The sequence below is a fragment of the Fusarium redolens genome (genome assembly GCF_020744475.1).
Source record: "Fusarium redolens strain MPI-CAGE-AT-0023 chromosome Unknown BKA55scaffold_6, whole genome shotgun sequence".
Classification (NCBI taxonomy): domain Eukaryota; kingdom Fungi; phylum Ascomycota; class Sordariomycetes; order Hypocreales; family Nectriaceae; genus Fusarium; species Fusarium redolens.
In genome coordinates, this window is record NW_025763669.1 from 1,284 (window position 1) to 902,356 (window position 901,073).

The 901,073-nt window shown below is 46.2% G+C and overlaps 301 protein-coding genes and 3 non-coding genes across 304 annotated transcripts; 148 read left to right on the forward strand and 156 right to left on the reverse strand.

The window, feature by feature from the left end:
* Positions 1–21,812: 21,812 nt before the first annotated feature.
* Positions 21,813–23,525, forward strand: BKA55DRAFT_611204 (Bestrophin, RFP-TM, chloride channel-domain-containing protein). The gene has a single exon (XM_046196658.1). The coding sequence runs from the start codon at positions 21,948–21,950 to the stop codon at positions 23,355–23,357; it is 1,410 nt and encodes a 469-aa protein (XP_046050635.1). The 5' UTR covers positions 21,813–21,947; the 3' UTR covers positions 23,358–23,525.
* Positions 23,526–31,155: 7,630 nt separating this feature from the next.
* BKA55DRAFT_563358 (uncharacterized protein) lies at positions 31,156–32,983 on the reverse strand. The gene has a single exon (XM_046192377.1). It carries the CDS (start codon positions 32,831–32,833, stop codon positions 31,193–31,195), a length of 1,641 nt encoding a protein of 546 aa, XP_046050636.1. The 5' UTR covers positions 32,834–32,983; the 3' UTR covers positions 31,156–31,192.
* A 7,635-nt stretch (positions 32,984–40,618) lies between these two features.
* Positions 40,619–41,693, reverse strand: BKA55DRAFT_736492 (uncharacterized protein). Its single transcript, XM_046201333.1, has 3 exons — positions 41,470–41,693; positions 41,243–41,417; positions 40,619–41,184 (listed from the first exon to the last, which is right to left on the reverse strand). The coding sequence occupies exons 1-3, from the start codon at positions 41,485–41,487 to the stop codon at positions 40,796–40,798; spliced, it is 582 nt and encodes a 193-aa protein (XP_046050637.1). The 5' UTR covers positions 41,488–41,693; the 3' UTR covers positions 40,619–40,795.
* Positions 41,694–46,025: 4,332 nt separating this feature from the next.
* On the reverse strand, positions 46,026–47,353 carry BKA55DRAFT_563367 (uncharacterized protein). The gene is made up of 3 exons (XM_046192378.1): positions 47,028–47,353; positions 46,598–46,971; positions 46,026–46,517 (listed from the first exon to the last, which is right to left on the reverse strand). Exons 1-3 carry the CDS (start codon positions 47,161–47,163, stop codon positions 46,206–46,208), a joined length of 822 nt encoding a protein of 273 aa, XP_046050638.1. The 5' UTR covers positions 47,164–47,353; the 3' UTR covers positions 46,026–46,205.
* Positions 47,354–50,012: 2,659 nt separating this feature from the next.
* Positions 50,013–51,672, reverse strand: BKA55DRAFT_563369 (14-3-3 domain-containing protein). Its single transcript, XM_046192379.1, has 4 exons — positions 51,265–51,672; positions 50,855–51,205; positions 50,704–50,791; positions 50,013–50,628 (listed from the first exon to the last, which is right to left on the reverse strand). The coding sequence occupies exons 1-4, from the start codon at positions 51,276–51,278 to the stop codon at positions 50,275–50,277; spliced, it is 807 nt and encodes a 268-aa protein (XP_046050639.1). The 5' UTR covers positions 51,279–51,672; the 3' UTR covers positions 50,013–50,274.
* A 19,665-nt stretch (positions 51,673–71,337) lies between these two features.
* BKA55DRAFT_537489 (uncharacterized protein) lies at positions 71,338–72,327 on the reverse strand (the record flags this gene model as incomplete). The annotated part of the gene is made up of 1 exon (XM_046189921.1): positions 71,338–72,327. The coding sequence occupies one exon, from the start codon at positions 72,325–72,327 to the stop codon at positions 71,338–71,340; it is 990 nt and encodes a 329-aa protein (XP_046050640.1).
* Positions 72,328–75,296: 2,969 nt separating this feature from the next.
* On the forward strand, positions 75,297–79,991 carry BKA55DRAFT_563374 (CHAT domain-containing protein). Its single transcript, XM_046192380.1, has 2 exons — positions 75,297–75,878; positions 75,939–79,991. The coding sequence occupies exons 1-2, from the start codon at positions 75,456–75,458 to the stop codon at positions 79,596–79,598; spliced, it is 4,083 nt and encodes a 1,360-aa protein (XP_046050641.1). The 5' UTR covers positions 75,297–75,455; the 3' UTR covers positions 79,599–79,991.
* A 2,267-nt stretch (positions 79,992–82,258) lies between these two features.
* On the reverse strand, positions 82,259–83,853 carry BKA55DRAFT_563376 (uncharacterized protein). Its single transcript, XM_046192381.1, has 2 exons — positions 83,097–83,853; positions 82,259–83,031 (listed from the first exon to the last, which is right to left on the reverse strand). Exons 1-2 carry the CDS (start codon positions 83,490–83,492, stop codon positions 82,684–82,686), a joined length of 744 nt encoding a protein of 247 aa, XP_046050642.1. The 5' UTR covers positions 83,493–83,853; the 3' UTR covers positions 82,259–82,683.
* An 882-nt stretch (positions 83,854–84,735) lies between these two features.
* On the reverse strand, positions 84,736–87,048 carry BKA55DRAFT_592480 (uncharacterized protein; the record flags this gene model as incomplete). The annotated part of the gene is made up of 2 exons (XM_046195398.1): positions 84,736–86,266; positions 87,026–87,048. 2 exons carry the CDS (start codon positions 87,046–87,048, stop codon positions 84,736–84,738), a joined length of 1,554 nt encoding a protein of 517 aa, XP_046050643.1.
* Positions 87,049–88,974: 1,926 nt separating this feature from the next.
* Positions 88,975–92,022, forward strand: BKA55DRAFT_537494 (putative NRPS-like enzyme; the record flags this gene model as incomplete). Its single annotated transcript, XM_046189922.1, has 1 exon — positions 88,975–92,022. One exon carries the CDS (start codon positions 88,975–88,977, stop codon positions 92,020–92,022), a length of 3,048 nt encoding a protein of 1,015 aa, XP_046050644.1.
* Positions 92,023–92,345: 323 nt separating this feature from the next.
* On the reverse strand, positions 92,346–93,956 carry BKA55DRAFT_563385 (uncharacterized protein). The gene has a single exon (XM_046192382.1). The coding sequence runs from the start codon at positions 93,876–93,878 to the stop codon at positions 92,517–92,519; it is 1,362 nt and encodes a 453-aa protein (XP_046050645.1). The 5' UTR covers positions 93,879–93,956; the 3' UTR covers positions 92,346–92,516.
* A 194-nt stretch (positions 93,957–94,150) lies between these two features.
* BKA55DRAFT_563386 (uncharacterized protein) lies at positions 94,151–95,435 on the reverse strand. Its single transcript, XM_046192383.1, has one exon. It carries the CDS (start codon positions 95,382–95,384, stop codon positions 94,209–94,211), a length of 1,176 nt encoding a protein of 391 aa, XP_046050646.1. The 5' UTR covers positions 95,385–95,435; the 3' UTR covers positions 94,151–94,208.
* A 2,067-nt stretch (positions 95,436–97,502) lies between these two features.
* Positions 97,503–98,394, reverse strand: BKA55DRAFT_309711 (uncharacterized protein). Its single transcript, XM_046185628.1, has one exon. The coding sequence runs from the start codon at positions 98,320–98,322 to the stop codon at positions 97,540–97,542; it is 783 nt and encodes a 260-aa protein (XP_046050647.1). The 5' UTR covers positions 98,323–98,394; the 3' UTR covers positions 97,503–97,539.
* Positions 98,395–99,350: 956 nt separating this feature from the next.
* Positions 99,351–101,701, reverse strand: BKA55DRAFT_563402 (fungal-specific transcription factor domain-containing protein). The gene is made up of 5 exons (XM_046192384.1): positions 101,542–101,701; positions 101,210–101,480; positions 101,102–101,161; positions 99,908–101,048; positions 99,351–99,857 (listed from the first exon to the last, which is right to left on the reverse strand). Exons 1-5 carry the CDS (start codon positions 101,620–101,622, stop codon positions 99,431–99,433), a joined length of 1,980 nt encoding a protein of 659 aa, XP_046050648.1. The 5' UTR covers positions 101,623–101,701; the 3' UTR covers positions 99,351–99,430.
* A 261-nt stretch (positions 101,702–101,962) lies between these two features.
* On the reverse strand, positions 101,963–104,106 carry BKA55DRAFT_507988 (uncharacterized protein; the record flags this gene model as incomplete). Its single annotated transcript, XM_046187382.1, has 6 exons — positions 101,963–102,531; positions 102,585–102,928; positions 102,976–103,616; positions 103,671–103,849; positions 103,903–103,977; positions 104,028–104,106. 6 exons carry the CDS (start codon positions 104,104–104,106, stop codon positions 101,963–101,965), a joined length of 1,887 nt encoding a protein of 628 aa, XP_046050649.1.
* A 547-nt stretch (positions 104,107–104,653) lies between these two features.
* On the forward strand, positions 104,654–106,332 carry BKA55DRAFT_592485 (formyl-CoA transferase; the record flags this gene model as incomplete). Its single annotated transcript, XM_046195399.1, has 2 exons — positions 104,654–105,851; positions 105,905–106,332. The coding sequence occupies 2 exons, from the start codon at positions 104,654–104,656 to the stop codon at positions 106,330–106,332; spliced, it is 1,626 nt and encodes a 541-aa protein (XP_046050650.1).
* Positions 106,333–106,894: 562 nt separating this feature from the next.
* BKA55DRAFT_537500 (fatty acid hydroxylase superfamily-domain-containing protein) lies at positions 106,895–107,644 on the forward strand (the record flags this gene model as incomplete). The annotated part of the gene is made up of 1 exon (XM_046189923.1): positions 106,895–107,644. The coding sequence occupies one exon, from the start codon at positions 106,895–106,897 to the stop codon at positions 107,642–107,644; it is 750 nt and encodes a 249-aa protein (XP_046050651.1).
* Positions 107,645–107,649: 5 nt separating this feature from the next.
* On the reverse strand, positions 107,650–109,205 carry BKA55DRAFT_592487 (uncharacterized protein; the record flags this gene model as incomplete). The annotated part of the gene is made up of 2 exons (XM_046195400.1): positions 107,650–108,017; positions 108,068–109,205. 2 exons carry the CDS (start codon positions 109,203–109,205, stop codon positions 107,650–107,652), a joined length of 1,506 nt encoding a protein of 501 aa, XP_046050652.1.
* A 1,144-nt stretch (positions 109,206–110,349) lies between these two features.
* BKA55DRAFT_309806 (chaperonin 10-like protein) lies at positions 110,350–111,852 on the forward strand. Its single transcript, XM_046185629.1, has 3 exons — positions 110,350–110,618; positions 110,678–111,658; positions 111,709–111,852. The coding sequence occupies exons 1-3, from the start codon at positions 110,580–110,582 to the stop codon at positions 111,742–111,744; spliced, it is 1,056 nt and encodes a 351-aa protein (XP_046050653.1). The 5' UTR covers positions 110,350–110,579; the 3' UTR covers positions 111,745–111,852.
* Positions 111,853–112,272: 420 nt separating this feature from the next.
* BKA55DRAFT_640139 (vanillyl alcohol oxidase) lies at positions 112,273–114,226 on the forward strand. Its single transcript, XM_046197119.1, has 5 exons — positions 112,273–112,848; positions 112,903–112,935; positions 112,995–113,347; positions 113,396–113,673; positions 113,730–114,226. The coding sequence occupies exons 1-5, from the start codon at positions 112,287–112,289 to the stop codon at positions 114,193–114,195; spliced, it is 1,692 nt and encodes a 563-aa protein (XP_046050654.1). The 5' UTR covers positions 112,273–112,286; the 3' UTR covers positions 114,196–114,226.
* A 98-nt stretch (positions 114,227–114,324) lies between these two features.
* On the reverse strand, positions 114,325–114,639 carry BKA55DRAFT_471020 (flavoprotein; the record flags this gene model as incomplete). The annotated part of the gene is made up of 1 exon (XM_046186140.1): positions 114,325–114,639. A coding segment is annotated over one exon (315 nt), but the record flags the coding sequence as incomplete, so codon positions are not given.
* A 182-nt stretch (positions 114,640–114,821) lies between these two features.
* BKA55DRAFT_592490 (uncharacterized protein) lies at positions 114,822–116,055 on the reverse strand (the record flags this gene model as incomplete). The annotated part of the gene is made up of 3 exons (XM_046195401.1): positions 114,822–114,866; positions 114,968–115,247; positions 115,277–116,055. 3 exons carry the CDS (start codon positions 116,053–116,055, stop codon positions 114,822–114,824), a joined length of 1,104 nt encoding a protein of 367 aa, XP_046050656.1.
* Positions 116,056–116,463: 408 nt separating this feature from the next.
* BKA55DRAFT_473019 (uncharacterized protein) lies at positions 116,464–116,691 on the reverse strand (the record flags this gene model as incomplete). Its single annotated transcript, XM_046186153.1, has 1 exon — positions 116,464–116,691. A coding segment is annotated over one exon (228 nt), but the record flags the coding sequence as incomplete, so codon positions are not given.
* Positions 116,692–116,849: 158 nt separating this feature from the next.
* On the reverse strand, positions 116,850–117,901 carry BKA55DRAFT_509025 (12-oxophytodienoate reductase; the record flags this gene model as incomplete). The annotated part of the gene is made up of 3 exons (XM_046187492.1): positions 116,850–116,912; positions 116,981–117,163; positions 117,236–117,901. The coding sequence occupies 3 exons, from the start codon at positions 117,899–117,901 to the stop codon at positions 116,850–116,852; spliced, it is 912 nt and encodes a 303-aa protein (XP_046050658.1).
* Positions 117,902–118,795: 894 nt separating this feature from the next.
* Positions 118,796–120,657, forward strand: BKA55DRAFT_688108 (allantoate permease; the record flags this gene model as incomplete). The annotated part of the gene is made up of 6 exons (XM_046199168.1): positions 118,796–118,898; positions 118,950–119,073; positions 119,139–119,868; positions 119,945–120,183; positions 120,243–120,373; positions 120,422–120,657. The coding sequence occupies 6 exons, from the start codon at positions 118,796–118,798 to the stop codon at positions 120,655–120,657; spliced, it is 1,563 nt and encodes a 520-aa protein (XP_046050659.1).
* Positions 120,658–122,419: 1,762 nt separating this feature from the next.
* Positions 122,420–122,995, forward strand: BKA55DRAFT_537506 (uncharacterized protein; the record flags this gene model as incomplete). The annotated part of the gene is made up of 1 exon (XM_046189924.1): positions 122,420–122,995. One exon carries the CDS (start codon positions 122,420–122,422, stop codon positions 122,993–122,995), a length of 576 nt encoding a protein of 191 aa, XP_046050660.1.
* Positions 122,996–123,068: 73 nt separating this feature from the next.
* BKA55DRAFT_563411 (uncharacterized protein) lies at positions 123,069–125,134 on the reverse strand. The gene is made up of 3 exons (XM_046192385.1): positions 124,993–125,134; positions 124,768–124,934; positions 123,069–124,720 (listed from the first exon to the last, which is right to left on the reverse strand). Exons 1-3 carry the CDS (start codon positions 125,059–125,061, stop codon positions 123,481–123,483), a joined length of 1,476 nt encoding a protein of 491 aa, XP_046050661.1. The 5' UTR covers positions 125,062–125,134; the 3' UTR covers positions 123,069–123,480.
* Positions 125,135–125,602: 468 nt separating this feature from the next.
* BKA55DRAFT_592493 (major facilitator superfamily domain-containing protein) lies at positions 125,603–127,191 on the reverse strand (the record flags this gene model as incomplete). The annotated part of the gene is made up of 3 exons (XM_046195402.1): positions 125,603–126,874; positions 126,929–127,108; positions 127,174–127,191. The coding sequence occupies 3 exons, from the start codon at positions 127,189–127,191 to the stop codon at positions 125,603–125,605; spliced, it is 1,470 nt and encodes a 489-aa protein (XP_046050662.1).
* Positions 127,192–127,942: 751 nt separating this feature from the next.
* On the reverse strand, positions 127,943–129,568 carry BKA55DRAFT_508770 (aldehyde dehydrogenase domain-containing protein; the record flags this gene model as incomplete). Its single annotated transcript, XM_046187466.1, has 4 exons — positions 127,943–128,515; positions 128,571–128,891; positions 128,956–129,258; positions 129,314–129,568. The coding sequence occupies 4 exons, from the start codon at positions 129,566–129,568 to the stop codon at positions 127,943–127,945; spliced, it is 1,452 nt and encodes a 483-aa protein (XP_046050663.1).
* A 688-nt stretch (positions 129,569–130,256) lies between these two features.
* Positions 130,257–131,404, reverse strand: BKA55DRAFT_537510 (RmlC-like cupin domain-containing protein; the record flags this gene model as incomplete). The annotated part of the gene is made up of 3 exons (XM_046189925.1): positions 130,257–130,561; positions 130,614–131,063; positions 131,119–131,404. The coding sequence occupies 3 exons, from the start codon at positions 131,402–131,404 to the stop codon at positions 130,257–130,259; spliced, it is 1,041 nt and encodes a 346-aa protein (XP_046050664.1).
* Positions 131,405–131,785: 381 nt separating this feature from the next.
* Positions 131,786–133,429, forward strand: BKA55DRAFT_725220 (uncharacterized protein). Its single transcript, XM_046201099.1, has 5 exons — positions 131,786–131,834; positions 131,889–132,101; positions 132,158–132,669; positions 132,718–132,873; positions 132,922–133,429. The coding sequence occupies exons 1-5, from the start codon at positions 131,793–131,795 to the stop codon at positions 133,403–133,405; spliced, it is 1,407 nt and encodes a 468-aa protein (XP_046050665.1). The 5' UTR covers positions 131,786–131,792; the 3' UTR covers positions 133,406–133,429.
* An 857-nt stretch (positions 133,430–134,286) lies between these two features.
* BKA55DRAFT_537512 (uncharacterized protein) lies at positions 134,287–136,800 on the forward strand (the record flags this gene model as incomplete). Its single annotated transcript, XM_046189926.1, has 7 exons — positions 134,287–134,363; positions 134,415–134,704; positions 134,802–135,091; positions 135,156–135,236; positions 135,292–135,962; positions 136,044–136,217; positions 136,284–136,800. 7 exons carry the CDS (start codon positions 134,287–134,289, stop codon positions 136,798–136,800), a joined length of 2,100 nt encoding a protein of 699 aa, XP_046050666.1.
* A 126-nt stretch (positions 136,801–136,926) lies between these two features.
* On the reverse strand, positions 136,927–137,910 carry BKA55DRAFT_509064 (uncharacterized protein; the record flags this gene model as incomplete). Its single annotated transcript, XM_046187498.1, has 1 exon — positions 136,927–137,910. One exon carries the CDS (start codon positions 137,908–137,910, stop codon positions 136,927–136,929), a length of 984 nt encoding a protein of 327 aa, XP_046050667.1.
* A 449-nt stretch (positions 137,911–138,359) lies between these two features.
* On the reverse strand, positions 138,360–141,076 carry BKA55DRAFT_592498 (fungal-specific transcription factor domain-containing protein; the record flags this gene model as incomplete). Its single annotated transcript, XM_046195403.1, has 9 exons — positions 138,360–138,574; positions 138,630–138,830; positions 138,882–139,354; positions 139,418–139,558; positions 139,660–139,852; positions 139,903–140,397; positions 140,454–140,707; positions 140,785–140,885; positions 140,936–141,076. 9 exons carry the CDS (start codon positions 141,074–141,076, stop codon positions 138,360–138,362), a joined length of 2,214 nt encoding a protein of 737 aa, XP_046050668.1.
* Positions 141,077–141,553: 477 nt separating this feature from the next.
* BKA55DRAFT_725226 (uncharacterized protein) lies at positions 141,554–142,796 on the forward strand (the record flags this gene model as incomplete). Its single annotated transcript, XM_046201100.1, has 4 exons — positions 141,554–141,830; positions 141,921–142,057; positions 142,104–142,473; positions 142,532–142,796. The coding sequence occupies 4 exons, from the start codon at positions 141,554–141,556 to the stop codon at positions 142,636–142,638; spliced, it is 891 nt and encodes a 296-aa protein (XP_046050669.1). The 3' UTR covers positions 142,639–142,796.
* Positions 142,797–142,954: 158 nt separating this feature from the next.
* Positions 142,955–143,743, reverse strand: BKA55DRAFT_688118 (cutinase-domain-containing protein; the record flags this gene model as incomplete). Its single annotated transcript, XM_046199169.1, has 3 exons — positions 142,955–143,377; positions 143,433–143,504; positions 143,552–143,743. The coding sequence occupies 3 exons, from the start codon at positions 143,741–143,743 to the stop codon at positions 142,955–142,957; spliced, it is 687 nt and encodes a 228-aa protein (XP_046050670.1).
* A 1,464-nt stretch (positions 143,744–145,207) lies between these two features.
* Positions 145,208–146,703, reverse strand: BKA55DRAFT_725228 (heterokaryon incompatibility protein-domain-containing protein; the record flags this gene model as incomplete). The annotated part of the gene is made up of 3 exons (XM_046201101.1): positions 145,208–145,967; positions 146,004–146,544; positions 146,650–146,703. The coding sequence occupies 3 exons, from the start codon at positions 146,701–146,703 to the stop codon at positions 145,222–145,224; spliced, it is 1,341 nt and encodes a 446-aa protein (XP_046050671.1). The 3' UTR covers positions 145,208–145,221.
* A 419-nt stretch (positions 146,704–147,122) lies between these two features.
* On the reverse strand, positions 147,123–148,708 carry BKA55DRAFT_662359 (heme-containing dehydratase protein; the record flags this gene model as incomplete). The annotated part of the gene is made up of 3 exons (XM_046197630.1): positions 148,513–148,708; positions 148,095–148,470; positions 147,123–147,578 (listed from the first exon to the last, which is right to left on the reverse strand). The coding sequence occupies exons 1-3, from the start codon at positions 148,545–148,547 to the stop codon at positions 147,123–147,125; spliced, it is 867 nt and encodes a 288-aa protein (XP_046050672.1). The 5' UTR covers positions 148,548–148,708.
* Positions 148,709–148,832: 124 nt separating this feature from the next.
* On the reverse strand, positions 148,833–151,038 carry BKA55DRAFT_563425 (permease for cytosine/purines, uracil, thiamine, allantoin-domain-containing protein). The gene has a single exon (XM_046192386.1). It carries the CDS (start codon positions 150,743–150,745, stop codon positions 149,075–149,077), a length of 1,671 nt encoding a protein of 556 aa, XP_046050673.1. The 5' UTR covers positions 150,746–151,038; the 3' UTR covers positions 148,833–149,074.
* Positions 151,039–152,398: 1,360 nt separating this feature from the next.
* On the forward strand, positions 152,399–154,476 carry BKA55DRAFT_563427 (soluble quino protein glucose/sorbosone dehydrogenase). Its single transcript, XM_046192387.1, has 3 exons — positions 152,399–152,905; positions 152,969–153,740; positions 153,792–154,476. The coding sequence occupies exons 1-3, from the start codon at positions 152,612–152,614 to the stop codon at positions 154,166–154,168; spliced, it is 1,443 nt and encodes a 480-aa protein (XP_046050674.1). The 5' UTR covers positions 152,399–152,611; the 3' UTR covers positions 154,169–154,476.
* A 3,619-nt stretch (positions 154,477–158,095) lies between these two features.
* BKA55DRAFT_592504 (GPR1/FUN34/yaaH family-domain-containing protein) lies at positions 158,096–158,925 on the forward strand (the record flags this gene model as incomplete). Its single annotated transcript, XM_046195404.1, has 3 exons — positions 158,096–158,409; positions 158,469–158,625; positions 158,683–158,925. 3 exons carry the CDS (start codon positions 158,096–158,098, stop codon positions 158,923–158,925), a joined length of 714 nt encoding a protein of 237 aa, XP_046050675.1.
* A 3,000-nt stretch (positions 158,926–161,925) lies between these two features.
* Positions 161,926–163,000, forward strand: BKA55DRAFT_563430 (Alpha/Beta hydrolase protein). Its single transcript, XM_046192388.1, has one exon. The coding sequence runs from the start codon at positions 162,034–162,036 to the stop codon at positions 162,946–162,948; it is 915 nt and encodes a 304-aa protein (XP_046050676.1). The 5' UTR covers positions 161,926–162,033; the 3' UTR covers positions 162,949–163,000.
* A 242-nt stretch (positions 163,001–163,242) lies between these two features.
* Positions 163,243–165,789, reverse strand: BKA55DRAFT_611275 (fungal-specific transcription factor domain-containing protein). Its single transcript, XM_046196659.1, has 6 exons — positions 165,612–165,789; positions 165,320–165,553; positions 165,177–165,273; positions 164,712–165,119; positions 164,570–164,660; positions 163,243–164,522 (listed from the first exon to the last, which is right to left on the reverse strand). Exons 1-6 carry the CDS (start codon positions 165,699–165,701, stop codon positions 163,349–163,351), a joined length of 2,094 nt encoding a protein of 697 aa, XP_046050677.1. The 5' UTR covers positions 165,702–165,789; the 3' UTR covers positions 163,243–163,348.
* Positions 165,790–166,755: 966 nt separating this feature from the next.
* BKA55DRAFT_537523 (uncharacterized protein) lies at positions 166,756–167,268 on the reverse strand (the record flags this gene model as incomplete). Its single annotated transcript, XM_046189927.1, has 1 exon — positions 166,756–167,268. One exon carries the CDS (start codon positions 167,266–167,268, stop codon positions 166,756–166,758), a length of 513 nt encoding a protein of 170 aa, XP_046050678.1.
* A 1,591-nt stretch (positions 167,269–168,859) lies between these two features.
* Positions 168,860–169,403, forward strand: BKA55DRAFT_563434 (uncharacterized protein). Its single transcript, XM_046192389.1, has 2 exons — positions 168,860–169,170; positions 169,216–169,403. The coding sequence occupies exon 1, from the start codon at positions 168,898–168,900 to the stop codon at positions 169,165–169,167; it is 270 nt and encodes an 89-aa protein (XP_046050679.1). The 5' UTR covers positions 168,860–168,897; the 3' UTR covers positions 169,168–169,170; positions 169,216–169,403.
* Positions 169,404–170,658: 1,255 nt separating this feature from the next.
* On the forward strand, positions 170,659–171,063 carry BKA55DRAFT_537524 (glycoside hydrolase superfamily; the record flags this gene model as incomplete). Its single annotated transcript, XM_046189928.1, has 1 exon — positions 170,659–171,063. The coding sequence occupies one exon, from the start codon at positions 170,659–170,661 to the stop codon at positions 171,061–171,063; it is 405 nt and encodes a 134-aa protein (XP_046050680.1).
* A 522-nt stretch (positions 171,064–171,585) lies between these two features.
* Positions 171,586–172,959, forward strand: BKA55DRAFT_662365 (peptidase S8/S53 domain-containing protein; the record flags this gene model as incomplete). Its single annotated transcript, XM_046197631.1, has 3 exons — positions 171,586–171,960; positions 172,016–172,430; positions 172,472–172,959. Exons 1-3 carry the CDS (start codon positions 171,664–171,666, stop codon positions 172,957–172,959), a joined length of 1,200 nt encoding a protein of 399 aa, XP_046050681.1. The 5' UTR covers positions 171,586–171,663.
* A 340-nt stretch (positions 172,960–173,299) lies between these two features.
* On the reverse strand, positions 173,300–174,349 carry BKA55DRAFT_592508 (uncharacterized protein; the record flags this gene model as incomplete). Its single annotated transcript, XM_046195405.1, has 3 exons — positions 173,300–173,705; positions 173,740–173,806; positions 174,016–174,349. The coding sequence occupies 3 exons, from the start codon at positions 174,347–174,349 to the stop codon at positions 173,300–173,302; spliced, it is 807 nt and encodes a 268-aa protein (XP_046050682.1).
* A 1,223-nt stretch (positions 174,350–175,572) lies between these two features.
* On the reverse strand, positions 175,573–177,359 carry BKA55DRAFT_592510 (MFS multidrug transporter-like protein; the record flags this gene model as incomplete). Its single annotated transcript, XM_046195406.1, has 5 exons — positions 175,573–175,916; positions 176,012–176,266; positions 176,351–176,468; positions 176,551–176,952; positions 177,048–177,359. 5 exons carry the CDS (start codon positions 177,357–177,359, stop codon positions 175,573–175,575), a joined length of 1,431 nt encoding a protein of 476 aa, XP_046050683.1.
* Positions 177,360–177,547: 188 nt separating this feature from the next.
* Positions 177,548–180,376, forward strand: BKA55DRAFT_563438 (transcription factor). Its single transcript, XM_046192390.1, has 3 exons — positions 177,548–178,179; positions 178,235–178,374; positions 178,440–180,376. The coding sequence occupies exons 1-3, from the start codon at positions 177,915–177,917 to the stop codon at positions 180,270–180,272; spliced, it is 2,238 nt and encodes a 745-aa protein (XP_046050684.1). The 5' UTR covers positions 177,548–177,914; the 3' UTR covers positions 180,273–180,376.
* On the reverse strand, positions 180,377–181,588 carry BKA55DRAFT_563440 (uncharacterized protein). Its single transcript, XM_046192391.1, has one exon. It carries the CDS (start codon positions 181,567–181,569, stop codon positions 180,475–180,477), a length of 1,095 nt encoding a protein of 364 aa, XP_046050685.1. The 5' UTR covers positions 181,570–181,588; the 3' UTR covers positions 180,377–180,474.
* Positions 181,589–182,213: 625 nt separating this feature from the next.
* Positions 182,214–183,754, reverse strand: BKA55DRAFT_508732 (O-methyltransferase; the record flags this gene model as incomplete). Its single annotated transcript, XM_046187461.1, has 3 exons — positions 182,214–182,735; positions 182,790–183,302; positions 183,353–183,754. The coding sequence occupies 3 exons, from the start codon at positions 183,752–183,754 to the stop codon at positions 182,214–182,216; spliced, it is 1,437 nt and encodes a 478-aa protein (XP_046050686.1).
* Positions 183,755–183,909: 155 nt separating this feature from the next.
* On the forward strand, positions 183,910–185,882 carry BKA55DRAFT_611290 (FAD-dependent monooxygenase). The gene is made up of 3 exons (XM_046196660.1): positions 183,910–184,481; positions 184,535–184,788; positions 184,841–185,882. Exons 1-3 carry the CDS (start codon positions 184,180–184,182, stop codon positions 185,755–185,757), a joined length of 1,473 nt encoding a protein of 490 aa, XP_046050687.1. The 5' UTR covers positions 183,910–184,179; the 3' UTR covers positions 185,758–185,882.
* A 667-nt stretch (positions 185,883–186,549) lies between these two features.
* BKA55DRAFT_725277 (polyketide synthase) lies at positions 186,550–192,913 on the forward strand (the record flags this gene model as incomplete). Its single annotated transcript, XM_046201102.1, has 4 exons — positions 186,550–186,836; positions 186,984–187,176; positions 187,234–190,665; positions 190,725–192,913. 4 exons carry the CDS (start codon positions 186,550–186,552, stop codon positions 192,837–192,839), a joined length of 6,027 nt encoding a protein of 2,008 aa, XP_046050688.1. The 3' UTR covers positions 192,840–192,913.
* Positions 192,914–193,076: 163 nt separating this feature from the next.
* Positions 193,077–194,408, forward strand: BKA55DRAFT_640196 (alpha/beta hydrolase fold-domain-containing protein). The gene is made up of 2 exons (XM_046197120.1): positions 193,077–193,441; positions 193,494–194,408. Exons 1-2 carry the CDS (start codon positions 193,112–193,114, stop codon positions 194,193–194,195), a joined length of 1,032 nt encoding a protein of 343 aa, XP_046050689.1. The 5' UTR covers positions 193,077–193,111; the 3' UTR covers positions 194,196–194,408.
* Positions 194,409–194,412: 4 nt separating this feature from the next.
* On the reverse strand, positions 194,413–197,132 carry BKA55DRAFT_640199 (putative fungal-specific transcription factor). Its single transcript, XM_046197121.1, has 8 exons — positions 196,972–197,132; positions 196,900–196,923; positions 196,711–196,829; positions 196,170–196,657; positions 195,824–196,110; positions 195,338–195,775; positions 195,005–195,255; positions 194,413–194,948 (listed from the first exon to the last, which is right to left on the reverse strand). Exons 1-8 carry the CDS (start codon positions 197,080–197,082, stop codon positions 194,438–194,440), a joined length of 2,229 nt encoding a protein of 742 aa, XP_046050690.1. The 5' UTR covers positions 197,083–197,132; the 3' UTR covers positions 194,413–194,437.
* A 536-nt stretch (positions 197,133–197,668) lies between these two features.
* BKA55DRAFT_640200 (multidrug resistance protein 1, 2, 3) lies at positions 197,669–202,047 on the forward strand (the record flags this gene model as incomplete). Its single annotated transcript, XM_046197122.1, has 11 exons — positions 197,669–197,770; positions 197,836–198,023; positions 198,075–198,731; positions 198,793–199,072; positions 199,143–199,289; positions 199,345–200,095; positions 200,154–200,323; positions 200,373–200,902; positions 200,953–201,068; positions 201,120–201,310; positions 201,358–202,047. 11 exons carry the CDS (start codon positions 197,669–197,671, stop codon positions 202,045–202,047), a joined length of 3,822 nt encoding a protein of 1,273 aa, XP_046050691.1.
* Positions 202,048–202,917: 870 nt separating this feature from the next.
* BKA55DRAFT_725296 (pectin lyase fold/virulence factor) lies at positions 202,918–204,900 on the forward strand (the record flags this gene model as incomplete). The annotated part of the gene is made up of 7 exons (XM_046201103.1): positions 202,918–203,310; positions 203,364–203,470; positions 203,523–203,600; positions 203,648–203,765; positions 203,818–203,951; positions 204,002–204,720; positions 204,811–204,900. Exons 1-7 carry the CDS (start codon positions 202,991–202,993, stop codon positions 204,898–204,900), a joined length of 1,566 nt encoding a protein of 521 aa, XP_046050692.1. The 5' UTR covers positions 202,918–202,990.
* Positions 204,901–205,081: 181 nt separating this feature from the next.
* Positions 205,082–207,295, reverse strand: BKA55DRAFT_725300 (glycosyl hydrolase 6-domain-containing protein; the record flags this gene model as incomplete). The annotated part of the gene is made up of 1 exon (XM_046201104.1): positions 205,082–207,295. The coding sequence occupies exon 1, from the start codon at positions 207,119–207,121 to the stop codon at positions 205,082–205,084; it is 2,040 nt and encodes a 679-aa protein (XP_046050693.1). The 5' UTR covers positions 207,122–207,295.
* Positions 207,296–207,586: 291 nt separating this feature from the next.
* BKA55DRAFT_725308 (uncharacterized protein) lies at positions 207,587–208,768 on the forward strand (the record flags this gene model as incomplete). The annotated part of the gene is made up of 5 exons (XM_046201105.1): positions 207,587–207,994; positions 208,056–208,365; positions 208,433–208,488; positions 208,544–208,652; positions 208,736–208,768. The coding sequence occupies exons 1-5, from the start codon at positions 207,690–207,692 to the stop codon at positions 208,766–208,768; spliced, it is 813 nt and encodes a 270-aa protein (XP_046050694.1). The 5' UTR covers positions 207,587–207,689.
* An 842-nt stretch (positions 208,769–209,610) lies between these two features.
* BKA55DRAFT_508577 (D-isomer specific 2-hydroxyacid dehydrogenase) lies at positions 209,611–210,627 on the forward strand (the record flags this gene model as incomplete). Its single annotated transcript, XM_046187448.1, has 1 exon — positions 209,611–210,627. The coding sequence occupies one exon, from the start codon at positions 209,611–209,613 to the stop codon at positions 210,625–210,627; it is 1,017 nt and encodes a 338-aa protein (XP_046050695.1).
* Positions 210,628–210,741: 114 nt separating this feature from the next.
* BKA55DRAFT_537539 (uncharacterized protein) lies at positions 210,742–214,102 on the reverse strand (the record flags this gene model as incomplete). The annotated part of the gene is made up of 9 exons (XM_046189929.1): positions 210,742–211,624; positions 211,711–212,189; positions 212,250–212,391; positions 212,459–212,667; positions 212,731–212,983; positions 213,040–213,642; positions 213,715–213,830; positions 213,904–213,913; positions 213,996–214,102. The coding sequence occupies 9 exons, from the start codon at positions 214,100–214,102 to the stop codon at positions 210,742–210,744; spliced, it is 2,802 nt and encodes a 933-aa protein (XP_046050696.1).
* Positions 214,103–214,793: 691 nt separating this feature from the next.
* On the reverse strand, positions 214,794–216,660 carry BKA55DRAFT_508690 (uncharacterized protein; the record flags this gene model as incomplete). The annotated part of the gene is given in 6 exon segments (XM_046187456.1): positions 214,794–215,371; positions 215,441–215,833; positions 215,977–216,084; positions 216,147–216,345; positions 216,359–216,455; positions 216,518–216,660. 6 exon segments carry the CDS (start codon positions 216,658–216,660, stop codon positions 214,794–214,796), a joined length of 1,518 nt encoding a protein of 505 aa, XP_046050697.1.
* A 541-nt stretch (positions 216,661–217,201) lies between these two features.
* Positions 217,202–219,374, forward strand: BKA55DRAFT_611307 (general substrate transporter). The gene is made up of 6 exons (XM_046196661.1): positions 217,202–217,553; positions 217,623–217,746; positions 217,836–218,102; positions 218,164–218,478; positions 218,559–219,156; positions 219,218–219,374. The coding sequence occupies exons 1-6, from the start codon at positions 217,497–217,499 to the stop codon at positions 219,336–219,338; spliced, it is 1,482 nt and encodes a 493-aa protein (XP_046050698.1). The 5' UTR covers positions 217,202–217,496; the 3' UTR covers positions 219,339–219,374.
* Positions 219,375–219,874: 500 nt separating this feature from the next.
* Positions 219,875–223,253, reverse strand: BKA55DRAFT_563462 (uncharacterized protein). The gene is made up of 6 exons (XM_046192392.1): positions 223,103–223,253; positions 222,726–223,047; positions 222,601–222,655; positions 222,033–222,536; positions 221,799–221,984; positions 219,875–221,712 (listed from the first exon to the last, which is right to left on the reverse strand). Exons 2-6 carry the CDS (start codon positions 222,884–222,886, stop codon positions 219,928–219,930), a joined length of 2,691 nt encoding a protein of 896 aa, XP_046050699.1. The 5' UTR covers positions 222,887–223,047; positions 223,103–223,253; the 3' UTR covers positions 219,875–219,927.
* Positions 223,254–226,617: 3,364 nt separating this feature from the next.
* BKA55DRAFT_537543 (uncharacterized protein) lies at positions 226,618–227,235 on the forward strand (the record flags this gene model as incomplete). Its single annotated transcript, XM_046189930.1, has 1 exon — positions 226,618–227,235. The coding sequence occupies one exon, from the start codon at positions 226,618–226,620 to the stop codon at positions 227,233–227,235; it is 618 nt and encodes a 205-aa protein (XP_046050700.1).
* Positions 227,236–227,635: 400 nt separating this feature from the next.
* Positions 227,636–228,322, reverse strand: BKA55DRAFT_509063 (GNAT domain-containing protein; the record flags this gene model as incomplete). Its single annotated transcript, XM_046187497.1, has 1 exon — positions 227,636–228,322. One exon carries the CDS (start codon positions 228,320–228,322, stop codon positions 227,636–227,638), a length of 687 nt encoding a protein of 228 aa, XP_046050701.1.
* A 573-nt stretch (positions 228,323–228,895) lies between these two features.
* BKA55DRAFT_310369 (uncharacterized protein) lies at positions 228,896–229,510 on the reverse strand. Its single transcript, XM_046185630.1, has one exon. It carries the CDS (start codon positions 229,332–229,334, stop codon positions 228,960–228,962), a length of 375 nt encoding a protein of 124 aa, XP_046050702.1. The 5' UTR covers positions 229,335–229,510; the 3' UTR covers positions 228,896–228,959.
* Positions 229,511–229,687: 177 nt separating this feature from the next.
* BKA55DRAFT_688146 (uncharacterized protein) lies at positions 229,688–230,928 on the reverse strand (the record flags this gene model as incomplete). Its single annotated transcript, XM_046199170.1, has 3 exons — positions 229,688–230,149; positions 230,203–230,454; positions 230,749–230,928. 3 exons carry the CDS (start codon positions 230,926–230,928, stop codon positions 229,688–229,690), a joined length of 894 nt encoding a protein of 297 aa, XP_046050703.1.
* Positions 230,929–231,521: 593 nt separating this feature from the next.
* Positions 231,522–231,914, forward strand: BKA55DRAFT_537547 (uncharacterized protein; the record flags this gene model as incomplete). The annotated part of the gene is made up of 2 exons (XM_046189931.1): positions 231,522–231,680; positions 231,735–231,914. 2 exons carry the CDS (start codon positions 231,522–231,524, stop codon positions 231,912–231,914), a joined length of 339 nt encoding a protein of 112 aa, XP_046050704.1.
* Positions 231,915–232,471: 557 nt separating this feature from the next.
* BKA55DRAFT_493132 (heterokaryon incompatibility protein-domain-containing protein) lies at positions 232,472–233,224 on the reverse strand (the record flags this gene model as incomplete). The annotated part of the gene is made up of 1 exon (XM_046186264.1): positions 232,472–233,224. A coding segment is annotated over one exon (753 nt), but the record flags the coding sequence as incomplete, so codon positions are not given.
* Positions 233,225–234,509: 1,285 nt separating this feature from the next.
* Positions 234,510–235,430, reverse strand: BKA55DRAFT_592528 (uncharacterized protein; the record flags this gene model as incomplete). Its single annotated transcript, XM_046195407.1, has 1 exon — positions 234,510–235,430. The coding sequence occupies one exon, from the start codon at positions 235,428–235,430 to the stop codon at positions 234,510–234,512; it is 921 nt and encodes a 306-aa protein (XP_046050706.1).
* Positions 235,431–235,576: 146 nt separating this feature from the next.
* BKA55DRAFT_310394 (uncharacterized protein) lies at positions 235,577–237,667 on the reverse strand. The gene is made up of 4 exons (XM_046185631.1): positions 237,230–237,667; positions 236,876–237,171; positions 236,148–236,818; positions 235,577–236,096 (listed from the first exon to the last, which is right to left on the reverse strand). The coding sequence occupies exons 1-4, from the start codon at positions 237,513–237,515 to the stop codon at positions 235,724–235,726; spliced, it is 1,626 nt and encodes a 541-aa protein (XP_046050707.1). The 5' UTR covers positions 237,516–237,667; the 3' UTR covers positions 235,577–235,723.
* Positions 237,668–242,191: 4,524 nt separating this feature from the next.
* Positions 242,192–244,869, reverse strand: BKA55DRAFT_563472 (putative Zn(II)2Cys6 transcription factor). The gene is made up of 5 exons (XM_046192393.1): positions 244,681–244,869; positions 244,448–244,630; positions 243,754–244,388; positions 242,778–243,697; positions 242,192–242,706 (listed from the first exon to the last, which is right to left on the reverse strand). The coding sequence occupies exons 1-5, from the start codon at positions 244,750–244,752 to the stop codon at positions 242,477–242,479; spliced, it is 2,040 nt and encodes a 679-aa protein (XP_046050708.1). The 5' UTR covers positions 244,753–244,869; the 3' UTR covers positions 242,192–242,476.
* A 191-nt stretch (positions 244,870–245,060) lies between these two features.
* BKA55DRAFT_563474 (class I glutamine amidotransferase-like protein) lies at positions 245,061–246,379 on the reverse strand. The gene has a single exon (XM_046192394.1). It carries the CDS (start codon positions 246,122–246,124, stop codon positions 245,237–245,239), a length of 888 nt encoding a protein of 295 aa, XP_046050709.1. The 5' UTR covers positions 246,125–246,379; the 3' UTR covers positions 245,061–245,236.
* A 112-nt stretch (positions 246,380–246,491) lies between these two features.
* Positions 246,492–248,036, forward strand: BKA55DRAFT_674080 (NADP-dependent alcohol dehydrogenase). Its single transcript, XM_046198044.1, has 3 exons — positions 246,492–246,845; positions 246,909–247,535; positions 247,588–248,036. Exons 1-3 carry the CDS (start codon positions 246,672–246,674, stop codon positions 247,882–247,884), a joined length of 1,098 nt encoding a protein of 365 aa, XP_046050710.1. The 5' UTR covers positions 246,492–246,671; the 3' UTR covers positions 247,885–248,036.
* Positions 248,037–248,237: 201 nt separating this feature from the next.
* Positions 248,238–251,428, forward strand: BKA55DRAFT_563477 (SNF2 family N-terminal domain-containing protein). The gene is made up of 10 exons (XM_046192395.1): positions 248,238–248,578; positions 248,630–249,171; positions 249,222–249,329; positions 249,382–249,454; positions 249,516–249,645; positions 249,695–249,904; positions 249,953–250,703; positions 250,751–250,936; positions 250,993–251,308; positions 251,358–251,428. Exons 1-9 carry the CDS (start codon positions 248,327–248,329, stop codon positions 251,168–251,170), a joined length of 2,430 nt encoding a protein of 809 aa, XP_046050711.1. The 5' UTR covers positions 248,238–248,326; the 3' UTR covers positions 251,171–251,308; positions 251,358–251,428.
* BKA55DRAFT_563482 (uncharacterized protein) lies at positions 251,429–255,422 on the reverse strand. The gene is made up of 7 exons (XM_046192396.1): positions 254,835–255,422; positions 254,408–254,782; positions 253,786–254,349; positions 253,612–253,717; positions 253,308–253,556; positions 252,828–253,261; positions 251,429–252,775 (listed from the first exon to the last, which is right to left on the reverse strand). Exons 1-7 carry the CDS (start codon positions 255,316–255,318, stop codon positions 251,502–251,504), a joined length of 3,486 nt encoding a protein of 1,161 aa, XP_046050712.1. The 5' UTR covers positions 255,319–255,422; the 3' UTR covers positions 251,429–251,501.
* A 215-nt stretch (positions 255,423–255,637) lies between these two features.
* BKA55DRAFT_508670 (catalase-like domain-containing protein) lies at positions 255,638–256,817 on the reverse strand (the record flags this gene model as incomplete). The annotated part of the gene is made up of 2 exons (XM_046187455.1): positions 255,638–256,587; positions 256,643–256,817. 2 exons carry the CDS (start codon positions 256,815–256,817, stop codon positions 255,638–255,640), a joined length of 1,125 nt encoding a protein of 374 aa, XP_046050713.1.
* Positions 256,818–258,653: 1,836 nt separating this feature from the next.
* On the forward strand, positions 258,654–260,944 carry BKA55DRAFT_508856 (lipoxygenase; the record flags this gene model as incomplete). The annotated part of the gene is made up of 2 exons (XM_046187477.1): positions 258,654–258,928; positions 258,985–260,944. The coding sequence occupies 2 exons, from the start codon at positions 258,654–258,656 to the stop codon at positions 260,942–260,944; spliced, it is 2,235 nt and encodes a 744-aa protein (XP_046050714.1).
* A 64-nt stretch (positions 260,945–261,008) lies between these two features.
* BKA55DRAFT_563488 (uncharacterized protein) lies at positions 261,009–262,071 on the reverse strand. Its single transcript, XM_046192397.1, has one exon. It carries the CDS (start codon positions 261,893–261,895, stop codon positions 261,503–261,505), a length of 393 nt encoding a protein of 130 aa, XP_046050715.1. The 5' UTR covers positions 261,896–262,071; the 3' UTR covers positions 261,009–261,502.
* A 923-nt stretch (positions 262,072–262,994) lies between these two features.
* Positions 262,995–263,767, forward strand: BKA55DRAFT_592537 (uncharacterized protein; the record flags this gene model as incomplete). Its single annotated transcript, XM_046195408.1, has 2 exons — positions 262,995–263,724; positions 263,754–263,767. The coding sequence occupies 2 exons, from the start codon at positions 262,995–262,997 to the stop codon at positions 263,765–263,767; spliced, it is 744 nt and encodes a 247-aa protein (XP_046050716.1).
* A 960-nt stretch (positions 263,768–264,727) lies between these two features.
* BKA55DRAFT_674088 (uncharacterized protein) lies at positions 264,728–265,315 on the forward strand (the record flags this gene model as incomplete). Its single annotated transcript, XM_046198045.1, has 2 exons — positions 264,728–265,105; positions 265,161–265,315. Exons 1-2 carry the CDS (start codon positions 264,862–264,864, stop codon positions 265,313–265,315), a joined length of 399 nt encoding a protein of 132 aa, XP_046050717.1. The 5' UTR covers positions 264,728–264,861.
* A 186-nt stretch (positions 265,316–265,501) lies between these two features.
* Positions 265,502–267,069, reverse strand: BKA55DRAFT_508191 (fungal-specific transcription factor domain-containing protein; the record flags this gene model as incomplete). Its single annotated transcript, XM_046187403.1, has 3 exons — positions 265,502–266,186; positions 266,237–266,678; positions 266,703–267,069. 3 exons carry the CDS (start codon positions 267,067–267,069, stop codon positions 265,502–265,504), a joined length of 1,494 nt encoding a protein of 497 aa, XP_046050718.1.
* Positions 267,070–267,550: 481 nt separating this feature from the next.
* Positions 267,551–270,101, forward strand: BKA55DRAFT_509151 (Sodium:solute symporter family-domain-containing protein; the record flags this gene model as incomplete). Its single annotated transcript, XM_046187504.1, has 11 exons — positions 267,551–267,656; positions 267,712–267,775; positions 267,831–267,888; positions 267,944–268,130; positions 268,181–268,280; positions 268,336–268,419; positions 268,470–268,707; positions 268,754–268,924; positions 268,980–269,298; positions 269,350–269,864; positions 269,964–270,101. The coding sequence occupies 11 exons, from the start codon at positions 267,551–267,553 to the stop codon at positions 270,099–270,101; spliced, it is 1,980 nt and encodes a 659-aa protein (XP_046050719.1).
* Positions 270,102–270,905: 804 nt separating this feature from the next.
* On the forward strand, positions 270,906–273,271 carry BKA55DRAFT_725345 (uncharacterized protein). The gene is made up of 3 exons (XM_046201106.1): positions 270,906–271,208; positions 271,260–272,174; positions 272,227–273,271. Exons 1-3 carry the CDS (start codon positions 270,958–270,960, stop codon positions 273,239–273,241), a joined length of 2,181 nt encoding a protein of 726 aa, XP_046050720.1. The 5' UTR covers positions 270,906–270,957; the 3' UTR covers positions 273,242–273,271.
* A 575-nt stretch (positions 273,272–273,846) lies between these two features.
* On the reverse strand, positions 273,847–274,839 carry BKA55DRAFT_508218 (chaperonin 10-like protein; the record flags this gene model as incomplete). The annotated part of the gene is made up of 1 exon (XM_046187407.1): positions 273,847–274,839. One exon carries the CDS (start codon positions 274,837–274,839, stop codon positions 273,847–273,849), a length of 993 nt encoding a protein of 330 aa, XP_046050721.1.
* Positions 274,840–275,320: 481 nt separating this feature from the next.
* BKA55DRAFT_537566 (uncharacterized protein) lies at positions 275,321–277,813 on the forward strand (the record flags this gene model as incomplete). The annotated part of the gene is made up of 5 exons (XM_046189932.1): positions 275,321–275,569; positions 275,884–276,125; positions 276,305–277,116; positions 277,222–277,348; positions 277,645–277,813. The coding sequence occupies 5 exons, from the start codon at positions 275,321–275,323 to the stop codon at positions 277,811–277,813; spliced, it is 1,599 nt and encodes a 532-aa protein (XP_046050722.1).
* Positions 277,814–281,319: 3,506 nt separating this feature from the next.
* BKA55DRAFT_662394 (uncharacterized protein) lies at positions 281,320–283,368 on the forward strand (the record flags this gene model as incomplete). Its single annotated transcript, XM_046197632.1, has 11 exons — positions 281,320–281,558; positions 281,613–281,736; positions 281,770–281,785; positions 281,879–281,970; positions 282,024–282,091; positions 282,176–282,318; positions 282,414–282,417; positions 282,503–282,625; positions 282,781–282,884; positions 282,934–282,985; positions 283,327–283,368. Exons 1-11 carry the CDS (start codon positions 281,436–281,438, stop codon positions 283,366–283,368), a joined length of 891 nt encoding a protein of 296 aa, XP_046050723.1. The 5' UTR covers positions 281,320–281,435.
* A 2,262-nt stretch (positions 283,369–285,630) lies between these two features.
* On the forward strand, positions 285,631–287,304 carry BKA55DRAFT_592543 (putative glycosyltransferase; the record flags this gene model as incomplete). Its single annotated transcript, XM_046195409.1, has 1 exon — positions 285,631–287,304. One exon carries the CDS (start codon positions 285,631–285,633, stop codon positions 287,302–287,304), a length of 1,674 nt encoding a protein of 557 aa, XP_046050724.1.
* Positions 287,305–298,119: 10,815 nt separating this feature from the next.
* On the reverse strand, positions 298,120–301,695 carry BKA55DRAFT_725354 (uncharacterized protein; the record flags this gene model as incomplete). Its single annotated transcript, XM_046201107.1, has 8 exons — positions 298,120–298,685; positions 299,080–299,634; positions 299,819–300,203; positions 300,317–300,727; positions 300,980–301,045; positions 301,110–301,232; positions 301,394–301,614; positions 301,668–301,695. 8 exons carry the CDS (start codon positions 301,693–301,695, stop codon positions 298,120–298,122), a joined length of 2,355 nt encoding a protein of 784 aa, XP_046050725.1.
* A 1,911-nt stretch (positions 301,696–303,606) lies between these two features.
* Positions 303,607–304,785, reverse strand: BKA55DRAFT_537569 (uncharacterized protein; the record flags this gene model as incomplete). The annotated part of the gene is made up of 4 exons (XM_046189933.1): positions 303,607–304,083; positions 304,139–304,495; positions 304,630–304,684; positions 304,733–304,785. 4 exons carry the CDS (start codon positions 304,783–304,785, stop codon positions 303,607–303,609), a joined length of 942 nt encoding a protein of 313 aa, XP_046050726.1.
* A 329-nt stretch (positions 304,786–305,114) lies between these two features.
* Positions 305,115–306,520, reverse strand: BKA55DRAFT_563503 (Isopropylmalate dehydrogenase-like domain-containing protein). Its single transcript, XM_046192398.1, has one exon. It carries the CDS (start codon positions 306,373–306,375, stop codon positions 305,227–305,229), a length of 1,149 nt encoding a protein of 382 aa, XP_046050727.1. The 5' UTR covers positions 306,376–306,520; the 3' UTR covers positions 305,115–305,226.
* Positions 306,521–306,776: 256 nt separating this feature from the next.
* Positions 306,777–307,633, forward strand: BKA55DRAFT_537571 (3-oxoacyl-reductase; the record flags this gene model as incomplete). Its single annotated transcript, XM_046189934.1, has 3 exons — positions 306,777–307,345; positions 307,397–307,556; positions 307,610–307,633. 3 exons carry the CDS (start codon positions 306,777–306,779, stop codon positions 307,631–307,633), a joined length of 753 nt encoding a protein of 250 aa, XP_046050728.1.
* A 395-nt stretch (positions 307,634–308,028) lies between these two features.
* Positions 308,029–309,845, forward strand: BKA55DRAFT_640260 (Aldehyde/histidinol dehydrogenase). Its single transcript, XM_046197123.1, has 2 exons — positions 308,029–309,591; positions 309,645–309,845. Exons 1-2 carry the CDS (start codon positions 308,236–308,238, stop codon positions 309,786–309,788), a joined length of 1,500 nt encoding a protein of 499 aa, XP_046050729.1. The 5' UTR covers positions 308,029–308,235; the 3' UTR covers positions 309,789–309,845.
* Positions 309,846–310,528: 683 nt separating this feature from the next.
* Positions 310,529–312,089, forward strand: BKA55DRAFT_563506 (uncharacterized protein). Its single transcript, XM_046192399.1, has one exon. It carries the CDS (start codon positions 310,585–310,587, stop codon positions 312,016–312,018), a length of 1,434 nt encoding a protein of 477 aa, XP_046050730.1. The 5' UTR covers positions 310,529–310,584; the 3' UTR covers positions 312,019–312,089.
* Positions 312,090–312,916: 827 nt separating this feature from the next.
* Positions 312,917–315,091, reverse strand: BKA55DRAFT_640264 (heterokaryon incompatibility protein-domain-containing protein). The gene is made up of 2 exons (XM_046197124.1): positions 314,688–315,091; positions 312,917–314,629 (listed from the first exon to the last, which is right to left on the reverse strand). The coding sequence occupies exons 1-2, from the start codon at positions 315,047–315,049 to the stop codon at positions 312,994–312,996; spliced, it is 1,998 nt and encodes a 665-aa protein (XP_046050731.1). The 5' UTR covers positions 315,050–315,091; the 3' UTR covers positions 312,917–312,993.
* Positions 315,092–315,583: 492 nt separating this feature from the next.
* On the reverse strand, positions 315,584–318,531 carry BKA55DRAFT_725365 (bacterial alpha-L-rhamnosidase-domain-containing protein; the record flags this gene model as incomplete). The annotated part of the gene is made up of 6 exons (XM_046201108.1): positions 315,584–316,127; positions 316,167–316,275; positions 316,306–316,321; positions 316,361–316,747; positions 316,778–316,807; positions 316,838–318,531. The coding sequence occupies 6 exons, from the start codon at positions 318,529–318,531 to the stop codon at positions 315,817–315,819; spliced, it is 2,547 nt and encodes an 848-aa protein (XP_046050732.1). The 3' UTR covers positions 315,584–315,816.
* A 980-nt stretch (positions 318,532–319,511) lies between these two features.
* On the forward strand, positions 319,512–321,271 carry BKA55DRAFT_508871 (general substrate transporter; the record flags this gene model as incomplete). The annotated part of the gene is made up of 6 exons (XM_046187479.1): positions 319,512–319,581; positions 319,637–319,828; positions 319,882–320,459; positions 320,513–320,955; positions 321,012–321,081; positions 321,131–321,271. 6 exons carry the CDS (start codon positions 319,512–319,514, stop codon positions 321,269–321,271), a joined length of 1,494 nt encoding a protein of 497 aa, XP_046050733.1.
* A 172-nt stretch (positions 321,272–321,443) lies between these two features.
* BKA55DRAFT_592550 (uncharacterized protein) lies at positions 321,444–324,877 on the reverse strand (the record flags this gene model as incomplete). Its single annotated transcript, XM_046195410.1, has 4 exons — positions 321,444–322,461; positions 322,495–323,404; positions 323,449–323,955; positions 324,049–324,877. The coding sequence occupies 4 exons, from the start codon at positions 324,875–324,877 to the stop codon at positions 321,444–321,446; spliced, it is 3,264 nt and encodes a 1,087-aa protein (XP_046050734.1).
* Positions 324,878–326,029: 1,152 nt separating this feature from the next.
* BKA55DRAFT_725382 (chaperonin 10-like protein) lies at positions 326,030–327,348 on the reverse strand (the record flags this gene model as incomplete). Its single annotated transcript, XM_046201109.1, has 5 exons — positions 327,175–327,348; positions 327,080–327,102; positions 326,910–327,026; positions 326,292–326,854; positions 326,030–326,235 (listed from the first exon to the last, which is right to left on the reverse strand). The coding sequence occupies exons 1-5, from the start codon at positions 327,295–327,297 to the stop codon at positions 326,030–326,032; spliced, it is 1,032 nt and encodes a 343-aa protein (XP_046050735.1). The 5' UTR covers positions 327,298–327,348.
* Positions 327,349–327,855: 507 nt separating this feature from the next.
* BKA55DRAFT_688181 (short-chain dehydrogenase) lies at positions 327,856–328,590 on the forward strand (the record flags this gene model as incomplete). The annotated part of the gene is made up of 1 exon (XM_046199171.1): positions 327,856–328,590. The coding sequence occupies one exon, from the start codon at positions 327,856–327,858 to the stop codon at positions 328,588–328,590; it is 735 nt and encodes a 244-aa protein (XP_046050736.1).
* Positions 328,591–333,407: 4,817 nt separating this feature from the next.
* On the forward strand, positions 333,408–334,409 carry BKA55DRAFT_592553 (uncharacterized protein; the record flags this gene model as incomplete). The annotated part of the gene is made up of 2 exons (XM_046195411.1): positions 333,408–333,540; positions 333,754–334,409. The coding sequence occupies 2 exons, from the start codon at positions 333,408–333,410 to the stop codon at positions 334,407–334,409; spliced, it is 789 nt and encodes a 262-aa protein (XP_046050737.1).
* A 1,831-nt stretch (positions 334,410–336,240) lies between these two features.
* Positions 336,241–338,431, forward strand: BKA55DRAFT_662406 (major facilitator superfamily domain-containing protein; the record flags this gene model as incomplete). Its single annotated transcript, XM_046197633.1, has 6 exons — positions 336,241–336,805; positions 336,867–337,436; positions 337,512–337,703; positions 337,757–337,881; positions 337,936–338,195; positions 338,272–338,431. The coding sequence occupies 6 exons, from the start codon at positions 336,241–336,243 to the stop codon at positions 338,429–338,431; spliced, it is 1,872 nt and encodes a 623-aa protein (XP_046050738.1).
* A 1,141-nt stretch (positions 338,432–339,572) lies between these two features.
* On the reverse strand, positions 339,573–340,476 carry BKA55DRAFT_592555 (RTA-like protein; the record flags this gene model as incomplete). Its single annotated transcript, XM_046195412.1, has 3 exons — positions 339,573–339,787; positions 339,847–340,226; positions 340,280–340,476. 3 exons carry the CDS (start codon positions 340,474–340,476, stop codon positions 339,573–339,575), a joined length of 792 nt encoding a protein of 263 aa, XP_046050739.1.
* Positions 340,477–341,261: 785 nt separating this feature from the next.
* On the forward strand, positions 341,262–342,128 carry BKA55DRAFT_688185 (uncharacterized protein; the record flags this gene model as incomplete). Its single annotated transcript, XM_046199172.1, has 2 exons — positions 341,262–341,533; positions 341,597–342,128. 2 exons carry the CDS (start codon positions 341,262–341,264, stop codon positions 342,126–342,128), a joined length of 804 nt encoding a protein of 267 aa, XP_046050740.1.
* Positions 342,129–344,099: 1,971 nt separating this feature from the next.
* Positions 344,100–345,636, reverse strand: BKA55DRAFT_662407 (uncharacterized protein). Its single transcript, XM_046197634.1, has 2 exons — positions 344,751–345,636; positions 344,100–344,689 (listed from the first exon to the last, which is right to left on the reverse strand). Exons 1-2 carry the CDS (start codon positions 345,340–345,342, stop codon positions 344,148–344,150), a joined length of 1,134 nt encoding a protein of 377 aa, XP_046050741.1. The 5' UTR covers positions 345,343–345,636; the 3' UTR covers positions 344,100–344,147.
* A 506-nt stretch (positions 345,637–346,142) lies between these two features.
* BKA55DRAFT_736568 (uncharacterized protein) lies at positions 346,143–347,538 on the reverse strand. The gene is made up of 3 exons (XM_046201334.1): positions 346,688–347,538; positions 346,470–346,632; positions 346,143–346,407 (listed from the first exon to the last, which is right to left on the reverse strand). The coding sequence occupies exons 1-3, from the start codon at positions 347,292–347,294 to the stop codon at positions 346,251–346,253; spliced, it is 927 nt and encodes a 308-aa protein (XP_046050742.1). The 5' UTR covers positions 347,295–347,538; the 3' UTR covers positions 346,143–346,250.
* Positions 347,539–347,918: 380 nt separating this feature from the next.
* BKA55DRAFT_725392 (glutathione S-transferase) lies at positions 347,919–348,725 on the reverse strand (the record flags this gene model as incomplete). The annotated part of the gene is made up of 2 exons (XM_046201110.1): positions 348,615–348,725; positions 347,919–348,530 (listed from the first exon to the last, which is right to left on the reverse strand). The coding sequence occupies exons 1-2, from the start codon at positions 348,666–348,668 to the stop codon at positions 347,919–347,921; spliced, it is 666 nt and encodes a 221-aa protein (XP_046050743.1). The 5' UTR covers positions 348,669–348,725.
* Positions 348,726–349,408: 683 nt separating this feature from the next.
* Positions 349,409–350,678, reverse strand: BKA55DRAFT_592559 (chaperonin 10-like protein; the record flags this gene model as incomplete). Its single annotated transcript, XM_046195413.1, has 6 exons — positions 349,409–349,614; positions 349,666–349,989; positions 350,074–350,225; positions 350,297–350,383; positions 350,467–350,489; positions 350,556–350,678. The coding sequence occupies 6 exons, from the start codon at positions 350,676–350,678 to the stop codon at positions 349,409–349,411; spliced, it is 915 nt and encodes a 304-aa protein (XP_046050744.1).
* A 2,582-nt stretch (positions 350,679–353,260) lies between these two features.
* On the forward strand, positions 353,261–354,774 carry BKA55DRAFT_469722 (major facilitator superfamily domain-containing protein; the record flags this gene model as incomplete). The annotated part of the gene is made up of 2 exons (XM_046186134.1): positions 353,261–353,924; positions 353,975–354,774. Coding segments are annotated over 2 exons (1,464 nt in total), but the record flags the coding sequence as incomplete, so codon positions are not given.
* A 254-nt stretch (positions 354,775–355,028) lies between these two features.
* On the reverse strand, positions 355,029–355,692 carry BKA55DRAFT_563518 (uncharacterized protein). The gene has a single exon (XM_046192400.1). The coding sequence runs from the start codon at positions 355,657–355,659 to the stop codon at positions 355,087–355,089; it is 573 nt and encodes a 190-aa protein (XP_046050746.1). The 5' UTR covers positions 355,660–355,692; the 3' UTR covers positions 355,029–355,086.
* Positions 355,693–357,808: 2,116 nt separating this feature from the next.
* Positions 357,809–358,907, reverse strand: BKA55DRAFT_508004 (uncharacterized protein; the record flags this gene model as incomplete). Its single annotated transcript, XM_046187383.1, has 2 exons — positions 357,809–358,428; positions 358,490–358,907. 2 exons carry the CDS (start codon positions 358,905–358,907, stop codon positions 357,809–357,811), a joined length of 1,038 nt encoding a protein of 345 aa, XP_046050747.1.
* Positions 358,908–359,097: 190 nt separating this feature from the next.
* Positions 359,098–361,254, forward strand: BKA55DRAFT_310708 (uncharacterized protein). The gene is made up of 4 exons (XM_046185632.1): positions 359,098–360,228; positions 360,292–360,723; positions 360,773–361,091; positions 361,144–361,254. The coding sequence occupies exons 1-4, from the start codon at positions 359,375–359,377 to the stop codon at positions 361,183–361,185; spliced, it is 1,647 nt and encodes a 548-aa protein (XP_046050748.1). The 5' UTR covers positions 359,098–359,374; the 3' UTR covers positions 361,186–361,254.
* A 68-nt stretch (positions 361,255–361,322) lies between these two features.
* BKA55DRAFT_537593 (uncharacterized protein) lies at positions 361,323–362,747 on the reverse strand (the record flags this gene model as incomplete). The annotated part of the gene is made up of 2 exons (XM_046189935.1): positions 361,323–362,647; positions 362,705–362,747. The coding sequence occupies 2 exons, from the start codon at positions 362,745–362,747 to the stop codon at positions 361,323–361,325; spliced, it is 1,368 nt and encodes a 455-aa protein (XP_046050749.1).
* Positions 362,748–363,361: 614 nt separating this feature from the next.
* On the forward strand, positions 363,362–365,287 carry BKA55DRAFT_537594 (fungal trichothecene efflux pump; the record flags this gene model as incomplete). Its single annotated transcript, XM_046189936.1, has 3 exons — positions 363,362–363,487; positions 363,545–363,942; positions 363,994–365,287. 3 exons carry the CDS (start codon positions 363,362–363,364, stop codon positions 365,285–365,287), a joined length of 1,818 nt encoding a protein of 605 aa, XP_046050750.1.
* Positions 365,288–365,867: 580 nt separating this feature from the next.
* On the forward strand, positions 365,868–371,015 carry BKA55DRAFT_508839 (P-loop containing nucleoside triphosphate hydrolase protein; the record flags this gene model as incomplete). Its single annotated transcript, XM_046187473.1, has 16 exons — positions 365,868–366,002; positions 366,059–366,781; positions 366,828–367,107; positions 367,167–367,400; positions 367,454–368,136; positions 368,198–368,360; positions 368,419–368,661; positions 368,716–368,914; positions 368,969–369,040; positions 369,088–369,138; positions 369,192–369,256; positions 369,318–369,502; positions 369,626–369,933; positions 370,026–370,235; positions 370,293–370,473; positions 370,548–371,015. 16 exons carry the CDS (start codon positions 365,868–365,870, stop codon positions 371,013–371,015), a joined length of 4,200 nt encoding a protein of 1,399 aa, XP_046050751.1.
* Positions 371,016–371,715: 700 nt separating this feature from the next.
* BKA55DRAFT_563535 (major facilitator superfamily domain-containing protein) lies at positions 371,716–373,676 on the forward strand. Its single transcript, XM_046192401.1, has 7 exons — positions 371,716–371,858; positions 371,904–371,974; positions 372,027–372,318; positions 372,374–372,445; positions 372,495–373,232; positions 373,279–373,383; positions 373,436–373,676. Exons 1-7 carry the CDS (start codon positions 371,733–371,735, stop codon positions 373,667–373,669), a joined length of 1,638 nt encoding a protein of 545 aa, XP_046050752.1. The 5' UTR covers positions 371,716–371,732; the 3' UTR covers positions 373,670–373,676.
* BKA55DRAFT_563536 (uncharacterized protein) lies at positions 373,677–375,038 on the reverse strand. The gene has a single exon (XM_046192402.1). It carries the CDS (start codon positions 374,976–374,978, stop codon positions 373,701–373,703), a length of 1,278 nt encoding a protein of 425 aa, XP_046050753.1. The 5' UTR covers positions 374,979–375,038; the 3' UTR covers positions 373,677–373,700.
* A 134-nt stretch (positions 375,039–375,172) lies between these two features.
* BKA55DRAFT_640288 (Thiolase, N-terminal domain-containing protein) lies at positions 375,173–376,819 on the forward strand. The gene is made up of 4 exons (XM_046197125.1): positions 375,173–375,457; positions 375,512–376,149; positions 376,205–376,606; positions 376,658–376,819. Exons 1-4 carry the CDS (start codon positions 375,314–375,316, stop codon positions 376,695–376,697), a joined length of 1,224 nt encoding a protein of 407 aa, XP_046050754.1. The 5' UTR covers positions 375,173–375,313; the 3' UTR covers positions 376,698–376,819.
* On the reverse strand, positions 376,820–378,553 carry BKA55DRAFT_563539 (CoA-transferase family III domain-containing protein). Its single transcript, XM_046192403.1, has 6 exons — positions 378,276–378,553; positions 378,192–378,223; positions 378,020–378,140; positions 377,456–377,960; positions 377,110–377,403; positions 376,820–377,060 (listed from the first exon to the last, which is right to left on the reverse strand). The coding sequence occupies exons 1-6, from the start codon at positions 378,414–378,416 to the stop codon at positions 376,846–376,848; spliced, it is 1,308 nt and encodes a 435-aa protein (XP_046050755.1). The 5' UTR covers positions 378,417–378,553; the 3' UTR covers positions 376,820–376,845.
* Positions 378,554–378,590: 37 nt separating this feature from the next.
* BKA55DRAFT_563541 (uncharacterized protein) lies at positions 378,591–380,688 on the forward strand. The gene is made up of 7 exons (XM_046192404.1): positions 378,591–379,049; positions 379,103–379,297; positions 379,353–379,736; positions 379,790–380,131; positions 380,182–380,279; positions 380,334–380,373; positions 380,443–380,688. Exons 1-7 carry the CDS (start codon positions 378,773–378,775, stop codon positions 380,628–380,630), a joined length of 1,524 nt encoding a protein of 507 aa, XP_046050756.1. The 5' UTR covers positions 378,591–378,772; the 3' UTR covers positions 380,631–380,688.
* Positions 380,689–380,752: 64 nt separating this feature from the next.
* Positions 380,753–382,289, reverse strand: BKA55DRAFT_508814 (L-Aspartase-like protein; the record flags this gene model as incomplete). The annotated part of the gene is made up of 2 exons (XM_046187470.1): positions 380,753–382,045; positions 382,110–382,289. 2 exons carry the CDS (start codon positions 382,287–382,289, stop codon positions 380,753–380,755), a joined length of 1,473 nt encoding a protein of 490 aa, XP_046050757.1.
* A 127-nt stretch (positions 382,290–382,416) lies between these two features.
* BKA55DRAFT_563548 (RmlC-like cupin domain-containing protein) lies at positions 382,417–384,530 on the forward strand. Its single transcript, XM_046192405.1, has 3 exons — positions 382,417–383,640; positions 383,697–384,051; positions 384,106–384,530. The coding sequence occupies exons 1-3, from the start codon at positions 382,708–382,710 to the stop codon at positions 384,405–384,407; spliced, it is 1,590 nt and encodes a 529-aa protein (XP_046050758.1). The 5' UTR covers positions 382,417–382,707; the 3' UTR covers positions 384,408–384,530.
* Positions 384,531–384,602: 72 nt separating this feature from the next.
* BKA55DRAFT_592573 (uncharacterized protein) lies at positions 384,603–390,230 on the reverse strand (the record flags this gene model as incomplete). The annotated part of the gene is made up of 13 exons (XM_046195414.1): positions 384,603–385,653; positions 385,709–385,863; positions 386,029–386,157; positions 386,211–387,447; positions 387,497–387,551; positions 387,611–387,689; positions 388,431–388,505; positions 388,547–388,833; positions 388,891–388,925; positions 388,986–389,449; positions 389,513–389,672; positions 389,730–390,014; positions 390,064–390,230. 13 exons carry the CDS (start codon positions 390,228–390,230, stop codon positions 384,603–384,605), a joined length of 4,179 nt encoding a protein of 1,392 aa, XP_046050759.1.
* Positions 390,231–390,591: 361 nt separating this feature from the next.
* BKA55DRAFT_311142 (uncharacterized protein) lies at positions 390,592–391,812 on the reverse strand. Its single transcript, XM_046185633.1, has 3 exons — positions 391,643–391,812; positions 391,110–391,561; positions 390,592–391,046 (listed from the first exon to the last, which is right to left on the reverse strand). The coding sequence occupies exons 1-3, from the start codon at positions 391,778–391,780 to the stop codon at positions 390,905–390,907; spliced, it is 732 nt and encodes a 243-aa protein (XP_046050760.1). The 5' UTR covers positions 391,781–391,812; the 3' UTR covers positions 390,592–390,904.
* An 80-nt stretch (positions 391,813–391,892) lies between these two features.
* Positions 391,893–393,044, forward strand: BKA55DRAFT_563557 (uncharacterized protein). Its single transcript, XM_046192406.1, has 3 exons — positions 391,893–392,154; positions 392,214–392,640; positions 392,709–393,044. Exons 1-3 carry the CDS (start codon positions 392,051–392,053, stop codon positions 392,862–392,864), a joined length of 687 nt encoding a protein of 228 aa, XP_046050761.1. The 5' UTR covers positions 391,893–392,050; the 3' UTR covers positions 392,865–393,044.
* BKA55DRAFT_563558 (putative short chain dehydrogenase/ reductase) lies at positions 393,045–394,312 on the reverse strand. Its single transcript, XM_046192407.1, has 5 exons — positions 394,068–394,312; positions 393,837–394,003; positions 393,533–393,777; positions 393,317–393,480; positions 393,045–393,259 (listed from the first exon to the last, which is right to left on the reverse strand). Exons 1-5 carry the CDS (start codon positions 394,216–394,218, stop codon positions 393,222–393,224), a joined length of 765 nt encoding a protein of 254 aa, XP_046050762.1. The 5' UTR covers positions 394,219–394,312; the 3' UTR covers positions 393,045–393,221.
* A 189-nt stretch (positions 394,313–394,501) lies between these two features.
* On the forward strand, positions 394,502–395,724 carry BKA55DRAFT_563560 (uncharacterized protein). Its single transcript, XM_046192408.1, has one exon. It carries the CDS (start codon positions 394,714–394,716, stop codon positions 395,671–395,673), a length of 960 nt encoding a protein of 319 aa, XP_046050763.1. The 5' UTR covers positions 394,502–394,713; the 3' UTR covers positions 395,674–395,724.
* Positions 395,725–396,007: 283 nt separating this feature from the next.
* On the forward strand, positions 396,008–396,759 carry BKA55DRAFT_563561 (uncharacterized protein). The gene has a single exon (XM_046192409.1). It carries the CDS (start codon positions 396,154–396,156, stop codon positions 396,631–396,633), a length of 480 nt encoding a protein of 159 aa, XP_046050764.1. The 5' UTR covers positions 396,008–396,153; the 3' UTR covers positions 396,634–396,759.
* Positions 396,760–396,823: 64 nt separating this feature from the next.
* BKA55DRAFT_725416 (chaperonin 10-like protein) lies at positions 396,824–398,212 on the reverse strand (the record flags this gene model as incomplete). The annotated part of the gene is made up of 2 exons (XM_046201111.1): positions 396,824–398,113; positions 398,191–398,212. 2 exons carry the CDS (start codon positions 398,210–398,212, stop codon positions 396,906–396,908), a joined length of 1,230 nt encoding a protein of 409 aa, XP_046050765.1. The 3' UTR covers positions 396,824–396,905.
* Positions 398,213–398,368: 156 nt separating this feature from the next.
* Positions 398,369–400,543, forward strand: BKA55DRAFT_640307 (fungal trichothecene efflux pump). Its single transcript, XM_046197126.1, has 3 exons — positions 398,369–399,071; positions 399,134–399,841; positions 399,905–400,543. Exons 1-3 carry the CDS (start codon positions 398,429–398,431, stop codon positions 400,342–400,344), a joined length of 1,791 nt encoding a protein of 596 aa, XP_046050766.1. The 5' UTR covers positions 398,369–398,428; the 3' UTR covers positions 400,345–400,543.
* Positions 400,544–401,118: 575 nt separating this feature from the next.
* On the forward strand, positions 401,119–402,268 carry BKA55DRAFT_563566 (uncharacterized protein). Its single transcript, XM_046192410.1, has 2 exons — positions 401,119–401,477; positions 401,545–402,268. Exons 1-2 carry the CDS (start codon positions 401,140–401,142, stop codon positions 402,149–402,151), a joined length of 945 nt encoding a protein of 314 aa, XP_046050767.1. The 5' UTR covers positions 401,119–401,139; the 3' UTR covers positions 402,152–402,268.
* Positions 402,269–402,795: 527 nt separating this feature from the next.
* BKA55DRAFT_563569 (uncharacterized protein) lies at positions 402,796–404,194 on the forward strand. The gene is made up of 3 exons (XM_046192411.1): positions 402,796–403,063; positions 403,120–403,586; positions 403,640–404,194. Exons 1-3 carry the CDS (start codon positions 402,869–402,871, stop codon positions 403,842–403,844), a joined length of 867 nt encoding a protein of 288 aa, XP_046050768.1. The 5' UTR covers positions 402,796–402,868; the 3' UTR covers positions 403,845–404,194.
* A 210-nt stretch (positions 404,195–404,404) lies between these two features.
* Positions 404,405–407,500, forward strand: BKA55DRAFT_563573 (fungal-specific transcription factor domain-containing protein). Its single transcript, XM_046192412.1, has 6 exons — positions 404,405–404,545; positions 404,607–404,621; positions 404,677–404,768; positions 404,825–405,221; positions 405,277–406,874; positions 406,958–407,500. Exons 1-6 carry the CDS (start codon positions 404,412–404,414, stop codon positions 407,329–407,331), a joined length of 2,610 nt encoding a protein of 869 aa, XP_046050769.1. The 5' UTR covers positions 404,405–404,411; the 3' UTR covers positions 407,332–407,500.
* A 231-nt stretch (positions 407,501–407,731) lies between these two features.
* Positions 407,732–409,535, reverse strand: BKA55DRAFT_592581 (FAD binding domain-containing protein; the record flags this gene model as incomplete). The annotated part of the gene is made up of 4 exons (XM_046195415.1): positions 407,732–408,596; positions 408,651–409,247; positions 409,367–409,469; positions 409,523–409,535. 4 exons carry the CDS (start codon positions 409,533–409,535, stop codon positions 407,732–407,734), a joined length of 1,578 nt encoding a protein of 525 aa, XP_046050770.1.
* Positions 409,536–410,404: 869 nt separating this feature from the next.
* BKA55DRAFT_537615 (Glyoxalase/Bleomycin resistance protein/Dihydroxybiphenyl dioxygenase) lies at positions 410,405–411,576 on the forward strand (the record flags this gene model as incomplete). Its single annotated transcript, XM_046189937.1, has 5 exons — positions 410,405–410,827; positions 410,887–411,039; positions 411,088–411,332; positions 411,383–411,492; positions 411,545–411,576. 5 exons carry the CDS (start codon positions 410,405–410,407, stop codon positions 411,574–411,576), a joined length of 963 nt encoding a protein of 320 aa, XP_046050771.1.
* Positions 411,577–412,313: 737 nt separating this feature from the next.
* On the forward strand, positions 412,314–414,381 carry BKA55DRAFT_537616 (cytochrome P450; the record flags this gene model as incomplete). The annotated part of the gene is made up of 8 exons (XM_046189938.1): positions 412,314–412,546; positions 412,610–412,850; positions 412,912–412,955; positions 413,003–413,138; positions 413,191–413,214; positions 413,273–413,664; positions 413,726–413,803; positions 413,880–414,381. 8 exons carry the CDS (start codon positions 412,314–412,316, stop codon positions 414,379–414,381), a joined length of 1,650 nt encoding a protein of 549 aa, XP_046050772.1.
* Positions 414,382–415,201: 820 nt separating this feature from the next.
* On the forward strand, positions 415,202–417,473 carry BKA55DRAFT_688216 (uncharacterized protein; the record flags this gene model as incomplete). The annotated part of the gene is made up of 4 exons (XM_046199173.1): positions 415,202–415,222; positions 415,278–417,068; positions 417,127–417,402; positions 417,459–417,473. 4 exons carry the CDS (start codon positions 415,202–415,204, stop codon positions 417,471–417,473), a joined length of 2,103 nt encoding a protein of 700 aa, XP_046050773.1.
* Positions 417,474–418,100: 627 nt separating this feature from the next.
* Positions 418,101–419,606, forward strand: BKA55DRAFT_592585 (beta-lactamase/transpeptidase-like protein; the record flags this gene model as incomplete). The annotated part of the gene is made up of 3 exons (XM_046195416.1): positions 418,101–418,401; positions 418,447–419,045; positions 419,157–419,606. The coding sequence occupies 3 exons, from the start codon at positions 418,101–418,103 to the stop codon at positions 419,604–419,606; spliced, it is 1,350 nt and encodes a 449-aa protein (XP_046050774.1).
* A 292-nt stretch (positions 419,607–419,898) lies between these two features.
* Positions 419,899–424,649, reverse strand: BKA55DRAFT_311247 (uncharacterized protein). The gene is made up of 6 exons (XM_046185635.1): positions 424,279–424,649; positions 424,016–424,220; positions 423,729–423,968; positions 423,483–423,680; positions 420,876–423,434; positions 419,899–420,826 (listed from the first exon to the last, which is right to left on the reverse strand). Exons 1-6 carry the CDS (start codon positions 424,570–424,572, stop codon positions 420,132–420,134), a joined length of 4,191 nt encoding a protein of 1,396 aa, XP_046050775.1. The 5' UTR covers positions 424,573–424,649; the 3' UTR covers positions 419,899–420,131.
* A 212-nt stretch (positions 424,650–424,861) lies between these two features.
* Positions 424,862–429,455, reverse strand: BKA55DRAFT_508195 (uncharacterized protein; the record flags this gene model as incomplete). The annotated part of the gene is made up of 3 exons (XM_046187406.1): positions 424,862–426,712; positions 426,764–427,758; positions 427,805–429,455. 3 exons carry the CDS (start codon positions 429,453–429,455, stop codon positions 424,862–424,864), a joined length of 4,497 nt encoding a protein of 1,498 aa, XP_046050776.1.
* Positions 429,456–430,410: 955 nt separating this feature from the next.
* On the forward strand, positions 430,411–431,220 carry BKA55DRAFT_688220 (uncharacterized protein; the record flags this gene model as incomplete). Its single annotated transcript, XM_046199174.1, has 1 exon — positions 430,411–431,220. The coding sequence occupies one exon, from the start codon at positions 430,411–430,413 to the stop codon at positions 431,218–431,220; it is 810 nt and encodes a 269-aa protein (XP_046050777.1).
* A 199-nt stretch (positions 431,221–431,419) lies between these two features.
* Positions 431,420–433,301, reverse strand: BKA55DRAFT_688221 (uncharacterized protein; the record flags this gene model as incomplete). Its single annotated transcript, XM_046199175.1, has 3 exons — positions 431,420–431,623; positions 431,673–432,360; positions 432,409–433,301. The coding sequence occupies 3 exons, from the start codon at positions 433,299–433,301 to the stop codon at positions 431,420–431,422; spliced, it is 1,785 nt and encodes a 594-aa protein (XP_046050778.1).
* A 968-nt stretch (positions 433,302–434,269) lies between these two features.
* On the forward strand, positions 434,270–435,118 carry BKA55DRAFT_563584 (ankyrin repeat-containing domain protein). Its single transcript, XM_046192413.1, has one exon. The coding sequence runs from the start codon at positions 434,287–434,289 to the stop codon at positions 434,974–434,976; it is 690 nt and encodes a 229-aa protein (XP_046050779.1). The 5' UTR covers positions 434,270–434,286; the 3' UTR covers positions 434,977–435,118.
* A 653-nt stretch (positions 435,119–435,771) lies between these two features.
* BKA55DRAFT_688223 (cutinase) lies at positions 435,772–436,556 on the forward strand (the record flags this gene model as incomplete). The annotated part of the gene is made up of 3 exons (XM_046199176.1): positions 435,772–436,107; positions 436,162–436,341; positions 436,389–436,556. The coding sequence occupies 3 exons, from the start codon at positions 435,772–435,774 to the stop codon at positions 436,554–436,556; spliced, it is 684 nt and encodes a 227-aa protein (XP_046050780.1).
* Positions 436,557–437,418: 862 nt separating this feature from the next.
* Positions 437,419–440,217, reverse strand: BKA55DRAFT_674138 (P-loop containing nucleoside triphosphate hydrolase protein; the record flags this gene model as incomplete). Its single annotated transcript, XM_046198046.1, has 6 exons — positions 439,578–440,217; positions 439,158–439,542; positions 438,986–439,104; positions 438,326–438,934; positions 437,661–438,272; positions 437,419–437,571 (listed from the first exon to the last, which is right to left on the reverse strand). Exons 1-6 carry the CDS (start codon positions 439,842–439,844, stop codon positions 437,419–437,421), a joined length of 2,145 nt encoding a protein of 714 aa, XP_046050781.1. The 5' UTR covers positions 439,845–440,217.
* Positions 440,218–441,133: 916 nt separating this feature from the next.
* BKA55DRAFT_563586 (cytochrome P450) lies at positions 441,134–443,038 on the forward strand. Its single transcript, XM_046192414.1, has 3 exons — positions 441,134–441,636; positions 441,687–442,232; positions 442,284–443,038. The coding sequence occupies exons 1-3, from the start codon at positions 441,169–441,171 to the stop codon at positions 442,992–442,994; spliced, it is 1,725 nt and encodes a 574-aa protein (XP_046050782.1). The 5' UTR covers positions 441,134–441,168; the 3' UTR covers positions 442,995–443,038.
* An 89-nt stretch (positions 443,039–443,127) lies between these two features.
* On the reverse strand, positions 443,128–444,937 carry BKA55DRAFT_311317 (uncharacterized protein). The gene is made up of 8 exons (XM_046185636.1): positions 444,730–444,937; positions 444,543–444,678; positions 444,301–444,482; positions 444,211–444,247; positions 444,081–444,148; positions 443,651–444,036; positions 443,536–443,603; positions 443,128–443,484 (listed from the first exon to the last, which is right to left on the reverse strand). The coding sequence occupies exons 1-8, from the start codon at positions 444,844–444,846 to the stop codon at positions 443,153–443,155; spliced, it is 1,326 nt and encodes a 441-aa protein (XP_046050783.1). The 5' UTR covers positions 444,847–444,937; the 3' UTR covers positions 443,128–443,152.
* Positions 444,938–446,926: 1,989 nt separating this feature from the next.
* BKA55DRAFT_736604 (uncharacterized protein) lies at positions 446,927–449,277 on the reverse strand. The gene is made up of 7 exons (XM_046201335.1): positions 449,063–449,277; positions 448,780–448,862; positions 448,160–448,722; positions 447,784–447,859; positions 447,702–447,732; positions 447,227–447,649; positions 446,927–447,140 (listed from the first exon to the last, which is right to left on the reverse strand). Exons 1-7 carry the CDS (start codon positions 449,135–449,137, stop codon positions 447,063–447,065), a joined length of 1,329 nt encoding a protein of 442 aa, XP_046050784.1. The 5' UTR covers positions 449,138–449,277; the 3' UTR covers positions 446,927–447,062.
* A 1,393-nt stretch (positions 449,278–450,670) lies between these two features.
* Positions 450,671–454,807, reverse strand: BKA55DRAFT_736605 (multidrug resistance protein; the record flags this gene model as incomplete). Its single annotated transcript, XM_046201336.1, has 5 exons — positions 450,671–452,268; positions 452,324–452,499; positions 452,554–454,397; positions 454,457–454,644; positions 454,727–454,807. 5 exons carry the CDS (start codon positions 454,805–454,807, stop codon positions 450,760–450,762), a joined length of 3,798 nt encoding a protein of 1,265 aa, XP_046050785.1. The 3' UTR covers positions 450,671–450,759.
* Positions 454,808–456,447: 1,640 nt separating this feature from the next.
* On the reverse strand, positions 456,448–459,251 carry BKA55DRAFT_592593 (uncharacterized protein; the record flags this gene model as incomplete). Its single annotated transcript, XM_046195417.1, has 7 exons — positions 456,448–457,018; positions 457,064–457,314; positions 457,390–457,827; positions 457,887–458,112; positions 458,208–458,732; positions 458,860–458,957; positions 459,153–459,251. The coding sequence occupies 7 exons, from the start codon at positions 459,249–459,251 to the stop codon at positions 456,448–456,450; spliced, it is 2,208 nt and encodes a 735-aa protein (XP_046050786.1).
* Positions 459,252–459,898: 647 nt separating this feature from the next.
* BKA55DRAFT_688230 (uncharacterized protein) lies at positions 459,899–460,306 on the reverse strand (the record flags this gene model as incomplete). The annotated part of the gene is made up of 1 exon (XM_046199177.1): positions 459,899–460,306. One exon carries the CDS (start codon positions 460,304–460,306, stop codon positions 459,899–459,901), a length of 408 nt encoding a protein of 135 aa, XP_046050787.1.
* A 1,978-nt stretch (positions 460,307–462,284) lies between these two features.
* On the forward strand, positions 462,285–464,030 carry BKA55DRAFT_592594 (ent-kaurene oxidase; the record flags this gene model as incomplete). The annotated part of the gene is made up of 4 exons (XM_046195418.1): positions 462,285–462,720; positions 462,786–462,854; positions 462,905–463,507; positions 463,573–464,030. 4 exons carry the CDS (start codon positions 462,285–462,287, stop codon positions 464,028–464,030), a joined length of 1,566 nt encoding a protein of 521 aa, XP_046050788.1.
* Positions 464,031–464,799: 769 nt separating this feature from the next.
* BKA55DRAFT_537632 (magnesium transporter NIPA-domain-containing protein) lies at positions 464,800–466,370 on the forward strand (the record flags this gene model as incomplete). Its single annotated transcript, XM_046189939.1, has 7 exons — positions 464,800–464,813; positions 464,883–464,926; positions 465,116–465,205; positions 465,266–465,517; positions 465,570–465,861; positions 465,914–466,153; positions 466,232–466,370. 7 exons carry the CDS (start codon positions 464,800–464,802, stop codon positions 466,368–466,370), a joined length of 1,071 nt encoding a protein of 356 aa, XP_046050789.1.
* A 587-nt stretch (positions 466,371–466,957) lies between these two features.
* BKA55DRAFT_725438 (uncharacterized protein) lies at positions 466,958–468,227 on the forward strand (the record flags this gene model as incomplete). Its single annotated transcript, XM_046201112.1, has 3 exons — positions 466,958–467,279; positions 467,335–467,436; positions 467,484–468,227. 3 exons carry the CDS (start codon positions 466,958–466,960, stop codon positions 467,783–467,785), a joined length of 726 nt encoding a protein of 241 aa, XP_046050790.1. The 3' UTR covers positions 467,786–468,227.
* Positions 468,228–470,163: 1,936 nt separating this feature from the next.
* On the forward strand, positions 470,164–471,721 carry BKA55DRAFT_736608 (uncharacterized protein; the record flags this gene model as incomplete). Its single annotated transcript, XM_046201337.1, has 3 exons — positions 470,164–470,378; positions 470,510–471,062; positions 471,114–471,721. Exons 1-3 carry the CDS (start codon positions 470,238–470,240, stop codon positions 471,719–471,721), a joined length of 1,302 nt encoding a protein of 433 aa, XP_046050791.1. The 5' UTR covers positions 470,164–470,237.
* Positions 471,722–472,216: 495 nt separating this feature from the next.
* BKA55DRAFT_688234 (uncharacterized protein) lies at positions 472,217–472,931 on the forward strand (the record flags this gene model as incomplete). Its single annotated transcript, XM_046199178.1, has 2 exons — positions 472,217–472,364; positions 472,420–472,931. 2 exons carry the CDS (start codon positions 472,217–472,219, stop codon positions 472,929–472,931), a joined length of 660 nt encoding a protein of 219 aa, XP_046050792.1.
* A 361-nt stretch (positions 472,932–473,292) lies between these two features.
* On the reverse strand, positions 473,293–474,557 carry BKA55DRAFT_736610 (uncharacterized protein; the record flags this gene model as incomplete). The annotated part of the gene is made up of 6 exons (XM_046201338.1): positions 474,313–474,557; positions 474,092–474,240; positions 473,930–474,034; positions 473,681–473,883; positions 473,486–473,553; positions 473,293–473,429 (listed from the first exon to the last, which is right to left on the reverse strand). Exons 1-6 carry the CDS (start codon positions 474,329–474,331, stop codon positions 473,293–473,295), a joined length of 681 nt encoding a protein of 226 aa, XP_046050793.1. The 5' UTR covers positions 474,332–474,557.
* Positions 474,558–475,090: 533 nt separating this feature from the next.
* BKA55DRAFT_736611 (uncharacterized protein) lies at positions 475,091–476,216 on the forward strand (the record flags this gene model as incomplete). Its single annotated transcript, XM_046201339.1, has 3 exons — positions 475,091–475,225; positions 475,278–475,858; positions 475,908–476,216. The coding sequence occupies exons 1-3, from the start codon at positions 475,174–475,176 to the stop codon at positions 476,214–476,216; spliced, it is 942 nt and encodes a 313-aa protein (XP_046050794.1). The 5' UTR covers positions 475,091–475,173.
* Positions 476,217–476,231: 15 nt separating this feature from the next.
* On the reverse strand, positions 476,232–478,599 carry BKA55DRAFT_674148 (heterokaryon incompatibility protein-domain-containing protein). The gene is made up of 2 exons (XM_046198047.1): positions 478,159–478,599; positions 476,232–478,043 (listed from the first exon to the last, which is right to left on the reverse strand). Exons 1-2 carry the CDS (start codon positions 478,403–478,405, stop codon positions 476,344–476,346), a joined length of 1,947 nt encoding a protein of 648 aa, XP_046050795.1. The 5' UTR covers positions 478,406–478,599; the 3' UTR covers positions 476,232–476,343.
* A 2,510-nt stretch (positions 478,600–481,109) lies between these two features.
* On the forward strand, positions 481,110–481,514 carry BKA55DRAFT_537638 (uncharacterized protein; the record flags this gene model as incomplete). Its single annotated transcript, XM_046189940.1, has 1 exon — positions 481,110–481,514. The coding sequence occupies one exon, from the start codon at positions 481,110–481,112 to the stop codon at positions 481,512–481,514; it is 405 nt and encodes a 134-aa protein (XP_046050796.1).
* Positions 481,515–482,607: 1,093 nt separating this feature from the next.
* BKA55DRAFT_611433 (uncharacterized protein) lies at positions 482,608–487,295 on the forward strand. Its single transcript, XM_046196662.1, has 7 exons — positions 482,608–482,979; positions 483,039–483,160; positions 483,206–483,564; positions 483,859–483,923; positions 485,060–485,222; positions 485,362–485,879; positions 486,201–487,295. Exons 1-7 carry the CDS (start codon positions 482,736–482,738, stop codon positions 487,151–487,153), a joined length of 2,424 nt encoding a protein of 807 aa, XP_046050797.1. The 5' UTR covers positions 482,608–482,735; the 3' UTR covers positions 487,154–487,295.
* A 650-nt stretch (positions 487,296–487,945) lies between these two features.
* Positions 487,946–489,130, reverse strand: BKA55DRAFT_563606 (uncharacterized protein). Its single transcript, XM_046192415.1, has one exon. The coding sequence runs from the start codon at positions 489,021–489,023 to the stop codon at positions 488,121–488,123; it is 903 nt and encodes a 300-aa protein (XP_046050798.1). The 5' UTR covers positions 489,024–489,130; the 3' UTR covers positions 487,946–488,120.
* A 743-nt stretch (positions 489,131–489,873) lies between these two features.
* BKA55DRAFT_563613 (uncharacterized protein) lies at positions 489,874–491,537 on the forward strand. The gene is made up of 4 exons (XM_046192416.1): positions 489,874–490,240; positions 490,296–490,662; positions 490,709–491,148; positions 491,203–491,537. The coding sequence occupies exons 1-4, from the start codon at positions 489,918–489,920 to the stop codon at positions 491,489–491,491; spliced, it is 1,419 nt and encodes a 472-aa protein (XP_046050799.1). The 5' UTR covers positions 489,874–489,917; the 3' UTR covers positions 491,492–491,537.
* Positions 491,538–492,525: 988 nt separating this feature from the next.
* Positions 492,526–494,184, forward strand: BKA55DRAFT_592600 (heterokaryon incompatibility protein-domain-containing protein; the record flags this gene model as incomplete). Its single annotated transcript, XM_046195419.1, has 1 exon — positions 492,526–494,184. One exon carries the CDS (start codon positions 492,526–492,528, stop codon positions 494,182–494,184), a length of 1,659 nt encoding a protein of 552 aa, XP_046050800.1.
* Positions 494,185–494,297: 113 nt separating this feature from the next.
* BKA55DRAFT_509107 (glycoside hydrolase superfamily) lies at positions 494,298–496,118 on the reverse strand (the record flags this gene model as incomplete). Its single annotated transcript, XM_046187501.1, has 1 exon — positions 494,298–496,118. The coding sequence occupies one exon, from the start codon at positions 496,116–496,118 to the stop codon at positions 494,298–494,300; it is 1,821 nt and encodes a 606-aa protein (XP_046050801.1).
* A 717-nt stretch (positions 496,119–496,835) lies between these two features.
* Positions 496,836–498,560, forward strand: BKA55DRAFT_508473 (general substrate transporter; the record flags this gene model as incomplete). Its single annotated transcript, XM_046187436.1, has 2 exons — positions 496,836–497,611; positions 497,666–498,560. 2 exons carry the CDS (start codon positions 496,836–496,838, stop codon positions 498,558–498,560), a joined length of 1,671 nt encoding a protein of 556 aa, XP_046050802.1.
* Positions 498,561–498,662: 102 nt separating this feature from the next.
* On the reverse strand, positions 498,663–500,111 carry BKA55DRAFT_508533 (uncharacterized protein; the record flags this gene model as incomplete). The annotated part of the gene is made up of 1 exon (XM_046187443.1): positions 498,663–500,111. One exon carries the CDS (start codon positions 500,109–500,111, stop codon positions 498,663–498,665), a length of 1,449 nt encoding a protein of 482 aa, XP_046050803.1.
* A 1,020-nt stretch (positions 500,112–501,131) lies between these two features.
* Positions 501,132–502,171, forward strand: BKA55DRAFT_563620 (Asparaginase/glutaminase). Its single transcript, XM_046192417.1, has one exon. The coding sequence runs from the start codon at positions 501,395–501,397 to the stop codon at positions 502,127–502,129; it is 735 nt and encodes a 244-aa protein (XP_046050804.1). The 5' UTR covers positions 501,132–501,394; the 3' UTR covers positions 502,130–502,171.
* Positions 502,172–502,916: 745 nt separating this feature from the next.
* BKA55DRAFT_563624 (uncharacterized protein) lies at positions 502,917–503,823 on the forward strand. The gene is made up of 3 exons (XM_046192418.1): positions 502,917–503,125; positions 503,172–503,429; positions 503,475–503,823. Exons 1-3 carry the CDS (start codon positions 502,985–502,987, stop codon positions 503,553–503,555), a joined length of 480 nt encoding a protein of 159 aa, XP_046050805.1. The 5' UTR covers positions 502,917–502,984; the 3' UTR covers positions 503,556–503,823.
* Positions 503,824–505,191, reverse strand: BKA55DRAFT_640351 (kinase-like domain-containing protein). The gene is made up of 2 exons (XM_046197127.1): positions 504,251–505,191; positions 503,824–504,203 (listed from the first exon to the last, which is right to left on the reverse strand). The coding sequence occupies exons 1-2, from the start codon at positions 504,984–504,986 to the stop codon at positions 503,887–503,889; spliced, it is 1,053 nt and encodes a 350-aa protein (XP_046050806.1). The 5' UTR covers positions 504,987–505,191; the 3' UTR covers positions 503,824–503,886.
* Positions 505,192–509,187: 3,996 nt separating this feature from the next.
* BKA55DRAFT_611450 (uracil phosphoribosyltransferase-domain-containing protein) lies at positions 509,188–519,559 on the reverse strand (the record flags this gene model as incomplete). The annotated part of the gene is made up of 13 exons (XM_046196663.1): positions 519,319–519,559; positions 518,921–519,272; positions 517,473–518,217; positions 516,690–517,282; positions 516,434–516,536; positions 516,170–516,206; positions 514,032–516,045; positions 511,906–512,162; positions 511,792–511,849; positions 510,691–511,205; positions 510,332–510,648; positions 510,085–510,187; positions 509,188–509,808 (listed from the first exon to the last, which is right to left on the reverse strand). The coding sequence occupies exons 1-13, from the start codon at positions 519,418–519,420 to the stop codon at positions 509,191–509,193; spliced, it is 5,814 nt and encodes a 1,937-aa protein (XP_046050807.1). The 5' UTR covers positions 519,421–519,559.
* Positions 519,560–520,007: 448 nt separating this feature from the next.
* BKA55DRAFT_640359 (POT family-domain-containing protein) lies at positions 520,008–522,222 on the reverse strand. The gene is made up of 9 exons (XM_046197128.1): positions 521,963–522,222; positions 521,843–521,898; positions 521,664–521,791; positions 521,316–521,607; positions 521,167–521,265; positions 520,860–521,109; positions 520,651–520,807; positions 520,350–520,596; positions 520,008–520,296 (listed from the first exon to the last, which is right to left on the reverse strand). Exons 1-9 carry the CDS (start codon positions 522,107–522,109, stop codon positions 520,068–520,070), a joined length of 1,605 nt encoding a protein of 534 aa, XP_046050808.1. The 5' UTR covers positions 522,110–522,222; the 3' UTR covers positions 520,008–520,067.
* Positions 522,223–522,504: 282 nt separating this feature from the next.
* Positions 522,505–523,700, forward strand: BKA55DRAFT_537658 (Alpha/Beta hydrolase protein; the record flags this gene model as incomplete). Its single annotated transcript, XM_046189941.1, has 3 exons — positions 522,505–523,002; positions 523,050–523,347; positions 523,402–523,700. The coding sequence occupies 3 exons, from the start codon at positions 522,505–522,507 to the stop codon at positions 523,698–523,700; spliced, it is 1,095 nt and encodes a 364-aa protein (XP_046050809.1).
* Positions 523,701–524,146: 446 nt separating this feature from the next.
* BKA55DRAFT_311489 (FAD dependent oxidoreductase) lies at positions 524,147–525,792 on the forward strand. The gene is made up of 5 exons (XM_046185637.1): positions 524,147–524,267; positions 524,325–524,444; positions 524,491–524,689; positions 524,749–525,152; positions 525,202–525,792. Exons 1-5 carry the CDS (start codon positions 524,239–524,241, stop codon positions 525,500–525,502), a joined length of 1,053 nt encoding a protein of 350 aa, XP_046050810.1. The 5' UTR covers positions 524,147–524,238; the 3' UTR covers positions 525,503–525,792.
* BKA55DRAFT_688260 (uncharacterized protein) lies at positions 525,528–527,343 on the reverse strand (the record flags this gene model as incomplete). Its single annotated transcript, XM_046199179.1, has 2 exons — positions 525,528–526,107; positions 526,178–527,343. 2 exons carry the CDS (start codon positions 527,341–527,343, stop codon positions 525,528–525,530), a joined length of 1,746 nt encoding a protein of 581 aa, XP_046050811.1.
* Positions 527,344–528,566: 1,223 nt separating this feature from the next.
* On the forward strand, positions 528,567–531,295 carry BKA55DRAFT_592615 (uncharacterized protein; the record flags this gene model as incomplete). The annotated part of the gene is made up of 3 exons (XM_046195420.1): positions 528,567–529,610; positions 530,201–530,923; positions 531,017–531,295. 3 exons carry the CDS (start codon positions 528,567–528,569, stop codon positions 531,293–531,295), a joined length of 2,046 nt encoding a protein of 681 aa, XP_046050812.1.
* Positions 531,296–531,705: 410 nt separating this feature from the next.
* BKA55DRAFT_508555 (xylose isomerase-like protein) lies at positions 531,706–532,782 on the forward strand (the record flags this gene model as incomplete). The annotated part of the gene is made up of 2 exons (XM_046187445.1): positions 531,706–532,098; positions 532,147–532,782. 2 exons carry the CDS (start codon positions 531,706–531,708, stop codon positions 532,780–532,782), a joined length of 1,029 nt encoding a protein of 342 aa, XP_046050813.1.
* Positions 532,783–532,897: 115 nt separating this feature from the next.
* Positions 532,898–534,728, reverse strand: BKA55DRAFT_508019 (cytochrome P450; the record flags this gene model as incomplete). Its single annotated transcript, XM_046187385.1, has 6 exons — positions 532,898–533,054; positions 533,105–533,339; positions 533,385–533,667; positions 533,718–533,988; positions 534,039–534,592; positions 534,657–534,728. The coding sequence occupies 6 exons, from the start codon at positions 534,726–534,728 to the stop codon at positions 532,898–532,900; spliced, it is 1,572 nt and encodes a 523-aa protein (XP_046050814.1).
* Positions 534,729–535,242: 514 nt separating this feature from the next.
* Positions 535,243–536,927, forward strand: BKA55DRAFT_592618 (general substrate transporter; the record flags this gene model as incomplete). The annotated part of the gene is made up of 5 exons (XM_046195421.1): positions 535,243–535,319; positions 535,367–536,452; positions 536,501–536,630; positions 536,680–536,746; positions 536,794–536,927. The coding sequence occupies 5 exons, from the start codon at positions 535,243–535,245 to the stop codon at positions 536,925–536,927; spliced, it is 1,494 nt and encodes a 497-aa protein (XP_046050815.1).
* Positions 536,928–537,285: 358 nt separating this feature from the next.
* BKA55DRAFT_592619 (uncharacterized protein) lies at positions 537,286–538,455 on the reverse strand (the record flags this gene model as incomplete). The annotated part of the gene is made up of 1 exon (XM_046195422.1): positions 537,286–538,455. One exon carries the CDS (start codon positions 538,453–538,455, stop codon positions 537,286–537,288), a length of 1,170 nt encoding a protein of 389 aa, XP_046050816.1.
* A 1,014-nt stretch (positions 538,456–539,469) lies between these two features.
* Positions 539,470–541,633, forward strand: BKA55DRAFT_725474 (uncharacterized protein; the record flags this gene model as incomplete). Its single annotated transcript, XM_046201113.1, has 3 exons — positions 539,470–539,495; positions 539,579–540,682; positions 540,731–541,633. The coding sequence occupies 3 exons, from the start codon at positions 539,470–539,472 to the stop codon at positions 541,470–541,472; spliced, it is 1,872 nt and encodes a 623-aa protein (XP_046050817.1). The 3' UTR covers positions 541,473–541,633.
* Positions 541,634–541,793: 160 nt separating this feature from the next.
* BKA55DRAFT_592621 (pyridoxal phosphate-dependent transferase) lies at positions 541,794–543,164 on the forward strand (the record flags this gene model as incomplete). Its single annotated transcript, XM_046195423.1, has 1 exon — positions 541,794–543,164. One exon carries the CDS (start codon positions 541,794–541,796, stop codon positions 543,162–543,164), a length of 1,371 nt encoding a protein of 456 aa, XP_046050818.1.
* Positions 543,165–543,680: 516 nt separating this feature from the next.
* On the forward strand, positions 543,681–546,069 carry BKA55DRAFT_563647 (uncharacterized protein). Its single transcript, XM_046192419.1, has one exon. The coding sequence runs from the start codon at positions 543,816–543,818 to the stop codon at positions 545,901–545,903; it is 2,088 nt and encodes a 695-aa protein (XP_046050819.1). The 5' UTR covers positions 543,681–543,815; the 3' UTR covers positions 545,904–546,069.
* Positions 546,070–546,228: 159 nt separating this feature from the next.
* BKA55DRAFT_537670 (uncharacterized protein) lies at positions 546,229–546,946 on the forward strand (the record flags this gene model as incomplete). Its single annotated transcript, XM_046189942.1, has 2 exons — positions 546,229–546,429; positions 546,569–546,946. The coding sequence occupies 2 exons, from the start codon at positions 546,229–546,231 to the stop codon at positions 546,944–546,946; spliced, it is 579 nt and encodes a 192-aa protein (XP_046050820.1).
* Positions 546,947–547,444: 498 nt separating this feature from the next.
* On the forward strand, positions 547,445–547,549 carry BKA55DRAFT_t138. Its single transcript has one exon. It is a non-coding gene; the product is annotated as a tRNA-Ala (tRNA).
* A 233-nt stretch (positions 547,550–547,782) lies between these two features.
* On the reverse strand, positions 547,783–547,870 carry BKA55DRAFT_t151. The gene has a single exon. It is a non-coding gene; the product is annotated as a tRNA-Ala (tRNA).
* A 1,067-nt stretch (positions 547,871–548,937) lies between these two features.
* Positions 548,938–551,463, forward strand: BKA55DRAFT_611480 (uncharacterized protein). Its single transcript, XM_046196664.1, has 2 exons — positions 548,938–549,886; positions 549,933–551,463. Exons 1-2 carry the CDS (start codon positions 549,097–549,099, stop codon positions 551,360–551,362), a joined length of 2,220 nt encoding a protein of 739 aa, XP_046050821.1. The 5' UTR covers positions 548,938–549,096; the 3' UTR covers positions 551,363–551,463.
* On the reverse strand, positions 551,464–554,057 carry BKA55DRAFT_563653 (Na+ dependent nucleoside transporter C-terminus-domain-containing protein). The gene has a single exon (XM_046192420.1). The coding sequence runs from the start codon at positions 554,018–554,020 to the stop codon at positions 551,963–551,965; it is 2,058 nt and encodes a 685-aa protein (XP_046050822.1). The 5' UTR covers positions 554,021–554,057; the 3' UTR covers positions 551,464–551,962.
* Positions 554,058–556,460: 2,403 nt separating this feature from the next.
* BKA55DRAFT_688272 (uncharacterized protein) lies at positions 556,461–566,121 on the reverse strand (the record flags this gene model as incomplete). Its single annotated transcript, XM_046199180.1, has 2 exons — positions 556,461–559,611; positions 559,658–566,121. 2 exons carry the CDS (start codon positions 566,119–566,121, stop codon positions 556,461–556,463), a joined length of 9,615 nt encoding a protein of 3,204 aa, XP_046050823.1.
* Positions 566,122–567,184: 1,063 nt separating this feature from the next.
* On the forward strand, positions 567,185–569,083 carry BKA55DRAFT_674179 (uncharacterized protein). Its single transcript, XM_046198048.1, has 3 exons — positions 567,185–567,736; positions 567,790–568,056; positions 568,111–569,083. The coding sequence occupies exons 1-3, from the start codon at positions 567,413–567,415 to the stop codon at positions 568,945–568,947; spliced, it is 1,428 nt and encodes a 475-aa protein (XP_046050824.1). The 5' UTR covers positions 567,185–567,412; the 3' UTR covers positions 568,948–569,083.
* Positions 569,084–569,459: 376 nt separating this feature from the next.
* BKA55DRAFT_507924 (armadillo-type protein) lies at positions 569,460–572,154 on the reverse strand (the record flags this gene model as incomplete). Its single annotated transcript, XM_046187374.1, has 2 exons — positions 569,460–569,486; positions 569,542–572,154. 2 exons carry the CDS (start codon positions 572,152–572,154, stop codon positions 569,460–569,462), a joined length of 2,640 nt encoding a protein of 879 aa, XP_046050825.1.
* Positions 572,155–574,091: 1,937 nt separating this feature from the next.
* Positions 574,092–576,824, forward strand: BKA55DRAFT_563670 (GC-rich sequence DNA-binding factor-like protein-domain-containing protein). Its single transcript, XM_046192421.1, has one exon. It carries the CDS (start codon positions 574,310–574,312, stop codon positions 576,677–576,679), a length of 2,370 nt encoding a protein of 789 aa, XP_046050826.1. The 5' UTR covers positions 574,092–574,309; the 3' UTR covers positions 576,680–576,824.
* A 640-nt stretch (positions 576,825–577,464) lies between these two features.
* Positions 577,465–578,775, forward strand: BKA55DRAFT_674182 (peptidase S8/S53 domain-containing protein; the record flags this gene model as incomplete). Its single annotated transcript, XM_046198049.1, has 3 exons — positions 577,465–577,780; positions 577,828–578,160; positions 578,224–578,775. Exons 1-3 carry the CDS (start codon positions 577,496–577,498, stop codon positions 578,773–578,775), a joined length of 1,170 nt encoding a protein of 389 aa, XP_046050827.1. The 5' UTR covers positions 577,465–577,495.
* Positions 578,776–580,410: 1,635 nt separating this feature from the next.
* On the forward strand, positions 580,411–583,554 carry BKA55DRAFT_688277 (SIT4 phosphatase-associated protein-domain-containing protein; the record flags this gene model as incomplete). The annotated part of the gene is made up of 3 exons (XM_046199181.1): positions 580,411–581,076; positions 581,131–582,579; positions 582,625–583,554. 3 exons carry the CDS (start codon positions 580,411–580,413, stop codon positions 583,552–583,554), a joined length of 3,045 nt encoding a protein of 1,014 aa, XP_046050828.1.
* A 496-nt stretch (positions 583,555–584,050) lies between these two features.
* Positions 584,051–584,644, forward strand: BKA55DRAFT_688278 (uncharacterized protein; the record flags this gene model as incomplete). Its single annotated transcript, XM_046199182.1, has 1 exon — positions 584,051–584,644. One exon carries the CDS (start codon positions 584,051–584,053, stop codon positions 584,642–584,644), a length of 594 nt encoding a protein of 197 aa, XP_046050829.1.
* A 1,780-nt stretch (positions 584,645–586,424) lies between these two features.
* On the forward strand, positions 586,425–593,607 carry BKA55DRAFT_563676 (uncharacterized protein). Its single transcript, XM_046192422.1, has 2 exons — positions 586,425–588,588; positions 588,634–593,607. Exons 1-2 carry the CDS (start codon positions 586,504–586,506, stop codon positions 593,545–593,547), a joined length of 6,999 nt encoding a protein of 2,332 aa, XP_046050830.1. The 5' UTR covers positions 586,425–586,503; the 3' UTR covers positions 593,548–593,607.
* Positions 593,608–594,073: 466 nt separating this feature from the next.
* On the reverse strand, positions 594,074–597,013 carry BKA55DRAFT_311834 (OPT oligopeptide transporter protein-domain-containing protein). Its single transcript, XM_046185638.1, has 2 exons — positions 594,376–597,013; positions 594,074–594,328 (listed from the first exon to the last, which is right to left on the reverse strand). The coding sequence occupies exons 1-2, from the start codon at positions 596,656–596,658 to the stop codon at positions 594,125–594,127; spliced, it is 2,487 nt and encodes an 828-aa protein (XP_046050831.1). The 5' UTR covers positions 596,659–597,013; the 3' UTR covers positions 594,074–594,124.
* Positions 597,014–599,530: 2,517 nt separating this feature from the next.
* Positions 599,531–600,605, reverse strand: BKA55DRAFT_537681 (uncharacterized protein; the record flags this gene model as incomplete). The annotated part of the gene is made up of 2 exons (XM_046189943.1): positions 599,531–599,645; positions 599,701–600,605. The coding sequence occupies 2 exons, from the start codon at positions 600,603–600,605 to the stop codon at positions 599,531–599,533; spliced, it is 1,020 nt and encodes a 339-aa protein (XP_046050832.1).
* An 841-nt stretch (positions 600,606–601,446) lies between these two features.
* On the forward strand, positions 601,447–603,195 carry BKA55DRAFT_507971 (uncharacterized protein; the record flags this gene model as incomplete). The annotated part of the gene is made up of 4 exons (XM_046187380.1): positions 601,447–601,537; positions 601,604–601,978; positions 602,023–602,473; positions 602,523–603,195. The coding sequence occupies 4 exons, from the start codon at positions 601,447–601,449 to the stop codon at positions 603,193–603,195; spliced, it is 1,590 nt and encodes a 529-aa protein (XP_046050833.1).
* An 846-nt stretch (positions 603,196–604,041) lies between these two features.
* On the forward strand, positions 604,042–604,842 carry BKA55DRAFT_311941 (uncharacterized protein). The gene has a single exon (XM_046185639.1). It carries the CDS (start codon positions 604,163–604,165, stop codon positions 604,580–604,582), a length of 420 nt encoding a protein of 139 aa, XP_046050834.1. The 5' UTR covers positions 604,042–604,162; the 3' UTR covers positions 604,583–604,842.
* A 13,659-nt stretch (positions 604,843–618,501) lies between these two features.
* On the forward strand, positions 618,502–620,556 carry BKA55DRAFT_537684 (uncharacterized protein; the record flags this gene model as incomplete). Its single annotated transcript, XM_046189944.1, has 3 exons — positions 618,502–618,890; positions 618,987–619,991; positions 620,088–620,556. 3 exons carry the CDS (start codon positions 618,502–618,504, stop codon positions 620,554–620,556), a joined length of 1,863 nt encoding a protein of 620 aa, XP_046050835.1.
* Positions 620,557–622,401: 1,845 nt separating this feature from the next.
* BKA55DRAFT_537685 (protein-tyrosine phosphatase-like protein) lies at positions 622,402–624,090 on the forward strand (the record flags this gene model as incomplete). Its single annotated transcript, XM_046189945.1, has 3 exons — positions 622,402–622,428; positions 622,708–622,919; positions 622,977–624,090. 3 exons carry the CDS (start codon positions 622,402–622,404, stop codon positions 624,088–624,090), a joined length of 1,353 nt encoding a protein of 450 aa, XP_046050836.1.
* A 1,646-nt stretch (positions 624,091–625,736) lies between these two features.
* On the forward strand, positions 625,737–626,487 carry BKA55DRAFT_312211 (uncharacterized protein). The gene has a single exon (XM_046185642.1). The coding sequence runs from the start codon at positions 625,880–625,882 to the stop codon at positions 626,264–626,266; it is 387 nt and encodes a 128-aa protein (XP_046050837.1). The 5' UTR covers positions 625,737–625,879; the 3' UTR covers positions 626,267–626,487.
* A 1,833-nt stretch (positions 626,488–628,320) lies between these two features.
* Positions 628,321–629,687, reverse strand: BKA55DRAFT_312208 (uncharacterized protein). Its single transcript, XM_046185641.1, has 3 exons — positions 629,578–629,687; positions 629,145–629,528; positions 628,321–629,089 (listed from the first exon to the last, which is right to left on the reverse strand). The coding sequence occupies exons 2-3, from the start codon at positions 629,403–629,405 to the stop codon at positions 628,448–628,450; spliced, it is 903 nt and encodes a 300-aa protein (XP_046050838.1). The 5' UTR covers positions 629,406–629,528; positions 629,578–629,687; the 3' UTR covers positions 628,321–628,447.
* BKA55DRAFT_688287 (uncharacterized protein) lies at positions 629,475–630,366 on the reverse strand (the record flags this gene model as incomplete). Its single annotated transcript, XM_046199183.1, has 3 exons — positions 629,475–629,528; positions 629,578–630,239; positions 630,288–630,366. The coding sequence occupies 3 exons, from the start codon at positions 630,364–630,366 to the stop codon at positions 629,475–629,477; spliced, it is 795 nt and encodes a 264-aa protein (XP_046050839.1).
* Positions 630,367–630,987: 621 nt separating this feature from the next.
* BKA55DRAFT_563705 (VPS4-associated protein 1) lies at positions 630,988–631,982 on the reverse strand. Its single transcript, XM_046192423.1, has 4 exons — positions 631,726–631,982; positions 631,387–631,656; positions 631,283–631,341; positions 630,988–631,237 (listed from the first exon to the last, which is right to left on the reverse strand). Exons 1-4 carry the CDS (start codon positions 631,840–631,842, stop codon positions 631,117–631,119), a joined length of 567 nt encoding a protein of 188 aa, XP_046050840.1. The 5' UTR covers positions 631,843–631,982; the 3' UTR covers positions 630,988–631,116.
* A 120-nt stretch (positions 631,983–632,102) lies between these two features.
* Positions 632,103–634,021, forward strand: BKA55DRAFT_563708 (uncharacterized protein). The gene is made up of 3 exons (XM_046192424.1): positions 632,103–632,328; positions 632,382–632,699; positions 632,750–634,021. The coding sequence occupies exons 1-3, from the start codon at positions 632,244–632,246 to the stop codon at positions 633,898–633,900; spliced, it is 1,554 nt and encodes a 517-aa protein (XP_046050841.1). The 5' UTR covers positions 632,103–632,243; the 3' UTR covers positions 633,901–634,021.
* A 24-nt stretch (positions 634,022–634,045) lies between these two features.
* Positions 634,046–634,961, reverse strand: BKA55DRAFT_312295 (LITAF-like zinc ribbon domain-containing protein). The gene is made up of 3 exons (XM_046185643.1): positions 634,774–634,961; positions 634,405–634,720; positions 634,046–634,350 (listed from the first exon to the last, which is right to left on the reverse strand). Exons 1-3 carry the CDS (start codon positions 634,784–634,786, stop codon positions 634,191–634,193), a joined length of 489 nt encoding a protein of 162 aa, XP_046050842.1. The 5' UTR covers positions 634,787–634,961; the 3' UTR covers positions 634,046–634,190.
* Positions 634,962–635,820: 859 nt separating this feature from the next.
* On the forward strand, positions 635,821–636,291 carry BKA55DRAFT_563712 (uncharacterized protein). The gene is made up of 2 exons (XM_046192425.1): positions 635,821–635,991; positions 636,091–636,291. Exons 1-2 carry the CDS (start codon positions 635,880–635,882, stop codon positions 636,255–636,257), a joined length of 279 nt encoding a protein of 92 aa, XP_046050843.1. The 5' UTR covers positions 635,821–635,879; the 3' UTR covers positions 636,258–636,291.
* A 287-nt stretch (positions 636,292–636,578) lies between these two features.
* On the reverse strand, positions 636,579–637,152 carry BKA55DRAFT_312323 (uncharacterized protein). The gene has a single exon (XM_046185644.1). The coding sequence runs from the start codon at positions 636,990–636,992 to the stop codon at positions 636,678–636,680; it is 315 nt and encodes a 104-aa protein (XP_046050844.1). The 5' UTR covers positions 636,993–637,152; the 3' UTR covers positions 636,579–636,677.
* A 161-nt stretch (positions 637,153–637,313) lies between these two features.
* BKA55DRAFT_592639 (uncharacterized protein) lies at positions 637,314–640,533 on the reverse strand (the record flags this gene model as incomplete). The annotated part of the gene is made up of 4 exons (XM_046195424.1): positions 637,314–638,782; positions 638,829–639,306; positions 639,354–639,902; positions 639,955–640,533. 4 exons carry the CDS (start codon positions 640,531–640,533, stop codon positions 637,314–637,316), a joined length of 3,075 nt encoding a protein of 1,024 aa, XP_046050845.1.
* Positions 640,534–643,939: 3,406 nt separating this feature from the next.
* BKA55DRAFT_563718 (uncharacterized protein) lies at positions 643,940–644,718 on the reverse strand. Its single transcript, XM_046192426.1, has one exon. It carries the CDS (start codon positions 644,631–644,633, stop codon positions 643,956–643,958), a length of 678 nt encoding a protein of 225 aa, XP_046050846.1. The 5' UTR covers positions 644,634–644,718; the 3' UTR covers positions 643,940–643,955.
* A 2,749-nt stretch (positions 644,719–647,467) lies between these two features.
* BKA55DRAFT_563723 (uncharacterized protein) lies at positions 647,468–648,350 on the reverse strand. Its single transcript, XM_046192427.1, has one exon. The coding sequence runs from the start codon at positions 647,983–647,985 to the stop codon at positions 647,731–647,733; it is 255 nt and encodes an 84-aa protein (XP_046050847.1). The 5' UTR covers positions 647,986–648,350; the 3' UTR covers positions 647,468–647,730.
* Positions 648,351–648,519: 169 nt separating this feature from the next.
* BKA55DRAFT_688295 (uncharacterized protein) lies at positions 648,520–650,492 on the forward strand (the record flags this gene model as incomplete). The annotated part of the gene is made up of 4 exons (XM_046199184.1): positions 648,520–648,616; positions 648,667–649,247; positions 649,409–649,798; positions 649,863–650,492. The coding sequence occupies 4 exons, from the start codon at positions 648,520–648,522 to the stop codon at positions 650,490–650,492; spliced, it is 1,698 nt and encodes a 565-aa protein (XP_046050848.1).
* Positions 650,493–650,521: 29 nt separating this feature from the next.
* Positions 650,522–651,159, forward strand: BKA55DRAFT_563727 (uncharacterized protein). The gene has a single exon (XM_046192428.1). It carries the CDS (start codon positions 650,827–650,829, stop codon positions 651,100–651,102), a length of 276 nt encoding a protein of 91 aa, XP_046050849.1. The 5' UTR covers positions 650,522–650,826; the 3' UTR covers positions 651,103–651,159.
* A 1,941-nt stretch (positions 651,160–653,100) lies between these two features.
* Positions 653,101–653,958, reverse strand: BKA55DRAFT_688296 (uncharacterized protein; the record flags this gene model as incomplete). Its single annotated transcript, XM_046199185.1, has 1 exon — positions 653,101–653,958. The coding sequence occupies one exon, from the start codon at positions 653,956–653,958 to the stop codon at positions 653,101–653,103; it is 858 nt and encodes a 285-aa protein (XP_046050850.1).
* An 856-nt stretch (positions 653,959–654,814) lies between these two features.
* On the reverse strand, positions 654,815–656,935 carry BKA55DRAFT_312488 (major facilitator superfamily domain-containing protein). Its single transcript, XM_046185645.1, has 3 exons — positions 656,278–656,935; positions 655,949–656,230; positions 654,815–655,893 (listed from the first exon to the last, which is right to left on the reverse strand). Exons 1-3 carry the CDS (start codon positions 656,504–656,506, stop codon positions 655,058–655,060), a joined length of 1,347 nt encoding a protein of 448 aa, XP_046050851.1. The 5' UTR covers positions 656,507–656,935; the 3' UTR covers positions 654,815–655,057.
* Positions 656,659–659,262, forward strand: BKA55DRAFT_312510 (uncharacterized protein). Its single transcript, XM_046185646.1, has 3 exons — positions 656,659–657,399; positions 657,451–657,918; positions 657,966–659,262. Exons 1-3 carry the CDS (start codon positions 656,965–656,967, stop codon positions 659,022–659,024), a joined length of 1,962 nt encoding a protein of 653 aa, XP_046050852.1. The 5' UTR covers positions 656,659–656,964; the 3' UTR covers positions 659,025–659,262.
* A 1,059-nt stretch (positions 659,263–660,321) lies between these two features.
* Positions 660,322–662,290, forward strand: BKA55DRAFT_537697 (uncharacterized protein; the record flags this gene model as incomplete). Its single annotated transcript, XM_046189946.1, has 3 exons — positions 660,322–660,707; positions 660,773–661,005; positions 661,038–662,290. The coding sequence occupies 3 exons, from the start codon at positions 660,322–660,324 to the stop codon at positions 662,288–662,290; spliced, it is 1,872 nt and encodes a 623-aa protein (XP_046050853.1).
* A 1,010-nt stretch (positions 662,291–663,300) lies between these two features.
* On the forward strand, positions 663,301–666,845 carry BKA55DRAFT_640430 (uncharacterized protein). Its single transcript, XM_046197129.1, has 2 exons — positions 663,301–663,911; positions 663,962–666,845. The coding sequence occupies exons 1-2, from the start codon at positions 663,710–663,712 to the stop codon at positions 666,625–666,627; spliced, it is 2,868 nt and encodes a 955-aa protein (XP_046050854.1). The 5' UTR covers positions 663,301–663,709; the 3' UTR covers positions 666,628–666,845.
* On the reverse strand, positions 666,846–667,810 carry BKA55DRAFT_563739 (Snf7 family). Its single transcript, XM_046192429.1, has one exon. It carries the CDS (start codon positions 667,611–667,613, stop codon positions 666,975–666,977), a length of 639 nt encoding a protein of 212 aa, XP_046050855.1. The 5' UTR covers positions 667,614–667,810; the 3' UTR covers positions 666,846–666,974.
* A 6,787-nt stretch (positions 667,811–674,597) lies between these two features.
* BKA55DRAFT_537701 (uncharacterized protein) lies at positions 674,598–675,615 on the reverse strand (the record flags this gene model as incomplete). Its single annotated transcript, XM_046189947.1, has 2 exons — positions 674,598–674,914; positions 675,369–675,615. The coding sequence occupies 2 exons, from the start codon at positions 675,613–675,615 to the stop codon at positions 674,598–674,600; spliced, it is 564 nt and encodes a 187-aa protein (XP_046050856.1).
* A 2,068-nt stretch (positions 675,616–677,683) lies between these two features.
* BKA55DRAFT_537702 (uncharacterized protein) lies at positions 677,684–679,522 on the reverse strand (the record flags this gene model as incomplete). Its single annotated transcript, XM_046189948.1, has 1 exon — positions 677,684–679,522. One exon carries the CDS (start codon positions 679,520–679,522, stop codon positions 677,684–677,686), a length of 1,839 nt encoding a protein of 612 aa, XP_046050857.1.
* Positions 679,523–690,112: 10,590 nt separating this feature from the next.
* On the forward strand, positions 690,113–692,195 carry BKA55DRAFT_537703 (uncharacterized protein; the record flags this gene model as incomplete). Its single annotated transcript, XM_046189949.1, has 3 exons — positions 690,113–690,862; positions 690,926–691,553; positions 691,606–692,195. The coding sequence occupies 3 exons, from the start codon at positions 690,113–690,115 to the stop codon at positions 692,193–692,195; spliced, it is 1,968 nt and encodes a 655-aa protein (XP_046050858.1).
* Positions 692,196–692,650: 455 nt separating this feature from the next.
* On the forward strand, positions 692,651–693,565 carry BKA55DRAFT_592649 (beta-lactamase-like protein; the record flags this gene model as incomplete). Its single annotated transcript, XM_046195425.1, has 1 exon — positions 692,651–693,565. One exon carries the CDS (start codon positions 692,651–692,653, stop codon positions 693,563–693,565), a length of 915 nt encoding a protein of 304 aa, XP_046050859.1.
* A 212-nt stretch (positions 693,566–693,777) lies between these two features.
* On the reverse strand, positions 693,778–694,243 carry BKA55DRAFT_688307 (uncharacterized protein; the record flags this gene model as incomplete). The annotated part of the gene is made up of 2 exons (XM_046199186.1): positions 693,778–693,911; positions 693,967–694,243. 2 exons carry the CDS (start codon positions 694,241–694,243, stop codon positions 693,778–693,780), a joined length of 411 nt encoding a protein of 136 aa, XP_046050860.1.
* Positions 694,244–696,305: 2,062 nt separating this feature from the next.
* BKA55DRAFT_688308 (uncharacterized protein) lies at positions 696,306–697,120 on the forward strand (the record flags this gene model as incomplete). Its single annotated transcript, XM_046199187.1, has 2 exons — positions 696,306–696,390; positions 696,441–697,120. The coding sequence occupies 2 exons, from the start codon at positions 696,306–696,308 to the stop codon at positions 697,118–697,120; spliced, it is 765 nt and encodes a 254-aa protein (XP_046050861.1).
* Positions 697,121–703,242: 6,122 nt separating this feature from the next.
* BKA55DRAFT_312748 (uncharacterized protein) lies at positions 703,243–703,699 on the reverse strand. Its single transcript, XM_046185647.1, has one exon. It carries the CDS (start codon positions 703,612–703,614, stop codon positions 703,345–703,347), a length of 270 nt encoding a protein of 89 aa, XP_046050862.1. The 5' UTR covers positions 703,615–703,699; the 3' UTR covers positions 703,243–703,344.
* A 4,498-nt stretch (positions 703,700–708,197) lies between these two features.
* Positions 708,198–710,882, forward strand: BKA55DRAFT_563770 (uncharacterized protein). The gene is made up of 4 exons (XM_046192430.1): positions 708,198–709,059; positions 709,315–709,867; positions 709,976–710,221; positions 710,272–710,882. Exons 1-4 carry the CDS (start codon positions 708,608–708,610, stop codon positions 710,389–710,391), a joined length of 1,371 nt encoding a protein of 456 aa, XP_046050863.1. The 5' UTR covers positions 708,198–708,607; the 3' UTR covers positions 710,392–710,882.
* A 562-nt stretch (positions 710,883–711,444) lies between these two features.
* BKA55DRAFT_537708 (uncharacterized protein) lies at positions 711,445–712,868 on the forward strand (the record flags this gene model as incomplete). The annotated part of the gene is made up of 4 exons (XM_046189950.1): positions 711,445–711,502; positions 711,548–711,641; positions 711,689–711,852; positions 711,904–712,868. The coding sequence occupies 4 exons, from the start codon at positions 711,445–711,447 to the stop codon at positions 712,866–712,868; spliced, it is 1,281 nt and encodes a 426-aa protein (XP_046050864.1).
* Positions 712,869–713,144: 276 nt separating this feature from the next.
* On the reverse strand, positions 713,145–716,098 carry BKA55DRAFT_509085 (uncharacterized protein; the record flags this gene model as incomplete). Its single annotated transcript, XM_046187499.1, has 2 exons — positions 713,145–714,985; positions 715,033–716,098. 2 exons carry the CDS (start codon positions 716,096–716,098, stop codon positions 713,145–713,147), a joined length of 2,907 nt encoding a protein of 968 aa, XP_046050865.1.
* A 3,817-nt stretch (positions 716,099–719,915) lies between these two features.
* On the reverse strand, positions 719,916–720,712 carry BKA55DRAFT_537710 (uncharacterized protein; the record flags this gene model as incomplete). The annotated part of the gene is made up of 2 exons (XM_046189951.1): positions 719,916–720,214; positions 720,535–720,712. 2 exons carry the CDS (start codon positions 720,710–720,712, stop codon positions 719,916–719,918), a joined length of 477 nt encoding a protein of 158 aa, XP_046050866.1.
* A 2,173-nt stretch (positions 720,713–722,885) lies between these two features.
* Positions 722,886–724,753, reverse strand: BKA55DRAFT_725539 (uncharacterized protein; the record flags this gene model as incomplete). Its single annotated transcript, XM_046201114.1, has 2 exons — positions 724,087–724,753; positions 722,886–724,002 (listed from the first exon to the last, which is right to left on the reverse strand). Exons 1-2 carry the CDS (start codon positions 724,335–724,337, stop codon positions 722,886–722,888), a joined length of 1,368 nt encoding a protein of 455 aa, XP_046050867.1. The 5' UTR covers positions 724,338–724,753.
* BKA55DRAFT_688314 (nucleoside phosphorylase domain-containing protein) lies at positions 724,637–725,830 on the forward strand (the record flags this gene model as incomplete). Its single annotated transcript, XM_046199188.1, has 1 exon — positions 724,637–725,830. One exon carries the CDS (start codon positions 724,637–724,639, stop codon positions 725,828–725,830), a length of 1,194 nt encoding a protein of 397 aa, XP_046050868.1.
* A 106-nt stretch (positions 725,831–725,936) lies between these two features.
* Positions 725,937–728,072, reverse strand: BKA55DRAFT_313282 (general substrate transporter). Its single transcript, XM_046185649.1, has 3 exons — positions 727,542–728,072; positions 727,241–727,478; positions 725,937–727,191 (listed from the first exon to the last, which is right to left on the reverse strand). The coding sequence occupies exons 1-3, from the start codon at positions 727,817–727,819 to the stop codon at positions 726,028–726,030; spliced, it is 1,680 nt and encodes a 559-aa protein (XP_046050869.1). The 5' UTR covers positions 727,820–728,072; the 3' UTR covers positions 725,937–726,027.
* Positions 728,073–728,630: 558 nt separating this feature from the next.
* BKA55DRAFT_725543 (polynucleotide kinase 3 phosphatase-domain-containing protein) lies at positions 728,631–730,660 on the reverse strand (the record flags this gene model as incomplete). The annotated part of the gene is made up of 3 exons (XM_046201115.1): positions 728,631–729,415; positions 729,527–730,486; positions 730,570–730,660. 3 exons carry the CDS (start codon positions 730,658–730,660, stop codon positions 729,105–729,107), a joined length of 1,362 nt encoding a protein of 453 aa, XP_046050870.1. The 3' UTR covers positions 728,631–729,104.
* Positions 730,661–731,415: 755 nt separating this feature from the next.
* BKA55DRAFT_688317 (mediator complex, subunit Med18) lies at positions 731,416–732,302 on the forward strand (the record flags this gene model as incomplete). Its single annotated transcript, XM_046199189.1, has 2 exons — positions 731,416–731,858; positions 731,906–732,302. The coding sequence occupies 2 exons, from the start codon at positions 731,416–731,418 to the stop codon at positions 732,300–732,302; spliced, it is 840 nt and encodes a 279-aa protein (XP_046050871.1).
* Positions 732,303–732,652: 350 nt separating this feature from the next.
* On the reverse strand, positions 732,653–733,416 carry BKA55DRAFT_537716 (uncharacterized protein; the record flags this gene model as incomplete). Its single annotated transcript, XM_046189952.1, has 3 exons — positions 732,653–733,116; positions 733,162–733,267; positions 733,315–733,416. The coding sequence occupies 3 exons, from the start codon at positions 733,414–733,416 to the stop codon at positions 732,653–732,655; spliced, it is 672 nt and encodes a 223-aa protein (XP_046050872.1).
* A 594-nt stretch (positions 733,417–734,010) lies between these two features.
* BKA55DRAFT_508250 (uncharacterized protein) lies at positions 734,011–741,762 on the reverse strand (the record flags this gene model as incomplete). Its single annotated transcript, XM_046187410.1, has 10 exons — positions 734,011–735,316; positions 736,124–736,464; positions 736,520–737,308; positions 737,351–737,678; positions 737,733–737,980; positions 738,014–738,353; positions 738,403–738,756; positions 738,808–740,513; positions 740,676–741,513; positions 741,569–741,762. 10 exons carry the CDS (start codon positions 741,760–741,762, stop codon positions 734,011–734,013), a joined length of 6,444 nt encoding a protein of 2,147 aa, XP_046050873.1.
* Positions 741,763–742,648: 886 nt separating this feature from the next.
* Positions 742,649–743,760, reverse strand: BKA55DRAFT_688321 (uncharacterized protein; the record flags this gene model as incomplete). Its single annotated transcript, XM_046199190.1, has 2 exons — positions 742,649–742,929; positions 742,980–743,760. 2 exons carry the CDS (start codon positions 743,758–743,760, stop codon positions 742,649–742,651), a joined length of 1,062 nt encoding a protein of 353 aa, XP_046050874.1.
* Positions 743,761–746,596: 2,836 nt separating this feature from the next.
* Positions 746,597–748,967, forward strand: BKA55DRAFT_674221 (uncharacterized protein; the record flags this gene model as incomplete). The annotated part of the gene is made up of 6 exons (XM_046198050.1): positions 746,597–747,064; positions 747,116–747,312; positions 747,365–747,494; positions 747,546–747,618; positions 747,687–747,919; positions 747,980–748,967. The coding sequence occupies 6 exons, from the start codon at positions 746,597–746,599 to the stop codon at positions 748,775–748,777; spliced, it is 1,899 nt and encodes a 632-aa protein (XP_046050875.1). The 3' UTR covers positions 748,778–748,967.
* A 543-nt stretch (positions 748,968–749,510) lies between these two features.
* On the forward strand, positions 749,511–751,709 carry BKA55DRAFT_592663 (uncharacterized protein; the record flags this gene model as incomplete). Its single annotated transcript, XM_046195426.1, has 8 exons — positions 749,511–749,759; positions 749,793–749,882; positions 749,930–750,156; positions 750,186–750,529; positions 750,575–750,861; positions 750,947–751,185; positions 751,245–751,493; positions 751,652–751,709. The coding sequence occupies 8 exons, from the start codon at positions 749,511–749,513 to the stop codon at positions 751,707–751,709; spliced, it is 1,743 nt and encodes a 580-aa protein (XP_046050876.1).
* A 503-nt stretch (positions 751,710–752,212) lies between these two features.
* On the forward strand, positions 752,213–753,089 carry BKA55DRAFT_688324 (uncharacterized protein; the record flags this gene model as incomplete). The annotated part of the gene is made up of 2 exons (XM_046199191.1): positions 752,213–752,444; positions 752,500–753,089. 2 exons carry the CDS (start codon positions 752,213–752,215, stop codon positions 753,087–753,089), a joined length of 822 nt encoding a protein of 273 aa, XP_046050877.1.
* Positions 753,090–753,919: 830 nt separating this feature from the next.
* Positions 753,920–755,836, forward strand: BKA55DRAFT_736690 (uncharacterized protein). The gene is made up of 5 exons (XM_046201340.1): positions 753,920–754,113; positions 754,163–754,337; positions 754,391–754,668; positions 754,718–755,189; positions 755,247–755,836. The coding sequence occupies exons 1-5, from the start codon at positions 754,074–754,076 to the stop codon at positions 755,770–755,772; spliced, it is 1,491 nt and encodes a 496-aa protein (XP_046050878.1). The 5' UTR covers positions 753,920–754,073; the 3' UTR covers positions 755,773–755,836.
* On the reverse strand, positions 755,837–756,577 carry BKA55DRAFT_563796 (uncharacterized protein). Its single transcript, XM_046192432.1, has 2 exons — positions 756,147–756,577; positions 755,837–756,099 (listed from the first exon to the last, which is right to left on the reverse strand). Exons 1-2 carry the CDS (start codon positions 756,533–756,535, stop codon positions 756,045–756,047), a joined length of 444 nt encoding a protein of 147 aa, XP_046050879.1. The 5' UTR covers positions 756,536–756,577; the 3' UTR covers positions 755,837–756,044.
* Positions 756,578–756,604: 27 nt separating this feature from the next.
* On the reverse strand, positions 756,605–757,724 carry BKA55DRAFT_563798 (uncharacterized protein). The gene has a single exon (XM_046192433.1). It carries the CDS (start codon positions 757,576–757,578, stop codon positions 756,712–756,714), a length of 867 nt encoding a protein of 288 aa, XP_046050880.1. The 5' UTR covers positions 757,579–757,724; the 3' UTR covers positions 756,605–756,711.
* A 2,429-nt stretch (positions 757,725–760,153) lies between these two features.
* BKA55DRAFT_563803 (carbonic anhydrase) lies at positions 760,154–761,347 on the reverse strand. Its single transcript, XM_046192434.1, has 4 exons — positions 761,107–761,347; positions 760,964–761,055; positions 760,830–760,915; positions 760,154–760,706 (listed from the first exon to the last, which is right to left on the reverse strand). Exons 1-4 carry the CDS (start codon positions 761,256–761,258, stop codon positions 760,452–760,454), a joined length of 585 nt encoding a protein of 194 aa, XP_046050881.1. The 5' UTR covers positions 761,259–761,347; the 3' UTR covers positions 760,154–760,451.
* Positions 761,348–762,885: 1,538 nt separating this feature from the next.
* BKA55DRAFT_507823 (CHAT domain-containing protein) lies at positions 762,886–764,130 on the reverse strand (the record flags this gene model as incomplete). Its single annotated transcript, XM_046187365.1, has 1 exon — positions 762,886–764,130. One exon carries the CDS (start codon positions 764,128–764,130, stop codon positions 762,886–762,888), a length of 1,245 nt encoding a protein of 414 aa, XP_046050882.1.
* A 2,006-nt stretch (positions 764,131–766,136) lies between these two features.
* On the reverse strand, positions 766,137–767,659 carry BKA55DRAFT_592667 (uncharacterized protein; the record flags this gene model as incomplete). The annotated part of the gene is made up of 4 exons (XM_046195427.1): positions 766,137–766,381; positions 766,440–766,468; positions 766,754–766,833; positions 766,880–767,659. The coding sequence occupies 4 exons, from the start codon at positions 767,657–767,659 to the stop codon at positions 766,137–766,139; spliced, it is 1,134 nt and encodes a 377-aa protein (XP_046050883.1).
* Positions 767,660–768,591: 932 nt separating this feature from the next.
* On the reverse strand, positions 768,592–769,162 carry BKA55DRAFT_688331 (uncharacterized protein; the record flags this gene model as incomplete). The annotated part of the gene is made up of 2 exons (XM_046199192.1): positions 768,592–768,881; positions 768,928–769,162. The coding sequence occupies 2 exons, from the start codon at positions 769,160–769,162 to the stop codon at positions 768,592–768,594; spliced, it is 525 nt and encodes a 174-aa protein (XP_046050884.1).
* Positions 769,163–770,796: 1,634 nt separating this feature from the next.
* BKA55DRAFT_592669 (cytochrome P450) lies at positions 770,797–772,385 on the forward strand (the record flags this gene model as incomplete). The annotated part of the gene is made up of 2 exons (XM_046195428.1): positions 770,797–771,104; positions 771,152–772,385. The coding sequence occupies 2 exons, from the start codon at positions 770,797–770,799 to the stop codon at positions 772,383–772,385; spliced, it is 1,542 nt and encodes a 513-aa protein (XP_046050885.1).
* Positions 772,386–772,532: 147 nt separating this feature from the next.
* On the reverse strand, positions 772,533–774,386 carry BKA55DRAFT_313504 (uncharacterized protein). The gene is made up of 3 exons (XM_046185650.1): positions 773,304–774,386; positions 772,916–773,257; positions 772,533–772,867 (listed from the first exon to the last, which is right to left on the reverse strand). The coding sequence occupies exons 1-3, from the start codon at positions 774,150–774,152 to the stop codon at positions 772,829–772,831; spliced, it is 1,230 nt and encodes a 409-aa protein (XP_046050886.1). The 5' UTR covers positions 774,153–774,386; the 3' UTR covers positions 772,533–772,828.
* A 502-nt stretch (positions 774,387–774,888) lies between these two features.
* On the reverse strand, positions 774,889–776,393 carry BKA55DRAFT_736699 (NADP-dependent oxidoreductase domain-containing protein). Its single transcript, XM_046201341.1, has 3 exons — positions 776,151–776,393; positions 775,581–776,088; positions 774,889–775,526 (listed from the first exon to the last, which is right to left on the reverse strand). Exons 1-3 carry the CDS (start codon positions 776,162–776,164, stop codon positions 775,029–775,031), a joined length of 1,020 nt encoding a protein of 339 aa, XP_046050887.1. The 5' UTR covers positions 776,165–776,393; the 3' UTR covers positions 774,889–775,028.
* Positions 776,394–776,578: 185 nt separating this feature from the next.
* BKA55DRAFT_563821 (NADP-dependent oxidoreductase domain-containing protein) lies at positions 776,579–778,188 on the forward strand. The gene is made up of 6 exons (XM_046192435.1): positions 776,579–777,013; positions 777,070–777,148; positions 777,222–777,362; positions 777,422–777,535; positions 777,581–777,775; positions 777,839–778,188. Exons 1-6 carry the CDS (start codon positions 776,855–776,857, stop codon positions 778,132–778,134), a joined length of 984 nt encoding a protein of 327 aa, XP_046050888.1. The 5' UTR covers positions 776,579–776,854; the 3' UTR covers positions 778,135–778,188.
* Positions 778,189–778,438: 250 nt separating this feature from the next.
* On the forward strand, positions 778,439–779,458 carry BKA55DRAFT_688336 (uncharacterized protein; the record flags this gene model as incomplete). The annotated part of the gene is made up of 2 exons (XM_046199193.1): positions 778,439–778,598; positions 778,656–779,458. The coding sequence occupies 2 exons, from the start codon at positions 778,439–778,441 to the stop codon at positions 779,456–779,458; spliced, it is 963 nt and encodes a 320-aa protein (XP_046050889.1).
* Positions 779,459–779,463: 5 nt separating this feature from the next.
* BKA55DRAFT_662510 (major facilitator superfamily domain-containing protein) lies at positions 779,464–781,488 on the reverse strand (the record flags this gene model as incomplete). Its single annotated transcript, XM_046197635.1, has 6 exons — positions 779,464–780,004; positions 780,071–780,216; positions 780,269–780,618; positions 780,670–780,756; positions 780,961–781,372; positions 781,406–781,488. The coding sequence occupies 6 exons, from the start codon at positions 781,486–781,488 to the stop codon at positions 779,538–779,540; spliced, it is 1,545 nt and encodes a 514-aa protein (XP_046050890.1). The 3' UTR covers positions 779,464–779,537.
* Positions 781,489–781,868: 380 nt separating this feature from the next.
* Positions 781,869–784,568, reverse strand: BKA55DRAFT_508408 (bacterial alpha-L-rhamnosidase-domain-containing protein; the record flags this gene model as incomplete). The annotated part of the gene is made up of 2 exons (XM_046187426.1): positions 781,869–782,714; positions 782,766–784,568. The coding sequence occupies 2 exons, from the start codon at positions 784,566–784,568 to the stop codon at positions 781,869–781,871; spliced, it is 2,649 nt and encodes an 882-aa protein (XP_046050891.1).
* Positions 784,569–785,392: 824 nt separating this feature from the next.
* BKA55DRAFT_611582 (general substrate transporter) lies at positions 785,393–787,514 on the reverse strand. The gene is made up of 5 exons (XM_046196665.1): positions 787,111–787,514; positions 786,882–787,057; positions 786,638–786,825; positions 785,981–786,585; positions 785,393–785,928 (listed from the first exon to the last, which is right to left on the reverse strand). The coding sequence occupies exons 1-5, from the start codon at positions 787,335–787,337 to the stop codon at positions 785,547–785,549; spliced, it is 1,578 nt and encodes a 525-aa protein (XP_046050892.1). The 5' UTR covers positions 787,338–787,514; the 3' UTR covers positions 785,393–785,546.
* A 410-nt stretch (positions 787,515–787,924) lies between these two features.
* BKA55DRAFT_563831 (SNF2 family N-terminal domain-containing protein) lies at positions 787,925–791,625 on the reverse strand. Its single transcript, XM_046192436.1, has 10 exons — positions 791,277–791,625; positions 790,902–791,226; positions 790,222–790,838; positions 789,837–790,168; positions 789,754–789,787; positions 789,509–789,705; positions 788,556–789,456; positions 788,327–788,512; positions 788,126–788,276; positions 787,925–788,079 (listed from the first exon to the last, which is right to left on the reverse strand). The coding sequence occupies exons 1-10, from the start codon at positions 791,522–791,524 to the stop codon at positions 788,011–788,013; spliced, it is 3,060 nt and encodes a 1,019-aa protein (XP_046050893.1). The 5' UTR covers positions 791,525–791,625; the 3' UTR covers positions 787,925–788,010.
* A 423-nt stretch (positions 791,626–792,048) lies between these two features.
* BKA55DRAFT_688340 (uncharacterized protein) lies at positions 792,049–795,293 on the forward strand (the record flags this gene model as incomplete). Its single annotated transcript, XM_046199194.1, has 8 exons — positions 792,049–792,324; positions 792,375–792,573; positions 792,623–792,739; positions 792,789–793,079; positions 793,134–793,769; positions 793,827–793,938; positions 793,984–794,262; positions 794,321–795,293. The coding sequence occupies 8 exons, from the start codon at positions 792,049–792,051 to the stop codon at positions 795,291–795,293; spliced, it is 2,883 nt and encodes a 960-aa protein (XP_046050894.1).
* A 32-nt stretch (positions 795,294–795,325) lies between these two features.
* On the reverse strand, positions 795,326–796,927 carry BKA55DRAFT_313626 (heterokaryon incompatibility protein-domain-containing protein). The gene is made up of 2 exons (XM_046185651.1): positions 796,908–796,927; positions 795,326–796,841 (listed from the first exon to the last, which is right to left on the reverse strand). Exon 2 carries the CDS (start codon positions 796,757–796,759, stop codon positions 795,359–795,361), a length of 1,401 nt encoding a protein of 466 aa, XP_046050895.1. The 5' UTR covers positions 796,760–796,841; positions 796,908–796,927; the 3' UTR covers positions 795,326–795,358.
* Positions 796,928–799,286: 2,359 nt separating this feature from the next.
* On the forward strand, positions 799,287–804,693 carry BKA55DRAFT_508884 (WSC domain-containing protein; the record flags this gene model as incomplete). The annotated part of the gene is made up of 5 exons (XM_046187480.1): positions 799,287–799,399; positions 799,449–800,608; positions 800,655–802,663; positions 802,717–802,789; positions 802,838–804,693. 5 exons carry the CDS (start codon positions 799,287–799,289, stop codon positions 804,691–804,693), a joined length of 5,211 nt encoding a protein of 1,736 aa, XP_046050896.1.
* Positions 804,694–804,875: 182 nt separating this feature from the next.
* BKA55DRAFT_537741 (glutathione S-transferase) lies at positions 804,876–805,541 on the reverse strand (the record flags this gene model as incomplete). Its single annotated transcript, XM_046189953.1, has 1 exon — positions 804,876–805,541. One exon carries the CDS (start codon positions 805,539–805,541, stop codon positions 804,876–804,878), a length of 666 nt encoding a protein of 221 aa, XP_046050897.1.
* Positions 805,542–805,960: 419 nt separating this feature from the next.
* Positions 805,961–808,039, reverse strand: BKA55DRAFT_688346 (uncharacterized protein; the record flags this gene model as incomplete). Its single annotated transcript, XM_046199195.1, has 4 exons — positions 805,961–807,059; positions 807,108–807,271; positions 807,320–807,415; positions 807,470–808,039. The coding sequence occupies 4 exons, from the start codon at positions 808,037–808,039 to the stop codon at positions 805,961–805,963; spliced, it is 1,929 nt and encodes a 642-aa protein (XP_046050898.1).
* Positions 807,957–808,625, reverse strand: BKA55DRAFT_313663 (uncharacterized protein). Its single transcript, XM_046185652.1, has 3 exons — positions 808,370–808,625; positions 808,127–808,289; positions 807,957–808,073 (listed from the first exon to the last, which is right to left on the reverse strand). The coding sequence occupies exons 1-3, from the start codon at positions 808,534–808,536 to the stop codon at positions 808,071–808,073; spliced, it is 333 nt and encodes a 110-aa protein (XP_046050899.1). The 5' UTR covers positions 808,537–808,625; the 3' UTR covers positions 807,957–808,070.
* A 343-nt stretch (positions 808,626–808,968) lies between these two features.
* Positions 808,969–810,138, forward strand: BKA55DRAFT_563847 (uncharacterized protein). The gene has a single exon (XM_046192437.1). The coding sequence runs from the start codon at positions 809,188–809,190 to the stop codon at positions 810,085–810,087; it is 900 nt and encodes a 299-aa protein (XP_046050900.1). The 5' UTR covers positions 808,969–809,187; the 3' UTR covers positions 810,088–810,138.
* A 1,918-nt stretch (positions 810,139–812,056) lies between these two features.
* Positions 812,057–813,491, forward strand: BKA55DRAFT_537744 (uncharacterized protein; the record flags this gene model as incomplete). Its single annotated transcript, XM_046189954.1, has 2 exons — positions 812,057–812,394; positions 812,447–813,491. The coding sequence occupies 2 exons, from the start codon at positions 812,057–812,059 to the stop codon at positions 813,489–813,491; spliced, it is 1,383 nt and encodes a 460-aa protein (XP_046050901.1).
* An 856-nt stretch (positions 813,492–814,347) lies between these two features.
* BKA55DRAFT_508142 (Alpha/Beta hydrolase protein) lies at positions 814,348–815,319 on the reverse strand (the record flags this gene model as incomplete). The annotated part of the gene is made up of 1 exon (XM_046187397.1): positions 814,348–815,319. The coding sequence occupies one exon, from the start codon at positions 815,317–815,319 to the stop codon at positions 814,348–814,350; it is 972 nt and encodes a 323-aa protein (XP_046050902.1).
* A 214-nt stretch (positions 815,320–815,533) lies between these two features.
* BKA55DRAFT_592685 (uncharacterized protein) lies at positions 815,534–819,762 on the reverse strand (the record flags this gene model as incomplete). Its single annotated transcript, XM_046195429.1, has 6 exons — positions 815,534–816,915; positions 816,996–816,999; positions 817,060–817,086; positions 817,255–817,697; positions 818,148–818,236; positions 818,285–819,762. 6 exons carry the CDS (start codon positions 819,760–819,762, stop codon positions 815,534–815,536), a joined length of 3,423 nt encoding a protein of 1,140 aa, XP_046050903.1.
* Positions 819,763–820,192: 430 nt separating this feature from the next.
* BKA55DRAFT_563853 (uncharacterized protein) lies at positions 820,193–822,196 on the reverse strand. Its single transcript, XM_046192438.1, has 2 exons — positions 821,615–822,196; positions 820,193–821,566 (listed from the first exon to the last, which is right to left on the reverse strand). The coding sequence occupies exons 1-2, from the start codon at positions 821,973–821,975 to the stop codon at positions 820,494–820,496; spliced, it is 1,434 nt and encodes a 477-aa protein (XP_046050904.1). The 5' UTR covers positions 821,976–822,196; the 3' UTR covers positions 820,193–820,493.
* Positions 822,197–823,379: 1,183 nt separating this feature from the next.
* On the forward strand, positions 823,380–824,967 carry BKA55DRAFT_563855 (GHMP kinase). The gene is made up of 2 exons (XM_046192439.1): positions 823,380–823,683; positions 823,731–824,967. The coding sequence occupies exons 1-2, from the start codon at positions 823,622–823,624 to the stop codon at positions 824,842–824,844; spliced, it is 1,176 nt and encodes a 391-aa protein (XP_046050905.1). The 5' UTR covers positions 823,380–823,621; the 3' UTR covers positions 824,845–824,967.
* Positions 824,968–824,971: 4 nt separating this feature from the next.
* Positions 824,972–826,778, forward strand: BKA55DRAFT_563857 (vitamin B6 photo-protection and homoeostasis-domain-containing protein). The gene is made up of 2 exons (XM_046192440.1): positions 824,972–825,433; positions 825,490–826,778. Exons 1-2 carry the CDS (start codon positions 825,326–825,328, stop codon positions 826,726–826,728), a joined length of 1,347 nt encoding a protein of 448 aa, XP_046050906.1. The 5' UTR covers positions 824,972–825,325; the 3' UTR covers positions 826,729–826,778.
* Positions 826,779–826,915: 137 nt separating this feature from the next.
* BKA55DRAFT_688355 (cytochrome c/c1 heme-lyase) lies at positions 826,916–827,757 on the reverse strand (the record flags this gene model as incomplete). The annotated part of the gene is made up of 2 exons (XM_046199196.1): positions 826,916–827,189; positions 827,237–827,757. 2 exons carry the CDS (start codon positions 827,755–827,757, stop codon positions 826,916–826,918), a joined length of 795 nt encoding a protein of 264 aa, XP_046050907.1.
* Positions 827,758–827,980: 223 nt separating this feature from the next.
* BKA55DRAFT_313743 (uncharacterized protein) lies at positions 827,981–829,397 on the reverse strand. The gene has a single exon (XM_046185653.1). The coding sequence runs from the start codon at positions 828,929–828,931 to the stop codon at positions 828,224–828,226; it is 708 nt and encodes a 235-aa protein (XP_046050908.1). The 5' UTR covers positions 828,932–829,397; the 3' UTR covers positions 827,981–828,223.
* Positions 829,398–829,492: 95 nt separating this feature from the next.
* On the reverse strand, positions 829,493–833,763 carry BKA55DRAFT_537753 (multidrug resistance-associated protein; the record flags this gene model as incomplete). Its single annotated transcript, XM_046189955.1, has 4 exons — positions 829,493–830,795; positions 830,840–831,204; positions 831,263–833,560; positions 833,629–833,763. The coding sequence occupies 4 exons, from the start codon at positions 833,761–833,763 to the stop codon at positions 829,493–829,495; spliced, it is 4,101 nt and encodes a 1,366-aa protein (XP_046050909.1).
* Positions 833,764–834,593: 830 nt separating this feature from the next.
* On the forward strand, positions 834,594–835,936 carry BKA55DRAFT_313760 (Alpha/Beta hydrolase protein). Its single transcript, XM_046185654.1, has one exon. The coding sequence runs from the start codon at positions 835,081–835,083 to the stop codon at positions 835,831–835,833; it is 753 nt and encodes a 250-aa protein (XP_046050910.1). The 5' UTR covers positions 834,594–835,080; the 3' UTR covers positions 835,834–835,936.
* A 90-nt stretch (positions 835,937–836,026) lies between these two features.
* Positions 836,027–837,734, reverse strand: BKA55DRAFT_507712 (major facilitator superfamily domain-containing protein; the record flags this gene model as incomplete). The annotated part of the gene is made up of 5 exons (XM_046187360.1): positions 836,027–836,310; positions 836,366–836,387; positions 836,481–836,564; positions 836,626–837,183; positions 837,291–837,734. The coding sequence occupies 5 exons, from the start codon at positions 837,732–837,734 to the stop codon at positions 836,027–836,029; spliced, it is 1,392 nt and encodes a 463-aa protein (XP_046050911.1).
* A 361-nt stretch (positions 837,735–838,095) lies between these two features.
* BKA55DRAFT_736720 (Nicotianamine synthase) lies at positions 838,096–839,323 on the reverse strand (the record flags this gene model as incomplete). Its single annotated transcript, XM_046201342.1, has 3 exons — positions 838,096–838,421; positions 838,477–838,940; positions 838,996–839,323. 3 exons carry the CDS (start codon positions 839,321–839,323, stop codon positions 838,302–838,304), a joined length of 912 nt encoding a protein of 303 aa, XP_046050912.1. The 3' UTR covers positions 838,096–838,301.
* A 427-nt stretch (positions 839,324–839,750) lies between these two features.
* BKA55DRAFT_736721 (uncharacterized protein) lies at positions 839,751–841,264 on the forward strand (the record flags this gene model as incomplete). The annotated part of the gene is made up of 2 exons (XM_046201343.1): positions 839,751–840,084; positions 840,149–841,264. Exons 1-2 carry the CDS (start codon positions 839,776–839,778, stop codon positions 841,262–841,264), a joined length of 1,425 nt encoding a protein of 474 aa, XP_046050913.1. The 5' UTR covers positions 839,751–839,775.
* Positions 841,265–841,926: 662 nt separating this feature from the next.
* On the forward strand, positions 841,927–844,045 carry BKA55DRAFT_508306 (putative carnosine synthase 1; the record flags this gene model as incomplete). The annotated part of the gene is made up of 2 exons (XM_046187416.1): positions 841,927–841,978; positions 842,031–844,045. 2 exons carry the CDS (start codon positions 841,927–841,929, stop codon positions 844,043–844,045), a joined length of 2,067 nt encoding a protein of 688 aa, XP_046050914.1.
* A 730-nt stretch (positions 844,046–844,775) lies between these two features.
* On the forward strand, positions 844,776–845,879 carry BKA55DRAFT_491795 (uncharacterized protein; the record flags this gene model as incomplete). Its single annotated transcript, XM_046186261.1, has 1 exon — positions 844,776–845,879. A coding segment is annotated over one exon (1,104 nt), but the record flags the coding sequence as incomplete, so codon positions are not given.
* A 611-nt stretch (positions 845,880–846,490) lies between these two features.
* On the reverse strand, positions 846,491–847,328 carry BKA55DRAFT_537760 (ankyrin repeat-containing domain protein; the record flags this gene model as incomplete). Its single annotated transcript, XM_046189956.1, has 2 exons — positions 846,491–847,113; positions 847,232–847,328. 2 exons carry the CDS (start codon positions 847,326–847,328, stop codon positions 846,491–846,493), a joined length of 720 nt encoding a protein of 239 aa, XP_046050916.1.
* A 970-nt stretch (positions 847,329–848,298) lies between these two features.
* Positions 848,299–850,205, forward strand: BKA55DRAFT_563873 (uncharacterized protein). The gene has a single exon (XM_046192441.1). It carries the CDS (start codon positions 848,656–848,658, stop codon positions 849,979–849,981), a length of 1,326 nt encoding a protein of 441 aa, XP_046050917.1. The 5' UTR covers positions 848,299–848,655; the 3' UTR covers positions 849,982–850,205.
* Positions 850,206–850,375: 170 nt separating this feature from the next.
* Positions 850,376–852,156, forward strand: BKA55DRAFT_725633 (uncharacterized protein; the record flags this gene model as incomplete). The annotated part of the gene is made up of 4 exons (XM_046201116.1): positions 850,376–850,861; positions 850,912–851,102; positions 851,159–851,658; positions 851,720–852,156. Exons 1-4 carry the CDS (start codon positions 850,589–850,591, stop codon positions 852,154–852,156), a joined length of 1,401 nt encoding a protein of 466 aa, XP_046050918.1. The 5' UTR covers positions 850,376–850,588.
* A 127-nt stretch (positions 852,157–852,283) lies between these two features.
* BKA55DRAFT_592695 (FAD dependent oxidoreductase) lies at positions 852,284–853,678 on the reverse strand (the record flags this gene model as incomplete). Its single annotated transcript, XM_046195430.1, has 1 exon — positions 852,284–853,678. The coding sequence occupies one exon, from the start codon at positions 853,676–853,678 to the stop codon at positions 852,284–852,286; it is 1,395 nt and encodes a 464-aa protein (XP_046050919.1).
* Positions 853,679–853,891: 213 nt separating this feature from the next.
* Positions 853,892–855,452, forward strand: BKA55DRAFT_313916 (2OG-Fe(II) oxygenase family oxidoreductase). Its single transcript, XM_046185655.1, has 4 exons — positions 853,892–854,093; positions 854,160–854,471; positions 854,530–854,599; positions 854,657–855,452. The coding sequence occupies exons 2-4, from the start codon at positions 854,170–854,172 to the stop codon at positions 855,284–855,286; spliced, it is 1,002 nt and encodes a 333-aa protein (XP_046050920.1). The 5' UTR covers positions 853,892–854,093; positions 854,160–854,169; the 3' UTR covers positions 855,287–855,452.
* Positions 855,453–855,594: 142 nt separating this feature from the next.
* BKA55DRAFT_563887 (uncharacterized protein) lies at positions 855,595–856,834 on the forward strand. Its single transcript, XM_046192442.1, has 3 exons — positions 855,595–855,650; positions 855,715–856,305; positions 856,355–856,834. The coding sequence occupies exons 2-3, from the start codon at positions 856,076–856,078 to the stop codon at positions 856,683–856,685; spliced, it is 561 nt and encodes a 186-aa protein (XP_046050921.1). The 5' UTR covers positions 855,595–855,650; positions 855,715–856,075; the 3' UTR covers positions 856,686–856,834.
* A 263-nt stretch (positions 856,835–857,097) lies between these two features.
* BKA55DRAFT_508194 (batten's disease protein Cln3) lies at positions 857,098–858,478 on the forward strand (the record flags this gene model as incomplete). Its single annotated transcript, XM_046187405.1, has 2 exons — positions 857,098–857,200; positions 857,250–858,478. The coding sequence occupies 2 exons, from the start codon at positions 857,098–857,100 to the stop codon at positions 858,476–858,478; spliced, it is 1,332 nt and encodes a 443-aa protein (XP_046050922.1).
* Positions 858,479–861,123: 2,645 nt separating this feature from the next.
* On the forward strand, positions 861,124–862,449 carry BKA55DRAFT_537767 (uncharacterized protein; the record flags this gene model as incomplete). The annotated part of the gene is made up of 3 exons (XM_046189957.1): positions 861,124–861,245; positions 861,308–861,714; positions 861,767–862,449. The coding sequence occupies 3 exons, from the start codon at positions 861,124–861,126 to the stop codon at positions 862,447–862,449; spliced, it is 1,212 nt and encodes a 403-aa protein (XP_046050923.1).
* A 1,513-nt stretch (positions 862,450–863,962) lies between these two features.
* Positions 863,963–865,722, forward strand: BKA55DRAFT_662530 (major facilitator superfamily domain-containing protein; the record flags this gene model as incomplete). Its single annotated transcript, XM_046197636.1, has 4 exons — positions 863,963–864,293; positions 864,344–864,727; positions 864,778–865,529; positions 865,580–865,722. The coding sequence occupies exons 1-4, from the start codon at positions 864,076–864,078 to the stop codon at positions 865,720–865,722; spliced, it is 1,497 nt and encodes a 498-aa protein (XP_046050924.1). The 5' UTR covers positions 863,963–864,075.
* A 77-nt stretch (positions 865,723–865,799) lies between these two features.
* On the reverse strand, positions 865,800–867,081 carry BKA55DRAFT_537769 (inorganic pyrophosphatase; the record flags this gene model as incomplete). The annotated part of the gene is made up of 7 exons (XM_046189958.1): positions 865,800–866,123; positions 866,168–866,229; positions 866,275–866,341; positions 866,393–866,453; positions 866,501–866,684; positions 866,739–866,898; positions 866,947–867,081. The coding sequence occupies 7 exons, from the start codon at positions 867,079–867,081 to the stop codon at positions 865,800–865,802; spliced, it is 993 nt and encodes a 330-aa protein (XP_046050925.1).
* Positions 867,082–868,228: 1,147 nt separating this feature from the next.
* BKA55DRAFT_736733 (uncharacterized protein) lies at positions 868,229–868,817 on the forward strand. The gene is made up of 2 exons (XM_046201344.1): positions 868,229–868,381; positions 868,436–868,817. Exons 1-2 carry the CDS (start codon positions 868,321–868,323, stop codon positions 868,642–868,644), a joined length of 270 nt encoding a protein of 89 aa, XP_046050926.1. The 5' UTR covers positions 868,229–868,320; the 3' UTR covers positions 868,645–868,817.
* Positions 868,818–868,900: 83 nt separating this feature from the next.
* BKA55DRAFT_t139 lies at positions 868,901–868,989 on the forward strand. The gene has a single exon. It is a non-coding gene; the product is annotated as a tRNA-Ser (tRNA).
* Positions 868,990–869,157: 168 nt separating this feature from the next.
* Positions 869,158–870,406, reverse strand: BKA55DRAFT_563897 (uncharacterized protein). Its single transcript, XM_046192443.1, has one exon. The coding sequence runs from the start codon at positions 870,142–870,144 to the stop codon at positions 869,542–869,544; it is 603 nt and encodes a 200-aa protein (XP_046050927.1). The 5' UTR covers positions 870,145–870,406; the 3' UTR covers positions 869,158–869,541.
* Positions 870,407–872,705: 2,299 nt separating this feature from the next.
* On the forward strand, positions 872,706–873,017 carry BKA55DRAFT_688375 (uncharacterized protein; the record flags this gene model as incomplete). The annotated part of the gene is made up of 2 exons (XM_046199197.1): positions 872,706–872,942; positions 873,000–873,017. 2 exons carry the CDS (start codon positions 872,706–872,708, stop codon positions 873,015–873,017), a joined length of 255 nt encoding a protein of 84 aa, XP_046050928.1.
* A 1,239-nt stretch (positions 873,018–874,256) lies between these two features.
* BKA55DRAFT_537771 (glycoside hydrolase superfamily) lies at positions 874,257–876,000 on the reverse strand (the record flags this gene model as incomplete). The annotated part of the gene is made up of 3 exons (XM_046189959.1): positions 874,257–875,352; positions 875,399–875,624; positions 875,673–876,000. 3 exons carry the CDS (start codon positions 875,998–876,000, stop codon positions 874,257–874,259), a joined length of 1,650 nt encoding a protein of 549 aa, XP_046050929.1.
* Positions 876,001–877,975: 1,975 nt separating this feature from the next.
* Positions 877,976–879,555, forward strand: BKA55DRAFT_592701 (uncharacterized protein; the record flags this gene model as incomplete). Its single annotated transcript, XM_046195431.1, has 2 exons — positions 877,976–878,178; positions 878,292–879,555. The coding sequence occupies 2 exons, from the start codon at positions 877,976–877,978 to the stop codon at positions 879,553–879,555; spliced, it is 1,467 nt and encodes a 488-aa protein (XP_046050930.1).
* A 143-nt stretch (positions 879,556–879,698) lies between these two features.
* Positions 879,699–880,720, reverse strand: BKA55DRAFT_688378 (uncharacterized protein; the record flags this gene model as incomplete). The annotated part of the gene is made up of 5 exons (XM_046199198.1): positions 879,699–879,881; positions 879,926–879,939; positions 880,003–880,380; positions 880,466–880,506; positions 880,554–880,720. The coding sequence occupies 5 exons, from the start codon at positions 880,718–880,720 to the stop codon at positions 879,699–879,701; spliced, it is 783 nt and encodes a 260-aa protein (XP_046050931.1).
* A 559-nt stretch (positions 880,721–881,279) lies between these two features.
* On the reverse strand, positions 881,280–882,143 carry BKA55DRAFT_537774 (uncharacterized protein; the record flags this gene model as incomplete). Its single annotated transcript, XM_046189960.1, has 1 exon — positions 881,280–882,143. The coding sequence occupies one exon, from the start codon at positions 882,141–882,143 to the stop codon at positions 881,280–881,282; it is 864 nt and encodes a 287-aa protein (XP_046050932.1).
* Positions 882,144–892,033: 9,890 nt separating this feature from the next.
* On the reverse strand, positions 892,034–893,021 carry BKA55DRAFT_725638 (uncharacterized protein; the record flags this gene model as incomplete). The annotated part of the gene is made up of 2 exons (XM_046201117.1): positions 892,034–892,716; positions 892,766–893,021. The coding sequence occupies 2 exons, from the start codon at positions 893,019–893,021 to the stop codon at positions 892,394–892,396; spliced, it is 579 nt and encodes a 192-aa protein (XP_046050933.1). The 3' UTR covers positions 892,034–892,393.
* A 3,493-nt stretch (positions 893,022–896,514) lies between these two features.
* BKA55DRAFT_563908 (uncharacterized protein) lies at positions 896,515–898,088 on the forward strand. The gene has a single exon (XM_046192444.1). The coding sequence runs from the start codon at positions 896,629–896,631 to the stop codon at positions 897,898–897,900; it is 1,272 nt and encodes a 423-aa protein (XP_046050934.1). The 5' UTR covers positions 896,515–896,628; the 3' UTR covers positions 897,901–898,088.
* A 57-nt stretch (positions 898,089–898,145) lies between these two features.
* On the reverse strand, positions 898,146–899,916 carry BKA55DRAFT_688384 (phosphate transporter; the record flags this gene model as incomplete). The annotated part of the gene is made up of 2 exons (XM_046199199.1): positions 898,146–899,797; positions 899,841–899,916. 2 exons carry the CDS (start codon positions 899,914–899,916, stop codon positions 898,146–898,148), a joined length of 1,728 nt encoding a protein of 575 aa, XP_046050935.1.
* Positions 899,917–901,073: the final 1,157 nt, after the last annotated feature.

The window sequence follows — 901,073 nt, forward strand, 5'->3', positions numbered from 1 at the left end:
CCTTATCTGGCTAGTCCTTATCTTTAATAATAACCTTAGCTATTATAGGCTCTCTAGTTTGTCTGGCCTGCCTGGCCTCCTAGGCATAGTTAATAATACTAAAGGGCGCCTTAAGGTAGATAATGTAGATAATACTGGCAATATTAATGCCTATACCTAGAGCTGCTATTGCACTATATAAGGGGCCTTGCCTTAGAGCTATGCTTAAAACCCTCCTTATACTAGGTAATAAACTGCAAGTTGCTATTATTATATAAGGCATAGTAGTAGTAGTAGTTAAGCTAGTAAGCAAGGGCCTTATATTTTGCCTGGCTAGTATAATATATAATACCCTTCTCCCCTACTAATAGGTCTGGCAATTATGCCTTTACTTATCTCTTTACTTCTATTATGCCCTGCCTATTATAGATATAAAGGAAATATATTATATATTTAGCCGGTAACTTAATGCCTATATATAAAGCGGGTTTTATAGCTATATGGCCTCCTTAAAGTTATACTAGCAGAGCGGCGGCAGGGTCCTGGTTAGGAAGATAAAGGGATAACCTAGGCTTTATAAGAGGATAAGGCCCTAGAGCTTTAAGCAGTAGGTCTCGGCAGCTATAAAGGTTAGGTAGTACTTATTAATAACTATATAGTCTAGCCTCTTATTAATACTTAAGTCGGCTGCCTACTGCAAGAAGTTATTAGTTATAGCCGCCTTAGCTAATATAAGCATAATCCTAGGCTAAGATAACTATGCCTTAGGCCAGGGCTTGCAATCTAGGCCGGCATTAATACAGCGTTAAATAAGCTGCCTCTTAAGCTCGGTATAGGGAGCTACTATAATAGTAATACCTGCGCTTGCTAGTATGGCCAGGACTATGAAGACTAAGCTCTTGCCGCTACCTGTTAGCAGTACTGCTATAAGCAGGCTCTGTTAAGCTGCAGCTTGCCTTATGGCCTCTTCCTGCTAGGGTGACTGAAATCGGGCATTTTATTATATAGTACTGCCTGTAGCGCCTATATAATTATATCCTCCTCCTCCTCCTCTTTATTCTTCTCCTTCTCCTGCTTCTCCTTTTCTTTTACCCTATCTTGCCTGCCTATAATGCCTTAAGGGATATAACCTTAGCCTGCTTTCTAAGGGGTATCCCTCCTTTACCTCTTTATCTTATCTAGGAATAGGCTTAACCTTCTTACCTAATAGCAATAATAGTAGTAATAAGCTTTTATTATAGCTAAAAACTTATACTAGTAATAGCTTACCTGCCTAAAGATCTCTAAGGACTTAGCTATTAAGTATTTAAGTATATTAATTATAATACTATAGTTAGCAGCTATCTAGCCAGTATAAGAGGCAGCTAGGTTATCTAGTACCTTATACTACTTTAACTTATTATAATTATCCTTACTATTTTAAAGTCGGCCTAGCTAGCTCTTTAATTATAGGCATACTTCTTACTAATAGTAATAGCAATATAGCGCTAATCCTAGAGTATAATCCGGCAGCTAATATAGTAAGATATCTACCTCCCTATAGCTGCTAATATTTAGCTGCTCTCCTAAGGTACTCCTCTTACTGCCTTATTATACTAGATAAAGTCGCTTAGTATGCTATCTTCTCCCTATATAGCTCCTACTTATTGGCCTCCTAGCAATCTATTAGCAGCTAGATATAGATTATATATATTATAAATAGCTGCCTAATCTGCCTAGGCAAGAAGTAAGGATAACCTTAGGTAAGTTAAAGTAGGCAAGGGACTTATAGTACTATATAATAAGAATAACCTTACTATTAATAATAAAGATATTATAGTCCTTATTAATGCTATTAATAAGGCATAGCCCTATAATCTCCTTTCCTTGGCTAGGTTGGCCTCCTGTAATGTAGGCAAGGAGTAGTAAGAACTCCTTAAATCTCTTAACTAGCTTAAGGTACTTCTTAATACCTGCCTACTTCTACTTACCTATCTAGTTAAGAAGGTTAGTCTTTTAGGAGCTTATAATAAGGTCCTTAAGTATCTTAACCTCCTTATTAATAAGACTATTATAATAGATAAAGGATTGCCCCTGCCTTATTTATATAAGGTTATCCTTAATACCGGCTAGGGGGATTATAAAGCGCTTATTATTACCCTCCTTAAATATTAGCTAACCCTAAAGGAAGTCCTTAATATTAGCCATTATCTTAGCCACTATAGTCTGGAGGTCTTCTATTAGGATTAGCTTACCTATAAAGTATATTATCTTACCTTGCTTATTCTAGGATACTATAAGCCTACTCCCTATCTCCCTTATAATCTTCTTCCTAAATAAGAGCAAGCTAAGTATATAACCTATAGGTAAGTATATAGCCTTATAGAGCCAGGCGTCCCAGACCTAGGCAAATTGCTAGGTAAGGTCTTCTATGCTATCCTGCTCTTAGGTAGGTATAGCCTACTCCCCTAATAGCGCCTGTCCTATAAAGATAAGACCGGCAAGCATATAGGTAAATAGGTAGGCCGGTTGCAGCTGCCCTATCTCGCCGTTAATCCCTAGCACGCTAATAAAGTGCTATAGCAGGCTCGCGAAAGGGTCCCTGTTAAGCCGCTATATCTAGAAGCCTGCTAAGACCTGTAGTATCTGCTCTTATAGGCCTTTATTGCTATTAGGGCTATTATAGCGGCTGCTTAATGGCCTGCCCCCTGGATCTCGTCCTCCTCTGCCTTATTATTATCTCCCTTAATCTCTTTATCTTTCTCCCCTTGCAGATAGGCCTAAAGCTTCTTAAGGTTAGCCTTTACTTTAATATAAAGCGAAAGCTATAGTTGGCCAGGAAGACCTCTTCTTCTAGTAATAATATATTAAGATAGTAGTATAGAAAGCGTTTTATATAGCCTAGGTACCGGTCTATGCTAGTCTTCTCTTATAGCGGCCTAAATAGTTAGCTATAGGCATTATAAGGGTGTAGGCTAGCTAGTAGTAGTTAGGTTATTAGGGGCATGCTTTTTAGTTTGCCGATATAGCAGTTAAAGAAAAGTCAATCTAGAGCTTTATTTATATACCGCAATACCTTATTATTACCTTTATTGCCTTGGCCAGGTATCTTATTATAGGCCTAGATATCTATTAGGTTCCTGCTAGTAAAGTAGGCCAACTAGCCAGTCTGCTTTAGCTAGTTAGTTATCTTATGCCTTAAGATGCCTTTATCTATAACCTTTTATATCTCTTTTTATTCCTCCTGCTATAGTGACTATCCTTTAGTAATATAGGCAATTATTATCTAGTCTTCTGGCTAGGTAACTGTTATTGCTTTTCTTCCTCTTCTCCTCCTTCTTTTACTTCCCCCCCTTCCCCCTCTCTCCTTCCCCTCTTCTTACTTTATAAATATAAAAGTAATAGATTGCCCTCTTTAGACTGGTAAAGAAGGTCTATAGATATATAGCGGCCTAGAGGTCTACCTAGGTCTTCCTCTTGGCTGCCTTGGCGTTATGCTTATTGTTAAAGTGTATATATAGGCACTTCTAGCTTAGTATAAGGTACCTATAGCCCGGCTAGGTATATGCAAAACCCCGGTAGATAGGGAGACCCTTAACGGGCTTGGCTAGGTTAAATAAGCTATACTAGGCCAGTTAATCCTCCCTTAGTCCCTCTTTTAGTAGTATTAGTAGCAGGCCCTTATAATAGCAGATAAGATTGCTATAGACTTAATAGCTAAGATCTAGGTAATAATCCTTTAGATAGCCTTCTAGGTTATAGAAATAGACTATATAGCTATAGAAGGCATAAATTAGTAACTAATATTCTTTATTATAAAGAAGCCACCTTCCTTTGCCCTCTCCTCTTTCTGACCTATCTATTCTTCTCCCTATTGCTTAGGTATTACTATTAGTATTGCTAGGTAGTAAGTCTGGCAGGTGCTGTTAGGCTATTATAGCTATAATTAATTAATTAGCTTATATATATAGTTAGATAAATTAAGCTTATTAGTTATAGCCTTTCTAAATTAAGATAGGATAGAGAGAAAAAGAAAGAGGTAATATAGATAGATAGATAGATAAATAGACCATCCTAGCCTCTTTTTTTCTTTTCTCTCTTATATTATCTATTATCTCTCTCCTCTTACTTTGCTTTTTTTACTTTCTTATTTCCCTATCCTGGTTTACCTTAAGGACTAAAGTAGAGACTTAGGGTTAACTTTAAGTCTATAATTAGCTGCTTGTAAGGTTAGTAGTTTAGGGTTAGTAGTTTGGCCCCCCTATCGTCTGTCCTGTCTCTACTAGATAGGGTTTCCCTGTATTACTATTGGCCTGTGCTATTTTCGGAGGTTGGCAGTTTGGCCTAAACTACTAACGGCCTATTGGTTAGGAAATTGCTATGCCTTTTATCTTAAAGGAAGATGTATTTACTCCTGGCGTAAAAAAGATATTGCTAAGCCGGCTTAAGGAAGAAGGGACTTGTTATAGTATAAAATACTTTAGGGAAATATATTAAAGTATGTTTTTATTTAACTTATACTATTTAACATAAATACATAACTTTTTGCCTATCTTATATAAAGAAATATATATTAAAGTAGTAGTAATAATGCTAGAGTTATAATGTAGTTTTTCTAAATATTATTACTAGTAATTTATTTTTTTAATACTTAATAAACTACCCTATACTAAATAACCTATTTTATAGCTGCTATATATTTTACTCTTTAACTACTATAAAGTATATATTTAACTTAGGCTATCTAGTATTTAGTATTATATTAAAGTTCTTTCCTTTACTTAGTATATATTATTTTATAGAATTTTTAGGTTAAGTATAATATTAGTTTTAAAATATCAGTCTAAGTATAGTGCTGGCTAAAACTGCCTAATTTCCTATTAAACCTTAATGGCTTATTCTAGCTAGGCAACAAACCTTATCTAGGCTTTAGGACTTAATAACTTGCTTTTTTTATCTATTACTTACTGCAATTATAACTTATATATATATATACTATAAAGGTAGCCTTAAAATTGCATAAGAGAGTATATTATAATTCTTACCTTATTATATATGCTCTATATACGTTTACGCCGCCTACCCCTATCTAGTTTAATAGTATACCTTAAACTAATATTATCTTCGCTATAAGGATAAAAGGTAGCTATTATACTATCTATTATAGAGAAGCCTCTGCCTATCTTAACTAATCTTTATAGTAATTATTATATTACTCTAGCTTGGCTATTATCTGATTTCTAACTGCCTTTTTTAAATATTTTTATAGCCTCTATAACCTATCTGTTTTATCTATCTGCGCAGTTAAACTTATATTGCCTAAATAGATTAAATCCATATTAGCAACAGCCTTGCCAGCTTATATATAGCCACGCCGTTAGAAATATCTCTAAAGCCTTTCCTGCTTATCTGCTATTTATAGATATTTCCTAACTAATAGCTACAGATAATAACATCCTTATAACTGTGCTGCCAGATCTCTTGCAGCATCTTGCTTGGCTTGTTATATTACAGAACGCGAAAACATATAAGATTATCCGATTTTGGGTATAATACTTGCAACTAGAGAGCTAGGGTTAATATCGCCTGCCTCTAATAGTTCCTTAAATAATTAACTAAGTTTATCTAAAGTCTTATCCTAGATATATATAACTATCTATAATTAGGGCAGATAGCCTCTCTTTATAATAGGAAAGATATAACCCTTATTATATGCCTTAACTACATAGCTAAGTTAAAGTATATTAATATTAATATAGTTATATATACTCCTAATTAAATCCCTAGTAGACTAGTAGTAGTATAGCTTTGCATTATCTAAGCTATTTACCTACCTAATAATGCCAAAATAATGCTTATATACCTCTAATAATAGCTATAATAAATTATCTTATATAGAGACGTGGCGATCTATATTGTTGACTTTTTGCATTAGTATAGCTAGTTTATAGTGCCTTGTAGACTTATCTAATAGGGTATTATAGATAATCAAGGCCTAGGTAAGCCGGTATTTAAGATTAGTAGCCTGGCTTTCCTTTATTATTATTAGAAGCTCTATATCTAATAGCTAGGGCAGAATCCAATGCGTTAATAGCATAATCTGCCTTAGCTATATATACTACTATATTATAGCTGCCGCCCTAAGACCTATCTCTATAAGCTTAATACTTTAATAAGTTGCAATATAGTAGGGCAGTAAAGCCTACCCTTTCTAATGCTTTATAGCTATACTAGTAGAGCTTGGCGAGAATAGGTTATTAAAGAGATCCTTTATGCTTATTAATTATATTTTATTTCCGGCAATAAGGTATAGTCTTATATAGCTTATATTACGTTAATAGTTATAAAACAGGTTTAATAGCCTATTATAATATAAGCTTAGTAGATTAGATACTAGATAGCTTATTAATGCCTTATCTATTATATTAAAGCCTGTTTTCTAGCTAATACTTTTTAAGGCTATATGCCAGATATCCTGCTAAAAGAGCTTAATAACTATAAAGTATAGGTATTTAAGCTACAGTCTCTTTACTACTGCATTATCCTGCACTTAATATCGCCCTAGCTAACTCTAGGCTTACTATATGCAAACGTGAACGTCTTGAATATCCTTAAGGACTCTCTATTAATGCTTATAATCCTAGTATAGGAGGTTATTACCTATAGTAAGTTAATTGCTAATATTAAAAGCAAACTGCTAGGTATTTTAGTTAAACTTCCTTAGTAGCTACTAGCTAAATCTATATAACTTAGATATCTTATTTAGACCTAGCCCTTCTTGCTCTACCTTAATAATCTGCGCTTCCCTACCCTTAACTTTTATATGCTGTATTAATATCTATCTATCTCCCTAAAGTACTAATTCTTTTGTAATAAGGGAATAATTATAGCTAAATTAAAGTCTATAAAGCGCTGCTGCTATAATAACAGTTTTAGGAAGTAAATATTTTAAGCCGGTCTGCGATTTTATATACTTAAATAGGAAATAATATTAATTAATGCTAGTATAGAGGAAACAGGCCATTATTTAAGAAGAAATAAAGAAGAATAAATAGTCCTTCTCTTTATCTTCTTTATTATTGCCTAACCTATCCTGCAAGGGGCTAAATAAGAATATACTAGTAATATGCTATAAAAGGGCTAATAATACCCTATCTTCTATATATATACTATATATAAATAGGTAATATATTAATTCTTTATAATATATCTTATTATTATTATTATTATTATTATTATCCTAGTTAATAGCAGGAATATTATAATAAATATAAAGCTTACTTAAATAGTAAGTATATTATACTTAGGACTAGTAAGCATATGCCCCTTATATGGAGTTATATTAATCTCTAAGATATAATAGGTCTAGCGCCATGCTCTTAGTATGGCGGTTCTGGAATAGGTACTACTTAGCTATATTAAAGGGAACTTTAATAAGGTTATAAAACTAGCTATATATAAGACTGTTTTAAAGCTCTTAGCTTAATAAACTAGGAGTAATAGTTATATCTCTTATATTGTAAAGAGTAATAAACAGATAGGTTATCCTGCGGATTGGCAGAGCCTAATATTTGCCTGATTTGTCCTTATAAGTATCTTCCTTATAATAATATAGCCGATTTTAGATCTAGCTCTACTATAGCCGGTAATACTAAAGCCTATCTATATAGTAATAGCACTAGATAAGTATATATCTATATAGTCTTATATTAGCTAGCGTTATCTAGTAGCTAATATTAATATAAGTAATATCTAGATTAATATATGCCTTATTAACTGCAGAATTCTAGTAATGCTGCCACTTTGCAAGTGCCGACTTAAATATAGGCTGCATCTATATTAGTTTAGTATTCTTAATAGCTATATAGAGTTATAACCCTATATATTTAGGCTAGAAAGCAGCCCTAGAATATATCTCCTCCTATAAAGCTGTAAGGTAGCAGGACTAAAGCATAATATAAAAGTGCTTGCATTATAACCCTGGCTATGCGGCCAGACTGTCTTATCTTTTTACTCTAGTAAACCTATCTAGTTCTTCTTTTATATTAGCCTTATCTTCCTCTGCTACTACTAGAGCTACTAATGCTTCTTAGGGCGCACTGCAATCCGAAGATGTAATAGTATATATCTTTGGGATATACTGGAGTATATTATTATTATCGATAATAGCTTATATGGCAGGCAGCATTACCTCCTTATACTAGTATATAAAGTTCTTTTTAGGAATATAGGTCTGGCTATAAGGATTAGAGAGCTTGCTAGAGAAAAGGGCAGGGAAGAAGGCCTAGATAAACATATCTGCAAGGCTAATAATATATCTAAGGCAGTAGTTAGGGATAGTATAGAGAGGCTAGGTTATTACTGCGCTATCTTACTTATATATACCTGGGATTTCTATACTTAGATAGATATTATTAACTAGGTTAAGTATAATATATAACTAAGTATATTATTAAATCCCTAGCCGGGCTATATTAAGGGATATAGGGAAGCTATAAAGATTATTAATATTATAGGATAATAATATCCTGTTATCTTCTAGATATTAAGCGCTATAGTTAAAATACATATAAAGATAAGGCGGATCTTATTTACCCTTTACTAAGCCTTTTATAGCGGCTTTATAGGGTCTGCTATAGCATATTAGGCCAGTATTTAATAATAAGGACTCCTGCATGCCAGACCTTAAGAGATCCTTTACAGGGTTAAGGATATAAGGTAGTGGCCTATTTATGCTATCCTCCCTAGTTATACCCTCTAACCTCTTTGCAATATTTAATAGAGAAAAACAGTTTAAGAAGATGCCTTACTTTATAGTTATATCTGCTAATTAGGAAGAGTAGTCCTCTTTATATTACCGGGATATATATCCTACTAGTCTGCTCTACTCTTAAAACAGGAGTAGCATAAGGTTAGCTAGCTTTAAGATAGTAACTGCATTATTACTACTACTCCTCCTGCTGCTGATGGAGGTGGTACTGTGATTTGTTATGCCTAAATATTGCAATATTACCTCGATCTAGTATAATATAGCACTAACCTCTTGTAAGTTTAGGTCTTATATCTTAAATAAATATAGCTTTTATTATATTTAGTTAAGTAGCCTAAGCTAATCTTTTATTATTAAATCCTTATTATAATACTGCTCTTATATAGTTAGAAATTATTAGGCATATTCTATAACTATAATACTATATATCTAGCTATTTACTTATTAAGTAATTAGTATATTGCAAATAGATATAGGCGCAGAGTCTAGAAGTACTAAGTTATAGATATCTTAAAGTGCAAAATAGTAGTAGTTATTATAACTTCTAAGTAAATTATAAAAGAAGAAATGCAGCCGTGCTAGCTAATAAATAGCAAGTAACTAGTAACTAACCCCTTCCTTAATACCTAAATAAAAGATTAATAGTATTGCAGTATTATACTATTTTATATCTTTAATCTCGGCCTGGCTTAGCTAGATAGAGTTATTTTAAGGCTTATTAAGATAGATAGCGTATGCAAGTGTTATAATATCCTAATAGCCGCTTAGCTTAATAGCTAGCTGCATATTATAAAGAATGTTATTAGTAATAAGGTAGTCTTCCCGTTCTAGCTAATAATGGAGATTCTATAAGTAGAGCCTATAATAGATTTATTTTACTTTAAACCCTCTTAGTAATAAATTAGAGGATAGTAATATAGTACTAGAACGATTAATAAAGCTTAAGTATTCCTATATAAACCTTTATATGCCTATAGCTAATAGTAAAAGAAATCCATTATAGTTATAAGCTTATAAAGTTACTTTATTAGAAGAGTTATTTAAAAAGTAAGTATAAGGCCGCTATACCTAATTATCCTCTAATATACTTATATTTTATAACTGCAATAATGGCATTATAGATAATATTATATAGCTTTGTCCTTAGGCTTTATTAAATCTATATAATAACTAAGCAAAGCCTTAAGATTATAAAGTTAAGAATCTTATATCCTCTTATAAAAATGCTAAGCTAGAAGCTACTGGTAATTTAATTATATTTAGTAAGCTGCATTAATACCCTCTATTAATATAAAGCTATGCCTAATCTATAGGTTTATAAACTTCCTGCCATACTATCGCCACTATCCCTCCTTATTGCCTTACTATCTGGCGATATTATAATAAGTAATTACTAGACCTTATTAACTAAATCCTATAGCTCTTTATCTTAAGCTTTAAGATATAGAGAATTAGCTTTGCCCTTATTAATAACTGCATTATAGCTATCTCCTATATTATCTTATCCTTATAATATAAGCTTAAGTTATATTTAGGAGTCCTTAAATAACGGATTATAGTTATCTTTAGGTATATTATCTAAACTTAACTATATAGCCTATAAATTCTTATAATAGTTCTAGATAGGTAGATTCTATAATATTAGTGCTACTATTAGGTCTATATCTGCCTTACTTATATAAGTAGGCTTAGCTATTATATCTTACTCTAAAGGTGTTAGTATATTAAGATATAGCTCTAGGTAAAGGCTAATAATAGGGTTTATAGTTAATAGTAAAGTAGGTAAATAGGGTTAGTAATAATATATAAACTCTATATTCTGCAATCTAATAGTAATATAGTAGGAATTAATAGATTATCTATATTATTATTAGTAATATTATTATAATTATGCATATTATAAGGCAAGCCACTCCTCTTCTGTTTATGGCACTTTCCTTAGGGGACGGCCTTAGCGTTTTAGAGCGGCTTAAGATATTATTTTTTATATAGCCTGGCCGAAGTAATTATTTTCATTACCTTATTAGCATAGTAGGTCTTTATGCGTTTTTTAAGTAATTAGTAATGCAATATAATTATTACTTACTATCCCTTATAGCAGCTGCTATAGCCTATATAGCAATTAAACCTTATTATTTTTTTTTTTTTTTTTTTAGCAGTTATAGGTTTATAGGTTAACAGTATTATAGTATATACTAGTCTATATAGGCTAAGAGGTAAAAAAAAAAAAACAGTTTCTTATAACATTAATTAGCTTAAAGACCTTATAGATAAGAAGTAAGAAATAACTAAAAGTAAGATATTTATTAGTGGTTTTTAAGTCTACTGTATATATAATAATATTATTATAAAGAAAAAGTTTATAATAGGCATCTCTCGTAAGTAGTATTATAATTATATATTTACTATATACTATACTAATTATATATATTAATATGCCATAGAGCTAGTATGCTAAATTATTAGATTTATTATATTACGAATTATATTAGTAAAGCTATTTATATTATTTAAGATTAAAAGGTAGATTCTAGTAGTTAGCTTTTCGCGCTAAACCTAATTAAATTAAATATAAGCTAAGACTTCTAGGCCGATCCTGCGCTATACCTAATTGAATTAAATATAAGCTAAGACTTCTAGGTAAAGCATTATAACTATTAACCTTATTTCTATTATTATATTTTAAAACTCTATAAGTAATTCTAGAAAATAGCTATTAAGTCTAGGAAACCTTTAATTAGCTTTAAATAGTCTACTTAAGATTATAGGTATAAGGTATTATTATATTTTGAGAAAAGTGTACCCTAAACTTATGAATTTTTTGGCTAACCCTTACTCCTATATCCATAAGTAAGTTAGGGTTAAACTTAGGGTTAACCTCAAACTTACCCTTATACTTACCCTGTACTCTATCTTTCCCTTGCCTCTTCCTTCCAATACTCCTACCCTTCCAGTTTGCCTTAACCTACACTCTTACTTACCCTACTAACTGCCCGCCACCCTCTTACCCTTCCAGGTCAAACAAAAACCTCAGCTTTTACCTCAGGGTTAGCCTTAGGGTTAGGGTTAGAATTACAAATAAAACAGCTATTCCAGTCTCTGGCCTTACTAGCTACTATTTATTATATAGTGTTTTAAAGGTAAAGAAACATATAAAGGACCAAATTATTATAACTCCTCTACTATATATCTCCTCTAGTCTTTTCTTCTCCCGCACTATTCAGTCTAACCTCAAGCCCTTTTCTATATAGACTAATAAAGTATTAAAGCAATGCCTTTTCCTTCTTTTCTCCTATTTAAACTCTCCTAGTAAAAGCGCAGCCATATAGTTAGCATTTATACATTAACTACCCCTTAGTAATATACTCTTGCCAAGCCATAATATATACTTATAGTATATCTTAAAGAATTAATTAAAATGCTTTAGGAACTATTAAGTACATCCTGGCCAACTAAATGCCTTAAAGTATAAAGGTATAACTATATCTAGGAATTAATATATTATTACCTCTATATACTCTAGGTCTATAGCTTAATAGATTACTTATAGCTAATAGCATTTCTAGCATATAGTAAATCTATCTATCTATTCTTTATTTTTGCCTTAATACTTGCAAAGTACTTTAATCTTTACTCTAATCCAGTTATAGCGCTATATATAGGTAGTAGCAGAATACTTAAATAGTTTACCCTCTACCTAGCAATAGAGGCAACAGCCTATCATTATCTCTAGATCTCTTTTATATTAGCTTAGTTCTCTATTACATACTGTATCTTAGCAAAGCACCTTAGCAGGCCTAGTAAAGGTTATTATCTTAACAGCAACATAATCACCGGCCTAATCCTTACCTTATCCCCGCTACCTAGGCCCCCCAGTCTCGATGGCTAGTAGGGGTAGGCGAAAGTCTAGGGTAGGTAGCCGGCGTTAGGCGTGGTATTCAGGACAGACATCATAAAGCTCCTCGCCCTCTATATACTATCGCCAGTCTGGCAGTATATTAAGGAACTGACTTAGAATGCCCTGTAAGTAATAACGCTATATAAAATACAGCTATATTGCCTCCTTATCTAGCACAAGACGTCGATCTAGCTATGGCTGCCAGGCCGCGCTAAATAGGATAATTAACTCAGCCCTTTTCCTATCCCGGCCTGCTCTACCTAACTCCTGCAAGAAGTCTATAAGGAGCACTAAGGCACCGATATATATAATATATCTAATATATAGATAATCAAAACCGGGGCCTAGCGCTAATATCGCTATAATAACAGGCAAGTCAATATCTGCCAGCCACTACTCTAGGATTACCTGCTTCTCCTCTGCCATACCGGAATTAGCCATATAAGATAGGTAACTAAGCATTTCGGCAAGTTCAGCTATAAGCTCCTTTATTAGGCAGTAGATAATAACCTTATCCCAACCTCTTTTAAAGAATAGGTCTATCTAGGTTAAGCATAACTACATAAGACAAACAGCCTATTTGCAAAGACCGCCTAGCCCACATTCCTGCTACATAATGTAACGGATATTAGGGCGATTTATTAACTCTCTAATAAAATATAGCTATATAAGCTTATTATACTTAATAAAGAGCTCTTAATAGACCGGCAGTAGTATTACCGTTAGCTAGATAGTCTATATGCAGATCTGCCATACATGCCACGCCAGCTACAATATACTCTGCCAGTAGCTCCCTGCCATTATAGTAAGATAGCATTTATTAACTACTATCCTATCTAGCTACTGCTGACTATATAGTTAGTTAGCATACTTAAGGAAGCTTTCTATACAAGCTGCCTTAGCCAATATAATAACAATAGGCGCCAATCTCCTCAAGCCCAGGTGCCAGATATAATACTTTAATACAACCTTATTAAGGCATCTAAGCATATTACTAGAAAGGGCTACAGTAAGAAGGATTAGTATAGTTATTACAGAACCCTCTAATGCAGCCCTAACTATAAAAATCAACATCTTGCCAGACCCTATTATAAGAACAATAACGACCTATTCAGGTATATATAGACCTACCATCGCCAATAAGGCATCCTGCTAACCAAGACAGCATAGCTATAGATCAGGATTATTATATAAGCAGCAAGTAACTAAGGTAATACTATCTTCCTTAGCAACCGGCCTTATATAAAACCATATCTTCTTGCATGCATTAAGCAGTAACCCTTATACCTATACCTCCAAGACTATCCGTAGCCACTTACCCTAGAGCATACTATTAATACAGAATAAAGACCGCCAGCTCTGCGACGCTTGGTAAGTACGGTAAAGTAAGTTTATTACAGTCAGGGTTATACTGCCGGCATAGGCAAAGTTAAATATATAGAAGCTATAATTGCTTATACCGGCAAGGTCTACTAGCTCTATCTTATCTTTAACCTTATCTAACGTGGCGATCTTATATAGGTAAAAATTAGCTTGCTCCTTAAGGCTAAACTTCTCTTTTATAATAAAGGCAGCAACTTGGCGCTACTATGCTACCTAAAACTAGGGAACTTTAGTATATATATATGCCCTCTAGAGGCATAATGATACTATACTATCCCTCTATACCTCGCCACCAAGCTTTAACTATAGATAGGGCAACAGTAAGGCTCTAGGCTTACTTTAGTATAGGAAGACCTAGCGTAGTGGCGGTATAAATACAAGGTAGGTTAGGAGGAGATCTCTAATAGCAGGAGGTAAGAACTTAATATTATCTTTTTTAGCCCTGGTCTGTTCCTGGCTCTTATAATACTATATATATATTATAACTAACTTCTCCTATATTAGCATAGATCGGCAATAAGGGCCTGTATTAATATATATAATAGAGAGCAGCTCTAGGAATTATAGTAGAGGACTAGGGAGGACTTAAATAAGCATTAATATCCTCCTTAAGAACTCTTAGATATATGCCTTATAGATAGCTATCGCTTTAAGGTAAAGGCAAGTCCTACTACTACTGCCGCCGCTGCCGCCGCTTTTCCTCAACCCCCTTTAGTCTAGTTATATAAATACCCTGCATAAGGATGCCCTACCTTTAATCTGCTGGAGTAGGGTATTATGCATCCCTGCTAGTATCTCCCTATTCTTACTATCTGTTATCTATAAAGCACTATAGTCCTCTAGATCTAGGTTATTATTTAGCCTTTATGCCTTAATTAGAGCAATATCTTCTATTCCAAATAGCAGCTTATTATATAAGAGAGAGTATGCCTAACAGAACTTAGATAAGGCTAGCTATAATACCTATTCTATATGCAGCTGCTTTCCTATATAGTTAACCGTCTCTCTATTAAGAGACTAGCAGGCCTAATATATAGCAAGTTTGGTGCTAGATGCTATAAAGAGATATAGTCGCTACTGCAATATATAACTATAAGGCATCTCTATCATTTACTAGAAGTATTTCTTATATATCTAGTTAAGCAAGTTAGGAATTCTATCTTTATTATCCTGCTTCTAAAAGTATATAAAGTTAAATAGGATAAGTTAAGCAGTCTAGGTAAGCGCTAATAGGTTGCTATTAAAGTTACCTAGCTTATGCCAGGTACATAGCCTCTACTACTCCTTATCTGACTGGCGCATCCAGCTCTTCTTCTGGCTCTTTATAATGCAGAAGCTCAATATAGCAGACCGGAATGGCCTGCTCCTAACAGTCTGGCAGATAAAGGAGATACAAAACTTGCAGATAGTATACTTAAGCTTACAGTCGCTATCAACAACGCCATTACCCTTATTGTAATTATTAGCATAATTATAATTATAATTATTATCATTATCGTCATTATCGCTATTCTTACTATCCTTCCCTCTTACTATCTTATCCTGCCTCTATAATATACTAATAATATTCTTTATAGCCTGCTACTATATAGAGGTCGCTTTAATAGTATCTCTTAGTACTATCTAATTATTATACTCTTAGGTAAAATATCTATTAGTATAGAACACTATATAGTAATAGTATATAAGGAGCTGCTTTTATATCTAAAAGTAAGAGGTTAAGCTTAACTTATTCTTAAAGCTATGGAATTTATTGGCCTTAATGCTGCTTAGCTTACTATCCTTACTGTAGAAATTACTTAGTCTTTTTACCTACTGCTATATTATCTTTTGCTTAGGCAATTTATTACTGCATAACCTATATATATCCCGGAGCATGCTCTTTGCCGCAGCGAGGATATGCCTAAGGTCTATAGCAGTTCAACCAGTGCCATCTCCCTTATTCTCATCGTCATCATTATAGTCATCATTATCCTTATTATCCTTATTATAGATACTGTTATCTAATAGGTCTATGCTTCTCGGTAAGGTATATAATGATATAATCTCGGTATTACGAAGTCCCTATAGATATATAGGGAATCCGGTATAGATAAGCCAGGGCACCCGATCTGCTTGCAACTCATCGATTCCTTTAACTATACTAGCCTTCTCTTTAAGATTACGCAAAGCTTAGATAATATCTGCCTTTAGGTCCTTAAATAGCTTCCCTTCTTCCTGCAATAACAGAGATATAGGTAGTAAACTCCCTAGTATTAGTAGTCCTAATACCGCCCCTACTACTCCTGCTACTCCTATCCTTGGCGATATTGAAGGATCATTAATAACGAAGTAGTTAATAAGCCCCTTTATAGTAAAATATATTTATAGATAGTATAATCTCTAGAGTGGTCTGTTATTAGTATACTATAAGGCCTTCTTGCTATATGCTGGCATATAGTTATATATCTTTTCGATATGGCATATATAGTAGTTATACTTAGTATTATTAATGCAGTAGATATACCCTTTGTAAACAGTAAGCCCCTTTATTAGTCGACATAGTCGCTTCCTATTAACCCTCTACTACTATAGCTCGTCAACTAGGCATAGCAAGTAGCTCGACAGCTGCTCGATGGTTAGCCGCAGCTCTTTACCTCTTATCTGGTGCAGCTAGGCCTGCAGGTAGCTCTTCCAGCTCGTCAGTCTCGGCACCAGATATATACCGCAGGGCCGGCAGACTATAACCCGGTAGTCAGGATCATAGGTAAAGCTATTAAGACCTATTATATATATTTACTATGTAAATAATATTAAGGTAAGGTATAGTTATAAATAAAATATAAGTAATAATATATATAGGAAGTAAGTAATTAATAGATATTATATAATATTATAATAATATTAATTATTATATATATTTATTAATTAATAATTAATATCGATATTAGTTAATGGATTAATTAATCTAATATATTCTTCTAACTATTAGGCTTATTTATTTACTTATTTACCTTGCCTCTAGGTTTTGCTTCCCTTACTTAGCTTTTACTTCTTAGTTAAATGACTTAAACTTTCTTTTCTTTTTCCCTCTCTTGTTTTCCCTAGATAATATATAATAAGCCTTATTAATAGAGAGCTAGCTAGCCGGCTAGCTGGCAGTTCCTTTGGTTTTTCTTTTTTCTTTCTAGTTATGCTGGAAAATTATTTTCTTTTTAGACCAATTACCATCCACTCTTTTACTGAAATCCTCTTTTACTTCACTTTGCTCTGACCCCTGCCGACGCCATATCCCTTCCCCTGCACATTTCGCTATGCCGGTTACCTCCCTAACCTGGCAGGGGTCTCCTCTTTCACTAAAAGAGTCCCAAGCCATAGTGGCTAGTATATAATTATATATATTACCTTATTAATATAGGAAATTAGGATTATTAGCTATATTTTATTTATTAATTACTTAAAGATAATTACTAAGGATAGATTTATCTTTACTTACTAATAGTATTAAAAATAAATTAAGTAAAGGTAAAGGTAATAAGGATAGGGGGATTAGTATTAGTAAGGAAGTAGAGTTTTTATATTAAGGTAATTAAGTATTATATTAAGTAAAGCTAGTTAATAATAATTATATAAGGATTAATAGGTTTAATATAATATTATTAATAAGCCTAAAGTTCTTATATATATTATTATTATCTTTATTTTTTATATAAGTATTAAGATTATATAAAGATAATAAAAAGAGTATTAATTTTACCCTAGACTTAGGGCCAGGCTTGCTATCTAGTTTATAGCTTAGTTTAGGCTAAGCCTTATTAATAGAAATAGGTAAGGCTAGGTTATTATATAAAGTAAGGCCTAAGAATTTAGCTATAAGTAAAAGTTCTTAAGTAATATTAAATTATTAAATAATCTATTATGCCTTTATAAGGTGCTGCTACTTATAATATTATTAAATATAAAGATATATTTATATATATAGTAATAGGGCAAGGTCTTTCTTAAAATAACTAGGTTTATAAATAATATATAGAGATATATTATTTACTTATAAAGTTATTTCCTTTACTTATATAATTAATAGCTTATATATTATTATAATTAACTAATTAAGGGATAAGGTTTAACTTCTTTAAAAAACACTAAAGATTAGATAGTTACCTACTTAATATAAGGTAATACTATTATATTATTTATTACTATATACTAGTAAGTTAAAATATTAGCTTAATATTAAATTTTAGGTAAAAAAGATATATATTAAGTAAAGAGCTTTCTTCTTATACTATTTTTATAAGTAGGTTTTATAGAAAATTTAATAAGTAGCTGCCTATAATATATAGATAAGAATTGCCTAAAAATGTAATATTATCCTAATAGGCTACTAAATAATATTACCTTAACTAGTCTTATTTCTAAGCAGCCTTATTTGCCCTTTTTTATACTAATAGTATATAATAACCTATAGTAATATATATAGAATAAACCTATATAAAGTTAATAATTATGCTCCTTAGCTATATAAGTAGAAATAGGATCTTTATTAAATTGCTTACTTACTTGCTTTATTATAGTTATAATTATATTTACTTATATTATTTATATTTATATAAATAAAGTTTATACCTATTAACTTTACCTTTTATAGTTTATTAATTATAATATAAAAAAAGTGTTATTATAAGTACTAATTCTTATAATTAGCTATTCTTAAAATAAGATAATTAAGTAAGATTATAAGGCATGCTATATAAAAATAAGATAGCTTATATAATACTAATTACTAATATATTAATATTATTATACTAACTTAGCAGAATGCCTTTTATCTTTTTATATAAGTTAAAGACTAGTATAGTAAGTAGTAGTTTTATAAAAGAATAAGTATAATATCTAATACTTACTTTTATATTAAGAATTATAGTATTATATATATTCTTTTTAATCTTATAGTTATGTTAAGAAGATAATAATTACTATATAATATCTTAAATATTAGACTTATTATTTATTTATAGAATTAACTTAACTTATTTTGCTATAAATTATTAATATATTTAAAAGGTATTTTTATAATTAAATATAATTTTCTTTTAACCTTAAGCTTTATATACCTTTATATCTCCTCTTAGGTTAAGATATTTAGCATATATATTTATTCTTTATTATACTAGCTTTAAGAGATAGATAAGGGTACTATATGTATTTAAATGTAATACTATTAGTTACTACTATAAGCCACAAATAAGGGTATAATATTATTTAATAAGTAGTATTTTAATAGGCTTAAGTCTTAAACTAAATTAATAATAAAATATAATAAATAATAAAATAAAAGGTATAAATTAAAGTTAAAATAGATTTAATTCTTATTAGTTATTTAATTATGCCTTATATTATACTTCTATTTACTTTTTATATACTTATTTACTATTATTAATTTTTAGTAAATTTTAATTATTATTTCCTAGTTAGCGCTCGAATTTACTAAAGACATTTACAATCCTGCTAACCCTGGCCTTACTGGCATTACTAATTTAACCCTAAACGCTTAACCCTAAAAGAGTTTAGTTGCCTAAAGTTAAAGACCTAAAGTTATGAATTTGGCATTGGCGGCAAAAAGAGGATTAAATAAGTCACGAGATAGATCACGTAACTAAATAAGTAAATTAGCTGTAATATTAGTGCTGTTAAACGGCGCTGGATGCCAATTAGCAGGGCATTTTAGTCAAAGGAGCGGTGTTACAACCCCCGCGCCTATGTCACGTGGCCCCCACAATTTCCACCAATCACACTAGGATCACTTCTCTCTGTAACAATCCTCTTCTATTGGATTACTTGGATCGCGGCGCTCTAAGGATGGATTACTATGGATTACTAACGATCCTGTAAGATCTAACCTTAGGATTATGCTTATTCCCTACTAAGCTATATGGCTACCTTTAGTATATAGATTATATTTGTTAGCACTTTTTATAGAACTTAGCTTACTAGCTATTAATAAAATATCTTTATATAAATTAAGCCTAACATATATTAAATTTACTATTAAGAGACGTGACACTTTGATAAGCTTAGTTACACGCCCTACACAATCTGCTAATAATAAACCCAGCACGGCTTAGTTTAACATAGTTAGACCTAACCGTTACAAGCGGCTCTTCCTAAAATGGAAGAGTTATATAATATTTTACTGCTCTTTTAAAGAGTAGCTAGGCTGTATTAGAAAGGCCCTAGTTAGATAGTTTAATTAATTAATTAACAGTTTAATAAGTATATTATTAATATAAACAGGGGGTAACTTTAACTTATATTACCTTATATAATAATATAATAATAATAATTTAAATAACTCTTAAAACTAAAAATAATAATAAGGTAATTAAATTAGTAATGCTTTATATAAAATATAATTTAAATTAATAATACTTAGAGCTATATAATAAAGAAATAAAGGCCTAAGAAAGCCTTAAAATATATCTAAAATAAAATATTATAATTATAACTAATTTAGATATATAATATATAAATACCCTAAGTTATATAAACTATAAAACCTTAATAAAGGTAAATAAACCTTAATACTAATTAAGTAATAAAATTCTTAAATAGCTATTTATACTTAAGTATTAGAAGTACTTAGGAGTAAATATAATATTATAGCCTTAAAAAAAATATAAAAACTAAAATAGAATTTATATATAAATAATTTAATTAAAAAGCTATAAGACCTATTTCCTACCTATAAAAAGGCTAATATAAAAAACCTATTAATAAGGAATAAGGAAATTAAAAATTAGCTTAAAAAAGAAAAATATATTAAAAAGAAGAATATTAAAAATATTAAATTCTAAGAGTAATAGCAAAGGTATTACTAAAATAAAAATAAAAAACTTAATAATTCTAGTAAGTCCTGTAGCCGGGACCTACTGTATAGACAAAAGAGGAATAGATTAAAGAATTTTAAGGATCGCTTTAGTGCATTCCAGGCAGTCTATCCCTTAAGAACGGGACGACGCCCTGCAAGGATGATTTTTAGTACCGAATATCTTCGGGCTCAAGCAAGCTTCTCGACATTAACTGTACATTCATTGTACGCAGATAAACCACCAGCATAGAGGTGCCGCTGAAAACTGGCCACGTATATCTTTGAGGTGCCGCTGTACCGCCACAGCCTCAAGGGGTCAAGAATTTGTTGACCCTTGACAACTACCAAGGGATAACACATACGGAAGTGCGAGAAGCCGATCTGCATGGTGGACTGTATCAACAACGCAATTTCCCTGTGATGCGTCGCGCGACAGCGCCATGCCGTATCTGTGGTCACGCGAGCATCTCAATGGGCCGAGCGCTGGCTTGCATCTTCATTTCAGCTTTGATAGTTTGCGGACTAGCTTTATCTTGGACTAGCCCCAAAAATCAACTGCCTTTTGAGCCAGGGATTAAGCGCCGGGGCTGCATATTTGTTCAAGACCAGGTGGATCTCGAAATGTCTCGAGCTTAACTAGATCAATGGATAGAATATAATCCATTTTGTTCAACACCTCCGTTGTAGCTGTAAATAAAGAAGCAGACATCAACGAGTCAGAAGCAGAACCCCTGTGGCGTCTAGTCAGGATTTAGAGTACCCAAGCTAACTTACCGAAACATTGGTCTAGGCCACCTTGGCAAATTCTTATGTTGAAGCTTATTTCACAACTTTCAATAGTCTGAGCGCTAGTCCCGCCACGATAGAAGTCCCGTCACCTATCAGCGCTAAATGCACTGCAAGCTGCTCGAATGTTGGGACCCCTTTAGGAATTTCAATTTCCCTCCCTGGTAAGCGTCGTTGTACACTTTGGCTATATTACCTGGCCACATCACTTCTAGGTCTTAAGTCTCTTGCCCCTCTCGGCTCTACCTCTGTATCCTAAAAGTACGGTCAATCGTTTTCTTCCCAATTTCAAGATCTTCATCAAAATGTCGGACGCCGGTGGAGATCACGTATCGCAATCCAAGCCATATCCGGAGGCACAGATCAGAGAACGCATATCAGGCCCTGGAAACTCTTCAAACCACCACAATTGCCCGCCTTCTCCGTCCATCAATGCCAACCGACAACCCATATCCAGCGATGGGGAAGATAACAACTACTTCAGCGGCCCTCGGGATCTTCAAAGACACTCCAAATGGCCCCTTATCCTACAGCTGCATGGGTCCATCATGCCCTCGCTGATCCTTCCGCTCTTGCTCGTTGCCTGCTGGGCAACTGCTATTACCGTCATCTCCAAAAAGGTCCATGACCTGAGCGTTAACTCTGTTCTGCTCACCATTCTCGGTTTTGTTGTCGGTCTGAGCCTTTCATTCCGATCGTCTACAGCCTATGAACGCTATGCTGAGGGTCGTCGATACTGGGGAACGTTGGCCACTGCATCTCAGACTCTTGGCCGTATCATCTGGATCCATGCTGATGACAGCAGTCCTGGCGGCCGAGACCCTCGCGAACTTCTCATTAAGAAGCTTGGGGCCTTGAAACTCATTGCCGGTTATGCCGTTGCCCTCAAACACACCCTCCGCTTCGAACACTGCGCCAGTCAACCTGACATGCAACCCTACATCGCACATCTTGATACGTTTGCTGGAAAGACAACCGCGCCGACGAAGCAGGTCACAAACTTCAGCAAGTTTGCCGGCGAGTACCTTGGTCTCTCCTTTGCTCAAAGTGACCCTCGAAAGCACCTCAAGAGAGCCGAGGAGCATCAAGGAAACCTTCCTCTTGAGATCTTGAACCACCTGGCAATGGCTCTCGACTCCATCATCGCCAACAAACAGTTACCAGTCTCAATTCATCAGACCATCGCTTACAATCATCTTACCAGTCTTAACGACGTTGCAGTCGGTTGCGATCGTGTCCTCAACACCCCTTTGCCCATCGCATATACCATTGCCATCAGCCAGATTACTTTTGTGTATGTCATGCTCTTGCCGTTCCAGTTGACTGGCCCACTTGGCTGGATTGCTATCCCCGCTACTATCACAGCGGCTTATATTATCTTCGGCTTGTTATTCATTGGCCAAGAAATCGAAAATCCTTTTGGTCGTGATGTCAACGATCTGCCTCTTGACGTCTTTTGCGAACAAATTGCAAACGATCTAGACATCACTGCCTCCTTTGACCGACACGCATCTGATCACTTTCTACTGGGGGGAGCGCCATTGCACCCTGTCAGCTGTGCTGTAGGCCATACTTGGATGGATCGTAGTGAAGAAAAGCTCAGAGAGTCTATTAGAAACAAACCTCATGTTCTTTTCAGTTGGCGGCGCCAGGGTGGTCTTAGGTTATCTGCTCGAGACAACAAGACTAAGGAAGTGGATAGGGATATGGTTTAATGTGGTAGAGTGTGCCAAAAGTGGTGGAAATTCTTCGAGATGAGCAAAATGTGATATTATGTACAGTTTCATAGAAGTAACTTTCTGTTCTACGGAGTCTTTGGACAGCCTTTCTGGAATAAATCTTTCGCGGTGTTGAATAAACCTCTGATTTTCACTTCATCCAAGCCATCGTCTTTCGAGAGACCGTAGTGATAGGGACCACCCTCATCCCTTTCGTTCGAGAAACAGTTTGTGAGCTCCAACCTGATATATATCTTCTCTGAATATGCAGAGTTCAATGTCACAAGATCATTTATAGGTCCATTAAAGTTGTGATTAGACAGCCACCCAGAAAGCTGTCGCCTTTACCCTCTCGACCAGGAGTGTCTAACGGTCATACTGGCGTCTGATGGGTCTCCATGACGACAATGTAGAAGTCTGTATCTCGGGAGGAAAAATGGTATCGCTTCCCTCGTTGGGATGCCGGCCCTGGGCCGTTGGCAATCGAAGTCGACCACAAGATCCATGTGTAACGAATATGGGGCTAGACCTTTGAATGGGGATGACTAACTATTTATCCCTGCTATAAATCACGCCTGTTTCCGCTGTGGTCTAGCTGAATCTTAGGTAAGGCTAGTAAGTTTATAGTTCCGGGAGAGTACGTCTTGGGTATATGCATATATATCTTAAGCGTAAAAATAATAGTAGGTGCGGCCTAGGCTTCTAAGTAATATTTAAAAGTAAGATAGAATACTTATAATTAATTGCCATAGCATCTTACACTAACAAAGCCTATTATATAATAAGAGCATGCATATACAGCACCCATTCCGCCCGGGAGGATTTCCTTCCCAGTATCCACAATCATAGCCCTGCCTTGTAGACGGGTTAGAGTTTCGGCAGGTGGCTTCTCCGCGGCTTTCCCCTTCAGCTCCGGTTTAGGTGACTATGCGGAAGAAGTCAATTGGTCTCTTGTCAGCCTACTACCGTAGCTCCGCCACTAGGCACATGTCAGAGCTTGAGAGCTGGCCTATATTAGATCACAGCTTATCGCCTCGTATCCTGTGCGACCCTGCCCGTGGGTAGTGCTTCCAGCTTGTTGCCTTTAGGATGAGGCATGGTCTGCAGGCGTGGCGGATGATAACACAGTTGTCAGGGTCAGAGATAAGACTTTTGAGACCAACAATTGTAGTTGACATAGGATGGATAAAGATAGGTGAGGTATGATTCTTGTCGTTTTAATTGTTTAATTTAAATAGCTTTATTAGTTCCTATCGCTCTTTATTAACTATTTGTTTTTAAACTCTACTCTCTTTATTTGCACTGTTTTGAACTTTCTCCCCCCCTTTCAGACCTTAAATAAACTATTAACTAATGAACCAAAAAGCTCTCCCCCTTCTACTATGTCCTTTTCGCTTTTCGGTGCCCTGTGGGGCCGGTCAACACCCCCTGAGAACCGCCCGGGGTCTCCCTTTTCCCTGTTTCGGGTCGCAGCTGTACCAGCCGGCTAGAAGACCTTTCTCTAAACTCTACTTAATCTCCTTAAAACAAATCAAGCTAACAAAAATCGAAAAGAACTGAAACGTGTAAAGGGATAACAAGCATGAGGGACGACTAAGCTTACCAAGGGGTAAAAACTCGGCAAAGTCTACCATCCTGTCGTTAGACCCAATCCTCACTTCCAACACACTGAGGACACCACAAAAGCCCTTCAGGGTCGTACCTCTCACCGCCGCTCTTATAAGCTCCTTAAGGTTAGCTTCCTTAGGCTAATATACTTATAGTTTTAGTTCTTTTACTGCCTCTTTATTAAAGCTATTATAAATATAAAAAGACTTATAGTAAAAAAAGATATATATATTATACTTAATAATTAAGTATAGGATTTTATATAGTATTAGGTCTTAATAAGTACTATTACTAGTAGAAAGGCTAAGATATATTAGAAGTTTAAGTCTATTAATAATATATACTTAGACTAACTCACCGCCACCCCACACACCCCCTGTCCCCGCACACTTTAATACCATTAATGCATTATTAATACAGGATTCTTTATTTTATTCTATATTTATTAAATAAAATCTGTTTTTCTTTATTTTAATAGTAATAGAATTATAACTATTAGATTATAAAAAGAAGATGTTATTAGCTATTAAGGACATAGAAATTATTAGTTTATGGCCTTTAGTAGTAAAACACTTAGTTAAGCTCTTAATATTATATAATTAATGTGCTAGAGGCCAGGATATCTATATGGCATATTAAAAAGATTAGTTACTTACTATAGAGCAGGAAGATAACCTAGTTAATTATATTATTAAATAAGAGCATGCTTTTTAGCCTCTTATAAAGAAGGATATTTATAACTTTATATAGGCATTATTATTAGTTAATAGGCAAGTCTATTATATTAGTAAGAACTAGGTTAATAGATTCTTTACCTGCTATTTAAGTATAGAATTAAAGCTATTATAAGTTATAGAATCTGCAAGGAAGTGTTATATAATAAAGGAGTTACTTTCCAAGTATTACAATAGTTTTAACTAGGTAATTAATATAAAGAAGATAACTAGGCCTTATATATATAATGTTAATAAGACCGGCATTTAAATTAGTAAGACTAATAGTAGTATAGTAGCCGGAATAGTAATGACTTCTTCCTTAAAGAGGATAAAGTCTAATAATATAACTTAAAGCTTAATAATTAAGTCTGTATTAGTAGATAGTTAGTATTTTATGCCTTATATTGTTTTTACTGGCGAGAACCTTTAAGGATAGTGGTTTCTAGCTGTTTTTCCTAATTAGAAGTATACTTACAGTCTAACCGGTTAGTCTAATAGCAATATCTTTATCTATTAGTTTATAGGGGTATTTATACTGCAAACTAAGCCAAAGGATCCTAATTAATAGAGACTATTAGTCCTAGACTAGTATAAGTTATATATTATAGCGAAATTAATAAAAAAGGCATAGCTATATAAGATTTGGCTCTCTTGGTTACCCTTATACTTATTATATATTACTTAGCTGCTTAATATTACCGTATTTAGGCCATTAAAAACATACTATCGCTAGTTTACCCGCTCTTAGGCCTTATATAAAGCAACCTCGCTATACTAATAATAACTCTTTTTAAAAGCTTATAAGAGGGCTTTATTAAAAGCCCTAAGCTATAGGAATATAATAAGTAGTTTCTTAGCCTCTAGGCTTTTCTTAATTAATTTATAGAAGGCGTTAGCGGCGTTGAAGCTAAGGGAGAAGAAACGCAAGCGCTTTAACGGGCCTATAATACTAAGGAAGGCCTAAGTAATCGCTAATATAATCTAGAGTATGCCTTAAGGAAGTGCTAATATTTAAAAATAACTAGAAGCTATATAAAGTTAAGGAAATACCTTTATTTATGACTTTAATTATATTATAAAGAAGGTAATAAAATATATTAACTAGAAGAATAGTTAAATTTAATGCCTAGAGGAGGAAAAAGCAGTACTGAAGGCATTAGTAGCAGCAAGAGAGCCTACTAGCTGAGTCGCCGTTTAATTTGACCTTAATAAGGCTTTCCCTAAGATTAAATAGATTATCTTGGCTTGTAATTAGGCTGAAAAGAATATATTATATTAGATTGAGGGAAATAAGAGAAAATAATATAAAAAGAATCCGCCAAAAATACAGACTGTAGATATAATATTCATAAATCAGTTTCTAAACTCTCAGTTAAATTAAATAAATACTCATTATTGTAGAATTAATTGAAGTTATCTACGGATTTGGTTGTGATGCTATTACGGGTGTGCGGGGATGGGGGGTGTGTGGGGTGGCGGTGAGTTAGTCTAAATATATAAAGAACCCTTAAAGTATAAGAGAAAAAAGAGATTAAAAAGAAGCTTAATATTAGTATCTTTTTTATATTTATCTAACGCTTTAATAATAATTATAATATCTAATAGTTAAAATAGTAATATTACTATTAGTGTTATAATTATATTAAATAAAAAACTAGTTATTAAGTATTATTACTTAATTAACTTTTCTAAAAAACGACTTATATATTTATAAATAGTCTTATTAATATTATATAATTCTTAAATTACACATTTAAGCTAAAAGTTTTAAATAGGTCTGAAAAGTCTGGTAATAATAACTTTAATATATAATAACTTAATAATATAATATACTCCTTAAGACTAAAATTATTATAACCCTAGCAGTTCTATTATATATACCCTATACTTTCTACTAATTATTATATTTCCTATTAAAGATAATTAGCATTAAGGTTTTATAATTATAACTAATTTAATATATTTAATACTAATTTATTAAAATTATTACTAATCCCTTAATAACCTTATTAATTACTAAAGATACCTCTAGTATATAAATTATATTTATTTATATTTTTATAAATTTAAGCTTACTAGCTATTAATTAGACTTCTTTACCTTAATAAGCTTAAATTATAATATTAATTATTAAGAGATATAATACTTATTATTATATAATATAATACCTTATAACTTTATAAATATAAAATCTAATATAAATTAGTTTACCTATTTAAAATCTTAACTATTATATATTAATAGCTTTTATTTAAAATATATTATATTATTAACTAAGTAATATTATATTATTAAGATATTTAGTAAAACTAGCCTAATATCTCTTTATATTAAAAAACTACTTAATATAATTAAAATAATAATTAAGATCTATTAAATATATAATACTATTTATAATTTATAAGTATATATTAATAAATAAGATATAGACTTAGCTAGAAATAATAATAGTGTTTCTTAAGGATAAGATATTAAGGAAGTATTAAAGCTACTTAAGCTAAAACCTTTTAAAAGATAGACTGCTAATATAATCTTATTCTTAACTTAAATAAAGGCTTACTTTTACATATTTTTAATTAAACTAGATAATATAATAAAGTAAGTATTATATATTATATTATTAATTTAAAAAAATATTAAAGACTAGTTTAAACTTATTTTTAAGAATTACTTCAAAATTAAAGAAATTATATAAAATTAGGAACTTATTAATATCTTTATTAATTAAAAGAACTTTAAAATTATATTTAAAGATAATTTTAAAGTAATTAACATAAAATATTTAATAGCTATTAAAATTATAATATATAAGTAAATTTATTTATATATAGCTTATTTTATTAAATTTTAATAACTTGCCTCTAAGACTTAATAAAATAATAAAGCCTTTATAGAAATTTATTATAAAGGATTAAAAGAAGAAATTAAGAATAAATTATATAAAGTAAATTAACTTAATAATATTATAAAACATAGTATTATAGTAATTAAAATTAATAAATAATAATATAAAAATAAAAAATAAAGGTTTATTAAAATAAGAATAAAATAAAAAAGTAACTTTAACTTATATTACCTAAACTAATAATATAATAATAAATAAAATAACTCTTAAAACTAAGAATAATAATAAGGTAATTAATTAAATAATACTTTATATAAATTATAATTTAAATTAATAATACTTAAAGTAACCTAACTTAGTAGTAAAAACCTTAAAAAAATATATAATATATTTAAATATAAATACTATAACTATAACTAACTTAGATATATAATATATTAATACCTAAAACTTAAGAAACCTAAGGACTTAAACTAAGGTAAGTAGACCTTAGGACTAATTAATTAATAGGACTTATAAATAGCTATATATACTTAAATACTAAGGGTATATAAGAATAGCTATAATATTACTAGCTTAAGAACTATTAAGAAATTTAAAAAATAAAACCTATATATAGATAGTTTAATTAGAGAATTATAAGATTTATTTCTTACTTATAAAGAAGCTAGTATAGAAAACCTACTAGCTAGGGATAATAAAATAAAGTATTAACTTAAAAGAGAAAAATATATTAAAAATAAGAATATTAAAAGTATTAAATTTTAAGAATAAAAAAAAATACTATTAAAATAAAAAGGAAAAACTTAATAATAACCTAGAGTACTAAGCCAGGGTTAATATATAATATTAAGAAAATAAATAAAAGAAATACTTAAAATAGTATTAAGAAAAGAAATATATTATTTATAATAAAGTAATAAATAAGTATAAAGTAAGGATAAAAATAACTTAGACTGCTAAATACTTTAGGGTTATATAGAAACCTAATATTAAAATACTTAATATTAAAAATTTAAATTAAGGGAAAATAACTAAATATATAAATTAATTATAAAGCTAAATAAAACTTTATTAACTTAGAAATAGTTATATAACTAAAGTTATTTTAGAAAAAAAAGTAAGACCCCTACTTATTACTTAATATAAAAACATAATACTTTAATTATAATAATAAAAAATAGACTTTAATATCCTTCTTTTAAATAAAGAAGTTAATATTCTCCTTAATATAAATTAGCTAAGAATAAAAAACATATATATTAATTAGAGAATTAGCTAGGTTATATTTTCTAGTAACCCTAATAGTACTAATATACTAATTATAATAAAAGCCTGGATCTTCCTCTGCGATGTAAAGCCAATGCTGAAGAACTAGCGTTGTATACTGAGTGCAACATAGAGAATTAATTACTAAGATGTTATTCTTCTCTCACGAGATTGCTGGCTAGTGGTAGTGGTCGGTATTAGGAGATCCTTGTCTATGAGGTTTTACCTGCATTTTCGATCTTTTCACAGTTAAATTCCTATCCAGCTCTGCCCACTCTAATATTCCATTCAGTTTTCTCAACTAAGACACCAAGCCCCCAAAAGCAAACAACAAGACCGCCACAGCGCCAAACCCAGTCATAGTCCCCCAACCATTTTATCTCTCTCTCGTGACGCCATAACTGGGGCTAGATTAGTACCTTAAGTGAAATTTATAGCCGGGTCCCTGGAGCGAATGTGCTTTGCCATCCTTAATGCTAAAAAGCCAAATGTTTACAGGAAAGAACCATAACCCACTGTGTGGCCTGTCTTGGTTCTTGATAAATAACTATTTAGTAAGTCATTATTACGTATCTGTGAGCTGTAGGAATATAAGCTCTCTTAAAACGCGCTCTAGAAGCGTGATTCTACTATGGTAGGCTCTTAGCATGAGTTATGCAGGTTCTTCTTAAGAGAGACGCAAAGGTATTGGTAGAGAATGGCAAAATCCTGTCGGTAGAGATTCCAGTGAAAGATATCACATGCTACCTACGATAGGTATTAAATCCATTGAAAACCCCAGTGTTGAGTTTGACTTATGGTTTAATAAACCTAGAGCCTCTTTGCAATAGCCAAGAAAGAGTACAGGATCCTACTATCAGTCAATGTATCTGGACACCTTCCCCTAAGACGCTCAAATAGCCAGCCAATTGAAAGAGCTTCCAATTGTAGAGCCAGAACAAATAGATCATCTGACCGTTCTAGGGTAGCCACTTGCTGTGCAAGAAATTATAAATTTATCAGATAGATAGACATATGGAGTTACTTGATCTGATTAATATATTTGATTGTTAATCTGATCTGACAGCAGCTCTGCTGCCAGATATGTCTTGTTAAATATTTGGGTGAATTGTGTGCTGTTTGTCCTCTTGTGTCTATAATTGCCCTCCTTGCTCAGTTGATGCAGGCTCGTATATTTATGTTCTGTTAGGTCTAAATTTTACCCCTTAAAAGTTCTACCATTTCGGTTCATAATCTTAAACCATCCCTGCTTATACTTAACACCCCAGTACGTGCTCAACAACCCTTAAGTATAATTATAACATATATTAGGCAAAAAAGGGTTACTAGAGACAAATATTTTCATTTTGCAAATCATTACCAAACTCGTTTTAGGCAACAACAAAACATTTCTCCTACACTCTCCCGAACTCAACATATCTCGGACTCCTCAGAGGGGGCCCGCTTGGCGTACTCTCTAACGCATAGATAAACCCCTCATAATTCACTCCATTCTCTGACCTAACTCCCAAATAATCTCCAAATCGCTCCTCACAAGTATTGCTCAGTTCAGGATAATACACAGTTTGCATCAGGATTCCCTCCGAAGTGACAACACCCAGAGCACCGCTCGGATTCAAGGTCCCGCCGCCGAACGCAATAGCGAGTCCGACATCACCACATTCCCGACTAGTGTAGAAATTCGGGAACGCGAAGGCGAAACTGGGGTTCCAGATCTGCCACTGTTTAGGTTTGGGAAGGCTCGGAAAGCTCCCCACGTCTACTTGCAAAATTTGGACGTGAGGGTTGGCGAATCCGCCCCCGGAGCCTGCGTTCCAAGCGAACCAGACTTCGTTGGTGCGGCGTCGTGTGGCACCGATAATGTTGTTGGCCGAATTGCTAAAGAGCCAATTTTTCGTTGTGTCCGCTGGACACGCGGAGACGAACTTGGAGATGTCTGTGGGCCAATGATCGATCGAGACGTCGTTCCAGGCGTAGCTTGTTGACGATTCCGACCACTTAAAAACACGGATGGCTTTTCCCAGATCAGAGTGTCCAGCCCAGAAGGCATCGGCACCGGGATTCTGGGCAAGACGGGAACCTTGAGCGACTGCCCCGTCATTCGCATTTGTTTGCCAATAAGTATAGGAACCGACCACGTTGAGGGCCGAAATGGGAACCCGGAAGACCATAAGGCCAGATGTTGGTCCGTAGAGAGTGGCGCTGATATAGAGTTGGGTGTTACCGACACCGAGTTCTCCATAGTCAAGCCAGCCGCCTGATGAAAGTATATCCGTATAAATATATGATTGTATACCTGTAGCAACCACGTCGTCGGGGCGGAACGTTATCAGCCGAAGCTTGTTGACGTTCTTAGTGTCGTTCGTCGCGACATACTGCATAAGCCAAACGAAACGGTCAATTGACGGGATGTACTGTACAACTTGGTCGCAGCAAAATCCTGCATCGGTAGCGGGATTCGCGGGTCCTGCGTAGACGGTTGGATCTATGGTGTTGAACGTGGCTCCACCATCGACAGAGATTGCGGCGATCCAATTACTAGTGGAGAAAATGACTTTGCCAGATTTGGCACCGCTGGGTTCGGAAGCAGAGCCCGGCTTTGACCCTGTCGCAGTATCACTATGGAAGACGGTGCTGGTGCCGAAAACGATGCTTTCACCGCCGCATGATTGTCTCTTGGCAAGTGGAATGGTAGTGTCGGTCCCCTTCTTACTGCCACCCATTGGAACAACGTTGATCGCGGGTGATGAGGGAAGAAGAGGTCCACTAGGGTTGGGTCGGGACGGGCCGGGGCGATCGTCGTCGGGCTGAGGCGTCAGTGGCGAAGGCGGGGAGGGAGTTCCATGCAATGTTTCTCCTCGAACAGGTCTTGCGTGACGGGTGTGCATATTGCAGTGCTTACCATCATCGCTACCTTCGTTCTTATGATGGCAGTGATAGTGATCGTCGCCATCGCCATAGCCGCTATTTGGCGATGGAGCAGCGAGCGTTCTCACCCAGACGGTCGAGATGATGACGAGCACTGAGAACTTCATGGCTAACGTTACTGTATAAGGTGCATATATGAGTTAAACAAGAAATACTCTGGCGCCAGGGCGTTTTTCTTCCTTGCACGTATAGGCGCCGAAGAGTATGCGTTGCAATAGGGACCCAACCAGCTATATAGATCCTAAGTCAATCTCTTTGCCCCTATAGAATATCTCTTTGTCACAGGTTAAAATCTTGCAAAGAATGGCAAAGCTGTCCGTCCTCTTACGGACGTGCCATGCATGTGATGAGGGCCAGAACACCTCAATGCCAATATATGGTGACTATGTCTCTCGCGAGCCGACCACCTAAGAGGGACCTCAGCTTGAATTCCAGGTCTGCCTTATTAGTTCTAGCCCTAAGCTTATCTAGCTCAGAAATCAATCTTTCCCGCTTTTTTCCACCTCTAGCTACCCATATAGTAATAGCAAGCCTTTAATAATGCTTATAATCAAGTAGTCATAACTGATATGACGCCTTAAGATGCCATACAGCATAAAATGCTGATGCAATGCAATAATGCGTGTTAAAACAATACTAGTTGCCTACGTAATACTGCATATTTAGCTCTGGTCGTAGGTTCAATATTATAAACATGGCTGGCATTAGTGTAGTTGCTTCAAATATAATAGGTCCCGTTTCAAACGTAGCTTCCCCCTTTCAAGCCTCATCACACATTCCGCAGCACAAACTCAGCCCGTAGCAAGGCATTCAATCCGTGGCGCTACTCCTCAGCAGCTCCGCTGACCCGTCTATCTCTTCAAGCGGCATAAGACTCCAGCGGGGTGCCGACAAGGGTGCAAGACCAATTAAAATAATCAGAACAAAGAGTACTTTCTTACACACCCAATTTGGGATGTGATAGAAGTACTAGAAGGTTGCATTGTTACAAATTGCTACTTTGCACCTCTTGCAGCCGTACCTAGTCTGCGGCGTGCGATTTGCATTCCCTTATCTTAGTAATAAATTGCCCCGTCTCTTACCTATACTATTGGAGGGACTGCAAGCCATAAGAATATACTTTAGTCAGCTAATACAGGTAATAAGAACACGATATTTTAGAAGGTTGGGGCTGCCCCTGCTTAAGCTCTTGTAAGCTAGGCATCTGGGCGTTGTGCACTTCCTTGATGACGCTCTTATCATCAAGAGCATTGACAGCTTGTGATCCGGCAGGCTCTGATGAAGTATTCATTGTTCTGTCAGGTGTGAAATAATCGGCCTTTTCCTAAGAAAGGTGATGAAGCAGCAACTTTAATACCCCGCTTGAACCCGTGTGAACACGGGGGTTATGTGGGGCGGGGTACGGCTTGGAGGGCCGTGGTGTCTTAAGAGATAGGTCAGCCGACTTTTACAATCCCTACTATCTGGGCATCTGACCTCCTAGGACTAAATTTTACTTTATGAATTACTTCTCTTTGCATTTGATTGGTACTCTGAGCCTAAGCGTGGTATCGGTGGCTTTCGTATTTTTTTATAGATACTAGATAGCGTGGCGTAACACCCATAAAAATATAAAGGTTACATGTGGGCTGACTTTCTAAAGATGATAATGTGAGAATTATTTATGTGTGGATAGTGTATACTTAACCTGCTGAGGATCCGACGGAACCTTCCGCTCTACATCACACATAACTGACAGCGCTGGGACAAAAAGCAGAGGGTTATAAAGGGAGTGCAAAGAGAGAGATGTGCTTTTGATATGTGACGATTAGATAAGTGTTGTTACTCACTGATTCTCACAATCTCACATTAACATCGAGGAGTGGTCGTGCGAAACCTATAAAGACGGAATCATAATCACACCACCGTAAGTATACACTAAGCCGTGAATGCTTAATAAAAGTCCGTGGCTGAACGGGATTGACGGGAAATCTTTACGATACCCCCTGACTCTGTCCTCTTTCTTCTACTTAGCTGCTTGTATTCAATGATGGACCCTTTCAGGCTCAGAGCAAACCTTTGCATTACTGTAGGTAGCATGGCACGAGTTTTCGCTCCTGCGCCGGAATATATTTCCCTCATGACTAGGGACGCACTGTGACTGTCAAGGTGCCCAACGTAGTAAACCATATTCCGATTGGTTTATGTTGGCATTTGTGGCTGGGCAGAACGTACTGAGCGTAGGTTGCGAATCACGTCTGATTACATCTAGAAGTATTCTTGAGTAATTAACTTGTATTGAAAGCTAGCAAGCTAAGTAGGCGTAGGATTGTGGAACACGCGATAGTATATATGCTACCTCTTGTTATACGGGAGTGACGTTGAAAAGTCTCTATTTATTTAAGGTAGCGGTATTGTAATGCCGCTCCTAGAGGTTGGAGTGATCCTAGGGTGTCGCTTCTTCCATGAGTATATATCTAATAAATCCCTAGGCCACTGTTTTGTCCCTGCTTACTGACCTTAATTGGCAGAGGGAAGTCATCAGGTGAGCCAAGCAGCGACATCAAGGTACTCAACTGACTGCCATTCACCCACAGCATTACCAACTTGGGCATCCTCTTCTTCACCGATAGGGTTGCAGGAGCCAGAGAGATATACCGCGCTCTGAGGCCGAACGGTGTTGCGGCTGTTACTTCTTGGTCTGCTTTTGGATATCTAAAGAATGTAATTCGCCTGGCTTAAAAAGAAGTTCGGCCGGACAATAGATTGAACGATGGCAGCTTCAAGACAGTCTCCGTGTCTGAAGCCACTGTCTACCACAGGGCAACCTTAGTAGATAACCTCTTAAAACTGCTGGTAGACTTATTTAAGATAATTTAAAAAGGCTAACTAAAAGAAGACTAAGAGAGGTTCTAAAACTCCTTATATAGTAAAATAGAGGTAATGTTATAATAGTATATTATAAATAACAGAAGGTCTGGGGTTAGCATCTCTAAGGCTGTTATAATTACTGCCTATAAGTAGGAAAAGATTTAAAGTATTTAATTTATATATTTTAAGTAATTTATATTATAAATAAACTTAAAAGATATAATTCTTAATAATTTATAAAATAGTAATTTACTTAATCTTTTATAATTTTTAACTTAAAGGTAATAATTAATAATATACTTAGGCTTATTAAGCCTTTTAAAAAGAATATTTTAGCTATATATTTACTTTTATAGCCTTGATTTTTATTATTAGCTTTCCTCTTAATGCCCTTATCTTTCTTCTTAACTACCTATATATCTTATAATATTTAAGGCTTTAAATAGACTTACTAAGCATAATAGCTTCTATTATAAGAATTACTATAGCTATAGGTAAGGGTATTAAAATCCTTAGTTTCTATATTATAATAGCTAAGGATATACCTAAGATTATAACCTAACTCTCCCTAAAGGCTTTTATAATAAAGATTATGCTTTTTACTTTTAAATAACTTACTAATAGCTATTTTACTAAAGATATAAACTATATATCCCTAATTTAAGTAAGCTAACTTATTATAATACTTACTAATAAGGTTAAGATATTTTTAAATATTAAAGTAATATTATAAATACTTTTATTACTTAAACTAATAAGCCTAGGTAGGTATTTATAATTATTAATATAATAAGTTAGAAAGAAAGGTCTCTTAGCTACCTTATTAGCTAGGCTATAGGCTTTTAAATTTTTTATTAATTATATTTTAAATATTCTCTAAAAGCATATTATTTAACTATATATACTTAGTTAAGGTTATAAGTAATTATTAATTAAAAAGTAACTATAACCTATATAAGAAAATAATATATATAAACCGTATTATTAATATAATATTATAATACTGCCTAATTATCTAGTTTATATCTAATATTAATAGCTTAGAGTTATATATAATATTACTAAAATGCCCTTTTTACTTTAAATTTAAGTTTAAGTATAACCTTATAGCCTCTTATATTTACTATTAAGATAAAAGAGATATTATAAACTTCTTAATATATAATTCTATAGCCTATACTTATACTTAATTTATATTTTATAAAATTAGTTTTAATATAGTTTTTAAGATATCTATTTTAGCTTTTTTAATATATATTAAAGATATTATTAATTTATAATATTATAGTTTTAAATAAAAATCTTTTTAGCTTAAATATTTACTTTTACTAAAGGTAATATAAGATCTATTTACTATAAGTATATTAAAATTTAACTTTAGCTATCTTAGCTTAAATAATTTATAGAAATTTATTAATAAGAAACTTAAAAGAGAACTAAAAATAATAATCCCCTATCTATTTTAATTATTATATTTAGGCATAAATCTCCTTTATTAAAGTTATTTAATTAACTTAATAACTTATAATAAAAAAGTTTAAAGAATTAAATTGCCTTAAGCTTAAATATAGTTATAAAGCTTACTATAATTAAATTTATCTAGGCTTATATAAATTACTTAAATTTCTAGCTATCTAACTTCTTTACTATAGCTAATCTTATAAGTATTAGTATAATAAATTATATTAAGGTTAAAATAAAACGCCTTAAATATTATAGAAGTAATTAGTTAACTAATAGATAATTAGGCTATTTAGCTAGTTTAGTTGCTTTTAGTAAGGCTAACTAAGGCTAGCGTAGTTTAGGCTATTTTCTTTAAACCTACTTTTAAGGTCTTTATAACAGAGTTAAGTCTTAATAAATTGGCTATAAATAAGTTCCTCTAAGATAAGTATATTTACCTTAAATATCTAAAGTATATTCTTAAAACCTTTAAGAAAGCTAAACTTTCTAGTATAATCCTTATTAATATATTTTAATAAGTATTTACTTTAATTAGTCTATTAGTTAATTCCTAAAGAAGATTCTTAATAAGCTAAGATATTAGCTCTAAAAGTATATTGATATTAGTTATAATACCTAGACTTTTAATAATAGTTATAATATTTAAGTAGTTATTATATAGCCCTTATTACTATAGAGAAAGAATTAAAATTCATTATTAGAGCTATACTATTATCCTTTAAAACATATAAAGATAAATACTAGGCCTTATTAAGTAATATATTAATAGGCTTAAGGTTTTCCTATTAATAGCTTAAGAAATATAAGGTACTCCTCTAGGTATAAATATAAATATAGCTTAATATATATTAAAACTAACTTTACTTAAAAGCTTTTTAAATATAAAGTCTATAAATCTAAAGATATTATATTAGTAAAAGAAAGGTTATAGCTAGTTAAAGAGTTTATTAATTTTACTATTATTACTTAAGAACTCTATAAGGCTAAAGCTACTTTATTTAAATAGATTAATAATAATAAAACGAAAGTTATATTAAAACTTAAAAAACTCTTAATATTTAATAATATTAATATTATAAACCCTAAAGATAATTTAATAATAAAGGTATTTATATACTTTTTATATAAAACCTAATTATTAATTTATTAAATTTCTATATTTATAAACTTAATTATATGTTTATAATACTAAGATATTAAAAGTAATAAATACTTACTTAAAGATTTTATAAAAAGGGGTTTTAAAATAAAGGAAATTATTATTATAAAATCCTTTAAGGTCTTAGCTATTAATAGTTTAAATTATCTATATGAAGGATATTTAATATATATTCCTAATATTTAAATAAGGGAAAAGTAAGTAATATTAAATATTAATAAATTAAGTTAATATTTTAAAAAATTAAAGAGCTATAAACTTAAGTAATAAATTAGTAATTATAAAAATAGCCTTTATTTAAATCTTAAATTTAAAGTACAAATTAATAAATAGGAAAAGGAATTATATAGAATTTAAGGCTAGATTTAACTTATTAGGCCTCTGTTTAAATTTTTAAGAAAATATAAATTAATAATACTAAGAAAAGCTAGGTATAAAAAAAGTTATTTTATTACTTAGGCAAGTAGTTATATAACTCTTAATTTTTATTTATATTAAAACTAATAATCCTTAAAGCTAATATAGTTAAATTATATTAATAAATATAACTTAATATTTAAAAATATATATTATAAACTATATATTATTAATAATAAAGTTATTATACTTAATATACTTAATATAGCTAGTTAGGAGGAATACTTAACTAAAAGAAAGTAATATATAAAAATAAGAAAAGGCTTTATATTAATATATAGTATTACTAGTTATAAAAACTTTTAAGAAATTATAACCTTTTAGTAATAAATCTTCTATATAAAGGATAAATATTACTTCTTTATACTTTGTATTATAACCTAAACGGTAAAAGGCGCTTACGTCACGTGTACCCCACTCTATTTTTTTTTACCAAATTACGTAGTAACTTATGCCTTACCCCGGAACGTTTTGTAAGCCTCATAAACCGGCTTACGATATAGACTTACGACTCACCATAAGCCAGGCTCGACATACCATAAGCCGCCTAATATATATATATATTTATTTAGCAGTAGATAGAACTTAGCTTACTAGCTATTAACTAAGACTTCTTTACCTTAATAATAACTATTAAGAGACGTAATAGTTTGCTATTGCTTAGTATAATGCCCTATAACTCTGTAAATATAAAACCTAGTATAGATTAGTTTACCTGTTTAAAACCCTAACCGTTACACTTTTAGTTAATAATAACTACTTTTTAAAGCTAAAGTAAAAAGTAATTAAATAGGAAGGTAAAGCCTTAATAAGGAGTTTTAGATACTTTTTTATTAAGGTAGATAATAAGATCTTATATTAATATTAATAAGGTATTTTATAATTTAATATAAGAGATTTAATAATATAAATACAAGATATATAGCTAGACAGAGTATTATTATTCTCTAAATTATATATTCTTTAAACTTAATTTCTAACTAATATTAAAGTTTATATTAAAAATAAAAAAAACTTTTAAACTTAATATAAAAGTTTTTAGGTTTAAATATAAAATTAAATAAATATTAAGGCTTTTAGACTTTTAAATTAAGAGTTTTAATTTAAATAAGATAGATAATTACTAGAATTTTTAATAGAAATTAAGGGCTATATAGTCGTCCCTCGAGCTATGCGATATCTAAAGCAACTACAAACGCCCCAGTCCTCATAACTATAAGCATAACTCCTGATGTCCAGACTGACTTTTTAAAGCATAAAGGCATAATAACTTAGGACGCCGAGTTAATACCGAGACTTAGAAGGTGGTGCGCAAGACGTGTAGATCGGTCTTCTAGCTCGCCATAAGGTAAGGTACTGTCCCAGTCTTCCACTGCCAGAGCCTAGGGCTGTCATTAGGCTGTTTGACTGAATAGACTGTGTATATAGTTACTTGAGGGTGGTGTCAGTATAATATTCCAGGCCTAAATGTCGTGGAGGTCTCTAGGACTGAGTATGTTAATGATACTGAGTATAGCTTGCTTATAATTAAAAGTTATAAAAAAATACTTGATATTTTAATATTATTTTATTAAAGCTACTTACTAAAGCCTATAGATATATAAAAATAGGTATTAAATTTTATATTATTACCTTACTTTAGTAAATACAAATAAGAGAAATTTAGTAAATATATATATATAAAGAATTATAATTAAAATAAAGAATAAGTAGGTATTAAAATAATCTTCCTTATATTCAAAAGAACCTTAATGTTTATATAGGCCAGATTCTGTGTAATTTGGCATATTATCATGTGCCCTTATTAAAGTAGGCAATTACCTATCCTCTGAAAGCGATAGATTTAGAAGTGCTATGCTGTTAAGTACTAGGCGTTCGAGCTTGACATACTATTGCGCGGTTGTGTGAGAAAAGGCCAGTGAATTAACCATATCCTTAAGGCCTCTTAAGCTATCTAGCCTTAATAGAATGACAACTTAGTGCTCACGTAGTTCGATTATACCTCATGCAATTCTAACGCCGGCCACAGAGTAGAAAGGATCAAGATTACATAGTAAAATTTCATGCAAAAAAGTCAATACATTTTAGGTTTTATGCCCAAATCCTAGGATTATACAGTTTTTACCTGATAAGGTGTGTAATAACCACGTATAAAAAGTATTTTCCATAGCCTCAGTGCTCAATTACCTTCTGAGGCCAGAGTAGGGAGAACATCCCCGCTGGCGTTCGTTTGGACTGAGTCGTCCAAGACAGGGACTTTCTCACTCCGTACCTCCGTGATCTCCGTATACGGCGGTGGGACAACCCAAATTAAATCGAACATGCTGTCAGGATACTCAACCTCCCCAGTCCAACCAGTCGCTGCTGCATATCCCTGAACGCCAATCGCCTTGGCAATACCCGCAAGAGCGTGGTGCTCCCAGCATATCAGTACATTCCCTGGACCCTTAAAGGACAAAGCTTTTCTTGCAACCTTATCGTACTGATCCCTTTGGACGCTGTCATGGACCTTCAAATTCAGCTCCTTAGCCAATGGCTCCATAGTATCGTAAGGACGCAAGTGAGACTCTGTCCTAATTAGACATTTCACGAAGAAGAGAGAAATAGAAGAAAAGAAAGCACAAACCGCGGTGAGGTTCCTCCGCCATAATATATCCAATATCATAGGCTGACTCTTTTCCGAAGACCATACGGAGCTCTAATGCGCGGATTTTGCCTTGGGCCGACAATCCCTCTTGGTCTTTTCCGCCCACTTTGGGGGGCTTCTCTCCATGTCGGATGAGGAAGATAGTAGGTTCTGTCTGTCAATTTATAAGCATGTGATTCTGATTAGTTGTGTGTAAGGGGACAGACTGATTGCTCGTGAGGCATGATTCTCAAGACCAGCTTAGCAAATAGTCATGCACGATTGCTATGGTGAACTCAAATAGTTTGAAGGGGCTTGAAATCCTCAGGGAGTAATATCTGTAGATCAAACTATATTAATTAAGTAATGGAACCAAGACCAGGGCGACGACAGGTAGAGCCCCTTATATATCGGACAAGACGACCTTCTTAGGCAGCCAGTCACGTGGTAGCTGAACATCCCTTTAGAAATGCTATGCGTGCGTGCGGGGAGGGTGGGTGGGAGGGGTGTGGCTAATATCTGTGCCCAAACCCGAAGGATAAACCGCTCTGGTTGTGGCATTGAATATTATAGTCACAGCGCGTCATCGAGCGGAACAAGCTTTATACATACAGTTACATTGGTTTAGCGTCCAGGCTTGCTTATAAGGAGTATGGGCATTGATCATCGTGACGTTTCGAGGGAATAAAAGTGGCATTCAGCGTATCGGCTTTGGCAATTTTATCCGTGGTAGCAGGACCGTCCGGGAATCTAGATCTCAGTCTATACCAAAATTAATAGCTAAAAGTCTGGAATTACCCCGCCTTACTAATAATATTACTAATTTTATTTTTTATTTTTTTAATTTTTTTTCCTTATCTTTAGGCTTCTATAAGGCTATTAAGTTTTTTAGCTTTTCTATTAAGAGTTTAAATAGTAAGACCCCTATAGCAGGCTATTATTATAGAAATTAGAATTAAATAGGGTTTATCTGCCTTAATAATGCAATTGCTGCCTTAACCAAGCAGTATAAATACCAACTGCAGGTATCTCAGCAGCTGGATTAACCTTCTTCCTTCAACCCATCTAAAGGACCTTTATAACATACCACACCTAATTCATCTATCACACTCAAGTACGTTGTCCGACCCGACTTTCCATACCTTCTGACCCTTCTTGCTAACAGCATAACAGCTATACCGCCTCGATGCTACGAAATAGCCTGCAGCTATATAATTATGCCTACTATATAAGTAGCCATAATCTTAATCTAGCTATTAGGCCTGCCTTAGAGGCAGCTAATAAAGAAGACCTCTATATAATATATATAATAGTTATTACTCCCCTGTTTATATTAATGGTACACTGATATTACAGCTAATTTGCTTATTTAGTTACGTGATCTATCTTATGACTTATTTAATCCTCTTTTTGCTGCCGATGCTAAATATCTTCAACTTCAGGTAACTAAACTTACATAAAACTTAACATATTTCTTCCACAGAACCCCGCGATTAGCCAGCTTCCATCTTGGATATCGCGGTACGCCGTCCTCCTCGTCTTCACCAGCCGTTGATCAGCTTCACAGCCTTTGTTAGCTCAAGCCACTGTCTGTACGGGTTCTTCGTGACGGTGCAGCTGTGATGCTGTTAGCGGTTGCGGTCAGAAGTCGGGTCGGATGAGTTACTGCGTGATGGATGATTGAAGCGTGGTATCCCAGGTGGGTTGTAGGAAGAAGGTTGGGGCCAGCTGATGAGCAGGGCTTTGTAGCTGGCATATATATAGCTAGGTTTAGGCTATAATTAAGGCAGCTAAATATAATAATTTAACTTAATAAAGCTTTATTAGCTATAAAGGTAATAAATATTTAAATTATATTAGATTTTAAAAATACTTAAATATACCTTTTAAGGCTAACTTATAAACTTAAAAAAAAAAAAATAACCTTATTAATATTTAGTTTTATAAAAAAGCTTTTAATTAATTATATTTTAAGTAAGAATTTCTAAAAGGAAAAAGATATATATTATCTTTATAATAAAAAATAAAATATTTAAAAAATAAGGTTATTTTAGCTAGTTTTATTATAAAGCTTTAATAAAAGGTCTTTTCCTTTTTTTAATAAATTTAGTAATTTTTAATAAGATAATACTTATATATATTACCAAAGCTATAAGAAACTAATTACTTTTATATAGGCTTATTTTAATTAAATAACTTAATTAATTTCTTAATATAAATTTAATTAAATATATATAAAAGCATTTAAAGGCTAAATTATAAAGAATTTATCTTAAATTTATTAATTTATATAAAAGTAAAGCTTATAAGAAGTTATTAATTAAATAATTTAATAAGTATAAGAAGTATTACTTAATTAACTAATTTTAACGCTATTAACTTTAGTTATTAATAAAGTTTAAGCTTATAACTAAATATAAGACTAATATATAAAAGATTAATTTAAAAACTTAGTGCTATTTAATAAGATATAAATAAAGCTATTTTAGTAATTATTCCCTATTTAATTATAAAGTAAAGTAATATATTAAAATTACCCCTTATTTAAACTACTGCTTTTTTACAAATTTTACTTTATTTATTTTTATATATAAGGTATTAAACTACTAGGTACTAATTCGCAGGGCATTTTAATTAAAGGAGCTGCTCTTTTTAAAATAGAAGTATTATATAATATTTTATCCTTCTTTTAGAGATTAGCTAGGCTATATTAAAAAGGCCTTAAATAGAAAGTTTAATTAATTAAGTAATAGTTTAATAATTAAAAATCTTAAAGTTAAGTTTTTAAAAAAAAATATTATAATTATAAAAAATAAATTATTAATTAATAAAATAAAATATTATTTAAATAAATAACTTTTAATTAAGATATTATTAATTATAAATATAAAAAGTTATTTTTTAATAAACTTAATAATTAAAAATATTTTATATAATTTTATATTATAAAGATATTTATTAAGAGGATTTATAATCTTAAAAAAATTATAAATTTAAAGCATTTTGTAAATTAATAAGTTTAAAGCTAAGGAGGCCTAAATTTAATAATTACCTTATAAAAAAAGAAAATAAGCCTTAATTATACTCTTTAAATACTACTCTTATAACTATTTAATTAAAATACTTAATAACCACTTATATTAACTTAATATTAAAAGATTAAGAGGGATATAAGGTATTAATAATACTTTATAAAAATAACCTTAATTAATATAATAAATAAGTAAATAATATTTAAAATATATTTAATTAAATATTTAAAAAGATTAATTTATATTCTATTAAAATATATATATATTATAAATAAATTTATATAATATAATAATATTTTATTATTATTTTTAAATCTTAAAGCTATATATAATATTAATAATATATTTAAAAAGAAATAAAATTAAAAATAATATTTTAAAGTATTAAAAGTAATATTAAATAATAAAACTAATTAAAAAAAGTAAATTATTTTTTAAATAAAATTAATATAAATTATAAAACTTAAAATATTTATAAAAATATAATATTTAAATACTTAATTTAAAAATTTATAATTAAATTAAAGTATTACTTTAAAATATTTCTTTATATTAAATAAGGCTAAAATAAAGAAGTAATTAAATAAAAAATATACCTCTTATTAACCTTCTTTACCTAATTCTACTATAAAGTTTAATTAATTAAAAAAAGAGATAATAAGCTAGCTATTAAGTAAGTAATAAAAAGGAGCTTTAAAATTATAATTTAAATCTTATTTCTTAAAAATAAAAAGTAAAATAAGTTAAGAACTAATAATTTAAAAAAAGCCTTTATTAATCTTCTTTTTACTGCTAATACTAAATTTAATTATAACTTGAAGTCTTTAACTTTAAGTAACTAAACTTATATAAAACTTAATATATTTCTTTTATTTTCCTAAACCCCGCGATTACCCCGCTTCCCTCTATAGCAGACATCGCATTACAGGTCCTCAGTCTTCTTCAGTACCTCCTTAGCCTGCCACCAGATATCTTTAAGCCACTTGTCATGCAAGCCGCCGCTAAGGGCCCTGAGGAACTTCCTCTCCCTCCTGGTTGGCTGCACCCCTCTACGTAGCTTCCCTTCTAGGTCCACAAGGCTCTGCCTTTTAGAATTAAGGAAGGCTTTACTAATTAGAAGGTCTATTATATAAAGAAGGTATATAAGCAGGAGGATCTTATAACTAAAGATTACTAGCCTAATATAGCTAATATTATTATTATTAAACTATGCCTTTTTAATATTTATAGCTATTATATAAAATATATTACCCTTGCCCTTTTTATCTTGCCTAAGAGCTTCTTTAATCTTAAGGATTATATTATAGCCTTTAATCAGATAAGGCTTATCGGCCTTAGGTACCTGCAGGCTTCTTTAGAGTATTATAATAGTGCAGCTATAATGCTGTTAGTGGTTGCGGCCAGAAGGGAAAGTCGGGTCGGATGACTTACTGCAGGAGCGTGATGGATAATTAAAGCGTGGCAGCAGAGGTTAATAAAAGAGTAGCCTTTTAAGTAGGTTACAGGAACAAGGTTAGGGCTAGCTAATAAGTAGGTAAGGCTTTTTAGCTAGTATATATATAGCTAGGTTTAGGCTATAATTAAGATAGCTAAGTATAATAATTTAACTTAATAAAGCTTTACTAGTTATAAGGGTAATAAATATTTAAACTATATTAGATTTTAGAAATACTTAAATATACCTTTTAAAATTTAATTTATAAAGTTGTTTTTTATTATATTTTTAATAAAAAGTAATAAATATAAAAGAATTTTTTTATATTTTTTATAAATATATTATTAATATATATAAACTGTTTATAAAAATTCCTTTGCTTCTTATATTTATATTATAGTTAAGCTAATATCACTCCTATTCCATAGTTCCTAATTGGTTTACTTAGTCTCCAGCACGTCTTAATATCTACTTCGGTCTTCCGTACTTATCCGTCTCATAGCCATGTCCCTCCGCTAGCAAGTGCTAACATTTCTGCACCCCACTGCTGGGTTTCGAGCTGCTTGCGGTACATTTCCTTCAGCGCGGCCTCCTCATGGGCAAACATCGCTTGTTGCATGATCTGTGCTTGAAAGATGTTTTGCTCGAGCTGCCCCCGGGCCATGCAATAGGTGGCTTGGGCAAAGCGGGCTTGGTGGTTTATTTGTGCAATGTCCCTCGTTGCCCCTGGACTGAGATGGAAACCGCAAAGGCTACCATCTGTCCATTGAACCACGGAAGAACCTTCGAAATAGCTGAGATAGATGCCCTAATGTCAATGTAGTTAGCAGCGCTGAATTAGACCCCCGTGGCCTCTAGCCACAGACTCGTATGAGAGGTTGTACGAACCCCGATAACCCCGATACCTGCAGGAGTTGAAGCTACTCCATTCAGAGTATGAAGTACCTGAGGATAACTTCCTAATTGGCTTGAAAAGGCTCCACATTTGGTAGCCAGGGCGTAGTTCTCCCTTGCACCTAATGCAACGAATCGCGGACCATCGCGCCAAGCTCCACTCTTTGTTTGCAGCATGCCAAAGTCTTGTTCCAACTTCTCTGGCAGCTCGCGGTATACGCTAGTTCGTCCATCAGTAGCCCAGTACGAACCTTCCCGTCCGCCAAATGAAACTTCGAGATGGCGCAGATCTCGCGTATATCCTGTTTGAGGATTGCGGTCAAGAAGGTACTCGGCAAGGCCCGACATTGAGGCAATGTTTTTGATCCCTATACACCCCGAATTAAATCAGGCTGTGGTGTTCGGGGGTTCTTTTAGAACATACTCAACTGTAGACACCCACTCTGGGTATCTAGGTAGGTAACCACGGCGGCATCTCCAGGGCCAAATGCTACACAATAGATTTCAAGGGCCTTCCTGATGATGTCTTTAAACCAATCTGGCAGGTTATATCTAGACATCTAATATTAATATGTTCTATAACTGAAAGCACTGGAGTCAGGGTAGATACTCACGTGTACTGATATCCTGGCTCACTGAGAAAGTAACCACCGTGCTCGGTGAGTGCGATAATGGATTTCATATGTGTATGTGTGTATTTTCTGTTTCTGGTTTGGTTTATGTATTTTATGATGGGGGATGCAGAGAATTCTAAGTTCACTATATTTTCATGCGGAAGGGAGCCTGAGTTATATCTTTCATTGCTGGGCTGCCAAGCCGGGATTCTGCAGCCGGATGTCGGCCCGGGGCAGATCTTTCTAGCCTGCCGGCATGAGATTAAGGTTCAATAGTTAGAGTTGAGGCTGAGACACATATTTCTCATCGTAAATATGATTGGATGTTGGCCTTACACATATGTTGTCTTCTGGATGGAGTAAGGCAACTGAGTCTGACGAGAGTGCCATTTCAAGTTGATTCAGTACGCCACGGATTGCTAGTGCGGGTATGATAGCCTTTCACATTTAATAAGGCTGCTGGATGCTTGCAAGGCGTGAACTCATTGGTCAGGTCATAATGCAATGCAATAGAAAAGGGCATTTGTCGTGGAGGCAGCCATGTATTCCGGCTTCAAGGCATGAGCCACGATCCTGGGTATTGGCAGGGCCTCTAAAAGTGGGCTAGTTTTACGAATTGCTGCAGTCAACGCCTTCGTCTACTAAAATATTGCTTTCAGCCCCCTCCAATGCCCAATTATCAAGTGAAAGACTACCAGAATCATGGGCTAATTTCCACTCAAGTTTCAAAACGCCGAGGCTCCGCTTCGCAGAAAATCGTCGCTGGTTAAGGACTTCCAGGAGCCGAGTGCGTGGTTTCTGAGGCCAGGCATCGCGATGACGATAGTGCTGAGAGATGTTGGGTCGATGCTGAAAGAAGCAGAAGCAAAAATAGGTCAGATTCGCTTGACGCTGCTGCGTTATTAACCTTGGTGCGTTGAAATGGAGTTCGAGTGGTGAGCGGTTTAAGTCACGATGAGCAATTTGAGGCTGAGAGGTGGGTATGAATTGAAGCACAGGATTGGACTCGTCGATGGCGACGTGGCTTCCACTGATTTCGCTGGGAACCGGATCTGATGGTGTAGTTTATACTCAAAAGCCGTGGTGACGGCTCGACTGGTTCTTCTGTCCCCTTTCTCCCTGGTCTCTTTATCTTATTGGGGAAGCAATCGGGGATCGTGAAGGGGACTGAGGAAGAAAGGCGGGGCTGCTGAGGCATCAGTGGTAACAAGTAAATATCGTAAAAGAACAATTTCCCCATCAGACCTCGTTCCTTCACATGTCCTCAAAACCCATCCGGGGAGAGCCAGAACTTTCGCGCGCCGAGAGGTCGTTGAATCAGGCTGCCAGGTGGCCGAGGAGGAGCATTGTTGGCTGATGCGTGGACGGCAGTTGCTATGCAGCAATAATGGCGACTCGTACAGCTCCCTGACCACAGTCTCCGCCGGGTTCAGGCCCCTACGGCGGGCCTATTGTGGCTGCAGCCGGTCAAATCATGGCGTTCAAGAGGGGTTTCCATGAAAACCACAAATGGCAATAGATCGACTCAGTTTTCTCTTTCCCCAGGAGACGAGATAACGCTAATGTTCTACAGTTTCTATCTCCTAGATACTGATTCCCTATTATTGCAAATTATAGAGGTCTGCGCAGAAAGTTGAAATTAACCCCTATTTAAAAAAAAAAAAAAAAAAAATATCTAAAAATAGGTCAAACTACTAGGGGATAATCCCTGCCTTCTAGGTACTTATTCCTTCCTTTAATCTTAATATCTTTTATAATATAATAAGGAATTATCTGTATCTAGGCTTGGATCTGCTCTTGCGGCAGCTCCTTCTAGGATTCAGGCAAGAAATTACACTGCTATTTTACTATTCTATAGTCCTAATTGCTTAGAGCTAACTCTCCTTGCACTTAATAATTTAGTATTATTTAGCCAGGGCTACTTACCTAAGCCTATAAGTATATAATTTAAATAAATATATTGATTTTTGTATTATTAGTGCTTAACTATACTAAAGGTTAGTAAAAGAGATCATACTAATATATATATTAAAGAAATTATAATTAAAATAAAAAATAAATAGAGTGTTAAGATAATCTTACTTATATTTAGAAGAATCTTAATATATATACAGGCCAGATTTTGTATAATTTGGTATATTATAATAGACACTTATCATAGTAGGGATATAAAGGATTAGAAGACCCTGGCTCTGTTACAGAGTTAAGCGTTATGACTTAATAAATCGGTCTCAGAGAGATTAAACTCTTGGCCGCAGTTTACATTTGCAGGTAATGTTGATGAACGATGAACCTGAGCTAAAACTTTACACGTTGCGTTATGGTATGCTTCACGTATAACTGCACTAATTAGAAACTTAGAAATTCAAGGCTACCCTTTATACAATTCAACTGTACCCCCTGCAAAAATCAAGTCTACCCCCTGTAATGCGGGGTAAAATAAATTAATTCTACTAGAATTGATTTTGGTATGTAGCACTAGGCTATCGTGATGAATACAAGCGTGGTGATACTTGCCAAGAAGAAAAGTTCACAAAGCGATGTTGTTGGCAAAACCAAAAGTGGAGCATGGACGACGTTTCGTCGTCCGATGGCTTGGAGCGGCAAAACGCCGGGGAAATCTGCGTGACCGCGGTTGGCACAGAGGAAAAGTAGATAATGCGGCGGGATCATGACAATCCTTTATACAGTAGGTAGTATCGCTCTGTGCTATAAAAATAAAGCTAGCTACATAGGTTATATTAAAGGAATGAACCAGCTATTAAGAATAGTTATTATATACTTTTAATTAAAAACTCTATTAAGACCTCTAAAATACTATCCCTCTTTTAGTAAAAGAGGATTTTATAAGGATATAAGCTAATAAAAGGTAGTAAATTTCCTCTTCTACTAAAAATAAGATAAATAATAGGGATATAAACTATAAGACAGTAAGGGCACTCCCCCAAGGAAATAGACAAGAATCAAATAACTTTCTTTTCTATTATAATACGGGAGAGAACAAGAGGATGGCAGATTTTTACTCGCCTAAAGATTGGCTAGGTAGCGCTTGTCGAGTCATGAGCTACCTTGGTGATATGTGCCAGATTTTCTCAAGGATACATGGTGTGGTGATGAGCAGAGGTGCATGTAGTTTCTGCAGCTAATCCCTTCACGCTCACCACTGTCTGAAGACGCCCAAAGGGCCAGGTTGATGCAAAGGAGTTGCATGAGAAGGATACTGTCGTCATCAGGCTCCTTGGTTAGGACATCGATCTCGGCCTTGGCATCGTCAAAAGCACGTTTCGCAAGATACCGGGCACGATCGCGTGAATTCAGAATTCTGTAGTAGAAGACAGAGAAATTGACAGCCAAGCCCAGCCTAAATGGGTGAGCGGCTGTGAACTCTGTCTTAGCAACATAGGCAGCAATCTAGGAAGAAAACAAAATCCTCAATTCAGTATACCTTGGCTGATTGAATTATAAGCCAACAGATTTTGAACCCACCTTGTAGGCATTATGCGCAGAGATAACTGCACGATTGTGCTTCTCACCCGACACGAACTCGGTCAGATAACGGCTGTAGTCACCCTTCCTTAAAACATGAGGAGTCAGCCAAAGTATTCTCGAGAAGGGGAGACCACTAAAATAGGCATACATCTTGTAATATAATGCCATTGACTCGCCAGTACTGGCATTTGGGATCAGGCTCTGGTCTAGCAGATCTAAGACGTCCCGACAGATCTCTTCGATCTCATTCTCAATCTTAATGCGGTATCCACGGATGGTAGCAAAATGTTTCTCACTACCCTTGTACTGATTTTTCTCGATCGAGAAGATAATGCGCCAGCTGGCACGACGGGTGTCGAAAGCTTTATTAAAAGCAGTAGTGAGAAGGTTCCGCTCATCGACACTCAGCTCACCACCTCTCTTGACGACTTGCTTCAGAAGGGGGACCATGTCATCATAGCGCTGAGCCTGACCACAGAGGCGAGCGAGGAAAAAATGGCTACAGCCATAATATCAGTGTTATGGGCCGGGAGACACCGATCGAGCGGAGAGACAAACTTCTTACCCTGCATAATGGGTGTATGGTTTGGTATATTCCGGCGGTGCGGTAGGGACCTACAAAAGGAAAATCGTACTCCGAAGTAGAACAGTATCAGATATCCAAAGGAAAATGTGCTGCTAGAATGGGAGACGATGAGGTAATGACGCAGTGGCAACGGTAATAGGGAGTAGCGCGTAGCGAGGGCAATATAAGGAGGGTTTGTTAATTAACTCATAACTGTGATGTGTCGGTTTCGATTTTGGCAAGCAGAGAGGAGCGATATAAATGGTCGTTGGGAGTATAAAACACGCTATAGTCGGGCAAATGTATTAGGTTGCGCACCAAGCCGCTGACTGAAGGTTGACGTTGCGTCCTAACGGCACGCTCAGGCCCACACTTCGCTGCAGCCTAGAGATATACAGAACATCAATGTATCGGCGTAAATGAATTGTATCAGGAAATGAGGACTTTATATAGATGTCTACATGCTTTAGAGACGATGCGCCGCATTCTCATCTGCATTAGATAATAACTGCTTGGATCCGATCTGGCCGGATTAGGATCTGTCAACCAACGGCATGCATATACAGCCCACACCAGAAGCGAAAAGGACGAATTGAAGTCAAATTAAAGATAGGTGAGTTAATAAAGAACGATTACCTTCAGTTTCGGGTGGAAGGCTCTCTCATTCGATGAAGTTTATACTCTATGTCTTGGCAATGTCCATGGTCCTCTGAGTCCGGCTCACCAAGCATTGGATTGGATGTGCATGGTATGGATGTGTTTGCCCGGGACTGCTGGACGCGCGCCGGCGGCGCAGTATCTACCAGGGGAAGAACCCTGCAAGGGTGACGGGAGAAAAGCGTATATTTTTTATGAGATATCGGCAGTGCTTGGGGCACGGACGCGTGCACAGACGCGCTTGGGCATATTCTGTTGAGATACTGGCGGTTGTTTAAGAGCTATTATTGTGTTAACATACTCCAGTAGTAAGTGCAAGAAACTAATAAGTACGACACTTAGGTTTACTCCTTAAATAGAGGTTTTAAGAAAACTCTTAAAAGTTCAAACTTAGCTAAAACGGGCTAAGATCTTAAAATAAAGTTATTTAAATAATAAATTATAAAACAAAAGGCATAATACTATTTTTAATTTAAATATAAAAAGCTTAATAAATTAATTATTTATCTTAAAAAAATAAAATAATAAAACTTTTTTCTTATAATAGCTACCCTTATAAGGCTAATATAGCTCTTTTTATTTAAGTATTTTTAATTTTTATATATATATTATTATAGTTTTTTAAGTTTAATGTTTTTTTTTTTTTTTTTTACTTTAATAACATATTTAAAATAAAAACTTTAATTATATACTCTTATTTAATAAGTATTATTTTAATTAAGTAATTATATACCTTTTTAAAATAATATAATAATATAATTATAAATTTATAAATAATTATAATTAAAAGTTAAGTTAAATAAGGTATTATATAATAAATAATAAAATTATAATATATTATAACCCCTGCTTATATTAATAGTGCACTAATGTTATAGCTAATTTACTTATTTAGTTATATAATCTGTCTTATAACTTATTTAATCCTCATTTCGCCGCCAACGCCAAATTCAGTCACGACTTCAGGTCTTTAACTTCAGGCAACTAAACTCACACAAAACTTAATACATTTCTTCCATTTTCCTGGTCCCGGAACCCCGCGATTACCCCGCTTGTGACGGTTGGGTCCAACTGTGTTAAACTAAGCCGTGCTGGGTTTATTGTTGGCAGATTGCGTAGGGCGTATACTAAGCGTTATTAAAGTATTATGTTTCTTAATAGTAGATTTAATATATATTAGGCTTAATTAATATAAAGAAATTATATTAATAGCTAGTAAGCTAGAATTTATAAAAGTATTAATAAATATATTTTATATACTTATAATAACTTACTATAGTAAGTTAGTATTTATATATAAGTTATAAGTTTAATTATAAGTCTTATTAAGCGGCTTATAATAGAAATAAGAAGAAAGTATAAGTTATTAATTAATTAGGGGAAATTTATAGGTTTTATATAATATAACTATAAGGATTATAATATAATATCTCCCTTTTATTAGGTCTTGTTCTTAAGACCTGCATAACTCTTATTTTAACTATCCTTCTTTTAATAGGTATAACTTAAACTTATAATTATCTTTTTAATATTATATTAATAAGATATTAGAGTTAAAAGCTACTTATAACTAAAAAGTATAAGTAATTTTAATTAAAAATATTAGTTTTCTTATTATACCTTATAGTTATTATAAACCTTAAAACTTAAAGTATTAGGCTAAGGAGGGTTATAAGTACTATATATAATATACTTATTATAGTTATAAGTATAATAGTAAGGGTATTATTATTTTTAAAGGTTTATAAGTTTTTTCTTAATATATAATTTTTATTATTAACTTATTATAGCTAATTATTTTATTATTAAGAAGTATTAATTAAAGTATAAAGAGGAGTTAGCTAAGATTAAATTAATAAACTTATAATAGTAAGTAAATAAATAATTAAGTTATTTAATATATCTTTATTATTAAAAGAGGTAGCTATAAAAGTATAATAAAGAGATACTTTATTATAATATTAAAACTATAAATAACTTAAAAGTAATAGATAATATTAAGTTATTTATTACTATTAAGGCTTAATTAGCAGGCGCTTTTAATATTATTAATTAAGGTAAGAATTTTTCTATTAGTATTACTAGTAAAAATTCTTTAAGAGTTATTAGGCATTAATAAGATATTTTAAAGGTTTTTATATATTTTTGTTTTTTAGGTAATTTTTCTATTTAATTAGGTATATTCTTTATTTATTAATTATATCTATTTTCCTAATTACTTTTACTTTATAAGTTTCTAGTCTTATAATTTATTATAGTTTATTGCCTATTTTAACTTATATTATATTTACTGCTAATTTAAGTAATAAAATATAAAAGATTAAATAAAGCCTAACTTTTAATAGTAAGTTTAGTTTATAATTATTTTTTAAAATTTTCTATAATACCTTATAAGGTTTAATAAATTTATAGTCTAATTTATAAGTTAGTTAATCTGTTTTAATGTTTTTTATAGTTAGGTAAACTATATCTCCCTTTAAAAAGGTTAGTCCCTTTAACTATTTTAGGTTATAATAGTTATTTATATATTTTTTAATAAATTTAAGTTTTATTTTTATTTATTTATATAGGTTTTTAAGGTTATTAGTTTTAAGTATAATAGCTAGGTTAATTAATTTTTCTTATTATATATTATAATATATATCTAGTATAAATTTAAAGTTAGTATAGGCTAGTATAATCTTTATGCTTTTATTATATATAGTATTATAGGCAAGTTAGGCTATTAGTAGTTTCTTAACTTAATTATTTTATTTATAATTAATATAATATTATAAGTATTATTTAAGTACTTAATTTATTTATTTAGTTTATTTATTAACTTATAGCTAAAATGCTATTATAAGTTAGTAATTTAGTCTAAGTTATATTATAAGTAATTATTAAAATATTACTGCAAATATAAGTCCTTTATTTAAGAGGATTTCTATAGGTAATTTATATATATTAATAATATATTAATAAAAAATATAAGAAAGTTCTTTTATATTTATTACTTCTCTATAAGGTAGGTAATAGGAAAATTTTATAAGTTAATTTATAATAACTATAATACTATTATAAAAGATTTTAGTTAAGGGTTTTTCTAATAAAGGTAACTTAGTTATAAAGTCTATTATAATTAAGTCTTAAGGTTATTATATTACTAGTAGTAGTTATAATTATTTATAAGGTTTATGCCTTTAAGCTTTTATTTTTAGGCAGAGATTGCATTATTAAATAACTTTCTTTATTATTTTCTTTATTCCCTTTATATTATATTTTTCTTATATCCTTTTTAATGTTTTTATAATGCCTTAATAGCCATATAGGGGATGTTTATATATATCCTATATTAATTCTTTTCTAAGCTTATTTAGGATAAATAGTATATATAGTATTCTTTTTCTATTACTAAAGGTTATTTCTTACAAGTTATAAGGTTCTCTAGCCTTAGCTTCTTTTATTTATTTTTTAAGCTTTTTACTTTTTATATTTAAGTAATAGTTTTAATTAATTTATATTTCTTATAATTAGCTATTAAATTTTAAATATAGCTTTTTAGGTTTATATTATTATAAATTTTATTTATAATGTTTATATTTTAATATAATCTCTATTATATAGTATTTAATTATAATAGTAATTAAAGATTTTTATTATATATTTACTAAGAATTTTAATTTTTCTATTAAAGTAGGTTATATTACTTTATTAATTATAATATAATCCTTTAAGCTAATTAATAAAGTCTTATTTTCTATTTTAATATAATAATACTTAGTATTTTAATAGGGGTTTTAGTTTTTTAATTACTTTTATAATTATCTTAACTAGTTAGGTAAATTAGTATTTTCCCTTTAAATTAAACTTTAAAAGTTATTCCTTAATTTTAATAGTTCTTATATTGAGATTAAGTTATCTACTAATAGTATTTATATATTTATTATCTATGCCTTTATAGTATATAATTATAAAATTAAATTTATATAAGTATTTAGCATATTATAATTATTATTAATTTAATTCTTATATTATTATAAAATAGGCTATATTCTTATAATTAGTAAATACCTTTATTAGGTATTTACTTCCTTTAAGATAATATTTAAATTCCTTAAAGTAGTTAATAATAGCTAGGAATTCTTTATTATAAATAAGATAGTTAAGTTTTACTTTATATATCTTATAAAAGTAGAAAGTAATAAGGTATAATATATTATTATTATCTTATTATCTTATTTATCCTCTTAAGGTAAAGTTAGAAGTATTAGTTTTAAGTTTAACTTGCTAATTTAGGTTAAATATTACTAGAATAGGTTTATTAATAATAGCTTCCTTAAGCTATTTAAAAGCTTATTATACTTAGTTACTTTATTAGAATTATTTATCCTTTTTTATAATTTTAATAAGAGGGATATATAATAGTTGGGTCTAACTATATTAAACTAAGCCGTGCTAGGTTTGTTGTTGGCAGATGGCATAGGGCGTATACTAAGCGTTATTAAAGTGTTATATCTCTTAATAGTAGATTTAATATATATTAGGCTTAATTAATATAAAGAAGTTTTATTAATAGCTAATAAGCTAGAATCTATAAAAGTGCTAATAAATATAATCTATATACTTAAGGTTATAATAGAGACTAATAATAAAATAGAATCAGTCCTTTATAGACTGGTAATAGTTATATATTAGTCTAGATAGACTGTTAGGTAAGAGTCTTTAGTCTTTATCTTATTAGTAAACCGAACTATTTAGAAGGCCGGTCTAGCCTGCTAGACCGAGCCCTTCTCTATAATTGGGGAAAAATAATAGGGTTTACGTAACGTAACTGCTAGGGTTATAACACGATCTCTCCCCTCTGTTAGGTCTTATCCTTAAGACCTATATATCTATCCTTTTATCTATCTATTAGTTATAAGTCTAAACTTAACCTTGTTTTTATTCTAATATTAATAAAATATCAGGTTATATTTTAAAGAGTAAACCTTATTTAAAAATACTAGAGGTAGTTAAACTTTCTAAGTATATTATTAAGTTTAGTAATAAAATTATACTATATTCTTGTTATTTCTGTAATGGCCTTTCTTACTAGGTTAAGGGTAACTAGTCTTATTAATGCCAGAACTGCATTAAGGCTAAAGTAATATATAATAGTTTAGGTATTACTTTTTATTATAAGTTTCTTATTTTATTTGTTCCTTTCCTTTCTAATTTTTTAATAGTTAAGAAGAATATAAAGGTTTATACTAAGTTAGAGAAGGAAGAGGAAGAAACTAAAGTAGTTCTAGAAGCTGCTATAGCGAAGTTAAAGCGTATTTATAAACAAAAGCGTTTATTAAAGCAAAAAGGTAATAAATTATTTATATAAGAAATGTAATCTTAAGAAGAGTTAGGTAAGATTTAGGAGGAATCTGTAATTATTTCTAAGGCTTAGTCCCTAGGCGCTATAGACTTAATTAATTAGAACTTAATTTTAGGTAATGTTCCTTTTAAGCTTATTAGTAAAAGTTCTTTAGGAGTTATTAGGCATTAGTAAGGTGTTTTAGTAGTTCTTATATATTTTCACTTTCTAGGTAGTTTTTTTATTTAATTAGGTATATTCTTTATTTATTAATTATATCCGTTTTCTTAATTACTTCTGCTTTATAGGCTTCTAGTCTTGTAATTTATTATAGCTTATTATCTATTTTAACTTATATTATATTAGCTGCTAATTTAAGTAATAAAACATAAAAGATTAGATGGATCCTAACTCTTAGTAGTAGGTCTAGTTTGTAGTTATTTTCTAAAATTTTCTTAATAATTTTATATAGTCTAATATACTTATAGTCTAATTTATAACTTAGTTAATCTGTTTTAATGTTTTTTATAGCTAGGTAGACTATATCTCCCTCCGAAAAGGTTAGTCCCTTTAACTATTTTAAGTTATAGTAGTTTTTTATATATTTTCTAATAAATTCGAGTTTTATTTTTATTTCTTTATATAGATTTTTAAGGTTATTACTTTTAAGTATAGCGGCTAGGTTAACTGATTTTTCTTATTATGCATTATAATATGTATTTAATATAAATCTAAAGTTAGTATAAGCTAGTATAAGCTTTATGCTTTTATTATATATAGTATTATAGGCAAGTTAGGCTATTAGTAGTTTCTTAACCTAATTATTCTGTTTATAGTTAATATAATACCTTAAGTACTATTTAAATACTTGGTTTATTTGTTTAGTTTATCTGTTAACCTGTAGCCGAAATGCTATAGTAAGTTAGTAATTTAATCTAAGTTGTGCTATAAGTAATTATTAAAATGTTACTGTAAATATAGGTCCTCTATTAAAAAGAATTTCTATAGGTAGGCTATATATGCTAATAATATATTAATAAAAAATATAAGAAAGTTCTTTTATATCTATAAATTCTCTATATAGTAAATAGTATAAGAATTTTATAAGTTAGTTAACTATAACTATAATACTATTATAAAAGATTTTAGTTAAGGGTTCTTCTAATAAAGGTAACTTTATAATAAAGTCTATTATAATTAAGTCCTAAGGTCATTATACTACTAATAAGGGTTATAGTTATCTATAAGGTTTATATCTTTATGCTTTTGTTTTTATATATAATTTATATTATTTTATAATCTTCTTAACTTATCCTTTCTTAAAATAGCAATAGCCTAGTTCCTGGAATTGTTTTATTGTTTTTATAACTCCTTAGTATCTATATAATAGATATAAGTAGATCTTGTAGATAAACTCCTATTTTACTCTTTCTTACTTAGCTTAGTTAGTAAGGAGTTATATTAGGTATCTCTATCCTTATGGTTTTTGTTTGCAGATTAAGCATTTATCTATAATTTGTCTTATTTATTTATCTTATCTTATTTTAAAATACTAAAAGAAATAGCTTATACTAGCTTCTTTGGGTTTTTTATATATATCTTAATAATGTTCTTTTAGTTAATGTATAGAAATATACTTCTTAAATCCGATATAGCGCTCTTTCTCTTCTTTTATTATTCCTTTATAGGTTATGGCAATAGTTTTAATAGGTTATATAAACTAATATTCTCCTTTAGGATTAAGTTCTAGGAGTTATTCTTTTATCTTTATAGTTCCTATATTAAAATTGGGTTATTAACTAATAGCATTAATATATCTATTATTAGTGCCTTTATAATATGCTATAATAAAGTCGAATTTATATAGGTATTTAGCATAGTATAGTTATTATTAATTTAGCTCTTATATTATTATAAAGTAAGCTATATTTTTATAGTTAGTAAAAACCTTTACTAGGTATTTGCTTCCTCTAAGGTAATATCTAAATTCCTTAAAATAGTTAATAATAGCTAGGAATTCTTTATTATAAATAGGGTAGTTAAGTTCTATTTTATATATCTTATAAGAATAAAAAGCAATAGGGTATAGTATACTATTGTTATCTTATTGTCCTATTTGTCCCCTTAAGGCAAAGTTAGAAGCATTGGTCTCGAGTTTGACTTATTAATTAGGGTTAAATATAACTAGAACGGGTTTACTTATAATAGTTAATTTAAGCTATTTAAAAGCTTGTTATGCTTTATTATTTTATTAGAATTATTTATCCTTTTTAGTAATCTTAATAAGGGGGATAGTAATTTTGCTAAAGCCTTTAATAAATTATTAGTAATAGTTAGTAAATCCTAAGAAAGATTGTATTTCTTTTACTAATATAGGGGGTTTCTATTTAGTAACTGCTGTAATTTTTTGCCTATCTATCCTGATTTTATTATATAAAATTTCGTATTTTAAGTAAGTTACTTAGGATTACTAAAAATGGCTTTTAGTAGGTTTAATAAGCATGTTGGCATCTTATAGTGCTTTTAGGACCTTATAGATATGTTCTATATGCTCTTCTTCTATATTAGAGAAGATAAGGATATTATCTAGGTAGTAAATTATAAAGATATTAAGGTACTCTTAAAGTATATTTATAATTATATATTAGAATACTGCAGGTATATTAGTTAATCTAAAAGGCATAACTAAATATTTAAATAGTTTATATTTTATTTAGAAGGCTGTTTTCTATTTATTGCCTTTTTTAATTTAAATAAGATTATAGGCAGATTTAAGATTAAGAGCTATAAATACCTTCTTACTAAATAGATAGTCCTTAAGCTTAGTAATAAGTAGTAGTAATATCTTATCCTTTTCTATAATCTTATTAAGTTATTAGTAATTTACTATAAGTCTTAGCTTATTAAAGTTAGGTTTTAATATAAATATAACTAGGTATCCTGCTAAGGATTTTAATAGTTTTATATATCCTTTTTATAATATATTATTTAACTATTCCCTAAGTATATTAAGCTTATCTCGAGATAGGTTATAGATAGGGAAGAATTTCAGGTTCTTTTTATCTTTTAATACGATCTTAATATCATAATCTATATATTAAGGTAACTTTATATCTAGTTCTTCTTAAAACAATTTCTTATAGATATAATATTTTAGTAATATGTTTTTAAGTTTATTATTAAATTCCTTTAAGGCAATCTATTTTATTTATTTAATATCTTGGTCTAATTGTCTAAATTGACCCTTAAGAGTTGCAATTGTTTATCTAATGTATTTATTTCTGCCTTTATAAATTTTATATTATATTCCTTTTAAAATAGGCAATACTCTATTATGCCTATCTTTACTGCTCTTATTAGTTAAAGTTTAAGATCTTATATTATTATTATCTGAATTATTTTTATTATCTAAAGGGTAGTCTTTGCAGTCTACCTAGCCAGTTCTCTAGTTAAATTATAGGTTATAGCATAATAGCTATAGATATCTAAGAACTAGATTATACTTCTATACTAGAATAATATTAAAGTTAATACCTTAGTTTTTTCTATTAATAAATACCTTAAGGTAATTAATTTCTCTAGTAATATTTCTATTTTTATAGCTATAGGCATCTCCTTCTTTACTTCTTACTATATATAGTTCTTTCTTATCTTTCTATAATAGCTATAGTTTGTTTACTATATTAGGGGAAATAAAATTTATATTAGCTTTACTATCTATAAGTGCATTTAGCCACTTGCCCTTAACTCTGACTTTTAGTTTTAGGCAGGTTCTTTATCTTATATTTATTATTATTTTTAAAGCTTTTTTAGGAAGTTTTATCTCCTTTTGCTCTTAGCCATCCTATTACTCTATTATAGGCAGCATATAACTTTTCCTAATATATCTCGATATATCTTATTATATTTATTATTATAATATCCTTTGCTATTAGTATAGTTATTAATATATTATTTATTATATAGTTATTACTAGAATCTTTCCTTTGCCTCTTCTTCCTTATAGGCATTATAGTAGTAGAAGTATTTAGGATTAGTATATATATTAAAGTCTTCTAGTTTATATATTTTAAATTCTAATAATACTTTATTATTACTATTAGTATTTTTATTTATAGAAATCTTAGGGTTACTAGGGTCTAGAGTTTATTATTATTTATATCTTTCTTCTTTAAAGAGTTCCTCTTCTTATTAAGTTATATCCTAATAGACTTTAGCAATTCCTTTATTAATAGCTTTATCTTTTATATTAACTTTATATTATATATATTATCTTTATTATATAATATATTTAGAGTTTTAGATATATATTAGGGCTCTTTCTTATGTTTTTATATAAGCCTTAAGTTTTGCTATATAAGATCCTCTATATCTTTATACTACTTAATATCCTATTATATTAATAATTAAGTATAGTTTCTATTTTTAATATTCTTTAATTTAGACTAGGAAGTAATTATTTACTACCTTATTTTGCTAGTATTGCAAATAGTAGTATTATATATATAATACCTATAATATCTGCTTATAGTTTAGGTAATTAAGGTACCTTTATAATTCCCTTTTTAGTTAGGTAGGTTCTTCTAGAGTTATAAGATCTTTAACTACTTCCTTAATATAAGCCCTAATATAAATATTATTATTTTATTTTATAATTACTTGTTTTCTAGTAAGTTCTATGTATTTTTAATATTTATTATCCTAGAGACGGTTTTTAAGTTTATTATATTAAGGTATAATTTTAGTATTCTAAACTATTTATACTTCCTTATGCTTGATTCTTTAAGTATTAATATTTCTCTGAATTTAGCTAGTGCTTGTATAGTTTAGATCCTTATAGTATTAGTTTAATTATCTTAAGGTAGTTTTAATAGGGATTTTATTTACTGCTAAGTAAGGGTTATATATAATTATTCTATCTTATATTTTAAGAGGTACTTTTATCTTTTTAAAGACTTATATTAAAGCTTAGTTAATACCTTAATTAAATTCTTTAGTATTTAGTTTATTATCTAGGTTAGGGTTAACTTCTTTTCCCTTTTTAACTATAGTAATAACCTTATTATTTATTCTAGTTAGTTTAGTTATAGTTAGCACTAGTTATTATTGTTTAATTTGTAGTTATAAGTTTTCTTCTTATTAAGTTTTTTATTAGTTTTTATATTCTTTTTATTATTTATTTTCCTTTTTCTGGACTTTAGGATCCTTTATATCTTAGGCATATTTAATTCTTTTTTATTTAAGTTCTTCTTTTATTACTTTTTATTTTCCCTTAATTACTAGTATTAGATATCCTAAAATAGGTTATTATTCTAGTTTTAGTTTTAGGAAATATTTCTTTAGTATTTCTTCCTTATTAAGGAATAGGTTATAGACTCTAGTAGTGATTTCGGGTATAGATATATTAGGGTATAATATATTATATCTATCTTTCCTAATTATATTAATAGTTTTAATTACTATTTAAGGTTTATCTTTCTTAATAGTATTAATTTTCTTACTTTTAGGAACTGGTTTATACTTTTAGTTAGTTTTAATAGGATTCTTATATTCTAGTTCCTTATATCCCTTCTTGCTATAGTTCTAGTAAGTAAGTTTGGATTTATTATATTTAGCTATTCTAATAGTTATTAGTCCTGCTTTAGTACTATAAGATATATTATTATTATGCTTTTATCCTTAATTAGCGTTATAGTAAGGTTTATTATCTTATTACTTATTATATTAAGAGTTTTAGGTTCTTTAAGTAAATAGTTAGTTATTAATTCTAATGGCTATATTAATGTATTTAACTAGAGTTTATAGTCGGTCTTTCTGCTATAACTCTACTTAAACTAATTCCTTAAGGGCATTAAAAAAGAAAGATATTAATATATTCTAGTCTTAAGGTAGTTTACTTACAAGTTATAAGAATTCTACTCCTAGGGATAAGGCTAATTTAGTCTGTTTTAAGGTCTTGATTTTTCTTTCTGCTTAACCTTTTTTATTAATAGTCCTAAATGCCATTTTAAGTACTTCCTCTATTTTATAATATCTATTTTCTCCGAAAAGTAAGGCCATTTAGGGTTATAGTCTATAAGGCAGGTTTATTATATAATTATCTATAGTAGGTTAGAACTATTAGGCAGCAGTTTTAATAAGTCTTCTGGCTATATATATTACTTTAGCAGAATTGTTATAAAACTGGTTTAGATAGTAAGTAATAAAGGCTTAGCTTTAAGTAAGGAATATAAGTAGCTTGCTAGGAGTACTATTAAAGGGCTTAGGCAGGTTAGGCTTAAGGACTTCTCTTAGGTCTTTCCTATTATTAGCTGCTAAGGCCAGGTTGTATATTTCTTATTAGGTATTATTATTACTCTAACTCTATTACTACTATAAAGCGGTAAATTCTTCTAATATCTAGCGCATTTTGTTTATTTTATTAGTAATATTCCTAAGTTACTTATAAAGTTATTTAACTTCTAAGTTATTTAAACTCTAAGAAGAGTTATTTACTTTATTTATTTCCTAGTTAGTAGGTATAGGATTAGTAGGTACTGCAGGTTATTAGCCTTAAGGATAGGCAGTTATATTCTGCTACTAAATAGGGTTAATATTAGTAAATATTATATTTATATTACTTAGTATTATATAGTATAGTCTAAATAAGAGTTATTAATATATAATAATTAGGTCTAATTATATTAAACTAAGTTATACTAGGTTTATTATTAGCAGATAGTATAGGGTATATACTAAGCGTTATTAAAGTATTATATCTCTTAATAGTAAATTCAATGCATATTAGGCTTAATTAATATAAAGAAGTTTTATTAATAGCTAATAAGCTAGAATCTATAAAAGTGCTAATAAATATAATTTATATACTTAAGGTTATAATAGAGACTAATAATAAAATAGAATTAGTCCCTTATAGACCGGTAATAGTTATGCATTAGTCTAGATAGACTGTTAGGTAAGAGTCTTTAGTCCTTATCTTATTAATAGACCGAACTATTTAGAAGGCCGGTCTAGCCTGCTAGACTAAGCCCTTCTTTGTAATTGGGGAAAAATAATAGGGTTTACATAACGTAACCGCTAGGGTCGTAACAGGATAGTAATTTTACTAAAGCTTTTAATAAATTATTAATAATAGTTTATAAATCTTAAGAAAGATTATATTTCCTTTACTAATATAAGAATCTTCTATTTAATAATTATAATAATGTTTTATCTATTTATCTTAATTTTATTATATAAGATTTTATATCTTAAGTAGGTTATCTAAAATTAATAAAAGTAACTTTTTATTAATTTAATAAGTATATTAGTATCTTATAGTGCTTTTAAGACCTTATAAATATATTCTTTATACTCTTCTTTTATATTAGAAAAGATAAGGATATTATCTAGGTAATATATTATAAAGATATTAAGGTATTTTTAAAGTATATTTATAATTATATATTAAAATACTATAAGTATATTAGTTAATCCAAAAGGCATAATTAAGTATTTAAATAGTTTATATTTTATTCTAAAGGCTGTTTTCTATTTATTACCTTCTTTAATTTAAATAAGGTTATAAGTAGATTTAAGATTAAGAGCTATAAATACTTTTTTACTAAATAGGCAGTCTTTAAGTTTAGTAATAAGGAGTAAAGGTATTTAGTCCTTCTTTATAATCTTATTAAATTATTTATAATTTACTATAAGTTATAATTTATTTATATTAGGTTTTAATATAAATATAACTAAATATCTAGCTAAGGATTTTAATAGTTAGATATATCCTTTTTATAATATATTATTTATCTATTTTTTAAGTATATTAAGCTTATCCCTAAATAGGTTATAAATAAAGAAGAATTTCAGGTTTTTTCTATCTTTTAATATAATTATAATATTATAGTTTATATATTAAAATAACTTAATATTTAGTTCCTTTTAAAATAATTTCTTATAAATATAATACTTTAATAATATATTCTTAAGTTAATTATTAAATTCTTTTAAGGCAATTTATTTTATTTATTTAATATCTTAGTCTAATTATCTAAATTGGCCTTTAAGGATTATTACTATTCTTTTAATATATTTCTTTTGCCTTTTTTATATATATATTATATTCCTTTTAGAATAGGTAAATATTCTTTATGCTAGACTTTGCTATCCTCTTTAATTAAAGTTTAAGATCTTTTATTATTATTTTCTAAATTATCTAACCTATTATTTAAAGGATAATCTTTATAGTTTATTTAGTTAGTTCTTTAGTTAATATAAGAATTATAATATTATAGCTATAGGTATTTAAATATTAAGTTAAAACTATTTAAAAAGATAATATTAAAGTTAATTTTTTAGTTTTTTCTATTTATAAAAACCTTAAGGTAATTAATCTCTCTAGTAATTTTTCTATTTTTATATTTATACTTAGTTCCTTTTTATTAATAATAATATAAATTCTTCTTTTTTCCTTATATCTTTATAGTATTTAAAGCTTATTTATTATATTAAGGAAAATAATATTTATATCTGCTTTACTATTTATAAGTATATTAAGCTACTTACCTTTAATTTATACTTTTAGTTATAAGTAGGTTTTTTAATTTTATTTTATTATTATTTATAAAGCTTTTCTTAAGAGTTCTGGCTCTTTTAGCTCTTTACTTATTTATTACTTTTTTATAAATAGTATAGATCTTTTCCTTACTTACTTAAGTAGTCTATACTATATTTACTATAAATATAATTTAGGTTATTTAGGCATTTATTAGTATTAATAGTTACTAGGTATTCCCTATAAGCTACTTTCCTTATTTTATAATTTAAGGTAATGCTTTTTTCTTTTTAATTAATAAGAGGCCTTCCTTTTTCCTGTTTTACTATTATAAGTAAGTATTAAAGTTATTCTTTTTTAAATTATTTAAAGATATTTCTTAAGGATTCTTCTTTAGAAAGTTCTTCCTCTTATTAAGTTATATTTTAATATACTTTAGTAATACCTTTATTAATGGTTTTATTTTCTTTTATATTTACTTTATATTATACTTATTATTTTTATTATATAATATACTTAGAGTTTTAGATATAGGCTAAGGCTTTCTTATATATCTTTATATAAGCTTTTAACCTAGCTATATAAGATCCTCTATATCTTTATATAACTTAATATTTTATTATATTAATAATTAAGTATTGTTTTTATTTTTAATATTCCTTAATTTAAACTAAAAAGTAATTATTTACTACCTTATCTTATTAGTGCTATAGGCAGTAATATTATATATATAATATCTATAATATCTACTTATAGTTTAAGTAATATAAATACCTTTATAATTCTTTTTCTAATTAAATATATTCTTTTAGGGTTATAAGATCTTTTACTACCTTCTTTATATAGGCTTAGATATAAATATTATTATTTTATTTTATAATTACTCTTTTTTTAATAAGTTCTATATATTTTTAATATTTATTATTTTAAAAATAGTTTTTAACTTTATTATATTAAGGTATAATTTTAGTATTCTAAACTATTTATTTCTCTTTTTATTTAATTTTCTTAATATTAAGTTCTTTTTATATTTTAATTACTTTAATATAGCCTAGGTCTTTATAATATTTATTAAGTTATCTTGAAGTAATTCTAATAAAAATATTATTTACTATTAGATAGGGGTTATATATAATTATTTTATCTTAAATCTTAAGAGGTACTTTTAATTTCTTAAAGGTTCTTATTAATACTTAATTAATACCTTAATTAAATTCTTTAATACTTAGTTTATTATCTAGGTTAGGGTTAACTTCTTTTCCTTTTTTAACTATTATTATAACTTTATTATATTTATTATTTTATTTTTTCTATATAAGTACTAGTTCTTATTATTTAATTTTTAATTTTAAGTTTTCTTTTTATTAAATATTTTACTTATTTTAATAACCCTTTTATTATTTATTTTATTTTTTTAGTATTTAGAATCTTTTATATCTTTAGTATATTTAAGTTTTTTTTACTTAAGGGTTTCTTTTTTAGTTTCCCTTTTTCTTATTATAGTTAGTATTTTATATCTTAAGATAAGTTATTTCTTTAATATTAAGTTAGGATAATACTTTTTAAAAGTTTCTTCCTTATTAAGGAATAGATTATATACTTTTAATAGTTTTAGAATTATAGTAAAATTAATATTAAATATATTATATTTATTTTTTCTAGTTATATTAACTATTTTAATTACTATTTAGGGTTTATTATTCTTTCTTATAATATTAATATATTTCTTTTTTTTAAGTATTAGCCTATATTTTTAATTAGTTTTAATAAAGTTTTTACATTTTAAGTCTTTATATCCTTTCTTATTATAGTTTTAGTAAGTAAGTTTAAATTTATTTTATTTAACTATTTTAATCTTTATTAATCTTGCTTTAGTATTATAAGATATATTATTATTATATTTCTATCCTTAGTTAGTATTATAATAAGGTTTATTATCTTATTATTTATTATATTAAGAGTTTTAGGTTTTTTAGGCAAATTACTAATTATTAATTCTAACTGCTTAGTTAATATAGTTTACTAAGGTTTTAGGTCTATCTTCTTTATATAGCTTAGCTTATACTGGTTTTTTAAATATATTAAAAAAGAATAATATAAGTATATCTTAATCTTAAGATAATTTAAATACTAACTAGAGGAATTCTACTTTAAGTTTAAATATAAATTAAGTTTATTTAAGTATTTTAATTTTTTTTTAGCTTATCTTTTTTTATTAATAGTTTTAAATACTTATTATAGGGCTTTTTTAAAAGCTAGGTAATTAGTATATAATATATAGGTTTAGGGTTTAAGGGCTTTTAGGTCTCCTTTAATAGTCTAATCTTTAAGAAGTAGTTAGAATTATTATATAGCAATACCCTTAAGGCATCTTAATATATATTTAGTTTTATTTACTTCTTTTATAAACTAAGTTAGATAGTAGGATATAAAGGCTTAATACTAAGTAAGGAATATAGAGAGTTTATTTAGAGTTTTATTAAATATCTTAAGCAGATTAGGCTTAAGGATTTCTTTAGTATCCTTATTATAAATAATAGTATTAGTAAGGTTATATATTTCTTAAAGTCTATTCTAGTTATTATTAGCCTGCTAGGCTTAAAGGTTTATTACTTTAATAAATATTTAGTAAAGCTTTACTATTTTAATAGTTATATTAGTAATTTACTATTAAAGCTAGATAATATTAGAGTTATTACTATTTTTAGATAAGTTATTATTATTTTCTCTTATATCCTAGTTAGTAAGTAGATTATTATTAACTAGAGTTAAGGTAATATTAGTAGTAGTATTTTATTAAATAGGGGTAATTAGTATAGCTATTGCATTTATATTACTTAGTATTTATATAATATAATTTAAATAAGAGCTATTAATATATAATAATTAAGTCTAATTATATTAAATTAAGCTATATTAGGTTTATTATTAATAGATTATATAAGGTATATATTAAGTATTATTAAAGTATTTTATCTCTTAATAGTAAATTTAATATATATTAGGCTTAATTAATATAAAGAACTTATATTAATAGCTAGTAAGCTAGAATTTATAAAAGTATTAATAAATATATTTTATATACTTATAGTAACTTACTATAGTAAGTTAATACTTATATATAAGTTATAAGTCTAATTATAAGTCTTATTAAGCGGCTTATAATAGAAATAAGGAGAAAGTGTAAGTTGTTAATTAATTGGGGGAAATTTGTGGGTTCTACGTAATGTAACCGCGAGGATTATAACACCGCTTCTATCTACATCGTGGTACGCCGTCCCCCTCATCTTCACCAGCCGTCAATTAGCTTTACAGCCTTTATTAACTCTACAGACTGTTTCTTTACATTATTAAGCCAATATCTATACAGGTTCTTAATAGTCCCTAATCTAAGGTCCTTAATAAATCCCTTATTACTTGCCTTTATAGGCCTTCCTGCTATAAGGAATTATTCTAGCTTCTATAATAGCTTAATCTCCTCTTTAAGGTAGCCTTTAGAAATTATTAGCTTTTTATAATAATAATATATAAATAAAAAGACCTTTATAGCCTAAAGTAACTTACTTAATAAAGGTAATATTATCCTCCTTATCTTAAGTTTTTTTAATCTCTATTACTATAGCATAAAGCTTATCCTTATATTTATAGTCTTTAAGAGCTGCTATAAAATAAGGGATTAGGTTAGGTATTTTAGTATAAAAGGCCTTATCGGGTGGCTGCAGGCTTCTTTGGATAGGCATCGTGACGGTGCAGCTATGATGCTAGTAGCGGTTGCGGTTAGAAGAGGGAAAGTCAGGCCGGATGACTTACTGCGTGATAGATGATTGAAGCGTGGTATCCTTTTAGGTGGGTTATAGGAAGAAGGTTGGGGCTAGCTAATAAGCAGGGCTTTTTAGCTGGTATATATATAGCTAGGTTTAGGCTATAATTAAGGCAGCTAATTATAATAATTTAACTTAATAAAGCTTTACTAGCTATAGAGGTAATAAATATTTAAATTATATTAAATTCTAAATATACTTAAATATACCTTTTAAGGCTAACTTATAAACTTTAAAAATATATATATATATTATAAAGATTTATAAAAAACCTTTTAAATATATTAAAAAAATAAGTTTAAAGTATTAAATATTAAATTAAATTTATTAGCTAATATATATATAATTAAGTTTAAGTTATAATTAATATAGCTAAATTATAATAATATTTACTATTTTATATCTTTTAATAAGTTATAAATACTTATTAATATTTAAATTAATTAAAATTATAAAAATAATTAAATATTTTTTTTAAAGTTAATAAGTAAATTTAAAAAAGAAATTATGTTTTTATTTAGTTTTTAACTTATTTTAATAGTAATTTAAATATTATAGCCTCTATATAAACTAGTATATTAATAATTAAAAATTAATATATAATTTAGCTATTTTAATAATATAGTTATTACCTTAATTAAGTAATATAAATACTAGTTAGAAATTTACCTTTTAGCAGCTTGCTTTATAACCTTATTTTTTTAATTTACCTTAAGGTATACTTATATTATTTATTATACATTTACTTAAAAGTGGGCTAAAGCCTAATTATTAAAGAATTAAGTTATAAACTTATTAATATATTATTTAACTTAGCTTTTAATTACTCTTATTAATATTATAATATTTATATTGTCTTAATGCTATATAATAGTTTATAGGTATAATAAGGAACTTTATAAGACATATATAATATTAGCTATTATTTTAAAAAAAACCTCTTAAAAGGGAATATCTTAGACCTTATTAAGTTAGCTGCTTTTAATTACAGCTTAATTTTATTAATTACTTATATATATTACTACTAAATTAATAGACTATTTTATAATTAGGTTAATTGCAAGCTAGCTAGGCTAAAAAAGCTAAAAATAGCTTTATAATATAACTACCTTATAAAGGCAAAATAGGCAGCTTTTTTTATTATATTTATAAGCCTAAGCTTAACTATATATAAGGCATAGCTTATAAATATAATTAGAACGGCCTTATATGTTATATATGTTATACTTATAATAAACTAATAACAGGCTAGTTATAGTCTTAAACTATATGAGTATAAGGATAAAGGGTTAATATATAGGGTTTTAATATAAATAAATACAAGGTAAGTTTATAAGATATAGAAATTAAGATAAAATTATATTAAGTTTATTTTATAGAAGATTAGTTAGTAAATGTTAAAGGAATTAAAGTTATTACTAATTTAAATTAATAAAATTATATAATAAGGCATATAACCTACTAACCTTATATATAAAAGTTAGTAATAAATTTAATACTAAGATAGTATTTTAAATTAAACTATATTTCTTATAATATTTTAATTATTATATATAAGTTAATAAAATAAAATATAATTAGTAAACCTAAACCCCTACCCTCTAAACCCCAAATATATATATATTTTATAACTAGTAAGATTCTTAGCAAATTACTATACTATCTACCTCCTGAGAAATATATCCGTAGAAATGGCAATTTTTATAAAAAGCTTATCTAGAGTTTATGGTTGTTCCTCCAATGGGAAGGACGAGTGCTTGCTGAGGTCGCATTGAGCAAGATCTCCAACTTCTTCCGCAACAATTTTGCCATCAAACCGACTACATTCCCTCTGTCTCGCCATTCTTTCCAATGTTGTCGGATCAAAGTAGATAGGGTCGTCACTTTTCCCAACGATAGGCACCATACTCGCCAATGGACCTCTCCATATGCCGTAAGAAGCGTGAAGCACCAGCTTCGCCAAAAACCTTCGCCCATTCTGTGGCCTCACAATGAAAGGCAGTCGCATCTCCTTGGGAATCCCGAGTTTTGAGATTGGGTTCTCGCTGACTCTCCAAACGACCTTGTGCTTGACAGGACTGCCTAACGTTGATCCATGTACCAAAAGGCGCCCCTCCTGCTCCCACGACTTTTTCTGGCTCGCCTTACCACCGGGGCTCACCGAGGCCAGACCACTTGCGGATAGCGATAGTTCGGTGGACACTTCCACATTCACTATCGAGACAGGGCCCTCATAGAGTTTTGGGTGGATCTCTAGGATTGCCGGCGGGTATATATCGTCCGAGTCACTATCGTCACTGAAGTCTTCCATGGAAGTGTTGAGAGGCGCATCTTCGAACGTGATTGCAATGCTCGCCTGCCTTATCCGCCCGCCCGAGCTTAGCTGCATGTTCTGGAAAGAGAGTGAGAGGCAGAGATGATATGCTGGGAGCTTATCATGCGTTCCAATGCGAATGGGGCGTTCCAACGTGGCAAGGAATCGAGTGCTTCGTAGCTCGTCGGCGATTATCTCGCGAGGGATGGCGGCGTCCTCGATGACGGGGTTGTTGACATGACCGAGCAACCTCTTCCCAGATATGTCGACTGAGACGGGGACAGACCAAGAGGATCTAAAATCGATACCGTCAAGTTTAGGTAGTTCATCGACTTGTTCGGCGCTGTTGCTCGTAGAGCTACTCTCCTCTCGGTTGCTTCGTCGCGAGAATTCCGACATTCTCGACAGGTCGTAGGTAGAGGAAATGAAATTTTAGGGTGCATCTGTGAGCACCGGCTTACTCAAGACGAGAAAATTCAAGGCGGTCTATACTTCCTCTCCTTGGGAAGCACGGGTCAGACGCCCACAACAGCATTAATTGGTCCTGTGCCTTGAACGAAGGGCTCTTCCTTCGACGCCCCCTTGGCAACGCTCGGATCACTTCGCGCTCTGACCTTGGCAAGCCACAATCGAACAGAACACCTGAAGCCCAAGCCCCAGCCAACAGAGCTCGGCCTTGAAAAACTTTCAGCAGCCTCCAAATCTCCAGCGCAAGTATTCCATGTTCTCTTTCCATGAGCCTCAAGGCTCTGTTCTTGTCGGATGCAAAGCTCGCTAATTCAAGCGGCGCACTTTCCGTCGGAAATAACGCATCCGCCGCTACGGTCAAGGGCAATTGCTGCTAGCCTGATTGCAGGGTTATCGAGAGGCGCCACAGGACATGTTAAATTATCCGAGCAATCCAGAGCCTAAAGATTCCAACCACAAGTTGGAGGGTTCCTCAACTAGGATTGACGGCCACCGGCTGCATTTCTGCGTTCAGGCCCCGGCGTTACCCCATGTTTTGCCCTGGGTTCAGATGGTTCTCGACCTCGTCATCTTTAGAATCAGTCCACTTTTGCTTCATACTGGCATGGTTCTCATTTGCAGATTATCCCGGGACGGATAACTCGGCAACAACCAGGGCGTAGGCCCTGTCTTGTTCTACTATAGTAGATCGTGAGGGTGGGGGGTTAAAGCGGGAGGATCGGCCACGTAGGGCTGTCAAGTCGTTAGGCGTCGGCGCGGGACAAGTCTTTGAGGCCCGCTTGCATTAGACTAAGGTTCGGAGTTCAGGCAAATATAATTAAGTTACGGTATGAACGTTGACGCTTAAAGTTTTGTTAGCTCGCCACGCCGAGACAGGCGGTCAGCACAGTCACTTTTTGGGCTTGTGATGTACCTAAGTAGCTAAAGGAGTATTTCTATGCATTTATCTGTATTATAACATCGTGACATCTTTTGAGACGTTCTTAATAATAGCTCCTTAAGGAAGTCCTTAGAAACCCCTCTTTCCTAAGCCTCTTTAACTGCAGCGCTTAAGCTATCCTAAGATACATGCTCCGGAAAGTGCTCTTCCATATAGTTCTTTATCTTATTCCAGACCTTCCGGATTGGGTTTAAATCACCAGAAAAAGGCGGCTATGAGATAACCCAGATACCTTGAGCAGCTAGCTCTGCTGCTCTCTTAGGAGCTGTACAGTGGGGTGCAAAAAGTATTTACATCGCCCTGCAGTAGGGCTATCTAACCTAGTCTAATTTAGACTGCGTTTTTAACACTGCTTTTACATATTACTTTCTTCCGTATAATAATACTATAATAATACCTTGAGGCAAGGAATTATTACTATCTTTATAGCATTATATATATAAATTATAGTATATTAATTAGAGCTAGAAAAAGCTATATTATAAGTTTTTAAAATCTAAAAACTAATGCTTTAATTAATTATAAAGTATATAATATTATTATAATTAATTATTATATACTAATTAGAGATTTATATAATTTTATTAATAATATTATTAAAGTATAGTTTTAATACTACTATAAATATATAAAAGGCTTAATTTAGCTATATAATATTAAAATACTAATTAATAAAAAGTTAAATTAAGTAATAAATATATAGTCTATTATAGTTAATGTATATAACTTATTTAAACCTTTATATTGCCTTATAAGGCCTTATTATCTTTTTATTTAGCTTTTAACTATACAGGATAGCCTCTGGCTTTTAACTTCCTTTAAAAGTGATTTAAACATTATAGCCTTTATAAGCCCTTATATATATAGAATATTAAGGAAGCTAAGAGATAAAGAGCTATATAGCAAATATTTTAAGCTGCCTTTAGTTATAATTTTATATACTATTAATACCTCTTATTAGTAATATTAATACTATAGGCACTAATAAGTTATATAGCATTATTTTACTATAATTCCTTTAGTTATATAATATCTTTATAAATAATAATGCTTTTATATATATAGCCTAATCTATTAAGTTCTTATTAAAAGTTCTAAAGGTTAATTTACTAGCTTAGTTATTATTTTTACTTTATTTAAACCCTATAAAGAATTTATAAATATTAATAAAGGCTAAGATCTATGAGTTATACCTAGAACTAATTTATATAAAAGATATAATTACTATATAATATACCTTAGTCTTAGCTTTAATAAAGGCTTAAGTTAGCTTTAAAAAACAGATCTTATAAATTCTTTATAAAAATAATACTAAATCATATTAATATTATAATTACTACAGAAGGCTAACATATAAAGTAATATAGCTGTTTTAAATAATATTAGTATATTAAAAATATAAGCTCAAAGTGGCACCTTTAACTACAGCTTAATCTGACTAGAAAAGATATCCCTGAGCAAGGGGGATGCAAATATCTTTTGCACCCCACTGTATTAGCAGGAGCATTATTATGCACAAAGAAATGTCCCTTATCCGGATGGAGGCGATGCCACGCATTGATGATTGGAAAGATGTGGTTGTAACAGCTCTCTTTTGACATACTCCCCCTGGCCTTCTCCTAGACGCCAGGGCCTTTGCCAGGGAGCCCGGAAAAGCAGCCCTAAAACATCTAGCCTTTCTTCCGCTGAAGCCTCTCAAGAATACACGTTGGATCAAGTTCTTTGCCCATCCTGCGAGTGACGCACGCTCGTGTATATCACTGCTATTACGATCGCACACACCATTATGTAAAATACACAACGTGACAGAGGTACATCGCAAGCCCGAAAAGTGACTGCGCTAACCCCCCTGTCTCAGCGCGGCGAGCTGACAATACTCCAAGCATCAAACTCCCTAAATCTGATTGGCTACTGGACTTGGAGATCTGTCTTCTGGATTCTCCATAACTCGATCAGTTGAGAGGAGACATGTAACATATCTCAGCCACTTAGGCGGTGTTGATTAAATACCCCACAATCCTTCTTAGGTAATTGCTCAAATGCTCAGACACTTGTGATGGAATGCTCCATCACCGTACTTCAGCTTTGTTACAGCACAACAAAAAAGTAATCATCCAGTATGACCAGGTTCTATGGTGTCCACACTTCCCTATACACCTCTCTCTCGGTCGAGCATGTGAACGACCTTGAGCATGCAATATACTGTACAATCACTGGGCAATATGCGGCTGCACGCTCTATGTTCGAGAGCAGGCTTTCAAGTGTGAAGGTCGTCCCTGTCGTTTCAGTCGAGCGCGCCGAGCTGGCCTATCGACAAGGGCGCTACAAGGAGATTTGGGAAACGCTGGAGGAGGTTCTTCCAGATGTTGCCAACGAAGGGACTGTGCATGAAATGGAGGATGCTCCATATCGCTTGATGAGGATCTTCCATGCCCTAGCCGCGATCAGGTACAAGGGAACAGTTGAGCTCGCCAAAGGCGAGATCCTGCGCGTTCGCAAATGGCTGGCAGACACGCCGATTGATAGTTACACTGATGTCCAGGTTGGTAGAATAGCTCTGGTTCCCCAAGCCACTATAAGAACCGAATCTAATGCACTTCAGGCGAGCATTGTCAGGAAATATTCCCAAACTTCCTACCTTGTCAGCATATACGCCAACAACAACGAGTTTGACGCGTCTCTTATTCCCATCTCGGACACACGAAACGTTCCATGGCAAGGCCTGACGGAACTAAGGGTCTCACTTCTGCAGAAAGCTATGGCCTTCGAGGCGCTTGCCTTATTGAAAGTGGAGAGACTCCGCATCCCATACAGCGAGCGCATTGCGGCTATATCATCCTTCATCTCTGGTCTGCATTCTTGTCACAATTTGAATGGCCCTCAGCTTCTGTGGATTGAGCTGGAGCTTTCTTTTATGCTCGCAATGACACACCAAGAACTTGAGGACTATTCTAAAGCGAAAGAGGAGCTCGCCGGAATGGAGCGTCTTTTGGATAAGTGGTGCGAGATGACGCAATTCCCTCACAAACAGACGTTGGCCCCTCATATCAGCCTCAGATATGCCCAAATCGAGCTCCTGGATGACAGCGACCACCGCAGTCGTTATAGGCAGAGTCTAATGCTGCTCAAGGACGCGGAAGCTTGCGGGCATTACAGAACATCCTGGTGCATGTACATTGCTGCGGGCGCAGCGCGGGAAATTGCGCTTCTTGAGGATAGCTCGGAAATGTACCAATCATTTCTAGACCTCCATAAGAGAGAAGAGGTCTATGAAGAAACTGTTTTGGGAGATCTTCCCGACTTACTACTTGGAAAACACAAGGTTCTCTCGGAGGCAGGGAGGAATTCTGTTCATCTACGAAAAGCAGTCGAGTGGATCGACGGATTTTTGGAGGCATATCCCTCCTTCTCCCTACCTGGTGTTTTACGAAACCTGCATCAGTGGCGGCTACTCTTCCTTATGATGCTCAGAGAACCAGAGGAAGTTGCTCGGTCAGAGCAGGCCCTGGAGAGCCTAAAACATCTGGTGCCAGCCTTACGAGGACCATTGATTGGAGTCAGGCCGACAGAATCTCAGTCGGCCTGTTCGGCAAATGAAGGCGAGAATAACGACCCTGGATCATGGGAAGAGCCTAAGATTGGCAGCCTGCAAGAAGAGAACTTCTGGGTTGTTTGGGAGGACACGCATATGGACCGCGTTAAGCAGTGTGGGACAGCGATGACCTTGTTGTCACAGTGGATGATACAAGACATGCAGGAGGGTATGTTGTCCCTTACCCATGCAATGGACATATTTGGGGTCCGCGAGGAAGAAAGGCAATCTATTATCGACGAGGGTATTATGGCCGCCATACGAAGTCTTGGTCTGCAAACATATGAAGCACTGTTCACGATGCTGTATTTCCAACCGCCGAACACTCAGGAAACGGCTTCGCCGGGTTATACCCCAGCAAAACCTGTCAAGCAAGGTGTCAGCCAACAGACCACACCTAATGGGTTAGGCCCGGTGACTGCAGAAACCTGGGGAAATTGTGTGGTTGCTTTCACCAGGTGGCTTAAAACATCATCCCAATCAACTGTGACAGGCCGGCAGAGTCTACTTCTTATGCTGCAGGATATAAGGATTTGGAGTCTAGAGCATGGAAATTTCCATGACTGGGTTGTGGCTGAATGCGAGCGGGCCCTCAACATGATGGAAGGGCTACACAAACCAGTCAGGCGTTACTTCGCTTCACATCGTCTCGCATATCAAAATCAAGTTGCAGACACCTGCCTGAACTTGTGCCTTTCATCGCAGGAGGCACTCATGGACGGACAATGGGAATACGTCGAAAAGGCGGAACGGTATTACGCTCTATCGCTCGATGGATATTTGCGGGAGAACATGTCGGACGACGTCGCGCTCTGCCAGCGCAGCATGGCCCGGGTGTACCTCGTAAAGCTCCATAAGGCAATCCGGAAACGCGAAGATGACCCATTGCTCACGGAGCTCAGGGACACTGGCCTCGGCTTTCTCGAAAAAGCTGATGAGTACTTTGACCGGGAGGAGCTGGAAGCCTCGTGGTCAGCCGGACTCAAAGGTTTTATCGGCCGTCAACGCATAGCCAAATCCAATGATCCATCACTGACTGCGCAGGTAGCACTTAGCCTTATCATGGAAAGAAGCTCAAATATCGATGAATGTGAACGATCAATGATGTGGGAGTGGGTCCAAAAGGCTAAAGGGCAATCCCTTGCGAGCACTATAGGGTTGAGTAGGGCAGACCCTTCTTCTATGGTCAGTAGTCTGGAGAAGTCGAACCTTCTTTCCGGTCTGTATTTCCGCTTGTGTGAGATGCGCTCCAAAATCACAAAAACGAAACCCTGCGAGAGGTATCATCTTCGACTTGAACTTGATCAACATGTCAAGAAGATGAAGAAGCACGATCCGCTGAAGCGTCTCCTCGACTCACGAGAGGGCAAACACCTCTCGTCTGACGACCTAGAGGAGATATCTGAAGGTACGGACACCGCTGTTGTGTTTGTCGACTGGTTTTATCTTCCAGGATTCCATGAAGGCATGAGACCTTGTCTTCTATTGTTTACCAGAAGAGCTGGATCAGTTCCAACGGTGGATCAATTGACCACGACACCAGAGGAAGTCTTCGACTGGATTACGAAATTCATCGACAAGAAGGAACCATTGGACGAATCCATTTCATCCCGACCTGCTCTTCAGGATGAAGCGGCTCGAACAGAGTGTATCCGGAAAATCTCGAGCCTTGTCGAGCCTTTGCAAAGAAGGACTAAGCCGGGAGACTTATTGGTTCTCTGTCCAACAGACGTCCTCCATCGAATACCTTTACATGCCTTGAATGTCAAACAGGTTGTTGATGGGCAAGCAACTGACATATCACTCATCCACCGCAACCCCGTGGTCTACATACACAGTCACTCACTCCTCCGGCCCTGCTTTTGGGCTAGCAAAGCTGTCGTCGAGTCAGGGATTGGTATCAATCCCTTTTTTATGAATGGTGCTAGTTACCAACAAGGGGAGCTACAGCCGACCCACAAGGCTGGCCATGAGATGATCTTATCCCTGAGCAAGCAGTACAGCAACATGCCCGCACTTCATTCTGCCAATGCAACCAAAGCCAAATTCTTGGATAATTTGCGCAAAACTCGCATGGTTCATTTGCAGTCTCACTGCGAGTGGGAGAGTGCAGACCCGTTGAAGCACTGCATCACCTTTCCTCGTCCTGCTCTGCAATATCTGTCGAAAAACCCCGCAAAAGATGAAGTATCCTTCGACGGAGACTCCTATGCATTGACCGCTCGAGAAGCCTTCTCTCTACAAGATACATTGCAGTTAGGCACCCATCTCAATCTCCTCGTCTGCTCCGGCGCCGCTGCCTTCATTACCTCTGGTGACGAGCCGTTCGGGCTTATTCCGGCGCTACTCTACTCAGGTGCGGCGTCTACTGTGTCAACTCTGTGGGCCATGGATGACGAGTATGCTGCAAACTTTAGCAAAGCTTTCTTTCAAGCTTTTGGAAAGGAATGTAGAAAGATAGGATTTGGGGCTTCAACAGCCGCAAAGTGCAAAGAGCGAGGCGGGTGGGTTAACATTGCAAAAGTGGTACAGCGCTCTATAAAGAGCTTAGACAAAAATGGGAGCGAGCCATTAGCGGTGTGGTCTGGCTTTGTAATGCACGGGTTCTGGATGATGTGGGTGGGGGCAGAGGAAGGCAGGAGGTTTTGCACAAAGCTTCCAGAAATATAGGGCGAGAGCCAAACAGGTTGCAACAAAGGAACACCAGTCGCATCGTGGAAAAAGCAAAGAGGACGCGTCACCTCATATTCCGGGGCGACACAAGGTGAGGGGTCAGTGTTTTCATGGGAGCTTTGAACTTGAAGATGTGGTTGATGAAGTTTCAAGCTACCGCAATGAATTAGGGCGGAAAGATCTGATCTCGCCTTGCTCGCTGTCTGAGATGTAAGACTGTGTCCGTTGATGAACTCCAAGGCGCTGTTTCAGCCAAACTTGTGATGCCTGCCACCTATCGTAGGTGAACTCGCACATGGGGAATGACAACTTCACTCATCGTCATATTTCTTGCAATGATTTTCAATTCGGTGGCCAGATAAATTCCCTTCCTGCTGTCCAATATGATAGATACCATATCCAATCCTTTTGTACGCCCTTCCGTCTTCCATTCCCCCGACCCTTACACTCGACACTAGAGAAGCGCGCCTACGAAACTGATCGCCGACATCAAAATGGCACGCCGAACAAACACCTTGAGGTCCCACAAAACTTTCAACTATCCGAACAGACTAAGCTCGCTATCGTGACTAACAAGTACTTCATCAGTCAGACCCGACACCATCGCAAACGCGACGCTAAGAAAGTCGATAATAACTCAAGTAGGAGAAGGTACTGAGGGGGCGGTCCAAGCTGCGCAACATATCGCTTCAGTTTCTATAGCAAGGATAGCAAAAGCGTTACCTATCTTAGCAGCCTGAGGAGATATGCAAACCCAGAGACGCCAGCCTCGAACGACAAATCAGTGCCTACTTTTCAGGAGGCTACAATAACCAACAAAAGGAAAGATATGGATTTATACAGAGTTAGGGATCTAGATATAGTATCAGGTTCTTCACATCTCGGCTAGAGCGAGAGGATTGAGTATAAGTATGCTGCAAGGCCTAAAGTGCCTACAGTGTTTTTTTTGGGCTTGGTTGCTAAGCTCTCGGTTAATACATGCTAGGTAGTATTTCTCTGGTCCAAGACATCAATATCTTGTCACCTGTGCTGATATCCTGGCTGGAGTAATAGGAGGATAAGAAGCTTTATTCCTGTGGATATATATTTAGAGTTCTATTATCTGCAAGACACTAGATTAAAATAAGGTTAAAGCCTTATTTTAGTTAATTGTAGCCAAGGAGCCAAAGATTATCACGCGCGTTACCACATCCCCGCTCCAGCACTTGAAGCTACCATGCCAGGGCTGTTTTAACGCATGCACAGTGCAGCAACAACAGTAACTATAGCACGCATAGTAGAGGGTTATATAAAAGAGGGTTAACAGAGTCTTAATTCTATATAAAAACAGGGCTAGTAAAGTTCCTTATATATTAAGGGAGCCTTTAATAATTAGTAATAAAATAAGCAAATTATAATAACGTTATATCTAATATATCTTTTATTTTAAAATTATTTTAAAAATAAAAATAAAATATGTAATTATATATAAAAAGAGTTAAAAATAAGTATTATAAATATATTATAATAAATAATAGCAAAAATAAGTATTTAAACCTTTATAAATTTATACTTTAATTTTTAAAAATAATAAACATTTCTTTTTAATTTTATTGAAAGAGATCTGTTTTCATTATCTTCTTATTAATATAATAAGACCCTTATATTTTAGTTGGATGATGTCATGGCTAACGCACAGATTCTTCATCTTTGTTGTCGTGATCATCTTCCCAATTCGATTCTCGGGTACATGAAGAGGATTCGAATCGCATTGCATAATGGTCACTACCTAACATGCATGTGGCGCCTTGTTCTCATGCGTGGCGGGCCAGAAGCCACATGAATGGGGATCATCCCTACTAGTTACCTCTTAGTAGCTAAATTAACCATTTTCCGTTAACTTACCTAAAGGATTATACCTTAATTAACCTTTATAATATACTATACCTAATTTATTTATTATACTTCTAAGGTATATTATCTAACTTAACTTACTTTTTTAACCCTTTTTAGTAATAAAATAGTAATTATATTACCTTAATACTTATTATATAAAATAGCCTATAATTGTATAATTATACTTATTGGATAATTAATTATATTTTTAATCTAGCTATTAGGCCTACTTTAAAGGTAGCTAATAAAAAAGAACTTTATATAATTTATATAATAATAATTATTATTATAAAAACCTTCTTATTAAAAGGTAAATTTAACCTTATTAAAAGAGCTATTTTTAATTATAGCCTAATTTAGTTAATTAATTATATAAAAGAAAGGTATGATATTAATTTAACTATTTTAAATTAAGTTAATAATAAGTTATAAGGTCTTAAAGCCTTAGAAATAGCCTTAAAGGAAGGCTATTTGCTTTAATTAACTAAAATAGCTTTCTTTATTACCTTTATAAGCCTAAACTTAGTTATATATAAAGAGTAGCTCCTTAATATATCTATAAGGGCAGCTAATATTACTAAAGAGCAGCTTTTAAATTACTAATTTATATAAATTAGTTAGTAATAGTTAAATTAACCTAAAGTTATAACTAGTTTAATTAATTAAATATATATAACAAGGCATATAACTAATTGACCTTATATATAAAAATAAATAAAGTAAAATTAGTAAAAAAGCAGTAATTTAAACTAGGGATATAAATATTTATAATCCTATTTATTAAAAAATATTATCTAATTAAATAAAAAAAGCACTACCTAATTTATAATTTACTAATATAAAATAACTCTCTTATATAAATTAAATATTAATAGCTTAACTAATAAATATAATAATAAGTAGGCTTAATATCCTTATATAATAAGGACTGCATCTACCCTTAATAGAGGTTGGTTTTGCCTTGGCAAGTACCTTATTAAAGTCTGAAATAAGTCAAAACTTGGAGTCCCCTCTTGTATTGTCTATAGCTAAGTATTGTTAGGAGTCAACTCTCCATTCATCCGATCTGCTAATTGTTTAGCAGAAAGAGACCCCCAAATGCAGTCCCCTCTGCCAAGTTAAGTCTAGAGGTCTGAATATTGGAAAGGCTGGATATCGGGTTCCACATTTGACAGGGAAAATCCAGGCTTTATCATTCCAGCGCCTACTAAATAGGACACTTGCAGCTAGTAACAAAGGGAGGGCAATCGCAGCACACGGGATCCTTAGCCCAAGTGATGTGAGCGCCAAGGTTATACATATGGTTTAGTGAGTTATACTCTGCGTACACCTTATTGACCCTGCTGGTCTTAGGGTTCACGAACACTATGTGGATGCCATAGGTGCGGCCTACGGTTGGGTACTCAGGGATCGAGAAGTCGCCCTTCCAGTAGAAGGTGAAGGTATTGCAACCGTAGGTGACTAATCCCTTCTTCCATTGGTTAGGATTATTCTTGCGGATAAGTGCCTTAATAAACTGGGCGCGATTTTCAAAGATTGGAGGGAAACTATCGGCCTGTGAGGAAGTATTAGAATATGTCCCCGGACTGGGCATAAGGTCTGAGAGAACAGGCAACATGCCTTGGCCCACTTCTTGATATTCTTGTCAAGATCACCGCCTACGGCAGTGGTTATCCACCATCGGGTCTGGGAGTAGATCTTGAGGTCCTCATCAAAGGTCTTCTTGGCCATCCTGCCGCCGTCTTCGATACCTGAGAAGGTCGAGATGTACTGGTTGAGAAGGGCCTCGAGTTTTTTGCGGGGGACGCAGGTCATAGGCTTGCCTTGATACGATACTTCATCGGTTTCTTCATCGTAGTACTTGTTGTGTTCGTACTTGGAAATGTGGGGGATGTCCTCGTGGGGATGGAAGTCCTCCGCGTTGTTGTCGGCGTTGTTAGAGTGCTTACGGCGAATGTTGGAGGCCATGGCCGAGAAGGCACACGCCAGGACGTAGAGAACGAGTGATACCTTCATTGAGAATTGGTAAGTCTTTGGTACGGTTTCTAAGGTAAACAAGCTGTAAATTGTCCATGAGTCGACTGGCACAATAACTCGTAGCGGGCGTCTCTTTTGAGATACTCGTAATCCGGGGCCCCAACGAGGCTATAAGAGCGCCATCGTAAGGCCTTGGAGTAAGTTTAAGCTATTGAAACTCTAAATCCCAACCTCCGGATGGTCACTGTGGGGAAGTCCAGTGTACATAGCTGCAATAAGCGAGTTTCTGATTTAGAGCTTACATCTTTTACCTCGCACTTAGCTAGGTACTGGATCACGATTAAAACTTAAAACGAACTTCTATCCCAATTAAATAAAACCAATAGTAAGTAATAAGTAAAGAGCTACAGTGCACTCCCCATATAACTGACAGCACTGGATTTGTTTTATCCATTCCATGGATTTACACCGCTAATACTCACAAGCCATTTGAGTTTCTCTAGCGATATTCCCTATTATCCAAATGGAAGCCTTTGGGTCTCACATGGCCATCTTAAACCAGACCTCAACTGATCTATGGACGGCTCCTCCCCTCGTGAACACCGACCTGGACGCCCAGGTCTCATCGAGGCAGGCATTAGCTCGAGGAACTGACGCTAACACGGTTTCTATTAGTTTTTATGACGAAGATCGCTGACTCTCGAGTGGTTATGGCGATTGAATATGGTTGGTGACCTTCTCACCTGATGGTCAGTGTCTCACATTCACCGTCACGCGACTACAATTAGGTGATGCATCCGGGCCGTGCATCGAAGCTTATTTAGTGGCCTTGCGAAGGGATTTAGCATAATAATGTGAGAAAACCAAGTTGATGTGTTGGTATCGAAATAGGACTGCCGGCATTTGTCTTTGGCAGCTCGTTGCGGGTTGAGTCCATGCGTAGGAGATGTTGTGGTTTCGACTTGGGTGGAGCCAACTTTTACGAGCTTCAATTGTGCGAACAAGCCAATCGGAGCCAGCAAAATTGAGCTTTCCAGTGGGGCCACGACTTCACGCTGAGACCTCACAAGGAGACTTCCACTTCAGTGTCAATCTGGCATAATAAAGACGTATCTGTTGTGAATTCGTATGACGCTCCTGTTCATGGGAGAAGTGAGTATGTAAATGAGGTTGCAGGCGCCTCTTTAGGCCAATTGCCGTTTGTCCAAGCGTGGTGTCAAGGTTGAGGATGTGCTGAATTCTAACAAATGATAAATTGATCTTCAGGGATAGTCCCAGCCTACTAGATTGTAGTCTGAAATTCATTGGTTTCCGAAATTGTTAAAATGGGTCCTGTTCTGAACAGGTTCACGACTGGTGGCCTTGCCATCGTCGGAGCGGCTGGCAAAGAAACGCCATCTTCCTGACCCAAAAACGAGTTGAGACATATATGCTCGGTTTGAAGACGCCATTCAGTCGTAGGCCAGTTCGGCCTTGAGAATAACCTTAGAGAGTAGATGCTATCCTCTGCCGAAGAAAGAGCTTCGCAGACAAAGTGATGGATGCGAGCCTGCTCAGGCGGCAAATCGTAGTCGACAGACCGCAGGCCTAGTTGTTGGCTCAGACAGCCTTCCTCAATCTCCATGATGCGTGAGAACACAGCGTAGTAGAGCTGAGAATCGTAGAGACATTCCCGTCTTGAACTGGCGCGAAGCAATGCCAAGCCCTTTCGGCGAAGAGACGGCCATCGACACTTCCACGCCACAAGATGCAATGGAGATATGAGGCCCATCTCAAATTGAAAGCGCGGCAATCCTTGCACATCTCCGGGGCGTACGACCAGCGACTCCACAAGCCGGATGATTTCCTCATATGCCGCTTTATGCGCATCCCACGCTGTCTCATCGGCTGATGGGCCAACTGAAAGGCCTACCGCCGTGGCCTGCCACATTACGCGGACAAGGTTGGCGGCACTGAGCTTTTCATGGTCCCATAGATGTTCTTGTCGCAGAACCAAATCTTCAAATCGCATTTTCCACAGCTCGAGCGCGGCTCTAAGTTGTGCAGCCTTACCAAGTTGAGGGTTTGGGGAACCGTCCTGGTGAGTCTTCATGGCAGCAGTGATAATGTCAATTATCCCGACTCTAGCCTGTGGCAGCTCTCGGAAAGGCTGATCAAAGACAGGACATCCGTTAACATCTACCACATTGAGATATAGGTCGGCGGTATACCCGAACTCGGCGACGCAAAGACCCAGCGTGCATAAGACGGGCGCAACATGGGTTTCCACAAAGGCAAGCTCGAAGTTCCGGTAATGCTGGCCCCATGAGCCAGAAGGCTGGCCAGACTTCTCGCGGAGCATTTTCAACAGCCCAATGCCGCTTGCGACATGGGCAGCGGCAGACTTGGAGTCACCCCAGAGGCATTCAAAGCAGGTGAATACAATGCTTGCGACGGCAACCAAGTGTATCGATGTTGGATCTGATGCGTTCTTTAGTATCATTTTGATGGCCCGGTTATACGAATGGATGGCGAATTTCAAATTGTCCCTTTGAGTGGTGGTTCGTGACATGGTGGTGCTATGTTGTTCGTGAAGTGTTGCCAATGCGACGCTGGTATTCCGTATTGAGGCTTCTGTTAGGCTGAACTGTAGTACAGTGTCCCAGAATGGACGGCCGAAGAATCCTGATAATTGCGGGACGGTCTTATGATAGAAGAACTTCTGCGCTCTAGCCTCTTTCGAAGTCAGGCGACTGAGACTGGGGGGTACTGTTAGGCCAACATGCGTTGGGGCTGATGCATATCCATCACATTTTCTCCCGGTACTTGTACATCTGGGTAGTCAGTCTTAACTCGGAGAATTCAGAATATTATTGAATAGGAGTTTACCGATGACATGCTGGCTGTAGTTCGTCGCATTTAACTCTCCTAATCCTAAGACTTTAATCAGCAAGCATAACTATAAAAGATCCACTTGTTTAATTATACATACTTGCAAGTAATGCATCCCGTTCTGACCTTTGGCTTGCTTATACGGGCTGACTTTGTAGTGCTCTGCATTGTTTCCTCTGGAAAATAAGTAAGGCTTTATATTACAGGTTGCATTTTGTTGGAATAAAATATATCCTGGTAAACTTTACCACGTATTCCAATCACGTGATTTAAACGCCGCTAAGGAAATTAATACACTATGTATTAAGAATTTAATAAATTCTTAATATAATTTAAATTAAAGCTAATTAGAAGCTAAAAAGAGATCTGAGAGGCTTCTCCAATTTCTAAAGTTGATATAATGTAGAATACAATTAATTAGAGATGAGAGAGATGCGTGCCAACCTTTCGGCGTGACTGAGTCCACTCAAGGATCAGATTGACTAGTGACAGAATCTGTTCAGGTGTGTGATCTGCATGCAGATTGATCCTAACTCGTTCCTTGTCCTTGGGCACGACGGGGAAGTGAACAACAAGAACGCGAAACTTTTCATTGTTTAAAAACTGTCCTAGAGCTGCTGCTTCGCCGCGAGGAGCGATGATGGGGACAATGGGTGACTTGAGAGTATCGGATGCTGGCTTCATTGGAATAGTAATAATACCGAGGTGCTGGCAGCTTGGCCATGCTGCATGCCTGCTGACAGCATCGTAGAATAGATTGATGTTGAACTGCACGAGATCTCGTCTCTAAGGTACCCAGATTAGCAGATATGCATGAGATAAATTAGCGACTCTGTGACGTACTCTTTCGCCTTCAATACCTGCCAGAATGCTATACCCAGCCTTGACTGCCACCAACGTGGTGAAGGTAGCTGCCGTGGAGAAGATGAGTCCACGAACGCAACTGAGTAGAACTTGCTTGCACTCTCGGCTCGTCAAAACAACAGCTATGACTTTGAGTAAGTATTTAATAATCAATCAGAGTTGAAACTGGACTTGGAGCTTACCACCAGAAGCACCATGTGCTTTACCAAAGGTATGAACTCGAATAGAGAACTCTTTCTCCAGACCCAAGCAAGACACAAGGCCTGACCCCTGGGGGCCCACCAAGCCCGTCGAATGTGCCTCGTCGATCACAAAGACGGCATTTCCAATGGGAAGCTGCTCTTTTACATCCCTGACAATCGCCTCTAGGGGCGCCACATCGCCGTCCATACTATAGAAAGACTCCAGTGCAACAAATACAAGAGCTAGACCCGTTCTAACTCTTTCATACTGATGCTTGATGGTCTGCAAACGTTGGCGCAGACTTGACAGATCGTTGTGGGCAAAGGAAAGAGCAGTTGCACGTCCCCTGTACAATCCTTCACGGGTACTTGCATGGACGAGGCTGTCATACAGCACGACATCATGCGGCTGGGGGAGTGTTGAAAAGATAGCAACATTTGCTTCAAATCCAGTGTTGAAGAATAAAGCACTCTCTGCTTTATGGAATCGAGCAATATGCTCTTCTAGTTGGAAAAGGTAATCTGTTGAGCCTTCACCCCAACGGGACGCCCTTCCACCGAGCATAAAATTGGGGTACTTTCCAAGCTCACTGAGAAATTCCTTTCCCAAGAGTCCAGAAGAGGACAAGGACAAGGTGTCATTTGAGCCAAAATCAACCATGTCGTTCAAACTGCCTGGGGCTGGTGGCTCAAGCTGCCAGCCTTTCCTTTGCCGATCCTCAAGGATGAGTTGCAGGTTATGTTCAAGTGCGTCTGGTTTTGGCATGATGTATTTCCTTCTATCGGCTTGGAACGAGGAAGTAAAAATACAAGTTATGATTGTCAAGGTGAGCGGATGTTGGCAGCTTAAAGCGAAGCAATGCGCTTTAAACAAGCACCGAATACCACATGCTGCTCTCTTTTGACTTACCCCAATTGTTTAGCTCCTTTCAAACCCCCACAGATATTTCGACTGCAACATGTAGCGGTGAAGTGTTGGCAAGCATGGCCCTCCTCAATCTCTCTGACGGCCAAAATATGGCAAACATGATGCTTGCCAAGTACACTAGAGGTGCAAGAGGACATTGCTCAGCCAACATCGTACCATGGCATGGCATGGATTACACATAGCTAATAGGAAGTGACCCGGTTGAGAACAATAGAATGTCTTGCAGGATCTTCCACGAATCCATCAAGTCCGTCAGTCCGGGCGTGATGTTTGTTTCGAGATATCATATATGACGACCCAACCTTCATTAGAAGACATGACCAGCCTGTATTTCAGGATTCAGTTATGGCGTATGTCGTCAAATCGCAGTCGTAGTCGCCCACTTGCGGAGATCTCGAGGTTGCCAAACCGTTCTTAGCGCTGCATTAGCCAAAAATGGGATGCCATTGTTCTGCAGGCTTGTGTTTGTCTACAACCAACAACCGTTACAAGAAACTCTCTAACCCAACAAGACCACGCTGCGTATCTAGCACGGTCTTTTTCATGCGTAGTAGCGAAGGATAAGAAGGTATTCAAGACGCGAAATCTATGAATTGTATACCAATAATAAAGACTGACTCAGTATTTGCCATTATATCTTCCAACACTGCAATTACCATTCATCAAAAACATAACAATGGAGAATAAAATTCTTTCTTGGCGTGCTACAGCTCCAGAAGCCATTGCTATCATTGATGGTGTTCGCTCTATCTCTTATGGCGAACTCATCGATTCCGCCAAAACATTTGCACGCTTCCTTCAGGAACGCGGCTTCAAGCAAGGTGATCCTGTCGGGATCATGTTCGACATTGATCATCGACAAATTATCGCACAGTTGGCCATTCTCTTTGCTGGTGGAACTTGTGTTCCAATCTCGTCTACAGCACCATTTCATCGCACTGCAAGCATGTTGAATGATGCCAACGTTCAGTACGTTATTGCTGACGAGAACTCAACCTTCTCTTCCGAGAGTATCACTCTGCTCCATCTCAGTGATGGGTCGGCCTCGGGATCTTCCAATGGCGCGACTGACTCTGGTTCCCCATGGAATGAATTTCGTCGTACGCACATACTTTTCACCTCTGGTTCAACTGGTAAACCCAAGGGCGTCCAGATCAGCAGCTCGGCCATAATGCACCTGGCAACTAGTACCCCAATGACACCACTGAACCTCACAGATCGGGTGGCTGCTTTCAACGACCCTGGTTTTGACCTGAGTCTCTTCGAAGTCTGGGTCACTCTTCTCAGCGGTGCCACTATCGTCATTATCCCAAAGGTGATAGTGGTCGATTCTACTGCGCTGAAGAGCTATCTCGAACGTCAAAAGATTTCTATCATGATAATGCCTGCCGCTCTTTTTCATATCGTCGCCACGTCATCGCCTGATTCCTTTCATTGTCTTCGGCATCTGCTCACTGCAGGTGATGTTGCCAATAAGACGGCCATGCGTGCTGTTCTTGAGCACAACCCGCCACAGCATCTTTGGAACACGTATGGTCCGACTGAGTGTACAACTCTTGCGACAATGCGCGAAGTTGATATGAAGGAAACACTGCGTGACCGGGTTGGTATCGGGCATTCTGTTGGTCAGATGAAGATTGTCCTCATGGATCAATCTCAACAGGTCATTCGCGATACCAAGCAGCGAGGCGAGATCTGCATCGCTGGCCCCCAACAAACAGAAGGTTATCTGAGTCAACAAACTCGTGATGAGTCACTTTTCATCGAGCTCAATACCCCGGCAGCCAATGGTGTTGACGGGGACATGCTGAAAGGCCGGGGCGACTCGCACATTCGGTTTTACCGGACTGGCGACATGGCAGAATGGAGAGAAGACGGCGGCGGCTTAGATTTCTTTGGGCGCAAAGACAATCAGTTGAAGCACGGAGGTTTCCGAGTAGAATTGGAAGAGATTGAGAGAAGTCTCCTCGAAAGCGAACTTGTTCAATCTGTCGTTGTCGTGAATCAGCCAGCAACAGATTCGGGTGGTGTTGCGGTTCTGATCGCATTTGTCGTGCCCTATGACAAAACTACTACAAAATCGCAAGATCTGATATCCTTTGCCCGGCGCCTACTCCCGCATTACATGGTCCCTGACAGGTTTGAAATCGTTGACAATCTTGTCCTGGACTCCAGAGGCAAGGTTGATCGTCGTGCCTTTTTGGAGAGCTCCTCCAAAGCGAGACCAACAATCCCCAGTTCGATTCTCACGGAAGGGAATCATACAGTTTCACCAACAAAGGCTACGCTAAAGGGTATGTGGGAGCACATTCTAGGCGTGTCACCGATCAGAGACGATGACGACTTCATGGCCCTTGGCGCCACCTCACTCCAAAACGCTGCTCTTATCGCTCGTATTAAGAAGCAGCTTGGGCGCCTCATCTCCATGCATGATTTGTACTGCCACTCACGCTTTTCAAGTTTGCTTCATTTCCTCAAAAGTGATACACAGTCCATCACTGCACCTAACGATGCGGATAAATGGATCAAGGACGTCAACACGGTGGATGACGTCGAGGAGACACTCAACTGGGAAGACCAAGACGAAGGCAAAATCTTCTTGACTGGTGTGACTGGCTTCGTGGGTGCTTTTCTGCTCGACGAGCTTCTGCGTCACCCAAATGTCAAACAGGTTGCTTGCCTAGTTCGTGGTCAAACAGTAGCTGAAGCTGCTCGTCGCCTTCAAGCCAACATGCAGAAATACAATCTGTGGCCTGATGACTTCGCTTTGACTACCAAGATCATGGTACTCCCAGGGGATATCACGAGTCAAGATCTCGGTCTTGGATCAACCAAGTTTGAGTGGCTCGCCAATTGGTCCAGCGCCATCTTTCATCTCGCTGCCAAGATCAATTTCTGTGACTCATATCATGAACACTACAATACCAACATCCTTGGAACTCGCAACATGCTACGTCTTGCTGCGCGAGGGCGGCGGAAGACATTTCACTACGTGTCTAGCATCGATACATGGGGTCAGACAGGATACTTTCTGGGAACCAAGAGAGTCTTGGAAGATGAGCCTCTGGGTCCCCATATTCAAGGCGTGAGGTACGATGTCGGCTACTCTCAGAGCCAGTGGACGGCTGAGGGAATGGTACGACGCATGAGAGATCGCGGCTTCCCAATTATTATTTATCGACCCGGCTTCATCATTGGCCATTCTGTCACGGGAGCGAGCAATCCCAATGACCTTGTTTCACGACTCATCTCCAGCTGCATCAAACTTGGCGCATGGCTCAAACTCGATCTTGATCCGGCGTATGTTACAGTTGACTATGTTGTCAAGGCTATGTTACATATTTCACGTTCAACGAAAAACATCGGGAAGTCATATTGCCTCCTGGCGCCACAGTTTAAAGAGTCGGTATCTGTTAACAAGACTTGCTCTCTCATCTGTCAAGCTGGCTACAGAGTGGAGCTCACAAGCTATCCTGACTGGATTGCACAGTTGTCGGAAAAGATGCTTCCCGATGATCCCCTTGCACCTGTCATGCCTCTGCTAGAAGAGAAGGTCTTGGGCAACTTCACGAGACTTGAGGTGAGCCAGCACTCTCCGATCTACGATTCGATAAATGCTATCGAGGCTCTTGCAGGTAGCGGTATTCAATATGTTTTACTAAGTCCGGATATAATTAAGCGATACATTGCGTTCTGGAATAAGAAGGGGTTCTACTCTATTTAAATTAGCATATATAGCTTAGCAAATTTATCAACTATTAGTTGGGCTATCTACTCAACCTTAGACCACAGATTATACGAGGCAACCTTGCACCCTCAATAAAGATACAAGCACGGCATCAAATGGAGTATGCCATGATTTCAATTAGTGCATCACCGTTTGTGACAAAGACTTCGGGGGTGAAAATACAACAACAGGGCCAGGATCCCGCCAAGACATTAGAGGATACCACGTCAATCCTTTTAGTTCTTGTCGAACTCGCCTTCCTGGGGGGTTTTCGTGGCTAAAGAGATTAGCAAAGCCGATGGCCTAATGCCAAACAGCCTCCCGCGCTCATGACTGCATCAAACTAACGCGTACAGTAGTTTTAATACTCTTTACATCTCCAACGGTCGTGGGCCCTAATTAGTTCTTCACCGATAACAATAGTAGCCTTACTAAAGTAATTACTAATACAGTCACATATTAAAGCCTATGCTTAGCATTCTGTCCCTGAACTAACCCTGATTTCCACCTTTTGGGTATTTTACACTACTCTTCTCTAGAGCTTGTTGATCTCGAATGATTTCCTTAATATTAGCCCAGCTCCCTTCAATCAACCAACAATCTTGCAAGTCCAAGTTGCGCAGGGTCTCAGAGTGTCGAGAAACCAGGGACTTTAGCTCCATTACTGTGAAGGGTTGATTATGCAGACTCAAAGTCTGAAGCCGTGGCCATGAAAGGTTAACTGGCAGAATATCATCCAAAGAAACAGTCGGTCTTCTATCAAGAGGAGGATAACCAATAAACTCAACATGCATAATCTCTAGATGAGGTGCGCTCATGAATGACTGGGTGATAGAGCAAAGTGCAAGCATCTCGTGCCTCGGATTATCCTCAAGTTCAAAGTCGCGGGTACCGAAATCCACATATAGTGCTAATTTCGTGGTCTGAGCAACCAGATCCTTAACTCCTGTCTGTTGCGATGGTGATAGTTGCCAGGCTTGCATGCTGGGCGGAGGAACCAAGCGGAGACGAATCATCTTGGGCCTCAGGCCTTTTTTTGCAAGCTGAGAACACAACGCTCCGAGCATCTCAACAGGTGGTGTTGCAGTGTGAGTTGTCTTGAAAGAGCCACACCATCTTGACTTACGTAAAGCAGGGCTAAAATGCTGCAGTATTGCATGGTCGTATCCAGTATGGGCAAAGTCAGCAGCGTCCAGATGTTCCAAGCCTCCCCAATTCTTGACGTCGTTAAGCTCCAAGGATACCAGGTTGGACAAGGAACTCAAAGCGGCACATAAGCGGGTAATGTGGTTTTCATCTTTTCGAAGCTGCTGTTGGTCGTTGTATAATTCTTTATAAAGATCATAAAGCTTGAGAAATAGCCTTTGGTTAGGCGTTGGTGATGCTTCGTCAACCTGGTCACTGAAAAGTTGTTCGAATTCAGGCTCTGTTCTCCAAGCCATATTTGACAGCCACCGGGATTGCGCTTGCGTGTGAGGGTACTTATTCCGGTATGACCTCGAGCGTTCCATGGTCTCTACATGTCGAAGAAGTCTGGCCTTGGCTTCGAGCATAAATAGTGGCCTGTTGCAGGCTAATTCGGTTTCGTAGTAAGAGGTGACGACGATGACCTTTTGTACTGACTTGCTGAAAATGGAGTGATAACAAATATCTTCTAGACGAGCGAATGATTTCGAGGTAAGGCAGACAGAAACTTCGGTGAGGAACAAGGGCGACGCAGCATCGTGGAAGCATCGTGAAACTAAGCGGCACTCTTTGATTGAATCTTGGCCATTCTTGTCATTGCGCACAAAGAAAAGAATATTCTCAAGAACTTCGAAGGCAAGTGACTGAATGTTCGTTGAGGCCGACATTTTCGATTTGGTTGCAAGAGTAAGATCAAGAGCGAGAGAAGATATGACGTCTCTTGTAAGCTGCGGGGTCGAATGATCGTCGATCATCGATACGAAGCACAAGACCCAGTGATTGGTGTTTGTAGACAGGGGCAAGAGTTTACATGCGGCCTTATGTCAGCTTTTTGGTCGCTTCTGATGGGAAAAAGTGCAGTTCCTTCAATCGGGTCTACCACACATTTGCTATAGCTTAATGTACATTTCAATCCTGTAAATTGTTAAGTCTGCGTGACGGCATATTTCAATAGGTTTTCCTTTTTTATTTAATATTGTATTCTCATTACATATTTACTAAAAGCCCCCTGCACCTTTCATCTTCATGATCATACCATAAACACCTTTAACCAAACCCATAACAGTCCCTGGATTGCCCATGTACCCTTTTCCAGGCTTCCCATCAGCATCCCTCCAAATGCCATCTTCAGCAACTTTGCCAAACCTTTTCGTGTTCTGGTTCCTATCAATACATTCCCTCCATTTCTGACATATCTCCGCACTATCAACCATAAGATTAATCTCTTGACTGTGAAACCACGACTGAGTATCTTGATTACCACTTCCTTGAATTCCGACACTGCCATCCACGATCAGAAGCTTAATATGGCAGGATCGAGCTTTGAAGGAGTGATGTATGGGATGGTCTTGGTCCTTTCCGACGTAGTTGTATATGTGTAAGAGTTTGCGCTCAGGGCTATCTTTGGTAAGGGATGAGACGAGATTTTGTGCGATTTGGTCGTTTGTTCCGCCTTGCCCGGGGATCATTTCTCCTGGATCGTTGTAGCCAAAACACACATAGTATGTGACTTCTACCCCTCTCTTCAGTGCTTCTGTGAGGGCTGGAATCAACGGGGCAGCATTGAGATCTGGCGTCTGGATGAAGATGTTGTGTTTTGCATTCCTGATCAACGACAACCATGCTTCGTTCTGGGGCACATGGACGCTTTTTGAGTCGATAGCTCCGTATGGCGGTCGAGATACGAGAGCCATAGGAACTGGCTTTCCATCACCAATCGTCGAGATGTATGGAGTCATTTCGTCTCCTGTATCAATCTCAGGCCCCGTAGGCGCGATTGGGTGCTCGACTGCAAGGTTGAGCTGGCGATTTGCTGCTTGAAGACGCGATTCACCCTCTTTCAGGGCGTAGCATGACTGCATGCGCCTGACCTCTCCTTCTATATCATCATCGTAGTGAGGGCGGTCTGGGAAGTGCTCCGGTAGTGGTTTCTCATTATCAGCTTGCATGGTGGTGAAGTCTCGTAGATGTGATGCTTCGATTTCCGTCGACGTGGAATCATCGGCAGAGGCATGCAATCCGCCCTCAGTTGCCGGTGCTTGGAGAAATGGAAGCTCTGGGTAAAGAGCATTTTGCCAGGTTATTAGAGCAGTGTCGTATATGCTATCGACTATAGGTCCCTCAACATGGACCATCATCTCCAGGTTATCGTTGTCTTCCGTGTTGTTACTCATAACGGCAGCGATCCTGCGATCCACGACGCAGAACTTGGCGTGCAGAGTACCATCCACAACCCCTCTTTCGGCATAACCCCTCTTTCGGCAAGCAAAATAAAAAAGCCACCACCAAAAATCAACAACTTCACTTACACAGAACTTGACCGAATTGATAGAAATCCGTGAAATTTTTCGTTTCATAAATCATAAATAGGGTTTATCTATTGTACTCTGGTTTTTTTCGCCACCCGCCGCGACCGCCTGGGTGGTTGGTGGGGTATGTTTTCCTCTCTGACTTCGATGACAGAACCAGCCTCCGATTCTGACTCTTGCTCGCTTGAAGAGACAAATTCCACCCCAACAGGCATATAACGAGTCGCCCCTTCTGGTATGCACTCTTTACTAGCTAGAGTCTCTCCAAGAGTCATAAAACGTTTGTTAGGATTCGGCACCGCCTTCCTCTTCTTCCCTCTTTTCAGCCGAGCCAATTCTTCCTCTAGGCTGGCAATCCTCTGCGTATGCGCCGCTACTGTCTGCTGTTGAGCTTCAAAGCCCTTGGCTATCACGTTATACCGTCTCCGCGTCTTTGGTGTTTTGTTCAACCCAAGGTCACGAATTTGACGGCTCGTCTGTGGCGTATCGTCCGAGCCAAGATAAGGCCTGGGTTCAGGAGTCACTCTTGGGTTGCCGTTTGGCCCATCTTGTTGGATTTCAGGGTGCCGTAACGCTTTCGCACGTGAAATTGGCCAGTTCCCAGTGACCCTCCAGCCAGACAGTATGTTCTTCTTGGTCATTCCAACTCGGCGAGCCTTGGCGTAGGCCCTGATGAAATTGACCTTGTCCATTGGAGCGGAATCAGTCAACGAAGCGAACTTTTCCAACTCTCGTCGATATGCAGCCTTCGACGCATTAAATACTCCATTGTCCAGTGGCTGGAGTCCATGAGAGCAGTGTGCTGGTAGATAGCAGCAATAAACGTTGTTCAAAAAGCACGTGGCCATCCATTCATCCTTCCATCACTCAGCACTGATCTTGAGGTGGGGAAAATAGTGAACATACTGTTGCATGGCTTCCATGACCATCTAAAATGATCAGTCTCGCATCAGAGTCGTCGGCAGGCGTAGTCTGGGGCAGATAAACTCTTTCAAGCCATTCAATGCCTATGTGGTCATCAGTCCACCCGTTGGGCGATGTTATATAATACCAGTCTGCTATCTGCTTGAACTCATCAAGAAACCACTGTTTCTGGAGTTGTTTCCCCTTGAATATTATGCCAGGAACTAAAGCGCGGCCGTCAGCGGTGATAGCTTCGATGAATGAAGTCCAATTCCGAGTTTGTGGTCCCTTGAGAAACGCCTTGCGCTTCGGGTCCGCGCTTCCAACGACCAGGCTATCTAGACCTGAACCCAGAGGGTTAGTCGGCCAAAACTCAAGCATTGACAGGGAATAGAGGTGAATGCTTGCCGAAACCAGTCATAATACCCCCCTCATCAACGTTGACGGTGTTTTCAGGCTTGATCCAACCATATTGGCCCTCCCTGATATCAAAGTACCAATGAACCGCTCTAGGTGTGAAAGAGTCGAACCTCTTGGCTTCTTGACGTCTGCCCATCTTGGTCTTTAGGTCTGCACGGCGATTGATAAACTTGTTCACCCAGTTGCGTCCTAAGTCGGGATGTTCGCCCTGCTGTCTCAGCAGGCCCATGACGCAAGCGCGGATCTGACTGTGGGACGGAGCATAGCCCAAAGACTCCTGACGGAGTATCCAGAAAGCGAGCCTATCCTCTTGGCTCTTGGACAAGCGTCGATAAGGGTGGACCTGCTCTTTCACGGCCCCGCGGCCGTTAAGTCTGTCGATTAGAGTGCTCCGAGGCACTCCCCGTCTCTGAGCGGCTTGAGGAGGTGAAAAACCATTATCAGTAACATCCAATATGGCCTCTGCCATATCTTCCTCTGTGTATTTCCATCGAAGTCTTGACCTAGGCATTTTCATATGTTGTCGCAGATAAAGGCCAAAAAACACAGAAAAGAGCGGTGAAGAACTTGATGATCGAATTAACACTATTTCCATATCACGGTATGCATACATCGCGTACCCCGCACAGCCTTAGAGGGCTACAATCGTTAACTCCAATCATTTCTATAATCAGCAAAGGCATTGTCCTCCAAGTAGCTATTTATTTTGGCCAATATTTGTGTAAGTGAAGTTGATGAGTTTTGGTGAAGCTTTTTTTATTTTGCTTGCCGAAAGAGGGGTTATGCCGAAAGAGGGGTTGTGGATGGTACCTAGTAATATGCGGTGCAGGCTGACTACCTCGAGGTCGACGTTGGGAATTTCTTCAGGCGAAGGCAAATCGATCGTCTTTGAGGTGTACGACTTTGGTTTGACAAACTGATGTGGGTTTATAGCGTTACATGGTCCTGGCTTGTCATACATAATCTTAGCAACCACTCGTCTCCCTTTCTTTCCAGCTCGCTTCGAGAGTTCGATCAGGGAATCCTTAATTAGAGCTTGCGCTACTGAGGGTGCCCATGAACATGTGATGAAGAAGACTTCCTTCTCAGCCCGCACGATGAGATTTGAGCAGTGGCGCATGACATCCGCAAGGGGAGCAATGACTGTCAGGGGCATAGTTCCATGGGAACCCATCAATGGAGGCGAAACGACCCCTGCCATTGGGTCTTCGTTCAGGCATTGTAGAGAGTCGGCGAATGCTTGGAGGAATAAGGGACTTGGAGTCGACGGGCCCCAACGACCACATTGGAGGGCTGCTTCGATGGCATCTTCGTTTTTGTCTGTGTCCTCTTTGGCTGAGATTTTGTGGTGCAGTCCGTGCTCGTGATGACCGTATAGTTTCTTAATAATATTTCCTGGTGTCTGGCTCGGATCAGTTGCCAAGACTGAGCTCACCGTTTCTCTTGCTTGGCACAGGTCATAGACGTGTTGCGAAACCATTTTCACGATTGATACTTTTTAACATGCAAACTAAATGGCAGAGCCACTCACTGGTTGTCATGGTCTCGTCAGAACTATTTATCAAGCACAATTGCACCAACGTCGTCATTCAATCAAGGTTGCACACTCCTCCAAGCTATACTTCCCGTTCTTACACATCTTTGGTCTTATTCCCTGGTTAGTGGAGGTAATATTGCCTAGGCTTACGTACCTGTGCGCAAAATTCCTGATTTAAGTGGCTACATGGTACCTTGGAAACAAAGCTATGCGACAGGATGTAGTTTTTGCTCCGCCGCCAAGGTCTAGTTTAACGCTAGATCCGGGATTTTGTGCCGAGACTAGTTGCGGCACGCAACTTCCGGCCGCGTTAACCGGAAATACAGCAGAGAATACTTACAGCAGCTCTTCGTCATGATGTTGAGTGTCGACATGAAAGTTATACTTTTATTATTAGCTGTTAGAAGAGGCGAAGAAGGTACTTCTTGTATTAAATGTCACATACTGATGCCATTTAACGTTTGACACAAGACTACCATAAAGTATCAAGGTATTAGGTAGATTCATTCTCTTTCATAATTGGCAGTTCCCATCTTCGATCTGCAATCCAGCATTGCCTCTTTTTTGTTATCCAAGTCCATGGCTATGGCGTTTGAACGAAAGGTCAGAAAACTTGCAAATCAGGTCAGCTATATGGGGCCTGTACGATTGAACCCATTCGCCATTAGCTAAATTTGGATTAACCTAGCCTCTTCCGTTAAACTACAGCCAACCATTGCACCTCGCTTACTGTAGGTGGGTCTCTTACGTGGGCGAATTCTGTTAGTTTTGCCGACAGACTTACCCGGTACCACCATGCAAATTGTTAAAAAGCAAGCCTAATGCATTTCAAATAATGGAATTTAATACATCACAGTCTCGGTAACTAAATCTTCGGCTGCTGGGTTATTCCTTAAACGGCTAGGAGTTGATTCGCCATCTAATTCAGTCACCTCGTGTTTCAGCATTTTGCGCACTTAAACCGGGTGGCTCCTTGACCATCTATCACTCAAGATCTGTTCATTCACAACAGTAATTCTACTATTGGCAGTAAATACCTTTTGAACTAGGCCTACATAAGAGAAGTCCATAGTGATGTATCTAAGTCCCAAAGCATAGGAACCGGATAAGGCATCGTCTGCTCCAAGACATCCAGATTGAACTCAAACGTGTTATTATTAGCATCTTGGTGCGTCTGGTGGCTCTCTTCTCGATTGGCATTCGAGGAAGCTCGAAATGCCGGAATTTCTACATGTATAGACTCAACCGATTGTTCATTCGAAGATTGCACGGCGTACTGAGCCTTTCTGTATAGCTCTTGGCAAACCTTTTGGACTTGAGTAAGGTAAGTATTCCCGTATGCCTCATCTAGAGTTTTGAAAATCTGCAGAACGTCACCAACTGAATGCATGTCATTCCCCGCAATCTCATTCATAGGATTCCGAAGTGTCTTAATGCAGAGAATAACAGCAGCGCTCATAGGTATTGGAATGACATCCCTTTGGTTCAATTAGTGATTATACAGAGCTGCGACCCTGATGAAACTTACCAGTGAAAGCTCTTGCATGTGCCTGGTATAAGCTTGGTTAATCCAATGATGCATCGGGATGCGTTGAGACAATTCTCTATGGAATCTCTCATCTCTGAAGGCAGGGCTGACATTTCGGGATGATTCGGTGACACCCAATAAGTTAGACTGTGCGCGCGGTTTACCACGATGACGGCATTGTAGTAGGAAAAGTACAAACGCATCAAGCCGTGATGCTCACACCTCCCAGCAAAATCATGGGTGAGAGATGGTGCAAACTCAGCACGCCAGTTCTCCAGCTTCTGCAGCAAGCCCGCCACTGAGTTTGCAATGCCACTCGGTGGCGATTTGCTTGAGTGAAGATCTTGGTAAATGGCGCTTTGGATCACAGCCAGCTGCATCTGCCCTTTGAAGAGGTTCAACTCAAGCCCCTCAACAGTCTTGATGACTTCTGTTTCATCCAAGGAACCCATTGGTGGGTCAACGTAGGCAGCATTGAGGTCGTGACAAGGGGGTCTTCCAGTCCGGAGACAGAGTTCCCGGTCTAGACACAACGCGATCCAAAAGACCTTCTTTCTCATGTATGCTTCGCCTGGACTTAAGGATGGATCCTGGGAATCGACATGTATGCCTATTGAGTGTGCAAGACGCACGGCACAACCAACCAGCATGAAGCTCGGCTGCGGGTTTGGTGTTCCAATGAAGAACCATGCAATAGCTAGGAGAGCTTGGACAGAAGACAATTGTGTACTGCGCATGAGGACATCCCATGTCCCGGCAAGTGCATTTGATGCATAGGCCCAGGCCAGATCATCTGCTTCTGCTGATTGAGCTGCCTCTGCCCGACGACGCTGTGCAATTGCGAGAACAGAATTGAGCGAGACCCACCACGTTGGACTCTCAGTACATGCACCTGAATACTGTTGTCCCAGAAGGCACATGAATGCCGGTGCATTGAAGCAAGGGAAGACTTGATGTTCATGAGTGAAGAATTCGCTGACAAGCGAGAATGCCTCAGTCCAAGATGGAAGAGGCTTCATGACCCGTTTTGTGAATAAGGGCTCGATAGATGGATGAGTCCATTTGGACCACGATTCTGGCGTATGCTGTCCTGATTTCCGTGGAGTGGCCGTCGACACAAGGGATATGCCCGATGGCGGGCCTATTGACACATTGATTAAGCTTTTGGACGTATGGCTGATCATGCAAACCTACCAAAGTAGCGTATATCTCCATTGCCACCAACTATCGTATCCCGAGGGCTTGTATCCGTTGCTGCCAAGGTCTGAGCAGGACTTGACTCTGTGAAGCTGTGAAGCTCACCATGGGCTTGAAGATGTAACTGAGGAAGAGCGACTGTTTGGACGACTGCAGAGTCTGACAGCAACGCCGAGGCAGCATTGACTCCGTCAAAAGTATCTTTCCCAATTGAAAGACCTGTCGAGTTTCGAGATGGGATTCTAGATCGGCGTTGACGTGGATCGGGCTTGTCAACATCTGCATAGTGACATTCATTTCCACAATCCCGACAACGTCCACAAACTGGCCGGGATCCGTCGCATCGGACCTTGCCTTTCCGACAATGATCGCATGCCTGGCACAATGGTATTGGTCAATAATAACATTCTATCCATGCTGTAGCGAATGATGGATACCTTTGCGAGGCGACGTCGACGATCGCCGCGGTTGTTCATTTTTCGGAGTTTGAAAGTCAACAGACGAGAATTCCGGTTCATGTAGGGGACGGAATACCTATTTTACGACCCATGACCACTGTAAACTTTAATTATGATAGTGCTTGTTCTGTGCCTCGGCTACTTTTTATTAGTGTGCAAAACTCCGAGGCTTCCGTGCCATAGCGTACCAGAACTCCGGCTGGGTCCACAAAACTGAACAAAGGATATGATATACCAAAGAGGAGATGAAGTAAATGAGAAAACCCCTCTTAATTGTGACTAAAAGAGCTAATGGGGCAAGGAACATTTGGAACGGAATATGCCGCAATACATGCACAGCACAATATCCTAGTAACATTAAAAAAAGGTGAAAGGAAATTGTGTGGATTGGTAAGTTGTTCTAGATATGGCTGCGCTGCAAGATAGAGACAGGTGCTTCAACAACCTTGTCTCTAAAATAGTCGATAAAACCCTTTCCAAACCCATCTAAACGCTTTGAGCTACTGACTCCACGACCAAGAATACCATATACTACAAAATGGACAGCAAAGATCTTGGGAAACTCAACACGCTCAATAGAGAACTCTGGCTGCCAGTCTTCTCCTAGAAGCTCTTGTACCTTGGCTCGAGACATGTATGAGCGCAGCCAGTCCCACTTGGCCTGCGTGTCAACGAATAGGCCAAAGTTCAAATTGGCGCCCTTGTCTCCAGAGCGGCCGAGGGCGATACTACCCAAGCGCACTTCGAGGAGTCCACCATCGAGAGGCATAGGTGATGTAGTGTCGTAAGATGCTCTTTTTTCCAGCCCCTCAAACTTAGGAGGAGGTGTGGTTTTGAAAGATTCCGTTGTACCGGTTGCATTGACAAAATGGAACTTTTCTTCGAGTGCGGATTGTTGCCATAGAGCTGGGTAGTATGCTAAATATGGACGAGGCATAGCAGAACGGAAGTCCAAGGAGCTGTGGAACCCTACATACAAGTTAGTGACTATAATATTATTTCCACTCGCCGTATGGACTGACCCGAGTAATGCTTCAATGAGATATTCCCAATAGCCATCATAATTGCCTGAAGAGCTTCTGCCTTGGTTGACTGAGCGAAAATGCGGAGATACACAGTACCGCTGTTTTGGTTGGTAGGGTTCACAGCTGGGACGCCAATTCTCTGAAACTCGAGAAAGTCCAGATGACTGAGTTTCTCTTCGCCAAGATGGAAACGAACTTGCTTTTCGAGAAGGGCAAACTTTTGCTCAAAGCTGTGGCCCGTCGCATTGAACAAGGCCTGCATTTCGTAGCCTCCGTTGTAGAAGACTGCGAGTTTAGTGGTATCTGGCGGTGGCGCACCACGAACTCCGTGAACGCGAACCCTTTGTTCTTGGTCAGTGAGGCTAACGAGGTGCCAGAGTTTACATACCTATCTTCACCAATCTGCTCCATCTCAATATCGTCCAGGTAGGCCTTCACATCACTGTTGATGTACGCGTTACCTTGCAACTCATACACGAGTTGAGACTTGCACGTGTCAACAGTGACCATACCGCCTGTACCCCCATGCTTCGTGATGACACAAGAGCCATCCTGTGCAATCTCAGCAATCGGGAAACCGGGGTCAACAAAGTTCTCAATATCGAAAGCGTCGAAGCCTGCAAAGTTACCGCCCGTGACATAGGCTGAACACTCAATCAAGTGCCCTGCTACTAAGGCACCGGCAAGTTCATCATAGTTGGTGCTGTTCCAAGACCACCAGTACCAGGCGCAGGCGATGACGGGGCTGGCATCAGAAGCTCGGCCGCATATGATGATGTCGGCACCGTGTTGAAATGCTTCATAAATGGCGTGTGCCCCGAGATAAGCATTAGCAGACACTATTTCTCGAGGTTCCTCGTCATTCTTGGCGAATATGTAAGTCTCAGTAGTGAGAGTAACGTGATCATTCAGAGAATCGAGATGAGGCAACGCGTTATTTTTGTCTTGCGGCATGTGTTTGCTGAGCTTAGGGAGCACGTTATCACCAGAAACATATGCTACCCTCAGATCATAACCTTTCTCGGCAACCTGGTAGAAGGTTAGCAAAACACAACTCGGACAAGAGTAATGGGAAAGTCTTACTAATGCTGCCACTTTCACAGCGAGACCTTCAGGATTGAGTGCTCCACCATTGATGGCAACTTTGATCCGCTTCTCTGCGATGGCATCAATTGAAAGTTCAAGGCCTTTCAACGCAGTGCCTTCGTAGCCTGGGTGTTGCCCTTTCGCGTATGCCTCCGCATTATTGGCCATGTTGACTTCTGATTCTTGTAAACAACACAGGCCATGCAAGTTTTGAGGGTTCAAGGCTTACCAGCGAGGTAGTCACCAGTGATAAAGTCGACATCGCCCAAGGTAGCCTGCTTGTACATCTCAATGGCCGGATCGCCTATGAGGTTAATATTTAGTCATATCTAGGCTGTGAAAGACTTCTCGTACCGTGGTATCCGGAACAGTTAGCCACTCGTACAGGCCTGACGCCGAATTCCCCAGCGCGCCATCCATTGTTGGAAGTCATAATGAATTTGGGCCTATGAACTGCTTGCGAGGAGTTTCGATGTACCGTATTGAGTTCAACAGCCACCAAGCCCTCCTTCAAGGCTGAGGGGTTGAGTACAAGCCATCTTTATACCACCCCGCAACTTCGGGTGTTGCGATTCATAAGTCTCATATCCGAGACAACCGACAAACAGTACGCCGTATCAGAGTGAGACAGTCACCAAACTCTTGGATTGCGGTGACATCACTGTCTCTGTGCAACAGAAGCCGTGTCCCGAAGCCCGGCTCTCAGAACTCCGACACAAGACTCCGAGAGTGCATCAGGCCCCGGAACTCCGGAGAGACCCACTAGGCGTTGTAAAGACATCATCTACATGAAGGACAGCGGAAGCGATCGTTGGTTTCAGTTAGCCGAGGGGATTACTTATAGTCCTCATTGAAACATTCGATATCACATTGAGAACTGTTCCTTTGACTTGCAGCAACCTTGAGTTTGTTTGCAAACCCGGTGTGATATCAAACACGATTGCAACCTGTTCTAGAATCAGCTTTGCTCCCTCAGCACCATGTCCAACTACGCCATCTCAACCGAAGCCACTCGGATCCTAAAAGAAGTTCTCCTTCGGGATCCCAAGCTACAACTTCCGGACTCTTTCATCAAAGCCGCCGAGAGAGTCAAGTTCGTTGGAGAAGACGACCAACCTTTCGTTCTTACACCTCTTAAGATCACGGAGTCGAGCGCAGCCCTGAACGCCCTCGTAGCCACAGCCGCAAACGTTGTCGTAGCAGAGCGCTATGGCATCAATTACCAAGATGTTGAGATTAACACGGACCTTGCAACCCTGTTCCTTGAATCGGTGTTACTACCCACCATTGGCGGCAAGCACTTTATGCAGAACGAGAAAATGCTAGCAGAGCTTGCCAAGATGGACATCCATCAGATGGCCAAACCCGTCAGGCGATATGCGACGAACGTTTATCGTACTAAGGACGGAAGATGGTATCATCTGCATGGATCTATGAATGCTTTGCCTACGATGGAGATGCTGGGTGTTGAGGATAGTGATCTCAGCACTGAAGAAGCTTTCGAGACCTACGCGAAAAAGGTTGCACAATGGGATTCTAAAGAGATTGAGAAGGTCGCCAATGAGAAGTACAAGCAGGCTGGTGTAGTATGCTATACGCCTGATGAGTTCTTTGCAAGCGAGCACGGCAAGATCATGTCGAAAGAACCATTGTGGACATCAACTCGCGTGCCAGCACCGAAAAAGCCTTGGCCCGAAGCCAAAGACCGCCAAAGCTATAGTCCACTCGCTGGTATCAGAGTCATCGACTTGTCCCGTGTCATCGCAGCTCCAGCGGTATCCAAGATCCTCAGTGTTCTTGGTGCCGATGTTATCCGCGTCTCCTGCAGCAGGTTACCCGAGTACGCGACAACAATGCCAGATCTTCAGACTGGCAAGAGAGACGTTAATATTGATCTTAAGACAGAGGAGGGACGACAAACCTTTTCTGAGCTTCTCAAAGGGGCTGATATTCTTGTTGATGGATTCCGTCCTGGCGCCCTGGCGAAGCTAGGCTTTGACTCCAAGTCTTTGCGTGAGCTGAGCCCAAGTCTGATCTATATGAGAGAGAACTGTTATGGTTTCGAGGGGCCGCTTGCTTACCGTTCTGGATGGCAGCAGATCAGCGACTGCTTGGTCGGTCTGTCGTATCTGCAGGGTAAGTTCCTTGGCCTTGATGAGGCTGTTGTTCCACTGCTCCGTAAGCTTACCCCACTGTTCTATCACAAGCTTCTATTTCTGACCTTGCCTCAGCAAACTCTGACTACCAGACCGGATTAGTTGGGGCCGCGGCTGCCATCCAGGCATTATTAGCCCGCACTAAAGAAGACGCCACCTTTGACATCGACATCAGCCTTACGCAGTATAATATCTGGTATTATCGTCTCGGCTTGTACTCCGAGGACCAACAGAAGACTCTAAGAAGCCGGGACCTGCAGTTCAATCCTCGCCATCACGACGATATGGGTGCACTCGTTGGCAAGACGCATCATTCGTTGCAGAAAATTCGCCCAGAAATGTTCAAGCACCCTGAGTACTTTTGGGACATGAGCGGCAAGGAATATGGACTGGATGAGGACTTCAAAGTGCTGGCACCTGCGTTCAAGTTTGAGAAGTCGAGTATTGGCTGGAAAGTTCCGACCGGACGAAGAGGGAGGTCGAAGGCTGAGTGGGTATCATAAGTCTGGTGTTAGAGAGCTGTTTAAACATTGCAGGCGCCCTTGAGAAACAGTACATAATATTGGCTGGTTTTCGGGAATATAACGCTGTCTACATGTTCGAAAGTCATGCACTTGTGACTCCGTCGGAGTGGTTGCTGAGATATAAGACCCGCGGGCCCCGAGCAGCATGTCATGACTATCACATAGCCGCCTGCCAATCTGAGATTACAGAGATTCTACCAATGAATATTCACGTTATTACCAATAGTTCTCCAGTTATTAAACAGAGCCTCGGACAAGGTCAGGATAATTCATGTGGATCGCCACCTTGAACATGACGCCACTAAAGCCAACCGAGGCTCCGCGTGAAACTGTAGAGGTTAGGCTCAAAAAGGGAAAGTGAAGAGAGAGGCTCTTGGAACGACTTCCTCATGAGTACTAGGCTTTAAAGACTGCGGGGTATCGGGGCGCCTCTGATTTGCTCCTCCTCGATCGAGTTAGTCGTTGAACAAAGTATATCTACCTCTTTCGATCTCATGATCCTTCAGCTCGACCATCATCCAACTACAAAGTTAAAGTCAAGATGTCTCAACTCTGGGCAAAGGTCGTCGCTAGCTATGATCCCTTTACGATCGAGTTCGCAGGCAGCTGCCTCATCCAGATCCTTTTCTGGTGGATTCCTTCAGCCCTCTTTGTTCTCCTTGATCACCTCGCCCCAACTTTTGCGGCGAAACACAAGATACAGCCTCCACCAAAACAGCCCAAAGGCTCTGAGATCCTGGACTCTGTCCTGATATCTTTGAGGAACCAGCTGATAGTCATTGGATTGCAATTATCCCTGGCGTTTCTGGCGACCCAGCAAAATATGCCATCAACATTCCAGATCACTGCGTCATTTCCATCTGCGAGGAGCTTTGCGAGCGACTTTGCTATCTGTTTAGTTGCCCGAGAGATTCTCTTCTACTACTCCCATCGACTATTTCACATACCGTACCTGTACCGTCGCATCCATAAAATCCATCACAAGTTCACAGCACCAGTCGCCTTCGCGTCACAGTATGCCCATCCTATCGAGCATATTGTAGCCAACACGATTCCCATTGTCCTTCCGCCCGTATTGCTCAGAACTCATATCTTGACCATGTGGGCGTTTGTGGCTTGGCAGCTCATCGAGACGGCGACTGTTCATAGCGGCTTCGACTTCTTTGGAGGCGCAGCCTATCGTCATGATCGTCATCATGAGCGTTTTGATGTTCATTTTGGAGGAATGCCTTGGTTGGATTGGCTTCATAACACCGACGAACGAAAGAGATTGGAGAAGAAGAATAAGTGACGGGTTCATGAAAGAACTATCTCGCCAAGATCTACATCTTGGAAGCGAAGGATCAAACTGTGTATCTTACCCATATCAGACATTCCTTGAGATATCTGTGAATGAGTGTCTCCAAATGCTTGGTGGGGATTGATACCACGCTCCAATTGGCGGCAGAACAGATTAGCGAGACACCAATACTCATCTGCATGTAGAAAGAACCCAAGTTTGCTTTGAGATTTTCTTCCTACAAAAGAGAGATAATCGTCGGTGGTTGAGAAGAAGTTACAGTGAGACCAAATTAGAAACCAATTCCTTAACCCTCGTGTAATGGGCAACGATCTTGATCCTTGGTCTGGTCCGTTCTGGTGGTGATAGATAAGATTATGGAAGGCTAAGATGAATTAATAAGAGCCTGCTGTTTTATCTTCTCATGTAACTTACCACTAGCGATGGCAAAGAGATTCAATGGACTCATTTGCTCAAAGACTTCCCACTGAGTAGCACCGAAATCCTCACTCATAATCATGCTAATAGATTGGGACATCGTGACCTGGCTGCATGCCACTGACTTGTGTGCTGCAGCTTGGGTGCACATAAACCAAGCCTCGGCATCAGGGGCATTAAAGTGTTCATCCCTAGCCGCAAGACTAAATTGTAACTCGTTAATCACCATCCGGGGACACATATCGTAGAACATTACGAATGCGGAATCGAGAAGGAATGTATACAGAAGGGTGCGGATACACTCCTCTCGTAATGCGAACGCTGTCCAATGGTCGTAGAGGATGCGTGGAGCAAAAGGTTCTTTCTCACTTGTTCCAGGTATCGCAATGGGAGAAAGGCTGCGAGCAACATAGACGATGTCAGGAAACCGTGTCCTTCGTGCTCTGAGCCTCGTTTTTGTATCACCCTCCCAATTCATTAGGAGAACGATAGCATAAGCAGCTTGCACCATGTCAAGCCGCTGGCGGACTTGCAAAGCCTGGCTATAATCATCTGTTTGAGGAATTATGTCTTCGCTGAAATATGGGTCCTGGAAGATCCAGTTCTCGACTATCTCCAACCAGACCATGGCTTGATCATATTGCTTCCTTTCGGGACTCAAAGATGCACCAATTAGTGAAAGAGCCGCTATCAACTTGGGAGACTTGAGCGTGGGGTCAAAGGTTGGTCTATGGAAGACGGGCCAGTTTGGATGCCAGATTTGGAAGAACATGGTCAAGAATAACTCAACATTTCCTGGAGAAAAGAATCGTGTACAAGACAGTTGTCTGGACACAGACCAGTTCATATTAGCCGCTTGAGATGCAACTCCCCGGACGCCTGTGACAATTTGTTCACACGTGCTTGCCAGGGGGTGTTGTTCTGTCAATCCTTGTTGTGTCAATTTACGTTGATCCATTCTTACCCAAGGTGATGCGACCAGGGTACTAGCAATGGAACCTGCTTCAAAGGGAGGCCAGCTACCGTTCTGTAGGAGACTTGGAAGAACCTGACCCCTTACAACGCTATTGTCGCAGTTGAATGAATTCAACAGACCATGTGAGGAAGTATGTCTGGCCAGAAAGCGGAGGCCCATACGAGGAAGAGCCGGCTTTGGTGTCATCAGCGACAGTGATGGGGGATGACACGGGACAGGCCACTCTGGTTGTGGTAGATATAAGTCAGATTGTGGCATAACCATTGTGTTGCCACCGGATTTAGAAACCAGTGAAGGTTGTAGAAGTTGGATAGGATAAAATGAGGTGGCCAGCGTCGAGTCCGAAGTCCTGTCATATTGTGACAAAAATGTTGGATTCTGAACCTCCACGTCCTGTAATGATAAATCCGCGCGATTGTGGAGGAGGATCTGGTCTTTTCTGAGCCTCAGCGGGCCAACGAAGTCATCCTTATTCGGTGACGTTTGACCATAATTACAATTTTGGTTCTGATCGGCGCAGACTTTGCAAGGTTGGGATCCGCTGCATTTCCTTTTCAACTTTGCACATCTTTCACAAGCGTTCTGTCGTCTCCCTCGCTTCTTCTGATCCAGAATTGGAGGAGGCAAGCCTGATTTGAGACGTCTGTCACAGGTTCTCCAATGACGAAGGAGTGCGTCTCTAATGACTATGTCTCAGCTTTTGAAACCCAAAAAGGAACAGTAAAGTATAGACTGACCGACGGTTGAAACCACGGATGCAGTATTGGCATTGATAAGACCTTTCATCTGTGTCTGGGTGCTTGCTGCTTTAGTATACATACCCTCCAACAACAAGGTCGTAATAGACTTACGCGACAGGTAATGTCGATTAAGGTGGTCTTGATGCAACATTGTTAGTACGCGTTGCATCCAGTCAAGGGTCTAGGTCTCGAACGGCATACCGGACTTTGTGAACTCAGCAAAGCAGATAGAACAACAATGTTGCGGCTGCTTATCCGTCATGGTGTTGACCGAGGTCATAAGGTCGGGTGAGCGAGCTTGGGAGGCAGTTCAAATTAGAGCAAATGAGCGATGCAACCTAGCGAATGCCAGGGGAGGGGAGTCATGGGTCACAAAATCCACAGTCGATAGCATAGATGAGCCTGAGTAGACAGGATGACTTATTCGTTCTTCCTTGCAAGAAAAGCATGCTTCGTGATGACGAACACGTGGAGTCGGGAAATCTGCCACCCCCGCAACTGAGATCGGCATCCCGCCTCATCTCCACGATCTAGTCCAGATCCAGGTATGGAAACCCCGCAAAAGCACAGCCATTCGGTTTCTAGATAATGATATTTCGGCATTTGGTCGCGGCATCCGGGATTTAGATTAAACATATCTCACTTTTATTACTGGTATGCCTGCCACTTGAAACTTCAGTCACTTAGCATTCTCGATATCCAACTCGAGCTAGAGACAATCTTCTTCGACCACATTCAGTCTCAGCACGATTAAAATAGCTCTAATCCAGTGGTGCCGAACATATGGGGGACAATGGTTGACGAACCCTACCATCGGGTAGCTACCGTGGTTGTATGTTGAATCGGGACCTCAATCATCTCTGCTTTGCCAATCGCTGACATGCTATGAAGCGCTCGGATAAAGGCTTCCAGTTCAAGATCAACTCAGTTCCCATCCCCAAACTCCAGCCATGGGAAGTTCTCGTCAAACTATCTGCTACCGGTGTCTGCGGCACTGATATGGCCCTTGCAGGTGGTTACCTCGGTCCATGCCGTGAGGTTCTTGGCCACGAGGGCGTGGGCCGCATTGTGCAAGTTGGCTCTGGAATAGATCCTAGTTCTGTCAAGATTGGAGACCGAGTTGGCATTGCTTGGGTAAGAGACGTCTGTGGTCGATGTAACTGCTGTCGTGAGCCCGGCGGCGAGGTTCGCTGTTTAGAGCAGCAGAATTCAGGACGAAAGTGGGATGGAACATTTGCTGAACACTGCATTGTACCAAGTCGTTATGTCCTCACAATTCCGGACTCGGATGAACTCCCGGATGAGCTGGTTGCACCGACATTGTGCGGCGGCGTTACTGCATACAAAGCACTCAAGGCTTGTGGAGCGACACCAGGAGAATGGGTTGCTATAGTCGGAGCTGGTGGTGGTGTTGGTGGTTTGGGGGTTCAGTATGCGAAAGCCATGGGATTCCGTGTTGCTGCTGTTGATATTGGACCTGCAAGAGAGTCTTGTATCAAGATGGGAGCGGATGCATACTTTGATGGAGCATCGCCTGATACACCGGCGGAACTGAGGAAGCTTACTCCCAATGAAGCTGGAGCCAAGGCCGTTATCGTCACCGCAGGGTCAGGTCGAGCTTATCAAAACGCTATTGATCTAGTTGCAGTATTTGGCACTCTGGTCTGCGTTGGTATTCCCCCACCAGATCAAGCCATGAACCTGCATCCACTTACTCTCATTGACCGTGGCATCAATCTGTTGGGAACGTTGGTGGGAACACGAACGGAAACACTGGAAGCTCTCGAGTTCGTACGGAGGGGCGTGGTAAAGCCTATAGTGGAGTCAGTGGGCTTCGATGAGCTGGACGATTTGGTCAATCGGTTCTCCAAGGTAAGTCACCCCTTTCGTTGTTATAATTCTCGGTTGACTAATCTCGTTAGACGTCGGGAAAACTGGTCATTCAATTCACATCATAGTGTTCTGTTCTTGGCTGATATGCAGTTCCGCGGTGACCATACAAGTGGAGTACAAGTATTATTAGAGGATACAGTAGATAGTGCAATACGAGCCAAATTCATCCAAACGCAACATTTCTTTGCATTCTTTGCAGTACATTCATTATGTTAATGAGAGTACACTTTCCGTAATGATCTGACATACCCCTGAGATGATTCAAAGCCAATCAAGCTCCAAATTCAATGGATCAGCCAAGGAAAGTTCAACACGTTGCGCGCATTGTTCCCCTTTGTTGAGCCGATCTTTGCCTGTTCATATCAAAAGACTCTTCAAGGTACGGCTTCAGGACGCGGGCATATGCACGTCTCGGACAATTCCCCACCTCCACCTCGAGTTTGTGTAACCCAACTTCGGCTGAACGGGAAAATCCCCACCACTGGCTAGCCACAGACTAAGGCTCACGAATGCCGAATGTGCTGCTAGTCAGTGAGAATGTCTATTTAAGCCCAACCCGAGTAGCACATGAGTGTACTTACTCTCGAGCCAGTCTATCACCCCCAAAATGCCTACTGTTACTCCCCTTGTTTTGCCTCCTGGCATCAAACCATCTGTTTTCAATCAATTCATATCAGAAGTAATTGAAACCACAACTGCTGAGAATGTTGTCGTCATTTCCAAGCCTGAGCAACTAGACAAGCAGGACTATCGCGACCCCAGCAAGATGCACGACATGTTCGACATAACCTCCAAACAGCATTTTGTTTCTTCAGCTGTCATCACTCCCCGCGATGTGGCCGAGGTTCAAGCGATAGTCAGGTTGTGCAATAAGTTCGAGATTCCCCTTTGGCCATTCTCCATCGGCCGAAATGTTGGATATGGCGGTGCTGCTCCCCGTGTACCGGGGTCAATTGGTCTCGATCTTGGTAAACATATGAACAAGATCTTGAAGGTTGATGTTGATGGTGCATATGCTCTGGTCGAACCTGGAGTTACATATACAGATCTTCACCAGTACTTGGTGGACAACAACCTCCGTGACAAACTGTGGATTGATGTCCCCGATCTCGGCGGCGGATCAGTACTTGGAAATACTACAGAGAGAGGAGTAGGCTATACTCCGTATGGTAAGTCATCTTTTCCATGATACCAACTCATGTCACAGTACTGACAGCCTCTAGGTGATCACTTTATGATGCATTGCGGCATGGAAGGTAAGAACCCTGACACAGCTATCTCATTGCAGGGGATATTTGTAACTGACTCTCCAAAGTTGTACTTCCTGACGGCACATTAGTCCGCACGGGAATGGGTGCTCTTCCAAACCCAGACGCCGATCCAAATGCTCCACCACACGAACAAGAGCCAAACTCGGCGTGGCAGCTGTTCAATTACGGTTTCGGTCCCTATAACGACGGCATCTTTACTCAATCGTCTCTCGGTATTGTTGTCAAGATGGGTGTTTGGCTCATGGTGAACCCCGGAGGATATCAGTCATACTTGATCACTATTCCCAAAGACGAAGATCTTCACCAGGCCATTGAGATCATTCGACCGCTTCGAACATCAATGGTGCTGCAGAATGTTCCGACTGTCAGACATGTACTTTTGGATGCAGCTGTTATGGTATGAAACCGACTTGCTCATTATGCGCCGAGTTAACAATAGCCATAGGGATCTCGTGATAAGTATACATCTTCGAAAAAGCCTCTCAACGACAAGGAACTGGACGAGATTGCAAAGAAGCTCAACCTAGGACGCTGGAACTTTTACGGAGCACTTTACGGTCCTGAACCCATCCGGAAGGTCATGTGGGAAGTTGTCAAGGGTGCTTTCTCTGCCATCCCCGGGACTAAATTCTACTTTCCAGAGGATATGCCTGACAACGTTGTCTTGCAAACTCGAGATCTTACCTTGCAAGGAATTCCCACGATGACGGAGCTAGAATGGGTGTAAGTTCTGCATCTCGATTGATAACATTGTCAAGATACTAATGACATTTTACCAGTAACTGGTTGCCAAATGGAGCTCACCTATTCTTCTCCCCCATCGCCAAAGTCACAGGCGACGACGCGGTCGCCCAATATGCTCTGACCCGCAAGCGCTGCGAAGAAGCCGGTTTCGACTTCATTGGAACCTTTGTCGTTGGAATGAGGGAGATGCATCACATCGTGTGTCTTGTCTTTGACCGTCTTGATCCAGAGTCTTGCCGTCGAGCGCACGCCCTCATTAGTCAGTTGATCGACGACGCTGCGAAGAAGGGCTGGGGAGAGTATCGCACTCATTTGGCACTGATGGATCAGATTGCTCAGACTTACAACTTCAATAATAATGCGCAGATGCATCTTAATACTACGATCAAGGATGCACTGGATCCGAAGGGAATTCTGGCGCCTGGTAAGAATGGCATATGGCCGAAGGGTTATAACGCAAAGGACTTTGCTGTATATCCACAGCGTTCTACAAAACTGTAGCTTAGTATATTTTTCTAGCTCTCATTATGATATTATTAAAGTCTCGTATTAAAGTCCAGGAATGACCTGTGATTATGGACTAGTCTTTTGCTTTCCCTTTGCTGCCCAGTCAAACCCTTTCCAAGGTGCTCCATCCTGCATGTCCCCGTCAACAGCTTTCAAGTCCAGCAGATCAATCATTCTCATGACACTTTGCTGCACCATGTCATCAATCGAACTCGGCCTCATATGAAATGCCATCACAGGCGGGAATACCACGGCGCCAGCCTTGGTCACCTCAAGCATGTTCTCCAGGTAAATGCTCGTCAACGACGTTTCTCTAGCCACTAGAACAAGCCTTCTTCTCTCTTTCAGTGTTACACTTGCCGCTCGTATAACGAGATCGTTATTATAGCCCATGCGTATGCCTACCAGTGTTTTCATACTGCAAGGAACTACAACCATACTGCTTATTTCCAAAGGGTAAGCGAAGTTGATATATGTATTGAACGAGTAGAGAATCAGAGAAGAGTAGTTGACTTTCAAACAAAGTCAAGAAAGCGATAATTACGAATTAGTCAGCGTTTCATGAAATTTTAAGGACAGGATTTCTTAAACCAGGCAATGTAAGTAGGTCTACAAAAGTATCAAAATCGTGTGACTTGGAGTCTCACTATGCGGCTGTGGTTACCCTATTGGCGGTGTCATTAATGCCAGGAAGACCAATCTCATCTGCCATCACCGCCGCCACTTTGTCAGTAGCGCTGCGGATGTTTGCATGCTCGATAGGCACCGGGATCGCAGGGCCAATGACGCCTCGACCACCAACATCCTTCAACAAGCCGTACTTCCTCAGCTTCGTTGGCCGACTGGCAATCAAAGCCAGGATGAATTCAAATGGGAATCCCCGCAGAAGTGTCTCATCGGCTGACTCCTGCTGTAGGTATTCGGCAGCTAGTTCGTTCAGCTCATCGAAGAAGAGAACGCGTTCATAAGGCAGGTCCAGGATATGGAACATAACCTCCCCCTTTTCAGCGAGTCTGTCTGCCTCCCATGCCTCTTGAACATCTCTGCTTGGGGTTTGATCTTTCCAGACCAGAACAGGGCGACCAAAAAGGCGGACTTCTCCCAGGTCAGCCACGTCAAGGACGCGTTGACCACGCCGACGAACGCGATGGTGTTGGGGTTATGCACGTCGAATATGTGCTGATATAGGCCAGGCACGCGGTGGCCACCGGGACCTACGGGCGGGCGGACATTCGAGAGGAAGGGGTAGGTGTAGAAGTATCCCGTCGCAAAGACTACCACGTCGATGCCTCGCAAGACAGACCCGTCATGCAGATGAATCGCGTCTTCGGTGAAATGGTCGATCGTGGTCACGACCTTGACGCAAGGCCGATCAAACACGTTGGGATACCGGGGGTGCGGCGTCCTCTGACTCACATGAATATCGCCCTTGACATGAGGCAGAGACTCAAGAACGAGATCGATGGCGCTCTCGCTGGTACCGATCACCAGGATGTTCTTCTCCTTGAACTCCTCTCCCGACCGCCATGTCGAAGAATGTTGCAGGCCTCCCCTCCAGGCCCCGAGGCCGGGAATCTTGGGGACTCGAGGGACGCTGTTGTGGCCCGTGGCGACAATGACATGGTCGAAATCCTCTTCATACCAAGTGTCCGTTCCTTCAGCATTCTCCCAAAGTAAAAGTAGCCTCACGCCGCCCTGCGGGAGGTTTTGAACATCTTCCACCATGGTGCTGTATCGAGTGATGGAGCTGTACTTCTGAGTAGCCTTGCCTACAAATTCTGTGACTTCAGCGACGCTCAGGTAGTGGTCGTTGTTTGCCGGGGGTGGGAGGTTGAAATCTGTCGCGCCTCCCATCACCTTGTAAGGAATGTTGGCTTCAAGGGACTCATAAATGGGAGACGAGAGGAAGCGCTGACGCGTCGAACGGGGAAGATCCAGCGGGAAAGGGCTGTTAGGGCGCGGCAGAGGCGGGTCGATGTCTGAGGGCTCCGTAGCGGGAAACTGGGGAACGGTCGTGGATACAGGATCATATACCCAGACACCACCCGGGACGCTCTTGTGCTCGAAGATCTGGAGTTCGAAGCCACCAAGTCGTTGGAAAGCAGCCGCCGTGACAGTACCACTGATTCCAGCGCCGATGATAGCAACCCGCTTAGCAGAAGCCTCGCTGCTGTTGTTTGCCGCGCCGTTGGTGTCATCTTCCCTGGTTGCCTCGGCTTCCTCTGCAGCAGGAATATTACTGTGGCAAGGCTGAGATGAATTTCTCTTGTGCTCCTCAAAGTTGCTGTAGGAGGTGTATCCTTCAGCGCCATGGGTGTAAAAAGTGTCCCGATCGTAGGGACTGAGTGGTTGTCCCAGACGAAGACGTTGGACGAGGTCGGGGTTGGAGATGAAGCGCCGGCCGTATGAGATTGCGTCGGCCAGGTCGTCTTGCACTGTTAGAAGGCCAGATGCGGCAGTGTAGCCTCCGTTGCCGACGAGGACAGTAGGTGTATGATGTGGGTTGGAAGGGGTGGTGTCCCTCAGGAGACGCCGGAACGGTCGAAGAGAGACATCCTCTGGGGCAATTCCTTTGGCCACGAGGCGTGAGAGGTTCTCGGCAATGCCGAGGTTGCGCGATACACGGCCTTCGCCGACATGCAAGTATGCTACACCCCGCCGAGCGAGCTCACGGCTGAGATGGAGCAATTGCTCCAGGGGTTGTGAACCGTCTGTCTCGTGGAAACTGGTGGCCATAGATTAGCAGAAGAAGGGTGAGGACGAGGATCAGGGGGCGCACGTACTTAGAAAAGGGGCTCACTCTGACTCCCAGACGCTGGTAGCCTACTACTTCTGCAATAGCATCGACCACTTCCAGAGTAAAGCGACTCCTATTCTCGACGGATCCTCCATATTGGTCATCGCGTTGGTTGATGTTGTCGTGCAAGAACTGGTCCAAGAGGAAGCCATTTCCTGAAAGAATCTGGCAAGCACTGTTAGCAAAGCCGTCGGTTGCTGGCCTTCATCTTGTGGCTGAACGAGATTTATCACACACCTCGACTCCATCGGCTCCAGCTTCGACTGCAAGGGCGGCAGCGCGCTTGAAATCGGCCACGATTCCCTGGATCTCTTCAACTGTCAACGCATGCGGCACCCCGAATGGTTCTCCGGAGTGAGTATTCACCCCGGTCTCAGCAACAGCCGAGGAAGATAACGAAAGGAAACCGTAGGAAGGGGGGTCCAGACCAGCTTCTTTATAGGCGTGCTTAACGAGGCCTGGCGATGTGCAGCGACCCACGTGTGTGAGCTGTTGGAACCAGTATCCGCCTTTCTTGTGAACCGCTTGAATGATATCATTGACGGCAGCCTGGTGTTCTTTCGTCTCGAGAGTCGCTGACCAGGGCCAGGCCTTGGATTTGAGCGAGATACCTGTGGCTTGAGAGATCATGAGGGCTCCTTGGGTGGTACGCTGCTCAAAGTACTTGACAGCCAACGGGCTTTCGGCAGAATGGGCACTGCGAGACCGTCCCAGCGCCGCGTGGACGACTCGGTGCTGCAGCGTCAAGTCGCCGATCTTGAGGGGGGTAAATACTTTGGCATTCTCAGTGTCGAAGCCGGTGGGGAGCTGTTCGGCATCATCATCGACATCCGTGAAGCCAGTTGTTGGGCCGCGGGCATTCGCCTTGGCGACGAGGGCAACGAGGTCATCTCGAGCTACCATTGTTACTTAAAGTCCGAGATGATTGGGGTTGAAAAGTCGCGATGAGTCCTATTTGAAAAAGACGCAAAACGCTGCAGGTCTCGGCGGCGACAAAAGACAGTGGCCGCATCATGAGATATTATACGCCTTTCACGGGCCCTTCGTTTGTAATCTAGGCATATTCCCTGAGACGCTCAGATTGGTAATTGGGCCTCTAGAGCCATAAAGTGTCACTCCGAAATGCGGCGATGCACCATGGTTATCATTGCACCATACCGCCTTAAATGGCAATGAGACCTAAACGTACATTAGCCAAAGCGAAGGTCGAAACACGAATGCCTCTTCCAACTTTCAGCCTCAGCAGAAGGTCGCCTTGTATCGATGCGATACACGAAGTGGTCGATAATTAAAAAGTGATTAGTAAACAAACCTAACAAGGTCGGGTCGCATGACATAATGGCCAAGGCGCTAGATTTCGGCTTTCGAGCTTAGATTACTGAACAAACTCTTCATTTCTCGGGTGTGTGGTAAATATCCAGGAAGTACTGTACGACGAAAGTACCACCGAAGTCGGACAGAGTCAGTTGCGTGATGGCCGATAGAAAAGACGAAACACCCCGTAGCCCTGTATTACAAGAACAGAACTTGGGCATTACACACCTTAGGTCAATATATCCACTCGGTTGAGCTCTGACAGGCATGGTCGCGAAATCTACCATGATGGGAGCGTTTATCGACAGATTGCGACATCATGAAGGGGCAGTAGAAGACGGTGGCTTCTTATCAGAGTCGTGTCTATAAAAACTCTCTGGTTCTGAGACATGGTTCTCCGAAAATAACCACACTCAACATCGAGATAGCAGCTACTTTCAAATCATTAATTTGCGTCTCCAAGCTTGAAGTGTGATTCAAGCGATGGCACCCAAATCTGCCCAGGAGAAGCAGGCGGACGAGAACGTGATCGCTTCGCCTCCACCTATCGAAGTGAACAGCGACACCCCCGGAGTTGCTATCGAAGGTATTGAAGCAACTAAACTGTGTACCTGAAATTAGCTGACATCCTGCATAGATCTCAAAGGCGTGGATCCCTCGGACGATATAGGTCGTCAGTACTATCTGCAGAACAAGGATGAAGAGATCTCCGACGAGGAGAAGAAGCGGGTTCGCAGAAAGATCGACCTCTATCTTCTACCGTGAGTAACCACATCTAGTCCTTATCTAACTAAGAGAGGCTCGGCAACTGCTGACAACTCCCCAGGATGATGATGGTTACCGGGTTCCTACAGTATCTCGACAAGTCCACCATTAACTACTCTGCCAATTATGGCTTGAGTGAGAGCCTCAATATGCAGGGAACCGATTATTCTTGGGCCAGCTCCATCTTCTTCTTCGGGTTCTTGTTCTGGCAGTATCCTTCTCTACTCCTTCTCCAGAGATTTCCCCTCGGCAAATACTTTGCTTCGCAGGTGATGGGATGGGGTGTTTTAACGTTCCTGATGGCCGCCTCGTCGAACTTTGGAGGTTTTGCTGCATTGCGCTTCTTACTCGGTGCTGCGGAATCTATTCAGCTTGCAGCCTTCTTCATCATCACCAACATGTGGTACACGCGCGACGAGCAGCCTATCCGCCTTATGGCGTGGTATGGAATGAGCCCCATTGCCATCATCGTCGGCTCTTTGTTTGCGTATGGTATAGGCCATATCGACTCCAAGATTGGGCTTTGGAGGTTTCCTTTCATCATCTGCGGTGCCGTCTCGGTCGTATGGGCTGTGGTTCTCTGGTTCGCTCTGCCCTCTAATCCCGCTAGCGCCTGGTTTCTTGAAGAACGCGAGCGTATTGTAGCCCTTCGCAGAATGGAGGACGCGAAGACCGGCGTGGAGTCGAAGAAGTTCAAGATGGATCAGGCCATCGAAGCTTTTCGGGATCCTAAGGTCTGGTTGGCTGGCCTTTCCACAGGATCGGGAAACATTCTTAACGGCATCGGTCTGGTACGTTGCGCTGCATCAGAACTCCCTCAACATGAATGTATAAGGGGCACCTGACTAACATCGACCCATTGACTAGTTCCAAAGTCTCGTTATCAGAGGTTTCGGCTTCACACCTCTGCAAACCGCCCTCCTGCAGGTTCCCACCGGTGTCATCGAGATTATCGGCCTCATTGTATTCTGCACTCTCGCCTCACGCGTCCGAAATTCCAGGCTAGCATTTGCTAGTTTGGCCAACGCCTTGGCCATTGTCGGTGCTTCCATGCTATACGGGTTCGACGTGGACCAACGCTGGCGCTTGATGGCTGGGTATGTGACGTTGCCCTCAGCCCTCAGCGAATGCTTCATGTGTTGCATCAACTGACAAATCGACTTAGATTCTGGGCCATGATGGCTTTTATACCGTGTAGCTTCCTGCTGGGGATGGGCACTATCTCGGGAAATATCGCCGGCCACACCAAGAAAGTAACAGCTCAAGCTATCATGTTCACTTGTTACTGTTGTGGATGTATGTAGTAGCAACCTGGCTGCAAAGGTCTTTGCTGATACGCTTTAGGCATCGTTGGTCCGCAGCTATACACGACTCCTCCCTACAGGCAAGGTCTCAGGGCCAACATCGTCTCTTTGGCTGTCAGCTTGTTTGCTGGCATCTCTAACATCGCATACATGCACTACGAGAACCGTAAGCGTCGGGCGTTCCTGGAAGAGCACAGGCATCTGCTCAACGAAGATGACTATTATTTCCGTGATCTTACGGACAAGCAAAACCCCTTCATCTTGAACGTGCTCTAGATATAGAGGATGAGCCTTATTTCGGGATTGGATAGCACCTCTCAAAGACTCTTTGGATCGAGCTTATCTCATGGAGTATTGCGTACTTTCCCTGTCAATAATAGAGTGCAAGCATGTAGAGTCTAGACAAACTGTCCAATACACCGATCAACAGTAGCACCATGCAAGAATGCGAGTCGCTCACTGCCTTCTCCAACTGCTTAGTATGAGTGTCCTGAGCGATTCTCGGAAGAATCTCGCTTACCGGCCTCCGGGCCGCCTGTGCGACGTCGCAAATCCATGGTAACTGATCTTATTAGACCTGCAAAACAGCAGAGCGTTTTGTGTGTTCAAGACAAGAGTCATGACCGGCAATACCTAGCGTTGGACACTTTAGTCACACCACGCGACCAAGTTGAAGAGAAAATCGGAACGACTGCGTTTATAATATCCATATGATTAACCGCGTAACTAGTCGACATCTATTCTAGGTATTCCTAAATATCCTGCTGAATCTTGAGACCTTGGTAATGTTATTATTATTATTAAATTACTAACAACATTGCCCCCTCAATTTCCGCTATTATCATCTCTACGGGGAATACTAATCCAAGTCACTTAACTAATATGGGCATGACAATTGTCGTTAGTATACTAGTACCTACTAGGATGGGAGGTTAATAATAACGATTTTATAATCGGCCGAGACCTGGGAAACTTAGTCAACCCCACCAGGATCCATTTTACCTTGACTATAACAGTATTATAAAACAGACAACAGTAAAGAAGCCCTTAGCTAGTGACAGCCGGCTATCAAGCGGTTAGACATCAACTCGAGCTTCGAAAAACGCAGACATCAGCAATTTTAGCAATGGCCACTGACGCGACCGCCCAAAACCCGGGAAGTCCTAATCTCTCCGAGAAGAATCCTGGGCTACGAAATGTTTGGAGCGCGGCCTGCATTATCCTCTGCCAATTCATCCAAGTATTAGACCTCGACCCTTCTTCGACGATATCTTCTCACATGGTAAATGGTAGATGGTCCCCTTCGGTGCTGGCATGAATGTCAGCCTCAAGATCACTAATGAGCTGGGGGCATCCCCTGAGCATGCCATATGGTTGGTGGCTTCGTATCCGTGAGTTGCCCCTTCGGCTTCAAGAGTCTATTGCCCAAACAGTTGACACCACAATGAATCAAGACTGACACAGGGAACTTTCGTCCTCATGGGTGGTCGTATAGGAGCCGCTTATGGCCATAAGACCACTGTAGCAATTGCGGGCGCTTTTTGGGTCGTGTTCCACCTCATATCTGGTTTCATGCGCAGCCTTGCTTCCCTGAGCGCTATGCGAGCCCTGAGCGGCGTCGGTGCCGCATTCATTCTTCCCAACGCCATCGCTGTCCTGACATCAGCATTTATGCTGTAGCAATTGGTCAGGCATTGTGGTATAATGTCTAAATAGTGAGCTAGATGTGTTATTTGCGGTTGAGACCTGTGGCTGAGAGCTTATAATCACCACACAGAACTTAGCTCTCCTGACTACCACGTTTCCCCCCGGAAAGGCCCGCAACATCTCGGTAGGGTTATTTGGAGCTATGGCCCCTATCGCTGCTGCTGGTGGAAGCGTTTTCCCCGGACTTTTTGGCCAGCTGCTTCCGTGGTGGTGGCTTTTCTTTTTCCTGTAAGAAGGACACCATGTCGTCTCTGACTTCTTATTGGCTAATCCGTGGTTTACTATTTAGAGCTATGTTAGGTACTGTCATCTTCGGCCTTTTCCAGCACCCATGTTAGGCAACCCAGAGATGTTCAGTCTTCAGGTTACTATATCAACCTTGAAACATGGATACGATCTGCTACTGAGCGCCACGAACGCGACAGAACCTTCTATAATACGAGTATTTGGAATTGCCATGCAGCGAAGATCTCGGGAGCAGCTTCTCCTCCACTTGCGTTGGCTTCTTGGGCCTGGAATACTCGAACTCGGTCGACTATGCAAGGCCACCTTTTACAGTAGCGACGCGGCGGTGCTTTGTAATGCGGACGAAGTCGCAAACCTTGTGCAACAGGGAAGCATTCGAAGCATAGGCAACGACGTGATTGAGCTCTCCACCGATAGCCGGAACGTGGTGGGATCAGTGGGTGTGAAACCTCTTGGTACGGGTCCAGGTTCTTTCCACTCACTCTCGAAAGAAGGCAACTCTTGGAAGGAAAGCAACAACCACCAAGGGACAACACAAACAATCCGAATCTCAATGAGTCTTCTCCTCCGTAATCTAGCGCATGCCGGATTTTGTCTCATCACAGGGCCTGCATTTACGATGCAACACCTTGAAAAAGCCATTAATGCCTCAGTTATTTAGACTTGCTACTTATATCTTTAATTTAAAAGTAATTTCCCAAATTAATATAGCAGTTATGCTCTTGGCTTTAGTTGTAAATATTAAAAAGCTGTAGTCACTTGGGTTCTTGCAACGAGGTGCAGGCCAGCGATGGATGAGTTTCATTTTGAAGATGTCCCTGCTTATCCACTTGTGCCATATATGTCACATTGACCTGGTACCACCTCACGGGAGGAAAGGTTGTGGCCCATTGTTTGTTGCCGGAAGAGTATGAGGGTAAGCAAGTCTGGGTAATTTGTGATTTTGAGAATGGATGTCCTGAATAGGTTCGGAATCCAGTGGTGAGCCGGCGAGAGGAGTTTGGTATATAACGGCAAAGCTCTCTTTGCGCTGATCGGAAGCTCACTATTCCATGGCCCTTTCACCAATCACTTAAGTCCTTCCGCTGAATTTTATTCCTAATAGTCTCTTGAGCAGTCTTCGAAGACTCCTTGTTCTATCATTCCCTATTCGCCACCTCCACCACCATCACCACCGCCGCCTCCATCACATCCCCCGGACCCTCCATAATCACCAGCGCCTCCACCACCAGATATATCGTCCCCTCGTCCCCTTCTGATTACCCTTCTTTGCTTCCATGCGTTACGACCACACACCAAAGTCTTGAGATCGGTCCGCTGCACGTTGGCAGGTGCATGTTTCACTGTGTGAGGGACGTACTCCGCCAATGTCTCCTTCACTGAAACACCCCTGCCCAGGTCTGAGGTGTACCTTGATCTCCACAGCTCTCTTGTATGTTGAAGCAGTGTAGCTGCGGCCCGTGAATTTGCTGTTGGTTCTCTATCAAGGACCCAGTCTGCCTTTTCAGCAGACCATATCCAGTAGCTCCCTGGGAACAAGCGGTGAGTTTGCCATAAAAGATCAATCTCGAGTGTTGGCGGGATTATCCGAGAGGGTTGTGAGCTTGGCTGGCGAGATATTTTTGCTGTCTTTGGGTCGAGCTTTGACTTGTATGAGCCATCTCTCTCACTCTTTGGAAGTATACTACCCAGAAGGCCGAGAAAGTCTTCGTAGTCAACCACTGAATTCTTCAAACTGTCGACAAAGCCAGGTACCGAATTCTTTACGTCAAGTATGACCTGCCAGGAAGACACTTGTTGCTCAAGGTCTTTTCGAAGATCCTGTAAAGATGGCCACGGTTTAAGCAAGCAGACTTCGTTGAACTGTTCATGTTGACTCTGACTCCGGCACCTTTCTTCTACCCTGCATGTTCGTATCGCCGCGTATGACTGGAGGTCCCAGACCTTGTAACCTTGTTCTGGTACACTTGTACGACAGCTATCCCATTGGTGCATCAGAATGACTTTTCCTTGCTGGTCTTGGGGGATCTCTTTGAGCTTTTTATCAGTCGGCGTTATCCATTTTCGATCTGAACTTGGTGGCCGATGAGCCTTTCCTCCTAGAATGGAGGATAGCCTTTTCGGTTTCCATGGTGCAGAGGGCCATAGTTGGAATGGTAGGTTGCAACCCTGACAGTCGGAGCCAGAGCCGCTCATTATACTAAACTCACCCCAGGCCTTCCTCGTTCGTCTGGGATACCATTCACCTGTCAGCAATTTGGTCATAGGGAAATGCCGATGCTCTAAGCCAAAGATGCCGTTCAGGTTGCGGTTACGGTTATCGTATACATAATGATGGAAGCGCGAGGGTGACAACATGTGCAGATACATAATAAGTGCGACATCCCTATTGCTATCAGTCACGCGGTCACACGGCAGAGACACAGAACCTACCATGGAGGTGGGTGGTCATTTGGGCAAAAGCCCCTTACGTCGATGAAACGAAGATACATAGCATAGCGCCATTCTGAATATGCCAATGTTTCGTCACTTATGCTACCATCTGCATCGCCGAGGTGTTGAAGGAGCTTTAGAAAGGTTTCGATCAGTTCGAGATGTTGCTATCGAGAGAGAATGAGTTTGAGATCGATTTTACCAAATAACAGCATGTTGGCTCACAACGGCAACGTGGCTCAAATTAATATGGGTCCTTGTCCAAGGGTCTTCGTAAACAGTTGAAAACGGCATGGTTATGGCAAAGCTATTTTGTTATGTGAAAGCGTGTGCACAAGCATCGGATGGGAAAATCAATGATGTTAACGCGCTCCGGCTTCAGTATATATATATAGAACAATTTGAGGCTGTGCGTCGATCTGATACCCTTGGCGGTTGAATTTGGTTAGCCCAAAGATTCGCTTCGAGGCCGAGGCGTATAATTGGTTAAAGCGGAACTATTCCTCACTGCGGCTTGGTACGATGTTGGGTAAAAACTCGACTTGGCATCTTGTCAGGCTTTTCACAAGGCACTCTCTTGACTGTCGGAGTTTTCTGCAACTTTCGTTGGTACAATTAGTTTCTATAATCTCATTTGGTAATGAAGGGAGACTTAGCCCGAGAAATTATAATTTTAGAAGACTAGCATTTGTGCAAGTGTCCGACACCACAATCTCAATGTCATGACAAAATGCGTAGTTGAAAGTACAACAGAAATAATATTGACAGCTGGTTCACTTCTACCAAAAACCAATTAAGTGGCTTACAGATGCTGGGGTGAATTCCCTGAAAGCTTTTACCTGGTATAAATTGCGCTCCTGCGTACAAGAGACTTGCTCCAGACCCATACCGGAAACACCAGAATGTATCCAAACCAGAGAAGAGCACCCATGATGGCGAATTGCTTCAATGTCCCCATCGCTCTCATCCAAGTAAGAGAGGCATAGGATACGCCAAAGCCTAAGCAGTTCTTCATTACATTTACCAAGACACCGATGTCCCCTGCTCTTGAAGGCATAGTGCTGACTGAATAAGTAAGAAGAACATTTGCCGAGCCTGTCAGACCAAAGGCAAGTAGACACCATCCGACGCAGACAACGATCCAGTGATGAGGGTGCTGTAATCCGTGCCCCAGGACAAGACAACCAGTAGGGCTGGCGAGTGCTCCGATAAGCATAATTGGTAATCTACTTCTGGGATCAGGCTCCCGAGCACCTCCTCTTGCAGAGCGAATGAAAAGAAGGTCTGCGAAGTAGCCACCGATGGGAAGGCCAATAAGAATACCGAGAAGAGCAGAGACGTTGAGTAGACCGATCGATTTCGAATTCCACAGTAGGGGAGGACTAGCATAAGTAATAGAGATGATGATGGAGATTATGACAGTCCAGCCAATTGTTATGCCAAAGACGTAAACGGTGACGAGAACTTGAGGTGCCATAAGCAGCTGCAGCGGCTGGACGAATGACTGACCCATGCTCTTCCACTTCATGGGCATATACTCGTTGCTGAACGATCTCGACATCCATTCCTTGCCAAAGTGAGGTGGAAGAGTCTCGTCGATTGTTGTTTCTGCCGGAGATGAGATATAGATGTCCTCGATCGAAGTGGACGTTGGCTTCGGCTCCGCGTTTGCCGAGCTCGTAGGCCTGGTCTGAGTCATATTCAGTTCGTTAAGATCGTGGGTTGTCTCAGGAAGCATCAAGATAGAGCAAATGAGGTTTAGCCCAAGAACTATGGAGAGGATCCTGAGATACCATCTCCAGCTACCCAAGCCAACTCCAACTGCCCCAGCGACAAGTGGACCAATTGCAGAGCCGGCAGCGAGGAGGCCAACATAGACCACCATGGCTCTTCCGAGCTGGTGGCTGGGGAATGTCTCGGCCACGATGATGGGACCGAGGGCTTCGACGAGACCACCAGCTAGTCCACCAATGATGCGTGAATTTCGAAGGGATGCATAGTCGGTGGCTTCTCCGGACCAGATGTTACAAGCGATAAAGATGACGAGCGAACCGAGGACTGTGAATCGCTTCCCGATGAGTAGGGATAAAGGAAGAGCGAACAGATTCTGAGAGGTTAGCGAATCAACAGAAGGATCAGGATGGGACAGTAAGCGACGCACAGAGAGTCCCAGAGCCAGCAAAGCATACGTTGCCAAGTCGGAAGCTTGAGTCTGCGAGCAGTGCAGCTCCTGAATGATTAACCCAAAGACGGGAGAAAGACCAGAGGCCCAGGTATTCCCGAGAAGGTTGTAAAAGCTGACATTTAGTAGAACAGCGATGCGCCACCAGAGTGGCCAATTCTGTGAGTAAAATTCCATTAGCATTCGTGGACAAAATAGTACTCTGTGACTGGAGGTGCCCATACGAAAGGAGAGATAGACATCGTCGAGTATACAGTCCTTGTAGCGGTTGGCCTGAAAGTGGTGTCAATGGCTGTTGAGGAGACTGGTTCTGGAAAAGGAGTTGCTCGAAGGCTTCCAAGTCTCGAATCTTTATGTCTTCGCTTGTCACTAGCTAGCGCCAGGAGCTGGTCCAGACCAAGCCTCATGCCAGGATGTTTCGGGCTCTGGCGGACCCTATCGGGCCTCTCCCGTCGTTGCCCCGATCCCCGGGAACCAACCAGGTCTTCCCCCAGAGTTTACCCCGCACAATCTCATCGCTATGTCCACCAAGTGCCGCGTTTTGCAAGGCCCCGTAAAGCTTCAAAGTATCATATGACTACGGCCGAATAGATCCCACACGGTCTAAACTGTGAGCTAGTTGTGTTATTTGTAGTTGAGACCTGTGGCTGAGAGCTAATAATCACCACACAGACCTTAGATCCCACAAGGACTTGATCTCGCTCCAGGTCCATTGTATTGTTGAAGCGAGATGTTGAGTTCCAATGCGAAGTGGCAATTGGGACCAAGCTTGAGCTGCGGGCCAGCTCAGATCTGTACAAATCGGGAGAAACCCTTCAGCCTATCTTACATGTGGACTAAGTTCTGTGTGGTGGTTATAAGCTCTCGGCCAAAGGTCACTACATGTGGACGATAGAAACACGGTAGCAACAAAAAGTTCTATTATCATGCGACGATAATATTTGAGTACAAATGGATAACATGCAAGTCTAATGATAGAACGAAGTAATTTGTTCATGCGTGCATAACAACAGTTTGCGTCTCAACAAATTCCTTCAACCCCCATTCCGCACCAAACCTTCCAAATCCACTCAGCTTAGTTCCCCCATGAGGCAAGGTCGCTTCGTCATGAACTGTAGAAGAGTTGATATGTACCGCTCCAACTTGAAGACGACGCGCCATTTCCAATGCTGCATACTGATTTCGTGTCCATATGGCAGCAGACAACCCATAATCACTATCGTTGACAATTTTGACCGCCTCGTCTGCATTAGAAACAGCGACAATTCCAAGGCAGGGACCGAAAGTCTCTGTCCGGAAGAAATCCATAGAGCTGTGGATATGGTCGAGGATTGTGATTGGTATTAGGTTTGACTCAACCTGATGCCCCGCGGAAGACTTTACAGAAGACCCCTTGGCTTCCGCATCCGAGATTAAAGCTTGAACTCTCGACTGGCTCTTAGGCCCCACAAGTCGAAATGCCGACCCGTTCCTGCTTCGCAGATGCTTTGTAAGCTCTGCGCGAAACTCGTCTACCACATCCCTTTCCACGAGGACAAGATCTGTAGACATGCATATTTGTCCACCCTTGACGCACAATATTGATTAGTCAGTGACCGGGAGTAGCGGAAGGTAAGCTCACATTCAGTGTTGCTCCAGCAAGAGCTGCTCCTGCTGCACGACCGATGTCTGCATCCTTCAGAACAATGCAACAGTTCTTCCCACCAAGCTCTAGCAAGACCGGCTTGATAGCCTGTCCAGCTTGCTGAGCAATACTACGTCCCACTTGTGTCGAGCCAGTAAAGTTGACCTTTCTGACAGCCGGGTCTCGGATGAGATATCCAACTATCTCAGGGGCGTCTTCCGGTCGGTGGAGGACAAAATTGACGACACCTGGAGGAAAACCAGCCTTTGCGAATAACCCAGCGACGAAGTGATGTGTCCGAGGACTAAGCTCAGACCCCTGACATTAGTTGAGATTAGTATCCAACTTCGGTATTACCAGGCATCAGGAACAGGATCCTCACCTTGAGAATAACAGTGTTTCCAGTTGCCAAAGGGGCAATGATTGCTCGAAGGGCCAAGAACAGGGGAGAGTTCCAAGGAGCAATTCCCAGCACTACACCCAAAGGACGAGTAAACACCAGACCGTATGATCCTTCGGGTTTGGTATACGGGATGGTGCCACTCATGCTCCCCGCTGTCAGCAGATACGCAGTCTGCTCTATTAAATCGATGCTGGTACTGATACCGATGGATGCCCATTCATCATCGCAGTAGATCTCGGACTTCATGATGGTTTGGACTTCATCCTGGTGGCTCTTCAGTACCTGCGTTTTCGTTTCGTTAGCCATGGCACTAATAATGGTGACAGTGGTTCAATACCTCTACGAGACGTAAGAGAAGACTGCGTCTGTGGGTTGGAGAAGTTGTCGACCAAGTCAGAAATGCTTTACTGCAACTCGACACAGCATCTGCGCAGTTGGATATATCAGCGCCCTGGAAATACCCTCCTTGAAATGAGTGATGTCGTGAAGTATCATATTCACTCAAGATTGGAGTATCGTTAATAAGCAGTGGAACACGATAACCTTGTGATCCATTGTAAAGAGCAGGCTGGTTAATGATTGAATCTGTCATCTTCTCTGAAAGAGCTTGAGGCGACCAACAAAAGAGGAAAGCGATATCGGAAAGTTAAGTGATAACATGGCGCAATATCAGATTACTTGTAATTTAGCAATGACAGTGCTTGACAGGAGCATGAGAAATAACCTTAATCGGTAGTTCCGGACTTGAATGCGATACTCAGCGGTATCCGGGGTTAGGGGGAACATCGGGTTGCCACCCGTTCTTCAAGCAATAGGGTTAAACATCGGATCCCCAACTGTCAAAGGCATACTAGAGTCCTTGCTGATGCGGCTATAGTGGTTATTTAATGATCAAACAATTGAACCAGCTATCACAGAGGTGAGTTATAACTACGGTAAGGTAGGGGTTGGATTCCCAGTCGAGACAAGTAGTTAGTTACATCAGATATGTAGCTTAGGTTGACTTTCATCAATAGAGATAATGAGGTTTTGAATGGAAAACGTGTTTCCAAACCAATCTCACAGTAGTCTATTGTTAACTAAAGGTTTCATGTGTAAAGGTTGATAATATATACAGTCGTATTGAGGAGCATCATAGCATGGCTTGAGTATATAACTTTATTGTGATCTCGAGATACCTGGTGTTTAATTCAATGAGTGTTTTGTGAAAGGCCCATAACATTCCAATTCCGATCCCGTTCCCCTTCTTGACATTTCTGAAAAGAAGACTATTTAACCTCTCAATCAGAGACATAAGTCTCAACATCAACTCCCGCCACCCGGTAGAAGCCTAAAGCCCTGAGCATCGGCTTATCGTCAAATCTGTAAAGATAAACCTTTTTCTTGGTATCTGCATGATGCTGATACTTGTGCCAAGTCGGAATGCAAAACGTATCACCCTGCTTCCACTCCAGGACCTTGTCTCCGACTTGAGTCGAACCAGAGCCTTCAATAACATGGTACACAGCAGAGCTTGTCTCTTGAATCTCGGGTGACTTTGCTCCTGGATTAAGTCTCTCAGCTGAAGCACCGATTATTCGGCCAACTGTGTGATGAGATTAGCCTTTAGCTCAAGAGTAGTCAATATCCGCACTTACTTTCGGCCCCACTAGGCTTCAGGTACGGCTCAGAGACCCATTCATCAGGACTAGCATCGAGCCTGGGCTGCATCATACTCCATGGGTAGACAATATCAGACTCTTCGTAATCTTCAGCCGGGTATCGTGCAGCTGTGTGATGTTCGACAAAATGGACAGGGAAGTGGATGAAGCTCGGGAGGTCAAGTCCATCGAGCCAGATAACTGGCTGATCATCTCCGCCTTCTTCATCAGCACCCTTCTTGCCGTGATCATGCCAGTTCCAAGTGGGCGTGACAATTACGTCTCGAGGCTTCATGGGAACTCTCTTGCCGTGAACTGCAGTGAAGCCGCCAGTGCCTTCGATGATGAACCTGCATGCGAAGGCGGTGTGTCTGTGCGCAGGTGCTGTTTCCTTGGGCTGCACCAGCTGGAGTCCAGCATACAGAGTGTCAGTAGTATATGGTGCGGCTAAGTCGAAAAGGTCAGTAGTGAACGAGGGGATAATATGAGATTTACGGCTCACCTCTCGCAGGGTTCCCAAGCATCAGGACACGACGCTCAGCTTGCTTCTCAGTAATAAGCTGTCCAGCCTTGAGAAGATACGGTTTGATCTTATCATAGGACCAGACGTAGGGAATGGTTTGAGGGTTTGGAGCCGGAGGGTTCAGACGTTGCATCTGGGCCCAGAGAGGAGCTGTGTTGGTTGCTTGTAGGGCCTCAACAAGCTCATCAGCCGTTTGCAGTGACTTGGCCGAAGTGACGGCACCAAGAGCCTGGTCATTGGGTGCTGTAACAGATGCAGAAGGCATTTTGATTTAGCAGAATCTCTCGTGGATTTCTGGCAGTGAGCGAGGTTGGGTTGATGGCAGTTATGGCAGGGTGCTGTCGATCGCGTTCTAATTCAAAGGCCGTGAATCTGATTCCTTGACGACCCTACCTGTTATATCGTAATTATACTTCTGCATGAGTGATTTGCTTATCAATCAATAATTATCAAGGCACAAGTCTTGTTGTTGGTAAATGGCCAGACGCAGCAGTGGCATTGACTTCGGGGCACCATCGGGAAGCGACCCCGCAAGATCCAATCGTCGCGCTACCATACACAATACAAAACTGCATAATTAGTCTGTGCATTGCTGACAGTTTATTTGCAAGCAGATCATTCGAGGAGCAGTTTAACGAGTCGAAAACACACATATGACAAGAATGACGATGGCGAAGAACAAGATTACTCAGCCGGTACGTATTAGCTTTCACCTCTATTGAAACGAGTTTAATGTCTTACTCTAATAGGCAGTGGCTTACCCTTCACGATCCACTAGTCTTCTGGAGAGAATTCATCACACTGCCCAACATGCTAACGGAAATGGTCACTTTGCCGGCTCTGAGGTCAAGCTGCAAATCTTGATTGTCGGTGCAGGACTTGGCGGCCTAGCCACTGCTGTTGCACTCGCTCGTCAAGGTCACGAGGTGACCGTCTTAGAACAGGCGGCTGCCTTGGGCGAGGTACGTCTTGACTACCAAAACACCCAACAGATGATTGACGTGATGTATACTCTCAGGTTGGTGCAGGAATCCAGATCCCTTCGAATTCGTCCAGATTACTTTTGAAGTGGGGTCTCGGCCCATATCTCAAAGAATATGCAGTAAAGCCAGAAAGTATGACATTTCGAAGGTGGGAGAACGGTGACGCGATCGCCTTTACAAAGCTTTCCCCAGACTTTGAAACCAGATACGGAGCACCTTACTTTGTAATTCACCGCGCCGACTTCCATCGTGCCCTTTGTCGCTGTGCAGAGGACCTTGGAGTGAAGATCGTGACTGACAGCAGGGTCACTGACTACGATGAGACAATTCCATCGGCCAAGACTACTGATGGTCGTGAATACAGTGCCGACTTGATCATTGCTGCAGACGGCGTCAAGTCCCAAGCTCGATCAGTTGTTCTCGGTGGTCCAGACCTACCACCTCAAAAGACTGGGTTTGCTGCCTATCGTGCCACAGTCAGCACAGAGGAGATGAAGCGTGATGAGGACACAGCTTGGTTACTTGAGAAGCCTGGAATCAATATCTGGTACGTTTGAGGTCTCTCTAGCATGTCACCTAACGTTAACGATGTAAGGATCGGGGAAGACCGCCACGTCATGACGTACTCTATCGCTGGAGGCAACTCTTTCAACATGGTCTTATCTCATGTAGACCACTCATCACCTAGCACATGGAATGCTGAGAATGCAATCCGCGATATGCAAGACTCGTTCCAAGACTGGGATCCAAAGTGGGTTATGTCCTTTATGAAGCTACCAGCTCTTGCTGAACATTTTAGGTTGTTCAAGGTGATCAAAATGATCAAGAACACACTCAAATGGCCGTTGATGAGCGGTAGCCGTCTCCAAACTTGGATCTCGAGGAGTCAGAAGCTACTGATACTTGGAGACGCTGCCCACGCCATGGTGCCATACATGTCTCAAGGTGCAGCCATGGCCGTAGAAGACGGAGCTGCTCTAGCTACAGCCATCTCAAAAATCAAGTACAAAGACCAACTTGCAACTGCTTTGCATGTCTTTGAGAAGGAAAGAATGAGTCGAAGTTATGGTATGCAATCTGCGAGCTTGGTGAATGGTAAGCTATGGCACTTTCCAGATGGCCCTCTCCAACAGGCTAGAGACCTTGGAATGAGAGCTGAGGTGGAGGGGCGGCCATTTGTTGAGAGCACAAATCAGTGGAGCGATCCTGTAACTCAGATTTGGGCCTATGGGTATGATGCCGAGGATGCCATTGAAGAGCTCTGGAAGAGCGAAGGTGCATAGCTATAAGACTACATTGACACTACGGTAGTTGACGTTTGACTTGTTAAGATCCGAATGGTCCTTACGTCTTCCTTATATTCTACTCCACCGTTATGGATAGACCTTTCCTCCTGTGCTGGTTAAGCCTGCTCTGTTAGCGTGGGTTACAACAGCTCGACTCTTCAAAGTATGGTCAACACGATCATGCATGAGCCAACGGGAGTTATTCATCATATCTCGCCGACACCACTACTCATGATTGTGGCGGATGACGACGTGTGTACATATGCGCATTTGCAGCTAGAGGCTTTTGAGAAAGCATTGCATCCCAAGACACTCAATGTTGTCAAGGGAGCTGGCCATTTCGATCTGTACTATGGCAAGAGGTTTCAGGAGGCTGTTGATGTTCAACTGGAGTTTCTGAAGAGCATCTTTTAGTGGTACAAAGACTAGCTAAGGCTTTATATAGAGTATGAGACCGAGTAAATTTAAATAGAGCACTCTTTTACCTTATGCATGAAACACCGCACAGTACCCCCGAGACTGCCGGAGAACGAATTCGTATCCGAGCCGACAAGGGAATGGTTTATTAAGAAACATTTTGAGTTTCGGGTCGTGGGGACCCTATAATTCGTCGGAGATTACGGAACTTCTATTCTGTCCGTCTGTACGGAGTACAGTATCGAAAAGTAACTAACCAGTTTTTGAGTGGCCTTCCCCGCAATCTTACAGTAACCTCATCATACCCTTCCGCTTCCCTCTCAAACTTTCAATATAAGGATTTCCAGTATCATTGGCTCCAGCCTCGAAACCTATGACCCGGTCTAAAGCCCTTCACAAGCGCTCGTTGCAGGCGTGTCTCATTTGTCGGTCAAGAAAAGTCCGATGCGACGTGTCAGTACATGGCCAGCCATGCACGAATTGCTCTTTGGACGATAAAGAATGCCAGATATCTCAAGCGCCAGCTGTTAGGTGAGTCGTACGCTTCTTTCCCGCTTTTGTTTTCAATTCATTGACAAGTCTTTGGTAGGAATCGGAATGCTTCCGAAAGAAGAGCATTACGGAAGACGATTAATGCAGCCGACACCCGAAGCAGCGAATTCACACCAAACGCGGCTGGATCACTCAGTCTGGATAGCCAGATATCGCTGCCTCAACTGACCAGCTCAAATTGCCCGTTACAGCCAGTGAGCGCTGGAGAAACATGGCAAAATTGGCAGATGGACTCTTTGGACTTTGCCTCTATCCCCGATTCTGCGGCTTACGACAGCTGGAGCTCCTGCATGCCCACTGAGAATCATTCTCATGCAGATCCTGTCGGTGAGTAGATTTGTGAGTTTATACGCTAAATCCGATTTCTGATAAAGACAGGGAATATCTTTCAGCAGAATACAGGATCACCTAATGACACCGCTAGCACAGGATGGACTTGTTTTATACTCCTACTTCCAGTTTCTGACAGTTGGGAACCTTCACGCAATTCCTTATCAAGATGTCAGTTATCTGGAAGCTCAGGGGTGCTTACATGTCCCGAATCCCCTGATCCTGGACGTGTTTATGAAGACGTACTTTACATATGTCCACGTATTTATCCCTCTGATTGACGAGGGAGAGTTCTGGGAAATGTTCTCTTTAACCTTAAACGATTCACCAAGAGCCACCATGTCTCTTCTCGTTCTTCGGGCTATGCTGTTTGCTAGTAGTACTGTATGTTCCGTTCAAAGTTCCTTTATTTGTCTTCGTGGAGTTACTTACTAACTATCACATACAGTTTGTTCCTCTTCCTGTTCTGCGCCAACTTGGATATTACGATATTTGTTCCGCGAGGGCTGATCTATATCGAAAAGCAAATGTGAGTTATCCAACATCTAAACTACAGTCTCACAGTTATAGTAAACAGTGCAAAGCTTGTGTTTGATATGGAGGCTGAGAGAGCTCATCTACCACTTGCTCAGGCCGCATTAATGCTCATGAATTGGGTTCCTGAATCGCCTGCGACAACTTCGCCTGTGCCATACAGAACTTGGTTAAGCCTGGGGATCCATCATGCCAAGCTCATTAACGCCCACCGTCATGCAGGAATCTGCGACGTTGTAACAACAGCAAATGAGCCACGGTCCAGAATACTTCCAAGACTTTGGTGGTGCTGCATTATCTGTGACAGGCTATCGTCTCTTACTTGTCGCTTCCGTTTACAGATCACGCCTGATATGCTTGATATGGAGAACTCCCTGCCGTTGGGCTTCGGCGATTTGCAAAGCGAGATACATCGATCAAATGTTTTCTCACCTACGGCTAAACGCCAACTAATAGCCCTGTTTTCCAAGAACTTGAGTCTATTGATGTTGTTGACAGAGCTTATTCCGGTTGCATACCCTTTTGAGACACGGCTGGAGTCAAGTTCAGACTTCTCGGCGCAGGAAGAAGAGAACATCAGAAAGTCTTGTGATCTTCTTGAGGAGTGGTACGAGACAGCCATGGCCGAGTTTTCTCCCGTGCATCAAGTCAACACGGCCGAGGAGGGCGAAGCCACCAACTCCGTCGCAGTACATACAAATCTCATGTATATCTACTACCAGTACGTTCTGGAACCCCAATTCTCTATGGTATATAGCCTGATATCATCTAGCACGTCTTGCATAGCTCTTTGCAATCGCAGAATCTTCGCACAGATTTCAGGAACAGGGAGTCCCGGCTTTCACCGTGTGGATTATCAATATGGCAACAGAAGTACCGAGATTCGTGGAGATATCGAAGACTCTGTTCTGGGTCTATCAAAATGTATTGGGTCATTAATAAGATCTCACTTGGCGAAGTATCTTCCCATCACAGTGTAAGTCAGCTCACCTCTTCCCTCTGGCCATCTTTCGGTGTGTGTGCTGACTGGATCGTGATGAAGGATGGGCTGCCTTGCGATTCCCCTTTCGTTACATCATATCAATACAAGCCTGTCTTATGATGGCGAGTTGGCCTCGAGTCATATCGAAGAATGGCCCCTTTTTGGTCTGGAGCCCATGCAGAGACACCTCGAAGTCGTGGTAGATGCAGCCGACACTTTCTTGGCTCAGTACTATGGCTCTCAGTGGGTGAAGGAAGCAGCAGAACACGTTGCCAAGCTGGCCAAGTCATTTGACAAGCTTTCATTGCAGTCAGGTCAAGAAACTATGAAGGACTGGGTTGATATCCTTGTGAGACATCCAGAGGCATATCTGGGACTTGTGTGGACAGTAGACATGTGCGTTAGTCGGAGAAAGTTGCCAGAGGGTAGAGATTTTCCTTTGTGTCTCTGCAACGATGTAGAGAGGCTGAATTCAGCCCCTCGGAATACAGAGCATGAGCTCCTAGAGTCTCGGTCTTTGGATGGGCAGAAGGACATTCACCTAAGACAGTCACTAGATTATCTATTGGGCATCTAAGAACCCATGGTAGATGTCTAGTAAGGCAATATCATCTAGTAATTAAAGGCATTAAATCTCAGTTGTTGAACCTTATCTATGTCTCAGTATGAAAGTTCACTATCCTACCTGTGACTCCTCTTTCGACTATTCAGCTTTCATGGAAAAGGGGCACCCAGGGCCACTCCACTCAGATCTGATATACTTGCAATACGCTTGATCACTTCCCCTGATATCATCTTTTCTCGCCTTCGCCTGCTCTACATCCAATGTCTCAATTCTCTTCCAAAACGACTCACGTGGGTCTGGTAAAAACGTCTCTGCAAAGCTCATTGCGGTTCCAACCACAAGGACAATTAACCACTGAAAGACAGGATTAATGGGTTCGATCCGCATCGCCTTGAGAGTTGTTGGCAGCGTAAGAGCTTTCACTATGGACACTCCTAGCCACCGAAGGCCGTGGGGAAAGTACCGGAAAGCGAACTGATTCATTATTGCCAAGCCAATGTATTGCATTCTCACATCAAATTCGCGTGCCTCATTTTCGTAGTCTTCGCAAAACTGGATGCAACCCTCAAAGTCTTCAGGGTATCCGTGAACAGGTTTGCCATCCTCTTTGATGAAGAGTGGCGTCATGTCCCGCCAAAAGTGGTGAGCAGCAATCTTCTCTTTCTCAGTGAAGCCTGATAGTCCCAACCGAAGGCGAAGACGGTGCATCAGTACGGCACTGAAAGTCGTGACGTATAGAAAATCTTCGTTATACGAGAAGTTGCCAGGGTAGCGACGAGCCAGAGATGCATGAAGGTTGTTGATATGGTCCACTGCATCTCGACATCGTTTGTCGCTAGGCCCATAGTGCCACCACGTCATGTTGTAGTTTTCGGTGTCTTCAACACGCTGAGCTCCACGCTTGACAACCTTGCCACCATCTGAGCGCCAGACAGTCTCGGCTCCGTGGGTTGTGATGATGAAATTGGGAAACGTAAGGGCGTATATCATGTTGTTCATGAAATCGGAGGATCTGTAGCATGACATGAGTCGCCACATAATTTCATAGTCGGTCTCTGGATCGAAGCTATTAATGGCATCGGAGATCCAGTGATAGCCGCCAGGGGAGATTTCTTTAGACATGATTGATAAGAAGAATAGAGTAGAATAAGTCTGGTAGTTGATCTTGTGAATAGAATATTCTTCCAGAAGTTTATAATCTATAACCATTGCCTCTATTAACGCCCTCAATTACTTGTATACCAGTTATGGCGTATCCGTAAATTGCTGCGATTTCGTACCGATAGTTCCCCGTGGGGAAACGCGAAGTCCGCTGACTAAGCGGTTCTCGCACATCTCGTCAACCGCCGAGTTCATCAAGTACCTACCAACTGCCGAGTCTCAGATCCGATAATTCTACGGATACTTGTGGTAACAATTCTCATTAACCCTTCTACCAGACACGACTGCGGAGACATTGACAGTCAATTGCGGTAACTGTTATCATTGTCCCAAAGAGGCCCATCATATGACGCGCTACGCGTTCTACCATTTTACGTCATAGGGACTCTTGTGACACCAACATATCGGAATTACCATTGTGTCTGTTCAAACCACCGTTGGGAATCGCTAGCAAAGAAATGACCCAGCTCAAGCTCATCGCCAAAACCGAGCGTTGATGTCTCCCATGTTGGCATAGTTGATAGCAAATCGGACTCAATGTCAAAATTAATAGCACCTCCTTCCGCCGTCAAGTACGATTCCAGAGATTCTCCGTTAGGTTCCGCCGTTTTGGTGGTGTTTGTATCTGCGAAGAAGTCAGTGAATGCGAAGGATGATAAGCAGTCGATAGGAGTACTAACCCCAAGCATTCACAATCCGGAGCAGCTGCTGGACAAATTTGACGCAGCGTAAAACAAGAGCGTTATGGTCGCTGAGTTTCAAAAGAGCTTCACAAGTCTTGCCAAGATATCGTTTAGCGCTTTCAAGGCGGCCAGCATTTCCAGCCTCGGCATCGAGCGATATCAACAGACTACCAAAGATCGCCAAAGCTGCACTGAAGGCTATTTCATGAGTCAGACCACCATAGAAAACCCTCGGGGTTGGTTACTCACCATAGTAGAGAGTGAACCACCAGGCTCCGATCAGATGGCGTCCATGATCAGGCCTCGTCAATATGGCGTAGATAATGTCTATGATGTTTTCGGCCACTTGAACGAAGACTCTGTCGAAGTTGGCATGCATACTGTTAATGGATCCCGCGTTGCGATATGGCGTTTTAGAGCCTTTAAGCAGAGTACCTAAAGACCGAATGAAAATTGGGCGATGAAGGAGCAGTTGAACGTTGAGGTATCTGAGTGTCAGAATGATTCTGAACCTTTCGCGTAATGGATCGTTGACATCCTCATCGGTATTCTGGGGCATATTATCAACAGACCGTAAAGCCATATGCTGAGGCAAACCGTTTTGCCAGTCTGATAGTTCCTGGCCGAACTGAATCATAGATGTCATTGTGGCTGTATCTGACGATTGGTCTTCACATCCAAGGTTATTGCCATAAAGAGAGCCAATTATTCTGCCCATAATTCTGTAGAGAGTTCTAGACAAGTCAGATCAGTTGTTGAAAAGTCGGGATGCAATGGCGTCTCACATAGAGGCGTTGTAGAACGCAGTGCTCATCTGATGGACTTCATCAGAAGCTGACATCGTTGTTGGTAATGCCTTCGGAAGGTCCAAGCGAATGTACTCTTCTGGTATAGCACATGGGCGCCCAAAGGTCAAGCTGAGGCTTCTGAAAGAACTTGTCAGTATGAACATGTTGAACAGCATATTATCTGCCAAATATTGCCAGTACTGCGAGGACAGCATGATCACAGGTACGAAACTACTGACCTATCAAGCAAAATGCAGCCATACCATGTGCGTTTTCGTATTTCTTGTTGGAGAGGAGTAAACTTGGACGCAATGTCTCTTGAGTGAAGTCCAATGGACATGGCAGCTTTGACAGCAAGACCATGAATGGTCCATGTGTGAACAGACTTATGCGTGCCCTGAAGATATTGGCTCGTAAGTAAGAGATATTGGACTGAAGCTTGTTAGTCCCAAGATTCGGGGCATTTGAAGGTGGCTCTCTACCTGTTTCAAGAGTAGTACCCCTAAACATCTGTGTTTGGCAAAGTTCTTGGGCCCTGCGGTAATAGACATCAGACTCCTCAAAGTGACTCTCACTTCCCGAGTCCTCCCAGCAAGAGGTACAAGTCGCCATTGCAAGAATCATATTCAGCAGGCCGAGCCAGGTACGGCGAACATTACCTCGGAAACCGCTTGCTCGGAATCGCTCATAAGTGTCGAGAAACTCTTGTTCGTGTATATACGGAAACAAGAGCCCGGTGTTGTCAAAGTAGGCACGGGTGAGACGTTGCATGACCTCATCTGGTGGTAGGAGATTGGCGCCCGCCTTATGGGACTCACTTGAGGCTGCCGTGAACGCGTTCGAATTGCTCACTAGACCACCTTCATAGGCACTGTACTCTGAAGCTGGCGTTAATGAAGTTTGGTTGCAGTGCTGTGTCCTTTTTGTATCGACGGCTCGCAGTATGTGCCGCATGAGCGCGATGTTGGACGACGGGCCTAGTAAAGTGCAAGTGTTAGAGGGACGTCGACTGGGACAACCCGTTTTGGCCTACCGAAGAAACCACAGTCTTGCTCGTCTACAAAAGAGACAGCCATGCCATCAGTCATACTTTGGCCAACACTACTCTCCCGCATCTCATCAATGTTGACCACCACGTCACCTGGTTGATGATGAAGCGGAAGCACAACATCTTGACGTGAGCTTCCCGAGTTTTTTAGTGTACTCTCAACCAAATTCAGTCTACCATTATGCTGTTCGATATTTGTTTCTAAAAGCTTGACTTTGGCCTCCAATGCAGCAAAGATACTGAGGATATCTTCAAGTCAGATAGAACATTCATGAGAGTCTAGGGTAGTGGAGAGGTGAGGATAGAGACGCCTTACTCTTTTGGGACTAGAAGATTAGCTGAGGTTTCTTGCTGTTCATATGAACAATCGAATCCAAGCTTCTCGCACGTGTCACATCTTGGTCGTAACCCATTACACTGAAGATTATGAGCCAGTTGTCCAATAAGATGCTAGATATTAATCTTACGCGTGATTTGCGGATTCTGCACGCCGAACAAGCTAAAGCGACTCGGCGTCTCTTTGGTGCGGGCTCCGACGCGTTTGCCCTTTGTGGCTGAGAAGTTCCGCTTTTGGCCGAGGCTGGTGGAGAGTCTTCTCGGGGAGACATGGTGGTTTCGTCAATGGTACGATTGGAGGTGCACAAGGAGCTTGATCGGGGCAACATTGGGATGGGCCGATTTTTGTACCCAGGTTGATAACGATTGTCTCCGCATTACCCCAGAAATATTGATTGAGGAAACTAGGGATCACGGCTCTTCCAAACTTAATTCCATCTTCGGTTTGGGCTGTGTCTGTCTAGCCAATTGGGAAGACGCTGTTTCCTCCGTCTCCATCTCGCTTCTGACGATTGCAGGGTTCGAGGTTACGCACTTCAATCCGTTACTTCAAAAGCAACTCTCTCAATTGGTTCGATCAGCTTCGCAGTATCCACTTGAGCATGCTAGCTTCAGTTTCGGGGAACCATCGGGACGGGCGGTCCAAGATGCCGAACCCTCAGGACCGACGCCAGACATATACTTGGTACGGTGAGGTTCAGTTGTCGAAAAGTTATAGCGAGAAGTAATTAATTTCATTCAGACTCGAAATGAAGGTAGCTTGGCAACGATTGATTCGATTCGTCTCAACTGACGGGCGTCTTCTGCGCGGAGAGCCCATCCTCCCGACTCCCGACTTTGATCTTGGAAACACGACTGAGGAGACGAAACTTCAAGCTCGAGTTATCGAGGGAGATGACATTTATGACACAACTGGTGTCACGCGTGTTACAGATGAAGTGGTTACGGTCAAGACCTTGCTAGGCCCGCTGGTAGCTAGCGATGTACCCATTCTCAGATGCGTGGGACTCAACTATGCTACACACAGTGAGTAATCATTATGCCAGGAACCATCTTCTCAAACAACAGCAAACACAAGGGTTACTGCGATGAGCGTATTGACGATTTGACCTATAGTTCGTGAAGCCGGACGAAAGACCCCGCCATTTCCATCCATCTTCTTCAAGCCTTCAACAACAATACATGACCACGGAATTAACGTCATAATTCCCAAAATCGCGCAGGATGACCAAGCCGACTACGAAGGAGAACTGGTATGCCAAAGACCCAACTGTTACAGACCAATACTAAGACAACTAGGTCATAATCATTGGGAAGGATGCCAAGAACGTTGGTGAGACTGAGGCTCTCGACTACGTCGCCGCTTATACAGCAGGCAACGACATTTCCTCTCGAAAATGGCAGAGAGACCCGAACCTCGCTGGTGGCGTACCGCAATGGGGATTTTCCAAGGGCTTCGATACGTTTGCGCCTCTAGGCCCCGTGCTGGTTTCAAGCTCTGTGATAACATCACCTGAGTTACTTCACTTACAGACAATCGTCGACAGTGATGTTCGACAGGACGCAAGACTCGACGATCTTGTCTTTTCTATTCCTCGTTTAATTGCACATCTCTCCTCCGGAACTACGCTGCAGAAAGGGAGTGTTATCATGACCGGTACTCCGGGAGGTGAGTCATTCTAATGCTGGATCACAATCTGAACATGAACTGACTCTTGAATGTGTAGGTGTTGGTGCTGGATTGAAGCCACCGAAATACCTTGTACCTGGAACGAAGATGGAAGTCAAGATTACTCATATCGGCACTCTCAAGAACGGCGTGGATTATGAATAGTCGAGGAACGCTTGGTACATGAAGAAATGTCATGCATGTAGCTACACATGCCATAGATCTAGAGACGTCTTACTCGTGTCACTCAGCTAGAAAGTACAGCGCATATCGAGAGGAACAAAAAGAGTTTTTGGCTTCCAAAATCCAGAGAGACTAACTGCTTGAAGGAGTAAAGAATGAAGAACAAAAGAGCGACAACAGCAACAATAACACAGTAAACAAACCATAATAAAGAGCGAAAGTTTCCGTCACTGCGCAGGGAGCCCAAGTACCCCATCCTAAGCACTGTTTCTTCGCTCCATACCAAAGCCCAACACAACTAGATAGAGGTAGCAGCAACGCGCTGGATGAGGAATTGAGGAGCAGGCCCGGAGGCATCAGATTGATAAGCCAGATGAGGAGCAGCAACAATCAGGGAGCCAGTGCAAACCAAGTCCCCAACGTTGCAGAAAACAAGGGTTCGCTCTCGTGGGTAGTTTGGAATGCGACCAAGATTCTGTAGGTTCTTGGTGTATCCGAACAGCACAGTACCGACGACCTTGTTGCGGACAGTAGTACTGAGATCCTCGATACTGGCTGCAGCAAGAGCAGCGCCTTGACTGTACCCTCCAGCAACAATCTTGGCAGAAGGGCACTTTGTGCTTGCAAGGTTGAAAAGCCCAATCATCTCTCGTATAGCTGCTGCAGAGGTTCCTCGAGGAAGGGCATTATCTCCAAGTGTTGCACGATATGCTCCACCAACCTGTAAACAGAGAAGTCAGAGTTGAACTTTGTTATTGCCAGGGGAATTTACTCACGCCCTGAATCCAGACTTTGTTGTTTCCATAGTAACTCTCAAGCACAGAGGCAACCCGGGGACCAAGTGTTCCCTATCAAATCAGTCAACTTGATCCAAATCATTAAAGACAAAACTTACCAGGTTCCCAAGCTCAGTGGAGCCACGAGCATAGATGAAAATGACGGGGGGACAAGCGGATGAAGCGCCGTTGGAAAGATCATCGCGAGTGATGCTTCCAGCTTGACGGACTTCAAGCTCAGAAGAAGGGTTGGAAGTGGGCAGAGCGACTGACGCTGCAGCGAAGAATGAGAGGATGGCGTTGAACTTCATGATTGTAATGAGGCAATGATTGGAATGAGGTGTACTTGTGACTTGCTCGGGGTTGTTGGAATGATTGAAAGGCTTGTGAGATGAAGAACTCACTTTGAAGGGACAATCGCATCTATTTATCATAATTTATCAAGTTGCCTCCCCTTTAATACAATCCTCTGCATCTATGCTCAATTCTTTCTCATCGTCTAAGAATTTCTACATCTTAGCAGCTAAACTATTGAGCCTTGTCCAAACCTCGGCTCGACTTTACAAGGAGGGGAAGCTCATACACACAAACATCTTACCTTCAGTTATCATAAGACCAGGACCCCGCACTTCACAACACCACTATCTGACTTTCCAGCGAATCACACTGAGCTATTGTCTCAGGAACTATTGCGCTAGAGTATGATTTCTCGGAGCTCGTTACTCTGCATCGTTTTAGGAAATTCTGACAACGTGTTGTTGTTTTAGCCTTTTCGGCGTCAATCTCGCGATGCGGAACTCAACCGAATAAACTCACTAGCTCTCTCTGTCAGTGTCTTTTGAATGGCGGGTTATTTTATAAGATGACGCTAATCCAGTCTGAGATTATCTTGCGAAAGCATTAAAACACCAAGATTATACCTCGGTATCCTGAGACGAAACTCAGATGTGGTCTTAGTCATCCTGGGTGGCCGCTTTTATGGCCCTCATCACCCCCCTGCTCAGCTTCGGCTCAGTCTTTCATCAGCTCCCCTCTGCTCTTCCAGGAAATCATAGTAACCTCAAATGGGAGACATCCCGAGGCCTCCTTTTAGGGTCGGGGCTCTAAACTTTAGCCTTCCCGAGCGCCAGTCCTTGGACGAGTATATAACTGAGTTCTTTTCTGCCTAAACGACCTCTCCCTTAACGGCGAATATATCATAACGGCACCTAGACATTTACGTTTTTAGTGTCTCCTAAATGTATCGTCTTTTAACCTGGAGTCTTTTAGGAGTCGTGTACTGGGATATCGTATATGCTAAGGTATAAAATGTGCTAGAATACTATATGTTCTAGAACACTACATACTATACTAATATTTTTAACAGGACATCATATGCTATCCTAGAGTTTAGTCTATGACATTACGTCCTATACTAATGATTAAGCTAGGGGACAGCGGTTAAGTCTTTTTTATTATTATTTTACTATATTATTTTATATTAATAGAGTTATTTAAACTGCTCTAGCTGTAGTAGTAAGATAAATGATTAACTACTATATCAATAAAGAGCAAAATATTTCCAGATGCTTGGGTACCTTATTCCTTCTCCGTCCATTAAGACGTGAACATAGCATTCGCCCCTGAAAAGGTGGTGCATCTCTCCTTTTTGCCGCAGAATAAACGGTACATATCTACCGTGAAGGAGGCAGATCTGGTCTCCTATAATTGCATCAAACCTAGCGAGTCCCATATAGCCTTTTTCCGAAACAAAAAACCGCCGACTATGAATTGCTATCCGAATGAGTGACTACGAATCGAACGACCCTTCTAAGCTTCCCGCTTCATCTTGAACCGGCCATTTTGCTTGACCCCCTCTAACACAGCGCCCCTCCGACACGCTAACGTCTGCTACGATAGTGCGAAGGAAAGCTTCCCGAATCGACTCGCCTGTAAAATAGGTGCTTCCAAACTTGGTTTCGACCCAGAGGTACCAAGACTTGATTGTCGTAAGCTGTGCCGAAGAAGCTTCGGGGCTGATAAATAATATCCTATCAAAAGTAAAGCCACGGACAAATAATGTGCCAAGACCCCCAGTAAAGTGAACCGATGGAGGGAATGACCCAGTTGCGTTATACACCCTTTCAGATTGGTCGACGCCTGGCTTTTGGTAATTTTCAAACGGCGTTGTTTCCAGCATCATGGTCCAATCAGGAACCCAAGAAGGCAGGACGCTTTTGGGGATAAGATCAGGGGTGATGAGTTTGAACGATGACCAAGAGTGAATAGTTCGAACCGCGACTTGGCAGTGTCCTAGAATGCCTAGAGTTCGTTCTGACAGAATGAAGAGATACGCAAATTTGCTGTAAGCCTGATCAACGGAGATCGAATAATCTGGAGTCGCTGCTTCTTTTCCCCTCCCGGTAACTAACGCTGATAGAGCGAAGATTTTGTCGCGCGGGTCAGATGCTTCACACGTACGGAAAGTGTCCAGCATGTCCAGCAGGCATGGGCGATATTTTGACTGCCCTCGCTGCTCCCTGAGCTGGTCTAACGCTATGACCCTTTGCAGCTACCGAGTGTCTAGAATACCATGACCTCGCAAAGAGAGTCGTACGACGTAATATACCAGGCAATTGATGGTCGCCACAAATGCTGTGAAATCGGTTACATCTCTGCCACACCTAACAAAGGTTTCATTGTCGCATGTTGCTTCTTGGATGATCCAGGCTCGGCTCCACCAAGGTCGTTGGAGTAGCCGATTTATCGCTCGCAAGGCTCTATCGTCAAAAGCTTGCGCCATCGCAAGATAGTCTTCTCGTAGCCGAGGAGCCCTAGAAGCCAAGCGGCGATCGATACCATGGATAAAGTTCATCGCGTAACAGCTGTCCTCGGCTTCCTCTCCAAGCCAAATAATAACCTTCTTCGATTTGTTGTAGATTTCTGTCATCCGGGGTACTTGGGTAGCTTTCTCGTCAAGGTCCTGCTGGTTTATGCATATTGCATCGGCCCAGATTACGACAACCTGACATTCGTCTCGCAAGTGACGCAAAGCAATCGCAAGATTTTTGGTGACGGAGAAGGGATGCTCGTTTAATTCGATCGTCGAAAGATTGCATGGATCTCCCCACGTCTAAGAAAGACACGTAAATGTTGGCTCATGGGCTAAAGAGACCGTCTCAAGGCGGAATTTGACCGTGCTTGACTGCGGACCTGGCAAAATTGACACAATCCGCACCTCTGGTTGGCTTGGGCCTAAAGCCCTCTCATACATGTACGTCGGCTTAGCCATTTGCACAAACCGCGAGCTACCGCTGAGCTTAGGCTAGGGAGGTCGGAGCTTGGGACATGTTTGGGGTCCCCAAAACCGCTCCAGATTCGTGTCGGGATTTTAGGACCTTTAAATACGTCGCACCTCATATGAGATAGGTACTAGCCTAAAATCTGGGCTAGTACGTGATCTCCTAGTGTATGCTCCATCCTAACTTATTCTATTTCAGGCTGTTTGATATCCTAGGACGTTCCACCCCAGTCCAGCAGATATTTATTCTTATGTAAAGCTGATCTAGTATCTTGCCTTTATTTCTAATTATCTACTATTATTTATGCCTTTTTACAAATATCTAATTAAATAAAAAATCTCCAAAAAAGCACTTTATTATCTTAATTAAGTATATTAGGCTTATTTCTAATATCTACCTTTATCCCTAATTACCTACTATTATTTTGGCCTTTACTATCACCCATCTCTCCACCAGGCCCATAAATCTCCATCCACCGCTTTCCAAGCTTGACGTGGCCTTTGTGAATTCTGCCGACCCGGTCAAACTTGCTCATGTCCTGCCAGTAAAACATCTCGATCTTCCTGTTATGGTTCAAGTTGATTGGGGTCCCAGTTTTGAACGTTCCATAGTCTGAGACATGACCCATCCGCACATCGAAGAGTCCGTTGGCAGTGGTATCCTCTACTAGGTAGCGCATCCAGCCAGTAACTAGCGCGTCGAACTCTTCGAACCACAAGGCCTTCTCTTCAGCAGACATGCCCGCATGGTCTTGGCCTTCGACTAGAAAGCAGATGTTGTCCGGTAGGTTGGTGACAGTTGTTCTACCAGGACGAATAGTTGTTGTCTCTGGCACTCGTGGAGGCATCTCCTCCAACGAAGAGGCCTGATAGCTCGTCGAGGTGACTGGCTGAACTGGACCTTGAGGGGGTGAGACTTGGGATTCGTTTATGGCTTTTGCATTGTTTGCCGGGTTGATAGGTCTTAATGTCGTTAGTACCTTAGGCTGTTTAGATTCTTTGGTAGGTTCTGCCTTGATAGTACTGGCAGGTGGTGCTGATGGCAATGGCTAGATATTAAGAAATTAATACCTAGGTTCTTAAGGTAGTTCTATAACCTGTAGCTTAGGTAACTCCCTCTTAATGCCCCTAATTATTCTTTAAAGTTCCTGACTCTTATCTCTAGATTCAGGATTATCTGCATCCTCGTCTTCACAGACTTTAACTATGCCGCAGCCTTGCCTATTAAGCAGTTTCTTACCATTAATATTAATAGCATCCTTAGAATCTTCCCCAGGCTTATCCTCAAATTCGCTGCCACTCCCGGAATCTATCTCATCATCATCTTTAATGGGCTCAGGTTCTGTCTTTTGCTTTTCGAAGCGAGCGAGTGCCGCCGCCGCCAACGTGTCACCCAAACTCATGTCCGGTATACGATGCCGAACGCAGCCCCAATATCCGATCTTGTCACCAAATGGCTCCATCTCTCCAACACCATTCATTCCGTTTTTCAACTCAGCAGTGCACATGTTTTGCACTCGATTGGCAGTAGCTGTAAGGATCTCTCTCCACATGCCTGCGTCTGCTGGGAATTCATCCCAAAACTCTTTCACAACAGGCGATGACCACCACTTTGCATGGGATTCTGGCCACCAATAAGAGAGCCAGATCTGGGTGCTCATCTCATTAGCACCTGGGACTGTGATGCGATCAAGGTGAACCTGTCCAGTGATGAGCTTGTCGAACTTTTGAATGAGATCCAGCTGCCGGCCGCTTGGGCTTTGGTCATGTTATTGAATGCCATATATCCCGTGGATAAACTTGTCTCCAGGTTGGAATTTGGCTCGGTAAAACATGCTGATGAGATTTAAAAATCAAGGAGTTTCCTGAAGTGGTACTCAGAGAGCGAGGTGCCTTCGTACAAGGTAAAGGAAATTGACTTTGATCAGAACAGCGATGGAACATCTATTTGTATTTATAGCACAGAGGTAGGACGAATGGCTTATGCAAGGTCACTTTACACCTAGCTACACTCTCATATCATCTTCCTTTAACTGCGCTCCAATAGAATCAAGTCAGGCATGCAGGGAGAGAATAAAACCCCGCGATCGCAAATTATTGGACTCTGGTAGTTGGGTTGGGGCTAAACTACCAATTAGGCGCGACCTCCAATTGGCTGGTCCCAGCGGAATGGGTTATATCAGCTAACCACGCTACGGAGATTGGGTTGTTGACTTTGAACAAGGCTGACATCTCTAGCACCGAGTATCGCGATAATGATCCAGGGGGTAACATCTCATCAAGACCAGTATCTTTGCGCAAATCAATAGCAAGTCAAGCAGAGAGGACACATGTCAGTCCCTTTTAAGGTGAGAACTTTAATCTACTTGCCGAAGTACTTTAGTTCCAAATACCGAGCAACTGGGTACACGATCGCGGTGACCACAAAGGTTAACTCATTTGCAACATCGCCTCCGTATGTTCCAATCAACTTGCCAAGTGGTCCGGTGAACCAGGTCTCAACCATTCCCATGCACCACGCAACAACACCCAAAAGAAAGGCAACGGAGGCAGCGATGCCATGTGGCAGCCTCTTCCGTTCGTTCCAGCCCTCAAGATCGTAGTTGGCGAAGTCACGCTTGCGGAAGATGGTGTGTTCCTCGAAAAGGATGACGAAGTAGCTGGTGCACCAATAACCCAGGAGGCTCAGGAAGTCCTGCAAATATGTGTTGAGTTTTTGACGACCAACGATAGCCAGAACTATGACAATTACGAAATTACCAAGTGTCCAGACAAACCGAGGAACTTTGGCACACGGGGTGGCCATCTGTTGGAATGAAATGGCCGATGAGTAGAGGGACATGATGTTGGTGTTGATGCCGCTGAAGGATAGCAGAACGAGAAGCAACTTGGCGAAGCCTCGAGGATGCAGCATGTCTCTGATGAGGAAGCCAAGACCCTGGTGAGGGTCTATGTATGCGGCCTTCCAGGCGTCGACATTGTTGAGCGCACTGGCAACCGTAGCTCCTGCAGTCATGCCGATCGCTGTAGGGATACCAATACCGGCAGTAGTCAAGAGCCAAACTTTCAGCCTTGATGTGTTGGCTGGGTAGTGCGCATAGTAGTCTGAAGCCATAGTCGCCCACGATGCGGAGCTGCCGTAAACGATGGCAATCAGAGAAAGCACGTTGCCCGAGAGATCTATGCCTGAACTAGAGGCAGGGGTCTTGCTATCAGCGTACGGTCCCACCATGCCGAAGATGATCATGAACACGATGAAGTAAATGCACCAGGCATAGCGCTCGTAGATCAGGATGTATTTGAGACCCAAAAAGCTGATGGCGAGCGAAACCAGGGCGATGATGATAACGCCGACAACGAGAGATATGTGGCCGTCCGCGACAGCGGTAAGGGCCAGGCCACCACTGATGGTGGCAACAGAAGCCCAACCCAGCTGTTCAATACCGTTGAGGAACGCAATGATCTTGTTGGGATACCAACCGAAGCTGTAACGGGAGACGGAAACCTGACGTAGGCCGGTTGCCGCACCAAAGGTAGCGCAGTACGAGGACACCGAACCACCAAGGATAGAGGCAAAGACGTAAATGAGCAGACTCTGCTTCAAGCTCAGGCCGAACTCCCAACCCAGGAACCCAGTGGCGAAACAGCTTATGCCCATAGTACCCGAGGCCCAAATCAGGGCCATGTTGAGCTCCTCGTGCCATGGTACAGGTCGTTTGTCCTTTTCTGTTTTGCGTACGATGGCCTCAGACTCGACCCCTAGAGCCTTGTCCATGCGAGCCTCGAAGCGGCGGAGGCTTGCTAAGACGCCGGGTTTGTAGTCAGATGATGAAGTGAAGTCTTCGACCGCCGGAATGTCGCCGCTGCCTGACTCGAGGGACAGCTCGTGGTCCCCGCCCTTGAGCTTCTCATTGTAAGCTGCCATGTCTGCCTGAGTCCTTGGCTTTGTAGGAATCCGGATTGACCAGAGATGGGCGACAGCTGGAGACGTGGATGAGGTGAAAGGACACAGGCCACAAGGTAAAATGGACATCGAGAGACGCAAAGCGAACAGGCTCTAATACTGTATTTCTAGATCCTGGGAACCCCACATTGGTTCGCATAATTGAAGATTTGACTGATAGCAGTTGCCGCTTCTCCCGTGCCCACCTAGTTATCGCACTCGTTTGTGGGGTACGATACCACTGGCCTTGTTTCCATTCCCATTTTGCTGTCACATCGTGCCTGTTATTGGTCGTTGTCAGACCTCCAAGCGACGATAAGCGTTACTTATCAGTGCTATACCAGGATGTTGTGTGCGATGCGCGTGCAACGCGCGAGTATTGTGTGCGCAGTATGTGCGAGATGCTGTACACGCTATAACTCAGGAACGTCGGCATTGGCTGCAGCCACTCAGTGCCTGCCAGATCCATCGCCCGATGGGGCTACTTATCAATGACCCGCCCAGAATCCGGCTACCACGGCATCGGAATAGGTGCCGTGGGGAACCAGACAAGGGACTTTTTTTCCTGCTTCCTGATGCGGGATGGTTTCACTCCACCTGGAAGCTGAAACAAACTTCCGTATTATTTTGTTTATGGCCAGTTCGGCCAGCAATTTGAGTTATTCGAGACTAAGGGTCAAATGGCGGAGATGGCCGCCAAAGTCTAGAATCACCCTGGAGTACTGTATCAACTGACTAGAAACCTGTCAGATCAATTTACAAAAACCAGCTAGTCTGTAGATGTAATATGCCTAGCTTAAACCCATCAGCGTTACTTAATCATTCTGTTTATACATTATCTATTAGCCCCCCCTCGTTTGCAGGGCATCGTAAACTCTCCAATTCCAGGGCGTTTGCGAACCAGAACTCGATAAGCTGATATGTAAAGCACAGATCTGTAGGCCCTACCTTTCTCGAAAGTTCTGAGAAGATCACAATCTCATTATTCCTCGAGCTCGGGATTGTAGGGTTTACACCCCCCCCCCCCTCTTGATTTCAATTACTTGTTGCTGTAATGGATTGCCTGAACGTCTCCAGAAGCCGCCAGTATGGAAGCGGGTTCAGGCGAGGCTACAGACGCCTGCACTCATGATTTTCTTGGCATAATTTCTTGAGCCTGCTGGAGGGAAGAGGGAGATTCGACTTTTTTTGTAACGTAGTGACCACATTCCGCTCATTGGTGCATTCCTGACACCGGCAAACCAGTTTAAAATTAGACGGACTATCAAGAGATAAGTTATAGCCATCTTAAATGGCCTAGTTTTGTCCCCTAGCCTTCATCTGTTTAAACACTTCAAGGAAGTATCTTTAACCTGCAAGTGATTTATTTATGTACTTGCAGCCACAAATGTCAACTTACATCCAAGACATTATACCGCACTTTCGGACTACTTGTAACGTATGTATGCTGAGGGGTTCTGGTACAATCATGCATGTTAAATTAAGAGTCTGCAAAATTAGTACTTATACTATAGATATGTTAAACAGAAAGTCTTTTCGGCATAGCGCATGTTTTCATGGCCGCATCCCCAGATGATGCCTTCCAGAGGGGACTTGCCGTTGGCTTCCCCCAACTATTTGATGTAGAGGATCTAGGGTAAGTTAGTTGGCAGCAGTTGCCAGGATCGGCCTGCTTTAGCCTAAAATTTCTGGGCCCCTGTCTTCTGTCTCATTGGATGATGAAGTCATGCAACTTTCTTGGCCAAGGTCGTTAATGACCGCTTCCGACTTTAGTCATTTGTTCCAACTATTTCCTCCATCATCCTGTTTAATCCTCATTTATACTTCACGCTTTTCAATACCCATACCCGGGGTATATATATAGTCCTATCAACATCCCCATAGTTCGGTTACATCCATCAACCCTGGTCTAATCCACCTTTTGATCCCGACGTCGTTCATACCCCGCGTTTTGCGATGGCGTCCATCCTCCTCCTCGTCACCATAACGCTCCTTATCGTCATCGCTTCAGGCCAACAATGTAACTTCAAGACCCTCAAAACCTCTTATCCTGCACCCGTTACCGAAGACAACTGGAGCTACGGTATTATTGCCAATGAGCTCAGACGACCTCGAGGTATTTTATTCGATAGCGAGGGTGCTCTCATTGTTATAGACCCTGGAAATGGTATAATCCATTTCGAACTCGATGATGAAGGAGGAACCTGCTTGCAAGTCAGAAAGAAGACCACTCTGCTAAAGAAGGATAATGTAAGCTACTCAGATCCTGGACCTTCCATCTCTTGACCTCAACTAAGTAATATACTGTACTAGCTAAACCATGGCATCGCCCTCTCCAAAGATGGACGTACACTCTACGCTTCTACATCCGATGAGGTCTTTGCCTGGCCCTATGACCCGTCTAAAGTGACCCTCAGAAACTCTTCCGTCCAGACTCTAGTCTCCAATATGACTAATGGCGGTCACACCTCACGAACCCTGCTTATCTCGCAGAAACATCCAGATATGCTGCTCGTGTCCCGCGGCAGCGATGGGAATGATGACGCAGGGGCTGAAGATCGTGACTCTGGGCGCTCTCAGATTCGCGCCTTTAACATCTCGTCTTTCAGCAGCAATTCCGATAGAAAACCTTACGATTACCTCGATGGCGTGATTATCGGTTGGGGTCTGCGCAATTCTGTCGGCGTAGCAGAGCATCCTGAGACAGGCGGCATTTTCAGCGTTGAGAATTCCGCTGATAATCTACATCGTGACGGCAAAGATATCCACGAGGACAACCCAGGCGAGGAGATGAACTTCCACGGCTATCTTAACGGCTCTGATGATCAGGGTGGTAACTACGGCTACCCTCTTTGCTATACACTCTGGTCTACAAATGACTTCCCTAGTCTCGGCGACCTCAAAATAGGCGATCAATTCCCAGCTGATCGTCAGGCTGACGGTGATAAAGCTACCGCCCTTACTGACGCGGAATGCAAATCCGACTATATTGCCCCAGTACTTGCATTCCAAGCCCATACCGCGCCTCTAGACCTGAAGTTCAACGAGAATGGCACAAGAGCCTATATATCTTTCCACGGAAGCTGTAAGCTCCCCTTGCCTGACCCCTGACCCAGTCCACTTCTGAAACCCTTAGGGAACCGTAATCCGCCAGTGGGCTACAAAGTCTCGTACGTAGATTTCCAAAACGGCCGCCCTGCATCTTCTTCACGAAGTACAAACGCCACTACACCCATCATCTATAACAAAGATCTCTCAAAATGTCCGGATGACTGCTTCCGCCCCGTTGGTCTGGCATGGGACTCTAAAGGCCGGCTGTGGTTCAGTTCCGACAAGACGGGCGAGGTCTTTGTGTTGAGCCAGGAGAGCGGATCAGGTTCGAGTGGAGGGAATGGATCTGAATCCGGCGCTGGCAATGACGATGATGATAACGATTCCGCCTCTCTACAGCCTGGATCGGCTGCTTTCATTATAACTCTTGCCGCTTTGATTATAGGAGGCTTACTTGCGTGATACTTCTAAGCGAAGGGTTTTCTTGAATTGCAAATTGATAATGGCTGAATTAGATTAAACATGTGTATACAATAGGGTTCTACGTTCTGATTATTTGTCTGATGTTTGACGCAAAAGCCTCTTATTGGTCTCGAACCAGGTTTACGTCTCATTCGAACTCAATGATAATCTCAGGGGCGCCCTCAAATTCAGCAGGCATCGTATAGACCAAACTCTAATAATTGTAGTTATATACGGATAATCACACTATGATTGCCATAGCGGGCTACTATCATGATAACGAATCATCGAAGCCAACCAAAGAAAGGTACACTAGTGTCTATGTGATTGAACAGCAGGCCTGTGCCGGATACTTGTCCTGGAACAATTCCCTCGGATACCGAGACTACACTATTGAACTGCTAACTGATGTCCGCTGTCTGCCGCAGCCCTTCGACATTGGTCACTGGCGCACCACGTCGATTGGAAACTTCGCCCTTGCAACTATCAACGCCTCTATATTCGATGACTTTAAGAACTTCACCAACGTGGACAAGCTATGGGAACTGACAAGAAATACTATTCTACCAACCACGGACATCACGTTCCCTCAGCTTCAGGATGAGTGGCCTAATGTCCATAATAGCCCTGTACATCCAGATTGCAGGTTTTCTATGATGACCCGAAATTCAAACTCGTTGAGACTGGGTTTGGGATAAATGGAGTCAAGGAGATGATGCCTGCAGATGATAGTAAGTTTTGGGATGGGCAGATTGTCGTGGTGGGATTGATTCAAGGTGCAGGGACCGGAATGACAGGGTCAGGAATTGCATTACAGGCATTCGTAATGCTGGTTTGTTGTATCAGCATGTTTATTCTGCTCTGGAAACCACTACCTCTCTTGGGCGAGTGGCCTGGGCAGTGGCTTTTGTTGGCAAGTGGCCTAGATAGGCGCATTGTAGCCGGAAACCTAAAAGGCGTATCGGCGGGAGGAGGCAGAGCGAGTGGTGATACAACGGTGTGGCTTGTTTCTTCTGATCCCGACAGTCAGGAGAGTGGTAGGGAACAATCAAGAGGCGAGGAGGGCCAGGCAATCATTCGTCTGATTCATAAATAAGAAAGATAGATTTTTATTATAATATAAATATTATTTTAAAATAGTGTATGCCCATAGTAGTATATAAAGTGAGGGCAAGGCTGTATAATAAAGATAAAATAATATAAGGGTTTTTAACTTTAATATAATATAAGATAGAATATATTATATTAATAATGTATATTTATTATAATAACTTTATCTTGAATGAAATTCTTTCTTTTTACTAATTGGCATTTAAACTTCTATAAAATTATATATAAAATTATTAAAATTTACAATAACTAGTAAAGTAGGGTTATCTTATATCTTTATATTATTTTATATTTATAAAAGCTATATCTAACTATTATACTATAAGGTAAAAGATTAGCTAATAACTATTATTATAATAATTATATTAGTATATATAACTACTTATAAGAGCTTATAATAAACTAAATTATAATAATACTTTTTATGCCTAACTAAGTAAGCTTAGTTATAATAAAATAAGTTTTAAATAGGTAAACTTATTTATAATTAAATATATAAACTTTTATAAGATAGAAGCAAGGTCTCTTTCTAATTATATCTATAAATATAGCAATATATAAGGGCTAAGAATAGGAAGTGCCAGGTATTAATAGGTTTTATTTAATCCTTTAATAAAGAATAAGTTAAGTAGTAATATAATATACTAGGCACTAGGTATAAATTAGTCAAGCTCTACTAAGCTAAAGTTAAGACTTTTATCTAATTTTAAATCACTTACTATAACCTTAAGTATAATATAATAACCCTCTAGCAAGTCCTGACTAAGCCAGATAGTGCTATAACCACTATAACCAAGCTTATAAATAATTTAATATTAATCTAATTAACTAAGTATATCTCTAATATAGACTGGATAATAGCCACCTTCTTGGTATTCCTCTAGGGGTTCCAGGCCCTTATTTAAGCCTCGGAGGAATGTCCCCTGTGGAGTTGCTAGAGCATGGACGAGATCACTAGAGTAGTTAAGCGTAATATCATCGCGCATAGAATAATGGCCATAGGGTCCCTGTGAGCTCATGGTAAGAGTAGGGGTAACGGAAGTAGGTGTGACTCGCTGGGGGAGAACTTTTTCTATGTGGTGGTATGCTTGAGGAACACTACCAACATGGGTTTGCGAGGGATGAAAGTCAAATCCCAGTATCGTCTGACACAAAATAAAGATTACCCCTCATTTACGCTCAGATCCTATTGGCTATTAGAGTGAGTGGTATATTATTTAGTCTACTAGTGAAGAAACATCAAAACTGATCTCAAAGGTTGCTCAATATCTTCTTAGTTGCTGCTTCGCCAGCAATCCAAAAGCATACTTGTTAAATCATTAAGCCACCATGTAGCCGCCATTAACTGGCAATGTAACACCGGTGACCCACCTCGACTGTTCGTTTGCGAGAAAAATGGCAGCTTTAGCAACATCTGCGGTCATGCCTAGCGTCCCCTAAGGATGTTAAGCAACAGTAGCGGCGCCCCTTCGAGAATTACTCGACCTATCTTAGTCTGAATGACTTGAAAAGGAATTGCAAATTAGTGGAGTAAGGTCATGGATATAGGAATAATAGTGTAAGGAGGTGGTCTTAAAACTTAAAGCCGGGAAAGATAGTATTGACGTAGATCTTAGAGGGAGCATCCTCACAAGTAATATACTTTATTATTTAAATAACTACAGCTTAAGTAGCGCAGTAGGAAACTATAAAGTAATGCCGTTAGTCAGCACGGTAGCACTTTGCCAAATTGTTAGACTGACTATGCTTAACTTCTGGCTTTAAGCTATAGATAAACGCGATATTAATAATCCATCCCCGTTCTCCTATCGACCATAGTATCTGGCAAAGAGATTATCGGATGGCATATTTGCAGCCTAGGAATACCGACCTAGTATTGATGACCTAGGTAGTATTAAAAGTTAAATTTTCCGTATCGGCAATGTAATGCCATAATCTTATATGGGCAATACTCATCGCCTTATAGTTATTTATTGAACTTGGATATTTAGCATAAAGCTTTAAAGAAGTAACTTAGTTTGAATTTCCGTAATTAAAGCAATTAATACTACATATAGAGGCCTCAGTGTTAGATGCGTGACGTGAGATAGATCTTAAATCACAACTCTAGGGTATTCTAGCTATTTAACGATGTTAGTGCATCGGCGAGCGGCGGGCTGCGGCGCTTTTGGCTGGATTTTGCCAGGTACTACGGGCTGCACTTCCTCAACTAGTTAGCTCAGATTCGTAGGGTGTCCAAAACGAATAGACAGCTACACCGTAGAAGGAAGCCCAATTCAAGTAATAAAGGTAGACCGTGCAAGCGTTGAGAGTATACAGGGCAGAATTTCTTAAAATCCGTGGTATGACTAGGTCAGTAAATAAAACCTTTAATTGATAGATTTGCTTTGTTTTTGAGATCAAAACTTCGACTCTCCGCAAGTCACACCGTTGATGTTCGCGTTACGTACTAAAAAAGCTACACTAGCTACAATATCGATTTGCCTAGCGGGGACTTTCTATAGATATGCATGCTCTTGGCGATGGCGATATGCTTGGCAATCCGATTAAGCTCAGAAACACAAATAGTGGGCAGATTGCAGTTAATTTCGAACCTCGCCCTTGCCTTCTATTGGCCTAGACATCAAAAACTAAGACGTAAATTTTTTCTTTACTCCGGAGACCCACTGCATCCACTACCTCCACTGAAAAGAGAAACAAGCTTCGGCGAGATCCCCTTTCTTCTTACCTTAACTTTTATCTTTACTGCGATCTCTGAATCTCTTTTTATTTCTTTACGACAAAATCTTAGTCTCGTTGTCTGAGAAAACACGAAAAATGTCGCCCGCACGAACCGAAGTGGACCGATCGAGTGGAGACAAAGAGGCAGCTTTCTGGTCCGCACAGGAGGATGGCTCTGAGACAAAGCCTTATGGCGCAGCCACAGCCCAACAAGAAGCTGCTCGACAAAAGGATATTGAATTTCGCCAGAAATTTGGTGATGCTGGTCCCCTTGGTCTCTCTGGATTTGCCTTCGCGACGTTTTTAACAGCCTTGGTCAATCTCAATGTTCACGGCGTGACTGTTCCCAATATTGTCATTGGACCAGCTCTGGCTTATGGAGGCCTCGCTCAATTACTTTCTGGCATGTGGTGAGTGGTTGTTCATTTAATTCAGCATGTTTACAGGTGGATGCTCATGCTTTGATTAGGGATATCGCCAATGGCAATACAGTCAGCGCCACTATTGCCTGCTCGTATGGCTGTTTCTGGATCTCTTTTGCCATTAGTATGATCCCCAGCTTCCACGTCAGGGATGCTTACCCCAGCCTTGCCGACTACAACCACGCCAACGGACTATTTCTTATGGTAGGTCACCGCTACATTTACCTACTCCCAGAGCAATCCAAAACTCACATTCTGTAGGGATTCTTCATCTTCTCAGTGGCCATAACTCTGTGCTCTATGAAGTCGAATGTCTTTTCTCTGGCGCTTTGCCTTCTTGTCAATTGCACCTGGCTCTTCCTCGGGGTGGCTAACCTCTGCACTGAAGAGTCGGGAGCTCCTAATAACGTGCTCCTCAAGTGCGGCGGTGTGACTGGCTTGTTGGTTTCATTCACGGCGTGGTATCTTATGTATGAAGGTCTGGCAAACAGACAGAACAGGTAAGTCTACGCATGAGTATGTGAGAATTGCACTGACAGGTCGGGTTAGCTTTGTTCTGCCACCGAATCCTGATCTTCCATGGAATCTAAGCCGAAGGTCGTAGAAGGGGTCAATGGTACTGATATAAAATAACTATTAATATTCAGATTAGCGAATATATTTAACACTATACTGGAAATGACTGTTAGGATATGCTTTACACATAGAAGACCTAAATCCTACTTCTCAGCCACTGGGGCTCTTAAGCATTACTAATCTATAGCAGCTTTACATCCTATAGCCACATGCCTCCATCACGTCGTTACAGTTCCACATTCATCATGTGGCAAATTACCATGAGCCTGAAATAAAGAGGAAATAATAGATTTGATACTAGCCGAATAGACTGTATTCAAAGTAGAGACAACTCTGAAGCGTATATAGATTATGCCAAACGGTAACTCAATATGCGTGGAATGAGTCGAGGAAGGCTTCACGAGCCGAGGTTGGAATGTAGCTGTAGGTGCTTCTCAGCCGCAGCCGCACTCTCCGCAGCCCTTCTTCTTCTTAGAGCAATACGCCTGGTTGTTGTTATACGACCATTTACAATCTTGCCGCCTTCTACAAGGGGTCTATCCTCCATTTCCTGATTCATACTTAAGCCAGCACCACGGCTTTCTCTCAGCAAATAGTTTAACGGACCACCGCAGTTCCTCCAGCACTAGCCATCGGTGCATCCGTAGTCGTAATCGAGATCATGGCCTCTGCCTTTGCCCAGCGGGCACACAACTTGGTTGGGTCCCGACGAGAGAGACCCTCCAGGCTCGTATCCCCATTTAAAGATTACCAAGCGTACCAATCGGTAGAGTACCATCAGTAGCTTCACTAACTTTGCCGCCACCATGATGCTCTCATGCCGAAGCTGATGTGATTATCTGTGCATTTGACAGAGCTTGTCCGCAAACAGCCGGTAGTTCCCTTGGCCAGATCATTGCATGGTGGCAAGCTTATGTTGGTCTCACTTCACAGATTGATCATGTGCTCATACTGCTCTGCCTATCGGCTATGTTAATACTTTTTGATTGGTATTCTTTGAAAAATCCTGTCTGCGCGAAAGCCCATCTGCCTATACGGCCATTACCCCTACGATATTGAAAAGAACCTTAGATACAACGCCTGGCTTACAACCCCAACCCCAATAACTAATTATTCCTCATCATAGATACAAAGGTTTAGCTTAGTTAGCAGTACCTATCTTTTAATCACTATCTAGAGTATTATTATTTTTATATTTATTTTAAAATATATCGCAGCAGCAGTGTAACTTGTGACAAATCCGAGATTCGGCGGACTTTTGGCATCTTTTCGGCCCTTGGAACCCATTTTTTACTAATACAGCCAAGGATGCAGACGCCACTTAACGAATGCCGCAGAGACTAGTTATGTAAATCCAATCGCAAACCAGAAAGTCTAACTACAATCACGTGCCAAAAGTCTGGAATCACCCCGATGCTACCCCGCTTTCAACACAGCGTAACAGAACTATTACGACTTCTTCAATCAGCAATTAAATAATGAAAAATGACTTCAGGAAATCGGTCTTTTGGTACTGAGATAAGCAGAAATCGTGAATTTAATCATGAATTTACTCCGGAGCAAAGAGCAGCTATAATGGCAGAGCTACGCGCCGGTAAATCTCAGAGGGAAGTTGCAGATAACTTCTCAACGACCCAAGGGACTATCTCAAAGACCAAAAGACGATGGGAACAACACCACAGCTTGGCCTCACAGCCACGAAAAGGGCGTCCAAAGAAACTCACGCCTCTGCAGATTATCAGGATTAATTCGTATATTAATCGGCATCGCGAAATCAGCTGGAATGACATTCTATATAAACTGGAATTAGATGTCTCTATACGCACTCTCAAGAGACGTTTACAGAGCCATTGGCATCGCAAATGGCAGTCAAAAAGACGAATTAGACTATCAGAAGAAGACGCAAAAGAGCGGCTTGAACACTGTACATTTTGGCTCCGTCATCTCGACGATTACATACGTATAAGTCGGTCAAAAATGAAGCTATTCCAACTGACCTTTCTATATAGATTTGCTATAGTAACGAAGTCACTGTACAGAACGCCCCGAACAACCCCAACGGCTGGGTCTTTTGCCGGCCTGATAAGAAATACCGTAATGACCTTATTAATGTTCAGTCTCATAGAAAAGCTCGTCAGTCGATTATGTTCTAGGCAGGAATCTCTGGAAGGAAAAGGACATATATTATCCCTATAATGAGGGATAAGACGTCTGAAAAAGGAGGTTATTCTAGCTGGTCTTATCGCAAAGCCCTAACGGAAGGTCTTCTTCCTTTTCTCAATGAATTTGGCGATTTTCAACAAGATAACGCTCGTATACACATCGCCAAAGCTACAAGGGATTGGTTGCTTTTACACGGGCTTATTCCAATTAAATGGCCTGCGCATTCCCCTGATTTAAATCCAATTAAACACATCTGGAAGGCTTTAAAGGCCAAATTACAAAGAATTCATCCTGAATTTATCAGACTAGGCAAAAGCGAAGCTCACAGGAAGTTGCTGATTAAATGGATCCAAGAAGCGTGGGAAGCGTTACCTGACCGACTGATTTTGAAGCTAACGACTTCAGCTGCTAACAGACTTCGAGCTTATAAGCGGGCGCAGGGTTGGTATACAAAATATTAATCTACAGACTTAGGGCTATTTAATGATATCTAAATGAAGCTATTCTGATAATTAATTCCTGTTCAATTGCAGAGTGAAGTAATATGTTGAAATTGGTGGTGTTGTTGGTGGAGCGGGGTGATTCCAGACTTTTGGCCATTAATTTTACTTTACAGAATTTTCGGGTGGTGTTGCTTATCTCCGCACTTGCCGAAAACGGTTATTATGATATTATACTTTAAGTGCTTAGCGTTGTTCTCCATCCCGATCACTCAGGTAGATACCGACAAGAGTCGGCCGAAAACGTCTCTTAGAAGAGTATAAAAGGGATACTACTAACCAGTTTCAAGTAATCCCGTAACTCTATGAAATCTCAACTATACAGTGCAACAGACTCTAAACAAACAATTTTGTGTTCTAATTCTTTTTGAAGATGTCGTCGACCGAAGCTTTAAACAAATTCGTCGAGGGCTACGCCCAGCTCTTCAAAACTGGGCAGCGCTCCCCTATTCTCCGCCGCCCGGACGAGTACGGTATGGAATACGAGGACATTTTCTTTCCGTCTCTCGATGGAACCGTTATACAAGGATGGTTCATCCCTGCATTAAATTCACAGAAGCTCATTATCGCCAACCACCCAATGACTTGCAACCGATATGGGTTTCCTGGCCATCTGGAGGGATATGGTGGTTTTGGCGGTTTTGAGGTCAATTTTCTTCCTGACTATAAGAACTTACATGATGCCGGTTACAACATCATTTGTTACGACCTTCGCAACCATGGCATCAGTGCTAGTGGTTCCGGCGGCTTGTGCGGCGCTTTGGGATATTATGAAGCCCGCGATGTTGTTGGGTCTATAAAATATGCCCTGTCTCGCCCTGAAACCAAAAACAACAGTATTGGTCTTCTCAGCCGCTGCTTGGGCGGAAACGCCACCATCCACGCAATGACGCACTTCCCTGAGTACTTCAAGACCATCAAGGCCATGATTCTTCTCCAAGCTGTCTCTGGGCACGCCTTTGTCGAGAAGGGTGCTATCAACTCCGGCCTCGATAAGGAGGCCACTGTCGCCGCATTTGATAAGCGCATCCATGAACTTACTGGTTTCTGGTTGGCGGAACTGACTCCGCTGCCTTTGGCAAAGAATGTAACAGTTCCGACCCTTTTCGCTCAGGTTCGCAGAGATACTTTGATCGATACCTCTGATAGCCAACAAATCTTCGATGCACTTGGAAGTAAGGAAAAGAAAATGGTCTGGATTGAGGATACTGACAGGCGCTTTGATGGTTATAATTATTTTGCAAAGGAGCCAATTGAGATGCTTAACTGGTTTAAGCTGTATATCTAGGCGCTATTCAATTCTTACTAGGCTTCAATTATAAATAATAAATACCTTGGTGCAAAGATCGACGCTTTACTATTTAGCTTTATGCTATTGTACTATTTAAGAAGCTGCATTAGGCTTACAGGTATCTTTCAGCTGTTATTTTATCCTTAAAAATAGTAAAGAAAGAAATCATATAAATATTACATACATCCTCTGCATGATGCGACAAATCCTGCTAAAGTCTCTAACCTACTTACGTTGCCGAAGCCCTTTAACCTTTTCAAGGTTCACAGTTCTAAATGCCTATCGGCCTTAAGTTATCTTGGCATATCTTAGGTTCGCATTAAGTCAAATTTACCAAACGAATTATATTACTATGCGTATTTTAACCACTACTTGAACCTGAATTCTTCACCAAATATCATGGGTTTGAGTGGTCGATAAGGCCTAAATCCAGATCTTGCCATCTCCATAATTCGGCCAGATTTCCGAGTTCCTCCTCAGATATAGATGCAAACATAGCTTGCTCTACACTCCCATCATCAAGGTCCGATAATGACTGAATGTTCTTACTCATACTGGACTGGACCATGGGTGGTTGACCGACTATAGATGCTTCATGAACTGAATGTGTGCCATGAGAGGGGTGGTAGCGTTGAGAGCCATGATTCGGTTGAGCTAGTGGATCAGGTCCAGGACCGACATTTGATAGTCGAGCGACTGAGGCTGTATAATCTTCATTGTGAGAGCCAACAGCAGGGCTTTGGCTGTAGCAGGTGGGGATGGTGCTTGGTGCGGCACATATATCCGGAAGCAGCGATGTGGATTTAGAAACAGTGTATTTCAGGCACTTGCGTGGTGGTTCAGTGACTTCTGGATTCATAGAGACCTTCCCCCGAACCTTGAGGCGTAGTCGATGGAGGATTTTATAGTAAAGTTGAAAGTTTGGAGCAATTGTCCTTAAATGCTTAATCATGTCCACAGCCATGTCAAATGAGTCGAGCATTTCTTGACGCTTGGGGACTGAGCCATCTTCGTCGTGGGCTAGAATGCTCGAATATAAAGCAGATGTGTCAAAAATAGAAAATATGACGAAGTGGAACTTAGCATCACGAGGCCAAACGTGGTTGAAGAACCCGCGAAGAACAGCCATCAATTTCAAAGCGTAGTCGATGCCGTCTGTTCTTATTTGGACCTCAGTTTTGGATGCGGTTTTCGTATCGATGGATGTGGCTAAACGAACACGGAATGGATCCAGAATCATGGAATATCCCATAGTGTGAATGTAATGGCGGTGGAGCGGAATCCATGGGCAAAGAGTGTCCTGGCTATAATCCGGATTATCGAGGTCAAATATCGGTGGAAACTTCATCATCCAGTCTTCCAACATTTTCTGATACTCTTGAATGTCGACAGACTCAACAACATTTCTGGTAGGCCCAAACCGGTTAAAAAGCTTTCGAATAAGCTCGGACTGTAATTTCAGGTGTAGCAGTGGTGATGGAGTGGTGCCTTCGAGGGTCAGCTCGGGCAGACCGACTTTGCAACAGGTTCGATCTATCATCAGAGGTCTCGAAAGCAGTGCAGACATTTGCCTATTACTTGTTAAATATGTTGACTATATAACCAACAGAGTACCCACCAATCCCATGTGTCAAGCACACACCAAACTCGTCGGTACATTTCGCGTTCGAAGTCAGAGATGTCGAGCGTGGATGCTTCTTGATGGATGCCTGCGAAAATACATTAGAGCTGTCAGGTGGTTGCGTGAATTTGAACCCTACCAATCTCCTGGGCTTCCCGAATAGCGGCGGATAAGCTATACCAACACTCCGTGAACCGAGCTTCCGACTTGTACCAGTAACATGAGTGTAGCAAGTATTGCACACTATGTAAATGACTCCTTCCAGGTGGAATGATGCTGTAAAGCTCGCGAGAAACTCGGTGGTACCGTTCGGTGAGTGTTTGCGTCTTCTCACCCAGTTCATGCTCAAGCTTTCCTTGTAACTCGGTACTTAGATATTGAGCAGAGCACGCACAAATGACAGTGAGAAGACATGTCCATTGTAACTTAATGGGGTCTCCTGAGATTCGATCGGTCCACCAGTCCCGGTAATCATCCAGGAAGGACGAGGGGTAGATGATGTAATAGTGAAAGTTGACGTTGTCGAAAAAGTTTTTGACAAGGGAGTCTGAACGTGAGATTTAAAAGCCGTCAGATGATATTCGGGCAGTCTCCAGAAACTTACCCATGAATGATCGGGTAGGAAGTACATCGAGAACGTGTCGTAATTGTGGGCATGAATTAGGATCGATGCGAAGTTGACTCGGCGGAATCCTCTCTTTCTGATCTAGTATTAGTCGCTCTCTTTTTTCCTTTCATCTAGCATACCTTCGCTTGAATACAGATCCTAGAGAAAAAAGATTCTGAAGCATACCCCAAAACTTGAAGCACTTGTGCCTCATCTATTTCATCACCAGACTCGTCTTCCATCGTTTCCTTGTGAATTCCAGTATCAATCGGGCGCTTCTTTTGACCTGGACTCTGGCGTTCAAGGGACCTGAACTGACATTTGTTCGCTACACTCCGTTTTTGGCAGTTATTACAGGGCCAATTACGGTCGCACTGGTGTTGAAATTAGCCACGCGGCCAATTGATAGAGGCTGGACTGTTAGGTACTTGCCTTTTGCTTACGACGCGCACACTCTGTACAGGCAGTGCGGCCGGAATTGGCTTTTCCTGTAACAACATCTTCGTCTACACTTGAAGTCATGCCCAATAATGACGTGATGATTAATTGTGACTAAGGTCGTAAAATGGGGGAAAGTATAGGAGACAGCGGGGTGAGATTGAAATAGTAGTGAGTTAAGTTTGACGTTTTAGTTATCTAGACAGCTATGCATAGTTAACGAGGTCCGGCGAATAGCCGGAGCATGCCGAATTAACATTAATCCGCAGTGCTTCTATCAGGTAATGTTAATAATAATAGCAAGCATTGCCGGTTTTCTCTCTTTAACTATAACTTATGTTTATATAATTAAATTAATAATAATAATATATGTATTTTAATACTACTTTCTTACTATTTTCTGTTGTCCGTTGAACCCGACTGAAGCCATCTCGCTGGCATAAACTCCCTTCGAATGCCTCATTGCTTCCTCCAGCATGGAAAGGATGCATGAATCATGAGCTCATACGTCACGCACAGGCGAGGCAGACTTTGGGGAAGCCGATGCAGGGAGACGTGGGAGCTGCGGTCATAACAATGAGAGAAAAAAGCGACCCAAGACTAGGTTGTAGGTATCAACTTGAATCGAGACCGCCCAGCTGGTCAGTTTTCCGCTTGATAGAGACCTGATCCTACTCCGGAACTGTTTCATGAGTCCTTCATTCTGTAAGAGATCAAACGGTTCCAGCACAGGCACCAACGTGGCCAGCTGGCCAGGGGCAGATCGCATGGACGAGGCCGTAGGCTTTGGCCAACCTCAAAGCGACCCATTCTATACTTGTTGCCATACGGCAAACGCTCCTCGCGTACTTGAAGATAGGCCACTTGGCCCTTTGTATGCCAGGTGAAACTGACTTACCGTAAATATCTTAAATAGGAATGCCCGGTAATACTTCCTAGATATAGGGATTTTATAATGGATTAAATTTGAGTTTATGTACAGGAGACATCGCGATGGTGGATAACCGGTGCAAGGGCCCGCACATATGCATCACAGGAGAAAGGAAAGGGGTTAAGGTTATGACGACATTAGAAGCGAATTAAGGACATAAGGATGAGAACTTGATTGCTTAGCTAGTAAGGGTTGGCGTGATTAATATTACTGATCTAGTTCTAAGGCATATTTATGCCTTCTTAGTTCGAAAGGGCCATGTTCAAGCATCATACGTTCCTTCCCCTCATCGGTCACCCCGAAACTGATGCTGGCTGCCGTCACTCCTTTGCCTTCCGGAGTCCACCAAGATGTTCCTCTCGAGACATCATTCATGCGTCTCCTGTGACTGCACATGTCATAGCAGTAAGCCGGCGGCACAGCTCGGCCCAGCGTAAACTGCCACTTTGATTTTGATGAAAAGGGGCCTTGCACTGAAAGACGCCTTGTCGGTGTACTTGACACTGTCGATGATCCTTGAGAGGGGCGAAGATTGGCGCCGATGATGGCTTTAAGGCCAACAAGCAGGTCGGCGAGATGTGAGATATGGTCATGATCTATTGAGTCATGCCTTGCTGGCGCCAATTGATACGGCCAGTACTCCGAAGGCTGCCGGAGCTCCATATCCCGGGGCCCTCTGACGAATAACCAGCAACCGTCAAGACTTGCCTGACTTGGCATCTCTAAGAAATCTGCCTTACCAGCGAGAGGGGCCAGATCCCCGATGGCGTGCGAGATGACGAGACAAGGAGGGAATCATCTATCCGGCGCAGCTGCATCATCACGAAGTGGCAGGCACGGGAACGGCCGCCCCTGAGACGGCGATCCAATAATGGAGACACAAGCTGGGCTCGCAGAGTCGATGAGTTGGTTTCAGCTGACGCATACGAAGCGTGGCGTCCTTCTCGATTGAGCTTTGGAGTGTTGGACGAGAATGGATAGATACTTGCAGGAATCGAGGCCCAAAACAGGGATGTGGTCCCAGATCTGGTCCCGGCAGGGGACCCTTATAGGGTTATGCGATCCCAAAAATGGGCCTGCTCAGGCACCTCAGCCCGCCTCAGCTTAGAGCGGCGTGAGCTCAGTTCTAGAAACGCAAATGGATTTTGGCGTGCTTGAGTTTCGTCTTCGAGTTCTCTGGTCATCTTACTTGCGCAACAAGGAAGCGATCAGCAGATGAAACCGCCAATAGCCAAGATATCACCATTAGTATCAAGGAATTGGCGATCAAGGGGACATATTATCCATCATGTGTACTACTGCTTCTAGGTCGAGATAATTATCATGGTGATTGAAGAGAGAATCAACCTCGGCACACATTAACTGAGCCTTTGCTTGGCAGGGAGCTCAGGCGTAATCAAACCAATAGGGAGAACCTAGTACCCCTAGACAGTGTCTCATAAGTTTAAAGTGATTGCTGACCTTGAATTGTTGGCCAAATACTTCATCACGACATACAAGTGGAATAGTCATATTTTATATCATTGAATTAGAGGTGTTTATCTGCATCGGCAATCTGACATTTATCTGATAGCAGCCAGACAGCTCTGCAAAGTAACAGCTACAAGGGTTACACTCCAGCAATTGGCAAGATAATATGCTGCCAAATTTAACTACAATATAATATGACTTACCCCCTTTCCGCTACGCACTTCTTAACTTCTTTAATAGGCTAAACCATCACTTTTGCCGACCGCACTACTATTTCTATTTGCATTATTCGACTCGGAAATGTCGCGCAATCATTTAAACCGAATTTTCTGCGTTCTCAACGAACTCAAGACGCGCTTATTAACGTTAGCTCCAACCGCAGTCCAGCATGCAATCCCGCACATTCCGGTTCAAGACCATAAGATGGGCGGTACTTACGCTCACAATACACAAATTGGGAGTTAAGATTTACATAAAGCTCCAGAGGAATTTCCAGTTAATTGGGCCCTTAATAAAACTCTAATTTAGTTGAATCCTCTGACAAGCTCTTATATTCATACCGCCCCGTCCTAAACTGGTTATTTGCAATAAACTGCCCCTCCCATACGAAACTTTATTATCAGACTGTAGTTTTTATATCACTAATCTACTGATTTATACTTTCTTCATTTACTTTATTATGTCTTATTGGATCGCTTGTTATTGTAACATATAATCATTATTACAGAATTGAATTACTGCCCATTGGTTCGCGGCAGATAGAAACAGACAGCAGTAACATATTCTATATAAAATCCAACAAGACTCCCATTCCACATCTCGATTTTCTCCATCACTCCATCTTTATACTTACTCTTTTTACACAATTTACTATTCATCATGAAAATCACTACTATTACTCTGCTCTTTGGAGCCGGCATCTTAGGCGTCGAAGGTGCCTGGGACTTATACAGAGATGTACAGTGCAACTACAAAAAGTCAGCTGTTGCCCTTTGGCATAATTGCTTTGTGGATGGCAAAGAACCCTACACAGATAATGACTGTGGTTTGGCTTGCGCTCGCGCTGGTATGAATGAGGGACACAAATTCGCCCATGCCAGCAACTACAATGGCGGTCAGAGCTGTGGGCTTATCTGCTACTTCAAATAATCGGTATGTATAGGAACCGAGTCGCATTACCTATGCTAATAACAACAGACAGCTTGGTATGCAACGGCGAAAGAAATGAGGACCTGGTTGAATTTCCCTCGACACTTATACTGTGAGAGTATATTGGTGTTGTGATGGATGCGATAAACAAGATCAAAGATAGTACACCATAAGAATCTTCAGAAATATGTCTGTTTAACTTCTCGATCAATTCAAGCTCAATAAAGCTTTAATTTACATCATTATATTGACGAGATGAAATTAAAACCTTAAAAGGAGCATAATTTCTCTTGAATTAGAAGACTACCGCCTGGGCCCTTCGTAGGTATTACTCTATGGTTGATGTGAAAAAGGTTTTTAATGAAATAGTGCATTACTTTTGCTCAATATCCATTCACTTTTGGGTCTCGTTCAGCATCAGTTCCATCACTCTCGTATCAGCTACAGGAAGCATCACAGCAAAAGCTCTGTTTATTTCCACGAGTGTAATATCCCTTTCGATCTCCTCTCCTCGTAGGTTGTTCAGGGTGGTATCGAGTGTCTGTATGACTGTATTATGTCTCGCCTTGCGTATCTGGAAGGCTTCTACATCTTTCTTTTCCTTGACTATGGTCTTTATCGATATCGCGGTAGTCCAACACTGTAGTACTGCCCGACAGCGGCTAAACGGTCAGCGGCTAGATCAAGCGGGTAACGCACCTCACCTCGCTGCTACGTTTATCTGACGCATCAACACTCTCACGTCTTGACCCAATTGTCTGTCATGAGAGAAACTGCCAGTGAAAGGATGCATATCGGTCACTGCAGAGCCAGAGTGCCTCGGCATGATGAAGGCCGGAGTCGTAAGGGCGCAGCAAAGCGTCATCAATGCCCTAAGCCGGGGTGCGGGAAATCATTCAGTCGGCCATCCCATCTCGCGCGGCACGCTCTGAATCATTCTGCTGTCGAGTTCGAATGTCCCCGATGTGCCTTCCAAGAGCAAGCCACCCAGGCCGAGGCATGTTTCTGCAAGATATTGAAATGTTCGTTGATGAGGCATTTTAAAGGACCGAGACTAGGCGATGAGGGAGGTATGTGAGTGATGATCAGACTACTAGGTAGCAGGTTCATGCTCAGGAGTTCCTATTGAACAGATGTCTCGTACGAACGAGTAGATATAATATATCTCCTCTACCTCATCTTCGAAATGCAACAATCGATATAGATTATTAGTACAAAAGAAGCTGAGAAGCCTCCCGAATCTCTACCATGGCACGCAAGACCGACCTCGTTGCATTCGTAGTGCTGATGACCCCTGGCCTGGCCCCTCCTGTAGTCAATGTCTCCCCTCCTGGGACCAAGGACGTCACTGCTGTCCTTTTCGAGTAGAATTTCGACTCCGTCACCAGCGAGTGCAACAACACCATCAGTCCCGCCGGCTACAGATACATCCAGGTCTCTCCGCCCGCCGAACATATCCGAGGCCCCGAGTGGTAGACCTCATACCAGCCCATGTCGTACCGGATTGCCGGCCGCCTCGACAACCGCAGGTCCTTCCGGAACATAACTGATATTTGCCACAGAGCCGGCATTAAGGTCATCATAGACACCGTCTTTAACCACATGTCGGCCCTCAGTGGGATCAGCACCGACGGCTCGTCATACTCCAAGTATAACTACCCTGGCCTCTACTCCTTTTTCGACTTCGACGACTACACCTCCGGCATCAGGGACTACTCTGACCATTGGAACGCCCAGCACTGCAAACTTCTCGGCCTGGCCGATCTGGACACCCATGAGGAGTACCCCCGGAGGGCCATATCCGGCTACATAAACGACCTGCTCAGTCTCGGCGTCGACGATTGTCCGAATTTCCTATCTAGAATCACATCGTCGAGAGATCTACCATGCTCCTAATCGTAGCACCCTGAAATGGGCCCCATTCCTGACTAGAATTCTTGAGTAGGAATCTCGCCCCTGGCCTGGAATTAAGGCTGGAAACTGGTTCGAGACTACTGAATTGGGAACTAGGCTTAATGATCTACATTTTAGAGCCAATGGTATTAGTTATAATAAGCCAGCGCCCTAGATAGCTGGAATTTAAACCTTATTTATCGGTCACTAAACAGTAGCAGAAACCCGTTTCAGTTATGAAGGCTTTAATCATGGCTTATAGACAGATCTAGCCCCCTAGCATGCCAAACGCCTGGGAAAGCTGATGGCAGTGGGGCCCGAGTTCAGCTATTGAGGCATAAACCTAGACGCTGTTTTCAGTAAGACACCCTTGTTCTCTCAGTCTAGATCATGCTTTTGCGTCCTAAAGTCTTTTCCACTTGCCCCTTACGGATTCAACCGTTAAGCGTGCTAAAGAAGGACTTTAAGATAATAGGGAATTAGAATAGTATAATAAGACTGCTACAATCCCCCTCATGAGACACAGGTTCGTCACAATCCATAACACAGCATAGACCCCCTAACTGCTTTACTTCTTTCTTCCTTTTTCCAACCGCCATAACTATGAAGCTTGTTATCTCTTTGTTCCTTCTTACCGAACTTGTCGGTTTGACCCTTGCCCAGGCAAAAGTTCAGAATGCCAATATCGAACCCGAACTTGTCATCCCAAACAGCTATATTATTAAATATAAATCTGACGCTTCCTCTGGCAGTAAAAAAAAGCATGAGGAAGCCATTGATAAGAAGGCTAAAAGCAAGGGAAAAGAGGGTATTGTGGATAATATCGACCTCGATGGTTTCAAAGGCTATGTCGCCGAAATTCCCTCCTCAGAGCTTAAGGAAGTCATTAACTCTGACCTGGTCAGTCGTTCTAACCTTGAGCCTTGGCGGATTAGGTGCTAACTTAAGTATTCAGGTCGATTATGTTGAGAAGGATACTATTGTGAATGTCTCTGCTGTTGCTGCCCCTAGCTTAGGCCCAATTACGAAACGCGGATATACCAGCCAGCTATCTGCCCCTTGGGGTCTCGCCCGTATCTCGCACGTCTATACTGTTGAAGGTGTAGACACTCGCTACTATTATGACACCACCGCTGGCGCTGGCACAACTGTTTATATCCTTGATTCGGGTATTCGAACTACGCATAAGGAGTTTGGGGGCCGTGCCTTCTGGGGAGCTAATTTCATCAGCGGCTCCCCAAATACAGACGAGTTTGGCCATGGGACACATGTTGCTGGTACTGTTGGTGGCAAGACCTACGGCGTGGCTAAAGGTTGCAGCATGTATGCTGTTAAGGTGATTGATAAGAATGGCTCTGGCACTATGTCCGGTATCATTCAGGGCCTACAGTGGGCTGTCAATCACGCCAAGTCCGCGGTATCACCAAGAAGAGCGTTATTAATGCATCGCTTGGCGGCCCCTATACCAAGATTGGTAATGATGCTGTTAAGGCTGCCACTGATCTTGGGATTACTATCGTTGTTTCAGCTGGCAATAGCGCGACTGACGCTGCCAATTTCTCACCTGCTTCTGCTCCATCGGCCATCACTGTCGGCTCTATCGATTCTGCCAGTTATCGCAGTATATGGTCTAACTATGGCGCCTTGGTAGATATCTTTGCGCCTGGTAGTGATATTCTCAGCGCGGGGCATCTTAGCGACTCGAGCAGTTTGTACAAGTCAGGCACAAGTATGGCTGCGCCGCATGTTGCTGGTCTTGCGGCGTATTTTATGGCGAAGGAGGGACTTCGGGGTTCTACTGCTGTTACTAATCGCATCATCGCCGCTGCTGATACTAGTGGTGTTGGATTCCCTATGGGTAGTCCTCAACGTGTTGCTTATAATGCTGGTGGCAAATAGTAAATAGAGGGGTCGGCGATCAGGGTTGCGCGCAGACCGGTAATATTGAGTACTAGCTTTGTGACAAGACAGTTTCGCAGACAGATTATTCGATCTCCTAGGCTAGTATTCTTCGAGATCAAACGTGTATAAGATTGAGGGGCATTGGCATTTTGAGACTCCCCTAGACTGGACATTCTCATGCTCAACCTCGTAGTTTTAAGGGACGTCAGTCCTTTTTAAATACAAGCTTTAACGGGCTTTATAGTCAGGGACCAATATATGATTGGAATGCATATTAAATTGCACAGTAGGGTGAAAGAAAATTAAATCATCTACATGTGTATAAAGTCTAAATAACTCAGATCCGGAGGTCTATTCTATTCTTTAACATTGTCTTAACAGACTCGACTTTGCTTGCCAAATTATCCATGTGCGCACCCTCATATCCCATCATGGCATTGTCTTTAAATGCCTCTGAAAGCTCCTCATATGCCAATGGCGTTACATCTTGACCCCTCTCTGTAGGTCCTGCTGAGAACGGGCACCCGCATGGATCCGCTTTCCGGCATCTTCGCGTAGTGCTCGCATAATCTGAAAGGCCGAGCATATCCTCCGCGGAGCGGAGAGCATCCAGCATCAGTTTCACCGCTGTACCGATCCTACTGCACACCTCATCCGTAAGAGGCAGCTCACCGAGCTGCAGCGTCTTTACCCCAGCTGCATTATGCGACAGAAGTTTGCTGGTAAAGGCAGGGAGTGTCGTTCTCAAGTAGGTCTCAAAATGGGTCAACACCAGACAGTACAGACGGCGCAGGGAGGAGTAACAACTCATGGCCAACATTTTTGTTGGTGGATCCATTGAATCCTTGGCGCTGTACGATGCTGTGGAGGATGGAGGTGTGATGGATTGGAGGTCTGCATAGTAGCTGTAACTGTTGAAGGGAGAGATCGAGGATATCGAGTCACGCCTTGATACACCAGTCATGTCTTGAGTAAATGCCGAGGCCGTGTGAAATGAGCCTGTGACTTGCGGGATAATCTCTATCAGAGTCCGAGCAAGGTGCAAGACGGTACCAATAGGATATTCGCAAAAGTTGAAGCTGGGATATTTAGTGGCATGCGAGCTGCCCGTGAGAATAGCCAACGTCCGGTAAATATCGGCCATGAGATTTGATAGTCGAGTGATTGGCGAAGCCCCATCAATTTCGAGGCTCCCGTTGGTCTGGGACTGCGTGCAATCGTGCATGAAGGCGGTGTTTTGTTCAAATTTGGGTGTAGTGGGCTCAGTGATAAGTCCGTTACCAAGAATCTGGTTCGGTACTACGTCGAGCATGGAACCAACATGCAGCCCACTCGCGCTCGCAGACGCTATGCCTGGCGGTGTCTGTGCGAAGTTGCCAAAGGTCATTGTAGACTCTTCCAGACGGACTCCGAAGTCCGAAGTGTTCAGCATGGCCCAAATATCTGATGAGCCTGTATAAGACGAGTCGAAATTGTCAAAGCTCTGTTCTTCGCCAGCACTATTAGAACCAGTTGGTGGAGTCAGAGGCCCCATTTCTCCTTCACCAGAGCTGCCCTCCGACTCGAGGTTCTTCTGGCGTTTTGGACGAGCTCGTTGGCTATACACGCATTCAACCTTGGCCCTGATACATCGGGCGCACTTTTGCTGAACTGATTTGTCTTGTGCATTGACGATGCATTTGAGCTTGTGGAATCGACAGCGATCACATGAAGCTCGTACAGAGGGGAAGTTATACGGAGGCATGTTGTTTTAGGGGAGCAAACAAGGGTTGACCTAGTGACTGGGCAGTAAAAGAAGGGTGTGTCCTTGGTGAGAATTAAGGTAGATTGCCAAGGCTTGGATTGGGAGCCAGTGCAGTTCGCTGACTCGATACTGTACCGAGGCAGCAGATCAGATGAATCGGGACATGGCCCCAACTAAGGCTTGCGAGTCTTATAATCAGATTACCTGCCAGGCAGGACACAAAGCTGGGTCTTGTTCACTGCCGAGTTGCCGTCGCCTTGCGTCTTTCATCACTGCGCCACTAGTCAGCATCCATGCCGCTGTGCTGAGTGGTTTCTAAGCGTTGTGGTTTTCTGACACGCCGCGTATATGCAGCTTCAGCTTGCTTATACTGGATGCAACCATCTATACCCGTAAGGTTTCGGCTAGGCTTGACATGGCAGGTTAGTCAGTGCGGTTCAGAGTACGATAAACAGGGTATATCGTATTCAGGATCAGAACACGTAATGCGATATGTTATCATCTCCGGTCTGGCGTTTGATAGCGAGTCAGAGTCATGGTACGGTAACGTCACATTGGATAGAAGGTCTTGCCGAAAGGCAGAGTGGTAATTAAGTGGAAATTACCAAGATCTATTCTAACTCAATCTGATTCCATTGCCTACCTGTGAAGAACTGATTCAAACGAAGTTAACTCGCAGTTAATGAGTGGCGCTCAGCCATGTTGGGGACACATGTTGATATGATCATTTCATGCATGTAGGTATCTGATAAATGACGAAATAGACAATGCCCAAGATCAGCTCACCATCTCCTCGGTTCCGCGGTTGGAATATGCTTGATCGATTGAAACAGCCACCACAGGGTACTTGTCTAGCTTGTGTAGCCTTAATAGGTAGAGAGTTTGCTAAATTCGCCACGGGCCCTGATCCGATAACCCCATTTGAAAAAGAGGAATGGGGCTGGCAGTAAAAGCACGCTAATGCAGGCAAAGATAGTGCTGCCCCAATCGATGCCGATCTTTTCATACATGGGCCAAACAAAAAGAGGAAAAGCACCTGCAGCCATGGATCGGACAAAAGTGTTAGCCGCAATAGCGCTGGCACTGTAGCGGGTGAAAGTATCGACGAGATACTGAAGGGACGATTGGAAGATGGTGGTGAAGCCAACCCCTGTAAGGAAGACACCGATGATGGATGGCCAAGGGCTTGAGACATGCTCGACCGAGGTCCCTGAAGATGATAATAACGGTCAGTCGTCTATGCAAGTCATCTCCACAATTTTATCATGCGGGTTCGGGGCGGTTCCGCTAAATATTGCGACTTACAGCCAAAAAGGAAAAGACCTGCAGAGAAGGCAAATCCGCCCACCATCATTGGTGGAAGTCTCGCTTCAGGAACAGGCTTGAAGTTGTTGGCGACGAGCTTCTTTCCATAATAGATGTTATTGAAGATGTTGGCGGCGGCGGCAAAGAGACAGCCAATTAAGAGGGACAGAAAGGGCAGCTGGCTCACAACGGGGCCCCATCCTCGGAACCGGCCGTATTCTAGGGCGAAACTCTCTAAGCTCGCGTAAAGGATTGCTAGTAAAAGTCCCATAAGTCAGCATTCAGGGAAGGTAATATTGAGCAGGTGAAAAAATGACTGGGGGCATCTGTAGCGCTTACCATAGACGAATGAGGTATAGATCGTAAGCAGCAGGCAAATGGGATCCAGAAGCATCTGAAACGGGCGGACAAGGTAGGTACTGAGTAGACTCTTGAACGTTGGGCTAGTCTCCTCCCACTGTTTTTTTGTTTCAGCCAAGATATCAGCCAGTGCACACGCACCACCAAAAGCGGGAAGATTGCGGACCGATCTCACATACCTTAGCGTGGAGACTGAAATTCCCCGTAGACCGACGGAGCCGGCTTGCCTTCCGTGTCAAAAGCACGTCAGCGTGGCTCTCGTCTAGCCAGAAGGCGTCTAGGACGAACTGGACCATCATGACAATACCAGTCAAATACTCGGTCCAGCGCCAACCGCACCCGCTGGCGATAAAGGCACCGCCTATGATAGGCCCCAGGGTAGGAGCCGCAGCAATCGTGATGCCATAGCACACCATAGGCGTTCCCCTCTGACGCGGGGTCCAGATGTCAACGATGGAACCCCCTGTAATGGAGATGGGGGAGCTGCCGAAGACGCCAGCGAAGAACCTTGTAATAAGGATTGTCTGGATATCCTTGGCAGTCGCAGTGCCGAAAGCAAAAGCAGCGCTAATGAAATAGGGCTAGCGAAGTACAGGTTAGCGAGGGTTCATAAAGGCAAGGCAATGTAAGATTCGCTGGTGGGCAGGTAACGGTAACAACAACAATGGAGTCTTACAGCCAGAGCAGGCCATTTTCGGCCGTAAACCTCGCATAGAGGAGCCCAGAGCATGGGTCCAAGGGCGAAGCCGAAAATGAGCAGACTGGTGCCCGCGTTGGCTACCTCGTATGACACATGGAATTCCTGGCTAATCTCTGCTGTGCCGGCCGAGTAGATGGCGGAGGCGAAGGTGATCCAGCATGTTGTCAGGGCCCACAGGGCTGTCGTGTAGACCTTTTTCCCCATGGGCCAGTTCTGGGGGTTGAGTGTGTCGGAATCTCCCTCGAAATCGATAATGTCACCCAATTGGGCTGCTTCTTTGGCCCCCATCCCCATGTTGGACTCTTCGTTTCTTGATGATTCCTCGTTCATCCTGTCAGACCATTCGGTGGGGCCTATCTTCCGTGATTTGGCGGGGTATGGATGCAGTTCTAGATCAGAGCATGTACATGTACTCTGTAAGGCGTCAAGATAAGGCAAAGTCCTTGTTCAATGGGCTTGCGTTGATTGTTTCGTGGGAGAGATCCTTTTGCGGATTTCTTTACAGGCCTTTATCATGTTTTCTCTCAGCGCTAGTATCATGTGTTTTTCCTGACGCTCGTAATGGCCAATTTGCCGACAGCTTTCGCTTTCTCGCTCACTCGCGCATCTCGCATAAGTTATGCGACTGCCGGACCAACAGCAGCATAGAACGCCATTTGCGGGGCATCCCTTCGCACAATTGTCCGCTCCCTCACTCGCCCGATCTTGAGTCCTCTGCGACGTTCTGCACGGCATCGCTCAGTTACGTCCGTTCAATTTTTGATTGAGATTGCCAAGCCACGAAGTTCTCGAGTTCTATAGGGTAACCATTATTCTCCGCCAGCTCTTATCAGTAATAGCAAGATGGACTCTACTTTGGGAGGTCTCTCCATGTCAGGCTTGGCACAGTCACACGTCCAAGTGCGTACCTGCATCCATTGTCGCCAACGTCGAGTCAAATGCGACCGTCAGTTTCCCCAATGTTCCAATTGTATAAGGTCCGAAGTCAATTGCATCTATCCACCCGGTAGAGGCAGGGCGCCCAAGAGGCCAAAACGCAGCCTTGCACCCCAACTATCAGAGCGTTTGTCTCGTCTTGAGAGCATAATTGGACAGTTCGGTGCTGCTGGTAGGTGAAAAGCAATCATTCAATCGGTTCAGATCCTCCCTAACAATTATATCAGCCAGAGAGAATCAGGACACCCCTCCAACTGCGCAAGACAGTGAGAGCCAGTCGTTTGAGCAGGACTTCAGTCGTCTCAAAGTCGATGAATCAAAGAGTTACTATGTGAACAATGCATTATGGGTCACTTTATCAAATGAGGTAAATGCCTCCGTTGTTGCTTCTCTCCTGTTGGTATTTCTCCCATGACTGACACATTGTTCTAGGTTGAGGAACTTCGTGATCTTCTTTTTGAGCCTGCTAGTGAAGATGCCGGCTACGAGCCTTCTATATCTTCATCCGCCACCACTGCTGCTACTTCACCGTCATCTCCCCAGCTGGGACTGAACGCTGCCATTTTTGGCTATCGCGCTATTGCTTCACCTCTGTACCATTACCATCCCTCGTTACAGCAGGCTGTCACGCTTTTTGCCGCATTCAGCGAGAATGTTGCGCCGTTGGTCCGCATATTTCACATGCCGACATTGACAAGAATCTACTGGGATGCCATCGCATCTCTTGGCACAGTAGACAAGCATACCGAGACCCTTTTATTCACCATTCATTACTCCGCTGTCATCAGTCTCAATCCAGAACAATGTCTAAATATTTTGGACGAGACTCGTGAGGCTGCCCTGGAAAGATATCGGTTTGCAGTGGAACAGGCTCTCGCCCAAGGCAACCTACTGAGCACTCAGAGCATGACCATGTTGCAGGCCGCAGTGCTCTTCTTATCCGCTCTACCAAATGAAGACGACTCGCGTGCTGCATGGGCTCTTACATCGCTGGTCTTCCATATCGCAAGGACCATGGGTCTCCATCGTGATGGGACAATATTTGGGCTAAAACCTTTCGAGACTGAGCTGCGCCGCCGATTATGGTGGCAGATCTGCATTATTGATAGTCGTTCATCAGAATATCACTGCAATGAGCCCATTGCGCAGGGTTTCGTTACAGATACCAAGCCCCCATTGCACATCAACGATGTTGACTTGTCGCCTGAGATGGTGGGGCCTCCAGCTGAAAGATGGGACCATGCGACCGACATGACGCTCACCTTGGTCAGGTGTGAGGCTATACAAACAGGCCTGAAAATGGGTCGCATGAGACACAAGCAGAACAAAACAACAGAAGATGGAGGCACCCCAAGGGTAGATGACACGAAGTCTCTAATTCAAGAGTTGGAAACTCGGTTGCGGGACAAGTATCTACCCATCTGCGATGCATCAGTGCCATTCCAACTTCTTTCCTCAGCAGTGGCACAAATCATTCTTGGACGATTCTGGCTTATAACCCAGTACTCAGTGGTGTCACGGGAGAAGGAAGTCGGCGGTAAAAACACCAGTAACCAATTCCCCCCCACTCCCAACACCGCAGGCCAGCTGGAGAACAAAGTACGTGATGAGCTCTTTCAAACTTCAATCAAAATATTGGAAGTGTCAGGCATGCTTCTCACAAGCAAGGAAATTATACAATTCACATGGTACTCAAAAACTCACATCCAATGGGGCGCCATGGCATTTGTTCTTTCTGAGCTGTGCGCTCGACCTCAATCTCCCCAATGCGATCAGGCATGGGACTGCGTAACAACAGTATACGAGGGGTGGAAAGTCGATGAGAGCAGACAAGATGAAACACGACTTGCCTTGTGGCGACCTATAAAGCGGCTCATGGCCAAAGCTCGCTATGTCAAAGAGATGCAGCAGACAACTCCGGGACGGTCGTCGAACGCCGGCCGTAGGGTTCAGAGGCGAGATCCCGTACTATACTCTCCTTCACCGGGACTTTTCTCCCAGTATCCGACACCTACTTATCCCAACAATTGGTATGGAACGCTGCAGCAGACACCACCTTCTATACCAACGTCTGAAGCATCATTGCCTGGATTGGCAGCAGTGCCTCTTGATAACAGTAGCCAGTCAGATGCTTTGCAAAGAGTACTTGGTACCGAAACTCTGGGCCCTTTTATGGACATGATTCCGGAATGGCCCTGGGTCGATGCTGAACATGGCGCCTCATCGCGGGCGGGTTTCGATCTCGGGCCACCAAGATTTAATTAATGAATGATTGAATCATCTAGCAGCTACAAATCTTACAGTCTCGCTTTTATTACACAAATATAAAAAATCCCTTCATGGGCAATCTACTACAATATAAGAGCACATAAATAATATATGTCTATTGAGTCGAATGACAAGTGCTGATCTATATAAAATGCTATATCTTGCTGGTCGCAGCCCATATAACCTGACGCCCAACAACTCAGTTGAAGTATCTTGGTATCTCTCTCTTAACAAAGTCCTCAAAAACTGTAGCCTTGCGGCCCGTCAAGAGCTCGACATTACCCCGTTGCTTCTCATAGTCCTCAGGAGTATACAGTGCCCTCGTCTCCACCATGGACTTGGCAAGAGACTTGGCTACCACGTCAGGAACGTGAAGCTTGGCCAGATTCTCGAGGTACTGCTCAACCGTAATGTGATTAACCTTGACCTGAGGCTTACCAGCAGCGACGAGCTCTCGGTTGATGATCTCCCACTGCTCAGTCTGGGAGAGCAAGGCGGGCCCGCTAAGATAAACGACATCCTTCTTGGGCGGTCCCTGATAACCGCTCGCGTACAGTCGCGGGTTGACTAAGACGGCAGCAGCCGCACGCCCAATATCCGCTGGATCAATGGGATCGTGCGGCACTTCTGGGGCTAACAAATTGACTTGTTTAGGCTCCGAAGATCGATCAAGGTAAATTCGTAGCGGGTTGCTGGCAAAGAACCCGGCCCGTACCGCTGCATGTGGCACCTCGAGTTCTTCGAGCGCAATCTCAACCTGTGCGTGTTGCCATGGGATGAAGTGGTCTGGCTTGATGGATCGAATATCACCCTTGGTGGTGCCCGCGGTCCTGACCTGACTGGTCGACAAAAACACGACGTACTGGATGCCAGCATCACGCAGGGCAGTAATGGCACCACGCAACGTGTCCTTGGAGCGTACGGCGTAGATGAAAGCAGCCTGTGCGCCTGTCTCCTGCACGGCCCGCTTTACAGAGTCCAGGTCGGTTAAGTCGGCACTGATGCGCTGCAGGTCTGCGGCACGCTCTTGGTCGGGGGAGATCCACTCATTGTGCTTGGACGTGTCGCGCAGGGCAATGAAAACGCGGGCACCAAGAGCGTGGGCCTCGAGTGCGACAGCGGAGCCAACTTCGCCAGTGGCACCAAAGACAAGGACTTTGGAGAAATATGGGGATGACATGGTAGTGAAGGGAGGGGCGATAAGCAAGGACGAGGGTGTCTCTGAAGGTGGTATAGAATGGTAGGGCAGCTGAAGCTTGTTTCGGTGTCCTAGACTGTGTTGACGTATCAGCATTTATGTACTCACATCCAAGGTCCGAAGATGTCCGCCTGTAATCGCTAAGAATTCCGAACTTCAGCGTCATCCTCAGCCATCATTGCTGTTGGTGCGTATCGCTCAGGTCTCGGATAACCAGGCCGAAGACGCGGATGTGGAGTCTCGCCATCTCGCATAATCGCATAAGAACAGCTCGCGATTGGTCGACTCAATCTACCCCTGGAGTCTCTCATGTCCGGATTTGGCAACAAACCATCTTGGCGATCTCAACAAGGTAATCCCTGGTTCTCACCAACCGTTACTCCGTACTTCCTGCGATTATCTGACACGCTGTCAAGTTAATTGACTTCAGATGACAAGACACTCACACTTGTTTAGTGTACTAATGCACCTGAATTTTACTAATACTATAGTAGCGCAAATGCCAATTACAAAACCCGATTACAGGAAAACGCCTGTGTTATCTGTTTAATAAAGCTTCCTTCAATTGTACTGCTGTTGGAAACTGCTTTTAAGTAACGGTTTAGAGTAGATACAAGAGCCAACAGAAACAGATGAAATAAAAAGTGAGAAGCAATAGCAATAAGCAACCTGGATCAATTTTGTTGTAATTCTAATCTTGATCAAATAACTAAAGTCTTGTAACCAAATCTGGTACCCCCCTACACTAGAACAACATCAATCACCGACATGAAGCTACCATAAGGTGTGTTGACAGCATTAATCTTGAGCCTTGAGTCCACTGCTTCCAAAATCGCCTTCCAGCCCTCAAGGTCTCGTTCAAGAGAGTTAAACAGCTGCATCATACCCACATCGCGAGACCGAAGAACACGCTCATTCACAGACGAGACGGTGCCAGGCTCAGGGACAACAAAGTCCATGATCAACACATGCGAGTTATGACCCATGGACTCAACTGTGTTCTTGAGGATCTTGACAGAGTTCTCAAAGTCCCAGTTGTGAAAGATCTGGCGCAAGAGGTAGACATCAGCACCTACTACTGGCTGCTTCTGGAAGAAGTCGTATTCTTGGAATTGGATACGCTCGGCAATGCTGGCCTCGTTGTTCTCCTTGATGACCTTGGCGCCCTCCTCGACAACGTGAGGAATGTCTTGGATGATGAAGCTAAGATCAGGGAACGCCTCGGCCAGCTTCACGCAGCTATGCCCAATATTGCCTCCAATCTTTCCCGAGATAGTTAGCCTTCTGTAACAGATCGAGAAGTGGAGGAGACTTACATCAACAACGTTAGCCTTGCCAAGTCCTGCCCAGTCAAAGCCGCTAACGAGATGCTTCAAGTCGCTCTTGGGGCTAGTGGCAATCGCATCCATAACACGGCCAAAGAGCTTGTAGACCTCAGGCTGCTTGGCGATGTACTCATACATGCGAAGATCAGTGTTAAAAGCGGCATTGAAAGCTGCCTTATTAGGAGCTGTACTGTCAGGCCATCTCTCATGGGCGGTTACCATCGACGCAATGACTGGGGCAATGATGCTTGTCATCCAGACTCTCTGGTCAGAGAATCTGGTGTTGGTCACCAAAGCGGCTGACGTAGCCGAGTGAGCGATGAAGCCTGGCTCAGGCTCAGCAAAGAGGCGGTTCGTCATGCCCATGCGGGCGAGTGTCTTGAGCCGTAGCTCAGATACGCCAGCTTTGGAAGCCAATTCTGTGTATGAGATCTTACCCTCCAAGGGTACAAGCTCAAAGATCTTGAAGTGGCTCATCCATCGGAGGATTTCCATGTAGTGATACTATAATGGTCATTAAAAGTTACAGGAATTGTGTACCATGGTATGCTTACACCTGTGATGACATTTTGCAAGTACTCGCCAGGGCCAGAGACAAGCTGGAAGATTTGCAATGCACTATCGAGGAGCTTCTCTTTGGCAACCTGCGCCTCTTCAGGAGCGTCTGGGGATAAGTTGATAATGGGTGCATCCCGCTCGAAGCTAGGCTCGGGAAGTTTGTTGGCTCGGAGGTATCCGTTCAAGGTGGTGGTCTGCTTGTTGAGGTCCTGGACTAAGACCTCTAGGGGGGACAAAGCGGCATGCCCATTGACGCCATTAGTACCTTTAGTACCGTTGGCACCATTGATACCATTGATACCATTGATACCATTGATACCATTGATACCATTGATACCATTGATACCATTGATACCATTGATACCATTGGTACCATTGGAAATGCCGTTTGAAACCATGTTGGACGATGTAATTGGTAAATGTCAAGACAAGAAAGATAATGTTGAATTGCTGTTGCTGAGATGTCCAGAACATGGAAATCAATAGAGGCTTATCAAGTCTATAAAGTGGTGCCATTTGAATACAACTGTAATAGTGGATAAGTAAGTAGATTCAGCGTCCTACCCGTTTTGGAAGTCCGAAGTCCTCCGATGAATGCGCGTGTTATAATGCGTGGATGAGGCGACTTCTAAAATTCGGATATCTTCGGCCAGTGCTTATGTATTGCCTAAATTAGTGAAGCGCGTCCTACTCAAATAATCAACATCACCCTAGAGGACACGACAACTTGATTATTCTCCTCTGAAAGCTTGTAACCTGAGATAATTCTGACTCAGAGAATATTCTACTCCATCTCACTATCTATATTGATCGCCAGCTCACCATGGCCAAACCCACGCCACATTATGAAGTCATCATCGCTGGAGGAGGAATAGCCGGAGTCACTCTCGCGCTGATGTTCGAGAAACTCGGTATAAGCTATTTCCTCCTCGAGGGACGCGATACTCTTGAGTCTGATAGAGGCGCTGGTATTGGTCTGCAGCCAAATGGACTGCGTATCCTAGACCAACTGGGCCTCGTTGAGGACATCGAGAAGGCGACTATACCCCTTGAGAAGTGGTTCTCTTATGACAGTGAGGGTAACTTGATGTCTGATTCTAATGCCATGGGTCAATACCGTGAGAGGTTCGTATAATTGACTTTCTGTTCACCTTGACTGTTGTCTAATTTGTATTAAGAATCGGATATCCTGTTGCCTTTATTGAACGCCGCAAGTTACTACCCATCATGGTACGACATATTCAGCGGACAGAATGTGTCAAAACTTCAGCACGCGTGGCTTCAATCGAGGAGAGCGATGACCATGTCACTGTGACAACAACCGACGGCTTGTCTCTTACAGCAGACATTGTTGTTGGTGCCGATGGCGTGCGAAGCGCTGTCCGTACACACATTGACTCTAAATTGCCTGAAGGATTAACTGCGGATGATTGTGAGTTTTGTGTCGAGTTGATTCCCGTGAACTCTCACTAAAATATGTCTAGACATCAGCGTTGCCTGCTCTACCGTGTATGGAATGTCAGCACCTACTGAAGGCATCGCTCCCGGTGAACGATTTGCTGTCTACCGAGAGAAACAAACAGTCATCGGCTTCACCGGTAAAGACGGTATTGTATTCTGGTTTGTCTTTGAGAACCTCGGCGAGAACGTCCCACTGTCTCAGGCCCCACGATACACTGAAGCTGAAGCCGAGGCTCTATGTCAAAGTGTTGCTCATACACAGGTCACTCCAAAGTTGAAGTTTGGAGAGATCTACAAGAACCGCGTAGTGGCGGTCAAGATTGGTGTTGAGGAAGGTGTCGCGAAAGGATGGCACACCGATCGCGCTGTCATTGTTGGCGATGCAGCTTGTAAGACAACACCAGCTGGTGGACAAGGCGCCAACCAAGCCATAGAGTCATGTGCCGTCTTCGTCAACAACCTCATGGAAGCCCGAAAGGCATGCCAGTCTGGTGAGAAGCTGTCCAAAGAGGCTGTCAAGTCTGTGCTGGCAAGCTATGCTCAAGAGCGAGCTCAGCCAGCTACTACAGCCCTCGAGAGATCTCAGATGGTTGGCAAGGCGCTCTTGTGCACCCCAGGACCTGCAACTACTCTGGTCAAGGACATGCTGAAGCTCAGTAACGAAGATTGGCTTCTACGTGCATTCATGGCACTTTCCGCTGCGCCGTACCTGGAGGATGTCGAGCTCACGGCTAGAGGACATCTTTACAACAGGGCTGTCAAGGAGGCACAGGAAGAGATGGTAAGGCGTCAAAAGGTAGCGAAGGGGGTCAAGGAGGCGGAAGAAAAGGAGGAGAGTAAGCCGGCTGCGAGTATCCAAGGCTCTGATCAGCGAAATGATTTTGCGAGCCTTCGAAATCCAGTGCAGGCAGCCACTGGAGTCGTTGAAGTTGGTTCTTAGAATGGCTCTCAGAAGTATTGTTCGATATCAAACCCAAACCAACTGTTACTCGTTACACCCATGTCTCTCAAGCGCTTCCTGTAGGTCAGTGATAACGCATAACTACTCGAAACATTCAGTTCGCATGTGTATAGCCGCTATTGCGCATTTTTCACAATACTTGGTTACCTGCTTCCCTGTGACTACAAACTCGAACATGACCGTCTAGGTCACTTATGATTATCAGCTTCTGTACCAGGTCAAGTTTAACATTCAGCTGTAGAATTATAGAATATCAAGCTGTTACAGTATTGATGTCAATGAGAAAACATGGATAGTGATTCTATAGGAATATCGAGTTTCGAGTCACCTACCAGCTTCAGATCAGAATCCAATCCGCCTTCAGAGAGTCGTGTATTTCTGCATCACTCTGCTCTTGACCTCATTGGTTCTCGGTTGACGGCATCTGCTACGCCACCCTGCGTTTCAGCTGCCCCTGTAAAATAAACAATTCGGACCTCTTCGGAGCTCACGTCTGATCTGACCCTGCGTGGCGTAATTAGGCGCTATACTGACTTTGGCGCACCCATGCCAACCAATACGGATATTTTCGCAGAAGCGCGGAACCAATACTGGCAAATCTCGGGCTGCATTAGCCTGTCAGCTAGATGCTTACGAATTGCCAGAAAGGATTATGCAGGTTTGATTCTCTATGGTATAAGCCAGACACGTCTTGGCAAGAAAAGCGTGAACACATCAGACATTGCTCCTTTGTTACTGCTTTCAACAGCTACTTTCTTGCCATCCTTCACGATGGCGTCCTCAGCAGATGTGTATGTCTTTGGCGATCAAAGTTCTCCCGTTCTTGATAAACTGCAAGCTCTTTTACGCGTGAAAGATAATGCACTTCTTACCTCTTTCCTTGGCGAGGCGTTCCTGGCAGTCCGACGCGAGATTGTTTCACTTTCATCTATAGAGAGAAAATCGATTCCCGAGGCTGAGAGTCTCAGCTTGCTCTTGGAGGGCGTTCGGAGGAGCGAACCTCATGCGGCTCTGGACAGTGCTTTCGTGTGCATCTACGAAATCGGATACTACATTGAGTAAGTCAGAGAAATGAGAACGCTAAAGTCCAAGTTTTGCTGACTGAATTGAAGCTATCTGGCCCGTTCGGATAAACAACACCCATCAGCATCCCCGTCCCTTCTACTCGGTATCTGCACAGGTGGCCTTGCAGCCACTGCTGTCAGCTGCGCGAAGGATGTTTTCGAAATCTCAAAGCTAGGTGTTGAGGCTGCTACTGTTGCTTTCAGACTGGGAATGCACGTTCGCAGAAGAGCCGAAAACCTTGGTTACTCGACACCTTCAAGCTGGTCTATGATCCTGTCTTCGAATCAGGAAGAGCTTATCTCAGAAGCTCTACAAGAATTCTCCAAGGAAAAAGTGAGTTCGAGAGCCCTAGCGCTTCGAGATTTGAGTAGTACTCATCTATTGCCCCAGAATCTTACTTTCAGCACGCGTCCCTACATCAGCGCTATCGGTCCTGGCTTCACAACGATCAGTGGCCCTCCAGCTATCCTCGACTCGCTGAAGGCTCTTGATACTTTCTCTGGAAAGAGGTTGTATCCGGCTCCCATCTACGGCCCCTACCATAACTCTTTGGCATACTCAGCGTCCAGTCTGGAGCATGTTCTCGCATCAATTCTCGAAGACATTGCATGTGGAGAGAACAAGATGCTCATTCCCATCATCTCCTGCGCCTCGGGGTCTCGCTTAGACCAGTTGTCCTTTGGAAGTCTCCTCGAGGATGTTTTGAGAAGTGCTCTTTCTCAACAAATCCGCATGGATCTCGTCACCGATGCTCTACTCGAAATCGTTCCTGGTACCGACGCCACTTTCATACCGGTCAATGCGCAGACAACTGTTTGCAGCCTAGTTGACTGGCTGGCCAAGAGAGGCGCCACGACACACATTGGGCCAACCTTGGAGAGCCTGGTCAAAGATCGAGCTGAACCACGGCTTGCTCCCGGTGATGAGAACAAGATCGCCATAATCGGCTTCAGCGGGCGGTTCCCAGAGGCTGATAACCTCGACGAGTTTTGGGATCTGCTGATACGCGGTCTCGACGTCCACAAACCAGTCCCCGAGGAACGCTTTGCTCGCGACCACTACGATCCAACCGGCCAGCGCAAGAACACCAGTCAAGTCCAGTACGGGTGTTGGTTGAAGTCCGCAGGCTACTTTGACACTCAGTTCTTCCACATGTCGCCAAAGGAAGCCATGCAGACTGATCCAGCACAGCGCCTTGCCCTTCTCACAGCTTATGAAGCTCTCGAGATGGCTGGAGTTGTGCCTGACCGAACTCCGTCAACCCAGCGAAACCGCGTGGGCGTCTACTACGGCACGACGAGTAACGATTGGGGCGAGGTGAACTCTTCGCAGGATGTCGATACCTACTACATTCCCGGAGCCAATCGTGCCTTTATTCCTGGCAGGGTCAACTACTTCTTCAAGTTCACGGGCCCTAGTATCGCTGTTGACACCGCTTGCTCTTCTAGTCTCGCCGCCATCAATCTCGCGATTACGTCGTTGAAGAACAGGGACTGCGATACTGCAATTGCTGGCGGAACTAATGTGATGACGAACCCCGACAATTTTGCAGGCCTCGATCGCGGCCATTTCCTTTCCCGTACGGGCAACTGCAAGGCCTTTGACGATGGTGCGGATGGTTACTGCCGAGCTGATGGAATCGGCACCTTGATTCTCAAGCGTCTGCCAGACGCTATCGCCGATAGCGATCCCATTTTTGGAGTCATCTTGGGAGCGCACACCAATCACTCAGCAGAGTCTGTCTCTATCACTAGACCTCTCGCAGATGCTCAGGAGTATCTGTTCAAGAAGCTCTTGAACGAGACCGGAATCCACCCTCACGATGTTAGTTACGTCGAGATGCACGGCACAGGTACTCAAGCTGGCGATGCTGTTGAGATGCGTTCAGTCCTTAACTCTTTTGCTTTCGATCACAGTCGTCCACGAGACAAGAGCTTGTATCTCGGCTCAGTCAAAGCAAATGTCGGACACGCTGAATCTGCCTCTGGAGTTCTTGCCATCATCAAGGTGTTGCTCATGATGCAGAAGAACACGATTCCTCCTCATTGCGGCATCAAGACCAAGATCAACCAAGGGTTTCCCAAAGACCTTGACCATCGTGGTGTTCGTATCGCTCAGAAGGACAGCGTGGACTGGTCTCGACCTGAGAACGGTAAGCGGAGAGTGTTGATCAACAACTTCTCTGCTGCTGGTGGAAACACGTCCTTGCTGATCGAAGATGGCCCTGCTGTTCATCCAACCCTACATCATCAAGATGGAGACCCTCGGACTGAGCATGTCGTGGCTGTTTCGGCACGGTCTCCCAAAGCTCTGGAGGAGAACTTGAAGACTCTTGAAGCTTTCATCGCAAACTCTTGGGCTCCGGAAGGCGAGCTCCTTTCTCAGCTCTCGTATACCACTACAGCACGACGTGTGCACCACAGTCGACGAGTTGCCTTTGTCACCAACAGTCTCGATGACTTGAGGAAGTCTCTTCTTAACGCTGCCGCCACAGCCGGGCAAGTCAAGGGCATTCCCGCAGTGTCACCAAAGGTCGGCTTCCTCTTCACTGGACAGGGGGCACAAGAGACCGCCATGGCCAATGGATACTACAAGAGCTTCTCATCTTTCCGCTCAGACATTCATCAACTTGACTCCATCGCAACTCTCCAGGGTCTCCCATCTGTTCTTCCACTCATCCATGGCACGACTCCTGTTGAGGACCTTTCTGCAGTTGTTGTGCAGTTGGGAACTTGCATCATCCAGATCGCATTGGCCCGTTTCTGGATCAGCCTCGGCATCATTCCGCAGTATGTCGTTGGACACAGTCTGGGTGAATACGCTGCTCTCCAGATTTCAGGAGTCCTCAGTGTCAACGATGCTATCTTCCTCTGTGGTCATAGGGCAGCGCTTCTTGACAAGAAGTGCACTGCTTACACCCACGGCATGGTCGCTGTCAAAGCGGCAGCAGATGACCTGAGGCAGCAGATTTCCCCTGACGTGAAGGTTGAGATTGCTTGTGTCAACGGCACCGAAGACACCGTACTGAGCGGTCCCAACGCGGATATCGAGGCCCTCTGTGGAAAGCTGACCCAGGCTGGCTACAAGCTTCACAAGCTGGAAATTCCCTTTGCCTTCCATTCGTCTCAGGTTGATCCCATTCTTGACGATCTCGAAGAATTGGCATCTCAGGTCGAGTTCCACGAGCCCAAGCTCCCCATCGTTTCGCCTCTGTTGCGCACGCTCCTCACCGGCGATACACTCGGTCCACAGTACATCAGACGCCATTGTCGTGAGACAGTTGACTTCTTGGGTGCTGTTCAGATGGCTGAGGCGCAAGGTATCATGGACCGAAGTGGCATGTGTATAGAGATTGGAGCGCACCCCATCCTCACGAGAATGGTCAAGTCGATCATCGGACAAGAATTTCGATGCCTTGCTTCTCTCCGCCGCAAGGAGGACCACTTCAAGACCCTTGCGGACTCTCTCTGCGCTTTGCATTTAGCTGGCTTTTCTATCAACTGGGACGAGTATCATCGTGACTTTGCTTCATCTCAAAATGTCCTTCAGCTTCCGAAGTATAGTTGGCAGCTTGCGAATTATTGGATGCAGTACAAGTACAGCTGGTGTCTTACCAAGGGTGATGCTCCCGTTGAGAACTCTCAAGTTGGTGCACCTGTACAGGCGAGGGCACTGAGGCTCAGCGATTCTGTGCACAATGTCATTGAGCAGGTTCATGGCGACAAGAGAAGCTCTATCACGATCGAGTCTGATATGCATGACACGTCTCTCCTCACTATTGCGCAAAACCATCGTGTCAACGGTTTGACTATGGCCCCTTCGGTAAGCCCCCTCTTTTACATACTTCTGTTGGATTGCATCACTGAATTTACAATTTGCAGACCCTCTTTGCCGACATAGCATTTACCTTGGCGAAGCACCTGATCCAGAACCGCGGGCTTGACCCGCAGACTAACCTACCCTCCATCAACAACATGGCTGTCGAGAAGGCTCTCATCGTGGGAGAGACCGGCCCTCAGCTGTTCCGAGCATCGCTTGATCTGGACTGGACTACCATGCATGGTTCAGTCCGTATCTTTAGCGTCAATGCAAGCGGAAAGCAGACCACTCTCCACGCAGTCTGCGATGTAGCGGTCGAGAATCCACAGTCTCACCGCGAAAGCTGGCAGAGTAATGCTTACCTCATTCAGAGAGGTATCAAACAGCTTGTTCAAGGCGCTGGTGATGGAACTGCTCACATGATGCGCCGTGGTCTCTTATACAAGATTTTCTCCAACTCGGTCCAGTACGGGTCTGCTTTCCAAGGCATCGAGCAGGTCTGGTTTGATAGTGAAGGTCTCGAAGGAACTGGCAAGGTCTTGATGCCATCTGGCAAGGATACCTTTGCCCTCAACCCGTACTGCTGCGACAGTTTGGGTCACATCACAGGCTTCATCATGAACTGCAGCGATAGCTTGGACCTTGATGATCACGTCTACATCAATCATGGCTGGCGCTCCCTTCGTTTGGTCGAGCCCTACCAGTGCGACGTGAACTACCAGACATACGTCAAGATGCAGGCAGCTGGCTCTGACGACTCAACTTACAGTGGCGATGTTCATGTGCTTCGTGATGGTAAGATCATCGGTATCTGTGGCGGCGTCACCTTCAAGAAGGTCGCTCGTAAGGTACTGGAGATGCTTCTTCCCAAGCCGTCTGGTTCGAAGTCCAAGTCCGCTACTGTCAAGCACGTTGCTCCCGAGCCGGTTAGACACGCTGTTCTAACTCCTCCATCTACTACTAACCATAGTGTTGGCACTGTATCGCCACCCGAGCCAACAGACTCGCCTGCTGGTTCTGCTTCCGGTCTTGTTCAGAAGGCCCTTGAGATCATTGCCGATGAGATTGGCGTAGACATCTCTCAGCTCACTGATTCTACCCTCTTGGCTGATCTAGGAGTAGACTCACTCATGTCATTGACCATTCTGGGCAACTTCCGTGAGGAACTCGACTTGGACATACCCGCGGCGCAGTTCTACGAGTTCTCAACAGTCCTGGATCTCAAATCCTTCCTTGGAGCCAACGACCAAGACTTCTCAAGCTCAAACTCAGAGGCAGAGAGTTCCGCATCTACAGCCGCTTCAACATCCCCCAGTGATCACGGTGATGATATTGTTGCTCTCGACGAGGACGTCAAGCCTGTCGTGGCCGAGATACCTCGCTCAACCTCTACAATCCTGCAGGGCACCAAGCACTGTTCCCGAACACTCTTTCTGTTCCCCGATGGAGCCGGCTCAGCAACCTCTTATGTCACTCTCCCGTCCATTTCGCCAGACATGAGAGTGATTGGACTGAACAGCCCATACCTCACCAAGCCCCATGAGTTCAATTGTGCCCTCCAGGACATCACAGGCTCTTACTTGAACGAAGTGCGTCGACGCCAACCTCAAGGCCCTTACCATCTTGCCGGTTGGTCAGCAGGAGGTGTCTCAGCCTTTGACGCCGCTCGACAGCTTGTCTCCGAGGGAGAGGTAGTTGAGAGCCTCATCCTGATTGACTCCCCCAACCCTGTTGGTCTCGGTAAGCTGCCAAAGCGTATGTATGACTTCCTCGAAAAGTCAGGTATTTTCGGTGCTTTTGAGATGGGCGAGGAAGCTCAAGCACCGCCTGACTGGCTCTTCCAGCACTTCTGTGTCTTCATCGAGGCCTTGGATAGGTACGTGCCTGAACCATTCGAGCATGGCATGGCGCCCAAGACGACCATCATCTGGGCCGCGGACGGCGTGTGCAAGAACCCTGATGACCCCCGTCCAGAGGCACAGCCTGACGATCCTCGTGGTATGAATTGGCTTTTGAATAACAGGGAGGACTTTGGACCTAATGGTTGGGATGAGTTCATTGGTCCCAGCAACATCAGCACACTGGCGATTGAAAACGCCAACCACTTCACGATGATGAGGGAGCCAATTGCATCTGCTCTTTGTGCGCGAATCCGGGAGGCAATGGGAGTCAATTGACCAGGACATTGAAGCGGCGGTATTCTTTATCTAGATATATATATTTTTGCTTGCTATAATTGCTATTCTTACAGGGAGTTCAACCATTCATGTTGATTTTGTGCATCTTATATATACTCCCCCGGGTACACATAACACTGGTCTACCGTGTCAGCACACTGACGTAAGTTAGTGCCAATCCCAACCGAACTTATTAAGTGGAATTACTGCGCTTGATTCCCACTTGTTTACTTATATTTCAGCTCAGATCTCTTCAACACCTTCCTCACATTATGATAACTGAGCAGGGCCGTGTTAGCATACCTACCGTAAAAGATGGGCAAGAATGGCCCTTTCTCTTTCGAATCTACCTCAGCTGCGTCACCTGGACTCTTCGCAAGCTCATAGCATATCTGACCGGTCCAAACGAAGGTCATGATCTGGAAGTTAAAATCAGCACCCCGGGATTGGGAGCGGGGTATGTGATCTGTAACGTGTGGCTACCCCGACCTGTGGACGAAATCCAAACAAAACATCCACTGGTGTTAGTTCTGGAAGGCGGTGGCTTTGTCCTAGGACATCCTAAGGATGGACGGTTAAATAACCGTCGAATTGTTGAACAGGTGTGTAGCCTACAATACGCCCAGAGATCACTCAGACCTAAAACCAGCACAGACCGGAGCCATTGTCATGTCGGTCGATTACGCCAAAGCGCCCAGATACCCTTACCCTCACGCTTTGTTGCAAGCATATGGAGCGCTGCAGTGGGCCCTGACGTGCTCGGCTGCCCATGAAGGCATCCATATTGATCCCCGCCGGGTCGCGATTGGAGGAAATTCTGCCGGTGGCAATTTGACAGCAGCTTTATCTCTATTAGTATCCTTTCGAAGTGGCCCTTGCTCCATCTTTAGAAAGGGCTTACCACTGGCTTTTAAGCAGGTTTTACATTTCATGCTTTATCCCAGCCTTGAACTGTGCTTGCCGTACGATCTTAGGCTCGCCCGGTCCACAATTGGTGCCCAGAAGGAAAGCCTACCCGCTTGGATGGCCATGGCAATGGAGCGGTCGTATTTGCCGCCAAAAGTCTGCAAGGACGACATCTTTGTATCTCCCGTCGCTGCTGGTGTAGACCTGCTCCGTGAACTAGATGTTCCACCTGCTGTACTGTTCACCGGTAGCCTCGATTGCCTCAAAGAGGAGGGCTTCAGTTACGCCCAAAACCTTGCGAAAAGCGGCAAGGAAGTTATTTTCCACGAATTCCAAGGCGGTACTCATGGATTTTCAAACAAACCGAAGGAGAGGACTTCGGGGGCGCAGATCATCTACGAGGAATGTTGGTCCAGAATATGTCATTCTCTTCGAGACGCCTTCTCTTAGTGTCACTCAGCGCAAGAGATGGCTATTTCCAACAGGCAAAGTTGAACTGACAACAGGGCATTGAAGCGGCAGTATTCTTCATTTAGATATTTATATTTTTGCTTGCTGGATTTACTATTCTTACTGAAAGTTTAACTATTAATGTATGAATTTATACATACTTGGGAATATAGGAAGTTAAACTATTAATCGTTAAAAAGAATATTTTGTTTATAATCCCTTTTGAAGTTCCTCTATTTCTCTTACGCTAAGTTATCCCAAAAGTAGCTATCTTCTAGAGCCTTCGTCATCTGATTATTCATATGCAGCCAATTTCCAAGCTGTGCGCCATACTGGTCGATCTCGGTATCCATGCCACCAGGCACCTCGAAGTGCTGAGTCATCCACTCAGCTGTCCCATCTAATGATCTGCCTACGGAAGTCTGTGAGCTTGGCAAGTTGGACGTTGGTGTAAGCAGGGCAAGCTGTTGATGAGATGGTGATGGTACGTGTGCGGAGGAAGACGCATTTTCCCACGAGCCGAAGCCAATATTCACCTTGCTCAACCTAGCTTCAAGGTAGTTACGAGCGGCGTCGTACAAAGCTTTAAACAGATGAAACTCTTTCCTTGCTCCAGATGAGAAAGCAGAGCCTGTGGCAGGTTCTAATGTCTTGATGACACTTTCGAGCAGATTGAGGCCGTTCTTGTCGCAAGTCTCGATAATGTGACAAAATACGACAATGAATGGAACGAAGGGTGAATGTATGAGAGCCCTGTAAAGAATAACGGTCAGTGATAGAAGTATTAAGCCAGACTTGGGGATACATGCAAGTTTACATAACTCTCTAGGAAGTCATCTTGTAGTTCAGCCACGACAGACATCCATTCCTTGTGTGCTTCAAGGGCCTTGTGAGCACTATCAATGCACTCCCTTCCAAGCATAGTACCCTGGTTTGCCTCGGCAGGTATGGCTCTGAAGATAAGGCAAAAGAGGGATAAGTGAAGCACCTTGGTAGTGCAGAGGAAAGCCTTGAGAAATTCGTTGCTAGTAGCCTGGCGCAGCGCATCTAGGTAGAGCTTCTGTAGACTTATCAGCAAGATATCGCCAGGAATATCGACTCGCCCCTCTTAGAAGCGGTAATCGGGCTTTGCGCATACATACATCGCTAGGCAGCATTCTATTTGTGTGCACTTCAAGCTCTGATGCAAGACCTCTTGCCCTAGTGGTTCTAACATTCTGAGGCTGTGCCAAGGCAGCAGAACTGTAGAGTTGGTCGTAAATCTTGCCTTGTAAATATGCTAATTCTTTCATCTTGTCTAGTTGACCAAAATAGCCTATCTCTGGTCTCGACTCTATGCTGGGAACCGGAATAGTGATATCGCCGTCGTGAATAGTTGACGATCGACCAAGTCGGAGGGAAAGACCCTTTTCTTGCACGTAAACTAGCCAAAATATCCTGATCTTGGTCATTCGGAGGTTTGGAGGATCGCTAGCCATTGCAATCTTGCTATGTAAGCCTAGCGTCTGGCTCAGGTGTGACGCAGTTGCAATAAAGTCCCATGCCGCAGATGGCTTGCAGGTTTCGAGGCAGTATATGCTCTGGGATGATTTAGCATGATATCAGAACAAATCATCAGTCCTACCTACAGCTATCATCATTGAACTGGCAGTCTCGATATTGCAAGGTTGATGGAAAGGCAGGTTAGATAGTATAGTCTCGAGATTGTCTCGGCAGATGACAGCTTGCACCTCGAGGTCAGCCTTTTGGCATGAATCTGTGGCGATTTGTTTGCATTGTCTAAAAAGCCAATAGAGTCCCGCATTGACAGAGATGAGGTCAGCATGAGTAACTTCTCCCGGCGAGTACACCTTGAGGAAAACGTCAGTGAAAGAAGTAGCTTCGCTGTCCCAAAAAAACCGAACTCTGGGGTTTTCTATCACAAAATTGTAAGCATTGAGCAAGGAAATAAAATTCCAAAGGCACGGCTAATACCTTTGGCCATTCTGAGGCAGATGAAAGCTTTGTCGACAGGTGGCATAGGGAGGTTGCGCAGATCATGTCCCGATTCAAGTGCTCTAGCATGAGGATACAGGTAGTCGTGTTCCTGTTGGTTAGAATTCCTCCCCAAAGCCTGCCTCAAAGACTGCAGAACGGATGACATCTCAGCAGCGATATCGATGCCATTCGGCTTGTTGATGATAGCATCTTCAAGAAATTCATTGGCAAAAGCGGCTTGAGCTGAAAGAGAAGATTCTCCCTGATGTTCCAACCTTGGAGTGAGAAGCTGGCTCCCAACGCCATGGTTAGGTGATGGAGACGTTGCTTGGGCTATTGGTGCGAGACATGCAGTCGATGTTGGGTGCGATGGTATCTTTGATGAGGTAGCTGCGGGTACAACATGTTGGGTTGAGTTTTGACCAGCTCCCAAGGCATTGCCAAGCTCTGCGAGTTTTTGCGCGATATCATCAATCTTTCTCTCGCTAAGAGATTTAAGTGAGGGAAAAACACGGATGAGTTTTGTGTGTGTACTTACTATATTTCTGAAATAAAAAACCGTTGTCGCCTTTCCTTGGGCTTGTGCCTAAGCGGATACGTACAGAGGTTATCTGTGCGGACGCAGTAGGCACACGGATGTCTCCGGTCGCAGCGCACCTAGAACGACGTTCTAAATTAACCAAAAAAACCTACAATTGACTGTATTGAAAGGCGGATGGATGCGTACCTTTCTGCGGCGGCATCGATCACACTGATTTGGTCAGCAGAAGAAGCAGTGTTTGATTTGCAGGGGACTTGCTGAGATTGTGGACAAAGGGACGCCACTGATGCCGTCATGCTGTTCGTCCTGAGGGATATGATTTGCTCCCTGACTCGATAAGGGGGAGGAATCATCCATTTCAGCAGCCATTCTGGTAGGATAGGCTTCCAGAAATGCTCCAAATTGGTTCAAGATGATGGCGGAGGAGGGAAGTTAAGAGGTCCGCAAGCCGAAGACCTTGAGCATTACGGATACAGCAGTCAAAGCTTAAGACCAACGCTAAGCTACGAGTTATGGGTCTTGTTCACTGGACCAATCATCTTTCCAATTCAACTGAGTCTATACCAGGATAGGGCTAGAGTGAGGCGAAAGGACGGTACATGGAATCTTGGCAGTCCGCTCTCCGAGATGGTAACTGAGATACTGCTATCGCGGTGACGGCCTCTTGGCATGCCGCACCGCACTACAGAGGCCACAGAAAAGGTATACGACTATGGATGAATCTTGGCTGATGGCTAAAACCGAGCACATTCGCATGTATTTGTTTGCCTCTTTCCTTATTGGCGACAGGCATTTCAAGCTGTTTGTTGTTCCTTACGCTCCTTTCTTCCACTGTTCTAAGCCACACAGCGACATCCGCCTTTTCCTTGTATCTTTCTTTTTCCTTCTGTCCAATACGTGTTTAAGTCTTTGAGCCCACAGCAAATTACCTTCTTGATCTTGTATCCCTATCAGTATGGAGAAAACCGATAAAGTCGCGGATGCGACTGCGGCAGATCAGCTAGACAACTCTGATCAGTCTGATAAGAAGCCAACGTCTGGATTTGCTGCATTTCTGGTAAGAATGAATGCCCTTCTCGACACAATTTGAGTCAACGAGAATACTGATTGTAATAATCACAGCGCATCTTCACCTACTGTCAGCCCCTCGATTGCGTCCTCGAAATCATTGCCGTCCTCGCCGCTATCGGCTCTGGCGTGGCCATGGCGATGATGAACCTCGTTATAGGAGAGCTGATGGATGTCATGGGCAATCCCGCGCGTATCGCCACTGATCCTGACGGCTTCATGGCCGATATCAGCAAGAGATCGTAACTATCCGCGCCACACGTACTCCCTGCACCCATCTAACGTGGTCCCAGACTCTACTTTGTTTATATCGGTATCGCTCGGCTAGGATGTACATATATTTACTCGACGCTATTCACCTTTGTTTCCTTGCGCGTCACGAACAACATCCGCCAATCATACCTGCGAGCAGCCCTTAGTCAAGAAATCAGCTATTTCGATCATGGAACCTCGGGGTCTATCGCCATGCAAGGCACTTCCAATGGAAAGTTGATCCAGTCCGGCATCGCAGACAAGCTGGGGCTCTTCTTTGTGTCTTTGACTACTTTTATCGCGTCTTTTATCATTGCTTTCATCAGTTATTGGAAGCTCACCCTCATTCTTATCTGCATCATGCCGGCGATCATGCTGGTGATTGGCACCATGGCTACGATCGACGCTGGTATTGACGGCAAGAACTTGAAGCTACTCTCCCAAGCCGCTCAATACGCCGAAACATCATTCGCGGGTATCCGCACCATCAAAGCCTTCAACCTTGAGCCGAGAATTACGCACAAATACACATCCCTCCTCGATACCTCCCGACAGCTATGCCGCAAGAAGTCTGGTGTATACGGCGTCATGTTCGCCTGGCAGTATTTTGTAATTTATGCTGGTATGGGTCTTGCATTTTGGCAGGGAATTAGGATGATTGCCCGTGGGGAAGTGGATGGTATCGGCACCGTTTTCACGTAAGTCTTTTCCCCGGATCTGTCCATGCTTTTAACTTTGCTGTTTGCTGACCGTCAAAAGTGTCCTCTTCTCCGTTGTTATTGGATCTACATCGATCAATGGCATCGCTCCAAACATCTCTTCCTTTGTTCGTGCCGGTACCGGTGCTGCAGAGCTTTTCGCTTTAATCGACAGGGCCTCGAATATCAACCCGCTCGACGAGTCAGGCCAGAAGCCCACCAAAGTTTCTGGTGTCATCGACATCAAATCAGTTTCCTTCAGTTACCCAACACGGCCAGACACTTGGGTCCTCGATGACTTTTCTCTCAACATCCCGGCTGGAAAGGTTACAGCTTTAGTGGTATGGCATACCTTTTCCCCTTTATTTCTTACTGAATACAGTACCAGAAGGAGAGTTAACATTTCGATAGGGTGCTAGTGGCTCAGGAAAAAGTACAATCATTGGCCTTCTGGAAAGATGGTACAACCCCGCCTCTGGTGACATTATGCTTGACGGAACCAGCCTGAAAGATCTAAGTGTCACCTGGCTTCGTACTACAATGCGACTTGTCCAACAGGTGTGTTCGATGACCCTAAAAGTGATGCCTTGGGGCTAACGCCAACATTACCTAGGAACCTGTTCTGTTCAACGGAACCGTTTTTGAGAACATCGTCAATGGCCTCGTTGGTACTCCTTGGGAGAACGAGACAAGACAAAACCAAGAAGAACGGGTGAAATTTGCGGCCAAGCTTGCCTTCGCAGACGAATTCATCCAAAACCTTCCAGAGCAATACGAAACACGCATCGGCGAGAGAGGTGGACTCCTCTCAGGAGGACAGAAGCAAAGAATTGCCATCGCTCGAAGTATAGTTTCCGACCCTTCCATCCTCTTACTAGACGAAGCTACCTCAGCCCTCGATCCGCACTCTGAAGGTATTGTCCAAAAGGCACTCAACAGTGCCTCTAGAAACAGAACCACACTGGTGATTGCCCATAAGCTTGCCACTATCCGAGACGCCGATAACATTGTGGTTATGTCCAAGGGCAAAATTGTTGAGCAGGGAAAGCATGACGACCTTGTAGCCCTCGACGGCACCTACGCCAAGCTCGTGCAGGCCCAGGATTTGTCTACTAACAAACAGAACTTGGGTATCGAGACCTCGGACGAGGAGTCAACAGCATCTACTGAGGTAATAGAGCCAGTTCAGTCACTCGCCAAATACAATTCTGCGGTCAACGAGGACATCACCTCTCAGATCGAGAGGGAAGATTTCAGTCTCTATAAATCCACAGGGCTTTTACATACCATTTGGAAGATGATCAAGTCAGCTCCTGAGCTCAGGACTTGCTTCGTGATTATATCCATTGCCTGTGCTGCTGGAGGTAAGTTTCGACAGCCATAACCGCTTTCAGTCATGAAATATCTAACCAAACGATGTAGCTGCTGTCTACCCTGGACAAACCTTACTACTTTCTAAAGTTATGGATGTCTTTACATCCTCTAACTTAACCAAGGGTGGCGACTTTGTGTCTTTGATGTACTTTGTCATTGGTCTGGGGAGCTTGATTGTGTTTTTCGTTATGGGTTGGATTTCGAGCATTATTGCTCAGGTAAGTCTGGCGCAACATGCCAAATAAATACCTCGCTAACTTGAAGTAGACTCTCAGCCATAATGTCAGAGAAGGGCTTTTCCGCAGTATGCTGAGACAAGATCTTCGGTTTTTCGACAGACCAGAGAACACCATTGGCGCCCTTGTCAGCCGCATCGATTCTCAGTCACAGGCTGTATTAGAACTCATGGGGTTCAACGTGGCATTGGCCTTCCAATGTATCATTAACATCATTGCAAGCAGCATTCTTGCTCTTGCTTACGCTTGGAAGCTTGGCCTCGTTGGTGTTTTCGCTGGCATGCCTCCTCTTTTGCTCGCTGGTTTTGCCCGCATTCGCCTTGAGACAAAGTTAAATGCTGGTATTGATGGGAGATTCTCAACGAGCGCTTCGATAGCATCTGAGAGTGTCAATGCCATCCGCACGGTCTCGTCGCTTGCTATTGAGAAGAGCATTCTGACTAAGTATACTGCGGAGCTTGATAGCGCGGTTTGGGGTTCGACAAAGCCCCTGTTTCACATGATGATTTGGTTCTCTTTGACTCAGTCCGTTGAGTTCTTCATTCTCGCGCTGGGATTCTGGTAAGTTCCTAGGTATCTCTCATAAAGCAGAGTGTGACTGACTGTCTCAGGTTTGGGTCAAAGCTCGTCTCTCAAGGAGAAATTACCTTTCCCCAGTTCATCATATCATTCTTGGGTGTCTTCTTTTCCGGTCAAGCCGCCGGTACAATCTTCAGCTTTTCAAGCAGTTAGTATATCCTGTCCTGGACGCCCCAGCATCTCTAATACAATGAGTCAGGTTTCACCAAGGCCAACTCCGCCGCCAATTACTACTTTTGGCTCACTGGTCTGCAGCCAATCATCCGAGAAACTGATGACAATAATGACAAGGGCCCTGCCAATGGCGGAAGTTCAATTGACTTTCAAAATATTCAGTTCTCTTACCCCCTCGCTCCTGAAAAACGAGTCATCAAAGGCTTGTCTCTCACTGTGAGTACTCAACTAGAAACAAATAGAACCATGTTAACCTTTCTCAGATTGACCGTGGTCAATTTGTAGCCTTTGTTGGGTCATCTGGCTGTGGAAAGAGTACCATGGTATCTCTTCTCGAGCGCTTCTACGACCCCACAAGTGGCGCGATCAACATCGACGGCTCAGCTGCTCTCACTGATATCAGTCCTCGTCTTTACCGCAACAGGGTAGCTCTCGTCCAACAGGAACCCGCCCTGTTTCCTGAGAGTATTCGCGAGAACATTGCAGCTGGACTCGACATTGGTCCCGACGAACAGGCCCTTGTCAAGGATGATGCTCTGGAAGCAGCTTGCCGTGCCGCCAACGCGTGGGACTTCGTGAGCTCTCTTCCTGAGGGTCTCAACACCCTATGTGGCCAGGGAGGTAGCCAGCTTTCAGGAGGACAGAGACAAAGAATTGCCATCGCGCGCGCTCTTATCCGTAACCCTAGTATCATCTTGCTAGACGAAGCGACTTCAGCACTTGATACCGAGTCTGAGAGAGTCGTGCAGAAGGCCTTGATGAGCGTTGCTGCCAGTGGAGATCGCATCACTATCGCAGTTGCCCATCGTCTGTCAACAATTCGTGATGCTGATAAGATCTGTGTCTTCTATCAGGGAAGAATCGTGGAAGCTGGCACGCATGAAGAACTCGTCAGCCAGAACGGTATATATAAGCAGATGTGTGATGCACAGAGTTTGAACAGAGCAGCTTAGAAACCTGCAGATCATTGTGGCTGAAGTAAGGTTATATTTAGATTGTAGAGTAAGGCTCTTTCGCCAATCGCAATGGCCCATTTGTTGGGCTTCTGGGACTCCTGCTATAGGCAGTCTGGGTGCATAGATAATAGATTGAAAAACAGAGAATATTATATTATAGTTAGCCCTCTTTATTAACCTTAATAATATTAAATTTAAAATCTATATACACTGAAATACTCTCTCTGGTGCTATGCTATTATATCTACTAACATTAGCTAGATCTTAAAAAGTAATTAAGCTAGATAAGGAAAGCCATCTAAACCATTCCAAGCCTCAGTCTTGAAAAGGCAGTATTTTTTTGTTTGTGTCTATGTTCACTCCCTCAGTCTCTACATACCTTAGTTCCATGGTGAAAATCACAACGAGGCACCTGACCAGCCTGCGGCTCACAGCTAAAACGTGCGTTATCCTGTGCCTTTTCCGATCCGATTTCCGATCAAATTGTATGCTACGCCACTATCCAGAGTCAATGATGGCCCTCATTTAGATGAGTCAAGGCTATCTAGATGTCATGTTTGAGCAACCACGCACTACGGCATCTTTTACCCGATTATTCTAAGCGCTTATTGGTGGGTTTTCCCAATTTGATCGACCAAAACTTGGGTTGTTTCACGAACCCTGTCATCAGGAGACGCAACCCACAGTAAAATGACCCTCATTAATATCGGATCATTTCTCATTAATATCATACTCTAGCTTGCAGAATTACGAACGGTTTCCCTGTAGCTTGCGCAGCCCCAACAAATATAGTATGCGGTGGTTTAAATACCTGTAAACGGGACCCCGGAAGCACATTGTAGATCTTTTTGTGTTTCTGTCGCTTCTGTTTCCTTGGGTCCCATTACTGTCGTTTACTTGCACGTATTTTTGTCCACACTCTTTTTCTTTTTCTTTCACTATGCATCACTCATTTGTTTCGGCATTGATTGCCGTTGGTTCCGCCGTTCAGGCTGTTGCACAGCTGAGCGGAAAGGTTGGACCTCTCACTACTCCTTCGGCCAAGGCCGCGGTCAAGACTTGCAACATTGCCGACTACGGTGCGAAGGCGGATGCCAAGACTGATAACGGTCCAGCGATTCAGAAGGCTTGGAATGATTGCAGAACTGGTGGTGGAGAAGTCTACGTCCCAGAGGGCGACTACGGTCTAGGTACCTGGTTGACACTGACTTCTTCGACTCCCATGTCATTCCGTCTTGACGGAATTATTTACCGAATTGGGTAAGTTTGTCTCGTGCTAGAGACAAAACTAAACTCCTGCTAATATTGAAAAGCACTGATGGAGGCAACATGTTAATGTTCAAGCATCTGGAGGACTTCGAGTTCTACAGCAGCACCTCCAAGGGAGCTATCCAGGGTTATGGATATGAGTTCCACCAGAGTATGTTCAAAATGTGCGCATGGTTCTTATTCAAGACACTGACGTAAAGCAGAGGATGAATATGGCCCCCGTATCCTTCGATTCGCCGACGTCAAGAGCTTCTCTATCCATGACGTTGCTCTGGTCGACTGTGAGTATTCCCGCCCCCCAATCAGTAATGCTATTGACAGAAGCAAGCGCCCGCATTCCACTTTTCTATAGACACCTGCTCCGATGGTGAAGTGTACAACATGGCCATTCACGGAGGTGCTCGAGGTGGTCTCGATGGTATCGACGTTTGGGGAACAAACATCCAGTAATACCTCTTCACACTTCTTAGGTGTTGAGCTATGCTAACGTTCTCTTAGTATCCACGATGTTGAAGTCAGCAACAAGGACGAGTGTGTCACCGTCAAGAACCCCTCTGACCACCTCTTGATCGAGAACATCTTCTGCAACTGGTCTGGAGGTTGTGCCATGGGCTCCCTGGCCACCGACACTGGTGATTGTTACTCCCATCTCGCTTGCCCGATCAATGCTAATCTAGACTAGATATTCATGATATCGAGTACAACAACATCTACACCCAGCGTTCCAACCAGATGTACATGTTCAAGTCTTACGGCGGCAGCGGCACTGTCAACAATGTTGCCCTAAAGAACTTCGCTGGCCACTCCAACGCCTACACGCTCGACCTCGATGCCGAGTGGAGCTCCATGAAGCCCATCGCTGGTGACGGTATTCTCTACACCAACATGACCTTCTCCGGCTGGTCCGGAACCTGCGCCGACGGCCACCAGAGAGGCCCTATCAAGTTCAACTGCCCCGCTGATGTCCCCTGCACTGACATGCAGGTCGATGACTTCACTGTTGGAAGCAACAAGGGCGATACCGTCGAGCACGTGTGCAAGAACGCTTACGGCTCCGGAGCCTGTCTCAAAGAGGGCGATGGCGGTGCTTACACAACTACCCAGACTGTTGATGCTGCCAGTGCTGCCACTCAGACCATGGATGGAGAGATTGAGAATGGCCTTGGTCTCACTGTATCCATTGCGATCCCTACCATCCGAGCCTCCTTCTTCCCCGGTGTCGCCGCTATCAGGCCCCGCATGGCCGACTCCGCCGGAGAGTCAAAGGCTCAAGCTACCGCTCCTGTTGAGACTCCCGTCCCTGCTGAGGCTGAGACCGCGGCTAATACTTCTGCTGTAGCTGATGTAACTGACCCCATCAACAATCCTGCTCCCTCTGGTACCTCTGCTGCTGCCGACGAGGTTACACCTGTTGCCACTCCGGCCACTTCCGTCGACGCGCTCAACAGCTTCTTCCCTCAAGAACATTCTACTCTTGAAACTGCTGTGAAGGCTATCAAGACTGTTGAGGCCGATACCAAAACTGCTATTGCGCTGCCAAAGAGCCCCTCTTGTAAGGCAAAGAGATATCATAGCCTTTAACCTGAGTATTTTGTAAATATTTTTCAAGGCTAGAGTAAAACGTTGCAGGTTATTAAATTTAATATAAACACTTAGTAACTTGAATTCTATTTATTAAAAACAGACTTTTAAATATAGTTATTATAATATAAAACTAACTTAATTAAAAGATTTATTTAAATAATAGTAATAATAATAACTTTTACAAAAGACCCTCAATAACTACTACTTCAAACAAATCTAGTTCTGGCAAGGTAATCGTTCCATCATTTATCTCTAGCTTCTGACCTCTCCTCAAGGCTTCTGCCGATACGTTATGAGAATCACCTGTTATCTGAATCGAGCCCTGCGTAATCGGAATATGAGCACCAAAGTTAAGCTTCCGAGCGCCAGACATATTAACCAAGTGAAGGACAATCCTGTCACCGCTGCGATGCATAGTGATTTCAACCTGTTCAGCAAGGTGAAAAGTGAGCCTCTCGGGTGTGGCGTGCTGTCTGAACACTTGCAGGAAGAAGTCACGCTGACAACTAAGTCCGGTCTCTCGATATCCCCTTCCAACGGTAAAAGGAATCAAGCAGCATTTGCCAGAACCATATGGTGCCATACCGTAGCCTGGCTGGTCGATCTCGATATTACCGTAGGCCTTTTCAGGGGGGGCGAACGGTGCGCGGGAGAGTATCTTATAATACTTCACACTCTCTTCCTTCCACTCGAAATAGCTAGCAGCCCCAAAGAGAGGGATTGTAGGACCATTGTAGTAGTGAATCCCCTTCTTCTTCTGAGGTGGCGCTACGTATGAAGACCACAATAGCTTGCCCTCGGCAACAACAGCGCGGCGTCGACGGACGGGAAGGCACTTGATTTGAATTGAGCCTGCTTCCTCTTGACCCGAAGATCCTGTACAAATCAAAGTACCGCATGTTTGATCGACCCAGCGATCGAAAATACTGGCGTATTCCATGGGAACGTGACCGAGATCGGGTAGTATCAGGTTTCGATACCGGGAAAGACTCGAATTTGCCTCCAATCCAGATAGATGCTCGAGTGCTACTACATCGAAAGGAATATGCATCTCTTGCAAGGCCGAGTATATTCCCCTGAACTCGGATACGGATTGCTGGTAGGTCTTCCCTGTCATCCATCCGCGGCTTGGCCGGACAAGCCCAGTGAGGGCGCAAGGTATGAAGTTGCGGTATGTATCATGATGTCGAGAATGGAACTGCGTGATATCTCTCGCGATGTCCAAGCAGGGGTATGGAATCTTTCCTGGCGTTCCCATCATGTAAGTAGAGGGCGTACCCCCACGAGAAATACACTGAAGCAAGTACTGGGCAAATTGGGCAGGCTCTTCTCCAGCCATGCGGTACCTCATATCAAGAAAACACGTCGAGTTCGCTAATACAGGTACGTTTGGTCGGTAAGATATCCAAGAACTGATCCATTCAGAGGTTGAATGATGCCAGAAGTCTCGGCCAATCTCGTTGTTTGACTCTTGGTAGATAATATCAGCTGTTTCCCCCCTGATCAGGGCCGTTTGCGGGAGCCTTTCAGCAATGAAAGTGCGTATCTTTGCGGTGATACCATCTATGATCTTGCGACTGAAGATAAGCCAGATCCCGTAGTTGGTGTCTTGGGGTCCTTTTGGAAGTTCAAGGCCTTGTGCAAAATCGAGCCATAACGACTGGCAGTTCACGCAATGGCAGACACCATGGTACACCTTGTGATAGTCTTCCTCGTTCATGGTGGCCCAGTTGAAGAACAACCCATCAATGTTGTAGCGTTCCGTTACTTCTTGGAGGATATCGAAAATCCGTTCTTGATAGTAACCACCAGAAGGGCAAACCGAGACGAGTCCGGCTGTATGTTCCTGAATATTACCCAGCGGGGAGACATAGCACCACTCCGGATGCTCGGCAGCCACGTGGGGGGCAATCTTGGAGAAATCCATGCGGGCAAGGAACTTAAGCCCACTGGTATGGGCTGCGGCGAGAGCATCGCCGACAAGGTCACCACTGGTCCTCTCGGCCAAGTGTGGATTGCGCATCTGAAAAGACAGTTCAGATGGGTATTGGGCCTGTATACCGCCCACTCCACAAAGCCAAGCCGTTGCACCGAAGCCTTTGATCCAGTTGGCCACGGCCTCGACGTCCATTTCCGCGTCAATCTCGCGGAGATTCGTTTGGACGACCGAGAATGGCTCGTGCCACCACCGGCGCGCTGTTGGTGCAGGGACAGTCATGATTCTTGTCGATACGCTTATGAATTCTGGTGTAGTATATAATACACTTAATTGAATGAAAGAACTGTATTTGGACGTGGTCCGATGTCAATCTTTTGATAAGAAGTATAGGTCAGTGAGGACCTATATAATTAGCAATGACCCAATTGTGTGCAAGAGATCCTTCTACCATCCACGCCGGAATGGATTATTTGATGGAAGATCTCTGTAGCAAAACGACAAAAGGAGGTTTCCGCGTATACAAGCTGCCGAAATTGTTGGTAATCCGACTTCGTTCGGGCCGTAAGCATTGATCCATCTAATTGCCGAAATAGCCGGCCCGCCACGGCCAGTGCCGACGTGGATGGTCGGCGGGTCTGCCTGACTCGCATTAGAGATACAAAGAAATCTAGATGGTATTTGTACCATGGGAAAGCAGTGTATGTAGAAATAATAAATGGGAAGCCTAGGTAATCAGTTAAGCAGGCTAGATCCAATACCATCACATCAGTGTGTTATCCCTGGATATAAACACGATCCTACTTGACACCAGCTAGCGGCGCATACAAACGACCCAACCGGTATAATCATGGCGTCATCGATGGGTTATCGTCTCGCCGGAAAAACAATTCTTATAACAGGTGCATCGTCTGGTATCGGGCGAAGTACGGCCAAAGAATTTGCAAGGACATGTCCAAGCAATCTGAAGCTCATCCTCGCTGCGCGCAGATTCGACTCGCTGCAGACCTTGACGAATGAGATACGCAGCGAGGTCGGTGATGGAGTCCGGGTCTTCCCTATCAAACTAGACGTCAGCAAGTTCGAAGATACCTCAAGCTTTATTGGTAAACTACCGGATGAGTTCAAGGATATTGACATTCTTGTCAACAACGCGTATGTCCCTTGCAGCCCTGGTTGTCCCCTACCTATCTTATTGACGATATTCTTTGCCCAGCGGTCTTGTCAAGGGCGTAGCCCAGGCTCCAGATATTGCTTTGCAAGATATCCAGACCATGTTCGCGACCAATGTTGCCGGCTTGATCAACATGACTCAGACAGTGTTGGCCATCTTCAAAGAGAGACCCAGAGGCGGCTGCGGAGATATTATCAATATTGGCAGTATTGCCGGCCGAGAGCCTTATCAAGGTGGCAGTATCTACTGCGCGACAAAGTCAGCCGTACGATCATTCACGGACGCCTTGCGGCGTGAGCTTATCAACACCCGCATCCGAGTGATTGGAATTGACCCTGGTCAAGTCGAGACTGTGAGTTCATTCAGACTACATGGCTGGGGAGCCAGTAAAGTAACAAGTCTGACTGAAATACAACCAGGAATTCTCTGTCGTCAGGTTCTATGGAGACAAGGCTAAGGCGGATGCAGTGTATGCGTGGGTAATTTGTTTTAACAATTTTGTTTCAAGGTGAGACTGACTGCTTCTATAGGGGTTGCGTTCCCCTTACACCCGACGATGTTGCAGAGGTTATTGTATTTGCTGCTAGTAGAAAAGAGAATGTGGTTCTAGCCGACTCTCTAATCTTCCCAAACCACCAGGTAAACATTGTTGTTTATTTTATTTATGTTTTCTTGTATAAACATATAAACTTATTACAGAAGTACTAACTAAAATATATCAGGCTGCTGCAACAGTTATGCATAAAAGCTTATAATAATAGAATCATTAGGTAATTAAAATATACTTATTAAATAGTACATTCTTGACTATTATATCTACATAAAATATCATTTTATTAGTTACAGCTTATATTTACAAATCAACCTTCCCAAGAGAAGGCAGTGAATGTAATGCTCATCTCCAACCTGTCTTTAGTCGCAGCTTCCTCGGCCAGCTCTGCGAGCCTACATGATGCTACAGAAATTTCTTGGTATTGGGAAGCGGTTAGGCGTTATGGTATAATGTCTAAATAGTGATCTAGATGTGTTATTTGCCGTTGAGACCTATGGCTGAGAGCGTATAATCACCACACAGAACTTGGGTATCGGGAAGCTGCCTGCATAGTTGCCGGACTTACCAGTACGGTAGATTGTATTGCCGTCGTCTCGCAAATCGATGGCTGCAGCCGCCACCTTCATTACTGGGGCAGACACACACACACATTAAGCGGCTTACACAATGGATCGATCTCATTTGTACCGGCGCCGGCCTATATGTGACATATGAATGTTCTTCACATAACCTTTCTCTGTACGCACAGCTGACTGTGCGAGTGTGGGGGGGCATTTTACACGTCCATACGCGTTTAACGGCTCTCGGCCCGTACGGCAAATAGATGGCATGTCAATAGGAAACCACTCAAAAACTTGCCTACCCCACAATTCCATTAGCTTACTTACAAGGAAAGGCCTTGCATGCAACAAAACACCTTGTTCTTATCATTTGACAACTCTAACCCTTCTGTTCCCTCCAGCCCAAAACGGTCATCCAGAGAGGGCCCTTTGTATTTGCAACCGATTCTAGGATTGTTTACTCGTCCCTCCCTCCCTATTCGCCATGTCAAGGCTGACACAAGAGCATGTGGTCGTCGCCACTGTCCAGTGGACCACAGAAGAGATCAACATCCTTCAAAAGGCATTTGAGCCTGCTGAGTTTGTTCATATCCCCAACGGCGAGCAGCACATATTCCACCAGGCCATAAAGCGCGCCCATATCGCCATATTAGCCAGTGACGTCACCCCGGAAATGCTCTCCGGTGCGCCAAATCTGATTTGGATTCATTGTGATCACGCTGGTCTCAACAAATCGGCCCGTCCCGAGTTTTTTGAGCGCGGTCTGGTCATCACCAGCTCAGCGGGCCGCTCAGCACCTGCACTGGCTCAGCATGCCTTTTTCTTCGCTCTCTCATTGAGATACGACTCTAGGGGCTTACTTCAGCGCCAGATGTCGTGTCAATGGCATGATAGACGTGAAGAGCTGCGTCTGCGGGGTGCCCTCTGGGGCCAGAGCTTGGGAATCCTGGGCTTTGGGAATACAGGTAAAGAGATGGCCCTGTTAGGTAAGGCTTTTGGAATGCACGTTACGGCTATGAGGCGAAGAAAGCTCAGTGTTGGCTCCAAATTACCTGATAACGTCGACGTTATGCTGAGTACCGAAAATGGAGACAGTATTGGAAAGCTTCTTGGATGCGATGTCGTCATGCTCGCAGCTAGCCTTACTGACCAGACACATCATCTGTTTGGAGCGGATCAGTTCAAGCAGATGAAGCCATCCTCTGTTATCATCAATATGGGGAGAGGATCTTTGATTGATGAAACTGCTTTAGTAGCCGCCTTGGAGGCTGGCGAAATTGCAGGTGCTGGGCTTGATGTCTTCGAGATTGAGCCATTGCCCATGCAGTCACCTCTATGGAAGTTACCAAATGTGATTATCACACCTCACTCGACACCAGGAATGCCAGATCGCACGGCTCGGTCAATAGAGATCATCTGTGACAATATCCAACGGTTCAAAAACAACCAGCCGTTAGTCAACGTATTAGAACTGGACGATATATATACTAAGGGTCTGTGAACTTGGTTGAGGCTGAATATAATGCAAAAATACATCAACTCTGTAAATCATGTTCAAGTTCTGGCATATGTATACCCAACAGTGCCCATGATTAGACTTGGTTCATTCAACCAATCAAGATGCTGAGGCCATTTCCAGAAGCCGGCTGATGGTCTGAAAAAGAGTCTGTCGATAATCCTGCCTCTCCTTTAGTGTCTGCTGCCCATCACCATCAATAGCGGAAGTGGTGTTCGCAGAGAAACAGGTGTCCCATCCGGGCAGCATCGCTCCAACCTCACCATCACCTGGCACCAAGTTGTCATCTCTGTTGGGTAAAGGATCTCCCAGAGGGTCTGAGAAGACGCCCAAGTAGTGCTGTATCGGTGGACTTGTTTCAGCTGGGTTCATGTAAGCGAATTCATCTTGCTGCTGGCTCCCATCCCTGAAAGACCAAACTTGGCCTCCACTCATCAACATGTCAAGATCCGTAATGGGCTCATGCTGAGGGAAGAGAGGTGCTTGCGGGCTTAACATGGTAGGTACACATGGAAATTCCCACGAAGGATCAAGGCTGAGAAAATCCCCAGCATAAGCCTGAGCCGTGGTGGAGTAGATGTCCTTCTGGGGAGTGGCTGCATGCTCTTGGGAGACTGGGACTGCCATAGTTATTTCGAAGTCTTCGGACGCTGGTCTTTCTGCTTGTTGTTGTAGCCCAGTGCCCTGTATGCCATGCTCAGTAGTCCTTAGTGTCGATCTACGGCTGCTCTCTGATGAAAGCGCATCCTCTCGGCCGACGTCAAAGCCATGACCCTGCGAAGAGGGAGCCAGATCTAAGTCACACTCGGGCTCTGAGTTCCACACGGACTCTAAATGTCGGGAAGTCTGCTGATTAGCCGCACAAGGAATTGCATGATGTTCCGTTTGGCGTGCCTCGTCTAGGCAGCTCTCTTCATCTTTGGGTGTCTCTGTCGGTTTCTTCGCAAATTGCGTCCGTGGCTGATATTGACCATGATTTGAACTACCTTTCTTGTAAGTATAGTATATCGAGTGAATACGGAGTTGCTATCTTCATATTCGCAAAGATATGCATGGGCAAATACCTACCAAAGCATGGCTAGCAGCTGGTTACCCGCACTTCGTATAAATGTAGGCACATACTGCTTATTGGGGCGACCGGCCATCCGAAGGGCAAGTCGAAGCACCAGATCACGCCTGTCGCTGCACTGAAGGATCAGGGCACCAGCGAAGGGAAATATACTAGCTCGATGCGTCATGTGCGTTCCTTGGGGAGCGTCGAGGGCTTCTTGAAAGATGCGGATGGCTATATCGAGCAGATATTTCTTATGGGCCGCCTGTCCCTCAGTTTGAGGTATTCGGCCAATAATTCGAGATGACATGAGAAGCTGGCAGCTCAATGCGTCGTGAAGAAGATGCCAGCTGGTCCCAGGATTGGAATTGCCAGCGGACCACTTTGTGATCCATTTCTCGGTATAATGCACAACCCAGCCCAAATCAGCCTCGAGCTGTGAAACGGCGGAAGAGGCCGTCGTGGTGGCTATCTCAAGTCTTCGTCCAACTTCTCTCTAAAGGGAGAACTCAGTAAAGGAGGATACACATGCACGGTGATCTGAAATAAAGCTTACCTGAAAGAGGTAGAGGTGATACAATGCTGGCAGGCTAGAAGACAGATGATCGGCACCAAGGGCAGACATGACTTTGATATCGGCTTCTGGGAGTTCAAAGTAAGACATGTCCAAGGGCGCACGGCCAGAAAAGGTGGAAAATCTTTGGAAAGTGACATCAGCTGTCTTGTATCAATGGTGGCGACAGGATAGGACAAGAAACATCCTACCGGTACTCATTCAGTATCATGAATGCTCGAGTGCGCAACTCGTTCCAGTGATCATCGTCGGTCGCTTTATCAAGTGAGTTTCCGGTGTGGCCACGTGGACCAGATCCGCCAAGTCCTACCTCGGCCGCCATGCGTGGAATCATAGCAGAACGAAGCCATCTCTGTTCATCTAGTCGTGTCTTTGAGGATCCCCCAAACCGAGATAGTAACTGTCATCAATCAATCATTAGCCGAGGTGTAAGCAGAGTCTGACGGGTGCTGTCTCGTCTCACCACTTGAGCCTGCACTATCTCCAAGGAGCGTGCACCTGTCGAGTAGACAACCAGACTCAGCTTCTCGGCGTGAGCACGTAGCTTCAAGGCCTCAGCAACCTGGGCATCATCGCTATCTGGCAGAGTTGCCAGGGCAATCGAGCCTAGCGCCAAGATAGTGGTGGTTAGAAGGGCAGACTGGTGGCGGACAAAGTCGACCGTGTGTAAGTTAGGATCGAGCATTGACCATTGAGGATGGACCATTTTGAAGTATCTGAGCTGGGGTGAGAAGCCATCCATCCGCAATATGTTGATTCAGGATTTACTCACGCTTCAAATAATGTCGGAGCCCTGGCTTCGGTTATCATGCCTCTCTGCAAAGGGTCAATTTTCATCGCCACGTCGCGCTTGGAGCCTCTCAGGCCATATTCAAAATACTTTGTCGTCTCACCCACGACCTGCTGCAGAGCCTGCGGCGTCCATTGTTTCAGCAGCTGCGCATCCTCTGGTGGTAGCTCGGCAATAGGCAGTGAAACCGCATGTCGAATTCTCTTGGCCAGCCCTGGCCCACCGAGCACCCAGCCTTGCTTGGCGATCTTGGTGATGGATGGTAACAAGTCTTCAAAACCTCCTGAAACTTCGTTTGTATTTTGTGATTCACTTTTGGTGCCCACAGGGAATTGTTCCCCAAGGTATCGCAGCAACCGTCTTGTGAAACGGCTCGAGTCGCTGTATAAATCCTGATCGAGGCTTTTCATCAAGTTATGTGGATCCAGTGGTGTGATTGTCCCCGATTCCTGAGGCTGTGGACTATCGCGGCCATCTTGTCCCACATTATCGGGCCCCGAGTGTGAATGGTAATCAGATCGCTGGTGTGAGGGTTCGGATGTTGCTGGTGGTTCGACGTCCAACATTTGCTGCCAGGTTCGGAAACTATTATAATTTATGCGACTTCAGTTATCACAGGCTTGAAGGTGACATGGGAGGTCGATATAGTGCACTCACTTCTTGCTCCCCTTCATGCGTCCTCTTCGACTTTCCGGGACGCAACAGGGAATTGATGCAGCGGCACAACGCGTACACGGAGGCGCGAACGGGTTAACGTCGCACCTCGTCTTGGCCTAAAAAAAGACAGAAGCACTGTGAGCTCATACACTTATTTGGGTGTAGGCACGGCGTTGGAGACGGACTCACCAACCGACACCTATCATCCAAAGTCGTCAAGTTAGTCAAAGGCATTCATCTCAAGTCTCCATTCCGGGTCTAGTGTAATGTAATGTACATACGCTTGGCAAGCCACGCTCGAGCGGCTTCTGACGATTCTTTCTTGCTCATCGGTGTCCTCTTGTCGAGCCCTCTTTAAAGGTTTCGATGCCATATTCGACCCAGGCATTTTGTGTGTCTTGATTATACAGGAGGCTTGGCAGTGGTTGGACAATGATGCACTATTAGTATTGATGTTTTTAGAGGCGAACTCAGCTGATAGAAAGAAAGTGCGGGGTTGCGCACAGACGGATTAGAAACGGCTCTCGGATGGTTGACCGACAGCAGCAGCACAGGACATACAGGCCGCGGACCAGTACGACAAGGGGATATCCCCGAATATCGGATACCCTGCGAGACCTGGCCGCTATTCGATCTGCCTGCTTGCCTTGCCTATTTTGACTCGTGGGTCTCAATCCATGTAATTACAAATAGCCCAGTCCAATACCGGCTAGGTTTATCAATAGCTTCTGCTCCATATTAGGCGTCCACCAGTGTTGGAGTACGTAGCATCTATACGCGTATAATAAGTCATTCACTCTCCGCAATCAGCTAGCTCATAACAATACCCTGTTGATCAAAAACTGTGATGACATTTAAATAGGATCCTAGTAAAGAACTAATAAAAAGGTTTTTAAAGAATTTGAAGTTCTAATTACTCTGGGGTATTGATACTTCTTCTAATTCCTAACCTTTTTTCTTATATATACTATTGATCTCGAGTAGGGCAGATAAGACAAAAAGGCGAACACTTTCAACTAAACCCTTGGGTAAACAGATTTAACCCTGTATTCTTCAGCCTCATTCTCGTGACCAACCACTTACAGGGTAATCAACAGAGCCTCTGACGCGGCCAAGCGGAATGACGCACTGCCTCCCTTGATAACTACCTTCTCGACCACAAACTTTCCCGAAGGTTGGCAAGTATTATCATCGACCGAGACTGTACCAAATGTGGGCGCTTCTCCGTCATCCTGTCGAGAAAGAGAGCTCTTTGCCGTCAGACGCAGAGCGCTCACCTGTTTGCCTGCCAAACCCTCAAGCACGAACTCTTGGGCTGAGCGCGTCCCGTTCCCATCGAAAAAGTCGGTATTGATCAAGACGACTTTCTTGACCTTGGCATCGGCACCGTAGATAGAGTACCCGGCGTAGTTTGTGCTTCCATCGTCGAGCGATTTGATTCGAGATCCACCAGCCATGGCCTGAGCGGCGACGTAGCCGCCATAGAGAGGTGACAGGACACCTTTTTCGTTGAACCAAACGTAGTAAGACTTGCCAGCGGTGCCTTGGTGGAAGTAGAGACGCTTGATGCCAACACTAGCGGCCTGGAGAGCATAGTCAAGCGCCCAAAGACCTGTTGCAAACGTTTCACCTTGTCCAGGGCTTCCATTACCAGAGACTAAAGAGTTTACACATGTTAGTTGATATCGCAATTACATAAGGGGATTGTTCTCAATATGCAGCTTACCAGAGTTGGTCTCGCCGAAAACGTAATCAAACCCCCTGGCTCGAGCTGCTTTGACGTCGTCCTTGTAAAGACCGACATTCTTGGTGACATTGATGTGGCTCATCAGCGCCTCAACATTTGGCGGATCCTCCTTGTCGGAAACAGCAGATTGTGGATAGTTGTGATGAGAGAAGACCCTGATATACTTATCGGCGGAAACATTAGCGTATTTGAAATAGTTGGCCGCCGACCATCCCTGGGTAGTCTTCTGGTAGTAGCTTGCAGCTTGAAAGATATGATTGCGGTTGATTGCATGGCCAATGGCCGTTTGCCATTCCGATTCAGACTCTGCGTCTGCTTGCGGCGTCCATTCGTCTCCAGTCGAAGCAATTGGCTGTTTGGTAGCGCCGAAAACTAAACAAAATGCACAAGTGGTTAGTTATCAGCCAAAGACATGGTTCTGAAGTATTGTATTTCGCCTATGGCTGTCATCTTACCGTCCTGTAGCTAGGTCAGTCCTCCCTATGAACTTCAACACAAAGGATTGCCAAAATAACTTACAGGTTCATTCCCAAGCTCTAGCGCATACAAGGATGGCAATTTCTTGATAGCTGCCTTGGCAGCTGCGATGGTGTTGGTGATGTTGTTGCCACCTCGATTGAGACCTTTTTGTACACATACAAGGTCAACGTCTGTAGATTCAAGAAAGAGAAAGTCACGGGCTTACCCCAAACAATTGGTCCTTGATAATCTGCAACAAGTTGCATAAGTAAAGGTCCATAGGTGCTGATGCCTTGGCCTGTTGGCGCAGTTCCCGTAATCACATTAGGAACAGTCAGGTTAGGGTCAAAGGTGGAATAGTCCCTGGATAAGTAATCAGTAGCCATCAGCCAAGTAAGTATAAAACTGTATTCACTCAGAAGTTCCTCCTATGCGAACAGGGGGCCATTGGCTGGTCGCATCCTTGAAAGTGCGAAGACATTTCAGAGTTAGAGGTATACCAGGGAAGTAACCCGGTAGTCCAGCGAAAGGCAGCCTAACAATGATTTAATTAGTTCCTTTTTCTAAATCCCCGTCTAGACGGATGTGTTGGCATACGAGAACGATATAGGTGATGGGTCTAGTAGAGCGGCGTCGTCAGAAGCAGTCTTCGGGACGTTAATAACGATGGGTTTCCCTTCGACCAAAGCTCTAGGGTGGGCAACGGCAAGTAGTACAGCGCAGGAAGTGACAAAACGCATGATCAGGGCTTGATTGGTTATGTCGGAAACACAAATTGATGGAATCTACTATAAATTTCCAGGGCGTTCAAGTCGTATTATATTATCATACTACTACCCTGTTCAGTCTCTTATCCTGGCGCGGCCAAGCAGTATCCGCGTATAATAGAATACAGCAAACAAGTCAACGGCAGAATGTTGTAACTCAGTCTACGTAACGGCTCCATTTGAGCTCCGTACTGTCGCGAAGCCGAAAACTCCATCTCCCTACCGAACATGACGGTAAGCCCACTTTAGCATGACGATATGTTGATCAATTCTAATTACCCCTGGGGAGTGAGTCCTGATGACCAAGACTGCCAAGACAATAGTTACGGCCCGAGAACGGGTATGTACAAATTCCCATACGCGGATGTTACTAATTAACATGGGTCCAGACACGTCCGATTTGTTTCCGACGGCCGATGGTCCCATCACTTGGCGACACCGGGTATCACGGCAAATAGATGGCCGTAGCCAAAATACACAACCCACAACCGGGCCGGACAGAGGTTAGTGTGCCCGAACACTGGACCACCAGAGGAGTTGTTCGCTAAACAGCGTGTGTATCGCTAGACTGAAACGCGGGGAATGTGGAGTTGGTGCTGTTCGTCCTGCTCTGATGATTACCCCGGATTTACGTGCTAACGGTTGTCTGTTTTGTGGGGAATCGAAGCTTGTATCTGGCCAACAGTTTGCCCGAGATATATTAATCGACACCGCTGGCTGTCTTCTGTTGATGCCAGTCTTCATCTAACTCATCTCAACGACCTTGACCCAGCATTTTTAACAACAAAGGAAGCCCTCACACTACCAGCATGACCCCCCAGGAACGCACAGCATGGTTCGCCGCTACGGCTGCAGCCATGGTCATGGTGATTTGAGCCTCGTCTCTTAATCAAGCGACCTTGAGTCAGAATTCGCTAATACTCCCTTGCGTACAGGCTCTTGCGGGATACGACGCATCGACGTTTAATTCGATCCAGGGTTTTGAAACCTTTATCAACCACTTCAAAGAGCCCGGAGACGACGAAATACAACCTAATATCCTAGGTGGTATCAACACAGGTCTGTCCGCGATGGCGGAAAAATGAGAACCGCTCTCATCTCTCCTCCGCCTTCTTCCAACTCGCCCGGGACTAACAACTATATAATAGCCTACCACGTAGGTGCCATTGTCTCTGGACTCTTGATTTCTCCCACCATCTCCAAGAAGTTTGGCCGCAAAATACCGATCCAGCTTGGTACCTCCATTGTCTTGATCTCGGTCATGATTCAGACCTTTGCACCAAACATCGTGTGCTTCATCGCCGGTCGAGTGCTTATGGGTCTGGGCAAGGGTATAAGCATGAACAATGGCCCGACTTACATCGCCGAAATCGCCCCGGCCAAGATTCGTGGGATCATGCTTTCCCTTTGGCAGCGTAAATTTACACCGATTCTACCCTATCGTTATAAAGATTCTCTGCTGACGAACTGGCGCAGTCTGGTATACTATCGGCGCCTTTATTGTGTACTGGGCAGCCTACGGAGCTCAGAGGACCACGCTCGACATGGGGATCTGGCAATGGCGCATTCCGCTGTTTGTTCAAATACCCATTCCTGTCTTCATTATTGTGGCCATCTTCTTCTGCCCAGAGTCACCACGATGGCTGATAGAGAACGATCGAGTCGAGGATGCCCGTTCGGCCTTGGCCCGCGTCCGCAACGACCAAGTCGATGAGGAGGTCGCCAGTATCGTGACAGCCATTGCTTACGAAAAGGCAACGACCAAGCATTGGGACAAGTGGTGGGCGCCTTGTACGTTGACACCCTACTTCTTTGCATAACAATTGTTGTAATCAGCCCCATTTTGATCTGACTCGTCCTTTTCTGTCTAGATTGGACTTTGGTTCGGGAACCCTCCCTTCTACGTCGCACCTTTGTTGTTATATTTATCAACGTCGGCCAGCAGATCTCCGGTAGCTCTTCGCTTAATGCCTATACGACTCTGATATACAAGTCTGTTTTCAAGAGTACAGAAACGATCGCCCTCATCAACGCCTTGTCGGGATCCTGCTCTATCATCTTCACCCTTAGTTGCACCCTGCTCGTTGACCGGGTAGGCCGCCGCTTCATCCTCATGGGTGGTGCAGCCGGTATGTGTATCTCACTCCTGGTCGTTGCCATTCTTGGCATGAAGGTCCCGGAGAGTGCGGACGGAACCCGACCTTACAGTATGGGCGTGGCTGTGGCCGCCATGTTCTTCCTGTTCATCTTCTTTTATAAACCGTCTTGGGGAGCTACTGTATGGATTTATACTTCAGAGATCTTCTCAACAGATGTGCGAGCTCACGGTGTCGCCATTGGCGCCCAGTCACAGTCTGTGGCTTCAACCATCCTCAACCAGTTCTTCCCCACGTTCTTAAAGAATTGTGGTTTTTACACATTCTTCTTCTTTGTTGGGGTTAATGCACTTTTATTGGTCGGCGTTTTCTTGTAAGTCATTCCCCCATCAGTCACTTGGATGTCTTAAGCTGATATTATTTCTTCCCTTTAGCTTCCTTCCTGAGACAAAGGGCATTCCTCTTGAAGAAATTGATATCCTGTTTGGTTCAGTCTCACATAGGGAGAAGGGAGAAGATGTTTTGGAGCGCAAGATAAAGGCCCAAATTGTATAGGGGAAGCTTATAATTGTTTATTTTATTTCTAAATAGTGAATAATAATTTAAGCCTTTATCTACCTGCCTTTTGCTATAATACGATGGCTCTGATAAGACGCATAGAAGAGAAAACTAAAGCTTTATAATAATAATAACTTTAAAAGCTTTTATAAAGCTATTTAAGAAGGTAATATAAAAGATATAGTTCTTATAAATATTATTTATTTTAGTTATAATACTTATATTTATATATATTAATTACTTAGCCCTTAGAAAAAAGTTACTTATAATAAGAGAAAGGAATTATAAAATAATACAGATAAGGCAATTAAGATAATAAAGGAAAACCTGGCCTAGGTATATATTATATTATGCCTATAAAGGAAGGTCAATTATAAAATTCTGGCATAAGGATAAGTTATTGGGCAAGAGATAATTATATTATTTAAGTAGTTATAAGAGGGAAAAGTTAGATAGGCTAGTGGCATTTAGTAGAAAGGTTAATTTATTAGAGTTTTAGTAGTAATTAGGAACTAGGTTTTTAGTTAAATAAAGCTTTATTAAATGAATGATAAATGGCTTGAATATAAAGATAGTATAAGTTTAGCTATGTAGTAGAGTGACTAGACTCTATAATCAATGTATCTATAAAGGAGGCCATTGTCGTCATGCTATTATCTGCTTGGCCAATGCTGTGTAGCCAACGAGACTCAACAGAAACCTCTGTTGTCCCCCTCCCCGATGGCTGCAGTTCAATGCTTTGTATAACTGGCATTTCATTCTTTTTGTGGTGTCTTTGATGCGCACGAGGTGGCTCGGTCACCGTGTCATGACTCCATGATAGTTCCAAGTCACTTCTAGGCTCAGACTTCTTCTTTTCGACTTGAACGGTTACTTCTTGGAATACAACAATGCCACCGTTTAGGAATGACTGCTGATGTGAGGTATAATGACGTTCAGGAGGGTAAATGTCCACTGTGTCTGTCGATGGAAGGCGCTCATTGTGAGCTTCGCTATCTCCTGATGGACACAAGTTGATCGTTGAGGATGAGCGTGTAGAATCCTTTGAGGAAGCTCTTAGTCTCATTATTGGCACCCGAGGTTTCTTTCCCTTATTGGCCGATGCTTCGGAACCTTTTAGTCGGCGGAGGGTTGATAAAGGTCCAGAAGTGAGCTCATTATTAGCCCTACTTGCGGGCAATGTCGAAGGATCAAACTCCTGATGAAGAACCCGTACAAACTCCTGTCGAGACTGTTCCAAGACCTGTCGCATCCCGAAGAAGTTGAGAGGAACCCATTGACAGTTATGACCGGACGAGAAGACGGGATGAGATATCTTGAGCCTCAATGCCATTATCACAGTTTCGTCCGCGTCACCCCCATCAATTCCGTAAGGAAGTCGTAGAATGGTAGGGCTGAGCACGGCATCATGAAACAGAGGCTCCTGCACCCACTCACGTAGTGCGTGAATGGCATTGGAAAGATGATAGGCGAACAATTCTTCCTCAGGAGTCCTCGAAGATGCACCTGTGGTCCTCAGTCGTTGGATGACCTCTGGAACCGGCAACCCACCAAGTCCTTGTACAATTCGAATTTGCGTTTCGTCGATGGTGTTGGTAGGTAGAGGTATTAAGGGAAACAAATCACGGGCATCCTTTTGTACCAGGACCTGGTGATTATTAAGCCCTCGATCCTGAATTGCAAACAGGCCAAGGTGAACTCCAGGCTTGATTCGACCTTGCTGGGAAATAAAGGTCTTCATGTCGCGAAGCTTTAATTCGAAGTCGGTAGAATGGATCTGCATCTGCAAGTGGTTCCTCGCATCGTTGCATACTTGAACAGGATCGACGAATCGGTATCCAGCCAACTCGAGTCTTTTTACCTCGTCTTCCGAGGTAAGGCGACGAACTAAAAACATCAGTGCTCCTCGTCCGTCCATTTCATTCTCAAGCTCAAGTCCGACGCCCTTCTCGAGGTGGCTTTCTCCCGTCGTCGATCCCTTACGTAGTGTCTCGCTCGTGTCGACAGTTTGGTTGTCTCTGTTCTTTTCAAGTGCTTGTAGGTAAGCAGGGTTTGCGACTGATCTTTTGGGAATGATCTCATCCCATAGAACACCCATCGTTGTGATAGACTCATCGAGGCGATCGCTGAGCTTAGAGGCGGCCACGCAGAATAACTCGCGGAAAATGACTTGATATCCCTCGATGAGCTCTCCGTCGTCGTCGATAAGCTGAATCCCCTTCGTCAGATCTTTATGGCGACTTTTGTGCGGCAGCTGTCCTAGATGTTGTTTCATGCCGTTTATTAGTCCCGAGATGCCAGTCCAATTCCGCGAAGCCTGAAACATCCAGTGAAACTGTGGATGGGCAGTGTTGAACTTTTCCTCGGTGTTCTAAAGAGGAAGTTTGAGTGTTAGTTGCCGGAGTCGTAATATTGACTGTGAGATGTGATATCTTGGGAAGTAAAAAGGCGTCTTACCTCTCCAATAAAGAAATCAGTGACAACAGTGTTGGGAAAAACTCCGTTGGAGTCGACAAGGAGGCATCCATCTTTATCAAAGACAATAGCAGCTAGCTCAATCTGCTGAGCACGAAGCGCTGCGTCTCTTAAAGTGCGGGCTCGAAGAATAGCTGATCCAGCAATGATGATGCAGGCACTGAAAGACTATCAGAGGTCAGTTAGTCGGCCTGCGCAAGCCCTGTCAGCACTTACTAAACAAATAACTGCGACAGCAGTCGCAGTGCGTGATCCTCGTTCCAATTTCCTCAGTTGAAGCAGTCTATACTGGGTACCAACAGAGGCACACCAGTGCATACTGGACACCGCTCCGGCGAGGATAATAGCAGAAATGGTTCGCTTCCACCAACTACTCGCCGAGAGCGACTGGAAGATGAAGAACATAGCCAACGCCACAGTACTGGCAGCAACAGCAATAATAGCAGCCCCCACGATATATGCCGGTTCGTATATGCACTGATAGTTCTTGATGGAAGCATTACCCAAATAGTGCATACCGCAGATGGCACAACCGCAAAGAATGCCGGCAGTTATCACTCTCCACCACGCGATTCGATTCGAGATTCCTATCGCGTAAAAGGCGGCGAGTAGGACAAGAACAGGCATGCAGAAAGAGAGTACTGTAGTGCCACTAGAGTATACAATCTGCATCTCTGCCTCGCCTTCAGCAAGGGTGAGTGCTATGTTTCCAATAAAATGCTGCAATGTAAATGATTTTAGTATCTATACAGCTTACAGAAGGCGACATAGAACTGAAACTTACCATGCACCAAATAGCTATACCGCCCATGGTGATTGCAGAGGAACAGAGTATCAGACTAATGCATCTGTATTAGCAGACCGTCTTGGCAGTGTTTGTCGCTTGGCAAAGGTATCCGTCGGGCATACTGATTCGAAATACCGTTAAACCATGATCGTCGATTGATCAATTCGAGAGTCGAAGCAGCCCCCACCAAGCTGATGAGGTAGCTAAGCGCGAGGTAGCCCGCATTGTACGCCTTTGGGACAATCTGTCCCTGATATTGTTCGAGAAGGCTCTCGACAGTCATTTTTACCGATCACAACTGGGCAGGAAGATTGAAAGGATCAAGTCAAGAATATTAATGGATACATGGCAGACTTTTTGCGGCATCAACGGACGGGCAAGGGCATACCGATCGACAGATCTTAATACTGAAAGCGTCGAGGACAAGGGTGCGCTGGGCGTTTCATGAACGGGCGCGTTAGTCCTCCTGGGGATTTAAACTTTTCGACTCATGGCTTACAGTAGGATGAAAGTATAAATCCGCCCAGTGGGTAGATAGGGGAGCCCCATACATTCCGTAAAGGCGACCAATACTTGGGGGAGGGCTTGAAACCCGGCACTTGGGCGTTTGCTTCCTATTGCTTGGTGCATTAGTCAGGTATGGGGTAGTGCTGACGGGGACAAGGATGGGAGAATTGTGGTACTTGTCATATCTGCTCAATGCCAGCAAAATTAAAAGTTACTTGTTCATCACACATTGTGATATAATTTTAACCCCATGCTCAACGCACAGGCACTTGAAAAAGCAACACGCGGGATGTTAGCCTCACTTAGTGGTTAGTGCTGACCTAGGTTCGGGAGCAGAGGAGCACTAAGAAAACATACTAAGAATTTATGGGCTCGCATCTGTATAACAGATGTACAGAAGTTATGGGGAAGCCTTTTGATAAAACATATCCAGTTTGAGTGATTACAAAAACAGTGTCTGTAACACTTGGTACCGTAAAAAGATCAAACCAAGATCTCCCATGCATGCCGTCAGTTCCGTCCAGGTCTTTGGACTGCTTAGCGCGACTGAGAGATGATGTACCTATATTATCTCCAGGGGACTTGACCTATAGACCGGGTCGAGAACGGGTTTAGGAAGAGTCGGATTTGGGAGCCGGGTTCGTAGTAAAACAGAAGTTTATCTCTCATGGCGTAAAGTAGACTCACTTCTAAGTCGACACTTTGCATCTACGGTCAGGAGACAGAATGCATAGGGCTTAGTTGAAGATTTGGCAGATCTGGCACGGCCGCGAAAGAGCTATTTCAAAGCATTCCGTCCGCATCCAGAACACACGGACTCTTGGCCAAAACAGCCACAGCAAGCCCCATGCGAACTAGAGCTCTAGTGCCTCGGGGAAGAGGGGGAGATCAGCCCGGGGGCATTCCAATGCGCCCAGATCTTTCAGTTGAAGAGACACACTAAAACGGCCGCCAGTCGGCTGATTGTGACGCCTCTTTTGGGCCATGCCGCAGAACAACTAATGCGTTCCTGATTTATCCATGCAATGCTCTCTGATGAATTGGGACTTTTGTCTCTCGAATCTTGCGATTGGTTCGTCAAGTAATGCAGTTTCAATGGGCAATACGATAGTGATAATAAGCATACTGAAACTTGAGCAACGGCTTATATTTCAGCTAGACTTTATTGTATGTCTCGGTTTTTGGTCTTGGCTTCCTCGTTCATTTCCCCCTACTCCATGGATGAAATCATCAATTAAAGGTCTCTTGTCTGAATGCTGGCTTTCAGCTGATGACATGGTTGTCGCTCTTTTACAGGACCTGTCGCACTCATGCCGAAACGGAAATGGACAAATGATGCAAGTTTTCCTTCAGTCCTCAACTCAACGGACCGCGGCCACTGTAACTTTAATTACACTATATCCTATCTCCGGGATCTGAAGATAATCCTATACTTAGAAGCCTGATACATAAGTAGTCAGCGCCTGTTTGGGAAACAACTTCCAAATGCTATTGGAGGTTTCTAATCAGCGCCTAATACAGGAGCCTCTCGGTGCGGCCCATCAAAACATGTCTGTGCATTCAAGTGTACATTGAAGTAGGTTACTATTTGGCGGCGTCTGTGCAGAGTCCGTGGGCACCGGAATACAAGTGCTGAAGCCGCAGCGTAGCCGGTACATGGCGCACGGACAGCGGACACCCGCGGACCGGGACGGAAGCATGGGCCATCCGAAAACGACATAGGGTAACGTTTGTTCTCGAGCTGTCAAGTTGTCCATAGATACTGAACTTTATTTTTTATTACCTACAGCCATTTGTTTCTGCTACCGTGCGGCCCGTGCCAGAGAGTAACATAATGATCTTTTTAGGACGAGGCGCTACGGCTATGACACAGACGCCACCTGGAACCCCCATCAACGCGGTGACATTCCCTCAAGACGTCTCAGATGAGGAGAAGAGCAATTTCACTGCGGTGAGCTATTGCCAAACACCAACTCAGCAGGTGGTGAAACCACTGTACCATACCTAGAGTGCGTGTTACAAATGGACTTGAAGGCACAAATGTTGAAACTATGGCTACTGCGCTGCGCACAAAAGCGGTACTGTCAAGCGCCTGGTTCTTCATGGACATGCCCGGAACATAAGCCTACAAGCAGCCATTGTCCAAGTCTTCATCCGAGTCAATCTACAAGGACGTATTGAGCTTTATGGCCTCTCATAAATCTTTTGACAGATCGCGTCTCGGCATGCTCGGTATTAGTTTTGGAGGAAACTGCGCGACGCGGATGGCAATAGCAGACAAGCGTCTCAAGGTAGTAGTTATCAGCGGGGCACCCTTAGGTTGGTCACTGTCCTCTTTGGGATCATTCTGAATGCCCGAAGTCGTTATCCGAGCACTATTCTCTGTTGTTGGGTCCAAAACACTGCTAGACCTGTAAAGCAGACTTCACGCCCTGACTCCCTCCCGGGGTGATATTAGAGCAAATTCTGTGTCCTATTCTTGCTATCAACGGTGAGAAGGATACTCTGATCTCAACCCAAGGCACAATCAACCTTGCAACTTGGGCTCCTAATTCTGAACTTCTTTTATACCCAGATGACGACCACTGCGCGATGGGACACATACGCGAGTGGCTGGGGTACGGTTCGCATTGGTTTGAGGAGAATCTATGAGCCAATCCAAATCGCTGCGACGCCGCAGTTGATACCGCTGGTATAGAGCGTGAGTGACCCCGTCTACGGCTCAACGAGACCTGGGAGGCCATACGTGCAGGAGATAGAAGTACACATGGAGCTCTTTTTGATTCCTATCGAACTCTACAGTTTTGTGAATCTATTCTACCTGAGCTAAAAGTCGGCGGCGTTGTCATGTATTCTTTGCCTTTGCGATGAGGTTTAAAGCTTTTCCAGTGCGGTAATCTATAAATAGCATGCGACATTGCGGCGTGGCTTGGCAATGGCAGGCAAATGCAGATTGAAGATCAGGCAGACCCCAACCAACGACCTGTCGCAAGACTTATCACCAACACAACCAAGCCTCAAGGCAGACTCGGTTTTATGCAAGTAGCATTGTCGATCAATGACCAATCCGAGTTCCTGGAAATTCTTAATGCACCGCGACTGTGGGTACCCTATGAGCTTTAGTTACCCATAATTCCAGCCCAATTGGGAAAGGTCCGCGGTGCATAAAACACTTGTGCATTGTAGTGCTTACGCTGCTGCCTCGAAGGATTCCAACTGATGACAGAAACACTGCCTAGAATATGCCGATCCTTCCAAATACCCTAGAATCTTACTGGATAATACTCATATTTCCCATCTGTCAAAAGACAAAAAGAATATGGTGAGAGATTGACACGCATGCCACAGCCCTTCTTCCTCCATCATGATACATATTGTCAAGGCAGTGCATTTGAAGGGTCCCTGGCTATAAGTATTCTTCTTCCCCCAATCTTACTGATGTAGTTGCATTCATCGCAAAACACACAAACATCATATCACTATATACACAATTACAAACAGCGCAACATGACAGCCATCAACTCAGCGGCAGTCTTCCATCCCACCAGGGATTTCCTACTTTACTCAGCAGCCGTTGGTCTACCTCTCAACTTCATCCGCTTCATAATCATGGTCCGACCCGCTGCCTTCTTCACCTTTATCCTCCTCATCTTCTCAGCCATCTTTGGCTTCACCATGAAACGCCTACACCGTCAAGGCGCGCATCTCAAGTCAACATTCGCCACGCCCATCACTGACCCGCTGAACTGTCTCATTGCCGATATCTCGATGGGTGTCCTCTCTCTTTTAACGCTCAGCTTCACGTGGACGCACAACAGCTGGCAGGATACTGGGGAGACCTTTCTGGTGGCTTATGCGTCAACACCGTTGATGTTCAACATGTTCCTCCATTTTTACCTGGCGCTGCTTGTGTTGTTGAGGACGCGCAAGATGCAGGATATTGTTCGGGAACTCATGGGTGACTTGGTGTCTAGCACGCCTCATCCTTGCCCGCACTGTCATGGCAGACCGGAATTTCACGATGATCATGATGAGGAGCAGCCGCTGGTGACGCCCCCAGCCGGAGATCAAGAGGATACACATGAGAGCGGAGCTGCTGGCCCTTCGAGCGTCTGGAGCCGTTAATCATTACTAAATAGATTCGGTTAGAAAGTTAAACTGTTTTTCAAGATTACTGTCTGTTGTTAAAATAGTTATCAAAGCGCATGGGGTACTTCCCATCTCTTGGATAACTGGTTAAGATAGTCTGGAAACTCGAAAGGTGGTTTAATAATATTCTTATTGCTCCACTAATAATGTCCGATACGTTGAAGAGACTGATGGCACCTGGCATTCAATTATAACAAAATAAGAAAAGTAATAATAATATCCTTTAGGAAGCTGTTAATCAATCGTCCTCGCTCGTAGTTTCGTATTTCCGGTTGATCCGAGACTTGTTGCTCTGATGTAGGTATATTATCACCAAGGTTTAACAAAGCTTTAAACCCAACAGGTAAAAAACACATATCTTGCCCTTATTCGACGACTAACTAGCAGCGTCTTGCCCAGCAGTTGTCACCCATCCATATATCGACCAATTCTTCTGCTCATTCCTCCATTCCTTAACCCACGTATATCCAGCCTTCTCTAAGACGCGTTTACTACCCACGTTCTCCTTTATCGTCTCCGCAGCGCATCGTTCCGTAATAGTACCATCCGCACTGGCTACTATCTCCTCCTCACTCAGTGTCGCACGATCTACAGCAATAGAACATTCGACTCGCGGCAATTTCCACCAAATCTGCATAAACGCGACAAGAAACTCGGTAGCGTATCCTTTTCCCCAAGCCTCTTTGCGAAATGCGTATCCAATTGCCGGCCACCCGAGCTCACACTCTCGTCTATAGGTGCCACCTGCTCCGATGACCTCGCCAGTTTCGATGAGGCTGATGACGTAATATAAGTTGGTTTGATCATGTGGCGGTAGTCTCTGTGAAGCCCAATTCCGGGTTTCCTCAAAGTCCTTGTCTGGGACGCCTTGGGCTGTCCACATCATGACCTCCTGCTGGGCGCGCATGGGAAAAAGGTCTTTTGCAGCATCCTCATAGAATGGCCTGAGAACCAGACGCTGTGTTCTTATAGTCGGGCAGTCCTTCAATGGTGGGTATGGTAGTCGTGTAAGAGTGGTTCGGATTTTTATAAACCCTGGTTTCACAGATTGATTTACTGTCATCTTGACAAGACTTCGCGACTGAAGTACCGCGCACAATCCTTAGAGCTTGAATAACAGAGCCGGGTTGAGGCAAAACACTATAAGAAAGCGAAGCCTAAAGAGAGACGTAGTAAGTACCTTGTACGCTTTTATGCTTAAAGTAATAGAAGTTAGAACTCAAGTAACTGCTGTCTTTATTGGCTGTTTCCTTTGCTCAACTTGACTCATCACCAATATCGCGCAGAAAGACTCACAGCATCTAGCCGATATCGGCGCCTTCCGCTCAGCGGTCAAGGGTCTAGCTAGACCAAGTGTAGCAGGTTTGCAAGTTGCTAGCGCCGCTTGATCCACTAAGGTCTTCTCGGGGAATTATTCAACTGAGAATGAGGGGCTTCACGGATAGGGTCGCTTGGGAGGCTACAACCATTGGTGAACCGTCTATAGATGAGGTCCTTGTGACTTATATCGCAACAGATTCGTGTTGCCGTGGCTACACATTTTAGACTAAGCACTGAAAGATAAGAAGCCAGTTGATCGATGGAGGACTAAGACAAGAAGAAAACAAAGCCGCGGTGAGATCATACAGACATTAACCTCATCTAATAACTTTCTGGTATATGATACATCTCCTGCAGTTATTACATTTAGAGAATAATACTCAAGTAAGCCAGAAAGTCTGTTTCTCCTTGCCAGTGACTTTACCATCCATAACACCATTGCAGAATGCCTCGCCGATATAAGAGAACTCGCCAAGCTCGGTCGTCTCTTTTAAAGGACGCAATACGAAGGGAATACGCCCACCGCAAAAGATAGCAACTACATCACCAGACTTTCCTTCTACAGGACCTATACCTAGATATCCCATCTTTGTAAGAAATGGCCTCTTGCCCTGCATCTTCCTCATGCTTTCACGGTAGATATGCTTTGTATCTGCTGTTCGATGCTCCACCTCCCATTGTAAGTACCTCTGTGAAGTGTCTTCTCCTGTAGCTGCCAGCCTGGTCATGTCATCGAAAAGCTTGAGTTCTTGCATGAACTGCTCGTGAAACGCTGCTACGGCGGATATCGCTCTTTGTTGGTCCCTTCCCAGGTCCAGTAGATGTCTCCGATGGGCGTACGCCGTCGCGCCTCTTCTTTCCGCTGCTGGGTTACTTCGCCGTGAATTAAGTCGGTCTTTTCTATGGATCTCTGCTATAACTCATCTATCTGGGCCATCTAGCCCAGATACCTCTCATGGTCCCAACTCATATCTGTCCAGCCATGACCTTTAGCAACTGCCTCGATTACATCAACTGTATAGCCTCGAAGTCCAAGAATACCCGGGTCGCTCTTGATGTCCTGGACAACCTCGACAATACTACCCAGGCCTGACGCGGAAAATAGGTGCTAGTCCATGCGCTCGTTGATGGTGTAGAACGAGCGACGTAGGTTGGATCGCCAGTCAGGAACCCATGACGGTAGGCGTGAAAGCTCATCAGGTTTCAGAAACTGAGAGTAACACAGCATATCCACACGACCACTCTTCTCAAGCAGTTTACGCGTCGTCTTGGTCGGGATGCTTTCGGTGCTTCCCTCATAATCAGGCTGAATGCCAAGCTTCTCAGCGTCCGCAGCGAGGCCGAGAAGGGCAAAGATGCGGTCATGATGCACAGTAGCATTTGTCTCCAGCTCAACAAATAGTCTGCGCAACAGCATATAAAACTCGTCGTCTCTGTGCTTCTGGTCTCGTGAACGACAGGCGAACAGCCGTGCAGTTGGCTCAGAAGATACTTCAGCGAGTCGCTCCAAAGGCATCTCTGGCGGTTGGAGCTGCTCGAAGTCTCCTTGGGGCATGTTGCCGATCGCGGTCTGAAGCATTACTACCGTTAGTTTGACAAGGTCAACGGGTATTGACTTGGAACCGCAACGAAGATAATATCAGGACATAAATAAAACTCCTGGATGATCCAGACTTGTGAAAAGTATGGCCTCTCGAACCACTTCTTCAACGCCATTTCTTTGAGCAAAGGAGCGAAGACATCGACGGTGCGTGCAAGTAAGTCTTGGAAGCACACGGCAGTCTCATCGGCCGCGTCTTTGCTTCTTCCCAATGCTGATATCAGGTAGTAGCTCTGCGGGTTCATGTAGCTCTCCAGTCCAAAGTCGCGGGCCTTCTGGCCAATAAATTGTCAGGCCTCCATCAATTCGTCTGAGCCATCTTGAGACGGGCCAAGCCATACTAGAACCTCTTTCGCTGCTGAGTAGATGCTTCCCATTAGTGCTACTTGCTGGCCTTTTTCTCTGTTGTCTGCCTGGTTGATACAGATCTGATCGATCCATAGCGTTATTATCTTGTCTGGCTGGCGGAAATGTTGTAGTGCTGTCTCCAGCTACTCTGTTATCGAAATAGAAGCCTCTGCACCGTGATTTAAACTCGACACCCGAATTGATTGAGTTTTGTTGCCGACGCCCCAAACATACGAGAGAGCGGTATAGGGCGGTGGGTTCTTGATGGAGGTTGAGTACAGACGGCCGATCAGACAGCTATCAACCAAACCCTGTGAGGGATAGAGGTCTGGTAGTCGGATCTCGGTTGATGCCGTCCGCCGTCCCACAAAGTCATAATCGAAGGCCTGGAATTGGTTCATAGCGAGCTTGGTTTGAGTTTGATAGATCATCAGGGTCAGCACAGATGTTGAGGCGGGGTACTAACCTCACAGTACAGTACACGTCGATAGCGCCAACGCCACGCTGACAAGCCTGAGACAGAGAAACTTGCCGTGCACCCATTCGTAGCCAATTAATATCGCAGTTAAGCTTGACGCCTCTTACAGCGCCGCCTAACAAGTCGTTCTCCTGCCAGCGTCATTTTGTTGAGATATTGCGGATTTTCTTGGATAGGCCTGATAGGGTAGCAGGGCAGCACTAGATCTTGAAAAGGGGTGCGATCGACAGTAAGATTCCAGCTGAAGCTGAGACATACATCAACTAGCTTACATAGTCGTAACTTTCCCGTTGATCTGATAATTGAAGTGGAATTAATCGTCGTTTCTAACAGAAAGAAGTCTAATTAATCACCTTAGCTGCAGAATTGCCAGCTTGACATACGTCAGCGAACGGCACGGGAAAGGCACGGCAGAGACATAATTTGCCTATAAATTTGCACACCAGACTCCCTCTTGTGATATTCCTTTCTCACTCCTCATCACCATAATCCCTACTTTATAAGAACTCTATCACAATGGCCGACCAAATTCGCATCCAAGACACGAAGGAGAAGTTCGAGACTGTATACAATCACGCGGTCAGCAGTGAAAAAAGCGCCAAGGCCTATTTCAAGCAAGAGCAAGACGCTGGTCTAGCTGATGGCCAGAACTTCAACAATTGGGCCGCTCAAAATGTAAGCCCTTTCCACAAGCTTCTTCAAGGAGACAAATTCCTAACCAGAAAACAGGCGCCTGCCTACCTTCAAGCCCACAGTCAATACCGCGCCGCACGAGCTGCGTACGAAGCGGCACTTCAGAATGGTGACCAGGAAGGTTACAAGGCTTGGCAGGAAAAGGTTAAGAAAGCGGCGTTTGATAATCCTGGGCCCAATGGTCCCGACTTCAACTTTCTGGTTGGGCCTAACTAAGAAGAGTTTATAATTGCCATGGTGCTATTTTCAGTAGGCAGTAATCTCAGTAATGTACTGAGGCAAAGTGAGAATTGCACATTTCCAAAGAATTCTGTCTGTGAGTGAGGTCTGATTAGACCGTTTTATTGTGATCTCGGATATGAATAAGAAGAGTCTTGAGTGCAAAATGCGTTCGCTCCTGCTCATGAATTGTTAAGTGTTGGGAGTTTGGACCAATTGTCTTCTATTAATGAATCAACCTTGGCATTATCTCCGCCACTTCTGTGTCCTTCAACCTTCTCAAGCCATAGAAGCCGTTTTCTAGCACTGCGGATTCTACCCTATCAAAGCCCCATGCCTCGGACTCTGACTTTATCCCCATCTTCACTCTTCTGAGCCTGCAAGGAATATCACTATAGTCATCAAATATACTTTTGCTTCGTCATCCTTCAGCTATAGATCTCAGATACCAACCTCCTCAGACCTTCATCTATCTCCAGGTCCATCTTTTCTGCAAGTTCTAGCCAACGCTTTTGGTCTCCAGGGTGCCACGTAGAAAGACTCCTCTGCTGAAGAAGCTGCAGAAAGACCTCACGCGGCGACTTTGAGTAGTCAACTTTCAAGCTCCCTGTTGCATTCTTATAATCGTCTGAGATGTCAAGAAGAGCATATATAATGTCCTGTTCCCTCGTGCACTGAAAGTCGCCACGAAGGCAAACCCATATCCACCGGCGCAAATTGTTGAAAGTAGTGGAGCGGAATAACCGAGCCATCCGGTGGTGGTTCGCAGGGTTATGCTTGAAATGATCGCTATACGTGCTGCTCGAGCCGTTCAGGGCTGCCAGAGAATCCTCAAACTCGGTATCGGGGATAGATTTGGCGCCGCACCATATGGCGTAGCTCTTTGCAAGGTATAGCTCTTGTATGATCCAGACTCGGCGCCAGTATCTTCGGTGACAAAGCGAAAAAAGGGCCTTCAATTCAGTTGAGTCTTTGCTGAAGGATGGAAGATTGGCTTCGAGCGCATTGGCGTCTGACATCAATTCCATAGCAAGGTCGCTATCGTCTTTGGCTGGACCGAGCCATGAGATAACACCGAGTGCTTTTGTAAATGTCTCGCCCATCATGGCGACTTGCTGGCTCTTCTCTTGGACATCCGACTGGTTGATGCATATTGCATCAACCCAGAGTCGTACATCTTCAGTTGGCTTTCGTATGCTCTTCAGAGCATCAAAAAGGTTCCTGCGAATTTGAACCTGGCGATCGGTAACATTAATATCGGGGTCATCCTTGCTTTCATCTCCCCATTCATATGACAGAGCATAGTATTCTGCTTCAGCTCGTGTCACAGGACGGAGGGCGCATACAATCGGATCGTTACCTATTCCTTGCTTGAGGGTAAGTATGCGGATCTCGGTCGTTGGCGCGAGGGAGCTATAGTCGATAGCAAGAGCTTTCTCAGCCATTATTGCCGATATTCAGAGCTTTACAATACTCTCTGCTATGAGTAGGACATGCGATATCAAAGAAGATTATGATCACAAGAATGAGGCTGAATTAATGCCTGAAAATGCATTGGTGCCCAATGATGCAATAAGCATTAGCTGGTCTCGGTTTGCTGACTGGTGGTACCTCAGCTGAAGTCAGGCGATTCTGCACAGCCGGCACGCTCGGGAAATGCCTATAATGAGTCTCTAGAAATTGCACAACTCCTTTTGTCTGATTTAGAGTTGTTTCTAGTTTTCCACAAGGATCCTGCGCTACTTGAACCAGTCGTTTGGAAAGCCATAAGTGTGGCCGTCAATTCCTCGCTTTAACTGTCAGAACAGAGTCTACATGAAGTCGGACTCGGTGATTCCAAGTGTTATCTAGTTACTATTAGTCGAATTCTCTCTAACTAAGTTCTGTGTGGTGATTATAAGCTCTCAGCCACAGGTCTCAACTGCAAATAACACTATCGAGGTTAGAAGTCTATGTTTATCCCATTAAGGTCAAATATTACTTTGCATAGCTTACGGAAGGATCTAATTTTCAAGTGCTGTTACGACGCGTTCTAGTGCCCTTAGCTCTGTTAGGCTGCCTGTTTTTGGGCCAGTGGTCTAGCGGCCTAGTTCGTCACAAGCGCCCTAAGTCCTACGACATAATCCAGAGTTTTATTAAGAGCTATCATATTTGTATTAAAAAGAACCCATAAATCTTGGGCAAGACTTGTGACTTTAAATCTCATGAATCACATCAGCTAACGAGGCACAGCTACAGAAATGGGCTAGGGGTTTAACAGCCGCAATGGCTGCAGAAGCAAGAAGTTGCACCAATATGCGCCCTAAGCGACCATGCGCAGGATTATCTCTCGCCTCCATCCTCAGAGCCTCATTTATCTGCTCTCTCATTTTGGCTGGTCTTCGTTGCGGAGACAATCTGCTTCTAGTTGCTGCATCTTAAACTTGTTGCACTGCTTCTGGAGTAGACTTATCTGGCGCTGGTTGTCAGCTTTAATTCCGCGCATTTCAAGGTTTTGAAGGCTTTGAATAAATTATATATATACTTCTTCATGTATTAAAAATAAGAAAAACCTTAAAATTATTATATTAGGCAATACAATTTGCTATATAACTATGAGGAATGATATTCTCCAACTACTTGCTTAACTATATCTTGAACACGAAATCGACGATATCCACCAAGCAGAGCTTCCTCCTCAGCATCAGGCTCATAAACTTTAATCTTACGCCCAGCCCAAAGAGCCGATTCCGGTATTAGAGGATGTTCCTGGTCCGAGGTCGACACTGGTACATTGTTGCCCACAGCAGAGAAGATGAGGCCGAAAAACTCGGCGAATGTCATGTTCTCGCCTCCAATGAGAATTGTTCTGCTAGACACGGACTCGCTATTCTCTAGCGCGGCGATAGTTGCCGTCGCCAGAGCTTGGATAGAAACAAAGTTGGAGTTTGCATCAATCACAGAAGGACCCATACCAAGCTTGCCCTCGGCGAACTGGACGTAGGCGGCAAACATAGGGGAGTGCATGCCTGGTACGGTTCCGACGACCCATGGTGCATCCAGGCTGCAAGCGTGGAATCCCGGCCTTGATAGTGAAGCAACGCCCTCGGCAGCCATCTTCCGTGACCGAATGTAGGGAGTCTTTTCAACCAGTTCAGGTGCAATGTGCCAATAGAAGCTGCCGATATGCACAAATCTCTCGACTCCGGCGTCGCGGGCCAGTTGAGCAAATTCGATTACACTCTCGGCCGACTGTAAGTAGTACTCGTCCGCCGAGGTCTTGTCAGGCACGTGTCGCATGTCGGCGCCAGCTGAGAAGACAATACTGTCAAAGGCTGAGAGTGTTTCCGAAGTGTATTCGCCAGCAACATAATCGGCTTTGATAAAGGGCAGATCCTCTAGAACGGGGACGCCTTTCACTGACTTGCGACCACCAATAGTCACAGCGTAGCCGCGGGAATGAGCCTCAAGCGCGATGTACCCGCCGATCGTTCCCGTTCCGCCAACAATGAGGATCTTGTTTGGTCGAGCCATCTCTTGAGGTGTCGATGAGGTAAATAGATTGTTGTAGTATATTAATCTCGATTATTTGTTGATACTTGCAATTCTCTTTTATATATTTTGTTAGTACGATCCCGAATTGTGGGTCAATGTTTATTTTCGCCGCGCGATGCGCGGAGTCCACGGGTTTTGGTGCCAAGCATTATAGTTTCCCTCCGACCCCGAGTTCTTTCTTCTTCTGCTTAGAAATCCGATTCTGACAAATTCGTCCCTGAATCCAGACGAAGCTATGGCTTCTCTACGGGGTACATGGATCTCCGACATGCCTAGAAGCCATGGCTAAACAAGGTTTCATCCAGATTGTCCAAGTCAAGATCTATGACACCATCCGGATCCGTGATTTGCGAGCCCAGCCATGCCCAAGTATCTGGTAATGGGCCTTGCCGTGTTAAATGGGCTGAGTTTGACGCGTCTGGGACGGCATTTGTCATAGGGGCCTCATCCTCCAGAAAGGCTTCAGCAATTCGGCATAGGGCTCTGCAGAGCTTGAATAACTTCTGGGAGAATTCGAGATCCGTCCCGATGTTTTCAAGTGTGTATAATACCTCCTGAAGAAGCCTGAGGTCATCAAAATTCAGGTTAGCAACGCAGTGCAGAAATACAGCCACATACGGCGTGAAAGACGTGGCATGGAGAACCCTGCGTATGTTTATCAGTCAAGACCCTGCAGGTAAAAGCAACGTAACTCACCAGATCGCATAGATTGCTGAGGCCTTGTGGCCCGAAGCAGTCAACCCAGGGTAGTGCGTAAGATGGGCCCGCAGCATTCGGTGTGCTGCTTCATAGCATGCCTCTGAGATATCCCTCGCAGACCCGGAAGAACTGGTGTTCCAGTGTATGAGGGTGAGCAAAGAGTGATACACGATGTCAACGGGGGAGAAGGTCATGTCAAGCCGATCTTTACCACAGGCAGCGGAGCTATCTATCTGAGCCCACTCGCTATACCACCGACAGAGTTCCGAATCAAGTTTGTTGGCTTCCACCAATCTTTCTCTGATGCCGCGTGCCTTTGCCAGGGGCGAGTAAAGTTTCTCGTAGATCTGACCCTGTATTCGACTCATTTCAATAAATGATTTGAATGTCAAATCCCAAGGGGCTTGTCTGGGGTCGCTAGATATCGCGCACGGCTCTGCATCAACGTCCCAATCATGAATGGTGGAGGCACGTCCTAAGCGTTGCGAGAGGTTCTTGTCTGCCATGTAGATGTGCCAGAAGGTTCTGCGTGCCCTCTCGGCCTTGGGGCTCGGAAGCTGCAAAAGCCTCTTTTCCCGATGGTAGCCTAGAGTCAGACAGTGTCCAGCAGCAGCTGTTGTCAGGCTCCATTGAAGAGGCAATGTCCCCATACTCGAAACTTGTACAACCTAAACCTCAAGTCAGAGACTACAAGTATCGAAGGATACCGTGCTTTTTTCGCTTACCGCAAGGAACAGGATGTTGACATGCTCTTCTGTGGCAATAGACACGACTCTGTAGGTTTCAACACCCGCCCAGAAGTTCTTTTCACAAAGGTCCCGCATGCGACTTAGGACTCCATTATCCAGATTTGGTCTGTCCTCAGTTCCGATTTCTCTCAGAATGAGGCTGATGATTCCGTTGAATGAAGTCTTTTGTGTTACTGTCAATGGTTCGGTGTTGAAATATGTGGACTTGCACAGATCGCGAAAGCTTGCAAGGTTTTCAACGCCCCAGAAATTAAAGAGAACGAGATTCATATCTAAACAGCCACATCAGCTTCATTGCATCGTATTAAGTATTCAATGCCCACTGCTTACATCTCTCGTCAGCCAGTAATTGTAGCAGTTGCATAACAAATGTCGGTGGTGGAAGCGTAACATCAAGCGCATGTGTTTGTTCAAGCTCGTCTGACTCTACATTACCCTTATCTACCCCTGTGGTCTCTTGATCCTGGAGCGCATCTCTTAGATTGGCCAGTTCCTGGACAACTGCAGGCGATTGCTGTGCAGCCGGCGATTTAAGCTCTTCAACCTGACTTGCACGTAAAGCCTGGATCTTGAATGATGTTTCCCCTTCTACCAGAGGTGGTCGTTTTACCAACATCCTACCCGACGGGGTACTGCTGCTGGTAAGTTCTGATGGAGAATGTCGATTCTGTATGTTCGCATTTGACTGATGCCCTAAGATACTCTGAACCTTATTTTCCAGGGTTTTTACCCGTTCAACTAGCGCAGCATACTCTTCTAAACTGTAATATCCTGAGCCATGGGACAGAAGTGATCCTGAGCTGGAGGGGCTGACCTAGGAGCTTTTGGGATGTTATTGGGTCGTTGCGAGGCTGTGTCAAGAGGACAGACCAAACTGGCTGTGACACAGTTCGAGCATGGTGCAGTGCGGCTGCAGCGAATCTATAGATCAGGGATTAGCTCTGGCTCCAGGATGAGCTTCCCGATTCTTTCGTAGGGGAGTGTATGAACCTTTCGCAGCCGGCAATTAGCGCACTAAACATGAGATTGGTCAGCAAATGACAGGTCGGGCATATTGTAGTATTAATTACTGACAGCTCTCTGCCTAATGGTGTGTTTCGGGCCGTTGTTCCCTTCCATGATGGATCAATACACATTTGTAGGGAGATGAAAGTATTTGGGTTGTTGTGAAGTTCTTATTTTAGCGTAAAAACAAGGCGGTATGATTAGTCATCTCGCTCTTGACACGGCCATCCATACCCGCACGGGTACCCGTGCAAATAAGATATCATTACATCAGCAACCCCGATTATTTAAAAATGCCTTATATAAGCAAATTGAAGCTAATTGACCGCTTAAGACCCTATTTTTTATATATCCTAGATCTAGTTATCTTTATTAACCTAATTCTCTATTAATTAGCACTCTACTTGCCTTATTTATAATAGATTAAGCTCTTAAAGTCTTCCTTAATAATGCTTTCCCCCTAGAAGCCGTTTTTAGCTTATAAAGTAAGCTACTTATAGTAATTAATAAATAGGCAAGTATATATAGTTATGCCTTTATTATATAGAGATCTTTAAAGGTAAAGACTTTTAGTTAAGCTCTTATAGTTACCTATATATATAATTATAGAGAAGGGCCTAGGTCTAACTAGGTAAGTAAGAAGAAGACTTTATTATATTATATAGCCTGCCTCTTCTTAATTAATGCTATAGAGAGCAGTTATAAGACTTAATAGGCAGTTAAGTATTGCTATAACCCTTATACTTATATATATAACTATAAGCCGAGCTATAGGCTAAGGGCATATCTAGTTTATTATTAAATTATAAGTAATTAAAAGCAGACTATATAGCTACTTATAAAAGCTGGCATAAAGCCTAAAGAAATATAGATATTTATTAGGCTTTTAGATAAATTCTGCCTTATAATATAATAAGATATTTATAATGCTATTATATAAAGTAAATAAGACCTTATTAAAGGCTAAAGCTTAATATATGCCCTTATTAATAAGCTTATTAATTTAGGCTTTAAAAGCTATTTCTGCCTTAATTAAGATAATAGAGTTATTATAATATTCTTTACTAATATAGACTTTCTTATATATACTAAGTCTTATCTAGAAGTTATAATACTTAACTATATATATAAAATAAATAAGTATAAGATGCCTTTTCTTAATATTATTAGTATTAATGCTTATAAAAAGAGCTTTTATATTATATTTATATTTATAAGTAGTAAAGAAAAAGCAGACTATCTCTAGGTTCTCTCTTGCCTCCAGGAGGTATATAAAGCATAAGTAATAGCTCTTCTTTCTATAATACTTATAGATTAATATCTTGCTTATATAAATGCAATTATAAATGCAGCTGCCTTTCCTAAGCTAATATATCTACTTTATATCTTTTATATTAACTAAGCTATCTTGGCCTATTATTAACCTAAGTTTATAAGAGGCTTAAATAACCTCTAAGGGCATAGTAAATAGCTTAAGTTCTAGAAGAGCTTTAATTAAATTATAAGCTTAGAGACTTAGGCTATTTATAAGGAATAGCTAAAGAAGTTTAAAGATACCTATGCCTTAAGCTATTATAATAAAGTAAGTTATATTATAACTACTTAGCTTAATTTATATAAAGAGAAATTTATAAAGGCTTAGATAAGGAATACCCTTTACTTTAGTTATATAATAATATTACTAATAAAGGGGATATATAATCTTATTAAGAAATACCTAAATAATAACTAAGCTAATCTCTTTAAGTATTAGCAATATATTAAATAAGCTATAAATAATTAGCTATAAAGCCTTTATAATAGCCTTACTTATAATAACATTAATAAGCCTATTATTTAAAGTATCTAGTTATTATAACCTTTATTTAGTATTATTATTAGTTAGGTCTTTTATAAGGCTTTACTTAAGGTTAAAAAGCAAGCTAAATGCCTAAAAGCCTATATACCTATATATATATAAGCATTTAGTAATTCCTTTAGTTTACTATATGCTTATATCCTTAAGCCTTTACTAAAGGATAGTCTTTATCTCTAACTATCTTACTTTTACTCTTATTAGCATTTATAATGCCTAGGAGCCCCCTTACTTCTTATTAAACCTTAAAGGGTATTTAATTGCCTTACTAATAGATTAATACTGCTGCTAATAAGTATATAGTAAGAACCTTATATATTTAAAGAGGTTTAAAAGGCCTTATAGCTAAGGGCATAACTATAATGCTTTATATACTAGTAGATTGGCTATTAAAGAAGCTCTAAGATATGCCCTCTTTATTATAATAATATATTGCCTGCTTCTTATTAAGTCCTTCTAATACTATAACTAGTAGTTAAGCCTTATATAGATCCTTAATTATAGTTAGTTATAGCCTAACTTACTATTATTATAGTAATTAAGATAGAAATATATATAATAATATATATAAGGACTATTACTTCTATACTAATTATAATACCCTTTTTAAGTACCTCTTATTTAAGTGCCTCTCCTTAAACTTCCCCTTAAACTGCAAGCATTATAGTAGCTATACCTAAGGTATATAATAATGCTCCTGCTATCTATAGATAATATATATTAGACTGTAATAAATAGTATTTATAGCAGCCTTAATGCTACTATACTGATAAGCTATATTAAAAGGCTATAAAGCTTTATTTAAAGTACTTAAAGGCGAATTATAAATAGGCCTATAGCTTGAGTTAAATAGGTAGTTATATAAGAGCTTTAAATAATAAGAAGCTTTAGGATTAGACTAAAGAGGAGATAAATATATATATTAACTTCTCGAATTAGGAAGAGGAGTGGGTATATTATATAGTTACTAGTTAGGCTTAGTATACTAGCTAAAGAGGTATTAAAGATAGTATATATACTATAGAAGAAGATAGTTAGATATAGCAGGCATATTATAATAATTAGATAGCTATATAAAAAAATAATTTATTAGCGGTTAATTAAATAGATATATATATTACTAAAAAGAGTAAAAAAAGCTCTATCTTTAAGCAATATAACTAATATTTATTTACTAATTTATTATACTTTCTAATTAAGTTATAAACTTATACTTTATTAAAGTTATATCCCTAAATTAAGGCTACTATAAAGGTATTATAGAAGTATTATTATAATATATTATTATAGCTTAAGTTATAATAATTACTTATTTTTAATATATTTAACTATATTAAATAATAGTTAGTATATATTATAAATTAGGAAATATTAGCTTAAATAATTATTATAATATATATTAATATAGTAACTTAAAGGTAATTTAAGAAAATAATATATATATAAAAGGCTAGCATTAATACTGCTTTTAACTTCCTTCTTTCCTTAATATAATATAATATATTATAAGAAGTATTTTAATAAATCTTATAATTACTATATTATCTATCCCTTTAATACTATATCTCTTAACCCTAATAATAATTAGGCCATTTAGATTTATAAGGATAATATAGTTACCTCCTCTTATTATATTCCCTTTAGCTAAAATAACTAATTTATCCTCTAGCCTATATAGAGTGCTAATAGCTTGCCTGGCTATATAGGTACTAGTTAGTATATAAGAAAGTCTTTTAAGTTCTTTACCCCTATTCCTATCCTTATTCTTATTAATTAAGAAAACCATTTAGTTACCTAGCCTATATATAATATATTTAATATTAATGGCTAGATAGCTTAAAATACTCTAGCAGGTATAAGTTATTAGTTATATCTTTTAATGCCTTAATAGCTATATATAGTATATAATACTATATTTATCTTAGCTAGTAATCTAGCTGCTATAATTACTATTACCTATAGATATTATATTAAGGGTAACTGGCATATAGGCTAGCTTTATAGTGCTATTAATGAATATATGGCTTGCCTAGTCCTTAATGCTATGCCCTTCTGGACTGCTAATGGCCTTATATATTAAGATTAGGCATATTAAGCTAGTCTTCCTATTCCTAGGATAATATGGCCTATACCTGCAGTTAGAATAACTATATATATACTAACTATTTAGGTTATATAGTAAAATAGGATATATATTTAGATAATTAACCTACAAGGGCATATATAGTGGATTTAGCAGAGAAGGCAGTAAAGGGGAGACTTATATATTACTTATTTAATGGCATAATGCCTTATTTATAGCTTTTAAGGAATATATAATATTGCTTTATATATTCTATCTAATTATATATATATAACCTATTATTATAAGGATTAATTAGGCATATCTATTACTATTAAGTTACTTACTAATAAAATAGGAATTTAATATATTAAAGTAATAAAGTATATATTATTAAAATAAGCAAAAAAAGCTTAATTAGATAATATATAATATATATATATAATTAATCGGGGTTGCTGATGTGATAATATCTTATTTGCACGGGTACCTGTGTGACTTTATTTGCACAGGTACCCGTGCGGGTATGGATGGCCTCTTGACACTAACTATTTTTAATTTGCTGATCGAGTACAGCCAGGCGAATGACTCAATAAGCCGGCGCCAATACCTCATTCAATTACATACCCCGGAAGTGACTATGGTTAACAAGGGCTTATTCCGGTAGTTCTCCAGCCAGATCATTTAATGAGTCAAAGTCCAGGCTATCCGCCCACAGCCAGAGTTGACTTGCATCGACGAGGCCCGAATCTACGAGGGCGGACATGTCGCCATCCCAATTGAACGTGCTCATCATCCCTTGGTCTCCATCATGATTGCCAGAGACAGCGCTGTTTGTCTCTCTGTTTCCAACAGTGGGCGGCGTGGAAATATGCTGCCTAAAGACTATCATCATATTGTTAGTTTACTTTTGCCATAATAAATCTATGTATGTTAAAGAGCAATATTCGGCTTACCTCCTTGAATCGGCTCCAAGACTCGCTCATTTCTGAACTCAGTTGGACCAGCTGGTCTCATGCTTGAACTGGGTGCTATAACTCTGCTCGCTGACGAGGAGCCCTGATCCGGTAATGCTGTCTCTTTCCTTGTTTGAGGAGTAGTGAGACCCGGATAGCTCGTTCTCCCAGTAATCAAATCCGTCTCCTGCCGCAGCATTACTTCAACCAAGCTATCAATAATACCCAGGCTCTGCTCCGAGATAAGCTGGCCGCTATACAGACCAGTTGTAGTCTCACGACACATGCGGGTGATGTGCATAACACCGGTCTTCGCACGCGACCCCATTTCTGTGAGAGGCTGTGACAGACAGATAGCGCAGAGAACGACACCGGCTGTAAACATGGTGATGCCAACATGTACATCTGCATGGGTCCTCCTGCAAGCGTCTAAAATGAGAGGATGACGGGAGAGTTCAGATGTATCCATGGCTGATGTGAAGATTTGCTGGAGAGACGTTCTGCTCCTGGGCGAGATGGTAGAGATCTCGTTGCTATTGAAGACAGCTGTGCGATGCAAGATGATTTGCAGATTGTCATAGGTGAGCTTTAAACTAAGCGCATGGATCTCAGTGGGTTCCACTACACTGGGGTCTATTGAGCTCTCTTGACCACTGAGAGTTAGGACGTCGGGCAGTTTGTGGCGCCACTGCAGCATACGTTGGTGTATTGTTTCAACCGACTCAAACGTGTTTCGATGCCTTCTCCGTCCCAAGAATGCACCCATGATTCTGTAGAGACGAAATTTGTGTTGGTGATAGAGGATAAGTGGTCTAGCAGGGACATGCGTCCGGCCATCGAGTTCAATATCTGAGATCATCTCGACCTGACAGTCAGAGTCATCGATGATGCAGGGGCGCCCAAACGCAACGGCGGTGTATCTGTTATGTAGACCATAATAAGCTTCCAATGCATCACTAGCTGGTGCCTTACTCACTTGTCAAAAACCTCCAATGTCCACCAGGTGCGCCTCTTCACTTCCCGCGTTAGTTGTGACGTCTCTTTCCAGAAACTCTCGCGGTGCAAGCCAATGACCTGAGCAATCCTTACTCCCATGCCGCAAATACCCAGGCCGGTCGTAGGTCGCGTGTAAAATATGAAGCTACCAAGCAGGATGCATATTTGAACAGTCTCTACTGTCTGGCACCCAACGATGTGCAGGAAACGCGTCTCTATAACAGCAATAAGGTCTCGAGAAAGCTGTCGGTGCTGAGGGCTCATTTCGTCGTCAGGATTCTCGAGTGCAGCATAGTGCGCACCGAGCGCTACGACGAGGAGCCATGTCCAATAGAATGTTGTATCTTGGTACTTGATTTGGTTCTGTTGCATCATCTCTGCGTATCTGCGGCGGAAGGTTTCTTCGTGGAAGACCATCATGAACCAGTTGACTGAAGAGAAGAAGCTGTCTACCAAGTGTTCCAGGATATGGTCCGCGGGTAGTTCCACGCCTGCTACATTACGCCAATGCTTGGGCCCAGAGAGCGTGGCGTTGGCATCGATGAGTTTTGTTCCACCAGGCAGTGAGGATGTATCGTGGCCTAAATCATGGTTGGAGCCATTTCCGCGGATTATCTGCAATCATATAAGCCCCGATCTTTGCTTCAATATTCTAGCGACTGTTCTGGACTCACAAGAGTACTTAGGTCAACGATACTGGACTCTGGGAGTATAGGCGACCCTGGATCCTGAACATGTCTACTCCTGGTATTTGTCTGGTCAGATGAGGATCCCGCCATGTCTCCTGATGTCAAGTCGCGAGGGATACACTGGGCGCCGGCACGGACGCAATGAACACAAGGTCTCTCTGCATCACACTGGAAGTTCGTCAGCAACAGAACGGATGAGGTCCATAGAGGGTACGTACCCCTAGCTTGCGCTTACGACAGCGCTCGCAGGCGGAAGAGACTTTTTGTCGTTTTCTTAGAGATGCAGACATCGTGAGACCTTGTGTCAAAAGACCGAATTGAACGCGATGGCTCCGTCGGGTTGAAGTCCGTCGGAAGCTCCATACCCCTCATTTCCCCTCAAGGGTCCAGGCGGTGGTGGAGCTCACTATGCCGTTTGAGTACTGTATGACCCAGCTGGAGCTCAAAACAAGCAAAAGGTCAGTGAATTGTTTACAGGAGACATCTTGAATATTGGCATACGGACAGTCATGGGAAGTTACGAACGTGCTATCTGGTGAAGTTTCTCTTGTGCCTAGAAGAAAGTACAGGCGTTAGTAGTCACGTTGAGTCTAAGGTAGGTTTAATCACTTATCTCTCTACACCAAGCTCTAGCTAAATTAAATGGAACACAAGTCATAAGAGTCAAAATAGGGCAAAAAGCAATTGGTGAGGCGACTGCCTCTGCAATTTTGGTTTAAAAGCCTAAATAACTCTCTTCTGCATTACATCACTTTTCTCCGTCGCCGCGAGATCTTACTTGTTGACCTCCTCCAGCAGTGTCTTGGCCGCCAGCTTGCCTAAGTTATTTGAAGCCAATGGCGAATCGCCAGTCAGTAACAGGCGATCTCGATGACATTCGCCAGAGATCGTCTTGTTAATAGGCGTAACCCCGAGCTTCTTCAGCCTCTCGCCGACCAACCATTCCATCTTGCCCGGGATGTAGCCAATGTCGATATTAGTACCCTGGTCAAGCGAGTCAGGGAACACATCGATACTGTAGCCCTCATAAATAAACTTGGAGCCCTCAGGCTTGCCAACATCCGCGGCCAGAATACTAGCAGGCCCGTGGCAGAGGGTAATAAGAAAGCGATCATTGGCGTGAGCCCAGCGGAGAACATCGCCGACTGTCTTGCTGAAGGGTATACCGTTGAGGGCGCCGTGACCTCCTGGTATGAAGACTGCCAGGTAAGGGGTTTCTTGATTGAAACCTTTGCCATCTTTACCATTCCAGACCTCAGACAGGTTAAGAGGACTGCGAAGCTTCTGCTTGTACTTGTTGTAAATCGACTTCACAGCCTCATCCTCCTGAGGAAAAGCCCACATTTCCAGCTTAACAGGATCTCCCGAAAGAGTGGCTACGTCGATGTCGAAGCCAGCAGCGTCAAGATGGTACATAGGCAGAAGCATCTCAACGGGGTGGTTGCCCGTGGAGAAGAACTTGCCGTCTGCCATCTTGAGATAACGCTCCTGGGTGCCGATCATGAGAATCTTCCACTTGCCGCCGGTGTACTTGTTTGGGTAATCGGCGCCGTCAAAGTCTGTCTTGGCGGTAACGTACTGAGTGAGAGAGAAAGGTGAGGGGAAGTAAGCGTCATCTTCCGCCGTGTCACGGACGGGTGTCTTGTCGTTTTGGTTGGACATTGTGATGAGGTGTAGAGCCAAGCTGTTTGGAGAATTGGTAGTAAGGGTTGATCAAATGAGTGAGATGTAGTTGAAGGCAGAAGCTGAATAGATCTTGCGAAACAGGTCGGAACGGCTGGAAAGTGTCTTCTTATAGATGTCGAAGCTCTACGTACGTGGCGGACTCCAAGGTGAGGAGTACTGCATATTACTGAACGATAAGGTTTGACTTGGCCGTAAGCTACCTTGGTCTAGTCTCTGGATGGAAGCTATAGGTAGGACATAATTGGATAGGCTTGCTTACCAACTCCGTCGGAGATACCATTAGCGTTCCGGCGGAATCAGGGGTGAGCTCACGAGCCAATCAATTATCTAGGCTCTGCGCCGTGTCTTGGTCTCCCCGCAATAACACGAAGCTGAGCTCTCGACGGAACTTCCCTCATTACGTCAATCGTTTTCGGCATATAATACAACTGCAAGCAGCTCGGTTATAAATTGACAAGCCAACTCACCTGCCGTACCAAAGAATCAAGACGACCTAGTTGTAACATAAGATACAGCCATAGAAATGAGTACCGATTATAAATTTGAGGGATGGATGGGTGAGGATGAAAGATCAGCAGAAGGGAATATGGTTTGGCGAGACTACGAGCCAAAGAAGTGGAAGGAGACTGACATCGACATCCGTATCACTCACTGTGGTGTCTGCGGCTCTGACATTCACGTCCTCCGGTCGGGCTGGGTAAGTAAAGAGGATACTCGTCATCTTCGGCAGACATCGCTGACAAAGACTTGCATACAATAGCGTCAGGCACCATACCCAGTGGTTGTAGGCCACGAGATTGTCGGCGTCGCTGTGCGCGTCGGTAGCAAAGCTGAAGGCGGCATTCAAGTCGGTGACATCGTCGGTGTCGGTGCGCAGTCTGATGCATGTCTCAATCGCAAGATAGGAGACGACAACCATGACTGTAATGAGTGCGCCTCTGGCGAAGAGAATTATTGCACCCGCATGGCCCCTACCTACGGTTCAAAGTTCTTAACCACAGGCGACAAGACGCAGGGCGGCTATGCTCGCTACCACCGTTGTCCATCGCACTTCGTCTTCCGCATCCCCGAGGGTGTCGCGCCAGAACACGCAGCGCCGCTTCTCTGTGGTGGCGTGACTGTCTATTCGCCTCTGAAGCAATTTGGTGCCGGACCTGGTAAGAAGGTAGGTGTCGTTGGCGTTGGCGGACTGGGTCACTTTGCTGTACTCTTTGCTCGTGCTCTTGGCGCCGATGAGGTTGTAGGTATCTCGCGCAGGGAGGGCAAGAGACAGGAAGCCATGGATCTTGGATGTACAGATTATATCGCAACAGCTGATGAGGAGGGCTGGGAAACCAAGAACTCTAGGAGACTTGACCTCATTATCTCAACCGTCTCATCTCCCAAGGTAGGCTTCCTCTTCCATATTAGCCCATCGGCTGCTGAAGTGTCTTATACAGATGCCCCTCGCTGATTATATAGGTCTTTTACGATTGGACGGCACACTCGTTCAAGTCGGTCTTCCTGAGGGTCAACTCCCCTTCCGGCCTGGTAGTCTTACCGGCGCACGTCGCAGAATTGCCGGCTCAAGCATTGGATCGCCCGCTGAGATTCGAGAGATGCTGCAGCTTGTTGCGGATAAGAAGGTCAAGCCGTGGGTTGAAATGCGTCCTATGTCGGAAGCAAATCAGGCCATTATTGATTTCGAGGCTGGCAAGCCGCGATTTCGCTATGTTTTGGTTAATCAGGATTCATAATCCCACTGTGTACGTATGTAGGGGTTTGCTTAGGGCGCACCTCCTTGAAGTTATGATTCTTTCTAGTTCCATATATTACCCTTGGTCCCTTAGCTATCTAAAGCCGTAGTAGTCTGAATACCTAGGGGAGAACTATAAGATACAAGTCTCAGTACATCATAGTATATCTTTATTAGTTATTAAAACAATTTACCTATTGTTCACAGTGAAAAATACAAAGGGCCTTATGCTTATTGGTAGGCAGCCAATAGTTTCAAGGCACTTGGCGCCAAGGCAGATTTATTTGTGGCTGTGCATGAACGAGGCTTTAACAGGGCTGCCGTTGTTTCAAGGCGTTCTCGGAAGTGAGGCTGCATCTTGACACTTCATTCCAACAATTCTGTTCTCATATGAGCTCACCACACTACATTCAAGCGAAGTTTGACTTTAGTGGCCTCTGAACATGGATTTCGACGATCAAGGCACGGTACGAGCCCGCAAGAGGATACGCCTGCAATCCCCGGAGCCGGACTTTCCTAATAATATCGGTGACCCTCTCTGGTCAGAACCGGAATTATTTCCTGAGCTCATGTGCGACGACGACTCATGGGCCAGCATCTTCCAACCTACAGATGAAGGCAATGATGAAGGGAGACTCGACATTGTAACCGAATCATTCGTCGCAGAGACAGTTCGCGATGTCTGTCTTGGAGTGGTGAGCTTCTAGATATAATGAATTTCTGAAACGGCTGCTGACTTAGGACAGATAACGTTGAGTGCGACATCATCATTTTTCAAAAATCGACGAAACTCAGAGACTGCAGTCAACCTACAGCAATGTGGGGGTATCTTGAAGCTCTGTACTTCGGACGCGGGTGCATATGCCGGCATCGTCACTGAGTTGTTTCCATCAGAGTTACTAACCCGCAATTCGGTAAAGCTCAGCGCTCTGTTGATTGCTCCAGCATCTCTTCGCATCATTCTATTCAGCCCGATCGAAGAAGCGGTAGAGATTGGTGATCTCTTGTCTAAGAACAGCCTTTTCCTCCAACATCCACTACCTCGAGACATCGAATATTTTGAGCTAGAGACGGAATACTTCAACCCCCATTACCTCGTTAATCCGGGATCTCGCATGCCACAGTTGGAAGATCTTGCCATCGAGTACAATGATTGCGCATCAAATGCGTCTGTTGCGTTGGACGAGCAGAAAAAAGGACAACTCATGGGCATTTTTGACACCGCAGCTGATCTTTCCATTCGACCGACGGCCGAACCAAGCCCACGACTGCAGACCCGCCTGAAAGAGTAATAGTGATGCCTGTACCGTTATACCGCTGAAAACTAACAAGTTGTAGCTATCAGCTCAAAGCTCTCACAGTGATGAGCGAAAAAGAGTGTGCCAACGTTGAGAATCCTCAATGTACTTCGCTCTGGGTTGCACGCGATGCACCGGGCGGAGACAGGTATGATATCACTACGGAATACTTCTAGTCGTGGAAGTCTAAGAATAAACAGGGAGTACCGCCACAGGATAACGGGGCATAGGGTTGATGTTCTGCCCTTTTGTGCTGGAGGAATCCTTGCTGATGTCTGGAGACCATCATGCCCCCCCTGTGCTTACCATATAACTGACACGTTTTGTCTTACAGGAGATGGGTCTTGGGAAGACTCTCTGCGTTTTGTCCCTCGTTTGCTGGTCGCTGGACTTGTTGAGGGATCCCGAAGCTCAAGTGCATGGTTCTGAGTTCTCAACAACTTTAATTGTCATTCCTAAAAGCAGTATGTCATGCAACAATGTTATAGCAGGGCCTTCACTAATAGTGGGTAGTGATTCCTGGGTGGGAAACTCAGATCAAGAGGCACATTAGCCCCGGTCAAATCCGTGTTGCCCTTTACCATGGTGCTGGTCGACAAAGTCTTGCCAAGGCGTTCCGAAACAATGACATTGTCTTGACAACATATCAGACTTTGCGGTCTGAGTGGACTACGAAGGGCCCGTTATTCACAGAGCAATGGTTTCGTGTTGTGCTCGATGAAGGTCAGTAGTGGTATCTTGTCACATCATTCATAAGGTTAATGAATGCAGCCCATCGAATTGGTAATAGGTCAACTCAAGTCTTTCAGGCTGCATGTGAACTCCAGTCCTTGAGGCGCTGGTGTCTTACAGGAACCCCTATTGTTAATTCCATCGATAACTACGGAGCGTTGCTGGCCTTCATCGAGATGGAACCCTTGGCTGAAAAGGCCACATTCGATCGTTGGATATCCAATCTGGTTCGGGACAATGTGCAAGAAGGCCTTCGAAAGCTCCGTATTCTAGTCGAAGCGACCTGTCTCCGTCGGACCAAATCTAGCATTTCACAAGGACTCCCTCCTCGGACAATCCGCATAGAAAAGGCTGAATTGCATCCACATGACCGGGCTCTTTACGATTTCTTCGAAAGTGAAGCTGCCACAAACGCCGCCGAAGCCTTTAACAAGTATCCTGTCAACCCTTCAGCGATAGGTAAGGAAAAGAAGAATGTTTTGTGTCTGATTAACAATCTTCGCCGAATTTGCGATCACGGAGAGGAGCTTTTATCAGCGTCGGACATTGAAACGTGGAGGTTGAAAATCATTCAAGGGCCAAGTTCGCAGGCGATACACTGCAGTGCTATACAACAACTTGGGACAAATTATGGTGTTGATTCATACTGTGGCTTGCCGGCCAGGACGATGAGCGCATCTGAGGGTCCGACCCAAACTCAGCCATCTGCTAAAGTGCAAAGATTGATACATAACATTCAAGCAGAACAAATCGACAACTTAGCAGGGTCGGCTGTTCCACCGGTGAAAAGGTATTAGCAGCCAACATATACATACAGACATTGCTAATGGTGATTAGCGTGGTGTTCAGTTATTGGACTAAGATGCTAGACCTTGTTCAAAATGCTCTTTTACAGGCTGGCTTCTTATGTGAGAGAATCGATGGCCAGTACTCCATCAAGCAACGAGAGGCGGCGCTGTCTAGATTCGCAGAGGACCCTCGTTGTACTATAATGCTGGCTACTATTGGGAGTGGGGGTGAAGGGTAGGTATTCACAGGCCTAGAGGAAGGAAAGTGCTAATAGGATAACTGACTTCTAGCATTGATCTAACATCTGCTAATAACGTGCATCTGCTGGAGCCTCATTGGAACCCCATGGCCGAAGAGCAAGCGATTGCACGTGTTCATCGAATTGGTCAGCAACGTCACGTCACTGCCACAAAGTATATTACTCTGGACTCGATTGAGGAGGTTTGTAGTATCCATCTATGTCTATGAATCAAGGCATAAGCTAGGTCTAATTATCTCGAGTAGTATGTTCAAAGCATCCAACTTGAGAAGGCTCAACTCATTCAAAATACATGGAGCGTCAATGATGACTCTGGTGGGAATAGCATGGACGATGAAACTTTAAAGGTATGCATAAAGTGCGAAAGCAAAGAGACCCCAGGCTAACTACATCCAGAGCCTTGAGCGATTTCTTGCTCCGAGCAAGGATATATAAATGAAAATTCAATTGACAACTTGAACCTGCCTATATACTACAAGAAGATTTCAGCGACATGAGTAATCTCTTACTGAAGCCGTGAGTATCACAAGAACTGTCATTCTAGTTTTCATCTTTCTCGTTCCTGTGACGTTTCTTTGTAGTTCTTTCAACCAACTGTTCCCATGTCACTCCCAACCATCTTGAAATTTGCCGTGCTCCTTTTTCTTCCCCGATCCTCTTTTTTGCCGTCCCCTTGTCTGGGTCTGCTCCTTGGAGTAGCAGGAACTCCATGAGCTTTGCTGCTTGCTCCGTAGTATTCCTCGCTGCGATTTGCAATGCGGTTAAACTGTTGTAGCTGGACTGGGCATCAACTTTGCAGCCATTGTTCAGTGCATACCTTGTCAAATTGATAGAACAGGTTGAACTGGCAATACTTGCAAGAATCTTATCCCGTGCTCGCGCTGCTATTGTATCCAGAACCTTGAATTCCTGCCAAATCTCAAGCAGCATGCGTTCGCGGTTTGGGATATTCTCAGTGGTGGCTATAGCACCCTGGAACGCGAGCCCATGTGCAGTGTCTGCGGCCGTACCTGGGATTCCGAACCCATTACCAAGCCTCGGTTTCCATAAGTCGAAGAGGTCCTGGGACTGCACAGCGATGATGGTTGAGAGGATATTCTTTGTCGCTAGTTGAAATCTGAACTTAGCTTTTACCCGTAAGTCTAGTATAGCACACCAGCGGAGCAAAACCTTGGACAGGCTGACACTCTCACTTCGCACTGCATTCTGGGCCAGATCACCAAACGCATCCCACTCCAAGTCACTGCCCTTAACAAATGCCCTTGTCAGTAACCCACAGTCGTGAAACAGTTGCAGGATTGAGGAAGAGCCCATCCTCGCAGCGTAGTTTGATAGCTCTCTCTGCACCGAACGTTCCAAACTGTCCAAGCGAGGGGTCAATGACGTTATAATCTGAACCTGATTAGATTCAATCAAGTCGAACATTAGAGGTTGGATTTCTTCATCTTCGAATTTCTCAGGGAAAGACGGGTCTGGCAAATCAGGATCTGCAGAATGGGGATGGCCGGTTTTCAAATGGTGATCTCTCATCTTACGTGAGATAAACCCTCTGGTTTCATAGCGGCAGCCTGGGTAACTGCAGTTCCACGGCTTTTGATGATGTTTTTCGTGAGCTTGGCGGATTGCCTTCGTTTCAAAGCCGTAACGCCGATAATGGCAGCCCAAAAACCCGCATGTTAAGTACTTCGGTCCATAGTGGTAAGAAATTAATTCCAGGCTGGAGTATCCCTGTTCAACAAGATCGTCGAGCCGCTCATGGAGAGCAATAGAAACTTGGGGAAGGGAGAGTGGACTGGTGTGAAGCCACTGGTTCGCTGTTGGGCAGGTTAGCAATGGTCAAATAGTCTTTGTGTTCAATGAACTAACGGTTATTGAGGTGAAAGTCTGACTTGGATGATGATTTCTGAAACTCAGTACAACTCTTTAGCATCTCTACCAAGGCAGGCTCTTGAGACTCCAGGCCAAGAATGACTGGGTGTAAGCAACTGTCGCCTTGATCAATCTTGATGTGACCCTCCGAGGATCGTGTCTCGAGGAGTATCCTCAGCTGTTCGATGAGAGTGACAGGCAGGGTTGTCGAGCCAGATAAGGTTAGATACTGGTTTATTAGGTCAAGCCAGAATTTCGATGAGAAGTGGTGCAATCGATATGCTCCCCAAAGTATGTTGGCATCGATTTCATCCCCGGTGAGATCTGGGTCGTGATGGTCCTGACATAAATACACGACGCAGCGCATAGCCAAGTCAAGGGCCATCTCAGAGAGGGGAATGTAATTTTCGATCTTGGGGCTGAAGATGTATCTGACTGGTGTTAGTCATTGATGAAGGATGCGTCCATATGACATACTCTCTGACAGTGAAATGAACGAATTGCACATAACCTTCGACTACATCGACGATTGGGCCGCAGACCTGTATAACATTGACCTTCGCTTGAACTCTAGGTTGCTTGAAGAGATGGTCTGGGTCAACAAGCAATGCCTGCTCGATTTCTTTCACTGCCATGGGCGATGGGGAACATCCGACCCAGCCAAGTATCGAGAGAGCAAGTTTCTTTCTTTGGGGGTCTGTAGAGGCGTTGATTTGTTGCAAGACTCTGCCGTAACAGGAGATTGTTAGTAGGGCAACAGATATAGGAAGCAAGCGCATACGCGTCCTCCAAAGATATTGGGAGATGTTGGAGTTGGTTTTGAATGTCTCCGATATCATTGATGTAATATATTATCCTAAAGATAACTTTTACATAAAGAAACATTCCTGTACTAAAGTTAGAATTGCGTAAATAGTAACCTTGGTTGAAAGACCTTGAGATTGTAAGAAGAGACCTTTTGCTCGAGATGCCAGTGGTGCAGCCCAACCTTGGAGTTGGTCGCGAATGTCTTCAACGAATCCCCTATCCTTGAACCACTCCCCCATGGTTTGATTGATGAAGACCTGGATACTACCGGCGTTCTTTTGGTCGACCTGTATGTTTATGGCCTTTCCGTCCAAATCACGCGAAATATCACTTTCATGACGGCTCGTTAACAAAATGTGGCACTCTTCACATTCGCCACTCAGCCTCACGAGTTCCTTTATCAGCCTCGAGCGTTGTGTAGGATCGATCTCATCTAGGCCGTCAATGATGAGACGTACAACGCCTGCACTCTGGATGAGCGTTTGGAAAAGAGTTGCAGCAACATTGAAATCATTTCCCAACTGTTGCAGGTCCGACTGACATAACAGTGTCTTAAGGGTGAGAGAATTGGAGGATAATTGGAATATCAATGAATGGAGGATAGAAAGAGCGGAAATGCTACTGTCAAGGTAGGTAAGAAATGCGAATACAGTATGGGCACCCTGCAATTGCTGAGCATGTTTGATCACGCTGCTTGCGAGTAGTGTCTTGCCTAAACAAGCAGCTAATCAGTGAAAGCCTCTTGAATTAGATCAGAACTATACTCTTACCGGCTCCTGGAATACCTCGCAGCCATAGAATTGGCTTTGCTTTCTCTTTACCGGCAAGCCAATTTTGGAATGATGGATCTCGGAAGAGCCATTTTCCGGTACCGTTACAAACAGCTTCGCTGAAGCGATAGAGGTCGCCGTCGTAGCCCTTTGGTGAAATGTGTGCCCGATGACTAGCATATTCTTGAGCGATATTGTTCTCCTCTGTCTGTACGAAGTGTTGTAGTTCACGGTCTCGCAGTTCGTTCGCTCTTCGTATCTCTTCCATACGAACTTCGCTTCTGATGAGGTCACGATGGCTTGCTATGTGTTTTACCACGACCTGTATCTGATCTCTGCGGCTTGGCCAGAACATCTCAAAGACAACTCGGAGGCCTGATTCTCATTGTGAGAACGAGATGTAGCATCGGAAGTGTGGTAGACTTACGGCGCATACTGAAGAAGGTGGTAGTAATCAGATAGAACTCGAGTATATCGCGGAAATACAGCACCAACAGTTCCTGTAAGCGATTGTTATCTGCGAACATTTCGGCCAGTTCGCAAAAGTCAGGGAGAATGTTCCCGATCTCTTCCAGCGTATTCACAAGAGCATCAAACGATTGCTTCAAAACGTCCGCCCAGAGTAATAAAAGCTTGATCGGGCCCCATATGAGCGCTAGGATATCGGGCTTGGCCTGCACGAACGTCTCAACGACACTACTGTAATCCCGAAGTCGAGCTAGAAATGGTTCGATCTTAGACAAGTGGCGAAGACGGCCGGATTTCGCCTGCCTGTCTTGTAGCTTCTCGATATCGCCGTAAACTTGCTCGATGCTAGTCGTTTGGAGAATTTGGTCATAGAAGCTCTGGTCTTTGAGCTTGTCCTTAAAATCAAGCATCGCCGCTTCAAAGGCGCGTTGTGTAGTAGTCATGATAATTCCCGCTGTGTCCAGTTGTACAAGAATAAGAATAAGAAGCTGTAAGTTGTCAGATAAGCAACTCTTTGAGAAGAAGTTCAGCTGAAAGGAGATGCGGGGCTGCATGAAAAGTGAGGCTGAAGAATCAGGCTGAGCAAGGCACAATCAACGCCTCTTGGTTCAAAACTCTTAATTGCATATCCTACATGCTGACGTGTTACTAAGTCGTTTGCTTCGCAAAATAGATTTAATAAAAAGGCTAGATCCTTCTAATACTAATCCTCAATTGAGTCTATCCTTTGCCTCCTTACTAGGACTTAGTATCAACAGTATCCTACTCAATTTGCTTCTCATGTCTTCGCTGCTCCGAACTGATCCAGTAAACACCCTTTCTTGCTTGGATCAAAGGGTCGTTGGACGACTTGATGCCCTGAATCCCGCCCTTCTCCGGGTTGGGATGGAATGCGATCTCTTGTTGTTTAGCAGCATTGTCATCCGAAACCTTGTTGATCTCCAACTTGCCAACGGGGATGAACGTCTTGCTTTGGTAAGGCTTGGTAGCATCGTCTAGCACATCGTCAGGATCCGCAATATGCGCTTGAATGGTAAGCACGATTGGCTTGTCTGGGAAGCGCTGTCGGAGGTCATCCTCCAAGTAGTCGTTGCCTAGCTTCGCAAGCACCTCCTTGTCTTCAGGAGTCTTGTTAGGGTAGAGATGCTCTCCATCAGCTGGATCAAGACGATAGCGGACGTTTGTGATGTCGCCGTCCTTGTTGGTCAGGACATGGGTGTTGGGCTCGTAATAAGTGATGGTTCCGTAATTATGGGGGTTCGGCTTCTCAGAGGCCACAAAGACTGCAGCAGACTTGTGCTCAGGGTTTCCAAGGAAGGACAAAAATGCAGCGTGAGCCTGATCGTAAAGCTTCTGCTCTTTAGAATAGTCTCCGCCCCCATCCTTGGCTTTCTTGAGCTCCCTCTCGGCGAACCCATCAGCCCCAAAGAGCTTGAGGAAGGCCAAGAAGTCTTCCCCGTTGCGGGTGGCAAAACCATTGAAGGAGTGACTGATCAGATCGGTGTGTGTATTCTCGTCAATCTGGAACCGAATGGCGATGCCCTTGGGTGTAGCACCGTCGGCAACGTCCTTGACATTAGGAATACCACCGCCCACAGAGAACCGTGCGATCACCTTGGTTGAAGGATTGTTGAAGTGAGCAGCTGTAGAAAGCGACTTCGCCTCTTCTGTTGGCGTGAAAGTGCCCTCCACGAGAAGACCTTTGGCATGAGCTATAGGGATAAAATGTGAGCCTTGGTCTTGGATCAGTTGTCTTGAGAAACTCACTTGTTCGGTAGCCAGGGTGCTTGCCGAAGATTGCTTGCATAGCATTGACCAAGTCTTGCGGAAGCTGGTCTTTAGGCGGCTGAGTCTCTGTTGACGAAACATTTGGGGCAGGTTTGGATGTCTGGTCTGGCGTGCTGCTCGCACCAGTGTTTGGGTAGATGACTTGAGTGGACATTGTGAAAAAAGCTTGCAAATAGTTTGAGAGACAGGAAAACTGAATGATAGTGAGTTCAATGCGAGAAGAGCAGATATTTGAGGCTGATATGAAGGTGATCTTGAGAGACCAAGTGCGATACACTTGAATACACAACACTTGCCCGTATCTGCCAGTTGCCAGCACGTAACCCGACAATATAATCACATAAGTAGGGATATTGTTCTAGAGCGGCCGCTGCCAAGTCAAGCGAGGCGTTCCGGACTCTATCGTCCACCACTAGTGGTCGTGTAGTCGAGACATCGAGTAGACATGATGCTCTAGGCTTATGCAAACCCCATCACGAGTAGGTGAGGGAAATGTATCTCAGCTAGCCACAATGATAGTAAGCTTACTCATGCTGACGGGAGAGGTAGAGCATTTATGCAGCATATTCTTGAATTGCCGAATATCGTATTTGCAGGTGGAGTAGCCCGTTATTATCAGAGATTATTTACGCTGCTGAACTAATCACGAACTTAATTCCTCCAATAGCAGCTCTTCATGTTACATGCCTATATATCCAGGTCTACCCAGGTTAAGTTTCAGCTCCATGCAGGCTCGTGATTCAACGTGCAGATACTGCAATAGTGATAAGAACATGGCTTATGACGGAATCTGAGACATACAGGCTAGTCGATGGTGTAATCAGCTATACTGTAGATATGATTGGGTTCATTGATTGCCGCGATGCAGAGAACGTACGTTATTGGGGTTTAAACCTAATTGTCAATGCACCTGCGGGTCCTCGCCGTTTTGTTGCTAGCATAGCGGCCACGTAGCCTATTTCAGCGACAATACAATGGGTCTAACGCCAATTCTGGCATGGTCAGCCAGCCACAAAACGTGAATCTAGTAGTTTTAAAGGGGATAATGTGCACAAGTAGGATGCTAATGGTACCAACTGAAACAATTGACAGTGTTTGCGCCACGATAAGGCCTAGACTTGGGCTGAGTAGATGCAAGATACGAGTGGTCTCATCGTATCTACATCTGTTTCAACGTGATGACCAACTGCACACCGCTTAAATGCGTGGCTGATGTTCAACGCCCCATATCCATCTTATGTAAGAGAATTCGCCTAGCTCCTATAATACCAGCTATCAATATGCATATGGCTTCAGCGCTTACTAAGAACAGGGGCTTTCCCGTATCATTTTCCGTTGACCCTGGTTGGCGCTCTCAAGTCATCGGCTTACCCGCTAAAAGCCTAAACCTATTTCGTACAGTTAATAGTCTGAATAACTACTGTCGCCTGGGCATTGTTGACTGACAGGGCGTATAATTCTAGACACTTGCGTAGTTGGTTCGAAACAGGCTCGGGCCGCGTGGCATGGGGCCAACTCCTGATTGGGAACGAACCTAGCTTACTTTTTCATGCTTGAAGCATCTGGTCTGTAACCGGAGCTAGCACCCCGGGGACTCCATTCCTTCGCGGTGCCTAATAAACATGCTATTCAGGTGCAGCGATGGACATGTGGCTGGCTGAGAAATGTATTTTTCTTGTGGCGAGCTGAGGTTGTTATTCGAAACATTACGCATTCTAGACTCTTCTTGACCAACATGCTGCTGATAGATCTAGACTGTTTATGTTAACCGCCCACACGAGAACGGCTGAGGGGCAGTCTTACGTTATCGGTCACATTGTCTTTGCTGCTACGAAGAGTTGCCATTATCTCTATAGAGTAACTGAATTGGAAAGGTGCGGAACCTATATAAAGGAGCTGATCAAGCATCACCAGAACTATCTACATCTCTCTACCTCTCATCACTCTCACCATTCAACCTTCTTCCTTACCAAGCAAGCTCTTGTCCACTATGGCAGCAGCACCTCCTGTCGCTCCCCGTCCTCCTCAGTTGACATTGGACGAGATTCTCAACTCCAAAGTCAACTATGCTGTTGAAGACGATCCTCTCGAGGTCTGGGACAAGGGCGTCTTCTTGAATGAGCTTCTCAGACAGGGAATCGTCCTCAACACTGACAAGACTGGCGCTCTCAATGGCAAGCTTGTCGCGCGAAGTGGTCTTGAGACGGGTACCTATATGGGCACACGCTTGGCCTTGACTGAGCTGTACAAGATCCTCGAAGAAGCGTAAGCAAAACGTTCCTCTTTCGCGATTTTCAAGTCCACTGATTATCATTGACCAGTGCCGCCTCTCATTTTGACACTCAAGGATTTGAGCCCATTTTTCCCGTTAAACGTGATCTAGCCCTCAAGCAGAATACCTACCAATGGAGCAACCCCAGCGATTCCTATCCTCCTCATCTGAACACCCTGCCTCCTGATGAGCAACAGAGCCTGGATGGTGGCCCTAGAAAAGATGGCGTTGGACAGATCTTCAACGAGACGGAGAGGAACTTTGTTATCAAGATTGCTTCCATGTTCTCCTTCATCATTCCCAAGGAGCTCTCTTCAACCGATGGACCATACGTCGGACCGACCCTTGCCGACGTTGAGAAGTGGAACAAGGATAACTTGCCAAAGGACGAATCTGCTGACGGCCAGAGTGAGAAGCCAAACGGTGCTCCTAGCGCTGGTGTCAAGCAAAGTCAGAACGCAGATATTATGAAGGGCAGAAACATCGGTGAACACGAAGATTGGTATTCTGACGCCAAGTTTGCCCAACAGCACTTCAGCGGTGTTAATCCATCAACCATCGAGACTGCTCCTGCTGATAAGATCAAAGCTTACATTGCTGAGGCAGAGAAGCAAGGTCTTGACGCGGTGAAGAAGGTTCTCGAGGACGGCAAGGATCTTTTGATTCAGGATTACTCTTACTTCCGTGAGGCCACTGGCGTCAAGAATGATGAAGAGTTCCGAAACACGATTCAGAACCCTGACCCCACTGGGCAGCCTAGCTATCGGTACGCCGCGGCCTCGGTGGTGGTTTTCCAACTACACGAGGACGGCCGACTTCACCCACTGGCCATCACCCTTGACTACAAGGGCTCTCTCGATAGCTCCGTCACCATATTCAATCAGAGATTGACCCCCGATGATAAGGGCAAGATCGCTGAGAAGGACGACTGGCCGTGGAGATACGCCAAGACAGTTGCCCAAACTGCTGACTGGGCACGACACGAAGTTGCTACCCATCTTGTCGACACGCACATGATCGAGGAAGCCATCATCGTCGCCACCAACCGAACCATCCCCGAGCGTCACATCCTCTACGAGATCCTCAGCCCTCATTGGTTCAGGACTCTGGCTCTCAACGACGCTGCCCGCAAGCTTCTCGTTCCCCTCGTCATTGCCCGTATCTCTGGCTTTGGCTCTGGGCCCAAGCCGGATCCCAAGGTCGGTGCTTTTGGACTCGTCAACTGGTCCTACAAGAACTTCAACTTCGAGGACAAGTACATTCCCAATGATCTCAAGAAGCGAGGCTTTGACATCGAGGGCGAGATGGGTGATAAGTACCGCAACTATCCCTATGCATCTGATATGTATCTTCTCTGGGGTATCATCAGAGACTTTGTCAAGTCTGTTCTGGAGACAAAGTATACGTCGGATAAGATCGTCGCTGAGGAAGCCTGTATCGCCGACTGGTGCAAGGAGATTCAGACCAACGGCCAGATTCCTACCTTTCCAACCATCACCACCGTGGACCAGCTTATCGACGCCGTCACCATGTGCATCCACACTGCATCACCCCAGCACACGGCGGTCAATTATCTCCAGGACTACTACTACAGCTTCGTCCCATCAAAGCCACCCGCGCTCTGCACACCTCTTCCCAAGAGCCTCAACGATCTCCAGGCCTACACCGAGCAACATCTCACCGACGCTCTCCCCATCGGTACCAAGGACGCCAAGTGGAAGGACTGGCTTCTCGCGGCACAATTGCCCGAGCTACTGAGCTTCAAAGTCGAAGACCGATATAATCTCATCACCTACGCCAAGTCTCTGTACAATGTGAACAAGGACCGCACTATTACCGAGAACAAGGAGTTGAACTCGGAAGCTATCAAGGATGCGGCTGAGGTCTTTTATAGTCGACTTAAGAATGCGGGTTTGGCGTTTGAGTATTTCTCAGCGATTCAGACTAAGGGTTCTATTGAGTATCCTGTTCTTCAGCCAGAGGTTACTGCGGTTTCAATCTTGATTTAGGGACGCTTATGTTGAGATTTGAGTGTTGGGTTGCACATTGCATTCAGTTTCCTATAGCCTAGTATGTCATATGTTATCAAGAAAAAACTTTAATTAATTGCAACAATTCCACCGGTGATTCTTTGATTGAGCATGGCTTCATAGAAGTGAATTTGGGTCTTCAAACCGCTAGAATCCCGCGATAGAGTGTTTTAGCCGCCCGCCTGCAATATCAACCTGTCATTTACCTTGGATAATGAAAAATAATCCCACTGTACGTACAAGGTTGAGAGGTTAAAAGAAGCTTCGAGCCACAGCACAAAGGCAAAGAACACATCTCAACACATATAGGCAATACAATCATTACCCTCACTGCTGCCCAAAGTATAACCTTATGGCCACTAAGCACCTCCATACCTGATAATCAATTTCTCACAATATCATGCCTACGCAGCCTGGCAGTCTTTCCATAGCAATCGCAAGACATCCATGACGGCTTGTTCTTCATCAGTGAGGCGTTCACTATGTCCTGAAAGCATGCCCAAATTTATCTCAAAGTATGTTTCCCTCTTCTTGACGTTACTTTGCTGACGCCTTCTTCGCGTTGACGACGGAGGCAAAGCGTTTCCAACATCCAATCCCCTCAATCCAGCAGCTCAGGACCCATTTCCACCACAATAATCCCCACCTGGGAACACCATGTGGCATCAACCTTGTACGGTCAAATGCCACGGCCTCGATGGTGTGTATCACGACAAGTGGCGGAACTCCTGTCTTGACAATCCAGCGAAACGTCTCTGCGCTACCCGGGGAGATGTTGTCAAGTATTTGCCATATCGGGTTCTCCTCAGATATTAGGGTAACACCAGCTAAGCAGATATAAGAGAATACTGCGCCGCCAAAGACAAGGGCGGTGAAACCGCGTGGTCTCTCATATTCGGTGATTTGTACTGGTGAGGTGCGACTAGACATGGTAACGGACCCAGGGTGCAGATTCGGCTAAATTGGCGGGAAGGGGAAGACTCGACGGGAGATGAGGTTTGATGGTAGTAAGAAAATACTGCTGAAATCATAGGAGAGCGATAACTGTCTTTTAAATCTACATGGTCAAGAATTTTACAGCCTTGTTGGTTTAAGCTTGCGAGCCGCTAGGCACATAACTGCACATCGTTATGCCGAGGTAAATGAAATGCTAATGTTCTGAATTTATACTAGCTTGCGAGTGGATAGCTGAAAGGGTAGTGTTGCGTGGGTGCCCCAGGCACAAATGCCCACTCCATTCTGGTGTTGAAATGGCGACAGGCTCGCCAATGTGTGACAACCAGCTAATTGCACCAAAGTGAGCTTAAGAATGAGGTTTGAGAGGCGATATATTCTGCAATGAGATGGCTGAAGCAACTCGCTTCAGATAAGGGAAATCAAGCTAAGATAAGCTCGGTCGCGACGACCCGGATCATAAATTCCCCGAATTAATGTGTGGCGGAGATTCACCAAAAATCTGAATGGAAAAGCGGGACGAGAGTTGCCATTACATAAAAGGTATAGCGGCAATATTTTCAGCAAGAGCTGGTGCCCGCCCACTTTAATGTCCAGATTTCGTGAATCTCGTCAGAAAAGATGAGGCTGTCAAAGCATAATAAGACAAGAAAAGGATGTACAACTCAGCATAGCACTAAAGATATGAGGCAGAAATTATTTTTATTTAACCATGCCATGACAGCAACACGAGAAAGAATCTAATAACTAGCAAACTAACAATTATACGTACAACCTTATTGAATTTGAGAAACTCCTACCCGGTAGCATCCTGAAAGGCTTGCTCTATGGCTACTTGCTGGCCATAAGGTTAAAGTTTAGGCTGCTAACACAGGTGATTGGGACACAGTATATTCTTTTCACAATATAAGCTTCTACCCAAAAGCTTCTACGAGTTGAAAGACTTGCACGTGATTAATGCGGGAGGCCTTCCATACAAGAAAGGTTAAAAATGTACTTAAGGTGGGGAAGCCATGATCTTCAAACTTCCATAACTGTAATGCTAGTTCAGATGACTTGAATGTCCAAGGTCACAATGAAGAAATCTCTGCTTGAACTTGATCCGCAGGCAGATGCCCTGCTAATTTTACAGTGTCCGAATTTGCAACAGGTTCGCGAACCAACAGACCAAGAAATATCAGCGACAAACAAGACCGCCGGGATCAATTCGTCTCAAAAACAACAGAACGATACTATGAAGCCACCGAAAACCCAGGATCAAATGACATCTCTACAGCCATACTTGCAAAATGGCCACCCGAACCAGATTGAATTTCGCGTCTCTGCCAAGCATCTCTGTCTAGCATCGCCAGTTTTCAGAAAGATGATCCAAGGAGGATTCCAAGAATCAAAACCTAATAACGAAGGACTCTTGGAAATCACGGCGTCAGACTGGAATGCAGAAGCCTTCCTCACAGTGCTTGATATTATACACAGCCATCATTACAGCGTATCAGGCAACCTGAGATTGGATGCCATAGCTCAGGTTGGGGTTATCGTCGACTATTATGACTGCCGGGAGGTTGTCCAGATATTCTTCGAATCCTGGCGCCCATCGATAACAAAGTGGTTGAAATACTCACTCTGGCCGTTTCACGAAAACGTTCTCGAGGACGTAGGGGATTTTGGCCACGATGAGACAATTGTGCTGTTCATTGCCAGGACATTCCCTTATGGACCATGTTTCAAGGGACTAACAAGATCCGCAATACTAAATACGCTTGGACTTATTGAAACATGTCTGCCGATACCAACCCAAATCCTCGGTGAGTTCATTGCTGAAATCGCCACGTAGATGCAAATAACTAACATAACGCAGAAGAAATAAACAACAGGCGCTGCGGGCTCATTGACAAGCTGTTTTCCCAACTATACAGCTTGCAAGAAGACCTTGTCGTGGGACGTGTTGGCTGCACTCTAGAATGCTCCTGCAGACTTCTGGGATACCTGATGAAACAAATGCGGGAGAAGAATTTCCCAATGGAGAAGCCCAAGAAACCATTTTCAGGATACAGCGTTGTTTCTGTGCTCAAGATTATTCGTGGCATCAAGACTCCCTCCTGGCGCACTAATAGGATTGTTGATCCTGGCTGGAGCTCTAACAAGAACGTTGATCCTTGTAAGCTCGAGAAGAGCTTGGGCCTGTATCAGAACGGGAAAGACCTAGGCATTGCTGTGCCAGGCCTAGACCTAGAAGACTTCCAGTAATCGAGTCTCGAGTTTTTCAATAATAGATTGGCTGGAAACATTTTACAAAGCGGCTAAAAACAAGACAATAGCCAGAATTGCTGAGGTTGAATGGTCTTGCAAGGAGATACTTCAGATCTGTCTGGAGATCTGGCTCCTTACCCGTTTTGATAAACGCTGACCCCTGCGTCTATGCTTGAAAAGGAATAGTGGATATAGCCAGCTATGACTTCTCTGACGTCGGAGGAAGCGAGGTGTCGGGATTAGCCCGAAAGCGGCTATTACCCGACCAGGGGTTGGACTTAGCAGGAGATGCAGCCGTTTCATTGCTCGCAATCGTTTCATTGGTCTCAACCTGAACACCAGGCATTGTTCGTCTCATCCAATCTGAGTAAACTTGACGAGAATATACGGTATGGGATAGTAGGAGTCTTGAGACGATGCCTCGGCAAGGGGATACTACGCCGCACCCGTTTTGGATGGAAGCGCTAAAGGGACATCGTAGGAGGTCTTTTGCCTCATGAAAAAAGTATAAATACAAGCTTCGGGCCGTCGGTCTTTGTATCTTCAGTTCTCACTCAACAATCTCATCTAATAACTACTTTCGATTCTCTTCCGCTGGTCGGTTAATCCATTTCACATCCTACATCTTCTTCTTCACAACCAATCGTCCAGAAAACAAACAAAAAAAAAAACCCTCTCTTCAACAATCCAAAATGCAGTTCTCTATCACCGCCGTCGTTCTCGGCCTCGCTGCCTTTGCCTCCGCCGGCACCGTCGACACTGAAGGTGTCCGCAACGCACCTCGCAGTTCTGTTCTTATTGCCCGCCAGAATGGCCAGAACGGTGGTCGACCTGTCCCCAGCGGTGAATGCTGCGTCGCCAACACTAGCCTGAAGCAGGACGCTTGCACGGCTGCCAACGGCCAAGCCGGTCGCTGTGTTCCCGGTGGAAACAACTGTGAGTAGTGGTAGCCAAGAGAATGTGTATGGTATGTCCCTAACGATAGTCATAGGTGGTGGCCGACTGAGCTGCGTTGCACAGGCAAACTTGCAGTGTGATGCGAACGTCATCGAGCGTGGAAAGGACCTTTGCCGCGCCAAGGCCGCCAACGGTCTTTTTGATGGCGGCCGAATCATTCAGAACCTCAGCCAGGCTTCAGTCAACTAGGGAAGAGCTTGAGGTGGAGCATTGCTGCTATAGTTAGAAGGGGCTCTGGCGTTAAGGACCGATGTATGAAGGAGTTATGGGATCTGAAATGGATCTATTATAAGAAATTATTACTTTGCCAAAATGAGATCCCAAATTGCGTTGTGATGAAATGAACGTGATCTTGGCTAAATCTTTATAAATATCTCAAAGAAATAACCAGCTTTCGTCTTGCTCCCAGATAAATCTCAACCAACTGCGTTTACACTTGTCACTATCTTGTCCCCGTTCCCAAATTCGGCCAAGCATCCCTACAGCGGTCCTAACATTATAGCAGCATGAAGATACCCAGATATTGTGCATAATGTCCTTTACCTTCTCCCTTGCACCCAAGTCTTGAACCTCGGCGCCCAGGACGAAAGCGGGCCATACCAGACTTTTGATATGGAAGTCGCTTGCTGGTATCTGCGACATATGCGTTATACCAAGCTCTGTTAATCGCAAAGCTTCTGGCGGGCGCAGTGATGGTCGACTAGATGTTTCTTCAATAATGTGAGAGGCGTAGACGCTGACTGCGGCTTTGTATGCGTAGGCTAGGTGATATCTTGACTCGTGATGGCGAGGATCTGGGAAGTCCTTTGCCCAAAATGACGGCGAGAAGCTACCCAGTCCATCAAGAATTGAACTGACGGTTTCACCCGAGATGTTGGTATGATCTGGTACATCACGTAGCGTGTTCATAACATGTAGCAACGAGAGGAGGTGCGCTGGACAGCCGATCCATGCCAAATGCTCAGACCGTCGAAGCGTATCAAGGAATGCAGAATCCAAAGGTATTGGTGCTCCACCGAGTGAATGGGATGGAATCAGGGTACTGCCTAATATCCCGAACCTAGAGCCTCAGTCAGTAGAGAATTCACTACTGCTCAGCGAGACGCTTACGTTGTACAAGCAGTATCAAAGTACTGCAGCCATTTCTCTGAATCACTTTTCACAAGCCCTTTCCGAATTCTGATAAGTTCTTCCGCCCCCCGTAGGTGGTACTTCCAACCTCGACCGCCGAATTCTACAACATCGAGATTGACGAATAGCAACACAGCAGCGATGACTGCATCACTATTCATCTCAGGATGGATGTGTAATTCGAGTTTTAAGCATTTCAATGCTTTCTGTTTGTTCATCAAAGCTATACGTAACACCGCACCATGATCTGATTGTAGCTGAGCTTGACTGATGGCAAGTCGGTGCGCGATGTGGAAGGCTGAGATGGAAATCATTATATGGGATAAAGCCTGGCTGAATGACATTAAAGGCATGAGAGAAAGGAAGGGGTTGAAGGATGAGTTGTTGTAAACGACGCACTCTTTGGAGAGCTCTTGATGAACTAGCAGTATTCCAAATTAGTGACTGTACGAAAAGGCTCCCAGAGGTGACTCACAGTAGCGTATGTACTCCCGACAGCTTCTGGGTATCTCCTGTAGACCCGGGTCTACTAAGCACGATTTAGTACTTGGGAAATTTGTGCAAAGCTCAGTGACAACTATATTTCCATGGTCATGAGCATTGTCCTTGATCGTGTCGAACGTGGCCTTGCCCATCATCTTTCCTCTACTGGCCATGCTGTTGGTCCAAACAATCTTTTTCTTTCGCTCATACCCTGAGCACGGTAGCAGTGAGGATGCACAGCGGTGACAGCTGGGGAGGGCCCTGTCACACTTGACCCGCCTCTGCCGGCAGGTTTTACACGAATTAGGCGCATAATGATGGTCTTGCATCGAGTTCTCTTATCTTGATCAAGATTAATTCCCCAGAGGCATATTCACAAAATCGGTTCTGATGCAACTGTTGAACATATTCAACAAAGATGAGGTGATCGACGTTAAACCGAATCTGGAAGTCCGGGCGCGAACCCTGTTAATGCAGGTTCCGATCCAATTCCGGGGCAAGATATCGACCATTCATGTCTGTCCAAATATTGTGTGGCTGACTAGTCCTTCATTCTTTATAGATAAGTTTGATGTCTTTCATGCTGTTGATTGCTTGCCTGAACGACACTTGGAGATAGTGCAACGTCACCCTTCCTAGGTTTCACAGATTGGTTGTACAAGCGCGCGATTTCGCCATCGCCGACGATCCTGAGCAATTGGCCATGTTGAGCTAAAGGTAAATTTACATAAAAGGCCCTTCAGATCCAAGTTGAGGATCTCAAGCGGTTGAACTGTCTATACGGACCTTTCCTTCATCTCAATCGCCACAATGGATCTCAACTATCGATCAACCGAGACTTCCGTCGTGCCCTCACCTCTACCCCAATCTGTTGGATATGGCGTCGTGGTTGCAGCTGGCTTGGCCTTTGCCTTTGGTTAGTTCCATGCTGAGGTTAGATCAAGAGCCGGCAGTGCTGACTATAGTAATAGGTATGATGGGCTTGACGGCCATCTTGAAGAAGACATTGAACGAAGACAATTCTAAAGTGGAAACGTAAGCCATTCCTATTCTCTCTGAGGAACTACTCATTTTAACCATTCGATTGCAGCTTCATGGTTGCCAACAGAACAGTACGAACCGGCCTTGTCGCATCGGCTGTTGTCTCGGTACGCCACTGCGACTTACCCCATTCAGCGACATGATATACTGATGAGACTCCAGTCATGGCTATGGAGCACGGCGCTGCTAAGCTGCGTCCTCGTAACTTACAGCTACGGCATCAGCGGCGCCTTCTGGTATGGTGCTGGGTGCTCAACTGTCATTGTCTTCTTCGGGTACCTGGGAACAGTTTGCAAGGGGCGCGTTCCTGAGGCTCATACCATTCTCGAGGTTATTCGTATCAGATACGGTGGGTCATCTTGGCTTGAAGAGAGGATTCTGTTATACTGAACTTTACAGGAACTGTCGCGCACCTGAGCTTCACATTCTTGGCTATTGTGAACAACCTGCTCAATACGATCAACATGATCCTAGGCGCATCGGCAGCCATCTCGTTCCTGTAAGCTCCTCGCCTCTAATAAGTGATTGATGAGTGCACCACTGACTCTCCGCAGAACCGGCATGCACATCATGGCATCGACCTTCTTGCTGCCTCTTGGAGTCGTCCTCTATACACTCGTTGGTGGCATCAAGGCAACGTAATTCACCCAAGAATCGCGTCAAAGGCAGTTGCTGACCCTGGATCTAGGTTCCTCACTGACTACATCCATACCTTCGCCATCCTCATTTTGAGCTGTTGGTTGACAGCTAAGGTGATCACATCGGAATCTGTCGGCTCAATCGGACGCCTTTATGATCTGGTCGTTGACGCCCAGTCAAATCACGTTGTTGAAGGCAACTATGAGGGTTCTCTACTCACCATGACCTCTCAACAGGGCATCTACTTTGCTATCATCCTTCTGACCTCGAACTTCGGGGCTGTTGTTGTATGTCAGCCTCTCCCAGTCACTAGCCGAAACCTAACATGATCAGATGGATACGGGGTACTTTCTTAAGGCTTTCGCTGCGTCGCCGAGTGCTGTTGTCCCAGGTTATGTCTTGGGCGGTATCTCTTATTTCAGCATACCCTGGTCGCTTGGTACTATTGTTGGGATGGCTTCACTGGGACTCGAAGCTCTTCCTATCTTCCCTACGTATCCAAGAGTAAACGATACCCCTCTCAAAGCTATTCTTCTACTGAGCGCTAATGTTGCAATAGCCAATGACTGGTGCCGAGGTTACAAATGGTCTTGCTCTGCCCTATGTTGCTGTTGCTGTCGCTGGCAAGGGAGGCGCCGTGGCAGTCCTACTAATGACGTTCATGGCCGTTACGTCAACTCTATCTGCACAGATCCTCGCCGTTTCCTCGATCCTTACGTTCGATATATACCGCGTATACTTCAACAGAGAAGCTTCCAATAAGCAGGTGATCCGATGGGGGCACATTGGAGTTGTTCTGTTTGGCGTTGTAGCAGCCGCCTTCACAGCCATGTTTCATTACATTGGAGTGGATATGGGCTGGACACTCTATATGCTCGGTAAGACCTACAGTCGCGTTAAGCCCATTGTTTACTAACGGTATCTATCAGGAATTCTAACGTGTCCCGGCGTTATACCACTAATCTTCACAATCATTTGGCGCAAACAGACTAAGCTTGCTGCTATTAGCTCCGCATTCCTAGGAATGGCAACGGGCCTCGGGGTATGGCTTGGCTCCGCATATGCCTTTTCCGGAGAAGTAACGGTCGCGTCTACGGGAGGGACCCTACCCTGTATGTACGGCACCGTTGCATCTTTATTCAGTCCATTGCTGTACAGTGTGGTGATTACTTATCTAAAACCTGATAACTATGACTGGAGCCAATTCAAGGAACAGAGGCTGGCAGTTGAACCTGATGATAACTCCAGTGGATCCGAGAGTTCTCAAAGTAAAGGGACAGAGCAAGTTACAACAGCTGAAACGGCGTCAAATCAGACTCTTGATGACAATAATCAACGCCGATGGACTAAATATGCTCTATGGTGGGCTGTTGCTACATTTCTTGGTCACTGGGTATTATGGCCACTGCCAATGTATGCAGCGAAGTTTATCTTCAGCAAAGAGGTAAGTTTATTATCATCTCCTACCCTGCAGTTATTTATTATTCTGTTACCTTATCCCTATTATGTCATGTTAATGTGTTGCTGATCGCTACCCTCACAGTTATTCACTGCATGGATTGTTGTGTCTCTGATCTGGCTCTGGTGGACCCTCATAATGGTCGGTTTCTACCCGATCTGGAACGGCCGTCGCCAGATAGCCGCGGTTACACGAAGCATTTGGAGGTCCCAGAAGTCCTAGTCATGACTCATCAACATTTCCTGGACAGGCTGGTCTGCAATTGTCTCCATAGTATGATGACACTCAATGTTATGATATGGAGAAGCTGTAACAAAAGCTCCGGACTAGAAAAACAACACATCCTCGGGAACGTATTTTGGGTCATTCAATCCACATAACAATAAAATTGTTTACCCATAAAATGCCTCATTTCTGAACATAATGAATGACATGCCAAGCAAAGGCCCCGAATATGGCGTAGCTGAGGCTCCCTTGAACTATCGATTCCCTACAACTCCACTTATGGAGAAGATCAAGCTTTTAGTCAAGCTTTCGCGCGAAACATTTTTGACAGATGCAGACTAGCTCTCAATAGTTGCATTCCAAGATTAAAATACCAGATTAACATAACAATGCCATCCACTTAGCCCAGCAAATCAGCATTAGTCCCAGGGGCTCATGGTTGAACGGCAACGCTAAGTCATCTAGCGCCACCGTGCCCGTTATTCAATGACATCCCCTTGCATACTTCAGATTCCAATAGCCTGGAACCAGGAACGCTTTTTATGGATGTTTTCTATTGGGGGACGCAATGATAGGTGGAATGTCGGTACTGAAGATGTCTTAACTTACTAGTTGCTACTATTGGATACTCGGCGAACAAGCCGAAAAGGAATGTTCTAATGCAAGGTACGCTGTTCTAGACTTGCTACCACCATCCCAAGCAACAGATCAAATGCTATTGTCGTATACAATGGATCCCAATGTCATTATCTATATATACTCATCAACTTTGCATGTCTTGTTGTAATTCATCAACTCACTCGCTCATTCATTCGTTCTTTAGTCATTCTTTAACATAGTCGCTCGTTTCACTATGCGTCTGTCTTCAGGTCTTCTCGTGGCTTGTGCCTCGGGCGCTTTCGCCCAGAACTTCAAGAGGTTCACCAACAGCAGCACTTCTGCTCTTGAGTCTAGCACTACTCTCCCAACCAACATCGACACTACTACCGATGCAGCTCCCAGCTCTACCACCGCCCCTGGTGGTTCTCAGTCTGTTGATCTTGGTTCTGCCACCCTTGGTCAGGGCTCAAGCTTCGTCACTGGTCCCAATGGCGAGACTATCGTGTATGTATACCTCAAAAGCCTGATATAGGACACCATCTGATACTGTTTTAGTCGCATGTCTGCTGGAGCCAACGGCGTTGCTGAGTTCAGCGCTTCTCCCGGAATCACCGAGATCAAGGTCGGAGCCGAGATCCAGATCCGCTTCGACATCACCGTCAATGCTGTGATTGAGGGCCGCAAGCGTGCTTTCGAGGGATGCACTCTCGATGTCAAGCTCGACGGCGAGACCATCTACTCCGAGCCTCTTGCCGACACCAACGGCGCTGCCGTTGAGCAGGCTAGCAACCCTACTGCTCTCAACTCCGACAAGCCCGATATCCAGTTCCTCCAGTCTTGTGGTTCTGAGCCCGTACAGCTTGATGTCTCCAACCTCGCTGTCGCTGCTGCTACTGACGGTGGCTCTACTGGTCTTCCCACTGGCGCTAACACTGAGACTGCTACCGAGACTGGCACTGAGGTCGCTACTGGCACCAACACCGAGGGCGCTACTACCAACTCTGAGGGTGAGACTGTTATCCCCACTGGCACTGAGACTGGCTCTGCTATCGCTACCGGTACCAACTCTGAGGGTGCTACCACCAACTCCGAGGGACAGACCGTCATCCCTACTGAGACTGCCATCGAGACCAACAGCGCTGGCTTCACCACCAACTCTGAAGGCGAGACCGTTTTCCCTACTGGTACTCAGACTGGCGCTGCTACCAACAGCGAGGGTGCCACTACCAACTCTGAGGGCGAGACTGTTGTTCCTACTGGTACTGCCACTGGCACCGAGGCTTCTGCTTCTGCTTCTGCTACTTCTCCCGCTGGTTTCCCTGGTTCTGTCGGTGTCTTCACCCTCTTCGGCTGTGTCGGTTCTTCCGCCGGTTTCCCCACCTTCGAGCTTGCTGAGACCAACGCTCAGATGGACCTTGAGCGCTGTGCTTCTCTCTGTGTTGGCCGTGCTTACTTTGGTGTTTACGACACGTAAGTCTCCTCCTCATCTATGCTTGTGAATTATCGCTAATAACATTTCTAGTGCATGCTACTGCGGTGATGAGGTTGATGCCGATAACACCAGCCGTGTTGATATTGACCAGTGTGACATCGAGTGCCCTGGCGACCGCGACAACTTCTGCGGTGGTGACACCCGCCGCAACCGTCTCCAGGCTCGTCAAGCTGTTGCCGCTGGCCGTCTTCTGACCGTCTACGTCTCTGCTGTCGGTGCCGGCGCCACTGTCACTGACTCTGTTACCGAGACTGTCACCGACCAGACCACTCTCGTCACCACCTTCACCACCGCCGTCACTGGCCCCCAGACCACCACCACCGAGACCGTCACCGCCGCCCAGGTCTGCTTCAACGGAAAGTGCTACACCCAGACCTCCGACCACACCGTCTTCATCTTCATCGAGGTCAACGGCAGCGACTGTGACAACGAGTGGGTTTTCATCACTGAGGAGTGCTCTTGCCAGGGCGGTCACCAATACGTCCCCAAGTTCTGCTCCGGTGGAAGCTGCGCCGGCGAGAAGGTTTATAAGACACAGGAGTGCCACGACTGGTGGAACCACGAGACCTTCTACGTCGCTGCAGATTGCGAGGTTTGCAAGAAGGGAGAGGTTATGTATAAGCCTTGGGAGAACTCGTGGGGTACCCCTGATAACTGCAAGGCTGAGATGGTTCCTGTCTGCAATGGTGCCAAGTGCCCTGCTGTCAAGGTTCCTGCTCACGGTTACACTCACGGTGGCCACGCTAGTTACAACGGAACTTACACCAACTCTACCTCCCACAGTGGTTCCAACTCTGCCCCTCACTGCACCGGCCCTAACTGCCCTGGCTCCAACTCTGGCTCTCACTGCAGTGGACCTAACTGCCCCGGCGCCAAGGCCGCTGGCTCTCAGGGCAGCGGTTCTCACTGCAACGGTGCTGACTGCCACGGTTCCAACGGCAGCGGCCCTAAGCCCACCACCGTCCCCATTGTCATCAACGGTGCCGGCAAGCAGGTTGTTGGTGCTGCTACTCTCTTCGCTGCCCTCTTTGCGGCCCTTCTCTAGATGCTAGCATCTCCTGTTCTTCTTCTGGAGCCCTTTAGAATAATGACCATCTAGACGCGCTATTAATTAGACCTTCTTTTTGCAACCCTAAATCTTGGTATTTTCTTCGTGACAACTGAATTTCTCGCTCTTGTAGAACTTGGATAGTTAGTGTAGCTTGACTGCTAAGCCTGATAGTGGGACTGTCTAATTTCACTTGTGTGACTATTAAATGCAGTGGCGTAGCTGAGCCCGAAAGATGCCCTGTCGGCGTTAACAGAGTCAGGAAGTAGCACCGAGACGTCTGTCACTCGTGAGGAGACTACCTCCACCATATGACGAGTCAAGTCGTCTCTCTACGCATGCGGCCTATAGAACTACGACAACTGCGGAGTCCATCCTGGTGGCCACTAATGGCACGACTGCGGGGCTCGCTTTCACCATTATTACACCAGAGAAATCCTCGCAGGCAATCCCCCAAGAATACTTGTTTCACAAGGCTCATTCCAATGGTCATAAGTGGGAAAGGGGGCTTTGATCATTCTCAGCTGGTCTATATTGTTTTTCATATTGAGTAGTTCACTTCCGATGCTCTAGAAACTAGTAAATCTTACCAAGTTTCACAATCAGTTTATTGCCTTGTTCGGGTCCGTCCAAACTCGTCCTGTCACAGTACCTTCTGCCAGCTGCTTGATAGTATGACTAATGTCCTCAAAGGCAACCTCTGTAAGCTCGGGTTTAATAGCTCCCTCGGCCAGAAGTGTGAGAACATCCTTCAAGTCCTGCATTGACGCGCCGATGGAGCCAACGATGGTTATGCCCTTGAGGATGTAACCCGAGCCTGTATTTGATGGAATCGTGACATCCGACGACGCGAGACCAACTGTCACGACTTTACCACCTGGCTTCACGGCCTTGATGGCAGTGGATGTAGTGGTGGAATGACCGACAAAATCGACGATAACATCAAATGTAATCCTGGTATCGGTTGCATCATCAAGTAACGTGAAGCATTCCTTCGCCCCGTGACCTTTTGCTTGGGCAAACTTGGTCTCATTGATATCGAAGCCATAGACGATAGATCCTTTGAGACAGGCAAATTGCAGTCCATGCATGCCCAATCCACCGAGTCCAACAATGCCCATTACCAACCCTGGCCGAGCGCTGCCCTCGCCCACGACAGCGTGATAAGAAGTTGCCAACGCGTCCGTCGCAACAGCAGCTTGTGCGAAAGAGATGCCATCAGGGATCTTGACGAGAACCTTCTGTGGAGCGACAACATATTGGCCATAGCCGCCATCAAAGCTTAACCCAACGTATGCGCCGTTGACGCGCTCTGAGACTGGGTGCATAAGAAGCGCGAGGGTGACAGCGTCTCCAACTTGAAAGCCAGAGATATTTTTTCCGATCTTTCTAATTACTCCCGCGACTTCGTGGCCGAGTACAATAGGTCTTTTGGCGATATAGTCATCTCCGTGGCCGCTGACGATGTGACAATCTGAGTGGCAGATCCCTGTGGCCATGACCTCGATGAGAACGCTCTCATCACTTGGCTCTGGAACGGGCAGGTCTTTCAATTGAAGCCCGTCGGTGGAATTTTCGTAGGAAAAGGCCTTCATGATCAAGAGGGTATTGAGTGAAACAGGTAGGAAGTATTAGTATATAGTTCGTCAAGTAAGTCGATATACAGAGGCTTTAAATAATAATTCTTGCAGCATTTCTCTCCGAGATAAATCTTTACTCAATATCTTGGTTGTAATATGCGAGAGCTGGTTCTCTTACATCTAATTGGTCTCAATTTGGTGGATTGACGATCCGCGGAGTACCGGACATGTTTGCACCTTAGGGATCAACGACTGTGGAGCATCAACTTCCGGGGAGTTATCGGACATATGAGAGACGGCATTTACACGGGTCCGAGCTCGGAGTCACGAACCAGCCCGAGCACGCTACCACATACGTACTGTATGTGAGACCGAATTTAAATCAAGAACTTGATATAAAATGGCCAATCTTCTGATAGACTCAAAAGAAAGCTGACAAGCTAACACTCTAAGAAACTAGCCTATTACTCAATTCATTCGACTCTAATCTTTCATCATGGTTTATGGATCACTCTCCGTGCAAGACGACCGGGCCATTCCCGTGTTCGCACCACCATACGCTTCCCAAGAACCATTCTACTTGAGCGGGATGACGATTGTCTCTATCTCTTACCGGGTTCAAGCCTCACAAATCCAACATCTTGTACCCCGTGAGCTGGAAATGGAAGAAGAACCAGTCATGACTTCCTTATTTATTCACTATGGCATTTCCACCGCTGGCGAATACAATGAATACGTCCACACCGTACGCGTCAATATAACATCCCAACTCTGCCACGAATCTAGATGCCCATGGTTTCCCTTCTCACCCATGATCCTGAGTTGATGCTGCTTTAACCTGAGCTCGGGGTGAGCTCGGGGTGAGCGCAGGGTGAGCCAACAGTAAAGGTGGGCCTGCCCTGTCTCATCAACAAAGTTGAGAAGCCGTCTCTTCCAAGACTGTCCAAAGTACTATCTTCATCATCGGAAGATGTGGGATCGATAAGCTTTCCGCAAAATGCTCCGCGCCTGCTTGAAGATTACTTCGCCCATACTCATTGCTGGCTACCTATTGTTCAGAAGCATAGGATGTTTGAGATATTGTATTCGCCGTCCCGAGCTGCTCTTGTCGACGCTGGGAGCCTGGGTGTCTTCTGGGCGATCCTGGCATTCTCAACTCTCCAAGAGTCTAGGGGGCCCTTCAGCCCGGCTGGTGCACCGAACGGCCAAGGAGACATGTTCACGCCCGAGCAGCTCTATGCCAACGCACGACAACAAATACCAAACGAAGACGCCCGGAACCCCTGTTACGCCCAGGCTTTGTTAATACTAAGCCTTTTCAAGTTGGACCGGGGGGATTTTGCAGCATCTTGGCATCTAATTGGCCAAGCCGCCAGGATTGCTCTTGACTTGGGGGATCTGTCTCTTGACCAAAAAAGCCGCAGTGCCGCATCATGTGATGGCAACGACGACAAAAAAAAGAAACGCAATTACTCCTCAGCTTCTTTGTCCTTGATACTGTGGTATTGTGCCACTTGGGCAAGCCCCCTCATCTCAGAACGGCAGACATCCGCTTTCTTTCTATGCCGGCTGAGACCGGCCCGGATGAGTGGGAACCACAGACCGCCTGCTGGCTTAAGATTCAGGATTGGCGGCGGACCAACTTGACCTGGGATTACCAGCCACTAAGGGCAGTGAGCATCTTCAACCGCTATGTTGACCTAATTCGCATACTTAACGATGCGATATCGGAGCCGATATCAGAAGAGCTCTGCATCCAGCGCATATCTGCACTTGGTCGTTGGTATGATCAACTTCCAGAGCACTGTGCTTTCCTATCACCATCTGGCCGGAATCAGCTCAAGCGAGGTCAAGGGCTATCACCGCAACTAACAAACCTCCATCTTGCTTTTATGAGTACTGAGATGTTCTTGAAGACACAAAAAAGTTCGATTCCGCGTTATGGATCATCACCAAGTACAAGTACACCAGGCTCACAAGCTTCATTTACTGCCTCAGCAATATCTCTCGTGTCGGCATTCGCAACAAAATTTGGAGTTTCTACCATGCCCGCTATCTTCACGAGTTACAAGGCCATTTGCGAAAGAAACCCCACAAAGCTTAACTTTCCGAGTCTCAACCCAAACCCTGCAGAGTCTAGTCGTCCTGGGAACTACCATCCTCTAGGGTCGAGTTCGGACTCTGCTGCCAATCACTTGCCAACTCGGACAGAGCACCCTGAGTATGTCGTGGTTGGCGGAAACGATGCAGAGACTTCTACTGGCCTGTCATCTTCAGGTAAGGTAGGAGGAGGTAAGTCTGCGCATGCTTTTGATCGGCCCTCGCTCACAATAATAGAAGAGCCCTTTCCCGACTCACAACAGTTAGATAATGATCAAATATGCTCTTCCTCAATAGTCGACACATTGCATGAGCATGAGAAGGAAGCTTGGAAGGACTTGTTTGATATCGTGGAGGTAGGGGAAGCGGGTGCTTCAAATTTTAGCTATCACGGGGACCTCGATCGCTTGAATGGGATGGAATGGTGAGCACGAGCCCTGTTTCGGTCATGTCTGAAATCTACCCAAAGATGGACAGCTTGACTTATACTGTTTTATGATGTTTCTGGTTTGAACATGGGTTGGTTAGACACAGTATTCTCACTCTCAACTGCAGCATCGTTGAAGTTTTCAAGCGTAGCAGGCTTTGATTGTCTTTTAGATTAATATCATTGTACAGCCCGGCCCATTCTGCAACCCAAAGCAGTAACACGGCCCGTCCTTTGTCAAATATGAAGGGTCTGACGTTACAGCGTTTAGCTGCGCTTGAAATATTGTCAAGTGCATTACGAACTTCTTCGTTAGGCAATGGTGCGCATGCGAGGAGGCATATACAATTCTTAGCCGCTAAACACAAGCCCAATCTAGGGACGATACAGCCATGCCTGTGGCAGACCCATCTTGCTGAACATAGAGCACGGTTATCCAATCATATTCCCGGCCTTGAGTAGACGTATGTGTAAGGATATGAAGGTTTGTGGCTCTATTTAACTCATAGAGGTTCCAGCAAACAGACCAATGATAATGTTCCAGGGCGTTGCTGTCCTGTTCAGCCTCCAGCTACTTGGACACTGCCTCGCTGAGTCTGGCATAGGTTTAACAGCCGTGGTCATAGGGCTTTCGTGCAGAGGGTCTTCTCGAGGATACGGTGCAGCGAAAAGTGGAGGGTGGCATGGCGGAGAGAATTGACACCGGTGGGGAATGGATGCCCTCCACTCGTTCCACATCCCGCCCGAAACCCTAGAGGATGGTGAGTATGCCGAAATGAGTCAGACTTGCAGTTGTTCAAATCAGTCGGGGCATAGATATTTGGGTACCGTAGCTTTCCAAACGCCAGGGTTCTCCCAGCTTATCCCCTTCTAGTTCCTGGGTTCTGTCACCTTCAACATGACCACCAACCCAATCAAGAATCGCGCTCTCTGGCTCTCCTCATTTGACATGCCTTTAGAGCTTATCAAGCTCCCTATCCCTGAGGCAACTACCGGTTCAGTTATTATCAAAGTCCTCAATACCGTCGTCTTCCCCTATGCTAAAAATATCCACCAAGGGAGGCTACCTATCTTTAACCTTACCCTTCTTCTTATACCTTATCCTAGCCATATTAGTTAAGTTTATAACATTAGGCTAGATGCCGTCCTTACTAAACCCGGCGACTTAGTCTTCTTCTCAGCTCCTATCTTTGCCTAAGATGATCCTGATATTTACATTATCTAGGGGCACTATAGTAGAGAAGAACCAAAAGGTATCAGACTTATGCAAGGAGAATGGCAAGATAGAGCCCTCTGATAGTATTAAAAAGTCCCTCTAGAGTATATCTTTATTTAGATAAGGACCAGCTATATAAGCAACTAGGATATACCCCTGCTAATCTCTACGAGATATCCTTTATAGTATCTCGGCTAGTATGCTATATAAAGCAGTGCAGCTAAAGGCAGGCAAGATAGGTGCCCTTAGCCCTATTACTAGCACCTATGGCGGCATTACCTCTAACCTAGCCCTTACGCTAGGCACTAATATTATTATAATTAGTTATAATAAGGCTAATCTTAAGTGTTTAATATAATAACTTGGGAATTATAAGTGCTTTAGCTATGTTATTATAATCGGCAATAATGATATTAATATGGCTGCTATTAAGGAGGCTAGTTTTAATAGATGCGGTATTAAAGCATATAATAATTAGGTATTAGGTACCCTAATAGCTTACTATATTTCTCTGCTGCTACCTATGCTATATAACCAGAAGGAAGGGTTGTCCTTAGCGGTGCTCTATCTGGTACTATTGCGGTACCTTATATACTTATTATGCACTAAAATATTATGATTATCGGCAAGATGATTATCTTGTGCAGTAGAATCGATATGACTATCAAGATGGTTAACTCGGGCATGCTTAGGCTCGGAAAGCGCGGAGGCTCAACGCATGAGTCCCCAACGGAAGTACCGAGAAGATAATCCATCCCGAAGATGTTCTTGTTGACGGCATTAATGAGTTCGGCCGCATCAACGACCGCCTGTTCGGCAAGAAATATACCTGCATCTGGATCTTGAAGATTAATCCTAGATACCAGATTAAGGTTAATAATTATAAGAATGCTATTAGTAATATTAGCTTTAATACCTTGGTGTATTATAATTTTAGGATAGAAGAGATATAGTCCTATTGCCATAGAGATAATTTAACGTTCTAAGAGCCTATTTTTATACTAAGATATAAGGGTGCTCCTAATAAAGATAGCTATCTTCTTATAGTTACTAACCAATATCATAAGGGCCAGAACGTTCTCTTACTATTTAAGGCTTCTAAGATTACTAAGGGTCCCCTTATAAGATCAAGCTGCCTTTCAAGTTAATAGACGGCTTGCATAGTAGCTAGGTGGATAGTAAGGATATTAACGCCGCAAGGGAGGCAAGCGAGGCACGAAGGGCAAATAGCTATTAGAATAGGCATTAAATCGTCCCTATCTAAAGTTTGATCAGCCGCTTTGTTCTTTTGAGCCGCCTTCATCTGTCTTTAGCCTCAAGATACGCAATATGTCTTTATCAAAACAGGTTTCTCGCTCTTTTTTAAACACTTGGTTGAATTGGTCCCGCTCTGGCATGGAAATCATGATGCTGAGTATGGAGCAACAGCGATGTATGACAGGTAGTTGGAAGCGGCGCAAAAGAGGCCTGGATTTTATACTAGGAATGTGAAGAAAGACCAATCCATGATTGTTTATCAGGTGTCACAGACTATAGAAACCACCGAGATTGAAGACCACCTGTCCCTCACAAGTTTGACCACTCGCTCAGAGCACACTTTGGCACTTGGAATTGGACAGCTACATCTAACCAATCAATTGTAGGTGGCCATTGCCTACGAAAATTAACTAAGGCTACCAGATACTAGATCCTCCATTGATGGGAATATAAGCACCATTAATCCAACCTGCTTGCTCCTCGGCCAAGGTTCCGACTAGCCATGCTACTTCCTCCGGGGCTCCTACGCGAGAAGCTATAGGCGTCGTATTAATAATAAGCTGCAGAAACTCTCTGATAGTAGCAGGAGCAGCATAGAATGCATCTATGCCAACAGGGCCAGGAGCTACTGCGTTAAACTTGCAAGGCAGCTCTATCGCCTAGCACAGCATGTAAACCTTAGCGAAGCCCTATAAGCCCATATAGATGCTCGATTCCGGCGCTGGCGTGCATGATGCTAAGCTGCTAATATTAATAATATATAAATTCTCCTTTAAAAGATATTTTAAAACCGCTCTAATAAGGAAATAAATTCTTCTTTTATTAAGGTAAATTATATTATATTATATCTTTTCTACCTTTTTATTATTAGGGTTATCTAGAAATATTAATTAAATAAATCTAGCACTATTAACTAGGATATTAATCTTACTAAAGGCTTTTATAGCTATATTAGCTAGTACCTGCAGGCCTTCTAAGGTTAATAAATTGGCCTTAATAGCGATAGCTCTGTTAAATGAACTAAGGCTCTGCAGAACCTTGTCGGCGTTGGCTTTCTCGCTGGGATAAGGGTAGTTGAGGACGGCGGAGGCTCTGCGCTTAAATATTTCCCTGGCGATGGCGGCTCCCAGCCCAGCGGAAGACCCGCTGATCAAGCAACTTTTCCGGTGAGGGTTGGCATGATTCTCAATGCTCGGTTGACGTAGTACGATTTTCGCTCATAAAAAATGAAGGCTACAAGAGGGAGCCTTTGTTGGGTAATCTGTTCCGAGCCTGACAAAGAGATTGGCTACGCGGTATATAGGAACCATTCCCGATGAATCGGTCGGGGTTGATTCTTAACTGCTTGTTGCCGAATCCCTCTGCCGGACGGACGAGGTGCTGTCCACCAGCGTGGATTCTCACAGAGCACACGGGACAACCCCACCGCGCCAGCACGAAGGCGGGGAAACGTAGTGCTGGGTGGGGAGCTTATTAGGCGGCTCAACTCCTAATACTTACAGAAACTCTCTCCCCAACCATAAAAACAAGGCCTCAAGGTCCCTTACTATATGGTTCAGCAAAGCACAGTTAGCTCAATATTCAAGACATACTCAGTTGCCACCCCCCACTATGCCTCTCAACATCGTCGTCATCGGAGCCGGGCTTGGTGGACTCGCCGCCGCGCTCTTGGTCAAGCAGGAATCACCCATTCACGATGTTCTCGTTATTGAATCCGCTCCTTCTTTAGCTGAGGTGAGTTTTCCTCCATAATTGAGTAATAGTGCCAAGGGTTAATGCGTTTATCAGATCAGTGCCGGCCTTCAGCTTACGCCTAATGCCACGCGGTTACTTGTCCGATGGGGCCTGCAACCTAGCCTGGAGAAGCTGGCTAGTAGCCCAGAAGAGTTTCTCATCTGCCGGTATAATGGCCGTAAGCTCCTTGGCGAGCGCTAGAACTTTGCAGCTAAGATGCTAGAGAAGTATGGATCTTACTACTAGGATATGAATTATGCTAATCTACAGCTTGTAATATTTAAGCAGGCTAAGGGTCTTAGAGTCTGGTTTTAGTTTAGCACTTTAGTAATAAATATAAATCTGGCGATCTTGCAACTAACTATGGATAAGGGTAAGAAGATTACTAGACATCTGGTAATAGCCGCGGATAGTAAGGCGCTTCTCCTTAATCTCCGTTAAGTCATCGCAACTAATATATATTAGGACTCTGGTCTAAGACTAGGTCTACTATTCTAGGTAGACTAAGCCCTCCTGTTACTACTAGTGATCTGGTATATAGGATAATCCTTAGGTTAGAAGATATAGATAACTAAGAACTGCTTGAGTTTATAAAGAAACCTTAAGTATATTTATAGGCCGGTCTAGAGTGCAATGCTATTTATTATCTGCTCAGAAATAATACTATGGCAAATATTATCTTTTTAGTTCCTAATTATCTGGCTAATAATATAACTAAGATGCTAGGTAATCTCTTTAAAATAAAGGAGATTTTTAAGAAGTAGGATCTATTATTAGTTAATTATTAACTACCTAGTATAATACTAACTAATAATCCTAGGTTGTAGAAGTTCCTATCCTAGGTTAACCAAGTAGAGAAGTAGAAATTAATATACTATAAGTCCTTATATAAGGCTCTTAGCCCTTATTTTAACGCCGGCATAATAGATAAGTTAGAGAAGTAGTATAATAAAAAAGCCATAGTAGTATTTTTAGGTAATGCCTATTACCTATTACTGCTATATATGGCCCAGGGAGCTGGCTCTGCTCTTAAAGATAGCGCTGCACTAGGAATCCTCTTATCTAAAGTAAAAACCTAAGATGAGTTACTAAAGGTATTAAAGATGTATAAGGGATTAAGAATCCCCTGCAGCTTAGCATTGCAGAAATAGAGCGTAAAGCAGGTGCGTTTGAATATTGGATTCATAAAGAACGAAACAAGTGACTAACAAATGATGATCAGAGAGATATTAATTACTTGTCCGATGGCCTAGAGCAAGAGGCGAGAGATAAAGTTGCTGTATCTCAGCTCTATGATCAGAAGCCCGGATACCCATTCTACTACTGGTAGGAACCACCGGATCTAGAGACATTCTGAGTGGCTGACATGGTTTAGGATTGATCCCGGAGCCCAGGATTTTGTATATGGATATGACGTTATAGCCGAAGTAAGTTCTGCCTTATTATTAATGGGACGATGTCTAGACTGCTGGCCATTTGCTTACTTTGCCTCTCTGAAACAGTTGAAGAAGATCGGCGTTCATCCTACTATTCTGGCCAGTCTATAACACGGAGGTGAATCTAACAGTCCGAAGCGTGGGAGCAAGGAGACGCTAAGAAAACAAGTTTGGGGGTAGTGGCTAGAAAGTGGTTTTCTCTATCTAGATCAGAAATAGGATTCAATGCATGTTTCAACTACAACATGGGCTTTGTTATCTGTTTAGAGCCGACTATGCAGATACATGTATCAAGAGAAGCCAGACACATCGAGCTTGATAATTTTTAACAGGTTCCAACAGGGGTCTTTAAGAGATTTGAAAGCAGGCAATGACTGTAAGGTAAAGAAGGTAAGAAAATATTGTAGTTCACGGTGACAGTCTTGCTGCAAGGAACCTTGAGAACTAATCCCTGAAAATCGCATCGAGAAGACATCTACTTCCAATAATTCTAAATAGGAAAGGGTCTCAAGAGTCAGCTTGAAAACAAGTCCCTGTAACCTCAGCTAAAACGCCGCTATCTGTGTTAATTGCTTAAATGACAGCCTCTAAAAGGATCAGTAGGGTCGCACTAAAACGTTTACTTGCCAAGTTCTCTAATACCTTTAGAGATAATAATGCCTTTGACCATATCTATAATAAATGAAGCAAGACCCAAGGATGCGTCTAACTAGTCGAGGGCCCCGGACGCGGCCGGCTAGGAAGCCGCATAGTTCTAGTGTTTATTCATCTATCAGCTAATTCTGTTGAACCGGAGATATACCGAAATACCTAGAAGGTCACTAACTAAGTGGCGCGCCTAGTTTTTGGCCCTGTGGTCGGCTTAACAGATTCTACCCCACTCGAGCCCCAACCAAGGTGGCGACTAGTGGGTATCTGCCAGTTTAAATGCCGGTGGCATCCCGGATAGCTATCTCATCGATGGAGCTATACTTAAAACTGTACCTATTTTAGACTTAGTTTGGATTTTTAATAGCTTTTTTAAAATCGCGATTTAAGGTGTATTTCTTACTACGTTGCTTGCTTATTATAACGGTTAAGGTTCCCGACGTAGTAAACCATAACCTGATTAGTTTATGTTAGCAGTTATAACGGGGCGTAGAATACTAAGCCTAGGGTGGCGAATTATGTCTAAAAATGTCAAGAAGTATTTTTAAGTAATTAAGTTATATTAAAAGCTAAGGAAGCTAGAGTATCTATCTAAGGAATATTACGTGGTCTTTTATGGGCGTGGTCTGGGGAGCATCTCACGATGTCCATTATGAGAATCCCTCACACACTCACTTGCGCGGAGTGAGAGTGGTTCCCGCTCATGGGTCATGCAGTGAGGGGTAATACGTTGATCCGTGCCGTGCGGCGTCATTGCTCCCGGCATGGGCCGTGGCACTTATCAAGTAGGTTATGTTTAAAGTTTATGACGTCAAAAAGGTAACCCTACGGCCGAAAACAGCGGCGTCGGCAAAGGTCGAAATTTGCGACAACCGAACTGCGAGGGTCCCCATATGTACTACTTCCTCTTTTGTTTCTCGTTCGACTCACAAACTTGCACACCGGTAAATCAGTGGCTCTCGATTTGCACACTCAGCGCTAAAACATGGCGTCCTGTCTAGGTGAGCATGTTCCGCAGAAAAAGGGGCACTAGGGCAACAGTGGCGTGTCGTTGACGGTACGAAGGATTGTACCGAAGTTGTTATTTCCCGCCAGAAGCGGTACACGTCAGCCTCGACCTAATACTCTCAAAACATCCCAGTTGAGAAGGCTTTAGTGGGAAACTTTAACTATCAGAGAGTGGTTAGCTGCCCAAAGTGTGCTAATCTGCTAATCTTCGTATACCATCTCCCGGTCGGACCGGCCTCCAGTTAGGCAAGGAAACTCTTCCACGTCCAAGCTCGCGTTTCGGTCCATTCCTCGTCGTCCCTGTGATTCACCGCTTCTCTCACTTTTAACCTTCGACAATCCATTCACCTTGGTCGCTCTTTTATTGGTCGTCGATTCACCTCGTAGCACCTTCATTTGCAACGGCAACAATCACCCTTTTCTTCGTAGATTTCTTCCAGGTACTCCTGTAGCGCGGATGAGCGGCTAGTCGAAGGAGTGGTTTGCCGCTGCTGCGTACGTGTCGGCAGAGAGTTTCACCTGGACTTCGACGCTCTCGCCCTTGCCGTCGTATCTCCCCTGGAAGAACTAAAACTTGCTTAGGACGGCGCCGATAGCAACGCTCACACCCTGGTCGGAGAGAGTCAGTGTGCAATTGGATGCCTTCGCCCGCTAGGTTAGCCGTGGGGGGATAGATCGAATAAGTCTTCCAGGTACTTGACCGCCCTGGCTTCGACGTCGCTCTTCAGTATCTTCTTCTCCTGAAGCCTCGACCTTAAAAAGGGCACACTCCCGCCTTCATACTGCTTACACTGACAGAGATTCCTTGTTCACGCGAGCGCAACCCTGATAAACAGCAACAGGTTCTTCCGAGAAATATACACGAGATGAGCAACATTACACCCATTCAAACTGCCGGCATGCCGGTATTCCAACGCCGTTTGCTGGTCATGGTCCTTAACGTTAGCACGATACTCTCTACCCTGTGGACTATCTTCACCATGTTCAAACCGGGCGGCATCACCTTCCTCGAGGGCTTCATCTTGTTCTGCGCCACTATCTGCACCCCCCCTTGCATTGTTACCTCCTGGAACTACATCATCGGTCTGTGCATCAATGCTTTCGGCAAAGCAGAAAAATCCATCTACCCCTACTTTGACGCGAACGGTCCCCTCCCAGAAATCACCTCCAAAACGGCCCTCACCATCTGCATGCGCAATGAAAACCCCACCCCGATCTTCGACCGCCTCCACGCCATGCGCGAAAGCCTGCGCCAAACTGGCCGCCTTCAGCAATTCCGGTTTGTCATGCTCAGCGACACCAGCCGTCCGGATGTGATGCAGATGGAAGATGAAGACTTCGCCCGCCTTCAAAACAGCCTCGGCAAGGGCATGTCCCAAGCCACCGTCTACCGCCGCCGCGATAAGAACACTGGCTTTAAGGCCGGTAATATCAAGGACTATCTCGATAACTACTCCGAAGCCGACGACTTCTTCGTTGTGCTCGACTCTGACAGCGCTATGAGTGGAGACCTGCTGGTCCGTATGGTCTCCAGTATGGAAAAACATCCTCAGATCGGCTTGCTGCAAACCCAGTTCGCCGGCATGCCGGCCGTCGGCACCTTTACTCGCCTCTTCCAGTTTGGCCTGCGCTGTAGCCTGCGTGCATACAACATAGGGAGCAGCTGGTGGGTCAACGACTGTGCGTTTTACTGGGGCCACAACGCTATCATCCGCACCAAGGCCTTCCACAAGAACTGCATGCTGCCGGTTCTCCCGGGAAAACCGCCGCTGGGTGGCTACATCCTCAGCCACGACGTCATGGAAGGCATTTTCATGCGCCGCGGTGGCTTCGAAGTCAGAATGATTCCCATCGAGACCGAAAGCTACGAGACCAACCCGCCAACCTTCCTCGATTACCTGCGCCGTGAAAACCGATGGTGCCAGGGCAGCATGCAGTACTGGTTCATGCTGAAGGAGCCCGGCCTCAAGCCTGTCAGTCGCTTCCAGGTGTACCAGATCCTTATCTCGTATCTGGCCCCGGCTTCTTGGGCTCTGCTGTCCTTCGCCGGCGTCGCTAAGGGGCTACTGGGCGGGTTTAACAACACCGAAGTTGACTTCAGATTCACCCCACAGCTGATTATCATCGGCGCCAACCTATTACCTAAAATCGCCGGTATTATCGATATTGCAGGAACCTCCTTTGAGCGCTACGGCGGCGGCTTCCGCTGTATCGTTTCCGCCTTGCTGGAACTCATCCTGATGACACTCATCGGGCCCGCCACCGCCGTGGCCATAACGGTCTTTCTCTGCGGCCTGCTCATGGGCAAGTCCATTACCTGGGACAGCCAGAACCGCGACCGGCTCGGCCTCAGCTGGCGCGACACTTTCCGTGTCCTTTGGCCGCAAACTCTGATCGGCTTTGGCATCGCCGGCCTGCTCACCATCAAGGATACCATCCCGCAGATGTGGGCCCTGCCCTTTGTTACCAGCCTCTGTCTGGCCATGCCGTTTGCTGTCCTCACCGCTTCGCCGCGTCTCAGCCATATTACCATCCGCCTGCGCCTCTTTACGATTCCGGAAGAGGTCAAACTTCCGCCGCTCCTGTCCCTGCTGATCGCGCCGGAAATCATCTCCGCTACCAAGGCTCTGGTCATCGCGAAAACGTCGAACTAAATCGACGTAAAAAAAAGGGCTCATGCCGTTTCCCCTATTCGGGAGACAACCGTCCACCCCGCTCCAAGCAGCCTCGCAAGGCCTAAGCGAAAACAGAGGCAGAATCACGGCGAATTCACTTGCATGCACCTGCAATCGGTCGAACCTGATTCAAAAGATGGACCTAAGATCGCTAGCTGGGTCGAGAACAGGAGCTCACCCGGCAATATGGCTTGGAAGTGGGAGACTAATCGACCCACTCCCAAATTTAAGGAGGTAATATCCCTTAAGGTATGTATTGATGGCCGATCATCTAGCATTGAGCTTAAGAAGGTCGGTAGGGGAGTGTGGGAAGGAGAAGATTTCGATTGTAGGGCCACACTTAGATCTCAAGAAGTTAGGCTTGTCGTGAAGAGTCCTAAGACGCCGCAGGAAGGCTATTTATATTGGAAGCGAAGGAGGCTATTTAGAGGTATATAGAGCTGGAATAAACCGCATTCTAAAATAGCCGTCGTGGATACGGTAATCAAAGACCCCATTGTTTTGTACGTCGTGAAGGTAGGACTGCATGATCGACCCTGCTGGAAACTCCGGCGAAGTCGATAATAGAGAAATAAGCGCCAAAAAAAAGCAAGGCAATAAATAAATATTTAAGAGCGACCTTGAATATTATCGCCATGACGTTATAATCTATCGTCAAGAGGTGGAACAATGTCGTTGCAAGTGACTCGGCTTTGTGTTGCATATCAGCCTGTCGCAGCACGGCATAGCCCACCGGATTTTTATCCGAACACCACTTGCGATTTCCGTCCAACACGGATTTCGTCTTCTGTATAAGACAGCAACGTCTTTCTTTTCTGTATAGTGCAATTGCTCTTTAGATAATTCTCATCAATTTACTGATGCCATCTCTGATCCCTGTGGCGCCAATTGTGGCCATCCATACCCGCACGGGTACCCGTGCAAATAAGATATCATTACATCAGCAACCCCGATTGTTCAAAAATGCCTTATATAAGCAAATTAATGCCAATTAACCGCTTAAGACCCTATTTATTATATATCCTAGATCTAGTTATTTTTATTTACCTAATTCTCTATTAATTAGTATTTTACTTACCTTATTTATAATAAATTAAGCTCTTAAAGTCTTTCTTAATAATATTCTCCTTTTAGAAGTTATTTTTTAGCTTATAAAGTAAGCTATAGGCTAAAAGTATATCTAGTTTATTATTAAATTATAAGTAATTAAAAGAAAACTATATAGCTATTTATAAAAGCTAAGATAAAGCCTAAAGAGATAAAGATATTTATTAGACTTTTAGATAACTTTTATCTTATTATATAATAAGATATTTATAATACTATTATATAAAGTAAATAAGACTTTATTAAAAGCTAAAGCTTAATATATACTCTTATTAATAAGCTTATTAATTATGGCTTTAAAAGCTATTTCTGCTTTAATTAAAATAATAAGGTTATTATAATATTCTTTATTAATATTATAATAGTTAGGTTTTCTAAACAGGTAAACTAGTCCGTACTAGGTTTATGTTTGCAGATTATATAAGGCATAATACTAAGCATTGCGAAGTATTATATCTCTTAATAATTAAGTAATACAGGCTAGGCTTATTAATATAAAGATGCTTTATTAATAGCTAATAAGCTAAGTTCTATAAAAGTGCTAATAAATATATTTTATATATTAAAGGTAGCTTAATAGCTTAGTAAGGAATAATAGTAATTTAAAGGTTAGATCTTAAGGGATTATTAGTAATCTAGGGTAATCTAGCCTTAGAGCATTATAATTTAAGTAATCTAATAGAAGAGGATTATTACTAGGAGAAGTAATCCTCCTGTAATAGGTAGAAATTATAAGGGCTATGTAATATAGCTATATAGGTTATAATATAATCTCTCCTCTCTATTAGGTCTTGCCCTTAAGACCTATATATCTCTCTATTCTTATATCAGGCTTTAGTAAGCGCTAACTCTCTTCCTTTATTATTTTCCTAGTATACCTTACTAATTATTATATTATAAAATCTTTAGTTAAAATCTTATAAGACTTTAAAGCGTATTTATTTAGTAGATTTAATTATAAAATTTAGTTTTAATATTATACCTTATTCCTTTTATAAGGCTAAAGGCCTTTATTATAAAATAATTAAGCGTTCTTTTTATTACTTTAAATATACTTAATAAGGTTAATCTTATAATGCTTTTGGTATTATAATTGCCTATTATATATTATTTCCCTTTATTATTATTGCCTTTTGCTAACTATTTTCTTTTTTTAGTTCTTTATTTAAATTATAAGTCTAATTATCTAGAATAGGTAAAAGAGGAAGTTAAGGAAAAGCTTCTTAAGGCTTAATAAAAGGTTAATAAGGCTATTATAAGATTATCTTATATTTATTATTAGAAGTGTTTATTATATAAGCAGGGTATCTAGTTTATTATTAATAATATAAATTCTTCTATAGGTAATATTATTATTTAGGAGGAGGATATAGCAGTTCTGGATATTTAGTCTTTTAGCGGTGCTGATATTATTAACTAAAACCTGATTTTTAATCCTTTATTCTTTAAGGTTATTAGTAAAAGTTCTTTAGAAGTTACTAGGCATTAGTAAGGTATTTTATTAGTTTTTATATATTTTTGCTTTTTAGGTAGTTTTTCTATTTAATTAGATATATCTTTTATTTATTAATTCTTTATATATCTCTAATTTCCTCTGCTTTATATACCTTTAGTCTTGTAATTTATTATAGTTTATTGCCGGTTTTTATATATATTATATCTGCAGCTAATTTAAGCATTAAGATATAATAAATTAGGTAATATCTAATATTTAAGGGTAGATCTAGTTTATATCGATTTTCCCTTATCTTTTATTTAATCTTAACTAGTTTTAAGTATTTATAGTTTAGTTTATAACTTAGTTAATTTATTTTAATATTTTTAGTAAATAGGTAGATTATATTTCCTTCCTTAAAGGTTAGTCCCTTTAACCTTTTAGGGTTATAGTATCTCTATATCCTTTTCTTAATAAATTCTAATTTAGTCTTAAGTTTATTATATATTTCTCTTAGCTTATTACTTATAATAATTACTGCTAGGTTTATATTCTTAGGTTCCTAAGCATTGTAGTATATATTAAGTATAAATCTAATATTTATATTAAATAGTATAAGTTTTATACTTTTATTATAAGCAGTGTTATAAGCTAGCTAAGCGCTTATTAGCTTCTTAACCTAATTATCTTATTTATAATTAATATAATACTAAAGGTATTATTCTAGTACTTAATTTATTTATTCTATCTAGCTATTTACCTATAGTTTAAAGGCTATTATAAGTTAGTAATTAACTCCTATAAGTGCTATAAGCAATTACTAGAATTTAAAGGTAAATATTAATCCTCTATCTAATAGGATTTCTCTTAATAGTCCTTATTTCCTTACTACCTTATTATAAAAGATATAGGCTATAACTCCTGTATTTATTGCCTCTTTATAAGGTAAGTAAATTAAGAACTTTATTAGTTTATTTATAATAACTATAATACTATTATAGAAAATTCTAATTAAAGGATTTTCTAATAATAGTAATTTAGTTATAAAATCTATTATAATTAAGCTTTATAGTTATTTTATAACTTCTATTAGTTATAGTATTTTATAAGGTTTATATTATTATACTTTTATTTTAGTATAAATATTATATTATTTAATAACCTTTTTTACTACTTTTTATATTATTTAATAACCTTATTATAATAGTTATTTTAGGGTTTTAGTAACTCCTTAATATCTATATAATAGATATATATAGAATTCTTAGATAAACTCCTGTAGTTCTCTTAGGATTTCCTTAATTACTTCTGCTTATATCTATCTTAAGGTCTGCATTTTCTAGGTAAACTAATATTCTCCTTTTTTGTTTTTTTCTAGTACTTGTTCTTTGGCTTTAGTAGTACTAGTATTATAATCTAGTTATTAATTAATTATATCTGCTTTTTTATTCTTAAATCCCTTATAGTAAATAATTATAAAATTAAATTTATATAAGTATTCTATATAGTATAATTATTATTAATTAAGTTTATAGGTTATAGTAAAGTATAAAATATTCTAGTAGTTAGTATAAACCTTAACCTAGTACTTACTTCTTATTAAGTAATATCTAAACTCCTTAAAGCAGTTAATAATTACTAAGAATTCCTTATTATAGATTAGGTAATTAAGCTCTGCTTTATGCAGCTTATATAAGTAAAAGGCAATAGGGTGCAATTTTCCTATATTATCTTATTAACTGATTTATCTTCTTAAGGCAAAATCTAATAAATCCGTTTCTAGCTCGATTTCCTTATCTAGATTAAACATTACTAATACAGGTTTGCTAAGGATTGCTTATTTAAGGTTATTAAAGGCTTATTAAACCTTATTATTTTATATAAAGGTCTTATCTTTCTTAATAAGTTCTATTAAGGGATTTATAATTTTGCTAAAATCCTTAATAAATTATTTATAGTAATTAGCAAAGCCTAGGAAGGCTTATATTTCTTTAATATTAATAAGTGCCTTTTATTTTACTATTATTAAGATTTTCTTCTTTTTTATTTAGATTTCTCTAGGTATAATAGTATATCTTAAAAAGTCTACCTTTATAATATAAAAGTAACTTTTCTTTAATTTAACTAATAGCTTAGTATTTTATAATGCTTTTAAGACCTTATAGATATATTCCTTATATTTTTCTTTATTATTTAAGAAGATTAGGATATTATTAAGGTAATATATTATAAAGATATTAAGGTATTATTAAAGTATATTATTAATTATCTATTAAAATATTATAGGTATATTAATAAGACTAAAAGGCATTACTAAATATTTAAATAGTCTAAATCTAGTTCTAAATACTATTTTCTATTTATCTCCTTTCTTAATATAAATAAGGTTATATACTTCTTTAAGGTTAAGGGCTATAAAGATCTTTTTTCCTTATAATTAATCTTTAAGTTCTATTATAAGCAGAAGTAGGGTTCGATCTTTAATAATATATATATTAACTCCTCTATAGTCTATAATAGGTTATGGTTTTTTATTCTTTTTTAGTATAAAAAATATTACTAATCTTACTAATAAGGTTAATTCTCTAATATACCCTTTCTAGATTATCTTATTAATATATTATTATTAGACTTCTAATTCCCTTTAATTTAGTAAATAAATCTTCTAAAATAGTAAATTCTTATCTATAAGTTTAATTTTATAGTCTTATTAACTATATTTAAAGACTCCTATTTCTAGTTCTTCTTTAAATAATTTATTATATATCTAATATTCTTTTAAAATATTCTTAAGTTAGTCCTGGCTTATTATAGTAGATTTATCTTTTTATAGATCTTATTATTTAAGGATACCTAGGATTTCTGATTTTTATCTTTAGCCTATTTTATACTTATATTATACTCCTCTTAAAGATAGTAAAGTCTTTACTTTATGCCGGTCTATATTAATCCTCTTAATTATAGATTAAGATCTCTTATTACTCTTTATAATTATTTTATTATTACTATTAAGATTATTAGGAAATATAACTTAGCCAGTCTTCTAGTTAATATATAGGTTTTTTTATTTAAGCTAGTTTATTTTAAGGATAATATTTATCTCCTCTCTTAAAGGAATAATATTAAAACTTATTCCTTAATTCTTTCCCTTAATAAGGACCTTAAGGTAATTAATCTCTTAATTTATTATACTATTATTATAATTAAAGAGTTACCCTTTTATATTAATAAGTTAGTATAGTAGTTATTTCTTTCTTTATAGTATTCCTAACTCTATAACTATTCTTAAATTAATAAAGTTCTTCTTTACTTTATTATTAATCTATATATTTAGCTATCTTCCCTTAATCTAAGCTTATAATACTAGGCGATTGGGTTTGCTATCTTATATAGCTCCTAGAGTACTTATTAGTTTAAGTCTTTCTTGTTCTTATTTATTATTGCTTTTTTGTGGCTCTATCTTTATAAAAGGTATATTACTTTTCCTAAGGTATTTTAGTAGGTTTATTTATAATTGCTATTGCAATAACCCTTACTATTAGTATAGTTATTAATAAATTCGTTATTAAATAGTTACTATTAGAAGTGTTTTTCTAATTCTTTATATTATTTTTTAGGTATCTTTAGGCATATCTTATATCTTTCTAATTCTGTTATTTACCTGTTATATAATGCTTTGATATTATTAAGGTGACTTTAGTAGTATATTTCTAGGTCTATATATCCTTTAATATAATCTACCTTGCTTAATTCTTATTATTCCTTTATAAGTTCTTATTTATATCTGCTATATTGTTTTTAAGCTTTTTTTTATTTATTAGTAGGCTTTCCTTTAGTACTGTATAGTTTCTTAAAAAATTTTACTAGTATCTTAAGTTCTTTATCTTCTTAGGGCTTTAAGCTTGTATTGTTAATTGAATTTTATTATTTCTCTTCTTCTTATTCCCTATAGCTATTATAATTATAGAAGTATTATAGATTAGTATATTTATTAAAGTCTTTAGGTATGCAGATTTCGAACTTTAATAGTCCTTTACTATTTATATCTCCTTTAATATACCTAGGGTTAATTAGATTATAAGTTTATTACTATTTTATTTAAATTATATTATTATATTCTTTCTTAGCTTCTTTAATTAGTTATTAGGACTGCTAAATTCCTTTATAGAGTTTCTTTATTTTATAGATTTATTAATAGTAAGATATGCTAAATTATAATTCTATTACTTTAAGGTTCTTATACTAGCAATATACTAGGTATCCTTTTATTTTTATTTTCTAGTAAGAATTATTATTAGGTATGCTAGGAATTATAATAAGAAAGTAATTATTATCTTCTTTTTCTTATTTATACTTCTTATACTAATAGTATTTATATAATAGCTATAATAGTTTACCGTATTTTAAATAGGTTAGAAATGTTTTTATAATATCTTTAGTATTAAATTTCGGCTCCTTGTAGTAAGGGTTTATAGCATCTGCTATATAGTAAGCCTAAATATATAAGTTCTTAAGTTTATTAATATTACCATGTTCCCTAACTCCTTATAGATATCTATCTTCTATTATAGTATATATCCTATTATTATATTTATTAAATAGTAGTTTATAGGGTTATTTCTACTTATTCTTAATTTATTTATCTTCTTTATAGAGGTATTATATAGTATTTTATACTACTCCTCCTTTATATTTTATATTTTAGGAGTATTATTAGTAATATATATAGACCTTATCTCTTACTTTATATTCTTTCTTTATTATTTCCTCTTTTTTTTAAATAGTTATTTAAATTAGGATAGTATTAATTATCTTAAATACTTTAGGTTGTTTTCCTATATTAGAGGTAGTTCCTATTCCCTATAGGTTTTTTAGGTATTTCTTAATTTCCTGCTTTAAGGGTCTCTCTTTCCTTATTATCTTAAGGATCTTAGTTTATTTTATTTTCTTATATTTCTTCTTTTCTTTTCTCTTAAGGTAGTAAGTATAGTCTTTTTTCTTTTTCTACTATTAGTTTTCTAGGTTCTTCTGCCATTTCCTTTAGTATTTTATTACCTTTGTTTTATATAGTATTAGGATTTAGGGTATATTTCCTACTTTAGTATCTTCTTCTATTAGAAACTTTTCTTATAGTTTACAGATCGAGCTATTTAGGTATAAGTATTAGCTATATTTCGGCATAGTGTCTTTATATAGAGCTATTATATTATATAAGCTTTATATTATTCCTAGTACTTAGGTTTATATAGCTATTTAGGGTTTTTATTTATTAGTTATTATTAGTATTTACTTACCTTAATTAAGGTCTTTAGGCTTTTTTAATTAAGGATATTTATTAGCTATATATCTAAACTAGTTATAATTATAGTATTTAACCTTAAATATATTATAAGGCTTTTTATTATTATTACATTAAGTTACTTTAAGTATTATAAGTCCTAGTTTAGTTTTATATTATATATTAATATATTTCTTTCTTCCTTAATTAGCATTTTATTATTTATTAATATTCTATTAGGGGTTATATAATCCTTTATATCTTTTTACTTATCTTTCTTTATATTATTTATACTATTAGTTATTAATTTCTATAGTAATATTTACAAGCTTATTTAAGTTTTTAGGTTTAGGCCTAATATTAATTATAATATCCTTAACTTCTAGTTTTAGTCCTAAGTATACTTATGCTATATAGGCTTCTTTTCTTTAATTAAGCTTGGCTGCTTAGTAGCGGTATTTTGCTAGGTAGTCTATAGCAGATCCTTTCTATTTAAGTTATTATATTTTTATTTCTATAGTATGTTTTTTATTTATTACTCTAAAGGCATTTCTAAGCTCTAATTTAAAGTTTTTATATTTCTTATAGATATATTTTATTATTTCTTATTATTCTTTATATAATTTACTAATATAGTTTTAAATAATAGGTTTTATTAGTTATAATGCTTTATCTTTAAGGAAACTTATATTATATTAAACTCTTAGTTTATTAGTAATAAACTAAATAGGGTAATATATTTAGTAGCTCTAGAGGCTAGTAAGGAATCTTTAAAGTTTATTAGTATTATTATTAAATAGTTTAGGCTAGTAAAGTTAAAGGATTTCTTTAAGGTCTTTTTTAATTACTATAAGGGCTGTGGTATATTTAATATACTCCTTATAAAGTTTCTAACTGTTTTCTACTTCCTTTCTAAGTGCCTTTATAATCTTAATAAGGTTAGCTACCTTTTTCTTTAGATTTTCAATTTTATTCTTAGCTATATTAGAGTTATTCTTTACGTTCTTTAGGAGGTTATTATATTACTAGCCGAGCTATCTAAGTCTATATTTAAGTTTTATAACTTCCCCTTTATAAGTGCTTAGATAAGTAGGGGTAATATTTTCTTTATTTTTATTATTAATTTCTATAAGAATATCTACTAGGTTAAGGGGTATTTCTTACTATAAATAGTACTAAGTATATCTTAAGTTAGAAGGCTAGATTAAAGTAATAAGTACTATTATATTAATATTACTTAGTATTATATAATATAGTCTAAATAAAAGCTATTAATATATAATAGTTAGGTTTTCTAAATAGGTAAACTAGTCTATATTAGGTTTATATTTATAAATTATATAAGGTATAATACTAAGTATTATAAAGTATTATATCTCTTAATAATTAAGTAATATAGGCTAGGCTTATTAATATAAAGATGCTTTATTAATAGCTAGTAAGCTAAGTTTTATAAAAGTGCTAATAAATATATTCTATATATTAAAGGTAGCCTAATAGCTTAGTAAGGAATAATAATAATCTAAAGGTTAAATCTCGGGGATTGTTAGTAATCTAGGGTAATCTAGCCTTAGAGCATTGTAATTTAAGTAATTTAATAAAAGAGGATTATTACTAGGAGAAGTAATCCTCCTATAATAGGTGGAAATTATAGGGGCCACGTGATGTAGCCGCATGGGTCGTAACAAATATAGACTCTTTTATATATATTAAGTCTTATTTAAAAGTTATAATACTTAATTATATATATAAAATAAATAAATATAAAATACTATTATTTAATATTATTAATATTAATACTTATAAAAAGAGCTTTTATATTATATTTATATTTATAAATAATAAAAAAGAAGTAAATTATTTCTAAGTTCTCTTTTACCTTTAAAAAGTATATAAAATATAAAAAATAGCTCTTCTTTTTAAAATACTTATAAATTAATATTTTAATAATATAAATATAATTATAAATATAACTATATTTCTTAAATTAATATATTTACTTTATATCTTTTATATTAATTAAGCTATTTTAGCCTATTATTAACTTAATTTTATAAGAGGCTTAATTAATACTTAAGGATATAGTAAATAGCTTAAGTTCTAAAAGAGCTTTAATTAAATTATAAGCTTAGAGACTTAGGCTATTTATAAGAAATAGCTAAAAAGGTTTAAAGATACCTATGCCCTAAGCTATTATAATAAAGTAAGTTATATTATAATTATTTAGCTTAATTTATATAAAGAGAAATTTATAAAGGCTTAAATAAGAAATACCTTTTACTTTAATTATATAATAATATTACTAATAAAAGGGATATATAATCTTATTAAGAAATACCTAAATAATAATTAATTTAATCTTTTTAAGTATTAGTAATATATTTAATAAGTTATAAATAATTAGCTATAAAGCCTTTATAATAGCCTTACTTATAATAATATTAATAAGCCTATTATTTAAAGTAATTCCTCATCTCCGCGGGCACACGTTCCTTTGAAATCGTTCGAATGGCTTCTATGTGCATCCATGAAAAAGAACTCTTCAGCTGACAAAGAAGGAAGCACGAGTCAGCCGCTGGATCTATCGAATAGATAGGCCCAGGCAGTTCTCCCGCTTATCTTTCTTCAACCCAGCAACAGCCTCTTTTTACCATCAGCTCCATATTCGTTACATTGCTTCCAGAACCATCTCTCACAACTACCACGCCCTTGAAAATGGCTTTCTCTCCCGGCTTGGAGGCTCATTGTAGCTCTAGTGGCGGTTAGGATGTCATTTATCTTTACTCTCGAACGATTCCCTATCAAGACAACGGACCCAAATGACAGACACGACCATCGACAGCCTCAGAACTCATGATGTCGGCAGGCCTTGAATTAGGACGAGCTCGATATTTGACTACATATAACTCTATAGATCTAAGCAGAAAGGAAAAGAACTTGGGATCCATGCAATCATGCATCATAAGCCACAGCATCAGTTCTGAGAACCCCCGGGTGTGGCAAACTCTTGCACTCGTCGACGACTAATCGTCAACTCCTTTTCCCACGAGTTGTCACTATCAGGGCGGCCCTTCCATCTTACCAGATACTCAGCCCGTCCCCGCCGCATTCTTTTCTTAAGGAGCTCCGCCCCTTCATGATTTCCCCCATTGTCCGAGAAGGCTGCATCAAACCTGCTGACGAGTTCGTCGCTGATGTCGTTCCGCCTCTGCCACGAGTTCGCGTCGTCGGAGAAGCCTTTCCACTTCACGAGATATAGAACCTGCCTTCCCTGCTTCCATTTGGCCAACAATCGATCCACTTCCCAAATATCATCGTCTTCATCAATTGCCATGGGTTGGCTGTCTTGACCTCCTTCGAGGTAGCTTTGGGTGGGGGACGATGCGTCCGCCTCCGTACTCTTCGCGTGTTCCTGAGAGTGGTGGTGCATGGATAGCTGTGGACCGATCATGTCTGGGTTCCCAGAGAGCGACAAAATGGCTTGCAGCTTTTCGCTGGCTCGACGTCCTTCACTGTAGCCATCTTCGTGGCTTCTCCGTTCTAATCACCAAGGCAGGTTGTAGGAGACCTGGATTCCTTGTGGATATGTGATCCTCAAAGCTGGCGAGGTTTGGATTGTTGCGCGGGGACGACGAGGGGGAATTCGACGGGCCGTTCTCTTGGGGCGTTGGATTCAGCCTGGCTGATGGCGACACAGGCGAAAATGCTGGGTCGTAGTTCCCTCCCGAAGCTATCAAAAGTCTATGTCCTTGGTTCTCTACTTCCATGTCGGCCCAGGATCCAACCGTCGAAAGCTCTAACGACCGAGGACGTAAAGACATATCATCTTCCTGATTTGAGTAAACGGTGTTAGCAGAACTGACTGAAAGAGACGAAGGCAGCATGTCTGAGCCAAACATACTACCCTATTCATCCCAGACATGGTCAGGCTCACCAACGCCTGATAAAGAGGATGCGCTGTGCTCTATGCAAACTTCAGGAATCGCCTTGGCGTCAGATGATATCCAACCGGCAGACATATGATAGGCGCCGCCCTTCCAGAATCCATCGTATGTTTGATCTCCGCCGACTTGGAACTGAGTGCAGAGTTTCTTGGTCGGTAACGAGGTTTCATCATCATCTTGGCCTGCCTCATTACATGACTTTCGCTTCGTTGAAGGCTCTCGGGAAACGCTATAAATGTCCTCAAGATGGATCAACAGCTGTTCTAAGGATCGAGGGATAACTGGGCATTCTGGGTGAGGGCAGGATAAGTTGCTGGGATCAGGTTCAGCCTGGATGTATTGCAGAACGCATGTTGAGACATGACGCTGCCAACCGGTTTTGTCCCAGAATTGATGCAGGCGGTGGTCTGCAGGACACTCCTCCTTTCCGAGATGGGCAATACCCAGCACAAGCGGTGGCGTTGCGGAAGAAGACCGGGTCGCAGCGAAATGGTAGGTCCCGTTTTTCGATGTGATTTCGACAGTGGCTGAGCCATTCCGGTTCACTTTTCACCCAGTAATTGCAAAGGGAACAAAACCGAGCAAAGGGGCTATGCTTGCGGTAATGTCGCTCCCAGCAGCGGAAGACATGCTTCCATCTTGTCTGGTTTCGAAGTGGGATGCTGTGACAATCAAAATATGTCAGCTGTCATGGCTTCTTGATTCCTGCTAGCGAGTGGGCTCGTTTACCTTTCCATATCTGTGTGACAAGAGGGGACTGGACAGGTGCCCTGAGAGGGGCGTAGTATATCCTGGTATGCAATGTGACAAGGATTCGTTCGAAGGGCGATGATGTCTCGGAGAGCCGATAGTCCTTCATGGCTCCTAGGGGTACTGCTGAGAACAAGGTGTGAGAGAGCCGCTTGCGTTCCGGTAACAGGTTCATAATACGGGCAAAGTGGCCATGTCGCCAATCACCCTGCTCGTGAGGCTTCCGTTCATTTGAGTTGCTCCAAGGGTTGATTTTTTTGTACTTCCCGTAGCTTGGCTGCTTCCAGTCGTCATCTCTTAACGTAGGACTGTTTCCGCTCCACCTTGAGTTGCTCGCGGGTGGCGTCGGAGATCCCTTCTTGTTCTATCCGGAAAGTGAGATCTTTGATATTTTGCGAGAGCTTCATCCAGTCGTCCTGCTGTCCCAACTCTGCTTGAGCTTGGGATGAAAGTCCAAGAGGTAGATCCAGTATCCACCTCATAGTTGCTGAGCGGAAGTCTTCGGTGAGGTCCGGTCGAACATCCATGCCCCAGAAAGCAACCAGTTCCATCGATCGTGTTCATCGATCCGAGGTAATTTCTGCGTAAGACTGCCGAGTTCTGCTGGTCGGCATATTTCAGGACCTGCTCGATCGATGCTCCGCTACCTGATCTTGAGTGAGCTAGATGCGCGTGATCATCGTTCGAGATTGCGTTACCATTGGCTTTGAGAAGGGAATCACGACGCGGGCAGTGCATACCACAACCATCGATGAATCCAGCCCGGATCGCCCATCTTGACGCTTGATGGCTCCAGTTGTAAGGGCTTCGAGCAGTGGCCTTGGGCCCCTCTGCAGTCCAGTCGGGGAAAATTGGTTTTTCGAGCATATCGTCTTTCCATTCAAAAACCTAATGCCTGCGATGCTGTGGTGGTGTATAGTTGAGCATATCCCCAAGAGTAGGGTTGCCCTTTATTGTTCCAGATGATAGGAAATTAGCCAAAAAGAACAGGATCGGTTGCGCATACAACGGTGGCGGACCACGGTTCGACGAGAGCCTCTCATACAAGATGTGCTCTGGCCTGGCTGAAGGTTAAAAATCGTTACCAGGATTCAACAAGGGCTGGTAAAATTACTGCATCTTGTCTTTTCCCTTACAGACTCTCCTCTGTATCTTCAACTTCAGTTCCGGCTCCCCGTCCTTCCGTCCCACTAGGAAGACGACATCCTACCATCACAAGGTCAGGTGCACCATAATAGCAGCAATACCGAGCTCAACCATTTCATCATACCTTGTACTTTGCTTGACACAGCTCCGAAAGCCGAGCGGAGGTGTAGCAATGAGTGTTCAGAAGAGTTCCATTATCCACGCGGTAACCTTCATGGACATAGTCATGATGATCACTGAACCACAACTTCTCTTGAAGTTTCACAAAATTTTCAGTGGTGAGGAATCCTTGCGCTCGATTGATGTTTTTTCAAGCCATTCTTGTCGGCAAGTTCGCCTTCAATATACTAAAGGGAGTCACTGGTGAGGTCGGCAGTGACGATCTTGGAGAACTTTGACGCAGCTTACAGGGGCCATCGAGAGAGTAACCTCCGCGGGTATGGTTTGGCGTGTTTTTCTTTGCCAGTTGCTATAGAATCGACGCATCTTGTTTCGAATACTGTCGGTAGTCGGGAGCTCATTCTCCTTGTCTAACTTGCCAACGGTCCCGAGGGCCACGAACTCAGCGAAATGCTTCATCACTTGCATTTCTTTCTCGGGGATCAGAACGGCCAAATTCCTTCTCATACCTAGAGTCTGTCAGATGAGGTGCTCAATGTAAACCATGTCATTGTCAACTAACTCATGCCAGAGATCCAGGTCTCTGTCATAGAACAACTGGCTGTTCGGCCTTAGTTTCTGGGGCACAACATGAGGGCTGATTGCACTCCGGTCGCTGCTAAAACCTCTCTGCTTAGCTAAAGCCTCTCTGCTTAGCTAACGCAAGAATTCCCATGGTGGTCTTGTTGGGTGATCGGCTGAGCAAAACGCGGGTCTGACTTCAGGTGGTGACAAGGAAAGACACAGAACGATGGTTTGGGTCAGGGACTGATGATGGAAACGGCCTCGTACAGCTGGTGGAGGACAGGTTGCCCGAGCTTTTATGTTCATTTTTGAGCAGTGGGGAGAAGGCAGACTTGGACATGATGTCCACTCTGCACGCCGCAGCTGCAGACGCAGGAGGGGATGCAGGGGTTGTCGAATTTGAACCCCCCGGCCCTTGGTAGTGGAGTTGCATCCTCCCACGTACCCGCTGAATTTCATCCTGCCTGAGCTCACCCGAGCGGCGACTGAGCCATCCCTGAGCCAGCCCTGAGCAAGCCTGAGTAAAAGCGGCGACGGGTCACGTGCAAGGATCGTCTAGATTCGTGGCGTATAACAACGAGACATACGACTATTCAATAGTTCTCGTTCTCGATAATGACAGCGCCATCTTTGCTGGGAGAGAAATCTTCGGCTATCCCAAGATCTTTGGCAAAGTCAATTTTCACCCTTCAGCTGGGTCGAGAGTCATCATGGGAAACGTGGAGCGTCCTGCAGGAAGGTCTCTAATCGAGTTTGAGTTTGCGCCAAAAGAGCCTCTTGATATGTCACCGGGAGGCGCGACTCCTCCTAAGCTGTTGAATCTGTGCGTTATTCCGAGTACAGACCCAACTAAGTCTGCGTTGAGGGAATTTGTGGCTGTTGATATGCAGTTTGACTTTAGTGAGAGGTGGAGTGGAGAAGGAAGTCTCAGGTTTAACAAAGGGTTTGCTTCGACTCCGTTGGCTAACTTGGATGTTGTCTCGTATGTTGGGTCTTGGTTGGGGAAGAGTAAGGCGGTTCTTAGTAACAAAGTTGAGCGCTTCCCTCTCTGATCACTCTGTAATGACTATCACTGAGATAGAGTCAATTTATAACCTGTCCATGATCGTATTACCTATCGTGAGTGTCATATGTGACTTGTCCCTTCATTGACCTTCGACGCCCGACTAATTGCATCTCTCATTGGAGTGAGTGTTCAACAGACAACATAGCCGCTTCCAAGACGTCAGCACATCGCCCAGCCGTAGCCGTCTCAACCTCCCAGTACCGAATCCTCTGAATCAGCCCCTTAACACCGCCGCGCCAATCCATCTCATGAACATCAGTCACTCTCCCAGACTTGACTGTCGCCATGATACAGAGGGCGGATGCAGTTGATGCCCTAAAATGATAATACGTTATATGATTTCGATAGCGCAGGTAGCCAACTGTAACAGCAAGGAAATGACAAGAAAGGCCCTTGTCAACGAAAGGGACTAATGTCAGCCTGCTCTCTCTCATTCATGGTGGAATGAGCAGCATGGTATAGAAACGGCCGATATATGAGGCATTTGAGTTCCAGAATTCTGGCGTAGAGTAGCAAAGCTAGTTTGTTGGTTGGTGCTGCACCCATGCTGATTTGAGTCATGAGAGGCATCGTTTTGGCCCTACTCCGTATTGGTGTCAGAATATAGAACTGGCATATGAGGGACGGAATCGAGGGAGGCTCACCAGTTGTCCAACTGATCTTCGATCTGTGACACAGCTGAGATAAAGGACGTTATACTTAGGGATCTTGAAGTCCCCCAGCCTTGTCCATCACGATACAGCAAATTGAATGCACGATTGTTAAACCTCCGGAGTGTTATCTCGGTAAGATAATAGTACCAACTCTCCTCCTGTACACGACCAAGATCATCCGCAGAACTTTCCCCTGGCGGTGGAAATATTGCCCTTGGCTATCGGGGAGGACATGCGTCTAGCTCCGGGGGCATAGGCAACTCAGACCCAGCATCATTCAGATCTTTCAAAACGCTTTGCGGAAGATATACATCGAGGCCAAGCTCGACCTGAGATTTGAGACAGCTCCAGTAAAAGCTCTGAACTGATCGTGCCAGATGAGCCTGTTTTAGGTTATCGGGCGACTGATACTTCCAGTGAATGTAGAAAATGTTGGCAGCATGCTCGAATTGGGACCAGGCGCGTAAAGGCGCGAGAGTGAACATGTAGTATACTCCGGCGAAGAACTGACATTGAGCAGCTAGAAGACTTTGGTCGAGCAAGCCCAGCCTTTGTCTGGCAAGATCAAAGTATGCCCTGGCTGTTTCCAACTCTTCACTTTGTGATTCGAGGGAGGAACCCGGCGACGTTTCTGATGGCGAAGTCACCATGGCATCGTAAGGTTTTGCTAGACAGCCTAAGGCACATGCTATGAGCTGCAAGTTGTATAAGTACAACTTCCGGAAAACAAATGGCCTTTGTTTAACGTACCACAATGCATGACTCTCCATCACATGTAATACCTGTTTCCGAAATGCGCAAGCTGTCGGCGTAAATGGCATCAACGTCAAGAATTGGGTTCACAGGATGAACGTGCTGCAAGAACTGGCGGACTAGCCTAGGAATGTCTTTCTCATCAACTTCGAGCGGTGTCACTGCTGCACTTGCTGCTGGGGGATTGTCTGTCCCACTATTCAGAGAAGAAGCATTACCACGGTGAGCTTTCGTATCTGATAGAGCCTCGAGGATGTAGTTCGGCGCGACGATACCTGCCAGAATAGGCCATGCGAGAATATATTCCACTCTCAATATTCCGGCAGGGGCTGTGAGGTCATCAGAGTTCAATTCCTGGCCATCCGTTCCTGGCCATCCGAAAACGCGTCAAAATTTTCTGTGACGCGCGAAGCCGGGTTCGGTGGCAATGCGTTATTTTTCACGGCGGTCTCAACATTCTTCCTGATTACATCGGGTATCTCTCCTACACTCTCAAGGACTTGATTCAAACGTTCCAAGATGGCAATGCTGGCAGGATCGAATCTAGGACTGTCAGTCAGCAACGTCAGCAAATGTCATGGGTCTACGCACGAAGAATGATCCTCTTCAGCCCCCTCGTAGACACAGGTAGATTGCGATGCCATGCATGATCCACAAACAGGTCTGATGTTATTGCACTTGACCTTTTTTACGCGACATATTCGACATGCTGCGATGGCACGCTTGCGAGAGTATGTTACGTCAGGCCTTTGGCGGTCAATCCGGCGTCGTTTTGGTCTCACAGCATCACTAGTTTGCTCTGCCTCCTGTTGAGGCAGTTCTGATCTAGTCATCGAATCGAGACGACAAGGGAGGGCGTCTTGGTAGGGCTCAGTAATAATTGTGATCTATGTTTAGGGATGTCAAATTTGAGTTGGTGCAGTATTCAGGTCGTTAGCTTGTATGTGGCCCGTGCCTCGGCAGCTTATCTGACCCAGGATAGTAGGAATCATAAGTATTGATTTTCCGAGTCGCACTTTTCTTAGTAGACAGTGTAGATATTTTAGTCTTCTGGCATCTCTTAATTGTTCTTTCATCCCTCAGACCTATTTCTTCAACAAATCTTGCAGGACCTCGCAAACCGCATCTCCAACCTCACTGCACTTCGCACTACCACCAAGATCCTTAGTCCTAATCTCCAAACCTCCACCTTCCTTCGTATCCAATACCTTGGCAACAGATTGCTCAATTGCATCAGCCTCTTTCTCTAACAAAAACGAGTATCGCAACATCATTGCCAAACTCAAGATCTGTGCCACCGGATTGGCGAGGTTCTTGCCCGAGATATCAGGCGCACTTCCATGCACAGGCTCGTAGATTCCTTTGCAGGATCCTTCACCTGGAACGCCGGCGAGGCTTGCGCTTGGAAGGACTCCAAGAGTGCCTGTGATGCCACCGGAGATGTCGGAGAGGACATCGCCGAATGTGTTATCGGTGTGAATAACGCTGTTGTTGAAACGCTTGGGGTCAAGAACCATCAACATGGCGAGACTGTCAGCGAGTTGATGGCGGAGATCAATGTCGGTGAGTTCCTTGTTGAAAACATCTGTAGTTGCGCGTCTCCAGAGACGGCCGCTAGCAAGGACGTTCGCCTTGTCTGCACTCCAGACAACTGGTTTACTACCATCATTTGCTTTTTCGCTGCTCGCGTGCAAGATTCTCGCAACAGCCGCACTCACACGAGCTAGTCTCTCAACCTCAGGTCGTGAATAGACCCAAAGATCAGAAGCTTCATCTTCGCTCTCTTCCTTCTTGCCAAAGTAAGCACCACCGCAATTCTCACGAACAACGATGAATCTAGTCCCGGCTACAAGCTCAGCTTTGATGGGTGATGCGCTGACTAGAGATGGAACGAGGATCTCGCATGGACGCAAGTTGGCGAAGGCGTCGAGACGTTGGCGCAGCTTTAAGAGTCCTGATTCGGGGGTAGGTTCGACGCCAGCCCATTCTGGGCCGCCGATGCTGCCGAAGAGTACGGCGTCACTGGCTAGGGCCTTTTCTAGGACTGCATCTGTAACGGGAGTGCCGTGTTTGTCGATACTGCATCCACCGACGATGTCTGTGTCTCGTTCGAAGCGAATGTCAGGGCGACTCGTCTCGATTATGTCGAGGACTTTGAGGGCCTCGGCCATGATTTCAGGACCGACATGGTCGCCAGGGAGAATGAGAACGCGAAATACTTTGTTTTCCGACATGTTGTTGTTGAATAAGCGAAGCTGGAAAATGAGGTGAAGATGGAGTTTGTCAGCTGGGGTTTGGATGCTCCGAGATAATAGTAGAGATCGAGTCCTGATCCTGCCGATCTCGGACTACTAATTATGTCCGCTGTTGCTAATGCCGATGCTGGATGTGATGATGGATGCAGCCAAGACTTTTTTATTCCTGTGACTGCTAAATTACCCCGCACTCTCACTAGTTCTGGCCCCGTATTCATTGGTTTCCTTTTTTGGAAGGGAGTGAAACGGAGTCTACCACCCAAGCCATTGAAACGTGGGGAAGACAACAAACCACATAAAATACAAACCGAGCGAGATAACACTCTCTTCCTCAACCAATCTACACACTCAAGTCTTATCAAAATCTCATATTCATCACAATGTCAGGCCGTCTCCAAGGAAAGACTGCAATCGTCACAGGCGGCGCATCAGGCTTCGGCAAAGGCATCGCCACAAAATTCATCTCCGAAGGCGCCAATGTCATAATCACCGACCTCAACGAACAACAAGGCCAAGCCGTCGCCCAAGAACTATCCTGCGCCTTCACCCGCGCCGACGTCACCAACCCCGATGACTGGCGTCGCGTTCTTGACTTTGCCATTGAGAAGTACAAACAGCTCGATATCGTTGTCAATAACGCCGGCGCTGCATACTCCAAGAAGCCAACTGAGGAGGTCACTACGAAAGATTTCGACCTTGTTATGAATGTTAATGTCAAGAGTGTTTATTATTCTACTAATGTGTTGGTGCCGTACTTTTTGAAGGAGGGGAAGCCGGGGTGTTTTATTCAGGTTGCGTCGACGGCGGGTATTAGGCCCAGGCCGGAGTTGACGTGGTATAATGCTTCCAAGGCGGCTGTTATCAATGCTACCAAGACGATGGCTGTTGAGTATGGACCTAAGCAGATTCGGTTCAACTCTGTATCCCCAGTTGTTGGTAGCACTGGCATGTGAGTATTCGCTTGTACTCGACTATGAGAGCGTTATAATTGACTTGGCAGGACACACCTGTTTATCGGCAAGCCGGACACTGAGGAGAACAGAAAGGGCTTCGTTTCAACGATCCCAATGGGCAGACCTTCGACACCCAGTGATATTGCCAATGCCTGCTGCTACCTAGCTAGTGATGAAGCCTCTTTCATTACTGGTGTCGATTTGGAGGTATGTCCGCCATCATGGAATACGATATACCGATACTAACATGAACATTACAGGTTGATGGAGGTCGCTGCGTATAAGCTTGAGAACAGGCTTACGTGTTTTTTGGTTAGCTACAGGGCAGTCTATTACTATTTTTCCAGTAATAATAAAAATATAAATATTATGTATTGCATTTCTCATCGACACCAATGCTTCTCGGCTCTTAAACAATATCACTCCAGATTTCACTCCTGAAGCCGTATGCATATGCAGTGATTTGCTTTGTAGCTAATTTTTTTAAACTCCGTAACAATCAGGTATCAATCGATAGGGCTTACTCAACTGAACTCAGCAATATCAAGAATTGCTCCGTGATTGTTAGCTCCAAGCTGCACGCATCTGGCGATTAGATTCCCTTCCTAATTGGGCTTTGGTGGCAGATGTTCCTGTGATGCTTCAACGCGGGGTAAAAGCGGACCTTGCCATGGTTCCTGTGACGGGTCGGGCGGTACCTGAACCGGAAGGATATCATCGGCCGATTGAGGGGCCACCAAAATCAACTCCGACGATCTATCATATCAGGCACGGCACCATCATCTACCTGACAACAAATATTTTGCTTGAGATATCCACCTATCTTTTCTACCCTCGGACTCTTATTCCCCTTCCAATTCCATTCAGAGACACTCAATACAGCACCATGGAAAGCTCACATCAACTCCCCTTCAAGCTATCAGACGATTCACTGCTTCATTACAGCTCTCTCATCAACGGAGATTTCGTTCCCTCGAAAGAAGGCAAGACATTCAATGTCATTGACCCAGGAACCGGCAAAACATGGGCATCATGCCCAGACTGTACAGCATCCGAAGTTGATGCGGCAGTAAAGTCGTCCTATGAAGCATTCAAGAGCTACTCAAAGACAACGCCACGCTTCCGCGCTCAGACTATCATGAAATGGCATGATCTCATTCTTGCAGCTCGCGAGGACTTGGCTCGCCTTCTTGTTCATGAAACTGGCAAGCCTTTGGAGGAAGCGCGCGGCGAAATTGACTATGCGCTTACGTTCGTCTGGTGGTTCTCTGGTGAAGCGGATAGAGCGCATGGGTCGTCGATTACCTGCGCTATTCCTGGAAGAAGGGCAATGACGATCAAGCAACCTATTGGCGTTGCGGCTGCTCTTGTTCCCTGGAACTTCCCTATCGCCCTCGCTTTACGAAAGGCGGCAGCGGCTCTTGCTGCGGGGTGTACTATGGTCATCAAGCCGTCACCTGAGACACCTCTCACAGCAGTCTCGGTAGCATATCTAGCGTTAAAGGCAGGCTTTCCACCAGGGGCACTCAACGTGATTACAACATCCCTCGAGAATACACCGGCTGTCGCCGAAGCTCTTTGTCTCAACCCGCTTGTGAAGAAGGTGAGCTTCACTGGTAGCACGAGAGTTGGCAAGATCATTGCTAGTCTATGTGCTCAGAACCTGAAAAAGACGACCTTCGAGCTTGGTGGGAACTGCCCGTTCATTGTGTTTGATGACGCCAATGTCGATCAGGCTATGAACCAGCTCATGGCTCTGAAGTGGAGGCACGCGGGCCAAGCTTGTGTCACTTCCAACAGAGTCTTTGTTCAGAGTAACATCTACGACTCTTTTGTTGAAAGGCTTGTATCTGAAACTCGGAAGCTGAAGCTGGGTCATGGTATGACAGAAGGGGCCACGTTGGGCGCACTGACAACTCCACGGGGCCTCGACAAAGCAGAAGAGCTGTACCAAGATGCCATCAGCAAGGGGGCAAAAGTGGTCCTTGGATCAGGGAAGCGGTACCAAGGGGAGGGATATTTCATGGAACCAACGATCTTGACTGACATGAAGGACGAAATGATCATGACGCACGAGGAGATCTTTGCTCCTCTCCTCGGTGTATATCGCTTTGAGACTGAAGAGGAAGTCGTCCAAAGAGCCAACGACACTCCCTACGGACTAGCGAGCTATGTGTTTACCAAGAACGTGGATAGGTTATGGAGAATGTTTGAGAACCTTGATGCTGGAATGATTGGACTGGTAAGTCGACCTCCCAGATATTGCTGGAAAGGAGAAGCTAACTTGTGATGTAGAACGCAGGTAACAGTTCATCAGCTGAAGCACCTTTCGGGGGAATCAAGGACAGTGGACATGGAAAAGAGAGCGGCAAGGATGTCGCGATTGATGAGTTCTTGATCACCAAGACGGGCACGATGACGGTGGAGGGGCAGTATTAGACTATGTAATTGAATCTGGGTCTCCCAACCAGCAACATAAATCTCCATCATTTTGGCATGCATCTTCTGTCGAAACTCTGTTTATTTGCTTGTGGTATGCTGATAGAAAAGCACTCTAAAGGTATTCCCTTAACAGCAGCTGTTGTTGCCCAATCACGATTAAGAACGCGAGTTCTATTTATAGCTCATTCAACATTCGCGTCTTGTCCTCCAGATTCCAACCCAGAGACTTAGATAAAGCATTCAAGTTAGATATAGTTATAAGCTTACTGACCTAGTAGTTTGAAACGTGTTCTGTTTCTATCACATTTCGCTCATCATGATATACTGTCATCTGTCGAAGGTGTTGGTTAAGTGATCAAATGATGGTTTCAAGACTTTGTCCTGGCAAGTGAATCCATTTGACTAGCGAGAGTTCAGCTTCAGCCGAGTAAAAGCATTTCTGCCCAGAAATATCACTTAATATAACTATAAGGTGTTTGCACTAACTACTGAAACCTATTATCGTACGTTGTTAATGCAGAGAATTAAAATACTAATTGATTCATCCAGGGTAATCCGACGTATGGATGTCGGACCTGGAATTGTCTAAAGCGGATTAGCATGAGATAAGCGTGGATACGCATTTCCATCACTATCTCCGGATGCTGCGATAACGGTTTGGTTCCCTGTGATGCTGATAAGAGGAGTTCAGCGGAGCGTGCCACCCCCGCAAGTCACCGGTTCTGCACCAGACCAAACAAGGAAAGCATTCAAATTGTTAGTCAAGTCTGCGCTATCTACACGAGTCAAGAGCATGATAAGCAGATACAACTTTAATCCTGCATCATTGCGTTATATCCTCGATCCCATTTTTTGCCCCATAATCCACCTCATTCGGAAAGTAATCTATCCATCACAGGCCCTCATCGCCTATTCTCTCGTAATGCCTCGGTCAAAAACCAACAATTTCCCAAGGGGCAAACCACGTGGTATACGCCGAGATCGGGACTGTCGAACCTGCAAAGTCCGGGGCGTCAAATGCGATCTCAACAGACCACGATGTCTCCCGTGCGTGGAGTCTGGCTATGCATGCGGAGATTATCCACAGAGAGTTGTATGGGCAGCGAATCCGACGCCGAAGCCGAGCAGGGCTGAGAATAGAAGTGCTGTTATTGAAAAGTCGCTTGCGACGGACCAGCATGAGGTTGTGGAGCATTTGTTGGCGTTTGGGAGTAGTTTGAAGACTGCGAGGTTGGCGACGAATGATGATCCTCTTGTGGATCAGGGTTTGGGGTTGATTGATCAGGTTGATTACTTTTTGAGGGCAAGGATTAGTAAGAGGAGAGGATCAACTACCGACCCTGCTTTGCCAACTTCACCGTCTTCTTTATCGTCGGGTGAGGGATCACAAGATGAGGATACACTCATGTGGCATCGACTGGCTGCTCTCAAGAGTCTTAGCGAGGCTTTGAACACTGCCGACCCAGCCGCCTTTCTGGGCATCGCCGTCTTTGCTTTCTTCGAGGTTGTTTCAGATGGAGTCTTTGGCGAATGGGACTGTCATCTACGTGGAGCTCGCTCATTGCTAGATTGCCATTGCAGCAATAGTGAAGAGTTCCAGCAATTCTCAAGGCGCTTCACTGGTCTAGAAGAGATTGTCGCCTATTTTGCATGGTGGGATACCATTGGAGCTCTCGTTCGACAGTCCACAAGCAGTACTAAGAGCGGCCTCATCTTTGACGGCTGGCATCGAAGCTCTCTTGGTCAAGACTTCTTCGACAGAGTTGGCTGTCCTCCCGAGACATTCTGGTTATTCGTCTCTCTGGTTCAAAGCAAAGAATCCGCCAACTTATCCAAGAGTCTCACCCAAGCCATGGCGCAGGTTCTCAAACTCGGAATGGACAAGACAGAAAAAGGAAAATGCAGTGATATTTACCGCTGCGCCGCTGTAATAGCCGTCCTCACAACACAAAACTCCTCATTTGGAAGTGAAGATACCTCTTCTGAGACAACACTAGAGTTTGCGGTGGATCGGATCTGCCATATTATTGAGTCCGCCTGCTCAAGATCTCGATACTATCCACATATGGCCACGCCTGCGTACCTCGCAGGAATGAGAGCAACTACTTCGGCGCAATGCAAGATCTTGGGGACGTACTGGAGGAATTGTGAGATGGGGGATATTCCTCGATATTCTGGTGCTCATATGCAATGTGAAGAGACATGGAGGGAAAAGGGCCTGATATAATGGAAGACAATAAGTAAAGAGAACTTGATGAATGCAATGAATATGATAATGGACAAAATATCTAAATGGAAGTTAAATGACTTGACTATGGAAGGACTGGAACCGAACCCTGAGAATTCCAATGAGAGAGTAGACGTGTCCACAGCCACAGTTGCTTTGCGCCGACAGGAAAGGCGCAAGATACCTTCGGCTGAAAAGCCAGTACGGACAGTTCATTGCTTCCATAAGCCGAGTTGGTTTACTTGGCCAAAGTTTGCAATCGACTTTCCGTCAGATACGATGAGGTCTTTTGTGGCGGCGACAAGACAGACTAGAAGAAAGTTGATGGCGTTCTGAGCTTCTGCCTCAGCGGTAAGACCTTATGTCGTGGTCATATGTCTTTTGAGCACTTGTAGAATTGGACCGGCCGAGTTAATCTTCTCTTTGATAAGGTTCCAGGCTGTAAGGTAGACCAATCGGGTCATCTCAGACATGGCCGTCTCCATGGCCATCTCGACTGGAAATTTGAATCCCAGAGCGTGAAGAATGGAGATAAGACGTACTGCCACCTGGACCCTCTCTGAAGCCTCCTTGTCTGCGTCATCACCGGCAAAAAAAAACTCCATTCTCTTCCAGTAGTGATCCAAGAGCTTGAGAGCCCCCGATTCCGCTCAGGGTTTTGCACCTAGCCTCTTTGGTACTGAGAGCTTCATAGTATGCGTTGGCGATGTCACCGCGAGTGTACAACTCAATGAACGGTATCAAATGATATGTGTATCCCAAGGTCTACAGGTCGGCCCTGTGCCTTCCACTCCGAGTTGTAAAAGTACGCCATCTTGCTCATAACAAACTGATGAATACTCGCACGATTGACACCCAGCTTCGAGGGCAAAGAACAAGGGCAAGCCAATTGTTTTTAGGATTTTCTTTTTTTTCTTTCTCTAAAAAGAGGATGCAACTTCATAGCATAATAACCTGTATTTAACACATGTTTGCTTATACCAACCTAACTTCCGCCTCTACTACATTGTCAAACCAGTCCATCTTACATACCTGAAACACTCCTATACGCTGAAACGTCCCATCATCTTTCTTGCAAAGCATAAGCCCCTCCTCAAGTGTAAGTTGCAAGCACCAGACTTCCTCAATACTCTCTTCGTCAAAGTCAAATATTCCTATCGCCACAAAGACTGACATGTCTGTATTCAGGCTCCCTTCCTTTAACTCCTTGCGTCCCAGCACAACTGGCCGACGCATAATACCTGTTGGCCTCTTCTGTTTTCGCAGCGAAGCGATGAAGTCGCTCGAAGGTGTTTGCGTGAGGACAATTGCTTCTTGAACCCGCCCCAGAAGCTGCAGCTCGCAAGACGGCATGTGTAGTGCGTCGGCTCCACAATGAGGATCTACCGTCCAACGGTCGGGCTGTTGTTGCTTCGGTTTTATCAATGGTGCTCCGCTTTGGCTCTTTGTCTTCATCCTCCGAAATTGTTGAAGTGTCAGAGGGTTGACGCCACCTTGTATGGAAGCCCAAGACCAAGAAGGTGCTCTGATCACTGGGGCGGATGCAAAAATAGTCGGCAAAGGTCTCGTTGCTGGTCCAAAGACGCTGCTCACCCTATAACCAGGCCTCCACAGCAAACAACGAACGAGATCACACTCCCAGAGACCGGCCAGGTAGCGTGACTGTAGAGCCTTGGAGATAGGTGCAGCAATGGAGGCAAGGGCAGCGAAGATATCATGAGGGTTCGATAATTGGCGTTTGGAGAAGTCGATTATAATCCCGTCCCAATAGTGCAGGAGCCGATCTCGGGTCAATTGCGGATTCCCTTTACCCGTGTTCAGAAAGCTGTGGAGTAAGATAGATTTATCCTCCTGATAGCTGCGGTCCTCCGAGTAACCGGAACTTCGACATAGGAAAGAAAGCTGCTCTTTGCCGAAGAATACCACCCGGCGGCTCAACCTCTTCTCCTGACAACACCATCCGCGAGTTTCAGTAACACCGTAGTCAGTGGATCTTAATGAGCCAACAAGAACACTTCCACCCTGGCCATCCCCAAGAGGAAACTCGCAACAGAGAGCACGTTGTTTGTAAGTATTGGCGATGAAGGAGTTGCGAGCATCGCCTGACCTCCCTGCGGTGATAGTGAGGGTTGCGTGGCCATATACTTTAGCCATGAGCTTTGATTCACGTTCCCAGTCATCCTTGTCGCCCTGGATTATGCATAGAGCGTCGATCCAGATATATCGGATGCCCAACTGGCGGGCTAATGCTATTGTATCACGATGTGCCGCTACGAGGCGAGGCTCATCGATGCTTCTCAGCATCCCTTCCATCGTCTTGTGATTGAGGGTGAAGGTGTCTGTAGCGGGCCCCCAGCAATATGACAAGGCGAGATATTTCTCCTTCATGCTCTGATCGGTTACGACAACTCGTGGAAGGTCTCCTTGATTTCCGTTGCCTACGTCGATGACCCTGGTAGGCATGTCGTACGTCCCCTTAATATCGCACGGTTGATGAGACTTTGTACATCTTTCGAGGAAACCCCGGATCAAGGTGATATAGGAGTCAGGCTCATATTCTGCTGTGCAGATTCGTCCAGGTGTTCGTGAACCTGCCGCAGTTCCCTCTTTCCTATACAACGCATTAGTAGTTCTTCTAACGTCGTGCTCTGGGATGAAATGGATCTTACCCATAGACGGCCAGGTTTATGTAGCCGAGTCCATGGCTGCTTTCCCTTACGGAAGTGATAGGGTTATATCTCCCGCAAGATACCATAATGCGCGGCTGTGTCAGAGTAGGACTGTAGTCTGTGAAGTGGACGTAAATCCAGATACCCGGCTCAAACTTAGTAACTCCTTCCGGAACTTCGCCTTTGAGGACATATTTGATCTGAGAAGCCGTCCATTCTTGTCGGAAGCCTGTCCAGCAGAGATTACAAAAATCGCAGCCATTTTCGGCGCTTCTCTTAAGTGACGCGAGGTTTGGGTGGAACTCTAGATAAAAGCGTTCTTGATCAATAGTAAAGGTGCGGCAGAAGGCGCATCGAGGCATGGCTTCCGGGTCTTGTGGTTGGTAAGGGTCATTAAACTTATGTTGCTGCGGAGAAGGAGCTATGTCAGATTGTCGCTCAAGAACGGCTAGCCTTGTAATACAAGCAGGTACGTACCTATGAGTCATCTTATGACCAAGCCGAAGACCGATCCAAATAATACGGATCTCGGATGTAAGCGGTGTGCTGTATTCTGCGACATAGTCCCTATTGACCCTATTGACCTTGGCATGCCTATCAACTTTGTTCTATTATGTTTAAAATTATTATATACTAATCTTTTAAACCGAATTAGCTTTGTATTCTCTTAGCTACTTAGCTGGCTGATTAGCGATAGGCGAGTAAATAAATTTAGATAAAAGACGCGTTTAATAAACCTTTTTGCGCCTTTACATGAGAGGAATGTTTGTGTATTGACTGCGACAAGAAAGGGAGTCGGGCCGAGCGGTCCAGCTAATATAAGGTAGGCTCAAAATTACAAAACTCTATAATGCCCCTAGTAACGTCCTCTACATTGTATCTAGCGACAATACATAGAATCATCCAAGGGAAGATAATCAATAGCAGCGATCGTTTGCAGAGAGAAGGCAATAAACCCAGCGAGACCCTACCATGATTCACTATCATGGGCAAGGTCGAGGATATGGAAAGTGGACAGGGATGCTCATAGCTCTTGATTGCGTGACGAAGCATAGATTACATCTTTCAGGCTGCAAGTCCTTCAACTATTCGCGCCTGAGAGTTCTTTCTACATAATCGCCGGCACCGTTTACCCGGCAATACTATCTACAGGCATAGGCTGATTCGCAGCAACCATTGGCTTAGGCGGCCACTCTCCAGCGTCAAATTGGCATTCTAGCGAATGATGACCAGAGGAAAGAACTCTTGTGGGCTCCTCCTTGCAAGTAAAGTCTCTTCGTACCTCCGAAGGCAGAGTGACCAGAGCTGAACAGTTGGGAGGAATGGTCAACGACATAGTAAACCTTTGACCTTCAAGATTCCATTCACATGCAACAAGTCCACAAGGTCCGTTGAACGATACCTTCGCGCTGGTGATATTTCCTCCAGGGATCGGACGGACTCAAATAACGCGCCATCCTGGCTCCTGAGGTGAAATACCACCTACAGTCCCGTGAAGCCAATCACCAACCGCACCGAGAGCATAGTGATTAAAACTCGTCATTTGACCAGGATTGATGCGTCCATCAGGTAACATGCTATCCCAGCGCTCCCATACCGTCGTTGCGTCGTGTGATACCACGGCGTATAACCAGCTGGGGCATGTAGTCTCGAGCAGCATACGGTATGCCAACTGTGAGCGGCCGATGTCAGATAGCGCGTGGGAGATGACTGGTGTTCCTGCGAAACCTGTGCTGATGTGGAAGCGAGCAGTGCGGACTAGACGATCGAGGGCTTTCCCAGCAGTTTTGCGTTGTTCCTCGTTCTCTGGGTAAAGACCGAATCTGATGGCGAGACCAAGACCTGTTTGAGATGTTGACATGAGGTTGCCTTCAGCTGTGATGTATCTTCGCTGGAACAGAGCCTTCAGCCGGTCTCCATCTTGTGCATACCTCCTGGCTAGTTCTGCCTTTCCAAGAACGGAGCATATCTTGGAAAACACCAGTGTCGTATGTACAAGATAGGCGTTTGCCACGAGAATGTTGTCGGTTCGTCCGTTTCCAGGATCCTCGGGCGGTGCGCTGGGATCCAACCAGTCTGCAAGCTGCCACTTATCAGGGTTCCAAAGTCCATCGGGAGCTCTATCAACACCCCGTTCAAGCCAAGTATACATGCTCTCAAACTGCCTTTCCAGCAGGTCTTTATCAGAGCTGTATTGAAACAAAGCGTCTGGAGCCAGGACCGTAACATCATCCCAGATTGCCTGAGCCATATGAGGCCAATTGGAACTTATGGCGTTAGGACATACCAGAGGAGGTATGCCTCCCTTGCCTTCTTCCAGCTGTTCTGCTGACACGTCTTGTAGCCAGTTACTGAGAATACCTAGTGTGTCATAGAGGTATGTCGCAGTTGGGCAAAATACTTGAAGGTCGCCGGTCCATCCGAGACGCTCATCTCGCTGCGGGCAATCTGTAGGTAGAGAGAGAAAGTTACCTCGCATTGACCAGACGATATTCTTATGCAGTTGGTTCACATAAGGGTTAGAGCACTCGAAGAATCCTCGTCGCTCCATATCGGTGTGAAGCACAACAGCTTGGATGGCATCAGGCGAGGGACCATCCCCAGGCCATCCTTTAACCTCGACATATCGGAAGCCATGAAAAGTGAACTTGGGTGACCAGTCCGATAGGATCTCACCTGACCCGATGATAGTATCGCAGCATTTGGCATCACGAAGTGGACGTGTTCCCAACTCTCCATTTTCCATCACCTCGGCATGACGAAAGATGATACGTTTGTCCTTCTCGGTGGGAAGGCTTGGTATGAAGAGCTTGCCCACCAAGTTCTGACCAAAATCTAAGATTGTCTTGCTGCTCTGACTGCTGAAGACGTGCTTGCAGGAGATGGTCTCAGTGACACGGACAGGAGGGATATCGGGTGCCATGAGTTGAGCCGATGGATCCGGGAGAATGCTCGTCTTCAAAACATCCAAAGGAATATGGTTCATATCGTAAACCTCGCCATCGTAAATCTCACTTGTTACAATGGGGCTCGTGGTGCATGACCAAGAATCGTCTGATAATAGACCCCAAGACACTTTGCCAGCTGCATTTTGGATCTCGAGTTGAGCAAGTAGTCCTAGCTCATCGCCATATCGAAAACGCTTGCCACCTTTGAAGCCGAGTCTTCCCGCATACCAGCCCTCGGCAACCTCGACACTGATGACGTTCTTATTGCCTGGGATTAGCAAGGAAGTAACATCGTGGATTCGGTAAATGAGGCGATGGTTGTAGCTTGTCCAACCTGGTGCGAGGACCTCATCACCAACACGTTTTCCGTTGATAGTTGCCTCGAAGACACCAAGACTTGTTATGTATAGTCGTGCACGAGGACTAGTCGTTGTATCTTGCGGTAAAGTGAACTCTTTATAAAATCGGATCGGTCGTAGTGGCCCATAGGGTCCAACTCGGTCAGCTGAGGTGATGAAGTTCGCGTTAAAGTCGCTGGTCTCAAGAAGAGCGGCTTCAACGGTCGCAGCAGCCGACCAGGGGCTAGGCTCGAGGCTAGTAGACTCTTGATCGAGGATTTTACCATATACCCTAACGCGAACTGATGCAGATTCGCGGGATGAAAGTCGTCTCGCTGGCCATGGTACCAGAACTGATTCTTCACTCTCGATGGTGAACACTTGAGTATCACCTGTGCTGGGGAAAGTGACCTCAACTTCATAACAAGTTTGTACCCATGAGGAAGCTGTCGAGGGCGACGTTTCGAAAGCCCAGGAAAGTCGAGGCCTGGACGTGTCTACACCAAGACCGTTGTGGTGATGCTCAAATTTAATCTTGAAAACTTGAGGAGTAGACATGGTGCGTGTCTAGAGCCGGCTGGGGACTGGGTCTGATGTTTGGGAGGGTCACCTTTCTCTCGGCCGTTAAGTATGGCCTGTCCAGGTTACATCACGGTTTCGGCAGTCGGGTCAGCTTGGAGCGAGTTGTGGCGTTTTCCAGGTCAATACAGACCAACTCAATAGAAAAGGCTTCTCAATTTGGCATTTCGTGAGACTAGATTGAAGCAAGGCGGGTGTAGTTTACCGGAGCAGGTTGACTGTGACCCTCGCCGTCTTTGACGATCATGCGGCTTTGAAAGCATCCGATTGGCCAGAATACGGCGAGAGCCAATCATGTCTCTCCAAAGCCGGTGGGATTTACCATCCTTGGTCTCAGAATTCAAAGATTATTCCCCATACCAAGGAGCCTCTTTTCTTGGCATATTTGACGGACGGTTCCATTCCGCAGTGGCACACGCATTGAGAATTTGACCCAGTTGATGGCTTGTTAAGTTGAATGTTATCGTCTGAACTCGGCATCAGGATAAGTTGCCAAAAAAGAGTAATGATCAGTCAGGCAGTGAAACACGACTATAATCATGAATATCTACACATAACTTGGCCTCCATTCATCCGTAATGATAACAAACTTCGGGATTCGGCCTTGACAAAAAGCTATAGAAAGAGTGGAACACACCCGAAGGCTGTACAAATCCTTGTCTACAGCTACTTCTCACTTATGGCGATGGCTCGTTTGAACTGACCGGTCTACAAGTCATTCGGTGGAAGGCTGGCCGAGGACTTCGGTGTCTCGGGTTGTTCTTGTTGCAGAGTCATACCACCCATGGATCCCAGGTGAACGGGTCACTTCGGGGTAGTAGCGTTACAGAATCTGGGGCCCCGGATGCGGAGAAGATGAAGAGACTTTCTACAAATACGTACTCATCGCTCTCGAAACTTTCAATATCCCTACTGCCCATCTCCATCACAGCAAAACATAGTCAGCAAAACAGAGCAACATGGGGTTTCTTGCAACAACAGTTGCTCTTGTAGCAGCTCAGGGCGGCTTTATCTATGGCCTTGATTCAGGTATGCGCTCGGCACCAATTCCATCCACTCGTGCACTAACAAGTTTCCATGATAGGCATCATCGCAACGACTTTCGGGCATGACAGCTTCAAACTCGCCATGTACGGACCATCCATGGTCAACACTACGTATCAAGGAGCTATTGTATCTGTGTACAATGCTGGACAAGCCATTGGCGGCTTAACAACCGGATACGTCGCCGATAAGCTCAGTCGAAAATACACAATCCTGATCGCGTCCATCTTGAGTAAGTTACGCGAAACTGCCGCTGATTATAGCACTCACTAATGCGGAAGAAAGCCATTGTTGGCGCGGTCCTTCAGTGCGCTGCAGTCAACATCGGCATGATGATCGCGGGTCGTCTCGTAGCGGGCATCGGCTGCGGACAGATTCTTTCAGTTGTTCCCATCTACCTAGCCGAGGTATCGAAGCCTGACCAGCGTGGCTTTCTAGTCGGTCTACAAGGAATGATGATTGCGATTGGCTTCGGTGTCGCCAACTGGATCGGATACGCTGGTGCTTTTGCTAAAGGTGACGGACAGTGGAGAATTCCTCTTGCTATGCAGCTACCTATTCCAGTGTTGCTTGTCGTCATGATCTTCTTCGTTCCCTTCTCTCCGCGCTGGCTGGTACTAAAGGATAGGTATGATGAGGCTGGGCAGGTCCTTGCTCGCCTACATGAGAATGACCATGACGAGACCTTCGTTGAGCAGGAGCTTTTACAGATCCGGACACAAATTCAACTTGAGAGGGATCAAGGTAACCTCGACTGGTTCACAGCCCTTGGACTCATGTTTTCCCGCAAATATGTTCGCCGGACCTTGACGGCTTCGTTCATCGTGTCTATGAGCCAGCTCTCGGGTTCATCCGTCATCCAGGTATACCCTCCTCCTCAGAAAGCGCAGTGTGCCAATCTAACCCCATATTGCAGAACTTTCAAGGCGTCTTCTACCAAACGGTCGGCTTTACAGGACGTACTGCCCTCTTAATCAGCGGTGTCTATGGTATGATGGGTATCATCGGTCAGATCATCTACCTCGTCTTCGTCGCCGACAAAATGCCTCGCACTCGTACTCTCTGGTCTGGATCTATTGTGCTCTGCGTCATGATCGCTATTTGCATGGCTCTCAGCGCAGAATTTGGATCCTCACATAACGACAACCAGGCGGGTGCAAGAGGTGCCATCGCGTCTATCTTCCTCTATTCCATGAGCTATGCTATCTTCTTCAACGCCATGATCTGGGTGGTTCCTTCAGAGCTCTTCCCCTTCTTCTTGAGGACTAAGGGCATGGCTCTCGCTGTGGCGACAAAGGCGATAGTGGCAATCATTTTGTCTCAGATAACACCATTGGCTATTGCTAATGTCAGCTGGCGGTATGTTCATGCACTACCTGAATGCTGAGTTCTCAAGCATCTGACTTTGTTTACAGATACTATTCACTTTTCATTGCATCCAATGCCGCTGCCGCCTTGTTCTACTTCTTCTTTCTCCCCGAAACTGTGAGTGGTGTCGATTATCCTATCCAAGACGCTGGCTGACTTGAAGTAGTCTGGTAAAAGCCTCGAAGAGATCGCCGCTTTATTTGGAGACGATGTTGTTGTTTCATCTTCCCAAGCTGAAGCGAAGGTTAGTCACACTGCCGAGGTCTATCAGTTAGAACATGGAGTCCACAGAAGAGAAGGTCAGTAAAGCATCCTATGCATTGACATCAATACGTAGACTAGAATACTGGACACTACGTGGGGATTTACGTGGGGATTTAGATAATGTTGTTTAGTTGTAGGTATATATTGAATAGTAACTTGATAAGAGATATCATAACGTTTTCGATTATTAATTAATTAATAAGTGCGTGTCTCTCCTATTCTGTAGGAACATTCTTCAACCACATAAGACTGTCTGGGAGTAAAAGATCTATTCCCCTTTCTTTCAACGCATCCATTACATAACTGAAAGCTTGAGAAGCATCTATCGGGCTCAGCTCAGTGCCAGGGCACTTCAGCATTTCTGGCCAGGACCTTTCTCCTCCAAGCCCCTTGGGCTTAGCTGGCCTGATACGCAAGAGATGTTCGATTTGGTCGTGAAACCTTGTACCAGGGGTGTAAAAGTCAACGCTGGGCATGCCTGAGTCTGTGCTGGGCCCGTACGTGTCTGCAACAAGTATTATATCGAAACATGAGTTAACACCGCGTGGAACTTGAACGTCAGGAGTGCCTAATGAATGCCCAGATAAGAGCTCATTTAACACTCGGTAGGTAGTAGCAAAGCTTACAGCAACAAGTGCATAGTGGCAGCCGCTATCGAAACATTCCTGGATTGGAAAAAATTGGAATGGGTTTCCGTATCGGTTGCCTGCTTCGAACACAAGCAAAAAACGATGTTGCCAATCTTCTTCCAGGAGGAAAGTCTCACTTTGCTGAACTAAAAGATCCATGTCTAGAAGCTCGTCGAGCCTTCCAGCCCTATCAACCCTATCAAGCGGATTGAAGCCGCCCAAGCAATAACAAAGATACCAACAATGCAGAGCGCGAAGGGATGTCTTAACGGCGACTCGATGGTGTGCCTCTTCTGTGGCTATGCATTGTAAACGACCGAAAGTATATTTCAGAAGCTCGAGGTAGGTTGAGAAACTATCGTGCCAATCAAACATTGATAGTGCACGAATGACAATTGGCACAGCATCGATGAATAGTGACGGGGGATATTTGTCAAGGAGACTCTTCACATCGAAAATGTGGCGCCAGAAGGTTCTGTAGAAAGTTACCACAGAAATGCTCGCCTCTATGAATTCCAGCTCGAGGTAGGTTGAACTCGGCTGGGAAGAAAGCGGCATGGTCCAATATATGTGGCCGCTGAATAACCCAGCTAACTGCCATTCCCTCACAATATCAAGCAAGTTATTGCAGACTGACCCTTCTGCAAAAAGGTGAGTGTTGAAAGAGATAGTAATGGCTATTAGCAGGTAAGAATCGCAAAAGATAGCTCGGTCAGATCCCAGCTGGTAAATATTCAATGGCGTAGAGTGAAGGTCACGTCTGAATTGAATGAAACGAGCTCTGATCAGGTGGGCAGCCAGCAGCCTCGAAGCCTGTTCACTTTGAGAGGAGCCGCAGGCGTGAAGGCACTCAAGACCGGGCTCTGTATTCATGAAAAAGTCAAAAGCACTCCTGTGGATAAAATCGACTTTTGTGAAGTTGTATTCACGCAGGCGCTCATCTCCGGTCCAGCAAGACGGTACCTCTTGGGTTCTCTGCGTTACCTCAAGGAGGCCACGACATGCTAACTTCAGTTCGGTTTCAGCTCTTGAACACATGGCTAGGAGGTCCTCAACTGCCATCACACGACCTGTGCTCAATATTGTTTCCATTGACTTATACTGGGCAGCTGTTGCCATGATCAGTAACGAGGACATGCCCATCGTCTTTGAACCCCAGGAATAACTGCTTTTTGATAAATAAGAATTGGCTTTTCGAGCAATGATGATGAGATTAAAGTAGAGAGAAGCGGTCACCCGAATACTGCGTAGTTGGGCATCATCTCCAATCCGACCCCACATGTCGGTATATAGCGTAGTCAAGTCCGAGGGGGTCTGCTCAAGGCGCTCTTGAAGCATCTCGATAGTTGCGTAACCTTGGCGGATGGCCCGGTTCAGACGATCTACCACAAGCGCCACCCACAGAAACACGCCTTCGGCCCTCCTCACAGTCTTATATACAAGCTCATCTCGATCGCGGGACTCAAGTCCGCAAGTTTCAAGCCGCTCACGGACGAAGTGAATAATATCCAGATTGTTCAGCTGGTGTACCCTGAGTCGGAATGCCCCTTCAAAAAAGGAGCAAAAACATGTTCCTCTCTGCTGGATGCACACAGCTTGACATCATTCACTTCCAGCAGTTTGTAAATGACTTCAGCATTTGTCCAACCGGGCCAGGGCAGATCCTCTAGCTCTTTGGCTTCGTCCAAGCCATCAAGGAAGATACAGAAAGCTTCTGGAGAAGCTTCTAGTGACCAAATGAGGGCTTCTGTCAGCTCCTCGAGGCTCCAATCCGAATGGCTTCTCTTGTGTCGCACGGAAGGTTGAACTTGACACAACTTTCGACCAAGACCAAGCCTGCCATCCAGGGCTTGATAGAGAAGTGACAAAACCATACCTTCCACGTTTCGTTGCAATAGCTGACCTGGCTTCCAGAAGAAGTGCGTAATGATTCTTACATTGGAGTGCCATATTTTGAGATGGTCTACCGTTAAATGGTTGAAAGCAAGGAACTTCATCAAAGAGCTTTTGCCCGAGGCTGGTTTACCACTGATCCAAAAGGTACTCGAATCTGATTGTAGCCAGCCCGGAAAACAGTCGAAGCCAGGATCTCCATTAGCTTCGGCACGATTTAGACAACAACGAGTGTCCATATCGTCACCCTGGGTGTCTTTAAGTTCGAATGATGAGCCATGTCAATCAAAGACCCAACCAAAGGTCCCAGGATAGTTGTTTGATATCTTGTTCTTCCGGCTATTCATTTCGGGGAACCGTAGACTCGCTAGTAGCTGCTCATGTTGTTTCTCAAAAGCCTTATCCTCCTCACGCTCGAGCAGTTCCTGGCGGAGGTGATCGACCGATTGAGAAATACTCTGACGGATTGTATTCTCCGCTGAAGTTACATGGTCTTCAATGACAGTTCTTGTCGTTGCGTGCTCATTTGCAAGTCGATTACTCATATTTGAAGAGAAGTCTGTGACCAGGTCTGAAACCTTGGTGGAGCCGTCTACCAACTGTGAGATGATGCTTTGTAAAGCCCCTGCGAGATGCTGGAAGCACTGTAGTGAGGTGATCTCGGCGGCTTGAGATTGACTGCATACGCGATCCAAGAGGAGGCTGTGCAGGAGCTGCTCATTTCGATGGAGGTTCTTCTCGGCGTCTTCAAGTTCCTTTCCACGCCATAATGCTGCTGCGCTTTTCTTTGAAGCAGCCACCTTGCCACGAAATCCGCATTTTGACGCATCGTCAACGTGTAGTTTGGCGAAACTTTGTTGCAGTTCATCTACGCATTCATGGACCCTTCTGCCGGCATCAACAATTTGCTGGTGAGTCTGGCTCAAGGGTCCTATCTGTGCGGTGACCTGTTTCATCTCATCAAAAGAGGCCTTTGCATTCTTCAGATAGGAGTCCAATTTGGGGTCCGGGGACCGGCCATCGCGGATGTTGCGATAGACGTGGATGGAGTCTTTGGCGAAGGTGATGATCTGCATCGCATTGCAGAGAATGCCCACTCCGAGGAGGGCAGCTTCAGCGCCAGACATCGTACTGTCAATTCTCTGTTTAAAGTAAGTTTGTTACTGTACTGAATGTCCCAGGAACAACGAAGGTGAAGGAGAGATGAAGAAGAGAAGTTCAGCTGAGAGGAGATGCGGGGCTTGCATGAAAAATGAGGCTGCAGAATCAGGCTGAGCAAGGCATAAGGCTCGTTGGCTAACAACTGTTAATTGCATATCTTGATTGCTGACGTGTGACAAGAGGTTTATTTCTGTGAGGCGATCAGGAAAGTCTGCCTTGTGTAAAGCATGTCAAGTTGGATTATGGATTATGCACAGGTTAATCACTAGGCGTCACCTCTTTAGCTGCATAGCAAATTAATACAATTACAATCACAATCACCTCAATGCATAGATAATGTTTGGTCACATCAAGGTTTGAGAGTGGTATTCACCTGTCAAGGGTAGTTCAAAGGCATCAAGACCGTAGTGAGTGTAGGTGGCGTCGTTTGATATTGACCTGACTCCGATAGCAATAGTGATGGCTGTCCTCCGTGGAATAATGAAATCAAGCGCCAGAGCGTAAAGGAGCCATCTGTATCTAATTTTCACCCCGTTCGAGGACCGACTCCCGTCCCGCGGATTCGTCGGAAAGGAGCCTCACTGCCTCACGACGCCAACTACGGTGTCGTATCTACTGTGAAGAATTCAGGGGTTCAGATGAAAAATACAATACAATTTATTACGCCCGGCGGTCTGTTTTGACCGAAAGGGCACTAGTTACTAATGCTTACGTACAATGCCTGCTTTTCGTCCTCGTCTCCCCAAGCCCATGCCCTGGTTCAGATGAACCCTGCTGCGGGGAAGCGGGATCGGTTGGTGCTAGGTAAGCGCATCATGCATTAGCGCATCAGGCACTTGCATTAGCTCGTAAAGCGTTGAAACCAATGGGATATCAGCCGGGTGAGCTACTACCCGGTAGTTAGTAGCAATGTAAAATCAGCGACAGGTATCATGGCACCGCTGATGGGTTGAATCAGTGCCACTATCGTTCGGTGCAAGCTATTCGCGCGGCAATTGGTCAGGAATAATCTCTCAGTCAAGCTGAGGTGAGGAATTTCTTCACAGGTACTATACGTCATGACGAAGCTTGAAAATTTAATGAGCATTGTGAGCGCTTTTGAGTCACGCTACCGTTACTCAAAGAGTGACAATTATTTTCTTTGCAGAAACTCCTTTCCGGTGAACATCGAGGGCTCCTTGAATGCTCTCTAAGCCATGTCCTACCACCGATGCATCTGGCTTTGCTTTAAATGACCCATTTGCTAGAGCTTTGGGAACATAATTGCTCCAAATCCATTCACCAATATGCTTTGTGGGTTCCTGGATAATCGAGAAGGCGACAACTTTGCAAAGATCAGCAAATGGTCATAGCCAAGGGATGGTGAGCACTTCTACTGACCATACTTTGGTTTGTATTTGTCGGTGGCCTTGTCGGTGGCAATGACGGTTGCGACGGGTAAGTATTCCCCAAGCTTGTCAAGAATTGCCGAGATAGCATCGAAACTAGCGTCTGCACCGATGGCGTCAAAAACACCGTAACTGGGTGTGGTTTTGAGAACTCCCACTATGTCCTCAATCACAGTGGCCGACCGGTAGTCAAAGACCCGGCTAGCGCCGAGGGAGCAGACAAAGTCATGGTTCGCAGGAGACGCCGTAGTGATAACGGTTGCTCCAGATGCAGCAGCTAGCTGAATAGCGATTACCCCGACGGAGGACGCGCCGCCCCAAATCAAGATTGTCTTTCCAGTAGCGTCGTTACAACCAGTCGGGTATGGCAGTGGTAAATTAAGAATAGCTGGATCGTACAACCCGGCACTAGCAGTAGAGATGGCTAACGGAAGAACTACAGCCTCCTCAAATGTCATCCCTTCGGGGATGAGGGAGGCCAGTTTGTCCATTGCTGCGGGATAATGCTGGAACGCCGAATTTGCGGGATTTTTCGTAAGGAGACCATGACAGTGACTGTCATAGCACGCGTGAGAAAACAAGCCACATTGATGCGAGAAAGGGAACATACGCAATAACCCTGTCACCCTTCTTGAACCGTGTGACTCCGGCACCAACCTGCTCAACTATGCCAGCAGCATCCTCTCCGAGGATAAAAGGGTACTCTGATAAATATCTCCCGTGATATCTTTCGATAGAGTAAGCAACGTGTAGGAAAGTTTCTAAGCAGAAAGTACGCACTGAATCTTCCAATCAACAGGATTCTATCTGAACGGTCAGTTGCGGTTTGTGGTCATTGGAGGGACTCATGCATAGATGATCGGATGGAAACTGACAATAGAAACCACGGCATTCTTGATGACAATCTCTCCCGGACCTGCTGTAGGCATACGTGCCTCCTTAACCTGGAAGGGATAATCGGAGGGCGCACTGATCCAAGCAGCTTTGTTCCCGGACATGGTGAAGATGTGCGTAAGTGAAGGTGGAATGTGGCGGCGTGCAATAATAAGAGTTGTAGATGTGAAGGCAAAAGTGCATTGCCAGAGCCGGTGGAGGTATTTATGCCCGCAGCGCCGAAGCGCCGCTTTAAATGACCTAAAATACTACATAATGTACTCTCAATATTTTCGAACAAACCAGTGGAGTAAGTTAAGTGGGACATAATGTCATGAACCTTATGGCCACATTTTAGGCCTCATTTCGCCCGACCTGGTTTTAATGTCTAGACTTTTTTATGGATATTCTTTTGACCGTATTTGCCTTAAGTCCACCAACTTATGTCCGATATCTCCTGCCATCATACACATCCAAGCACATAGGGCGGAAAACATGTCCTGGACAGGGCCTCGGTACCACCGCGTTGGATGATGACACCGGTTGCGGCCTGACGCGAGAAGAAAGTGAAGAATTGTACCGTCTCTCGACAATATAAAACGGCGTCCGCGGTGAACCATAAGGCATGGTATTTACCCTTTTCACTCGAATTCTATAGGTGCACCGAACCGAGGGACAGAAATATGCCGCCCATCCGAGATCAAACCATTCTTGTCATTGGAGGTTCTTCTGGTATTGGCTATGGAGTCGCAGATAGGTGTCTCGCAGAGGGCGCCAAAGTCATTATCGCATCTTCCAATCTTCCTCATATCCAGCAGAGCGTCAGCAAATTACAACAAAAGTATCCAGACGCTAATATCTCTGGCCAAGGGTGCGATCTATCTCCGGCATGCGTTGAGGAAAATCTTGAAAAGCTTTTCGAGTCAGTCACACCGCTCAACCACATCGTTTACACCGCTGGCGATCCTCTTTCCATCATGCCAATACCGCAGATCAACCTCGACGCTGTTCACAAGGCCGGCCACGTCCGGTTCGCCGTCCCCCTCCTACTCTCCAAATTTGCTCAGCGCCATCTCAAGCCTTCCTATCAATCTTCTTTCACTTTGACGAGTGGTGCGGGCGGCGATAAACCCTTCCCTGGGTGGTCGTTGATGGCTGGCTACTTGTCTGGCCTCCAGGGGTTGACGCGAAACCTCGCTCTGGATTTGAAACCTCTCCGCGTCAACCTGGTTAGTCCTGGCATCGTCGAGACGCCACTGCACGGACCTAGTGGTGTGACAGATGAGATGAAGGCTCACACCACGCTCGGCAAAGTTGGGTTGCCGGAAGAGGTCGCCGAGGCCTACTTGTATTTCATGAAGGATACAAACGCTACTGGTAGCTGTATCGACACTAATGGCGGCTCATTCCTTGTTTAAACAATGCGGGACTTGTAACTAGCTTTGCTAGAAAAAAAGTGGTATCAATCTCCAAAAAGTTTCTTGAATTTTGCCACAGTTAATTAGTCTACCCGACTGTTGTGAGCGTTTCATTCGACCGTCGCATGCAATGAAGGTCAGTTGCAACCAACGCGATCGAATAATGACACGATTTGCGCTAGAAGCCATTAATTTAACCGTTCTTAGCTGTTCCACGATCTATCATCTTGAAGACGTGATACCTTGGGTGCTGAGTTGTTTTTCTTTTTCGCATGAGCCTCGGCCATCCATACCCGCACGGGTACCTGTGCAAATAAAGTCACATAGGTACCCGTGTAAATAAGATATTATTATATCAGCAACCCCGATTAATTATATATATATATTATATATTATCTAATTAAGCTTTTTTTGCTTAATTTAATAATATATACTTTATTACTTTAATATATTAAATTCCTATTTTATTAGTAAGTAACTTAATAGTAGTAGATATGCCTAATTAATCTTTATAATAATAGGTTATATATATATAATTAGATAGGATATATAAAGTAATATTATATATTCCTTAAAAGCTATAAATAAGGTATTATATTATTAAATAAGTAATATATAAATCTCCCCTTTACTGCCTTCCCTACTAAATCTACTATATATACCCTTATAGGTTAACTATTTAAATATATATTCTATTTTGCTATATAACCTGAATAGTTGGCATATATATAGTCATTCTAACTGCAGGCATAGGCCATATTGTCCTAGGGATAGGGGGACTAGCTTAATATGCCTGATTTTGATATATAAGGCTATTAGCAGTCTAGAAGGGTATAGTATTAGGGACTAGGCAAGCTATATGTTTATTAATAGTATTATAAAGCTGGCCTATATACTAGTTGCCCTTAATATAGTATTTATAGGTAGTAGTAGTTATAGTAGCTAGATTACTAGCTAGGATAAATATAGTATTATATACTATATATAGCTACTAAGGTATTAAAAGGTATAACTAATAATTTATACCTGCTAGAGTATTTTAAGCTATTTAGCTATTAATATTAAATATATTATATATAGGCTAGGTAACTAAATGGTTTTCTTAACTAGTAAGAATAGGGATAGGAATAGGGGTAAAGAACTTAAAAGACTTTCTTATATACTAACTAATACCTATATAGCCAGGCAAGCTATTAGTACTTTATATAGGCTAGAGGATAAATTAATTATTTTAGCTAAAGGGAATATAATAAGAGGGGATAGCTATATTATCCTTATAGATCTAAATAGCCTAATTATTATTAGGGTTAAGAGATATAGTATTAAAGGGATAGATAATATAGTAATTATAAGATTTATTAAAATGCTTTTTATATTATATTATATTATATTAAGAAAAGAAGGAAGTTAAAAGTAGTATTAATGCCGGCCTTTTATATATATATTACTTTCCTAAATTACCTTTAAGTTATTATATTAATATATATTATAATAATTATTTAAGCTAATATTTTCTAATTTATAATATATACTAACTGTTATTTAATATAGTTAAATATATTAAAAATAAGTAATTATTATAACTTAAGCTATAATAATGTATTATAATAGTGCTTTTATAATACCTTTATAATAGCCTTAATTTAGGGATATAACTTTAATAAAGTATAAGTTTATAACTTAATTAAAAAGTATAATAAATCAGCAAATAAATATTAGTTATATTACTTAGAAATAGAGCTTTTTTTACTCTTTTTAGTAATATATATATCTATTTAATTAACTGCTAATAAATTATTTTTTTATATAGCTATCTAATTATTATAATATACCTACTATATCTAACTATCTTCCTCTATGGCATATATACTATCTTTAATACCTCTTTAGCCAGTATACCAAGCCTGACTAGTAACTGTATAATATACCTACTCCTCTTCCTTATTTAAGAAGTTAATATATACATTTATCTCCTCTTTAGTCTAATCTTAAAGCTTTTTACTATTTAAAGCTCTTATATAACTACTTATTTAACTTAAGCTATAGGCCTATTTATAATTCGCCTTTAGGTACTTTAAATAAAGCTTTATAGCCTTTTAATATAGCTTATTAATGCAGCAGCATTAAGGCTACTATAAATACTATTTATTATAGTCTAATATATATTATTTATAAATAGCAGGAGTATTATTATATGCCTTAGGTATAGCTATTATAATGCTTATAGTTTAAAGGAAAGCTTAAGGAGAGGTACTTAAATAAAAGGCACTTAGAGAGGGCATTATAATTAGTATAAAAGTAATAGTCCTTATATATATTATTATATATATTTCTATCTTAATTACTATAATAATAATAGGTTAGGCTATAACTAACTATAATTAAGGATTTATATAAGGCTTAGCTACTAGTTATAGTACTAGAGGGACTTAATAAGGAGCAGGCAATATATTACTATAATAGAGAGGGCATATCTTAGAGCTTCTTTAATGGCTAATCTGCTAGTATGCAGAGCATTATAGTTATGCCCTTAGCTATAAGGCCTTTTAAACCTCTTTAAATATATAAGGTTCTTGCTATATACTTATTAGCAGCAGTACTAATCTATTAGTAAGGCAATTAAATACCCTTTAAGGCTTAATAAGAAGTAAGGGGGCTTTTAGGTATTATAAATACTAATAAGAGTAAAAGTAAGATAGTTAGAGATAAAGACTATCCTTTAGTAGAGGCTTAAGGATATAAGTATATAGTAAACTAAAGGAATTACTAAATGCTTATATATATATAGGTATATAGGCTTTTAGGCATTTAGCTTACTTTTTAACCTTAAGTAAAGCCTTATAAGAGACCTAATTAATAATAATACTAAATAAAGGTTATAATAACTAAATACTTTAAATAGTAGGCTTATTAATATTATTATAAGTAAGGCTATTATAAAGGCTTTATAGCTAATTATTTATAGCTTATTTAATATACTGCTAATACTTAAAGAGATTAGCTTAGTTATTATTTAGGTATTTCTTAATAAGATTATATATCCCCTTTACTAGTAATATTATTATATAACTAAAGTAAAAGGTATTCCTTATTTAAGCCTTTATAAATTTCTCTTTATAGGGATTAAGCTAAGTAATTATAATATAACCTACTTTATTATAATAGCTTAGGGTATAGGTATCTTTAAACTTCTTTAGCTATTTCTTATAAATAGCCTAAGTCTTTAAGCTTATAATTTAATTAAAGCTTTTCTAAAACTTAAGCTATTTATTATGCCCTTAAGGGTTATTTAAGCCTCTTATAAACTTAAGTTAATAATAGGCTAAGATAGCTTAATTAATATAAAAGATATAAAGTAGATATATTAGCTTAAGGAAGGTAGCTATATTTATAATTGCATTTATATAAGCAAGATATCGATCTATAAGTATTATAGAAGGAAGAGCTATTCTTTATACTTTATATACTTCTTAGAGGTAAGAGAGAACCTAAAGATAGTCTGCTTTTTCTTTATTACTTATAAATATAAATATAATATAGAAGCTCTTTCTATAAGCATTAATACTAATAATATTAAGAAGAGGCATCTTATACTTATTTATTTTATATATATAGTTAAGTATTATAACTTCTAAATAAGACTTAATATATATAAGAGAGTCTGTATTAATAAAGAATACTGCAGTAACCTTATTATCTTAATTAAGGCAGAAATGGCTTTTAAAGCCTAAATTAATAAGCTTATTAATAAGGGCATATATTAAGCTTTAGCCTTTAATAAGGTCTTATTTACTTTATATAATAGCATTATAGATATCTTGCTATATAATAAGGCAGAATTTATTTAAAAGCCTAATAAATATCTATATCTCTTTAGGCTTTATACTAGCTTCTATAAGTAGCTATATAGTCTGCTCTTAATTACTTATAATTTAATAATAAACTAGATATGCCCTTAGCCTATAGCTTGGCTTATAGTTATGTATATAAGTATAAGGGTTATAGCAATACTTAACTGCTTATTAAGTCTTATAACTGCTCTCTATAGCATTAATTAAGAAAAGGCAGGCTATATAGTATAATAAAGTCTTCTTCTTACTTGCCTAGTTAGACCTAGGCCCTCCTTTATAATTATATATATAAGTAACTATAAGAGCTTAACTAAAAGTCTTTGCCTTTAAAGATCTTTATATAATAAAGGTATAACTATATATACTTACCTATTTATTAATTACTATAAGTAACTTACTTTATAAGCTAAAAATAGCTTTTAGGGGGAGAGTATTATTAAGGAAGACTTTAAAAGCTTAATTTATTATAAATAAGGTAAATAAAGTGCTAATTAATAGAGAATTAGGTTAATAAAGATAACTAGATCTAGGATATATAAAAAATAGGGTCTTAAGCAGTTAATTGGCTTTAATTTGCTTATATAAGGCATTTTTAAATAATCAGGGTTACTAATATAATGATATCTTATTTGCACGGGTACCTGTGTGACTTTATTTGCACGGGTACCCGTGCGGGTATGGATGGCCATGAGCCTCTTCCATTAGTCATCTTCCCCGCACACCACTCGACACCGTCCAATGATTATCGAATGCTTCCTGCCAACGACCCCGTGACTCAGAGGCAGCTCCACTCCAGCGCAGGTAAACGTCAACACATATGCCGGAAGAGTCGGGAGTCACATTATTAGCATACCACATCGGACATAACAGCTTTGTTCATCTGTGTCTGCATGCCGCTTAGACTGTTTTTTCTTATGTGCTTTTCTGGAAGAGACCTCTCCACTTGGATCAATGAATCATCTGAACATGTCATCAGGCCAAATCCCATTAGAACTGATGCCTCAGCAGGCGAGAGCGGGCCCTGGACATGACTGGACAGGGGTCAGTGATCGAAAGACTAGGAAGAGGATGCAAGATCGGATCAATCAACGACTGAAGCGTTCGTCTAACTGGAGATTTCGTATACTTTGAAGAAAGCTAATCTTCCATTTGGCATAAACAGGACAGCGAAGAATAGCTAGAAGGGTTCAAGATTGCCTCTTGGAACAGGAGCAAAACATCAATGAACCCTTCACCGTCGATCAAAATGACAACCTTATACATGATCAGCAGTGCTACATGAGTAACTCGTCGTCAAAGACAAGTCATACAGCTATCCAATCATCATCCCAGTCATCAATGTCGATGCTCAAATCCTTTACCGCCTGCAAACCCGACTGCGATGAAACTGCGCAATTCATCTCCCAATTCTCCGCATGGGCACATCGAGAGTACCTAAGGGGTTTCCCCGAGGCTGATACGCTACTCAACCTCATTCAATTCAATACCACGAGAGCCCTTGTGTTAATTGCAAAGTCCATGGATCTCAGACAGGAAACCATGGCACCTGGCGCCCGATCGCGATTGCCCATTGCTGGAATCGATACCGTTATTTTTGACTCATTACCTCCCAGCTTGCAGCCAACAAATTTGCAACTCATCGTCAGTCACCATCCATGGGTTGATATTATACCAATAGCGGGAATACGTGACAATATTCTACTTCGTGACGAAGCCCTCTATGACAAAGCCGAGCTATGCCGCGACTTGAGAGGGTTTCAGCAAGTGGTACACGGTCATGGCGGCATGAAGACATGGAAAGACCCATGGGACCCCGATGGATGGGAATTCACCGAAGCCTTCGCGATTAAGTGGCCATGGGTCATTAGAGGATGCCACGAACTGCTTGAGAGCACAAATAACTGGCGAAGAATGAGGAATGAAGCGCCTCTGGGAAGCGGGTTCATATTCGGCGAACTGGATACATAGGTTTGTGTGAAAGATTGCTCCACCCCCCAGCCACGACATAGCAGCTATAACACGCTTAATAAGCCTAGCAGAGCCCCGTATTACTATCATCCATAAAGCCACAAACTGTTCAGTTCCGTCTTAGGCTGTCACAACCTAACCCGGCCCATGACTAAGCTTATGTGGAGCAAGTGAGGAAAGCTGCAATAGCGCTTATAACCGAATCTTGTGCCCTGTGGCGTGACGATTAAGTACAGCCGTAGAACCCCGATGTTCCCTTGTACTTTATCAGGCCAAGGCAGCAGGCACCTAATAGCCTATACAATAGACGCCTACACCCCGACCTCCAGCAGTATTAGTATGAACAAGTATAGAATACCGCTTCTAATTATAACACTAAAGCGCCCCTTAGCTATAGCGGTATAGATGAATATCTGTAATATACGGATTATTATAAAGGGAATTGTAATAGTAATGCTAATAGTTGAATACTTTTAATTAGCAGAAATAGCCACCAGGGGGATAAGAGATAAAAGAATAGTAAGATAGTCTATCCGACGAGCATGATAAAGAGGCCGACGTTATTGCATATTAGTGTATTAAGAGTTATAATATTCTCTCGGTTGTTAGCACTAATGAAGTCGGCGATAGAAATACTGATGCCTACCTAGTAAAGAAGATCGGGTGCTTGAAAATGCTATACAGATAAGATATTAAGGAAGATATTCCTGTTGTGAGGCGATACATTAGCGCATGAGTAATGACCAAGAGCGAAGTTCAGGGGAGACTCACGCTCCCCATAATCAATTCAGGAGGACGAAGGTCAGAAAGACAAGCTCAAGAGATTCGCGCACAAACACAGCAGCCCGGACCCCACGAGCGTCAGTTGTTAACATTGCCAGCATACAGCTTGCGATCGCAAGCCAGATGGCAGAGAAGATAGAGATGCTGAACCATGCGTTCTTGTTCTACACACCAAAAAGGATGCCGACGCCGAGAAAGGCGCTGAAGATAGGGATTTGGGCGGCGGCGACCCCGCGTCTCAAGTCAAAGAAGTGCTTCATCACGTTCTGAGGTGAGATGGAATAAGCGACAATAGTAATCGCAAGTTGCATGCAAAAAGAAGCACGAGAAGAAAGCCTTGTTTCCCATCTCCCAGGGCTCGATTGAAGTGGCAATATTTTTGGGAACCGCTTGCCTAATCAGGAACTGTTTTCGAGCTTCATGGGGTGACGTCCACGCCTAGAACCACAATCTCGAAAGAATTTCCCCTTACACAAGCGCCATTGTAAGCAAGGTTTCTGGTTGTGTGGGGCAGACTTGTCCTATTTGCGCTTAGGGGCCGACGTGCCAGTTGGTGAGCCATCCTCTCGGCCCTGATTTGCACTGCGTTACAGGGACGCAAGTCACTCAAACAACGCATGTTTTTGCGAAATTGAGACCTCCTGTGTCTTTCCGGCACCTCTTTCGAATCCGATGGGCGTGGGGTTACACAGATGCTATTCTGCATTTGGTAGTTGTTTCGAGCTGGACCACCACGACCACAGCCAATCTTAACTATCGCCCCAACCCCCGATCACAACTAGGCCCGTTGAATACGTATTCGCATATCTCGAATCCATTTCCTTTTTAGTGTCTTCAGACAAGTTCAATGCTGCTCAGGTAATGGTCGGAGTCGCACGAGTTGAAGCTGGCATTCTATAAAGCCAAGCTATTCCTAGACCAGCAACACCGATGTCAGCTCTCACTGACCGCATGTCGCACCGATAACGCTCCTGTGATGCCCTCGCTCTTGAAAACTACCTACCACTTCTTCTTTCATGCCAAAAGAAAACCCGGCCCGGCGCGCACGATGACTGACGCCGAGGGTAACACGACGACAGTGGAAGGTCAAGAATGCCGGCACCGCGCAACGATATCCCCCGAGCCGTGCCAGGACTGCAAACGCGAATCCAACCAGCAAGTCCGGTATCGGTGGCGTATCATCCTTGGTCTTGTGCTGCCGTTTGCCCTCTCAGCCCTCGACGTGACCATCATCGCCAGTGCATTACCTTGGATCGCTGCCGATTTCGACCGCGTTACCCAGCTCAACTGGATCATCGCCGCCTTCAACCTGACTGCGGCAGCCTTCATCCCTTTCTGGGGCCAGATGGCCGACATCTTTGGGCGACACTCTACTATCCAGGCCTGCATGATTCTGGCTCTCATTGGAGGGGGTGTCTGCACTGGGACGCCTCATGACGCGTTCCCGATGCTGTTGTTTGGGCGCGCGCTTCAGGGGATTGGTTGTGCTGGCATGAATGTCGTTATCCGCGCCATCGTCGCTGACAAGGTCCCGCTGCGCGAAGACGCATATACCTGGTCCATATTCTCGCTCGTCGGCGGGTGTTCCTACGCCATTGGGCCTGTTGTAGGAGGTAAGTCGCCTTGGTGTCCCTGTGAGCTTCTACAAAGGCTCATTTCATTGACATCCGCCAGGATACCTCACTAAAACAACTTGGCGATGGTGCTTCGGCATTAATCTTCCGATAGGGGCGGCAGGCTGCGTCGTTGTCTTCGTTTTCCTACGACCAGTTCTCCTCGGTCCACAGCCGCTCCCTCAGCTCGAAGAAACGACTTCAACAGGTTGCAAGTCCACCATGATGCAGCGTTTGGTCACTATTGACGCCAGCGGCCAGATTCTTTGCCTGTTAGGCTTCGGCCTGCTCGTCTTGGCGTTCACCTGGGCTGGCGCCACCTACGATTGGGACACACCATCCGTTCTCGTGCCCCTGATTGCCGGCTTTCTCATCATCTTCGCTTTCATCTGGTGGCAGCGCGAGATGGAACCGGCAGGAAGGCTCGCAAAGCTATTCCCACGGCAGCGGGCCATGATCCCCTGGCAAGTTATCAAAACCAGGGACATTGGGCTACTCTTCACCTCGTTTGCGTCGGGCATGGCCATGTACGCGGTCATGTATTTTTGCAGCCTGTACTTCACCATGGTGAAGCACCTACCGGCAAACGAGGCCGGCCGGGCGCTTCTTTTCTTCGTGCCCGGGATCGCGGGTAAGTGTGATGCCTGACGACGTTTATATCTTACGTTTGGTACGTGGGCGCCGAGCTGACAACGCTGTCCAACAGTCGGCGTGTGTATCGCCATCTTCATGTGCAACAATTGGCCGCGACAGACGTGGCATCCGATCATGGCGGGTTCTATCATCGAGGCTGTGGCCATTGCCCTCCTCGCGTGGGCCATGTGGGAGGAGCGCGATGGGGGCGTTTACGGAATGATGGCGATGGCTGGCGTGGGTGTAGGTGTACGTTTTATGCCAGGTAAGATGTGCCGCATATCGCAGTGCTCGTCAATTGACAAAACAAATCATCAGTTCCTCTGCACGGCATGGGCTTTTTCCCCCAGCAAATCTCTGCCATAGTCAGCCTAAGCCAGTTATCAGATCCCCTTGGCGGCACGCTTGGTCTCACCATCATGACGACCGTCTTTAACAACATTGTCAATTTCGGGGCCAATTCCACTACGTCTGGCAATGACTTCTTGGCACTGCAGAACTTGCCTCCAGAAGCAATTGCAGGGATCCAGGAGACCGCTAAGGAGGGTATCGTGTGGGCGTTCATCGCCATCTTCCCCTTCATGATCCTGTGCATTGTGGCAGCTGCGTTAATGGGTAGCGTGTACCTCACAACGGGCGCGGCAGACGAGGACGACAACGCAAATCAGATTTACGAGGGCGTGTATCTTTGGGCGCTGCTTCGCAAAGAGAAGATTGACAGAAACTCGGACAAGGTCAAAGTGACCCACCGAGCGACGTATGCCGAAAGGCCGAGTCTGCCGCGGCAAGAGCTGGAGCTGGAGCGCGAGTTCAGATTGACAACGACGGAACAGGCTTGCGGGAGTGGCTGGCCGTAGTAGTGCTGCTGCCACAGCCCCCTGGGGTCAATGGTACAAGCTTGACAGGAGTCGGCTCTTGTGTCAAGTCGGAAAGTTTCTTCCCTCTTTTAAACGTCTGGTGCCTTTTGAAAGGCCTGCGGCTGTCGAATTTTGAACATCCTAAACCAATGAATGATCCAAACTGTTTGGTGACCCTGTCCAGGACGCCTATCGACTATCTCGAGGTGGTCATTGTTGGCCGCTGTATCGACTTGTGTTGTCCCTCACTAAGTTGCCACCTCGGCTTTTTTTTTCAAATGAAAACTTGGCCACATCCGGCAGCAGTGTTGATAGGGCACGGCCGGTTTCCTCACTTACTGTCATATCGGTGTCAATATCCACCCGAAGCATGACTACCTTGATGTAACGGTTGCATTTAGCCGTTACGCCACAGGGCAAAAGATTGGGATATAATGGGTATCGTAGCAATTCGACTGGTGCTTTCAGCTGCTTCTAGAAGCCTTACAGCGCTGTTACGGTAATCAATCGTAACAATTGAGTTAAAAATTTAAAAAAGAATTAATTATGAATTTAGATTATTATTTAAAGTTAAATAACGTACACGATAAGCGGGTGCACCAGACAAGTGCATGCACCACTCCACTTTTCACTTTAAAAGCAGTTCTTTATATTATTCTTAAAAATCCAAATAAAGTCTAAAATAGCTAAAACTTGTGAAAACTATATAATAAATTATTATATATTCTATTATTAAGAATAAAATAAGAACCTCTTTATAAAGTTATTTAATTAGTAAAAGGTAATATATAACGGTCTAAGCAGTTAATATAAACCTCTTAACATTTAATTAAGTATAACACTAGAAATAACGTATACGATAAGCATGAGCCGCACTATACTGTATAACTGTAAAGCTACCTACCCCATACCCTTAAAGTTAGTTATAAGAATTGCAAATTATAAAGTATATAGTCTTGACTTTAGTATATATAAATATAATAGATGTTATTTTTTAAATATTTTATCAGTATACTTTTGAGATAAATATAGCTTTCTATATAATATAAATAGATATTTCTTTATATTTTTTATATTAATTATTAAAAGAATTATAATAAATACTAGTAATATATAGCTATTTAAGCAATGTATAATATGAATTATATGTATTTCAATGTTAACTTGAATTTTTAAGAAATCTTAGAAAAATAAAGTTTAAGGTAGTTTTCTTGATGCGGCGCATGCTTGTTTACGGCGCATGCTTATCATATACGTTACTTTAATTCTTCTTCTTGCTATTTGAGGCTAAAATTAGCTTCTGGCCAATAGCCTTCAAAGGATGGCCCAGGATGGTATGCTGTGAGACAGAGACAAGCGATAAGAATCATAGTGCCGTCGAGGACTAAAAACGCCGGTTCGCTCTCTGCAATCTTACTATGAAACCCTTTGCTTAACTCAGCGACACGAAAGGCGGTTCGAATAAGGATCGCAAGTGTACTAATGGCGAGACCTGGCTCATGATACTGTTAATATCAGGCTTGCATCATGATGGGGAAAGTTTGAACGCACAAGAACAGAACCTCCGAAACCGACTTGAAGCTTGCAGCGGAGCAAACCTACTCTGCCATTTGCTCCGATTCCTGACCACTTGGAAAGCAAAGTCGAAACAAAGGTAGGAGTATACGACGATGCCCACAAGATGTATCGAGAGGCCGGCCTTGAGAATAGACAGACCAGTGGCCCACATGGTGGCATCATCCCCTCCAACCAGCGCACCACCGGCTGATTGTAGCAGCAGAGCGAAAAAGTCGAGCAGTATAAATATGGTTGTGTATACCACCGGTCGGAACCGAGCAAGGTGTTGGCCATAGACCGGAATGATGCGGGCTAAGCAGAGGTAAATGGCCGCGCTGAGAAAGGCTGGCCCTATCGTAAGGGTGACAATGTACCTGCATCTTCAATTAATATCCATTGGGCGATTTATCGCGTCGTTTGCACGTACATGAGAAATAAATCGACGCCTTTACTCAGACCCATTCGAGCCGCGTAACCCAAGATCTCCAGGATGAGACCGCAGACCATACCTACCATAAAACCCCATGATTTGTGCTTTATGCCGAGAAAGAGCTGAACTGGGAGTAAAAGAGAGAAGCAAACCAGAAAAAAGGCATTGGCTCCTAGATTGTACCTGCGAGCCATGTTGATTGCAGATACGCTATCGAAATCGGTGCTCAGGAGTGATCACAAGTCAATACGAAGCGTATGCTGAGACCAATGCAGAAACGGGGAGCTTAGATATTTATTTCGAGTGGAAAGAAAAATCGACGACTTGTCGGGGCTCCTAAAGGAGCCCCAAATCTCCACGCATCGAGGCTGTGGCATGTTCCAGGAGTTATCGCACCTTGGCTCTCGCGTTACAGCAGGTCGGATGACATGAAGTTACGCGGGTATCTACTCTACCAGCTGTAAGTTATCACATGAAGCTAACTCAAATAGGCAACCGATTCGAGACTACCATGTCTCGAACAAGATTGTGGGTTCGAAAGAGTGGATTTCTGTCGCAGTAGGATATCCCGAGCCAATTGATCTTACCTCATCTAGCAAAGGTGCCTGATCTACCAGTGATTAGGTCTGATATTCCTTCTTCTACCCTACCAGTTTGTTCTGGTTTGTCGAGAGGATGTGATACGTATCGTAGTTTAGCGCTGTGAGCGGATTAATAATGTCCAAAGATTCGAAACAATTGCCTCAAAGGGAAGCTTGGCATCCGTGGCTAACGGAATTCCCGGCTCCCGCCCCCTCGCATCCACTGAAGGGAAATGAGCAAATGTGCCATTCAGAAGAGGTGTCATTATGCTTATCACCCCTTTGTCGGGGTTATGATCATATGTATATCTTGTCAGGCCGTCGTTTCGGACCAATTTCTGCACGGGAGCTTTCGTTGCACATCGTCCCAGGTACCTTTTCCGCATTTGTGAATAACGATGGAACGTTCCTTTCAACTGAGAGATGGCATCGCGGCTGCTCAGATACCGATATTTACCGTGTTCCTTTTGTTCGGTGTCTTCTTTGGTATACGGAATAAGGATGGCTGGATCAGCGTAGCCTTGTTCTCGTCCATTCGAATTGCAGGAGCAAGCTGCCTGCTGGCAGCCTTCGCAACGGGCAGCTCCAGTGTTTGGGCTGCAGCATTTGTTCTGGAATCGTTAGGCTTAGTTCTCCTCACGTTCGTCCTCCTCGGTCTTCTCAAGAGAACGTTAGTGCCCTCTCATACCACCATCTATCGACAACTTTGTTAGCTGACGCAGGGGCCCCATAGAAACGCTCACTTACACGTCCTTACGGACTGGCATTTTAAAATACCGGAGTTGATCTGCTGGGCGGGTATAGGCGTCTCTGTCGCCGACTATATTGGCGCCCGCCATCGCGAGGACCCAATGGCACCCAGCTCGCTATCAAGAGTCAGTGTTGGTCTTTTCGCTGCACTATTCGCGTGGACGGCCTTACTCTTCTTACGGCTTGTACGCGAATGGAAGCTGCTCTCAACTACGCAACGACGATGCATGATTGGTGTGGGCGCGGCGCTCCCATTCATGACAGTTCGAACGATACACATATTAGTTTACACGATCACAGCCAACGAAACCTTTAGTTCAGTGTCTGGAAGCGGAGTCATCTACCTAGTTATGACCATGTTGCCAGAGGTAGGCGTGTTGGCTTCAGTCGTTTGGGCGATGATGGGATTGCCATCAGGAACCAGGGACACACGAGCGAGCGTTCCAAGGTCTAGTGAGGACGAGAGGGATCTTGATAACTTGATAGATAGTAATGCAGCCCAGCGGGCTCTTTAAGTAGCAATACAAGGGCTCGCAGCAGGAGTGGCTGAATAAAACCAGAGGAACATATATAACTCCCCATAGCCGGCAGCAAGGCGTTCAATTACGAGGTAATTGGATTCCTAAATCGCATCGACTATCTAATCTAGAGGAACAGATCATTATTTAGTTCATTCTTGAACAAGATTTGCAAGGGTTCCCCCTATAACTACATTTTATTAAAGAAATAGCTAATTCTCTCTTTACTATCTAGAATATATAACTAGTTAGTAAGCACTAGGCTTATAACTTTATAAAATAAAACCTAGAGCTAAAGATATATTTTTTTTATAAATATAATTACTAAAGAGCTAAATCTAAAAATATAATATTTATTAATAATTAATTAAAGCTTATATAAAATATTATTATATAATATAATATTAATTTTATTAATATTTAGAACTTTTATAAGGCTAGCTTTATAATAGGTATTATTATATTTAAAATAGTTATTATAGGTTTAGAAAGACTTAACAGATTAAATTTAATATAAACTAAAACCTAAAAATAGATTATACTTATTTAAGTAATTAATATAAAAGGCCAGGCTATTAAGCTATGTATCGTTGGCGCGGTCTAGTATTACCTTGCTAACTTGCACTAAGAAGCTAATATACTAGGCGGCTAGGTTATTGCAATGAGCCAAAATCGCTGGATAGATAACGTACTGTGCCTTGAGTGGCTTAAGCACTTTAATCGGTCTACCACCAAGCGAATAAAGAATGACGTCTTCTGATCCTTAATGGCTATGAAAGTCGCCACTCTGTCAGTTTTAAAAGATATAGCAAGGCAAATAAGACTATTATGCTCTATATGCCGGCGTATTTATCCTATCTGCTCTAGTCTCTTAATATCAGGTACTTTAGGCCACTAAAGAAGGCATATAGTTAATAAATTAAGCATCTAATAAGATACTCTATAACTTATATTTTAAAGATTAAGTTCTTTCTTACTTTTTATATTACCTTTAAAGCTATTATTATAGAAAATAATATTAAAGGAGGCTTTAGAGAAGCTAGGCTTTCTCCTTTTAACCTAGAAAGTATAATTATAAAGCTTAATATAAAGTTATAGACTTTAAAGCCTATTAAAGAGGTTACTAAACCCTTAACCTTATAGGTTTTAAAGATACTAAAGACAGTACTTAAGGTTACATTTTAGTTTAAATATCTTATTAGATATATAAAGAGGTATTATAGTAGCTTTCTAGAGATAATTTTTAAAGCTATAAAGTGTTTCGAGAAGGGAATAAATATAGCTATATATAAGGTAGCTTTATTTATTAGAACAGAGACCATCGACAGGCAAATGAGATACTTAGCCGATGCCGAAAGGCAAAAAGGTCTAGGCTGCAGAAAGGAGAGGAGATAGCAGTAGTGGAAGTAAGACACGTTATTAACCAGATGGATATTGATATGCAGGTAGTGGCCAAAATGTCGAAAAGTGGTGGTCAAGGAAGGTGGGCACGACCAGGGGTTCGGCGCTGTGGTGTATGCGGGAAGACGGGATATAATATAAGAACATATCAGGCAGTGATTGAGATATCTGGTGAAAAGTATAGAAAGTAGTTTTAATTCATTCGATGGCTTGTGGCATTCTTGTTGAGATTCTAAGTCTTAATGTGAGGGAATCGTGATTAGCATACTGGGATGATTAGCAAGCTTGTTATGCATATTATAAGATTTTTTAAAAGTTTTAAAAAAAAAAACTTATATATAATACTTACTACTTAATAGAAATTATATATAGATTTTAGCTATTTATAATTAATATCTAGTTCTTAAGAAAGTTATTAAGAAATAATAATCTAAGGTATAAATGCTAGTTAACAAATTACAAAGTGCGGCGCTCGCATATCACATACCGGTACGTCAAGGTAAGGAACAAGAGCCATAATGAGTTTTTCTGTAAAAAGGATAAATAAATTTATAAACTATTACTTAACCGAGGAATATAGATTAATACTTATTATTAGTCGAAGTTGTATTTTTATTAGTAATCGCGCCTAGATAGTATATTCTCTAATTGCTCATGACGCTTTAAACCATGTTCAAAGTCGCAATATGCCGTGTGGTCACCCCGGGCGTACGCTTCATATACCCCGGCAACGCCCCGAGCCGCAATTGGGAGTTCCTGGCGCCAGGGTTCCCAGGCCCAGGGAATGTCACGAACCATGCCAGTGGAGAAGTCATGCAGCTCGATCTTGATAGCCCCCGAAGCCATAGTTCGAGGGGTTGTTCCTCCATCGGCAGTGAACTTGAGCTCACCTTTTTCTCCTGAAATAGTCCATGTGAGATTAGGTTCGCCAGGAAATGGAGGGCCTCGGTGGAAAGTGAGGAAAACTGTTGCGCCATTCTCAATGTATTGGGAAGGTCTCAGTAGGGCATTTACGGAGACAAGATCTGGTACATCAGACTCGACAGTCCCAACGATGACACCCGTCTTCGAAGTAAGTCCAACTTTGGGCCGCTGTAGCTGTAGCCTACTGCGGATATCATAGGTGTCCCCGAGCGCATATTGCAGGAACTCCCACACTGAGAAGTGTTAACCTAACAAGAATGGAATTTTGAGGAACCGAGAATGAGTGAAACTTACAGTGGCCGAATCCGATGGTGATCGCATTCCCTCCCATGGCTATCTGAGTAAAGTACCTCAAAGATTCTGGAACGGAATTATGGTTGCCCGTGCCTCCCCATGACTTCACGCCCGAGCTGAGGACCTTGCCGATGAGGCCATCTTCTAACAATTTGCGCACCCCGTTAATAGGGGCAGTGGCAGGACCCTGCAGTCCGACCACGCATTTAATATTCTGCATCCTGGCCAGGCTGGCAAGCTCCCGTACCTGCGAGATATTTGAAGCGAGTGGCCACTCTACAAATACCGCTTTGCCGGCAGACATGCTGGGCTTGATAGTCTCGTAATGGCGGTCAACACGAGTGCTACATACTACCAAGTCGATATTGGCATCCTGAGCCAGGTCGCTGGGATCGCCGTATGCTCGAGTGTCCGAGGGCAGGCCAAATGTCTTGATCGTCGAATGTGCTGACTCTACGCTCGAGTTGCAAAGGGCGACAATCTTGTAGTGAGCCCTGCCGTGAGGGGAGAGGAGGTAGGGTAGGTGGGCTGCGGCGGCCCAGCTGCCGAGGTTAGCGGACAGGCCGATGATTCCTAGCCGGATTGGAGCCATGGCATCGGTATGTTAGTGACTAAGTCTGAAATTAATCAGGAGGATTCTGACAGATCCAATGCTGGTGCGGGCAGTGATCGAACCAGCAGGGCCAATTTTCTGTAAAAGGTTTACAGTTCTACGATGATGGCGTTCGAGTAGGCCTGCTTTTATTAACGCAATTTTGCGTCAAGAAACAGCTGACTCGCCACGCCTGACGCTCGGTTCATATTGCCCTTACTTCCGCCACTCAGGGCGAGGCTGATCTATCTTAGATATGAATCAATAGCTACTTCTTATTTCATTTACGTAACCTAGTAATAGAAGTCCTTGCAGTTCTCACACCTACAAGTCGAGGTTTGGCAATCATTACACTGGTTTGCCTATCTTGCATGATTCTTTGCTACGTAGCACTCTGCAAGGATGCGCCAATATAGCACTGCCGCTATCAAGGTCCACCATACTATTGAGTAAAAGAGAGTGCCCCCCTAAGAGCTCTACAAGTACTGATTCCTACCTATCACCTTGACGCTTTGAAGTCCGCCCTCTGTGTAATTAGCGCGTCAGTAGGTTGCAGTAGCGCTAAACGTTAATAGAGGTACACCTGCTTACAGCATTGGGCATACCGAGACATGGGGGCCCAGGCTCTGCGTTGACTGTGAGTTCTTCGGCTTTCCGGAAAGGATCGTTCAGATAACAGACAGCTCGATTGAATCAAGTCATCCAATGCTACAGTTCATCTTGTAAATGGATAAGAGAGTAAAATTTAGAGCGGAGAATTAATTGATGTAAAGGACTACCGTAGCAGAACCTTCATTGGCATTGAAGGCACCACCTGGCTGTTGTGCCGGCCAGTTAACGAGAGAACGCCGACAGTTCCCCACTTCTTTGATACCTGGACTGTCCACTAACACGTCAAGGGTAGTGATCTAGAACCCAAGGCGCTGATCCGCCGTAGGAATATCCTCTTTCTTGTGACTCCTGAAAAAACCCTCGAGATTGGTTGTGGCGACGGTAGGGTATTTCTGGCTGTCAAGGTTATCCCCAAGGGTTGCAATTCCGTTAGTGCACCAATACGCAAAGCATCTGAGCCCGACTGTTAGTGCATCTCGGACCAAAACATACAGAACTGGTAGAGGAAAGCTTACCCAGGAGCCCAAGTCATTACGTCGTTCGGATCCTTCTCGAACTGACTTCTAACGGTGCTGTAGAGCTCGTCAAGGGATCCAAGACGCTTTAGATGCAGGGGGCTTTGGTAAACTTTCTCGTAGTTTGCCTTGATTTCCACGGCGCTCTTGCAATCCCCCCGGACTAGTTCTGTCAGCTGATTTGTTCTAGTACGCTGCCTGAGAAACGTTCTACCCACAGCGAAAGATACCGGAGGCGTTTTTATCGACTATCAGAGCTGCGGTATAGGCCGCGGCGGTCTCATACGTCGTCAGCTCCCATTTCTCGTTGCCCGTGCCCCAGTAGCTAATTGTTTCATTGCTGCTATCAAATATGTGGAAGAACGGGCTCCAGAAGGTCTCCATCAAGGCCCCAACCAGAACATGAACTCCCATAACCTTCTTCTCTACCAAGTATTTCTTGATGATCTTGGCCGACTCTTTTGGAAATAGCTCGCCGTCCGGGATTTTGGTGTAGTCGACGGCAAAATCGCTGGGTACGTATCGCGGAACACCTTCCTTGATGCACGCGTCAATCAGGATTTTCTGGCCTCGAGTCATGACATCGGTGTCGCCGTAATAGCAGCAGATGAGAATATCGCAACCGCGAGCCAAGGCTTGAGCGGCGTCCTCGTCATCATATTCACCCTGAACTATATCAATGTTGTAACTGTCAAGGGCTGCCTGTGGAAGTTTCTTTGGGCTCCTGCAGAAACCTTTGATGGTCACATCCGGATATTCCTGTAGTGCCTTGACCACACACTGTGCAAATTTAGCTGTGAGACCGGCAACACCAACAACAGTCATGATGAGTTGTTAAAGCAAACCTCAGGACGTAAGGATAAGAGAATGAAACAACAGATAACCGATGAGGAGGAAGATAATTTTCGGTGTTGGGGAGTGATGAGGTTAAAAAGCCCAAGGCAATGCTAAGACTTTTGGAACTACTTAAATGGCGACATGGAACCTGAGCCTTTTCGCTGATAAATCAGCATTTCCAATGCATTGCTAGTGGGTCGAGTGGGGGGCAGATAGAAAAGGGGAAAAGGGGAAAAGGGAAAAAGGAGTGAAATAGGAAAATTGGTTTTTTTCTTTTTTTTTTTTTTTGGGGGGGGGTATGATCTTTTCTTTAAATTTCTCGACACGAACTGAAGGCTTTTGCTGAATATCTGTCACGTTCCAGTCTCTTATAATACTTAGTAGGAGGGGGCAACGGCTGATCGTCGCTTCGTGAACCTATTGAGTCCTATGGTGCGCCACCTCGTCCCAAAGACCTCGTAAGCACAAAAATCCCGTCACACTAGCTTTTGCTGTTTGATAGCATGGTCAATTAGGCACAATACGCATATATTTCATCTGCTCCCCGGAAATCTAATATATTGAAGTGCTTTAATTGTATCAGTAATCAAGAACTTGACATAGACACGCAGCTCAGGGGGCGGTCTTCCTAAACTCAATCAAATTCTTGTCGCCAAAGGCTGACGCGAGACGCTCGTCTTGGATCACACGCAGGTACCAATCCGTAGTCAGACTATATTTGCCCCTCAGCTCCGTGTCAATGACTTGAGTGAAGCCCCAGTACAGCCCCGCGACAACCGAAATGTCGGCCAGGCTAAGCTGCTGCGTGGCAATGTATTGGCGGCCTTGTAGCTGCTTCTCCAGTACTTCAAGGGATATAGTGAGACGTTGGAAGCAGGCTTTCTCGGATTCTTCGTTAAAAGAGGCCATGCCGTACCGCCACATGACCATGGCCGTCAGGGGCTCGAACAGCTCGTGGTCGGCAAAGCTGATCCACTGCCTGATGACAGCTCGCTCTCCTGCGGCGGAACCCAGCAGTTGGGCGCTTGCAGGGCCGCACTCGGCAGCATATTGGGCGATGGCGTCAGACTCGAAAAGGGCGAGTCCTTCGTCAATGGATCTGAAAGTGGGAACTCTGCCCAAGGGGAAGTTGGCGAGGAACTCGGGAGTTTTGTTCGTCTTGCCCATGACAAAGTCGGGGGCGTGGTCAATCGTGCGACCATTCATTGCTGCCACGGCCTGGACCTATGTAGGGTGTCAGCGAGGGGCAAGGCAGATCAAGGAGACCGGATCCTGGGGGAAGCATTGGCGGAATTGGTCGCACTATACCTTCATGGCCCTGGGATTGAATGGGTAAGTCCAGATGGTTCCAATTGAGCCCATGATGGCAGATGGGATGGTTGGCGGATGTCGTCGTAGGTGAGTCAGCAAGCAAGTATGACAGTGGACGAGTGAAGAACCTAGAAAAGACTTGCGTTCAAATCCTCGAAGGTGCTCAAGAACGTCACGATGCGGTATTTATTTTTGCAGAACACACCAGCGCTCCTGTCCCCCCGACCGCTTTTATTGAGTTCCTTCTCTCAAGATTGAAGCTTGATTAGGTAACTCCTGACGGACGTTATAGTTAACACCGTCAACAGGCCCCGCTCGTCCCCGTTCCGAGATTGACCCACCCCGGTGGCGCCGCAAGCGGAGCCTAGTCCCGTCAGTAACTTGCATTAGCTCCTGAAGAGGAAACTTTGGTTCGAGGTATTAGCGGAAACCATCGTCAGTTGGTTGCATGATTAAGGAGGATGTGACATGAGAACTTGTACACACAAGTACAAGAGACAGTCAGCTGAATACACTTTAATTTGCCAAGAGTCAAGATGTCTCACTACTTTGCAAACGTCAACTGTTGGCTAGACCATCCAGAGCAAAAGCAAGTGGTCATGGCCACTCGCCATGCAAGGTCGACCGGATCCACGGCCGACCGTAATATCGTAAGTGCAGTAGAGTATTACCAGGGAGAATAGCAAATAGAAAACAGTATTGAATTGAACCACAGAAATATGTCTAAGCAGCTTTCGGGCTTTCAGGAGGTGGACCTTTCGACCAGAGTACGACCGCACCGCGCGGGGCCCTCAAAGCGTAACGACAATCTTCTTTGCAGACACACCTTTGCTCTGTTTATCCATAGCACTCTGCACGTCGTTCAGACCGTATCCAGAAACCAAGGGATCGGGCTTGGCCTGAAAGGAGCCACTCTTTAGGGCTTCGGGAATGAACCTCTTCCAGATCCATTCACCGATATGTTGGTTGGGCTCCTGGATGATAGCAAAAGCAACGACTGCGTAGTACTGTCAGAATTACAAGCATTAAGAATCAGGTGGCTTCTCACCGTAACTAGGGCTGAATCGCTCGGTGCTCTTGCTGCTCGGGAGGACGCTGGCAACAGGAACCTTCTTGTCAAGTCGGTCAAGGATGGCAGACACAGCATCGAAGCTAGCATCCTCACCGATGGCATCATAGACTCCAATGAAGTCGGTTTTCTCGAGGGCGGTGGTAATGTCTTCGACAACGGTGGGAGACTTGTAGTCGAAGACAAAATTAGCACCCAGGCTCTCCACTAGTTTATGGTTGGCCGGGGAAGCTGTGCTGATGACTGCCACACCAGAAGCAGCAGCTAGTTGAATGGCCGTTGCGCCTACGGATGACGCGCCACCTCATATCAAGATGGTCTTCCCATCCTTAGCAGGCTTCTTGACCAAGGGCAGCGGCAGGTTGAGAAGGTTCTTGGTGAATAAACCGGCGCAGGCTGTCGAGATGGCAAGAGGAAGGACGACAGCCTCTTCGAAAGTCATCGAGTCGGGAATGGGAGATACCAAGGAATCAGTGGCAACTGGATAGCATTGGAAAGCCGAGTTGGCGGGGTTTCTGGTCATGAGGCCATGACAATGCCTGTTTCATCCCGCTCAAGTATGAGTAATTTGTGCTGGCACCTCGGTCGTGCTATGAAGAGTTGAACTTACGCAATGACTCTGTCGCCCTTCTTGAAACGCGTGACGCCTGCTCCGACCTCCTCCACGAAGCCAGCCGCGTCTTCACCTAGAATAAATCTGACAGATATTTCCCGTGGATCCTACATGTGTCAGCACACGAATCGTTGACCGTCGCATCGAAGGAGAAGCGGGAGACTTACTGAATCTTCCAATCCACAGGGTTCTGGCAGGTACATCCGTTAGTTGGGCTATAATTCCAGTCGAGATATCAAACAGGGAGGAAACCAACAATTGAGACAGCAGCATTGTTGATGACAATCTCTCCGGGGCCTGCAGATGGCTTAGGTGCTCCCCGTATGTTGAGAGGATAGCTGGAGGGTGAGTCGATCCAGGCAGCCTTGTTCTCGGCCATCGTGTGCGGTACGCTCTGTTGCTTGCAAGTTGTGTATTTACACGATGAGGAGAAGGTAGCCTGTGTGGGAGGGGAAATCAATGGGTTCATATAGAGAGTGCTAGGATGTACAATTATCGAAGAACCCCAAGTCTTTTGAATTAGTAAGGCTTGTGGGCTTTTCGGTACCGTACACCATGTACTGCTGCCAGGCAAGAAATGACTCTCCCGGACGGGCGCATGCTTACAATAATGGCACTTCCAGGTGGGTCGGATACCGTTCGCACCCTTGTAGTGTACGTTTCGTTGCCCTGCAATGTCTCAAGTATTTGACACGCCTGGCGTCGGCTTCCGCGACACATGCTCCGGGTCCCACTTAGTTCAATATATCCATTGTGATCCAAGGTGAAGTCGCTTCCTATCTGACCAATAATATAGATGACATCTGTCCTGAGTCAATTCTTTTGGGATGGCAGGTACTCTTTCCCCATATGAGTTCCAGTAATTGGCTCATATCCATGCAACCTATAAACTCTGTGCCCTCTAGTAGGTCAAGAGATGCTTGTCACTTGTTGTCTGTTCTATGTTAAGATCGAGTAACGTGTCAGCCCGAGGTTGGGTATTAGTGCTCTGTGGCTTTGGTAGTGTGTAGCAAAAGCCTACTAAAAGGGAGTGACAGGACTACGCGTGGGCTTCTACAACATACCAACTTCTTGAAGCTCAAGACGGCTATTTTGTAGTTTTCCTCTGACCTCTACTTTCTTTTTCCTTGTTGATTCCAGACGCATTCAACCCCCGCCCTGATACCTGCGATCAAGAATGCCTCCGTCCTCGTCATCGGCGGCTCGTCTGGTATCGGCTACGGAGTGGCCAACAAGGCTCTTGCCGAAGGAGCCAGAGTCCACATCGTGTCTTCAAATCCCTCCCGCCTTGAGCAGAGCGTCGCTGCCTTGAAGCAGAAGTATATTAGAGCAGACGGCTCGAGCCAACTATGCAATCTAGTGAACCCTAACGTAAAACAAAACCTCGAGAAGGTTCTCGAGTCCAATCGAGCCGCTTGACCACATTGTCTACACCGCCGGGGACGCACTCGCCATCGTACCGCTGGTACAGATAAATCTCGATTCGATTCACAAGGCGAGCCACATTCGGTTTACTGTTCCTCTTCTACTGGCTAAGCTTGCCCCGCGGTATTTGAAGCTAAGCTACCGCCATACAATCTCACATACACCAACCGCTTGTTCAGCTTGAACAAGCCCCGGACTGTTGACCAGGTGACTTGACATATTTGTGCGATTTATTATTACATAGTTGCAGTGTTTGCAGCTATAGGCCCTCTATTTTGGAAGCTCTAGGATAGGCTTGCTTCTATTCTTTGGCAGCGGCACTATGCACGGATCTTTAAATGGCTTTCTGGTGCAGAAAGCTATGACTTGTTAGAGTTAGGGTTATAAAATCCTTAGTTTTTATACTATTAAGTTAAATTATCTTAGTAAATATATTAGAGCTTTTTATACCTCTTAAAGTTAAATAAAAAAGTTATAATCTAGGTTTTCTTCTTATTAATATTAATATTATAGTAATTAATTAGGCATTATAATATACTATTTAAATAGTAAGCTAGATATATTATTTATAGTTAAGACCTATGGCTAAAAGCTTATAATCACTATGTAGAACTTAGAAGAGCTGAGAGACGTCGCCCTTGCTGAGGTTGGTAGGGATAGGCTGCTGGGTGACGCAGACAGGAGCGAAAGCCGCATGGACCTTCTCAGCGATCGGCTTCTTAACCTTGGTGGTTGGGGGAATGGTGGCGAGGGCTTCTCCTCCTAAGGCTTCAGCAAGTGCATCAAGAACAGTTTATTTGGTGTTGGGAGTATCAAGAGAAGCTATATTGATGGTTGATCGGGGATGGGTGCCGCACCGGTTGGGAGGAAGAGGATCCAGCGGACCCAAGAAGGCTGGCACGGATTCACGTTTGTGCGCTGCCGCTAATCTTTGGCAACAGTTCAATAAACTTCAATCCGCCTTGGTGGAGCGAACCTCAGAGGACAGCGAAGGCCAGAAGTATGTTGAGCTTTACAAGACCTTTGAGGCCCCTGTTGAGATGAATGAGGTTATGGCAGAGGGTGCTGGGGACTTTGAGACGAAGAAGGCGATGGAGATCATTGTTGGGCGAATCCTCAATGAGGCACTGAAGCATTGATGTGACTATTTGAAAGCTGCAGATGGTGGTCAATTGGCTGTTATCTCCACTTTGGGCTTCGATATCCAGATCCAGGCAGACAATCGGTCCTGACTTGAATACCGTACGAGCTTTGATACCTAATACAATGTACTTTTTTACAAGCAGTCTTATTAGTGTCAATAGTAGCCCAATATAGCCAATGAAAATAGTGGCCGCTAGTTGTGCTAATTGATGCGCTCACATACTCGTAATAAACGCCGTGTTATGACGTCAATGTTTACAGCAAGATCTAGGAAGAGTAAGTCATCACGCGACACAACCCTATGACCATTAAGTCACTTAAAATTGAACAAACTCCATTTTCAGGTCTGGCGGTGCTTGGCATGCTAATTAAAGTGGCACTGCAGCTTATTTGCCTACCAAGAAAATGTGGTCGTACGTTCAGCGCCGTCAGATCGCCAGCCAGGTCAGATTAGACCACCAAAACGACATCGAATCAGCCGAAAACTCCAGGCTGTCTCTCCAAAAACGACCATTTTCGCCACCAAGCAACACAAGAACCTCTGAAGAGAGAAGTCAACAAGAATCTAACGAGAATCGATTTCGAGTCCAAATCGCAGGCGAGGATGATCCCCTGAACCCATTGAACTGGACGCGATTAGCCAGAGCGAAGAACGTCTTTATTATCTGCTTCCTCGTCTTCACGCAATGCTGGGCCGGTTCCGCAATATCGATGGGGAACTCAATGGCTAGTGAAGAATTCCACGTAAGCCAAGTTGCCGAGAACCTCTCCACAGCCATGTTTCTCTTCGGTGTCGGTACTGGAGCGCTATTCGCTGGACCGATATCTGAAACGGTTGGGAGGAATCCTACATATTTGGTGGCTACGGCGTTTTATCTTTGTTTTGTTCTCGGCTCGGCTATGACGCCTACGTTTGGTGGGCAAGTCGTTTGTCGATTCTTCGTGGGCTTATCGGCTAGCGCTACGTTGACGATAAATGGTGCGAGTGTGAATGATCAGTTCAGACCTGTCAAGAGAGCATTGGTATTTCCGATTGTTGCTTGGGCAAATGTCGCAGGTGAGTCAATCTCTGCTGAGGTCGAAGCGGGCTTATTAACATCGTCATAGCTCCCGTCATTGCACCCATAGCAGGCGGCTGGATTGTCTCCAACCCAAAGCTTGGATGGCGATGGACAGAATGGATTACTCTGATCATATCTGGGGCTGCGTTTATCATTGCCCTATTGTTCCTCCCCGAGACATATTTTCCTCTGATCCTGTCATGGAAAGCAAAAGAGCTTCGTCGCATCACGGGCGATCAACGGTATACTTCGCAACATGAACAGCAGCAATCATTTTGGAAGCAAATGAGAAAAACACTTCCACTGCCTGCAACCTTCTTCCGCAGTGAGCCAGTCATTATTGTACTTGGACTCTATCTCATTTTGCTTTACATACTACTCTTCAGCTTTCTATCAGGCTTTGACTATATCTTCAAAGAAACCTACAGATTGGAGCCTGGATACCAAGGCTCATGCTTCGCGGCCATTGCTGCAGGAGCAACTGCTTTTGTTCTTTGTGGCCCCGGACTCTATGAATGGGCAAGACAACATACTGAACGAGTTAGAGGCGCTTCTATACAGCCAGAGTTTAGGCTCTGGCCCGCCATTGTCACAGCTCCATTCCTTCCCGTCTCACTGTTCTGGCTCGGATGGACCAATTATTCCAGCATTTCCATCTGGAGCGGGCTTGGAGCCTGTTTTCTGTTCGGCATTGTATTGACATCTATCTATGTTAGCAGCTACGAGTACATTACTGATAGCTACGGAGAACACTCTGCTATCGCACTTGGGAGTATCACTATGTCGCGGTACCTTATTGCCGGTGGAATGGTCATGGCGGCGCGGCCCATGTATGAAGGTATTGGAGTTCACTGGACCATGACTCTTCTTGGGTGTGTCGCGATGCTGCTTACGCCAGCGCCCATTTTGTTCTGGAAACACGGTCCTCAGCTGAGGCGCAGAAGTCCATATGCAACCACTGACGTATAAGGCCGCAGTGATTTCTCAATGTTTCACATATTTTATTCTTGTACTTTGAACACCATGGCACAGAGCATGTAGAATAACAGAAGAAGAAATATACATTGCAAATGAATCTTTATTTGACATTATATACGTGTCTTTAATATCAGGTATTCTTCTTTGGCTTAATGCTAATCAGTGCCTTTGCTCCCAGCCTCATTCGACCTCAAACTCAACTGGAGCAATAGGACTCAATTTAATTGGTGGACCGCTCGCATGTTCACAGCCTTCCTTTGGAGTAGACTGACCAGGAGGCGACATTACATCTTCTTTCTTTCCATAGCGCCACCATTCAACCTCCTCGTCCTCACGTACTTTAAGTTGGTACTTATGGCCGGGCGTAAAGCCTCGATTGCCTTGGAGTGCAGCGGATCGAAGAAACCTATGGGTGATGGTGATAGGCCTGTGCGGCTCCAGAGTAATGAAGTAGTCGTCATCACGGCCGCCGAGTGCAAAACTAAACTGTGGTCGTTTTGGGCCCTTGGTAGTCTCGAGCTGGACCGGCAAACCTGTCGTGAGGTCTGTACAGATGAAGTTTTTACGCCGTTGGGCAAGTCCGAGATTAAATATAGTATGCCATGTGAATATAGTGATGGGTTCAAAAGCGTGTGAGGTTGCTGTAGTAGAGATGGTGGCACTGGGAGGTGATTCAGAGCCTCGGGTAAATTTGGGTGGGTTAATAGATACACTTATGGATATTGCTGGGGGGTTGGAGGTATTATGAGACATTTTGCGGAAGGTAGGGGAAGGTTGATGAAAAACAGTAACGCAGCATGGAAGAAAAGATGGTTCTGAGTGCCTGGTCTTATAGGTTGTTGGATGGCACTGATATAGTGACTCAGACCTCGTAGGTACCTAGTATGTCCTGAGGCTATTATGACATCACTTGTAAGTCCTAATGAAGGCATGCATGATTTCAGCCATTTATATCTATGCCCTTAATTAGTTGATGGCATGACAGAGACAGTTGAGCGATATGTATTATATACTGAACCCAAAGAAGTTAAGAAACTACCTATATAAATTATAAAATTTAAAACTAATAATCATAAGAAATGCTTTTTTGTATACCTAATCCTCACTCCTGCAAGAAATCCAGCTCGTTATCTAGGCTTCTTAGGCAACCTCATCGCATGTTGGGTCTTCTCCATTAGACCTAATTAGCTTCCTATATTTATTAGCATAGTTAATACTCTAATACGGCTTATTTGTAAACCACATAATTGTTATAATTAAATTAGTATTTGTATATGAATGCTATTTAGAATTTTTATAGAATTATTAATAAATAATAATAAAGCCTCTTATAATGTATTACCTATGGCTAGGGAATAGGCTCTATATATTTCTAAATGCAATATCATCAATCCAAAAGGAAACTGCACCCTGGCACGTAGATATAATAGCAAGACCGGGCCCTAGGTTAAGCATCGCCTAGTTATACTAGACCGATATAGTAACCTAGATCTAGTTAACTAAGGCATCAGCTATATTACCTATAACTATACTATTAGTAATGCGGCTATTATTGTCTGATAATATACTAATAAACATACTAAAATAGGTGCCTATAGCTATATAAATGTAAATAGTAATTTAGTAAGGAGTATTAGCTATAAGGCTAGAGCTATTAATAGATTAGTAGATGCCCTAGAAGATGCTATTAGAGTTAATGCTATACTAAAAGTAGCCTAACTATAAGCCCTTATAGACCTAGTCTGTTATAATGCTGATCTGGCCTAGGTTACTAGTGGGTCAGAAAAGCTTCCAAGGTTCGATGCTACTGTCCTTAAAGCCCGAGTTGACGAGCAAGTTGGGCTCCTGGGGCTTGGCGGTGGTGGTCGTAGACTGGATGGCCGAGGAGGTGATGGATGCAGATGTGAAGAGAGTTGTGCTCTTGGCAGAGGCGGTAGTAGATAAGATGCTGGTCTCGGTAGAAGCTATAGACTCGCTAACCGAGTCAGTAGTTAATTCGCTACTACTCTCAGTTAAAGCAATCGATAGAGTAGCAGTGGGCTCGCTAGCCGAGGCCGTGGACAAAGTAGCGGTCATACTGACGGTCAGAGAAGACGACGACAGGTGCGGCTTACATAGTGAAGCTAGTGCTCCACGGCTAAAAGCCAGAAGCAGAAGAGCAAAAATATTAGACCTCATGGCAAAAAGCGAGTGTATATAAAAGCTAGAATTCTATAAGGGAGAGAAAAGTGAGATAATAAAGAGATTTTATAAATAGCAAGGAATAAGTAAAAAGAAATAAAGCTTAAAAGGTAAAAAAGGAGATAGTAGAGCATTAGGCGATAGCAGTAAGCTAAATTGATGGTTTATTAATAGTGTCTTATAAGAGCTTATAGTAGCGCTAATTGCAATCTTACAGGTCTTAGCCTGCCGCACTTGTGGCTAACTTGCGATTAGCAATTTATTCGAAAGAGGCAGTACACTCGGTAATGGGGTTATAGTTACTCTATATCCGTATATTGACTAGAGAGGATTAATAGCTCGCTTTATCTTCATTTGGTTTTTCTTAAGCTGAAAAACGCAGTGTTAGATTTAGCAACTAACCTATTAAGCTAAAAGATAGTATCTCAGCCTTATAACCAGGTATACTTATAGCCTTTTAAAAGTTATTTTAAATCTTTATAAATACCATATTAATAATTAATAATATTAATATATTATCTAATAAAGTATTATCTTTATTCCCTATAATTTCCATAACTATAACTATTAGTAATAATATCTTATAATCTTATTTAATATTTTAGAAATGTATATTAATAATAAAATATTAGTATGAATTTAAATAAATCTAAATGGCAGTCTATATAGGGAAGTTATATCCTATCTCGTTCTTAATTAACAATCAGTACCCCGTCCAAATCTACTTAGTATGAGCCTCCAGATTAAGGAGATCCTGTTTATCACCAGTATATTGAACCCTTTTCATCCACTCCTCAACAGTCTTGACACGATCTGGAACAATTCTATCCAAAAACTGAAAGTCTCTCTGAATCAATCCCGAATTGTCGCTGGGACTCGCCTTGTAAAGGTTCCACCAGTTCTTGAAGTTCTCCCCATACGTCATGAGTAGTCCACTATCGTCCTTGACAGTCTGGAAGCCAATCTTGGTATCCGAACCATTGGGAAGAGCTTTCCAGGCAACAGAGTTCCAAATGTCAATGGGGACATTGACGAAACGACTTTTTTTTCCGCTGACCTTCTCGGAAGCTTTGGCAATTTGCTCACCAGTTGCGAGAACGGTGACAATGCCAAAGTCCAGGTGGTTCGACTCATCAGGATGCTGCAGCGCCCAATCAGCATATTTGCCGAAATCGTCGAGGTGGATGAATGGGATTGAGCCGTTGTCAAGAGGGAGTTGGAAGGTGAGTGAACCGTCCTGTTCAATGGCAGGTGACATGACTGCAGAGAGGAGTTCCATATATGGACCTGATCTGATAATACTCCACTGCATTTTTACCTCTTTCTGTGCATGGATCCAGTCTAAAAAGATGTATTAGTAACCCTCTTATGGTAGCATGGATGTTGGGCGATAGCTCCTTACCTTGAATTCTAGCCTTGCCTTGATAATGTCCAACGTAGAGATCAGGATCATAGTTAGATTTGGGCCCAACAGAGTCAAGACCACTGAAGATGAAGTGCTTGACTCCAGCCCTAGCAGATAATTCAAACAATCGAATTCCCCAATACGTCTCAGCTTGCTCTCCGAGCGCGAATCCATCAGTGTTCACCAGAACGTAGTCTACATCTGAGGCAGCGGCCAAAAACGCCTTGGTGTCATAGCCAGTTGCGGCGTCACTGACAGCGATCTTAACGTTGGGCAGAGCGGCTAGTTCAATAGCCTTGGGGGATGTTGCGCTGCGTGTGAAGGCCGTGATGTTGTATTGTCCAGTGCTGGAAAGGTGACGGAGAATGGCGCCGCCTTGAGCTCCAGTGGCACCTACAATGAGAATCGACTTCATTTTCATAAGAGGATTTGAAGATTGTGAGTGGAGAGATGTTTGCGATAAAAATGCTTCTTGTTGTAGCTTGAGTGCGATGATAAATAGATAGTAGTTTCTCTGGACAGGAAGGAGGAATGATGTGTTCATATACAAACTTAATCCATATTCCTTTTCTCGTACAACTACTATCTGTGATGAAGCTTTATAAGCGTCTGCTCACCAATCTTCTGTTTAGTGATCAGCTTACAGCAGCGGTGTAACCTAGGAGCTTAATTGGCTATGAGAACCCCGCACTGTAACACCGAAATCACCGCATTTTAGACCGCAGTGGCCATATACTCTAATCACAAACCTGCAACTCTTCTTAGTCATGTGCCTTATCATGGTCAAGTTCCGCTAAAGTACCGCAACATCCGCCGACGCGTCTGCTTACTCTCCAGAGTCCGCACTTCACCTCGAGACAATCAGTCCCGGCATTAGCCACCATGTCGACATCATTACACCCTACAAACAGGGCTCGTGCCTCATGTTTCCATTGTCGCGACAGTAAGCGACGCTGTGACAAATCATTGCCTGCATGCCATCTCTGTCGTCGCAAGAAGCTAGAATGCCGCTATCCCCAACGCCGTGGTCAGAAGTCCGCATCGCCGATTGATGATACGGCCAATCTCGAAGATGTTGCAGGGAGAAGGAAGTCGAGCGATATTTATCATGGGACGATTCAACACGAAAGGGCACAGGACTTGGTCAACGCCAGAGCCATTCGTTTTCTGGCACCAGACCTCTTTCGCGATCTGCATCTACAGGTTCCGCGTCTTGATTGGGTCATGTCAGATGAAATTGAAGCCCAACTAGGAGGCCGGCAGCAGATGCAAGAGATGACCAAAACATTCCTGCAATTAACGAGATCATGGATGCCTATAGTCAATGGGAAACGTCACCTAGCTGCCGTGTTAAATCCGCTGGTCCCACTCCGCCGCCCGACTGCTCTCTTGGCCTTATGCATGAAGCTATGCTGCCTTTCAGTCGATGAAATTGAAGAGAAGCGTGTGCTATACGAGCTGGTGAAGAGATTTTATGCAGAGGTTGAGGGCCAAGAGGACTCCTGCATCCAAGTCATGCAGTCGGCAGTCTTCATTGCCGTGTTTGAGATGGGTGATGCAATAAACCCAGCTGCGTACTTGACTGTTGGGGCTTTGGCAAGGTATGGTATGGTCATGGGCATGGATAAGATTAACCAGGATGTGTTGGGCAAGGGCTGTGATGCAGCCACAGGAGCATCGTGGACAGATATAGAGGAGATGAGGAGGGTATGGTGGGGTACCTTGATCCTGGACCGGTATGTCAGTTCCGATAAAGTCTTATCCAAGCTTTGAACTAATCTGGATCCCGGTACACAAAGCTTACTCAACGTCTCTCAGCCATCTCGAGGCTTAAGCACGGCTGACCCCTCATTCGAGGACTTTCTCCCTGTTGACGATGAGTTCTTTTACAACCAAGTATGTTTAACTTTCCTAGCCCATATTTTTCAAGCCCCGACTGACTGGCCATCTCACTATCAGTCGGCTTCTCCCGAACATGCTACTCGCATATCTGCGGGATTTACTTTCAAGATGGGATCCTTCCCAAGACTTTGTCAAGCCACCCACCTAATCAGCAAATCTCTCGCATTCTGTCGCGGTGCCTTTGATGACAGCGACGAAGCTTCACCCAATAAACCGCCTGAGGATGTGGTTCAGCTTTGCCGTACCCTTGAGTCATTAGTCCGTGTCAATGAACTCGAAGTGTCGAGTCGTCAGCTGGCGTTCTGCAGCCAAAGCTCTGTTTCATACATGTGAGTCACCCCAAACCTTTGAGAAGACTGGAATACTGACTTTGATGAGTGGGATCCTGCTACTGCAACAACACTACTGGCGACGCGCTGGTCACGAGGCGGAACAAGGCTCGACGCCTGATATCTTCCCCGAGACGCAGTCAGCCCTCGAAACTCTGGATCGCATCTCCACGACATTACGCGAAGGTGGTTATGATTTATGGCAGCATCTTGAAGACGGCCGCTGTTCTCTTTTTCTGGTTGAGCTGGTATATCAAAGTATGCTGGCTCTTCTACAAATGGGCAATGTATGGCTTGCAGAGGAGGTTCAGAGCAAGAAGGAATCACTAAGCTGGCTACTCTCACATATGGGTAAACGGTGGCCACTTGTCGGTAAGACCAGTTTTCAGAGACTTGATTCCTTGACTAATGCTGTCCCAGCTGTGTATAAACATATCTTGCAGGCTAGGGAGAGCATACTAGCTGTTGAAGATGCCTTGACGTAGCACCGTGAACCCCACGAACAACTTCGATAAAGGAAATGTCTGGTCAGATTATATATGCAATAAAAGTCTCTTCAACGCTGGCTTCTACTATTCTAAGATGCACGCCTTCGTATCCTACAACTTCGACGTAACCCCCTTAGAGACAGACTTATAAGTCTGCTCAAACCGCTCTCTCGTATCCTTGGCACAATCATGCTCGTAAATCATCTTCTGCACCTCCGGACTGACCCACCTATCTGGCACAGGTGTAGTTCCCGTCTTCGCAGCAGCAGCGAACTGACGATCTCGTTCCTCCCTAGCATTTCCAGCTCCGAGGTGCAAAGCCTTTGCAGATTGAACCGCCAAATCTACCAGAGTCGAAGTACGAGGTTTTCTCAAAAGCTCGTATGCCTTCAATGTCGTTTCGATGGCCTCCCGGTCTGATCCGTCGCCTGGCATGAGGCTGAATGCTTCAGCTAGTGTTGCTGCATCTTCGATTGCCATTGCCGCACCTTGTGAGAGATGAGGTAGTGTAGGATGGCATGCGTCGCCGAGAAGGGCTACAGCACCGCACGTCCATGTGTCAAGAGGTTTATGACAGCGAAGCCGCCACTCAACGACGTCGTCTCCGGGAACCAAGTCAAGGAGCTGTTGAACAATTGGGTTGAAGTCTTCAAAGACCTGCTTCATGGCCTTTTTGCTGCCCTTGTTGGTCCATGTCGCATTTGTAGCGCCTGCAAAGTTGACATCAGGCTGAACTGAAGCGATGTTGAAGATGCTGTGATTATGAATGGGGTAGGCGATGATATGTCGATGCTCGCCTATCCATCTTCGGACGGTGTTGCTGTTCAGCATGTACATCAGGTAAGGATGTGGTTCCAGCAGTTCCCGGGGGAGGAGAATTCTGTAGGCTGCTGTTCCGGTCTCAAGAATGTCGGCTGCCAAGTTGAGATGAGCGAGTATTGACTCCCTCACCTTGGACTTGATACCATCAGCGCCGATGAGAACATCCGTCTCAATAATCTGCGGCTTCCCATTCTCATCCTTAACAATAAACTTGACCTTCCCCGGTCCAAAGTCCTCGACATACTGCAACGTCTTGCTAAAATGAAACTTCACTGCCGGCTCAGCCTTAGCAGCATCATAAATCCCCTCAGCCAGCGAAGCACGATGACCCGCAAAATGGGGATACTCATACTTATCCCCTATATCAGTCATAGAAACCCGTGCAAGCAGCTTATTTGAAGCGCCATCGTGGATGACTACTTCTTCAACTTGTGTTGCTTCGTCTTTGATGGAGGATTTGGCCCAGACGCCGAGTTGTTCGAGGAGGCGGACCATGTTGGGGGCCATTTGGATGCCGGCGCCGACGAAGCCGAGGGCGGGTGCGTCTTCGTATACATGGATGTTAGTGAAGCCTTTCTTGGCGAACGCCAAGGCAGCGGCCAACCCTCCCATTCCTGGACGAAGAGTTAGTTATCGTTGGATATCTTTTGTGTCATTGAGCGGGATCATACCTGCTCCAATAATGGAGACTCTGAGATCGTTCTTGTTGGTCATGATGATATGCCGCAAGGTTATAGTATGGGGAATGAAGTTTATCGTTTGTTGAGGATCTTTAGTCGAAACGTAATTTGATTAACCCTTCACTTCCTTTTTATCTTCATCGTTATCGAGAACTCAATCCTCGGTCTGCCTCGATTTTCGCTTTTTCCAAAAATCACTCTTCAAAACCTCGGTAGTCATATCCCCGTCCCACATCGGAACCCCGCCGAGCCACCAAAGTCGGCATTTGTCCTGTAATCAATCCAGTATTGCAAATTACGGCTGAAACTCAGCCCAACGCCGAATCAAGAATGGCTTATTTCTGCATTCAACGACATACATCATATCACATGCAGGGGTCCAGGGTAGTCTCCCCGCATTCTGTCAAACAGTCAAACTCTATCCCCACACAGAAAATCGAAACCCCACAAGCGCTAAGAAACCCCACAAAGTTAAGGTATCGGCAGTTTAAGTAAAGTCAAGTCCCGAGTATTCCGCTGATATGGTATAATAGTAAAACAGGACCAGGCTCCATGCATGAACTTGATAATCGTCACTACAGGGGCAATACTACTCTGTTTCATCTCACCTTTCTTGTACCAAAAAAAAACCTCGGTTAAGTGATGACCATGGCTCAGCCGAATACTCTAACTCCCGCTAAAGTCGAACTCGAGGATGATCCTCATCGTGCTGCGCTGGAGGATAATCCCACTACTCAGCCGAGAACGGGAGCCCGAGTATGGATTGCAATCTTTGTAAGAAAACCCCTGTGATCATATAATCTCGGAACCGGAACTGACACCGATTAACAGTCAATGGCATTATCCTTCGGACCAGCCGTTGGACTTCCGTTTGTCTGCGTTGCCAGTATCGTTGTGCAGATCACGAATGAGCTGGGAGATGCAAGCCAACTGCCGTGGGTTGTTGGAGCATGGTCTCTCTCAACAGCCTGCTCTTTCTCCCTCGGTGGTCCGTTTAGCGATATCTTTGGCCGCCGAAGCATCATCCTTGCAGGCCAAATCATTGTCTTGATCGGTAATATTGTGGGAGGCACTGCTCAGAACACTCAAAGCATAATTGCAGCCGAGACTCTCGTGGGTCTTGGTGCTGGTTTTGTGTTTGTGGCGTATGCAGGTGTGCCTGAGATGCTTCCTAACAAATGGCGGTCTTTGGGCTTGGGCATCCTTGAGGGAGGAATTGCCCTTCCTTGGTAAGTCTGAACGCATCTCGGTCTCCTTGTTGTACTGACCTAGGAGTACAGGGCTGTTGTGAGCGTTCTTCTTGCCAACGCCATGTACAAGTATGCGACGTGGAGGTGGCTCTTCTACCTAGCCATCATTGTGCAGGCCATCTCCTTGGCTGGTACCGCCTTGTTCTACTGGCCAACAACGCACCCCCAGGGAGATTTCGAGAAGTCACGCTTCACTCAGTTCCGAGAAATAGATTGGATTGGTCTTGGTCTCTTCACTTCCGGGCTCGCTGTATTCCTGATCGGCTTGACCTGGGGAGGCACTGCCTCACATCCATGGAAGAGTGCCAGTACAATCGTACCTATTGTCCTCGGGCTATTTACCATTGTCGCTGCGTTTATCTACGACTTCTATTTTGCCAAAGCTCCTATGTTTCCCCTCAAGCTCTTTTCTACAATCCGTGGCTTTCTTCTTGTTATCGTTGTCTTATTCATATCGGGAATGAACTACAATTCCCTTTCTGCTCTTCTGCCCCAAGGCTCTCTTTACATGTTCACCACCGACGGCATTGAGATCGGTGTTCTGGCCCTCCCCAACACTCTGATGCAGGGCGTCTGTGGTTTTCTGGTTCCTCTTTTCTCTCACAAGATCGGTCATATCAAATGGCAGTTTGTAGCCGGTACAGCATTCCAGGCCATCTTTATCGGAGCCAGCGCTGCGACTGTCAACCCGAACCACAAACTCGCCTGGGCATTTGTACCAGCGTTTGGTGTTCCCATGTTCGTTCTTTGCACCATCTTGGGATATTCCATCGCTAGTCTACATGTACCTCATTCCCATCTGGGTCTCGCCATGGGCCTTCTTGGTACTTTTCGTTCAGCCGGCGGTGCCGTTGGAAATGCCATCTTCAACACCATCTTCCAGGATAAGTTCAAGACTTATTCTGGCGAAGAGATCGCTCGTGCTGCACTCCAAAGTGGACTCAATGCCACTGATCTAGGACTCATTATCCCTGGGACTATCCAGCATAACCTCGGTGTCCCTGGCGCCCTCGACGCCGTCCCCGGCATGACTCCTGAGATCCAGGATGTTCTTCGCCATGCAGTCAGACAGGCATATGGCCGTGCGTTTCAGTTTGTGTTTTACATCACCATCGCCTTTTCAACCGTTGCCGTTATTTGTGCCCTGTTCGTCGAGGACCCCACAGCTTTCATGACGAATCATGTTCAATCGGCCATGGTTGGTCGAGGTCATACCGGCGTTGTCGATGGAACTGCCCCAGTCACAAGTACAGACGATAAACCTACTGAGAGCCATGATGAGAAGAGTGATGGCAATACTGCAGGTGGAGTAAATATGGCTTGATATATGAGTTGAAGAGGTCGTATCAGTGCTGGTGTTGTCAGCTCTGCGCTATGCGATTTTGGAACTTTCGTTTCTGTTGTTTGTCGTAGATTGGTTGTTGGTGTTTAATTATTTGAGTAGCAGAACCGGTGCAATATGGACAAATAACTAGCAATTTAATATGGGTTCTGGCATCATGCCGCGCCATACCTATCTAAGAAGGTGACAAATCTCACCTCTGTTGGTAGTGCTCTTCTAAATGCAAAAGGACCTTCTCTATTGCGTTGGCCGCAGCAACAATCGCGCCGGCCCCAGGGGGAATTGATTCTGTTGGTCACTGGAGGAGATAAGCCATATTGCGCAATTGGGTGATCTGGCTTACCCACTCCAACCACTATTTTTACCCTCTCGTATCTGCATACGAGCACAGAACATCTATCTATTTTGAGTAGCAATTAATTTCCCGCCTCTTCCGTACAAGCCATCAACAAAACTTGCGGATCCCATTCTCCTATATCCTAGGCCGATCACAGAAGGGCAGGAATTCGTTTCCTTAGCATTCCAAGTCGTTGTAACACGGTTGTGCTCGTAAGCCCGCGCCATGAACCACAGGACAATTGACCTGGTCTTAGGTTCTCTTAGTGCCGTCTTCTCTTTCCTGATCCTACTGCGCCTACGACAGCTTCGCAGAGAGGCTATCAAGATCATCCCAAGATATTACGGCCCCTCATCGCTGGTACAAACTCTCCAAACCTGAATGCCAATATGAAGCTAACACTGTATACTCTTTAGACAATAGTATGCCTGCTTCTTCTAGCAAGCCTTTCATCTTTTGCAGCAAATGTCTCGCAGAGGAATCCTCATCACCTTGCAGCGTCAATTGCTTCCTTCACTGCAACTGCCCTTCTTTGTCCCCTCTTGTACATGGAACATATGCGCTCGGTCAGGCCTGCTGACCTCGCCGTCGTCGTCCTGCTAGTATCTTTGCTATGCGATACAGCTGCTGCACTAAAAGACGGTCTCGAGAAGTGGCTGCTGCCCGCCACCGAGATTGCTCTGAAGCTTCTTCTAGTCGCCACAGAAAGCCGAAGTAAACAACGGATTCTTACAAGCCCGTATAATTCCCTACCCCCAGAACAGCTCGCAGGCATTCTAAGCAGAATATTCTTCTGGTGGATCAACCCTATTCTCGCCCAAGGAAACCGGACAATACTGTCTGAAGATACACTTCCTCTGATCGACGACCAGCTTTCATCGAAGCAGCTCCGCCATCAAGGCTTGAAGGCGTGGGATCAAAGAGCTAGACCTGTTACCAAGATCACACTACCCATCTGCCTCGCTAAGAGCATGCTACCTCAGTTTATTGCACCAGTCATCCCGCGATTATGCCTTATCTTCTTTCGTTATGCCCAGCCAGCTCTCATTAGCTCTGCGGTTCACATGCTGGGCAGCCACTCTGGCGGAAGCAGGCATATGCTAATCATGAAAGCCGCTGTTGTCTACTTCGGCTTAGCGGTATGACTTGGTTACCTGTCTAGGAATTCTTACTGACCCGAGCAAGGTGTTTGAAGCAGTTTACCACCATCGATTAAACCGACTCAGCATCATGACCAAAGGTACACTTGTCGGACTTATCAATAACACAGCTCTACGTCAACCATCGAGCAGCTACAACGATGGTATTGCCCTCACTTTGATCAGCACAGATACAGAGAGCGTGATGAGGTTTGCGAGTATGTTCCATGAAACTTGGGCACATATTCTCGAGGTGATTATTGGGATGGCACTGCTGGCTCGGCGAATCAGCTGGGCCGCCCCAGTTCCCCTCGTGATTATCTTCAGTGAGCTTCCCCGCTCAAATCTCACATTCTATGGTAGCTAATTTGTGTTCATTTCAAAGTTTGCTCTAGGATGAGTCGATATCTAGCCAAAAACTTGCAAAGTAAGCAGAAAGACTGGAATGAAGCAACACAAAGACGTATCTCCTTGACAGCATCTGCTCTGTCATCAGTCAAAGTCATGAAGATGCTTGGATTCTCCACAGAGACCGAGGCTTTGCTTCAGAGGCTCCGAGCGCAAGAGCTTGATATGGCCAAGAAAGTACGGTGGATGATGGTTGCGTATAATGCCAGTGGTTTGTTTTCACCATGGTTACCTCAACAATTCTACCTCTACTGACAATAATAGCCAATGCACTTGGGATATTCTCTCCTATACTCACGTTTGTCATATTTGTCATTTATGCTAACCTACGTGGGTCGACTCTTGATGCCGAGACTGCATTCACAACAACAGCACTTCTTGGACTAGTGACCCATCCTGCAAACATGATCATGACGATTGTGCCCCGGGCCATTGGCTCTTTGGCCGCCTTTGGAAGAATCCAAGACTACCTTGTTCACCCTGGTCGAGTCGATCAGAGACGCTTGTTAGAGTTCAGCATAAAGGACGGGGATTCCTCACCAGTTCTCTGCTTCGAGACTGTCACTGTTCAGTCTTCTTCATCGCCACGCCCGGTGCTTCAAAACATCAACCTCGTCGTGAACAAAGGCTCAATCGTCATATGTGCAGGGGTAGTTGGAAGTGGAAAGACAGTCCTCGCCAAGTGCATTCTAGGCGAAATCGCAGCTTCAAGTGGGACAGTATCAGTGTCGTCCAAGCGGATCGCTTACTGCGAACAATCTCCCTGGTTACCAAGTGGAACTCTGAAGGAGGCGGTTTGCGGGTTCGGAAAGTTTGAGAATGACTGGTATAGACACGTTCTGAAGCTTTGTTGCCTCGATGAGGATATCTCGACCATGCCGCTTGGGGACGATACTGTTATTGGCAGCCGGGGTCTGAAGCTCTCTGGAGGCCAAAGACAGCGTTTGGTATGTGCCCTCCAGTATCTCCATCTCTGAATCTTCTTAGACTGTGCTAACTATACAGAAGGCTCTCGCTCGTGCTGTGTACGCTAGGTGCGACATTATGCTCCTTGATGACATCTTCTCTGCTCTAGACAGCAAGACAGAAAGTCAAGTCGTATTGAACCTCCTAGGAACCCAAGGCCACTTCCGTAAGGCGGGTGTTACAGTTGTCTTAACTTCAAACTCTGGTCAGTGCTATCTCTCGGAACACCTTACCATCAACGATTCGATGCTCATAGCTTGTAGCTAAACACTTTGACCTGGCGGACTCGTTGATCATTGTCGAGAACGGGAGAGTTACATACCAAGGGCCACCAAGCGGAATAGGTGAAGATGCGGCACATTTCTGTCAGACGTATGTCAACGCGGCAGTCCCTGAACCGAGTGACGACTTTACCGAAGTGAATAAGACTATCCAGAGCCAGGCTCTAGAAGTAAGCGAGGCTATGGCTGATCTGGGTAGATCAACAGGAGATTTCTCTCTATACGGTATAGTCACAACTCCAGCCGCCCAACTTACACAGTACTTGCTGACTGGTATAGGATATTATTTGAGAGCTGTGAAGCCGCGAAACTTCTTTCTTCTTCTCACTTGCACAGCTTCGTACTCATTCTTTGTGACATTTCCACAGTATTGGCTACAAAAGTGGACAGAATCACCAGCCGCTCAGACGAGATTCTATGTTGGAGGATATATCATCCTTTCACTCCTGGCCTGGGCAGCTACAAATGGGTCAATGTGGTAGGCCATTAATCCCCTGAACATACTCTCAGATGGTTAATGATGTATTCACAGGTCTACTCATATGTTGATTGCACCAAGATCCGGTGCTGAACTTCACCGGCGCTTATTGACAACGGTCTTTGGGTCTGTGCACAATAACCTCTTTTGAAAACCTTGCTAACAAGTCACAGTGCTCCATTGTTGTTCTTCTCAATGACAGAGACGGGTGCAATATTGAACCGGTAAGCTATACCATTTGTCTTTTCTGCTTGCCAATTAGCTGATGATTTTTAAGGTTCAGTGAAGATATGCAACTCGTCGACAAGAGCCTACCTCCGGCAATTCTCTCTCTTTCTAACCGTTAGTATCACTAAAGCTTTGGAAGTCATATAAGTGATGATGCTTTTCTGACTGATCGCAGAGGTCTTCAAGTTACTGGTGCAGGCCACGCTCCTTTTCAGTGCCCAAAAGCTGCTGGCTGCAACGTTGCCAATCTGCGTTTTGGTCGTTTACGTCGTGCAGCGAGTATATTTGCGGACGTCTCGACAGCTTCGTCTGCTTCAACTGGAATCCCAGTCTGCTGTCTACTCGAGCTTCCTTGAGTCGGTACGTACGTTCTGCTGTCTTGTGCTATGGTGTGGGTAGTTATATCGTGTGGCTTATCTCATAACTTCTGCTGCATTTAATGCGCCTTTTCTAGAGCCGGGCTGACTTCTCACTTATGCACAGGTCGAGGGCGTCGCCAGCATCCGGTCGTTTGGCTGGATAAAGGGGGCAGAGAACACTAATATGGAATGCCTGGATAAGTCCCAGCAACCAGCTTACATACTTCTTTGCTTGCAGCTCTGGCTCAACATTGTTCTCGATCTAATCATTGCCGCTATGGCAGTGATTCTGATCAGTTTGGCAGTCTTCTTGGAGGGCAGCACGACAGCTGGCCAAATTGGCATGTCGTTGAATATTGTCCTTGTCGCTAACTCGACACTTCTAGCACTTGTCACTTCTTGGACGAATATGGAGATATCTCTTGGTGCTATGTAAGTTCAGGTTCAGAGCTTTATCGGATCGACTATGCTGTTTTCTCTTATTTGCTGAAGCTTTGCGTTTGATAAACTGATCACCTTTGCAGATCACGTTTAAAAACATTGGAGGCTGATATTGAAGCGGAAGAACAGACGTCAACTGGAGTAATAGTCCCTGATACCTGGCCTTCATGTGGAGCGGTTGAGGTCCGTGATCTGACGGTCTCTTATGAAGAGTTACATACACCTGCGCTGAAGAAGATCAACCTATCCATTGATCCGGGTCAGCATTTGGTGGTCTGCGGTAGGACTGGCAGGTATGTTCTCTCTTTATAGCCTCCATCTGTAGCTCTGTTGCTGAGAGACCTTTCTAGTGGGAAGAGTACTCTCCTTCTGGCCTTACTTCGTCTCCTCGATACCCAGTCAGGATCTATCAAAGTTGATGGTATCGACTTGAGCATGGTTCCACTGTCCGCTATACGAGAGCGCTGTTTTATCACTGTGACGCAAGATCCATTTCTGCTCGCCCAGGCTAGTCTTCGCTTCAACTTGGACGTAAGTAATCATTTGCACTTATACGCTGCGACGAAAACTTGCGTTAACTGATTACTCTACGTTTCTCTTTCCAGCCCTCAGGAACTCTTCCCGACATTATCATCTTCAAAGCCCTTGAACGAACTGGGCTCTCGGGACATTTCGACCCTGATCAACAAAGAGAGCTGGTAAGCATCCTGGACGAGCCTCTCGGTTCGTTGCCTCATATGTCAACCGGCCAAACTCAGCTATTTGCCCTGGCCAGAGCTATTCTCCGAGTAGAGCATTCTCCAGTGACACGAGCAAAACCCATCTTGCTTCTGGATGAGGCGACATCATCAGTTGACGGGCTCACGGAGTCTACTATGCGGGGCATCATTAAAGAGGTTTTCACAGATAATGGGCATACCGTGATTGAGATTACTCATCGGTTGTCCGGTTTCGAGGATATAGCTAGAACGATAGGGGATAGTCTACAGGTGAAAGTAGTTCTTCTTTCGCAGGGGGAGATTCAGAGCCAGGGAAGAATCGAGGATATGCTGGGTTTTGTGAATAGACCTTAAGCAAGAGACACATACAGGAATGGAACATTCGATCTTATTGAGTGAATTAACCCTTTCCGCCTTGCGAGTCGACAAGCTGAGTTCTGCCACGGCCTTCAATAAGGACCGCCTGTTAGATTTACTCATTTACGACGATGGCCATGAGGAAATACGAAAGCCGGTACGCAACAGGATCTGAAATATGTCGAATGGTGAGACGTAGGTCCCAGGGTAACAGTAACATCAAAAGATCTTAAGACCTATTCAGGTTGAAGTCTACTGTTCCAATATGATGACCGTCGTCTCCAAAAAGTTGCCCGTTTTATACAGGGTAACACTCAGTGTCATATGCATTCCAAAAAGGAAACAAAAGTGTCCAAGAATGTCGCGATACCACTTGCGGTACTGATTGTCGTAGGTACCGTAGGGTCTAGAACCAGCAGCATCATGGTACATTATCGTGGGCTCGACCATCCTATTCCAGCATAGCTCGATCGTATGTTGCCCAGCCGGGAACCAACGCCTTCTGGCTTCCCGTTTCATGATTGGCTGACGCCGTATCTGCATGTCTTGACGCTGCGGCCGTCGGCAAAGCTTATCTTCAAGCGTTTAGCTAGTGTCGGCTAACCCCGCATCAACCAGTAACTGGTCGAGATACGAGAGTCTGGCTTGGATATTTAACATGCCACCATGTCCCGTTAGCCTTGGCGATTCAGAGACACACACTGACTTCTCATAATGTCAACTGAAGATCGCATTTTGACAATTGACGTTCTGCCTCCGGGCACGCAACGCATCAATGACTTGCAAGCCACTCATATCGTCCTGGCTCCGCGGCCAACTTCAGATCAGAATCAGCCCTTAGTACGAAAATTCTATCCTGCAATTACCATACACTAACATCGTCAGAACTGGAGTCCAATGCGCAAAACGCTCCATATGGTTCTTCTCTCCCTTTACTCAATGATGATGTTCTGCATGTATGTCTTCAGCCTCGCCCTATTTTCACCATACTGATCGACTTCATTCAAGTCCCTGCATGAGCGTCCCATTCTGGCAGAACTTCAACGAAGAGCTCGGCATGAGCTACGATACACTGAATAATGGATACGCAGCAAACATGGCAGGCCTTGCTACCGGCTGTATCATCTTCATCCCTATCGCACTGCGCATCGGCCGGCGACCAGTTTATCTCTTTACATCGTTGATCATGTTTGCTGCTGGGGCTTGGCAAGCTGAGACGTATACTGTTGGGGATATGATTGGTATGAATGCTATCGCAGGAATCGCTGGAGCTGTCAATGAGGCCTTATTCCAGGTTACAGTAAGTTTTTATCCAGTGGGATGAACGAGATAGCTCATGCTTATTGATATGACAGGTAACGGAGCTCTTTTTCGTCCATCAACGTGGTACCATGAATGGTATATACTTTATGATGGTCCTAGTAGGGGTAAGCAGTCACAGATTTCTTACCTTCAGCCATTTGCTAACAAAGGCAGAATTACCTTGGACCAGTCTACGGTGGCCAAGTCGCCGTGACAATGGGTTGGCGATGGGCATGCTGGTCTTGCACTGTATTCACAGGCATCGTCACTGTCCTCATGTTCTTTTTCCTGGAAGAAACCAAGTACATCCCTGCACCACTCAATGGCCATAACCCTCGAGCCACCGCATCTTCACCTACCGATGACAAGCTTTTTAAGATCAACAGCACCGCAAAGACACCTTTGCCAAACAATTCACCAGACAGCGCCGAGCCTACGGAGCAGGAGAGCGATACCGTTGAGATAGATCACAGCATTCCCATGAACTCCTACTGGAAGCGCCATGCACTCTGGACATTGGATAAGCACGAGTCCACTCAGAAGCGCACTTTTTGGAGAGACATATACGAACCGTTCCAGCTTCTCGCCACATTTCCAGCCGTCATGTTTGCTGCCTTACAATATGGTTGGAGTATTGCCATGCTCGCCATTTTGGCAGTAACACAGAGTTCACTGTACTCCATTCCTCCCTATAACTTTACCACCGCAGGCGTCGGAAATATGAACATCCCTCCATTCATCGGTGCCATTCTGGGAGCTCTCTTTGGAGGACCGCTTGTAGACTGGTCCATCGTGCAGATTGCGAAGCGCCGTGGAGGTATTTATGAACCTGAGACGAGATTGTGGCTGTTCATGGTTCCGGGGTTGTGTATGACCATTGGATGTCTTATGTATGGGCTCACTATTGCCAAGGTGAGTACTATCTCTTACTCAGCAGCTTGAGACTAACAGTCTTTAGGGAATGCCTTGGATCATTAATGCTATAGGCTCAGGCTTTATTGGTTTTGCCATTGGAGGTGGCGGAGACATGTCCCTCACATATCTTCAAGATTCCTACGAACATGTAAGCTATTCAAAACCCTACCGCACTATAGTCTACTAAACTTCTGGCAAAGGTTGTAGGTCCTGCCTTGACAGGCGTCGTTTTTGTTCGCAACGTCATTGCCACCGCTCTTGTGTTTGCCGTCACACCATGGATGGCTGGCATGGGAGTTTACAACATGTATGTGGTCTTGGGCTGCATTTCTACCGCTGTTGCTTTGACCTGCGTACCGATGGTAGTCTGGGGTCGGACATTCCGGGCTCGGTTGGCGGGCAAGTATGAGCACTTCACCAATAAGCAGTATTAAGTTGAAGCATTTAAATCATCATATAGAAATTCTACCGTCTTTTAACGCACATGTTAAGTATCTCCATGACCTGACTAGCCTCCGTGATAGGGAACGCATTTGTTTGAATCCAAATATCGTCCAGGCTATTCTGGGCAAGGACTGCAAGTTTATCCTCCCCTATTCCCACTTCTTCCAGTGACCGTGGCATACCCAGGGCAGAGATAAACACCTCCAAAATATCGGCCAAGCTCACTTCAGTATCCTCAAGGCCTTTCGTTTGTAGCAGTTGTTGAACTTCCTCCTGTTCCAATAACAAGTCCCGGACTACGTCCTGCCTCTCCACGTTCGCCTTCTTGTTGTAGTTAAATCTGCATACAGCAGGTAGGAGGATACAGCTCGTTTCACCGTGGCCAACTCCAAGTGGTCCAAGCTGATGTCCGATGGCATGACTCGCGCCAAGTGGAACACCACTTGACACGGCACACATAGAGGAGACAACGCCTTGATGGCACAAGTGCCGAGCTTTCAAAGAAGTTGCATCAGCCTTACTTGCCAAAAGACCACTGACAAGCTTGACGAGTCCCTTTTTCGACCATTCATCGGCCTTCTCATTAGACAGAAGTGAGCAGAGCGTCTCGACACAATGGTCAACGGCCCGGATGCCCGTACTAAGCCAAACCCACTCAGGGGTAGTAAGGCACAGCTCTGGATCTTGGATGACGAGCTCTGGGTCGACGCCCTCGCAGTGAAACGTTCTTTTGGCGTGGCCACGAGACTCCGTTCCTCCAGCGATGGCTTGAAACTCGCCGCCTGAAAGTGAAGTCGGAATGTGGATAAGAGGAATGGTTGGCTTCGATATCATGTTTCGCAACGCAGGGTTACTCTTTGGTGTTCCCCACAGGGTATTCATTTCTTCCTCAGTTGTAATCGAGTTGGCCAAAGCGAGCCGCACTAACTTGGCAGCATCAGTCAGACTGCCTGCACCCAGCGTCACCAGGCAGTCGATATTGAGGTTTGAAGCATCATTAACGACTTCAAGAACTTGAGCAATCGGTGTATGTGGATTGATGCCGTTTCTAACTCCGATGATCCTACTACCGAGGGCCGAGCGAAGTTGTTCAAGTGCATCTGTAGACTCTGCCAGAGACTTGGAACAAATCACATATACCCTGAATGTGGTGAAGGTATCGCGACAGTGACGTAAGCAGGCCTCTGGGAATCTAAGGCCATAGGAGACTCTGGGCGTCTCTCGGCCTTCGTAGGCTGGGTAGCAAACTTCTTTCCCGAATGTGAAAGCCATGATTGTTTCAAGAATGGTATCTACCATGGTAGAAGCTGGTCTGTCTACAGCAACTGATTCAAGGACAACAATACAGGGTAGGATAGAGGACAACTGCACGTGGCACTTCGCACCGAAGCGAGCTAGCGCGTGGCATACGCGTTCCACTTCCCCCACATGGAACTCTTCTCCACATAAGACAGGGGATGGGATGTGCGGAATTACGGATGTAGACTCGACCTGACATTATGTGGGACACTTGGAGTCTTGGACAGGGATAGTGACCCAGCCAGACATGACCAAGCTAGCCAAGGCCATGAATCAGAGTATTGCCAGCAGACACCTTGTTGCAGTAGAAGATACACACGGAAAGAAGAGAAGAAATGGCAACTCTCACAAGGCGATTGAAAGCATTGACGACTAAGTCACCAAATGATGTAGTGATTTTATCAGCTGTTCGCAGTCCTATTACACGAGCTTTCAAAGGAGGTTTCAAGGATGCGTGGCCAGAGGATATTCTTGCGCCAGTAAGACTAATCCTTTTGATTGACCCTAGGATTTACAGCTGATATGCCTTATAGGTTATGGCCGAATCAGTACGAAGAGCCAAAATCCAACCCGGAGACGTCCAAGATGTCCTCATAGGGAATGTCCTTGCAGAGCTTGGCTTCGCAAAAACCGGTAGAATGGCGCTACTACACGCTGGATTTCCAACATCAACGACATTTCACACCGTAAATCGTCAGTGCTCGAGTAGTCTGCAGGCTTTAACTCATATGGCACATGCTATACAGGCAGGCCAGTTTGATGTTGCTCTTGCTGGAGGCGTCGAGAGCATGTCGAAGAACTATCAATCCAGAGGAATACCCCAAGACGTGGGGCCGAATTTGCGCAACACCAAGATCAAAGAAGCTGCGGACTGTCTTATGCCTATGGGCATTACATCGGAGAATGTTGCTAGGAGATATGGAGTCGACCGTAAGATGCAGGATGAATATGCGCTGTTGAGTCATACTCGTGCGAACGAGGCTCTTGCTGCTGGTAGATTTGAATCGGAGATCGTGCCGATTGAGTATACAGCGTATGACAACGAAACTGGGGAAACTTTGCAGGTTCGAGTGGCTGCAGATGATACCATCCGACCAAACGTGACTTTGGAGAAGTTGAACAGGCTCAAACCTGCATTTTTAGAGGACGGGGGCAGCACTGCTGGAAACTCGTAAGTATTGTGAATTTTACAAATTCTAACTCTGTATACTGATCACCACATGCAGGTCTCAAATATCCGACGGTGCTTCGGCAACAATCCTAGCCCGCCGCTCATGGGCCACTGAGCGTGGTCTAAAACCAGTAGCACGATTCCTCGGAACCCAAGTCGCTGGCTGCGAGCCTGATGAAATGGGGATGGGGCCAGTCTATGCCATTCCGCGACTGTATAAAAATGTCGGTATAGAGCAGAAAGATGTTGGCATTATCGAATTGAACGAGGCGTTTGCAAGCCAGACCCTGGCGTGTATTGATAAGCTTGGCTTGGACGTTGATGAGGTTAATCCGAATGGTGGTGCTATTGCTATCGGACATCCGACTGGAGCAACGGGGACAAGACAGCTTGCGACGCTGATTGCTGAGCTTGGAAGGAGTAGCAAGGAGATCGGCGTTATTAGCATGTGTGCTAGGTAAGACGAGCCATATTTCTTCCATTTAGATGATACTAACAGGTCTCTTAGTACTGGGATAGGTGTTGCATCCGCCATTATCATGGAATAGTTGAGCCAGAAAATCATTTTCGCATAGAATTGTTCTGTTCGCAACTTGTAGCGACCAGTGTTCATGTAGATTGATTGCAAGTATGACAGGCAGATTGTTAAGTAGAAATAATAATAAATATGACTATATCAGTATGCACAAGCTCTAACTATCCACCGACAGCCTTATTCTTTCTTAACCTCTTAATCTCGGTTGAATCTAGCCCCAGCACATCTCTCAGTACTTCATCGGTGTGCTCTCCCAGTAGCGGAGGCGGTGTCCGAATCGACGGCTGGGTCCTGGAGTACTTGACAGGGCTGTTAAGAACTTTCAATTGCCCACACGCGGGATGTTGGATCTCTTTTATCATATCCCTCGCCACAACTGAATCGCCATCGTTAGCATATTATCGCTACTGGTGAGTATCTCTTACCATGTGAGTGTTCCAGCGTGTCCTTGATATCGTTGATCTTGGCATACGCGAGACCGGTGCCCTCAAAGATATCGAGCCAATCTTTCGATATCTTGGAACTTGTAATGTCTTCGATCATCCTTTCGAGTACATCTCGATTCGCCACTCGTGCTGAGTTCGTTGAGAAGCGCTCATCACTCGCCCAATCTTCTTTGCCGAGACACTTGCACAAGACACCGAAGAGTCGGTCGTTGGCACCGCCGATCAAGATGTCGCCGTCTCTGGTGCGGAATGCACGATATGGTACGACGGATGCTGTGAGAAACTGTCAGCTCATGACTCACTGACATGGGATAGAGTGACTCACGATGTGATGTTCCATATCGCCCTCCGTCTCTCTTTCCCGTCACCAACACCGATTGCGCCATGTTCGCCAAAGTAGCTACTTGGCAATCACTCAAGCACACATCCAAAGCCTGTCCCTGACCAGAATGGCTCCTTTCAATCACCGCAGCTAAGATACTATTGACCGCGTATAGCCCAGTTGTCAGGTCCGTCACCGCAACGCCTACTTTGACTGGTGGTCCATCTCGAGGACCTGTGATGTGCATCAGACCCATCTCAGCTTCGACCATGACATCGAATCCTGCGCGACTACTGTATGGGCCTGTTTGACCGTATCCAGTTATGCTTGCGTAGATCAGCCGGGAGTTGGTTTTGGCAAGGGTATTGTAGTCGAGCCCGTATTTCTTCAGGGTGCCGGGAAGATAATTTTCGACGATTATATCGGCCTTGGCGGCAAGAGTTTGGATCAATTTTGCCCCTTCCTTTTCCTTGAACGAGACGGCCACAGATCTCTTGTTTCGGTTCACCTTTAAGTCCTTTGGTCAGTGCCTACTCCTCGTCGAAATTTTATCAGTAAGGGACTCACAGATAAATAATAAGCACTCTCGCCCTCACCGCCTCGTCCATCATTGTAAGGAGCAAAGGGGGGCCCCCAAGCTCTTGTATCATCTCCTCGTGTCGGGTGCTCGATTTTAATGACTTCCGCTCTGTTGGCAAGTCAGGAATTGATTTTGTACTGCTGGTGGCGTTTCCCTTACCCGAGATCGCCGAGAATCTGCGCGCAATATGGCTTTTCTGACCTCAGTACAACTTCATGGCTTGCAAAATAGGTAGGTACATACGCCAGCCAGAACTCGAGATATGTCCAGCACTCTGATTCCCGTTAGAGGTAGTCTTGGTGTAGTCGCTGTCGCAATGCCTCTTCTGCTCAATGCCGAACGCCAAAGCGGAGTGACAATTTTCCTTCGCATAGGTAGCATCATGAAAGCATAATATTGCTGTAAAACCTTTTGCAAGCCGTCAAATCGGGAAAGGTTATCGACATGAATAGATGTATAACTGTTGATCAAGACGAGACCATTTCGGCTTGTTCCTGCTGCAGTCCCACATAACAATAAACATTACCCATGTGGGGTTGACGCAGCGATGCCACCTTACCCTTGCTCATGATCAAAATAACCTGCCAAGAACGAGATGATTGACCAAAGAGCTCGAACTTGGCTGCCAAAGTTTGTAGTTGGGTTCATTTCGCTGCAAGATCAATCCCGCAGCCCACATCCTCTACAAGACATCGCGATACGCTTCATACTGCTCGTGGGTTTTGTCTGATTCTAGAACCATGATGACCCCAATTCTACGCGCACGGGCTCCCAGACGCCTACGAGTTTTGACGCAGCGCAGCTTCTCAAGCTCCACGGTGTTACGAAGGATCAACAAAATCTGTGCCTCAGAAACCGATGCCATACAAAAAGTGAAGAGCGGCTCGACTGTCTTGGTCGGAGGCTTTGGCTTCTCTGGCGTTCCAGAGTCACTCATTGAAGCTGTTGCCGCCCGCAAGGATCTCAAAGATCTCACGGTTGTGTCAAATAATGCTGGAATGCCGGGTGTTGGACTCGGTACGTACACCAACCATGCTGCTGCAAGCAGACCAGGACGTTAACATCGGCAGGCCAACTGTTGGAAACCCGACAGATCAGCAAAATGATAGCCTCCTATATCGGAGAGAACAAAGTCTTTGAGAAGATGTATCTGAGTGGACATCTTAGTCTCGAGTTGATACCGCAGGGAACCATGGCAGAGAGGTGCGCTTCTGGAGCAGCTGGTATACCGGCATTCTATACTCCAGCTGCCTATGGTACCGTTGGTAAGTCTATCAAATACCACTGAGCGACAAGAGGCTCACATAGTTGTCTGTCTAGTGCAGACAGGTGAATTACCCGTCCGTTATAACAGAGACGGCTCAGTAGCGCTCATGTCGCGACCACGAGAAACGCGCGAGTTTCACGGCAAGAAATACATCCTCGAAGAAGCCATATTCGCCGATGTCGCTTTAGTCAAAGTCCACAAAGCTGATAGACTTGGCAACTGTACATTTCGGAAAGCTCAGAACAACTTCAACGAGGCCATGGCGAAGAACGCAAAGTTGACTGTCGTTGAGGCTGACGAGATTGTTGAAGTTGGAAAATTGGACCCTGAGAGTGTTCATATTCAGGGGATCTATGTCGATGTTATTATTCAGAGTACGAGGCCGAAGAAGATTGAGAAATTGACGTTTGCCCAAGATAGTCAGGCTGGAGGCAAAGGCAAGTGAAAGCCGACCTATTATCTGACTCAATCTACTTACTGACTATTTTAGTTACAGATGCCAACCAAAGACGAGAGCGCATCATCAAGCGAGCCTCCAAAGAGTTGAAAGACGGCATGTACGTCAACCTCGGAATCGGTATGCCACTCGCAACACCAGGCATGCTTCCAGAAGACCTAGAAGTTATTCTGCAATCTGAAAATGGCATACTGGGTATGGGCCGCTATCCAAACCCTGGGGAAGAAGATCCAGATCTCATCAATCCCGGCAAAGAAACCGTGACGCTGAATCCCGGGGCCTCGACGTTCGGGAGTCATGAGAGCTTCGGTATGATTAGGGCTGGAAAGATTGACTTGACTATGCTTGGTGCGCTGCAAGTCAGTCAATATGGAGGTAAGCCCTCAGATCCTATGCTGTGTTTTAATTGGTACTGAAATGTGAAGACTTGGCCAATTTTATGCTGCCTGGAAAGGTGAAAGGAATCGGAGGCGCTATGGACCTTGTTGCGAGCCCAGAGAAGACCAAGGTCATAATCACCATGGTGCGTAATGCCTTGCATTTACAAAGATACTAAATCACTGACCGAGATTTCTAGGAACATGTTGATCGCAATGGAAACCCCAAGATCTTGGAAGGTAAGTCGGTTACTTCACCCCCATTCATGGAATGAACATCGAGCCAGAGTTGCTGATGCTCACTAATAGAATGCACATTCCCGCTCACCGGTCCTCGATGTGTATCTAAAATTATCACTGACTTGGCGGTATTCGACTGTACACCTCAAGGTCTGGTGCTCAGGGAGCTAGCTGATGAGGTTGAGATGGACGAGCTGAAGAACAAGACTGGTGCGGCGTTCAGCATCGCTGATGACTTGATACCTTACCAGACTTAGCTATTGAAAAAATAATTAGCCTATCATTCTTGAATATATCATAACTTCACTGATTGCGCGTCTTGTAGGTGAGCTTTATGATATACATGTTGGAAGTTTATTGAGATATATCTGCTGGCCCGTTATGACGCATTGTCAGCCAACGTATCGTCTACCATCCTTTGAGCCGAGCCCAAATAGTTGATAGGATCACAAAGCCTCTCCAGATCACTCAAAGGTAGAAACTTCGTCACTCTCTGATCCTTCTTCAACGTATCAAGCAATGTACTGCCATCCTTACTCTCAATCGTCTCCTTACAAGCCTCATACACAACATCATGTGCATCCTGTCTTCCAACATGCTTAGCCAAAGCCATCATCAACGCCTCCCCAACAATCAATCCCCTCGTAGAAGCAAGATTTGCTGCCATGCGCTCTTTGTCAACGACTAGACCAGAAAGCGCAAACTCGGCTTGGTGAAGGGCTCCAACTGCTATGACGAAGCTTTCGGGTATGGCTACCCACTCCAAGTGCCAAGGTCCTGATGCTCGTTCAAAGTCGGATACCATGGCGTCAAAAATGAGGCTAGCGTTGGAGCGGAGGATTTTTGATGCAGCGAGGATGACTTCGCTAGAGATTGGGTTGCGTTTTTGGGGCATTGTGGACGAAGCGCCGCGGTGAGGAACGAAAGGTTCGGCGACTTCTCCTAGTTCATTGGAGGACATGATGATGAGATCCAGGGCGATTTTGCCGAGTGAACCACCGATGAGAGCCAAGAAATTGGCCACTTCTGCGATGCCGTCGCGAGCAACATGCCAGGTAATCGATGGGTTCTCCAAGCCGAGCTCACTGGCGAGTTGCTTCCTCACATCAACACCTTCAGGCCCGTCACCAAGCGAAGCCAGGGTTCCGGCTGCACCTCCATACTGAACGACAAGAGCTCGGCTCTTCAGCTGCTGCAACCGTTCCCGATGACGGTAGAGGCTCGAGAGCCAGACGGCGCATTTGTAGCCAAAGGTAACAGGCAGTGCATGTTGGAGATGTGTCCTCCCAGCCATGGGCGTATCACGATACGTTACTGCCAAATCTTGAAGGGCATTTATCACGCCAGTCAACTTGGTCTCAACAATATCAAGACCTGACTTGATCTGGAGTACGCTAGCTGTGTCCATGATATCTTGTGTAGTAGCACCCCAGTGTAGGTATTTTCCAGCAGATCCGCACATGTCGTTTAGCTGACGAACAAGCGGAAGAATTGGGTATCCAACGACATCAGTCTCATTACGGAGACGGTCCATATCAAGACTCGCGGCATTGGCTTTGGAGGCGATGTCGGTGGCAGCATCGGCGGGAATGACATTGCATTGGGCTTGGGCTCGGGCGAGAGCAGTCTCCACGTCTACGCATCTGTTGATGTACGCTTGGTCGCTAAAGACCTGCCAAGTCAGTTAGTCAATTGCTGATAAATGAGAAGGTTACCATGCAGCTTGATTGACTTACATTACGAATCTCATCAGTTCCGAACAAGTTCCGAAATATTACAGAGTCAATTGCGCTGACTGATCCAATAGCACGGCGCTGGACAGTGGTGGACGACCGTATACAGACATTCCAGCAGTGTGGATGAGCTTGAGAGGTGAATTGGGTGAGTACCCTGCACGATTGGCGTGTGCGCAGCATGATTGGCAACAGAAAAGAACCCCAATGACCAGACTCTAGGAACAGTAATTAGGCAACTACCGTAGTTTGATATCAATGAGCAGTCCCACACGTTGTAAATTAATTAATGGTACGAGGAATTCCTCGGAGGTTGAGGGGTAAGAATGATACCGCGCGCGTAAACAAACGTCTCATTATGTGGGAGCTACATATCCCCACATGCGACGTCACATCTCCCACTTACTGGCCCATTCACGCATCTGCCGTTCGGTAATAAACATAGGACTAACAGAACGTGAAGGTTAGTATGTCCGGAGAATAAAAGGAAAATAAACCATTAGATCAGATCTAACACTTCTTCGACTTGAATAATTTCACCTCATACTATATCTACACTATCAAGATACTTGAACAACACTCATACCTCATTATCGTCAACATGGTGGCTGCTATAAAACGACGTGAACCTGCCAAAGATCCACAGAGAGTCTTCCACTACACAGACCTCCAGAGAACCAAACCAACCCGCGAGAATGACCCCTACGAGTATCAAGCAGGCTGGGGTAACCGCCATCAATCAGAAGTCATTCCCGGTACCCTCCCGGCCGGTCAAAACAATCCCCAAGACAGAGGCTTTGGTTTATACACTGAAGGCATCACCTACTCTGCATTCGCAGCTCCTCGTGGTCTCAACATGAGCACTTACATGTACCGTGCTCGACCATCAGCTGCTCATCAAGGCTACTCAAGCATTGATACAAAGTCCCATATTGAGAACTGCTTTTTATCACTGAACCCCAAGGTTGAGCCTTTGTATCAACAGGCTGAGTGGTCGCCGTTTCCACTGCCGAAGGATGATGAGACGATTGACTTTACCGATGGCTTGCATACCCTCGCTGGAAGTGGTGATCCCAATCTTCGTCAGGGGATCGCTGTGTATGTTTACATGATCAACTCGTCTATGATCAACAAGGCATACTGCAACACAGACGGCGATTTTCTCATCACTCCTCAACTTGGCATCATAGACATCCAAACTGAGATGGGTCGTCTCTTTGTCCAGCCTGGAGAAATATGCGTCATTCAGCGCGGTGTCCGGTTCCGCATTAATCTCGCTGAAGGTGTCCCTGTTGCCCGCGGACATATTGCCGAAGTCTGGGGATCTATGTGGGAGCTTCCTGACCTGGGACCAATCGGAGGACATGGTTTGGCTAACCCAAGGGATTTCCTTTATCCCGTCGCTCATATCGATGAGGACTTACATGTGCCTTTCAAGATTGTTGTCAAGAATAACGGGAAGCATGTTGTCATCAGTCAGGATCATAGCCCTTTTGACGTTGTTGCTTGGCATGGGAACGCAGTTCCCTACAAGGTAAGCTATGGAGACGCCAATACCACCAAGACACGTACTAAAATCATCATGCACAGTACGATTTGACAAAGTTCGCGTCTCAGAACAGCACCAGCATTGATCACACTGATCCCAGTATCAACACTGTCTTGACGGCAAAGTCATTCGACCCTCATGTTCCACTCGCAGACTATCTATGGTTCGGTCCTCGCTGGGACGTAGCTAGCAATTCTTTACGTGCACCTTACTACCATAGGAACAGTGCGACTGAAATGTTGGCTTGTATCTATGGAGCTGGTCTCGGCCGCTCCGATGACTTTCTTCCTGGTGGCTGTAGTTACGAGGGTGGACATACTCCACATGGTGGTTTTGGTGAAGAGTACATCACCGAATCCGTCTTACAGCATAATGAACCGCGCAGGATCTTAGAGAGTAAGTGATGTCTCCTTTGGAGACCATGATGTCGATGCTGACTCTTTCCAATAGATCAAATGACGATCATGGTTGAATCGTCACGCACATTCCTGTTTACAGAGTATGCTCGAGAGATCTGCGGTGTTCTTCACAAACAGGCTACCGACTATCGAGTTTGGGATAACCTGCCTGATCGTTTCTCAGCACATCCTTTGACCAAACAGTTGCTTGAGCGCGTTGCGAAGGACAAGGCGAACCAGAAGAAGGCCGTTAACTACTATCACTCAGTTCAGTTGCTGGATGCAAAGGGTCAACCTACGCAGGTCTTGCCTCATGAGATCAATGGACACGCGCTCAAGACTGGTCAAGTCTGATGCTATAGTGTGGAATTAGGACATGCTGTGGATTTTACCTGGAGCGAAGAAGTATCTTGTATGTGTATTTTATAACTTTGTGCGCCCGTAGGTTCTCGCGTATGAATAGTATCTTTTCTAGCAATAATAATTATTCGTTTGAGGCCATTTATACTATACATGCGAAAACGCGTAGTGAGTCGAGTGCGAACTCGCCTACTCGCCACCCAAACGGTCGTCGACTTCGATCAAAGAGTCGCTCATTATCCTCAGAATATGGCACAGTTCCTTCGCATTCCACTTCCCAACCTCCTCTAGTAAGCTCGCAAACTCGAGCAAGATCATCTTGGCAGCGTTATATCCTGCTTCACACACTGTTCCCGAGAAGCTAATAATTCCTCCATTATGTATAAACTGACGGGCAGTATTATCTCCAACATTATCCACTATCGACATCGGGTCACATAAAGTTGTCCAGTCAATATCGTTGAGTAGCTCAAATGACTCTGTGTCAGCATTAGTATGCACATCGTTCGGTTTCATCATGAAGACATAAAGCCCTAGTACCAGCGCAGCTGTGAATAAGGACATGTCGGAGTGAAGCATGACACCATCGTTTGCACGCCTGCGACTCATTGCGACGTAGATTCCTGCTGCATGGAGACAGGCTCGCCGGGCATACTGGCTGTGACTCCAGTTGGCGATTTCTTGCAATGCAGCGTATGCGCTTTCAGCTCCATTGCGACCAGAAGCCATTTCGAATATTTCTAGGTTCGCCAGAAGGTTTAAGTTGAGGAAGTGCCATTGTGCGATACAGTTGGGGTTCCTATAGCGAAGAAACCTCGAATAGTTTGTGTAGATGTCGCCGAGCACACGCAACATGTTGCTACCCGTCTCAGTCGATGCATCAACACTCGTGGTGGTATCCTCTCCATTGCCATCGTCTGGTAGTCTCAATCCCCTCGATTGATGCTGATGTTGAAGGATGCGCGCCCAGATGACAGACAACAAGCCAGTCATTCCAATCGGCGTAGTCTCTTGGAGTGAGGTCAATGTGATAGAAGGAGCGTGCATTCGTATTATGACAGGTTCTGTTGTTGCACTGGTGCCAGCATTGCGACAGCTTCTCCATGACTTTGCTGATGAGGACCGATACAGGTCAATCGATGTTGACATCTCCAATTGCACCACGGAAGTGCAAATGAGTGGCTCTGTGCTTAGTCTGGAGGCCCACCAGGCGTCGATCATTATTAGTGTGGATATTAACCTTTGCAAAGGACAGTTATCAGCATTGGTAAGACCCAGTATGAAACGTCGCATACCTCTTGAAGCTCTCTGTTCGAGCCCATGCCTTCCATGCCCAATCATCACTCTGCGTTGGGTCTTGGCCATGTCTAGCCGAGTTCGCCTGCTTGAGAAGGTTGTCGATACTGAACGAGGAGGCTCGCGGCATTAGCAATCCTGACATTTGGACAAGCTGTGAGAGCAATTGTCGTCAGCTTTGCGAGGCATAGACAGGGTGACTTGAGAAATTACATTGATCGTCTGATGGTACAGCATTCTGGACAAGAAAGCGTCACGAGGCCCCTGAGACTGAAGTGAGCATTGAACTCCCGAGTTGTAGTGTTCCAAGATTGCATACATGTGGTGCGCTTATTGACCAAGCCATCAAAAGTAAGGCCGCCGATGCGAGACGCTCAACGAGCTGTGCTGACCCTTCTGGGCCGAATGATGGTGTCGCCAATTGAGAACAGCACTTCTCAGTAGCTGCCTGTAATTAGTTAGTCTCGTCCCTCCGACTGTCAGAGATGATAGTGACATTACTGGCAAATAGTGTTGCGTGAAAGGTTTCACGTATGACGAGTCTAGAATGACCAGCCCCAGGAGACACAAGGAGAATACCACTGAGTTGGAAGCTGACTTTGCTGAGAAGGTTGGTTGGTGTATAAAAGGTACCAGGGAATGGGGCTGTCGAAAGGCGATGGTGAGGCCAAGATTTAGTAGCCGCGCCGGTAGAAAGTCAACACTAGAGCCAGGTGAACCGAACTCGCGGATGAGGTCCTGTCGTTTCTCCTCGTCCATTCCCCATCTCGATTCATTCTCAGTGCCGATGGTAGAACTTGGCGATGATTCAGAAATGGAGATATCCGTGAAGATACCATCACCGCGATAATTTACCACGTCGGCCCAGACTTTTGAGGCAATTTGGCTGGCAGAGTGGGTTCTGTTTCTGGGCCATAGTGCTGCGACCCTTGCGAAGCGCTCGAGCGGGATACTACTAACAGGGTCGACACTATTGCTCGAAGCTTGGGAGCCACGGATGCCTGGGGAAGTTTCGCCGAGACTAAAGTCGAGAAAGTCCAAATGACTGAGGTTGGGTTGTAAGAGTTCGAGAGCCCCAGCGTAATGCAACAAATCTGTGTTACTCATCGACGTGAGGGATGCTTCAGTAGCACCCCAAGTAGCGGACGAGACAGCATTTTGAGAATGAAAGACATTTGCCCTGGTACTCAATGACACTCCAGGGCTGAGAAACTCGGCATTGGCGGTAAACAAGGTTGGGGTCGCTGTCTCCAATGTCGTCTCAACCATATGGTGCGAGAAGCTCATTGGTGATAGTTCACTCTCATGATGACCTACGGCAGGAGATTGGTTTGTGGGTGGACGATCAGTATCGAAGGAGTCTTCTAGGGCCAATTTCGCTGACTCTGTCGGTTGCTCGTGAAGAGCCTGGAGCATAGATACTGTAGCCAACGCATCGAGGTCAGACGTTGAGAACTGCGCCATCGGATTATCGACAGTGATAGAGTTATCCTCCTGTTGCTGGTGGCCATGATTTCGCCTGTGATTTTGTTCTTGCTCTTTCTGATGATCGATCTCGACTTCTGAGCCTTGTTCTGGCTCTGTTGCCGGTATTGAACACACATTTATCGAATCGGCCAGTACGCTTTGTCGACGTTGACGGCTTTTATCGTTCGCTGAGACGTCGGATCTTCGGCGCTCACTTTGTGAGGTGTCACTGTTTGGGTGGAAGTATCTGACATGGCGAAGCAGGACGTCGCTATCACAATTAATATTAGCAGTGTCAAGTGTTGATGGTGAGTTCTTACCTGCGTGCATAGCCGCGACCGCATGTGTCGCAGCGATATGGCTTCTCCCCTGTGTCTAAGCATGGGTCAACACGTCTGTATGTCTGCGTGGATGTAATGTGGGGATGCTCTTACGCGACCGCTCATGACGAAGAAGATGCTCTGTCTTGTGGAACGTTCGGTGACAGTATGAGCAGCCTTTCATGATATTAGGCTGGCGGAATAAAGCAACGCTTATAAGGCCCGAGGACTAGACAATTCCGCAAGGTATAATGAACACTCCAAACATGCAAAAGTCCATGAATAATCCTCTCAAGCTACGGCTCCTATGGTGCAGGTCGCGACGATGACGAAATCTGGGGTTGTCGCGGGGTAAGAAAACATTACTGTCTCGTGCGTTTCTGTCTCAGATGCCAGGCATCTAACTAACTGTGAAAGAGAAAGAGAAATGCGGTCTGGGCTCTGCACTCTGTCAACCGCTTCATCTGCCGAAGCAGATCGACAAGGTGAAGCGGAAGATCCGGGGTACATGGCTTACAGAGGCTCAGACTTTCCAAAGCAGCCAATCAACTTGTCTCAAGTTCAGACATGACCTTTACCCCGCAATCCTGATGATTGAGTTTAATAACAGCTCTGGTAGCTCGGTTAACGGGCGTTAGTTGAAACTCATGTTACTTACCCTATATCTATGTGGGGCTATTCATGACGGGAATCATGTGGGACGGCAGAATGCCTTGGCATACTAAACACGCTACATGCGATCAAACATGTGGGTAGTAAATAAAGCAAGCATTGTTATTTACAAGTGGCTAGAGCATCAAAACCAACTAGACCATGGCTATAGCTAGTTATATTGAGATAAAAACGCCTCCGCACTCTCAAGCTCCCTCTTGATAGCCTCCACATGCGCTGCACTTCGCGGCTTGATATTAACCTTGTATGGCAGCGGACACACCAAGTTCGCGGATGTATATGCATCTGGATCCAGGGGCTGGGCCTTTTTGGTTACAGGATCAATTGGTTCAGAGAACTCAAACGCCCACAGTAACTTGGCAGTAATTCGCCACATACTCCGCTCGGCCAAATGAATCCCAGGGCAGATACGTCGCCCAGCACCATATCCGTAGTGATGTGGAGAAATATGTTAGCTACGTGGTTTGTGTCTGAAGGGACGGACTTATCTCTTTTCTCATAATCTGGACCCACGGCGTATTCGTTTGCTAGCTTTGTATGAGACAGGTAGCGGTCAGGGTCGAAGGTATCATGACTTCCATAGTAATCCTTATCGTGATGCATGGCCCATACGCCGACGAAGATGGTGCTTCCTTTGGGAATCAACATTCCATCGTAGTAGTCATCTGTTAGAAACTATGTTACTGCGTGAACGTTTCGACTCCAGTTGTATCCAGACTTACCCTTGGTGACGGTGTGAGGCAGGCCTAGATCGGAACTATACCAATGCTCAGTCAGCGCTCTGATAATATAGATACCGACACGAAAGGAAACTCACGTTGGTCTCCATCGCAGTCCCTCCTTGACGATAGCATTGACATAAGGCATCTTCTGAAAGTCCGAGAAGACAGGCGCTCGTTCCGTACCACAAACAGCATCTATTTCCACTCTTGCCTTCTCTTGAAACTGAGGATATTTTGCCAAAGCCAGGATCAGAGTAAGAATCTGGTTTGCCGTGGTATCAGCACCCGCCTCCATCAACTCGCCGAAAAGGTTGTTGAAGGCGTGCTGCGACATGGGCCAGCCATTCTTGTCATACTCATCCAACTTCATGTCAATCATGCACTCGCGACGGTCACCTCTAGATCTTCGGTCGTCGACCATTGTTCGGGCTTGACTCCAGACTTTGTCCATGTGATCTCGCATCTTGTAGACGCGGGATTTCCATTTCCCGGGGATGTACCAGAGCCATGGGATGAGGTCGACAGGAGGTGTAGCACCGGGTTCAATTGCCTCGAGCCACTAGAAGTAGAGTTAGACTACGACGAAGAGATATAGGTAGATAGGCAGTGAAGGAAGATTCACCTTTTCAATCATGGCGGAGACATCCTTGTACCAGAATGAATCCAGAGTCGTCGCTCGGAAACCCCAGGCTAGTATAGCAGCCACAGAAGATGCGTACAGGCGTGAGTACGAGTAGAAATTGCTAGGATCATCCAAAAGACGGTTCATCAGAATAACAGCCCTATACAAGCCCCTCAGTCAGCTCTGGTCCACCCTACAAAGGTGCAAGTCTATTTACTCAGTCTCCTGAACCCTAAAGTGCTTCTCATCCAAAGACTTAGGGTTCAAGTTACGCGTCACGACAGTTCTCTTTTCTCGCCAAGAAGGACTCTGACACTCCATGGTCATATGGTCACCTCTCGTGATGAAGAGCGGGACGATGTTAGGAGGCCTATCCGAGTAGATGCTTCCTTTCTTATCAAGAAGCTCATGGACGGCTTTGCGATCGCAAATGACGATGATATTGCCCGAGCCAATCTTGAGAGAAAAGATCTTGCCGTACTGCAGAGACCATTCCATGAACCTGGCTTGTGTTAGTGACTATTTGCGCGGTGTCATCCCAGTGTTCCTACTTCTTTCCAAGGCCTGTGGTGGGAATTATGTGCATGTTGCCGAGGATCGGGACTGTAGGAGGCCCAGGAGGCATTCGAGGATCCCTTTTGCCAATTTGGAGCAGCCAATACAGTGCTAGAGCGGCTGTGGCACCTACAAGGCCGTATATAAAAGTGGAGGAGGCCATCGTGATTTCTCTGTCTTGTTGCTCGCAATCGCCCAAAATGTGTAAAATGCAACTGTTCAGGCTATAAATCAGAAATGATCATTAGATACCAGTTGATCTGGGAAGGCGAAGATTATGCAGAAAAAGAAAAGCACCCCTCATATGCTTTCCTCCTGAAGTCACAGAAGAATCGAGACCCAGGTCAGCGGATCTTAGCGTAGTAACGCACAACATTTTCTGTCCTTCTTTTGGAACCTCCGAAGTTCGTGCGAAGCTTCGGCCTGAAGCTCTGACTTCTACACTAACCAAGTCCGCAACCTAGTATTTCCCCGCAGTTCGTTGTGGAGCGGATCTGTTCTTCTAACTAGATTATGGCGACCATCATGATGTTCAGAGTAAAGAACGCAATAACTAAGGCATGGTTCTCCGACTCAGTCGATTAGAATTCACATGCTAGCTAGTTATAATTCGACATCCGAAATATCAAGACGCAGAATAGACTCACAATTTGGAATATTGCTAATCAAATTGCCTATTTCTTTTTTATCTTCATTTTAGAAGCATGTCCATGCCGAAATGGGAACGTATTATGGTTAGCTGCGTCTTTCTGAGCAGCTTAGATGCCAAATATGATGGATGTACGCAAGATCTTGGACAAATAAGAACACCGCGATTTGCTTGTTGTGCTACTTGATCTAACCTTTTATCCCCAAATGACCGTTAAAGACTCGAGACCGATGTGTTTCACTACGAGTGCAATGCGCCTTTACACTGTCAACAAGTTCTTGCATTCGACCTGATCCCTCAAACGAATTCCAGTCATCCTCCGAGGCCAGCCTGCACCAGATAACAAAGTCAGTCGGAACAACACCAAGAGCCTGCGACCGGAATTGGACTCACCTGAGCCAGATTGTTGCCATGCTCGTATCCCGACATTCCTTCAGCACCAGCGCACTCTGAATCTGAGGAGAGCCAGAAGACAATCTTTCGGCGAACTGTGCTAGTGAATTTAGCATCTCGCTTCTCACAGTCTCGCTCTTCGCCCAAAAGTGCTTCACTACCACGAAGCTTCGCACAGAATCTCTTTCGACATCATCAGGTCTTTTGAGAAAACCTCCAAACTCATCATAATGATGGAGATCGTAGTCCGGGCTGTCCAGGCCTTGGGCCGTTCGTAGAAGTCTGTCCTTGTCAACAAGTACCATCTCCTTTTTGAAAATGTCTGATGAAACATGGTCGATGAAGAATCCAATTGGATGTGTGTATCCTTCTAGACCCCAGAGCGTGTCGGGCTCACCATCGGCATCTTGACCCCAGTAGTACGAGTCGCCGTATGGTTCTGTAGCCGACACCTTGCATAATTCAACAAGCCGGTCTTTCCACTGAAGACTGTATCAGTAATGGAATTACAAAGAGAAATGTATTATGCTTACGAGATCAATAGCTCCATCTCGTCCGACAACACGAGCGATTACAAAGAACTTGGGTGTCATGGCTACTTGCTGGAAACAAGGATGCGAATTGGACTGGAAAGACGACTCATGGCTGAATTTAGATAAAAATATGGACATTGTTCTGGATGTACGTGTTGGCAGATTGGCGGCGTATTATCGGCGTACTGATCACCAAAGAGGGTATGAACACAGAGCGGAGCTATAAACGGACGCACTAATTTCGGTGAAACATCCATCTGCGTGACCTTGATCTCTCCTCTGAGAGAAAAGACTCTTGTTGAAGGGATCGCCATTTTGCTTCTCATTTCATTAATATTCTGCCGATTCTGTTTGATAGTCATTGTTGGTAGTTCTTATTACCAAGTCTAAACGTCTATACTCAACACGATGCCGACCAACCAAGCTCTCCAATTAATTGTCATCCCGCATCGTCCAGCGGCCAAAGCTGAAATTGAGCGAGATCTTGCGCCGGCTATTTCATTACTCAAAAAGCAAGACAGACACGCCTAACCATCACCTCGTCGATATGACTAACATTCATGCTTAACAGGGCGTCTGGGTTAAAGTCCTTCTGGAGCGGCAGAAAATTCGAAGATCGATATACAAGAGTATTTCTAGCTCTCTGGGACAATCTAGAGTCATCTCATTCGTTCTTTACAAGCTCTGAATATGAAAAGTTTCACAGTGCCATTCAACCAGCTCTCAATGGGCGCAAGGTCACATGGACATCGCACGCACTCATGGATCACTCATTCCTGAGTGACCATCAACATCTATCAGCCACTCTGAGATCTCCTGCTGTAGAGGTCGCGTTGACGAAAGTGGTTGAAGGTGGTGTTTCGGGTTACTATTCACAGTTCAATAAAGTGGTTACCCGCGTGCTTGACGAGGAAGATGGATGTAAGGGTTACTTTATCAGTCCTCTTGTTGAGAATCCTGAGGATCAACTACTACTGATTAACTGGGACTCTGTGGATGTGAGTAGCCAGACTTTAAACCTTTTGGTTATTGTTGTTTCGAAGAAACCTGACTGACCGAAGAATAGGCTCATCATGAAGTCTTTGAGAAAAGGCCGGGATTCAGGGAGTGCATTGATGCCCTCAAGGACTACTATAAGGAGTTTGTTGTGCCATGGCATATCGTTGATATTCAAGAAAAGGATTTGAGAGCGATAGACGGCCCCGTGTTTCTCCAGAATTAATCAAACTAACTTTCGGTATACTGTTATTTCCTCGAACAAGGTCTCTATTCCAATCACGATGTTGTATATGAACCGGAGATCTATCATATCTGAGTTCCTAAATTCTGTATCTGGAACACGCTTTTGTACCTATCCAAAACAGTGCTAAGGCATTTACAATTAGATCCCACTCACTCACTACTGCCGCTCAATATGAAAGTAACTCGTAGTATACTTTATTAACCTAGTGATATCAACTAAGGAGCATGGCATGTACGGGAATTTTTAGGCATCACCAAATAGGCATATCCATTCGTTGCTGAACGTTGCTTAACCAACTATTCCTTCTCCAATCTCTCGGTGCCCATTATTCACTCATCAGCAGGCGGCATACCCTCCATCCACGGTCCATTGCGCTAAAATGGTATCAACATTGTTGCCATCCGTATTGATAATAGAAGGACAAGACTTACCCCCAGTAACATACGACGCATCATCACTTAACAAGAAACACAGAACCTTGGCTACCTCATCAGGTTTACCCATACGACCAAGGCATGTCAACTTGCTGATCTTTTCCGAGTCAAACAAGCCCTTCGCCTCGCCTGCCTCAAACATCTCAGTTCGGATCGGTCCACTGTTTGCTATGTCAGAACGAAGCGAAAATGAATCAGGAGAGGGACCGGTACGGTAGGAGGGAGTTGATCCGAATACCGTCGGCGCCGAACTCGCCAGCCACAGATGATGTAAGACCTATGACTCCAAACTTGCTCGATGAGTAGGCTGCATTGTGAGGGAAGCCTCTGAGGCCCGAGGTGCTGGAGATGTTGACGATGGCTCCTCCTGGGCAGGGGAGATGTGGAATCTGGGCTCTCATGCACCACATGACGCCTTTGAGGTTGACATCCATCATGCGATCCCAGTCAGACTCTTCCTGGTACGACATTGATCAGTATTAGCTCTGGACTGGTGGATGGTTGTGATGTAACGTACAATGGTTGCGCAAGTTGTATCACCTGCTCCTCCTGCAATTCCAGCAATGTTTGCAGCTCCATCTAGACGTCCAAACTCAGCGACGGTGCTGTCAATCCAATTCTGGACCTGTTGCTGGCTGCGGACGTCAACTACAGACGTAACTACTCTAGTACCTGGCAGCGAACCTAGAGTACGCATCAGAGATGAAAACAAAGTAGAAGGTAGGGGAGATAAAAAGTCAAGACTGACATAATTCCTCAGTTTTGTCGAGACCTGCCGCATTGACATCGCAAATTGCCAGACCTCCGGCTCCGAGCTCCGCTAGGCGGATTGCAGAGGCACGCCCGATGCCCGACGCAGCGCCAGTGACGACATATACTCTCCCTTTGATACCAGACATTTCAGTGCCGTGGACAAGAAGCGAACGCGGGTAGCTACTACTAATCGTGAGAATGAAAATGCCGAGTACATGCCTTATAGTTCCATCTCGTCTTGATGAGCTCTGACACCGCCGGAGCCAGCTGTAGGTCATCCGGCGCCGCTAGCGTGCTCGGTCACAGTGGCCACCTTGGAAGCGAAGCGCTTGGAGCAGATTTGAATTCGGGCTAGGTTCGGCCTGACTCGACCTGCCGTTATAGAGGTAAGGACGCGGCGGACAATTACGCTTTAGCTAGGATTATTCTCTGAGATGAACAAACAGGAAAAGGCTGGGAAATTTACGCCCAGCGTTCACTGATGTTCGGCGCTGATCGCCTACTTTGTCATATAAAACCATACCCTCAAGATCATACTGAAACTGTCACTTTGTTGTCTCCAGCTTTTTGAAATAGCCTATCCACTTAATTGCAAAGACTGGACCCCACTTAATCCTCATTTCCCCAATCACTCCATCATAATGTCCGTCAAGGGCCGCATTGCCATCGTTACTGGAGCAGGAGGAGGTCTCGGGCGTGAATATGCCCTCTTGCTCGGAAAGCTTGGAGCCAAAGTCGTAGTGAACGACTACGGCGGTTCACTCGAAGGACAAGCTGGAACCATTTCAAGAGCCCAATCAGTGGCAGATGAGATCAGAGCGGCCGGCGGCAGTGCTATTGCCGACGGGCACGACGTCTCTATCCAGACCCAGGCTCAAGCAATCGTCGCCGATTGCCTTGCTGAGTACGGCCGTGTTGATATCCTCGTCAACAATGCCGGTATCTCGGGAAAGCCAAGCTCTCACGCAGCACTAGATGCACCGGCTTTCATGAGGGTTATTGAGATTGGGGTCCTAGGAACGCAGCTCATGACAAGTGCTGTTTGGTCTGTGATGGAGAAGCAACGACACGGTCGAATCGTCAACGTATCTTCAGATGCCATCATTGGATTCGGCGCTGGCGGCGACTGCGCCTACTCAGCTTCCAAAGGCGCAGTATTTGCGATAACACAAGATCTTGGACGGTTCTCGCCGTCCTGCGGAATCAAGCTCAACGCCATCTTGCCTTCGGGCGCATCACGAATGGGAGATCTCTCCGAGGCCTCAAAGATGATCACACAGACGTACTTCGAAACCAGCAAATGCGCACCTTTGCTTGTTGCCTTGTGTGCTGACGAGTGCCCTGTTTCCGGGGCTTGTATCGCTACGGGAGCTGGAAGGGCTGCTCGTGTTGCACTGGCGACGTTTCCTGGACATACAAATGAATCGACAGCCGAGGGGTTTCTGGAGAATTGGGATAAGGTTATGGGTGATGAGAAAGATGTTTACATTCCTAAGGATACTTTGGACCATGTACGTTATGGAGTTCGGTTGGCCTCTGGACTAGAGGTGCCTGAGTTGCCATCACTAGGAATCATACCAACCACTAGCAAACACCTATGATAGTTAATTAGACTTGAAGCATGACAATTCAATATAGCATTTGCCTATTCACTGTATTAGGGACAAAGTGAGCTTTGTATCCCCGTGCTGAACCTAAAGCCAACAAATTCCCGTCCTCACGGGAATAGCCTTGTATCATTCTAATTTTTAATGAAGCATAATTACTGAGGAGGTTCACCTTGTAATACCCGAAGCATGTCCATTGCTTGGTAATAGCATTCGACACATTCGGTAACTTCACGAGAGTATTCAAGGGTCCAAACCTCAAGCCGAAACTGGACCGTCCGAAATCCATCCGCTAACCCCTCCTTTTCTTTCTCTCATCACTCCTCAGCCACAGCGGGGCATCGGCACTCCAGGTTCCATTTATGTATTTTTATAACAATGTTATCTTATACTCCTCCTCATTTCATGGCTTTACAAACGCATACCCTACAAGTACTTTCATTCGCAATCACCATCTCATCTAACGATTAAATCATGACAACAAACGACAACACACCGAGTCTAGAAGCAATTCTCCAACGTCTTCAACTCCTCGAAGACAAAGACGCACTAGCAACACTTCTCAACCGCTACTGCAACACGGCGGACGACCACAAATGGGACGAATTCGCCGACTGTTTCGTTCCCAACGGTGTTCTCGGCTTCGAAAGCTGGGGCGATGTTGTGGGTGTTGAAAACATCGCTGCTGCTGCTCGCGGGGCAGAAGACAGGTTTCAAGGCCTGCAGCACTCAATGAGCAATCTGCAGTTCACAGTCAGTGGAGACGCGGCCGAGGGGAGATGCTATCTCTGGTTTTCTGCGACGATGGATACGAGCAAGCCTCATGAGTATCACGCCTTTGGAGGACATTATCGGTTCAAGTTTCAGCGGACGGACAAGGGATGGAAGATATCGAGGATGCAGCTCAAGAAGATTTGGGCGCAAAATGAGGATACAGAGGGAGTTTTCGGTTAATCATTTCGAGAAGAGAATTAGCTGGAAGAGCTTAGTTTAATATATGTCTGCCTCTATATCTAAGCTCTTGTGTGAATATCCATTACATCAATTACCAGCAAGACCTAGAAGCGGCCCAGACTTAGGCATGAGGTTGCTCCATCTGAACAATTTACGAAATTGTTTCAAAACTTGTCATTCTCACTCTTAACTTTGAACGCGGTGAGCTATTCAACATGTATACTCTCTGCCTGTATTTACAATTCGCATTTCTCATCCAGGCCATCACTCTCTCAGTCCATAACAATAACCGCACGGCCCTTCAGCTTACCATCACGTAACTGCTGGTAAGCTTTAGGAATCTCATCAAAGCTAAACCTATCAACCTCAATACGCAGCTTGCCCTCCTTCGCAAGCTGGCACACCTCTCTCAAGTCCTGCCGTGTACTTCCAAGGGATAGTGAAAACTTAGCACTCGTCGCGATCAAGTTCCAACCTAGGCGCACAGAACCGCCTTGCATGCCAGGAACAGAGACAAATCCCTGAGGTCGAACGACACTCGCTGCTAGCTGCAAGGTTGCGTCACTTCCAACAAAGTCAACCACACCGTCGACGCCTCGGTTAAAAGTGATGCGATCAAGTTCGGCCTTTGAGTTCACATCAGAAAGGATACTTTCGTCTGCTCCCAGAACCTTAGCGAGGGCTAGCCTCTCACTTGAGTTGTCGGCAGCAATTATGCGAACAGAGGTGAGAAGTCGGAGGAATTGAATAGCGTATGATCCGAGCCCACCAATGCCAATGACCAAGACATATTGGCCGGGGCGTGCATTTCTGATCACGTCCTTGCAGCTAGCATAGGCGGTCACACCAGCGTCGGTAAGAGGAGCGTAGAGTACTGGATCCTCGTGACCGATAGATACGATCTCAGTACGGGGTACAACAAGGTACTCAGCCAAGCCACCATCAAACCCACAGCCTCTTGTCATTCCAATAGCCCCTCGCTTAAAATATTCGCAGTGCTGCTCAACTCCCGCCTCGCAGAAATTACAAAACCCGCAGTGGCGCATATGATGCACAACGACGCTTTCTCCCTTGAACAAGTCGGTAATGGAAGACCCGAGATCCTCAACGACTCCGGATGTTTCGTGGCCTAGAATGTAGTTTGCGTCTATGGCGGAGGCATATGGATCGCTGCCGGGTTGGCTGTCCATCATGTCGAGGTCTGAGCGGCAAAGACCAACCGCTTTGACACGAATGAGAACATCTGCAGGGCCAGGAACTGGTTTTGGAGATTCGACATATTGGCCTTCCTGCCCCCAGGCAACCAGTTTGTAAGATCTCATGATATCTTGAAAGTTGAAATGCCAATGCACAGACTGTAGGGATGTCACGGTTCGACGTACTGGAGGTCGCTCGAGGGGAAATAATGAAGTGCATGGGTAACAGAAGGTCAGAACCTTGCCTACGGGTTGTTGGGGCTCTTGACTAGCGTCTTTACTTGCTGTGGCATATTTAATTCGGACGATCTACAAGTGCCCCCGTGACCACTTCGGGATAACATCTCCTCTACGGACGGACTGGGCCGGACAAACTTGCGCATGTTGGAACCGATAGTTCGGTTGTCATGTCGATCAATATAGCGTCCCGCTTGCTGTGAGATTCTCCGGGAGCTGAATGTATAGCGTTTTCTATGCCATTTGTGGAGTATAACAATGGTCCTTATAGCCTGATTATAATCTCCACCGATGCTGTTGGCTACCAATAGGTCAAGTTCTCCATTGATCTGATTTTCTTTTACCGCATCAATCTTTTCACCATGACGAAACAAGAAGCATCACAAGATGACATCACTCCAGGTCACAATGACCAGGACATTCCACACTCAAACGAGGATGAACTTCGATCCAAGATCTTGACCGCCGAACGCTCAACTCTCCCGGACGGCTACTTCCTCAGCCGCGAGTTCGTTGGGACTTTTAGCGGCATTGCGTTCAGTCTTGCAGCGACATACTTTGCCTTCCAGGCTGGTGCCGGTGCACTTATCAACATCAACCAGGACATCGGCCCCAGCCAGAACTATTATCTGTTCTCAATTGTGTGGACGGTCTCTCAGCCTATCTCCATGCTCTTGTTTGGCCGCCTCTCTGATATGTTTGGTCGCCGAAACCTTGCTCTTGGTGCCAATGTCCTCGGAATCTGTGGTGGTATTGTTGCTGCCACTTCTCAGAGCATCAACCAACTCATCGCTGCCAATGTGCTCTTGGGTCTTGCCTCGGGAATTCCGGGTTCATATCCCCTTCTGACGGGCGAGCTTATGACGAACAAGCTCAAGTTTCTTGGCACAATTGTTGTTGTAGTGCCAAACATCATCGCTACTGGCTTCGGTCCGTACCTTGGCCTTCGCCTCAGCATTCTTACTTCATGGAGATGGATCTTTTACATCTACATTATCTTAATGGGTATGTATACCAACCTGATGCAAATCAAGGAGAAGTGAAGCTATGCTGACATTACCTCACAGTAATCGGCACTACCCTGTGGTACTTCTTCTACCACCCTCCCTCTTTTGTGCAACTTCACGGAACCAGCATTAGCCGTAAAGCCGAGCTAGCAACTATTGACTGGGTTGGCATTTTCCTTCTTGTCTCGGGCCTCGTTCTTTTCCTTCTTGGAATTGCCTGGGGTGGGCAACCATACAAATGGACTTCAGGCCGAGTCCTTGGTCTTTTGATTCCTGGTGCAGTTTGCTCTATCGCATTCATCCTCTATGAGGTATATGGCAAACCTGCCAAACCCATCGTACCCATGAAATTCTTCAAAGATGTCCGAGGTTACACATGCGTCGTCATCATCTCTGCCATCACTGGCTGCCTTCAGACGGCCCTGTTCATATTGTGGCCTTCACAGGTTGCATACATCTTTGGAAGTACCACCAATGGATGGGAGGAGACCGCTTGGATGTCAAGTGTTGTTAACTTTGCAGCTTGGGCTGGTATCATCATTGTCGGGCCGCTTTTCCACGTCATCAAGCATTTGCGTCTACAGCTTGTTGTCGGGTCTGCATGGATGACAGCTTTCCTCGCCGCTATGTCTACCATCACCTACTCCAACAAGGGATCTGCTATTGCTTTTGCATTTCTCAGCACTTTTCCCATCGGGTGGGGAGAGGTCATGACGATGCTGATGGTTCAGTACATTGTCCCAGAACAAGACCTGGGGGTTGCCTTTGGTGAGTAGCCGAATCTATTTGTAACACTCCTTTTTCTGTGACTAACAATCCTGATTTCAAAAGCTGTCGTGTCGTCAGTTCGTACCATCATGGGCTCCATCTTCGCCGCTGTCTTCGTCGCCATTTACACCAACAAGCTCCCAGGCTACATGGCCAGCATTGTAGTACCAGCGCTGCAGAAAACATCCCTTTCTGCAGGCGCTATCAGTGAAGTACTGGCGACAGCACCCACTGCGAATCAGGCTGCACTCTCAGCTATCAAAGGAGTCACCCCCGAGATCTTACGTATCATCAACGCCAAGGTCGCCGATGCTTACGGCCACTCATACGCCTTTGTTTACTACACTGCTGCTGCTCTCGGGGCTGTATGCCTCTTTGCGGCAATGTGCCTGCGCGACTTTGATGTTTATCTGACTGATCACGTTGCCCGCATGGTGTATAAGAAGGAGGAGACTAAGGAGGATTCACTGGCGAAGCATATTGAGCACCGTGAGTCTGCTTGAAGCGTTTGTGTGCAACAAGTCAATGGGAACCGTTAGCAGTTTGCAAACGTCTGGAATTAATTTGGTTATTTTAGTGTCGATGCAGGAAAGGCTGATGGGTTTACTCCTTTTGAAATTTTGGTCTTGTGTGAAGAATGGCTCCAGTTCAGCATTCATGGTTGAAACAACGGAAATATAATAGTATCGGCCTATATCAATGGGGACTGTAGCTACCTACATCTTACAAGTATTACTTGACAATTACAATGTGTTGGTTGCAGTATTGTGACATGGTCTTTTCAACAACCCTAATTTATACAGTAACTTTACACGTGTCCACAGGTATTACTTCACTTACTAGGCTAGAAATTGTCTTGCTTTGTCTTAATGTGTTTTGTTTAAAGACCTAAAGAGTGCAGTCTACTTATCAGCAAATTCAGACTTTATCAAGTCTTTAGCGTTGACATAAAACATAATAACCTAGATGTCCATGTTTCAAGGCTGGCAAGGTTACCCTACAGAAGCACAGCCAAGACCCGACCGGTTGGTCTCGTTACCCTCTTTTCAAAATGCGCTAACTTACAGGGGTGTTCGGATCACAGTGGCCGAAGTTCCAGAGTGATCAGCCAGGGAACATCTTCGGGATGGATTTACAAGGGCATGTTAAAGATACTGCGATGATACTGCGTGGCGGCGCCTCAGCAATATAGACTATGTTAGGTAGTGTGGTACAAGCGCATGGTCTACAAAAGCACTATAGCATGTGCGGTGTAAATTTACTTACTGAAATACCCAGAAAAGGCAAGCCTCCGCTATATGCCATTCTACTCGTCGGAATCCAAGATGCTTAACATATCTCTCGAAGGACAAGTCGGCATCGTCACTGGTGCCGGTTCTGCTTATGGTATAGGACGATCCATGGTAATAGCTGCTGCACAGGCTGGCGCAGCTGCGGTCTACGCGTGTGATCTTAACCTCAGCTACATGGATGACCTGAAGGAGGATGTGAAAGAGATGGGCCATGGCACTATCATCGAGGGGCACTTTCTAGATGTCTCAAATGAGGAACAGACTGTGGCGCTCTTGAGAAAGGTTCTCAGAAACCATGGCCGTGTCGACTTCTTTTTCGCCAATGCTGGTTATGCCGTCTACCGGTGAGTTTCCGTTCCAAAACTGAAACCCCGAGGGCTATCTACTAACGTAAGCTATATCAACTGCTAGGCCGCTACAAGACCTAAGCGTGGACCACTTCAACCGTGCTGTAGACGTGATGCAGCGCGGCTGCTTTCTAGCTCTCAAGTACGGGTCCCAAGCCATGAGCGTAACGTCACCAGACAAGGCCGAGGCGAAGGGCAACATCATCATTACATCGTCATGCGCAGCCTTTGCAGGCGCCTACGCCGACGCAGCGTACACTGCAGTGAAAAACGCGTGCAACGGACTAGTAGAGAGCGGTTCAGTTCAGCTGGCAGCGAGCAACATTCGAGTCAACGGCATAGCACCAGGATGCACCAACTCCAGCATCTTGACAAGCTCGAAGCTTTCCGAGAAGGGCGATCAGTACACTACTTCAGCTACCAAAGAAGAAATCGCGGCTACTCATGCCAAGTTCTTTGAGCGTGGCGGATTGTATAAGCAGAAGGAGAAGTTTTACAACCGTGCCGCGGATCCATCCGAGATTGCTAACCTGGCGTGCTTCTTGGCTTCTGATCTGGCGCTGGCAATCAATGGGCAGATTATTCTTGCTGATAGTGGCAAGACTACAGCTGCGACGGGAGAGGGCTTCACAGGAGCGGTAAACCCAGTGCCAGAACTGTCCATGTCTTGAATACAAGACTGATGGACGGATAAAGTTATTATAGTCAAGATATATTTTACCTGCTCAATGCTGAACAACCGATAGCATGCTAACGTTGAACAATATGACATTGAAGCCAAGTGCTCTGTTTATTCTCTGTAACCTTCGGTATAGATTCAGCTTCCTCTTCTAAAAAACGGTGCCATGGAAGGAATAAAGCAACCCAAGTCGAGTAGTACCTCTCAGCAGCGCTTGTAGGTGAAGAATTAAGCTTTATTTATGTGAACAGAGAATCTTGAGAACTATAAACAGAGGCATAGTATTAAGTAACGCTCACAATGTTACCTCCGGGTACCTTGCATCGTGGTTATTTTGTATACTCTCGTGTCCGTCCTTTATGATTTCATGGCGGCTGATAAGCAGCATGAGAGGTTGTACGGATTTTGCTCTAATGATGAAGGCAATGAAATGTCACAACATTCATCATCCTTACCTCAGCTAACCCTTTCCCTTGACGGCAAGAAGACAAATCGGCCCATGGCTACTGCGCACGTTATTAGCCCGAGAGTCTCTTTCGTGTAATCTAAAGTGTCTTCGCTTTCATGCAAACTTGCATATGTCCGGTCCACCGAAGATGGTCCGTGTCGGTGTCACAATGCTACCCAATATATATTATATAACCTCCTCTGTGGATGGTACTCGCAAAGCTATGAGACACGACCTCAAAAACGTTTCTTCTATTTGAAGATGGCACCCAATTGGACTCACCTTGTTCGTTTCGTCGCTGAAGAGGACGGTCAAGTCCATTTAGGGCAGATTGACCATGAAGCTTGGCCTGACGTCGGCCTTTCTTTTGAGAAGGGAGAGAAGATACAGGCAAGGCTCATACAAGGATGTGTCTTCGATGGTGTTCTGACGGAAAGATTCTTTACAGTCAAGCAAGTAAGTCTGGATTGAGGGCATTAAACTGATTTGCAGGCCAAACTAATGTTTTACAGCTGCTTGCTCCATTGGCGATGGAGCAGGTCCCTATTATCCGATGCATGGGACTCAACTACCGCGATCACGCCAAAGAAGCGAACATGCCTATCCCCGATGTACCAGTGCTATTTATAAAGCCACGAACCGCACTCAATGGCCCCTACCCGGCGAAAGTCAACGTGCCCAAGATCGCACAGGATGGAACGAGCGACTACGAAGCAGAGCTGTCTATCGTCATTGCCAAGACTGGTCGTGATATCCCTCGAGAGAAAGCTCTCGACTACGTTTTAGGATACACTGCAAGTAATGACATTAGCGCTCGGGCCCAGCAGTTCAAGAACAGCCAGTGGTGCTTCTCCAAGGGCCTGGATGGTTCTTGTCCGATCGGCCCAGTCTTGGTGTCTCCCTCGGCTTTGGGTGACCCGCATAACCTTCGTATTACAGCCACGTTGAATAGCAAGACTGTGCAAGATTCCAACACTAGGTAAGTCAAGAAGAAATGTAGATATAGTTCGCATCAGCTAACCATGGCTATAGAGAGATGATCTTTGATGTTGCAAGCATTATATCCTTCCTGTCCCAGGGCACGATTTTGGAAAGAGGTACTATCATCATGACGGGTACAGGGCCTGGAATTGGTGCGATGCGGAGTCCTCCTGTGTCGCTTAAGGATGGGGATGATGTGCGGGTCTACGTAGATGGAATTGGAACGTTGATCAACAAGGTCTGGTACGAGAATTAGCGGCATTCGACAAAATTGAAGCCCCGCAACTTAGACTGCGTGCGGTTTTACCTCCGCATCCACACTGGCGAATCATGTTTCTCTGATAAATAATCTAACTGGTACTGTACATATCGTGGCTCAATGGCGGTTGTCTATGTCATAACGAGAGAGTCAGGGGAAGCTGACAGATGCACCGAAGATGGTCCGCCTGATTGCTTTAGTGTACCAGTCTAGTTCCAGACGAAAGGCGACAGGGGTATGGAGTATATTCTCCGGGCGCGGGCATTGACTTGATATTCTTATGTTGGCGTAAAGAAAAGAGACTGAGGAGGAGCCGTGAATAGACCTCACAAAAGAGTGTCGTTACGATTGCTTGCCACGATTAAAACAAACAGCGGCCTGCTGTATGTATTAAATAAATACTTGAACCAAGATTGGCCTCGGTTCCTAGCGTAGACTGGTTCTTAGTGTTGACAACCCCGCGTGATGCATCATGGCAGTGGGGTGGGGTCTGGGGTCTAAGTTAGCGTGCTAAAATCTGGGGTAAAAGGTGCCGAATATCTTGTGAAAGCGAACATCATTCTTATGTCTCGACTCTACAGGAGCCGTCGTATACACCACCTATCCAAGACTGACGTTTTAGTTATCATGTGGCAAAGCAACTCGCAGAACAAGGAGACTAAACGGACAGCTGACGTCGCCTGTCACTCATGTCGAAAGTACGTCCTCCAGTGCAAGCCAGAGAAATCAAGACTTACAATTTGACCCTTTTAAACACAGACGGAAAGTTAAATGGTTTGTGAATTGGCTTCTGTCTCGCATAATGCTCTCGCTAATGCACGTTGGCTAGCGATCGCGAGCAACCATGCTGTCAAGTTTGTATCGAAACAGGACAATATTGCGAGTATCCAGAAAGAGTACTCAAACCAGGACCAAAGATCGGTATGAATAGCCTCATGCCTTTTGAAAGTCGACAACATGTGCTCACCGCTTTAAAGGCTCACTACAGCGCCGTGGACGCAGATACAGAGATCGATGCCAATCCAAGGCCTCGGACCAACAGAACAGAAGCAACGGTTCTGCATCCCCCATAGATCAAAACGGGATGGAGAGGTCTATCGTAGTCGATGTGAGCCATTCTGAGCGTCGACAGAGCTTTGCAAGCAGTTCGTCACGTCGCAAATCAGACGCCCAAGATCAAAACGCAGGTCGCAAGGGTTCAAAGCTGAATATTCATGACCTTTCGTTCATCTTACATCCTTCTCATGAAGTCACGACGCCGGATGAAGAACCGCTGACGGCCATGTCGGCCGAGTCTGCCGATATTGATAACCAGAGATTATTCCAATCGGCGTGCCAATGTCTTGGACTATCCAAGCAGTCAGTTGAAAAGATGTATGTTACTGCTCAGTTCTCTTTCAGTCTCATACTAAACACGCTGCAATACTAGGGTGCGCATTTACTTCGACAACATGGTCGCCATTAACATTTTCCATGAACCAACCTTTATCCAGGCCTTGCATGCCATCACCTCAGAATCTCATCTGATAGCCTTGATGGCTGCTATATGCGCATACTCTGTACGCTTCATCCCATTCGAAGCCGACACGGAACTTGAACAAGAACTGTCATGGGGCCGTGCCGACCAGAAAACGCCAACTACGTTCCTCAACCTTTCATCACAGCAGATCGACAAGGCCCTGAATGAGTGTACTGACGACCCCCCGCCACTCTGCGTTCTGCAAGCCCTCATCGTTACAACTCACTGTCAGCTGACACAAGGTGTTCGAGGAAGAGCATGGCGTGCACTAGGAACATGCGTGAGGCTAGCATACGAGCTTAACCTTCATCTGCTAGACTCAAGGTACGCCGTTGAGCAATACGACCACAACACCCAGCGGTGGTGCGAAGATGAGGAGAAGCGTCGTGCGTGGTGGGCGATATGGGAGATGGATGTGTTTGCGAGCACTATTCGTCGCACACCAACTGCCATAAGCTGGTCCCAGATGGAAGTATTACTCCCTGCGCCCGATGCCAACTGGTACCAGGATACCCCTGTGGGGAGTTGCTTCCTGGAACAGGAGCCAGGCCAGCGGTGGAAAGCTCTGCAGGAGAGTGGAAATGTCTCACCAAAGGCTTGGTTCATTGTAATCAACTCTCTGATGAAGGATGCTCAAGTTATATCTTGCCCTCGAGGTGTGCCCTCGGTTACACGACCGGGCCAGAGCTGGCAGCAGACTGCAAAGGGTGAGGGGAGGCGAAGCATCTCTTACCAAGCTGAGAGCAGCGAGGAGTCTCGGCAGAAGCTGGAGACCTTGGCCAACTCGGTATACTGTCTTGTTCGGGTGCTGCCTGAGAATCTTCGCTACCGCCAACAACATCTGTCGTTCAGCCCACGCCTACCAGGCCAGGTTGAGTCATCCCGACAGTTGCACTGCTCTATCTACAACATCTACGTCATGACGCAGTTGGCGCGACTCATGATCCATCGATATGATGTCTTCGGTAGCCAAGCTAAGCCCGCACAACCTCCAGCCATGAGCGCCCCGTGCAAACTAGGGTTCGCCTCTTTCCAGGACCAGGAAAGCCCTGCCCTCAGAGAGTATTTTGAATCAGCCGACAATGTCCTCTCGATAGTCAACAGGAGCTGCGAAGACCACATTCGTCATATCAACCCTTTTCTGCCCAGCACGATTTGGTTGGCGGCTGCCGTTCAAATGGTTCGGAAGCAGTTCGGAGGTCCATCGACTTACAATTCACTAATCAAGGCTCGCTTTGATGTTTTGTACCTCACGTACAAGCAATGTGTTAGCTTTTGGGGCATCCAGACTGCCATGCAGCAGAACCTTGAGACTATTGAAGCACAGCTGGAAGACTTTAACGGTAAGCCTACGAGAAGCTTCCCAGGCACGGCTACACAACCTGCATGGTCTGGTGTCAGCAATGCTGCGCAGCGATGGATATCGCCCTTGGACACATCTGATGGAAGCAAAGTAGCTTGCCGCGCCTCCAACGATCAGAATTACACCCACCAAGCACAATCAAATGGTCAGTCTACCCATTAGCGAAATCCCTTCTTTCACTATTTTGTGTTTATCCGCGGGCTCAATATCACTGACATGGCCCCTCAGAAATGCAGAAACCTCTTGGAACTGGCGACACTGAAGGGCTCGGCAACGGCAAAGGCATACAAAGCCCAGGCGCCCTACCCAAGACTCCTCCAGCAAGCGACCATGGGGAGCAGCTCACGCGCAGCATAATGCAAGGGACCACAAACATGGCTCAGTCTATGGATCAAATCGTACGAGATCCAATGAATGTTGCATTTGCCCCTGATGTTGACGATGGTATGGCAAGTATGCCAATGCTAGAGTTTATGCTCATGCCACCACAGGCAAACTCCGAGATGCATGATATGGGGGATAGTACAATGATGGATGTGTGGAAGGATATGGAGCTTCCGAGCGATATTCGTGACTTGTTATCTGGATTCTCGACTTATTGACAGCTTTTGCTATCTTCCTGTGGCTGGGCTGGTATATATATAAGTGTGTTAAATACTGACAGTCAAATGAACATCGATTCCTCTGCGTAAGGATTTGAAACATGAAACTCCCGACGCTATCGCCTTCAAGCTGAGCCAATGTTGTAGCGTCGAGACAGAAATGAAAACAAGATATTGATCGCAAGGACCACCGTCAAGCAGCACATCTAGCCCACAATATCGGTATATTGGAAATTGCTCTAGCAGTTGTTACAAAAGTTGATTGTTCATCGGTAGCCGTGTAATGATTTGGCCAGCTGTTAACACTGATGGTAGATGACGATGGATTTTGACTCAATACACGCATGATTAGTACATACAGAGATCAAAACATTCTAACTTCCATGTTCCGGAAGAACATTTACTCCTTGAAGCCAAGTACCGACTTCATCACTGTCATCAGCTTCTCCGTACAACCCTCCTTATCAGCCAGAACCCGAGGACACCTCCAGGCCACGAACCGATCTGGCCGAACAAGAACAGCTCCAGAGTCGTCAACACCGCGCACCCGCTGCCAATCGAAGTAAAAGTCCTCCCACTGCTGACGGTACCCAATAGCATGGACATCCAGAGGGACACCTAGCTTCTCACCCACGTCCTTCGCTGCTGTCTTCCAAGGCTCACCCCCAATGCCCGTAAATAGGACAAACTTACCGTGGCCTGCAAGATCAATGGTGGAGACTGGCTCCGAGGGTATGGATGTGTTCAACCAGACATGAGGTAGCCTGCATCCAGGATATGTACTGGCGTCGTAGTACAGGATAGGGTCACCAGCTGCCTTACCCGCAGGGGAGTATGGCCCAGGCTCATCGGCGTCATATATACCAGGCCCACTGTAGCGCTGTCCCATCTCGATTCCCAACCCGTGGAACTCATGTGAAGTCTTGGTGATGACATCTCGGAAACGCCTTCGACGCGCCTCGCCTTTTAATGAAGCTGATCCGAATTCGTCGACGATCTTCCTGCGATCTTCAACCTTGTCGGGCAGCGCTCCCATGGCGTCCCATACGTGGAAGTGATCGCGGAATGCATCGTTGGCCCGTGTGATTATGGACTTTCCAACGGGCTGGCGCTCGGTGTTGTATGTATTCAGAAGTGCGGGTGATGCGAGGCCTTTCTCGACATATGCGACCTTCCACGCGAGGTTGAAGGCATCCTGTATGCATGTGTTGGAGCCTAGGCCGTTCATGGGCGGATGTCTATGGACCGCGTCGCCCAGGCAGTGGCTGTAGAAGAGATGCGTTAATATTTGAGCCTGAGAAGGAGATGGATCAACTTACATATAACTACCGTCGGAGTATCGCTCTGCAACGATCTCATTGATGAACCACTTGGAGATATTGAGGATTTCAGCTTGTGTATCGTCTCCAATAAAGTCTCGTACTCTCTCTAGGTACTCCTCCTTGGACACCTGTATGTTAGGATCGCAATCTCGATTTGGAAAGAAAATAAACATCCACTCATCCCATGGCTTGACCATTCTCACAATGCCCATCCATCCAAACTCAGGATGTTCTTTATCAGGCTGCATAACCCAGTGAAGATTCCCCTCGCGATGTTTCACCAGATGAGACAGGTCTGCTTTGACAAGAACGTTGATCGCGAGGCCTTGGCCTGGCTTGCGCTCAAGAGGAAGGTCAAGCTGCTTGACTACCTGGCTCTGCGCGCCATCTGCACCGAAGAGATATTTGGTGCCAATCTTGTATTCCAGATTGGAGAACTTGTCCTTCAGGGTCGCTGTTATCCGTCCTGTCTTCTCGTCTGTCGTGAATGATGATAGAATCGTGTCGAATCTGACTTGGAAGTTGTTATGGGTGGCGTGCCGGATCAGAATTGGCTCGAGGAGGGTTTGAGGGATATCAGCTGGCTGACACGGGCTGGCCATTTCGTAGTCACCCTAAGCACTGACAATCAGTGGTAGGTTCTGGTCGCGAAATTTGAGAGCATTCTTACCTTGCGGTTAGGATCATTTCCCCACGAATAAAGACGAGCATACTCCTCCCCAGCCATACTGTGGCACCACCTAGTGTGCATCATGCAGTGACCCTTTGAAGAAACCTGCTCGACGTCGCGATCTAAGCCAATGTCCCGTAGACACTCTGGCTTCCTCAGCAAACGTTGATATGTAAGTAAGTGAGCGGGCTAGACGTACCCAAAGCTGCCATGTTGGTTATATGAGCTCGAGGCGTGTTGGCTGTACCTGGTGCTGCACCAATCATCATCCCGGAGAGCCCTGCGTTTTGTCAGAAATGCCAGAACTTATTCCTCGGAGTTCATACCGTGAGATGAGAGAAAGCAAGCGAGACTGGCCCCCGCCGGTCCGCATCCTACAATAAGATACTGGGTCTGGAAGACCCCATCGTCTGGCGTGCTGAGTGCATGGTGTTCTTGACCGTGATTGCCATTGTAGGGCGTCAAGGGCGGGCTTGAACTGGCTAGTAAACTGTGAGGTGCCATTGCAAGGCTATTGTGTATAAGTCTGGATGGATTAAGGCGAGTAAAAGCTATAAATGTGCCTGACACCGTAGATCGAAACGGCTTTCGGGTGAGTGTTGACAACATTTGTTAATCCTGGCAACGGCAGGTACTGAGATAAGAACTACAACCATCAAGCCATTTAATTTTTACCGAAAGTTTACAATATCTTAACAGGTTACATGAGACGTTTTCCAAATTTCGGCTTTGCTGTATATTCTTGGTTATCTCAGGCTTCTGTTGCCGAAGATAGTGCGAGCGCCTGGCACTGGAACACAAGTTCCGAACAGTGATGGAGATCTACTCTGCTGTCTGCGAGTCTTTAGGGCCGGGGATACAAGTGACCTTTCGGTGTAATTTCGCTTTTTATCAACCATGAGTCTTTACTTGGCAAGCTACCGTCTCCGCGCCACCCAAACGACCTGTCTAACCCGATGGCATATTATAACAAACTATCCAAACAATTGGATGAGTCTGCTGGAGCAGACCATTCTTCGCTGCTCATACCTTTTGAGTCGCTCCTATTCTTTTGTCTCTTCGAGGCTTCCCTTTCTTAAACATGACCTCATCACCGACCCGGCGCATCCGCCTTGTGCGTCTCGCCCACGTATACTACTCACATCGCGACATTGCGAAAGCTCACCAGTTTCTCAAAGACTTTGGCTTTGAGGAGACTGGCAACTTTAGCAACAAAATGTATTATCGGGGAACCGGCACTGAGCCTTTCGTCTACTGCGCTGTCGAGGGTCCTGAGGATTCTTTCGGCGGCGCGGCGTTCGTTGTCGAAAGTTTCGATGATCTGACTTATGCAGCGGATACACTGCCGGATGCTACCCCAGTCACCAAGATGCAGAACGAGCCTGGAGGTGGTTATAGGGTTACGTTCTACGACCCTGTGGACAAGTTTCCATTTCACCTTGTGTATGGGCAGAAGGAAGTAGATCCGCTTCCCAAGTCTCTACCTGAGAGGGTTATCAACTTTGTGAGTATTTCTCCCTGTGATGGTCGGGGTGGTTAGCCCGTGCTTACATCTATACGTAGCCAACAACCAAGAATCGGGCAGGCAATACGTTTCAGAGATTCGAGAAGGGCCCTGCGCCTGTCCACAAGATGGGCCACTTTGGCATGGTCGTGACCAATTTTGAAAGGGCTTTTGATTTCTATACCTCCAGGTTCAACTTCAAACCTAGCGATGTAAGCAGCCCTGAATTGACATGGCTGTTTCACTAACCAGTAGGCCAGCTTGTTTATAACGAGAGCGGTCACGATATCACAACCTTCTTGCATCTAGATCGCGGAAAAGAGCTTGTAGACCATCACTGTTTCTTCTTCTTCGAGGGGCCAAAGAGTCATGTCCATCATTCATCTTATGAGACGCATGATTTTGATACGCAGCTTCTTGGGCATCATTGGCTTCGTGAGAGGGGATATGAGAACTGTTGGGGAGTAGGGCGTCATGTTATGGGAAGCCAGATTTTTGACTATTGGTGAGTCACTTCGTGGCTTTCTCTGTTCCCCGTTTCTCTAATATGTCCAGGTTTGATACGTCGGGCTTCATCATGGAGCATTACGTTGATGGCGATCTGGTCGATGATACATATCCAACAAACCGACAGAAGGCATCGCCCGATAACCTCCATGTCTGGGGTAAGTTGATTCGTTACTTGAGAATCTTTAAACTAAGTTAATTACATCATAGGCCCTGATGTCCCGCCCACTTTCTTATCCTGACTGGGAACCCTCTGTTCCATGGGACATGCAAGAATGACCAACGAAATGAGATTGGAGGACCCGAAGTCAATCAGGAATACTTTAGTTTTAGATACTTGAAAGAATAGCAATATACCTATGCTGTTTCTATCTACAGATCATGATATATCCATGTGGCGCGTCGGATGTCCTGTCGCTTTGCTGGTGTAGCTCATACAGCCATAGCTTCAATCATATCATATCAAGCATTGTACGAAACCAATACCTATGCTCTTAATAACCTATTGTAATCTTATACTGAGTCTCTTCTCTCATAAGACATAAACCAAGGTTGATTTGCTCGGTGTTGAATATGTGGTGCAATCTGAGTGTGAGTTTTATTCTTCGCTTTGTACCATATTGTTTTAGACCGCAATCCAACCATCTCACAGCAGGAATTGCCCCAAGGACCTTTCTAGCTAAGCTAAAGAGTCTTTGCTGTAGGTTTAGCAATCTATTCTTCATTAGTGGATGCTGCATGGTTAATTTGAGTTACGGCTCGGCCAAATGACTACCTAACCCCCCCCCTTGATGGCCCCCGAAATTAGTCCGTCCACTGAGTTGGTCCGCGTATCCAAACTCAGAACGCCATGTACTGAGGAGTTCGATTGCCCCTGGCATTGAAAGTCAAATCTTATTACCTATTCATGCTCCGCCCAAGGTCTCCCTCATTCTTGCTTTCCTCTTACCACTGCGCCGTAATCATAGAGAAAGCAAACATGGAATCCAGCCTCCCAATTCCCAGCATGAACTTCCAAGACCTGACATCAGGCCTCGCCACTCAGCAAGGCCAACGGCAGCTGTTTGTGGCTCTGGCTTGGGTAACGGGCATATATGTCTTCAGCAAGCTGATGTTGATGGGTCGACGAGCCAAGAACCTTCCTCCCGGTCCATCGACTCTCCCCATCCTTGGAAACATCCACCAGATCCCCGTTACGGGACTGCATGCCAAGTACGTCACCATCAACTAGATTGAACTACAAATCGAATTGAGATTCTGATTCTGGCGAGTTAGATTCCTGCAGTGGGGCGAACAATATGGTGGCATCTTTTCTCTCAAGATAGCTTCGAGTACTATGATCGTCCTGTTTGATCGCAAAGCAGTTCATGATCTCGTCGACAAGAAAGGAGTCATTTACTCAGAGCGCCCACCGAACCACGTTGCCGACATTGTCACTCATGGCGATAGTTTCGCCTTTATGAACAACACTCCCTTGTACCGTGAGCAGAGAAAGGTCGCTTCGCATAATCTCTCGGTGAGTTTAAAAGCCTAGCAGCTACACATTGCAATAACGAACGGTTACCGACTTCTTTCAGCCTCGTATCCTGGATGAAAAGGTTGGACACATTCAAGACGCAGAGTACGTTTGTCGCGATTCTTGGCAGAATAATTGTCTAATCTCCGCAGAATCACTATTCTTCTTCGCGACCTTCTCGCCACTCCAGCGGACTTCTATCATCATATTATGCGCACTACCTGTTCGGTTGCCTGCATCATGGTCTGGGGCCAGCGAGGTGCTACTTATGACTCTTTCTTTGGTCGTGTGCGTCAGAGTTCTGTTCCATCTCCGTATAATCAATGCTAACGTTGATTAGTGTGTCTACGACGCAATGGAATCAGTACGTCTTCACACTTTCTCTCCACCAGATAGTGATACTAACTCGACTGATCTTGCAGTACAGCGAGTCTCTCGAACCCGGCGCCAACCCACCAGTCGACGACTTTCCATTCCTCAAGTATCTTCCAGACTTCATGAGCCCGTGGAGAATCCGTGCTCAGCGGTCGTATCATGCGATGGATCAGACATGGAAGAAGGCCAGAGAGTTATCTGATGCCAGAAGAGATCGAGTTGGATCTCGCAACTGCATCGCTGATAAAATGCTTGAGGACGCTAAGCTAAGCGACAAGATGTCAGACCAACAACTCAACCACTTTCTTGGGGTTTTGGTCGAGGGAGGGGCCGAGACTACATCGTCTTCTATCCTGACCATGATTCACTGCTTGTCAAGACATCCTGAGCATCAACGCCGAGCCCAGGAAGAGCTTGACGCTGTCTGTGGGACTGGCAGGTGAGTACAATTTGCCGTTAGGTAATAATGGAAGGGTGTTTTGACTGATTTGGTTGTTTAGAATGCCCGAATGGTCGGATTTCAAGGAGCTACCTTACATCAACTGCATTGTCAAGGAAGGCCTACGATGGCACCCAGTGTAAGTCTTGGAGCCGATTTTTGTGGTTCACATAGACAATTTCTTACTCGGGACATTACTGATATACACTCTTCAGACTGCCTTTGGGAGTTCCTCATCGCGTAGCCAAAGATGACTGGTACGACGGAATGCTCATCCCAAAAGACGCCACCGTTATCATTCCCTCATACGCAATCCATCGATCAGAGCAAATGAAGTACACGAACCCGGATACGTTCGACCCAAGTCGCTACGTCAACCACCCACGCCTGGCAAGTGACTATGCAGGTAGTCCCGACTTCAACAACCGAGATCACTATGGCTATGGCGCAGGCCGTCGTATCTGCCCCGGCATGCACCTCGCAGAGCGAACACAGTGGCGAGCCATTGCCAAGATTCTCTGGGCATTTGACATAGAGCTTGCTGTCGATCCAGCAACGAGACAGAAAATTGTTCCTGATCCGGAGGCTTTCAAGGAAGGAATTGCGCATGGACCTCGACCATTCAAAGTTGTGTTCAAACCTCGCAGTCAAGCACATATGGATACTATCCTCCGGGAGGCGGAGCAGAGCCTTGATGAGGTGGCCAAGTGGGATTGAACGACTGGGAAAAATCTACGTATGTCAATGATTCACCTCAGGTCTCTAAATTATGGATTAGATATTTGCGCGAGATGTTTTTGTACAAGTGTGTTATTGTAGTCTTTCTTAATGTTGTGGTTTCGACGTAAATTGTGAGCCTGATGTGGAATTTGCAGTTGAGGCCTGTGGCTGAGAGCTTGTAATCACCACACAGAACTTAGTAGGGTTGTAGAGCGCAGGAGTGCTGATTCATTACACGGAATACCATAGCAGGTGGAGGCCTCACAAAGGCCTAAACCAAGAACACAAACTTGAAGGTAAGTAGACTTCGAACAAAGTAATTACTTGTACAAAATTCAGCTTCATATGGTTCAAATAATCCGGTCTTCCCTGTCAATCCATGTTTCCTCCTGAACTCATCATGCTACAACTGAAACTGCGTATAATGTGTCTGCCCCAATCCGTTTAAACTATCTAGGGGAAAAGGCAAAAGACGGTGGCATCTTGATGTTGAGTGGTGTATTAGTTCATAGATGCTAGACTAAGCTTTGAAACACTTGCCCCACGATTCTTAAATATCCTCGGCATGTAAGCCCTTGGCAGCGAAGTTGGTCCGAAATCCATGTCGGCGAACTTTGACCGTCACAAGCTCATTCTGCGATGTATGGACCGACCAAAGCTCCCGTGGGTCTTTGGAGACTAGGCTACGATGCGTTATGTTTAATATGTGAGATGATTAAATTTAAAGTTGCGTGCGAAAGGTATTCTGCTGATCATGCCTCTTGTAGAACGAAATCATCCCATTATTGATCAAGCGTGACCCAACCCATATTCCAGAATGGAAGCAGAAACGGTTACCGTAATTATACCCAGAATTCCTCTACACGTTTTGCACATCTGACAGATTAGAACAGACTCCTAGTGATGTACCTGTCTTCGATATGATGACAACCGTGTTGACAGCGGCACTTGTCTCACTAATTGCCTATTTCGGCCATGGCCCCCTCTACGACCTCCTCTTCCAACCCTCAACAAAGACAAAGTCACTTGGGGCAGATGCAGATAATGATTCTGATGTCTCAAGCGATCTATGCATTGTCAAGAGGTTAGAAGAGGAGGAAAAGAACTGTGTGGTCCTATTTGGGTCTCAAAGTGGAAACGCACAGGAATTCGCTGAGAAGCTTGGTCGTGAAGCCCATACCCGGTTTTCCCTACGTTCGATGGTCGCCGAGATCGATGAGTATACTTACCAGAACTTACACAAGCTGCCCGAGAGCACCATCGTGTTCCTCGTTCTCGCCTCATATGGCGATGGAGAGCCAACGGATAATGCGGAACAGTTTTACAAGTTCTTGACTAATGAGGACGACGATGGACCGTTTCATCGCCTTCGAGAACACGGTCTTCAGAACATGACATACGCCGCCTTTGGATTGGGAAACAGTAGCTATGCCCACTTCAACGCTGTGATCCGCAAGGTCGATGACAGACTCCATCTCTGCGGTGCCAGACGGCTTGGCCCTCTCGGCGAAGCTGATGACGGCAAGGGAACAAACGCTGAGGATTTCATCGACTGGAAAGACAAAATGTGGCCTCAAGTCATGGAAGCTTTTGGTCTGGTCGAGCATGACGCTGGAGAGCGAGAGCCTGCTTTCGAGGTGATTGAGACGCCCAACCACCATGGCCCAATCTGCCAGGCAGATTACACAGACAGGAACCTCGCACAGCAGGCGCAAGCAGTAACAAACCACTGCTTTGCCCCTATATCGAACTCAAGGCTGCTCTCAGATGCCGGTGGCCGTTCCTACATACATGTCGAGCTGGACATCAAGAACGTCAAACTTGACATTCAGACTGGCGACCATCTCTCTGTTTCTCCTATCAATTCCGATGTCGAGGTCGAGCGTTTCTTGAGGGTGTTTGGGCTATGGGAGAAGCGACACGACACCATTCGTGTAAGGTCGCTGTCGGATGACCTGAGTCCGCCGTTCCCGTCACCGTCCAGCTACGAATCTGCAGCTCGATTTTATATCGATATCTGTGGGCCTGTCTCCCGCGAAGTCATATCCACCTTTGCGAATTTCGTTTCGGATCCTAAGCAAAAGGCCACGCTTCGTCAACTCGGCAAGGATAAAGAGAACTTCTTGGCTCTCACTCGCGGTAACTTCTACAACATCGCTTCTATGATGGAGGCCTTGTTTCCAGGGGAGACCGTCAATGTTCACTTTGCAATCATCATCGAGGCGTTGCCGAAGCTCCAGCCGAGGTACTACTCCATATCTTCTTCTTCCGCCCTTGATGCGGACAAAGTCTCCATCACGGTGGCTATCGAGTCGTTTTCAATCCACAACACAAATCGGCACTTCTCAGGCGTTGCGACGAATTTCATTTTAGACGTTGTTTCCACCCAAGATGAAGTCATTTCCAGGAGTCGAGTACAGCCGATGGCTTACACGCTGCCAACAAAACGACCTCATCCGCAGCCCTGTCTTTCAGTGTTTGTGCGGACTTCGACATTTCGATTGCCGCCTGATCCGACAGTACCTATTCTTATGGTTGGTCCTGGCACCGGTGTCGCGCCATTCCGTGGATTTGTCCGAGAAAGAGTCGCGGTGCATCGACAAGGCAAAGACTTTGCGCCCATGACGTTATTCTATGGCTGTCGCAAGAGGACTGAAGATTTCTTGTACGAGGAAGAGTGGAAGGTAGGTTCTGGTCTAGTCCAAGTTGATGGTTTGATCACTGACATGTCTATCGTCAAAGGCATATACCGCTGAGCTGGGCTCCAAGTTCAAGATGTACACAGCCTTTTCGCGAGAGCAGAAGAAGAAGGTGTATGTTCAAGATCTTATTCTTCAGCAATCCAAAGACGTAGCTTCCCTGATTCAGAACAATGGCTACGTGTATGTTTGCGGTGACGTAGGCATGGGTCGAGGAGTGACAGAGACGCTTTGCAAGGTCCTTGTTTCTGAGAACAGCGGCTCTTTTGAGGATGCAGAGCGGATATTGTCCGATATGCGGCATTCACATCGATATCAGGTTCGTGGGGCATGAAGACTTCCATCGGTGTCCACAGTTAACTAACATGGTAATAGGAAGACGTCTGGTAGCATAGCAATCATAGTTGCTGGACACTGGCGTGCTTCGTAAGGCGGTAGAGCTTGTGTAACAGAATGAGTTACGGTATTTATAAGGCTGAGAAGTTAAATAAAGTTTCAAGTATCTTAGGTGGCAGTGAGGGCACTGAAGTATAATGCCTATATGCGTTGAGATGTGTCCTTTGCCTTTGTGCATGGGCTTGCAGCTTGTTTCAACCCCTCAACCTTATACGTACTAATTTTCTAATAATAGGACAAGAAGTAACCAAAGCCGAGCTCCTTTGATATTTATGTTGCCACTGAGGCGTGCTACAAGAAATAGGAATTAAAATGTTACCTCTCATCTACCATGTCTGAGACTTTTGATCCTATGCTTAAGTCCGTTGAAGATCAAGGAGCAACTAGGGCGGGAAATGCCGTATGTTTCGTATTATATTGAGTTTTGTGTGCCTGAAAAGGACAAAGACACCGGTAACAAATAACAAACAGGCCCCCTCATCTAAACCGTAATCAAAGACCATACAAGAGCGCCATCATCCCCCATAATTCTTCACTCTCTTCTATGCCAACATCAATCACTCAACCAAAAAGCCAGCCACTACTCAAGTTCTCACCACGCTGAACCATTCCTCCACCAAGATGCACGACCTGATTGCTTCCCTTGAGCCTGAGATGGAATACATCTGTAAGGTCAGCGGCGCAACTGAACTCTCACTCTCCGTCGTGTCGGGCGGAAAAGAAGCATACGCAAAACATCTAGGTTTTCGAGACGTCGAGGCTAAGAAGGCTCCGGATGTTGATACTACTTACTTCATTGGCTCCGTCACCAAGGACATGGTGGCCGCTTTGCTGGGCATACTTGTTGAGGAGGGAGGGCTCCAGTGGTCGGCTCACATCGCCTCAATCTTGCCCGAACTTCAAGATTCGTTCGAAGCCAGGGGTTCTTAGATCACGATCGCTGATCCCTTGTCTCACCGGACTGGAGTGGCTCGTAGCGATGGTATCTGGATCCAGCGGGCCGGGAATATTCTACTCCCTAAATCAGAAAGCATACGAACTTGGGTGGCTCAACCTGTTGTCAGGGACTTCAGGTCTGGCTTCCTTTACAACAACTATGCTTATGGCGTGATCGGCCGAGCCATAGAGAAGATTGAGGGCAAGAGTCTTGAGGAGACCTTCAAAGAGAAATTATGGGAGCCACTGGGGATGCATCGGACATCTATGGAGGATATTCCTGGCAATTCCAACGCAGCCAAGGCATACTACGCACCGGATGATGCTACTTCATACGGGGTTCCCATTCCCACTATATCACATGAAACTATCATGAGAGCTGCCGGCGCCATTCGAAGCTGTACTAATGACCTAGCAAAATACTACAGCAATTTTATGCACGCAGCAAATCATCAGTTCAGCAACAAGACGGCATCAACTCCAAACTCGCCATTCAAGCAACTCACCACAATTCTTCGTCCTTACAATCAACTTGATCTTATCTCTTTCAGTGAGCAGTCTTATGCTCTAGGCTCGGGTCGTGCACAGCTGCCCTGTCCTCTAGGAACTTTGAGCTACAACTACTTGCTCGTCCCCTAAATGCCTGTGATTGGTCAAGGAGCCCCAGGTCAGCTCACCTTGTATCATGGTGGAAGCATCCAGGGATCCAATACGGCTGTTTAACTCTTACCCGAAATTGAGACGGCCATCCTCCCTATGCAGAACTCATCAGGCTTAGGTGATGCATGTGACTGGATTCCTCATATGATTATCCAGAAACTGTCGGGTAGCACTGAGAACATTGACTTTCGGCAGCTTTCTTCCATGGCTGCGAAGGCGGCTCCAGCTCTTGCTGAGAAGATTGAACCTGACCTTGAGAAGGGACGAGAGAGGGGTACCAAACATCTTGGCCTCGAGGCATATACAGGCCACTACTGGAACGCACTTCACAACTTCCGTATCGACGTCAGCGTCCGTCATGGCCGTCTCTACATGAAGTTTCAAGGTATTGAGAATGAAAATTATGAGCTGAGATATTATTATCACCACTCCTGGATATGGAATGTGTCGCATAACGACACGGCAAAGCAAGGGCGATTCCCGACAAGACCTTGGAGCTCGTATATAATCGAATTTAATTGCGGGGATTAAGATAAAGTTCAGTCGTTGCTATGGATGTATAATGAAGAACTAAAGGAGCCAGGTGTATTTGCTCTGGAAGAAGGATCTCTCATAGCTTACCGCACTGTTGAAGATTATCGCACTAAATATCGAATACAAATCAATCTCCATAGTTCATGATTGCTTCCATTCATTTGCCATCGTATAAAATTAGCCGACTACATATTCTTGCCTTTAATGTTATGGTCGATTTGGCAGTCATAAATGGCGAACTTTAGTCTTCATCGTGATGATGATGTTGATGAGGATACTTGTGACAAAGTTCAAAGGACTAAAATGCGTAAAGATTAGACGTGTCTCTCCTAAGCGAACCCAAGCGAACCTAAGCTAACCTAAGCTTGCACTTATTTATAATTCCTTTTAGCTCAACAGGTAAACGAGATACTAAGTTTTGCGTAGTGAGTATAAGCTCTCAGCCATAGGTCAGAACTGCAAATAGATCATCTAACAAAAGAGATACAAATACACAACTCTATCATCAATCTACCCCCTTCACTATTGGTCTAGCTCCGAAAACAATCTCTTAGTCCCTTCCACTAGCCTAGTGCTTTCACATGTGTCCCCAATAGTCTGACGGATAGCTTCATGGATCAGCCGCTTGTCCTTCCTGACTAAGACTGGCAGACTTTGCCCCGATTCATCCAGCATGTTGTATCCATTTTCTATTCCCTTATCTACCAGAATCGAGAGGTGATTCTCGTCCTCTTTTGGGAGATATAGCGTAATGCGACTGTCTTGAGTTGAGATCGTGCTTGGTATCGACAATAGCTCCAGGCTCTTGGGGGTCGTTTCTCCAGTAGATGAGGGCGCTGTTAGTTTAACTTTGCCACCGTCAATTCTCAGCTGGTAGCTGATCTCTTGAGAGCCTGCGTTAACAATGGAATTTCCAGCTCTGCCAGCAAATGCCAAGACAGATCCGCTGGGTTTGACAACGTCCAATCCTGATTCAAGCATTTCCATATAATCTTCGTGTGTATCATTCCTCTTTTGCTGTTTAAGTGGGGGCATGAGCACTCTTGATGATTCCAGGCCATTGGCAGTTCCGTTGTCAAGATTCAAGTCACATTCCCTCAAGTCGTAGACTTCGTGGCTGTCACAGTTTTGACGCATGACAACCACGTAATTCGCACACGTTGATATCGACAGATTTGTAACATCGGCTCCATCCCGTGTAAGATGGTTTGTAATGTCTATAGTCTGGTCAGCAGTTGGTAAATATACATAAGGCAGAGGGCATACTTCTTGAAAAGTCCCATGCTATGACACGTCCCTTGGTAGCAGATACGATGAGCTTAGACTCAGGATGGAACCTTGCTGTGCTTAATGGTAGCCCAGTAGAGCCTAGCCAGGAGGCTCTGTGATCCTCTGGTGCCACGGCAACAAGTCGAACTTGGAGCTGCTCACTCTGCGAATATTCTATTCTAAATACGGCTAATAGTGGCGCTTCGAACTTCTTTGCATCTTGAAAGAAGATGTAGCGACTATTACCATCGAATATGCTCCGGTATGTATATACCTTCCGTTGCAGCAGTTGCAAGCTCGGTGGAAGTCCGATGCTGAGGGCATTACTCGGGTCATGAACCTTAAGGCTATCGTCCCAAAAATGCTGAATCCCTGCAATACCCTCAAGAGGCATACGGCACGACCGTATGCGAAGCTTTGAGGAGATTGATTCGATATTGACCTGGTAGATAGTTCGCAAAACGCATATAGAGTAGCCATTGGAGCTGATAGAGAATGGGAATGAAGCCTTCCATGTCGTGAAATGCTCCTGTCGGAAAGCCTGTCTCATCTGCAACGCCACTTCTGTCGCCAATAACGGAATAGAAATCGTGCCTATCTTGTCCATCGGTTCACTGACACGGCTGAGCTCGTAAATTGCGTGCCAGTCCTCGCAGTAGTTCTCAACTTCAGAGTATGCAGTGTTCGGGTCAATGCTTCCCCAGAACTCCTCAAACTTCCGTGATGGCCAGATACTAAGAATACCAAGTACAGATCCATCTGAAGAAGTCGCAGATATGTGGCAAAGACGCCGGGTAGCTCCGGATGCAGACATGGGTGCTCCTGAGTCAATTTGAACTTGATATGTGGAATGGGCTGCCGGAAGATACTTGCTAGACGTAAACGCAAGAACGTCACTCCATATCACAGATGGTGTTTCGATCAGTTTGGCTTCCCATTTCTTACAGATATCAGTCAAATCTCCCATTAGTTGAGGTAGGCTCTTCCTCAGAGGCAGAAAGATTTGATTTGTAATGTCTGGTAGCGGGAGTCTCTGTGCCCATTCAAGCCATTCCAGAGCTTGTGAGAACTCTTCCAATATGAAAGCGGTGGGAACATTTTTGTCGTTGTGAAGCCGAAGTTGACGCACTATTTGTGAGGACCAAAATGTAAATACATATGGGCTTGTATAGAAGCAGTCGATCCAGTGAGCCACCGCAAGGGGATTGTCGAGAAAACGGCTGAGCAAGTGGCAAAGCCCTGCAACGGCGGATGAGCACATTTCCAGATTGTACGCGTCGCGGAATGATAACCTGGGAGAGACAGCTTTACCAAGATGATAAAGCCAACGAATAGAGCAATAAGAGTATAAATCAATCAACCCTCGGCCTGAGCCTGAAGACACTTGCCTGTCTATACGCAAAGGGATAGATGGGGGAGCGGAGGTATGCAAGTGATCTAAGCACAACCTCGCCATATCCATATGCGAGATGATCGGGGAAGGAGATAGCATCGCAATAGTGCGGTCCTCAGGTGTCCATGCTAGGAGATACTCTCGGACGGAAAGATGGACAAACAAGCAGTTTGCCGAGTTGGAGCCACAGATGCTAGGTGCATCTATCATACCTAGACGGAGCTCCGAACCGCGTAGGGTGACCAACCCGCAGGTTACTAAGCTGATGAGCTCCGAGAGGTGCGAAAATAGCGAACGCTCATCATTGGGCTCTTCAGCTCCAAGCAGCTGGTGCCATGCCTTTAATGACAGGAAACACTCTTGGTGACAAAGCAGTGTCCATTGGATAACTCTTTTAGCCATCTGACGTTGCGCCGAATCAAGAAGGGATATCTGTCGAAAGATTCTCATGTACATAGATCCGAGACCTTCTGGAAGCGTGATTGAGTAAATCATACTCTCCCTCAGCCGTCTGTTCAGGGCAGGAGATCTTAAGAACGAGAGCATGAGTTTCGCCCACAGAAACATCCTATCAGCTCCCAGCACGAGTCTTCGCGTCAGCTGCTTGATATCAGATGATTCCAAAAGAAGGCCCTCATCGACAAGATCAGTCATGTGATAATGACAATATGTATCAATGTCATGCTCTACTCCCACTTGCCCAAAGCTCAGGCGATGATCTGGTGGGACGAGCTTAGTTAATGCTTGGACAGTCGGCCGGCTCGAGAATAAAGCGCGTAAATTGGGTATCGAGAGCAGCTTCTTGAGGTGTTTCACAAAGTCATCCGGCTCTGTACACTCATCGATGCCATCAAGAATCATGACAGGATTTTCAATGGAGCACAAACACAAGTGAAGCAGATCTCTTAGCTCGGCTGGCGTCGCGATTGATTGGCCGGATGACTTGTCGCCACGATTCGAGGCAAATATAAACTTATCAAGTATGCTGTCGTTGTGTTTATGTTTGTGTAGGATTTGAGCTAGGATAGCGCGAAAGGCGAGGTCGGAAGCAGTGTGGAATGGGTACTGCTCCCTGAAGAAGAAGTAAATCAGGTTTTGATTGTAGCCGGAGAGTTCGCGGACGATCGATGCCGTTAGGACACTCTTGCCGCCTCCCGGGTTTCCTTTCAGTGTTAGTCTAGGTACATACTTGCAGATTAATGATGACTCACCATGAATCCACAAAAGTCTGCTCTCAGGCGCGGAACCGCCTATCGACGCTCTTGAACTGCTCTCAGACCATTCTTGAAACTTGTCCACATCGAAGATCCACTGGGCAGTATCTTCTTGACATTCATCGAGAGTGTTCCAATACGTAGTGGCAAAGTTTGGCGCATTCAACCATGCCTGTATTTTTTCAATTGCTTGTTCTAGTTGAAAAGTTAACAGGACGAAAAAGACTGTATCCGAATACGTACCTCGCGTTTGGAGGCGCATCTGATCTTGAAGGCCTGAAACATTGGTCCGGGTGGCTTGTATGTCCTTGGAAATCTCCTCTGAAGTTGTGACCACGTCTCTTGTTAGTTCGAGCTGATAGATAGTGATTTCTTCATTCAATTGCTGCTGATGTTTTGACATGTTGGCCAAGATGCCACCGAATCTCTCGTCAAACGGACGCCATATTACAGATGCAATTAACTCAATCGGGCGCCTTACTTCTATATAAAGGTTAGATCTGAAAACTGTGCTGAGGATAAGTACTCACTTCCGCTGCTAGCCGTGAATAGTGAGGCTGCACTATTGAAGAAGTCGAAGAGATCACTGTATACTCGTCCAAGGTGCACCAAAAGTCGACGAGTCAGCTTGCCGCGACAGATATCTTCCAGAGCGCCATATTTTGGAAACGACTCGGTAAGCTCTCTGATACATTCAACGAGTTTAGTCAGAAGCGTAGGAAAACAACTGGCCAACTGAACCAACTAGATTAGTTTTGTCTCTTTTGAAGCATGTTGGGTCATGTGACCTCACCTCGAGAGTAAGCCTCAAGGCGCCTAATGCGGCGCCCGCGTAGACAGAGCTTTGCGTGACGGAACCCTCCATGATTGCGAAGAACGGGCGCATTCTGTCGTTGAAATTCCGCATGATTGCAAACGGCTTCTGAGAACGCCTGTTCTGGGCCCCTTTCGCAAGGCTGGATATCTTTTTGAAGCCATCTAACAGGTCTTGCGGGGTACACTTGTCGTCGTAGCGTGCCCGGTCATTGTCGCTGAGGGTGCTGAGGAAGCCCTGATAGGTGGAAGAGAAAACATCGGTAGAAGCCATATCATAAGCATGTACACTCCATGTGAGATTTAAGAAACGTGTTGATGGTATGCCTCAGTGCAAGATTGATGAAGAGAAAGAGAAAGGGGGATTTTTCGTTGGATTACTAGGCAACAAGGCAGATTCATCGCGGTCGCCTTCTTATGCACCCCTGGCCTGACACAGCCACTTGGCGAACGAGCAGACGGATGTAGAAGAAACGCCTGAAGCAGTATTAACTTATGTTGAGGAAAACAGGACTATATGATTTGCAAAGATACGAAACATTGATAAAAAGTACCTCAAGTTACTAAAACGCATCCCCAGCCCAGATCCGTTCCCACGCATCTTTACAAACCTCCGTCTCCAGCCTCTTCAGAAAATCATCCATCTTGACATCCTCCTCCCCTTCAATCCTCATAACACCATTCTTAACACCATGCCAGCCCTCGACAGGAAGCTTGAGCTTATCTTGACCAACACCGTAAAAGTATCGTCCCTTGAAGGGCTTTTCGCCACGCTGAACGGCATCGCACTCTGCTTGACACTCTTCGCATATCATACCTGATGCAAAGGTCACGTATAGATATGCAGAGCGATTTCCCCACCATTTGAACTTGCGCTCTGGGTTGCAGAAACCACCGCAGCTGTAGTAGGTTTCGTCTGAGAGGAGATCTCCTTCGTCGGTGGGTGGGGGACCGGTTTCGTCTTCTTCGTCGCTTGTGTCTACCTCTTCCTTTTCCTCCTCAGCCGCAGGCTGTTCTTGTGCTTCCTCTGTCTCATCTTTCTCCTTTGTGTTTTCCTCAGTCTTCTTGTCGTTATCCGTCGCTTCCTCGCCCTTGGCCTCCTTATCTTGATCAGGGTTAACAATCTTTGAGAGAATAGCAGACCCAACGATACGAGCATATCGTCGTAACTTCTCATCGTTCCTCAGAGCCTTACTCATCAGCGCCAACGTCTGCGCCAACATCCAAAGATAGGGCGCATCGTTCCATCCAACTGTGTCATTCAATCCGGCGAAGCAATCATCCAACAAAGACTGAACCTTTTCTTGGAACTTCTCCAAAGGTCCCATGACGAGATACATATATGCCAGTCCAACTCGATGAGAGCTGGTCCAGAATGCTGAAGTTCGCGGAACATCCAGGGATAAAGGGCGCTGCATGAAATTAGCCTGTGAGGCAAGGCGCTCAGCTTTGTACACGGGATCGCGAGATTTGCGAAATAGTTCTAGTTGGACGTTCGTCATGCAGTCCACAGCGCGTGTCATCATCCATAATGCTGTTCCACCTAGGATCGGGAACCTGAAGCCTGTAGCGCGGCTGTCGAAGATTTTGTCCAGGATTTCCAGTGCCTTTTCAGGTTGGCGGCATACTTCGAAGTAAATAGTCGCAAGATCGAGGCGCACAGGCATAGCGGCATCAAGGTTATCAAGAAAGTCAATCGCTTCCTCGTAGAACTTGACGATGAAGTCCTGTTCACCTGTTTCCGAAGCAATGTCGCAAAAGATTGCATGCCTTTCTTCTCCCTTGTCGGCGTAATCGGATGCAATCCAGGTGATTCTCTCAAGGAGGCTCCATTGTTTAAGCATCTGGATGTAGGCACTTTTGTCTGACTTTCTCTCAACGACTTGGAGCTCGTCGACCAGATCTTCACCAGGGGTAATTCCATCGGGATCACTAGCTTTCGCTTTGGCGAATGACTCGAGAGCATCGTCCAGTTGACCAAGCTTGCGCTGAGCTCTGGCATATGCTGTGTACACGATTCGCTTCAAAGGTGGAGGAACTTCATTGTTAGGCAATTCATTGACTGCACGACTTGCAACTTCGAAAGCTGCTTTCTTCTTCTTCTGCTTCAACAGAATCTGAGATAGGACATTTGACGCTCGGTACCATTCATGGTCTGTTGGCTTGCAGAGTTCCAGAGCTTGTCGGCATGTCTTCTCGGCTGGGCCGGTGAAGTTATACTGATCGAGGACTTCTGCAACGGCTCGATGTGCTGCTGCATCAGGCTTGACATCGTCGCCAAAGAGGTTCAGGACACCCAGAGTAGCTGTGGCTGCATTATACGCCTCATCGTCGCTCGCGGCACGATTTCTATCCTCGAACTCCTTTGGAAAGTTGATTGCGGCTTGGTCCATAAGTAGCTTCGCTGAGCCAGACTAAGATAGTCAGCCTTGATTATACGACTATGCTTGAACTGGAACACTTACTGCATTGAGAACACCTTGAACTTCTTGGTACGCTTCAACTGCCTCTTTCGAGGTTTGTGCCTGATACAGCTGCTGGAGAAAGCCCTTGGCTATGTCAAGACGACAAGCTGGCGGATCTGGACCAACTCGCTTCCACCATTCGACTGTAAAGTCATCAAGCTTTTCACTGATTTCTGGTTTCTCAACGAGCTTTGCCCATTGAGACACTTTCTCATTAGTAACAGAGGTACCACCGCCGGATCCTCCATACGTAACGCCAGACTTGCTCAGCATCTCAGCAAGACCCGTTTTATTAGCCATTGTCTCTGAGAAAGCCTTGAGAACTTCAATCTGCTCATCAGAAGTATGCTGTTCTGCATCAGTCTCGACGAAATGTGAGATTAAAAACAAGGCAGAGTATTTGAGTAAACTCTCGTCCACTTTGTTTCGATGAGATCGCAGAAGCTCTGCACTGGTCAAGAGCATCCTTCGATTTGCTTCAGAAGGCCCCCATCGAAATTCAGAAGCGCCAGTCGAAATGTTGGTAAAGTAGTGTCTCATGGACCTCTCTTTAAACGTGACTGGAAGTGGTCCATCGTCATAAATGCTGTCGTGCTTGTTCTCTTCGTCCTGCTTCAAGTCTTGCACAGCAGTAGCTTGACTAGCCTCAATCCGTGCCAGGACTTCTGTGTCGTAGCCAGGTCCACCGACTCTAAGGAACTTGTCGAACAACTCGCGAATCTCTTCAATGTCAAAGTTGTCATCTTGGGCGAGGTATTTGAGAAGCGATTGGACCTCGGTCAGGGTTAGGAGGCGCCTGGCAAAAGCAACCCAGTGGAGCAAAGTCGCAGAAACCTCTTGGTGCTTGGCTGGCATACGGCGCTGGCATTCTGTGAGTAATATCTTATAGATATCGTGCAGGTTCTTGGGCATTTCTTGGCCGAGAGCTCTGAGGACGGCTCCTTCACGACCCAAGTTGTCAAGACGAGCAAGTAGATGCTCTGCATAAAGCATGTCTGCAATACTTGTTAGTCAGGGATGTACGATAAAGGATGTACTTACTTGGGGAAACTTCTTCAATCGTGTCAGCGACTCTCTGCTGGACGTAGCGACTGAACCTCTTGAGATTATTGAGCGAGTTGATACGATTCCAGATCAGCGACCTCATATCTTGACTCTGCTTCTTCTTATCCGCCTCTATCCTAATTAGCTTCGTGCTCTTGGGAAGATCATCCAGCTGCTCAGGTCTAGAAGTCACAGCAAGTGATATCTTCAGCCCCTTCTCGTTGAAGAAGTCCGAAAGAAACAGCTGAAAATCTTCCGGGTCGCGAAGCTCATCGAGACCATCGAATACAATGTACAAACTGAACTTCGAATCTGGCCCGAAAACAGCCCCGAGGAGGTGCTCTACGAGGTGCTGCCACAAGTTGGTATCTATCTCAATGTCGTCTCTGGCGATTTGGGCGTTTAGCTTTTCGCAAGCTGTATGGTTGGTCTCAGCGATTTGGTTGACGACTGTGATGATACCGCATAGGAAGAAGGCAAAAGCATCTTCCTGTTCTCGGAAATAAAAGTGCGCGACGCAAGTATTCCCAGTTTCATCTTCGCTGGCCCTCTGAGTAAGTTTGTCATGTACTGCAGCAGCCAAATGACTCTTGCCGCTACCTGGCTCAGCTGTGAGAGCAAGGATAGGGCGTTCTCCATCTGGGATCTTTAGCCACTCTTCCCATTCTGGCTCAGAGAAGATCCAGCCACATGAATCTGGCAGGAGAGTCTCCTTCAGTGTCTGGTACTCATGGCCATCGTTGAAGACGACAGGCATCGCGTTTCGGATACTGTTGGCTGAGGCTGGCTTTTTCGCCTGGGGTTTCTCTGTAGATCTTTCTTTCTTCTGCCCGCCGAACAGTTTCAAGATCTTGGCAATGTCTCCCTTGATATTCTCGGTGTTCTCTTGAATAGTATCGATGGTGTGTCCGACACGCTCGAGCATTGCGGCATGTGATCTCTGGTTATCATCAAGTTGAGATGCCATCTTGAGAGATTCTTCGGTATTGCTCAAGATTGCAAACTCAGTCGCCTGCTGAAGATGTTCGAGATTCTTGTTCATACCCGCACGTGCACCGCCAAGCTCCCCATCATCGCCTTTGAACAAATTGGAGATCCATTTCTTGAAACGCCCGAGTTCGATGTACTTGTGCGCGAAACCACACATGGTAAGAAGGGAAGTGAAGACCTCCATCAAACAATTCTGATAGGCCTTGTATTTTGGAAGTCTTGTCTCCAGGATAGTAATTCTGGTGAGGAAGCTGTTCATATCCTCAAAGAACACAATAATGATGTCGTAATCTGCTGAGACAGACCGACAAGCCTGGAGCATATAGGTCAAGGCCGTTCCGATGGCTGCAGCTGGCGGGAAGGCCGGTGCAGCAGCAGCGATGATCTGGTTTGCGCCCTGCTCAACCAAGTCCAAATTTGACGAGAAGAGAGTTCTCAGACGATCAACTTTGCCCTTGTCATGTCTGAACTTATGAAAGTTGTTCATCTGATCGGTTCCAAAGTCAAGCATAGAATTTACGTTGTCGAATTTTCGCTGGAGACCGAAGCCAACGATACTTTCGTAGCTCTTGAGAGCTTCTTTCCATAAGTCCGCGACATCGCGGTCATCGTTCTTCAGCTTCTGCTCCAGCTCTGCCTGCGCGTTTTTTGCAATCATGGTGAGAAATGAGTTTAGCGCTCTTCGCTATTGATAGCGTTGCGGAGACCGACGGAGAAGAGGGGCAGAGTGAAAGGGAAGGGGGCCAACGGAGGCAACACAAAAGAAATAAATAAGCCGACTGTAACTGAAACGATTTACGGTTGCCTAGGCGTTATGGTGGTTAAGTATGTAACACTCGAGCAAGGATTGACGCTCTCGTGCCTCATTTACGATGTAGTAATCAGCCGTGATTGGTTGAACGAGGTCGAGCTGAAAGCGTTGGTTGCAAATGTTGTATGCAGTCAGCAATTAACAGCCCATATTGATTCCATCATGGGTCAGAAGGCCTGTGGCCGATTGGGGCATAATAATCGCATTTAGTTGGTTTTTCCGAGGCCTGTGGCTAATTTTAATCGAGCTACAGATTACTCTGTACATAGCGTGCAATAATTCACTCAGCGATCATGATACAGCTTCGTGCGGCTGTCTCGTGAGCTCACCTCAGCAGCCCAGCCATTGGAGTTCAACTTTCTACATCAATCATACGACAGTTGTGAATTCAAGAAAGTCGAAAGCTTTTGACAGGTGAGACTCTCTTTTGGTCATAACTGAAACTGGATTAACGTATGGTCCTAGACAGGTCTTTGGAATTAACACTCCTATGCGCCCTAGGGTAACCAGCATCACGACCTGGAGCAAGCAAAGCTCGCTTAAACAAAGTGGATACAGTTGTCTCTGCTAATTCTCCACAGCCTCAATTCTAGCCAAGGCTATTGGCTCTACCAACGCCACATCCGATAATCCTTAAGCTTACAGCAATAGTCTCATCTAAACCAGCTAGCTCCATGTATACGAAATTCAGGGGGAAATGCTTGACCATTCATAAGATTACTTCTTTCTGGAGACGTCTAACATTTTTGTTCTTCCTCTTTTGACGGTCTTTGTTACCCTTACAGTCATTACCTGAAACACCATGCGAGTTCTAGCTCTTCAGCTACTGGCGATATGCCAACTTGCTTCTGCATCACCATGCAAACCTTCTTCTTCTTCTGGTTCGGTGGCTTTGTCTACGAGTTCTGTTGAAGCTACGTCTGCACCCGTCATTTCTTCTTCAACTGTCGCCGATGCAACCGACACATCTACGACTTTCTTCACCGAATCAACTGCTGTGTCCGAGACTGAAACTGAAACTGCCACGACCCAGACTCGGACTGAGGCTATTTCCGGCACTACTACTGAACTCGCCTCTGACTCAGCTACCTCAACCATCTTGATCACCACTTCAAGTGCTGAACCTACAACCACCACGACATCTGCCTCAGAACCAACCAATGTCCTCACCAACCCGGATTTCGAGTCTGGAACCGTAATGCCCTGGCACCCAGTCGGTCAATTCGGCTATATCTCGATTTCCGACGAGGATACCCATTCCGGTGACTTCTCCGGCTACTACGATGCTGATTCCGAAGATCCTGTCGTCCTGGGCGTCGATCATCCCATCGACTCTTCTTTGATCGCGGTTGATCAAGAGTACACATATTCAATCTGGATCAAGACTATTAGGGCTGTTGCTTGTCAGACACGAAAGATTACCTGTGGAGCCGGAGGTGGATACATCAAGAGCGAGGACTGGGCTGGGCCGAATAATGAGTGGACACAGTTTACTATGAGCTGTACTTGGAGTGAGATGTTTTTGGAAATGGGGCCAAGTATTCAGATTAGAGCGGAGTGTCAGAGTTTGGAGATTTACGTTGATGATGCTATTCTCGTTGAGGCAAACTAGAGCATAGTCGGGATTCTTGCATGAAAATGCAGACTAGGACGTAATTATCCTCAGGCCTTCAGTCTGGGGTATGTTTCCGGGTTGCTATTCCAATCACCAGACCTTCATTATTGGTCAAATAAACCCGGTTGCTTTCCAGTAAGGAATTCTGTTTTTTATTTCGTATCTATTTTAGAATTTATCATAGAATCGCTTTTGTTCATTTCTTCATTTGAGCCAGGTAAGACTCGACATCAGACTCCCTCAATCGAGTGGCCTTGCCGTTCACCTGCTCACCAATGTCGACTTGGTAAGCCCTCATCTTCTCAAGATATTCAGGAACGAAAGCACCCAAGATTCTGATGGCGAGAAGAGCTGCGTTGGTGGAGTTGTTGATGCCGACGGTGGCGGTAGGAACGCCTCGCTGTATGAAGTTAGTTTGTGCATATTGAAGGCTGGGGAGGTTTACTTACAGGCATCTGGACAATGCTCAGAAGAGAATCCATTCCATCGAGATGAGTGGCCTTGACAGGGACACCAATGACGGGAAGAGGGGTGTAAGCCGAGACCATGCCGGGGAGATGGGCAGCACCTCCTGCAGCGGCAATGATGACTTTGATACCACGATCAGCAGCGGCTGTAGCGACATCACCCATCTTAACTGGTGTTCGGTGGGCAGACGTAATGTCAACCTCCCAAGGAACACCAAACTGAGTGAGAACATCAAGACCAGCCTTGAGAACAGGAAGATCAGAATCAGAGCCCATAGTAACGAGAACCAAAGGATCCTTGGTAGCCTTCGCAACAGCTTGTTCAGGACGAAGACTCTTGCTTTTGGCTTGAATTCGCTCTTGTCGCATATCAGCAGCCAACTTGACAAGAGGCTGAGCATAATCCTCGAGCTCCTTGATGCTGGCGGTCAATCCGGTGAGGGTGATGTGACCGATCTTGCGGCCGGGCTTGGACTGCTTTCCGTAGAGGTGGGGATAGACGCCGATATTGCTGGCGAACATGGACTTGGCCTTTTGGACGAGAGGGAGGTGAGATTCGGGTTCGGCGCCGCCAAGGATGTTGATCATGATGCTGGAAGCGACATGGGGTTCGAGCTTCTCAGGGAGGGGCTCGTCGAGGATGGATGTGAGCTGGGCCTTGTACTGTGACCTGTACATTTGTTAGCATGAAATCAGTGGGGCAGTCTTGAATACTTACATGTAGGGAACGGCCTCAATTGTGAGATGACCAGAGTTATGAGGGCGCGGCGCAATCTCATTGACAAGGATGTCATTCTTCTCAGTGACAAACATCTCAACAGCAAAAACACCTCGTCCCCAAAGCTTCTCAACAACGCTGACAGCAACCTCTTGAGCGCGCTTAGACACCTCATCTGGTGTATCGCGAGGAGGCATGTAGACTCGCGAGCAGACATTGTCCTCGTGAACAGTCTCCACACAAGGATATGGCACAAGGCGTTTTGTTCGGCCCTCCTTGTCCTCTGTGCGAATGACAATGACCGAGAGCTCGCGCTGGAAGGGAACGTACTTCTCAGCGTAGCACTGAAGTTTTCCGAATTCGTTCACAGCAGTTTCGATGTCCTCGTCATTAGCGATCTTGATATTTCCCCTACCATCGTACGAATCCTTTCGTGACTTGAGCATATAAGGAAATCCAAACTTGGTCGCAACATCCTTCAGCGCCGCACGCATCTCCTCAGCACCCGAAGCTTGAATAGCGACCTGCTCAGCAATAGGAATACCCTGCTTTCCCAGATAATCCTTCTGCTCAAACTTATCCTGAATCAAGCGCAGCGTCTTCCACGAAGGATAAACAACGACTTTTCCCTCGGTAGCCAACTCCTCCAGAACAGCAGTCTCGATGTGTTCCGTCTCAACGCTGAGAACACTGCAGCTGTTGGCGAGTTCTCTGATCTTCTGGGCGTCTTTGAAGGAGCCGTCGACGTGGTATTTGCTGCGGCTGACTTGTTTGGCGGGTGCGTCTTGGGCGTCGAGGATGGCGATCTCGACTTCGAGAGGGGATGCGGCTTCGCAGAGCATTCGGCCGAGTTGGCCGCCGCCAAGAAGACCGAGGGCAGGCTTTCCACTCATTTTGGCTGCGAGGGATGTGAGATATGGGCGTTGGAGTGAGTGAGTGAGTGAGTGAGTTTGTGCGATGAGGTCAACGGAAAAATTTAGATCGGAGCTGGAGATGTGGGGCGCCGAGTCGGACAGGGATGACTAATCAGCCTTGTGTACCGAAACTCATCAGATAAACTTTAGAAGGAAAGAGAAGACAGTTAGAAGAAAGTCTAATGGAATGCAGCTGCTTTGGTTAGAAAATTACTGTCTTTTTCTCTCTCATTACTTGATGTATTCTGGCACGTATTTGAAGGCCGGCATTTGAACCCCGGATGCCGTCTTGGTTCGGAAACGGAACGGGGCACGTCTCCGACCTTATCGGGTCGTCCTCCGATATCGTCAACCCCGCTTATCGCAACCTCATATGAGGTGGGAGACCTCAATGGTGTTGCTGCCCCTACAAAACGGCAATATCCTGGCACAAGGCGAATTAGAACCTTGATCCCAACATAAAATTGAATTCACTTTGCAGTGTTTTTTCCATCATTCACTATTCATATTGAGTCCTCAAGTTGTTCACGCACTGACTCCCCGTCTATAAATGACCATATAACAAAAGGCTTTCTATGTTGCATAGGGCCCATGTTGATGCAAGCGAGCCTCGTTGTCAAGGCAGACCTTCAATTTGCTGACATTAAATGTGAGTCCAAACATTATTTACCCCCTCAGTAACCCTCTCTCTGGTCCGCTTTTGTTCTCGTATGCTCCGTTGGTTACTTCGACCACAATGGCAATTGGACGAAGATTCTCTCGCTTCGTGACGTGCAACCATCCGAATAGCCTGTCGTTCAGGGAATTTCCAAGAAATTCATCCGACTGGCAGAGCAATTAACGGTGCATGTTGATGTTGAGATAGAGATCGGGACTCTTTCGTCTTCACGAACCATCAGCACAGATGCGGGCCAGGAAGGGCTATCTGGGTATCATCAAGAAAGGGGACGCAGAAGACGTGAATATGCTCCTTGCAGCGGGAGCACCACCTGATGGCGATTTAGAAGAAACATTGGATTTTTACAGCTTGAAACCTCCTCTGATCATCACAGCCCAAACAGGGAATGAGGATCTAGTCACGCGCCTCATCAAAGCCGGCGCCAACGTCAACCAGTACTTTAGCCAGTATGGGGAAAATCTCACGCCGCTGTATGCGGCTTCGATGAAGGGCCACCTAGCAATCATGCGGCAGCTCCTGGATGCTGGTGGCGCTGTCGACGGCAAAGCAGGCTACCTTGGGACCCCGTTCCTCGTTGTCGTTAGCGAGGGGCAAGTGGAAGCCATGGCACTACTTCTAGATGCGGGCGCGGATCTGCAAGCGCGGAGCGCAGTGAGTAACTACCCGGCGTCGGTGATTGCGTTGGATAAAGGGCATTCTGAAGTCGTAGACCATCTTATCAATGCCGACGTGAATATCAACGATGTGGCAGAGTACTTCGGAAGCGCGCTACAGACCGCGGCACACAAGGGGTATCGAGCCGTCACCGAGAAGCTGCTCGACGTTGGCGCGGATCTGGCGATGGAGGATGGAGACTATGGACTCGCGATCGTTGCTGCAGCGGCGGAGCGGCATGTAGATATCGTGAAGATGTTTATTAACCGCCGCGCGGTGACGAAGGAGCAGGCTAAGAAAGCGACAGACTGGGTACAGTAGATGATTAAGTCGGGAGATGACAGATCTGACGAGTTTAATGAGATACTGGAAATGCTTAGTAGCGTGGTCGAGTAGGTCAGCTGTTGGCGAACGCCTGCTGTACCCACCACAACCTGTATCAGGTCCTGATACACAATTTGATGGCCTTTCGTCAGACAGTCTGAAATAGTTTCGTATCTACTCTACTTGTTGTCACTGCCCTATTATAAACCTTCATAGTGTACTTGATGTCCCCGCGATCAAACATATGATTCAAAAAGGCGCCGAAGATCATGAATACCTGGTGTAGTCCAGGTTTTGGGGAAATGCGGATATGACGAAACAGATATATATCTGGGATATCTCAAGTTATAGACAGATATAAAGGAAATTATACGGGTCCCACGTGCAAGAATGAACCAATAGATAATGTTCCGAGCTTAGATACGGTCTGTTCATCGGGCCGTCGGCACGATCGGTTCCTGAAACTGTAACCTTAAAACGGACATTATTCGATCAAAGCTTCGGTTCTTATAAAATCTTATGCAAACTGCTACAAAACATGTTTCAGACAAATTTAGATCCATTCAATCTTAATTACCCACCAATACCTCATCCTTGTCAGATGAAACCTGTCAATCAGGTTGAAACAACAGCGGGGAATGGTTTGGTAGACGACCTATGTCAGTCGATTAGCTCTTGGAATGTTCATGCGTTGTGGTATCCTTCTTTATCTCCCGTGTTTAAATAGCTGATGAAGTACCTCGATATTCATCTGACAACACAACTACTCGTCAGTATATACAGATCGTCAAAATGCGCGCTTCTCTCGACTCCACCCTTCTTATCCTTGCCAACATCTTGGCAGTCCAGGCTCAGTCATGCCCGGACATTCACATCTTCGGCGCTCGCGAAACGTCAGTTGCACCGGGTTTCGGCTCAGCTGGTCAGCTGGTCGAAATGATCAAGGCTGATCACCCCGGCGCTACTTCAGAGGCCATCGATTACCCTGCTTGTGGCGGTCAGGCTTCATGTGGCGGTGTTCAGTACGGTGACTCTGCGAAGCAGGGTACCCAGGCCGTTACTACTGCTGTAAACGGTCTCAACCAGCGTTGCCCTCAGACAAAGATTGTCATGGTCGGTTACTCTCAGGTATGTTATCTACTCTCACATCCATTGGTGCTTGTAATTAATAAATATTGCTAGGGTGGCCAAATCATGGATAACAACATCTGCGGAGGTCCTGATTCTGGAGCTGGCGTCTCTGATTCATCTGTCCCTCTCTCCGCTAGTGCAGTCCAACAGGTCAAGGCTGTTATCATGCTTGGTGACCCCCGCTTCGTGAGCGGTCTTCCGTATGGTGTCGGAACCTGCACCGCTGGAGGCGTAAGTCATCCCATCATTTCTTATTTGACACTACTAACGATCTTCAGTTCGATGCCCGCCCTGCTGGCTTCAGCTGTCCCAACGCCGACAAGGTCCAGATATACTGTGACTCTCAGGATCCCTTCTGCTGTAATGGAAATGACTCCAACCACCACCAGCAATACGTCAACATTTATGGCAAAGACGCTTTGGCATTTGTGAACAGCAAGCTCTGAAGGAATTGGCTGGCTATAGTGGAGCAGGATGATGCCCTGCAATGATGATTAGATATTTATGATAGGATAGCTTAGGAATTGATTTGGAGTTGTTTCCGCCAGAAGAGTCTGGTTCGCCGTGATCTTTGGCTCACTATTCCTCTACGGTTACCTTCTCAGAGTGGACTGCTGAGAGAAAGCATGCCTAGTTCTGTCGAGGGAATCATGGCGCGAGCAAAACCAAGCCCATATTCATTCTCGCCTATGGAAGAGGTGGTGATGTTGGCTTTGTGTGATACGATTGTTGGAATCTTTTAGAGGACCGAAGGCTCGTGGTGCATGGCGTCGAGTAGTGCCTTGGCCCATTTCATCATGCCGGATACATTGGACCAGACACCTCCATGACGGGATCGATAATACTGGTGAACGGAATGTAGCTGCATAACGGCTCCGTCCAATCCAGCTTTCCATCGTCAACAAGAATACCACAACAAGGCGCAGTGAAAGCTTTTGAGAGTAAACACAAGTTCAATACAGTGATTATAAGCTCCCAGCCACAGGTCTCTATTGCAAATAACACATCTAGCTCACAATTTAGACCTTCTCAAGAAGTCTTTGTCTTCTGGCATAATCTGCATAGTTTAGCTCGTCCTGTAGTCGAGTCAAGACAACTCCTCTATCTTTCAACATTGCCTTCAAACAGTCCACAAGATCTTCGAAGGATAAGCGGAGTTGCTCTGAGTCACAGAAATCTTTAGAATACCCTGCCCTCGTAAATAAAAGCTCAATAACTGCGTTGCTCAAAGTCTCAACATCGCGTCCACTTGCCCAACCTTTGCTATTGGTTAATTGCGTCAGTAACTTCAGGACAGCCGCATTATGTTCACCGCATCGATCCATGATGGAGCTTGAGACACTGATGCTTAGTTTGGACAGCAGTTTTGAAAGGAGCTGCAGGCAATCCTCTGGCGGCAACTGTGGGAAGTCGAGTACTGGGAAACCTGCTCCGGAGGCCTGGATTGGAGCCCTGGTAGGCCTATCAAAGTCAAGGTCGAAATCTGTGGCCTCCGGAGCTTGATCACTCAAGGTTGCAAACTCGGCATTCGAGAGCCTCAACCTACTGACCTGGCGGAGCTTGGCCTCGCATAGAAGTGTCTCAACATCACCACCGTTGCCGAAATTTGGCCTTGTACGCATTCGACTCAACATGTTGCGTGCAACCTTGTGAGCTTCCTCTGAGGCGACGATGCTGTCCGCGTCCATCTTTTGCTTTAAAATTTGATTCAACTCGTCGTTGCTGTAGCTAGCGAACCTCAGAGCGGTTTCGAGCGGGAAGCGTCTTGCTAAGCCTGGATTGCTCTTGAGAAACATCCTCTCCATTTTGTCGGTATAGCCGCAGAGAATCACGCAGCGATCCTCGCCAGGGCTACCCGAGACATTGGCAACCAAGGTATCTATGACGCCTTGTCTGAAAGAATCAGAGTGGTTTTCACCATTTGAAGTTTCCTGGTAGAGTAGATGGGCATCATCAATGACCAATACCCCACCTTGGGCATGCTCAAGTGCCTTAGTGACCTTCGCCTCCGAATGGCCAACATATTTTCCGATCAGATCTGATGCCCGTATCGTGGTAATATGACCTTTCGACAATAGGCCCAATTCCTTAAGAATCTCGGAGTAGAGTGCCGAAACAGTTGTCTTGCCCACGCCCGGGCTCCAAGGAAACATCGATTGTGGCTGATAGGTAATGCTCTCCGGCCATGCAAATGATTATGATAGTTTGCTTCTACCAAGTCGATGATATTTTCAATCCTCTCCTTGACGTCTTGTAAGCCAACTAAGTTCTGTAGCTCATTCCACGCCAAACTGTCGCTCCTGAATGTCCAAGGCTTGGACCCTAGGATGTCCTCCAGAATAATGCTGTTTTGCTTAAAATGGTCTGGTCCAAATTCCCCACCCTTACTTGAGAAGGATATCTTGGCCCAGCTCAGCCAGGCGTCGTTTTTGCGCTGTTGCCACCGTTTGCAAACCTTCTCAAGCTCGTCCACCACTGCATATGCGTTGTTGAAATCCTTCCCTTCTGCCAAACCACGTCTTGTTATTTTTCGACTCAACGTGTTAAGTAAATCGTTCGAACTGTCACCGAATTCCGGTTTGTCCTTGCAAAGTCGTCGAAGCAGTTCGTAAATCTGCCTTTCATTGTAGTTCTCAAGCTTAAGGAGGTTTGAAAAGCGGCGATGCGATTCGCTGCTTGTAGCAAGTATTTCCAGTGATCGCATCGAGAGCTCTCGATACGAAAGGATACGTACAGTGGAAGACCCAGGCCCTTTTGATGGGTCCAAGATGTCAGCAATTTCTTGTGGTTGATAGATACAATCAGCCTGTGCGAAGAAAACAACCTGATACTGGTAAGTCATGTTAGAATAGACAAATGGGTAGCCAACTCATACAGTTACATCTGTGGTAACCTCGTCCGACTCCCAACCATCTTCTATGGCGAATTTCCTCTCACGAACTACCCTTATACTATACAAAAACTCGGCGTAAAGCTGGGCGATTCTTCTTTTCCCTACGGTCCCTTATTAGTCGACGTATGTAGGTGTTCTTCGAAGCCAGACTCACCAGTCCCATCATTACCATGGAGTACAAGATCGTAACTCCAGTCATCAAGGCTTTTGCCGCAGCGTTTGCCGATATCCACTTTGTCCTTGACCGCCAAGAAGTGAGCCTTGACATGTTCATGACCAACCATTGACAAGATACAATCGAGATACTCATTCTTTTGGTTTTCATGCTGCTTCTGGCGCAGCCATTCTAGCTGAGAGGGAGACTTATCGATCACCGATTCGAAATCATCGTCAGCTTCTATTAGGATTTCTGTCCATGTCAACTCTTTCTCCTCTTTGGTGTTGACAGCCCCAGCGCTGTCACTGTCCTCCGAGTCTGAGCCATTTCCATCCTCCGCTTGCTCATTCTGGTTCACTTCTCTGTTTATAGGCTCGCAAGGCTTGTATAAGTTCCAGAAGTCGAAAGCTTTCACACCCCAAACAAAGAACTGTCTATAAATGTAATTCCACTCTGGTTGGGACAAGGCAGGGTTGCAGTGAGATCGCCGGTCTCATGCTTACATGGAGCTTGTTCAGAGGGGAACAGGTTTGTTGAAGGCGGCGCTGGTTCACCCTCGGTAGTATCTGGACTATTGGGTGTTTGCTGGGTTCCGTTGGTCCCAATGTCCGACGGATTGTCACCTGAGGCCACAGGATTTCTGCCCTCTGGTTCGTTAGGATTATCAAGGTCACTAGATGGCATATTCTTTGGGCGGTATCTTCGATACGTAGGAATGTTTGTTTTTCAAGAAAAAAAGCCCGATACTGGCCGCTTAATAGTCGTGGGGGGGCTTTACCCAATATGATCAAGAACTTGACCCTCACTGAGTTGGCCTCCAATCTTTTGATGTTTCATGAATCTATTGGCGCTGGAGGTCTCAGTGGACATTGCCACTATTTCTAGCGCTTCTGCCTTGAGTGCTCATGCAGCCAAGACCTGAAAGATGGCCAACATGACACCAACCGCTATTTTTGCTGTGTTGCATAGATCTATCTGGCCGAGATATCGATAGGGCTGATCCAACTGAACCGCACTGAATTGAACACCAGCTGCGCCCTCCAAGGTTTAGCGGAAGATCCTTGGCAGATGCACCCAATCAAAATTCTTAAGACAGCCCCAACATTTGCCAAACCCGCCGTGCCATTTCAGGTCCCGCCCAGAGTCTCGTGATTATCAATGTGTTAAAGAACCTTGCTGCGCTGATTAGGCATATCAGTAGTGTTTGTGGCTGTCGGGGACTTTGCTAGCAGCTCATAACCGTTCCTCATGTTTGTGTCGCAATGCCGAGTGCTGATTCCGGATCTCCGGACACGACTGATCTACGTTGGCTAGGAACTACCGAAAAACTCAAAAAACCCGTTAACAAGTCATTTGTTTCCATCCATTGCTGCTGAAGTTTTCTGATTCGTTGCGGCATCTGGAGAACTCCACAGATATCACTCTTGTAAGGATATGGGTATCAAATTTTGAGCATTAAAAACTTCCATGGGATCAGAGATCAGCACTGCATCAGAATCCAGTGTAGCATTGTTTACGTGGCCAGCATAATTGCTTACGCGCTCTGCAGTCTAACCAGCGCCACTTTTCAACACTTATCACATAGTATCTGCTCCCAACCTGCGAAACATCACTGTCTCACTCGTAGTCAGCCTGTGAAAACATCTGTATCCCGTTAATGCAGTCAGCGAAATCAATCACAGACTTCTGTCCAAAATCCCGGGGCTGATTTTGTCATACCACTACATTGCCTTGGCATTCTCACATCAGATTTTAAAGGGGCTCTAGCGAGGCCCCAACTGTGCAACCAACCTCGTAATGTCAGCCCTTTAATTGGAGCACATCGCAATTGCGGCTGACTATCGTTGAAATTATCTAACCTTTTTAGGGGTAGTTAACAAAAACGTTGAATTACTTGTCTCAGTTTGTTATCTCCGTGTTGGGCTTGATAAATATGCCGTGCGTCCGCTTTGACTGTGACAGCTGGGTCTATTCATTTTGTGTCATTTTGGAGTGAGAAATTGCAGCCATGTCGTTGCTTGACACTCTAGACTCGCCGTCCACGAGGATCTTATTAGGATGTCTCTTATTCGCAGGCATTGCCTACACTCTCTACCGCTCAATGCTACCCCGTCCCTTAGCAGACATTCCCTATAACGTCTCTGCGACCAATCGTATCTTGGGAGATCTTCCCGATGTCAAGGCTTTCGGGAGCTTGACCGACTGGTTAGCGACGCAGGCTATTAAGCACCAATCACCTTTATTCCAGGCTTTTATTCGTCCTTTTGGAAAACCGTGGGTTGTTGTCGCTGATCATTATGAAGCAGCTGAGATTTGCACGCATCGTGTAAAGGAGTTTGATAGAGGGACGTCGAGTACGGCTGTTTTTAATTGTGTTGTGCCTGGGGCGCATATTACACTTACGAGCTCGGATCCGCAGTTTAGGAAGAATAAGGAACTTGTGAGGAATTTGATGACGCCGTCGTTTTTGTCAGAGGTGAGATGAGACCATAGGGTAGCATGATCAAAAGACTGATATGATTGAAGGTATCTGCGCCCGAAATTTACGACAAGTTCTCTCGACTAGTTGAACTCTGGAATCTCAAAACTGAGCACGCCAATGGTCAATTCTTCTCGGCCTCAAAGGATGTACACAACGCCGCCCTTGATATCATCGTGTGCGCAGCTTTTGGCCTTGATACCCAACATACCCAACTTGTCAAAGAAATCCAAGAACTCACCCCGGACGACAACCATTCGTCAAAGGTCGACGGCGAAATTGCGTTCAAAGAACTCCCTCTTAATGAAGAGCTCAACGCCCTGGCAACTGTCGCCGAAAGTGTCGCAAAGATCATCAAGACGCCTTCTCCGCCGCTATTCCACTGGATGTATCGCAATTTGTCAGGGACTTTGAAGAACGCGTTTGCTCTTACGAAGAGGTTGCAGGAGCGAGAGATCGCCAATGGAATTAAGCGAAGGGCTAATGGAGAGGCTATGAAGTGTGCGCTTGATGAGATCTCTGTTCGAGAGGAGGCTATGGCGAAGAAAGAGGGGAGAGAGCCCGACTATTACTCTCAGGTGATCACTAGTGAAGTGAGCACCTATGCACCTCGACCCGAAGCATTATACTGATATTTTTTATAGATGATGACGTACCTTATCGGCGGCCATGAAACAACATCGTCTGCAGTCCGATGGGGCCTAAGCTATCTCAGCGCTGATCAAAGAGCCCAATCCGAGCTTCGAAAAGCCCTTCAACAAGCTTATCCTCAAGCCAAATCTGAACGACGCGCCCCTTCACTCTATGAAATTATCCAAACTCGCGTCCCTTACCTCGATGCAGTCGTGGAAGAGATTCTTCGCTTGTCTTATCCTTTTGGCATGACTCTACGAGAAGTCCAAGTTGACACACAGATTCTGGGTGCTCGTGTACCAAAGGGCACGACGGTTGTCTTTCTATCAAACGGGCCTAGCATATTGTCACCTCCGATCGATTTCGACGAGTCACGAAGTAGTGAATGGGTAAAATCTCGCAAGCCGAAACCTTTGGAGAAGGACTATGATTATGTGGGTTTTAAGCCTGAGAGGTGGCTCAAAACAACTACCGATCCAGATGGAAAAGACGACGTGAGCTTCGATTCTCAAGCCTTCCCAATTCAAGCTTTTGGATTAGGCCCTCGAGGCTGTTTTGGGAGGAGGATGTCGTATCTTGAGATGAAGATCTTTTTCACTCTTGTCATCTGGGCGTTTGAGTTGTTGCCCTTGCCAGCGGATGTTGCGAAGCCTAAACCGGTGTCGTCTTTGACTAGAAACCCTGATAGAGTGTTTATCAAGCCAAGAAGGGTAGTATTGTAGATGGACGGGATAGAATGATATATGTAGATTAAGAAACTAAAGGTTTATTTCTGCTCTGCTGATGCTACGCTTTATGCTTTCAAATATTTCGATGCGACCCCGTAAAATAATATCAATGGTAGAACGCATTATCTTCGATGCCCCCCTTCTGAACACCCTCAACCTGATGTCCCCGTCTCACTCACGCTCCCAAGCTTACTATCAACCTTCTTCGCCGGAGTAGGTTCACTCAACAACCCCCCTCGATCATGTAGCACCAAATCATCCGGTTCTACCAAAGTAGTCCCGTCAGTCCGCGACATCTTTATAGTGGCAAGAGATCTTTGTACAAATATTCCCTCAGCGCTAGCGGAGCTTGAAGGGATAATATTCCAGGACCGTGCTCGTGCTGCTATGGCGCGGAAGATTGGTTGCATGTGAGGCATACAAGCTACCAAGATGCCTACGCCGCTTTCGATATTTGACCATACGACGAATCCCTGTGCGTCGGCTGTTGTTTTCGAGTTAGAATAAGGGTCTCGTTGGTTTGAGAAATACTTACATGATGTGTTCAATGTTCTTGTAAAGTCTAGTAAGTAGGGGATGCGGATACAGCTTGCTGCAATGAGACTGGACGAACATCAGATACATGCTACAACGGAGAATGGGAGGCTTACAATATTCCAACGCCAAATATGACCATAACGCCGGCTTTCTTCTTTGGTTGAAGCCCCAAAGAATACAACTGCGTCAACGGCAGGGCAAACATCCAGACGTCAAGAGCGATGTTCACACCAGCGTGAAAAAAGATAATAGCTGGAGTGTTGAGCGTTATTCCACGAGGCGGATATTCTTTCCATCCTTCCCAAAGTAAGTGAATTGGTTGTCGCTGCAGTGCGCCGCATACGGTGAAGATAATTGTCGTGAGAATGTTGAATGCGATGGTACACTTGATAACCAATCTGAAAGTCGGGTCGGGGAATGTTCGAAGGAAGAAGTAGAGTATTGAGAGTTTGATGAGGCAGAGACTTAGGACGTAGGCGTATTGAACGACGAGGAGATACTGAAGATGTTAGTCGGGATCGATAGATGATTGCATGGACTTACTATATGAAACGTGGTGATCGTACTGTCATCAAGTGTCCAGATATTCCGGCCCAAGCCCGCAAAGGTCACTATACAGAATAAGTGGTCAGCGAGTTAGGTTAGAGTTATGTTTATTCAGTTTGAAACTCACTGAGGCCCATGATGATGCATTGTACTCCTGTAAAGACCTAGAGGAGTTAGTGAATCAGCACAACGCATGAAGAACGCCCTGAGATCTCACCGATGCCGCGATAATAAGGTAATCGTCCGCACCCCATTGTGAAAAGCGATAGGATTTTGTGACAGTTCGTAGGACGATAGAAAAAACTGCTATCCCAAGAATGGTGTAGTTGATCCCTCTGATATTATGGTCGTTGTCGAGCTCTGGTCTGCCGCAGTTTGTTTGCTCAAGCTTTAGAAAGTCTATCAAGCAACGTAAATGTGAGTAGCTTGCTCCTTATGGGCGATCCAAAGGGTTCTTACCAAACAGGTCTCTTATGGGGCATGCTGTGCGGATACAGCCAGCTACAGTGTTGCTGAGTTTGTGATCGTAGCATATTTGCTCTTTGTTCGCCGATGAGAATGTCGGCTTATCAACAAATTGAGAGAAACATCTGATCTATAAACTGGTTAACAGATACGAAGCATGAGCACGACAGAGGATACGTACGGCACATTGCGACGCGTCTTCTAACCTCTGCGCAGTCGTCGGTGAGCTAGCGCTAACTTGTAGGAATATGCACGGTAAAATGAGAATAAATAACCGCAGAGTTGCGAATAGCTTCATGGTAGTCTACCGCGCAGGCAAATCCCACAAAACATCGAGAAGAAAAGCACCCAAGAACTCAAAAACTCACAGTATGACGGGTACACTTTCTCATTCTTAAGAATTCAGGGGCACGGACTAGGTGGTTTTGCTTTGTCGAAGCTAATCCGTCCATTGGTCTGGATTAGACGAGATTTCCGTACTCTAAACCAATGAGCCAAGTTGATCCGTGCTCATCACACCGAAAGGAGCTAGGGTTGTGCGCCACAAAGATCTTCATGGTATATGCTTATGCATTCCAGGGATACAGATTAGGCTTATTTTTGCTATGCAATCGATGGGGAGATTGGCCGGGGGTTCTTGGCAGGGATTGATTTGGGGTCTGGCTTGTCTGTTGGTGGTGAGTATCAGTCTTGGCTACGGCAATTTTTCCGGCAAGGCAAGCCAATGAGATCATTGATAGAGTACTGCAATATGGTCTGATCATTAATCTGTACATGTCAAGCATTGAATGAACTAGTCTTCGATGGACTTTGCGGTTCAGATTGAGGCTCTTTCGAGGCTGCTTCAATGGTACCGGGATTGAAAAACTGCACATCTCGGAAGGCTACATAGTGGACTTCGTAGGCTGGTTTAACAAATACAAGTGCGAATTAAAATCGGAGCCAAGCCCGGGAAGTTCCATTGACACTGAAGGCTGTGCCGGATATTAGCTGGAGGCTGTAGGGTTGCGATATTCGGATGCCGGCTCAACCCTATTATTGATGGAATAGGGGCTTTGCGGATCACCCATACCGATTGATCCACCTCTGTTCCGGGTACCGATCCCACTATCGGGCGCATTCGAGATCTGGCATCTGTCTAGATCCGGCAAGGCGCTTAGTCTGGAAGCGTTTACTCTGCTGAGAGCTACAGACAATAGATGGAGGCTTTGTGATATATAATATCTAATGCCTGGAACATAAATTCCAAGGACTGTTGGTAAATGCTCTTATGTTATTGCAGGCCAGTTTGTACACTGACTGATACTGACTCTGATTAGAGCATGACGAGAGACCTAATGATTGATGGTTGAGAGACTGATGTTCAACCATCTGCTTACTTAGATTAAAGAGAACTAAGGTCAGGTACTTCGGGAACGTCGGCAGAATCCTGCCTATATTAATTAAACAGTGATTAACGAATTAGAGGCTGTAAAGCCAGAGTGTCCCTAAGGACGATACACCCTTATCAATTCTTGATGCGTCCCTATCAATTGCCTTATTATAACCTAAAGAACTATAGAAGAACTCAAAAAGCCAAATGTGATAGCAGTTGTGATTATTACTGGTATAAGTAATATGCAAGGTCTCACAGTGAAAAGCAACAAGCGAGTCGTGATAACAATCAACCCTTTTGTTAGAGCTCAATTATTACAGAAGAGCCGGAATCTCCCCTCCCCCTACTCCTAAAAAAAAAAAAAAGAAAAAAAGGGAAAAAAGCCAGAGGCTGACAAGGTAATTTTAAGCAGGTGACCTAAAAAGGCATATCGTCATTATTTAATAATCCCATCATCTGCTGGCTCATATTGAACCAAGCTGGTAGCTGTGACGCCGGATCCGCCTCCATTATTCCTCTACAAGTATCAGCAGAGACATCCGCAGAGACTTCGTAAGAATTGTCATTGAGCGTTGCGTTTGCGCCGCCGGCCATGTCGCTCGTTCCCAAGGGAGGTTGAAAGCCTAGGGCGTTGAGGCAGTTATAAAATTCCGTGCTAACCTCTGCGCAGCCATTCTGTCGCATTTTTGATGTCGATTTCAACTCATTGTAGCGCAAAGCTACTTCATAAAATATCTGGAAGAGGCGATGGTGCTTCGAGACAATGCTGGAGACGGGGTGAGCGGGTTTAATTGAGTTAACAAAGTTTTGCATCCGATCCAAGTCTTCCAAATCTCCAGTCTCAAGAACATGGCAGAACAAAACAATGAACGGGGCGAATGGCGTGAAAAGGATGATCCTGAGAAAATAAATACAAGGTTAGGTTGAAGGAGCGGAACTGACTGGTCATGTAGATCTGTCAACTCACCAACTCATATATGATGATAAGAGGCTGGGCTGTGTCCCCAAAAGAAATATTGAAGATGATTGATGGCACATAAGAGCTTTCCTGGCAGAATCAATGCACTCTTTAGTAAATGATACGTGCGACCCTACAGGGGCGGGCAAGGTCCGGTGTATCAGCGTCTGCATCGAATACCTTAGGATTCGTCCGATGCAGACATGTATTCGATTAGTGCGCGTTGTTGCTCGTGTACGGCAGATCGGTGCCATTCTCTCTACGAACCAGGTCAACTTTTATCCACGCATCTTAAAGCATGGATGATGATGGGAAAGGTTGAACGAGGTGCTACTGGCAACTTACAATGACATTTTGCGACTGCTCGTGAATTGCATCAAGTTCCTGAGAAAAGGTCATTACTCGAAAGGCACCATCTTCGTTCAGTGAAACAAGTGCTTGTGCACTGTACAGCTTCTCATAAATCTTTCCAGCTAGGGTGGCGAGCTTGACCATGTTCCTGCAGTAGTCCATAGCAGGGCTGCCACCTGGGAATGGAACAGTGATCTCAAAGTCGGGGATTGTAGAGCAGCGCTCCAAGCGAAGACATAATTTCTTTTCTAGATAGTAAATTGCCCAGAAGAGGAGACCGGAGTTACTTGAGGTATCGCACCACGCAGACGACCCTGGTTTTCTGGTGTGGTAACCAAGAAAGTACGCAGTTTGATATGCCGCGAGGACAAGGATCCAAGCCATAGATGGTTTTGACAGTTCAATAGCATAGATGGCCTACGTAGAGTGAGCTCGTATCTTAAACAGTTGACCCAACGGATACACATACACCGAAAAGAAGAGCCAAGGTCATGTCGTGGCTAGGAATAATATGTAGGGATAGCCCCGAAAGAGCAGTCTCCAAGTTCTACTGACAGGAGAGCTTGTATTCCTCCCTGTGATTCTCTGGTGCTTCAGCTCCCTCAAGGGTATCATCGCGGAAAAAGCCTGCACAAAGTGAGTCCTGGCGACCAAGGATCTGGAATGTAAGCTATCACTCACAATAGAGGGCGATGTTCAAAATGATGTATTCGGCGTCAGAAAAGTCCTCCGAAAAGTATACTTTCAGGCATATATCCGATAAAGACTTGGAACCCAGTAGTACACTGAGGAACAGTCATGTAGTTAGACGTCGATATGTGACGGGTAATCAGCATGGACGTTATTTACGTTGTGGAGTATTAGTGTGATGTCGATGTCAGTCAAGTAAGCAAAGGGGCGATGGATATCGCACGTAGCTGAACGTACCTTCAGCACTGCGGATCGCGGCTGCAGCAACTTTGATTGGCGGCATGGTAGCGGGCTTAGGTCGCAGAGCTGCAGAAGGCCGTGCAAAAGAAAAGAGACCTCCTGCATATGGGGGCTGCGCCTTGGTTACATGAACAATCTGACGGAGCGAATCCAACAGCTCTCGTGTTTCAAAGTCAAATCCCTTGCGTCGATCTGCACCAGCCACTCTATCCAGAAAATCTATTGCCAGCGTTGAGTGGGCAGACAGCGAGGATCCGCCTTCCAAGACCAATCCTTCTCCCTCTTTCTGTCCCGTAGGAAAGTTTGCCTCAGTCGCGGGAGATGCCGTGGCGTGCTGACTTGCTATGCGAACGGATAGGTTGTTCTGGCTTGCCGAATTGGTTGGCAATTGGTTATCGATCGACTGCGGTGAACAAACGGAGCGGCTCGAAGTATTTGGGCTCGAGGACGCGAGGTCATCGGTAATCTGGCGAGATCGATTGTTCCCGTCCGTAGCGAGTTGACTGATACAACGATCTATCTGCTCCAACCTTCTATCAATGAGGTCGATCTTCTCCCCGCTATAGCAACTGGTGTCAGATTCTAAAAAGGGAAGGGCAGTGGAATTCTCAACGTACTACTCTGCGCCTATAGTCTTTTGCACTCCATTCCGTTTCGGCCTAGGGGCACGTAGTGACTGAGTGCACTGCAGCTTCAGTTTCTAGCAGTTAGAGCAGGGTATGTTCCTATCGCAACGTATCTTCAATGTCCAGTCAGCCTCGCAAACTTGATGCGTCCAGACAGGGGTTTTGCAGCTCAACCTTTTTTAGTCGGCAAAAATCACACTGCAGTAGGAATGGTTAGCGAAAGTGCACAGCTACCCGGAGATGTGTCTCTTTGACGCTTAGGGCGGATTCTTACAGCCTTCCTGCTTTGCGTAAGAGCAATACGGCCCAGGCCAGGCGACTCAGGACTCTCGATAGCACTCATTTCCATAAACCATAGCGTTAAAAGTTCAAGTGGCCCGGAACTCTATTTCCCGAGACGGAGAGATAGGGGGAGGACAACGGAGATCCGTGGTGAGCACGGAATGGAGATATGGTCTCAGCCGAAGGTGCGGCACTCCAAGGTTATACGGAATGTGGTGGAGGAAATTCGCTTGCCGAAAGTCTCGAAAGTCCGGACCCCTAAAACATGCACCCTATGACGGTATCTGCCGGAGTCCGCGGGTACCGCCCACCGCTCACAATACTCTCCACAGCCACTGACTAACTAATTCTTTTCGTCTGGAAGTTCAGAACTCACTCGGGGTACCTATAGAAACCATTCATCGATCGTAAACAAGAGTAGAGTTTTATCGCCATCGCCAACATCAGCCTCTGACTTGTGACACAGTATCGTCAGCTGGAGAAGGAGCAATTATTGATGAATCTATCGATGGTATTCCATACAGGTGATGGGAATGGCATAGGTGAACCAACAGCAATTAGTTACTAGGAGAGACTAAATGATAGGTCAGGGGGTAACTGAAATAGGAAAAATCCCATTCATTGGAAAATACTAAACTCCCAAGGCGAAAGGTGCTTAAATTAAATGACCTTGAGCATGAGTGAAGACACCTACAGCTATAAGTGATCTAGTTTTAGGGGGAAGGAGGTCCAGTGGGAATGGGAGTTTGCACTGACCAAGAGAGTGGAAGGACAACAATGAGAAGTTGAACGAGAGACCGTTGGCTACACTCGTGGCCGGGCTCTCACTCTATAGTCCGGACTCCGAAACCAAAACAAACTACATTTGATATCAAGACCACTATCAGACTCCTGGGGTGCGCAACGGGTGGGACAGCTTGCGGATACACCACTGTCTCGATACTTCCGTGACGATTTCCACGGCCTAAAATCGCGAAAGCTGTACAATGTATTCTAGGTCGTTGGAGCTTGCCTATGCCAAGAGAAGTATGTGACTTGCAACCATGACCACGGCGGGAAGCTGAGTGACCAGAAAGCGGTGGGCTTGGACAGTGCTAGTCGGCCTTCCTACACGGTCACCATGGCCCGTGAGGCAGCTGCTACGACCATAACTGCTGGTTCAGTGGGGAGATACACCATGTTGATATCAATATTGTGAAGATCACCTGCCAGGAGGGCAGGACAGCCTCGGCGAGTATTTCATTGGTACTAATTTAGTATGAAATTTGGGAATATTAGAGTTGGCATAATAATACTGAATGACTTTGATCCAGGGCCCTTCACTAGTTGCACGTAACTCGGTCGGCAAGATGGCTATTCAAGTCGCTGCATACAACCCAACTCCAAACTCTGTGAGCCTCCGCGGCATAGTGGACGTTCTATCAATAGCCGGAACTAGCCGATGCATAATGTATCTCCATCGAGCCTAGGTTCAAAAGGGTTTATTCTACTTAGATGGTATGGGGTCTATTATTAGAAACTGGTCGACCAGCGTCACTCTAAATAGCTTCTCTAGGCTTTCTTGGGTAGCTCATTAAACGCAACTGCCTTCAGCAGGTCTGCCTCTGCGATATTCTATTATTTGTAAACAAAAATGGATTAAGACAAGAAAGGAATGCAAAAGAATGTAAGAATCTCTAACTAGCGCAGTCAATGTCCGAGGTTCTGCGCCTCACACATCTTCTTATACATGTCGCTCCTAGCCAGTAGCTCATCGTGTGTTCCTGTCACCAGGATCTTGCCATTATAAAAGACACAAATCATGTCGGCGTGGCGGACGGTCGACAATCGATGGGCGACAGCAATTGTAATTCTGTCACCCGTCTTGGCAGCTTCATTGAGAGCATCCTGGACTACTCGCTCTGACTGCGTGTCCAAAGCGCTAGTAGCCTCGTCGAGGAGAAGCAGGCGTGGATTTCGGATAAGCGCTCTGGCAATCGCGATGCGCTGGCGTTGACCGCCCGAAAGTTGAAGGCCGTTGGATCCGCAGGGAGTGCCGAGGCCCTCCGGTAGGGAGCAGATGAAATCCCAGGCGTTGGCGGAGCGACAGGCCTGGATGATGTCGTCTTCAGATACTGATGAAGTGTCTTCGTTGGGGACACCCATGGCGATGTTCTCGCGAATAGTACCAGGATAGAGTTTGGGCTCTTGTTGGACGAGGGCGACTTCCTTACGGAACGCCCAAGGGTTCATCTCATCCAGGTTCTTGCCATCCAGAACAAGGTGGCCACGGACTGGGTCGTAGAAACGCTCCAGCATGGCGATCATGGTACTCTTTCCACAGCCCGAGGCACCGACAAAAGCAACAAACTGGCCTTTCTTAATCTTGAGATTGATGCCACGCAAAACTTGAGCGTCAGGCCTCAAGGGATAAGAGAATTGTACCTTGTCGACATCGAGGGACTGGAATCCTTCAGGGCCATTGGCGCGATTCTCGTCCGTCTCCCGGATGGAAGGGTTAAGCTGTTCGAGCCAGAAGAGGTAGTTGGCAGCGTTGGTTGCTTTCGTCATGCTGCTGGCAAATCCAAAGAGAATAGACGCCTGCTGGCCGGAGAAAAACACTCCGAGGAACGCAACAAAGAAGTTAACCATGGTGAGGTCCCCAGTGGAGACCAGGCGGCATCCATACCAGAAGCCCAACGCCTGGAATGCGTACTCGACGCTCTGGGTGAATGCAAAGGGCAGCATGATTAGACAAATTGGCTTCACTGAGTCGGTGATGGCGTGCTGGAGCTCCTTGTCATAGTTGTCAAGAACCGAGTTCTCAATAGCCAGGGAAGAAACTGTCCGGATAGCGCTTATAGCCTCTGATGCAATGGATGCGCTCTGTGAGAATCGCTTGGAGATTTTTATATCCATCTGGGCTTCCATTTTCAGACGAGCGTAGCCCGAGAGCAGCATGGGTGGAAGGCCAGCGAAGATAATAACGACACCCAATCTCCATCCGTAAGCCAAGGCCACAATAGAGCATGACAACAAACTGAGAACTGAAACCAGGATAAGGGCAACGTTGAAACCCATGAGCTCAAAAACAGCTTGAGGGTAGGAATCTACCCGGCTCGACAAGGCGCCTGTGGTGTTCTCAGGACGGTCAAAGAAACGAAGGTCTTGTCGAAGCATATCGTTGATGATTGCCTTTCGGTACTTGTGGTTCAATGTCTAGCAGGCAATGAGAAATGTTTTCCAATTCAAAGTATCCAAGGCTGTTTCTTACCTGACCAACGACGTTGGATGTCCATCCAAGAACAAAATAAACGACGAGACAGCCACAAGCCATGGCGAAGAACATCAGAGCGAAAAAGCTTCCCTTCTTCTGCATCGCATTGCTAGTGAGCTTGAAAACGTCAATGAACCGCGACATCAAAATAGCTTGACCAGGGTAGGCAGCGGCTTCCAGTATGTTAGCGTAAACCCAGAGAGCTTCAAGTGTGCGATTTGTCTTACCTGCGGCCATACAGGACAACGCCAGCAACAGATACGTGTACTTGAGTTCAGGAGTCGATCTTAAGATTTTCCACACAGTATGGATAAGTCCAACCCGCTTGAATTTATCATAGTCATCACGGTCTAGGTCAGACTCTAGACGTCCTTTGGTCGTGGTCGAGTACCGTGTCAGCGACCTGGTGAGCGCAGCTGGTTCGTCAATGGCCTCATCCTCGTCGCCTTCGGTCGAGGAGTCACTATCGAAAGCTGGCTTTGCATCTGCTGACAGATCCTGAGCTTTAACCAAGCGAGAATAGGCACCACCGGCCTCAACAAGAGAGTGGTGTGTACCCTGCTCAACAATACGGCCCTTATCCATGACCACAATGTTATCAGCGTTGCGTATCGTAGCCAGCTTATGCGCAATAGTGACAGTAGTGCGACCCTTGGAGACATTATCGAGAGCTTTCTGAACAATCTCCTCAGCCTGGGGATCCAAAGCGCTAGTGGCCTCATCGAGAAGTAGAATACGCGGCTGCGAAACAACACTTCGAGCAATAGCCACTCGCTGCTTCTGACCTCCAGAGAGCAAGCCGCCTCTTTCACCGATGATCGTATCGTAGCCGGCCGGAAGGGCGCTAATGAAGTCGTGAGCGAAAGCAATCTTGGCAGCTTCTTGAATCCTCGCCAACTTCTCCTCCCGTGAATCGTTCTCCCACGCTGTACCGATGAGACCGTTTGCAATATTGTCGTAGACCGTGCCCGAAAACAAGACTGGTTCCTGTTGAACAAGACGAACGTGCTTCCTCAGCCATTGGACATTTATCTTATCGATTGGTCGGCCGTCTAGCATCACAGAGCCCGAGTTTGGATTATACCATCGTTCAATAAGGCCGATAATTGTGCTCTTGCCGGACCCACTGGCTCCAACGAGAGCTGTCACCTGGCCAGCGGGAATATGGAGGGAGAAGTTTTCCAGTACCGTGACTCCGGGGCGCATGGGATAGCTGAAGCTAAGGTTCTCGCAGTCAATATTGCCCTCGATCTCAGTAGGTTGCTCTCCAACGTCAGAAAATGGGTCGATGGCCGATGTGCGGTCAATCAGTCGGAAAATCTCGGCCGCGGCGGAAGCAGCTCGACTGAAGTCAATCAAGTAGGGAGCGATGGACGTCAAACTTGCAGACGCGACGATAACCGACATGAGGACGATAAATACATCGCCAGGCTTGTCTACCTCGCCGGTGGCGATCATCTTGATAGCTTGCCAGAAGCACAAGCCAATACCGGCGAAGATGATGAAGTACTCAACGGAAAACATGCAGCCGAGGAGCGCATTCTTCTTATTACCAAGCCTATGGGCCTCATCCAAATACTTATCGAATTCTCGGACGAGTCGCGTTCGAAGAGCAAAGGCCTGGACATTTCGAGCGCTCGAGAGGATACTCTCTGCGAAGGAACCGCCCTGTGCGTGGACCTTGAGGATTTTGGTTTCGATCGCGGCTTCCAAGGCAGAGCTGACGCCCATGGTAATAAGAGTGGCTGGAGCAATGCAACAGCAGATTAAAGTCATCTTCCATTGAGTGACAAAGGCCAAGATAAAGGCGGCAACAAAGCAAGACAGTCCTTGGACCATGAGGCCCAGTTTTTCTGAAATGCCAGCCTGAATGAGTTTGCCGTTAGAAGTCGCCTGCATGGCAATCGACCCGCCGATTCCAGAGTCGAAGTAGGCAATTTCCTGGCTAAGGCCGGCTTTGACATAGACGCAGCGGATGTTTCGAGTGATACGATAGGCAGCGAGTGTAAAGAGAACACTGTAGCCGTAGCTAGCGACAAATCGAGCGATTCCGATTACGAAGAAGTACAGCCTGTTTCAATGTCAGCCTAGTGTTAAAACCTTGTCGATGTTAGTCGTGGCACAACGTACGCGAGTCTGGCTGCGTCACTGCGGAATCCTGCAGGGGATGATTTGCCCGTGGCATAGTCGGTGATGACGGTGATGAACTGGCCAAACACCAGATTGACCATGGCCATGGCAACTCCAGAGCCCACAGCGCAGAATGTAGCCACAGCCTGCATAGAATATTCAGTCGAGGTGGCATATCGGAAGATTCTCTGCAGAATGAAAATGCGTCAGCAGTCAGGTCTCGGTTACCAAAGTAGAGAGGGCTTGGTTGAGCCCTCTCGTTCCACCTACAGCATATCCTTCGCCTGCGCCGATGTCTTTGTCGCCATTTTGGTCGGGTCCTAGGACCTGTGGCTTCTCAGAGATGCCCATGGTGCCTATGGCTCAGGCTTTGGATCAAGGCAGGGTCTGAAATAATCAAGCCTTGAAGAACTGGAGGAAAGGAAACACTGATGATCACTGGATGGCTTCAACTTATAAGGAGCGACGAGGGTGAGCTGTGTATAAGGTGAAGCAGATGAGAAAGGAAGAAACAAAAACACTGAGGGGAGCGAAACCTCATCCTTTTCTTGTAGATTTGCTTGTTGGTATGCAAACCAACTCCTTGGTGGGTAACAAGTAAGTAGAATCTGGGGTCTACTTTTGTCTCTTGAGTCTTTTGCTCTCTTGCGGAATCTCGGGTCTACCGATCTCCGATCTTCCGTCGAGGGACGCAGATGACAGACGCCAGGTAAGGCCCACCAGAAGCGGCGACCTACTACCTTATTTCCCGGAGCGAAAAGGGACCTAAAAAGTTCCGTACTGCCTACAGTAGGAGGCAAAATGTATTCGATCTCCTGCTAGCTCGGAGTCCTCGACTAGCCTATTAAAGTTCTTAAAAAAGAGCATAAAACTTCAGCCTTACACAAAACTAATCAGGCTAGCCAATCACACTTCCTATAGCATAGTAGTAGCTTAACGAATTAGGCTAGTCACGGGATTCGAGCAAACAGGGAGTCGAATACATTTTGCCCCCCACTGTAGATTACCATGGTCAAAGATCAACAAGGATATCATTCTCCGAAACATGCATATAAATAACACAAGGCTGGCCGGAGTGACGGCCTCCGAACTTTCCGGCTCTCACCCCGCATGACATACAATAGATACTAGTACACTGGATATCTGGATGAACCAAAAGCTGCTCGGGTACGAATGACCGGAGCATCTGATCATGTGATTGGCGAGGCGTAATTATAGTCTGGGAGAGAAAGATAGGGATGCTAAGGGCTTCGACATTCTAGGCTTTATACGCTAATACGGATTGTGCGAACAATAAATCCCGTGGCGGCCGCGGAACCCGACATTCGCATCTCAGATATGACGTTCTCTTCTTTTCCAAGGTGAAACTTAGGCTTCGGTGGCTGCTGCAACGATCAATCGAACTCCTCGTCGTAATGCGGAAAAAGCACCGTCCGTTATTTTGCGTTTATCCACGGAGTACAGATATTAACGTACCAGCTCGACTTGCCATGTAGGCGGATATTTGGCCGAGAAGGCTAGCGAGGTCTTCGGGGAGGGGAAGGGCAACAGAAGGTCTGATGTCTCACAAGTGGCGCACTGGAAGACGGTTGCGATTTTGATCTCTTCCCTTGCTACATGCAGACATACACGGAATCAGAGATTCCGGACTCCGTAATCTATGTACTACGTAGTAGTTGATTTAACATCACAGTGCATATATGCGTGAAAATCGATACCACTCCCCAGAATCTCTTACTGGCGACTTGTTGTGGATGTCTTTGTCATTCTATTCAGTTCTTTACCCTGTTAGAGTATTGTGGATGGAAATGCCAAGCCATCAACCTTGGCCTTAGTGAAAAGGGGCTGGCGATTATCTTCGGTCAGGTAACCTTTTTGTTCAGATCTGTCTAGCTCAATTGCAGCATTTCACTTCATCACCCTAGCTTCTGCCACCAGATTCCATTTGAACCTGAAAACTTGCAATTATCCGTAACAGTCGTACCCTTCTGTTAACCTAAAAACGAAAAGTCTACTGAAGCCTGGCCCTCAAGCAAGTTCATCATGTGTTGATTCCCTTCGAACCACTCTCCCAGCTCCGTCGTATGGCCCATCCACGCAGTCGGAAGCATTCCTCCTTGACTGTCTACTCCCGGCACATTGTCACAATAACCATCGAGGGCCTGTCGAATATTGACATCCTGGTATGTGACCGACAAAAAGTCAGTGCTTTGTTGCTGGCAGTTCTCCTGGTTCATTGGGGGGAACCCTAATGCAGTAAGATAGGCATTCAAAATGGCCTGTTCATCTGCTGGGGCCTGTTCTCGGCTCAATGTCGAGGACCGGTAAACGGTATAACGCTGCGCGATCTTAGAAAGGACCCCAAAGAGTCTGTGCATCTTAGACGCGGCATCTGAGAGTGTTGGAGCAACGGCCTCTATTGATGCTACAAAGCCATCAAGACGGTTCAGATCTTCTTCTCCACCTTGGGGTGATTCTATAACATGACAAAACAACACGATGAAGGGAGTGAAAGGGGCAAACAAGAGGGTCCTGGCCAAGTTTTGTGTGAGCTGTGTATAACTTGATATGCGGCGTGGTGATATGTAAGGAGTTGCCTCTACTCACCAATGTATATATGTGGTGAAATAGGTGGAGGTAATATCCCTGAAGGTGGTTACGAAATCCTGGTGTCGTTGGAGCGTAGCTCTCGCTGCCTCGAGGCAGTCTGGGGTGAAGGCGGACGGGGATCCTGGGGAAGTTGGGCTTGCGCGATACACTAGGGTGAGGAGCGATAGGCGGAAGACATCATCTGAGAGAGTCATGTACTCAATCAGGCGGTGACCAAGTGTGTCTCTGGCTTTCTGGAAGTAATTATTCTAGAACATGTTAGCAGTTGGACCTAAAAAACCAAACTCCCAACTGCGCTTGGCCACAATCAAAAGCAAGCTCACCCTTATGTCGCAGGCTTCCCGCGCTAGTTTATACAGGTCATTTGAGATCGACTGGACTCGAGATTTCCGTACATGATCGGGTTGCGTGATAGAGTCTGGGCTGTACAGACTCTCGTAGATCTTGCCCTGACATCGCGCCGTGTTGATCCACATAGTTATGCTAGCATCAATTAGGGAGCAAGTACCAGGTTCTGAAATCATCGGGGTGGTAATTTCCCAGTCTTGAATCGTCGAGGCCCGCCCTAAGCGTAGCGACAGGCTCTTATCGATGAAGTACGTGAACCAGAAGAGGAGTTGCCCATGCCTCTTCTCCTCGGCGACAACACCTTCCTTTATAGAAGGAATCCGATGGTAGCCGAGAGTCTGGGATAACTCAGATGCTTTTGACGACAAAGTCCAGCAAAGTGATGGCTTTGAGATTTCGATGGTATGGAAAGCCTATGTGTTTCTTGTGAGATGAAGTGGGTTATATTAGAGTGAAAGGGAAAATTACGCACGCCTAGTAGGAGGGCCGCGATCATGTCCAAAGTGGCAGGTAAATGTAGAGGCAAGTTAACCAGTGCCGTCTCAAGGTTAGTGCGGCATATATGGGCGTAGTTGAGGCCTTCAGTGTTGTCGGGTACTTCTTCAGATTGCACAATAAATAGTTGTAAAAGGCCAGAGTTGGCAATGATAAAGTCGGCCTCGGAGAAATCTTCAGAAAAGTAGACCCGAAGGCAAATACTGGAAAGGCTTCCCACGAGAAGTTCATGAAGCCATACTGATGATTCAAATAAGTTCGCTAAGATTAGGATTCTCAGTCAATCAAAGGTGAGAACCTAAGGTAGAAGTGATCTGTGAGACCTGGAATATATTGCTTACCTTTGGCACCGTGTAGTAGAGCTACTGCTTTCCCGATTGGTGGCATTTCACTTTCACGAAAAGAAGGACGCAGTAATGGTTTTGCGAGAGGATAAGACATCTCGGTCTTTGATGTCTGCTGTTTGAATGCGCCAAGAATGCAGTGCAGCGAGTCTAGTGTCTCATTTATATCGAGATCTAGACCATGCAAACGCCCGTTGTGAACCGCCTGTTGAGGAAAGCTGCTGGGAAAAGCGGAATGAGAGGCGACAGACGACCTTTCATCAACGAATGGGGTTTCTACAGTCGTCGGCTTGGATGTTCCGTTGATTGAAGTTGACGGCGATGCCATGATTGCAGGGTTTGCAGTATCAACCCTAAGGGGGACAGGGGGCACTGACGTAGTAGAGTAGGCTCCAGGAGAGGGCGAGAGAGTCTGGAGATTATGTAGTAGTTGGGTTATGGTTTCGAGGCGGCGATCTATGAGGTCGATTTTCTGCTCACTGGAAGGCACGTGGTTCAATATTAGCGAGGTCGATGGATGAGACTGTGGTTTCAGTAATGCCATGTTGAACCAAGCAACGCAAGCTTAAAGAGTTTGGAGGAACGAACTATTTGTTGGACACTGACGCCCGGTTCCGTTTCTCTCTTCTGCTTCTCACACCCTTGATACAGGGTATCTTTACTTGTAAACAGTGAGAGCAGGGACAGTTTCTATCGCAGCGGATCTGAAATTCATATCAGATATTGCTCAAACACTGCAAAGTGGCTTGTTGGAATCCATGACTAACACCGCAAGACTTGGGGAGCAGGTTAGCCAATGGTGTATCTTGATCCAGCTTACCTTGCGAGAACGACAAGCGTCACACTGTGGAGTTGTCAGTGGAGTGGGCCAAATTTGAAGTGAGATAGATATAGCCTACCGCCCTGCGAAGAGGAAGAGCAGTGGAGGATGCATCTTGCGTAGGCCCTGCGGAGAGCTCTCGTTCGGCGACGGTATCTGATTGAGAATTATCGGCCATGCTACTGACCCGTGGGCTCAGGGCGCGGTGTAAGTAGGGCGTACTCCGTATCTGGGGGTTAAATGCAGTAGGCGGCTTGCGATGAAAGTTGCGAGGCTACATGGCATGACAGTAGTTAAACAGTAGATATCTCATGATTCATTAAGAGACAAAGTCGAGTTGGCGAAATGTCTGGTGGAGAACCGAAGCACTCGTGGCTCCGAATTTTGGAGCGCACCCGCGTCCGTCGGACCCCGACCCATACCCACACTTTGTCACAGTACGCTGTGGCGGAAAGGAGAATCTGCTAACTTAATCTTTAATCTGGATCACTAGTCGGTAAAGCATCCCTGACACTAAGCCTTTTTGAAAAAAGCTCAAATTCGTCACATTGACAGACAGGGTAGGTAGAGCAATTTGTGGGTTGGGTTGGGGTTGTCGGGTGGAAGAAGAGAAGGCGAGGGCGCGAGGCGGATCTCAGTTACCCTTGAGTTCCATTTTCATCAACGCCTGCGACAAGTATGTCTACCAGGAAGGCGCTGTCACGGTCTTTTGCTTTTGTCTGCCTTGATAATCTAATTTATTATACGCAAGACAAAAGAGATAACCTATTGTATACACCTGGAGACGAGGAAACGGCCAGTCTTTGGTCGAACATGGACAGTACTTCATCTGCAGGATACGCGGCCGCTAGGCAACGGAGCAGTAGTACGAGTGTTATGGGCAAGGAAGTGGGAAGTAGTACCTCCCGCGATGGGGTATACGCTCGTAATTTCACCAAGAGACGCAGCGACGCAGATGATCATGGCCGAGACGGCTACCCAGCCCCAGATAATATTCACCGGGCCTCCAGTAGTGACAGGTGGGTTGAATGTTGTTGCAAGTCCGTAAGGGATCGAGGCAAGGACAAAGGCCATGAAGGCGACCTGGAGGGTTGATCGGTTACGCTGTAGCTGGGGCGTATAGCCTAGGCTCTCGAGGATCTGGTCACCATCGTTGTGCGCTTTAGATAAATGCGGCGCCGCCTCGGTGGCCTCGTCAGCAAATGCCTGCTGGTTGGGTTCTGAAGCGCCCATAATCAAAGGTGTGAATTGGAAGATCTAAAGAAGCACGTGAGTAGGTGTAGCGAGGGATTGCACGCGGAAAGTCGACGTGGAAATCTCGAGTCACCTCTGCTTCTGCGTTCTTTTATTTGCTTGGGCGCCAGTGTCAAAACGCGACACCGATAAGTGCTCAAGCAACTAATCAAGGTTAGACACTCCAATGTCTAAAATTCTGAGTGCGAGAAACCGCAAAAATGAGGCAGATGCAGACGGGCTCGAAGCAGAGACAAGGAAACTAGCAGGCGAGTCGTATGATTTCCCTGTTGCTAACGTATCAGGCGGGAACGGGATGGGGAGAAAAAAGAGCGGAATGCTTAGATGTAAAAAAGAAAAATAAGGGAGAGGAGAGAAAATTCTATGTGATGGTGAGAGGCAGCCGGTACAGAAAAACCCGCGAGAGCACTAGACGCTGGTAACAGTTGTGTAAGAAAAAAGGGGCGCAGTGTCACCAGATTCAGTTCTAGAGCAATAGCACGTGTATTTCATTCACGATTTCGCTGGAGGACGATACCATTTGTTGTTATAATGCGTGAACTAGGTAGGAATAGGTAAGTAGCTTGCTTTATTGCTGCTCAGTTTCGCCGAACGAGGGCATACGGCACACAGATTGGTGGTTTTCTCAACATTCGTTTGTGTGAGGTATTTATCATGAGAGAACCCAGCGGATGACATAAATCTCTGTCTAGCCAAGTCAGTTTTGTGTTCCCCATTGACTTAGGGGACCGAACAGGTTGCAAATCCTACGCATAAACTAGTCTGATATTTTTTTGCTACCATGATGGGAATCAAGGTACTGTGGGATTGCTACTGAGGCTTAGTGCTAATCTGATTCTCCCCCCTAGCTTAGGAGCTACTTATTTCCATGATGTGGTGCTACACTAAGGTCCAGGTCCTCTTATTTGGCCCCCCATTCCAAGCATGTGGGGTAGACGCCATCTGTCGGGTCCCGTAAACACCGTCTCTCGGTTTCAGGAGTCCGCGCACCCCGTCTTTACATCCTAGTGGCATAGAAATCATTTTTCGTAAAAGGCTTTTTTGACGTCAAAGGTCGTGTCTTAGATAAACTCATCGTAGTATGGCATAAGGATCCACCAGCTTGTATTAACCCGTGCTCTAAGCTCGTTCTAATGTAACAAGCAGGGTGTACACAAGGCATTCCTTGGTCAATGATTAGGGAGGAACTTAGGGAGCTCTGGATTGGCCGGCTGGCATAGCTGAAGAAATAGCAGAGATACACAGGGAGGTCGGTCCCCTAGCGTTGTGGAGATGACGGCCGTTGCAGCGGTCACACCTCTGTCAGTTATGTCCACTTGTGCCAATAGGCCACCTAACAGTTGTTTCTTGTGCCCGCTTCCACCGGTGCTTACTAGGGCTTGGGAACTTGGTCGGAGCTTGTTTTTTGGCTGGGTTACGTCGCGGGTCGGATCGTGGCAACTGCAAATGAGAACAAGGCGTCTCCGGGGCTCCTGTTTAAGTCACCCATGCGAATATCTCCATCCTGATCTGTACGCGACAGAGACGGTGCGCTCAACTTGGCAGGCCGCCAATTGTCATCTAGATGCCGGAGTTTCGGGGCATCACGGCGCTCCAGCATTGCCCGGGCATATCACACTGCGATTTTCCATAAGTGATCAACAGCCGAAGCCCTCATAGTCATGTATAGCTGTCCATGTTACATCTTGGCACAGGTTTCTCATAGCTCAATGCCGTCGTATGGCTCAGCGCCTCTCAAATGTGATCGGCGTTGTGTTTCGCCATAGCAACTGATGTTTTCACATCAGAGGAGCTGCCATTTATAAATACCCATTCAACGGTTCGCCTCCCCTATTTGTTGACACGCCTTGATGCAACAAATGTCCATACTAGAACATCCATTCATACCACACACCGGCTGAGTCGCGCCGTTCGAGTCATGGACAACACCGAAAATCACACTACCACTTCATCATGGATGCAGCAATCCCCCCTTGCCTGGCTGGGAGGTTGCGATGTCGTCTATCTCGTCTTTTGCCTCGCCGTCTCCGCATACACTATCTCGCATGTGGTAACTAAAGCGGGCGACAAGTGGCCCGTCCTTAATCCAACTGGATTTGAGATCATCGGGATCAAGCGAAGAATGGAATTTGCGAAGGCTGCTCGCAATTTGATTGAGAAGGGTCGCCAGGTGTTTCCTCAACAACCCTACCATATGATCACGGATACGTGTGATCTTCTCATTCTACCACCCAAGTTTGTTGATGGGATCCGGAACAACCCCGACTTGAACTTTAGTGGGAGCATCGTGGAAGACTTCCACGCATCAATTCCCGGCTTCGAGCCGTTCCGAGATGGCCGCGAGGACGAGCTCACCAAGACTGTTGTGAAGAAACAGTTGACAAAGCTATTGAGTGAGAACCAATCTGCGTCATCTTGGCCAAAATAGACGTCAGAGCTAGAGTTGACAAATCATCAGACCAGGTGACGGAGCCCTTGTCGGTTGAAGCCGATTTCGCCCTTAGGCACCATTTTGGTACTTCGTCAGGTGAGGACCGGCAGAAGTGATGGGGTGGTCACGATGCTAACAGGTTGTAGAGTGGAAGGAATACGAGACTTTTGAAGAAATCCTTGATGTCGTCGCCAGAGTTTCAACCAAGGTGTTTCCCGGATCCGAGCTCTGCCGCAATGAAGAATGGCTCAAGATTACCAAGAACTACACTGTCGATTCTTTCATTGCTGCCTATATACTTCGCATTTTCCCAAAGCCGCTTCGTCATATCGCTCACTGGTTCCTGCCGCAATGCCAGAGGATCCGCCAGCAATTTGCAGATTCGAAGAAGCTTATCATGCCCGTCATCCAGGCCCGAAGAACGCTCCGCCGGCGCATGCAGGTAGAGGGAAAACCTGCTCCGGATTTCAATGATGCCATTGACTGGTTCGATCATGAAGCGAAAGGTGAACCCTATGACGAAGCCTCATGCCAACTCGGCCTGTCCATGGCAGCCATCCACACCACCACGGACCTCCTGATCGAAACGATGCAGAACATAATGTTGCATCCCGAACTGGTCGAGGATCTTCGAAAGGAAATCGTTCAAGTCCTGGGCGCCGAAGGCTGGAAGAAGACATCGCTGTACAATCTCAAACTCGTCGACAGTGTTGTCAAGGAGTCTCAGAGGCTAAGGCCCTCGGCAATGAGTAAGCTCCCTGCGATCCCCGACCAGCTACCATGATACTACAACAGGCTGCTGACCCATTCACAGTCGCGATGCAGCGCACAGCCATACGGGATACTAAGCTGCCTGACGGTTCTGTTCTGCGCAAGGGCCAGCGATGCGCTATTGATTCGTACGGTCCGTCAGGTATGGCTGATAGCGAGCATTACGAGAACCCTGACGAGTTCGACCCGTACCGCTTTGCGCGCATGCGAGGCCAGCCCGGACTAGATGCCAAGTCACACCTCGTGAGCAGAGGCCCGGCACACCTCGGGTTCGGCCACGGCCAGCACTCTTGTCCTGGGCGTTTCTTTTCGTCGAACGAGATCAAAGTCGTGCTGTGTCATCTACTCATCAATTATGACTGGAAGTTTGCACCTGGTTTCACACCAAAGCGTACCGAGAGCGGTTTTATTTTGGGAACTGATCCGAAGAACAAAGTGCTTCTTCGGCGACGCAGCAACCCTGAGATCGACCTGCTTAATTTACAAACCTCGATAACATAAATGATGATATAGAACGAATTGCGGATTACCATGACACAATCTCCCCTCCTACGGATGGTGTACCTAGCTGCTGTACTGCTGGTTGTATTAGTTGGTGTCTAAGCAGTTTGATTGATGATTCAAAGTTTGCCATGTGCAGGCCGTGTCGCGTCTTCCCATCGGTATATAGAGAGAGACAGGGGAATGCAATATATCAACATACGGAGTGGCATACGAGATGAACCGCCGTTACACTAGATACTGCAATCTTGATCCTCCCTTGACCACACATTACTTCACCATCTGGTCCGCTAGAACTCAGTGTCGATCACAATTACTGTATGCAGCTTCTCATGATGTACAGGAATCGACAACTTCAAGCTTTTCGTTTTAAGAGTATGAGTCCGCTATGGTACCTTGTCAGTAAAATTTGTGGATTCAACCTGGCCATGGCGTCAGGTGCTCGTTTTTCACAACTTCTCATCGCGGAAAAAAGCAACCGCGTACAACCAGGTTGGCACTTGCATAAGCGGGATGCCTGGTAATTACATTTATATCAATGTCTCGGTTTTCAGCAGCCAACCCCCCGGCGTGTACAGAGTAGCGAAGCTCCAGTTCCTGGAGCCAAACGGAAACCGAACCCCTGGACTAATATCCGGCTTTTCGAGTGCACGTGCACCAATAAAACCAAGTCGTTCCACCATAGCAGGCTGCACACTACTTCTCTACATACACACAACTTTCTTGCATTGCTCTGTACCTTGCCTATCGAGCCATAACCCGCTGTACCATGTTAGAAGAAAAGTATGCTGAATCGCCGCTTGAATAATCCCCACCTGTGCCCGTCAGCGCTGACAGCGTTATGTTGTATAGATACTTTGGGATGGCACTCGCTATCGTATCAAACTCGATCATTGGTATATGAACATCTCGGCCATCACTATGGGGCGAGTCACTCGCTAATGCCGGTATTCACCGAATAGGTGCAAGTTTTATTATAACCAAGAAGGCAATGCAAGCAACTGCGCCGAGCACACTTAGCTGGCAATATCAGGCAAGATAATTGCGAAGATAAGTGCCGTTGGCTGATACTTGGGTTCTGATAGGCCTCAAGGATACAAGTCAATACCATGCCTTGAGAGGACAAATTTCTAGATATATAAAAACCCCCACCTGGTGGATTGGATTCGCAGCGCGTAAGTGAAGGACCTGACGTCGCTGTTTCTTTGCCATCATTGTTAACAAAAAGAGTAAAGTGGCCATCGGGGAGCTTGGTAACTTCGCAGCGTATGCCTTTGCGCCGGCTATTCTTGTAACTCTCTTTGGGGCTGTCTCAGTCCTGACTGGAGCTATCCTAGGACGATACTTCCTGAATGAGACACTCGGGATCTTGCGCAAGATCGGAGTCTTTATCTGCCTTCTCGGCACCACTCAGATTGTGCTTCATGCACCACCGAACGAGGACATCCGAACTATTGAACAGATCTCGCAGCACGCCGTTCAGCTAGGTAATACACCGGCAGATTAAATTGGCCTTGAGACTAAAACAAACTTCTTCAGGTTACCTTATTTGCATGGGCGTTGTAATCACATTCTCAGTAGTCATGATCCGCAGTGTTGCGCCAACTTATGGGAAGAGCTACCCTCTAGTATACCTATCTGTCTGCTCAGCCGTTGGTTCAATAGCGATCGTTGCTATCAAGGCATTCGGCATTGCTCTGAAGCTTACACTGGCTGGCGATGATCAGTTTTCCCATCTTTCCACCTACGGGTGTATGGTGTTCATGCTAGTCTGTGTTATCATCCAGTTGTACTACTTCAACAAGGCCCTTGCCTTGTTTCCTTTGAGCATGTAAGTAAATCTTATCATCATGTATATGAAATTTGCTGACCATCGGCCACAGTGTCAATCCCTTGTACTACATAAGTTTTACGACTGCGACTCTTTTGTCATCATCTATTCTATTCGGAGGACTCACTACAGTCGGCATCGTCAACACTTTATCGTCAATCTGTGGACTTCTTTTAATATTTGCAGGGGTTTTCCTACTACAGACGGAGAACGCCCGACCAAGCATGGAGCAGCATATATCCTCCGCTGTGTCGATGGACACCGTCAATATTTATGGTTCTGACCGTGGCTTGTAAGCGGATATATCGCCATCGTGCTTTCAATACAGCCAAGTGTAGGATAGAACATATAATCTACCATGACTCGGAAGTCATTGCCCTGTGTCTGGCCCGGATTGTCAGCCTGTCCAAGTTTACCTTGACGACTGTGATGAGATATACCTGTCGTTCCTCAACGATGTTTACTGGACAAGGTGGTGGACAGCACAGTACTCCAAGCTCGAACCTTGAAAAGGGGAAGCACAACAAACCCCAATTTCACTCCTAATCAAGCTTAAGATTCAAGGCCTGGTATGGAAGGAAATTCATGCAAAGTACATGATTGTCCTTCTACAGCAAGACTGCGCTTTGGGGTCTCTGCAGGTGAGATACTGCACGAGGTTGAAAAGAGGTTATTAATAGATTTATAATCCTTGAAAGCGGAATGGCTTCAATATATATCGCAGTCTGTAGTTGACGCTGTAAACGTCATCTTCAAATCCCAGGTATAGGGTTAGCAAGATGGCCCGGCCAGATTAGATAAGCGGGAAATTCACTTCGTCAGCGGGAAATAACCGGTGGGGACATGTCACGATCCAATCAAATCGAGCAAATGTTGCCAAGTCTTGACGGACTGGAGCTGCTAACATCAAATTCGTTTAAGCAACCGTTAATTATGGAAATGTTTCCAAATATGTGGAGTTTCAGATCTATATAAATATTGCCTTTCCGGGCCTCGGCATTCAATGAAGTCCGAAATTGGGTCAGTATTTATTTATTTCTATTGAACTCCTCCCATTCTTTTTCAATCCCGGCTACTCCAGTGTAAAACTTACATGATGCCTCGGATATCGCCTCTTTTCCGCCAACGACTCATCCTTGCCGCGAAAGTAGCTGCTGGAGTCTCAGTCACCGGCGCAGCAAGCTTTCACTTTGTGACACGGAAATGTTGCTTTGAACCGTTTGGACCCGAGAATGGCAGATCGCTGTTCGAGCATTCGTTATTGAAGCAGATCAATCCTTGGAATAAACCCGTGTCTGCCGACTCGTGTGTCAGGGAAGTACCATTCGATAAGCTGGATAAAGCACTTATTGAAGATGCAAAGAATGGAGGAACCAAGTTGATTGAGAGATTCATTGCAGGAATGTGGGGAGGATTTGGTAAGGTTCACGAATGTTGGTATTCCAGACATGATGTTAATTTAATGGCGGTCAGGATATGGTATCCAAAGAAGAATCATGACATTCTTCAAGAACGACAAAAATAAGAATGACTTATGGGAGAAGAAGGATCTTCTGGAATCAACTTACGAGCCTGGTATGATGTTCTGATCTTGGGTGTTGTTCTCTGCTGACGTGCCATAGGCACGTATTTCACGAACCATTTCGTGGTTCTCGCGAAAACACCAACATGCATCACGATGAGAGGTTGCTTTGGCCCTCATGAGTCACCACCATCTCCCAAGGACGTTGATAATATTGTTGAGATTCGCGCTGAGCTGGATGAAGCGAAACAGGTGGCGATCCTAAAGCTCCAGGTCATCACGTTTGATGGGAGGAAAGAAGCGAGTGATAAGGAAGATCCATTTGGTGGAGTGGGAGGGTGGCTTCACAGACGGTATTCTACTCTGCTGGTTGAGTCAGGAGCCAGAAACTGTCTGAATTGAGCACATTGCGGGACACATGCTATCAAAAGCTCTCTTGATAAAACACTATGGATTTCAGACTGGCTTCTCAAGTCCTTTAGTCTGAACCGGACTAAAGCGCTTCGAAATGATCTTTCTTTGGACGAGATCGGAATGCTGTCGCTCAAGACAAAGTTGAAATTCCATCCAAAACACACATAATTATGTACACTATATACATTTATATCACTCCTGTAGGTCTGCATCAGCGTATCCCATCAAAACCAGTCCATGACAACTTACCACCGTCTTTCGTTTCTATCCATTAACATTATCGATAGCATCGACCGGCACTGCAGTATCTAGCAGTATTCTTGCAGCATTCCTTCTTGCAACACTTCTTCGTGCGGCAGCAGAAGTTACCAATGGAGCACTTTCTGGGGAACTTGGCGGGGCAGACTTTAGCAGCAAGTTGAAGAGCCTCGCCGTGAGAAAGAACGTAGCCTTCTTCACCGGAGGTGGCAAGGTCTGGGAGACCCTCGGCAGTGCTAATGGCGGGGCCAGCGGCGGCAAGGGGGACGATAAGGAGGAGAACGGTGGTGAACTTCATGTTGAGAAACCGAAGAGTGATTGAGGGGTCAGATTTGGTACAGAGAAGATAAGTTGCGGTAGCTTGTTGAGAGGACGTGAGTCTAATCGATCTTACCAGCGGAACTTGGGATCCTTTATACTTAACCGACAGACCGACAGACTGTATTCGGGTAAGATTGCACCGCTATTAGTACCAGGTGACCATCGCGAGCCGTACATCGACTTGTCCATCATGGCTCTGCAGTCGCGCCCGCCCCTCGCACTCCTAGCTCAAAGCGGTATGGTGATGTACATGAGGTTACATCAAGGGGGATAAGGCTAGTTTCACATAAAGAGTTGGATGGTCATGATCCACTCTTCGATTAAAGCTGAAAGTTAGCTTCGTCTGTGCCATCTGACTACAGCTCTTAGCCTGCCTAATTGAAGGTTCACAGGGTTCTGAGTGGTACGACTGGAGATGATTAATAACTCAAGATTTTCTTGTTTAGATCCTTCGGTGATCTTGAAGACGCCTCGACTGGTCCATGAGTGTTTATTGGCCGGATAAAGGCACGGGCTGAGGTGATAGGCGGGAAGCTTAAAGTAAAACTTCTCCGCAAATCACACATCTGAGGTCATTGATGAGAGCGAGCTGTGTCTATTTAAAGAACCACGGGGCAATTTGTACAAGAGCCGCGAGATTTTTGATGGAGTCTAGTAGTGAGGAGATTGCTTTTGTTAGATACGTGAGAACATCATTGGCTCATTGAAGCTCTGGCCTCGCCCGCTCCAACACGTTCTTTGTTCTTCAAAAACCGATTACTCAACGAAACCGACCTCCTCCATGCCGCGGCGACATCGAAACCTTCATCACTCTGTTTCAACTGTGCTAAGCCAAAGAACTACACCTAAAAGCTCCATCGATGGAGGCTCTCAAATCTACTATAATATTTGAGGCTGGAGGCAAGCGCTATGTCGCCACAGAAGCCGTTGCTGTACGCAGATCTTTTTGTAACCAAGTGTATTCGACAGGGCTGACGACATCCACTCTAGCTCCGCAACGAAATCGACACTCCTTTGTGGTCTCTGCTCATAACCGTAATAGCAAGTCATGACGATGTTCCCCTCAGGAAAGGATGACTCAAGACATACCTAGAGGCTGGATGGCTGTGAAGTTTATGATCGCAACCTATTCCTTTCAGGTGTCATCATCATGACCCCGTATAGCGGCCAGATCATACCCGAAGAGTGTTGGGAATACCTGCAAGGGTTTGGAACGCAGTGAATTGATATTGTCATTGAAGACAGCGAAACGTCTCTCCCTCCAGGTCCTTACCTCTACTCTGATCGCACACTTCACAACGTTTGTCGTTCGCATGATGACGACAAGGGAGCTTTCTTTTCTGCTCTTAAACCAAAGCCGAATCTGCAAGTATCTTGTCCACTGAAGCTCCTGCTCTTACTAATATCGATAAGGCCGCCATTAAAAGAGTTTGAGCAACTCGGGGTTGCAGGTATCTCCAATACCTGTCTCGCAATTGCCGTTCCCTCTCGAGCACCAACACTCGTTAACAACTCCCCACCAAACCTACTTGTTGTAGTAAAGGAATGTTTCCTCGTCCGTGGAATGGAAACCCCAGTTGGTCCCCGCGCATATACAGAGGGCATCGAGATGAACTTGCTAGGCATCCTCATGTACGTGGGCGCAAATTGAGGCCCCCTTCGCATGTTCAGTAGGGCGTTACTGGTTTTTCGTTCCCAGTTTCGCGCTTTGGCTACGAGGAGTATCCTTGGTGACCCTCTGGTATATAAAGACGAGAGAGGTAGCTCGCAAATCGACAACAGACCAACACACTACCATTTAAACCTACAAGCCTATTCAAACTACCAAAATATTCAAATACACCTGCAACCAACCTTCAAAATGGTCAAGATTGACGAAACTTTCCTCAACAAGGCTGTCAAGAAGGGCCTTGACAGTCTCCGGGCAGGCGAACATCTGGATCTGCAAGACCCCGATGAAATTGGCAAATTCATATTCGGAATTCTCGCATCGGGTCTTGGCGTATTTCGGGTTATGGCGACCCCCTGGCCGCGGTTCTCAACCTATTCTCTTCCCTCATCTTCCAACCCAAATCGGCCGCAGACATTTGGGAGAAGCTGTTAAAGCGCATCGAAATGCTGATTGACTCCAAGATCGAAGAGTATCACCTGGAAACTCTCAAGGACAAATTGGTAGGCCTTGAAGCCGCTATAAGCGACTTCTCTGTCCTGGTTAAGAAGTTTGACGAGGGCAAAGACGTGACAACTTTACTTCTCGGATACTACACATCGCTCCATCAGACAATGAGAGTCTCGATGCGGGAGTTTACATCGCCCAAGTATGGAGTGGCGTCGCTGCCATGGTTTGCACTCGCAGCGACCATGCATCTCAAGCTGCTGGGCGACGGCATCCAGCACGGTCGAAAATGGGGCTTTACTGTAGACGAAGTCCAGTTTCTGCAGGAGACATTTGATAATCTCATGAAAGAAACTGCGGCGGTCTCACATGCGGAAATAGCGTCACGACACAAGCTGTTTTTACAGAACCTCACCGGGGACGGTTCCAAGATGAGCGATGTCCCTACGGAGACACTTGAGCAATGGAAGGCTGTACACTCGGACCTCTCCGCGATGGATGAGGATGACGTTCCCAGCCTTGATAACATGAGCTACGTTACATACGCCAAAAAGACGTATGAATTGGGACGTCAGAAAGTCAAACCTTAGTGAGAGGGACTGTCAGGTGCTGACACCGGAGCATCTCACGGTGCCACCTTCAGGGCCACGATGCAGTACGACGCAGATATGACTATCCATGTGCTCAGCTACGCTGATTTCTGGCCCTACCTGTCAGGCAAGCCTCTCACAGATGAGGCTCTTGCGAATCTGGACCGGGAGATCTTTGCCTCGCGAGGTCGCTATGATCTTTGGCTGGGCAGCCATTCGTGGTGGGGAGAGCCGTTTTCCGTTGTCAAACGGGGAGACAATGACCAAATTACAGCTGTATATGTAGGAGGGATATCCAACGTTGAGCTTCTTCAGATGAAGTACAGTGAGGATTGGGGAGCGGCTTATGGATCAACTGGGGTAGACCCAGCCAGTACAACAGATATAGAGGCAGGGGATTATCTCTCCTGGGTTGATGTCTGGTTCGGTCAAAAGTTAGGTTGCGTTCAGTTTTGGCTAAACACTGGAAGTATGTTACGTGAGCAAGGAAGGGCCATGAATGGAGGCACTAAGGGGCTTTTGTGGTACGCGGATCATCAGGTCACTAGTGTTTACGGGATCAACTATGAGAGTCACCCACCGTCAGGCTTGGAGGGCATCATTGTTGGGTTCAGATCGCTTTTCTTGCGAACGGATTAGGGAGATAAGGAACCTTTCTTAGCTGAATATGATGGGTCAACACTTTCTTTAACAACTCTACCTGCAATGCCAGATTAGAATGAACACTACTGCCGCCAAATGCGAGTGGGTAGGTATACAACCGCACTGGTGTCTCCGGTACTAACTAAAGACGAAAGAATAGCTGCCTAAACGTGTTGTATGTATCATAAGAGAGGGGTTGAAGAGTAGCTGTTAGAAAGGAATTGCCGGTATCCGTCTGGAACCCTGTCTAGCAAGTGCGGCTGAGGGGTCTAGATCAACGCCTCGCAAAACTATTGATTCGAGTATCGAATGATAATGCTCAACTGCCGAGTGCATGGGGTGTTTATTGCCCCTTGATTGCCTATAAGAAACAGAGGCATTCCCTCACCGACCATGTTCTCTCTCAGACTTGCATTTTTGCCTTGTTAGTAGTATTGCAATTTCTGCAGTTCTTAATTGTATAACCATTAACCGTCCTGAATCAAGATCGCGATGGTCAAATTAGCCCTTCTTATCTGGCTAGCGGTCGCTGCCCCTGCATTCTCCGCACCCGCTGATGCACTTAGCGGTCTTGATGCACGAGCCTGCACTACCCCGGCAAATACACTCAAAAACCCGAGCTTTGAGTCGAGCTCCTTAAGTGAGATTATCACATCTACATGACGCATCATGTGCAGCACGACTAACGTACTCAGCCCCATGGGTCTTCCAGCCTACATACGCCAAGCTCGGCAGCGCGACAGTCGTAAAACCCGGCTATAAAAGCGACCACGCCATCCAAGCATGGGGAACATCCGGGTATAACGATCCGGCTAGCTATAACAAACTTTACCAGACCTTCAAGATCTGTAAAGCATCGCGCTTCCAACTCTCATGGTCCATGCTTCTCCCTAAAGATAGCACCAAGTACACGGCGCCTAATAAACCTGGCTTGTTCGTCGAGGCCAAAGCTCCCGATGGCGTGCCGTATTCAATGGCTTACTTCACCTTCGACACCGAGACATTCAGCAGCACTGTCTATAGTCCGAAATTCAGGGGTACGCATAAAGTTAATCAGTGGGTGAACTTTGTCGCGGATTTTCCAAATTCGCAGACTGGTACTTGGACGATTTCGATGGAGTGGTATGTTACGAGTCCTAGTGCAAAGGGGAGTAAGAATTCGACGCTGAAGTTCAAGATGGACAACTTTGTTGTGAAGCCTAAATGATGATCCTATTGATGAATTAGCCGAATGGTATGGTGGTTGGTATTCCTATGCAGCGACTATGCAGCGAGCTCTGTTTTGGGATTTATTCTTTTCCTTGAATGTCTATGTGCGCAGCCGTCATTACCTTTTAGCCCTTACCTGCTTTCCGATCCTATCCTCACATAACTGTTCTTCACCACTCCCAGCTTCTTCTGCCCTGAATGATCTAATAACCTTGACTATAATCCTGCGAGTACTATCGTCGTCTTATCCGTGGGTCTCATCTTCCCTCTCATTACTACCTAGCCGACCTGCCCCTAATTCCATCGCATCCGTTCTATCAGGCCGTCCTCGAACGCGTCCGATCGTCAATAGATCCATGCTATGGGAATTGCTGTAGTCGTTCGTACTCGTCTCGAGCAAGGCTCTTGAAGAATGCTCGTAATGATGGGAGTGAACCCGCGACTATGCCGACGCCGCATTCAACTACTGTCCAGAGAATGATGTTCCCGACTTGGTCTTGAGTATATATGGTTAGCCAGTGAGTGGATTATGAGGGACGAGGGGGGAGGTACAAATGAAGTGCTCGGGGGTGAGGTAGGCACTCGAATATGGGACGCAGACGATACTCGCAACGGATGCTCTTCCAAATTTGTCAGTAACTCATAACGCGTGACCAAATGGCACATATCGGTGACTGACAATATTCCCAAGCCCATGGTAAGCTGCGCATATAGCTTCCACTTGGCTCGCATCTGTAACTTGCGTACGAGACACATCGGGTATAACCGCAACGGCAAAGTCCGTAATGACGTTGGACACCGACGGAGCTCATCAAGACGGAAAGAAGGATGAGACCATATAATACTCGCACGTAGGCTTTACCGGTCACGATTCGAAGGACGGTTACGCAGATGCTCGATTTGACGAAGGCGAGGGTCGCTGCGTAGAAGATCTGCCAGAGAAAGACATACTATGACAGTCAGTGGTTGCTGTGGAGTTTGTGTTGAGTAGCTAACCTTCATGCCCCCCTGGACCTGAGATGTCTCTAGTTTTCTCCGAACAGTACCAACACCTCTGCGACATCCAATGATGACGATGATGTTGTGCACCATATAGGCTACCTGAAAAGGGTCAATATCACATGCCTTTGTGGAGTCCATACCGGAGAACAAACTTACCCAGCCAGCGCACATCAGGTAGTCATCTGTACCAATGCTTTGGTTCCGCGTTCGGATATACGCCCTCAAAAATACGACAATGGTACATAATATCGACAGTAACACCGTCGTAACAAACAACGCGAGAGCGAGCCCTTCAGCCGAACCGGCTGTAAATCAGTATTAGCAGCCATGGCACTCAACAACAAGAACAGCAAGAAACCGAAAACTCCAAGAAAAACCGAAAATCGCATGAGGCATGTCTTGTTTTAATCGCCCTTTTCTTTATCCAAAGGAACAAAATTCTTGCGCCAAGGATGTTATGCTGTTGGTTCTACAATGCAACTGTAGTGGAGTTGTCTTAAGCTCAAATCAGCAATCTGACCACTCGGATTCAGAGCCTGTGGCTAGTAAAACTGGCCCCCGCTGAAGGTCCCCTGTTCCGCTTGGAGATGATTTGACAGATGGAGATTGTTTTAGTAAAAAGCACGATGATCTTGAACATTTCTGCGGGATGAAGCCCAGCACGGTTGGGTGAAGGATTCACCCAGCCGAGTTGTTTGAGGATACGGGCCCTTCTGTTGGGTATACGCGTGCATGCAGGAACAGACTTTGCTTCCTCTTTAATACTATCATCCGTAACTTCATGGTAACTGAAGTATCAACACGATACATGAAAGACCGATTAACTGGCCTTATACCTCAGTTCACTTTGTACGCGTCGGGTCTATGTCTCTATAATCGTTTATCAGTTCAGCGCCTTATAAACGGGTTCTCCCGTCTCACAATGTATTGTATCCGACAGATTTCGCATTCATGCCTCCTTCCCGTTTAGCCACTAAGCCCTGTCAGCAAGATTGATCCTCCCATCATCATACGATACCACACTCCCCGCGGGAAACATGCAAGGATCTGACTTACAGCAGCTCGCTTAACTAAATTTACCACCACTCGAAACCATTTATGCGCGCGGCAGAAGATGAACCGTTATGTTACATCGCGGATCCTGCACGGATACATAAGATAAATACCAGGGCCTTGACGAGGCGAGGTTACTTTTTGCTTCGTTTGCCTTAGGTGACTTACTCATCGCCACGCTAATCATGTCTTACTCTGTCAAGGATCGGTTTGCCATTGTTACTGGTGGTGGCTCTGGTCAGTGCATACTTAACCATCTCAGGACAGCTTTCATGTTCATTCATCTTAGGTATTGGCCATGCACTTGTTCGACTACTCCTCGATGCAGGGTGTTCCGTCGCTGTAGCAGACGTACGCCTTCGTCCTGAAGCCGAAGAAACGATCAAAGAATTCTCTCATCCTCCCTCCGATGGTAAACCATCTGCCATCTTCTGTCAAACCGACATCTCCGACTGGGCACAAATCTCAGCACTATGGAAGATTGCTCTCGAGAAATTCGGCCGCATTGATATCGTGGTGAACAGTGCAGGAGTATATGAGCCACCATCAAGTTCCTTCTGGAACCCTCCTGGCATTTCGCCTCTTGCAGAGGACCCTGAGGATGCACAGGTTGGCCAGTACAAAACTTTCGCCATCAATACCATTGGGCCAATTAGACTGGCGCAGATTGCGATTGACTACTGGCAGCAACATCCAGAGGTTCAAGGTAATATGTTGTTTGTTGCTAGTATGGGTGGTTACATGCATTCTATGCAGACGCCTTTGTACTTTGCAAGCAAGGCTGCTCTTGTAAGCATGGTCAAGTCTCTCAGTGGACTGAAGAGGGCACTTGGTGTCCGCAACGCAGCCATCTGCCCTGGCCCGGCTCACGTACGTTCTCTTCTACTGAAGTGATATGATATGCTAACAAGGCTGACAGACACCAATCTTCGAGCAAGAATACTGCCGCGACAGACTCCAACGCGGCGATGTGGCATTGGAACCAGAACATGTTGCTGAGTTGACCCTCAAGGTGCTCCAAGAGTCTCAGTATGGGGACGGAAACATCGTTGAGATTATGATGATCGGTTCAAAGGAAGAGCAGTCTGTCCATGTCCGTGAAGTCAGCTTAGAAGCTTTATACCCTACCGTAGGTCCTTTGGATATGGGAACCCGAGCCATGGCGGAGGAGTTGAAGTTCTTTGAGACAGTGAAGGAGAAGGGCATGCGTTCTTCATGTCAGATATAAAATGGAGAGGTAGCGGTGCAGGATAGATCAGCCATGCGCGCTAGCACAAAGAACAAGAGATCATGAATTAAAAATTGACAGGAGGGATGCGAGGCATTGGTCTCTTTTGATAATATAAACACTGACTTCATACTAAGACAATATCTGAGACTTGCAAACCTTCTAGGAGCCCTTTTACACCATGAGCGTAGGCTCTGGAAGTGCTCTCTAGAGCCTCCGTAAGTGGCAACTGCGAACTATCGTCCTTCTTTAGACGCTTCATAAATTTGGTGTAATTGCTCGTCAATAAAGCATCATGGCTAATCCCAACATGGCCCACTCGCTCATAACCATCACTTCCCAGCTTCTTGACAACGTGGATACCACAGAAAGCAAAGCTGTCTTCAACATTGACACCAAGTGGAATAACGAATCCTCCACTGGCAGGGGGCCATGTTGCAGATGATGATCCATCTACCGGACTATCAGGTTTATAGTCGTTGACACAAAGCTCTTCGACACGAATATCTTGCAATTGTGTGACAGTGTTACTGGCCTTGCCACTCCATACGCTCATTGGTGTAACATGGGTCAGCAGTAAGGATTTTGTGCCTATAAGGGGAGCTTGCAGAGTGATTATCGATTTTGAACAGTCTCCCATGTGGCTTGGACCGTCAGAGATATAGCGCACTTCCCGGACGACCACGGACCGAAGCGGGCTCCAGTGCCCATCCCACATTACTTGTGACTTTACAGAAGCCCAGGACCACGACGGGTATCTAGCAAGTCTCGGTTTCTTGACATTTGGTGTAGGCCAGACCATCCAAAGAAGATCGAGCGGGAGGTGCTTCTCCCATATACCCGCTAGATATCTATCATCTGGTCGAGTACGTTGCGTGCGCTGAGCAATACCAGCTAGTGCTATCGTCTTGTCTGATTCGAAGGTAATGTTCAGTCTGGAGTACTCCTGAACCGTTCGATGCCATATGACGTGGCCCTTTTCACGGGGTTCGTCGCTAACGCACCCAAATAGTGCAGGCTTGAAACTCTTGCCGTCGTTGTAATCCATGTCATTACATCCGCTTTCGCTGCGTTGTGAAGTTCGGCATACCCAGATGACTTCCTCGTTGCAGAAGTGCAGTACCCGTGGTGACAGTCTCATCTCTTGATAGATCCATGCACGGTTCAGCAGTGGATAGCTATCGTTCTTTTCTAATTGCGTCCAGTGGTTTGGAAAGAGTGGCAGATCTCGACGGACATAAATGTCTTGAAATCCAGGAACCAACTTGGCAACATATTGGTGGCTAGTTTCTGAGAAGCATCCCTGAGAACCGTCGCTGGATTTTGTAGCTGCTATGGTCAGGAATGAATACTGGTAGATATCTGCCATCTGAGCTGCCTGTTCTTTCCAGTCTTTGTCGCTGTCCTGAATGATGCAAAGTGAGTCAATCCAGAGATAGAGAATTCCAAGACTGCGACATATATCAACAGCATCCCGGAACGTCTTCGACAGCCGGTCCAAGGGAACTCCTGTCTTGAACTGCCCTATGGTTTGCGTTGTTGTCTTCACGATGTTGATTTTTCCCCAGCAATGGCTCAGACAGGCGTAGCTCAACTTTTGCCCAAGATCCTCTCGAAGAATCAGTGTCCCATTATTCAAGTCGAGCAGTCTCTTTGGGCATATGAACGAGGCAGATTGATCTTGGGTCTGTGACCGGCAGCCTTTGTGTGCACCAACACACTCCTTTATCCAAGACTGGATTGTTGTGGCCGTCGTTCGAAACTCCGTAGTGCTAGGGAAACGACCTAGAGATAACCGCGTAATACCCAGCCCAGCATCTTCGACACCTGTGAGGAAGTCATTAGCAAACAAGAAATCAATCTGTTAACAAGAAGCGATATCTGAAGGGGAAGCTTCGTTGTGACTCCTCGTCGTCGATGCAGGTAGATGATAAAGACTTGCCATGTTGGTTGAAGGCCTCCAGCGACAACTCTCCACCAGACCAAATAATTTTAACGTAGCCATGAGAAAGAGCTGTCACCTTCAAAATGTCCGCAACTTTGATGTGTGCTGCTCCTGTCCTGATACACTTCAAAACGAACGTGCATCGCGGACAATTGGCCTGAGCTGCTTGTAATAGCTCGTCGTATGTGGAACCTTGATCGGCATTATCGGGAGCTGCTGGAAAGTCGCATGCGGTGCAGGTCATCTTGCCATAAAGAAGGGGCCCGTTGTTTTGCGCTGAAGGATGAAGCGTCTCTGATGAGTCGAATGACGCGGCAAGCAATGTTGATGGTGAATACAGACCTGGAGTCTCATGGCTTCACTAGTACAGAAAGGGCATTGCTTCAATTCTATCAAGCTTACAAATTCTGACACAATCTCTCGAAGCCAATCCAAATCAGCAATCATTTTACAATTCTGCATGGCGGCTGCGGGGTAAGCAGCCTTGAGCCTCCTTTTGATGGTCAGCCTGGGAAGGTTTCCGTCAACCCACGGAGGGTTAGCTGGCTTTTCCTCAACCGAGGCTTTACCCTAGAGCCAGCACATTAAATTCGGTTGTTAACTTAGTAACTATAATTCCGGAAAAGTTTTAGACATAGAAAAAAGGGTACGTTAAAGGACTGTATTAATATTTATCAAGCTATATAATACCTTACTATATTAAACGATCTCATACAGGTCAACACATCTTTGGCTATGAAGCACTCAGCCAAGTGGGGTGACACTAGACTGAGTAAAGATGGCGCAGCTGAAAGACCCAATTGAGTTACCTCACGGCCCGGAAAGGTGCGGCCCGTTCCAGACGCTGTTTATAATATGGTGTTATAGTTCACGTTGACGTCGAGATCTTCACAGCTTCTTGTCCTAATAAAGGATTATTATCAGTGATTGGGCTGGAATCCATGCATAGATTGAGACACTAATAATTTAACAAGTGACTTGTTTCTTTTTCACCCGGCCTGCCTGCAACGTATCGCAGCTATCAGGTAATGCGTGTCAAAAGCCGTACAGAAGCAGAAGGCCTTTGTCCTCAAGAACCAAGACATTGGATATCGAGGTTCATGTGCTAACCCAGGACGTAGCTTCAAATAGAAAGACCAATGCTGGTAGAAGCATTCCACCAAACGCAAGAAAGCCACTCTTCTAACATCCAATTTTCACAATACTCTATTCCAAAGACAGTCAAGACTTAGTTGCACCATGGCTCCCAACCAATCCAACCTCTCCGACCGAAAGTATCTCTATGACTTTGTGGTCTATACCACCCAGGAAAGCATCAATTCTTTGCTGGTTCAGTACCTTCAAAACACCGGGAAAAAGCAGCCCATCACCTACCTTTGCTTCTTAGCTGATGAAAATGGAGACCCTACCAAGCAAGTGACACTCGATGAGATCCTGCAAAAGAGCAGAGGGATCAATCCGTTTGACATCCCTCACGGGACAGACTGGAAAAATGCCCGAATCTAGAAACTTTATGCCATTCGTCTAGTCTGCGCCATCAAATTGCGACCTGGCATTCCTCCTGGTTGCATTGTCAAGGTTCCAAATAAGGGTCCGCAGCTAAAGCTGCTCGCGCCGATTGTCACTTTGGGCAAAACCTATGAGGTACGGAAGCCTCTAGGTTGCGCTTGTGAAACTTGCCGAGGAACGAATTGTGCCGGAACCGCCAGGAGGTGACCCTACAGGGCTGCTGCGTTCAGCCGAGCTCGATATTGAGTGTATGCTGTATCACTATCGTTTGACGGCCATGTCGACCACGCTCGCAGTTTTTGAAGACGAAACTAGACTTGATCTCCATTTCCAAAAGGAATTTAGCTCGCAAGACCTACATCTAGACACCATGGATATGGTGCGAAAGTTCAAAAAGACGGTGGAGGTGGAAGGAGTTTGTATGCCACTATGTGGGGGGCACGGAGTATATGGAGGGGGCACGAACGCATTCATCATGCTGGAGCATGTTTCAGGGTTTACATTTAAACGCATCGGAATTTTTGAGCACGGGGAAATAGGGAGATGGATCAGTGAGTGGTCCGAGTCTGGCACACGCAGTACACTCGTATACCCTGTAGTCGTATGATCTTTCTCTTCAAAGAAGGCCCTGCTGAAGTGACATTCAAAATTCCACCCTCACGATTATGATTCTCAGTAGCTCTATCGAGAATTTCTTCTCAGTGTTAACGGATACTTCGGCAAAGATCGAGATCGTAAAATGTCCGTGATTCTTGATCTTCTACAACCTTGCAGTAGCGAGGTTTTCGGAAATTTCACGCGACTCAATCACAGAGCTTTATTCTATGCTTGTGCATTCTCTATACGAGAAATACTTATGTTCGGGGGCGAAGGATTATAATATAGATGTAGATCTCTCCTGTATAGCGGCCGAACCCTATTGAGCGGCCAGTCATGCATTCTCATAGAGCGGCCGAACCATACAGTGTAACCTAACCATTTACTAGTACGACGATCGTCTATAGTCCTACGAGCTTCACTGTCACAAGCTGATTGACGCCTTGATTCTGAAATCATCTACTGAACGCACCTGTCGTTCTTCGTTTGGAAGCTGCTTTTCTTTCAGTACCACGCACCTTCGTATCCGAACTGCATAGCCATTAATCGTCCTATTAGTCAATCTTATTCAGCAACTTTGTTTGTCTACTCAGCATTTGATCGTCGATTGTCCTGCTCAAGGGATCTCATGTTGTCCCTTTGTTAGTTGTTTCAAGGGTCCTTGTTGAAGTATAAAGGGCTATCAGCAGGCCACTTTAACAGCTCATTACCAACACAACTCCTCGACAACTTTGACATAACCAGACTAAGATATCAAAATATTTCCAGAGCAATTTGGACTCAGTAAGCTCGCACCCTAAGTATCTCTCTTGGCGTTTGCTTACTCCCATCAGATCGTCATCATGAAGACCACCGCCATGCTCATGCTCGCCGCCTTCACCAGCAGTGCCCTATCCCTCGAAGTCAAAGACGCTTCAACCGCTGGTGGTGGCACTCCTGGCTCCCCCGCCTGCAACCGCCAATGCTTGATCACCATTTCTCCAGTCGACGGAGCCTCCACGCAGAGGTCCGACGGCTTCCCGGGCTCTTGCAAGGAGTACGCCACTGGTCAGCTCAAGGGTATCAACCGTTCTATTGACGGAGGTCGCCTTAACATCAACGGTGTTGGAGGCAACCTCGTCATCGACTTTGTCAAGAACGGGCGTGATCGCCGTGCTTCTTTCACTAATTGCAAGGAAGCTGTTTTCACTGGTGCGCAGTGCAACCTTAAGCAGGGAGGTTGTGAAAAGCAGGCTGAGTCGGGCTAAATCATCCTTTGTGGATAATATGTGAGAAGGGGTTTTACTGTTCTCAAAACACGCTCGTTATGAATTACCGGACCTTCCCTTCAGTTGCCTAGCTCGTTATCTCCAAGCTAGCCATAACTTAGCAACAATTACAAGTTTATATATTGCTATGCTCCTCTGTCTATATATCCGCCAGTAGTACATCGTCATCATTAACATCTACTGTGCATTCGTAGAGGGGCGACTTAGGGCGCATGATATGAACTTCATATCTCAGCCACGTCGACTTTCGTAAGAGGCAAAAGTTCCGTAGGTGCCCCTGCTCACTACCAGGCACCATACTTGCAGCGTCGAGGCCATTTCCTAATTATTGTGCGCACCCATCTCCTGGCAATGGGCCAAAAGTAAGAAGGCAGAGTCAGTTACTTATATAGCCTTATAAGGCACTTTTGCTAAGCAGATCAGCGCTCCATCTATACACGGATTGCTATTTACGCCTGGAGAATCGGCATCATGCAGCGTTGGTATCATCTAAGGGTCAAGTGGTTCCAGAGATATTTTCCTGAACGATCATAATTCATCAGCTACGACCGAAGCCCCTTTTCAGTAACTGGGCTTATCAAGATTGCTTCTGTCTTTTCAGCTTTCATTTAACCACCTTCTCGACTTGGAAATATGACTGTGCGAAGAGTTTCACTACCCGGACACTTAACCCCGTTGGATGTGACGCACTGTTGGTTGTTGTGTTGTTGGTTGTCCCCTGTCACGCCTGCATATGCAACAAGACAAATCTGGAAGTGCACTGGAGAAAACGGCAGGGAGGAATCCGGAATTGCATCCAGCACTGTAAAAGAGAGAAATGTTATGCAGCCTGTCACAAAAATATTTTTTAAAACGAGATACTGGCCTTTCTCGACTTTGTACTTGTGTTGAAGAGTGAACGGTGGTGGGAACAAAGTCAGATCATCAACCGTAGCCCTAGCATTTTGGTCTGCGGCTCGGGCCTGAACTAACCCTATCTCGCTCATCGGCTGCATATTGTCCGGGTATGACGATCCCGTTTAATTAACGGCCCATGTCCGCTTGTTCTTGGCCTGGGCTCACAAATCAGTCAAAACAAATAAGCTTGTCCACCACGACCAGTACTGGTCCTTTACATCCTGCACTCGCACACGGGTCCTCTTTACCTACGAAAGGCCCATCATTCATTATTTCTGGAACTTGACATTCTTCGTCGCCAACATGCTTTCCATTCCGGTCTTTACTATTCTAATCTCAATACTCGCCAATTGCGTCTTCTGCAAGACCAAATTCCTTCGTCCTCCAGAATGGAATCCTGATGTAGACGGGAAAGACGGATTAGAAAAGAACAAAAGATACAAAGTCGGAGACAAGATCCAGCTCCTTTGGGAAACCGATCTCGAAGATCTTGAACTTTACGTGGTGCAAAAGCTGCCTAGATCGGTTGTGCCAAGACTATTGGACCGTAGGATATTCCTCGTATCTCATGTTCATTGTTCAACCCTTACTGACTCAAGCGCCTAGCGTCCCTCACCGAGTGGACAGCTCAGTGGGATATTGCTGGTTCCACGACGAATAACGAAGACTCGGTCTACTCTTTTACTTTGATTAATTCCGACCATGTTTTCGCAACGCAACGTTTTAATGTCACCCCCCAGAACCGCGTAACCACGACTATCACCACGATAAAGAGCATGTCTTCTCAACAAGAGCAAACATCCACTACGCACCCCATCTCTACATCTACGACTACAGATCAGCGCTCGAACGAAGAGGAGATTTCAGATGCGGGTCCGGATTACGACTCTGGAATGTCCCGGGGCGAAGTTGCGGGGGCAGCTGTTGGTGGAACCATTGGCGGTCTCTTGCTTCTTGGTGCTGTGGGATGGTTAGTCTGGAGACGTTTAGCAAAGATCAAAAAGGACACAGACGTCTCAGTGGTTACTCAGAGTCAGCAACAGCAATTTCACTCCTCCGAGCTGAAGGCTGAGCTACCCGGCGACCCGGCGGTGGAGGCTTATCAATCAGGTTATGCTAGAAGTCCTCCGGGGTTGCATGAAGCACCTTGATGGGAACAGCCTGAATCAGAAACAGTCCTCATCACCGGTGTTAGCATCCTAAAGCTTAACTTTATGGCCAACAATCATCTGCGTAGCTGAATCAGAAACTTTGAGTTGAAGAATCGGAGGGGAAGTTTACTTATGCACAAATAATAATTCCCTGCTGGAATTTGTTTAGGTCATGGTCACGAAAAGAGCTGATAATACATGAATGGGAACGTCACAAAGGCCATTCGAAGGACCAACTAACTCTAATTAGAACCAGCGAAACAAGATACAAGGAGACTCGGGTTTTCTGTCTGTATTTTACGTGTACGGCTGCGCCCTTCCGATGTCGTCGGTTGCATTAGTAATCCAAGCAAGGCTTGACTCGCATTGAGGGCTTTCAAATACCGCATTTGCCCAAATCTTTGAGGCGCATTCCACGAATACGAAAGCATCAACACCAAGACAGAGTCCGGTAAAATATATCCTACCTGGGTATCTGTTGTTGCAACAGGATTTTTGGAGTTCTCAACAAAGAATCGTAATAAATACTCAAGACTACTATTCGATTGACTTATTAGTGTATCAAGACTAGTCACAAGTTCAAGAGACCATTCAAAAAATGTTTATGGGGTACCTCAGCTTTCTCGGTACACTCGTAAGAGATAGGTTCCCCGGAAGGCATTGATAATATGTGGCTATATCTGTCTTCTTGAAAACAGAACACCTCAACATTGTCGGATAAGCTTTCCACTAACTCAACGTGCGAGGTCATGATTTATTATGTATAAGCCTCTTAGAACCACTCTTCACAAAATCGGCTTTTAGGGATTACTTTTTACCATTTCAGCTTTTATCTAATAATCCTCTAAACTAGATACTCTGCCAGTGTGAAGACTTTTATCACCTGGTCAAATGATCTTGTTAGACTTGACGCCTTTTCAGATGTGAATATTTCTTTTGTTTCTACTTCAATAAGCAGACAGGCAAGTCAGGAATCATACACGATTATATAATATAACAAGCTGTATTTAATGTGGCATTTCTGCGGTGTAAAGAGAGCATAGGATCTGACTAACTGACTTGCTACATGCTCGGAATGGTGTATATGTGTTTGTAGACGGCGCTTTGCTTTCTGAGATTTCCAAACTCTAACTTAATATTGTCAGAACATCACTCACAGCCTCCAGACTTTTGGCATGGTTACCGGGCCTCAATTAAACTTTTGAGCTATTGGTGGCGGCATTATTGTTGGGGCATACGAGTCCTGGCTTACCTCGAACTCCATTTCCACATTTGCCATGACTCTTAGATCATCTTAAATGTACGTGGCTCGCCATTGATTTCGGAAATAACGTGACTCCCTTTCATCCATACCCTGGGATCTCTTGTACCAGTCACAGTCAACGGATGTGGATGGGCAACACACCAACCTCTCGCCCTTTGTTTCCAGCCTAATAGCAACCATCATGCAAACGAATTGGGTATTCGTCCCGATAGTTGCTACGTTCGCCTGTCTGGCAGCTTGTGATTCGAAATTTATACGGCCTCCACAATGGGACCCAAATCAGGGTGTCGATCGAGACTTGGGCAAGAACATACGCTACAGCGACAGCGAGAACGTCTCGATCACTTTCGAGTCAGACGACCCTAGGGTCGACCTGTATGTTTGGCAGATGAATCCTACAAACAAGAAAGGAGGGCAATATGCACTGTTAGATAGTATGGCAAATTTCCTTTTGCAGCCTTTCGAAAGTATACTGATCTGGGTTTGCAGGAGATAGACTATTAAACTCCACTAGCTGGAAGGCCGAATATGACATGGGGCACTATTTGAGACATGGCGAAGACTCTGTTTTCTGGTTTGGAATATACAAATCGGGTGATCAGAGGATGCCATTGGCAGAGTCCCAATACATAAACGTCACCGCTCCGGATTCTGGTCGGCTCCATACCGTCGCAGTCTCGGAAACAGTAACCTCTCTACAAGAGTCAGCCACCTTGCAACTACCACCACAATCCACCACCCAATCCGCTCCTGATTCTGCAGCAACCGAGATACCCTCCAGCCAAGAAAGAAAAGCGAATACTGGGCTCAGTGCGAGGTCTGGATTGACAACTACTGAGATAGTAGGTGTCTCCGTCGGTGCAACACTTGGCGGCATCGTGATTCTCGGCGGCATCGGGTGGTTGGGCTCGAGAATATTAGCAAGGCGCGAAAGTCTAGATAGACCCGGCGCGCAGAACCAACAGCCATACCGCTGGGTCCTCAAAGAGAGGGAACGCGCAGTGTACCTTTCTGTCCCTGCAAGAAGGATAGGTGGAATGCTCGAAGCGCCGTAACCAGAGATATTAAAAAGCTGGTGCTTGCTGCGATTGGGCGAAGTTCCTAATAGTTTAGTATTTAAAAGTCAAGTTCTAGGTTGAGACGAGGCTATCTCGGTACTTTTGCTAGCCAGGAATAAATTCACTCAGCATTATACTGCGGATGTTGTTGATTTGTGCTTGATTGAATTAGTAATCTTAGTATGACTGCAGCTCCCTCTGACTCACTCAGCGAAATACCTCACTACTAAAATGCTCACCTATTCCTTCAATTGCAAAGCAATAATATCCTGAATATCAGCAAACAACAGTAAAGGCACCAAGATGAGTCTTTCATTCACCACTCTCGACGTTTTCACCAACACAGCCTTTGAGGGCAATCCCCTCGCGGTTGTAACGATTCCCCCACCAAGCCAACAGGCTCCGCCCACCCAATCTCAAAAGCAACGCATCGCCCGCGAATTCAACCTCTCTGAGACTGTCTTTGTTCATGATGTTGAAAATCCCGCAGAAACAAATGAAAGAAAGATTGATATCTTTACCCCGAAATTCGAATTGCCATTTGCGGGGCATCCTACCATTGGCACGGCCGTGTTTCTCCAATCCCAGGGCGTCAAGACAATGATCGCAAAGGCTGGCCGAATTGATCTTGGATTTGAACAGGATGGCTCTGCACGGGCTTTAATTCCAGATGATGTTAGACTTCACAAGGAGCGTGTGCCAAAGTCTGAATGTGAGGCTGGTTCAGATGAGAAACTCGCCCAAGTCGCTGCCGCTGATGAGGGAGCACCGCTGTTTAGCATCGTCAACGGAATGACTTTCGCGCTCATCGAACTACCATCTCTGGAATTGCTAGGCGCTGCGAAGATTGGAGCCATGGGTTATATTTCCGGTGACCTGCAAGATGATGGCTGGAAACATGACTTTGACTCGAGGCGCTACTACTTCGTCCTTCTGAACAGTGAAAAGTCGTCTGATGAAAAGAAGTTCATACAGAATCTTCGCACGAGGCTCGTCAAGCGTACTATGGAAGACCCAGCCACGGGCAGTGCTGCGTGCGCTTTGTCGTGTTATCTGGCGTTGCATAAGCTTTCTGCGAACTCGATCAGATTTAATATCACGCAGGGTGTGGAGATGGGGCGGGAGAGTCTTATCGTGGTAGATGTTGAGGTCGAGACGGATGATGCTGGGGAGCGAAAGGTTAAGACTGTTTATCTGAGTGGAAAGGCGGTGGAGGTCATGAAGGGGACTGTTAGGGTACCTCAGTGAAGGCATCCACAGAATTGAGGGCGAGCCTTGCTTTCCTCTACTGCACTCACCCGATGCCCGGGCTACGCTGCGGATAGCTGCTTGTACCCTTTGTTATTGGATTGCAGTTATGGTAAATCAATCTAAATTACGTCATCTTGTCATGGATCTGTGCTTCTCACCGGCAACCCTCGCCTGTATTTGGTGGTTGAACTGAGCAAAATTGTTGTTGTGTAGCTATCCGCCATGACAGTGTCAAGCAGTGCGTGCAGCTAACGCCCAATCAGAGGTGTGAACGACCCCTTCATTATCAAGGTCGCGTACGCTCGCGGCCATTTGCGGGAATATGACCATATTTTCGAAAGGTGAACAATCATCGTTCAATTGATCTCAAATATCATGCTAATCCTGTTCCAAGGTTTGCGAACGAGGCTCAGTTGGCTCACATGCCGCTTCTGGCTGAGGCGGCGATGAAGGACGAGCACACCATCATCGAGAAGTGGCCGTACAGATTGAAGCTTGAGCCTGGATAGGAGGGAGGTAAGGAGTAGTTTGACTTGCTTATGGCAGGTGGTCCGTCGGGCAAGGAGTTGTACTTGGAGTGGAAGAGGATTCAGGGATAGAACGCAGACCTGGAAAGAGGAGCTGACTTCGAAACAATCATCAGCTCAGCTTTTGGTGTTTTCTGAGCCCATATAAAAGTGAATTTTGTCAAGGAACCATAGAACTTCGACGTATAGAGGGACATGACGGTACAATTACTAAGTCTTCTCACCAATTATTAATGCCCTTGTGATACCATGCATAATCAGTAAGGACGCGAGTATATTCAAATAATAAAACTATCTACATAGAATGATCAAGGTCTGCTGGACTACCTCAGCCCAGTCTTATGTACACCCCGCCAGTGACTCGATCCCAAGCCTGTGACGCCTGGACCACTTCGTTAAGGACCCCATAGGGCTACCTTGGTGTTTACCGAGAGGCCTTAGCTCTGGTACAGGCAATTGATACGAATACCAGTGGCGAAGTAGGGCCCAACAATCGGGATAAAATCAGCAACATAAGCAGAAATAGTCTGGGCCTTGGAACAACCACCGGAGCCAGTAGCCTGCGAAGAAATTCTCGCCTGGTACGCATCGGCACGAAGCGATCCATCGCGGTTATAAACGTTCATGCGGATGATGCTGGGAAGCCAAGTGCCCCATTTAAGGCCAGTGCACTCCATACCCTCCAACGGACAGTCAGAGTTGTGCGGGCAAGCTTTGCCTGATCGTCCTCCACACGCCGAGTTGGCTTTACCCGGCTTACCCTCCTGCCAGGTAAAGCCGTAGCAGTTGTTGTACACGGTGTAACCGTTCTTCTTGCCAATGCCATCGGCTGTCTGCCACATGGAGTGGATCAGGGCGTCGCGCATCGACCAGCCGCTCAGACGGCCTACGGCTCCCCATTGACCGTCGAGGACGAATCTTGTGGTTACGCCGTTGCCGGCGCTGGGGCCATTGCAGAATTTGCTCCACGCTCCACGGGTTATGTCTGAGAGACCGCCCTTGTCGTCGCTGGAGTCGTACATGCGCGTCCAGAGCATGTAGAAGGTGTCGACGTCCCCGACGTTGACGAGGTTGTCGGTGTACATGCCGTGGACTTGGTAGATCCAACTATCTCGGGCTTCGAGGGCCTCAGTTTCATTGTGGGTGGAAGCAGCAGCGGCTTCCTGACGGGCGGCTTCTTCTTTCACGGCTTGGAGCCAGTGCTCGGGGTCAGCTTCGTGAATCTTTACGAAACCTTCTGGCTGCTCGAGCTGTTGAGTGGATGGCTGAGCTTCAGTTGGGAGGGAGAAGACCAGGGGAAGGCTTGCAAGGAGGGCAAGCGAAGTTGAAGTGAACTTCATGATGGGAGAGTTGAAAGACTAGTATTGTTTGAGAGAATGATGTTGTGATGGGAATGTCGACATATCTGTGGGATTCAATGGTCTATATATACTACTCAACACCATTGCACTTCTCTCACGCGACTGTATCACCATTTCCCCGCATATTCGATAGCAAATATCTTCTCCATGATAGGCATGCTTCATCCCATCCTCAGGCTAAGCTGTTCTTGATCATTTACCTGTCCTAACTAAGAAGCTGAATTGAGATGATCGTCAAAGTTTGTACTAAAGAGATAACATGACTCCACGAGCCACCCTGATAGGGAACATCTACACGAGTATCCTTAATCGGGACCAGTCTTCTAGAACCATTCCCTTAGCATCCACTATAAACGCCATGTTATCAAAGCTCATGGCCCAAGTGTCATTTTTCCACGACTAAGGTTTCACCTCTACTAGTCACCGCATATCTTTTCGTATATAAGGTTCATTCGGCTCCGATAGAAACCTGAATCGCCAATTATAATTACCTAAGATCCTTTTTACACTTCAGGTCACCTTCCTAATTCTATTGGTGAGGGATCCATCATTCGATAAAACATTCTAGAAAAGAGCAAGGTTTAGGCTGTGCCCTACAGCGGCCTGGCCGACATCGCGCGTGGGGGACTTCGGCAGTTGTGTTTGGACGAACTAAGCCTTTTGGAGAAGCTGAAATTAAAGGATGGGTTACACGAGATTAGGTCTCATGATACGCTAAAGAAACGCCAAGTTTGGCTAAAATGGGCTAATTTGAGAAATGATGGGGTTGTAATACTTGATAAGTGTTGATATGATGAATTATCCAAGGAGGAGTTGTCTAATTCTGCCTTCTCATCTAGTAATCGATTCCATTCATCTCTTCGTTATACTATCATGCGTTCATCAACTCTGTTGTCACTAGCTGCCCTAGCTGCTCAAACACAAGGCGTCAAACTCCGTAAAACGGAATTTAACGTCTTAATATCCTCAAGGCCAGCGCTCATTCTGTTTACAGCGGACGGTTGCAAGGAGTGTGACAGGGTGCAAGAAATTTTGGACGGGGTGTCAGTGCTCACCAAGACTGCCATTGCCTCAGTCAACTGTAACGAGGAGCCAGTGGTTTGCGATGACTCCAAAGTCTTCACTGTTCCGACATTGAAGTTTACAACCGGCAATAATGAGTTGATCACGTACAAGGAACCTTTAGACACGTCATCGTAAGTCTCGTCAGTGTCTCCAAGATTGCGTGTGGGTCATTGATCATGATTGCAGGGTTGTGAAATACATCGAAAGGCAATCGGGTTCCCCGGTCATGGATCTTACCGAAAAGAACCATCTCGATTTTGCGCGTTCATCTCGTGTGGCAGTTGTCGCCTTTCTTGGCTCAGGCTATCAGCAAGAACGCAAGGCTTTCAGCTCTGTTGCTGAAAAGTGGCGGGCGCATTATAGTTTTTGTTCGGTTGATGGTCTTGAAGAAGACAATGAGGGCCCTTCCATTGCTGTATATACCCACGAGGATGACGATCCTGTCTACTACCGCGGGCCTTTCACTGTCGGCAATGTCGAAGCTTTCTTGCGAGATGCAACCCAGCCGCTGATTCGCGAATATGATCCCATCGTTCATGACGAAGCCATGAAGGTAACCCATTCTTCCCTCAACGTTGTCTATCCACTAACCGTTCAAGGATGAGAAACCGCTGGCCCAAATATTCTTCAACAAGCATAATGAACGAGCTGAGCTTGTCAAGTCCCTTGTCCCTCTTGCCAAGAAATACAAGGATCAGCTTTCCTTCATGACAGTCCTTGCCCCAGATTATCCCAAGAGATGCGAGCAGATGCATCTTAGTAAGGACGTCAAGCGCGGATTTGCCATTGCGGATCGACAAGGGAGAGCGTACCCTATGTCTGAAACGGTGTTCAACGCCAACAGGATCACCAAACATATATCTGCCTATTTATCAGGGACCTTGGCACCAACTATCAAATCTGAGCCAGTGCCAGAAGTTTCTGCTACTCAGCCTTTCTTGACCAAATTGGTTGGCAGCAACTTCGACGACTTTGTTTATGACAAGTCCCGAGATGTCCTGGTTGAATTCCACGTACCGTGGTGTCAATATTGTACCGAGTAAGTTGGCCACATCTCTACGCCGGTTCATGCTGGTACTGACAAACTCAATAGTCTACACGTGCGGATGAATGAGCTTGGCTCCAGATATGCCACGCTTGGACTCTCGGACAAAGTTGCTCTGGCTACTATTAACGTCGACACAAATGATGTACCAATCGAGATTGACTCATACCCGTCAATTCGACTGTATCGCGCTGTGACAAATGAAATCGTGTCTTTCCAGGGCAACTTCACTCAGATGTTGACAGTTGAACAACTTGATACTTTCGTTTCTCAGAGTGGAAGTCATGGAGTCGGTGTATTTAATCAGAATGAAGAAGGAGCTCATGACGAGCTATAGTATTTAGATAAAAACTATATAAAAGGTCTCAGACGCAGAATTTCAGCATGAACCCTCAGTTACAGATGTCTCGACCCTGATATTGATTTGGTTGCCTTGCAGCGGCTGAGCGTTGGTTGCCTTGCAGCGGCTGAGCGTTGGTTGCCCGATGCAGCAAAAGTTGGACGACGGCGGTCAGCTGAGTGGCTGTGTCAGGCCGTAGCGTGGGCCCGGGCATTCAGTGAGGGGTATTCGAGAACTCATTCATTCACGAGTAAGCATCCATGAAGAAAAGAAGGAATACGACACCAAAGGATATCACTCCATTTCTTGCATAGTAACCTCCGGCTGTTGATGTTCCAATGTGGTCTTCGAAACCCAGGGCTGAGGCCAAGTCCTCCAAACGCCACTCGAAAGATAGTTGCTCTGGTTTCAAAGTTCCGAAGGCTCTGAGAACTCATTCCTTACTAAATCGGGTAACCAAGCCAGCTTCTTATACTCTCATTTAACTCAGGTGCCTTGTTACATGTAGCTAAGTGGCCATATGAGAAGTTTAGCGATTATATTTCTGCCATCCACCTTTAGAGCTTACCAGCTGATGTTGAAGTGTACAGATGAATCTTTCCCTTCGCTCAAGTTCTATTGAATCCTATGTTGGTGGACTCTCGAGCAATCGATTGTTTTTCGGTCGGGAGAGTAATACAAGAGTCCCTCTGCCTTTGTTCGTCGACTTGGAACAAGAGTCCAACGCGAATCAAATAGCGCTCTCAAATATCACCAATCCGAAATCGCCGATATGCCCTTTCACTCCACTTGACAATAAAAGTCCTCCAGACAAAGGCGCCTCTAGAATTTATCATCCCTTGCCTGAGACCAGTACCTTCCGATTGCTAGAGATACTCCCCGGAGATGGTGACATTGTTCGATGCAAGCTTCACGTATGCGCCTTGAAAGAAAACGAGGCAGCGTACGAAGCCCTATCATACACTTGGGGTGAGCCAGACGCTTCCAGCGACCGAAAAATTGAGATCATCGTCAACAGTGCGAGTCACTCTATGGTTATCTCTGGGAGCCTGTACATCGCGTTACGGGAAGTCCGGAGGAGTAATGACAGCAGAGTCATATGGGCCGACGCAATCTGTATCAACCAGGAAGACGTCAAAGAAAGAGGCCAGCAGGTAGCGCTGATGGGACAGATATTCAGCGGCGCTTGGCAAGTCATAATTTGGCTTGGCGAGGAAACGGACCGCTGCATTTGTGGAAAGACTGTCCTTAAAACATCTCTTTCGTCAGTCTCAAAGGCCTTCTCTGGGGTCTGTTCAGTCGTCAATGACTGGCTGGCTCAATGTGGCCAAGAGGCTCTCGAAGCAACTTACTCGGATATCTCAAAAGATGGCCAATCTGCCGCACATCATGCCAGCACCGACGATGGCGGATACTGCCGCTCTGCGATGATGCAACTTTTCAGACGACGCTGGTTCTCCCGAATCTGGGTACTGCAAGAAGCTGTCCTAGCCAGGCATGCTGCTGTTCAACTCGGCTCGTACCAGATTCCATGGGAGTGGGTTGGACTCGCAGCAGCTATAGTTGTCCATAAACCCGAGCTGTCGCCCAATAGCTTTGGGCGAGACATGATTCCTACTGGAGCAATGAACAGTTATCTCATGTATCGACTGTCGGTTTCGCAAAAGTGTTTCCCACAACTAGAATTCTCATTTGCTCAATTGCTTCAAGTCACACGACAGTTTGAGAGTAAAGAGCCTAAGGACAAGATCTATGGGTTGTTAGGTATTGAAACAACAGACTCAGTCGGCAAAAAGATCGTCCCAGACTATCGGGAGGCAACTACTTCAGAGAAGGTCTACGAGGATATTGCTAGACTTATGCTCGAGTCGGCCTCGTCTTTGACGTTTCTTTCTGGGGCAGGGACCTTTGGAGACTATGACCCTACCGGGCCATCATGGGTACCCAGTTGGCATAAGCGCCGACCCTGGACAATATTACCGACCAAGCAAAATTCAGGCTTTCAATGTGCATCTGCTGCTCCAATGGAAATTAATCGCAACAGCCAAGCAGGAGAGCTCGTTCTTCGAGGGGTAATAGTTGACTGCATCTACTCCATGCAAGAACGCCGTGACTATGGGCGTATCTTTGACCAAAACGACAAAAGCCGCGAGAAGCTCCTAAATCAGCCAAGATGGAGCAAAGAAGCGTGGAGAAAATGTGCCTTGACTTTGACATGCGGCGGCGAGGGGAGAGCATATCCCGTTGATGACGAGGCTGCTCATCTCGCCGATCTAGCTGCTTTGGTCCTCTCAGGAAGTGCCCACTGGATCATGAGAGATCTTATCGCACTTCGAGATGTTATCGAGCCAGAAGGCGACGAAACGACACAGGTGGAGTACCTTAATGAGATTGTTGAAGGGGGGAATTATCGGCGATATATAAGCGCTGTGGAACCTATCCGTGATTCTTATAGGTTGTTTGATACTAACTCGAATTACTTCGGCGTTGGGCCTGTTGATATGAAGATAGGGGATCGACTTTGCGTCCTGTTTGGTGCCGAAGTTCCGTTTTTGTTGAGGCCGAAGGAAGATGGGTACTTGGTTGTTGGGGAGTGCTATGTGCATGATTTGATGCATGGCGAAGTCCTCGAGAAGCTTGCCTCTGATCCTGGTGGACGATTTAAAGCTAAATGGTTCAAACTTGTTTAGTATATCATTATGGCGAATCACATTGAGGCGAAGAACGAGAGCCTGGCGATCTCAAAATATATCCTACTGACTTACAGTCCTCGTAATTATCTATAGCAAGTACCCAATAACGCCTATTCCAGCTCAAAGTTAACGTAAACCCGACTCTCCCAACCCGAAAGCATCGGCCGTCCTCCCTTCAATCCTCCTGCAGTTTCCCTCGTATAAGCCAGCAGGCGAACGTCCTCGTGCGAGCAATCCAATACTGTAGGAACATCCGGACCGAGTCTATCCTCGCGACTCATGTTCAACACAACAACAGCCTTCCTCTTCTCAGACCGTCTTCCCTTGACAGGTACAATACTCTCTTTGACATAGATAAACAGCGACTCATCCTCTGGGTCCAGAAGTTTGAATGAACCGAATACGAAGAGATCTTGATACTGTTTTCGTAGGCGGAGCATGGCCTTGTAGAAACTAAGGATTGAGTTGGGATCTTTGACCTGCTTTGCGACGTTTATCTGGCGATAGTCATCGTGGACTCTCATCCATGGCTTCGCCGACGCGTCAGCAAATCCCGCGTTGGGTGAATCATCCCATTGGAACGGAATACGGGAGTGATCGCGCGCCATGATTTGGAGACCGTGCATCGTGTCTCTAACACGCTTCTCATCGCCCGACGCGACAGCTTCAGCGTAGAAATTACTACTCTCGATATCCTTGTACTCTTCAATTCCCCACGACCTGGGCATGTTGGTCATACCAATTTCTTGTCCTTGATACAAGAACAATGTACCTGTGAGTGTTGTCTGCCAGATAGCCAAAGTCTTTGCTGACTTTAACCACCATTCTGGCGTTGACGCATCACCAAAGCGATCCACAGCACGTCCATTGTCGTGGTTCTCGCAGAACGCAGTCGCCCATGCATCTGTGCCCTCGATGAAGCTCTGCCACTTGTACACAAACGCCTTGAGCTTGGATAATGGGAATGGTTGGTAGATATACTTGTCACCAAACCCATTTCCGTTACCAAGTCTGATCATGGAGAATTCAAATACCATATCCAACTCTTTCGCAGCAGCAGAAACGTAAGGAATGACTTGTGATGGATTAGGCGTGTTTGAGAGCTCGCCGACTGATACAGCGTTGTAAGGGCCAAGAACCTTCTCATACATCTCGTGAATGAACTCGTGAATACGCGGTCCGTTACACCACATTTCAGGTGCAGGCTGATGAGGCGATGAGGGGTCTGTAATAGGCGCGTCGACAAAATCTCTCCTCTTTGAGTATTTGTTGACTGTGTCAATGCGAAAACCATCAACACCACGATCAAGCCAAAATCGCATCGTGTTCTCGTAAATAGCCTCTCGACACTCATCATTATCCCAATTCAAATCAGGTTGATCAGGTGCATAAAGATGAAGATAATATTCCTGGGTAAGTTCATCCCAAGTCCATGTCGAGCACGCGAAATACCCTCTCCAATTCGTAGGAGGATGTCTCACGCCATTCTCATCATATCGTGCAGGTTTCCAAATATACCAATCCCTCTTAGGATTATCCTTTGACGATCTCGATTCTTTGAACCACTCATGCTCTATCGACGTGTGATTAACAACAAGATCGAGAATGATCTTGAGACCACGATCATGACATTCTTTGACGAGAATATCGACATCTTCAACGCTGCCGTAGGGTTCATAGATCTTTTGATAATCTGAAACGTCGTAGCCCATGTCTTTTTGGGGACTTTCGAAAATGGGAGATACCCATACGACATCGATGCCAAGATCGCTTAGATAATCGAGCTTGGAGATGAGACCGGGTAAATCGCCCCAGCCATCGTTGTTGGAGTCTTTGAAACTGGCTGGGTAGACTTGGTAGAAGGAGGCGGCTTTCCACCACGGTTGTTTGCCTATGTATTTATGCTCATCGTCCCAGATGACGGAGCCCATGATGACTGTGAGAGGCAGGGAGGATGAGGTGAAATGGATGAAAGCGAATGGTCGTGGGAATATTGTTGAGAGGGGAAGACGAGGTGTTTATTATTTACCCATCTTATCGGCCGACATCACTCCGTTGAATGTGGAGATCCTATTTCTGATCAACGCCGCATGTAACGGACCCTCCGCTCAAGAATGGAGCGTAACATTCATCACCAACTCGTAAAAGATCAGCCGAGGCTGTCTCTCACCCCGTCCAGTTTACCCTACGACGTCAGAGCGCTCACCTAAAAAGCCTTGGCTTGAGTGTGACCAGCGGAGACTCCGTCTCTAGCGCTCCCATCATCGGAGTCCTTCCGCACTATTGATCACTAACTCCAAAACAGCCAATTACCTTACTGAGACAAATTCCGAGGAGTGGAAGCTCCGCTAGCACGCGGAGTCTCCTGTTCAAAAGACTCTTGCCCCAATCCCATTTCTTGAAAATCACCCCACACACTCAATTCCCCCGTGCCCCAGGTTTCCCCATGCTTCATACCAGATGATGAACGGTTCCTGTTTTCTGGGGGATTTAGGCTTGGGCTTGTAAAAAATTCATCATCCGAGCTGTCGGGTTCAGGCGTAGCGAGCATCGGCTCCGCGAAGTACATAAAGGACCGACAATCCTACACTTTTCCAGCATCTCGCCATCCATCTCTTCACATTTGTTTCAAACTCTCAATCTTCACCATGGCTTCTTATCCCGAGAAGAGTATCGATGCTCAGCATGACGAGACTATTAACCCTGAAGCTCTTGCTTCAGAGGCAAAAGTCGCCGCGGAAGCTGAGCATCATATGACTCTCTGGGAAGCTATCAAGACTTATCCCAAGGCTATTGGATGGTCTGTTCTTTTGTCGACAACTCTTATCATGGAAGGCTATGATCTTGCTTTACTTGGCAATTTGTACGCTTCTCCTGTGTTTAATGAGAAGTTTGGGACTTGGAATGCTGAGAAGGAGAAATATGCTGTTTCTCCTGCTTGGCAATCTGGTTTGTCCAACGGTGCCCGCGCCGGCGAGATCATTGGTCTCATCATTGCTGGTTGGACATCTGACAGATACGGCTACAAGATGACCACCGTCGGCTCTCTCGTTCTCATGATCGCCTTTGTCTTTGTTCTCTTCTTCGCTCCCAACGTCAAGATTCTCGTCCTGGGAGAAGTCCTCTGCGGTAAATATCATATCATACCACCATCTGTGCCATTCGCTAATGTAACTATACAAGGTATCCCATGGGGCGCGTTCCAAAGCGTTACTCCTGCATATGCATCCGAAGTAGCACCGGTTGTTCTGCGACCTTACCTCACGACTTTCATCAACATGTGCTGGGTCATTGGTCAGTTCTTTGCAGCTGCTGTGAACAAAGGTTCCGTTGGTCGTGGTGATGAGTGGGCTTATCGCATTCCTTTTGGTGTGCAGTGGGTTTGGCCTGTGCCTATCCTGGCAGGTGTTATTTTTGCTCCGGAGTAAGTTGTGACATATCATCAGGGGTTGGTAATGTTGTGCTAATGTTGTGATAGATCACCTTGGTGGTATGTTAGGAAGGGTAACCGAGCTGCAGCCAAGAAGTCGCTTCTGAGACTTACTTCGCCCCAACAACCCAACTTTAACGCCGACGAGACGATTGCGATGATTGAACATACGAATGAGATGGAGAAGAACTTGAAGGAGGGAACGACCTATAGAGACTGCTTCAAGGGTGTTGATCTTCGCCGAACTGAGATTGTTGTTGGTATCTGGCTTGTGCAGACTCTTGGTGGACAGAACCTTATGGGTTACTTCTCATACTTCCTCACGCAAGCCGGTATGGACGCCAGCAACTCATTCTCTCTATCTATGGGCCAATATGCCCTTGGAATGGTTGGCACCATGGGCTCTTGGTTCTTGATGTCCAGGGTTGGCCGACGAACCATTCACTTCTCAGGTCTCTGCACACAACTCCTCATTCTCATCATCGTCGGCTCCCTCTCCTTCTCCAAAGACAACTCTTCAGTCTGGGCTATCGGAGGCATGCTTATTCTCTTCACATTCGTCTACGACTTCACTGTTGGTCCCGTCACCTACTCCCTCATCTCCGAACTTTCATCAACCCGACTCAAGGCTAAGACAATCGTCATGGCCCGCGCCGCTTACAATGCTAGCAACATCTTTGTCAACGTCATGACAAACTATCAGCTATCATCATCTGCGTGGAACTGGGGAGCTCGCACCGCCTACTTCTGGGCCGGAACCTGTCTTCTCTCCGCTATTTGGGTGTTCTTCAGACTTCCCGAGCCTAAGGGTCGTACTTATGCTGAGTTGGATGTTCTCTTTGAGAAGAAGGTTCCTGCGAGGAAGTTTGCCAAGACTCAGATCGATCCTTATTCGCACTCCGTTACTTCTGACAAGAAGTTGAATGAGAAGGAGTTGCAGTAAGCATGAAAACAGTAAAAAAGGTATTGACGTGGTATCATGAAGAGAAGATGTATGATAGTAATAAGGGTATATAGTTGGATAGCTTGATGTACAGATTGTTTATTATGAATTTACTCTCGATATTGGTGGACTACTGTGGGCCACGCTAGGCCCGGGACTCGGCAGTGCCTGTTGTATGTGCTTTTCCAGAAGCGGCTCATAAGTGGATGCACCTCCCGGCAGTTTGGTTATGAGGTTCCGGATATATAGTAAGTCATCTTCAGGTGATGTGCCCATTGCAAGGCCTTGGGGACTTGAAGGCGTGACTGGTACACGAGCGAGAACATCCACGACAGCAGAGACAATGTCGTACAGCTTTTCAGTTACACCAATGCCATGAATCTTGATGCTGTCGATGGACAGGTCTCGGGTTGAGAGAGTGAGGTCTTTGGCGACCACTAGTGGGTACTGATAAGTGAGACTATGCTGATGTGCATTTTCACTGAGATGGCCTAGTCGAAGGCGCAATTTCCATACAATCATCCGTAACCACAGCTGTGTTATTCTCAAGTTCGCTTTCTGTGTTTCGTGAAGTTGCAAGTCAGGTTTTATAGCCGTATTAACAGCCGTCTCCACGAAATCCAGCGACGAAAGAGGCGGTGTAATCGCAAAACGCTCCTGATTCAACAACGCAACAAACGAAGTATCAATGGGTCTAAAAAGCGCCGAAAGACTCCAGAAACCAGAAAGCGAAGGATCATTCATGTCGATTTCTGGGGCCTCGTCGGTTATTTGTAATGTGATGGGGCGGCGATATCGGATGGCGTGAGATCGCTCTGATACGACAAGGACCCAGAATAGTCGGTGTGCTAACGCCTTTGCGGAATGGTCCATGTCCTCGAGGCGTAAAAGACAGAATAATGTTGTTGCTTCGCGCAGGAAGAGAAATGTTTGGCTGTGGTGGGACAGACGCGCTTGACAGGCGTAGAGGAAGAACGCGAGGAGGCATTGGTTGAGGGTTGGTTTCATTGTGCGGGGGGTTGATTGATGGACGGTGACGACTTGATCCACGATCATTGAACCATATGTCGCATTATTCTCAGCGATGATGCCTTGCGACAGTAGATTTTCTGGTTCTTCTGTTTGGAGGAGTACTTGCGCGCACATGGCGACAAGGACAGAGTAAGCCTCAAGTCTCCATTCAGGCGTCGCGGACGATGACGCTGATCTAAGCAGCACGACATAATCGCGAGTCAGAATAGGAATGGTAGGATAAAGCCGTGCAAAGAAGCGCTCAACACAATGATCGAGTACCGGAGCCGGCACAAGCTCAATGAGTCGATGCAGCGCATCAACAGGTGCATTCGACGGTACCGAGTAATGGCCGTGGATAGGCTGGAGGATACTCGGAGCACCGGACTGTCCAATGCAGCGATCTCCTAGACCTGCATCCACACATCTTCTGCAGGGCCGATACTCATTACAGCCTCGGCGGAGCGTCTTACAGCGCTGACAGGCTCTAGGTACCTGCGTCCGCTTGGCGGGTGGAACATCTCGATTATCGTCGGGCATAGAATCCTTAGCCTCAGATAAGACAACGTCTACCGTTAGTGTTTGTGTACACCGTACTCCGTACAGTGGGAGATGGGGAGATAAAGGATCTGAGATTAGGATAATCGCGCACGTGCGTGGGTCGACGGTACCGCAACGGGAGTAAGTTTCCTTGGGATGAGGTAACGAAAAGATAAGAAAAAATAAAAGGGAAAACGAAAAATTCCCGCAAGCGATAGGATGTAACTCAAAAGTCAAGGCTTGCAAGGGACAAGAGACTGACTGAGTCAAGAACCAACAGAGAGAGAAAAAGAAGTGGATTTTGAGTTCGTGGGGATTGGACAGGCTGGTTTATTCGGGAACTGCTACACCCCCGCTTGGAGACTATGCCTAAATGGGGCGTTACATATCGTTTATCACTTGCCAGAAGCATGTCAATTCAATAATATCTTCAAACCAGTCTATTGGGAAATAATATGTATCTATTCTAGATATAGAAATAATTGCCATGATCAAACCAAATGTTGACAGTGACTGATTTCCCCGCGTCTTCATCGGCCTCTAACGCTGACGTACCGAATGATAAATGATTCAGGCTAGAATCTTGGCAGAAACCCATAATCCCTGGCTGATCACTATCGCCGTACGTAATTAGGGCGCACGGCGAGAACCTTCTGCTCACCTTACTTGCTCTTGGCTATCTTAACTATCCTCGAACTAGAGAGCCGATCCGACGGGACCTGTTAACTAATGATAAGGTAACACGGTGGGTTACACGCATATTCTCGGTCTGGACAAGCTACCCAGGTTGATCACGGCCAAGATACCAAGATATCACGACTATAAAAGATGGCAAAATCCCCCTTCATCATGTTTGTTTCTCTTCTCTTCAGGTAGTTCTCAATATCAAGTCTTCCTGACCGCCCAATATGTCGCCATCACTTCAATCCCTGCTCACACTCACAACCCTTGTTGGTTCGGCCCTCGCTTCTCCCCTCCCCGAGATACCCCAGCTCGTCTCCCGGGCAGTCAGCGACTTTGCGTGCTACAACGCCAGTCTTCCCAACATCACCATCTACGCTACCGGTGGCACAATCGCTGGTTCAGCTGGTTCTTCTGATCAGACTACGGGTTACAAGGCTGGTGCTTTGGGTATCAAGACGTTGATCGACGCTGTTCCCCAATTATGCAACGTCTCCAATGTTCGGGGCGTGCAGATCGCCAATGTTGATAGTGGAGACATCAACTCGACTATTCTCACTACTTTGGCGCATCGCATTCAGGATGATCTTGATGGCGATTACATGCAGGGTGTTGTTGTAACTCATGGCACTGATACACTCGAGGAGTCTTCTTTCTTCCTTGACCTTACTGTTAAGAGTGAGAAGCCTGTTGTTATGGTTGGCTCTATGCGCCCTGCCACGGCTCTCTCCGCCGACGGCCCTATCAACCTCCTCTCTGCTGTTCGACTCGCCAGCAGCAAGAGCGCTATGGGTCGAGGAACCATGATTGTTCTTAACGATAAGATTGCTTCTGCGCGATATACCATCAAGACCAACGCCAACTCCCTCGACACCTTCAAGGCCGAAGATCAAGGCTATCTCGGCTCTTTCGAGAACGTCGAGCCTATCTTCTGGTACCCCGCCACTCGACCCCTCGGCCACCACTACTTCAACATCAGCACCAGCTCAACCAAGACTGCTCTTCCTCAAGTCGATGTTCTGTATGGTCATCAAGAGACCGACCCCAAGCTTTTCCAAGAAGCTATTGAGAACGGTGCTGAGGGCATTGTTCTTGCTGGTCTTGGCGCTGGAGGCTGGCCTGACAAGGCCGTTGATGAGATCAAGAAGGTTCTCAACGAGACTGAGATTCCTGTCGTTGTTAGCCGGCGTACTGCTTGGGGATATGTTGAGGAGAGACCTTTTGGTATTGGAGCGGGATACTTGAATCCTTCCAAGGCTCGTATTCAGCTTCAGCTTGCTTTGGAGAAGAAGCTGTCTATCGAGGAGATCAAGGACATTTTTGAGTATGCTTCTTAAATGATGAGCGAATCTGTATGACTTCATGATGTATATATGAACTAGAATAACATTTCTCAAGAGAATAACATATGCAGCGCACTATTCAGACGAAAATCGGTGGATTATTTGACTTCCGAGTTCGATTATAAAAGGTATAGAGAATTATCTCATTAAGTGGATGTAATTGCTATAATATCCAAATGTAGACAGACTATATCGTTCCCTTACCATGGCATCTAACTCACTCATTTTTCATTCTTGCCTGCGATCCGATAATTAGCCCAATAGAGTTTAAACCAATAAATTTCAGTTCAAATACCAAGCTCGATTGTAGTCTAATAACTTCAAGCTTAAAAACAAGTTTGAAGTTGCTACTCCCCACTTGATGAGAAAAATGAGATTCAGGAAACATCCAAACAGGAATCTGGCCTCCTATCCAACGAATGAAAAGATGAAATCATCACAAGCACCTGAGCCCTGGGACAAACAGTCGATTCCAGGGTAGGCTGAATGTTCATCAAGAATCTTTTGGTATACCACATAGAACGATTGATTAAATGGCAGATGAAGCTTTAAATAAGGTGTTAAAGATAGCCACGTAAACTTCAATAGTAATCTCCAAGAAGAGACACAAGGAAGCATTCGTGTCTTCTCGACACAATCCGCGATAAATAAAGTCCTACCTGCGATGGTGCGTGCGCTGTAGGACTCGGCATGTCACTGCTTCTAGTGGCCAGTTGCACTGACTAATCGCCATTTCAGTGGTCTAGCGCACGTTCAGGCACCAGGGACTCTAGACGTCAGCCTACTTTCTTACAACTTCATCGACATACTTTCTGATCAAGAGACATAAGAGAAGAACGATAAATCAACATGTCAGCTGGATCAAGTGAGCGTCAGACCATCAACCTCCCTGGGACAAAAGATCAGCCAAAAACAGAACCAGATTATTTCCTCGATGTTCGCAGCGCAGCAGCTTTATGTGACCTCCAGGACGGTGACCTGTTGCAGATGGTAAGACCGTCTCACGTCCTTGGACCCAAGCTTACCCAAGAATTAGGTAGTCTATCACGAAGAAGATAGCATCGAGTTCTCCGGCCTAAACAGAATGGTGGCGCCTGAAGATCTTGCCGAGTACTTTGACGCTCCTGGAATAAGGAAGTTTGCCTTCTATCGCCATCCTGGATCACGTGCTGTCATCTTGATCTGGACACGTTTACCTGCTACGGCTTCTACCAAGAACGCACGCGTCCAGCACCGGCTGAGGAGGGATTTGACTTGGTATGCTGAGAAAGAGGGTATTAGGAATGTGGCTACGGTAAGTCTTGGCTCTGTCGCGGTGACTTTGGCTGATGATTTGTAGCTTGAAGTGCAGACACGGAAGGATGTCACCGTGGAGCGCTTGGAGGAGGCAATTGCCTCGTTAACGATGAGCAAAGAATGAAGGAATATGCTCAACTACATAGACAGTCTTTATTGTAGCACTCTCATCAGTCATTGTTCTTCAATAAATACTGATTGTCGTTTTAGATGGATACCTTGAGTAACGGGCCATCCTTCAGCGCCAGGATCACCCTCTAAACATGTGCAGAATCGCATGTGCATCAAACTTGACGAAAGAGCATGTTACAAGCGTTTCTCTTTCGAGAAGATATGTCAAAGCAGGCCATAGTATAACGATCGCCAATATGAGGATACATAAAAAGTTTAAATGTCTCAACTATCTTGACCCAAGATATTAATTTCCTCGCCTCTCCTGATGATAAACCTAATAATTATGTAGCTCCGTTAAAAGCCGTCTCGAATTCTGCAGGAGTATAGCGTCCTTCACTCTCGCTGCACATAGCCTTGGCAATGACCTTGAGAAGACCATCGTTACCGTTGAAAACACCATAGTTCCTCCCTCTGAGGATTCCCTCAGTCTTATCAGCTGTGACACGCTCGTAGCTAGTGTTAGGAGGCTCAATGAGATCCTTCCACAGCTGGAATCGGTCATCAGAGTTTCGCAGGTCAGGAACAGACATGACAAGGAAACTCATGGCGAGGGAGAAAGTGTCGGCCTTGGTGGTATAGTCTCTGCCAATGATGATTTCTAGTAATGTTAGTTTAGAGTTGAAGTGAAGGAACTAAATATCGTACCTGGGGCAGTGTATGAGGGAGTGCCGACATCCATCTGGACAGTAGTGCCAATGTCTCGCGACTGGTCAAAGTCCATAAGCTTAATGGTATCTCCATCCTTGAGGAAGTTCTCAGGCTTGAGATCCCGATGGATGATGCCCGCGGCGGAGACAGCAGCAACGGCGCTGAGCATCTGTTTGAAAGCGCCGTTCACATCAGCAAGGCTGCCGAGGTTATCAGCCACGGAGCCCTCCTGGACATAAGGCATGATGGCAAAACCGTAGTCCTTCACACCACCCTTGCCGTAAACGATGTGGTGAATAGGAAGAATATTGGGATGGTCAAGACCCTTCTGCAGACGAGCGCCGTACATAATAGCGTTACCATCGCCAGATTTGATACCACTGCGCTTACTGACGACAGTCTCCTGCTGCTGCTGATTCTCAGAGTCTGTCCAGGTCAAGGTAGCTTTGTCGATGAGGACTGTCAAGCTAGTAGCGACAGTGCTGTCTTTGTTGAGCGTGTAGCACTCCCAGGTCAGCTTCTTCTCAGAGTTGACCCAGTCGCCGACAATGAGGCCATCCATGCTGGGGACGTCAAAGACGGGGATGGTGCTGGTGATATCCTCCCATCTTCGGAAGAGAGGCCATGTTGAAATGAAATCAGGGAAGCTGCCTTCGCCAGAGGCGGCGCTGGCGTTGGTGATAAAAGAGAGTAAAGCCCCGAGGGCAAAAGTGAAGCGACTTGAGAAAAGCATTGTCGCTGAAGTGAATGACTATCCAAAAGAGTGTAGGAAGAATACCAACGTCCTGCTGTTAGGGCAGCTTAGAATGTTGGGTGGTGCATTTATTTAACGGAACATTTGCCAGGCTTTTTACTTTTAGCAGTGATTTACAAGACCAAAATAAGTCGTGTTTTCGGAGGATGCAATGCTGATTCCTTGGCGTAATCCGTTTAATTAGATCATCTAATTTCTATTGTACTTGAAACAGGAGCGATAATGGAGATCCTTGTGCTGACATGTCCACTACCGATGAAACAAGGCTGAGCTGACTGTATGTGAGTGGAGTTATAGTGTGTTGATGACTCGTGAGCCGAAGATTCAGGCCGTTTACTGAGACATTTTGCGGGAAGCTTGAATAGTGAGGCGAGACCCCAGATCTTCCCGTGCTTGCCGTGTCTTGGGATCAAAGTTGGGGTCCGGATGAGATTTTAGTTGAAACGTGTTGAGATTGGGGGCTTAGCCTTTGCACGTCCCGTAGAATGATCTCGAGATAGAGATGGTGAATCATGAGAATGGCAAGAATGGTGATGAGGCTTAGCGGTAGTATTGCGATCGCCTATCTGCCTTGATTGATTACATGAACTGAATCCTACTGCAACGATGACATATGGGTCATAAATCCTACGTATGAAATAAATAAATCCGTACAATACACAATATTACAAGGCAGATTTCTTATTTCCAGCCCAATTATAGGCCATCTAACGACTCCCTGTTTGTTTATACCACTGGAGTCAGCTCAGCCCTAGAATACCACTGGGGCATCCACTAACAGCCCCCGATAAGCGCACGGGATGGAGCCTTACAGCCCTGTAAGGATTCCGAAGGATGGAGATTAAGGAGTCCCGAAATTGACCATCTCACTCCGCGTCGTAACACTCTCGGCAGATGTGATGCCGTGCAGTCTACTCTGAATCTGGCTGTAAATTTTGATGCACTAATGTAAGCAGCGTGTTTTACTGAGATCCTTCGGAAGTTTGTTCTGAAGGATCAAACCTGTGCGGCCCTGTAATTTAGAATTATGGAGATAGCTTACAATCCATGTAAGTCATCCCGTTAACGTTGAAGGATGTTTGTAAATGTCTGTAAATAAGTCCTTTGTTATTCTTTACTTTACTTAAAGTCTTTTGTTTCCTACATACGCTCTTTAGCACACTGTTTTAGTATCGCAAACCTTGGTTGGGTTAGCTTCTTCATTCGTTATGTTGCGCCCTACAGACTCTCCCATGCCAATTGGCATTGGTTTCCTTCTTTTGTCTTTCGGAGCCAAGTTTGCTTCTGCCGTTCCTTACCAGTGAGTTTCACGTAGTTGAGCGTGAGTTGAGTGAGCTAATTGGTGGTAGAATCTACCAGCTAAATGAGCGAGACGTCAACACTGATACCACTACAACTGATACCTTCATTTCTACAACCACCAGCGCCGTCGCGCCAATTGATGTTCTTCCTACCACAAGTTCAGATGTTGTTGTGATCAACACTGAGACTTCGTCACACAATGATGCTGTTGTTGTTGACACAACTACCCATGCTGCTCCAGTGATCGAGACCCCTACCACCATTGGGCAGATTGTTGATGATGCTACCACCAGCGCTGAGATTGCGCCTGTTGGTACTGAGACCTCAGCTATCGTGGATGTGTTGAGCAGCACTGGTGTTCCAGTTGAGAACCCTATTCCTACTACAACCGACGGTCAGACGACATCGGGCTGGATTCCTCCCGCTGGTACCGAGACCAATGTTGTTGGAACTCCGGGCCCTAGCACTGATGTTCCCCCTCCTGCTGGTACTGAGACTGCTACCACCAACGATGCCGTTGAGCCAATTGGTACCACTACCAACACTGATATTCCTCCTGCTGGAACAGAGACTACGAGCGATGTCCCTCCTGTCATTGATACCACCACGAACACTAATATCCCTGTCGGCACCGAGACTACCAGCAACACAATTGAACCTGTCGATACTACCACTGATCTTCCAGCCCCTGGTCCCGAGACCACTACCACCCAAGCTCAAGCACCTGTCGATACCACTACCTCTGCTGCCATCCCTCATCCCAACACCGACACCAGCGCTGAGGTGCCCCCTCCCGAGACAACAACCGACAAGGTCGACGCCCCCAGCACCACCGCCCCCGTCAACAACATCCCTAGCACTACCGAAAAGGCTTCTGAACCAAGCGACAAGCCCAGCGATGCCCCCTCAGCACCTGTCACTGCTCCTCCTCAAGAAGCCACTGCTGCTGCTTCTCAAGCTCAGGTCACTGCCTCAGAGTACAACTCCAAGGTCGACGATATCATTCCCATTATTGTCGCTTGGACCAACAACCCTGATGGCCTCAAGACAGACACGTTGAACAAGGTTAACAACTTGATCGATGGTGTCAAGGGTGCTATTAAGGACCTTGGTGGTAATGAGTCTGGAGGTTGTCCCGGTAAGAGACGTCGCGGACTTCTCGACATCGTCTCCAACGTTATCAACACTCTATCCTGTGTCGTCTCCAACCTCGAAGATGTCACTGGAAAGATCACTGGCGGTATTGTCGAGGGTGTCACTCCCATCGTGGGCACTCTCACCAACAACAGTAATGATCTTAAGGAACAGAGTGAGGAGAAGGATGAGGATGAGAAGTCCAAGACTGAGAAGCAGGAGTCTAAGACTGAGGAGGAAGAGTCCAAGACCGAGGAGAGCAAGACGGAGGCTAGTACCACTGAGAAGCCTACCTCCACTGAGGCGGAGACTACGACTTCCGCTGAGACAACGGAGACTACTGGGTCTTGCAAGATGAGGGAGACTACCAATGTGCCTGCTGCTTCCGATACCCAGCCAAAGACTTCGATTGCTCTGCCCCCCACGAGCGGCGACGGTGCTACTGGTAGCGAGACCTCTGCTGGTCCGGCTGAGACTGATACTTCTGACCTGCCTACCTCCACCGAGGCTGCTGATGTGACTACTTCCAACCAGGGCCCTGAGTCTACCACTGCTGCCGAGACCTCTGTCCATGAGACCTCTACCAAGGCTGTCGTTGAGACTAGCACTGCTGATGAGACCGCTAAGACGGAAGAGACCTCCAAGACTGGTGAGACTGACACTTCAGTCCCCGCCACTACAACGCCCAGCACCCTTCTCACAACAACCCGCCCCTCCGACCAAACCACCAACACAATCACTTCCGGCTCAACCGAGATCATCACCAGCTCTGAGGGCATCACCACAGCTCCAACACGCACATACTACCCCTGCAACATCTACGGCGGTCCTCGCGTCACATCAGCCTACTGCCAATGCTCCACCACCGTCTCAGGCAAGCAATACGTCGCGACAGCTACACTCATCGATAATCGATGTGAAGCTTACACAGAGTATCCCTCCAAGGTCGACCCTGCGACTGAAGCTCCCCCTCCTACACAAGCACCCATCAACGAGCCTCTTACCAAGACCATTGATGGAACTGTCCTCGCATGGACTGCTTACACCCTCGCGTATGGTCAAGTATACAAGGACGTCACTGTTACCTTCTCCAACGGTGTCGGCGACGTAAAGACCATCGCTACACCGGTCCCTACACAGACTCACGTCGATAATGACGGTTCAGGCCAGTGCGGCACTAGCGATGGTCTCTCCAAGTCTGGTCTCGGTGACGCATGTGACCGTGCCATTGGTGAATTCCAAGACGATACTATCTACACAGGCTATACTACTCGCTACAGCCGCTCTAAGAAGGGTCTTCTTATGGTCATGTCTATGGGACAGGCTGCTTGCATTGCCAAGTTTAGCTGTGATGACTATGGTATTGGTATGAGCGGTAAGCTCATCAAGGAAGCGTAAGTTCCCTTCCCACGCGCTGTTGATTGGGGATGATTTACTAACATTGGATGTAGACGTGAGAATGCGAAGAAAAATGACAACATTTGGATGTGTGGACACATTGAGTTGTCGAACTCTTGTAAGGTTGTTATGGATTACTGCACGAACTGTAACAATGAGGGTTAAGCTTTTGTGTGTGCTGGATATGGGTCATGGAAGTGGAAGCACTATTGCATTACATCGCCTTTCAATTGCCTTTCAATTAGATAATGTCAAATAATCCTCAATTTCTTGTGACCACTATCGTCAACTAATCCTACTCATGCCTAGAGTGATCCTGGTTGCCGTTAGGCTATGACGCTGTAGAGTCTTAAGCCAAGTGAGTCGTGTTGAAGAGGCGATTCCCAGTGTCGGTCGTCTTCGTGCCCGTGAACTTGTTCTCCGACAGTCGAAGTGCAACCAGTCCAACCTCATGTCGTCTCATCACCTTCGCAAGTAGATGACCTTCAGCGATCGCCTCAGCCTGAACTACCCCAGCCACGATCACAACGCTGATATTGGGTTCCAGACGGACGACACGCTTGATGAACTCAATCACACTCTTCCCGCTGTTGACCACAGAGTCCACCAAGATCACATTCGACTGGCCCTGAATGTGATGTTTCTTGACGTCTTCTGCACTGGAGGCATGGATGAACATGGCTTGTGGGAATACGTCGCTGATGCCGAATGCCATCGGCTCACCACCTCGCATCAACGCCACGATCGAAGTACGAGATTCATTGCGCAGACGATGACCGGTTGTCTGATGGCCCTGCACATGCGAAATGGTGTACTCCTCAAGACCGACGAGCTTGGATACATACTCAGTGGCTAGATATCGGCCAACATTGGCGTGCGCGTCTCGTAACATGGGGCCAGCTACTGCGGCGTCGCGCATGGGGGACATGAGAAGCTTGGCAGCGGCTTTGTTGGTGGCGTGAAAGATCTTGAGTGGGCGACGATCTGGGCGGCGATCAACGATTGAGTTGACAAAGTCTTCGTCGCCTAGGCTGACCACAGGTAGACTGTCCTTGTCAAGTCTCAGCGACGAGTTACTCGGGAGGAGGACCTGTCGCGCTCGGAGGTGATCATCCTGAATGGCTTTGGCCAAAGCTGCATCCATAGTCGAGCTTCTCTTGTTCTCATCACCAACAACAACGACAGCCTGGTCAGCTTCCCAAAGCATGGGTATATCCAGTGGACTATCACCAAAGGCCCAAACGTAGAGATCATGCACGTCTCTGAGGTGCGACACAACAGCAGCCTTGACCCCAGGAGTGACGAAGTATCCATCCGAGAATCTTCCACCGCCAATCACTTTGACACTGTCCGAAAGGCCATGGTGCTCCAAGATCTTGGTCCAGAGGCGCCCGACGCCGCAAGTCACGACAACAGCGCCGATGTGTTTCTTCTCTGAAATGAGGCGTACCAGAGAGATGAACTCGGGATACAGAGGAACGAAAGCAGACGCCCTGTTGCAACGATTTTCGAACATGTCGTCATCGCATTCTTCTTCGAAGATCACAGTCGCTTGATGAAATGCCTCATCCGAGTATCCCATTGGACCACTGAAAAGGTCTCTTATGGCACATTCATCAAGGCCCATGCCGTAGTTATCCATTTCGTCCACGAGGATACGACCGCCATCTTCAGCCGACAGGGTTCTGTCGCCATCAAAGACCAAGAATGTCTGCAGCTCCTTACTGTCGTGTAAAGCGACGATCTGATCAAGCCGCTTCTTCACCTGTGCGAGATTGGCTCCAGCCGGTGCGAGCTCTTGGAAATGCTGAACAAGAGGCAGGATATTCTCAAGGCTGGGCCATCTAACAGTAGTAAAGATAATTTTATGCTGACGACAGAGGTCCTGCAGGGTCCTGACTTCAAGGCTTCGCCAACGACCCCAGTTTTCTGAGGTCAGATCGGTCATGTCAAATCTGTCCTTCTTCTTGTCATTCATGATGTGAGCCATAATAATCACGGAACAGGGGTTAAAGTAGATAATGTGCGTGAATGTTTCCATGTCTTCAGGTGTGTATACAGCGTGAGGGGCAGTAGCCCGTTTAGCCCAGAACATGAAGTGTCCAGTGACGACGGCGATTTTGCCGCTGGTTGCAGCTTCATTCTTGATGTGGGTGATGGCTTGAGCTCGCCACTTTTTCTTTTCGGGTTCTTCGAGTTTCTGGAAGGCCTTCAGGCCACCGGGGACGAGGTAGGAAATGACTTCGGAGCCTTCGAAGAATGCGAATTCCGTCTCGCCGAGTTTGTTGCGCAGGCCTTCGAGAACGGTGGATTTCCCGGTAGCTGGAAGACCGTAGAGACCGATCACTGTCGGCTTTGATGGAACTAGTATGCAGATTTAGCTTATGGCAATTTCGCTAAATGGGAATAGCAACTGACCTTGGTCCTCGTTACGATTGGCGAGGCCAACCGTGGATGTAGACGTCATGTTAGAAAGATGATTCAGTGCGTAGAGGTGACTTGAACAGTATGAGATGTAACAGTCCAGGTATGATGAGGGATGAAGGATGAAGAAATGAAAAGAAATCTTCTGAGGTATTTCACTCCTGGTTGGTCATTGACTCACATGACTGAGCCCGTTTGGCTTTGCCTTGAGTCGCCCTATCAGGAGGATCAAGAAGCGATGTCAACGCAGGAGGCCCACCCGTCACTCAAGCTGCATAGAGCCGTGCCACAACAAACAATTATCCGATATACTTGATTGTTTATATGACAGAGTAAAAGCTGTAGGCAAGCCGCTTTACGACGTGCAACTGACTGGAGTTTCGCTCGCCTACAGTAGTTTGTCGCTTCTAGGCATCAACCCCCTAGCCTATCCCGCACGGGAAACAATGCCATCATCGCATTCACAATGACCTATGAGAAGATCCTAATAAGCGAGAAACAGGCATACCACAGGGAAACTTCAAACTTGAATGTATGCTTAAGACTGTACACAATTCGCCTTCCTCCGGATTCTCAGCTTCGCCCTCATAGGAGGTACAGGAAGATGTCCCAAACTCATGAAACGAGGCTTCTCATGGACCTCTTCCAGGTCGTAATTCATCGCCAAATACGCAAGAAACACCTTCGTTACAACGGCTGCAAATAGTCTCCCAGGACAAGAATGTTTCCCAATCCCAAACGGGACATAGTTCTCTGATGGAGTGACGAGAGAGTGCACGTCCTGAATGCCCTCATCCTTGTGAAACGGTACGAAGTGAAATGGTTCAAAGGTGTACGCATTAGGATATATGTCCTTATCGTGGTGAATACCCCAAGCGGAGATACTTACGCGTGCACCTTGCGGAAGGTGAATCATACGATCTGTAACTGTTAAGCCATCTTCCTGCATAACTTCCACTGAAAGCGCCTTGATTGCTGTATCAAGCCGAAGTGTTTCCTTGATAACACTGTCCGCGACATGTAGATCATTCACACTTGTTTGCTCGACATCTGTGGGGAAAACACCAAGGGCTTCTTCTTCCAAAGCTTGCCAAACTTGAGTGGAGGGATTGCTTGCGCAAACGTTGAAGAGGGCGTACGTCATTGTCAGTGTTGTTGATTCTAGTGCCGCAAACACTGTAGCAAATACTCGGCAGGCGATGACGTCTGCCATCTCATAACGAGGCTCGTTTTTGCGAAGTGCTTCATTGATGTGCCAAGTGAGGACGTCATCTTGGGGAAAGTCTTTGAGTAAACCGTTTTCAACGAGTATTATTCTTTTTTCGATCTGGGGGCCGAGGATTTTGAGGGCTCTGCTCATGTAAATATGGTTGAAAATGGAAGTCAGTCGAGATGTGATGGGTTGAAGGAATGGGGGGAATAGTGATAGGGCTATGGCGCTTGGTATAACACTTGTGGAGAACTTGGACAGATTGTCAACAAGTTCCTGATCTCCGCCTAGTATTTGGTTAGCAAATATTTATGCAGTGGTACTAGTGCTTTCTCACTGAGAGTACCGCCAATAACCAACCAAGCCGTGATTCTCGCAATGACTCGTCGAACAAGGGCATATATCCGGACTTCTCTCCACTTTGAATCTGATCCAAATGTCTCATCTATCGAATACGCCAGTTCTTCTTCGATCTTGGGTACCAGCCTTGGAAGATGTCTGTTCAGCTGCACCCGAAGGACATCGTAAACCGCAAAGTCTTTTTGGACAGCTGAATTGAGGAAGGCATATTCAGCACCGACAACTTCATGTTGCACGGGAATCGGGCTAAGGATCTTGTCACTCTGTGTAGTCATCCATTGAATAAGACTCTGAGGCAGTAGAACCTCTGGACGGCTAAAAGGAAGAGCAATCACACAAACAGCACCCTTCTTGTTGTACTGCAAACATCAGCATGAGGGGTAAAAGATTTGTTATTGAACATACGTCTTGATAAGCTTTGTTCATAACGCTTGGAATGTTCCAAATCCCAGCGATCTGTGTAACGAGATAAGGAGTAAAACGTCCGCGTGGTGACCAGGGTATCCCATCGGGGACTTTGGAGAAATGGTTGTATGAGACGTGAAAACGCCAGATAAGAACGCCGAGTAGGAAAAGCAAGAGTGAAAGCATTTTGAGCGACCTCAAGGTGATTGCAACGATTTAGGGGCGCATCTGTCGATTTATAGGTAAATCGCAGGATAATGGCATCAGTGCACGAGGACTCGACTCTGAGGGGGCTGGGTTGCACGACAGGAGACTCACTCATGTGTCTGTTTCTGAATGGCTTCTTGCTGATATTTTCTCTGGCCTTAGCACGCGTGAGTGTTCACTGCACGTTCTCATGACATGTGAATAAGCGCATAAATGAAGTTATCGCCAGAGAGTTCAGTGGATATTGACAATGATAAACTCACCTCGGTCAATGCGGACCAACAGTCATTAACTGGGCAATAAGACCGACGATGTGATGGTATTTCAGCGCAACTGGCGGCTCATAGTGGATGCGGATGCAGTGACCAATCTGCAGCCCAGTACGAGCTCTCCTTTATCTAAATATTGCTCAATCGCCCCTAGATTAACCCCGTGTCGAGGGCGCAGCGTCCATAAGACGACAGTGTCATGGCGAATAACCTCCAGCACTTCAGCCAGCCCTCCTTCCCCGACCCACCAGTACTGTTCTCATACCTTTCCTCTTGAGCCCTCGCGCATTGATCAGATAATCTCAATATCAACACACTTTTCATCGCTCCATGCCTCGCCAGACATGACCCCATGAACGTAGCAATCCCCAAGGATCTTCCATTTCTCGCCAGCTTTCCGCAGCACATAGGGCGTCCTTCCACCCTGAAGCAGCGCAATCCGATCACCAGCTCGAGCAGGCCAAGGAACTAAGCTGAGATATCCTGAGCTCGTCGTTGCCATTCTTTGGTCAAAAGCCAATTGTACGTCGGTGAAAGACTTCCCGAATGAGAGAACCTCGCTCTCATTTATGCTGCTTATCTTCCTGTATCCCAGCAGTTTGTGATAGAGTTTTGGTACCACGTGTGAAAGATGAAGCTGATTTATAACCATGCCACTCCTGGTCATTTCGAAGCTGGTTTTCATACTCTGTTGTAGATAGTCCAGGACTTTGCGTCGATCAGCGCTGAGACGAATCCGGTTACTCAATAGGGTTGTGAGGAAAGCTTCCATTCGGGTTTCACCGGGCATCGTCTGGAGATTTCCAGTTTCGAAAGCTAGATCTTGCCAACCTTTAATGGTATCCATGACAGCTCCAATAGACCCAAAGATCTTCCAATTTCTCTTGAATTCGCGAATTGAGTCAGTGACTACGTTGTCAGATTGTAGTTCAGGTCCCGGATAGGGGTATTCTAGCTTGTCCCCAACAGAATTTAACTCATCCACGATAATACCCCTGAGAATTAGCGTTTTGCCGTCGCTCAGAAGCCTTGTAGTAAAAGACATGTTGGACGTGGACGCCTTCCATTCGGGAAACGCATCCGTCATTTCCAACATTATTGGGGTCCGAACGTTTTCCCGTATGATAGGGTTATTGATACCGGAGGGGCCCTTTTCTTCATCCGGAACACTAGAGAAGTCGTAGCTCCAGTCAGGCACCCACGAAGGCAACCCTGCCAAGGTAGTTCCTATACAAGACGGCCTTCGTAGAGCGCTGAAAATCTCCAATGAACGGCTACCGCTTATTATATTGAAGGCTGCACGTGTGTAGCATTCCACGGTGGAAATGGTGTAATCCGGCTCGATGCCATATGTTGATGCGGCGATACCCAGAGAGCCGTATACTTTGTCCCTTGGATCTTTGGCTCTCAACCACCTAAGAAAATGGAGCAGCTTCCCAAGCTCCATTTTCGTACTGAAACTGCGATGCAATCTCATTCTGGCCATGTATAGTATGCCATCAGGGTCGTCAAACAAGTCTCCAAAATCTAAAAGATCGTCATCATCGCCAGTATCAAAGGCGTCGGTAACTGCGTGCATGAGAACATCGGCGCATGTGCGTCGGACGTCTAGCGATGGAGCAGCTAAATTTCCGCACGTGATGATCGCACTAGGAGCTAGAACCATCTCCTGAACGGTCCACACCCTTGACCACCATGGTCTTTTCAATATAGCGATTGCGCCTTTCTTGGCTTGGTTAGGTATGACAAAATCTTTCTTATCCAGGACTTTGGAGCAAGCCGCGTCCTCGCCTTGATTCCAGCGATCAGCATCAACTACATTCATCTCAAAGAAGGTTCTCTCTCTTTTGCTAAGTTGAGGACTTGGAAGATTTGGAATCGTTTGTACCATCTCGAACAAGTGGTTGACTCCATCGGAGGCGGGATCGGGACCTAACCAGATGACCACTCTCTCTGATTTGGTGTAGATGTCTTTCATAAGTACAACTTGAGATTGGCGCTCCTCCAGGTCTTTCTGGTTGATGCAGATGGCGTCGATCCATAGCGTTCGCTCGGTATGCTCGTTCCTCAAGTGCTGCAGTGCACTGAAAAGATTTTCGGTGACTTGGAATCCTTGATTATTGCATTTTATCTCTTGAAGCTGAGTACTGTCACCCCAGCAATATGAAAGAGCTTCATATACCGGATTTTTGTCGAGTGCGACAGCCTCGAGGCGAGATTCAATCGGGTTGTTGATATCCGTTGCTGGAAGCAGATGGAGGAGGCGGATGTGCGTTGGACCGAGCACACCTCCTGTGCTTTTATAGGAAAACATGACAATAGACTGATACTAGCTCTTGGAGCTGGGACCTCAGCGGGGTGCTTGAGCGGGCATGGTTGGCAAACTTTCTGTTGGTGATATCTAGAATCAGGCCAGGTTGCCCCATATTATTCAGAGCTTACTAATATCTCACTTGCATGCCAAGATCCAATGGGACATAATAGGTCAATCTACATCTGTTCCTTTATTAGTTTACCATCCAGAAGCAGTACAAGCGCCAAGCTTTTTTATCGAATCTTGCCCGAGTTATTACCAAGGTGTAAACCGAATAATGATACAAGAGGATAGATCAATACCCCTAAACCGCTGGGCAAGGCTTCGTTCGGTAGTCCTTCAGTCTAGCCAATATTGGGCCAAAATGGGGCATCTGAAACTGGGGCGATGGCAATCTAGAAACTTATACCGCCATAATTTAAATGCATACATCTTCGACCCCTTGTTCCTTTGGACTGTCGTGAGCTCGTTGTGCTCGGTTTCCGAGGTGTACTCATTTCCACTTCCTCCCTATCTATGTTTACTTCCTCGGCATGCGAGATAGTAACTTCATCCAATATGCATGTCCTCTAGCCATGAGACCATCTTTTGCCATGCGCTTAAAGCCACGACAGTCTATTCTCTTCGCATATCTGCCGCAAAGATACTTGATTGTAAACCCAAACAGCAAGCAGCATCCCCATGAGATATAATATCCTCCATCAACAGTCTTTTCTCAACGCTGAGCACACGGCCAGCATATTTATCAGCCACCCTCTCCCAGGCTTTGAGCGTCTCAGGCTCCAGCTTCAAGTCCCGAGTACCTCGCCAGGATACCACCGCATCCTTTCTGCAGTAGGTGAATGCGCAAGCCTCTCTCCTTTCTCCGTGCCATAGAGTCAGTACCTGAAGCTCAGGTGTGTTGAGTGCAAATTGCGCGGCGGTTTGCAGAAGCTTGTTGGTCTGACGGGCGTTGGCCTTGGTGATTGCCCGGGCTGTCAATGTGAGAGATTTTAGATGGGGCCATTGCCAATCTGGTTGACAAGCCTCGAAGAAGTGACGGGCATCGATCATGAAGGCGACCGAAATATGCGCCAGCTTCTGGCTTCGCGCGGCAAATGCGGCGCCGAGGGCGGGTTTTGGAAGTCTGACTCGTTCTGGATTCAGGTCCGAGAGCAAACCTCGACCAAGAGCAAGCAATTCGAGAAATTTCTCATTGAAATCTTCAAATATGGTAATTTTCTTAACACTTTTCGGGAGACTATTGACCGTACTTATAAAGCCTATTGTTTATTCTGTCAGCACTGTTAGACCATAAACTTTTATGTCATTACATACCTATATCTGAAACATGTTGTGCCATGTTCAAGTGTGATTGCCATGGTTCATAGCTGATCTCTTCTAGGTTTGGGAGCTTTGACCAAATGTATGATAAAGTGTGAGGATTGAATTGCTGACGGCACTGTCGTCGTAGAACGAATTTGGTCACGGCATGCACCAAAGGGAGGCCCTCTCGAAAAGTGAGCTCTGAGAGTCCAAATGGCCGTCGTATAGCGTCGTCTGGTGGCGCTTCAGTCACACGGCCCATGAACCACCCGTGCTTTGGATCGTGAATAGGATCTGCGCTATGTGGCTGACACCCGAATTTGTCTTCGCCCGGAGCTCCGAAGTAGCTGTTTTTGAACCAGTGTTCCGAGTCGCTTGGGCAGTAAACATTAAGTTCCAGAGTCAAAGGCTCTCTCCACGTCGTCAGGATAGAGAATAGCCTAGTGATGGCTGCGTTCAGGATCTTGGCAATAGAGTATGACAATGTAAGGGACTCTCTCTTTCGGCATGATCGACAAGTATATCCTTTGAGCTCTATGTTGAGCCATAGATGCTCAATCTTTCCCCTATAGTGATCGTTGAGCTTCTCAAGGTGGTCGAGACATGAGGTGTGAAGCCTGAGATGAGCAAAAGTCTTCTTTTCAATGAAGTCTCTCCATTCTGTTGAGACGGAGGCGTACGGTGCGACGTCTTTGTGTGCTGTCAGGATTTCCAAGATCATACAGCGGATCTCGGCAGGTAAGGAGTACCAGTTGGCCATTTTGTCGGCGTTTTCTGCTCGATGGTGACGTCTGATCAAGGTGATGGGTGTCACAAGAGGATGAGGAGTCGAAGAATATTTTATACCCCAGAGAGTTTCGCTCGTTGACTCATTGGGGGCAGCTTAGCTTTAGACATAACTTTCATGCATGCACACACATTTATAACCATGGTGCCGGATGACGGCTCTAATTGATAGAGTATCACAACAAGGTTTTCATCAGCATTTATGCTGTAGCAATTGGTCAGGCATTGTGTTATAATGTCTAAATTGTGAGCTAGATGTGTTATTTGTAGATGAGACCTATGGCTGAGAGCTTATAATTACCACACAGAACTTCGTTATTGACTCGGTCTCGTAGATATCTTATGAATAATCAACTACGTGAGAGTTAACAACGTTCTTTATATTGCTGATAGTTTTAGCTATTATGTAGCTTCATTTTACGTCCTGTAAATAACGTATGGAGTTGTGGCAATGACTTTGGCTTCGCACGGTTAAGCTTTTGTGCAAATCTTAACTATTTCATCAACTCCTATCAGATACTGGGAGTGGGGAGCAGCAAAACAATCTGGTCTAGGAAATCACAGGAATACACACTTCACTTTTCAAGGAAGGTCAAGTTGGAAAGCAGTGGAAAGATGAATCTGATGTCGATATTGTCTGGCTTTCAATTTAGCTGGAAAAAGAAAAGAAATATCCCTTTGTGACGTATCCTGCAAAAGCCATTCTACCGGGATACTACACAGACTCCTAAGAGTCACAGTTGCAGTAGTACGAGTCACCTGTCTTTATGTCAGTAACCAGAAATCCATTAAAGATTACTTCCAAGACAATTCTTACCTTCCTGGCTACAAGTCTCCTTGTGTTGCTCATCGGATCCAGCTGCCCCCATTTGCTTGAGACTCTCAATGCAGTCATCACAGTTGCTGATCTTCATGCAGTAGCCAGCGCAATATTGCTGGTTCCTAGTGGTGCATCCTGTGAAGCATGGAGCACCAGCTCCACCAGCGGGCTGACCCGCGCATTCACCGGTGCATAGCTGGTTGTTCCTGGCTACGCAGTCGTTGTATGAACCTCCCAAGCAGTTGTTATTCTCACCTGCTTCGCGTGGAGCATTGCACTTGCCGCCTAGGACGACTGGGGCAGATGCAGCAAGGAGGAGAGAGAAAAGAGTCTATTATTGTTAGCTGAGGGATGCTTGGGATCTAGGGAAAGTTTACCCAGGCTGAGTACATAGTGGTGTTTTTTTTTTGAGAGTCGTGAGATATAAGGGATGGTTTGAGAAAGAAGATTTGTTTGTGTTTATTGATGAACCTGGACATATAGAAGAAAAAGGGCGATATTTATATTGATCGCGAGCATCTCGATTTTGTTTCCAATGCCAAAAGGCTGATCCATAAAGTCATTCCGTGACATCATGATCGAGCCAACAGTGACTCTCGTTCCATAAGTCACTCGGAGAATATGCAACGGAAGCCAGATCTCCAAGTTGTTTCTTATGTAATGTTAGGCTCAGCTAGGAACAAAAACATTGCCATTCGTTCAGCTGTTTGAAATCTCACTACTGGGTCCCTTGGCGCGCGTCATATAACGTGAGATTCCCGTGGGCGGGAGCAAGGATTGCGGTCCGTCCATCGTGATCCACGGTCATACATAACAAATTATCCCTGGCGGTGTCAGAATACGTCTGACGCGGGACCTCTTTCGGCTTCTAAAATCAAGACTTCACGACAGAGCGGGTCGACATTCAGTTACACAAGCATCTACAGAGGCCGAGACAAACCCACTTTTATCAACCGGATGATTCCTTTACGACTCCTTGCTGACGTTTGGAACTTTTGTCTTTTCCAGGTCACGAAACCAGGCACATTTGCATCTCGAACGGCCAGTTCCTACAACGATTAGATCTGTCAACGAATAGGCCGGCCCATATTGGTCGACCTCTTTATTTTGTATATTCATATAAGCTCTAGTTCCCTAAACTGCCTTCGATGACAATGTCATCTCTGGAGAGATGTTGCTTCCGCCCTTTATAGAAACAGGCGTAGAATGCACAACCAGCGATAAAACCTGAAATTCCTACAGCTCCATACATCCACACGAGATATGGGTCCTGAGAAACTGCACCAAGTGCAATGCAGATCGCAGCGGCAACGGCAATGGTCAGCCAGAACAGAGCTGAGATGACAGATCGAAGACTAAGAAATCATAATCAGTATACGGACCAAGGTACCAGAGTGCGGATGCTTACTTCTTTGGTGCTTGGGTAAAGGCTAGCTCGAGACCTGTGATGATAACGAAGGCTTCAGACAAGGCCACGAGGATATAAGATGGCGCTTGAATCCAAACGTGGATACTGTTTGGTGGTGACTTGTAGATGTAATGCTGGAGAACGCATGCGTAGGCCATTGAGATAGAGGCGAACATGAAACCCATGAAGATGCGGGTTACAGGGTCAAAGTCGATTCTATACTTTCGCAGCATAGGATACACAATCACTAAGCTCAAATTTTAGAAGCCAATTATTGAGGGGACTGTTAGAGAATACTTACAGTCGAGGAAGGGAATGAAGAAGCAAAGAGCGATGGGATCGAGGTTTTGGAGAAGATCATTGGGTGTTCCATGAAGAGCCATGGTTCCAGCTTGTGAAATGAGGTTATTCCACATCTGATTCCAGCAGATGAAGTAGAACGGGAAGAACAGGAACATCTAGACGCCATTGTAAGTATTCATCTTGAAGGTCACAAGACGGGTCGCATACCTTGCAGCTCTTGAGTCCTCGCTGAACATCTCCAACATACTCATCAGTGTATCTCTGTTGACTGGCCAGAGGATATTTGTCGTCATGCCCTGTTGCTCTGAGTACTGATGGGCGGGCGTTGTTGAAGCCCTTCTCCTTGATGGCGATGCTGGTTGTGCGGCATGCGTCGAGGATGGCTGAGCCAACTGGTGGAACACGGATGTATTTATTTCGTCCAGAGATGAAGACAGCGGCGGAAATGAGGATGGCACTGTTTGAGAAAGGTTAGATTTGGCAGGTGAAATTTGGTCAGACATATTGGACTCACATCAGGGGAACCAAGTATGCCAGCCAGAAAGAATGGTGGGCTTCGACGTTGACTGTGATGAGCGGTGAAAGAGCTCCAATATTGACAACCCAGTAGAACCTTGACGTTGATTAGCGGCTGCATATCCCAGCCTGAGAAACGTGTCTTACCACATGAAGAGTCTCTGCACCGTGAGTTCCGGATCAACAATGACCTCCTCTCCTGACTTGAGAGTCTTGAGAACCGGATGCGAGTGCTGATACTGTTCAGCACACATAGGCGTAACATTCGCCTTGATACCTCCTGTTCCCAATCCAATGGTTACCATAGCAGCGATAAGACCGCCGAGGCCGGCATTATTAAGGAGGGCTGTAGGTGTTGAAGTCGAGACGAGAATGACGAGGCCGATGACATACACGACACATGCGCAGCAGATGGCTCGGAACTTGCCAAGATACTGGTCTGAATAACTTCAGTTAGACATGTACTGATTGAGTGAGGTTGGTTGGGAGACTTGCCAGCGACGATAGCACCAATGACCGTTGAAGCGTAGGCCCAAAACTTGAAGAAGTTACCGAGCGCTGTGGCAACAGCTTGACCTTTGCCAAGAGCACCAGGAAGGTCGGAGCTGGGATCATATGGGTTGCTGAACACTGTTAGTATCGTTACAGGTTAAACATGACCAGTGTTGGCAAACTTGATGTAATTCTGGATCGGTCCAGAGAGACCAAAGTAGGTAAATCGCTCACCGAGCTACACAACGTCAGTCAATCCAATTCCTGGTGTCTCAAGTGTCTGGAAGAGCTGTGTGTCTTACCTCAACGGCCAAGATCAACAATGCGATCTTGGGTAACTTATCAGGGACCCTTCGCAAACCTTGCCACTGCGCTTCATGTCCCGCAATGCTTTTAGCATCAGCAGTATTGCTCTCAATCTTCTTCTCCGTGTTAACTTCAGTCGTCATATTTTCTAACTCAGTCGAGGTAACAAAGAGATGATTCGACTCTCGTATGATGGTGGGTTCTTCATTTCTCGAGATGCGACGCCCCGTATATAAACATCGTGAGTTGGAGAAACTTACCCCGGACCGGCAGACCCATTCTGCTGGGAACCCTGCTGAGAGATAACGCGGGGTCATTGCTGTGGGTTCTGATAGGCGGCCTTCGACGGCCTATCTGGCGCTATCTGGAGAGATAGCGTGGTTGATCGGCGTTGAGAACGCCGCCAATCAGGAGTGACGCCGATATTGGAGGCGGATTAGATGGGAGATAAAATAAGTATTCTTGAAGAAGGGAGTCATGATGCATTTTATCTATTGAACTTTATCGATTTGTTAATGTTGTCCTTATTATCTTGGTCATGTCTTATACTACTACAGCAACAGAAGAGGTAACAGCCTCGTTTCCAAGCCTCAAGCGCTTGGAAATACGACCAGATGAATATCCAGGCCTTGACCCAGAATGGCGGAAACTATGGAATACTCACGGAAGTTCTATGATTCGAGCTGATGAGGTCAGCATCGAGGAATATCGTCTCGGTCCAGCAAAGTACAGTTTCACATATCCAACATGGAAAGGCCCCGAAGTCTTTCACGTTGAGGATAGACAGATCCCAGTGACAACGCCAGAAGGCTCAATCACTGTTAGAGTCTACACCCCAGAAGGACCCGGGCCATTTCCTGTACATCTGAACTTCCATGGTGGAGGATGGGTACTCGGAGGTCTTCAATCTGAAGCGGCGTGGTGTCGACATATGTGCAACAAGGCGTCCATCAAAGTCATCGATGTTGATTACCGCATGGGTCCGGAGTACAAGTATCCAACTGCCATATATGATTGCTGGGATGCTGTGAAATGGGTAAGAGTGAGCCTTCCCGTGTGAGACACTGTTCTAATTGTATGCAGACCATAAACAACGCAACTGGGCTTGACATTAACCCGAAAAGCGTCTCATTCGGTGGTCTTTCAGCTGGCGGTCACATGTCTGCCGTCTTGGGCCACTTCGCTCGCGACGAGGGCGTCGACATTAAACTGCAACTCATGATTGTCCCCGCAACAGATATGCGCTATTGCAGCTCCAAGATAAAACAGCTAACAGCAAATAACTGTCCTTATGAGAGCGTGTTGCAGCTAAAGGACGTGCCATGGGGACCTCTTGGGCGGGAGCAATGGTTCTTGAAGTACTTCGTGGGCGAAGATGCTGGTAAGCACAATCACGATATCTCTAATATAACACGGTACTGACGGGATCCGACAGACGAGCTTGAAAAAAAGTTGAACAACGAGTGGATTCTCACGCCAGTCATTGCTCCAAACTTCAAAAATCTTCCTCGGGCGCATATTGTGACTGCAGAGTTTGATCTGGAGCGAGATGAGGGAGAGTACTATGGAAAGTTGTTGAAGGACGAAGGGAATGAGGTTACTGTGAAGCGATATACCGGCTGTCCTCATGCTTTTGCACATTATAACCATCCGGAGAGGGGATTGGCCAAGAGTTTTGAGTTCATTGAGGATACGGCTGAGTTGCTAAGAGATGTACATGATATCAGTATATGACTTGAAAGATAGTTTGAACTATAGACTGATACTACAGACGGCTCTACTGGCGTTTCCGCGCAACAGAATGGTGCTTCATGTAATGATTGTTTCGTTGACTGATAATTACCCTACAGCGTGAAGCTGTTCTAGGGAAAATGGCGATAGTGTGGAGCCACACGAATGACTCACTCGGATTGGATATCACTCATGATTTTCTCAATGTTGATATTTCTATCGCCCGATACCGACGATTGAAAGGGTCGAATTGACGAGTCATCGTACGATTCATATCTAAAGGCTCAACAATCTCTCCGTGGTGATGTTTCCCGCGGCCAACTGTGGGAACGCCACCAATCATATTCGATGCCGATGGGGATGAACTAGGGTTGCCCGACACTAGGCGAAATCGGACATGTCCGCGGTTGTTAGGCGGCATCGTGAAAAGATTGAGCAACTTAGATAAACCTCAATTGCCCTTCATACAGCCATAACTTCTTCTATCTAATTGGGAGTTCCATCCAGAGTCAATTATCAATTGTATACCTGAAGATCAAGAATGGCATCTGATAGCATTGTTATCGTTGGGTATGCCGTCCTTTCATGCCCTGCCCTTGCTGATAACCACTAACACAATCGTCAAAGGGCGGGCATCATTGGCCTTGACGTCGCTCTCGTTCTTTCACAACAAGGCTATGGAAAGAATATTACAGCAATAGCCGAGTACCTGCCTGGTGACACTTCGCCGTCATACACATCCCCATGGTATGCCTCCAATTCCTTCTCGTCATGTTCACGCTAACAAGCCCAGGGCTGGTTGCAACTTTTCCGCCATTTCTGGCACTGATGCGAATGCTATAAAATGGGATCGCCACGGCTATGCGCACTTGAAGAAGCTAGCTGCAGAAGACTCTGACAAGTCTTTCGTGAAAAGAACGCCTTCGATTGAGTTCTGGGATGATAATGTGCCGCATGACAAGATCAAGGCCATGGCTGATTATCTCGATGATGTGAGTCGATACCAACATCACGGACTTTAGCTCCATTGAAAAGCGCTAACGATTTGCAGTTCAGAGCTTTGTCTGCCCAGCAACTTCCCGAAGGCGTCAAGTTCGGCTGCGCGTTCACAACTCTGACTGTCAACGCGCCAGCTCATTGCTTGTACCTATACAAAAGACTGAGAGAAGAATATGGCGTGCGATTCATCCGCCGAAAGCTCGGAAGCATCCATGAGGCGTACAACAACCCTGCTACGAAAGTTGTCTTCAACTGCACGGGTAACGAAGCAAAGACACTTGCAGGCGTGCAAGACGAGAAGTGCTATCCAACTCGAGGCCAGGTTCTACTCGTGAGGGCATCACACGTCAGTACTAACGTCATGCGTCACGGCAAGGACTATGAGACCTATGTGATCCCTAGACCTGGATCAAATGGCAATGTCATTTTGGGAGGATATATGCAAAAGGGCAACGAGTAAGTCTTTCGGTTCTGCAGCTGAGAAGACAACTGACACAGAAAATAGTGATAGCGCCACATATTCATCCGAGAGCGAGTCAATCCTCAAAAGGACAACGGAACTAAGCACAGAGCTACAGCAGAAGGAACCAGAGGTCTTGGCTGCATTTGCAGGCATGAGACCATCGCGCGAAGGTGGAGCACGAATTGAACGTGATGAAATCCCCGTCAACGGAGAAAGGCGTGTAATTGTGCACAATTACGGTGCTGGAGGTACAGGCTTCCAAGCTGGCTATGGTATGGCCTTAGATGCTGTCAAGAGCATCGAGGATATTCTGAGCACTATTCCAACCAGGTCATTGTTGTAAGGCAGGGTTATATAGATGTGTAACTTCAAGTTCCCTGCTTTGATGCTTCCAATGCAAGTTTCACATGTGGTTCCAATTGGAGAACTTGATCGACACCTCGCCAGAAGATAGCATCCATTCTCAGTAGACCCAGTCGGATGACTACGAAGGCATTGGCTTTGAGACGCATTTGCTTCCGTGTTGCCTGAAGTAGCTTCATGTACGAATGTGCTTCTTCGTAGGTAGTCGACGAGACAAACATGAATAACATGGCGAAGCAAAGTGATGAGAATGTACTTTGGCACCAAGGAGGCCAGTGTTCTGCTGTCTCGTCGCTCTTGAGATTTTTGATGAACTCAGAAAATTGTTCGAGAACTAATTTGAGGCTTTCTCGTGGCGACCATTGATCTGTAGTGTCTGCTGTTGGGAGGTGAGAACTTTGGGCGTGCACGGCAGCGCGCAGAATTAGTAGTTGTGTGTAATAATAGCCAAGCTTGATGGCTATTCCAGGCATCGACCTGTCATTGTTGGGATCTATTAACCTTGTCCCGTCGGGGGTTGTGAGGTCCAAAGATTGGCAGAGCTCAAACACGGTCGATCTCATTTCTTCGGGCCTCTGACTGAGGCTTGATGATCGGAGAGAACAAAATGGAGGTCAGTTGAATAATTCGTGTCAGGTGGCAAAAGTGTACTTACTAAAGGCGGTCAAGAGTGGAGGCTAGGGAGGATGTGAGTGCTGAAAACGCCATGACAGCTGCCCATTGCGTTGGATCAAGCCCAGAAGCATGCTCGTCCTGAGCTGAGAGCTCATCAACAAGCCAGTTTGCGCGATTGATATGAGGTGGCCTGCCCAAAGCGGCTGCTAGCCACTTATCAAGAGCATAGGTAAAAAACGACAGCCTGCGTCTCGCAGCTATTTGAGCCGACGGGATATTCCAAATAGAGGGATCGAGATGAAACCCGATGTTTGTAGCTGCTGATACTAGCGTCCCCACCGTTGTCCAGCGATACGAAGCGTCTGACACGAGTGGATTTGAAGATGGTCGGGCAACGAGCAGGAATAGAGTTTGAACGGTGGCAATGTTTGGCGAGTGGATGTCGAAAGCAACTGCAGTATTGATAAGATGAGCCAGGTCTTCTGCATCAGGTGAGTCGTAGGCCATATCGATGCAGAGTTGATCGTCGTACATGGCGAATGGGAGGGCGATTGAGTAGATAGCTGCCAGCAGACAAGGTGCAGTGGTTACCGGATCCGGAGGGGAGTCACTTGGGAATATGGGATAGTGAGGTGCAATGAACCTTGTGTAGAGGCTTATTAATCTTTTGCCCATATTCTGAGAGACAGCCTTCTCAAGCTCCGCTCTTTGTGCCGTTATTGGCGTGCCAGAGTGTCCTGCTTCTCTTCGACTTTGAGCAAAAAGCGATGGCTGTGAAATGAGAAACTGAACAGGCGGGTTGTTGTTCACTGATCGTATAGCGAGCTGTTTGAACTTGAAGGTACCATGCTCATCCGATTGATATCGCTGGAGCAGATAAGGATCCATGTCTCCACTCAAACCAAGCGTTTCTGGATGCAAGTTCTCGTGTCCATCCAAGAGCGGGTATATCTTGCTGTATGAGCCATCTGCTGGTTCAGCCGCAATTGATGGAGCATTGTTATCGGGTGTTTGGAACATGAACTGATATTCAGGACCGTCTATGTCGAGATCTTGAAGAAAGTCCATATTGATATCGGGAAAGACACCTGATTCTGCCGGTGAGATCTCATCGTGATTAAATGACGTGATAGGTTCTTCGATAACTCCACTTGATAGTCCATTTGTATCCTCTGCGTCATGATATCCAGGGCTGGTCTCGGTCATTTGCTGCCTCTTCCGAGGTCGAGCAGCCTCTACAAAGGTGCATTCTCTCCCGTATTGCTGACAGAGACGGCATGGAGGTGATGACTCGATACGACAGGCGGTTTTACGAGATCGGCATAAGTCGCATGGTCTTTGCCGCTTGCTCATGTATTTACGCATCATGAGCCAGTGGAAGAAGGAGGTTGGGATAACGAATCAGAAGTTACTAAAATGAATCAGATTAAGCTCAGAACAGCACGTGATCCATCTCAACCGACCGCTGGGAACTAACTCTAACTCAAATTAGTCTCCCGTTGCCAGTATAATAATTGGTAAGAGGCCTATTCCAATCTACACAACCTATACCGCAACATGGCTTAGAAATGTTAAACCAGGCTGTAATTGATACACGGGGTCAGCAAATCAACGGTGCAGGAACACTTGTCAATAGGACTAGGCTGCTACCCCGCTCCAGGCCATATGTCATACTCAGCCGCTTAACAGCCTTACTAAGTCCTCTCTTTTCCAACAGCTGAAGCTTGTTTGAACAATTTACAGCATTCACCAAGTAGGTTTTCCTTTTTCCAGGATCCTCATATGCCCGGAGTCTCTATATCGTTTTCTTTACGATCCATATGCGCCTTATCAACACAAAAACACTACAACTTCATGAGTTCTTTAACGAAACTGTTCCACCTTACGCGATTCTATCGCACGCGTGGGGTGACCAGGAAGTCACGTTTCATGATTGGCAGAATCTCCAGCAAACAACCTCGAAGAATGGGTACTCTAAGATTCTGAGTGCCTGCCGCCAAGCTTTGGATCTGAAACTTGACTGGCTTTGGGTCGATACAAACTGCATTGATAAGAGCAGCTCAGCAGAACTCACGGAGGCGATAAATTCTATGTTTGCATACTATCAGAGGTCCGAAGTCTGTTTTGCTTATCTAGCTGATGTCCCTACAGCCAGTCAAGATAATGAACTCTTGCTCACTCAGATCCGAGCGAGTCGTTGGTTCACTCGAGGCTGGACACTCCAGGAGTTAATAGCGCCGAAGCATTTAACATTCTATGCCGCGGATTGGTCCGAGATAGGGAAGAAAGGGGGGTCATTGGCGGAGTTGATTGCATCAATTACTAGCATTGATATGATTTATCTTAGTGGACGCCGAAGCATATACCGGGCTTCTGTTGCTCATAGAATGTCATGGCTGGCAAAAAGAACGACTACCCGCACTGAAGATATGGCGTATTGCATGCTCGGGATATTCAACATTAACATGCCATTGCTATATGGAGAAGGCAAAAGGGCGTTCTTTCGACTCCAAGAGGAAATCATCAGGACTTCCAACGATCATACTATCTTCTGCTGGGAGTGGACCGATGACGTTCCAAATGACTGGGCAAGTCTTCTTGCGCCGTGGCCGACCGTGTATGAAGGCTCTGGGGAGTTTGAACAGCTCAACAGCGACGAGATATCTGTGTTTTCAATGACCAATGCTGGGTTATCCATTCGGCTACCTGTCATAACAGCGTTTGGGGCTTCACATACCACTGTGAGTTCTTGGTTCGTTATGCTACAGGCGGCGCCAGCAAGCACCATTCTCCAGCATCCGGAGGCAGCGTGTCTTTCAGTTATGGGTCGTAGGGCAGGCGATTTGCTCTATGTCACACGGTTCTCATACCCTTCTCGGCCCATGACTATATCGAGAACTTGTGTCGAAAGCTTCAAAACAGAGTCTCTTCTCGTCATGAACAGACTTGCACCCGGTAGAGGCTCAAGAAAGATGAAAAGCTCATCGGGCGATACTGATGATAACACGGTCACATTTATCCCCATCTTCTGCTCGCCGCATCTGCAGGGCCGATGGGACTTCCACGATTTATACGGGAGCGATATCACGCCGCGCTCGCTGTTGGGTACTATCACGTTGACAACTGATGCCGACAATATCGGGGTGGCGGCAGTATTGATGGCAAAAGCCGGCAGGTATCCAGATCCGAATTCCTATATCTTGCTGGGGGTCGAGAAGACAGATTATTCTTGTTATTCTACGGCGAAACTTGTGGAAGCGCGACAGGATAATTTGGCATGGAACCCTGACGGTTTGGAGAAGACCATGACACAGTGGAGGAAACGAGTCGTTGCAGGCAGTTCCATCTTCTCGGGGGCATATTATAATAATATTCTCGGAATGACAATGGTACTGAGGAGATCTACAGATGTCATAAGGAGTACCAGAAACTGTTACTTCTTGTGTTTCTATGAGGGCGACGTTGCACATGATGTAGCCAGAATGGCACGTGGAAGTTTATAGGCAATCGATGCTTAGACTAGTCGAGTTTTAAGTGTCTAGAAGAATAATCTAAACTTACCCTCCCCATAACCATCATGTTCAATCTTTCCAGTTCGTGAATCTTGTTCTTTACCAGAAAACTTACTGACGGAATTACTGAAGGCGTTTTTTGACATGACTGTAAGACGATCGTGAACCTTACCAAACGGAGGAGCACAATCCAAGGATTCTTATCCAGCGTTGATAAAAGTTATTTTACCGTGGTGTCTTAACCCACCGGTAAATATTTTAAGCGCCTGGGACATTTTGTCTTCGCATGCAGGCGTTACAGGCGGCTGCTTGGCTGGGCGCTTAATGATACAGACTAAAGCCCCTGCAGCAGAAATAATGCCATATATGAAACGACACCGAGACGAAACGGCTTTAGAGTTCCCAAAATTCTCTAAAATCCTTTGCCCCTGATAAATTCTTTGTATTAAACCTGTCTTTTGAACTATTTCTTTATCAAACTTGTTGGATATCTGTGGGCTTCCATGATTGACCTATTTGATTATACAATCGGCTGGATCTGTGCCATCGAGACTGAATATGTAGCTGCACAGGCGTTTCTGGATGAAGAGCACCCGGTGCCTAATTTCATTTCTCGAAACGACCCCAATGAATACACCTTGGGTCGAATGGGGCATCACAACGTCGTCATTGCTGTTCTTTCTCAAGGATATGGCACATCGAGTGCAGCCAGCGTCGCGACCCATATGGTCTTTAGCTTTCTCAATGTCAGGGTTGGGTTGTTAGTCGGCATTGCAGGCGGTGCCCCTAGCATACAGGATGATATACGACTTGGAGATGTTGTAGTTAGCACTCCTGGGAATGGACATAACGGCGTTCTTCCATACGATATGGGTGTGGCTTTTCAGGGCCAAGAATTTGAGATTCGGAGAGTTCTGAACGCCCCACCTTTCCAGCTTCTGACGGCAACGAATGGTCTCAGAGCCCAACACGAGATTCAAGGGCATCGGCTTCAGCAATCCATCAGCGAGATTCTGGACAGAAGCCCGAAACTACGGACCAAATTCGGACGTCCTGACCCAGACTCTGATCGGCTCTATTTACCTCATGTTGTTCACCCGTCGGGCCAACATTCCCATTGTACGGAGTCTTGTGGAAACGATCCATCAACGCCTGTTCTACGGCCAGAAAGAACTGATGCAGAAGACGACATTGTCATTCATTATGGCCTTATCGCTTCTGGAAACACTCTCTGCAGAGATACCAACCTACGAGACAAATTCGCCAAGAAGGGAGTCCTATGCTTCGAGATGGAGGCAGCAGGCGTGATGAATCACTTCCCTTGTATAGTGATTCGGGCGATATGTGACTACTCTGATTCGCACAAGAACAAAGACTGGCAAGGATATGCAGCTATGACTGCCGCAGCATATGCCAAAGACCTTCTCAAGCATGTCGCTCCATCGCACATTGCGACGAAACGAAAGATGCGTGCTTGTGGCACGAAATGGTTAACTGGTCATTACTTGAGTCTCCTCATGGAGACAGTGTTCGTTTTCATGTTGTTCTTACTTGTAGAGACTATTTTAAGTAAAATTGGCCTGAAGCGGGAGGCGACCGGTGTAAATCAGTATATAGAATCCACCATAGCCCTCGATGGCAATTGATATGGTTGAGGATGTACGTTGGGCCGCTTAATTTAATACCAGAACCTGTTTATGTGACGCCAGACAAAAAAACGTTGCACAAAATTCCGTTAGCTACAACATCTTTTGGTCACTGAACAACCAATGCATCTCAGCCCTGTTCTGCTTAATTCTGTCAGAGTTTATCACTCGAGTTTTCGACTGATTAATCACGACTTCTTGCTTTACCCCACTGGAATTGAGCATGCTGTAGAATTACGTTGTGTTGTCGTCAAACCTCAACTGCATATATGGAGCCATGATGACGGTCGAGATGACGTCAACCATCGTCAGAAGCCTTTTTACTATGACTTCAATGGAGCATTCAATCTCAACCTGAACAAGACACCATCTCAATTCTTCTATAACTCTCAGATCCAAGTCCTATCAAAATGGTGATCCAATATCAGGGGGCTCAGATCCCTATCTCGTTCGCATCATGCAGCATCCCCATGAAGATCAAGGCCAGCCTTCCCGATAAGCTTGGCGCCATTCGAAAAGCGGGCTTCGACGGGATTGAGCTTTCCATGCCCGACATCCTTGACTATGGGAAACTTCTTAGTGGATCTCAACCGAAAGAGGATGACTATGATACGCTTGCCGATGTGGCGAAGCAGATCAAGTCGTTGACGGATGAGCTTGGCCTCAAGATCATGATGCTTCAGCCTTTTACAAACTTTGAGGGCTGGAAGAAGGGCGAGCAAGATGAGAAGAGAAAACAAGCTTTTGATAAGGCGAAGGGTTGGGTGAAGGTTATGGAGGCTGCTGGTATCACATTGCTTCAGGTAAGCTTCAATATTGCATCGGTAGTATCAGCCACTAATCACTCACAGGTTGGCTCATCTGACTCTGAAGGTATCTCATCTTCGTTCGAAGACTTGGCCGCCGATCTCGCAGAACTTGCAGATCTTCTCGCCGAAAAAGGCTTCAGCATCGCCTATGAAAACTGGTGCTGGGCCACCCACGCTCCAACATGGAAAACAGTCTGGCAAATTGCCCAAAAGGCCAACAGACCCAACATCGGTCTCTGTCTCGACACCTTCCAAACAGCAGGTCTCGAGTGGGGAGATCCAACTACCAAGGACGGCCTAATCAAAGCAAGCAGCGACGAAGAGCGCAAGAGTCGCTGGCATAAGAGTCTTGAAGAACTAGCCGCCACTGTCCCAGCGGACAAGATTTATCTGCTTCAAATTTCAGATGCGTACAAGATGGATCCTCCCATTGAGGATAAGAAAGATGAGGAGGGGAGTAGGCCTAGAGCGAGGTGGAGTCATGATTATAGACCGTTGCCGTGTGATGGTGGATATTTGCCTGTTCATGATATGCTGCATGCTGTGCTGAAGACGGGTTTTAGGAGTTGGTTGTCGGTGGAGGTGTTTGATGGACTTGAGGGTGAGAACACGGATATGAATGAGTATACTGTTGCGGCTGTTGAGTCCTTGAAGAAGCTCATTCAGGTTAGTGAATGATTTAGTTCATGAGCCTCACTTGGAGAGTTATTATGAAGCAATAATAAAGGGTTTAATATGATCGTTTCTTGTTTCTTGCAAAGCACAAGAGTCTGTCTCGTTGCTTGCTATTGCATCATGACACCTTGCTCGTAACAGCAGTGTACTCCACCAAGTCTCCCAAGGCATTGTCGTGCTCACTCTCAATAACCTCAGCATGTTTAACAGAGCGAGGCGTAATTGAGCAAGGGAACGGAAGCGGGCTCGAGTTAAAGCCCTCCGAGTAAGCGAAGCTATACAAAATTAGCAACAAATCTTCTTCGTGAGCACTCCTTCGACTTACATATCAACATCAACATCTCGGCCCTTCTCATCCTTCTCAGGGTTGACCTCGAAGCCCCATAGTATACGTGCAATGTTGAGCGTCACGGATGCAGCTCCAAGATGCATCCCTGGGCAGATTCGTCGACCCCAGCCGAAGGCACTATGGCCAAGCGTACCGGGATACTCTCGCTTCTCCATGAAGCGTTCGGGCCTAAACTCGTGAGGCTCAGGGAAGTCGGCTTCGTTGAGATGCACTGAGGAAATTAGTTGTTGTCAAATAGTTAGAATGCGATACTTACGAGTCCAGAGAGGTGCGATGATGGTGCTTCCCTTGGGAATGAACATGCCTTTGTAGACATGGTCCGCAGTGCTAGCATGAGGTGTTCCTCCGAGCACAGCAACAGGGCGCCATCGAAGAGTCTCGGATGCGATAGCTCTAACGTATTCCAGCTTTGGCAGATCATCGAATGTGGGAAGCCTGTCGCTTCCTACAACACGGTCAAGTTCTTCTTGGGCTTTGGGGATAAACTGAGGTCCGAACTTGACGCATGCGAGAAGGAAGCTTGCGAGTGAGCCCGCGGACTGTCAAAATGTCAGTCACAAAGTTCCATGTCCCGAAAGGGTGGACTTACCGTCTCAACACCAGCTCCAAAGGGTGACCCTGCAGTGTAGGCAATCTCCATGTCACTCATACCCAAGCTTTCCTGTTCCTCGAGAAGATGCTTTGCGAAGCAAGTTGGTGCAGTTCCCTTGACAACCTTCTCGCGGACCTCGTCCATGAGTTCAGTGTAAAGCTGGATGTCTTTCTGGCGTTGTTGTAGAACTTCCTTCTTCCATGGGGCTAAGAAGCTAGGGAGATACTTAAGAGCCGGATATCGCTCGACTGCATACTTTCCGGGAATACTACAATGTTTATTAGTTTCAGATCGGGTTTGTAGTAGATGAAAACTCACTTGACCATAGTCAGACGCTCCATAGCCTCAGCATTGCGTCTCACTACAATATCACTTCTAACATCCTCAACTCTCCGTCCATAAGTAACAGTGACAATCACCGACGCAGCATATCTCTCCAAATGCATCCTAAAATCAGCAGGCCTCTTCAAAAGATCAAACATCAAAACCTTCGACTCAAGACTCTGAACCGGTCGATACGTCTCACTCTGTCTCTGCATAAACCCACTATGCAACAACTTTCTCCACCGTCTCCAATACGAAGCATAAGGCGCCATTAAACCTCTCATTCCGCCGGAGAGTAATTCACCGCCCATGATGAATCGTGGACGGGAGGAAAATACAGCGCCGCGCTTCTCGAGAAGATCCCAGGCTGCTTGCGCCGAACCGAGGATTATGGTTGGTGTTGGACCGAGTTGGAGATAGACGACATCGCCGTATTGCTGGCTGAGTTCTTGGAACCAGAGCCATGGTTTGCGAATACCGGTCCTGATGGTTTTGGGGCCCGGGGGGAGTTGGGAGCGGTGGGAGTAGAGTTTCCATTCTTGTTGGAGCTGAAGTTGCGAGTGTTTGTCAGTATTGGTAAAGGGATGGGTGCCATTGGTGGATTATGCATACCCTTGGAAATATGAGGGCGAGATATGTCAGGCCCAGAGCGACGACGGCATAGATGATGAGTTTTACCACCATCTTGAGTAGTCAGAAGGAGTTACACCAAAGCTTGGCAGTACTGAACAGATCCTTCCTTTGTCAAACAGCAAGAGAAAAGCTCTGTCTGGAAGCGAAATGTATGTCACTTGTCAGTCGGCTATCATCCGGTAATAAAAGAAGCCGAATACACACACATATACAGCCGAAGCACCTCAACTGCCACCCTCAACTGCCGACCCAAAAGACTGGATAAGCCAACCCCGCGTCAACGACTCATACTAAAGGCATTAAAGGATGCTCTAATGACTCTAAGTTCTCGAGGCGAGATGTCATGTTATTCTCAACCCCGCGTTCTAAACTACAACCGGTTATGCCGAGATGTTTAAACCCGGGGGTCTCCACTGAGCTAGAGATTGGTGGGACATCCTTGTTTTTCGGTTAATTTTACCCCGAGTTTAGATAAAGAGGTTGCATTGTATCGTCTTGGGAGGAAATTAGCTGAGGATATTGAATCATTTTATTCTTTGGTTCAAGGGATTTGATAGTAGCAAATATGAAGAGTGACGCCTGGTTTAGCAAGCCTTTTTTGACTTCTATATTCCTTGGAATAGGAGGCTTTCTCTATGGATTGTAAGCCAATGCCATATCACTCACTTTTATCATGCTAACGGACTCAGTGACTCGGGCATCATCACGCCTAGCTTGGCTCTGAGCTCGTTCCTTACGTACTTTGGAAAACCTGACCCTCCCCTCCGCGGCGCCATTGTGTCTATGTACCAAGCAGGAGCCTGGCTAGGCAGTGCCTCAGTCGGTATCACCAGCGATAGACTCGGTCGCCGTAAAGCCATTGCTTTCGGCTGCATCTGGGGTGTCATCGGCGGTGCCATCATGGCTGGAGCTGCTCATGTTGCGATGCTCATCATCGGTCGACTCCTCGTTGGTTTTGCCGTCGGTACCATCACCGGAGTATCTCCCGTCTTTGGCGCAGAAATTGCGAAAACTCATGAACGTGCGAAAGTCACGGCAGTGAATCAGATGATGACGGCTTGGGGCTTCTTCGTCGCGCTCTGGATTGGTGTCGCGGAGGGGAAGTGGCACAACGCCAATCAATGGCGCCTTGGGTTTGCCATCCAAAGTATTCCTGCTCTCATTCTCGGCGTTGGTGTCCTGTTCCTTAGTGAATCTCCCCGTTGGCTTTGTCTCAAGGGGCGCCATGACGAAGCTGAGAAGGCTTTTAGAGCTTATCACTACGATGGAACCAATGATGATTGGTGCCGCACTGAATTCACTGTTATCCAAGTCAACATCTCTGAGGAGCTGCAAGCTCAAGGCAGGCTTTCATGGACCCAACTGGCCAAGACCCCTGCGTTCCGAAAACGCCTCTTTGTTGGTACGTTCGTTTGGGCAGCAGCTATGCTATCTGGTATTTCTTTCGTGCAGTATTACCAGACCGCTATCTACGCGACACTCCAGTTCAGCGAGGATCGCCAACTTCTTGTCAGTGGCCTTTACGGTTCTGTTGGTCCAGTTGCTTGCTTCCTGTCGTTGTTCTTTGTCGACAAGATCGGAAGAAAGAAGATTCTCGTCATCAGCTCGTCGCTGCTGTCGCTCTGCTACTTGATCATTACGATTCTGGCAGCTGAATTCCCTGCTATTCCTGGCATGCCGACAAATGCTGCGGCACAGAGAGGGTTGATTGCATGTATTTTTGCTGTTTCGGCGAATTACTCTGCTCTTCTTGGACCGATGACTTGGATCATTCCGTAAGTCTCGAACATCTGGCGATTTTGACCTCTGCTAATCGTGAACAGCCCCGAGGTTTTTACTACTGAGCTACGAGCCAAGGCAAACGCTATCGTGCAGGTGGTTCACTATTCCATCAGTCTGATTATAACCCAGTGCTCGCCGATCGCTTTGGCCGCAGTGGGTTGGAAGTACTACGTGAGTTGATCCTGAATCACTGAGCTGTCATATTCTGACAATTTTCTAGATCCTGTTCGTCCTCACCAACGCGCTTTGTGCCGTTATTTTCTTCTTCGTATATCCTGAAACTCGAGGTAAGGGAGTCCCCAACCTTGTTAGCGACGCATACTAACGCATCCAGGAAAATCTCTCGAAGAGATTGACGAGATCTTTGGTGATGTCAAGATTGTTCATGAAGAGGATGTCCGGTTCTCAGAGAAGGCTGGTGTCGAAGCAATCGAGACACGGGATCAGCGCATTATTCAAGGATCTTAGAGGGTCCCTCAGGGAGCAAGAAAACTTCTGACATCTAATATTGGTGCTAAACATAACTCATCTAAATACCTACTAAGTTATGCTAAGCTTACCTAAATATTTTTATCACTTAGGATAGGGGTCTTTATTTTTCTTGCCTCCCCTAAGGGGTCGAACACTGTTACTGTTGGAGTACATTTAATCTACCAACCACAAAATAAGAGGAAGTTTATGTGACCCTCTGAATAACGGTAGGATCTATTTTTATGTGTAGTAAGAATTACATCCTATAATACTCAGGTATTTCTTTCCAATGACTGAAGTATATACAAATAAGTTCCAAGCGCCAAGCTTAGATAGTGTGTGCGTATCGGGGAGCTTAAAGGCACTGAGAGTACCACTCACTGTGCTTAGTACACTTCAGGCCAGAGGCGCACTTGGTAGGACCAGTGTAGCTAGCACCACCACCGCACTGAGCGTAAGCAGCTGCAGTGACGCTTGAGCCGTTGCCCTTGGCAGGCTTGGCCGCAGTTTGGGTAGCAGCCTGCTTGACAGTGGTGCTGGTTGGCTTGGAAGCAGCAGTCTTGGTGCTAACAGCCTTCTCAGTTGAAGCACCCTTGGAGGCAGAGCTAGAGGCAGTAGATTGCCAGCCACGCTTACGAGAAAGCTCGTACCACCAGTTCCTCAACATCCAGCCATCAAAGTCAGTGACATGAGTTGCTGAACCAGCAAGCATGATGAAGCTTGTCTGGCCGGTGGGAGTCCAGTCGTAGAAATCGTCAAGGGCAAAGGTATGACCGATCTCATGCTCAAGAATGTGAATGTCCTTTTGACCAAGGAGATCCATGAAGTACTCTCGACCAATGCGCTGACCCCAGTCACCACCGGCTCCACCCTGCATGCCATCGGTCAGCCAGAGGGAGTTATCGTAGTGTCGCTCAGCACCTCCGGGGCAGCTGCTGTAGTCACCGTCCTGGTGGAAGAAACGACCGCACTTCTCAGAACACTGGGGAATGCCCTCGGCGTCAGTGTCAGTGTAGATATCAAGACCTTCAGTAGAACCCTGGAGAAGACTCTTGTTCTTGACAGCCCATCCAACAACATTGATCTTGACATCCTCGTAAGGAAAGTTATCATATCCTGAAACCCACTTCATCCAAGCACTATAAGAGTCCTGAAGAGCACTAGCAACCTTTGTACGCTGCTCAGCAGTCACAGAAGCGCTAGACTCCCAGCGAACACAGACGTTGAGCTGGCCCTTTCCAGCGATGACTTGGTCCCAGCCGTAGTTCTTGAAACCGAGGGCGTCGCTGTAGGTTTTGACTTCGTGATCCCAAACTTCCTTGAGAGGGGTGGCGAGGTCGGAGGGCGGGTTCCAGCCTGACTGGCGCTTGGTCGGACGGTTCCGGGGGATAGAGGTCCAGGAGCGGGCTTTGACGGGTGTGAGAGCTTTCCAAACGGAGCCATCCAGGTCGGATTTGGCGGAGTTGGGGTGGGCTACGGTCGACGTAGCGAGGGCCATGAGGCCGGCGGCGGAAGAGAAGCGCATGGTGGTGTGTGAAAGAAAGAATGTGAAGTTGTTAAACGAGTGTTGAGTTGGAAAGAAACGAATGAACAGAAAACGAATGTCTACCAGAGATGCTTGCTGAGGTTCAACTTACACGTCCCAAGCTTATGTTATATATGGAATCGCATCATATCCTGTTACGAGATATTGGAAGAGTCTGATTGGCGGGATAATAAGACGGAAACAATAGATTCTCCATCGTGAGAGTTGATCCATAAATTCCGGGGGGGTTCAAGGACAGGGCATTTCCGTCTGTGCTCTTCCGGTTTATCAATCTCCTAATATGGTGCATCTCCCCGGTATGGCATGTCATCGTGCCCAATGGGGAAGCTCTGGGCATCTTGTTGACGCCCGTGTAATTATCCCTTGTCATTGACCAGTTCTTTGGGATGTTCTTCGGCGAACCTTATATTAAGCTTCAATAAGACACATAAATAGTCCTCGACTCTACCTCTTCTAGGCATTATAAGATTATATCTATCGAATTTCGATTTCACCCGAGCTGATGCGAATTTGCCCAACAGAAGTTCTTACTTAACTGTTGTACTTTGATCAGGCACGGAGTTACTTTGAACGTGCACATGTAAGCTCGTGTTTTTCCATTCATCTCCGCCCAAACATCCTTCGTTTCAGGCCATGATCAGGTAATCAAATCACACGGAACTTGCCGTCCGCCTAAGTCTTCTTCTCTTCGATGGTGTTGTTGATAGTCTGTTTCATGTTCCAGCGCTTGTTCATCCTTAATCTAAGACAAGCAAGGTTCATCCGAACCCGCGCATAGCAAATGGATCTGATAAGTGAATTAGACGATGACATGAAGTGGGAAGCATCACAATGTTATACGCGCATCCCCTATGGCACGTGGGGCTATTTCGGCCAAACCCGAATCGGCTTTAGACCCGAAAACACGAAGCAAAGCAAAGCAAACCCGAAGCCCCGCCTGAACCATCTCAGACTCATATCAATTGAAACGCGAGCGAATCGGAAACAGAAACAATGAGAACAACAATCGCTTGTGAGAGGTAACTAATCATATCTGACAACCCATGTGTGATGTTCTAATTCTGTTGTAGATGCAGGTAACATAGCTCTTCTAAGACCCAAGACTTCATCTGACCACCATCGATAGAAGATCCAAAGTCAAGTGCAGACATAATGGCCAGCCCCCTTGTGCGGGCTGCATAAAGAGTGGTTGTACTGAGACTTGCGTCTTGAGTGGCCCTGTACTTGGCCAGAGCTCCGGGTCAAAAAGGCCTGCTAAAAGGCAGCGACTGAGTGTAGATCAGTCGCGAACAGATGTCTCGGGGGATGTCTGGCAAGATGTCAGTCAAGTCTTTTATCAAACGCCACGGACTCAGGTGATAAGTGCTATCAACTTGTTTCGAGCTCAGTTTCCTGAGTTTGGATTTCTTCATCCAGATGATCTTGAGTATCGGCAAGATGAACTCAGCACCGTTCAGAAACTTCGACTTCTTGTCATTGTTGCAGTGTCACATCGATATACAGAATCTTACACCACAGATATCAACAATAAGAATATTCTCTTTATAGCCAGCGAGGTGCAGAAGAGGGTGACGAGTGGTCCAAGCCTGGCTCTCATCCAGACGTTCCTCGTACTCTCGCTCTGCAACTGGGGAGATGGAGATGGTTTCAATGCATGGATGCACTGCGGTATCGCAACACGGATGGCTCAAGGGTTACTCAGCACGGGCTTCGCAAGTTGCGGCAAAAGAGAGACCCTCTCGGAACTTGAGAAGAGAACTTTATGGACTTGCTTCAAGATGGATAGGCTCTTGAGTTGCGGCAAGAGACGACAGGCTATGTTCTCTGATGGAGATGTGCACTTCTCCCTACCGGTGAACGACACCCAATTTCTCTTTGGGCAGAGTCCTCAGTCATCATCGATAGATGGCAACCTTCGAAGCTATGGGCCAGATGATCATCTTGTTCTTCTAACTCAAGGTTTACGTATCTGGTCGAGAGTTCATACGTGGATAGCCGAGGGTGGCAGAAGACAGCCTGGTATGACGGAGCCTGAACAATGCCCTTTTAATGAGACTTCGGATTGGAGTAAGATGAAGCAGGATTTGGTCAAGTGGCGAGAGTCTCAGGATGTTTTGATGAAGTATCCTGCCACGAAGGTATCGGTGCATGCTCAGCGTGGACAAGCTGAGAGGTTTGGATACATCAACTTGGTCTACTACGTCAGGTAAGTACATGCAACCTCGGCGTGAAGCACTATACTGATCAATCGTAGTTTACTCTTTCTCTGCCGAGAATTTATCCCTTTCAGTCCAGTAGATGAAATCAAGCCTCGCGGCCCCATCGAACCACCACTCCTCAAAGCCCGAGGCCCTGATGCATTCTGGCTCCAAAACGTCTTCGATCTCTACGACGCAGCATCCCAAATATCCTCTCTCCTCTCCGATCTCGAACACGTCGGCTGTCCCCTCCGCACCCCCTTCTCCGGCCTATGCGCCTTCTCCTCTACACTATGGAGTATCTACGGCGCAGCGTTTCCAAACTTTATGGGCTTTTCAGAAAGTCAAACCTCTGACGCAGACGCTCAAGCAGAGAGAACAATGGCTGTTTTGGTAAGAATAGGAAAGGTTTGGAGATTAGCGGAAGAGTGGATTGACGTTCTTAACACGGCGAAGAGTATTATGACGAGGGTTAGTGAGGGGAGGAGGGTTAAGAGATCGAGGTATGATTACCCGGAGTTGGAGGATTCTATTCATCTTGCGCCGTTGCAGGGGATGCCGAGACAGACGTTTGATAGGCCTGCGGGTTTGGTCTCGGCGGACGATGGGTCCAAATTGCATCAGTTGGTTGCGGGTGATGTTGATCAGGGGATCGAGGCGGAGGGGCTTGCGTTCTTGGAGGAGGGGAGTGGGAGTGAGTTTGTGGGTGAGGATTGGTGGAGGTTGTTGTCGTTTTGTGATGATCCGCATCTTTTGTCGACAAGTATGGATAATATGGGAGATGAGAGCGTAGCTTAGATCTCTATTTCCCACCTGCCACGAATCCAATGCTCATTATTATGCTAAAGTTGATTCAGCTAGCAACTATGAACGAAATACATATCATGATCTTTGGTACAGCCCGGGTCTGGTCACGTCCCTTGAAACCCGAAGATAGTACCCAGACCCGAATCGCTTGTTCTAAGCCGAGTGGCTTCAACTCCACCTCAGTTCTGATATGAACCTACAAAGCTTAACCTCAACCCATATAAAACCCTCCATTCTCCGTTCACTATAATCCACCACCGCCTCCCCATCCGAATCTTTATTGACTGTATCACGGCTTCTTACAACGACACAATGGGTGACCTTCAACTCTCTTCGGCCACAGAGCCCCATCTCATGCACCGCTCCCTCCTCACCCGTCCAGAAACCGTAACATCTGCCTCGGGTGTTTGGATCACACTCTCTTCTGGCCGCAAGATCCTCGATGGCTGCGCAGGCGCTGCAGTTGCCATCATCGGCCATGGAAACACTGAAGTCCGCGATGCAATGATGGAGCAGATGTCAAGTGTGTCATACGTGCACACCATGGCCTACACAACCGACAGTGCAGAGGATCTCGCGAACTATATCCTAGAAGGAGAACCTTTTGATCTGACACGGGCGTACTTCGTCTGTTCGGGAAGTGAAGCTATGGATTCGGCTATGAAAATTGCTCGGCAGTTCCATGTTGAGAATGGGCAGCCGCAACGAACAAAGTTTGTTTCGAGAAGACAGGCTTATCATGGGAACACAATTGGCGCTATGAGCGTGGGCAGTTTCGTGGCCAGAAGAGCGCCATATGAGGGTGCCATTCTTCTCGACAATGTGAGCTACGTTAGTCCCGCATATGAATATCGGGTACGAAGAGACGACGAAACAGAACAGGACTACGCTCAGAGACTTGTTGATGAAATCGAAGCTGAGTTCCAAGCCGTCGGTCCGGATACAATTATGGCTTTCGTAGCAGAGACAGTTGGTGGGGCAACAGCAGGCTGTATCAGTCCTCCAGCTGGTTATTTCGAAGGTGTTGGGAAAGTCTGTCGGAAATACGGTATTCTCCTTATTCTTGATGAAGTTATGTGCGGAGTCGGCCGTTGCGGTACATTCTTCGCTTTTGAGCAAGACGGCGACGTTCGTCCTGATATCGTCACCACAGGTAAAGGTCTCGGAGGCGGATATGCCCCTATCGCTGCGACGTTGGTGCATAGAAATATCATCAAGATATTGAAGAAGGGAACAGCGAGCTTCAACCATGGACATACGTATCAAGCTCATCCTGTCAGTTGCGCCGCTGCACTAGCGATTCAGAAGATAATCCGCAGAGATAACTTGGTATCTCGAGCTGCCACCCTCGGAGCACGATTACATAAATCTCTGGTCGACATTTTCCGAGATCTGGAGTTTGTGGGGAATATCCGAGGAAGGGGGTTGTTTTGGGGTATTGAGTTTGTGAAGGATAAGAAGACTAAGACACCATTTGATAGCAAGATTCGGTTTGGGGTGAGGGTTCAGGAGAGGGCGTTTCAGCTTGGACTCGCGGTTTATCCTGGTTCTGGTACGGCTGATGGTTACTCTGGGGACCATGTTATTGTGTCGCCGCCGCTGACGATTACGGAGGATGAGATGGATGAGTTGATTGGGTTGTTGAAGAGGGCTTATGATGATGTTGCTGCTGGCTTTAGCTAAGTTACACAAAATGTGAGAATCATAGCCCTGGGTACATAAGGGTGAACGGAAGTTCCCTTCTCTCCACCAGCTGAAACAAATTTGTGCGCCACATTTACAATCACAATTGTTGGCACAATGGTTGGCTTACCTAGCATGCCCATTGCTTGGCATAAGCAGCCGCTCAAGAGGATGGAACACGAAGATGGATATACGAATTTTAAAGGCTGCAGGCGCTGCACTTTGCTATGATGCACACGTGTAATTCATTACACAGATAGAAGACCATGTTTGCTGTATATGGTTGTCGATCGTATTTGTTACTATGAGTAGAAGGGTAGGGAGCAAGGTTCCATGACGGAAAGAAGTTCCAAGCACAATGGAAGCAGGATAATCGCGGGCTCAAGTCATGGACTCTGCGGCCTTTCTGCTAATTTCTGGCATTATATCTAATGCAAAAGGGCGTTATTAATTGGCCCAGGTATCAGTGCTCACTCCTGCCGCGAAGCATACCGTAAGCTACATATTTACCTCCAGCCTGCTTCTCAGAACAGGGCTATGCAAAAAAAGCAAACTTAGTTCTTACAATAAACTCCAATTCCTATTCAGCCACAATCCATTTGACCTTTTTCCAGTACGCACACTGTAAATAGCTCTCGTGTCCGCGACAAAATGTTTTCATCACCCAGGCCCCCGCCTTCTTATGACGAGAACGATGGTGAACGAGATGAAAGGTCGATCGTCGCCACCGATGATATCATGCTTCTGCGCCCGGACGAACACCGCGAAATTCAGACATCTCAGAGCTCGAATTTGGCTAGGGATGAAGCTGAGCCCGGAAAACATGGCAAAAAGCTCCCTGGGCTTGCCTTCATCAAGCGCAACAGCGACAACTTCTGGAAGGCTTGGAACGTGTACAGACATAAGCCGTGGAACATGTGCCTTCTGGTCCTTATTGGCACTCTCTTCGCTGTTGGCCATCACTTATTTTACCTTAATCTCGATGGCGAAGAAGCTATCAACCAGTCCTTGATGCTACGCTATGGAACCATCATCGCATTCTGTGCTAAAGCCAGTCTCGGCACTGCTGTTACTATTGCCTTTCACCAAAGAGCCTGGAGAGTAGTCCGTTATAAAACAGCCCGCATTGAGACAATTAACTCTATTTTCACTGCCAATTCCGATATATTCTCTCTCTTTACCTGGAGCTCTATTCGGAAAACTAAAGTCGGTACCCTGCTTGCTATTTACTGCTGGCTCACTCCTCTTGTTGTGATATTGACCTCTGAAACTCTCTCGGTTGTCTTTGGGGTATTTGAAGAAGAGACTTCGTGCCCCTCTGTTCGGACTTTGAACTTTGGAAACGAGGAGAACATATATTGGCGCAATCCTATGAAAATAAATGACCAGCTTTTGACCTCGATGTCATTATGGAATACGACTGTTCCCCTTGGTGGGAGCCCTTCAGACTCCAACCCAGAGGGTTTTGACTACTACCATGGCCCTAGCCGGCAGTTCGACATGTTCATTACCACCAAATCGACACTCATGAGCGAATCCGTAATTCGCAAGGAAGCAACGGTTGAGATTTGTGGAGTGGGATGGAACTGTTCCTCTGTCGTTAGCTTTGTTGCTCCTGGCTACAAGTGTCAAGAGTTAGCATCCGGAGTAAACTCTGAAGTCAAGAAGCTTGGGAATGCTACAGCACCCTTCAACACCTCTGTGCTTGCGCCACTGGGAAACTATACCTATTATGCCATCAACGACCAAGGAGACTATGGCGATCCCCAAATAGTCTCTAGGGCTGGGGGGATACCAATTCAAGATCCCCCCTACCCAGACAATCTCGGGGCCTTCAGGACCGAGCCTATCATGTGGATCGGTTACGCAACCGTCGATGATCTTTCAGTCCGTCAACCGGACGAACCAGGCACAGAGGAATACATGAAGGCCTACACGCCAGTCATTATCGGGTGTGAGCATTACGAAGTCAATTATACCGTCCAATTCAACTACACAAGGGGTGACAAACTTGTTGACGTTAAGGGGCGGGAATACCTCAGAAAGATTATTGATACGACCTATATACCCAACGAAGACCCCGACAAGAGGCTAAAAGACAGAACGCGCGCTATCCCTGACAATAATTACATATTCCCCAATGACTTCAAAAAGTACCGCCGGATAGCAGCCTACCATTCCATTGGCTCTAGGTTGAGGCAGTGCCTTAATGGAACTATCAAAATGCCATATAACGATGTAAGGTCGGATCTTTTGTACACGCGTTTGCTCACGCGGTTAAATTACCTCCCGGTCAAGGAGCTTCGCCACGGCATACAAAGACTCTACGAGGACATGATCATTTCGATTTTTGAGGAGCCTTCTTTCACGGTTGTCTCCTGGGCCGCTGATAAGAAACCATCCGGCACTGCCAAAGGAGGTCCTTCAACGGCCTATCCTTGCCGGCGTCACAGGTTAGCTACTTTCTTCCACTATAACATGACCCAGCTTCTTATCGTGTATGCGGTAAGTATATTCTTGGCGGTTATTGGCGTGTCAGTAGGTCTACAGGCCTATCTGGAGGAGGGTACTATGCGTGATATGAAGCCGTCGTCTATCATGGAAGCTTCAAGGGCATCTAATCTCCACGTGCTGGGAGCGCGCGAAGGGTGTAATGTCAAGATTGGGTATGGTCTTGTACATGAAGAGGCTGGTAGAAGTGTTAGAAGTTTTGGGGTCGAAGGGAATGTGCAGCAGTAATGACAGAGGACGGTTATATTACACGATGGGTCTAGTGTAGAAGATCTATCATCGTGGCTTTGATCAAACAACAGAATATCTTCTCTCAGTAGAGTGTAATTACGTGCGATAATGTCCATGTTGACATCTAGTAAAAGTCACGGATCGGTGATCAGCACGGGTAGACAGAGTCAACGAGAGACTTGACAGTTGAATGAGTGTCTGCACTACTGGGAGCGCGCTCGATGCCAGCTCTCTATCTTACCGGACGGACGCGGGTCCATGCCCCGGGCGTGCGCGCGGCAGGGCATATAGATAAGGTCATAGAATTCCCCCTCGGCTCGAAATGGTCGCCCCTAAGCGCTGGCTAAGGGTGGGCGGGCTGTATTGGCGCCTCCAATTCTCACGGACAACTGCAAATGCCCTCATAGCGAGTGTCTACCCGGTCTCACCCTCTGGTCATGTTGACCAGCTCAACAACGTATCGCCAGTGTTCTTCACGAGATCAGCCGAACCAGCCATCGGTAGGCTGCTCAATAATGGCCCTGTGAGCCTGGTATCTGTCAGTTGAGATTGGCAACCTGAATGAACCAGTGGGCGTCCTCTTGAAGACCCCTACCATATCATTTCTGTCTTTGGGCATTAGCATTTAGATCTTTTAAAAGCTAATACTTGTTGACCATAAGCTTTTTGATCATTATTTGCTTGCAGATGTCGGGTATCGGGCTCTTGTTGAACCATGTCCTGCATTCCCGGCTGAACTTGTCTACCCATCCGCATACGCTTTTGTGTTCTTCCCGGTACAGTATGGCATGCTTTTTGAGAGGTATCTTTACTCAATTGCTCGGAAAGTTGATTGGACAATGGCACCATCCGTCATCGGTCGCATGACCCTGAGCGACGATGAAATCCGCATACTGGTTACAGATCGACAACACCTCCGAATGACTGCATATCACGCAGCTGCCAGCATCTCTCAACCTACCGAGGGCGGCCTCCCCGCATATATGCACCTCCTTCACTCTCAGCCTTTACAGTGGGTTGTCTGGTGTACCTCAGACTGATGTCTCGGCAGCTGCAGCATTGGCTCAAAAGCCGCCCACGGCCCGCGGCCTTCCACATCAGCGTCCCATATCGAACCACTGCGGACCCTTCTCAAAACAATTAGACACTATACTTTGTTAATCGTCTGAAGTGCTCAAAGTTTGTCAAAAACAGAAACTCATGTCCAATTGACTCATTGAAGACAAATGCATGGGTGAGGTCGGTTACTCGGCCTTTAGGGTTGAGGCTTAGACATACACGATACGATACGATTACGATGAACCCAATAAAGCAGATACACTACCACCAAACCACAGCAACCAGAAACTTTATAGAAACAAAAGGGTCTCTTTGTCTCATGGTCTCGTGCTTCTCAATCTGCAGTGGCTTTGACAGCATCTTTCGGGGTTCCGGAAGTGTTTCGGGCTGTCCACGGAGTCCGTGCAACACCAAACTCCGCGCTCTTCAGCGAGCTAATATGAGACGACACGGGAAGCAATCTTATGTAATCATTCATCGGGCTTATGGTCTAGGGGTATGATTTTCCCTTCGCATCTTCGATCTGACAAGATCAGAAGCAAGATCTCTGGGAAAGGTCCGGGGTTCAATTCCCCGTGAGTCCATGGTTTTTGCCATCCATGGCAATCCTTTTTGTTCGTTGCAATTACGGTTGGATGATTGACTATCATAGGATGGTTTGGTGGTGGTGAGGACAAGGTTGAAGACATTTGAGCTGGAACAAGCTTTGGCTAAAAATGATGTTTGGAGTCAAAGCTCCTGGATAACAACTGAAAGCATCCGGGTGTCGTCCAATCAAGTAAAGTATGGTAAATGGGCAAAAAGAAATGCAATCAGATGGACTCACGGGGAATTGAACCCCGGACCTTTCCCAAGCGTCGATTCAAAGATGCGAAGGGAAAATCATACCCCTAGACCATAAGCCCTATCATTGGTTGATGATTCGTTGAGGGATGAAGTCTGGATTGCATCTATGATTTGTGTCACAGTGGACACCCTTGTCGCGTAGGCTCCAACAATGATATTGAGAGAAAACGAGTTTGACTGCCAATTTTTGTCGAATAATAGCTTAAACTTGAACTTGGACATATTGAGAATTGCTTAAGCGAAAAGGTCTGGAACATCGTGCTGATCGATCGAGATTCGAGATGCCCAGAAAAGCAAGTCTCCGTCGTGCTACGTAGTACAACCACATGAGTTGCCTGTCATCATTTTGTCTTGGAGCAAGTAATGTCTGGCACGCATCAATCACAACTGACTCCAGTACCAATTAATTATATTTGCAATGCACGTCATAAATTGATTTCTCAAAGCACCAGCACCAGCACCAAATATCTACTCGCTCTCCGTCACATCTCAAACAATAGCGCAAGCTGACGAGTTGTCCAAATAACATGCAGGTATAGGGTGGTTCACAAGCATGGAGATGCCTGCACTCGAGGTCTTTGCACGTAGGAATATTAAGCTTAAAAATTAACAGAATCCTGATTTGGAAACAAGGGTTCGCAAGCCAAGAGATCAATTGTGTAAGAAGCTATGCCAAGAGGACCTCTCAGCCTGTGGTACCGTGCAGATGAAACGGCTGTCCTTGTCTTTATCTGGAGAAGCTGTGATGTAATTGTTGCGGGTGGTGATTTCGTGGCGTTGGCTGGTGGATTACAGATGAAGAGGCTTATGGATCCGCAAGGTCATGTTATTTCCATATGAATATCTACTTGGATCAAATGTCTGATGTATCAGCAGATTAAATTCACAGTCATCATGAATAATGCTTTGTTATATTCCCGCGGATATACAACTTGTTACTGAGCAGAGGCTCTGAAGGATGTTGCGGATGTCCCGGCACTAAAGACCCCTGGGCGCCAAACCTTTTTATCGGGGCTGGAGATTACTGGCCATAGCAGAATCAATGTGTGACGTAGTGTGACCCACTTCGGCACCCTGCTTAACGACCTTTACGTAGGAGATGTTTCTTGTTTTGAAAATGGCTGATCTTCACTGACAAGCGGTTAATCAGTCCTGAGACTAAACCCGAATTGCTCATGTTGTGACGACTGACTAATTCCAGCCTCTACCGCAGTATCACTACAACTTTTCTCACCTCACTAATCGCTCACCTTCATCCCTTTTTTTCTCTTTACCATGCATCTTCATGGGCATGGCTTCCAATAATAATCGCCTTCAGCCCTCGGGCCATCTCAATGTGACGGGCCATCACAATAATCGTCGCTCTCCAAGTCCCTCGTCCTCACGTCCCATGCCTCCCGATCCCGGAAGTCCAGGCCCCGTCGAAGAAACAGCATCGGATTACTTCAACCCGCTGAGCCAAGCGCCCTCAGCGCAGTCGCAGACATCGTTATCATCGTTCCCGCGCTTTCCATCGCAAACATCCCTTTCGGCATTTCCATCCTATCAAGAATCGAATTATCAACAACAGCAGCAGACGAGACGAAGACCGCCGGTCGATCAGGCTAGACAGCCTAGTATCCGCATCCGCCGAAGTTCAAACGGGTCGGTTTATTCGAATCATAGTGTGACGAGCCAGTTTGATGGGTTTAGCGATGATGGGAGACCGAGGAGCATCTCGCAGCCTGAGCGCGCGAGGGTCTCGGATGGGCAGAGTGCGCTGGCTCGTCATTCCAGGAGGGTACCGCAGGTGGCGATGCCGCGACTTACAGAGGAGGGTGGACGGCCGAGTCTGGCGGAGTTAGGGATCAGTGATGATCAGTCTGCTCCTTTGTCGCCGACTGCTTCGCTTCCTGATGAGAATACGAATGGGAGGGGTGGGCTTGGTCGGCTGCGTCGGGCTAGTCGCTTCTTCTGGCCTGGGCATCGTCGGCAATCTGGGGAGGATCAAATGGCGGTGCCGATGGGGCAACGAGATGATGATCGTCGCGATGATGAATATGACCAGGAACTTGTGGATTGGCTCGATGTCATCGGTAAGAACATTCACGCCACCTATACCATCAAATCTAACAACCACAGACCCCGAAGTCCAAACCCTTTCAACGCTTACAAATGTTCAAAACTCCCTCTTCGTTCCCGATCTCGGAAAATGGGTCAACCGCCGACCAACATACGCTCTATCCCGACACGATCCCCAGGCAGACTGGGCACGAGGCGCTGTTGAGCAAGAACGACGTCGCGAAGCTGCGCTGGAAGCACAAGAGACCGCCACGATCGAACCAATTCCAGAAGCAGAAGCAGAAGAAGAAGATCAACCTCGTCTTCCGCAGCGGAGTAACACCATCACATCGCGTTTGACAGACTCGCACTACGCGGCGCTTCCACATGGAACAAACCTTGATGGCTGGACGCCGGAAGAAAAGGCCGAGTTGGATGATCATGTTCGACACATGCTGCACTCGAGACGTGCGAGGTTCAAGCGTCGCATGAAGGGTTTTGGTCAATATGTCAGAAGACCTCTTGGTTTCCTCGTCACGCTTTATGCTACACTTATTACGCTTTTCGGTCTGGCTTGGGTTCTGTTCCTCATCGGCTGGATTTATGTCGGCGAGAAACAAGTCTATGCAATTCACGTCATCGACAGTGTTCTTGTCGCGCTCTTCGCCGTCATGGGCGATGGTCTCGCGCCCTTCCGAGCTGTTGATACATACCATATGTTTTTCATCTGGCGCTTCTCACGATTGATCAAGAGAGCTGAACAGGGAAAGAAACCGAGGAATAGATTACAGAAGAAGCGTGTTCCTCCGGGTGTGTCCACAAATCCGGAGCATTCGCACTTGACGGGTCATCAGGCTCGTGCTCTTCTCGAAGCTCAGGACTATAATCCTGAGAGAGACGGAACGGTCGGCACTGTCGACAACCAACCTCAACCGAAACCTGAAAGTCCTGAGACTGTTGACCTAGAAGGCGCCAAGTCCAACAGTCCTGATTCAGACATGCCTGCCCTGACGTTTGCTCAGTTCAAGAGCCTGCAGCACCATCAGAAGAAAATGGCAAAGTCACACAGTTTCTACAAACCCCATGAGACATTCACACACTTCGCCTTTCCCCAAAAGTACCTCATCGCCATCGTCATTCTCCTCGACTGCCACTCCTGTCTCCAAATATCCCTCGGCGCATGTACATGGGGCATCGACTACCACACGCGCCCCTTCGCTCTGACGACCGTGATCCTCTGTGTGAGCATAACCTGCAACATCACAGCTGGACTGCTCATCAGCATCGGCGATCGGAAGACGAGAAAGAAGGACGTGTGGGAGTTGTTGGACAGGCAGGAGTTGACGCAGGATGCTATTACGCATATGGAGAAGAAGAAGAAAGAGGAGGAGAAGGAGAAGGAGAAAGAGAAAGAGAGGGGGTCGGATAAGGATGGGGAGTCGAGTAAGGGTGATGGATCGAGTAGTAGGACGTCGAAGGAGTTTAAAAAGTTGGTGAAGCAGAATAGTTAGAGGGTTGTGGGATGAAGGATATATGTGGATATGATGATTACGGTTAATAAATAGTTGATACCTACCTAATTTACATAGATCATGAACACGAATATTTGTATCGTCTAGTCTACACCCTCGACATGCATGGCATCAACAACCATGTCGTCTATAGACACCCCTCTGTGATTTACCAATCCACTGGGAGTTGACACTGGGAGTTGACATCTCCGGCAGTTCGGTCCGCTTATCTGTCGATCAGACGATGATGGGCCAACGCAGCCGATTTCGGTAACTGCATCTGATTATTCTCATGCCATGATAGATGTACGAAAAATGTGTATTTGATAACCCCGCTTGGTGTTTTGTGGTACGATGTGTCATTGAGAATGGCCTGTGCCTCGGACGAGGGTGGTTCAGTCTTGATCAAATTTTTCACTTCTAAGTGACGATGCAAGTGAGACTGAGTATGGCGTAGTGCAAGAGTGCAAGGGAGTATAGCAGATGAAGAATGACATCACGGTAGAGAAGTGATGTGAATTAGTACCATCTCGTGGTCTTCAGTATAGCATTTGTAAATAGTATAGTATAGTATAGCATATCGACATAATCATCGACCCTTCAAACATTTTTTCTTACACACACATGTCTTTTCCTCATTCTCTTGCATTTTTCATCAATCCAATCATGAGGAAGCGTTCTGGCCGAAACTTGAAAGCTGATTGGTGACGACGAGACCAGCGACACTGGCAGAGGTGAGAGTGGCGAGAACACCAGAGATGAGGGCGGAAACAGCAAGCTTGGCGACATCACCGCCGCGAGAGGGGGCGAGCTGGCTGAGGATACCGATCTGGATACCGAGGGAGCCAATGTTGCCGAAACCGCAGAGGGCGTAGGTGGCGATGAGCTGGGAGCGGGGGGAGAGGCCGTAGAATTCGTTGTCCTTAGGGGAGGGGTTGGTGAGGAGGCTGAAGGCCTTGTACTCGTTCTAAGATGTGTCAGTATCTGATAAGATGCAAGTAAGAGGGGAGGGAAACGTACGGTGATGATCTTCTCGGCGATGAGCTTGGCGACGGGGAGGATATCGCCTGTCTTGTTGGATCCGTTGGTGCGAGATACACCGAGGAGGAAAGACACGGGGAAGAGAAGGTATCCAAGAATGAGCTGGAGAGTAAGAGGGGGACTGTTGATGTTGAGGTATCGTCCCCACCAGGTCAAGAGACCATTGATGAAAGCGACCAGAGCAATAATGCAGAGAAGAGAGCAGACGATGGTACCGGCGATCTTGATTCCGAGCCATGCACCATTGGCGAAAGCGTGAAGAGCATTCTCTGCCTTGTGCTCATCATCATCAGGGATGACTACACGTCCAGCTGTGAGGGTCTCTTCGGTCTCGGGATATCGCATCTTGGAAATAGCCAGAGAGGCAGGAATAGACATGATGCAGGATGACACGAGAGCTTCGCGGTTGAGACCGAGACCAATGTATCCGACAAGTACGGATCCTGAGATGGTAGCGAATCCACAGGTCATGATCTGGTGAAGCTCGGCCTTGGTCATGTGAGGAACGAAAGGACGGACAAGCATGGCTGATTCTCCCTGGCCGATGAAGGGTGTAGCTGCAGCGACGACGGCTTCAGCGCCTGAGACGCCGAGACCCCAGAAGACGAAAGTAGCGAACTTGACGATGAACCATTGGACGAAACCGATGTAGTAGAGAACCTGCACGAGGGAGATGAAGAAGATGATGGCGGGGATGACGCCAAAGAAGAAGTTGCCCGTGTTGGCGACGTCTTCGCTGGTCAGGAATGCAACACCAGCCTTGGCGAAGCCGAGAAGATCAGCGGCGCGGTCGGCGATGAAGCGGAAGATGTCGTATCCAACGGTTGTTCGAAGAACAAAGAGACCGATAACGTATTGCGTGAGCATACCGCCGATGACAGTGCGCCAGTTGATTCGCTTACGGTCCTTGCTAGTAATCCAGAGGAGGAAGAGGAAGACGACCATGCCGAAAAGACTAATAGCGCGGTTCTCACGGGTATTATCAGCGACCTCCTCCGAAACAAAAGCGCCGACGAGAATAGCAGCTACAGTGACGGTAGCGCCAGCGAGAGTGCGCAGGTGAGACGGGACGAGCTCGTAGATCCTGACAGCTGTGTGAAGCCAGACCTTCTTGATGGCGTTGGAGACATGGCGGCTGGGAACGTGGAAGAAGAACAGACGGAGGGTGATGGCGAGCCACACGAGGAAAGGGACAACCCAGTTCTTGTCGTTGCGGTGCAGCACGAGAGATGCGATCCACCAGCCTGTGAAGAGGCAGAAGAGGATGAGGTGGATTATAGGGCGGCGGTAGCGATATACGGGGCCGAGACGTCTGCGCCAGCCGATTACAGCGGGGGTGTCGCTGTGGGAGTTTGCGCGGGCGGACTCGTCGACGACGCCTGCTTCGTGCTTCTCGTGGTCGCTGTAGTCAGGAGGTGTAGGCGCTGTCTTTTCCTTCTCGTGGGAGTGGCGCTGGGGAGGGATTACACCTGGGGCGTCTGTTGTGCCGGTTGTGTAGACGGGATCATCGTGGCCAGGGATGTCGACGCGGGGAGAGTGGTGATGGTGTTGGTGGTGGTGTTGGTGGGAGGGCTCGAGAGCTGGGTCGGGATTATGGTGGATGTTTGAATCAGCCATTGTAACCGCTCTCTCTCTCTCTCTCTCTCTCTCTCTCAACTCAAATTGGGGTATAAAAAAAGGTGTAATTGAGGGTAGAGGTGAGACCTCGGAGCTTCAGAGCTTGAGCAGTGAAGCACAAGAGAAGAAGAGAAGACCCTTGGGAGTGCGAAGGCGAAACAAGGGCTTTTGTTCAGAAAAGTTTTAGCCCTAGACTTCAAAACTGGAGACAACAACCGACACTGAGAATGGAGTCAGACGATGGGACTGAACTGAACTGACAGAAGAGACGATCTTCGTGGGTCGACAATTTTTTTTCTTAAACGTGGGGATTGCTTGACTTTTTTAACCCAGCTTTTTTGCCTCCAGGTGTGTAGTATAGTGCGATTGGAGGGGTGTGCCTTGTTGGTTTATCTATACATTATGGGTCCGTTGGTTCAATTAAACCCCAGACTAGACTTCAGCCAATGTTTGTTCAGACGACGATCTTTTTTGAGGAGGTGAGCACGAGGACAAGAACAAGGATTCATGGGATCTGGACTGTGAGCTTATCAGTTGGGGGTCCATATATTTCGGAGATGCCTTGCACCTGTATATTTGGAGTTGAGTCAATCGGAAGAATAGAGATGCACTGCACGTGTGTAACAGTAACACAGCTTTATAGTGTCACTTTACACTGAAGAGTATCTCATCTTCAACACTCTGTGTTCTGTATCTTCAGTACCTCATGCTCTGTATGAGGTTCTCTGTATCTTCACATTTGGTTGTAGTCGCCACCCCCGGCCTAAACCTCGGCGTGTACTATACCTAATCCAGAAGGTTGCTGGAACGTTTGAAAAGCTCAACTTGATCTTCTCCACTGACGTAGTCTCCACAAACGGAGAAAACGCTCGTTATTGGCATAGCTCGGAGACCCTTTGCCCACCACTTACTCAGTCATTGACCAATAAATAGACTTTCTTCTTGATTCATTGGGAACTTGTGTAGCTTGGCTCTCGGTCACCATTTAGAGTGTCTCTTCCCCCGGCCATATCTGATACAGACCATGAGGACGTCCTATCTGTGTATTGTATTACTCTAGATAAGAGTGTTGATATCTGTAGCAACATCTAGACCTGACTTGTGAATCAAGACCAAGCCCATTTCTCATCTCCATCTCCGATCCTCTCTCCACTCTCTCCATCTCCAAAAGCCACACCCGTTCTCAATTCTCTCTAACCCAAATTCAGTCCCCCCCAAAAATATGACTATCACTCTTTAGGTAGGTCATTCTGTTCTCGGCTTACAGCTTCAAAGAGCCTCGTTATGTAACACTCATCTCCTCCTCCCCCCAGCTTGCCCAGACTTGTCTGTCCCCCAGTCCTTGAGCTTATCGACATGCATCGACAGGGATTCTGATAGCCACTTCCCCAGCTTCAGCTAACGGGCCCCCTTCACACCATCTTCTCCCTCCGAGGCTGGGGCTATCTGCAAATAACATGGCGCGCCGCACACATGTCAGCCTGTGTAAAGAGATAGGCATGGATATTTGTCTCCTTCCATGAAAGATGTAGTCGTTTTGATGTGACAGTGATTGTCGGCCATCTCCGTTGATATCTCGGTCTGGCCCGCCCGTCAGACTCTATCAAGACGACCGTTGTATTGGGTTTTCGAAGGTGACAGAGTACGACTTGACCACTTCCCCTCAATTTCTTGAGTGCATGCATTGTCAATCTGGATCTAATTCATCTTCGTTAATCTACTAATCGTTTCTCTCATTTACATCGTGACTCCATACATCACATGTTTCTTTTGTCCTTGCCATATATGGCATCTCGCTATCTCCTCTTCTCTTCTCTTCCATCCCACCTTTGCCGAATTGCCTTTGCATGTGAGATCACGATGACCTCTTTTTTACTTTAGCTACACTGATAAGAGGCTATCCCACTCTTCCTCCTCAAATCACCGTAAACCATTGCATCGATATCGTCTCTTTCGTGTTTGTTCGCACGAGATCCGCCGGCCGATGAGCCATTACTAAGCGGCACAGCTGAGCGAGAGCGACGGCCCGGCTTGGAAGACGGTTATCTCGGTCGTCACGGGATTCGTGTAAATAGGCTTGTATCGCGTCGGGCCTTGCCGTGTATTTTCATGAGGACATTCGCGTCTCGGCTTAGTATCTACTCCATCTCCCGTGTAGACGATGAACCGCGAAGTGCCGGGACAGACTTTTCCGGCCTCAATCTTGACGAGTGTCAATCCCAGGCCTTGGTGGAATCGGGCCTAGTCACCTTTGCTTGGACATGTTTAGGTGTTCAATCGTGATCATCCTTTCACGATTGATCAGTCACAAAATTGTAGTCGTCGCGACTTCATCATTGCATGTACCTCGTGTTCTTATTAAATATAATCTATCAATACTCCAAACTCCATCGCACTGCTGCCTATTACAACGACCCTCATACAATATCCTATCCTCCTTTTACTCTCCACTTCTAAACCTCCTGTTAAACTCTTCAACCGCAACCCCTATCATCTTGTACAAGAATCCCCTCTCACTGCCCTCACCAATTGGAATAAACGGCCCATTAGCTCCTCCTCTTAAAGCCAAGCTCACACCCGTCCGCTCCTTTGCGATAGTCTGGACATCCTTCAGAGGAACGTCCCACTCGCTTGTCAGACGTCGCGATCGGATCAGCAAGATCCGAGCATATGTCACCATGACGACCATATCTTCTTTGGGTAGCTCAAGATGTCCAATGTACTGCTCATCAAAGTATCGCCCGTTGTCAACTTGCTTCAGCCAGTACTGGCCGAGAGCTTCCCGCGGGTTGTATGGGCGTACGATACCATCATGTGGAATGTATCGTGGGTATCGTGTACGATCCAACTCTTGACCGTCAAACACCGTTGTAGTGTTGCGAATACCTTCACTGACATTGCTTGCCATGTCAAGTACACCAACCGCTGGCTTGGTAGCCAGTCCAATCATGCCCTTGCCGACACCCTTGAAGAATCCCAGAGCGCCCTCCTGTTCGGCACCCTCTAAGGGTTTGCGTGCAAGACCACCAACGCCTGATGCAACACTTGTGATAAAGCTGTTCGCGCCAGCAGTAACACCGTACAAGGCGTGCTTCGGCCTGTTGCGAGCCCTTGTGATACGACGACGGTCCTGGAACTGCTTGTCCAGTGACGCTGCTGCCAGTCCCTTACTGAGACTGCCTGTAAACTTGGAGAAACTGTCACTGAATCCAAACACCGTCTTCTTGGCAAATGAAGCGGCACCCTTGGCGATGCCTAGACCAAACTCTTCTGGCTTATCCGACAAGATCAAGCCCTGGTACGGTTCGTAGAACACATCTGTCACACCCGACGAGATGCTATTGAACAGACCCACAGGGTTACCGAGGAAGTCGGCAGATCCCAGAATCTTGTGGATCTGATACATGACCTCCTGACTGTAGTGGCTGGAGAAGTTCTGAATAAGTACCGCTGTAGTCACTCTCACGTTGTCCAGGATAAGCGCATTGAACCGAAGTGGTGCATCGTTGACGTTTCCGACAGCCATGGTCATGACGTTGAGGAAGAACATGATAGGGTTGCGAGATGATGTCTTGTCCTCAGCGTTGACACGTTCTGTGCGCATGAAACTCAAGTTAAGCTGCATGGGCTGGATGTTGAGAACCTCAAAGTAGATATCTTGACCAGCTGGTTGGCCTGATGGCTCAGGAATGTCAAGATCCTCGTCGCACAGCTTGCCAGAGTCGTCAACCTCTGTCCAGCTGGCGCCAGGCACATTTGTGAAGTCAAGAAGAGCAAACACAAAGTCCTCATCCAGATCAATTGTCATTTCCTGCAGCAGAATGGTCGCGTACTTGATGTACAGCACACCATACGAATCATCCTTGACACGGCTGACCATGGCGTGCAGCGATGGATGAGCCTCCACCTCCTGCGCCTTCTTTGGCACAACGCTGGGGTAAAGGACCATAGGGAAAATGCCACCGTACAATTGATTGTCGATCTGGATCCACTTGATTGCCATCGAAATTGTCTGGATCAAAGGCGAGTCGCTGTACCGCAATTGAACGTCGCGGAAAGTCAAGTAGGCAAGTTCCTTCATCTGTGCGTTGACCAAGGAGACACCAATACCCGCCAACTTGAGCTGCGCGCGGAAGGTAGCGCCTGTATCTTGATCCTTGACCTCAAAAGCCTCGGGGCCAGTATTGGTCCTAGCCAATGCCTTGGGCTTGTACATACTCTTACTGGCACGGAAGTTACTGAGAATCAGTGTCTGCTTTGGTCCATCGGCAGCAACGTTGATGTCGACAATCTTAGGAGCTCCAGACGAAGTATGGAACTTCATCGGGATCTGGTTGCCGATCTCAGCCAGTTTGACATGTCGTTCCTTGCCATTTGCAGAGATAATGATCTCTCGGAACTTGGCAGCAGGGAAATCCCAAGCATATGGCATGATGCTGCGAGGCGGAAGGCGATATCGTATTAGTCGCCATCCACTGCGGTCCTCGTCCCCATCTTCGTCGACATTGGGATTGGCTTGCCAGAACATGAACTCAACATCACTCTCATTGCGCATCGAGTACGGCCAGTTCTTCTTCTCCATGCTGAGGTTCAAGAAGACAGTAGAGTTCTCCATAAGAACCTCGATCTTGACAAGGTTCTGGCGTTGCCCAGCTTTAGCGATCTTGACATAAGTTGTACCAATGTCCGCAATGTTGAAAGGAGATGTCCACTGGTTATTCACACCAGGGTAACAGAGACACAGCTGCTTGACCTTTGACTTTTGCATGAAGTGCAGAGGTTGCAGAGCGCCATCGCCAAGAGTAAGATAGCCAGAGGAGCTGGATTCACGAACAAGAATCTCTCCATCCATCTTGTTGTGTAGAACGAATCGAGGAGCAATCGTAACAACCTTGGTGAGCTTGTACTTGCCCTCGCCAGATTCGACAGTGACGCCAACATGGATTTCCTTGTCCTTGGTCGCTGAGTTTAAGACAACCTCAGTAGTACTGCCGATAGCATCGAAACTCTGAGGCTTGCTCCATTCCGAGTCTGCAACCTTGAGAAGAGCTCGGTTACGATGATCATCGTTGCCATAAGAAAACATGAATGGAAGAGCCTTGGGCCGCTCCCGATCAGATGTATCCATGAGAGGGAATTGACCTGCCGCTGGCTTGGCTTGTTGAAGGAAACTCTTGGCGCGGACCTGAACATCGACACCAGTCTTATTCAACACAACATAGGGGCTGAACACTGTGATCTTGGAAGCACCTCCACTGTTCGGAATCTTGAAATGATGCAGTGAAAGATGTAGCGGCAATCCCTTGTCATCCTTGACAACAAGCTTGTACTCCTTGCGGAACTCTTCATTCGTGCCTGAGTTGATGATTGCGAAATCGCTTGCCTTGAACACTGTGTCTTGCATGTCGACGCTGAGGAGGAGAAGGTGTGAAAGCTCAACAACGTGAACTGGGCTTACACCTCCCTTTCGCAAGAAGTTGGTCCAATCCTTCTTAGTATTCTTATCGTATATGCGATACTTGAAGTCGTATGGAAGCAGATTCTCGAGCGTGACCGGTGCCGAAAGCTTGACCTTCATGTACGGATATTGCCTGCATTTGTCAGTATCGTTGCACGTATCGAGGGCAGTAAACTTACTTGGTCAATGGGTTGCCCTTGTCAAAACGGGCATGAACCTGAAAGTAGAACGGATCGCCATTCTCTCCCTTGCAGACGACCTGTTTGGTAGGTCTCTTGAGCATGTCTCTCCAGAACAGATGATCGGTACTCCACTGATACCCGAAGCCACCATCAGGTCTAACAATCACTTGCTTCTCAAAGACAGCGCCCACAGGAGCAGGTCGGGCGTCACCGGGTGCAATCTTCTCAATCTTGAGTAGATGACCCTCCTGTACATCAAAGATACCAAGCTCAACTGGGATCTGTGTGGCATTTTCCACAAGGAGTGGAGATCTGAAGGTCACATACTTGATGTTGTCGGTACCCAACTCGACCTCAACACAGAGACGATGCAGGACATCGGCTTTAGGGCGAAGACCATACAGGTATTCACCTTCACGGTTGAGTCTCACGTTCTTCACGGGATCAAAGCCACTGCCCTCCAGCTGGATGGAGACGTAGTTATGATTCGACTCGGTGAGCAGGTTCTCACGCATCTTCTCCCAATGCTCAAAACTCCAAGGAGCTTCCTTGCCATCCTCCAAGCGGAGGTTGATAGGCTCGTCGCTGGTTGGACTCTTGGAGTGGACGACGACATCAAAGCCAGTGTAGTTTCTGATGCGGTAAGGTGCTTCCACACCACGAGGCTTATCCAACACATCCTCTTCGGATGTAAGGAACTGGAATGACTTGGAAGCCAGAGCAATTGAAGCAGTGGTGATGGTCACATCGAAAACCTTCTTGGAAGCGACATCAACAGACAGCAGTCCTGAGATAGGGTCCCTGGCTACACCAAAGCCAACTTGCCATGGCTCGAGAAGGGGTTCCCAGCTGGACTTGGCGAAGTTGTAGACATTGGAGTACAGGTCAATGGCAGTCTCGGCCTTTAGGTTCGACGACCAATTCTCAGCTGAAGCAGTAAAGTTCTTGATGCCCAAGTCAAGGATTGGAAGTTCGTGGACGTCGCCAATCAGGACAACACGAATGCCGTCCACGGTTGCAGACAACGTCTCGTAGTTCTTTTGGGCAACTTGCTCTGGTGTCTTGCCCTTGTTATCGGCATGAGTGACGGCGTGAGAGGTTGCAGTCACCTTGCTTCGACCGGCGATGGTAGACTGACCTCGTCCACTGGCAGAACGTTGCTTCATTCCAGCGTTGCGAAGCTCTCTAGCTTTCTGCTCAGCTGGAGTCTCTTTGACTTGCTTGGGCTCATTGCCAGACAACTCGCTCGCTTTGCTGATGATCTGAAGAACAAGGAGAATATCGCGGAGTGACAATCGCAAGACAAGTGGTTCAATGTCCACATGAATATCGGTAGCCTGAGGTTTAGAGCTATCCATGCTCAATTGGACTGAGAAATCATCAATGATACGTAGACGAGACGTCTCGAATCTGTCCATTCTGCACAAGAACATGCCGATTTCGGAAATCTGGAACGTTAAAGCATGTTGTTGTGAGAGAAGCATCTGTCGGATAGATAGAACAACTGCCTCGGAGCTCGATGTCAAGGGATTGGCGATCAGAATCACTTGCGCGTCGACTAAGTTGACGCGGAAAGCAATACTCATGGCAGACTCCTTCTTCTCTTGCTTCTGAGTGACCTCTTCACTCTGCCGACGCGAGATTTCCGACCGCGGACGCGAGGCGTTACCCGCATAAGAGACTTGCATAGACTCGGTGTCGGATTCTTCAGGTGTCGTCTCAGCGATACTCTCATCATCCATTGGGCTGCCCTCATCAACTGTTAATGCCTCCATGGCGAATTTCTGAATCGCGAAGAGGTAGTCGAGCGCAAAGATGACTCGTGGACTGTCGATGGTAGCCATGGCTATCAAACTCTTTTCCTTGCCGCCCGACATGGTAACGCTAGCCATCAGCTGTTGCACGTCCTTGTTCATTGATGACATGATACGACGGAACTTGTTGGTCTCGCGCGGCCGACTGTCGTAGATTGTGAATGATCTGATAAGCAGCTCTGCCTCGAGTGAACCGTCGGAGAGCATCCTCGTCTTGACCTTTGTGTCATCAAGGGAGAACCGAGATAGGCTGGACCTTGCAATGTCATGAACAGGCTCATTCTCTGGTGCATTGATCAGTTCAAGACCAATGGTGTTGACACGGAAGACAAGATCAAGCTTGGTCCACTCCTTGTCAATGGAGCCAAGTTCAGGCCCAAGATCAATAAGACTCTGGTCTTCGCCAGACTTGTCTTCAATGTTGGCTGTGCGAGCGCGCTGTAATGTGCCCTCGTCAACTGCCTTGGCAGCTTCCTCCTCGTTGTCGTTACCTTCGCCGGCGAATGCTGCAGGCACAGACTTGGAGATTTCCAGAAGGAACTTGACTTGGTACTGAGTGAGTCGCAGGTTGAAGTCAGACATCGTTCCTTCTATTTCGGTCTCTGGTCTCTTAACACCAGACTTGTGCTCAGCATATGTGATGTTGAATCCAAGATCGACATGGTCAATCATCTCGAGCTCCTCTGAATCTCCGCCAGCGTAATGGAAGTCGGAAGTGAGCTTGATGTTGCGAATACCAGCAGACAGCTTCATGGCAATATCTGAGTTCTCGCTGTCGTCCAGAGGGGTGAACTTGTTCTGAGCGTAGATCTCACCCAGGTAAGCAGTGATAACGTCCCTCTCAGTCTGCCCTGGCTGTTGCACTCGAGGGAAGACCACAATTGGAGTGTTGACAACGACATCGAACTTGAAGCGACTGGGGCTCTGTTGTAATTGATTGGCCTGGTTCATAGCAGCTTGGCGCGCAGCGTTGTAAAGAGCCTGCATCTTGCCAAACTTGACCAAGAAGTCAATGATCTTGCGGAATGGCTCCTCCACAAAGTTCACCTTGACGGAACCAGCACGAAGGAAGACAGAACTGTCATATCCAGGATAAGCCTTAGGGTTTGAGGAATCGAAGGTTTCGTAGCGGAAGTCTGCCAAGTCATCTCCTTGAATGGTCACAAGCTTTCGTAGGTGTGAGTCCTCTGAGACGCCGAGATTAACGTCGTCAACGAGCGAGAGATCACCAAGCCGAGCCGAGATACGCATAGTCTTTCCTCGGAGGAAGATACCAGCATCGGCCTTATTGAAGGACAGCGTGGCAAGTCGAATGCCGTCATTGTTGAGGATCAGCCTGATACTCTTCAAGTCAACCTTGACTCGAATAGATCCTGTGTTGGAGTTTACTGAGGGCGCGTTGACGACCGCTACAGCAGTATCGACGCTCTCTGAATCGTCATCATCATCCAGTAGAGCCTTGTTGTTATTCGACTCGTTTTCGTTATTCGTAAAAGTGATGAGGATGAAATCCAATAGCGTAAGTAGTGTCTTTCGGGTAACGACCAAGTTGATTGTGGATATGACAGCGTTGATGTTGGTCTCTACACCTTCGTAAACAGGCATGAACTCGGGAGACAAGGGGTTGACCTTGACAAACTTGACGTGAACCAAGCTTCGGCCCTCTTTGAGATCCTCGCTGTCACCAGAGGAAATGATAGATTTGAACTCAGCGGAAGGGTTGTCAACAAAGTCATCAACAGTGACCGAGCCTAGTGAAACATCCGCGACCATATCGAATGGTCTGGTGTAGAATTCCAGGTCGAATCGCTCAGCAACCAACTCAACAAGCAAGGCATCAGGCTTCTGTCCATCAGGGTCACTTCGGTAAAGTGAACCCTTAAGGGTATCAACCTTGAACTTGAACTCGAAGATGCGTTGCTGGACTCGGAGCTGCTCTGCATCACCGCCATCTGGAGCATCCTCAAAGTCATCATCATCTTCATCCATATCATCAAGCACGACAGCGGTTTCCGATTGCATAAAAGGGAAAGGCGTGGACTGTCTTCGCTCACGCTGAGACTTTCTTCGTGATCGGTTGGACGAGTTGCTCTTGAGACGAGGCCGAGATGGCTCCTTGCGTTCCTCCAATCTTGGTGCAGGCCCGCCAAACTTGGGGATAGCTACATCGATGACCTTCATCAGATTCTTATACTTGGTGTCAGATACAGTGGCGTGAAGCATTGGCAGATGTCCCGAAACTTTGAACTTGGTCAAGTTGGGTGCCTTTGGCAGAATGGAGGTCTCGACAATGAAGTCGACATTGATTCGCTCAACAACATGAAGATGAGCTTCATCCGTTTTCTCAACCAACTGAGCTTTGGTGTCCTCAACTGAGGGTCCGATAAGGACTTGGGTTGACGTCAACTTGACAATAAACTTGTCGTACATGACAGACTCGAGTCGTTTGAGATCTTCATCGCTGTATGCCTGCTTTTGTTTCGATTGGATCTCCTTCATTGTGCTTTGGTCTACCAGTTCACTGTTGACATGGATATGACCCGCGTCTACAATCAAACAGGTAGAGTTCTCTGTGGTGATACTGACAGGCACGATGATCAGAGGTGCTTGGAGATCCAACTCAGCATTGATCGTCTTGTGCTCCTCCAAGGCGAACTCGAGACCCGCTCGAGTCTGTTCACGAATGCTCTCAACGGTCGCGCCGGCACTCTCCATGAGGGCGGTAATTGACTCCATGTGACGCTCAGGCGGTCTGAAGAAGTCGGCGATACCAACGACAAAGTTAGGGTTCCAGATGACCTCGAGAGGCTTCATCTTTCCGACAACAGCAATATCACCCTCACGCTCGATGGGGTTCTGCTCAAACTCAAACTGGAAGAAGGGGTCTTCCTCTGGCTGCTCAAGTTCGGCCAATGACAGTCGCTTACGCTGCTTTTCAGTGGGTGCATCCTTGACCCGGACAATCTCAGGGTAGACTGAGTCTGGTGTTGTGCCATCGTTGACACGCAGGCCGCCAAGGCTGACATTCGCAAGGACCGAATCTTTTCTTTGTAGCATCTTGGCTTTGAAGACATCAAAGTGAAGACTGAGGAGATCTGCTGCGTGATCGTGAGGGCTCTTCTTGAGTGTAAAGCTACCTGTGCTCAGAGATGTCTCGATGCACATCTTGATAGCCTCACGAGGAACATCGACTTCATCGGCAATGGCATTCTTCTCGTCCCAGTCGATGGCCTCGTAGAGCTCTTGTCGTTGCTCCTCAGTCATCTGTGTATTCTCTTCATTCTGTTCGATCTTTTCCTGGGGCTTGGAACCCCACACCCACGAGATCCAGCCCTGTTGTTGCTGTTGCTGCTGTTGCGGTTGGTTCTTGAGAGCTTCAGCGTTCTCTTTCTTAAGCTGGTTGCGAGCCAAGGATCGCCAGAATCGCAGATCCTCGTATGTGAGCTTCCATTCGAGAGCATTGATCTCATCAGTTTCCTCAGCAGACATCTGATGGCCTTGTTTTCTCTTCTTGAACAGCTCGATATATCGTTTTCGATCGTCTCGTCGCTCGCGGAAGTAGTCCCATGACCATTTACGGTTGCGTTCGTGAATCTTCGATAGCACAGCGTTACCCGCAAACTCGAGCCATGCACGTGGATCTTCTTTGGGTCGGACGCCCTTGGGTTGTAGGCGTTTGTATTCTTGGTGTCGAATGAAGTAATGGAACAAATCGACCATCATCAAAGCATCTCGGTATTGATCGTCATCGAGAACAAGACCAATCTCCTCGAAGAGTAAGTTGGCTTTGAACTTGGGTACCTTGATATCGCCCGACTTGTCGAGCTCGATCTTGGCTTGGCCATTGACGGGTCTGAGAATGAACTGATGGTTTGCATTCTCTTGCGCGTCTTTTCCAATCATTTCCCTAAACTTTGCTACCATTTCATCATGTGGCATTAATTCCTCAGACGATGTTGAAGCTTCTCTCCCAGTTCCGAGAAGAGTTGAATCGGTATTCCAGTACACAGCTAGAGCACCCAAGGTGGCCAGCTTGTGGGTGACTGTGTTAGAGTCTTGGATAAAAGTAGGCTTCCATTGGCCATCAGTACTGACGGCACTGAACTCCTCGAGAGTAACACCCAGGGCAAATGGGTGTCCTGGCGCTGAGATGGAGTCTTCATATCGAATGTGTATGTTCTTGACCGTGACTTGCAAGTTGTCGACGATCTTTGTGACCAGACTTTGTGTAAAGCTCTGGCTCTTCTTCTGCTCCTCCTGACTTAAACCTTCCTGGTTCCTCTCCTTGAGCAACTCAGCACTGTCAAGTTTCTCCATCTTGAGGCGCTGTTTCCTGCGATCTTCCTCGTCCTGATCATACTCAGCCTCTTCCTTCGGGCTGGCAAGAAGAAAGACATCCTGAATGAAGACCTTGACAGGTGCACCGCGCAGGTTGGACCAGGGAATGACGAGTGTAAGCTCGCCGAGATGACCCTCCATGACATTTATGGGAAGCTTGAGCTGGTCGAGTGCCTCGCGGCGTAGCTCGAGGTTGCGGAGCTTAACATCGCCGGACCAGATACCGACTTTCAACTGGGCTGGGTCGAAGTTCTTGACATACATGCCCAGGAAGCGGTTAAGCAGGCCAGCGACGAGACCTTCGAGCATTCTGGCGGTGTTGTGGCCGTAACCCGGGCCGGGGAAGGAAAGTTAGGGTTCGTTTTATTTGTTTTATCGAGGGCTCATCTGTCGGCGTGTGGTTGTTGACACGGGTGCCATGCGAGGCTCGATCGGTGAAGCGGTTGCTCTCCTCGGGCGTGAACGTGAGGTATAGGACTTTGTAGAGCGGGGTTACACTCGAGGCAGTATCGTAAGTATTCCCCTCAAGGATTTGGGTGAAATAGAGGGGAAAAGTGGGATTCGGTGGATGAGGGTATTATCGATTATGCCTCTCGAGTAACAAAAGATGGACGAAACTCGGTGATGGAGGAGATGTTGAAAAGGTGGGTTTCGTGTCGGGTTGTGAGTGAGTGAGTGACGCAGCTGGGCCCGGAGCAAAAGTGGGCAGCAGCGGTTTTGGGGAATGGTGTGGCGTGTATGACGATGCTGTTAAAGGTACTTGTTATTTGGAGGTGATTTGGTGGAGCAGCAAGTACCGAATTGGCTTTGAATTGATGGTAGCTTTATTTTTTACGTTCCAACGTGGTCGGGTACCTACCGTAGATTTTAGAAGCTGTTAACAGCTGGACCCAGCCCTGGAGCACATCAAAGCACAGGGCAGCTTTGGTGGGGCATCTTGGAAGATCTTCTAAACAATGACTTGGCAGAGTTGATCTGATCTAACTATCAGGACTATTTTATCGATATCAAAATATGATAGAAGGTTTAGCTATCTCTGCATTCCCCTCCTCTCATCATTACTGGTTTCGGTAGCTATTCTCTTATTCCAAGGTCCACTTCTGGTTGGTGTTTATATCAAAGGCTGCCCACCCGAAGTTTAGAGCTATTCCACCAAAATACAACTCTCATGACGTCACGGCATAGCTTCACATCCATCGCGATGATGTAGGCGTGACAACAAGAACAGAACAAACGGCACATCCATGAATGGTTTGGTCTCCATTCCCGGGCCGGACGGGGCTGTCTTTACGTGTGACAGGCAGAAATTCTATTTCCCCAATTTCCAGTTCCAGGTACAATTACTAAGGAAACTGTAACAAACAAGCCATTACGTAGATAGCTCCTAAGATCTTGGAATAACAGGAAGCTTCCATGATTGTGGTGTCTCCATCGAAAACTGAGCCTCATGGTATTTCAGTTTTAGCTGGCCATCCATTCCAGACCTTTTTTACTCTTTTCTCTTACCATACCTTTTCGGTTATCAGATGAAATCAGCCTGGTCTGGTTGCAGCAGTTACTTGCGTGCTTGTAATTGAACTCTACTCTATTCACATTGACAATGTTCCGTACCTCGTCTCGCTCCCTTTGGGGTGTTGCCTCGAGAGCTTCTTCCAATCGAGCTTCGCAATTCCTCCCCCGCGCATCAATTGCGCCTCTTTTGCGTCAGCAACGCGCCGTTTACTCTAGCAAATCCGACGAAGAGAATCCTCCTCCTCCTAAGCAGCCCATTGACTATGAAGCTGAGCGCAAGCGTGGACAAGAGCTCCTCCAGTCCAACCCAAGTGTTGTTTCATCGAAGAGCTCGGTCGCCAATGCCACTACGGCAGCCCAGGGCTCTAAGAGCGCGGATCAGGACATGACTGGCGAGCTTAAGCATGATATTGTAAGCTTCAATCTAGAGTAACACTCGATTTGGAAGACTCTAACGATTTGTAGGACATTGTCAAAGATACCTTTACTTTTACAGACGTTCCACGCGAATCGAGCATCCTCGGTTTGGCTGGTACCCTGCCCTACCTGGGAACTTCGCTTTCGACTGTCTTCCTCGCTTGGGACTTGAACAAACCAATTCCCACGGGCAATTCCTTCTACGATGCTATCATGGTCGACCATGAGACAGCCAAATACCTGCTAAGCGCCCTTGAGCCTATTCAGCTTGGATACGGTGCTGTCATCATCTCTTTCCTCGGTGCTATTCACTGGGTAAGTCTACAGCTTCACAATGATTGCACATTCAGCTAATCGCTTGTTTATCAGGGTCTTGAGTACGCAGAGAAGCAACCCCTCCGTGAACGAACCCTTTTCCGCTATGGCATGGGCCTTGCTGCTTCTATCGTCGCATGGCCAACTCTTATGCTCCCCATCGAGTACGCGCTCACCTCTCAATTCATGGCCTTCGTCGCCCTCTACTTCGCCGATTCCCGTGCTGCTACAAAGGGATGGGCCCCTCGATGGTACGGGTCATACCGCTTCCTTCTCACAGCCATGGTCGGCCTCGCCATCTTCATCTCTCTTATTGGCCGCGCCAAGATCAAGCAAGGTGATGCCATCACTGCCAAGGGTCTGAGCGACAACTTCGCCAGGTCTGGTATTGCTGATCACGATACCAACTGGGAGAAGCTAGAGGCAGAGGAGAAGGCTCGTCGACGAAAGCAGAAGGAGGAGGAAGAGAAGAAGGCAAAGGAGGCCGAGAAGAAGAAGAAGGAAGAGGAGAAGAAGGGTAAGAAGAAGGATGGTAAGAGTGATGATAAGGCCAAGAAGGGTGATGACAAGAACAAGGCTTCTGAGGAGGGTGACAAGAAGGGTGAAGAGAAGAGCGAGAGCAAGGACAAGGATGCCGAGAAGGACGACAGCAAGGACTCTGAGTCTAAGGACGAGGGTAAGGAGTCCAAGGGAGACGAGAAGGAGTCTGACTCAAAGGATGAGTCCAAGGACGAAGACAAGAAGTCAGAAGAATCATCTGACAAGGAGTCAAAGGACGACTCCAAGCAAGAGTCCGACAAGAAGGACGATAAGAAGGAAAAGTCTGAAGACAAGAAGGAAGAAAAGTCCGAGGATAAGAAGGATGACAAGCCTGATGATAAGAAGGACTAACTTGCTGTCACAACGAGCAAGTTGAGCATGAGCTGAAGCGCTTAGCGATCACAACGGAGTTCCGGGATTTACTGTATTATTTCTTACATGTTGAGTTAATGAATTGATGTGACAAGATACTATGCTTGGATTTGAAGACTATGTATGACATGAGGTAACGGTTATTGACATCACGCTTGAATTGAAGAATGTGATAATATGGATGAAGGCAAATCACCAACTTGATGCATTAAAAAACTAGGTATCTCTGACCCGCCGCGGGTATTGCTTCGCAAAATCCCAAACACAGCCTTGGTCCATGTGTAATTCTATCAGACCCTCGAAGAGAAGCGAAACACTGAAGACAGATGGTGGCACAACTTCCAACGCCGTGAAAATGCAACCTGACCAGGACCGTCTGTGTCAGTCCCAGGAGTACCCATCCAGCTTTTCCGCCATAAACCTCCCAAAAATCATCATCGTTAAAGTACTAGAACAAACAATCATTGCACGCCGAGTTTCTAACAATGCCCCTAAGGTCGAGCGAGTCCTTGCTTGGCCTGTAGATGGTCAGTTTCAGTCGCATCGGATACTAATAATGTTGAGTTAACGTACCTTCATCTGTTCAATTCGGGCTTTCAGCTGACTCGTCACCTCTGCCGCCCTTCTCCAACTCTCGGCCCCATTGCCTCCAGTAGGCTGCGGTAGCGATGACATAGGCCGTTGAGAAGGCGCTGGTGCGTGGTCGTCGTCGCGATAAGATGCAGCACTTCTGTATCCTCGTGCGGGAGATCCACGTCCGGATGAGCTTGCGCTACCAGCATATCGCATCTCAGGGCTGAGCTTGTTGCGGGGAATCATTTGCTCGCCATTTTCCTTCTCTTCAGACATGCTGCTGGTGACGCTCATTCTATGGCGGCTCACCGACGGAGGTCCATGGTCTCGGTAGACATCGTCGTGTGTGGGAGAAGCAAGGCCAGGGCTGTTCATACCATTTCCGGAGCTACCCAATCCTTCGGCACGGCTCAAAGCCTTCTTAAGTCTTTCTAATTCGCGTCGCAGGCGGTCGTTGGTCTGTTCAGTAGCCTCTGCATCACTTCTCGCGCGAACCAATTGTGTCTCCTTGGCCTTGATGCTCAAGACATCTCGGGTGTGGTCCTCGATCAGGCCAGCATTCTGGTTCTTGAGCTCTTGAATCTCTGACATGAACTTGCTACGTTCTTGTCGCATCTCATCAACTTGACGGGTTAGCCGATCGTTGGCTGCTCTAAGCTCCTCAATCTCGGCGCGCTCCACAGCAGTGAGACCGCTGGATGGAGGCGGCGATGCCGGTGCAACTGGGGGTGATGGTGCGGTAGGCTTGGCGAGGGAGCGTCCGGCAAGTCCACGTGAGAGGCCAAGGCGAGGTTGAGCGGGTGGTGCAGGCTCATCATCGGGCATGACAGGGGCAGCGGGCGCTCGGCGAGGAGAGCCAGGAGCCGGAGCTCCAAGCGTTCTCTTCTGAGGACCCTTCAATCCACCAAGTGTAGGCTTTCCGAGCTTGCCAGCGGCAGGTCGTGAGCTTGGCTGGGGAGCGAGAGGAGCATCGTCAGGCATCACTGGAGCCGCAGCAGCAGCAGCGGGAGCAGCCTTCTTGGCCACGGGCTTCTTTCCACCCATGACCTTCTTGGGGGGCGCCGCCTTAGGCGCAGGTGCCGGCTTGGGCTTGGGCTTCTCCTTTGCCTTGACTTCAGCGGCCTCAAAGAATTCCTTGACCTTGTTCTTGCGAATGTCGTCCAGTCCTTCCAGGTTAGGTGTCATAGCACGCTCACCAATAATCTTCATGATCGTACCAAGAATCTCAGCACCACCGTCTCGAAGAGCAGGGCTTGACTCGGACAAGAGCTTCTTTCCAGCCTCGCAGATAGTAGCTTGCTCAGGCTTGCTGGGCACATCTCGGGTGTTTCGTAGGCAACGAATCAAGAACTTCATGGTACCCTCCTTGACCTGAGGGTTCTTGTTTCCAAGGTATGTGGTGATGTCCTCAAGACACTCAGTCAAATCGGTGGAGGCGAAAGCAGCGTCAAGAGCGGCGCCTAGAGCATCCGCGACAGTAGCCTTCTTCTCCTTGAGTCGATCCATGATGGGCTGCATCACAATGCTGCGATACTTGGCAAAGGCCTTTCGCAAGCCCTTCGCGAGAGCCTCAATACAGAGAGCAGCCTGAGTGACGACGGCAACGTTGGCGTCCTTCATGCATTTGGCCAATCCACGACAAATTTCATTGAAATCGGTTTCCTTGATGCGAGGAACATTAAGTGCCTGGTGAAGACCGTCGACTGCTTCTTTTCGGTCCTTCCACTTCGAAGAGGCGAGCAGGTCGCTGAAGTTGGGCGGGATCTTCTTGCTAACATCCTGAGGTTCAGCCAAGTCGAAAGCGTCGACCTCACCAACATCTTCGCCCTCTGCTTCACCTTCTTCACCCTCCTCGCCACCTTCAGGGGCAGCGTCAATAGCTTCTTGTTGCGATCGGAGGAGTCGTTCTTGCTTGGGAGGGCCCTCAGCCTTAATCTTCTCAAACTGCGCTTCCAAATCGGTCTGTTGGGTAGGCTTGAGCTCGCCCCAGAACATGGGCTTCATAGCCTCCCTGAGCCATCTGTAAAGTTCGACTGTCAAGTTCGTTGCCTCAGCACGGACGTTCTTGTCGGCAGCACCGAAGGCTTTGGGGAGCGCTTTGAGCACAGGTTTGGGATCGACGACCTTGCAGCCATAGTTGTGGAAGATTTGTGTAAGGGCGTTCAGTGTTGCAGCAACGTTCTTTGGGACCTTATTGGAAAGGCCGGGGAGCATGTCCTCAATGACGGGTCCAGCGACATCGAGTTCAATGTACAAAAGCAAAGCTTCGATGGAATTTTGCTTGATCGCGGCACGTGTGGAGGATAGACACTTCTCAACCATGGGTGTAATGGTCTGATTTCGCGTCCGTAGACAGCAGTCTCGTCCACCATATTTGAGGAATGCGCATAGGGCGGTGACGGCTTCTTGCTGAGCGGCGACGTTTGAGTCGAGAACTGCTTTGTTCCACAGGCCGGGCTCGTTCAAGAATGGTCGGAAACAAGGATCGGACTCGTCGGGAGACTTTTCGAACTGCTTGGTTGCTTCTTCGTATGCTCCTTTTCTAACCTTCCAGACCTTGTGAGTGAAGCGGTCTGCCAAGGGTATGGAGCTGAAATCTTCTTCTTCAGCCATGGTAGTGTTTGAGGGGGGGATGTGTATTGGGGAGAACTCGAGACGGGATATCTTTCGAGTGGATGATGTTGTTTCTTGTTGCTGTGCTTTATAAGGCGGACTAGACGGGTGATTAGCTTATGAAATAAACGAGAGCGGCGAGGAGGATCCATCGTATATATAGCTCTAGTTGGACTCTCATAAGCGCGCGAGACGCTCTACAGGAGCAAGGACAGGCTTGATGATATTTGAATGAACGTAAGTTAAACGTACCAGAGTTTAAAGCAGCGGATCGAACTGCGGGTATCAAATAGAGGGAAGAGGCTTTGTCGCGTGAGTGAAAGGGCAATGGATGAATGTTCAAGAGGAAACAAAGCAGATATGCGTCGTTCTTTCTATAGAAGAGTCCAGCGCAAGGTTAGTGAATCCAAATATGTAGAGGAACAAGCATGCGCAACAAAGAAGCAACTGCCAAAATAAGGAAGCAGGGCAGGGTAAGGTAAGAACTGGCAAGGGACTCTAGGTATTTGTTCCTAGATCCTTGTTGTTAGGTTTGGGTGAGGGACGATCAAATGGTCTTGTTCGTTTTTTGGAGGGGAAAGTCAACAAGCGCCCGTCACCTGATTTGCAAGGGTTGAAATTGAGGTGCCTGAAATGACGGCGGGACAGAACAGAATATGGGGTCTGATTTTCAGGGACCTCACTCTACTTACAGTTTGTCTGTACGTCAGGTTGATAGTGCAGATGTTTTGTCGAATTGGGAAAGACAAGAGTTATATTGAGAGTTAAATGGGTTTAGATGCTGTGCCACAGACCCTCCAAAATAGACGTTCCTGGCTTATGACTGTTCTGGTGTGTTGTCATTCAAGTGGCCCGGTTCTCTTTATTGACGCCCAATCTGCGCCATTGCCCCAGAAACAGACTGCAGCCACACCAACGTCAAAACGCATGAAGATCAACACCTACAGCCAAGAAACGGTTCAGAATTAATTACCGGACAAAACACTTAGAAAAATCAAGAATTACTGCCAGATTATTCCCAGTACCGAAGCCATCAGCCACATATCTGTGTGTTTTGAAGAGTACTCCCTTCAGATGGAGAAGAACAGGTGTCACGCGCAAGGGACTCCTCTCACATTCCAACAGTAGCTCTAAGCCTTCAGCTCAACTACAGGGTTAAAGCTCCAACGCCATGAAATGTTCCTTACATTTGAACAAAGCAGTCAATCTGGCCTACTGAAGTTCGCCTTGCTTTTCATTGCGTAGCAACGAACCTTCTAGTAAGCTATTGACGTGTCATGCATGCTATAAGCTGAAGAGTTATGTGCGTTGGTGTGATATCCACATTCTTCAACAAGCTTGGAAAGGAATCCAAGACATATTGATTGAGGGGTAATTATGGACATGCAAAATATCAAAGATGCACTAGACGTCATGACTGGTCCATGTAAGAAAGTGATTGATGAAGGCTGTTGTCTGATATTGCCTTCAAAGCTGAAAGTCCAGTGTTTACAGCTTCAAGGCCATATACTCACTTCAAGCTCGCTCTACTCAAGCACAGCTCAATATTGGGTCATTTTGGGATGGTAAATCGATTTATAGGGAGATCTCAAAGAGAATCTCGTATGGTTCTGTCGTTTCTTCTCTACGCATTTCTACAAAGAGCCCTCAACACCAGAACCCCGATGTGCCATACCATTCACCAAGTCTCTCACGCCCGACAAGGGCCCAAGTTGCTGGTGGATGGAGTCAAACACGCGAAGGCTATCGGAGGGAAAATCACGTGGTGATAAGAGTCTTGTAACACGGGCCTTCTGTCCATCCTGGTCCACCATTCAGCCACCAGGAACGAGACTCCAAAGCGTAATGGAAATGGCCAAATACTCCCATCAAAGTAAAGGAAAACAAGAGAATTATGGAGGAACTCAAAGTAGACAATTAATTAGGTATAAATGAATCGCTACCTTATAAATGATCTCGTAAACGAACGAGGTGAAGGTTCCAAGTTATCACGTGTTGATAAGATAACGTTCTCCAACATCGTCATGCCTCAGCTTCCAGTTTATTTCTATGTCTGCCTGTCGCGTCGCAAGTCTTGCTTCCCCATCCTTCAAGTGCGCTTTCGCACGCGAAACTCACAAACAACATACAGAGAGTCACCAGATACACTCTCAAGATGAACGGCTCATCGCGACCGTCCTTTGAGCCCTCGCGTCTCACCAAAGCCGCCGCGGCCGAATATTCTTCATCAGCATCCGAATCCGAAGACGAGCACCTTGCGCCAGGTCTCGATGCCGACAACGACTTCGGTGATTTTAACCCCCGAAAGAGACGTCGTGTCGGTGGTAATAACAAAGAGAAGGCTGCGCTTGGCATCTTTGGCTCCGACAGCGAAGACGACGGACCTGCTAGAAAATGGAAGAGGACAACCTTGAGAAATAAAGGCATGAACTTTGTGTCAACAGGCGCAGGAAGCGATAAAGAAGATGCCGACGAAGACTCCGAAGGCAACCGACCGATGCTCGGAAGCGCAATGGACCAAGATGACGACGACGATGAAGAGGAGGATGAGGGCAACACCGGAGTGGGACTAGGCTTCGGAGGTGTTGCACGCGGTTTTGCACAGAACGATACCCAAAACTCAAGTCGAAGCGCGAGTGCCGAAGCAACATCTCGACCATCATTTCGAACCCGATTCGATGGCAAGAACCCTCTTGGTATGGGCTTTGTCCCATCATCAGCAAACGACCCGGTCCTCAAGAACCCACGCGACGAGGGCTCTCCGACACCACGTAATAAGCCACAACCGAGTGCCTTTGGCGCAAAGGGCAAGACAAACCCCAAGTCTTTCGGTGCCCGAATGATGGCAAAGATGGGCTACCAGGAGGGTCAAGGTCTTGGTAAAGAAGGCCAAGGTCGAAATGTCATTATCGAAGCGAACCTCCGACCGCAGGGTATTGGTCTGGGTGCTGTGAAGGAGAAGTCTGAGCAAGAACGAAAAGAAGAGAAGCGGCAAGCCAAAATGCGAGGAGAAGAAGTTATAGATTCGGATGAGGAGGAAAAGAAGAAGCGCAAGAAGGCCAAGAAGAAGTCCCTAGGTGCTGCGTTCGACAGCGCAACAAGTACACCGAGACGACAGAAACCGAAATATCTTACGGCAGAGGAGCTCAAGGCTGCGGCTCCAGGTCTTCATATCCCAGATGCATTTGCCCCTATTCTCGATATGACAGGGCCAGGGAGTAAAATGCTCACATCTACGAGTGGTATCATGACACCGACGACAGGTACCGCCACGCCAGAATCAACAGAGGTGATAGAAGCGAGAAAGCTTGTCAAAAGAGCCCAAGCAGACTTGTTAGCATTTTCTGATGAATGGAAGAGCTTGCAAGAGAGAAAGACGTGGATAGACCTTGAGCTGAAGGAAAAGGAACAGGAGATGGACGATTTACGATCGGATTTCGAGAGATTGCAGGTCTTCTCCGAGTTGGTCAGCGGAGAACTTGCGACGGCTGACTGGGGCCAAGTGATTGGGTGCCTAAAGAAGGCTCTTGAACTGAAGGCCACGACATCAGAGATTGCCGACATCGCTGTTGCGGCTATTCATCCTTTCCTTCGAGAAGGAGACTGGGATCTCCTACAAGAGCCAACACGGTTCGCATCAGATCTCAACGGACTCAAATCACTACTTATGCCATCGACAACGAATGGCAAATCTGTCGGCAAATGGGATTCTTCGGCAGCAGTCAATACAGACGACATCTACCGCCGTCATCACAAATCCACAACACCATACGAAAGCATGATGTACAAGAATTGGTTGCCCAAAGCACTCGCGGCTGTTCGGTCATGGGATGTCTATAAGCCAGACCAAATGCTTAGCGTCATGGAGGCCTGGGATGACCTCCTACCATCGTTTGTCCGCGCGCAGTTCATCGACAACATCGCTCGAAAGCTGGAAACAGTAGTATCAGACTGGAATCCTAAGAACAGACGTCAGCACCACAGTCTACCGCACACATGGCTATTCCCCTGGCTTCAATACCTCCCCTCATACCATCTCGACCCCAAGGGAACAGGTCTTGTAGCAGATGTCAAGAGAAAATTCAGACAACTCATCGACGTATGGGATTTCAGAGAGGGTCGCTTACCAGGTCTTACAAAATGGGAACGCATTCTCGGCGATCAATGGCGACCCCTAGTAATGTCCCACGTCCTCCCCTCAATGGGCAAATATCTCCAGAGAAACTTTTCAGTCGAGCCATCAGATCAGGAACCCAGTCTTCCTGTGCTCAGGGGTATTCTGAAATGGACGCCCACGCTCGGCCGAAGGGTTATTGCCGAGGTGCTGATACAGCATTTGTTTCCCAAGTGGCACAAGACGCTGACGGAGTGGCTGTCGCTTGATGAGGTTGATTTGGGCGAGGTGGCGGAGTGGTATGGTTGGTGGAGGGGGTTGTTGCCGGAGGATGTTATGGAGGTTAAGGGCGTGAAGGCGGAATTTGATACGGGGTTGAAGGTTATGGCGAGGGCGGTGGCAGGGGCGTGATGCGTTGGACGGAGATACGCAGATGGAGTGTCTCGGTTGATCGGTGATAATGTAGCGTGGGAATATAGATTTGAATAGGGGTTTTTAGAAATGAATCATATGCCCATCTGGATGGATGGGTCACGTTATCAGTTGTGTCTCAACCCTGATCTTCCTCAGCTTCGGTTGTTCCGTGAGTTGTTGAGGGTCTTTTGTTTATTGTCTGATACATTTGAGGGGGCACTTACTATTCAAGGATTTTCATCTAAGGCTTGAGCAGAACGAGGAATAGGCTCTTTGGACAAGCATCATACTGCATCCCTTCTGCGAAGAGGCGAGCGACAGATGTGTCCTTGGTCTCTACCCCCTTTGCTTCCCATGACGAACAACTCTAAACACAGCAGATCAAACAACAAGTTTCTCTCTCGAACAAAGAAGATCTACAGTCTTCAGAAAAATGGCTGTACGAGTTCATAAGCGTGGCTGTCTCAATTGCCACTCTTTCTCGAAGTTCTTCATCACAAGACGCTTTCCCTAGTAGCAATACAATATTCTAGTGCGACGTCTAGAAGATTGAGTTTCAGATTCTAGACAGATCTTCATTGAATTGTCCATTATAAGATATTCTCCTTTGATGTCGGTTCGTTTATAGAGATTAATGTGCAAGTTGAATCAAAGACATTGAGTTGCAGAATGGTGTACAGGGTCCTGAAGACTCACAAATTCGGATCGCAAACCCCGAAGACAGAAGAACAACATGATATCTAAACCCTATAAGAAGAAGCCTTCTTCGCTCTTCTGGACATCATCATCCTCATCACACTCCTCTCATTCAAGATGCATTATCTCAAGCTCCTCCTCGCTCTTCTGCCTGTGATCATCGCCGCCCCGACCGCAACAGACGATGATGATGTTATCGAGGGCGCTTACATCGTCACTTTGAAGCAAAAGCTTGACGAGAAGAAAGTTGAGCAGCACATTGTTTGGGTTGACGGTATTCATAACGGAAGTGTTTTCCGCCGAGCTGAAGATGGTGTCAACAAGGTCTGGAACGATACCTTTAAGGGGTACTCTGGAGACTTTGATAAACAGACTATTAAGGAGATTAAGAAGAGCAAAGATGTAAGCCAACTCTTTCTTTTGTGATTGCTTGATACTGATGTCGCTAGGTCCTTGCTGTTGAGCCTGTTCGCAAGATCAATCTTTACGAGACTGTCATTCAGCAGAAATCGACCTGGGGTCTTGGATCTATCTCGCATCGCACTCCTCATTTCAACAATTACATTTATGATTCGTCTGCTGGAGCTGGAAAGTATGCGTATGTTGTTGATACCGGTATCAATATCAAGCATGACGAGTTCCAGGGCCGGGCGGCTTTGGGATATAATGCCTATCCTGGTGTTGGGTTTGTCGATGCTAATGGTCATGGGACACATTGCGCTGGTACTATTGCTGGTAAAGAGTACGGCGTGGCCAAGAGAGCCAATTTGATTGCAGTCAAGGTGTTTCACACAGGCAGTGTAAATCTTTTGCTCTTCGTTCATAGACTATACTGACATTCGCAGTCTCGAACTGATATCGTGCTTGATGGGTACAACTGGGCTGTGACCAACATCACCAACACTCCAGGCCGCAAAGAACAAGCTGTTATATCCATGTCCCTCGGCGGCGGTCGCTCAGACGCCTTCAACGCCGCTGTTCAAGCAGCTTACAGCGCAGGTGTGCACACGGTCGTGGCAGCAGGAAATGACAACGCCAACGCTTACAACTACTCACCCGCCTCGGCCCCCAATGCCACGACCGTAGGGGCAATCGACATTGACAACAACCGAGCCAGCTTCTCCAACTACGGCGAGCTTGTTGATTTATTCGCGCCGGGTGTGAATATCAAGAGTGCTTGGTATACGAGTAACAGTGCTACTAATACCATCAGTGGTACCAGTATGGCATGTCCGCATGTTGCGGGTTTGTCGCTGTATCTCAGGGCTAGGGAGGGTTTGACGACGCCCAAGAGTGTGGCGAGGAGATTGAAGGAGTTGGCGACGAGTGGTGTTGTTCAGGATGCTGGGAGTGGAAGTCCGAATCTATTGGCTTATAACGGAGCTCCGCTGAGTTAGAGTGAGTATGAAGGTGGTTGGTGTTTGAGATGGTGATAGACATAAACGATTGGGGTATTATAGGACACTCGTTTATTTCTTAGATACATTCGTTCAAATACTCTATGCTTCTAGACCTGCTTTTCTGATAACATTTGATACGATCCGTCGCTTTATCATTCATACCCTCGCATCGTCTTCACAGAATTTGCATGTAAGAGATATAGGGTAAGCAAACAGCGCCGATAAATACCATCACATAAAAATAGAAAGGCCATAATTCACTGTTCCATGCTTTTCTTTGCTTTGTGGTTGGTGTTCAAGCTGTATCTTCATTCTGAGCCTACTCATTGGCCAGAATATCAAGCCACGCAGAAACAATGAGGGTGTTGATGTCAATGGTGCGAGCACAGAAAACGTGGCGGGGCAGGGTTGGGATGATGAAAGAGGAAAAGAGGAGGTCCGTGATGAGATAGCCGGTTCCGGGGGGGTCTTATAACTCGCAGTAAAGTAACCCACTGCCCAGTAAATAAAATGATTGATGAACCTGTGTAACAACATGACCACATTGTATAACCCACTGAATGAGTTGAACTGTGAGATTAGCTGCTGTCATCATGCAGCGTAAATTACATTCAGATCCTCCTGCTCCTGTCCGCGGCGTTGCCCCTTTTCCTGTTTTGATTCGAGGCCAGTTTCTCCACATAAACCAGACGCATACATCATATGGACATGGTATTGATAGAAACAACAAACAATAAACACAAGACAGCAATGTAATCAGATAAATAATTGTTGGTTCAAACAGAGCATCGTATACCAATTTGATAGCTCGAAAAAGACGCTTCTGCAAGCCCAGATGTCACTTACCATCAGCTTCATCAATTCAACCGCTGCAGCCGCCACACAAATCAATCCCATGTGCTGCGGGAGTGTCGCGTGCGTGTGAACCTGGTCTTATCTCGGTATGGATTTTCAGCTTAGCCTCTAGGCCTGGCCTGTGCTGTGCTGATTATCGTTGGCTCTCTTTGCCGCTGCCGCTGCCGCTCGCTAAACCACTGGACGCCCTTCTGTGCTCAACGGCCACTGTTTGCCCGCTTGTGATTGTGCCCGTGCTTCCTCAATCAACCACTCCCAGCTCCTCCATCGTGAGAGCCTGACATCACCGCAACTGACGAACTGTCTGTTTGAATTCTCTTCCGAGGCTACTCCTCAAGCTCTTGCTTTTTTATTTTCCAGGTCACTATTTGCCTGTGTTTTACGATATTCTTGGCAACGAGTGATGCGACGCGACAGTCGTCATCTTGCTATTGCTTTGCTTCCAGGTTCTCTACTTACCACAATCAAGGCAGATTATTGATTGATTAGGCATTCTGGGAATGCTACAATTTGACTCCTGACTATACCTTCTATTATTCAGCTGTACCACTACAAAGTTTGCTTGCTGAGGCGAGGCAAGTGAGTGCGCACGACTGCTGAAACTCACTCTCCGCCCACCGACCTGACCCGCCTACGTCTGCCTGACTCAACTCGATTCGATTGACCTGATTACATGATCCATTTCGACTCCTCCACAATCTAATCTTCAACCTTTCCCCTTCCGCCAAACGCTGGTCCCGCGACAGCGACAGCGATAGCGAATATCGACCCTTCACCATGTTTTGGAGATTCGGCGGTTACGCCAACATCTCCACCATCGATACAATCCTCGATAAACCAGACTTTACCCTCGAGGAGCTACTCGAAGAGACAGACTTGATCCAGGAGCTCAAGCAGCACAACTCAAAGCTCATCGAATACCTCCGAAGCGACAAGGTCCTCGACAATCTACTCGAATATGTAGTCGCTCCAAAGCTCGAGACCGTCGAGTCTCCCGACGAGTCCACCGATCAAGAAGCCAAGGCCAAGAACCGTTTTCTCTCTCTCTCGCGACCGCGCGCATCATCCCGCGCCACCGACCCGGGCGACGATGAGGAGGAGCAGGAGAAGAAGCGCAATCGCTACGCTTTTGTAGCTTGTGAGATTCTCAGCTCTGATACGTGGTCCATCTACGAGGCTTTGGCTGAGAACAGACAATTGATTCGCGATTTTTGGAACTTCTTGTCCCGCCCTGCCCCGCTCGATCCCCTCCAGGCGAGCTACTTCACAAAAGTCAATGAATCTTTGTTCGAGAAGAAGACCGAGGATATGATGGAACTATTGACAAGTCTTCCCGATGCTGTTCCTAATTTACTCAAGCATGTTGAGTGCCCTATGGTCATGGACCTGCTGCTCAAAATCATTGCCCTGGACCGTAACGAGGGTGGCCAGGGTGTAGTCGAGGTGCGAAATCTCCCCACTAATCTAATGCATCGGTGCTAACATCATGGCTTTTAGTGGTTGTACTCCAAGGACATCATCCCGAGCCTTCTTTCCTGCCTCAGCCCTGAGAACAACTGGGTTGTGCAAACCGCCGCAGGTGACTTCATCAAGGCAATCATCACCATCTCTGCCAACGCCTCCCAGAACGAACAACAATGCATCGGACCTAACGAGCTCACCCGTCAGCTTGTTTCCAAGCCATGCATCGAGAAACTTATTGGCTATATGCTTGGCGGCGGCAACCCTCTGACTGTCGGTGTCGGTATCATTATTGAAGTCATTCGAAAGAACAACTCCGACTATGATCCCGATATGGGCACCGAGGTGAGCGCTGCACCCTCCAGCCGCGATCCCATCTATCTGGGTACCCTCCTTCGTCTGTTCGCCGAGAACGTTCCCAAGTTCATGAACCTAATCATGGATGTCCCGTCCAAGAAGGACAAGATCGACTCGACCTTTGGCGTCAGGCTCGAGCCCCTTGGCTTTGACCGATTTAAGACATGTGAGCTCATGGCCGAGTTGTTGCACTGCAGTAACATGGGCTTGTTGAATGAGCCGGGTTCCGAGGAGCTAACAGCTCAGCGTGATGTCGAGCGACAGCGTCTTCGTACCGAGGGCAAGTTGGCGCCGCTCAAGGAGGAGGACCAGTCCACTGACGACTTGACCATGCGAAGCGCTGCACCTGAAGAGAAGAGACGTCTCGAGGTCACTAACGCTGACGACGATGGTTTCGAGGAGGTTGAGCCCAGCAAGGAGATGAGTGAGGATACTTCTCATGAGTTTGTCAAGGCTGAAGACGATATCCCGGGCACTTCTACAACTTCGCTCGGTAAGGATGAGGATGACTTTGTTGATGAGCCGCTCAACCCTCCTCAAACAGGTGCCAAGGGTGACGAGACACGATTCGATGAGCCGGATTTGATGGTTGCGCCTTTGTCACCTACAAAGGTCAAGACCGCTGAGCCTGCGTCTACAGAGCCTGCTAAGGCTGATTCAACTGAGAAGTCCGAAGTCAAGGAGCCCAGCAGCGAAAAGTCCGAAGAGTCCAAGCCCAAGACGATGCAAGAGGGTGCTCCAAAGGAGGACACCTCTGATTCTTCAGCTGTCCTGACTCCTGCTCCATCCGAGCCAGAGTCCAAGGCTGAGTCTACTGATGTCTCTGTCAAGGTGGAGGAGCAGCCTCGAGGTATCTCTCCCCAGCCGGACGATATGCCTGCACCTCTCTTCTCTGCTCCACCTCCACCAGAATCTGGAGCTGATCGCCCACCACAAGCGGCTGAAAAGGCAGCTGGTGATGCTCAAGCTGCGACTGCTGAGACCTCAACCACTGAGGCAAAGACCGAGGAGGCCAAGGACGACAAGCCCAAGGAGGAGCAGCCTACCGGTCAGGCTACCGAGGAGCCCGTTGTTGGAGATTTCCTGAAGCTTCAATTTGTTGAACACCGCGTTGTTCCAACCATTCTTGTAAGTCAATCATGCCCTCCACTGATTGTCATCTAACATGGGCAGAACTTCTTCTTTGCATACCCCTGGAACAACTTTCTGCATAATGTTGTGTACGATATCGTTCAGCAAGTTTTCAACGGCCCCATGGACCGCAGCTACAACCCCACACTGGCCGTTTCACTGTTCGAAGCTGCCGACATCACAAGTGCCATCATCAACGGCCAAAAGGCCAGCGACGAGTCCCAGGCCAAGACCAAGACCCGCATGGGATACATGGGGCACCTCACCCTCATCGCTGAGGAGGTTGTTAAGTTCACCGAACGCCATCCTCCGGAGCTCCTCTCGGAAACTGTTCTCGACCGAGTCATGAGCCAGGAATGGATCAGCTACGTTGAGGGATCACTTGCCGAGACACGCGAGCGAGACAATGCCATCCTTGGTGGTGTGCGACCAGAGGTAGCTATGGGCAACCGGTCAATGGGTGGCAGTGGACTTGGCGGCGTTGGTCTATCTGGCTTGAGCGGAGGCTCTGGCGGTGGTGGTTCCAGTGCACTTGCGGAAGCTGGCCTTAACGGGGGAATAGAGCTCAGCCAGGACAGCGGGAATGGCATCGGCCCTTTCACTATTAGTGGCGCCACATTAATGTCCGGCTTTGGTAGCAGCAGCGACGAGGAGGATGAAGATGGGGATGAAAACGAGGAGGATGTCAATTCCGAGGTGAGTGGTGTTTCCGCTGAAGCTGAAGACGATGGTCCGGATCACGGCATCCCTGGATACCCTGGCATAGCAGAAACACTTGAGGATGTGATCATGCGGTCTCCTGAGACTTTTGCATCACAATTTCCTGACATGGATTATCCGGAGGATGTCACAAGGGGGTCTCCTATGGACTTGGACGAGACTGTAGCACACCCTCAGCGTTCATCTCAAGATGAAGAGCAACAGCATGCTGAGCAGGTTGAGGATGTCTCAAAACCAGAAGGCATCTCTTAGGAGGGCGCATCTTACTGGGGAACACTCGATCGTCCACGCACAAGACGAGAGAGGCGAGACAGGCGGCGGCCTGAGATGCTGCAACTGGACGACCTTGAGACTTTTGAGGACGTCGAGGTTGAAGAGCTCATGAGGCTGCTGACGACAACGAGGTTTTGAGACATTTATACCAGGCGTTGTGGGATAGAATGGGTGGATGGATGGGCATGGGGGGTAATCATGTAAGGTCTGGATTGACCTAAGTTTGGGATCTGTATAGAATTATGATTGGTAACGGAGACAAGAGTTAGTAGTGCACGCAGCTACGAAGGAACGAAATGGAAAGGGGGATCAAGCTTCGATGCCAGAGTTTTCAGGACGCCTATCCCTCCGACTCATCTCATCTCATCTATCACATCTCCTAGTGTCAACTGATCATTTCACTCATGAGCGCCTCGTACTGACGAGACATTTCTAGTTCCGAGCTTACACGGACCCCTTGAACAACTCAGGATCAATGGAACCTCCATCGGTTCCCCCACCACCTCCACCTCCCCCGCCGCTGAACATCCCTCCTTCTAGGGCGAGACTCCAACTAGCGGCTCGATTGGCGATGCATCAGAAGAACAACCAAGCACAATCATCTGGAAATTTCAGTAACGACGATGATGACGATGACGAGAACCCTACAGATCCATTTGCCGATACAGAAGAGGACTTTGACGATGATGATCAGACGCAAGGTGATGAAAGGGGCGCATGGTGGCGAGACGTGGTGAGGGATCGTGGAGGAAAACCAGACGGAAATGAATCAGACGACGAGCGTGACGACGACGACGATGATGAGTTTGGAGACTTCGCCATGCCGGAAGACGACGCTCAAAATGTTATAAGACCTCAGCCTGTGAATCCTGCAAAGGAGGGCTCGGCTTCAACGAGGGGATTGAGTGGATTATGGCCGTTTGGACTGTCAAAGGCGGAGAAGGAAAAGGAGGGGAGTAGACAGGCGGCTGAGGAGGAGAAGGATGATGAAGTCAAGGCTGTGGAAGTTAAGGAGGCGAAGAGACGAACGAGTATTGAGGATCCTGATGATGATGAGGTTGTGGTTTAGATACCTGGGGTGGAGGGTTAATGGTGTACGATATGATATAGGAATTGCTATGGGTTATGTGTATGTAGAATTGCATCAAGACAGTTGTTTCAATACGCGGTGTGTCTTGTATGGAGTTAAGTAGTCTTTGGATGTCGTGGATGGTTGAGATGCTGCTTCTTTGTGGGGGGTTCGCTTTCCAGGAACGTAAACACCTTTCTCTCAATTGCTCAGTGCCATTACAGTCTCTCGATCTAGCTCTCAGCAAGATTAATAATACACCCAGAATGTTGAGCTTGGGAGGATTGCATCCCCTGAATCATAGCTGAACTCTCAGGCGCTTAGACATGACCCCGTCCTAGGGAGCAAGAAAACTTCTGACATTAAGCCAAGGTGCCAAAATAAAACTCATACAAAGGCCTGCTAAACTTAGCTACATCTTTTTGTCACTTAGGATAAAAGGTCTTACTCCCTGAGGCCCGTGTCCAACGGAGTCTGAAGTGTGAGCACTAAACCGCCCCAGCTCATCTCGCTTATAGCCTTATCTCGCTTGTTACCGAGGACTCCCGTCTCGGAAACACGGGAAGTCCTTGTTTGAAGGGAATCATACTCCGTATTTGACAATTATTTTAGTCTTTATCTCGGGGACGGATGAGGGTTTGATAGTTTGTTTTATGTATAGAGCGGGAGAGAAGACGGGATGAGGAGGGCAGGGTGTTTAGGGAAAAGTTTAATGTGATGTGTTTAATCTCGGTAAGTTCGCCCTGCAGATCTGGACCAAAGTTCTCTTTTTTCTTTTGGATATCGCTAAACTTCTGCAAGGGCTACAAGGTAAGGATCTGATAATAATAGGTACAAGGTGTCGGTTAGATGTATCAGGTCAGAGTGTAAGACTTGCAGATGCGAGGGTGACAAGTAGAGCGGTCAATGGAGTGAAAGGGGAAAACTTGCGATAATGGATTTTGGGGGTCAATCCTTCAATGTGATGCTATGACGAACTCTAACAAAGTTTGGAGTTCAGACCTGAGGGTATCGGCCGTATTAATGGAAGAGTAACATCGTTGTGAACATCAGTATTTTATTCTGTCAACTTGAAACAACTTAATTCATTTCTCTAGCTTTTTCATTATATGTTGACTCAATCTCGATGATTATCAAAGCCAAGTAAATACGAACAGACACGCATTGCGGCACGTCATGGCGTGGTAATAGAGTATTAATCATGGTCTCAATTCGCTATGGCGTTGAGTCGCGGGTACTTAGTGCCTCTCGTTGAGCTGGGCGGATCTGGGGTAGCTTGTACAAAAGGCAGTTTGGGGGCTATGAGTTGGAGACAGGATGGAGGGCATGTCATAGAATTGATGGTCTTAAAACAAGAGAAGATAACTATGTTGCATCTTCAATTCACTTCCTGATGTGTTTTTGAGTGCATCATCACAATGTCTCTCCAAAGACCAAGCCAACCAAGGCTCATCACCGACTTCTCCCACGACTCGCCCGGCCAACTCATAGAAGCGATAGCCTCAACACTCTCGATATCCCCCAATGACATTCTTCTCTTTGATTCATTCACCGAACTAGGCGGCGATGAAGAAACAGCCGAGCTCGTCCGTCAAGCATGTCAAAGCAAAGGTGTCGATGTTAAACGCGACGACATAATGGCGTGTCAGACGTTGGCCGAGCTTCAGACAAGATGTACCCCGAAGTCTAGGTCTGACTCGGTAGACTCTTATTCTTCCTCCTCAAGTGGTAGCGGAAGCGCTGGGGGAAACAGTAGGGGGGTTAGTGCTGGGGGTGGTAGGGCTGCAGGGGGAACCTCAGCAGTGGACCCTAATTTGGAGAGCTTACTACAGTCATTTCCCAGCGTCAGCAGCGTCTGCATGGTCTGGCCCAGAGCAGGCCCATTCGACGGCCAACTCGTTGCTCTTATTAAGATCGACTCTAGCCTCCAGAGCAGTAGTAAATCTCTACCTATCGACTTCGTTAGAGACGAGATTTCTTCACTTCGCATGGCCGTGCAGCATCCCCAGATATGGATTCCTACCGACTTTGACTTTGCTGACAAACGTGGCTTGCAAACATGGGTGCAGAACATGGACGAGATTACCTACAAGGAGGTCATGAAGCTTCAGATTCCTACGCGACGACGGGTGCTGAGGAGGGAGATGTCCAAGGTGGGGAGTGAGGATTTGGAGGTGTTTCCTCTGAGTCCGATGCAGCGGGTTTATTTTCAGGGTCTCGCAGACAGTGAGAGATGGACGAAAGGGCTCTTGGTTAGGGTTAAAGGCGGTGCGGAACCGGCTGATGTCGACGCTGCGATTGAAGCCATCGTCGCTAGGCATGATATGCTCAGAGCAAGATTCGTCAAGGAGAATGTGTGGATGCAGTGTGTTCTTCCCAAGGGCACGAATTCTTACAGTCTTTCGCATCATGTTGATGTTAGTGAGGATGAGATACTCACGCTCATCAACGAAACCGAAGATGCGATTGATCCGTTCGGTGGACCGGTTTTTGCGGCCATGTATATTCATAACCAGGACAAGCAGATGCTATATCTCGTGGCGCACCAACTCATCCTCGATTCACTTTCCTGGAGGATTATACTCAGCGATTTGGAGGAGTTACTGCAAAAGGGCACGCTTTTGTCGGAGGGCAGTGTGTCATTTGAGCGGTGGATTGAGTATCATGGCCATGAGATGGAGCAGAGGTTGTTTGAGCCGACACTTCCGTTTGATGTTTTCTCTGCGAATCTGGAGTATTGGGATTTGGATCAGGGAGCGAATACCTACGGAAACTCAGACCGGTTATCTTTTCAGCTCACGGCGGAACAGGCATATTCTCTCGAACAATCATCGGCTCAGGTCTTGAGAACAGATTCGGCAGATGTTATACTCGCTGCACTGCTCCTTTCATTCTGTCAGGTCTTTCCCGATAGAATCCTACCGACGTTATGGAAGCAGGAAAATGGACGGGGTGCTTCAGAAGGCGACTTGAACATCCTGGAAACGGTCGGATGGTTCGCTTCACTATGCCCCATCGGTGTGTCTGTTGATTCAGAGACAGATTTGATCGAGGTCATCACTTTGATCAAGGATACGAGGAGAAACATTCCAAGATCAGGCGTTCCATTCTTCAATTCTGAATTTTCAACATCTCAAGGCGCAGCGATGAACATCCCCCTCGAAATCATCTTCAACACAATCGACACCGCGAAACAACTCCAGCGAAAGAATGGATTGTTGGAACCTATCTCCATCCCCGGCCAAACAAGCTATTTCAAATCTACCATTGGTTCCGACATTGGAAGGATCGCTCTTTTCGAGGTCTCAGCGATGATGGATAATTCTGGAGGTCAGATTGATGTGGTGTTCAACAAAACTTGCAAATTCCAGGACAAGATCCAAACATGGATCCAAGTCTTTGAGTACCAACTCCTCGAAGCAATTACGAAACTCGAATCACACGAGCCGCAACTTACACTCTCCGATATTCCCTTGCTTCAATCTTCATATCAAGCTCTTGAGAGACTCACGTCAGATCGAAGGATTAACGCAAAAGACATTGAAACGATACAGCCCATCACACCAGCACAGCAAGAACTCCTCATCGCACAATCCCAAAACAGCGAGTCTTTCCACGTTCATGTTTCTTACGAACTCACCGGCTTGAATCACATCATCGATGTTACGAGATTATGTGAAGCGTGGGAAGTCATCGTTGCAAACACACCTGCTCTGAGGAGTATTTTCATCGACGCTGTTTCAAGAGAGGGGCTATTTGATCAAGTTGTGCTGAAGAAAATCTCACCGAATATTTTATTCATTGAGACTATGGACCCGAGAGAAGCGATTGGGACGTTGCCGGGCTTGAATATGGGGTTTGGTGAGCCAAGACATAGACTCTCGGTGTGTTATAATCCTGAGGGGATGATGGTCAGGCTTGACGCTAGTCAGGCACTCTGCGATGTAAGTCCCTATTCACAAACTATGGGTGAATGCTAATGGGTTTAGTTACCGAGTCTTCATCTTTTGGTAGCGGAACTAAGCCGTGTGTACTCCGGTCAAGATCCTCAGGACAATTCAGCGCTTCATAACACATATCTTCACCAAATCGCTTCCATCGACACGGCTTATAGTCTTGAAGTTTGGAAAACGAGCCTTTCCTACGCGAGACCATGTATCTTCCCACCCCTCTCAACAACCACAAAGGACACTTTCCACGCCGTCCCTTTTGATCTCGATATTCCAACGATGCAAATGCGCATGTTCTGCCAACAGAATCAAGTACACGCCCAAGCTGTCTTCCAGCTCGCATGGGCTCTCGTCTTACGTGCCTTTGTAGGCATGGACGCCGTTACATTTGGATATCAATTCTCTGCGCGCGACGAACAACTCCTCTGTGGGATTGAAGAACTTGTGGGGAGTTTTGCGACCATTTTACCGTGTTGGATTGAACTTCCGCCTTCTGCTTCTTTGAGACAATGTCTCGCTATCGCGGGAGAAGGGTATTCTAATGCTAGGAAGCATGATAATCTCACCATGTCTGAAGTTCAGCATGCGTTGGGGCTCAAGGATAAGAGCTTGTTCAACACTTGTCTTTACTTCCATGAGGAGAACAATCTCGTCGCGGGCGATGAGTTGATAACCACGCCTTTGACATCTGGGCGGAAGACAGATTGCGATGTGTCGCTTACGCTTATGTTTATCAACGATCGATTACACGTCAACTTCACATCCCGGCATCTTTCAACTTCTCAGATCCAGAGTGTTATGAACAGTTTTCACTCAGCCTTGACGCAAATCCTCACAACATTTGAGAAATGCATCGCGGAAATAGACCTTCTTACAGATAGGGACTACGCCCAACTCGTAGTTCAAGACTGGACCACCCAATCTCAAAAGATCTCTTCGTGTCTCCACGACGTGATTCTTCAACATAGTCTTCTTCGTCCAGACGCAGAAGCTATATGCTCATGGGACGGCGACATAACATACGCCCAACTGTCAACGCTCGTCTCACGCCTAAAAACGTACCTCGTCAATCTCGGCGTCGGGCCAGGAACTATAGTCCCTGTCGTTCTTGAAAAGAATCACTGGGCTCCGGTTATAATCCTAGCTGTTCTCTCAACCGGTGCTTCCTTTGCAGCGTTGGATTCGCAGGATGCTAGTACGGTGAAATCGACTATTGATTACCTCAATCCTCATATCGTTCTGGCGACTGAGACGGCTTGGAAGGATCTGAGCTCGTTGGCTATTAATCTGGTCATTGTGAATGATACCTTCTTTGCGATGCTAACGCCGTATCTTTCGACGATGGGGCAAGAGGCAAGTCCTGACCATGCAGCGTGTATATTCGTCACGCCCAAGAAACCGAGGAGTATTTTCTTCACGCATGCGTCGTTACTGTCTGCGTTCTTTGCACAAGGACCGGCGTTAAAGCTCAACAGTGACAGTCGTGTTCTTCAACTCTCAGCCTTCAACGTCGATATCTCCCTTGTGGAAATTCTTGGGACGTTGGTTCACGGTGGTTGTGTCTGTATTCCTTCACCGCACGAAAGAATCAACGATATCGCTGGTGCGATGGCTCGAATGGATGTTACGTGGTCGTACATGACGAGTCTTATCGCGAGGAGCATTCATCCCGATTCAGTACCGAGTTTACGAACGTTGTGTTTTCGTACGAGAAAACTTGATCCTGATACGTACATGCCGTGGCTGGAAGATCATGATATTCTTCTTGCGTACGGCGCACCGGATATTTGTCCGCTCGGTATTTCAGTCACGGAAGTTGAGAAGGATAACAGTCTGAATGTCATTCCACCGCCGGTCACAGGTCGTTTTTGGGTTCTTAATCCTGATAATCCTAAGAAACTCATGCCTGTCGGTGCCATTGGTGAATTGGCGATTGACAGTCCTCTCGTCACGCCTCATCGTTTTGCACTGGATAAACCACTCGTTGCGCCGGATCCTATGGAGGGTGATCGGCATAGACCTCGATATCTGAAAACAGGACATCGTGTTCGATATCTCGACGATGGAAACGTTCAATTCATTTCTAGCGTTCGCGACGAAGTAAGAGTCGGAGGTCTAATGGTCGACGTCGCTCAAGTTGAACAACTCCTCCGTCGTTGTCTAGGCCAAGGAATCGATGTAGTCGTTGACTCCGTCACAATGCGCGACTCAGGGCCTTTACTAGCTGCGTTTCTTCAACTCGGTCACGCTATGCAACCTAACGAGAATCTTCACACCCTTGCCCCTGAGACTAGAGAACGAACGTACATCGCTAAGAAGATGTTTGAAACGTCCCTCGAGAACCCAACGTCGAACACCCCCCGTCTTCCACGACACTCTATCCCCGCAGTGTTCATACCCATTAGAGCATTTCCAATGTCAACGTCTCTAAAAGTCAACCGGCGAAAACTCCAACGCAGCGTCGCTAACCTCTCAACTCACGATGTTCTGCTTATGTCGCACGTTCCTAACCCAGGAGAAATCCAACGTGTGACTCTCTCGCAAAAACCCCTGCCCTTAACAGGCCCAGAAGAAGCAATGCGAGAAATGTGGGCAAACACACTTGGGATTTCTGTATCAGCTGTGAAAGGCTCAAGTACCTTTTCATCAGTCGGTGGGAATAAATACCTCGCTGCTCACCTCGTCATCACAGCTCGCAAGGGGGGTGTTTATATCTCACTATCTGATCTTTTGGATGAACGGTCACTTACCGAGATATGTCGCTCTGCTGAGTCTTCTACGAGAAAACTCTCAGCTAGAAAACAGGTTGCGAGAAAGATTGATACGAAATTCGTCAAGGAAGTTATAGCACCGCAGCTTGGAGTGTCTTCACCAGACGTCCTCGACTTCACTGAAGCGTCCTCGCAACAAGTTCGCGCTCTCGAACTAGGAATGTTTCCAAGCCGTGCAGATATAATCTGTCTTGCTCTTCGTTTCAACGGTCCCATCGATGCATCGCGTCTCGAAACAGCGTGCAAGGCCCTGAGCGATATGCACGCCATTCTCAACGTAGCGTTTATTTCGCACTTGCATGCCGTGTATCAAGTCCATTGCGCTTCTTTCAAACCACCATTCTCGACGATTCCCTGTACTACAGGCTCTCTAGAGGAGGTTACTCAGAATCTCATCAAGGAGCATCAAACTCTGCCTTTTGATCCAACGACACCTGTTACGAGCTTTGCATTCTTAAATGCAGAGCAACAAGGCTGTTTGGTTATTCGTCTAAGTCAATCGCAAATCGACGATGTAGCAGCTCATTTGCTCGTTCACGAACTTACATCTCTTTACGAAGGAGACGATATGACTGATGTACCGAGATCTTCGTATCTTGACTACACGCGCGCTTCGCGAGTAACGCGTGCTCAAGGTTTAGAATACTGGAATGTTCAACTTGAGAATGCAAAAATGACAAAGATCATCGCTCACACACGCCCTGTTCCTCCAGCGTCTCTGTCTGAGATTCGAACGATAAAACATACAACTTCTCTAGGCCATTTATCCTCCTACGGAATGACCCCCGAAGCAGCGCTAAAAGCATCATGGGCCATCGTCCTGTCTACACTCTCATCCTCCCACGACGTTCTCTTTGGTGAAGTAATCCACACTTCAAACCCTGATATAGTCGGCCCTATGACAAACATCCTTCCTGTACGGGTTCAATTCCCTTCCAGTCACAGTACACCTCTCGATCTCATGAACTGCATCCAACTTCAGCGCCAATCACACTCTCGCTTCGAAACATTCGGGTTTCAAGAACTCATTAACAAATGCACCAACTGGCGCGCTTGCACACGCTTTAGCACCGTCGTTCAACATCATATCCCTGGACCGCACGATGGATCGTCGACGATGAATATCGACGGTGCGACGTTTACGTATAGGATGGTAGAAGCGTGGACGAGGGACTTTCCAGATCTTTTTGTAAGATCGAGCATCGAAGCGAATGATCGTGTTGTTCTGGAAATTAAGTACTCTGAGGAACGACTTACTACGGCGTTTGTCCAAGGTTGTTTGAGTTTGCTTGTTGCAGCGTGGGAGACTATTACGCATCCTGAGACGATTCATCAACCGATGGTTCATTCGTCAGATGAGATTTCGAGATCACAGAGGCAGACTCCTTTACCTGCGAAACAACCTCCTCAGGGACCGCCCGTTGAATCTCTTGATTCATCTCAACGAAAGGATCTTCAAGTTTCTATTGTCAAGGCCTGGGACAAGGTTATAAAACCTTCTTCCACAAACATCCCAAAGGATAGAATCCCCACGACACCGTTCTACGCTATCTCAGGGTGCATTCTTCCCGCATACACCCTCACGGCTGAACTCAACAACGTTCTCCCCGTCAGCATCACACTAGAAGATGTTTTAGCCCATCCAAGCATGCACTCTCAACTCGAGCTCGTAACACGACTTCTCCCTCCCAAGTCAGACTCTACATCCTTACTGCGACCAAAGTCAAAATCCGGTCCTGAACGCTCAACGACAACAGCACTTCGCAACGGGCTACGAAATCTCAAGAACAGAAATAGTATGCTAAGTCTAAAGAGCAGCTGGATCAAGAACAAGCGCCCTTCAACGGCTCATTCAGACGATGAACCCGTCCCGGTTATCCCAGAGACAGTACCAGAAGCACCCGTTCAAGTCCTATCCCCCATCCCAACAATCGTCATTCCGGAGATTGGGTCTTCAGATACACCTGTTAGTCCAAGCGGTCCAATGTATGAACTCGACGGTGGCCCTGTTCTCGGTGATAGACGAAGTAGTGGAGGATCATCATGGACAACTGTTGAAGAGGGAAGTCTGATGAGCCCAGTAAGCCCAGTTAGTCCAGGACGGAGGGTGTCGACATGGGGAAGTATGTTTGAACTACCCATGAGAGGATTGTCACCATTTGGAAACAGATCGCCGAGATGAACACTCATTGTGATTTTTTATGTTGTGCTATGCCTGTTGAGGCTGATGGATAATGATGATAATGTCTTATTTCTTAGTTTTGATAATATGTAAATAATAATGAAGGATACCCATGCTCAAGGCAAGAAAACCTGTGACCTATATCCAAAGTGACAAAAAGACTTGGGTAAGTTTGATACAACTGAGTAGTTATTTTTGGCACCTTAGCTGAAGGTCAGAAGTTTTCTTGCTCCCCCAAGGCCATTGAACCAACTCCAGCTCGCTTATGTGAACGCCAATACCCATGGCTCTGAGTCCAAATTGCAGACTTGACCGAACTGATTCAACTGACACCATGCTACTCCCCAGCTTAACTATATCACATACCAAACACCAAAACTTGCAAACAAATTGTCCTTGGCTACAACCTCTTGGTTTTTTATACAATATCTGTCCCAACAGACAACCTCTATGTCAATGCAACCGGGGTATATAAATCTTCCAGGTAATTCAAAAATGTCCCAATACAAAAAATGCACGCTCAAATCCCATATACATTGCGCCAAATCATCTCATCATGATGCCCCGGTCGAGGCGGCTAGTGGAATTCACCCACCCGAGGACCGAAGTAATCCGTGCCCTCGAGAGGTTGAAGAGGACAGGCGTCGTCCTCGCATCCTACGTAGCCGACTGTGTTGCCCCACCAGTTGAACTCGGTGCCTTCAAGCTGAAGGGAGAAGAAGATGATGATGCCTGCAATGGCGATGCCGCAGGACCAAGCTGCAGAGAGCACGAAGTTGTACTGCAATTGTTAGTATTGACTTTGATGAATCTGTGAGGTAAACTTACTTTAGACCACAAGCCGAGGTAGCGCGACTTGAGATAAATCCAGGAAAAGTACGCAATGGGTACCGAAGGCCAGACATACGACATGTTGTAAGGTGCCCAAACAATACCTCCATACATGATAGCCACGGGGTGAATCTGTCTTGTCCAAGTCCAGTTGGGGAACCTGTTGTTGATAGCCCAAACAGCCAGAACAACCACAACACCCAGAGGGAAACCAATCAAGACTTCAGTGTAAAGACCATTCTTTCCAAAGATCTTGCTGGGTCCAACAGTACCCCAGAGAACGGAAGCAGTAAAGAATGTGTTGACACTAGGGCAAGTCATCTTCCACCGGGCATCCTCGGTGCAGACCCCTTCGATCTGGGTCATCTGGAAGTTGAGAACACCAACGCAAACAAAGGTGCTGATGAAAGTAGCGATGATCTGGGCGAAGAAAGTGTGTCGAGGAGGAATCTTGACATAGTGAGCAAGCTTAAGATCGTTGGAGAACATGACAGCGTGGGCGCAAGTGACGTAGCCGAAAGACTTGAAGTAGTTCATGGCCAGGGCATTGCCTTCAACGAAGGAACCTCCAATGAACTCGGCAAGAACTGTAAGAGTGACCTCGATACCAGTCATGGCCTTGATGATACCGACGGGAATGACAAACACAAGGCAAAGTGCAAGGCCGTAGAAGATGACACCAGGTGAAGTGTGAGTGTCCCAACCAGCGATACCAGAGATACCAAATGCAATAGCGCAAACAAGGCAAACCATGTACCACCATTCGGGAACTTCGCGGTACGCCTTCATAAGACGAGTGTGAACGTCGAGATCATGAACCTCCTCGGCACGCTTTGACTTTCTCCTCATGCTGTTGAAAAGACCCTTGAAGCCGGTAACAATTTCGCGTCGATGGAACAGAAGAGCATAGGTAAGGGTCGAAGTGTAGATGCCAAAGAAGAAGATGTAGATAACAACGTTTCCAGCGCCCAAGAAGGGGGGAGAGTAGTCGGCGTATTTCTCGGCGTCGAAGAGTCCTCGGTCGTTGATAGCTCGAGTGACGTTGTACAGCTCGCCCCAGCGATCGTAGACACGGTTGGTGTTGATGGGAAGGTATCCAGTGTTGTAGATGTTGGAGTACCAGAGGCCGAGAACCACCCACATGGAGATGAAAGCGCCAACAAATCGGTTGAAAGTGCTGAAGAAAGGAACCATGAGAGGGTCAGCAGAATCCCAGAGGAGAACGTTCCAATCCCATGTCGGGAATGGGTTGATGCCAAGACCATTGTTGAAACCGGTGATGGTGTTGAGGTCACGGTTGTAGGGATCAATCCAGGACATCCAGCTGAAGTTGGAGAGCGAGGTCCAGATGTAGTTAGGGAACCAAAACCAGACAAACATAGCACCGAACATGACATAAAAGAACTTGATACGAGAAACGCGCCAAATCTTGGCAAAGGGACCCTGGACCGGGGAGTTGTTGTCGGTATGGAAAGCCGAGTTCAGCGCAATAGTAACCAAAGACGCAGGCCAAACGCAGTACGAGGGATAAACAAGGAAGCGACGGCAAACACCAGCCATTCCATAGCCGATGAAGTTGGTGCTCAGCGCGATCAAAATCTGGTAGGCAAAGTGGGAGGCATATGGCTGGTTGAAGTACTGAGGCAGGTACTGAACCCAGATGATCAAGTTGGTGTAGGGAGTGTTGTACGCAACGTTGGCCATGATAGTGATAAGCATATGCTCCTTCTTGGAAAAGGGACCTGGGTTGAGGGAATGGCGCACACCGAAGAGAGTGATGCCATAGTCAGGAAGCCACCTTTCGAAACCTTTGCCAATTGGATACGAGAGCAACTGAGCGACATTGGCCATGATGCGAATGGCAGGTTGGCGAATATCGAAAAGCTGATTGGTGAAAGCAAGAAGCATTGAAAAGACAAGACCGATTGTCCAACTTCGAATGGTTGATGAAGGGATGGAAGTATCATCCTTGTTCTCGACGACGGCACGAACTTCGGCGTAGGGGCTGTTATTTGTGATGAGAGCAGCCTCGAGTTTCATCTCCTGCACCAGACTCTCGTGCTTCTCGGGGTTCGTAAAGAGTTCATCGTTCTCGAGGAAGGCCTTGATCTTCTGGATAACCACGAGTGGAAAGTTGGGATCCTTCTCGTGGATGCGATAAACGCGAGCCATTATGTGGCGCACATCTTCGAGCGTGTACTTTGAGGCCAGTTCGCGAGCCTCGAGTAGGTCATCTTCGGTAACGTGAAGGTCCTGCTCGGTGGTTTGGAAGTCGGGCATGTCATCCTGATCGTAGGAGAAAGACTGTTGAGGTCCTATGTGTCAGTCTAATCGGTCCGCAGTAGGTTTGGTCGAAATGATGCAAGTAGCGCAAAGCAACGCAATGTAACTAGACTCACCTCGTCAAACTCGGATGATGAATCGCTGGCGACATTGTGCTGAGCCGGAGGCAATGGGTCAAGAGGGATCTCTTGAGCCACGCCTGTGGAAACCCTCTTTTCGTTGTCGGCCATGGCCAAAGGCCTCCTTTAGGCAATGGATCTTGAATTCCACCAATCTCAATAGCCGTACCAAAGTCCCTCGACCTGCGGTCGCTCTTTATGCGTCTTTAGTCGATTGCGCGAACGGAAGAATTGACTTGGGCGATGGGTATGGCCAAGCGACGAACGTTGATGCGGTAATTCGAATCGTGTCAAGGAACTCGAAGTGTTCGTGATGGTGCTATTGAGGCGATTGTGGTGGTTGACAAGAACGAAAGAGTGACGAGATGGCGCGACGGAACAAGGCTCGCAGGTGAATGAGAACGGCGGGAGTCGGTATTGAATACGTTTACCACGGGCGAAGTGAGTGGTAAAAGCAGGTATTCTAGCGTAGTCAAGGCAAGGCCTGTTGCGTGGGTGGTCGGATCGAGAGTCGAGTCGAGTCTAGACGAGTGGAACAAGGTACGCGTGGCGCTACCGTCGGTAGATAACTCTCAGCTGGGGAGGGAGTTTACTGCAGGTATCGCGAAAGGAAGGGGAATACCCAGCAGAGAAAAGCGAAGCGAAGCCAGAATGAGGAGAAGCCCGTGAAGGTACGAAAGACGTGACGAGAAAAAGAGGAGGAGAAGATCGGAGTCCGGCAAAGGGCCAAGTCAAGTGTGAGGGAGGGTGAGCGAAATGGAAATGACGGGATGGACGAGATTCGCAAAGCAATTGGAAGCAAGCAAGGGCCCTGAAGTGAAAGAGAGTTACAGTGAGAAGAGACGGGGAGCGTAGGGGAGTGGCGGGACCTGGACAGACGCAAGACAGGGCAGGTCAGGATTTTCGGTGGAGAATTGGCAGACCATAAATGGAGTCTGATTGGTTTGGAGAGACACGAGCCGGGGGCTTGGGCTTGCAAAGAACCCCCAAAAAAAGGCTCGGGCTCGGAACTAGGGAGCCGTAGTCCAAAAGCAAGCAACCCAACGGCAAAGACGGCAGAAGATACTTGCCGCGGATATCACTGAGGGCCTCCATAACAAGTATCCGTACCTGTTGAGCTGATCCAGCACTTAGCACCTCAGGCAGGGCAATGTCTCTGGTCTCTACCATAGTATTGTCTTGGCTCTACTGTATCTACTGTCCACTGTGTCCATTCTATTCCTTGATCTCGAAAGACAAGACAAGACAGACTTGGCAATGACTACGAATGAGGCGGGAGGAATCAGTCACTACCCCTTGGCTCCTAGTTGGTCCCCTTCTCCATGTCTTGGCGCTATCGTCAAAGTGGAACAGCCACCACCACCACAACCTGCAAACTACACGGCCACTCCGTTGATGATGACTGAATAGGAACAATCTCAGGTAATATATTATCTCGGATATTCATATATTCAGTTGGTGATATCCCATCTTTATCATTGTATATCTGGACATGTTTGTTGTTGTGTCGTGGTTGAATGATATCTCAGGTACGTACCTCCTCGGAACTGACGGCACGGCTACCGGCCTGTTTCGTCTCGGCGCTGTCCTCTCACTTCTGCTGCTCTCACAGTGATTGTCGCTCTCTGTCTCTCTCACGCCGATTACCCGACCTCAAGCCACTCAAGGAAATCTACAGTTTCCTTTCCACTTGTAACATTAACGAAACATGCCCCTTGATCCCTCATTGGCCTCTTCGCACTGATCATCAACAGCTTCAAAAGAACACGGGTCTCGGCACGACTTGAATTGTTTGTTCACAACTGTCGTGATTGTGTGGGGTGGGATTCAATGTGAGGTACGAGCTGCATTTTACGTCCATGGATGGTGCTGTACGACCACGGCACACCAAGGCCATGCCGACTGACATGACAGTATTCTTGGCGATAGTCATCCAAGACCTGGTTGTAGATCTTTTAGTGTGCTGACACATCAACATTGGATCCAATTGTCAATTGAGCTGACTCATGGGGTATAGGGTGGGTAGGTTTGTCCAACTTCACATCACTCAACCACTCGTGCATTGAACACCATCAATTACACAAAGAGTCAGAAGACTAATATTAAGCTTGTGTCCAAGATGTTGTTTTTGGTTGTCAGAGGAATTCTTATTTTGATGGGGCATTCTGTACAGTGTTGTAAGTACCGAGATCAACACTCTTCGACACTATTGCACTGTATGAGTACGAGATGATATCAGGGATCATGGCATCAAGACACTTCCACATATCCTAAAAGACAGAACTCCTCTCAAGAATGATACTACATGTGCTTCTAATTGTCGCGTGCATAAGTCGAGCCGCAATCAGCCATAAGCCCTTGAATAGTTCTCAAGTCAACGTGAAGTATGGGTAAAGTACCATAAATACCCAGTGTATGGCATCAGAAGAAAGATCAAACGCCGCAAGAAATGACTATAATATGTCCCAGAAAGAATATCGGAAACAAGAGACCTTGGTATTAAACCAGAAGCAACACTCAGGCAAATTTAGGATAACTTGTGCAAGTTTAGGACACCTATTCCATAATAGCGCATGCGCATGTTCTTTGACTTTCGTCTTTCGCCTATGATCAAATATCAAGTTAAAACAAATACAAGGAGATTAATTATTAGTCTATCAGTCTATATTCCCATATACCTAGTCCCGCTTATACCTAACAAGATGATCAAAACCCTTGAAACTCCTTCAAAAGACACATCGCCTCGTCCCTCAAAGCGAGTTCAAGATACCGTCAATGTTGGCAAAGGACAGTAGCTTATTCGTCTCATACCAGACCTTATCCGTAAAGGCCTTGCCCTCCTGGGTATACAAGAATTTGGTATAACTAAGAAAACTGGTTAGTCATCGGTTATGCCGAGAACTCATGGGCTTGAACTTACTGGTGAATTCTCCAATCCATGATATAAGATCCATGGCTCTCCTTTCCCATAACAACACCAGCTTGTACAAATGTACTGGCTCCATTCTTGATGCTTCGAGCAGTAAGCCAGTTGACTAATGCGAGGATATATCTAACCACGATATTACCCTGATCTCGTGTCAAGCTGGTTCCACCGACCAGTCCAGGATCAACCAGGTTGACGATCACATCCTCCGCTTTGACGCGCTCAGCTAGCTTGACGATCCAGAAGTGTGCGAGGGCTTTGGTTCTGGAGTATGAAGGAAGGGGGTTTGCGCCGGAAGAGAAAAAGGCTTCTTTGTCGTAAAAGTCCAGAACATTCTCGTCTTTGGCGTTGGGGAACTCGGCCATTAGAGCTGTGCCTGAGTTGACGATCGTGAGATGTCCTGGTTGACCGGCCGGAGCTTTCTGCTTGAGTGTGGGAAGAAGTAGGGTCGCGAGAAGAACGGTAGAGAGGTAGTTGACCTGGAACGAAGTCTCGTGGCCCTCAGGACTGAGTTCAAACTTCGTCATTTGTATACCAGCGTTGAGAATGACAAGATCAATACGATCAAGAGTCTCGCACTTTTTTGCAAAGTCTTGAACGCTCTTGTATGAGGTCATGTCGACCTGCCAGACGAGGATCTCGGCACTGGGATACTTGGCGCGGAGGGTAGCTGCGGCAGCTTCACCCTTGGAGAGACTTCGGACGGCGATGATGAGACGCTTGAGGTTCATGGAGAGGAACTGCTCTGCGGCGCCATAGCCAATGCCGGTGTTTGCGCCGGTGATGATGATGGTGCTGTCTGAGAGGGAGATATCCTTGGGGATGGGGACGGGCTTGGTGATTTGGGAGCGGAAGAAACGATAGTCGTCTGGGGTGAGTTCAAGAGATTTGGGAGCCATTGTGTAGATATTGAATGTGGACGGTGGGGAAAGCTTGAATAAAAGTGATGATAGTTGGTTGGTATTGTTGTCTTATTATTGTAAGAGCTGATGATTGTATTGATTGTGATGTTCTGAACATGATCAACGATGTGGACATCCATCTCTTTTATGTCTTTTACAACTACACTAAGCATCGCGATATCAAACCGCATATTCGCGAATGAGCCGAAAAGGAAAACAGTTCTCAATTCTATGATGTCTTGAGTGGCATTGCACGACACCGTTGACGACAACATCTCTGCGACAGAGTGTGATTGGGAACCGCTTTAGGAAAGCAATAGATTGCACGCCAACAGTTTATCTCTGGAAGGGTCGAAGGAAGCATGCATTTGCGGGCCTCCTTGGACTTCTCTGCATCTTATTCGACGTTCGGACAGGCCCTCAATGCCCGAGACCGTTGGCTTTGGTATGATGAAGGAAGCGGGGCAGATGCATCTCGGACGAACATTAGGGCGAGAGGTAGGCAAAATACAGGCGTCAGTGAGCGAGAGACCTCTGTTGCGGAAGTGACGCCGTTATTCTGTCATAATTCTTAGCCAGCGATCGGCTTTAAGCTCAATCGCCAAACCGACACTAAGCCCTGTGCTCTAACCAAAATAGGAAAACAATCGTGTCTTGGCAAGACGATGCTGACAGCTCCCCCCAAGCTCGATTGCTTTCCGTAAAGAGTTAACAATCTCATCTCGTCTCAACCCAACTCAACTCTCTACTCATCACTCTAAGCTTCATTCAGCGTTTTGTGAAGCCATCGAAGTTATCGGTCTGAAAGAGTGTACCCTTGCATTATCTCAGAGTCATCATGCTAGAGCCCTTCTTACAACCAGTCCCCGTTCCGGAATCACTTCCAGTGCGGGCTAAGCCACGAACTCGAAAGCCTCGTCAACAGGGCCGTGAGTTACCCTTGAACCACAGATTACTAACAAAACTTGATATAAACAAGTACTGACTAAGTACAGCTAAAAAGTTCGAGTTCGTCTCTTCAGACCCAGTGGGCAAACCAGCACCTGAATCTCGCAAGTTCATCCGCAGCCATGTAATGCGCGGCAAGAATACAAAAAAGTCACCTCCAAAACATCCAACACTCGACGTTAGAGTCGATGCACTCCCCGGAGCTGATGACGATGTGGAGGAGCTAGATCGCCCTGCACCCCTGGCGATCACTCGCTGCACAGATGCCATGTGGACTGTTGGCCATACGCATGCTCGCCAAGACAGAGCTTGGGTTGAGTCGCCTTCTCTTATGGTGCAACTAGTCAAGCCCCCGCCTGATTTGGATCTTTTTACTTTTGCTACGCCCCTTGATAAAGACTCCAGGTATTATATTTATAGATGTACGGTTTTCACTCTGTTATACGTGATGCAGCTAATGTTGTAGTCCTTACTACCATCAAGGAGACACTGTACCCTGCAGAATGGTGTTTCGATGCCGACACCGAGAAGGTATGCTGGTTCCGCTGGCTGCTGGAAGACCCAGCCTACCTTCACTGCATCTGCTTCATGGTCAGCGCCTTTCAAGACCTTATCAATATGCAGTCATTACTTGGGCGTGGGAAATACGAGAGTGGATGGGGCAGAGAGTTCTCAGCATCAACACGGAATCGTCTTCGACATACCATCAAACTCCTACAAGAAAGGCCGCAAGACCCAGCCAAACAACTCGAGGATGCAACTACAGCGACCATCATATCGCTGGCTATGATGGCTGATGCGATGGAGGATGCCCAGGCTTTTGAAGCTCACTCTAATGGCCTACGGCGGATTGTCAAGATGAGAGGTGGCCTGCAAGGATACACCCATAATCGACAATTACAGATCAAGCTCTGTCGGTGAGTTCCACCCCCCAGTCCAGTATTGACTACACTAATACTACGGCAGCGTCGACCTCGGATGGTCCATAAGAAACGGATGCAAACCCGAAATCTACAGTGGCAAACCAGCATGGGAACCTCTCTTAGAAGCCTTCGGAACCGTAGCCTGCTCCTTCGAGATCCAAGAACCATCCCTGAACTTCATGAACGTCTACTACACATGGGACTGGAGATTACAAAATACTTTTAAAGATCTTCGCGACTTTTCCGCGCTGGCTAATAAACTCTCGCCTCAAGCGCAGAAGCTCAAACCTGAAGCATTCCAGGAGATTATGTTGTCAATACAGTATCGACTTTTACAACTTGACTTTTCGCAAGATCCAGCGCCGATTCAAGAGGCCTTGCGGATTGGTCTTCTTGCTTACGAGTCAACCATTTTCTTGCAGATTCAGGGCACGAAACTAAAGTCCGACTCGTTCAGTCGACAGTTTCGCGATGCCATCCAGGCAACGCCGGTGCAAGGAGAGGCGACGGCCAACATCAAGCTTTGGCTTCTTCTGGTTGGGTCTATCATGGTCTATGATAGTAGTGAAGATTGGCTTGTGCAATCGATAAACAGTTTGACTGGCCGACAGAGCTGGGAGGAGGTGCGGGAGCGTGTGAGAGAGGTTATGTGGATTGATGTCATTCATGATGTCCCTGGTCGGAAGGCTTTTGAAGCGACGCAAACATATAGATGAAGTGTCAGCGCAGCTAGACAAAGGTTGCCTATGCAAGCCTCCGTCTCTCGGTCAGCCTCAAAGATACTATGAATAACAGAAGCTTTGGTTAGCTCTATGCTGTAACGCAAATTTGACGGCATGCTGTCCGTGGAGCAAACGAAGGGCTATGCCCCAGGTCGGGCTGGGCTGTCACTTCAAAGACTCAGGTAATCGCTCAGCCCGGAGTCGCATCAAGACGAATACGGTGAAAGAAGAATTTCCCTCTCATGTCAAGGAAACGATGGAATGGTAGGTTCGTCAAAGAGCCTGCCTCAAAATAGGTGAAGGTTGATGGGAACATGCACTTCAACAAACCAGATGCACGCAAAAGCCATGCCCAACAGCCTCAGCCTACCTGAGATCGTTCGCAAGAGTCATTTCACTGATGGACGCTGAAATACTGTTGGTTGCTGTGTGCTATAATCTTCAGTACATTTGCGCCACTGTTCTTTGTTCTCTGGATAGAAGCATGGAGCTATGGACAATTTTCGCCTTTAATGCCGCAGCTTGCTACATTTACGCAGCTGCCCGCGACGACATATCACAATCTTGCTGCCTCATTCTTCACCTTATGTGTCTAATTCTTTATTTCTTGCTGTTGAGCCCAGCTGGACCTTCAAAGCCAGGCTTTCATCTGGCGGTGAATGTCTACAAACAAAGAAACGGCGGTATTCCTTCCAGTAGTTTGGATATGTGTAGTTAGTATGAGATATATCATTCACTTGATATCTAAGGAAAGCAATTCTGAGAAGTATAAATACCCAGTCTACGATCCTCAACTCACCTTCCTCAACACAACTTCCTCTTTTCAACAGCCAAGCCAAGAACAAGAACAACCCCAACAGACCACTCTCACAACTTCCTCCTTCAGCACACAGTCAAGAACAAACCAACTCAACTTTTCGTACCACGAACTCACACAAGTCACTACATAACCATCGCCATCATGTCTAACTACTCCTCCTCCGACAAGACTCCCGCCAACAATGCCGCCTCCCCTTCAGAGACCCTCTACAACAACAAAAACCCCATTCGCTTCGCCCCCCGCGGCACTCAAAACTCCATCAACGACGGCATCGTCGTTCTTGACCCGCGCCCCGTCCAGCAGTGGCAGCTGGACGCGGCCTCAGCCCGGGCAGAGGGCACCGCCAACAACCTAGAGACTCGCCTCGACAGCACGACTACTGCTCAGCTTGAACTCAACAGCGAGATCGCGCTCCTCCGTTACGAGGTAGACGGTATGTTTGACTTGCAGAAGAAGGACTTGGAGAAGGCACGACGGTTTCGTAATCGTGCCTTGTTCTTCTGTGTTTTGTCCGGGTGTCTCTGGTTTTTGGTCTGTCAGCGTGATGTCAAGGAGTGTTGAGCTTTTCGATTTGGATTACAACGACCTTTTCTAAGGCTTGCGGCGGTAAAGGGAGGAAGGACTGGAGAGCACATGGGATGAAGGGATCGGAAGATGTGGTAGGTCTAGATGGGCATGAATGGATGGGACGGATATTGCTTGAGCCGCTGCATTTGAGCCTTTCAGTTTGTTTGAGATTGGGAATCACAGACGGTTGGGTATTCAGATTGCATAAATATATCCTGGGTTGTGATAATCTTTACAGTTCATCTTGTTCTAACCACCTCCGATTTGCCTCAGGAGTGAGTAGCTGCCTATCTCTCGTCGTGACAAGACAGGCTCAGGAGGTCCTGTTAGGATATGAGGTGCTCATATATCCGCCCAGAGCTCGCCTCTAGCACACAAGTCATAAATTACAAGTTTACGAGAAAGAGATGGAGATATTTATGCGACCGAGTTTACCGGTCGAACATAACCAGCTTGGATCTTACCGGCAACATAGTTGGAGCAATGCGGTGCTTCTTTAGTATCGCTACCCAGTCAAAGAGCACCTCTATTCGACAAAAAAAGTTTCAATTTTCGAATCATTCTACCATACTAGAACCCTTGACACTTAAATCTTATCGAGATGTGGCTGAGTCCCCTCTGTAGGTTCTGGCATTGGACCTGTGACTCTACATAAATGCCTGAACTGACTGTTATGCTGGGTGAGATGCCAGAACTATCTACTCGTACTTAAATGATCACATACCAAGACGATCCACGAAGCAGCAGTGGCGATTTCAAGACGGTGTATTCTCTCATTGTCTTCGGAATCTTGATGGACCACGATCTTGTCGTCAAGAGACCACTAGGCTGCCTCTATTGAAGCTCAATGAGAGCCTCTTCTCACTCAAGACATAGGCCATCTCGTGCCATAAGGATTGAACATCTTGGGTTTTCTGAGGGAGCCGGTGCTTAGATAGGTAGTGTTACTCATGCTTTTCCATGTCGAGGCTATGAGACCCCCCATTCACAGCAATGCCCAGTTGGCTATGTACTATGTAGCCTTTTCTAGCCATAATAAAGACATACGAGTGAACAACTTTGACTTCTAGCTTCATCTAATCAGCGAATGATACTCTGAAGGAAGTAAAACGGCGTTACGTCAAGAGTCTGTCTCTGACATTCAGACTGAATGTGATGTTGAGCAACTCAAGTCATTTGTATTAAGATAACAGTTGATCATTAGGTACTGAGACTTCTAATTACGGTGTTCTACTCTGCATGGACTCACAACCGGTCTCTCCCATCACTGCCCCATCAATAGCGTGCGTATGGAACTGGGTCTTAAGAGAGATGGCATCACCCTTCGACTTGGAAGCTGTAACTATTGATAGAAAGCGGCTTGGTTAACGCTCAAGTCCCTAGACTGTTCAATCTTCTTTGACGTTGACAATCTGATCGTCTTCACATGCATACGACAACCAACAGCATAGCTTATGGTTATGGAGGCTGTGCTTCTCGTGAGCTGTTTCTTCAGCCTTGATGGTTAGTGCTCCGTAGCATCCGGACAACATCTCAAGGGCTGGAAGGGAGTGGTCTTGTTGTGCATGGAAGCATAACACATGGGAGGACGATCTCAATAAGAAGAGTGCAAGCATGCGCTGGCGATGAGCAATGAGTCAAGGAAATGGGAGGGGACAGTTACCTCTGCCATCGCCGTTAGATACCATCATCGTGACTTACATGGCCATTATTACCCGGGACCACAACACTCAAGAAATCCAATATCAACACTGCTTCCTACAAGTTCTATCTCTCACACATTACCTCAACTACCCTATTTAGTCATAACTTGAACCTCAAACACCTCGCGTAGTAAGTCCTTCCAGAACCAGTATCATCATTGCTTATCCCTCAATCCTCCGAACCATGCATATCAGCGCGACCCGACAGTTTGGTAATAAACGGCCCGTTTACAAGGCAAATTTCCCCCCTTCTGCAACCACATTGGAAAAGAATACCCGTCCTTTCCGTGCCCTATTCTGCCTAAACCTCCGAAATACAGGTGAAACGAGGACAATGACACTCTTGTGATTGCCATTGGTACGGTCCTTGTTGATCAATATCCATTCACGTGCGTAAGTTATCTCTTCAACGGCGGTCATTACTGTTTCTGATAGAGTCCTTCAAGGCTAGCCCTACCGAGCTGCATCATGTCGTTTTAAAATGCTCCGGAGCTATATAGCTGCTGTCTATAATTCGGAGATGATCTACCTGTGGGTTGTAATGCCCCGGTGGATTCATGACGTTCTCCCATGCTTGGCCTTGCTTGTAAGGGTGAGTGATTATGTCAAAAGTCCGTCCCTTGTCCTGCCTTACCGCCTGGCCCGAAACCTGAAGTTCGATCGCAAGAACACCCCCACAAGCTAAAAAGTTCAGGCATGTCAAGGGGGAGAGGAGCCAAACCACGATCCCCTCACGACGGCGCGGCGCGGCCTCGGTTTCCGGAACCAGCAGTGGGGTGCGTTTGTGGTCCCAAGGTTACATCCGTCCGTGAGAGGCAGAAGGGGCAAGGGAAACACTGCCGGAGATTATTTAGGTAGAGACGGCACTGGTGCTGTGATATGGAGGGAGAGAGAGAGTTTCAAGTGAGAGGCAAAGCAGAGACACAAGTAAAATTAAGAGGCGACGGCGTAGCAGAATTGATAAGGAATGACAAACCAACAAACTTCAGATAGAAACTGTCACAACTGAACTCTGTGGTTAGTCGAGTTCAGTTGAATGCAACATGTACTGCCGTTCCGCTGACGGAATGTCAAGACAGACGGCACTTTTAGACCAGGAACCACTGACTAGCACCGCGAACTAAACTAGAGTGAAACTAATGACATGGAGAAACTATCGACGTCAGAAAGGAACTGACTGGAGTGGTCGGAAAACACACATAATACCCTCCGACCCAATTGGGGCCTCGGATGGAGGTCCTGGGAAAGGTAGCCACCTCCGTTCTAGAAGGTTTCTCGGCCGTGGGCACCAATTTTGATACTGACGACGCAAAAGCATGATCTGATCTTGATTGCATTGGCACTTTGAGAGTTTCTGTTTGTACTGTGTAGGAATTGCTTGTGAAAACATCCTATTACCGTTGACAGGTAGGGATCATGATCCTGTCAGGCCGATAATCACATTTACATGTGTTTATACGCCATAGCCAACAATTATGCCTCATTCTTTTTACTTGGCAGGTCTTATGAGGTAGGTATTCTTGATATGTGAAAACTACCTAGTTTCACCTCAAACTTGCAGAATCAAAAAGATCAAGGTCCAGCCTCTTTTTGATGCATTCATGGTTCACGGAACATGCTTTTCAGGCCAACGCAATAGAGTGGATCAAATATTGAATTGAATGAACCATCACTAATAAACAAAACCCACAGTCCGTAAAGTCTATCACACTCTAGTCTCTCCATCTTCCGCGACCAACACTTGACAAGCGCGGAATTGTACCGTATAGTGCGGTGCTCGAGCCTTACACCAAAAAGCATAAACTGGAGCCTTATGAGAACGGACCTCTCCTCCGTACAGCCCCAGCTTTTCAACTCCATCGCATGTGATTGTCTCGAGTTAATTACCACTACGCCATCTCCAGGTTTACCAATATGTGCTCGTTGTTATGTTATAAAAGCAAGGATGTAGCGTTTACGTGCCAAAACAAGCGTGGCCCGCATAAGCACCGAGGTGTCGCCCTGCAGAAAGAATTGTACCTAGGATTGAAAAAGCGCGTTTATTCCAATCTGGAGAACGAGCAAGGCCAATAAATCTTAAATCCCAAGACAGGAATAAGAAGCGGGAACCTTGACCTCTCCCCTGCAGGGATTGCGTGGCCCAGCTGGGGACAGGGTCAAGAACAAAACCCCTGGTATCCAGAGCCCAAAAGAGGAATCATTCGAGAATATTTCTGGAAGCATTCCACTTTTGGTAGACGCTACGAAGGCGGGTGTGAGCTGTTTAATTCGTTGGTCTCTTTTTCACCCCCTCATCATGTCGATCGTCAGGATCTTATCACCCGTTATTATAGCTTGATCCTTTTGAAGAGCAAGGTAATATAGCCTCAACAGGTAGGTCAACCGCATGTAAGTCACCGCTTACAGCTATCGAAATTAAACGCCGTAGGTCCGAAGAAGCCGAAGTGTCATTCATGTCTGTCCCTGTGCCATCGCAACATCAAGGCCATATTCCCAGTTGAGGGCACATCGCCCGACGTAACCTTAATTAACGTGGTTTCATATAGAGGATCGCCCTCGCTAAAACTCGTCGGTTAGCAGCTTCATTCAGTGTCAAAATGACCCTCCCTCGGCACTTAACAAAGATAAGAAACGTTTCGAATAAGTTAGAATTGGCAAAGAAAAGGCCAGCCCTACGGATAACGTTTAGCGAAGAGACGACAAGCATTTGACTCCTTGAGCATTGGCGCCGAGGATTGAATCCTCAACGCGACAATGGGGCACAGTGATTTTTTTTTTTTCATCAATTGTGAGGTGAATGCTGGCAGGGCTATGAGTCAAGATTAGCGGCGTAGCATTGAAGTCTTGACGCTTGAATCCTGAGTCCTGCAGGATTCTGAGGGCGAACCAAGCATTCTTGGTCGATGCAAAAATAGCCACCGCAAATATGCTCAATCTGATACAAGACATTAAGTTCAGGTATCGCAACTTTATGTGCAATAACAAGACTTGGCAAATCGATAAATGGAAAGAACTTTTGAGGCTCACGGATTGCCGGATGAGCTGTGCAATGCTAAGAGTCGTACAACATCATCTCTGTGAGACATGTTGTGTTCAATAGTTGACTTGCTTAACAAGCAGCATCCCAGCTTAACCCCCGGCTCTCGTTGAGATTGACCACATTCTCAGGCCCCTCCCTTGGCGTTTATTTCCGTGGAAATTCTCATGTGAAAGCGCCTGTACCATGTCGATTGTTGCAATGGCTCGTGGGAATATTGCTTTTTTTCAATGGCCTCAAACCCCACAGATCTTCCCGGCCCGCTGCAGCCCGTCAGCTTTCACATCTCAGCTACCGACATGTCGCCTGCTGCACCTCAGACACAGAAAAACAATAGGTAGAGAAGTTGTGATATATTCGGCACAAGACAACGCTCGTACGACATCCCCTCAGATGAGCGAGTACATGTGGACCTGTTGCAAGTTTCAGGCTTTCGTGCACTTGCACTTGCATCGCACACTTCCAGTTGGAGGCCTTACGGACATAGACCAGACCACCTCGGAATTCCGTCATCCGCGGAGCAGTTGGTGATCCGTTCTGCGGCAGTCGATCCCTAGGGTAAAGAAGCCGAGGGGGCTGTGGAGTGATATCAACTTGGATAGGGCTGTGGAATCCCCCCCAGTGTGTTGACGATTGGGTTATTTCCCCGATGCCTTTGGGCCGAGATGTTCAATGAGAAAAAGGTCCGCTTCTCCATGCCAAGAGGGCATCGAGCTTTGTATTGGAGGCTTCGGATGAGGAGGCTAAAGCGGAGCTTGGCTGATCCACTTTCACGATGAATTGGGGGCGCCTGAAAAATGGGTCGATGGCGAGTGAGTGAATCTCGTTCTTTTCTTTGTGTCTGATGATGCCTGTCAATAAGACTCTTCACCCTCCTGAGTGAGGCGATACTTCCCTTTCTGGGATAATCATGTAAGAGTCATGAATGAGGTCTCAAACTTGTTTGTACAAGTCAGCTGCCCGCGAATGAAGAGCGGTGAGATGTCATCGTAAAACACCAATCCCAAGATGGTGAAGATCGAGAGACAAGCTTGACAAGTAATCAGAGACAAGACCAAGCAGATCTATCATAATAAGGCACCCCTTTCCTTATTCCTCAGCCACATATGATTGCTATTTCTCTAGGAATAGTTACGTGTCGCATGACCAATCCGACTACAATGGTTCAGCCCTAGACCAGACTCCTCAAGGCGTCCAGTCGCAACACGAGAATCCAGGGCGCCAAGATGACAAAGACAAAAGTGCTTCTGACTATTTTCTCTTGATAGACGCGCGGTTCAATTGTTTCATATACTACTGATCAGCCACATGCCGTTCTGAGACTCAGATTGGATATCGTGGTAATTGATAGCCCACTTTTTAATCGATGGTGATGTTTTATCATGCCTCGTTGAGCATGATTGTATTGGACGAAATGCGATGCTGATCATGACACTAGAGACACTATCCCCCTGAGATTCTGATGTAAAAATGCATATGTGATGATGCTCCGTGCCGGAGGTTATGGACCGGAGGCTACGGAATGAACGGTGGATGTGTAGATAATCTCTGGTGTGGCTATATCTCCGAACGAATCAGCTCCAGAAACTGCCAAAATAGAAACAGTCTTTCAACTCCTTGTATCAAACACCAAGTCAGTTGCTATTCAGGGTCTTGAGATGTTGGTTCTCAACTCGAGCTTGTAATCCGTTCAACGTTGTATCGCCACAGAGAAAACCAGGATATCAGCGGCGTCTTTAGATGTATAGTTTTCGAGCCGCATTTGCCAAGAGTGCATTCGTAGCCAATCCCGCCTTGATGGGCTGAAAGCCACTGCCTTGGAAATTCTAAAATGCCCTGTAGACGAAGGGGCCTGTGGCACGCCTCTCCCGCACCCACAGGGCTGTGCTGCTGCAGTTACGGGCTTGTTGAAGTCTCTAGGTTTGAAGCTCGTTCAACTCGGTTTACCAACGCGAAGCCGAAGGGTTTCGGAAGACACCCTGTAAGTGAAAAAAATGAAAAATGAGTTACGTGGACCATTGCTGGTAGTACCATATCTTTGAACCTCTAAGACCAAGGGAATGACAGGGCCCTTTTGTTTTGCAAGAGATGAACCTCGGCAACCCCACCGTTCAGACTTTCATACTTACTCGACTCCGTGATTGCCACTGGACTTGACTCAAAGGGGGCAATATCCCGGGCGCTATTGGTCAGGACGGATGTACGGATTTAGACAAGGCTTGAGACTTGTGAATTTCAGGAGTACGACGACTGAATTGCATGGCGTTTTGCGGTGTTCAGAATTGTAAATTATGCCCAGAGTTGAGAAACTTCGTTAGGATAACTTTTTCCGCGTACTTGACTGACTGTACAATACCTCATGTGGGGCGTCAAAGGGCAGGCAGGGCAATGTGGAACACGATACCAAGAGAAATACTACAGTGTCAAACTCTTATCGTGAGTAGCAACAATAGTAGATCTGGAATATTGACAAAAGCAACAATCATCACCGATTGATTAAGTCAATGCAAGAAGGGTCTTGTAATGCCATGGACTTGCTGGTCGAGCTTGGATCTCGCATCTGTCAAACCCCTCGGAATATCGCCCAGATACCTTGCAAAGGGGGCTAAAAAGCCACACTAACGTAGTGTTATCGAGATCGACAGTGGACATTTCGCGGATGTGAAATAAGGTGTTGCTGCGCCTCGTTGAGTCGTCATCAGATTTCTCAGTATCAATTCTCTACCAATTGTCCGTAAAAAGACAGGACAAGGCCAGTCCTCTCCCACCGGCAGTAGCTCAGGGCGTCAATCTTGGAATAATATCCATCCACCCATTCCTGAAACCCCAACGTCGGTGCAACATCAACAGGGCCCCTCGTGCCCGCTTTCTGAAATCAAGGTGCTGACACCTCGCAGGGACTTACCGCTCGGCAGTTGGGGGGTATCCAGATTTTGCTTGGCTTAGGCCTTCGGTGTTGTTCGATAGGGCGATCGCTCACACTTCCTTGGCTCTTGATACGAAAAGCCCACTGAACAGGGTCGTATTCTTTTTTTGCCTGGCTCATCCGAAACGGCAGCAGAGCGTCAACACGGCAGTGCGTGACTGCAACGTCGTCCCAGGGAAGGCCCAGCTCGTGACCTAGACCCGGGCGGCACAGGGCTGAACGAGGTCGTCATTGGCGCTTCAGGGTCTCAACATCATGCTAAGGGTCAATGGTGCCGTGCTAGTCTGAGATTCGGGAGGCCTGTCTATTGGTAATTTCGATTCACGAGACGATGGCTGGCCCTCGAGAGCGAAAAACCCTCCATTCATGGTAATGATGTGCGAAAACAACTGGCATGGCTGTAAGCCTTGTAAAGTTTAAAACAAAAATGCATAAAACGGTTCAGTAGAGAATCTCCAGCATTAATCATCGCGTAACCGTTGCAACCGACCACTCTACTGTACTCTTATGCTATAGAAACCCAGAGGACAAGGTATTAACCGTGCGAAATGCAAGCCTGGCAAGGCACTTAGGTTTCGCCTGGCGCCCGCGCGTCAGTGTTTAATCTACCGAAGATTGACGGCCCAGGGAGTGAGCCTGTGAGGCGTGTGAATCCGGCGAATTGACTACCCTATTCGTAATAGGCTAAAGGGTCCGAGAGAATGGAGAGCTAAACGTTAGCAGAGAACGTCCCGCGTCCAAAAAGTCAATGGTCTCTGGACATGTGCCGGATAGTGGGAGACTTGCCGCTGCCGGGAGACGAAAAGAGCGTGTACGTGATGCACGTACTCTCTCCAAGAATGGCTGAGTATGATGACGAAAGGTGATGACGCTGAGGCTCAGATGAAGGTTTGGGGCGAAACGGAGATGAGTGGTAAGCTGTAGAAGCATGGAAGCACGAAAGAAGCAGGTACAGAACTGCCGAATGCCTGTCCCGGGCATCAGACCTCCTGAAGAGAGAAAGAGAGAGCTAGAGTGAAGTGTGAGGTGTGGCACCAGCCGGTAAGTTCGGTGGCTTTGCAGCCAAGGCGTTGGCCGTCGCCTTTCACACCCTCCATCGGGGCCTTCAAGTTTACCGAGAGCCCTATGACTATTATGACTATGGCTTGACCTTTGATGCTGCACTGCATAAACAAATCCAGTTTTTTAATTCCGCCGTGGGTCAATTTCTCATTTCCTTTATTTTGAATGTGGCTTTGACGGTCTTGGAATTGCCACCGTCTTCTTGGCTCTCAAGTAGATCACAGCCTGATTTGGACTGAGATTGACCGAGCTTTTCTCCACGTTCGGCAGATGCATGTAAGTATTTGCTATTTTATTATCCGTCACTAACGATAGATTGCAACGTTGCTTTATTCTCGACTGCAATGACAGAGAGAGAATACAGTCGAATATCATTTTTGCCTCCTGTTGTTGTGACGTGTTAACTGTACAGTATATATCTTGGCAGTACAAATCTCATCACACCACCAAGACAGCCCTAACACTGGACAGGCAATTCAACAGATGCCAAGCCTGCAATCCCATGGTAGGGCTGAGAGCCAAAAAATCCGCTAACCTGTCCTGCTGTAGGCGCCGCCATTCAAGTCACCCCCGGCCGAGGTCCGAAAAAGTGTGGCGCGTGTACGAACAAGCCACGAGGGTACGCGGGTACTCTCCCTCCCCCACTTGGTCAAAACTTAATTCTCCCATGCCATGGTCTCTGATGGAGACGAAGAGACCTGGACCTGGAAGTCCACGACTCAGTGCAACACGACAGACACAGCTTGCGTTGCAATGGAAGTTAGGTATACTGTAGGGCTTAGTACAATACCGGTAGGTGAGGTGCAGAGCGGAGTTAGGGACTTTTACCGCCAATTTCCAGTCATCCATCCATCCATCCCTAGAAGGCTTGAACTCTCAACAGGGACGATCTTCATGTGCCGGGTTGGTAATCATCTTGTAATCCTCATAAACTTGTTGTATTCCAAACGAGGTAACGCAGATACTACCACCAGATTAAACCTGCAGCTTCGTAACACGTTGATCGTAAAGAAGAATCGGTCCTGCTCCAAGGACCACCACTCCATCCTCAACACCACGTACATGCAGACCTTTACCTTGGACATGCCTTGGACAGCAGCAGCAGCAATTGGTTGATGCCTTGAGAGGGGTCACAGTCAACTGCCTGCCTCTTCTGGAATGTCGTGCACCCGACGGATTGGATTCGCTCCTCACGGTGAGGGAGGATCATTATCAGGAGGAACCAAGCCAGAATGGGTTCATCTGAAGGTCGTATCGACCCGTCGATGCGCTATGCTTTCGCTATCCGCTCCCTTGGCCGGGTGCAGGGACCAGGCCACGACGACTAACACGGACGTCTAAGTGGGGGGACACGACCACCAAGGAATTCCCACCACGTCCGTCCGTGTTGGCTCAGCTTTTTTTCTCTGGTAGTGGGCAAGTCTGAGTGCAAGATGCTGAAACTAGCTGTTTGGCTTGATGGATACTGTACTAGAAACTATAGTCCAGGCAGCCGAATTGCTTATTCGTGCTAGTGGGCGGAGGCCGCCGTTCTCAGATTCTCAGTATCTGGCATTTGATGGGTCTCATTTTTAGATGGAGTAAAGAATTCATGAGGGAACCTAATGAGCCAAGCATCATGAAGGAAGTGACTCGCTAAAAAAAATGGTGAGATGTCAATGAGGATTGAAGGATGAGACTAGACTCTACTAGCTAGGGCTGGAAGCATCTTGACAGCAGCCACACACTTGAATTGCGTAAACGTACCAAATAGAGGAGAAGAATCAATGACGGTGCAGCTCGACACATCGTGCACGCACGCATGCTGCAAGAATTGCCTGTTGTCTATCTAACCGCTTTCTTCTCGAGTGCTTGCTTGTCGCATGTCGTCAGGCGATCCCTATTGAGGGACATATCATTCAAGCGGGATCCGCTTGGATGATCCTGGCACGTTAGGCAAGATCTCCAAACTTCTTTACCCGCGGGGTTTCATGGATGGAGAACATTTCGTAATTCAATTGCAATCCTGAGAGATATAGTACGTTTACGTTTACGTTTGCAGTAATTGTTCGAGAAAAAAGATGTCACTACAAGGTGTTCTCTTATTCCCGTTTGCTCTAATGACATTTCGTCTGTGCTTGGCGTGGCATCGTATCCAGTGAGACTGACACAGCGACATCTCATGTTATAGCGGTTGTACCTAGCTTTTCCTGTGTTTGGCAGGTTGCACGAGAGATGGGGCGAAAACCGTATTTTGCAAACGTCCTGTGTTTTCTTTCGCGCAGCTCTCAAACTTGGGCTTTTGTCGATACATGCTGATCTTGGGTTGAATCAGCGTAGTCGAGTCATTTACGCCGTATCTTCCATGCCACCGGTTGCTGACCAAGGAATGAGAAATGAAATGCCACTGACCACTGACCGCTGAGCCTCAATCAATATTCAAAGTCACATCGTTCTTGGCATTTTCCCGTCAAGAATCTGCCAATGATAATGAGATAAAAGGTTTCGCTCCAGGTCGCGACCGTTGACCGAGCACCGTCCGTACCGTATTAACGCAAATAGGTTCAGGCTCTAGCAATTGGCCGTGGCGCGCATGGGTAAGGGGAAAGCCCAACCGGCCGGCCACGAGGTTGATGACGAGGCGGCATAGAGGAATGACGACGTATTAGGGCCAAGACGACCGCAAGGCGATTCCAAGCCACGATATTCGTACAGTGAAAGAGGAGAAGCCCAAACGTAGAATGCCCTGCTCGGCTGTAATCTGCGAGGTGCTATTCGAATCACAACTGCCGTTGGCAAAGTGTATTATAGGGCCAAGGCGAAATATCCATGGGTTCTTTCTGGCTGTTGGTGGGTTTGAGGCTAGGAATAGCTGCGGGAGGCGGACGGGATGCACCTGAGTGACCAGTGAGCATTGCAGGTGAGAGAAGCGGAAGCGGAAGCAAAAAAGAAGCCAGCCGGCAACGGAGCAGGGAAGAAGCCTGTCCTGTACTGTACTGTCGTAGGGCGTGATTGAGGTGAAGCATCTCGTGCAGATGCTACCACCCACGGCGGTTTCTATGAATATGGATCATGGCCGTCAACGAAGAGCAAGCAGGATTAGATGGACGAATGTGCGTAGAGCAGTACCGATTCAGTGGGTAGGTTGGGCCGCGCAGGTGAGCAAGGGGATCATGACTCCATCTCAAAGGTGAGAGAGGTAAGGTAAGGTAAGGTCAGATACTGTACATTGGCCGACAGCCAAGATCTCGTACCCTGCTAGATCAACACCCGCCAGGCGTCCAACAACGCTCCATTGACTGCCCTGCCCTACACCCCTCTCCCCCGCAGGAGGCTAAACCCCAGCAACTTGTGCTCCGCCCACACCCTCTCCCTGTCCAGCCCTCCAGGGCAGAGAGACCAGCGCAGGGCTAAAGGGCAAGGTGGTATTCTGATGGAGCCCATCTCAAACGAGAGTCCGTAGGGCAGGGCAGTCAAAGACCTGTCAGGAGCACCGTCGGAGCGGGGGGGTTGTAACCCCCTGTAAACGACATGCGGGACCCTTTTCTGGTCGACAACAATAGCGGAACGCAGAGCCAGATTGACGCCGCACCCCCTTGTTCTGCTCTTCTTGTCTGTACGGAGGACCAAATGAGAGAGAGTTGGGAAAGGTAAGCAGCTGGACTCTGTAAGACGATTTCAGCGTTAGAAAGGTTGAGTGTAATACTGCGTTTTATGTAAGAGCCAAGTGGAGGAGCTATCACATCACCCTTTTTCTTCTAGAGATGCAGCCCATCATGATCTTGACAATGAGGGGAGCTAACGAATCTGTGGGTGATTGAACTGACAGTTGTTGGTAGCACATGCAAGCCCATGGATGAATAGGATAGGATCCTTTGGCATGCCACTGCACACCCGTCCGTCCCTGTGCCTCAATAACTGTGCTGTAGAGAAAACGCACTGATGCTACAATACAAGGGACGGATATGCAGCTCCATCTTGAGCAAGCGAACGGGTGACGATGGCATGGCATGGCATGTCTGGCAGTTGACAGAAGAGTCTAGTAGAGAGAATCTCGTTAACAAAAAGAACGACGTTGATATTGCGCTCGTCTTGGCTTCGTCTTTTGGTAGCTGATGGATGTCTTCACACCCCCCTCATCGGCAGATGTTCACTCCCCCGTTTTCTTGCTCATGCTCCCACCTCTTTTTCCCTTCTTCAGCTTGTATTTTGTTCCCCTCCGTCACATCTTATTACTGCTTTTGAATAGTTCGGGAACGGGAATAACCTGTATAGCACAAGAATGAGGCGTGTAGATATCGTCATTGCTACCGCCACATTCTTCTATGTTGCGTTCTAAGGCAAGGTTGTCTTTCAAATCTCCAGAGCTTGCCCTGCCATTTTCACTCCCGGGTCCCATCTTCAGCCCTCCCCTTCTGTACCGCACCCCACCAGCTGCTAGCCCAGTTCAGACTCCCCCTACGCTCCACCCCCGTAGGCGTATCTCCAGGGGTTGTCGACAGCGCTTGCCGACGCCAGGAACAGTGAGTGTAACAGCGTCAACGTCGACGCTGGATCTCCCATTAACCTGAGGTGCTTGATGCGTAAGGTGCAGATTGAACTTAACCGCTTTGCCTCCCACCTTCCTTTCCCATCCGATTCTTCTATACCACATCCCGTACTTGGTTCTTCATATTGAATCTGTTTTCTTCTTCTTCCTTTTCATTCTTCTCTTCTATCTACAACCATTATATACTCCAAATAAACAACAGCATTCCTCCACTTTCAAACAACATCCCCGATACGCTCTGTCATTCGTCGACCTTTTTTGCTACGGCATTGGCGGACGCGGACCCAGCTGCACCAGGTTCTGCAAAGCACCTATTGTGTCTTGGACTGACCAGACGGATACCCCGAAGCCATCATCGCCACCACACAACCACCCCGTAACACCCTAGCACCAACGACTTCGCTTGTTTATTTCGGTCGGATCTTCAAAGTGAAAAAAAAAGGAGGCCGCAAACGGGAAGCAGAAAAGAGGTCATCAACAGTTTAACCGAGAAACCGTTATCTTCTCGACAACCGTCTATTCTATGACGGAGTAGTCTCGGGCCTATGTCATCCTAGCTCCAGTCTCCCTTAACTTCAGCTGTCATTGTCTTGCCTCTGCTCCATCTTCAGCTAGAGTCATCCCAACTGCCAAGCTTCCCAATTTCACAACAGCAACATGGCCTTTCCTCCCCAATATAGAGAGCCTGCTCCGGCTCTCCCGAGCATTATAGTCCCTACCTCAGGCGACCGTTTTCGAAGCCACGCGAGTCATCACCACGAATTGCCTTTTAGTGGAAGCCCTGCCATGTCAATACCCGGCATGCCACCAAGAGACGACGTTCCTCCACCACTACCTCCTCCTCGATATCCCGGCTTCGATCAACCTAGTGCTTTGGCTGAAAGTATGAGGGAAAAGCGGGAACATGCCCATGGCTCTTTTGCAAGTGGTTACGGAAGCATGAACTCATCATATCATGAAGATCACCCGAGCTATCAGCGAAGAAGCAATACAGGCGCCTTTGGTGACCGAGATGAAGGATATGCTAGCTACTCATCTACAGATAGGTATGGCTTATAATGCACCTTGCATTGGTGCTATTCAAGCTTTCAATGGCTTAATTAAACACTTTGGATTATTGAATTAACATTGTATAACCACAGGTCCCGAGAATCTGTTCCCAGTGGCTTTGGCCGCCTCCACAACCATTTCCAATTCCAATCTCCTGCCGATATACATGGAGATACCCTCAAGAAGAAGCTTGACCAAACTCGTCCTTTGGAAAAGTCACCACCTCGATCACTCCTTAGCTCATCAGCCAACGAGCTCCTTTCACGAAGACCTTCAGCGGAAGGTCGATTCCCTCCAGCTCTCAGTGTTCCAGTACAAGTACAGCTTCCTATCCACTCCCGAGGCATTCTAGGATCTCCCGCAAGGTTGACCGACACACCAATTCACTCCGCCATCTCTCCACGAAGCACACCCTTTTATCATGGTGATAGATCACCGAATGATAGCTCCGATATCGATCGTTCACCTCGAACACGAACAAAGAGGAATAACAGCGATGATGCTACTTCAACAAATAGCTATGACTTCACTGGAGCAGAGGATATGGAGATGGAAGATGGGCAATCACTTAAGCGACTACACATTGATGATGCTTATGTGCCAGGCGGTCAAAAGAGACGGGCCGCCAGTCCTAATGATGAGCACATGCTTGCCATGCCAGATATGTCTCGACGCCGCGATATGAGCTCACGTGGATCTCCTCAAGGTCGATACACCTCTCTTCCTCGAGGTGCTACCATGCCTTCAGTCTCAACTTCACGATCCAACTCATATATCTCGAACATGTCAATGTCAATGCACCCTGCTGGTCTTGCGACTGCCAATTCATTCGGTCGACGCTCACCTGTGGGCCCCTCTCCCGGTGGCATCTCACCTACGTCTTGCAATTCACCTTACACAGCTCCCGTATCACTCAACCCAAGCCCTCGAACCTCCATCTCTGGCCGGGGATCAATTCACTCTCGGACCGTTTCGGGTGCAAGCACACGAAAGATTACTGAGGTGCAGAAGCCTGGTGGAACTAAAGTGCAAGGCTTCTTCATGTGCGAGTGTTGCCCCAAGAAGCCCAAGAGGTTCGAGACGCTTGAGGAACTCAAGTAAGTCAGATTTCACGCTCAGCAGCCCCACTTCAGATGAGGCTGCATGGGATTATAGGATTCGTCGTATATGTTACAATGCTAACCAACAACTAGCGCTCACGAGGCTGAAAAGCAATACGAGTGTACATTCTGCGGCAATCGTTTCAAGAACAAGAACGAGGCAGAGCGCCACCAGAACTCGCTCCACGTGCGCCGTCATTCATGGTCATGCTCAGCTCTCTCCGGATACGATAGGGCTTTCCATGATTCTACTAACAGACCTGGCGAAGCTGACACCTGCGGGTACTGCGGCGATGAATTCCCACGATCTGGACGTGGCCCTGGTACAGGTGCCTTGAGTGGTGGTAATGCGCCTCGGCACGCCACGGACCAGGACTGGGATGAGCGTATCAGGCACCTGCAGGAAGTGCACAAGTTCCGAGAGTGCAACTCGTCCAAAAAGTTCTTCAGAGCGGATCACTTCAGACAACATCTCAAGCACAGCCACGCGGGCACCAGTGGAAAGTGGACCAACATGCTGGAGAATGCCTGTATGTTGGAAGAAGACCCAACTCCCCGGTAAATCGACACAGCACAATACAGGTTCGGCCGCCAAATGACAAGTCAATGCTAAAGTGCTGGTGGGTGTTGGCGATTCAAGATAAGTGGAGGATCAGTCGGAAGAGGGCGGGGTACAAAGAGGGAATCGCCGGCGCCCAGAGGAAGGAAAGGATCAGTGGGCCAGAATCCACGGAGCTTCCGTTGGAAGATGAGCATCGAAAGATTGGCCAAGAAATCGATCAGCGGTTTGCAGTCATCAAGCCGTTGGGATGTTTTGGAAACAACAAGCCGGCGGCAATTGTACGACGTTCCGCCCGCAATAGACCACCAGCTATCCAAACAGTATCTGAAATGGCAAGGCATACGACAGACGCGGAGAAAACTCTGTATCGCGTGGGCGGATTGCCGCATGATGCAGATGCGGCAAGTCCAAAACGAATCAAGGTGCCGCTCCAATGCAGCCGTTGATCTGTTCGGATCAATTGGCGTATTCCGCGTGCACCTAACGCGTAAGGATGCGGTTGTCCGCACCTAGTCGTTGGGCTGCCTCTCAGGGCTGATGCACCAATGTGGTGGCAGTGCTGTCGAAAGGGAGGGACAACGGCCAAATACTACCCTGGCATGTTCCGTTGCATCTACGAATATTGCAACAGCGTTTTAACGTTTTACCGGCAGCTCTAAGCGACATGGAATCATTGTTTTTGAGCGGACTTGCATTTGTGATGGCCAATCAACTACGGCCCTCTGATCCAGGGTTCAGGTGGAAGGAGGCTCATTGCCCGACAACCTGAAATGCACATGGCGAAATGAGTTTGACGATGGATGAAAAGCAGGCGATGGCACAAATGAGAAGACGCAGGCCTGGGGCCATGCGTCTGTGGATGCGCTACTTTCTGACTGGGCTTGAGATCCCTGCCGACAACCCAGTCACGGATGAGCTACACGACTGCCAGAGTTTGGTAATGGAATGGAGTACAAACAGGAGGAGATTCATGGCAGAAAAAGCCCAGGCGTTGTCTTTAGAGGTTAGCACTTCAGCTAATGCTCCCCAGCAAGCGAGCGAGGATGTCGGCAAGTGAAATGGGGAGGACAAAGGCTTCACTTCGTATACATATTAGCTGGCACAGCTTGATGCTGATGTCGCATGCATCATCTTATGGGTCACGGTACAAAATGGTTCAATCATGGTAACGGTCACGGTTCACGGCGCGGCATTGGCACACATAGCATTGTTTATTATTTGAGATTTCAGCTTAGGGACATATCAGACTCGGTCATGTAGATATAAAGTAGTCTGAGAACATAAAAATTGCAGTTCGAATTCTTAATACCTCAGTCATCTGTGTTGTGTTCTGTTCTGTTCAACCCTTGTGATGCGATGCACCAGCCAGTTGCAGTTTGTGAAACATAGCGTACCCAACACAAAGGTTGCGGCCGTTACAGGGACTAGGAAAAGACGGCACATACAATTTCTTTGTAAGGCTTAGTTTGAAAGATCTACGAGGCCTTTGCAAAGGCATTCATCAAGCCTGAACATCAGAATTAAATACAGAGTTGCCGCGGGCACCGGCAATTCCATTATCAGACAAGAACATAGCGGAATTGAAGCGCATACCACTCCCATTTGGGCAATTCGTGTCGCGTAAAATTGTCTGTCTGTTCAGCTGAAGGGTCTAAAAGTTCAGCTGGCTGGGTTTGAGATTTCTAATACCACCCTCGACGCGGAACTGAAATTGATCACGTGATTATTCGTATAAATGCGCTGTTTGGGGGGTGTTGTCTGGGGAGTTGCGAGGTACATTCCATTCGTGAGATAGTTGATGTATTGTTTGACGGAAATAGATGAGACGATGGTTGCTTTGAATTGATGCTGGGATTTGAGGCAGTGTGGCTGGTGAGAAGCTGCAGAAGATGGAGTGTGGCGTCTGATGGGATGGCGGGGTAATTTGATGTGGCGCATGGAGGGGCAAAAGGATGGAAAAGTTGTGGAAGCCATGATTCACACCTCGGTTGAAGCTTCATCTGTTTTACTTCCTCGGTTTCGGATTTTCCTTAAGACTGATCTTTATAAAACCGATTTATTTTGATTACAGGTTCTCACATTGTTCTTGAAAGACTTATAGCTACGAAGCGATTCAAGAAAATCTAGGCTCAATATTGCAACTTACGACAGGCACACAACCTGGCAGAAGACGATTCCACAAGGGCCGATCAGGCATATGAGGTTTTCGCATCGAAAGAAAACCAGGAGGACGATTCGAAGCCACACCAGTGGGAGGAATTTGGCCACCAATTTGAACCTGGAGAGCTTGAACTTCTCAAGCAAAGTATCACCCAAATGGCTCTCAGCAGGATCGACGGCCAGGATGAGCTATTCGTCGGAGGGTAGGTTTCTCTTACCACTAGGCAATTCACGTACATGCAATGCTAATTATTTCCCAGACTCTGGGCTTTGCGCCGCTCAGACTCGCTGACGGATCGTCGCATCACGCATGTTCTCTCCCTCGTCCCATTCGACATATCAAGCCTCAAAAACTTCAAAGACGAACCATGGATCGATTACGGAAAAGACCTACAACACCAAGTTATCGACATTGACGATGTGGAGGACGCTGACTTGCTGATTGAGCTTCCCAAGGCTGTCAGATTCATCGAGGAAGGTCTGGGCGCGAGCTGGCTTGCGAAAGATGAGGAGGATGGGGGCGTCTCGTTAGAGAAGGGTGTTGAGGACCTTGATATTGGGGAGAAGAAGAGGAAGAAGAAGGGAGGCGTCTTTGTTCACTGCGCGGCTGGAAAGTCGAGATCTGTTTCGGCGGTTATTGCTTACTTGCTTAGGCGATATCCAAACCGTTTCGACCCCAATATCACGCCGACTGCCATCTCTGATCCGACCCACTCTGTTCCCTGGACTGAAGAGAAGCGTTCGAGAAAAGATACCGCTAAAGAGGCTGTACACGCTGCACTTACGTTTGTGCGCCGAACTCGACCCATGGCTGAACCTAACGAGGGCTTCATGGAGCAACTAGCCTTGTGGTGGGAGATGGGCTGCCCTGATGATGTTGAAGGACACCCTGTCTATCAGCGGTGGGCTTACAAGCGTGAAATCGACGAGAACCTTGCAGTAGGCCAGGCACCGACGAGGCTTCGTTTCGAGGATGAAGAGACCCAGCCTCGTGATGACTCAGGTCTTAGTCTACGATGTAAGAAGTGCCGTCGAACTTTGGTCACGGCCCCCTTCATTGTGGAGCACAAGCCTTCTGACAAGAAGTCCTCGGCGTCTACATGCCAGCATTACTTTGTCGAACCACTCAGTTGGATGCGCGGGATTCTTGAACAGGGAGAGCTCAACGGAAGATTATTATGTCCCAATGCAAAGTGCGGTGCTGGCGTGGGCCGGTACGACTGGAAGGGCTTTCGGTGCTCCTGCGGCGGGTGGGTGACGCCGGCGTTCTCGCTACAGAAGGCGAGAGTCGACGACGTCGTCAAGCGGCCGGCAACTCAGAGCATGGGAATCCGGATGCCGCCCGGGTTAGCTCCACGGAGCGGAAACCTGTGAGGACAGATGAGGGCGGAATTACTACCAACCAATACTACACAAGGGCGCCGCATTAACACCGATTCAAGCCCATGTTACCGATCCGTGCCTTGAGAGACCCGGCCTCCGCGGACCCGTTGTTATGCTCGGTGCCTCAGGCATGCCGTATACTGCTTGACAGGTCCGTCTAGACATGGAGCTTTTACCCTTCTCGAGATACATCCCGCTCTGGCATGCTGCATCTCTCATGGCGAGCGAACCACTGGGAGAGAGGGAGCAAAAGCCGGCGGGGTACTTGGCGGGATCAAAAGCCCTAGGGCTTACAGGGCGTGAGGTGTGCGTCGTGGAAGGGAAAAGAGAGTGTGTGTCTTGATGCATTTTGCATCTCGTCGTGGATAAGCCGGGAGACTCGGGCTGCATGAAGAGGGGAACTTCACAGAGCAGATGGTTCCTGGGAGACAAAGTCCAACGGAGAGAAAAGGGAGTCCGAGTTCGGGGTCCAGAGAAGCCCCAATGCATCAGCACTAGACCTCGTTGGAGTGTCGTGTCACCTCTGTCAGAGATCAGAGCAACATGCGCACGCCTCTGTTAATACATACAATAGAGCCCTGCATAGGCAGATCCTTCGAATATTTAGCTCCATGATTCGATGTCTTGTTGTCTTATTCCCATGTGGATCTACTTGTCCATAATTGCTCTACTTTCAACTATCTAATCTAATCGAGGTAGTTCTGGTGATAGCCCTAGCTCAAATCCTTTACAAGATGGCTCGGCGTCTTACATAGCTCGATCCACCACGGAATTCCGACACAGCCCAGCCACTATAGGGCTGATCCGAGGATCTAAAACCATGGGAAAAAGAAAATAAGAGAAGGAATATAATCACGAAACATGAATACGCCAGCTTACTGATACACCCCGTTTCGCCTTGGTCTGAAACCCACATCGGGCGTAAGCCAGTCAGCACCGCTGTCTTCATCTTCTTGAAGGATCACACTGATTGTGGAAAACCTTGATGCGAGCTGTCTAAAGAGCTTTTGCCTATCGCCATTTGATCTGTGATGCGTGAAGGCGGAGAAAAAAGAAGACAGCGCTGTCTTGGCGGTCCGCTTACGCCCGGCGATTGCCTTTTGGGGTTATGCTTCTTTTTGTCTTACCAGCGCATTTCAGCCCTTTGAAGATGTATTTAGCCCTATTTGTGTAAGTTGTTGAAACGCCATATCATGGATGCTTGGCGGGATAGTTTTGAGTTGGTCATAGCTCCCCGTTTCTTCTCATGACGTCTTTGCTCGCATCTTGATACCCCTTTCGAACTCGAGTCTATTGATCATGGGGGAGTGAGTAGCTGGTTTGCTGGGAACTAGTTAGAACTATCTACCCGCAGCGTGCCTCATCGACGGGTGCATCTTACTGCATGACACGCCTTTTTCCTGTCTTGGCTTAGAGTTTGCAATGACAACGAATGTTATACGCAGGAGTTGTCCTAGATGCAACGGTGCGAGTATAGCAAGCGAAGGAATATGAACTATACCTCGGTCTTGTTTGTGAACTGACCACTTGAACTGTCAGCCCTATCTTGTAGCCTGTCCAGACAAAGTTATTCCAGGAAGGCCCTAGAACAAGGGCAGAGTTGCACTCATCTACCTTTTCTACAAAGGAGGGGCGTGGTGTGAACCGTGGTTCTCTCTCACCCCCCTGAAAGGATACCTGCTCGTCTGACAGCATACAAGTACACAACCTGCAAAGTTCGTCTGTCTATCCCCGAAGGGAAAGGCACGAGTTTCTGTTGCAACCCCAACCCACCGGAAGGATGTGCAGCCGTTGGACCCCTTCGATCTTCGGGAAGTCTTTTTCCTGGTCTTTGTTTGTGGTCGCTGTCAATGTTGATCCCTCGGCATTGCCGATTTATGAAACCTGGAGCATGAAACTTGATGGGAGCGTTTATAGAACCATAAACTCTATTTTGAGAGAGAGCTACTGCATGGTGTTGTTGTGTCATACCTCCGCTGCCGATGAGATTCGGTCTGTGTGGTTGTGTTGGATGGGAGCTAACGTCGGTTTAGTTGCTGCACTCTTGTTGCCGCGCGATCACTGTGACGAGCCCAACCTGTCGGTACTTTGCATAGACCGCTTTCTCACAAAGAATATCTTGGATAGTCACATGGCTTGTTTTGCATGTCTCATGTCAGCCCTATAATCACGCTGTGGAGTATCTCGGACTCGGGGTCTACAAGCTTGGGACTGAAAGACCACAATCTGTGGCTTTTTATCAAGGAAAAGAAGTGACGCTATTCTATATCATGTCATTGCATGCGACGGTATCTAGGATGATTCAGGTACTTGCAGTAGTAGTGCTCTCAATGCATGTCACTCCCCTCAACCCTTCGATCATCATGTACATCTGCAGTCATCACCTAGACGAAATAATTCATCTCTCCACTGTATTATTACAAACAATAGCATGATTCTAAATTCTTATAAGAAATCCTCTGACTCGCTATTCGCGGTGAAGCTCGGATCCGAATCACTGAAGGTCACCGAAGCCTATACGCTTACACCTAAGAGCTAGATGCCGTAATTCTGCGGAGATTCTTACAAGGATGTTAGATGCCAGAATCGTCACTTTGACACCGCTTCACGATGGCGTTTTTCGCGGGAACGAGCCATTGGCGAGACGTCACCCTCCTTTGTAACTCGACGATAGCTGATCAATCAGACCTCGAGACAAGCGAACATCACATCACCATTGTCATCACAGTATTGAACTTTTATGCTCTTCTGAGCGGAAGTTGTCGCGGCTCTTCCAGCTCTTGTTTCTCGAGCCCAAGATGTAAGCACTAAGTAGCTTAGACGCCCCGCACCCTGAGGGTCACATCCCATGGTTTTGTCTATCCTATCCTGTCAGACGTTTTAGAATGCGAGATCAGTACAAGAATCCCATGTCGTCTGTTTGCTAGCATCGGGCGGGATGTGTGCACTCCATACGCCTAGACCAATCATCTTGTAGTTGGCCTGCAAGAAAACTTGACGACCAATGCAGCTGTTTCAATAACAGGGCATAATCGTCGGCATAATGGCATGCCAAGATGGGATGTTCTCTGCGCTTGTGGCTTGCGTCGTAACGAGACCGAACGTACGTTGGAAGGTTAGCGTCGTGGTGTCGGAGTTAATGGTTCACTGGTAAATCCGTGCCTTGAACTTGACTTGCCCAAATAGGAAGCCAGTTATGGACAAGAAGTTAAACTAACTGATATGATATGTAATTGCAGAAATCTCTGCAGTTTGTGGAGAGTGGCTTGAGGACGGTAATAGTGTGTTGGTATGCGATCAAATCAGGGCTCAAAGGGCGCGAATGTTGAGGGAGAACTTGAGCTGAGAAGCTTGACTAAGTTATTACAAAGTATTGGAAATACAGTCTGGTTAATTATAGGACGGAAAGTAGCAGAATTGCTACCGAGTTGCAACAGGGTTCTCGATGTAACGAGTGTTAAGAATATGAGATATTACTCAAAGACCGCATATTCGCCCTCACATGAAACGTTTCTTCTCGCGAGACCCGAAAGCTACCTGGCTTTAGTTAGTTGGAATACCAGTCCAAGTATGATGCGAACTTATTTGTGGTGTTGTCATCATTGTCATGATGTTGTGCTCCTGGTAGTGACTGTGTAAGTCATGATGATACCGATGGACGGAATGGTGACAATTACTGCGATGCCACATTATTGCAGTCCTCCATCTTCTATGCTGAAAACGCCAGTATCGCCTCTCCATGACCTCTGGTTGAGTTGTCAGCTGTGTGTCGGCTTCGTTATGCTTCCCTCGCAAGGAGTCGTAGCAACACTCTCTCGCACTCAATCGTTTACAAGAGCTATTGACAAGCATCAAGTATATCACGGAACAAGTCGAATATGCTTTCAGTTTATATTTTAGATTTGTACGACATCTTGGAATTAGTTAATTAGTGAACAAGTCGAAGGTCTCTTCTGGGAGGTCCTCTTCGCGGGCAAACTATATCCAGTTTGTCATCAAGCTCTTCCGAAGGTCACAAAATCGGGAGCTGCGGTCAATATTCATACATGGAAGTTTTGATGTAGAGTTCTAGTGTACTGTGGTCGTTGCTGCCCTGAAAGCTGCCCTTCGACAGTCACTGGCTTGTGAATGGCTTCAACGCCCTCATGATGACTACAATGTATCCCCTTAGAGATAGAAGTAAACATAAGAGTTTGATCCTAAACAACAATAATTCTTGGATAAGTCGAAGAACATCTTGGGATCTTGAATATTTTAGGATAAACTTGCAAACTCCTTGACTACCTAGTATTTATGCTTCGCCCTCGTAACATAAGAATAAGTCTTGCCCAAAGACTGGGCATGCTTCTCAATTGATCTCATCAGAACTTCGCCAACTACCAGACGGAAGGACCCTGATCTCAGGTCTCATCATCGGCCCACACCAGAAATGCAATTCCCCCTCAAGGTCATATTCATTATATTCCGTGTGAATGCTGTGCCGGATATCACGAGGGCCAAAGTTTACTCGCATCGGCATTCGTTGGCAGAAGGGAAAAGGCACAGGCCATCTCTCGATATACATGCGCTTTGGCGTTTTGGTGAACGAACGTCTGCACTCGGACATTCTGCACCGTCCGAGGTCGCCGATGAATCTCATACCCCCGTTCTTATAACCTATAATCATTCCTATAAACCCCGGGCCATTTTGTTCGAATATAGTAATGCCGTGGATGTTTTGTAGGGGAGCCCATGACCAGGCACGGAAGTGAAAGGGAGAGGGGGTGTTCAACGATAGCTGCGGTCCAATGATCTGAGGAACAGCGTTTGATTCGAGAGCAGTTCCTTGAGGATACATAGCAAACGAAACCAAATGCTCCGGGTTATGAATTTGCCGATTGAAGCAGAACATAAGCTGTGGAAGCTTGACGAAGAACCTCGAAGAGAATGGATTGTTTGTCGCTTTGGCTTGTAGTCCCACGTGTATAACGCCTGATAATTGGGTCCCAAGCTGGGATATGTTAGAATGGATATCCATTTTTAAGTAATCAGGCGGGACTTTATACCAGCATACTGTAGTTGTTCCCACTCAATCGGATCTCCAGCCACATTATTTTGTCTTTGATTAGTGGTACGGAAATGGGAACCGGAAATGGAGGAGCATGGGTAAACATACAATGGCCTATTGTGTGAGGCTCCATTGAGAAGGGACCTCCTGTAAAGGTTGTTATATTTTGGCCGCAGAAGAATGTGAGAGGCATGTAAGTCATGTTGTCGAGGCGTATTGTCTTGATGTTTGTGGCTTGGGGGACTTCCTCATTGAGCATTCTACAGCCTTCAAGTTGCAAGAAGCGCTTATATTGTTGATGGAGTACCTTTGGTGGTGTCGGAGTGTCCTAGGTCGGGAAACCAGGGTGACCCCCATGTGCCCTCAGACAGCAGAGTCCATCCTATATGGTCAGTGAACCATATAAGCATGATATGTCTTGGTATACTGACCTGAAAGTAGGCCTCGACGGATTTAAGGTCTTTCTCGTTGGCGAGAACGTACCTCTTGAACTTCTGTCTGGAATAGTTTGGTGGACGAGGATGATTCTGAAGTCTCTCAATCTGGTAAATGCCGTCCGAATCAAGAGTGATGCATATACATTCAGGGTCTTTTAGACTTTCCGCGCAGGCTGGTCCAGCGTCGTGGCGCTTCCAAGACTCAACGCAGGAGAGATAATTTGTGATTAGAGTTGTACTCATAGGTCTCAAACCTAATCGCGGCTTGAAGTCCAGTCTGTGTACCATATTCCAGAAATAGGCATCTGGGCAACAAGATTGAATCAGAGCAACAAGCCCTATAGGAAGTCGGCCGAGGAGTGGGAGGCTAGCAATCCTCGCTGCCGCTGATACGGCCAGTTGACTGGAACGTAGAGGCTTAGGAATGTCAAGTTCTTTGGGGAAGATACGCATGTGGTCGAGTTTGCGCCACGCCAAAGCTCTCCTGAAGCAGTTGATCTCATCTTGCGACCGATGCCGATGGGGCGTAATGATAATACTGGAGAAACAGTCCGAGTGTAGGAAGGTAAATCCTGGATAGTCTCTGACCGTCACATTGTGCGATCTCAAAAGACTAGCACTCATCCAATTTCCGGCAGGCCAATGAAGACACCAAACTGTGGAGTTTTAGGTTAATTCCTGAAGGAAAGGAATTGGCAACTCACTTTGAACCGCTGATTCTTCTGTATCGCCGATCAATGCATGGCAGGCATCGCATCGAGTATCACCAAAGATCCTGGGCATTGTATCGATGGGAGCCACACAATAGCTAGCTGGGGCCCAAAGTATGGTGTTCGTCGCGAGAGATAAGTCCTGGGTGAATCTAGAATAAAGATAGAGAAATGTCTAGATGCTATGTTGATGACTAAGTTTGAGTACGAAGGAACGTAAGAAGGGAAAGGAAAGGAAAGGAAAGGCATGGCATGGGAAGAGAAGGACAGCTACTTGCTCTTCCTCCCGGAACTCCGTGCAAAGGTAGAAGGTCCAACGATGACTGGTTACCACGTGAAGAGCAATATGTGAAAAGAGCGGCCAAAGAACTGCAGGCTCATGATGATTACCAAAACCTCAAGATGCTCTCCAAAATAGGGAAATTCTCCTATATCAGCGTCTGAGAAGGGAGAGAGGAAATTAGAGAAAAGAGTGAGTTGATAGTGAAAGTTTGACGCTGTGAACCTCACTCATCTGAACACCTTATGAAGGCAAGGAAGGTAGCTAAATTGACCGGTAGGAAGGGTAGTGTACTTCCACTTGATACCTTCCCTTACCTTAACTTTAACGGGCTGCTTGCCCAGTACTTCCAACGTTCACGAGCCCTTCATGAGAGTTGTCGTAAACTCAAACATTTTGACATAAGATCCGCCGAGCTTTCAAAATGGGAATATATTATGACAAACCTAGATCTCTGTCCTAGCACGTTAGTCAAAGATAGCCGCCGCACAAAAGCATCTCTGATCTCCTTTCAAACTCCAACACTAGCATCGCCATCTCCTGTTATCGACTGGGCGCATCAGAGGGCACAGAGGGAAAATATCCAGGCTTTGATGCTCGTTCCCGATCAGCCTTTGCGGCTTCGGCTTGTCGCTTCTTCAGCAATCTTTGCTGGTAAAAGGCCCTGTCGTTGTTAGCATGTCGACTCCTGTGCGAACAAACGACTTACGTCTTCAGCTCAAACACACGGGGCTCTTCCTCAGGAGACGGAGATTTGTCTTCCTTGTCCTGCAAAGGTCAGTCATGTAAAGGTAAGCTGGTATACGTACTCACCTTGTCTTCGTCCTTCTTCTCATCTTTATCCTCTTTGTCTTTGTCTTTCTCCTTATCCCCATCCTTTTCTTTCTTATCCTTGTCCTTATCCTTTTCCTTCTTCTCTTCTTTCTCCTTCTTCTTCTTCTGCTTCTCCTCATACTCCTTCTTAACCCTCTCCTTCTCCTCCTCTAACTCCTTCTCCCTCTTTCTCTTAGCAGCCTCCTCATCAATCTTTGGCGTGCAAAAGTACCGATCCTTCAGATGAACCGGACAAACAAAGAAGAAATCCTACCATATCAATCGCATGAGCTTACAAAGGAATCAGCCGAATTTGCTTTATGTCAGTATCCCGCATACCTTTTGATCAGGTGTGATTAGCACCGATGTGCTCGACTTGTAGCAGATGTCGCATGCTTTGGCTGCTGTCTCAGCAACCTTGCGGAGCGTGTAGAGATTTGGAAACGTAGTCGCCATGATTGTGATTCAATAGTGACAATATTGTGAGACAAAAGAGTGTTTGTTTACTACGATGCCTGGCGGCTCGTATCACACGAGGTCGGTGAATAAGGCTGGGCTGGGTTGGGTATCGCGGGGAAGCGCCCCGTCCAACTTTGACGTCAGAAGCTGATAGGGCGAAGCCTCCCCTGAAAGGTCTGACAACAGCTCCTGTAACCCGCCAAAACTAGCGCCAGTCCCTGACTAATAAGCGCCCTCTGTCATGAATCGCTATCTTATCGCACTCTAGGAAATATGATGACCTATGCATATCCGATCGCCACAACCAACTCCTAACAATTCTCTTTGACCCAAATTTTCAACCCCCAATCTTTTTAAAAGCTGTGATACAAATCACGGCAGGACGATTGGATTCAGTCATGGGCAAAATGCTCGATACGGAGAAGCTGGGTTCGGTATTTGGAACCCGGCCGGATATTCTTGAAGGAATTCAGAGAGCAGCTGGTAAACAATACCCCTGAAGATGTTATTCGCGAAATACTAACTTTAGAGTCTAGATACGCCTGGACGAATTGCTTTGTTCAACGAAATTGCGACTCATGTTTACGACCAGTTGTTAAATGGAGGTAGCGAGCCTGCGCACAAGAGGAGAAGAGTCGATGTCCAAACAAACGGAGCTGCGAATGGCACAAAGGCTGTCAAGACCGAGACGAATGCCGCAGATGAGACTGTTCTTCTCGAAATCAAGGAGATTTCAGTTTCCGTGCCCCAGAGGAAGAAGTTTGAGTTGTGTTTTACCGACGGCCATATCTACGCTCGCGCGCCAAACACAACAGCACCGATTCCAGCTATAACCTACGCGTGGTCAGACATTGGTACGCGTTATCGCATTGCTGTTATGGGTTTCATGCTAACCTGGTGCCAGAATATGTTTTCTACCTCCCCGTACCTGAGAAGAACCAGGTTCAGCACAACTATGTCATTTTCCCACGAGGAACATGTCTCCCTTCCAAGACGAACCCCCCTACCGAAGAACCACTCGTGTTTACAGTTCCCGCGACTGCGCCCAAGCAGGGTACGATAGGTGGACCCGACGCTGGAAGCGCAGCTGCTGTTTCGGACAACTACAAGTCTTTGTTCCATTGGGCTTTGAACCGTCATCTCAAGCCCAACGGTGTCAGCATTACTTCAGCCGACCCCAACAAGTTCCATAGCATGGTGCGACAACCTCATCGACCGAGCGAGAAGGCCGTACATGTCAAGGCCTTTAGAGGCTCCAAAGATGGATACCTATTCTTCCTCGAGAATGGTATTCTCTGGGGATTCAAGAAGCCAATGATATTTATCCCCCTGAACCGAATCGCCGCGACGAGTTACACCAACATTCTCCAACGAACATTCAACATCGCAATCGAGGTCTTCGCAGGCGAGGGTGATGCGACTGAAGAAGCTGAGTTCTCCATGCTGGACCAGGATGACTTCAGCGGAATCGACGAGTACATCAAGACGCACCGTCTCCAAGATCGCAGTATGGCCGAGCAGCGAAAAGCCAAGCTCGAGCTCGCAGAGAACCGCGGACCCAAGAAGAACGGCGAAGAGGCTGCAGACGGCGCACCAGCTGAAGCTGGTATTTCTGAACTTGCAAAGGCGCAGTTGGACGCTGAGCAAGCGCTCCAGGATGAAGAAGATGAGGATGAGGAGGACTACGATCCTGGTAGTGATGCGGACTCGGATGGTTCAGGAGAGTCGGATGATGATGATGATAGTGACGACGATGATGAGGACGAAGAAGACGAGGAGGATGCAGAAGGAGAAGCCGAAGACGGCGATGAACAAGCTGAGGGCGAGGAGGAAGAAGAGCAGCAAGAAGAGGTTAAGCAGGAGCCAGAGCCGCCGGTAAAGAGAAACCGAAGAACTGCGCCTCCACCAACGGAGCCTTTACCGCCACCAAAACCTGTCAAGCAACCCGTCCAGCAACCCGTCGTTAAGACAGGCTGGGCAGCACTACGAAGTGTTCCTCGAGCCCCTGCCCCTGAAAGCATGGACTTGGACGAAGAAAAGTTTGATGTTGTCTAATGACACTGGGGTATGTACATATGTAACGATAGACTCGGCGGGATATGAATGACGACAGTGTACACAACATAGGGAGTCGAGGATGATGAATCTTACTAGCGTTGAATGAACATTGGTCAAAGTGAATATGTTATTGATGCACTTTTATCGATGTCTGAATTAAAAGGGAAAAGAAAGTCCCAGCAACAAAGGATGCAGTAAGGAGACCCATGGTATCATTCCGTCGTCGAACTTCAAAGTCAACAACTTCCCCTCGATTCTCAACCTCAACGCAATTCTTCCAGCACCGTTCACTTCTGGTAGGCGAGGACTTCAGTGCGACCACTTCGGTGGTAATCAGCAATAGGCATCTTACAATTGCCACACTGATGATGAACATCCTTGAGCGAGGAGATGCAATAGGGGATACATCCACAGCAAGTAAAGAAGCACACCAGCGCGGCGATAGCACTGCAACTGTCAGCGACCACTTCTTTTCTTTAAGAAAGGCAAGGGAAAACTTACTGAACGAAACCACCAGATTCTTCCGTTGTGATAGTCATGGCCCTCACACCGCAGGCGGGGCAAACGACTGGTGCACTCTGACTCTGCAGAGACTGGAGCGGCAGGCTTTGAAGGTGCTGCTGTTGTGGCTGTGGCTGCGGGGGGGCATTTTGGTCCTGCTCGAGCTGGTGTGTAGGAGGTGGGTTTGTAAGTGGCGGCTGGGCGAGCGGTGAGCCGAAGTCGCGGTTCTCGTAGTCTGGAGGTTGTTGGTTATCAGCGGATAGTTCGTGCTCGGAGGAGTGATGAGCGTGATGCTGATGATGCTCGGGATTAGGTGCTAGACCACGTTAGCAAGACGAGCTGGCATTTACACAAAGCAACATAACATACTAGGTTTCTCCATTGTGAATGTGGATATTAGTACGGTTGTTGATGAGATGAGATCCGAATCTGGTGTCTTTCTGCGCCGAGCTGTCCAGTGTTTTATAAAGAACGTCTAACAAACTGATGATGATGATGAAAGGATAATCTCGGAAGTTACCTTGTTCTACTGCGCCAAGGTTAAGGTAGTCACACAGCCTCACGATCAAGGAAGGAACCAAGCACGGCAGGAAAGTCCTCTCATCATCAAGAGAGTTCAACGGGCGGAAGGTGGCCCCCAGCTTTTGAAGGAAGAGGCAGTGATGTCACCAAGGGTTAAGATTGTATATCATTCGTCTGTAGAAATCCTTCTATGAAGGTGATGATCATAACATGAAACTTGTAAGTTGTGCTGTATCGAATGGTTGGCCGACGTCACAAGCTTGGCTTGCCAGGGTGGAAAGGAAAATGTCCGTGGCTGTGCTTGATGATCAATTTGTGGCGAGTAACGACGCATCACGAGTTGAGCAGAAGAGTACAGGGATAAGAGGATGTGTTGTTGTACGGAGAATAAGTTGGGTACAGTTGGGGTCTGTTATAAGTTGGAATGGAGATATCCGTGGATGGGCTGAGAACAGTCAGTGTTGGATATCAGCGCTAAGCGCAGTTCTAGTCAGATCGGAGAGTTACAAGTGATCTTATTTTTATTTATATCTTCTTATCATTAAACTTCATAGTAAAAGCTGCAATATTGATTGTGGCAGAGATTCTCATTCTCATCGTAGTAGATTAGTAGAGTTGTTGATGAATGTATACGTATTGCTTGGAGTGTGCCTGGGCATCAAACGTCGCAAATAACAGATGAACGTGATCAAACAAAGGCTTCAACAGAGTAAATCAAATTCAATCTATAATCTCCTGGTAAAGAACCTGTTTAATCCTCCCCATCACAAGATGCTCGAGCATTCATACAAGTTCACGCAACTGAATGTTCCAACATAACTCTTATCTTATCACCAATCTTATCGTCATCTCCACAGCACGTGACACCTTCCAAACTTTCCACTCCTCCATAACCGCATCACGACCTTAATCGCCATATCGTTCAATCCAATCCCCCCTCACAATCCCTCAAAATGACCGGCCGACACAAAGCAATCCGTCTTCCACCCCTCAAGACCCTGCGCGTCCACAACCCCAAGCGCCAGGTCGAGAATCCCTGTATCGCTATCATGTCCAGCGTTCTCGGTACATACTCCCCTCCCCCTCTACGGTTCTCAACTGGCAACTACCGATCTACGACTCTTTCATACCGTTTGTGAGACAGGATACTGACAGCGGATATAGCATGCTGGGCCTCAGCAGGTTACAACGCAACAGGCTGCGCAGCAGTAGAGAACCAGCTCCGCAAATGCATGGACGGTCCGGCTCCTCCCCCCGCGGGCACGAATACGATTAACTACCATCTCGCACGAATGCAAAAGTACATGACCGGGCCAAGGAAGCAAAAGTAAACCGGATTAAAAGAAGAAGAAGAAGAAGAAGAAGAAGAAGAAGGGATATGCATTTTGGGCGTCGGAAGCGCTGCTTTTGCTGGGATGGGATTGGATTCGAGATATGTACAACAATACCCGCATGGGGGATAGAAGGGGGGATGTATAAATATCGCTGTACGACACAGTTACAAGTACAATTCAAGTCATGACAATTTGAATCAACAACGAACCGATGCTTCATGGTATATGGATGGAAAGGTTACGGGACTAATGGAAACATCACGGTATGCGAGACGGAACAGTTCATTCAAAGTGTTTGCATTTCACTACCTCACTCTGCACAACACTAGTTACTCAAATCAGCAACTCTACCCATCATAAGGCGCACACCCAATGCCACAAGTTTCCCACATCCACCTCTATTGCGCACGGGGGGAATCACACCCAAAAACAAAAAACAAAAAAAGGAACGGCAAACCCGAATCTTTGGAAGACAAACACAAAAAAAAAGAGGTAATTGACAAAGAACGAGGAATCAAGAGAATGATGATAAACGCCCCCATTTCTTAATAGTAGCGCCGGATCCCCATGAAACTGTGCTGTAAGTGACTGAGAAGATGAATGATCCCGGTAGAGAAACAGCTTCGTCTCGCCATAGAAAGGGCGCATACAATGCGAATGAGTCATTTCTATGCAAGAAAAGACCGTCACAAACCAAAAAAGAAGTCTTAACCCAAGAAAAGTAATGTCCATAGGACGAATGAGTGGCTCGAGTAGGCGGTGTTTTCGTTAGATAGTGACGATAGAAAAAGAGATGTGTTCGAAAAGTCGAGTTCGCTTGCCGTCTATATGATAATGTATCGGCTTGCCCAGTCGTCCAGACGCCCTTTGGTCGTTATCGTGCCTTTGATCATGGATGGTTTCTTCAAGTAAATATATGTATGTTTTGTTTTCCGTGCGCCGAAAAATGCGGTTAATGATCCGTGGGTATCCTAAGCACAATGCACCATTTCTGCCTCCTCTCCAGGGTGGGGGTGTTGATCGACATTTGAGTGCGCGCCTATGAGAGGTTGTCTAGGAAGTGCCACCGACGCAGAAGAGCTCTATCTCTCCTACGCCTCCAGAGTACATGTTCCTGACACCTTCGCGCCACTCCATGAAAGCGATCTGGATATCATCATCGCCTTCGATTGCGACAAAGTCACCGTCTTCGTCGCGGTATCGAAGCTTGAGCAGACCCTTGCTGATACTGCTAGTAGTGAAGCGGGCGAGCTTGGCGTCGATGCGATCAACAAGAGACTGATAGGTAATGTTGAACGCTACGACTAGGGTGACATAGTTTCCTGCCTCGCAGTTCACTCGAACCTTGAGCTGTGTTGGCAGGGGCATTTCCGGGCTTAGAGGGTTCGAGTTTGGTGGCATCGTTGCTGTACCAAGAGCTGGAGACACTGTTCGTGAGTTGGCGGCAGCAGCGTCAACACGAAGAGCATTTCCTCCAGCACCTGGTGTCATTGATCGTGGATGAACTGGTTGTGAAGGGAAGTGGTTCATGCTGCCGCCCACACTGCCGGTGTGCTTGTGCATTCGCTCTCGCTGAGCGCCTGGACTGTTTGTTTGAGCTCGAGTTGGCTGTTCATTTCTAGGTGAACCTGTTTGTTCTCGGCCAATACTGGGGTTGTGGCCAGGATGCAAGTGTTGAGGGATGCCAGGAACTGCTGGAATGTTTCCGTGGCTAGGCTGTCGTGTGCGTGGCATTCCTGGTCCATTAATATCAGGAGTGCTGTACGAGCGGTTCCTGTGTTGAGCAGCAAGAGCCGCCTGACTGCTAGAGGCCATTGCTGGCAGAGAAGGCCCTCGAGGGTTACGTCCATGAGGGTTCGGTGAAGTGCCGTCGCGAGAGGGAGCACGTGGCATGGCGGGTGCGGTGTATCGGTTGCCGTTGCCATCCTCCCATGTTGGCTGAGGAGTAGCACTCTTGGGGAGTCCATAGTGAGGTGTTGTAAACATTCCACTGGCTGTGCTGGTTCTTGATGATGCTGGTGACTCGGCGACGGGAGAGAAGTAGCTATCGCCTGCCCAGGCGCCGGGTGAATGAGCACCATTCGCTGGTGTCTGAAGGCTGAGAGGTGCAGGCGGCGCTGGTAGAGGGAATCGAGGCGGAGGCGCTCTCACCATACCGGCCAGTGAAGCAGAGCTCTCTCCGGTTCCGGCCCGAGCGCGAAGGTTACTGGTTGAAGCTGTTCGAGGCACGATACCTACGGGAGGTCCAGTAGGGTACCCGGCGGGTGCTGTTGCTGGTCCGATGTCTTCATCATCGTCATCTTCCTGCAGGTATGGATTCTCCAGCCCAACCCCATGCTCTCGTGTCCAGGCAAAGTCGGTTGAAAGCGAGTCTGAGTTCGAAGACTGGCGCGGCACGTTATGCTTCCTCTGGGTCTCCAGAGTCATCACCCATTTCCTCAAAGTCTCTTCGTTCAAGAACTTGATGACAAAGTTTTCAACACCAGGGTCGCCCTTCCACCATATTTGTACACTGTGGTTGCCTTCCGAGAGTCAGTTGTGTCGATTATTCTGAGGTTCATAACTCACCTGGCTTAGAGAAGGACACAATATCAGTCACATTAGTCATGAAGATCCTGCCTTTCAACTGAAGCTTGGCGCTCTTGTTCCGCGTCTTGGGACCTGATGACCGCAGCTTGTCCTTCTTATCCTTGCTCTTGCTTGATGAGATCTCCTTGCAACACAGGAGAATGGACTCGAAAAGGTAAATTTCGTACTTTGCAAGATCAGTATCAGGCCCCTGGAATCTGGAACGCAGACTTACGTCCTTCTCTTGGTCTGTCTTTCCGGTGATCACACCATACACGCCATGCAGGAGAAGCTTGCCAAATTGTTCCACCTTGTGGTTCTTCCAGTCCTCAACTCGGTTTGTAAGGTCCTCGAGAGCCTCATCAAGCAAGTCGCGGTTAACGGCTTCGTTAGCCTTTTTCAGCACTCGTTCAGCGGCCTCACAACCACTGGTCAGATCCATCTTGACTTCATCATCCTCGGTCTTCTTGTTCAAATCCTGGCATGTGTTAATTATTGAATATCGAAGAAGCGCAAGCAACCCACCTTGAGCAACAGAGGATATTTAACCAATCTTTGCATGGGCTTTAGCAGGAAACCATCCAGAGTGTTGAAATCTGTTGCCACTGGGTGTGAGGAGCGTTGGATCTTGTCAAAAACCTGATTCGCAACCATAGCCGCCTTACGTTGGTTTGCGATAAAAGGCTGGTAAATGTCGAACGCATCCTCATACATAATAAAGGGAGCCCCCCATCGTTGGTTCGCAGCAGACAGGGAGTTTGTTGTCTCTACTCGAATCAAGAAACGGCGCTGGAAATCGAGAATAGCATTGATGTTGAGGAAGATCTGATGGAGAGTATCGCCAGGAATTTCGCCTTGTTGTTCGAGTGTCTTCTTCAAGTCGTGCAGGTTCTCGAGATCTTGAACGTATTTTCGCTCGGTGTCGACAAGTTCACGGATAATGTGGTCTCGGTAGGTCATCTGTCCGCCCGTGGGCTCGTTGGTACCGGGTCCATCCTCAGGGTATGGTTGAGGTTGAAGGAGATACCCACGTTCCTCTGCTCGATCCAAGACGTAGTTAACAACTTGAGTCACCTATTTCCATCACTTTAGCTCAGCCTACACATCATAGCCAATATCTACCAACCTTTACAAAGCCACTGGTATCATTACCCATTAAGTCAGTTATCACAAAACTATGGGAAGATGGAATATCTAGGTCCTTCATGCAGGCCTGAACGAATTTGAAGATGGCGATCTTGGACTTCTTAGCTTCATTAGCGCTAGGGTCCTCGACCTTGAGCTCTTCGTTAGGTCGCAAGGCATTGTAAATAAGGAGTAACGGATATCCTGTTCGAAAGAGATTCCATAGAGGGTCAACGGGATCATTGGGGTCCAGCTGATCGAGATAAGGGTCAAAGCCAGGAACCTGGGCCAAGCGCTGCTTGAGCGAAATGCAAATCTGGTAGAGCGATCGTGAAGCGTCGGCCTTTTGATTGATAATATTCGCAGTGGCTAGCACGGGACCACCGTTCTGTGGTGTGGCGGTCGTAGCCGTGGACAGAGAACTCAACGAAGCCGAGGAGCCAGCAAAGGCTGTCGAGCCCGAGAGTTGGCTGGCGCGCGGCGCATGGTTCATACTGGTCTGCGAGAAGCCACTGAATCCGTTGGAGTTTGGCTGAAAGGCCGGAGCTGTATTATTTCGTAACAACGGGGCATGGGCCATAGCCTTCTACGCCATCCGTCGAGAGGGAGCGACTTGGGGAGAGATAGAGAAACGAAGCCGACAGCAGGGAGAGCGAGAGGGACGTTGCAGCGAGGTAAAGGATGTCGAGGGAGATCGGTTCGTGTAAAAGCGCCGTGGGGATTGTCTTGGGTGTGAAATGTCTAGGGATGTCACTTGGCGTTGGACTCAGGAACGTTTCAACAAGCGGTTCGACGTCATTCGGCGGTGAATCGAAGCGTGAGATTCAAACGTTGATTTTTCGCAGCTGCAAGACAGGACAGGCGGGGTAAGGGGGTTTGAGGAGGAAGTGTCGAAGCGAAGCGATTTGAGGGAGTAATTCAAAGGTTGGAGCGACGACAAAGAGTAAAGGGTTGATCGTGGCGGGTGTCCCTCTTTGAACGTATACTTCTGAAATCGGCAGCGGGCCTGGTGATGGCTGGTTGGGAGTGCAGAGGTGGTGGTCTCGGGGGTCAGGCGGTGGAGCGATCGAAGGGGGGGTTCAGTGAAGCGGATCGACGATGCCGAAATGGAAGCTGGCAGTTTTTGAAACGACGGGAGTAGACTCTGTCTGATCTGGCAGGCGGGCCAGGTATTCCGATGTGAATTTGAATTTTGGTACGGCAAAAGAGGAAGAGAATTAAAATAGAGTCAGAATAAACCGTTGTTGCCGCAGTTTTTGTCAAAGAAGGAATTCGACGAGGCTGGGCGTAGGTTTAAGGTAAGGTTGAGCGGACGGCAGATGGGAAAGTCGTTTAAAGGAGGGAAGACCAAAAGCGGGCAGCGAGTGCAGGAGCAGCAGCAGCAGCAGCTGGTGAGAGGAGACGGAACGGAAGCGGGCGGTTGGCAATTTAGCGGCACCTAAGGCTCCTGGGCTGTTAGTGGAGGTTAGTTAGTGATTTATGATTTAGTGGGGGTTGGCGCCGCGGCCATTTCAGAGGCTGGATGGCGCTGGAGCAGCCAGTGAGTGGAGGGATCTCATCGGTCTCAGTTTGGGTGAGTGATACTTTACGCGCTGACATTGTCACTCCGAAGCAAATGATTTGATGGCCTGTTATGACTCAAGTGATTACATATTAGGTGATACTTTCTCTGTTTCTCTCTGTACGACAGTTGAAGCACAATCGCTTGAGTAGAAAAACCCATGATCTGGAGGGGAAAAGGGGATCAGACCCTTGTGCAAAAGGATTGTGCGCGGTATCACACAGCCGACACTGTACCACTGGGCGCAACTGTAACCGATGAAGTCCGTGCGATGAGTTCGAGGGACGTGCATTTCTTTGGGCATTAACAAGTCTTCCCCGGTGCGCATCCTATCTCCATCCATCCTTATCCATTATGTTTCAAATTAGCCCAAAGCACTTCCTTCACTCCCTCCTCGGGCCTTTTCAATCGTCATTGGCAAGTCATCAACTATTATTTAAGTTTTACACAAGAAAGAAGCTTTCTGGAAGGAGGTCAATGGGTACATGAGTCGTGCTGTAGGCGAAATGCTGGGCCAAGACCCTGATCTACAAGATACCTGGTCCAATAAAACACCAAAATCCAATGGCAACAGTAGAGTGTTACCAAGCATTGTCACTAACCACTTCTAGTCCCCCATGTCCTTCCTATGATTCAGGGATCAACAGGGGTTAACAATACTGCCATCGCTATCAGCATTCAAGCTAAAACAGAAAAGAAAAGAGCATTGCTGTCACCGTCACATGGCAATAATTGACTTGACGCCCAAAGAGGGGACTGGAGGAGACATACAAGACAAGGGTCTTGAGAAAGACGATTGACTTGACATGGATAAGCCCCTGAATCCTCCAGAACGGGTGGTGTGGTTCCCCTCCTCTTCCAGAATGACATTGCATGAATGTGCAAGGAAGCTTTTGAACTTTACAGGCATCCCATTTTCCTGTCTACTTCGATATAGGAAGTTGCATCAGGTTGACACCTCCGAGGAGAAGCTTCAACACACGTTATCAACAACATGACTGACTGAGATTCAGTGATAAATCTATCTTGTATCTTGTTCATGTCAACTCGACTTATCTCTGGGCTCAATCTACAGTTCAAAATCAATGCCATGTGCCCACTACCCGCGGCGGCTAGTCACCTTTCACATACCCAATCACCGCTGGTCAATATTATCTTGTATCATGGGATTTGACGACAAGATATCCTCAGCAGATCTTTGCAGGTAAGAAACGCAGCTATCCGAAGTATTTTCTTCTCATCATAAGATTTTACCATGAACCTCTTCATAGACCCTTCCAACAAAAGCAAACACACATCCCACAACTTGAACTGTCAATCACCCCTGCCTGACATCATGGGTCCTAAAGCTTCTTCAATCTCTCCAAGCTCAGGGGGGGCGCTCGCTAGCTTCTCTTAGAGAAGGTCTCATGGAACCTTTCGAAGCCGGCTTTTGGCAGTTCTCTGTTGGTTTGCTGCACATTTCCACTCTGGAAGTGCTCCCCATTCGGGGATAGTGAAAGAACATGCATTACAGCGTATGCAATCTGAAACGCGCGGCTTAATGCACAGGCCAGCAACAAGCTTTGTGCAGAAAATCCCATTGTCAGCATCATATAAAGCCAAATCGAGTACATCAACAAAAAGGTTTGCATTTAGAATGCTCGAATCGGCCAGAATGAACTTGGATGTTGAGGCTAAAACGTAGCTTGAAACATAGAATTGCCCGCTTTTGGCTCGACTTACTGTACGCTACTGTGTGTCTGTTTATGCCTCAGCTGCAACTATCGACGATCTTTCTACAAACCACTCGGGGATTAACCATATTCTGTCCATGATCAGCGCCCCAGTGCTTGTTCTCTTTAATATCCGAGACCTTGAACTTTGTAAATCTCCTTCCACATATCGTATCGGTCATCGCCCGAATGCTGTGGAACTCAACTTCAGCTCAATAGGCAGCCTACAGGTAGACCATCTCGTATTATTCCCGTGACACTTTACTACACATTTTGACTTTTCTCGTCGATCCTGAAACAAGGTGCCATCCCGACTTTTGTATGTGGATAGTGTTCATGCGGAGACCAGAAGTGGAAATACTCAAGTCTAAGATGAATTAAAACTCGACGCTTTTGTCTCAGGAATTCGTCCGCCTCCACATTTTTCTTCCTCATGTTCCAGCCTTGTGGGTTTTTCGTGGCTTCTTGCGTGGCCCAAGGTCGATAAGCTTTGGGCTATGGCTTGACGATGTTCTTTTTGGCACGGTCGATCCCGCTAATGCTTGGGTGAAGCTGTCAACAGCACATGGATATGCCTTGCCGAGGTTGAGAGCTGTGAAAACTAGGTTGGTCTTGAAAGGGATTGAACGCGGGGTTGAGTTTGGATACCTAGTATATGCAAACTTCAGGTGAATAGTTGAGGCTGTTTGCGCAAGTGGAATAGATTCCGAGTTGAGAATAAACTTTCTATGGTGTATATTCAGGATATTGAGGCTTGCATCCAACAAGTCGACCTAGGAGAACAAGACATCCCATCAAAGAGTATGTCACAGCTCTTCTCATTCTTCGTTGCACAGTCTCCCCAAAGACCTCCGGTCCCTTCCAAAAGACGGGATAGTTATCATGAGACCAACAAGCTGTCATCACAGAGAGAAGCATTCCCACTGTACCCAATGCGCCATCCTTCTTGTCCATGATCAAGCTGATCATATTGCGAAAGAAGACCTCTTTGTCCCCATCACCAGGTTCAGTCCATTCCCTTACGATGAGATCAATGTCCTTTCCCGCTTTCCCTTCGTCCGTCTTGTCTACACGCATGTATTGGTGGATCGTATACCGTGGTATGGTGATGATCCCATCATCTTTTGAGAAGATGGCTGTGTGGTCTCCGACTGTCACAAGAGCATAGCCTTGGACGACTTGAAGGTATTCAGTGTGAGTCTCGTGCCAGTGAAGACCTGTGCCTGGTGTGTTGTCACCGGCTCTCAAGTAGATATCAACGACTCCCGGCTTGTTTGTTTGAGATGAGAAGTCGATGCCTCCAGGTGGGATGAAGAGCTTGTCTTGGTCTCGTGTGACTGTGCGGGTCATGTTGAATTGCTCTTGATCTTCGAGTAGCTTCGGATGAGGATTTGCGTGCAACATAACTCTGGAATATTTCTCCTCATGAGGTGGTAGGCCATTAATTCTGACTTATATATCCTTCTATAAAATCCGTCAGCACGTCGGCGACTTTCGATGTGATGCGGGAAGCATTACGCCGATCGAGTGCTTTTTCCGGTTCAATCCGGAAGAAGGCGCCAACACAAAGCAATCAACGACGGAGAATCATCGTAGGTAAACTTAAACATTACAGTTTTTAGTTACTCTCAGTGTTTGAGGATTGCCTGTTCAATTGACTCTTGTCAAGAGTAGAAGTATGTCGTTAAATCCACTTACCCTACAAATGAACAAAAGCATCTATCTACTGCTCATGGCCAACACTTCTTAATCCATCTCTTAACTTGCTAATTCTTGGTGAATGCATAGTATAACAACTCTCAGTTTGTCAGTTACTGGATCAATGGACCTTTTAAAAAGCCTGTGATAACAGCTTTGGCTCGCCAAGCTGTCATTTCTTCCCTCACACCAGTACCCCTTTGTGTGAGCCAGCACAAAGCCAAGAAGACATAACGTAACACCTCCGGGCCAGAAACTATGCGATATTTTACTGTGTATCCGGATGAACCAGTGCTTTTACTCAACGTCGTTCATATTGCTGGATCGGCCATAAATCTGGTTACCATCATCGCTCAACCCGCAACCGCATGATTTAGATGCTCTGGACAAACTCACAGTCATTCCCACCATGAACAGAATCTTGGTGCGCACTCAACTGACGTATCTGAATTGAGCCTTTGGCGTCGTAGAGTACAGACTGTCAGCCCAAGCAGTCATATCAGCGTCCTTCAGTACGAACCTGTCTAAGCATTTGTTTGCGACATAGCCCAGCGACCTTGATCAGATGGGTACAATTGATGGTTGAGACCAAAGCTTAGTCGCGCAACACGCAAAGGACAATTTGGCCCCAGGATCGTCAAGTCCGGACTCATATGTCGTTCATGTAAGTTCATAAGATAATAACATGCCGTCTCGGTTGGACGATGATCACTTACACAATACCTTATCGAGGATGGCCAGATTGCGCACTAGGCTGTTTATAACATAGAATACGTTTTAGAGTATTCTAAACGTATTCGAGCTTGCAAAATACAAAGAGAAAACCGCGTATGGTATCCGGTCGCTTACAGCTGTGACAGCTGAAACGGCACGGAAGTACCGAAGAGAATAGCTGATCACCTAAACCTTTTTCGTTGAAGAATCTTCAACGGCATGACACTAGAACTGCGACAACTGAGAAAAAGCAAAGAGAGGTTGGGGTTCTTTGCACTGGAAGAGAATTGATCGTCATTGATGTCTTGGATTGATCATGTCGATATGGGATAGACGTGGGGGTTCGTCTACCCCAGTTCAAAGAGGTTCCATGATCCTCAATTTGTACGGGAGCTGGTGACGAAGTAAAACCACACTATTTCGTTCAAAATATTGAGATGTGTATCAGGATAAACCTGGGTCTTTGGCATTGTTCAGCCTAGCTGGCGACAATCGGGTGAAAGTCTATTGACAACCTGCAACCACAGAGCATCTACCCCAGGCGTCACATTCTTCATGGAGTCGAAATGCCCTATAGCTCAACACTCTTTCTTTAGATCCCGGTTATTCAGTTCTCACTCCACTCCAATCTCGGCTGATTGCCATGAAACTCCATTCAGATCTCCTACTCATAGTATCCTGGATGTGCGGAGGACAGACTTCTGCTACTAGTCTACAATCATGGCGCAGTAGGCTTTGAAGCACTGCGCAAGACGGGAAAAGCGCCTCACTGGTCTGAAAGGGACACTATGTATATGGCCCACACTGTCATAGTCACTTTCCATCCAGACTGAACGACCTGGTTCTATGCTGAGGGGAGAACGATTTCACCATCGGGACCAAGGAGATCATAGTTACCCCTTATGACATGAGAAGCTATGACGTCCACATGTCTGAACGCTTGTATGATAAGGGACTTCACTCGCTGTGATATCATTAGGTATGCGAACACTTCTGATAGTTTGTAGTCCAGGTCTGGGCGATGAAATGGAAATGTGAATTCCTGACTAACGGCGTCCGTGAACTTGATAGGAGTCTTTCACATCTTACCACGCTTCCTGCTGATGCATTTGTAGAGTTCGTGTGTGGGGAATGTTGGATATCTTCTGTCGTAGTATTTCCTTCGATCTGAGCATTTTGCTGTGCTTTCTTCCCGACTGTCTTCTGGTACCTGTGCCCTTGATCCACCAGCTCAGCACTTGATGCCACTTTACGAGTAATGACGCGTCTATGCTCAGCGCTGATATCCGCTTCTGATTAATCTCTAATGTGGCCCTCTTGGAACATTTGCCTAGCGATTTCACTTCATAATGGCTCCAATCGGGTTTGGGGGTCCTGTCCGATCCCATTGCCATTCTGAGGCCTCCTCACTCAGCTCGGCCACTGTCAAACGAGCTCGCGCAAGATTTATACCCATAGCAAGTTTCTCCTTGTACCAAATATCCGCCATCTTTTTCTTCAAAGCCTCTGTGGCCTCAGTTGGTGAGGTTGCTATCTCTGGTTGTTTCTCAGCTCTGATCTTTGCCGAATTATGGTCGTCGACGTGACCATCTCCTGGATCCTTGGTGATGGCTGCTTCTTCGCCTGGCGAAGGCGCCCATTTTCTTTCTGATGGCTCCATGTTTAACGATGAGGTATCTGGAGAATCATGCGAACTATTCGCGTCGAGTGTTAGCTAGGTGTTCACTACCCTTAACATCCTCTAAGGAAGTTCGTCATTACAAGGCCTATAATTTCACTCTACTAGGTAGTTAAATATCTGGAAGGTTACTTATTAAAACAATTAAGTACTGTATAATTTTAACGGATCTGGAGATCGAGGATTAAATTTAGTATTGTTCGGCGTTTAACTATATAAAGAAAGCAGGATAGCCTGGTATTTTTGTACTGCCTCTTACGCTGCAGATTACTCGCGCTAAGTTATCGGTATAGTTACAGTCAACGAGTCAAGACGGAATAAGTATCAACTAGGAAAAGCTGGCAGGTTTAGAAAGGCAAGACAATCAGGTAAATTGCCCAGTTCAACCTCGTGGTGCCCGACATAATCCAGCTAAGCTGTCAAGTCTATTTCTTGCTCATCGTAGGAACGTTCGATGGACCCTTTGGATTCCACAGGGAGAGGCGCATGAGAACAAACCGATACTTGTTCGTTGAAGTATGGTGAATTCTTGGACGGAGTTTCGTTTATACTACTTTGGCCGCTCATTAGCGCCAACTCGATCTCTGAGCTATTGGTCGGAGGGGAGTTGTTGTCAGATCTCTCCGGAAGCTGATATGCAACCGTCGTGATGACCATAAAAAGCATCTATTGGAGTTATCCACCTTGGAAAGTATCCGATAAGTGACAGCGGGAGCAAGACTGCTGAGACTAGGCAGGTAAGCAGGCCTAAACCCTACAAATGGTCAGCTATATGCTTCTGTATCTTGTTTCGGAATATTCTTTGAGACGACGTCTATATCATGCCAATAGCCGTAGCTTGTGAAGTGAAAGGTAAGATATAGGCCGGCTCGTGGTCTCGCACACAGTCAGCACACTGTAATACCCCACACTAACCCCACTAGCTCAAATTTGTGTAAGTGAGGTAGGGTAACCGAACCTGAAAAGTTCTGTAGAAATAAAAGTGATCGGCTTACTCGTCTGGTCGGCATGCTTATCAACCACGTTATCAAAAGTTTCCGTGCTGGGCACCACAAATGAACAGGGGAACCTTTCTAGGGGTCACGGATTAATGTTACAGCGTTCCGATTATTAACGAAATCCCACCTACTTGTCTGATATATCATATGACACGCAATCTTGCGAAAGATTTGTGCTTTTTTGTCTCGACATCCCATAGCCATGGAATCACCTGATGAAGCGCCATACTTTTGCATGGCGGATACAAGATGTCGTCTCTGCCAGTTCGAGTTGGAAGAAGACGACTTGGTCATCGCACGTCTGTTAGTCCGATCTGTGTAATATTAGCAATGGCTCACGTAAAGATAGACATTAGGGGTCAACGATTTTCGATAGAGTTTAACCTCCGTATGGCCGACACTATACACGATAGTTATAAATGGATCAATTTGCACACTTATGCCAGCCCTCGATGCATGGCAGAGGGTCGCCATATACCTTTCTTTCACAACGACTGTTTTTGCTTCAGGCTCTACGACATCTCGGATGCTCTGGTCGCTGCTGGAGACTATACTTTCGACCCTCCTGCATACGAGAGGAACAGGCGCTCTCACCGCATCAAGCGTCTTCTGGCTCCAAAGTTGAGGGACGAACTTCAAATTAGACTTCCGGCTGAGACATTAATGGCTGTAGCTGGACTTCTTGTCCGTGAATGTACTGTCATCACGGCAGAAGAACAGTCGCTAGGGATCAATGTCTCTAATATAACCGTTGACATTACACAAGATATATACATTAGTTACACTACTATCGATGGCGTACGCTATGTGAAGAGTATTGGCAACACGGTATCAAAGCTTTATAACGAAGATCACCCTGGGTTACTCAGCAAGCAGGGAGAACCTGTCGGCAAGATATGGATCGCTGAAGATCATCGTGGGATCCGTTCTGTAAAATTCTGTCCTGCAGGTGCCTCATTAGCAGGACCTACACCAATCGTGAAGTCGTAGTGGAGAGCCATCTCTACTCCGTGTGATGTTAAAAATATCACAATTAAATCTGACGTAAGTGCCATCTGCGCATGTCAAGTTCCATGTTAACATCAGGCTAGGGTCTCAAATTGAGAGACATTCTTATTTATAATGAGGCGATACCAGATGACACCAGCAATTATGTTGGTTGGGCGAACCCTGAACATCCAAACGATGTCATTGATATCACGACGTTCGATCAAGTCAATAGCTTTCCCGAGAGACTTCAGATGACGTTCTTCAATTGCAATACCAATGGTATAACCGGATACACGGCAGTGACTGGCGGAAGCTCCGTTGCAATGATTCATGCTCATGAGAATGATAGTACTGGCTTTTATGCAGATGTGGATGCTGCTTATCCGCGCGGCTTCTTTATCCATATGCCACTTGACGATGGAGAATTTGTGACTGAGATATATCGAAGATATGCACTAGCAGCAGGAAATCGGATATCGGTCTGTCTCGTGGTAAGATACCAATCGATTACTTTCTGGCATTTGGTTGTATTTGTGACTAACATTGCCGCGGTAGTTCATTACGAATAAAGGTAGAAACACCCTCTTTGGAACAAGCGGCCCACCGGAATCTTGCCTAGTGCTCGATAAGATTCTAACGCCTGCACCAAATGGAACGCAGATCTGGTTCAACGATTTAACGTCGGTGCACCCGAAGTCGCTCAGATATCTTGCATTTGATGAACTTGTGCCGCCCATTCAGCGTCCTTCCCCCCCCTCACTTATACCAAACCCTCCGTACTTCTGGACCCAGAACACTGAGCCATGGTTCGTATCATCATGCAGTATGGAAGGAATTGTGGATATGACTCTCTGCAGAGATACAGCATTTGATCATCGACCAATCACCGGAATTTTGCTAGAATATGAAAATGGTCACCGGGAATGCTTGGGCCAATTCCGGTTTGATAAGGCCCTCAAAAAGGTGCGAGTGGAGCATATAACGGACCTATATATTGGCAGCTTGAGGACCACATGTTCATACCTCTATATTGCAGACGTTACCACCTCTCCACCACATGACTATGGAGGCCTGTCTTGGATGCGAGTTTCTCGACATGGTACACTTGAATGGTGGTCGTCTCTTCGTCATTCCATTGTGCGCTACACATCTACTACAGGGCAGCTCACCAACTTGGAAACATGATTTTGAAATAAGAACTATACTAAGCAAAAGCAAGTATTTTACAACAACCTTATCCGATCCTGTCCCGGGTGTAGTAGGTGACGCCTCGTCGAGAACTGATCCATGCCGCCTTTCCTTTGTATGTGACTTCCCTCCAGTCATCTTTGGTTGTTCTCCTCTTCTGGCTCCCATTGACATCACTGAAAAAGTACTCAGTTGACCTTCCGAAGTGAGCAACCCGACTGACTTGAACTTTGATGAACTGGTCACTGACAGAAGACATCTGCCCATATTCCCCAACAGACGAGGCTGGATTCTGCGCATAGTATGACGCTCCTGATGGATCGGCCACACCATGCGTTCCACTTGTATATTCGCCCTGCCCTGTAGCAGCTTGATATCCTTGCTGCACATCTGGATATCCCCCATAGCCAGCTTGACTGTATCCGATCTGCTGATACCCACTTTGAGGGAGAGGTTGACTCGGAACAATAGGCGCACGGCGAAGCGGAGGATAGGCTTTGACGGTTTCCACAAATCTCGTGAGCGCTCCAGCCTCATAAGAGTCCGCATCCAAGGGAGAGGTCAATTATTCCTGGCACTTCATTCTTGCACTGGGGAAATTTCATGAGAATTTGAAAATTTTGTCGGCAATCTGTTCATGGTGTTGGTGATTCGAGATCCTTATCACGACCGAAATCGAATAGAAAGCAGTTCACATGCAGTAAGTGTTACAACCCCAGCGGTTACGTCACGTGTATCCCACAACCTTCATCACATAATCACCAATCACGTCAGGACCGCATCGCTCCCCTACACGATCGGCTTCATACTATACACACAAGCCGAGTATATAGAACATATTCATTAGCACTTTCATAGACTTTAGCTCACCAGGTATCAATAAAATTTCTTTACCTCAATAAGTCTCACTCGCTCTATTGACTATTAAGAGACGTGACACTTCGCACCACTCAGCATCACACCCTACGTTATCTGCCAACATAAACCTAGCACGGATTAGTTTATCCCTTGGGAAACCCAACCGTCACAGTAAGCGCCGACATAGTGAGTATGTTCTTAAATTGGATTTTAGGCGCGCGCCACGTTTCGTGGGGATTCAACTTCAAATATTTCGGCTATTTCCACTTCAGAAAGCGTATCGCCCAGGCGGGGCAAGTTTGGCCGCTGAAAACTGAATCACTCACTACCAACAAGATCCCCATTTCGGTTCTATTTGCCCGGCTAGGTCACACATGACAATTCTTATGATTCCCTATTCTGGAGATACCGGGCCCTTTTCTACTCGTGAATAAAACATCAACAACAGCGAGAACGAAATGTTTGACACGACAGCAATTTAGAGCGTCACAGCGCCATTCCGAAAAGGTTAATTGGGTAGCCCAGTGTCGGTGGCATTGCCCAGTGCGACTCAACATCATGGCAACACCATGGCCCCAGGACAGGACTTCTGGGCACTAAGGTCATGGATGAAGAATGAAACGAGCCCGTGCTATCGGCTTAGCCTAAGTCTAGAGCGTGAGGTCTACCTAAAGGGCCCTGATAAAGGCAGAGACTTCTTTTGCCTGATAAGTGTAATATCTATCTGTTGCTCGCCTTCGGCCTCTAGCAAAAGTCTCCGTTTCTCGGTCGTCACGTAAAGATTGTCTTGTCTATTCATCTTACAATACTTATACTTGGACATTGCCACTTTACCATACGCCGAAAAGTGAAGGGAAAATTTGGTAAAGAAGGTAAGGGTTTTAGTAACCACAGCCGACGTTCCGTTATCCTTCTTGTCCCGCCCATTAGATCAGCGGTCGAATCGTAACTTGAATTTGCTTCCTGCAGGTAGTCTTGCCTTTTCCAGAACGTCCCTATCTCTCATCCCTCATCTTCCATCCTCAATCGTCTCACTCCGGCCATCATTCATTTTGGCGTTTTATAGCCACCCCGGTGGGTTATCATCTAGATTGGCGGTCAAAGAGTAACTTCGATCACCTTCTACAGGCATTGCCTAGCTATTCGCTAACTGGGGCTGTGGCCGTGTAAGTCAAATATTTGTACATAACCGTATCCTCAAGTTCGGCAGAAGTTTATGCACTACATCTCGAGGCATTTGTTATGAACATGTCAGCTCAAAACGTTACTATTATGACTGAAGACGTATTTTGTGAACTGGGTGGGTACTTTTCCCTGTTGACATGACCAATAGCGGAAGTATTGATCTATTACAGAACAACTCTTCTGCCCCTAACTACCGCTATATCAGGAAGGGTTCGTTACAAATTGGGGGACCTCAAGGTCAAATGTCAACTGACATGGCTTTCCACAGATCATATAGAGGAACCAGTGTCTAAGAGAGACTTAAAGGCGTGCACCAACTTAGCACTCATCCCCGCTGGCCGTGCCAACGATGCTCATATTCTCGCAGAAGATGAGAATAATATCATTGTTGGGTTGTACGAATCATTCACATGTTGCTGAATGGCAATAGTCCTCGCAGGAGAATGTATAAAAGCAACCAATGCACTTTAATATTCAAACTGAAATTATCAAGATCTATTCTGGTGGTATAACAACGCTAGTCATGACAACAAATCATACAAAATCAACCATAATAACCGTTTTACTCATCATTACTCCACTTCCAGGCTTCCGAGATAGCCTTCCAGTACTGCTCAGGATGCTCGCGCATGTGTCCAACATGGTCAGTATCCTTAAAAAGCTCTTGCCGAGTCTCGTAGCCTCTCTGCTGGGACTCAGCAATATAGCCCTCGATATCCATATGAGAAATAATCTGATCCTCCTTGCTGTAAAGATACAATCGCTTGGCGTCTAGTGTCTCGTAGTTTGTATCATCCACAACTCGCAGGGCGAAAGCGCCAGAAGGTTCTCCACCTGTGAGCTTCTTGATAACAACGTCCAAGGTAAGAACAAAACCCCAGATGCCCTTGGTGATGACAAAAGGCCAGGGGAAGAATTTGGCGGTGCCGAGGGCCATGGCGTGGGACCATTGACCCAATCTCTCCCACGACCAAAAGGGGTTTCCGGGCGTTGAGTCAAGGACAAGAAGTTGATGAGGCATCTGTCTACCATTTTTATCCCTGAAAGCCTTGAGCGTAGTGGCGTAGCTGATAGCGCCCGTGTTGGACATGCTGTGAATAAGGATAGGCGCTGTCTTTTCATCGAGAAGTCCATCGAGGCTGTCGATAACATGTTGCATAGCGCGTGTTCGCGTCTCAAGACCCGTAAACATGGCGTCGGAAATAGGACTCAAAATGATAAGAATTTTCGAATGAGGGAATAGAGCGCGGTAGCCCTCTGCGTATTTCCCAACATGTCTGGCAAGTCCATCGCCCCAGCCGTAGATGACAACAGCAGCTGGATGATCCGCGGGTGTTTTCTCTGATGTCTCTTCGCTGACGAGAAGTTTGGCGTTGATGGTTTTGAAGCCCGGAAGCTCGGGAAGTTTTTTGCCCGACATTTTTTCTTTAGTCTATGTTATAGAGAGACTTCTTATAAAGGAAGCTGGCTGTGTTGACAAGGAATTGACAAGGGAGAGATCCATGGGAGGCAGGGACATTTTATATATCTCCTAAAACCAAACTAAGTTTTTTAGTTTTTAAGGATCGAGTGCTGACATGGTTTTTTGGCCTGTCAGATTCTATGTTGGGGACCGCGTGTAAAGTCCGTCGGACGTTTATGCGGATGAATTGCTGCTTTTGGGTATATCAGCGGTCCCAGCAAAACATCCTTCAGCCCAACAATATGCAGCCGAGGTTCGTGGAGGTTTTTTATTATAAATTTGGAGATGGCGTCGGGGACTTTTATATAATATGTTCAATGACGTGTACATGTACTTATGTGAGTTTAATGAGTTTACAAAGCTGAATAGGACGGCAATTGAAGGACGGTACAACGTTGATCCACTTGTCAGCGGAGATTTAGAGACTGGAAATCAAGATGCACAGATCAGTCTTGGCATGCGCCAAGTGTTGAATCTAACGACGAGCCATCTTCTCAAGGGCTATCGTGGTTGCGTGTATCTTACTCAGCCTTCTTTCAGCCTACACATATCCAATCATCCAGTTGGTTGAGTGTCATACTGAACAGCAGCTGTTGGCTGGTAGACAGCACCCAGAGTAAGCTGAGAAATCAAATGTGCCAGAAGGCTGCTCATAATGGATGCCAGGAGTCTTGAGGGTGATACTACAAGTCATACTTACAGTCATCTTTGAATACTTTTGCTTGAGCGCTTATCGAAACGACATGACATCAAGTTACATCAAAGAAAATAAAATCATCAAGACAGGACTACTCGCTGTGCCATAATCAGCATCATCTCACTCGAGGAAGAAATTTAAAGTCACAACTGGTAAGCGTCTTGCGTTGCATTTTTCAGAAATGTCTGGGCTACTTGAAAACTGCAAAGCGCAATCAAACCATCATTTTCTATCTGTCTATTATTAGAAGTCTAGTGCAGTTGAGTGGTGACATGTAAAGCTCTCAGCTTTCAATTTTCGTAAAACAATGCAATGCATCCTGGTATATCCTCAAAAATCAAACAACGTCCAAGTACACTTTTAGAAAGTAGCCGTGATCTTCCATCCAACCCGGTGGACTCTTGCAGCAAGGATGAAAGCGGTGCCAGCCAGGCAGAAGACACCAGCAAAGATTTTGACTCCAAGCCAGCCAGTTGGCCTCTCGAGGATAGCGCCGTTGATAGGGTTGGTGGTGAGTCCACCGATCGAGGAGACGAAGAAGACGATGCCGCTACGGAATCCAATTTCCGGAAGTGGCGAGATCTGAGCAACGAGCGGTGCAATCAAGGAGACGTATGCGCCGGAGCAGAAACCAAACAAGGCCGCAAAGGCAATGATACCGTCCTGCGTGTTGCAAGGGATCCATAGGGCAAGAATCCAGATAGCGGAAAGGAAGCCGACAATGATGAAGATGTTATAACGGCCCATCTTATCACCAAGAACTCCTGAAATAACACGACCAAAAAGACTGGCAGCGTTGAGGATAGGAATCAAATACTGAACGAGGTTCGGGTCCACACCAGCATGAAGTGCTTGAACGGGCAGGTAGTCGATAGGAACGAAAAGTCCGTAGGTGAAGAAGAAGAATCCGAGCATGCAGAAGATGAACTCTGGTTCATAGAATGGCCTGAGCATCTGGGCGCGGGTGACCTTCTGAGGGTTCGGTGGGTGGATCGATCTGACGGTGAGGTTGGCGATGATGAGGAGGCCGAGAATCATAAAGGCACAGATTCGCATGGACCAGCCGAAGCCCACTTGCTTGATGAGGCGGGTGACCATGATGGGGAAGATGACACCGCCGATACTCGATCCGGTTGCAAGAATGCCAAAGGCAGCTCCTCTATTGCTGTCAAACCATCCGTGAATCGTCGAGAGGGCTAAATACGTTAGTCGAGTTTTGAGATGGGAAGATGGGGACAAGACGAGGCTTACCAGGCTGAAAGATGGCTGAGACACCGATGGCGGAGCATACACCCTGAGACAGAAGAATCTGGTAGTACTCGGTACTAATGGACGCCATCATGATACCGAAGACATGCATGATGCTTCCAACGAAGATAAGCCACCGCGGCCCATAGCTATCGTAGAGCTTTCCGATAATCGGACCCATGCCCATGATAAAGAAGATCTGCAGCGAGGGGATCCATGCGATGGTACTCGACGAGTATTGCTTCAAAAGATCGTTTTGGTAGTATTCCTGAAAAGCGCCCACACCTAGAATAATTAGTCAAAGCCACAGAAATACACAGCATGAAACTTACTGTTGATCCAGCCAAAACTGCAAAACGAGGTACACCATGCGCCAAGAACAACGAGCCAAGCTGTGAGACCACCATCAGGCGCGCCACTTCCAGCTGGCGCAGCTGCAGGCTCAGGCTGTGTGGTACCCTCCTCAAGATCAGACTTTTCGTTGTTGTAGCCAACCTGATTCTGAAGCGTGAGCTCCGAATTGCGAGGCGACGAAGGTGCAGTAGTGTCTTGAGCAGCCATGATGAAAGATGTTGTTTATCTGATCGAGGGTTGCGCTGAGGCTCAAGTTGTTGACATGGGCGTGGAGATTTATAAGTACCAGATGCACGGGAGATCTGAGCCTAAAAGAGGTCCATAACACGCCTTATGGAGCTCCATATTCACGGTCATTCGTTCAAAGGAGTTAATTTCGCGACGCGAGACTTCCAAAGGCCGATGATGGTGGATTATTTGCAGCCGAGCTCAAGTCTCTGATTCGTTTCTTCGGTCTCGGACCTTCTACCCCCACCGAAGCCGACGCTAGTATATTGATAAGATCGACCGCAACGAATTAGAGCTCGTCATTGATCTCTCCATCTCATAATATCCCGGCCACGGACATAATCCCCGGTGAATCTCAGCTTACAAAGACCGAATCCTCATCCGTAAAATACCACAGTTCTCGGCCTGTCAATTATCGGTCGGTGTAATACCATATCATGTCTTCTCGGCCCCGAACTCGGTCGTGCGCCGTATGTCATCGCCGAAAAGTTCGCTGCGACAAGAAATTCCCATGTGCGCAGTGTGTTCGGTCTGGCTTTGAGTGCTCGTATCCGCCTGCGGGGCCGCCTGCACGACGGGCGAAGAAGACGACGATTAATGATGTTGCAAGTCGCATCTCGCAGATGGAGAAGACGATTGAGGCGTTCAAGGCTGGACAAGATGTGTCGCCGCAACCGACGGTGTCTGCAAGTTCAGTGACGCCTGCGAATAGTGTGCCTACGCCGGCAAGTACAACTGCAGATGTTGAGGTCAGAGAGAGGGTTGGGGGTTCACACAATGTGGAACGGAGTTCTCGTGAGGGTCTCTTGTTCAATAAGGGAAAAAGTAGTCATTATGTCAACGAAGTTCTCTTCTCTCGAGTGATCGAGCAGGTAATGAATGATTCATTCTGTATTTTATGTCTCGCATTAACACATGATCAGGAGGACGACGTGCGAATGGCCTTGGCAAGCCCCAGAGATGAGCCACCTCATGATGCCAACTCTCCAACATGTCACTTGAATCCCATGGGGTGGTTATCAGCTGGTATAGCATCGGTATCCACCGCCATTTATCACCCACAAAGACGCGTAGCCATCCACCTATGGAAAGTCTTTGTCGATGGTGTTGATCCATATACCAAAGTTCTGCACATCCCTACCGCCGAGACAGTCATCTACACAGTCACCAGCGACCCAAACAAAGCTTCGAATGAAAATTTGGCACTTTGTTTTGCCATCTACTACGCTTCCGTGACGGCCATGCCCCCCGATGATGTGCTCAATATCACTGGGGAGGACAAAAAGCAAGCTCTCCTTCGATACAGGATGTGTTTGGAGCAGTCTCTGGCCCAAGCAGATTTCCTCGATAATCCTACCATCACTCTTCTTCAAGCGCTGGCAATCTATGGGGCAAGTACATCATGAAAATCAAAAGAATATCACTAACATCGCTGTAGGGCTCAATGCGTGTTCATACCTCAGGTCGGGCGGTATGGATCATGAATGGCCTTGCGCTCCGATCTGCACAATCAATAGGTCTGCACAGAGATGGCAGCAAACTCGGCTTATCCCCCTTTGAGTCAGAAATCCGACGTCGAGTATGGTGGTATTTCCAAGAGCGAGACGGGAGAGGCGCTGAGGACTATGGACTGCAGAATCCATCAGGCATTAGTCCAGTATACAGTGTGGAGCTGCCACGGAACTTACACGATAGTGACATCTTCCCCGGCATGAAAGAGCTTCCACCCTCAAGGCCAGATTGGACGCGAATGACACTGCCGCTGTGCTGCAATCATGCGTCGCAGGCGTGGGCTCAACTCTTCCAGATGAGCTGCTCTGCAGATGGCATACCAGATGAAGATGTACGAAAGCGGCTCATCAAAGATGCCGTTGAAAAGGTTGAAGGAATTCTGCAGCGTTGCAACCCCGTGATACCGGAACAGAGAATGACGATCCGAACCGCACGTCTGATTCTCTGCAAAGTGGACGTTGTCTCTCGTCGCCAATGGCAGATCCTCCGCTCACCCGACGATCGCCAACCGCCAATGGCCACAGAAGCCGAAGTCACTGAAGCAGTCGAACTCCTCGAACTCTCCAACATCATGTGGCGAGACGACGACCTCCTCGCCTTCCAGTGGCTCAGCCGCTCATATCCCCAATATCACATAATGCTCTTCATCCTCCGTCACTTATGCGTATGTCCCCGCGGAGAACTTGCCAAGCGAGCTTTTGCAGCTGTGGAGATTCAACTTGAGAATTTCAAGACGAGTGAGAATAAGCCGTTGAATGGGTTGAAGTGGACTGTTCTCACGACGTTGAGAGAGAGGGCGTTTTTGTTGATGCAGAAGGTTGAGAGGGAGAATGTAGATGTACAACATGATGAGAGAAGTCAGCAGATGGGGTTTCAGGGGAGTGGGGAGGCGATGCAGAGTGCGAGTGAGGTTGCTGTTCCGGATTGGAATATGATTTTGGAGGAGTTTCCGTTAGATATGGAAGACTTTTCGTTGATTTTCTGAGGAGTAAGGAGAACGTTTGTATGATTACATGAAGGAATATGACTTGAGCCAACGTTGATACATGGTCACAAAACAAAGATATTATATTCTAGATTAAGCAATGCCAAGGTACACTATCTTAAGACGACCTACCCTGCCATCACCAGAGCCACTGTTTGAATTCTTCCACTCATGTCCATACACTGTTATACCCAAACTTCATCAAGCCTTGAGGCCTCTGTCTTTCTGGGTTCTCAGAAAGTGTTTCTTCTTCTTCTTCCACGTCTGCGAGTTCCTATCTAGTCAGCTCTTGCGGTTTCGTCAAATGAATGAACGGCTTACGTGCGGCCCAACGAAAGTAGTGCTGTTGCCAAAGAGAAACTAGTCCCATGACTAATTGAAGGATGCCGAATATGATAGAGATGACGACTTCAGCAGAAAGGGTTCCTTGGGCCATGGCTCGATGTGTTGATCAGACAGATTGGATAATGATTGGATGATGAAATTGCTTGTTTTAAGGTTCGCTGGAGAGAATTGATTGTGTCTGAGAAAGACTGTATTGAAACTTTTTGGGTGAAGTTAGCCATTATGAACAAACAACTCCGCCTTTTAATGGTATGACTTCTACGGATAGTAGTTTTGCAGCTGCTAGCATACGTCAAGAACTCGGGGGCTGTTTGTAGTTCTGCACCTCAGTCATCACCGGCTGTTGGTTCCTAACCATTACCCCTTACAGCCGTGAGCATACGCTGAGGAATCCAGGTCTGTGTTATAGCTTATATCTAAGCCACCTACGGTCGCTAATAGTTGTTGGCTGCCAATTGATACCCCTGCTAAAACTGGAATAGTAGTTTCGCAGCAGCCAGCATACGCCAAGAAATCCAGGTCTGCATTGTGACTCGTATCCAAGCTTAACAGTTGTTGGCTGATACCCCTGTCAAGGCTGGAATAGTACTTTTGAGTCATGGCGTCTGAAAAGACCCCCGACCTCAACAATTGGCTGTGATGTTTTCTATGTCTTAGAATACGTACTGAAAAATTGGAGTTTTGGAGTTCAGGCCGCCCTGAAATAGTACTTTTGCGAAATGCAATAAGGCAGCCTGGCGGCTTATGCTTGGATCTTGACCGCCACCTGTTGGCTGCTTGGGCTGATTCGGATGGATTTTGTCATTGCCAGAATAGGACTTTTTCGCTGTCACGGCTTTGATCTTTTTATATTTTAGATAGTCTTCGACAAAACCGCGTTCTTCTTCGTCTGTAATCGCCTTTTATAATTTTCTTCGCCCCCCCCCCTCTGTCATAGAAATCCAGCATCAACATGGATTCTCTAATCTCCTCACAATATCTCTTCCATGCACTCCATCCACTCGGCGAACCTGGCGTAAATGCAGAGCCTGGTGGCTTAACTCAGCAGAACCAAGCGCTGATTGGACACTTTGCTCCCGCTGAGAACCATGTATTTCCTCCCCCAATTCTCTTGCATCATCATGGTTCTCATCAACCTCAAAATGTGTCTGCCGTCAACAATTTCGATGCTCAATCTATGGCCCCTCCCCCGAAGCAACGAAGGAAGAAGGCTCCGACTCTACGCGCCAAGGACTGGGAGCCGTATAAAGCCCGAGTCCTCGAACTCCATGACACACAGAAAAAACCTCTGAATGAAGTCAGGGAGATAATAGAGAAAGAATTTGGCTTTACTGCTGAGTATGATATTTGCCCCGGTTGAAAATATGCACAAACCCCTTTTAACTAAGTTACTTATACTATAGAATACGTCAGTATCGAACACGAATAACACAATGGGGGAAGGACAAGAACATCAAGCCAGCAGAAATGGCAGCTATTGTCAGAAAGAGACAACAAAGAAAGATTCTTGAAAGTGAAAAAAGAGAGCAAATATTCACAGTTAGGGACAGAGAAGTCGAACCACAAAAGATCGATCGATGGATGAGCAGACATGAAATTTCTCAAACACACTTGTATGCTCCTAGTCCCGCAGCGTGTAAGCCAATATTCACGATTTACGTATTGCAGCTGACACCAATTCGAAAGCTACTCCATCCGCCGTGGATTGCCGGACTGTGTCTGAAAGAGGTTCCATAGCTGAAAGTCCAGCTTTCTCAGAAATGAGCTTGAATTTCTCCTCAGGGGGCTCTACTCCAAGGGCTCTGAGCCCAGTGGCATCCCCTTCTACACAATCCATCGCGGGAACAATCCCAAGTTGGGGCAATACTTTTACTGGACAGAGTCCGGCCCCTATCTATCAAAGCCTTCCAGCCCAACCCCCGGCTTCAAGTTCTGTTCAGGCGCCTTCAAGTTCTATCTCGGTCCTACGGCAATATCGTTACCAGCAAGCTCAAGAGGAGTATCTACGACAAGAACTATCCATGGCAGAGACTATGTCCGTTAATGAACATCTTCCGACCCTTGATTTAGCGACCAGTCTGGCCCAAGTACTTATTGCACAAGGAAGATATAAATCTGCAGAAGAGATGATTCACAGGGTAGTGGAAGGCTATAAAAAGGAAAGCCAAAGCGAGAGTGCAAAGGCACTCGATGCTTTCGACCTTCTCGGGCGACTTTTTCTCCACCGGGGACTCTATAGTGAGGCTGAAAAACACCTTAGACGGACGTTCAAATCCAAGAAGGACGTTCTAGGAGAGGAGCATCCATCCACCCTGGTCAGTATGAGCCGCCTTTCGACGGCATACATATTTCAGAACCGGTATCTGGAAGCTGAAGAACTTGAGCTGCAAGCATTGGAGATAAGTACGAGGGTACTTGGTGAAGTGCATCCAGAGACGATGTTGCGTGAATCAAACTTGGGGCTTATATATACTCGACTGGGGCGACTACACGAGGCCGAGTGCCTGATACAACAAGCATTGTATCTAAGCAAAACATTGTTTGGAGATGAGCATACCCGGACGCTACTCAACATGAATAGGCTATTGTCTGTTTTTACTCACCAAGGGCTTTGGGACAAGGCAGAAATACTCGCGATACAAGTGGCGGATTTGGGAACGAAACTACTCGGGGAAGAACATCCCTCTACGGTCCAAGGTAAGGCTAACTTGGCTTTAGTATTTGAGAGTCAAGGGCGATTGTGGGAGGCTGAAGAGCTATGTGTTCAGGTGTTGATGACTAGGAAGACACTTGGGCAGAATCATCCCGACACTATTTCTTCCATAGACGATTTCATCAAAATGTACGAGAGACAGGGAAATTATAAGGAAGCTGCGGTGCTTACGAACAGAAGATTTTTTTTAGCGAGGGAAGGATACTGATTATTGATGAGATGTTTGAATTTTCTTTTTCTTTTTGAAGGGAATACCTAGGCAAACTTAGTCTATGGATGGCCGTAGGCAGATAACGCTAGCTGGCGGCAGGAGTTATAAAGCCATCTGCATAATATACAAAAACAAGTTGGAACAAGTTTAAACTCATAGTATAGGAGTCCAGGATGTTCGTGTGGTGACGATGCATCAAGGCAGTAGAACAATAGTCTGTTGTAGGACACTTTCTTATCAGCATTTATGCTATAGCCATTATTACGCATTATGGTATAATGTCTAAAATGTGAGCCGGACGTGTTATTTGTAGTTGAGACCTGTGGCTGAGAGCATATAATCACCACCCAGAGCTTAAGCTGTTCAACTGTTGTAGGTCACGCGACAGTAACAGTCAAAGAACAAGCAGTACCCATGTTCCAACGAGTCATGCTTGACTAATATTAAATAACGAAGTGACTCAGTTGTGAGGAATGCTGGCTGGCTGATGAATAAGGCGGTCGAGTGTATCAATGTAATGCTGACTGATGCTGATGCTGATGCTGATGTCGATGTCGATGATTAGAGCGCCCTACCCGAAGTTAATCGACGCCTCCCGTGTGTGAGTGGGTAAATCGAGACACAGTTTAGACTACCCTGTAGATTGACAAAAAGGGAAAACAACACGTTGGCAGATGTTTTCGCGTAGAAAAATTGTTAATCTTGGTAATTAGTCTCAAGTTAATATGAATAATATTTCAACATCGCCTCATTTTCACGAATCCTTCAAAATAATTCTGTAGGGCTGCTTCAGTTGCATAAGCGCTCAGCCATTCCTCCACCGCTAGAGCCAGTTGGGAAGGGTTCACTCTTTGGCTGCCGTCCCCTCTCGGCAGAACGAGGCAAGCCCAGGCCCATTCCAGGGCATCAGCCAATGCCAAATCTCAGATGAGCGGGGCTTGTTTTGGTATGGTCGTGGCCTGGACCTTGATTCGGAGCCTCCACTTCCACTCTCTCTCTAATCTTCCCGAGCACTCCATCCATCCATGACCATCCAATGCCATCCTTGAATGTTTGGTTATACGTCTTTATTCATTCCTCCCTCTCTTTACTTGTTTTGGTCACATATCATCCACCAACTTCGCCCGAGTCTTTGCTCTGGCTTGATAAACTATTTATTATATTAGCACCTCGCTTCAAGTCCCTTCACTCCATTGCGTCACGACGTCTCGACATCTCCTTGTTGCCTGTTGTGCGCGTCCTGTTGTGACACTCATCATCTCAACGTTTTTAACCGCCAAGCTTACGCCGCCCACGCATACGCATCACATCCCATTTCATCTGACCGCTGTCTTGCGCTCAACTGTCTTGCCGCCAAATCATCGCTTGAAGATCGTATTGCTACATCAACAGGGGCCCGAGGCCTCGAAGTTCCCAATGTCGAATAAGAACGAGGCCTTGTCCTCGATGGATCCCTTCTCACCTGCACATCAACCCGACGAGGGTTACTCCGAAGATCCTCTTACACCAACCGTGAATCAAGAGTTATCGACCGCCCTTGCTACGCTGCGTTCTCCCTCCGACTTGAGCACATGGCTTGTCGCGAACTCGTCGCTTCTACCCCTCCAGGTCAGAACAGGTACGTTGTGTTGATTGGATTGCTAAGCTCTGTTTGCTGACTATTCACAGAACTGACCATGGCGTTACTCGACAACCTGCCCACGTCCGTCATCGCCGAGATCGTCCACCGATTGAATCCGAGACTCTACATCGACTTTATTCAATACCTCCCCGCTGAAATCTGTCTTAAGATTCTAGGTTTCCTCGATCCCGTTTCCCTCGTGAGTGTTACGCAGACATGCCGCGCCTGGTACGAATTGGCACTTGACCGAAAGCTATGGGAGCGTCTATACTATATGGAGGGGTGGAAGACCATCATGAGCGAGATCGAAGCCTGCGAGACTAAGGTAAACAACGGTCTCGACCACTCGATCCGCCACCTCAACCGACTCCAGTCGATGCAGGACGCCCATCCGAACAAGATTCGCGCTGTTGTCAATTCTGATGAGGACCTCGAGATGACAGATGGTGACCGCACGCCTGGCCCCAGCGAGACCTTGGCCAGTGGAAGCATGTTCGGTAGCCCTTCTTCCTCCTTCTCGTCGAGTCGACCCGCAATCGTACCCATGGGCGACATGGACCTTGATGGTTTGTCGAGTAGGAACCCGAGCTTGGATCGAACACTTTCCTCATCTTCCGACAGCAGAGGAAAGCGTAAAGAACCCAGCGACGATACCGAGTCCTCTCTCGCTTCAATGTCGCTAGCCGATGCAGCCAACACATTACCACCATCATCATTATATATCTGGGATGTGGGTCGATCACGATATCGTATTAACTGGCGCTATCTGTACGGCATGCGACGGAAGTTAGAGGCGAATTGGGAGCTTGGCAAATACAGCACATTCCAGTTTCCTCATCCCAATTTCCCCGAGGAAGGACATCAGGAATGCGTATACGCTCTACAGTTCGACAAAGACTACTTGGTGAGCGGTAGCAGGGATCAGACCATGCGTATCTGGAACGTGCGCACCCGCCGACTTGTCCGACCACCTCTGATAGGACACATGGGCTCCGTCTTGTGTCTCCAGTTCGATGCTGACCCCGAAGAAGATCTCCTTGTTTCTGGAAGTAGTGACTCCAATGTCTTCATCTGGAAGTTTTCGACTGGTGAGCTGGTGCAGAAACTAACAAGAGCCCATCACGAGTCCGTTCTCAACGTGCGCTTTGATAAAAGAATTCTAGTTACGTCTTCCAAGGATAAGACGATCAAGATCTTCAACAGGCGCCCCTTGAGACATGGCGATTTGGGATACAACGGAGGCGATCTGGTCGGCCCAGTACCTGTGCACCTGCGACGGTACGGTTATGAGCCGGACCTGTCTCAGGAGCTTCCTGTCAAGCCTCCATTCACCATGATCGGTCGTCTGGATGGTCACAGTGCTGCTGTGAACGCAATTCAAGTTCGTGACAAGACTATTGTTTCTGTATCAGGAGATAGGCATATCAAGGTATGGAGGTGGCCAGATCAGGCTTGTACTCAGACGATTCCAGCACACGACAAGGGGATAGCGTGCGTGGAGTTTGATGGGCGCAGGATTGTGAGTGGTAGCAGTGACTGGGAAGTATGCATCTTCGATGCACCTACTGGTCTTAAGGTTGCTCAGTTGCGAGGACACGCACACCTGGTTCGTACTGTCCAAGCTGGGTTCGGTGATCTGCCTTACAGCACAACAGAAGACGAGGCAGAAGCCAAGGCGGTTGATGCTGAGTACTTCCGAGCGCTTGAGGCTGGTGAGATTGACAATACCATGGACCGAAGGCATAGGAGAGACCGTCGGGCAAATGCTGGAAGCTCTCGGCCTCAAGATGTTCAGGCATTTGGCGCCAAGGTTCCCCCTGGAGGTGGTGGAGGCAGAAAGTATGGTCGCATTGTATCTGGTTCCTATGATCAGAGCATCATTATTTGGCGACGCGACAAGGAAGGTGTTTGGAAGCCCGCAATCCATCTCCGACAAGAAGAGGCTGCTGCGGCTGCTCAACGTGAGGCTGCTGCCAGTTTGTCGAGCGCAACGTCGAACGTCGCGATGGCCGGATCTCTGGCTAGTAGGTCTTCACATTCATCGACCATCGTACCACGATCTCCGCCTACGAACGGCACTCCTCTCGGACCTTTGATGCTACGCGATCACCACGGGGATACCCAACGAACGGCAAACTCATATCAAGTGCTGATCGACCAGGCGGTACCCCTTGGCCCCAGCTCGTTGCAGCACGTGCTGGCGACATACCCAATTGCGCTGGCTCACCACTCTTACTTACAAACTGCCATTGAACGCGAGACATCGCCTTTGATCCGAGCCCAGCTTAGAGGGGTGGTAACGGATGCTTTGGCCAATCTCCAAATTCGCCAAATGCCAATGCGACAGCAGTCGAGTTCTGGTAGTTCTCACTTGTCTAGTGATAGCGGCCGTACCAACCCGAGATCCGGTCAAACGCCTCATGCGGTACCCGTTCCAGGAGGACCAGTTGCGCAACCTCCCGTCGTGGCTAATAACCATGCACAAGGTGCGCCTCCTGGACAACCCCAACCTCCGATTCACAATGGCCATCATGCAGGCCACCATCCCCATATCGCCGCGGCCGAGAACACGTCAGCACGAGTCTTCAAGCTACAATTTGATGCGCATAAAATTATTTGCTGTAGTCAAACTCCGACAATTGTTGGATGGGATTTCTGTAATAAGGATCCCGCATTAGAAGAAGCTGTCCGATTCTTTGCAACGGTCGATTAGATCTGCAATTTCGATACATAAACGTATATCCAGAAAGCATTCTTTTGAGCGAGGGAGTTGGGTTATATGGGCTTGGCAGGGTGTTTATCGAGAATAACTGCAGAATCACCAAGAGTTCCACTGGCTACAGTACCATGTCTTGTGTACAAGTGCGTACTGGACACTTGCGGATGCTCAAGATCGATGTTCTTGGACAGGTAGAAAATACAAGTTTAATGCATTCATAACAATAATGGAAGAGTGAAATGATGTGCTTGGGTGACCCTACGAACCTAACCAACGCCAAGACAAGCAAAACCCACGTAGACAACCCCGAGTAGCCTAACATGATCCAGCGACGCCCTTCGTTAACCAGCAACCTGCTTCACCTTATCCTCAGTCTGGGGAGGCTCGTCTACAAACTCTGGCACGACCTCATCCTGCAAGAAACCCGGCACAGCACCGCCCATCTCATGCTCCATCTCAACCTCCATCCCCAACGCCTCCAACTCAGCATCCAACTCATCCTCCTCCACATCCTCGGGAATGTCATAACTCCTCGCCAAACTCTCCTGAATCTCATTACCCACATCCATCAGATCCGCCATCTCATCCTGCAACCTCTCAATCTTATCAATGTCGATCTTTCCATACTGTTTCTTCAGCTCCTTATTCGTCGTCTTCATCGCATCGACCTGCGTCATCACGTTCTTCAAGTTATCCTGCATGTTGTTCGCCTGCTCCATGTTCCACACTTGACTCTCGAGCTTGTCCTTCTCTGCCTCATACGCTTTGCGGCGCTGCAGCACCTTGAGGGCTTTTTGCTTCATCGCTTGCTTGCCGGGTCCTTCGCGCATGCGGGATAGCTTTTCTTGGTAGGCGCCTAGTTCGGCGTTAAGGGCTTTGAGTTTGGTGTCGACGGAGGATATGCGGGTGTCGAGGTTGGTTATGGCGCCGTTGAGGGTGGGTTTTGGGCCCGCGGGCTTGGAGCCGAAGAGGCGGTTCATCTTGACGTTTGTAGGGGGTCTATGTTTGTGCAGAGAGGTTGTTGTTTGTAGTGGGAGAGTGTAGAGTGTAGATGCGCGGTGTGTGTCGTGGAGGTGGTGGTTGTAAGGGTCGGAAATGGTGGCCTGGAGAGATGACGTTCACTGCGCACACGGCTCAAAGATGGATGGATGGACATGGAGCGAGCGGCGGGGCGGGGCGGACACCCCGCCTTGGATCCGACTCAAATCGAGCTACCCTATACCATCAGATGCAGAAGTCACAAGGACAGAGTTTGAGGCACAATTCTGAGTCGCATTGAGTAAATAAGTAATAAAAGCATGTATCACCATATCGAGATGTGTTTTTTTCCAATGATTCAGTAGTTTTCCAAGGCCAATCCAGCCCATTTTCGGCATGTTGTTGGAATTGTCGCATTCTATAGTAAAAGGACCCACAGAAAGTAAACAAACATTCCTGTCAACCAGAAAAGACCCTGACCTGGCCTAGCACAACCGCTGGTTCCCGCTTATAGTTCAGGGATTTTTATCACGGATGTCAAATTTAATGCTATTATTCAGTTTGTGGTACTCGGGAAGAACTTGTGACTTGAGCAAAGATTTGAACCATCTCTGGCTTGTGAGACATGCTATTACTCGCCACGGGAGAAGCTCATTAGATTGCAATAGCCAAGCTCCAGGACAGGGCGACACGGCACTTCAGTGTCATTCATGAAATGTGATTGGTCTTGGTGCTTTGTCAATGTCTAACTTTGATCTACACCTTTAAGCATGTTCCAACGTCTCGAGTTAACATCTGGAGGCTCAATACATAATAATGGCGGTTATACATACAATAATGAATATTGACAATAGTATGGAGTAAAATCAACCTCATTTTAGGCTCTTGTTGATCCTTGGCACTCTCATTTACAAAAGGTAGATCGTGGTGGCCCGTGGTTCGACAATGATCTTTAAGACCAAACGTAAATGGAATCACCACCAGTGAATCAACAATTGAACAATGATAGCCCACAGCAACGAGAATCATCCGCCTCAAAGCCAATAAAGTCTCAATTGTTTACTCTCACCTGTCATTGACAGGCCATCACTGCTTGCCAGCTGCCAACAGTGGACCCTGAAAGCGGTGACCATATGTGACCCACAATTATCTGGTGCCACAGACGCGTCTGGAGCTTCAAGCCCAAAGCGCCTCCATCTTCGCAGCCCACATCGAAATTCATTCGCAAAACAAAACAAACTCTCAACCTTTTTGCGCACCAGCACTTGACTTCACCCACGAACTCTTCACGAACTCGACTGCTACTTCGCAAAAACTTTCTACACAATATTCAGCTTCTTCAAGCTTTATTTTCACCTTTTCGCATCCTCTTCGCAACGTTACCCCGTATCGCGGGAGGTTTGTTTACTTTAAACCTTCTCTTCCGCGCTGCATCTTCGCGATGGCGGCTGCGGATGTCCCCAAATGGGGCTTTGGGCAAGAGCCCATGCAAATGTAAGTATCTATCCTGATCTTGAAGCTATCATGTCGTCTCTTGAAAATGCTGACATTTTATTTACAGTAAACCCGTTGCGGCTGACTTCATACCCCATTTCGCGACCACTGGCGACACTCGTGTCGACGCAGGCAAGACGTAAGTTTGCTCGACCGTTGAACTCAAATTAACCTCACTAACGGTTCTACAGATTCTTGAACTTCGGCAACTTTGCGTTCAAGCAGTCTCTCACCCGACCGCCCGCATGGGAACGTGTTCCTACACATTCGCTTGCTGCTCCCAGCTCGAACCGACAGATCATGCGCCGAGTTACAATCTCCAACGAACGCCAGCCTGCTGCACCTTTCGTCATCTTCCCAAACGTCTCCGCTGTTCCTGTTCCTACTCGTGAGGAAATCGGTTTCAACCATCATCTTCCCCGCAAAGTCCAGCGACGACCATCCTACGAACATGTCTCTAGAGAAGCAGTGTTCGAGGACATGTTGATGTTCTCCCATGCACAGCACATGCACAATCTCATGACGGCTAAGGGTAAGCAACTTCTGAACATTTGCGCTGATCTTCACTGACACTTCATCTAGTCGACGTCGTGAACAACCTTATCGAGACTCAATCTGGTCCTACACTCGAAGATATGCAAGCTGTTCGCCGAGGAATTCCACAAATCGTTCCGCTCAAGCGACCTGCCAAATTTATCAGTACCGATACCGCCGATGCAGACAGCTCTCCCGTTTCCCTGGTCCCTGCCAGAGGTAACCGATTGACACTGTACAATGATATGCTTCTTCAGATCCAGGCTGCCAACCGATCAGGAATGGAGTCTGTCGATCTCAGCACTGCGTCTATCACAGATGTCTCTACCGCACTGCGGAACAGTCGCCGGGACCCTCGAAAGCGCCTCGCTGCCCTTGGCGAGCCCGACCTCTCCATCATCATGGATGAGGATGAGCCTGAGAGTCCCACCGTCGTTCGTGAACCTGTTCTCTCTGCCGAGACCCGTTCTCCCAAGAAGCGACTTGCTCGTCTCACAAGCGAGGTCATCAAGAAGGGCGTTCTGCGTCTTTCTGGCGGCTTTACCAAACTTCTCCCAGGTTCTCCCAGCAAGACTCCTGGTTCTCCTACCAAGTCGAAGCGCGGTTCCTCACCTCCCGCTCAGTCTTCCAGCCCCGTCTATGGATCTACTGCTACTGCCGCCGCCAAGGACAACATGTCCACTGAGTCCGTCGCTGACTCTCCCATCCGTCCTGGTCGAACTTTCCGAGTGCCGTCCGAGTGTGATTCATCTTCTTTCGAAGATACGGGTCTCCCAGAGACCCCTAACAAGGCGTCTTCGCCTGTCCTCAACTACTCGCGACCCATCGCTCCCACTCCTTCTCAGTGGAACCGACCTGAGCCCTCAACTCCCTCCACTCCTGCTACCCAGAGCGCTCCCGTCAACCCTGTCACCCCTATGCAGACCGACAGCCCCATCGGTCTCGCTGCCCTTCTTCCTGCCATCCTCCCTCCCTCTACCCCTCAGCCGCGAGGCTGCACACTCGAAGTCCCCAGCCAAGGCGACAGTGTGTCTTTCGACTTCGGAAAGGAGTCCCCCTTCCGTAGCTCTCTTTCTTGGATGGCTCCTCCTGTTCTGGCCACTGAGCCCAAGCGTATCAAGAACGCTAACCAGGCGCGCCGTCGCCAGAGCGAACCTCTGCTCCGCAAGTTCCTCGACACCCAAGCTCGTCGTCGCTCGACTTCTCCCCGAAAGGTCCAATTCCAACAGGAGGGGCTCTTCCACGATGTCATTTCTATAACCTCACTGTTTGACATCACCTACGAATCCCCCGCGAAGGCCGCTGTCACCGATGCAGCCAATGAGACTTCTGGTCTCGATTCTACTACCTCTCCACCCAACGAGCCTGCAGCTGATAGCGCGGCCGATGAAACCTCTCACCCTAACGACACGGCTCCCACTTCTCCCAGGCCTGCAGCTGATAGCGCGGCCGAGCACGCTCTTCCTCTTGACACTATCATGGAGGAGAGTGTTGCTAACGAGGCTGACCCCATTGAGGCAGCCAAACCTACCGAAGGCGAGCCTGACTTGGGTTATGCCAGTGTTCTCACTGAGAACCTATGGTTACGAGACCTTAACTCTTCACCGGCCGCAGCTCCCACCAACCAACATGACGAGGAACTCACCACCGTCCAGTCACCCACTACTGTTGCCGAGTCACCTGCCACCCAACCCCCCACTGCTTCTGACCAAGGTGTCGTCAACATCGACGTCCGCCAGAATCCCGATATTTTCGGGACGCAAATATCCTCACCTCCAGCCCCCGCTCCTATCCAGAACCTTTCTCGCATGGCCGATGACGCCTGCAATGGCCACACTAAGGTCGTGGTCACTGAGGAAAACGGTAGACTCTTCGTCCGATTTAAGCTGTCGGCCAGATATGCCTACATGTTCCCTGCAAGCCAAGGGCTCAATGATTCTCTCTCGTTCTCTCCATCCGTCGACATTTCTACACCCAGACCCCGACCTGTCGACTCTACCATGCAGACTCCTGATCTCAGCAGCTTCGGTCACTTTACCAGCCCATCTCCAGGCGCACTCCATACCCCCGAACCTCAATCCACCGAGTCTCTCCTTAAGACACCTGATATCAGCGGTGTCGGTGTTATCGACCGCCCCTCCCCCGGTGGATACGATACACCTGAACTTCCTCAAGATGACAACACTATTGTCTTTGGCGAGCCTGCTACAACTGGCCGACCTTCTTCTATCCGACGCACTCCTCGCCGTCAAAGTGAGATGACCCCCTTAAAGCGTGCTACAAGAAACGCAATGGGTATCTCGAATGGGCCTGCCACACCTCAATTCTCGACACCGGTCGCGGATGCTGGCGATCAGACATTGATAATGTCCTGGGACGACGCAGAAACACCTGGTCAGCAAGGTGACACTCCCCCAGTTGTCCCTGCCCAAGAGGCAGAAGCCGCGGACAATGGTCAGCAGGACTTGGACAGCCCAGGGCGCGACTACTTGCGCGATTTCATAAAGCGTCATCGACAAACCACTGCACCCTCTACTACTCCTGCCATAAACACCACCAGCACCAGCACCACCACCCTCACACCCGCCGCCGAAATTACCCCTGCCGTCAAGACTACTGAGGCTGGGTCTCCCATCGCCTCGGCTACAAAACGCCAGCCTCTCGGGGCACGAAGCCCTAACAGGGGTAGCCCGATGAAGGCCAAACGAAAGCACGACGGTGAAGTCGATAACGAGCACAAGTTACCCGCCAAAAAGGCGAAGGTTGACGAGGCGGCGGGTGAGGCAGCAGGCTCGATCCGCAAGGTCACTCGAAAGACCAAGGCTAAGCGCCAGAAGGCAGAGTTGGCCATCGACATGACGGATCTTCCCTCTGCCTCCACCACCACCACCACTGCCACTACCTCAGACACTCCCACCGGCAAGCAGGTTGACGAGCTTGCCACCACCACACCAGTCACCCGCCGATCGTCTCGGCTCCGAAGTCAAGACCATCCAAGCAGCGCCCCCAAATCCTCACTCCCTACGCCCATCAAGCTCGGCCGAGCTGGTGCTGGCCGCAGCCTCCCAAAGAAGGCTCGCAGTGAGGAGGACGAGTTGGCTCGCAAGACAAGGGCCAACACCAAGCGTAACATGGGTAAGGCCGAGTTACCTGCTGAGGTCCTCGTTAGACTCGCGGACCAGGCAGAGAAGAACTCAGACCATAGTCAGGAGTCGGAGAGGTCCGCCAGTGGTCGACGTGTGGAGTGGAACCAGCCCCTGGAGAAGGTGCAGGGAGAGGAGCCCAAGAAAGGGCGGGCCAAGGACAAGGCCACACAAGGACAGACGGGCATCTCGAAGCCCAAGGCGAAGCGGGCCACCAAGGTCGCAGCGGATCTGGGCATGGTGGCCAATGGCACACCCGCCAAACCCCAGCGTGTGACGCGTTCCAGCGCACGCTCTGGGGTTTGAGCACCCAGAAGTCCTCCAACAGATGGAGACGGCTGCTTTGGTGGTTGGCGGCTTTGCTTTTGTTTTACGATTTTTTGTTTTCGACATACGGCGCCGGCACCAGTTGGTGCACAAGGACGAGGACGAGGACAAGGACAACGGCAGCTTTCTTTCTGGCGGCGTTTGGGAGGGAGGGCTCCCGACGCCTTTTGTGCGAGTTTTCACGAGTGCATGAAGCATTGCGAGGCGTTGGTGGTTGCGCAAAGATACCACATTTTGGAAGTTTTTGGGACCTGTTTTCGGTGGACGACGCAGGTCGGTGTACGGGTTTAAAGTCCTCGGGATGAGGCTGGAAAACATAGATGCCCGGGATGGGCCATGGTACGAGAATAAGACTTGATTCACAGATGATATTGCCTTGCTCTGTGATTTGCCAGATGTGATTTATTGAAGACTATGATCTGTCGGAGAGGATTGGGTTTACTGTCGGTACATCTTATGATCATTGCTTATGAGTCTAACTCTACTAACCACACGTAGGGATAGTTTAAGTTACGGTATTGAGACATCAATGAACAAGCACTCCTCAATAAGCGATCTATTGCGAACTCTATAGTCAGGTGGGAATAATTCATAATTCATAATTTATATCTATCTAATTGGCAAACCCTAAGTCTTTATTTACGATAGCGACAGTATTAATCGGCAGTAATGATGTCAAAACGTCAATGCTAAGATAGGACGGAGACGACAGCCTCATCGAATGTTGTGTTAGATCGTGATCTTGAGCGATTTCATGATTGGGGCATCAGCTGCCTTAGTTATAACGAGCTTCACTGGCAAAGCAAGGGTAGTTTCGGCGTGTCGAGACATGAAGTCTCGCCAGCTGCTTCGGTGGCAGCGGCCTTCGCAGGGGATTCAACGGCAATGTCAAACAGCGAGGTGATAGAAAAGTCATTAGGATCACTCTTCTCTATGATGGTGTCAAGAGGAATACTGTGCTCGGCCGCGCTTGAAGCTACTAGCTTTAGGGGGATGACGGTATCGCTCGTCAGCTGTGGTGATAGGTGGCTTTGGCGATCGACTGCTTGGACTCGTTTGTATATATGGATTGCATTCTTTTTCCGTCGGTGATGTGAGGGACAACACTGCTCATCATCCGAAGATGATCAGGTTTGAGAGGCTTTGTGAGAAGAATGGCGAGAACCTCCAGAAGGCGGGCAACAGCCCAAGCCTTAAGAGCGATCTTGTATCCGGCCAAACCGACCATGCTTCTGGTGTTGACATGGATGCTGGAACTTATCCCGGGCCAGGTATATAAGTGAGTCTAGTTGCCTGAAGGGTTTAGTGATTAGGTATGAATCAAATCACTGGCTGAATCCCAGGCGTTGTTGCAACCTGGATGTAGCTGATACCGCCCAGTATAAAGGACTTGCACCTTGCTCCAATACCCTGAATCGATGTTCCGCCCACTGCGATTCTTGTGGACTGTTGTAGATTTTGAACATCTTCTTAATTGCCTTTTCTACGTCATGGCTCCACAGCGTTGGTGATGGCCCCTGACTCTGAGTTGGATGCCACCTCTTCAAGGGGCACTGCTGAGACTTCGTGATTGAAGCATAGATAAGCTATATACCTGCTGGTTGAGACCATCGACAAACTCATAAAACGGCTGAGTGTGATAGAGGGAAGACATTTCAGACAGGCAGTCTCGCCACCGAGGTCCAGTTGGGTGCAATGAGGCTGTACATGACCCCCAAGGAGCTGGCAACAAGTCGCGGCAGAACCAGCTCGGCTAGAGGTCCTGGAGATGGGTGGCCAGGCTCCACCTCGATTATCATATATATCTAGATCTTATATTAGTAGAGTACTATCTTCAGTAGATAAGACTCACTTTATAGTATAGAAGATTGCCTTTGCTATGGAACGGCTGGTGTTGGGGTTCAGACAGCTTGGAGATTTGCCACCGAGTCTATTCTCCTAACTTTATAATATCGTTTTCGTTCTTCTTGGGTGGGTTCTTCCAGCCAGACTTGCAATTTGGCGACCTTTCAACCGAACGCTGCCCTGGCTACATTCTCTCCTCGCTAATGGAGATGACGTCCCATGACATCTTTCGGCGCTCGTGTTGTTCATTGAACCAACGATAGAGACGATTCAGACTGATGTTCCATGGCATCAAGTACAGCGAAGTTGTCAGGCTCAGCCTGGTTCACAGACAAATGGTGTAGGCAGTGCCCTGCTTGACGAATGTATCTGATGTCGACTGTTGACGTTACTGAATGTTGTCTGTAGACTTACATATAACAATGTTGAACTCTGTACGCGGTATCTGACGTTGTTCTAGTAGGGACTCGACTTGCAAAGAAGACACCTTGGTGGCTGTGACATCGAATCTGCCAAAGCAGGCAGGCTCTGACAGTCGACCCGATGACAAGAAGCAGTTTGTTCTCAAAGTGAACTCGTCGTCCACAGCTACGCAGGGATGAATAATATTTAATGACCATGTCGGACTTGGAAGAGTATGTCTATTGATGGCGATGAACATTTCACCACAGTACGGGGCGAGTTCTCAAGCTTTGCTCAGCTGTTTATCTGTTAGACTTGGTGTCTGGACCAGGGGAGAGTTGGTGCTTACGAGGTGGAGGACCTGATCGCTGACGATCTCCCCGATAAGTCTTGGATGATATATATATATAATCCAGGAAAAGGAATCGACATCAGGATCATATAAGTGTTATACTATAGCAGGATTATACTATAGAGTTGAGTAGTTGAGAAAGTTCAAGTCTTTCATCGGTCTCAAGAGCTCTATTTATACTTTTTCCAGCTCAGTTTGCATCTAGGCAGCCTCTTTACAATATCTCTTCCCCATATCATTCACATCATTCACATCACCACCAAACTCCAAATATCGCCATCACCAAGCATCACCAAACCCAATCCTCATCTTCACATCCATCCAAACTCCAAAAAGGTTGTCAAACCCCCTCAATACCCAACAAGGTTTTCTTTCCCCCTCCACGCGTCCCATGAGTCTAAATAAAGCACACATCCCCCGATGTGAATGCACATACCCGTTTCAATCTCACACAACCTCTTCTCTCCCCACCAAATACTCACCACAAATACAATACAGACAGAAAAACCCCTCACGGAAACCCGCATCATAGTGAAACACCAGATCTGCTGTCAAAACCACGGCTCATCCTTCCCTTCCCCGACGCCATCAAACGAAACAAAAAGCCCCCTCCCTACAAACTTCTGTGCTCACACTGCCTTGACTTTGACTTTGTGTACCCATCTGTATCACGTTGGCGTCAACGCGTTATCCCTGTTTGTCACATCCGCAAATAAATTCTTTTTAGAATAAAACTGTATCTAGTGTCGTCATCACTCCAAACCAAACATCCAATAACAATCTTTAAAAACCCGTATTTTTTTTAATTTTTTTTTTACAAACTCGTGTTGCTGAAAGAGAAGGGGGGGCGTCAATCAGCCATCGTCGCTTGTGGAGGGTCGCGTCGTGCCGCGCTGTGTATCACGACATCGTCAAGTTGCAGTCTAGAGTAGAGTGCTTACCAAGAAAGACCAAACGATTCGATTCGATTGATGAATTGTTTGTGGCGCTTCGCTTGGATGACCCGTGTTTGGACCACGACTTCAAGGCATATTCCACGACATGGGCTGTCAGTCACAGCTGAGACACACGCAAAAAAGTTAATTTAATTCTTTTTTATTATTCTTTTTGCTTTGCTTCAATCATTATCTCCTCGTCACCAAGGTTTGTTTACCAAGGCCGGAGAGCTGTCCAAGTTTCGACAGCCATTAATATCGTCCCCTCACCCTCCGCCAGTTCCAAACCAAATACACCAAATAGTAATCCCCCATGATACATACACATGATTGTACACATTCATCCCCTTTGTGACATGTTTCTCCCTGATTTCAAATCCATACAATCAAACCCTTTACTTGCGTCTGCAATGTCCGGGGATAAATGTTTGTAATGTGCGCTGTGCTGTCTTGTGTTTGTGCATTGCATCCTTGTGTCAGGTTGCCATGCCGTGCACTCCAGTTTCATGGCGGGGAAAGCAAATGTAAAAGTAAAAAAAGGCAAAATCCAACTCCTGCAAGCTAGAGCTGCGTCGCTTCGCTGTACATGCTCTGCTCTGCTCTGCTCGCTGTTCTTTGTTTTTGTACCCCAGGTCCAGGTTCCGTCTAAACTTTTTCGACTTCTCGATTCGCTTTGCTTTTCGAATATCCAGGTTCCCTCTGTTCAACGCCCCGCACTTCCCATTATATACACTTCTAAACAATAAACAATAATGTGCAAGCCTTCTCCCCACGGAGAAGGCCAAGGTCGTATGTTGTGCCGTCGTGGCTATATCGGGATCAAATGTCCCAAAAAAATGAAAGGAATGACATGAGTCGGGGTATCTCTGTAAAAAGAATAGTGCAAAATAGGACATGAAAGAAGTAGAAACGCCAGCAACCCCATGATAGCTGGCTTTATCATCCAACGACTTCTAGTTTGGTCTAGTCGTCATCGTCGTGGCAGTCATTAAATTTGGTCGTTGATCCGTGATCCAGTTCGTGTTTGCTGGAGGGGACCATTATTTTCGTAGGCCGACTTTGCCTGCGAGGTTCTTCCAGAATCGTGCTCCCTTGCGCTCTTCGCTGTGCGTCCGTAGCATCACCTCGTCTCGTTGCATGGGTCCTACAATGTCTTCGTCGCCTCGGGAGGGGAACTTGCCATCCGCACCCACCAGTCGGGGAATTGCGCTGGGAAGTCCATCCTCCAGGCGTTTCCATTGCATACCCGCAAAGACATCGTCCATAGGAGGTGGTCGACCAAGGATGGAGCCACCGCTATTGGCCCGTGATCGTCCGCGGCCACGGCTGCGGCTTCGTGAGGCGCTTGTCGAACCAGGAGCAGAGCTGGTAGCTTGCACAATCTCCGACATGAGTCCATCGTGGGTTGACCTCCATCGCTTCTCGATATCGGCCCATTTGGCCTCAGTAAGGCCGTAGATCTTGCTGGTTTCGCCGTAGTTCTCACCCGTGCGCACCAAGTGCTTGGTGTAGTTACATCGTGCTGTGTCCCAATCGTTACGCAACTGTTGAAGGGCCTCCATGTTCACAGTCTCGGGTTGATAAGGCTGCGGTGTGATGGTGAAGTTGGCATGACCAAGGCGATCCGACCACTCATCGTGCTCCTGCAGGATCGAAGGGAGAGGGATCGGAACCTCAGGACTGTTGGAACCAAATCGGAAGGACGACACTGAAGGCTTCGTGCTCAGAGAGGGTCTAGGGAACTGTGTCGCAGAAGGGACCGGTGACGGTACTTCGGTAGTCGAAGAGGGTGGTGCAATGGTCGGCGATTGCAGAGGTGACTCAGGCGGTGGGCCGCTCAATGGGCTGGTCATCAAAGGAGGCAGTAGAGGGGTGGTGGCCAGTCCTCGTTCTCGCTCAAGGTCAGCTTGCTCAACAAGAGCCTGCGCCTTCTCTATGTCGATAGGCGCAGGCAAGTTGATGCTCTCAGTGCTGCCATAGTAGGATACTGCCGGGGTGGGAAGTCCAGTGTTTTCCAACATGCGCTCCTGTCCAGGTCGGCTGGGTGCAGACATGGACGACGATCGACTTGAAGGGCCTCCAGATAGCACAACGCTCTCCAAGCTGAGTTCGGTGCTAGGTGAGAGCATCGGGTTGCCCCTGCGGGTGTTGGGGTTCCAGCGCGTGAGACTAGGGAAACGGGCACCAATTCGTGACGTTAGTCCAGCAAAGGGTGACTCGCTACCGGATCGCTTCTTGCGGGATCGCTCGTCCATGGGGGTGTCACCGTCACTCAAGAAATCCATGTCGTAGTCGATATCGTAATCGCGAACAATGTTTCCATGGAACATGACATCTTCGGAACTATTTCGGGGCTCGCACAGGTTGTCGCCTACACGGGAAGGGTATGGGTTAGTAACTCCACGATCACCAAGACGAAGACGGCAGGCCAAGCACGATTTCCCGGAAGATACGACAGCCTGGCCAGGCGGACAAGACATACACAAACAGTCATAGAGACTAAACTGGTCCGAAGGGGCAAGACTATCACGGTTGTTGTTCTCTGTGTTGTCTGTGACGGTGTTGTGTTCAGGTTCCAAAGGCTCTTCTTGAACATCGGGCAATGACCGCATTGGGGGTTTTGTGTGGACCGATTGTGTGGGCGAAGGAGTCTCGTTCAATTGCGGTGGAAGATCAAGAGAAGAAGTCGAGCTCGACATTCGGAAGTGACCCTTTCCAGGGGAGAAAGTCGGGGTGATTGGCGAAGTAATATCGGAGGAGGACGAGTTTGTTGTGTAGTAGACGTAGGAGAGGTCGGTCTCGGGGCTAACTTGCACCTCCCACTTACGGCGCTCCTCTACCAACTGCGGGAGAAGCAGCGGCTTGAGCCTTGGCGACATGATGTCGGCCGGTACGGTCGAGGCCGTTATGATTGCGAAGTTGTCGAAAAGACGAACGACTACTGCCTCTGTTGTATATGGTGTTGTTTTTGTTTTGGTGTTGGGGAGAAAAACAGAAGAAGAGGAAAACAAAAAGTTGGAGGGATGCTTCGGGAGGTGGATGTTGATAGAGGCAGTGACACAGCAGCCAAGTTGGGTTAGCTTCGTGCAGTGTCTGGTCTCTAAGAGCTAAGGTAGTGTTGTCGCTGTCTGTCTGTCGGGCCAAGTGGCGGCGGATCCGGGGACCGGGGGTGCTTCTTTTTTCCCCACTGAGACCGGGGTGGGATTCTGGGAGGGTACTGGGAACGACAGGATGTGGATGTGGATGGGTGAAGTGGGTGAACAAGACAAGGGTCAGAGCAAGGCGGGTCTCTCAAGCCCAAGCCTGAACAGACTCTTGGCCTCTCTCCTCGCAACTTTTTTCTTCTCTCTGTCTGAGTGGAACAAAAAATGGTGGGGTACCGTTGGGTAGGAGTCAACGAGGAAACGGTTCCCGATGGTGGATTTTTTTCTTGCTCCAAGTGGGCTGTGTCCGACAGAGACTACCTTAGGGCGGGGACTGACTCTGGTGGTTGACTCTGACTCTTGTTTTCTTGTTGACGTTTGGGGTGGTCGGGTCGGTTCAAGAAAAACAAACGTTTTGGTTGCTGGTTGCTTTTTTTACTGTAGCTCACCGTTTGAGCGGTGCTGGTTGGTTGTCCTCGTGAGGGCGGGTGTGTGACTCGTAACAAGTGATATCGATGTTTGACAGTATCAGATGTATTCAATGACGACAGATAGTCGACAATGTTGGTAGAGTTGTTGTTTGATCAAGCAAAGAGTCGTTGGAGGAAAGAAGAAATTATCCGGGCATGACGGTCGTTTATCAAAGGTGGGAGGAGGTTATGCATGGGGTGATTGACTGCTGATGAGTTCTCGGACGTCTGCTTGTCTGTATGCGAGCGACTCTGACTGTCTGGGCGGCGGCTGGGCAGGGCTGGGACCACTACGCGATAGAGCACAGCACAGCACAACACAACACAGAGCAATGACAGGGCCTTGCGAGTGTAGTCAGTGGATGTAACTGAGAACAAGCGCTCGCTCGTCCACGTGTTATTGAACCGAGGATTGGGCGCGACTACATATGAGTGTTGGCTATCTACTCAGAACCGCGGCTGTATCTTATGTGATAAGGTGTTATCGTGGTGTTGTGCTCTATGTATAAAATATGCGTATGTAATGTAATGTAAATGTACGTCTGTCTAGTAGAGGGTGAGGTGATGCTATGTGGTGGACTGGATGACCGGTGAGGTGGCTGCCATCTTCGGTACAGAGTCCTTCCGTTGTGCCTCTTTTCAATGTCCCCTCTTCAACTGCATAATGGAGTCTGTAATGACAGGCGGTGATGGATTAACCGTACCCGACGTTGCGTTCTCGACATGCAGTGTAGTCGAAGCTGCGTATACCTCTTGTTCGACTGCAGGGATAAGAGGTTGGCTGACGTTCAGGCTCTGGGGCACGGAAGCGGGGGAAGAGCCCTGACGAAACGCTGCTGTGTCTCTTCTCGCGGCTGGTGTTAATTGTTTCTTCTGCTGCAACTCTTGACAAGGGTTCAAACTGTGACGTGGGAAATAAGGTGATGAGGAGATGAATCCAAGAAATTCACTGGTTCAGTGACTGGCAGTTGTTCAAAACCTGCTTGTCTGCAGTGAGACCGTACAGCAGCTTACAGTGGACGCTTACAGCACGTACAGGCCCAGATTTTGATTTTTCTATACGGAGGGCTTCAGGCAAGTGGGGCCATGTTTCCGCGGTGGACTTCCAGTGGGAGGAGGTTGGGTCCAAAAGCACAGAGTTTCAATGAAACAGTAAGGGCTTACAGTGGCTGGGTTTATTCAGAGCGAGAGAGCCACGATGCGCAAGGGGAATTGCCCGTGCGCTGACGAGGCTGTCCGTGTTGTTTACATGATCGACACAAACGGCAACCCGAAACAATGACATTGATATTGATATTGACATTGTAGACAGACGAAACAAAGGCTGCAGAACATGCACGGGCAAAGAAAGCCTAAACTTGACTTTGACCTAACTTTGAGTCAGACGCCAACTGCAATAGCAGGACTGTACGAACGATATTCGATTGGGGGAACCGCATGGACCCTGAAAGAGAAAACAAACCAGAGCAGCAAACCTAGGATCCATCCATGACCGAGAGACTTTGGTAGTTGGATTACAGGGGTCTTCCCTCGACAATTGCTAATCGATGATGGTGTAAAGTCAATTCAATTTTGTGTTTGTATAAGCATTTTATACACAAACATAATTCTCTATTGCCGTCTCTTTATGCAATTCACTAACAAGACACAATCAATTTTATACTTCTGTGGCTCAAACGTTGGAAACCCGTTTTGTGTAACTCCCGAAATGGTAAGAACTGGAATGCATTCCCCGAAAGCAAGCTCCCAGCTTCGCTTTCACATGGAAGCAAACCAAGCTCTAGCTCCCCCTCTTGCCATTGGATGCAAAGATCATCACTTTGAAGTTTTTGGTTTGTTTGTTTTACCCGCATTCCAATTCATTGACCTCACCATTTTTGCCGATCACGTTTCTTTTTGCTAGCACTCAATCCTACGCTCATTCTCTCCAAATCTCCTCATTCAACCTTTCGTTCCGCTTTGGGCCTGGACCCAGCTCTTCGAAAGTCTGGTTCCCTGTCAGCCAGGGTTCTCAATAGGCGATGAGCATCAAGAAGCCGGCGACATGGGTTAAGCAGCTTAGATAGGGAAAGTTTGGAGGAGTCAGCAGGGGGTACGTAGCCTTGCACTGAAGCATCGTATCTGGGCTGGGCTGGCACCGCCTCTCTGGGTCAACCTCGATTCTGTCATGACCCTTCTCTGTCCATCCTTGCCCCGGATTCTCATGGGATCAGTGAGTTTTAGAAGACCGGACTTGCGGTATGGTAATTGCCGTTGGGTTTGCACTTCACCGTTATCTCTGACTCTAGGCTCTTTCGCTAGACCAGGCGACTTGTGCCGTTGTGGAAACCTGGCTTTGGAAGCGGAAATCCAGCCCGAACATTTCTCTGCTGACGGGAGCTTCCAATTTTCGCTCTTGATCCCGCCACCAATAAACTCAAACCAGCAACCGAATTGCCAAACCATTGACCGAAGCCGCTGACGGCACAACTCAACTCTATGTGCGAAAAGAAGAAGAAAAAAGTAACCACCTTTGTCTTTTTTCCCTTGGCACCGGCTGAATTAACTTGTTGAGCTTTCTGGCTATGCAATATTACGTCGCTATTCACAGCTTCAATGGAAGAAGCCATTTTGTCGATCACTTCTCCCTTTGAGATAGAGACTGAGCGTTGGACTTGTTTCCGCGAGACAACTGGGTCTTCCTGTTTCCCCGTCCTCGCAATTCCACCCGTTCTGTTTCCAGCTCATGACTTGGGCCTCAACTGACCGTTTGGCTGAGTTGACCGCCTACAGTCAACTACCGGTCAACCGCGGGCCATTTCATCAGAGCGAGGACGGATGTTTCCGATACACTTGATTTGCTTCTTTTTGATGGGCGACAGAGAGTCATTCACAGTCGCCTTGTTTGAGGCCATTGCATCGTTCCGCGCCCCTCCAAAAGACCGCCTTCTCGCCTAGTGGTTGGCCGTCGTCCTGCTCCAAGACCCTTGACAATATTCGAGATGGAGTGACACATCGAGTGAATGCATCGAGATACATCGATACAATACAGTCGCAACTCGCGATTACTCTACCTTGTCATTGACAAGCAAGGCCTTCCATGTCTTTCATTTCTTTGCTTTGTCATGTCATGTCTTCAATTTTGCATCCTGTCGCGCGACAGACTCGTGGCCAACGGGGCACGCCTACCCATCGCGGCATAGCGTCCGCAGTCCAAGCTTTCCAGCGGAAGGGAAGCGACGCCGATGGTGCGCCGGGATCCCATGGAACAACATGGAAGGCCCTCTAGCCTCGCCGGCGGGTCTCGGTGGCTACAAAGCTTGACACCGAGAGGCTGCTTGGAGCCGCCAAAGCCACGCCAACTTGCACCGGCGTCCAGCGTTCCGGGAACAGTTGTTTGATGAAAAGCTTAACCCTCAACTGCTCATTTTACTTGTCTCCAGCCATGTCTGTGACTGTCGATCTACCAGGTCCCTAACCAGTCGTCTTTCATCGGTCAAAATCGTGATCTCCAAGTGTTGATCGCCCGGGGAAGAGGCAAGCAATTCGTGGAGAGCGTCGGAGAATTAACAAATCTGCTCGTATTGAAGCAATTACATGCCCCATCGGCATAAATTTACGTTTTGAAGCATCACCGTTCTCGGATGAATACACCGGTTGTATCCTCTTCTACCGACCAGCACGCAAGATGTTGATACGTACTGCCAGTTGTCGGGCGCGTTGCCAGACCGTTAGCCATCCTCCAGCAGCCACGATGACCCTGAGCCCCGGGTTGAAAGCCCTGTTGCATTAGCCTCACCACGGTACCTGGGCCGACATTGGAAGGAAGTCTTTGGAGGCTGACCGTTGTGCCCGCGGAAGGTTTCAAGGATTCCGCCCTTGCGCTTGTGTTCCTTGTCATTGGGACCTTTCAACAATGGACATGGGTGTTGAGAGGCTCCAATCAAGGCTTTACACACAATCAAAGACTTCTTGATGGTTCAGACCTGCCGGTTTTGCTCGCTTGCATTTGACATTGATAACGATTGCGCCATGGTGAACAAAGTTACAAATCCAACACCGAGACTTTAGCTTCATCCTTGTATGGACATGGGCGCTATAATGCGCGAATTGCTGTGATAGACTCAGCCCCAGTGGCGCTACTATCAAGTCTTGTTGAACTCGTTTAACATCAGAAGACATCGCTTGGAAGTGTCTGTTTGAGTTTACACTTAATAGTTCGTTGAGCTGTCAGATACGCGTGCAAACCATGTGGCAGAGGAAGACGGAAAGGTCACTGTTGAGAGGAGACAGGAAGTTCGGGTTGGTTGACAGAACCTTCTCTGAAGAGCTAGTTGCTCGTCCGGTGCCGGAGTTGCATATTTCGTTACTATTCCAATGCCGTTCATGTGGTTTATGGTCTTGAATCAAGGACCAAGTCCATGTTGATGATGTTTGTGGTACACCATTGAGGCACTCTTTCCGCCAATGGTAAGCTGTATCTTCAAGGCCAATGTCCCGGAGTTGAAGTCAACAACTTTATCACATCCCGGATGCAACTCGGAATCTTCAATGTACTCAATCCATGTTCGCACAAACTCAATTCAACAGAGATTCCGACCCTCCACCATCCTGCAACTGCTAGGGCTTGAGAGTCCCATCTGAGGCACAATTAGTTGCGCCGAAGTTGCTTCTGCTCTCATGGTTCATAAAAGTCTTCGTTAACTAGGGCTTGTTGATTGGCTGACCACTCCCGTTTAGGCCCCTTGCAGGACTCTTTGCTTTGACCCGCCGCAGGTGTTGATGCCTCGGTCGCAAGGCAGAACCCCATCTTGATGATTGCGACGATCCCTCACCAACAAGGAAAGAAGCTAAACCAAGGCAGTGGGTGCCTGAGTGAGAGAGCTTCAACATGAATCCACCAAATGCCGTCATTGTCATCATGATCACCATCATCTCTTGGAATTAGTCTCTTTGCCAAATTGAAAACTTCGCGGGGCTTTTACAAATTGGTCAAAAACTCGTGGCCAAGATCAAGACAACAGAGTTTGCGACGCTTACTGGTGTCGGGCCGTCCAATTGAACTGCTGAGTGCCACACTACACCTGCATGCTCTTTACTAACGGTCAGAACGCCGCGTATGACGAGATTCTGATCGAGATAGCAATTGAGCACGGGCTTAAACGTGGAAGCCCACGAATTACCTTGGACTTAATTTGGACGTTATGACTTTGTGGTCTGTTTGTTGAGAACAGAGTTCAGCCATGGTGTTAGAATCAGTATCGGGAATGACACACGGGCCGCTATACCGTTGTGTTTCACTGCACCCCAACGGCTGCGGCTGCGATGGCTTGCATTCCATTAACTCAATGCTACTTTCACGACAGCATAATGCAACTGCATATGTGATTGTTTGTTCGTGAAGGTGATGAAAGAAAGCGTATGAGAGCAGGGCCGAGCAATTGCACACTGTGTAACACTCAACGTGCTCTTCGATATCTTTAGCAATTGAGATTTGTTGAAGCATGTGAGTATGCAACCATCTCTCGATGTAGCCAGGTCCCAAGCCACCGAGATCGCCTTGACATCTGTTCCTGGTGGCGATACTAGTGCTCTCTCAGAAAACTCGATTGGGCAATGGCCTCAAATTCTTTCAGTGTGGTTACATCGTCCGTCAACGTCGTTAATCGCGATGTCACCCACAAAAGGCACAACTGCGAGTTTACAGGACAATGCTGCCACTCAGAGCCTGCGGAATCCCCGAAATGCTGGGAAATGTGCATGAGCCTCATGAATTGTTGGCGACATCGTTTACTGCAGCCAATCGCGACTCTATCTCTTACACTTTGAAGCAACGTGGTTGAGTCTATTTCGGCTCGTAGAATGCACGTCACGATCTGAGCGGGATAATTTGATTGTTCCCCGAAAGGCTTGACTGTTACATCAAGCGCAAATATGCTGAGAAGCCATGTGTTTGAAGTCGGCCGGCTCTTGAAGCATCCATCTGCAGGAACGCCAAAACATCATCGCCAACTCGGCCTCAGACAGAATATGGAATAGATTGACATCAAGTTGAACTACAATTGGACCAACCAAGGCCAGAAGTTGGGGCTTTTTCAGGTACAGAGGAGAACAACGCTGACGACAGTTTGTGTGCCTTGGGTGCTTGGCCAGAAGATTCCCACATGCATCTCCACCTGGCTTACAGGATCAGAATTTTCAGTCTTGCCTTTCTTTATCCGTCATCATGAAAGATTCTTACACCGGCCCCACGCCGCGTCTTTTTGTCTCTCTTGGCTGCTCTCCGAGGAGCGGCTCCGAGTGTCTCCGTGAGAAATGTATCGCTGGAAAGAGAGACTGCCGGGAACTGATAACGTGATGGTAATCTGCGATGTATCGTGGGGGAATGTCAGCGGGAAGAAAATCGGTCGATATGCAGGCCTATGGAAGGGGGGTTCCCTTGCACCCACACGCAGTGATTGGAAGTTGGATGCATTCGTGGCTCGACTGCAGGATGTAATCTTTTGAATTGCTTATTGCATATTACTCCAGCTGTTATGGTTCATTGGATGTGTTGCAATGGAACACACAAAAGAACCAATTCATCTGAGCGGCCGCAGGGAGAGCAATGTCTCAACATTAGCTTTCAACGGTGGCTGTTGACTTTTCTTCTTCTCAGCCTCTCTGAACATTTCACCTGCGAATTATGCCCTGGCTATGCCTAAAGAGGGACGCGGCCAGCGGACATGGGGTCCGGAGGCTTTTGGTGTGTCTCGTTCCTGACGATCGCGACAAGGGTTCGTGTGTCGGTGGCTCACTCAATCCTTTCCTGCGGCTGACTTTGAACTGGGACATGGGATTGAGGCGCGACCAATCCATCCTCATGTGCTGCGGCGCGACGCGCGATGCACATGTCTCCTCGGGATATTCGGCATTTCAGGTTTGAATGCATGAGGTTGTCATTGACTTGCTCTCAGCATCCTATGCTCAATTGCTGCATGCAAGCCATTGGTCCTCTTGTGCACTTCCTGAAGTCAATGCAGGCACTTTTTTGTCTGTCCTGAACTCAATGCAGTTGCAATTGAGTTGTGCGGTATCAGACGCTGACTGTCGAATCGTCTGACCGTTGCAGACCCGTGATAACGCAGGTCTGTTCGCACAACCAGTCGTTCCTCGCGCTCGCGCCTACGCGATACCACTTCAACCGGCCAAGCGGCCATCAATCGTCTGAACTCTTGGTGACATGTTTCTGTCATTTCGATGAAACGACTCGCCTCGGTAAGGCACGTGGTCTCGCAGATCCTACTGGGCGAAAAGGCATGGATACCATGGCACACACATCTGCAATGCAAGAGCCGAGGCTGACACGCTAGAATCTTGAGCAGAGTCGAAAGATTTGGGCTTCAATATTTCGCTCAAAAGTATCATTGTTGCTGTGCTGTCGGAATGAAAGCGCTCGATGTATCCCTGCCATTGCAGCTCACCGCTGGTGCATTGTTGCTTTTTTGCCTTTTGTTCCCTTGCTTTACTCTACCTTGCTGGTTAGGTATCCAAAAGAAACCTTTTTCTCGCCTAGGATTCAATTGACGCTTCGAAAGTATTCGACGTTTGGAAAGTGGCCCTGGCCAGCGCCGTGTGGCGGATGCTCATTCGCTCAGATCCTGATCCCGTGGTCGAGGCTGGTGAATCACAGCCGCTATTCCAAGATTTACAATCAATGAGTTGTATCGCGCGCGTGTGGGGGAGGAAACTTCTCTCTCAGATAGCCACAATATGTATTACCCGCCCATGGGGTACTATGAGGCTATCTCATGATGCCAAGTTCAATGGTATGCTACGTTGGCCTCGATCCTGGCCGCTCTATAACTAGGCCTCACCGGTTTCTGGGGTAGCTTTTGAGTTGTTCTGGCCTCGTCGCTGTATCTGCAGAGTAGTTATCACACAAGGATCGCGCTGGTTTCGTCCAATCAGTTCGCGGAATGAGATGCGGAATTACCGCCTGGGTAGAACGAGGCCTTATTGTGGCGAGGAGAAGTTTATTGAATGGGACGTTGAAGGAGCTAAGTCGACGTGTCTATATGCCTCAATTAATGTGTTGTAAATCATTTGAGGGTATGTGAAGGTGTTGCCATGCCGTGGTTGATGTACCCGTCCCTGGTATGGTTGAGAAGCTCGACCGGCTACGTTGCAAGACAAATATGCTTTTCGGTGTATTTCGGAAGAGAGGATTCAATATGGCTCAATGGATGTATCTGGATGTCCGTACTGGCTTCCTTCGTAGGCGGATTGACTTTTGGGTTTTGTCGGGATTCTCGCAGGTCGTAGCTCCATCGGAGGACGACCTGCAAAGCTCTCATGCCAATTGACCTCACCAGTTGTCAGCAATACAGATGCAAGTCCTTTGAATGCAATTGTTTGTGTACCGAGTGTCTGACCCAACCAAATTAAGATGATTGAAGTGGTCGAGTTTGGGCGTGACATGTTCAGGAAGTGAAAAGGTTTAGGGTAGCTAAGATTCACTGCTTGTGCTTTTGAGTGCGATGATGTGCGTTTCTCAATCATGCATGCTTTCGTATTATAGCTATTCCTTTACTCCATAGAGATAGTGATAACATTCACAACTGGTATGAAATCCTCGGAAATTGGTTGCGAATGTTGCTCGTGAAGTCTGTTGTGTACATGATGGTTTCATGACGATATCATCTTGATAAACTTCAATCTTAGCAATATTCAGCGTTCACGGCCAAAAGCAAAGTGAGCGTGATGTATCTGAATGAAGCTTCATCGGTATTTAACAAACTCTTGAGTGAAATACTCGCTTCAAGGCTCTGTTCGTGATAAGATGTATCGTCAGTTCTTGGAGCTACCGGGTAGTTGAGTAGATTGCTGAACCGATCGCCTCATTGGTGTCTTGCGGCACAGCTATGCAGGATTTTTGCAGTCGATAAGCTTCCGTTCGGACTGAGTCGCACGTATTGACTTCAGTTGGCATTCCCTTCGCCTGGCATATTGTGAGCTGGGAGAGATGCCACTCCTAGATCTCTAACGGGCGCCGCCAGATGACACTGAGCGTCTCTCGCTCCGGAGAATGGATATGGGCTCAGTCATGGCGATGAGAGACAAGGGAGACGGAGTGCTCTATTCAAGTGGTGTCGTTCAAAATGGCGTGGGCTCGGCAATGCGATGTATGAGGCAGTGACTATGTCTCGAGTCTGAATCAACTACTCACTCAACATTGTCATTCCAAAAAGGTCTCAACCGACATAAAAAGTGACGACGGGGCTTGATCCAGAGTAGTATCAGCTATTCAGCTGTCGTTTACCTCCAAACCCTAACAAATCATCATCTCTGGAGCTGACAACCTCCGGAAGATGTCCTCCGCGATATCGGTAATCGGCCCCACGCCGGAGGTTACACCCGGGATCGACAACATCCATGACCGAGCCTCATCATCCAAGCAAATCTGCACGTCAAAAGTCGAAAACAGGGTACGAGCGCTTTACCAACAAGGTTGTGATGTTCAGCATGTATCCAGATCAAGACGCTAACCAAGGTCCGTTTGTGTCATTTGCGGAACCGTGACGTGGAGGTTGCATCCAGCACAGCTGAATAGAGCTTACGACAGCTATCATGTCCACTGAATTTACGCTTTGGGTGATACACTGTGCTTGTTACTGGGGAATAGTTGCTGTGGTTGGAAATAATCTGTTGGTTGTTACTGTCGTTTGTCTAAGATCTTATGACGTCATGCAGGGAGGGCAGATGTCATGATACTGATTCCCTGGCATCTTGACGTAGGAGGCGGGGCATCAAATTCCAGCTCGGGAGATATGAAGGCATAACAACTTCACTCTTCCACTCAACTTGGTTGTTACAACGCTCAACCAAGGTCATCATCATGGCTACATCCTCAGAGGACCCCAACCGTAGCTTCACAGCAAACAACACAGGAAGCGAACCAGAAATAATAGAACAACACCAAGAAGAAGCCCCAACCGTCAGCCACGCCCTCGCCGAAGAATCGCAAAACTTTGAAGAAAAAGGCGCAGCGCAGCTTGAGCACGGCGACGTCGAGGTCAAGAATCTAGGATGGAACGAACCCCCGCGTGTTGTACCCCCGCTGGTAGGCGGGTTGAAGAATGAAGATGTTTGGGCTTTGATACGACGATTCGATAAGCAGGTTTTCTATGTCAGGAGTATTGAAGAGCCCCCCTTGGGAATGCTGGATATGAACATCGCGGATGAAGAGGAGTTTTCGCCTGAGAAGCTTAGGGCGCAGATTGAGCGACTCTACGTTTCTGTTTTTGCGCAGCTGTTTTCGTTTTGGAAGCATATTGTGCGTCTTCGGTCGTGGAGGGAGTACCAGCGAACATCTGCATTCCTGGCAGTATACACACTCGCATGGCTTCTCGATATTCTTGGTCCCACGATTATTGTCTTCCTCATGGTCCTTATCTGGTCCCACGAGGCCCGCGATATTTGTTTCCCTGGAGCACCACCCTCGATAATCGACTCCAAGACAGGAGGTGTTAAGAAACCAGCAGCCGGTGTTCTAGCTTCCGATGATTCTGTCACTGGTGCACCGGAGAAGCACAAGGGTGAAGCAGTTGAGCAGGAAGCTCATAGCTTTGTGACGAGTTTGTCTACGGTATGTTCAGGTGTAAGATTTGTTTTTTTGACCCTTGGAGACCCCAGACTGAATGATTTGTAGATTGTTGTTAGCACGGCTGCTGGGAAACATCCTCAAACGGATCCCGACGATGATAGCGCTGCGCCTGACCCGACGAAACTCACTGAAGAGGCCACCGAAGCTAGACAGAAGTCTGTGGGAGAGAATCCTCATGCTGAACATAACAGGGCCAAGAAGCCGGTTTCGAACGCCGTTTGGGATAAGGCGCGTCCAACGATGCACATGATTGCCGACTTTGTTGACACTTGGGAACGATTCGGCAATGCTCTTAGTCCAGCGGCGCCTTTCCATCGTCATCGTCCTAAGCTTATCCTCATTGGTGTTCTTGTACCCATGCTTGTTGGAACTTGGTTCACGACTCCTTACATGGCCATGAAGGGAATGGGTTTCGCCGCTGGCTTTGGATTCTTCGGCGATCCGATCATCACACCCGCCATGAACTTCATCAACAGGACGTATCCCCGCTGGGAGAAGTATGTCGAGTTGCGAAACACTATTCTTCGAGGTGTCCCTACAAATGCGCAGTTGGCTATCACTCTTCTTCGCATTGGTGAGAAGAACAAGGCTCCGTTGCCGCCACCTTCCTCTTCTGATGTGCCTCCCCCGACTGTTCCCCACGAAACTGCTGGAGAGGGTTTAGAACATCTAGGTGTGTATCATTCATTGATCAAAGTTCAACACTATACTAACACCACCAGAAGGAGTATCACAGGGCGAAATCACCGAGGCTGTCCAGCCTGATCCAAACATCATCCATGAAGATGAACACGAAGAGGAAGAAGAAAAGACAAAGCACAAGAAATCCCATCGCATCATGAACTTTATCCGCGGCACAGCAAAGGGCGGCGTGACAACAGCTCTGGCCGCCGACAAAGCGAAAGCCAAAGCAGGCGCCCACCACGCAAAGAACCGTCTCGGTGTAGTAAAAGGTCAAGAGCCGTATCCTCTTACCGGACCAATTCGCTTCCCAGCGCGATACAAGGGTAAGAAGGGCCATGCGTACATTACAGCTACAGCTACAACACCCGCTGTTAGTTGGACGACTGAGCTTGGGGATTTAAAGCCCGCTTGGACTGTGGCTATTGGCGATATTGATGAGTTGAAGAAGATGGGTGGTCTTGGATGGAAGAGCAAGATCATTGTTGGTTGGGCTATGGGGAGTGAGATTGTGGATGGGTTGATGATTAGGACGAAGGACGGGCAGGAACATCATCTCACGGCGGTCTCTATGCGGGATCAGTTGTTCAACAGGTTGGTCTCCATGGGAAATCAGATGTGGGAGGCGTGGTAGGCCTGTAGATTGGGAACAGTTATGATTCGGAATAGTCTTGGGAATAGGTGTCTGGAGTTTGGTGATGGAACCATGATACTCTTTGATACCAGGAATACGAATTACGATGTGGAATCAATGTTTGGAATCAATTGAATTGTCAAGTCTAGACCTCGCTAATTGTAGTAGGGAGTGAACAAAAGATCCTGCTTTGTAATCTCGTGAGTCCACTGAGGATCTCAATACTTTAAATCCTTTGTCAAACGTGGGGAAAGTGGGACAATTGACAGGGTGACGTCAATTAAACTGCAGAGGAGAGCTTACAGATCAATCATATCTGCAACAGCACCTGTGACAACTCGGCCGAGGTCGCTCAAAGGTGGGGGATAAAAGTGATACAAGAAAACAAGAATATCCTCCCCAATTCCCTATTTCTGTACAAGATCGTCTTATCGCAAGCTAAACCCAAATCCATCATGAGTTTCACCTCAGAACCATACGATCCCATCACTGCCGACTCTTGGCTCGTCTGCGACACATGCGGAACTCAGTTCCCAACGTCTGATCGCAGTGCCCTCAAAACATGTCACATCTGCGATGATCCACGACAATTCGTGCCTCCGTCTGGACAATCGTTCTCGACGCTGGGAGAATTAAAAAAGAAGCATAAAAACGAATGGACTCCTTGTGCCTCTGATAAGAATATCACGTTCATTTCGTCGGTGCCGAAATTGGCGATTGGACAGCGTGCTATTCTTATCAAAACGCCAGAGGGCAATATTCTTTGGGATTGTATCACGCTGCTTGATGATGAGACTGTTGAGAGGATTAAGAGTGAGGGTGGATTGAAGGCGATTGTTATAAGTCATCCGCACTTTTACAGTACCCATGTTCAATGGGCTCGAGCCTTCAGTTGTCCAGTCTATCTCTCCGCCGAAGACAAAATCTGGACAACCCTCTCCTCAACGCATCAAATTTTCCTCACCACCCTCGAAACACCCATCCTCTCCGCCAAAGCCATAAAGCTCGGCGGGCACTTCCCGGGCTCCATGGTCCTACACTACAACTCGCGGCTGTTCATAGCCGACACGCTTATGACGACGGCGTCAGGCGTTGGGAACTGGAGCGTAGACGCCACAGGATGCTCGCGGTCCCGACCGGCTGGGTTGAACTCTTTTTCGTTCCTGTGGAGCATTCCGAATTTCATTCCTCTGGGTGTTGGTGAGATGGCTAGGATGTGGAGGATTCTGAAGAGGTATGAGTTTGGGGCTACACATGGTGGGTTTATGGGGATGGATATTGAGAGTGAGGATGTTAAGGGGAGGGTTTTGGAGAGTATGAAGATACAGGCTGGGTTTATTGGGGATAAGGAGTTTGAGGAGAAGCTGTGATCTGTGATGCATTTCTATTGCTTTTTTTTTGGGTATCAAGTATGAGAGATGAGAGATGATAATGATGTTGTTCAATTAAAAATATGTAAATAAATCAGGGCCATTCTGATATCTGGGTATCGATCGAGTTTTAATGTGCATCCGACTCCGGCTCATGCGTTTCAGTCTTTCCATCCATCAACGCCATAAATCTCAATATAAGTATGCAAAGCTTAGTCCTTCTTCCAGAACTTCCACTTTTGCTTCGTCGGCGAGGATGGACATAAGTAGCGGTTCAGTAGCTCTCGACCCTCATCGGGGAGATCAATGACAGATTCATTGAGCGTATCGATAATAAAGCGATTAGCTATAAATAATTAGCATTAATTCACTACTCGACCTGAAATAAAGATGGAACTTACGCATCAAGTCAACGCCGCACTCTCCAGCATCAATAGCCATTTCGATCCTCGTAGAATTATAACATCCATATCGAAGCTGTAGCTCAAGCATACATCTCCAAAGCTCTCTTGTCTCATCAAGGCTCATGCCTTCGCAGCTGCGTTCAGAGCATGTGCTTGCTTGTCGAGATCGTTGGTTATCGTGGTGGGATTGTTTTGATAGAGGGATTGCTTCGTCGCTGGGGTGACTCCACATGGCGGGGAGGGAGAGATGACCTGGATGATTCTCGCGATACATTTTGGGTGATGATAACAATAGCCTTGAAGAAGTTGATGATGAATGTTGAGAAAGGGAGAGCTGTTGAGGTCTTATATAAACACCCTCGTTTATTTCTCCTTTCTTTTTCCTCTTTGCCCTTTTCTTGATTTCAGGCTGGTGAGTTGTCTCTGTTGTAGTGGGGTTTCACACTTTGGCCCAATATGACAGGCAGAACCCTGCTTATTTATATCAAAGCGTATAAACAACAAAAAACCAGGGTGAGCCCGATTAAGTTATACTAACGAACCTGTCCGACGGTGAGTACCGCGTACCTCGAAGCAAACAGGAGGGTGGGAAGCTTTTCGCAGTCAGCGGGAGAGCGCCACTTTGAGGGTCTCAGACAGCTGGAGCTCTTCTTATGAGCCAAGAAAGGCGTTAGTGAGTCACATGTGGGAATAAACCATGTTAATTCCGTGAAATCAGTGAGTTTACGACTGTCATATTGTTGTTAGGGTGGGTGTCATCATCGGAACATAGCCTGACGGAATACCATCAGAGTGATCGACTTTGCATATGAGAGAGACGGGAGAAAAATCCTTTCGGCAGTTTGAGTACGTATCTTTGACAAGGGCCAGTGACCTACCACTCGACGCCAAGTTAGTGCATGATCTGTGGACCAAAAAGCCAAGATGGATGGATTGAGGCTTGCAAGCCTGATCTGATGCCCAAGACCAAGAGATAGGGGTCACAAGGACAGGCTTGTGATATCGACGCCAAAGACAGGGCGGTTCGATAAGCTTTGCCTAAACCACAGTGGCATGGATGATTGAACCATGACGACGGATGGAAGATAGCAGAAGGTCTACGCCATAAGTAGCGGTGATTTGGGTACTGTTACTGTACCCGTGAAAGCCGCTATAGCCGGGTAGAGATATGCAGAGTAAACATCATTGACTCTGTCTTTTGAGTCACAGTCACATTCACAGTCGCATTTTAAGCCAAGACTGGTTTAAGGCTGAGGGAGGAAATATCCGGTTCCCCCGCCCCATAAAATAGGTACATATGTAGCACGGGAGGACCCTGGTTCCACTGGCGGAGGAACCCTTTTAGCAACTGAACTCTCTAATAATTGAATGTACCGGTATTCACGGAATGAAACTGAGTTAGACATTCAGTACTTTGCAAAGTAAATTCGTTGAAGCGGTCAAGACTGTGGCTTTGCAAAAACGGTTGAGGCAGTGTTCTCAACGGTTCACCCAAATGCAAGGGATATACACCGCCAAGACTACAATCATGAACAAACTGCGCCTCGAACAAACACGTGAACGCCCTTTCAATATAGCAAACAACATACCTTGCATGGACATCTGAGCAGCTGGTATTTCATTAATACTCTGTGGCGTTTGATCTTAACTGTGGCACGATTCCCCGGACGCCACCTTGGATCTATTGTTCGAGATCGTGAGTTAAGCTTGGACTTGTTGAAGAAGGTTCTTAGTGATTGTTACTTCGTGTATGAATTGTTGGTGGTCTGTGGTTGGAGTCAAGGTTTGGTAAGTGTGAATCTCCACATGGCATTGGCATGGCATGTTGCATCAGGCTCTTGAATACTGATCACATCACGAACAATTGAGATGTTAGTTTATCGCTGAAGAAAAGAGAGTCTAATTGGTGCATGTACTGTTTGTTTCCATAGGCTTTAGACCGTTTGCAAGTTAGCTGTTGCCTGCAAGAATGCTTCCGATTGATTGACAGATTGACAGCCATCCATATCCCAAATAGCGTCACCTGAGTAGGTACCCTACCTGAGAACCCTCAAACGCTTCACATAAAACAGATCGATCTTCAAACCTGAAGTAAAAATATCCCAACACTGATAACCGAGTCGATCACAATAATTTTCGTCTCATTCCCATCAATAGTCACAAACTAGCGCTTGCTAGTTCGGTGTTCAGCCTCAGCTGCAATCTCCCCTGTCAACATCTAGAACCCAATAGTTTGATCTCCTATTCTATAGTAAAAAGTCTTCAAAAAATAACGATGGGATAATCTCTCTTTTTCATCTGCTTTGGCAGTTGTCACTCGTTATTTTATTATAAGAATGCGTTTCGCGCTTTTGCATTCGCTGCTTGTGGCGAATATTGCGGTTGCGAGTGTCTGTAAACCTCGTCAGTCGGGTGGATCAAGTCAGTACTTCTGTGAGCTCTACTGGGATTGAGGATCTAATTGTCAACAGGCACTGCTGCGACCGCTGAGATTGAGACTTCGACTACAGCTTCTGTCGAGGTTTCCACCGGCTTCGCGACGTCGACAGTGGAAGATGTAACTACGACCAACGCCGCAACGACCGTTGAAACCAGCACCGAAACCGCTGCTTCAACACTCACAATCGCTGAAACAACAACAAGCGACATCGCTGGACCCCTCGTAACCTTTGTTCTCGCCGCCAAAGTCGAAGGCACCGTCAGCGAAGAGCTCTCAGGCGCAGACCGAGACGGCTCGGCAGTAGTATGGTCAACACCCCGATTCATCGCCAGCGGTCCATTAATCATCTCCATCGACTCCACGATGAGTTACCTCCAAACAAGCGGTGGATTCTACCTCTGTGTTGCATACGGAGATGGAACTTCACCCAACGGTGTTAAGCTTTGCAGCGCCGAGTCGCTTAACAATCCTGCGTTTGGGGCCCTTACGTGTGAGCAGACGGATGGGCGCGAGATTGCATGCGAAGCTCAAGCTGGACAGTGCATTGGCGATGATGAGAATAAGATATGTTCTCCTCTTCCGGGGACGTATGATCAGTTCTATTATTTTAGGGGAAACTTTAATGGGATTTATCTCGCTTTTGGGTCTGCTGTCAATACTGATGAGAACCAGCACGCTGTTGAGCTCAAGGCCAGACGAAGCGACACATGATCATGGAATTAGATATTCTAGCAGACCTTATCTAGAAGCCACAATGAATAACTGCCATAAACTGTGTATCATGAGCTGGAGACCCTATGTCGTCACACCTCGAAGCTTCCCAGCCACGGCGTCCCCCCTCCCCCTCGACGATCCAACGTTCCAGACCGTTATGCCACCTCAGCCCTAAACTTTCGTAGCTAGGATATAAGGTTGTGTAGTTAGCACTTTAAACAGTAACCCTTGGAAGCATCCGATTTTGACGTCAATTGAATGGGGTTCGTTTGTTGCTAAATGCTGACGGTGATGGCGTCGTGAGGGGATTGGTGACGGACGCTGAGATGTGTGGGTTCGTCAGCAAGCCTGTTGGCGTTGTGAATGCACGCTCGCCGATGAGTCACGGAATGATAAGGCTTGCATTGACTGGAGCGTCGACCACAGAATGCTTTAACTCCATGCCCAAGCCGAACTTGCTGGCACACGATGCAGGAGGTGTGATAAAGAATAACCGACATATTACGAGAACTTGGTGACAACTGGTCGAGAACTACGACACTGGACAGACAGACGACGCCAGTTTGCGTCTCAACGGCGATAAGAAGGAACTCCGAGACTCCAGTGATGAGAAAATATCTCCGGTCACGAGAGGCATGAGCTCAACAATGTCGGGCATGTGCCGAGACTGCATCCTCATCATTGACGCGAAAGACCAAGAGGGCACTGTGAATCTCTGGCTGAGATAGATATGAAGCAACACTCCCATCAGGGTTTGATCAGAAGAGGTAAAAGTTCGACAGGATTGTGGGCCGCACAAGAGTAAGCGACAGTGTGAAGACCATTCCCCTATCCCATCATATTCAATGGCATTGCCCTTGTTCAACTCATCTCGTCGGCTTCTATAGCAACTTTACTCTTCGGAAAACAGACACTTACTCTCCCAAACGTCAAGCGGCTTGAATCCGATCGTTCTCAGTTTCTTGTCTTTCTTCTGATCCGAATTAGTACGAAACTTCATCTGTAGCTTTCCTCCAGGCACCAACATTTCTCAAGCCCTACAATCCAGCGCTTGTAGCCATGCCAGAACTCGCACAGTCTTGGACAAATGTCAACCAGCAGGTTCATGATGTAGAAGCTCCTGCAGCCTGCGAAGGACATCGCCGTGTTGATGCGATTAGCCCAAGAGTCGCATCCCCAGCTCCACCCCGAAGATGAAGAAGATTGATCAGACGATGCAATTTGCTACCTGAAAGAAGAAGAAGCGTCGAAGGGAACCAGTCAAACCTGCTCTAGGAGCTTGTCACAAGGCCATAGTAGACAGCTTGCCTGTCCAAAAGTGCCGAGTTTCCAGATTTAAGGATCCCTGGGTTTTGGAACACCTCCATTAGGCTGCCTCGACACGGAAGTTTTCTTGACAGGTCCTTGCCAGTGATGTATCGCTGAGTGACGGGGCAGCCATTGGCGAAGAGGGGTAAAGGGTGTTTGCGGACAGGTTTACTTCGGAACGATCTATTGACGAAGAATTTCGCGACCAGATTCTCAAATTCGGGTTGCCAACTGAGATGCTAGTCAAGCTGATCGATCAACAGAGTCTCTATAGTTGCCCCTTCAGAGAAATCGACTGCTACATCTTCTGTTGTAGAGGGGCAACAGACGGTAACTTCAGCGAAACCACATCGTACAGATCTGAGTCTGACATGATACGGCGAAGATCTTCTGACGGCGGAGGAACGCGGTAGCAGTCACGGTTGGTCAACCTCATGTGGTCGAGCCTGCATTCTACGCCAACGAGGTTGAGAAATCTCACGAGACGGTCCTTATAGAGGTTTGGCGAGTTTACCAGACTCATGGCTTCTTTTGCGCAATGAAGTGTTGATGAGCAGGCGAAGATATGAGATGGCGCGGCTTTCCACACACCACACCTGTGCGATTTAATAGTCCCCCCAGGAGGATGGTTAGTAAGAGAGAACTGAAGGTTCCATCCCGTGGACCTGCTGTCGCGATAAGATTTACAACATCCCTCACCAGAGATAGGAACGTCAAGGCCTGGGTTTGTACCGCAGAGAATGCTTCTTACAACCATCACATAGCTCAGCACTTTATTACCAACCAGAAGCTTAAAGTTATACAGTTCTAGGATTCCGAGACATGGAATTCTCTTCTGAAAGACCATTCCTATGCAACCCTCCCGTAGCCTCACCGCTGTAGCGGTGGCTGCACATGTTGTAGAAACACGCAGGCCAGGTGCAACGCAGATCTTGGGTAAACCACATTTAATATATAGACATCGCTGCACCCAAAGCTATGACCCGTTTGTAGTTATTTCACCTAGAAAGGTGCCTTGCATTGGACATCTGTGGTCGAGCAGTTAGCCTCCCTCGAGCGTATAGTCAGCTCTGGGGAAGTATTATATGTTGAAACATACTGACTACCACTGCTATCAGCTTCCCCGTAAACCTAACTAGCTAGCGAATAAAGCATCTTTTAATTCTCGGGAATTACTGCTGAGCCCGTATCCTCAGCTTCCGATAACAGGTGCCATTCTCCACGCGAGTATCATGAGTACCTCCTATAGAGGACTAGCTAGGAGAGTGAGAGCCCTACAGATGAGGGCAGGATACATTATACTAGCATTTAAACGCCCATTACAAGTAGCTTTTCCCATAGTGAATACAAAACGTCTAAAGAACACCAAGCAGAAGTTATCCCATCTTTGCCGTCCTTATCCACCACGTTCAGCAGACTGACCTCACTTGTAAGAAGGAGCCCAGAGGCACAGCGCACTCGCTGTATGCTATCACTAATATTCAGTTATCTTCTTAAACTTGAGCGATGTCTGGTCTCATACCCACCACAACGGGCAGTTCGTGAGCCCTCGCTACGACGTATTCGTCGAACCGTTCCCACCTCAGCGCTCTGAGATTCATTACGGATAGAAATATGACCTTTACAGTCTAACCAGAACGATGAGAATAGGCGCCGAAATACTCTGGGTGATGTATTCGTCCATGACGAAAGTATTCATGAGAGAGGTGGAGGGTCGAGTGGTAGAGTCTTTGTCCCAAGGACATCTTGAGTGAACCTCGCAAAAGTTGGTTGAGAAGACAGAACATAGTAGTAAAATCAGGCCGAGGCTGAAAGGACAGAATCGACTGAAGTGTTTGAAGTGAGTAATCATGGCAGCCCCAAGTGCAAAGCTCATCTTGAGCACTTGGAGTAGAAGGGTCTACCATCAACTTCCAAATATCAATGATTTCCTCTAATCGATTGTCTCATGAAATGCTCCAATATCCTGATGACTTTGCAGTTATTGAGGTGCCAAATTAGCATTCCGAAGAAGTAAATATCAGGCGTGACTTCATTTCAAATTTGCGACGGTGGACATTGCAGCCCGGCCAAGTTGGAGGATGCCGTGGCTGCTCCACCAGGGGCAGAGAAGTGAACAGATCTTGAGAACTGACTAATTTACCCAGCAGAGGAGGAGATAGTCGCGTGAACGCGTTTCCAGACACCATAGTTGAAGAGTCACGGTACAGAGGAGACAAGTGAGCGAAGCTCGATTCACCTTGGTCTTCGTGTCACCTTCTATCCGCATTTGATTAAGATTTATAATAGTTCACAGCAGTTTCTTCTCATAAGGATTTCGTTACAGAAATTAACTAAGTGAGTTACGTGGTAGCCGAGAAGCAATGGGGGAGCATAAAGGTATAGTTACAAGCACGACGGTGGTTGCCAGCCCAACTCAGAAATGCCAAGATATCGAGGTAAATTATCCATTTCCAATCGGAAGCCCTTTAGCCTCAAGGTTATTTCACGATGGATGTCTTCTACGGTTGCGTTGAGCCCAGCTTCTGATACGAAAGTCATCCCGCTACACTATGCAAACCGGTGCCTGAGAAGCAGGGCAGCAAGGGAAAGTGAGGAATTATAGGAACTTGTTCTTCATGAATCAAATATTTATCTACTTTTACATCAATCAAGCTCGACGTTGAGATGTTGATAGCAACATCTATCGTGGGAATCCCAAGAGTCAACCACCCAGCCTGAATCACCGTGAGAAACTACAGTATTTAGTTTGAGAAATAGCCACTGACTATCTCTTTTGAGCACATAAAGCCTCAGATGCCTCCTATAGCTCTCACTTCAATGAGTCTTAAGCTCGAACACGACCGACCGTGTGACACTGACTCAAAGTCTACACAACGGCACCCTTGGAAGGCTTTCCAAAGACTCCAACGCCTACCGCCCGTATATAATCAATTTTACTCACATTTAAGTGAATCATAGCCGAAGAGGTAGAAAAATACAATAATTAGCCATAGCTGTGGTCTTCAAGCTTTCCAGCCTGCGCAACAATGCCCAGACTGCTGTCTGCCACATCGCGTAGAGTCAAGGTCGCAGACACTCGTCGCCGCCATTTCTTCGAAGGAACAAAGTCTTCTCTCAATCATCGCATCTCACCCCTTACCGGAAAGACTATCGTTATCGCGAAACAGGGCTAAGGGATCGACATGATGCAGCACTCTCCAGCGACCGCGGATCATCGTGCAGCCCGTTCCACCAAGCAGATTTAGGTCAGCTTTACCGAGTGCTCGGGTCTGACATGCCCAGTACATTCCTAATTTAGTGATATGGTAGGTCTAGATCATGTGCCGTGAGGGATCAGCATAGGTCGATGAGGTCTAGAACCGGAGGGCGCTGATGAAGAGAAGTCCATAGGCCATGTCAATCAACAACAGGAACACGACGGCCACAAGCGAACATTCGAGTACGAATACCCTCACCTCTTATGACGTGAAGGTAAAAACGTCTGTTCTGTACTACCATCGGTCTGTCAATGCTTTCACAACCCTTCAGTGACAATGACATACAAAAATCCAGCATCGTCACATCGCCACTATAATCCAGTATGATAAGCTACACGCCAACGTCTAAAGCTTTAGACTAGGTGCATTGAAGATAATCCCAAACGAATGTTATCGCCTGCTCAGAATTTCCAATTCAGCACCTCAGAATGGCATCATCGAAACTGCACCTCCAACAGTCGCGATCATGCAAAATGTACAGCCACGCTCGCCACAACAAAATCTCCAACTGCCAAGCGATCTCATCTTGGTCTCCGAACGACTCAAAAGCCACGGAGCCCATCCGTTAGAGACAAGAATAAACCGGGAGAGCACCATTATGATCTTTCCTCGTCATGCAACAGAGTGGCAAACCTATCAAAACCCCATCTTTCCCACATCGACTTTTTGACACTTCCCCTCTCTGATCTATTGTTGGAGATACTGTAGAACCACTCACAAGCTCGGTATGAAACATACTTTGTCGTCGGGACAAGATCGACTGCACAAGATCAATGACGACGTCATTTACAGAGCATGGGATTCTTGAAAAACCTGAATCGTAATGAAACGTCGAATTTTGTGTACTTTACCTTAGTGCACAAAAGTGAATCGGGTTTGATGGATTTGCACGTGGCATGACTGTGTGCGTGACCTCATGTGGAGATCATCTGCCATGATGCGAATGCCCTTTTAGCTGTGTTAACATGAGGCGCTGTAACGTTGTAAAACATGACGCGAGTCAAATGCCACACATTATCAACTACGCGATAAGTGCGCTGAGCGCGGTATTCGTTAGCTGACGATCACATCACTCCACATTCACTTTGGAGTCAAGAGACACAATGTAGGTATTGTTAAGTTATGGTATTTCTGCCATTCAGTGTGGGTGCTACCTCAGTATGGTCTCACCACCAGTCCCGTCAAATCAACTCTCCTTTATCCACAGGAGATTGCCCGTAAAAGCAGTCCACTCTAAACCACGAATCTTGGCTACCAGCCAAGTGATCCAACATGGGGGTATCCCAAATGCAGAGGTGAGTAAAAAAACAAAAACGCCCGAATCAAATGTCCATGGGAGTGGGTTGGTGCCCCTAAAAAGTCTAAATGCGCTTCCTGGTCGTGATGCTGAATGCTATGCCAAAGAATATGTCGGTGAGGAGAGCGAAAGAGGTGGTACAGGTTTGTGATATAAGTGTCTATAGTTCGTTTCATGTGGACATGTCGAGTGATTGAGTTCGTTGTGATGGCGAAATGTATGAGGAGTAATGGCGATGAGAGCAAGGTTTGTCGCGGCGGTGAGTAGTCGTAAGGTTCGGGTGTCGGTTTTCTAAAGGGGTATCATAGTGTCGGGAACCGCATTCGCTTCCTTGCTTCTAGAGGAGGGAAATGTATTTATTTCTTATGCGACTTGCCAGAGCGCGAGTAGTTTCTTCGCACGCGCTCACGACCGCGTCGCTCCTCCTCATCGCTGCCACTGCTGTGACGACGACGATCCTCCTCGTACCAGGTACTCAAAGCCTTCCCGCCAAAAGTGAGATCCTCGTCCTCGATGATTGTGGGTTGCACCCAGGCGTAAGCTGAAGGATCGACTTCGCGAGCTGTAGGGTCGAGGGCCTGAAGGTTGGGGACGTAGTAGTAGTAGGTTTCGGTTGTGTGAGCCATGATGACAGATATGTGACTTGATTTGGTTGCCAAAAGAATCTGTGAGGTTTGATTGAAGAGTTATATGTTATTGCTTTGTGTTGTTGGTGTGATGTTGTGTTTTGTTAAGGGTGGTTTCCTTTGTTTTTGTGTCTGGAATGAGATGGCGCCTTGGTAAATAAAGCAGGTGTCACTCGTACAAAGGGATGGGAGATTTGTGTGTGAGATAGTTTGATTGCGTCAAGCAAAATAGTTTGATGAGGTCCAGCTCGTGAACAAAAAAGCAAGAAACGCTAATAGCTGTGACGGATGAATCTCGTGATAGTGAATATGAAGTATCAAGAGAAAGAGAGAAGAAAGCCGGGGAAGGGGATTTCGGGGGGAAGGCTGATGGATATAGACACAGGCAGAGGCTGTACCCGACCTGTAAGTGGAGAGTGAATAGATGGAGCCTCAGGTGAAGCCAGGAAGCGAAAGGAGGTGGGGAGTGCGGCGGGCTCTGTTTTTTCAAGGGGGGGGGAGTGGCAAACGCCCCCTGCTACAGACTGAGCCGCACTGTGCCGTCACTGGAAGATAGTGAGCCTCAGCGGCACAGTATCAAAGGATCATAGGTAATCCACAGTGGCAATCAGGACGTGTCTCGCGGTACCGAGCAAGGCATCCCCCACACAGTGAACAGCAACTTTGGGGGTGGATCTAGCCAAGGCCCGGAATCTCGTCCTAGACTCTGGTCCTTTTTTTAAATTTTGAGGCCTGGGGCACCAGAAGGCTGGATCCATTCCTACAGCGTGTTTTGCGGGGATGAGCGAGGGCCTGGATAGAGATGCCCTAGCAGCCTGCATTCCACCAAATGCGTTTACCTTATCTTGAAGTGTACTGAGAAAATGACTAAATTGAAGCTCTCTCGGGAGCACCGATTCACTGTGACACGCGCGCCGAAAGTCGGCCTCGCGGGATCGTGAGGGAATTTTCAAGGTGTTGTTGAGATTTAACTCGCGCGCGATACAGTAGGTGCCTACCTTACACACAAGCTTTGAGGGGATATGTCGGGTTGGGGTGTTGAATCCGCCATGTTGGAGTCAAGATGGATGGACGGTCTTGAAGACTACTGGACAGGATAGAAATGAGTTTTTTTCTGTTATTTGTTATTTGTTTTTTTCTACCTCTAGTAGGAGAGGATCGGTGCCTATTCGAACGTCCAAGTCATTCTCGGCCGAACTAATTCGTATAATACCGTAATGACCCTACGGTGTCATGTTTATTCACGCTGATTTGATACGATGTCAAGTAAGAAAGGTTCAAAAAAAGGGCCGCAATGTTGGACGATCGGGCTTGCCTGATATTACCAAATCAGGGAACTGTCTTGACTCGATTTCAGGTATCAAGATTGCAATTTGATTCAAAAGGTGATTTTTACATTTCTCTGCTGATGACTTGTCTTTGCACTTTTGGTGGATCCCGCGGGTCCGCTTCGGTGAACTGATCGATATCATGATGGGAACCGGCCGAAAGAAGAAGAAAAGTGAGGCTGGGTTCCCCTTATCGTCGTGTCCAAAAAAAGCTCGGGCCCGGCCATGAGTCGATGGTACGATGTTCATTACGCTTACCGAGAGATTGTTCTGGCCCATGTAAAGAAGAAAGGATGATGTTATCGTATATGCTTATGGGGGATTGCAATTGCGACACACTGTGTATGCACAAAGATGATGGTGATGATCAATTTTGTGGTTGAAAATAGATGCTGCGTTGCCTAACACGTACGTTTCAGCCAGCCCAGCCCTGCGGTGAGAGTCCTGCCTTGCGTGAGACTATCGACGAATAAGCAAGCCAGAGTTAGTCTCGCAGGCCTCAGTGACAAGGCATTTCGCATGAAATAGAAATATCCTTGGCGAGGATATGATGTGCTTGTTGGATAAAAAGTGTAATAATCAATTCGTCCTTATCCTCGGTATACATACGCCGTCCACTTGGCCAAGGCCAACAAACAAAATAAACCACGTCGCGATTTGCGGGGGAGCAGGCATCTTTGGTGGAGATGTTGTTGTTGACAGGGGAGGGGACGAGAGGGGGAGTGTGGATAAGCAAGGGCATGCTTAATAGAGCTACCTATTTGAGCAACACAGCTGCCAGATGCAAACCATCCATCTGTATTTCCCCGCGCCCAAGATGCCACATGGGAGGTGAGATACGGAGGCACAGATTACGATTGTACGAAAAGAATAGGTATGAATAGAAAAAATACCTGCTGACTTTAGTTTGCTTACCACGGCAAGAACTACCTCGTACGGAACGGAACGAGCAAATGCGCAGCTGACAACGACGCGATACGCACTGGGCTGAGTACGCGCAACACAAATATCGATTGCGCCGCAGCTCTGGACCCTGATTTTCCACATGGTGTGAGGGACAAAGGCCTTTGTCCAGAACAAAAGGAATAGTATACTTCCAGTTTCTTTGATCAAGCATGAGATAACGATGTCGCTAGGACTGAGGCTCAAAGAATCACCTGCATCTAACAAAGATAACATCTGAGACAATAGAAGGCTAGCTTGACCAAACCCCATGATTTGATACCGGCGCATGTGCCGCATCTTGATACCTTGATTTTCTAGTTCTCTACTCCGTATCAAAAAGGGCGGGGGGTTTGCGCCGCCCGTCACATGTTTAAGTTAGGGGGAATACGATAGCTTCGCGCCACAAGGGCCGAGGGCTGTAACGGTGGAGGAAGCACTGTCATGATTCAATGCCAAGTCTGTAGATTTGCTTGGTGTCTTTGGAGAACGCTATCCTTTTCGCGACTCGGAGCACAGATTGCAAGCCGAGGATATCTTGTCTGCAAAGGGGAATCTGGGGTCAGGCATTACAGGGGGGGCTTTATCCTTGTCGCCGAACTCCCGGAGCCGCGAAATCCTTCTGCATCCGGGCGGACCATTCTTGCTACTTCTATTACCTAGTACTCCTCCGTATAGGTTCCGTGTAGAATTAGAGAGGGCAGCCAGTTGGAGTTTGTTTCCGAGTCTATTGGAAAGTTTATCAATAAAGTCCGAGACATGCACGAGGCTATTGAATTAAGCTGAAAGCTGAGAGTTACCGAAGCGACAGAGTTTTTCTTCTGCCTCTTCTGCTTGTCAGACTTGACTCATTTGTCGTGAGTTGTCCGCCACTGAGCAAACCTTTGAGTCAGTCATGGGTCACCGTCGTGTTCGAACATGTACAGTGTGTGATATCTTGAATTATTCCCAACACACCCTTTCTCTTTTTCGAGCGTTCGTTCTTATTTTCTAGTCTGAGCCTTGTCCGGCTCTCGTAAGCCACGAGGTGAACAGATTGCTGACTAGAAGGGTAACGACACCGCCTTTAGATGTAACACAAAATATTGATCAATCACAGTAATATCATCATCGAGATAAGATATCGGTGAGAGCGAATTGAAATGAAATGAATGACTGACTCTAAAAACCCCGCCAAAGCACCGGTCTTTCCCCCGCTCCGGCTTCGGCCCGGTCTCATAAAAACAGTGGGCTACCGTTCCTCCCCGGCCGGCTCTTGGGATGCACGGTTTGAAAAATTCTTTAAAGTCCTCGGCCCGTGAAAATTTGTTTCGTTTTGTATCCTCAATTAATCGCACGGTACCGGAAATTCTGGGGAAAGCAATGAAGCCAACAGAAACGGGTCCGTTCGGAAGCCTGCAGAACCGTTGAACAGCTAAAGGTAAAGGTTTACCAGCATGTTCCTGTTTTCTTCGGGCTGTCAAGAATGATCTACAATGTCAAATTCAGGCAAGGCGTCCAGTTACACACCAGATGCCCATCTGCCTTGCTCGGCAGCCGTGGGGTCCGAATTGAAGAGCGACGGCTTTGCCTCAAACGACGTCACTTATGCTCTGAGCATGCTTTCTGAGATATCCAACCCCTGTAAAGAAAAGAAGAGAAGAGACCGTCATCGTGGGGGAAAGAAACAGAAATTAAACGAGAGCCGCAAAAGATTCGTAACCTGTTTTGCAGCGGCCAGAAAACGCCGGGTTTAAGAGTCTGTTGTGAGAAAATGCCCCTCTATGATGTCACTATTCGTTGTTGCCCTGGCTGAAATCTCTTGATCTGTTCTGGGATCTTGGATAGCACAGCAATTACTGGCTACATCAAAGCTGTTCTTCTAGGGGCGTGTAATTCTTGATCGTTCTGGTCTTGTCTATGATCAATTGACAATGCTACAGTATGAATGTTCGAGACCACAAGTGAGGCGTATCCCCTTGGCATCTTACAACGACGTAATTCTGGTATCAAGACTTTGAAGCTCAGGGCCATGTTTGGTGATCTTTATGCAAAGCTTACTGCTTGCCACTACGGACCGGTCGGTAATGGATTGTTCGGAGGATATGACTACTTCTCAGCTCCGAAGGGATTGTGATCAGCCTGGACATAGTCCGCTTGGAGAGATAAGATGATCAATACTGACAGGCAGTGTTCTCAGCCTGGTTGATCTATCTTTATTTCCTTTCTTGGTTTAGTCACTGCTTGACTGCAGATTTCCATTGCCAATTGGGGAGTTTTTAATGCCGTAATTGACATGGTTGGTAGAAACAAGGGTTGTTTGGACCAGCGTATCAAGTTGTCGATCCATCAACTGAACCATTTCGCTTCAGTCCAATTGATCCAAAGACTGTGTTTCTACTACAATAGCTTTATATCTTATTCCAACGACTTCATCTTCAGACATACTCGGATACTCGGAAACACTCTCATACCGATGCTTCAGATCATCAACACGAAACGCGTAGTCACCTGACATGGCACCCCGCAGATTGCAATCCTCTCCCGTCCCGTAGTGAGAGGATAAGGCGCAGTATTAAACAAAGCCTAACGTGACGTGGATCAGCCGCGACATCTCATCCCCCGTCCCCCGGAAAACCCTTAAAAAAAACCCAAAAACGAACAATGCGCTGCATGACATTGGCTGCAGCACCATCTCTAAACGACGTCATCATTCGACGTTAGGCCATGCCCCAGGCAAGGCCATGCAGAAGCTCCCCAATCTCGCTCCAGCTCCCCCCAAGCCCGAACCCCCGGCAACACAACAGCCTCAGCAGCAGGAGCAGCAGAACATACGCCCGCGGGCATCCCGGGCCTCATCGTCCCGCAAGTCCGCGACGAACCACGCGTGTGTGCCCTGCCGCAAGACAAAGACCAAGTGCGATGGGAAACATCCCTGCGCGAGGTGTCGGTCCAGCAGCAATGTTTGCACGTACGATACGAAAGTGTTGTCGGGGGAGACGCTGAATAGATTGACCAATGCGGTGAATGAGCAGAAAGGGAGGCTGAATCAGCTTGAGACTATACTCGCGGCGATGAGGAATGGCACGGATTCTGAAGCTGCTGAGGTTATGTCTTGGATAAGAATAGGTGAATCGGTGGAATCTATTGTTTCGTACATTGAGTCAAGGTCTAGGGCTGTTGTTGTGCCTCAGAGGTATGTTTATGTTCTTATAAGTCTATTCGTGGGATGTTATATGTGAGATGTCATTCTTACGTCTCAGATGAGACAATCCCGGTTATGCATTTCAAGCGAAGTGCAGTCTTGCTCACATTATTCTCATCTAATTCTCAATTCCTTCATTTCATATGAGAGAAAATATGCTCCTATATAGGGGAAAATATCATTTCACCAGATTCAAATGAGTTCCTGGGTAGTGAGATGAGTTTGATATTAACTAACCACCTCCAGACTCGTCGGCGTAAACCCCCAAGCCAAGAGCAAATTCATCGAAACACTATTCGACAGAGCAGAATGGCTCGACGGCACAACCTTTGAAGCCGAATACATGAACATCGACCTAGGTTCCCGGACACAGAGCTACTTCTCCTACCACTTCGGCAACCTCCCTTTCTCAAGTGGTATAAAAGCAAACCACTATCCCGCCGTCGCCCAACAAAGCCAGCTAAAAAACTACTACGCCAAGCACAATTGGGCAATGATGACAGCCAACGACGGACACGGTGTCGATTCTGTAACAAAGGCTTGGGCGGACACGCTTGCGAAGGCGAGACAATTGGTTACGGAGGGTGCGAAGCCTGAGGATCTGACTGGGACATTTCCATGTGTGGCGGCGCTGTTTGATAAGGATGAGTATGAAACTGCGCCGATGATAAGTAAATGGGCTGTTCAGTTCATTTATAGTGCGAGGAGGCAGGATTACTCGTTTACGTCCATGGCGGCTGTGTGGGTTGTTTGGGTTGTGATGAGATGGCAGATCAATCCGACTCCACAGACATATGCTGTAAGTACACGCATGCTCGCCTCGATTCTGGCAAAACAGAATTATGGTGTATTGCACCTATTGAGGCCAAGCGAACTCGGGTAGTGCGGTTTCACTAATACTCTCTAGGACCTCCCTGACTGGATTCGACCGACTGAACTCCAAGTCTTTGTTCCTCATATCGACATGCTGGATTGTATATCATGGCCCTACTTCCGAGACTACGTCATTCAACATCCTGAAATGCAACACGGCGAATTGCAATGGCTTGCGGCGTGTACTTCAGGAGTACAAGTGAATTGGCGCGGTACAATAGAGGACGCACTCTGTGTTGACGGTCCCACTGGACGGAAACGGTTCACAGCGGAAGCCGAGGTGAGACCATTGGGGCTCTTTTCTTATGTCAAATAACTGATATATTGCAGGCAACCATTAGAGATCTGCAGGAGTGGTCACTTGCTGCATCGTATCGTGCTTTCATGATTGGTATCGATGGGAATATTCCTATCAGAACAGCAGAGGACGCTGGAGTTAAACAAGCGTAGAAAGATGAATGTGTTATCATGTAGCGATCGTAATTGATGTAACCTGAGCGATTTATATTCTTCATTCATGTCAGCGGAGTTGGTTGGTGTTGGGCATTATTCTGTCCCCATAGAGTTCTTTATAGATCTTGAGAGGTGTAAGCAATTGGCCATGCATGAATTGTAATTAGGCTTGGTTGCATTTTGGAGAGTTTGTTTCTGGTTCATCGGGACGATGCTGTGCCTGGATGTTAATCCCCCTTGTAGCTGTCCAAAGGTTTGCGACGAGTACTCCTCGACATAGCTCTCTAGCCAGGCCGTTCAGACATGGAAGCCATCTCGGAGAGGATGCCAAAGAAAGTGAGAGAGGAGTTAAGCACTATGATAGGGGCTTTTCTAAGGATATTTTGGACGGCTAATGTTCTGAACTGTATCCATGGAAATGGTGGTGCGTATGAAGTGACTGCTTTGGTGACAAGGTAACCACAACATTTACTATGAGCTTTTCATTGTATATTCAGATCCTCGTAGTTCTAGACTGTATATATCCAGGCTTTGGGCCATTCACTGGTCATCTCTTCCATCCCCCCCTCTCTTCATTGATGCCTTGAGACCTGCGGGTGTAGAGCATGCAAGGGTTGCTAGACATGATCTGATCCGGAGCGCTCCAGGGTATCATCGTGAGCAGGCCGCCAACACCATCAACAGGCCTCCAACACCACGACACTTCATCTTGATCTATTTACCCTCCCCCCGTGATCCAACGGAATGCGACAACTTCTCTCTGCGCCAAATCGCACAGCGACAAACGCTGCCTAAAAACTCATGCGCCCCAGAAACCACCACTCCAACCGGGCGCACGCCCAAAAAAACACAATTGGTCACTTCTCACAAATGAGGCTCAGCGCTGTGCTACCAACACCAACGCATTTTTCGCAAGCTTCAATAGAATCATGCAGGCATGCACACTCCGCCTCTTTGCCGCCCGACCCCGGTTCAGCCGCAGTATGAAAATGGAACCTCAGCTCTCACGGCGGTTAATCTTTCACCTCTTCAATTGTAACACCAAGTAAAATGCCGGCTAGAATCCACGAGAATTGCGTTGACTTTCGGGTTTTGATATGGGATAAACGTAAGTAATTGAGCTTGAGTGTGAGGGTGATGCTGATGAGATTAGGGAATGATAACTGGCTTCGTGAGAATGTCCGACCGGGGGATTTTTATGAGGGCGAAATACCTGCGCTGTGGACTGAGTCGCATGTTATAGTCGTGTATGTGAGTGCCCTTTGAGAATGAGAATTATACTGATGAGTGGCAGTTTCGCGGATGCAGATAAAGTACGCGGTTGCTCATCGTGTAAGAAGCGCTTCACAGATGTCTTCTGCATGCCTGAGCTCTGGTGGTCTAGCTACAGCCGTAGATCAAACGGGTATTTTGGCAGCGAGACATTTCGCGATAACAACGGGATGATCATAGCATTAAGTCAGTCTCCCTCCCTCCAGCTTCATGAATGAAACTTACTAACGGTACTAGATACATGGTCACGATTCCTCGTCAAGCAATTAAATGAAGACAACAACCATAAATGGCATAAATCCAACATCCTAACACGCTGGATAAAAGATCCCCAACAAACAATCCTTCTTGTCTTCGAAGCGCCTAAACAACTTCGTCTACGAGATCGATTCCCTGATCCGTTGCTCATAAACTCTCATAACGACACGCTCAGCGATCCATTCTGGTTCTATCCCCGTTTATTCGAAGATCTCTCTTTTCTTCAAGACAACTCTGTCTGGGCAGTCCGCGACCACGTTCGAAGGATTGAGAAAACAGATCTGACGCAGAAACCTGAACCGAAATATCGAGCTATGCATGATACAGCTAGACATGCTATTCACGTCTCGGAAACGCTTGAAGTAGCGGAGAAGACCATTACGGCGATCATACAGCAGCATAGCGCTTTTGAAGCTGAGGCAGCTGGGGGGAGTAGACCTGCAAAAGCCAAGTTTCGACATGTTGGTGAACGGCTGCTTTGGTACATTCACATCTTGCAAAGTCTACGGTGCAGAGCCTCCGCGAACAAAGAACGTCTTCTCAACGAGATCCAACTAGCATTCAATTCAGTTGCGCAGTACGATTCTCGCATCTCCGTTAAGATTGGTCAGGCAACTCAATCCGACAGCGCGGCCATGAAGACCGTAGCTTTCGTAACACTTACATTCTTACCCGCTACGTTCATATCAGCGCTGTTCAGCATGTCTTTCTTCAAAGTTGATGACAATACGGGGGTATGGAGCGTTAATAAGAAGTTTTGGGTGTATTGGGTGTTTGCGGTTCCAGCTACGCTGTTTACCTGGGGCTTGTGGCTGTCGTGGCAGTGGTTTTATAGACCGGTTAAGATTGGGGAGGAGGAGAAGCCTGTGAAGAAGTTTGGTGATTTGATTGGGTTTGTGAAACGAGGTGGGACGGACGATGATTGTGAGATGGCTCGAAAGTGAGGAGATATCTTGAATAGAAACGGGATGAATGATGTTATGGTTGGATAGTGGGACTGCGACCTGGATAGCTTGACATTTTGAGATGCGAATGAGCGACCTTCTGACGTGTATTACTATAAATTGGGTTTCAAATTGAATTGCGCGCTAATATCCGTTGTACTCGTGTCTCATTCCTCATTCCGTTGTGCGTATTGCGATAATCCAAGTGCTAAAACCGTTCAAACCACCGTCCCATGTTGCCTTAAAATCTCACTAACCAAAGACGCTTACCATCAATCAAATGAGTGCGTTACACCTGGCTCCAACATCATAGTCCACAGGCTGAACAGGATCAACCGTCACAATAGTAGCTGGCTTTGCCGAGGCATCATATTCTTGCACAAGCACTGGTGCCGGCGATGCAGTCGTCTCGAAGCCAGGTGTCGGCGTCGATTGAACTGTCACCTCGACTACAATACTATCTTGCGGCCCCGGAGTTGTGCTTTGCGGCATTGGGTTGTTCTCAGCTGCTAGGCTAGTACCGGCCAAGATGTCATTACTGCTGGATCCGCTGTTGAGAATGAGTGTAGTGTTGTCTGGCGTACCCAGGACTTCGACTAGAGGAACGTCGCTCGTGATGATCTCGGGCTGGTTGTTCGGGATGAATACCGGATAGACGGGTTGCTGCTCCTGAATCTGAGTTGCGAACAGTGGCGCTGGTGCTGGATCGGCCACATAATTGGGTACTTGGTACGAGATGGTGACTTGCTGCTGAGGCATTTGAGTCGGATCGTAGACGAACGGCTGAGTAGGATAGGTCTGTTGCGAAGTAACCTGGTACACAGGTTGCGGTGTCGGCCGAGGCACATAAGGCTCTTGTGGCATTGGCGGTGGCATAGCTTCGTTCTGCTCAGTTGTAACAACAGTCTCGAGAGACGTTGTTTGCTGAGCCAGAATCGGCTCTTGGGTTGAAGTAGCTTCGAACGTAGTCTGCTGCTGGACTTCAAAACCGGGCTGCTGCTCGTATGCTTGAGTGTACTGAACTTCCTGCTCGAAAACAGGCTGACCCTCATTCATCGTGTAAGAAACCTCAGTCGTGACGCTGAACTGCTCAGGCTGCTGCCCAAATGCTGGCTGTTGGTCAAACGCAGGCTGTTCAAAAGCTGGCTGCTCGGTCTGCACAGAGTACTCAAATGTCGACTGTTGCTCGTAGGCTGGTTGCTGAAACATCGACTGCTGGTTATCCTCAAATGAGAATGATTGCTGAGGCTGCGAGAAAGAGGATTGCTGATAGTCGAAGCTTTGCTGGAACTGTCCTTGTTGCTGGTCCTGGAAACCGCCCGAGTCATCTCCTCCAAAGCCGAAATCTCCATCATCGTTGTAATTGTCATATTCGCCATCGCTTCCAGAACTGTTACCGCCGAAGTTGTTGACTTGGTTCAGCATTCGGCCCATCTTTCTCCAGTTCTTCTTCTTGCCGAGTTTTCCGACCTGTCGACTTGCCATTTCAACGCCTTGACCAGTAAGCCTTGCCGCGTTAATCGTCGCTGAGAGGATGTTATCGCCAACATTTTGCGGCTGATTTGGCTGTCCAGGTCGTCCTTTTCTCACGATGACCTTATTTCCTTGCTTCGTCTGTCGTGGCTGTTGTCCTGGGCGATCCCACGTCGACAATCCAAGCTGTTCGTTGATGTAGAACGGCGTCATGTCTGGCGTTCTCAATTCTCTCCAGCCGTCCGGCAGGGAGTTTGCAGGCTTCACCCACGAGCTGGTCCCCATTCTCTTATTGAAGTAGAACGTTCGACCATCGGGTGTCTTTCGCTCATCCCAGCCAGGTGGTAATCCCGAGAATCCAAACAAAGCCGCCGCCGTGGGCTTCAGGTGTGTCTTCAAGCCGGTTTCATTGTGGGTGTACCAGAGTCGGCCAGAGACGTTCTTACGAATAGTCCACATATTGGTTGTCGCATCTTGGACGGAAGATTGAACTCGAGGGTCGGATTCGGTGGCATAGTAGGATTTGTCGTGGTTGTGAGAAGTGTTGACTGCATTGGAGGTGAAGCACCACACACAGAAATTCGTCGTGATATGCGCTGTGCTGCAGATGAGACAGGTGTATACTGACACGTTGAGAGGTATCCCTGGGAACGTTAGCGGCAATAACGGTTCATTCAAACGGTCCGCTTACCTTTTCGACAATGATTACACAACTGAGGTTGCCCAGTAGATGTGCGCCTCACGTCTGCTGCAGGACCAGCTTGAACAGCTGGAGTTGGCTGGACCGCTGGAGCATGCTGGGTTGAGTGATTCTGCTGAATCGCTGGGATTTGTTGAGCTGCCGGGGCATATTGAGTCGGGTGAGGTTGCTGAGTGCCTGGAGGATGCTGAATCGCTGGACTCTGCTGGGCCACTGGAACTTGCTGAACTGCCGGGGCCTGCTGGCTCACAGGTGATTGCTGAGCTCCGGCAGAAACAACATTTGGCTCCCATCGTGGTGTGCCAGCGACGCTTGGTGTAGCGACTGTGGTAGCGGGCGTCGCGATACCGGCGCTGCTACCGCTAATGCTTCCAGGTCTGCCGTGATCGGACACAAATGAACCAATGTTGCTGTTGGCAGTATCAACCCGGTGGATTTGCGGAGTTGGGCTTGCAGGAGATTGTTGTGGTTGTGCTTGGTGAGTGTTTGGTAGAGTTGTTTGAGGAGCGGGGTTTGGGGATGGGTTTGTCGGGCTGAATGGTTGTTGCTGAGGGTGTTGCGCTTGAACATGCTGCTGCGGAAGCTGCTGCGGTTGCTGATATGATTGTTGCGGCACTTGTTGGTGGATTTGTTGATATTGAATTGGTTGTTGGTAAGGCTGAGGATGTTGAGGATGGCTTTGCTGTTGTTGCGGAAGGTACTGGGCCTGTTGTCCGGGTGCTTGCTGGTGCTGAATTGGCTGGCCTGGGTGTGCTATCGGCTGAGCTTGGTGAATTTGCTGTGGAGTTTGTTGATGATAGACAGGTTGAACCTGTGGCCCAGGATGATGTGATTGAGGTCTCTGTTGTTGAACATGTTGCTGTTGCTGCTGTTGATTGTGAGGAGGATACCCAACTTGCGGATGCTGTTGCTGAGGAGCAGGTCTATGCGGCAGCGAGATACTCTGCGCTGGTGTTACAGATGGTTTCCCAACAGGTTTTCTAGCCACAGACCTCTGATGCATCAAAGGCTGAGGCGTCGTTTGTCCAACATTACTCTGATGCTGTGGAGACGCCATCTCGACTTACACCAGAAAACACAAGGACAAGGACAAGAAATGACAAGACGGGAGATGAACGGGAACTCCGCTTGGCAATGATGCATTCTATTTATTACTCTGATTCCCCTGTCCATCACAGGACTTTAACTATCGAGACCTGAAAGATTATTTTGTATCTGGTGATGGTTTGTCTTTTCTTTCTACCCCTCTATCTGGTATGTGCAAGGGTCCTGGTTGTAACCTCAGCCGCAAATCTGCAACCATTCACAACGCTTCGTCGTCGACTTCGTGGCGCGCTATGAGATGCATCTTGCTTTTTAGGGAAAAGCTCGAGGCAGATTTGGGTCGAGGGCGTTTTTAGTTGCCGTTTTCTTCTCCGATGTTTGGTGTTTCGAAGCGGCGCTGTTCCGGTGTATTTTATCTGCAGTTGGCAGTAAGGCTCTGATGTGAATTGTGAACAGGTAGGTTGCTGAGGAAGCAGGCGTGAGAGATCAGCCCGAAGAGACGCTTTGATTTCGTCATCGAATAGCACTTACCTTATACGCAGTAAATATTCTCAAGTGGAAATGACACTCTCGAATCGTATTTCCTTAGTCGTTCAAACTGAGAACTTATCTCTTACACTCTCCTAAAACTCATCTATCACCAGTACATGCACCCATCACTGCATTAACGATGTCTTTCCATCAAATTTGATGTCTGTGTACATCGCTGATCTACCAATGGAATCCAACACACCATGTCGCCGTCTCTAGAGAGGTAGCCCATTCTTTTGGACTGGAAAACTGCACTTACTACGCCTGCTTGATGCAGGTCTGGTATCAGTGGGGTCCGTCAGGAGAAGTAAAAGCTCATCTCCGACACTACTCCTGATGACGACAAGTTATGCCGCTCTGAGTTCCTGGACCATGCGCTCGAACTCCTATTCGTTGCTGTTCCCGTTGACACAGGTCTTCCTGATCTTCCTGGAACACTTATTGATACAAACAACCCAAAGACCAGTTGTGTTGAAAACATTGTCTTCTTTATATATATATATATATATATATTGACCATCGAGCCGGCTATCATGTTGCCCATGACAAGTAACGTCAAGGGCGACGACTTTGACCATAAAACATATCAACAGCTGAACGCTACATTGGCACTTCGAGCAACATGCCGCCACGGACTGGGACTTAGGAGGACCAACATTTCATCCGTTATATCATACGAGAGATGAAGATAGCTAGAGCACTACTGGCCCCTGGTTTCGCAAGGGTGAGCTAAAGAACAGAGAAAAGTGGCACGAGTGTGAGAAGGCTACCATAGAGAGTCATTCTACAAACACAAGACTCGCGGTGCAAGCTGCCAAACAAGCTAGATAGCCATCAATGGCCGATAAGCTATCGAAATACTGCTTTGCCCAAGTCGCTATCGCAGTCTCGAACAGCTTGTCCAGGTCCTGGACGATTCTGAAGTTGGAGAGTAATGGGTTTCTGATCAGCCAGATGCAAATGACGAGTACGTCGACATCTATAGCACCAAGCTGATCAACAAGGAATTATGAAAGCTCCCATTTAACTTTCCTCCGCTATATGTCGCAACACGCAAGAACAAGGACGCCCTCGCCGCATTCCACGAACACCTTAAACGTGGAGACCTCGCCCAGGCCGGAGAGCGGTTCTTTGAGGTCCTCGCAGATGGCTCAGTGGCCATTTTCAAGTTCCAGGAAGCGCTACGACTAGAGTAATGGAGAAGGTTATGTCAGCGTCTCGAACTTGGAGTAGGCGTGGACTACTACCCTCCCATCTCAACGCCACAGACATTCGCCACTTGACTCTATTGAAAGCCCAAGATCTTCCTCATCACGATAAATACCTTGCCTATATTACGCCGTGCAGTTAATGTAGACTTCTCACGAGAATACCTTACACCCTTCTTCTTATCTTTACATCTTAAGATTCCACACTTGAACTTCCCCCAGCGACCCATCTTACCGATGATTTGACCTTTCGGTCTTTTCACCGATACCCACAACCCAACCCATACATTCGGTCGCGGGCAGAGACTTTTTCTTGCACCTTATCAAGAAAGTTGAAGCAGATCCAGATGCTGCTCTCGCCTCGATACCTAATTGCCAATAACAGATCGTCATCGAGGCTCAACAGGACGCTTTCGGTAACGCAGCACCTTATATACCTGGCTTAGGTCACTGCTTTCTGGCGAGCAGCGAAGGAGGAGCTGACCGGGAAAATCGAGGAGAACGATTCACTTACTGAGAAGGTTAAGGCTGGTAAGTCTATTAGCACCAAGGATAAAGATGGCCCTTCCTAAAGTCAGAAGAATGCCGAGTTCATGGGTAAGTAGTAGGCACCTTGGCTTGCATACATATACATGATGACACTCTTTAACATTCATATGTACTAGTTCTCGCCATAGCCCCAACTCCAGCCCAGACTGGGCTATGACCTCTGTTTGTCAACCGCCTTATAGTGCTTTTGCCAAGCAATGCGTGAGCATCGAATCGCCCGGTAATGGCAACAAGTTTCCCCTTAGGATTACCTGCTAAGTCCATAAGATTAACTTGTATCACGATGGGCACACGAGGAACAAGCCTCTTCATTCTTTCTTTTTCCTCTAATGTTCTCGATTCTAGTCTGATCGATGGCAGCTACTGCCTGCTCCTGACAGTAGACCTGTCTATGAAGAAGATGATGAGCAACAAGCACTAGTAACCGACCACGCAATTTTCTAGCCCGGTATCAGACCATTTGAGTCAGCTCAATGCGACAAAAGGGTCCAGCACGGAGCTTTGTAAGTGTGCGCTCGGATGAAACTATGTTAATCGCACACAATTGGTCAGGCATTGCGGTATAATGTCAAAGTTGTGAGCTAGATGTGTTATTTACAGTTGAGACCTGTGGCTGAGAGCTTATATTCACCACGCAGAACTTAGTTAACCACACACACATGGTGCACTGATTCGTTCCTTAAAATCAGGGTGCACATCAAGATGACGGCCTGCGACCACTCTACCATCTACTTTGATAGCAGCCCTGCGTGCATCTTGAGCGCCTCGTGTTGGTATGGACGACTGTCGAGCGACTTTGACATAACTTCACCAACTGCATATCTAATCTCCGGTTGCCCTTGGAAAGTCGCATGTTTGGTGTACGAGAACCACAGATGTACCTATGTAAACCACGATAACTTCTCGCAACAGCAGAGTCTCGCAGAGGATGAAGCGACAAGTCTTTCGAGGAAAAGGCTGCGCCATTCGGCTGGGGCGAAAGACGCCAGCTTCTGTGTCATCCCTCAGTTATCCGAAAACTGATCGACACATCAGTGATGTGCTCTGGTATCTGACCAGGAACCCATTTATACGAGGGCTACTACGATGGTCTCGAAGTGTCGCCCAGTGAACTGAACAAAGAGATATACAACTCAACGGCAGATATGGCATTTATTGGTCCAGGTTGCGAACGAGCACCCAGTACGCTTCTCACTATATAACATCCTGATACACCCCAATGGGCGAGGAAATGGCACAGGCCTGTCCTGTCCTCACCTGAGTCGACCCCGGCGCTGGAAAACTGGACCTCAGAGTCCATGAAATTCGAGGAAGTGACCGAATACCTAGGAGCCTTCTACAAGGCGGTACGAGAGGCTATTCGATCTGCATCACCCTCGATAAAGGTGCCCTCTGGAGTACAGCAGAGAAAAAGGCCGACTACGAACATTATATGTATTAGTCGCTGACGTTGAGGTTGCCTATGAAACTACGCACCTCTTACAATGGAAATGGGCCCGAACATGACCGCAACCCTCGAAACCTTCCACAAGGATCCAAACTTCAACGGCAAGGGGACATTTGAATGCCCACAGTACGAAGCACATCGCAGACCACCTCAAGCCAGATCGAATCGCTCAGTACGGGGCAATGTTCATCATAGCAACAAGCGAGCCCCCTGACTCTTGGGACAACATCAAGTCTCTGGTCCTGGTAAACAAATTCCTGAACGGCTTCATCGAATGGCAACACAGAGAGGCCAACATGACCCTTACCAACCAGGCTACGTCTCCCATCCAAGAAACTACAGCCCTCTGTCTTGTCGATAGTGTGCATCTGAGATTGGTCATCACCAATAAGTCCTGTGGCATGAGCAAGCCTTTGTAGAAAAACAAAGCACCACGTCACTTTCCTGAGTCTCATACCAAGCTTCATGATCTCCTTGAAATGGATGATGTTGAAAAGTTGAAGAAGTAACTGATTCTCATTGAACCTATGGCTGAGTTTACGATTCAGACGACGCAGGCTGGAGACATCAATCGAGGTGGCCAGAAGAGTGATGTATTGTTCATCATCAAAGCAAAGGCAGCAATAACAGACGACACTACACAGACAACCAACCCTTTGGCTGAATATCAACAATCCCAAAACCATCTCCCAACATCACACAAACCCAACCTACCAACACTCACCCAGAAAACATGCCCAATTTGTACCATCACCGTCGCCGCTGCTGACCAGATCGGCTTTTGGCAGGTATCTATGAGAGGACCTTCGTAGTCAAAAACGCTGAGAAGAACGCCAAGGCCTAGAGCAGCGTTGAAAAGCTCAAGGCTGCTGACCCCTGCCGCTGAGTACATTGAGTAACAAAGGACCAATGTGAGCAGATTACTCGGGCCTCGAAGAGCTATATGGCCAGATTCAGGAAGTAGATACTGTCCTGCTTAGATTTGTAGATCACCCCCAAGTGGTTGATATGATTCCCATCGTCAGGAATGAATCTTAAGTGTGGGAGAACGGAAGCGGTCGAAGACACGAACGGCGCGCAAGATGTTCGAGTCCATTCAAACAACAAGCATGCGTACTATGCTACGCTCCTGATTTCACCGTGTAAAGACACATTGGTGGTTTTTGGGATTGGCCTCAGATGTAGGCAAAGGCATATCTGATCGCAACCAAAGAATTCCTTTATGAAGAGTGGCTCCAGTATCGCGTGGTTCACTTCCCATATCTCAACCCCAGCACGGGCGAAAAAGAGGCAGGGAATTCCAACCTCAACACCCAAGAGTATTTGGATTAAGTCTATGAAGGGAGTTCAGAAGCTCAATATATATATACTAGTCACAGAAGAGTCATTTCCTTTCGACTGATGTGGAGCGATTCCGGACCTAACCCAGGATGTTTTGGCCTCCCGCAGATTTTACCTGGAATTTGCAGTTTGTAACGTCTTCCACATCGCCGTTCATATCACGGTTCCTCACCCGGAGCCTGTGATCGACTATTACCAATACAACGTCGACCAAGAGCGCCGAGCCAGACTCACACAACGAGCAGGTCCTCCTGGGATTGAAGGTCTAGATATTCATCCCCGAGGACCAACGCAAAGAATAAAGCCCCTCTAAGTTCTGTGTGGTGATTTTTAGCTCTCCGCCCTAGGCGACCGAAACCTATATATCTTTAGGGCAGTGAACGAGCATTGGGTTCACGGATAACGGCTTCACCAATACATGTAGCTACATGAGGCGCCAGGACGATCGAGAACCTGTCCGCGATGAGAACAGAACAAGACTCGAGTTATACAGTGAAGTCGAGGAGCATGGAGATATTGAGAAGTTATTTGGGAACACCCGCAGGCTAAGCGAATAAAGTCGAAGTGGTCGTGGTGAGCGTGAAGGGGTTGACCCTCATCACCATTCCCAAGAAGTCTCCAACAGAGCCAACAGAGCTTAAAGTGGAACATGGCTTTTCTAATCTTTCTTGTGAGCAGTCAGCCATATGGAGTCGACGTGTGGTATATGAACATACCAAGGATATGCCCTAGAACTAAACTCCCAACAAGTCGCGATACGATGGGTTTCGGTCGGTACAAGCGACTTGTTAACAATACATACACTCATCAGGGCCATGCTAGCAGGCGTAGCGTGGGAGGGGGTGCATGAACGGGACTGAGCCTTCAGAGTCTAACCAGACCTCCATGATCACTACTGTGAGCGAGCACTTCCTCATCCTCCTTGACCTGAGTCCGGGTCTCAAGACTATGCAGGCACCAGTCTAGCATTCTCATTGGTACCGACCACTCATTTCAAACAACAGAGAATTCCCGGTCGTCAATTACCTACACCAAAACGGATTACACACCTAATTTTTCAACAAGACCTATATAAGCATGGCAATGACTACTCAACAGCAAGTTGACCACTATGACAGGGAGGTGGGATCTCTAATGCCCAATATTCATGTATGCATTGACATCGTTGGACATGTCGAGAAGGTGGATACAGTAGATGGAGAAGACGACGACGCATTAAGAAGAAATATTACTAATAATAACATATGATGAATATTTTGCATAGTTATAGATTCCCGATATGTAGCTTAAGAAAAACGAAGATTTAAACCCGTGCGCCTAACATGCTTGCCTTGCCAATGTAAACATATTAATCATCACGCCAAGATAGAAACCTCCGTTGCACTATAGCCCAAGCATACACAGCTATTCATTGCTCCCCATCTATTGCTCTCGGCAATGCACATTTAACCAAGTCAATCTCAAGAGGAGCCATCATGTTTGATGATCCCTAGTATACTCAATCCACTCCCTCGTAGCCCTTATCTCCGAAACAGCATGTTCTAATCCATACTACTTCTCACTCAACTGATTTACCTCTGCAGTCTTGTGCACCGCTTCCTGTGCCTCCCCTATCTGGTCCAACTCATTGGTAAAATGTCGCAAAACCCCCGGTTCCATTTGTTGAATATGCCAGCCCAGTGGCAAGCCCGTTTTGCATGTGCCAGGAATCTCTCTTCATCAACTCAGGGTGCTTCCCCCGTTCTGAGACCAGTTTTATGGGGATATAATCCTGCGACAATCTCGGCTGCTGCGCCGACAAAGTGCTCTTCTCCCTTCCTAGGATCCTCCTTGCCTCTACCATTATTCTTAAACTGTCTTTTAATGCAAGCTCCCAAACGACGAGAGTCTTTATTCCCTTTGTTCTCGTGTCCCTCCAATATGCTTGCATTGCGTTGATTGTAACGTATAGCATCTTTGACGAGCTTGTGTATCTCATAAGTGCGTTCATTATCGCCAGAGTGGTGCTCTATTAGGAAGGAGAAGTTCTTGAGTCGACGTATCGCTTCTCTCTTCTTGCTCTCAAACATGTCTTCCGTCTGCTTTCTTTCTCCATATACGGCAGCAGCATCCAATAACCTCTCGGGAATAGTCTGTTTATCCACGTAAGTCAGGATGTGTAGAATTATGTATGCCAACTCGTTCACTTGGTGAATGCGATGAATCGAAGGATCCCAAGTCTCAAGAATGCTGTTTGAACTGTTGTGTAACCTGTATCTGTCGAACTCGGGTTCTTTCAAGATGCTCCATCGTGTTTGTTCTTCCTTCAAGTCAGTAAAATATTGGCTGATGGATGTCTCTGTTCTTCGTATGTATGCCCCAGCTTGCGAAATAGCGAGAGGCAGAAACTGCAGCTCTTTGAGCAACAAAATAGCATCATCTAGCTCGCCATCGCCTATTGATTGAGGCATATTCGACTCAAGCAATGCCTTGCTTTCCTCAGGAGTCATCTTCGAGACAGTTATACCTCTCCGTATGCCTACAAGGCTCCCAACAATTGCTTCATCACGGCTGATCCACAAAACTGTACCGTTTGGGCCTCTGGGGATGCAATTCATGATCTTGCTGGTGTTTCTTTGTGTTGAGCCGACACCAAAAAGGGATAAATCTTCGGCATTATCGATGACCAGGAGCCATCTGGGCAACGACTCAATCTTATGTCGAACATTCTGCAAGAGCTCAGACCCATGGCCTTGAGTATTTATGCCCATAACCATTGCAATTGAGCCATAATCTTGTGCAAAATTCGCCTCGCTATTTGCATGAACCCAAAAGACGGAGCATTGTCTTTTGCTGTATCGGCTGTACGCAAAATCTAAAGCGATTTGCGTCTTGCTGTCAATTTGATCTGAGCGAAGTTCTTGCGGTAGTCTTTAGTGCGCTTACCCAGATCCTCCAAGACCCCAAAGAGCTGCGCTTCGAAAGTCATCCGAATTTCTTGGTAGAAGTTCCTCAAGTTTGGATGATATTTGAGGCCGCGTAACAAAATCTTCATTTCTCTCATAAGGAAACAAAAACAACGGTCTCGACTCAAAACGTTGATTGAAGTTGAAGGTTTGGTGAGCGTTGCCTGTGGCACTGATCCCTGTCACAACATTGCTCCCATACACGGGGTCGTCGAATCTTGGGCCAGCCATTGTGATAAGTATATATGATGCCTGAATTGATCAAGATGTTTTTACTACAAGATATCGTGAGACAAATTTGCGTGTCGAGTTCCATATTCCTTAAGCAAGATCAGATCAGATTGTGGCCAATAGTCGTGATCACCTTGCCGCCCGAGGCCCTGGTCAGGATCCGTAAATTGAGCCTGGATGAAACACCATCATGCTTCATTCTCTTGTCCATTGCGTACGCGCTTAGAGCATCTCTTCCCCTCAACCTAAGGCAAATCTTGTTCTTTTTTCAGCATGCAAATCCGTGGTTGTGAGATCCAATGATCGCTCCACCAAAAAGCCGCAATGACTTCCTAATTGGCATAATCTGTGCTCTTCCTCTTGAGTATGAGGCAATTGGCCATGTTGTCGACGAGTTTTGGGACATCAGGCTTGGGAGAGCGGTCGGTGACACAAACTCATACTCAGTCGGCCGCATCGGAGATGACAATGTTGTTCTTGTCATGTCGGGCATGGGTAAGGCCAATGCTGCGAGTACAGCTGCAAGCCTTCACATCAGCTATCCCAACCTCGAACTTGTTCTGGTAACTGGGATTTGCGGTGGTGTCCCGACGTCTGATTCGGGTGAGGAGCTTTTGCTTGGCGACGTTGTAATCAGCAAGGCTGTCGTTGAATACGACCTTTTCCCCGGCAAACTCAGGACCGAAGGCACCGTCGATGATCGATTAGCAAGGCCCACGAGACACATACGTAGTTTCGTTGCTCGCTTCGAGACAGACAGGCTCCGCGACGCGCTTGAAGTTAAATCAGCTGTCATCTTGGAAGAGCTACAATCACGAGCCGGAGTAGAGGGCCAGGCTTCAATCTACCAATATCCTGGGGCAGATAAGGACTGTCTATTTATTCCCCCATATCGACACAAGCATCAATCGGACTGTGATATTTGTATGTCCGACTCTGAAGAAGTGTGCGACGCAAGTCGCAAGGTTTCATGTTCCGAGCTTGGATGTGATGAGGAACAGCTCCTTGACCGAAAGCGCCTCGACCAGAATTGGAAACTCCAAAAGGCAGGTCGCGAGAAGGAGGCTCAAGCCCCATTCGTGTTTGTTGGCCATTTCGGCTCGGGTGATACTGTCCTCAAATCAGGCGAAGAACGCGATAGGCTTGCACGAGCGCATGATATTGTCGCATTCGAGATGGAGGGTGCTGGTGTCTGGGACGAGATTCCGTGTATCATCGTTAAGGGTGTATGTGACTACGCCGATAGCCATAAGCATAAAGGATGGCAGAACTTTGCAGCTGCAACTGCGGCAGCTGTAATGAAGGCGCTCATTGAAGAGTATCCCAAGACAGATAAGCCCAGAAAGCAAATTGATGAGAGCAGCCGAGTTGAGAATGACGGGAGTAGTGAAGTGGGCAGGGATGCGCCAGTATTTTATGCTGGTGTGTCAAATTGCAACATTTTCACCGGATTTCATTCAAGTGGTGGAACGCAAGTTATCAACTTTGGATGAAGTTAGGCCGAAGGAACAAAGGACAGAGGCGGAATGGGACGAACGGTTGGTTCACCACGTGATGTCATTACAAGGCAAGAGGGACTCGATATGTAAGAATGAGTAATATTATACTCAAAAAGCTTCATAGGATTCATAACTATATAAGTGCCAATTCTGACACAGCTAAACCATTTCATATTTTGTATCAGATTCATTTAAGCATCCTGCTTTCGCTGGTGCTCGAGCTCAACACCAGTGGCGTGGCTCTCCTCAGCATATCGCTGCTTCTCATCGCGAGCCTGGTCAAGCTCCTCGGCGTTCTTGTTGCCGTGAAGACCGATCTTGTACCAAGGAAGCGAGAAAAGCTCATCCATGTTCTCAAGGCTTCGTCCACTGGTCTCAGGAACGGAGAACCAAACCCAGACACCACCGACGAAAGTAACAGCGGCGAAGCACCAGAAGGTTCCCTTGGGGGAGATACCGCCCTCGGCAACAGAGAGAAGCATGTTGGGGACAGCGCGAGAGTTTCCGTACTGGTTGGCGAAGTGGAGAGTCATGGCCCAAGATGTAGCGAGGGCACGAATGCGCAGAGGGAAGAGTTCGGCAGTCAGGAGGTACTGCATAGAGTTCCAGCCGAGAGCCCAACCGAAACCAGAGACGTAGATCATGGCGATGGCACCGCGAGAAGCACCCTTGTCGCTCTCGGGAAGGACAAAGTCCTCGACGACACCGAGCTGGGGGATCTTGGTAAGGAAAGCAGCGACGTAGATCATGGCAATGGTCTGAAGAGTGATACCGATGAGAAGAGCGCGCTTTCGGCCGATGACATCGACGAGGAAGAGAGCGCAGATGACGGCGGCGATGAGCTTAACGATACCGAAGACAGCTGTGACGAGAAGACCCTCCTGCTTTCCAACAATGCCCATGATCTTGAACAGATCGGGGGCATACAGGGTGATGGAACCAGCACCAGACCACTGCGAGAGGAACTGCACCATAGAGGACATGTAAAGACGGTACAAGTTGCTAGGAACAAAGATCAACTCCTTGATCTTGCCAAGGAAGCCAACGCCCTTGGTAGCCTCGAGCTCATGGTCAAGAGCAGCCTGGATCTCGGTGATCTGGTGGACGATGTACTCTCCATCGGCGGGCTGCTGTCGGAGACGGCCCAGGACACGGGCGGCTTCGTCGGGACGGCCTTCCTTGACGAGATAGCGCGGGGACTCGGACTGGAAGAAGCTGAGGATGAAGATGATGCCGGACATCATGATGTGAAGACTGGTGGGGACGAGCCATTGGTTGTGAGAGTCGTCGGGGAGGTTGAGATGGCAGCCGTAGTTGGTGAAGTAAGCGAGAACGATACCGATGTAAACAGCGCCCTAATCTGTTAGATGCTGCAGAGATGAAAGGTGAGAGGAGTAAACTTACAGTGAACATGCAAGAGCAGAGACCTCGAACAGCAGCGGGTGCAATCTCAGCGATGTAAACAGGTCCAACAACAGGAGTCTGGCCAACACCAAGACCACAGATGAAGCGACCAGCATAGATAGCACCAAGGTTTCCGTTGACGCCACCAATCATGAAGATAACAATACCAACGGCCCAAAGGGTGCAAAGAACACGAGTAGCCCAGATACGACCAATACGATCACAAATCATGAAAGCACTACACCAGTCAGTCACCCAACCCTCTTCCAATGACAACAGCCAGGGAGAACTTGGAACTTACATCAGAGCACCACCAACAGAACCGATTTGAACCATAGCAGAGACATTGGCCTTGATATTAGCCTGCTCAACGGAAGAATAAGAATCATAATGAATAGTCTCCTGAAAGTCCTTTGAGTTGAACGATCCAGAAATGAGACCCTCGTCGATACCTCGCGCCGCACCGAGCAGAGCAAAGGACACAACGGCAAACCACAGACGCCAGTTGAAAGCGCCCTCTGGTTCGCCCAGGTCCTTCAGCTTGAAGATGTTGACGGGTTTCTTGACGCCTCCAGCCATGATGAAATGTTCCTTGTTCCTTAGGTAAGAGATAAAAGGGTAAGGAGAAGAGTGCCTGGTTTAAAAAAGTGAGAGACAAGAGGAATCTGGGGATCCTTTTATACAAAGACAAGATACTGGCTTCCCCACGAGATTCGATCTCCTTCACCCCGCTCTTCTCTCCGGACTTCGTTACACCGACCACAACACTAAACCTTCCCCATCCTCCATCCCTCAAATAAAGAACATGATGATCGCTCCTCGATAAATGTCATCCAATAGCGGAGTCCCCATCGTTTTGGCACTAGCGTTACTGCGGCCGTGGAGAAACACTCACAGAAAATGGGGGTAGCATGACGCTAGCACTCATCTTTTGTTCGCCGAGTTCCCCCCTCCCTCCATCTCGTTCAGAAAAGGGAAAGTCTGACATCAGTAAACACGGCAATGGCTTCAACATTATAGGGTGTGGGATGCCCAGCCGCTACCGGCAAGTTTACCACGTTTTTCGCCAAGGCCAAGGCTTTGCCAATGCAAATCGTCCCGTCTGGGCAGTGTCTTCAATTGGAGGCGGGAATAGCAGAGAGCTCTTGTTCCCAATACCAAGAGATATTCTTCAACTTCACAGAAAATAATTTGTTCAAAATAACTGCCGTTGCATTGAAAATTTTAGTGGCATTGCTTAAAGAATGGGCCAGGTCCAGAATCTCTCCGCAATCATGCCATGGCCACGGAAATCAAGAGACGATCACTCCGCATTCCCCCGCAGGTTTTCGTCTCACAGTGAGATCTTCAGAATAAGCATACTTACATACAAAGTGTAAAGTTTAGCTTAAAGCAAATAAAGCTAGAGCCAGGCCCCCTGGGCCCCAGGGATCATCCAGTCCGTTTGGGTTGTCTTTAGTAAAAGATTCGGACCGGTTCTTTTTCTACAACCGATGTCTCCACTGGCAAGGAGCATGTTTCTCTATTCAGACTCGTTCGTGTGGGTTGACCGTTGTTGGTCGAGTAAGGATGACATTTACTGCATTCTAGATGGTCGAGGTGATATCCACTACCTCCAGGCTGCCAGATAAACTGCCTAGGTACCCCAGGAACCCCGTTTGTTACGGTGAATCGACTCGCTTGAAATGTCAACTCGTCTCGTTTTTCGCTTCGCCTTCCCCAATATGGTTATGCGGAGGCGATTTGAACCTCAACTGCCCCATGAGGATTTGGAGCTGCTGATGATAAAGAATTTACATGATGCGGAGATGACATGATGCCAAGGTGAATAATTGGGGAATTCTTTTCTCTTCATGGTTTATTCTCACGTCCAGTATCGGCCCCAGATTCTATACTCATCTTGAGAACCACGGAACTGAAACTGCACCTCCGTGATGTCTTGGAAGCCCTCCTTCATCTGTGGCGGTTTAAACCTGCTCGCGAAACCTGTAAATGCCATCTTGGGTAAGATCTGTCTTGACTCAGGATTCAATGTCGTGTTTAGCGCCCGCACAGCATTGTTATGTTCGCAGACTTGGAGAGGAGTTTTGAACCACACACAACGGATAGAGATGCCGAATTTCTTGGCAAGGTCTACCCAAATAGTCCTGGTGTCTGGATCGGCATTGGTATTATCTGTAAAGGGACCTGGTTAGCGCGCCGTGAGGGGTGGGTGGTGTAGGGGAATGGGGTAGCCCTGGGGTAAGGAAAATTTGGAGAAAAACGCACCTATGGCAATGGGCTTACCCGCTTGGAGATGCTCCCTCGCTGCCTGCACACACTTGTCGCGTGTCTTGAGCTGGTCCTGGTTGATGCGCTCGTACCCCAGAGGCTTGAGGGATTTCCAGTAAAACGTGGATTTCCCAGCCCCGGGTGGCCCACAGAATAAGATGATGTCCATGTCGTTAGTTCTGTCAAAGGTCACCACGGAGTTCCCCGATTCAGCATCGTCGACGAAGGGATGCTCGGACAAGTCGAATTCACGAGCGAAACTCCGAGGCTTCTGGCCGAGAAAGAACTCCTCCGGCGTTTGATACTGGATTCCGACGTTGTGGGCAAAGTTTCTGTCCGAACAGCTGAAGTCCTTAGCTGCGGCCGCAACTCCGTCTGGACCTTTCCCCAACGTCGCTGTGCGACCCCCTGCATCGCCGACGAAAACGCTGTTCCCCAGATCTATCTCGGATTCCGAGATGTCGTAGTCGTCGCAGAGTTCCTTCCACATGCCTGTTCTCGGTTTTCGATATATATCATGCTCGGTCGCCGCGTAGACGCATGTCGGAAGGTTCAAACTATTGAGGACGGCGCTGCATTTCTGTTTAAATTCGGTAACTCGTTTCTGCGCATTGCCTTTTGGTGCTTTGGACTTGGGGTCGAAGTGTAGCGTTAACCCTGCTTGGTTTGATAAGATGACGACTCGGTATCCGTCTTGATACAGTTCTCGAAGTTTGGCGGGGACCGAGTTATCCCACCATTTCCAGTCTGTCCCGCTGCTTGCATGTTTCTTGCCCGAGGCGGTTGAAATGAGTGTCGAGTCAAGATCAAAAGCCGCTATCTTCCTCCTCTTTATTGTTCTATCTTCTTTGACTCCATCGAATCGGCCGACCAGGAGAGTCGCAGGGGTATCGTCGTTAGGACTTCGCTCAGACCAGACCGTAGGATCCTTGGGTTTCTGAGATGCTGGGGTAAAGAAGTTTGCTACAGCAGTCTCTAGGTAGGTCATGTTAGCTAGTGGTCCAATGATAGCATGCTGCGACGTGGAAATCACGCTGCTTCTGGGGTTGCGCACTCACTGGTCGTGCCGCTCTGAAGTTTCCGCTTGAGGGGCGGCGGAGAAAGAGGAGCATCAGATGCTTTGCGCTTGGGTAGGTCGCTTGAAGGCATTTTTGTGCTGGCCAAAGCGGTTGCATCTGGTCGAGTTGTGATACGTCGTTGTTGTTGTTGACGGACGTTGAAATGCCGAGGCGTTAGTCGAGTTCAGCAGCCAACCACGCAAGCCACGCCAAGCCAGCTAAATGCAAGCACTTAACCTACAGTCTTGCGTTCGACACGGAAAATGAGAAGAAATACTCGTAATTTCGAGTAACTAAAAGTAAAAATACGTACAACGAATTTATTTCACTAAAATAGCTACTATTTTGTAGCTTCAACTCTCATTATTCTCTAGATGATGCAGCATATCTTGTTCGTTGCAGTTCTTGGACCCTGAATTTAGAACGCGCAATTAGCTTGGACCTGGTGCTAACACGCGAACAGTCGCGAAGTCACGTGCTAATTAGCAAATTCAAGCTTGAGCTTCAAGCTCTGGTGGGGTACTTGAATGCAACATTCATCAACAGTCAAAGTCCCATTATAAGTGTTTGAACGTATCACAAGGCATCATATCTCAATAACACACTAGCCTTAGCATCAGAGCTCACAGCAGACCATACAGCTACCGTTTTATACTTTATGAACCAACTGGCGTCAATCGACGAGTAGTCAAGGGACAATCTCCCTCGCCTCGTGGGCCAACTTCTCTCTCAAGCATCAGCCTCTAACTGCGATCATCACCGCAATACCAACATAAACTAAGAGGACAACACAAAACTCATATCCAATACAACTGGCGACAAAAGTTAAACTTCGACCTCGCCACAATGCACGAAATCTTCCTTACAGCCCTCATCGAGGACAAAGACTTTACCTCAGCATGCGCAGTCCTAGGCGGTCTCACAAACATGGACCCATGGGAATCAATCCAGCGCGTCCTTTACTTCCAAGGTCCCCAGCGCCCCATGGGTATCTCTAACCAGAGCTCTATAGAAAAGCCTATCCGTAGTAATACTGGGTTCCTTTGGAAAGAGCTTCATCAGAACTTGACCCGACAATCGTTCATATTGCAAACGCGATATGATGTACTCAAAGATCGCGACATGGGAGTCAATGCGCAGCCGATGGATCTTGATGCGACGCAGGGTGTCTTAAGATGGACGGATTTTCCTGATCCGCCGCGTGGACAGCCTTTACTTACGCAGCGGAAGAAGGTTGAGCTTTGGGATCAGAAGAAGTTACCTTCCATCATGCGCGACAACAACCACATGTAAGAAGACCCCCATCCACAGCGCAATTGTCTCTAACAAGAAGCAGATTCAAGACGGAAACAATTGAGGAAGTCTACCGCTTCTACAGAGATGACATCGAGTTCTGTCTTACACGCCACTACTTCCTCCAACCTCTAGAACACTATACCCCCATGGAAACAAAACAGCAACCAACCATCCCAATGGGTAGTCTACCGCCTTGGGAATCTCTCACACCAGTGGATCAGCAGAAGCGATGGTTTCTCCAGGTCAAGGCACATGTCGTCCAGGATAACAAACCGGACGAGATTCGCAAGGCCCAGGATCAACTACTAGCTGTTCGAAGAGAACTCGATGGAGTGTTTGAATTCCGGGGGATTGATCGCAAAGTTCATGATACCAGGGTTATGCAACAGATGCAGGGGGTTCAGCAGTTGCCGCAAAAGGTTACGGTTGGGAAGTAGCATGTCCACACGCAGAAGAAGCCGCGCGTGCGGTATTGAAGAGAGGCTGCCCGCTTCCCGCATGTTGACGGGGCACTGATCGCATTTGGGGTAGGGGACATGAGGCACGTAGCATCCGATGATGTTTAACTCTATTAATAGATGATACCCGGTATTATAGGCGGTTCGATGCCTAGCTATCGCTACGTTCCGATCGAAACAAATTGTCCATCCTGCCATAACTGCGTCCTCAAACGCGTTACTTCGTGATCGCCTCCATGCTCTCATTCAGCTCCAATTTGTACCCCCCCATGCACGCTTCATTTATTCTTCCACGCCTGATCCGCATCTACAAAAGTTAGCTCAAGCCCTCAATGACTCCATTCATACTCACCCTCATGAACAGCCGGACTTGGGATATTCTTCCTCGCCTCCTTCTTAACCCTCCAATCCGTCCCAAACCTCCTATCCCTCTCCCCCACATTCTTCTCAAAGTCAAACTGTCCATCCGCCGTAAAACTCGTCATAAGCTTCGGCTCCCCCAACGGCAACGTATCACCGCGATCCGTCTGCCACAAATGATACACCTTGCCATAAAGTTGCACAACTTGATCCATTTCGTAGTTTTCAGCTACTTGCCATGCGCTTTCGGGGACCGCGCGGTTCGGCATTATGAGCATTCCAGATTTCACTTCGTAGACGTGTGAGTGCCAGAGTTTGCGCTCTTCTTTGTCGAGGGTTTCGTAGAGTTTGGGTGTTATCATGTACTCGATTCCGATGAGGCGCGCGTTGGGCTCGTCGGAGTCGTAGAGGAGACATTGGCGGACGTCCTCGTCTGATGAGGTTAGTGATTGAGTCGAGGGGATGGTAAGGGACGTACTTAGATGAGCGCAGTAGTGGTTTGCTTCGACGAAGCGAGAGGGATCATCGGCATATGCATGAAATGCATTGAGATGAGCGCAAATATGCTTTACAGGTCGAAACTCCTACCATCGAATGAGCTGAAGCTCTTGAGGCACTCATGGCAACTTACCTGCGTCACAGCAGCACCAGCAGTAAGGACCTGATTCTTCGCCGAAAGAGGCTGCCCCATGCCCTCATTCGTAACAGGAATATCTTTCTTGTCTTCAGCCATCTCGAATGTCGTCAAGTTAAGATTTCGCGATCGTCAGATCTAAGATTGTGACGTTTAACAGTTCATAAATAAAGCCAATGAAGATTACGTCATAGACATATGAGTTCACTTGACACAAATGATGTTTCATGGGGAGCTCTTGCGCTACGTAAATATGAGATTCTTGGATTCATTGTGATTTATTGAAGCGTCAGTATGACGAGGTGATGACTTTCCGATGTCGTCTCGGCGCCGGTGATCTACTTTCTCGGTCAGCCGGCCATTGCGGGGACTGGTCCGGCGACCGGAGGTTACCCTGAAGCCGCGCCTATGATCGTGATGTCTCTTTCTTTCTCATTCGAATAGGCATGAAAGAACACGCCTCTGTTATGGTGGTAGTTATTTTATATCTCAGATTATTGGAGGTATCTATTGTCTATCCTACTATCGCAAGATGTCTGCTCTGCGCCACAAAAGTCTCGATAGCAACAATCCTCTACCAATAGTCCTCAAATCTTTCCCACTTGGTCCAAAGTATACCAGCATACTCTGTGTCCAATCTAAATCACAAACTCCTAACTCCAAAATCCAGCATCTAGTTGCTCACAAGCTCACTCACTTGCGGCCGAAGCGTTGCTTGCGCTCCTCAAGCTCCTGCTCCTCCTTCTCGCGACGAGTATCCTCATCAGTCCAAGGACGAGCCTGCGCATAGTAGAAGTCGTTGATCGCATCCTCACGATCACGCTCATCCTCAATGGTCAGAATCTGGCTGTAAGTTCCCTGAACAGTCTCGGCCATGGAAGCTTGAAAGTTAGCGTTCAGTGCACCGAATCCCTCAACATCACATTCCTTGTGGGTGATCATGCCAGGGCCGGTAGGACTGGGAGTGAACTCACTCGCCTCAGGGTTGAACGTGATGGAGCGACGCTGAGGGGGAGTAGGAGTGGCAGCCTCGTGGGGAGACGAGCTGAGCATCTGATCCAGGGAGCCGATGGGCTGAGGGTGGTAGATACCAGCTGGCTGTGGTTGGTAGGAGATGATCGGCTCAACAAAGTCAGGGTCCATAGCCTGAGGATAGTGAGGGCCCATGGGTTGGAAAAGGTGAGGACCAAGAGCCTGGGGATGAGGGTCAATAGGCTCAGCATGGTTGTAGCCGATGGGCTGTGATGGATGGGGACCAAAAGGCTCAAGAGAATGAGGGCCGATAGGCTCAGGAAGACCAGGGCCAATAGGCTTGGGGTGGTAAGGGATGATGGGCTGAACAAAGTCAGGGCTGGGAGGGTTCATGGCATGGTGTGGGCTCATAGGACCGATGGGATGAAGATGATCAGGGCCCATGGGCTGAGGGGAATAAGAGGTGATATCCTGAGGAGGATACGGGTTGATACCCTGGTACAGAGTGCCAGCGCCCTGGAAGGGTGAAGATGTCGGACTAGCTGGAGCTGAAGGAGTGCTAATACCACGAAGGTAGAGCATGGGGCGCTGAGGAGCCTTGAGGGAAGTGTCCTCCTCAGGCTGGTCATCAACCTGAGTGTTCTCACCGGGAAACTCACCAGCGTCCTTGGGCTTGAGAATCTCAGCTGGGCAATGATAAACACTACCCTCGGTAAGATCCTCCTCCTTAGATCCAGGGCAGTCAAAAGGACAGATGTATCCGCCAAGAAGACGGACATGGCCAGGCGGAGCCTCTTCACGACGGGGAGCGACACGAGGCTCAGGGTTGGCGCGAATCTTGGAGTAAAGAGAACCCTTGCCAGTATCTTCAGACTGGGAAGAGCCGGTGGAGGGTGGTGTGACTAGCTGACGCATTAGAGGGTTGATCTCAGGATGATCAGGAGTTCCGAGGCGAATGTTAGCGGGATCAAGGTCGTCACCCTTGAGGATGGAATAACGGCGAGACATGGTGAAAGTAGTCACAAGTCTCAAGGGGTTGGTTGTTTAGTTTCTGAGGTTGATGGGGTTGTTGATGGGATTGGTGATAGTGTTGGTTAATCGTTGTCAGGATGGAAGATGATGAGATAAGATGTGAGTTGCTCGAAAGCTGGTGAGGAAGAGAAGAAGATGATTGAGATTAGAGACTGAAGTTGAGATTATAAAGGATAGAATCTCTTATTCACTGGCATCACTTGAAATGTTCGACTTCCACTGCGAGTGGGACTGCGCAGCTGTAACGAGGGAACTGCATCACGTTCGGTCTGTTACGGGAGTGTACTGGCTGATGTCCAGGCAGAGACCTCAAGTTGTATCACATATTCATGCTAGTGGCACTTATTTCGATCTCCATTCTTTGGATCTCTCAAGCAGGACGAGACTGTAGTTCGCTGAAAGTCATGGAACAATGTCGTTATATCGCCTTCAGTGGCAGTTCATCGAGGTTGGCCAAATGAATGGTCCAAGTCGCAGGTGAACATGGAAGGTCAGCGAGAGGAAGCTCATTAGGATGATATATGTTGATAGAAATGCCATTGGTTATTTGAGATAGATAGGAAATTGATGGCGTGGAAGTTGACATTGTCAAATTGATCCAGGCCCTGGGACGATTGACCACGTCTCCCCCGTAAACACCAATGATCCATCTTGTCTCAATTTCTCTGGATCAAGATAAATCTTCATTTCGACATTAGTCTTATCGACATTCGATACTCGCGCAATCAAGTAAATCGTAGGCGACGTCGCGGGTGAAAGAGTCGTATTAGAAGTTTCCTGCATCTGCGCAACCCATCAGTACACAATCCAAAAAAGAAAACTGTCAAGACTTACCTTTTGGTACTGTCGCTTACTCATATAAAACGGTGTTCGGCTATGTCCCGTCGTAGACTTGACTTCGATCAAGAACAGAGGCTTTTTGTTCTGCCAAGCTGTTTTGTCGAGATACCCTTTGTCTACCAAGTGATTCGTCAATACCCGCTTTCGGTCAAAGTACACAATGTCGGCGGTTTCTTGGGCGGTCCAGGGGAGCATGTCTGAGTAGTCGGGATGGATGGTGATGAATTTCCTCATTTGGCTTTGCCAATTGTCGCGACTGAAACGCGGTAGTGGTGGATTCATGTTGCGAAGAAGTTCATATACCTGTGATCGTGTAAGCTTTATCTGTATCAACAATGAAACGGGAGAATCAACTCACAAATAGTTCACCAAGAGCTCCAATTCGCATGTCTCGTTCATGAAGGCCATGCGACCTGAATTGTCGTGATAACTCGAACTCTTCTTCATCCACTTCTGGCAATGCACCAAAGAGCCCCGACATGTCATCAGCACCCTTACTAGGGAGTACCGTCGCATTTGCGACCGAAATGACATTATCGACTAGTCTCAGATAATCTTCTTCATCCTCAATGGTAGGATGCTGGGATGCTTCGCCAAAGCTCTGAAATAGGAACGCTGAACTGGGCTGTGCTGTAGGTGAAGAGCCGAAGACGAATGCTGGCTGACTTGCTGATCTTGGCATCGATTGTAAAGACTCATGTCTGCCCGTGTTCCGATGAACATTTGACGATGTTCGCCTGTTCTGGCGGAAGTATTCGGTCGTGGACGAAGTTGGGGTGAACAGTCGTCGTCCAGTGACGGATGAGTTTGAAGTTGCTGGACTTCGTTGTCGGATAGGGAGGTCTGAAAGTCTTGGAGGAGATCTCATATTGTCGAATGTGTTGAGCATAGAGTCTTCGTCGCTCGATATGTCGTCTTCGTGAATCTCTGGTTGTGCTAGGAATCGAGCGATGGGATCCTCCTCCGCTTCGTGGAAGGTAGTCTCATCGTTTGTCTCCTGAGCTTCATGATATACAGTGGCATCATGTAAGCCCTCCTCTTCGACATCAACATGTTCTCCTTCAGATGCATCGATTTCATTGTCAGCTTCCTGCTCACCTATCCCTTGAGGTATGTCCACCTCGACAATACCCTCCGCCTCCAGAATCTGCGCCATGTTGATGAGAGGTGCATTTAAAACGGCACTCACGATCTGGACAGCTTTGGAGCCAGCATGCTTGACTTGTAAGGTGGCCGGATCTGTCATCATCCATTCTAGAAACCGTCTTGGAAGAGTAGAGAAGTAACAGAATCCTTGGGTCTTGGGATCACGAGGAACGTAAACTTCGAGGTGGCTGTCATTTTCGCGTATGTGAAGTTCACTCCTCTCTTGCACGTGTATCAGACCATGGCCATCCTGTGACAAATGGAGTTCGGAGGAGATGCCGTCCGTTTCGTAGACTTTTGCGCCCATGAGGGTCCAGTAAAGCTCTGAGTTATCCTCCGAAGTTCGAGGACTGTTAAAGTGAACCGCGATTCTATAGAAACATATTTAGTACTTATCCGTAGACCTCAGTTCAACAATAACTTACCTGTACAGCCCGTCTGCCTTTTGCCTGATTTCCCTGTCCGGATACTGCAGCTTGTCCATACGTCCGCCCGCCACAGTTGAGATCTCACGCACAGAAATAGACAAACACCGCGACTCCAAGTCGAGCCATGAAAGAAATGGCCGTAGCCGACGAACTTCATCCAAAGTGAAGTCGAGCATCTTGGCCTGAGGAGCGAAGACATCACCCAGAGCCTTTCGGTCCGCAATAGCGAATTGCGTGCGCCCTGACTGTAGCTTCACCGACTTATTTGGATACCTCACAGGAAATACCGTCCCCCGAAATATCGGCTCTTCATCAGGCGGATCAACAGTCGAACTGAGGAGCGAATTGAGGGCCCAGATGGTTTCTTTAACAGCGGCGATCGATGGTGGCGGCACTCTGCTGCCCATCTCCTTGAGTTCGTCGTAGGCCATATCGAGCGTGAGCTCTTGTACCCCGAGGAAGCTGACGAAGAAATCTTCCAGGTCGGGGTAAAGATCATTGAGAGCTGCTCTGCCTCGGATCTGTGTAGCGCCTGACCAAAGGCATTCGCCGACTGTGTACCAACGGCTTACGTTTCCGATGTTGAAGTAGATCAATGCCTCCTCGGCAAACGTTTTCCTGGGCATTTGTAAGATTACAGCCTGAACGGCGTTGAATAGAATCGCACCTTAGCTTTGTAGCATCAATCTCCATGAGGCCGAACCTCTCGGAGTCCAAGGAACAGTACAGGTCATTAACCCAGTCAAAGTCCTCACTCTTCAAGTCCTTCAATCTCCGTATCTCATTCAGGTAATCCTCCCACGAACAATCTTTGACTCCGAGTACTGTCTTGAAAAATTGTCGCAAGACATTGAGATCTTCTTCTGAGCGATGAAAAACGATTCGGTAGAGGTGGACCAGGGGGTATGCCGTCTGCATGTCTTCTCGGGCGTTCCATAGGCACTTGTCGGATGATGTCCATGTCGCTGGGCTCGAGCCGTGAGCAGGGATGTATATGAGGTTTCCATCGTTGATAGCTTGTCTGTGGTCCTTAGTTAGTTGTAGCTTGAGATATGCACACGAGAAAACGTACCTTGCTTCTGCCTGCGAGTCGAGGAAGCTATCAGCTTCCCGACACCGGGCATGAATGACTTCATAAAGATCCAAGACTCTGGTATTCCGACGCACTCCAGCAGCAGCATTACTGTACCGTATTGTCCTCAGAATAGTAAGGTAGAATTGGAGGTCATCAGTACACCCAACCCCAAGATCGTCAACCAAGAAACCCCATTTGGTACGATACGTGCTCGAAGTAATCGGTTCACTCAAGTCCAGAAACACAAAACCTTCATCCTCAGCATAACGCGAATGCTTCCCCTCAAGCTCAGGCAGAGGTAAGTAAGTCGTCGACAGAGGCTCAGACAAAGCAAACTCATCTCGTCCTTTACACACGACCTCGACTTGGCGCAACTCCCTCATGATATTGGCGGATGCCGTGACTTCTTTCCTCTCAAGCTCCCAGACTCTCTGAAGGGAGCCCAAAAGACTTTCCGGTCGGTGCTGCTCGATGTAGCGAAAGGCGGAAGACAGCTCTAGTTCTCGGTCCGGACCCTTTTTGGCAAGTCGGAGTTGAAGCCGAAGTCGGAGGCGTAGCTGAAGCCATCCCTCCCATCCCCAGGAGTAACCCGGTGGTGTAGCTGGCTTTTCCTTGATGTAGTCATGATGGAGAAAAGGCGCTGGAAAGCCGGGCGCGTCTCCCTGGGGTTTGAACAATTCGCTGGGTCCATACTCGTCGTCTGTTGTGAGATAGACATCATGCTTAGTTGGTGACCGTGCTCTCATATTCTGGTCATACACATGGTAGCCACGCAACTTCGCTTGATTCTCGTCATCCTCAAGAAGCACTTCGGAAAGGTACAAGAACTTAAGATGGGTGATGGACGCCGCCAGAGTACCTGCATCAGCCACCGGCCTGATTGGCTTCTTCAGGATTAGGGCTCGCACATCCTTCACAAGTGCCTCAATGACTCCGAACTTGTCAAACAGAGCACGCCGATCAGGATTACTCGCTGCTTCCGAGTCGACCAGACTCAAATCAAGGTCGTCAGGGATTGCAAGGCTTCCCGAGGAATGCGAATAGTACAGTGGCCCGCTGCTTGAAGAAACCCAGGTGCCATTCTCGAGGGGGACGAATCGAAGTTGTTTGAGGCGGTCTTGAGCGGGACCTACTATCGCAGTGTTCTTCAACAAGACGAGCGCTCGTGCTGCAAGGGAGTGCCATTCGTTATCTGTGGTGGGATTCTTCATCCTAGATTGATGGGGGTCCTTCTCGAGATCCTTCTCAACACGAGTGATCGCATCTGAAGGCGACATACTTTCCAGTCCATACGGCTCCAACAGTTTCAAATCCTCGCGCGTATACTCCTTCGCAAGATAAATCTCCTCGTCAAGATCCGTGAAAAGCGGATCACCATCTTTATCGCGTAACCATGGCTGAAGACGGCAAAGCTTGTGAATGTAATCCAACCTTCCAGTACCGAGCGTGCGAAGCATTTTGACTTCTTGTATGCGCGCTTCGATCCTGTCGAGGAGACCTATCCAGAAGCCGTCCCAAGGATAAGAGTTTCGTTGGGGGAGCCAGCGCATCCACTGGTATTGGAGCGTCGGGTGCTGACAGAACTCTTCAATGGCTTTGATGAAGCAATCTGCGATGACGTTCAAGAGGCCGCGGTTTCGGAGGGATGTAGTGACGATACCCTGTCGACTGGCTTCGGTGACGAAATCGGTGTGGATAAGGAACTGTGTCAGCACGATTAGTCTCTGGCAAGCGAGGTTGTCTTGTTTACATATTGTTATGGAAGTCCATCGTAAACATGAAGAAGGCCACCATAGTGCCATGAATTCTAGCGAGCCTTCATAGCGATCGTAGTCTGTGGTGACGCGTGCCAGTTTACAACATACCTCGAAGCCCATGGGGCGCATTGGTAGAAATGCAAAGACATCTTGATTCTCAACAATTGGTGTACCTGACTCCGCCAAAGGAAATGCCAGCACAACCTCCGTAGACGAGTCGGCGCGATCTTGCTCATCGGAGTACGTCCTGTTCTCGCTCTTCGGGATATTCTCAGCAATGTGTTTCGTGACATGATACTGCCTCTCCTCCACCCCCTCAAGTGTCTCCTTCTTCACAGTAACCGGGTTACTCCCATGAAGAGAATATGTCGTGCTCGATGTTTGAGTGTCGTCCTCATCAAAGAATGAGACTTGCACCTTTCGGAGTTTGCGAAGGAAGAGTAGGATCGTATGTTGTAGGTCTTGAAACTGAAGTCGAATCGTCTCGCGTTGCCTCGCGTCTTCCTCCGGGTCATCACTCATATGTAAAAACAACGTGATGCGAGTCGAAGAGCTACCCATTGACTCATCTGCAGGCTCCCATACAGGTGTAACCATGCCGAGACCGGAGTCGCCTTTGCGATGCGTGAACGAGAACGAAAAGTCGTTTGACTGAATATGAACCTTCCAAGCCGCCATAAACACTGACTTGAAGCCAATACCCTTCTCTCCAATGTACCCAGCTGCCCCGACTTTTGAACTCTTGCCGATTGCGCAGATGGCCTTTAGATTCTCATGCGTGAAGCCGTTCTCATTGCACTCAATCGACACCTTATCTGGCCGAACTTGGAAAGATACATATGGGTCTTGCCCGCTGGAGAGAGCCGTGCTGTAGGTATTATCATCGGCATTTTGGAGCAGCTCAAAGACAAATCTGGCATTACTTGTGTAGAGATTTCGTGCCAGCCTGCAATATTGTCAATGAAATACTCGGAAGCCTGTGTTTGAGATGAGATACGTACGTTAAGACAGCTGAGCCTATCATCTCATCCTTCCGAAGGAGAGCTTCTTCCACCTCGCGTCTAAGCTCAGGGTTAATCTCTCCAATCCGCGCAAGTTGCTCTTCGCCAAGATAGCCGCGCTCTTTCGCAATCTCCTTCACCAAATCTTGAGCCGTGCGCTGGCCCGGCCCGGGCTGGGGAGTATCGGTGGACATCCTTATGCGCGGCCCAACGGACCCTGGGCTTTCGAGTCCCGTTATTATCACCAGACAGGGTGACGCAACATGCAGCGAAGAGAAGCAAAGACAAGCGCGGGAAACGACTGCCGGACCTGTATGTTTATCAGCCTCCCGTCAAAGAAATGTATGAGTTCTTCCTACCGCTCTCCTCGTACGAGGCCGGAAAGGCGCGTCAAAAGGCGATGCAGGGGCTTTCAGCTTGAGACGCAGATGAGGGAATGATTGGCCCAAAACATCGCCAAGGTGTCAGACTCCCGCGTTAATCCTAGTCCAAGTGGCATTTCGTTGTTGTTTTGCTTTTGTTATGAAACGCATTGAGTAGTGAAAACTCTGACGTTGCTGTAATTGATCGGTTCAGAACCCAATTATGAGAAGTAGATGAGGCGCTCTGTTGGTGATGTCTCTGCTGAATTAAAGATGTCAATAAAGACTGGCTTGTGAGACGATGAAACGTTCTAGGGGAGACCCCTGCTCGCCCGCTGGAGATTCACATTTAGTGCCCGTAAACCCTGGATATTTCCGGCGAGTGATAACATACGATACTGGACCAGAGGCTAGTAAACCGACTTCACTTGGGGATATCAAACAAATGAAGGACTGCTTTAGGTCATGTCTTCCGCATCTGCCTTACTGAGCCATGGTATAGGTTACATTAAAAATGAAGAATTATCTGATCACATCACTGTTTGCATCGATCTGTAGGATACTTGAGTACTGTGTTCTGTCTTGTCTGCTGAGAGTCAAAATACACCTCACTACTTTTCATTAAATGACACTCCAATCATCCCCCTGCAAAAGACCAAGACTACCCATAATACTCATCATCCTTCCCACAACCATTTGTTGTCACTCGGACTGGCACTCAAGCCTTAGCCATAAGGAAGGCCTTGACGTTGGCAAACTTCTCAGCGGTCTCGAGAAGCTTCTCAGCATTGTTGGGATCATAGGAGAAATTGACAGCACGTCGGGGACCAGCGACAACAGGAGCCTGTTCCTGCTCTTGTCCCTGCTCCTGTCCCTGTTCCTTGTCCTTGACCTCGTCAGCTGGCTCAGCGGGCTCGGAGGAGTTGGAGTTGGCATTGCCAGGGGCCCAGCGGCTGGTGGAAATGCCCACCTCGTCGGGGTCCAGGGGTTCCTTGACTCCTGGCGACGATTGTCAGTCACTGTTAAAGTTGGGGAGGAAGATCTCTTACCAGACTCGAAACCGTGATTGTTGGCGTTGTCACCTTGCTCACCAGCGGGGGCAGTGTTGGTAGTCCACTCATCAGCGGGAGAAGCAGGCTCGGCAACAAGCGAATCAGTGAAAATAGGCCCACTGGGAGGTGAGACAGTAGCGTTCAGAGTAGGACGCTCAGAGCCGGAGAATTCACTAAAGTGCTCTTCAACGGCAGCCTCGAAGCCGGGCTTGAGCTCAGCGGACTCGGGAGTGGGCTCGAAAGCGGGTTCACGGACAGGCTCACAGGCGGGCTCAGTAGATCCAGCTGGCTCAGCGGCAAGCTTGACAGCAGACTGGCCGGCGTCGGCGTCGAAATGAACATGCTGGCTAGTAGTGACAACCTCGGTGATGGGAGCAGCGGGCTTAGCAGAGACATCGACGTGGTAGGGACAGGCAGTTTTGTTGAGCCACAGTTCGGAAATGACTTTAAAACGCTGTTCCCAGCCATGCTCGGCGTCGGCAGGGCGAAGAAGAACAGACTCCAGGATCTCCTGAGCCTTGAATCCGTTGCCGACTCGGCTCTCGCGAGGAGTGCATTCAGCGCAGCGGACCTTGGTAACGCCGGCGAGGTCGATACCCTTGGTAGGGATCTCGCGATCAATAATGCCGCAGGAACCGAAGAAGCAGATGCATTTGCCTCGGGCGGCGTCACAAACGACACGTTCCTTAGCGACGAGGTGAAGCTTGGCACAGTAGAATGCGAGGACTGGGGCCACCTCCGGGGCGCACTGAGCGATGGTGATGACCTCACGGCACATCTTGACGAAGAGAAAACGTGCGAAGGAAAGTGAAGGACGCGTGAGGGTAAGCTGCAGAGACAAGAGATGAGAAAGGGAAGATGAAGAAGAGACCAACGAGATACTTACTGTCGGGATCAAAAAGGTAAGGCTCAAGATCTCTTGTACCTGGAGTGCGGTAGAGGAGAGAAGGAAGGAGGGAAGAGAGAGGAGGGGGAAGGAAGGCAAGTACCAAATGTGTGAGCCCTAAAGATCAGGCAGCCGTGAGTATGAATTCAAAACAAAAGAACGTAGAGGAAGGAAGGAGAAAGCGCTAGTTGGAGTGCAGGCACTGACGAGACAACAGCTGTAATTCATAGCAGCTACAGTGGATGATAGGGGGTCGTCCAGTAAGTCGAAGCCTGGAAGTGCTGAAGAAGAGATGAAGAAGGGACGAAAAGGCTTGGCGAGGAAGATATGATCGAGCTTTGAGTGTTTATACGCCCTAGATGGGCAAGTGAGGAGGCAGCCCAGAAAGACGTGACCGTGATACAGCTCCTGAGAAACTCCTCATTGGCTCTTGAGATTTTGGTACAAGGAGATTCATGTGGAGCTCCAATGCTCGAGCTGAATCCAAATAGATTCAAAGACTTAGGTATATATCATATATCTTGAAGGTGATGTTTGGTTGATAATGCACCGGTGCAATAGGGAGTGATGACAATCCGATATGTGCACTTCGGCCCAGGTACCCTCCCGGCTCCATGCATGCCTAACTACACAGATAAAATCACAAACAGATATCACATATGCACGCTATGAAGGTTAATGATTCGTATTCTCGCATGATCACATTTGTTGTGCTTATTGCCGAGTGCAACTGGTGATGCCTCTGAAATTCTAGAAGGATAATGGATGTTTTCCACTGTTGATTGCCCTACATACATCACCACAACTGCCAGCAAACAGGGATCACAGCCCCGCTTCCACGGCAGTGGGATAGGTACCAAACTGGAAGTGAAAGAAATTTCTTTGTGTGCTGGCAGAGCGCTGCACGATGACACTCGACAAACTTTCATCACTTGGTTTTATCACTACAAAAAATCTCTGCCTGGCTATTCAGAGAACTCGCCTACTTACTCAATCCAGGAAGAATTAACAAAAGTCATCGATGGCGGTGTTCGGCCTCTTGGCGTTGATTTTGGCTGACCTCTCCGAGCCTGAATGCGCAAGAAGTTAATACATATCACTAAGTAAACACGCTTAATCCAGAGCTAATAAAATAGATAACCGAGAAGCATGATCCCGACGATCGTCGATCCCATCCTTCGCCATGGCCGGCAACCCTTATCCAACGAGACACATGCGATGCAACGTTTCAGCAATACAACTCCATTTGTACGAGGCGCTCAAAGAGTTACAGCGTCGGGTTGGGGCCAGGAGCGCCATGGCTGTCCAATGCCCGCTGCCAGAAGATGAGCGATAAATTACTACTACTTCTACGAAGCCAAGCACATGCACTTGGAAGACTTTAACATTCATCTGATCAAAGGCTCAGACCTTGGCGCGATGACAAGCCCGGCCAAGTCAACAGGCAACAGAATTAAAAATTGGGTTTTCTCCATACCAAGGAGTTCTTGTGGAACATGTGCCTTGCACTTCGGGGTAAATTGGGTCTGGTCCACATATCCCAGCTACCGCGCAGCCAGTATTCGATGATCGATTGAGTATATTTTGACAATCACAGGTGATCCAAATGGACCAGCCAGGTCATTAAGTGTGAGAAGTGGAGGACTTAAGTTGCCAATGCTTGGTTTGATACAAGTATAGTATGTACTCATTCTCAACGCCCCAATCACGCTCACCAAGAACCCCGAGGAGGTTAAGATAAGCTCGTCCTTAGCAAACCACCAACTCTGGCCAAATCTGGGTCAATTCCACGTGCTCAATATCCGGGGTCAGCGAAAAAACACACAAAACCGCACACCTATCATCAAAAACTTGCTCTTGGGACGACTGAAGAATTGACGTCAAGTGCAATCTTTGGTCGACAGACTGTGACGCACGCCCAGACTAGCGCCAAGTCATCCTTGTCGTGGGAGGGTCGCCCATTTAAGCTTAATTGAGACGGCTTACCAGGGTCTTCACGCCGATGATCGTTCTTGGGGAAGACATAGCGGGCTTGGCAGATGATTTGGCGTCGGCGGCTTGGAGTAGGTTTGTGTGAGGCTCTTTTGGCTTCATTTTGAGTTTGGAGAGATTAACCGTTGATTGACTTTGGACAGAACTCAATCGACAATTCTCCGACTCTGGGCCACGGGTAACGACACGGACGAAAGCACCCCCCTGTTTGTTAAAGAACAAAACTCAGCTATCGAAACAGTCTCATCAGAGAAATCATCAAGTGAAAATCTATATGCCGTCGCACTTCAATTTCAACTTTCGTTACATCCAACGCGTCATCATCACACAGTCTCCCTTTGAAGGATTCGAAAGGCAGCAGCAAAGAGGACATCTGCACTTCGTCTCACCTCTTGGACAACGTCATAAAATGGGTTGCCGAGACAGGGATACACCGAGCTTTGAGCCGCACCCAGCCAAAGAAGCCGACGATCATCTTGGCAGCCTCCACTCCTCCATCCTCGAAGTCCTTTGAACGATTGCTCATCGTGTGGAGTAAGCCGTGTCGAATCCTTTCCAAAAAGCCATATAATAATTGGGCCATCCCCAGCTTCTGCGACTCTGTTGCATTCAAAGTATTCCCTTGACAGCATCCGGGGCCCCAACTTCTCCCCAGACTCAGTTGCCAGTGAAATTGCAGCCCTCTTAAGTGGCCTTCCTCTCATCTGTTGTCTTATCTCATCCAGATAAATACACGATGCCTCTGCCAAGAGCCGACAGCGAGGCTCCGCCCGCTTACGACACGGATCATATTGGGCCCAACCACAACAGCCACCGCAACTCCAGCAGCAATGGTACCTTCGTCAACGATAATGAGGGCGTCGGCTTTGGCCAGCGAAGAGTCTCCAAGGCAACTCTTCTACGCAACCCTTTGGCTGGCATGACTCGGGAAGAGGTCCTTGCTGACGTTGACGCTTTTGTCGAGTCCAAGGGCCTCACCGAGCACCGCGAGGACTTCCGAAAGGGAGCTCTCGTTGCTCAAGTCAACAACACACCTAGTGGCTTTGAGAAAATCGACATGCTTTCCGAAGATGAGAAGGCGATCTTGAGAAAGGAAGAGACTTCTCGATGGCATCAGCCTTTTGCCTTGTACTTTCTCTGTACTCTCTGTGCCGGATCGGCTATTGTGCAGGGTATGGATCAGACTACTGTCAACGGTGCGCAGGTATGTAAAGCTGCTTTGGATATCACTGGCGAGTGTATCTGACGATTATAGGAATTCTACTTTGATGAATTCGACATCACAAACGAATGGATGAAAGGTTTCACCAACGGCGCTCCTTACCTTTGCTCTGCCCTTATTGGTTGCTGGACAAGCCCAATTCTCAACAAGTACACTGGGCGTCGTGGAACCATCTTCATCTCTTGCGCTATCTCTACAATCACTGGTTTCTGGATGGCTTGCACAACCTCGTAAGTCTTTTGTGTCTGTCCGGAGGCTAGAGATCCCACTGACATTAACCAGCCTCGGTAACTTCTTGGCTGCTCGTTTCATGCTTGGTTTCGCCGTTGGTGCCAAGTCTAGCACAACTCCCGTCTACTCTGCTGAGTCCACACCAAAGAACATCCGTGGTGCCCTCACCATGATGTGGCAGGTAAGATACCCTCAGTAATATTACAAAGTCACACACTAATTAACTTTCTAGATGTGGACTGCCTTCGGTATCGCCCTCGGCTTCGTCGTTTGTGTTGCTTTCCAAAATGTCACTATCATCGGCGGTCCAACCTCCCCATGGCGATGGATGATGGCTTCAACATCTGTCCCCCCCTGATTGTCATGATTCAAGTCTACTTCTGCCCGGAATCTCCTCGTTGGTACATGGAGCGCGGCCGATTTGACAAGGCTTTCCGATCCGTCAAGAAGCTTCGTTTCTCCCCTGTCCAGGCTACTCGCGACATGTACTACGCTTACAAGCTGCTCGAGATTGAGCGTGGTGAGCGAGAAGGCCGAAACCTCCTCAAGGAATTCTTCACTGTGCGCCGTAACAGACGTGCAGCTCAAAGTGCCTGGTTCTGCATGGTAAGACTATGACCCCGTCAAATCCTCAACCCTGACCCCTAAATCTAACATTTTTTTCAGTTTATGCAACAATTCTGCGGAGTCAACGTCATTGCTTATTACTCCACCTCCATCTTCACTGATGCCAACTACAGCCTTTCCGAGGCCCTCCTCGTCTCCATGGGTGGTGGCATCATCAACTTTCTTTTCGCCATTCCTGCAATCTACACCATTGATACTTTTGGACGCAGAAACCTCCTCTTGGTTACCTTCCCTCTCATGGCAGCATGCCTCTTCTTCACTGGTGGAGTATTCCAACTTAGCGACGAGCCTCGTGACCCCAAGATCGCCTGCATTACTTTGGGTCTTTATCTCTTCATGGCGGTTTATTCTCCTGGTCTTGGTCCCGTACCTTTCACCTACAGTGCGGAAGCATTTCCCCTCCATATCAGAGACATCGGTATGGCATCCAGTACTGCTATCACATGGGGATTCAACTTCATCATTAGTTTCACCTGGCCAGCTTTGCGTAGAGCTTTCTCGAACACTGGTGCCTTCAGCTGGTATGGTGCTTGGAACATCTTTGGTTGGATCTTTTGCTACTTCCTCCTCCCTGAGACCAAGAACTTGACCCTGGAAGAACTCGATAATGTGTTTGGTGTCTCTAACAGAGAGCATGCTGCATACTACTGGAGGAAGTTGCCCTGGTACCTCAAGAAATACATCCTGCGCAAGGATGTTGCTCCTTTCCCTCCCCTGTATGAGTTTGCTGCCAATGACGGACATTATCCCCATGAAAAGCCTGATACGAGCCACATTGAGGGCAATAATGCTGTCGGAGGCGCCCAGGATAAAGAACTCTTCCCTGGACCTCGATAGGTGACTTGATCGTGAGACGTCTGGATGAGGAGAAATGGGTTTCAAACGAAGATGCTGTATTGGCTATGAAGTCAAAATTCAGCGTTTAGTCAAGACTGGGTAAATTGGAGTTTTTCAATATACTAGGAGTTACATGTAGTTATGTGGAAGTATAATTATGATGTAATGAACATAATCAACTGAGACGAAGACCATGCTGCAGTACTCTTGTGATTTGTTCTAACGATGCGTCGAAATAAAACCTCATAACTACAATCGATGTTTCACTTTTCAATACTAAGCCACCACATACATCATAGGTTTAAATGTGCAGCTGAAGCGGTACTCAGCACCCAATGACGGGTTTTATATCACAGCCTGATCGGTGTTAAAAGTGCGTGATTGGTTTGAAGAACTGCATAAATCCACCTTGACACCCCCTTCAACACCGCTGCGGCAAGCTGGGCTTGCATTCTGGCAAATTAGGCAATGATTTAGGGCATTTAAACTGCAGGGAGTTAAAAATAGCGTGGGCAAAAAGAGTGGTAATGGCCCTTTTGTATTAAATCAGGCTCTCGCACTTCTGGCTGTAGTTTTCAATTCCCCAGCTGTCCTCTGCCTGCGGACTTGGACCACAAAACTTGCGTTGTCTACCCCAACGAAACCGTTGTTATTCAATTACGATACAGAGCGTGATACAGAGTAAGAATTACGAAGCCAATCTTTACCGCAGGAAGCCTCAAGCTGGCGAGGAATGTTCGGATACAAGCCATCAAGAGAATCGTCAGTGATCAAGGCGTTCAAAGACTCTTTCCATGATCTGGCCTCCCTTGGAAAAACCCGCAAAGATATTCGACCATTTGAATGGAGTCTTATCCGACAGGTCTTCTGGGTCGGTTACTGGAACCTATCTGTCCTAGGCTTGCTAATCTATCTGTGTCTGTTGCCGCTGGGCTTCAGCGACGACGAAAGCCCCTGCCAGCCAGATGGAGAGTTTCGGTTCGTTGGGATAGATCGGCGTGGTAGGTTTGATTAGTGGGCGCCTAAGGGATTCTTTCAGATTACGCTTGGTTGGGGTCGATTCAGTTTTGGAACTGCAAAGCTCATTGATGTTGTTTGGGACTTGGTAAGTGCCCACGGCGAAAATGGTTATCAAATTAACTAAAGTGATAGGTTGTTGGTCGAGGAGGGCAAACGGTCATGGCTCTCGTGTCATGGCGAGTATTTGTCGAATATCTCCAACTCTCTCTTATTACAAAGCCGGCGACTTATAGCACAGTGTGGCTCATCAGGTTCCAGAAAGACAACTCCGCGCTCGCAACATGGAAACTAGCCTCTGGATTCTTCAAGGTTGGCCTCGCATCCAAAGAGGTTATGTGCTTCATGATTTGGACAGCATTGTTATTCTTGCTTTCCCAACCTTCGCCAGTTCGATGACCGGATATACCCCGTATAACAAGGCTTATGTTAACGGTACCACTGGAAAGCTCGTGCAGTTTTCAGAAATCGCCCCCATCGCTTATGTGATACGAGATAGGGATAGAGTAGATGGCCTTAATGAGGACTATCCCGTGTTATGGAAAGGCAGTAAGATGATTTACCAGGTACATATCCAAGGACGCAAGCTTACAGATTTCCTAGACTCAACAGTACTTTCCAGATCTTCTTCTACGGAGCTCTATGACACGTGTGATGAGTGGGAAGACGTGAACAACACACAGGCTGACTGCCAGCTGCAGAGAGACGTTTCACAATGTATGCACTCCCAAGTCTGTTTGGTCATTTAGGGAAAGGTATTGAATATTGACTGCTTGTTAGATGTTCAGTTCTATGGATTTGAGGGAAAGGGCGGCCGTGAAACCAAGCACGGCCAGAAAACCTATTTCCGTAACAAGACACTGGACTGGCCACCCCTCAACATCAAAGCGTTCTATCTTCCAACCCCATTTTATTGTAACTGGAAGGCCAACTTTACCGATACGCCTTCTTCAAACCCTCTCAATCATTATAAGGACAGTTCAGCCTTGACGTTTCTTGTTGAGCATGAGGCATACAATGTGAAGGAGGTCCGAGCTGAAGGGATATGTCAACCAATAAAGAGTGGAGTATGTCTATGATAACACTCATCAGACCAAAAGCTAAAAGCCATAGGAATCTATTGAATATCAGTGGGGTTTTTCATTTCTTCAGCTGTTCGTCATGACTATCCTCCTTCATTCATGGAATATCGGTCTTGTTGTGTTATGGACAACCACAGATTTGACACTGAAACGAAATAATGTTGCAGCATCGCCTGAAGGCTGGAAGGGTCTCCTCAAGATGACGGACAATATCAAAGAACAGATGGCGTCTGTTGGCATAATTTGGGAAAATCTGACTGAGGAAGAGCTGCATAACGAGATTCAGCTTCTTCTCACGGGGGGGGGCCGGTCTCTACATCTTCGGAGGAATCTGATCCAGAGAAACCCCTACCTCAAGGACATTTCAGCATATGGAAATGGATGTGGAAGTATAAAGTGCATCTTCTAGAAGGCATCTTCTTTATTGTTTGCATTTGCCTAGAGAATACCCTTCGTTCTGATGGACTGTACTATCACTTTGACAAGGGGCTTTTCTGGATGGCAGTCGTTCTTTACACAATCGCGAGCCTGATTATGGCCTGTGCCCTGGGCTCAACGTATCGGCAGAGGCTGTTGACCTTATTAACAGCCATTGGTTTGTCCTTCCCCTTCTTGTTGTACGATGCCAAGGATCGCGATCTTGTCCTGCCTGGGGCATGTTTGGGAGCATGCCTTGCTTTTTTTCATGGTTCTTCAAGGGGAAGTCGTGCTGTTTTGTTTGTTATTCCTGTTCTTTGTACTTATTTCGCCGTTCTTGGCTTCTTCATTTCTGTAGTGAAAAGTCGGCGGCATTACTATTATGGTTATCGAGAACAATAGAATCAGCAGCTTGAGGGTAATAAGACTTTTCTTTCCAAGCGTAGGAAGCTAGTATCGAGGGTTTTGAATATCATTTACCGCCTCAGGATATCCTTACTAGTCTTTGATCCTTTTGAAGCTTAAACCCAACTCACCACGTTAAAAATGCGGCAAAAAATACTTCAAACACGCTGTTTCTCAAAGCGTTGAGCTTCTATTGGCTTACTCAACGGTTTATCAAAAGTCAAGTACGTCATTATCTGCACCTAAATCCAACGCTCAAAAACTATCATGGTTGTTCATTGGCTTACTCGTTGCTGACTCATCCATCCTCACCTTGCATCGAATTCTGGGCCTAACATCGTGGTATCGTGCTGTCTAGGGAGGCTAGCTAGCGGGACAAGGGTCTATAATCTGATAAACGTAAAAGGTTTGTTAAGAACTGCATTGAGGCGCAGCATGGAATTTTTATCCCTTTCTTCCCCCTCTTGTTGTATCTTCTCAAATGTTTTGAGCCTTAAGTTGAGCTGCTGTCACGATGCTTGGCCTTTTACCAGCGTGTCTTGCGGTCATCGTGTACGTTGGCTTTGGGCAGTGTAGTTCTGATTTCATCACACCCGAGCTATCAAGCGCACCATGGTCCGACAATCAAGTGCACGGAGTTGATGACGAGTTCGAAATAAAATGGAAGACAGATTATGAAGGCTGTAATCTCTTCCTATGGCAGGACTATCCAAAATTGGCTGTTGAATTGTTCAGCAAATTGCTAGGTAAATATGATTGAAGTCTTCTGTCTGGTTCTCAATCGGCTAATCAAAGGTCTAGAAAACACGACTGATACTTCATACTTTTGGAACGCAAGTTCGAGTGGTTTCTCTCAAGAGTCAGAAGACACTGTCTTTCATTTTGCGCTTTACTCTTCAGACAAGGATATCCCCCTCGCAAATTCTGGTGCATTTAATATCTCGGGAACAAATTCAGAAAAGCTCAAAGCAACTTCTGCATCGAATTCAACACCATCTTCGACAGTGCCTCAAGTATCAGAAACCTCGACGAGTTCCTCGGAGACAACACACCACTCAGTAACAAAATCAGAAAATGGCCCAGGATTATCGACGGCCGCATTGGTCGGAATTTCAGTCAGTGTCACAGTAGCGGGGCTTTTGATATCTGGGGGCATAGGTTTATGTCTATGGAGACGCTTCGCGCGTAGACGAGCGACAGAGCGAGTGGATAGCATCGAAAAGTCCGATTTTTCAAAGGCCGAACTGGGTAATACGCAAATATTGCAGATAGGAAGTTCAGAGCTTGATAGCACGAGAGATGCAGCTGAACTTTGGGATACGCAAAAGCCAGGAGAACTTGGTGATGAGAATAAGATACGGACGATATACGGACTTCATGAGGCGCCGTAGATGTAATAACTTACAACAACACTGAACGAATTTAATGATAGAGAACTTTCTATGGTTTTGCGATCTATGAACCAAAGCATCGTCTTTCCAGTGAGAAATAACTTCCTGATAATATTTCTGAAGAGTTTCTTCTACAAGATGTGAGCTATTAAGCAATTGACATGAAGTTAACTAACATTAACTGATTCAAAAGAAGGTAAAATAATTAAAATAATAATAATAATAATAATAATAATAATAATAATAATAATAATAATAATAATAATAATAATAATAATAATAATAATAATAATAGATAGTCTTCCTAACTGCCACCCCAGAGGAAGTAAACTTAACCTATACAGTCCTCTTGTCCGGGCAGTTCGAAATGGTATTCTGCTTCCTTGGCTACCAAATAACAAAGATGGAAGAACAAAGGCCTTCAAAAATAATTATCCCCCGAAAGAAGTTTCTTCTTTGTTACAGATCAATCTTCGCACTTGGAAAGTTCGACATAGATCAACCCTATTCTAGTTGCCCCCAAAAAAGCCAGCAAAGATTTAACAATCATAATATGTCATCATTCATCTTACTTAAGTTACGTGTTTCGATTGAATTTGCTTACAACTTGTGAAATAAAATACCTAAAATGTGAGATGAAAGGCGATGAAAAAAAAGATTCATTTGACTTCAACTTATACAACCCTGAGCTTGATGCAAAGATCGGAGGTGCTCTCATTTGACCCTCCTATTCTGGCTTAGCGCCCTTCCCCAACTCTGACTAGCGTTTGCAGAGCCAAAGCTCCAACAGATTCCCCGCAACCTCGGCCATAGATTCCCGGGTCCTCTTTGACATGATGCTTGTAAAATTCTAAAGGCAGAGGAATTTTCCCTTTAATCTTACCCAGCCACGCAGGTACCAGCTGTTATCTCCCCTGGGTTACCGAGTTTCGTGCGCCGAGCGTCGATCAGCTTAGCTCATTTCGGCTCTATCCGACGCCTGCGATGCCGCCAAAGAAGCGTGCATATGTACCAAAGACGAAGGGTTAGTACCAACCTCACTTCTTATTGGCAGGGGTTTAACGTGCGACTAGGCTGCCATGAGTGCTCGAAACGACGTATTCATTGTGATAGGAATGAACCGAGCTGTAATAAGTGTACTTCCAGAGGTCTGAGTTGCAGTGGCCTTGGTATTCGACATCGGTTCAACAAGGGTGTTGCTGCGAGAGGGAAGTGGGCTGGTAAGACTATTGACAGGGTCTATGAAGAGTATGCACGAACCTATATCTATGTTTGAAGCATGATAATAATAAGATACACAGGAATGAATGGAAAGTCTGTTCAGCTGACAAGGACGCATCGACATCATCAGCAACAAGTTCAGCCGCAGATACAAGCCCGGAAACCGCGGAAACTCACCATGACGACAATGATCATATACAAGACGACGATATCGAGTTCATCTCCTCAGAACCTGATATCTATGACATCGTCCTCGCAAATTCCCAGGCAACTGAGGATCGGGAAGTCTTCATGACTCTCTTCTTACAAGGAGTTCCAGAGAACACGCCAGCGTGGAAGAGAAATCTGTTCATGACTTGTAAGTGCCCCCATGCCGTCGCTTCGCTTCCAATACTAACCCGAGTTAGTCTCGCGGTGTATATCAACGGAGATGGTAGCCATAGACGGTTTACACAATGACTGGCGCCACCTTCTACTTCCTCTCGCTCAACAAGACGAGCTGGTCATGGATGCTGTCCTCACCGTCTCAGCCTTCCACTTCCACATCAACAAGCTAGAGAATAATTTCAAGAAGAACCAGAAGCAGTACTCTGCTTTCGGAACAAACACATATGATACTTACGTCCCCGACCCGTATCAACTCCTGGGTCGAACTCTTCAAGGCCTACGACAACGTCAAGAACTCATATGCAACAACCAAAATACCCAGCACTCTGTGCTAATTAGCCTTCTGCTCCTAATGACATCTGTACTCGTCACTGGAGGGTCAGACTTTCCTGTTCTTCTTCGAATGCTTGAGTCAGCGCTGGACGCTATCGGAGGAAAGGAGGGGCTCGGTACTGGTATTTTGGCTGGCTTCATCATGCGTGAGCTTCATAAGTAAGTAAACACGATTTGTCCCCAAGCAGAATGACAGACATCCTAACAGAGAAATAGGATCCGAGTATACGCAGCTCCGCATCTCGGCGAAGAAACAGGTCTGCAGATGATCTCATCCCAAGCCCGAACCGACCAACTCTTCGGCTGTCTCAACCACTGCCTCCAGCTCTACCCAGAACATACACCACTCTTCTCCCAAGTCGCAAATCTCGTCTATCAAGCTCGAGATATTTATCTTCAACAAGTCCTCTCCGACCATACTTCCAACTTCTTCGACCTAGATCCCATCCCTGCAAATCCAAGCTCTGTGGCTCGCGTGCAGCGCTTCATCGAAGCACTCGAACAATTTCCAGAGACTTCCCCCGTTGCTCATATGTTGGTCTGGACGACATTTGTCGCGGCATCTGACGCGCAGCTTGAAGAACACAAGGTGTATTTTGAGAATGTTTTGCGAAGACATCATGCGAGAAGTGGATTTGGGAATTTATTGAAGGGTATTGAGGCATTGAAGAGGATGTGGAGTAGGAAGCCTGGAGAGAGGTGGACGACTCTCCTTCCGCAGACAAAGGTTCTTGTTGCATGATATTGAAATGAACAGGTCGAGATCACGTAAAATGGCGATAGTTAGAGTTAGTTTTTGATAATACCCTAATTTTGGTTTCCTCAATCTGGAATAATTCCTCGATCCTTAGCACTATGGCTAGGACGACGAGATTGAACGCTTGGAATGAAAAACATGTTTCATTTGTTCCGTGAATCACTTGGGACGACTGAATCTTATTTGTCGTCGACCCCATGCTCATAGCAGATTCGATTCATCACTAGTCCATCCCCACCAAACCATGAATATCTTGATCAAAAGTCCTCCACTCGATAAACCTGATAAGGACACTCTTCATACGGATGCGCCCTTTAAAAAATCAGTCATAATCTTCCTCAGCAATATTTAAAACTTACTCTTTCAACGCCGCAACAGCCTTCCTCACCGTCTCCTCCCCAACAATTAGCGTCTCAACCCTAACCTCCGGCGTCTCCTCCAACTCCCCAACCTTTCCAATAGCCGGATTCGCCGCATCTCCCGGTCTAAACTGTCCAATCCCCGACGTCTGCCACGCGCACTCAGTATACCCGCCAGGACCGGGATAGCGGCCCGCGCCGGCTTTGAAGATAGCGGCTTTGCATGCGGAGGCGTTGGCGGGTGGGACGTAGAAGACGAGGCTGAAACGGCGTAGTGATGCCATGGTGTTGCGAGAAGATCCGGGACCGGGAAAGGAAAATTTTGCTTCTGGTGATGGTTCGAGAATGTTTGGCTGGGTGGGGTTTGTGTTAAGGGTGATGTGCATCATGTGACGTTGTGAAACGGAAAATAATCTCTCAGCCTGATCTGATATTTGCATCTCGGACAACGCCGATGCGATATATTATATTAATTATTGACGTCACAGCCGGAATTATTGCCGGTCAATATTCAACATACTCATTATCACAGTCGAACATAGAACGAAAAATATGATATTATCTTCTATGAAAAGACTTTCGACATGCCCTCATCCATTATGGCTGACCACGCATTTTCCACCTCGTTTGGAATGCCAATTGGTGACTTCGCTTTCATAACTCCGCTTTGCTCGCCCATTATCCTGTCTAGAAAGCGATCTATAGACCAAAGCTCTCTTTGAATCTTCTTATCAGCTTCAGCTTCCTTTTCCCCACTTGAAGTCCTAGATTTAAGTTGAGGCCAACAAGAGATATTTGCCTCGGTTTCGTCGTAAGCATTTTCAAATGATGTAACTGTCCGGCTGCTCATGGCTGGGTCCTGCACCACGACAATGGACCTGGGAGAGTGAAGGTTGTCTTCTTTCAATACTTTTCGAGTTTCTAAAGCATCGGCTCCGCAGTTGTTTGAGCGATCAGAAACCAGAATTCGAAAGCCCTTGTCTTGACCTCCAGTATTGTTGATCTTGAGCTTGTAGAAGCGTTCCGCCATGACTTTCAACACCTCGCCTTCAGGCTTGCCATTTATCGTGTCAAATATCGTGCAGTATTTCTTGCTCGCGCTGATAGCGTCGTAAACGAAAGGCGTACATGGCCCAATCCCTCCACATAGTACGAGTACTGTGTTTTCCTGCTGTCCTTCTGGTTGACCCTGCTGTTGCACCGCCCACTCAAAGACAGCTTCGGGAATAGCCAGTATTGCTGATGCGCAAAGAACGACTACGTCAACTTGTTGAAGATCAGAATTGGGTTGGTTCTCCTCCTCATTGTGCAGTGATCGGAGATATTGATCCAGTTCTTTGGCACTATAGATCTGCTGGAGGGCCAAGAATCGTGAGACGATATCTGCTGAGTCGGACCACTCATTCGGATTTTCGGTTATTCTAGAAGGCATATTGATAAATGGATAAGGTTGGTAATATTATGGTCGTAGACCGAGCACACCTGACAAGGACATGTTGAAGTTGATATATCTCGGTGAGCGACGGCTCTGGCTCAGTCTTCATCTACGCCCAGAAACTCAACGTTAGATTTCCCCGCCTCAATACCCATCAAAATATAATGAATGACCTATTTCCAATAGTATTGGCCAGTGGAGAATTTCTTTTACACATAATTCAATCATTAATCCTGTCGCACCCTGAGTTACTAACACGAATCGTACGTAACGTAGATGCCTCTATTCCTATTTAGGAATACCACAAACTTGGGCACCTCAACGTTACGTCAAATGATTCATTTTTCGGCACTTTGTAGTAATCAGACTATCAGTCATCGGTGAATCCCATCAAAAATAATGGCTTTTCACTTTGCCATGTTTCGGCAGCTTGTGATAGCAAGCAGGCCAACTTCCAAGACAAATATCTACAAACCTAACGAGAGATTGAGTAAGGGCCAAGAAAAGAAATTTCAAATATGTTTGTGAGTGTATTCAATTTCGATGTATAAAAGACGCTACATGATGGTGAAAATAATGTTCATTCATCTATTTCCTAGGTAGTAAATCAGGATCTGGGTGAATGCATGTCAGTGAACATCCCCCTAATGGGCATTTCTTTCAGGATATTGAACAGCACGATCCCATTCAGCCAATGACTCGAACCCGCTTCTTAACCAGGCCCTAAGCTCATGCAAAAAAAGTCTGGCATTGTCCCGCCCAAGAAACTCCAGAATCATATTCTCAGCTTCGTCAGAATTGTCTTGGGTATCAATCGATTTGAGAATCGTAATGATTTCTTCGTGCAACTATTCGGCGGTAGTAGACCAAAGCCGATGACTATTAGACGGGCTACTAGTATACAGAAACTCAAAAACTCGCAACTCACGTGATAACCAGATTTTCGCTCGAGATTCAAGAACAGCATCGTTTGAGAAATCCTTTGGTAGAAGCTGTTTGTATCGTGATCTGGTGACTTTTCGTCCGTAGAAACCGACGTGAAGAGAGTAGAGATTGTTCTGATAGATTGAGCGTCGTCTCCGAGTGATCTCGTCAGCGACAAATGACAATGGCTGTTGTCTGGGGTTAGAGTCAGTACTATCTTGGCTACTAGAAAGCTCCGGTATTTTGTAGACCTTTTCGTGTTCCCCATTCGCACTTGGTCCGTATTGGACTTGCCTGATGTGGCTTTTGCACAACGGAAAGGTTGGTTGCTTTTCTAGCCATGTGACTAGGCAGAGGAAATCGAAGTTGGTATGCTGGCAGGGTTGCAATATGCATGGCTCAGTCAAATCGCCCAAATAGATGACACAGCGTTCAGTAGCCAAGCCGCTGTCTTGATGAGATGGCGTTTGTTCCGGAGTAATTTGTAAAAACTGCTGATGTAGGTCGTCGTTGCGTGGTGGCAGATTCATTGAGGCAAAAGGTCTCCTCTTCATAATTCATCTGTTCGTTGTCTGGATTCTGTGCTGTGGTGGTTTGAAAAACTAGGGGTATGAATACCACTTGATGTTTTGAAGAGAGTGCAAAGGGCTCTTTGGGAATATGAGATTTAATATTTCTTATCAAGACAAGTTGGTGTAAACCTTATCCAATGTCTAAAGATTCAGGCACCGAACAAAAGTTCATACTTTCCTTTGATACTTTAGTCTCTAAGGTAGCACAGCCGCTGCCTGATATTTATTAAATCTCTTAAATACTTACGCCAGTATCACACATCTTTTTACATGGCAACAAACCTTAATTTCTGATAGGTATTTTATCGGGTTCTTATTATCTGTGTTAACAGCCTAAAGTTTAACTTTATGACCAGCAAGTAGTTGTATAGCTGATAGATGTTTAAATTCCCCTTGTGCCCTTCAGTCATGACTGAAAAGACCAAAAACCCATCACTGACGGTCGTTCTGGATCGAGGTTTCAGACCTTGTGGAAAGGGTCAGTTCAGAGTTACAGACACTTGACAATAGCAACCGTCAAGCCCTTGCCAAATCCATCATTAATCAGCGGCTAAATTTATGTGGCTTAGATATCATCGAAGAAATAGCGAAGCTCAGGAGGGAGGTTCCCCCTCCCAGCCCTATCGAAAGCAGCTACCGCCTGCTCCAGACGCTAGACCTGTCCATGAAGAAGACGAACCTCGCGAGCGTACAAAGAGGCGCCATCGTCGCGTGAGTTAGAGGAAAACCACGACATTCGATAAAAGCAAGAGGATCCACCTTTTCTCGCTAATGAAGCAGTGCCTTGAGGAACAATCCCCCATCCGACTCATCGGGGACCCGGAAGGATCTCTCAACCGGGCTGCGGTGTCTGATAGCCCTTTGATGAAAGAAAGAAGAATTGCGAGCTCAAAACCCGCCTCAGCGAAATGACACTTATATGGAGATTCACCCACCCTACAGAGGCTTCCAGAGACATCCTCCCAAAATACCCATAGAATTTTAAAATTGTTAAACTTTAATTTCTTCTCGTCTATTATCGACCATAGTCTGGAATGGATAGGTGATAGAGGTCTATGAGATCTGAGCTAGGATCTCTGGCGGCTAACGATGCCGGATCTCTGACGGTCTGACCTGTCAGACTCCACCCGGAATCTCCGGATGCATGCTTGCATAAGATCACCAGCAAGATCGGTATCTTCTATAATGTTGCTGATTGGACCGGTTCTACAGAGATTTCACCTATGTTTGGGCTCGGAGTGTAGTAAGATGAAAATTCCGAATGCTATCCAAATGCTATGCGTTTATACCAAGTAATTCCAGCCGCTCGCTCGCTATCCTTTTCCGCCGCCAAACAGATATCCACAGCGCCAAAAATACATATCAAATAAAATTCTAAGGGCTAGAGCACTCAGAGTCAGCCCTCTCGTCAACCTGCTCAATCCGACCCGTCTTGACATCATAAACATATCCAGTAATAGGAACGTCCAAAATCAACGGACTCTTGCGCAAGAAGGCAACGTCATCAATAACACTCTGCCGCAAATCAGAAAACGGGAGAAACGCCATGTGGTCAACGTCTTCCTTTAGTTCTCGTCTGATCTTGGACCGGAAATCTGTGTCGGAGAAGCTCTGCATACCGCAGCCGGTCTAGAAGCGTGGGGTGTCAGCCGGGCCGGTCACTATCTCCATGGGGGCAGCTGAAAAACATGGCCTTATGATATTGCCGTGGGAATGAATGAAATCGAAAGAAGTGAAATTGGATGGTCTTACATGGTGCATGACAATAATCTCACGCGTGCCCAGCATCTGCTGAGAAATCAAAATTGACCGAAGTGCTTCTACAGCACGACCGCCAGCTGTAACTGTCAGCTTTGCAGGTGAGACAAGAAAATTGGAGCACGTACCATTTCGAATGACATGGGCATCGCCAAGGTCTAGACCCAGTACTTTCTCAACGTCCAATCTGCTGTCCATGCACGCTACCACCGCTACCTTTCTGGGTAAATGTTAGGACCTTGATCCTAGTGGCGGGTATTAGATCACCTACCGACGGGGCGGAGATGGTAAGTGGGACTGAGTAAACTTCGCTGCATACTTGAGGTTTGCAGCTTCAAAGTCAGACGTGACTGATGGGTAGAGAACGGGCGAGGACACGGGTGAAGTGTCAAGTGCAGGCATTTTAGTCTTGAAGAAGGCCATTGAATGAAGCTGTGAAGTGGATGTAGAAAAGCTTGTTCATCAAAGAGGGTCTTGTGAATTAAGTAAAGAATAAAGCCAAGAGCCAAGAGAATGCCAATTCTTGCGTTCCATGCACGACTTCTTATCCTCCAGCCCGCACCAATATAACAAAACCCTCCGTTTCATGAGACCAATCCAGCTGGCCCATCCGGAACGTCATCCCCAAACAGCGGCGTCCTCCGACCCCGAGATAAATCCCCGCACACACACTTTTCTGGGGGAACATTGTCTGAGATTCTGCACATGGTGTTGACAGATCATGCCATAAAAAGAAATGTTACCTGCTGTCAGGTACACCCAGCAGGGGGTGACCGGATGTAAAGGTGGCAGCCATTAAGAAGCAGGCTATTGCATGCCATGGCGCCATATGGCTCGGCGATAGCTCACTTGACCTCGATCTACGACTGAAAAAAGAAAGCCTTTCGGAGTTCCAAGGAAAGCCACAACTGGTTTATTTGCCAAGGTTGTGTGTTTGCTGGCTACGATGCTTGGCTTTACCAGGCGTGGATTGCTAGTGGTTGGGAAAATCTGGGGTAAATTGACTATGTCACATCGTAGATCCCGGCATAAGACCGTATCACTATATCTGTGATAGCTAAGACGCTTTTTTTTCTCTGGTGGTGTTGAGATGATACTCTATTTCCTCTAGCTGTGTTTATCCCCTCTTTCGCATCCTCTAGATAAACCAGCACAAGATTGTCATTTCCAGGAAAGACGAGGCCATTTGAGGCTTGCTCTTGATCAGCACACTATCACCGCGGGACTGAAAGGCTATCATCGGCCCGGTTGAAGTCCTATGCAGAAATCCCGGCGGTCTAGACGCTCATGTTGTACACGGCTGTCGAGAAGTCGCGCTGCATGATGCTGAAGATTCGAGAATCCCTTGCCGCCAAGGGGATATGAGCTGCACCCCGCGTATTGGCGTCACCGTTGTTAGCTGGTGCGGCCAAGGAATCTTACGGGATGATTATGCAAGCCATAGACAAGTGTAGCTTGGTCCATCTCACCACTCTCCCCCAAGATCCATGTTGTAAAAATGCCTTTAGGGAATGAGAGGCTTGAAAGTTCCTAGACTATTGGTTTAGTGGCTAGTATGCCTAATGTAATTCAACCAGAAAAGGCATGTCGACAACGAACACTGCGCTAGATAACAGCTCACTCACGGAGCGTAAAGTTGTGTACCACGGAAAAGACGTAGCAAGCTGAGTCCGACGGGTTCCGAACATGTGCAGTGGTCAGATATCAAATCTCAGCCGCTCGGACCAAGATACTCGACGTGTCGGACTGTTGATTAAGCATCCGGCTTTTACTAGGGTCATCTCGGATCACCCGATAGACCATCTTATTCCCCTCCATTTAGGCAGGTCAACAAAGATTCGAGAATGACAGCTCTATAATGTGGGTTGTTAAATACCGCTTATCGAACCACCCCTGCTTTCCACGAAACAAGCTTTCCATGTCATTTAGAGAGGGTAGACTCGAGTTATTCCATAGAGCGGTAAAGTTGATATCACACTTAGTTTAGATATTTCAACGTGCATGATATGAAAATGGTTCTGAATACGTTCGTTTATGAGCTAACCCCCGTCTAGATACCATAGTGAATAAACGGGACCCAGGCCGGTGAAGGTTCGATCTTATGTCTGAGAAGGATAGCTAAAGAAGCCTCCCTAGACCATCTCTGACCTCTTGTCGTAATCCCGGACATGAGGCCCGAACTTACCCGTATACTTCTAGAAGCCTTGGTGGCAACTCTCCTCCACCTTGTCCCCAAAGAGATCGACATGCCTTTGCTCTGTACCCTCCTCCGAATTCGTCTTGTCTCCCACCTAATTCCATGGACCGCAGGCTCTCTAATGATCAAGCTGTTGAGAATATTATCACTGTCCCCTCTTCTGTGCCCTTCTTGGTCCATCTTCTCCAGCCACTTGTCCCTCAACTGGCGACTAGCTTCATGCAACCCCCAGGCCACTGATAGATCTGTCATCTGTCCATCCCTAATGCCCTCATACGCTACCTTGGCTATATCAACGCAAACCTTGTCATTGACTTCCCACAAAGTTCCAATAACGTGCTGGAAGCCTGCAAGCTGGAATGCGCTGATGAGATGAACACTCTCATCCATAAATTGCTCCTGTTGAATACGACCCGTCCCACATGCTGACAAGTAAGCTAGGAAAGGTGGTTGATCTTTCAGATTCAAGTCCAGTAGACCTCCGACCCTCAACGGATTCGTCACCACATCTTCAAGACACAAGTAGCTCCTCAGAGGGTCTTGGGGGTCAGTGCATCCATGGCCTGCGAAATGAAAGAACTTGCACTGGCGAAGTTGGTCGATGAGCGCCGCCTTTCGTCGCTCAGGCTCAACACCCTCCAGCCCAATCGATGAGCAAACATCTTTGACTACTTCTAGTTCCTGGTTCGCAAATGCCAAACGGGAAAGTGTTGGTGTAGTCTCCATAGCCACAAGCACCGCCTTGTTTGTTTCTCTCGTCGACATTCGTCGTTTTCGAGCTTGGATCATAGCCTTTACAGAAGAAGCATACGATGAAACAACCCTATCAAGCGTTGATTCGTTTGTCTTCTTTCGATGACATCCAGCCGCATGTAATGGGAACTGTTTTAGAATACCAGTAGGAATCCACCATACCTGCGGCCAGTTATCACCTGTCGGAGTCTCTGAAAATCCAATCCTATCCAATACAGGGCAGACGATAGTATCCCAGAGCCATTCGAGAACATCAGGGCTCCCTCTTTCTCCAGTCAAGACTTTTTGTTCGATACTGGCTCGGCTCAAGTCGACTAATGGTACGGTATGAATTCTGTCAGGCATGATGATTATTGCATCACAGCATATGATGCTGACGTTGACGATGATAATCGGTCCGCGATCTGTTATGGACTGCATTTCAGCAAGTCCTGGTGCCTGTAAAAAGGTGTCGAAGTTCGGCAATTTGCGGATCTTCTCGACTAACTTATCAAACTCTTTTCCAGCATCATAGAGTCGCAATGCCTGTCCTTCTCTGAGTGCAGTATTCTGGGTAGCAGAGATATCTGAGTCAACTGGTCGATTAATCTCCTTGCGAAGACGCTCGAATTCGGCTGCATATTCCGGATGCGCTTTTTCCAACCCCACGATATCCGTCTGCATTTGTTCCGTGGACGCTCCAAGTAAACCTTGACCCTGTTCAAGGAGCTCTACGGCATCTACCACCTGTTCAGCCTGTATAGCAACAGCAGCCGCGTCTGATGCAAAACCTGCAAGTTCAGCGAGCGAACTCTGCCGATCGGAGTTATCTTGCTGTCGTGGTATGATCCTCGGAATAAGACCCATAACGAGTTTTGCAGCGTTGAGACTCTGTTGTCTATCATGGCATATTGGCAAGAGACACATGGAGGCCTGGATGCGGCAAAGTGCTGGAGCGTTTGTCTGCTTTATTGCTGCTTCGAAACAAGGTATTGATTCTTCAATGCCAGTTGGATTTTTGCCAGTTGCATGGGCTGCTAGGAGACCAATACCCAAACCGTAAAGTAATTCTCCACGATCTGGATGAGATTCTGGCGTAGCCTCTAAAGCTTCCCTCGCCACAGATATCCACTCTTCAACACCATTGCCGTCAAATGTTTCGATTCCTTTTTGTATCAGTCCATTTGCGAGGCTGTGTAGAAAGATAGCTCGATTGGGATGGGACTTCAACGTGCTGTCGACTGCTTCTCTCAGTGACTGAATCCCCTTGTCAAGATCTTTCATGTCATTGGTGATGGTAAACTTTCGAGCAAGCTTGATCCCGATATCATGCTGATGTCGTGATCGATCGGGATGGTTTTCGGGCATGGCATCCAAAGCCTTCTGTGAGAGCTGGGTTGACTCTTTGAGGTCAGACAGCTCATGGGATCTTTGATATCTCAGCTGTAGCAAAACAGCGAGATTGCCCGAGCTCATAGCTAGCATCGTCGAGTTATAACTTGGAATCTTCAGCTTTCTTCTGGCTAGAGCGATAGCTTCGTCGATATCTATCAAGGCACTCGTTATAGAGTATCTTTGCCCCAAGAGTGTCGCTAGTGAGTTCAGCGACTCTGCTAAGGCTGATTCGTCGTCCGAAGCCTCCTCGACCGCCTGCCGAGCCAACCGAACGCCTTCGTCCATATCGTCCAATAAGCCTGTTCTAAGTGACTTGTGACCCAACAAACTGGCGATGTGCGCTAGGAGGTGCAATCGAATGGTCTTGTTGGATATCCACGATTCTCCGCCTTGATGGCCGGACATAGCTCTTTTCAGATATACAGACGCTTCTCAGATCTTCGAACCCGTCTGCTTCTTCTCACACAAGACGAGATAGTTGAGCTTGAAGAACAGCTCAATCATATAGACCAGGCGGAGAAGAGCGCTCTGTTCTTGGCATCTCGGCGTGAAGATAGAAATTCGGATCGCTCTACTATCACCACCAAGTTACGTGCCGCCCTTTCAGCCTATGGTATGAGTATCACTGAACCTCCTTTTGAATCAGTTGGCTAAATCAATGCAGACGAGCTTTTAGATGGGAGTCAGCGGTCCCTGAAGTATGAATCACCTCATGAGAAATACGTCTCCAGCCTTCAGCGGTGGCTTTCCGGGAACAGCTGCATTGCCAGGAGTGAAACAAAGTTCCTGAAGAACAGTGATGATTTACTATCTCTATGTCCCAGGGAAGACGGGATCGTAGCATGGCTAGAAAGGAGTGTATGCGATAAGATTGTCCGTCAATTTAGTAAGGTAAGCGGATTCCCGACTACTCGCATTGACTTTTCCAGGCTAATAAGATCTTAGGGCTCTGGGAATATATCCAACGATCCTCATGTTCAAATATTTTCTCGTTCCTCAACGATGAAAGTAGCTCGAGCGATATTGAGCCCACTCATCGTGTTTTTACTACTAGCGCCGGTTGTGATTTGCAATGTGATTACTAGCCAACCGGCTAGATTGGCTATCATGGTTATTGCGACGGCTGGATTTGTGTGCTGCATGTCTCTATTGACAAATGCCAAAACTGTTGAGTTGGCCGTAGCTGGGGCAACGTTAGTCTCTTTTCCAATTGCTTGAGAAACTACTAACTGACAGGTAGTTACACAACTGTTATGATAGTTTTTGTCAGCAATACTGACTGAATTTGAGAGTAGGATGTGGGCCTTGCCTTCAATCATGATCACACACAAATTTCAACTTCCGCAGAAAGCATATTCAAGAGAACCCATCCACTAAATCTGGTAGCTAAATGGCCAACTATACAATAACTCCTTCAACTTACAGAGTATAGTAGCAGCCCGAGTCTCAGAATAAAAACTATCAATAGTTCGGACCTAATACAGTGATAGAAAAGCATTTAGACAAAATCTATCTAAATAAGGAAAAGCGCATCACCCAAAACCTGTACCTCATCCCTCGCTCTTCTCTCATATGCTTGCGCTGCATTGCCCACCAGCCCCGATGCCATCCCGGTGGTCCAGCATGAGGCCAAAACGACTTCGGCAGCAGCAGCGCAAGGGGGGAATGCAGCTGCTGCGATCCCAGAAGCTACAGCGCCAAAACAACAGCTCATAAAAACGACAGCAGAGCGTGCACTCAAACGGTTTTCGACTAAAGGCAATACTCCAATGAATTCGAGTTGTGGGATCGGAAATGTTGAGCGCCCATCGAGGTTGAACCAGACGAGATCCGTTCCTCGATGTCGACTACCAGTAATGATCAGCGGAAGTAGCTCTTCAGCAAAGGCGATAAGCGTGCCTATCACAAGTGGGTAGTAAGTCGGAATGATAAGATGGAACACGGGATTGTTGCTGTAATCAGTCGTTGCAATTAGTGTTCGTCTGTCCGCTCTCATTCTGAGACAAATCGTGGCTAGGTCGTGATGATAGCCACCGAAGTTTGGTCCTTGCGGATCCTGTCTCTGTCTTCTTTCAAAATCCGGATACCAATCACTATCAGGGTTCCAGACATAGAAGAAGTGATTCCCTCTCCTTGTACGCCCCTCAGTCGGTGCCATTTCGTTCTGAACAAAGCGGTGCACATATGTCCCGAAGCCATCATCAGCCCAGCCTTGAACCCTTGCTATATTTGAAATGGCGAGCTCGGATTTGATTTCACCAAGACTTGCGCCGATTCTTCTGATAGATTGTGCAAGATCCAGGAGAATCAGAGGCACAGCACCAATGGCCGAGGCTTGGAAGTATGCAATGAATTCCGGGTTGGAGTTGAATGCGTTGGGGACGAGCCGAATCTCTTTCTGTTCAATGCTTTCAAGAAGCTTGGGTATAGCCTCCTGCATTTGCCTGTACGTCATCTCCTTTTGCGCGGCGGCCTTTCCTTCTTTTCGCTGATTTAACATAGTATACAAGCCTATTATAGCTTGCGGGCCCCATGTTAAAACTAGTCGAGTGAATGATTTTTTACTGAGTGATTTGGCGATTTGAATTACTGCGATATCGTTCATCTTGGTGGTGTGGTTCAGGAGCGGGATAGTCTATTGCGGTTATAATGTCGAGGACCGTAATTGTCGTCTTTTAGCTAGCTTTATCTTGGATGAGTTCAGGTCACCCGCCAGGCTTAAGGAGTAAATAAACGCAATAAATGCCTTGTCGGTTTTCTTCCTGTCTTATAGCGCCTAGAGGACGTAACAAAAGGGGCTGTAAGCGCCAGCCTTGCGCAACTTGGTCTTCAGGCCGCAGTTGAAGCAGCCTGTTCAAAGGTTTTCATCAATTTGGAGATTTCTAGCTGAGCAACTTCTTGACTATGTTTATTATTGGTTGTTTTTGAGCAAAATAACAGCTTTTGGCCGTTCTATGGGCCAACAGGTTGTTCCTACACGCTGTGTCTGGCCATAACTCGGACTCCAGAAACCGACGTTGGGCTTACAAGGCAGATTCTCTCCCGCAACAAATGAACACTGTTAAGACCCATATAGAAACTACACTTTCAAGCGACGGCGATTGAACAGTCACCTAAAAGTAAGCCGGTGAGGCTGAATGAAAAAGCCCGACTGACCAACAACCTATTGCAGTGATGCATCCATCAACGAATCCTGAAACTATAGTACTACGTATTGGAGGCCTATACAGGTTTGATTTGCACGTGTACCTACATCATTAAAGGACAGCGAGACTTGATTCAGCTTTTCAATCGCAGGCAGGTGATCTGTGAGAGAACAGTGCGCAAAACAAGCACGCCATTCATTCAACTCAACCTCGCAAGTCCCAAGAGCTTAACGTTACTTTTCTGTTACTAGTTTTCTTCGTGCACATGTCTTATTGATTATCGAGGTTATCCATATCTAGGTAGACCCTGTTGCACGCCAGTTTGTTGTCCTTGATTCCAGCCTTGTTTCTGCCGTAGCGTTTCACTGTGCCAGTAATCATGAACAGCTTGATTCTTATCCCCCATCCTAGGCCATATAGACTCTGGTAACCGTGCTCCCGATGGTTGTTGGTGTCCTTCTAGTGGTTCACTCTTATCTGTCATTCTGTTCTGGGCTCTCTCGGCTGCTCGCTTTCGCTTAGATTTTCTTCGTCGATCACATAGGATGATGCTCATGATAAGAAGTAATACACCAGCTATAACAGTCAGACATAATCTTTTGAATGAGAGTGGTGTTCATACCTAGCACACCAAGAGCAATGATAATCTCAAGTGCTCCAAAGATCTTGGTTCCAGGCTGACCAGACGAGCCATTATCTGAGTTGCTTTCCTGTGTAATTGTAACAACAGGTGAATCTGCAGTTGTCGTACCGTCTGATTGGGCAGTCGGCTTCGGTATAATGGTTGTGAATATCGTGGTCTGTTCGACGGCGGAAATGATTCGCGAGAGCTGTAGATCCAAGGCTGCATCATCCATATTCATTGAAGCCATTCGATGTATCGGATATGAGAAGTGAAACCGAAGAGATGTTTGCGAGACTTTTTATCGAAGTGAATGCTACCAGAGCTGAACTGTCTGAATTAAAATTAAAGAATTAATAAAAAAGACCGTAAGAATGAAATTATCGAAATGAAAGTCGTGTCGCTTCGTGATACCAGATCAACGTGCGCGGGAAAGAAAAAGTCAGAAAGAGCGAAGGTCTCATAGATATGGAGTTATATTTCTCTCGTATATTTCTGTTAATAAACACAGCCATACTAGCAGGTTGAGGCGAAACCGGCTGGTGCTTGAGGTGGCATTGTGAGACGGGAGATCAAACACCCCCAACCCCTGGTCACAGGCGGTTTCAGTGGATTTTGGTAGAACACCAAGCCGGCTGTCCTCAGTTCCGGCGGCTACGTCTTTACACCTTACGCCCTGGTTTCAGAAATGTCAGCTTGGCTGGACTGTTTTTACGAAAGCCAAACATGAGGTCCCTGATATTGTTCACCGCATATGATGTTGCTTAGATCTGAGGTGTCAATTGAAACCCCGCCATCGCTTGTGCTTGACAGCGGTTATCGGTTGTTCGGATCGCACTGTTTCCATGGCCATTTGATGGGTGGTGCAGGTGTCAACTGCGTCAGCTGTTTCATTTCCATCTTTATTTTCTGGTGTCATTGGAAGAGATTTGAAGGCTCAGAACGGGTAGATTAGCACGCGACTGTTGTCTAAGGGACTGTAAACAGAGCCAAGACGGTCGTGTTTCTGCTTGAAGCGGGGCATCTACTCGGCAGAGATCCAGCCCTGTGAGCCTCGGATGAGGAGTCCTCGACAGCCGTTGCTATAGTATGATGCTGAAGGATATTGCTCAAACTTTGATGACTATGTACCCTAAATTTCAAGCCGATGAGGACAGCTGTGGATTTCATGGGCAGTTGGGTTCCACAAACTCACAGATTTCGCTCCATTTCTCTAAGCACTCTGATCACAAAGGTAGTACGGCACACATTTTCCAAGAGCTATTTTTTATTACTCTCCCACCCATCTCAACGTTAAAAAATGTCGTACAGTGATATCAAAGTATCGTTTATATATATAGATGCTGTGATATCTTGCGTTGCATTCTAGAACGCGTCCAATTTATGGTCTTTCATTCACATTTTATCGTCATAGGGTAACACAAATCATCACGAACTCCACATTGACCACCAAACGCTCTTTGCACTCTAGCCCAAAAGAAAACAACAGGGTATGATGCGGCACTTTCGGAGGCCGATGACGAATGCCATCATCTTGACTAAGTTTAAATTGAAGAATTATTATTGGATCCCGGGTAAGCTTTTGACAATATCCCCATCTTCACTCAACTACCGATCCAGACAAGCCGGACAAGATGCGGGGGCGAGCGGAGGTTCTAGCTAGCCTAGAATACGGAAGTTTGGAGATGGCTGACTTCATTCTTCCGTCCTCATGGTGATTCAATTGCTTAAATACTGCCCTTCAGCCCGACTTGACCGAATGAGTGTTGCGCTGTCTGTAAACACGCGCACTTCTTGAGCGACCAAAGGTTAGCGCACTCGCTGTGAAGGTCTGGATATAGCTAACTACCAACAGCATCTCAATTCGTCATGGCTGTTGTTGACATCCTCTTCACCTGGTGGTCAATCCCCATTGCCGCAGGTGTCCTCATCGCGACGTATCTCTACTCATACTTTGTGACCTACGGCCACCTGAGAGATATCCCGGCACCTTTCCCGGCGCAGTTCACGAATCTGTGGCTTCTCTACGTCTGCAGACGTGGTGAGCGATATCGCGTCGTAGATGAGTGTCACAAGAGACTGGGACCTGTTGTTCGAATTCAGCCCAACCATACATCAATCGCGGATCCTGATGCAATTGCGACCATTTACGGCCACGGAAATGGCTTCTTGAAGTCGTGAGTATTCCGCCGCTTCACTTCTTCTCATCACTAATGAGCGGCAGTGAGTTTTATGACGCCTTTGTCTCGATTCGACGAGGTCTCTTCAACACACGCGATCGCGCTGAGCACACACGAAAGCGCAAGCTCATCTCTCACGTCTTCTCCGCCAAGTCAATCAGCCAATTTGAGCCTTACATCCACGCAAACCTCGTTCTCTTCGTCAAGCAGCTGGACAAACTTGTCGCATCAGGTCAGACTACTGATAAGAATGGGAAGCGACAAGCGCTTATTGATTGTCTCCCGTGGTTCAACTACCTCGCATTTGATGTCATCGGCGATCTCGCTTTCGGCGTACCTTTTGGCATGCTCGCAAATGGCGCCGATGTAGCCGAAGTTCGAGCGACGCCTGACAGTGCACCGATTTATGCTTCGGCGATTGAGATTTTGAACAGAAGAGGTGAAGTCAGTGCGACGCTGGGTTGCTGGCCGCAATTGAAGCCGTATGCTCAATGGTTGCCCGACCCGTTTTTCAGCAACGGCCTCAACGCAGTCAAGAACCTTGCAGGAATTGCGATCGCGCGCGTCAAGGCCAGATTGGATAATCCGCCATCCGTTGAACGAAAAGATCTTCTCGCGCGACTCATGGAGGGAAGGGATGAGAAGGGTGAGCCGTTGGGTCGCGAGGAATTGACAGCCGAAGCTTTGACGCAGCTCATCGCCGGCAGTGACACCACGTCCAATTCATCATGCGCTTTACTGTATCACGTCACACGAACCCCGGGAGTTCTGGAGAAACTACAAGCCGAGCTTGACGAGGCGATCCCCACTGACGTGTCGGTTCCTACGTACGACATGGTTCGCGACCTAACCTATCTAAACAACGTGATCAACGAAACCCTCCGATATCATTCCACATCCGGCATCGGCCTTCCGCGCCAAATTCCCGAGAACTCACCCGGCGTCACGATCAAAGGCCATTATTTCCCGCCCGGCAGCGTGCTTAGTGTGCCGACATACACCCTGCATCACTCGAAGGAGATCTGGGGCCCTGATGCGGATGATTTTAAACCGGAGCGTTGGGATAGTGTGAATAACCTACAAAAGACTGCGTTTAATCCGTTTAGTCATGGGCCGAGAGCATGTGTGGGCAGGAATGTCGCGGAGATGGAGATGAGGTTGATCGCGGCGACGTGGGCGAGGAGGTACACGCCGGAGTTGAAGCAGGAGGTTATGGAAACACGTGAGGGGTTCTTGAGGAAGCCGTTGGGGTTGGACATTGCGCTTAAGATGAGGTAGATAGTAAGCCAATCACACACGAGATATATAGTTTTTCAAGAGAATCCGGTGCAACAAACAGTTTAGCCCATTGCCAATGACGAATGGTGATAGTTCAGCAGCCAAGGTTAGGTCAAACTCTGTACATGGGAAAAGATCGTGTAAAGAGCGGGAGACCCATATGTTTAATTCTCAGCCTTGCGCTTTAACTAGCTCCAGAAAATCTTGGAAGCGCTAGCCACGTGATGCATAGACCCAATCGCAGCCTTGATTGTCTCTCTCCTCAACAACCACTCACATTCGGTATCATGGGGAAAAAGTTTCTCGTGTTATGATTGAGCTCAAGCTCTAGTAGTAATTATGTTGCAAGTATAAATCTCCACCAAAATGTCTAATGCGGTCCTGGGATATCCTAAAATGATGAAAACGACAGAAAACAAGAGCTCAGAAGCGCGGTCTCGCCCTCACTTTCCGATCGCCTGCAGCTGTTTCCTGTACCATGTCTGAGAAAAATTAGCACCGTGCTCAGTAAACCACAACGAATGACTTACAATCTCAACACCAGATCCAACACTCTTGGGCCCAATCTGTTTCAGGATCCAAGGCGTATGGATCCTCTTCGCATAAAGCTTCGCATCCTCAGTCTTGACCTCCTTGTTCAAAATGATACTCGCGGGCAACGAAGGGTTGATAATCGCAGGCCTGCCAATTCCAATAAGGTCGCAAGCACCCTGACTCAAGGCGTCCTCTATACCCGCTCGGGTGCGGAATCCGCCAGTGACCATCAAAAGCACCTTTGGAAACTTGGCGCGCACCTCATGGGCGAATTCGAGGAAGAATGACTCTCGGGCAGCTGTACTGGCAGCCTTCTTCTCACCAGTTCCAGTGAACATCTATGCATGTCAGAAAGGGTTCCACAAAATCTAACGTCTGACTTACAGTTGGGTTCTCATAGCTTCCACCACTGACTTCCAAAAAGTCTAAGCCGACCTCAGTAATCAGAGAAATCTGCTCCAGACATTCTTGGAGCTCTGTAGGAGACTGATGGTCTGCAGAGTTCATTTTGAGACCGACGCAAAAGTTTGATGGCGTTACTGCTCGGATTGCCTTGACAACGTCGACAATGATCTTTGCTCTGGCTCCTGCTGATCCTCCATATGCATCGGTTCGCTTGTTGGACTTTGCAGACAGGAACTGAGACAAGAGATATCCGTGAGCGGCATGAATCTCAACTCCATCGAAACCGGCGGCCGCTGCAATTCGAGCTGTATTGGCAAATCGCTTCACAACATCCTCAATGTCCTCGAGGGTCATCTCCTTTGGACATCCAAAGACAAAGGTCGTCACAATCTTTGAAATAATATCATTCCCCATGTCAAGCGGAACAGCACTCGGGGCGATATTCTTGGCCAAGAATGATTTGCTGCCAGCTCCAATAGGCGACTGTCGACCAGGATGGTTGATTTGCATGATTGTGGGCGTTCCCTTTCGTCGACAAATACCAACAAATCTCTTATACGCCTCGAGGACTTTTTCTTCTGAGAGATTAGCATTGATGGTGCAATCACTGAATCCACCGAGGTAGCGATCGTCAATCTGAACATTTCCAGTCATGATCATACCCCAGCCTCCATCAGCCCAGGCACCATAGGTACGTTCCATCTGCTCTGTTGTAGGAAGATTCTGACGATCGGCCATTTCCTCGGCGAGGGCGGCCTTGACGAGGCGGTTGGGCAACGTGAGTCCGCATGGCAGCTCAAGAGGTTTTGAAACGAGTAGGTCTGTCATGATGTGGATTTGTTTTTGTGGTTTGTGAGGTGAACTTCGCGTGTTCTCAAGTTGTTAAATATGAAAATGTCGCCATATTGTATTAGTCGTTGAGCCGAGGCCCGTGTCCGCGGACGGAGTGGACTATTGCCCAAAGGAGAAATACCTCCAGTAGACTCGGCGAGTCTTTGCTCCGATTCCATTTCCTTTGGCGAGTTAATTGATCCGCTCGATAGTAGAATCGGAATTATTTAAAACTATGTAGCTGATAATATGTGAACTTCGAGAAGTTTCTGATATTGTTATGGTGTTGATACAGTTAGGTGCTTACGCTTACCCGACAGCCTGCGCAGAGTGATTTTCGAGACCCGCCATCAGCTGCGCATGGCCTATCAGCGCATCCTCTAGAACTCAACTAATTATAATTATGAACTCATCATAGACATTTCATTTTGAAACATCCCGAACGCATGCAAAGCCTTTGACGACTTTACTTGAAGAAATAGTCCAAGGTCAGGTATAGACTTCTTCCTGCTTTTTGCTGGGCCATGAAAGAAATGAGGCGCAAAGTCTTGGTTGACAGCTCGGAAGCTAAGCTTGATCCGATCGCTTGGAAAACGTCTATCATATGAGCCAAGTTGATTGCTATTCTTATCATTTTTACAATTGGCTAGAAAATGCTTAGAAATTCATTTAATTCGGCGGGTCTTTCTCCCGATTCATTTAGCTCAAGAATTAATCCGCCTTCAGGCATCTTCTTGTTTACGAGTCATGAAGATCATTGTCGTCATGTCCATGTTGAGAAAGACGATAACATATTTGATTTGGATATTAATTAGCTGTTTTATGTGTCATAGCATGATGTCCACGCCCTTTGAGTATGTTGGGCCTGTCAACTTAGAAGGGAAATGGCACCTTGGGAACATAAAGCTCTTCGAGATACTTGATCTCCTCATCGCTCAATGTTACCTGAAGGGCTTTCACTGCCTGATCGATCCTTTCCCTGGTCTCTAAGCCGCAGATAGGCATACATCCCTTCGCAATCAGCCAAGCCTGCGCGGCCTGAGCCATAGAAACGCCCTTCTTCCGAGCCAACTCCTCAACACGGCCAACAATGGCTTTGTCAGCGTCTTGGTTTTCTCCACGGAAAAGAAGCTTGAGAAAGGGGTCCTTCTGCTCTCGAGTATCTGTTCTGTCGGCCCAAGGATGCGCAAGAACTCCTGCGGCTAAGGGAGACCACGGGAACAGACCGACAGCCGTGTAGTCGCAATAAGGATTCATTTCTCTTTCTTCTTCGCGGTAGAGGAGGTTATATAAACCTTGCATGGAAATGAATTTATGCCATCCATTCTTCTCTGCTACGTTCTGGAGCATTTGGAACTCCCATGCTGCCATCTTCTCAACGATTAGCTTGTACGATCCTGAGTAATATGACTGGGGCAAACATACCGAGCTGGCACCAATGTAGCGAACCTTTCCGCTCTCGACCACATCATTGAGTGCTTTCATAATCTCCTCTGGCGGAACATCACGATCCATCCTGTGAATCTGCAAAACATCGATGTAGGTTCCCAGTCGTTCGATGCTCTGATCCACCGCATCAAGAATGTGCTTTCTAGAAAGACCGACTCTGTTGACGCGAGGACCATCGTTGCTAGTGAGAGTTGCAGGATCAATAGGACCCTTTTCCTCGTCGACAAACTGAAAGCACTTGGACATGATGACGAGCTTCGAACGAGGAATGCTGTAGTGTTTGATAGCGGCGCCGAGGATCCTCTCTGACTCTCCATTCGAGTATGTATCGGCGACATCCCATGTGTTGATGCCCTTGTCGAAGGCATACTTGAGGATTGGTAGTGCCTCATCCTTATCAAGAAGCCAGGGCTGCCAATTCTTGTCGCCGAAACTCATGCATCCGAGGATGATTTGTGAGACTTTGAGACCGGACTTGCCAACTCTGAAAGCTGAATTAGTCGGCATTTTGGGAAGAGGGAGGGTCGTGAGATGCTCATTACTCACCGGACATATTTCATTTCAGACGTGATGACGATGGAACTAAATTTGATGAATTATTACTGGATAATTCTCAATGAAAGATACTGCTTGTTGGACAAGCGTTGAATGGCAGTAAATGCCACTGATTTATGTACTTTTTCATCTCGCCGACTCTTGAGGTCAGTGCCGCAAGTGTAGATTTCAGCTAGAAGGCGACAATCAGCACAATAAGCCGATTGCATATATTGCCACTAACTGAACTCTCAGATCTAAAATTGTGTGTAGACAACGGAACCTTAAGTGCAAGAATCTTGCTGTAAGTCTACCACGACATGCGTGAGGGTTGGCCTGATCTGCTCGGCGCTAATGCAACTGGCTTATCCCCCACTCACATCCACGGATTTTAGAGGCGACGGTATTTCCCAGAATCAGATCTTTAAACCTTATGCAACTGGCTTATGATCCGAGGACTGGTGGCCCCACCGTGGAGCTCGATCGTTGTACAGCGTCATTGTGGATTGCTTCGTTTATCTCCTGATGGAGTTTACTGTTAAGTCCGTAGCCTCATTGACAAACGCGATATTTCATATCTTCTGATGAGTATTAATAGGCAGCCGAACCTCTATCAAGAAGCATTTACTAAACCATCACTCGAACAATAACTAAGCAGTATCCTGTCAACAAATACTCATCTTTCAACTTTTCAATCTCCTTCTATTTCATTCATAATGGTCAAAACTATTCCCTTCGGCGACATCACAGTCCCATCACCTGGCTTTGGAGCCATGGGCATGAGCTTCGGCCTAGGATCCAACCTGAGCCTCGAGGAAGCCGAACCCGTTCTGCTCAAAGCCATTGAGTTAGGTTGCACTTTCTGGGATACAGCTGTATGTCCAAGTAAACGAACAATCAACTGAATGTATATACTTATTTCTCTTACCAGGTGGTTTATCAAGCTGGTGTCAACGAAAAGCTTCTTGGAGATTTTATCAGAAAACACAACGTCCGAGACAAGGTCTTTAGTAAGTTGATCGCCGCTTTTACTTGCCAGCTGAGTTCTCCCTGAGTATATGCTGACCATGATTTACACGGCAGTCGCTTCAAAGTGTGGTTTCGATGTCTTTGGCAAGGGTGGTGTGACCAATTCTGCTTCTCACATCAAGGAGTATATCGAAGGAACCATTGAAAGACTTGGCTTTGCCCCCGATTTATACTACTTGCATCGAATTGATCCTAGTATGTACTTCTACGGTTAGATTTTTATGATGAAGATGGTTCTGACCTTTTGATACTAGACACTCCGCTCGAGGAATCCATTCCTGCCCTGGACGAGATTCGAAAGCAGGGGAAGACAAAGTATATTGGTTTGTCCGAATGTTCTGCCAACACTCTGCGAAAGGCCAATTCAAGTAAGTTTATCGTTGAACTTTGTGAACTTGGCTTACAAGTATTAGTTGCGAAGATCGATGCTGTCCAAGCTGAATACTCGGCCTTTGAGACACTGCACGAGACTGATGGTCTCATTGATACAGCTAAAGAGCTTGGCATCGCATACGTCGCCTACAGCCCCCTTGGTCACGGCTGGCTTGTCGATGACTTCCCTTATAAGAGTCCAGATGATTTCGCACCCGATGACTTTCGACGAACAGGTATGTTTCACTAATACCCATCCATCTCCAACTGAACATCATAGTGACTGACATGCCACCTAGTCCCCAAGTTTCAAGGCGAAAACTTCTACAAGAACAAGGCTATAGTAGAGGAAATTAAGAAACTCGCTCTTCGCAAGGGCTGCACTTTGACGCAAATCGCGCTTGCTTGGGTTGCAGCCCAGGGAATGATTGCTATTCCTGGTACGACTAAGGCGCACCGTTTGGAGGAAAACTGGGCTTCCAGGGATGTTGATTTGACTGAGGAAGAAAAGGTTGAGATGCGAAGGATTATTGATTCGGCTAAACCTCAGGGAAATAGGTATGCTCCTGCTCAGCAGGCTATGGTTGGTCATTAGATGGTTCATCAGTAGAGTAAAATATCTAGCAAAGGGTAATTCATTATTCCTCAGATAACGGATAATACTCAGTGGACAGCGACGTCATTACCAACAACTCCACTGTAACGTAACGTGCGCTAAAATTTACCGACAACCTTAATGTTTTCCATTAACGTTAGAAGCCATCCCAGTGCTTTTCCCACATCAACCCCGCCCATTCAGCATCCGGCCGAGAGAATATTGAATTGATATCACTAGCTGCCTGGCATCAATTGTAATTAGTCATTACGGGAACTATACTGCATATACCCACTCGATCAAAATGGATTCGAGCTCAGTGGTCAAAGGTCAAGATGTCCTTGCAGGACTTGATCGTTTCAAGCCTTTTCCGGACCTTCGCACCCACGCAGACGATTGGACTGGTGTAACTTCAAGGCAAGAAAGGAAAAGAAGGCAAAATAGACTCAATCAGAGAGCGTGGCGTGAGTACAATGCATACCACGACGGCGTGGCTTTACTGACAAGTAGACCATCTATAGGGCGAAGAAAGGCTGCTCAATGTACATCAGAAGCACAAGAACTTGGTGCTGTCAAGACGACATCTTGTAGCACTCCAGAAGACAATGCGCTGCTGGTGGGATATGTTTCCTCGTCTCTGGTTGCTGGCGCACCGAACATTGGCGACGGTATCTTGCTGATACCCAATTCGTTCGAGGCAGAGAGACTCCGAAACTTGATACGGCAGTCTCTTCAAGACTATTCACTACAAACCCCACGGCCATCCAACTTGCACATGATCATCCGCCTGAATGTCCTGAACGCCATTGCCGACAACGCCACAGTCATAGGGTTTCCTAAAGAAAGCTTGTGTCGAGATGAGTTCATATCGCCCTTCTATCAGAATGGTCCAATCCAAATACCCTCGCCCAGCTGTCCAACGAATCTTCAACCAACCCCTCTACAACGATCAACATCACATCATCCCTGGATAGACTTGTTCCCTTTTCCGAAGTTCCGCGACAATGTTCTTCATGGTATGCAGAAAGGCTTATTTGATGATGATGAACTGTGTGGTGATCTATTGGGAGTTGAAGGCGCAGGTGTTGGAGAGCAGCCGTCGCTTTTGGTGTGGACCGTTGCTTGGAATTCTCGAGGCTGGGAAGTCAATGCAGCGTTTGTTAAGAAATGGGGGAGTCTGATTAAAGATTGTCCTGAGATTATGAATTCGACGAATTATTGGCGGGCGAAAAGGGGACAAGCTGCTTTGACCTTTGATGACATGGAGACGAGCTCTCGTGCGATGGGGAAAGGTACTGATAGACCAAATGCGGCATATTCTTAGGAGATCTGGCAATAGATCAAAGGCAATGTGAACATAGAACTCTTCCCTGATGGTGCGATGATAACGAAACTCTGGCCAATTAATGCCCCTTGCAAGCTTGTCGAGAGTTATCCATCTTGGCGTCTGAGAGCGCCATTGGAGTAGCTGTTGGTTTGGTCATCTGGCCTCTTTCTCCCATATCTCCCTGGCTGGTATCACCCTTGAGCACGATATCATCGACCAAGAAACTGGCCAGCAAACATAGAGCCATAAGAGGTATCGTTATGATGAAGATCACTCTAAATCCTTGCATTCGTCCATCCAAGATGGCGCTTTCGAATTCTCTTGTGCTGGGGTTTCCAGCAGCCCACGTGCCATCTAAGACGCGATCGCGAAGCCATTCTGGCACCGCATTGGATTGTGAAAGGGTTTTGCTTAGAGTTGCATAGTATGCAGCTGTAGAAACAGCGATACCGACAACGCCGCCGAGGGAGCGAAAGACGTTGCGGGTTCCTGTTGCTACCGCACGATCTTCGTCAGCGGAGTTGGCCTGTAGTGCAACAAGCCCTGCCAGTGAGTTAGTGATGTGACACCAATTGATGGGTCCTTGTCAGCGAAGAGCGCTTAGCATACCTGGCTGATGAACCCAACCAATTCCCGCCCCTTCAACAGCTAGAACTACCACGTAGACGGCGACATGAGTGTGCTCATTGAACAGAAGCTTGAGGCCGGTACCAACCGTCCAAATCGTGAAGCCAGTCCTTAAGATTGGTATGTATCTGTAGACTGATGAGAAATTGCATTGGCGTTTCAACCATAGGTACTGCTCACCTCGCATAACGAACCATGGTAGGCCCTGAGGCAGCGCCAGCAAGACCTTGCGCGAGCAGAAATGGTACAATGAGGGTCGCGCTTTTTAGCGGCGTAAAGCCCCGGACAGTCTGGTAGTAAAGGGGAACAAAGTATTGGGTCGACTGCCAAGCGAAATCGTGGAAGAAGCCGGTAAGAATGAGTACAGCTGGGGATCTCTGCCTGAACAGCCTCAAGGGAATGATGGGGATTCTAGCGAAGAAAGCCTCGATGACGATGAAGACAAGCAGCATTACGATGCCAATAGTAAGTATGGAGATGGTCTTAGCATTCTTCCAGGCCCACATGCTTCCACCAGAGTTGATGGCCATCTGTGTCAGCCATTAGAAGGATGCTGCTCTTGGGGTGCTCGAGATACTTACAACTGTCAATACGATACCAGCAATTGAAGCCATAACACCCATCCAGTCAATCTTACTAGCCTTTTCCTTGAAGCTCCCAGAGACAGGCTTCAGAGGCAAAAGTAGTAGGAGGAGCACAAAACATATGGCTCCCATTATTGACGGGACCCAAAAGGCCCATCTCCAGCCGTCAGTGGTCAGCTGTATCAGCCCAGCAGCCACGAATGGACCAGAAGCAGCACCAATTCCAATGGCGAGGCTGATGAATCCTTGATACTTTCCTCGCGATCGCAGGCTGACAAGATCGCTGACAATGATGGCTACAGAAGAGCTTATACCACCACCGCCAATGCCGCTGATGGTGCGGCATACGTACAGCCAGACGGGCGTGCGAGCGAAGCCACAGAGGAGACCGCCTATAACGATACAACCCATTGAGAATAACAAAACAGGCTTTCGTCCCGTGATGTCGGATATTCTGCCATACAGTGGCTGGAATGAGAGTTGACCGAGAAGGTATGATGTCCCAACCCATGTTACCGTAGGACCAGCATCGAGAGCCTCGGAGATGGTGGGTAGAGATGTTGCGACGGAGTTCATGTCAAGGTAGGATATGAGATAGCAGAAACATAGACAGATGTAGGCAAGAATGAGTCGGAAGAATGGTAGGCGCTGCGACTGATCTTGGAGCTCAACATCGCCATGGACCACTTTCAGGTCAGGCCTTGTGTGGCTCGCAGGCTCAGCGGGAGGCGACTTTGTCTGAACAATGTCAATTGGCTCATCCTGATCTTGATTCGACACAGGTTCAATTATGTCTAGACCAGAAGTCGCTTCCATGGTGAAGTTGACACTGGATATGAAGTTGAAGATGAGCTGTTGAGTTGATGGTTCCAAGTCGGAAAGCGTATTCTCGATACTCTTCTGATGCCATGAGCGGAATTACAGTAGAAGAGGTTACTGGAACTACATTGGCCGCGCGAACGTTGAAGTGGATCATATACCGTCACACATCGCGATTGAGGTGAGCTGTCATCGAATCAGTGACTTTGGAGATGTGTTTCCGTGTTGCCAAGAAGATCCTTCGGAAACCCCTCACGACAGATTACCTTGGGAACACTGCGATGTCGGCAAAGACGCTGGCCTGAAGTGAGTCACATTACAAGCGATTTACTGGGTGTTTGCGATTGATAATATCTTTCCATCAGTTCAATGATGTGCTATACATGTCGCTTGAACGACCATTCTCCATGCCCAACAACTTGAACATCTGAGTCGCTACCCCCCAGCACGACCTCCATCTCAGTAAACGGCGGTACAACCACATCAATTTGTATCTCATCTCTCTCAATCACCTTCCATAAGACTGAGACTTGACCATGCGGTGTCAAATGCGATGCTCTGGCAGATGTAATACCACCACCAACACAAGGATCTACGCAACATCTCGCCCACGCAGGCGCCAATTGCTTCAGACCTGCGACGCGCTCCACCATAAATTTAGCCACTGAGCCGTAGGCATAGTGATTGAAACTGGTCATATCTCCTGGATTGATCGAGCCATCAGGGAGCATACTATCCCAACGTTCCCATATCGTTGTCGCGCCCTTAGTCACTGGGTATAGCCACGAAGGACAATTTTTGTTAAGAAGCATGCCGTATGCGACGTCCATATGCTGTGTCTTAGCCAAAGCTTCACACACGAATGGTGTTCCTGCGAAGCCGTTGCCGACGCGGTGATCGTTGGCTCGTACAATCTCAGCCAGACGATCGCCTGCCCATTTCAACTGAGAAGGTTTGGCGAGTAGGTCAAAGCAAATGGCTAAAGCGTAGGCTGTCTGCGAGTCCGATGTCAAACGACCAGTCTCTGAGATATACTCCTTGGTGTATTGTCCTCTGGCAGTAGCTGCCTTGGCTTTGTAGACAGAGGAGTCATGTTTTCCGAGGATCTTTGCAATACGAACCATGATGTCATATGAGTGTATCAGGAATGCGTTGGCTACGAGCATCATGTCAGTCGCTGACTTCTGGGGAGCGTCTGGAGGAGCACTGGGGTCAAGCCAGTCCTGATATCTGTGTTAGAAAGCGCCCTCAACGAATCGGCGAAAGAAGATAACACTTGCAGCGAGCTGGAACATATTCGAGTCCCATAAATGGTCTTTATCAACTGCCTTGTCCATTGGCACAGCATCCAACCACGCCACCATCGAGTCGTACTGCTGAGCAAGAATCTCCGCATCACCGTGCTCCTCCCACAACGCCCAAGGCGCTAGAACTGTAACATCGTGCCAAATTGCAAAGGGGTGTACTTGGGCAAAGAGGCCGTCCACAATAGTATTTGGTGAGACCATCGGTGGGATTCCATTGCGCTTCTTCTGCTCATAGTAGAGACCCTTGAGCCAATCGTTCAAGATACCGTGGCACCCGTAGAGAAATGTCGCTGTTGGGGCGAAGAGAGCGATGTCGCCTGTCCAGCCGAGACGTTCGTCTCTCTGAGGGCAATCTGTGGGGATGGAGAGGAAGTTGCCCTTTGTTGACCAACGGACGTTACTCCATAGCTGGTTAAGCATGTCGTCTGAACAGCGAAAGTCGCCTGTTTCTTCCATATCAGTATGACAAACAACAGCTTCCACCTTCTCCAGAATATCGTCTTGGGACCCAGGCCAATTGTCGATCTGAGCATATCGGAATCCATGGAATGTGAACCTAGGCTCATAGATTTCTTCGCCTTCACCACGAATAGTATAGGTATCCTTAGCTTCACAATGTCGTAATGGCCTAGTTCCTAGTTCGCCGTGTTCGAGGACTTCGGCATGATAGAGTGTTATCTTGTGGCCGCTTGGACCGCGAACACGGATGCGAAGATAGCCGACAAGGTTTTGACCAAAGTCTAGGACTAAATTGCCTGAAGGCGTGCCGATCTTTGACATAGGTCTGATGGTCTCAATTCTTCGAGTTGGTTCTGCTGATCCAGCGATGAGTGCCGTATCTTCAGACAAAGGTGGTAGAACTTCGACTTGGTGCCAATCTCCTGACGCAGAACCTGCTGTTGACCATCCGTCTATTTCAGCAGTGGCATCATACTTCTCGCCATCATAGATCTCGGCCATTCGGATCGGTCCCTGCGTCGTTTTCCATGTCTCATCTGTCGATATCGTCAAGTTGGTTCCATCCTTTGCTGTGATCTCAAGTCGAGCAAACAGCGCTGTCCGTGTTCCATGAATATTCCGCTTTCCACCCTCAAAACCTAGACGCCCTTTGAACCAACCCTCAGCGACACGGGCACCGATACAGTTCTCACCACCTGAAAGAAGTCCCGTCACATCAAAGGTTTGGTATCTGAGACGGTGCTCATATACGGTCCACCCTGGCGCGAGGAAATGGTCGCCGACTCTGATTCCGTTGATCTCGGCTTCGTAGACTCCATGAGATGTTATATACAGCCTTGCGGATTCGATGTCGCCATTGATGCTGAATTTCTTGCGGAATAAGTCCTCAGGCAAGGGTTTGTCCTGCTCATTGGAGCACGGCGCTGATATGAGCTGGGTCCCTGACCAATCTTGTCTGTTCAAGAGGCCAGCTTCGACAAATACAGCATTGCTCCAGGGCGTTGGTTCAGGTTCGTTGGAAAGGTATGCTCTGATTCGAACCTCATAGCGTCGGCGAGAACTTAGCGGCTCGTTACTGGGCCAAGGGACGAGGTACGCTTGTGATGACTGGACTTTGTAGGCTTTTGCCCCATGAGGTTGTCGCGAATTTGGGTCAATTTCGGTGAGTTCGATCTCATATGCATTCTGCTTAAGTTTTGAATCGGCTTCCCCAAAACGCCATGAGATACGAGGCTTTGTCTCGTCGATTCCAAGAGTATTTCCAGGCCTGTAATGTTCGAATCTGACGTCGACGACTTTGATGTTTGCCATTGTGATAGTGGCTGACATGGAAGACCACCTTGACAAGGACTCGGTCAGCCCATCATAGATTCATGAGATGAGAGCTTTTGTAATGATACGATATCATCGTCAGCTCCAGTTTTCGGTCATTTATTGACGTCGGGTCAATGATAACCGATGAGGCTCTTGGCTAACTTGGCTTCCTCCACATCCCGATGAGGAGACGTCCACTAGCTGTGGTTGGCGGCTGAACTTCGCTATATTATGTACGCCTCAGCTGGAATTGTTTCCAATCTTGGAGTTTGAGACCGATCTGGAGCGGTCTAGAGTTTGATGAGTGCATCGACAGCTCCGAGTTATGAAGGACCTAGTGGTCTGATGATTAGTTGTAGTCTTGCTTTGGGAAGTTTCTGGGTAAAGCCCGGCGAATCCTGACTTCATGACTCTTATACCAAAGCCTAGATGGTACATGAGTCTTGCTGGTGCAAAATAATGGAATGATGCATTGACTCAGAATGATGAAATACATCATGGAAAGACATTGCACGATACGAAACGTGCGGCCCACATCATTGCGAGACACCGGACGGTTATTTCATAGATTCTGCCTCTTCCAACGAGCCATTTCTCATCAGATTTGAAAGGCAATCTCCGTCAACTGAGGACATCTTGTTGTATGATCTTATCGCTAATGAGCCAATTGGTCATCAAAAGAGATGGGCCATGTATGCATGCTGTAGTAAACGAGTGGTTCTTTCAACTACCAAGAACTCCAGGAAGCAATTTGCTACCCAAGAATAAATTGCTTTGGAACTTGTTTCACAACGATAGATTTGTATGTATTCAAAGAATCCATGATACAGATTTTATTATCAATGTAGGCCGCCAGGAACCCAGAAACAACAAGAGAATAGAAGCAATCTTATGTGTCTTGACCCCAACAATCGAACAGCACTATTCGACATTTAACAAATCACAGTCCTTGCTAGACGCATCCGACTTAAAGACTCATGCCTCCTCAGTAATGGCAGTAGTAGACCTCTCTTTGAACTTTGGTGCAGGAGTCTTGGTCTGGAAGAGGTAATCAATCTGAGCATAAGTAATGTTCTTAGTCTCGGGGATCTCGATCCAAGTCAGGACGAAGCCAATGACACAGAAGCCGAAGAAGACGAAACCGATCCTGCCTCCCAGGTTACCCTGATCAGCATTGAACATGTAAGGAACACAAAGAGCAAAAGCCCAGGTCATGAAAGCGTTGACGAAGAAACCAATACCAAGAGTCTTGGCTCGAAGGACAGTTGATGGAACTTCGGCTGCCACGATGGGGTATGCTGATCCTGTGCCTAAGTTGCCGGTGCAAGCAGCTAGAAGAAGAGATACGCCGATGAATCTATAGCAGTTGTTAGTCTGACATGGTAATCAAATATTTTGGGGAAATTTACCTCAATGCTGTCTGGTTCTGCGGCCAGAAGCCAGCAACGCCCATTCCAATAAAAATGGCTCCAGCAACAACAAAGCTTGCGAGGATAGCAAACCTTCGGCCAACCTTGGACATGATAACCCAAGAGACAAGGGTACATGCCATACTCAAGCCAACGCCAATTTGGTTGAGAGTAAGAGAGAAAGTCGGGGTCATGCCAGCCATGATGAAGAAGTAGGTGGAGTTTGAGACCAGAGTTATGCCCATGAACTGCTGAAGAGTATTGAGCAGAGCAACAATACGAGTTCGTCGCAAGTTTGTGCCCTTGAAGCACTCTGAGAACGAAGGCTGTTCCGAGTTCATCCTTTGCTCCTGATGGATTGTAGCTTCGATTATAGAAATTCGTTCGTCGATATTTCTGCAACCGAGTGTAGTTAGAGCCTTTCTGGCTTGGTCGGTCTTGTTCTTGCCAGCGAGGTAAACAGGGCTTTCGGGAACGACTAGCGCTGCAATGACGGAGTAGACGGAGAAAGCCCATTGGGAAGCAAAGGGAATCTTGAAGGCCCAGTGTGTCATCGTAGCGACCTCCCTGAACACTACTGTGATGGCAATCATCTGACCAACAGTCTAGTAACAGTTTGTTAGCGTGATTATTGTGTTGGTGGAATAGTATACTCACGATCATGAAGGGATAAAAGCCGAGAAGTATAGTTCGAAGCTTGGGTGGTGAAATCTCGGATACGTATGTTTGACATGTCGACATGCTAATACCCATGGCCAGACCAATGAAGAACTTTCCAACCAAGAGGACACCGCGTCTTTGTTCGACTGTCTCGGGATTGCTGGACACAAAAGTAATTGCCGTTCCTAGAGAAGTCCAAGTTAGACCAGATTAAGATTCAAGCTTTCCTAACTTGACTTACCAACAGCAGAGATGAGACCCCCAACTCCAAACATGATCTTTCGACCGAATCGATCCTGAAGGAAGCCGTTGCTTGCTGCACCAGCCATGATTCCCATTGCGCTAAAGGCTTGCCAGAGACCTTGCCAAAGAGCTGGAAGGATGAAGGTCTCGCCAAAGGGAGAACCAAATGTGATTCTACATGATTAGCCATTTGTATGAATCCATAGGTTTGGAAGTTTTCGACTTACGAGAACATGGGAAGCGCATTGATAGCTCCCTGAACGAGAACATCATATCCAAAAAGGAACGCACCGCAGTTGGCGAACCAAGTGAAAACGATCACACGAACGTTCTCTCTCAGGAGTTGCCAAACAGTTGTGTTGCTCTCCTCAGCAACTTCAACAGCTAAGATAGTCTCCTTGTGGTCAACTCCAATGGAGTCGGCCTTGCTGGTAGTTCGTCCAATGTTCGACATTCTTGAGAAGCTCAATGATGTTGATTGTGAACATCATGATCGAGCCTGGTATCAAGAGTTACTTATAGAGACAGGATCACGGTTCCATCTCCTAATCCAGTGCCGTGGTTCAACCGACGCGTTTCCAATTAAGCTCATGGTGCATCTGGGGCCCCAGACAACTGACATAACTCCCCGCATTAGCAGGGATGTTTTCGGATCTGTGGAGGACAAAATATCTGGAGGCTTGATCTGGAGCCCCCTTGGTCGGGAAAGTGGAGGGAATTCGGTGCATTTCACACCGAGAAACATTGTCTGTTTGACCATGCGGATCATATGATACCACGACTAATATTTTCCATGTGTGAGATTTGTGTCTTTTTGAAATAGACTGTGATAAAATGTTGGTGGCGATGCCTTGCCCGTCAATCCCATGATATTTCAGCCAAATATCTTGAGCCAAAACATTGACAACGGTTCCACCAAGATTTTGAGACTTTAGGCAGGCAAAATGTGCGAAGACTTAACAAAGATAACTGTCGCATTTGAACGATCTGCCAATGTGAGACATGTTATGTTCAGGTTGCGGTCATCTGAGCCTATAGCCCCTAAACAATAAACAAGATCATATTGAGATTTATTAAGCTACTATCCTCACTATGACAGGGCTGCCCAAGACCAGCATGTACGTTATCTAGTAGATTTCTTCTTCGAAGCCCAGTGCTGCAATTTGCTTTTTGTAGTCCTGTTGTTGCCGTATGTCCTGCACCAGTTAGTCATGCTCTATATCTATTAATCAAACTTATTACCTCCTCCACAGTGCTTTTGATAATATATCTTGTAACTCGAACTTCGCTTTCTTGCCCAAGGCGAATGGCTCTCGAAATCGCCTGGCTCTCGACGCTGGGATTCCATTGTAGTTCTGTGATGAAGATTCGATTTGCGCAAGTCAAGTTCAACCTGCAGTGGTATCAGTCTATCGATTCCAGTGAAAGAGGGAGACAACGTACCCAAATGCTCCGGTTCCTGTTGTCATAATAAGAACAGGCGTCTCATCCTCATTCTCAAACGTAAGGAGCGTGGCCTGCCGTTGAGGCAGAGGGCTATTACCGTCGAGTTGAAGGTATGGAATCTTAGCCTGCTCCAGGTACCTCGATATCAAATACAGCGTTCGTGTCCAGCAAGAAAAGATGATACTGTTTATTGTCAGCGGGAAAGTGAGATCCGGGATTTTCATACCTTTTTGTGGTCCATAGATCCTTTTGAACATCCTCAACCAGAGTCCGTATTTTTGTTGAAAGACCTTGTTCATTGAAGTAGCTCTCGTTATCATCCTTTGCTACAGTAACTTTTCGCCGCTTTCTGGGTCTCTCACCACCTGCTAAAGCTTTCTCATCTTCAGATACTGGAGATTCTTTGTACCATCTGACGCAAATGGGACACCGCCTTCGCGTCTCGGGTAAGCACATGTTTGACTCTTCGATGCACTTCGAACACAGAATATGTGAGCATTCGTCGTCAAACATTCTTTTCGTCAAGTTGCATCCCAGTACTGGCATTGGCTGCTCACATCCCACGCATGATATTTCTCCGTATTGACCGGCAGTCCCAACTATTGCCTCTCGTTCTTCCAGGAGGCTTCTCCGATGCCACGAGAAGAGCTTCTGATACGTTCCGTGGTTGCAGACAATTCGAAGCTGAAGCCACATCTGGAACATGCCAAACTGGGAGCTCTTTTTGACTTCACCCATACGATGCTCCATGTTACGTAGAATGACAGCCTTTGTTCTGTCATATTGATCCCGCTCTTGTGGACTGAACTCCAAATGTCGAACAAGCTGTCGTGTTTTTGGTAAATTCAAGACCTCTCTAGTTCGGCGTAGACACAATGCTTCAAGGAGCATGACCAGGCGATCTCTTACTAGCTCAGGGTTGTCGAATGAGTTATCGAATGGGGTTTCTATCCACTTTCTAAACTCAGATGCCTTGTCGAATGGCTCGGCGCGAATGAAGCGGAACAGCGAGCCTATATCGGTGAGTCTATTTTGGATGGGCGTTCCAGAAAGACACCATCGAGAGTTGGCGTGGAGATATTCACATGCTTGGAAGAACTTTGTGGATGGACGACGGATGATATGAGCTTGTGACCCCCAGTAAGTTGTCTGGATAAGCGCTGCAGGTCTACTACTCACCTTCATCAAGGACTATTCGATACCAACCCAACTTATACAACGGCGAAGTCTTCCCTTTCCCTGTTAGATACTCAGCAGTAAGTGTATGATATGTTGTCACCAAGATATCCGAGTCTTCAATGATAGATAGCTCCTCAAGAGTCTTCGGCCTATTCTCGCCATGGTACTTAACAACTTTGAGACCTCTCTGTAGATGCCTGTACAGTGTCAGAAATTACTCATGATGAAGGTCCCGCGACACTTACTTCTTAACCTCATTCATCCACTCATCGATCAATACTGGATTCAATCAATATTTGAGAGGGACTGATGTTGAGGAGAGACTCACAAGCTGCTGAGACGACAACGAGAGTAGAGCGAGAGAACTTGAGAGACCTCCTGCTTTTATGCTCTGCATTTTTCTTCTCCGCCCACTCTTGGCCATTGTCCAGAGTCTTCATGATCAAGGCGAGGATGGAAAGCGACTTTCCCATTCCCATGTCGTCAGCAAGGATACCGCCGCCCCTCTCTTCTGGCCGTATATCTTTGCGTCTCTTGGTGATTCTGTGTCGGTATTGGACTTTTCCATCCTCATGCTCGATCTCTTCCCAAAGTCTGTACTTTTCGTTGATGTGCCCAGACTCTCTCTCGAGCATGAAACCCAGGGCTTCCTTCTGATGTCTATTTCGTTATTAGTGCCCCTATCAACCGGCCAGTGATTTCCGATAGATTACCTTAACAGCTGACGCGTCACCCTGCCACCAACTTCAACCATCTCAAGTTCGCGATTCTTCTCGACTGTCTTGTAAACCTCCTCCACCATCTTCCGGAGTTGATCTTCTTTACTTCGTTTCTTAGGGGCACCATCGCTGAAAGCCAGTTGCGTATTTAGGACTTCCTCGGATCCGGTATCTTGGATGCTGATGTTCAGGAAATGCGGGTTCGCGTAGGCAATACCATGTCTTCCATGAATAGATCTCTGAAGCCACAGCTTTCCATCGGAGAGTCTTTTGCCAATATTCAATGCCTCGGATTGTAGCCCATAGATATTTATATCGACTTTGACCCTAGCGTCCGCGGGTATGTTTGCGCGGTTTATGACCTCCCTCAGATCGCATTTCAAGGCCAATGGTTGAATGTCGACTGATGGTTGCGTCATCAGGAGCAAGAGAGTCTGACCTGTCGCTGAAGGGAGATGACCAAAGTGCTTCTCATCACCTGGGAAACAAAGCATGAGTTGCTTCTGGTACTCCGTTGGTGTAAAGTATTGATACGCTGAGCCCTCTGCTGCCAGTCTTTCATCTATGAATGACATGTCATCAGGTACCAATTTTACTTCGATGTTGTGAAGCTAAGACAAGTAAGTATTGGGATCTTGACTCAAACATCATTCAAGGTGTATGTATATACTTACCATACCGTAGTGGACTGTGACGCCGTCATCTTGCGGTAATGTCACCAGTGTTGCATTTGACTGACTTGACCCAGAAACTTCCGGTGTCCTAGCTGACCCTTCTCGAGAGCTTTCTGTGGGTAATTGAAGGAATTGGAAGCTTTCGAGTGCCGTAGACATATGGGAGGAAGCGTTCTGCTCTTCATCGGGACAAGGCGTCATTTGAATAACATTCATGTCGAAATTCATATCCAAATCCATCATTCCAAGTTGTGGATCAATGTCTAGAGCATTGTTTCGAGTAGAATGGCTTGCAAGGACATCATCTTTGTGAAATAGAGGATCACTGTTTTGTACTTTTAGTCATAGCTCGAATTGACACATAACGCTACCTACATTATAGAGTTTGTGAGACTAGGTTGGAGATAGTTGTCGCCCTCAGTAACATCTCCATTTAGATCGCCCCAAAAGGCTAGTGAGGTCACATCGACTGGTCCATTCATGCCCAGTTCTTGAGTCCTAGGAATGTCGCCCATGTACGGATCTTGTTCCTTCTCAACTCCCAGCCAGTCACCCAGGGAGTGAGAGATGCTGTCGTGCTGGCCTTTATCTACAGGATTGAGGAGATCTCGCAAGTTAGACATATTGTCGGTATGTCGAAGAATCTGAAATGCTATGGGAACTCTCTGATTCTGAAAGGCGCACTGTTAAAATACCTAAGTCTTTAACGACAAAGATCTTGCTGACACACCGACAATATCAAAATCAGGCTGTGCAAGTCCGTATTCTATGCAGGAGATCCCTGGAGTCGGTGACCCAACGTCGAATCAGAGTCTTTACTTTCAGCCAACTGCAGCTCGCTAGACCAACAAGGCAGACCAGTGTCATCACATCTGGTTCGCCCTATGCTTGTGTTACTTAAGGATTGGCTGCTAAGACTTGAAAATGTAATACCGTCATCAAAGGCTTTCAGCAAGGTGATTTTGAGGCACTCCCCAAATTTTGCAGTTGGGTTGCCTCTTTCTTCCTTCACCGCCAGCTAGTCCTGGTGCAGCCAATTCCTCTTCGAGTCATTGTCAGCTGCCTTGCTTTTGTCCTTAACACAGTATAATTTATCGAAACTCGGTCTTAGAGGGCTTTATTAAGTGCCATAAACTTTCTCTTCACGATGAACCGGCTTTATGAGTTAGCTGAAGAATTCAGAAGATCCCTGAAACCCCACCATGAAGAAGAATTCGAAAATACCACTGTTGGAGACATGCGAAAGGAGATCCATGATATACAATTGTTGCGAGACAAGACTAATAACATGATGGACATGAATCGACTGCGGATGTTTCTTGACGGCATGGAAGAGCTCGAAAAGCTCCTCTTGCGCCTTGAGTTTCCTGGCACGAAAGGTGCTATGTCAATCATTTGGGGCTCCGTTAGGTTCCTACTCAAGGTATCCATTGGTCTCTGATTCATGCACGGGACTCAGCTAAGGGTTTACAGAGCACGAACATTACTGATAGGGCTTTTGACGGAGTGCTCGATGTGTACGGACTTCTTGGAGCACAACTCCTGCCCTTGACTCAATTCAGGGAGCTCTTCCAAACGTTTCCGGATGCCTTGGAATGCATAGTCAATATTTATCATGATATCCAGCGATTCCATTCCACAGCATACAAGCTTTTCTCACTCACGACGAAGCGTAAGATATCCCTTGCAGAGATGAATATCAGTCGGCTGACTTATCCAAGTATGGCAGCGTCTTCAGAAACCTATCTGGGATGACGCAAGTCGCTTGTTTTCAAGAACATCCGATTCTCTAGGTTCACACGCGAGGTTCATCAAAGAACACAGCCCTTCTTTACAAAGTGAGTTCTTGAAGCAAGACAAGTTCGACAAAATGATCTAATTCCAAAGACTATGGTGCCCTTCATGCGGCCTTCCAGCAGTACTCCTATGGCCTCAAGTCAGACTGGAATAATTTTGAGATTGAGGAAAAGTCCCGAAAGCGTGGAAGAAGATACGAAGTGACTGAATGGATCACTTCTTCTTCGAAGATGCCAAGGTTGCAAGATGAGTTCCGTGATATGGCGATCTGTCCCAGGAGTGGTCGTTGGCTTTTCCGAAATTACAACGCTATATCGGAGTGGATGGGCGAGGAAGACCCTCCCCACTCAGCCATATGGTTGCATGGGAACTGCGGATATGGTGACTATTACCTAAAATCTTGACAGAGATCTTATATGACGCTAATTAATCCAGGCAAAACGGTGCTTGCATCCCTAATAGTCGATGAACTGAAATCATCCAAACTCCAGAATACGATGTCCTCATTTCCAGAGGGCAGTAAGACGTGTTATTTTTACTGCCAGGAAGACGACATCGAACACAGAAATCATCTTGATATCCTTAAAGGTATACTCCTGCAGATGGTAGAGGTTGAGGATTATATAATCCCCCTTTGCTATCAGGAAAAGGCCACAAGTGGAGGCTCCAACCTCATAGATTCAGAGCTGGCTCAAAAGCTCATCAAGACTTTTATCGAGTTTTCTGTAAGACACTATATCGTGATAGACGGAGTGGACGAATGCGATGGAGCCGAGATCCAACAAACTGCCAAGTTCTTCAAGGATTTGGTGTCGACATATGATACGCAAATCAGAATGGGGCATCTGAGAGTCCTTTTCATGGGTCGAGAAACATCTGATACCAAAAAACATATTCCTGGAGACGATTGCATCAGCATAGCACTTAGGCCAGAGGACAACCATGACGATATCAGAGCTTTTGTGCAGAAAAGACTTCCAGACTTTTCGAAATCAAGTCACGGTATTGGTTTCAGTCTTTCTGAAGCTGATAAGTCGGATGTTGAACGGATAATTTGCCATCAAAGTCAAGGTTTATACTAAATTAACACCGCATTAGTTAAAGTTCAAGGCTGATATAACTTTGTAGACTCATTTCTCTATGCACATCTAGCCATTGAATTCCTTTTACAGCAAGATACCAAAGGTGACTTGCTAACCCAACTCAGACAAGGGATACTACCAACGAAGCTTGGAGACATGTAGGTCCTCTGATACTAACACTTGACTTCAACTTACTTTTTCAGGTACGAAAGACTGCTCGACTCCGTCAAGAATAGTCTCGTGGCACAGCCAGGAGGTACTGCGAGGTGGGAGAGATCAAAGCTATTATTTGGATGGCTCATTTGTGCCAAGAGACCACTCAGATGGCACGAGATGCAAGCAATCTTATGCTTCGATCTGGATAAACCCAAGATTGACTTTGAGAATAACATGTTACGACAAGATATGGAGAAATATCTCGGCGCCATCGTCCATGTCCTTGACGGAGGTCATATCCGACTTATTCATTCTACTGCACGCAGGTCGGTCTTGATCAACATGTGGTAATCGCAAGTGACTGACGTTACCTGGGATTTTCAGATATATCATAGACAACAAGCATATCAGTGAGAAGCAGGTTCAGTGCCAGTTGACTACTATATGCCTTAGATACTTGACCCTCCCATGCTTCACCCGGAACTTCAACTATCTGGCGCCCCAAAGAAGCGAGGATGCGAGACTTGGCTGGTTCTCGTTCCAGGACTACACGTGCTCTCAGTGGCTTTATCATGTTGATACTTTGATCAGAGAGTGCAGCGAAGTCTTCACAACCGAGACTTTTCCAGACGTTGCAGCGGACTTTGCTTCTGCTTTGAAGCATTTTGTCAATACTCATCGTGCAGATTTGACTACCACTAAGCATGCTGAATTGGTTGAAAGCCACATAGAGACCTTCATGGGCTTGGAACTCTACGAAGACCTTCATTTGCTGTGGAACCACATATACACTCACCAGCGAGGTGATTACGGAACACGAAACACCGTTGGCGTTAAGCAAATCGAGAACGGACTCAAGGATAATAGAAAAGAATTGGAAAGGTTCCTTCCGAGCCAAAGATCCGGTGACGAGGATACGATCGAGGACTATTATGGTTCAAATCTCTTCAAGTGTAACCGTACACTCTGTCGTTTCTTCTACGTCGGCTATGACGAGAAGAGTAACCGAGATGATCACAGAAAGCGACATGAGAGGCCTTTCCATTGCCCCGTGTCCTGTAATGCGGCTCCTCTTGGCTTCGTGAGTAACAAGGATAGGGACCGACATATCAATATTTACCATCCGGAACTAAGCGAAGGAGTCGCCATCTTTGAGGCTTTAAGCCGTCGACAGGCCCCAGGGAGGTTCGTTTGCCAGATCTGCAACAAGACCTTCACGAGAAACATCAACCTCAAAAGCCATGAACGGAGTCATTTTGGGGACAGGCCTTTTGCTTGCACGACTTGTGGAAAGGCTTTTGCTAGGGTGAATGACTGCCGAAGGCATGAGAAGATACACGCAAGGAGAGGATATTGACATAGAAGTGGAGGCTAATTGGGCTTGGAAGCACTAGATAGTTAAAAAGTCTTTGAACCGCTGACCTACTTTTCCTTCGGCTCCAGATCAATAATCTGGAACTTGACGCCATTCCAAACTGCCATATCTTCAAACAGCGCTAAACCGACTCTCCTATAACTTCCACCGGGCGTTTTGAGTATGATCAAAGCCAGTCCGCTCTGTTCTTCATGATAGCTGCCGGCTTTACCCAGGAGAAGATACTCGCATTTCCTCCCCGTGAATTCCATATCCGAAGCTGATTCAACAAGATCCAACCTCGTTGACAGCGTGCACCGCTTAGGAAGATCTATATCGCTGAACTGAAGTATCCGGCAGGATAGTCTAACCTTGGCTGCTGTCAGAATCTCGATCTTCGCGTCCTCGATTTCTATCGGGTCTTCGTATCGGATCCCACCATTGACTGAAACCCAGGACCAGCTGGGAGCTCTTTTGAGATGTCTTTTCCCTACTCTATCGTTATCTGGCTTGTACCAAGCCAGAAGTTGAATGAACCATCGCTCCCAGTGACCGTAGATATGCGAGTCCCGCCAAACCTTTTGTAATTCAGCTGTGATACCCGTGACCGCCGGTAGTCTATCTTCGGGATCCTTTAGTTCTCTTCGTGTGTATTGAATGATTATGGTCTTCCACAGATATAGTTTCTCCGAATCATGCGTTCCGTAGGACGGCTCACCCTCGTCGTCGAAAGAAGCCCACGGTAATGACTCAAGATGCTGTTGATATTCTATACCTGCATTATTTCCCGTGACACTCTGCAGTTCGGTCTCCTGGCACTGCCAAAGGAGTTGGTAGTCTGAGAAAATGAGCATCCGGGACGACAGCATATACTCCTGAAGAGTCCAGCCCCTTTTGTCAAGGGGATGATCGAGCTGATACGGGTTTCCTGACAGATAGACAGTTCCAATACGACCGTCCTTCATCGGTATGTCGAACTTATGCTCCGGCAGATACGTAGGACTCTTGTCAGGCAAGCTTCCCAAGAATCCTTCACATGCTCTTGTCGCAGTCCCAGCAGCCAACGTGATCGCTGCGTTCTTGTACGTTGTCGCCATCTTGGAGATTTCTTTTCTCTTGTCTTCGGGACAGTTTTGAACGATGCACAGTCTATCCACCCAGAGATAGACAAACCCCAGTTCTCTGGTTACGCGAATTGCATCTTGGACAGACTGCTCCAACTCTTCAAGTTTGATCTCTTTTAGTAGATCTTGCTCGTTGTTCAGGCGTAGTTCTGATAGCCGACTTTGCTTTTTTGGGTCCGGTTTACCCCAACAGTAGCTCAAGGCAAGATATGACCCCCGAGTCTCTGTCTGGTTTATCTGTAGCTGTGCAGTCTGACTGCTGATTTTTATTACGCGCGTAGGAAGGACGATGTCTCTTGAGTATCGACACTTTTGATGGCCACGGCTTGGTGCATCTGGTCTCATGCAAACCTCTATCACTTTTGTGGCGGATGAAAAGACTTCTGGACTTGCAACATTCCTATGTAATGGTCGTCGGAGTATTAAGCTGTGGAGGGGATCATCTAAGAGAAAGCTTAGAATGCAAACACAATAAGGAAGAAAGCTTCCATACCTTCTTTCACAAATGGATACAGTCTGATACTTCCACTTGAATTGTTAGTAGTGCCCACCAAAATGTTGACGTGGGAGGTTTTGTTCCTTTTGCCAGGCTGCGACGTCCAGAAACGTATACATTCATTTTTCGCCCAAAAAGGCCCAAACTCCTTCAAAACAAGCCCATAAATGAACTCGCACAATCCGCAGCCTACTCTGGCTGAGTCGATAAGCCCGCCACGAGTTTTGTGGGCGAAGCCACCAGAAGAGCTGAGACTGTCGAGCGCGTGTCGAGAGAACAGATGTAAACAAGCATCGCATCGGGATGTGGACTCTTGCACCCGCGCTCTTTTGTCCGAACTCCCCATTTCTAGCTGCAAATTCTCGGTGTCTGGAGGCCGATGTAGAGTTTAAATCCACGTGCAGTTGGCCTCTATAGAACACGCCAGTATGCTGCCTAACGAGGAGGACCCTTAGGCATCATGCCAGGACTGCAGTGGTGTTAATTGATTGCTTCCGTAGGCAAACTCTCGAGATCATCCCGACTGAGCATTGCTTCCTGGATGCCTACGTAGTTGGTTAAAAATGCAGTGAAAGATGAAAGGCCTCAATCTGGGCTGTAGGGGGTGTGGGGGCCAATCTGCAGGGCTGAATAGTGAGAGGAGGTAGATCGCAAGCTGGCACAAGCTGTCCCTGTACCAAATAGTGAATGAAGAAGTACTACGTATAAATATATTACAAGTTGACTCAAGTTGTAATCCAAGGTTAGTTCTAGTTGATCAGTAGAAGGGGAAGGACGAGTACCCCACCATGTCTCCATACTTATTGGCATTACAAAAGCTTGTCTATGCTGAAGTGTCTAATAATAAACATACCTTTAAGCATAGTCCCCGTGTAGGGTAAATTTGCAGTGATTGGTGATGCCAAGAACTCATCAGGCATCATGCGTTGAGCAGGAAGATAAAAATCTGATGTTGGTACATTTGGAAATTCCAGCTGAGATTGCCTTGGTACTTGGTGTGGAACAAATGGGATTTAATGAGTTGCAGCCACATGGCTGCTGACACGGTGCGCGGGATGTCGAGATGTGTTAAAATTGCAGTGAAAGAAGTCGGGTTACTGCAGGGCACCAGCATAAGCCACACGCTGTTGGTTGGGAAAGACGACAAGACGGTCAGGATTAACTAAAATTGCAGTGAAGGCCCGCAGATGCGCAGAAGTTTTGACTTCTGCAGCCAAATGGTGAAATTATCTAAGGTATCTATATGGATGTTATTGCTAAAAAATGCCCACTTCAAGAACTGATACGCCAGCAAATTCCGTCTCTCCGAATTATTTGCCAATCCTCGTTGCTAAGGTTTATTCTTTTAATAAAAAGCAATAGAGTTGAAGCAGTGTTGAGTCAGACTAGACGAGCGAGTTTCAAGGTGCATGATCCATTGGCAAGGGCGCTTTTACAGCAGAGCTTGAGCTGATCCCAACGTGCTTTCTACAACTCAATATTAATAACAAGGAAGGGAATAAAAACTCCAACGACGACACTTGGACATGAGCACATGTCCTCATTTCGCAGAAGAAATACCGCCGATCTATTAATAAAGGCATGGTGACATTTGCAGTAAAGCGCATCCAGTACAAATCGACACATTTCGTGTGATTAGTCACTAACTGGCCCCTGGGAGTATTATAATTGCAGTGAAGGCACTGGTGCCTTGTAAATCTCGAGTGACACCCTGACGAGGCGTACAGTATTCATGTACCTAGTGCGGCCCGCTGAAGGACAATCGGCCTGTTCCCATCAGGCACAAACACCAGCAAAACACTAAAACCTCCAACATTCCAGACAACTCAAATCTCGACACTGCTTTAAGGTCAAGCCATCTCAGGGTCCCAGTATAATCGGATCTGGAAAAGCACCATTCCCCACACGGCGATCAGGAACAAAGCCATTGTCGCCACTACCACCACCGCAAATAGCCTAGAGACACCAGAAATGGCATCACCAACAGCCTCGTTCCCCTGTGGCTTCACCACTAACCCCACATTCGAAAGCCACAGAACATAAATGATAAGAGTTTGCATCATGCCTGGAATGCATTCGACTCGTGGTGCGACGTCCCGACTTTTGTCTGGACGGCTTGCCGAAAGGTTAACGGCGCATCGGCATGTCCAACCGTGAAGTGATCCGAAAAGCCGGAAGATGAATGGGCCAAGACGGTTGAATTGAAGTTTGATTGGGATCTAGACTTCGGGATGTCCTTGGGCTTGAGCCACGAGCGTTGGTGGAGGAGAGGGTATATAGAACGAGCCTCGCCATCGCGCAGCATCCCTAGGGGAGCGATTTTGATCTCGTCATTCATTCATTCACTCATTCATTGCGCTTCACCACTCTTTCAACATGAAGCTGCTACTCACAATCATTCTCTCGGCCCTGGTTGGCCTAGCATATGGTCTCGCATCTACAGATACCATCACCTGGGGAGGCGACAACTCCCGAACAGGCTATCAAACGTGCGCTCCCCATCCCTTACTCTCTCACTGCACTAACTCACATCTTCAGTAACCATAACATGGATCCCGCCATCGTAGGAAGCCCTCAATTCGACATCGTCTTCAAAACAGCTCTCCCCGGAAAATACGTCGGCGCCACAGAACAGATCTTCTCCCAACCTCTCGTCTACACTCCCTCGGGCGGTACAACACAATACGTTTTTCTCGCGACGACTCAGAATAATATTTATAAGCTTGATGCAAAGACTGGTGTTATTCTTGCATCGAGAAATATCGGCATTCCATTCCTTACTGCTGATTTGGACGGTTGTGTCGATGTCAATCCTACCGTGGGAGTCACTGCGACGGGTGTTATTGATCCTGATACGGATACGTGGTATATTACCTCAAAGACTTATGTGAATCAGAATGCTGGTCAGGTCCCGCAGGGAAGACCGGCGGGAAGGTATAAGATACACGCTATCAATGTCAATGATCTTTCGGAGCGACAGAACTTTCCTGTTGATCTGGAGGGAACGATTGCGAGGAATAATCCAGAGAGGATGTTCACGGGCGGTATTCACCATCAACGACCTGGGCTACTTCACACAGGACAATATGTCTACGCTGGCTTCGCATCGCATTGTGTGCAGTATAACTTCACAGGCTGGATCATGGGCTGGGATAAAACCACCGGACAGATCGTTGAGCACTGGGCCTCTGAAGGTCTTGGAGTGAGTAGTAACATCTCCGGTGCTGGAATCTGGCAATCTGGCGGCGGTCTTGCCTCCGACGACGCAGGATCAATGTTCTTCGCTACTGGAAACGGATACGCTTCTCAACTCTCGACTATTCCTGTCAATGGCTTCACGCCCCCGACTGCGATGGAACAAGCGGCCGTTCACATGTCCATCAACGGCGACGGTACTCTTTCGATTGTGGACTTCTTTATGCCGTTTGAGAAGCAGGAGCTCGATGGTGCTGATAAGGATCTGGGAACGAGCCCTCTTGAGATTCTGCCGAGTCAATTCTCGTGCGGCGATGTCAAGAGAATGGGCATTGTTACTGGAAAGTCTGGAAAGACTTATTGGCTTAATATTGATGATCTTGGTGGTTATCGCAATGGTCCCAACTCAAAGGATAGAGTCATCCAGACTTTTCAAAATGAGAATTCTGTGTATGCGGGCGCGGGTGTATATCCTCTTGAAGGAGGCTACATCTACATCAACGGTACGCATGCCACCTCCCACTTCACTATTCGTACTGACAATTCTAGTGATCCAATACCCAACACACGTCTTCAAATTCTCCTGTCTTAACAACACCCCCTACTTCACAAAAGTCGCCGACTCTCCCACCAACAACGCTTACATCCTCGGCGTAAGCCACGGCACAACCACATCCCTAAACAACCAAGAAGGCACAGGTCTTCTCTGGGTATCCGACGTCCAAAACACCAATTTCAAGATCTACGACGCCGTTCCTCAAAACGGCTACCTCAACGTCATTCGAAACTTCACCATTGTGGGTATTACCAAGTTTAGTAGACCTGTGTTCGGTGATGGTATGGCGTATATTGGAACGACGGTGGGATACTTTTATGGTCTTGGGTCGACGAATAAGTTTCCGCTTAATTGTACGAGTTCGATCGATTTTGGGACGGTGGATTATCAGGGGAGTGGTGTGCAGGTTATTAATTGTACGGCAGTTTTTGATCTGAGTGTTACGGGTGTTGCGCTCGCAGATGGCACGAATTATAACATCAGTCAGATGCCGAGTCTGTCGTTGTCTATGTCGGCTGGGGATAAGTTTCAATTCGCTGCGCAGTTCGTCCCCAAGAGCGTTGGACGGCTGGGTACTACCATCAATATTCAGACTTCGGGTGTTTCGGATGCATCGTATAGCAAGTCTGTCAAGGTCAGGCTGACGGGCGTTGGCAAGAGTTCGAATGCTTTGTTGGATATCAGCCCAAAGTCTGTGGTGTTCACTGGCCTCGTCACCGGTACTCAAGCTGAATCGCAGAGCGTCCTCATTGGGAACGATGGGTCCAGCGATCTTCAGGTATCCTCGGTTCTATATTCCAATGCCTCTTCATCTGGTCCCTTTACTACCTGGTCTGGCGCAGGTAGTCTCACCGTCGGCAAGTTCACATTGACTGGTATCCCAAGTACAGTCCCTGGAGGAAACGACACTGCCATCTCTGTCAAGCCTGATACTTCTGTTACTGGTAACTACACGGCTTGGGTCAAGTTCGTCACCACCGGAGGCAACGCGACTGTATCGCTATCCGCAGCAGCAGGTGATCCGCCAACAGCCCTTCTCGAGTTCCAAACACCAGACGGAAGTGGCTGGGTCAAATACGATCCAAATAATCCCTTCACATTCGGAAACGTTACAGAGAATACTTCCCGTTCTTTAAAATTCCGTGTTACAAACACCGCTGCTCCCGGTGGTGTCAAGCTCGGTCTCACAGTCTCAAAACCACCCTTCGGCGTTCCAGGCATCATCAAATCAGCAAACCAGATTGATCTCGCCGAGGGAACATTAATCGCCCCAGGTCAAAGTCAAACCGCGACTCTGACCTGCACCGTCCCCAAAAGTCAATGGAACCTCCCATCATACAACGGCACCGCCCAATGGACTATTAACACCAACGATCCAACATGGTCTTTCGAAAAACGCGCAGTTCAGTTCTTCTGCAACGCCGTCTCTGAACAAGCAGCACCTCTTCTCCCCAACGGTCAAGGACGCTATCAATACGTCGGCTGCTTTAAAGAGAATAACCCCGGTCGTCAACTCTCCAACCAACTGTACGCCAATAGCTCCAACACCAATGAGATGTGCATCAACACCTGTGGTTCAGAAGGTCTAGCATTCTGCGGAACGCAATACCGAAGTGAATGCTGGGCGGGTAACAAGATCCCCACACAGAAAGTCGACGATAAGAACTGCAACTTCGACTGCGCGGGAAGTCTGAACCAGATTTGCGGTGGAAATGGCATTGATGGCAGTGGAGCTTATATCAGTCTTTTCGCTGATACGCTTCAATGGGACGGTTCGTATGCGAGTGTTACTACGAGTAGTAGTGCCAGCGCTGCGACGCCCCAAGGACCGTCTGTGAATCCTGGTGTTGGTGGGTATACGAGTATCGGGTGTTATACTGAGGCTACTAATGGCCGAGCACTTCCTAACGGAAGGAGTAATAATCCTCCTACTGTTGCGAATTGTGTTCAGGCTTGTAGTAATGAGAACTTTGTTTATGCTGGTGTTGAGTATGGTGGAGAGGTGAGTTGCTCAAACTTTGACCCTGATATTTGGAGATTTGCTAACGAGATTAGTGTTACTGTGGTAATGGCTTCACAGATGGATCGGTGTCTGCCCCTATCACTGATTGCGGCATGCTTTGCAACGGTGAGTACTCATACTTGAGTATGTTTGAGGGGATACTGACATGACTAGGCAACTCGAGCGAATACTGTGGTGGTCCAAGTCGTCTTAACGTCTACGAACTCAATGCAGTCTACAGTAGTTCATTGTCAACTTCGATGGCAGCTTTATCGTCGACCAGCAGTGTGGGCTCTTCAGTAGCTACCTCTTCGAGCGCTGCTCTCTCGGTATCTAGCTCTGCCCCAATTGTCTCCATCAGCAGCGTGGGCACATCCAGTTCCTCGAACGCCCAGCTCTCGTCCTCGGCTTCAACCGGCGGAGGCTCTTCTAGTGGCGTATCAACTTCCGGAAGCTCGACTTCAAACGTCGCTTCAACTAGCACAAGTTCAAAAGGCAGTACAACTTCAGCTCCCGCCTCAAGCAGTACATCGGCAAGCTCTTCCACGAGCTCCTTCAGCACTTCACTCAGTGTGTTTCGTAATATCGCTGGTGGCCTCAGCAGCGCCTCGACTTCCACGTCTAGTGCTGCGCAAACGTCCTCTTCTGCAACAAGCAGTGCGACGAGTCTCTCAAGCTCTGGTAGCTCAAGCAGTTCGGCGATCAGCTCTTCCACAAGCAGCGTTAGCTCTGGCTTGCGGTTTACGACCTCGAGTTCAACAACTTCGAGCTTTGTTGGCTCAAGTTCGTCCACGGTATCCTCCAGCACGAGCTCCAGCACCTCAACAACGTGGACAACTTTCTCTACGATCTCTTCCAGTTCACGCGCCTCCACTACGACCACCAGTACAACTTCGTCAATCTCGAGTTCAGTGTCCTCGAGCGTGGTGTCTTCAAGCACGTTGCCTTCAATCGTATCGAGCGCTCCGTCTCTCAATGCGCTATCGTCGGCGACGACGTCTTCTACAGTCAGTCGCCCGTCATCTGCTACGACATCATCGGGTGTCTCGATCGTTTCTTCGTTGAGTTCTCTGGGTGCGGGAGGTCCAGTTGGTCTATCATCCGTATCCAGCGTCACTACTGCTACCACTACATCTCGTTCCACCTCAGTCATATCTTCATATACGACGTCTACAACAAGTTGTTCCTCGATTACAACCTCTCGGTCCACTTCTACAAGCACTACTAGCTCCAGCACTTCAACGATCACCAGCTCTGCAAGCTTAAGGGTCTCCTCTACCACTACCAGCACCACGTCAACGTCCATCAAACCCACCGCCACAGGTCCTTCAATCTCCGACACAGTTGGAACATGGGCCTTCCAAGGTTGTTGGACAGAAGGTTTCCTCATCCGCGCCCTCAACTCCAAGGCCACCGCCAACGATGACATGACACTCGAAAGCTGCGCTAGCTTCTGTAGTGGTTTCACGTATTTCGGTACCGAGAACAGTCGAGAGTGCTACTGTGGCAATCAGCTGAACTTCGGAAGTATCCAAGCCCTCAACCAGAAAGATTGCTCTGCTACCTGTGCGGGAGACAAAACAGATTACTGTGGTGGAACACTTCGCCTACAGCTTTATAAGACTGGTGCCAAGACAACTACTACCCCATCGGTGGACCAAGGCAACAAGAACTTCACAAGCTACTCATGCGTTTCAGAGCCTTTCCTCGGTCGTCTACTTCCACAGCTGGTGATGAACGACGCCAACTCCATGACAATCGATACATGTCTCGAGAAATGCTGGATGTACAAATACGCCGGTGTCGAGAACGGTCGCGAATGTTGGTGCGGCAATACCATCAATTGGCAGGGTCTTCTACCAACTTTTGGTCAGGGTAAGAATGTTTCTATGACGGATTGTAACATCGGCTGTCCTGGAAATAATCTTGCGTATTGTGGCGGTTTGGCGAGGATGAACTTGTATATTAATAAGTCGTCGGCTTTGGCGTTTCTGAAGAAGCATAGGAGACGGCATGCGAAAGGATTTTGAGGTGGATACGGGTGAGTCCTTTGAGTTGGAGTTCAGTTCATATATACAATAGCCTGCATGTATTTACATTCGTTACGAAATTCCTTCCCATCTTGTAGAGGCCATGTGTCTTTTTGAAACCCCATGTGACAAGACTCAATTGCAGGCTCGCCTCATTGCCGATGTCGTATTTGAGCCGTACTCTATGGAAAGAGAAACTCGAGTCCCTCGGCTTCAACAGCTTCCATAACACCCTCCATGTTCTCAGTCTTCCTAACATGCTCATAGTAATGCCCATATTCCGTCTTAAGATCAATCTCTACCTCATGTGCCCAACGAGCAAAAACATAGACATTGAAGTCCACAACAGTTAACGCATTTCCGACAATAAACTTCCTTTCTTTCAACCCATCATCTATCCTCTTGAAAGACTCATGGATAACTTCCCTTCCCTTGGCACGAATCTTATCATGGGCAGTAACATCATCACTGAACCTCCCAGGACGCAACCAAGCTCCATATCCAAGACCGTGCAGTGTGCCAGACAGAAAGACAAGCCATTCCAGGACCTTAGCTTGCTCAACTGGGTCAATGCCTAAAAGGTTCTCTTTGGGGAGAAGTGAGGATATGTAGCTCAGAATAGCTGGCATCTCGGTGATGACTTTGTTGTCTACAGCCAGGGCGGGTACATATCCTCTTGGGTGAATAGACCGATATTGAGCGTTGGTGAAGCTTCCATCAGCTGCTTCGGCTCCATTGGGTCCGAACTTGAGTCGAACTGCGGTAAAGGGGATCTGGTAGTGACGAAGGATCGCATGAGGAATAAGGGAGCAGGATCCATTTGCTCGATAAAGTGTCAGTTTGGGCATGTTGATAGATTCTGTGGTAGAGCCCATATTCATTTTCCTGAGTAGATAGACTATGCTTCGGGGATGATGCGTATCGTGTCGCTTTGTAGGGTTTAATATATCATCGCGGCCCACGTTGCGCTACTTGGCAGTCTTTTTCTCAACGTCATAACAACGTCCTTCGGGTCAATAACAAGACGAGCTGACAAATGCCAATATCTGTAGGATCATTTCCCATGTCAATTTACCTTCCTATTTAAGTGGCGCCTTTTCTTTCTTTCACCGATTCCAAAATCTGGTGCATTACATATCTCACCTCTCTGTATCAAGTAAAAGGCATTGCGCACTCTACGTTTCACAAGTACCATAGACTAGAGTAAGTTCCAAAATCAAGACATCTATTCAATGCGATTTCCAAAATGCAAGGGTATCAATAATCTCTAGCGACCAGCGCTCAGAGAATTCAAAATTGGCGCAACCTCGTCACTCATCTCCCATCTCCGTCTCCCCAACGGCAAAAGCGCATCAAACCTCGCCATCCACCCCTCCGAAACACATCTACATAGCGGAATGTTATTCATTCCCGCAGTACCCTCCGCCTGAATCCAAGTCTCCAGTCTTGCTGTATTTTGTAAATCCAACGGATCATCACCAATGTTTATATGATTTATCGTCGGAACGCATGAACATGCTGCTTCGGAGAACATGAGCCATGCCCATACTACCAATGCGCTCATTGAGATTGCGAGATAGGATGTTGGATCGATGGTTTGGGTTTGGGGCTCGTTTGCTTGGAGATCTGTTTCGCATTGGCGAAGAACTGCCAAAGCGTGGAGTAAAGCTCTTCGACTCTCGGGTGTTTTGGCCCAGATGTTTAACTGGGTGTGAAGTTTTTGCAATCTCGGACGAACACCAGCTTCATGGTCCGGAGACACAGTGGAGGCCATGGCTACTGAGTTAATCATCCGAGGATCAGCATAAAGCTGAAGACCTTGAAGATGATACGTCATCAAACACTCCGAAATCAAGCACTTGATATTCGAAATCGCCAAAGCTTTACCCCTCACCGGATCTTCATCAAAGTCTCCAATGTAAGCAGTAAAAGGAAACTCTCCAACTTCAGCGGTGTGAAAACATTGATGTTTCAATCTTTCAATATCAGCTTTCCACGCCTCAAGTTGCCAAGCAAGAGACGAAGTACAGTTTTGTGTGGATCGACCCGCTTCAGTACTTCGACGAACAATTTGAGTTTGGTTCCAAATTGCAGGCAACAACCCGCAGAGGGCAAGATGAATATCTTCAAAGAGGAGAAGAGGTTTTGCTGGGGTGTTGGGGTTGGCGATGACTTCTGAGAGTTTGAAATTTGAGCGGTCTGTTGGTTCGAGGGTGATGCGTTTGAAAAAGATGTTTAGGCCGTAGGCGTTCCAGAGGGAGTAAGTTGCTGGCATTGTGAGGTCGATTTCTTCTCGGAATAATGTTGGGGCTTGAAATCGGGCTATTGAGATATAGACGTCGATTTTGAAGAGAGAAACGATGAGTCTTGATAAGTCAGTATCGCATCCAGAGAGGAGGGGAAACAAAACTTACCGCTTCCATCTATCTCGAATAGTCATGAGCCAAGGAACAAATGTTCCGGGATAGTGAACTCGTTGTTGTTCCGCTGCGTTGTCACTATTGAAGAATTCTGCTTCTCTCAATGCAACGACGAATGTGCCTCGTAATAATGATGCTTTGGACACCAATTTCTCGTTCTGTCATTGGGGTCAGCGGATGTGCGTAATGGTAGCGAAATTACTTACGCCGTGATAAAAAGCAAAGATGATATTCATAAGAATGGCTTGATATGTTTCAAAAGGCCAGGGCTCATCATATTCATGCCGAGATCTTGGATTTGCCTGCAATCTTCGTTAGTCTGGGGACAGTTGGCAGTAGAGGCTAGGGTGACTTACGATCCAATCAGAGAATGCGCTCATCAACGACTCATGAAGTTGTAAAACTACATCCTCAAACTCATCTGGATTTCTGAGCCAGCAGCTTATCATGGCTATTGAAACAGATACTAGTAGAGATGTATCCATAGTGACATAAGAAGGCCCATGAAGAATAGGCCATGTATCATGGAACCTCCCAAAGTACTCTTTTGAATTTCCTTCGATCCAATTCTTATCGAGTGCTGGGACTGGTGTATCCTCACCAATCGGGAGCTCTCCAGTTCGAACATGATTAGCGATTCGTTTGAAACCCGCTTTGATTTCGTCATTTGGTGAGATTTGCGGTGTTCCTGGTGTGAGACTCTGTATGAGCGACGGTGAAGTAAAACCATTGGCTACCGGCCTAGGATCTGCAGTATCCTCGCTCGGACTCTTACTCTCACTGCTACTCTTTGATGCATGTTTATAAGTGCAGTTAATTCCCCTCTTGACACAGAGAGTACATTTTGTACCACCGTCACACTTTGTCTTATTCGCATGACACGCATCGCAAGCTCTTCCTCTTCTTGGATCAGGAGCTGTAGGCATATCATGCCGTGTCAGGTGACGCCGTAACAAATCACTATAGACAAATTAACACTGTAACTGAGAGAATACGGGGGAAGAATACGAGACATGTACTAACTTGCGTGTGAAAGATCGTTGACAAATCGGGCAAACGAAATTGCGCTCTCCATGGGTCGCTTGATGGCGTCTCAGGTGTTCCTTTCTGATAAAGCTCTTCCCACAATGGCATGTATGTCGACTCGGCGTTGGTTCAGCACTATCAGCGGAGGATCTGATACATCATTTCACGTTGTTAGTCACGTACAACACAAATCCACTCGGTGATCCCACCCGTGGCTGGCTGTTACTCACCTTCTATCACGATCACTGTGGGATATCTCCATGGTGGGTTTTGATTGCTTTGATTTGAGTATCGAAATCAGCGAACCGAGTGGGATTGCAAAACTCGGTGTATTATTTATCGAATAGTTTGACTGGAAAAAAACTGAAGTCGATGCACTGTTACGTATGCCTTGCATTGGGGGCCATCCCTTGAGGTCTGACTTGGTAATCGTGAGTGGGATTGCCGATGGTGAAGTGGGATATCTCAGCTCGGCCTCCGCGGTTGGGATAAAAATTGGGGTAGCGAGACTAGATTTGGCCAGTCAGACTCTCATATGCACAATTAAGGTTTTAATGGGACCCGCGGATAGATCCATTATCCCACTCGGTTCATCTCATCCCACTTCGGTATATCCCACCTCCAATTATCCCATCCAGCTGAAAGCCACAAGCACAGCCATCTGTGGCGGCTGAAATCAAGCCGAAGAGCACTGTAAGTTGGGGGCCAAGATTAAAGTGCCCGAAACAAATTCCCGGGGGAATGTGTTGCTCATGTAATGAAGTGGGATGCAACCTTTTTGTTAGTGTGACAGCCTTATGATCGCCAACCTTTCGACTAAGCGGAGGTTCGATGGCGTCTATAGTACGACTAATGGTATGATTAAGCATTGCAACTGTGTAAATCACGTCAAATATGTCGACAATTGTTGGTGTTTCTGAACATATATAGATAGATCCATCTCTCTTCAATTCATCCTCATCCATCAATCCATCATCCACTCAAACAATAACCACATTGACTACTTTAACAACTTCAATCAACCAATCACATATTACACTCACATACAATGTCTGCCTACACAAACATCGCTGTCGCTGGTGCCGCTGGCGATCTCGGCTCCGCAGTCTTCAAGGCCCTCATCGACTCCAACAAATTCAACCTCACAGTCCTAACCCGCGCCGGCTCAGCCTCAAAATTCCCCTCCGGCATCAAAGTCATCCAAGTCGACTACGAATCCCTCGACTCTCTCACCTCCGCCCTCCAAGGCCAAGATGCCGTTGTCTCAACCCTCGGCAGTCTCGCCATCCCCAGCCAATCACTCCTCATCGACGCCGCAGTAGCCGCTGGCGTAAAGCGCTTCCTCCCTTCTGAGTTCGGCTCAAACCTTGTCATCCCCAGCGTTCGAAAGCTTCCTGTCTTCAAAACAAAGGTTGATATCGAGGATAAGCTTACTGCTCTTGCGAATGAGGGCAAGATTAGCTATACTTTTGTTTATAACTCTGCTTTCCTCGATTGGGGCTTGAGCCATGGCTTGTTCCTTGATTTCAAGAAGGCTGAGGCTACGCTCTGGGATGGAGGCAACACTGAGTTCAGCACAACTACTCTTGCTAGTGTTGGTCAAGCTGTTGTTGGTGTTCTAACACATCCTGCTGAGACAAAAGATCGCGTTGTTTATATTCAGGATACCGTCCTCACTCAGAAGAAGCTCCTTGAGATTGCCAAGGAGCTCAACCCCAACAAGCAGTGGACGGTCAAGGAAGCAAAGATTGACGATGCTACTGCTGCTTCTGATGCCAATATCGCAAAGGGTATCTTTGACTGGCCTACTCTTGCTGCCTATCTGTACAGGGCTATCTTTGACTCCTCTAGTGTTCCCAAGTTCCCCAAGCTTGATAATGAGCTGCTTGGTGTCAAGGGTGTTACCGATGAGCAGATCAAGGAACTTGTCAAGCCTTTTGTTCAGTAGAGTTATATAAAACATTGCTAGATAGTTACAATACCAATCAGTTAACATTCATTATTCTATCCGACCTTCATGGACATCTCTTACAATGTGACCTATTCCTTCCAGATAAGGCTCTCTATAGCATCTTACTGGCACTTATTAGTTTGACATTAAAACAAATTGCATCTACTTCATAAATTACAATTCTAAATTATTATATCCTCAATTGCATCCACTAATGAATGTACTTTGAACCTCCAAGGTCTCTTTAATAGTCCGGACATAAGCTTCAGCAGTATAGAGTAAGATGAATATATAAGAGGTTATACCCGTCCTCGCTTAGTGGATGAAAACAGTATGACTATATAAGTACGGAGGGCGTTCTAGCAGGTGACCCTCTCAAGATATTAAAGACTCACATTGTTTGATAAATATTGAATCTTCTAGTGAGTAAAGGCCCTTATATAATACTTTACATGCATATAACTCAGTCCTCTTGTATCGTGACAGTACCTTCAAATAAGTAGAAGTTGAGGCGTGAGTGTAATTGTCATGTGAGGTTATGTAGATAGATGTACATAGAATCAATAGATATGATAATAAACCTTGGTACTCTTGAAATCTAGCTTTATTCGCTCAAAGTAGTATCATATCATCATGCTTTGTCCTCTAGCCTTATATCTGTTTGGTCATATGAATTTCATATCAACAGCTCTCGTCAACCTCCCTGGCTAGGGTTCCTGTAGTATAGGTAGATTGGGCAATATCTATATGCCCTCCTCTAAATTTGTAACTTGGTATAGTACCTGTATATACTGCCGGTCATTTCTCTCTGTACTCAACTCATCGTATGTGTCTTCATGATGTCTTTGTCGCGATAGTGACGTATCCTGACGAGTTCTTTAACCTCCTCAAAAGTCAGCATCCAAACTTTACGGACCATATAGACAAAGAATAAGTTAAACTTCAATTCGATTTGTATTGGCATTTTGATATTCATTCCTGTTATCTACTGCCATCGCGGGGTACTCAAAATCAGAAGTTGCGAGATAGGCGTATTTTGGATTGCGTGATTCTGATAGGGGTTGCACCATCGACAAGCCGGTTACCAGGAACCTTTTTATAACCGAGCGTAACCCACGAGGCGATCTGTATGGTTATTCCCCGCAGATTCTGACTATCAAACACGGATTCTTGCCGGTATCTCGGCAATGTTGAGTTTCGACCGTGAAACCTGTGATTTGGTGATGGCTAGAAGACAGTTGTCTATACCACGGAGAAAGGGAACGAAAGACTACAACTTCTAGAACTCAGACCTATGTGAGCTAACTATTCGATCAATAGAATAATTATTATCTGCCTCTTATTACTAATGAATGTGTCTGGGCTTGTGCTTGGCCATCTTGTATCGTCTCCCATCTATCAAACACGGAACCGGGATATGCCCGATCAAGCCAAGAATTTAGAACAGTAATCCAATCAATAATCCTTCAAAACCTCCAATCATCATCTCCAATCCCCTTTAATCATCAAATCTCTCATACCATTCACTGTTTGTGCTAATTCCGCACGTAACATCCCTGGAGTTGAGTGATTGACAGTCCAAATAACACCATCGCCCCGTGTGGGGATCTCACCCCGACACCGGTCTCTACCACGATGTTTCTTTGAGAAAAAGCTCGTCACGTCATTGGAAGAATTGCGGGCATGGGATAACAGATCAAAGTGTGATTCGACAAGACGTACATGACGCCATGCACTATGCTCTTCGGGAGTCTGTTAGGTTACTTGCATCCGTTGAAAAGGATCGGATTGCCTGTTTTGTCGAATGGATGGTAGATTATTGAAAAGGACGTTACCCCTCGTAAAGTTTGATTTATAATTTTCTTCGTGAAGAGAAGTGCTGTTGTTTTAATAAAGGCGTGTTGGTTTAGTTGACTTGGGCCGCCTAATCAGTCTGATATCGTATTCAGATATAGATATCAGCATAATGAGCGCATATCTCTCCCTCTCGGCCGAACCGGCTTTCGGAGCGCGGATACCACTCTCATTCGTAACGGATTCATCGCAAGAACATCCCGTGTCTCAGACAGCATCAGACTCTCAGCCTCGATATACACCACCTACCGATATAGCATCACAAGACCGAGCAAGCGACTCTGAGGCTCAACTTCCTATACCATCTTCTCAAACAGTCTTGTTATTACATGGCTTGCGACAACCATACCAAATCACCGACGGTCACCCTGTCCCCAGCACAAAGCACGGCCATGAGCTACTAGTTCGCACTGATACTATTGGATTGAATCCCATCGATTGGAAGTCACCGTAAGGTCAAACATGTTTCTATCGTTGAACCAAATACTCACATATCGAACAGTGATTACGGCTTTGCCATCCCAGAGTTACCATACATCTCCGGCCGCGAAGCATCAGGCACCGTCGTCCTCGCCCCCCAAACCCCCTCAAGAATCAAATCCGGCGACAAAGTAATCGTCATATCCACAGACTACCGCGATCTCCGCAAAGCAACATACCAACAATACGTAGTCGCCTCAGACTTCAACGTCGTGAGAATTCCAAAGGAAATCAGCATCAAGCAAGGCGCTACACTCGGAGTCGCATACGTAGCTGCAGCTCTATCACTAGGAATCTGTCTCGGCGTTGATTTCACGTCTGTTCAGGATGGTCCTAATATTCTCAACCTTGTGAGAGAAGTGCCAGAGGAAACACTTCCGGAGGATATTAGGGGAGAGTGTTTGAATAGCATCTTACCTAATGAGGGTGCTAAGGCTGGGGACTGGATTGCTATCTGGGGTGGGTCTTCGACTTCGGCTGTTCTTGCTGTTCAACTTGCTCGTCTCGTTGGTCTGAAAGTTGCTTTGGTTGTTGATAACGCAAAGCATGGAGTTCGAATTTCCGAAAATCCCGTTCTTCGACCGGATTTGCTAGTTGACAGTCATGATCCTGAGCGAGCTGTTGCTGTTCTTCGCGCCAACACGAAAGGCAAACTTCGCTTCGGTATCGACACGAGAGGCAAAGATACAGCTGAAGTTCTTCTCCGGGCTCTCGGTCCCGAAGAACTTCATCGAAGTGCGGCGAATGTTACTTCACCGCCTAGCACTCCGCCCGCTGAGCCTATAGTGCCTGCTCATCTGGTTGGCATGAGTGGTCTTCCCAAAACGGGCCAGTCAGCAGGCGTCATCTTCCATACTATTCCTTTCAAGCTGTACCATGAGGTACCAGAGGTTGGCGAAGTGTTATCGAGATGGCTGGAGAGATTATTGTCCAGCCGCTCTCTCGTGCCACCCAGAATTATTGATGTTGAGGATGGTCTGCATAACGTGAACAGGGGTTTAGACAGGATGAGGAAAGGGGAGATTAGTGGAGGAAAGCTGGTGGTTGATTTGAAGACGAACCCATAGAAATATTCCACTGGTAGACCAAAATTCAAGAAGAGAAGAGTTATCATTATTTACAGCCAAGACCGTCGTTGCATGCCTGAAACTGGGCGTAATGCTGACTCTGCTATTGGCTGCGTATTCCGTACAAGTCTCTGGACTACTCCACGGCAGTACATGGATCTGGCTCCCAAGCATTAAAGGGTGCAGCTAGACATCCTTGTACTGGGTCTATTTGATTAATTCATAATATTCTCTTCGACACCCTCTAAGACTTCTTTACTCCTTCTGCTTTTCACCTTTACAGCTCTTTATCCAGCGCCAAGCTGAATCTTTATCCTGTTTCAGAACGCCTCATCTCAGTTTCACGATGTCTTCAAACAAATCATCACAAGCCCTTCGAACAGAAGTTTCCAAACTCGCCAGACTATCCAATATCCAAGGCGGTCTTCCACCACTAATGAGAGGTCTACCGGTTCTGGCGATCATGGCCGGAGAGGCTATAGCAAAGACAACCAACACCACGAACATGATTGAAGAGCGAATGCTTGGAGCGGACGAAGTATTCGTACTTCAAAGTCCGCAAGAAACAGTGAGAAATACAACCATGAATGGTATTGGTCGGCCAGGCGTAAGCTTGATGTGCCAAACTTGCCGTCAGAAGGTCAAAATTCACCAGGAAGCAACTTCTGACATTCCACGGATGCATAATTCCTTGAAAGGGGCCCATTCAATATTTAGAGTGGAAAATGAAATTAATGGAGTTGTGAACGGGGTATGAAGGCCATACGGTATTATGTTGTACAAAATCTACGTATTCCACTCTATCACCATAGTCCCAACTCAATCTTCCCTCTTTCTCAGCTAAAACCTTGGAATCCTAAGCTGTTCCATCTTCAACCAGTTTCCGTAACGCTGGCTCAAAGTGCTTATACATAGTATAATGAGTCTCATCCTCAAACTCATGCAGATCACCTCCTCGTATCCGCTCTGCCATATACCGAATCATCTGAATAGGTGCATTCGCATCTTTCTTCCCATGCCATATTTGAATTTTGTCGTACTGAACCTTCTCCAGCTCGAAACCCCAGTTTTTGGACGTAAGAAGATTCATCTCGTGCACAACTGCACCAGCTCCTTGGCGGAATGGCTCGTCGAGAATCATCTCTACCAACTCTTCCAAGCTCATTGACTTTGGTTTTGAGGGACCACTGTCAGCTTCTTCTTTTTTGTGTTGGGCTTCGAGCCATTTGTTGAGTCTTCTGGAAACAGGGCCGGATAGGACAACCCATCTAAGGGATAGGTACAGCATATTTAACGCTGCCCGGAGAGTCGATGGAGAATGATCTGCCCATACCCCGAACACTCTACGGTAATATTCAACATGCTTCGTGCCAGCCGCCCAATGTGGTGCTGTTGCAAAAAGCCCAACACTTGTAATCGCCCGCTTTGGCAGGGCATAAGCACAAGCAAGAGCAAAAGGACCACCACCCGATAGTCCCAAAACAGAGAACTTGGGAATTCCATGTGCTTGAGCAAACTCCATCACATCAGTTGGCCAATCCAAGATCTGATAGCCAGGTTTAAACGTTGATAGTCCAAAACCGGGTCTGTCGATAGCTATGAGACGGACACCACAGCGTTGAGCAATATCATGAATTGGCTGAGCTTCAAGTCTCGAAGAAGGATATCCATGGAAGTAAAATACAGGCTTTCCTTCTTGTTTTCCGAATTCTGCGAAGCCTAGTGTTCGGCCATCTGAAAGGTGAAAGGTTTGGTGGGTTTGGGAGGATGCACTGAGCAAGCGCCGGGTTGAGGATGTTGAACGGTTTCGAACCGCTTGAATTGGCATTTTGAGCATTTCATCAATGAAATAATGAGGGCATGTGTCAGGGAGTTTCATGATAACGAGGCATGAGGTTCATCTTTATATAGCGGGTCAAGGGCTTACATGCGGGATACGCGATACGGGAATACGGAATACGAGGCCAATCAGATGTCACAACCATTCAGCTGGGGCAGACAAATAACCATCAAATTTCAAGGCTCAAGTCGAGTTATGCCAATTAAACGGGCTTAATGTAAGGCGACCAAAATACCCCATCAGCATCCCAAGTCTTCTTAACACCCCTCAAAGCGTCCAACCTCTCCGTATCATACATGTCACTCAAATCCTTCCCAGGCCTCAAATTATTCGGAAAACTCCTCGGCGCCATTCCCTCATCACTTTTTCTAAAACCTGCAACAACATCATCCAGGATTGGCTCAAAGGCATCCCTCGTCTTGTCCTCCTTGGCCACCATCACCATAAACGCATTGATGTTTCTGTCCCTGCCCTCCACGAACTTCTCACTCTTGATCGCTGAAGTCTTGTCAATGTTGTAAGCTGAGATTATAAGACCTGATTGTTGAGCATCAGGATAGGCCTCCGTTGCGGTGCGCCATTTGTCGAAGCCGGCTTTTATGGCTTCGGCGGTGGTTTTGTGAAGACGGCAGGATGCTATAGTTTTATGTCCGCCGTGAGAGTTGTATATGTTCATCTTGGAATTGACGTTCTCGAAAGGCAGTAATTCCGTGTTTGTCATGACGGTCTTGCTGACAATATCTTCCTGGAAGAGCAACGCCGTTGCTTTCTCGGCCTGCTCAGCAGGACCAAAGAATTGGTATCCTAGAATGACAATTGGAGATCCAGCTGCCGGAGTACCGGGAGGACTTCGTGCAAACGCCAAGCTCATGTATCCCTCTGCTGGAGGGTGGCTCAAATCTAGAAAGGTCTTGATAGCGACGTTTAGTGCTGGAGCAGGAAAGATGAGCGACCGTGTCCAGATCTTGTTGTCCTCCATGTTGAGACTTGACAGAGGGAAGGCGGAAACTGTCAGCTCTGTGATGACACCGAGTCCATGACCCGCGCCGCAGAGAACATTGAAGAGAGCTTGCTCCTTGTCCTTTGACAAAGAATTGACTTCGACAATGTCGCCTGAAGCAGTTAGAAGGCGGAAGGAAACCATGGTGTCGACCATCCATCCATGAAGGCCAATCTGAGCGCTGTTTCCACCTCCAAGCATACTTCCCACAAAGCCAACAGCATCAGAGTTGGGAATGGGAGTGTAGTAGCCCTCATCTGCCAAGGCCTTCAATACCTCTCCGACGAGAACTCCGCCGCCAACTTTCACAGTTCCTTGGTCCTTGTTCAGTTCAATCTTCTTGAAGAGCTTCATGTCGAGGTATAAAGCTGCTAAGTCCACGCTCACAAACGTGCCATGGCCTCCGCCAGCAGCAACGATCGTAAGCTCATTCTCTTTCGCAAGATTTATAGCAGCCTGAACGTCTTTCTCAGTCTTTGGAATGACTATAAGAGCTGGGCGGCCGATATGGGTGTCTGACCAGCGAGTGAGTTGTGGTGTGTCATTGTCTGGGACGACATATTCACATTGAAGTGATTCGAGTCCTTTGAGTTGAGCAGACATATCCACAAAGACAATTAGAGACAATAATATTGAGTTATTAGGTATATATTGGGCGGAATACCGTTCTTATAGTCTGTCAAGCAAGTTGACGAGATCTAGTGCTTACCTTTCCATAGTTATCTGACGTGGGTCATTTCCGAGATACCCGACTTCTAAGCCTTAGCTATATCACGATATCACATCAGCAGTGTCATCCCAAGCGCTGAGTCACTCTTAACTCCTAACTCCAAAGATGAATGGCCATGCCAGCACGACTAAATATCCATCCTAATCCACGACTCCGCCACACCCCTACACTCAACACACCACAAATTCCTCACCTTGAGCATATCCACAACTCCCCCCTGATCATCCCTAACGGCAATCGGCACATCCATCATAATCGTACACTCCTCACAAAACAGTGGATAAACACTCTCTGAGACTGCATAGCAGGTAACACACCACCCGGGACCGAGGTGAAGAGTAGTTCGCTTACAGGTTTCGCAATCAGAGAGAAAAGTATCAGTTTCTCGGTCGCGTTTGTCGGTAGCTTGTTCGAAATATATGTCTTTGAGACAGCGGAGACACATTGATTTGGAGCCGGTGAAGGAGGCGTGGCAGCGGGGACAGGTGCGTGAGGGGGGGTTGAAGGCTGGTGCGAGATGGCCCCGGAGGAAGGATTGGCGGATGAACGATTTGTTCTCGTCAGTCATTGCCATGGCGGTGGGTGATTGAGGAGTACTACCTTGTTGACACATTTTGGCTTTGTAAGTGTTGAAATCTTGAAACTGTTGTTAATGTTGAAGCGATGATGTTGGAAAGTAGTTCGAACTGTTGTTATTGCCGTGACTTTCTGGCATTAGAAACGAGTCGGTTTATATAAAATGATGGTATCGAGTGTCGACTTGGTGTTCATCAGTGTGGAAGTGAACAAGACCTTGTTCAGTTGAGACGCAGCATCCTTTGTCAGAACAAAGCACCTGTGTTCCAATACCAGCGAACAAGTTGTCAAGGACAGACCATAGAAACCACACGTTCACCACTGGAGCAAATTTTCACAGACATCAGTCATACCCATCGTGCTCAATTCCCAAAGGCATCTCATGTATTCGTCGTAGTACACAATATCTCCGTCGTGAAATCGTCTCTCGTATTCTCATCACCACATTGCCACCCCCTTCTCAATCACCGCATCCATATGTTCAAAGCGCCGGTCCTTCCCACTGCTCACGACGCAATCTCACAAGCCAAGATTGTTTATGCGGGAACGAAATCTGCTTCTCACGCGAAAACCCAGTAAACTCAAGCCCCTGCAAAAACCTACTCATTGTCAGCGCCGAACAACCATATTCGGAGGAACAAACTCACCTCGCATTGTCCACTCTCGGCTCAAGGCATATACTCATTGTTCGGTACTCCGATGTCAAGCACCAATGTACCAATCCCGTCAACCAGATTGGAACTCGTCCTCTTGCCCACTCTTCTCCGATGAACACGTGAAGACCTCTATCCCAATCTGCCGCATCGTTGCCGAGATGCTGACCTAGAATATCTTCTTTGACCCAGTAAATCTCAAAGTATCCAAACGGTACGCCGTCCCATTGTCCAATAACGGGGAAGGAGTTGGCTTGGTTCAATGATTTGGTGAGGAATTGTTCATCATACTCGCCCCAGAAGGCGCTCACTCGAGGCTTCTTCATCCACATCTCCAACAAAGCCGCATCATTCATAGTCGAAAGATGGGACTGTTCAGGTGGTTTTGGTCCAACGGGTCCAAGATAGGGTACAGGATTAGGTGAAATCGAAGCAACTCGGAATGAAAGATACTGATTGACACTCGGGACAAATCTCGTGTAGAAAACCTCGCCCATCCTTGGTGGCTTTGGCCTCATCGGATGACGGATATTATTCGTAAAAATGTACTGAAGAGGAGGAGGCGGGTAGTAAGTCGGAAGATGAGAGCTCGAAAAGAAAGGTCCAATGGGGAAGCTTGGCGGGTTTGCCATCGATGTTGGAGTTGGCCCACCAGGAAGATCATGATCTAGTCGATTCAGAGATGAATGCGGCGAATGTCTCTGGAAAGTCTTATGGAACGGCGATGGTGGTTCCATCGGTAAAGGCGAATTCGGTCGACTGCCAATAGGTGATCCAGGAACCGAATCGTAATTCGCACCAACTTTGTTGGGCTGTAAAGAAAAGAGGAAAAGCCGTCCAGGGAGTTGCCAAAACATACGTCTCGACACAAACATATTAGACCAATCCTCCCCATTATCATCTAAACTCGTTCCAACCGCACTACTCCCCGACGTTATAAGTCCCATGCGCTCAAGCTTGGGGATCAGATTCCGACCTCGGAGCACTCCATCACGCTTGATGTTAATCCTCCATTCACCACGAGGTTTAGCAGCTTCGGGCGTCTTCTCAGCTGCCTGAGCAGGGACTTGCGGGGCAGGTTCAGGTTGGTGAAAGTACCAATATAGTGTAATCCAAAGCATCATGGCAATCTGTCGTGTAGGGCTCGCAGCGGGTTTGAACTCGGAGCTCGAGGGGTTCGCGATGGACGAGATGAAGAGGTTATCGCCCTGCAGCGTCGGTTTAGCGAAAGAGTGAACATGACGCTTCGCTTTCCCATCCAGCGCAACACCATTCTCCCTATTCTCAACATCTTGCTTCTCGTCATCATCATCAGATCCAGAATCGCTCTCCGTGTTCAACACAACAGTCCACCCCACAGGAAACGCATTATGATGCGTATTTAACTCATGGCTCTTGAAGCCGAGACCTGCAAAGACCGGTGTGACAGTAAAGGTCTGTCCATCTGGCAAGCGAATGACTTGGGGAGCCATAATCGCGCTCGTTTTTGGGGCTTATCCGTAATCGGGGGCTGTGAGTTGCGCTTGCGGGGGATCGGCTGGACTGGGTATGTTCGGGTCGGAGAGGGGGAAGTCGAACTTATTATTAGGTCGGTGCTAAGCTCCTGGAGAAGAGTTCCAGAAGACTGCCGCTTTCGGACCACATGCTGACCTTTGAAGAGGCGATCGTGACAAACGCCGAGGCGATGGTTGGATGCTTTGATGGAGGTGGTGGAGAGATGTTTTATATGCGTGGTTGGAGGTGAGGGACAGTAAAAATGGGCACTGTACCTTGCCTAAAAATAAGGTCAAACACAGTATTAATATGGAAATGTACTATTTGTTGTACGTCATGATAAGTCCATCTATCATATCATACCCCGCCATGAACTGGAATGCTTGACTCCATCTCGGCGGCTTTAATCCTAATACGAAATTGTTACCTCAGGGTTTTCGTTTAAAGATTCCGTCATAATTCCCAAAATACAGATCATTTATGCAAGTCATAAATCTAACATTAAATCAATCGTTGGTTGCTTATCGCTATGCGTGCTCCATAATCCATCCGAAATCGCAGTCAGTTCAATTTATAGCAAAGTCTCCCTCGAAGGTGTCACCACACCATCAACAGTCGCGTGTCCTAAGCCCCCAATGCTAAGCCCATTCGCCATGATCTGATGTTTAGTGTACAAACTTTCCATCTACTCACTTCTAGATCCCGTCGTTTACTGCTTCTTCTTGTTGACCTCCTCGGCAGATCCGGGACCCTCCTCGTCGTCTTTGCCTTCAGTCATCTTGGTACCATCTCGGCCCTTCCTCTCCTCTTCGAGAACCTTTTGCACTTGCTCACCTCCCAAGTCCTTCTTCTCATCCCATTCAACATCGTACTCACTAGCCACGATCTTGATCTCCTTTCGAAGCTCATTGGCCTCGTGAACCAATTGCTCCCATCTGTTCTGATCAAATCCTCGTTCTTGGTAAAGTGCAGCTTGTCGCTTTGACACTGTTACCTTCATGGCAGCCTTGTAGCTTAGATCGCGGCTGATGTAGAGGAACCAGAGGTAAGCGCCCATGACAGTTGTCAGACCAGCGAGATACGTAACGGGCTCGACCAGATCCCAACCCCATTGTGTGTGGAAAGTGACATAGTAAACAACACCCCACCATCCAGCCAAAGCTGCAAAGCCACCTTGTGCCAGTCGATGCGCTCCCTTGTGCGCGAGTGCATCACATTCGTTCTTGACCTTTGACATGGAATCAATGTCGCGTGACATGCGTCTTAAGTTCATACGCATGTAGTAAGTTCGGTCTCTGAAGCTGGGCACTGCAACCCGAAGTTCTTTATCGAATCCCTCAACATCAATCGCAAACTCTCGACCGCGAGCAGCATCTCGAATAAAGTCTCCGATCTCGGTGCTGCCACTCCAGCGCACCCAGTTCGCCTCTTTGCGGGAAGGACCTTCGTGGCCAAGACCAGAGTATGATGCAACATTACTGTTTCCATTCTTCTTATCATCCTTCTTTCCATGATGTTCTTCTTGGTCTGCTTCGGCTCGGAAGACGATGTCGGGTAGCTTCTCGCGGCCTTTATATTGGACTGGTGGAATTTCGGCTTGGATCAATCGCTCGAGGTAAGAAAGAGGTTGATGCGGGTGCACGAGAAGAGCTAACGGCTCAACTGTTTCGCCCTCGTCTTCGACGTCTTGGTGCACTGGTCTGTTGACGTGTTCTTGTTCGGGATGAAAGGGCATTGGGAGAATGAGCTTCAATAGGCGTGTTGGGGTAGTCAATAGACGCCCTGCGCGTGTCAGTAGAGATCTTCTACAGTGATTGCATGCGCGCTTACCCTTCTTCATTTCAGTCTTGTCAGGTATATCAGAATCTTTCTCAGCCTCCGAGTCCACTCTATGCCATGGCCGATCATTCTCCAACGTTTGAGCGCTGGCACCAGATGTGACCTTCTTCATATCCCTCTTGCGCGCCTTTTCACTCAACTGATCCCTGCGAGTGATTTCCTCTTGCGGCTCAGCAGCAGCAGCTTCTTGGTTGAAACATCTTGTCGTTGTGAAAGCGCGTCGAAAAGGCGTTTGTGTCGTTTCGCATCTGTACAATGCTGGTAATTGATGAGAAGCAAATTGGGTATGTGATCGTGATGCTCGTAAAGCAGGAGACACTCCAAGCGCAGCGCGCCTCAAAGCGTGATTCATTCTGACTACACCTTTACCACAGAGTCAGAAATTGGTAGTTGAGGTAGCAGATGAAGGTGGAAGTAAGCTTTCTGGCCAAGGCGGGAGGCACATGCACAGGGGACATAAAAGACGAGATACAACGTGGAAATAAGGTCGTGTCATTCATTTACAGCCAAGATTTGCCTTGCTAGTTTTGGAATTCTTTGCCTGGTGCGGTCACCACTATCTCATCGATCCACGTCCAAGAGCTCGGCTTGTGACGTCAGTATCTAAGCCAAGCTTCGTCTGTCCCTTGAAGCTTCATGCACTCTACTTCTGATTGGTTCAGAACCCACTGCTCACCGTTAATGCAGTATCACTGCCACAATTCTCAGCTCAGCCAAGAACACAAATATCAAAGATATGGCGCTTGTTTGAAGCAGACGATGATTCGTTCCGGAGGTTTACTTCCTGGTTTGTTGAAGCCTCTTATGTATTGCCATGTGCGCCTCTTCGAGGTACATAGAGCTTGATATCAAGAAGACCGTAATATGCTACGCAATGTTGACAAGATGTAAAAAGAAGCATAGAGGGAAATTAGGTCGTTAAACAAGCTTGGTAAGTTCAAATACGGCACCGTTAAATCTTCGGGGAAGCAGAAGTAACACTGGTTGTGATCCTGTAAGCAGAGTGCAGGAGTCTTAACAGCCCAGAGGACTTCGGGTTATAATATGCAGAGTACAACTAACTATTCTAAATCAATAGATAATAAATAGGAGAAATTCAAATCTACAACCTCAAAATCAAATTCCAGGGACATATGAACCCAGTCATATCATTGCAGCATCATGTTGATATTGTTCATAACATGGAATCAACTTGCTTACCCTACAGCATCACGCTACCCTTCCGGTTTTAGTTGAGCCAGAAGCAGCAGTGGCCTGCTAACTTATACCAGCATACTCTCCAGAAACAGAGTACATAGAACAGTCTATGTCATCTCAGTACCATTCTTCAAGGCCTCGCAGTTCAATACAATACAATCTAAAGCCTGATGGAATTTTCTGTTTGTTTCTCCTGCCAATTATCGCATCTTTATTCATGATCATTGGACCCTTCACTTGTATAACCCGCAATTTCATGCAACTCAGTTCAAATGCTATTGCCAAGGCTTTTGTCTTCATGTTAAGCCGCTACTTGTCGGCAATCTCGCCTACCAAATTACCTACCTTACTCAATTGCCATCCAGACAACGTCCCAAAGTCAATCTTGATCTCTCGATGTTTTGTCTATGTAGCGATAACTTCAAAAGTCTATGAATATGTATATCAAATCCCACTACGAAGCTAACATTCACTGGCGACTGGCCCAGTTCTTAAACCCAAACTCAAACCACATTGGCTAATCGCCAAGATGAGTTTCCCTTGGTGTTGAGGGGCTTCAGGGGTCCAGAGGGGTTGGACCCCGCACTAGACTCCTTGAGGCTACAGTCCGTCCAATCCTCTTAGCAACCCGTCTGCGGTTCATTTCCTGATACAACAAGTCGGTGAAGTCAATTTTCCTTTTTGTCAAGCCCGAATCTTGCGTCTCTCTTGTTCAATTGAGCGTCTGATTTGTTTCACCTTGTCTCTGTCTGTTTCAACCTCTCCAAACCTTCCTCCACATCAGCATAACCCCGCTTCATAATGTCAGACACCAAGGTCTATCGCGCCAGCACCACTGCGCCAGTCAACATCGCAGTTGTCAAGTAAACACGCCCATCGCATCTCTAGAATCTTCACTAACACGATGCAGATACTGGGGAAAGCGCGATGCTAAGCTCAACCTCCCTACTAACAGCTCCCTCTCCGTAACCCTCTCGCAAGCCGATCTCCGAACCCTCACAACAGCCTCGTGCTCGAGCACCTTCACCGATGGCGACAGCCTCACTCTCAACGGAGAGTCCTCCGACATCTCTGGCGCCCGAACCCAGGCTTGCTTCCGCGAGCTTCGATCCCGCCGCGCCGCTCTCGAGGCTGCCGACTCTTCGCTCCCTAAGCTGTCTACATACCCCCTGAAGCTCGTCTCTGAGAATAACTTCCCCACTGCTGCTGGACTTGCTTCTTCAGCTGCTGGTTTCGCTGCGCTCGTCCAGGCTATCGCTCTTCTCTACGAGCTTCCTGATTCGCCTTCTGATCTTTCGCTCGTTGCTAGACAAGGTTCTGGATCTGCTTGCCGAAGTCTCTTTGGCGGATATGTTGCTTGGAGAATGGGTGAGAAGGAGGATGGAAGTGATTCTAAGGCCGACCTTGTCGCTCCCGCTTCACACTGGCCCGACATGCGAGCTCTGATCCTCGTTGTCAGCGCTGCTAAGAAGGGTGTTTCTTCTACCTCTGGCATGCAGCAGACCGTTGCTACATCTGGTCTCTTCAAGGAGAGAATAGCAAACGTTGTCCCCGCCAACATGACCGCCATGGAGGAGGCCATCAAGAACAAGGACTTCCCAAAGTTCGCCGAGGTCACCATGCGCGACTCCAACTCTTTCCACGCTACTTGCGCCGATACCTACCCTCCTATCTTTTACATGAACGACGTGTCCCGCGCTGCTATCCGCGCTGTCGAGTACATCAACGAGAAAGCTGGCAGGACCATTGCCGCTTACACTTTCGACGCTGGTCCTAACTGTGTTGTCTACTACGAGGAGAAGGATACTGATACTGTTGTTGGTGCTTTCTACCAGGCTCTTCAGGGTGTTAGCGGTTTCAAGGAGGGTGCTGCTAGCGCCAAGTCTAGCGTTGAGCTCGAGAGTGGTCTTGCTTCTACCTTGAAGGAGGGCGTGAGCAGAGTTATTTCTACTGGTGTTGGAGAGGGCCCTATCAAGACTGATGAGTACCTCGTTGGAGAGGACGGTCAGGCTGTTCGACGATAGATGGGGATATAAAAGATCTAGTGTCAGATTGAAGTAAATAGCATGCTGGAATGATATACAGAGAAGCCAAGTTTGAAGTTGAAACAAAATGCATCTTTACTTGTTACTCTTCTGGTTGTGATGCTGTTTGTCATTATTCCAATGCTGTCGATCATGATCATAACCTGAACCGTCGTTGATCCTCCACATCTCGCCGTGTGGGGCCGTCCAAACTCACCTCCACGGCCCTTCAATCGGCTCCGGGGAACTTGACAAGTCTCCACCAAAAGATCAATACAAAAGGATACATTTCTAAGGTTTAAATCCCAGTCACGTCGCACTTCTAAAAGCGCATTGTACCTGCCGGTCGCACTGACACGTTTTCGCCCTGCGGGGCACTGCCCGTGTCACTGCAAGCTGTGCCGTAACACGCTGCAAACGCCTATAGCTCAGTCTTCCAACTCTTATCCTTACAACCTTTCTCCTCATCAACACCATCGCGATGGATGGTTTAACTAAACTCTTGGGGCGCGGCAAAACTGTTGAGATTGTTGAGCTTGATAGATCGGGAAATGTGTCGCGAACCTGGAACCATACCGTCGACGACCGTGTACGTTGCTTTAGCTTCGCCTTTGGAATACCATGCATGGCTAATCTGAGCTGTAGGTCGTTCCTAAGTCAAAGCCTAACATCCCCTTCATTCCCTCTCTGCGCGAGGCTTTCATGCCAGTCGGATATCCTCACTCTGTGTCCACCGACTACCTGAATTATCAATTCTTCGACTCTCTCCAAGCTTTCTTCTCAACCATCACTTCCCTCCTCGCAAACCGAGCTCTCCTTCAAGGTCTCGGCGTCGGAGATGCCAACTCCTCCGCCACCTTCGCCATGCTGCTCACAGTCCTCAAGGACGCCATGTCTCGCATCGCCACTATTGTTTTCGCCCACCAGTTCGGTCTTCGTATTGAACCTGACGCCAAACGTTTCCGCTTTTTGGCTGATCTTTTCAACGACACTGCGTTCTTTCTGGAGCTGTACAGCCCGTACTTTGGCCCTTATGGAAAGATCCTCGCCCTGACTTCTGGAGAGACGTTGAGGGCGTTGTGCGGCGTGGCTGCTGGTGCGAGCAAAGCTGCTCTTAGTGTACACTTTGCAAAGCACGACAACCTCTCTGAGCTCAATGCCAAAGAGGCCAGCCAAGAGACCGCCGTAGGTCTTGTCGGTCTTCTTGTTGGAACTATCGTGGTCAAGTATGTCGAAGATCACCACAGTGTGCTATTATTGATGACTGTTCTCGTCTTTGCTCATCTGTGGATGAATTACCTTGGAGTTCGAGCTGTGTGCATGGACAACCTGAACCAGCAGCGCGCAACCATCCTGTTCGAAGAGTATCTCAAGACCGGCAAAGTCTTGTCCCCCGACGAAGTCGCCCACCGCGAGAAGATTCTGTTCTGGCGACCCGTCGTCCGAAACCAGCATGGCCAGAAAATTGCACGTATCGAAATGGCCAAAAGCTACTGGGACGCCATGGGCGCCAAAGCCCCCAACAGCAACATCGCCATTGTCGACGGTGTCCGGAACACACTCTTCGTATGGTCACACTCAAAGCGCAGCTACACACCCATCAAGATCATGCTCTGGAAGGATGCCAGTGCCATCCACGCCATTAGTGCTTGGTTCATGGCCATGGAGATGGCCTGGCTCTTGGAGAAGAGCAAGGGGTACACCGACAAGCTAGATAAGATCTTCTGCGGTAAAGAAGCTGTTGATGGCTATGAGCAGAAGTATGATAAGCGTGAGCTCTGGGATGAGATGCTCGCCAAGGGATGGAATATCGAGTCGCAGGCTTTTGAGACAGGTGCCCCTGTTCGTCTGCTCGCTCAGCTGGAGGGAAAGAAAGATCAGTAGATAAGAAGTATTGGCGTCAAGGCGTGATTGTCACTGTATGGAATAATACCCTGGAACATGAAAATTGATTCAATGGGGATTTGTGCTGGTCATCCAAACCTCTAAATGCTTTTTTACCCATGTTGTACATTTTCCAAAACGCCTTCCAGTGAATAACTCATACATTACAGATATTGTACACCGGTCATTATGCTAGGAATGCCCATCTCTTGGCTCGCATCTTAACACCCTCCCATGTATTCAGCTTCGGCCGCACATCAAGATAGAAACTTGGTCCACCCTTTCCATCTGGTCGTCCAGCGTAGAAGTCAATAACGTAGTCAACCCTCGTACCGCACCGGTCGATAACCCAATCGTGTCGGTCGAATGGCGCCGTGTAGCCGAGAATGGTATTGAAGCGAGCCGTGGGAGTCATGCGATCCATTTTGTTGGCGAAAGATTCAAGCTTAGGACCATCACACCTAACACAATTAGTTCTCGCTCGTAAACGCAGACGATGTAATCTTACTTGGTGCCCTTGAGATACGGCGCTTCCCACTCCTTGATCTCCTTCCAAGCTCTTTCATTGACAGCATTGTGAATCGGCACAACGGTCTTCATATCCGCTACCCTCGCATCGTAACCCTTTCGCTTCATCGCATCGAAAAACATCTTCTCCGAAGGGTAAACCCAATTTCCAGAGGGATCTACACCAGTCTCCATCTCGTGGTTCGCAGGCTTTGCAGGTTCTTTTCCATGGTCGACTGGACATACCGCTGGACCGCCAGATGTTCGTGGAATCGTGGATATAACGCGGTCGGTATCAAGACCATCGTTCGAAGGTATTTGCGTAGGCGGCGGTGTAGGTTTGCTCGAGGACCATGGGAGATATGACGAGAATGCTTGAGACCATGATTTCGACTGTGCTTGCGCTGTGTGGTCGACTGGACATCCAACTGCTTTTGCTTTTGCGGCTTCGGCTTCACGGGCTTGAGCGAGCCATGCCTCGCGGGATTTGTGATCGACGGGACAGGCGTCTTTATCTGCCATGATGAGGATCGTACGCGCAGTTATCGGTCGAGAAGGTTGAGGGAGAAATTTAGGGTTGGAGAGATTCAATTGCAAGGGTTGAGAAAATGGCGTAATTGGTTCGTGGATGGATCGTAAATGCGCCGGGATGTATTGGTTTGGAGGTTTGCGAAGGAAAATTAATATGGGTCGGGTCCGGGTTTTTCCCGCTAGGTCCGGGCCGGAGGTTAACCTACATCGCCGACTTCACTTCATTACTGCGCGTATAAGATTGTTCAAGTCTAGAAGAGAATTGCTAAACACATGATAAATTCACCCAAGCAATGCTTCAGATTATGAAATCTTTAAGAGCGGCCCTAAAACTTATCACAAATCTTTTTATAAGTCTTGCCTGAACTTTGGCCATTTACTAGCACTTTATTGATCACTGCTTGCCTCAAAGACGCTAATGAAGTTTTCTCCCTGTGACGAACTCCTCCCGCTTCCTTCAACTGATGTCAAAACGCCCTCGAGCTCCTCGAGAGTCTTTCCATGTCATGACCCGTATAGCAAGCTGGGGCATATCTGTCCTCTGCAACAGAAAAGAAACCCACCTGACCATGTGAATCGCCCTTTGCAAGCCCGTACACATCCCTACGGTGATTGCTTTGGGTAGTTCGTAGTAAATCCTCTGGCGGGCATGGAATGTCTTGGGAGGAAACTGCTCCGCAGTCTTTTCATAAGCCTTATAGTAATTCATCATGCAGTCGGTGAACCGTGGCGGACCAGCCATCGGTTCAATGGTGTCTTGGGGCTTGACGAGGATGTATAGGACACGAAGTCCGGGGAATATGCGTAGAAGTATGTTCAAATCTCTAAAGCTGGTAAAGATACTCAAAGCGTGCTGCGATTTATCGGATGGAGGTTCGTATTCATAAAGAACGCCGATAGACTGGACTTTTGGAAATGTTGTTGGGCCTGCCCACATCGTATTACTCGTGAAGACAGGAGGTCTGCAGGCGATGATGAGGTCGCGAGAGGTATCGATTAACTCACTTTCTCCTCCTGCCCACGTTTTGGGAGGGATTCGAAAGCGCATATGAGTATAGTGATGGATCGTATGCCTTTTCATATACTTAAGAGATAGTGAGTTGCGGGGCATCCAGTTTCGTGCAATTCTCGAGACAGTTGCTCGTGAGTTCCGACAGGTCCACATCAATGCCGTATGTAATGGATAGTCCGGCGGTGCCAGGCTCTCATCGAAGACTGATACGTGCGATGTGACTTTGAGCCACAGTTCCGTACCTCCACCGAGGGTGCTCCAGAAGTCAGTGAAGTGAGCGGTTGGTTCTCGTTCTTCAAAGTGGCTATTCGCGGCGTGTTTCTAAACCTGCAGCTGTAGTTCTTGAGGAAGCCTATTGAATTTCGTGAAAGAGGTCATGATGATGCTGATAGATCTTCGGTATGTTGATTGTGATGATGATGTTGTTTACTGGGAGACTGGCTACCTGCTCAGGCAAAATTACTTGAAAAGATGAAGACAGCCACAGTTGACCTGGAAAGTGATTAAGGTATCGATGGCAAGTGCTAGTCAAGATACTGAGGTTAGGCTCTTTGCTCTGCCAGGGAAAGCAGCATTGTCGTCAAGATAGCCGGAAAAATATGGACTTGCCGACTTCGTATCATGTCGCTAAGCTGCAGAGTAGTAAGTGCTATAATCAGGGCCTTGGGGGATAATAGTGCTGCTAATCTACCTTCTACAGAAAACCAGAGCTAACTAGGCACCTATGAACATCTCTCGCGTGATGCCATTACTATCACACATAGCTCTGAAAATGCCCCCATTTTCCCATAGATCCAGCGGCGGCCCCAGCTCAACAATCTTACCCTTATCCATGACACATACTCGATCATACTGTATCACCGTACGAAGACGATGTGCAATAGCAATCAGTGTCTTTCCTCCCAAGCCTGTCGCTAGTGTCTCTTGCACAAGTGCATCGGTCTCAGGATCAACGCTGCTCGTCCCTTCATCCACCAGCACGATACGCGTGTTGCGAAGAAGTGCTCGAGCAAGTGCAATCAGCTGTCGCTGTCCAAGAGAGAAATTGAGGCCTTCGGTTTCAACAGCCGTGTCGAGTGTCACACGCGTCTCACGGGGTTTGCCAGAGCCACTGCTGTCTGGTTCCTCCCTCTCAAAGACACTGCTTGCCTGGGTATCTTCCTCAGGCATAGGGAATGATTTTTCTGCGTCTGGTAAAAGATGTGCCTCGCGGAGAGCACGCCATAGTTCCATATCTGTGTGCTTGTTGAAAGGGTCCAGGTTTGAGCGAATAGTGCCTTGGAAGAGAGTGGGATCTTGTGGAATGATCGCCAAAGCGCTTCGGAGCCGGTGAAGACCAATCTGGCCAATATCAACACCATCAATGGTAATGCGCCCGCCAGAAATCTCTGTCAATCTGAAGAGGGTTGAAAGAATAGTGCTCTTTCCAGCACCAGTGCGGCCTACGATACCGAGTCTTTCGCCACCAGCAATCCTCAAGCAGAAGTCGTCAACCACCAGCGGAAGACCAGGGCGGTAGCGCATCTGCACGGCCTCGTATTCTATCGCTCCATGCTCCGGCCACGTAGAACGGACACTGCCGCCGTCGAGGGGTGCTTCCTGGTGCAGAGAATTTGTATACTGGAACAGACGCTCTGTATTCGACATGGAATTGTTGACCTCAATCAGATACTTCACCACGACCTGCATCATGCCAACCATGGACATGCTGTAAGTCAGCAGCAGACCCGAGATACTGAGCGCAACAGGTAGTGCGTTGGTAACCACGAGAATCCCAGTGACAAAGTTCAGTAAGATACCGATGTTGTCAAGTCGAACCGACAGCCAGTTGTGGCTCGCGAAAGTCAGGAAGTTGGCGCTGTCCATGTCATCGATGGCTTCATGCACCAGTTTGACGAACTGGAGCTCCCGATCGTAGGCGCGAATACAAGCAGCTCCAATAAGAGCTTCGTTGAGACGAGCAAAGACCACGCCGTCAAGTATTAATTGATGCCGCCTCAGCTCTCGCGCACTGCTCCTGTAGTAGGAGATGCACCACCAGAGTGCAGTCGCGCCAAATACCAAGGCGATGGCAAACTACTATCCGTCAGCTTGATCATTCGACAAAGAAGCAGTGCAAGGTGACTTGCATAGTAAAAGTAGGCAACGATGAGGATGTAGGAGCCCAAAAGTGCCGCTACGTTGATCAGAAGCTGCTGTACGGCAACGACCAAGTTGTTATCTAGCGCATCGATGTCTCTTGTAAAGCGATATATAATGCGACCAAGTGGGGTCGTGTCGAAGAAGGACATGGGCGCCCTCAGAGTCTGCCAAAGCGCATTGTTCGACATGACCTGGCTCGACTTGATACAGACCAAGCAGGTGATGAGCGAAGACGAGAACACTAGGACACATTGAGCGAGACTCAGGCCGGCGTATATACCAATCTGGTTCGTGATAGTCAGTGAAACTCTTCAAGCTTTATATCAAGGCAGGAATTCCTACGTTCTGACCGCGCGTGAGGCCGTATTTGTTGTCCACCCACCACGAGAGCCATAATCCTCCCAAAATGCTTGATGATCGGAAAAGGAGCTGTCCAACCACCATTGCAAGGCCATTCCAAAGGGAACCAGAAGCCCGCAACCACGAGACATATACGGAGAAGGGGACGCTATCAACAATCTTGGTCTCTTCCTGCATCAAGACCTCGGCTTTCGTCGTTGTGTTATCTGGGCCGACAGAATCCCCCTTCTTACCTTCATCGGTGCTGTCAGCCTCCTTTTGCTGATGTCCCCCAACGGCGACCAGGCTGGTGAAGGCAGAGTGAGACTTCATCAGTTCTTCGTAGGTGCCTATGGCCTCAATTCGCCCGTCGATCATCCATATGATCTTATCAAGCCGGGACAGGAGGTGCAGATGATGCGTTGCCAGGAACCGGCATTTGTTCTTGAGCAAACCGCATATGGCCTCGTTGAAGATATGTGTACCTACATGCGCATCAACAGCTGAAAGCGGATCGTCGAGGAGTACGATGCCAGCGTCAGAGTATATGGCGCGGGCGATATTAATGCGTTGCTTTTGCCCCCCTGATAGGGTCACACCTCTCTCACCTATCTCTGTCATATCGCCATGTGGTAGGAGTTCAAAGTCCGGCAACAGAGCGCAGGCGTGCACAACATCGGAATAAAGCTGCTGGTTGAACGGCTTCCCAAAAGTGATGTTGTCTCGGACGCTGGCGTTTTGAATCCAAGCATACTGGGGGCAGTATGCCCTGTCAGCAGCAAACTGCATGACGCCACCAGTCTGCCTCATATCTCCTGCAAGAGCACTGAGAAGGGATGTCTTGCCGGATCCAACACTTCCGATGATTCCAACCAGCTCGCCTCGCTGGCACTCTAAGGAGATATCGTTCAGAGAGAACGGCACGTCGCTATCCCGGACTGGGCGGACCTGTGTATCCGAAGTTTCAACTACTTTCTTTTCGTTTCCCGCTCGTTGTCTCCTCATAGCTCTGGATAGGCGGTTCTTCTTCTCTTTATCCTTTGGCGATTCACCCTCCTCGTTCGCTGGTGGGCTCTCCCACGTGAAAGAGGCATTGCTGAGTTTGACAGCTGGAGCAAGACCAGCGTCTGGGACTGCTTGTGCTTGTACTTCTTCAGCGAGCAGGAAGTACTCGATCCTCTTGATCGACTGGAATGCGTCGGCAGCAAGGCTCAGGGATACGGGCAACCAATTCGTCGGGACTCGCAGAAGGTACAGCATCGCTAAGGACGAAAAGACAACCGCTGGATCAAGACTACCATTCACAACCGCGTACACGATGAATGTGATCATGATGGCAAGCACAGGTAGAAACTGGGCGAGGGTTCCCACGGCACACCTGATCAGGTGCATGATGCGCAAGGCTCGGGTTTCGGACGCTCGGATGTTTCGTAGACGGTCCTGAAAGAAGCCTTCCCAGCCAAAGTACTTTACGAAGCGGATGCTCTGGAGGATCTCTTGCGTAAGTGTGACACGCTGGTCAGTGACTATGTTGATACGATTTCGGCTTGCCACCAGCGGTCTCGTAGCGTACGTCACGGCGGCGAGACCGAAGATGAGAGTGGCTGCTCCTGGCAACGCTGTCCAGCCCAGATTATAAACCAAGAGCGCAACTGTCAGTATGAGCTGGTAAAGCGATAGCCATGAAAGGTGGAAAGCTGCCAGTGCCTGCTCGATGCGGGCGGTGTCATTGGAGACCAGGCTCATCACACGCCCGTTGGACCAGCCTTTCTCATCTGTCCAACAGGGAATGTCACCGTAGGGTCCCGATACCTCGCTCCCTATCTGACCTCCAGCCTTGGCCCTGTTAGAAAGCTTTAGTGACTTGTTAAAGGCCATGGCTATCAAAGCGCTGCGTGTCTGTCCACCGAGCAGCATGCCCCGATAGTAAAACTGACTCGAGGCGAAAGTTTGAAGCATCTGCAAAACCGCGATCCCGAGGACATATCCTATGCCAACCGATACTGACGTGGAACCGCGTGTGTCGTGTCCGTCAGGGTAGGCATGTTGAACCCACTCAATAAGGAATCTCAGCGTGAAGGGCGTCATCACCTGCAGGGTCGACACGAGGAATTGACTGACAGCGCCGAGCCAGAAGTCGAATTTGAAGACCTCGTAGAGTGCCCATAGGAGAGGAAGGCGAGTGCGAGCCAATACTCGTCGTCGAAAGGCCGCGTCAAGACTCGGTTGGAGCGTATCCATGAGCCTTGCGTCTGACACTGTCCAGATATCATTGCGTTCAAGGTGTCGTCGATATCCAATCTATACCATGAATTGTCAGTCAGCACGTAATAACACCATAATCGCACCATAGATAGGCACATTCTCACCGTCATGAGCGGGCTGAGCCAAGCAAACCAAAGTTTGCTCAAGAAACCTGCGTCTTGTTCCGCAGTCACCTCCCTCTTCTCGGGAATGTCTGGGACATTCTGTCGACCGAATGGCCTCAGCCACCGAGATCGCATCTGTCGGACTGATGCGCACGAGGCCTATAGATATTACGACCACAAGTAATGGTCGCAATGGATGAGAGAAGAGGTGACAGCAACAATCTCTGGACGGGCTCCAATTGAGCCCGACTTTCACGCTTTACCTATATGGCACAATGCGATCATCACGTCACGTATGTTTGCGACCAAGTATTTCACATGCCTGTCTGCACAGTATCAAAGGCGGACACGACATCGTTCATAAGTTCCATTGTTGGTCGCAGGCTCGCCCTGATTGGGAGGTAATGCTCCGGAGGAGTTGTTTGTTGGCGACAGGCAGGGATCCGAATCTCTGCTAAGAGCTGCATCTCTTCTGTCATGAGAAATCAAGGCTTGGCGCCGCCGGATATCCGGCTCCCCCATCTGCCATGCAACGTCTCCTCCTGCAGGGTCAACATCCTCGTTAGTGCAAGGTCATCGAGCTAATGCACGGTCACTGATAGCGGACCGAGCCGCCTGGGCATCGAATCCTGCCCTGTAGGGACTGAGGCTTTGCCATTTTGCGCATTCATGCAGGCGTCTCAGCCAAGATGATCTGGTCATCTTTGTATCCCATGCCTGTACTTCGGGCATGTGCTTCAAAATTTCCTCTGTAATTGAGCTCTATTCAGGCACTCAAGTTAGTAGATTGAAGCAATTGCATTACCGTGAACCATCTAGCGATCTGAAACTATCGTATTCAACTGGTGCAATGACTGCAGACGAACCGTTACCGTCAACTATCACGTCAATCAGTACGTCTATAACTCGCAAAATTCTGCAAGCCTCTAATCGCGCCACATTGCTGATTCAACGTCAAGGCGGTCAACATGCAATGCAAGACCAGCTGCCAACGCAGCTCTATACAACGATTGACAGGTTCACGCTGGAGTCAGGAGAGGTTCTGACCAACGCGGCCGTCGCCTTCACCGTAAAAGGCCGACTTAACTCTCAGCGAACCAACGCTGTCGTTATCTGCCACGCCCTTTCCGGTAGTGCAGATGTTGACGACTGGTGGTCACTGCTTTTATCGCGCCCCGAGAACCCAGTCCTCGATCCCAACAGGTTCTGTATCATCTGCTGCAATGCTCTAGGCAGTCCCTATGGCTCATCGAGCCCGTTGTCTGTAAAGCCGGGCAATGCATCTTATTATGGACACACGTTCCCGAGAACAACTATTCGTGACGATGTCCGGCAAGTATACGCTCGAGTTTGACCGTAGCTCAGCGCTAACTTGCTTTCCCAAACAGAATCCAAAAGATAGTGGTCGAATTGCTCGGGGTGCGGTCAATCTATTGCGTTATAGGAGGTAGCATGGGAGGCATGATGGCGCTGGAGTGGGCATTACTGGGTAAGCATTTCGTACGATCCATGGTTCTCGTCGCGACCGCAGCCAGGCAAAGTCCCTGGGCGATAGCGTGGGCTGAGAACCAGCGGGCAACCATAAAGTCCGATTCCAAGTTCCGAGGTGGGTGCTACGGTAATGATCCTCCTCGAGATGGCCTCGCGGCTGCGCGTATGGCAGCCATGGTATCGTACCGGACACACTCATCTTTCGAAAAGCGATTCGGAAGACGCCGGCTAGAGACTTACACAGCGCCCAACAAAATGCTGTCGAAAGTCAACGGCATCCGTCCGCCATTCGCGGTCGACGTGCAGTGCGCGAAGCGAGACGACGGACACTACGACAAGTCGGGCATATTCTTGGCGCAGAGCTATCTGCGTTATCAAGGAGAAAAGTTCAATGCTCGCTTCGATGCCAATTGCTACCTCCACATCCTGGACAAGATCGACTCGCATGACATCGCCCGCGGCCGGTACCAGAGTCTTTCGGACGACGAAGCGATCCTTAAAGTCCTCAGCCAGATTCGACAGCGCACATTGGTTGTCGGAGTCCCTACGGATGGCCTCTACCCGCTGTCTGAGCAAATAGTTCTGTCTCAGGGCCTGAAGAATGCAACTTTCGCAACGGTCCAGAGCGATGATGGGCATGATGCGTTTCTCATCGAAGGCGAGCAGCTCAATGAGCTGTTGCGCTCCTTCTTCAGCTCAGATCCTGAGTTGTAAGCATAGAGTATATATTCCACTTGTAATCAAATAAAATTGTACCACCGTCGAAATGATTGGAGAAAGCATTGTATTGGCGATGGCGTATATCGTGACCATGGCGATAAAAGCAGCCGCCTGTATTGTTTCCGTGTCCAGAATGCGGAATTTGTCCTACCTCTATTCCAATCAAATCGTAATATGATCTTGGCATCTAAACCTTCACACTAAACACAATGATCGAGACTAAGGCGAAAAGCAGAGCAGCAAATCCGAAGGGCAGCCCGAGCCAGACTTGTCCCCAGCTCATGCCCACGCGGAAGGCCAAGGCCATCCCGGGACCCGCCACCAAGCTTCCTATCCCTTCTGCCACAGATATGAGCGCATAAAGCCGCCCGATATCGCTTGTAGCGTTGGGGTGCCGAGATTCGACAAGACTGGTTGTTAGACTGCGCATGGTTGGCGAAAAGCCTGAGCCCAAGGTGGATATGACAAGCCCTGAAAGCATGCTTAGCTTTCTGTATGTGGCATGTCTGGTCGGCTTTATGCTTACCGATGATCATGCCAATCGCCGTCTCTGACAAGAACAAGATGAAACTTCCCAGGACCAGGAGGATGATGCTTGCTTTGCCGATCCATAAGTCGCGAGAGGTTGCACTCCAGCTTACGAGGACGTATGTCGCAATGAAAGGCAGTATGACCGTGAACAGAGCAATATTTACACCGGCTCGTAGCGATATGAGAAACCCTGCCTAGACGTGGGGATATGTTAAATCAGACATCTACGCACGGGTCTAGCGGACATCAACTTACCTGTGCTAAAGTCCACCCATATCGCTTCGAGACATATTGGAAGAGCATATTAGCAGCTTGGCGCCCAACCTTGGAGATGAGAAAGGTAAAAACAAAGGCGGACAGAGCTCTGTCTTTTATGACGAAGTCGAACGAGTCTTTGTTCCGAGCAAACCAGCTTCCCCATTTGCTATCATTCTTTGCTGGCGCCTCTGTTTGTTCGCTACTTGTGGCTGAGAGACCATCGGCTTCCTCACCAGACCTCTTTGGGTCAACCATTGGCAATGTTTCTGGCAAGCCAAGTGCTAGAATGACACTGAGCCCTTGGAAGGCCACAGCCAGCAAGAGAGGTATCCATGTGTTCTTGTGCATCAGCATTGAGGTGATTGGGGGGACAATCAAGTCTGCGACAAGGTCGGTACAGAAGCGATAAAAGAACACCGTACTCCTGACCTCCGCTGGTACGACATCAGCAACAACCGTTGTGAGTAAGGTTGTGCCTGTGGTTGGGCCGCCGCCGATGATGAAGAAGAGCGAAGAAAGCCAGACTGCGTTCAAAGTTAAATGCAGAACTCCAACCTGTGAGAAGATGGTCAATATTATTAGATTGTAAATTGAGCTTTAGCGATACCTACGAAGAATAGCGTCGACGCCCAGGACAAAGTGTACCCAACCAAGGCCAAAACCAGGATCCATTTACGTCCATGCAAGTCGGCCACATAACCATAAGGAATCGGAAGCAAAATCGCGGGAATGGCATCAAAAAAGTACTGCCATCCCACGACCGAGGCGACCTTGTCCTGCACCGAGTCGATCTTACAGAGGCGCTCGGGGACGGATCCGTCACGATCCACTAACGACGGATCGTGCCGCAGATAGTAGCGGGTACAGGCAACGGACTCAAAGAGCCGGACTCTTGGCGCGGCGTAGAGAGATTCACCAACGTCTGAAACGACGGCGAGGACGATGCAGAGAAGCACGACGTAGATCCACGGCCATGAGCAGCGAGTGTGGTGCGCGTTCACGTTGACGATTGACCTGGGCACGCCGTTTGGTGCTTCGGCCTGTGGTGAGAGGAGAGCTGTCCTTTCACTAGCATTCTCGTGCCCATTTTCGCGATGTTGGTGCATTTTTACTTAGTGAAAGTCATGAGAATGTAAAGAAGAGAGGAAGGAAGGAAGACGTGCTGCCGGATGAGGGTGCATGGCGACCAATGCCTAGGGCGGTGACTGAGACGGGAGATAAGACAAGCATGGATGCAATTGAAGTGACATCACAGCCAACAGCGACGGTTTTTGTGGGTGTGTCAAGGGTGAAGTTGATTACAGCCCGGATACGTATGACAGGTCATCTATGCAGGCGCTGTGTTATGGAAGTGGCCTGGCGATCACGTGCCGTCTTGCATAACAGTTTACTTGAATAAGGTACCTAGGTAGTACTTCGTTATTTATTTTAAGGCTTATTATTCCCTCATCGCTGCTTTTTAAGTATGTTTGGTAATATATAAACGTAAGGTATGTATCGGCATTGGGCTGATAACTTCACGTTTTGCAGTGAATGGACTAATACTGGGACCGAAACATTTAAGATAGGACCGAATTCGCTAAGGCTACAACATCGATTCAGATTCAATGGAGAATATGACTAAAAAATCTGAATTATAGAATATTCAAGATAGTCTGAGAGTGCAAAGTATACTAAACTACCCTGGAAATGATAAAACTCGCGTTCGCGTTCTTCCCAGTCTCGCCATTCAGCTGGCATGTGAGGACCGGTCGCAGCCTCTTGACCAGACGTTGAGTTTGGATCTTAGCCGGCTGCATGAAAGATTAGCCATTGATTGTTTACTCCAGTTCAGTATAAATAACTTACAGGATATGCCATGGTCTTGATAGAATGGGTGCTTCGGGTCAGCACAAACGCGCCCGACCGCATACGAGATACCACGCTAAGGAGGATATTCTCCTTCTCCAATGTCGTTGATCCAACTGCGGCGTTGAAGTAAACAACATCATGCTCACGGAGGTCCTGAGGAGCGTCTTTGATATCGCCCGCCTCAAATGTGCAGTGCTGCGTATCCTCGCAAAGTCTGTCGAGGACCTTTATACTCTTCTCCAGACGATCGGGAAGAAGCTCCAGGCTGTGGATTTTGACAGTTTTGGCATGCTTCTTGGCCCAACCGGTCACCCAAACAGCTGTCTCTGGCATGGCACCGGATCCCAGAATGGCGATAGACTCGGGGGCCTTGTCCATGACGGACAAGAGGCCCGACCACTCGGCTTTCAGGACATATTCATAGAACTCATGGATGGGGGTGGTGGTATAGATCTGCCAGGCTACATGGAATACGTCAGTCAGTGAGCGATACAGGACCAGTGCTCAGATTCATACCCTCAGCCGTGTCTTTCGCAGCTGCAACTCTCTCCGCCCACGTCACTTCCAAGGCGCCCTCGCACTCTCCCATGACGTATCTAATATCCGGCATGAGACTCAAGATCTCTGGATGAGAGAGAACAGCTGTTTCCAGTTCAATATCGAGAGTCGTAAAGCCAATGACTTTGTAAAACCCGGCCCAAAATGGGACGACCTGGTCGGTCTTTTCGGGCGTGTCTAAAGGGCACAAGGCTTTTGCTGCCTTGACATTTTCTACCATTGTCTTTACATAGACTTGAGCTTCGGCTTCCAAGTCTCGGCCCGGGACTACTGAGTCAGTGGTCATTGTGTCGAATGGTAAGAATGCAATGAGGCAAAATGATAGAATGTGATGCAAAAGATACAAAGCAGCGTTCGTAATTTTAGGAACCCGACGCCTCGAAAACGAATACTTTCCTTGTGTCTTCAACCTCACAATTCCAGGGGGAACTGCTTTTCAATTATCGGCTACTTTCCTAATTAGAAACCTAGTCAATCTTCAATCGGCAGAGCTGCACAGTCATATCCTCCGAGGACCCTGCAAGGTCTCTTGACCCGCCATAGATAGCTTTCAGGAAGCCTACTATCATTCCCGATCCAGATGTAACCGAATATGCAGAGTCATTCGCCACATCAACGCCTCATCCTGCGTTGATGCTCTAAACGGGGTGATGGATTTATGGCTCCAAAGCTGCCTCAAGATGCCATACAAGGCATTGCCGGATTCTGACCAAGGCATCTCCTGAAACAGTCACCAGCATGAGCCCCTCCAGTACGGTAGACGAGGTCGCCAGAGCGCACACAAATGGGCACAACACCAAGAATGGCGAACACAACTCCAACGGGGCTACCAAGTCGAAAGCAGTTTCAAACAAGACACGGAAATGGCATTTCGATACCCTTCAAGTTCATTCGGGCCTTGAGAACGAGACTGCTCATGGACAATGCTCCCTTCCTATATACAACTCAGCATCATTTCGCTTCAAGTCATCAAAGAGCATCGAGGATGCATACAGCTTTGCCGATGGCCCAAGAAGCCAATTTTACATGTATAGCCGACTCTCCAACGTGAGTATTCCTATCTCCTCCAATGAGCTTGGCAAGGTGAGAAGTAACTAACAGGTCCGTGAAGCCCAGTAATGTCGGTTTCGAAAAGCGCATGGCGGCTCTGGAGCTCGGAAAAGACGCTCTAAGTTTCGCCAGCGGCGCCGCTGCCATTTTGACGGTCGCGCAATCTTTGGTCACTGTTGGCGACAACGCTGTTGTGAGCGGTTCTGTCCATGGGGGAACTTACCATCAATTCGAAGTCATCCTCCCAGCAATGGGCTTGGAGTGTCGCATTATGGACACAAACGACCTGGAGAAAGTAGAAGCGGCCATCGATGAGCGGACCAAGTTCGTCTTCACTGAGACTATCAGCAACCCTAAATTCGCAGTAGCGGACTTGGAAGGTCTTTCAGCTATTACCAGACGTGCAAACATTCCTCTAATCGTCGACGCTACCTTCTCAGCTGCTGGTTTCTTCTGCCAGCCGGCCAGATTTGGTGTCGACATCATCATTCACTCAGCCACCAAATGGATCTGTGGCCATGGAACCACGTTAGGGGGGGTTGTCATTGAGACAGGCGTGTCTGAATGGCAGTCCAACGCAGCATGCTATCCTCACCTTCATGCCAAGCGCGGGCGTGAGGGCACCGATATCAGTCTCTACGACCAGTTTGGTAACGAAGCATACATGAGCTTCCTGCGATGGGAGTTCATGCGCGATACTGGAGCTTGTCTTGGTGCACAGGCAGCCCAGCAGCTCTTCATCGGGGTCGAGACCCTTTCACTTCGCTGTGAGCGCCAGCACCGCAATGCGCTCTTCATATCGACCTGGCTGCGCAATCACCCGCGCATCGCTTGGGTCAAATACCTGGGCTTTGAAGACCACCCGTATCATCAGCTTGCCTTGAAGTACCTGAAGGGATTTGGGACTGTTATGACCTTTGGGTTCAAGGGGTCAGTGGACATGGCATTCGATGTTGTTGATGCGTTTGAGATTATCTCGAATACGCCTAATGTTGGAGATGCAAAGACTACCGTAGGTCACCACTGGTCTACAACGCACAAAGGGTGTTCTGTCGAGCAGAACGAGGCAATGGGTGTGTATGAAGACTTGTTCCGGTTGTCACTTGGCATTGAAAAGGTGGACGATCTCATTGCCGACTTCCAGCAAGCCTTCGACGCGGTGCCACTCAGAACCTAACTGATCCATTTTATAAAGCGTTATTATATGCAATCATTCGTTTCAATTGTGGTCATGAACTTAGGGAGCACGAAAGCAGAAGATATATCAAATAGCCTTATTGCCTTGAACAACAGTGCACTAGAGAATTAAAAGTATACATTAGACATTCTATCCTGCTGCGTGTATGCGTGTTTTGCAACACAACAAGACCTTGGACCTACTATGCTGCGTGCTATACTGGTGAGAGTACGACTGTCGTCTTGAGTTCTGTAGAACATATGCCTTATGGTGCGGTTAACCGACTTCTCACACAACTACATGCTAAGCAGATGACCTCAGGCTTGCGTCATCAGAATGCTCACGGAATGGTATTTCGTAGCTGAACAAACATAAACGCAACGTCAGGTTGGTCAGAGGCTGGCTACCCCCGGAAGCCCTCTCGACTAGTGCTGTTGGTGCTGGTGTTGGTTGTGCACAAGCCAATGTGCAGCATGACCATGCAGCGTCAGAATGCCCTGCATGGACAGAGCACCTTTGGTGCCATTACCCAGTTTTATTGTGCAGTGAAACGCAATGTATGCTTGCGGCGCAGTGTGGCCTTCAAACATAAGGTCCCTGGGAGCAACCATCTGAGTCTTGATATCCAGACACACCTTTCTCACCTACGTACGATTATAGGAATGGCCGAACAAACACGACTCCACATCTGGCTGAACTTGCCAGATAACCAAGGTCAGTTTATGTGATCAGAGCACAGACACCCATGCTAACAGGCTTCTGTCAGTCTCACTCGAGTGTGAATGGCGATTAGTGCGGCAAAAAGGAAATGGAGCACAACAGTTCCACAATCTGTACGTTGCACCCAAACTTAGCAACTCAGAACCACTAGAGACTTCCCTCGGTCCTGGGGTGTGGATCTCGGAAGTTGGTGCTCAGTCAAATGCTTCTCAGCTCAGTAAGAACCAAGATTCGGCCATCGCTGCGCTTCTACAGCAATGCATCAGCCAAGACGAAGGCGTATGCGTCTTCCAGGTTCCTAGAGTGAGCGGCTTTGCAGGACATGCGAACCCTTGGGCGTATCGTGTCGGAGACTGTGCCCTTGTTTCGTCGACCAAGACTTTCCTCTCGCCGCTTCAGGAAATAAAAGCTCCTGTCGAATCCATCAACACCGCCGAGGGCGTAGTCAAGGCCTTGGACGCATCAATCGGTGCCATTACCTCTCCTCTCAAATTATGCAACGAGACCATCGATAAGCTTGAGTTCGAACTTACACGAAGACTCTCCTTCCCCTTTATTTCGCCGGAGCCTATCCGCAAGCGGCGCATATGCTTCCTGATATGGAGTCGCATAGCGGCCAAGAGAGCGGCATGGGCCAATGCAAAGGCGCTGGGTATAGAAGTGGTAGTGATGAGTTCTGGCGCATGGTCCAAGGATGACAAGCCACCACATGAGTACATGATGGACGGTTACATCGGCATGGACATGACGACAGACGAAGATTTCTGGCGAAGAATCGTCGATGCGGTTGAGGCATACCCAGACCCCATCGATGGCCTCTGTGGACCGTGGGATCCGTTCATGGTGCCAACAGCCAAAGCAGCGAGACATCTGGGACTCTATACGCCAGGACCAGAGGCCTTCTCGATTTCGACCAACAAGTATCGAACGCGCCAGATGCTTGATCCCGATGAGAAGGACTTCTTCACTGTGCAGAGTCTTAAAGAGCTGGAATCGAGGCTGCAGTCTAGTAAATCCGTCAACTTCCCGGTCGTATGCAAACCAGTCGCTGGACTGAGCAGCTGGGGAGTCTACCGCGCAAACAACGCCTCGCAGCTGCGCGATGCCGTCGAGAAGTCTCTCCTCGTCAGCCAAGAGCTTACCGATCTGAGGGTTGTGATCGAGCCGTACATCGATGGGCCTGAAGTGGATTGCAACATCGTTCTCTTCAAGGGCCAGGTTCTGTATACTGAAATTGTCGACGACTTTCCTTGCTCTGCAGACCTCGCGGAAGATCCGACAGGAAAGCTTTTTACAGAGTCACAGACAGCTGTGCCCTCGAGACTCCCTGAGAATGAACAGCAGGCTATCACCGACGCGGTCGTCTCGGCAGTTCGCAAAATGGGGTTCGACACTGGCGTTTTTCACTGCGAGGCGAGAATTTGCAACTCGTCAATGAAATACACCTTCACCAAAGGCGCAACGATCCCAGACCTCGAGCCTATAGCAAAACCCAAAAGTTCCGAGGACACTCCGGTATATCTCCACGAGGTCAATGCCAGAATGCCCGGACCAATGAGTGCAGCCTCCAGCGTCATCTCGCGCGGAATCGACTTCTGGATGTTGGCTGTTCTCTGCGCAGTTGGGGATTGGTCTCGATATGAAGCCTTCTCAGCCCCATTCCTCCATCAAGAGGTCACCGACCACACATGGCTCATCAATTGCATTGTGCCAGTCAGCCTGGAGCGTATCAAGCCCCTGTTCCCCGACCATCCAGCAGACCAGCTCGGACATCAGGCGGTGGACAGCAGTCACAGCCCTATCTTGGAACTGGCCAAGACTCATCCCCATTTGACAAAACACGTGGCGCGACACCACGTGTACATCGAGCCTGCGACGAGATTGGGAGGCAAGGAGGGTGACTGGCTGTGGACTATGTGTATGGTGTTTCACACTCCGCATAGTCGAGAGCATGCCTTCCAACTAGCTCAGGAATTCCCGGAGGTTTACGAGGCTTTTGTGAGGGACAGGTACGGCCATGGCCAGAATGAAACAGTTACACTGAGAAGTCATTTTCTATGAGAGGTAGAGAGAGAAAGCCTGGCAGTGACAGAGCCTGGCGGAATAAGCACCTGAGATACCTCTATGGGGGAGTAGCACTTGAAGGCGATAGTGGATATCTATTGGTTTAAAATACTCTGCTCCACTATGGCTGCCTTGACGCTGTCGGACTAACTGTTTCGCCGAAGCCGAGTTTCTCCACTCCAGCCACCTGTTCAGTGGCTCACTCCACAATTCACGTAATCTACCCCCGTCATTCAATCTCCCTCTCTCTCAACCTCGCCATATTCAACTCCGCTCTGGAAACGTTCTCCTTCATTCAACACATCCATAACCTCCCATACCTCCTCGCCTAGAAGCCTTTCCTCGCCTCGACCCGACCGAACCCTTCCTCAACAATGCTCACCGAAAGAAGCCCGTGAATCGCGCTACAGCCGTTGTAAAATTCCGGATTATACCCACCCAGCGAGCGCGTTCTGCCTCGTTTTGTGGAATAACCGGGGCTTGTAGAAGGGACCTGCTCAGATCTCGCAGTTCATCTGGAGTCTGAGGCGACCTAGCAGTTCATCTGGAGGTCACAGGTAGCCTGGCAGCGAAGCCGGCTTCTCTTCGGCCTGCGTTGTCGAGTTTGGGGGATTCGTAGGTAAGTCCCAACGTTTGTTATACTGACCCTTTTTTGTATTTTGCAGTCAGTGGTATGTAATTTACTGCACGCACTATGGCGACTCCATCATGTATCGACATTGAACAAACAACCGCCGTCGTTGAGTGGGAGTGGGACGGGGCGACGCGTTCCTTAGCCACCCCAGATCCAGACAATGTTGCGATACGATTTACGTTACATATCGATTCGACCCATGACCAGCATCGCGCTCACTTCGAGATAATCATCCCTCTCAGATTTAAAGACAAGTCAAGTGGTGCGGCGGTTTTCCTCCGAATCAGCCCTTTAATCATCACTTGTTTCCGCTTTTCTACAAACATCGACCCTTCGGACTCCATAAAGCAGCGATTTGACTCTGCCACATGTCTCGAGTTTGAACTGAGCAATCCTATTACCGTACTCGTTCCTAGCTACGTCAAAGAGCCAATATCAGCCTCTCGGCCACGCTCTGGCAAGGTTCTTGACTCTCTCTATGAGCTATCCAGTGTCACTGCTCTTCGAATCTATATACAGGATTCTCTGTTGTCCCTCGACGAACTCAATTCCATCAGCGACAGAGTAGCAAAACGTCAGTTCGAGCCCTTCTCTGGCCCTGATTATGATATTTCGCGCATGTTCAGTGGCAGCGGAGCAAAGGTTACAAACCTCGCTCCACCCAAACCACCATCATACGAGAAAGCGACGAGCTTACAACCGCCGAGCGCTCCCTCTTATCAACGAAAACGACCTCGACAAGACAGTCTACAAGGGCCTGATAGCATCAGCCAGGTCTGGGACAAGCTACAGAAGCTAGAATCAATCTTTCACGATAAGGTCGGAGAGCTAACAGCCGAGAATGCTAAGCTCCGAGACCAGAAGCCAAAGCTTGGAGAATCACAAGCTGAGAATACCCAGCTTACAGACCAGTCACAGGTGGTTCTAGAGCTGAGAGCTGAGAACGCTCGGCTTCGAGAAGAGGTAGAGCGTTTGAAGAACAGGCAGGAGGATCTGGAGGCAGAGGTCGCATTACTACAAACCGCGCAAGCTAGTGAGAAGGATACAGAGGAGGTTGCGATAATAGAAATACGGGACGATATTGAGTCACTGGAACGTAGACTGTCTTGGATCGAGAATGGAAAAGATGAATACTTGATGAAGCAAATAAAGCAAGAAATTTTTGATGAGTTAGCCACGCGTATTTTGGGTGGCTAGACGCTTGTATCAAGGTACATTACATTATTGATCCAGAAGACCAAGGCGCTTTACTAACGGAACAGAAAGTGGATACACTTCAGGAGTGAACAATGAGCGAGATGACAGTAGATGACGCCACGATCACTGCTTTTCCAACATCACACAAGCTTGACAGGACGAACAACCTTGACCGTCCCTGCGAACATTTGTCTATACCATACGGCTCCAGCGTGACCTACCATCGCAAGCTGATCTGGGCTCGACGATATTTGCTTAGGACTTGCTATATATAGCTTCGTGTCCACTCCCGAATCTGCCTCAACACCTGCACAAGATGACGCCGATGGACGTCGACAGCTGCTGGTGGAGGGGACACTCAGATAGGAGCGTGGCATATGCCTGACCATACTCCGTCGGAAGCGTAAACGACATGACCAGCAAGGACAAGATGGTCCTCAACAGCGAAGGGAGATTAGACGTCTAGGAGTAAAAGTCGCATCCAATACCATCAAGTTCAACAAAGTTATTACTCTCGTTTATTTCCCTATGCCCTCATCCAGTTATACTGCCACCCCGGATACTAAAAAATATTATGTTTCAAATAGTGACTGTTCTAGTCAAGCCCTTGATTAATGAAGCTCAGCTCCACCAGAAAGGAGAACGTTGACGAGCTCTTCGTCTTGAGCCCTCACTGCTACTTCAAGAGCCGTCATATTGGCCGAGTCCCGGGCATTGATATTCGCTCCGTGATTCACCAGTACCTCGAGAGCGCTTGCACGTCGAAAGCGTACGGCAATATGTAGGGGAGTTGTGCCGGAGCAGTCACGCGAGTTCACATCTGCGCCGGCTTTGATCAGCGAGAGAAGAATACCGGTCGTTCCATTGCGAGCGGCGATGTGGAGTAATCTCGACGGTTTACTGTTGAAGCCATCGTTGTTGTCGGAAGTGAGTGAGCTAGAAGATGCAGGTATTGCCGGCGGTACTGGGTTGATGGAGAGCCGACGAGGGCCCAGCGTGTCCACTAGCGAACCACTAAAACCAGGCCAGTCCTCATCGAGAGAGGAGGGCCAGGGCAGGGCAGTAGGATCATCCAGGGGGCCGTCTAGTGCCCAGACGCCAAGGTCTTCCGACGCTTCGGCCCGTACACAGGCGGAGTCAGAGCCGGACCCAGAAGCAGACCCAGAAGCAGAACCGGGGTGTTGTGGCGGCGCCAAGTCCACGTCCACGTCCTGCGCAGCTGCTGTTGGCTGTACTGCGACGTCCGCAGTAGTGTCGTTGTGCTGTTCACGTTGTCGTTGACGCGCTCCTAAGGCTTGTGAGCGCCGAGAGAAGGTAGTTGCAGTTGCAGTTGCAGTAGGGTTATAACGTACTCGATGCTCTCTTGGCAATTCTGTTCCGCTCGCGCAGACGTTGCGTTTCCTGCTGCTTGGGCGATGCGAAGAGGACGCAGCCTTCAAGCTCTTCCATTTCAATCGAGAGCCAAGAAACAGTCACCCTGCTAGCAACATAAAGCCTGTCTCTGATGCAGGTAGACAATGTCTTCCAAGACCTCTAGACTAGAATCCGCCCAGCCTCAAGAGTGGCGGTCCATACTAATAAACGACCGCTATGGCGTATAATACGGCTTCACGGCACAATCCTTGGCCATCAGGAACGGGCAAAACACGACTCTGAACGAGCCGACGGAGGAAGTTTGTGCATTTTGGACCCCAAATACTCCAGGCGACAACATAAGAGAGCAGGGTTCTTGGCGGAAACTTGGTTATGGGTAGGTTTCTTGCATGCGTATAATATACCGAATCAGGCAACTGCAGTGGCTCATTAGATCATACAGGTATCATAATCGCGTTTCGGTGCTGTGCCGTACACATATACAGATTCCTTAGTGATCAGCATGTCCCAAAACAACAAGGGGCCGGGACGCCTTATATAGAAACTCCACTGATAAGAGATGATTAATGGGAATTAACGGGCATAACTTGACATCTGTGATCCTACGCTAACTGCATTGCATCTAGCTGATCTTAATAGGTACCTAGTCAATATATTCTCCGTAGCAGGTCCCGGCTTGGCTCCCCAGTACCGTAGCGTAAGATCGAGGACCCGACCTGGTTGCCAAGAGTAAGCTTAAACGTCAATTCATGGTCAATAATGGTACTGGATATAAATACAGGTCAAGTCATGGACGGTTCTGTCCTGAAAGAAAAGGATGTCAACGACCAATGGGATGTCTGCCTCTGCCAGGACCTTTTGTCCACGCTGTTGCAGTTGGTGATGCAAGGTCAGAACAGCGGGCGCAGCGGCGAATTGTGACTGTGCGCCTCGCTTGTAATGGCCATGGGCTGTTTGTTAAGATATACGAGCCTCAGCGGATCATTTTCCGCCACGGGTACCTGAAGATGTTGAACTTGCTAACTGAACTGAGCAGTGATGACCATCTAGACAATCTGTGATTCGTGCTCACAGCCCTGCGAATCAGCCCCTGCTAGTACCTTTGCGTGATTGATGATCCTTGAAAGGTTCGTTGGTAGCTTTAGGGATTAACACAGGCGACAGATCACTACATGGCTAGCACGGCTGCACGGCAAAGAGACGGCAACAAAGTTGAGACTTTAATATTGAGTGACAAAATTACTTGGACGATTCTGGAATAATCTGGTGTGACCTTTGACTACGACCTAACTGTTTGGTACCCCTTGATGCAGAGCATCAAGTCTTTTGACACCCCGAGGCATGGTCATTGTGGCCTGGCCGTAGCCAGAATGGCCCGGACCTGATCTTCACTCCCCTGTATATGAAGAGCTGGTGTTATGGATGCCAACACCTCGTCTTCGAGCTGTCAGATATCACGAACAGTCACTACAGACATCCACTTTCTACATCCACCATCATGTCTCATTATGCGTCCAATGACAAGAAAACCTCCCAAACAGATCAGACGCAAACAATCGCGACTATCAAGTATCAAATTGATGATGGAGTGCGACATACCTCTGAACAAGCTTGGAACAGGGGCTACACGAATGCCCCCAACGTAAAGCAGATTCCAGTACCCTACCCTCTCCACGATCTGCGCGCATTAGCTTTCCTCAACGGTGAAGCAGGCTGGTCTTGGTCACATTCTGCAGGTGTCCTGCGGAAATTCGGCTTCACTGCTATAAAGTTTGACCCTAAATGGGCCAAAGTCGACGACGAGGTGCAGGCCGGAGATTACGATGACTTGCAGACTCTAGAGGAGACTTATTTCCCCGAAGTAAAGGAGTCTATCCTCAAGTTGACAGGGGCGAAGCGTGTTTTCATCACGAACAGCATCGTTCGAAGAGGTGATGCGCCAGTCAAGACACCTACCAATGGAACTGGGAGCCTAGCAGCCGTCAATTGCAATGACCAGAAGAATGTGCCTGATAATTACAAAGCATCAGATGAAACCAGATCAACGCATCTCGCATCCTCTGACAACTCGAGGCCTGCGAGAGGAGCACATGTAGACTATACGCCTGTTGGCGCACGGCGCTCCATCCGTCGCTGGCGGCCTGATATTTACAAAGCCGCCCTCGAAGCTGGAATCATCGATGCCGAAGACAATATCTGTGCCGCAGCTAAAGTCGACGCCCAAGACAAGGCGAGCAATGCCATCATCGATGCAAAGTATAATGCGGACGGCAAGCTGGGACCGCGTTACGCAGCCTACAGCGTCTGGCGGCCCATGCGAACAGTCACGCGAGATCCGCTAGCAATGGCTCCGCGATGGTCTTTCCCCAAGGGCGGCGCCTTGGGATTTCTCGGGTATGAGTCTAGAATGTTAGCTGCTCCATCCATGGGCGGTGACTTTCTGCGGGAGTTGGAGTCTGTGGTTATCAGTGAAGAGGATGCCAAAGCGTATGAGAGCTCCAAGGGTGATGAGGCGGCGAGTGGACTGGAGAGTCCGCAATGGTACTATCTCCCAGAACAGAAGCCGGACGAGGTCATTGTGCTCAAGTTCTTTGATAGTGCTGCTCTCGGGGGAGGTTTGGTGTCTGGCGATGTTGGGGGCGCACCTCATGCGAGTCCTGATCTTGGTGATACTGCTTACGGGCCAGCTCGTTGGAGCATTGAAGTTAGATGTATCGCCATATGGTGAAGAGTTGCAGTAGTGTTTATAGCTTGTCAATACCGTTTCATGTCGTTAAGAAGTCACAAGTGTTTTAGGTTGCTCCAAGAATTGCTCAATGAACCTTGGTTGTTTTCATTAGACAACGACAGAAGTACACGTATATCATGGACAATACTTAGCCCAATGGATTCTGCAAGCAGAGTGACTCCAAGGATAGTATCTAGAGTATCCCTTTATCCATCACCGTCTCCCCTTCAGACTACTCATACTGCAGCTCGGCGAAATGATACGAAGTCGAATCCACCAAACTCACAACTTCTATCCTACGTACTATTGATAGTTACCTTGCCCTTGACAGTTGCCCTCCGCATGTAATACTTGCATAAGAACAGGCTCGAAGGGATAAAGAGCTGCGTATGACCCTGCAGAGTCAGAAGGAATGGTACCAAAGTGGACGTGCTGGTGCAGGCCGGTTCCTCGTGTGGGTGGGCTACCTAACCATGCTCCCGGCACATTTAGCTGCCCTTTTCTCTTCACTCAAAATTTGGCTTGTTATCCCATCTCAGGGGAACTCCACTGATATTCTTCATTCTCAAAACCCACACACGCCAGCTCTAGGTTTCCATCGCCCAACATGAAAGAACATCACACAAATGGCCACACCAACGGCTCCTCGGAGAAGAAGCCATCGCGACCTTCAACTAACGGGATTGTCAAGAATAAGCCAAGATGGCGATTCGACACGATCCAGATTCACGCAGGGCTGGAAGCAGACCCCAAGTACGGCCACTGCACCCTCCCCATTTATAACACCGCCTCGTTCAAATTCGGCTCTTCAGCAGCTCTGAATGTAGCCTTGAGTGACATCTCGAGCTCCCAAAACCACTTGTACACTCGAGTGTCTAATGTGAGTCTATCGAATACTATGTAAAGCCTATATCTAATACTGGTTCGCAGCCGACTCATGATGGGTTTGAGAAACGCATTGCCGCTCTTGAGGATGGCAGAGATGCACTCACATTTTCATCAGGCAGCGCTGCAGTCTTGGGCGTTATAGCTTCTCTAGCAGGAATGGGTGATAATGTCGTCGTGTCCACAAGCATTCATAGTGGAACGTATCGTCAGTTCCGCAAGGCTCAGGCCCAGCTGTAAGTCTTCTCTAGTTATAATCAGGGTAGTCTTGTCGTCTAATTCTTGCTCACAGAGGCATCGAGTCACGCTTCTGTGATATAAACGATCTTGAGCATGTCAAATCTCTCATTGACGACAGAACCAAGTTCATCTTCGCCGAGTCTCTCGGAAACCCCATGTTCTCCGTCCCCGATTTCGAAGCCCTCGCCGCCATCGCGCACTCAGAGCATACCAAAATCCCTCTTGTGGTCGACGCAACACTCACTGCGGCCGGTTACTTCTGTCAGCCTGCTAAATGGGGCGCCGATATCCTCATTCACTCCGCTACCAAATGGATAGGAGGCCACGGCACTACCCTCGGCGGTCTCGTTATTGAGACGGGACGCTCGGATTGGCAGACTAACAAGACTCGCTTTCCAGGACTTTACGGACAGCTTCCGGGGTTGCAGGGCGAGCAGGATGATTGGTATGCAGCTGCTGGTGACAGGGCGTATATGCAGTACCTCAAGACTGAGTATATGCGCGATACAGGGGCATGCCTTGGTCCATTTGCAGCTCAGCAGCTATTCATTGGTAAGAACCGAAGTCCCATCTTCAGATCAAAATGATCTCTAATTTCACTGGCTGTATCTAGGGGTAGAAACACTTTCAGTTCGCTGCGAGCGTCAGTCCAAAAACGCCGAGACCTTGGCCCTCTGGCTTCAGGCCCATCCCCGAGTCGCCTGGGTGCGCTATCTAGGCTCCCAAGATCATCCTCACCACCAACTTGCCCTCAAGTATTTCCAACGGGGCTTTGGCACCGTCATCACCTTCGGGCTCAAAGGTGGCGCGGAGGAGGCTATCTCGCTCATCGACTCCTTTGATATGATTATCAACACAACGAATGTGGGTGACTCTAAGACACTGGTTGGGCACCACTGGTCAACTACGCACAAGCACTTCACCAAGGAAGAGAACTTGTCTATGGGGGTGGACGAGGACCTTGTGCGGTTATCGCTTGGGATAGAGGATGCAAGGGATATAATTGCGGACTTTGAACAGGCTTTCGAAAAGACCGAGGCCAGACTATAGACCTGGAGTCTTAGGACTTGGTTGACCGTGAAAGGTACCAGGAAGATAGGCATTTACAGAAAACATATTTCATCCTTACATAGGTTATATAGTGTCCTTATATAAATAGTGATATAATCGTCAAGTCCTAGTCCTTAGTCGACCGAATGCCCCTTCCAGCCAGGATATCATTTCTCTCTGACTCCAGCCTATCCCTAGAGGTCTTGAACAAAGACGGTAGTCCCGTCTTTTCATACTCCAGCCCCTGAGTCATGGCTGCAATGCCCTCAGCGGCCAAGAAGATAACAGGCATTCCATGTCCATGAAATCCAGCAATTACAAAAACCCCATCCCTACCAGGAACCTCTCCCACGTGAGGAAGCGAATCAGTACTATAACCCATAATCCCGGTCCAAACACGATCAACACGGGCCCCCGAGTCCTCCCACCCGACAAACGTCCGCTGCATGTACTCATCCTCGAAGTACCGCCGCGCCGGCTCGATGAGCTGCGTGTCGTCGACGTTGTTGTACCAGCTCCCCGGATCTTTCTCATCATACTTGTGGTGAGCGCCGCCGACCACGATGCTGTTATCCGCAAGTTGTACCATATAGTTATAGCCCGTCTTGTTGGAGACTGGGTCCTGCTCCATTATGGCATAACTTGCAGCGAGGAGCTTTGGCAGTGGCTTGCCCTCGGGGCCTGTTATATGGCATGCGAGTCCCTTACAGGGCACGATGGAACTCGCGTACTCGGGGATCAGTGCTGACGTATAGGCATTCGTGGCGATGACGACTTTCTGAGCTGTCATAGTCTCCCCCGAGCGCATCGTGAGGGTATGACCGTCTGATTCAGCATGCTCAACTGACACCACCGTCGCTTGGGTCTTCAGAGAGAGTCCCATGTCGATGCAGCGCGCCAAAAGAGCTGTGAGAAGTTTGAAGGGTGATACCCGAGCTGCGGGTGTAGAGAAATAGCCTTTTGCATCTCGCAATCCTGTACGTTGGGGTGCGTCATCACCCTCGTAGAACTCTACCATATCTAGCAGCGTATCACTGAAAGACGATGCTTGCCTCAAGCCCTCGTATGCCTCACGCACCATGGAGACTTGCTCCGGGGTCGTGAGAACAGCGAGACTCTGCGTCTCCGCAAAATTGCAGTCGATAGCTTCCGACCTGATGAGAGACTTGATCACGTCAAGGTGGCGGGCTTCAAATTGCGCGACCTCGGCTGCCGCAGAGGCATTGTATCTCTTGGAGTTGCTCGCAGCTCCCATCAGATAGTCAGGGAGCAGGTGGCCTCCGTTCCTACCTGTAGCTCCAGAACATGGATCCTTTGCCTCCAAGAGGAACACTTTGGGCGGCGGAGAGGTCGTCTTCAGGATGTGGTATGCTGTAGCAATGCCTGCATAGCCGCCACCGACGATCGCCACATCACATGAGCTGGGGAGAGGCTCGGTATGTGAAGGTACTTCTTGCTTCTGGGCTTCGTGCTGCCAGTAGGACTGCGGTGATCCTTCCACGGGAAGGCTTGAGATGCTCATTGTGATCTGTGCCGCAGTACCGTAGACGAAAGGATCAGAACCAGATAATTCGAGAAGACCGCCACTAGCAGCGCGCAGTATGTGCTTACCTATCCCGATGCGATTTTATGACAAACTCGCGAAATGTAGTGTCAGAACCCGCTCTTGACGGGCTTGACTTGCATGGGATGTTGGAGGAACAAATGTCAATGACCCCGCAGAAAGTCGACTTACACCGATTACGATGCCGATGATCTTATCCTTGCATGAATGACACTGCATGCATATACTTGAAGATACGTCCAAAGGTCACGTCCAATTATTAAGCCAAAGGCGACGTATTCATTCTCCGTCTCGAAGATAGAAATGAGTTCGAAGCCATTTATGACATGCCACTTTCGGTGTCGTAATATATCAGAGCCTCAACGGTAACTGGGTAAGGTAGTTTCGCCTATACCGGTCTTCACCACCTTTGTTCCGTGAACTCATGTACCTCTTCAAGTTGGCCCAATATGTCCACCACAACCACAATCACCAAAACAACCGAAGTCCCCTCGCCCGAGTCCGCTGACTTCACGACCATCTCATATACAAAGATCAAGCAAAGAGACGCAAATGAGCTGTCCGCTCTCCGAAAAGCATGTGAAAAGGACGGGTTCTTGTACCTGGATCTCCAGAGTGCGAACGGAGAGCCCATGCCTGTCACCCAGGAGGTACCATCGGTATACAAGGCTGTCAACCGATTCTTCCAGCTGGAAGAAGAGGAGAAGATGAAGCATGATGTTGATGCAATCGGCTCCTGGAAGCTCAATGGGCGCGTGGATACTTGACTCCGTGGTATTGTTGTGTTCGTTCTGACTTGTTGAGTGCAGTTATACCCCTTTCGGGAGGAACGCAGGCCTTGCTGGCGATGGGAAGAAGTATGGCGTGGAGGGATACACAGTAGGCTTTCTAACAACTTCATTCATCGGTAACCTGTGAATAACATATAGCTACCAGTTTCCCCGAGATGGTATCTGCAACCCCGTCAAAGATGAACATCCTCTTTCTCTGCCAGCCATTTTGCAAGATGAAACCCCTCTCCTGGCCAGCGTCATGGACCAGCTCCACGAGATCGGTCTAGGCCTCCTAGGCGCCCTGGACCAGATCAGTCACAACACAGGGCTCGACAGCAGCGCATCACTTGCGCCAAAACACCGCCTCGCAGACCCTTCAACCTCGTGCATGACCGTCCAGCGATACCCCTCCCTCTCAACCGAAGGCTCCAACGCAGGCCTCAGCGCCCATACCGACGTCGGCAGTCTCACTCTTCTTTTCTGCGACGCCCGCGGCCTGCAGACATTCAACCAGGACACGCAGGAGTGGCGCTCCGTCGAGCCGCGACACGGCTGCGCGGTCGTCAACGTTGGTGACTCCCTCCGTTTCTTGTCGGGGAGGAGATTCCGGTCTGTAGTGCACCGTGTCGCGCCGTACCCGGGGGAGACGATTGAGAATAGGTTCTCGTGCGCGTACTTTGTGAGGCCAAGAATGGATGTTGAGTTCGAGGACGAGAAGGGTGACCGGTGGAAGAGCATTGACTGGCATATGAGGAAGTACAAGAGTTACCGCGAGGCAGGCAAGACGGCTTAAACTCGATGCATACGATGTAAAATGAGTTTGGGCCTAGTCATGAGCAGTTTACTCATACTGACTTGGGCGTCTCCTCATCTCCACGAAAGCCGCATGTATTCGTAGCTATCGCCAGATCTTACCAGTAAGAAGCAAAGCTCTATGAGATACGGAGATCGCAATACATGACCTTGAGCAGCGTCTGTATGCACTGATTACTGGTGGTGCTCGTTCAGCGTCATAATCGCAAGCTGTTTGCCCGAATGATTCCCGGATGTGTATGATAGAATGCAGTACTTACTTCACTTCTTTAAGCTAATCAGACCTCTTGCGCCTCCTTGGGCAGCGCCTGCATGAGGATTCCAGCCTTGTACCTGAATCATTACTACCCAACATTATGTCAGCTTACAGTTCCTTCTGCGGAGATTGTTCGGGTTCCTGGTGTGCACCTGGATAAGCACAGTCTGCCAAGGCGATGTCGTGTGAACACCCTTCACAATAGATCTCGATCTCCAGGCATAACTCATTCTTTTCAAGGTGTACGACGTCTTCGTCTTCATCAAAATGGGTCGGAGGCGGCTTGTGCTCGCTCAGTTCCCACAATTCAATCGTCGCGATGAAATCATCGAGTAAAGGATATGATTTCATATGAATGACATCACTGTTACCTCTTCACCACTACAAATAAGAGATCCCAAGTAACAAAGATTTTATCTAAATTACAATCTTCACTACAATCTTCACTACAATCTCATCATAACAACTTACACAAACTTTTCTACTACTTCGTCACAAACATTCCACTTCAAAATGGCCAACTACGAGCAGATTGCTAAGGAGGCCGAGATGGACCTCAACACCTACCAGGCCAAGACCGGCAACGCCCGTCCTCAGGACGTTGAGAACACTGGTGTTAACCCCCATGCTGAGAACAAGTTTGAGAGCGCTCAGGTTGAGTTTGGTGATGAGCTGAGCACAAACGCTGGCTACAACAAGCGCATTCCTCCCAGCGAGGGTGGCATCGTCGACGACAAGGGCCGGTAAGCATCATCCTCCCAACATAACAACAACAATCTCTAACTTCTTCAGACAAACCCGTGGCCAGCACTACGAGGGCGAGGGCGGTCCTCTCGACAAGCTCTCCAAGGCCAACGACGAGCGCGGTGGTTACAACGACAACGATGTTGTCGGCGCCAACGTCAAGCAGACCTCCGGCCTCGGAGCCGCTGACGATCTCGCCTCAAAGGGTCAGGAAGCCCAGCGCGCCAATGTAGGCCGCAACCCTCCCGGTCCTGGCGGTTCTCAGTTCAAGGGCGAGGATTACTACCAGCCTGAGAGTGTACCTGACAGCATCTCTGCTGAGGGTAACATTGCTCCCGAGAGCGTGATTGAGGCTAGCCGGGAAGCTGAGCGACCTTGAGCAAAACAAATAATGGAATGGAATGGAATGAATGGTACGGATGGGTTAATAGCGGGCGCTTGTATGATATGTTCGTAATTTGAACCGCCATGATTTACGACCACAATATTTGTTCTGTCGCATCGTGATCTGTATAAGTTGAGGTGAAGCTTCGGTGAATATGGCCCCCACTGTGGCTCCCGCTAGAGCCGCCATCATTTAAAGCATGATCAACGTCATGAGGCCTTGGCCTTGTCTCGTGACCAGCCGCCAAATGTGAAACTTCGACGACTTCTTATCAGCAACATTACAATTACAACACCAATTTCTACTCGCAAGACGTGATGTCGTGTGTGTTCTCAAGGCTGATACAAGAGTGCTGATTTTTGCCGCCATGTCCGGTCTCTCACCGTCTGCCTCTGGATTACTCCCTATGCCAGGCACGCCTTCGTCGTCTTGGGCTGTGTACAAAGCGAGAGCTGCAGCTATGATGGGACATCATGATACGAAGGTGATTGTAGCCTTTTGGCTTTTTGGTACGACTGAACCCCGAATTTCTTCACTTGTAACTAACAGTCGCGTCAGGCCTCATCAATAATGTCCTCTACGTGATCATCCTCTCCGCCGCCCAAGACCTCGTCGGCTCCATCCCCAAAGGCGTCGTCCTCCTCGCTGATGTCGTTCCCTCATTCCTCACCAAGTTGATCGCACCGTACTTCATCCATCGAATACCGTATCGCATGCGAGTCCTCATATTCATAGTGCTGTCCGTGATTGGCATGCTCATGGTTGCTCTGACACCGCGCACGCAGTCCGTCGCGATCAAGCTCGTCGGTGTAGTCCTGGCGAGTATAAGCGCCGGTGGCGGTGAGTTGAGCTTCCTTGGCCTGACGCACTTCTACGGACCGATGAGCCTTGCGGGCTGGGGATCTGGAACGGGCGCTGCGGGTTTGGTCGGTGCAGGTCTCTACGTGATGTTTACGGACTGGTGGGGACTGAGCGTGCGTAGCAGTTTGCTAATCTCGGCGTGTTTCCCTGCGATTATGTTTATCAGCTTCTTCGTGATATTGCCGCTTGGACCTCTTAGGGAGGGTACGACTCGGAAAGACTACAATGCGATCCCGGATCTCGAGGATGAGGACGTGAACCACATGGATCAGGGAACTGCTTCGTCCGCGCTCTTGGCTCCTGGGCCGTCTGTCGCGTCGACTGCATACTCTGCGCATAACAGACAAGACACACTCACGATGCGAGACAGGTTGAACAAAGTGAAGGTGTTGTTTGTCCCATACATGCTCCCGCTGCTACTGGTGTACGTAGCCGAGTACACGATCAACCAAGGAGTAGCTCCCACGTTGCTGTTCCCTCTGGACGAGTCGCCATTCGATGAGTTTCGAGATTTCTACCCCATGTACGGATTTCTCTATCAACTCGGCGTCTTTATATCCCGATCGTCCACGCCGTTTCTACGTATCCACCATTTATATCTCCCCTCGATGCTGCAAGTCGCAAACCTTGTACTTCTCACATTCCACGCCGTATACTTCTTCCTCCCATCCGTCTACATCGTCTTCATCATAATATTCTGGGAAGGCTTGCTAGGTGGAGGTGTCTACGTCAACTGCTTCGCCGAGATCATGGAGAACGTGCCACCTGAGGATAGAGAGTTTAGTCTTGGGGCAACGACTGTCAGTGATAGTGGTGGAATCTCTATCGCCGGACTTATTAGTATCGTGATGGAGACGAAGCTTTGTAATTATCAAGTGGCGCATGGAAGGGATTGGTGTCGTCGTATTTCTGCACAAGGACATTGATTATTGGATTCGTCAGGCATTTTTGAGCGTTGGGTAGAGCGAGTCGTAGACATCGGTCGGTATTTGGTATAGAGGTTCTGTTACATTCATTACGTGTCTCGCGACGTCTATCGCCTCGTTGACGTGAGCTCGACGCGTAACCTGGAGAAACATGCGTAATAAGCGAATACAATTTTTCATCCATGTCATGGTCACTGATCTCATTGTCGATAAGCGATATCCCACCTGACCCCGAGCGAGGACAGTTCAAAGACTCTGTTCTCGAACGATTCAGGGGCTTGAAGATAAGTTTTATACTAAAATGCTCCCCAGTAATACTGTCACTGTCAGCTTACAGCTTACAGAAAGTGGACAAGCAACAGGGAACCATGACCAATAAATCGGAAACAGTCCCGGGACATCCCTTGTAAGGCGACATAAAATTGCGAGAGATGGGCAAATTAAAAATATGGATCTTTGGTAGCGACGGGGCGGGGCATTTCTCTTGTTTAGCGGTCACGGGCGGGTTGAGAGATAGACTTTTTGAAGAAGGTTATATTCTAAAAGTTACGTTTCGTAAAAAGGTTATAAATTCGGCAATGAAATGCGTATGCATGAGTTACATGAGATCTGATTGGAATCATCCATTGGACGGCTGGGAGTTTCCATTTTTAGATCGTGCCCCGGCAGATGTGATGTGATGGGCTGACGGGAAGACCGGCGCAAGTGACACCGGAAAATAGGACATTATCAATATCACGCGATGTCTGCTACGTTGCTGGTTGCTCTTTAGACGAAGTTGAGATACAAAGATACGACGTCGCCAAGAGGAGGATAAGCACAACAACGGATAACGGCCTAGCGCTGACCGGCTTGGCAGGTTTCATCCTTGTGAATCGCAATGAGGGCGTTGATCAAAATAATACAGTACAGTACAGTACAGTACATGCTACGTGGTAGTAGCTGAAGTGTTGTCAAGAGTTGAGTCAAAAAGACACTCAGAAGAGGGAGGATGAGACGAAACTTGGTCTTTCAAATGCTGTTAATTCCCGTCGGGAATCGTTAATTGGGCTGAGGAGGAATCCGGCGGAGGAGGGCCGAGTTGGTGGAGTCTGGAGACAAAATGCAATGTTATCAGTGACAGGTCGTTTGTCTAGGTTCAGGTTCGTTCTGCCAGCCGTGCGTTTGTATCAACCATCAAGTCGATATCCATACAATACCTCGTTTATCTAGAAAACTCAACAAGTATAGAACGTATTCACGATGTTTCAAGACATGCATATTCAAGGGACTGTCTTGTCTCTGATATAATCCTCTGTCTCAGCCCTTCAGCAGGGAGATCAAGCCTAAATACCTACCAACACCACCAAACGTCGATAATCTTTGCAAGGGAGTATAACCTCATTCCTCTCAACGGTAAGGGTTCTCCGCTGAACAAACCATAACCTCAGGCATTGTCATCTTCAAGGAATTCAATGCGAGGGGCGATTTATTTTATTTCTTCTATGTATGCAAAATTACAAGCCAAGCCAAATTTCCGCCTAGCGAGACGTTGCAGATAAGCTATTGTTTGATTGGTTAGATCACAACATGGATAACCATGCAAGCGGCTTTCCGAAGGGGGAATGCCATTCAATGAGTTGATCGAGATGCATTCTGCAGGGGGGGAAGAATATGGGAGTTGAGATCAATGTTTGTTGGTTCTTTCGCTATGTTGTGACCTTTTTGACAGTGGTGGGAAGTGTTGGAGGATCAGCAGTGAGATGCAAGCCTTATAAACTCAATTCTCCAACAAAGATCAATTGGCTTGTTACATTGGATTGGATAACGTGATGACGCACTCGAGCAGAGAATAAAGGGGGACCCTTTAACAGATCTAAGCCTACCTCACTAACTTAGGAACAGAGCCTATTGGTTGATTATCACGTTAAAGGGGCTGGCATGAATTGAGGAAGATGACTTTTCCAACCTTGACAGTAACAGACAAGAAAAAAAAGGAGACAATTTTCGAGTCCAAGCCCCCTGATTCACTTGGCATTGGATTGGCTCCCGCAAAAAGTGAGTTGAGGTGTCCCGCCACTTGGACTTGGATCCGTCCAAGCCTCAGCCCCTCCCAAAAACACGTTTAAAGCTGCCATGATCCATCCATTAGCGCAAACACACGCTAATTGTCCCCCTGTAACCTGCAACCTACGCCCGGGCCTTCATCTTCCCGCCTCCATAACTCGCTTCCCTCAACCTCTCCAGCTCCTCCTCCTCATCCTCCTTCTCATCCCCCTCCCCCCCTGTCCGCTTTTTATTTAATTTAATCCCACCTAAAACCATTCTCTCTCACTGTCTTCGCCGCCTCCCCCCTGCTCATTTTCTGGCCTTATCAGAAACCTGGTTCCTCTTTTTTACTCAGCTCCTCTTCCCCTTCTCTCCTCGCCTTCTTCTTTCTTCACCGTTCGTCTTTCTTTCTTCTTCAACCTCCCGTAATTCTTTTTTTACGTCGCGTGCGCTGAGGGTTGATTCTGGTTCTGGGTTCTGCTTTCTTGTGTCCTTGTCGGCACCTTTCACTCACTCATTCTATCTGAACCTTGCCTACCTTACGTCTTTTTGACTTTGTTTCGAACCCGTTGAGATCCACGTGTCGAAGAAGAAAAAAGCGTTGAAACTTGCCCACAATGTTCGGACAAGTGCGCACAAACCGGTCGACGGTCCTTATGGCCGGCACCGTTATCTTCCTGGTCGCTTTTGTTAGCCTGGCCTACAACCATCTCGACAAGTGGGAGCCTCCCGCTGACGTGTGAGTTTGACTTGCGTAATCTAATCTCCGCGAACACCGAAAAACTGACGAATTCGCTATAGCGCTACCGACACCGAGACATCCATCATTGGTGATACCCACGATGAGCCTCACCACGACGAGCCCAAGAAGACTGAGCCCGAGCAACCCGAGCAGCACGGCGCTATGTCGAAACCCGACCACCCTTCCAACGCCTCTACCGAGCTTGGCGACTACTACTTCAACTACATCATGAAGGCCCGCATCAGCCCTGCCGATAAGAAGTACGCTCCCTACGGCGCTTTCCCCATGGAGCTCCCCGCCGAGCCCAAGTGGACTGAGATGATTGGCGAGGACCTCTGCATTATCGACCTTGACAACCGACCTTTCGACGAGCCCGGTCAGATCTTCTCCCCCGGTCTGATGAGCTGGGACCGCGCTGACGAGACCCACGGTCTGTCCCTCGGTGTTCTGAACCACTGGCTCTATGGTGCGTACAATCCTACCCGAGTCACCCTTCTGTGTCACTAACCTCTCAATAGCCAAGAACCACGGTTATAAGTACTACTACGTTGACATCACCGATCCCTTTGAGGATCGCCGCAACTCCTGGAAGAAGCCCCCGATTCTGTCCAAGATCCTCAAGAAGCACAAGGCCTGCATTTTCCTTGACTCAGATGCCGTCTTCCACCACCTAGATCTGCCCTTTGAGTGGCTCATGAACTACTGGCAGCTCCACCCCGATACCAACTCTCTCGCCCTTGCCTACGATCCTCACCACAAGAACAACATGGACAAGTTCGACAAGGTCTACCTCAACACTGGTTTCATCGTTCTCCAGAACAACGAGAAGACTTTCGAGATCCTCAAGGAGTGGGAGGACTGCCCCAACGAGGGTGGCAAGCACCCCGACTGTGTCGAGTTCCGAAAGAACCGCCCGGGAAAGCCCACCGACCAGGGTGGCTTCGGTACCTACATCCGCTACGATTACCCCAAGGACATCAAGGATCTTCCCTGCACTGAAGCCAACGGTTTCCCCGAGAGCCGATCTGGCTGCGACGGAAAGTTCATCAAGCATCTCTGGACTGGCAAGAAGGACCACATCAAGGTGGTCATCGGCCAGCAGGTCCCCGGTGCGCTGCTGGAAATGTTCCACCGGCAATTCATGGACGAGAAGCCAAAGTTCTTCATCTCCGAGCGAGACTTGATGGCCCAAAAGGATTAAATAAGTAATGAAAATGCTTTAATGAGACCGAGTACTACAAAAGGCGGACATGATAAGGACGGCTTTTGAAATCTTTTTTTTTTTAATAATTGTATTGCAAACTTATACCATCCAGGAGAGGTATAGGTAATACCTCTTCTCCTCCCTCTCAAATGAGGTTACTTGAAATGGTGTTTTTGGGAGTGTTGAGGGTTTTTAAACAAATGGCCTGAAATCGGAAACCTTTTTGGATGTTTTTCAATGTGCATGAGAGAAAGAAAGCTATGCATGAACTCGCTATGAGTAATAGGGATAACATGAGTTTTGACGTTGATCATAAAGTTCAAATTACGTGATGTAGATGCTACCCTGTATGTAACCGAAGGAGAGTCTTGACGCGGATGTAATTGAGTTTGGGAACAGGGAAAACAATTAAAGTTTGTTATAAACAATTTCAAGACATTTTGAAAGCTCTTCTGCGTTGTTGGAATGTGATTCTTTGGGATTTAGGGTAGGTCTCAATGTCGAAGACGTATCTGTCGTGGCCGAACTTATAGAGAGGTGCTTAGTTATGAGCTTTCAATCCTGTGATAATGAGCCAGAATTCTGCTTAAAGAGGTATATTTGAGTAAGCGGTAAAGCTGAAGGTTAAACCTATGATGAGATAAGCTATTTGTGTTGCAACTGGATTGGTATACTGGTCTGGTACTCCGTATCTTGTTTGTTAATTTAAGCTAGAGTCTTTGCATGCTTCTAGTGATACACATTCAACTTCACGAATACCTTAATACTAAGATAGGCTCGGCCCTTAATAGCATTTCTGGCCTCTGCCCCTCATGAATTTATCATGTTATAGCTACCAAAACCAAGTGTTGGATGCAAGTGTATGGGGATGTCCTTTTGTTCACTTACGTGACATTCTTTTTAACTATCTTATCCTTGCGACTGTGAGATAGTGCTTTGTAACTTCAACGATCACCAACTGCCGAGCAATTCTATATCGAGTCAAGGCCAGATGCAGGGGCATTCAAGCTTGAGCTGGGCTATTCTCCGTCGGGGTTTCGCTGGCCAGCTCATACTTGGTGGTGATGCTATTGGAGTTTGAGACCTTTGCTTCAATCCGAATGCGACTTTCGCAGCCAACACCAACTTCTACATGATCGTACATGGGTGATTTCTAAACTCTCTAGAGTAAAAGATGATGAAATGTCGTATACGCCCTTTAGAGATACTATTAACCGACGGGAATAGTGTTTCACTGCTCCAGTCAACCGCCAAATGCGATGATGCCATCTTCCCACGACGGATAACCGAGGCAAACAACATCAAATACTGGCCCAAAGGCTTTATAATCGGGATAATGAACACAATTAATAGGTAAAGCTTACTGACGCGACTATGATCATTAATCCCAAAGCCGAGCTATTCGCAGTGACAGGGTGCGCGCGACCAACGGGCGTTGAGAAGCCGATCAGTAATCATACAAATAGAACGGGGAAATCACATAAAACTCCAACGCGGCACCATTTCCGCAATTTATAATGCATTCAGATTTACAAATCCGTCGGGGTTTTGAATGGAGGATAAAGGAAAGCTTCGAGAATGGAATTGAGGCATTGAATCAAGTTATACTGTACAACCTTCGTTATGGAGAATATTGAGAAGATTGACGATACTGCTATTATGGGTGATGCGTCGCTTGGTAACGACTCTGCGACGGAGAACGAGATTGAGGCTGCGAGACCGAAAGAACAAGTTGAAACTGATGAGTTGGACTGGGATAATAGTCCTCATAATCCTTTCAATTGGCCAGCATGGAAGAAAGCTCTTCAAGTCGTGATGCTATCCTCAGCAGGCCTTCTGGCGTAAGCACATCACACCCGCCAATACAATTGTATCTAATCTAACATCTCAGATCAATCGGAACATCAATAATGAGCCCCGCTCGCAAAGAACTCATGATCGAATTCAACGTCAGCAGCACAGTCGCCCTCTTGCCTCTAACACTCTACGTCCTCGCCCTCGGCTTCGGGCCTGTAATCGGCGGACCACTATCAGAAACCATAGGCCGCTATCCTATATACGCAGCGAGTGTTCCTCTCGGCGCACTGTTTACTATGGGTGCGGGATTCGTGCACAATATTGGAGGTTTGGGCTTTCTGAGATTCATGGCGGGTTTGTGCTGGGCGCCTGTGTTGGCTGTTGCGCCGGGGACGTTGTCGGAGACGTTTACGCCGAAGAATAGAGGGCCTGTATCAGCAATTTTTATCCTCATGCCGTTTTTGGGTCCTGGATTAGGGTGAGTTTCTGCGACGGTAGTGATAGGAGCATAACTGACTTCTTTCTTAGACCGGTTATAGGCTCTTTTGTGGTGAATCGGAAAGGATGGAGATGGACGCAGTGGACTTTAGTCTTCTTTTCGATACTGGCTATGATCATCACCGCGTTCTCGCACGAGACATTTCATCCGGTCATAAAACGAAGACTCATGAAGAAGAAGGGAATGACAGTTGATCCTCTGCCGCCGATGGCTGCTCGACTCAAGATGTTTGCCCTCGTGGCGGTTGTTCGACCTATCCGGATGCTTCTTCTCGAACCAATCACTGGATTCATCTGTCTATACGTTGCAGCCGAATTTGGAACACTCTTCAGTTTCTTCGCCGCCGTGCCGTATACCTTTGGAAGAGTCTACCAGTTCTCCATCGAAGAGTCAGGTTTGGTATTCCTCTCCATTGTCATCGGCTGCTTTCTCGGACTCATCACCGTTATTCTCTGCGACGTCTTCTTGTACCGAAAACAAGCACCGAAATACCCCCCTCACCAAATCCCACCAGAGCATCGCCTTTACCCTTCCATGATTGGAAGTATCGGATTGCCAATCGGTTTGTTCTGGTTTGCTTGGACAGCACGACCTGGTGTTTCCTGGGCAAGCCCCGCCGCATCGATAATCATCTTTGCTTGGGGAAATCTCTGTGTGTTTGTTAGTACGATGCAGTATATTACTGATACGTACCATGGGAATGTTGTTGCAAGCGCTGCTAGTGCGAACGGTCTTGCGCGGTATGGGTTTGCGGGAGTGTTTCCGTTGTTTACTATTCAGAGTAAGTCCATTCAGTTTTGTAAAGGGTAACACCGGCTAACAACTGGACAGTGTATGAGAAGTTGGGTATCGATTGGGCAAGTAGCCTTCTTGCCTTTATTGCGCTGGTCTTGCTGCCAGTTCCGTGGGTGTTGTTTAAATATGGCCCTATCATTAGGGTGAAGAGCTCTTATGAGACTGTGAAGTTCAATTAAGGCAAAAGCGTTCCAATATGTTCTATAGAATTATAATACTCTGATTTAAGTTTCCGACAACACGAAACCGCATGACCTTAGTTCTTGGGAAGCTGGATCAACTTGTAGTCCTTATCAAGGTAATACCACAAATCATACTTCGCCGGTCTTTCCGCAGCAGGAAGAACGTTAGACTTGACAGGAAGACCGAACTTCTTGGTAGCATCCTTGCTCTTGACATAGCTCTTGTAGCTCTTAGTGCTGGTCTGGTTGTAGTTGATCTCGTTGGAGTCAACCTTTCCACGCACGAGATCTTGCCAGTCACCGTGGCTGCTCTTGATGGTCTTGGCCATGAACTTGGCGTTTTGGTAGTCGCCGCCAATGATCTCGAGGACATTGTCGCCACGGGGGACTTTGTAGTACTGATTGTGTTAGTGGGATGTGGGGGAGAGAATGGAGGACTTACGGTGAACCAGTTGTAGAATGACTTAGCTAGACCGGGGCGGTACTTTTCGAGGTCCTCAAAAGCTAAGGATGTTAGCTTGGGTTGACCAGCGAGAAGATGGCACTTACAGTCAACCAGAGCAGCGAGAGGATCCTTGGTGTCAATGGCAATGACCTTCCAGTCAGTCTCGCCACCCTTTATGCATCAATTAGTAATCGTTTTGTGTCAGCCATGTACCGGACTTACATCGTTCAAAGCAAGGCCACCAAGGACCTTGACAGACTTGACCTGTCCAATGTGGGCAGGGCTTCCTATACGTCAGCTCTGTCATGCCAATTATAGATGAGCACCTACGCCTCAGTGATATCGAATAGATCAATGGGATCGTTGTCACCGGGGTAGCCAGTGAAATCGTGGTTAAAGTTGGGACTCTCCCAAGTCTGGGGGATTGACCCGTAATGGAATGGGTAAGATTTGTGAGGCCAGACGCTCTCAACGAAACGAGGCGCTTTCTTCTTGTCGTCATGGAAGATAGGGTCTGAGGTCAATTAGCATTGGGTCATTGGACTACATGGCCTGGGTTGAAACGTACTGAGAGGCTCATCGCGGCGAGTCTCGATCTTGCCATCTGTCCATCGGGGAATCTCAACGACGTAGCTCACAATGCGATTGTTGCCCTTCTCAGGGTACAGGGGAATATCGTGCCAGAAGGAAATAGGCTGACCATCTTTCTCCAGCCAAACACGCCAGTCCTGCATCATTTAGTAACACACTCACATCGAGCATTGACGATGACTTACAAGAGTGTTGCGAGCCCCAACTTCACGAAGCGTCAAAGAATCATAGTCAAACCCCTTCGCCCTCGGCGCAAGAGAAGAACCAAGAACCAGACAAGGCAATAAAGTCAAATGAACAAGTAAAGAAGTAGCAACCATTGTGAAAGATGTTTTAAAACGCCACGCTCTCAAATTGAGCCCGGAGAAAAAAGTTAAAGTTACATCTGGTTCCTTTTAAGCTTGATTGAAATAAAGCCAAGACGGATATAACTCGCGTGAGTATTTGCCCTCGGTGACCAGAAATGGAAGATTGTTATCGGCGCCGAGGAAACGGATCCGGGTTTGTAGATCCAACGAAGATGCGGCCTCGATGCACGTGGAGTTGGACAGTAGATCTTGGAGGGGTTTTTGGTGTAAGTTCGTTGGTGGTTTGGGGGATACACGTGGGGATGGTGATGATGGGTAATTTCATTGCGCATGAGCTACTGCAGGCCAAGTTGAATTGAACACCAATAATTCCATCTGAAGATATCATTTTGACTTGGCTATTTCTCTCATAGAACAGTGGTAAATGGCTCTCCAATGACTTGTATCCCACGTGCTTCGGCCAGTCAAGTTGCGGGGTAAAAGCCAACATCGTTGTTATTGACATTGATATGTGTTTAAGAGGAACAAAGTGAATATAATATGGCACCACAGAATATGTATATACTTTCAAGCTCAGTGTTGAAGGCCCTCTTGCTTACGGTCTGTGTGACGTGGCAGGTTCCCTACTAGTTTTCCAATAGTGTCTCTTTAACATGCTGACATGCAGCAGAAACAGAAATGTCAGGTTCGTTATCATCAGGCAAGGCGCCCCCAGGGAGCAAGAATACAAAGGACCTCCATCTCAAGTAGCAAAAAGATTTAACTAGATTTATTATAGAGTTGGTAGGCCTTTGGATTAGTTATTTTTGGCAGGCACCCTTGTTAAGGTCAGAAGTTTTCTTGCCTCTCCTATGGCACACGGCAGACTTCAGTTCTCAGCTGAATCGACTCCAAATAAAACATTAAGAACACTTCAGGCAGTATACTAGCTGATCAGACACCGTCAGGCTTTTTGTCTCATCGTGTTTGAGAACCATTCGCTGAGCGATCCTGGTCTGAGAAACTGAGGCATGCACTGGAACTGGCATGTTCAGCCAGCCACATTTGTACGCTCTGATATGATCTACAATGAGACTATTGGTTTCCGACTTTGGGTAAGAAGTCTTAAAGGTATAAATATGTTGAGAGATTCACAAAAAGGTCAATAAGTAGAGAAGATAGTAAACAAAACTACCTTTTATCCTCTCTGTTTAGATTGCACTGGTATAATCCTCCTACGGTGCACCTATTAGTCACTGCTTTGCGTCTACAATGGATCTCAAAATACTCATTTCTCTTGCATCTGCAGTTGCAGTTGCAGCTACAGCTATCAGTAAGCTACTTACATGTCAGCAATAACACTAAGCTGTCGACTAACGGGGACAAGACAAACCTCTTGCCAACAGCCTGGTACAGGAGCAGGACAAAATTGGGATCGCCAGTTGTTATTGGTCGGGCACAGCTCCTTACTGCTCAGGGGAGTGCGAGCCTGGGTGGACTGAGAGGGGACGCAGTCAATGTGGTGATGGCAGCTGCTGTTGGACTGGGAGCAAGGCTCTCTGCTGCGAAGACAAGAGTGCCAACCAGGACCTCTAGATTGATTAGCTACTATCGGGAAGGAAATCCAAATAAGTAGCTGGCATGACGACTCTCTGAGAATACATTGAATTGCCTTGCTGTTTTATATTACCATGTATGATAAGTGCAATAAACGTTATAGTTCAGACGAAGAAGCGACTGCACCTGAAGGGACTCTATGGCTGGCGGACTTCTGCACATTTCGAACTGGACGTGGTCCGCAGTTGAGCTTTCAAGTATAAGCTCAATTGTGACGAAGGAATTCGAAGATGACGGCGGAGTGACCGAGTGGTTAAGGTGAAGCACTCGAAATGACGATATGCTTTGGTTTCGGCCGCGCAGGTTCGAATCCTGTCTCCGTCGCATGTTTTTTTGCGTTTTCTTTTTCTTTTGCTTTTCTTTAATTTTTAGCCAACCAGTAATGATGGTGGCGCTAGAAAAATCACCGAACGAGTTATACGATTTTGGTGTTAGTGAGCTTGTTGTGGATTCCCCTCTGACCTGACCTTGGGATTTAATAGACAGTACGACTTTCGCAGTACTCTTGCAACGAGTTCATGACGTTTTTATTCATCTATAGTCACAGGACATTTTCACCTTGCTACTGACATGTTGCGCTTGAGACTTTATATGCACCTACGTATCAACACACCAGAATTAAGGTTGTGGGGTTCGCCTATACCCGTCCCCTCAAAACGTCAATGCACCATTTCAATGAAGAACTTGTTGGTTCATAACGCCCGAAGCCGCGTTTAAAATGTATTCAAGTATGCAAAGACCTATAGTGATCTGTAACCAATTGGTAATGTTTGATACATAGTTTCGCATAACGTAACGATGATCCCACCATAGAATTAATACCACCAGACTTGAACTTCAGCTTTTAAAAAAAAGGAAATAGACGCCTCTGAACTCTTAAGCAAATGCGATAAGGTTATCGTCAATAAAGCGAGGGCCTTCTTCGATCTTTGTCGTGTTCTTCTTATTCACGAGGACTTTGGACGTCGCATCTTGGCCAAGCTTCTCGCCAATATGCGCCTGGCACTTAGTTGGTTCCGCGGCAGCTTGGGTCTTCATGCACTCGCGGGACTTGATATCGTACACCCAATCCCTCACAAGCCTCCTTGCAGTAAAATCAGAGTGATCTCGCCTGATGCCGAGTAGAACCCGGAGAAACCAGGCCACGTGAGGTTCTGCCCGCTGACCAACGATAATCTCGATATCGCGTTGGGTGATCCTGGCGACGACTTCATTCGTATAGTCCCCATTCAGGAGATCATCGATATCGAACATCTTCAAGCCCTTAGGCTGATCAGCAGCGGCCTTGGCTGCAGGAATTTGATCCCGGGGAGTAGGGCCACCAGACTTGACGGCAGAGCCCTGGGTGCGGTCGTTAGCGCCAGTACACTGCTTTCCAGACGATAGACTAGCTCTGAGGTGGAACATCTCATCAGCTGCCCACTTTTGAAGACGTGGGAGGGTCATTGGATCTGATGGGCTCCCGAGACGAGCTCTCATCAAAAAATGCTGGAACTGAGGTGCCTTGCACCATCTCTCAAAGTCATCGCGTTTAGCAGCCGCGATAGCAATGAGGGCCTCTTCAGTAACGACCTTGCGGTTGGCCAGGTACTTCATATCTTGCTTTGATAAAGACATGGTTGTTTGTTTGCGTGGAGATGATATCTTAGAGTGATGATGGTTGGGTGATGAAGATGGGATGGTCGTATATAAAAAGAATAAGTCTGGGAAGTTGAATTTGGAGAATAATTAGAAGGAAGGGGAAAAAATGGTAAAGAAGGGGATATTAGGGATTTATATAGGTATCATAAAAGTTCAGAGCAGAGAAAGGTATATATCATGGGATGTAGACAGACTCAAGACACTGCCATGGGATAACTCAGAATGTTGCAGTATAATATGTTCATCCAATAAAAGAGTGCTCGAATAAGATTATGAAGTTTTAATGGTTAAGGTTCTGAACGAGTAATCTGAGAGATGTAGTCAAAGTTGAAAAGTTTGAGATTCCATCAGCGCGTTCAGCAGTTACTTGTCAGCTCGCATGAAGGGTTACCGACAGCTCGAAATAAACCCCATCAACTGAAACCTTACGTACCGTTCCTCTTCTTAAACTTCTTTGAGCCTGGCATCTGATAAGTGGAAAAGTTGGAGAATACTTCTGATAGGACGCGAAGAGTTCATGTTATAGTGACCCAGGACTTGATCCCGCGCAAGGACATTGAGAGGACAAGCGTAGGTCGCTGTGGACGGATGGAGCTGTCAATCACCACTCCTCATTCCAACCTTCAAGGCCGATGAGACCCACAAAGGTATCATCCGACAAGACTGTCAAACAGACCTTTGACGTTCAAATACAAGAAGCTGTGGGGTAGTGGGATAGCTGTGACGGTTCCTGGCATCGATGGACGCGGCATTTTCACCCATGTTATCTACACAACCTCGTGGTCTTCAACGGCTACAAAATTTGGGCTCTTTTGTGCGTATAGGAATTAAGGGGTCTTAATTTTAGACTCGATCAAGTGCTCTACTGTTCAATCGCATGATATAAACAGGCTTCTCATAGAACAATTCTTGCCCTCTGTATGGAGCGTAAATAACACTTATGAGGGACGATATGAGACACATCAAGGCACTAAACAGCTATATAGACGTTTCTACAAAGGTTTAGGTAACCAGATGAATATAGGCTGAGACCCTCACACATTGAAGTATGAAGTAACTCTGCCCACCATGATAAGAAACTTTAGACTCTGCAAGTTTGTGAAGCCAACAGCCCAAATATAAAAGGGAACGGGAACAAGCGACGAAGGCAAAAGCGCAAATCCAGCACAAAACGAAAGCTTTCTTCTAGGCAGAAAGGAATCAACTTAATTTAAACTCCAAAAGTCATTGCCTTATCTGGGTTGACAAATTATGAGTCTTCACACCCAGATAAAGTTTTGCCCCTGACTTTGGTTAGAGTCTCAGTCCCACCCACATGCAAACACTTAAGGGATATAGAATGATTGGCTGAGTAACTGTAAGTACATTTTGATAAGATTGGAAAGTGTCAGGATATATATCTATTGATTGGCGTTCCGCTTGTAGCTTTTTTGACGCTCAAAGCCAAATAGTGCACCCCGATGGCTCACGGCGAAACTGCAGAACAACAATCCCTGGAGAGTTGATAAGGTTATGATGATGCAAAGGCAAGTATTTATCGTGCAGGTGCTTGGTAACCTGTCACGGCATGATGTTTCCTAGATTGTAGATTGCCGAAGACGAACCTCGGGAATCTTCTGGAAGGTCAGCTGGGAGATATAAGGCTCAACTCATCCCGAAACTGACTGAAGGGTCAAGGTTTTTGTTACCCAGTTACGCAAATTAATGTGAGTTTCTGCCAGTCTTGGTATTCACTCGATTATGAGGGACCATGGAATGATACTTTCGGCCCTGGGCTGAACTATCACGACAGCATACATCTGAAACCCTCTCTCAAAGCTCACTCAAAGGGAGCCTTTAGAAGTCCAAGTTAATTAATAACGAAAAGCTTCGGTTAAATACCGTCTAGAGATGTGAGGGTTTCGTGTAAGCTGGTGAACAGGGATCCAAATCGTCAATCTCGCAACATAGAGCTGATCACAGCCAACCACGTTACTGAGAGCTACCGCTGGACAACTTTCCTGAAACATATAATATTTCGTCAGTGCAGAAATAAACCTTCCTTGAAATTGATTTGACGGAAAGCAGAGGGAGGCAAAGTGACTCTAAGCTCCCCGATACATTTTCAAGCATCTTGCCAGCTGCGCACATTAACCACAGGAGATATACGAAACCTTGGAAAGCATAATAACTTGCAAGATTTAACGAAGAAAACCTAAGACCTCCCCCTCTTTCACCTAGTTCCTTATGATCTAAGTTCTTTCAGACTTATTCCTCCAAACACGATTTAATTCCTTTCAATCAAGATCTCACATTAAACAGCACCAGAATCCCTAGACAGTATAGTATGGGTCCCCCAATCTCGCCAGACATCAAATCTAATTCTCGACTTACAGAGTCTTATTGCAAGAACCACGAACATGAATCTCTTGGACGAGAGCGAATTACGCCGTCTTGCCTACCTCGACCCAAGCGAGCAGTGCCTCAACAAGCTGGATAACTTGACAGTCGACGAGTTCAGCTACTGCTTACATTACGACTTGATATTTCACAGGTTCATGGGCTATGTCGTGGGGGTCCCAGGTGGTACTCCAGAAATGGTCGCGTATTGGCTCATGAAGAGATGGTCAACAGAGGCACGTGAGTGGGAAGATAATGTAAGTTGGTCCATGGCTTTGAGAGGAAGAAACGATAATTCTGACAGTGTGTAATAGCCACAGAGCTTTGCGTAGATATATCTTCACGAGGATATCATAATGGTGGGCGTGCACTTCTCCAACAGACTCGTTTCAGAGACTCCATATTAAGCCGCTGCCTCAAACAACATTGGTATATATGCACTAAGAAGAGGAATATATAAACGGACCCCCAAGGGCTCTAATAAGTGAAGCTAAATACACACAGAATACTTTATAGATTATGTGAACACCAGCCTGTGACACATGAAAGGGTTCAGGACGGTGGCGCAGACTACTAAGTAGCTTATAATATGATGGGAGGATAGAATATGCTAAGCCCGAAAGGCGAATCAATCACTCCGAGGCCAACGACAGGTGCTAACTCCCAATGTAGGTCGCTGCTGGAGAACTGGCGGTCTGCTACGGAGATGACCTCACTTCTCTCTGATTATAGATACCAGCAAAAAGACGAACGGATCGAGATTCCGCGGAATATTGATGGGAATTGAGTAATATTGGATTGCATCAAGAATGATGGGGATTGTCTTGCATAGTTAATCCATACTGGATATACTCTTTAGGAGAGCTTTACCATCGGCGATATGAAATCACCTTCTTGAGCAATCTCTTGCCTTGTTTGACATTGACATGCGACGTGATTAGCTTTATCTTTTGGATCAACCTTCACATCTCTACTCTCGATCTTCTGCTCTATGCCACTGGCGCGGAGACGAGCCCACTCTCAGAACATAGAACACCGAACACGAAAATATTTGTCTTCCACGCAATGATATATGCGCATATCCTCGGTAACATGACCAACATGTTCGCAGGTTAAGTGAATGGGTGTAGATTGTGTTGCCTCGTGTCTCAGTGTTTGGTGGCTCCATATTTGCGACACCGAGAGATATGCGGCTGCAGAATCGATAAGTTCGTATCTGAAATTACCGAGCTTGGTAAATTGCAAGCAGTACTCTATAATCTGTACCACATGAATACGGTGTTGAGATGCGGCAAGAAGCTGCTGTTAGTGGGATGGAAGATCTATCTGATGATAGCACCATGGTAGCGCACACACATCGTCTTCCCCATATCCCCAGACGCGAAAATAATATCTTAGTTTATTCTTAAGCTGCCAATATGTTTCGTGTCACCAAGCTCACAGTCAAGCATTGCATAAGTTTATCCAAACGATTCCTGCTTCAAGCAAGGAACTCTAAATTATATGCAGAGATAACTATGTACATGTAGTAATGAAGAATAACACACCCAATTCCCATCTAATTACATCCTTTAAACGCACTGGAAGTAGTACTCGTTGTGCTCAACGCACTTGTAGGGCTTCTCGCACTCGGTAGGTCCCTTGTAGTTCTTACCGCCACACTGGTAGTAGTGCTTGACAACACCGCCAGAGCCAGTTCCAACGGGATAAGCGGGGGCGGTACCTGTGGGAGCGGGAACTTGAGGTGCAGTTGTCTCGGTGTTCCATTTGTAGGTGTAGGCTGAGCTGCTACGAATGACGGGGACACGAGTGGTGGGCTCGACGGCAGCGACGGTGGGCTCGAACTCGCCATCGTCTTCGTCACAGTCGCCAGAGGGAACAGGGGCTTGAGTAGGAATGGGAGCCTCGGTCTCGGCGCAGTCATCATCGGAGTCATCGTCAACGGGAGCCTTGGTTGGGTAGACCTGGGTTCCGTTGGTGGGGATAGCGTAGGTAGGGAAAGGGGCTTCGGTTTCGGCACAGTCATCATCATTATCATCAGTCTCAGTGGCAAGAGCAGTGCGAGTCTGCTCGGTCTGAGGAGCGGTGGTGTTCATGTAGTTCGTGGTGCCAGGGACAGTGTAGACGGGCTTGGTCTTGGTCTCGAGAGTGGTAGCAGGGGCGGTAGTCTCGACGGGGGCAACGGAGCTGGTAGCAGGGGCTTCAGTGGCAGCGGCCGCGAGAAGGCTGGAGACACTGGTCCAGGCGGGCTTCTTCTCGTAGTCATCGGTGTATAGAAGAGCCTCACCGTTACCCTCGAAGACACCGGGGATCCAGCTGTACTTGTCGGTAATACCCCAGACTGTAACACCAACACAGCCCTTGGTGTCGAGACAGGCGCCGACAACATCGGCATACTCATCACCCTGCTTCTTCTGCTCAGCGGCAGAAGCGGGGACGGACTCGTGGCGGATGTCGAGCTCGGTGATGGCGACCTCAACGTTGAGATCGGTGAAGCGCTTGAAAGTGGCGGCGAGCTCAGAGCGAGGAGGAGTCTCGCCGACGATCAGATGGCCCTGGAAACCAACACCGTCGATGGGGGCACCTTCCTTCTGGAGGAGCTTGACGAGCTCGACAGCCTTGTCGGTCTTGGCACCGTTCTGCTCAAGGTTATAATCGTTGTAGTACCTAAACGGTCAGACAAATACTTCGTCAGCGTGGTTAAAGAACTTACAACTTGGCTGCGGGATCAGCCTTGCGAGCAGCCTTGAATGAGATGCCGAGGAAGTCAGTTCCCAGAGTGCGGGAGAAGACACTGTCTCGCCACTCAGCGTTGTCATCGATGGCCTCGTTGACCACATCCCAAGCGTAGCAGTCACCCTTGTAGTGCTCAACAACATTGGCGATGTGAGCCTCGATGATCTCAGTGAGCTCCTCAGCAGAGAAAGCACCAGCAGAAACTATATCCGTTAGCCTACCCTCCTTCACATAAGCAGATCATAACTCACCCCAGGTAGGGAGCTGGCTGTGCCAAGTCAAAGCATGACATCTCAAAATCTGTCCATTCTTTTTGGCGAGATCCGGAACGACGTCAGCAGTCGTATAAACAAAATCACCCTGCTTGGGTTCAATAGTCTCCCACTTCTGTCCGTTCTCAGGTACAAGCTGTCCAAACTCCTCAGCGTCATCAGCTAGCTTGCTGTAAGGCGCATCGCTAAGATATCCGTTATCGACAGCTGTGCCGAAGTACTTGAGTCCAGCGGCCTGCGCCAGGCTGTGAAGCTGGGCCGAGACGGGGCTCGAGGCCAAAAGTCCAAGGAGTGTAGTCTTGTGCATTTTTGTAAAAAAGAGTGTATGGTAGGTTAAAAAAGGCAAACAAATGAGTGTATTTTGCTTTTTTGGCTACTGAGCTACTGAAAGAAGGGAAAAAAGAAGGAAGGAATGTTAATAAACGACTCGCGTTTGTTAATAAAGAAGAAGCGAATATAGATGCGGGACCCGAGATCATGATATATATCCATTCGTTAGCTTAGCCATACCTTCAGCTTAGCCGCTCAACATCATTAAAGCCCATGTAGATCGTCCCATCTGTATACGAAAGCCTTGTGTCCTTTAACCTTACGGTAAAATATCTTCCGTCAGTAATTCTTTGTACATCTCCCCTGTCATGTCCCGCTTCGTCTCAGGTCTGTGACAGGGATGCATATTTTCTCGGGCCAGGGACCGGAACTGGCAATGGAGATAGCGTATCGTAACGAGAGATCGACCCAGGTTGTGCTGATTACCCGGTTAAATTGGCATTGGATGTTCGGCAATGTCAAAATTGTTGGTTCCTTGCATATTGCCCTGTTGTTGACCAATTACCCATGAAGGGATCCAGGAACAGCTTTTTAGTTCAGGAACAGGGCGGATAAATCTGAGCATGGCGGTTAAATATGCAGATGATCACCAACACAGACACAATCGCTTGTGTGCCCATTCCTATCTGTACTCTACCATCTTCTTGGCTTTGTGATAGATTATCTGTGATATGAGTGATTAGAACAAGCAAAAGGATCAAATTCTTGTGTTGTATCACGATCTGCCGACAAGATAAGATGATCCACCCCCTTTCATGTTTCAGATACCCGGCGCTAGGAACCGTTGGTTATAGCTTATTTTTCGTCTCATCTCGACGTGATGATGGGGTTATCGGTGGGGTATTCAATGGCACGCCTCTGATTTCGCTTAATCCCCTTGGCTATTACAGCACGGCTGGGGAGTCGGGAGTGAATCTGTCAAGTATCATATCATCAACTCCGGCTAAATCTATCAGAGCTGATCGTTCTATAGGAACAAGTCTTCTATAGTACCCATTTCGTACAAGTGGCATATCCAAGCGGGCACTTAAAACTGCTAATCTGCCCTGCCAAGAGCCACTGTAATATCTCAAATATCAAGTTCTTCCAAAGTCCCATTCCATAACTTCTCCATACTGTTCTTTGCTGACTCGGTGTACATAATGACAGGATACCTGGTCTTGTTAGCAATCACAGTCAGCACATCGCCCAACTTACGGGCGAATTTCCCAGTCCCCATACGACCCATAGCTCTCCTTTCCAAGAACCAGTGCAGGATGAAAAAACCGCCTCGTTCCACCCACAATGTTTCTTAGCAGAGAAATAAAAGTGTAAAAATCATTGTTCACGGGCCTTTCAGTTCCCTTATGAGGCTCGTCTGCCTCATGATGCAGGGATGGACAATGTTAAAAATGATGTCGTTCACGCTGACAAGCTCGAGAGTTTTGAAATAAACACAATTAAGAGAAGCTTAGTTGTCGAGTATCGGTCTTCTCCATTGAATCTTTTTGGAGTTTCGACAGAGTCCATTATCATCCTCGCGTTCAGCATCTGCTTGACACACCCAGCTTTCGTGTTGGCAATATTTAAACATTCAAACGTATTGCAGCTCGTGGCAAACTCAGGCCCTTTTATTGAAATCGAAGCATTTAAGCCGCCATAACACAACTCAGTACCACCACAGTGAACCAATAAGATATTCTAAAGCATTTAGATAGATTGGAGATGAGCATTAGTCCAAGGCACATTGTTAAATCGTACCGTCGTATATGACAAATGGTTCCCGAATCTGAGGTTGCTTTCACCTACCCTATTGGCCAGCCCCGGTTTAGTCAGCCATCCTTAACCTTCCCGAGGTGAGCGCCGCGTGCCATAATGCATTTCATCCCGTCATCATCACCTCTCGAACAGATCTACCATCTCTAATTCGCCTTTCACTGATAATTCCAGAGCTACCAATGAAACCTCAAGAAATGGTGTCAAAAACACCATTACTCGCAGCCAAACCTCCGTCTGATCCACCATCACTTCAGTACAAGTCGATTCTCTCAATGCAACGTGGAGAGACAGAGTGGAAAGCTGTATATCCCATCCTCGAGAGATTGTATATGAAAGACCGTAGAAAGCTTCGACATATCATGCAGATCATGGAGGAGAAACATAATTTCAAGGCATCGTGAGAACACCCACCAAAATCGATATTGGTATGAGCTTACCTTGTTCGTGAGTCAGTGTTCAAATGTACAAAAGACGGTTTACAAAATGGGGTTTCTGTAAGACAAAGCGAAGAAATATGAATATTGCTTGCGAGACCAAGACCTTATCTACAAAAAATACACCAGAGGCTCAGAAACGGCCAAGTGATACACCGTGTCACTCTCCAAATCCAAGCCTTTTGGAAACAAGCAGTCTTGAGTTTCTTACAAGTATACACGACTGGAGCATTTCATTCTTTGAATCACTTCGTACAGAAGGATTACACCTACAAGATACCCATCCTTCCCAACAAGCCGGTAAAATCAACCGTTACGACGCAGAAGGGTTAAGTTTCGCCTTTCGAACCATCGTTGAGCTCATCCAACGCGGTAAAGGCATTCTAGCAGGCCGTTTAACCCGCAAAACGTTTCTAGACATTGAAGCCATGCTACACGCCGAAGCACCTTTATTCATCTGGAATGTCTTGGAAATCATGTATCACATGGTTCGTCTTGGTCAGACACAGCTTCTTGGTATGCTTCTAGCTCAACTAATCGAGCTCGCGAGTAATAACCATGAGATGACACATCCTGTTATTAAGATGCTGAAAAGTTTGAAAAAAGCGGTATATCTTTGGGAGAAGGATGCTACACTTGAGAAAATGCAACTCCTTGAGCAGGCTTGGGCTTTGAATGCGGCTATTGTCTGCAGAAATTACGACTCGAGACTGTTGATTATGTACTACCGCCTAGTCTGGGAATCTTCTTGCGTTAAACTAGGCGTGGACCAACTTGAAGGTATTGATAGGTGGTTTTCAGCTGTGAAGAGCAAGATTCCTTACGAGGACTCTTCTTTCCAACAGGCCATTCTGTTCAGCGACCCTGCGGCAGACGGAACAATACCACCGAAAGACTACGAGATTACAAAAGCACTTTGTGTCTCAGCGATACAGCATCGCTGCACAATGACATTTGGGGAGTCAAATATGAGGAGTCTTGTGCGTCTGGGTCTGTTAAAGAGCCGTATTCTTGAAGAAGTGGAAGGATATCCAGGTGACGTGATACCACAGTCCCACACGCGGTTTCAAGCTAGAGTCATGGCTTATTTGGTGAAAGTTCTTGTGGACGTTGATAGGGAACTCGGCTTGGACATTGATGTGGCGGACAGAATGAGGACCAAAATCGCTTTGCGAGAGTTTGGCTATTCGAGTACGGCGCCGCAGGTTATACATGATATGTGGCACCTAGAAGCTTTTCTGCGAAAAGAAGGACATATAGCTGAAGCGGCAAAGATAAGGAGGGAGACGTATAAGAGGCTTGAAGAGTATGTAGATCAGGTCCCTGTATATGAGGTCTAGCAAGCGCATGATTGACAGGCACAGAAGCAATGTGATAGATAAATGCGATGAGATAGTGAGATGATTTACCCAAACGCCACGAGTCTATGCTCTATAGAATGCCTTCCTATGCAACATCAACATGCCTTACAAATACAATCACCTCATGAATCACGACCCAGTCGCTCCTCATCGTCTTGAGTTAGTTCATATGCCGGTCGGAAGCCCTCTCCGTTTTGACCCTGCTTCTTCAGATGGGGGTTCGGATGTGTGTCCTTTTTACCGCCTAGACTCGTGTAGCCTTGGTCGTATAGAGGACAGTACTGGATGCCGAGATGTCGAATAAACTGGTCATGTTAGTTTGTTCAGCGCATGGTGATGGGGGACTTACAGCCCAGATCTGAACTGTTCGAAGCATCGTTAGCGAATGTACATAACTTAAGCGCGGAGGTCGTGGAGAGAACGTACCATAATGCCAGTCAATAACAGGATGTATTCTCATAAACGACGGCCAGCCAGCGTCCGTCGGATCAAAGAACGTCAAGTTCTCTCCATGAGGATCAGTTCTTCTCGTTCCAACAAACACAGCCTTGATACTCGGTCGCTCCTCAAGGTATATCTCTAGTCCCTTCTTCATCGGTAACACGTAGCGCGCAACTTCGAGGCCGTATTCTTCGCTGGATGTCTCGACGAACGAGTCGACTTCGGGAAAGGGATGCGCGGCGACGATGTATACGCATTGGAGCTTTTCGGGAGGTGTAAGTTCGGAAGTGCCGTTGGTCGTGTCGGATGTTGAGTAGTAGTGTCGGCCCATGCGAGCGAGGAGGAGGATTAACAGGACGAGGCCTAGAAGGATCAGTTTATGTCGCTGATAGCTCTAAAGCCTTAAAAGGGCTTGCATATAGTCAAAGACCCTCATCATGCGACTTACAGTCCTTTCCGCCATTATATGATAACGATATTTGTTCCGGTCTGCTTCCGTCAGCCCTTATCCGACCTTCCCAACCACCAAAACGTACCGATATTTCTCCAACGCCTCATCCACGACCTCTATCGACTTGCGAACCTGATCTTGTACATCGCGCAATGTCTGTGTATCAGCCTCCTCAGAAATAAACGCTTCGACCTTTTGCTGGAGCTCGAGACACTTGTCGCGCAAGGAGCGGGGTGGCGGGGTCGATATCATGATGGCTCTCGATGCCTCGGATGTAAAGGAACTGGCGTTTCGCGTATTGTTTTTGCGGGTTTCAAAATTGAAGATCTAGTTTAGAGAGAGAATAATAGAGAGAAATTGGTTTTGAGAAATTGCATGTGCTGCGACAAGCGAAAGTTAATAGCTCCGGTTTCGCCGTATACATCACTGATGGAGGGGAGGTACGTAAAGAGGTCCTGCTGGACTGCCGAACGCTTGCGATCACGTGCGTCATTGCTCTGCGGTTTGGCTGCCGCATCACGTGAATGACTTACAAGAAGTTGTTAGTGATGAACAGATTTACCTCGGAACTCAGAAAGAGTCACTATTTTTCACTGGAAGACATATCATGAGAACATCTAAGGTATTATTGTGTAACTGAATTAATAACTATACAGTTTTATCATCATCATTGCCCATAAGAAGCCCAATACCGCAACGCCGAACATTAAACATGCACGATATCAGATCAAAATACAAGCCCCTGTCCAGTATCTACCTAAGAGTTCCAGATCCCCCCAATGCCTGAAGCCCATATCTCTCAGTGAAGACATCATTGGATCCACTGCCAAGTCATGAACTTGATGCTAACAACATCGTTCTCAAAGCTAGGCACAAGCAGTCCAGCTGATCTCATCTTCACGGGACAGATCTCGTAGAAAATGCGACCGCGAGCCCTGAATCTTGCCGGCGGATCCCCGCCTTCCCGTGGCTCAAAGGCGAGGAAGTCTATGGGCATCGTTTGTTGGCGTGAGTCGAGTGGAACCAAGAGCCTTGGCTGCATGTATAGATACAGTGTTCGTACTGCAGGGAACAACGCCTTCAGATGAACCAGATACTGGGGCTTATAGCTTTTATCGAGGTTGGAGTGGACCGGTATGGCCACCGTTCTGATAGCTTCTAGACCTTCGTATCGGTTGTTCCGTGGCAGCCTGAATTCGGCAACGCCTTGGAATGCATTTATAGGGCGGCCAGCGTCCCACCATCTATCTATAACGACCAAGTCACTGGCTGCATCAATGTAAAGGCTGCTAAGTGCCTTTGCCCTCCTGCCACTGTCATGTGAGTTGTCAAGGACTATGAGCGCAGGGACCCGTGGTTGGTAACGGCTCCAGCAGCGAGTGACCTCTTGATAAGACGCACGGCAAACTCGCATCAGGCCGTAATCACTATTGGGGTTCGATGCAGGTGGGAGAGGGAAATTGCCAAGGCTTGTGGGGAGAGTGTGTACTGCTCTCACTTGCCATGGCTGGAAAAACCACTTCTTGACATCCACGAAGTAGGCCCGCGGCGCGTCCACACAGAGAGCATAGGCCCAGATCATGTTCTGTATTTCTTGTGGTAATTGGCCGAATTTGTGAAATTTGCCTTGTTTGACATTCTGTCGTTTGAAGAGCTTCTTGATGAAATGAAACATTTTTGTGTTTCTGCTCCGTGAAAATAAGCTGTCGTTAATGGTCTGGAAATTCCGTTGATTTGTCGCTGTTAGAGGTTTGGAAGATCTGCTCATTTTCGAGTTGGAGATTGAAGTATACTGGGCTTCTTATACTGCTTAATCCTGAAGTGGCCGTGAACAAGCTGTCAGTGATTGGCACGTGCGTTGGTGAAAAATGCAGTATGTTCACCATGTCTCATACGATATTCGTTGTGCCTGAAGTTCGAAAGAAAGGAGATTAAATGAACACCAGAGCAATTGTCTACTCTGCTTACATCCCTGTGACTGACAAAGGTGGCTAGGCCTGATTGGGAATCAGTCGTTGTTGGACATAGGGTGATTGAAAGGAATAAGCATATAGGTGTAGTGTGAGTGTGTAATAGGACTACCAGAGCCGGGTCCGGAGCATATGAACCAGCGAAGGGAGTCATTTAGGGCGTCTTCGACTCTAGGCCATATGAAAAGATCAGCTGAAGTGTCGCGGGGAGGTTGTGTAGGCTATGCTTAAAGAGTACTGTAAGAGGCGCCAGGGATCTAGTTAAGCTGGCTCGTGGTGGGAGATAGACGACAATGGCCAGAGGATTTTCGTGATCGGATGGGATTTTTCTACCTCCAAAACCTCTGGACGAAACGGTTGGTTGCTCAGTAATAGTCCAGTTCGATCAATGTTGCTGTACGAAAATCGCCTGGTTCAATCCTTCATTGAGTTCATATCCACCACACAAGCCAGTTCAAAGTCAACCGAACCCGCTCGATATACGGGACAAGATCCTGGGGTTGAACGGGGGGAATGCATGGAGCCAATGGTGCTGCTAAGATGGCGCTGGAGTTGGCGGTGCCATAAAATCCTCACCCATATCGACATCTTGGCTTGAGCTATCTGTCTCTATAGATGCGCGAGGCGTCTTGGAGTGGCGGCTCGGGCGCCACAGTTCCTTGCCATTGACGGTTGCTGTCTGCATGGCCATCATTGTTATTGGAAACTGGTGATGACGTCGACGGTGATGGAGGTGGTGGTAATACGAGGATGACTGCTCGGAAGAGTCTGGCCTGACAGCAGCGGGCGGTGTGGAGGTCACGGTCTGGGGCTGGTGCTACCCATGAGTAGCTGGGTTGCTGGTGGCACTATCTGGACATGCCTTGTTGACTCTTTGGTGGGTTAAGTGTGATACTGGCTTGGACTAGTTGAGTTGTGGTGATTATCAGCGAGTTCGATTGAGGAAGAGGCTCGTTTGGCGCCGGAATTGCTTGGATTTGGCTTGAATTGAAGCAGAACGTCACCCTATAAGTTAAAGGTAATAGAGCGATATTAACATTGCAATATCGATCTTACCAGCGATTGTCGAGTTAGGAGTGGTAGATCTCTCTCTTCATCTTGTTTGTCACCCTGTTCCTCCAGCTCTGGAGACGGAAAGCTTCATCGATGTACTCAGCTTGCTGGAATCTAACAATTCAATGCTCCCATCAACATTTTTCTCTTCTTTGAACAGTTCTTCCTCACCTCTCTCTCTCTCTCTGATCTTGGCCATCCAGAGACGATTGCTTGTTGGTTGGAGGGTACCGTTGGCAGGCTGACAATTGCATCTGGGAAATCTCGCTTCGTCGTTGGCGGGGACTATCCTGTCGAACAAAGGGAGAGGGTGTCGCGCACTGGATCCCATGCCAGGCGTTGGTAACTTCAGAGGGACTCCGGTGCATATCCAACCTCCGAAAGATCTCTGATGTTCTAGCAGGGCTCATCGGAGGGCTCTCCTATGGGTAGTATGCCGTGGTGGTGTTAGTGACATGGTTTGTTCGACTAAATGGTTCTTGAAATTATCCACGTTGATATCCAATTCAGGCACCTGAATCTCATTTTCGAAGTCCTGGCATGTGATTATCGGTTCCATATGAGATACCAGGTCTTGAAGAAAGAAGATATCTCTACAGGATAATCGTGACTTCGCTTCTTATTTGATATTTGCGAATAGGACTTGGAGGTTGGAGAGACATGTTCCGTGATACTGGCCTTTTGTAAGTGAGGTTCCTAAGCGTCCTAATGATAGAGTTACTAGTCCAGTCTCCTCTCAAGCGCCATTTGTTGAGATCGGAAACCAAGTGGAAATAGGATTCGGCCTCATGGTGATCCGTCCAGCAAACATGGCGATGATTGCGAGAACGCTGTCGTGGTATGTCATGACTTGCGCTTAAACCGAACTGTTCGCGATTTGTGTCAAACATTGGTGAGGACGACAAAAATGTGAAATTTCCGCTGTCGAATTGAAGATGATCCTGAAGCGAACAGGCGAAAGGACCCAACTTGAGCCATATAATCTTCCATATGTTCATGAGAAGGTATTGTCAAATCAGAACTTTTGAGCATGTAAATTCAATACGGGCCTTCTTTCTTGGGTAGTTGATCCCAACAGCAGAGAGGACCATATCTCAGCTCATTGGGATCCTCCCCCTCAGGACCCCAAGACTAACCGTCCCATTCAGGTCGAAGCCAGTTGAATGAGTTGACGGCGATGGAGGGTCTTTATTGCCATTATAGCCATGATCGCTCTCGGAGTTGCTGATTCGTCTTGAATTCTCTGCTCTGTTTGCCTTTATGGCTCTTTGACTGCTTCGGTTTTGGGCTCGGGGTGGTCTGTTTGGGCATCTGCAGGCGGGAAGGCAACCAGCCAGCGGTGAAGGACTTGGCCTACTCGCTCTCCTGATTGATGAAAGTAGGGTTTATGAGTGTAAGATAACCCAAATTTCCGAGGTCCGTTTTGTACTGATGGGTTGCGAACCATACTGTTCCTTTCTCTTTCGCGTCGGTCAACACCTTTCGAGATCGGATCCTTCGTTGTTCTAACTCGCTTGACTGGGGCCTGGCGCCAACACTGGAGCTGACACGATATATGGGTGCCACACAGTCAGGTAGCCGTCTGGTGACGCAAGAAAGTTGAGGAGATGTGATGCTGTAAAAGAAATAAGGACGTAACATAGTATATGTTATCGTTATGGTTTTGCTGAAGACTTGGTAGAAGGCAGGGGGCTGATAGAAGCAAGATTATTGTTATACTGCTTGACATTTTCATCCCCTAGAATATCTCTTCTCTGGGCCCTACCTGTTCTCTGTCGCTTCCGAGCGCTGGGTGCTGTGGCCAGCACAAGGGCCAGCGCCGCCTGGTTCGTATGGAGCTAGAGAATTGATTAAAATATTCGGCGTTCGACCCTGAATCTAGCTAAATCAGAATTCTGTCTTCAGCCTGAAGGCATTGCATTTACTTAATCTGAACGTTGACGGCCTTTTTCTGCGCCTGATGGAACTTGTCATTAAAAAAGTGGCCATTGAATTCGTAGCCGCATTCTTTGGCCATCTGTTCCTTTGTGTAAAATGGGTTCTCCTCTGCAAAGGTGAGAATATCCTTTGATCTGGCTCGCCGCTGTGTCACCATCCACAGCGTTTGTGAGTTTATTCGCCATGTTCTGTGGAACATGGGGGAGCCATCTATCCATTTCTAAGAAAGTTCTTGGAGATAATAAAGGCATCCCGTCCTAAACCTATGCTCTGCGAATCAATTCCGCAAAGCCTATATCCGATCTATTATAATAGATACCGTTGGCGTAGAATGTGAAGGTTGCCTATTTGCTGTATGGCTTCCCGACTTTATCATTGACTCCTCTGATGAATACAAATTGCTGAGATCTTCCATGGTAGCATTACAAGGATGTCTCGCGTTTCGATGCATAAACGAAGTTGGTGGATGAGTTTATCTCATCAAGCCGTTCGCAGATCCTTTCTCAGCGAGTAACCAGTAGTAAATGTCTTCAGACATCGGCATATTCTATGCCCCCCAACATCGTCCATGTTGGTCAATGTTTCAGCCCATTTGCAGGTCATGGCGTTTGCTCTGTCGAACGATTAGGTGAAGAGTGTCTTCTTGCCATGCCAAATTGAGGTTGGATCTCAAAGTTAAATCCGTGGTCAACGCCGGACGCACCCAGGCTCATGTTCTGCAAGCGTGTGTGTAAATACAAGGCATCGGTCATAAGTACCAGGTTCTGCGTGATCCTTTGTCGGATGTTCTCGTCGTGATGAAGTTGCTTGTCTTCAAAGACCGTTGAAAGATTGACTGTTAGAACAACACCTTAAACTCATGTTGGTATACAAGCCAGCCGATGGTTTTCGAAGCCCGTTCATAGTACTAAATTGGCATCAAGAGGTTGTGTTTCAGGGTTTTTGCCTTATCGTCTCACACTCCATCTTTCTGGTCGTCGTCTGATGTCTCACACAGCTCGTCAAGGCATTCGCAGACCAAACGTGTCGACAGCTGGACTGTGATGTTTTCTTTTAGTTTGATGCCATCACTCGGAGTCTATCCCAGTTCGGTGCAAGCAAAACCTTTTGCTTGAAGCCGGAAAGATGTGATTGTTGCCCTCACTCTCCTCACTCTCCTCGCATGATAGATCCTTCGTATGGACACTGTCCCCAACATATCGTCACCGATATGGTAGTGATGTTCCACGGATGCCATCGGAAAGAGGTTCATCCATGAACCATTGCCCACGGTTCATGTTAGACCAGGGAATCAAAGAGCAACTTGGTAGTTGTGTTCATCAACCAAACACTTAACAGCAGGTCTAACTTTCTCTCAGTAGTTGCTGAACCAGTCAACGCTTCGAACGGATGCCATCTCACGCTCTGAGTAGAATGGGCGCGGGCAAGGACTTTTGATGTCGGTTGTTAGGAGATGAAATAACTTCAGCTTCATATCAAGGAATATCTCCGGGGGGTGTTATAGATGATGAAGGACAACACGTTGACTGTTGGTAAAAGTCTGTACGGGTGAGAAGATTGTGTGTTGAGAGAGTGTTCTTGGTGTTTGGTGTGTGGAGTTGCGGTAAGATTGTCAAGATGGAATGTCTTGAGGAAAAGAAAGTCAAGTCAATGAGAATGATGGTGATTCAAGTTTTCTTCTCGGTCTCATTCTGCTGCACGTGCGCCCTGCCTGCTGCGAAGGGGCTTGAGATTTGCAATGCTTCCAAACGTCCTTCATCATTGTTCAAGATGTGATCGTATGAACTATCGGTCAAGGTGTCGGCGAGATTGTCTTGCGCCGTCGATTCGACGTATTGTTCATTCGCCGCGGCGAGGTTGGCAATGGCTGCCTTGAGCTTCTCCCCGAGACTCCTGGCCGGGGTACCGGAAGCCATGGTCGTGCGTGGGTAGTGGCAAGGTCTGACAAATTGGATGTGAAGGAAGATGATTGTGGCATCGTTCACTGCATCATTCAATCTCTTGCGCAGTTGAAGACTGGCCTATTCTTAAGGCGCTGACTGTTGAGGCCGTTGGTGAATTTGTGTTTATCGTTGTCAGTTTCTTCGAAGCCATGTTCGCTGTCTCGTACACTGCGCTGCGATGGGTAGAGAAGTTCGCTTCGCGAGGAAATCTGCCATGTTGAAGCGTGAGGCTGCTGAGAGGGAGAAGTAGCGCCACATGCGGTAGGATTTGTTGGTCTCTGTATCGAGGCGCCGGCATAGTTAATTTCCCTTTCCTCCTCCTCATGTTTATGTTCAGCCTCTTGTGGGCAATCTCATCACGAGATGATAGAAGCCGTAGTCTCGTCTTTGGCAATGTCGTCTAGGGTCATTATGTCAGGGAGCTGATGCATATCCGCATTATCCTCCTGAGGTCTTGGGTAGCGAGAGATTTCGTGCGCATAAAGTTCATCGGCTGGCTGTATCTGCTCGTCCAGACTAGCAAAGTTGAAGCCGTGGTCGACGTTGTCTTCTCCAATCTGGTGCTAGGTTCCAGCACACCGACACCCTGCATCGGCAGTGCCTCCATCTCTACCCTCGGTGCTGAACGTCGCGGTCGCGAAAGATATTCCTTAGATTGGAAGAGTATGTTCTCCTCGAACTCCTCGGCCGCCATTGCCTCTCCATATCGGATGGATCCTTTACAGCCATAGCAGCATCCTATAGCCTTGGCAATAGGATTCTTGTCCATGAATGCACGGCCAATATGCTTTCCAATATTGCGGAGAGTTTGTGCCAGTTTTTCCTATACTAGGAGCGCCTGTAGCTGCACTTCCGGCCAGAAAGTCGCTGTCGCTGAAGATATATCCGCTCGCGGAGGACTCGTTTGGGCAAGAAGAGTTGCAAGCCAAACGTTTCGTCTGATGCATGACAAATGACGAGCACAGCCTTTGAGACGATCATTGGCAGGCTTGTTATTGAATTTCACAGCTTTCTTCCTACAAGTCTCCAATCTTGGAATAGAAATGGCCCTCTGATAGAGCGTGAGATGAGCCATATCCAAGCCTCTCGTCCCGGCAAGCCGATAATTCAGTGCAGATGTCTCGGTAAGAAGATGTTCTTTGACCTGGGAAGTGGCATCTTGTTCGTCAGTGAACAAGTCGTTGAGTTCACCTATGATGGTGGTTCCTTTTGCTGGCCGCTTTGGCATCTGTAGCATGGGCAGAACCTTGTTTGCCCCTATCCAAGGAGGGATCGAGCAATTATTGTAAGGATAATCTTCAACTCTTGTAGCCCTCGAGACGATCTTGGGTTTTGTTGGTTTGCCTCGATGCCGTGATCGGTTCCACCATGGTGTTTGGGTTCTGCTGATTGTATGTTCCTGCAGGGTAGAGTTAAACACCAGCACGAATTCCGCCCCAAAAAGTCCTCATAGGAACAACGGCGGTGTGGCTATCGGCATTCACGACGTCGTATGCTTTGCGGTGACGTGTCCCGGTACTATCGATGGGTTTCTCTACCCAACATTTGTCGCATTCTAATGTTGCCTTTTTCTCGGCAATACCTGCATGTGAGAAGTTTTTACAACCCTTTTTCGCCTTTTCGCAACTGAGGCAAGTGATTCTCCCTGATGGGTGAGTACAAGGCTTACCAACCTTAACACATTCTTCGCATCTCCTGATGCAATAGACTTCATGCTTTGGCAAGTCTTTGAAAAACATATGCCAGCCGATGAATATGGTTTAATGGCTTCAGATATTGGTAGTTTTGAAGCTTCCCCATATAAGAAAAAGGACCATGGCTGATCATAGGAGGGCTCAAGTACCGCAGGCAAATTTGTCCTAGACGTAGAGAAAGCCTGTGAGCGGGTTGCATAGACCGAGGCTCAGACTACAATGTCCAGAAAATAATCCTCCCCCTCGTAATTCTGGATCAGCTGCCCAATGCTCCTTCTTGGAAACACGCGGAACCAAGGGGGCATAGATCAAAAGTCCCTTGTTATCCTTTTGGAATAGCTTCGCGAGATCGTGAACATGGAGATGCTCTCTTGACCTAAGAATAGCAAGGATCATCCGGCGTTCGGTCGCTTGATTAACGACGATCCTCCTTGGGGTGACGGTAAAATGGGAACATCATCCAACAGGCGAGTCAGAATGGGATGGTAGGATGAGATGTGACAAAGTGTGGATGGGAGGCGTGTTGAGAGAACGGCGACAGTACGCCGCAAAAGAAACAAGTGTCAGACATCTCCCACGGTGTCCAAGTCCATCTGCTGTCTATTCATCGCCACTCAGATCGCCGGTCGATCTCAAGTATTCCACAAGTATGGCGACGAAAAACAAGTGGTAGGTAGTGCGGAGGAGGTGCCAGAAAGAACAGGGCAAATCGAGGGCCTCTGTCATGTTTCGCCGCACATTATTGTTGAGTTAGAATGGGAACCGCATTCACGTCGTAGATTTGGTCCAGAGCACTGGACTCAGCCAGCTCTCTTACGACCCAAAAGTACTGATCAAGCGGGTATCCAGCTCAGTAGACTAGATACTCCTGTCAGTGGCTCCTATACAGCCTCCTATAAAGACTTGCTGCATGATCGAGGCGAACTCTGGCTTGCGGTAGTCTGTGGGCGGGGCGCGATGGTGCGGAGACTTGCCGGATGATCGAGGTCTCTTGTTGATGTCAGGGGTACGTAACATAAATATAAAAGAGTCGAGTATGAATACCGAGAGCGATGAGAGTTGTCTGGTTTGAATCAAGAGGCGGTTGCTCCCGCCCGAACTAGACGGAAACTCCTTTTCTGGGTAAAAGGCTTCATCAGGCTTGAGCAGCTATTGGTTGATATGTTCGAGAGCACTTCTTAGCCGCTTCGTTATCATCAAGTCTCTGTTGCTCGAGATTCTCCAAATGTTGATGAAAGTCTTCCATAGTTTCTGAGGTAGTGAGTTAACGCGGTTGAATTGGCCCTTGCAGTGGTAGCATGAGTATGTCGTGCTGATTGACATGTGCCACGATGTCTTCCGGATGGGAGATGAGGCAACCATGATTTATAGAGAAATCGGAGTACGGTAAGTCCTAAGAGAGTCCACTGTCAGCTTCGATACCTCTCGCCTGGAAGTATCGAGCCGACTGCAGCCCATACGCTCGAGATTTGGCCCGGCAGAACAAGCAACAAAAATAGTCCAATCAGCCTTGCAATGTGATTAAATCGAAGTGAAGCGGTGTTACTTCGTCAACAATGCTGTCAGTTGACCGTCATACAGGAGTGTAGTGATGGTGACTTCCTAGTCCTGTATAGCTTTGCAGAATTGGCAAAACTATGCAAAGAACGAACCACGCTCGATGGGCTTAGTCTCAGAGGAAAAGGATCAATTCGAAACAACTTGGCAATCCAGTAAAGAAGAAGAAAGTCCGAGACGCATGTCCTAGAAGACAAGCGAGTCCGCGCCATAAGACAAGTCGCTGCTCTTCCAGCTCTTATATCTTAATGCGAGTTCCTTTGTGATGTTGCATTAATCGTATCGCGGAAGCTTGGATATCGAAGCCCTCCATCTCAGTGCCATTCGCGAAGTCAGAGAAATGAGTGGCCTTCGCTTGAGGCTCCTCTGAGACCTCGTTTGGGCATCGTGCCGGGCGGAAAATAGACTGTTTGTCCAGGCTTCAGCATGATATACCGACCCCTGCCTCCGTAGTAAGAGTGGCCCTCTCTCCACGCGGCCCAGTCAAAGGCTTCGTCTGGGAGTATGTAGCCAAAACCGAGACGCCCCTTTTGAGGTCTCTTGAGATGGCTTTCGATCTCGGCTTTGCTGGGGTCAGGGCAGAGTTTTCCTCAATGGAGGGGACAACTTTAGTTCCAGAGGTAGCTCTCTACTCCGTCAACACCACCGATTCGGTGGTGCGGAACAAGCTGAGTGTCTAGGATGTTAGCTCCGGCTCCGTATGGCGTCAGTCAATGGGACGGGGTATGGTCAAGGGCTCTCTGTTGGAGGTGTCATGTTGTATGGCAGAAACGTAATGCCTGGCTTGGCTGCCTGGGATCCGTTCGGTTTGGCCGGTAGGTTGATGGTATTCAAACTTGGTCGGTGGGGAGAATATATAATGGTGCCTTGTGTGATGGTGGAGTTGACGGCGAGACAGGAAACGTAGGCTTGCTGTCAAGATCATAACAAGGATCTTCATGTGATAGAAGGGTAGTGTACAGTCCATGAGACAGCGGTTCTTCACTAAGTACCGCCAGCTGTACGGAACTAAACTTGACATCTGGCGATGCCATAAGTCTGCTCGTAGATTGAGGGGTAAAGGAGGCTCCAAGTCGAACGAAGTGATGAAGGAGAAGTCAACATGGTAGGAGATAGTGCTTCGATGCCGGTACTGATGAGACTGGAGGTGAGTTTCGTACTCAACCAAGAAGACTCGGATGAGTACGAAGGTGACGAGAGTGCAGGACATAGTGACAAGTAGGGGAAATGGTGAACTCTGGAGAAAAAAAGAAGAGAAAGGGGGAAAAGGATGGAGGGGACGAGTATATGAATCAGAAACGACCAATGCTCTCGCACGTGATTAGACTGTCTTGAAAGAGATTGATATGTCATAATGATTTCTGTGAAGTCATATCTGCTGTCTCCCGCTGTTGTCATCATAAATATGATGCTCAACATCTGCGCGGGGGGCTACCAGCCTCCCCATCCCGAGGGCGAAACGTGTTACCCGATGCCAACGTGCACTAACTCACTAACTGATTATACAGGATACTATGTGGCTCATCAGTTGTTTGAGGCCTCGTCATCTCTCTTACAGTACATCCGTCGGGTGTTGACCTCCTCCATGCGGGAGTCTGCATATCAGCCCAAGCTTCGACAACCACATTCCGAATTACCTCAGAGTATCCAGTCTGGACTGACGTCCGATATCGAAACGTCTTTTCCTTCATAATATCAATTATCTCGGGTCGAGAAAGCCTTCCATAGCCGTGCCAAAGTATGATATTCCCCTGTTGTTGTCACTTACGATCAATCTGCATCTCGCCATCCCTCCACTGTATCAAGAATCTTCTTGGCATTTTCCAAAGCCGTCTTGTCCGTTGAATCAATCATCAAGCTCGGGTACCCCTGAAACCTAAACAGCTCACACCGCTCCCTCAGATTTCGCAATAGATCCTGATCGAGTAACTTCGTAGTCCCGCTCGCCACCCTCTCCGCGTTGTCTACCCGTTTAATGTTTGCTTCGAGACCACAGGTCAGATACACGGGAAGAAAAGGGCGGCCTGCATAACTTGCGGCGTTGGCATACTCTTGTACCACACTTTGACCCAGCTCGTTATCCGATTGGAAGTCTAATGAGTGTGAGCATTAGCTGGATGATGGCACCGAGGGGGGATGTACCTGTAAAGACGACGAGGTGGTCGTGACTGGAGTGATGAAGTACGTATTTCTGCAGAAATTCCTGTCGATATTTTTGTCGTTGTGTGTTGTATTCTGGGTGCTCTCTGGAGAAGGCTGCTGCAGGGTCGATCAACTTGTGGTTGTCTAACACTAGGATGTTGGGATCGAGTTGCTTCATAGCGTCGGCGATTGTTTTCTTGCCAGTGCCTGGGAAGCCGTTTATCCACACCACAGGCGCTTTAACTGCGGTCGGCATTAATGAAGTTCGTTGTGAGGAGAGCCGACAATGGGTTTTGGTATGCAAATCTTGGAGTTTGTGAACAATGCAATTCTTTGGAAGGTGATGACGAAGCAAAAGTTTGGTTAGACACGTACACGATAAGTTCATTTTGCAATATTCAGAATAATCTCCTCTGTTCTTCCATAGTTTTAATCATAAATCATAAATGGGGCATCTGAAGCTGGGAGTGGTTATCATGGACGTCGTAAAAAGCTAATATTGCTGTACGAAGTTACGCTGAACCCAACTCTTGAACGTAGTACATATCGGTCTTGAATGGCGAACACACATAAGCCTATTGTGTACCATGTAATAATCGTCGAATTTTCGGAGAAAGTTATCAATCCCTTATCTTTTGGCGTAGCAGTAACTTTCTAAATAGCTTGAACTAATATTCGTAAACTAGAAATCATAATATATATACACACATGAAAGTAACACACACGCGGTCATAACCGCTTTGCAATAGACCGGTGGCGCTGATGGCGCTTTAGGATGCTATTGCATCACGGCCATATGGAAACGCCGGCATGTCTTGCTAAGATGATGCCGTGTTAAACATGACAACAATCTAATGAGTCAGTTTACTATCACCCGATATGTTTCCGGATCTCGTATTCACCACGTATTATGTAAGACTGGCAATGAGTTGGAAACGAGAGAAATACCTATCGTCGTTTTGGAACTGAAGGTCGATATCCTGTAGCAGTTTGGTAACCACTGGCGAGGCATCATCATCAAGACGTATCTGCATGACTTCGAGGCCACCTAGATAGCACAAAAGCTTTAAGTCAAATATGTCACGCCAGCTCTCCGCACCTACAACAAGCTTCTTGATGCAAGCTAGTTGTCGCCCATAAGCGCCTGACAAGTTTATCATATCCTCGTCTCTAAGACCCCACGAATTATCTAGAGCCTAGAGGATGTTAAGTACCAGATTTAGATAGAATTACTATTTGCTGTACTCGTAGTAGTAAATTAGAGTAAAGTGATCTATTATATGCTTCTGAGACTCTGCATATACAGATAAAGTAATTAGGTATCGATCGTGCTTAGGCACTTGTCTAGTCTCGCCTACTTTAAGCCAATTTGCTATGCTTCTAAGGATCTGAAATCTAGCAGTATCTTCGATCTCTTTGCTATCTTCGGTCGATTGGCTAACAAGCTTAACTATATTAACTCCGATTAGGCGAGGTCTAGGCCAAGTTGCCTCCTAGATTAGGAGACGGACTTCGCGTGGAAGATCATTAAAGGTAAGAGGGCATGCCTGCCTACTAGAATGATGTAGCAGACGATCATTAGTGGCATGTAGTGGCAGGCTCTGAGTTAGGAGTGGCCGTCTTAGATCGAATAATGGTGGGGTTTGTCCATGTTTAGTAGGTAATGGTCTAAAAGGCCTCGGCTCCTGCTGGAGTTCGGTGTCTATCCTGGATTCTGGGAGTTTTCTCTTCTTGGGCGGCTGATTAGTGAGCTGTATTTGTTGTAGCACTACCTGCTCTGGGTCCTTCTAGGATATAGTAGTGACCCAAGTGCACAGCCCGTACTGATTCATTATAGGCTTAATAATTACTACTTGTCTTCTGTGCTCTGTGAAAGGGCAAATAAGACCAAAAAATATATAAGTAAAGCGAGCATACAGATATTAGACCGTGTGTATCTCAAGCTGGTAAGCTTCCTGATTGTAAAAGATATTGGCAGGGTACAAGAGATTATCTGACGTAGATAGGTAATGTGCAACCAGGTAGTAGCCTTGACCTGATATCTTGGGTACTAGAGCAAAGGCTCGAGAGTTAAAATCTCTCAAAATTTCATTATGAAGGTGATAAATGTTCGAGGGGTTGTCTGGCCTGCAATCTTGGCCACGGTTTGCAATATAATCCCCTATCCGGTTCTGTTAGAACTACGAAGATTAATTCTGGGGTATTAGATAAGCTAGCTGTATTAATAAACCGCCAGATAGAGCGTAATTAGTAGTTGTAGATGCTGCTGCTAACGGTGCGCTTTCGAAACTATTCTGTGCCTTGGGTATACTGTCGTGTAGAAACTGCTAATCCTTGAAGTTATAAATAACAGCGAGCGGGTGATGTCTATCGATCCCTGAAAGAGGTTAGCTGAGAGAATGCGTATTAGCAGCAGACGTTAACCTTGGAGGATATAAAGAAAATACTGTTCACCCGTCAAGAAGCCATTGTAACTTAGCCTTATGGGGTTATTTCCTGGATGATTATAACTTAGGTATGCTATCGAAGTATTACCTGTAATGATCTGATAGGCTGATAAGACTGTTCTATGATGAATACCGTACTTGTTATCATAATTAAATTTATTGCGTCTCGAAAGAACATCCAGCCTAGGGAAACGGAGCAAGGTACTCTGGTGTCAGGATAGTGGGGGATGCCGAATGATGATGGGAGGTTCAACACACTGCGGCTCGGGGCGGCGCGGCGGTTTGAGAAGCATTATGGCACAATATTGAAGCAGACGGGCGACTGCCACACAAATGCCAGGCAGGACATTGCAGACATTTTATCCCTCATCGATTGACCCGACAGTTTGGTTCACCCCAGTCAGGACAATCACCCAACAACCAATACACCAATCGCGCATCATCTCATCTCATTGTGCCGAGGTTATCTGACTTGGCAATCGGGCAGAGCAGAAGATGATACATGTAGACATGGTAAAAGAAAACAGGTTGAAGACAGATAATGCGATGAAGTGGCAAAGGAAATATATGATGGAAAACGATGGTCAACTTGGCTCCTGTACTTTGATATGGCCGTAGCAGTTGATGGCAGGGCAGCCGCTAGATGAATTAGGTCCCAGTTTTCGGCCACGCTTGCCCGCCGCGAGGAGGGTACAGGGTAGGCAAGCACCAGTGTAAGACAGTGTGATCTTTAGATACTTAAGTGCCTTTGCAGATATAAAGGTACCTTCTATTTTAGCGCAATAGTCTGTTTACAAGGTTGTAAGGCCAATGTGTGTGATGTAGCTATTTATCGCTTTGGCTTCATCCCCACTACCTACTTGTAAGTAATAACCTATTCTTATATAGAAAGGTCAGTGGATTAGGAGACAAGCCTGTTAAGACTAAGCTTGGGTTGTTTTATATATTCTGCTCAAGGGAGAGCATACAACAGCATCATCCAAGATACCTACCTGCCTTTACAGATATGAAAGTCTTCTATTTTAGCGCAGTGATCTGTTAAGAAACCAGCAGCCAGGATATAGTCCATTGGGTTTGAGTTCACCAGCAAGTGATCAAGTTATTCGCGACTCAGACTATTCTGTCATGGGTACAAAGTCTGATGCACTTGCTTTCCTGAGAAGAATTGCAATATAATTTTGCTAATGTCGTTTCGGAGACACTGCATGACTCGTGTTGTCGTCAGAGAGATTCTTATACTCAAGCCTCATACGCCAAGAGCCACGATCTAACGTCAGATTTCGATATAGCCTGAAGCTTATCACTCAACCTCTCACTCACATCAAATTTTTATACCCTCCTCTCCTCTTCTCACTCATTTTATTCTTCTTCTTCTTCTCCCTAGATTTCCTTGTTTCATTACAGCACACTGTCAAAATGGCACTCAATCGAGTTGCTCCCGAGATTCTCCTCGAAATTTCTAACTATGTCGATCATGAAGATCTGCGAAAACTTTGCGCAGTATCTCATCGACTGATGTCAACTTTTCAACGTCAAATCTACTCAACCATTGAATTAAACGAAACTTCACGATCTGGAAGTGCATTGTTGGCTCTGGCATCTGGGCCTCGAAGGGACATTGTTCGCGAAATCCGATACAAACCCCATCATCCTTGGCCAGCTCGAGACAGGAGGCACAAGCCTGAGATCAAGCTCAGTGATGAGACTCGAGCAGCACTACAATCTCTCACTTCGTTTCCGTCCTTGGACAAGTTTCAATTCGACCTAAGTCACTGGGAGCTATCGCAATGGGCTCTATCACCCCAGTGTTTGAACCGTTGGGAATTTCATCGATGGCACGGAAAACACGATACAGAGCCTTGGAGGGTTCTTATCGAAGGGAGTCTACTAGCCTTGAGCAAAAGCGCCGGCTCCTTTTCTCGACTTGAGATCGATAGTCTTCCGCCAACTGGGCGAGAAACATATCGTGCATGTGAGTCAGAAACGTGGAAAGGTCTTCTTAAACACCTGACATCGTTTGAGATGACACTTGCCGGTGTGGGATACATGGGAGATGGCGGGAGTTACAAATATGGGAAGATGACTACAGCGCATCAGGGGTTCATAACTCTCTTTCCGGAGATGTTTCTGGAGAATCTGCACAATGTTCTGGTCTTGCGACTCACTGGGAAGATGAATGCAGTCATTGGCAATGAGCAACTCGTGGAACCGATAGACTGGGCATCTCTGTCTATCAATCTACCATATTTAACAACATTCGAATTGGATTACTCTCAGATCTCACATCAGCTCGTTGGTTTTCTTTCCAACCATACAGGGACGCTTGAGAAGATCAGCCTCCGGAACTGCATAGCCCCAGCCAAGCAAGTCTGGATCAACATCATCAACCTCTTCCTCGACAGACAGCCCAAACAACTAGTTGAATTTACGACCACGACGCGCCCAGTGCATAAACGAATTGGAGACCCCTTTGCTGATCATTCAGACGGATCGGATGTCAAAATGAGGAGGTTCGTGGTTGGGCTGGCGAATCACGATATCATACCTATAGAGGAGTGGGCCGCAGTGGGTGATCACGATCCAGAACTTGACGAGTCTGATGTTTTTAAGTTGTGGGATCAACTTGAGGAGATGTTAGATCGGAATAGGTGTCATACCCGAGCTGTTTTACAGGAGGCTAGCCGTTAGTGTGGAGATGAGCAAACAATCATGAAGCCATCACGAGCGGGACGCATTGGCCCCATGGTCCCATTATCTTGTTACGGTAGTAATTATGTCCAAACTGCATGCATGAGTTACTTTAGCCTTAAGTATTCTATAAGCTTCTAGTGTATACTTCTAATTATAGTCATATCATATCATTATAAACACGAACCAAAAGATAGAATAGGTATCATCGCTAAGCCCAAAAATGCAAACACTCTTTAATATAATCACCCGTCCCATCTCGGCGCATTGATGATCAGTGCCATCAAACAGCCCGACATGACTCCCGTCACCGGCAACGTAATCAACCAACCCATGTAAATCCAAAGCACAAGCTTCGGATTAATACATCTCCAATCCCCATTCGCCAACCCAACACCCACCGTAGCTCCCGTGATGCACTGCGTAGTAGACACGGGTAAAGACAGCCTCGTCGCCATAAGCACAGTGATTGCACTCGCAAGTTCCATGCAGAAACCACGACTTGGCGAAATGAGTGTCAAACGATTGCCTAGTGTCCGCATGACGTGGTAGCCGTAGGTCAAAAGTCCAACGACGATACATGCACCACCTACGACGAGAATCCATATCGGGATGGCGACGAATTCGGGAATGCCTCCGCTAGACCATACTTGATATGCGGTTGTGAACGGGGCGACTGCGTTACTGACGTCGTTTGCGCCGTGGACGAAAGATGCTGTTGCGGCGGTGAGGATCTGAAGAGCGGAATACATGTACTCTGCACGGTTGTCATAGTGCGCTGATCGAGCGTGCATGTCCTCCAAGTCCCAGTTGAGGATATTGTTCCGCTTCTGCATGGCCACGACGTCCTTCTCTAGTCCGCGGAGTAGCACGCGGTTAACTTTCCATGCCATTACTTTAGGACTGTTCCATGAGCCGTCGGGTCGTGGAGGTATGAATTCCGACGAGGCACGAGGTTCAAAGCGACCTGGGGGTGTTTTGGGTGGCGTCTGAGCTGGCGGTGGGAGAATCCATTCATCGTCGCGGTCGAGATCGGGTAACTGGCCGTCTGGTGTTTGAATCGATTGAAGAAGAGTTTCAGAGGTACGTAGATGGTTGAGTTCCTCCCGTGTGAGATGTCCCTGGTAGTAGTCTCTGATGCGAGGCTTAGTGAATCCAGCTGGTGTCGGCGGAGGTGGTGATCGCCAGAGAAGAAGTGGTCCTTGAAAGACATGATACCATTTGAGAGTCCAATCCTCGTGCATTATTCTCGTCCATAGGAAGGGAAGTAGAAAGAAGATTTGGAGGAGAGTCATTCCAGTGGCTGTCGCAAAGACTGATATGACGATATCTCGAGTAGATAGGTTGATAGTATGGATCCCTTTCCAAACGAGAAGCATCGTGAGTGCACCTACTGTCAAGTAGGTATAGAACGGGATAGAGTAGAATGCCCTCCTGACAGCTGTCTGTTTCGTCAAGATGAACTTCTTGGTGAACATGAACAGTACAAACCCCATACAGCCTGCGATCAACGGTGCAATAATCCATGCCGCAAAGATCTGCGACACACCATGCCATCCCCAATTGATTTTGGTGATGCCTATCGACGCTGTAGCAGCTCCAACTAGACCGCCTATGAGAGAATGAGTCGTCGAGACGGGTAATCCTTGCCGAGTCGCAAAAGTGAGGAAGAGCGAGGATGACATGATAGTGCACATCATGACAAGAAGTAAAACGCCGGGTGAACTGTCGTAGTGGTGAGGATCGACAATCTTTGTTCGGATAGTATCTGCTACTCGAGATCCAACGGATACACTGCCACTGAATTCGCAAACTGCTGCTACGAGCATTGCTTGCTTCATGGTCAGCGATCTCGAAGAGACCGACGTGCCAAAGGAATTGGCGACATCATTGGCGCCTACAATGTCAGCGTAATCCAGCAAGATACTCGAAAGACTTACCAATGTTCCAGGCATCGAGACAGGCGAAGATAACAGTAAGAGCAAAGATGTAATCATACTGATGAAGCACCGCCATCTCATTCGGGGTAATAACAATAATAGACTATCAATGGCTTGCTGCTGTCTCCACGACAGCGATATCTCAATCCATGATCAAGACAACCATTAACAAAGGCTGATAAGCACTGATCAAAGCATAAGCCGCAGTCGACGATCGTGGGTCCCAAGCTCCCTTTAAACACCCAAAGGATTGGTTTAACTATCCGTCCTCCCGCAAAAAGTGTGCGTCCTTGCGAAGCTATGATTCGATAGGCGAGATGTTAGAACCGATCTTGGCTTTTCTGGTGAAGAAACGGTCGATGCAGGGGGTAAAATGATCGAATTGAGGACCGAGCAAGACTTGTTTAAGATGTTGCCGAGATGTCTGTGTGGTGATATGGGGGCTGTGGTGGTAAAAGAGTTGAGGAGCCAATGAAAACATGAGGATGGAGCACGAGGTTGACGAGAGACGCGTGTTGAGGCGATTACAAGAAGGATGATACAATTTAAGAGACTTGGCGGTTTAGAAGCTGAAAAGGTTATTTCAACGGAATCAACGGATATTCAAGGCTTTTGGGTGTCATTGTGGCTCGTATATCATGACTTCATCTTCGCCTGGTTTGAGTGAAGCCATTCTATCACCACCACAACAAGGCATATCAACCAGCACCTCCACGAATAAGCATCTCTATGAAAATGAGTCAACTTCTTCAAGACAAAGATCTCACTGCGGCTGTTACCGAAACAGCAATCGAAGGTATCACATCACTACGATATCCTTGACCGAGCTCAGACGTCAGGCTAACAACGCCACACCTACATATTGACACCGTCGATAGTATCTTAGCGTCTCGGCTACATCTTTATTGAAGAGCCCCTTGTCTTGAGGCTCCAGGAACAGCCTTAATCCCACGTGTCATTGAAGCCACCCGATCGGGCGACCGAAGTGGCCGACATCATGAGACGATGTGTCAAAGGTGAAGATAGTTTTGACTTGGTGGGTGCCTCTTTCGAAACTCGTGACTGCAACATAACAAAGTCTATCAAGGTCGCAAAGTAAAGAAGCGAAAGTTCCGACGGCGAAGTTCTCGTGATGTCTTTCATTGGGGGTTGAAAGTTAATGAACGGTGCTTTGCTGCAGCTACATAAGTTAAGGTGATCCTGGAAATACTCGGTTTTAATCCTTCCGTTGTG

Excerpts from the sequence above, each read along its gene's own strand:
- BKA55DRAFT_563739 (XM_046192429.1), bottom strand. The coding sequence starts at position 667,613 with ATGAACCGCCTCTTCGGCTCCAAGCCCGCGGGCCCAAAACCCACCCTC.
- BKA55DRAFT_563573 (XM_046192412.1), top strand. The coding sequence starts at position 404,412 with ATGTCTCGACTCTACAGGAGCCGTCGTATACACCACCTATCCAAGACT. Across the intron at positions 404,769-404,824 it reads CAAACCAGGACCAAAGATCG|GCTCACTACAGCGCCGTGGA; the intron begins GTATGAATAGCC and ends ACCGCTTTAAAG. Across the intron at positions 406,875-406,957 it reads CCACCAAGCACAATCAAATG|AAATGCAGAAACCTCTTGGA; the intron begins GTCAGTCTACCC and ends ATGGCCCCTCAG.
- BKA55DRAFT_313760 (XM_046185654.1), top strand. The coding sequence starts at position 835,081 with ATGGGAGGCATGATGGCGCTGGAGTGGGCATTACTGGGTAAGCATTTC.
- BKA55DRAFT_563482 (XM_046192396.1), bottom strand. The coding sequence starts at position 255,318 with ATGACTACTACACAACGCGCCTTTGAAGCGGCGATGCTTGATTTTAAG. Across the intron at positions 254,350-254,407 it reads GCGAGGTATTCCAGGAGCCG|GCAAGACACTACTCGCAAGC; the intron begins GTAAGAGTATAG and ends CTGCTTGTTTAG. Across the intron at positions 253,262-253,307 it reads GTTCATTTCACTGTCAGAGA|ATACATCTTCAGCCCCAAGA; the intron begins GTATGTCATATG and ends AACACCAGTCAG.
- BKA55DRAFT_312748 (XM_046185647.1), bottom strand. The coding sequence starts at position 703,614 with ATGGCTCACACAACCGAAACCTACTACTACTACGTCCCCAACCTTCAG.
- BKA55DRAFT_313743 (XM_046185653.1), bottom strand. The coding sequence starts at position 828,931 with ATGTGGACCTGTCGGAACTCACGAGCAACTGTCTCGAGAATTGCACGA.
- BKA55DRAFT_563670 (XM_046192421.1), top strand. The coding sequence starts at position 574,310 with ATGAACGGCTCATCGCGACCGTCCTTTGAGCCCTCGCGTCTCACCAAA.
- BKA55DRAFT_563727 (XM_046192428.1), top strand. The coding sequence starts at position 650,827 with ATGCGTTCCACTTGTATATTCGCCCTGCCCTGTAGCAGCTTGATATCC.
- BKA55DRAFT_309711 (XM_046185628.1), bottom strand. The coding sequence starts at position 98,322 with ATGGTTTCGCAACACGTCTATGACCTGTGCCAAGCAAGAGAAACGGTG.
- BKA55DRAFT_563855 (XM_046192439.1), top strand. The coding sequence starts at position 823,622 with ATGTCAGACACCAAGGTCTATCGCGCCAGCACCACTGCGCCAGTCAAC. Across the intron at positions 823,684-823,730 it reads GTCAACATCGCAGTTGTCAA|ATACTGGGGAAAGCGCGATG; the intron begins GTAAACACGCCC and ends AACACGATGCAG.
- BKA55DRAFT_640288 (XM_046197125.1), top strand. The coding sequence starts at position 375,314 with ATGGCAACTCTCACAAGGCGATTGAAAGCATTGACGACTAAGTCACCA. Across the intron at positions 375,458-375,511 it reads CAGAGGATATTCTTGCGCCA|GTTATGGCCGAATCAGTACG; the intron begins GTAAGACTAATC and ends TATGCCTTATAG. Across the intron at positions 376,150-376,204 it reads GGCAGCACTGCTGGAAACTC|GTCTCAAATATCCGACGGTG; the intron begins GTAAGTATTGTG and ends CACCACATGCAG.
- BKA55DRAFT_736492 (XM_046201333.1), bottom strand. Across the intron at positions 41,185-41,242 it reads GGCGGAGGAACCTCACCGCG|AGTCTCACTTGCGTCCTTAC; the intron begins GTTTGTGCTTTC and ends TAATTAGGACAG.
- BKA55DRAFT_312323 (XM_046185644.1), bottom strand. The coding sequence starts at position 636,992 with ATGGACATTACTTTTCTTGGGTTAAGACTTCTTTTTTGGTTTGTGACG.
- BKA55DRAFT_563374 (XM_046192380.1), top strand. The coding sequence starts at position 75,456 with ATGACCAGGTTCTATGGTGTCCACACTTCCCTATACACCTCTCTCTCG. Across the intron at positions 75,879-75,938 it reads ATAGTTACACTGATGTCCAG|GCGAGCATTGTCAGGAAATA; the intron begins GTTGGTAGAATA and ends AATGCACTTCAG.
- BKA55DRAFT_563369 (XM_046192379.1), bottom strand. Across the intron at positions 50,792-50,854 it reads ATGGCATTATATTACAAGAT|GAAGGGTGACTACAGCCGTT; the intron begins GTATGCCTATTT and ends TCATGTTTTAAG. Across the intron at positions 50,629-50,703 it reads CTGCGCATAATGCCTACAAG|ATTGCTGCCTATGTTGCTAA; the intron begins GTGGGTTCAAAA and ends TTTTCTTCCTAG.
- BKA55DRAFT_563676 (XM_046192422.1), top strand. The coding sequence starts at position 586,504 with ATGGTCTGGCCCAGAGCAGGCCCATTCGACGGCCAACTCGTTGCTCTT. Across the intron at positions 588,589-588,633 it reads CTAGTCAGGCACTCTGCGAT|TTACCGAGTCTTCATCTTTT; the intron begins GTAAGTCCCTAT and ends TAATGGGTTTAG.
- BKA55DRAFT_563770 (XM_046192430.1), top strand. The coding sequence starts at position 708,608 with ATGCAGAAGCTCCCCAATCTCGCTCCAGCTCCCCCCAAGCCCGAACCC. Across the intron at positions 709,060-709,314 it reads GCTGTTGTTGTGCCTCAGAG|ACTCGTCGGCGTAAACCCCC; the intron begins GTATGTTTATGT and ends AACCACCTCCAG. Across the intron at positions 709,868-709,975 it reads CGACTCCACAGACATATGCT|GACCTCCCTGACTGGATTCG; the intron begins GTAAGTACACGC and ends AATACTCTCTAG.
- BKA55DRAFT_725345 (XM_046201106.1), top strand. The coding sequence starts at position 270,958 with ATGCGTCTGTCTTCAGGTCTTCTCGTGGCTTGTGCCTCGGGCGCTTTC. Across the intron at positions 271,209-271,259 it reads CCCAATGGCGAGACTATCGT|TCGCATGTCTGCTGGAGCCA; the intron begins GTATGTATACCT and ends ATACTGTTTTAG. Across the intron at positions 272,175-272,226 it reads TACTTTGGTGTTTACGACAC|TGCATGCTACTGCGGTGATG; the intron begins GTAAGTCTCCTC and ends TAACATTTCTAG.
- BKA55DRAFT_725220 (XM_046201099.1), top strand. The coding sequence starts at position 131,793 with ATGACAAGAATGACGATGGCGAAGAACAAGATTACTCAGCCG. Across the intron at positions 132,102-132,157 it reads AGGCGGCTGCCTTGGGCGAG|GTTGGTGCAGGAATCCAGAT; the intron begins GTACGTCTTGAC and ends GTATACTCTCAG. Across the intron at positions 132,874-132,921 it reads TTCCAAGACTGGGATCCAAA|GTTGTTCAAGGTGATCAAAA; the intron begins GTGGGTTATGTC and ends TGAACATTTTAG.
- BKA55DRAFT_563705 (XM_046192423.1), bottom strand. The coding sequence starts at position 631,842 with ATGGCGACTACGTTTCCAAATCTCTACACGCTCCGCAAGGTTGCTGAG. Across the intron at positions 631,657-631,725 it reads TAATCACACCTGATCAAAAG|GATTTCTTCTTTGTTTGTCC; the intron begins GTATGCGGGATA and ends TTGATATGGTAG. Across the intron at positions 631,238-631,282 it reads CGTGTGTTTGAGCTGAAGAC|GGCCTTTTACCAGCAAAGAT; the intron begins GTAAGTCGTTTG and ends TAACAACGACAG.
- BKA55DRAFT_736568 (XM_046201334.1), bottom strand. The coding sequence starts at position 347,294 with ATGACTGTTGTTGGTGTTGCCGGTCTCACAGCTAAATTTGCACAGTGT. Across the intron at positions 346,633-346,687 it reads CGCCTCCGGTATCTTTCGCT|TCCGGGGGGATTGCAAGAGC; the intron begins GTGGGTAGAACG and ends TGACAGAACTAG. Across the intron at positions 346,408-346,469 it reads GTAATGACTTGGGCTCCTGG|ATGCTTTGCGTATTGGTGCA; the intron begins GTAAGCTTTCCT and ends AGTCGGGCTCAG.
- BKA55DRAFT_611204 (XM_046196658.1), top strand. The coding sequence starts at position 21,948 with ATGTCGGACGCCGGTGGAGATCACGTATCGCAATCCAAGCCATATCCG.
- BKA55DRAFT_563535 (XM_046192401.1), top strand. The coding sequence starts at position 371,733 with ATGTCAACTGAAGATCGCATTTTGACAATTGACGTTCTGCCTCCGGGC. Across the intron at positions 371,975-372,026 it reads TCAATGATGATGTTCTGCAT|TCCCTGCATGAGCGTCCCAT; the intron begins GTATGTCTTCAG and ends ACTTCATTCAAG. Across the intron at positions 372,319-372,373 it reads AGGCCTTATTCCAGGTTACA|GTAACGGAGCTCTTTTTCGT; the intron begins GTAAGTTTTTAT and ends TTGATATGACAG.
- BKA55DRAFT_674179 (XM_046198048.1), top strand. The coding sequence starts at position 567,413 with ATGTTCCGTACCTCGTCTCGCTCCCTTTGGGGTGTTGCCTCGAGAGCT. Across the intron at positions 567,737-567,789 it reads GCGAGCTTAAGCATGATATT|GACATTGTCAAAGATACCTT; the intron begins GTAAGCTTCAAT and ends AACGATTTGTAG. Across the intron at positions 568,057-568,110 it reads TCCTCGGTGCTATTCACTGG|GGTCTTGAGTACGCAGAGAA; the intron begins GTAAGTCTACAG and ends CTTGTTTATCAG.
- BKA55DRAFT_674080 (XM_046198044.1), top strand. The coding sequence starts at position 246,672 with ATGAGTACCGATTATAAATTTGAGGGATGGATGGGTGAGGATGAAAGA. Across the intron at positions 246,846-246,908 it reads ACGTCCTCCGGTCGGGCTGG|CGTCAGGCACCATACCCAGT; the intron begins GTAAGTAAAGAG and ends TGCATACAATAG. Across the intron at positions 247,536-247,587 it reads CAACCGTCTCATCTCCCAAG|ATGCCCCTCGCTGATTATAT; the intron begins GTAGGCTTCCTC and ends TGTCTTATACAG.
- BKA55DRAFT_563647 (XM_046192419.1), top strand. The coding sequence starts at position 543,816 with ATGTTTTCATCACCCAGGCCCCCGCCTTCTTATGACGAGAACGATGGT.
- BKA55DRAFT_311941 (XM_046185639.1), top strand. The coding sequence starts at position 604,163 with ATGTCTAACTACTCCTCCTCCGACAAGACTCCCGCCAACAATGCCGCC.
- BKA55DRAFT_313504 (XM_046185650.1), bottom strand. The coding sequence starts at position 774,152 with ATGACAGACCTACTCGTTTCAAAACCTCTTGAGCTGCCATGCGGACTC. Across the intron at positions 773,258-773,303 it reads GAAGCTATGAGAACCCAACT|ATGTTCACTGGAACTGGTGA; the intron begins GTAAGTCAGACG and ends TGACATGCATAG. Across the intron at positions 772,868-772,915 it reads TTGGATCTGGTGTTGAGATT|ACATGGTACAGGAAACAGCT; the intron begins GTAAGTCATTCG and ends AATTTTTCTCAG.
- BKA55DRAFT_563561 (XM_046192409.1), top strand. The coding sequence starts at position 396,154 with ATGACAACAAACGACAACACACCGAGTCTAGAAGCAATTCTCCAACGT.
- BKA55DRAFT_563440 (XM_046192391.1), bottom strand. The coding sequence starts at position 181,569 with ATGCTGATACGTCAACACAGTCTAGGACACCGAAACAAGCTTCAGCTG.
- BKA55DRAFT_563624 (XM_046192418.1), top strand. The coding sequence starts at position 502,985 with ATGTCAGCTGGATCAAGTGAGCGTCAGACCATCAACCTCCCTGGGACA. Across the intron at positions 503,126-503,171 it reads ACGGTGACCTGTTGCAGATG|GTAGTCTATCACGAAGAAGA; the intron begins GTAAGACCGTCT and ends CCCAAGAATTAG. Across the intron at positions 503,430-503,474 it reads GTATTAGGAATGTGGCTACG|CTTGAAGTGCAGACACGGAA; the intron begins GTAAGTCTTGGC and ends GATGATTTGTAG.
- BKA55DRAFT_563908 (XM_046192444.1), top strand. The coding sequence starts at position 896,629 with ATGGCACTCAATCGAGTTGCTCCCGAGATTCTCCTCGAAATTTCTAAC.
- BKA55DRAFT_313916 (XM_046185655.1), top strand. The coding sequence starts at position 854,170 with ATGTCCACCACAACCACAATCACCAAAACAACCGAAGTCCCCTCGCCC. Across the intron at positions 854,472-854,529 it reads GGCTCCTGGAAGCTCAATGG|TTATACCCCTTTCGGGAGGA; the intron begins GCGCGTGGATAC and ends TGTTGAGTGCAG. Across the intron at positions 854,600-854,656 it reads ATGGCGTGGAGGGATACACA|TTTCCCCGAGATGGTATCTG; the intron begins GTAGGCTTTCTA and ends TATAGCTACCAG.
- BKA55DRAFT_563477 (XM_046192395.1), top strand. The coding sequence starts at position 248,327 with ATGGATTTCGACGATCAAGGCACGGTACGAGCCCGCAAGAGGATACGC. Across the intron at positions 249,455-249,515 it reads CTGGAGGAATCCTTGCTGAT|GAGATGGGTCTTGGGAAGAC; the intron begins GTCTGGAGACCA and ends TTTGTCTTACAG. Across the intron at positions 250,937-250,992 it reads ATTGGGAGTGGGGGTGAAGG|CATTGATCTAACATCTGCTA; the intron begins GTAGGTATTCAC and ends ACTGACTTCTAG.
- BKA55DRAFT_563566 (XM_046192410.1), top strand. The coding sequence starts at position 401,140 with ATGCCATTCTACTCGTCGGAATCCAAGATGCTTAACATATCTCTCGAA. Across the intron at positions 401,478-401,544 it reads GCTGGTTATGCCGTCTACCG|GCCGCTACAAGACCTAAGCG; the intron begins GTGAGTTTCCGT and ends ATCAACTGCTAG.
- BKA55DRAFT_563718 (XM_046192426.1), bottom strand. The coding sequence starts at position 644,633 with ATGTTGCACGCAAATCCTCATCCGAAGCTACTCGAAGATCAAGAGCAA.
- BKA55DRAFT_563386 (XM_046192383.1), bottom strand. The coding sequence starts at position 95,384 with ATGAGTAACAACACGGAAGACAACGATAACCTGGAGATGATGGTCCAT.
- BKA55DRAFT_640196 (XM_046197120.1), top strand. The coding sequence starts at position 193,112 with ATGATAACTGAGCAGGGCCGTGTTAGCATACCTACCGTAAAAGATGGG. Across the intron at positions 193,442-193,493 it reads ACCGTCGAATTGTTGAACAG|ACCGGAGCCATTGTCATGTC; the intron begins GTGTGTAGCCTA and ends AAACCAGCACAG.
- BKA55DRAFT_563887 (XM_046192442.1), top strand. The coding sequence starts at position 856,076 with ATGGCCAACTACGAGCAGATTGCTAAGGAGGCCGAGATGGACCTCAAC. Across the intron at positions 856,306-856,354 it reads ATCGTCGACGACAAGGGCCG|ACAAACCCGTGGCCAGCACT; the intron begins GTAAGCATCATC and ends TAACTTCTTCAG.
- BKA55DRAFT_563606 (XM_046192415.1), bottom strand. The coding sequence starts at position 489,023 with ATGAAGTTCACTTCAACTTCGCTTGCCCTCCTTGCAAGCCTTCCCCTG.
- BKA55DRAFT_563821 (XM_046192435.1), top strand. The coding sequence starts at position 776,855 with ATGGTCAAAACTATTCCCTTCGGCGACATCACAGTCCCATCACCTGGC. Across the intron at positions 777,149-777,221 it reads CGTCCGAGACAAGGTCTTTA|TCGCTTCAAAGTGTGGTTTC; the intron begins GTAAGTTGATCG and ends TTTACACGGCAG. Across the intron at positions 777,363-777,421 it reads CTTGCATCGAATTGATCCTA|ACACTCCGCTCGAGGAATCC; the intron begins GTATGTACTTCT and ends TTTTGATACTAG.
- BKA55DRAFT_310708 (XM_046185632.1), top strand. The coding sequence starts at position 359,375 with ATGTCGACATCATTACACCCTACAAACAGGGCTCGTGCCTCATGTTTC. Across the intron at positions 360,229-360,291 it reads GGTACCTTGATCCTGGACCG|CTTACTCAACGTCTCTCAGC; the intron begins GTATGTCAGTTC and ends CGGTACACAAAG. Across the intron at positions 361,092-361,143 it reads TGGGTAAACGGTGGCCACTT|CTGTGTATAAACATATCTTG; the intron begins GTCGGTAAGACC and ends ATGCTGTCCCAG.
- BKA55DRAFT_563427 (XM_046192387.1), top strand. The coding sequence starts at position 152,612 with ATGGCGTCCATCCTCCTCCTCGTCACCATAACGCTCCTTATCGTCATC. Across the intron at positions 152,906-152,968 it reads CTCTGCTAAAGAAGGATAAT|CTAAACCATGGCATCGCCCT; the intron begins GTAAGCTACTCA and ends ATACTGTACTAG. Across the intron at positions 153,741-153,791 it reads TATATCTTTCCACGGAAGCT|GGAACCGTAATCCGCCAGTG; the intron begins GTAAGCTCCCCT and ends TGAAACCCTTAG.
- BKA55DRAFT_563367 (XM_046192378.1), bottom strand. The coding sequence starts at position 47,163 with ATGTCTAGATATAACCTGCCAGATTGGTTTAAAGACATCATCAGGAAG. Across the intron at positions 46,972-47,027 it reads GAGTGGGTGTCTACAGTTGA|GGATCAAAAACATTGCCTCA; the intron begins GTATGTTCTAAA and ends CGGGGTGTATAG. Across the intron at positions 46,518-46,597 it reads CAGGTATCGGGGTTATCGGG|GGCATCTATCTCAGCTATTT; the intron begins GTTCGTACAACC and ends CATTGACATTAG.
- BKA55DRAFT_563796 (XM_046192432.1), bottom strand. The coding sequence starts at position 756,535 with ATGATGCACATCACCCTTAACACAAACCCCACCCAGCCAAACATTCTC. Across the intron at positions 756,100-756,146 it reads GCTGTTGCGGCGTTGAAAGA|GGCGCATCCGTATGAAGAGT; the intron begins GTAAGTTTTAAA and ends GATTTTTTAAAG.
- BKA55DRAFT_563613 (XM_046192416.1), top strand. The coding sequence starts at position 489,918 with ATGCGTTCATCAACTCTGTTGTCACTAGCTGCCCTAGCTGCTCAAACA. Across the intron at positions 490,663-490,708 it reads TTCATGACGAAGCCATGAAG|GATGAGAAACCGCTGGCCCA; the intron begins GTAACCCATTCT and ends TAACCGTTCAAG. Across the intron at positions 491,149-491,202 it reads TGGTGTCAATATTGTACCGA|TCTACACGTGCGGATGAATG; the intron begins GTAAGTTGGCCA and ends CAAACTCAATAG.
- BKA55DRAFT_662407 (XM_046197634.1), bottom strand. The coding sequence starts at position 345,342 with ATGGCTCCAATCCGGCTAGGAATCATCGGCCTGTCCGCTAACCTCGGC. Across the intron at positions 344,690-344,750 it reads CACCATCGGATTCGGCCACT|TGTGGGAGTTCCTGCAATAT; the intron begins GTAAGTTTCACT and ends AACACTTCTCAG.
- BKA55DRAFT_563620 (XM_046192417.1), top strand. The coding sequence starts at position 501,395 with ATGCAGGGTGTTGTTGTAACTCATGGCACTGATACACTCGAGGAGTCT.
- BKA55DRAFT_563586 (XM_046192414.1), top strand. The coding sequence starts at position 441,169 with ATGTCGTTGCTTGACACTCTAGACTCGCCGTCCACGAGGATCTTATTA. Across the intron at positions 441,637-441,686 it reads CGCCGTCGTTTTTGTCAGAG|GTATCTGCGCCCGAAATTTA; the intron begins GTGAGATGAGAC and ends ATATGATTGAAG. Across the intron at positions 442,233-442,283 it reads CTCAGGTGATCACTAGTGAA|ATGATGACGTACCTTATCGG; the intron begins GTGAGCACCTAT and ends TATTTTTTATAG.
- BKA55DRAFT_312211 (XM_046185642.1), top strand. The coding sequence starts at position 625,880 with ATGTGCAGCCGTTGGACCCCTTCGATCTTCGGGAAGTCTTTTTCCTGG.
- BKA55DRAFT_611480 (XM_046196664.1), top strand. The coding sequence starts at position 549,097 with ATGGGCATGGCTTCCAATAATAATCGCCTTCAGCCCTCGGGCCATCTC. Across the intron at positions 549,887-549,932 it reads GGATTGGCTCGATGTCATCG|ACCCCGAAGTCCAAACCCTT; the intron begins GTAAGAACATTC and ends TAACAACCACAG.
- BKA55DRAFT_563712 (XM_046192425.1), top strand. The coding sequence starts at position 635,880 with ATGACCGGCCGACACAAAGCAATCCGTCTTCCACCCCTCAAGACCCTG. Across the intron at positions 635,992-636,090 it reads TATCATGTCCAGCGTTCTCG|CATGCTGGGCCTCAGCAGGT; the intron begins GTACATACTCCC and ends CAGCGGATATAG.
- BKA55DRAFT_563569 (XM_046192411.1), top strand. The coding sequence starts at position 402,869 with ATGGCACCCAATTGGACTCACCTTGTTCGTTTCGTCGCTGAAGAGGAC. Across the intron at positions 403,064-403,119 it reads GATTCTTTACAGTCAAGCAA|CTGCTTGCTCCATTGGCGAT; the intron begins GTAAGTCTGGAT and ends AATGTTTTACAG. Across the intron at positions 403,587-403,639 it reads GTGCAAGATTCCAACACTAG|AGAGATGATCTTTGATGTTG; the intron begins GTAAGTCAAGAA and ends CCATGGCTATAG.
- BKA55DRAFT_736604 (XM_046201335.1), bottom strand. The coding sequence starts at position 449,137 with ATGGAAATGAGTGCTATCGAGAGTCCTGAGTCGCCTGGCCTGGGCCGT. Across the intron at positions 448,723-448,779 it reads AAGACTATAGGCGCAGAGTA|CGGGGAGAAGATCGACCTCA; the intron begins GTACGTTGAGAA and ends CAGTTGCTATAG. Across the intron at positions 447,733-447,783 it reads GAATACAAGCTCTCCTGTCA|CCACGACATGACCTTGGCTC; the intron begins GTAGAACTTGGA and ends TATTATTCCTAG.
- BKA55DRAFT_563474 (XM_046192394.1), bottom strand. The coding sequence starts at position 246,124 with ATGTCCAACCAAAACGACAAGACACCCGTCCGTGACACGGCGGAAGAT.
- BKA55DRAFT_563798 (XM_046192433.1), bottom strand. The coding sequence starts at position 757,578 with ATGCCTTCTAGAATAACCGAAAATCCGAATGAGTGGTCCGACTCAGCA.
- BKA55DRAFT_640351 (XM_046197127.1), bottom strand. The coding sequence starts at position 504,986 with ATGCTTTTCTCAAGTCGCTTCACTTTTGCCCTCGGGGCTTTACTCTCT. Across the intron at positions 504,204-504,250 it reads TCCCTCATACACTGCCCCAG|AAATCATCATTGGCAGAGAC; the intron begins GTACGATATTTA and ends TAACATTACTAG.
- BKA55DRAFT_563723 (XM_046192427.1), bottom strand. The coding sequence starts at position 647,985 with ATGCTTTTTATGGTCATCACGACGGTTGCATATCAGCTTCCGGAGAGA.
- BKA55DRAFT_640199 (XM_046197121.1), bottom strand. The coding sequence starts at position 197,082 with ATGGCTGCTGAAATGGATGATTCCTCCCCCTTATCGAGTCAGGGAGCA. Across the intron at positions 196,830-196,899 it reads ATCGATGCCGCCGCAGAAAG|GTGCGCTGCGACCGGAGACA; the intron begins GTACGCATCCAT and ends ACGTCGTTCTAG. Across the intron at positions 196,658-196,710 it reads TTTTTTATTTCAGAAATATA|CGAGAGAAAGATTGATGATA; the intron begins GTAAGTACACAC and ends TAAATCTCTTAG.
- BKA55DRAFT_563430 (XM_046192388.1), top strand. The coding sequence starts at position 162,034 with ATGTCGTCGACCGAAGCTTTAAACAAATTCGTCGAGGGCTACGCCCAG.
- BKA55DRAFT_563541 (XM_046192404.1), top strand. The coding sequence starts at position 378,773 with ATGATGACCCCAATTCTACGCGCACGGGCTCCCAGACGCCTACGAGTT. Across the intron at positions 379,737-379,789 it reads TAGTCAGGCTGGAGGCAAAG|TTACAGATGCCAACCAAAGA; the intron begins GCAAGTGAAAGC and ends TGACTATTTTAG. Across the intron at positions 380,132-380,181 it reads GCAAGTCAGTCAATATGGAG|ACTTGGCCAATTTTATGCTG; the intron begins GTAAGCCCTCAG and ends TGAAATGTGAAG.
- BKA55DRAFT_312295 (XM_046185643.1), bottom strand. Across the intron at positions 634,351-634,404 it reads GAATCTGGTGGTTTCGTTCA|TGCTATCGCCGCGCTGGTGT; the intron begins GTAAGTTTTCCC and ends TGACAGTTGCAG.
- BKA55DRAFT_736690 (XM_046201340.1), top strand. The coding sequence starts at position 754,074 with ATGCCGCCAAAGAAGCGTGCATATGTACCAAAGACGAAGG. Across the intron at positions 754,338-754,390 it reads ATTGACAGGGTCTATGAAGA|GAATGAATGGAAAGTCTGTT; the intron begins GTATGCACGAAC and ends TAAGATACACAG. Across the intron at positions 754,669-754,717 it reads GAGAAATCTGTTCATGACTT|TCTCGCGGTGTATATCAACG; the intron begins GTAAGTGCCCCC and ends AACCCGAGTTAG.
- BKA55DRAFT_563847 (XM_046192437.1), top strand. The coding sequence starts at position 809,188 with ATGTCTGCCTACACAAACATCGCTGTCGCTGGTGCCGCTGGCGATCTC.
- BKA55DRAFT_563462 (XM_046192392.1), bottom strand. The coding sequence starts at position 222,886 with ATGACTGTCGAGAGCCTTCTCGAACAATATCAGGGACAGATTGTCCCA. Across the intron at positions 222,656-222,725 it reads TTTAACGGTATTTCGAATCA|TCTGATACTCTGTTCCTCTG; the intron begins GTATGCCCGACG and ends CAGATGCATTAG. Across the intron at positions 221,713-221,798 it reads CTGATTTCTTTATTGGAGAG|AACACCGAGGAAAAGTTCAA; the intron begins GTAAGACGCCTT and ends CTTCCTCTTTAG.
- BKA55DRAFT_563488 (XM_046192397.1), bottom strand. The coding sequence starts at position 261,895 with ATGTCTAGTCGCACCTCACCAGTACAAATCACCGAATATGAGAGACCA.
- BKA55DRAFT_310369 (XM_046185630.1), bottom strand. The coding sequence starts at position 229,334 with ATGCAAGAACTCAAGCTTTTCGATGACATGACCAGGCTGGCAGCTACA.
- BKA55DRAFT_563503 (XM_046192398.1), bottom strand. The coding sequence starts at position 306,375 with ATGTCGGAAAACAAAGTATTTCGCGTTCTCATTCTCCCTGGCGACCAT.
- BKA55DRAFT_611582 (XM_046196665.1), bottom strand. The coding sequence starts at position 787,337 with ATGTCGAACATTGGACGAACTACCAGCAAGGCCGACTCCATTGGAGTT. Across the intron at positions 786,586-786,637 it reads GCTTTTATCCCTTCATGATC|ACTGTTGGTCAGATGATTGC; the intron begins GTGAGTATACTA and ends AACTGTTACTAG. Across the intron at positions 785,929-785,980 it reads CAGAACCAGACAGCATTGAG|ATTCATCGGCGTATCTCTTC; the intron begins GTAAATTTCCCC and ends CAACTGCTATAG.
- BKA55DRAFT_611307 (XM_046196661.1), top strand. The coding sequence starts at position 217,497 with ATGACCCCCCAGGAACGCACAGCATGGTTCGCCGCTACGGCTGCAGCC. Across the intron at positions 217,747-217,835 it reads CCTAGGTGGTATCAACACAG|CCTACCACGTAGGTGCCATT; the intron begins GTCTGTCCGCGA and ends ACTATATAATAG. Across the intron at positions 218,103-218,163 it reads CATGCTTTCCCTTTGGCAGC|TCTGGTATACTATCGGCGCC; the intron begins GTAAATTTACAC and ends GAACTGGCGCAG.
- BKA55DRAFT_310394 (XM_046185631.1), bottom strand. The coding sequence starts at position 237,515 with ATGTTGGTAAAACGACCACCTCTGGTAGAAGGGGAAACATCATTCAAG. Across the intron at positions 237,172-237,229 it reads ATTACTGGCTGACGAGAGAT|ATATGAATCTCGTTCTCTTT; the intron begins GTAAGCAGTGGG and ends GTGGCTGTTTAG. Across the intron at positions 236,819-236,875 it reads TCAACATCCTGTTCCTTGCG|GTTGTACAAGTTTCGAGTAT; the intron begins GTAAGCGAAAAA and ends CTTGAGGTTTAG.
- BKA55DRAFT_311489 (XM_046185637.1), top strand. The coding sequence starts at position 524,239 with ATGGCATCTGATAGCATTGTTATCGTTGG. Across the intron at positions 524,268-524,324 it reads GATAGCATTGTTATCGTTGG|GGCGGGCATCATTGGCCTTG; the intron begins GTATGCCGTCCT and ends CAATCGTCAAAG. Across the intron at positions 524,445-524,490 it reads CCGTCATACACATCCCCATG|GGCTGGTTGCAACTTTTCCG; the intron begins GTATGCCTCCAA and ends TAACAAGCCCAG.
- BKA55DRAFT_563411 (XM_046192385.1), bottom strand. The coding sequence starts at position 125,061 with ATGCCGTTTTCAACTGTTTACGAAGACCCTTGGACAAGGACCCATATT. Across the intron at positions 124,935-124,992 it reads ATTTGAGCCACGTTGCCGTT|CAACATCTCGAACTGATCGA; the intron begins GTGAGCCAACAT and ends CTCTCTCGATAG. Across the intron at positions 124,721-124,767 it reads AATGACCACCCACCTCCATG|GGATGTCGCACTTATTATGT; the intron begins GTAGGTTCTGTG and ends TGATAGCAATAG.
- BKA55DRAFT_640307 (XM_046197126.1), top strand. The coding sequence starts at position 398,429 with ATGACGAAACAAGAAGCATCACAAGATGACATCACTCCAGGTCACAAT. Across the intron at positions 399,072-399,133 it reads CATCTACATTATCTTAATGG|TAATCGGCACTACCCTGTGG; the intron begins GTATGTATACCA and ends ATTACCTCACAG. Across the intron at positions 399,842-399,904 it reads AGACCTGGGGGTTGCCTTTG|CTGTCGTGTCGTCAGTTCGT; the intron begins GTGAGTAGCCGA and ends TGATTTCAAAAG.
- BKA55DRAFT_311834 (XM_046185638.1), bottom strand. The coding sequence starts at position 596,658 with ATGCCCGACTTCCAAACCACCGAGCAGGACCTTCACGTTACCGAAGAT. Across the intron at positions 594,329-594,375 it reads ACCTCGGCTTGTGGTCTAAA|TACAACTTCGTGCTCTCTGC; the intron begins GTAAGTTTACCT and ends TAACAATTGCAG.
- BKA55DRAFT_563560 (XM_046192408.1), top strand. The coding sequence starts at position 394,714 with ATGTCCGTCAAGGGCCGCATTGCCATCGTTACTGGAGCAGGAGGAGGT.
- BKA55DRAFT_611275 (XM_046196659.1), bottom strand. The coding sequence starts at position 165,701 with ATGACTTCAAGTGTAGACGAAGATGTTGTTACAGGAAAAGCCAATTCC. Across the intron at positions 165,274-165,319 it reads GGATCTGTATTCAAGCGAAG|AAAGAGAGGATTCCGCCGAG; the intron begins GTATGCTAGATG and ends ATACTAGATCAG. Across the intron at positions 164,661-164,711 it reads TCGGGAAGCCCAGGAGATTG|GCATCCATCAAGAAGCATCC; the intron begins GTAGGGTTCAAA and ends GTATTTTCGCAG.
- BKA55DRAFT_563536 (XM_046192402.1), bottom strand. The coding sequence starts at position 374,978 with ATGGTAGATACCATTCTTGAAACAATCATGGCTTTCACATTCGGGAAA.
- BKA55DRAFT_313626 (XM_046185651.1), bottom strand. The coding sequence starts at position 796,759 with ATGAGACCAGATGCACCAAGCCGTGGCCATCAAAAGTGTCGATACTCA.
- BKA55DRAFT_640359 (XM_046197128.1), bottom strand. The coding sequence starts at position 522,109 with ATGACGACTGAAGTTAACACGGAGAAGAAGATTGAGAGCAATACTGCT. Across the intron at positions 521,792-521,842 it reads CCGATCCAGAATTACATCAA|CAACCCATATGATCCCAGCT; the intron begins GTTTGCCAACAC and ends AACAGTGTTCAG. Across the intron at positions 520,808-520,859 it reads GAGGACTCAAGAGCTGCAAG|ATGTTCCTGTTCTTCCCGTT; the intron begins GTATGCGACCCG and ends AATGGCGTCTAG.
- BKA55DRAFT_563548 (XM_046192405.1), top strand. The coding sequence starts at position 382,708 with ATGGTGGCTGCTATAAAACGACGTGAACCTGCCAAAGATCCACAGAGA. Across the intron at positions 383,641-383,696 it reads GGAACGCAGTTCCCTACAAG|TACGATTTGACAAAGTTCGC; the intron begins GTAAGCTATGGA and ends CATCATGCACAG. Across the intron at positions 384,052-384,105 it reads ACCGCGCAGGATCTTAGAGA|ATCAAATGACGATCATGGTT; the intron begins GTAAGTGATGTC and ends TCTTTCCAATAG.
- BKA55DRAFT_313663 (XM_046185652.1), bottom strand. The coding sequence starts at position 808,536 with ATGCAAGGCATACGTAACAGTGCATCGACTTCAGTTTTTTTCCAGTCA. Across the intron at positions 808,290-808,369 it reads CACAGTGATCGTGATAGAAG|ATCCTCCGCTGATAGTGCTG; the intron begins GTGAGTAACAGC and ends ATGATGTATCAG.
- BKA55DRAFT_563558 (XM_046192407.1), bottom strand. The coding sequence starts at position 394,218 with ATGTCTGGTATCAAAGGGAGAGTATATGTCGTCACTGGCGCTGCGTCG. Across the intron at positions 394,004-394,067 it reads CGACAAAACTGAGGAATTAT|GTTCGCTGCCAGGTACTAGA; the intron begins GTCAGTCTTGAC and ends TGCGTACTCTAG. Across the intron at positions 393,260-393,316 it reads TGCGTCGTATGTTACTGGGG|CGCAATGGACCGTGGATGGA; the intron begins GTAAGTCTTGTC and ends ATACCATTTTAG.
- BKA55DRAFT_563557 (XM_046192406.1), top strand. The coding sequence starts at position 392,051 with ATGCCGACCAACCAAGCTCTCCAATTAATTGTCATCCCGCATCGTCCA. Across the intron at positions 392,155-392,213 it reads GCTATTTCATTACTCAAAAA|GGCGTCTGGGTTAAAGTCCT; the intron begins GCAAGACAGACA and ends CATGCTTAACAG. Across the intron at positions 392,641-392,708 it reads TTAACTGGGACTCTGTGGAT|GCTCATCATGAAGTCTTTGA; the intron begins GTGAGTAGCCAG and ends ACCGAAGAATAG.
- BKA55DRAFT_563584 (XM_046192413.1), top strand. The coding sequence starts at position 434,287 with ATGCTCCTTGCAGCGGGAGCACCACCTGATGGCGATTTAGAAGAAACA.
- BKA55DRAFT_563831 (XM_046192436.1), bottom strand. The coding sequence starts at position 791,524 with ATGTCTAACTTGCGAGATCTCCTCAATCCTGTAGATAAAGGCCAGCAC. Across the intron at positions 790,839-790,901 it reads TCACAGTCCACTACGGTATG|CTTCACAACATCGAAGTAAA; the intron begins GTAAGTATATAC and ends TACTTGTCTTAG. Across the intron at positions 788,277-788,326 it reads ACAGGAACCGGAGCATTTGG|GTTGAACTTGACTTGCGCAA; the intron begins GTACGTTGTCTC and ends ATACCACTGCAG.
- BKA55DRAFT_311247 (XM_046185635.1), bottom strand. The coding sequence starts at position 424,572 with ATGGCTTCTACCGATGTTTTCTCTTCCACCTATCAGGGCTTCCTCAGC. Across the intron at positions 423,681-423,728 it reads GATGCGCCTCCAAACGCGAG|AACAAGCAATTGAAAAAATA; the intron begins GTACGTATTCGG and ends CTTTTCAACTAG. Across the intron at positions 423,435-423,482 it reads CAGACTTTTGTGGATTCATG|GAAACCCGGGAGGCGGCAAG; the intron begins GTGAGTCATCAT and ends TAACACTGAAAG.
- BKA55DRAFT_563539 (XM_046192403.1), bottom strand. The coding sequence starts at position 378,416 with ATGATGCTACCTATGCGAAGGAAAATTGTCACTCCGCTTTGGCGTTCG. Across the intron at positions 377,404-377,455 it reads GCGATATGGAACATCACATC|CATCCGTCGTACCATATCGT; the intron begins GTGAGTCACTCT and ends AGTTTCTCACAG. Across the intron at positions 377,061-377,109 it reads CACGCTGGAACACTCACATG|TTGTGGCGAGGGATATGATA; the intron begins GTAAGAGATACT and ends ATGGCGATTCAG.
- BKA55DRAFT_312488 (XM_046185645.1), bottom strand. The coding sequence starts at position 656,506 with ATGGCTGCTCAAGACACTACTGCACCTTCGTCGCCTCGCAATTCGGAG. Across the intron at positions 656,231-656,277 it reads CAGTTTTGGCTGGATCAACA|GTGTGGGCGCTTTTCAGGAA; the intron begins GTAAGTTTCATG and ends TAATTATTCTAG. Across the intron at positions 655,894-655,948 it reads CTCAGCCATCTTTCAGCCTG|CCCTCTCGACGATTCACGGA; the intron begins GTAAGCCTCGTC and ends TAACGTATTTAG.
- BKA55DRAFT_611433 (XM_046196662.1), top strand. The coding sequence starts at position 482,736 with ATGCTTTCCATTCCGGTCTTTACTATTCTAATCTCAATACTCGCCAAT. Across the intron at positions 483,161-483,205 it reads TCGCAACGCAACGTTTTAAT|AGCATGTCTTCTCAACAAGA; the intron begins GTCACCCCCCAG and ends ACCACGATAAAG. Across the intron at positions 483,924-485,059 it reads CGATGTCGTCGGTTGCATTA|TTGCTACGTTCGCCTGTCTG; the intron begins GTAATCCAAGCA and ends TCGTCCCGATAG.
- BKA55DRAFT_563402 (XM_046192384.1), bottom strand. The coding sequence starts at position 101,622 with ATGAACCGGAATTCTCGTCTGTTGACTTTCAAACTCCGAAAAATGAAC. Across the intron at positions 101,162-101,209 it reads GTTACATCTTCAAGCCCATG|CAACGGATACAAGCCCTCGG; the intron begins GTGAGCTTCACA and ends AGACCTTGGCAG. Across the intron at positions 101,049-101,101 it reads TGGAGATATACGCTACTTTG|GCCCGCCATCGGGCATATCC; the intron begins GTAGGTTTGCAT and ends ATGTGTCAATAG.
- BKA55DRAFT_611290 (XM_046196660.1), top strand. The coding sequence starts at position 184,180 with ATGGCCAAACCCACGCCACATTATGAAGTCATCATCGCTGGAGGAGGA. Across the intron at positions 184,482-184,534 it reads ATGGGTCAATACCGTGAGAG|AATCGGATATCCTGTTGCCT; the intron begins GTTCGTATAATT and ends ATTTGTATTAAG. Across the intron at positions 184,789-184,840 it reads AGGATTAACTGCGGATGATT|ACATCAGCGTTGCCTGCTCT; the intron begins GTGAGTTTTGTG and ends AAATATGTCTAG.
- BKA55DRAFT_736733 (XM_046201344.1), top strand. The coding sequence starts at position 868,321 with ATGGATCTCAAAATACTCATTTCTCTTGCATCTGCAGTTGCAGTTGCA. Across the intron at positions 868,382-868,435 it reads AGTTGCAGCTACAGCTATCA|ACAAACCTCTTGCCAACAGC; the intron begins GTAAGCTACTTA and ends AACGGGGACAAG.
- BKA55DRAFT_563472 (XM_046192393.1), bottom strand. The coding sequence starts at position 244,752 with ATGTCTGCATCTCTAAGAAAACGACAAAAAGTCTCTTCCGCCTGCGAG. Across the intron at positions 244,631-244,680 it reads GTCGTAAGCGCAAGCTAGGG|TGTGATGCAGAGAGACCTTG; the intron begins GTACGTACCCTC and ends ACGAACTTCCAG. Across the intron at positions 243,698-243,753 it reads ACATTGGAGGTTTTTGACAA|ATACACCGCCGTTGCGTTTG; the intron begins GTGAGTAAGGCA and ends TCTACATAACAG.
- BKA55DRAFT_311317 (XM_046185636.1), bottom strand. The coding sequence starts at position 444,846 with ATGAAGCTATTCGCAACTCTGCGGTTATTTATTCTCATTTTACCGTGC. Across the intron at positions 444,248-444,300 it reads ACCTTATTATCGCGGCATCG|GTCTTTACAGGAGTACAATG; the intron begins GTGAGATCTCAG and ends TAACTCCTCTAG. Across the intron at positions 443,604-443,650 it reads ATATTTGGCGTTGGAATATT|TCTCATTGCAGCAAGCTGTA; the intron begins GTAAGCCTCCCA and ends ATGTTCGTCCAG.
- BKA55DRAFT_640139 (XM_046197119.1), top strand. The coding sequence starts at position 112,287 with ATGCCTACTGTTACTCCCCTTGTTTTGCCTCCTGGCATCAAACCATCT. Across the intron at positions 113,348-113,395 it reads TTTTGGATGCAGCTGTTATG|GGATCTCGTGATAAGTATAC; the intron begins GTATGAAACCGA and ends CAATAGCCATAG. Across the intron at positions 113,674-113,729 it reads ATGACGGAGCTAGAATGGGT|TAACTGGTTGCCAAATGGAG; the intron begins GTAAGTTCTGCA and ends ACATTTTACCAG.
- BKA55DRAFT_563434 (XM_046192389.1), top strand. The coding sequence starts at position 168,898 with ATGAAAATCACTACTATTACTCTGCTCTTTGGAGCCGGCATCTTAGGC.
- BKA55DRAFT_311142 (XM_046185633.1), bottom strand. The coding sequence starts at position 391,780 with ATGTCCATATTTTTATCTAAATTCAGCCATGAGTCGTCTTTCCAGTCC. Across the intron at positions 391,562-391,642 it reads GAGATGGAGCTATTGATCTC|GTGTCGGCTACAGAACCATA; the intron begins GTAAGCATAATA and ends GAATTATGCAAG. Across the intron at positions 391,047-391,109 it reads ATGGCAACAATCTGGCTCAG|GCTGGCCTCGGAGGATGACT; the intron begins GTGAGTCCAATT and ends TATCTGGTGCAG.
- BKA55DRAFT_563873 (XM_046192441.1), top strand. The coding sequence starts at position 848,656 with ATGAAGAGCTGGTGTTATGGATGCCAACACCTCGTCTTCGAGCTGTCA.
- BKA55DRAFT_309806 (XM_046185629.1), top strand. The coding sequence starts at position 110,580 with ATGGTTGACGAACCCTACCATCGGGTAGCTACCGTGGTT. Across the intron at positions 110,619-110,677 it reads ATCGGGTAGCTACCGTGGTT|CGCTCGGATAAAGGCTTCCA; the intron begins GTATGTTGAATC and ends CATGCTATGAAG. Across the intron at positions 111,659-111,708 it reads TGGTCAATCGGTTCTCCAAG|ACGTCGGGAAAACTGGTCAT; the intron begins GTAAGTCACCCC and ends TAATCTCGTTAG.
- BKA55DRAFT_640264 (XM_046197124.1), bottom strand. The coding sequence starts at position 315,049 with ATGCCTCGATGCGCCTTCTGCCGCACCTTTACTATTGATCAAGAACGC. Across the intron at positions 314,630-314,687 it reads ATAAACCTGGCCGTCTATGG|GAAAGAGGGAACTGCGGCAG; the intron begins GTAAGATCCATT and ends TGCGTTGTATAG.
- BKA55DRAFT_563853 (XM_046192438.1), bottom strand. The coding sequence starts at position 821,975 with ATGAATCACGCTTTGAGGCGCGCTGCGCTTGGAGTGTCTCCTGCTTTA. Across the intron at positions 821,567-821,614 it reads CAAGACTGAAATGAAGAAGG|GGCGTCTATTGACTACCCCA; the intron begins GTAAGCGCGCAT and ends TGACACGCGCAG.
- BKA55DRAFT_563425 (XM_046192386.1), bottom strand. The coding sequence starts at position 150,745 with ATGTCCATTTTACCTTGTGGCCTGTGTCCTTTCACCTCATCCACGTCT.
- BKA55DRAFT_563803 (XM_046192434.1), bottom strand. The coding sequence starts at position 761,258 with ATGGCCTTCTTCAAGACTAAAATGCCTGCACTTGACACTTCACCCGTG. Across the intron at positions 761,056-761,106 it reads TTACCATCTCCGCCCCGTCG|AAAGGTAGCGGTGGTAGCGT; the intron begins GTAGGTGATCTA and ends ACATTTACCCAG. Across the intron at positions 760,916-760,963 it reads TGCCCATGTCATTCGAAATG|CTGGCGGTCGTGCTGTAGAA; the intron begins GTACGTGCTCCA and ends TGACAGTTACAG.
- BKA55DRAFT_563385 (XM_046192382.1), bottom strand. The coding sequence starts at position 93,878 with ATGTCGGCCTCAACGAACATTCAGTCACTTGCCTTCGAAGTTCTTGAG.
- BKA55DRAFT_674148 (XM_046198047.1), bottom strand. The coding sequence starts at position 478,405 with ATGACCTGCACCGCATGCGACTTTCCAGCAGCTCCCGATAATGCCGAT. Across the intron at positions 478,044-478,158 it reads GGAGGCCTTCAACCAACATG|GTGTCGAAGATGCTGGGCTG; the intron begins GCAAGTCTTTAT and ends ACTTCCTCACAG.
- BKA55DRAFT_736699 (XM_046201341.1), bottom strand. Across the intron at positions 775,527-775,580 it reads GCTACATTGGTGCCAGCTCG|ATGGCAGCATGGGAGTTCCA; the intron begins GTATGTTTGCCC and ends ATCGTTGAGAAG.
- BKA55DRAFT_563506 (XM_046192399.1), top strand. The coding sequence starts at position 310,585 with ATGATAAGCAGATACAACTTTAATCCTGCATCATTGCGTTATATCCTC.
- BKA55DRAFT_312510 (XM_046185646.1), top strand. The coding sequence starts at position 656,965 with ATGTCTTCTCGGCCCCGAACTCGGTCGTGCGCCGTATGTCATCGCCGA. Across the intron at positions 657,400-657,450 it reads TCTCTCGAGTGATCGAGCAG|GAGGACGACGTGCGAATGGC; the intron begins GTAATGAATGAT and ends ACACATGATCAG. Across the intron at positions 657,919-657,965 it reads AAGCGCTGGCAATCTATGGG|GGCTCAATGCGTGTTCATAC; the intron begins GCAAGTACATCA and ends ACATCGCTGTAG.
- BKA55DRAFT_563653 (XM_046192420.1), bottom strand. The coding sequence starts at position 554,020 with ATGGCTGATTCAAACATCCACCATAATCCCGACCCAGCTCTCGAGCCC.
- BKA55DRAFT_563358 (XM_046192377.1), bottom strand. The coding sequence starts at position 32,833 with ATGAAGTTCTCAGTGCTCGTCATCATCTCGACCGTCTGGGTGAGAACG.
- BKA55DRAFT_563897 (XM_046192443.1), bottom strand. The coding sequence starts at position 870,144 with ATGAGAGCTCGTCTCGGGAGCCCATCAGATCCAATGACCCTCCCACGT.
- BKA55DRAFT_563376 (XM_046192381.1), bottom strand. The coding sequence starts at position 83,492 with ATGAAGGTATCACTCGTTCTCTACGTCCTGGCGTGTGCCTTCTCGGCC. Across the intron at positions 83,032-83,096 it reads ATATCAAGAAGTGGGCCAAG|GCCGATAGTTTCCCTCCAAT; the intron begins GCATGTTGCCTG and ends ACTTCCTCACAG.
- BKA55DRAFT_640260 (XM_046197123.1), top strand. The coding sequence starts at position 308,236 with ATGGAAAGCTCACATCAACTCCCCTTCAAGCTATCAGACGATTCACTG. Across the intron at positions 309,592-309,644 it reads ATGCTGGAATGATTGGACTG|AACGCAGGTAACAGTTCATC; the intron begins GTAAGTCGACCT and ends CTTGTGATGTAG.
- BKA55DRAFT_563857 (XM_046192440.1), top strand. The coding sequence starts at position 825,326 with ATGGATGGTTTAACTAAACTCTTGGGGCGCGGCAAAACTGTTGAGATT. Across the intron at positions 825,434-825,489 it reads ACCATACCGTCGACGACCGT|GTCGTTCCTAAGTCAAAGCC; the intron begins GTACGTTGCTTT and ends TCTGAGCTGTAG.
- BKA55DRAFT_563438 (XM_046192390.1), top strand. The coding sequence starts at position 177,915 with ATGGACTCTACTTTGGGAGGTCTCTCCATGTCAGGCTTGGCACAGTCA. Across the intron at positions 178,180-178,234 it reads TGGACAGTTCGGTGCTGCTG|CCAGAGAGAATCAGGACACC; the intron begins GTAGGTGAAAAG and ends CAATTATATCAG. Across the intron at positions 178,375-178,439 it reads GGGTCACTTTATCAAATGAG|GTTGAGGAACTTCGTGATCT; the intron begins GTAAATGCCTCC and ends ACATTGTTCTAG.
- BKA55DRAFT_312208 (XM_046185641.1), bottom strand. The coding sequence starts at position 629,405 with ATGCTCAATGAGGAAGTCCCCCAAGCCACAAACATCAAGACAATACGC. Across the intron at positions 629,090-629,144 it reads GGAACAACTACAGTATGCTG|CTTGGGACCCAATTATCAGG; the intron begins GTATAAAGTCCC and ends AACATATCCCAG.
- BKA55DRAFT_640430 (XM_046197129.1), top strand. The coding sequence starts at position 663,710 with ATGTCGAATAAGAACGAGGCCTTGTCCTCGATGGATCCCTTCTCACCT. Across the intron at positions 663,912-663,961 it reads ACCCCTCCAGGTCAGAACAG|AACTGACCATGGCGTTACTC; the intron begins GTACGTTGTGTT and ends GACTATTCACAG.
- BKA55DRAFT_313282 (XM_046185649.1), bottom strand. The coding sequence starts at position 727,819 with ATGGCTGGAGGCGTCAAGAAACCCGTCAACATCTTCAAGCTGAAGGAC. Across the intron at positions 727,479-727,541 it reads TCTGTTGGTGGTGCTCTGAT|TGCTTTCATGATTTGTGATC; the intron begins GTAAGTTCCAAG and ends TGACTGGTGTAG. Across the intron at positions 727,192-727,240 it reads TCTGCTCTTGCATGTTCACT|GGCGCTGTTTACATCGGTAT; the intron begins GTAAGTTTACTC and ends CTAACAGATTAG.
- BKA55DRAFT_563708 (XM_046192424.1), top strand. The coding sequence starts at position 632,244 with ATGGGCAAAATGCTCGATACGGAGAAGCTGGGTTCGGTATTTGGAACC. Across the intron at positions 632,329-632,381 it reads AGGAATTCAGAGAGCAGCTG|ATACGCCTGGACGAATTGCT; the intron begins GTAAACAATACC and ends TTTAGAGTCTAG. Across the intron at positions 632,700-632,749 it reads CTACGCGTGGTCAGACATTG|AATATGTTTTCTACCTCCCC; the intron begins GTACGCGTTATC and ends ACCTGGTGCCAG.
- BKA55DRAFT_563518 (XM_046192400.1), bottom strand. The coding sequence starts at position 355,659 with ATGTCTCATAATACCTCCAACCCCCCAGCAATATCCATAAGTGTATCT.